Source organism: Diorhabda carinulata, chromosome X (assembly GCF_026250575.1).
Source record: "Diorhabda carinulata isolate Delta chromosome X, icDioCari1.1, whole genome shotgun sequence".
NCBI classification, from domain to species: Eukaryota; Metazoa; Arthropoda; class Insecta; order Coleoptera; family Chrysomelidae; genus Diorhabda; species Diorhabda carinulata.
Window position 1 is genome coordinate 13,146,166 of NC_079472.1, and position 1,052,632 is coordinate 14,198,797.

A 1,052,632-nucleotide genomic window follows, 5' to 3' on the forward strand; every position below is an offset into this window, starting at 1 on the left:
AAACGTGGATCTTTTGGAGGATGCTGAGAATTTCCTCATATCAGTAATGCAAAGAATAGGCACCGACAAGGAACCTATAGAATTAATAAAAACTCAAAAAACCTCGTATCTGGGACATGTAGCTTCCATTCTTTATTGTTCGTTATTTCTTTTAGAATAATGTATAAGCGTTTAATATTCTATCCCACAGATTTTATTGTCTGCCTCTTCGATGACCATCAAGTGTATCCTTTCAGAGTATGGTTTTACAAATTCCCATCGAAATGGAACTGGAAATAGAAACCCGTTTAGAATCTCGACTGACAATGGAATGGAAACATACATCTGAGATCTGGTGGTTTTAATCTCACTGGAAAAACATCTGTCAAAACATTACATAGACAACACTGTACAGACGCATTCTAGTATTGCTCGATTGCAATTGGACAGCGAAAACTCCTCATTTTTCACGAACTTGTTGTTGTTTGATTATTTGGAAGAATATCTTTTGGTTAACATTTTCTTTCGCAAATATTATTATTATGAGTTACGTTATTTTATGAACATACTGTATAAAAATGGTGTAGAAAGTTTGTAGAACATTAGACTGATTGTATCACTATCAAAATAAATGTATTTCAAAAATTTCGAAATATGAGGACTGTCTGAAAATATTTCGACCATACAGAGGACCAAGACATCATTCTTTCATAATTATTTTTATTTTTCAGTCTTCTTTTAAGTCTATAAACTTTTTTCAACGACGCCTCAACTTTTTTAACCTCCTCAATTGACGATAATCTCTCTCCTACAAACACAACTTTATGGTTAAGAAACAGGAGTCTAGATCTGGTAAATACGATGGATGGTCAATCAGGTAGTCACCAAAATGATAACCGATGTATTAAGATGAAGATGCGGTCCCTTGTTATTGTTTTCACTGTCACTTTTCCGGCCAACGAAACTGTCTCTGCCTTTCTCTAAGACGGATCAAGATGTATAGGATTCGGAACAGCCTTAGGAAACTGTTTGAATAAAAATTATGATTAAGAAATGTAAATTTTGTATTTTTGTAACGAGTTTTCGCAGAATCCTAGTAGACGACGTAGATGCTAACCATCCTAAGCACCAGGGACCTCTTAGATCTTTTCTATCTTGGTATTCGTACTCATCGACCGCGAAAACCTCAGAAAAGTTAAATTAAACTCATATCCAGTAATATTTTTCGAGCTCAAATGCAATTTTCATTTCTTGGCAATAATTTTTGTTCACGAAGCTTTCCGGAATCAAAGTTTGTTACTTTTGATCCTTCTTACTGCTTCCTAGGAATTCTTTGGGCTTTGCACCGTGCCAAACATCGTCAGTCGAGCTAATACGGCTACTTCGAATTCATCTGCTCTAAATTTGCGTATGACTGTTACCAAAAACAAATATTTAAAGATAGTTTATTGCTCAGAAAAATTATCAAAGCCCTCGTATTTACGTTTCGAAAAAAGTATTTGTATTATTTCGAATGAGATATATTCATTCCACGAACAACTATAAACTTTTGAAATGCTTTAAAGAAGTAACTGGTCAACAAGAAATAAAGTGGACGTTTCGAAATAAGTTATTAGATGAATTGAAATTAGCTTTAATTTGTTAGCTATTATGAAATAAATCTTTAGAAACTGATTTTAGAATTTATTCCATCAGCATGTTAGATATTTCGCGTTCACCGTATGCTTAGTTTTAACGTACATCTTGATAAATTACGTTATGTAATAATTTTTTTAGAGAGTGAGATTTTATTTTTATAGATTGTTGATGTAATAGATGGTCGTCAAATAGTTTTCCTACCATATAATTGTACCATGTATATAATATACATATATTTGGTTGATTATTATAATTTCCACCGAAAAGTTTATGGTTTTATTATTGCGTTACGTTCCAATGTACGTGTTAATCAAAATTATGTAATAATTATGAAAATATATAAAAAGTAAACAGGTAGTTCGGTTTATTCATTCGCACCTTCTATATTCGATCGTACAACTTCAACATAAGCTTCAAGATATCGAAAAAAACTATGAAGTTTCTGCGCATGTCGGTATATGTCATTTGTCAACTCATTGTGATGATTTTTTCAAGGTTATACTGACTTTTTCCTTACAGATAAGTGTGAGGTGAAAAACATATCCGGCATTGTATGCTTCTTTTGTTTTGTAAACGTTTCGGTCTTTATCAAATAATTTAAATAGGTCGAAATGTCAATGAAACTAATCTAAAATCAAAAATTTATCAAGAAAAACCTCTCCAGAGGAGATCTAATTCAATATTCGTCGAGGCATTAGGCAAAAACGTAGTTGTTTTCTCCATTGGACAACAGCAGACTATATTTTCAAAATAATGTTTGCCTCCTTTGTCACATCAAATCATGTATTTTAGGTTATCTACTTTCGTTAGATCTTATCAAATAACAATCCAGGTAAATTGGCGTCTACTTCTGTCATACATTGTCGATTAACAATCAATTGATGTCAATTGTCACTTAATGTTGATTCATGTCAATTGTCACTTCATGTTGAATGATGTCAATTGTCACTTCATACTGATTGATGTCTATTGACGTCGACTGAGATCGAATCACTTCAATTCATGTATATTCAAGTGAATTGGCGTCTACTTCTGTCAGACATTGTCGATTAACAATCAATTGATATATATATATATATATATATATATATATATATATATATATATATATATATATACATATATATAAAATTTTAAATTCATTACATTCAAAAAAGCAGCCTTTAAAATGACAGTAAAATACAAATATGAAGTTCATTGATTTTGATTGCCATTCATATGCTATTTTTCAAATTGAAATCCATCTAATTCAAAGTTTAGATCGTTATAAAGTTCACTAAAGTTATTCCAATCAGTTTTTTTATTAAAACAGTGATCAATTTGAGCAATATATCTTGTTTCTAGAAATAGAAATATATAAATTTTTTATATAATCCATAGAATTGCCCTCATAGAAAACGTGTTCAGCAATCGAGCATCTATAAGTGTATAGTTTGCTGTCACTTTTGTGAGAGGTTATCCGATTAAATCTCTTAGACCGACCAACGCTATCCAAATATTATGTTGCTTAAAGATACCTGAAAGTTCAGTACTAACTGATTTTATACAGAGTGTATAAATAGGTACGACAGCGCGTTCTGTGTCTAATGTCAAAGTCCATGTGCAGGTTTAACTTCTTCCTCATTGACATGGTCATTATAGTCGAGCTTATTATAGCAACTTAGGGTAAATACAAGGTTAGGTCAATTTTTTTTTGGTACATCAGTCCACTTTTATCGGTGACTTAACCATATTAACTCGTGACTTAGTCAAAGATACAGCAAATCTTGGTTATTATCTTACAGATTTGATTATCTGTTTTATTTTTAATATTATAATTTGTATAATTAAATTCCAATAATTCGTTCTACTCTAATAGAAAAAATTTCGAGCAATTATTCATAAGTTTATTTAGGTGTGTATAGAAAATAAGTTTCCCCATCATGATTCTCAAATTTAATGTACATCCGGCAATAAAATAAGCAGGTGGATGTCAATATCAAAATCGAAGCAGCACGTTAAATTATAGTCTCCAATAACCAGTTTGATATACTCGAAAATCGAAGATAAATTAAGAAAAGAAAGTGATGCGCCTCCTCGAAGTGAAACATCAATATGAATCAAGTGTATTGGAATTTTTTTTCTAAAACTGCGTTCTCATTTCCCTTTCAAACAAGGTCGACAAACTCTTGATATTTTCATATTTTAATCAGATTTATTATGAAATGTTAGGCCTTCTCTTCTAATCTTCTATTTTTGTCATTATTATTTATTGTATTATTTATTTTATTAGTTTAGGTTGTAGATTATCTCGTTTTACCTCGGCCTATAGCTTTTTACACAAAAAATGGTCTGACTAGACCAAGTCAAGGCTATATGGTGGGTCTTCAATATCTGTGAAGCCACATTCGTGTACAGAAAAGAAGCAGTGTGGACTGGAGCATTGCCATGATGTAAGAGCACACCTTGGTTGATTTTGCTTGCCCTTACAATTTTTTGATTCAACGGCCTTAGTAAATCAGAGGAATATCCCGAGTCCAATACCTCGCAGTACCAAAAGATTGTAGCTATCACTTTTTTGGTGCTTCTCGCGACCCTTTCCAATACCATTCCATGGAATATCTTTCCCATGATTTGCTGATAAGACACAGATTTTGCACCTTCTTTTCGCTTTTCTTCCCTATTTTCTATATAAAACGTTCCCAATTGATTCTTATTTTGTGAATCGAAAAAGTATTATCAGGTAATAACCTCCAATTTTCTTTATCTAAAATTTCCGAATTATGTGGTTAATGTAAGATCTATGACCGTTTCGCTTATCCTATTAACGAAGGAGGGTGTATTCTCCCTTTTGCTAATATTAGGGGTAGTCGTATCCTAGCACCAACAGCTTCCTTTGTGACCTGGTCCTTACTCAATCAATTTTTAAAAGCTTTGACTCACTTTTGAGCAAATATTCAAAATACCAAAAAAAGAACTTTTTTATTACCCCATGTATTTTACTAGTAAAAGCAAAATACATTACTTCATGATCACAGTGTATTAATAACAATTTTAATAATATCTATTATTTCACAAATTCTTCTTTTTTATAGCTAACAGTTCATTAAGCAACAAAATGTTTTCAATCGAATCAATCGTCGAAAATTTTCCCAATCGGTTCAATCTTTTATTATAAACTGTTAATTAGAATGCGGTTAGAAGCAGAAATATCGTCATTTGATCCAAAGAAACGTGCAATAGATAAATAAATCTCATTCGAACAAATACTCACTGTTGCAAAGTGATAGTTGTCTCATTACGTGTATATACATAATATATTGTTCAATTACATTTAATAAAAATGTGGGTACCTCTGCAATGAACATAGCAATATTAATTATCTCAATGGGGTCATCTTAATTAGATGTATATAATAATCGATTTCATAATAAGTTTGTCGTAAAAGTACAAAGAAGTTCATGATGCATCGTCTACTAAGTAAACTCTAATCAGAATCAGCGTCATTGACGTTTTCAAAAGTCCTTCTTTTTACATATATACAATTATATACAAAAAGCATTGTATTTATATAATAATGCATTCATTCTTTTATATAAAAATATATGTATAAAGTCAAAGAACATGATAAAGTTAAAAGAAAATGTATAGAAAGAAGAATATCAAAAAAATGAGATATTAGGAAAACGAAGATGAACAAAAATCAATAGAGATGAACGCAGATCATAATAAAAAACTTAGCAATTAGTAGAAATGAACGGAGATGAACATAAATCAATTGAAACGAACGGAGATTAATATAAATGCTCAGCAATCAATAGAACTCAACAAAAACGTACATAAATGAGAAAGCAATCAATAGAACTAAACGGAGATAAACATAAATCACTTAGCAATCAATAGAATTGAACAGAGATGAACATAAATCAATTGAAACGAACGGAGATGAATAAAAATGATCAGCAATCAATAGAACTTAACAAAAACGTACATATATGAGAAAGCAATCAATAGATTTGAAGGGAGATGAACATAAATAATGTAGCTATCAATAGAATGAACGGAGATAAACATAAATCAATTGAAACGAACGAAAATAAATAAAAATGATCAGCAATCAATAGAACTCAACAAAAATGATGCAGTAATCAATAGAACTAAACGGAGATAAACATAAATGACATATAAATCAATATAAATGAACAAATATGAACAGAAATCAATACAAATGAACGGATATGAACGTAAATGACTCTGCAATCAATAGAAATGAACGAAGATAAACAGAAATGAATTGAAACGAATGGAGATTAATATAAATATCCAGTAATCAATAAAACTGAAAGGAGATGATCATAAATGACGCAGCAATCAATAGAACTCAACAAACACGATGCAGCAATCAATAGAACTAAACGGAGATAAACATAAATGACATAGAAATCAATATAAATGAACAAATATGAACAGAAATCAATACAAATGAACGGATATGAACGTAAATGACTCTGCAATCAATAGAAATGAACGAAGATGAACAGAAATGAATTGAAACTAACGGAAATGAATATAAATATCCAGTAATCAATAGAACTAAACGGAGATAAACAAAAATCAAAAGAGATAAACGGAGATGACCATAAATGCTTGTCGTCGTGAAGAATTATTACGAGTACATAGAACTATTGATAACATTGAATATGTCGAATTGACTATATTGTCCCAAACAAATTAAAATTTCTGATAAAATTGTGGAATTAAATCTACAAGAAATATCTTAACGTTCTGATCAGCAAGAACATGGAATATCTTCAGAAATTTATGTTGAAAGTAACTGTTCAAATTCAAAGCAGAATATTATCTCACATATACGTGTGGGTGCATAAATATAATTTCATATTATACAGAGTGGGCCACAAAAATTGTAAAAATGCATCGACAAAGCTCGACGTAATTTCAGTATCGACTTAAAATCTAATAAATACTAAAAATGATTTTGTATTCTATTTAGAACGTTATATTTATAGATACGTTTTTTTTCTTTTATTGATCTTGTATCGGTTTAAACTTAAACATGAATGTTATGTATTTGGAATTGACCCTCAGCTGTGAAGCCTGTTTATACATATTATATAATATTTATGTACATTGATCTGCATTACTAATTGTTATGCTCCAAATACTTATAGAAATCGAGGTGATTCTCGTAGACATTTAATCTCAATAGTTCTTGTTAACTAGAACGCTTCTATTTTATCTTATTTCGGCGTTCATCCATTTTAAATAAGTGTTTGAAATATTCAAGTACCTTGAGATTCAAATCAAAATTGTACCCCGAAATTTTGGGATTCATAAACAAAAACTCAAGTAAAGTAAAGAAAATAATGTAGAAAAAAACCGGAATTAGCAATTATTTTAGAAAATTCATAATCACGCAGTTTATTGACCTGCAGCGCTAAAATTTTCAGACCGTAATGCAGAAAAAACTTAACAAAAGACATAACTAGAAAAAAAATCGCTTGTAGCACCAGAATCATCCTCAACTAATAACTTAGATACCACTTCGACGACCTAGTGGACAAGATGAAGGGAAAGACCCATTGGGATCCTTTCCAAACTACAACTAAAGACCAAATCAAAGAAAATCTTAACACTAGCATACTGTACATGTCTACAGCGTGAGGATACACTTCAATGAGCTTCTACAAGAAACTTCAAGATCCTGCATCGACGATATCGCCTGGAGAAAACTCGAAGAGCTGTGGACTAACCCTAATATTCATATGAGGAAAGTAGAGGAAGATTTTGGAATATCATGTACCGAATCAACGACAGGTATATAATGTGGAAAGTCATCATCATCATAGATAAACCACAAGCAGTATTCGTCAAAAAGAACAAGACATAACTAGAGATAAAAGCGATTGTACCATAAAGGCGAATATCATAGAACCATCCACAACCAATGACTCACTCCATTTCGTGGACAAGACGAAAGGGAAGACTCTACTATACTATCCAAGCTGCAACTGAAGACCTAATCCCTAGCATAGGAACTGTATGCGTGTAAAGCGTGGGGGTAGACTTCAAAGAGCTTCTACAAGAAACTGTACGACCCCGCATGCCTACCGAAAGTTAAACCAGAAGAAGACACAAGAAATCGTCGACGATAACGTCAGAAGATTCGAAAATTTGTGGACTAACCCCTAATATTCAGCTGAGGGAAGCAGAGGATAGATCTAATCAGAGAAAATCTTTTTATATGCGTTTACAGCGGGGGTACACTTCAGAAAGCTTCTACAAGAAAATTCGAGTTAAACCAAATTGATATGCAAGAAATCGTCAAGGTTACCGTCAGGAGAAGATTCGAAGAGCTGTATACTAGCTCAAACATCCAGATGAGGGAGTTGACGTACTACATCAGATAGATATCGGGAGTCAAGTTGAAAAAAAACAACATGCCGTTAGTTTATCCCTCAATACTGATGAAATATCGTGTGCTTTAGAGTTGTTACTCAATTAAATCTTACGTGGATGAGATTTTTAATTCTTCTTCCTGATTATCAATACCCGGCAGTAAATAAATTTATCGCGGGAAGAAGTACGATTAGAAACTATAAAAGAATACAAGAATAATAGACCAACGTTGTGATGTGGCTGCATATAAATAAAGGTAGAGATGAGATATTCTGTTGAAAAAACGTAAAAAGTAACATATATTATAAAATCTTCATCGATTAAAGCGAGTTTGTTTGTTTACTTCATAAAATTCAGCTTTTAACGCTTTTGACAGTCATGTCTTATGACAGTTAAACAACAATTTTTTTTTATAATTTATCTAGGGAGATTTAATTTGAAACGTTGGTAGCCGTGTATATCGGTCTTCTATGTTGTAAGATTTATTTCTGTCGAACCAAGCAATTGTGAAATTTTCTGTTTCAACATTTTAGAAGTAAAAAGTCATATAATTATCATTACTTTCATATTATTTAAAAGAGACATGGCGTTCTAATAATTTTATAATTTCAACTCTTCTTTCCTATTGAGTGAATTAAATATAACCATAATCAATTTAAATCACATCAATAATAGGAAAAAATTCAGAACGTGGCAACGATGTAAAACATCTATCATATGTCTGAAAATATATTGTAAAAGTTTAACGCTTTTGACAGTCATAAAAATGTCTTATGACAGTTATGCAACAAATTGTTTTTATAGTTTATCTAGGGAGATTTAATTTGAAACGTTGGCAGCCGTGTATATCGGTCTTCTATGTTGTAAGATTTATTTTTGTCGAACCAAGTAATTGTGAAATTTTCTGTTTCAACATTTTAGAAGTAAAAAGTCATATAATTATCATTACTTTCATATTATTTAAAAGAGACATGGCGTTCTAATAATTTTATAATTTCAACTCTTCTTTCTTATTAAGTGAATTAAATATAACTATAATCAATTTAAATCATATCAGTAATATGAAAAAATTCAGAACGTGGCAACGATGTAAAACATCTGTCATATTATGTCTGAAGAATGTCGTAAAAGTTGTTTACTTTCGTAGATGTCGTTTTCCATCTTCATTCATTCAACAATACAATTTTTCATTAAGAAATTAGCTACTTTCCAATTGCACAATTTGAGCACTCGATCGAACACATGCGTGCGCAATGCTAAAATGCATGTTCCAAATTGTCATTTTTGAGACCTGCGCGCCAAACACAGTTGCGTGAGCTTCAAAATTGCGCTTTAAACACAAAAAAGTGCCTAATAAGGTTATCTATAGTGAAGAGGATATTTATAAATAAGGGCTTTCATAGTATTCCTATTACTAACAAATAAATAACTCGCCGATGTTTATTCCATTTGATTCTTGTCCGTCAAGCTCATGTGCGTCGAGCCTACGAGTTTCGTGCACAAAAGCGTACTAGATAAATTGGAAAGCGATTATTATTGTAACCGTCCATCTCTACAACTCCGTCCGAAGATGTAAATGGTATAAACTACATAATGTTGCGCTCAGACACTGAAGGCAATAGGTCAGATATTCTTTAAACTTTCATGTCTTTACTTTCACACAGATAATTGCATCGACCGTTAATGTGTTCATAACGCCCATCTTTTTCTTACTTACATTATTCTCAACCAGGAAAGCTTAGTGCCGCATATACTCGTATTTCATTTACTCGGTGATACGCCGACAACATGGATTTTATGAGATAGATTAGGTAACTCCTAACGGTCAGTTGTTAGAAATGTATAATTAAATTATGTTACAACAGAGACTTCATGAATAATTGTAAAAAATAGTCTTAAACTCGTAGTTTTGACAATAATAGTATACTGAATTTTGTAATTCTGTGCTGATTTTAACACTTATAATTATTATAGGCTAGAAATTATGTTTCAAAAAATTTATAACTCAGAAATCAATAATTATCCTTCCTTTAAGTTCTATATCATCGATTCTGCGAGTTTAAAGTATTCAAATCATCAATACAAAATTTTGACGTTCGTAATTTACCGCCATAAATATTGCAACTAGAAACTAAAATATATAAATCATTGATGATACCAACTTAACCGTTTGTGCTCGTTTCGTGTAATTCCGATCAGTTCGGGTCATTTTACTTCTAATATTGTATTGCTATATTAATTTCAATGTATATTACAATTTCTATATTATTTTATACAAAGTAATAAAAGATATTTTTATAAAAATTATACCCAGCTAGAGTCTTTTGTATTAATTCTGTATTTTTTTGGATTGGAACGTCTGAGAGCAGTTGACAGTTAATGTTGGCAGTTGAACGTTTTTGACATATTGCCAAATTAGTGTTTTACATTTCCCAATACAATTTTACTTATTATTGAGGAAATAAAACAGTTTCGGATATTTCAAATAAAACGATTTAATATATTATTAGTCTTTTTCTTTTCTGATAATACTGGTCTTAATTTATGTAACTTAAAATAATGAATCACAATTTATTTCTTACAATGTCTATGGAGAAAGGATTCAAGAATTCAATAGTTTCAAGGAATTGTAGACCTCGATGCTTAAATTTTTGGTGCTAATTACCTGGCTAAATATAATTACTCGTCCCTTTTTATTGATAACATTGGCCTCAATTGAAATATTAATACACCAATATGTTATTTTTGTAAATAGAAAGGTTTAAATAAAAACCACCGAATTATCCAATTATTATATTAAATAGACAATAAAAATAACACAAACCATCTCTACTGACCTCCATAGTTAACGTGATTGTATAAAATAACCTTTTGAGCATTTAACGTTACATAAACAGTAAAAAGAAATCACTTTCGATCATTTATAGGTATTCTAATGAAGCTAATAAATATTGTTAACTTCAATTTCATACTATTAAATATTTATTTTAAGAGTTATTGTTCTAAAACTCATTATAATACTTTGGAATATTCTCATTATATAAAATAACAAAATAATTTTTTCGCATAATTTATCTGTCGTATCTTTGTATTTGTTATATTTTTACGAGAAGATACAAGGGAATTGTAAATTAATTTTGTTTTAATCGAATCGAAATTAACGTTCGACGTGGGCTTAGAGCATCAAATGACGTTACGTGATATAATTTTGACTGGGGCGCCATTTTTAATTAATGCAACGTCAAATATAAGAGTGGTATGATGTAAAAAATATTGATAAACTACTACAAATTATTTACTTTGTAGTTCATTGCACTCTTCAGAAAACTGGTGATTTATGTTAAAGTTTTTTGCTATAATATACGATTTAAAAAGCTTAAAAGTATTTAGTTTCGATGCTGCATCAATTTAAGATGGAACTCTAAATCAGCGTCGAGCGTCAACATGTAATTGCACCTTTAAAAATATATGTGGCGTCACCTATATATGATTTGAGATAAGTTGGCAGCCCTGTTCTTATGTCATATTTATTTTTGAATAAGAAAATTATTATCCGGAATATGTAATCAACAAAAATTTCATACATATACACCAAACCATGTAAACGCACTTCACCATATTGTAGGATTCCAAGGAAAATGAAATTTAATTGAACAGTAGTTTTTAAAGATTTGTAAGCTGACAAACATACACCCGGTACATTACCTAAGAATAACTACAAAAGATAAGCACGTACATCAAAGATTTGTTTATTTTGTAAATTCCAAATATTGAGGGTAAACTGGCCGAAGGGTCAGGTACCTAATTTTGTATTGATTGGGACAGTCTTGAATATACGTTGTTTGGGTGTAGAACTCTGTTTGCTTTATTTCGATTGCTGATAAAAACATTTGAAATGGAGAAAAGTAGAAGGGAAAAATTTTATAGTTTAATATGATTTTATTTGGAACATTATGGAACAGAGAAAATGTTTTCAACAATAATGCCACAAAATACTCCAAAATGAAAAAGTAAAGGTATTTATGCCATTATTTTTAAAAGGTTTTTTTGGCTTTATCAACTGTTTCATAGTATGTACCTATGTAGGAATATTAATATTTGAGGGTTTATGTGACCCCTCCAATTTTTACGTTTTTTTGACAAAATTTACTGCACTTTCACTGCAACGTCAATGGGGGGTTGTAAAAAGTGACTTAAGGCCGATTCATAAACTTGACTTACCGTTTGACATCTATTGACCCTATTCATAAACTTTGTCGTTCTTTTTGACATGTGAAATAATTTTTGTTTTCGAGATTTTGTTTGTAATCCGCTATTTACGGACGATATTATGAAAAATAACAAAGAAAATTTTTATTGGGAGCATTAGGCAGTTTCATAAACTTGACGACTTTCCTTTTGCCGATGCCGTTTGCCGTCCATTCATAAAGTTAACGTTTCTGCCGTATGTTACAAAAGTAGAATATACCAAATATATCAGCTTATGGTGCTTTGAAATAAATATAGTTTAATGAGGACTTTTTATTGAACTTTACATTGATAGATTTTGATTTTTTGATATTTTACTATTTACATCCTTACAGTAGTGGGTTGTTTACAAGAGTTGAGTATGTTAGTCTTCTTCTCCAGCTTTCTTCTGATTTATTTTTGTCCTGCCTTATTTTTCCATTTCTTTCTACTCCAAGTTTCTTCAACTATGATTTTCTTGGCTTTCCTCTGGTTTTTTCTTCTAGATTCTAGCTTCAAATACTCGTTTTGATATTATTTCTTTCATTGTATGTAATCAAACCATCTGACTGGTCTTCTGTTGGAGTTTGTCAATATTTGCATATCTCTTTTACCTCTCCTGGTATTACTTTCTAGATTGCATACTATGAATAGGTAAGAAACTAATTTTGTAGAAGATATCCTTGTAGAGAAAAACACTACAGTTTTTTTTGTTATATTCTCAATTATACTCGAATTACGTGTAGAAAAAACCTTTCATGATGAATCAACATTCTTATTAATGTTTAATTATCCTGAAACTATATGTAAATATATACTAAAGGGAAAGGATCATCAGAAAAAAATTAAAACACGTTTAGTACTGAAAAAATTATTTATTTTTGCAATCAAATTTACAAATTTATTCTTAATCATTATTTTCAAGCTCATATGTAAAATTTCAGATTACTAAAAATTTACTACTCCATAATTTCACGCTCTTTCGAATAATTTTCATATTTGAAATTTACTGTATCTTCGCAAACAATTTCCATATTTTCATGAATAGTATGCCGATGAACGTTTAAATCCTCTTCGGCAGTAAAAGTTTCTTCGCATACCTCGCATTTATAGTTTGCCTCTTGATGTTGTTGAATGTGTAAAGTTAATTTGCAATTTTTTTTACATGTATAAGAACAAATTCCGCATTTGAAAATGTTCCTTCCTAAAATTTCAAATTTATTGATATTAGAAAATGGGGCATTTCATAAAAGTTAGTTAAATCTTTATATTTAGTAATTTAGTAATGTTTTTTATAGGAAAATAATTTAAATAATGCCCTTTTTATGGGAAAAGTTGATACAACACATAGTAGGTCAAATGTCCCATCAGTTACCTATAATATGTCATTATGTATTTCACTGTATCATTTTTTACAGCATAATTATAACAAACTAGATCAAATGTCACTTCAGTCACAATTACTAAAAGGTAGAGAAGAAATAACTAAGGAAATAAACAGTTTTTTATAGTTTTTAAACAGTTCTTAGTTGATTTAGGTATTTCCCTACTTTTCGTTATGTATTTCACTGTATTATTTTTCATCATAGCATAATTATAACAAAGTAGGTCAAATGTCCCATCACTCACAATGAAATGTTTTGGGTCAAATTTGACTTTGAATACAGAAAAATTACAAAAAAGGTATTTATACTGTGTCACACTATTACTGTCACTTTCGTTTAATTAATAGTCATAAAAAACATTTTTTTATAATTTTTAAAAGTGATTTATTGAATTAGGTATTTACCAATATATCATCACGTATTACACTGTTTCCATTATAGCATAATTATAACAAAGTAGTTCAAATGTCCCACTAGTCACAAAGATTTGGGTTTAATATGTCTTTGAGTACAAAAAATAATATGATAAAGTATTTTCACCCTCCCACCCTTTTTTTTCGCCAGAAGAGCTGATGGAGATGTGGGACACCCGTACCCTACCAACTAAACCATCATCTTCTGTCATATCCGCCCAACCAGGAACTATGGTGACATTACTTCTGGTTGAGGTATCTGTCAGTGTATGTCTAGTTGTTTTCAACTTTTAGTTGAGGGATCTGTGCATGAATGTGTGCTTGTTTATTTCACCATTATAGTTTTTATTATAGCATAATTTCAACAAAGTAGTTCAAATGTCCCACTATTTGATACGAGTTCCAAAAGTGAAATATGCTCTCGTATTGAATATATGAATTTTTCTTTTTAATGAGGTTAAAATTAAATGTAAAACTTACCTTCATGCACACTAATATGCCCTTTCAAGGTACTGGATTGCTTAAAGGCTTTATCGCAAATGTGGCATTTGAAAGGTCTGTCATCTGTGTGAATTTTGATGTGTTCTGTTAAGTGACTTTTTTGTATGAAAGTTCTATCACAATATTGGCAAGCATACGGTTTCTCTCCTAAAAAAGTATGACCTTTACATGAAAATAATTTATATTTAAAAAAATATTATTCGACACCGCACTGCATGCCGAAATAGACACTTGGTAGCCTATTTTCAACTTTAAATCAAAAATTATAAATTACAGTAACAAAGTTTTGAGCAGTGGAACTTTTTTAATTAAAATTCCCTCTTATTTAAGATTCTTTTCTTCAAATCCCTAATTTGTTGATATTTTTGGAAATATGGAAATAAAAATGTATCCAGTTTTTGGTGAAGATTTTCGTAACTACCAACAAATTAGAAATTTGAAGCAAAGAATCTTAAAAAAAAGGGAATTTTAATTAAAAAAGTTACACTGCTCAAAACTTTGTTACTGTAATTTATAATTTTTGATTTAAAGTTGAAAATAGGCTACCAAGTGTCTATTTCAGCATGCAGTTTGTATTTTATATATATTTCCTTATACTTCATAGTGGATCAAATGAACCACTGCACATATTTTTATCTCTATGTGAATTGAATAGCTAAAAAGAAGAAAAATTATTTCTAAATGGTACCAGTATGTTTCCTCATATGAGTTCGCAATTCTGATGGTCTACAAAACTTTTTCGGACAAAGATGGCATTGTTCAGTACGACCTGTATGAATTTTCAAATGTGTTGATAAAATACTGCGTTGTATAAATGCCTAAAATAAAATGAAAAACATTAAAACACAAAATAAGTTAAGTAGTGGTAAATATAATAAATTATCATACTTTTCCGCAAAATTTGCATTTGTAGGGTTTTTCACCAGTATGAGTCCTTTCGTGTTCCTGAAGATGTGCTTTGGTTACGGTAGTAACATCGCAATATCTACATTTAAACGGTGTATCTTTGGTGTGTCTTCGTAGATGTATCGTTAAATATGACTGATTTCTAAAAAATATAATTTTCTATGTATATAAATATTTTGATATTAGTCATATGCAAAAAATCATAAAGTTTGGATTTTTTAGAGCACTGGTTCTCGTTAGAATTAAAATAAAACTTTACTTGAACTGTTTCCCGCAATAAGTACAAAGGCCTCTTATGTTATCTTCTCTATTATGTTGGGCTTTTATGTGTTTATCCATGTCATCTACTGTCTCGTTGCAATCAATGCAAAATTTATCGAAATCTGATTTAGTAACTCTAAAAAATTAAATAATCACCAACAAAAATAATTAATTCAATTAAACTTAAATTTAAGGATGTTTTCGTCTTTTTTTTTGGTCTATACTATCACATTATGTAGGAAAAAATTAAATAGCAACGATTTTAATGACAAAATATTATCAATTTGATATTAGAAATGATAACTATTCTCGAAATCAGATCTAAAGCTGTAAATTTTATATTTATATTAAGAAAAGGGGGTATAAATTTATATAAGATTTATTTTTGACATATTACGAAGCTTTTTTACAGGAAAATTTGTCTATCGTTTGGGTTTATCGTCTAAAAACGTCCACTGCAATATTAACTAAATTATTTAAATGCTATACAATTTTTTCAATAGAAATTCGGTGATTACAGGGTGTTTTACCTTTCCTGTTCGTTGTTTCCTTCTCCCCGAAAGCAAACATGTTTATCAAATTTTTCAATATTAAAATTTTCATTGCATATTTTGCATTTCAGTATATTGTGAATTTTATTGTGTGCCAATAAAGACCGCCTGTTTAAAAACGTTTCGGAACATATCTCGCAAACTATTTGATGGATTTTTATGTGGTATTTCAAATGACGGATAGTTGTAAAACATTTCTTGCACGTTTCACATGTGAATTGATGATCAACTGCAAAATAAAACAAAGTCGAGCAGGGGAAATCAATTTAATATAGAGGAGGAGAAGTAGCATAAGAAGATGAAGGAGAAATTTATATTAAAAATGACAAAAAAGCAAAAAATTAAGTTGAATACCTTACCACAATGATGCATCAAATGTTCCACAAAATGGCTCGACATCCTACATTTTTTACCACAAAATGGACATTTTAAATCATCTTTATGAACGGTTTCTACATGTTGGGAAATATTTTCAACTATTTTATTACACTGCCGACACCATTTATCCTTAAAATCACTAAAAATGATTAATGTATACTCGTATATACTTAATAATCTGATATTTAGATGATGATTGTTTATAGATTTAAAATATAAAAAAAATAGAATAAAAAACCTACAAATCATCATAATAGTCTATTTAACTAAAGGTCAATACTAATCAATCAAATAATGATAATATTTAGATATTATAACAAAATATCAATTTTCAATGCTGATTTGATAAGGATTTCTTTTTTCATTGGAAACACTACAGACCTTGTTAATAGCAGAGACCTACAGTTGAGAAGCATGGATCCTGACCCTATTTCGAAGCATAAACTAAGGAATATTCAATGTTTAAACAGATAGATATATAATTAGGTATTATATTATGCGTCCCCTCTATCAAAACTGTTTTCGACATCTACAGCTACCTTTAAATTCCAATATATGTGCTGGCTTCAAGAGCATTATATCTTCACCCAGTTTCTGCATTATTTTACAATTATGAGACATTCTAGGACTGGGTGAATGGAAACATCATTCTCCTTTCCACATAATAACATAATCCACAGTTTCTGCTATAACTAATCTCATCAAGTATTATGTGATGAGATTTAATGCTTATAAGCATCGTCCAAAAGAAGATATCTGCAATGGGTTCAATATGTAAGATCACAAAGATCTATGAGACATCCAAGGCTCAGCTGGAGACAGGATAAATTTTAAAATTGGTTAAAAACCTCCAATTAATAAAAGACCTATGTGACAGCTGGAGAAAGGGCAAATTGTGATATCTGTTGAAAATCTTCAATTAATAAAAGACCTACGAGACATCCAAGGCAGGAGTCAAGATAAATAGTGAGATCTGTTAAAAACCTTCAATTTATAAGAGACTTGGCTGGAAATGAGGCTAATATTAGAATTAGTTGAAAACCTCTAATGAATAAAATACCTATGAGACATTCAAGTTCAAAACTGCTGAGCTAAAGACAGAGCAAATTGTGGACTCCAATCAATAAAAGACCTATGAGATATCCAAAGCTCAACTGAAGACAAGCCAAATTGTGAAGTTGGTTGGTCAATTAATAAAAAATAAATTGTTACCTGTGATTTTTAGTCATATGACGAGACAGTGTCCTATTGTTTATCGCAGTAAAATTACACAATAAGCATTCTTTGGATTCATAAAATTTTAGTTTTGTTTCCTTAATAAGGTTCATTACTTCATTTGGATCATGCTGACTGAGCTTAATTTTTGTTGTATTCCTTCCAATTTTCTTTTTTGGAAAATCTTCATCTTTACTTTCATTATCACTACAGCTATTATTGTTATTCTCATAAAGGACAGAAATTTCTTCCACTGTTTTGATATTTTCCACTTTCAAACTTTCATTTGGTGTGAATTCAGCTATGGAAATATAAGGATCTTTTTGGTTTATAACTATTAGTGGTGTATCTATGTATTGTAAAATTAAATTATTGGATTTTTGGCTCATTTGTTGAAAGTCGAAACATAACTTTAGTTTCTCTTCACAAGTTTTACATAAATAACTTGGAAGACAATCCATAAGATTGATCTAAAATTGACAGATAATTGTTCTTTTAATCAGTGCTATCCAAAATATTTTCAGTATTCATTACATATTATATTTTTAAATTTGGATAATGAAAAATATCAGAATAAAGTGAAAAAGAACGAAAAAAAATAATAAAAAGAAATATGAATGGATTAAACAGATAACAAAAAAAAACGGGAAAATAAAGTGTACCATAAATGAAAACAGAAGAATTAAAAACGAATGTGCCCAAGAGAAATAAAAATTTTCCTTTCCTTCCTAGTAATTAGAAAAATATGATACTTAATCTTATTGGATCAAAGTTATCTTATATATAAAAGATATTTTATACCTCAGAATTAATAATTGAAGATAACATTGAAATTATCTCCGAAATTTCTGTAGAGGAATCAAGCAAATATTTCATATTGTCTACTTTTGATAAGCAGATTCGACACAATTCTCCAAATTCTATATTCATATTGAAATTAAATGGTTTTTAAAATATTAAGATGTAAACAAATAATTGACATCGTAACCTAAAAATTGGTTTATCTAAATCGACTTCTTTTTTCTTGGGCCCGTCTTGAAGCATATTAAAGCAGTTTTTTTTCTATATATATTACTTTATATCGGTAGAATAAGAAAATATTGAAGTTTAACATCCAAATATTCATTCATGTTCAAGAATTCTATATAATTGGTAAAAAAATATAAAAGAATCGTAAATATTCTAAATTGAGTGAAGTTATGAACGAATCATATGACAGATAAAACTTCGTTAGTTGTTTTACACCGTGTTGTACTAGGGACGATAAGATGTGAAAACTAAATTACGTTCTCCAATGCAAAACAAATTCGAAGCTCTATTTGAAGTTTATTGAACTTTTTTTCCATCCCACCTTCAACGACTACTTTAGTAAAAAATTAAACGAGAAATATGGTAGAATTTTTATTAAATTTATCAAAAATTTTCAATTATTAACAAAAACATTAAAATATAATACCAAAAAACTTAATCAAAGAATGTCTTCATAATTCTTCTTTATCTTTAGAAACTACTTGGTCCAAAACGACTCTAACTCCATCTTTGGTCTCCCTAGAATAAATATTTACAGAAATATACAGGGTGTTTTAAAAAAATCCACTGCTTCATCCACAAAACCACACATCTCCTTAGAAAATGGAATAGAATATCATTTCATTAGTTATGTTGATACTGTAGGCACGTCGAGAAGCTCCAAATTTAATCCTAAATGTTACAAAAAAATTATATACTGACCTTTTTAAAGAATTTTCTTTTTCTTCAACAAACAAATCATATATTCCCATTTTGTTTAATAAATTCAAACCATTGCCAGCTGCTATGTTACGGGCACCAGTATCTGAAAAACTTTCTCCAAAACATGTCTACAACAAAAGAACAAGGGGAGTAATCCACCCCAATAAAGGGATTTGTTAGCCAAGATATTGAATGACATAATGATTGATGATAATAATTGGAACTAGATAAAAATAAATATATAAAAATAAATTAAAACTTACGTATTCTGGATTAGTGTATAGAGATAACAATGATACACTTTGGTCTTTTTCTGTAAAGTCAGAAAATGACATTTTTATATTTAGTATTTTACTAAGTTGTAGCAATTCTTCAGTGAAAGATTTCTTATTGTTTCTAGGTATACCACCATCATGTCGATTTGTACTTTTTCCCTTGCTATCAAAATCATCTGCAGCTTTAGTAGACTACAATAAATAAAAATGGTATACAGGGACTGGCTACATTAAGACAGTGACAATATGCAAAAATGTTATCAGACAAAAAAAGATGAACATTTTGAGGAAGTTTTTGGGGCAATTGTTGCAATAAAAACAAGAAAAATCATCAGAAAATGAAACAGTTGCCTCAAAAAAATAGTAACTCAGCAAAACTTAAAGCAATAAACAAATGGATAACCAAAAGGACATGAAACAATAGACTCTAATACAAAAAAACAGAAAATTAAATCAGTAAATCTTCATAAAACAGCAAAAATTATTTTTAAAAATAGAAAACATTGTACTGGAATTTTAACAAGTATTTTTAATTCGTAAATATATTCTAATATACAGGGTGTTTCAATAATAATTGAAAATATATCAAATGAATCTTGAAATCAAAATAATATAAGAGAGCTATGACCAGAAGATTTTCCAAGGGCTAGGAAGAGGGTTGCCAAGGGGGTTTCAAGCGGATTGCCCAGTTAAATATGACTGAAAATGCCTTCCCATTCTTAATAATTAGTAATTTTACTACTGCTAGTGTTTTATTTGAAAAATTAAAAACTATTTGTACCTGTGATATTTTAAAACTAGTTTAGGTACTAAATTATGTCAAATAAACGGGTACAACAAGAGAAAGTTTCAAAATTCTACACAGTTACTGGACATTGTTGTACACTTTTGGTTATAGCTAGTTGAAAATGACAAAGATACTTCGAAACGTTTAAAAGTGCTGGAGACAAATAGTTCAATTTTCAAACTGAGGAACCCTGTAAGATGCTAGGTGCTGTTTAAGTTGAATCTCAATAATTTGTGGATAAGAATCGATAACCAAAATATTTCCAGTTATTATTGAGACACTCTGTAAAATGCTATATATTGTATAAGTTAAATCCCAATAGTTTGAGGTTAAGATTCGATAACTGAAATGTTTCCAATTATTATTGAGACACCTAGTAAAATACTATATGTTGTATAAGTTGAATCCCAATAATTTGAGGCTAAGATTCAACAACTGAAATGTTTCCAATTATTATTTAGACACCCTGTATAATCAAAAGAATTCCAATATTGAATAAAGTGATACACTAAGATAATTATATTGAAATGGTTAAAAAAGTGATTTTAGGAAGATAAAAAAAAGTATTAACAATTAAACAGTTAATAGAAAAAAATGGAATAAGGGCTCAGTGTTCATTGATTTAGAAAAGGCATTGGACCGAAGTTGATCGAAAGATGATCAGAATAAAAGGTGATATGAAATCTGATTAATTTCAAGAGTTAGGGAACAACTGATACGTTATGAAGCTCCAGAGTTAAGAATAGCTCAAAATAGAGAATATAAGATGAGAAACAGGTTCAGAGTAAAGGATAATATGCAGTTTGATATTCCACCTTGACCCTCAATTCCAACATTCCAATAAAACCCAGTAACTAGAACCAAAACCTGCAAACCTGTACCAGTAAGTTATTTCACTTGACTAAAAGAGAAAAGTAATAAAATAATGACAAATTAACATAAATAAAATAGAATAGAGGAGATTTTACAAGTTACCTCATCAGAATCTCCAAATATCGATGTCGCCATTCCTAGTACAGATTTACCAACTTTATCAAGAACCATTTCTATTTCATCAAGTTTAGTTTTGATCAATTTATTCTTTTTATTTTGTTTTTTATTCTTAGTTTTGCCCAACAAATGTTTGGTCTCTGCTTCTATAGATAAAGGTTCCAACTCTGCTATTTTTTCCAACATATTAATTGCTGCAACTTTTTTGGATTCCTTTTTAGACTTGCCTTCACCTGTAGTAACCAATTCACCTAGTCTACATTGTGTAATGAAGGTTCTTTTGTGAGGAGGTCCAGATTCTTTAGTTATTTCAAACTCTACTCCCAATTTTCTTTTTTGAGCTTCCTCGTATACTTTGGATACAGGAGATTTTAAATCATTTTTGTTCTGTTTACATTCAGCTTCTGAACCTACAACCGGGACATCAATTGGAAATGTATTAGTCAAGAAATCAAATTTTACCTTCTTTAAGACATGCGATATCCATATTATCCTTATTTTTCACCAGGTAATCAAGTGCCATTGAAGCCACTTCGTGTCTACCTGATTGTATGGAATGTGATGTAACAAAAAAAGTTTGTTCTCCAAATTTCAATTTTAATCTAAAAGGACCTTTGGTTGCGTCTATATCTTTTTTCATTCGTAAATTTTTATCAGCATAAATAGAGGAGTTCAGTTTCTTCAGGTAATCTTTTGATTTTTCAGTTAGGATTATATTTGAATGAAGAATTTCCTAGGATATCAGAAATGCAATATAATTTTTCACTATAAAGATATTCTACGATTTACTAACCTCTTTATTTTTATCTAAAAGGTAATAAGTAACACTAAAGCAGAGCATACACGGTCAATAAAACTGACAGTAGGTATTGATAAAAGTACTGAAGGTGCCCTTCTTCAGTATTTTCTGTGATTACACGATCATTATTACTGAAAGTATTACTGATGTTCGTTTAATTCACACGGTCATTATTACTGTCAATATTATTCGTCAGTTCCCGCTTTCCATCCTTTAGTAGATAACTTAACATGGATAGAGCCTGTTTGGCAATAGTTATAGCTTCTGCTGTTGTAAAAAAAAGAAAAAAAAGAAGAATATGGGTTAAGGATTGGCTGTTGGAAAGAGACAGGTACACCCATTTAAACCTATTGAATGAAATAGTAGTTAAAAATCCTGCAGATTTCAAAAATTATTTTCGAATGAGTGAAACAACGTTTTTAACTTTATTGGACATGGTTTCACCTCATATTAAAAAGCAAGACACTAATATGAGACAAAGTATCAGTCCAAAAGAGCGACTCGCTGTTACTTTGCGATACCTGGCGACAGGAAGAAATTTTGCTGACCTCAAGTTCTCAGCATTGATTTCCCCAGCAGCAATTAGTTCAATGATAATTGAAACATGTGAAACTCTCATCTATGTGCTTCGAGATTATATCAAGGTAAGTTGAACAAAAAAATTCAATTAGTAAAATATTTTATTAGTATGTATAGGCATTTATACACTTTACAAAATTTTATTTTATTCAGAAAATGTATGATAGTAGTCCTTCAAGTTATTTTTTGATGAAATGCCGTTATCATCGATTGGATCATAATTGTTATTATTGTTTAAAATCATAATTTTTTGGGGGGAAGTGGTGGTGGTAGAAGGGACATGGACTGGACTAGGAAGGGTTCCGTTCAGTATTTGGGAAGGATTTGATGAATGGAGGCAGGAAGATTGCGGCTCGTTGATTTTAACGGAGTTGTGATGCAGATTCCCCATTGTAGCCTCAAATAAAATGTCGTTTATGGCCTTTTCGGCAAGTATTTTTTGGGACGCATCCAAATTTTGCAATTTTGTAGCCCAAACTTTCGCTAAGTTAAGATTGTAATCTCCTTCTTTTTCCTTGGTCAGGTACTCACACGCTAAATTCAGCAAATCTGATTGTTTATTACATTTTTTTTGTTTTTTGGATTTTCTGTTGTAATTTATTGAAGTCGAAGGCTGAGTGATAACATCGTCCTCTGGAATTATGTTTGTAGTTTCTTGAGCCTAAAAAATAAAACAAGAGTTAAAAAATTCCTCGATGTTCATATTTCATGCTTTAAAAATGATTGACATTCTTTGTAACTAATTACAGCAAATTTTTATTACTACTAATAATAACAATCTTATTATTATTTAAAAAATATTTTTTTTTTTACAGCTTCCCTTAACAGAAGAGGAATGGTTATTAACTGCAGCAGAATTCAGCAAGAACTGCCACTTTCCTACTTGTCTCGGAGCTCTTGATGGAAAGCATATCGCCATAAAAAAACCGGCTAATACCTCCTCTCTGTATTATAATTATAAAGGACACTTTAGCATTGTTTTAATGGCATTGGTCAATGCAAATAAGGAATTTATAATGGTGGATGTAGGAGCTAATGGTAGGATCTCCGACGGTGGGGTCCTCTTTTATACAAAATTTTGGGATTTGTTTCTAAAAAAGCAATTGCATATTCCACCTCCCACAAAGTTACCAGGTTCAGAGGATTATTTTCCTTACGTTTTTGTGGCAGATGAGGCCTTTGCTTTGCACTGCAACCTTATGAAACCATACCCTCAAAAAAAATGTACAAAGGAGCAAGATACTTTCAATAAACGACTGTCCACAGCTCGATGTGTAGTCGAAAATGCCTTTGGCATTCTCGCATCAAGATTTGGTGTGTTTCAAAAGCCAATAAATCTTGGTCCTGACAAAGCAACAAAAATTACACTAGCATGCTGCTATCTGCATAATTACTTAAAAAAGGAATCTCTAAACTTTAGTGCACAAAACGAAATTGAAAGCATAGATGTAGGGGCTAGTCTTCGTGAAGAACATAGTAGGAATGCAAGCGACGCAAAATCCACAAGGGATAAATATTGTACATATTTTAATCTTACATAATAATTTGTCATAATACTTTTGCAAATGTTAATTTTTTATTTCAAAAAATTTAATACTGAAATTTATGGTAAAAACCAAACAATCAAAATCATACCTGTTCCTCTTCCTCGTTTTCCACATCAATCGACGAGTGGGTTTCGAATGGCTGCTCGATTTTATCAAGAAATTGAAGAGCATAAAATACCCATGACGACGGAGTGTAAATGTCTTCGGTACCACATCCAGACCTTTAATAACATAATAAATTCATTTCATATTTTCTTTTTTATATAATTATTATAAAAACAACTATACCTAATGCCTAAATAAAATTTTACTAAGAAAATCAAAATGTTGGTATATATTCTCACCTTTTCGAAGATTCAATTTTCTTAAGTTCTTTTCGAAAATTTGATCTTAATGTATTTATTTTTTTCCTGACATCGGAAATTTCCGCGTTAGGTTTTATTTTTTTGTACAAAGGCAATAATTTATTTAAGGCTTCCATCCTTTTATTTTTTTTCATGTAATTTGGATCTGTGGAGCTCCACAATTCGGGCATGGATTCAAAAGTATGAATAAATAATTTAAGATCTTCGTCCATATTATCCTCCATCTGCAAATTATTTAACAAAATGTAAATGAAGTTATGATTAATATTTTCGTTATTAACCCTCCGAGTACCATGGGGTCCTTTTGGGACCCAACACTTTTACGAGAATTTAACTTTCTCTGCTGTATGACCTTTGTAAACTCCGTTTTAAAATATTGTTTCTTCAGAAAATACAAGAAAAAACAAGTTGCACCTTTTATTTATTTTTGGGCATAAGTTAAAAGATGAGTAAACTTGAAGGTAAAATTCATTATTAGCATTCAAAAACATGTGAAAGTACCAAGTTTCAACTTCCTATTCAATAACCCAAGATTTAAAATGGAAAAAAATATTTGGGGTCCAAAAAGGACCCCTGTGGTACTTGACTTTCATGAGGACCGTGGTACCCAGAGGGTTAAATTCACAGTATTTTAAAAATAATCTTGTACTTACTTTGGATGCACGAGTTTTTGCACAATTTAATAACTGAGGAAGATAAATTTATCGTAATTAAACTTAATTTAACTTAATTTAAATAACGTAATTTAACTTAAATTCGTAAGAAAATAAGCAGGCTTCACGTTTTCAGAGAAAATAAACGGCAACTCTACAAAAAGCAAACCAACGTCGAACTCCAAGATTTCATCAATTAGATGGCACGTGTTTTCACAACCTAAACCCGCCTCATTACTGAAGAATGAAGCAAACCCGGCCACACGGTCATTATTACTGTCAGTATCCCCACTACTCGGCGACCAGAACTGAGGAATGAATGGATTGAAGCATCAATCTTCAGTACCCTCTTCAGTACTTCAATACCTCGGATTACACGATCAGTATTACTGACAATATTTTTCGATACTGTCAGTATTATTGACCGTGTATGCTCTGCTTAATACCCAATTTAAATGCGATATTGTTTAATAAAACTGTTGGAGTTAATTCTTCGATATCATCTTTATCTTTAATCGGAGGTGATTCGTACTCAGTTTTTCCAAAAACTTTCATAGCAGCATCTTGTTTGGCCTTCTTATGACTCTTTCCTTGTCCAAAGTAAGTTTCCTTGCCCAAAGTTAGCTTAACAGTGAATAACTTATTATGAGCGGGACCCTAAATTTATAAATAGTATTTCAGACAATTAAATCTGTGTGAACTAAAATTATTCGATTTACCTCTTCACTTTCAAGGTTAAAGTATGAATCAATTTGATTGTAACCTATTAGTTCGTTTAATCTAGATAATACAGACTTTTCAGATGCTTCTGTTTTTCCGAACGTCGTGAGGTTCAAAATACCGTCTACACTTGTGTCTTTTTTGTTCTTGTGATCCGTTAATTTCGAAGTAATTGAATTTATGTTTCCTATAACAAAATTACAACGATTTTATTTTACATATAGAATTTTGAGGTTATAAATCATAATAATCTACATATTATTAATATAAATAATTACCTTCAATACAAAATTCATCATGGAAAATGTTTCTTAATTCTTTAACAGAATAAGCTTCCAAAGGGGTTAGAAAGATTAAGATATTGAAATAAATACTGAAATCAGATAACATTTTCGTCTTTTTGTACATAAAATATTAATATGCCAATTATTAAAAAAATTAAAAGCTAGTAAAAACTGAAAAAAATCGGATTACGTGTTCATTCTACTATTATATATACCGCAAAATTTAGTTATGTACTTTCCTCAAAATTACAAAAACAGTTTGACCAATCGTCCAAAGACAAACGGATTTACAGTAATGTGTAATATATGTTTTTCCAGTTCGCGAATGTTTTTCTTTTAAATATATTTATTTCGACTTATAATTTATCACTTGAAACGGTTGAGAGTTTTTTAATTTCTTTTATAACAGAATCAGAAATCGATACTATAGATGGATATCGAACAGTTTTTGGATTTGTTAGAAACAAAAAAAGAAGAATAAGACGTTTGTCAATTTGTTTTGAATCTGGTTAAGGAAAAGCAATAACAGAAAAATGGGTATAAAACATTTGTGGAGTATTTTAACTCCTTTTTGCGAAAGGAAACATTTGTTTGAACTTCATGGAAAAACTGTTGCCGTAGATTTATCCTGCTGGATATGTGAAGCCCAAAATATTGCAGAATATCAAGTACAACCCAGAATGTATTTAAGGTTGGTAGTTTTAAATTTAATATTTTAAATAAGTTACAATTCGGATTTATGATGTTCAATGTACAAACAATTATTTACTTTCTCGTTAAAGGAGATGATTCTTTTAGAAATTTGTACTTCAGAACTTGCTACCTTCTACTGCTAGATGTAAATCCTGTTTTTATTTTGGAAGGTAAAGCACCAGAATTAAAATATGAAACTATTGTTGCTAGAAATGCCTTACAATTTAAAGGGGCAAAACCTAAAGCAGATGGTATAAAAACCGGCAAAGACAGATCTAAATTTAATTTTATTTTGAAAAGATGCGAAGAAATGCTTCATTTAATGGGACTTTCATGTATAGTAGGAAAGGGAGAAGCTGAAAGTTTATGTGCATATCTTAACGATGAAGGGGTAGTAATTTTATATTCTATAGTTGAAAGATAGGATATATATTAGTAGTTTAATTTGAATTTTAGTTAGTGGATGGTTGTATATCACAAGATTCAGATTGTTTCGCTTATGGTGCTAAAGTAGTTTATAGAAATTTCTCAGTTACTTCTCAAGGGGCTAATAAATCAAGTGGTGGTGCTGTTGATATCTATGATATAGCAAAAGCCAATGAAAGTATGAGTGAGTAATTTTACCTTAAAAACTATTTAATCACTTGATTTATTACAATATTCTCCTGTGGTGGAAACTTCAAATCGTATAGGTTTTGGTAGAAATAAAATCATTGCAATGGCCTTGTTTTGTGGAAGTGATTATGGTGATGGTGTCCATGGAATTGGGAAAGAAACCGTATTGAAATTCTTCGAAGATTTATCAGATGAAGAGACATTAAACAGGATACGTTCTTGGAAACAAACTCCTGAAGTATATGAGGAATATGAGAGGTTGATATCTGATAAAAATGTATGTACATCCTGCGGACATCGTGGGAAGATAACTGCACATAATAAAAGTGGTAATTATAAAAAAAATTTTCACACATTTTGCATTTGACTGTAAATTTGTAACAAAATTAACTTATTCACAGATCTTTCCTTATTTAAATATTTTTATGGTTATTAAGTTAATAGATGGTATCACTACATTTGGTTTGTTATTTTTTCTTGATAATAATGGATTTATTCCTTAAGTGGTATTTTGCTACTTTTAGTACTGATATTTGTGTTGTCAAGTCAAAGTTTGCTATTTCTTGTACAACAAGGATCATTATTCATGAGAACTGGAAGCTTATTCAATGCAATTAAGACACAGTTTCTAGCCAAAAAGAAAATACTAAAACAAATAATAACATTGGCACTAACAAAGAAACAAAAAACATAATGAAAAGTACAGAAATGATATTTCCAAGACAAATAGATAATAATTGAAGGTACAAAAAAATAAGGAATAACATTGGAAGAGAAAATTTCAATTCAAAACAAAATCAAAGAAGGACAATTAAGATGTTTTGGCCATGTTATGATAATGGGAGAAGAATAATTAATACAGAAGATATGTGAAGCACAAACCTATAAAAAAAGGAAAGGAAGACCAAGGAGGACCTGGACAGAAAAAATTAAGATAACGGAAAATCGAGGGATAAAATAGCAGGAAATAGAACAAAAAACAGAGGATAGGAAAGAATGGAAACTGTTGTGGAAAAGGGAACCTACGTAATGACTCAATTCCAGCAAGCTTTACACCTGAAAAAGTAGAAAGGCATCAGGATTAAGTAGATTAATCATAATACTTTCTATTGTACAATCCCATAGTTGGATATTGTAAATCGATAGTGAAATAATCTCCTATTATCCAATAATTTTTTTGAATTTCCCAACTTCTAATTGAAATGGAGTTTCCAGAGCAACTTTGCACCTAAATTATTCAGCTGTAATGATATAAATTACCTGAATATTTAACTGGTACATGTATTTAATTTTGAAATTTAAGGTTGCGGCCCTTGTGGAATGATGAAAGGTTGTTCCGATAAAGAATACAAAATGAAAAGATTGAAGATAAAAAATGAACTGCAATTGAGAAGTAAAGCTTTACTGGATCCCAATTTTCCAAACGAAGATTTAATTAGAGAATTCTTATCGAAAAAAGAGAGAATTTCTAAACTAGATCTTGAATGGAAGAAACCAAATTTAGTGGAATTTGTAGTAAGTATTGAAATATTTAAAGACAAAAAAATTGGTGAAGGAATCGGTTGTTTATAATATTTTTTTTTTTAATCTGAATTGAGTTGTTACAAACACTATTACCTACTTTTGGACACTACTGGAGATGAAAATGTCTTATATCCTCAGGTGTTTCTGATTACATATCCACTTTCGATTCACTTTCATTTTATTGTATTGAACTTGGTTTTATTAATTTTTTTAGCGCTTTACCACGAAATATTTGCAATGGGAAGAAATTTATGGATTTGAAAAGATACTTCCTATTTTAACTCGGTGGCAATGTCTTAATTATGAAAATCTGGATCCAGAGAAGACTAACAGCATTATATATCCAGATTACATAAAAAAAATACGAAATCCGAAAGGTATGTATGTATCTATGATGGGGTGAGACTTCACTGGAACTAAAAGACTGTCTTTGAAGCCAATAGGTCTTTTATTCTTGATTCTTTGATAAATTTTAGGAAGTGCACCAACTTCAGTTTGAGTAAATCTTCTTGCTCCACTCAGTATTCCAAAAATTTATGTCTTGTATTCGATAAATATATAGATGTTTCCTTTCAACCCACAGAATCTGCAGTTTTTTTTCCATCAGTTTGAGTGTTTTGAGGTGTCTATTCAGGTGGAATATCCTGTTAGAAGTCTTAGAGCACATTTTCTTCTGATCTTTTTTCTCAAAACCTTTTCTTCCTGCTAAATCCCAGAGGAAGATAAAATGGGTTATATAATTTACAATAATGCCTTCTCTATACCTTATTCTGTATAAAAATGTGAAATAAATTTCGTTACAATTTTTTTCCAATTTTTCACTTGTACAAAAATCCAGATATTTATTATTAATTATTTGCAGGTGTTCCCAGTTATGAAATAATTTGGTCAGATCCGCAAGGATATTTTACAAATCTCATTCCCAAAGAACAAATCGAAGATTCCAATACGAATGTGGAAAAACTGTGGTCGACGATAGAACGTCAAGACTTAATTAATAAAGCTTATCCAGAATTAGTAGAAACGTTTCAAGAAAGTAGAATTAAACCGAAGAAATCTACTAGAAGAAGAAAAAAAGATGCTACTATAGAAGAGATTGAAGGAATGATGAAAAATACTTCAATTTCAGAGCCTAAAATCAAGAAATCGAGGAAGAAAAAGGAAAACGATGAAAAAATCCAACAACAAATAAAGAAACCTACAGTGTTGGATAATTTTTTAAAAAAAGCGATATTGAAAAATCACAGAGATAAAAATAATTTGAGAAATGAAATTGATTATCATACTTCAACACCATGTAAATCATCAACGAATCTAATGGACATTTCAAGATTCGGTGATGAAGAAGATGATTCTGATCTCTCAGATATAATCGATAATATTATTTCTCGAAAACCAGCTGGTATACAAGAAAATTTAGTAAAACTGAAAGACATTGTCAACTTGGAAAATGAAATAGGTGACAAAAATTCCTCGAGTTTCTTCATTACTGGACCAGTAGAAAATGACTTGTTTGAAAAAACTTTTAATGAAATGTTTCACTGTGATGATGACAGTACTGTGGAATATGAATATGATAAGCTTGAATTTTCAGATAATGACACTGAACCTGACCAAAAGGAAGACAAATCTGAAGAAAATAACGAAATAGTAAACGAAGATATCAAAAGTGATGAAAAAGATGAATACAGTTTTTGTAATAGTTATGTACCGTTAATAGAAAGGATAAAAAAGAAAATGTAACCGTGAAAAACTCTAATTTGTTAATGTACGAGGTGTTTTCAAAGTAATCGACGTCTAATGGATTGAGGAAACTATTAAAAAGAAACAAAGATTAGTACAGAAAAATGATATTTAATGATTTGCATTGAATTATCTTCTTTAACTTCTAACAACTGAAAATGGTAATTTGAAGTGATTGTTTAGATTTTGCAGAAGAAAAAGAGAGATGTCAACGTCATTTTAGAGAAATATAGTGATTGTTGGATAGTTTTGACCAATAATATCAAGAATTTTTCACAAAATGAAACAAAACAGGATGTTAAAGAAAAATAAACAAGAAGTTCTATGAAATACCACAATGTCTTACTTGGTATGTAGTATATAATGGAATAATCATGTACTAAAGCAGAATAAAAGGAACATATTAAGAAAAATTAGAGTGGAGATGCAGTAAAAGACCTAGAATACAAATAGAATTAAAATATACATAAAACGGAAAAGAAATGAATAAATTTCATTTTTCTATATGAACTGTAGTGTATTTGCTCTTAATTATCTTGTATGATTTCTAACGAATGAAAATAAGTGCTAATTTGGATTCTGTAAAGAAAAAGAAAGACATTGAAGTCATTTTAGATAAATATGATGTTTGTTGGATAGTTTTGACCAAAAATTATAAGCTTTTTGAGAAGATACCACAGTTTCTCAATTGATACGTAATGTACAATAGAATAAGCATGTTCTAAAGCAGAATAAAAGGAAAATGGCAAGAAAAATAGAGCAAAACCCTCATAAAAGATGAAGTATACAAGTGAGTTCAGAAATGATATGAAACAGCAAAAGAAACAAATCAGCTAAATACAATTTTCATTTTTCCATATATACTGTACTATATTTGCTTTGAATTTTCTTTTCCGATTTCTAACGAATGAAAATAGGTACCTACTAATTTGGATCTGTAAAGAAAAAGAAAGGCAGCGACATCATATTATAGAAATATGGTGTTTGTGGAACAGTTTTGACCACAAATATCAAGAATTTGTTACAAAAAGCAACAAAGCAGAACATGCAAGAAGAATAACCAAGAATTTGTATGATTTTTGGGGAAATTCCACAGTTTCTTTCTTAGTATGTAGTGTACAGTAACTATCATTTTGTAACCGTGGAAGAAGCATGTATTATAACAGAGTAAACAAAAAAGATCAAGAAACTATAGAGTGAAGCTGCAGTAGAAGATCTAGAAATTAGTCTAAACCTGGAATTAATTAAGAAAGGGAGAAATCAATTATCTATATACAATTTTGTTCTTTTGATTTACACCAGTCATTGTTTAGTTTGTTTAAAACGCTACATTTATCTTAAATTTTGTATTGCAACATTTCATTTTTGATATTTGTACCCCATCACATATTTTTGACGAGAATCACCATATTCTCTCAAAACTTAAATTACCACTTGGAATTACCAGGTTTCAATTCATAGAATTGTTGAAGAGCATTGAAGTCGGTTCCTGAAAATGTGCTTAACTTTATATTTTGGAAAGACATCTTTTAAAGACGATTTAATAAATTTTAATATTTATGATGTTCCATTGATTGATTGATTTATGTCCTTCAAGTTCATTTTCATTTAATACCACAATAAATAAAATATTCAAATCGAATTCCTAACATTTTAGATGCTTCTTGATTCCTCTAAGGAAAGCATTGACATTACGTCTTGTGCTTTCTATAAAATTTGGTAGTTTCACTCGGTAACATAAACAAAAACCATGGGCTTTATTTGTTATTATTTTCCAATTTTTTTCTTCGTTTAATTAATGTTTAACATGCAGATCTTTTCGATGAGGTTTCTCTAACAAATTTAGTTTCTGTAACAAACTAACAACAGCTATTGTACATTAAAACAACTTAAATCATTCAAATATAAGTATAATTAAACTATTCATTAGATAAAAGTATAATTTTTGGCATTATCACATACTATATAAAAACTACTTCCCACAAAATACAACGCTGCCTAGTTTTTTTATACAAATAATAAAGCTAAAAGTTTTCCTATATGGGGTATTTAATTTTTTTTACACTGAAATATACGTCTTAATACTTTTAATAACATAAATAGAATAAAATAATACCATTACGATAAAAATATTAAGGCACATTTCATTTTTTTCTTTTTATATTTACACTGTTGTAACCATTTCGTTTGTATAATGAGGATATTCGCTACTGTTGGTCAAAGATTCCCATTCTTGTTCATTCGAATCAAATTCATACATACTAAGAATATTTTTACGTAGTGTATCCAGCCTCCTTCTTTTCGCCATAAAATATACCTATGAAAACAACTTATTTTATAATACATTTAGTGACATATAATAATAATTTATGGAGAAGCTTTGTGTTGATTGAAGGGTCGCCAAATGTTGTAGCAGGTTCGAGAGCCTCCAATCTGTGGAAATTTTAAATCAATGGTATATCTTCAACTTACACATTTAATAACAATTTACAGTATTCTAATATTGTCAGTACTGACCTCCGACTACATGTCAGTATAATAGTAAATTGATAACGAGTCACTGTTGATGCGTTTCGAGAAGAGAGGACATACTGAAGCATTGCTAGTGATTATTATAATCTTACTGTTTTTTAACGACCTTCTGGTCTATCAACCATCACAGCTTATTGGTGAAGTCAAGTTTTTAATACAAATTTTTCAATAATTTTTGATGGAGTTTCTGTTGTTAAAAAATAGGCACAGGTAACTAACATTGAAACAAAAAAATTCTAATGTTGCAAAATTTGAATACATATACTTCACAAATATATATTTACTTAGATATGTAATACCGAATTACTAATATAGTCTCGTATTTCCAACACTGTGATACCTACCAACGTCCTAATTTTTTTCTACGTGAATTTAACTTCAAAAACACCTCTCTATAATTTCAGCTCAATTCTCCAATTATTTTGGCGTGGGTGAATTTTTAAACATGCCTATGTTTTTCGTTGCTATTAGAACAAGTTTGAACCCTCGTATTTACAATACAGTAAGTCCTAGCAACTTCCTGATTTTTTTCTACACAAATCTAATCTCCTACAACATTTCTCCATAATTTCAGTACAATTCTCCAATTATTTTGGGGTGAGTGAGTTTTTAAACATGCCTATGTTTTTCGTTGATATTTTTATACATTTATACATTAATCTTACTCTCAAAAACACCTCTCCATAGACTGGCAGAAAATATGCCATGAATTTTACGTACTCAATAATTTTATATGTAGTCAAGTGAGCATAAAAAAATATAAAAGATTAACTAATACAAGTAAAAATATAAAATTTGAAAAAAGAATAATGTGGAATACTATTTTGCAGTTTCATTATATTCAAAAATATCTCAATTAATCTCACTTATTACATAAAAAAAAGTACATTTTTTTAATTGATAAGGGATTAATTAGTATCATTCGTATATTCAATTATAAAGACTCTTCAATTGCAATTTCATAAATGATAAAAATAATTTTTCTAAATTCAGATATTTACAATAATTTACAAACAAAAAAATTGTCAATTTCAGTTATTCATAGTTACATTAATATTTATATTTTTTGTTCAAATGCTTAGGGTTTTAAATTCCTCTTCTTTTGTATTTGTTCCTGAAGATTTTTAAATTTATTTTGCTGTTTCATATTTTGACAATGCAATTTTATAATTGAATATGTATTTGTTTTCCAATGATTGCCAATTAAATACTTTAATCCAGATATATTGAATGTAAAACTGATACTAATTTAAACATCAAAGCATTTATATATCGCAAGTGAAGACCAAGAATGTTAAAATTTCATACTAACTACATAATTAACTTGATAAAACACCCAACTTTGTCCATATTTTTTTTTTTTGATCAACAGTTTTAATAATAACCGTTAAAATAACTTGCAAGAATCAATTTCGTGTTATATGTAAACGAATTGTTAAACTTACCAACAATGATAAAATCATTACGAATATTATAACAACTAAAGGTACTATGAGATATTTTGAATCATCTGGAATATCGTCAGGATTTGGTACAGTGGATGGCGATTCTGTTGTAGAATTTTGAAAATGAGACATAATTTATTTTTACCATCATGACTCGTTACATCCGTCGTTAACCCATAGTTATTATTTTTAAATATTTCTAAATTTTTGAGTAACAAAAAATACCAACTTAGAGGTTAAAAAACAAAATCTAATAAACGTTTGACAGCTTTACTTTTTTGCATTCAGAGTAAATAGAGTAGTTCGATATTTACACCGAAACATTCTTTTAATAACCTGTATAGACTGTTTACACCAACACATACTGTCTGACGCGCGTTTCAATAACAAAGTTATCGTCTTCAGAGATTGTAAACAATGTATTCAGTGTGAATATCGCTAACTGTTCTAGAAATTCCAACTTAACTCTTAATAACCTGAGAAAAAGATAGATGATAATTCATTTAATTATCTACAGATATTAAAAAATGTAGTAATAACGCTCATTATATCCCCAATTTTGATTAAAATTATAATTTTATTAATTTTTACCATAAAAGTTGACCTAAATCAACTCTAGTGTAGTACGGAATCTATAACAATGACTTGTTACAAACGTCACTTTTATTATTATGTCAATTACATTTCAATTCATAATATTACTCACCTATAGTATTTTAAAGATTAAATAATTTAATATCAAAATGTCTATTGAAATACTACAGGCTGATTGCAAGAGAGCTGTAGCAAATATATCGTCTTTAAGCAACGATGAACTAGATGCCATTATAAACGATGATGAAAAAATTCAAGAAATTATTACAAACTTAGATCAGGTAAACCAAAAAGGAATGTTCTACTAATAATCATTTTAATTTATTAAAAATTATGTCCAGGCTTTCAAATGTATTGACATGAAAATTTTAATAATAATCAATCAATATGCAACAAATATAAAAGTAAAATACGATTCTTCTTATTACTTCATTTAATTATAATATTGATATTAATTCTTACATTTTTTCTTAAGTTTGTTGTAAAATTATTTAACTCTTATCCAAAATACAATGGTTATATCTTATATTTGTGCTGTAGTCATACTTGAAAGAAATAGAGCAAGAAAAAGAAAATATATTAGCTAGTAATAATTCTATGGCTGAGTTTAATCTATCAAAAGAGCCAGAGTTGGTTGAAGGGAGAGAAAAAATAAAAGAATTATCAGAGTTAGGGGAACAGTTGACAAGAACGATTGAAGAAAAAATGAAGGAATTAAGTAAGTATTGATATTTAAGATAACAATTGAATCCCTCTTTCTTTATCAAACATTTAAAAGTAGAAACAATGTGTGCCTGTTTTATCATTGGATAAACATTCTTGAACTATAGTTTTTAGATAAGATCTAAATTTACAATAATTTGACTATAAAGTTTAATACAAGATTTCAACTATTAAACTTAGTTTTCACAATTGGGAAAATTGAGCAGCACATTTTTTATTTTTTTTTTATTTATTACGATTGATGCAGTGATTGGGGTTTGTAATTGTTAAGGATGAAAGAAGTGAGTGAATAATGCAATCACACAGAGATTTAAATTTGTGAGATTAAATGTGTCATTTACAAAGGTATATAAACATAAAATGACACCCAGTATCTGAAGCTTTAGGTTTTTACAATTTTTCAAAATAAATAGTTGGTTAAAAATTTGAAATGGTTTCTAGGAGACAAGGGAGGTGACATGTCTTTAGAAACCGCTTTGGCATTACTACAAACATCGGCTAGTGAAATGGAAGAAGAATCTGATAAAGTAGCGAAGAGATATTTGGATGGGGAAGGGGAATTGGATGATTTTCTAGATGACTTTTTAGAAAAAAGAAAAATCATGCATTTGCGTTTAGTAAAAGCAGAAAAATTATCCAAAATCCTACAATCGCCATCAATGAATAACGTATCCAATTATATAAACGCACCGCCTGTTAATATCAACTCTAATTTCTTTCCGGGGGTTAGTATACCCGGATCTATGCCACCACCGTATCCCATCGGGCAAATAAATAATTACATGCCCATGCCGCATCCTCTTGGCAATAATTATTTCCAGAATCACTATTAACTTTCAAATACATATATATAAAAAAATGCATTAGATGTTCGAAATTTTAAAATAAAAGTCCTTATTTACTGTGAATACCTATACTATACAGGATGTTCTAAAAAAGTGAGTCATAATTATTATAACACAGATAAATTACCTTGAAGAGATTCATTTATTTGTTTAAAGTAATTTATTAAGAAAGTTAGTTTATACTTATACCTGTTGATACAGGGTGTCCCATAATTTTGAACTAATTAAAAATTTATCATTATTTTGATTATGTTTCTTATTTTCTGTAATTAATCCTTTTGTAAGTTGTTTTTTATATCATTATTTTTTTATTTTCTTATTGTTTCTCATTATTTGGCATGAATAAGTAGTTTCATCGAATATTTCATCCATAGAATGTTTCAGACGAACCCATTCTGCTCCATAATTGAACCCTTTGTAACTATAAAGAAAGTTAATTGTAAATCACACGAAATATTTGAAAATTGAACTTACCAGACTGGTTACACCAGCACGAGTTACTCCCAATACATAAGGAGTCACTTGAAAAAAACTAAACTCAAAAGTGACTGAAGTCACTAACTGATTAGTGATATGTCTCTGCAAACACAGCAGACTCAGTGTTGTGACCTAACCTAACCTAACAACCAAAAATAAGAAAAGTTTATAACAACTTGAGATAAATTGAGTCACAAATATTTGGACAGTGACAGGAACTATTCTACGTCCCCCTTTGAAATTTGACTATAAAAAAATGTAACAATTCAGTCCAAACTTCTTTTGCAAATCTACATCATTAGATTCGAATAATAGGCGATCTAGAGTTTACCAAAAACTTTCAGTTAGAAGCGTAAAAGAAAGTTCGCTAACCTGAATCTATTCTATTGATACTACCACGGCAGATGCTCCTCAACATAATCCCACCTTCACCAGTATCTTCTATACCTACTCGACATTTATCGGGACTCCTTTTTTTGGAGAATTGGCTTAGCTGCTTATACACCTGCATCTCGTCGAAACTTATATAGAGCCGCAACGGTTGTTAAATACAATGTGTGTTAATGACTCGTTGAATTTACTTCTCACGGCGTTAAAAATATTCTTTCAAAATTTAGGTTCGAAGAGCAAGGAAGTAAAATGATTTAAATATTTTAGACAACAGTGGCTCCCCCCGATGGCACCTGGCGGAGTAATAAACATTGACTAGCGACGTTGCTACGTTGTTTATAATATAATACTTCTTATAAAATAAAAATAACATTTGAGACGTAAATAACGGTGTAGTTGGTAAGGTTATCGAAGTGCTTGGTTTCCAACACGGAGATCGGAAGTTTGAATCCTCTGTCGAACGATTTTTTTATTAAACAAGCCACTTGCTCTTAGTCCAAAGGAAAGTTACAAACAAAAAAAAATAAATGACTCAAAAACCTAACTAGAAAACAAAGCAACATAACCAACTTTACTCACACAATCATTCAAAGTGTGTGTAGGTTTTAGGTAGTCAAAAAATCGAATTAATACGTATTATCTTCATATATTTGTAATATTATATATTCTTTAAACTTCATCGTATATTCAGTTTTGTCACTTGGGTGGTTGTTTCGTTGATCACTTCTTTGTTCAAAGTAAACGTAATTTTCGTAAAATACGCTTTACGACAAAGTCTACTATCCGAACAAAAGTGAATAAGAGAAAACTCTTTTTCAACGACCCAGGCGTATCCTACTGACTGCGCCAGTTATAACTTAAAAAAATAAAGATAGGTTTTTAAGAAACATACAAAGTACAATTAATATATTAACAACGAATTCTGAACAAAAGCTAAGACAAGATTGAGTATACACAATGAATTTTGAAAAATATATAAGGTGGCTTCGTAATTAGGTAGTCAGATTTTTACAGATTTTCATATAAAAAATAATTTGTTTTTAAAAGATGTGATTAAAAAAGCGGAAATTTGGTTATTTGAATGTTTCACATAAATTTTGAGGTTATGTGAAAAAAATGTGAATACAAAAGTTGTAGACTTTTTTTATTTCCTACAACTTTTTTCCATACGACTTGTATTTTTAACGAAAATCGAGATAAACCCTTGAAAAATCATCCTCTTCCATTTCCTAACCTCAAATCGCTCGTAAATTATTTTTTTCTCTGTTTTCCCGATAGGTTTCATCCTAATACTACTACTTTTTACCATGTTTAAAGGATTTAACCCTTGTCTGTAATGAATACATTCGAAAATAAATTTTGTTTGGGTTATCAAGAAATTTTACTAGACTTGGCAACGTTTTTAATCCATTTGATGTTGAATCAAATTAGCACATCTCGTTCTCAGATACCCCACACCCCTTTACTTTATATTAAAAATAATCAAAAATTTGTTAAAAGTTTTTTATAATTTTATGTATAGAAAAAGAAATGTTTTTCTTGGCAACGTTGATGAAATTGTATGTGCACAAATTGGAAATAAAAATACTTTTCTTAAATCGTTTAAATTTATTTGAATCAACAAATACACATTCTTGGAATTATACATTCACTAAATTAACTGTAATCAAAGTACCAGTTGTCCCCATAACGGTCTTTAAAGAAATGCGTAATTTTGCGAATGTATTTTATATACAAATATCACTTTTTATCCAATCAAATGTACAAATAATAAAGGCACTAAATAATACAGACCAAATACTTTGATTTGAAACTGTTTAATTGGTACTTTCGTTCTAAAATAAGAAAATGCAAAGTTAAGACATATAACGATACCCCATAGTACTATTTATTCTGAGGTGATAGTTCCATAACGAAGAAGATTAGTGCTTCTCAAAGCTGCACCTAACCCTAACCTCTATTTTTTTTAATGAAAAGATTGGGGTCAATTCACAACTAACTACCACTACTACTTTTTTGCTTTGGCATCAGAACACAAGGATTAAAAGTTGTAACAGCTGAAGAAGACAATGACGTTGAACATACAGACATAAAAGAAAATAATAGCAGCTCCAAAGTTGTAACTGCGGGTTCCGATAAAAATTTAATTATATTTGTTCGGAGTTCAAAGTTGGGCAAAACTCTTGAAGACTTGGGAACTGCTAAAGAGAAGTTTCTGCTTCATTTGTATGGTTTAAAAAAATATTCTGTAACATTGGCAGAGAAAAGTACGATAAAATCAAGATTTGACCTACCACCAACACATAATTAGAGTCTTTTCACAAACTCCCAGCTGTAGAGAGGAGTTGGAAAGTTCAAAACATTCAACACAATGTAAAGAACCCCGAAACAAGTTACAACCATCAAACCATTTGCTCCTAATGAACTGTTGACAATTATCATATAAATTGGCTCTCAATCCACATTATAGTGGATCAAAGTACTAAAAAAAGGAAGATATTGAAAACTCCTTCAAGTTCTTGGTTAGGTCAAAACTTTCCACAACGATTTTTACAAGCCTGAAAGATTTAGTAAAAGATATGAGACTTCCAAAAGCAAAAAAAATTGTTTGTCTCAGAAACTACCTTCTTTTGGTATAAAAATCGTGAATTTGTAAAAAATTTGGCACAAAATGAACCACTTATGTACTACCAAGCAATTGCTGATCTAGTTACACGCCTCTGAACCATATAAAGACGTTTTATATTAATAAATCTGTTAAACGAAATATTTAACAATTTTTACTCTATTTGGGAAACGTGTAAAGTCATTTTAAATCATACCTGGATATAAATTTACTGTAGTAATAAATCTGAATAAAAAATTTTTAAAAATAATACCAATGAATCCTTTCCACTTACTTATTCCTTATTTGTTACAATTTTTTTTATAAAAACCTATAATACTTACATCCGAAGAATCACTGGATAACTTCCCAAACAAAATCTCTAAAAAACGAAATTAAAATGGTCAACAACAATGTTAGTAACTATCGAAACTCATCAAAACCTATTTTGTTCCAGATGAAATAATAATCATACTGTATACATATATAATTTCCTGTAGTGTTATAATTAGATACATGATAAATATCTTACCATTCTGCCTTTCCATATTGGTAGCATCATTTTCAGAATGGATCAGTTCGAACCTAGAAGACACCTGAAATATAATTGAAACTAAAAAAAATTGGGGTGCTTTAAATTATGTTTCCCACTGACCGCATCCAAATCAGCAGCTAACAAAAAATGTAATTCTTTTGATAAAGCTTCAGCTTCGATTGCAACATCCTTATTATATAAAGTTTTCCTAAATCGATTCTTTTTGCAGTTTTTTAAAGGTGGGCAATAACCATGTTGTAAATGACGCGGGTTTGTAGTGTTTTCTTCATATCCACATTCTGCTATATAGCATATATCGGCAGTTTTAAACAACAGACATTTGTTGTTGTTAATGTTGGTTTTGTAAGATTCTATTATAGTGGGCAGTTTTCTTAGAGTACCGAAAAGTTTCATTTTTTTTATATCAACTATTAATTTGAGACTATCTGGATCCAGGGAAATGTTCATTAATTTTTTTATTTTTCTTGGTTTGCTATGTAAGAGTTTTCTAACTTTTTGTGCTTGTTCCTAAAAGGTATTTTTTATTCGACAAAATATTACATGGTTTTACTATCGACCAAACAAAAAAATCTCACTAAACATTAAATATTGACCTAGTGAAAAAATTTTCCAGTGGAATAGCATTGGATGATTAATACTCTGAAGCTTTTCTAAATTTTATTTATATTTCCCATTTTCTTAAAAGGCATTCTAATAGTGAGATATTTATATTTTACATAAACGTCAATAAAAAAAACACTTTTTTACTTCGTGCTTACATACAGTACAAAAAATGTATACATGAGTTGAAGATATGATATTTAGGAAAAAATAGAATAAATCGATTACATAGGTACATAGTTTGCTTACCATTGGAAGCCGAAGAATAAATTGCTCTTCTAAACATATCTTTTCTTCTTGTTCTTCCATTCTTCAAATAAAAACTATGGTCATTAATTATTGTTTCACTTGTTTTATTTGAACATGGAACACTTATTATAGAACATAAAGTTTTACAGGCTGGCCAAACTAGGATTTAGTTCCACTGTACGAATCACTTTTTAAATATGATGTTAAGTATTTTCAAGAATAATGTTACGATTATAATTAAATAAATTTTAAGAATATAAAAATTGATTATTTAATTCATGATGAAACAGTGACTGTATATTCTATAGTACTAGAATTGAATTTATTATAGAAGAAAATGTCGTATGCGGCAAAGCGACATCTGGTTGGGAATAATGGATATTTATTAGTTTTTAAAGGTGTCAAAATTGTTTCGGGGTGGTGTCATTTTTCTCTAAGAATGTGAGTTTTTTTCGTTAATAAATTGCTTTTTTGTTACATTATACATGTGTTGGAGTTTTTACAATATTCTTGGATACCTAAGTACTGTTTGCCCATTGGATTACGCATTTACATATATGAAATTATCATTTTAGTCGGACTACGTTTTATTCGATCTAACTTAAAATATTTATTGTAATTATGTGTTTATTCCAAACGATATCCTACATTTGCAATAATAAGAACTCATTTATTATTAAACACGTAGAAATTACAGTGTTTTTGACCATTTAAAATCGGCATACCAGATCATCTTTTGACATAAATTATCAGTGGCGTTACACAAGGTTGAATGAAGGTTTACGTTTATTCATAAAGTGCTTATACTAATTTACATTTATTTTTCAAATCAATCTTGTATCGAGGTTATATCAAAACTTATTGTGTATATTTAATTGTGGTAACTTCAAAACCCCAAGTAAAACCTGGATCATTAGAAAATAATAGTGTTTATTACTACTTAAAGGAGAAATAAATATCTCATCAAAACTTTTAAAAGGTAATTAAGCTTTTATTAAACAAATATATATCATTTTATTTCAATTGAAATTACAAATTTTCAACATGACTTTGATTAGTTTCACGTTTTTTATTGGAATATTTTATGTCGTTAAATGTACGTAATTTAACAATATTTGCAATTATCGAGGATAAGTGATCAAAACCTGTGACCTAAGGATGTGAAAAATTTCTATATATTTTTGTAATTTAAATCGTGACATTGATAACCATGTGGAACACATATACTATTATCCAAAGTATAAAATCATATATAATGTCCTATTTACTACTTATAATTATATTTTTTAATTATTTCTGTATTATTAAATGAAAAATATGCAATTTTATAAATTAATAGGATGGTTTCAGAGCATATGGACTTTGGCTTTGGGCTTTGTCTTAGCTAGAATTGGAAGAATGTTATATTGACTTGTCTAACCTGTTCAACTTTCAGCTATATAAAGAAATACATTGTTTGTATTCAAGCCTTGTTTCAAGATCATTATTATATCCTCAATTTTAATTAACAATTTAATTGTTAAAAGTGTAGTTTATAAGTACTAAATCTTAGTAGATATATCAATCAAAACTTTTAATATTGATATATCTCGTTTTCAACAATTTATTGACACAAAATTTGAATTTTATTATTTAATAATTACGTTGTTTATTTAATTCTTCGATGTGTTGAAGATTAACTTTATTAGTTTTTATTAGATTTTCAATATCATAATATAGTAATTTTATTCAAAAAACATTTTTCCACTATAAATTTCTTCTCATCCATGCAATAATAAATGGTAATAAAGACAAACTTTATTAAAATACAATGATATTTGCTATTATTAAATACACTCAAGTATGGAAATTAACAGAACTTTTTTAAATAGAATTCAAAGTAAATTTGTCATTACATAACTTACATATTTAGAATGAAAAGGTACATGTGAAATCTGATGTTACTTAACTTCTTTAGCTAACGGTTACAAAAAAAACATCCTGTATCAATTGAGAACTATGGAAATTATGCTATACATGTGTCATAGTGCTTACATAAGTTTTTAATTACATTCCTAACTTCTTGAGGGATAATTTCTATATATGCCCATCAAATTCTTGCACAAAATTCGTTTCTTCTATTTTCTAAACTTTTTATGTGATTAGTTGCCAGAGAAAAAGTAAAAAAATTGATAGATCTGGGTTTTTTATGTAAAAAACAAGCAGCCCATCAAGTAGTTTGTGTGGTGCTTGCTGTATGGAGATATCTGTGGATATTGATTTTGAACTTCTTTATGTTGTACTTCTCTAGGTGGAATTATGTTGGACATCAACCAATGTGGTAGTATTGGTAAAACAGAATCAGATTATAAGTCAAAAGGCTTTCTTCTGTATTGAGTCAAGCATTTTCAGATGGACAAATAGACCTTGTAGAGGACTAGTAGCTTTTGCGGAGTATATAGCTTTTTGGTCTTGAAGAGGGCTCTAAGTTTTTTTGGACCTGCCAATTTGGCCACATACCTATGCCGGAACATATTGCTCCTAACCTCAACACCCAACAAGCGAATTTATGTCCAGACAGGACCAAATCCCGAGCTGCAGTGCCAGCCATCTTTGCTGGATTTAACTCAATTGCTGTCTATGGATTTGGGTGTTGATATGATTTGAACGGCGACATAAAAGCTATAGATTAAGGCTGCAGTTTTAATATACAGGAGATAGAGAGTCTATGAAAAGATTCTTCCCTGAGGAACACCAGTGTTTGCCTCAAACCTTTCCGATGGGTTAATTTAATATTTATTCACCCATTGCCTCACAAATTTATCATAACGAACTCATCTAAGTAGTGTATTTCATTGTTCATTAATAATAATGAATGTCATCCTACCAATTGTTATTTAAAAACTATATAAAGGACCAATAATTTGTTTCTTTAGTTTCTCTGTTGATTTTTGGGGGTACTGGCTTTTACAGCAGGTATTATCTGCTGTACAATAACGTGAGATTCTCATCCATTTGCATTGAACATTGTTTTGTCAGTAAATATAACTTTTTTAAATAAAGTTCTGTTATTTTAATATTACTTTTGAGGTTATAAACAATTTTTGAAATGTTTTGCCTAGTCGCCTCCTCAAAGTGTGTTAAAATATTTCACTTTATAAAAGTTTTTGTAATTTATAGTTTTATCATATTTTTGATCTAATTTAGATGAATTGCCCTGTATATGTTCTACTTAATAAATTAACCGGAAAATTGAATATTATGATTTCAAAAACTGGTTATCAATGTTAGTATTTTCCTTTAATTCGTAAATTAAATAGTTCACTGATTAAAATTTCTTTAGTCCATTATATTAATGATGGAATGTGAGTAGTAATTTGAAATTAAGGTTAGGAGAATGCAGAATAGACCCAGTTATTTTTTTTTAATTGTATAAATTATTGCTGTGTGCATAAATATTCAGTTTTATCGGCATTTTAATTAATTACCATCCCAAACTTAAATAATGTTGACAAACCGTAAATTCGACGTATTATTATCGTCAAGGTCAGTTAACAATAAATTGTTATACATTAGCGTCTCCTACTGGAATAATATTTATATCTTAATATCTAATCTCAAAATAAATAAAATTTTTGTTTTGTTTTAACAATTTCGTAAGCTGCAACAATAAAAAACATTTTCTAGAATTTAAATGAAGTAGAGTCACATTAATAGAAATTTTTTATGGTCTGTTTGTTGATCTGTCGAAATAACTAAAAAAAATTTTGAAAGCTCATTTAATCTGTTTTAAATATTTTTTTCTTTGTTGAACATCTTTAAACAATTAAAAATACCATTGACTTGAATATTATAGCGAATTCTGTAGGAAAATCAAGTGGAAAGTATGGAAAAGTGAAATTGAGAGTGATAGTAGACATGAAGAAAGCATATGGAAGTGTTTACACTATTTCATATGAGCTTTTAAGCACAAAAAAGCTTCTTTCCAAACATAAACGGATTGTTAATTTAGAGCACAGTTTGGAAATAAAAAAAATTATGTTTTGAGTTGATATGTGACTATGGATCAACCTTAGATTCCCTATTACATATGAAGGAACTGGACCGGGTGAAAACTGTTCTTTTTTCCTGAAAATTAAAGAAAAATTGGATACCATTTCCTTTCTTTTGCGGAATCCATATTAGTCCTAGCTGATTACCATCATTAACTAGAAAGTTATGCTATATTCAGCTTCGAATCTTTAATACAATGCTAAGTAGGGAAGAAAAATCTATATCTATATAAGATTGATATAATTTTAACCTTTTGATTACATAATTACTGTTTTTTATTGCATAGCTATGATATAAATTATTTTTTTCATCGAAAAAATATTTTATAGCACGTTTTATTTTTTCTTTGTAAACCAGGACAAACAAAAAGGATTCCAGCTACTAGTTTTCTTACAAGGACATGCATAAAAGTCCAAGGATTCAATAGATTCATTGCTCCTCCGACTGCTAGCAACATCATACGAAGACCTCCCTGAAATCTACCTTAACTTAACACACACATAATATTTTCAAAAAACAAACAACAGCATGCAACCACTACAACCCCTGGCCTGCAGAGGAGCAATTCCTACATCAGGGCCAACTCCAACAGATCTTCCTCTAACAAAAAAACTTTCTTATCCTACCTAAACAATTTTCCAACGAATATCTCTCTATAGGTCCATTTAATAACATTAGAAAAGGCAATGTCAGCATGTTACAACATAAACATTCGAAATTATTTTACATTTAATTATTCGTTTTTTTCCAGATTTTTCTATGTACACTAAGATATTAAGCACTATGGACTGTCTCAGAACTGAGTGAAATATGTGATAATCGATTGAACTGAAACTCTTTCCTAGAATATTTAAAATTGTAGTACAATAAGTTATTTTTTTGTTGAAACCTGGTGCTGTTTAGTAATCTATTAGGAAGAAAAATCAATCCCGTAGATATTAGTGATTCGATCGGCCTTCATACTGGAATTAGACGATTTAAAAAAATTTCCCATACGTATTTTGAAACATGGCACTGCAAGGAAAAAAATTGTCGGCCGACAAATTGTAAAGGGAAGCCGTTGTCAAGTTTGTTATCCGGAACAAATCAAAAACACGGGACAGTCTTGCCCAAAACTCGACACCAGAGGGTAAGTACATGCTAGATGGTATTCAATTAGACTTTTCCTTACCCCTATGAGTGTTACAGCGGTTTATTCAACTTTGATTATCCTTAATTTTAAACAAGGATAAATATAAGAAATTTTCCATTTGGTAACCTGTAGAGGTACAAGTAATTGCATTTTTAATCAAAATTTAATTTGTGACATTTTTTTTTTGTATTCCTATGAATTTGAATCCCAATTTTTATAATAAATTATCTAGAATGTCGAGTTGTTATACTTTTAATTTGTACAAATTTAGCATAGTTGATATTTTCATTCAATATATAATATCCGCTTTCCATTTCTGATATAATTTTGAATTTAAATAATTCGAAAATGTGGTCTTCCATTCCTTAAAAGGAAAAAACAAATACTTTCCGGGCTAATTCCACATCTTCACCGAAGAACGTGATGATCTTTTATTCATAACGACTCACAAATATAATGACATGGAAGTAATCGCTGAATGACATGAAGTGTGGGCTTTTGATGTATACAGTGGGTCCAGAAGCAGTGGGAACAAATTTTGAAACCGCATATGGTATTACAATATTCATTTACTTTCAAACAATTTTTTCACAGATTATAAGAGTGGTGTTCTTTTAAATAATGTAACTAGTTTTTAAGACATCTCTTACCTTCCTCCTCAGATGTGCAAAGGGGTCACTATACTACGCTTTTCAGTAGAAACATTTTTTCTAGATCCTTTCGCGTTGGCTACGATTTGTGTTTTGATATTGTAAATCATCCCCTGTCACAACTTCTCAGAATCATCTCTAAGGCTACCATTATACTAGGATGCTGGCATCTGGGAGGTTAGCGGGACATTAAATCAAAAAGGAAGCGATTAGACTAGGGATGCCAGCATCGGATGCTAAAACAGCCACCCAGATGCTCGATTTTGTGCATCCCTGAATGCACAAAATCGGTTGTGGGGCATTAGTTCAAATGCGGCGCATTATACTAGGCTGCTAGCATCCGAGCAGGCGCTCTATTTGACATATGCGTGCGCGCAGTTTGATCAGGGTTATGACTAGTTTTTCTTCGGGTGAAATTGGTCTGAGGAATCTTGTAACTTGTTTAGAGATGAGATGGGACATTCTAAAGTAATTAAAAAATCTTGTTTCACTATTACACAGTTTATCAAACAAGTAAAATACAGGCTTTTAACTTTAAACTTCCTTTTTGCACGACGCCTTCTTTTCTTAATTAGTAACATCAGCAACATCTCTTCTTTCGTTGGGGCCATATTGACGACTGGCAAAAAATTGAAATAAAATAGCAGTCCGGGATGCTAGCATCCCAACACAAATTCGACTCAAAGTGGGATGCTAATATTCCGGATGCCAGTATCCCGGATGCTAGCATCCTAGTATAATGGTAGCTTAAGGTCTACTTGTTTTAAACCTCTTTTCGTTTCAAAAATTGCGGATAAGTTTCCTTCGACAACTACTTCATTTTCGCGTTTGGAATAAATGTTTTCTACTTTTTGAATAATATTTTCGCTTGTGATCCACAAGAAGAAACTTCAGGTTTCATCCTTGGTCATGGCTATTGATCTGGATTGCCTTCAGACTGAAAATTTGATCCCTACCCTTTTTTGAAACCCCCCTGGTACTTAAAGGGAAAAAACAATTACTTTCCCGGCTAATACCACGACGAGCATTGAATTACATCTTCGCCGAAGAACGTTATGATCTTTTAGTCGATATTTTGCCCACTTGTTCGTCCAAGTATTTGCCTATTTCTAGCTAGGAGTTTGTATACGATAACCAACAAAATTATACTATAATTCAAACAGTGTATCCAGTTTTTTTTTACCCCCTGTTTGGTATCTTACTTCTTTTTCCTTCCCGATAAAAATTTCTATTGTCTTTGTTTACATAATGTCAATTTTTGTCAGCTTGTCCTCTAGATGCTTTCGTTTCCTCTCTGCTCATTTTCTTTGCTTTCTTCCTTTCCTGTGCGTACTCCTTTGAGTCCTCCGATATTCTCAGTCCTGTTTGGTATCTTACTTCTAATGCTTCATTCGCTCCATCTCAATATCCTCCCATGTTTGTTTTTCAGATTTGTGGTTATTGCATTTTCGATTCTTTCCTTTGCACCTTTTTCATTTAATGTATTTACGTCATATTTTACTAGATACTGAAACTTTCCTATGTTTTTCGGTATTTCTTCTTTCAGTTTTTTTCGGTATTTCTTCTTTCAGTTTTCTTTGGTATTTCTTCTTTCAGTTTTCTTTGGTATTTCTTCTTTCAGTTTTCTTTGGTATTTCTTCTTTCAGTTTTCTTTGGTATTTCTTCTTTCAGTTTTCTTTGGTATTTCTTCTTTCAGTTTTCTTTGGTATTTCTTCGTTCAGCTTTCTTCAGTATTTTTTCTTTCAGTTTTCTTTGGTATTTCTTCGTTCAGCTTTCTTCAGTATTTCTTCTTTCAGTTTTCTTTGGTATTTCTTCTTTCAGTTTTTTTTTTGGTATTTCTTCTTTCAGTTTTTTCCGCAGTATTTGGTCCTCGTCCGCTCCTCTGACATCTGTTATCAATTTTGAGTGCTCTCTTTCACATTGTTTTGCAACTAATCGATTTTATTCATCGGTGTAATCTCCTCAAAGAGTAATAAATCATTCCAACGCTTCTCTAATTTCTCGATGCCGTAGTTGTGGAAGTATTTGTCTTTTGATTCAAAATAGGTTTCAGTTTCAGCAATTGCTTCATCATTTGAATTGAATTTCTTACCGGCGAGAATTTTTTTCGAGACCAGTTAATAGCTAGTAGTCATTGGGGGCTAGATCTGGACTATACGGTGTTTGAGGAGCAATTCGTTCAATTTAACCATCGTTGTCATCGACTGTAAAAGTGGTTTTTTCTTCGTCGGTTTTCCTTGATTTTTGCATTCAAACGAACATTTGTCATCCGTCATCAAGTTTCTTATAATTTCTGAGTACGTACTTTTTCGTATCAGGTTGAGTATAGTGAAAATTTGAATGATATGATTTAATATTTGTATGTATGTTCGGAGGCCGGCCTCCAGTTTGACGTAACTTTTTGTGTACCTCTTGCCTACCGATTTTATTACAGATACAATAGTTCTACAATTCCACGCAAGAGTAGTGAAAGTAGTACGACCAGCAAGGGAAGTACCCGTGCCGGCAGTATCCATGCGTGGACCAAATCCTTAACGAGGCATTCGTCGAAATTATCGTCCGGCGGAGGCGGTCATAAGAGAACACCATCGAACGCTTCGTCGACGTCTTGCGAATTGGGGGAGGAGGCTACCCAGGTACTCGTAGGCGCGGGTACCTCCTCCCCTACAGTTACTTGTTCTCAACCAACGCCTATTCCTAAAAAGAATGCTGTAAGTGTTTGTTAAGTTCGCTTGTTGGTGCTTGCGGTGTTAGGAAATGAATTTTAAGCTAACTCTCGAATAGATTCGGCAATAACACGTCAAACTGGCTTGCTAAATATTCGCATCTGTATTTAGATATCACAATGTATTTTGTTATTAAAGCACTCGCTTTGATATTTTCGTTTATACTAAAACAATTTAAACGTCGCATCACGTAACTTCATTTATCAAAAATTTCGTCGACAATAAGTCCGTGAAGGAGATAACTCAAGTTTTTGTACCGCCCCCGTATCTAAAATTGAATCACCCTCATTTTTAGATAATCGCGTAAATGTAATTTGACCAAACCCGGTATTGAACGCTAATTACATTAGTTTACGAAATTGAACTTTTTTTATACCCCAAAATAAAACTATATAAATACAGGGTGTTTCAAAATTCACGCGACAAAGTTTAGGAGGTGATTGCTCATATGAAACTTTTCTATAACAAAATCTCCTCAGTTTACCCCTTTTCGAGATATAACCCTTAAAAAGTGGTGACTAAAATTGTCATTTTTTTTTCTAAAATTTCAGTAATGCTGGAAAATCTGTAATTTTCGTACACTCGCAAAAAAATTTCAAGTTTCTAGTAGCTTTACTAAAATTTTAAAAAAAAATGAAAATTTCAGTCACCACTTTTTAAGAGTGATATCTCGCAAAGGGTTGGGCTGAGGAAATTTTGTTATAGGAAAGTCCGATCTTGAATTCATACCAACAATCACCTGAAATTTGTCACGTGAATATAGAAACACCCTGTATATTAATCCACCTTCCTTAAACCTAAAAGTCACATGTCACAATTTTTTGTTTATTTATTTGTTATGTTTTATTCGCTTCAAACGACAATTACGACAAGTCTGGCTATTAAATAACGGCATTGCGCGCCTAGAGGGCGCCCTAGACGGGGCACGTCGCAAAACACGTTTGTCTCATTATAGTATTCGTGCAGTAGCGGTTTGAAAGGAACTATTCCAAAAACCATGTGTGACGAAAAACAGGATAAAAAACTCCGACTGAGTGTAATCAATTGTTGCAAGAAAAATTTTACACAAAGAATTACACATGACGAAGTTGGTGCCAAAAAATCTGACTCTTGAACAAAAGATCTTGGTCAACGGGTCAGCTCAGATTTCCTTGAAAGGTTAGAAAGGAATTAACAGACTACCTGCACTGTTTGGAACAATGGAAGATTCGCATGGAGAGAGTAGAGCAACAGATTTCACATGAAACTTGGAAAAATTGCAACTGAATATCATTACCAAACAAGTGTTTGGTAATGAATTTTGTTACGTCCACGTGTTTTTAAGATGGCCGATAAGATGTTGAATATGATGTAAAATCTGATTCCTGACCCAAATCTCTTGCATCAACGGATCTGCTTAGATTTCCTTGAATAGTTAGAAAAATAACTGCTTTGAAAGAGACCCGATTTGAGTCGATGGAAGCGCTAAAGTAAAAAACGGCAGAGCTCCTAAAGACCCTCACCAAAAAAGACTTCCAGCACTGCTTCGATCAATGGGAAAAACGTATGGAAAAGGGTGTGGAGAGAAGAGGGGATTATATCGAAGGGGAGCATTCGAATTTTCGATTTCCTGGTGCAAATCAAGATAAAATGTGGACGCTTCATGTGTTTTGCTAAAGCTGGAGAATCCAGTGGAGAAATCGTCGGCCATTTGATTCACTGATGCTATGGATGCAACTCATCCAGTGTGAGCCGGTAATTCGAGTACGAATATACTAGATGACAATGAAAGTGATGTTGAAATTAAATCGATTTCTAGTGATTCTGATCAGTTCTCGCTTCAAGAAAATACTCCACATTGAATTAACCATGCTCAATTGAATGATCTTGTATAATATTTACAATGATCAAGATCTAAAGTAGAACTTCTTGTATCCCGCTTACAACAATGGAACTTATTACTATCAGGTACGTAAGTAAAGTTTACTCCTGAGATTTTTTGAAGCAATGAATCAAAACTATGATTTAAACAGAGTGTAGCGTCCATACTAATAGGACACGTGTTTATAAAAAAATTTTCCAAACATTACAGAGGGAAAACTGAAAGATTCTCACTTTGAAAGCCTTTTATCTATTAATGAAAAATCTGCTTGGAAGTCATTCGAAATTGTTGTGGTAAATGCAGTTTCCTGTTTCCATAGTTTACCGTCGATACCAAAATACTGATAACTTCCATCGAAGGTGCACATTAAAAAGAAATGACCGAAAGTGTTCAAGTCCAACAAGAGCTCAAAGAAACGTTAGAAGTGGATGGAAAAACAGAAGAAACCTAACAACAGCTAATTTGAGCCGAAAAGTCCAGCTACTGCCCCCAAATTACCCCCAGCTCATCGATCATCGAGTAGCCCGTCTAAAAATAAATAATTCAATAACGCTAATACCAACGGCTTTAACTGTTAAAATCAGAAGAAAAAATAGCCACATGTGTTTATAACAATACTTGACAATTAAGTAATGTATACGTTACGAGGGTAGTTCGATAAGTATTCGCCGCCTTATGGCGTCAATATCGATCGGGGAATCTAGTATTGTCTTTGCGACCATCAAAAAATGTCTTTACCTGATTTTCGATGCCCAGTTCTCCAGTAAACGACTACCACGAAGGATAACATAACAAAAATCGACGATCTGGTAGTGGTAGGCCGTCGATTCAAGATGATCAACGAAGCTGAGGCAGTAGAAGATCCAAGAGATTGCGTGGATCATGTCCTGCATCACATTTTCGACATGGATGCTCGCCAATGATAAAAAACGCCACCGTAAGACTGTTTCAGAGCAGATTTAAGCGAAATATGACCAAGAAATAGTCGACTTCATCGTCTTATCGAAGGAAAGGTAATGGCTACCGTTTTCTGGTATTCACTAGGTGTGATCTACCTGAGAAGGATAAAACTACTTCGGATTGAAGAGGAAGTACTCTTCCACCATGATAACACACCAGTTCTAAATTTCCGTATTCGACTTGGCCATATCGGTCGAATTGGCTACTGGTAGTTTTACCCACAATATTTTCCAGATTTCGTTTCGTACGATTTTTTTTTCTTTCTATATTTGTGGAAGTAAAATAGTCTCGGCTCCAAAATTTTCGATTTTTCTTTGGTAAGCGAGTACTTATTGAACCGCCGCCGTATTATTGGTGGTGTTATTGAAAAAACCACATCCTGTTTTGTTAATGTCTTATATTCAATTCAGCTGTGGTTTTCTAGGCGAAGAAATCAATCAAGATATTCAGACCAGTTGTAAAATTTCTTATCGATTTTCGTAAGGCAACAATTTCGAAAATACCACAGGTCCGTAGTTTAAATATTTTCAAAAGTATTGCTAGATATCATGTAATATATGCTATTCGCAATATTAAATTTTCTAAATATGTACAGTCAATTATAAAAATAGAAAATCGTTAAAAGAAATGTGAGAAATTGGGTCGTACGAGGTCTGGCTATTAAATAACGATGTTCCACTTCAATATACTCCCATCCCCCCGCCACACATCTTTCCATACGTTTTTTCTATTGATCCAAGCAGTGCTGGAAGTCTTCTTTGGTTAGGGCCTTTAGGAGCTCTGCCGTTTTTTGCTTTACCGCTTCCATCGATTCAAACCTAACCTTTCAAGGAAATCTGAGCGGACCCTTTGATCAAGAATTAGGTTTTTTGGTACCAACTTCGTCATGTGTAACATTTTTCCTCGGCTTCGTTTCTTTATCGGCTTTTTAAGCCTCTGCAATCATCCGGATGCTCATTCGACGATCTCCACGCACAATTTGGTTGATTTTGGTCACTGTATTCGAAGTTGAAACAGTCACGGGGCGACCTGGGTGCTGGTCATCTTCAATGCTCTCTCGGCCTTCACTAAAGCGCTTACACCACTCAAAAACACGCCCGCGAGATAGAGAATTGTCCCCATAGGCCTCTTGCAACAATTTATTGCACTCAATTTGAGTTTTTTATCCTGTTTTTCGTCACACATGGTTTTCGACACGTTCGTTTCATACCGCTACTGTACGAATACTATAATAGTGAAGGAAACGTGTTTTGGGACGTGTCCGTCTAGACGCCTCCTAGGCGCGTAGTCTCGTTACGTAGGACGTTTTATTCTACGTATATTTAGGACTATGCTAATGGTTTTTTATCCCTCAAGGTCCCAAAAATGGAAAAATCTTAAAAAATATTATACAGACAAAAAAAACTTGTTATCATCATATTTAGATATCAAATTTTATCGAATAGCATTTTCCTTTACTATAATTTCGTTTAAAAATTTATTAAGTGCGAAACCCATGGGCTCGACGCTCATGATCTCCACAAGCTTCAATTGGAACAAACCCGGTGGGTTATGTGTCAAATGTCAAATTCGAAAACATTTTACAAATTATTTGTTTCCGTTTCCTACATACGAGTTACTCGATTAATCGATACGATTGGGTGGTCAAATTACGTGATTAGAAAACAACATAAACAACTGAGAGTTCGTTAACCTCATTTTTTTTTTTTTTCGAAAAACAAAGGACCAAATTTCAACATAGAAAAATAATAGACAATCAGCTAGAGAAATCGTAGAGAGCCTTTGGGAAACGAACAAGTACACACGAACAGATAAAAAAGAAAAAATAAAAAACATATCAAAAAGTATACCGATTTTATAAACATTCAAAAAGCATTTGACAGTGTAAGAAGAAATATAATATGGAAAAGTACGATAAAAAAGTTTAAATTGATGCGTGAAAATCGATCTTATTTAAAACGCCGTTTCCACCTTAATAGTACAGTAAAAACTGTTATTAGTTCGGAATATTTACTATTGACTTTTATCGATTTTCAATTATATAAAGAATTGATAGCCACACAGAAGTGATAGCAGTCAGTACATAACATCTAGGCCTACATACAAAGTTTCTAAATCAATCAATCAGATCAAGTGATGGAAAACGTATCGAGGATTCACAGGCCCAGAGATAGCAGCTCAGATCAGTATTTCTACAGTGAAAAGGAGATTGTGAGAAAGTGGATCTTTTTGGAAGGGTGGCATTGGAAAAAACGAAACTGATGCAGTAAAATATTTATCCAAATCATGGTGCAGAAAACCTACAACAACTGAAGACAAATCTTTAAATGTTTGTGTCATGTAATACAGTAAAAGCCATTACAGCAGATCCTGTTGTCCATTTACTTGAAAACAACAAGTCATGTGATTTTTAAAACTTTGCAATACATTTTGCAACATCCCTGGTTGTTCAATTCTTCTTATCTCTGTGGTAATCCTATCTTGTAATTCCTGAATAATGGCAGGCTTTGTTTTATAAACGATGTTTTTTAAGTGACCCCAAAGGAAATAGTCTAAAGGATTCATGTCGGGTGATCGTGGGGGCCATTCGCTTTTCAATCAATCTTCTGGGAAACACATTATTTAGGTATTACCTCACCACCCTCTGTAAACCAACGACTTTCTCTCGCCTTAATAGTAAAGTCAAAATTGTTTTTTTTTTAATTTTGAAGAATTTGTAGCCATACACGAGTGATAAGAGTTGGTTGAAGTTATGATCATGTCTCGTATTCCATTTTTATATATTGAAATTCAATTCTGATTGTCAAAAGACCAAAAGTTTTGAAAAATCAATAATTTCGGAAATTTTTCAAGAGATCTATTTTTTTTTTATTGAGAAAAGTGGTTTGGGATCAATATCTAGGCCATTTACCAAATTTTTGCTACTAATATTATAACCTCGTTCTTTGTAAAGCATAAATACGAAAAAATCGACTAAGCTAACCAAACAAAAAAAAATATTATTTTGTAGAAAAAAACGTTGTACAATACATATATTTATTACTGGGCTCAAAAATAGCTCTGGAGTAATATCCATTAGACAAAATTAGTTTTGGCAAGTATCTATGTAAATACAATCGTAAGATTCATAGTATTATGTCAACCCTTTCGGTAGTAGGTTTATATTTGGCATACTTCGCTTTAAAACTCTATGGAATATCATTTGAAAATTACGAAGGTTTCTATATTAATGATTAACAGTTGCAGCTTCGATTAATTGCGTAGACGATTGAGTAATAGGCGACAGTTGTCATTTTTAAATAAATTTCATAGTAATTACGTCTCTGCAATAATTTTAAAAGATCGAACATATAAAAAACTCTGGCCAGAAAATTAGAACACGACTTTATTGAATATGAAGCTAACTACAATTTAATACAACACTTTCAAAAGTCCTCATAACGTAAGTCACCTAAGGACAATTTAATAGTTTTTGCTCAGTTCACACTCTCAAACATCCCCATAACGTTTCTAAACCTTTTAAAGTTATCTAACTACAATTTATGAGTTGTTTTTATTCGGTTTACACTTTAAAACATCCCCATAACGTTTCTAAACATTTGTAAGTCACTTAACGACAATTTATGAATTGTTTGTGCTCAGTTTACACATTGAAACATCCCCATAACGTTTCTAAATCTTTGTAAGTCACCTAAGGACAATTTAATAGTTGTTTTTGCTCAGTACACACTCAAACATCCCCATAATGTTTCTAAAACTTTGTAAGTCACCTAACGGCAATTTATGAGTTGTTTTTGCTCAATTAACACTTTCAAACATCCCCACAACGTTCCTAAATCTTTGAAAATTACCTATGGATAATTCAACAGTTGTTTTACTTAATTTACACATTGAAACATCCCAATAACGTTTCTAAATCTTTGTAAGTCACCTAAGGACAATTTAATAGTTGTTTTTGCTCAGTTCACACTCTCAAACATCCCCATAACGTTTCTAAAACTTTGTAAGTCACCTAACGACAATTTATGAGTTGTTTTTGCTCAATTAACACTTTCAAACATCCCCACAACGTTCCTAAATCTTTAAAAATTACCTATGGATAATTCAACAGTTGTTTTACTTAATTTACACATTGAAACATCCCCATAACGTTTCTAAATCTTTGTAAGTCACCTAAGGACAATTTAATAGTTGTTTTTACTCGGTTTACACTTACAAACATCCTCATAACGTTCCTAAATATTTGTAAGTCACGTAACGACAATTTATGAGTTTGTTTTTACTCTGCTTACACATTTATGAGTTGTTTTTATTCGGTTTACAATTTAAAACATCCCCATAACGTTTCTAAACATTTGTGAGTGACTTAACGACAATTTATGAATTGTTTTTGCTCAGCTTACACTTTCAAAGATCCCCATGAAGTTTCTAAACCTTTGTAAATCAATTTTCATACTATATTCACCGCTTACCCACACAAAGCACAGCACATCGACAAAACTACGTTTTTAGTTTGTGAGACACTTTTTTAAACAAATAATAGTTTTTAATCAATTATATATTTTCCATTTCGCTCAATGACCTTTTACCATCTTTCGTTCAGCTTCATGATTCAGCGTTCGTAAAATATCTGGTCCTTATCAGCAAAAAACTGAACCAGGTACGATTGAAGGTCATCGGCATTTGCGTAAGTTTCACCATTCAAAGAAAACTGCAAACTTTGAAATAAATGGTAATCAGATGGTGCCAGATCAGGGCTGTATGGGGGATGTGGCATCATCATAGTTTTCCACGAGTTGCCAAATATGTGTGAGGCCTTGCATTTTCATGGTGGAACACTAAACCTTTCTGATTTGAAATTTTGCTCCTTGGAAGCAGCAACACTTTTCATAAACTGAGAGCATGAGCTTTATTTGTTGTTTTTCAGCTTTCGATGTGGTTTGCACTGGTTCATCGTATTTGCTACATAAACTATGTTACTATACATGATCCATTTTACATCACCAGTAATGATTGTTTTAATTTCTTCCAATTTGTGAGGTACCCAAATATCAATATCAACTACCCCAAGACGTTTTAAGTGTTTTTCAATTGTGTGTGATACATGTAGCCTCTTGGCAGCCCCTCGAACAGTTATAGGACGAACCTCTTCAATTATGACTTTGATTTGGTCATCATCAACGTCAGTAGGTCGACCAGAACGTTGCTCATCTCCAGAATGGAATTTTTTATGCCAATTTTGACACGTGCGTTCTTGTTAAGCCATCCGCACCATAAACTTGACATATTTCTTTGTGAGTCGCAGCTTTATTTCCTTTAATGAAATAAAAAAGTAAAATATGCCGAAAATGTTCGTTTGTGCACTCCATTTAAAATTTACCCTTAAATAAACATTACGCACTACTTCTAAAGTTACGTCAATGTGACCAATAACAGGTGACTAACGGAACTGTAAGAAAAGGAACAAAGACCTATCTCCAAATGATTTTTTCCATAAAATGTTTTATATTTATTAATTCTTTAATATAAATGTGAAAAATGACTTAAATGTATCAAAATAAATAAAATAATTTCAGGATAAGTCAAATCTTCCACCTATCAAAGGCAGCGTCCCGACGCCGGATACACTGTCGTCTGTTATCGATAAAATCGAATTCATAGATCAGGTGACACCTACTGATATAAATAATTTGAATTACAAGGGATATCATACAATCGATACAAATCAAGAAAATAAAACTAAAGAAACGTCACCGGGTGACGATGATGTCTTCAAAACACAGCCCGGCAAGCAACAGAAATCAAAGGTGAGATAAATTTACATATCATTGTGCTATTTTAAACACCCTGTATAACAATCTTCTAATATCAACAATAGACAAAGTGGGGCCCAACGGGGGGCAAAAATCGAGCAATCACCAACCCCAATCAACTTCCCGTTGGGGTGGTAAATACCTCTTGGCCTCCAGATCATAGTAAGCGAGTTTGGTCGAGGTGGATGGTTGTGGGTGGCGAAAACGTGAAAACATATATTTCTGTCCTTTTCTAACGCATTAGTACTTCTGAAAAGATCTCTAAATTTCTAGGATGATCTAGAAACTTCTAAAGAAAGATCTAGAAAGTTCTAAAATTTGTTTACTATTATAATCGATTTAGAAAGTTCCAAAAATTTCTGCAATGATCTGGAAAGTTCTAGTATATATATATATATATATATATATATATATATATATATATATATATATATATATATATATATATATATATACTCGATTTAGAATGTTCAAGAAAGTTCTAGAAGTATCAAGAATGGCCTAGAAAATTCTACAATGAGCGCACTTTATTATGATTGAATGTTCGAGAAAATTCTAGAAATTTCCGGAATTATCTGGAAAGTTCCAAAATGATTGCATTTTATTATGATCGGCTTAGAATGTTCGAGAACGTTCCAGGAAGTTCCTGAATGATCTGGAAAGTTGTAGAATGAGTGAAAACTATTGTAATCGATTTAGAATGTTCGAGAAAGTTCTAGAATGGTCTAGAACATTATAAAATGACCGCAATTTATTATGATTGAGTTAGAATGTTCGAGAACGTTCCAGGAAGTTCCTGAATGATCTGGAAAGTTGTAGAATGAGTGAAAACTATTGTAATCGATTTAGAATGTTCGAGAAAGTTCTAGAATGGTCTAGAACATTCTAAAATGACCGCAATTTATTATGATTAAGTTAGAATGTTCGAGAACGTTCCAGGAAGTTCCTGAATGATCTGGAAAGTTGTAGAATGAGTGAAAACTAATGTAATCGATTTAGAATGTTCGAGAAAGTTCTAGAATGGTCTAGAACATTCTAAAATGACCGCAATTTATTATGATTGAGTTAGAATGTTCGAGAACGTTCCAGGAAGTTCCTGAATGATCTGGGAAGTTGTAGAATGAGTGAAAACTATTGTAATCGATTTAGAATGTTCGAGAAAGTTCTAGAATGGTCTAGAACATTCTAAAATGACCGCAATTTATTATGATTGAGTTAGAATGTTCGAGAAATTTCCGGAAATATCTGAAAAGCTCTAAAATGAGTGCATTTTATTAAGATCGGTTCAGAATGTTCCGAGAACGTTGTAGAAGTTTCTAGAATGATCTAGAAAGAACATTCTAAAATGAGCGCAATTTATTATGATCGATTTAAAGAGTTCTAGAAATTCCCTGAATGATCTGGTAAGTTTCAAAATGAGTGCATTTTATTATGATCGGCTTAGAATGTTCAAGAACGTTTTAAAAATTTCGAAAATGATCTGGAAGGTTCCAAAATGAGTGCAACTTATTTGGATCGATTTAGAAGGTTCTAAAAATTTCCCGTATGATCTGGAAAGCTACCAAAATGAGTGGAATTTTTTTTTGATCGATCTAGAATGTTCGAGAACGTTCTAGATATTTCTAAAATGATCTAGAAAGTTCCAAAATACAAAAGTGGGTAATATTGTGAAAAACAATAAATCCATATCCAATGATAAATATTTGTTTCAATACTTGAGTAGCAACCCTCGTATTTATATTACTTATATTTTTCTCTGTCATAATAATACATTTATTTTTAACACTTTTAGGGTTTATATCTATAATCTAAATATAAAAAAAAATGCAAAGATCGTCTAAAAGTAATAAGTTATTAACTTTTGTCGTAATCATTTTTATTTGTTCACCATTTTTCGAGTCAAGTTCATAACAGTATCGTCTTACGCAATACGTGTCAGCAAATAACAACTTACCTACGTTAATAGTGTTTGAATTGAGATTTCTTACTTTATTTAGCTTATAGACGAAATTCCAGTTTTGATCACCCTGTAATTTCGACTTTGAATCCACTGTCATTTCGTTTTCTTCGTCTGGTATATGGTCATTCGAGAAGACATAGTACCATTATCGTTTTTTTTTTTTTTTATGTATAACACGTGGAAATGTGTGTCGACGTATCTAATGTTTAATTTATTTTAGGTTAAGCCAAAATCAAACGGCAATAAAAAGAAAACCAAGAAAGATAAGGTAAAACCGATCATAAACATGGAACTTTCTTCAGAAACTTCCGATGTTATTGAAGATAAGAAGAAGTGTGATTCTATTGGGAAATCGGGAGGGAAAGAAAAATTACAACAGAAAGAAAATATCACCTCTATACGTACCGTTACAACTGATACCGAAACAACTAAGATTATTACCACTACTACGAGCTTAAATAGGTATATTAAACAAAATTTTTGAATTATATCAGTTGATTTTTGCACTTTTATAATATTCCTATAACTTTATTTCGCAATTATTTTACTGACAACACTGTGATTTTGAGGTATCAGATTCAACTTTTATCTCTGTTAAAACTTGTTCTTTATCGTATACTTATTAACTCAGTTTTCAAAATTTATCAGATTAATTTTTATTGTCTACTATAAATAATTAGACTTGTCTCTGCTTTTACGGTTTTCTTTGGTTTTTCTGTATTTTTGGCTTTATTACTCACTACATCGAGCTTTCCTTTTCCTAGTGTCACCTTCAAGCTTTCTCGTCGTTTATTTTTCACTGAAACAAATTTTCCTCTTCTTAGTGTCAGAGTTTGAGATTTCTCATAGTTGTTTTCTCATTACATCAAACTTTTCCTATCTTAATGTCATCGTTTCAGTTTTCTTATAGCTTATTTCCCACTGTGCCGAGCTTTTCTTCTCTTATTGTCATTATTTGAACTTTTCCTTGGTGACTTTTCACTATATCGAGCTTCTCTTTTCTTAATGTCATTGGTTGATCTTACCTATGGTTTATTTTCCACTGTACCAAGCTTTCCGTTTATTAATGTCATCATTTGAGAATGTTAAGTCCAAGCTTTCCTTTTCTTAACATCATCATTTCAGCTTTCTTGTAACTTATATTTCACTATTTTAAGCTTTTCTTTCCTTAGTGTCTTTATTTGAGCTTTTGTATAATTTATTTTTCACTATATCAAGCTTTCTTTTATTTTCTTAGTGTGATTGTTTGACTTTTCTTTACCTGCACCAAGCTTTCCTTTTCTTATTGTCATTGTTTGAGGTTTGTCATAGTTGTTACATCAAGCTTTTCCTGTCCTTGTCACAGTTTTTTATGGCTTATTTCGCTCTGTGTCAAGCTTTTTCTTATTGTCAATGTTTGAACTTTCTCTTGGTTTACTTTTCACTATATCAAGCTTCTCTTTTCTTAATGTCATTGTTTGACCTTACTTATGCCTTATTCTCCACTTTTCTAAGCTTTTCTGTTTTTTAACATCATCATTTGAGCTTTCTTATGGCTTATGTTTCACTATTTCAAGCTTTTCTTTTCTCGGTACCATTGTTTGAGCTGTTTCTTGGTTTATGTATGTATTCTCAATGTCTTTCTTTGAGCTTTCTTATGATTTCTTGCCAACTGTATCAAACTTTTCTTTACTTAGTGTCATTGTTTGAGTTTTCCTATGGTTTATTTTTTACTATATCAAGCTCTTCTTTTCTCAGTGTCATTATTTGAGCTTCTCTATAGTTAATTTTTCATTGTGTCATATTTTTCTTTTCTCAGTGACTTTATTTGAACATTCTTATAGATTATGTTTCACTATTTAAAGCTTCTTTTTTCCAAGCATTATTTGAGCTTTGTTACAGCTTAGTTTTCATTACGCCAAACTTTCCTTATCATTGTTTTAGCTTTTTTATGTTTTATTTTCACCGCACCATGGTTTCCTTTTTATGGTATCACTGATTGAGCTTCCTTATAATTGTTTACTTATTACATCACGCTTTTTTTTATCTAGTATCATTGTTTGACTTTTCTCGTGATTGATTTTTCACTATATCAAGCTTTTTCTTTGAGTAGTGTTATTGTGTGACCTTTCTTATGGTTTTTGTTCCACTATATCAAGTTTTTCTTTTCTAAGTGCCATTATTTAAGCTTTCTTATAGTTTAGTTTCCACTACACATTTTGTAATTTATTGAACTTTTCACTATTTCAAGCTCTTCTTTTCTCTGCGTTATTGTTTAAGCTTTCACTATATCAACTTTTTTTTCTCATTTACTTTATTGAAGATTTTGTATAAATTGTTTCACTATTTTAGCTCTTTTCTTAGTGTAATTATTTAAGCTTTCTTATATTTTAATTTTTCATTATTTTCATCGAAATTTCCACTATTTCAAGCTTTTCTTTTCTCTGTGTTATTATTTGTGTTTTTTCTTATAGTTTATTTTTCACTATACAAAGGTTTTCTTTTCCTAGTATAATTTCTTGAGCTTTCTTATGATATATTTTTCACTGAACAAAGCTTATCTTTTCTTTATGTCTTTGTTTTCTTTCTTACTGTTTGTTTTTCACTATATCGAGCTTTTCTTTCCTGGTGTCATTGTTTCAACTTTCTTATGGTTTTTTATCACCATATCAAGATTTTCTTTCCTTGCGGTCATTGTTTGACTTTTTTAGGATTTCTGCTCTTAGTGACTTTGTATTAGGTTTCTTATAGGTTATTTTCACTGCACCAAGCTTTTCTTCACTTATTATCACTATTCAAGCATTCTCATAGTTTATTTTCATCCGCAACCATATTCAATCATGCATAATATGAATTGAGTACTTATTGGTTATTATGCTGTGTTGCCACTCGTTTTATTCACTAGTTGATTAAAATTTCACCGCTTCTTGAATCGTCCTCCTCTAGCGCCGACCCTGATCCGATACACATATACAAAACAAAATTAATGAAGTATGAAATTATCACTAGAATGAATCAGTCGACATAAATTTGTGAGTACTTATTTTTATTGAATTACCTAAATTGGTAATAATGCGAATTGTAAGCGGTTGATAAAGCGAGACATCTTATAATTTAATGCAGTACATATTTACATTACTAATGACACTACCACAAACAAATTGTAAGCTCAATAACTATTCCTTAATTATCATCAATATAATTGATAAATTTTTAATTGTGTTCATTGATTTTTTGTTGACCCACGTTTAAATATGTTTCTAATTAGTTCAAATAACTCTACAAATAATTTCAATTGGATATTTTCAACCGTGATACCTTCCTCGACAAAATTGACAAACAACAAAAACATCCGTTCTCATTTTAGATATACTTTTATGAAAATTATGGATGAAGATAAAATCGTGAAAGATGATAAGAAGATACGAACTCACAGTTGCAGTAGCATTCCTTATGATAACATAATAGAAAATTTGGCGCCTTTCAGAAAGAGATTTTGCAATATCCAGTTGTTTAGAGACAAAGAAGACGAAGAAAAGGAAGAAGGTCGACCTGGTAAGGCTTTTTTATCGAGCTTAAACTTCCACCTTATTGTACTCTATTCGTTATTTTTTTTTTCAAAGTTTATAGTATTTTTATGCTTTTCTTTTACACATTTTTCATCAATACTTTCCCTATTAAAACCCTGTCAAATGCTTTTACTAGATCTTTATAGGTTACAGTAAACTCCTCTTCTTTCGGTCACTGAAGATGATAACTCAGTTATTGTTATGCATATTTATGAGTGTTGATGTGGTAATAAACAGTGTTTAGTAATTTGATTATCTTCAATAATTAATTGAAAAAAAAATAACATTTTAATTCTTAAATTCTCTAGTTTTGTTTATTTTAACAGTTGGAATTTTTTTAACCTTCTTCTCTTTCTTCTATTATAAGTCTATCGTCTGTTCCTTCTTTGATATTTTTCTTCATCCTGGCTCTAGGTGTGTGTGTGTGTGTGTTTGTAAAAGAAAATTGCTTGCAAGCAAGTCCATCAGCTACAGAATTTTTTGGCTCCAGGTTGTCACTTCACCTCTTTCATGGTTGACATCTACTTCGTATTTCTGATGTATATTTGAGTTATTTCATCTTTTGTATAGATTAAATTTCACTATTTCAAGCTTTTCTTTTCTTTGTGCCACTTCACTCACAGGTTTTCTTGTCCTAGTATCATTTTTTTATATAAGTTTCAATAAACCAAGCATTTTTGGTTTGGTTGGTGATATGCATATCAAATATGTTGAATTTCATACACCAACTCTCACAATTACACTGTCTGGTCTTTCGAGCCGGATATAAACCAGGTATCAGGCTCGAAGGACTATTAACCGTATATGTCCTAGTATCATTTCTTTGATATATTTTTCACTAAACCAAGCATTTTTGGAACCGTTGGTGCGTTGGTGATATACATATCAAATATGATGTTAAATTTCATACATCAACTCTCACAATTACACTGTCTGGTCTTTTGAGCCGGATATAAACCAGGTATCAAGCTCGAAGGACCATAAACTGTGTATTTACTAATTCTCTGTCTCGAGGATGATTTCATTGAATATTTATTCGGTCAAAGGAAGATTCAGTAGGTGCTGAAACCAAAAACGAAGATGTTGCTAATATTTGTGATAATTTTGGTTTATATTCGGTAGGTATTGTTTTCTATCACTATACTTGCACTTATTTTAATTGTTAAATTTCTGTTTTTCGTTGGAAAATAATATTCTGAACTTTTATTAGGCAGAGAGAAAAATGGAAGTTATTTCATCTTGAATGCGACATACTGTATATGGTATCTTTTTATTTTCCACGAATGTTTTTGTGCGAGTCTCCTGAATTATTTTTGTCCTTGTTTGAAAAATAATATAGGCAGATCCTGAAACCGATACTGATTAATATCGTTATTTAAAAGGAAAGTACCTATAAATAAAAATTATCAACCAATTTTAACATTCGCAAATTGATAAATGATTTTATTACAACGAAATATAATATTTTAATCGTCTAATTCAGATAGACACTCAAAATTGAGGGAATTAATTTAGTTTTGTCTTCGTACTTGTCAAATATGGATGAGAAAAAAATGTTTTTAACGGTAAGTGTGTTTTTCCATTATCAAAATTTAATAAATTTAAATAATGAGGGCAGTAGTTAATAGAACCAAACAAATTTTTAATAAAAATATGTAGGATATCATAATAATTCACAAAAACTTATTTAACGATACAGGGGTTGAACAAAAGTGAGAAAAAATGAGGCACAATGTCTTTGTGAAAACAAAAAACCAACAATTATGAAAAAATTAAAACCCATTGAAATATTGCTACTTCTTTAACAACATTTATAACGTTTTAAAAAGGATAACAAAGATTAAGTACATAGTTTTATAACTGTAGATGACATTCCGGTTTACTAAAATGATCTTGTTATCAATTTTGATGATTCGGAAACAAAATAAAAGGTTAAGAAATGGTACGAACCCTGTACTTTGGTTCTAAAGCGAGTGAGAACGTTTTAAAAAGGATAACAAGGATTTAGTACGCAGTTTTATAACTGTAGATGACATTCCGATCTACTAAAATGATCTTGTTATCAATTTTGATGATTCGGAAACAAAATAAAAGGCTAAGAAATGGTACGAACCCTGTAATTTGATTCTAAAGCGAGTTAGAACGTTTTAAAAGGGATAACAAGGATTTAGTACGTAGTTTTATAACTGTAGATGATATTCCGATCTACTAAAACGATCTTGTTATCAATTTTGATGATCTGGAAACAAAATAAAAGGCTAAAAAGTGGTATGAACCCTGTACTTTGGTTCTAAAGAATATTGGACGGATTGGATGTAGAAATCAGTGAAAAAAATACCAGGTTTATACACGGCACCTTGCCAGTTGCAACTAAACTGAACTGTTGAGATTACACAACTTGGACTATATGGAAAAACCTAAAATCGTAATTTTGTTGGGAATATATTCTTAGAATTAAAATAAAACAAAATTTCAAACCTTTAGTGGCAATAGAAAAAAATATGATACGGCTATGTAATCTGTAATACAGAGGGCTTTTGGCCACTCCAAACCTTTTTCTATTATTCTGTACAGCTTACTTGTATTGACTCAGGTATATTTATGAAAAGTTTTGCAATAGAAATTAGGTTTTAATACTCTCCCATACATAGAAAAGTGACTATACATTCCGAGGTTGGTAGATTGACTATTAATAGAAAAATATGTAAGTGTGACATCAAGGTAAACATCAATTTCATCGACGACATTAAGCTAGACTAGGTAGTAGGGTTTGGTATGTGAGATGGGATGGGAGTGAGGAGTCTAAATATGGAATATACAATTGTCAATGTGATTTTTTGACCATTATAACGTACTCTGGGACTCTTATCAAATCCATAAATACAATAATTTTTTTTAAAGGGTTGTCTAGGGTAGGGGATAATGAACTTTTAATCGTGCTATATCTCCTAGCACATACATAGTCAAATTGATGAAGATGCTTGACATGGCGTATACTAAGGTTCTGGATCCGTATCTAAAAAGACATTTTTTAGGTTAGGTTAGGTTAAATTAAGTGAGGTTAGTTCTAGTTGTCGTTTCAAACTAAAGTTATTTCAAGCAATTTCTCTTCAAATTATATTCCCTTTATGACATTTTCTTGTTAAGATACCTTTTTTTTCCTCATTACAGCTGTAGAATAACTTTTTCATAACCTCCAATCCTACCTATATACCAAACCTCATCCGTCATCTGCCAACGTCTCGATTCGAAAGTCTTATCCTATATCGATTATGTTCTAACTAAGTATCGATTGTAATCGTAAAATCGATTCGTTTCTAAATTTAAATATATATTAATATTTTATTGATAATATCGAAGGCGTTTCCTTTATCCATCAATAAAAAAAAAATAGTAGAATGATTCATTAATTATTATCGATATATAATTGTAAACAAATCACTACCGAGCGCGCTTATCGTTTTATATTATATACTTCGTTTTGTTATCAGTTTATCAATGACCGTATTTCTTATTCGTATTTACTGCGCCTACCGTCTACTTAACGAAATGCCAATTAAAAACAGTTATACTCTGATGGTATTATATTACGAACCCGGCGGCGGGCGGCGGCGGGATCCGATATTTTTTTATCGTATTGTGATGTTGGAAACATTTTTTTTTTTCTAATTCAGTTTATTATTTATTTAAAAAAAGTGAGTATTAATACTGCATATACAAAAACAACAAAAATTTACAACATGAGTTGTGTAATTTACTAAATGACGAATTTACGTACAGGGTGAGTCGACTTGTAAATTAAATATTTTTCCGAAAGAATTTTCATTTTTTTTTCATAACTTTCGGTTATCTGTTGTTTTAGTGGAAATGAGTTAAAAAAATTTTTTTATAATACGAGGTTCGTTCGAAAAGTATCTAGCCTACGTTCATATCTCGGAGTCAGTGAGGCCACACAGAAATGGTCGCCATGCTTAACCAAAACTCGACTGATTTAGCGTAAACGCTTATAAAATCGTAATTTAAATTCTCAAAGACTTTTCTAGTGCTCAATAGTATTTTAAACTAAAAAAAGCTTGGATTTAAACATGGCGGCCACTCTCATGTGGCCACACTGTCTTTTATCAAGCCACTGTGTACGTCAAACCCTCTCAGCGACCTCTGTCGGGTAAGAGCGTCACCAATAAGACTTTAAAAACTCGTCGGCGTATACAGTTATCAACTACATCATCATTGTAAAAACGATTTTTGAAGAAATATTTAGATTATTACTGATTATGGATCTGTTCTGATCCAGAAACAACCGACAGTCTTTATATTTTGAACCGCTTATACCAAAATAAAGTACAAACTGTTTTTTTTTATTGTTATGAATGTGTTGGCACCGAAAGGTCACACGATCGACCACAGCTATGGACAAACTATGATTGGCTACCTTTGATAATTATTATCCAGCGCTTTGTTGAATTTTCTGTAACGATATCTAACAAAATAGTAAGTCGTACAGCGTCGTCAGTTTCCGTAAATACTTGGAAGTAGCTCTCTGCGACTTTTGTCTTTCTCTCAGATAAAATTGCCGTTTTAATCCATCGATATATAAGCACACACCATTATAACTGAAAAGGTTACACTCTTAGGCGAGTTTTCAATATTCTAGGTCAATTTTCAAGGTATATATAACCGGTTCGTGGTGGTCCGGAACCTCATCAGCAATCGTAACCTAACACAGACCAGAAAAACATGTTTTCAATATTCAAGGTCAATTTGCAAGGTAGATATAATCGATTTGAGGCGGTCCGGGCCCACATCAGCAATCGCAACCTAACAGAACAGAAAAACACGTTTTTGTCCAACTTTGATTCTTATCGGGGTAAAAATGGAATTGGTATTCCGTATTTGCGTTTTTTTTTATACAAAAAATATTTTTTTGTCTCTTTTTGTCATTTGTGATTGTCTTTGACAATATTTGCGTTGATTTCTTTATAAATTTTTTGACGGTTATATATTTAAAATGTTTCAAACAATTATTTTTACTCGTTTATTAGGAGAAATATCCATGCTTGAACAAGAGAAAGTAACACGTGTTTCGCGGAAAACAATATTATAACCATAGATTTTTACGCAGACACCATCATAACTGAAAAAAATTACACTCTAAGACCATATAAACGATTTTTCAATATTCAAGGTCAGTTTTCAAGGTAGATATAACCGGTTCGTGGCGGTCCGGAACCTCATCAGCAATTGAACCTAACACAAACATGTTTTTTGTCCAACTTTGATTCTTATCGGTGTAGACATGAAATATGGATTTCCTATTTATATTTTTTCATCAGTTTTATCAGACAAAAAATAAATTTTCGCCTCTTTTTGTTATTTCTAATTGTCTTTGCGTTAATTTCTTTATAAATTCTTCGATGGTTATAGTCCCATTGTTATTTAACTAACGGGTAGGTGGTTAGACATGAAAGTATGTAGGTCATAACAATGGGGTGTTGTCTAGGACAGATTTAATTTTTTTCTTGCATACTTATTCATTGTAATAACACAATATATCTATTAATTTATAAGTCAGATTTATTTGAGAAAAAGTTCCGCCGTATCTTGTATTGTGTTAGTTTGTTTTAATGTCTGTTATCGTTTATTTGTTTTAAAAATGGTGGATAAATATAAACCAGTACTTTGAACAAAACGTAGGTAAAAGTAATCATCACTATTTTTTTTTTAAATTTCCATTCGTGATACGAGCATATAAAAAAATTATTTCTATCAAATAAAATATTGAAAAAGCATCAATCTAATAGTACATGGCAACACTGTTAAAAATATTACTAGTGATTAAAAAATTGTTTAATGTATTGTTTGAGAATTTTGTGCAATGTTTTGAATAAAAAATAAATTCGGGGTTAATAACCACCACATGATGTTGTAATGCAGTTATTTTTAACTTTAACACCCCATAACTCGTCAATGCCTATTTGTAAATTGGCTTTTGCAAAAATTCTCGCCTTGTTTCATTATACAGATTGTATGTTTATATAAATTCCTAACTTTTAAATGTTTAACAATATTGTGAACGTAACTTTAGTTTCTATCCACCTTGTCCTCGCGGCGGTTAAATTTAGTTCATATTGGGTTTTTATTACCTTAGGGGTTGATATTCACTACATAATGTTGTAACGCAGTTTTTTTTAACTTTAACACCCCGCAACTCGTCAATGCGTATGTGTAGATTGGCTTTTGCACATTGTATATAAATTATTGATTAATCGCCAGAAGTGTTATTTAAGTTCATTTGTTTATCATATTCCTTGAAATCCGCTTCTTTAAAGAAAGAACTTCGTCATGGTTCAATGGTAAAGATTAAGTATTTTAAAGCATTAAAATAATATTAAGATACATAGCGATAAAGAAGTTAATATACCAATAATCATCGATTTATACATCATACGACATTGTTATATCCTGAACTAACAGGTGTCTTCAAAAAAAATCTACCGGGGGTATTCGAAATTATAACTTTGATTATAAATCTTGAATGATTTCGAATGTTTTTATTTTGATTATAGAAAACTTGATACCAACCAGATCTGAAATTCAACCGATAGTCGAATCAATTCTCGATAATATCATCGATATGGCCGTCGAAATTATCGATAAGAATCAACTCCATATTGAAAAATTACACGAAGATACTAATCGAGCCATCGAAGTGACTCGCTTAGATCCAGATTACAAATGTCGAATTAGATGCAATACTGCAGATACTATAACTCCATTTTACGTACAGAAAATTATGCATACGTCTCCTAATGATAATTTAATAGATGCCAGAAATTTTGTCGAAGAATACGAAGAGTTCCATGAATCTTGTACTGAGATGCAAGAAACTGAATTGACCATAGGACAGGTAAATAATTAATATTTCGTTATTTTTTCATTTAGTTAGATCTAGGCTATTCTACATATCAATTATTGACCCAATTAAAAAAAAACGCCACCTACCGGATGCAATTGTTAAACCATCCAGATAATTATAATCAATATTTAATTTTTTTTTATTTCTTCAATATTTTATATATGTTTATGTTTCTAAATCGTTTTGATTTCAGGTCTTTTTAGTTATAGAATTATTTTTTTTTATTTATATTTGTTTTCCAAAAATTACAATATTTAATATACATTAAATAAAAAACAATTTCTTTTGGGCATTTTGTCATAATATAATCTTGTCTTTTCTATATTTTCCTCATTTTCAGCTACTAATATTTCTTTTTTCACACTAATTATTGATATAAGTAGAAAATTAATACCTCAAAGTCTCCTTTCCCATAAAATTTTCTATTTTTAGATAATGACCGAGTTAAGTACCACCGTCGATAGAATAATAGCAGAAAAACAAAAAAATAAGAGAAAGAAAGATAAATCTGTGAAACATGGTGGAGTGACCAGTTTGATTTCAATAGAAACCGATTCGAATGCTGAAGATGATTCGGAAATAGTCCAAAACGATAAACGACTGTTAGAAGTAAGTTTGGATACTATATTTTTTTTTGTTTGCGGGCGTGTAATTTTCACCAGAAAATAATCAGATCGATTTGACTCATTATTATTAACTGATAATTATTTATCGAGAAACAATAAATAAATTATTTATCCAGAAAAATAGTAAACAGAACGTTATTTTTAGACATTTATGGTTTTAAAAATTCATTTATCGTGAAAGATATCATACAACAAATTCGAAATTATATTAGAAGAAAAACAGGGTTGCAACTTTGGAAAAAAATTGAGCGATAAGGAATAGAATACTGGTACTATTCGGATGTGACATGGTAATGTAGGCAAAAATAAAAAAACCTGGAGATGTTCAAGAAGGTGCTACAAAAGAGGATAAACAAAGAAAAATGATGATCCTGTTAATAGGAATGAAATAATTGTATACAGTACATACAGTAGAAGAGGAAATGTCTAAATAATGAACTAAATAGAATGTCAGTACTCTTCGGATGTGATTGTGATATGCTGACCGTTGGCAAAAATTGAAGTAAAAACTGGAGATGTTCAAGAAGGTGTTACAAAAGGGGGATAAACAAAGAAAAAATTAATGAAATGTGAATAGAATAAACAGTGTATACAGCCAAAATGGCAAAAAAAGTGGATGAAAACAGTCTTAGCAAGTGCAGAGGGTGGAAAAAGTAGAAGACAGAAATTAGGGATAGCGAATAAGCCAAAAACAACCGTATACAAAATAAATTAGAAAAAAGCAGTGGAAAGACTTCAAGCCATAGGCCTATGAGGCCTGCTGTGCCTACCAATAACTTCAACTATAGTAAATTTACTTCTAAATATTCTTTGAAACAAAAATGTGATTTGAATAAAGAGCGTCTGTTGGTGCATACAGCCAGAATGGTAAAAAAGTGGATGAAAACAATCTTACCAAGTGGAGAGGGTGGAAAAATTAGAAGACAGAAGTAAGGGATAGAGAATGAGCCAAAAACAACCGTGTACAAAATAAATTGGAGAAAAGCAGTGGAGAGATTTCAAGTCATGGACCTATAGGGCCTACGAATAGTCCAAATAGCTTGAACTGTATTAAATTTAATAGAATTAAAATCTTGAAAATTTGAAACTACCCTCAAACTTGTAAACGGACATCTTTCTAAGCTATTGAATAGATTCCGTTAAGAACCTGGAGAATTTTTAAAACTTACGGTTTATTACATTATGGTTTTGTAATGAACTTTCCAATTACTATAACTTTCAATATACCCGGTGTAATAAAATTTATCTGTTATAAAATTATTCCAATATTTGCTACTTAGGTGGGAGCGATGTACAATATTCCGAAGAATCTTTTTCTCAGTACAGAATTAACTGAAATTACGGAACAGACCATCGACTTATTACATAGAAATGACGAGAACGCGGAAAATAATCCAGACATGGTCGAACAGAGCGTGATGGTGGTGAATTTATCAAAAGAAGGAAAAGTCGAAGATGACGACGACGTTTACAGACCGATAGCTGTCAGTCCCGATGGAAGATTCTTCAAATACGAAGAAGAGGTAAAAAAAATATAATTTGTTTGTCGATAGTTCATGTATGTCTTTAATTACAGATCGGAAGAGGATCTTTCAAGACTGTTTACAGAGGTTTGGATACTCAGACTGGTGTTGCGGTTGCTTGGTGCGAATTACAAGAAAAGAAACTGAACAAAACTGAACGACAGAGATTTAGAGAAGAGGCTGAAATGTTGAAGAAACTTCAACATCCGAATATAGTTCGTTTCTATAATTATTGGGAATCCCCCGGTACTAAGAAGAAGAATATTGTTTTGGTTACGGAACTGATGTTAAGTGGAACTTTGAAAGCGTGAGTTCAGTTCGAAATTGAACGATCTATCGAATAAATAATACATTGAATTTTTATTATTTTTCAGTTATTTGCGGAGATTTAAAAAGATCAATCCGAAAGTATTGAAATCTTGGTGTAGACAAATTTTGAAAGGATTAGCTTTCCTCCATTCGAGATCTCCACCGATTATCCACAGAGATTTGAAATGCGATAATATTTTCATAACGGGTGGTACTGGTTCGGTTAAAATTGGCGATTTGGGTTTGGCAACTTTGAAAAATAGAAGTTTCGCCAAATCGGTAAAAACTTTTTACTATATCTATAGGAAAATCTACGATTTATTTTATTGAAATGCTTTTTGCGATATTTTCTTCTATTTTGATACTGATTTCCAAAAAATAGCAAAAACACCCTTAATGTAAGCTTGTTCTTTTCATATATTAATTTTTTTAAGGTAATTGGTACTCCTGAATTTATGGCACCTGAAATGTACGAGGAACACTATGATGAAGGTGTGGACGTTTATGCTTTCGGGATGTGTATGCTGGAAATGGCTACAAGTGAATATCCGTATTCCGAATGTACTGGGCCTGCACAAATCTACAAGAAAGTCATTTCGGTAACAGCAATTCTCTATCCTCACAATATGAGGTTTTTCACTATATTTTTTTTTCAATAATTCCGTCTTGTAAATCATGTTTTCTGGTTGGCTTACTCTTGTAACTTTTTTTTTCTATTTTAAATAACTTCTCAAACAATAATCCAGTAGAGTCGAATTTTGTTAAGTCTACTGATCCTTCATTGTGAAAAAACTACTGCATCTTGGAAAAATAAGCAACAATAAAGGATTTTTCTTCAGCCTGGGAGCTGCTTGTACAATAATGAAACAAAATCAAAATGCCAGCAAACTCTTCAGAAAAGTAGAACCTTTTATTGAGCTGGAACCTTTCTGTTGGGTAGAAAAATGCTCCTATAATATTTTCTGATGAGAAAACGAAATCCTGGGTGTTAATTTCCAGACTGGGCCTCCTTTTGCTACCTCGAAATCCAAAAAGTATTTGGATATCAACGAAAATAGCTTACTGGTTTCCTCATAGGGTATTGTTGTTTCTGGAAACATCAAATGAGATTAGTTCTTGCAGAAACTGATGAATGTAGATCTTGTGATGAGGAATTTTAGTTCTACTAGTCCTAAAATTACTTCTCATTCCAATACAACGCAAAAAATGCTTCAGGAAGGAAAAAGAAAGTTCAGTTGCTTGTGAATAGCTCCGAACAACACCCCATAGGAATCAATTTTGCTAACTATTTCGAAGCCTCAATGTGAAAAAACAACTGCATCTTGAAGAAATAAGCAACAATTAAAGATTTTCTCTAGCACTGGTCTTTGTTGTACCACAATCGTAGTAAATGAAGCTGCCTGTCTGGTTACCGTCTTTCTTATAGGGTATTGTTGCTCCAGGAACGAAATTCTTGATACAAACGTTTTATTTATATTATTATCAACTTTTTCTGTGAGTTTTCCTCAACTTTCCACAATATATCAATTTCATTAAGGTTTTAAAATTGTGCCCACATAAGCATCAGGTTTAGTTTTATTATATGCTACCTTTTCCAACCATGCTCGGTACAAACTTTTAGCACTTTTTCTCAAAAACCAGTTTCCTTCCGATAAATTTAATATATTCTTGACTTTTTACAGGGAATCAAACCTGCAAGTTTTGAAAAAGTTCAAAATCCCGAAATAAAAGATGTAATAGAAAATTGTATAAGACCCAGAAAGGAAGATAGACCGAAAGTGAAAGATTTACTAAACCATGCTTTCTTCGAAGAAGATCTCGGATTAAAAGTGGAAGTTGTTTCTCAAGAAACTAAAAAGATCGTTTTCAGATTGAGGGTAATCGATCCCAAAAAGAGGACTCATAAACATAAAGAAAACGAAGCCATTCAGTTCGAATTCGATATGGAGATGGATAAACACGTTACGATTGCTGAGGAAATGGTAATTATATTTATTTATTGTGCAAAACCACCAATTTTAAGAATAAAGTTGGAGTATAATCGAATTTTTTACTATAACGACATTAATATTATCATTTCTTATTTTTTGCTAACTACTTCTTGTAGTAACCCTGTAAAGCATGCTTCAGTATTTTGACAATTCTTTCATTTTATTTTGACATTTTGGTTATTTTGAAAGATCATAATAAATCATTTTAAATGTTATTCGAAGCTCACATATTACTAGAATTGCTTTGTTGCTTAAATAAACAATTATATTTAGTTTTAACCATATATGTAAGTATTTTTAAGGCTCTTCCTACATATTTTGCTATGTCAATTTTTATTGTTTCCACACCACTCCAAATTATTTATTAATTTCCTAGTTTTTGCTATATTTATTGTAAATTCTCTTGATGTATGTTTAAATTGCTGCTAACACAGATTTAGACTCAGTCAGAATAGAAAATTTTCAAAATAATTTGTAACTACAACAAAAAAAAATTTGCAAACTGCTTCGATAGTATATTGTGTAAATAATTAAAATACTCATTTTGTTTAAAGTGATTAATAGCAAAAAAGTGAGGATTTTTATACAATTTGAATCATATATTGAGTATTATATGATTGATGAAGTAAATTATGCTCAAACATAGTTTAAATTAACGGTTACAACATATTTCTTCAAAAAATTATTATTCATAACGTTTCCCAAAAGAAAATTGCATTTCAAGCACTATATATCATTAATATATTCAATATTTTTCAACAAAAATTATAAACGTTATTTTCTATTTATTTTTTAATATTTTCAGGCAAAGTCAGGAATTATCTTTGAGGATGACGCAAAAACGGTTGCACAACTCTTAAGAACGCAGATAAACCAAATAACAAAAGAAAGAGAAAAGAAATCGAAAGAAGAAGAAGCTTTAGCACAACAATTACAATATCAACAGTACTGCATTCAGCAACAGGTAATTATTATTAAAAAAAAAAACGTTTATTATGTCTTTAATAAACTTCTTTTATTTCGATAGGTTGAACAACAAATGTCTCAACAACAGGCCCAAAGTGCTGTTTCCCAACAAGCACCACAGCCACAACAACAAGCTCAACCACAATCTCAACCTCAGACTATGACTGGTTATCCACAGGCTCAGCAACCTCCCCAGTTTACGCAACAACAGTCTTTCCAACAACAAAGTTATCCACAAAGTCAACCAGTCATTCAGGTACGTAATTTAATAATGATGCCTCGCTTTGTATACTAATCGAGTACTATTGTAGACTACTGAGCAGATTCAATATCAACAACAGCAGGAACAACAGTATCAGCAACAACATTCAGTAGAGCAACAACAACAGGAACAAGTGCAGGTCTTACAGAATCAGTATATCCAGCAACAACAGCAACCACCTCAACAGACACAACAAGGGGATGCAACCGTTATGTATACGCAACAGCATTCTATAATTCAACAAGAACCGCAACAACAAACTTTCCAGCAACAACCAATGGCACAAGAACATTCAAATCAACCCATACAGAGACAAGGATCCGTTGAACCTGTTCAACAACAACCAATTATACATAAGCAACCTGCACCTACGCATTTCGTGCAACAAAACTTTTTAGAGGGACAACCTCAACAAGCTGAGTATCTACAGGTATGATACTAGTTGAATTTAAGTATTGGAAAAAACATTTTGGTAATTTATTAATTTTTCATTTTAGGTTCAAGCTCAACAGCATCAAGAGAGTCAACATAAGATGTCGAGTATATCTCAGCCAGAGTTACTCCATCCCGCTCCTCCACAAAATGAACATAGATTAAGTGTTGATAGTCAAATTGACAAGGTACAACAAGGATTGATACAAGATCAACAACAACAATCCATAACAAATTATCAACAGCATAATTATTCACAACAACCACCGCAACCAACATATGCGCAAGTGGTACAACATCAATCACAGAATTACCCACAGCAACAGGCATATCAACAGCAACCGGCTTCCAATTATGCTCCACAACATAGTTATCAATCCCAAGATAGCCAGAGTTATCCACCGCAAAACTTCCAACAACAACAGAGCTATCAACAAGGACAACAAGATCAGATTTTGCATATCATACCCGGAAATATGCCACAGATAAACCAAGAATTAAATCAACAATTTATACAACAGCAAGTTAATTATCCACAACAGCAAAGTCAACCGCCATCGCAATCCACTTACCAGCAACCTACCCAACCACCAAATTTCGCTCCACAACAGACCACTTTCCAGCAGAATTATCCTCAACAAACAACTACTCTGCAATCTGCTAATTACCCAGCACAACAGCAACAACAACAACCTCAATCAGCTCCTCAAACTGCATATGTTCCTCCACAACTTAACTATCAGCAACCACCTCAACAACCAACTTACCAAGGACAACAATATTCTCAACCAGAACAGCAACAGACGTACCAAGGACAACAGTATCAACAGAGCGACCAACAAACGTACCAAGGACAACAGTATCAACAGAGCGACCAACAAACGTATCCTGGGCAACAATATCAATCACCTGAACAGCAACAGGCTTATCAAAGTCAACAATACCAACAACCGCCCGAACAACAAACTTACCAGGGACAACAGTACCAACAACCGGAACAACAGCAAGTTTACCAACAACAGTTTATTCAGCAAACCGTCGAACCTAATCAACAGTATATTCAACAGAATATCGATCCGAATCAACAGTATATTTCCCAAAGTATTGATCCTACACAAACTCATACCGTCGAACAGACCCAGCAACAGGTATGTACAAATCGCGATATATAATTTTTTTTAAATAAAAATTTCAATTCATCAGGTCCCGCCTCCCCAATATGTCCAGCAACAGGGTACTCAACCACAAATGCTAACCCAGCAAGTCGTACAAGGCGATCCTAATACTAACGTCGCTACTCCGCCTACGAATTTGGTCGAACTCCAACAAAAATTAGCACAGCAACATTTACAACCTGTTAAGCAAGAACACAGAGCTTCCACCGCCTCTTTACCGCCGATGCCTAGTTTCGAGGCTCAGAACGATCATAGACGTCTCTCGACTATGTCGCAACCAGTTTCGGTACAGGATTACGTACAGGCATCTCTACAACAACAAATTAATGATATACATAGTCAGGAATTTGTCCAACAGATTACAAATCAGGTATATTATAGATATGAATCTAAAAAATTATCTCCCTTCATGTAAAGGTGAGGATTCAAAATTTTATGCCAAAAATCAACCCAATTGGCTTTCTAGTTCATTTTTGACCAATAAAACTATGAAATTTATGACTTTTTGAGCTATTGAACAGGGAGTATTACCATCAAGCCTTGTTATACGAATTTCGAATGGTGTTTCACTATTTAACATTGTCGGAGATGGAGAAATGGCTGGATATTGATATTTATTGTCTTCAAAGTTAGGAATGTCACTTTGAGAGACTTATTAGACAGTGTTTTACTATTTAGCATTGTTGGAGATGGAGAAATGACAAGGGTATTGATGATGGCAGTCAGTGTTGCTACTTTAGATCGATAGAAAGATGTTGTGTTTGCTCACAATGTAGCTAAAACCAGAATAGAATAGTCAAATGATGACGACGTGTCTAGGATACTACAGATAGTAGTGACGTTGATTCTGGCCAAGGAGAAAAGACAATGGTTCCATCAATGGTATTAAAGTTCAAGGTTTCAGGGTTCTCAGGAATAGTTTAAGTTTTTTAAGTAGATAGAAGTAAAAAATAAAATAGGAACCGATATAGTTCACTGTAATTGTTAATTTTTTAAGGTACCATTACCGCAGCATCAAGATTCTCAAGCGTTAACAGTCGAAAACGTAAATACTATCCACACATACACCGCCCCTTTGGAAACAATCATTTCGGTGGATTCGTTAACGCCAAAATCATCGTTGGATGTTATAACCCCTAACCAAGAGATCGATCAACCCGAACAACAAGTAAGTCAAATCGTGGAGATCTCCTCCTCGACTTCTTCAGACGAGAAGCCAAGGAGAAAGAGGAGCTCTTTAAAATATCAGCTAATCGTTGATAACGTTCAACCGGACGGGATCGTTGAATGTCAACTACTTTGCAAACAGAAGTCAGTTAGTTTTAAGTTTAACAGATTAGAAACTACCCCTTCCGATATTATCGATAAGATGATAAAGCAAGAGGTATTAGACGAGCCTCACAAGCAATTGAAGGACCATTTGCAGGACGTTATTGATAAATTGAATCTGCAACCTTCTGAAGGCGCCAAAGTTAAACCGTGGACTTATGTGCAAAAGGTAAGTATTCTGTTAAATGTTGTCTTTGATGAGTGCCATAATTGATGTAGGTACATATCTGATATTAAAAGACTCATTGCGTAACAACCGACAACTCACTTTATGACTTTTTAGATTAGAATTAATTTGAACATATCACCATATATAAAAAAAATGAAAATATAGGATCTAGTGCATTTTTTAAAAATATATGCCATATCTGATGAAACCGGATGTTTTACGGGAGTATAAATGTTGATTAAACATGATGGTTTTTCTCATTTTAATCGATCAGGTCTGATCAGTCTTTATTCGTGTCTTCGGGAATATAATACTTGTCTAGTAACCTATGTCACATCATTTACGAACTAAACAGATGACTGAAAAATCAGTTGGAATCTTACTGGATAAATACTCCATTCTTAAGACAATCCGAAAGATTCCAGAAACGAAATTAATTCGATTGTTTGTCTTTTGACAAGTCAAATTCGACACTTTGAGAATGGGCATAGCAGAGGATGTTAACAGCAGATTTTGCGAGAAAGGGCAAATGTCTTGTTCATTTCATCAAAAGGCTTGGGTAAATTGAGGAAAATGCGGGGTCTTCTCAACTTATTCTTCTTATTTTTCCTCCATAGTTTTCAACTGTAGTTGCTGCTGCTGCAGCGGTTAGTTCCAGAAATGTTTTTTCTTTGCCATTCCTATAATTTCCTTCAGTGTATTAGTTTGGTTAGGTTAGGTTAAGTTATTTTTCTCATCGGTTAGGTTTTACTATTTTTTGTATGCTAATATGAGACAGACGAATTGTTTTGTTGTTCTTGTGTATTCATTTATTTCTATTCTCTTCCATTATGTTTATCTGCGTAATCTCTTTCTATCATTTTCAAGAGATAGATATAAGAAGATATCCATTTTATAGTTTTGACCCTATTCAGTCACTTCCTTATCCTTTATCTTATATCAGGTTAACTTATACTTCGTTCTTTACCAATTCTTGTGTTTCAACTTTTTAAAATTTATTTTAATATTAATCATTCAATTCTTCTGATATGTCTTCTTCTTTAGTGTGTTTGTAGTATCACTTATTTTACTTCCTTTCCTCTTTTGCTTCTTAACTTCTTTTTGTTCATCCTATTCTGAATTTTGTTATCATGATTCCTACTTATTTTAAATTTTCTGCTCCTATCTAGTCATTTTTTTTTCTTTTTTCTTTACACCAGGCACTACTTTTGATACCTGTATTTCGATATTTCAACTTTATTTTCATAGTAATCTTTCTATTCTTTTAATATGTCTTCTTGTTTGTAATATAACTTTATCTACTTCCTTTCCTCTTTCGACTCGACTACTTTTTTATCCTATTCCTTCTTCTTTTCCACGTATCCAACCGTTTCATGTTGTTCTAATTGCTCTACATGTCTTATATTCATCTTGATACAGATTTACTTTTTCTTTTGTTATTAGAAACTCACAACATTGAAATTTCTGAGTACTACCACTACATAAAAGTCAAAATTATACCTTCCGTATGTAATTGGTTAATATCCGGCTCGAAGGATCAGGCATTATAATTGTAATTGATGATGTAGTGGTAGTAAACAGGGTGTTTATTTATAAATTCATTATTTCCCGCATATCATCTTTCATTATATGCACATAACATTAATTATTAGAGCTGTTTTGGTACTTGTAATGGTACCAAAATAAAAAAGTACAGTGATTTTTTTAGTAATAATAAAAATTTAATGATTAAAATCTTCCTTTGACATCTTTACACCTCAATAACATTGTGGTAGTGGTTAATAATAAAAATTTGCATCGTCTACATACAGTGATCACCTATAGTATGGAAATATGAAAATATCTTTAATACTTTTTGCATAGCGCCATCATTAATATTTGTTTGTGTTAAAGATATTTTCGAATTTTCTAACACATCCCTACTTAAAAAACTTACATTTTGGTAGCACATTATCAAATTGGCACAATGAAATCATTAAAAAAATTTTTGCACGCTGCAATAAAAAGGTTAGGCATGCTTCACTTACAAGGCACTCCCACAAAAAGACTCATCGAAGACATAGATCGGTAAGTATCGTTTGTGTCGATAGAAAATCCATTTATAAAGACTTATGGTACATTTTAATTACATGCTAACTATGGTTTTCGTTTTAATTGTTTTTTTTTAACCTGATTAATATCCGGATTTCTTTGCCAATGTCTTTTCGTTCTTCGATATTAAAGTACTGGTACTAGTAGCCCTAATATATCTAAAAAATGCCGATATCTGTTTTTATTTATTTTTCCTTTTTATTTTCTTTTATTCTGTTTGCAACGTAGACCATTAATTTCAACTTTAAAAGCATAAATGGTTTCTTATAATTCTTAAATTCATTGATAAATAAAAATCTAAAATTCGATCTTCAAATAGTATTATAAAATAAACCTATAAATTGTAAATTGTAAAAAAAAATCCGGAGGATTAAGATCTGATTATTTAGGAGACCATAATACAGATACATACATTTTGATCTGATTAATAATATTTAAAGATTGAATTCTAGATTTAAACTAATTTATTACTCAAAATATATTTAATATACGGTTGTATTGTATTAATAATGCATTTTTGAATCCAGAGAGATGACTCCAGCGGACAGACATTCGTTAAATCTGTGTACGTGGACCCGACACCCGTTCCAGACGAGTTCCAAAATATAAAAACAACTTTAACGGAAAATCTCTATCAGAATTTGAGGTGTCGTGAAAGTTTAAATTCTAGTGGGACTGTTTCCCGTAAAACTAGCACAGCTTCGGAATATACTCCGGAGCATACTTATATAGTAAATAGACAGCCAGGAAATGTTGATCAAACTAATCTTGGTTACGTATCCGAAAACGTTACTGCTACTTCAGTCGAATTACCTTCGCTTCGCCAGAACACACCGGTAGATTTAGAAAAGAATACTTTAATCGGAAGTCCTCCTAATGCTTCTTCTCAACCTGATTGTACTGATAATACAGATGCATTTAAAGCCGAACTTAATGATAGTTTACTTCACCAAGAATCTGGTAAATTTACACCGGTACCAGGTCAAAAAGTTAATCTCAAAGTATTTGTAATGTCTGTCGATCAAAACGCCGATCAACAGAAAGAAGATTGTACGGAATCTCCAAAGGAAAGAATAATCGAGGTAAAACTTACCGATGAAATTGAAAAGTCGGCCGAAATTGATCCAAAGAATGAAAAAGATTCAGAACACAATTTAAAACTACCACCTCAAAGAAAGATATCTAGATTTTTAGTCAGTCCTGTATTATCTGGACAATTGAATATGCCGAAAGATAAAGATGTAGTTGAAACTCCCATACAACAATCTCAAGTTTCCGAAGTAGTACCATCTGTTGATACTACAATAGAAGTAATACACCAAGGAAATGAAGTTAAAACAATTGTTCCGAACAACGTGATTGCTTCTACTGAACCTTTAAGAAAAACCTCAGCTCCTTTAGAGACAACTAGAAACATGATGGAGTTGGAAAAAGCAGAACCTAAAATGAGTGTTTGTTCTTTAAAAGAAGATGTTATTAGTAAAGATGATCCAATTCCAATTTGTGGACCCGAACACATTAATACTTTAGAACAATTAAAAATTAGTTTAGATAATTTGAAACATAGCAGTCATCCTAAAAAGGATACCGGTGAAACGGAAAGCAAAAAAGTTTCCTCAAGTATAGACGTTAGTACAAAATCATCGACTATCGCATCACAATCTTCTACAGCTCAATTTGCCCCTCAAGCTTCACCCCAACAATCATTGCAAACACAACAAAATTTTTCTATTACCTCACCACAATCCCAACAGTCTCTATCACAATCTCAACAAATGTCGAATTCTCATCAATCCCAACCACAGCAGACACAACCACAACTAGCAACTGGACAACAGGTATCTCAAAACCTTCCGGGAATTCCACAGAATCAATCACAACTTCCTGCTACAATACAATCGAACCAACCACAGCAGCAATTACCACAACCTTTACCCCAACAACAATTACCACCACAACAAACGATAATACAATCGCAACAACCACTCACGTTGCCTCAGCAATCGATGCCTCAACATCATCAAACTATATCTCAACAACAACAAGCTATACCTCAACAACAACAAGCTATGCCTCAACAACAGCAAGTTATGCCTCAACAACAGCAAGTTATACCTCAACAACAGCAAGCTATGCCTCAACAACAGCAAGTTATACCTCAACAACAGCAAGCTATACCACAACTGCAGCAACAGATACCCCAACAGCCTCAACAGCCATCCGTACCGAAACAACAACAATTACCGATACCCCAACAGCAGTCAATGCCTCAACAGCAACCCGTATCCCAACAACAACCATCGATGCCGCAACAACAGCTGCCGATATCTCAACAACAGACAATGTCGCAACAACAGCAACCAATGACGCAACATATACCTCAACAATCTCAGCATATGCCACAGCCACCGCAAACCGCATCTCAACCGCAGTCAATCTCACAACAGACGATGTCTCAGCAACAGCAGCCGGTTCTTCAGCAACAGCAACCTGTTCCTCAGCAACCGCAGCCGATTTCTCATCAACAAACAATTTCTCAGCAACAACAACAACAACAACCGATGCCTCAGCAGCAACCACAGTTGCCTACACAATCACAACCAATGTCACAACAACAGCAACAGTTTGCGCAGCACCCACAATTGTCCCAACAGCAACTTTTGCAGCAACAACAACAGCCGGTACCTTCACAACAATCGCAAATTCAACAACAGCTGTCTCAACAACCGCAAATTGTGCAACAATCGCAGTTGGTGCAACCTCAATTGCAACAGCAGCAGATGCCTCAAATTCCGCAGGCGCAATTAACGCAGCAACTGCCTCCTCAACATCACCCACCGTTTTCTCAACATTTATCTCAAACTCAATTATCTCAAATACCACCATCGAATGCAAATCAGCCTCAACAGGCAGTTGCATCTGTACAGCAGCAAAATTTTGTAACTTCTTCGGTACCACAACAGTACGCAGCGACACACGCAATGAACATACCACATGTTAGTGCTTCCATACCACCGCAACCAACATCGTCTGTGATGACCGGTTCTGCTCCAACTCAACCAATTTCAGTGCCATTGCCTCAGTCTTTATCAAGTAGTGTGCCACATCAACATGATATTCCTACATCCGTAAGTATTTTCATTATTAATTTTTAAATAATCTACTAAAAATGTTGCACGGTTGCTAAACTAAAAAAAATGCTTTGATTGTTGACTAAATAACTCAAGACAAATATTTTATGTGCTTCGTGGTCCTCACTTAAGTTGTTCGCTTCAAAGGTTGTGTAATGTCCAAAATGTTACATTTTATATTTTGGTATTTTACATGAAAAATAATTGTGAAATGTGCCCTGAATTTACCCCAAATAAAAAAGAATATCGTAGCACATTTTTTGTTCTTTTGATAATATACGGAAGGAGCCAAAAGGCTTATTATAAAAATTAATTTAACGTATTCCAACAATTATTTTTTCACCTTTTGGACATTTTTTATATCACATATAATTAACTTGAAACTATCAATCTCTTAATTCCAGATACCTCAACCTCATATGATGCCAAATAATGCAACTAGTACATCTCACGCAATCAGCCAATCGAAAATACACCAACAACCACTATCTCAAAATTACCAACAGTCATCGGTACCTCCCATATCTCAACATCTCCCTACGTCGCAGCCGATGGTATTGAACATGAATCAACCACCCATCGATATGCAAAACGTTTATCAACAACCAGCTTATGTTAGCCACGGACATACCATCTCTAGTTCTGTATCTGTCCAGAATTTTTCATCGTCACCTGGACAACAGTTGGCTGGTTTTCAGCATTCTATGTCTATAGATGATACCTTGCAAAATTATGCAGCTGCTGTTAAAAAAGTTCCAGATAATCTCAACCAATCGTTAGAAAGGTGAATTTTCTAAGCAGATTTATACTGAATTTAAGGGATATAATAAGTAGAAGTAGCTTTTTATTACTTAACCTAAAAATAAAAGAGAGCGAAATTATTTTTTGTTGCAATTTCTGGAACCGATGGTGATTTTTTTTATTAAACACACTGTTTACTAACCAACGATTACTATATCTGGTCCTTCGAGCCTGTCATATGTGTTGCTAATTTGTATCATGCTCGAAAGACCAGACCGAGTAGAAGTAAATAGTGTGTTCAATATTTTATTAATTTACTTTTCAAAAATTAATATGCTCATTATTTTTTAATTAGTTCCGTTAAAACTAGTCAAGCCTCCGCACCTCAAGGTGATGTTAAATATGACGCTCATCTTCAGACTTTGCAACATAAACTGTCCGCCATTCCGTCTTCAAGAAATTCGCAAACAAACACCGTAAGTAATGATGTCAGAATTTTTTTTAAGTCGTTTAAAAATTTATTAGGTACTTGTCAACGTTTATTAACATGTTTTTGTTTTTAACATTGTGTTTTGTTTAAAAAAAAATTAAATATAGTAGTTATCTGTTTACTAATTGTACCAATAAGATAAACTTGGAATTTAAAAATGAGATGCCACATAAATGTTTTTGGAAGGTTTTGAGGTAGTAAATTGGCAATGATAAAATTTTTCTATACCTCATAATCATGATGGAATGAATACTGCAACTGTAACAATTTTTATTTGTTTGAACTGGTTTATTCTTTGATGTGGAAATGAAATAAAGACAATGCTTTACGATACTGTCTTTTACAAAAACGAAGTTTTTGTTTTTCTATAAACCCTATGTGAATGACTTTTTCACAAAAAAAAATGGTATTCACCTTTAAAGACAGTCTATACAATGTCCATATGTCAAAAATCAAGTTACCCCAATGGTTTTCAAAAAAATTATCATGATGTTGATTGGGAAGAAAAAGGGGTTATATAAAACTAGTAGATATTTTTGGAATACATGAATTATAAATAAAAACTGTTTTTTTATTATTCATATGTTTCGCATTCGATTTCATTTAGTAGGTTTCCACTCCGAATACCCTTTTCCTACCTCAAATTTCCTTGTTTTGGAAATTCGTTTCCCCCATCTTGTGTACTAATGCTACTAAACTTTTTAATGAGAATATTGTCTATTTTTGAATTCTGTTAGTGCCAACCCTATAGACCATTATGGGGAAGTGAGGTTAGGTTCGGTGGTCAATTGATATTCGTACTGCAGCAGTCAAAACTCTTGGAAGACACACTTATAAATAAATAACATTTTAATGTTCTACTTTTATTAAATTTCCAAGGTCTAAATACTATATGAGAATTATAATCTTCGTGTCTTTTTTGTTCAGTAACAGTTATTTTGAAATATATTTATGAAAAGCTTTAATATATCAAATTAATATTGAATTTTGCTGATACAGTTCCCAGCAAAATTAACGCATCATTTCCATTTTTTTTATTTAGGAAATATATTAATTTGAGCAAAATTTACTAATTGGAAATGGGATTAAAACTTACCAAACGCAAGATTTGACAAAAAAAGTACACAAATTGAGAAAAACAACGAAAAAGTCTATTTTAATAGAGAGCAATCCCCCCCCCCCTGGTGTCAATTAAATGTTGGAAGCATCTTGGATCATTTTTTAAATTTTTTCTTTATCACAATTCCAATTGCCAATCCAACTGGTTTTTAAATAACTGTAGTCCTGTTCCTTAGTTGTATTGCGCTTAACGGAGGTCATGCTACAATCAGGTCTGTGCCTCAAAGTGTCCTTAACTTATCATTGATCTAATAAACCTTGAAGTCTCAAAAATCGGTCCTGATTTGTGTTACTAACATGCTTATAGCCCTGACTTGGTCTTTTTTGATTTCTCCTTTTATGAATCGATTCTACAACATGGTATCTTCGTACTTACTGAACACAGTGTTTACACCACCACTACACCAACACTCACAAGGAGTTTACCGAAGGTAAACTGTCACCAAATTAACCCTAATGCTCATTAAAATCATTATTTCACCCCAACTGTGTTGGTCGTATAAAGCACAAGTTTAAATGGCAACTAAGTTGAAATTTCTGAAACTGTGATATGCATGAATGCATGTGAACACACTGTTAACACTACCACTACACCAACACTCATAATTACACTGTCTGAAACGCGTTTCGATAACCAAGTTATCGTCTTCAGTGACAGTTTACCTTCAGTGAACTCCTTTATCTTTAATCTCAGTGTTGGTGTAGTTGTAGTGGTAACAGTGTGATCATTATTAATATCACCAACGGTTTCACAAATTCCAACCTGGTTGCCATTGAAATACTTACGGTTGGCGTGAAATAATGATTTTTATTAAAGTTTTTCACGATTTGAAATAAAATATTTTTTTGAATTTCATCAAATTTACATGTTTTTGAGCAGCAATAAAATGTATGTTGATAAGTAGTTATTGAAAAAAAATTTGACAGCAATAAAATTGAGTCATTCGAAGAGACCTTTCGAAAGATTTTAGCAGTTAACAAATTATGCGTTAATTTTTGTTGGGGGTGTGTATATTGCATTTATTTTGAATGTTGCTATGCATGTTTTTTTCAGGCGCCATCTAGCCCCCAGCTGATAATAGCTTCGCCAGAATTCCCACAAGAAAATTTGCCTACTAATGCAAATGTTAATACAAGCAAAGTAACTAACTTTTTTGAGTACAATAATTTTCGTTGTTAAATTATTTTAATTTTTTATTCTATATATTTAGTAACGAAAATGCATTTTTACAATATTTGTTATCGAACAGTGTATTGGCAAATAAATATTTTCTAAAATAATTTTCAAATACATTGAAAATGTTGTTAAAACACTAACATATTCGCTAGATTTTTCTTTTTTGATATAAAATTTATCATATCATTGATATTTGCGGAATAACACAAGATATACAATGTATCCACTCAAGTTAGTAGCACACGGACAATATTTGCACCTAATAGGCAACTACATAGTTCAGTGAAAGGTAAATAACTGTACCATAAGCTAATTAGGCACCTTGACTTGAACCTTTTGACGTCACTGGACAAACTGTAAGGTTTGTTTTATCAGATTTTTTAAAAATATTTTTAATAAAAGAGTTGCCATAACTAAGTGAACTAAGTGTTTTTAATAATAAAATTTTGAAAGATTTAACAAAAAATTTTGGTATATAAATAAACAAAAAAATATAAATTATTCAATAATTATTTATTTCTAAATATACTGTTCGTTTTTAGAATACTAAACTCTTAATCTGGTAATAATTGACTATTTAACAGTTTTAAAAAATTTTTTTTCATATTGATAGTGTTTTTTAGCTTATATCCTGCACAAAGCTTCTCACCTGCCCAATTTCGCAGTACCTGCGCTGCTTAACTTGAATTTTTGATATGCATTGTCACTTAATTTACAACAGAAGAATAATAAGAAGAACCAGTATCAACAGATATTTAAAAGTCATCAATGCTTAGCTTAAGCCGATGATGTGGCTTTGATAGCAAGAAACAGAAGAAAACTTGAAGAAACCATGCCTACACTTCAATAATAACAAAACAAAGTTTATGGAAATGAAGAATGAATGTGGACACAAGACAAAAAACAATTTCAAAGTACATAAACATGATGGGACGTTAATAGAATTCGAGACAGAAGAAAATTTCATGTATTTGGTTGTACTAATTGATAATAAATGCCAAAAAGAAGAAGATGAAATCGAACTAAGAATTGCCTAAAGTAACTGTGAAACTTGGATAATAACGAATAAAACTAAACAGAATTTTGGAAATCTGGGGGAGGAAAATGCTAAGAATTTTTGGAGAAAAGCATACAGAGTTAGGAAGGAAGAGAAGATCAAACGGCCGTTGCTTGGAAGATACCAGAGGGCAAGAGGTTGACCATGACAACGATGGAAGGAAGTAGTGGAAGAAGACCTTAGAGAGAAAAACATCCAGAGCTGGAGACAGTTGACATAAATGCAAAACTACATTTTCATCGAGTAGTGTTTTCAATTTTTTTAATGATAATTAAAACAACTACATTTGTGGCTTTAACTAAATCTTGAACATAATTTTGATTTTTCTTCATTGTTAATATTTTTGTTACTAATACTGATTTTATAATTTTAATAATTAATCCAAAGACATTATATTTTTTTAACAGCATACCACAAGTTTTATACACTTGTTATTTTTTTCATAGGGTACTCAAGTACCACTGTTTATGTACACATTTCCATATAAAACGTAAATGGTGCTTTAAATTATTTAAAAACCGTGCTTTTCAAGTATACTCATGAATTTAGTTTCCGGACTCTAAGAAAGCCACCGTAGGATTTGAAACTTTCACTTTGAGTCATTATACTATCGAAATATGACTCAATTTAACCATAATTTCAACAGATATATTATGTCGTACTTCCTTTCATCTACATTTTCTTTGATTTTATAAATTGGTTTGATAGTATGAACCATTAGACAACCGTAGAATTTATTATTATTATTTATATTTATATTGATTATATATATTATTATTTATTACCACCACTGTGTCCATTTATTTAATTTGATCGAGATACTTCCGTCCAATAATTGTAGTTTAATTAATATATTAATTTGCAGATTTTTTTCTAGCTTCAGCACATTTATCTCATTTCACTTTTTATTGACGTATCAGTATATTTGAAAATATTATTTTTACATTTCACTAGATGTTTTTCCAAAAAAATCTCATTTGTAGCTGCAATAGCTCAGATTATTTGTGAATAAAATGTTGCTGTGATATATTCCTAATGAGATTCTCCGAAGGAAAACATTTCTATTACCTCAGCACACTGATAGTATAGTAGTAGATATAGTAGAAACTCTGTTAAAATTCACATTTGGCAACAATGCTTCCGTAAGGCGAATACCTATAGAGTGCTATAATTTTAAAATGTTTAGAAAGAAAAGTGATTTTTTTCACAAAAAACATGATTTTTTTTACATATATCCAATAAAATTAATTCATGAACAAAAATTGTTCAACTGTAAATCTTGAAAAGATTGTTGATGTGAATTTCTTATAGAAAAAAAATTGTGTGGACATCCTTGCTTAGTCAGTATTTTTTTTATATGAAGAAAAATACTTTGGCACCATCTATTCCATGCAACTACTCGATAAATTTGTATCTAAATTTTGTCTAATGATTTTATCTTTTCGAATCATTATTATTAACAATTGTCCTCAGTTTAAGTAACAAGAAGAAGAACTTCAAGATATATCGGTTGATAAATATCATACGTAAACTATTTTGTCACATTAGTGATCCTCTTTGTGTTAATTTCCCTTCTGTTGTCCACAACTTCCAATCTCTAACAATTTTTGTTCTCCTTTCCACTTCTTCTATCATTCCAACTTTTATATCAGATGATAGCATCAAAATTACAGTAACAAACTTAGTCTAATGTTTAACAATTTTTTTTCTCCTCTTCATTTCTTTTATCCCTTCTACTTACATCTTAGTACTTCCTACAATTGATCTTGATCTTCTTCTGCCAATATAAAGTGAAGAAGAAGTGCGTACAAAATGGAGTCGAATCAAAATGGTGATGTTATTATAAAGATTTTGTAACCTCACTTTTCATTGCCAGATTAAGGGTCTACAATTTATTTTTTGAACGTTAAACTCCATAGCAAACAATATAAACCCTATTGCAGTTACCGATAGAATTGATAAGCGGTCCTAGTAGCGGAACCACGACGTCAGACATCTTATCACCAGTTATAGAACCAGAAATTACATCGTCTAACGCTCCCGCAGAAGATCCGCTTGTAGAACTCAATAACAAGTTGAAACAGATTAACAGTAGATCTGAAGCTGTAGAAAAAAGAGATCATGCTAACGTTATCGAACAGATAGACGATATTAAAATCGAAAATAATATCGGTCCAGATATAACAGGTGCCGCACCGGGGGCTGTCGGTGGAACTAACGTTAATGTGTTTAGTGGTAACCAGGTTAGGGCTTTACTAATTGAATTTATTTAAAAATGTAGATTTAGTAAATGTCTTTTTATTTTTTCTTAACGAGGATCATTAGATTTTGCAACAATATTTTGTTTCCTTAATATTAACCAAGTAAATGACCATGACACAATTCAATATCCTCATATACTAAGAAATAGTTAGTTTTCTTCAAATTGTAACAGGGTGGATAAAAAATCTATCAAAATAATTAATTCAAACAAAAAAAAAATTATATTAAATGACTTAATCTGAATTTATTTTCAGCATATAAGGTGTTACTTTCCACATGTCCTACCAAATTTAGGTCTATTTTGAAAAATTAATAAAAATTTGATTACAAGAACATTTTCTGTATTATTTTCATTAAATTTTTATAGACCGCTTTGTATTTAATATTAAGTTGTAAAATCTAATATCGTCTTTAAGAATCGTGCGCTGTATGTGGTCGTACTATTTGGTTTTTGCTAAAAATACTTAGGGGTAGTTCATTTGTTTTTTGTTCGATGACTATTTTTAAAAATTTTTTTAGGATCCAAATGTGGAACCTGCTTCTTCGCCTGCTTCAAAAGACCGCCGCATATCTAGATTCCAAGTCAGTGTAGTGACTGAACCTGATAAAGCTAACGATTTAGAGGACATAGAGATACAAGATAGAGACGATAGTACGGTTTCCGTAGATTCAGAAACTAGAAGAGAAGCCGATTTCACTACAGTTATTAATACCACTTTTGATTCCTTAAAAACTACTTTAGTTAAAGCCTGGCCTACTGGAGGGGGTGAGTAAATTACAGGAAAACTTTTTCATTAGTTTATTTCAAGTACTATGGGACGTTAAATCAAAAATAAATTCTCAATTGTTTACACTAAAATATTTTTCATATGATTTTCGTTTGAGTAAAACTCAATTTGAAATTATAAAATGTCGTTTTTCAAAATCAGGTTTCAGTCGCCACCATTTGGTAAAATATTACTCAATCAGATTTGATTGATTCCAATTTTATGCTAGGAAGATTGTCCCAGAAGTTTCTTACCAAAAAACACAAAATAATGCTTGTTTTGAGCCTTTTTACCATATTGAAGATTTTTTTTACCTTTGGGAGAGTTCAATTCATTTGGTCGACTATTACAATGCTGGTCTCTGTAGCGTTTAGGACCTGTTACCATTTAGAGGATTTTCTTCACCATTTAGAATACTTGAGTTCATTTGGTTGACCATTAAGATTTTTATCTTGGTAGTACCCCTTCCTTTTGATCACTTTGAAGATTTTCTTTACCATTTAGAAAACTTCAGCTCATTTGCCTGACCATTATAATGCTTGTCTTGGCAGCACTTAAGTCCTGTTATCAATTTGAGGATTTTCTTCACCATTTGGAAGACTTCAGTTCATTTGGTCGACCATTAGGATTTTTATCTTGGTAGTACCTCAATCTTTTGACTACTTTGAAGATTTTCTTTACCATTTGGCAGACTCCAGCTAATTTAGTCGACCAGTAGGATGCTTGTCTTGGTAGCATTTGAGCATTTTTACCAATTTGAAGATTTTCTCTACCATTTGGGAAAGTTTACTTTATTTGGTCTACAGTTACGATGCTTCTTTTTGTAGTATTTGATCCTGTTAACATTCTGGGACTTTTCTTGATCATTTGAAATACTTCAGTTCATTTGGTCTACAATTACGATTTTTCTCTTGGCACCATTTGGATCTGTTACTTCTTTAAGACTGTTTTTCATCATTCGGAAGACATCAGCCAGACAATGCTTGTCTTGGCAGCATTTAGGTCTTATTACCACTATGAGGATTTTTTTCACTATTTGTGACCACTGCCATGGTCGTCTTGGTAACCCTGTTCTGAATCAGAATCGACTTGAGTGGAATTTAACTCACTTTTAAATTGGTAGGGCTGATATCTGTCGATTAAAAGTATCGTATCACATTATGGTAACAAATTTCTTCATTAGTGCAAATTCACTGGTTATCGAACAAATACTAAACAACATGGTGTCTTCAAGTTTAAAACTGGTACTTTCTAATACTGTAATATTCTTGAAAAAACTACCCTTTGGTGAGTCTGGGTACTTATGGGACCACCTAGGTATCAAGAAAATGTAATTTTTGATGTTATATCAAGTTAAGTAAATAACTATTTTTATATTTCAGCTGAAGAAGTAAATTCAGAAGAAGAAGTACAAATTTCGAATATAAAAGTAAGTGCGTAAGTTGCTTATTTCGATTAACTAATAATCTGTGTGACCCTTCTTAATGTTGTTATGATTTTTGTGACTCACATTTTCTATGTCTCGAAGGCTGGCTAGGTTAGAACAGGCTATTTATTTAAAAAAAAATTGTAGGAATGTTTTTCTTTAAAAGAGATGGAGATTTTATTTGTGAACCTATGCAATATTTGAATAATATATCTGAAGGTACTGCCATTTAGATGGAGAAAAAACAGAAAAATATGGAAACGAAAAAGGACCACCGATGAGGATTTGAAAAGAAAATAACAAAATTGGAAAATTAGTAGAAATAAACTTTCCATATATCGAATCAAATAAAAGAAATTTGAAATTTATGGAACCGTTGATGATATTCAAACACCAACATTCACAAGTTCCATTTATCATAACTTATTGGTATATGAACCAACTTACCGTGGAAGGTTGGAAAGACTAATAGTGGAATTATAGTGATAGTATACTACATGTTCAGGAAGAAGAAATAGAACTATACAAAAGGGAAAGAAAATCAAAGTAAAAATGGAAGTTCTAACAATTTAACATATAGAAGATGATTGTACGATTGGAAAACTTGATCGGCTTAAAATACACTCTGTAGATAGTTTCCTGCATTGTAGCGAACAGTTTTTTTATTGGAAATTGATCCTATATTTTAAAAATGGAGTCTTGTAGTTCCCTATCTGAGACACTACACATGTATAGGGTGTACCAAGTTGACATGTATATCGGAATCTATTGGTAACTGAAAATTTGTATATGTCAATTGTCTATAGGCCCAGATTTGTTCTTTAATGGAAAACCCTGTTTTAAATTGTTTTTTTTTTCTAATCTACGATGATTTTCGAAAGAACTTTTTTTCATTTTGACAGATGTAGTATTTTACAAAAAAGTTAATATTTTAGAAAGTTTGAATCAAGTTATCTGAATAACTCCAGAAAATTTCTAAAAAATTACAAAATTTTCAAAAAAGAATTCTATTTATGACATTTTGTTGAAATTTATAACGTAGTTGATGAATTTCATCATATTCCACACTTTATGACAATTATCGACTTCAAGGAAGCATTCGATAGTGTCAAAAAACATTGGTCATTGATTTTTTAAATAACAGTAGATGAAAATTTACGTTCAAAAACCCATTGAAATAAAAATAGGTCTAAGACACACTTGGAAATGGAGATGCAGAGTTGAAATGATTTTCAGTAACTCCCAGCAGGTATCAGTAGGGGCTATTATTGTCTATAAAAATAACATCAAAAGAAAAAAAAGGAGGAAACGAATGTTTTAGTAAAAATGGACATAATATCAGGAAAAAAGGACCGAAAAATTCACTAGAGATCCTGAAAATAAAATGGAAGAAAATTACAATTGAGATGAGGATATATTCCAAAGGAACAACCCACATAGTAGATAGATATAGATAAATACACTACTGCCCAAAAGTAATAAGGTAGAATCAAATCAAGTTCATCTCTAATTGGTTCAAATGATATTCTGCGCTTAAAAAATTTCCCCACCATTTACACTAAGGCCTTGAATCAATATCCTGTGGAAATGTGAGATACTAGGTATAAAAGAATCCTTAAAAATGGTCAAATAACTTTCCTCTGTCTATAACTGTTATATTACCTGCACCAAAGGGTTGTTCAGATGCAGGATTTTACTGTACACCCAGATCAGCTTCTGATTATATACTGATTTTTCCATATCGGTGTCAAAAATCTTTAATTTTTCGGATTTCGATTTCATTTTTGTACAAAAGGCTTTTCTCTTATTTGTTATTCATCATAATGATAAATAATACACTGTGTCTTTTGTGTCCCTTTTTCTTGCTGCAATACTGGGCAAACCAATGTTTACAGCTGATCTGTTAATCCCATTCCTTTTAGAAAGTCCAGAATGTGGGATAGCTGCCAGAGATCCTTCTCCTCACCCTCAGGTGTCTTAGTAACAAAATCTGCACATTATTTGCTAAGTCTAGCATCTTTAGGTGTCCATTGAGGCGACAGTTCCCCAATAGGAATCCTGTTGTTATCCATCTAGGTATTTTATGCTGGTATTTTATTATCCTTAAAATGAGCTTCTTGGTTTGTTTGAATCTGCTTATAACTTTTGGATGATAGTGTATATATTTTAAATAAGAGATGATTTCTAACAAAAAAAATGTATATTATCAAATGGTGCATAGGTTTGAAGCAATTTAATGTATAATTTGATTACCTCACAATTTTTTTTTGGGGAGGGGTCAATAAGAAATGAAAAATTAAATAATTATTGTGAATTACAAATAAATGGTATCTTAAATTAGAAAATTTTGAATATAAAATTTTTAGATACACAATAATATAATATTGATAATACCTTTCAACTTCCATGGTCTTGTATGTATGCTTCATGGGGTGAAGACTGAGATCTCTCCTCCACCTCATTTCCGAGGACTCCCTCTGGAACCAGTAGTGTATAGCGAATCCTTTAATAAATATTAGAAAATTCATTGGTTTTAGTTTTTCTTGGTGGTGCATTAGAAGTGGGTGCAGATTTTTTTGAAAAGTCTCATTCGGGTTTAACTAACTAGGGGTAAAGAGGATTTTTATTTTGTTGGTGGTGCATTGGGGTACATTAAAAGTCAATGTTACCGCCATACCTTTTTGGAAAAATTGCTATTGATGAGGGTTAACTTTACATCCAATAATGTAACCATGAAGAGGGAAAATTTTTGTCGAAAATTGTCTAGGAGTGTAGGAAGTTTCCGCTGGAATTTATTTTATTGGAAAATATAACTTCTGTTCTGTTGGTGGTACAAAAATTTGTATTAATGGATGCAATTATTGTATTTTTTTGAAAAATGTCGCTAAAGGAAAAAGGGAATTGTATTTAACAAAATAATGTTGATCTAACTAGATGGATTTTGATGGATTGAAAATGGATACCACTGACATATTCTTTCGAAAATAGCCTTTAGTTTTGTTAAAAATTATCATTTTGGAGAGTGCCAACTTCACTTTATATAATGAGATGTAACTGACTAGGGAAGACTTTTAATTCCGTTGGTAGTACATATATTTTTTTGTTATATATAAATATTCATTAGAAATGGATGATCATTTTTGAAAATGATCTTTAGGGTATCAACTTTATTAGGGAGAATTTTGTAGATGGTGCATTAAGTTTATCAGAAGAAGATTCTACTCTTGGAGATGATCAATTTGGAGAGGGCCAATTCCCAATTATATATGAAAGTTCAACTAACTAGAGGGAAGAAGACGTTTGGTACTGTTGGGGGTACATAAATGTGAATTAATAATGGGAGGGTTAATTCTACTTCAAATAATGAGGTTAAGCTGACTAGGGGCACGATTTTTTTTGTTGGCCCATTTATTTCGAACATTATCAATGGGGAAGTAAATACTACTTCAAATAATTAGGTTTCAACTGACTAGGGGTATGATTTTTTTGTTTTGGTATTAAGACATAGGATTGCATCCGAAATGGACAATGCAGTCTTGCTTTTTTCGAAAATTATCAATGGGGGAGTGAAATCTACTTCAAATAACGAAGTTAAAACTGACTAAGGGCACGATATTTTTTTTGTTGGCCCATTTATTTCGAACTTTATTAATGGGGAAGTAAATTCTACTTCAAATAATGAGGTTTCAACTGATTAGGCGCATGATTTTTTTGTTTTGGTAGTAAGACATAGGATTGCATCCGAAATGGACGATGCAGTCTTGCTTTTTTCGAAAATCATCCATGAAGGGGTAAATTTTATTTCAAATAATTAGGTTATGCTGACTAGGGGAATGTTTTTATTGTTCTGTAAGTGATACATAGTATTGTATCGGAAATAGATGAAGCTACCTCATTTTTTTAGAAAATTATCAATGGGGAAGTGAATTCTACTTTGAAAAATGAGGTTTCAATTGACTAGAGCCATGATTTTTATTGTTTTGTTGGTACTGCTGTACTTTTTTTCAAAATTTCTTCTGTTGTGGCGGTACTTCTACTTTTAATAATAATGTATAACTAAATAGAAGAAGTTTTGGTTTTTGTTAGCATAGGAACGTGTTGAAAGTGAACATTGCTATTCGCAATGGATGAGGCAACAATTCGTATTCCTTCCAATCCTAATAATTTAGGGAAAGGGTGAAAAGGACTTTTTAATTCAGAATAATGTGACATAACAAGATTTTGAAAGTGTAAAGTTTAATTTTGTTAAGCATTTATCTGTGGGGTGCAAAAAATCAGGGAAATTGAAATGTTTTCTTTTTTACGATACCTATTGGGAAAAAAATCCTCCATCTCTTCCTTGGAATATCGGATTAATTTAGTGGGGTATACTATATGCATTATTCGTTTTTCCTGAGTAGTTTTTTTTCTAGTGTTTTTTTTTATTTTTGTATTTGTAGCAGCATGAAGTTGGTAACAACAACGACATTAAGCACCCCCGTAACATTGGCACCACTCATCACAGTCACCACCTTAATAATAAACTGCATTTGCATAATCTAACACACCCGAAAGATAATTCCATACTGCACGGTGTCGGAAATTTCAAAAGGTCATTATCGTATATCGATCTGAAAAAAGAAATCGAAAATTTAATGCCCATCAAAGAAAAATCCGAACCGGTAGACGTTAATCCGAGAAGGCTCACTACCGGTCGTAAACATTCGAAATCTTTCAGGCATTTCCCAAAAATAATCGTCCATCCAGCCGAGGATACCAATTTAACTAGTAGCCTACCGAATATCCACACAATGGTTACCAATAAAACGACCGGTTTCGTTATTAACAACGTTTTCGATCACAACGCTTCTTGTCCCGATCTAACCGACGAAAGATATTTCAACGAAGAAGACGTTTCCGTTTGCGGCGATAGGGGATTCAGAAATTTCGGCGAATCTCTTCGTAAATACGATAAACAAGCAGTTGTGGAAGCTAGAAATTTCCACGTCAAGCAACCCGATAAACGGAAACGTACGAAGAAAAACGAAACGCCCAGCGATTTACTGAAACGTTCTTGGATCGAAAAACATTCGAATTCGATGCCGAAATTACACCGAAGGACTAATCTGGATACTAATTTGGAAACTTATCACACTTACCACGGCGGTATGGATATCAGTAATAATTTTCCGTCGTTAAAACGGCGAGAAAATACCGATTCTCGTTTTACGCCGATTCGAGATTATTGTACGTGTTTTCATGGTAGTTTGAATAGATTCGACGTCGAATATCGATGTAACGAAAACAGTTTATCGACTAGAAGTATGAATTCTTTACCTAGCGTCGATACTCAACGTTACCCTCAATTATATACCGACGTCGTAACTAAATGTTGTTGCGGTGGTGTAAACTGTAAACAAGTGGTGCCAATATATGAATATTTGGAAACGTATTTGCCTAAAACGGTAAGATATTAAAATGAGGCGGGTCGTAATCATTTTTGTGAAACGTAGTAGTAAAAAAAAAGGTTATCATTCTGTATCGACGTATGTTTTAAGTGATTTTGGTGTAGAGTGAGTTTTGAGTATGGTACGCCTTATACATTCTATTTTACACATTTTTGTTATCATTTAAATCACACCCTATATCTTAATGCAATCATTTAGGGATTGAGCTTTTGCTTATGTAATCGCTGATTACATTTTACTCACCAGATTTACCACCACGTGATTTTTGGTGCCGGAAATAAAAAATGTACTACAAGAGAAACGTTTTGACATTTATAATTTAGAAAAGGTGACAGAATAGCGAATGAAAACCGTTGTAAAAATAATTTTGTCACCTTTTCACATCGTTGTACACTTCTCGAAACGTACAGACAGTACCTGAACAACCCAAAACGCTCGTGACATCTAAATGTTAATTTTTAATTGTCATAGCATATAACTGTTACGATATTGCCCCCTTCGAACTATCGAATTTTGTTTTTTACTCAATAACTCGATAAATATATCAAAAGCGTGCTTGTATTCTTACATATCGTGCGACAGACTCGCCAAAGTGGAACAAAAGAGAAAGAATTTGGAAAAGAAAAAGAAGAAGACACTCCTGGGAAACTATAACCGGATGCTGAACGTATCAATCTAGTCAAGAACAACCTACGAATACTGACAAAGAATCCTGTTGGAGTAATATCGTTTCAATGGATACCTGAAGATGCTAAATTGAGCAGATAATCTCTATCCACATACTCCCGAGGAAGAGAAGAAGACGAATATCTCTGGCAGGTACTAACCATCCCATATTTTGAACTTTCTGAAAGAAGTGGGATTAACAGATCAGCTGTAAACATTGGGTTACCCCGTATCTCAGCAAGAAAATGGGATATAATAGATCTTTTGGATCGCAGTGTATATAACACCCCCAGTATGATGTATAACAAATTAGAAAAAAACTTTTTGTAGAAAAATAAAAAAATAAATGAAATTGAAAACCTCCAGAGCACTACGCCTGGGTGTATATAAATTAGAAGACGAAAATCTCTGGCATCTACAGCCAACCCGCATTTTGAACGTTTTAAGAGGAGTGTAATTCCCCAGTATCGTAGCAAGAAAGGGGGGACACAATAGATTCTTCGGATCGAACTGTACATGACATCTTAATCATATAATACGTGCTGTTGTGCTTATAATATTCTATTCATAATATTATTGTACTTATATTATTATTTTGTCCATAATATTATCATCGTGCTTATTATTATCATTGTATTTATTATTTTACTCATATTTTGATGAAAACCGAAATAGGTCGAAACGTCAATATCTTTGCTTTGTTCCAATCTAATTTTGAACCAGAAGTGACCTAAACTCAAAACAATTTAATAACAAAAAAAATTATAATTTTTGTGCTTAATATGTGAATAATATGATTATTGCAATCATAATATTCTTATTGCGCTTATCATATTATTGTGCTTATCATATTATTTTTGTGCTTATTATATTATTGTGCTTAATTATGGTACTTGTCATGTTATTATTGTACTTATATTATTTTAATCATAATATAATTATTGAGCATATAATTTCATTATTATCGTGCTTATAACAAAATTATTACAGTATAATATTATTTTATTAATAATTTAATTCTTTCACTTATTATTTCACTCTGTACTTATCATATTATTATTGTACTTATCATATTATTATTGTGCTAAACATATTATTTTTGTGCTTATCATATTACTTTTTGCATATAATTTTATTGATTTGGTACTTATAATTTTGTTATTGTTCTCATGATATTAGGATTCGTTTGTTATTATTGTACTTAAAATATTATTTATTGCGCCTACAGTTTTCTTATTTTCGCGCTTATCATTTTATTTTTGTGTTTTGTGCTTATTTCATTATTTTAGTGCTTATAATATTATTTTTGTTGTTTCTATTATATTATTCTGTGTATAATATTATCATTGGAATTGAATTCCGATTGAGCCTGGCGCCAAGTAGTTCTGCCATTGTACCCCGTCCTTATGAAGGACAACACATAGTTGGAGTATGGTAAACCTACTTCGTGTACTGAATGAACACCACGAAGAAGAAAAACAATATGCGGAGTAGAGTTTCCTTCTCATCTTGGCATTTGGATATTGAGCTTCTTGCTTCGTTTGAAGCAAAGCAAAGTGGTATCTCATTCTATGACTCCACTTTCTATCCACATTCCAAGGATACTGTCATGTTCTTCAAATCACTCTCTTAATGATTCCTTAGATCCTGTTCTTTGGTGCCCTATCTGATAAAATAATCCACGTTTCTGATGATTCTCGATTGTTTTTGTGTTCGATATAGAATCGCCAATAGAAATTTTGAACTCGAATTAAACTTTATAAACAAAAATGTGTTGAAATAATGGTTGTTACCGAAATAGCGCGTTCCATATTTACAACTCACTCTGTTTTTTGACAATAGGATACCATCTAATTGTTGGAATGATTTCCTTTATTTAACACGACTGGATGTAATTCCAAAATTTTTTAATCGATAATTATGACGGTAGAACTGAAGAGAATTGTTGAAATTTTAGAAATACATCTTCCGTTATCGAAAATATTTTAGCTATGACTATTAATAAAGGGCTGAAGATCATTAATAGATGTAGAGTAGTTCTAGTGGTAGAATTATTAATAATTAGTTATATTGGACATCGCGAACTAGGACATCAGGCCAATTATATAAAAAAAGATATTCTAAATACATGGTTTCAATAAATTGAATCCTCCTCAACACAATACTCTAAATCCATCTTTTATTTCGTCCACATACCGAATTTTAATTTTCTTAAACTTTCGCTGTTAGCTATTATTTTCCACGGATCTTATCTACAGGGTGTTTAAACATTAAGCTTTTAACTCAATCTCTTGTTGAGTTGCAGCGTGTCATATTTGGGAATTTAAAAAACTATTTGACATACTTGAATGGTTGTGTAGGTCCGTAATTTTTTAAATGGAAAAATTAATATCCGAAAATTTATTTGTGAGCGTATGTCATCATTCAGGTTTATGAAAATATTCACTAGAAGCTAAATCAGGAAAATAGATTGAATGAAGAAGTAATCTACAACCTAATTCGTAGATTTTTGGAACGTAGAGTTTTTTTTTGGCTCTCATCTTCGGTGTGAATTTACCTTAATGTGAATCTTTGTTCATTAGTTTCCGATATATTTAGTTATGAAATAAGTAAGACAACGACAAACACTAGGTAGAGACCATACTGGAGGGTGCACTCGTTGACATAACCTCAAATTGCATCTTGAAGACCTAAGAAGTGTTTTACTGTATATAGCGTTGAGTACCCGGTGTAAAGCTACCCTTAATTCATCAAAAGGGCGTTAGTGGAGTAGTAGAACAGTAAAAAATGAACTGTTGTCAACTTAATTGGCTCTCAATGGCTTTCTTCGGTGTCAATTTACCCCAATGTGAATCTTTGTTCATTAGTTTCCGATGATATTTGGTTATGAAATAAGTAGGACAACGACAAACACTAAGTAGAGACCCCAACTGGAGGGTGCAGTCGTTGACATAACCTCAAATTGCATTTCGAAGACCTAAGAGGTGTTTTACTGTATATAGCGTTGAGTACCAGGTGTAAAGCTACCCTTAATTCATCAAAAGGGGTAGTTTAATAACTTTATTAAAAAATATAAATTCTTATCATCTAAAATCTCTTCTTTTTGTCGATCAAATCTCCGCTAGATATTTTTGGAAATGCAATGCATACAAATGCCTGTAAGCTTGAAATATTATAAACTGCATATAAATGAGTAAGTAGAAGTTATTAAAATATGTTTAATAGTGCCTTTTGTCCAATTTTTAGATGTCTCGATAGTTAGATTTAGCTTATACTAATCTAGTTAGTCTCCTAACAGCTAGACGTTGCTTGGCGTTTGACTTGATAATGTAGTTACTAATATACTTTTTTTCCAAAATATATGATGCACTATTTAAATATTAGAAAAGTAACATATTACTAATTATATAAACATTTTCCTTTTAGATTACGTTATTTATTCTTAAAAATATGTTTCTCATCATATGTATAATGTTAGAAATTTTAATATTTTCATCAACACACTGTATATTTTTAGTTACAAATTACGGATCAACTCTTTTTATTGCTAAAAATTAACAACTACTTCTTCTTTTTTTCTTTTTCATTAACACGTGTAGGACGAGAGTTTCTGTACACTATTTTGTGCCTTTTCTCTTCTCAGTTTATTTTTTTTGCTGCTGTTTAACGAACAACAAAATTTATTCTAAAAAAAAATTGTTTTGTAGTTTCCAAATAACCATCGTGACAATTTTAATGAATAGTGGAAATACTTTCTTCTTAAAATACTTCTTTTTCTTCCCATTTGTCACTAAAGTCTATCTTCAAATCAATCAACTATTTTAATATACATACATACATAATAAACATCTTTTTGATTCTTAGTACCTTAAGGGTTTTTCATTCATCCTTCTTCGAATTCTTCATACAACTAGATATGTTTTTCTACACTTATTTCTGTTTTTTTTTGTTAATCTTTCGGAGTCAAAAGTATTTTTTATCACACCTCGTATATAGCGTTAAAATTTTTCTCGGAGTATTTTCAGTCATCTTTCTTCGAATTCTTCATACAACTAAAAATGTTTTTCTACAATTATATCTGTTCTATTTTATTTTTCTATTAATCTTTTTGTAATTTCTGTAAACCCCAATTTCTTTTGGATTGCCACTCGTATAAAAATCTAAAAGTGTATATAGGTAGAAGATCACATGTTAACAACTAATAAAAATTTAAAATTTTGTTTATAAAGTATCCTAACAAAAAAAATTGTATACATTATTTATTTTAAATATTTCTATTTGCTTAGGAGGAAACATTCGAGGAAATGCTGAATCGACAAAAGGCTGAACTTAATGCTTTAATGGAAGCTCACAGAAAGCAACAGTTAGAATATATGGGTAAATATAAAAGGCAGAAAGACGGAGAAAATAGATGAGTTTTATTTTCTTTTGTTTTTGTTACAGAGTTTCATCGAAATTTAACTGAAGGTACTTATATTTTTTCGTTTTACTTTTTTTATTTATTCGCCTTAGCCAATAATCAGAAAACGAGGTTATGTACATTGTTCGATAGGTTAAGTAATTCTTCATTCATACTTTTTTTTTGTAAATATTAGTTATACAGTTATCGAATATTCTAGAAAATCCTATTGAGCATAAAAACGTCAGAATTGAAGTTAAACATTTTATAAATAAAAAATTTTTTGTCAAATTTTAAGAGAATGTTACAAGGGTTTTACATAAAGTAACGTGTCACTCTGCTTCCAGTAATCACATCATTTTTTTTATATTAAAATTTTATCTCTCAAGTTTTGATGTGCGAAAGTTTTTCTTGGTAAAACCTCTGGAAAGTCTGTCCAGAAACAGTGCATCTAGTTTAAAAATGACCGATATAACGTTCACTATGAAATAAAAGTGTACGACCAACAAATTTGACTATAAAGTTGATAAAAAGATTCGTGAGTCCATTCAAATGAGAAGTTTTCTCTTGTCCTCTTTATAGTCCGGATCTTGCACTCAGTGATTTTTATAATAATAAATATTTGGTTAGCAATACAACGCTTTGACGACGACTAGGAACTGCAGGTTCACATCTATGATAAGTGTTTCAATCTGTACTTCCTTTCCTATTACCTCAACAGCCCTTGAAGAGTTTTTCTTTGATAAAGATCCATGAGGCTTCAATTATAAATATTGACCGTCACTGTCCACATCTATTATAAGTGCTTCAATCTGTACTTCGTTTCTTCCTTTACGAGGGCTGTTGAGAAGCTTCTATGGAAAACTATGAGGCTTCAATTATATATATTGACTATCACTGTCCACATCTATGATAATTGCTTCAGTCTATACTTCTACGAGGGCTGTTGAGAAGCTTCTTTGAAGAACCATGAGGCTTCAATTATAAATATTAACTGTTCAGTTTAAATATCTAATAAATGTAGTAATTGTTTAAATATTTTCTTATTCGGTTATTTTTTTACAGACAGTAAGAACCATTGAAGAGGATCAATTGATTAAAAGTGAGAATGTAAGGCTGTATAATAAATAATTATTATTGTTTATATTGTATTATATTTCAAAAATTAGATATTAATAATTACGATTGATGATAATTTATTTTTAATATCTCCTTTTATTTCTGGTTTCGTTTTATTTATTTTAGAACGTGAAATCAGTAATCTTATGGGAGATGATTAATTTTTTTGTTGATCTTTTTTTTCTATTATTCCTGAGATTATTCCTACATTATATTCATGTATAATTTCGTCTTGGAATCAATATAATATTGTTATCATTTTATTGACGTACTAATTTTATTTCTCTACCTATATTCGCTTCCCGAAAAAAAAAGTAAAATAACTACCTTCCCTCCTTTTGTTATTATATATATATATATATATATATATATATATATATATATATATATATATATATATATATATATATATATATATATATATGTAGGAAGATACAAGAAGGGAAATAAAAACTAGCAGGTAATTAACTTATTTATTATGGACATTGAACTATCAATTAGTTTTATGTTTTTTCCCTTTACTATTAAAATTCTCACCGACCCCATTTTCTAACAAGTTTTCTGAACATTTCCTCTTCTTTTTAGATTTCTTATCAACTACCACTACACTTTCTTGTGTCCTTTCCTCACTACTTTCATCATCGTTATCACCTGTTACCATATTTTCTTCATTAGCCGAGGCAAAATCTAAATTTTTAAAACCTTCCGACAAACTCTCCAACCGTAAAGCTTTAGCATCTTTCTTTAACTTGAGCTTCTCTTTATTCATCTTCTGTTTATTCTTTTTCTTTTCTTTCACATCTTTAGGTTTTTCTTCGACTGATTGTCTAACACTACTGACGGTTGGTTTCATTTTAACTATATTAGAAATTTTTAAACGATCACAAAGTTTATTGAAAGCAGTTTTTGCATCTTTCGCCAAGGAAACTGTGCTCCTGTATTCCCTAATCGTTTCAGCTATTCGCTCCCAATCGATATTCTCGATATTCAATACACAAGTTTTTAAAACTGACAGTAATTTAAACATTGAACAGATAAATTTTTCCGATGGTTTCTTATCACAAAACGATTTAAATAAAGATATAACATTATTTGAAAAAGCAGCATGGCTCTCATTTAAACTTTCTCTAATCGATTCTGTATCAACACTCAAATATCGTTGATTTGTATAGAATAATAGAGCCAATTCAGTTGCTTGAACTTTTTTAAACATCTTAACGTTTTCATCGAATATGTATTTCAATATAAGAGGCATCAAAGTTATATTTCCCGACCAAGATATTTTTACGAGGTTTTTAAAAACCAGATAGGGCGTTATACACTCCCTTTTATTAAAATAAGTATCGAATTCATTACTTATCAATTCATTTATAGAATTCTTCAATCGTTTTCTCACTTTCTTTGGGGTTGATTCACTATTCGCTAACAAATCCGAACATTTTATAACAAATATACAACAATCGGATATTTGTTCTCTCATATCTTGAACGATCCAAGTATTCTTCGTTCCTTTTTCTAATAAACTTTTAAGTAAATCACCCAGTACTGTCTCGTTTACAAGATCAGTATCACTGAATTTCTTCAAACTCGATAATTTTTTTATGGAAGTTTTCAATCTGTTTAATAAAGGACTTTGATGTTCATCTCTAACACAAAACTCTACGGTTTTCAAAAGAGGTAACATAATTTCCAACGATAACATCATAGATGGAGTCGAATCCAAATATTTATCGATTAGATCCAAAACTCTTATTCTAAAATGAGTCAAACTTCGTTGTTCTTCATTTTGTTTATTGCTTTTACCGTGATTAGGTCGGAATTGCTTGAAAGCTCCCGCTAAAGCCTTATCTAATTTTTCTCCTTCAGTTTCACTCATTTCATCAATATCAATACTTTCCTCATCAGATTTATAACCGTTGGAATTTAAAACTTGATGTAGTGCCATTCGTAATTTATCGTGGGTACTCTGGTCTTCAATATCATCCTCAGAATCATCATCATCTTCATCGTCTTCCTTTTCTGATTCTTCATCTGAACTATCAGAATCTTCTTCATCGCTAACAGCGTTCCCTTTGGATAGCGGATTCTCATTTTCTGGGTCCAGAACTGAAACTAACTGTTGAATAGTGGATGGGGTCATGTACTCACATAAATATGGAAATACAAGGTTAATTATATTCCTCAGTAAATGAGAATTTTGCGATAAAAAGTTTAAAAATAAATCGGTTACTACTTCTATCCACATCATTTCTTCGTTATCATCTACTTCAGTCGATTGATCTTCAGACAATACACTATCGTTTCGATTTTTTCTAGTTTTTTCGTAACATACAAACAATTCATTCAAAGCATCCGAAGCTAATTTAGGGTCATTAAAAAGTAGTAGCGCCAAATGAAGGAAGAGGGTTAAAAAAACCGATTTCAATCCTCTCTTTTTCCTCTTTTTTTCAATTTTCTTGATGATGGCTACAGTTTTCTCCCAAATCGCAAATTCTTCTGAGGTAATTGGTGTCCTTAAAATACTCTCCAGATTTTCTGGGGACAATTTGGAATTTAAATGAAGTACGATGTGCGATAAAATGTTATGCAACTCTTCCAATTTGGATAATTTAAGATCTAATGCTCCAAAAAACGCCGCTTTTAACGAAGCTGAAATAAAAAAAATATATTGAAAAACAAAAGATTTTTGTAGGGTTTCTAAGAACATACCTGATAATTCAGTACCGATTTGAATATTGTTTTCTTTCAACAATCCTAATTCCATTATGAATATGAGTTGCTGGATTTTCCATTCATTTTCTTCTTTCATGTTTTTATGATTCAACAATTTAATTAATAAATGGGCAGCATACAATTTATCATTATTTAACCAGTAATCTCCGTGCCCATATTGGCTGTCCACTATTTCACTACCATCTATTACACCTGAGAATTAAATGAGATCACTTGGATTTCTTACAAAACCATTGGAGTACTAGATAGAGTCAAATAATTTATTATATCCACATACAACGATTGGAACAGACACAATTTAAACACGGAGTAGAAGGTCGACCAAGAAGAGGTGGAAATGACAATCTAGAGCCAGGATAAGGAAAGATATCAAAGAAGGAACAAGCGGTAGACCTATTATGGAAAAAAAACCTAGTTTGGTTATAAGAAAATCAAAAAATCAGAAAGACCTAACCAATCAACCTATTAATACAATTTGCCCCAATATATATATATATATATATATATATATATATATATATATATATATATATATATATAGCCTAATCATCCACCATTTTGTTCTGATTTGATCTAATGTACTTATTGAATAGATGATCAAAAGGAAATTAGCTCCAAATGATTTCAAAGCTGGTAGAACTGAATGAGCCATTAAATAGATCAGATTTACTCTCAATTAACTGGTATAAAAGACAGAGTTTAAAAAAAATTACTATGAAGTTGAATTAAAAAAATTCCCTAAGTAAAAGAAAAAAAATTACTTCAGTATTTTCCCTTTTCTTTATCAATAAAAAGAAAACTGTATTTATTCGAACGGAATCAGCCACCAAATAGTCCGGATTCAATAGAACTGAATGAGCCATTAAATAGATCAGATTTACTCTCAATTGACTGGTATAAAAGACTGAGTTTTAAAAAATGAATTCACCAAACTCTTATTCCAAGTAGAAAAAAATGTGTTTGAAAAATAAATCAGATACTGGTATGAAGAAGTTAAACATCAAGCTGAAGAAAAAAAGAAAATGTTGCCCAAAATCATGAGGGTTAATTTGCAGAAAAAAAGATGAAAAAATTCAACAGTAAAAGAGAAAAGGAAAAAAGTGAGGTTAGAAGAAAGAAAATGAAGAATGAAACAGGGGTAAGATAAAAAATAAGAAATCCGAAAATATATTAAAATAGAATAGAAAGCATAATGAAGAGTCTGAGACTTCAGATGAAGAGTGGTAGTAGTTTTAGAATGGGCAGACAAATCTTTGTGTAGGAAATTATATTGTTGCCCAAAATCATGAGGGTTAATTTGCAGAAAAAAAGATGAAAAAATTCAACAGTAAAAGAGAAAAGGAAAAAAGTGAGGTTAGAAGAAAGAAAATGAAGAATGAAACAGGGGTAAGATAAAAAATAAGAAATCCGAAAATATATTAAAATAGAATAGAAAGCATAATGAAGAGTCTGAGACTTCAGATGAAGAGTGGTAGTAGTTTAAGAATGGGCAGACAAATCTTTGTGTAGGAAATTATATTGTTGCATTATTTTTGGAAGACAAAAGAAAATTTTCAAAGAAGTTGAAGTTATGTACATAAAATCAGTTAAAAGCAAAAACATTTTATATTTGTCGAGAAAGATATTTCGTTTATCAATAAAAAATCGATATTGGGAATGTTACCAACCCCTGAAATTCACTGAAAAGGTAAAAATATGAATTTTCTTTACCATTAGACATATTTTAGAACTTTCACATAGCTATTGGCAAAATAGATCAACAAAAATCATTTCGTTTGATTAAATTTTGGTATTTGAATTGAATGTTTTTCATATTTCATGATGTTTAATTTAAATCAATTATTTATTTCAATAAACTGTTAATAATTATTGCTTGTTAGGTAGCTTATCATCCTATATGTATTTTTAATTTGGAAAAAAAAATAATATTTCCATGTATCCGATGTCGATAAATACTTCTCTATAAAAATTTGAAGTTTTTTGTGGTGAAATTGGAATCAAAAAATAATTTAATCGAATTTAATAATTTAATCGAAATAAATGAAAATCATTATGGATAATATATAGTGAAATCAAATAAAATATTTTTTTTAATGTCTATAAAATTATTACTAATTTTTTTATCTAAATGTGTAGATAATTGCTACGAAATAAATTGAAGACAATGTAAGACAAATCTTCACCTATATCAATATTCCAATTTTTCAAATATTGAATAAAGGAGAAAAAAAATGTCTCCAAACAGGAAATGACTCAAATACACAACTAACTGAGAAAAATGATACTAAAGAGAACAATTAAAATTCAGTTTGGTAAAATGATTAAATCCAATATTTAAGCCACACAAAAAAACAAATTATTCCACTCTGTACATTGTTCGGATGTTAAAAAATGTCATTACTTACCTTTATAAACTTCTCCCAGTTTTTTGACTCCCTCTGTATCCAAACTCCAAGTAATACTTTGAATTATTTTAGAATGCGTTATTTTTTCGAAGATAAAAGTTCCTGGAGAGAACAACAACTTTTTTAAGATGACAATTTTAATAGTCGATGTAACTGTTTCCATCTTTATTTTTTCTGACAATGTTCCAAAGAATTTGGTGATTCTACTTTTGAAATCTACATCTTGATCTTTGCCTTTCAAACTTTTAAAATGATTCAACACTTGATGAATGAAATTCTTTGTTAATATAAGTGGAATTAAACAAACGTCTTCAAGTTTTTCCAAAAATATGGTAAACATTTTAACGGCAACCAAGAATTTATTCCTGCTAGGAATCTCTAGGTATCTATCGATTTCTTCTAAATATCTTGGTAGAATATCCGAAGTTACTAATTTCGTACTAATAACATCATAAACTGGATGTTGTAAAGCTGTAAGTTTCTGAATTATCTGTAGAAAGTGTAGATGTTAATTTTATTTATTAATTACTATATACAGACATAAAAACCTAGCTTACCATTAAAATCTTACATAACTTAGGAACATTTTCTTCCGAAAAGAAAGATGGATATTTTATATCAAATTTTAACTTCTTCGGTAGGTTGGGATACTTTGTTTGTATATTGAAAATCAAATACAGTGAATCCAAATTGTGTTCTTCCACTGGCTTGGAAATTTCATCTTTAAGTAATGGACATAGGTGGTAAAATTCTTGTTCATCCACCTATAAATTATATTAATCTAGAGTAAAAGCACCAATGGTAGACACTTTGTATTTAAGTTGACTAAATGCATATGTTGGTTTGGTTGAAAGGTACCTCACTGCAGTATTGGAAAAAAGTAAATATGGTTTTAGTCTTTGCTGTCTTGTTATAAACCCTACTCCAAGCCCAGCGATTTTTAAGCATCCCACCCAATAGTAGACACTATTGGTTACAGGTGTTCTAGCCATAGCAGAATGCAAAAAGGCATCCCGATTAAATTTGAAATTTCTAAACATAGGAAATGTTGGTAAAATGGGCAAAAGAAATGTTTAGATTAGGATTTCCTATACCAAGAATACTGTGAAAAAAATTGTTGAAGATTTGCACCTAGATACACCTTTGAAAGGAGGTAGACCTGGAAAGAAATGGTATCGAACCGCCACAAAATTTGATCAGCTCAAAATCTTTCTCCACTAAACCCCAGTTGTCCTAACTCCAAAAGCAGTAATATACCTGGAGATAAATTCGAAATCACAAAAATGATACCTACAACCTTCTTCTTGGAAATAGTGAGATGGTACTGCTAATGATTCTTTTTAAATATGAAAGAATACTAAAAGGTGTAGTCCCCTGTCAATACCCCCATCAGGCCAGTGAAGGTTTCACAAATATGTAAGCATCATTCAGAAAATGATGGACAAATCTTTGAGATTCTTCCATTGCCAGCAATGATAAGAGCAGGAGACAAATATAAATTTGAAGTAGACAGTTGAATAAAATCAAGTTTACTTAGACCCAAAAACAGTTTTTTTTGTGTAGTAAATAAGAAACAATGATCAAACCCTGACCCTCTTTTATAACCTTCTTAATATTTCATTAGCAAGGAATTTACTCAATCCTCTCCGATATACCCAGTACACGTTTTAGGAAAAACCAACACACTTACATGAGCCTAGCGACTCCTGACCCAGAAATTCCAAGTTACCTTTATTTAACATTTTTAATATCCTAATATGAAGCATATCTATATATCTGATACAAGTTTTAGGAAAAACCAAAACACTTAAATGAACCTAGGAGAGACGTTTTAAATTCAAGATAAGTTCACTCTTTTCTTAGAACAGCACAGTGTACAGATCTCAAACGCCCAGATATCAGTAGATCTATACTGTTCCTAGAAATTCGGCACGGGCGACTTAGTTTAAATTTTCGTTTTATATATAATTTTGTGCATATTGTTTTATATAGTAACTTTAAGTAGTTACTGAACTTTGATTATTTTGCTACCTCTTTGCAATCCTCGACCCTAAAACTATCGCTCATACAGCTAAATATGTGTTATAAGAGTTTTTCAAACTTAATAATACAAATTACTCAGGTTAAAATGCCATAAAAAAGTTTGTTATTAAAAAAAAAACCTTTTTCTTCTAATAGTGTCTAGCATTGGTGCTTTTACAATACCTTTGATTAAAAGTATAACTCAACCTACCTTGTTGAATGCATTTATTAAAAATTCAAATCCTAATAATCCTTGATAATCGCGTTCCTTGCAAGCATTTAAAATACATTTGATAATTCTGATTCTTTCTTTATCGGCTTTAAACCAAAGATTTGATCTGATTATTGCTCCACATGCAAGAATTTGACCGGTTAAAATATCTGCATTTTCCTGTTAAAACATTGATAACAATATTTTGAATAGTTTTAGAAATAAAAGAGCTTACTGATTTTGAATTACTTCCCGACGTGTGGAGATGTTTATGTATTAGTTCAAAAATTTGATCAACTGAAATATTAGGTTTTAAATTTAAAACTGCGACTAAAATAGTGTAAAATCCTGCCCTAGAGTTACTAGAAGAAGAACCCAAGCCTCTTACTATTCTAGATAAGGCATGATTTAATTCACCTTCCTAAAATGAAAACAATTAAGCATGGTCTTAAGTATAATCATAACCTTACCTTTTCTCCAGTATCACTTAAATGTTTTACTATATTGAAACTACCTTTTAAACGAATTTTTTCTTGTGGGCTTGTTATTAATTCGAACTGATCTAATGCGTTTCTTTTTAAATTCTTAACTTTCTCTTCACCATTCATTTTTTCCATTTTTGACCCTTATAGTTAAAAATTGAAAATAAGGAAAAATTGTTATTATCTGTTGGCAAAACTGGCTGTTAAATTTTATTTGTCAATATAACAGTGTGACCAACATATAATAGAGGCTATTTCGATAGTTATGATCTGCACTAAATAATCGAATTTCACTCATTACATGATTGATAACAAAACGTTATCGCTTTTAAAACTTAAATATTTAGTAATATTTTCTGCAGCTAAATTGTTCTACGGATATATATTTATCATAACGTATATTAAGTAATTCAATATTGATAATATAACCGTTCAAACATATGTATTGAAAGTTGTCAAATTTCATAACATTTATTATCATCACATTTTGTTTCCCATTATAGTGGCAATTCTTGATTGACATATTAATTCGTAAAATTATATTACTGCATAAAAAAGTCCATATCATTTATCTTGGCCGATATATTTTCGAAAATTTATAGTGTTTTAAAATGGCATGAATCTGTTGGCTGCCTTTTTGTGTTCAAGTACGCATTGCGCACGTCTAATTAGATGAAACATGGCCGGCCGTAGCGGTTATGACGAAAGGGACAACAGGTAAAAATTAAAATTATCACTAAACTAGTGGACAATTATTATGTGATTAAAAGTGAGGTTGAAGAAAAATATCCACTGATTGCTGAAAGTTTTAAAAAGTGGAAGAATAGTGTTTTTAGTGATTGTTAGTGGGAAGCGGCAATGCTGATCGTGATGCACATGCTAAATTTTTTCTTTACAAAAATAAAAAAAATCATGTTTCAGCAAATATTCTAATGTTTGCCTCTCGTTAGCCATTGCGCTCATATTGTAAAAAATGTATTATTTTTCTAATGTTACTAGTGAACCTCGTTTTTTGTTTACTAGCGACTATCAAACTACTTTGTGTCAAAGAGAATTCAAAGCTGAGGATAATTAAATATTATCATTTTCAGTAATAAATAACATCAACATAATCAAATCACATTACTTTATTTATCGATAAGCTAAATTTTTATGCAATGGAAACTTTTGAATTTAAAATACTGTGTTTGTTTATTATCAACAAATTATGAAAATCATTTACAAATATCCACACCTAAATGCCATGAGGTTGAAATATATTAGAAAATGCATAGGTTAATGAAAACAAATATTTATTTTGAATCATATTATTATTTATCATGATCAATTTAAATATCTATGTTTAGGATAGAAATGAATATCGAAATTTCCCTCTTTGAATTCATGCACTTTATTTCAATTCTGATTATTATATGTTGCATTAGAGAAAGTTAAAACTGAACATCTGAAGAATCAAACTCAATTACTGTGTATACACACAGCAATATTAAATAAAAATCAGTATGTGAAGTGTGAATAAAGATCAATTGTGAAATTATGACGTTGAGATAGCATACATTATCTTATCCATTTTTCCCTATTCGTTCTTGTAATAGATGTAAAACATTTTTATCTTTTAAATAAATTTTTTATAATAAATCGTCTTGATAGAAAATCAGTTATAACAGGTAAAAATTGACATTATTTTAAACTAATTGTGATCTATAATCAAGACGAATCATGAAAAACATATACAAAGGTCTAAGAAATAGGAGTGGACCCAGAGATCTGTGTTTGAGGAGAGGGACAGTTAAGATTCAAAAAAGTCAATTGTTTCATATTTATTAGTTTTTGCAATTGACATCTTATAGTACCTAAGTTATCAAAAAGTTCTAATTCTTCAATTTCTGCAACTTCTCATTTTGAACTTTCTTATTTATGATTCAGTTCAGGATTTCTGTTTTGATAGTAATTTTTCCATTTGCAAGCAAATCTAATCAACTCAATTCGAACTACAATTATATTCAAATACGTGCTTGCCTCTATTAACCCAAATCAGCTTGCACTTGCACATATTTACATCCTGCCCATACAAGCCATAACGGCCGCAAAGGTGTGCTCTAGGCTAGTGCTAGAGTGCAAGTCCTACAAAATCTGGTTAGTGATGGTTGCAAGATTCACTTTGTTTGGGTGTCCGGTCATTCGGGCAACAAACCAATGACGAGGCGGACCCACTTACCAGACTGGGATCGACGAACTCACCAATGGGCCCAGAATCCATCCTTGGTGTAGCTAAAAGTGTTGTTATTGCATCTACTTTTTAATATACTAATATTAGTTTAAACTGAGGTTGTTTCTTCGATTTTTATTTATTTTTTTCGTATTGGGATGATTTAATTGGGGGAGGCGATCACGCCCCATCCCTGGATCCGACCCTGTTAAGAAGTTGAAAGAAATAATTTGTACTCCATAAATGTTACTTCAATCACTTTTGTTCTAGTATAAGGAATTTTTTTTATTCAATTATACATTATTCCAGAGATTTTGGTGGCGGAAGCCGAAGAGGCGGTGGTGGTACTGGAGGTGGTAAAAAGCCTCTTCCCACTGAACCACCATTTACTGCTTACATAGGTAACCTTCCAGCTGGAGTGATCCAAGGCGATATAAATCTTGTTTTTAACAATTTAAATGTCAAGAATGTGAGACTCGTGAAAGATAAAGAAACTGACAGGTTTAAAGGATTCGGTTATGTGGAATTTGAAACTTTGGCAGATTTGGAACAAGCCATTGCAATGAACGGGGCTGTAGAAGTAGACGGCAATCTAGTTAAAATTGATGTTGCTGATGGTATGTGTTTTTACTTGATTGTTTATAATAAATTTCATTCTCTTAAATATAAAATTATTGTATTTCTTATTACTATTGTTAGTCAAGTAGATACTTATTTTGATTATTTAGTTATTAAACAACGGTTCACTGTTAAATATGGTGGATATTTTATAATCTATTCAATTTTAGGTAAAAGAAATGATAGAGGAGGAGGCTTTGATAAAGGTGGTAGAGGAGGTAGAGGAAGAGGCGGAGGAGGAGGATTTAGAGGAGGTGATAGATATGGTAATGACGAATTTGATGGACGGCCTCTTTCTAGAGGAAATTTCAATGATAGAGATAGAGGTGGTCATCGAGGAAATTATGGCAACTTTGCAGGTGAGCAATTTTTAAGATACAATCAGTTTTTTCAAGGAAATAATAATAATTCTTCAATCCAGTGGTTGCTGTAGTATATTTTCTATCATTTTATTTTTATCGTTTTGTTTCCTATCTCATTCATTTGTTGGTTTCTACCTTAGTGTGTGGAAGTGAAATTTGTGAATTGGAAAGCAAGAATGCTTTACTTGGATCTCCGAGTTGGAAGCACTGGCTGAACGAGGGTTGGGAGTCGAGGCAACCTTATAATCTGGGGCCGTTAAGCCCTGAACTATCTCGGCAGTCTTAACTTTCCTTTTTTTTCTCTGCACCACTGGTACTGCGGCGTTTGAGCTGGGTTTTGTCAAAAGCATTGGTCAGAGCTAGGTTCCATGGTCTCTGTTTGCTCAGAGGCCTCAGAGGGAAGAAAAGGATTTGTCATTGTTCACGACGCCTGGTTAAGACTTAAGTACCTTTAATCTTTTGGTTTGATTGCTGCTGCTTTAGATTAAGCTCATGAAAATGAGCCCCTCATCAACGTCAAGGTCCAACGGCTCCTTGAGGAGAGTTATGCAGCCAATCATGTGTAATTTTAATTCCAAAAGCTTGTTAATGTTAATAAAGCAACAGTAACTTCAATATTAGTGAAAGGAAACACAAGACCCATTACACTGTGGTAAAATGAGGAAGAAATTCAGTTAATGAGCTCTACACTAGATTGTTATGGAGTTGATTGATGATTTTCCATTGAAAGTTTTGTAATTTTTTTCCAAATTTGATTTTTCCGTTTAGGTGATGATGGACATAGAGGTGAGTGGTCTTCTCAAAATAGAGGTAGAGGTGGTGGCGGTCCCCCTAGCAGTGGTGGTCCTCCTAGTGGTGGAACGGGTAGTACTGGTGGATTCGGTGGAAATAGGTCGCGACCAGATAGGAAAAGTTTTTCAGAAGAGCTTCCTAATCCTGCCCCAGGTAAGTCAATAAGTTTTCGTTTGTAGTAAACCAAACATTTCTACTAATTATTATTTCAGTACGTTTTAATGGAAAATTTATTTTAGATACATCGGGTAGACAGAGATTAAAATTGCTACCAAGAACAGTAAAAGCACCAATAAATTCAACGGCAGATACGGAACGAAGTGTATCTATATTCGGTGCAGGTAAACCGAGAGAAGAAAAAGTCTCTACGGATAGCAAAGATGATTAATTTTGTGTGTGTCTCTTGTTTTCTTTTTATTAAGTTATTGTGAGAATAATTTTACATTAATGCAGAATGTAATCCTAATAAAAGTATGCGAGGGAATTTTTAAAAAAGAACTTCTGTTCTACCATTATTATTTTTTTTTGTTTCGATTAGGTCTTTAATAAATGCCGATTTATCTGTTTAATATCTTGGAGAGAAAGTTTTAGTTAGCGCTTTTCATGAGAACGTTCTAATAGCTGCATTTTACTGTTTTCTTTTTTTTTTCATAAAGCAGGAGTTCCTTGTATTTAAAAAAAATCTATATATGTTAATATATATTTTTTTCTTCTATAGGCGAGACTCTCCCAAAACATACTAGTTATTAATTAAGAGCGTTATATCGCAATCACTTTAAAATTAAGAACACAAGTGTGATACATCGAATTTTTTTATTTAATTAAATGTTGTTTGTTGAGAAAGTGTTATTCTTTTTGGGGCATTTTATTATTTTAAATATAATTTTTGCTTTTAGTAAAGTTGAAACCTTATTGATTTTTTTGGAAACTATTTCTAGCTTCCCATTTAATCAAATTGTATTATACGAACAAATATGTTTTTTATTAAACACTGTTCTTTGTCAAATTTCTTACCTTCTTATCCCTTAGCTTTTCAAATTTTCTACTGTAGCTCTTATTCTGCTTCGAATTATTTACTTCACTACTACTCCAGGAGTTCCTATATTATCCTGTAAGGGCTTCTTCAATCTTTCAATCGAGAGAGGATCTTCTCCATATTGTTTTTTGGCATATATATTTTCTTGCTTTTTTGGTTTAGTCTATCCTGCAATGGATGATTACTTCCACTTTTTCTATTGTACTCTCTTGAATTGGATCAATTCAAAGGACTATTTTAAGTACTCACCCTTCAAGGGCTGTTCCTTATGACAGCTTTTGTTTTTTCATATTCCATATTGCTCCAGGATTTCCTCTACTGTCCCGTAGGGTGTAGGGGTTTTATTCATAGAGATAAAATCTTCTTCATATCGATTTTATGTTATATTTAGTTTTTATTCTTCTGCGGTTTCTTCTCTCTTGAATTAGTTGATTATTTCTGCCCTTTCTATCGTATTCTCTGGGATTGGTTCAATTAGAACTTCCACTATGATGAAGACTTTTGGAAATTCTCTTTTTATTCTGGCAGCTTTTGTTTTACTCCTCAATAGTTTCTCCTCTTTACCATTGTATTATAACTTCTTTTATAACTAACATATTTCTCCAAGAGTTCCTCTATTGTCCTGTAAGGGTCTTCTTAATCTTTTGCTGAAATATATTTCCTGAATAATTCTTCAAGTTCACGTCTCTTCTTTTGACCATTTATCCAAAATGCAAAGACTTATCCCATATTGTTCTGGAAGATCCGGTATGGGCTTTAACTCTTAGAGAGAGAGAGAGAGAGAGAGAGAGAGAGAGAGAGAGAGAGAGAGAGAGAGAGACTTCTTCTCCTTGTTTCCTTCGTTTCAGTATTTCAAAACCCTTTCTCTTGTCACCTATGGATTACAATAGAAGATTGTATCGTTTCTTTCATAATACCTGATTTAAATCAATTCGGACGACTTGATATAGATTTTACTTGAATATATGGAGCATTTTTTAATTATCTTCAATAAATTAAAGATCGATGAGGATTATTTCGGAATACTTTGTTGTATCTAACTAAATTGACACTATAATCCGCTGTGGATAGAAACCTAGTTATTTCAAAATAATTCCCAATAGCGTAAAAAGTTTCTATCCACATTTTTTTAATATTTCTAATAATAAAGTGTCAGTTTTAATTTTACCATCGTATGGTCACTATTAATAATATTTGCTTCTGGTATGTTTTGGTGAAGCTTCCAGTTAAAAGTTTATTCTAAAAAAATGTGTATTTTGGTTAAAAGATGGCATTGTAAAAAGTCCGGATACAGCTTCTGTATCTTTTTTGTATATTATTAAATTTTTACAATGCTACAGACGTCGTTTACACATATTGTGCGAACTACTGTCATGTATAATATATTTAAAACAAATAAACATTGTCAAGTTCGTGCTTACCTTTTATTTGCATAGACACACAGATGATACCTGTACAAGTAGAAGGAGTCCCCAGAATGCCCAACTTGCAGCAGAGCATGTCTTTTTTGAATGCCTAAAATTTGAGACATACCAACAAGAACTGGTCACCACCCTGGGTGAAGGCATCACATCTGAGACCTTGGGCAATACAATGCTTAGCTCTGAAGACATCTTCCATCACAAAAATTTTCCAGGACCTGCGATGCCAAGAACAAAGTAGGACGTGTCACAACTGACACAGTGCGTGATCCCAGGATATGTAATAGCTCCTTACACCAATTAGAGGAACGTAGAAGTTTGGGTTATGCCTAGTCTCCCTAGAGAGGACCGGATGCGCTCAAATAAGAAGAGAAAGTAATCAAGAGGAAAGAGTGGAGTGGGTTTTCGTGATATACTCACATAGGCACAAAGACACATCCATATACACACTCACTAAGACTAAGACCAAGCATATAGACACGAACCACTCACACAAGCAGATACACCGATGTCACACTCACACCCAGAAAAAACTGTTTTTTAGAAAATTCGAATTATCATCTCTTCCTCCTTGTCGTATGCATGAAAAAAGGTTTTATTTCCATTGATGCAATACAATAATTAAATTTCGAATTATAGACTGAATTTCCACTTATTTTTTGGTTTGAAATCGAAAGGGAGTATAGTTACAAGAAAAGATTTGCAATACCATTTATTAAAATATTTTTCATTGTTCACACAAGTGGGCAATATAATAAAACCAATTTTATTACAATAAAACTATTCTAAATATTTTTTTAGGGCAGTTAATCGCATAAAATAGTTTCAGCTACAATTATCATGGCTAGAAGCACAATTTACAAAAAATAGAAAAAATTATTACAAAACTACTACAAAGTTTATAAAAATCGTAGCTATAAAAAATGATTTCATTTCAAATTGTTCCTAACGACAATTTTTTAGAATACATCGAACTAAGGAATGAATCTTATTGAATTATTTTGTAATTTTTTAATAATTTACTCAGTTTGAATTTTTTTAATACATCGAACACTAAAAATTGAAATGGCAGTGATTTCCGACACTCTATACGTTGCTGAACCTTTTTATGCCAAAAAACCTTTGGTATAATAACAAACATTGAATACGAAACATATAAAATGCTTAAAATATAATATTACAGGGTGCAGACAAAATGTGCAAATTTTTTTTTCGTACTTCGATTATATTACAAACCAGTGAACACAAAAATCAATAGATTGACACTTAAGGCTTGTATTCCGAAATATAGACCAACATTGTAACCAATGGTAGATAATAATGATAAGAATCGACACAGTTGGTAGTATTCATACTAAATTGTGAAATTAGTCTCATCATTATCAGCTTCGTCGATTAGTTAAATTATTTAAAAAAAAATCTAAAAGGTTAATTGTTCTCCCTAACATGGATAGTAGTTCAAATGTACCGCTATTGCATTTATAATAAATGAAGAAGCCAATGAAGTTCATATGTTCTTCTAGATACATTTCAATGTTGAGATACGTTGTTAACAAAAACGAACATTATTTTACATATTGCTCCCATATATACACTGCCCAACATATTCAGTTGATTTACTGATGTAAATCTGGGACTACAAGCAAAATTGTTTGATTCGGATACTTGAAATATTAAAGTCCGCTTACACATAAATTTTAATTATTATGGAACCGTTAACCATCTTCAGGATCTGAAGATAAAATACTGATGTAGTAGAAAAAGTGTTGAAGTAGCAGAGTAAGGAAGTTGATGCACATAGTAAATTTGGAACCATATGTATTAAACAGGAGTAGAATACAACATATTGGGACTCTTTGGAAACTATAATGCTGGATCAGGTAGATCATCAATCAACTAAATGCTGCTACTACTCTCCAAAACGAGATTTTATTATCAGAATGCTGGGCAATTTAAGAACTAAGCTGCTCCTAGATGACCATATATACAGGAATTTCATAAAAAAGACAAAATAAATCAAGGGATTCCTAAGGAGGAGTCTAAATATTTCAAAATATCCGATAAATTTTTGAGTAGGTTCGACAAGCAGCAACATTATCTTAATATCTATATTATTTATTAATATTTCCAAATTTTTAATAAAAATTTGTTTGCGAAAACTACTTCGTTTGTGATGTAAATATTTTTGAGAAGTAGCTAAAAATTTGCAAATTTTTTTTACAATTTATTAAAATATTAACCCTTATTAAGCCGTAATTAACAATTCGTGAGTTTCAAGCTCGAGATTGTTTAAAACAGTCAAGGTCCCTTATATTATAATAGTAAAAGAAAAACAAAAATTAAAATATAATAAAATAATTGATACAAAACAAAAACTAAATATTATATATTATTCTTTCAGTTAAATATGTGAAAACTTTTTTGTTTTACAATATTCTGGAAAACATAAACGTCCAACATTGCGATAGATATAAATATTAAAAACAAAAAGACTTAAGTGAATTCGAAATATATAATTTTAAAAGTAGTTTATTAAAGTTATGAAATAATTATTTGGAGAGGAAAGGAAACCAAAAATAAAACATTTCTTCATCAGCAAGATTTGTACTTCCATATCTACCCTGTTAAGGATCAACACATTCATTTAGCATTTTCGAAGTCTTAAAATCCATTTATTGAGCTCCCAGATTTTACCGATTTCCAGTTCGGCTTTGAAAATTGATTAATTCTCTGGTTAGGTTTGGATTATTTTTAAAATCAGTCTAATTACAATTCTGACCGACATTATCTTTGCTTGGTAGTGTTGTTTTGACCTAATGTACGAAATGGCTGCTGCATAGACCTTCATAGAAATATGTGTTTATACTGGTCGGGTCATGAAATAGAACTTTTCTTTTTCTTGATCCTCTTTACACATATTCCTTCGAACTATAAAATCCATATTCCAACTGTATCAATAGTATTTTGATCTGATACAAAAATTCGTTGTTTTCTTTATTTTAGTTTCCTCCCAAGTTTCATTTGAAAATATTCCGCCGTTTAGCTTTTGAAAAATTATAATTATGGATTAAATTTGATGTAGAAACAATAATAATTAGCTTGATTTCTATTGAAGAAGAATCTTTTTGATTACGTTTCTTTTTCCAATAAAGTCTGTGGTTCAAGAAAGAAGAAGATATTTCTATTATAGACCAGGGTCGATAATTTTTGAAACAGTAGGATAATTGGAAAATGAAAGGAAAAATAATTCGGCGATTTCAGGCCGGTAAGGAAAAGGGGTAAGTTTTTAAGGGTAAAAAACAGTTTATCTCGATTTCCGGTAAAATGACAATTCCTATGGGAAAAAGTCACATAGCATAGTTGTAGATAGTAAGAAGAACTACAAATTTTGTACATATTGCTTTTTCACATAACCTCAAAATTCATGTGAAAAATTAAAAAAAAAAGTTTTTGGTCTTTTATTTATATCCTTCACAAAAAACATTTTTTTTTCATGAAATTCGGTGGAAACTTACCATTTAATGTCCCAAATATACTTTTTGCTTTGAAATATTTATTTTTTAACCTTATTTTGACTTAATATCAAAAATTACCCGAATCTTCAATCAAAAATTGTCCCGTCAAAATATTAGCTTTTCTTAAAAAGTTTTTTGTTCATTTAAATCTCTACTTTTTGATGGTATAAAGAAATATTACCATCACCATGATAAATTTTCTCAGAGTATTATGAAAAACTCAAAAATAGTCTCATCATATCTAATCAATTTTTAATTATTTATTAAAATTTCACTTTCTATACGAAAAACATAAGATTCCATGTTACATTGACAAATATAACTAATTAAGAGTCCAACATGTTAATAAATATCTAACTTTTATGTAATAAAAAAATTTTTTTGCCTTTTCTGAGAAAATTTACTACGATAATAATCATAGTTTTTAATACCATCAGAAAGTAGAGATTTTAACGAACAAAAACTTTAAAAAAAACTGACTTTTTACGGCTTCTACCCTGGTCTATTATTATAGTGTTTATTTTTCTGTTGGTTCCAGTTTTAAGGGAAATAATAGTCACTAGATCAGATTAATAAATGAAAAATGTATAAAAATTGTTAATTTACAATGTGAAAGACTAAAATTGATACGAAGCAATCAAAACTGTAAAGAAATTAGTCTTTTATTCTATATATGTCACACGAATGAATAAGAACAAGCTAATTTTGAAGAATTGTACACTGTGTATAAAACCAACTAGTTTCACCACTGCTTGAAGTTTCTATTTTATGTGGACTTATTAACATCAATCTCTCAAAAAGTTTTATGAAGAATGTCTATATTTATATCATGTGTCTAACTCATTTTATACATCAAGTTATATACTAGAAAAAAAAGTATTTAATAAATTTTTCTATCAATTCATTACAAGGCTTTTATGATGGGAGTGAAAAAATAAAACGTTTTAGAAAAAGGGATCTTTTAGGGGAGTAGAAAAATACATCGATTGTGTAGGTCTATTCCTAAATATTTTTTTCCTACAATTTATGAGTTAAATTTCTTTTAGAGATACAACCTGTTAACAATGATATTCGAAATATGACCTGCATCTTTAGTATAAGTTTAATTGTACCAAAAAAGTTATTACTATTTCTATAATACATTTTAATTAATAATTACTTGGAATTAGAAATACCATAATTGCATTATCGAACTCATGTGTCTATAACCAACTATCAGAGACTGAAAATGAATAGTTTACCCTTGAAGATGTGAGTGTTTGTCTGGAAAAAGATAATAATTCTTTTTGATATTATGTGCAAGAAATATTCAAAGTAATAAAAAAAAATGAAGTTTGGAAGGTTTGAAAAAAAACCACACAAATCACAATATCGACAAAATTGACATTTTGTTGATGAAACTTTTAACAGCAAGAGATTAAAAAATATTCAATCTTCAATAATTCTTTTTTCTGGTGGGATCAAAAAGAATTTGTGCCGAAAACATAATCTTCAATTTCAACTGGACATAATTCTGAAATAGGAGCAATACAAGCTGATGGATCGAAAATAAATAGCGAAAGGGAACAAACCGAAAAACCCAAAATGTGGTTTTTCTTTGTGCAATAAATGAACAAAATTAGTTTCACAACAAAAAAAGCAAAATCTCATCATTATCAGCTTCGTCGATTAGAAAAATTATTCTTAAAAAAAAACTACAAGACTTATTGTTCAAGCTAACATGAATAGTAGTTCAAATGTACCGCTATTGCATTTATAGTAAATGCAGAAGCCAATGAAGTTCATATGTTCCTTTAGATACATTTCAATATTGAGGCACGTTGTTAACAAAAACGAACATTATTTCAAATATTGTGTCCACATATAACGTCAATACACTGGCCAACAAAGAAAAGTAACCATCTTTAAAATATAAGGTAGTAAAAAGAATGTTGGAGTAGACAGACTAAGGAAGTTTATTAAAAAGTTTGTTGTCAAACTTTTTGATTTTGTGTTTTTTTTTGGAAATATTCTTACACATCACATTTTAACCAGTTATAATTTTATTAATTCCAAAATAGTAACAATACGAATGAATGAAAAGAAATGACGGAAGGTTTATGGTGAATTAATATTGAAGAGAACAAACGGAAAAACTTCTTAAACACGGGTTAATGGGTTAGTGATCTTGAAAATGAACGTCACAACCGTAAATCCCAATGTTAGAGGGTAAAACCGAAAAATTCGTTAGATTTTTGATTTTTTTGAAAATGTTCTTGTATAATGCTACTTTAATGGACCATAATTCCTAAATAGGATCAATAAAATTTGGATTTAATTAAAAATAAATGGGGAAAGGTTCATGGTGTATTGATATTAAAGGAAACAAACAGAAAAACTTAAACGTTATTCTTCTCTGTGCAAGAACTGCGTAAAATGAACCTGATAAATTTAAAAAAGTTCTATAAATCATTTAGGTTTTTTGAAAATAGCCTATAAATTCTAAAATAGCAGCAATACAAGCTTATGAAACAAAAAGGTTCATGGTATAATAATATAAAAGATCGTAGATTGTTTCTAAATATCAGTTTTCAATTGTCGAAACATTCCAGAATCAAAAAATGTATAACTTAAAAAAGAAAAGAAGAAAAAGACTATTATCATTTGCTATAGATAAGGGAGAAAAATTAGTTTTCTTTATCATTGGTAACAGGTTATTAAAAATCAACAGTTATATGAACAATATTTTATCGCAGTACCCAATACATTTCTTAATTTTTGTTTATTGATTTCTTGTATTTTATTTGTTTTGCAAATTCAAAATATACTATAATATTATGGAAAATTAAATCCGAAAGGTAATTACTGATTTTTTAATTAGAGTAAGATCACTTAATCATAATTTGTCTATTCCAGTATATTTTATATTTGTCTGAATTGAAAAAAAAAAATAATTAATTTAGTCTAAAACCTGAGACATTACAAATGCAAGAAACTAAATTAACAAAACAAAAAAATTTTATAAAAAAAAAATAAAACATTCCATAGACACATATACCATATTCAGAACACATAAGCTGTAAGCCAAGCCTATAAGAGTTTTGTCAAATTTTATTTTGAAATAGTAAAAGATAAATTTTAATACGTTGACTGCCGTTTAAATTATGATTAATGAGAAATTTATTCGTAATAATGTTGTTTTAATTCATAATTTTAATATCTCGTCAGTAAACGTGTTAAATGATAAATTCTTCCATTATGAAGTGTGAATGTGGTAATAGTGAATATTGATTAAACTTGACTGGAAGATTCTAAAAAAAATTTGACAAATTTGTTTCCAAATTACAATTATTTGACAGCCGTCGGTTTAGGGGTGTACGAAGCGCCAGGAATTTTCGATAGAGTCTTTGAAATATCGACTCCGGTTAAGGCATTAATTGCTGGTGGTATCTGACCAACCAAACGAGTAAGGTCCGCAGTAGTATTATCCGGGCCCCCGATAAGAACGATTTCGTCTGTCTTTGCAAGAGGTGATGCAACTTCGGCAGCGATCTAAGAAAAATATAAATTAAAATATTAAAAATTGTCGATAAGTTGGATAATATTTGATATAAATACCTTAGGTAGTGCTTCGAGTACTAATGACATAATAGCGGCATCTCCATATTGCTTATAAACAGCGGCTTTTTGTCTCATTCTTTCGGCCTCCGCTTTACCCACGCTAGAAATAGCCGAAGCTTCAGCGGTACCAAGCAATTTGATCTTTTCGCTTTCAGCTTGAGCAATCTTGACAGTTTGAGTTCTAAAAATTACCACATTAGATATAAAAATTATAATTTTTTCACTATCATCGATATTTTCAGATCCTTCTTGAAAAATATCAGTTTAATGTTTATTTACCTTCGTCCTTCTGCGAGTATTTCAACTTTGTAGCTTTCAGCTTCGGCTGGTAGACGAACAGTAGCATTCAACTCCCTTTCTTTTCTGAGTACTTCCTGTGCTTCAATTTCGATCTGCTTCTTCCTTTCTACTACTTCTATTTGGATTTCTTCGTTCTTTATTTTTTGTCGGATTTTCGCGGCTTGTAATTCGTAGGCTAACTGAGCTTGTGCTTTCTAAAATAAATAAAAAGAAAAATATTTAAAATCTGTGTAGAAGAACTCCACTACAAACATAATGACAACGATTCGAGCATAATTAAGATGTTGGTGTCAACCCAAACAAAACTAGGAAGAAAAAACTCAATTTCAAGCTCATCAATCTAGATGAGCAAGTCATTCAGTGGGAAACATGGAGGAAATATCTTGAACTCATCCTAGATAGTAAACTCCTCTGGAACAAACACGAAATGGAGATAACCAGTAAAGCCACAATAACCTTGTTGGCGTGCAGAAGTTTCGTAGGGAAGATTTGGGGTTGTAAACCAAATATCCCGCTGTGGAAATAGTGAGATCAATAATCACATATTGGACAGTGGTCTGAGGCAAGAGATTCAAACTCTTGAAGGTACAAAGACAATAGACGCCATGAGAACATGCCCAATGGCTACACTAGAAATGATTCTAAATATTCTGCATCTCGAAATATTGTGTGAAGGATAATACCTCATTCTGAATGTTGAGAGAAGGAGCCACCATATGCATCAGGATGAAATACCGAAAGACTATAGCTTTGACAAAAAGTTTACTTCAAAACTAAACTGTACAAGCAAACGGAATCAAAACAAGATACTAGAAATAAAGATTTGCCATTGAATAGTATACGGATGGTTCCAAAGCAGTAGGCATAACTGGTATAAGAGTGTATGGGCCAAAACCAAACACTCTGGAAGCCTGGGTAACACACCAATTATTTTTTCAAGCAGAAATATACAAAATTGGAAAATATATGCAGTTCAATTTAGACAGGAATTATATCAACCAAGATATTAGAAGACTGAGCTTCAATGTCATAAGATCCAGGCTGGTCTGGGAATTTAAATGAAGTAGATGGTGGGTTGAGACTGGTAAAGATATTCTTGGGAAACTATAACCAAAGAAAATCTATAAATCTTAGTAAGTATGACTACTAATAGGAGTTATGTCGGGAAATTGCCGCCTCAATGTATACCTGATGACACTAGGTTTAGCAAAAACTGCAACATACAGATCATGCCACGAAGAGGACCAAACTTCTATTCAGATTCCTTCCAAAGTGAAGATATTATAGCTCCAGATCATATAAAATAGAAGATTAAGATCTTTAGCAGTTAGAGCTATTCCATATCTTGAACTTTCTGAGAACTGAGCATCCTCAGTGTCGCAGCAAGCATAGTCACCAGTTTATTATAGAAGATTCTAAATAAAAATTATAGAGTAATACATTTGAGAATTAGCTTTAAGCTTTATAGTCCAGTGCACTACAATTTCCTTTTCGAGTTAGTGTTTTTTTGCTATTTGTAGTTAGTGCAGTGTTGCCTATAACTGAATGTGAGTATATTCTTGAATTTTCTTTGTTTTTTTTGTTAAATATGTATTACCAGTGAAAGTTTTGAATAGAAAATCTAATGAGCAAGCAATCAAATTTTGTTAGGTTAGGTTAGCATATACTTTTACTTACAGCTGTGTTGACTTCTTGGTCGAAATTGGCTTTCTGTAATTTAAACATTCTGGAATTGTCTTCGATCTTTGTGTCTGTGGAATATTTGATGTCCATTGCCGATTTTTGGCATTCGGCTTCCTGAAACAAACATTTATTTATTTAAAATGAGGTCAAGATAATAAGGAAATGAATTCTTTTCGAATATTCATATTGAATACTAGATAACAAACAGTTACATATATACGTGATGCGATTTATAAACAAGGTCAAAAAAATTGCAGTGATTTTATATACAATGTGAGTCATTTAGAAACGCATAAATTAGAAAACATATTCACAGGTTTTCGAAATTTAAGTAGTCATAATTTGGATATTTAACATTCTGCAAGACACTCTTCATTACATGATGGCTGCAATTAAACCTTTTCTTTAATGTGTGGTTGCTAATCGTCAACCATTGAAATCAAAGTAAATAAATGCTAGTCAGAAATATCAAGAACAAATTTTAGATTTACCATAGCAAGGAATATCGAAAACTAAGGTTAGATTCACCACAGAGGACTTAAAATTTTAATTGAACATATAATATTAAATCACAAAATAATTTCACAAATCTTTATCAGCTCTTTTAGTTTACTCACCCTGATACCAGCATCTCTATACAATTTTTTAGTTTACTCACCCTGATACCAGCATCTCTATTTGCTTCAGCAACACCCGCATCAGCGTCTCTCTTGACCATGGCGGTTTGTGCTTTACCGAGAGACGTGAGGTATTGCACATCATCATAAACGTCCTTGATGGTAAAAGATAGTATTTCGATACCCATTCGGCCGACATCTGGAGCAGCCACTTCTCGAACCAGGGCAGCAAATTGGTCCCGATCGCGATAGACCTCTTCGACTGTAAGAGTTCCTGGAAACAAAAAATTAAATAGAATGATTTAGGGGTACGTAATAATTCTTTCTTCATGTATGTCTATCGATTTGGAAAAATTTCATCAAGCCTCTATCAACAAATCTTCTATTTATTCCAATATGAGTGATAATTGAAGAACGATTAACTATTTGAAAATCTTCTATACATGCATCTCTCATAAATAATACTTTTTCCAACAAACACTTTCAACTTTCTTCATTTTTTATAGCTTGGGCTATTAAGCCGTCGTAGAAGATAACTATTGCTACTTGACGTTTCGCCAACTCATATGTTTGGCATCTTTAGAAGTTGCCTGTGGCTTCGACTTCAGAAGATCCCACTTTGTAACAAAAGCGTATTGACGCGGTTTAAGCAAAATGAGTCGGATTTTTTAAATCGATTCATAACTGTGTGCTTTTTCATCAGGACAACTCACTTTCTCATATTTCGGATATCGTCACGGCTAAAATTAAGAAATTTCAATTCGAACTGGTTAACCGTCTACCGTATTTACCAGATCTAACAAACTTTTTCCTGTTTCCTTATCTTAAACTTTCAGTTGAAGGAGTGATCATTCTCGGTTTAATGGAGTTTTTCGTGAGAATTTTCATTTCTGTAGTCTCGTTTTTGATGTTTCTGATGTATGAGTCAGTAAAGGTCTGATTTGATTTGTAAATGCGTGTCTTTGTTTCTTGTCTCAGGTGTTTGTTCTGAATTACCTTACCGCACCTAGCCGTCTATCATTATTTTAAATAACAAAAAAAAAAGAAACCTTTTGAAAAATAAGCATGATTATCATGATTTGTTTGTCAAAACATTTTGTTTCATAATCATGCATTTCTCAAAAAACTACGAAAAACTGACAAGAGGTTTTTGCACAAAGTATACATTTTTGAAAAAAAAATCGAAAAAACTTTTAATTTTAATATTGCAGTTGTTTTCTTTTTCCTATATAATCGAAATGTAGTGTTTATGTAATAATTAAATATCTGCTTTTTGATAATTATTCAAAATAGACTAGATACTTAAAGAAATGTTGATAATTGTTGAATTCCACTTAAAAAATGTAATTTTTTTTATCAGTATTTTTATAAAATACATAAATGTGTTTAGATTTAATAAAACGATATAAAACATTTACGTAAATCGTATAGGGACGCACGTGCTTTCTTTATCTTTACAACAATCGACAATTGTCTTATTCCTTTTATGGAAATAAATAAGATAAAATTTTAAAACACGTTTCCAACATTTCTTTTATAATTATTGCCCATAATTCTTCCTCATCTGGTAAGGTACTGTTTATGATTTAGGTAAAGGCACTTATGGGATCTTTTCCTTTTAAACAGTACCCTGAGAACTATTTTTTTTTCGAGATAGTCGACTCCAATTCAACGTCTACTAAAGTTCAATTCCATAACCCAAACCAAATTAATTTCCAATCTGCTTGAAAATATATCTAGGACTAACGACTATGTACCTAAAGTACAACACACTGATGTTGGCTTTTGCGTGAAAGATTATTTACAGAGGACACACCAGAATTGTATTGATCAGTAGAGGTATTCAGATCATCAACAGCGTTTTCATCCACTCATTTACATAAATCAAGTTTTTACATTTAGTATCTGTGCCATACGTGACGATTTAGGTAAATATTTTCTGTTTATGGGCACCAATTTCAGACTACGTTGTTCAAGAAAGTTCCAGGATGTACTAAAAGTAGGATACATCACCAGCCAACTCTTCTGAAGTGAATCTAAATGATCAAAAGCCGATGATTTAGGTATATATTTTCTGTTTATGAGCACCAACTCCCGATTACGTCGTTCAAGAAAAATCCAGGATGTACTAAAAGCAGGATATATCACCAGCCAACTCTTCTGAAGTGAATCTAAATGATCAAAAGCCGATGATTTAGGTATATATTTTCTGTTTATGAGCACCAACTCCCGATTACGTCGTTCAAGAAAAATCCAGGATGTACTAAAAGCAGGATATATCACCAGCCAACTCTTCTGAAGTGAATCTAAATGATCAAAAGCCGATGTCAAGCTAATCAGGAAACTTGTTTTGAATATTGCTGGTTACTCACTAATGATGTGGCCTGAAGATGCTTTCTTATCCATGCACCAGCCCTATTCCAAACCGCTCGTGACGCCTGTAGCATAGAGATGGCGTCGTAGATACCTGTGTCCAGTTAGAAGGCTAGTTATTAGCCGTAAGCACGTTGGTAGAACAAGCTTGTATCATACCAGGTGTTTCCGTAGAGACTGTCTTATGAATAGATTTCTAACAGCTATACCAAGAAGATACTGGAGATTTTGCTGTTACGAAACAATCAAATTTGTTAACGATAGCATGTTTTGCAAGCGTGAAAAAATTGCTTATTTTCGAAGTATCCTCCGCAGAAGCTCGCTCCGGGTAAGCCATTCATCTTGGAACCGTCCGTGTACCAAATTACTCCATTATTTAGTATAGCGGGCTTCGAGTCCTCCTTCCACTTATCTCTATCACGTGTTCATACCAGAGGATATGGGATCCAACGTGACCTAGATACTTCATCAAGAATACAAGAACTATTAGATGAAATTTAACTTTTCTCAATGTTGTTATTTCTGAAAGATTCCATGGAAAAGTATTTTTTTTGGGACTAAAATTAATTACACATTCGCTTTGGTGGAACTATCTTTTTGTTGATGTGGATTTTGTTGTCGACTGTCGATTCACTTTTGGTTCTACTGCATGTCTTGTGAAATTCTCTAGTATTAAAAATTGGATCTGAAATGTCAGATACGCTTGTATTTTTTCAATATTTCCACGTCCAACATTCCCAATCGCATAAAATTGAGGATAAAATTAGGGATTTTGTTGACCCTCTCATAAAGTTCGTTTTTCAAATGTTTACACCTTCCGGAAGGTTTTAGTTGGACCACTTAGTTTTGAGGTTCACAAATGACATTGAAACACGTGAATCCAACATTTACGTGTATCCGTGACCCAACAACGAATTCCAAATGTCTAGGACACTGAATATTTAATCCTAAAATCGATTTCTTGTTACTACACGCAAGTGAATCGATCCATAATTATGCTAAACAATAAAGGGATTTGAATTCTCGTGGCAACTACATATTTATACCTTATCGTTGGTTCTTCTTGGATAACAAAATGTTTTGTTAAAACTATAAAATGGACTATAGAGAGCGGTTCAACGTGAGATTGAACAGTATAAGTTTATGCCGAATTTATTTTGAACGCAAAACCTCTTAAAAATGAAAAGTGATGTTTTCTTATGGTGTTATTATTTCCCAATCAATTACAGATAATTCGCTGACCTCAAAAAAATGCTCGCCGGTAAGAAATTCAATTCAAATGATGAAGCAATTGCTGAAACTGAAGCCTGTTTTGAAGCAAAAGACAAATCAAAGTTAGAGAAGCGTTGGAATCATTGTATTGCTCATGAAGCAGCTGACATTGATGTATAAAATCGATTTTTAGGAAAAATATATGTAAAATTATTTCGGTATTGGAACAACGTTATTCTCGCATCCATTTTGACTTCATTCTTAAGCGATTTTTGGTAATTTTCTGCCGTGGGTTGGTACCCCTAAATAACAGTTTCATTTTGAAAGCTGACTGGACGATGCATAACATTTTTACGAATATTTAACGTTAACTTTAACATGGAATAAGTCTTTCATATTGTTGAGCATTTATAACTTTTACTCTTGGCATCAAAAACACATTTTCTGTGATGATAGAAATTATTTATAACGTTAGAAGCCACATCCCGCAATTCCTGGTGATATAAATTGAAATTCTACACCCGTTTTCTTCTGACATAGGCAGATTATTTTTCCAAAGTCAACTGTCAAACATGAATCAGTGCTACCAACCGACCACCTACTTTACTGCGTAATTTCCCTGATGTATATTTTTTATAAATTGATGTGAACACAAGCCGAAACAGAGGAAATAGTATAAAACACACGCAACAAAGTCCATTCCAGTATTCGGAATTTTTGCTGGAATGAAAAGCCTTCTGTTACTTGTGTTTGAATATACTACTCTGTATCTCATAAATAAATCAAAAGTGACAATATTCTTCGATTATAGGGAATCATTCTAATGAGAAGTTGAATTAATGTCGTTCATTATTTCAATAGATAACTACGATGACCTCTGCATGCCTATCTATTAGAACAAATAATAAACTTAAATATTCAATTACAAAATTATTTAAGAAAAAATCGATACTCATAGAAACACTTTTAATAAGTAATATTTGGTACTAATTATAATATTTTTGTTGCGCAATATCAGATTATATCATCGGTTCGTATTGGAAGTGAGAGATATCGGAAACGTGAGATCATTTATCCGAAAAAAGTGAGTGTAACTAACCTACTTCAGAACCGTGAAAGGGACCTTGTTCTTGACCTGCTATAACAAAATTAACAACGTGAATCATGGAATGGAATCTACTAGATACACAGGAACTTGAGGCAGAAATTTCGAGAAGTAAATAAAGATCGAAATAATATTAGAAGTTGAAATAAGTTTTTAGGTTATGTTACCCTTACCGATTATTTAAATTACATACAATAATCCTCAAGTTGGTGTTTACTGATTAACAATAGTAATAATAACAGGGACATCCTGTATACTTGAATTTTCCAATCTATATAATAAGAACAACGTACTTTTGTACAATATGGATAGAATGAACGATTTTCCAAAGATCGATATAAATGAAAACTGATTTTGAACGTAATCTGAAAATAACTTACAGCCCGCGGAGAGCCTGTCCACCTCGACTGAATAGAAATGAAAACACAGCAATAAATGTAGTTGAAAAAGAATTCTTAGCACAAATTTTGGTTCTAATAACCAGTAGTTTGTGTTCATTGTTATTTTGAAAGGCGATTTTAGCTACTGGACAACAAAAGTCGTTTAAAATAAAGGCCTAGAGAGGGCGCCAAGTCTTACAGCCCACGCAGAGTCAATCTACTTCGACTAATTGGAAATGGACAGAGCAAAGTGCAAGAGCAAAAGCAAAGCGCATTGTTTAACCAAAAAGGAACTAAATTTGTTATTAGAACTAGCACCAAACCGATAAAGTTATTTTTCACACGCTATTTTAAACTGATTTTCATAAAATTCACACCTACAATCGAGACAAATTAATACGAACAGCATATAAAAAGATCTATGAAGTGAAAACGTTAATGAGAACTATGTACAGAAAGTTTTAATATAAATAGTGTATACACTCAAATTTCCTTTTTTGTGTTGATTTGTCTTGATTTTAGAAGTCTTTTTCATGAAAATCAGTTTAAAATAGCATTTAAAAATTTAACGTTTTGACATACTTCGGTCTATATCAATATCAATCACCTACATCATGAATATCAAAATAAAATCAGAATAGAAATCTGTTTAAACGAGGAAAATTGACGTTTCCTCAGTTTTTACATATTAAAAACCTATAGCAGCCATCAATTAAATGATTCTATATTTCAATTAAACTTTTTTTATCACTGATAGCTTTCTCTATGTATGCGAATCATTTCTAAAAATTCTTTCTCGTATATTTGATTCCGTTTCAAGAATTTTTGTTACCTAATCTAGTTCCTTTTATCGTATTGATGACCTCTTAGTCTATTTTCTAAATACTGAGATGTCTGCCCTATGTAGACAGCGTCGCAATCATTATAAGGTACTTGACATATAATATTACTTATTTTATTTTCTATTTCCTTCATCATATTTATTGAAATAATTTCATAGTTGTTGGGAAAGTCCTTTACATATGGTAAGAAAAAATGTTTTTTGTTTTAATGTTTGGTTCCTGTTTTGATTTTTGATTAGTTGAAGTTATTATTTTATCGTATAGCTTTGATAAATTCCTTTTGATTTATGTCTAGCATGTAATTTTGTCCAATTTTTTCATTAATACATCTTTCATCATTTGTATATATGGAAAATACATCTAACGAAATCAATACATAGCTATTAGTCAGGAATTTTTATATTTTTAATTTTTTCTTTGAAATCTCATGTGTTTTTGATATTGTTTATATATATGAATATTTAAAACTATTGGTCGAGGAGGTATATCAAGTTTTGCAGATTTGGGTGTATAGCATTGTGAGTTTTCAATTTTTTTCCACCTGATGGCGAAATCAAAAAGATACAAGCTCTTTGACGGACTTTTCTATCAATTGCAATGAAAATATGTCTCTTTACCTTGACTTTATACTCAAAATCTTGTCGAAGTAATTTACAAAATATATTGAAATATTACCTATATTGTTTATTCCATTATATTGGATATAGACTTGCTCGATGTGGAGCGTCCTTAACGAAGAAGATTATTTTTTCCTTCAACCAGCATTAATTTATATGAAACAGAGTTCTGTCAAAAAAAATTTCACACTACAGATATGTTAGCAAACAATCTTCGTCATATTTTGGAGTGACCAAATTGCAGAAATATATAAAACCGATAGATAATAAAAATTAACTTCAATTAAACCAAACGATTGAACCAGTTCAACAGACTGATAAAAAAAAACAATATTTCATATTTTTAATTTAAAAATCAATTATAAAAATAATTATCTAATCGGTAAACTATAGGTTACTGACTAAGATAAATATTTTAACATTAGAACTAACTACCACTTTTTTGGTATATTGTTTTCGATTCAAAAAAACGTTTAAAATCAAGCAGCGAATTATTGAAACCGTCATTTTCGTTTGTTCCTGTATATCCTCAATTCAAACATTTCGAGGGTAACGACATAAATAGTTATTTTTTCAAAACGTACCTCGACACTACTCCATATGTAGCTCCGATTGTTAGCCCAAGACTTAACATGCTCATCCATAATAATTCCATGTCGTAAACACAATGCACTATTGAATATAATCGCGTTCACAATGTTTAAATAGTTCTCTGAAGTTAAAAGGGTTTCAATATTTTATGTATCTAGTCAAAACGAATCGAGACTACACGATTTTCAAGCCGTCTAATTTATTTAAGCACGTGTGTTTTCCCCGCCAACGAACAAAGCGCAGTGGATTGTTCGCTGTATTTACCAAGTTTGTTTAGAATATTATGAAGAAAAAGGATACAGAACCGGTTTGGGATTTTTTTATAAGAAAATAAACTCAACAACAAAAAAAAACTTTTGGTAATTTTATACTTTCGCGGTCCCCTCGTTTTTTGGCTCTAGGAAATAGAAAAATCATCCAATTTCGATTAACTTTTTTTTAAATCTTCTTTTTTTGCGGCAGATTTATTAAAAAAAATATGGGAAATATCTCACCTGGAAATTTCATATAGTTTTATGACTTTAAATGTGATCTTAAATGCATATAATCGTTCATAATTTTTTCACAAAGCATCAAACGCAGTTTATATATATATTTTTTGTTAATTTACACAAAAAATCGAATATTTTGAAACAAAAATTTTTTAAAATGTTTGTCTATTCATTTTTTAACTCACTTAAAGATTTCATATAGTTTTCTGACTTTAAAAGTTTTCATAAACGCTCTAGAAAATCGAAAAATCATCCGATTTCGATGAATTTTTTTTAAAACCTTCGTTTTTACGGCGAATTTATGTGAAAAAATATAGGAAATATCTCATTTGAAGATTTTATATGGTTTTATGACTTTAAATTCTCTTTTACAGTAAACCTTAGTAACATACCGTTTTTTTAATGGTGAAAATTTTGGATTTTTCAAAATTAACTTATTGTACACTTGTTTACAATAAGTACAATTTTAAGAAAAATTGTTATTATTTATTTTAATTGTAAAAACATGATAAATCAACATTTTTGTATAATTTTTTATTCAATTTATTCGTTTTTTAATGTAGATTATGAAAAAAATATAACAACTTCATTTGATTATTTGGAAAAAAGTTATCAACAATTATACGTGGATAAGTGCATTTTCATAAACATTTAAAGCCCTGAAACCAACATAAGATTTAATTTTTTTTTATTCCCATAATTTTTTTCGTAAATACACCGTAAAAACAAAGATTTAAAAAAAATTCATCGAAATCGGATGATTTTTCAATTTTCTAGAACGAAAAGTATAAAATTAATGGTAAGAATTGGTTAATTTATAAGTTATTTACACAAAATCTGCCAAAAGTGAATTATTTTTATTGATTAGTTACGAAAAATAAGAAATAAAGAAAAAATAATGAACTAAAACATTTGAAAAAACCTTATTCTTCATTTCTATTAAATTGTCTAACAATTTATCTAAATCTAATAGCGGTTATTACTCCCTCTGCTACGGCGAAGGGGTCCAACCCTATCAGACATCGAGGAAATTAAATTCTGGACGTACTCCACCGGCATATCCTCCCATTCCTCTCTAAGATCAATTTGGAGCTGATTCAAGTTACTACGAGGAGGACGACCACGCCTAACACTCCTCTTACAATTATCCTACAAATGCTCTATGGGATTCATATCGGGAGATCGTACAGGCCAGTCCAGAACTGTGATTACCACTTGCTCCAAGTATTCGGTAGCAATTCTAGAGGTATGTGGACGAGTATTATCCTAGAGCAAAGATCACAGTCTCAAGGAGAACTTCCTCGATGTACCTCCGAGCAATCAGAGCCCCATTATTTATGAAAATCAGTTCAGTCCGGACGTGATGATCTCCTTTCAAAAGGCCGTGATTCACGAATGATACATTGGGCAAAAATCGCTGGTTTTGCCACCGGAGTACATCGTGGCAGACTTCGCTACCCCAAGCGGCAATTTACCTAAGCTCCGGACTTCTCTGACCAAGCCATCAGCCCGGGCTAAGTCAACATTTGGAAGAAATATTATTCCGGACCGAAATAAGAAATAAAACATGTCTATTAATTACAGAAAGGGCTTGGTTAATAAATTTAAGATGTTTAAATGTGCGAAAAACTAATAACAATTTGGAATAGTTCCGACAGGAGTTTTATCTAATTGTTTACTAATCCTGAAAGGATTAGTTCAATGGCCTCTACATTCTCTGTAATAACTAGAATATCCAGAAAAACAAACACATTGATGAAAATTGGTTTTTAATACGAAAAATATGAATTGTCCGGTTCTTTACGAGTTTTTGATATGGATTTAATGAAAGGAAATAAATTTAATAACAATACGAATTTAATGACAATATGGAATATCTAGTAATTAAAATTATGAATTAATTTCACTTTAGGAATTGTTAGACTAAAGTTTTAAAAATAAGAGGAAGAAAAAATGTTTATTAATTTGTTAATGTTATATTCCAAAAAAAGTTAATGCTCAAAAAAGGCCAAATTATCTATTAGAATTTATAAAAATGTGTGTAATATTTTGCAGTAAAGGTTAAATATGAAAAATATATCTTCAAGTCGGTTGCTGCATTTGCTTAATGCTAATCAAAGTCTCGTATTATATTCTAGAAAGAAATATACTATCGAAACAATGGACTTCAACTAAGAAGACAATCTTAACTCATCAAATCGCCCCAGTATAGATTCATTTCTTGTTAATATTACAAAATAAGATTTTAATTCTTAAGGAGTCCTAACTCCTATTGTGACGGTTCTTGATTTATATCAAAATTTTCTTTTTGTTTCTTGATATGACGTCAATGTGATGTTTAGGCAAAGGACGAGCCGAGCTTAATTGAAAATTTGGAATCTGCTAGCTCTCTAGTGACCGTTTATTGCACTACTTTTCAGATAGTTTTCGCAAATGTTACCAATACAAACAGATAAATAAGTTTATAATAGGCTAGTGCCTCCCTGGTAATACATAACATCGATTTTGTATTTCTATGGTTTCTTGAATTATTATAACTGACTAGAATCGCTTTTTTTACATTATGTTTGACCGTTATTTTAATAATATACACATACATATACTTTTCATGCTCGGAAATGAGTTTAATGGTTACTGTTTATTACAAAACACTCGCTATTGATTTTAGGCAATATTGTGAAATATTTTAAAGTAATCTTGTTTCGTAAGCTGTTTACACCATCAGTATTGTCAAAAAATTAATATTGACATAATTGATTTGAAATTTATTTATTATAAACCACATAAAGTAATAACAAAAACCGTTACCATATTGATTTACAGTAATGACACTTTCTCGATACTTGTTGGAGTTATTTGGCGTATTCTCGTTTTGCTCAAATGGAATGTTGCAAAACAGCCATGTCAAAGATGGCCCGCGGGCCGTTTCCGGCACCTGGGCCTTATCAATAATGTTCTTTAGAGCCTTTAGACTTCATTCGATTCCTCTACAAAAGTAATTTCAAGGGCAGCACGTGTCTAGACAAACGAATGGGAAAGACAGTATCGCCACCTCTTAGCAGCAAGCAAGTTATAATAATTCAGTTCATTTTTTTTTTAATTTTTAATCTGGCCCACATAGGAATTCAAACTTTAATTTATGGCCCTCTGCAAAATTGAGTTTGACACCTCTGTTCTAAAATATATTAGTCTATTATTGATATTACCTTGAACCTCATTAAATTTAACCTCGTTAAACGCTCAAGGTCGGTCGAAAATGTCTTCGGGTAATTTGCAACAATGTTAGAATGCTTCAAATAGCTTCCGGTATTAGAAAAAATTTAGTCAATTGAAATTAAGAACGTTTTTCATGACCTCTTTTATTTAGAGATGATCATATTTATTGTTAAGCTCGTGTAGTCTAAGTAACTAAATTTAACAATGTAATAGTTGCTCTTAAACGTTTTCAATTCGAACCCTAATGTATTTTTTTTACTAGACAATCGAAGAAGCGATAAAGAAAATCATACTAGGTAAAACCAGTGGAGGTGGCAACATAAAAATGATAAAATATTTACGTAAACGGAACACAAATAAAATATCCAGAGACTGAAAAGAAAATCAATGATACTACTTCACAAGGAGATGATCTAATATGCGAAAACTACAGAGAAATTGCTCATCATTATATATGAGGATTATAGAGGCAAAGAAAAGGAAATTTAGCAGTAGTAAAATGCATATGGAAAAGAATAGCTCAATATAAAGGAAAGTAGACCATGGAGACAATCTACTAAGATTGTCAAATATAGAGGCAAAAAATCTGATTTATTAAGACCAAACACTGCTCTAAATCAACACCACGTTGTTGTTTTGGATCGACTATGAGTAAACGCGGCACCCACTTTGAAAAAAGCTTTCTTCTGTTCAAATGTTCATTCGTAATTGCAAACACTGCCTTCTGATATCTTCAAGGCATCAGCTATCTCACTCAATTTCAATTTACGATTAGAAATAACCAATTTATAGACTTTTTTGATGTTTTCTGGACTACTAGTACAGTTAACACTTTTAGCTTGTACAATATTTTTTTTATCAAGAAGAAATTGTTTTGAAAATAACGAAAATAGTTTCACTTAAATGGCTGTCACTTTTTTCTTACTAATCGAAATGTCACGAAATTTGACACATAGTCTTTTAAAAGTTGGTACTCCATAAACGTCATATGGATTTGACAATTGCAGCGCCATCTGTGTGTCATTGATATGATTTATTGAATGATATTATTTGTTTTCATACAATTCCTGTAGATATTTGTCGCTTTAATAATTATTGGTAGTTTGTTAAAGTTTATAATATAATTAATGAGATTTTCTATTAGACTTTTCGTCAAGAAGAGCGGCAATTGATATTTTGAGAACATCTTTAATGATCTTTATAATTAAATGGACTTTAGTACTACAGTTAAAACGCGTGAACGATTTTTAAGCATTTTGCATAATGTTACGAGAAGAAAAAGCTTATAGACCTTGTTGAACATAAAATATTATTATGGAAAAGTGATAGATCTGAAACTTTTCAAATAACCCTCGTACATCCAATACATTTGGTAAGTGCCGGGTTTAGTGAAATCGCGATTTTTAAAACGCAACACTGTTCTTTGTTTGGCTAAAAATTAAGTTTATTTTTTATTAAACAAATTTATCTGGTGACGTGATATGAGAATAATTTCGAAAACAACGCAATTGACGTTTTATTAGATTAAATTATATAACCATCATTAGTAGAAGTTGTTTTTTAAACTTGTTATAATTGAGAAATGAATCAATTCAAATTATCTCGCGATTTACGAGTACGTTTCACTTTGCTAAGTACGTCACTCGAAAAAAATAAGAAGCATCAGGGTGAAAATATTTATTTTCATTACGAAATTAATAAAAATAAACACTTACACTTATTAAAACAAAAAAAAAAGTCAATTTGTTGTCTAAATATTATTTTAAAAACTTCTACCAATTCCCCGGATGTTCACTTAGCTTTTGCCGAAGATGTGTCGTGCGAGTTAATAGTTAAAAATATAGATTTCAACTAAAAATATCACGATAAGAAAGATCAACAACAATTTCGAATGTCAATCGCAATTGAAGCGTCCTATGGAAGTTGATTTGTTCAGTTCATACCCTAAAACGAAACGCCAGGTCTTTCACGCTACCACCAAATGATGTTTTGTTTGCATTTATTCTGACCTGATTCTTTGGATTCTGTCTCGTTACGTATTCATTTCAGCTCAAAGTTCGAGTCATTGTTAATTTTCACGCCTCCTAGTATTTTCCGGAGCGCTTTTCTCTTCCACACTTAATTTTTCTCAGCTTTCTTCTGGATTACTTACCACCCATTCAATAGTCAAAAGTCGGCCTTATCATCGATTTTTACCATGTTATCTTTGCTGCTTTGGAGATTCTTTTTGCTTCATATTATTGAAGGATCTATTTGCTTCTTTGACCACCGTGATTTGATCCATGAAGAGTTAGTTCCGTCTGGTCAGATCATAAATCAAGTATTCTACCTGTAGGAACTTATAAACCTCGATAAAATATCATTAGAGTGCTTCTAGACATCTCCAACAATTGGGTACAGTATAACGGCAATGTGCAAGTTGAGTATGACGCAGTTTTGAGACACTTTTGTGTAAATCAGACTATTTGGAAACGAAGAGATAAAGCAGTGATGAATATCTGACAATAATTCTTTGGAAGGAACAGTTCTAAATCGATTATGTTTACCATACAGGTTACGATTCGTCGTTGAAGGTCTACCTGCACATGCGTTTCGAAACGTCTGTAGGTTTTTGCTACGCTACAGACATTCAGTTGATCTGCGCAAGAAACATGCACATGTAACCTCTCTTATATACTGTATCGTGTTTGGCTTATATTAGAGTAAACGTACGACGAAAACCATAAACAGTTTTTGTAAATAATCGATTGATTAACATAAAAATAAATGCTGGATGTATTTCCGAACCTAATCAACAAAATTTGTTTGATTCGAATTTTTATTACCGATATAAAATTTTTCTTTATGCCGTGATATACTTGAAAATGAGAACAGTGAATTTTCAGTTCAGTTTCAGAGTTCAAAGATTATGTAATGAATAATTTCAAAGATATTCAACGACATAGTTAGTTAAAAATATTGAGGTCACCTTTATAAAATCCATTTGAACCATTGTTGTCGGTGTTATCATTTTAAAATTTACTGTATAAGTCAACATATTTCATATTATTGAACTGTCCTCTTTATTTGTGTACATTATTTGATAGTTTTTATTTATTCAAATAATTTTTTTTTACCTTTTTGATAAGAAAATAAGTTTACATTTTTTTCTTCTTAACTTTGCTTCGTTGTTTGTTTGTTTGTGAGTGAATCTTCAAATTTTGCCTTCCCGATAATATATTTTGATTAAAACAGCTCTCTTTAACCACAAGAATTAATTTTGTGGCTTTGGAAATGACAAAGCATCCAAAAGGACTAACGTCTTACATGGCTATGTACAATTTTATTTCCCTTGACTTCAAGCTACTTTTACATTTGGCAAGGTTTGTGCCAACAATATGTTCTGATCATATTCCGAACTTGAAATTGATACTGTTAAATTCCAACTTTCATATAGCGCATCTGCTGGAACAAACCTTTTACTGGTGGAACGTACAGTAAAAGAAGTATGTCCTGACAAGGATATGTCTCAAAACTTTTTGGCTTCTCAAGAATGTTCACCAAAACAACTCTCAAAGCTCTCAGATTTGATAACGTTGAATCTGCAAAGTGTACAGCTCTAGCAATGACTCTAGCAAACCAACTGTCACACGAAGAATGAGCAACGAAACGTTCAGCAGATGCCAGTTCAGATTATGAAAGAGTCAGCGCATCCTCAAGTTGATTTTTTGCCAGTGCAAAATGAACTGATTCAAATTTTCATATATTTGTGGTTCATGTCAGAACAGTCCGTGTTAAAATCATCAAAATAATGAAAGAAGAAGAGGAGTAGACGAAGAAAGAGACGTGGAGGACAAGAATATATAAAGGGAGAGCAGGATAAAAATAGAATAAGATTCGGCGTGATTATGGATATTCACCGAAACAACTTTCGAAGCTCTCGGATTTGACAACTTCAAGCGATTGCTTCCGAAGCAAAACGCAAATTTGCCATCTACCGTTGAATCTGCAAAGTATATATACAACTCCAGCAGTGGCTCGCAAACCAACTGTCACTCAGTTGCCACAGAATGAGGAACGAAGCCTGCAGAAGATGCCAGTTCAGATTATGAAAGAGTCAGCGCATCCTCAAGTTGGTTTTTTGCCAGTGCAAAATGAACTGATTCAAATTTTCATATATTTGTGGTTCATGTCAGTACAGTCCGTGTTTAAATCATAAAAATAATGAAAGAAGAAGAGGAGTAGACGAAGAAGGAGACATGGAGGAGAATAAGAAATAAACGGAGAGCAAGATAAAAATAGAATAAGATTCGGCGTGATTGTTGACTAAAATATAAATATAATTTCATTAACAAACTATCTTTCCAAAATCTTTAGCCGAATGTCTCGACTTCTCGAAATATGATAATTTTCTTTTTGGGAGGCTTGAAGCATCTGGAAAAAAGTGATTGTCACAAGTTTAGGATCAATTTTTTAGCTCCACCCTCAAGTTATAATGTTAAGCATTTATCTCTAGGTGAAAAATCCTCTTTGCGACCCCCGACCGTAGCAACGCCATTTAAAATGAGACTTAACGAAAATTCTATATTTACGGAGAAATTAGCGATAAACAAATTGTTGGGGCAAATTTCTGGAGCCTCCATGTCGTGTTTCTCCGAAAAATTATCGGATTGCAAAGTATTAATCAGGATTTATCAATCAAAACTTAAAAAAAAATCATGATCTGCTGGGAGAATGATTTGACCTTCATTTACTGTCATGTAAAAATAATTTTAATTGTTTTCGAAGAATCATAAATCAATGTCCGCTTCTAAGAAAGCGATTCGAAAATATTCAATAACTTCCTGCCATAATTTCAACAGTGTTTAAAGGTTGCGTCTTTTTGAAATTAAACTCGGTACTTAACATCAATTATCCAAACAAATATACTCGGGAAACAGTAATTTACTTAGTACTTACCCAAAATAGCTCTAAGATGACCTTCCAAGGTCTGTAGAATGGTCATCTTTATTTCCCTAACAGATTTTCCTAGAAATTGTTCGGAAGCTGTGTGTAACAATTCATCAGCTTTCATAATTTTGCATTGGGCTACACCGGAAACGGAAAGCGGAACCCCTTGAGACGTTTCGACGCTTTCGCAATGCGGATTGAGCGTCATAACTTCCAAAGAAAGTCGCTGTACGTCTGTAACGAGCCACCACGCCCACGACCATCCTCCGACTGTGGTGACACGTTTTGTTGATCCGCAACATCCACCTGAAATAAAAAACAAAAGATTCTAGAGTATTGTCGCTTGATCGAGGTAAGGACGATCTGTATCGCTGGACTCTCTTTCTTCCCGTTGGGAACTTTGAGGACCAATATACAAATCATTCATTTTTAATATGCGAAGACATTAAACAATGATGGCCGATAAAACAGATCCGCAGGATAAAGAATTTGATTCCGGAAAAAGCGACGTATACGCAATTCTACTAGATCCAGAAGAGCAAGTCTACAAATAACAAAAAGGCTGAGAACAGACGGATAAGGTAGAGAAAGAAGGAAAGAAATTATGGAAACCATACAAAGAAAAATTAAAGACCACTGACAAACAGTTTTGAAGATGGAGATAGGGGAAATAACTTCCCTCGACAGAAAACTAATAGAAAATGAAGATATGAAATCTGAGAGATGTAAAGGAGAGCTGAAGAAGAAAAAAAAGGAAAGGAAGGATGGAGAAAGTAGCACGAAACTTTTGAAAATGATTTAAGAGGAAGCGCTTGACAAAAAGATTCCGTTTTGATATTGGATACAGTAAAACCATCACAGCTGGCTGTCTGGCTGAAAGAAGGTGTGTTAATGATTATTTTTCTTCACTACAGTAAATGTTTTTCGTTTAGATGAACGTAGACGCATCCTTCATGGATTTATGTAAATATTTACGAGTTTATAGAACATTCACCTTCAATCAACAACAGTTTTTAAATATAATTATTCATAGTCCGTTATTGAGCACTTGTTTTCGAAACTATTAAAAAATGAAGCATGAACCTGTTGAAGGTAACGGAATTCCTTCCAGTTGGTCAGTTCATTGAACAAACAATATTTAAAAGTGAATTCAACTTTCTATTTACAATGTCTAACTGCGACGTTTTAACGGTAAAATTATATAGTTTAACATCGCGGCAAATACAGAGTGTCTTAAATAAAAACATTTCCTTTGAAATTTGAGAAGAAAATATTATTTAAAAAATGGATATCGTAGCCGTATGCTGCATTCTAAAGCGGATCTAAAGTCGATATGTCTATGTCATCGAATCCTTTGTAAGGACTGAAACTATTCCCAAATTTTGATACGAATTCAAAGTTAATATGACATAGTTTTAATAACAAAATGGAAGGGTTAAATAGAAAAGGTTTTTAGTTTAGTAGCCATATTTAAACAACGGCTTACAATCAAAATATTGAAATAAAAATTTTGTATTGTAGTTTCTCTTCCACCCTGTATAACTTGGTATACATTTCATTAAGTAAACCGTGAATGGCGCGAGAGTGAATATTTTCTTGGTTGTTTCTTCTTCTAGTGATCGGAGAAGTTTGTCAAGTTCAAGTACAAGAAAACGGGATCATTCATCGTCATTAGAAACTTGGATTTTACATCTTCAATTTCATCTTCAGCGTGTTCAAATTCGTTTGTCTCATCGACTCTTTTATCGTCGGCGGTTTATATGGACTAGATTTATTGCGATGTGTGTCAGTTTAAAGAAATTGAAGTATTATATTATGTTAAAATTATGCGATTTCTTGTAATAGTTGTAGTTGTAAAATTCTAGACAATATTCGAAGGAAGATTTATTATAAAAATTACAGGTGAGTGACGATTTAAGATAGTGCTATAAAAAGAACAGGTATTATAAGGTAATTAAACATTCTAAATAAACGAAAATACATTCTAGAGTTTTGTAAATAGAAAAATATATAAATATAGGGATGATTTTTCACATTCTACTTCAAATTCATGTTTCATGTGATTTTTTTTAGAAAAAGATAATCATTTTCTTTCTAAAGTTATTAATAATTAATATTCAAATCACCGTATAAAAGAAAAATTTATATTTGTGATTATTTCTATTCATGTTGGTTTATCCTCATCAACAATACTCGATAATTTTCGTTTCAATCATGTCCATTTCTTTCTCTTCAGACCTAATGGACGTGTTTTTTTGAGTAGCTTCATCTAGACGTAAATCTCTCACTCCAGACCATAAAAATGATCCTATAGTGGACCCAGATGACATTTTTTTATTACCGTCGCACATAAAGCTCGACCTGATAAAAAAAATGTAAAACCTTGCTTAAAAATGGTAAAAAGATGGAATGGCAACTGATGGTGATGATGAAGGATAAGATCTTTGAAAAAAAAACTGAATGACCATATTACAGACTCACACTCTCACATGTCCTTGAAAATAAAAATGCTTCAGTACCATTTGGATTTTTCCGGTAAATTTGGGTGCTGTGGGTGACGAACAAGGCTAGAGATTCCATCAGGACATTTTCCTAATGGAGAAGCGAAATGGAATCGAGGAATGCTATCAGATTATTGTTGGATACAGATTCTTTCAGAAGCCAAAGGAAATCTGAAATGTTAATTTTCTTTCTTTCATAAATATATCTTATTATTATGCAAAAGACTTTTGCACTACTCAGTTTAGAGCCGGTATTATTACCCTATCCCATAGTATCAAAAGGATTAGGCTCGGTTCACACAATAAACTTGCGCACTGTGTGGTGTATTGATCCTGGATTCTAGCTTTTACTTGCTTGTGGTTCAGTAATTTAGCCTGTTAAAATCCTAGGTATTTGTAGGTTTTTCCGTTTTCCATCGCCTGTACGATATCTCCATTGGAAAATTGTACATTTCCGTTCATGACAATACCTTTCTCGATATGTAGAGTCTTGCATTTAGACAATCCAATCTCCATATGTATATCGGTTGTGAATCGATGTGTTATATCGAGAAATTGATTGATTTGACGCTTATTTACTGCGTATAGCTTGATATCTTCCATGTAAAGAAGATGGGAGATAGTACAGTTGGTGTATGTGTCAGCTTCAATGTTGAATCATTGCTATGCAAAACCACAATGGACTCAAGGAATCGCCCTGATGTATTACCCTACAAATGGGTATTCCGTCAGTACTGAGGGAGTTTATACCAAATTGCAGAAGTAGGTTCGTTCGCCATTCCTTCATCGTTGTTGAAATGAAACTCACCATACTTGGGCAGACTTTATAAATCTGCCACACCTTCACTATTAAACGCTTCTTTGTAATCCACGAAAGCAGTGTGTATATTCCGTTGATCTTTCTGCGCTTTTCGAAGTATCTCAGAGTCCATAATAAGTTGTCATTTCCACCCTTGGTGATCTCTTCTACAAACCTTCTGTTTCTCTGCTAAGATGTTGTCTTCCTCAACGTGTCCATGAATTCTGTTAGTGATACAAGCTGTAAGTATCTTATATAAAGTGGGTAGGCACGTGATAGGTCTGTACTGAGTGGGGTCATACGTCTCGGAGCTCTTTCGAATCAAATGAGTGGAACCCAGTGCTAAAAATGTTGGGATATCTTCTGGGTTCTGTAGGAGGTGAGAAAATTGTTTTGGTAATTCACTGTGTACGCTCGGGTATTTCTTATACCAGAAGTTTTGGATAATTTCAACTCCCGGTGCTTTCCAGTTGTTAGTCCAGACCAGAGGTCCAATACTTTTCCAACGTCTTTTTTAATGGTATAGGTGTATTGGTGTAGCTTCTTCTTGGTGTACTAAATGTATCTTGATAAACGTTTGGATTTCGCTTTCTGCTACTGCTGAAGCAGATCAATAAACTCACGAAAATATTGTTGATGTTCTGGATGCTGTGTGTGGTTTAGAGGGTTTAGAGGGTTGTGCATACTTCTTGTACTCCTAATGGTATCGATGGAACGTTCTAGGCGGCGTTGCCATCAGGGTTTTTTGTTGATGTTATTGGTACGGATATTTATTACGTATATTTATTGATTATGAAGACCGAGTATTGCTTATTATTATTATTATTGACTGGACTATAAATAATAGAAAATGGAGAAGAAAGTTTGATGTATTTGGATCCTAATATTATGAAGTAATACCTTCAAAATAGCGCTACGTGATATGTATTTACGTATTGGGGGATAGATGCCTCTTCACTTATATTATTTATATATTATTCAATCAAAATAGATCGAACTATGGGTGTGTTATTCGGTATCGGTAGGTTGAAAAAAAAGTCAAATTTATGATTATAATTATAAGATTTCGTTGCAGCTATGAGTGCAATTACTGCACCGTTGTACGGATTAGGAGCAGAAGCATTTTCGAGCCTGGCAGTTTTTTTACCGACATTAGTAGCAGCTTTGGCTTATTTCCAATATGAACAATTAGATCCAGAGAGTAGACCTATCGATGTCCCCACCGAAGAATTGCTGGACACCTACGATTTCATTGTCATAGGAGCTGGATCTGCAGGTACATTTTTATAATTATCACAAAGTTTTGATTATTGTATACATTATATAACGCGTGCATAGTCTTACCAATTAATTCTTACATTCTTCTGCCTTTTATGTTGACTTGAGGCGAGAATTGCTTGAAATTATGGTGCCAAATACATTTCTTTATTCAGATAGATTGTTAATCTGCCCGAACCTATCAGTCTGTCCAATATGTTTTCCTATAAGCATTTTATTATATTTTAATTCGAATTTCGTGCTCTAGAAAAGGAATTTTGAGAGGTTAGGCTGGTTACACTGATCGAGACTTGCGTCAGACAGATGTAAACACAATATAAATAAAGATCATTTTGAAAAGTTTTTTTTGAATTTATTCTGGCCATCCAAGAAGGAAGTTTACATTCCAGAATATCTACATAAATACTCCATCCAATTATTCCAGCTTAAACTTTGCAGAGAAACAGAATCCTTCTTCATCGTCGTTACAACCACTTTTAGGCATTGGCCTGTTCAATGTCTTCTTTCTCGAACTACCGTTGACAATTCCTTAAAAGCGTTGATTCCTCTTGACTGTGGTCTGTCTCAAAGTTGGTTTCGGAATAATTCTGAGACGACTCTATCATTATTTATACATACCAAGAATCCGCTACATCTTTGCTATGATATTTGGTTAACCAAAATCACTTCCCAGTTCCAAATTCCTATCCGGCTGTCTAATATGTTTTCCAAAGTATCTACGTAAATACTCCATCCAATTATTCCAACTTAAACCTTGCAGAGAAACAGAATCCTTCTTCGTCGTCGTTACAACCACTTTTAGGCCTGTTCAATGTCTTCTTTCTCGAACTACCGTTGATAATTTCTTACAAGCGTTGATTCCTCTTGACTGTGGTCTGTCTCAAAGTTGGTTTCGGAATAATACTGAGACGACTCTATCATTATTTATACATACCAAGAATCCCCTACATCTTTGCTATGATATTTGGTTAACCAAAATCACTTCCGTTCCAAATTCCTATCCGGCTGTCTAATATGTTTTCCAAAGTATCTACGTAAATACTCCATCCAATTATTCCAACTTAAACCTTGCAGAGAAACAGAATCCTTCTTCGTCGTCGTTACAACCACTTTTAGGCCTGTTCAATGTCTTCTTTCTCGAACTACCGTTGACAATTTCTTACAAGCGTTGATTCCTCTTGACTGTGGTCTGTCTCAAAGTTGGTTTCGGAATAATTCTGAGACGACTCTATCATTATTTATACATACCAAGAATCCCCTACATCTTTGCTATGATATTTGGTTAACCAAAATCACTTCCGTTCCAAATTCCTATCCGGCTGTCTAATATGTTTTCCAAAGTATCTACGTAAATACTCCATCCAATTATTCCAACTTAAACCTTGCAGAGAAACAGAATCCTTCTTCGTCGTCGTTACAACCACTTTTAGGCCTGTTCAATGTCTTCTTTCTCGAACTACCGTTGACAATTTCTTACAAGCGTTGATTCCTCTTGACTGTGGTCTGTCTCAAAGTTGGTTTCGGAATAATACTGAGACGACTCTATCATTATTTATACATACCAAGAATCCCCTACATCTTTGCTATGATATTTGGTTAACCAAAATCACTTCCCAGTTCCAAATTCCTATCCGGCTGTCTAATATGTTTTCCAAAGTATCTACGTAAATACTCCATCCGATTATTCAAACTTAAACCTTGCAGAGAAACAGAATCCTTCTTCGTCGTCGTTACAACATCTTTTAGACATTGGTCTGTTCAATGTCTTCTGTCTAGAACTACCGTTGACAATTCCTTAAAAGTGTTGAATCATCTTGACTTTGGTCAGTCCAAAATTCGTTTCGAAATAATTTTAGGACGACTCAATCAGTACTTATAAGTACCATGAGTCTCCTACATCTTTGCTATGATATTTGGTTAACCAAAATCACTTTCCAGTTCCAAATTCCTACCAGTCTGTCTAATATGTTTTCCAAAGTATCTACGTAAATACTCCATCCGATTATTCCAACTTAAACCTTGCAGAGAAACGGAATTCTTCTTCGTCGTCGTTACAACATCTTTTAGACATTGGTCTGTTCAATGTCTTCTGTCTCGAACTACCGTTGACAATTCCTTAGAAGCGTTGATTCAATTTGACTTGGGTCTGTCTCCAAGTTCGTTTCGAAATAATATTGAGACGACTCAATCATTATTTATAAGTACCAGGAGTCTCCTAAATCTTTGCTATCATATTCTGTCACTTACCAGTTCCAAATTAAATCGATTCTCATCTTCACACTTTGTACCAAGATTTGAAATAAGGAGAAAGTTATTTATAGGAATTGCTCTCGTTTAGATTACCAAGTTATCGTCTTCAGTGAGGTTATTAAATTCTGATCCGATTGTAGTTTGATTTTAATGTTGCAGGTGCTGTAGTAGCAAATAGACTAAGCGAAATAGAAAAATGGAATGTATTATTATTAGAAGCTGGAGGAGATGAAACTGAAATTTCAGATGTGCCTCTAATGGCAGGTTATTTACAATTATCCGCTTTGGACTGGAAATACAAAAGCGAACCACAAGGACAAGCTTGTTTGGGTAAATATAAAAATTCATTATATTCATTGGTTTGATAGTTAATTCAAGTATACCATTCATTTTTATAAATTCTGTCATTGTTACTTGTAAGTCGTGTAAATTGTTGAGTGTCCAGGTAAATAACTGTCGAATACGCTGTCCACTGAATATTTGAAAGAATCATAAGCTTGGTGGTCAGTTGAAAGCAAACAAAATTTATGGTAAATAGACCCAGAGCAAGTAATTTCTAATATAGAACTAAGTTTATATCGTATATGATTCGTAGATGTATTGAATTCGGATTATTTGCAGCTTGTACATTTTTCTATATTTTCAATTGATTTATTTCAGCCATGAATAACGGAAGATGTAATTGGCCGAGAGGAAAAGTGATAGGCGGTTCGTCAGTATTAAATTACATGTTGTATTTACGAGGAAATAAAAGAGATTACGATAATTGGGAATCTTTAGGAAACCCCGGATGGGGATCCAAAGATGTTTTACATTATTTCAAAAAATCCGAAGATAATCAAAATCCGTATTTAGCCAAGACTCCTTATCATTCAACCGGGGGGTTTTTAACCGTTTCCGAACCTCCTTATCAAACTCCTTTAGTTTCCGCTTTCATAGAAGGAGGTAAACAACTCGGGTACAAAAACAGGGACATCAACGGACAGTATCAAACTGGATTTATGATGGCGCAAGGTATATACATCAAGTTTACTAGAATCGCAAGAAATTTTGATAATTTTCATTGTTTACAGGTACAATTAGGAGAGGAGCGAGGTGTTCAACAGGAAAAGCGTTTTTAAGGCCTGTAAGGCTACGTCGAAATTTGAATGTAGCTATGAATTCACATGTCACAAAGGTTCTTATAGATCCCAAATCAAAAATCGCGTACGGTGTTGAATTTTACAGAGATAAAAAAATATACAGGTGGGTAACTCCAGTTTTCCTATTTACCAAATAAAAGGTTAACTTTTTTACGACCAAAAAATGAGGTGAATGAGGTGAATTTCACGAAATATGTTGTGTAGTACCTGAGCCATAGAAAGAAAGATCATAAATTGAAGAAAATTGCTTTTCAATATATTCTTCCTAGATTTCCTCATACTTTACAGAAAGTGTGACTAAAGCTTCTATCTTTAGAGTCAAAAGGTTTGTAAACCGCCTCTTTAATTTCATCGTCGCGAAGAAAGACACCGATCAGATGTAAGCTTGTGGTGGATAACAAAATAATACACCAGGAAATGAAATTTAAATATCTGGGAATCGAAATATCTGGACACGGGGACGTGGAGACGGAAGTAAGAAACCAAGCTACAAGAGCCTCAAGAGCAGCAGCATACCTAAATGACATAATCTGGCGAAATAAATACATTCGAATAAGACGAACATGCGGATAGATAATATCAATGACTGGGTACTGGATAGAAAGATAAAATGGAATGAGCACATTGACCGCATGACGGAAGAACGAATTGTGAAAATATCAAGGGACAAATCACCAGCAGGACAAAGAAGCATTGGAAGACCTAGGAAAAGATGGAGTGACAACCTCCCAGGTGACTGAGCAGAGGCAATGACGTGAAGAAAAACAGGCAATGATGCCTATACACAGCAGTAAGAAGAAGAAGAAGAAGCGAAGAAAATAGTCGGATGGGACCACATCAGCGCTTTATGGTGGGTGTCAAATCTTTTTAAAGCCACATTTGTATTCAGTAGACTTGGAAAGCGAAGCAGTGTGAACTGGAACATTGTCGTGAAACAAGCGCACACCTTGGCTGATTTTGCCGAAACTTTTCCCGATAATTTTTTGACGCAACTGCCTCAGTAAGTTAGAGTAATACGCCGCCTTCACGTTTGCATTTGATTCCTTAGAGTAATCATCAAGACACCTTCGCAGTCGCAAAATATTATGGCCATCACTTTTTTGGTGCTTTTCGATGACCTTTGCTTTTTTTGGCACAGGCTCTCCTTTTGAATGCCACTCCATGGGAACTCTTTTGGAAGTCGGAGCATAATGAAAGACCATAGTTTCATCACATGTTGTAGTTAATTGGATTACCACGTCTTGGTCCTCAGAAGGAGTTTCTAAAAATCGCTTACAACATTATACTCGACGCTTCTTTTGCACTGCGCTTAGAGTTCGAGGCACCCACCTTGCAATAATTTTTGTCTTATTTAAATGCTCATGTAGGATCCTTATAACATTTTACTGTACTGCAATTACTCTCATTTCTAGGCGTCGATCACTTAGAACAATTTCTTCGACTAATATAATGTGTTCTGGAGAAGTGAACACCACAGGACTTCCCGCACTTAGGACATCTTCTAATGGTTCTCGTCCCCGGTGAAACAACTTAGACAAATTTTCAATTCACCTTAAACAGCCTCCATTCTGTTTTTGATTTGTGTTAGTGTTAATCTTTCTTTAGTCAAACATTTTGTAGCAGCGTGAAACTCTCGAGACAAAACAACTTAACAGCTCTGATATAATGAAATAGATCGAGGTAGCAAGTTTAAACTTTGTGCGAAGCTTGTTGAGACCAAGTGCTCATGGACTGCAGTTCGTATCAAAATGTTAAAGATTACTTACAAATGGTATGAAGGTTTTAAAAAAAGAAACGAATCGGTTAAGGTCGAGGGATATCAAGACGTTAATCGACCTCGAAACAGATGAAAGTGAACTGAAAAATGGATAAACTGTTATCTTCTTCATCATGACAACGCGCACGCTTTTGATTGAGGAGATTTTTTGGTTGCTAAAAGTCTTCTTTTCTGTCCTTATACTCATTAGATTCAGCACCATGCGTTATGATACCATTCCTTCCAATTCAACGTTGAGATATGAGCATTGCACTAATTCAAATTTCAAGTTAACTTTTCCCTTTTCGCTTTTGTAATTAGACAGGCAGCAAACTTCCATGGATCCATTTATTTTGTTCAACTCTTTACAACAATGTATAGTTGTTTTAAGACGTTGAATTAAAAAAATCAAGTTGCCTCTACCCCTCTCGTGAATAATCGTATTGTAAGACAGATAGTTTTTTTTTAATTTCAAGGATTCGAGCCAAGAAGGAAGTTATCCTTTCTGCGGGAGCAATAAACTCTCCTCAGTTATTGATGTTGTCTGGCGTTGGTCCAAAAGCGGAACTGAATAAATATAAAATTCCAGTGATACAGGATTTAAAAGTAGGACATAATTTACAAGATCATATCGGACTCGGAGGACTTACATTTCTAGTAAATAAAGAAGTGACTGTTACATTGGATCGAATATACGCAGTTGGTAAGAATTATAAATTCAATGATACACGTTAACTAATCTTATTGATTTTTAAAATAATAGATTCGAAATAAAATGAGAAATCCGTAACTTATGGACCGATTTTGATCTAGTGAGGTCTCATCAGGATATAGCAATACCTTCTCAATACCGAATAATCATATTTCTTAAACATTTTTAGGTCCTCTGATGCAATATGCTGTTTTCGGTGGTGGACCCTTGACAATTATGGGTGGAGTTGAAGGATTAGCTTTTGTTAATACGAAATACGCCAACGCTTCCGACGATTTTCCCGATATAGAATTTCATTTCGTTTCCGCGTCAACTCATTCCGATAAAGGAGCTCAAATTAAAAAAGCGCACGGACTCACAGACTCATTTTATAATAAAGTTTTTAGACCCATACATGATAAAGATGCTTGGAGCGTTATACCAATGCTATTAAGACCACAAAGCAAAGGTAACTTTCACCAAGTTTAACTTTATTATCATTTTATACTAATACTTAATGACACCACATTTTTATAACCTATACTTCATAACCTCCTGGCTTAATACTGTTATATACTCCATAACATACTTTTTTACCCCAAAGTTTATACTTTTATGTCTTATACTATAAATTAATACTTCTATAATTCATACTTTATGACTATAAACTTTTATAATTTAGGCTTAATGACTTAATACTTCATAATTAATACTTTAGGGATCATTACTTCAATAACTTATACTTCATGACTTAATTCTGTTATATATTCCATAACATACTTTTTTTACCCCGAAGTTTATACTTTTATAACTTATACTATGAATTAATGCTTCTATAGTTCATACTTTATGACTACAAACTTTTATAATTTAGGCTTAATGACTTAATACTTCATAATTAATACTTTAGGGTTCATTACTTCAATAACTTATACTTCATGACTTAATTCTGTTATATATTCCATAACATACTTTTTTTACCCCGAAGTTTATACTTTTATAACTTATACTATGAATTAATGCTTCTATAGTTCATACTTTATGACTACAAACTTTTATAATTTAGGCTTAATGACTTAATACTTCATAATTAATACTTTAGGGTTCATTACTTCAATAACTTATACTTCATGACTTAATTCTGTTATATATTCCATAACATACTTTTTTTACCCCGAAGTTTATACTTTTATAACTTATACTATGAATTAATGCTTCTATAGTTCATACTTTATGACTACAAACTTTTATAATTTAGGCTTAATGACTTAATACTTCATAATTAATACTTTAGGGTTCATTACTTCAATAACTTATACTTCATGACTTAATTCTGTTATATATTCCATAACATACTTTTTTTACCCCGAAGTTTATACTTTTATAACTTATACTATGAATTAATGCTTCTATAGTTCATACTTTATGACTACAAACTTTTATAATTTAGGCTTAATGACTTACTACTTCATAATTAATACTTTAGGGTTCATTACTTCAATAACTTATACTTCATGACTCAATACCATTTTAAACATATACTCCAAAACCAATTACTTTTCTTCCGTAAAGTTTATACGTTTGTAACTTACACTATGAGTTAACACTTCTATAACTTTACGACTTTATACTGTTATACTGTTAAAACCTAGACTACATAACCTCATACTTATTTACCTTGTACTTTATACTTTTCTAACGTCTATGTTGACTCCATACTTTTGTAACTTATACTATGATTTAATACTTTTATAACTTAGACTTTATGACTTTATATTGTTAAAACCTATACTTCATAATCTAATACTTATTTACCTTGTACTTCATACCTTTCTAACGTATATTTTGACTCCATACTTTTATAACTTATACTTCATGACATTATAATATTATAACCTTGTCGTTTTTTGAGCTCATACTTATGATTTATACTTTTACTAACTTATACTATGGATTCATACGATTATAAGTTATAAATTTATGACCTCATATTTTATAATTTTTAACTTATGCTTTTCGACTGTTATTTCACATGTTAGGTTACATCAAATTACGTAGCAACAATCCTTTCGATGCTCCATTGATTTATCCCAACTATTTTATGGAAGAACAAGATATGAAAACTTTAATAGAAGGTGTCAAAATAGCAGTTGCTTTAAGTCAAACACCGGCTTTCCAAACTTACGGAAGTAGATTTGTGGAATTTCCTGATTGTGCGCACTTTAAGAAACATTCAGACCAATATTATGAATGTATGATAAGACTGTATTCGGTTACGATTTACCATCCTATAGGTAAGTAGTATTCATCATTTTTTTTTATGTTCATTATTCAGGTATATCATTTTTTTTAGGTACTTGTAAAATGGGTCCCTATTGGGACGAAGATGCTGTAGTAGATCCTCAGCTTCGAGTTTACGGAATCAAGGGTTTGAGGGTGATCGATGCCTCAATTATGCCTAATATGGTGAGCGGTAATACCAACGCTCCTGTTATTATGATCGGCGAAAAGGGATCGGATTTGATTAAATCATTTTGGATGAAGACAATTAACAGTGGAAAAATCTTGTATGGGGCTTGATAACAAAAAAAAAACAGTAGGATTTTGAAGAATAGCAAAAACATGTGATTAATTTGATTTGTAATGTCTTAGAGACGTGTTTGAATGAAAAACTTTGTTTTTGCTTATACGACTATTGTTATGGATTTTATTAAATTAATTATAATTTATAATATATATATAATTAATAATGTTTTTGTAATTAGTTTCTTCCAAAGATATTGTATTTATTTTGATTATAGTTGTAATATAAGGCAATAAATAAATATATATAATAAAAAGAATTTTCATTTTCCTATTATAAAGCCTTAAAAAAGCCGAAATCATCGGCCAAATCGCATTAGAGCATTGGACAATTAATTTACTGGAATTTATAACCTAAAAATGGATTCAAATTAGGTATCTCCAGGCTGATATCGCATATGATCTTCAAATTTATTAATCGCGCACCTGGAGAGTCTACACACCGGATACCTTGCGTAATGGACGTCATCCCCAGAGGATTTCTTGCAAAATTCGCACAAACTGAAACTCTGAGAGAGGTCTTTTAGTAGGCTTTTCTCTATTTTGGTGCCATAACTTGAACACGAGCAATATTAGCAGAAAAAAATCGAATATCTTAGCAAGGAGTTGTGAGGCGGCTTTTTTTTTGCTTTTGAAATCATCAACCACAGAGCAGGTACATGTTGCTACTTAAAATTGTACTAGGGGTGGTTTTCGGGCCACATTTATTGATTCAAGTACTGGTAATCACCTAGTGGGTATCTATTGCATTGAAGCTTGGATGTCTTCTCCAGGAGTTTGCCTACAAAACTCGAGCAAAAGATTCGAAAATCATTTTTACTGCTAATCTTCGCCATTACAGCATCGTCGATCACCCATCGGATACGTGGTGTACTAGAACCTCGATAGCATCTTCTGTAGTATTCCGGCAAAGCTCTCACGAAACGAACTAGGAGGTTTCGCGCAATAGTATGGGGATGGATATCTTTTGACGCTCGTACGTAGTTAGTCTTTATCGAGAATGCGACGTTGATTGCGCACAGGTACCTGAGAGTCGTTCTAGAATACCATGTTGTATCATTCCTGGTTATTCTTGGAGATGACGCAACCTTTATGTATGATAATACACGACACCATACTGCTCGCTATCAAGTATCTTGACGTTGTTCAAATCACGCAATTTGTTTTGCCTGCTCGCCTTCCAGAGTTAGATCCCGTTGAACAAAATTGGGATGAGATTCTAAAGAGCTAGTGCAAGAATGTGATCTAAAATCTGACCCAAAGTATGCCTTTTTTTGTAGTATACGATCAATTCGCTTCGACTTTAGGTGATGAAGCATCATCTCTAGTTACCGTGTTCGTGCATGAAGCACTTTGAAGCAAATGGTCGCTGTTGTCTCGGAATAGCTGCATCAAGAAGTCTTCGAAAAAATTAAAGACACTAATCGTGGAAGATGAATAATTCTTCACCGCGACAATGAAAGCTATCATATATCAGTTCAAACAAAAACGTTTTTGAACAGTCAAAACATTGAATTGATGGTTCATCGGCCATACAGTCTTTGTTTGGCACCCAATGATTTCTTCTTATTATCGTAGATCAAATATAAATTGCGAGGTGAACGTTATACCACCACTGTACATATTTTCGTTTATTTTGTAAAAATTTCTGATTTATCTGTATGCAAAGTCGGCAAATTTGAAAATAAATCATCAAAAATTTTACCAATCATTTCGTGTTTTTGTTATTGAACGTTCAAATCGGTCAGATATAATTTTTAATAATATTAAATTCGTTTTATTTTTAGTTTTAGCTCTAAAATCATTTTCTAATTAATTTCCAAATGGCATCTTTAACTCAACAAATGAATTTATTTTCCATGACCAGGATGGCCCTCACCCTCGGTCCTAGTATAGGTTTTCTGATATATCTCCATTCGAGTATTATAAATTTAAGGCCCGATTTATTGGATAGGGATCACAGAGTTCAAGATGTACCTTTATATCAAATTAGAGACACCTACGATTTCGTTATAGTAGGTGGAGGAAGTGCCGGAACCGTTTTAGCCAACAGGTAAAATCATATATAAATTTCTAATTCTATCTGTAATTATTATCAAATGTTTTAACAGACTAAGTGAAAACTCTGATTGGAAAGTTTTACTTCTCGAAGCAGGACCTGATGAAGTAGTTTTTACTGACTTACCAATAATGTTTCCTGTTTTACAACTAACTCCTTTCGATTGGCAATATCGAACTGAACCCGGTGAAAATTACTGTTTGGGTTTTCACGACAAAAGGTGTAATTGGCCGAGAGGAAGAATCCTTGGAGGCAGCTCTGTACTAAACGCTATGCTTTACGTGCGAGGAAATAAAAAAGATTATGATAGGTGAGATAGAATAACAAACTTAGTAATTATCATTTTTTTCAATGCTATACGCATACCAAAAAACCAGAAAAAGTCGAGTAGAGGTAGCCGAGGATTCTACGTATATCAAAAGCATCATAAATGATGACGAGACGTGGGTTTCTGATTATGACTTCGATATCGACCAAAAATCTACCGAATGACGTTCTCAAACCGCCAAAAATCATCGTTCTCTTCGACTACCGTAGTGTAGTTCATCATGGATTCCTAGGTAAATGGTCAATGAAGAGTACTACTTGGCGCAGTTGCATTCCAGCCTGATTGTGACTGATTTTTCGGCCAAAGTCATCACGCAGCGTATTCGCCAGATTTGGCTCCCTATGACTTTTTCCTTTTGTACGGAACTCAAAAATCCTCTTCAGAGAACGTGTTATGAGTACTTTGAAGCCATAAAAAGTAATTTACTCAAGATTTTGAAGGCAATAATTCCTAGGTTCTTATCTTCAAGTATTTTCTCCTGCCGAATTATCTCGTTTAGCAATTCTGTTAATTGGTTTAGTCTTTTTCTGGTGCCTTTCCTTACTAAAGAATGATATTCTCAATAATTAATGAATATTATTTTTTGTTTTTTTTTAGATATAGAGATTTGGGGAATGTGGGATGGAGCTATGAAGATGTTTTACCATATTTTAAAAAATCAGAAAATATGACGATTCCCGAATTCAGAAATGATAAATACCACGGTAAAAACGGTTATTTGACTATCGAACATTTCAGGTAAAAAAAATTGATACATTGTATAAAATATTCTATGTTTGTCCTTTGCTATTTGGTGATAAAATGATCCCCTTTAAAATGGTTACCTTCGGCACTAATAGCAACAGTTGTAGCAATTCTAGAAGACCTCCGAAAGCACCATCTTCATCGTTGTTTGGGTGTCCTTAATCGATGCAAAATATACGACATATTTGATTTAAAGGAAGAGAAAGTCACTGGGGATAGATCCGGAGAATATTGTGCTTAATCGATGCGAAATATACGACGTATTTGATTTAGAGGAAGAGAAAATCACTTGGGATAGATCCGGATAATATTGTGTTTATTCGATTTAAAATATACGACGTATATGATTAGAGGAAGAGAAAGTCACTGGCGATAGATCCGGAGAATATTATGGTCATGGTAGCACTGGAATTATTCTAGAAGTTGCGTAATACTCGTAGTAGCAGTGTACATTGTCGTTAATTGTTTGCGCACTAAAATTAGTGACCCTTTTTCGAGGTTTATCAAGTGCTCCGTTATAGAATACTTGGTTTCGGGTGGAACAACCCGCAGATGTAGTTTATACATCGATAACTTGCAACCTTAGCTGTCGAACTTTCAAATTTCAGATACTTTTCCAAACTTGTAGACTGGTTCTTAAATGCTGCCCAAGAATTAGGTTACGAAGTGAGAGACATCAACGGGGAACAACAAACTGGTTTCACTTTGGCACATGGTACTTTAAGAGACGGTCTTCGATGTAGTACAGCAAAAGGATTTATACGACCCATTGCTAAAAGAACCAATCTTCATGTTAGTTTACATTCAATGGTGAGTCCAAATGAAATGATTAGCGATATCTGGTAAAACGATATAAATAAAAATCAACTTATAAATATCATCATCATCATCAAGCCTTTCAATTATGAGGATTATGGCGATCGCTTTTGGCGCTTTAAATCCCTTTTTATGAGGTGGATTACTCCTAATTTTCTAATTTTTATTTTCTTTAGTTTGTCGTTTGTTTCGGTTGCTTTTGTTATTATTTTCCATTCTTTTCGGTTCCGTCAATTTGCTCTCTATATTGAATGCTCTTATGTCTTCCTCTATTTTGTTTCTCCAAGTTTTTCTCGGCCTGCCCCTTCTCCTTGGCCATTGCGTTATTCTTTTGATCGTTTCATTTGGTTTGAGCTTTGTATAAATATAATATAACTTATTAAAGCTGTTGCTGGCTATTAAATTAGATTAAATAATTTATAAATGATATATAACGAATAAAAGTTTCTTAGTAAAAGTGAATCATAGTGGTGAATTAAAAACAGAGGGATAGAGCTATCGGATCTTATTCAAGTGAACGCGAGCCGCTGATTCTTATTGGATCGCCATGTCGTAGTTTCCAGTGATACCAACCGACAAAGAAACGGAGCTAACGAAACAAACGAAGTATTACGTCGTTTCTTCTTCTATTTTTGATCGTTTACTGTAAATCATTCATCCATTGTAAACTGTAAGTATGGTTAATAGCTCATATTATCAATGTTTATGTCAAATTTTATCTGACAAGAAAGTTCCTTAAATAAGTGGAATGGAATATGAATTTTATCAAATATTGACAATGTTAACATGAAAAAACAGAGTATGTGGGACAGAGGGAGGGAGAATAATCTGTGTATAAAGTATATCAAGATTTTAATAGTAAGCAAAGCGAGACAGAGAGTGGAAAACCGATTATCTTTCTCTCTTTCTCTTCTAGGACAATTCCACTAATATCTTAATAGTCAGTATTAACTTTATATATCTATTATTTGCCACTGATAAATCGTCGTATAATCAATTTCAAAATCTAAAAGAAGGGCATTCAACCTCACTTAAAGTCCCTGTATTGAATACGAGCGGTCCTTCACGCGATTGGTTGGCCTCGATCTAAGAAATTAACGGCGTTTCCAATAAGAGAAGCGCGCGAAACAGCAATCTGTTCAAATGATTGAACAATGTTACTGTTATATTAGGAAATATTCGAATTATAAAAATTTTATGAAGGAAATAACGTTTATAAATATAAATAGTAATGATAGTACAAAAAGAGACGTGTCAAATGCAAATTTGGTCTGTTTTGTTTACAATCGCGAGACCAAATGACAGGTGAGGCCGAAGTAGCGCGCAAGCGCGGGCGCCATTGATTGCTTGATAGGAGATAATAGGAAAAGACACAGAGTTCTCTCTGTCTTACACTTGGAAGTTATAGCTCGTGGCCTGACTTTCCAATAAAAAATTCACTGCAGGATGGTGCCAGTATCACCGCTGATTCACACTAGAATGAGGAAATCATCCGCGGATGCCTACTGAGGAAACGTTCTCGACGAATTAATTATTATTATCGAAATAAAATATGTTGGATCAAGTGTATCGAAGGAGATTATATTCAAAAATAAATCGTCCTTTATATCGTTTTTCGTAGGCTAAATACTTCTCAGACCACTTTCGTAAATATTGGGAAAAATAACAAGAATTGATAAATGCAACTAATTAAAACAAATGCATTGAGAAACTTAGTTCATTAAGACGTAATATTCGATTTATCTTATCGATGTTTTTTTTTATTTAATATAAAATAAAACACTTATTCACTCAAATAATTGATTATTATATTAATTAAATCAACAGCAAGTTTACATATAAGTAAACATAATAATTATCACTGATTATTGATCAATCCACTAGTTAGGCAATACACAATACTATTGTGTATTTTGTTCGGCCGATACTCGTAGGTGGTATTATCTAGACAAGGTTAGACATGAGATGTTGGCATTTTTTCTCGTCTTGACGAAACGAAATGATTGAACCTTTTACATGAAGATGTTGTTCAATCATCACAAACACATCATCAATTACTAAAGGCTCTTATATGACAAAATGTTGTTGTTGAGGTTATGTTCAATATAAAGTTTATATCGGAAACAGTATTGCCAAAATTAAAAATATAAATATCAGAATCCAAATGACACCATTAAATGCGTGATTTTGTCGGATGTTTTTGATATTAAAATAGTTTCAGAAGCATTTTTACCGAATAGAAAGCTGCACGCTGGCTTCATAATAAACGAAGAGAAAACAAAATGGCGCTTACAAAAAAAATCTGTAAGACTTGTCCGTATCAAATTGGTAATGAACTGCGCAATCTAACGGCAATGCTATTCCGATTATTATTTGGTCCCCTAGACGAAAATTTATGTACACAATTGATATTTTACTTTTTGATTATATGTATAATTGCAGGTAGAAAAAATTCTAATAAACGAAGAAACTAAACAAGCCTACGGTGTTGAATTCAGTAAATTTGGAACCAAACGAACCGTACACGTAGCAAAAGAGGTTATATTGAGCGCGGGAGCTATCGGATCACCGCATCTTCTAATGTTATCGGGTATAGGACCGAAGCAGCACCTCGAAGATATCGGAATAAAGGTTACACATCATTCTCCAGGCGTAGGACAAAATTTACAGGTGAAGTGAAAATCATTTTCAATGATTTTATCTTAACAAAGATATAGATTGAGGTTATAATTTTATCATATGGAAGATAGAAGTCAGATGATATCACGAGGAACATAGAATGTCGAACCATAAGGGTGTGGGGACAAAAAATCCGTAAATTTTTAGATATTTTAGAAAGTTGAGTAAATTATTGCCAAGTTTTATGAACAAAATCAAAATCTTTAGAAGAAAGGAAATAGCCAGACGAACAATTTACGATATCTGTCGGCTTGTTAAGACAAAAATTTCGATTGAAAGAAAGTCAGAAAGCAAAAAAAAATGCCAAAAAAATAATGGGAAAACTTTGGTTGAAGCAGCTCGCGGGAAACTGGGGGCAGAAATATCAAAATCGATAAGCAGCAATCTAAAACAGAAGTTTATGAATTTTCAGTTGATACATTTACATCTTTATTAGCAATTCATTGGAAAATTAGATGGAAATTCAAGGACAGTCCATTTGTAAAGCTTCGTGCGGATCCCTGGGGATACACCTGAACCATTTTAGAAATCACTGGTCTATAAGAACAGATTGTCATTCAAAAATTGTTGTATGGCTGAGGATATCTTCTTGTGGCCGTTCTTCAGCATACATTTATCCTTCTGAACTGCCAAAATATATGAAAAAGAATGTCTTAGATCTAGATTAATGCAGTTCATAAGGGAAAAGCATCCCGAAGGAAATTTTGTGTCTTGGTCACATATGACAACTCCTCATTCTGTAAAGGACGTAACGAGAGCTTCTACTTGAAAATCTCGTCTAATGAGATGTCTAAGAATATTCCTAATGTGCCTCAACTGAGGCCAATTGAACGTTTTTAGCAAAATTTTCAGGCTCATGTTCAAAAATTACTTGATATGATTCTAAAGACATATTTAATATTTTTTCTGATTAATCTATCCCAGTTAATACAATGTACGTGTTTAAAAGTAATCCCATAACCTCAAAATTTATTTAAATTATGTTTTATGATGAAAATCAAGTCATTATAGCTTTAAAACAAGTCTGGAACGACATAAAAACAGAACCTGCTGTTATTTATATTGGGTAGTTGTATATTGCTCAATGCATAAATAAAATCTACAACCTATAGAATAAGAGAACCGCCCTCGAGGTACGCAAGAAATTCGCACCGTAATGTTCATTTAAGACTTATAACTTCATTACACCACAATTAACACAATGTATATGGTTTTGCAATGTTCCAGAACGTTGTAGAACTTTCTGTATCTAGATACAGCTACATACAATAGTTTAACGTAGCCATCCACCATTTTTTCTAGTTTTAACTACATTGAGTGTGTTCAGATGACGTGCGGCTGTGTACCCATCACACTATACTTCCCATTACATTAATATATGGTCGGCGCGTGCGACTGTGTATCCGTCACAATATATTAGTATAGTGATGGATTAAGCTATTTATTGATTGTGATTTAGTGGTGGTAACCAGCCATTGTTAACTTGTTTACTACAAGTTGTTGATCATTAAACTTTTGTACAATTTGTAGGATCACGTATCTATTGGTGGTGTCGCGTACCTTTTTGACAGGCCTGAGGAATTTGGCGACGAACCTCTCAGTTTCAATTTACCGAAAATATTTTCTACAGATACCGTGAATGAATTTGGGCGAGGATACGGTCCAGTTTACTGGTTACCTGTATGCGAGGTACGTAAAATACCTCCCTGTTGACCAATTATCTTTTGTCAGTCAATAAAGGTCACACTCAGTTTAATTCTTTTCGCTACTAAAACGTTTTTGTAGGTTATGGGTTTCGTAAACACCAAATATCAAGATCCCAAAGAAGATTGGCCTGACATACAATATTTTTTTGGTTCTTTCGCTGATAGCTCCGACGGAGGTATGTTTGGTCGAAGGGCAGTTGGAATGACGGATGAATTTTACACAGCCGTTTATGAGGATATCATTTATAGAGAAGCTTTCGGTATCTATATTCTTCTTTTACGACCAAAAAGTCGAGGAATGATTAAATTGAAAGATAAAAATCCTCAGTCGCACGTATTGATTTATCCAAATTACTTCGACCATCCAGATGATTTGAAAGTAATAGTAAGTAAATCTGTACAAAAACATCCGGTTTATTCATAGTCAGAAGTCGTAGGTAGTATTTCAAGATGTCAAAAATAACATATCGGTGATAGCTGCCATTTTCTTTTAATTGTACCAGAAAAGTCGGTTTGTTAGGAAAAAGTCCATAGGTGTTCAATCGGGACTGCGTGGAGGCCAACTTATGTCACCTTTCCTGGAGATTAATCTGTCAGGAAAAATTTCACGAGCACATGGAAGCGTGTGAAGTTGCTCAGTTCTGCTAGAACTAAATTTTTTTGTTATAACCATTAAAGTTTTCCAGTTGAGGCTCGAAGAAGTCATTTAACATCTGCTTGTAACGCTTTGAATAACGTTAACGTTTTAAAGCGCTCAGTCGTGTGATTTCAAACCTCTAACCAGCATACGAGCATCCTGAGGCTTCAAGACACCTACTGAATTTGCAAGGAAGCAGCCTCAAATATTTGTGTAAAATGCAAAATAATAGCTCGTCACGAAACAAACCAAGTATTACTGTCTACGTTTTCGATCATTCTAGATGCCCGGATGCCCGGATTTTGGTTTATCTGGTCTCTAAAAACTTCTCGATCCATTTGCCAATCAGTCGAGCGTCTGGTGTAGTATTCAAGTTACGATCATAGCTACTAAATTCCTAAGAGCCAGATTACCGATTGACAAACCTCCCACGCTTCTCTGAATAGCTGCGTTCAAGCAATAATAATACAAAGGTGAACTTGTTGTGTTTATACTTGGTCTTGATTAGTTCAATATGAACTTGTCATGTCATGAATCTTTGGTGAAAGGTTTTATACAGAAATTTTTGACGACCCTTATATGATATTTAACATTAACTATATATGAATAATAGTTTTCCTATTTATATTTCTCTGCCATATATAAAATCAGATACTCTCAGAATTTTCAACGAAAATCGCCTTGAAATCTAAACTATTTAACGTAAATTCAAAGATTATAACACCTGGCAATCAATTGATTAACAAAGATCATGAAATTGTTTGTTTTCAATAAAAATTATATGGGTAAATCATTATATTTCATAATAGTGACAGTAAATTATACCCTGACAGATATTCCTTTGTTGAACAAGTCTTTTATGCAAAATTCGTCTTTTGAGACCTTCGATGTTTCAATGAGCAATTTTTAGCATTTATTTATGTGTTCATGCAAATTTTAAACTCTACGCGAATTTTACAATCCCAATTCTATACCTACCTGTTATTTTTTAGGTAGAAGGTGCTAAAATTGCTCACAATTTGACAAAAACTAGATTCATGCAACGATTCAATGTAACTTTTAATCCACATCGTATACCAGGTTGTAAGGATTTGGACTTTTTGTCTGACGAATATTGGGCGTGTCAAGCGAAACATTATACATTAACAATATACCATCCAACGGGTACAGCAAAAATGGGCCCGGACAATGATTCTATGGCAGTTTTAGATCCGAGGTTACGTGTACGGGGTAAGCGAGTTTATAATTATTTTTAAAAATTTAATTTAATTTTTTTATATTTTTTTTTAGGAATAGATAATTTGAGAGTTGTAGATTGCTCCATATTTCCGTATATACCTAACGGAAATACCAACGCTCCGGTCATAATGGCAGCCGAAAAGGCGTCCGATATGATTAAGGAAGATTGGGGAGTTATGAATAACGATTCAGATGAAGATGTAATTGAAATCGTTGATATTGATGATGATGGTAAATTATTTATTGAAATATACATTGTGAAAAATGTTTGCCTGTCCTACCCATTAATCGTTGCAACCCCCTTTAGCTTTTATTATTTTGGTACAAAATTCTGTAAATTCGATAAATAATCGTCATCTATTTAGTTTCAGTCGTTTTTCAGGATACTCCAAAGATGTGAAGTGGAAGTAGGACACTGATTTTTGACTTTCCTGTTCAATTTGTACCAAAACAACTCAATTGGGTTGAGGTCGACCAAATAACAACTTTCAGTACATTCTTATTTTCAAATTTATTTAAATACTCTTTGCACAGCTTCGAGAAACGCTTGGGATCGTTGATACGTTGGAAGATAAATTTTTTGCTGATCAGGCGCTGCTACTACATTTTCCTTTAATATTTGTTCATACTCTTCTTTCTTCAAATTCAAAAGGTTTTTATTTTTACCATGTTTCCGAACGTTCTTTCTCTAAACCATCTCCAAATCATCATTCTTTGACACTCTATAAATCTCTCTCCTATTCTTCATAGAAAGTTGTCTTGGTTCAAAAAGTATAAATCACAACACGTTCTTGCGTCTCCTAGGGTTAACGGGGACTAAACTACAATCATAAACATCAGTCGTTCTTTCTCTAAAACAAATCCAAATAATCACCGTGTCGTCGCCGTGTTTTACAGTCCGGATTATACTTGGATATTAACGTCTATTTTTCTTTGACACTCTTTTCTTGGAGTCAAAAATATCAAAGTTTGACTCATAACTCTATAAAGCTCTCTCCTATTCTTCATAGAAAGTTGTCTTGGTTCAAAAAGTATAAATCACAACACGTTCTTGCGTCTCCTAGGGCTAACGGGGACTAAACTACAATCATAAACACCAAAAAAAGAATTCACAGTTAAAGAATAATAAACAAATAAGCCGGTACTTACAATTTTTAACTCTCATTTTAAAACAAAAATTTAGGTAACTATTAAAAGAAATCGCTTACTGAAATTTGTTTTGTAGACATTTTGGGATCGAAAAGTGACCAAGCAAGACCAGTGGTTAAGGCAGTACTTAAGCAAGTCCCAACTAGAGAAGATCCCGATTATTGGTAAATCTTATACCTACTCAATACTATGATAATACTAATTTTAATAAAGAATTTTTGAAACAAATTGTTATTTTTTTTTTATTAATTATTAACCTTCTTAATGTACGCAGTCTTCTCGTAAAGTGCTGGAACCCCATTATTGAGATAGTCTCTAGTTGAACGGTTTATTCACCCTCGGTTAAAATAAAAGTCACAAGACCTCTAGTCAGGAGAATAAAAAGGCATATAGAAGACACATGTTTATTATAAAACGCATTTTTGAGGCAATGTGTATTTGGTCTAACAAGAAATCGAAATCTATTAACATTTTCATCGATTCTCCCAGATGAAGAGTATAAGTAGTACAACTCCAATCGATTTATCACTTTCTGAATCAACTTTCTTGATCAAAACCATCTGCAGTAATTGGAGCTTAGATCTCTAATGGCTCTGACAGCTTAGAAAGAAAATATATGCAAAAGTGTTGAAGGAGCCTTAGGAACCCGCGATGTACCGCGTAACTGACCAGATCACCAACCCTGGTTCACATTAGAAGGAATTTTAATGTTTAGTCATGTAGGCGTTAACTTCATCTAAATCCCTAGGAGAACTATGAGAAGCTCTAACTTTCTAAGTCAAATTATTACATAAAAGATCGGGTTGAGATCAGGAGTTCGCGTTGGCCAATCTAAAGTATGGCTATCTAATTTTGGTACTACGTTCGCTATAAAAAGAACTTATGGTATTACATGAGGCTGCGGTCGACTCAAAGCAGAATTAGGTCCATGTAAGCCTCCAAACTAATTCCATTCGTTATCAAAACAAAGGTGCCACGTTTACTTAATGCTAATCAAAAGTTCGCAAGCATTAAAAATTCAAACGAATATTTGAATGCATTTCAATATGATCCTTTTGATTTGCTCGCTTTTTCGAGGAACGTGCTTCCAAGGAAGCATAAAGATGTATGTAGATAATATAGACAAAAAGAAAACTATAACCAATATTGTGCTTATTAGCTGACAAGTGTTGTTACATTGCGTTACAATTTATTACTTTCTGTTCTAAAATTGAAAAAATACCCTTTCGAGAAGCGAGTTTAGGCGAACGTGCAAGAATTTTCAGTAATTTTGCTTACAACTGAAGTTGTAGACAATTAAATTTGCTACAAATAATTGATTGACACTGTTATGGTGACCTCACAAACTTGAGCTTAAGCTTTTACTAATCTCTACACAACCCTAAATGGACTAGGGTGATTGCAAAGACAAACGCGTATATAATTGAACCTCTAAAATGTTTCCTTCAATATTCATTTACATTACTGCAAAGGGTTGATCTTGAAGCCATGGTCGCCACTATTTTATTGTTCCCAAAACTTTTATTCAAGAATAATTTGACCTGACTGTGAACCGGAAACCTTACTAAAAGTACTTATCTGATGATTATGGAAAAAAATCAAATTATGGATAATACATAATTTTCTCAATATTATTATTTGTTGTTTATCTATACTTTTAAGTGATCCACTGATTTTGAAAATAAAATGTTATAATGCGGACCTGGAAAAGTTGAGTTCGCAGTGGGGCGTCTTTTATTTCTTTATTTAAAGATGATAAACATTATTTGTTTGGAGGTTCTGTAAACTAAACTGTTTCTAAACCGATTATAGAAATTTGTGGTCTTACACTGTTTATTTTTGAATAGTGCGACGCTGTATATAATTCACAACGTAATATAATAATAACTATTATATAAAAAAAATGTAATCCCCGTCTATAATTGTCATAATACTTATAATAATGAAAAATTGAATAAATTTCTTATTCCTTTTCGAATTTATCCAAACAATTTCAAATATTGTAAATGGATCTAGCAAATTTAAACGACACATGTCCGGGAAATCTACAGGGTGTGTCGAGATATTTATTTTTAGCTTTGATTACTAATTTCGTCGATTCTAAATGTAAATTAGGCTCTATCCAACAGTACAATGAAAATTACGCTTCATATTTACAAGACGGGGACGAATTTGATTTTATAGTAATCGGTTCTGGTTCGGGAGGATCTGTGGTAGCTAACAAACTAAGCGAGAACCCAAATTGGAAAATTCTTGTTATAGAAGCCGGAGGATATCCATCTGCTACTAGTGATGTAAGTATTTTGAAAGTTTGAAATAAAAAACAGCAAATACTCTGTCTATCCTATCGTAGATACCTGCCCTTTTGTTCACACTTCAAGGTACTGATGAAGACTGGCAGTATAAAACTGAACCTTCCGAAACTTCTTGTTTCGGTTTTAAAAACGAACAATGTAGATGGCCGAGAGGTAAAGCACTAGGAGGTAGCAGCGTTCTCAATGTCATGTTGTACATAAAAGGAAATAAGAGAGATTACGATCGATGGGAGCAAATGGGTAATGTAGGATGGGGATGGGACATCGTACAACATCATTTCAAACAACTGGAAAATGTACAGCACCCAAATGTTAGCAGCAAATATGGACGGGAGGGATTTATGACATTGACTAAATATAGTATGGGTAAATGATTCTTTCATAATATCAGTTTTAGTCTTTAAGTAACACTCAAACTTACTCGAACCAAATTTGTTGTGCAAATAGTGGTCAAATAATAAAAATTCCCGAAAAGCCGCCAAATATGTGCTACAAAAGTTATTCGGGGTCAAAATTTTTGAATTTTTCTCGAAAACGGTAAGTTTTATAAAAAAAAACCTCAAACAAAAGTTGTAGATCTTAAAATTCTCTACAAAAATGGTCCCTATGATTTTTTTCTTAAGACACACGATTTCGGAGATATCGCGATTCTAAGTGTCATATTATACATGATAAGCCACGGATATAATTAACATACACAGATAGTCAGTCCCTAACTTGTATTGATAAATACCGTTACTTAACTTTTGTAAAAAAATACGCGAAACAACAAATAAGTACAACTATCATGTCTTCTTCCAACATCGGCATCTGCAATTCAGCATTTCTATAAAGTTCATACATGGCTAGGCAATAAACTGAATTCAGAAGACTGAGGTTGAATATTGATAGATAATACTCTGGAATCGATTAAAACTTTGATCCCACTTGCTCCAGAAAAATTCCTCGACACTATTTTTGCAATTACAAAAAAGTTGTAGTGCCAAATGTGGCTGTAAAAAAGTCTGGTTGCTTTGTTCTCCAGCGTGTACCAATTGCTCAAAAGTCCAGTTGAGTACAATAGAAAAAGATTCCTGTGATTTTAATAAAGAGATCAATGACGAAGAGGAAGAAGATGAAATCGAAGAAGACACGACTGTTGAAATAGACTTTTAAGAGTATGAATCTGATTAAAATATCTAAAGAAATCAAAACAATATTAATAATAAGGTGAAATCTAGAATTTGACAGGTTTTGTTACCTTAAATTATTCTAAAATTGTCATTTAGTGGAGTAGGCCTACAGGGGGAGACCATAGTAAAAAAACGCTACCTCACAGGTGGCTTATCAAGTATAATGTGGCTCTTTGAATCGCGGTATCTCAGAAATGGTAACTCTTAGGAAAAAAATCATACAAACTATTTTTATAGAGAATTTTAATATGTACAATTTTGGTATTAGGTTTTTTTTGATAAAACTTACCGTTTTCGAGAAAAATTTCAAAAACCTCAAATTTTGTTCTTTGACCTCGAATGTAGCACAAATAGGATCGATAGGGATTTTTGAAACATTATTTGTAATGATAAACCCCAGCTTTCCACCAATATTTGGTTTTCCGGAAATTTTTATTTCTTTAAAAGTCTATATTGTCTATTGTCGGAGAGAATTTCCGAAAATAGACAAAGTTCTTGAACAATTCGAGATGATAAGAATTATCAGTCAAAGTACACTAAGGAAACTTTTAATACAAACATGTTTTGGCTGAAAATAGCATTCAAAAAGTCTATTTTGATAGACAGGGGCGTAAGGTAAACAGATTAATTGAGGACTTTAAAGGAAATGAGAAAACGAAGAAGAAATATATTTTATTTGGGTGAAATAAATGATGGATCTTCTTTCTCAAAACTGTACAATATTAACAAATAAAGCAAGGTATTACTCAGTGCTGTGAGAAAAGTATTATTTGTATGATATTACAGATAAATGAAGAGGTTTCAAGAGAAAATAATTCGTTTGGAATGAGAAATTTTGAACAGTTGTTTTTAAAGCCTAAACACTAAAAATGCAACACAGCTTAAACATTTTCGAAACGTTTCACTTATACGATCCTCAAACAGAAATTAATCGCCAATGATTGTTGAAACTTTAATAAGAAATATGCGTAAATACTTGTAACGATGAGTAATGACTAACTTATCAGATAACCCTCGTATACTATAATTTGTTGTCGATAAATTGTAATCAATTTATATTTTTTAACGGGTTTGTTCGAACGAAATCATAGTAATAGTTAAATTATATAGTTATAGATAGAAATCATGAATTATTTGAAATTACAACAATCAAAAAAATTACAAATTAGACTTATTGCGTGATAGCTAATCACACTGTATGTTTACAAGACTGTACAATTTATTACGAGTTATTAAGAGTATTATGACAACAATTAATCAGTTTATTAGCAATATTTATCATTTTGGAATGATCCAATAATAACAATTATTGTGTAAAATATTATCGATTGATTTAATTAACATTTCATTAAAAAAATTTCAACGTTAATAGTTATTTATGCAACAAGTGCAAAAAGTAAGTGTTTATTGCACGCGAATTTGTCTAACGAAGCGTTTGATAACACGTCGAGTCAAATAAATACTTTTTGCACGAGTTACATACAATATTTTTTCTAAGTTCGCGAAAAAAAAATTTTTGACTGACATTTCTAAAACTGCATTATCCAAATCATAGTAGTCGTGATCGCGTATGTTTGAGGCAGTTACGTTTTTTTTATAAATTGTAATCATATGGAATTTAAAAAAAAAGCTCCTTCTATGATTGATAATAATTCTTTGAAACGTATTATAATCTCACAGAAAAAGGACTAAATACATTTGAATGTTTATGTTTGTCTTGATCGCAAACCTCTGTAGTAATGACAGATGACAGATATTGCACTAGTGCTATAAAGATCCACTCTTTTCACTAAATATATTTAAAAAAAGTTGTGTTTATAGCATGAACGTGGAAAAACTATATTTGTAGGTCTTCCAGTGATGAATGCTATAAGGGAAACGTTAAAAGAACAAGATTTTCCCATACTACAAGAAGAAAACCCGACAAATCCTCTAGGAACCTTAGAAACGTTCGTTTGTATAAACAACGGTATGAGATACAATACAGGAAAAGCGTTTTTAGGAACGGTTAAAAACAGACCTAATCTTTATACCACCCTACATTCATTGGTAGAAAAAATAATAATCGATCCAGAAACTAAAACAGCAACGGGAGTACAAATTCGTATTGAAGACAAGATATTGACAGTTAAATCGAAAAAAGAAGTTATAGTTTCTGCCGGAACGATAAATTCACCTCAATTATTAATGTTATCTGGGATAGGACCTAGACACGTTTTAGAAAGATTGGATATAGAGGTGATCCAAGATCTTCCCGTTGGAGCTAATCTACAAGATCATTTCCTCAACATGGGTTTCTTTATAACGTTTAATCCCGATGGAGGTATAGCGGAAAACACAATGGATTTACTTTCTCAGTACTTCTTGTATCAACAAGGTACTCTAGCAACTGTCGGTACGACTAATATTTGGGCTTTTATAAACACGAAAAACGATTCTGAATATCCCAACGTACAACATCATTTTATTTTCCATCCTGCCAACGATAAATTTCCTACAAACTCATTGATGAACGCTATGGGTGTTAAAGATGAAATTCTACAGAGTCTGTTGGATGTTTCCAACAATACACCCGGTTTATCCATTTGTGCTACGTTATTGAACCCGAAATCTACGGGGAAGATTCTTTTAAGGAGTAAAAACCCCGAAGATAAACCCATCATCCATTCCGGGTATTTAACTGAAGGGGAAGATTTGGAAGTGATGCTGGAAAGTATAAGGTATTTGAAATCAATATATAGATCGACCCGTGACTAAAGTGGCAAGGTCGCGGTCAAAAGTCTCTAGCAACAAATTTGAAGCTTCTATTATTTTCCTGATTTTAGCATCTCGAAGCTCATTGTTCAGTTTTGAGGTCCGATTTCTAGCCCAAGCTTTTATTTTAAGTTTATCCTTTAAATGCTCGATAGGATTTAGGTACGGTCCCCTAAAATTTCTTCTCTGTATCGGTTAATCCACCACTAGTTTCAATAAAAACCGACTCGGTTTTTACTTCCATTGAAATGCCCGCCCAAACCATCTAGGAACCTCCTCTAAAAGCCTTTTATATAAAAATGCAACAATATTTCTCTAGGTCTTCTGTAGACTCGTCCTCTTCTATCGCTACAATGCTTTCAACTGAGAAAAGAACGGAGCCCCGTTGCTCGTCAGTTCAATTAACGTGTTTTCTGGCAAATAGTGGATGAGCAGCTCGGTGGGCTGAGATTAATTAGAGGACAATAGCTGGCCTTCTTGGCTCAAGGTTAGCTGTCTTAAGTCTTTCTCTGACTGTTCAGCCACTCTTTGAATTTCTCTGAGCTCTTGTTGAGCTTGAACACGCGAAGGCCTTAATAGGCGACGAAAACAAGTAGATTTCTTCGACTGATCGAATTTTCCCATCTATTACCAAACGTGTTAATTTAGTGATTGATACTCATTCTTTTTGGTCTTTATTTTCACGGCAACCTCCGCGTCCACGACCTCTTGTACTTCCTCGGCTACCACCGCGTCCATCACGTGTATCGGTTGGATCTACGTCCACTATTGTTCAGTGCCTTCTTCTTCGACGGCAACTCAAGAAAGAAATAAGGTTCGAACTTCCGAGTTATGGAAATTTATCTTAAAATCTCTTTAAATCGACAGCCACATTGATTTTGTTTGTCATAGAATTATCCACGTAGCCTTCTGCTATCGATGGGCTCTTCCAGCCTCCGTGTCGCTTAAGAGCAGTTATATCTCCACCTGGATAAACCAGCAAGGTTGTAGAAGATCTACAGGAGCTATATCTGGCGTATAGATTTGCATTCGGTATTTGTTTTCCCGAATTTTTTGCATTGTGTGTACTTGCCAACTGTCTATAGTGTACTACAAACATTCTTTTTAATTTTTCATACGATAGAGCTTTTGATTAGCATTAAACTATTGCGACACCAACAACTTCACCAATGTATATTTACACTCTATATAGAAATTTATAAATGTTTTCACAGATTTATGGAGAACGTTCTGGATAGTCCCATACTTCAAAAGTACAATCCTAAGATAGAAAAACTTCATCTTCCCGCTTGCCATCAATACGTATTTAGATCGGACAACTTTTGGAAATGTACTTTGAGATACCTCGGTACGTCTTGCTTCCATCCTGTAGGTACTTGTAAAATGGGTCCGGAAGGCGATCCTACCGCAGTAGTCGATTCAAAACTGAAAGTGCACGGAATACATAGATTGCGAGTGGTAGATGCTAGCATAATGCCGAAGATTGTTAGCGGTAATACGCATGCTCCGACCATGATGATCGGTCACAAAGCTGGTGTAATGATAAGTGATGAATGGTCCAATGAATAATGCGAATTTTAGAAAACACGAAATATAATTTAGTAGTAGATAATATTTTATTTTATTTCACTTTGTTTGCCTTAAATTTTTACTGATATATCGATCAATAGAGAAGAGGTTTGGCTATTAAATAACGAGACTGGTGATATAATATATTTTATTTAGGTATTATTTATATTTATTTATTATTTCCTCCAATATATACTCCTTCTCTACTTCTACATCACTCCATGCTAATAATCCACTGTTCGAAACAGTGCAGGAAGTTTTTTTCTGTCAGTTCCTTCAGGACGCGTCCCGCTTTTAGTTTCACAGCTTCAACAGACTCAATTTTTGTTATTTTCAATGCAGATTTAACCTTAAAACAGAGGTAGGAGTCTCATGGTACGGTACAGAAAGCCTTTTTCTGTCAGTTCCTTCAGGACGCGTGCCGTTTTTACTTTAACAGCTTCAACAGACTCAATTTTTGTTACTTTTAATGCAGATTTAAACTTAAAACAGAGGTAGGAGTCTCATGGTACGGTACAGAAAGCCTTTTTCTGTCAGTTCCTTCAGGACGCGTGCCGTTTTTACTTTAACAGCTTCAACAGACTCAATTTTTGTTACTTTTAATGCAGATTTAAACTTAAAACAGAGGTAGGAGTCTCATGGTACGGTACATAAAGCCTTTTTCTGTCAGTTCCTTAAGGACGCGTGCCGTTTTTACTTTAACAGCTTCAACAGACTCAATTCTTGTTACTTTCAATGCAGATTTAAACTGAAAACAGAGGTAGAGGTCTTATGGTACGGTACAGAAAGCCTTTTTCTGTCAGTTCCTTCAGACGCGTGTCGTTTTACTTTAACAGCTTCAACAGACTCAATTTTTGTTACTTTCAATGCAGATTTAACCTTAAAACAGAGGTAGAAGTCTCATGTTACAGTACAGAAAGCTTTTTTCTGTCAGTTCCTTAAGGACGCGTGCCGTTTTTACTTTAACAGCTTCAACAGACTCAATTCTTGTTACTTTCAATGCAGATTTAAACTGAAAACAGAGGTAGAGGTCTCATGGTACGGTACAGAAAGCCTTTTTCTGTCAGTTCCTTAAAGACGCGTGACATTTTTACTTTAACAGCTTCAACAGACTCAATTCTTGTTACTTTCAATGCAGATTTAAACTGAAAACAGAGGTAGGAGTCTCATGGTACGGTACAGAAAGCCTTTTTCTGTCAGTTCCTTAAGGACGCGTGACATTTTTACTTCAACAGCTTCAACACACTCAATTCTTGTTACTTTCAATGCAGATTTAAACTGAAAACAGAGGTAGGAGTCTCATGGTACGGTACAGAAAGCCTTTTTCTGTCAGTTCCTTAAGGACGCGTGCCGTTTTTACTTTAACAGCTTCAGCAGACTCAATTTTTGTTACTTTCAATGCAGATTTAAACTTAAAACAGAGGTAGGAGTCTCATGGTACGGTACATAAAGCCTTGTTCTGTCAGTTCCTTAAGGACGCGTGCCGTTTTTACTTTAACAGCTTCAACAGACTCAATTTTTGTTACTTTCAATGCAGATTTAACCTTAAAACAGAGGTAGAAGTCTCATGTTACAGTACAGAAAGCCTTTTTCTGTCAGTTCCTTAAAGACGCGTGACATTTTTACTTTAACAGCTTCAACAGACTCAATTCTTGTTACTTTCAATGCAGATTTAAACTGAAAACAGAGGTAGAGGTCTCATGGTACGGTACAGAAAGCCTTTTTCTGTCAGTTCCTTAAAGACGCGTGACATTTTTACTTTAACAGCTTCAACAGACTCAATTTTTGTTACTTTCAACATAGATTTAACCTTAAAAAAGAGGTAGAAGTCCCATGGTACAGTACAGGAAGTCTTTTTACGCCAGTTCCTTCAGGACGCATTTACTTTAACAGCTTCAACACACTCAATTCTTGTTGAATGGACTGCCATTAGATTTTTTTAATATATAAATGATTCTATCATATTTGTGCCGCCCCGTACGTTTAAACTACAGTGTTCTATTCGCGAGTAATGTCTATTACTTGCCGGTGCTGTGCTAGTCCAGTTTAAAATTGAATATTTAATACAAGTTAACATCTGTTTTGGTCTGTAGCTTGAAAAAAATTATGATTTTAATTTTTTCGTAACTATACTGAGAAAATACGAGACAAACCTCAATATTGATGTTGTAAGGTGTCATTGCTATCTCGAAATTCAACATTTTTTATAGGAATCGTATCAAAACCTTTTGACTTGCGAAACTTTCAGCTTTTAATGATAAATCACTGTTCAAGGTCACTGTATATCATCAATACACTAAAATTGAACGTGGTCCTAGTTTATTTAAGGTCCAAATTAGATGAAATTAATTATGTTAACACTTGGGTTATCCGTTACATAATGGTAATACATGATGAAATCAAAACTAGACTTGAGGTTATCATTATCACGTTCATTTTGAACAAAATGCGAATTAAATCATTTTCGACGTCAATAGAATGACTATACTATTTAATAAATCTATGCGAAGTTTACTTCAAAAATAATATATTGAAAATAATAAATTAGAAATTTTTTTACTATGTATGTAAAAATCGTGAGGCTCCCCAAAATACCTACTGTCAAAATCACCTCTTCATTATTGGAAAATCTTTGACCTCCGAACCATCTGTGAACAGAAAATAATCCCAGAGGGCTAAATCTAGCGAATAGGGTGCATGATGTAGCAATTTAAACTTTAATCAATTAATCTTGCCCACTTCAATAACGGATGTGTGATCTGGTATAATGTCTTGATGAAACAACATTTTCTACTTAGCCAAATGCTTGATTTCCTCGGCCAAACATTGCAATATGTTCGCATAAAACTCATCGTTAATATTTTTTCTATTTTCAAGGTAGTCAATGAAAATTATCCCAAGAGCATGTCGAAATATCGACTCCATGGCTTGTCTGCAGATGGAGCGATCTTTGCCTTCTTTGGAACCAGGTCTTTCCTTCTCAGTCTGTTGTTTTGATTATTTTTTTGTTTCGGGTGTAAAGTTATCATCCATTCTAACGAAACGCCGCTTCATTTCTGTTAAACACTCGATGGAAACATCTTACGATGCACAGCTTTCTCATGTCCATCCAAATATAACGGATTAAACAATAATTTTATTATTTCGTTTTAGTTAAAACCAAAAAAATAAAAATTAAATAATTAATAACAATTCTTGTACAACAGTTATTCATTTAAAAAAAAAACGTTACGTTATTTTGAATTAATTATAAATATAAAATTTTTTCGAAAAGAACATGTGAAACTGTTGTGTAACCACGAGAAATAAAGTGTGACACCGTATATAGGATTATAAAAAACATCAAGAACTGTACTAAAATTGTTTTCGTAATAAATTGCTACCCAAGTATAAATATGATAAGGGCAGATTCGAAATTTCAACAAAACATATATAAATGCGTCGATTTTGTATATGATTTCGAATTAATTATGAAAGTCAGTTTCAATTAGGGAAACTACTTTATAAGTAAAGTACTAGTACCAGTGATTTTCGAATAATACAAAATGATGGATGTCGGTGCCTCTATGGTGGACACCTGTCCTGGAAACCTACAAGGTTTAACCAGTTACTTATTTATTACTTTAATAAACAGTTTGTTCGGATCAAAATGTAAACTTGGTGCTAGAGAATTGTACAACGATGATTACGCTCCGAAACTTCGAGATGGCGACGAATTCGATTTCATAGTCATAGGATCAGGATCCGCAGGGTCCGTTGTATCCAATAAATTGAGCGAGAACAAGAATTGGAAAGTCCTGGTTTTGGAAGCTGGAGGATATCCTTCAGCTCTCAGCGATGTAAGTAGAATTATAAAATATTATAGAAATATTTCATTAAACTCAAATTTGAATCGCCAAAAAAGGAGTAATATTCGTTTTTATATAGGACATACATCTCAATACTTATAAAATAGAATAAGAGCTCATCAACACAATAGGAAATAGAATAGAAGTAAATAACTTCATATTGATATTTATGTTATGATTGATCGGCTAATATATATACAATATAATACAGGGCGTCTAGAAAACGAGCCCACACAGAGCAGAGGCGTAACCAAAGCAGGGCCTTAGAATTTTCTTTTGAAAGTGAGTGTCTTGACGTAAAATAAATCCAGTCGCTTGAGGTAATCACATTTTTTGGGAATGGTATGATGGGTTGGAACGAACCTATGAACCTAACCAATGTTCATCGCATCAATCAAGTGACAGATGATTAAATTTCTTGCTTTAAATGTTATATTATCAAAGATAGTTTCTCTCGTTTTTCATAGTGAATATTTAAGTTTTTATTTTGTAAATTTGAAATTTAATTTTAGGATGAAATGACGTTTAAATAATGTATTTGTACAGATTCCAGGTCTGATGTTTTTCCTTCACGGCACTGACGAAGATTGGCAATACAAAACTGAACCTACGACAAAATCTTGTTTGGGTTTCAAAAACGGTCAATGTAGTTGGCCTAGGGGAAAAGTTTTCGGGGGTACTAGCGTATTTAATGCTATGTTATACATAAAAGGATACAAGAAGGATTACGACCAATGGGCGCAGCTTGGAAATACCGGTTGGGACTGGGAAACCGTCAGACATTATTTCAAAAAAATTGAAAATGTACAGGATCCCAACGCCAGCGACCAGTACGGAAGGAATGGTTATATGATGTTATCTAAAATTAGCATAGGTACCGTATCATATAATTTTTTTGTTCAACGACAAAACGGCATTTTTTCGAATAGTTATCTAAATCCTCTTCCTTCAATTTCTGTCAAATGACATCTCAAAGTTCTTAGATTCATATTTAGAAAGATACAGGACTACTAGATGTCCAATATGCGAGGTTTACTTCTTTGACAGTCGCGAAATAATCCAAAAGTTCCTTCCTTTTGAACAGACCACCTAAGTACTTGATAGACTTCGAAAAATGATCAACAAGGTGCAGTCAGATAATGCGAACAATCCAGTGCTGCTGTTTTCAGCTTCCAGAAAGATTCCAGTATTAGCACAGCCACCCTATTCGGCGGATCTATCATCCTACGACTTCTTTTTCTCTCTCAAAATCAAAAACGTCCTAAAAAGGATGTAATAATAACTTTAATCACGTGAATAGGATTTGAAATGATGTAATTAAAGAAAAGCTCAAACAGGAACCAATAGGGAACAAAGAGATGTTTAAACTGGTACAAGCACATAAAGACATGAACACTACAAAGCCTAATAAGAAAAATAACAGAAGCAAGCAGATATAATGAAATAAATAGAGAAGACCGAAGAAAACTGGATACTAGAAAGAAAGAAGACAAAAGAGAATAATACAGTAGATGAATGAGGTAGCAAAGGATTGGTAGGAATGGATAAAAGGAGAATGAGAATTGGAATTTCAATACTCTGATACTCAATAGAGTTCTAGAAAAGAAGAAGAAACTACAACACAGAAAAGAGATAAAAAAACTATCAATCAAGAACGATAAAAACAACCTAATGTGATATATAAAAGTAAAAACCGGACTGGACAAGTGATAGAGTGAGATCTAACACGAATAGATTGATGATGATATAGGATTTGTAGACTAGAAGACGAAATGCTGGATTAGAAAAAGAAATATAACACTATCTCTAACTCAAAATAAGATCTAAAAGTCTTATGATCCCTTTCTATTCATTTTTTTTATAGTTTTTTCTCCCTTGCCATCTTCCTCCAGAGTTTTTTCTCCCTTGCCCTCTTCCCCAGAGTTTTTGCTTCTTTGCCATCTTCCTCCAGAATTTTTTCTCCCCTGCTATCTTCCTCCAGAGTTTTTTCTCCCTTGCCCTCTTCCCCAGAGTTTTTGCTTCTTTGCCATCTTCCTCCAGAGTTTTTTCTCCCCTGCCATCTTCCTCCAGAGTTTTTTCTCCCTTGCCCACTTCCCCAGAGTTTTTGCTTCTTTGTCATCTTCCTCCAGAGTTTTTTCTCCCTTGCCCTCTTCCCCAGAGTTTTTGCTTCTTTGCCATTTTCCTCCAGAGTTTTTTCTCCCCTGCCATCTTCCTCCAGTGTTTTTTCTCCCTTGCCATCTTCCTCAAGGGTTTTTTCTCTTACTGTACCCATCTTCCCAATTTCTTCTATTTTTTCCCTTCCTAATCCTCTTCTTTGTTTTTAATGGTGTTTGCTGCCTTTGTTGCTGTTCTGATTATTACATATTAATTCAGTTGTTTCTTGTTGTGAGGCATTTGGGGAGGCCTTAGAATAACTCAAAATATTGAATTCGTTTATGTTATTGTCGACTAGCTCCATTCAAAATCTATTGTTCCGTAATATCACATTGTTAACATTACTTTTTGAATTTATTTCCTGATCAAAGTTTTATTTTTCACATTTTTATACAGTTTTAGGAGAAATGCTTGTGAAAGCGATGCGAGAAGCTTTCGAAAATATGGGATATTCCAGTTTACAAGAAGAAGAACCAGCTTATCCCATGGGAACGTTAGAAGCATATCAATGTAACAAAGACGGAGTGAGATATAATGCAGCTAAAGCATTTTTGGGAAAAGTTAAAGAACGTCCAAATCTATTCACTTCTCTACATTCTTTCGTTAACAAAATATTAATAGATCCATCCACTAAAACAGCGACCGGCGTCGAGGTTAAAATCGGTGGAAAGATATTGAAATTGAAGGCTAAGAAGGAGGTTATCCTATCCGCTGGTTCCATCAATTCCCCACAAATTCTCATGTTATCAGGTATAGGACCCAAGGAGCATTTGGAAAGTTTAAATATAAAGGTATTAAAAGATGCTCCTGTTGGTTACAATTTAGAAGATCATATGATCAATATAGGAACGTTCGTAACATTCTCTCCAGAATGTTGTAAAGCAGAAACTTTCCAAGATCAACTATATCAATACTTTATGTATCAAAAGGGATTCTTAGCTACGTCTGGTATAATGAACTTCTGGAATTTCTTTAATACGAGAAACGATTCCCATTATCCTAACATTCAGAATCACTATTTCTTCTATCCATTGAACCATCAACACTACCTGGAACAGTTCTTGAAGTCTGCGGGTGTTAAACCGGAAATTGTAGGAGATAGTATGGAGTATATCAAACGTCGTCCGAGTGTAATTGTAGGTAATACGCTTATGAACCCCAAATCTAAGGGAAGATTAACATTGAAGAGCAGCAATCCCGAAGATAAACCCATTATTGAATCGGGATACTTCACCGATGCAGAGGATGATGATCTGCAAGTTCTACTTGAAAGTATCAGGTAAAAAATTTTGTAGTTTCCTAATCGGTTAGTTATTCTTAATAAAAAATACGCGGGTCAGTTTTATTAACCTCCAAAGTGCTATAAACAAAAAACAACATTGAGGTTAAATATTCAAACAAGAGTAGCGTATGAGGGGTTCGGAAATTGAAGGAAAAGTACCCCAACAATGTAAAATATGAAAACAAAAAAGCAGAATTTGTCTATAAATCTCAGGTCCTGTGTGTCATTTCGACAAAAGAGGGATGTACAGACCTCATGAGTGTCGAGTAAGGAGTAAAGCTGTAGATACTGGACAGATTTAACGCCTTTATGACAAATTGGCTACATCAAGATACCGTCAATGAATTTGAATTACGTATACGTTGCTGAAAAAACATGAAATTCGCTGGGTACCACTGTAGGACTGTCGGAGGGTAAGTGCGAAAATGGCGCAGTCGTTTACAGTACATGCTTATTTCCTACTGCTCGCGTAGCGAATATCTAGCAATAGGAGGTTACAAAAACAGTAGATTATGTAAAGAAATGGTTACAATATGGTTCAGGAGGTGAATAATTTGATTCCTTAGTGACTTATGTTTTGGTATTCTTCGGTAGAAGCAGGATGCCAAATCAGCACTGGTGGAAAAGAAGAACGGATGAATCTAGAAAGTACCTACTGGTGGTGGGGGTTTCATTACCCAAACATACAATCTGATGTTATTATCTGTTCGGACTAGAGCTGCCTAATGAGTATTAGAACGGGCTGAAGAGACATGATAGAGAAACCAGTCAGCTTTCTTTTTGCTATTGGAGATATCAACAAAAAGGTCCTCGCAGAAATTTATCTAAGAAGTGATGCGATTCCGTGGTCTTGTTATTTATACTGTTTTTCGTCGATGTTTCAAAACGAAAACTAATTATTTTTCTTTTTTAGATTCGTGGAAAAAATGATGCAGACGCCTCCATTGAACAAATTCGATCCACAAATATTGAGACTGAACCTCCCTGATTGTGATAAATATGAATATCGTTCGGACGATTATTGGAAGTGCTCTTTGAGACATCTCACCACGACTCTCTACCATCCAACAGGAACATGTAAAATGGGACCTGCTGGTGATAAAACTGCTGTGGTAGATCCTAAATTGAAAGTACATGGTATTAAAAATCTGCGAGTAGCCGATGCTAGCATTATGCCGATAATAGTTAGTGCTAATACGCATGCTCCGTCCATGATGATTGGTCATAAAGCCGGTGTGATGATCACAGAGCAATGGTCGAATCAGAAAACAGAATTGTAATTATGAAGAAAAAAAGACTTATAGATCATTAGATTTATAATAAAATTAAGTATAAAAAATTGATTTCGTAGTTATTATATTTGTTAACAAAGTTAAGGTATAACCGCTGACTGGTTTCGTCTTCTTGGATCTCTTCAGCGAGGTCTAATACTCGTTTAGAAGCTCTAGACTATCAGATCATCATCTTGTCTGATATTCAAGTAGCTATTAAAGCTGTAAGCTTCAATATCATAAACTAGTTTGGGAATGCCTTGGCAAAAAAATAAAATAAAAGTTGGATGGGTTTTAAAATTATGATAATAAACATATCATATCACTATATCGGAATAATTTTTTTGTTTATAATATGTGAGTTATATTTTTATAAAACGAATGGACATTGTCTTCGATATCTTGACAAGACATCGTAAGATGGGGAAGACAAAGAAAAAGATACTGGTACGTCCACGTGAGAAGAATGGAAGAGAGTAGACTGCCACGCATCGTACTTGAAGGGAAACCAATAGGGAAAAGAGCCCGGACGACCGCCAAAGAGATGGATGGATAGCTGGCAGCAGTCCACCTCCCAGGAACTGATACAGAGGAACCTCTAAAACTAACAGATCATGAGATCTTAAAAATGAATAAGAAGAATCGAGATTAGAGACAACCAAGTCTTTTTAGAAGCCCTTCGTGAGCATTGTACTAAACTTTAATAGCAAGAAGAGGGATATAAGCCATGACTGTAGTCAGGACTCTTCTGAGCGGTCAAATAATTGAAAATATCATCAGATAGTGTTGCTATATAATACTGAAACACGTACCTCTCTTTTTTCCTCCAGTGCTGATTCTACCAAAGGATTTCAAGACACAGTTTACTAAGAAATCAATTTATTCACCTACTTAAACATAGCTTTCCAAAAAATTGACCATAATCTGCATAAGTCATTCAAAACAGCCGAAAAGAAACGCTGAGTTTTGTACTAATCCATGACGAAGCTTGTCCACATATTTTTGGTGCAACCAAACGGTTCCTCTAACCAATTCAATAAGACATTTACATCTGCCCTTCAGTTGTGACTTGTACCACTTTTCCAAAACTGAAAACGTAGTTACGAAAGCGAAGACAAAGATGTTCGAAACAATGTTCATTTGAATTCATTCGCGTTAATTTTCTGCGAACATCTCTAGTTAGCTGGGTATACACGGAGGGTTTTTTTTTCGAACGATCTGTCTCTCCATCCAGATCTATTAATTCCATCTTACAGATCTGATCTGTCACGGACCAAAACCATCATTACCCAAACATAAACATCTTCAGACTACCAGATCTGATGTTTGGAATGACGAGTCCCTTAGTTGATGGTGAATTCTGTCGGATTTCGAGAAACCTGTTTAATACTGACGGACGGAAGGATAAAACTTAAGATAGATCTTAAATGAATCGAAAGAAACACTGGGTGAAAAAATGGGTGCGAGAAAGAAATCAATATGGACACAAAAGAATTTCGAGAGCTATTTTTTTTTGTTTCTTTCCAAACCATATTTCTTAGATTTTGCAATTTTGCTTTCACTTCCTTTAGAGTCTGATAATTTAAAATAAAATTTTGTCCACTCAATGTCAATTCAACGGATTTGAGGTAAATTAGTTCGTTACTCTTTGAAGTGTGGTATCACTTGTGTAACTTAGATCAATAAAATAAACGAAGCCTGTATAGCCTTAGATGTACCAAAGACAATCGACATCAATGGGCTTCAAACTCCAAAATTTTTTGCCAAAATAATTCACCAATTTTGGAATTTGTGTGTCAGAGTTAAATCAATTTATCTCACAAATATTGGGCTACAAAATGTTTAAACAAATTAAGCAATGATAGAGATAACCCGAAAGTGTTAAACTTCGTATTAAAATCAATAAATTTGAATCAGTACAGAAATTTGTGAAAAAATTTGCCTTGCTCAACATTTTGACCTACAATTTATTTTTCATATCACATCCAAAATGCATCTACAATATAGATCATAAAAATCAAAATGTTATCAATGAACCGATAATCGGAAATATGGAAAATACCAAAACCAGCACGAAACGATCCAAAGAAGGGATACTGATGATTAAGATAATCGTAGAGGTTACAGAATGGGTGTTTAACCATTGAAAGTGATGGCAGAAATTGTTAACAGAGAAGTTAAAACGTTGAGAACAATAAAAGAAGTGAGCCCAGGATATAGAAGGAGAAATTATGAGATATGAGAAGATATAGGTATTCAGGATATGGTGAGATGGGTTGGAACAAAGATAGAGGGAGATCACTAGATAGATCATCAAAATAATTGTATGGGAAATGAAAGTTGGTGTCTCAATAAGAGCTCATCAGGAGTTTGATTAATCGGGAAAAAGAAGAAGGACCATTAATAATAATTGAATCATTCGAAACTATCTTAGAGAGGGTGAAAAAAAAGTGTTCCCGCCTCTAGGATAGATAGAAAACTGAAACATTTACATATTTTTTACGATTTTGCTGCAACTACTGGCAACACTGTATTTAAATTTTATACGAATATGTTTTTGAAGCTGATACATCCAATGAATGTGTTTTTCTGTCTGATTCTCATAGAGGGCGCTAGTTACAAGGTTCGTACCAAATAGTTTTGAACATAAATTTCTCAATATTAGATTTATTAAGCAAAATTTCAATTTTTGAAACTTTGAAAACAAATAATCAAATTTTGAGTACATGAAAGGTCAAAAGTTCGAATGGTAATCAAACTTCAAAAAGGAAATGGAATAAATATATGAAAAGGAAGTTGATCACGATAAGATAATATGCAATTAACGAAAATAACAATATTAGTTATACTAATACGAGGCAAACTATGACTAATATATGAAAAAGAAAATACTCTACAAACGTTTGATAATTGATTGGAAAATAGAGAATAGAATGAAAAGTAAAATAGAGGTAAAGTCGTCTCAATATTGAGTATTTTCCAGTTCCAATTTCAAACTGCAAAAAAATTGGTTTTATGTTTCATACGGCAGTAAATCATCATATTTTCGAACAGTTTTGTTCAAATTAGCATAATAAGTATTTTTTGCAAGTAATCTACCGAAATTGCGTTTCTAGCGTCCAAAAATATGCGTAGGTAGTATACTTAAGGTTACATCTTGAATTTATCCTACATTTTGCTTTTTACTGCACTAATAGACTACTAAGAATATATTTTGAAGTTTGCTTGTGTGCTTGTTAATGTTAATTTTAATATTCTTGGTACAAGATAATTTTTATACAGTTATTTCAGCAGTTTTATTTTCCCTTCAGTGAAAATTACGTATACTCGTAGAGTGTTGGACTCGGAAGTTCATCACTTTCTCTATCAATTAAATCCTCCGTGTCTTCCATCAAAACCCAGCTTGTAACTGTTGGAACACATTTCGTCGGGTTGACTTGCTCCTTCCTTTCCCTCGATGAATCGCTATCAAATCTAGACCACCCTTTTTAGTGCGCAGAACTTCTTAAATGTGTTCAGAAACCAACTATTGTACAATTTCTCTCTATTCGCCGTCCATCGTTCATTCTGCACTCCATTGCAGTATGCGAACCCATCTTGCCCATCATATGCAAGTAGCGCGTCATGTCTGGAAAAAATTGTTGTGATTTAGTACCCAACATCGACATGGTACCTTTCTATCTAGTAAGTATAGTACAACATGATATGAGAGACGGATATCTTCCATTATTTGATGTTCTTGCAGCACTAGATCAATAACATAATATCTGTAGTAGCAGTCGCGGGTGTTTTCCATATTTTAAACTCACGACCACCAATTTTTGATCATATCGTAAGATATCCCTTACATTCCATGTATCTAGCATTTGTTTCTTCCTCATAATTCCTTAATCTTCTCTACGAGAATGATCCCAGAAGTACCTGGCCTGAATTAGAGATGGAGGTAGTTGCTGTATTAGAAAGTACACAATTTATGTTTCAAGTTCGAAGACTCCACGTTGTTTATTATTTGTTTGGCTGCCATCAATAGTGAACGTTTTCAGTGAATTTTTAAACAGGGAAAAGTTGGTCATGGTTATGGGATGCAATAATTCTATTTGAAAAACCTTAGTCCAACTAATGAAAAAGCTGCACTAGATCCTACTATGGGTGAGACTGCTCGTTTGTTATTAAAATGAAAATATTGAGTAGCAGAGTTGAAACGAGACTACACGACCTGCGAAGACCAGCACCGCAGTGGTCGACCAAATGATCCACTGGATGATGATCAAGTGAAAGTGTTAAAGCTAGCAGACATAGGAGACATTTCAAAAAGTACGAAACATCAGAGATCAGAGATATTAACTGAAAATTTTGACAATGGAACAAAACCAGCGTCGTGAAGATGTTTCGAGTGATTGTTTGACAATGTTTTATAGAAATAGAGCCGATTTTTTGTGCTTTTTCATATCTATTGATGAAATGCGAGTCCATCACTTCACATCCAAATCAAAAGAACAATTAAAACAATGGATTGAAAAGGGAGAACCAGCTCCAAAGAAGACAAAGATCGTTCCATCTTCAGGTAAGGTCATGCCGTCGGTTTTATGGAATGCGCGTAGGATAATTTTCATTGAGTACCTTGGAGAAGGAAAAATTACCAACCATCGAGTATTTTGCGAACTTATTGAGTGAAGAAATCAAGCAAAAACGGCTTCATTTGGCTAAGAAAAAAGCGTTGTTTCATCAAGACATTGCACCAACTCACATATCTGATATTGCAATGGTCAAAATTGATGAATTGAATTTTGAATGGCTACCTCATGCACCCTATTCGCCAGATTTAGCCCTCTCGGATTATTTTCTGTTCCCAGACTTGAAAAAATGGTCAAAGATTTTTCAACAATGAAGCGCAGTTAATTGCTATTTTGAGGAGCTTGACGATTCTCATTATAAAATATTATTCACGAACTTTTTTGTCTTTTTTATTGTTAAGTCAGATACTTCTGAAACCATCCTCGTTATTTCATAAAGATCTATTAATGTTTTTTTTTTTCTAAATACATATTTTGACTTATATCTATTTATCCTTTTTAAATTCTTCCGCCCAGTCCTTTATTTTTTATATTTATTCCTAGTTATACATCGCTTTTCTCAAATTTTTTTATCATTTTTTGCTTCTTGTCTTTGCGACATTGCCACGTCTATATTTTTGGAACAATTTTTTATATAAATTTGCAAATAAGTGAAAAATATTTTTTTAAATATTAATATACTGTGCTAAAATAACTAAATGTTAAATTTCTATAATTATCCGTAAGATAAAAAATTCGTATCGATATAAAAATAAAATAATATATCAGGATCAATCATTACGATATCAACAATGGATCTTGGTGGTACGTTGGTGGATACTTGTCCTGGAAACCTTCAGGGGATATCAGGTTACTTGTTTATAAGTTTAATAAACAGTTTGGTACAATCGAAATGTAAGTTAGGATCTAGAGAAGCTTACAATGAAGATTATTCCTCAAAAATTCGCGATGGAGACGAATTTGATTTTATAGTAATAGGTTCAGGATCAGCAGGTTCTGTCGTTGCTAATAAATTAAGTGAAAATGACAAATGGAAAGTTTTGGTCTTGGAAGCTGGAGGATATCCTTCAGCTGTTAGTGATGTGAGTATAATAATTTTTCCACTATACGAGTAAAGCAAATAATTATTATATTTTTCTTTTATTCTAGATACCAGCTCTTCTTTTTTATCTTCAAGGAACCGACGAAGATTGGCAATACAAAACTGAACCTTCTAAAACTTCTTGTTTAGGTTTCAAAAACGAGCAATGCAGTTGGCCGCGAGGAAAAGTTTTTGGGGGTAGCAGCGTATTCAACGCCATGTTGTACATTAAAGGTAATAAAAGAGATTACGACAATTGGGCAGAGCTCGGTAATACCGGTTGGGATTGGGAAAACGTGAGACAACATTTCAAAGAATTGGAAAATATGCAAGAAGAAAATGTTAGCGATCAATATGGAAGAGATGGTTTCATGAAACTGACTAAATATGATCCAGGTAATATTTGTTTCTAATTTTAATAATTACATCATGATGTACGCATAAGAAAATGTATCAATCTTTATATTGTATTGAATAGGGAAATTATGAAATCAACTTCAAGACTTTTCATGTTTTTCCACTCATATTTATTATACACTTCATATTTCATCCGCTAGTTAGATTAGGGCCTTTTTACATCGCGTGTTTTTTGTTTTGGCGTACCAAAACTACTCTGTATATGCAGACAACCAAGAGGGCTCTTAAGGCAGTGATTTGTGTTGATATTGTGCTAGGTTGAAATATCTTGGAACCACTTTTAAGATTTTAAATGATGATATTTTTTTTAAGGGGAACCAATAACAAACTCCATCGAAGAAGCCGTTGCACAACTAGGTTACCAAAATTTAGAAGAAGAAAATCCTACTAATCCTTTGGGAACTTTGAAAGTGTTTGTATGCATTAAAGATGGAATGAGATACAACGCGGCTAAAGCCTTTTTGGGAAATGTTAAAGAACGTCCGAATCTATTCACTTCTCTACATTCTTTCGTTAACAAAATATTAATAGATCCTGCTACTAAAACCGCAATTGGCGTCGAAGTAAAAATCGGTGAAAAGATTTTGAAAGTAAAGGCTAACAAGGAGATTATTTTATCTGCCGGTTCTATAAATTCTCCGCAAATTCTCATGTTATCAGGTATAGGACCCAAGGAGCATTTAGAAAGTTTAAATATAAAGGTATTCAAAGATTTGCCTGTTGGTTATAATTTACAAGATCACATGCTAAATGTAGGGGTGTTAGTAACTTTTGCTCCAGAAGCTTTCAATTTGAAAAATAATCAAGACGAATTATATAAATACTTTATGTATCAAAAAGGATCTCTAGCAACCGTGAGCACGTTGAATTTTTGTAATTTTTTCAATACGAAAAACGATTCGCAATACCCCAATATTCAAAACCATTTGTTCGCTTTCGAGTCAAACGATGAAAAATATTTAGAAGGTGTATTGAATTCTTTTGGAGAAAAGGAGCATATTCTAAATAGTAAACTGCGGGGAGTAAAAGATCGTCCAAGTTTATTAATATGCAATACATTACTAAATCCAAAGTCTAGTGGTAGGATTCTACTGAAAACTATTGATCCAGAAGATAAACCTTTAATTAATTCAGGCTATTTTACCGATGAACATGGCGAGGATTTACAAACATATCTTGAAGCTATAAGGTAAATGTTATATTTTGAACTTTTTTTAATACTTTAGTCTCTTTAGGTGCATTTGATTTTTGTAAATACACTATTAGAAACTATGTTAGAGCTACAGATGTTTTTGACTGATATATTGGTGTAGTTATAAAACTAAGTGTGCCCTTGGTTTGTGCTTAAGTGGAAAGAATCTGCTGGTGAACATTGACTGCGATGATAAAATTGGTCTTTGTAAAATTAGTTTTTTGCTCAAAATTTGACTATTCAATTCTAATTCGCTTTGAAATGTCCATTTTGAATAAAAATTTTCTTTCTTAGGTTAATTTGATCGAAACTAGGCCCCTACAAGTTTAAAAGGTTTGAAAATTCTAAAATTCTAAAATTAACTTTTCCAATTCCTAAAATTTGCTAAAAATATTTAATTGTAATTTAGTCTGAACTGTTTATTATGGATAAAAATCAAATTTCCAAGATTAATTTGAACAGAAATTGGGATTTCTAAGTTTAGCATGGTCATAAATTGACTTTTCAAATTCTAATTTGCTAAAAATATGCCTTTTTCAATTCTAATTTGTTTTCAACTGTTTATTATGCATAAAAATCAAATTTCCAAGATTAATTTGACCAGAAATTGGCATTTCCAAGTTTAACTTGGTCACAAATTGACTTTTTCAATGCTAATTTTCTCAAAATTTGACCCTTTCAATTCTAAAATACTTTGAACTGTTTATTATGGATAAAAAACCACTTTTCAAGATTAATTTTGTCAAAAATTGACATTTCTAGGTTTGACTTGGTTACAAACTATTTTTTTAAATTCTAATTTGCTAAAAATATGACTTTTTCAATTCTAATTAGTTTCGAACTGTTTATTATCGATAACAATCCAATTTCCAAGTTTAATTTGACCAGAAATTGGAATTTTCAAGTTCAACTTGGCCATAAATTGACTTCTTCAATGCTAATTTTCTCAAAATTTGACCCTTTCAATTCTAATTTACTTTGAACTGTTTATTATGGATAAAAAACAACTTTTCAAGATTAATTTTGTCAAAAATTGACATTTCTAGGTTTGACTTGGTTACAAACTATTTTTTTAAATTCTAATTTGCTAAAAATATGACTTTTTCAATTCTAATTAGTTTCGAACTGTTTATTATGGATAACAATCAAATTTCCAAGTTTAATTTGACCAGAAATTGGAATTTTCGAGTTTAACTTGGCCATAAATTGACTTCTTCAATGCTAATTTTCTCAAAATTTGACCCTTTCAATTCTAATTTACTTTGAACTGTTTATTATGGATAAAAAACAACTTTTCAAGATTAATTTTGTCAAAAATTGACATTTCTAGGTTTGACTTGGTTACAAACTATTTTTTTAAATTCTAATTTGCTAAAAATATGACTTTTTCAATTCTAATTAGTTTCGAACTGTTTATTATGGATAACAATCAAATTTCCAAGTTTAATTTGACCAGAAATTGGAATTTTCGAGTTTAACTTGGCCATAAATTGACTTCTTCAATGCTAATTTTCTCAAAATTTGACCCTTTCAATTCTAATTTACTTTGAACTGTTTATTATGGATAAAAAACAACTTTTCAAGATTAATTTTGTCAAAAATTGACATTTCTAGGTTTGACTTGGTTACAAACTATTTTTTTAAATTCTAATTTGCTAAAAATATGACTTTTTCAATTCTAATTAGTTTCGAACTGTTTATTATCGATAACAATCCAATTTCCAAGTTTAATTTGACCAGAAATTGGAATTTTCAAGTTCAACTTGGCCATAAATTGACTTCTTCAATGCTAATTTTCTCAAAATTTGACCCTTTCAATTCTAATTTACTTTGAACTGTTTATTATGGATAAAAAACAACTTTTCAAGATTAATTTTGTCAAAAATTGACATTTCTAGGTTTGACTTGGTTACAAACTATTTTTTTAAATTCTAATTTGCTAAAAATATGACTTTTTCAATTCTAATTAGTTTCGAACTGTTTATTATGGATAACAATCAAATTTCCAAGTTTAATTTGACCAGAAATTGGAATTTTCGAGTTCAACTTGGCCATAAATTGACTTCTTCAATGCTAATTTTCTCAAAATTTGACCCTTTCAATTCTAATTTACTTTGAACTGTTTATTATGGATAAAAAACCACTTTTCAAGATTAATTTTGTGAAAAATTGACATTTCTAAGTTTGACTTGGTTACAAACTAACTTTTCCAATTTTAATTTGCTAAAAATATGCCTTTTTCAATTCTAATTAGCTTCGAACTGTTTATTATGGATAACAATCAAATTTCCAAGTTTAATTTGACCAGAAATTGGAATTTTCGAGTTCAACTTGGCCATAAATTGACTTCTTCAATGCTAATTTTCTCAAAATTTGACCCTTTCAATTCTAATTTACTTTGAACTGTTTATTATGGATAAAAAACCACTTTTCAAGATTAATTTTGTGAAAAATTGACATTTCTAAGTTTGACTTGGTTACAAACTAACTTTTCCAATTTTAATTTGCTAAAAATATGCCTTTTTCAATTCTAATTAGCTTCGAACTGTTTATTATGGATAACAATCAAATTTCCAAGTTTAATTTGACCAGAAATTGGAATTTTCGAGTTTAACTTGGCCATAAATTGACTTTTTCAATTCTAATTAGCTTCGAACTGTTTATTATGGATAACAATCAAATTTCCAAGATTAATTTGACCAGAAATTGGAATTTTCAAGTTCAACTTGGCCATAAATTGACTTTTTCAATGCTAATTTTCTCAAAATTTGTCCCTTTCAATTCTAATTTGCTTTGAACTGTTTATTATGGATAAAAAACAACTTTTCAAGATTAATTTTGTGAAAAATTGACATTTCTAAGTTTGACTTGGTTACAAACTAACTTTTCCTACGCTAATTTGCTCAAAATTGGAGTTTTAAACTTTAGTTTGCTTTTAAATGTTCATTTTGAATGAAACAATAGGCCATTATAAAATTAATTTGATCAAAAATTGACATTTCTAAATTTGACTTGGATACAAACAATCTTTTCCAATTCTATATAAATAAGTACAATTTAATAATAATTTTATCATTTTTAGATATGTGGAGAACCTTTTGGAGATACCCCCAATGAAAAAATTCGATCCACAAATAGTAAAAGTTGATCTTCCCGATTGCGATCAATACGAATACCGTTCAGACGATTATTGGAGATGTTCTTTGAGACATCTAACTGCAACCACTTATCATCCAACAGGAACATGTAAAATGGGACCTGCGAGTGATAAAACTGCTGTGGTAGACCCCGAATTGAGAGTACACGGTATAAAAAATTTACGTGTTGCCGATGCTAGTATAATGCCGAAGATTGTTAGTGCTAATACGCATGCTCCATCCATGATGATTGGTCATAAAGCGGGTGTGATGATTCAGGAACGATGGTTGAATCAAAAAATAGAATTATAAAAAAAAATTGTTTGTATTTGTTATAGTTGTTTATATGTGAATAAAAAAGATCATCAATTATTTTACCAATTCAGTGACCCAACGCCAAAATATTTATTCGGATTCCTTTATAGAAATAAACATCACCTACCCCTGCCAGAGGGGTAAAACATTCACAGAATCTGGTGTTTTACTTGGCAATAACATTCAAAAAACAATTTTTTATATGTTTTATGTTTTATTGACTAAATAACTAACATTTTCTTTGTATATAATAAGAGCAATTGCTTATGCAGACTCCTTGCGAAGATAACGAATTTTTTAAAGCATCTCGACATGTTTTGTTGCTATTTGAAGATGTTGCAATTGCTGATTGGATCACACAGATTGGAAACAGGAAGAATGCCACCGGAAAGTTTATTCTGATTTCCAATGGTGTCCTTGGGACAGTTGAGGACCTCCATCCTCGGTGTCGTTTAATAGTCATCAGATCCGCTTCTGTATTTTTCAAGTAAAGACGCTGACTATCTTTGGAAAGACCAGTAAAGATATGGGATAATTTTGCAATATCGGCCGGCATCTTACAAATGTGTTCATCCCAACTGGTTGGATAGTGCGTTTATTGTTAACTATCTAGTAGCATATATAGATGATAGTTGTTAAACTACAATTTTGCCAACTAAAATAAACCGTGAAGCCAGTTCTGTTTCAATATGTTTCGTTAATGCCCCAACTACTTTTTTATATTTTTTATTTGTGACCTATTTACTTTTTTATGACCGTTTGAAGACCATTTCTAAAAAGACTTTATTGTATTCAGGGAATTCTAGAGATCCCAAGAATCCGAAAGATCTGGAATGTGATTTAAATATATAAAGTAGTCAGTAAATAATTTGATGTCATAGTGGAGATATCAGGACAGTGACCAATGAGATTAAAAGTGTATTTCAATAAATTAGATGTTAAGTGCGTAAATAAATAGTGGTGGATAGTTTTAATTGTGGAAAAGTTCGTATATAAATAATTTCGTAATTGAAAAACACCGTGCTTATAAATTCATCTCATCGTTTTGTGATTGCAAATAATTGTTTACATAAATAAGAAGAACATAAAATATTAATTCCAAATTATCAATAGCAAACAATAGAAAGTGTTTTTATGACAAAAATTTGCATGTAATTAGTTTTAATTGCACATGAAGTGTTTTGATAAAAAACTAGAATTTATGAATATATATTAATACAGATTGAATCATAGATAAGTGTACCGGGTGGGCAACTAAGAACAGCCGTCAAGAATATTACAGGAACGGATTATATTAAGATTAAGGATTAAACAGGATTAAGAAAAATAACGTGGAAATCATTTTTAGATTTTCAAATCCCCACTAGAGTACGTATGTGAAAATGAAAAATTAAAAAAACGAAAGTGACACTACATATATTTTTCATTTCATAAGTTTTAGTCAAACTCTTCAAATAAAAGGTGGGGTATATATAGAAATGTGTTTTTTTTCAATATTTAGCAGATATTTATATAATAAAAGAATAGAAACGAAATCATACCATGAAAACTAATGCATAATAAGTACGATTTGGGGTGTAATAGAGTTAATAGTTAATTTATTTATCGGATGTTATGAATTAATCAAATTTTGCATGCAAATCTTTGAAATTTTTCTCTAACTCCGGTTGATGATTGTATAAAAAACATCTGTCCACGTTTAACTTTCATTAGACTGAATCAATTCATTCATATTTTATCTCAAATGAAGGGGCTTGTTTTACCTAGTTCTCTTAGGCCAAAACGAACAACTTATCTCAATAAAAACTCGAGAGATATGAAAGAAGAAAGATAAAATCATAGGAAATGAACGGGGAAAAAGTCATGATTGATTTTAACACAAGTTGAATGTAAGATGATAAATCTAGGCATAAATAATATGCAGTCAAAAAACAGAAGGAAATCGGCTGGATAGAACATCCAGACGGACTGTCATTAGATTTTTTAGGTATATAAATGAAGAAAGTTTGGATACAATTGGTAACCTAATTTTTTAAAACCTAAAATGATTTACATTATTTTCTATTCTTATCTTTAATACTTTGTAATCTTATTGTAAATATTTTTCCACCCAAGATCAATTTTGACATTGAGGATCTCAGTTCCAGCGTCATGTTTCTATATTAATTAGTATGTTGCTTGACGTAATTATTCTCAAATTTTTCTTCAACTACCACCTGGAATAACTTAATCCCTTCTTCTTTTAACGATTTCTATGTTTTTCTCCTCTTTTCATAAACCAAATTTCGCGTTTTGAATAGTAATATTTCGCAAAGATTGGCCTAGTTTTCTTAATCTATTTACAAATATTTTTACTAGTTTACTTTTATTAACGAAGGTCATATCATTATCAGTTATAGTTTTTACAAATGGTATTATTTTTAACACGCTTGTTAATAACATTCAGTTAACACTTAACCTCTAAAAAAATATAGAACACAACATCTAGATCTGTTAATATCCACTTAAGTTCTTAATTGCTCCGATAAAAGACTGGTCTAGTTCAGAAATACTTTGCCAGATGACCAAAGAATAATTTACTCAACTTCAACTGTTTTCATTGAAATTCTGAATAAAATTGTGGCAATAAAAACCTTTATAAGAAGATATAACAGGTATAATGTTTTAATGCAGCGATGTCTTAATGTCAACCAAATGTGTAGGCTTTATCGATTTAATAAAGCTTTTGATAATGTGAGACACAAACAAAATAACCTTGCCACAAGAGATCTAGAAATAATAACCAAACTGTACATGAATCAAACTGCGTCTACTCTTTTTCAGTCCAACATGACAAATGCGGTGGATATCAAGCCGGGAGTTAGATAGGGGTGTGTTTTTTCTCTACTCCTTATCGTCTACTCAAACGAAATCTTCACCAGTATCTGCAGAATAAGAGTAAATGGTACTCATTAAACAATCTGTGTCATTCAGTACTTCTCACCAAAAACATGTCAGATTTACAAAACACTACATTAAAAAGACCAAATTACTAAAACTGATTGCCCCAACGAACAAGTTACTGTATGTGGACAGACTTGAGGTATGACTGCTCTGTTAAGTAATTCTTTGTAGCCGCGATCAGAGCTTAAAGCTGAGAACTCGGATGCTCAGTTGCTATGTATTCCCAGTCCTCTCGTATGGTACTTAGATACGTTATCCTAGCGTAGGATGCTGACGATATCATAGTCAAATCTTTCAATATCTTAGCCACACCATGAGAGGTCCAAAATATGAGATCCTGCAGTTCCTAATTCAGGAAAACATATCTATTCTGGTGATTCTGTATCTGACATGCTGAATCCGCCAAAAAGTAGCCGTGCTGTCGAATTAAAAATACATCGACGTATCGTGGACTTCCACGTGAATAAATATGCATCAACCAGAAGTTTTGACGATAGAAAACTTTCAGGGCGGTCTGGGAAAACGATTCACGGACCTAGAGATAACAGTTGAAGTCAATTAATCTAGGGATCTGCCTTCTACGATGGAAAAGAAATTGAGAGAAACTGGCCGCTTTGGAAGGAACCTCTTTGAAGACGTCAAAATAAAATTAAGAGGTTGAAGAGTTTGGGTTTGAGAGTATTGGATCTAAGTGTTTTAGCTCGCAGGTCAAAGCAAGAATAGACGTTAGATCCATGTATAATTTCGACTGTAAAACACGGCGGAGGTTCGGTAATGGTTTGGTGATATTTTGGAGATATGGCTACAGGAGACCTGGTTAAAACTAAGGGGATTTTTAAGTAAAAAGGTTATAAAAAATACTAATGGAAAATGTGGTAAGTTCTAACCAGCGACTGAAAGAAAGTAATTATTTGGCCCTTGAAATCACCCGACCCCAACCCGACTGAGGTTTTGTGACACAAATTGGACAAGGGAATTCAGAAATCAATGTCTAGGACACTTCACATCTTTGGAATATCCTGAAAAACAAGTAGAATCAAATGGACGACTGTAGTTCTATAAATATAAAACATAAAGTGTTGTGTATGACGTAAACTTTAGGGTGGGCAAAATTTTTGCTTGGTAGTATACATCTCGAAAGATTGTAGCTTCTACAGTATGAGGATTATAAACTGGATAATAAACGTTATGGAAATGGTCGAGGCATGGGTTTAAAACAGATCTAAGGGTTCAAAATGTTAATAATGGCTGTTGGTATCGAGAAGTGTATTAATATCAAATGTTAACGCATAAAGAGAATATTTAATAGAATATAAACTGTACTATTTTTTTTTCTATCGCCAATTAAATGATAAACACAACTTTTCTTTTTATCTAAATCATATGAAAATATTTAGTATGCTAAATATATAAACACGTACCACAACACTATTTGGTGTGAAAAATGGATATCGGTAGTTCGTTGGTGGATACTTGTCCTGGAAACCTTCAGGGGATATCAGGTTACTTGTTTATAAGTTTAATAAACAGTTTGGTACAATCGAAATGTAAGTTGGGATCTAGAGAAGCTTACAATGAAGATTATTCTTCACAAATTCGCGATGGAGACGAATTTGATTTTATAGTAATAGGTTCAGGATCAGCAGGTTCTGTCGTTGCTAACAAATTAAGTGAAAATGACAAATGGAAAGTATTGGTCTTGGAAGCTGGAGGATATCCTTCAGCTGTCAGTGATGTGAGTCTAATAATTTTTCCACTATACGAGTAAAGCAAATAAATATTATATTTTTCTTTTATTCTAGATACCAGCTCTTCTCTTTTACCTTCAAGGAACCGACGAAGATTGGCAATACAAAACTGAACCTTCGAAAACTTCTTGTTTAGGTTTCAAAAACGAGCAATGCAGTTGGCCGCGGGGAAAAGTTTTTGGAGGTAGCAGCGTCCTCAACGGAATGTTATATATTAAAGGTAATAAAAGAGATTACGACCATTGGGCAGAGCTCGGTAATACCGATTGGGATTGGGAAAATGTGAAGCAGCATTTTAAAAAATTAGAAAATATGCAAGAAGAAAATGTTAGCGATCAATATGGAAGAGAAGGTTTAATGAAACTGTCAAGAGTCCATGCAGGTATTTGTTTTATTAAAATTTTTATCATTATTTTAAATAACTGTGTTTGTTTTACTTTATGCATTATCGTCGAGAAGATTTATCTGATATACACTTGATATATGTTTTAACAACCAAGGTATCGTTAGCAAAAGCCGTGCGCTTCCTAATATTAATACGAGAGTCGATTTTTGCATCTCTACACGTGCAATTGACTGTCGATTGGATAACGATGTGAAGTGATTGATCCGTGTTCTATCCATTGTTAAATATCGACATAAACACTGCTCAGAATCATGAATTTGTTGTTGTTTTGGGTTGATTGTGAGCTGGCGCGGCACCTACTTTGAACAGAGCTTTCGCATATTCATTCTCGATATGTCTATCATCTTGATGGTCACAGCTAACTCAATAATATTCTGTGAGCTTTTTTGATGTTTCCGAAAGTGACAGCCTGTTTGGGGCGTCACTTTGCATATTTCGCTTTGTTTAAAATATTTAAACTACTTTCTAACGGTTGATTCGAAGAATCCGAATAATGTTTATTAACATATCAATAGCTTTTTTATTTTAAAAAAGAATGAGTTATTAAAATACGAAACTCCTTTTATGAGTCAGTCTAAAGACTCTAAGAGAATGTTTGTATCACATAAAAATTAGGAAAATTATTTAGGGCATTGAATTTAGGTTAATAACATAAAAACCGAAAAGTTCGTTTCAGTCTACTAGTTTTAGTATAAGGTAATATAAGAAATGAAATCAGCTCTATTTGCTCTTTGTCTTTATTTATTTAAATGATTTTTAATTACAAATTTCAATTCATTTTTGCACTTACTTAACACACTCGCAAAAGTTCAGATGTAATTAATATATTAGAATAGGACCGACTTCACGGTCTATATCAGTGGAAGAATTCGCAATATATTTACTTAAATCACTTTTTTAATAAGTATTATCGGTAAAACGAGATTTTAGTAGAATGTTTGATCAATTTTTAACCAGATTAACAAAAAAAAAACAAACTTTACACGATTTTTGTCAGATTTGACGTAGTTCCACGGGTTTGATTCATTTTTAAATTGCCAATTGCTAAATTATTGGGCAGTTTCTATGTCATATTGGTAAATTCATGTCTCATCATCAATAATGACGCGTTTGATGAATGTAAGATCCTCAACTTCGATGTTAAGAATCTCTACTCGACATAGTTTGTGCAAAAGGTTCATGTCTTCAGGTATGAGTCAGGGTTGGAGTTTCAAAACATCAGATGAAGAGATTTTGAATATCTACTATCTCTCGGATGTTTTTACAACGTTTTTCGACCACTACTTTTAACTTTTTCGTTATGTTATCGTTATGGATGGATGGATGGAGCATGTTCTCCAGTGAACGTTTTGTGTCATAAATTACTTTTGTAACATCTTCAAAACTTATATAGCTGTAATTTCATTGGAAACACAAAATTACGAGCGAACTCGTTGCTCAACTGTTTTTCATATTCAATATCGTTGAACAAACTTTAGGCGTCATGAAAAACTGTTGACAAACATATACTTATTAAGATAAAGCGCTCAAACTTTTCAAGAATATAAAAAAAATCGTACCAATTTGCTGAGATCATGTATTTCTTTGATTATTTTATTTATTTTTAAATTTTCCAGATGAGCCATTCGTAGAATCCTTACGCGAAGCTTTCACATATTTAGGATATAGAAATCTACAAGAAGAAGATCCTACGAATCCTTTAGGAACATTAGAAGGGTTTCAATGCATCGATGACGGGATAAGATATAATACAGCTAAAGCTTTTTTGGGAAAAGTTAAAGAACGTCCGAATCTATTCACTTCTCTACATTCTTTCGTTAACAAAATATTAATAGATCCTGCTACTAAAACCGCAATTGGCGTCGAAGTAAAAATCGGTGAAAAGATTTTGAAAGTAAAGGCTAACAAGGAGATTATTTTATCTGCCGGTTCTATAAATTCTCCTCAAATTCTCATGTTATCAGGCATAGGACCCAAGGAACATTTAGAAAATTTAAATATAAAGGTATTCAAAGATTTGCCTGTTGGTTATAATTTAGAAGATCACATGTTAAATATAGGAACATTAGTAACATTTGCTCCAGAAGCTTTCAATTTGAAAAATAATCAAGACGAATTATATAAATACTTTATGTATCAAAAAGGAGATTTAGCTTCTGTGGGTATATTGAATTTTTGGAATTTCTTCAATACAAAAAATGATTCGCAATATCCTAACGTCCAAAATCATTTAGTTGCTTTTCCGTTGAACGACGAAAATTTCGTAGAATATGTATTCAGTTCTTTTGGAGAAAAGGAACACATTTTGAAAAGTAGAGTACATGCAGTGAAAGGTCGACCAAGTGTAGTGATTAGCAATACACTTTTGAACCCCAAATCAAAAGGTAGGATTACTTTGAAAAGCAACGATCCTCAAGACAAACCTTTGATAAATTCAGGATATTTCACTGATGAAAATGGTGAAGATTTGCAAACATTTTTGGAAGCTATAAGGTAATTTTTTGTTCAATATTAATAAACGTGGAAAAATTTTTCAAATTACAAACAATTTCGAAAATAAATGGGAAGCTAGACTATTTAAACGACTTTTTTATTTTGATTAAATTTGTGTACTTGCGATTTTTCATATTATTTTATCCAATAATGTTCACGACAGTGTCAGTTTATTAATTATGGAATCCTCCACGTATTAGCTACAGTATTTGATTTCCATTTCCATACTGTTTGATTCTCAACAATTCATAATCAGGAGGATAACTAATAACTATCAAAAATACTGACAACTATTCCAAAAAACTTCGGTAACTATAGAAATTGGACGAATCGAAGAGTTTGCACTTTTATAAATATCAATATATATGCCATCAGGAACAAGTATTATATTTTTCACAAATCTTATATAAAATTCGGTAAGATCCTAAACTCGTAAATTTATAGCTATTTATTGATAGGGCAATGTGCAGGGCCACAATATGACGAGGTCTGGTTATTAAATAAAGAGACGGCGCGCCTAGAGGGCGCTCTAGACGTTTCCGTTACTATCATAGTATTTGTGCAGTAGCCATTTGAAACGAAAACCATTTAAGACGAAAAACAAAAGCAGCATGTCTCAAATTTCTCGTTAAATTGAAAAAAACTACGACTGACTGCTATAAATTGTTGCAAGAGGCCTATGGGGTCAATTCTCTATCTCGTGCGTGTGTTTTTGAGTGGTGTAAGCGCTTTAGTGAGGGCCGAGAGAGCAAATCAAAATCAAAGCAATGTTGATCGTGTTTATCGACATTAACGGTATCGTGATGAGTGAATGGGTTCCAGAGGATCAGACTCTCAACCAGACTTACTATTCGTCAGTTTTGGCAACACTGCGAGAACGAGTTCGTAAAAAACGTACCAATTTTGCACCAGGATAACGCACCTGCCCATAACGCTCTATCTGTGAAGCAGTATTGCTTGAACACCCGCCGTTCTCACCAGATTTGGCACCGTGCGACTTTTTTTGTTTCCGAAGATAAAATCTACTTTAAAAGGGACTCGATTTGAGTCGATGGTAGCGGTAAAGCAAAAAACGGCAGAGCTCCTAAAGGCTCTAACCATAAAAGACTTCCAGCATAACCAGTCTCGTTATTTAATAGCAAGACCTCGTATATTATAATACCGGGCAATCTTTATAATTTGATTTTAATACAGGGTACATTTGATTTGAGTTTGAAATTTTAATATGATGGGACTGTTGAATTTTCATCTTAAATCTGTTAAATGATACGCAATAGATTGATAAATAAAAACATTTATTACATTTTATTTATTACCAGATATTATCTAGTTGAACTTCGCTATCGCTGCTATTTTGCAAATGAATAATAATTTTTTTTTTGACGTTTCAAAACTATTTATATTTGTGTACACACATCTTTATGAATTCTCAATTTTTTTCACGTGTTGAATACAGTTTCTCCAGTTTTCAGCGATTACATTTTTAAATTCTGTCTTTATCAACTACTGTTTAAAGTAATTGTGAATAGGTAAATTAGACTTACTTCGTGACCTGTTCCCTTTGCAATTTTGTCACAAATTTGAAAAATTATAACCTTTTTCTAGCAATTTTTGAACATTACAACTTTCGTGGAAATATATTTAAAGTTCGCACAAAAAGTTAATACAACTATTCGGTGGGACATTCGGCATTAATTTATTTTGAAATCAATCTTGGTTTCTAAAAACAGACTTTCTGGTATCCATCCTTCTTATGACTCCGTATGTAGATCAACTTTCGGACAATATTTTTTCCAACCAGCAACCCATCCTTTACTGGGAGACCTACCAAGTCTCATCGTTGGTTTTACCGATCGATATATGGGTGATTCCGTTCTAACTGTGATTTTTTGTATTCAAAATTTCAAGATTTTAAAATTTAACTTTTCTAACTTTTTTATGCATATTATTCATCTATTTTACTGTAAAAATAAAACTCTAAGAGGAATTTACTACAACTTCAAAGTATCACGAGCAAGACACAAATGTCGGATTTTGAGTTCCACGGTTCTGACTCATTTATCCACGGTACTGACATGGTAACTTAAGATATTAAACAACAAGTGCATCAATTTTCCTCAGTTTGATCATAAACATTAGAATTTATAAGGTAATTAGTTTAAATCATTTGTTACGACAAAAAAAATTAATAATTTATCGGTAAATTCTAGGAATGGACATGACACGGTACTGACATTCAAGTGATGTAGTATAAGTTTTCTTTAAGTGGCAAGTTATATTGTATAAAAATAATGTTTAAATATCTTAAGAATTATTCAATTAACACAAAATTTTTATTAATTGATTATTAATTAATGACTAGTACAAAAAAACAATACAGGACATTGAATATCACAGTTATAATGGAATCACCCATATTCTATTCTCAGTCAATGACTCTATTTTTTGTCTATCACAAAGTTGTAATGGAGCAATTAATCTCACCATCAGTGTTTCCCTGAACAGCCTCCGTGAAAATGACAAAAACATTGGCACTTTTTGGTCTGCATACATCAAGTCTTTTTGATAGAAATCAATGCAATTTGATACACCATTTTCTTTTTTTGTTTTTTATTTTGGAAGTATCGAATTATACACAATTTTTCAAAGTGTACTTGGTAAAGTCTGGCAAAATTTTGGTCAAGTATTCACGTGCCAGACCAATTCTATTTGAAAGAGGAATAAAAGATAAAAATTTTGATGTTCAATTTTTTTTTATACCTTGTATAGAAAATTTGTTGTTGTTATAAGTTTGTTGGGGACTGTATGACACACAGTTTCGTTAAGAACAAGAACGTCAGACTTGAATTTCTGTATTTATCTAGTCAAAACGCCATCGTAAACTGAAAAATTATACTTAAGTTATGTAGATCGATTTTACGAAAAAATAAATTAGAAATTTTATTAAAATAACAAAATTTGGACAAGTCAAAGACCGCCAGACCAATGGTTTATTATTCATCTAATATTCAAAATTTAATAAAATATATTTTAGTACTTATTCTGGTTAACCACCCTTTCACGGCGGTCGCCGCTTGGACTATCTCTTTCAATGAAAGGAATTTTTCATGGTCTCGATCTACTAACTTTTAATTATCATTTTTGCCTCAAAGGGCAAGTAGTTGACATTATAAAAGACACTGACATGTTCTTAAATGATCTGTGTCATATATCTTATCACTTTTTGGTGCCACATTTCTAGAGTGCCCAAAAAAGTACTCTTTCAATATCAAGGAGTACCGCCAGACCAATATTTCCACTGTCCAATATAATTTTTATCAAATGATGTAGAGCAATATTCGTGGATTTTTCGGGTGTACTAGGTATTGGAGTTAGAGCCCTGATCTATGATTTGAAGGTTTCCCTCTGTATCCGAAAGGGATATTGAGCTTTCCTGCCAGTAGATCCTTGCATAGACGCGCCGCCAGGGATACCAGCAGATATATCTACACTTTAAGGAAATGAATAGCAGATTCCATAAAATTAAAAACTTGATATTATTTTCAATATTTTCTTCATGAATCGTTTTGTTACTTAGAAAACATAAAGCTTGCAAAGCTGAATCACTGGTGATTTTTTATAGCGTTCGAAAACCTTAGACAGATGGTGTGTGAACTATTTTTAACGGCAACCTCCCATTTTGTGAAAAAGCTGATTTTTTATTGTTTTCAGATTCGTAGAGAACCTTTTGGAGACACCTCCTATGAAAAAATTCGATCCGCAAATAGTAAAAGTTGATCTTCCCGATTGCGATCAATACGAATACCGTTCAGACGATTATTGGAGATGTTCTTTGAGACATCTTGCCTCTACTACTTACCATCCAACAGGAACATGTAAAATGGGACCTGCGGGTGATAAAACTGCTGTGGTAGACCCCGAATTGAGAGTACACGGTATAAAAAATTTACGTGTTGCCGATGCTAGTATAATGCCGAAGATTGTTAGTGCTAATACGCATGCTCCTGCTATGATGATTGGTCATAAAGCTGGTATAATGATTAAAGAACGATGGTTGAATGAAAAAATAGAATTATAAAGAAAATTGTGATAAATTGTAAGGTGATAATTAAAATAAAATTTAGTACTAGTTTGAAATAAATGACCTACTTATATTAACTTAATTTATATATTAGTTATTCAACAGCTTTTGAACCGTTGACCCGTACTCATAAAATTGAAGGATATCTTTGATAAGACTCCTAAATCCTTCAAGTGAAAGTTGTAGCTTAGTAAACTCCAAGCTCTTTTCGAAGATATATCGCCCCAATCACCAAAAATAGAAGCTAGAAAAAATGCGGCTATTAAGCATGTTACAAGAAAGTACAAGGTGACATTTGATAAAGAACTTGATGCGGAAGGAAATAGACACCTAAATGTGAAGATCGAAAACTGGAAATTAAACAATCCAACTGATGGAATGTGGGAAAAAGTTATTGAAGGCTATGGAATGTGACAATAATCAATTGGAGGAATGACAGAAGCATTGTAAATTGGTATTGAAGATTGAACCATTAAATCACAACCTAGGAGTATTAAGATATCGAATCTCTTTTGACAACAAGAAAAAACACCAACAAAAAGGTACGATCAACCAACTACTGCAGTCATTGTACAAGCATTGAAGCTTGATTTACACCTGGAGCCTTTCTGATACCTAGGGTAACTTAAATAGCGTGAACCATTTCACAGTCCCCCTTTCAAACTCGTATAGTTATTGTTTATCGCGAGCAGATGTTGATAAGCGATGCTTGTAATTCCTAATCTCTTTCAGTTCCATCTACCAGCATGATAACTATCACTTCACGATTGAGTCTGCTATGACCACACACGAAATTATTGAACGATATTCTTAAAGTTAACGTCCCCAAATACTATTTGTGAAGGATATACTCATGAGGTTATACTTGGAATGATATGAACGATTATATTCTGAAAGTATACGCCTAATCATTGATAGTATCTACAAGGACTGCTTTTTTTTCAACCTCCGATGCGCTGTATGCGTCTGCGAAGCTCTCACACTACACACTCCGCTATTGTTGACATTAAGGCGCCAGTCGGCGTTGTGCTACAGGCACTATTGACGATCCCACCAAGTGTGATTCGTTTTCTACAGGCTGAGGGCTATATTTTCATAGAAATCTATCGGAGAATGAGTCGTGTTTTCATGAGTGATGGTTTTGTTAGTGAATGATGTCCATAGGACTCAAATATATCGTTTCAGATGACCTGGTTCAACGAGTTGAGAGAATGGTTAAAGAATTCACCATTACTGCTTTGTCTACAGAATTTCTAGAAGTTCCAAGGTCTCTCTTTCTTTGAAAGAGTGTATTGAAAAGCTTGTTAAGCGTCTATCAGACCAAATTGATTAACAAAAAAATCAAATTATTGCTTAGAACTTATTTATTGATGTATTTACAAGAATATACGACACCGTCTACCGTTAATCTGAATGGTGAGGAAGGTATTCGGATTGATAACCTTTCTGCCATTTTTCTCTCAAAATTTCGCCCATCTTGAAACCGATCATGGCGTCAGAAGAAACGGTATTTCCGATGGGTATATTATTTAGGACACTCGAATCTGCTACTCGTAAACATCTAATAAAATAAAATAGTTTTGATATTGTAATTAGAAGCACTTCTGGAAGTCGGATTGTTGTAATTTTTTTATACAACGTTCTGGTACTAAACAATGTTATAATCAATACTTTTTGCGATTAATCTGGGGCAAAAACGTCAACAGTTAGTATGTGATGGGTCACATTTGAACAAATATCGTTCGCTTCTAGAACCACCACCTTCTGGTGGCGTATTGGTACACTATTTCAATGCAAGACAAGTAAAAGGGTTTCATCGACCCGAAAAGTGATAACGAACGTTTTTTGGATTGTGTCCATCGACTATCTTTATAAAAGGAAAACATTTAAAAACAAAATAAAATGCTTTTACATCTCACTTCTCGGAATTGGTTGACCGCCTATTCACTAGATCTGGTCCCTAGTGACTTTTCTGTTTCCTAATTTCAAAGTTTCACTTTTATGAGACGATGACGTTATCGTATACGTAAAGGCCTATTTTGAGGAAAAAGGCGAAAAATACGACGGTTGCTACTTAAGTTTTTAGATATAGACCAGCATTTGTTTGCCAGAAGTGTTCGAAAAAATCAGGGAAACCTCTCACATATCAGTTCAATCAAAAACGTTTTTGAACAGTCAAAACATCGAATTGATGGATCATCCGCGATACAGTCCATGTTTAGCACCCAGTGATTTCTTCTTTTTCGTGCAGATCAAAAATAAATTGCGAGGTCGACGTTTATCTACACACGAAGAAGCGGTTGATGCGTTCAAATCGCATGTTTTGGAGGTACTTCAATTGGTTCAAGCGCATGTAGAAGTGTATTAAGTAGCATATTAATTGGAAAGGTTATAAAGGTTGGAACATCGCAGGAAAAAGTGTATTCTTTGAAAAATAAAAAGGATTATCGAAAAAAAAATAACGGAAATATGTCATAGAACGCTAATTCCAACTAACCTTATTCCTCTAACTTCTAAATTTTCTTTAACCACCGCGTTCGTATCACAATCTGGTCCCATAAAAACGGTACTCGTAACATCTTCAGGAAAAGCCATATTATGGATATAACATTTAACGTAAGCTGGTGTACAAAATTTGTAATTTCTACAATTCGGTATATCCAAATCCAAAAACTCTGCTTTTACGTCTTTCATGGCATCCGTTAAATTTGTTACGAAATCAAAACCTGATGGAAGTAATTTTTAAAATGTTGCTAAAGCTAAAAACTAATTTTTTTTTTTCTATTTTGCACCTATAACATTGTACGATACGGAAACGGATGTCGTACTGAGTTCCAATACGATACGCAAAAGTTTTAATGTTGGCAATGACGACCAGGTTTTTTTGATGATCTCGTCAACGAACTGGAATAATCACCACACCCATCAAAATTATAATGATTTCGACAGAAACAGGTACCTTGTAGATAGTAGAGGTAGTCGGCAACGAGTCACCGACCAACGAAAGTCTAAAGTTTTGAACATAACCTCAAAATTTCAACTGTAATTTTGTAATTATTGTAAATTTGAAACCAGTATTTTAAATAAATGTTGTTATATCAAACAAAACAGATATAATGGTGTTTTATTTAATGAGTCACTCAACGAAAGCCTAATCTACGTCTAACATATTGTTACGAACTCGTCCACGGCATGGACCGTAAAGCTGGTACTGTTCGGATAGGGAGGAAAAGTCTAAAATTTGTAGAACGTGCTGGAAGCCGTTTGATATTATTTTTCTATATGTTTTTATAAATACGGCGACGATTTAATTTGATTTTAAGTTGACACGAAGTTTTATCCAACGTTTTGGTCACCACTAGCTCCAATTTTCTCAGTTGATGATTTGTTTTTATCATGTAAACATGAAAAAAATTATATTGATGATCTTTTTGATTAAAACTTTGGAGATACTTCCATTTTTTTTCTTGATAGAATTGTCAATGTAGCCCTCCGCAACAGATGAGGATCTCCATTCTCCATGTAATCAAGTCACGGCCTGCTTTTGCCAATTAGACCAGCTTCGTTCTTCATTTTTCAAATAGATAACGTAATGTAGGTGTTAAAATTAAAAATGGCATTCGTACTAGACGTAGTAATCAACGGAGAAACAAATTGCTAGTAATTAATGATTTTAAATAAAAAAAAAACAGAGATTATAAAAAAGTTTCAAAATTCTTTTGAGCACCTCAATAGACAGTAGAAGGATGTAAAACAAACCGCCATACCGATGGAGGTAAGTTAAGTTAGGTTATGTTCATGTCAGAATTAAAATCACGCGCTGCATAATCATCCGTCACGAGTTGTCTAATCTTCAAGACAATCACGATCAGGAGTTGGCACATGTCATCAGATTTTAAAACTTTGAACTAGGTTCATAACCTTGTAGAAACGTTTTCAGGTAAGCGTAAAGTGAACTACAAGGTGGATGATTTTTTAATTTTACTCAGAATTTCGAACTGAGCAAACAAAATATTTTCGGTTATTGTGTGCACATTGTTAGAGTCGCACCATTATCGAAATTGCTGAGTCAATTTCGTAAATGCTGCGCGACTTTTTCGGCAAGCAAATTATTTATGGCGTCTTCTGCCATTTTCGTAATTCCGGAGGTGTGTAATTAAATTCTTCACCTCGTTTTTTACCTTCTTGTACTATTATGCCAATTTTTTCTATTATATTTGTCTAACTTTTTAACTTGAGATACAAAATAGGGGCAAAATAGAAAAAAAATATATTATGCTTGTTTTTTGAGACAATTTAATCCCAATCGTTGCGCTCGTCGTGGTCTAAAAACGTGTGCACAAAATGCGCTCGTCGTGCTCTAAAAACGCGCGCGATAAAATCTGCTCGTCGTGCTCTAAAAACAAGTGCGACAAAATGCGCTCATCGTGTTCTAAGAACACGTGCGATAAAATGCGCTCGTCGTGCTCTAAAAACGCTTGCGACAAAATGCGTTCGTCGTGCTCTAAAAACGCGTGCCACAAAATGCGTTCGTGGTGCTCTAAAAACGTGTGCACAAAATGCGCTCGTCGTGCTCTAAAAACGCGCGCGATAAAATCTGCTCGTCGTGCTCTAAAAACAAGTGCGACAAAATGCGCTCATCGTGTTCTAAGAACACGTGCGATAAAATGAGCTCGTCATGCTCTAAAAACGCGTGCGATAAAATGCGCTCATCGTGTTCTAAGAACACGTGCGATAAAATGCGCTCGTCGTGCTCTAAAAACGCGTGCGATAAAATGCGTTCGTCGTGCAACAAAATAGTGTCTCATAAAACTTGTATAATAAAAGATTATTTTGTGACTACCTGAATATAGTACTTGAAAATCCATATTTTTGATATCCGACATGAATCTTGGTATTATTTTCGGATTACTCAAATAATGGGTGTCGTTTAAAAATACTTCGCCGCGAGATAAAGGGTGTAAAAGTTTAATCAAAAATACCAATATCGATCTCTCTCTATTATACTTGACTAGAGTCTTACTAATTTTCAAATCATATTTCAAACTTTCCGTCCAAGCTTCGAGATTATTATCATCGATTTTAAAATTCTTATGGTGAATTGCCAAATTGGGAAGGCTGCCGCTGGATTTAAACGTAGAAATATACGTCGTTAATTCGTTTACATCCGTGTTAGTAAAATTACCGTTCCTGTTGATAATGTAATTGAAGGTATCAGTGATTAAATCTTTCTCTGTGTAAAATTCTCGGTCACATGCGGTTAGAGGTTCATATGCTACATACAGAGGAACTAACAAATGCATTTGAAGATTTTTTCCAACGCCTGAAAATATACCTTAATTATGTATAAGTTAATACTAAGTCTAGATTTTGCACCGTGCGACTTTTTTTTGTTTCCGAAGATAAAATCTGCTTTAAAAGGGACTCGATTTGAATCAATGGAAGCGCTAAAGTAAAAAACGGCAGAGCTCCTAAAGGCACTCACCTCCAGCACTTCAAAACGTATGGAAAAGTGTGTCGCGAGGGGATGGGGGTATATTGAAGGGGAGCATTCGAATGTAGACCCTTTTTCGTAACCAGTCTCGTTATGTAATAGCCAGACCTCGTTGGCAGAATGAGGATTTTTATGGACTCCTCAAGAACCAGTTTCTTCTTACGGAATGCTCTTGTTTAGCTCTAATTTCTCAAATATATAAAAAACAGGGAAACCACTTTGTTTAACGAGAATAAACAAACTTAAAAGGTAGAAGGGAGTAGCTAGATAAAAAAATATATCGAAAACGAAAAGGAAATACGTCGAGATTAAATATAAAGCATCAACAAAAGAAATGATGGAGAGAATATTTACGAAATAAGACAATTGAACACTAGTAAAAATTGTTAAATTCAAAGAAAACAGGTTGATGATATGGTAATCATAACGAACTGAGTAGCAGGGAAAAAATTTGGGGAGCTACTTAATATAGAAGACGAGAAACAACAAGAAATACAAGGTACTAGAACGATTCAGTATTGTTGACTAGAAATGAATTTATTAACATGAAAGATAGCATTAAAATTAAGGTGCATGAATATCAATTTATAGAAAACAAAAATTGTAATGGAAAAAAAACCAGAAGACCTGAAAATCGATTATAGTTGAAATGCAGTTGGAAAAAGTGAAAAGTTTAGAATATTTAAACTATGACATACAGAGCGTTGGTATTCAAGAAGCAGAGGTGACTGAAATAAGTAGCACGAGAAATAAACGTTAAACAAACATTATCTGGGAAGTAAATAACAAAAGAAGCCAAAACGAACATGTATGAATAAATATTTGAACTAGATCAGTAACGAAATCTGTGTACTTACAAAAACATTCAAAAAAAAAATTTAAGCGACAAACTTAATGTTACGACCCGAAACGATATACTCCATTCGAAAAAGTGTAGAGTAATAGATCAATCCCTGGCTGTCATAGCCGTAATCACATTTAAGAACAATTTATTATTTTATCGGCCAAAACAATTCCTTTGGGGTATTTTAAGAAAGGAATGATGTTGACAGGTACATATTTCACGCCCCTTATAGTATATACTTATACCGACACGTTAATTTGAATACGATTTGTAAAATGTTTTCTTGCAAAAAAGATAATTAGGTACATTTTGCAAGAGGTTAATAAAAGAATAAAATTAAATACTTAAATGGTTATTGACAAGTTTCAGTTTAAGAAAAAGTCCTATAAAAGAAAATTCCCAATACACAACTGCATTTCTAGCGCAGTGTTTACCACAGAAACGTTTACAAAACTTTAGTGAATATTCAGCATGTCGACTTTTGAAAACTATACTCCAATACACAAAGTGAAGACGCTGTTAACGAGAAAGCCATGGCTTTAAATGTATATGGTACATTAAAATCAGTGAGTGTGGATGGTCTAACAAGTATGTGTTCGAAGATGACAAGTCTAGGAAAATCAACGGTGTACAAACTTCTTAAGGAAAGGAAAACAAGTGGATGTTTAAGTGGTCCAAAGTCTCGGTCAGGAAGGCCAAAGGTTTACATCGATGAAGATTACAAATATGCAATCCGCAGGAAAGTCCACTCATTTTACTTTAAAAAGAAAATTCCTACCATTGATAAAATTTTGGCGTCCTTTTTGGAAGACGGATGGCCACCAATCAGCAAAAATAGCCTTTGGCAGGTTCTACATGAAACTTGTGTGTTGGAGAAGGTTTTATTTACGGACGATTAAGAAACTCGGGGAGGAAGGAAAAACTATTTTTTATTTGAACGAAACTTGGGTTAACGAGGGACAAACTGTAGGAAAAATATTGCAAGATAAGACGGTTACAATTTTAGACAAGCTTTCTTGGAAGGACTATTGAGAGCTCCATCAGGAAAAGGCAGACGATTAATAGTAGGGCCTACTGTTATTTGAATAAAAACACCGGTGACTAACACGAGGATATGAATGCAGATGTGTTCGAGGAATACTTTATACAAATGCTAGATCTTATTCCAGCCGGATCTGTAATTGTTCTTAACAACGCCAGTTACCACTCGAGACAAGTTGAAAGTCTACCTACGACGTCATGGAGAAAACAAAGACATTATTAACTGGTTAATACAAAAAAATATTACATTCAACAATGACTTGATGAAAAACGAACTTTTGTCAATTGTCAAGATAAATAAAAATATTGTTGAAGTGGCAAGAAATCGCCAAAACCGGCAAAAATGCATTCAGCATTTAATCAAAGAGGAAGAAAAAATGTGGAAATTAGACAACATTATTGATCAAACTGTAGAACCTCTCATGATTAATTTAAACAATTCATCCGCAATTCATTTTCGGAATAAAATACATATATTGCAAATATGTACCGGGTGTCCCAATAAAAATGTCTCTCGGCCATATCTCGGGAACTGTTTATAGTACAACTTCGGGAAAAAAAAATTTACAACAAAAGTGACCTCGAAAAAAACCTGGAAATTATTCACAGAGTTGTAGGTCCACCACCAAAGGGCGTAATTGAATACCATAAATTATAAAATGAATTATTTACAAATTTTGCTTTATTAAGATGCATTTAAACTATGATTATCGTATTCTTCAAGAAATTCAGCGTATATTTGATTTTACAATTTCAATCTATCTCTTCAAATAAGAGGTGGGGAGAAGCGGGGACTTTTTTATGAAAAAACGCCTGTAAGTCCAGTTCTACTTAACCTATCCATGCAAACTTAGTCCCTTTGAAGAGAGCTTCTTTCTACCAATGTAAAAGTTATAATTTCGAAACAACCTAATTAGTAACGTATTCGCTAGAGGGCGCTATTTATTTATTTTTTTTAATATCGCTATCCTTGAAAAATTTTGAATAGAAACATGCAATTTTAATGAAGGAATATAAAAGTAGACCAAATTAGCAACAGAATAGCGAAAACAGCATGTCGATATCTTTTTCGTATTCTGAGATATCCTTAGAAATGTGTAAATTTTAAGCATTTTCCTTTAAACACAAATTACTCCGGGTTGACTGAAGGGATTTTAACATTTTTTGACTCCTCAAAATTGTCTTTCCTTGTTCTATTGATAATAGTTCCAATTATTATGTCAATTTTACTTATGCTGTCACCGGAAAACTGCGTTATGGAATTTACACATTTCTTAGGATATCTCGTAATACGAAAAAGATATCGACATGCGGTTTTCGCTATTCTGTTGCTAATTTGGTCTACTTTTGTATTCCTTCATTAAAACTGCATGTTTCTATTCAAAAGTTTTCATGGATAGCTAGATTTAAAAAAAAAAAAAATAGCGCCCTCTAGCGTATACGTTACTCATTAGGTTGTTTCAAAATTATAACTCTTACATTGGTAGAAAGGAGATATCTTCAAAAAGACTAAGTTTGCATAGATAGCTTAAGTAGAACTAGACTTACATGCGTTTTTTCATAAAAAAAGTTCCCACTCTCCCCCACGTCTTATTTTAAGAGATGGACTGAAACTTGTAAAATCAATTATACGCTGAATTTCTTGAAGAATCCGATAATCGTAGTTTAAATGCATCTTAATCAGGGAAAATTTGTAAATAATTCATTTTATAATTTTTGGTATTCAATAACGCCCTTTGGGGGTGGACCTACAACTCTGTGAATAATTTCCAGGTTTTTCTTGACGTCACTTTTGTTATAAATTTTTTTCCCAAAGCTGTACTATAAACAGATACGGCCGAGAGTCATTCTTATTGGGACACCCGGTACATACTTTAAATAATTAATTAAATTACAGGAAATATTTGTAGACTATTGTATAAAATATAGTAATGTGTAGTTTAGTATATTTTCTATTTAGTATTTATAAATAAATAAAATAAATTAAAATAACTGTAAATATTAAAAAGCAATAATAATATTTTATTAATTACGAAAAACCCATTGCAACGGCTATGATAGTAAAGGTCTTCTTACTTTTTGGGGAGATTCAGAGGTTGGTGTGAAAGTATTAAAATAGAGAGGGAAATAAAGATATCCTTTAATTTTGGAAAGAAAAGGATGGTCATTCGGATTATCTAGGTAACCGCTTGCATTTTAGTACGGTCAATTATGGTGAAAATATATCTCTGTCCATTTACTTATTTATCATTGGCATATTTATATATTCCAAATTTTGGACGAGAAGTAACGTATTAAAAATTTCAAGGTTTTGCATTTATAATGAGCATTTATTACTCTACGCTCTTTCCAAATAGAGTATTAAAGAGGCAAGTTCGTATAAGCAAGTCGGAAGTCATCGGCTTCTTCAACAGCCGCGCGATGGTCTATAAAGAGTGCGCTCCACCTTGACAGTATTCTATGACGATGCTTCGAGAAATTTTTTTTGTAATAAAATATATTGAAGACTTGGTACAACTTTACTGAAAAAGAGTTCGTGTATTTTAACGCACCAACAGGAATAAACCATAACAGAAATACTTCCTCAAAACGTTTTTCCAACCACGTTTTTAATATGAATGATTTAGCACGACCTTACTAAACATTGCAATTCAACTACATTTTCATAATATTCTACAGCTGCGTAGTCACATAGGCGAACGTTAAATTCAGATGGAAAAGAAGAATAATTTTAACTAACGTTCTTAAATATACGAACCTGGAATATCTACATACGACTGGAGACCTTTCGATTCGATGTAATTTCGCGGACCGATTCCGCTTGCTAATAAAAGCTTGGCATTATTAATTGCACCAGCAGTCAATATAACTTCTTTTCTTGCTTTTATGAATAACGGTACGTCTTGGACTGTTACGTTAACTCCACTTACTCTTCGATCAATTGGTTCTATAATACAAATGTCAACAAAGTAAAGTCGAACATTCTCGTTCATGTCCCAGTTAAACTCTTAATTTTGGGTGATATTGAGATGATCCTAATCTAGTTAAATCTAAATATTTTGCAGATTTATCTAGCTTGGTATCGGTTTGGGGATTAGGGACGTAGTGTGGTCAATGAATTCTCAGCCTAACATAGAAAGAAAGGTCATAAATAAAAAAAAACTCTGCTTGTTTTTCAATATATTCTCTCCGTTTATCTGCACACACTTTTCAGAACGTATGACTGTAGTTCCGTTCTGCTATAAAAATATTATACAAGCTCTTGGCTGATTTTTAGTGAATAAGGTTGTTTTTGATTCGTTAAAGTCAATCCAAAGGATACCATTGCAGTCCCAAAATATTGTAGCTATCATTTTTTTATGCTTTTCGTGAATTTTGCATTTTTTGGACAGGCTCTCCTTTCGAATGCCACTCTATGGGATCTCTTTTGGATGTCAGATCATAGTGAAAGACCATTATCCGTTACAATTGATGGGAAATTCCAAAAATCTCTTACAACGTTCTATTCCACACTGTTTTTGCACTGCACTAAATTTTGTCATATTCAAATACTCATGCATAATCCTTGGAAGACTTGTTTTGGAAATGCCGATCTGTGCTGCAATTTCTTTCGTTTTTAGATACTCTAAACAATTTCTTTCACTAATTCAATGTTTTCTTGAATCATCACCGTCACTGGACCTCCCGCACGTGTGTCATCTTCTAATGGTTCTCGTCCCCAGCGAAACAGCTTAGAGTCCAATTTTAAATTTTTGGGCATAAGTGATTTGTGTTTGTGTTAATTCTTCTTTAGTCACAAATTTCATAACTCAATTTAAGACATGTGTCAAAATCACTTGACTGAGTGGTGTTTCCGGATCTACTATAATAAAATGGATCAAAACGACCAGTTGAAGCTTTGTGTAAAACTTGTTGAGACTTTGTCGACGACGCGTGCATTAAGATTGTGTACGCACTCTGTACCCTAGATCAAGAACTCATGGACCGTACTACGCACTCCCTTGGAAGGTCTCATAAATTCGACGTTTCATTCACGATAAGTTGTGAAGCTACTGGAATTGATAGAGAACAAAATTTTTGGATCAATTGGTGGGTCTCTTTCTTTTTATGCATTGCTAACTTTCTCTAATAATCAAAGATATATTCGAAGTTAACCCCAAAATCTAAATGCAAAAAATAACAACAAACCTGTTAATACAATACCAGTAACTTCTGAATCCGTTGTTAAAAATAGATTTGGACGATCCTTGATCGGAGTTAAGAAATTTTTCGCCATATTAATCCTTTCTCCAAATCTTTGCGTTACCAGATGATCTTCGAAGCCTATGTCTTGTCTATGGGGCTTCGATAATATCCCAACGGATCGGTAAGTTTTTTGTAATAAAGTTTTTGATGAACCGGTGAAATTCTCGTGGTCCAAACGGATCAATCCATTTCGACCGTGTATTACGTTATGAATAATGGGTCCATTATAATTTTCGAGCCTACAGAGAATCGTTTCAAAGTGAAAATTAGCAAGATTTGAAGAAAAAAATCAAAATAGAAGGGAATTATCATTACACACATTTTGTATTTAAATATTGCGTTTGCTGGAGTTTGTTCGAAATTGTCTTTCATAATTCTTCATGTGTAGTTGCTTTCCAACCTTCAGAATATAAGTTTCTTTTCAAATTTCTTCAATTTCTTCAAAAACGTTCAATTGGCTCCAGTTGAGGCACTTTGGTAACGTCTTTCGCATAATAAGCAGTCTATCTAATCTAGATCTATCCAATCTAGATCTAACTCACTATTTTTCATATATTTTGGAGGTTACAGAATTTCCAGAGAGACAAATTTATGCTGAAGAAGAAAGATCACGAGAATATATCGTCAACCATACCAGCACTTTCGATTTCGGGAATGTGTCTTTTGAAATATACTTCTGAATTTACTAAATCGCCTCCGACAATAATAAATTTGGATTTTTTGTTCCATTTGTTGATTTTCAGAACATTTAGGTGCCAATTTTTGTACTACATTTTATTGTTTTAGAATGTTGCCAACAAATTTATTAACGATTTTGAATATTCTGTCCAATGTTCGCAAGCTGAATCCTAAATTTCCGAGAATCGCTTTAACCAAAGATTCCCTCTTCTTTGTTGAATTTTTCTGCTGTCTGGCCTTGCGATTTATTTTTGGTCAACGCAAAGGCCAGACATACCGGAAATTGTAAACGTTTAAAATCGAATTGTAAATCGTTAGAAATCATCGGTATACGCGGGATCAAGACCATTGTATTTTCCTTTTATCACCTTTTTCACAGCCAGTCTTGTTCAATACCACAGTCGAGGTTGATTAATGACAACTGATACTACTTTCAACTGCGAATTGTGAAGTGGTAATCCAGTGAATTTTAAAACAATTTTTTGACAATGAAGCATTTCTCTTTGCCTGTATTCGCACGATTAGTTCTATTTGTGAAGACCACTTCGTCATTTTTTCGTTTTCTCACAATAATACATAGTTTAATCTAAGAGATGTAGCAGGTTTTTTCAAATTTCTCAAGCAAAAACGTTCACAATTAAAAAGAAATCTAAAGGTCTAATTCGAACAAAATCAAATTAAAATGATGATATATACCTATTGTGTATAGCATACGATACATTTGATCCCCACGATTCGAAATCATTGACATCGTAATCGTAAGTAGAAGCCCGAATATAAAGTAAATTATTGATGGTGCTTGTACCACCCAAAACTTTTCCCTTACTCAGAGTACACCGTTCGCCTTCGAAGGATTTACAAGCTTTCTCGTCCTTTTCTAAAACAAATTTCCAATCCTCTTCGCTACCAACTAACAATCTATAAAACGCAGGAACCTGAGAAAATATAGATTCAAATGGAAGTTTACTACATCTGTTGACATACTTCTGAAGTTATCGAGGGATAGTTTCCGGCTTCGATTAGAAGTACCGACCATTTTTCGTCTTCTGTTAATCTGTTAGCTAAGGAGCATCCAGCTGATCCAGCTCCAACTATTATAAAGTCAAAAACATCTTCATATTCCTAGAATCGATCAGATAAGTTGTAAAATATTTTTATTACATTGACTATTTGAGTAGGTTTCCCTGAAATGTCCTGTAATGGTACCGGCTAAAATCTGTAATCGATTCTATCATTAAAAGAAACGTCGATTTTGAACTAATTCAAATTGAATGTAATGGAATTATTTTCAAAGCTAGAGCGATAAATAAAATGAACGTATATCCACTCACTTGCATTAAAAAATCACCGAAATCTTTCGGATAAATATCTGGAACTCCTATTAATTTCACATGGAAAAACAAAGCATTTATAAGGATGATAAAAGCATTCGCTAAAGGACCTCTTAATGTAGTCATGTCGTATTCTACAATACCTCGTATTCCCTCCATCTTTAATCAAACTAATAATTTATTTATCATATAAAAATATACTATTTACAAGAAATTTGATATATCACAAACAGATCAATCAAATTTAGATAGCTTGTCAAATTTGACATATCCATTGAACCAGTGCTGTAGAAAAAAAATTTATGAACATCAAGGGTCAAACTTTGGATTATGGACCGTCGATTTATAGCGAAGGTGAAAGGGTGCAGCGAGGGGTGGTCCTCCTCTGAAGAAAGGTTGCTGAACCCTCCGGTTTTGTTCAATTAGAAGATACAGTTTGAGGTTATGTCGAGTGTAAATCAACACTGACCAATATAAATTGTAAACGGATTAAGAAGTTTTCCGCGCCCCCGGAATGAGCTGCGAGGGGTAACCCTAGCCCCGGAAAAAGCTACGAGATTCCACCCGTAAAGGGAGCCTTTATTTAAATAATTTAAAACTGATGTTATATTGGGGGTTTAAGTTTTAAATGAGATACGAAATAATAATAACCTAGCCTAACCTTGCTTAACCTAACCTAACTTTCTCAACTGTAAGATGAACAATTACTAAAAATGACACGCCATAGTGATGATAACTTGTGTCAAAATTTCAAAGTTGTAAAATAAAAATGAAAATATGAAACTGAATTATGACATCGTAATAATTTCATTATTTAAGACATAATCCGACCTCTGAATGATAAATGGCAACAATGGTCACGCTATGCATGACATAGTACAAAATGGCGTCTTGTATGACATAATAAAAAATGGCGTCTTAACGAATTACGTTTCGTTCCACATGAAGCTGGAAAACACACATTTTCAAAAATTAATTCCTCAACAATTATTTATATTCTCGATTTGATATTTTGTATATAAACTTCTTACTTCATGGACTATTTGGCATAAAAATATGAACATCCAGTTTCATAATCTAAAGTTTAGACATATCAAGATGATCTGAAGTTGAGTTGTTTACAATACAATCAAAAAAGAAAAAAAATGGCTAAATAAAAAAAAGGAAACTTTTGGTTAAAGCGGCTCAAGGAAAACAACTACAACAATATGATCTGTTATACATCAGTTCAAAAAAAAACGGTTTTGAACAGTCGAAATATCGAATTGATCCGCCATACAGTCCTTGTTTGGCCCCCATTGATTTATTCTTCGTCGTCGACGTTTTTTTACACCTGAAGAAGCGGTTGATGCGTTCAAATCACATGTTTTGGAGTTACCTCAATCGGAATGGAAAAAATTAAATCGAAAGCATGCAAAAGTGTATTGTATATATTTTGAAAAATAATAAATATCAAATATCAACAATCGTATATTTTTTTCTGTTGGACAATAGCTTTTTCAAATAACATCAAATTTATAAAAATCGGTGAAGCAAAATCGGATTTACAGGCAAGTAGCAGCCCTCATATCAGTATGACATAATTCCTTTTTAACTACCACCTGCTCAGAAATTATAAGTAGGTTAATTGCATGAAAATATAAGTGTACAAACGCCTAATACTAGATATAGTCCAAGAGCCGCGACCAAAAAAGTATTTTCTGAAAAAAACGTACGGGAACAGGTATGTAAAACCAAGTGGGCGTTATGGGGGGTGGCTTCTTGAAAAACACGTTTTATTAAATATCTGGCATCGTACGACAAAAATTGTGGAGATCATTATTGTAGATAATAATAATATTTAGCAAAAACCATATTGAAAAAAGTTTGGAGCGCTATAATTAAAAACCTATGCGTTATACAAAAAAAAGTTTCGAATAAAAAAGATGGCAAATATTATTATCTATAATAATGATTTTCAAAATTTTTGTCGTACGATGCGCGGTTCGCGAGATATTTAATAAAACGTGTTTTTCAGGATGGCGGTTGAAGTGAAGCCGCCCCCCCCCATGACGCCCACTTGGATTTACATTCAGGGGACACCCCTGAACATATTCAAAAATAATATCTGTTCCTGTATGTTTTTTACAAAAAAAAAAACCGGCTCTTGGCCTAATATTTGAAAATGATGTTATTCGCAATAGTTTGCACATTTATATTTCATGATTTACTGATATTTCGGAGTTGCTTAGCTAAAATCTAGGGAAAATTTAGTTAGTAAGGTTGGTATCATTCGGTTTACAATAAATTATAGACTGTGGTAATTGTACTAAAGGAAAATATTTCAGACACAAAAGTCATTACATTAACTTAATAGTTCAAATTACAATTATCTAATTACGTAATTAAAATATGGACACGTTAATGACACAACATTGGGTAACGTTCGAATGTTTTCTTCGATGAACCTAAAATGTTAATTCTATTTGGAAACTCATAATTATTGTTTAAAAGTAGTACGCGCAATTTTAAATTGTTTATTGATACATCGTTTAACTAATTGATTATAAAACTAAGTTTTCACTTCCAGAATCGTTTTTTCGAAAATCATCAATCATCAATTCATCAGTAGCAGAACTCGAAGACATTTCATATCTACATATACAGGGCGAAAACGATTATGGTGGTATTTACATTGTTGTCAGATATTCTGTTTTCTTAGAAATACTACTTTCACGATGAATACGAGGAAGGTTTGACGTAATAGTGATTACCCGGCGGTTTTACAGGTTTTATGTGATTTATCCGTGACTAACAACTGGAAGTAATACAGCCGGAACTGCACTAATCTAAATTTAGTCACACACGCTGAGCCAAAAACGATCACTAGTACAGTGAACCAAGCAAATCGCCTCGCAAGTTTAAAGACTTTCATGGATTAGTTTGAAATTTTGACAGAAGCTCGAAAATGATGCAAATAACAAACCTGCCAATGTATGCTTCTACCCCAGGGGTGAATACCACACTTACTCGGGGAAGGAAATTTAAATTTCTGAGTTATTCGCGATTGAAAATTTAAAAAAACCCGTTTTTCAATATTTTTTAACAAAAAACCCGAAAATTACGTATTTGCTGGAAAAAATTATTCTTATTAAAATTGAATCATAAAAAAAACAAAGAAATTGGTCAGTTTAAATTAAATTTCTTAAATAATATTTAGCAACTTATGAGTCACTGAAAGCTAATTTTTTTCTATTTCGTAAATTTATGCAGAGGTTTGAGCTCAAATAACGGAAAAACGATCAATTTTGCATAAAATATTGTAATAAACATTTTCAAAGTACTTTTTCAGACCTTTGAAATGAGCTTTTATAAAACCGTCTAGCATGAAAATTAAGCGAGTTATGACGAAAATAAGTTAAGTAACTCGAATTTGAAACAAAAAATGTCGCTAAAATTGATACCATATGCGGCAAAATTAAAATTAATCGTAGTCCATGTAAAATTATCTTTGTTTAAGCTCTAACAACACGTTCCAAAAGTTTGAATGGTTTGGAACACGTATATTTTGAAAAAAAAACGTAATTTTTTCAAAATATCTCAAAAACTATTGTATCAACAAAAGAATTTTTTTGTAACTAAAATTTAGCTTTTATTTTACTGGACATTTTGCTTTTTTAAACTCACATAGCTTGAAAATTAAACGAGATATAATAGTTTAAAGTATTTATTTCAATACCAAGGGAGAGTCTTTTTTACCCTTTAACATCAAAATTCTCTGAAGAAAAGGGCCAAGAAAGGTGGCACCTCTCATGGTTTTGTACGTTATGAAATTCCCTACAAAATGATGTATGGATGAAAGCAAAAAGTTTAAAGGGAAGCTGAGTGATTATTAATAAAAAACCCCATTCCTGGCCTTGCAGAGAAACATATTTCTTATGTCCGGGCCATTTTACAATCAAAATCATATCCCACAAAAAACTCTGAATAGTGATGTTTCAAGTATAGTTGATTCGACAAATAGTTTTGATATGAAAAATATTTTCCTGAATGTGCTCTACACCACGGAATGATTTGTTAGTACAATATTTCACTTAAATAAGTCGATATTTACATTGATGTCATATTCTCAAAAATTATTAAAAACTACTAACTTCAAAATGAATAAAAATATCAAGAAACAAGCTCCAACGAATAGGACATAAGCCTGAGGAAAATTATGGACCCCTATTGGTACATTAGATTTACCAAGCAAGAGAAAATAAGGAAAATTATGGACGAAATCGCTAGAAGATTCAAAAAGTGGAAGAGTCTAGCAACATCCAGATGATGTATTAGACTAGGGAAGACTCAACACGACTAGACAAAACCAAGACAAGATCAAAGAAAAAAGTAGAACCAGAAAGTCTGGCGATTTTTGACAAGATAACTGATCTACTTTTTGGACCAAGATATCTTTGGGTAAAGTTCTAGCAAATTCAAACTAGAAAGTTTTAAAATGGATAAAACCAAGAAACTATCGGTTGAAACTCGTACATTAATAGCAAGTCTTCATAGTCTAAAGTGAAAAAATATGCATCCACCAGGAGATTCGATGATAGAAAACCTTCAGGGCGGTCTAGGAAAACCACAACTATTGGGGAAAACCACAACAGGTTTTATTTTATTGATCAATGAACGTAATTGACGACTCACGGGTCCTGAAATTGCGAAAGGGAGACGATAAGGGAAGACTACACCACGACTAGACAAAACGAAGTGTAGAACAAAGAAAAAAGTAGAACCAGAAAGTCTGATGATCTTTGACAAGATAACTGATCTACTTTTTGGACCAAGATATCTTTGGGTAAAGTTCTAGTAAATTCAAACTAGAAAGTTTTAAAATGGATAAAACTAAGAAACTATCGGTTGAAACTCGTACATTAATAGCAAGTCTTCATAGTCTAAAGTGAAAAAATATGCATCCACCAGGAGATTCGATGATAGAAAACCTTCAGGGCGGTCTAGGAAAACCACAACTATTGGGGAAAACCACAACAGGTTTTATTTTTTGATCAATGAACGTAATTGACGACTCACGGGTCCTGAAATTGCGAAAGGGAGACGATAAGGGAAGACTACACCACGACTAGACAAAACGAAGTGTAGAACAAAGAAAAAAGTAGAACCAGAAAGTCTGATGATCTTTGACAAGATAACTGATCGTAGGATGGAAAATGATCGGCAAAGGACACTGGTAGGAAGTTCTTCCGATATGTATTCTTTCTTATTGGGTGTATTTAGGAAGAGGTTGTTTTCAACTAGCCCTGAGTGTTTTAAAACATTTTAATAACTTCTCGAACTATAATAAATCACATTATTCCATTTATATTTATGATAAGAAAGACATGAAATAAAAGGAGTAAATAATAAAAATGATACATATGAAATTTTTTATTCAGATACCCCCGAAAATTTCCCCGTTCTACTTACAATCCCCTCGCAACACCAACCATATAATAACCAAGTAACTGAACTGCGTTAAGTAATATTCAGTAATAGTGTAGATTCCTAAATGAATGTTCTCGTTTTATTTTGTTCCGTTTTAAGAAAGCACTTTCACTATATCGCTTACTGAATAATACGTAAAAACTATTCAGATCTAAGTGATCAAATTACACTTAATATTGTTGATTTTAATCATAGAAGTGCGAATGTGTTTGGAAAGTGAAAAACGTTTCTGAGGATTTGATATGAGGTAACAAGAATTTGATATTGTAGTATATAGTTGAAGTCATAATGGAACGCATAGTTTATATGTTCGATAATTCTTTTCAAACTTATAATCATTTGAAATGGATATTTTTTTGTTCTTCATATTCCATTTTGATAGAAAAGCTCGTATAATCCGCAATAAACGGTATAATTTCTATTTGAAAACGAGAATTTTTAGCACAAATATATACTTTTGAGGGCTGATATTGATTTGACATTTACTACGGAGGATATTTGAAATGAAACCATCGTATTCTATGAGTTTAACTCAACTTTCAGACAGCTCTTTATAACCATGGTAAAACCTAACGATTTTCGATTTTATTTTAATTTGATTGGTGGTATGTCTAGAAGATGCAATGGAGACCGATAATCGGTTCTAAGCTAGTTTTCTACAGCTTCTTTTGTAACCTCAAGATCCCTCTCACTTGGACTATATTTGAGCGTTGAATCCCCACTATTAAAACAATTAGATCAACTTTTTCTTTTTATTTAATTTCACATATTTGGAAACCAAAAATGATAATGTCCGTTATTTATTCACTATATCCGATCGAATGTTTATATTTCGAGTTAAAACCTGCATGTACCGGCTGATTTGTTCATTATTCCTCAATTGTGAATGATTACTCCGATGTTTGTGATTATAGTTTAGTCCCAGTTAGCTCTGTGAGACTCAAGAACGTACTTTTTGGACCAAGACATTTTTGTGTAAATTCTCGCAAATTCAGACTTGAAAGTTTGAAAATGGATAAAACAGAGAAACTATCGGTTGAAACTCGTGCATTAATAGCAAGTCTTCATAGTCTAGGTAAAAGTAATCGTACCATTACCACCAAATTAAAAATACCTCGACGTATCGTGGACTACCACGTGAACAAATATGCATCCACCAGGAGCTTTGGCGATAGAAAACCTTCAGGGCGGTCTGGCAAAAAAAACCGGAGGGGGAAAACTACAACTGTTGAAGATGATCGTATTTTAATGATCAGTAAACGTGATTGACCCCTCACGGATCCAGAAATCGCGAAAGGGAGACGATGAGGGAAGACTACACCACCACTAGAAAAAACGAAGAGTAGAACAAAGAAAAAAGTAGAACCAGAAAGTCTGATGATCTTTGACAAGATAGCTGATCTACTTTTCGGACCAAGACATCTTTGGGTAAAGTTCTAGCAAATTCAGACTTGAAAGTTTTAAAATGGATAAAACAGAGAAACTATCGGTTAAAACTCGTGCATTAATAGCAAGTCTTCATAGTCTAAAGTGAAAAAATTTGCATCCACTAGGAGCTTCTGCGATAGAAAACCTTCAGGGTGGTCTGGGAAAAGCACAATCGTTGAAGATAAACGTATTTTATTGATCAGTAGACGAGATTGACGACTCACGAGCCCAGAGGTAGCACCTCAGATCAATGAATCTAGAGATCTGCCTTTGAGAATTCTACAGTGAAAGGAATATTAAGAGAAGCTGCCCTTTTTGGGAGGGTGGTAGCGAAGAAGAGGTCAAAATGAAATTAAGAGATTGAATTGAGCTGAAGAGCATACAAATTGGTCGCATGATTAGGGGAGGATTTGAGGTAGTAATTGAAGGGAAGGAAAACTATTTTTTTTTGTGTTTTTTACGAATAACTTTTCTTAAATGGTTTTATTTTGTTAACAAGTCGGATCTAACACTGGGGTGATTAGGGAAAGGTTCAATTTTAATAATTGAATAACTATGAGTTAGTTTATCGTGGCATATTCGTAACCTAGTAAATTTTACTTCAAGTAATCTTTCATTACGACCAGGTTTTCACTTCTGATTTTTTACATCGCGTAGTTTCGATTTTGGATGTTTGCCTCTCATTTTGGTACAGTCAATGCACTTTTGATTTACGAATTCTTCGATGTTAGTATAAATGACATTTCTAACATTATTATATAATAGTTTATCCGTTGTTACGTGATCTCGTATTAAGAAATAGTTTACTCACTAAAATTCTTTCTTAAAAAAACAAGCAAATACAATTATTGGTTTTTACAGATTAAAATTAGGAAAAAATATGAAAACTATGTTAATTTGGCAATATTTAATTGACTAAAGGAAACAAAACAATAGAGAACAATAATTAACCTCAATTCGTTGTCAAAATATATAGGGTTTATAACGATCAGCTACTGATATTGAAAAAAATGGCAGGGGTAGCAATTTAGCATTGAAAAATTTTCACATCAAGTTGCTATAAGGGAACCAAGATTCACGAATTGGCTTCCTCTTTGCCTTTTCTTTCTTTGTTTCTTACTTCAGTTCCCTCTTCGTCTGTTTCCATCAATCAGACTCAAGCTTCACGCTTTTTTTTGCTACCTGCTAAGTGCCATTTGTTTTTGAAATCGCAAAACAGAAAACTTGCAGGAAAAGTTTGGTAGTTTGGAAACATTCTCTAAAAGAGAGACTCCCGTGAAGTTCGGATTCCCCATCGACTTTATGTGGATTGTTAAAACAAAGAAATACCAATTCCGATAAAATTTCTCGGCATGGAAATCGAAAACGTAAACGTTAAATGGTTGGAAAAGCGAAAGATGTTAAAGAAGCTCTTCTCCAGAGGTTTCAAGCTGTAATATTAAAGATATCTACTTATCAATACCAAAAACGAAAAAAATTAAGTATTTCTTGCTTACAACATGACTGGAATCCTGAAAAGTATGATAATGATTATTGGATAAAGGAAGCAGTGCTTCAGAGAAGTAAACAATTTTTTGTAGCATATTTCAACAATGCAGCTGCTCCTCTTAATGAAAATTAAAAACGTGACCGACAAACAGTTGGAAAAGCGAAAGACTAGGGATGATTTCTTAGTACGAATACTCTAAAAAAGTTTAATTCATATTTGAAGGATGTAAATTATTCTGGATATGAAACAAAAGCGAAACTTGATAATGTATATGGAAATCAATGCAAAGATTTACCGATTATACCCGAAAGAATTGTAGAGTTGTGTCTTTTTCATTCAGAAGCACATGATGGAAAATGTTTTTATGTAAAAAGGTTTTTACTAATGTTCATATTTCGAAGTTTTCCCGAGAAATCGGATTTATTGGTTTCAAATAATTGAGATAGAAATTCATTTGAATAAAACTTACGTAAAAATCATAAGAGTGACGTTTCATCATTACCTGAAAAGAAAAGATACCTAATTAAAAAAAAAAAAAATAATAATAAAACTATAAATTTAATTATGGAAACAGTTACCTAACAATTAAGAGGCTTCTTATATAATTTCGTGATAAACACAAAAACCGTGCATACTAATTATTTAAATTCATAGCTAAAGTAAAAGTGTCGAAAAAACCAGATAAAAATAACATTTTTGTTATATTAAGACATAATGTATACAACTAAGTAGCAAATCATGTAGCTGCGTGTTTTTTTCTATATCATTTTGATACCATTAGTTAGATAGTTTCTGAACGCATCTAATGCGTTAATTCAAAAACATCGCAGACTCCAGACCGCCATTTTGTTTATAGCTAACTCCGTGTTAATTTACTAAATTTGTTTTTCTTCACTTATTTGTTATCTGGCCACTATTTCAATCCTTTATTGAAAATAAAACAGGTCAAGTCTTCATTCAATTTTCCTCATAGTTAAGATTTTTGAGGCGATTGTAAAGACACTTTCGTGGTTTCGCTATTTTTAACTATTTCTTGCTAATTCCCTCGATACGATACTTTTTAAAGTATGGTACTCACTCATTTCTCTTTCTGCTCTTTCTTGAGTGGAATTCCTGACTTTTGGGAGGTTCAAACTATTGTAACAGTGAATACACGTTTCCGTTTCTAAAGAATAACTTTTATTATTTAATAGTAAATAAATAAAGGCGTAAAACAGCCCCCAACAAGAAGAAAGGAACGAAATGATGTCAAACAGATGGCTGTAAGTAAAACACCATACAGTGGTGCTACATATATAAATATTTCGTGCTAAAATCACCACAGCCATGGTATTCCTTGTTCACTTTTTGCTATGGCACGGTAATTGCTTCCGCGTGAAATATTTTGATTTTGAAAAATGGGAATTATCAGGCTTAGGGATCTATCAACCAAATTATATTCTATTTTCAGCTTACAACTTAATTTATTCTCAAATTAAATTAAATAAGAATAATAAACGGAAATTATAAGGAAGTAAAGGTATATATAAACAGATTCATGAATATTTTTCGATTGACCAACAAGTAGAAAGTGAACTCTTTCACTTCTTTTTTCTCAAAACGTCAACTCCGTAACAACCTTCAAAATAATCGCCTGCTGTGGTGTCGGAATTCACTTGAGCGAATCTTTATCAAGGTTATTGCTGTTATTGAACGTTGTAGTGGAAAAATTTTTCACGCTCTTAGAGTTCGAAGTAACATTAATGTCATGGGCATCAGAAATTGTACACAAAAATTTTGAAATTGATCAAATCGAATTGAAAAATTCGTCGTACATTGTAAAAGTTGTAACAAGTCATAGAAGAAGATGAATTGACATAACAAAAATAATACCAAGGCTTAGATATGGTATGGAAGTTATGAAATGGACTTGTTCTGACCTGATTTCGAAACACCACGTCCGTACGCCTAAAATAGAGGACAAAATTTGAGTCTGATTAATCAGTTACCAACTTTTAAGTACAAAGAATATCGTCGCCCCAATTACAAAAAATTCGACGTTTTGACTCACAAGTTTTCGAAGCAATATATTTTGTGATGGTTATCATGTCTTGAAAATTTTCTATCCACGAATTTGGATACTAGATAACCATGGGACAATAAGTGAAACAGAAAGAGATTAGGAAACAGGAGCAAAAATTTTTGTACTGAAAAAACGGTAGCCCCGAATAAGTGGTAATTTTAATAAATAAATGTAACCTTAAAAAGGTTATTTTCAATATAAAGAACCGTGCAATTAGCGCCCTCCATAGTTATAACAACAAAATAATCGAATTTATAAGCCTCCCAAACATATTTATATCAAATTTCATCACAACGTTGCCGGCAAAATCGTAAAAAATGTGTATCCTCATCGCTCATTATTTTAAATACGAATGTCGTATCCCCAATGGACAACCATTGAGGTTGCTTCAATAAAAAATTAGTTTTTACTAATCCTAGAGATGTAATCATCTTTTTCGATACACCAAAATTAAATTTGAGTGGTAATACTATTCCCAAAAGCCGCCAAATTAGAAATATCTTAACTACAACGTGAACAAATAAGCAGGGAGAGAAATTCGTTGGAAAATTTTTAGGTAGGATAAGGAAAATTTGCTTATGAAGGTTTGTTGGAGCTGGCCCTGATATAGGAGGGCTTGAATAGGCATCTACCAAGAGCGATAGAATACCTTCAGGGCGGTCTGGAAAAAGCCAACCGTTGAAGATAAACGCGATCGACGACTTACGTGTCCAGATATAGCAGCTTCGTTCAATAAATCTGCCTTTGAGTATTTCTACAGTGAAAAGGATTGAGAAAAGTGATGATTAGGCCGTCATAGTCGCCCGACCTCAACCCAATTGAATTTTTGTGGAAAGGCAGGAAGCAGAGAATTCCCAAATTGCGCAAAAAGGTTTCCAATGGCAAACAATCCGAAATTGTGAGATATGTCCTCGCCCTTATAAGATATTACGATGGGCGCAGTATAGGCCCAGACTTGTATCAAGTTTGTACAACTGTAGTTCTAGCTTGGAAGTAATTATTGGCCCAGACTTGGTGGAACTCTGGGATGATAATTGGAAAGTCCCTCGCTTGGTTTGCAAGCCTAGAAAGGCCTGGTTGCCTGGATAAACCCAGGACTGGTCTGCAGCCCTGGGCCAGGTTGGTTGCTTGTAAAAATAGATTTTTAATATATTGTTAATAAAATTATAGTTTTATGACCAATTTTTATCAATGCACTCTACTAATTAATGTACATAAAAATATCTATTATTGATAAGATATTAGAATAAAACTTTATATAGTTAATCAGAGTTCTGCCAAGCCTGGTTGACTATAGGATGGTCGATGTCGGGTTATCCAGCCTTCAACCAGGCTTGGACCATTATTGGTTTACCAAGGCCGGGTTTCCCAGCGTTGGCACAAGCTAGGCCCCGTCTTTCAAGTCTGGGGGCTATAAGTTTACAAGTTTTTTGTTTCAGGTTATGATTTTATGATAATCCAACGGCAAACACATGTTAAAAAGAATGATGTCGATACGTACGAAAATAAAATTATTAGCAAGTTAATATAAAAACGTTCTGCCATACGATTCTTCACTAGTCAACTATTATTTAGTGCCATCAAAGTTCAATTTGAATTCCAAAGAATATAATATTTAAATCAAGAAGGATTATTATCTACGAGCTTGAAACTTTGTAACTATATAAAATCTACGTCAGTACCATAATCTAAAATGGCTGTAATCGCTTTAAGTACAATCGGAACTGCTATAAAAGCTGGAGTAGCCCTAATAGGAGTTGGAAAGATAGCAGTATTGCCATTTCTCATAGCCGCCGTAACGTATTTTCATTATGACCAATTCGATCCCGAAAACAGAAATGTCGATAGAAAAATTTTAGATGCTTCCTACGATTTTATAATAATTGGTAAGTTATTCGAGTATATCAATATGAATAAAATGATATTTATCTGAAATAGAGGCAATTTCAAGTGAAATATAGAAAATCACAAACACCGATGAAATCTGGGATACCACAAGGCACCATGCTAGGACCTATATGTCAACTATTCTAGCCACGGAAACGCTGTTACCGCCTTCAGACGTCTTCAGTACCATATCAATAAACTCGACCTGGTGCATCAGAGCGAATACTTCCAAATCTATTCCCTTTAAGAGAGAATCTGGTTGTTAAATCTCGGAAAGAGCTTCCATTACCTGTTACCTACTAACATATCCTCTACTATTCTCAAGAAAATTGAATTTTTGGACACAGATGACACAGAAAAGATACCACCTAAGTGGACAATGAAGAAACTTGATACCAACAAGATCTTGCAATGTTTGAAAGAGTCTGAGACAAATGTCTGCATGAACTATGTGTGGTGTAATTACATGCAATTTTTGTGAATCTGGTGATGACATTTAGAGCATAATAATCAACGTTACTCGAAAAGAACTTCCCGTATCTTTAACTAACTAACATTTCCTCCATTATTACCGAAAAATAAATTCTGTGAATGGACAACGAGAAAACTAACTTGATACCAACGAGATCCCGCGTTGTTAGAATGATTCTAATACATGTGTCTGCATGTACTATGTGAAGAGCTACTTTAAAGAGCTTTCCTTCACTCTTCCGGACATATTTCTAGTGAAAATAAAAAAGTTTTTACGTTTAATTGCTTTAGGGGCTGGTTCAGCAGGATCCGTTCTGGCTAATCGTTTGACAGAAATAAGCGGATGGAAGGTTCTGCTTATGGAAGCTGGTGGACAAGAAACCGATATTTCAGACGTACCAATACTCAGTTTATATTTACACAAGAGTAAATTAGATTGGGGATACAAGTAAGTGACGTTTATAAAAATATAGATACTTTATTTATTTAAGGATAAACCGGTACAGAATTAATACAATTTGATATTATGGAGTAGCCACAGACAGCTGTACAATTTATAAACTTTTGAAAATTGGGGCTAACTGTTTATTATATGGTTTTAATACCAGTAGCGGCATCTACGAGGATATATTGAAAAATTCTTAGCCTAGTATAGAACCAAATAAAGTTTCAATGTCAAAATATTTTTATTACTCAACATATTCTCCTCTTAATTGGATACATTCATTTCAGCGAACCTGCAACGTCTCTAGACCTTTCAAAAAAATGTTTCTTCTTGCTCTGCAAACCAGACCTCCACAGCTTTTATTATCTCCTCGTTGGAAGAAAATTTACGACCCTTTAAACTTTTTTTCAGTTGAGGAAAGAGAAGATAGTCGGGCGGAGCCAAATCTGGTGAATAAGAGGGGTGTTCTAGTAATTCAAACCCTAAATCACGAATTTTTTGCACGGCAACATGAGATTTGTTTGCAGGGGCGTTGTCCTGCAAAAACAAAACACCTTTAGATAGCTTTCTACTACTCTAGTTATTGTTATACCCTTATCCAAAAAATCAATAATGATTACTCCATGGTAATCCCATAAAACTGAAGCAAGAGCTTTTCCAGCAGATTTTTGGACACGAAACTTCTTAGGTCTTGGAGAACCAGAGTGTCGCCATTCCATCGATTGTTGCTTTATTTCTGGATCGTAGAAATGTACCCAAGTCTCATCCATAGTAACAATTCGGTTTAAGAAGTCTAAATCGTTTTCAAATCGAGCACAGATCGAACGCGATGCTTCTACCCTTGCACGCTTTTGGTCAACATTCAAATATTTGGGGATCCAGTTTGCAGCAATTTTCCAATTGTCCAAATTGACGTGAACTGAAGCACTGAACGAACGACTTCAGTGTTTCAGATATCCATTTTAGCCCGATATTTTCGGGGACAGACACAGAAACTGGCCGCCTTTCCGATCGGTTATCATCTTAAATGGAAAATTTACCTCTTTTGAAACTTGCAGTTCAATTTTTCATCATTTATTCATATCATTAAATCCTCGTACGTAGTGCTGCTACATTTGATTCCATTAGTTCATTATTATTGATGATAAAGATGATTAGGGATCACATCAAGATAGAAGAAATACTATTGAGTCATTTATAAAAACTATTGACTATTTATTGGTTAAAAGTATGCTGTGATAGGTGCAAATGTGGAAGTTTAACAAAATATTAGTTATTGTTTGATATTTTCAAATTTAGTTACGAAATATGCATTTATTATAAAGGACAGAAGCACAAGATACAGCTTGCCAAGCTATGATCGAAAACAGATGTAGCTGGACACGAGGTAAAGTACTAGGAGGATCAAGTGTTTTAAACACTATGCTCTACGTAAGAGGAAATAGAAGAGATTTCGATAGATGGTCAGCTCACGGTAACTACGGTTGGTCGTACGAGGAAATCTTGCCTTATTTCAAGAAAAGTCAAGATCAAAGGAATCCTTATTTAGCTAGAAACAAAAGACATCATTCAGTGGGTAACGTGTAAAAAATTATCAATTCCTTCTAAATTGTATCTAATTTTCATATTTTATTTTTTAGGAGGTTATTTAACAGTACAAGATAACCCCTACAACACACCATTAGGGGTGGCTTTTCTCGAAGCGGGTCAAGAAATGGGCTACGACATTCGTGATATAAACGGCGACAAACAAACCGGTTTTGCTTTGTACCAATTCACGATGCGACGAGCTTCTCGTTGTAGTACAGCCAAAGCTTTCCTCAGACCGATAAGACTTAGAAGAAACCTGCATATTTCCATGTACAGTCACGTTACTAAAATTTTAATCGACCCCGATACACGACGAGCTTACGGGGTTGAATATATAAAAAACGGACAAAAACAAACCGTATTGGCCAAAAAAGAAGTAATTGTTTCGGGAGGTGCTATTAATTCTCCGCAGTTGTTGATGTTGAGCGGGATCGGTCCTGCAAAACATCTACAGGATAAGGGAATAAGAGTAATACATGATTCACCGGGAGTGGGTGAGTTATTTTTATAATTTTATACATTACAAACTTTAATTATCTTCGTAATATATTCAGGACAAAATCTACAAGATCATATAGCGTCTGTGGTAACATTTTTGATAGACCATCCCATAAGTTTAGTTATAAATAGATTAGTCAATCTAAATACCGCTGCTAGGTATGCTATTAAAGAAGATGGACCCCTCACATCTTCCATAGGTAATATCTTTTTATTATTATTGAATATAGGATATTAATTTATATTTGATGATAGGTTTGGAAACTGTAGGGTTTATTCCAACGAAATATGCTAATAAATCCGACGATTGGCCAGATATGGAATTCATGTTGACTAGCACGACAACCGCTGCAGATGGTGGTACTCAAGTTAAGAAAGCGCATGGATTGACGGATGAATTCTATAAAGCCGTTTATGAGGAAATTAATTATAAAGATACCTTCGGTATTTTCGCTATGATGCTTAGACCGAAAAGTAGGGGTGAGATCAAATTAAGGTGAGATTACTAATAGTTTTGCTCACAATATTTTCGTTTGTGAGAGTGTCTTGAAAGCGAGTCGAAACTTACGAAACAAGAGGAGATTTTTGATCCAAATCTTGCACGAGAGTCTCGAAAAAGTCAATTTTAATTTACTCAAAATGTAGCTGTTCCAATTATAAAAATTGTTTTTTTCTATCTCAGTTTTATCAAATATAGAGCTTTTGGTTTCAGTTTTGACAGCAATTGGTGGTAGTAGTAGTTTTAATATGGTCAAATTTTGACTTTTCCTATTCTAATTTGGTTAATAATTCAACTTATTAAAATCGAATCGGTTTTTTCGATATCAATTTGATCAAAAATTAGTTTTTCTACAACTGCTATGAAAAGTGACGTATTTCTCATAGCTAACTACATATTGCTCACACTGTGAGAAATAATTAACTTTAAATAGTTGACACAACTATGAGATTATATAGGGTCATTCATGGGAACCGGATGTTTTGAATTGAATTGAATATTTACTTTAAAAAAGTCTTATTAGTACAGAAACACTCGTTAAATCATAGCATTTGTTACTTTTTTGTTACGAAAGATTATTTCCGGCGAGTTATGTCCATTTTGGGCAATACATTGTTGTAGTCTTTGGCCTCAATTCTTTGCAGCACACCAGACAGTCACCTTTGGGCTCTCGTGAAGCTGATGTGGGTTTCTTTCTGCCCAATACCGGCAATTTTGTTTGTTGACGAAGCCATTAAGATGAAAATGGGCTTCGTCTCTCATTAACAATATCAAATTTTCATTTTCTTCAAAAATGGTAAGCATTTGTCGACAAATGTTAAATGTCGAAATCTTTAAAGGCGTCTACACTTTGGTCACAATATTCAATGTTGCGAAGTACTACCCATAATAAAAAATAACATTGATATATCCACGTATCAGAAATTACGTTTATTTTTAAATAGATGAAAAGTCCTATAATTACGTCCCCAAAAAATCAAACATATTGACAGCAGTCTAATTGCAGATATTGCAGATACAAGAAATATCTACTAATAAAAGAAAATTTATTTAGAAGGAACTATTTTCAAAATTTTATTTTATTTTTTCGTTGAATTAACATAGATTTTTCTAATTAGTGGGTTTTTCAGTAGATAAAAATAATCAAATAATCATTAAAAATTCATTTGTACTTTTAGCAAATACATTTAAATCAATGGTCAATGGTGCAGTGGAAGATAGTGTGTCCGCTTGGATCTCGGGTGGCAAGAATTTTTTTATAAGATTTTAATATTTAGTTAATTTAGAGGATTTAAATTCAGCTTTACTTGTTAGATAAAACGACAACAAAAAAGTCAAGAACGTTCACTGTAATGGGAGAATTTTATGGAATATATAAAAAATATGCTGCTCTTCGATCGATTGGTTTACCAGAAAAACGTTTCTTTTTAAATTACCAACACGAAAAATGTACTAGTCGGGTTGGGTTGGCATTGACAAATTCGGTACTATAGCTAAGACAATTGCAATTTTTTGAAAATTAGAAAACCCCCTATCTATACAAAGGTCACTGCTTCAGACGTTCTTCGGCAACAATTTTAGTAAATGCAGGAGGGGACATATTAATCTTAAAGCGCCATGTAGGATGGCAATCCAGTACCGAGGCAGAAGGATACATCGAAGATTCTATTAAAAATAAAATTAACGTTGCAAATCATTCAATATTATTTTACTACTACTATTATTATTTATTTTATTAGTTGTAGAAAAAGTATAGTGTACAACATGTGAGAAAAGTACTTTTCCCACTTGTTGCACAATATAATATTTTCTTTTCCATTGTGATGAAAAAATGGTTTTTCTAGCTAAGGAAAACGGCGTTTGATAATATCAAGTGGGGCCTATTGGAAGGCCTATTTACTTAACGGCCCTTGATCGCCCATTATTCTACTACGAACTGATAAATCGGATTATTGGAAGTATGAATCTAGGAATCGATAAGCTTTCAAAACAATTCGGTCAACTTTTTGCTTCACCCTTGCGTTTGGAGGACAATATTGGAAGTTTCAGCAGATTATTCAAATGAAATTTATTAGACGTTTTCACGCTTTAAACATAAAGCTTTCAATAAGCTTATGATCATCATTCAGATGTTCTAATGAATCTATTACTTTCCTTAATGAAATATGTTTAAGCATGCAAGATGTGAAAAATTGTGTTTGGGTAGACAATAGTAAAAAATCCGTTTAAAGGGACTTCTGTATCCTGAAAAGAACAGCTTATATTCTACATTATATTAAACCCAAGGGCGGATCCAGGGACTTGACAAAGAAGGGGGGGAAGTTAATTACGTTTTATTTGACATTCGACATTCGACATTCGACATTCGACATGCGACATTCGACATTCGACATTTGATTCTTTAGACTTAATAAACTCCTAGAGCACTAGACCGAGTCCCGGTTCTTTTTTCGACTAGTTTGATTTGATTATTTATATTTATTAGCTTATGTCAGATTCTTCTACTTCTCAAAATATTTGTTGGTATTGGTTCCCTTAATCCACGGTGTGAAATAATTCGTACTTTTACATATTCCTACTTATGGGGGGGGGGGGGTTATGACCCCATAGCGGAAACCCAATAAAATATGGATTTATCAATTTTCATAACATTGATGATGGATTTAATATTACGTTATACTTTAAGTTTTGAAATTTTAGATCCAAAAATCCTTTGGATTATCCTCTGTTATATCACAATTATCTCACACATCCTCACGATGTTAACGTCTTAAGAGAAGGAACTAAAGCAGCTGTAGCTTTCGGACAAACGGAAGCATTGAAAAGATTTGGATCCAGGTTTTTGACTAATCCACCTCCCAAATGCAAACATTTACCAATATATACTGATGAATATTGGGAGTGCTATATAAGACAATACACATTGTCTATTTATCACTATTCTTGTACGGCGAAAATGGGGCCGCCAAGTGATCCTTACGCTGTTGTGGATCCTGAATTGAAAGTAAGTATCCTTGTTTTATAAGGTCCGTGTTATTTTTTGTCAAATTGCTCTTTAAATCTCTCCAACACGCTTATTATTTGATCAGAAACGGAATGTCATTACTTTAATTTAAGAATTTTGAACTGATTTCAATGTCGATCCTTTCAATTCTGATACTTAATGGCTGTATCGAAGATAGCAAAACTGATGTACCGACAAAAGTAGAGTATTTTACCAGTGAGTAACCCCATAAGAAGACAAAGAACGCGTGCGTTTAGAACAAAAAATTGATTACTTCAATGAAACCGCTCAAATACTTACATTTAATACATTCAAGTTTTACTTCTTAAAAAGCTTTTTTTTTCATACTATCCTTATGCAAATGCCTTCTTATCACCAAAAGTTTGATCATAATGGTGTGATTAGAATGATGTATTCATTGCAGCAACATAATGTTTACATTAGTTTGTTAGAGAAGTTGATAGCCACCACAACAAGACAAATGTTTTACTACATTTAAAGCCCATTTTAGACTCTCTACAAAGCTATAAGAAGGAACTCGAGTGGTTTGTTCGTGTCTCCTCGCCTCGCCTCGTTGCAACTCTACTTCGTATCGAAACTAGTACAAGGTCATAAACTAGGATAGTTAGTCTCGTCTGGGTTCTGCTAGTCATTCATCTATTACCAGTTTTGATTACTAATATTTTCTTGTGGTTTTAGGTGTATGGGGTTTCTGGTTTGAGAGTAATAGACGCTTCCATAATGCCGTTTATCACTAACGGTAACATAAATGCTCCAGTTATAATGATTGGTGAAAAAGGCGCCGATATGATCAAATCCTACTGGTTGCAACCCACTACCAAGAGAAGAAAAAGAGATTTTGATGTTGTTTATAACGCTAAATTGAATTATGTTTACCATAATGATAGTAGTAGTGTCACATGATGTAAATGAATAAAAATGGAAAGTCGGATTGTGTATAAAACTAAATAATTTGTTAATGTTTATTAAATTATACTTATGAATGTACGAGTTTGTATCGTTGTCCTCTGAGCATCCTTAACAATAACAATCTATGAAATAATTGATAAAGAATTAAGATAACAGAATCATACTAATAATAAAATAAATGTTCCGTGAAACAAAAGAGGAAAAACCCTTCTACACCCGAGTAGATCTAGTGGTACCTTCACTGTGTGAAAAATCCGATGGATATTGATCTTGAACTTCTTCATGTTGTAGTGTTTGTGAAAGGCGTGCCTTGGTAGCTGACGAGGTGTTCATTATCCACGTCTGTAGAGTAGATACCAATATAGGTAGGATTATGTTGTACAGCTCGGAAGAGTATCTGCTGTGGTATTATCGGTGAAACAAAATCAGATCGATGCTCTAAGCTGTCCAAGTTACTGGTCAACTCTGAATCCTCTATAAATCGAATTGCTCTCTTCTGTATTGAGTCAAGCATCTTCAAGATATGCTTCGGAGCCGAATTCCAAATGTGCGGGCAATAATCCAAAGATGGACGAATCTGGGCCTTGAGAGGAGCTTCTTGTTGCTTTTTCTTAATGTATCGATTGTTAGGTTAGTTTTTTATTGTTTTCCTTGTAACCTCAATATCCCACGCAGGATCTTTTTCTTCAGGTATACTACAAGGACCCAATAATAACGGAAATACTGAACAGAGCTTTTGTGGTAAACCAGAGTCAGATCGACGATCTTTGTTCTATGCTCTAGTTGTCCAAGTTTCTGGTCAACTTTGAATCCTCTATAAGTCGAATTGCTCTCTTCTGCATTGAGTCGAGCATCTTCGGAGCCGAACCCCAAATGTGCGGGCAATAATCCATGTTGGACGAATCTGGGCCTTGCAGAAGATTATAAGCTGTTGTGGAGCTTCTTGTTTCATTTTTATTAATGTATCGATTGTTAGGTTATTTTTTTATTGTTTTCCTGGTAACCTCAATATCTCACTCAGGATCTTTGAATTCCATGGTTTGATCTTCCTCCCATCCTAACTCTGTCTGCTTTCATCCAAAAATTTCCAATTTTCGTTTAGTTTTATTCATCATTATCCAAGTTTCACAACATTGTCTTATAAATTCGAACTTTCTTGGATTGCGTATCTCTTTTGATGTTAATATTCTACTTTTGGTTATTCTTAGTTCGATTTTTTTGTCTCCTTGGGATTTATTATCTAGTAGTACACCCAAATACATGAAGTTTTCTACTTCTTCGAGTTCTATTAGCTTTCCACTATGTTTATGTACTTTACCAATTTTTTCTCTTACATCCACATTTATTTTCTATTTCCATAAACTGTTTTGTCATTATTGAAGTGTAGGCCAACCTCTTATTAGTTGTATTGTGGTTTCTTCAAGCTTTCTTCTATTTCTTGCTATTAACGCCACACCATCGGCATAAGCTAAGCTCTGGTGACTTCTGTTAAATATCATGCTATTAATCACACTGTATATAATATACAACCAAATGAATTTTTCCATACGATTTCCATACTCTTTTTTAAAATATTTTAAATGGATGATAGTGAATTTTAATAATAGCTTTTACTTCAAGTGGATAGAAATCTTAATGATCTTGACACCCTTTCGATCAAATGATTTTTATGACAAGTTACCGGATTTGATACATTGTTTGCTGAGAGTATCGTTGAATAGCTAACTCATCGGATTTTATCTATAATAATACGAAGAAAATAGTATTATACGGAGGCGGTCATTTACTGTAAAACAAATAATTCAATTAATTAATGTAGTATCTTTCCATCTGAAATTCAGCTCTAAGAAGTTTGATTTTTCTTAGGAAGACGTTCCTCAAAAAAATTGTTTTTTATTTATGGGTATTTTCATCTACAGTGACTAAAAATAATTATCTATGTTACGTCTGAAGTTGTGCAAGCAAATTCATTGTTCTGAAAAATTCCATGGTAAGGAAATCGCAAAAGATGTTCTTTAAATTTTAAGATGGAAGATGTCATTGACACTAACAAAAAATTCAGTCTAGTCAATGATAATTATCCCCAGACTATATTTTACCACAAAGACTACCCCCTGTGCTGGGGCTGCTTCTTTCCTGGTGATTAATGCCTTTCCTTTTCAGGGTGATAAATTTTTCATCGAAAATAAGTGCGGTAAATCGATTAATTCCAAGTAACTTGTGATCTATGAAGTTTTTTCTAGAAATTTGATACTTTTCTGGAGAGGAATTGTCGATTTTCAGGAAAAAAATCACTTTTTTAGACAGTTTCTCGCAAATAACTAAAAAAATATTCATTTAACAGAAAAAACCGAGGAGAGCTAAATTGAAGCTTATGGAAAAACAAAAAAAATTAAAAATCGTCAATTTGTGATACATGTAGACCTAATACAAACGTAATTATTGTTTGCTGAAAGTTAATTGGTATTTTCAAACGCCAGAATGGAAAATTTCTACAAACAATAACCAAAAATCAAAGCATTTTTCGGGAAAGCTTATAACATAACTCAATAAGTTATTCATCAATGTTATCTCCTTCAAGAACAATTCCTTCTTCATTTGAACTGAATTTCTTACCGGCGACTATTTTTTCAAGATCAGCGAATAGCCAGTCGTTACTAGGGGACAGATCTGAACTATACGTTGGATGAGGAAGCAATTCGAAGTTTAATTCTTTCAATTTAACCATCGTTGTCATCCACTTATGAATCGGTGCTTTGTCTTGGTAAAGCAGTGATTTTTCCTTGATTTTTGTATTTATATGATCCAACAAATAACTCTATGTAATATTCGCTATTGATTGTCTCTCCCTTTTGGAGATAGTTGATGAACAATATTCCATGTGCATCCCAAAATACTAAAGCCATAACTTTCCCAGCTGAGCATTGTATCTTTGGACACTTCAGACATGTTTCATCAGCTGCAGTCCACTCAGATGTTGATCGTTTTGATTCCGGGGTGAAGTGATGGATCCATTAGATTTATTAGGTGTAAACACTGCTCCGAATCATCAACACGTTGTTGTTTTGGATCGACTATGAGTAAACGCGACAACCACTTTGATAGAAGCTTTCTCATGGTCAAATGTTTAGGCATAATTGTGAACACACTGCCTTCTGATATCTTGACGGCCTCAGCTATCTCACGCAATTTCATTTTACGATTAGATTTAACCAATTTGTGGACTTTTTTCATGTTCTCTGGAGTAACCACCTCAATCGGACGACCAGAACTTTCACCATCAACGCTGACTGTACGACCACGTTTAATTTCAACCAATCAATAACAAATGGTTCTTTTCGATGGATCAGAGTCCGGATAACACTTTTGAAGCCATTAGCTTATACATATTTTTTTTCATCAATATGCAATGATAAATTAACACAAGAAATTGTTTTGAAAATAACAAAACTAGCTACACTTAAATGGCAGTCACTTTTTACTGACTAATCGAAATGTCACGAAATTTGACACATATTCTTTTGAAAGTTGGTACTTCGTAAACGTCATATAGGATTTGACAATGGCAGCGCCATCTGTGTGTTAGTCACACGATTTATTGAGTGATTTATAAAACCTTTATTTTTATTTTTTATAAAAGTTCCTAGCATCAAAACTAAGCGAGATATCGATTCCTTGTTATTTTTTAATGAAATTAAACTAGTACATAACCTCAAATTCAGTTTTTTTGTTAATTCAAACTGAAAGAGTTTTACGTAAAAGGTATATAAATGGTTGCATAAAGAAGAAAATATTGATTGTGGTAGTGATTAAAATGATAATTTGTTAAAACACTATTTCCGAAGGTTTCTCCACTTATGTGGAGCAATTCATTTCACACATTTCACAATATGTTCTACCTATAACGACACAAAGATATAAGTCAGTGTTGGTTCGGTAATATTAATTAGAAGAAAGTGATTACATAAACAAAACGAATTTGTTTGCCGCCTTAACTCGAAATATTACAATAATTTTTGCACATAGAAAAAAATTAATTCTGTTAGGGATTAGACAACTCGACTTATAAACAGTGGAGGCTATTCAAAAAATTTAATATACTTGTAAAAAATAATCTTCATTTATTTTTTAACCGAGAGATTTTGTGTGGACCAACGATGTAGGGTTTTCAGGAAAAATTATTTGAGACATTTGACAGAGAATATTGGAAAAAGATATTTTTGGAAATGGGAAAAAGACACCATGAAACGAATGGTTTGATAATGAGTACAGAAAAAAGGCTTGAAAAATTTCGTTGTCATGAAACAAGACAGAATGTGATGTAAATTGTGAAATACTAACTATTGAAGAAATAAGACTTTATATAAAAACTTAAAAAATGAAAAGCTACCACCAGACTTAATGAAATAGGGAGGGAAAGACCGCACAAGGATATTTAACGATCCATTGAATACTGTATGGATTCAATAGACAATAAAATGGTGAAAAGTCAACTTTTGCTTGGAACACATATTGAAATAAACTTATGCTAGTCAAAACGAAACAATTCTAAACCGGATTTTAATAGTGCCTAATGAAAATCTGTAGAGATTTGGAGGGAAAAGCTGTATTTAGAGTCGAGTAAGCTTCATAAAAAATAAAACATGATAAAAATAAGAAAAACTAAGGGCGTTCTAGAAAAAAGTAATTGGACAAAGTAGAACTAGAGAAATTTCAAAATTGGAAAGCCTGGAATCAGGCGAAGTTCAGCTGTGTTATTAACGAGGCCAAAGTTCATAGTCGACTTTAGAGCTGAGGAGTTCGATAGAGGATGAAAAATTTAGACGAACGTTCGACTGATCGAGAAAAAAATTTTCCAGGTTTTTAGTTATTTTATGCATGTTCGTTAACAAGTCATTCCACAAAAATGTAAATACTGCTGTCCATGTTCAACGTGCTTTAAGGCAATAATTCCAATTTCGTGATCTTGAACCTTCAGGGGCATACCTAGTGTGACAGCCTAAAAAAAGGCAATTTTGGGAACTAGTGAATCAATCGTTTTGAAATTTTGAAGGTATATTTATACATGTTATGAGAATACACAATAAAATTTTTGAAATAAAATATTAAATATATTTGAAAAGAAGGTCCTCCACTACTGGAGTGATTGCAGCCTTCTCCGTTGATAAAACGTAACAAAAAAAATTCTCGTTAAACTAAAACATATTGTCTGTACGATGACCCTCGGGCGAACAAAAAAATCGAAAATTGACAAAATGGCGGCATATTGAAAAAAAAGTTGAATTTTTCCCAAAATTTTGGTTGTTTTTGGTCGTTTTGGTTCATCGTATGGAGAACTATATAAAGAAGATATAAAAAAAATTTGACAGCGATCGGATCATTTGTCTCCGGGTAATCACTCCAGCAAATTTGAAAAATGCTGTTTCGAGAAAAACGCGTTTAAAGATAAAATTATGGTATGTCTCGTAGCCAATGCAACTATCTAACTGCCGAGCGGCTACTCTTTTAAATGGCTGTAACTCAAAAACTATTCAAGATATCGATTTAAAACTTTAGTATGTTATTTTTAAAGGTATAACCTATCGAAATATGAAAAAATCGATTTTTTTTAAATTTCACACTAGGTGTAAAACGCTATTAACTTTTGGGTGTTAAATTTTGGAAAAACTGCTAATGAAACGAGATGCAAAGAGGTCCACCGAAGACTATTTTCTATCAGATGTATGAGGCTATAACAAGAAATCCACAGAAAATTGAAAATTGGATATAGCTTTGTTGTTTTTCAAAAATATTTAATCAATTTCCATTCTGATTGAACATGTAATTTGAAAGCACCAATCGCTTCTTCAGGTGTAGAAAAACGTTGGCCCCACAATTTATTTTTGATTTGAATAAGATGTAATCATTGGGTGCCAAAAGGCGGTCGATACGGTCCATAATTTATTCAAAGTGATGGTCATACTTAGATCTCACTGTGGGTTCGTTAATATAAAAAATTTCCGTGTTGGAGTGGCAATAACCAACGAAATACTGACTACAAGCTTTTCCATTCCAAAAGGTAACTGCGTGATAAGTAATACTTTTTCAAAATTGGTAACATTAACAATCTAAAAGTGAACAATGTGGTGAATTGTTGGCGTTATTTTGCAGTATCTCTTTTGAAAACGTGAAGGATAAGACGTTAATACAGCAAGATAATGCTGCCAACTATACTGCTGGTACGTTTCTTCGTTGGTCAACTAACTGTTCTCAAGATTTGGTATTATATAAAGATTTTTAAAGAAAGCCCAGCCTAATTTGAGTACGATTTCAAAGGAAAATATTTTCTGTTTTCTTTATGGTTATCCTGGACATTATCATCATTTTCCCAGGTACTTTGTATGGAATGGAATGGTTAGTATAATCTACTAACATCTTAAAATTGTTAATAAACAACAATCTGTTATTGTTTATATAAAAGGACGTGTAAAAAAAGTAATATCTGTAAATATAGTTTTAAAAACGATTCATTTATAATGAATTGCATGCATGAGATTGAATAAATAAAAGCGTAGACAATAATTAACGCTTGTAAGTACCATTCTCCAAGTTAAACTTTCGTTTTTATTCTTATGTCTACAAGACTACCATACACACAGTGAAGTTATCGAGAAACACAACAAACACCTCTCTAAAATTTCTCTCGTGGCATTTTGTACGTCCGACGCGCATCGTCGAACATTTACTTTATTGAAATACGTTCAATCGAATCCAAATTGCGTGTGTTCGTTTTGTGGTGATTGTGACAAATTGAAGATGATGTACATTAAGGATTACATTTTCTGCTTTAGTGTAAGTTTGTTACTTATAAAATTTCTATTTAAATATAAATGAAAAGATTATTTCTATTGAAAACTACACTTTTTCGACAACGGTTTGCCATTATACCGAAAAGTAATGGCATTCAGTTGTACTTACTATATAAAATTGAATTTTTTTATTTTAAAAGTAACAGAAAATTCGTTTATAATTTTCTTTATCAATTGAATTTGTTACGTATGAAACAACGTAATCTGAACTGAACTGCAAATGTATAAAATTAGTTAAAAATTGACCAAACTTCTCAAAAATTGTTCTACTTCTTGATTGGGATCATCCTGAATACGAGAACGGTCCCAGAAGTACCTGGCCTAATAAGGAAAACACAAAAATTTTTGGTAAAAATTTATTTCGACACCCTTTTTATAATAAGAAACTCCACAAAATAGCCATTTACTACCAAAATCACCTCTTCACTTTTAGAAAATCTTAAACCACCGAGTTATTTTTTTAAATCTGGGAACACAAAATAATCCGAGGGGGCTAAATCTTGGGAATAGGATACATGAGGTAGCAATTCAAACTTTATTTCATTAATTTAGGCCATTTCAATAACGGATTTGTTAGCTAGTGAATTTTCTTGATAAAACAACACTTTTTTATTAACCAAATGTGTCCGTTTTTGCTTGATTTCTTCGCTCAAATATTGCAATAAGTTTGCATAATAAACACCGTTGATAGTTTTTCCGACTCTTCCTTTTAAGTTCATTCTTTTGATTTTTTTATGTTTTCGGGTGTGAAGTGCTGGACCGGCGTTTTATCCATGGTTACGAAACGACGCAAAAATTATGTGAAGCATTGTCAAACACTCGATGGAAACATCTGTTGTTGTTCCATTGTGAGTACACGCGGCACACGTCTTGCGCACAGCTTTCTCATGTCCAGATTTACTGTTAATATGCGATGTACGTCCCTTTTTGAAATGCCTACTATGTTTGCTAGCTCGCGCACAGTCCACGATCATCCAGTGGATTTTTTTCAACATTTCTGGAGTCGTCACCTCATTTGTTCTCGTCGAAACTTTGCTACCCAATATTTAACTGTTGATAACGAAGAAGCAGTCTCACCCAGAGTAGAACCTAGTTCTGGGTTGGACTAAGGTCTTCCAAATAAAAATATTGTATCATTTTTTCCGATATTCACAAATTCACGTTTACTATTGATAGCTTCCAAGCAAATACTAAACAACGTGGCGTCTCCAAACTCAAAAAATTCGCTTTCTGTACTTTTTTATTGCAGTGTTAATTTTCAAGCAACTACCGCCATCTCTAGGTCAAGCCAGGTACTTCCGGAGCCTTCCACGTGCTCCTCCTAATTTGCAATTTTTGTCAAATCAAATATTTCTTTTTTAATAATTTTTTATCCATATGCTTATCTCTAATTTCATCTCTTGATACCAGATAATTTTTAGGTTATGTTTATTAAACAATGTTTTTAAGTGACTACAAACGATATGATATATAGAACTCGTGTCAGGAGATCGCGGGAGCTTTTCGATAAATCGACTATTTCAGATATATTTTTCGGGAAAGCTCAGCTTTGAATGCAGATGAATTTCATGAGAGACAACAACAACAACAACAAAATAAATATTTCTATTAGAAAATTGTGAAATACTACGATAAAATCGGTCATATTTTGAAATATTAACAAACCAAAATATATGAAACTCACTTTGTATATAGCGGGAAGGATAATCACCTTATTACATATACATCTGTCGATAATACAATACACAATTCTTGTTACGAAATGAAGAAAGTAGTGAAAGTGTAAACATATTTATAAATTCCTTATTAAATAGGATGTAGAAATAGTAATGAAATCTTGCTGTAATTCAACGAATTTTAATCGTATATTTGTAAGACTTTTCGGCATATTAATTAAGGAAGGACTAATAATATCAATTCTGTTTATTATCAACAAGAATAGTCCTGATGATTTTTTTCGCAACATTAATATTTTTCGCGAAAACGGGGGCTCGAAAATCCCCAATTTTAACAATGTGAAAATATGTCAGTTTCTTCTCGAATTCGAAGTCCAGGAGGATGTTTTTAAGTGTAAAGACCAATTGTAGATGGCGCCACCACGTTTTTCCTATTCGCGAAATTATAACGACCTTCAGCGATGGCCCCAGGAATTCTCGGGGTGCAAATGTGATTATTTCCTTCGGGAATAATCACTTGGGCTATTTTAGTTGGATCACCAAATCCTAATAGTGATAACATGAGAATGGGGCCGGAAAATTGGTCAAAAAAATTGCAAAAATCTGCTTTTTACCAATAACTGCCGAACTATGGCACTTAGGAGGTTCTTTTTGGGCTGAAAATGAAGTTCAGTTCATTGTCTATCAATGAAAAGATCAGAACATGGCCTTTTAGAAAGTAACATTCTTGAACTGACAGAAAGAGGAACTAAAAAGGTTTCCAATGATGTGTATTTGCGGCGATCTGATGATTAATTATTTTTTATTTCCTTAAAGACCCCAGGATTTTTAAAAACTCCAAAAATCCAAAAAAAACGACCTTAAAACATATCTTGTTTGTTAATATACCCGGATGTTATGAAATTAATTTTTCTGAACAACTTTCAAAGCCTCAGAATCCAAAAATATTCAACTGAATAACAATTATTAACGAAAACATGGGTGAATCGGAGAATAGTCGAAAAATATCGAGGAGAGAGAGTTATTGAACAATTTGACCACCTGCTTCTACGAGAACGCATGGAGCGAGTTCTTCTGCATCCCGGCTGCGCTCCAAATGCGGGGTGCGTTTGGGGTTTGTTATCTCGACGAAGTTGTCTCGACAATTTTTGTAGATAATGAATTAATCTTGATTTTAAGCCCAAAAGGAATTCCCTAACTGCCAAATTTCGGTAGTTATTGGCAAAAAGCAGATTTTTGCAATTTTTTTGGTTAGGTCCAATCATCATTGCGTAGGGTACGAACTTGTGTAGAGATCTATTGGACGTGAGTGAAGTTGTTACGTCTTGCTGGAACCATGTTCTTTAGTTATGAATTTTGGAGTTCAGTAGTCTAACATTTGTACATAGCGCTCTGTAACTTTACTGTAACTGTGCGACCTCTTTCATTTTCAAAAAAGTAAGTGCCTATAGTCCCTTTTGCTTGTTATCATGTCCATTAAGATGAGCTTCATCCGAAAACAAGAGTTGGCAAGAGCTCAATCATCTAGTTTACAAATCTATAACTAGCATCCTGAGGCTTCAATTCATCCATCAACTGATTTTTTAAGAATACAAACATAAATCTTTGTGTAAGATGCAAAATAATGGTGATCTATACACGTTTAAAGCAACAACTCGCTTCCGAATAGACAACTCAGGTTCGTGACGAATAGATCAAAGACTGTCTACGTTTTGGACCGTTCTAGAAGACCTTGGACGCCCGGATTTTGGTTTTTCCATTGTTGATCTGGTCTATTCAAACTACTCAACCTGTTTTCCAATTTTCTATGCGCCCTAGCCTCGAATTGCCGTTTATTTGAAACAACGCACGGTTCGCTCCCGAGAAACACTACATGGCGAGTCAATTCCCAAGGGCCAAAGACGAAATAAACATGATCTACGACCAATGTCTAAAGTTTAGGGGTAATGATAATCCAATTAAAAATATTTTTAAAAAATTACTTCACATAAGTTGTTGCATTCATTTGTTGGTAAATAATTTCAATTCATTACTTCACAAAAATTTGATAATACTAATTTTGATTTCGAGATCTTCATTCATTAAACAAATTTGCATTGAGTAATTCACACATAAAGCAATTTTTGGATTTCACAAACGTGTTAATCCACTCACCTTAATAGTCGAGGTCGCAATTAATGATATAGTAGAAAATATGTCGAAATATTTATACATTGAAGATAAAATAATAATAATTTTAACGCATTATACGATGAGTGTTCTAATTAACCTGTACAAAAGACGACTAGAACTTTAACGAACCGAAGGATTCCCCATTCACAAAAACAAACTAAAGAGCTTCCTTTAAGATGTTTTCCCAGTAGATGGAGCCAAATTCTCAAGCTGTTTTCACTTGAACTTAGCCACTACACTTTTTATGATCCCGGAGACATGTAGGCGCTCGATGTCGTGAAAGGAATCACTTTCTTCGTGAGCAGGTTTTACTCCAGATTCCAATCAGTTAACTCAAATAAATGGATTACCCATTTGATATTTGCTGCTTCCTCAGAAAAGCCCGTCGCCCAGTCAGGGCTTCCCACATTTATCAAGCCAGGCAATGATTTTTTCGTAAGCGGGAATCGAATATTGAAAATGGATGGTTGCACCAAGAGAAGCTGCAGCCGAGGAGGTAGCCTGCTAAGTTGATAACCATGCCAAATGCGATCAAAAGAACCCTAATGTCTTCTCACCATTTGCCAGCGTGTCTTGACATCTTAAATGACAATTGAAGCGACAATTATCTATTATTTCAGTTTGAATATCCGTACAAGGGGAAGCAATATCCCAAGAAGTGAACAGCTAACTTAACTATCAATGTAACGAACCACCCTTTGAAATATTAGCTCCCTCTAAACAATGAGTGTAATAAAGCACATAGATAATTGCCGCTTGATTTGCCATTTACGGAAACATCATTGCTGATTTCGGGGCTCGTTGGCATCTGGGGTAAAAAGGCAATTATCTATGTAATTACTCGTTGTAATTCTAGAGGGTGGCTTGATACTAAAGTTAGCGAGCGACCCCATTATTTTTTTAAATAATTAACGGAAATTTCACGGCAAAAAACGGCAGTTTTTGAGCTTGTAAGAATTTATTTTTGGCCTGCTAACTTGACAGACCTGAAGTTATGGCACCACTGTGGTCATCGATAACAAGGGTGTGTTAACCGTTAACCCCATAAGCAATTCACTAGTTTTTCGGAGCTTACTGCGTACTTTACCAGGTGGTCGACATTCCACTTTCTCACTGACCTGTTGGAGATACGATTTTTTGAGTATACGGCAAAAAATATCTACTGGTTTAGCAGCTTGTATCAGCTTTTCGATTACGTTAAACACCAATCGTTGAATTTTGTCACGATGTCTTCACAACCAGGCTGGACATTACATTCGCGTCCCTTGATGCCTCACTCCGTTATCCCAAAATGTCATAATCAAATTTCAACCAGTTTGGTTATTGCAACGTTTCGCACTTTTTCGTGTGAACACCACTGGTGGTAGCACAACTCAGAGTATCTTAAAGAACTTGCTGGTGAGGTAGATAGATGAATATAAAGTTACAATCTATTGTACATTATTTAGAACTCCATTTATTCAAACCTCAAACTTTTTTCCATGATTTATTTCCTTGTAATATACGAGAGCCATCTTTTTTCAACCTCCGATCGCTCCGTGCAGACGCTACGCGGGCAGAAGACAGCGGGCATGCGCTGTAGGCAACTGCGAAGCTCTCGCACTACACACTCAGCCATTGTTGACATTCGGGTGTCAGTCGGCGTTGTGATACAGCCATGTGATTCGTTTTCTAAAGGCTGAAGACCATATTTCTGCAGAAATCCATCGGAGAATGAGTCGTGTACATAGGAAAAATTTTCTTTGAAGAAGGTATCGAAAAGCTTGTCCGCAGATATGACAAATTTCCAATCTCTTCGGTGATTATGTGTACCAATGTTTTGGTAATAAAATTATTGTTTTTCATGAACTTTTCTTTTATTTATAGCCTATCGGAGGTTGAAAAAAAACGGTCCTCGCAATATATTTTTCTATTTTACAGTACTTCTTCATCTTCCTGTAGAAGGCAATGAACACAGCGGGAACAATAACAAAAAAAGTGAAATATCCGAACGCAGATCACAGAATCAAATACAAAACTGACGTTGTAAAACCGAAATTAAGAGAAGTATTCACGCCAATTTACAATACGACACCACATTGTTGTAAACAAAATATTCAATATAAAATACCCGACAGATATAATAAAAAAACTGATACGGAAAAAGATAAAACCGATCAATTGGATTACTTAAAAAACAATTTATGCATCAAATCTTGTATAAACAACAAAGATTTGCCGAGATTTCAAATGAAGAAAGTTAGTATAAGAAATTATACACCGAAAATATTAAATCATGAGATTAATATGGGTATGTGGATGTAATGGAATGCTGAACACAGATATTCAGGAACTAGATTAAGTTTAACGTGCCAAAAATTTGTGATAAACTTGATACAGAAGTAAGTATGAAAATTTTGCAATCAGATTTTGGTGTACTCTAACTGTATGTATAGAAATTGTAATGCTACGCAAAAAATATTTACTTATGAGGTCTAGCTATTAAATAACGAAACTGCGCGTCTAGAGGGCGCCCTAGGCGAGTGGGGTGAAAAACAAGTAGTGCGTTGAGTATTGAAACGAACGTGACGAAAAAAAATTGAAAAAAACTTTAACTGAGTGCTATAAAGAGGCCTATAAGGACAATTCTTTATCTCTTGCGCGTGTTTTTAAGTGATGTAAGCGCTTTAGTGATGGCCGAAAGAGCTCTGAAGATGACCAGCGCCCCAGTCGTCCTGTGACTGTTTCAACTCCGGTAACAGTGACCAAAATCAATAAATCATACATGCAGATCGTCGAATGAGCATCCGGATGATTGGCGAGGCTGTAAATGCCTATAAAGAAACGGTTAGAAAAATTTCTCACATGACAAAAGTCTGTGCGAAGTTGGTGCCAAAAAATCTAACTACTGACCAAAAGCTCTTGCGTCAACGGGTCTGCACAGATCCTTGAAAGGTTACAAGAAGATCTACTTTGAAAGGGACCCGATTTGAGACGATCGAAGCGATAAAACAAAAAATGGCAGAACTCCTAAAGGCACTCACCAAAGAAGACTTCCAGCACTGCTTTGACCAATGGAAAAAATAATTTTTATAATAAAACCCTTATTCGTAACCAGTCTCATTATTTAATAGCCAGACCTCGTACTTATTGATCTGATATATACAAATTATTGTAATTAGTCTTTGAATTATCGAACTTACCTATGAAAGAAAAATTATTTTTAATATATCTTCAATATAAGATAAAAACGAAAATCAGATAGGTCAGTAGTCACTTAAACCCGAAGAAATTTGGCTCTGGAGGTCTGAAGGGCTAAATAACTTGGAAATCACTAGTTCAGGCATACAGGTGCAATAGGTATGCCGTTTGTTCAATTTTTATCATTCAAATGAGCTCTTTTTGCATCAATTTCAACACTACTAATCCGAAATGAAATAATAATTAGAGCAGTTAGTTGTAAGAAAGTAAAACTGTTTAAAAAATAGCAAAGACAAGTTCGCCGAGATAGGAGATTAATGAACTATTTATTTTTTGGTAAATACATCATTTTTCTGATCCATTATCTTTAAAAAAAGTACAGTTTACTTGAGAATAGAAAGATAGAGATTCCAAACAACGAGCATATTTGAAAAAGAAAGAACTTTTCTATAAAAACAACCCGCACGCACTTTAAATTAGTTAACCATGCATAATAGTCTCCATATCTAAACTAAACATAAAACTAAATTTGAAGTTCCTAATTTAATACTTGACTTCTGAAGTCTTTCCATTCGTTTATATTTTCTAGAAGGAATTGAAATGTCGGCTTTAGCAGCTATAGGACAGGTAGCGAATTTTGCAATTGGGATTACCACGAATCCTTTGACGATATTAGGCTTAGTGCCTGTTTTTGCTGCAGGCATAGCATTCATGAGATATTTATCTATGGACCCTGAAGTACATCCAACGAATACTATGCACGTAAGTAATTTTTTTGTTTTTGCGAAGAATGTGTGGAAAAGTCGGATAATTATCAGTTTACTTTCTCTATTTTCTCGGACTAGTTTTTTCGGGTTCAACCTGAAGCCTAATTGCCACTCTTTCATGTGACTGCAGGTCTTGGTATTCTTCTGCTTTTAGTCTTCTGTGGGATCTACTTCACCATTTTTTTTTGGCAATTTTTCCTCCCTCTTCTTCTACACGTACCAGTACCAAATCAACTCCTTTCCCTCATTATGTTCTATAATTGTTTCTTTCAAGTTAATTTGCCATTTTATAGTATCATTTCTGACCCAATCTAAGCTTGACGTTCAATTTGCTTTTCTCTATGAATTGCTGACCTTCGAGCTCTAAATCTTCTTCGTATTTAACTCATATCTGGTTAGGAAGAGAAGGAAAAACCAAAACAAATGGTACGCGGAGGTACAAGGAGTTCAGGACTGGATGGCGAGGTGCTGAGATCGTTAATTTTTTTAAACGATGGCATCCATAGTAGCTACCATCAAGAAAAAGCACTTTTCAAACATATATGAGTTAATATCCTGGTGATACTCACTAGTTTTCGATAAGGAAACATATTTAAGTGTAGTTAAAATTTGAGCTCATTTCAATTACGAAAATGATTTTAATTTGGCGCGAGTATGATCATAGTTTATGAGATCTTGGATCTTGAAATAGTGTGCACTCTTTGAGGTGTGTACTGCTTGAAAGTTTCCATTGGAGCTAATATGTATGAATAGTTGCGAGTATGACTATTGGATGGTGGCCTACCCCATAGTTTCGATCCTCAGGAGTATTGTGTCTCCATATACGTGTATATACAAAGGTCATTAATAGTTGATTATTTTTTTTTATTGAAGATCAGGCCTCAATACGACTTCATAATAATCGGAGGAGGTTCAGCTGGTGCCGTAGTCGCTTCCAGACTATCAGAAATCTCCAACTGGACGGTTTTACTCATCGAAGCAGGTGGTAACGAAAATGAAGTTTCCGATATACCAACTTTAAGTGGATATCTGCAAATGTCGGAAATGGATTGGATGTACCAGACTTCCCCTCCCGTGGATTCACCTTATTGTTTAGCGATGCTAGGGGATCGGTGTAATTGGCCAAGGGGTAAAGTATGTAATTAATTTTCTGTACTTAATGTATCGGAATAATGCTAAATAAGCACTAAAATAAATTCATGGATGTTAGAAATGTAGAAAGATATTAAAAAGCTGCAATTAGATATATCATATCTGTCTTAAAGATGTTCTACGTCAAAGATGTCCAAAAAGTGCATCGATGAAATACTAAAAACCAAGAACTATCTAGACCAATGATCGTGCAAGTTTTATATAATTTCCACATGATGGACAATCTAGTAAATCCATCCAGATCAAGTAGAAATGTTGCTATAGATCCACGACTGCAATGTAATGAAACTATCGATGATAATATTTCCCAAGATCTAAATAATTTGAGACATATTTGTATTTCCGATGAAGCTACATTCTATTTAAATGGTCATGTCAATCGACAAGATATTTGTCTGACGAAAACCCTCGATAGTTATTCAATTTTCAAATAAATTAAATGTTTGGTTAGTGGATCATCCTTTCTTTATCGAGAGAAACCTGTTAACCTGTTAGAGGCAAAAATAATCCAATCAATTCATTGGGGATTTTATTTTTCAGTTGGATAGAGCTTTACCTCAATTTGTTGATAGAGTTCGAATTTTTTTAATTTATTCGTATCCAAGAAGATTCATTGAATGGCTACCAAGGGGTTATTATAATCTATTGGATCAACTTGTGATAAAAGACTTAGTATACACAGGACAAAAATCATCTCACACACAAAAATTAAATATTTTTATCAAAAACTTTTTTTAGACGACGCCATCCGAAAGTTGTTCGTTCTGTATTCATTTACATACCGAAAGTTGCGTTTTGAGTGTTCCATGTAGTGAAGGTGACAGTTCAAAAACACTTCCGGAACGCTCTGGAGTGACTGACTCTAGCCACTTTGTTGACAGTTGACATTTTCACTTCGATGATTTTGCATAACCTTAAATTTTTTATTTTCTGTAATTATTTGTTTTATCCGAAGTTTTGTCTAAATTAATCAATGATGATGAAAAAGAATACATTGCAAATATCATTAAGTACATTATATTGTTCAATAAATACAATGTTTATAATTCTCAATTATTTATTTTCTTTTCTCAGTGTTAAGGCAAAAGTTTTGGATCTTATGCGTCGTCTGTTACTCGCCTCGCTTCGCTCGTCTCGCAATTTTCATACTCGTCCAGCAAAGTCCTTGGCATACAAATAACTATTATTGACAATATTTTTAATTTTTTTCACATTCTAGGTACTTGGAGGTTCAAGTGTCTTGAACGCCATGATTTACATCAGAGGAAATAGTCGCGATTACGATTATTGGGAAGAACAAGGCAATCCTGGATGGTCTTATAAAAAAGTTTTGCCATATTTTTTAAAATCTGAAGACAATAGAAATCCGTATTTGTTAAAAACACCGTATCATAAATCGGGAGGTTACTTGAGTGTACAAGAATCCCCTTGGAGGACGCCCCTATCGATAGCTTTCCTTCAAGCCGGAATGGAATTAGGTTACCAGAACAGAGATTGCAATGGAGAGATTCAAACTGGCTTTATGCTAGCACAAGGTGAGTTAAAGTGATGAAATTATCGGAAACTTTCCGACCAAAGGTTACTAACGACAACTAGAGTTTTGAGGAAGGCAGATAGATCAAGTTTTCAACTACATTAGTGAAGACCCTGATCCTCTAGAAGGCGAGAGGTTAATATAGAATAAAGATCAATAAACAGTTGGGCGACTAGTACAAATCAATAAAGCAGAAGATATCAATTCCATGGATTTCATATTTTATTAGTTGTCCTGATGTTATTATAGACATTATTGTCACTTAATTTCATTTTCAGGTACTATTCGGAGAGGTTCGAGATGCTCGACAGCCAAAGCGTTCCTAAGACCTGTTCGAAACAGATCGAATCTTCACATTGCCATGTTAGCTCAAGTAACAAAAATAAAAATAAATCCGAAAACCAAAGAAGCTTATGCTGTAAAATTGGTAAGGAATAATAGACCACAAACGGTTAGAGCTAGAAGGGAAATTATATTGAGTGCTGGTGCCATTGGAAGTCCTCATATCTTGATGCTGTCTGGTGTAGGTGAGCATTTGATTGATTTCTAAAGAGATACTATTCCTCAAACCAAGTGTTTTCAAAACTTATTTCGAGCCTGGCAATACCGCGAAATTTGAAATTTGACTGATGACTTAACTCAAATGTTATCCTCTGGGTTAGGACGCACTGTATAATCAAAATTGATATAATTATGTATAGGGATCCTCAATACAATCATAGTTTAAAGAATATTAATATTTCAGGACCAAAGGAGCATTTAGAATCCTTCAATATATCCGTATTAAGCGACTTGAAAGTTGGACATAATCTACAAGACCACATCGGGTTAGGTGGTTTAACTTTTATAATTGATGATCCGCTTACTGTTAATAGGAAACGTTATCAAACAATGCAGGTCGCTTTGGAATATATAATCAACGAAAAAGGACCTTTAACGTCAATAGGAGGTGTAGAAGGTAATGCAAGTATAAATTTGATTGGTTTCCCTTTAGCTTCATTTGCTTATTATTCTTCAACTGTGAATGTTTTCGTTTCGTGTTTATGATTATAGTTTAGTCCCAGTTAGCCCTAAGAAACGTGAAGTCGTGCTGTTATTTATACTGTTTAGACCAAGACATCTTTTTGTGAAGTTAGTTCTTGCAAATTCAGACTTTAAGTTTGAATTGGATAACAACAAGCAACTATCGATTGAAACTTTTCCCAAGTCTTCCTAGTTTAAGTAATAGTAATTTATTATAGGCGCCAAATTAAAAATACCTGGACGTACAAAGTGAAAAAATATGCATCAACCAGCAGCTTTGACGACAAAAAACGTTTAGGGTGGCCTCGAAAAACCACAACCGCTGAAGATTAAGGTAAAACACGGCGGAGGCTCAGTGATGGTTGGGGATGTTTTGAAATTGAAGAGATTTTGAAGAAGGAAGGCTATTGAAAATATTGTAGTACTCATTTGATCCGCAAAAAATGCTTATTCTGGCTTAACAACAATCCCAAGCATCCTCGAAGCTGTGCAACTGCCACTGTTTTTATTTGTTTTGTACCACGCAAACTATATGGTGGGCAAAAACTTTTGACCGGTAGTGTATATACTCTGAAGGGCAATAAAACGCAGACGAAATAACTGTATTAATGCAATCAGTTAAATTTGCTACCAAAAATTATAATAGTTTGATAAAAATATTCTGTTTCAGGTTTGGCTTTTGTCAATACGAAATACGCTCCAAAATCCGGTCTATGGCCGGACGTGCAGTTCCATTTCGCTCCTAGCAGTATAAACTCGGACCCGGATCAAATTAGAAAAATCACAGGGCTACGAGATAGCATCTACAATACCGTTTATAAGCCTTTAAAAAATGCGGAAACTTGGACGATATTACCGCTTCTTCTGCGACCGAAAAGTACTGGATGGATTAAATTAAAATCTAAAGATCCCATGGTGTATCCAGATATAAATCCGAATTATTTCACACATAAAGAAGATGTAAACGTATTGATAGAAGGTATAAGGATAGCACTAAACGTCTCTGCCACCAAAGCGTTCCAAAGATTCAATTCCAGACCACATCAAATTCCTTTTCCAGGTACTGGAAAAATCTGATAATTTTTTTTTAAATTTGATATAATATTTGGTATCTGTATGGTTACTCTTTACACCCCAACTACACCAACACTCACAATTACACTGTTTGGCTCGCGTTTCGATAAGTTATCATCTTCAGGGAATGGAGATCTGGATAAGAGCTTAATGAACCCTATGAAATCAACACCATTATTTCAAACCAATGAAAAGTGTACATTTCTTTTTCTGTAGAAGATATGCAATGCTTCTTTTGAAGACGCATTCAGTAGGAATCAAATATGATACGTTATCTATTGTTTTAGCTTGTGGTCAATACGCTTTCGATACTGACGAATATTGGGAATGTGCTTTACGTCATTTCACCTTTACCATATACCATCCGACGTCAACTTGTAAAATGGGACCATCTACGGATCCTGATGCCGTGGTAGATCCACGATTGAAAGTATACGGGATCAAGAAACTGAGAGTTGTTGATGCTTCTATAATGCCGACTATAGTAAGCGGTAATACAAATGCTCCAACAATTATGATTGGAGAAAAAGCTTCTGACATGATCAAGGAAGATTGGGGGATTGAAATTCAGTAGTTATTATGAATTTTGATTTATTTCATTCAATTTTTTGTATAGATATTCATATTTGTTAGATATATTTCTCCATAGTAAATAACTAGTCATATTTTTGTAAATTATTTAAGATCTAATTTATTAATAAATATAAAGATATATGGAAAATATAAATCCAAATAAAGAGCATGTAATGGAATGTCTAGACTCAATTTTTTGACCACTTTGAACGATCAGAATGACATTAGTCAAAAACCATTTACGATAAAATAATTTTATAAATTCGTATAAATATCCTTGCCCGGTTCACCAGGTTAGCACCTAACTAAATCTTTGGACTGGCAACTTTTTTTTATAGCCACCTCGAATGATCACAAAAGTACAAAGTTTTGAACTTCAGTCAAAAACTAATGACGAACAATATTTTAATAAATTAGTATCATTGTCCTTGCCAGGATCAGCAGGATTGTACGTAACTAAATCTTAAGACTCGAGTTTGTTTTTCTGCCAAATTGAATGATCATGAAAGTAGGAAATTTTGTAAATCAGTCAAAAACTAATGAAAATACAATATTTTCATAAATTAGTATCATTGTTCTTGCCAGGATCAGCAGGATTGTACGTAACTAAATCTTAAGACACGAGTTTGTTTTTCTGCCAAATTGAATGATCATGAAAGTAGGAAATTTTGTAAATCAGTCAAAAACTAATGAAAATACAATATTTTCATAAATTAGTATCATTGTTCTTGCCAGGATCAGCAGGATTGTACGTAACTAAATCTTAAGACACGAGTTTGTTTTTCTGCCAAATTGAATGATCAAGAAAGTAGAAAATTTTGTAAATCAGTCAAAAACTAATGAAAATACAATATTTTCATATATTAGTATCATTGTCCTTGCCAGGATCAGCAGGATTGTACGTAACTAAATCTTAAGACACGAGTTTGTTTTTCTGCCAAATTGAATGATCAAGAAAGTAGAAAATTTTGTAAATCAGTCAAAAACTAATGAAAATACAATATTTTCATAAATTAGTATCATTGTTCTTGCCAGGATCAGCAGGATTGTACATAACTAAATCTTAAGACACGAGTTTGTTTTTCTGCCAAATTGAATGATCATGAAAGTAGGAAATTTTGTAAATCAGTCAAAAACTAATGAAAATACAATATTTTCATAAATTAGTATCATTGTTCTTGCCAGGATCAGCAGGATTGTACGTAACTAAATCTTAAGACTCGAGTTTGTTTTTCTGCCAAATTGAATGATCATGAAAGTAGGAAATTTTGTAAATCAGTCAAAAACTAATGAAAATACAATATTTTCATAAATTAGTATCATTGTCCTTGCCAGGATCAGCAGGATTGTACGTAACTAAATCTTAAGACACGAGTTTGTTTTTCTGCCAAATTGAATGATCATGAAAGTAGGAAATTTTGTAAATCAGTCAAAAACTAATGAAAATACAATATTTTCATAAATTAGTATCATTGTTCTTGCCAGGATCAGCAGGATTGTACGTAACTAAATCTTAAGACTCGAGTTTGTTTTTCTGCCAAATTGAATGATCAAGAAAGTAGAAAATTTTGTAAATCAGTCAAAAACTAATGAAAATACAATATTTTCATAAATTAGTATCATTGTCCTTGCCAGGATCAGCAGGATTGTACGTAACTAAATCTTAAGACTCGAGTTTGTTTTTCTGCCAAATTGAATGATCATGAAAGTAGGAAATTTTGTAAATCAGTCAAAAACTAATGAAAATACAATATTTTCATAAATTAGTATCATTGTCCTTGCCAGGATCAGCAGGATTGTACGTAACTAAATCTTAAGACACGAGTTTGTTTTTCTGCCAAATTGAATGATCATGAAAGTAGGAAATTTTGTAAATCAGTCAAAAACTAATGAAAATACAATATTTTCATAAATTAGTATCATTGTCCTTGCCAGGATCAGCAGGATTGTACGTAACTAAATCTTAAGACACGAGTTTGTTTTTCTGCCAAATTGAATGATCATGAAAGTAGGAAATTTTGTAAATCAGTCAAAAACTAATGAAAATACAATATTTTCATAAATTAGTATCATTGTCCTTGCCAGGATCAGCAGGATTGTACGTAACTAAATCTTAAGACACGAGTTTGTTTTTCTGCCAAATTGAATGATCATGAAAGTAGGAAATTTTGTAAATCAGTCAAAAACTAATGAAAATACAATATTTTCATAAATTAGTATCATTGTCCTTGCCAGGATCAGCAGGATTGTACGTAACTAAATCTTAAGACACGAGTTTGTTTTTCTGCCAAATTGAATGATCATGAAAGTAGGAAATTTTGTAAATCAGTCAAAAACTAATGAAAATACAATATTTTCATATATTAGTATCATTGTCCTTGCCAGGATCAGCAGGATTGTACGTAACTAAATCTTAAGACACGAGTTTGTTTTTCTGCCAAATTGAATGATCAAGAAAGTAGAAAATTTTGTAAATCAGTCAAAAACTAATGAAAATACAATATTTTCATAAATTAGTATCATTGTCCTTGCCAGGATCAGCAGGATTGTACGTAACTAAATCTTAAGACTCGAGTTTGTTTTTCTGCCAAATTGAATGATCATGAAAGTAGGAAATTTTGTAAATCAGTCAAAAACTAATGAAAATACAATATTTTCATAAATTAGTATCATTGTCCTTGCCAGGATCAGCAGGATTGTACGTAACTAAATCTTAAGACACGAGTTTGTTTTTCTGCCAAATTGAATGATCATGAAAGTAGGAAATTTTGTAAATCAGTCAAAAACTAATGAAAATACAATATTTTCATAAATTAGTATCATTGTCCTTGCCAGGATCAGCAGGATTGTACGTAACTAAATCTTAAGACACGAGTTTGTTTTTCTGCCAAATTGAATGATCATGAAAGTAGGAAATTTTGTAAATCAGTCAAAAACTAATGAAAATACAATATTTTCATATATTAGTATCATTGTCCTTGCCAGGATCAGCAGGATTGTACGTAACTAAATCTTAAGACACGAGTTTGTTTTTCTGCCAAATTGAATGATCAAGAAAGTAGAAAATTTTGTAAATCAGTCAAAAACTAATGAAAATACAATATTTTCATAAATTAGTATCATTGTCCTTGCCAGGATCAGCAGGATTGTACGTAACTAAATCTTAAGACTCGAGTTTGTTTTTCTGCCAAATTGAATGATCATGAAAGTAGGAAATTTTGTAAATCAGTCAAAAACTAATGAAAATACAATATTTTCATAAATTAGTATCATTGTCCTTGCCAGGATCAGCAGGATTGTACGTAACTAAATCTTAAGACACGAGTTTGTTTTTCTGCCAAATTGAATGATCATGAAAGTAGGAAATTTTGTAAATCAGTCAAAAACTAATGAAAATACAATATTTTCATAAATTAGTATCATTGTCCTTGCCAGGGTCAGCAGGATTGTACGTAACTAAATCTTAAGACACGAGTTTGTTTTTCTGCCAAATTGAATGATCATGAAAGTAGGAAATTTTGTAAATCAGTCAAAAACTAATGAAAATACAATATTTTCATAAATTAGTATCATTGTCCTTGCCAGGATCAGCAGGATTGTACGTAACTAAATCTTAAGACACGAGTTTGTTTTTCTGCCAAATTGAATGATCATGAAAGTAGGAAATTTTGTAAATCAGTCAAAAACTAATGAAAATACAATATTTTCATATATTAGTATCATTGTCCTTGCCAGGATCAGCAGGATTGTACGTAACTAAATCTTAAGACACGAGTTTGTTTTTCTGCCAAATTGAATGATCAAGAAAGTAGAAAATTTTGTAAATCAGTCAAAAACTAATGAAAATACAATATTTTCATAAATTAGTATCATTGTCCTTGCCAGGATCAGCAGGATTGTACGTAACTAAATCTTAAGACTCGAGTTTGTTTTTCTGCCAAATTGAATGATCATGAAAGTAGGAAATTTTGTAAATCAGTCAAAAACTAATGAAAATACAATATTTTCATAAATTAGTATCATTGTCCTTGCCAGGATCAGCAGGATTGTACGTAACTAAATCTTAAGACACGAGTTTGTTTTTCTGCCAAATTGAATGATCATGAAAGTAGGAAATTTTGTAAATCAGTCAAAAACTAATGAAAATACAATATTTTCATAAATTAGTATCATTGTTCTTGCCAGGATCAGCAGGATTGTACGTAACTAAATCTTAAGACACGAGTTTGTTTTTCTGCCAAATTGAATGATCATGAAAGTAGGAAATTTTGTAAATCAGTCAAAAACTAATGAAAATACAATATTTTCATAAATTAGTATCATTGTCCTTGCCAGGATCAGCAGGATTGTACGTAACTAAATCTTAAGACACGAGTTTGTTTTTCTGCCAAATTGAATGATCATGAAAGTAGGAAATTTTGTAAATCAGTCAAAAACTAATGAAAATACAATATTTTCATAAATTAGTATCATTGTCCTTGCCAGGATCAGCAGGATTGTACGTAACTAAATCTTAAGACACGAGTTTGTTTTTCTGCCAAATTGAATGATCATGAAAGTAGGAAATTTTGTAAATCAGTCAAAAACTAATGAAAATACAATATTTTCATAAATTAGTATCATTGTTCTTGCCAGGATCAGCAGGATTGTACGTAACTAAATCTTAAGACACGAGTTTGTTTTTCTGCCAAATTGAATGATCAGAAAAGTGGAAAATTTTGGAAATCAGTCAAAAACTAATGAAAATACAATATTTTCATAAATTAGTATCATTGTCCTTGCCAGGATCAGCAGGATTGTACGTAACTAAATCTTAAGACACGAGTTTGTTTTTCTGCCAAATTGAATGATCAAGAAAGTAGAAAATTTTGTAAATCAGTCAAAAACTAATGAAAATACAATATTTTCATAAATTAGTATCATTGTCCTTGCCAGGATCAGCAGGATTGTACGTAACTAAATCTTAAGACTCGAGTTTGTTTTTCTGCCAAATTGAATGATCATGAAAGTAGAAAATTTTGTAAATCAGTCAAAAACTAATGAAAATACAATATTTTCATAAATTAGTATCATTATTCTTGCCAGGATCAGCAGGATTGTACGTAACTAAATCTTAAGACACGAGTTTGTTTTTCTGCCAAATTGAATGATCAAGAAAGTAGAAAATTTTGTAAATCAGTCAAAAACTAATGAAAATACAATATTTTCATAAATTAGTATCATTGTCCTTGCCAGGATCAGCAGGATTGTACGTAACTAAATCTTAAGACTCGAGTTTGTTTTTCTGCCAAATTGAATGATCATGAAAGTAGAAAATTTTGTAAATCAGTCAAAAACTAATGAAAATACAATATTTTCATAAATTAGTGTCATTATCCTTACCAGAATCAGCAGGATTGTAACTAAATTTTAAGACTCGAATTTGTTTACCAGACATTTTGAATGATCAGAAAAGCAGAAAATTTTGTAAATCAGTCGAAAACTAATAACGATTCAATATTTTGAAAAATTAGTATCATTATCCTTGCCAGACCATCTGGATTGTACGTAAATAAATTTTGAGACTCGAGTTTGTTTTTCAGCCAAATTGAATGATCAGAAAAGTGGAAAATTTTGGAAATCAGTCAAAAACTAATAACGATTCAATATTTTGAAAAATTAGTATCATTATCCTTGCCAGACCATCTGGATTGTACGTAAATAAATTTTGAGACTAGAGTTTGTTTACCAGACATTTTGAATGGTCAGAAAAGTAGAAAATTTTGGAAATCAGTCAAAAACTAATGACGATACAATATTTTAATAAATTAGTATTATTATCCTTGCCAGGATCAGCAGGATTGTACGTAACTAAATCTTAAGACTCGAGTTTGTTTTTCAGCCATATTGACTGATCAGAAAAGTGGAAAATTTGGTAAATCAGTCAAAAATTAATGACGATACGATAATTTCATAAATTAGTATCATTATCCTTGCCAGGATCAGTAGGAGAGTACATAACTAAATTTTATATTCCGAATTTCTTTAGTAAATTCCCTCTTATTTTTTTTTGTAACAATATTATTATATAAGAAATATCTAAACTGATTAAAATGTTATTTTTACTATTTTACTTTCTAAATAAAAGCTTTTATACTTAAACTGTGTTTTATTTTCCTTTGTTATATATACATTTGCTCCGGATAATGTAAAACTAGTTGTAAATAATATAATTCTAATTTATTCACGTTTCGTGATAGTCTAATATAAAATGTTCACTTTCTTTTAGTATTTTCTAATAACTTTTTATCGAGCAGTTTCAAAAATAATGTTTATATTCAGGCTCGTACTGGCCTTGTCCGCACATCCGAGTGCGCGGAGGGCTCTCGAAGGGCCTTTCCTTCAAATTTATTTCTGTTTTCAAAGTAATTTCTTTAATGGTAATTTTGAGAGCAAATCTTGGTTCACACCTAGAAACCTAATAAGTCAATGATCCAAATTTGAAAACTTCTAATCTATCTAAGATTAAAAAAGTTATGTTCAATACTACTTGGTACGAACCGTGTAACTAGCGCCCTCTGTGAGAGTCAGACATAAAAACGAATTCATTGGATGTATCAGCTTCCAAAATATATTCGTATAAAATTTCAATACAGTGTTGCCAGTAGTTGCAGCAAAATCGTAAAAAATGTGTATATCTTGGCGTTACGAAAATTTTTCACTGAGGAATAATATCCGGTGATCTAATTCACGATGACAAAATCACCATTATACCTAGTTTGTTACAGAAGAATTAATAATGAACTTGGAAGAGAAAGTATTAGATAATGCGATTTGCATGTGGTGCATTTCAAGATAAACGAACAAAGTAATTATTAATAGTGATATGAAAGTAGGCTGATTTATTTCATTGTTACATAATGCTCTTTAAATATTTTTCCTTTCGTTTTTGTTGTATGTAAACAAATTGAAATAAATAACGTAGAAAGTGGATTGAAGACAAAAATTTTAGTTTGTCGATGGCGCCTAAATGAACCCATTTCTTAATTTATTATATAAAGTGTGGGCAAAAATTGATGAATATTCATCAGTAGGCTAAAACAAATAGCAACATTTTAAAAAGTATCTTTAATATACCTGGTGGGCAACTAATTACGATCGTCGGCCATATCCCAGGAACGGATTATATTACAGGGAATAAAGTCGCAGTTAGAAACGCGTGGGAATTATTTTCAAAGTTTTTAGTCCACTAAATGACGAATTTGAAAATATAAAATTAAATTCACACTTTTTATACGATGATCGAAATCTTTAGCAAATTTTTTTGGCCACGTGGTTTATTCTTTATTTTCAAATAAAACGTAGAAGAGAATGATGAAGGAATGCGAAATTCGAAAGAGCTATTGTCCATCAAAGGTAAGTTTGGAGATAGACAAATAAAAATCAATATTCATAAGTGTATACGCCTTTATTGCTTTTCAAAATATTTTCCACTTTTGCACGCGTTTGAACCAATTATTGAATGATTTCTTGCATTCCGATTGAGGTATTTCTAAAACATGTGATTCAGGTGTAGAAAAAGTTGACCTCGTAATTTATTTTTGATCTAAGTGAATAAGAAGAAATCATTGAATGTGGAGCTAAAAATTGTACGGCGGATGACCCATCAAATCGATGTTTTGACTGTTCAAAAACGTTTTGGTTTGTGAGACCTCGCGTTGTCTCGTGCCGCGTGTTGCGAAGTGCCTCGTGCGCGCACATATTTTGCCGGATTTGGCTCGTCTCGAAAGACCCAGAAGTCGATTGCATAGACATGCGTAAATCTATGACACTCGTATGACAACACGTTCTAAGTACGTTCACAATTAAAAATGTCAAACTTTATGATGGCAATGTCAAATTTGACATATTCAGAACCTTCGTATTATATCTCAAATGAAAGCGCTTGAATTACTCAGTTTTCTTAGACTAAAACTACGTCTGAGTATGAGATGATAAATCTAGGCATAAATACCGTACAGTCAAAAAAAAAAAATGAACGAGATCGGCCAGATAGAACGGCCGGACGGATTGCCATTAGATTTTTATATATTTTTTAAATATACAGTGTGCTTACTTAAATTGGAAAACTTTTTTATTAATGGTTTTATAATAAAAAGTTCTGCATGGTCCAAAAGTTAAAATGCAATCATCAGATATCAATTTTTGAAAGCAGTATACGAGGTTTATTTGAGTTGTTTACAGATACTTGAAACATTTATCTTCCACTTGCATTTATTCAATATTGTATGAACATTTGGCTGTCAAAAAGATTTGTTCGCGCTGGATACCGCATAATTTGACAATCGCTCAAAAAAGCTCGTGTCGATTGGTGCAAAAAATGCTGTAAAACTTTAATCGCCGTGCTTCAAAAAATGTCTATAAGATCGTAACAGGCGACGAATCATAGATTTATGTATGTCTAAGCAATCGACTAATGGGTCTTATTCGCGCACGAGGCACAAACAAAAACACCAGCTTTTGTTTACCTAAAGTGATGGACAAAAAACAGAGAAACCAATCGCAGAAGACGAATCATCCTCGACAACGAGCTCTCGCAAACAAAAACGTTTTTGAACAGTCAAAACATCGATTTGATGGGTCATCCTTTTTAACTTTTGGACCATGCAGAACTTTTTATCAGGAATAACTTTTTTCTATAAAACCACTAATAAAAAAGTTTTCCGGATTGTTCCAAATTAAGTAGACGTAGTGTATATATTCCAAAAAAAAAATCAATTAGGTATAGTATCTTAATGAATGTATGAACTTATAAAAAAAAATTCAATCACGGATATTATTCACATTCTTCAACCAATTTAATTACAATTCAAGAACATACTTCCTATGTAATAAGTTCACTATGGATTAACGCGTTATGTAATAATGTTTAATTGAAGAGAACCTTATGTGCTTCATGTTGAAAACGCGTGCACTAAACGTGTATTTCCTCTACATCCCTTCTTCATGCATCGCGTTCTTTCTTGCAAAACAAGACCAAGAACAGTGATAAGTTCCCCTATGTACCATCACTCTCACTTTCAGATCCCCAAGAATCGTTAGATAGTGCACGATCTTTAAACAGGTAGTTTAACTATTTAGTTATTGTACTTTGTTTTTATTGTTTGTTTTATTGTTTGAATGAAAAATGGGCTATTTTTAGTTTTTATACCGGAATTGGTGGTGTGAAAAGGTGAAGTGTTTTGAAAAACTTGGTGGATCCTTGGGATTATAATGGTTTTGTGGATGTAGAACAGAAAGACTTTCAAAGTGAGTAATTTATTAAAAAAAAAAATTATTGGACAAATAATGACCAATTAAGTACAAAATAATTATGCTTCTGGGTTTTTTAAGTTTATTTCGAAATTTCTAGCTTAGATTTGAAAAAAAAATTAATTTATTGTTTAGAGAATCGTATTGAAACTTGGGCTATTTTAACTCATATTAGAGGTGAGCTTTTTCATTTAAAATGTCCCTAATTTATTTAATTTTCATCAAAATTTGATGTTTTGTTTGTTTTATACAATTATTAATTACACTGAGCGACAAAAAAATCACTTTTTCCTCGTGGATAAGATTATTCGTAATTTGGATCACATTTTTGTGAGAAATTATTTTGTCTCAAGTACATATGAAACTTCTGTTTTATTATCAGCACTAAAAAACATGTTTTTACATGTCACCTAAATTCGAAGTCTAAAAAAACCAAACATTGCGGGCTTCGATTTTCCTTGGTAGCGCTTTTCAATTGTAACGAAAGCTCGTAACTTAAAGCCCCCATATTTTCCTGAAAAAACTTTAGATGAGAAAGTAAAAAGAGCATTTTTTTACCCCAAAAGTTTTCAGTAACTTTGACAAACCCTCCAAAATTCTCTTTTTTATTAAAGGTAGTAATGAACGCCGGATCTTTAATTAATTTTTTGACGTCGGTTACAACAAATACACCTCCCTTTAATTCAGCGTCACTCAAAGAATTTTTATTTAAATTTGAAACCAGTTCCGTGCTCTTACAAAATTTTTGATTAGCCCTAGTTTTCGGGGTTAACTGAAGGTTCATTTCTTGCACAGGAAACAGTTCATGGCGACCATATTGTTCATTTCTCTTTTGGCTGCTTCACTCGCAGAAAAATTATCTTTTATGACGAGCCAAAACTCGTTTTTCTATGGGAAAGTGTTCTTTATGATTGGAGGAGTGTGCTCCTGGTAGATGTCTAATATGTACATGGGACCATCAACGGAACCCACTACTTCAATCTCTTAAATCAAGCTAAGTTTCAGTATCTAAGCGAGATTTTCCCTTCTGCGAGGTTTTGTTGTTCCACGACAACTACAAAACCCATACCGCAACTGTAACGTAGCAGAAACTGTCCAGTAGATGATACTGGATTAGCAGGATTACCTATAGGTGGTCCCTCTACTTGCTTTGTTCGTCCTCTCCTTTTCTTCACTGCTAATCGAAGCCCAGCTGTAGTCTCCACTAGTAGTAGCCCTTCAGTTTGAAATTGGGGTGGGTTCTCTTCGATTTTAAACTTTTAAGAAATAATTCATTCAACATCTAAGGATATATTAAGTAAGTTCAGTATACCACAATTCCTGTCTTTAATTATATATTTCTTCGTTCAATCTAAACCGCAATTTCAAGGATTCTTCAAGTAGAAGAAATTGAAAACATATAAACATGATATTGTAAAGGTCGTATACAGATAAAACCAAGGAAATCTTCAAAGTCTAGGTAAATGTAACTGTACCATTGACACCGAATTAAAAATAACAGCTGAAGATAAACGGAATGTATTCATCAGTAAACGTGATCGACGAATCACGGGTTCAGAAAAGGCAATTCAGATCAATTAATAAATTGATGAAACTAGAGATCTGCCAATGAGTAATTCTAGGGTGAAAAGGAAATTGAAAGGATCTGGACTCTTTGAAGGGCGGCAGTGAAGAAATCTATTTCAAGAGGTTCCAGTTCTGGTCAACGGCGGACGACAGTGAAGAAACTTAAAATAAAATTAAGAGGTTTCAGAAAGGCAAAGAACAAAAAAATTGGTCTCCAGGAAAAGTGAGAGAAAGTTTCATGGAGTGACGGGTCGAAGTTTGAGGTTTTTGGGTCTAAGAAAAGAGTATTTGTGGGCAAGTCAAAGGAATAACGGATGTTTGATCCATATTTTATCTCTATTGTCAAGCACGTTTCGGTGATGGTTTGGAGATGCTTTGGAGGAAAGCCAACTGGAAACCTGGTAAAAATTGAAGGGATTTTGAAGAGAGAAAGCTATAAGAAATATTCAATGGAAATACAGTACGTTGTGGTCAGCGCCTAATTTGAAAGGCGACAGTGAAGAAATCTGTTTTAAGACCTCATAATAAAATTAAGAGGTTTAGTAGGCCAAAGAACAAAAAAATTGGACTCAGGGAAAGTGGGAGACAGTTTCATGGAGTAATACGTTAAAGTTCGAGGCTTTTGGGTCTAAGAAAAGAGTATTTGTGAGCAGGTCAGAGGAAAACCGGATGTTTGATCCATATGTTATCTCGATTGTCAACCACGGTTCGGTGATGGTTTGGAAATGATTTGGTGAAAGACCAACCGGAGACCTGGTAAAAATTGAGAGGGATTTTGAAGAGATAGAGCTATAAAAATATTAAATGAAAATGTAGTACGTTCTGGTTAGCGTCTAATCGACATACAAATTTATCTTATAGCATTGCTGTGCAAAGAGTATTTCAAAGGATTAGAAGGGAAGAATGTACTTAAAGTAATGATTTGTCACAATCGCCCGACCACCACCTAATTGAGTTGTAGGTCAAATTGAACATGGAAGTCAGAAAGTCTTCACATCTTTGGAATCTCCTGAAAAGCGGAACTAAATAAAAGACAATTATTCGTTGAGAATTTTTGAAGTTTCTAAAGGAATAAATACTGATTTGAAAGATAAACAAAAAATAATAATTTTTAAATTTCAGAATCCAGATTTGTACTCCCCCTTTTAGTTGCATTACCTCATAATATTTTTACATTTTAATTAGTAGACCGTTTCTTGAGTTAACTGTAAACAAAGTAATTTTTTTACAAGTCGTTAACAATAACATCAAAGCAAAGAAAACTGATGAGAATGTTGGAATTGAGATATTAGCGGCATCAAATATTATTCTTTGTTCTTTATTCATTTTATAGAAGCCGATAGACAAACCATTCAACTGAAGTTGTCTTCTACATCTATTTTACTAAATGGTGAAAATGATGCGTTGTTAATTAAAAAAATTTACGGCTGTGAAACAACTGACCATACAAAATGATTGAAAATCAAAAAATTTGCGTCAATTTTCAAAATTAACAACAACTGCGTTCATAAAATTAACAGATCCACTTGTGAATGCGAAGTGAACAATTTTCGTCTGTTGTTTTACTTTTCAAGTTTTTTTGTTTGATTATTAGTTCAATTACTTTTCAAACATGAGCTCTAGTAGTTTGAGCTTGAAAAATAAATGATATTTTGATTAATTTTCATAACTTAGAAGACTTCGTTATTCAAATATTTGTTTTAAAGATAAAATACACGTCAATTTGATTACGTGATAATTATAAACATGTAACCTGATGACACACATTCTTGTTGACCATTTTATCTTATATAATTTCATTTTCACGCCATATGTAGGCTGCACAAAATAATTTCGTTATGTAAGTTCGTTAAAATTTTGTAGATAATTGTGTATTAATGAATATCATGTTTCTGGTTATACCGGGACAAATAAAACTGTTTTAAATAAAATTTCCTCTAAATTTACCATCACCAATCTTTAAACAAAAGAAAAACCGACAATTTTTACCCAAGAAAGAGCAGAAAGCCTGCTATTATTAACAAAAGACAGATCACTTACCTTCGATTATTATTGAACAGTTAACGTTATCGACGAATCAATGGCCAAGAGATGGCAGCTCAGAGCAATGATGAATCTATAGATCTGTCTAACCTAACCAATACCAAACATTAGATAAACCAAGTCTCTTCTAATGTCATATTTTTCCAATAAAACGTTTTCTCGTGATTCAAAACACGACAATTTTTACCCAAGAAAGAGCAGAAACAAAAGACAGACCTTTCACCTTTAATTAATACATGGCAATCACGGTGATTACAATGGATGCATGATTCCATTTTAAAATATTGAAAATTGCCTAACGAATATAGGTACAATATGAAAAACTTTGTATCCACCAGGATCTTCGGCGATAGAAAACTTTCAGAACGGTCTACTACAACCGCTGAAGATAAACGTAATGTTTCATCAGTAAACGTGATCGACGAATCACTGGCCAAGAGATGGCAGCTCAGAGCAATGATGAATTTATAACCAATACCAACCAATAGATAAACCAAGTAACTTCTAATGTTAAATGTATCCAATAAAACGTTTCCTTGCGATTCAAAACACGACAAGACGGTAATTTCTTACAAGCTATTTATGTAACTTTTAAACTTTCTACCGATCGAATTCTTTTCAGTACCATTAGCAACACGCGACCTTAAGTATTTCAAGTTTCGCAGCCTTGCTATTGATCACATCGCATTATTTCGAAAGTGTACGTGCCATAAGGGGTTACTTAATCATTATTTCAATATTTGATTGAATAATATTAATAAATAATGGAATGAAAATAATACCAAGTAATCATAATGATTGAATGATGCTTTCTTTGAGATATCTGAACGTATTTGCTCATATAAAATGAGAATTAGTTCTCAAATAAAAATTTCGGACCAATACGTGGATGTTTCTGCTCAAAAGAAATCTGGAGACGTGTCGCAATACACATTTGAGCAATGTATAAAAAGAAAAACGTTCGAGACAATGATGACATTAACTATTCCATTGTCAAAACTGCGTAATCTAAATTTCAGATCTTCTCCAGGAGTACTGCAAATTCAATGTACGTTTAACCACGATACACACATAACTGAATGCTGAATTGACGGCTCAAATTTGACAAGCCTCGCGCATAACGTCACTTTGGAATCAGAATGTTTTCTTGGTCATTTTGTATGTTATTTTCTATTCGTTGGTGCTTAGCGGCTTAGTCAGTATTCAAGACTATTGTATAGTTGACCTAACTTATTATTTTCTTTAAAAACGTTGTACTTAGTATTATGAGATCAGATTCTAGGGGAAGTTGAATTGTTAATTCATTGATAAGTGTGCTTAGCGACACCAACCAAAATCTTCAACCACTGCTTCTTGAGAATTAGAAAAAACGAATGCACTGACAATAGCCAAATTTGTACTAGATATTCTTTCAATATTATTTTCTTTCTACGCCTAACGTCGAGATTTTTGTTCAGTTTGACAGATACTTTAATTAGGGCTGTTGAAAAGACCAGAAAACATTTTTCTCTTGTGAAAAGTTTAGACATGAAAAAAATCTTCCTTGAAGCGCCTTTAAGGGTTCAGTTCTATGAAGAAAAATTACCGAACACTCCTCTACATATTTTGAGTTTCCATTTGCATATTTCCGATTCCTCAATGATAAGCCTTGTATTGACTAATTTTGGACCACGACATACAAGAAAAACAAACAGAATCAACAAAGACGATGCGGTAATGTAAAAAAATGATAATCCCGACGTTTGGCATACAGGCAGATTATATAAAATCAAAAACTGTCTTAAATCACATACTTCAAAGAGACAAAATCTTACCTAATCGTGAGAGAGTTCAAAAAAAACAAAAATTAATAAAAAAAGTACCCGAGGGGAACATCTTGGGAGCATTATTTTATGTATTATACACGGCAGATCTACAAGTCAAATAATTGAACCATTATGGACACCATCGCCGAAGACACAGTCATATTAGCAAGCAACACATTTAAATGACATCCAATCAAGACCAATATCCTTTTGTGTATAGACTCACATGGAAAGTGAGTATAAAAGTATAACTAATCCTATGTGGATGTATGGTATCGAGCTCTGTGGTTGTGTAAATGAATCAGATATAGCCATCATATATAGAAGCCAGTCGAAAGCCACAAAATGGTGGAAGACTAAAAAAAAATTCGGCCAACAGATCTATAAGACAAGTGAAGATGATATTCTCTGAAACCATCCCAAAATCTTGAAGAACTGTATATGTTTTGATTGATAATAAAGTAAAAACAACATAAATAATTGGAACCAGTTGAATGATGTATTCCTATCTATTTTAACAATGACATTTGGTGTCATTTACAACCATTTAAGTGAAACTACGTTTGTTATTTTCAGAATGGATTTAAAACAATTCCGTATGTTAATTTATCATTGCTTTTTGATGAATAAAAATACTGCACAAGATAAAAGTGTTATCCAGACTCTGCTCCATCGCAAAGAATAATTTGTTATTGGTTGGCTGAATTTAAACGTGGTCGTACAGTCACCGTACAAAAAACATATTTCTAATCGTAAATTGAAATTGCTTAAGATAGCTGAGGCCTCGAAGATATCAGAAGGCAGTGGGTTTGCAATTATGCATGAACGTTTGACCTTGATAGAGGTTTTTTGAAAGTGGGTGCCACGATTACCCTCAGTGGATCAACAACAACAACGTGTTGATGATTCGGAGCACCGTTTCGTCCTAATGAATCAGATTTTTTGTGTCGACATGTGGGAATGGATGGAATATGGATCCATCAGTTCACTCTGGAATCAAAACGATCATTATCTAAGTGGACTGTAGTCGGTAAACCACGTCCGAAGCATCCACACGCACAACATTCAGCTAGGAAGGTTGTGGCTTCACATGTCGATGGTTAGTACACTTCGAATTGCGTCCTCATCCAGCGTATAGTCCAGATCTGGTTCCCAGTGACGACTGGTAAGAAATTCAGCTCAAATGAAGACGCAATTGGGGAAACTGAAGCCTATTTTGATGCAAAAGACAAATTCTTCTACAAGCACGGCATCGAGGAATTAGAGAAGCTTTGGCATGATTTTATTGATCTAGAAGAATGAATAATTCAATTTTTGACAAAAAAATGTGTTAATCTTAGATTATTGTTATGAAAAATATCAAATAAACGATTAAAGTCTTGTTTGAAAAGCGTGTAAAAAATTCTTTTTGTTTCAAATGAATTAGTATTAATTAAAATTGAAAAATGTTAGTGGAAAGTTTCATTAACACTATAACCTAGATTTCATAGTAGGTAGGAAGTAAGATAATGTTACTAAACCGAAGAAAGTATTACGAAAGTAGATTATGATTCAAGATATTATGTAATTGCACATAATCGAAGAATTCTAATTGATAATCATGGTGGACATATGAAAGACTGTTGATAATAGTTATTACTTATTATCATAATAATGATATAACTAACGCGTCTAAGATGAATATCCCTTAGATATAAATATGCACGAGGGTGCAAAACCATTTATTTGAAATCAAAGGGTTCTCATTTGGAAGTCCACCCTATTTTTGGTCATGAAAAATTGATATTTTCAATATTGTGTTTATTTTTTCAGCGCACTAACATTGAAAATCAAACTTTCAACACTTTTTAGGTTAAACCAAATACCAGAAATTCCCCGATTTGTCTCTGAAAATTGTTTTAAAAAAGTTTTGGGTTAGTTTTTCATTTATAACATTGCGTGAGTTTCATAATGATTTAATAAAAACTTTCGTCTTTATCTAAATCGCGCCGGTAAATGATCAAAATGAAAAATAATTTTTCGAATTTTTATGACCAGAAATTAGAGCGGGCACCAAATATTTACCAATCATGTGCATGCTAACCTAACCTAACCTAACATAACCAAACATTTGACAATCAAAGTATAATAAAATTATTAATGTGCATTTTTTTGGCGAAATATAAATAATTTTCTGCATATTTTCGCTATGAAGGTGTATTTTCAGTCAAAAAATCCAGAAATATAATAAAAAAATTTGACATGCTTCTATAAAAAATCATATATTTCCGAGGCCATTTGAGGTACCAATTTATTTTCGACATTAATCAATTGAGAAAACGTTTTTTGAAAAATAATACTTCAAAAATTCACAGCATCTACAGTTGTGGAAATACAACGTTCTAATACAAGAAAATCATAACAAAAAAAGGTTTAAGAAAACTAAAAAACAAGCTTTAAAGCAGATCAAACTAAAAACTAACATAGAAAATCAAATTTTCAACACTTTTTGGGCCAAACCAGAAATTCTTCGATTTTTCTCTAAAAATTGTTTTGAAAAAGTTTCTCAATGATTTAATAAAAAACTTTCGTTTCTATCTAAATCGCGCCGGAAAAATGATCAAAATGAAAAAAAATAATTTTTCGACTTTTTATGACCAAAAATAGAGCTGACATCAAACATTTACCAATCAAAGTACAATAATATTATTAATGTGCATTTTTTTTAGCGAAATACATTATTTTTTTAAATAAGTTAGAGAAATCTAGTACACTTCTAAAAAATATCCCATAGTTTTTTGCATAGTTTCGCTATAAACGTGTATTTTCAGTCAAAAAATTCAGAAATTTAATAAAAAAATTTGTTACGCTTCTATAAAAAATCATATATTTCCGAAGCGATTTGAGGTACCAATTTATTCTTGACATTAATCAATTGAGAAAACGTTTTTTGAAAAATAATAATTCATAGCATCTACAATTGTGGAATGGCAACGTTGTGATGCAAGAAAATCGGAACAGAAAAAATAAAGACTAAGAAAACTAAAAGCATCAAGCTTTCAAAGCAGCTCAAACTGAAAAGTTAAAAAAAATAATTTTTTTTCCAAATAAGACAATAATGAATAAAAAGTACGACAATATTGTGAAAACGCTTTTATTTATTATTGTTTCCAGATTAATTTATTGTCAAAAATATTTTTTTCTAGTCATTAGTATTATAAATCTACAATAGAATATATAAATAATAAATTTAAGGTATTAAATTCTAAAGTAATACTGATACAGATAGTATAGTAAATCTCCAACAGAGGGCAGTAAGTTTCGATGTAGAGAAAAAATTTACAATGATGATTCGTAAAAAAAAATTTGCCGAAATTTTTTTACAACGTAAACGGGATTTGAAACTACGATCGGCGAATCTAGAGGTTGACGCTCATCTAACGAACGCAATTAAAGTGCTGGGATATACTAACAGTAAAAGTTCACAAATAAACAAACCCCCATACAGGTGAAGCTAATATAAACGTGCTAAAAATTTATTTCGTGACCATACAATGCAAGGGGGTCCACAATCTCTCATATTTTGATAAATTCCTGTGCAAAGAGATTTTTTGATACGAGGAGTTCGGAAAAGACATCAGTTCCCGGAAAAAAAATTTTATAGGCGGAAAATTCATGAGAATTGAATTTTGGAAAATGACATGGGGGCTATTTGAAGTCTATAGTTTATAAGGATTGAACCTAATCTCTCTAGAGACTGGAAAAGCCCAAGCTTAAGATATATCCAAATACTACCTGTCGTATCTTAAAAATTATGACATAAACAGAAAATCTTCAAATGACAATTTTTCAAAAAGTCATAAATAAGCTAGAAAATCCGGCGTTCCGTTCATATTCCTCGATATTAATGCATCGAAACTTAAATCTTATTTTTTTTCCAGGCTAATCCAGAGATGACGCTGCATCCATTAAAATAGTCATGCTTCTTTTAAATCTTGGCAACAAGATAAGAAAAGTCCAGATATTTCGTCGTATAATAATGTTCAAAGTCCGACCACCGGACTAACATAAAAAAAAATTAGTAGATACCTAGTTACTAGTCAGACTAAGTAAGTATCAACCCTATACATTACAAAATAACCCCCATAGATTTTTATGGTGTGTAATTGTTCTAAAATTGTTAGTGAGAGAAGAATTGTTCATGCTCTAATTATTGAACATGACTTTTCTAGATAATAATTTTCAAACCACGAAATTAGTCATGAAAATATGCAGAACTTCTTCGAGGAATATTTCTGTTTGATAATGTTGAAGGTTTTTAAATAATTTCATAATTTTTCAGTTACCTGTGATATAATTATGGTATTCGAAACTCTTTTGGTATCGACGGCCGTAAAAACTATAGGAATAGTCGGTTCGACCCTTTGGCTTATTCCTTTAATTTTGGCGGGACTTTCGTACGTTAACTATAACAAATTCGACCCCGAAACGCCTATTATGGAAGCTCAAAGGATTTACAGGGACTACGATTTCATTGTAGTCGGTGGAGGATCAGCAGGAGCAGTTGTGGCTTCCAGGATATCAGAAATATCCAAATGGAGAGTAAGTTTTTTGTTCTAATATGTAAATTTAATCATTAATAGCCCAACTTCACTCAGAAATTAATTTAGAAATTGTACTTTATATTGTAAAGCTCCACCATGTCAGTAGAAGATGTTTCAAATCCAACAGCCTGCAACTAATCATGTTCCAGGTGTGTTCAATTGCAGACGGATCTGGAAGATCCTGGTGGGTCAATAATTGATTTTAATTCTATGATTCTCACCCTCGCCCTTCACCAAAACGTTATTTATTATTGAAAGTATTTAGAACATGGACACTACGAAGATGGAAGAACACCTTCGAGCTGTTTAAGTCGCCAGTAGTGGACGGAATCTCTCCAGCCCTTCTTCAAAGAGGACAGGAAGAAGTCTTGCCACACTGCCTTGGTCGAAGCAGTCGGAGAAGGGCGAAAGTAAATTTCATTCCCCAAGTGGGAAAGGACACCACACATCCCGAAGCCTTCAGACCAATCAGCGAAACATTTTGCGAAATTATTTGTCGACAACCACATTAGAACAGTTATGCTGGAGTGTACACCCCGCCATCTTTGTTAATAACCAGATCATAGGTAGACTGAACTGATACAATTGAAAAACGTAAAGTTTTCTTAGACATAGAAGGCACCTTTGACAATACTCCACATGAGGCTGTCCTAAGAGCATTAGAAGCAAAAGGAGTAAACGGGATAACTTCCAAATAGATGGCTACTATCCACTAGAAAAGTAGAATTGAAAGTAGGTCACTATTTCTATTACTGCAAACAGAGGATGTCCACAAGGGATAAAAAAACTCTCAAACGGACTGATTGATTTCAGCTTATCCCGCGAAAGATATGACGACAACATAGTCATGTACATAAGGGAGAGTTTTGAGAATACTCTAGGAGGTGGTGTCAACAACAAGACTTACCTAATTACCTCCTGTAGGAAGAAAAAACTCCAGTCCATCAAACTTGATGTGAAAGCCATTGAGTGGAGAATAGGGGAGAAATATCTTGGACTCAATAGAGACACGAAAGTCCTGATGTTGTGCAGAAACTTCGCAGGGAACAATTGGAATTGTAACCCAAATATTCTACTGCGGATGTACACGATAATAGTCATGTATAGGGCAATGGTTTGGGGTACTAGAACTAATTTGGATACAACGAGGACCAGTTGCTCGAGGGTGTAAAGAATGACTTGCGTATGTGCATTCGGGTTCATGAAATCATGCTTAACGGATGCACTAGATTCTAAATCTACCACCTCTTTATAGAGCGTGATGTGGCGAGAAAAAATGTAACTCAGAAGGAAGTATCAAAGAAAAATCATCCTCATAAAACGACATAAATTCTGACACTTACTTGAGTAAAATAGAAACTTTTCAACCATATAACTTTTGTCAGTTAGTATATGTAAAATACCGAATCGTCAAATCTTCAATTTCTTGTACTATTTTGTATATTATTACTCGTATCTTCAAACAAACGTTTCAGGTTCTTCTTCTAGAAGCTGGTTTCGATGAGAACGAAGTAAGTGATGTGCCATCCTTAGCTGCGTATTTACAACTATCGAAATTAGATTGGAGTTACAAAACAGAATACACCGGCAGGGCCTGTCTCGGAATGAAGAATGGCCAGTGCAATTGGCCCAGAGGAAAAGTACTCGGTGGATCAAGTGTTCTCAATTACATGTTATACGTCAGAGGCAACCGAAACGACTATGACATGTGGGAAAAATTAGGTAAAGAACTTAACAAAATTACGTATACAATTGGAATTTTTGGGACAAACAGTACACAGATATTGTATTAGCATGATTCAAAATCATTTTAATGTCTGGTATGGATATATTTATTAATTTGGAAAGAGAAATTGAAATATTATCCTTTGATTAAAATTGCAGGATTCAAAAAAATTATTTTTATAAGTTATAAATAGAGTAAACACATGTTTTATTGAATTGGAACTATTCAAAATGGTTTTTATATTAAAAAACGTGTTTGGTATTTGTATATACATCAATTTGGGAAAAAAGATATCAAAGTTAGGACCTTTAAATGGAGTTGCAGGACCAAACAACAATCTTTATATGTTCTAATTGAAGTAAACATGTGTTTTATTGAACTGACAACATTAAAAATGGTTTTTATATTGAAAAACGAGTTTGGTATTTGTATATACATCAATGTGGGAACAAAGATATCAAAGTTAGGACCTTTAAATAAAGTTGAAGGACCAAACAACACTCTTTGTATATTCCAATTGAAGTAAACACGTGTTTTATTGAACTGGTAGCATTCAAAATGTTTTATATTGAAAAACCTGTTTGGTATATGTATATAAATCAATTTTAAAAAAAGGATATCAAAGTTGGGACCTTTAAATAGAGTTGCAGGACTAAACAACACTATTTGTATGTTCTAATTGAAGTAAACACGTGTTTTATTGAACTGAAATTATTCAAAATTGTTTTTATATTGAAAAACCTGTTTGGTATTTGTATATAAATCAATTGGGGAAAAAAGATATCAAAGTTAGGACCTTTAAATAGAATTGCAGGACCAAACAACACTCTTTGTATGTTATAATTGAAGTAAACAGGTGTTTTATTGAACTGACAACATTCAAAATGGTTTTTATATTGAAAAACGTGTTTGGTATTTGTATATACATCAATTTGGGAAAAAGGATATCAGAGTTAGGACTTTTAATGAGAGTTGGAGGACCAAACAAGTCTTTTTGTATGTTCTAATTGAAGTAAACACGTGCTTTATTGAACTGCAACCATTCAAAATGCTTTTATATTGAAAAACGTGTTTGGTATTTATATATACTCAATTGGGGAAAAAAGATATCAAAGTTAGGAGCTTTAAATAGAATTGCAGGACCAAACAACACTCTTTGTATGTTATAATTGAAGTAAACAGGTGTTTTATTGAACTGACAACATTCAAAATGGTTTTTATATTGAAAAACGTGTTTAGTATTTGTATATACATCAATGTGGGAAAAAGGATATCATAGTTAGGACCTTTAATGAGAGTTGGAGGACCAAACAAGTCTTTTTGTATGTTCTAATTGAAGTAAACACGTGTTTTATTGAACTGACAACATTCAAAATGGTTTTTATATTGAAAAACGTGTTTGGTATTTGTATATACATCAATGTGGGAAAAAATATATCAAAGTTATGACCTTCAAATAGAGTGGCAGGACCAAACAAGACTTTTTATTTGTTCTAATTGAAGTAAACACGTGTTTTATTGAACAGTAACCATTCAAAATGCTTTTATATTGAAAAACGTGTTTGGTATTTGTATATACATAGGACTATTATAAAACTGTCGATGATAAGAGGTGTCTTAAAAGAAACTTTTGTATTGCTTTTTGCGTGAATTCAGCTTCTTAGAACGGGCGCGGAAAGTATTTCAATCGAAAGCGGTAATACAAAGTCTTTTAGAACCGTCAAAATATATACGGTGATACTCGGTCTGTTCTCGAGACTTCACTTAGTAAACCAGATGATGGAGCGATTTCCAATAATTTACCAACATCTTTTTTTCGGGCGTACCTCATGGACACGTAAACAAGCAAAATTGCCGCTACTGGAATGCAACTAATCCAACACAAAAACATCAGGAGCTCCCGCAGTTTCATCACTGCTCTTAACGCAGCTCCATTAGTTTATGGTCATATTTATTTAAATAACTGTAATATGGTTAATATTGGATCTTTAATAGATTTTTATTAATTTTTGTAGGTAACACAGGATGGAATTACGAAAATGTTTTAAAATATTTCATAAAATCAGAAGACAATAGAAATCCGTATTTAGCTAAAACTGCTTATCATGGTACAGGAGGACCGTTGACAATTCAAGAGTCTCCTTGGAGAACTCCTTTAGTAGTGGCATTTCTAGAAGCAGGTACCGAAATGGGTTATCCAGTAAGAGATATCAATGGAGCAGATCAAGCTGGATTTATGATAGCACAGGGAACAATAAGACGAGGTATTTATACTACAATATAACCAAGTGTAATATCCCGATTAAATTCGAAAAACCACCATGAAACTCACTAATTTTCTCTATTTTCCAGGTTCTAGATGCTCGACGGCGAAAGCTTTTTTAAGGCCAGTAAAGTTACGCAAAAATATAGACATAGCTTTGAATGCTCATGTCACAAGAGTCCTTATAAATCCTGCAACGATGAGGGCATTTGGTGTTGAATTCGTCAGGAATGGTAAGTAATTGAACAACAGATCTCAATTTATGCGTATTAACCAGATTTTTTTACAGGAAGGAAACAAATAGTCACAGCAAAAAAAGAGGTTATTCTATCTGCAGGAGCTATCAATACACCACAAATTATGTTATTATCTGGATTAGGACCGAAAGCAGAATTAACGAAGCACGGAATACCCGTACTTAGAAATCTGGCTGTAGGAGAAAATTTACAAGACCATGTCGCTATGGGGGGTTTAACGTTTAGAGTAAATAAACCAGTATCTATTGTACAAGATCGATTTCAAGCGATTACCATGACTATGCAGTACGTTCTGCATCAAAAAGGGCCCATGACTACCTTGGGTGGTGTGGAAGGATTAGCATTTGTAAACACTAAATTCGGTAAATAAACTTTTTTTTAATTAATATATTTTGTACGCATACAGAAAACTGTACAAATATTTGCGTTTGGTCATTTCTTGAATATAGATTTGGGGTTTCGAATAAGTATTTAATCACTATGCGTTGCTCTATACGATCTGTTTTGGTACTAAAATGTAACTCTCTCAAATTCGGGCACGCTTCAACAAGTTCAGATTGTTTTGATCCATCAATGGACCTTTATATATTAGGAGTGCTTTTAAAAACTGTTTTTATTCACAAAAAGATAATTCGCTGACTTTTATTTTACGAAACGATTCCTCAATTATGAGCCTTCAAGGACTAAAGATGAAATTACAGTCCCTGAAGACGTTAAGCCCGCATTAGATAGTGTAATTGAAAGTTTGGGTGGAGTAGTTGTATAAACTTTCAACATTTAACATCATCCTATCTATTTTTTGGCCATTGTGAGCTAATTCCAAAAGATTTAGGCCCTGCGAACCTATTAGGTTAGATATTCTCTAGTCACTTTGTTTTCTGTTTATGTTTCGATGGATTTTCTTTGCTCCATAATAAATGAAATACTACAATTAAACTAGTTTGAAGTAGATCTGTTGCCAAAGAAATTCTAGATGTTTCTGACTATATATTTCTAGTTTCAGCTATGTACAGGGTCCTTCACGACGAGCTAAATCGATATCTGCGACTAGTGTTCTGAAAATTTGTTTGCACGGGTTGTTTTCCGAAATGCTCGTTTGAACTAAAATCATTTCGGTTATCTGAAGTTAGCCCAAACTTCGATATTTTAAATGGAATGCTATGGTTTCTATTAATTTTTTGGAATCTACGCAACATTTCGATATAACTTTATATAAGGCATCGTATGCCTAAAGTCCACCATTTTTTAATTATTTCGCATTTTCGAAATTTTTGGACACATGCAACATTCGGTTTTTTCAAGTTTCTACAAAAACCGCTCCATACAACCGACAATTAAAAACCATGAAGATTTCAGTTTCTACAAAAACCGTTAATTTCAGATATATGAATTTACCAACGAAGTCCCCTTAATTTTAAACGTAGAATCCAATGGCGAAGAGAAAAATGGGGGTTGCCATTTGAAAAAATTAAGTTTTCGAAGTTTTTAGAAATTCGGCACCATTTTCTAAACACCCTATATGAATTTTTGTCAAGGTTTTCACAGATTTTGAAAGCTGTAAGTGTTATTTGTCCAAATCCCAAAAATATTAGACCTAACTCACTTAAACTTTTTTTAGTGGTTTGTTAGTTTTTTAGTCCAAAAATTTCAAAAATGTGAAATAATTAAAAAATGCTGGACTTTAGGCATACTATGCCTAAGTTATATTGAAATTTCGCGTAGATTCCAAAAATTTAATAAAACCATAGCATTCCGTTAAAAATAAAGAAGTTTGGGTACATTCTGTACCACAAAGACGAGACTTTCCAAGCCTTTAGTTTCAACTCAATCATAGAATTGTGAATTGAGGACATTTTTAATAAATGTAAGAGAAGCAGTTAACGTCTTTAACTAGTGAACAAACTGTTTCATGATGATCCTGTTTCCTATGTAATGGTGTAAAGATACTTTTACTACGAGCTACTAATGAATTCTAGTCTATACTTTTCTCTCGTTACATATTTTAGTTTTAGCCAACACAAATTACAAAAATTCTTTCTTGTTCCAATTTTCCATAAAAGAAGAGAAATTTTTTGAAATTTGACGTGATTTTCGTTACAAATTTACCTCGCCGGTTCAAATTATGGCTTGGTCGCAATGGACACGTTTGTAGAGCATTCAATTATGAAAAAAACCCATCCATGGTCGAATTTTCTGTGTTTTTTTTAAGAGGAAATCTTTACAAACCTCGGTCGAAGACTTAATATCAATATTAATGGCCCGAAATTTTTTTTGGGGTTTCTGCAATAAAATTCCAGGATTGGACTGAAAAAATCATCCTACAATTTGCGTAATTTTGCAAAAATGTTTGAGATTGAGCAGCTTTTAATGAGCCGTATCCTCTTTATATTAGAATTTAATCCATGATGGGTTCTATGTATTTCGATGAATTTAGATGATTACGTGATTCCCTTCTACTCTTTCCTATTTTTTTACTTTCGTTTTCCACTCCTCAATTCCTCTTTCTCTTAGCTCTTCCTTTTTTTCTCCCTGATCTTTATCCATCATTTCGTTAGTTGCTTTAATATCTGGCATTCTCTGGATGTGACCCTGCCACTCTATTCTTTGTATCTTGGTTCTGCATCTCCAAAATAAATTTCGTATTTCAATATTTGTTGTTTTTATCGCCTAGTATCCTAGTATTTTTCTTTTCTATATATCTTCATCTGTTTTGTTAAGATCTTGGTTTCGCTCACTATTGGTCTTATCATTGTTTTGTATAGATGTAGTTTTGACTTTCTGGAGATTTTTTGGGATCTTATTATAACCTCCAGCACTCCCAACTGTTTATTTCTCCTCGTCATTTCCGCTTCCAGATTTTCTCCCTCGTCACCGTCGTCCTTTGAATATCACACATAATATTTCACTTAAATCTATTTACATAAATATTAGACTAAATTTCTATTTGAATATTCATGATTTTCATTCCAGGAAACCGATCTTGGCCAGACATCCAATTCCATATGGCGCCTGCTAGTATAAACTCAGACGCGGGAGCCAAAGTTCGTAAAGTTCTGGGTATTACGGACGAATTATATAACACGGTTTATAAACCCATAGCGAATAAGGACGTTTATACATTGATGCCGCTTCTTCTACGACCGAAATCCAGAGGATGGGTCCGACTGAGAAATAAAAATCCATTTGCTCCTCCATTGATTAACGCCAATTATTTCGATCATCCTGATGATATTAAAATATTAGTTGAAGGTAATTTATTGAAATTTGAATAATTTGTTTTGTTTATTACCACGAAGAAACGATGGACATGGAAAATACCAGTTTTTCCACTAAAAATTTCGTTACTTCGACATTATTTTATCAGGTTTATCGATACTTTTTGCTTTAGGTTGAATAGAAAAACTTATTGATCACATATTAGTTAACCAAAACCTGACAGAGGAAATACAAATACCAACGGGTAATCAACAGGGAAACTCTTTAAGCCGGCAACTGTTCAACTTGATAATAAACGAAATAATAAATCATGTCAAGAATAAAGCAAAGCTAAAACCTTTAGCATGCAAGTATCCACCGCAAAAACCAAAACTCTTGTCATCTCATGAGGTGCAAACTCGCCCTAGAAAATAAAACCATAGAACAGATAATGTCATTTGACTACCTAGGCACACAAATCAGCGCAGACCAGAATAAAATAAATGAAGTGAAAAGACAAGCAAACAAAGCCAGCTGATTATCAGGTGGACTCCAGGACATTATCTGGAATAATACTAGAATGAAAATACTCTAACAGACAGAAAGACATAAGATACGAATGTAAGGTGGAAAACATAATCAGATGGAGACGTAAATGTAGAGAAGCTTGGAACGAACACGTGGACAGGATGACGGTAAACCAGGGACACGAAGACCTTTAGGAAGACCTCCAAAAAGATAGATGGATTCATGGACACCAAAATCTCAAGGATGACAAGTTGGACACTGCAGGTCTAAGGCCTACAATACATTAAAGAAGAAGAAGGTTTAATGAGAGCGAGGAATCGTCCATTGCAACTCCAACTTTACCAAATGCTAAACTCTACAATATCCTAATCGTTCCAAATGAATTCAGCGATGAAATAAATACACGAGATTTTTTTTTCAGGTGCGAAAATTGCGATGAATATTAGTAGTACGCAGGCGTTCCAAAAATTCGGCAGCTTTTTGCACAGCATCCCCTTTCCTAATTGTAGACAGTTTGAATTTACCAGTGACAAATATTGGGAGTGCCATATACGAACCATTTCGATGACCATTTATCATCCTGTCGGTACTTGTAAAATGGGACCATCTTGGGATCCAGAAGCTGTTGTAGATCCGAGATTGAGGGTTTACGGTGTCTCTGGATTGCGAATTATAGATGCTTCTATTATGCCAACAATACCTAGCGGTAATACGAACGCCCCTACGATAATGATTGGCGAGAAGGGTGCTGATTTGATTAAAGAAGATTGGTTAAATAATAATGTTATTGTTAATTGAATAATAAATTTATTACAATTTGTTTCATTCCTTTATTAACCGAAATATATTGTTATGTCCTAAGTCGATAGACAAGTTGGGATTTTAGCTAATATCCCAGGATAATAGGCGCGCGCCACGCATGCCTATTCTCCCGGAGTATTAGCTAAATGCCGAACAATAGATTATTCGTCGAAAAATGATCCCCAATGACCTGGGACTTTAGCTAAAATTCGGATAACGGACAATTGAATTTACAAAATAAGATTTTGAATAAGATAAAACGAAAATAGGATAAAAGATGTCTTATTTATTTATTTTTTTCATGTCAATCAATCATTTATTGCAGCACGTGGAGGCTTGGTGACGTAAACAAACACAGGTTTGTTCCACATCCTTTACCTAACCTAACTTAACCTAATCTAACCATCTGTTTGTTTTTTTCTTTTTACGATTACGTGATATTCATTTTCGATTTGCAATAGTTCATAGCTTTTTACATAATGATCGTAAGTATTGTAAGCTTTGGGTCCAGCTTCTTTGTCTGGAGGACCAGCGAGTAAAATTTGTTTTATATTGTCTAACTGTTCTTTATCCCATATACTACGTTTACCTTTCTGACTATTAAACAATTCTATCAGCTCCTTTTCAAAATTTTCACGATCAACAATGATCTTCTCCATGCTAAAGAGTTTTTGCAAATGACTTTTCAAGTTCACGTATCGAATAAACTGAATAATAATATACAAAATTGGGCAAGACACTGTACGTTCGACAGAAGCATCAGCTCGACTGATGAATCTGGAGACAACAAGAAAGAGGGAAATACGGAAAGTCAAGAAAGTGTCAGTGTTAACTCAAAAATAAAAACAAACATTGAAATTAACTTCGGTATTGGCCCTTTCGCTAGAAATATAGGACAGCAAATAAACGTTTGGCCTTTTCCAATAGATATTCTATTATCCGAATTTTAGCTAAAGTCCCAGGACAAACGCTAGGTCATTTTTCGACGAATAATCAGCCAACTGCCTATTGTTCTGGGATATTAGCTAAAATCCCAACTTGTCTATTTGACCTGCGATAATTACATATTAAAAAATCTGTCGACATTTGGGATCATGAAATGTGTGATGAAAACAAAAATGTTTTTAAAGAAATTATAGCGTTGAGAAGCAAACTTTTTATCAAAATCAACAATCGTGTTAGTTTAAAATCATTTTTTGATGATTTGAAGACCGATTCGCCATCCATATCGATGTAAATGAAGGAAAGTAGCCACGACTAATACTCACGAGGAAATAAACTATAACATGTCCTGTTTTCATCCAGAAACAAGTCCAGAAACATCTAAAACGAAATAAACCTTGGAGACCATAGAAATGAAAATTCACACGCGGATCTTGGCAAAAACACTTTAGACCGTAAAGAAGCGAAAACAAGCAAAATAACAAAAAAAAGAAAGAAGTGAAGTGACAATCTAGATCCACGATGTGGAAAGACATGGATGAAGGAACAAGAAATTTGAACTGTTTCAATCTGAATGTGTTGAATAACTTCGTGGGTTTGTTAAATAAGACGTCAGGGTGAACATCAGTTCGTTGGACTGTACAATATAGTGACTAATTATGATTATAAATAGTTACCTAGAAACTATTTAGTACAAGTATGTAAAATAATTTCTAGTTCAATTAATTGTTTGCGTAAACTTCTACGAAACTCTGTAGAACCCAACTATAATAATGATTGTTCGTTGTTTATTCACGGTAATATTCCATTAAGATATTTAGATAGATTGTTTTTGAAATAATTATTGAAATCAGCAAGAATTGTCATTTAAAAAAATTCCTTTGAATATAAAACTTGATAGTTTTTAATCGATGGGATGAAAATTTCTTAGGCTATATAGAACGCGCGCTTATGGCTACGTGCAGTTGAAGCCTGTAGTGCGGTAAGGAGCATCAGCGCCTCTATAATCAAAGACATTCCTACTCATATTGATCTTCCAATACATTTATTTTATTTTTATTGATTAAAATGTTTTATATACGATACCGCGTGTAATAACTAAATGAGGGCGTGTTGGCAAAAATGCCAAGACTCGTCTATTTATATAATAGAATAATAAAAAAAATTTACGAAGTGTTTCGTGTGGTAGTAGCCAATACCAACTTTCTTATTTAAAATCCAACTGTACTTTTTTTTCTTATCATGTTCACAGCCCAATATTTTGAAATCAACGCCAATTCTGTAATTCCATTAACGTCAAAATCGAAATAAATCCATATATATATATCAATGGCAATGTGATAGAGCCTTTGGGATCTGTTTTCAGTATAATGATGTAGTACTGATTGGTTGTCTTCAAACGAATGACTTCAAATTAATTGGAGGAGCAAAAAATTTTCAAAGTAATCATAATAGCACCAAACATTAGAGCTAGTGAGACAAGTCAGTGCTGATTTGTTACCAGCAAAATCCAGGTCGAGATATGGAAAAGCGAGATCTCAAAAAATTGTAAGTGATGATATTCTTTCAGTTTATTTCGTCGTAAAAGCCGAGAATATGAAACCTTCTACATTATGGACTCGGTTCTTAATGTTAAACAGTTGTTTAGCTATAACACAAAATATCAAAAAAGTAAAAAACCAGCACACCAGTACCAAATTTTTATTCGAAGCTTCAGATGAATTATATCTACAGACGAAAGTGAATTAAGTGCTTGGGATCTTCGGTGCATGTCGTAGATATGATCTAACACGTTTGAGTTTAGATGATGTAGAAGATAATGTTTTTACGAGATGGCAAAAAATCATATTTCAAGAAGTTTTACCATTACCAACGAGGGATGTACATTGGGCCTATAAATATGAACAGCAGAAGATTATTTGTTGCATACGGAAATCGTATTGGATGCAATAACTGTCACGAAACTTGCTGCAAATACCTGAAACTGAAAAATCTCGAAGAATATGCCGGACAAGGGCTGAGGCGTTCTTCGTAAATTATGTTGGTGGAAAGCGGCGTTGATTGGAGTTCTTTCAACTTAGCTGAAAAATCCGTATAAAGGAAATCGTCTTTGGTTTTTATTGGAAAAAAAAACATTCCAGAAAGTCTAATTCGGTAGAAAGAAACGATAAAGTAGTATGGGGAAGAAATTAATCTCAAATTTCTCGTTAAATTGAAAAAAACTCCTACTGTGTGCTATAAATTGTTGTAAGAGGCAATTTTCTATTTCATGCGCGTGTTTTTGAGTGGCGTAAGCGCTTTAGTGAAGGTCGAGAGAGTACCGAAGATAACCAGCATCCAGGTCGCCTTTTGACTGTTTCAACTACGTAAACAGTGACCAAAATCAACCAAATTTTGCGTGCAGGTCGTCGAATTAGCATCCGGATGATTGTCGAGGCTGTTAACGCCGATAAAGAAACGGTTAGAAAAATTATACAAGACAAAAGTCAGTAGTTCGCAAGAGTATGGTAGAAAGGCCAGAGACGCCAATTCGACATCGGGCACAAGAATTGGACATCTCAACATGTACTTTTCAGCAAATTCTCACTAAAAATTTAAAAATCCAACTGACTAAACAACTGCTGCTAATAGACCATGAACAGAGAAGAGAATTCACTAATTGGATCCTTAAGCAACCTACTGATTTCGCAAACAAAATCATTTTCACTTCGGTGGCTTTGTTAATAAGCATAACTGTCACATTTGGGACTTGCAAATCCACGAATGATTCATTAGAAAGCTATGCATCCACAACGGGTCACAGTATGGAGTACATGATGGTCTGGAGGCATAATTTGACCGTTTTTTATTAAAAACGAAGAAGATAATGCAATAACGGTGGATGATGAACGTTACCGTGTGCCTCATTTGGAAGCTATTGATCTTGATGATATGTGGCTTCAGCAGGACGGTGCCACATGTCAGGAATATATTTGACAGAAAATGTATGAGCTTAATTTTAATAAAATTTGAGTATTTTGGATATTGGATTTAAAAAAATTGAGAGAAATGTATTTTCATTCGGGTATAACAATTTCGAAGATAGTTTTTCGAAATTGTAATAATTAAGAAGGGGGTAAATATTTATTAAAAATTCTTAAAGTCTATGCGAATTTGGTGCCAAAAAATCTGACTCCTGACCAAAATCTTTTGCGTCATCGGGTCTGCTCAGATTTCCTTAAAAGGTTAGAAAAAGATCTGCTTTGAAAAGGACTCGGTTTGAGTCGATGGAAGCGGTAAAGCAAAAAACGGCAGAGCTCCTGAAGGCTCTAACCAAAGAAGACTTCCAGCACTGCTTCGATCAATGGAAAAAAAGTATGGAAAGGTGTGTGGCGAGGGGATGGGAGTATTTTGAAAGGGAGTTTTCTAATGTAGAATAATTTTTATAATGAAACCATTTTTCGTAAAAATATAGATCAATGAGGGACGTATACCAAATAAAATTTGGCAAGATGGGACTGTTACAGTTTTTTATCTCCAAAATTCTCCACTATTAAAACGATTAAACCAACGCTGTTAAGTTCGTTCATAAACTTTGTCGTATCCTCTATTACACTCGAAAATTACCGAGATCATGCAAAGACGGTCACCTTGAAAAAATACCCGTATTAAGATTCATCTCAATTTTTGTCTGAATCAAAAATCGGTTCTGTCTGTACCGGTTAACATTGACGTAAAAATCGATAGGTCATTGTTTCAACATATGTGGTTGTAAAGCAAATATATCAAGACAACGACCTTGAAGGCGCTTTCTAACTACTTATAATTATACTTGTTTCCGAATACATAAACATCTCTCATATTCAAGCGTGAAAAACCGACAAGAATTTGCAACTTAATGCAACCATATCCGAAAAACAGTGTCGGTGAAATAGTCATCGATAAAAGGAGGTCTAGGGAAGTCACACTTGATTCGAAACAACTTCTTTTATTGAATATCTGGAAACTAAGAGTTCCGGGATCACAGAAAAATAATTTCCATCGCTACGGCAATCTGGCAGCACTACATCACACCAAAATTGATCACTCTGCACGTCAATGCTTAAGTCTTCGATCCTCGTCTTTCCCCACGTAAAAAAAGTACTCAAAGCCTCCCATTATACGTCAAATCCTGCCTGGCACACTCTTCAAAACTATTATTTTCGTAATCTCACCATTCCCATTTTAAGGCTTCCAAAATGAGCCCTTATAGAGCAGCATTACTATACTATATATACTATACTATATTTGCAGCTGTCTGTAAAAAAAATGATAGTTACACGAGGGTTGCCTTTTAATTTTGAGTGAAGGCTTATGTTGAACAATTTTTTATTATTTCCATTCAAAACCTTACTCAATAATGCATAGAATCGTTTCGTGCAAGCTTCAGAGAAGCGAAATGTTTGAGCCTATGCAAAAATGTATAGACCTTTACTAATCAGAACTTTTTCGATCTAACTTGTTATTTATATTATCGTCTATGTAATCTTTGGTAAATGATGTTGATTTCTATCCTCCTATCATCGACCATTACACTCTATAGGGGAATAATTCAGCGACCTTGATCCATCAATAGTGAACGTTTCGTAAACATGGTAAAAATTAGTCATCGTTATACTTTTATTTGAAAGGCGTTAGCTCAACTAATATCAAAGCTGAACTAGATTCTTTAGATGAGACTGCTTCTTCATTATCAACAGTTAAATACGGTGTAGGAGAGTTTAAACGAGATCGTACGACCTGCAAGGACCAGCATCACAGTGGTGGACGAAACGAGGTGACGACTCCAGAAATGTTAAAGGAAATCCACTGGATGATCGTCGATTGAAAGTGAGCGAGCTAGCAGACTTAGTAGACATTTCAAAGAGGCGGTATATCGCTTATTAACTGATGTAATTTTGACATGATGGAAGCCGAGTTGTCGTAAAGATGTTTCCATCGAGTATTTGGCAATGTTTTACAGAAATGAAGGCAAACTTGGATAAAACGTGGATCACTTCATACCCAAAACAAAAGAACAATGAATTGAAGAGGGAGAACTAGCTTCAAAGAAGGCAACGACCGTTCCATCTGCAGATAAGGTCGTGGCGTCGGTTTTCCGGGATGCGCGTGGGATAATTTTCATTAACTAACATGAAAAAAGAAAAAGCATTTGGCTAAGAAGACAAGACAATGCACCAGTTCACTCAGCGTTATTGCAATGTCTTGAATTAATGAATTGCTACACCATGCACTCTATTCACCAGATTTAGCCCCCTCGGCTTATTTTCTGTTCCCAGACTTAAAAAAAGGCGCCTCGGTGGTCAAAGATTTTCCAATAATGAAGAGGTGATGTCGGCAGTTAATGACTATTTTGAGGAGCTTGATGATTATTGGGTATCGAACTTTTTGAACAGGGAAAAGTGTATGAAGATAAAAGAAGATTACGCTGAATAATCAATATATTTTTTTTTAAATTTTTGTCTTTTCTTTGTTGGGTTAGGTTCACTCACCCTTGGTTTGCAACAACTTCAACTTCTCATATTAAACGCCTGTAAAGTAGTAGTACCATGATCGAAAATAAAAAGTCTTGTCAAAATTCTTTGGAATGTTGAACGAAATACAAATACTTTATTAAAATATTCAGCAATCTAATCAAAAAAGATGAAAATTACTTTTTTCATTGCCTTGACAACAGGATGTGTATTAACATTTTTTTTTTCATTTTAAAATTAGTATTTATATGAATTCAAATTCTAGAAATAAAATTAGTATAAAGTTTTAGTGGCTAACTGGTCTTGGAAGCTTAAATTTCTTCAATTTCTTATCTTTTAGTCCTTTTGATATTTTTATACATCTAAATGTTCTCGATTTTAGATCTTTTCTGTTTCAAAATTAGTTTCATCTATTGATTAATATAAATATGCAAATTTTCAGTGTCAATATCATATTTTGATAGACTAAAATAAGTCGAAACGTCAAATTTTCATCTGTTTTTAAAAAATTATAAAAGAAACTAATTTTAAATCAGAAAAGACCTACAATGAAGAACATTTAGAAGGATAAAGAAATGTTTGAATTTACTATTCCATTTTATATTAGGAAAATGTAGTTTTTAATTCTTGAACATGATTGCTAAATAATTCTTTGGACCACGCCGCTGATACGTTCTCGTGCTCTAAGGCCGACATGGTATTATCTGGGGCAGACTATTACAAAATAAGAAAATAATTCGTTGCCATTAAGAAGGTGAATAATTTGTTTTCAACATATTCTTATTGGAATATAATAACACTAAATAATTTTTTTATGAGGTTCTCTAAATTTATTATCGTACATCAAAACATTTTCGATTTAATACATTTTTGTTACAGAATTTTTAAATAATTTCGGATAAACTTACAAAAAACGCCAAGAGGAATTGGAAGGTAAAAATGAATGGTCAATCGAATAAGGATTAAAAAAACATACCTGGGATCGTGCGCATTCGCGGACCTAACCTAACCTAACTGAATCGATAGCATTGACTTATTTCCCGATCCCGAAAGAGCATTAAAAACAATAGAAATAAATGAAAAGAAATTTTGTTCCACAAAAAATTTAGTTACTCTTCCATTGGAGCTCGATCATTCTTTCCAGGATACAAAAATTTTATATTGCATCGAATGGATCCACATTTTTTCACCGGACTCGCCGTATCCAGAGAAATTCACAAAGATGCATGTCCAAGTTACTTCTGATTCTCCACCTCTATATTCTTCTTCTCATTTGCCTCCCAAGAGGATTCAATATTTTGGGTGTAGGCCCCTGTTTCAGAGTCAACAAAGTGCTGGTAGCCTTCACTTTCTAGCGCCAAATATCATTTCCAGCAGTCAGTATAAATGATAGTCCCGACTTTGACATGCTTCTTTATCAGCTCCATCAACGTTTCAGCACTTCTAGAGTTATCAGGACATATTTCCAATCGGTAGCCGTCGCCGCCACGCTCGATCATTCCTAATATCCAATGACCTCGACCATGCGCCCTTTATTGTATTTTATTCTTCTATACAACGACCCAACTATCCTCACCAATTTGGCCTTCATCTTTATATGATCGGTCTAAACTGGTCATACAAAGTTTACGGGCATAACTTAAGACGTTGCTCACTGATTCTGACGAAACTATTGTTTCCAAGATTGAAGTCTGTTTTATCGTCTGTTCAAATGAAAATCCTTGTGAAACACAATAGGTGATGATTATTCTTTGACGGACGTTAATATGCAATCGTTCGAACCATGTGAACCATCTGAAGTGGCCAAAAACGGTACCGTCATCATACCAATTAGCAAACTGATTGTGCTTGCTGCATCATCTATTGACTCGCTCAAGATTATTATTAATGGCCCAAATTTTTGCTTGAGCCTCTGTTGGCATAATTGTTGGTATTTTAAAAAGGTTCCATCTTTTTGGGAGGATCTGTGTTTGTTATTTGTGAATAATACGAGATCTTAAAAATAAAAAATTAATCATCAATTGATGAAACATTGGATTATTTAATAACTACTTAAATTTTTGAAAGTATTCCTTTTAATTTTAACTCAAAAAACCAAACCACAAAAAATGTTTTAAAATTGCAATGTTTTATTTACCACTAATTCAATGAACGAGCAAAATGGCGGATATTTCTGCTCCTACTTACCTGCGCACGAAATGACCTTGCGAGGTCGCGGGAATTTCAAAAATTTCGACGTCATCTGTAAAATTTCATTGACGTTTTCCCGAAATTCAGCCCTAATTTCTGATAAAAAACTTATTAAAAATCAAAAATAAACAGAAACCTCAATTTTTTGTTGTCGTAACAGCTTGGATATGAAATAGATTTGGAAAATAGCGTCGTATGGAATTACGACGATTTCGTTGATTGAAAAAGTGATGGGAATGTGCGCATCAAATATTTTCAAAAAGATAAATTCACAGGAAAGTAAAAAAGCATCAAAGTTTTATACAGTAGAGGGAAAATTGCAAAACAACAACAAATCGTATTTGCTCACCCTATAGATTGAGTGATAATTGAATAAAAATTTCCTCTACTCCAACGATTTTTTTTTCTATTGAAAAATTTCCGTGCTCCATAAATGAAAAATTAAACAATATTATTATTTAAAATTTTTTTATAGCCCAATTAACTTTTTATTCTCTATGATTTAAACACCATTCCGGATATAATGAGATAATCTACAGAATTTCAGTAACCGCACGTAGATTGTGAATTAGACAAAGCTGGCAACATTATCTACTCATTTTCGTGAAAAACGACGTGTCGCATTGATAAAGATAATTTTTTTCATCTTTAATTAGTCGAGTCTGCCCGATTGCACATCAAATCACCTTTAATTAACGTTTCATTTCAAAACTTTTCCCAATTGACTTAAGACGGTTGCATAAAAGATGAGATGAAAATCAAGTATCGAATTATCGCCCAATTGCACTCCTTCCCACGTTATTTAACATCATAGAAAGATTGGTCAAAAAAAGTCTTTTATCACTTCTGTTTAAATATAAAATACTTTCTATTCATCAATTTTGGTTTTTAAATAACAAATATACAAATGATGCTATATTCTCCCTCCTAAATAATGTCTACTCTAGCTTAAACAGCCATCAATCCACTGCAACAGGTTTTATGATTTCTCTAAGGCTTTCGATTGTGTATTTTAATTAACAAATTGCAGTACTACGGTTCCAGGGGAACACCTCTCCCATGGTCTAAGTCATGTCTTACCAACAAAAGTCAGCTTTTAAGGTTTGATACAACGATGTCTTCTAACAAGTCATTAGAATGTGGAGTGCCTCAAGGTTCAGTACTAGGCCCTAATTTGTTTCTTCTGTTTATAAACGCCTATCTAGACATCAGTGGTAAAATATGTCTATTTGTAGACTACACTAGTTTCTCTTGGAGCATATCTAGTGACCTAATCACCCTTAAATCATGGGGCGATTCTAATTTTCTCTGTCTCAACGTTTCCAAAACCAAAGTTTTATCATATAAAAATACATTGCAACTACCACTGTTTCTTTCTTTGTTTCTGTTTCTTGTTACAAAAGAAACAAAAAGCAAAATATATAAAACAACAAATAGATCTATAATGACATATATAGCAGAGACAAAACCCGATACAACTAAGACAAAAAGACTACTAGAGACAACGGAAATGAAGGTACTCAGAAAAATTGCAGAAGAAACACTTTTAGACAGAGAAAGAAGTGAAAACATAAGAAATACGTGCAAGGTAGAAAATGTAATTGACTGGGTACTAAAACGAAAACAAGAATGGAATAGTCACATTAGCAGAATGACTAGAGAAAGACTAGTGCGTATTGGTCGACAGAGAAAGAGATGGTGTGACAATCTGGATCCAGGAGGCTGAAACTGAAGAAGAAACAGGTTTTAAACCTACTATCCAAGAAGGAAGAAGAACTGTCACTGACGTCGTTGAATCTGTAAAATTCTTAGGGTTTGTTGTGGACAATTCCTTGAAATGGGAGTTACATATTGCCGTCTTATCTAAAAAATTAAGTGTTTCCTATTTTCCGTTGAGATAAGTTTCCAAGAAACTCAACTTATCCACCTCCTTAACAGTTTATTATGTGGGGTGCGACTCAATTTGATCAAACTACAAAAGAGAGTTGTTAGATATTTACCCGGGACTAAACAGCAGGGCTCACTGCAGGGACTTCTTTAAAAGACTCTTTCTTCCTTATTTCAATCCGTTTGCGTAATTCGTAAACACACTTTTCCAATGTTAGAGCACAACCTTCACCTACCTACTCCACGTTAAGAATTAAGGGCTCAATATTTACAATGCAAAAAAATGCGCAATCACTTGCTAATTGAAATCAAATCTATATAAACTTTTCCCGCATTTCCCAATAATTTGAGGGCATATTCACTGGAAAGTTCCTTCTACTATTTTATTTTATTTTATTGTGGTGCGACTCAATTTGATCAAACTACTAAAGAGAGTTGTTAGATATTTACTCGGGACTAAACAGAGCTCACTGCAGGGACTTCTTTAAAAGACTCTTCCTTCCTAACTACCTACTTCACGTTTAGAATTAGTTAAGGGCTCAATATTTTACAATGCAAAAAAATGAACAATCACTTGCCAATTGAAATCAAATCGATATATTTTATCTTTTCCCGCGTTTCGGTATAATTTGAGGGCATATGTACTGGAAAGTGCCTTCTACTATTTTTCTTTATTTAGTTATTTTTATGTTTGTTTTTTAGTTTTTACAAGCTTTTTTCTACAAATTATAGCAATTTTTTGACAATTAAGCATTTCTCTTTTTTCTCTCTCTATGTATTTAATGGTTTGTTTATGTGACGCGAAATTGATGTTGTTATAATTATCTTTATTAACCTAACGATATATAAAAAAGCCAACTGATTGAATATAAATTGCAGTCAATAAAAATTACTTTTGAATTGAATGAAAACAAAGTTATAGTAGTATTTATACATTAAGAATATTTTATAAGCATCATTGTTAAAGAAATCGATTTTAAAATCATTTTGTCGCAATTAATCCGGATCTTATAAAATTCCATGTTAGTGGGGAAATCTATTGCAACACGTAGCAAACACTCCAAATTTTTGCCTTGAACAACTTTTACTAGTAAATGCTTTCGGTACAATACAACACCCCCGTATATATATATTATTTTGAATATTTATTGGGTTTTATCTCATCCCACGCTCCCAAACGTCTGGATTAAACAATCAAGTCCAGAAATTTAATTATTGAATCTTCAGTTTCATACTATCATAGTCCAATGCTAGTAGTTCCTAAAAAATCGGACTTCAGGCAATTAAATGAAAGAATAATTACAATAAAACTTCTTTTATCCAGAATACATACGATTCTAAACTAGTCAAGTAAATCGAAATGGTTTTCATTTTTAGACCGTTTTCATAAAATTCCGTTAGAGCTATCACCCAAATATTAAGGTACAGAGAAAGGTTATTTTCAATTTCAAAGGTTTAAATGTAAGGCCCCGCTGCTTTTCAAGAATAAAATCAATAGCTTTTTACCCGGAAAAAACATTTCTTTATATGGATGACATAGTTGTTATGGGAAGTATCATCAAAACAATCTCCTTAAAGTCTTCGAAACTAAATTCAAACTAATTTGTTTTTATTTCAGTTTAACATGCCTGGACAGTGTTTGTCATCAACAATCAAAAAATACATAAGCTACATGATAACTGCACGATTTTCTTGATTTCTTTTGGGCAGTTAAGTGACTCCTTGGACAATTTTTAATTTTCTGTATATTTCTAAGAAACGTGCAAGAATTTGTGACTCAATTTGTATCTGAATTTCTTGATTCTTTATAAAATATCCTAACTCGACTAATTATAGTCTAGTTTAAACCATTATCCAGTTCAACTGTGTAGAATTTTCCACATTAGGTATTTCCAACTATTTTCTCAGTAGTTGCGGGGGGAGGGGGTTGATATTTGCAATTTTTTTTCATCATAAATTCATTTCTTCACCACTTCACATCAGTGACCGTTGATCGATCTACGTGAAGTATTTTTGTGTCTATATGTCGGAGTTTGGTTAATTCCTGGATCAAAAGCTCGATTTTAATTTGGTTTTCAACTCATGCCGCCACATATTTCATTTATAGTTTTCATTTCTGCATTCCTGTCGTTTTCTTGCGGTTACTTCATTTTTAAAATTTCATTTGCTATGTTTTTTCATCTACTTTGTTTTTCTTATACATCACTCAATAAGTCATGTGACTAACTATTTTTTTTTGCCAAAAATAAATGTAATATCCTTCAAGAACAATACAATCATTCCAACGCTTCTCTTAACTTCTCGATGCCGTGCTTGTAGAAGAATTTGTCTTTCGCTTCAGTTTCAACAACTGCTTCTTCATTTGAGCTGAGTTTCTTACCGGCTAGCGAATATTCAGTTGCCAAATCTGGACTATACAGTGGATGAGGAAACAATTCGAAATGTAATTCGTTCAATTTAACTATCGTTGTCAATGAATCGGTGCATTGTCTTGGTGAAACAGTGTTTTTTTCTTCGATATATGAGGCCTTGATTTTTGCATTCAATCGATCCAATAACTCTATTTAGTATTCGTTATTGATTGTCCCTCAGTTTTGGAGATAGTCGATGAACAATATTCCATCCGCATCCCAAAATACTGAAGCCATAACATCTCCAGCCGACTGTTGTGCCTTCGGACGTGGTTCACCGGCTGCAGTGCACTCAGATAATGATCGTTTTGATTCTGGAATGAAGTGATGGATCCATGTTTCATCCATTGTCACATATCGACGCAAAAAATCATCAATACACTGTTGTTTTTGATCGATTGTTAGTAAACAGCAGCATCCACTTTCTCATGGACAAATATTCATGCATAATTGTGATTACACTGATATCTCCACGTCTCAGCTATCTCAACTTACGTTTAGATATAACCAATTCGTGGATTTTTTTGATGTTTGTTCACCATCATCGATGACCACGTTTAAATTCAGAAAACCAATAACAAATAGTTCTCTTCGATGGAGCACAGTCCGGTTAACACTTTTAGCTTGTACAGTATTTTTTTTCTCATCAAGAAGCAATAATAAATTAACATACGGAATTGTTTTGAATCCATTTTGAAAATAACTAATGAAGCTTTACTTGAATGGCTGTCATTTTTTTATGACTACTTTAAATGTCATGAAATTTGAGACATAGTCTTTTGAAAGTTGGTACTACGTAAACGTCATATGGATTTGATAATCAGCGCCATCTGAATCACACGACTTATTTATTCAATTTTCATACTTTGTGATTTGTTGAGATCAAATAATTTCTGTATTTGATCAGTAATACATATTGAATTGTATTCTTCTTCGCAAGTTTTTATACGGATAGTATAAGTCTTAGTTTTCTATTTATTATCGGTAATAATCTCTTCATAACTAAGAAAATAATCGCGATTGTTTGACTAGTTCTAACCCAATGCAGAATATTGCAATATAGTGATTGAAGGACGCTTTCGTTTATTGCATATTCTTAACAATAATTTCTGGTACTCGTATATTAATAATAAGAGTGTAATAAATTTAATACATGACAATAAGAAGGTATAAATGCTATTCAAAGTAAAATTTGTGTATTGTAATGTAACCCATACATTTTCATATAACCTTTACACCTATATATTATTTACTAATATTATGTAATTAATTTACGACGTAATGGCTTTATAAATATATGTTTTTATCATATCCTTTATAAATTATGGGATCAAATACCGGGAAAAACCAATAAAAGAATGTTAAACGATTGTCGGTCAACGTTTATCGTCATAAAAACGGATATTCTTTAATTATTGACAAAAAAATAGCTAACGCAATAAATAATTTGAATTTTCTTCGATTTTTATTATTTTTAACACGCTTTTTTATACGTTTATACAATAAACACAACTTAAAATATTACAAGAAAATTTTTTTTTTCTATAATGCCCTATGATTACAATTTATAAACACAAACGTAAATACGCCATCACGACTACTATGATTTGGATAATGCAACTCTGAAGTTCTTGAAATGTCAGTCAAAAATTTGTTTTCCATGAACGTAGGAAAAATATTGTAAGCAACTCGTGCAAAAAGTGTTTATTGCAATCGACGTGTTGTCAAACGTAAACGCCTCAAACACGACTACTATGATTTGGATAATGCAACTCTGCAGTTCTTGAAATGCCAATCAAAAATTTGTTTTCCAAGAACGTCGAAAAACTATTGTATGTAACTCGTGCAAAAAGTGTTTATTGCATTCGACGTGTTGTCACACGTAAACGCCTCAAAAACGACTACTATGATTTGACTCTGCAGTTTTTGAAATGCCAATCAAAAATTTGTTTTCCATGAACGTCGAAAAACTATTGTATGTAACTCGTGCAAAAAGTGTTTATTGCATTCTACGTGTTGTCAAACGTAAACGCCTCAAAAACGACTACTATGATTTGGATAATGCAACTCTGCAGTTCTTGAAATGCCAATCAAAAATTTGTTTTCCAAGAACGTCGAAAAACTATTGTATGTAACTCGTGCAAAAAGTGTTTATTGCATTCGACGTGTTGTCGCACGTAAACGCCTCAAAAACGACTACTATGATTTGGATAATGCAACTCTGCAGTTCTTGAAATGCCAATCAAAAATTTGTTTTCCAAGAACGTCGAAAAACTATTGTATGTAACTCGTGCAAAAAGTGTTTATTGCATTCGACGTGTTGTCACACGTAAACGCCTCAAAAACGACTACTATGATTTGACTCTGCAGTTTTTGAAATGCCAATCAAAAATTTGTTTTCCATGAACGTCGAAAAACTATTGTATGTAACTCGTGCAAAAAGTGTTTATTGCATTCTACGTGTTGTCAAACGTAAACGCCTCAAAAACGACTACTATGATTTGGATAATGCAACTCTGCAGTTCTTGAAATGCCAATCAAAAATTTGTTTTCCAAGAACGTCGAAAAACTATTGTATGTAACTCGTGCAAAAAGTGTTTATTGCATTCGACGTGTTGTCACACGTAAACGCCTCAAAAACGACTACTATGATTTGACTCTGCAGTTTTTGAAATGCCAATCAAAAATTTGTTTTCCATGAACGTCGAAAAACTATTGTATGTAACTCGTGCAAAAAGTGTTTATTGCATTCTACGTGTTGTCAAACGTAAACGCCTCAAAAACGACTACTATGATTTGGATAATGCAACTCTGCAGTTCTTGAAATGCCAATCAAAAATTTGTTTTCCAAGAACGTCGAAAAACTATTGTATGTAACTCGTGCAAAAAGTGTTTATTGCATTCGACGTGTTGTCACACGTAAACGCCTCAAAAACGACTACTATGATTTGGATAATGCAACTCTGCAGTTCTTGAAATGTCAATCAAAAATTTGTTTTTCATGAACGTAGGAAAAATATTGTAAGCCACTCGCGCAAAAAGTGTTTATTGCACTCGACGTGTAGTCAAACTTAACTTAACGGCTTAACGACCTCGTTAGACAAATTCGCGTGTATTAAAAACTTACTTTTTTACTTATTGCATAAATAATTATTACCTGTATGTTTTTACCTGACTTTTTATTCTCGGTTTTAACCACTTGTCAACAACAGACGACAATGCAATTGCAAGAAAGTAAGAAAGATGGTGTTAGTGTATGATATAACCACGCAGTGCCAGACTTACAAAATCGACATGTAACCATCAACGCATCTGTATATATTAGGCGCGGGTTTAAAATAGCAAACTGAATCGAAAAGCAAAAAATAGAAGATTCAACTGGAAAGTGGATAATAATTCTTGGCATAAGAGCAACATTACTAATTATTTAATATCTCTATTATAAAACTAGCTCAGTGTTTTGGACTCAAACTAGTAAAAAATTATAAAAAAGTGACATCGAGTCGAGGTAAATGGGGACGTAGAGAATAAAGGGAAAAGGGAATAAAGAGAAAAGAAAAATTCCCACGAACCGAAATTTGGGATCGAATCCAGATCTATCGGTTAGGCATTAAAATATTTAGCAGCTAACCTACAGAGAGATCAGCATGAGACAGGCAAAAATTTTGCATTAAGAGAAAAAAATTCAGAATCAAAATGACCAGTTATAGTTTAAATTCATTCGGGAACTGTGAGTAATCATTGGGAAGGCCCCACAGGAGAAATCATAGGTCATACCACTGTATGGACCACTCCACGATTCCTCTTCTGCCTATCCATTCTCTAAAAGGAAAATTAAGGTACTAACATGTCAAGCTGTCCGTGAAGAGTTTTAAATTCTTCTTCAATTGCAGTTCGGAGACCGCGAACTGAGCGTAATCATTGGGAAAACCCCAAAGGAAGAAACCATAGTGTGTCAGGTCACAACGAATCCTCGTATGCCTATCTTTTCTCAAAAAGGAACATTAGGCACACACGCATTGTACGGCGAAGCTCTATTTGCATGAAATGATGGATGTTGGCGAGTATTAGACCATTGTCCATTTGTCCACGTAAACCTTGAGCATTTTCATATAACTTAGGCCCGTCGCGTAACTCTCAAAAAAGTTCAGACCCACCAGACCTCCCAAAAACACACCCCAGGTAAATTCTTCTTCAGTGATGACGTGAGGATTCTAGTCGTTCCCGTACACGCAGTTATCCCGAATGACTGTATCGTACCGTTCAGCTTGAAGGTTATTTCATACGACCACAAAATGGATTGCTGGAACTGCATCCGAGATACCACTCGCAACATTCCAATTTGTGATCGAAATCATCCTCGTGAAATGTGTGGAGGAAACGCGGACGAATGAGGCGTTTCATCATTCGTCTTAAAGAACAATCAGATATTTAAAGTTTTCGGGTTCGGCTGAACAATTAATGCGGCGCGTCGGCAACAGATCCCGTTTTTTAAAAGAAATTGTTGTCCTAAATGGGTAAACATAGTTTCGTAATCCGTTGTAGAAAAAACACTGTTTCTTGAAACGTGAACTTGTAATACTCTGTCTGAGGCACGAATATGCTTTGTTTTAATCTTTTTCGACAGCGTTGCCGAACTTATTTTGTTTTATGTTGTTATTCTTTATTTTAGTTTCATTTTTGTGTTTTTTTTTGTTTAATCAATAACTTTATCAAATCTTTATCGCTTATTACTTCATAATTTTCAAACCAAAATAATCCAAAAACGGTACATAAATTCAAAAATCTAGCCTCAAAAAAGGATACAGATAAATGAAATTTAATTACAATGTTACTAGAAGTTATGACTCATTCTTTATTTCGAATACGGAACATTTTTGGCTAAGCAAACCCGTTATTTTCCAGTTCCCTTCCTTATTCATCTTTGAATGCGTTTGCCTAATTTGTAGGCACGCTTCTCCAATTTCAGAAAGATCGTTGCGCGGTTATCCACTTAGAAACGCGAAACACTCCACGTTCAAAATTAGTTAAGGGCTCAATACTTTACAATGCAAAAAAATGTACAATCACTTGCTAATTGAAATCAAATCGATATAATCTTTTCCCGCGTTTCGCAATAATTTGAGGGCATATTTACTGGAAAGTGCCTTCTACTCTGTAAATAACTTTTATTTTATTTGTTTCATATTTTTCAATATTATTTTAATATTAATTGATCATTATATTTTCGCAAATCGGGCGAGTATGGAAAAGATAATTTAAGAGAAAAAAATGACAATTATCATAGAAATTATAGTGGGGAATAATCGTTTTACGTACAAGTATAGAACTACGTATATATAATATAAAATCAAGGCAACCGATGTGAAATCATTTGAAAATCGACGCCGATTGGGCTTAAGAAGTTTAAAACCCGATCGCCCTCGACCGTGTTTGTGTTGTTACAGCTGCAACAAGTACGTGCAGGTGAATTATTTGTGATATTGACAATATAATTATCATAGAAAGGATTTAACTCGAAAGGTAATTACTTAAATTCTTTTTATTTGATTGTTAATCAATTATCAACTATAAATCGAATCGATTATGATTTCTAAAAGTAATTTGTAAATAATTGACATTTTATAACAATGCTATTTGGAATTGTTTCCAGTGTATTATGGTTGAATAAATATTAAATTATGTAAGTGGTCATTTAAAGAAAAATTGAAATAAAATCTTCTAAAATTTTTATTTTACTCAGCTGCAATACGAGGGTTGCTACTCTAGTTTTGACAAATGGAAACAAATATCGTTTTCCAAAATATGCATGCGTTTGAACCATTTTTCCATTCCGATTGAGGCACCTCCAAAACATTTGATTTGAACGCATCAACCGCTTATTCAGGTCTAGAAAAACGATGGTCTCGCAATTCATTTGATCTGCGGGAATAAGAAGAAATCACTGGGTCTCAAACAAGGACTATACGGTGGATGAACCATCAATTCGATGTTTTGACTGTTCAAAAACGTTTTTTTTGTGAGAGCTCGCATTGTCGTTGTTTTAAGACAATGCACCAGCTGATATATCCATTATTGCAATGACCAAAATTTTCTGTTACCTGACTTGGTGGTTCAAAGATTTTCTAATAATGATGAGGTGATGTCTGCAGTTAATTGTTATTATACGATGGAAAAACTGAATGAAGCTAAAAGGAGAAATTTTTGAGTTGTCCTTGTTGGGCCAGATACTTCTAGACCATCTTCGTAAGGTTAATAACTAGTGTATTGGACATCTGAGTATATTTCGATTAATAATTTCTAATTTCAAAGATATCAATGTTTCATAAATCTATTTATTATTGACAGTTTAAATACGACAGTTTTTGGTTTAGACACAATAGTTTATGGCTAACTATAGTTACAATTATTGTTAGATTTAACAAGAAGACATACAACATAAATACGTTTGAATAATTTTTAATTACCAACAGAAAATGAAAGTTGAGTTGAGTAATTTCGGTAAATAGAAAATAGTAAAACCATGAACAACAACCTTAAATTAACCTTAGTACGATGTTTACGTACTAATTTAATTAAATTAAGTACCTTTTTTAAAAAATCAGTCAAGAATATTCGTTCTATTAGTCGAAGACGAAAACATTTATTCTATTAATATCGTCGACAATATCTTCTGTCTGATGACAACAACTGACCTTCAACTAATTAGTCCAATCTTTATTCTGATCAGGTGCACTTGGTCTTGAATAAGAATGTCGGAGCATAATCAAATGCAATCAAACTGGGTAATGAATCACTCAAAACTGTATAAAGTTTAATAAAAACATAGTTTTTTTTTAATCTAGTTATTTAGAAATAAAAATTTTTACTGTATAAGACCAGTGAACGCAACGTTAACCTTTTCAATACTGCAGAGACATATTGTTCCAAAAAATTACTAAAACACCAAGACGAATAGTATTTGCTGACTAGTTAGAATTAACTAGAATATAGACGATTGCAGCAAATTTAGAAATTTAGGATTATAGTGTAATAATCATTTCAAAACTTGTTGCAATCTCCAATATTCTAGTTACGTTATGTCACTGTTTTATCTGTCACCACCAACCCCAATCAACTTCCCCTTGGTCTCCAGGTCATAGTAAGGGAGTTTAGTAGATGTGGGTGGTTGTGGGTGGCGAAAATTTCTAAAAATATATTTCTATTCTTTTCTAACGCAAGAGGAGTTTGAAAATATTACTGGAATGGTCTAGAAAGTACTAAAACTATTATAATCGATTTAGAATGTTCGAGAAATTTCGTACATAAAAAGCGGTAACATTTAGTAAAAGAATTAAATCAAAAAAGGCAACTAAGTTGAATAGTTACATAGCTTAATTTGAATGATTTATTTTTTTAATAGGTCATAAATAGAAAGGGGGAAAGGTAGGTTTACAGCCTTCTCACCTATTATTACTTATAAAATTCTAGATAAAATGCTGACAGTAAGTACGTTTTGCCATTTTACTAATCCATCACAAGCAAAATTTTGGAGAAAATATGTTCACACAAGCTGCACAATATGATTTAATAGATTTGTGACAAAAAATGTATTCTTATCATTCATAGTTTTCAAAAACACGGTTATTGGCCTTTTTTGTCAAAACACGTTTTTGTGGCTAGCCGCTGTCTTTTTCATCGGGGCAGATATTCGTGTACTTGCCTTAGCTGCCTTAGTAAATTAGATTAACATGGGGCATTCACGGTTGTATTGGATTCCTTCAAGTCCGCAGTCCCAAAATATTGTAGTCATCACTTTTTTGGTGCTTTTCGTGACCTTTGTTTTCTTAGCAATTGGAAGTCGAATCACTAACATTTTCAAATACTCATGTAGGAACCTTAAAACCCTTGTTTTGGAAACGTTGCAATTTTCTTGTTATTAGGCAACCACTCTGAACAATTTCTCCCTCTAATTTAATGTTTTCTGGAGTCATAGGGGGTCGTCTTCTAATGATTCTCATCTCCATCTACTTTAAATTGTTGAACATGATTGACACAAGTAACTGTAAACATCCTTTTTTTATTTGTGTTGCTGTTAATCCTTTTTTATTTAAAAATCGTGAAACATCTTATAATTGAAGCAGATGTATTCGATGAGGATGAACATTATGATTTTATCAATATTTTAATGTTGGATAGGTATAAAACAAGAAAACATACATACGCAAATTTGGTGGAACAAAATTTTTTTATTATCAACAAGTATTTTAACCAAAAAAATATACTTTCATGTCTGATATCTGACACGCCCTGGTAAATTCATTACAAATATTAACACTTACTATCTAAAAATATTGACGTAACCTCTCTTTTATGTTTATCATGTAATTATTAATAAGTTATGCGACTTTTATTTGTGTCCTAGAATCTTCTAAATAATTCAAGTTTGAGAAATTAATATTTCACGGTCAGTTATTAAATATTACAAATTGCATTAATGCTTCGAATTATTATTAGTTATGGATTCTTATTATTCATGAAATCGATTGTAATTAGTAAATAAAAACGGTGTTTGTTTATTTTTAATGAAATAAAATAACTTTTATGACTTTAACTCATGATGATACTAATGTTTCTCGTAATTTATGAGTAAAAATATTTTCATCCGTTTCAAATCATCAATTTTCATCAATAGATAAAATTATAATCACTAAGAATATGAAATGTTGGTAATCATTGGAAATCTCTTTGTAATCCCCTTGGAATTAGAAAATTCTTAGGGTTTGGCCTTTTGGAAACAAGAATCTTGCACTAGATAGAATCCTACGAATGTACGAGTATTAATGAGAGCTTGCAATCGCAAAGAATGTTTTGGTGGAAATCCGTGTCATCGTTGAAGCCTTTTCAATCACAATTGCTTGCGTAAACTCTTTAAAATCTTTTTGGTTGCCTTATACCATGAAGACATAGAATTGGAAGCTTACTCGGGTTCAACCCATACCAAAAAAAGAAAACAAGACGGTTCCCAACAACTACCACTGCTTCAGTTCCAACCTTTTCCAAGGTCATGGAAAAAGTCGTATACTCTGAGGATGCTCTACTCAATACAGAAGAGACTAAATACACTACGACTCCGACTACTTTAGTCTCAACCGTTTCCAAGGTCATGGGAAAAGTCGAATTCTCTAAGGATGCTCGACTCAATACAGAAGAGACTAAGTACACTACGACTCCGACTACTTTAGTCTCAACAGTTTCCAAGGTCATGGGAAAAGTCGAATTCTCTAAGGATGCTCGACTCAATACAGAAGAGACTAAGTACACTACGACTCCGACTACTTTAGTCTCAACCGTTTCTAAGGTCATGGGAAAAGTCGAATTCTCTAAGGATGCTCGACTCAATACAGAAGAGACTAAGTACACTACGACTCCGACTACTTTAGTCCCAACCGTTTCCAAGGTCATGGAAAAAGTCGTATACTCTAAGGATGCTCGACTCAATACAGAAGAGACTAAGTACACTACGACTCCGACTGCTTTAGTCTCAACGGTATCCAATATCGGCGATTTTAGTGGAATAACATTTAAGCTGATCTAGGCACGTAGGTGGTAGTTTTCTGTCACGTGACAATTGAACAGTAAGTGATAGTTTTGATTATTAGTGATTGGTGTTGTGATTTAAAATCTCTAAATAAGGACGAAAAACTAACAATGAAAGACGCATATTATGAGAAGAGGGAAAAAGCTATGCGATAAGGAAAGCGCAAGAAAAACGTGAAAAATAAGGACAATTGCTGGCTAGTGGAAAAACGTCGTATGTGACGAGTTTTTTCTTAACTTTGTTAAGTGAAGAAAAATAAACAGAAATGTATGAATATTTTAATTCATTTTTACCTTTATAATTACCTTATAAATTAAGGATTTCCTGTTAAGTTTAAAAAGTAAATATGTATCTACCACGTTACAACGTTTTCCTACAAGATCTTTATGTTTTTGCATAAAAAAAAACTTGATTTCTGAAAAATATGTGATGTCTTTGTTTTAGCAACTCAATCTTATTAAATAATTCACAAACTTATGAGATTATGACTCTAACAAAAAAAAAACGTGTCCTGAAAAAGGTTATTTGCATGTAAAATGAGGAAAATTCAGTAAACAATTTATTTTATTTCGAAATATTTGATTTTTGTAACGAAATTTAACATTTCGCCTCCATTGTTTACAATGTTAAATCTTATAGATAATTATTTGCATTATTATTTGTTTTAGTTTAATTAAATGATGTCAAGGTTCACGTCGATATGGATTTTACTTCTAACTCTATTAGGAGCGACTACGTCTCAATATTTAAATCTACTAGATGGAGTTATTAAACTTCTTATTGACGGAGGAAATCAAGCGCAAACTGAACCGCCGGACATGCCAGAAGATCGGTTACTGAAAGAATATGATTTTATTATTGTTGGCGCAGGAACTGCTGGTTGTGTATTGGCCAACAGATTAAGCGAAAATCCAAATTGGAACGTGCTCTTGATTGAAGCAGGTAAAAATTCAGAACTTGCTATTTAAAATTAATATATTACCCCATGTAGGAGTCCCCAGACTTAAACGATGGAGCTTAGCTTGGGCCAACGCTGGGAAACCCGGCCTTAACAAATCAATAATGGCCCAAGCCTGGTTCAAGTCTGGGTAACTTAGCCCCGGCCATTCTATATATAAAGGAGCCTAGAGTTGCCTCAATCGCTCAATAGATGCATCTTCTTTCATCTAACTGAACAATATTGTCTACCAGAAAATGCCTTAACACCAAGAGATATCCATCTTCTTTTGGGACTTGCTTTTGGATGAGTCTCATCATCAAATCTGCGTTACAAGTTTTCCACCCAGTACAATATTGATTTACCTACGGCCAGGTACATCATTCCGACTGAGGATTCGCAGCGCAAATTCCACGTATCATATTGCCGCCCACATCAGAATTTGGTAACTTCAGATGTTGTGCTAGCAGACTAGATATCTTTCTATTACAATTTGATTTTTTTAGAAAATTTTACTGTAAAAATCTCTTTTCGTTTAAGGTCGACCAGAAAACTTTATGATGGACCTACCCATATTGGCCAATTACCTTCAATTTACAGAAAGTAATTGGAAATATAAAACTGAGCCCAGTAACAGATATTGTCTTGGTTTCGATGACCAAAAATGTAATTGGCCTAGAGGTAAAGTTGTTGGAGGATCTAGCGTCTTAAATTATATGATATACACTAGAGGCAATCGCAGAGATTACGATCGATGGGCAGACATGGGTAATACGGGATGGTGAGTAATTGAAAAAGTCTACAGTTGAATCATACGAAAAAATATGTATAACTATTATCGATATCGATAATTTTTGGTTTACCTAGCAACGAGACTGATTTGATGAACAGACTGGTATCAGCAAAACTACCACTGTTTTATCAATCAACTGCATCGCATAAAAAGGTTTATAATACGACTGGTGACTGGTATTTTTACCAGACCTGTTCATATATGATTTCTTCTTCATGACATGCCATGAAAGTGCAGTTTTGTACACTTGCTAAATAGATGAGCAGGCCTTACAGTTTTCCTAGTGATATTGAAAGTTTCAAACATAGATGCTTAACTAACTTCTTTGGCAGTTTGAAAAGTGACACCATGGGTCTATTAAAAGCACCAAGTGTAACTATGATTTAAGATGAGTCATCTAAAGCAGACACATAGATGAACCTTTTGCGTCGCTGGTGCATGAAGACTTACAGTTTTCCTAGTGACGTTAAAAGTTTCAAACATAGATGCCTAACTGGCTTCTTTGATCGGCCTTTGGTAGTTTGAAAAGTGACACCATGGGTCTATTAAAAGCACCAAGTGCAACTATGATTTATGATGAGTCATCTAAAGCAGACACATAGATGAACCTTTTGCGTCGCTGATGTATGAAGACTTACAGTTTTCCTAGTGACGTTAAAAGTTTCAAACATAGATGCTTAACTGGCTTCTTTGATCGGCCTTTGGTAGTTTGAAAAGTGACACCATGGGTCTATTAAAAGCACCAAGTGCAACTATGATTTATGATGAGTCATCTAAAGCAGACACATAGATGAACCTTTTGCGTCGCTGATGTATGAAGACTTTCAGTTTTCCTAGTGACGTTAAAAGTTTCAAACATAGATGCTTAACTGGCTTCTTTGATCGGCCTTTGGTAGTTTGAAAAGTGACACCATGGGTCTATTAAAAGCACCAACTGCAACTATGATTTATGATGAGTCATCTAAAGCAGACACATAGATGAACCTTTTGCGTCGCTGATGTATGAAGACTTTCAGTTTTCCTAGTGACGTTAAAAGTTTCAAACATAGATGCTTAACTGGCTTCTTTGATCGGCCTTTGGTAGTACATCAAACGGGGCACGTTGGGTCTAAAAGAAATTTATAATTATGAACTATGTCCACAAAATTGATACCAATATTTGGTTTCAGGTCATACGAAGATGTACTACCGTACTTTAAAAAAGTCGAACGTTTTTCAGTAAAAGAACACATGAATCCGATGAACCATCACTACCACGGAACCGATGGTTACTTAACTGTCAGTTATGCTCCTGGTAAAACGAAAATAGCAGATGCCGTTATTAACGCTAGTCAACAATTGGGTCTTCCTACAATAGACTACAATGCGGCAACACAGGTAAAGTTCAAATTCATAAGCAGCTTTTTGTGAAAATATACGATTTTAAATACAAATGTATCAACACTTCATTTACATTGTAGAAAAAAAAATCTGATCTCTGTTTCATTTGTTTCAAGTTTCATCATTTCTTGTTAGTACTGTTTCTATCCTAGTTATATTTTGTAATTTTTCTTAAAATTAATGTTTGGTGAGGAATTAAAACCCAATATTAGCACAGGTAGGAGCGTTCACTTGTATTTTGCTTTGCCTTTATGCTTTGGTAAAATCAGAAATGGAACGATATCAACAATTCAAAATGCGCTCAATGAATAAGGTTAGGAAACAAAATGGAGCGCGAACTCGGTGCGAGTATTAAGCGAGTGTGGGCTTATCACAACAGTAGATTCAGAGTCAAAAGTGTAGCTGACTCATCTCTGAGAAGTCTACTCGGAAGACACCTGGTTGAAGCTGCTTGCCCAACCAATCTACTTCTTCGTTTAAGCAAATGATACGACAATCCAGAATGCTGTTGGTGGAAAGAGATGGAAGAAACTGGAGATACGTCATTGGCAAGCAAGTGTGAGGTCCTAACACAAAAAAAATCCTTAAGGTTTAACCAGTGCGGTTAAAACGTTCGATCCTAAGTGCCTGATTGAATTTTCCAAAGATCTCGGTTTTTAGGAATTTCAAGTGAACCTCGAAGGGACTATTAGAAAGTCGAATTGCTTGTCGACGAATTTTTCAGCACACCTGTTAGATTAATATCTATAAAAACGAATCTCAACTTTACTCAATAGCGGATTTTTTACCTAATTCTTAGAAAGTAATAGTTAATATATGAGTTAAATGGTAGACACAGAGCTTTTAGTCACGAAATAACGCGAGGTCAGACTAAACTTTATTGCTACATCTTATATAGAAGTTTTTAATTAAACGTTTTTAAATGGTTTGAATCCTAATTATCAAGTTCTATATAGTGTTTCATGCGTGTAGCAATGATCTAACTTAATTAATTTGGGTATTAGAAGGGTTTTGGTGCAGCAGCTCCTCCACTTCCTTATAACGATTATCATCGAATAGTATCAGTCTTTAAATATGATTCGTAACATTAATATCAATGTCTTAAGAAATCTGTAAATGTTTCAGGTGGGAGTATCGCGTTTACAAGTTTCAATGAAGGACGGAGTCCGTGATAGTGCCAGTAGAGCGTACCTTCATCCGATATCGCAAAGACCGAATCTTCACGTCATAAAATTCACTATGGTATCTAAAATACTCATAGATCCGAATACCAAAGCAGCGTATGGTGTAGAATACGTAAGAAATAAAAAGAAACAAACTGTATTTGCAACGAAAGAAGTTATCTCGTCGGCAGGTGCGATAAATTCCCCACAACTTCTCATGCTTAGTGGAATAGGACCTAAAAAGCATCTTACATCGTTAGGAATTGAAGTTTTGAAGGATCTCAAAGTAGGTTACAATCTAATGGATCACGTAGCCACGGGTGGTATAACCTACGTTATAGATAAACCTTATTCTATAAGAATAGAAAGACTTATCAATAAAGAAAATTTGGATTTATATTTGAATCACCACCAAGGACCATTATCGATAGCGGGAGGTTGTGAAGTGCTGGTATTTCACGATTTTTCTAATCCTAATGATACCGACGGATATCCGGAAATCGAGTTACTATACGAAGCGGGATCGGTGGTTTCCGACTACACGTTCAGAAGGAGTTTCGGTATAACAGACGAAATATACGATGCTGTTTACACCCCCATACAAGATAAAGATACTTTCATGGTGATGCCGATGTTGATGAGACCGAAAAGTAAAGGTAGAATCATGTTGAAAAATGCGGATTACAAAACGAAACCGCTCATTTATCCGAATTATTTCGCTCATCAAGAAGATATGGATATAATGATTAAAGGGATCCGATTGGCTATGAAGATATCCGAACAACCCGCTCTCAAAGCGATCGGAGCTAAATTGCACGATATCCCGATACCGCAATGCGCGAAATTTAAATTCGCCAGCGACGAATATTTCGATTGCATGACGCGACATTTCAGCTTCACTATTTATCATCAGAGTGGTACTTGCAAGATGGGTCCTGCGAAAGATAAAAGGGCCGTAGTAGATCCGCGTTTGAGAGTTTACGGTATCAAGAATTTGAGGGTGATCGATGCTTCTATAATGCCCGAAGTACCTGTAGCTCACACCAACGCACCTACTTATATGATTGCAGAAAAAGGAGCTGATATGATTAAGGAAGATTGGAATATGAAATTATAAAAATTGTGATAAAAGTAGATTTAGAATTGTAAATACAAAGTAGTTTGTAAGGATTTACGAAGGTTATTTATTAAAAATATATATATAAAAAATTGTTTTTCTTTGACATATGACATACCAAAAAAACCCATTTAAAAAAAAGCGCGAGTCAACCATGATGAAATCTTTTTATTAATCAAAAACCATGTCGTAATATGATACATAAACGACTTTAGCGTTTTTTGTACACCGAGACAATCTCTATATTGATTTTTAAATTATAATCGGATGCAAATTAAAATCGATTCTAATAATTCAAAGGAAAAATTAATACAGATCCTGGACGAATCGCTCGGGCCGGCTTATGGTGATGATGCACCATCCCCTTAGCAAACGAATAATGGCCCAAACCTGGTTGAAGTCTGGATTATTTACCCCCGGCTAAATTCTATGTCTACTTACTTCGGCCATCCCATTTCGCCTAGCTGAACTCTGGGTAACTCGACCTCGGCCATCCTATAGTCAGCCAGGCTTGGTAAAATTCTAAATAACCCGACCTCGGCCATCCCATAGTCGCCCAAGGCGGGCTGAACTCTGAGTAACCCGACCTCGGCCATCCCATAGTCGCCCAAGCCGGGCTGAACTCTGGGTAACCCGACCTCGGCTATCCAATAGTCAGCCAGGCTAGGCAGAATTCTAAATAACCCGACCTCGGCCATCCCATAGTCGCCCAAGCCGGGCTGAACTCTGGGTAACCCGACCTCGGCCATCCTATAGTCACCCAGGCTTGACAAAATTCTAAATAACCCGACCTCGGCCATCCCATAGTCGCTCAAGTCGGGCTGAACTCTGGTTCACCCGACCTCGGCCATCCTATGGTCAGCCAGGCTTCGCTTGATTCGAAACTGAGGGACAATCGCCTGGATCTTCCAAGACGATCTAAATGCAAGAAAAGTTGTTCGCGCGCGAAGCGATTCTAAGCAAATGGTCGCAGTTGTCTCGGAATAATTGACATCGTTCCATTAGACCAACGTAGAACGGTCAATTCTTAATAGTACATCCAGAAATGTTCGAAAAAATAAGTGACACTAGAAGTAGAGGACGAATAATTCTCTATCCACGACAATGCGAGCTCTCACACATCAGTTCAAAAAAAAAAAACGTTTTTGAACAGTCAAAACATCGAACTGATGGGTCATTCCTTCTTATTCTCGTAGGTCGAAAATAAAATGCGAGGTCAACGTTTTTCTACACTTCGTTGCGTTCAAATCAAATGTTTTGGAGGTAACTCAATCGGAAAGGACAATTGGTTTAAACGCGTGAAAAAGTATATTTATTTTAAATAGATTTGATTTAGATGCAAAAAATTGTCGCACTGCATTTTTAACTTTGGATTAAGATTATTCCCTCGCAACAATTTCTTCATAGATCTACTTAAATAATTATCTGACGGCGCAATGTCTGGATTAGATTCTAGATCTGGTCTATTTCTTCGAGTTTTCTTCCGCAGCATTGTTTTCTTCCAAGCGAACCAGATATCAGTTGATTAAACCTCAATATTTCTTCGATAAAACCTCATATATTCAGTATATACTCCGGCATTAAGAGTCCCGCCATCTGGAATGATTAAGAAGCCTCATGATTCCATCAAATACACCTACACGAATCGACCTCTCTTTGCGACGGGTTTTGGTGATTGGCCTTAGTCGTCTAATCACGGATTTTCCATGTTTCGATTGTTAAATTGAATGAATTACTTTGTTTTCTACTGCTTCCTTTATAACCTCAATATTCTATGACCGGAAGATCTTCAAGTGTCAAATTTCGTTCGTTCATTAAATGTATCTTCAATTTTACCTATTTTCCTTGTTACCACGATCGTTTAATTAACATTTCCATTAAAATTTTACCCGCTTAATACAAAAAGATCTTACAAATGCCGGCGATGTTTGATCTAGATTATCCAAGTGACTCGTACGAAATTACAAAGGTAGCTGTTTAGAGCAACGATTCTCCGTATATGGAATTTGGAGACTAACCAGCCACTTTTTTAATTTCCATAATATTCACACCTTTTGCACATGATTTCGATGTAGAATACGCAGTGAATCCACTTCTGAAGAGGTCAACGTCGATGTGATTCAACGACTGATTGTTTCATTGCCTTATGTGGCTTGTTAAATGAAACGAATAATGAGTCAATGATTCCTCGCAGGTGTTTTTGTCATCATCAGGTACTGGTTTAAATTTTGTGCAATACACAGCTGAGGTTTATCATGGAAGAAGGGATCTTCACTGGTTGTGAAGCCACTGGCCTCTATTAGAAATAAGAACTTCAATTTTTCTTTTTGTAGCAATCATATTAGAAATTTAAATTAATGAAAACTTGGAAAGTGATGGCCAATACCAAGTTTTTCATCATTTGTCTAAAAACCACGTTGCCAACTGGATTTAGACCTCATTTGGACTCTTACTTGGATAAGACGGTTCCTATCTGATTATTTGATGAATCAACTTATCAGTTGGCAGATAACTTGGCCGCAACCAAGCTAGAGAATGTTCGAGTGATCTACAAGGGAGAAAGTTATTAGGACCTGGTTCAAACAGGATTCACTCCCCTACCGATAATTTTTGGAAGGTTGGGAACCAGATCAGTGAGGAACCACCAATCATCTTCTAACTTCTACCACAATCAGACCAACTGATTGTGAATGCATCGAAAGACTGCAACTTTGGTGTTGATTCGCGAAACGAATAAATCAATTTCAAAGAACGATCAGTTTCCCCTGAAGGAATATAAGTGGTGTAACATGCTAACTCATGAAGACCACAAATCCGAACGCCTCCCATCTTATTGATGTAGAGCCCACCATTAGTAAAATGTCAAGATCTCTTGGATCAGCTGCAAAACATTTTAAGGCTAGCAAAGCGACCTTGAGCTCAAAATGAGTAAACAACTAAAAGAATGCGACTAGAAGCGACTGTGTTTTATGTTTTTGCTTTGAACTTGGACAAATATTCCAATCACGAATGTACATAATAATTAAAGATCGTTTATGGTTTTAATGTTTAATTGATTGCCACATATTCGCGTACAAATTTCCAATCTATCTATCTATTAAAGCCAAATAAATAATCACTGATAAATTTTAATGTTTATAAAATGTCCTTTATAGTTTTTTGAAATTTTTCGGGTATTATATTTCAATAAAATCATTATTGGATTTTAATGAAAACGCGCAGAGATATGGAAATAGCATTTTTTATGAGGAAATTTTTTTTGATATTAGTTCGACGTGTACAATTAATAAACCAAAAATACTAAATGGAATCAAAAAATGATTATATTATTAAAGTACTACCCTTGGTTGGCTAAATATTTACCTAGACGCTAAAACTATGAGTGGAAGATTTTGGCACGCTTTCATTGATGTGAATTTTGCGTAAAAGAAATATAAAAACTTAAATCCAATCTCTCTCACTCTCCCTCATTGAGTGAAAGATGAACAGTCAAATCCATAGAAAAGAGAATTTTTTTCGTATAATTTTTTGGGTGGAATAAAGACAGAATCTCTCCTCTCTGCTACTAATATTTTTTGCTTTGCTTTTTATTCTAAAGATATGTTAAAATAAATTTAGCAACATTGCGTCTAGCTCTGTCTTTTCTTTATTTGATTATTTATAACAAGTAGACTAAAAAGTTGATAAATTAACTTTTTTTTTGATATTTGATATTATTTTTCAATATAATTGTCTTAGATTCAACGATTTCACTTGTCGACAAAATTTTTTTTGTAGTAACACAAGAATGAATACCTTATTGTGATAAAATATATACAAATACGAAAATATGAAAAAAATAAATGTAACACGTAAGGTTTTTATGTTACATTTATAAAACCATATTCATAGGTAAAATATTTAATATTTATTAAAAAAAAAAATTAAAATTTCACGTTTTTTAAATCGTATATATTGAAAATATTTATAGTTTACATTTAATAAACATGCCTTACATCCATTAAAATCAAAAACTTTAAAAAACAATCACTTTAAATATTGATTAGCTGTACTTTTTCCTTTTATGAGGGGTTGCACTTTCTTTTTTAAAAACCAACTTCACGTAATCACCCATCACGGCCTAATCCCATCGTCCTTGATAACGAATTTACATTGTTCTAATATCTTGGTGGAACCTTCCACCCTTCTAATTACTGACAGCTCCGAAATTTTCGGGAAAAAATATCAAATGGGAATGAAGGAAATGAATTGTCAATGACATTCGAGCACCGAGGGATTTGTAGTCGCCTTGAAGTTTATCAACTAACTGTGGATCAATATTGTTCTCCAGAAATCATCTCACTACACTAACAAATGCCTTCCGTGCGCTAAGTTCTTGTCTGGTGAACTTTTTTGCAAAATTGTCATCGTCCAGCAATTTTCTTATTTGTGGCCCAATAAAAATACTTTCCTTCAACTCAACTGGAGAAAAGCTTCTCTAATGTATTTGAATCCATCATCCTATTTATCCATAGCCTTTTTCATCAATCCAAGGACATTTTTGGGATCTACAAGGAGTATAAACTCAACATTTTGAGATCCCGATTGAAGCTCACTTCTTGCTTGCCAATTTTTTTTACATAGTGTTGATCTATTGCCCGACTGTCCCATAGACAAAGAAAACAACAATGTTTCGTGAAACCTCCCTGAAGTTCCATTAAAATTCTAATCACCTTCAGGTCCCCACATATCTGCCGCTTGTTGTAGTTAATTTTGTCTAAAAGCAAGCGAATTTTCTTTCATCTTCACAGAATGAGCAGCTGGTATAGACGGTTTTAAATTTTGTCGGCCAGTTTTTCGAGACTAACGCCATTTCTAATAAAAAAGCCTCTCGTCATCCCTTAGAAAAGGTCCAAGTACATGTGGGCGATATCCACTCGCTCTCGACGAAAATTTTGAACCACTCAAGTCTTGGGGCGAAATTCCAAAATCCGCGGAGAATCTGTCTATTTGATAGTTACATTCATTCACAATCTCAATATGAACGATACTTTGGACAAAGTACGGAGGCGATTCAGTCTCATCAAACCTACAACCGTCCCATAATCACCTATTGCACCCTCACGCAAAAACTCTTGTATTATATTGTATTGTCAATAAAAATGTTGCTTTATCCCCAATAATACTGTTCACGTCGAATTTGCATGAAACATTAAGTTAATAGATCTGGAAAGATCGCAGCGTTCAAGTTATGACCTTGAAATTTATTTAGTTGCTCGTGAAAAAAAAGGATCTCGGTCACCAGATTCAAATCTCATAGATCATGTATGGGTTTATGATTGGAATGAGACAGTCCAAGCTGCAAGACTTTGGTGTAGTTGAAAGTTGCTTTTGATGAGGTTCCTCGAACACCTGCAGATACCTAGATTAGTAAACGAGATTCTTTAGCTACGAAATCACCAAAACCGAGTATATATTGATGAAATTTATGGGTAATCACCCTATGAAACAGGGAACTATTTCTATTTATCAATCCGAATAATTGTTGTAGTAGAGATAATGAAAGAAATGTTTCAACAATATAATCCTAGCATGATTATTATAAATGATGATAGAAATATTTTAATATATTCCACATAATTATTAATAATAGAATTCGTTCGATAATTACCCAAAATGATGTAGTTCCATAAAACTGTCATTAAAATTCACACAATTTTGTATATAAAAAGGTGAGAAATTAACAGAAAGGCATTATTTCTAGTAAGTCACTAGTAAATATGTTCAGTAAATTCTTTGTCGTTGTTTTGGTTCTTCAAGTGGCCGGTGTCTTGATGGCGCCAGCTGTAGAAGAAATTAGAACCAGCGTTGTAGGTGACAGAAGAGTGCAAGATCTTTTGGATTCGTTTTCTGCTAGCAAATTGGTAAGTAATTGTTTATTTTTTAGTATAAAGTCTCCTTCAATCACTCACTCACTTTCAATTGTTCCATGGAAAGCTTCAGTAACTCCCTTCAAGCTAGTTGATTTTCTGGACAATTCCAAAAGGAAATTGTTGCTAGGAAAATTTCTTTGGCAACTAAATCTATTTAGGTTACTTTACTTCTTAATAAAATCAAATATTATATGTTCTTTGTAATTTGGGACGAAATGACTAGCTCAATACCAGATAAGCATATCTAGTATTGGATGCTTTTTGAGTTCCGCAGCACAGGCGACCAAAATGGAAAGACCAAGAGAAAGCTAACTGATCCATCACATACACAAGGTACTGTTTCAACATCGCCCATTATAGTTGTTATTTGATCATTGGTGGCAAAAAGATTATTGGAAAACCTCAAAAAACGTGACTAGAAGAAGTCGCAATCAATCTTAACAAATTCCAAGAGGGCAGGGAACAACTGGGGAAGTCAATAAAACAATATGTTGACAAAGAGATTGATGATTAATAAGAAATAGATTTAGAAATATCGAATTTAAAAGAAAGAAAAGGAAAGCGTCGACTGGAATGTGGACTCAAGCAAATAGAAATGAAAGATTTTTCATCAAAATTTCATTTCAAACCATGAGCCCTTGATTCTTTATCGTATCCATGGCGGTGTGCAGTGTTTTTTTTATTCTCGTTTTCAGCCACCGATGGAAATATACTAATTTAATAATTTTTTATTTTATACTTTCAGAAGTCGCCTAACAAAGTCGTTGTAACCACCACCACCACAACCACAACTAATAATTATGACAATGATCAGCAACTGCAAAGAATCTTGCGAGATCCCGTCTTGCTGAGACAACTTAAAGAATTTTTATATCACTTCTTGAAACTGTTCAATTCAATAAACAAGGGATCAACAACTCAGGTAAATATATCATTTCAAAAATTAATCAATCATATGATATAGGATCAGAAAATACCGGCAATCATTTTTCACTTATAGCGACAACGCATTCTTTTTTTATTTTCTCTGATATTTGAGATATTCACACCAATGTTGCCATATCTCAAAAGTTGCTTGATTTTTATTGAATTTTCATATTTTCAGGTGGTAACAAGCTCTGAGAACGTGGATGTTGAATCTGTTTTACAAGATAAATCGATCCGCGATATGTTATACAGTTTATTCAATAGGGTTTGTACAATTTAGATATTAGAAAAAATTAACAGCTATGGAATAATTCAGTTTTAATTTTAGAAAGACAGTTCATCCGGATTAGGAGATTTATTAACACAAATTCTCATTGAAGAACAGAACAAATCGACTCCAGTAATCACAGAAGTGTCTAAACCAATCGTAAGTACTGATTTTCTTTTTAGAAATAATTGATATTGATAATGCAAAATTCTGAATTAATGAAGCCGCCTGCAACCATAGCATAAATACCTCATCACATTACAGTTTTTTAAGCAAATGAAAGAGATATTACCAATACCAACGACAATTTTTATATTTGGTGGTTAAATGAAGGAGCCACATTGGTCAGAATTGGAGAAGATTGATTCGCAATACGTGGAGATTGAAGCCCGTTGTGGTGTAGCGACTAGCTTTGCTCGGCATTACCAAAGCAATTAAAATAATTCACAAGAATTTAGGCTATCCTTGGAGTAAAACAACCGACTCTTTATGCTGGTGGGTACTGGGATTAAGCTCAAGAACTTTGGAGGGCCGCGCAGTATATAAATAGTCATTCTACTAATAGGCTGGACTGGGATTTGATTTCTAATTTCCTAAGTCCAATAGTGGTTTGCTGAGCAGATTAGTCCAAGGCACAACTGGTAGTAGGCGACTAAGGCTAAATACTGCAGTTTGAATCTTTCAAATGAATCTGTATGTAAATTGTGTCAAGCTATCTGCTGCTCTAGCCGAGAGTCAATAAAAGCTGTGGTTATCACGTCTGGCGTTGTACAAGACTGAATTGAGCTTGTCGCTGGACATTTTGGTGTCCATTTAAATAAAAGGACAAAGAATTTAACTACCAGTTTTCCCAATTCCCGTACCCTATAGTTTTATCAGAATTCTAAAGAGCTGGAACCAGTTTTCTGAACAGGTAGACGAAGAGAAATTAATCGAAGGGCGATAGATCCGGCGAAAAGAGTGACTGCAGAATATAAAGGATGCATTTGGACCACCAAGTGTCTGTCAAAAAAGCAAACGAGTGTCATTTTCACTTTAGACTTGCTCATGTGAGTTTTTGGTCTGGGCTCCCTCGGTGGTAGCTTTTATTGACTCTGGGGTTAAAAATACTATAATAATAAATATTTTGGTTCGTCTATCAGATTTTTCGGTACCAATTTTGCAGAGTTAATAGTTGTTTGTCCATTTCACGCTGTCCTTAAACATTTTGTGCCGATAAAACATTCGTGCACGGCTCATAGAATCATCACTAAACCCTTTTAATACTTTATTGGAATTTTGTGTTGTATTGTTCATTTTGGCATGATTTATCTCCATTTTTGGATGTTTAAAAGATACAGTTTGAGAGTAAACTGCTGATTACACGTGATTTAACAAACTATTCATGGATAGAGAGAGGTTACTACACCATGCGGTTGAAGTTTCGTTGATATAGTCACCACAAGCACCTCAAATTCTTTATTTAATAGTCAAACCTTATATAGGATGGATCAGCTTGGTTTATGAACATTTTTAGTAATCATACGTTCATTTTTTTTCAAGATAATCAACAGGAACGAAGATGTCAATGTGGAAACAAACTCGAATCTCATAGATGAGTTGAAAGGAGAATTAAGAGGAAGAAGCCCCATTGACAGGAGTTATGGTAAGGTTATGACGATAAAAATATTAAGTAGATTATTTTCTTTATTCATTCTTCTTCTTCCAGTGCCTGCTTCATTCTAATGAAGGTTGGCAATTATCCTCTGGAATTCCTCTCGATCTTCAGTCTTGCGTATTAGATTTACGGCTTCACGTACATGAAACCAAACTCGAAGGTTTTTCAACCATGAAAATCTTTTTCTACCCAGGCAACGCCTGCCTTCTATATTCCCTTCCATGATCAGCTGTAACAAGACATACTGAATATACTGTCTACACCAACACTAACAATTACACTGTTTGACGCCCGTTTCGAAGGTAAATCTTCAGTCTCTGAAGACGATAACTTGGTTATCGAAACGGGCTTCAGACAGTGTAATTGTTAGTGTTGGTGTAGTGGTGGTGTAAACAGTTTGTTCAGTACGATTATCGCCAACGATTCCAGATATTCCAATTTAGTTGTAACAAAGCATATTTTTGATTTCTAAAAATGTTTCCAAAGTAGGAAGCTTTCCTTCTCTTTATGGTTAATAGTTATCGTTCTCTGTTCATTCGTCTTAGCACCTCGTCGTTGGTCACCCGATCTTTCCATGGTATTTTAAGGATCCGTCTAAAGAGCCACACTTCAAAAGTTTCCACCTTACGCATGCTGGAGACCTTTCCAGCTCTCAACACCATAAAGTAGGGTAGTCAAAACATAGCAATGTGTTCTCAGGTTAAGGTTATTGTGAGAAGCGAATTTAATTTAAAAAACGTGTTCCTGGCTATCTCTTTATTTGTTTTTATGTATTCATTAGACAAAAAGATTATTTCTTGAGCCACAATTTACGGAAAACGTGTCTATACTCAAATTAAATGTCTTCTAATTTTAAGAATACAATCATGAAATAAGATGAGGACGAATAACTGGTAAAAAGAATGTTTATGTTGTTTGGATAATACAACAGATATTTTATAGAAGTTCTATGATTTTGAATCTTACATTTTGGACACAATAACACACCAATAATTTTGAGATCGCTGCACACTTTCAATTGATGTTCTTCAAACTCAATTCTTGTCCTTAACATGGACGCTTCTTATTCCCGTTGTGCAATGAAGCAGCCTCACATTTTGTTTTATTACAATTTTGATTCATTGTTTCAAAAATTCTGGAATGTCCTTTCACTATTGAAAAAATCTGTATCTGGACGAGGTAACTTTCTATTTGATAATTTGTCATTCAGCTTGATTATTCAAGAATGATTAGATCTCTTTCATTATCATCTTTCGACATATTTCGATTAGAATTACTAGGAAGATTGGACATGGAAGATCTTTTGTATGTGAAAAGGAAAATATCTAGTACGAAAAATTAACCGAAAAATGTTAAGTTTCAGTAGTAAAACCAACAAAACAAGTGACAGTTATCCCTGCGACAACATGGGAACCTAAAGATCTAACAGCGGAAGAATTACAACAAGCAAGAAATGCCAAATACGAATTCGCCACTCAAATTCAAGACGGTATTGAAGGTAGTTTCCAACAGAGAGTTGAAATTAGAGATAACGGTGTTGTATATGGAAAAACGTCTTACGATGATGGAAACGAATTCAGGACTACGTATTACCAAGCTGATGCTGATGGCTATAAAATTACTGGGTAAATATATCCTTTCTTTTTGTTTTTAGAAACAGAAAAAGTTCATTATTATCAATTCATACATCGTTGAAAAGCTTATACTGTTGTCTATTTTCCCACATGTTCTCAACTTTAAAAACGGTACTGCAGCTTTTGCATTCCTACATCGAAGAAGTCTTCCACTAATCTGTTGAGAAAACGTAAGACTTCTACTCGGTCATCGTCGTCGCTCTTAAAGCGTTTACCACCTTGGTGTTGCTTTAACTTGGAAAATTGTTTGTTAAGAAATGAAGGCTTAATGTGGGATGTATAACAGCTGAAAAATCCTCCCCATTTTCTTTAAAAGCTCCTCTATTTGAGAAGCGTTCGTCTTCTCTAGCAGTTCTGGATTGTTCTCCGGAGTTTCACAATATATGTCAGTGTTTATTGTCGTCCCAGGTTGCAAGAAATCGTTGAGGAGTATCCCAAAATACAGTCTCGATAACCTTTCCTGTCGACTGCGTATTTTGGAATTTCATTGATGGCAGTGAACCGTATTGACGCCACTATTGAAATTTTTGGTTTGTTTCACTCATATGCTAAAACATCTTCTGTAATGATAGAGTCCAACCAACTTCTCCTTCTTGCCTATTCCCTCACATAGTTGAAGAAACTCGAGAGTCGAGGCTGCCTCCAATCACTAACCTAACGACAACCCAACGTTTCTTTAATTCTTCCAATTGTTCCATTCAAAGTGACTCTCTTTAAGCAAGTCGCTGTCTGGACAATCCCTTCAGAAACCGGCGATCTTTCACTCCTTACTTCATAGTGAATTCCGTGCGACTGTCAGCAAAAGCACTGCACAATTTAGGGTCGTGATTTCGATTGTTTTTATCTAACGATAATGTAGATGATTATTATTATTTTTACTTTGTTATACTATAGTAAAGAAATGATAATATTTTTTCAATTATCATCAATTAGCTTCAGTTATCTAAGTAATATGATGTCATTATTATTATTTTTCCAATTTTAGTGAAGAAGTACTACCTTCTAAAGTAAAGAGCCGTACTGGTGAAGCTAATGTACAGACCATCGTTAATGGTAACTTAGTGGATTACCATATTACCGAAAGCGATGTAAGCCATCCACTAAGAAGAGAATGATTATTACAATAATATTTTGAATTGTTTTATTGGCAAGAAATATTTTTTTATGATTATATATGTATAGATTTACATGATTGTTTATTTTATTAGTTTACAATACGTACAGTCAAATGAAAATGTTACGGAGGTCTCCAAAAATTAAAAAACAAAAAATTACATAAGAGATGTGGCTATTGAATAACAAAAATAGCTCTGCTACATAAAAAGTACGCACGCGCCAAAGGTAAACAATTGTTTAGCTTGAAACTTACTCCTTGGAATGCGATGCCTACCGCGTCTATAGACAAACCAGTGTAGCCGTGTAATTTAAGATAAATTTTGAAAAAAAAATGCAACTAAAGCTTTTTATAATAAATAATTTATTGAAACAAGTGTATAGCCAAGTTGATTTACATTCGGGTCACGTCAAAAACAGATGTAAATATCTAACGATCAAGTATTTCATGCGATTGCTGAATCTATAGAAATTGAGAAAGAATGTTTGCGGCAAATTTTATTTGAAAATTTATAAGAAAATGTAATAACGTGTGACGTCTGTTGAAGCTGTAAAAAAAAAGCGCCGCACGATCTGAAGAACCTAACAGAAGAAGATTTCCTGCACTGTTACGAACAGTTCGCTTGCATTCATGTATTGATAAAGGAAGGGTATATATCGAAGGATAATAAATAAATATACATAAAACCAAAATAAAATTTATTATATCCTCAGTCTTGTTACTTAATAGCTACACCTCGTAATTATATATCAGTAATCTAATACTTCGCAGTCGCCTTGTAATACCTTGATAAATAACTTAACAATCGATCAATTGAATAATCTGCCTACCTCCCAATTCACACTGTTGAAGAATTATTATTAGATATTTATCTGGCATACATGAACGTGCTCTGCGCGATCTTCCCATGACCTACGATCATGCGCGTTATAATTCCAGCGGTCTTAAATAATGAAGCGGAGACGTTCGATCTAATCAGTTTAGCTCAACGAGTAATATGGTGGGTAGATGTCTAGACGATTTGAACTGAGAACTATATATGAAGGTTGTACGGAATGTTTTACACTTAACCAGAAACCAGACCTTTTTAACATCAATATTTTTTATTTTTCCACTTCTTTTAAACTTATTCACTTAGTCCAGCTATGGTCTAACCTTTTTTGCAAATGAAACTTTGAGGTTATAAAACAGGGAAACGGGTAGACTAGATTTGATGAATACTGCATGATTGCTTTTTTGGAAGACTTTTGCATCACTTTTTGGGGAATTTTTCATATTAGGAGATTCAAGTTTCATCTATAGTTATGATTTAACGCGAAAAATCAACATATTTTGCTTAAACTGCGTCATTTCAATCAGCTTTTGATCAAAATTGAGCAAATTTGACAACTCGATTCACTATTTTCATTTTCAGAAGAATTTACATACTACAAGAAATTAAAATGACAAGTGTTAACATTTTCAAGTTGAGGTAGGCTTATACGACTAGGTCTTTGGTGACTTCATTTGAAGGACGGCAAAATTTTTGATGTGCCAGAATTTTAAAGACGATAAAAAATACAGACAATCCATTCCAAAAATTTGTTCGGATTTTGTTATGACTCTCATAAAATTAAATCAATAAAAATAAGAGGCGATTAAGAATGAATAGGATATCCTCATAATGGGAATTTTAGTGAAGTGCCTGCTTCTAAATATCCGACATAAGCAAGTTGGAATATTCATACTAAACACACTGTTGACACCAACAACTCACAATTACACTTTCTGACGCGCGTTTCGATAACCAAGTTATCGTCTTCATAGTCTGAAGGTAAACAGTTTACACCAACACTCACAATTACACTATCTAACGCGCGTTTCGATAACCAAGTTATCGTCTTCATAGTCTGAAGGTAAACAGTTTACACCAACACTCACAATTACACTATCTAACGCGCGCTGCGATAACCAAGTTATCGTCTTCATAGTCTGAAGGTAAACAGTTTACACCAACACTCACAATTACACTATCTAACGCGCGCTGCGATAACCAAGTTATCGTCTTCATAGTCTGAAGGTAAACAGTTTACACCAACACTCACAATTACACTATCTAACGCGCGTTTCGATAACCAAGTTATCGTCTTCATAGTCTGAAGGTAAACAGTTTACACCAACACTCACAATTACACTATCTAACGCGCGTTTCGATAACCAAGTTATCGTCTTCATAGTCTGAAGGTAAACAGTTTACACCAACACTCACAATTACACTATCTAACGCGCGCTGCGATAACCAAGTTATCGTCTTCAGAGTCTGAAGGTAAACAGTTTACACCAACACTCACAATTACACTTTCTGACGCGCGCTGCGATAACCAAATATCGTCTTCAGAGTCTAAAAGTAAACAGTTTACACCAACACTCACAATTACACTTTCTGACGCGCGTTTTGATAACCAAGTTATAGTCTTCATAGTCTGAAGGTAAACAGTTTACACCAACACTCACAATTACACTTTCTGACGCGCGTTTCAATAACCAAGTTATCGTCTTCATAGTCTGAAGATAAACAGTTTACACCAACACTCACAATTACACTTTCTGACGCGCGCTGCGATAACCAATTATCGTCTTCAGAGTCTGAAAGTAAACAGTTTACACCAACACTCACAATTACACTTTCTGACGCGCGCTGCGATAACCAATTATCGTCTTCAGAGTCTAAAAGTAAACAGTTTACACCAACACTCACAATTACACTTTCTGACGCGCGTTTCGATAACCAAGTTATCGTCTTCATAGTGTGAAGGTAAACAGTTTACACCAACACTCACAATTACACTATCTGACGCGCGCTGCGATAACCTGTAGTTCCTTAATGTCTCACAATTCGAGAAAAAAAGGAAAACTCATTATCGACGACGATTTAGAAAGATCTCCTTCCTTTTTCAATAGGATCTTCCTGAGAAGCTGAACTCCAGCTCTCGTACCACCTCTTTGGTGGTCTGCCTACAGGTCTGCGTGTGTTCAGTCTCTGAGTTTTAGCTCACTTTGCCCATCTGTCTTCTGGCATTCTTCCTACGTAATCCCTCCAGAATCTTTTTCGTGCCCTGACCCATTTCACCATATCCTGTACGTCCAATTCTTCTCTTATGTCATCACTCCTTATTCGGTCGCTGAGGGTGACTTCCTTCATGATTCGCAGTATTTTCATCTCTGTGACTCTCATTATTCTTTTTGTTGTTGATGTCTCTGCTCTTATTTCTGAGGCATGTGTGGCAATAGGTCACTAGATATATTCACTCCCAGGTAATTGAATCTTGATACCTGCGCTGTATTATTCCGTTATCGACTGCCAATTTGCATCTAATGGGATTTTTGATTACCATTGATTGTGTCTTGTTGACTGAGATGCTCATATTAAATTTTTCGGCAGAAATTTTCATCTTGTATAGTAGACGTTGTAAGTCGTCTTCATTTTCTGCTACGGCAATACCATCGTCTGCATAAAACAATACTTTTGGGAAGCGGTGACCCATTCTGTATCCTGATTCAAAAAGTTGAGGAAGTAAATTCAGAGGTGTAGTCCAAATGACACAAAAGTTCAACTTCAAACACAGCCTATGTTTGCATTTAAGTGTTTCAAGTGCAAATAATTAAATTGAAACAAACAGTTTGAACAATTTTTTAGATTATGTTTCTTATACCGCCCATTCTTTGATTTTGGTAGGATCCTGTACAGTGGAATCTAACCAAAATTTTTATTCTTACCAACAACCGTCTTATCCTGTTAATTAGTTAACACACCCACAAGTTAAATAACTTAATTCGCTAATTTGAAAAAAAAAACTATTCATTAAACAAGAAAATAATTAATTAAACTTGGGTACAATAATCCGACTAGCGTACTCGACGAATGTCAAACTATTAAAAATACCGCATCCATGCACAAGTCGCCTTAAATACTAAATCTTATCGTATACAAAAGCTACAATTAATTATAAAAACAGACCTTTATGGTTGTTTAGGTTCACATTTATATAAAATAAAAGCAAGCAACCTCTAATGTAACTTAAAATGTCCCAAATAAGGGACACTTTGAATCACTTAACTACATGATTAACAAATCCTAATGGTTCCCCTTTGGGAATGTTGAGATGATTTATCACTGTCTGGGCAGAGGTCTGCCCGACATTATGAATGCTACGCATTGATGAAAAACCGTCTACGCGATCTGAAGCGAAAATTATAACATTTAGAAACAGCAATCCCAGTCATAGTTTGGGATGTAATTTTAGATCGTTTCAATGCTGAGTGAGAAGCTTCAAGAATATCAATCTGATTTATCATCCACTGTGCAGTTAAAATTTGCTTGGATTGAGATTCCACGAACAGATACCAACCTAAACGTGTACAGAAGTCTCTTTAGTTACGAAGTGACCTTACACGAGTAAATCTTGATAAAATTTCTGGGTTATTAACCCATAGAACATTACTATCAATGATAATAGCAATATTTCAATATATTCCACATAATTGTTAATAATAGAATTCTTTCGATAATTACCAAAAATGATGTAGTTCTATAAAACTGTCATTAAAATTCACACAATTTTTTATATAAAAAGGAGAGATATTAACAGAAAGACATCATTTCTAGTAAGTGACTAATAAACATGTTCAGTAAATTCTTTGTCGTTGTTTTGGTTCTTCAAGTTGCCGGTGTCTTGATGGCGCCAGCTGTAGAAGAAATTAGAACCAGCATTGTAGGTGACAGAAGAGTGCAAGATCTTTTGGATTCGTTTTCTGCTAGCAAATTGGTAAGCAATTTTTTTTCAGTTTGAAATATATTTTGTGTACTTCGGAGTCGTCCCATAGATATTTCACAGTTATAAAAATTTGGGGTGAAATGGCCAACCAAATATCAGGCTAGCATATCTGGTATCGTACGCTCTTTAAGTTTCGTAACAGATGATTCTTCAAGTTCAGGAACACCAACAGCATTAAATAATGACATGCTGAGGGCGGACGTAGCAGCAAATCCATATGAGACAACCGATGAACTCTGAAGCACCTTCAATCAACTTGACCTACCATCCAAGAATTTGCATCGGATTGGAAAATAAGCAGAGTACCCATTCCATAGGCTTCAAAAAAGGAGTCCCGATGAATTGACGTTCTGGGCTTCTGTAGGCAAACTCGGTGTTGATGAACCACGTCTGCCTGTCGAGTAGGTCTTGTAAATGTTGTACAGATCTGTTATTCAATTACTGGTGGTAAAAAACTTTCTATCTAATCTAATAAACAGAAGAGCTGAACGCAGCTTTCTGAATAGATGCCTGAAATAAGTCTAGAATCTTCCTGGTGGCAAGATGCTGTTGACCTTTTGTCGAAGTATCTCAAGGAATAGATAAGAATTGTTTTAATTCTTGATTTGTTCATGAGAATTTTGAATCACTTGGTCATAACAGCTGTTGACTCTGGCATTGAAAATGTTTTGTTTGTTTCAAACTACTCATCTGCAATCTTTCAAATCGTTAATCGTAGAACTTGACAGATTGAGATGCCTATAAGCTACGCCTTGGTTTGTGTAGACCCATTGTCCATGGTTACTATATAATGAGGTTGAAGTTCCGTTGGTATAGTTTAGTTTATGAAAATTGTTAGTAATCATACGTTCATTGATTGGATCGTATTAATCTTTTTAAGATTAAGAACAGAAACGAGGATGTCCATGTAGAAACAAGCGCAAATATTATTGATGAGTTGAAAGGAAAACTAAACGGGAGAACCTCTATTGATAGGAGTTATGGTAAGAATATAACGATAAAAATTTTTAGTACCATATTTTTCTTATTAGTTTGTTAAAATAAATAACTGGACTGAATCAAAATACCTGGTGACGTTCTCAAAAAAATTTTAAATCTTTCTAAACTGTCAGGGAGAAAATAAAATGTGGATGTAAGAAATAAATCTTCAATATATTCACTACTATCTGTTGGTTTTTTTAGTAACTCAGTCAAAACATCTTCATAATTTTCATATTTTTAAGTTTTCCAATAATTCAACAGCAGCTTCTTTGAATAACTTCTTATTTCTTTGACACTCACTTAGGATATTTACCGATTTATAATTCAGCAGGTTCTTATTCCCGTTATTTAAAGAAATAGCTTCTAGACTGTATTTCGAAGAATCAAAGCCATTTAATTTTATTATAGTTTTGATTTACTTTTTCAAAAACTTCATTTCACTATTGAAAAATTCTGTATCTGGACGAGGTAACTTTCTATTTGGCTTGAACAGAAATGAGATAATTTGTCATTCAGCTTTATTATTCCAGAATGATTAGATCTCTTTAAAGGTATTTTGATTAGAATTACCAGGAAGATTGGACATGGAAGATCTTTTGTATGTGAAAAGGAAAATATCTAGTACGAAAAATTAACCGAAAAATGTTAAGTTTCAGTAGTACAACCAACCAAACAAGTGACAGTTATCCCGACGACAACATGGGAACCTATCCTAGATCTAACAGCGGAAGAATTACAACAAGCAAGAAATGCCAAATACGAATTCGCCATTCAAATTCAAGACGGTATTGAAGGTAGTTTCCAACAGAGAGTTGAAATTAGGGATAACGGTGTTGTATATGGAAAAACGTCTTACGATGATGGAAACGAATTCAGGACTACGTATTACCAAGCTGATGCTGATGGCTATAAAATTACTGGGTAAATATATTCTTTCTTTTTGTTTTTAGTAAAAGAAAACGTTCATTATTATCGATTTATACATGGCCGAAAAGCTTAAACTGTTTTCTATTTTTCCACATAGTCTCAATTTTAAAAACGGTACACTGCAGCTTTTGCATTCCTACGTCGAAGAAGTCTTCCACTAATCTGTTGAGAAAACGTAAGACTTCTACTCGGATATCATCGTCGCTCTTAAAGCGTTTACCACCTTGGTGTTGCTTTAACTTGGAAAATTGTTTGTTAAGAAATGAAGGCTTAATGTGGGATGTATAAGAGTAGAAAAATCCTCCCTATTTTCTTAAAAGCTCCTCTATTCACAATATATGTCAGTGTTTATTGTCGTCCCAGGTTGCAAGAAATCGATGAGGAGTATCCCAAAATACAGTCTCCATAACCTTTCCTGCCGACTGCGTTTTTTGGAATTTCATTGATGGCAGTGAACCGTAGTGACGCCACTAACGATATTTTTGTTTTGTTTCACTAGTATGCTGAAATATTTTCTGTAATGATAGAGTCCAAACAACTTCTTGCTTATTCCCTCACATTGTTGAAGAAACTCGGAAGCACACTCAAAGCCTCCTCCAATCATTCATTTAGCAACAACCCAACGTTTCTTTTATTTCTATCAATTGCTGCATCGAAAGCTTCAGTGATTCTCTTGGAGCAAGTTGATCTTCTGGACAATCCCTTCCGGAACCGGCGATCTTTCACTCCGTACTTCATAGCAAAAACACTGCACAATTTAGAGACGTGCTGAACGGCACTCTTTACAAAAAACCTCAGTTAGTTGACGATAAACCTCCACAGGTGGTAATTTCCTGACGTGGAGAAACCGAATCTCACATTCGCGATTATCTACGACGGATGTCAAGCGAGTGTGCATTTACCTTAGCACCTTCTCTAGAGCCCGTACCTCATTGGTAACTCTACTTTTAGTACACCCTAGAATACTAGATTATATAGTATTTGAAGGTCATTAACAAATTAGGAATGAAATTAATGAGTAAGGATGCAGAAAACAAAACTATCGGAAAGTACGTGGAATAGCAAATCATAGATTAGAAGGAATCGTTTTAAGTATTCTTAATAATTACAACCAATGTTTCAAATTTTATTATAAAGAACTCATATTAGTGGAATGGAATGGAAAATATAACCAACTATTTCTAATATTTACCCATATAAAATTATCCTTTATTGTATCATTTTGGTTGAGCAGGTAAACAGGATTATAGAAATAGTTCCACGTGATGATTTAAAATAAAAACAATCAATCATTGAATTTTGAATCTCAAAAAGGTTGCGTTGTATTTTTAGAAATATTCATTGATAAATTTGAAAAGTTGTGGATTGAATCGTCTGACTTAGATTCTTCTATATTAATTATCACAGTATCCATATCGTTCGTGATCTTTACTACATTTTTATATCATTTTTTTTCTTTTGTACTTTTAATTTTACTTTTAATTCTACAAAACACTAAGAGAAAATGTTCTACGCCAATCGTTAAACCTTGAATTCGATTGTTTTTATCTATCGATATTGTAGATGATTAATTTCATTTTTACTTTGTTATACTATAGTAAAGAAATGATAATATTTTTTCAATTATCATCAATTAGCTTCAGTTATCTAAGTAATATGATGTCATTATTATTATTTTTCCAATTTTAGTGAAGAAGTACTACCTTCCAAAATAAAGAGCCGTACTGGTGAAGCTAATGTACAGACCATCGTTAATGGTAACTTAGTGGATTACCATATTACCGAAAGCGATGTAAACCATCCACTAAGAAGAGAATAATATTCTTTTAATTGTGTACATGACGGCAAATATTTTTTTATGATTATGTATGTATGGATTTGGCACAATTGTTTATAATACTGTACGACAAAACGCAAAAAAACTCCCACAGTATAAAACTTTTTAAAATTTATTTTATTTATGATGTCGTTGATGATGTGATGATACAAGGGCTGCTTCAGAAAAAATACGCATGCGCCAAAGGTTAACGACTGTCAGCTTTGTCTGTAGACAAACCAGTGTAGCCGTTTACTTCGTTTGTATAAGGGCTGATTTCATCGATAGAGTTACGAATTGTTGTAAAATTTCACATGAAACTTGAAGAAATTTCAACTGAAACTTATAATTTATTGGAAAAAGTGTTCACGTGTTTTTGAGTAGTTTAATAGTTTTCAAGATTGCGCAGAAGATGTTGAAGATAATTCACGTTCAGGTCGTCTTTCCATGTCAAAAACATATGAAAATATCGAAAAATCTCGATAGATTTGACAGTCAGCTAAGTATTAGATGCGATTCCTGAAACTATAGGAATTGACAAAGAACATGCATCTTTAAGTGACTCCCGAAGAATAAATTAGTTTAGTGAAAAATTTTTTAACATTATTAAGTTAAGTTAGTGAAAGTGTTGAGTCTGTTCAAGTCGTTCAAGAAATTTTTGTAAATTCAGATATTGAAAATTTCTTTTAAAACAATGAAATTAAAATAGTAAAGTATAATTAAGACCTCGCTGAAGACAAAATCTCAACACGTTTATTTGGAAACATTGCAGAACATTGATTGCCGATAATAAACAATCTGAAACGTCACCTTTAACGTAGAAAAAATATAATAGACTACATGAACTTGATTTAGATATTTTTATAAATGACTTCCGACGTAAAAGACATTCAATCTATTCGCAATGATTTGCAAAAAAAAATTAAGACGGTCAGGGTGATCGGATTGTAATCATAAGGGACAAATTTATCGATTGCCATTTCTTGGAATATACAATAACAAAAGATAAGCACGTTATTACAATGGGGAAATAATTCATTTGGGTGGGTCTCGGAAATATTTGCATGAATGTATAAATTAGATTTTTGCAATGAACCGTAGATTATTTGTTATTGAATGTAAGAAGTAAGAGGCTCGTTGATTATTCAACCAAGTGCTGTTCTCCACTACATATTTACATTAACGGGTGAGTAAAAATAACGTTCTTCATATTATTTAGTTGAATTGGTTGGGTTGTCAATTTGGTTTATTTTTGGTACAGCCCTGATATAAGAAAGCTTCATCTCCACAGGGCTGAGATTGTGGTGCTTTTTGGGGTTTTTATAATCGCGCGTGCGTCTGTCTACCACCCCGTGAGGCATATAAAAAACTGCTAATACTGGATGTGTACAGAGTGTCTCACGTTTTTTGCATCCAGTTTGATTCACTGATTTGATATATTTCATATCGATATTTGTTTTCTGAACAGCTATTTGAAGATCATAATTGATTTCGTTCTTCTTTTTCGCCCATTTATTCATCGTTTTGGTTCTAAGTTGTCACTCCACCCCTTTAGTGGTCGACCTCTACTTGGAGATTCATCCCTCGCTATTTGCTCGATCTAATTTTCCCCCAGATCTGCCTGGGAATTCTGCGGTCTCCAAGAGTTGTTTCTTTTTTGATGTTTCTGATGTATAAGTCTGATGTCGTGGTTTCATGTCTTTCTAAAGACGTCCGGAGATCTTATTTGCTCTAGCTACTTGTTATCTCATAACTGCTCACGTCAAAGCCGAGGTACTTGGATTTCACTCTTTGGTGTATGATTTAGTTCTAATTTGATGTAATGCATAATGTTTTTTCAGTCTAAATAGTCAGTTAAACTGTTTTCCTGTGAGATTGAAGGTATTTAATCATCTTCGAAGATCATCTTCATTTTTTTTCTTGTTATAATTAAGTAAATGTGATTTAATAACATTTTTCAATTCTACATGGACAATTTGGTTAACTTTGATTAAGATTTCATATATTTTTGTGGAAATGAAGAGTTTAAGCCCGCTAAAAACCTTCATTGTAACGAAAATGAACCTCCATACCAGAGTTCTAGCTCAACCCCATGGTTAAAAACTCTAATCTGCGAATTCGATACTAAAGAAACTAGTTCTTTGCGGTCTTGAATTGTTGAGTAGTAAACAGTAAACACGATCCTCTACACGCAAGCCTCTAAAACTGAAGCTTCATTTGGATGTTCTGTAGCGTTCTCACACAAAATCACAATAGATCCTATAAAATCTCCTCTTTCTGTGTTAGCTTTGTTCGCGGGACTGATTCCGAAACAGTTTAGGGACCGATCGCATGCGCACTTTCAAAATTGTCGTTCGAGGGGATGGAGGAGAAATCATCGACTCGCGAAAGACAATCACTTATTCCAACCATTATTTACAAACATCAGCATTTATCGATACATGGTAGCAATCGAAACGAGTAGATTGTAGATTTTCTGGAAGGCTTTTCACAGCGAACTTCTAAATTCTTTTAAAACTTTTCATGATGTGCTTCGACTCAATTCGGGGTATTCCTTACCATGTTGAACCATCACTAGAGCTTTTTCTTCTGTCGGAAATTAGTTTAGAGAGAATAAAACGTGCATTTTCTTTCGAAGTCTTTCTTTTAAATGATTAACTATTCGAAATTTTGCTTTTCCTGAACTTCATCTTTGAAACCCGTCACATTTATCTTCTTTAGTAAGATGATATCGATTTGATATCAATTAGCAAGTGATTGTGCATTTTTTTTTCATTGTAAAGTATTGAGCCTTTAACTAATTCTGAACGTGGAGTGCTCTGCGTTTCTAAGTGGATAACCGTGCAACGATCTTTCTGAAATTGGAGAAGCGTGCTTACGAATTAGGCAAGCGGATTCAATGATGAATAAGAGAGGAAGAGTCAGTCCCTGCAGTTCTCTTTTATAGTTTAAAGATTTGCTTAAATTGAGTCGCACCATACGTACCCCAGAAGGGAGGGGCATATCGGAGATGTAACTCAATAAGGGCATAATAGACCGTTAAGGACGTTGAGAATACACAATTTGAACTTCCTTACTATACGAAAAAACCGAAAATCGTAATTTCGGTGAAAATTTGTGGAAAGAGATTCTTGAAATTAGAATAAAACAAAATTTCTAACGTTTATTATCAAACACAAGTTATAAACCAAACTCTTATAATATATCTACGTAATCTTTAATACACAGGACTTTAAAAAGGTTATAAAAGGCCATAAAAAGGGCGAAAACTTGTATCATATCATTTTTAACAATTTTTCCAAAATTAACCACTTTCTATTCTATAAACAAGTGGTTAAAAGTTTATTAAATACCCTTTATTATATAATACAACTTCACATTCTTGTAACATGATAAAGATAAATATTTGTAGTGAAATTTTGATTTAATTTTTTTTTTAAACAACGAAAACGAGTCGTTCTTATGCAAGTTTCCATACATTATGTAAAAAGTATTGCCTATCTTCACAGTTGATCAAAACTACTGCGTAACATTGAATGGGACGCTGTTGTGAAGGTTTATAATTAATTTTCCATGTAATCACTCTAAAATTATCAGTTAGTATTTGTAATGTAGCTTCTTGCTAACCAATGATGGTTATTCATAATCGTTGTATAAAAATATCAATATACTATTTATTAAATAATAAAATAAATAGTTGAACTTAGTTTTAATAATACTCGAACGAACACCAGAATATTAAGACATCTATGTGTTTACATACCGGTCTTTAATACTAAAAAACCGATACAGAATAAAGTACGTAATTTGATAGTTTAATGGAACTCAAATGTCCAAGGAACAACCGGAATCAATCATCTATGATGTGGGTCCCCATTAAGATCGTCTAACATAAATCTTAATGAATACAATAACATCTACGTAATCTTTAATACACCGGGCTTTTGACCAGTCCAAACCTTTTTATAAAAGGTAATAAAAGGCCAAAAAAGCCCGAAAACTTGTATCAAATAATTTTTAACAATTTTTTCTTGAATTATCCACTTTCTATTACATAAAAAAGTGGTTAAAAGTTTTTAAATACCTTTTATTATATATTACAACTTCACATTCTTGTTACATGATAAATATTTGTAATAAAATTTTAATTTAAAATTTTTTTAATGCAACGAAAACGAGTCGTTCTTATGCAAGTTTCCATACATTATGTAAAAAGTATTGCCTATCTTCACAGTGGATCAAAACTAATGCGTAACATTGAATGGGACACTGTTGTGAAGGTTGATAATTAATTTTTGATGTGATCACTCTAAATTATCATTGTTAGTATATGTAATGTATCTTCTGGTTAACCAATGATGGTTGATCATATTCATTGTATAAAAACATCAATAAACTATTTATTAAATAATAAAATAAGTAGTTAAACGTAGTTTCAATAATACTCGAACGAACGCCATAATATTAAGACATCTAGGTGTTTACAGACCGGTCTTTAATACTAAAAAATCGATATAGAATAAAGTACGTAATTTGATAGTTTAATGGAACTCAAATGTCCAAGGAACAACCGGAATCAATCATCTATGATGTGGGTCCCCATTAAGATCGTGTACCATAAATCTTAATTAATACAATAAACCTTGAATTTGAGTAGCTACATTTATGATTCTTCACAATCACATTAATAAAAGGCAGAAATTTGGTAATCCGAGAGGATACGTTGATGGTGGATAAAAATAAGGAACAGATTTATACAGAAGACTGCATCTCTGTTAGGGTTACATTTGTTCAATGTTTTTCAAATTTAAATAATTTTAAATGGGAAATTATTATGTCAAAAAAGTATTTGAATTCTATGTTGATTGAATTATTAGAAAAGAACGTTTGCCCTTGTATGAAACAATTTTTTATATCATCGTATAAAATCCTTCATTATTTCACTTTCATAAAAGAAAATATCAATCGTACGGGATAAAAAATAAATTCAAAGGACAAGTAAAAGTATGGCACACCCATAAAAGCAAATGAATTAATGTTAAATATTATCTCACAACAAACAATGAGGTTTCATTTATTTCATTTATATTATTTTTGAAAATATGGCGTATTCTGTGTAAACAAATATAATTAATCAGAGCGAAATAACTTCAAATGAAATTAACGTATCTAGTTTAGAAATCTAATTAGTTTGTTTCGATTTCAGATATGGCAATTTTTTCTTGCATTCCGTTTCTCATCGGTTTATCCATATCTATTGCAACATGTTCGTCACCAGAACCAGATCCTAAAAGTACATATTTCGAAAATTTTTCGAAAGGACTTGCCGAAATGGAACGAATCGCGTCTGAATATAAATACAAAGAAAAAAATTTTGAAGATGAAAAACGTAATGTAACAGGTGAACGAAAAGCAAATTAAATGACTTTACTCGATGAACGAGGTTGGTTCCAAAAGTACCTGGCCCAACAAAGAAAAAAATATATCATATTTTTCCTTTTCCTTTTCCTTTTCCTTTTCCTTTTCCTTTTCCTTTTCCTTTTCCTTTTCCTTCTCCTTTTCCTTTTCCTTTTCCTTTTCCTTTTCCTTTTCGTTCCATACACTTTTCACAGCGATTTTCAATAAGTTCTATAATAGCATTTTATAAGGAGAATCATCAAGCTTCTCAAAATAGCAATTAACTGACCACCGAACCATTTTTCCAAATCTGGAAACAGAAAATAATCCGAGGGGGCTAAATCTGGCGAATAGGATGCTGGATGTAGCAATTCAAACTTTAATTCATTAATTTTGACCATTGTAATAACGGATGTGTAAGCTGGTGCATTTTTTTGATGAATCAACACTTTCTTCTTAGCCAAATGCTTGATTTCTTCGACCAAACGATGCAATAAGTTCGCAAAAAACTCGCCGTTGATAGTTTTTCCTATCCTAAAGAACCGACGCCATGACCTTGCCTGCAAATGGAACGGTCTTTGCCTCCTTTGGAGCCGGTTCTTCCTTTTCAGTCTATTATTTTGATTATACTTTTGTTTTGCTTGTGAAGTGATGGACTCTCCACTCCCCGAGAACAAAACATTGCCAAACACTCGATGGGAACATCTCCACGACGATGTTTTTGTTCCATCGTGAGCAAACGCGGCACCCATCTTCTTCATGTCCAGATTTTCAGTTTTCATACGATGTAACGCATTTTTTGAAATGCCTACCATGTCTGTTAGTTTGGCCACTTTTAGTCGACGATAATTCAGTGGATTTTCTTCAACATGGTACCCAAATTCACTGAAAACGTTCACCATTGATGGCTGCCAAACAAATACTAAACAACGTGGTGTCTTCAAACTGTATAGATTATGTACTTCAGGCCAGGTACTTCTGGGACCAAAAAACGGAAATATCTGTTTCCCTTTTGTCGGCCATTTGCATGCAGTGAAAAATACATTTTTTTGATATAGAGATTGATTCCGATAAAGAGCGAAATGAACAACAACGTTTAATAAAAAATTTATTTTACCTTCTAACACATTCTAGTTGCTCTAGTAGGACATTCTGTATATGACATCTATTGTAAACTATTCGAAATCTGAAACTGGTCGCAAGATCATCGATTTTTCAACAACTTTTCACCATTAACAAGTATTTGCATTTAACACATTGTCCAGTCGTTTTACATATATACAGGTTGTTTAAAAAAAGGTTATTTCGTATGAAAATTGAATTACTGAGTTTTCTAGCTATCCCAGAAGCGGGTTGGGGTGTAGGGCTAAATCTCTGCTACACTAAAATCATTTTTTAAGAGATTTCCAAATAAATTGTTATTTATTTTCATAATTGATCGTTAGCAGTATTTTAACTAATTTCGAGTCTAGGCTATAACATATCCGAATCGTTTGTAGCTTCCAAAGAATTCGATTTTATAATTATTGGAGCGGGACCTTCTGGCGCGACTTTGGCAAACAGACTTTCAGAAGTACCAGAATGGAAGGTACTACTTTTAGAAGCGGGTTACGTGGAAACTACAATATCTCAAACGCCTTCAATGTCCAAATATCTACAGACGACGCCTTACGATTGGAGCTATACAACCACGGAACAGAAACATTCGTGTTTAGGTATGACATATTTATACGGGGAGTTTGAAAATTATTTAATTCAGAGTTCATTTTAATCAAATCGTAGGTATGGAAAACAATAAATGTTCTATCAAATATGGAAAAGTCCTTGGCGGTATCACGTCGGTCGATAACATGATTTACACTAGAGGAAATCATAAAGATTACGATAAATGGGCCGATCTCGGATTAAAAAAATGGTGTTGGAATGACGTATTACCTTATTTCAAGAAAATTGAAGATTTCCACGTTCCAGATTTCGACAGAAAACATCACGCTTTAGGTAAAAATGAAAATTTCATGTTTAGTTATTTAGAAAATTGTTTCGAGTTTGAAAATTGCGAGCCGAGCGAAGCGAGGCAAGCAACAGACGAGTCCAACAAAGTAGTATTTGAGCCGCGGCGTACACAACATTTTTTAAACGACGCACAAGAATTTAACAAGAATTCTATTATATTTTCTCTGGTTAAAAATTTTGATTTTTTTGCAGTGTGCCCTTTATTTTATTTCTTCGGGATGAGTTTTGGATATTTGTTGATGTGAACATTTTATTTTATTACGAGAGTACTTTTAATCATCGATAATGTAGACCATAAAGTGGAACTTTTCCAGTTTTTAGATTTTTCTGAAAAATAAGCGAGCGCTGCGTTTTCCGTTGGGTTTTTCGCCTTTTTCTGGTGACGCAACTTCATAAAGAGCTCGTACTGTTTTTCGTATCTTGCACGATATTTATCCGGCAACGAATTAAAAACGGCCGCATTACTTTCTTCGGTGAAGTTTTCTTTTTCATCATCATTCATTGTTATTCATTAATTTAGACAAAACTTCGGATGAAACAAATAATTTCAGGAAATTAAAAATTTAAGGTTATGCAAAATCATCGAAGTGTCAACTGTCAAGTGGCTAGAGTCACTCCAGAACGTCCCGAAAGTGTTTTGCAGTACGGAACTGTAACTTTCACTACATGGAACATTCAAAACGCAACTTTCAGTATGTAAATGAATACAGAACGAGCAACTTTTAGATGGCGTCGTCTAAAAAGAAAATAATTATGTTGAAAAAATTATAAATAACATATTCTAGAAAAAGATAAACAGATCTATAACTAGGTATAATCATTTAAGAAACAAGGACTTTCCCAACAATTATGGAATTATTTTAACAAATATGATATTAGCATAGTCATAAAGGAAATTATATATTATAGAAATACGAGGGTGGTTCAAATATAAATCGAAGTTTTCGAATAAAATTTAGTCTCGTAAAAAAGAAGAATGTACCAATATTTGTTGAGCAACGAATAATTATTCGTTTTTCGATTAAATATGATACAAAATCCGCGCGAAATTTATCTCCAATACTTCAAGTGTATGAATGATGTTCCAGATACCGGAAAGGCCGAGAAAAAGTGGCACATTGAGCATCAGCGTAGTAGCAAATAATTTCATTAACGGCTCGGTTACCAGATGACAAGATGGGTACCAAGACTTCTGAATTTTGAACAAAAATACCCGCGCTGGGAAGTTTGCACGCGTCTCCTGCAACGGTATTAAGAGGAAAAAGAAAATTTCGAGACTTGAGTACTATATTCCGGAGAGTAAACGCCTGTCCATGAAAAGTTACACTTTCAGTGGGGAAAGCGTGATGTACTGTGTTTTAGGACATGATAGGATGATTTTCTCACCGAACAAAGTACTGTGGAGGCTCAGTATTATGATAACCTTCTAAAAAAGTTGGTGAAACCGATCAAAACGACGCGATATTCCAATCCATAGTGCCAAACGTTGCAAGGCAACGCCATATCGTATACAACTCAGTTTACGACAGAAACGTTGAACGAATTGGGTTGAGAAATACCGGAACACCCTTCTCGTAATCACGATTTGTCACCATGCGACTATTATTCATTTAGTATATCCTTCGTGCGCGAATGGTGCGTTACAAGTCGGAAGAGGCATCCGAAAGCTTCCACTTACCACTTGGTGCTCTTAATAGTCTCATACAGTGTACCAAATGTGGTATTTTCAAAATGAAGTAATGAATTTTGAGTCTTACTTTGATGCCCTATAACTCCACATATCTGCAACTTGGTATAAAGGTAAATTGCCTCCAATATTTTGAGCTCCCTCTACATTGTGTCGGTTCTAATGCAAAATATGTAAAACGATTCTGATGCTATTTACATAGGACAGACAACGCAGTATTAAGAAAGATTATTAAAAGATCATCAAACGGGAAAAAAACTCATGAAATATGAAAAATACATTGAATAAAATTTAGAATTTTTAGAAGGTTGCACGTTATCTATTGCTCAATATAATTACGCAGATTGTCAATGTCATAATCTACTTTTTACAGGTGGCCCCGTATATGTGGAACATTTCCATCATTCCAATGGATTAGGGAAACATATTTTGGAGGCAGCTCACGAATTAAACATAAAAACAATCGATTATAATGGTAAAGAACAACTAGGAGTATCTCTACCTCAAGCAACTACACGCGACGGTCATAGAAACAGTGTTGCTCAAACGTATCTAGCTCAAACCGTGACTAGGCCGAACTTAGAGGTACTTCTAGGAGCTCAAGCTCTACAAATATTGATCAGTCCGCATACAAAGGAAGCCTACGGAGTGAAATTTTTACAAGAAGGTCATTTATTGGTAGGCAAAGCTACTAAAGAAATTATTTTGGCAGCTGGATCAGTGAATACACCACAATTACTTTTACTTTCAGGTATTTATTTTTTTTAATATCTTTGTATATATAATCTATATCTATTATATTATTAGGTATTGGACCGAAAGAGCAGCTTGAGGCCTTAAAAATTGAACCAGTAGCCGATTTAAACGTTGGTAGTAGTTTGAAAGATCAAATGAGTTTTATAGGACTCAACTTTCACTATAACGAAAGCTTTAAAATACCTGATAAACATGAAATAGTTGAAGAATTTTTGAAACACGCTAAAGGTCCTTTAACAACACCCGGTATAGAAGCTATAGGGTTCTTAAAAACGGAAGCATCGAAAGAAAGTTTGGATTATCCTGACATACAGTTTCTAGTAACAAAAGACGATCTTGAAAACGGTAAATAAACAACCATCAACATATTTCTTTTGAAATTAATATTTCTCTTATAGGTGAGCAATTCCAACGTGCTAATCGTATCAAAAAAGAAATCCACGACGAAATATATCCCAAATCAAATTTTTTCAACGTGGAAGTAACCCTCCTTCATCCAAAATCGATTGGGGATATAAAACTCCACGATAACGATCCCCTTCACCATCCTCTAATCAACACCAATTCTTTAACCGATTCCGATGATCGAGATATCGATTCTTTGGTTGCGGGAATAAAAAAAGCGATCGAATTAGCGAAAACTGATACTTTACAAAAATTAGACGTTCATATTAGCGATAATCACATACCCGGTTGCGATAAAAACAATCACGATGAATATTGGAAATGCGCTGTAAGACATTTGGCTGTTAATAAAGGACATATCACTGGAACCGCTAAAATGGGTACAGAAGAAGATAAAAATGCCGTAGTAGATGAAAATTTGAAAGTCAGGGGAATACACAAATTGAGAGTAGCTGACGCCAGTGTGATACCTGTAACTATTTCGGGAAATTTGGTTGCCCCATCGATTATGATCGGAGAAAAAGCTGCAGATTTGATAAAGGATGAATGGAAATAGACTACTCGATTATTATTCTCTATTTTGATATACGAAATTAAATATTAAGAAAAAAAAATCGTAGTTTATTATCTCATATTCCCTTTTAGTACAGTGAGTACAGTTCAATTAGAGCCGAAACCCACGAAAATTGATAATGTCGCTGATTTTCTGGATTTAAGTAGTTCTGAGGGATCAAAATTTTGGCCGCTAAGCGATATATTTTTGTTTAAATTTTCAAAATTTCGAATTTTGCAAATAACTCGGAATCTATGCTGAATTTCGAAAAAACTGATGGGCTCAAAATGTAGTTCAAAAAATTTCCTACAAAAAAGGTTCCCTGTGATTTTTTCTTAATCTCAACAATGCATTTTTTGCGGATAACTCAAAAAAGTTGAAATTTCCGAAAAAAAAATGCCGAGTAAGAAATTATCTCCGAAGAAACTCAAATATGATTTTTCGTATGATCAATTTTGTGAAAAAGAGCCTCTACAAACTCAAATCAGCTTTGTTTATTAAGATAATGACTCAACATAGTAGAATTCATCATTCAGAAGCTAAAAAATCCAAAAACACATTAATAAAATTGGGACGATGGAAATATCTGAACCGAACACAAACAAATTCCTATTTGCTGATAAATTTTGTAAAAAAAAAGCTCAACAGAGGCAAATTTATTTGGTTTATCAAGATCACGATTTAACATTGTATAATCCATCATTAAATTATAAATATATACGAGGATGTATTGATATCTAGTTAGCCTAGACCAGTTCCATACATAAACAAAATATTGCGTTACCATAGCAACGAACAATAACTTATTAGAAGTGTAAGTGTAAAGTTTGACGTCAAAAAAGTGGAGCAGAGTTACGCAATAAATTAAAAGAAAAAAAATGTCCACCGAAATTGTTAAAATCGAAAAATTAGAGTATTTAAAAGGATTAAGAGGTAAGCAGATTTACGAGGATATGCTTAATACCCTTGGTGATCAATGTCCTTCGTATGCGACCGTGAAAAATTTGGACTGCAAGCTTCAAAAGAGGTAAATTTTCCATTGAAGATGATGACCGATCGGGAAGGCGCCAGTTTTTGTGTCAGTCCCCGAAAATATTGATGCAGTTCATGACATGATTTTATCAGACCGTCGAATTGGGCTAAAAAGGAATCTGAAGCACTGAATATTTCATAGGAACGCGTTCATCATATAGTTTACGTCAATTTGGACATTGGAGAAAAATTGCTGCAAAATGGATCCTCAAATGTTTGAATGTTGACCAAAAGCGTGCAAGGGTAGAAGCATCGCGTTCGATCCGTGCTCGATTTGAAAACGATGTACACTTCTTAAACCGAATTGTTACTTTGGATGAGACTTGGGTACATTTCTACGATCCAGAAACAAAGCAACAATGGATGAAATGGCGACACTCTGGTTCTTCAAGACCTAAGAAGTTTCGTGCCCAAAAATCTGCTGGAAAAGTTCTTGTTTCAGTTTTTTGGGATTACCATTTAATAATCATGATTGATTTTTTGAATAAGGGTAGAAGAATAACTGGAGATTACTATTCCACATTACTACGGGAAAAAATTAAAGAGAAAAGACGCGGAAAGCTATCCAAAGGTGTTTTATTTTTGCAAGATACTCCCCTGCACACAAATCTCATACAAAAAATTCGTGATTTAGCGTTCGAATTACTAGAACACCCCCATTATTCACCAGATTTGGCTCCGTCCGACTATCATCTCTTTTTGTGAAAGGTCTAGAGACATTGCAGGTTCGCTGTAATAAATGTATCCAATTAAGAGGAGAATATATTGAGTAATAACATATTTTGTTTGGTTCTATAGTAGGCTAAAAATTTTTCAATATATCCTCGTAGCAACTCCTTGTTTTCAAGCATGTCTGTCCACTTAACTAAACTGCTATCCTAGCCACATTTTAAAGTAAAGCCTTATTTCACGACTTGAGATTTTGGGCTACACTTGCTATGAACATTTACATCAGACTCGTCAAGAAAGTCTCCTTTATTCTCATATTTATCGAAGAAGAAAAACAATAAAAACAATTCAACATTTCACTAATCAAAGATTTGATGCTTTACGTACTAAAAAAGAAACACAATTAATTTTTCACTTTGAAGCTTTCCCGTTGGGTTCCTTTTCTGCCATTTTCACTATTTTTTTTTTTCACAATTAACGTGCACTAATAATATGCCTTTTGCTTCTGTCTGTTCGACGGCGTCCTCTACACCCGTAGAATCTTCGGCTGATGTATTAAAGAAACTCTCCCGGTAGAAAGAGGTTTCTTTTTTGTACTACGTAATCTTTCGTTTCCCCCCGTATGATGCGTTAAAATCAAACCCCTGGAAAATCGCAAAAAGTTTTAAGAAAAAAATGTCTTTTTGGAGCTCTTAGAGAATTTTCAAATTTTTGATGGGAAACCGAAGGTTTTACGAACTTATTTGGGGTGGGAATTGAAGCTGGACAACTCAGCTAAAAAAATTATGCTTTAGTTTTCTCATTATTTTGCGAAAATGGCTGGTATTCAACAACCAAACTTGTCCACCATGAAAAAATCTAACATTAGTAAAAGTAGTTTTTTTTCTATCACATAGTGAGTTCAAAGATCTCATTTGAAAGGTAATCGTCTAATTGACGATCTCAAGCAATGGTTCGCTGCTGGGTGTAGCATGTGTTTTAAGGCATTTCTCGAACATCTATTCACAAAACATATTTATATGTTTATATATAGAAATCATCTATAGTGTGTCTAGATAACTGCGTCATCTTCTTCAGAGATTGACACTAAGTCAAAACTGATCCGAATTTTGGTTTACGTAACTGACTGAGTTAATATGGGTTGAAGCTGGAGCAAATTATTTTTTTCCGTTGTTTGACATTTTACTTTGTTAACGAAAACTATGGAAAATCAACTACGACTTTTTCCAGTTCTAATTATTATCCTTTTCTGTTCGTTTCCACGTTTTCTCTGTTTAGTTAAAATTAATTGACTGCGTAGAACATCAGTAGTCAGATTCAAAAAAAGGAAGACAACAAAATTAAAATTTCCATAGAGACAGCAAAATTAGTTTGAATAACATTAGATCTCGTCAAATCTAATAATACGTCTATTCATATGAGTAAATCGTTTGTGTGAAAACGGAAAAATTTGCTTTTGTATATTGTTTAAAAATAAAAGAAATCGACTCTCTATTAATATTTTAATGTTCGTAACGTCTACTCCAACAATCATAATAGATTTTTTTTTAATTCAACAACAACACGTTTTGAAAATTCATTAAAACGAACTATTAAATTCAATGTAGCACCCTAAATTTGAGTTTCCTCTAAGCCTGAACTACGTGCCTTTCGACTAAACTTTCTTCTATAAAAAGTTTTCCCTCTAGGATCAACATCGAAACTTTGATCTCGGACTCTTCAATAAAAAAAAACATTTAGAAAAACAATCCTCAGATTCTATAAACGTATTGTATTATTTATTTTATCTTATAACTATTTTAGTCTACGATCTGTATAAGATAAAAAAAGTTTTTGAACGGTTGGGGCAACCAGCAAAAAAACAATCCCGTCCGTGTTGTTTTCCAAGAAAATTCTACAAGTCAGAATTTTTTGCAGATGCAGTTGAAAAGTAGAGACTCTAACTAGTAAAATTCACTTTCTTTCGTCCCGAATTGTTAAGTTTTCGAGGAGATACAACAGTTTCTTCTTCAGCCGGGGACATAATTTCCCTCAGACTCTACGTGACGCGAAAACTTTTTAGTAAGATGCGACCCCGAAGTTTGAGCGTATTTTACAAAGAAATGACAGCTCTTAGAGATAAATCACAAGGAACCTTTTTTATAGAAAATTTTTTAAAGTATATATTTGATCCCTTCACTTTTTGCGAAATTCGACGTTATTTGCAAAATCGAAATTTTTAAAAATATATCGCTTAGCTTAGCAAAACTTTGATGTTAACTTTCACTGCATCGATAAAACACCTGGAGAACTACCTAAATCCAGAAAATCAGCGACATAACCAATTTTCGTAGGTCAAGAGCTGTGATCACTGTATTATTTTTAAACTGTCTAATATCCAGGGTGAAACAACCATATAGAAATATCTTTTAACGTTGCTCATCATCAATGGTATGACTGATCTCATTGCAAGCTTATACATTTAAGTTGAAGGGTTTAGTTTCCCTACAAGAAGATGTCTAATGGCGTCAGATCAGAAAATCGTGCTGGCCATCTGTATAGATGCGAAATAAAATAGAAGAATCGTCAGTTACTATTATTCAAATCTATGGCGAAATTTTTGCATGGAAAAAAATTAAATCCAAAGGAAAGGTTCTACCAAGGTCTCAAAGAGCTTATTGAACGTTGAGCAAAAACGATGTTGAGGCTTTCTTTTTGTATGATTGCTACGCGCATGAGTGACTTGTGTTTAATGAAAGCTGTAGACGAAAACACTGATGTGGATATGTCAAATCTGACATAAAGTTTGACATTTTTAATGGTGAACGTACTCAGAACGTTTGGTCAAACGAGCGCTTCGACCTTTGGTGATGAAGCACGCGAGCTACCGTATTTCGCTGGTTTTCCAAATTCAATCTTGGTCGCATTTCTCTACAGGATGAATTTCGTGAAGATCGTCCAGACAAGGTCCAAAGAAATGTTGAAAATACTCAATCGCGATGCTTCAAAAGACGTCTATAAGATCTCGACAGGCGATGTATCATGGATCTATGGAAACTAAACAAAAATCAACTGTATGGGTCTGAGCCAAGCACTTCGAAGCAAGTAGTCGGTTTTTTCGGGATTAATGGACTTTAAATCAATTCTGAATAAAACACTAGCATTTTTTTACCGGAAGTGTTCGTTAAAAAATAGAGAAACCAAATGCATAACATTTTATTGATGGCTTATCCGTCGTACAATCCTTGTACAATAGTTGTTTTTATTTGTCTATCTCAAAACTAGCAATCCTCGTAAAGTGTATGAAATAATTCAAGAAAATCATTAAACGAACACATTAACTTTGTTAGTTTTCGAAATTTTTGAATTTAGGTTTGTGCTGACGAAATAAATTATAATCTATCATTGTGCAAAGTAAATAAATTTTTGATTAACCTTGAGAAATTCAAAGGGAAAGACGTTAAATTATCCAAAACATCTAAAAGTAGAAATCATTTTATTTTTGTAGAACTAGTTAGCTCGTTGAATGATTCTGTATCATCCTCTCATTAAGCAGGTTAATTAGAATGTTATACATACATGAAACTGGTTTTCACGTATATTCCTAGATTTGTTTATATAGAGAGCGTTTTTCCTTGAAACAATACAGGGTCAATCATATATAAGCTGCTGATAGGTTTGGAAAGAAGTATTAAATCTTAGGTAGAGCGGAATACTGCAACTTGTACGAAAATAATTCGGTTCAGCTTATTTGATAGATGACTGAAAATTTTGACCCCAAATTTACTCTAATACCTCCACACACGAGCTCAATTCGAATTAAAACAGATCGTTTTCAAAAAAAAAGTTCTGATTAATATAATTTCAAATATTTAGTGACCAAATTTTTTTATTTAAATTATTTTTTCGGGCGATCAAATCGACTTTCATGGGGATATTTCACTTATTATAGTAGTTGGTATCATTATTATAGTTTTTCATAAGTGGCAGCACTCACAGTCGACGTCAGTAGTCAAATTTTGTTTAAGACTACTCAAGAATGGAATCACAACATGTTTATAGAAGAAGTTTCGACTCCTAGAAGCTCTAAAGTCTTGATCCAAACTGTTTTTTGGGAATACATTGATATATTAAACTAGCTAGACAAAAAGGAAAATGGTATTCTTTGATATACTCAAGTGGGTGAGTAAAAACAATCAAAGAAAAATAACAGATATAACCTCTATTCACATTCTAGAGCATCACATCTCGCAGCGTATGGAACACAAAATGAATATTTATTTAGGAACGTATAAAACTCAAATTTCTCGTTTAAGTGAGAAAAAACTCCGACAGTGTGTTATAAATTGTTGCAAAAGGCCTATGGGGACAATTCTCTATCTCGTACGCGTGTTTTTGAGTGGTGTGAGCGCTTTAGTGATGGCACTGATGATCACCATCACCCAGGTGACTGTTTCAACTACGGAAACAGTGACCAAAATCAACCAAATTGTGCGTGCAGATCGTGAATGAGCATCCGGATGATTGCCGAGGCTGTAAACGCCGATAAAGAAACGGTTAGAAAAATTTTACACGAGGAAATATACAAGACAAAAGTTTGTGCGAAGTTGGTGCCAGAAAATCTGACTCCTGACCAAAAGCTCTTGCGTCAACGGGTCTTCTCAGATTTCCATAAAAGGTTAGAAAAATATCTGCTTTGTAAGAAATCCGATTTGAGTCGTTGGAAGCGATAAAGCAAAAAATGACACAGCTTCTAAATGCCTTCACCAAAGAAGACTTCCAGCACTGCTTCCATCAATGGAAAAAACGTATGGAAAGGTGTGTGGTGAGGGGATTGGAGTATATTGAAGGGGAGCATTCGAGTGTAGAATAATCTTTTTCGTAACCATTCTCGTTAATTAATAGCCAGACCTCGTATATCTAATTACTTTACTTCTATCTATATCTATCGATAAAATATTTTGAATAATAATTGAATTCACGCCCCCCACGCATTTTTATTATATGAAATTTGTTTTTTAATTAGTATATATTTTTTAACTTAATATTTTAGTTTAGTGAGATTTATGGGGTTAATCAACTTACATATTTGGCTAAACAGCTTGCTTACCTAAAAAAAAGAAGAAGCAGTACATTAATTTAAAATAATTGGCATCCATTTCGTAAATATCAGTCATTCATATTTTCATATACGTGAATTTAATTAAATTAACGATTATGTTAGGATTGATATGATGTTATGTATGTACTTTACATGGACGGGTCAAAAAGTCTTTGATTAGTATTCTTATTACAGCTTTGTACACATTATTTAACGTTCTTTCAACTTTTTTATAATAATATATATATATATATATAGATAATAAGCAATTTGATGCCTAATTCATTTATTTTTAAAGTGAAAACTACATCGATGCGATATCCTGGCGTGAAGAAACTTAATTTGTGATAAATGTCATTTTAAGTACTGCGATCCATCAGTTGTTAGTCTAACATTAAAAGAAAAGTCATAAATAAAAATTATTTTCCAATATTTTATTTCCACACACTTTTCAGAACGTCTAACTAAAGCTTCTACGACACTATAAAAATATGATGCATGTTTAGAGTCAAAATGTTCACCGTCTGTTTAATTTCATAGTCGCTATTAAATTTTTGACCCCTTAACTCGGCCATCAGCTTTGCGAAAAAAAAATAGTCAGATCAGGGCTATATAGTGGGTGTTTAATCTTTGTGAAGGCTTGGAAAGCAAAGCAGTGTAGACTGGAGCAATTTTTGCCGAAACTACCTAGAATAAAAAGCGTTTGATTGCTGAAAATCAATCGCAATCCGAAAATATTGTAGCCATCACTTTTTTGGTGCTTTTCGTAACCTTTGCTTTTTTTTGTACGAGTTCTCCTTTCCGGTGCCATTCCATAGAATCTCTTTAGGATGTTGAATCATAGTAACATGATTTTATAATTGATCAGAATACACTTTCGTCGGTAAAGTTTTTAAAATCGCTCTCGACATTTTACACAAATTTTTGTCATACTTAAATGCTCATTTAGGATCTTCAGAACACTTGTTTTTGAAATTCCGGTCTGTACTGTAATTTCTTATATTTTAGGCGGTCACAGGACCTCCGGCACCTGGATCATCTTCTAATTATTTTCCTCCCCAGCGAAACAACTGAAACTAATTTTTAATTTTTAAAATAATGACACGAGTCATTATAAACAGCCTCCATTCTATTTTTGATTTGTGTTGGTGTTAATTTTTCTTTAGTTGCAAATTTTATAGCAGCGAGAAACTCAATTTGAGACATTTTTCAATTTGATTGAGTGGTCGTTCGAACTCCACTACAATAAAATGAAAGTTGAGACTTGAGACTTTTGCGAACGCACTTCATTTTCTATATGAAAAACTCCTGGACAGCACTACGTATATTCGTGAAACTCTATACAACTTACTCTGTTAATCGCTTTTGACTTACACAATATCGTTTGAATGAATTACTTTCTATATGAAACAAGTTAATATAGAAGTTCTAAAACAAAATTATGGTGTTTATTTATCAGGAAAATTGCTTGTCAATGTTTGATTCAATTTTCCATACATTTTTTGCAAGCCTCGGTTAAAATAGCTTTTAGTACGTTAAGCAAATTACTTTGTATTGGTAGACAAAACTACGTTAGCCTTTATGCCTTTATTGACGCCGATTTATCCCTAGTAACTTATATTTTTATTGCTATATAATCTCTGGTCTGTTGTCTTAGATCCACGATTACAAAAACAACGGAAAAACTCCTAGAATTTTGCCCCACGATTGCGTTAGTTAAAAAATACACTTAGGATTTTGACAGAGTTTGGCATGTCAGCCTCCTGAACAAATTAAAATACTCCTAACTGATTTCAGAAGGGTTTACGGTCAACTTTAGTGTTATCATCTACCATCTTTCACCTGTACATCAACAATATACTCGATAAAACTGTCAAATCGATGTATATGGTGTTTTATTTCGAACTAGCTGCCCCAATAAACTTGGCTAACATCCAATCTAGTGTCAGTATTGATCTTGGAAACATTCTGTAATGGAGTAGAATGAAATTTAACGCAATAAAGATCCAAGTTGATGTGATTCTGCATTGGTTCTGTCTGGACCAAAATATCAACAACATAGCAAATAAGGTTGTAGAGGGTTGAAGAAGCTAGGCAGCTCAACAAAAACCTGTTAACTCCTCAACAATTTCTAATCTTCCACAAGGCACAGATTCGTTAATCCTTGTAGTGTTTCTCGCCTCGAAGCTCGACTCCCAAGCATACCAAGATAGAAGGTCATAGAATGTCGCTCAATACCACGGCAGATGCTCATCCGAGCTGTCTAACATAATGTCATCTAGAGCAGTACTTGTTAGATCTACCGAACTAGCTCAGAAACCCCAAGTTTGCTTCTTTTGAAGAAATGCAAGCTACCAATGCACATCTGTCTTTTTCGCACACATAAAAAAATCGATCTGTCCTCGTACTAAATACGATATTTTCGATATTTATACATCGATTTAATATGTGTTTGTTAATTTTTTCCAACGAAGCGTAACATTCTCATGCATAATTTTTTTTATAATATACTACATCATTTTTTTAATTATGGTCCTTCCCCAGCGGTTTCTGCAAATAAACCGGTTGGTAATTAACGCATAATACGTTCTGTCCACTAGACTCTAACGTCTACAAAAAGAAAAAGTCACAGGAAAATCCCGACTGACGGAAAAAAAAAGCGCAAGCTGCTTATAAAGCGCTAAAATCAACAAATCAAATCAGTCGTCGAAGAAATAGCAATCCGTGAAGATGATGCTGAGGTCAAGTGTAACTCTTTTAATTTTGGGTATTTGTAAATTCACTGTTAAGGCCGATTTTTCACCTTTCGATATTGTTGACGAATACGTTAAACAATTTAGATCTGGTATCGGTAGTTTGTGTCAATGGTCTGACACTTATAAATACGAACAGAAGAATTATGAAAAGTCGACATTCAATAATACTTTGGCATTGGGAGGTAAGTACTTTTTTTGTATACTTAACTAGCTTTTTGCTGCGTAAATTTGTACTTTCGTTAAAGTCTGTCCAAATTTCATTATTCAGAAATCATCTTCAACTACTCTTGTTTCTGTATCTACTTTTCTATTTTTCTCTTCTCCTTCTATCGCTTTCTGATTTACTAAACTGTAATTTCGTTCTATACGAGGGGGTACTCAAAAGTAGCCGGAATAGCATTGCCATGGGTGGAGCTTTTTTAGTACTGATTTCTGCAGCTAGGGCTTGTATAGCGCAACTCGTCGCCAGATCATTGCCGCGCGTGCCGTTGACCTGCCACGTTCTGTTCGTCACTAGTGACCGTTTTTGCTAGTGCTGTTTCACTGCTGCTTCGTTTTTTTATGATGGCAAGTTTAAGCGAACAACGTTTGTTTCTACTCGGTAAAAACGCTGCTGAAACTGTTTTAATGTTGAAAACTGCTTACAAAGATGATGCTATGGGGAAAACTCAAGTGTATGAGTGGTTTTCTCGATTTAAAAATGGCGACATGTTGATTGATGACAAACCTCGCACTGGACGTCCATCAACTGCCCGAATCGATGAAACTGTTGAAAGAATTCGAGGGCATGTGCGCACAGACCGTCGACAGACAATTCATCAACTGTCTGAAATCAGTGGAATAACTTGGAGCTCGGTACAGCAAACAGATGACTGGTTCTTCCACATGACAACGCACCTGCACACGCAGCCATCACTTTTAGCCAGTTTTTGGTTAAAAATAACATGGTTCCGCTGCCCCACGCACCTTACTCGCCTGACCTGGCTCCGTGCGACTTTTTCTTGTTTCCACGCTTGAAAAGGGACATGAAAGGACGAAGATTTGAAAACATTGAAAACTTCAAGAAAAGAACGAGACAGGAGCTTGCAGCCATCTCTACAGATGAGTTCAAACAATGTTTGTAACAGTGGAAGCACCGCTGGGGGAAATGTATTACTTGTAATGGAGAGTATTTTGAAGGGGAAAAGGTTGTTTTGTAAATATTTGTAAATATATTTAAAAACAAATTCCGGTTATTTTTGAGTTTCAAGCGATCTTATCTGTTACCGAATGTTACTGGTGCTATTAAAATTTTTACATCGACTTCTTTCAATTAATTCACTCCTTTTGAACCTCTCTTTTGCTTTATACCCTAATCTCTTTTGTATTAAGCTTGTTTGTCCAAACTTGGTCATTTGAGCTTTCAAAGTCCAAGTTTCCAACAGTACTGATCACACATAACATCCCATGAATCCTATTCTGAAGTGGAAGTTTAGATTTATGTTTAATAATTGTCAACAGCTTTCGTTTGCGACCAATGCGTCTTAGTAAGTCGTCGTTGGTGATTCTGAAAGTCCAGGATATCTTCAGGATGCGTCTATAGAGCCACATCTCAAATGCCTCAAGTTTTTTGATCATTTGAGCTTTCAAGGTCCAAGTTTCCACTCCGTAATTCAGTACTGATGACACATAACATTCCATGAATCCTATTCTGGAGTATTGTCTCCAATAACCAAAAGAAATTTCTTGGAATTGTGGAATTCTGTTCGAAATTATGAAACCCATTAGATGTTAGATGATTTAATACCCGGTTATTAAGATAAATGATTTTTACAAAATTTACCAAAATGTATCAATTTTATTAAAAATGGGAGTTTGAAGAGCAAGGCTTTGGTAAACCATAAATGCAACAAATTTATACTAGCAAATAACGCGGTGTGCTGTTTATATATATATTTCAATTCGTAAAGGTTAATAACCGATTTATTAGAACTAGATACAAAATTCTCACGTGAAGGTGAGTTCAAATGACAACGAACTTTGATTCAGTTCTTATTTATGAGCATTTTGACTTCACAAATTCAACAATTTTTAACACGTTTACTGTCAACTACGAAATAACTCAAATTTTTTTTTACATAATTAAACTACTACTAGATAACTTTGTATTTGAATTAGTATTTTCAACGATTAAATGAAATTGTAAAAATTGTCTTGGCAGTCGACGTGTTAATTTTAATATTGGTTTTGAATAAATTGCAAAATTCGATTATGTATTTTGACACAATGACAATTTAAGCTGGAGTGCATAAAGTTTTCCTAGAAAATGATTTATATCAGCTATGTTGGAATTTCCAGATCCATTTTCTATTTAATATTCTTTATTCAAAGTTAGCTGAAGTAAACATCACATACGAAGTGAATTTCCACTCAATATTTACAATATAATCAACATTAACGAGAAAAACTGAATGATGTAACATTACAAAACAAACGCCTTTTTGGTTTTATTATTTCGATGCACAATTTTAGGATTCTCTGTAACTTCGAGAAATAGTTGTCGTCTATTTGGATCCCATTCCTTTTTCAGGATATTCCAAAGATGTGAAGTGGAACTAGGACACTGCTTTCTGACTTCCCTTGTCCAAATTGCCCCTCAACTCAGTACATTCTTCCATAAAAACTCTTTGCACAGCTTCGAAGAATGCTTGGGATCGTTTTCATGCTATAAGATAAATTTTCTATTAAGTGCTGGTCAGAATGTACTACATTTTCGTTTTATATTCTTTAATAGCGTTTTTTCTCCACAATCCCTTCAATTTTTACCGGGTCTTCAGTAGCCCTTCCTCTAAAAATCGTCAAGCATCTGCCGAGTTTTACAGCTAGAATTACCCATGAATCTGCTCTTCCTTTGTTCAACGCTCAAGCACTCTTAGACGCAAAAACTTCAAATTTCCACTCATCATTATATAAATTTCTATCCCACTCTTCATGAGTCCAATTTTTGTGTTTTTTAGCCCACTGCAAGTTCTCAATTTTAGTTTAACATTTTAGAAGAGGTTTCTTCACTGGCACATTTCTAAAAATTCCAGCTTCCCACAGCAGTTTATCCACAATAATCTTTTCAGTTTTTACCGGGTCTCCAGTAGCCCTTCCTCCAAAACATCGTCAAGCATCTGCCGTATTTTATAGTTAGAATTACCCATGGATCAGTTTTTCCTTTGATCAACGCTCAAGTAGTCTTAGACGCAAAAACTTCAAATTTTCACTCATCACTCTATAAAATTGTTTCCCACTCTTCATGAGTCCGATTTTTCTGTTTTTTAGTCCACTGCTACCTGTCTACCAAGTTTCTCCACTACCACCCTTCCAAAAAGGCCTTCTTCTCTCAGTTTCCTTTCCATTTTAGAAGGCAGATCCCTAGATTCATTGAATTGATCTGCTATCTCTAGGCACTTAAGTCGTCGATCACGTCTACCAATCAATAAAATACGTTTACCATCAGCAGTTGTAATTTTTCGAGGCAACCCTGAAAGAAATCTATCACCAAAGCTCCAGGTGGATTTTTCCACATTGTAGTCAAAGGTACGTCGAAATATTTTCAATTCAGCGTCAATGGTTTGGTTTGTTTCAACCGATAGTTACTGTTGAAGTGCATTATTTGGAAATTCAATCAATGGATTATAGAATAAGCAAAAACTTTTGATCTGTAATGAATATCTAGATAAAACTACATAATACAGAATGTGTTTTCATATGTGAAAATTCGTACGCCTAAATTTGAACATGGCAAAACTTGTTGAACTCCTCTCTAATTTTCTTAATCATTATCTTAACGTAGTTATTTGAAATTTTTTTTTCTAGATGCCGAAGAATACGACTTCGTGATAGTAGGAGGTGGTACCGCTGGTCTTACACTCGCTCACAGATTGTCAGAAGAACCAAGATGGAAGATATTAGTACTAGAAGCAGGAGGCTTGGAAACGCCAATAACAGAAGTACCGGCTATGCAGCCGCAGCTGCAAACAACCGGATACACTTGGGGATATAAGACATGTGCCCAAAAACACGCCTGTTTAGGTAAGTTTGCATTTAATTAGTTAATTTTATTATGAAATTTATAAAATTATAAACGCAACAATAAACTGTTGAAGTAGGAAAATTATAAACTAGAAATAGACAGCAACAATTACATCGAAAAAATAGAAATAAACAAGAGCATGCAAACATAATAAACCCTACAGCAAAAGACCATCTAGATGGGTAAATACATTTTCCTCGAAAATTCAAGATATATGATGGTGTCAAGCAAGATCGATGGGGTATTCACCAAAAATTCAGGAATTTTTTTATAGAATGTCTTCTTTTTTCTCTCAAACATTTCAATTTATACCCAGAATCGTTTAATTTCAGTTTAGAATGTGTGCAGAGCAGAGTATTTGCAATCAGATCATTTTCACCACCACGTTCTGTTACCCCAACAAAAATTAAAGCTTGTACGGGATGTGTATCGATATCTCACACATTGTTATTGTACGAATACAAGGTTCGTACAAAAATGCAATGTCAACCGTATTTATACAATCATCTTCGTCGAGGTTGCAAGTTTTCAGTGATTTTCCAGTAATTTGGTGACCCGCTCGCCTTCCAAATAGACGACGATAACTACTTATTATAAGAAAAAAATCTATTAAGCTCTAAAAGTAGTTTGGTTCGTATTTTTCTCAATTGCCAAAGCATTAACACAACAAAAAAACAAACTGAAAGTTCGCTCGCAATCACATTGTTTGGTGTGCGTTTCGATAACCAAGTTATCGTCTTCAGAGACTGAAGGTAAATTGTCTCTGAAGACGATAACTTGGTTATCGAAACGCGCGTCAGACAGTGTGATTGTTAATATTGATGTAGTGGTGATGTAAACAGTGTGTTTGTTCACTATGAATATTACCAAAGAAATTCTAAGTAAAGAATTGCATACAATTTATTTTTTTTTCAGGTTCTGTTGATAACAAATGTTTAGTAGTTAAGGGGAAAGCACTAGGAGGAGATACGGCCATAAACGATTTGTTATACACAAGAGGACATCCCAGAGACTACGACATCTGGGCTGATAGCGGAATGAGAGGCTGGTGTTGGGAAAATGTTTTACCATATTTCAGAAAAATTGAAGATGCTTGCGTCGAAGATATGGATAAAAAATTCCGTCATTATGGTAAATAAAAGAAATTCACTTCATCTTCTTCGCTATCAACAATTAGATTTTCACATTTTGGTACATTTAGAATTAATATGATCCTCTGTTAATATACTAGGTATCATTCTATCCCTACATCGCTCCATGCGAATATTTTATTGTCCGAAACAGCGCAGGAAGTCTGTTTCACAGCTTCAACAGACTCAAATCTTTTAATGCAGATTTGATCTTAGGAAAGAAGTAGAAGTCGTCCGATTCAAGATCCGGCGAATATGAATTCTTATATAATCAGCAATAGCGCGACGGTCACTTGAATGACGACCCAAAAGTAAATCATCCTCAACATCTTCTCGGACATCTTGAAAACGCTTAGACGACTCTCAAACCACGAGGACGCGACAAACATTCATTACCATACACTTGTTTCAATAAATTATAAGTTTCAGTTGCAGTTTTACAACAATTCGTTGCTCTATCGATAATTTTTACGGTAAATCATGCAATTATACAAACGAAAGCGACGGCTATACTGGTTTGTCTACAGACGCGGTAGTCACTGCAACCGAAAAAGTAGGTTTTAGGTTAAATATCTAACAGCCGCTAACTTTTCGCGAATGCGTGCTTTTTCTGTAGCAGTGCTAGTCTCGTTACTTTATAGCCACACCTCGTAATAATCAATTTAAACCAAATATTACAATCAAATATATCCAATAAGTTTTAAAATCATACACCCAAATCTTAGAAACATACTTATAACGAGGTTAAGTCATTATTTAGTACTTTTCGTTCTCCTCTGTACTATTTTAAATCAACTAATAGTATAAATAATTACACAGGAAGAAGTGAATATATTTGGTTTGTTGCTTTCAGGTGGCCCAATTCATTTGGAGAATCTGTACCCAAGTGACCCGATTTTAGCCGAACATTTCCTCGAAGCAGGTTTGGAATGCGGTTTGGATCGCATCGACTACAACGGTAGAGATCACATCGGTTTGGGTTTACCGCAAGTTATAACGAAACAAGGAAAACGTCATAGTGTAGCTAAGGCTTACTTAAAACCTATTTTACAAAGAAAAAATTTGGTATTATTACCTAACAGTCAAGTCGTCGAAGTACTCATCAGCGATATTACCAAAGAAGCTAACGGAGTTGCTTATATTCACGATGGAAAAGTCTTCCTAGCAAAAGCTACTAAAGAAGTTATTCTATCAGCCGGTGCTATAAATAGTGCCCAACTTCTGATGTTATCTGGTAAGTAAAAGTTTTCCTGCGTTAAATTCTAATTAAAATACACTTGTGTGCCTTGGTCTAATCAATTTTACGAAGATTCGCGGATTTACTGTAATCTGCTTACTTTTATCACTTCCATTTCTCTTTCTTTACTTCAATTCTATATTCGTCTGCTGATTTCAGTCAGACAAACTTTTCAATCCACCTCGTTTGGTTGGCTGACTCAATATCTTTGCCTCGTTGATTCTCGTATATGATTTTAGATGTATCAATCGATACCCATTTTAATTATGTTCCCACTTTTCCTATTTTCAATTTCCTTCTCGCTTCTTCCACTTCCTCTTCCAAGATTTCCTCTTTTCTCCTTCTATCGTCCTATAATTCCCGTTTATCCTCTAATTCTTAATTTATTGTTTCTGCCTCTGCAGCTAAATTTTTCTTATTCTTTCTTCCTCTAATATGTGTCCGTGTTTCTTTTATCTCTTCTTCTTATTTCCTTTCTTGTTCTTCTGCTCTAATTTTGTTCCAAAAGCTTCTGTTACAGTCTTTATAATTATTTGCTGATTCTTCATCCCTTCTCAATGTTTTCTCTTTTAATTTTTCAATTTCTCTCTTGATTTTTTCTTCACTTATATCATTAATATCATTCTTCCTTGTTGTCTTTTTCTGTTTAACCATTTTCTTTATTTCTTCTGTCTACCATTTGTGGTCTTTACTTTCCATCGTCCTTCTCCTGCTTCTCCATACTATATTTTTTTTAATGCTTCTTCTAAAGTTACCTTTGTTCGAATTCTATCCGTTTCATTTTGTTCTGAACTTATGTATCGAAATTCTCTCATATCCTCTGTTCTTCTTCCTACTTTCTTCTTTCTATATATCCAGTACTTTTTTCAACAGTCTGTAGTTCGTTAGAATTAATGTAATGCGATAAGTTTCCAACTAGTTTTCCACTATAAACAAAATTATAATTTTTTTACAGGTGTCGGTCCAAAAGAAGATCTAAAGCATTTCGAAATCGAGCCCATAGCTGATTTAGCAGTAGGGAAGCAACTCAAAGATCAAGTTTCCTTCGTCGGTCTCAACTTCGTGTACGATCCCTTGCACGTGAAACACGCAATTGAAGATTCCATACAATCCATTCAAACTGTCGAGACATCCGATTCGATAGAAAGACGCAACGAACATGATTCCAAAGATTATACTAAAGAAAATAATTATAACAGTAAAAGTCACCACAATTACCAGAATATTAAGGACGATTACCATCACAAAAAAGATCCTGCTATTGAAATCGCTCACATATCGGAAGGGCGTTTTCATAATAAAAATCATCGATTCATTCCCCAAATAGGAAAAGATTATGAGAGTGAATTTTACCACAAACATGGAGGTATTAAAGACGAAAATAACGAAACGAGTACTGTTTCTAAATTGTTTTGGATTAACGATAGTACCGACGAAGAAATAATTAAATATTTACGTTACGGAAAAGGTTCTTTAAGTACAACAGGGTTGCAATTGGTGGGATATATAAAAACGGAATTTTCAAGGGATAGCACGGCCTATCCCGACGTCCAAATATTAATTAAAAAGACCCATCCCAAAGGAGGTAAGATAATCTCAAAATTGCAGACAATCGCAATAAGAAAAGAACTGTGATTATTTTTCAATATTTTATTTCCATACACTTTTCAAAACGTCTCACTAAAGCCACTATGAAAATACGATGTATCTTTATAGTCAAAATATTCGTACATCCTTATTTGATTTCATCGTAGCTGTTGAATATTTTGCATCCTAAACTCTACCTTCAACTTCGGGAAAAAGAATAGTCAGATCAGGGTTATATGGTGGATAGCTTTCTATATAAAACTTACAATGTGTGTCGGTTAACTTTAGGAGGAAGATTAGATAACTTAGGTAGCTCCAATCCATTGATCCACGTCTTCCAATTCACCTTCCTTCAAACTGGTTATCCACATTAGGTTGGTGGGAGGAGTTTGCCAGAGATTGTGCAGCTCTTTCTATGTTCAGTGACAGTGAAAAAGGAATAATGGTTTTAAATGCCAAAATCTCGCAATAGACATTGAGCCAAGTCAAACCATTTAAGTGTGTGTCACTTGTTGTGTTTTTGAGAACTTTTCGGGTATTTTTCCTGATGATTGACGTACATATACCATACCAAAAGTTCATCTAATGTAGCATCTTCACTGCAATTAACATCTAGCAATTAGCAACAAGTTGTTTCACATCCTTCTCGTCCTCTTCAGATAATGTCAATTTATCTTTTGTTGATAATGGGTATTCAATAGATTTCAAAATACCTGTATGTTCAATAAGCCGGTATTTCAGTTGTTAGATGGTTCGAGTTTCCACATTGCACCTTGATTTTGTGAAGATAGACGTGGAAAAGGCAATTCAATGTCAAGACAATCAGCCTTTAACTGTGTAGTCTGCATCTCATTGCATTTGACAGCCCACTTCCTTTCGTGGGCTATTTATCTGATGAAGGAATTAAAACTAACATCGATACAACTGTATATAGTGTTTCGAATGTTCTGTTTACGTAAAAGTCTATTCAAGATTACCCCCTAGAATTTTATAACGATGCGATAAAATGTTTTAGGTTGCTATCATTTCAAAGGGGCCAATCTACGTAAAGACCTCCACGACATCTTCTGCAAAGCTTATGAAGGTTTTAACGTGGAAATAGTTCTACTGCGTCCCAAGTCTCAAGGTTACTTAAAACTCGACGACGTGGATCCCTATCATCAACCCTACATTAATCCAAATGCTCTAGGCGATGAAGACGAATACGACGTACAAACCTTATTGGCTGGTATAAGAAAAGTAATTAATATGATTAACGGCCCCGCTATGCAGAAGCTTGGAGTTAAATTGGTAAAAGAAAAAATTCCAGAATGCGATCAAGCTATTTTCAACGATGAATATTGGAAATGTGCTATTAAGTAAGTCATACAAATTTCATACAACATAACGTTGGAATTGAAAAGAATTTATTCTTCTCGAAAAGTATTCCATATTCAACATTCAATTGGTTCTTGTTCAAATCAATTTTAAATAAGAATCGACCTTGAAACATCCACCATTCCCATAAAGATCCAACTCTTCTAGTAAGGTCATAGAAACAAAAGGATTTTTTGATGGTTAGAAATGGGAAGTGAAATTTTTCTTGGCAAGAATCTCTTGCTCTTAAAGATCACTTATATCCTGTTCGATTGAATAATTGCTGAGAATATGGTGACATATGAAATTAGGAGTTGAAGAACAAAATTAAAAAGAAATCGATTTTAAATACAATAATTGATATTGGCACAAGCCCCGTCTCATCAAAATCCATCACTTCTAATAAGGTCATAAAGACAAAAGGATTTTTTGATGGTTAGATAGAAATTGAATATGGAATACTTTTTGAGAAAAATCTGTTACATTTAATAAGTATCTAAATATTTCATCATTTACGTTTTTATTTTGTCACCTCCACTCGATTCTATTTTTATTGTCCCTATCGTTTCTTCTACTTCTTTTTCTATCGTCATATAATTTCCCTTCATCCTCCAGATTTTCACCTCTTATGTATCTGAATTTTTATTCAAAAACTTCTTCCGTATCTACTTTTACACTTTTTCTTTTGACTCTTATTCTTCTGAAAGAAATAAGATCATATTGCCGGCCGAGAAGGTCAACCACTAGGAGCTCATACAGTGTTCTCTAGATGCGGATGCTTCAAGGATTATCCTCACAGGTTCAAAAATGAGGATTTCCCGAAGGTACGCAAGCTGCGAAAGACTAAACGACAGTGCCTAGTTGTATTCTTGATATTTTCGGGCTTCGAAATGCTTTTCCGTACCTTAGAAGTCGCTTGGGAATGTAGTGGAAGATTTGGTGTCATCAGAAAACTCTTTGTGACTGAAATACTGAAAAAAATTCGTATGGAAAAAAAGCAAGAAGAAACCCAAACGAGATAAGACGTCTCAACCATCCCGCAATATAATTGCTATCTCATACAGACGTTCTCTAGATGCGGATGCTTCAAGGATTATCCTCACAGGTTCAAAAATGAGGATTTCCCAAAGGTACGCAAGCTGCGAAAGAGTAAACGACGGTGCCTAGTTGTATTCTTGATATGTTCGGGCATCGACATTCTTTTCTGTACCTTAGAAGTCGCTTGGGAATGTAGTGGAAGATGTGGTGTCATCAGAAAACTCTTTGTGACTGAATATTGAAAGAATTTCGTATGGAAAAAAAGCAAGAAGAAACCCAAACGAGATAAGACGTCTCAACCATCCCGCAATATAATTGCTATCTCATACAGACGTTCTCTAGATGCGGATGCTTCAAGGATTATCCTCACAGGTTCAAAAATGAGGATTTCCCAAAGGTACGCAAGCTGCGAAAGAGTAAACGACGGTGCCTAGTTGTATTCTTGATATGTTCGGGCATCGACATTCTTTTCTGTACCTTAGAAGTCGCTTGGGAATGTAGTGGAAGATGTGGTGTCATCAGAAAACTCTTTGTGACTGAATATTGAAAGAATTTCGTATGGAAAAAAAGCAAGAAGAAACCCAAACGAGATAAGACGTCTCAACCATCCCGCAATATAATTGCTATCTCATACAGACGTTCTCTAGATGCGGATGCTTCAAGGATTATCCTCACAGGTTCAAAAATGAGGATTTCCCAAAGGTACGCAAGCTGCGAAAGAGTAAACGACGGTGCCTAGTTGTATTCTTGATATGTTCGGGCATCGACATTCTTTTCTGTACCTTAGAAGTCGCTTGGGAATGTAGTGGAAGATGTGGTGTCATCAGAAAACTCTTTGTGACTGAATATTGAAAGAATTTCGTATGGAAAAAAAGCAAGAAGAAACCCAAACGAGATAAGACGTCTCAACCATCCCGCAATATAATTGCTATCTCATACAGACGTTCTCTAGATGCGGATGCTTCAAGGATTATCCTCACAGGTTCAAAAATGAGGATTTCCCAAAGGTACGCAAGCTGCGAAAGAGTAAACGACGGTGCCTAGTTGTATTCTTGATATGTTCGGGCATCGACATTCTTTTCTGTACCTTAGAAGTCGCTTGGGAATGTAGTGGAAGATGTGGTGTCATCAGAAAACTCTTTGTGACTGAATATTGAAAGAATTTCGTATGGAAAAAAAGCAAGAAGAAACCCAAACGAGATAAGACGTCTCAACCATCCCGCAATATAATTGCTATCTCATACAGACGTTCTCTAGATGCGGATGCTTCAAGGATTATCCTCACAGGTTCAAAAATGAGGATTTCCCAAAGGTACGCAAGCTGCGAAAGAGTAAACGACGGTGCCTAGTTGTATTCTTGATATGTTCGGGCATCGACATTCTTTTCTGTACCTTAGAAGTCGCTTGGGAATGTAGTGGAAGATGTGGTGTCATCAGAAAACTCTTTGTGACTGAATATTGAAAGAATTTCGTATGGAAAAAAAGCAAGAAGAAACCCAAACGAGATAAGACGTCTCAACCATCCCGCAATATAATTGCTATCTCATACAGACGTTCTCTAGATGCGGATGCTTCAAGGATTATCCTCACAGGTTCAAAAATGAGGATTTCCCAAAGGTACGCAAGCTGCGAAAGAGTAAACGACGGTGCCTAGTTGTATTCTTGATATGTTCGGGCATCGACATTCTTTTCTGTACCTTAGAAGTCGCTTGGGAATGTAGTGGAAGATGTGGTGTCATCAGAAAACTCTTTGTGACTGAATATTGAAAGAATTTCGTATGGAAAAAAAGCAAGAAGAAACCCAAACGAGATAAGACGTCTCAACCATCCCGCAATATAATTGCTATCTCATACAGACGTTCTCTAGATGCGGATGCTTCAAGGATTATCCTCACAGGTTCAAAAATGAGGATTTCCCAAAGGTACGCAAGCTGCGAAAGAGTAAACGACGGTGCCTAGTTGTATTCTTGATATGTTCGGGCATCGACATTCTTTTCTGTACCTTAGAAGTCGCTTGGGAATGTAGTGGAAGATGTGGTGTCATCAGAAAACTCTTTGTGACTGAATATTGAAAGAATTTCGTATGGAAAAAAAGCAAGAAGAAACCCAAACGAGATAAGACGTCTCAACCATCCCGCAATATAATTGCTATCTCATACAGACGTTCTCTAGATGCGGATGCTTCAAGGATTATCCTCACAGGTTCAAAAATGAGGATTTCCCAAAGGTACGCAAGCTGCGAAAGAGTAAACGACGGTGCCTAGTTGTATTCTTGATATGTTCGGGCATCGACATTCTTTTCTGTACCTTAGAAGTCGCTTGGGAATGTAGTGGAAGATGTGGTGTCATCAGAAAACTCTTTGTGACTGAATATTGAAAGAATTTCGTATGGAAAAAAAGCAAGAAGAAACCCAAACGAGATAAGACGTCTCAACCATCCCGCAATATAATTGCTATCTCATACAGACGTTCTCTAGATGCGGATGCTTCAAGGATTATCCTCACAGGTTCAAAAATGAGGATTTCCCAAAGGTACGCAAGCTGCGAAAGAGTAAACGACGGTGCCTAGTTGTATTCTTGATATGTTCGGGCATCGACATTCTTTTCTGTACCTTAGAAGTCGCTTGGGAATGTAGTGGAAGATGTGGTGTCATCAGAAAACTCTTTGTGACTGAATATTGAAAGAATTTCGTATGGAAAAAAAGCAAGAAGAAACCCAAACGAGATAAGACGTCTCAACCATCCCGCAATATAATTGCTATCTCATACAGACGTTCTCTAGATGCGGATGCTTCAAGGATTATCCTCACAGGTTCAAAAATGAGGATTTCCCAAAGGTACGCAAGCTGCGAAAGACTAAACGACGGTGCCTAGTTGTATTCTTGATATGTTCGGGCATCGACATTCTTTTCTGTACCTTAGAAGTCGCTTGGGAATGTAGTGGAAGATGTGGTGTCATCAGAAAACTCTTTGTGACTGAATATTGAAAGAATTTCGTATGGAAAAAAAGCAAGAAGGAACGCAAATGAGATAAGACGCCTCAACCATCCCGCAATATAAATACCAACTCATACAGATGTTCTCTAGATGCGGATGATTCAAGGATTATCCAAACAGGTTCAAAAATGAGGATTTCCCAAAGGTACGCAAGCTGCGAAAGAGTAAACGACGGTGCCTAGTTGTATTCTTGATATGTTCGGGCATCGACATTCTTTTCTGTACCTTAGAAGTCGCTTGGGAATGTAGTGGAAGATGTGGTGTCATCAGAAAACTCTTTGTGACTGAATATTGAAAGAATTTCGTATGGAAAAAAAGCAAGAAGAAACCCAAACGAGATAAGACGTCTCAACCATCCCGCAATATAATTGCTATCTCATACAGACGTTCTCTAGATGCGGATGCTTCAAGGATTATCCTCACAGGTTCAAAAATGAGGATTTCCCAAAGGTACGCAAGCTGCGAAAGACTAAACGACGGTGCCTAGTTGTATTCTTGATATGTTCGGGCATCGACATTCTTTTCTGTACCTTAGAAGTCGCTTGGGAATGTAGTGGAAGATGTGGTGACATCAGAAAACTCTTTGTGACTGAATATTGAAAGAATTTCGTATGGAAAAAAAGCAAGAAGGAACGCAAATGAGATAAGACGCCTCAACCATCCCGCAATATAAATACCAACTCATACAGATGTTCTCTAGATGCGGATGATTCAAGGATTATCCAAACAGGTTCAAAAATGAGGATTTCCCAAAGGTACGCAAGCTGCGAAAGAGTAAACGACGGTGCCTAGTTGTATTCTTGATATATTCGGGCTTCGACATGCTTTTCCGTACCTTAGAAGTCACACTAGTGGTGTCATGTTGTCATCAGAAAACGCTTTGTGACTGAAATACTGAAAAAAATTCGTATTGAAAAAAAGCAAAAAGGAAAATAACCAATAGTCAGATAGAAATTGAAGAAAGGATTGTATAGCTAGATCCTCTTCCCGCTAATCATGTTAAAGGGTGGCTCCACAGACGCCAGAGGGAGGGGAAGTTTCAATAGTCAATATTGAAATACGTTCAGAGTCTGATATACTAGACAATATACCTATAGTCCTGATGATAGGTGAAAGTATGTGCTAGACCAAACATACTACTAAAATACACCCATCAAAACATTTTACCATCACTCAGATCTCATCCGATGGGTTCATCAGTCTTCTTTGCTGCTCATTGTTCATCCTAGTTTATTCGTTTTGGTAGAAATAGTAGAAATATCCTTTTTTTAACTCAGGATAGTATCAGGATAATGATTGAGCTGATTCTTGTTATGTTGCTGTTCTTCCGTTTCCTATGGAGTATCCTATAGGTTTCGAAATGCTATTAGGTGAAATTGGTAAAAAATTGGGAACCATCTCAACTTTTATCATCAAATTTTCCTTTCATTGGTCTCAATTTCAATATTCTAGATCTAAATGAAATGTCTAATGTTTTCTTTTAGGTACATGTCAGTAACCAGAGGTCAGATCACCGGCACGGCTAAAATGGGCTTAAAAACCGAAAAAGACGCAGTTGTCGACGAGGAATTGAAAGTATACGGGGTGAATAAATTAAGAGTTGCCGATGCAAGTGTTATTCCGGTCAGTATAAGCGGAAACGTAATGGCTCCTGAAATAATGATTGCAGAAAAGGCTGCGGATATCCTTAAAAAATGTTGGATGGTCTAAACAAAAGTGTCGTAGTTTAATTTTCATAATTTTAAGTTCATACAACAAAAAACTTTATCTTCTCGTTTAATATAAATAAAAAAGTGGTTCTTTATAGAAGTTCACTAGAACATTGCCCTTAGAGTTAGGTTATTGGGAGGTCAGGAATTGTTGAAACTACCAGCCAATGTCCGGTTTCTTTCTTCTCCATACACCAGCAGCAATCCGGATAGTTTTTAATACCCACAGCGTATAGATGGCGCCTTAGATACTCGTGTCCGGTTAAAAGGTCAGTCACCAGTCAAATTTCGCCATTTTCCAAGTGAAGTACTAGATTGCTAAGGCAGACAGAAAATCCAATAATGTGTGTCTCTGCTTTTCAACAATTTAAGCAGAATTTCTTTTGAGAGCAGACTACTTTCCATCCATCTTGGAAGACTATAGCATGTACATCAAGCTAGAAAATTTGCTTACTGTAAGTGGAAGCCTGCTCCGGCCACGCCATTCATCCAAGAGCCGTACATGTACAAGGTAGCTCCATTATTTAGTATCGCCAACTTAAACTACTCCGGCTATTGTTTACTGCAACGAGTGCCTTCAAGCTCTTATTATTAAGAGTAGCCTGTAGTCCATATAAACTGAATGATGTCTTCCAAAAATTGCCTTTTTCCCGGTGTTTTTAAACAAGTTAGGTATTTGCAGGACGTACCGATGATTTTTTATTTATTTTTCAAGATTTCAACATGAGAAAATGATACATTTTCTGCAAATACTTGCTGCCATATTGTAAAAATTGACTGAAATTGTATTTGTAGGTTTTTCTTGAATAAAAAATTCAATTTTTTTTATATATTCATTTATTGACACGTGGGCGTTTGTTCTAGCCTCCGAAATGTGGAAAATAAAAAACAATAAATTTATCACCAAAAATTTAATAGATTTGAGGTTATTTTACAAGTTTTGCAATACCCTTCAGACGTCAATTTAAGGATATTAGTTCTCGATCTCCTAGCCACGTCTTCAATTCTGGAAAAAGTTGAAATTCACTGGTTGTTAAATCGGGTTTGTACGGTGGAAGAAACAAATATAGTAGCCATGTTTGTCGTTGCCAACTTCACCATAAAGTAAAACTGAAAATATGTCAAAAAACGCTGTAAATAACAAAAATTCATATCGGGTTAGCCATTAAGAGTGATGGAAAGCGTTAAAGCGTTTGAAGACGACCTGTCAAAGTACTCAATGAGGAACGCAGTAATTATCATAAGTTTGGGTAAGAAATTTTAATAAAATCCTGACAGAAACAAACGAAACTAAGAAATTATACAGTGGTTTCGATACTGGAGAGGGCATAGTTAATAAAGTCATCGATTTTCTTCACGGCAATGCTCATCCACAAGCAGCTACTTGAATTCTAGATGTGATCTGAGCATTCGGTTATGCGCCCAATGATTAAAACAGATTTTTTCAGCTGAATAAACATTTATACTTTCATTTTTTAATATTAAAAGATGCAAATTGAAAGTTAAGTTATGTGCTTAAAAACTGGTGGTAGTAATCAATAAATTGCAAACTAACCTCAGAAATCGATAGGCGAGTTATTTTGAGTAAAAAACGTTCTGTGCATATTTTTTAGCTATTTACAATTAAACCTTCCAGTTTTCGACCGAAAATGCATGTTTTTCAACATATTTTGAATAACAACTGAAGGACTATGCATTTTATGAGAAAAAAATCATTTAGAACAAAGTTGAAGTATATAAGTTGGGGAAGATTTTTGTATTTTTTTGTTTTTATAGTTGAAATATTTACTAAGTTATCGCTCGTCAAAGAAACTTTTGAATCGTTGGAAATTTGAAACATTTGAAAGATGAATAACAGCCAATTTTTTTAAGAAAACGTACAGAAAGAATCTTCAAAATGAGCTACCTTGAAAGTCTGTTTTTAAAAGATTCGCAAAGTTGTAATGAAAATCGAATGTTGAAAGTCTTCATTATTACAACACTATATTTATCCCAAACGATCGGGGAATATTAACTATGTGGCAGCAGCGCCGTTTCCTAATTAAAAGGAACAGTACCAATATATCAATATCTTAATATTTCTCTAAACGATTATCACAAAAAAAGTATGAACTTCCTGTTTAGTTTACCTTAGTTCATAAGACGTCAGTGAATCAGGATATTACCAATTATCCGTATAATAATTATTTTGTTTATCACCAAGCAAATGTGGCAACGCTGTATTATATAATTGACGGCCACATTACTCGACAAATGAATGTAATGTCATCTCACAATAATTCATAATGTTTCTCAAAACAAATACCACAAAAAATGTGTGAACTGCAAGTTTAGTTTATCTAATAAATAGATTTGAACAAAAATATTTTTTCGTTAATTGATAAATTGATAAAAAAACATTTACAAGGCGTCACGATATGACCAGTTAACTGTATAATAATTATTTTGTTTATCACCAAGCAATAGGAAAATGTAGACGAAGTGGCAACGCTGTTATATAATTGAAAGGTCGCGGCCACATTACTCGACAAATGAATGTAATGTCATCTCACAATAGTCCATAATCTGTGTATAAACAATATTACAAAATATGTATTCACTTACTTTATCAACTAAATAAATATTATATATTTTTACGTAATTAATTTTATTTAAAATAACAATTAAATTTTTATATTTTTCGTCCAAATGAATATTTGACGTATGGTCGAATTAAACAGAGCGCTAATAAATTGTTGATTCCATCAGGTCATAACCTCATTTTCATCGCTGACAAAAATAGAATAATCCAATAAAACTGGGTGTGTAGTCTTTAAACACCGACCTAATTTGTGACTACAGGATGTATATGAAGGAAAATTGGATTTTTTTTTCGAGAGTGTTGCGATTTCAAGCATTTCATTGTAAATTGATATAATAGATAGCGGAATAATTGGAAATAATCAGATGTTATACGGAATGTCAAAATATAACTCTACTATCTACAAAGTGAAAAACCACCTCACTCCATGAGACAATTGACGGATATGTAATACTCCTATATGGACAGTTTCTATAAGTGGAAGGTGTTCCGACTAAGTGAAACAAATAGTGTATCGTTCTCTCTCCCCTTCGGGCGCTTCAGTTAGTTTTGCGCATGTTTGAGAATGCGCAGAACCGAGCTGGAGCCTCGGAGGAGAGAGAAATCGTTGCTATTCTGTCTCCCTTAGTCAGAACAGCTTCCACTTATAGAAACTGCTCATACTGAAGTATTGCATATATGGTTTATGATCATCATGAGCTCATGAAACAAATCTAAACTGGAAAAACAATTCTAATCCTTTTGTCCTTTATTTAGATCTTTCATTGCGTCAAATTAGCCTGTTAGCTCGATATTTATTTCTTATAGGTGTAATAAGCCAGAAACGGACTTGCCTAAACCTATTTCATTGCAGCAAAGTAGTCAATTAACCTAACCTGACTCTTCTACATCCATTATGACCCCATAAACAAAATGTAGACTCAAATCAAGACCCTATTCTCTTATTTTCCTCAATATAATGATTAATTACACCATTCTAGTCTGAGAGTCACAGCTGGTTTACCAAATAGGTCCAGAAATATGGATGCAAGCTCCCAGGGGGGCACAACCAAGAAGAAAAGGAATTAAGAAAATATCTAGTAATAAAAACACGAATTACTGTATGGTGTTCATGTTAGTGGGCATAAAATTTGAAGCCGCTGCAGTAGCAACAATGGCTATGCTTTGTTGCATAAATGTTCTGAGGGTTGGATCATTTTGTTCCACTCCAACGAACGTTAGCTAACTATTTAATACATAAAATTGGTAAAAAAGTTTTAAGATGGCATTTTGTTAAGCCCAGAGCCAAGTAAATTCCTCAAAAAATGATAAAATTGCATCCTGGAATGGTGTTCAAGCAATTAACATATAAGCCTCATATAATTTTTTCATTTAGGTTTTTAGTTAACTAACTATAACTTGACCTAAGGGTGGAAAAAATTATTAGCCTTAATATCTATTCTATTTGTCTTTTCAGTTCGATTCTTCATTGCACCACTCTAAGAAAATGATTGTTATTTCTTATAGGTATCTATAGCTAACCTTAAAAGATAGTGATTTCCAAGAGCTAATAACTTCAACCATTGAAATATTAAGAATTGTAAACTGTACAAGGGGTACCATAACAGCAGCTAGGAAATCTATTTGAAATACTCCTGTTAGAATAATTTTGGAATTCCATTCAACAAAATTGTGGAAGAAAAAGTATATAATCAAAAATTTTATATTTATGTTTATCAAACTTTTGAAGGGTGTTCACTTAGTAAAGTCTGCTTGTAATACACATTGTTGTATTTTGAATCAATAATGTATTATAGACTTTAAGACGCTTCCGTTGTTTGTATATAATAATAACTATATCTACAACTTCAATATTAAAAAAATGCCTTTAATTGCTTTATAATTATTAAAACGTAAATACCAAATTAAATAATAATTTCTAATTTTAAAAAACCCTACTAAACAGTAAAAAGTTGAAAGAAGATATAAATTTATTATAATTGTTATAATTACATTGGCTAATATCGCGAAAATATAGAAGTTACAATAATTATACCTGCCAAAACAAAAACATAACCTCAGTTACTATTTGGGTGTATACAACGCAGAAAGTATTATGTAGATGGTGTTACAAGAAAAATTCGAAATTGTATAATTAAAAATAAGCCTTGGACTTTAGTTGATTATCGAAATAAGAAACAACTAGTAGTAATAAGTGTGTTTGATATCAATGTATTGAATGTTTTTCAAATTAAAACCAACTAACCTGATACTATCAATGCTTCATTAGGTCCAACAGTGTGAATATTACCCATATTCAATTGAAATTTGTCACTAAATTGTTAATAAAAACACAAACAATAATCTAATTGTTAAAATAATACACTACAACAACTTCACGCACTTTAACTAACCGATATTTGCAACACTGCTTTTTCGTAAAGCACAAAAACGACGTCGGGGACCGCCGATTATTGAAATCAAAAATTAAAAGAAGATAACCACATTCCCTATATGAATGCAATATATTACGAGGGCCAATTGATGTGTACTGCGCATATCCTCGATATATTCGGATTAAACTGGTTTTATTTAAAGATTATTCATACAAAAAAAGCATTTAAACAATATTAATTTTTTTCTAGTTAACAAGAATGCATAAAAAATTGTTGATTTATAATCATTACCAGTCTTTTTTATTAGACTTTTTCTAGAAATATAAAAAAGAATGTCATTTAATATTGGCTATAAATTCATGGAAATATATTTCAAAAATTCAGATAATACTAGGTATAAACAATAATTAAACAAGATTTTGATTTTTGATTTCGACTAACGTGGTTTCTAAACGATTTGAACAAATAAAACTAAACTATAATACAGGGCCGTATGTGTGCGGTTATATTATTCATATTATTATTAATTTCGAGATGATAATGAATTTATTTTGAGAATGAAGTTATACCGCCACATTATACTAATGAGAAGTACTTTCTAGGCATAAAGACTAAGAAAATCCAGGAGAAACCAAATTGAAGAAGATACCAGATTTGTAGAAATAGTAGACTGGAAAGCAAAATGCAGAAACAGAAAATAATGGAGAAAGTTGATAAACGAAGCCAGGATCAACAAAAAACTATAATAAAAAGAGCAAGTAATAGAATATAATAATCAAACCCAATAAATGGATTATAGACGTAAAAAACGTCAGCCATAATCCAAAAGATTTAACGTCATAATGGCGATGATGATAATATTTGCTCCAGATTCTGCTAGCAAAGAAGCGGAAGATGTACGAAAACAGTTAAGTGTATATTGCTTTGGTTTCGACAGTTTGAGAAATTCGGCAAGTAGAGGACATTTATTTCTACAAACTATTAAAAGTGATTTCGTTTTGTTCGTGAAATTGTCCAATTCGCTTAACTAATTTCACGAACGGTTTTACTCACAAAATAAAACATCACATTTAACAATCACATCATAAATAACTATGATATTTATTAAAAAAATACGCTAATGCAGTTTGAAAAAAAAATTTCAATATTTTTATCAAGTTGTCGACTTCCCCTGGTATTTCTATTGCGACTGCGCTTTTATTGTTACATTTGATTCCTTCATTTTTCTCTTTTCACAAGTTTTATTTTATATTAAATAGAATGAAGTGCTTTTTGTATTGATTAAAACTTACAAAATATTGTTAATTTCTTATATTTCATTTCAATTTAGTGATACATATTTATTGTTATTTACGACATTACTACTACAACGTACGTTCTCGGCGTCTTGCGTAAGTGAAAAGGAAACTTATTGGATAACGTAGGTGCTTTAACAATCCACATTCATAGAAAAAAGAAGTGTGATTACCCAAACATTACAACAAAATGTGAGATATTTCATTTTTCTTTACTATTTTTTTTAATATCTTGTATTTCATAAAGTGTCAAATATTATGAATTTCCTTTCTGTGTTTTTGTAGCGTAAACAAAATGTCGCTGAAAAATATATGTCAACATAACCTACATTTATTTACTGATTTTTTAATTATTAAATGTTTACATATTTAAATCAAAATTGTGTTTCAGATGGGCGATACTAGTGATTTGGACAGACAAATAGAACAGCTTAAAAGATGTGAAATTATAAAAGAAAGTGAGGTCAAAGCCCTATGTGCTAAAGCAAGGGAAATTTTAGTTGAAGAAAGCAACGTTCAAAGGGTCGATTCTCCAGTTACGGTAAGTTTAATTTTTAAGTATTGTACGTTATTTTTATGTTTGAAGCATGTTGAGAATATATAGTTATTTTAGTATAATCCAGCTCTTGTTCTTTATAATTATTATCTACACCACTTGATTGTTTGATATTTATGATTACTAGCAATTAGTTATGAAATAACTTTCAAATTGTTACATTTTTCTCCTATAATTCTTCATGGTGGTAAAAAAAGATCTTGTTAAACATTGTTACATTATTTTATCAGTGAGGTATAACATCAATAGGATTGAGTTTTTAAAGTTAGTTTCGAATTTTTTTTCCATTGAAGGATTGTCTTGGGAGGATTCAATTGTGAGTAAATATACAAAAATGATTGAAATGGAAAAAAAATAGCATTTTAATTTAGTGAAAAATGAGAAGTAAGAAATTTCATTGCATCTTGGATAAAATAATAAATTATATTTATATTCAAAGTTATTAGGTTTTAAGTGGGAGCAGCTCAAATTGATGATATCTGCAAGGACTAAATCATCCTCATACTAAAATGTTGTAATGTAAATATCACGAAAACTGCATTCATTCTAACTCTCACTTCTAGTGGTATTCTGTACACAATAATTACTCTGCCACAAATTATAAATCAAGATCTTCAATATTTTTTTTGTTTCATAAATAAATTATTTAAAAATGACTTGTTATTTATGGGAGGCGAAAAAATCATATGTACAACAGGGAGTAAAGTGTCTTTTCTTCCCTTAAATTTAAAACTTCATTCTTGGGAGGAGAAGTAGCACTTTCCTCCCCTGTTGTACAAATAGCTATTATTTTTATACTTTTAGGTTTGTGGAGACATACACGGTCAATTTTATGATTTGAAGGAATTGTTTAAAGTAGGTGGTGATGTTCCAGAAACAAATTATTTGTTCATGGGCGATTTTGTAGATAGAGGATTTTTTAGCGTTGAAACATTTTTGTTACTATTAGCTCTTAAGGTACGTTCGATTTTTTATGATATTTTTTAAATTCTCTATCGAGTTATATAATATTTTAATATTGTAATGTTTTTCTTATTTATTTATACTGTTTCTAGCTGTTGGGTGAATTACCACTGTCTTTCACTTATTTAATTTATTTAAACACTTTACACTACACTTAACTAACTTATCACTAATACTTAACTAACCTATTTAAATTATTTGGTTACTTTTCTATTTCTTTTCGCTCACTATGACTATTCATTATAAACTAACTAACTGGGCTCAACCTACTCGTTTATATATTCAAAAAGATCCTTCTCTTTTAAAATATTATAATTTTATAATATTAATTTGGAAGTAAAGTTTTCTATTTTAAAACATCTGTTAAACGCATTTTTAACCTTGTTAAAGAATATTTCATAAAATAAAGAGAAAATGGTTTTCCAGCTAGAGGTCATAAAACCAGGTATATGTTTAAATATAAAAATTAAATATAAAATCGATAATACAAACCTTGGAAACTCTAGTATAAATAAAATAATCTTACAATTGATAACATATTTAGTTTTTTTTCATAAATTTATCAACCTAATCCATAATCCCAACAACTTATATAAAAAACATCAAATTGGCCGCGACTTCATTCAATTTCATCCGGACACGACCGGCTTCATGTCGGTGACAAGTTCGTAACAATATATTGGAAAGCTGGTCGTAATGTGAAGATTTAATTCAAAATTGTAACCATTTAAGTTTAATTCTTCATTATTTATTCTTATCTATATTTGTTCATTATTTTTGTTAGTATAATTACCATGCAGACGTTTAATTTCATTCTTCAACGTTTGTACTTATTTTATTTACTCTAAAAGCTCGTTCCAATTATTTTTAAAAGCTTGGACCGACTCTAAAGAGATGGAGAAGCTAATTTTCTTATCTCTAAATCCAAACTGATGTGTTAAGGGAGGATTATTTTTATCTATGATAAGTTTAGTCTCTTTAGTAATATTTTCTCATCCAATTTAGAGATTATGGAAAAAAGTAAAATGAGATCTTTCGTTGCGGTTTTCCTGGTTTTAAAAATGTCTGATATTAAACATATCTCATTCTAAATGATACATTGAATAGATTTGTGAAAGTTTATCATCATAGTTTTCTTCTGGGATATTTTGGAGTCCTTTAGGTATTGTAAAATGTTCTGGAATTGTTTGGAAGAACTTGCAAGGCTCCAGCAATTGACAGAAGAGAAGGAAAGTTATCAAACACATTATACCACCAATTTTTAATAATAACAAAATAACTTACAAAAATAAATTACAATCTTAGATTTTTTCCTCTAATTATGTATTTTTAGGTTAGATATCCAGATCGTATAACTCTCATTAGGGGTAATCACGAATCACGTCAAATAACACAAGTTTATGGTTTTTATGATGAATGTCTAAGAAAATATGGCTCTATTACAGTTTGGAGATACTGTACAGAAATATTCGATTATCTCTCTCTGTCTGCCATCATCGATGGTAAAATATTTTGTGTCCATGGCGGTCTTTCGCCTTCTATACAGACTTTAGACCAAATTAGAGTAATTGATAGAAAACAAGAAGTACCTCACGACGGGCCTATGTGCGATTTGCTTTGGAGTGATCCCGAAGGTAAATTTTGATTACCTTACACTAAAAAAATGTTCAGTTCAATTATTTTACAGATCTACTACAATTTATCTTGTAATTATTTTAAAAAATGTCTCAAATTCATTTATAATCTTGTTTTTAGACACACAGGGTTGGGGAGTATCACCGAGAGGTGCAGGATATTTGTTCGGATCTGACGTAGTAGCACAATTCAATGCTGCCAATGATATTGACATGATATGTCGTGCCCATCAATTAGTTATGGAAGGATACAAATGGCACTTTAACGAGACTGTATTAACCGTTTGGTCGGCCCCAAATTATTGTTACAGGTTAGATTATTTATAGATTTAATATTTCTTCTTTTAATTGGAAAATATTTTGCAGGTGTGGTAACGTAGCAGCCATTTTAGAACTTAATGAACATTTACAAAGGGATTTCACGATATTCGAAGCAGCACCTCAAGAAACGAGAGGAATACCTTCGAAAAAACCGCAGGCCGACTACTTTCTATAAATAGTACTATTGATAAGACCTATTATTTGTTAATTTTTTTTCCATCCTCCTCTTCGCCACTCTTTATGTTCCCTTTTTTTTTTTTCTTCTTCCAAGTCTCCTTTACGTAATTTAATATTTATGTATTTGATTTTAGGTTTATCGATTATAATAACGAAATTGTAAACCGGCAAGGGTGGTAAAAATATGTGTTGAATTTTTTTTAGATGCCGTAACTTGAATATAACGCTCACCTCAGCAGAAAATATCCTTTTCAATGATTGATGTCATCGTTTCTTCGACGTTCAACTTCACCCCCATATATTATGATGCAATTTCTACGTAAATTATAGTTTTCTATTATTTTTTCACAAATTATTCGAAAAAACTTCCATCAACATAGATCAAACCTCAGATATTGGGATTAATATACCCTCAAGTAATTGAGAGACAAAAATTTTAAACCAGATTTTGAAAATGCTTGTCGTTTACGTCCCCAACGTCACTTTTATCTCAATCAAAGCCATATTATAGAATTTTATTGACTTCTAAAAATTTTCCACCAGATTGGATCATAGTTCAGGTATTGGTATCAGTTCAATTTCAGGTCTTCTATTAAGACTAATTGAGCAGGATGTAAATTAAGATCCTGAAGATGACGGTCCTTCTCTTAGAGGTTTGGTGATCCCTCACTTTGTACAAAAGGATGTTGGGTTGTTGAACTCAGTTTAAACTTCACTTTTATCACAATTAAAGTCAATACATGGTTTTCCTTTAATTTCTCATTGGATTTCTTGAAAAATGTTCACCAGAATGGATGGAGTTTAGATATTGATGTCAGTATACTCTAAACTTTGCTAGGAAGGTGAAGTCAATTGAGCTAAATGACAAATGAAATCTTGAAAATATCGATCTTTTATTTGTGTCTAGGAAAACTCAGTTGCAGCTTCACTTTTATCTCAATCAGGGACAAAAAATGATTTTTCATTACTTTTTCCTTACCTATGGTTGCCAGATCATAAAATAAAAGCAATTGAGTAAAATGCCAATCGTAATCTTGAAAATACTGATCTTTTGCATCAAACAGACTTTTTTATTTGAAAAACTCAATTGGAATTTTACGTTTATGTTAATTAGATTCAAATCGTGGTTTTTTATTAATTTTTCTTGACCCATTGTTAGCATAATACGAAGGAAATTGAGTAAACAACAATTGAGATCCTGAGAATGTCAAGCAAACTTTTATGTCATTAGTAGTCAAACTATGTTTTTCCATTCGTTTTTCTGGCAGATATAAATTCCTAAATATTTAATAATTACCTTTTAAATGTTTCACATTGGTTTCTATCAATCTGGTCCTCGAGTTAGTTCATCTCAGTTCATATTGGTCTTTTTGACCTTCAGGGTTAATAACCACCACAGAGGTGTGCTAAGTATATAAACAGACTTAATACTGAGATTTTTGAAAATATATAGATTCAAATTTGGATAAAAAAACCTTTCGTCATGTCATGAATAAAAATGTAAAAAATATTGAATTAATTAGGGATGCTTCTAGCAAAAATTTCTTTTTGTCAAAATACTTTATCTCTTTTGTATTTTTTTTTGTTTTTGATTGGGATTTTACATTTAAGTTACGGCATCTAGCCGCAAAATAATTCATTACCAAAACCAATTACAACATCAGTTAATAAACAATTAGATCATTTTGTAGATACTGCATTTTATTGTGAACGTTTTTGATATTAGTACTTTTTAAATTTTTAATAAAAATTGTACAACAAATTTTTTTAGTTTTAGATTTTATTATACCAAGTATTCCCACTTTAACCTATTTCAATATATAAAGGAGATTAAATATGGAAAGGAAATTGACTATCAAATCAGTTGTAAGCGGAATTTCTGGAACCGTTGGTGAACAGTCTCTGAAGATGATAACTTGTTTATCGAAACGCAGTATCGGTGAAGTGGTAATGTAAACAGTGTGTTGAGTACAGTGGCAACTATCAGGGTTACCAATTGTCTTAAAACTTGAAAAATTCAGGAGTGATGTATATAGGAAACTACTGGTAATACTTCTCAAACATTTCTACATGGTATCACCCTGTTTTTCATTGCTTTTATCTAAAATAACTTATGATTGAAGTATGTTTCAAGTATACAATCATTTCAATTTTTTTTATAGTTTTGACTGTTGCAGTTTTTCCATCCTCATCATCGTCATATAGCTCCCAGTGGAGGAGAAGGTGTTTCAGTAACTGTGGTAAAACGTCGAGGTCGTTCTGTAGCCTTTTTACTTCTTGTATTTCATTTGTTCACAATCCGGTTCTCTTATGTTGTTTTTCTACTAACAAATTCCTTTTATCTTCTTCTCTTTCTTTCCTTCCGATGCTGTTATGCTATGCCAACATTTTCAGTTGTTATCATATTCTTTGTTCAGTTCTTCTCTGGATTCTTCACGAAATTTCTTTTTAGCTTCTCTTACTTTTTTCTTTACTTACTCACTTTGTTTTATGTACTCTTTTTAGTTATGATCTTTTCTCTTCTTTATTACTTCTTGTATTTCTTTTGTTCACCTGGTCTTCTTATGTTGTTTTCCTACTGTCCTTATGGCGCATATTTTTGTATTTTTGGAATTTGGTATATTAAAATTATTTCTAGTTTATCTTCCCGTGAAAAAACAATAAAGGAGGTCGTTTTCACGTCTACTAATTTTGTCACGAAACAAACGTTTACGATAATTAATAAAAATTGAATTTAATGATATAATTGACTCAGTAATAAACGAAAAATGTCATAATAATTTTTAATTATTATTTTTAATTATTTAAAACATATGTAAAACATATAAAAAAGATTACAAGATAGTTTGGTATAACTAAAAGGTATTAAAGCGTTTTAAATATCGAGGGGACGATGAAGTTATTTTTTTTAATGTCCCTTATCATTTTTTTGGTTCCCAGAAGTAAATCCAATTTGATAGATAACATATGGAGAAGTGTACAAGGTTCTGCTATGATGCATATGTCAAATGTTGCAAATGAGCTGATCAGATTGTACGAAAAATTCATTTTAAAAGTTGATGAAGAAATATGGACGTTAACAGACACACCAGGTATATTCATTTTTTCCTAATTACGTTTAAATTGATACAAAATTTGAATATTCAACTTTTATTCAATATTTCATATTAAGAGACGTGGTTATACAAATTTTTTTATCGAATCTCTGGGAACTGTATCAGGACTCTAGGGTGGGTGGTTAGAGCAAAAAATTTAATATCGGGGAGGTTTTGAGAGACTACATAAAGTATATGATTTACAATTATCAGGAAACGGATATATCATCTAAAAGTATAGTTTAAAACTTGCATATAAACGAAAATTCATTAAAAAAATGAAACAGAATAAGAAATAGTCTTGCCTTGTATCCATACCGTATATATACCGTATATGTAAGATTTAAGTAGACCTAAAACATCTCTTGGAGTATCTAAATATCAGTTTATGTCGTTTCTGAACTTTCTCAGAATTCTTTACTGCTACGGTATGAATATTATACCTGTAGCATTTCTTCATTAATATTTCATCTGATCCTTCAGTTTGTTGTTGATGTGAAATCTCAGAGTCCACAGTGGGACTTTGGTTCAAGATATAAAGTTATTGCTTCCTCATTGCTTGATGGCCTGATTAGGGTTACTTTGTTTCTGTTAGCTGCAGCTTTTAGAGTTTTTTTACACTCCCAGGCTAGTTCGGACGTGTACTTAATGGTGTATCCCAGACCAGAAACACCTCAGTTTGTTTTGAATTATCTATCAAAAGCGAAGTGGATTCTCATAGTTTCTATGCCATTTTAGTACCATGGAATCGACAAAAAGCTGGCACCATCGCTTTATTTTGTGGCTCTCAAACTTTTGGGGCTCAACTGGAGCATAGTTTTCCTATCATATTATACATGATGTCCCAACGAAAAGTGCCCACTTTCAAAAACTCCATTATACCATTGTATGCAAGCCATTTTGAAATAGATATACGATAGTTTGAATAGTTGTGAAAAGGTATCAAAGATCTTTTAAAAGACATACAATTCCCTCTTACCATCTAGATTTTAAATCAAGTTTCAATTTCATTTCCACAACCATCCATACATCTTAGCCCCCATTGAAACTTTCCATTTTCATATACTCACTTGCGCATGCTTGAACTCAGTGGATTTCAACGTTATCTTCTATTCTTGACTATCTAACAGCATCAAAATATAATTTATGTGGTTTAGTGTTAAATATGAACACGAGTTGAACAGTATATTTTTTCTACGACGTTTATAAACCCAGAAGTTCTAATCTTATACTTAAATTTTAGCCGAAGAATACGATTTTATCGTAGTAGGTGGTGGTTCAGCCGGTTCCGTTGTGGCTGCCAGATTATCGGAAATAGCAGATTGGAAGATATGCCTTTTGGAAGCCGGTGTTCCTGAAACCGAATATGTCGACGTTCCTTTACTCGCCGTTACTTTCCAAGGTATTTTCATATCGTATGTATAGTTTAATCATGAATCCTTTCGGAACAATCATAAATCAATCGAATCCTCAAACTTTTAAGAATGAATTCCGATTCAAAAATACCTATCATACCAGTCCGCGTGCACCTCCGCATCATGCACGTGATGTTCGATAGTCTTTGAGTTTTCCTATGGAGTAGAAGAGGATCAAGTGACCTTCAAGATGTACAGATCCTATATCTCTAGATTTTTAAGAATCCAAGGCAAACTAAACCTAACCTAATTGAAGCTAAAGTAAATCTTACCTAATCGAAGCTAAAGTAAACCTAACCTAATTGAAGCTAGAGTCAAATAAACCTAACCTCATTGGAGCTAGAGTAAAATAAACTAAACCTAATTGAAGCTAAAGTAAACCTAACCTAATAGAAGCTAAAGTAAATCTAGCTTGACCAGAAAATGGATCCATTCCTTGGTTGCTTAACAACAACAAGAAACAGTTCCCAATTCGAATGTAAATAAAAGTTCATTTTGAAATAGGTCCCCAAAAATAAAACCCTTTGTTTAATTCATAAATCTAGCTCGAAAAGTCGAACCGGAAGTCAACCAATTGAATTATTAGAAAAAGTGAAAGTACTACGACATCTGGGACCTCGATGAATGGATTCTAAGACCTCGAAAACGCTAAATTACCGTGTTTTGTGATTCTAAATGGAGGAAAGTGTAGTTAAATGTGGATTTTAACTCGGTGATTCCCCCTCAACTTTTTCTTATACTTACTTATAATAATATTGGAAATAATATTGATATAACAATAACTTTTTTTGTTCAGGAAGCATCTACGATTGGTCATATACAATGGAACCTCAGCAAAATGCATTATGGGGTTTGGTTGATGGTAGAATGCCGTGTCCAAGAGGTAAAGCGTTAGGTGGGTCTAGTGTGCTCAATTTTATGGTATATTCTAGAGGCGCTAAGGAAGACTTCGACAAATGGGAAGAATTAGGAAACAAAGGTATTTTTTTTTAAATTAAAAATAAGTATGAAAACCCTCAACGCTAACCTCATATCCAGCATCTATTGATAATAGTACCAGAAACACGAAGATTATCTCCTTAATAACTAAAACCAATATAACAAGAAACTGTCATTGATGTCACTATTGAAAATTATGGCATTCTATTTTTCTCTCTCTCTCTAATTTTGTTGTCTGTTTGCTTTTGTCCGCCTCCCATGTCTTGTCTCTTCCTATTCTATATCTACCTTGACTATATTTTTCCGATTTGTTTACCTAGTCTATGTTCAAACCCTCTGTCTCTAATTTCTATTTGTCTCTCTCTGTTTCTTTCTTGTATCCTCCTCTCTCAGTGTTACTTCTACTCTCTGCCTAGTTCCTGTGTCCTCTTTGTCTGCCTCAATGTAAAGTTTCTGTCTGGCAGTCTATGTTTCTGTGCTCTGTTCTCTCTCTCTCTCTCTCTCTCTCTCTCTCTCTCTCTCTCTCTCTATCTATCTATCTATCTATCTATCTATCTATCTATATATATATATATATATATATATATATATATATATATATATATATATATATATATATATATATATATATATATATATATATATATATATCTATTTCGTATCTATGTCTTGTCACAGCTTCCTTTCTGTCTAGTTTCCGTTTTTTTCTGTGTTGTCTCTGTCTGTTTCTTCTCCATGTCTTGTCTCAGCTTCCTTTCTGTCTAGTTTCCGCTTGATTCTCTGTTGTCTCTCTTTCTCTACCAATGTCCTGTTTGTATTTTTTATCTCTGTTTCGTCTCCATGTCCTCTCACCGTGTCTCTTATGCATCACTGTACAGTTTTTTCCTGTTGCCATCTGCTTTTGTGTTGTCTCTCCCGTTTTCTGTGTCCTCTTCGGTATATTTACTTTGTCTGTTTCCTCTGCGTTGTCTCATTTTCCTTACTGTCTATTTTCTGCTTGTTTTTGTGTTATGTCTGTATTGTCTTTCTTTATCTATATCTCTCTGATTCATCTCCCTTTTATGTGTCCTTTTTGTATCCTCTCAGTGTCCTATCTCTTGTCCAAGTTTACTCTTTGTACCATAAAAACCGACAGTTTCAATTAGAATAAAGAAATAAAAAAAATTTAACGATAGATAAATTTTTTGTACTAATGGAAAGAAAAGATTCTGGTAAAGTTAAACTGGTGAAATTAAAACGAAAATATGTGACTCGACAGTTCAAAAACGGAAAAATAATACCTTATAATATTGTTTTTTTTTTTCAAGGCTGGTCCTACGAGGATGTTTTACCCTATTTTTTGAAATCGGAAGGAGCTCATAACCTAGGAAAAGCGGATATGGATTATCACAACACCACTGGGCCTTTAAGCGTTGAAAACACTTACCGATCGTCTATTGTAGATGCGGCAATAGAAGGTAAAGTCTAGTGGGATACAAATCTTTTAGAAAAATAAACACTTTGACTGTCGACTACAAAATAACTCAAGTTTTGACTTCATAAACATGGTGGAACAGTCACTGTCTTCGTACGTGAACAGCTCCAGTAACTATTGATAATAATGAATAAAAAATGATTACAGGTGGGGCCGAGATAGGTTTGGAATATGTTGATTACAATTCTCCACGTTCCGAAATTGGTGTTTCTCCAAGTCAATCCACAACCCGCAACGGTAGAAGATTCAGTACAGGTAGAGCGTTTCTGGTACCGGCGTCCAGCAGAAGTAATCTAGATGTAGTAATAAAGGCTCTTGTTACGAAAATTATCATCAACGAAGAGACTAAGCAGGCTCAAGGTGTAATATATGAAAAAGATGGTAAAACTTCTGTTGTTTTAGCGAGGAAAGAGGTGATATTATGTGCAGGTAAACTAATATCACCTAATGTTTAATATTATTGGTAATATCGATTACTAGACAATAATTTGTTATAAAAAAAGAACAGCACTGTATTTCTTATATAGATATCGATCGATGATTATAAATAGTACCATAAAATGGGGTGACTTCCCTCATTTTTTATCGTTAAAAACCAACTGAACTAACTTTTAGATTGCATTTTTTAAATAATCAGATTGTCACTATATGCAACCATCAATGTCATTAATTTGTTCATACTTAGGTTATTTTCTGATGAAAATTATGTATTTAGCTAAAGTTACCCTAAAAAAGGGTTAGCTTTTCCCATTTTTCCACTTTGAATATCAACAGCACAATTTTTGAACAACATTTTTCAAATAAATTGATTTTTTCGGTATACAACAATTGGTTTCGGTTACTTTTTCATACTCGGTTATTTTCTCGTGAAAATTTTGTATTTAGCTAAAGTTACCCTAAAAAGGGGTAATTTTTCTCATTTTTCCACTTTGAATATCAATAGCACAATTATTTGACAGTTTTCAAATAAACAGTTTTTTTCTGTATACAACAATTGGTGTCGTTTATTTTTTCATACATGGGTTAGTTTTTCGTGAAAAGTATGTATTAGGTAACTAAAGTTACCCTAAAACATTATAAATTTACTTTTTTAACACCCTAGAGAAGTCTCACTTCTCTAGGGTGTTACAAGATCCATAATAAAGAAAAGAATATGTACACGAGAATATTTTTATTGGGAAAAAGAATTCACTATAATTATTTCAATAAAAAGTTTCTATAAAACGTGATCCTTTCAGTAGGACTTGTTTCCAGAGAAAAACACTTTGTTTTCCTCCAAATGCGGCCGTTTTTTTCTCTCCTTTTACTTTATCGGAAATGATGCATATTACTCTCCTGTTGCCTTTGACCTTTTCTGAGCAGGTTCGACCTTTGTAATCATCTGTATTGAACATTTTTTCGTTCCAGGCATATAGTGATTCATCTACAGTTATGTATCGATTTTTTATTTCAATTCAAAAAATACTCACAACGACTACTATTAAAAACTTGGGGGAAATAATAATAGTTGGTATTTAAGTCTCAGAAGATGAATACATAAGTATTCGAAAGCACGGAAATATATTAGAGTTAGTACACTTTGGTGTTTAATTTTGCCACAATCCCATAACGAAAAAGCTCATAGTCCAGCTGACAAAGACTTCTTTCAAAATTTTTATTCATATACTAAATACTAGTAATATATTTTAGGAGCTATTAATTCGCCCCAACTATTGATGTTATCAGGAATAGGACCGGAACACCATTTACAAAAATTCGGAATACCGGTCATAAAGGATTTGCCCGTTGGACAAGGGATGCTCGATCACGTTTGTTTTTATGGAACTATATTTCCGGTGTATTTTGATTGGGATCAAACTTGGATATCCTACTTAACGAGCCTCCCAAAATTTGTAACGAAAGGGGAAGGACCGTTTGCTACTATGGGAGGAGTGGAAGGACTTGGTTTTATCAGAACGAATGTATCTAGTTATTCCCCAAATTCTCCGGATATAGAATTTTTACTTCTTAGAGGATATCTTGGAACCGACCACGGTACTTTTCTCAGACAAGGTATTTACTAAATTGTATTTAGATAGATTTTTTTGATCAGTAAAAATGAAACTGTCTATTAGTTGATGTTAATAAGGAGGTGCTCAATTTTATTGTTCCATAAAGGATCAAAAAAAACTAAATTTAAGTATATCAGCTGCCGTTTGATGATATTTAGTCTCTTAAGTTTCTTATATTAGACTATATTGCAGGCCTTTAAGTCCCATTATTTATTTTTCTTTCTAATCTGTCTTTAACTGCTTCTACAATTATTTTCCACAAGCTGCAATTCGAGACTTTGCTTCTACTTCTCCAATATTTTCAAACACTGTATCGACTAATTTTTTCTTTATCCTTCTTCTTTTTCTTAAGTGCAAGCAGTACAGTGAACTGGGTGAACTAGTTCTCTTGCACTGCTACTAAGAACAGCGACACTAGCGCTGTTTCTGCTACAAACGCTTTAGTGTACACTTCCCGTACTAGTTCCGCCAGTGCAGCTACCAAGAACAAACACCTATGAACTAACCTGCACTGGTCTAGTTCCAGTGCAACTACCAACCTAACCTCTGGTTTCTGCTCGAATCTCTAAGCAGTATTCGTTTCTATTGACTACACCTAACCTTACCATATACTTTGCTCGCAAAAAATAATACGTTGTATGTTTAGCTTTCAGAATAACGGACGAATTGTACAGTTACACTTACGAACCTTTGGAAAACGAACCAGTTTGGACCATAGCACCAATTTTACTTCACCCAATGTCTGTTGGCGAAGTGCAATTACGATCAGCTGATCCTCATGATAAACCTCTCATTTACGGTAACTACTATTCCGATAAATGTAATAAAGACATCAAAAGAATGATAGAGGCTATAAGATATATAGAGAAGTTTCTAGATACCAAAGCGTTTAGGAGTAATGGTGCTAAATTAAGTCCGTATCCGGTCTATGGTTGCCAGAATATTGAGTTCGACTCTGATGAATATTGGGAGTGTGCATTGAGAACCATTAGTGTTACACTATATCATCCAATGGGAACTTGTAAGATGGGACCTACAATTGACAAAACAGCGGTGGTTGATAATAAACTTAGGGTTCATGGTATTAAAGGATTAAGGGTTGCTGATGTTAGTGTTATTCCTTTTTTAAGCGGTCATACCAATGCTGCTGCTATTATGATAGGCGAAAGGGTTTCAGATTTTATCAAAAAATTTTATAAAAAACTATAATTTATGGATATGTTTTTTATAATTAGTCAACCCCTATTACTTTGTGATGAAAATGTTTATTTTATAACGAATTATGCCTATCGTTTTAAGGTTGTATTTGACCTGCCAGAATACCGACCACCAGTTTACTATCGTTTCTGGTCATCACGAGAAGTTCTTCATGGTTAAGAATCTTTTAGTTCTAGAGTTCAGGTTCAATAGGAATTTTTGTCTAGCATTCTATTTTGTTCGCACTGTATTTGTAATTTTCATCACTTTATGTCTTATTACAACTTGTTACTTCAACATTATTTAGTTTTGTATTGTGTCCGTTACTCTTTGTCATATTTATTTTTTTCTTCTTCATCTGTTATCTGTTGCTTTTGATTCAGGAAATCAAAAAAACAAACACATTAGAAAAAATCTTAGATAGATTTGAAAAAAATGGGGAAAACTATAAAAAACATATTATGAATGGAAATAGAGAAAATAAAATAATCAGAAAAAAAGAGATAGAAGAAAATATTGTAGAAAACAAAATCCTAGAACTAGAAAAAATGGAGATATAAGGAATAGAATTAAAGGGACAATGTAGAGAGGTTATAGAGATGGTTTTGTTGATTAGGTTCTTCTTCTTCTCACTTAACTGTTTCTATAACAATATGCAGCTATAGAATATTTTGGAGGTGTTCTAATTGTAAACAATGATTTCATCATTCACAATTGATTATTATACAATTGTTTTTATTTTGAATAAAAGTTTTTTTGGTAAAATTTGAGGAAAAAATTTGAAGGTAAATTCAAAAACACCCAAATTAAATTTAAAATAAGTTTTATTCACTAAATATCTTCAATATACCTAATGACAAATGTATTAATATTTCAATATACTCTTGGACATTTTAACATCAATTTTGTAGTCTCGAATTGAGAAAAAACACTTGTCAAAGTTCTTTTGTTACAAATCTCTAAAAGTATCCGAATCTTTTGAAAAAATCATTTACGATATCGCGTGAAAGGAATGTTACCTATCGATATTTAGGACGAAAACATTCAACGAGTTTAGACACAACTATTCATGTGTATTTTTCTTAACACGCTTACTGCCATCTATGCGTGAGTTAATATTTAACAACCGCTTTATTATATCTAGCATAGCACGGCAGTCAACGTGTTAAGTTTTTATAACAAAATACATTATCTACCGACGTAAAATATTAATTTCAGTCCTTTTACCCTTTAAATAAGGTACAATTTACATTTTTTTATATTATAAAAATAATAGTCTTTAAAACATTAACAAATTAGCTGGTGGGTTATATTTACAAAAAGTTTTACATACACGATTTATACAAGAAGATCGTGTCTCCAACGAAAAGACTAGAGCTAATTAGACCTCACCAGACCAAACAATTCAATTCTGAAAGAAATTTGATTCTTGGTCTGGTACTTTTCACCAAAAATTGTTGTGCGTATATTACATACACAGTGTCTGATCCTAAAGCCAGATCAAAATGTATCGTAATTTGTATCTAGATTTTTTTTTGAAATTTTTAATGCATCTGAGGAAATGACTTTTTGTATCAAGATACTACAATTGTAACTCAAGTTGTGCTTTTAATTTTCATACTATTTTGTGCTCTCCATAATATAAGTTAAGGGAAAAGCACATTCATATTCTGTACGATAACCAAGTACCCTTGAAGGTTCTGAAAGTTATTGAGTGCACGTCCACATTAGCGTGAGAGCCTACCAGGCGACCAGAGTATACCAGACAATGAGGAACAGGACAACCTTATCAAAAAAGGGACAAGGACTCTATACCTAGAACAAGAGCCCTACTGTGGCCTCACGAGATGCCACATCAACAACGAAATGAAAGGATGAAGAAATACTCCACGTCTAAGACAATCCAAAAGATTCATAACCACTTCAGCTAAAAAATCTGAAGAACTTTTCTAGAAGCGACACTAAACTGGTGGTAGGTGTTCTGACAGACCACTGTCTAGTCAAGTATCACTTTAAAAGAATATCGGATTAGAAATAACAACACAAGTGTGAAAATGGGACAAAGAACAAGAATGGTATGAAGTGACTACATCTGACAACCGATTTCCAATAAAGATCTGAGACAAAGATATTGTATTTCGTTAAAAATGGAGAAGACAGATCACGACGGCCTATCAGGAGCTCTATATGGGCCACGGTTTATGACTGCTTATTGACATTATTATGAACTTGTTACGACCCACTCATCGAGTTCACCACGTATAATCTAATTATGAAGAATTGACCATAGTTACACTATAGTAACGTCCAAATAACGCTGAATAAGTGATGGCGAAAAAAATATTGAAATAAAAACTATTAGGGGAAAAAACCAAAAGGAAGAGCAGTTATAAGAAGGAAAACTGTCATAAGAAAAGAGATGATAGAGTATCAAATAGAAAGTTGTTAGGAAAGAAATAAAGAGAAAGAGCAGTTGAAGTATGGAAAACCGTCAAAAGACGAGCGTAATAGATCAAAATTTGAGACAAAGACATTGGAATTGTATCTGAGACATCATGGAAAACGCAAAAGAATAATCTCAAAGAATACACCGAGAGGAAGTTATTAGGTATGAAACAAACAGGAAGAGCAGTTAAAGAATGGAAAACTGTCGTAAGACAAGAGATGATAGATCAAAATTTGTGACAAAGACATTGGAATTGGATCAGACCCATCATGGGAAAAGCAAAAGAAAACATCGAAAGGAAGTTATTAGGAAAGATACCAAATGGAAAAGCAGTTATAAAATGGAAAACTGTCATAAGACAAGCTATAATAGATTAAAGTTAGAGTTAAAGAGATTGAAATTATGGAAAAAACCTATAAATATTTTCCAGGAATTTATTAATCTCTATCCAAAATAACACTGGGTGCAAAAGTCTTTTGAATAGTTGTTTGAAAATAAAATTTACATATTTACTAATAGAACGTCACAAATTGTTAAAAAGTCTTATAGCTGGGTAGTTTCTCTTTAAATATTTTTCAGCTTGAACACAATAAAAAATAAAATTGAGATTATTTTTTAAGCGCCATACGGATATAAAAATTCGATTATATATGTAGCAAATTTTCGATTTTATAGTATTTAAAGCATCACAAGGGCATTCAAAAAATTCACCTAACCATAAAACTTTTTATACATATCTATATACACTTTAAAACCAAATTAAAAACATTCAATAGCATCCCTTTCACAATATCGCAAATAAACATATTGAAAAAATATTCTTTTTATTAATTACTCGAAGCTGCGATTTGGGTATTTGTGTTTGTTGATTGGGGGTTAGTTTGTTTACATTGATTAGGAATTTGTGTACAGTCCCTTCTTAATTCTTCGAAACATTTTCGGCAAACTCGTACTGGATTATACAGTTGTTCTGATGGTAAGGGGGCGCTGTGTTCGGAACAGTCCGCGCAGAATATCTTCCCGCATTTTCTGCAATCAAAATATCTGAGTTAATCATAAAATCTGCGTCGTGGTTTTGTAAAAATTATTATGATCTACATGAATCAAATCTATATGAACCGAAAGCTAATTTGCTTTGTTTGAATCCAATGGAGTTCAAGTGGAGTTTCTTCCCAGATCGCCAATCAAACCTTTTAGTTGTAAGTGTTGAGAGGATTATAAAACAATGTTGGTCGAAAAACCTGATTTTTGGCATACAGAAAACTAGTTTTTCATCATTTTTCAATAGTTGTTGACAAAAATTAGTTGCTTCTGACACCTTAATCACCTGATCTAGCCACGTGTAATGTTTCTTGATTCTATGTATGAAAGAAATTATATGAGGACATCGATTACACAACATTGGAAAAGAAAAAAAGTTGCCATTTCTACAGATGAGTACAAAAAATATTTGAAACAGTTATAAGCACCGGTGGAACAACTTTTTGTAATATATAGTATTTTCAATGGGATAACTTTGTATTGTGAAAAATTTGGAATTAAATATAGATTTTTTTTAGATAATCTTAGTTATTTTTGTGTCCTCCCTCGTATTTCATTTATATTCATAAATTCACTTTTAAAATATGAGAAAAAACTGGAAGTCTAACGAATAAATTATTGAAGTGACTTCATTTCGTTTGACACCTAGGGCTTAAAAATTATTTTCACCATTCAAGTAGAAACATCAAATTATGTTTGGAGAAAGATGTATTGAAAAAATTCTCATCATTTATCAACGCATACCTGCAGTGATGTTTTCTCCTTCCCATCCAGAATTCTGTATCACATCCTGTACACCTATTAACCGCGTGATCAGGTACCCATAACGTCCGCGGACATTCGATTATGGAACCTTCTTCTATCCAAGAAAAATCAGACTTCAAGGATTCTCCGGTTGCTGAAGCTTGTCCTTCGCTTGTACTACCGACGGATTCAACAACGGAATTCTGGAAACAATCAATTTAACACTGTTGGTGGTTTGACAATCACAATATCAACTCCTAATTGCTATCGTAGAAGGGTTAAGTATCTACCTGTACCTTCCTGGGAGCTGAAGGAGTTCTTGTTAGTCAAGGTGGTGGTATATTTGAGCAGGAATAGTAAAGAATGAAAGTTGTACGCCCAAGAGCCTGCTATAACGTAGCCCTACATTGGTGGTTTTAGAAGAACCGTAAGAAAATTTTAAAGAACCAAAAAATGAAACAGTGTGGATAAGAGGTAACTCGATGGTAACAGCAACACGATACGAGACTACCAGATTCAACACCGGAAAGTGATATAATCTCTTCAGATGAAAAAGGGAATTGAATATAGTACAAGCTAGAAAAAGGGTTGAGGATCGAAATAGATCAAATATGAAGATATTTCCTTCGAATTTATCCTGATAGCAAACACAATTAGGGTGAACCTACATTGAGGAGAATTTAGAATAGAAGAGGCAGTTAAATATCGGTATGTGAAGATGATGCCACCATGGAGAGGTTTGGAGCAAACCGATAACTAACCCAAAACAAATTTAGGATTGTTCCATAGATGTAGGAGGCTACTGATAATGTCTTCATAGATTTTTAGTTCACATAGAAGATAAAAATGAAAAACTATGCGATCAATTTATAGGTTAGATTACATAACAGAAGATATGTGAGGTTAGAATCATTGTCTCATTGAGATAAGTAACACAGAGTATGGTAGAAGTATCTTTCTTCAGCAGCATTAGGAATAGAAACAAATATATTACTAAATGCTGTCCCCATTTTCGCAGTCACTAAATTCACTTTGTGGGATAACACTCAACAGATGAAAAAAACTGCTCCAGAAAAATTATGAGTTATGTGGTCATAAGTATACTTACATTATCGTCTTGTCGATCACAGTCAAGATGGGTACATTTCGCACGAGGTTGCTTGATTAAATTTTTTCTAGCGGCGTACAGATCCTTTTTAAGACTCTCAACTTCTTTCTGCATAAAAATATTTATTAAAAGTCATATCTTTTATCTTAACTATGATTACTAATTACCGAATATTCAAGGGTAATCGAAGAGAGATTAAAAAAAATTGATGGAATATTTAATAATATAAAGTGAATTTAATAAATTCATTTGTATAAAAATCATAATTTTATAGAGCCTTTAACTCAAAATTTACAATTTCACTAATGGATGGCGCTACATTGGAACACAGCCTATTTATAATATTCTAACCAAAAGTTCTCATTTCTAAGTTATATTAATTGAGAAAATAAATTATTAATTAATTGATTATGATGTTATACATGAATTATGTCGCACAACGATTTATTATAAAAATGCTTTGATGGTCGTTAGGTTAGGTAGTCGCTTGCAGTCAAATGGTAGCAGGTTCAAGTCTGACTGGAAAATATGCAATTAAATTGACTTGATTTACAATTTTTTATAAAATAAATCATTTATATAAGTCTTATACCGAATTAGGTATTAAATGTGAAATAGCTTTGATAGCTCAATGGTTCCTGAACGCAGCTTAGAAGCTTATGGTCGATATATGAAATTTCATTAGGGACTTGAAAATAAAAGGGTTTTACTCAATTGCGGATTTTTCTGCTAATTATTAGAAAGTAATAACTATATGATCAATTTTCCTTTATATCTCTGTACCTTTATGTCCACAATATACTTTTTCACATTTATCATTATCAGAATCTTATTTTAATCATTTGTTAAGACCAATTGTATCAAAATTTTATTTCTTGTTCAGTTTAATCATTTGGTTATAATAACGCCAATTTAATTTGAAAATTAGCAATAATAATTAAAATATATCGAATTGGTGTATTATTTTTCAAGAACCCTAACTAAAATATGACCCAATATATTTTTTTGTGTTACAACTAAATATTTTTTTGTTCCCCACCCATTAAATCATATCCAATTTAAAAATTTGCTGTAACAACTTCATAAAATAAATATTTTGTAATTTTATATTTAGTATTATTGTTATTATAAACTTACTTGATTTTCCTCAATGATCTGGTTGAGTCTTTCTTGAACCTCACAACGTAGTATGACTAATCCGTCTTCGCCTAAAGGATTTTGATAGGAAAATATGTTCTTGTGGTGCGCCATAATGTGTAACGAATGATCCCAACCGTTACTATCGGTTGTCATCTGTGAGGAATTTGAATTTTTTGACCTCTCTCTTTTTCGAGGGATGCCATTATGGTTACTACCAATAGTGCCTCTAAAAATATATCTTTTATCGGACACATAGTATATTTAAATCGATCAAGTCCCAATTTATAATTATTTCATTTCATAAATTTGAAATATATTCAGGTAAATAGTTGTAGTAGACAATTCCAAGTATAATTATATATGATTGGTAATATACAATGATAGAGAAATAAATTGAGCAATAGTTGTATTTTTATTTGTTTACAGTACACATCCACTGAAATTTTCCTTGTACGAGGAATAAATGACACTTTTAGTCACATTAGTGAACAAATTAATGTCTTCGGGAAGCAATTTAGGAAAATAGGGGACGTGTGATATGAATTTGAAGCATACTTAGCTAAAAATGTGAATAAAGGTCAAATATTCAAAAAATTTCTTGTTCAAACATTCAAACAATAGACTTACTTGAGTTTTTGAAGGTAATTGATAAACAAAATACGAATGCTGAAACTATTTTTTTATTTAATCGAAACAGTTCAAAATAGTGCTCAGAATGATGAGAAATTTTTATTTTGGTATTTCAAACACTACTTACTACTAAAGAAATGATATTGTAAAATAAATCTGGCATACTAGAGGTAAAAACTTTTTCATTTTATCAAATTCGTTCACAACTGTGATCGGAATGATGAAAAATGTTACATTTTGTGTCCTTTGATATTTCAAAAACTATTTACTGCTAAACAAATGCTCCTGTATAATATAAATCCTGCATATTCTCCTCAAATAATTGAAATTGGTTATTTCCTGCAATTTCATGGTAAGATTTCAAAGAAGTTTTCATTTCTTTCCTTTACAATATCATTATTAAGTATTTTTATAAATAGCAGTGCTCCAAATGTGGAGAAAATTGTACTTTGCTATTTATGAGGCTCTAAGAATTTGGAACTTTCAAATCCAGTCCTTCTGACAACATATATCGTAAATCCAATGAACCTCTCCTATGGCTGAGACAACTACTTCTTATGTCACACCAGGCAGAAGTTTCAGCACAATCTAATAATCCAGTTTATCTTCAGATAAATTGTGATTATGGATCTAACTTTCAATCCAGCAATCCTCTCACCACTCATAACCTATCCGAATCAGTCTCCTTTATTATCAATTCAACTCACTGTAATAAAATTCTGTATAATGATGCATCTTAAACTGAGGTCAGCTTAGGTTGTGCTGTAGCCAATTCACACCAAATAATCAAACTTTCGCTAGCGTCTTCAGAAGAGAATTACATGCAATCATCCAGGCTTTGAAGACGATATTATTCATAATATTCTTGACCCTATTGACCATCTTGCAAGCTTTGGTGTTAGCATTACTTTAATCCGGATACCGTCTCAGAGTGGAATGCATTGAAATGAACTTGCAGATCAAGTTGCAAAAGAAGCTTCGTCGGTTAACCTCCACAGTTAGTCGATACAAATTTAAAATGATTTCATAACTAGCATAAGCGACCGATGGGCAAATTGCAACACCAACCCCCATGAGTCACAGAGACTCAGTTGTTATATGCAGACTATGTATTGGTCGCTTCTGATTTCTGATCCTTCTAAGTATCAGCAATGCAAGACAGTTAAATGCATACTAACAAGTTGGTCACAATACTGTAATAATCGCCGTAACCACCAGCTAGGAATAACGCTTCAAGAAAGTTTAAAGTGTCGTAGTTAAAGTTAATAATTGTATCATAACTGTACCGTGTCTCAATGATCTTAGTTGACGAGACAAACTAAATGTTCCAATCCTACTGTACAAGACACTGTTTTAATTAACAGCGTCGTTCTTCATTAGTGTCCAAGATACAGTAACGACGATCCAAAGAAAAAAATAATAAAACGAGATTAAAAAAAAAGTCCAATACGATCTATACATTTATTAAAGTACAACAAACTTACGGTGTAATGCTGTCATCGTCAACAAGTGTTTCAGTGCTGGTCTCATTCGATCTTTCATTGTCTATATTTCCAATATTGGGATATTTAACACAAACACTTCCATCCAACTTATCGTCTATATTTGTACAAGTCTCGTTTCCCCCCTTATTATTATGATTTAATATATCACCTTTAACGACAGTCTTATCATTTTCTAACGGTGCCCCCCCATTTATGTCTATGCAATTTTCACCAACATCCCCTTCTATAATCACGTGGTTACAATTTTTAGACCCTTCGGGTTGTTCTCGATCTAATTCTACATTTATTAAAGGTTTCCGGTGGAGTTCTGGTACAGGAGGAGGCGGTTCTCCAAAATCTGTTTGGTCTGAAATAAATTAATTAAAAAAAAAATAAACTAGATTACGAAAAAAAAAAAAATAACTACCTGTATCAAATAATTTTTCATCTTCTTGGTCTAATTCTTCAGTAGTTAGTTGGTACTCGGAATTATTTTCATTGTACATGCAATCTTTGTTACAATCGTTTGCGTCGTCGGAACCATTCGTCACCTCCAAGTGTACCGTATCATGTCCGTTCATAGCCGATCCGTTCGACGTTAAAACCTCTAATTTTCTGTAATGGAAATACTTAATATTTGAGAGTGGTACACAATTTTTTTCATTCCAAAATAAATAGTTGAGATATTTATACAAACACGTACAGGGCAGACTAAATATCTAAAAATATACCGGTTATAGCAAGTACCATGGTCAAAATGAATGCAATCACAAAAATGTTCACTTGGAAGAGTGTTTGTAACAGAGACTGTTTAAAAACATTTTATTTTGTCAAATTGAAGGCGATTTGTATATTAAATTTATCCAGAGAATGTTACTAGATGACATTCTATACAAAGTCCTACATTAACACTGCCATGTCAAGGAGACATTCAATTTTGTTGATGTTAAAGGGGCTCAGCGGTCGTCTTCCTTGAGCATACCTATGTGGACATAAGGAGGGAGGCCGGTAATGAAGACGGCTAATTTTGATGGGTTTAATCCGTGATAAAGCCTGGTGAAATTTCAAAATCAGGAACCCTAACAAATCCTCCTCTTTCCATATTACGAAACCCACTACCTCCAAAGCAACTCGGAGGTCCAGGTGAAGCCTGTTAAAGATCCAAAAAGTCCCGTTGAACAACGAGTTGGCTCTAAAAGCAATAAAACTGAATTCGCATTAGGGCCTGGTGAAATCAGATGGACGATCAAATCTGCAGCTAGTCTTGAGTCTAGCGGGACAACCCGATACCGGCTTCACGGAAGAACAGTTGCCGGATTTCATTGACACGGTGATTGGGGTCATCATACGGTATCCAACCGGTAGTAGAACCAAACCACCGCAGTTTCTCCTTCATCGGCTTGTTAGGAATCACGCTAATTTGTCGAAAAGTTCAAGCTAAAGCGTCTGATTAGCTTTTCAAAGAGCATCAGGAGCTTAACGGCTCTACCAGTATACTGTGAATGAACTATGGGCATCAACACTTTGTATAGAGTTCAACTAGTAGGTCACCATAGAGGTTGTTGAAAATTAGAAACATATTTTCACGAATAAGAAGAAGATCAATTCAATTGTGATGCTTATTAGGCTTCAATTATAGAAGAGGTGGTGACTTGCTATAAAAACAGACCTCTCAAGATCTATTGAAAAAATTCAATGAAATGCAAGATTTTTTAGTACAAACTTTGTCAAGAATTATGGAAAATTTTATATACAGTAATTGGTAGTAGAAGGAATAATTTAGCAAAAAACCCACTTCTCTAACCAGAACCCTTAGCGGAATCAGCTCTGATACATTGAAAGAATACATCAACCAAAGAAAATCTGTACTAAGAGTTACAAGAAGTTCTTAGAGGACATTATCATCTGAATGGACACCTCGAGAAACCCAAACTAGTGGAGAAACTGTGATTCTGTGGGTTAGAAATCTAAATACTCGTAGAGCGCAGCACGCTACAATATCTTAGTGTTAAACACCTGAGAGTATTATTGGATAAAATAGTCCATTGAAACTGAGTCAAAAAGGGGACACGATACATAGCAGAAGTGGCTCACATTAATATTTCTCAGGAATTAGATCTCAACTTCCATCTCAAAGTTGATTTTGAGTTCTGTCCTCAATTTGAAATGAAAATTTTCTGTAAGTTGTAATATTTTTACTTACGGATCACATTTGATACTAGGATCGCTAGATCGTCTGTAGTGATATGCAGAATTTTCACCATCGTTAATAAGGTCTCCGTAAGATCTTGTCTTTGTCATATAATTTGGAGAAGATTCATATGATTCAACAGAAAAATTCGAACTCTCCTCTGCATTGCAATTTTCTTCTATAGTTCCTAAATACACTGCTGACCATAAATGTAAATCTCTGACGTTGTACTGAGGCCACAATACCTTAAAAAAAATCAATTTATGACGGTAATTTATGGTATTTAGTCTAGCACTGGAAAAAACAATAAATTGGAGAATTTATGAAGAAAAAATTTAAAAAAGTGATTTTTATAAATTGATGCGCTTAATATCGAAATACTAGTAGAAGTTTGGAGTTAAGAACTGCCAATAGTATTGTCTGTTATTATAAAAAATGAAATAAATTTATTTAGGGCTTTCTATAGTCTGTCCTTTTATCACTGGTAACACAAAATCGAGGAAACGGGCATAAAATAATCATAAACCATAGACTTTATATTTCTCCCATGTGATACGGATACGGATTTTTGTATTATATTACAAATGAAAAGTCATTTACCGAAAAGCACTACAGTATTAAATCTAAATAATACATTTTTCTACTCAAAATTTCAAGTATAACAAAAATTAGTAGGAAGGGCCCATTTTGATTTAGAATGGAAATTTTTTTTATAATTGGGTTTGTTACATTTAGATGATTTGGCATTTCTAGGGAGAAATTGTCGTTATCCTCGACTTGAGCAGTAGTAATCATTATTTTAACGAATTAGTACCAAGTCCCGTTCCTTAAAGCATCCGTAGCTCTTATCCTACAACATTCTTATCCCGGCATGTTTTGAAAGGGATTTTTGTAATATAATACAATGTAAAAGCAATATAGTATTAAATCTAAATAATACATTTTTCTACAAAATTTGAGCAATAAAGTTTTTATTTTTCTGGAAAAATAGTGTCAATTTGGATTAAAACACTTTTCTAACGATAGAAACTACCACAGTTAGACTAATACTGTTTTCAACAGTTAATTTTTTATTTGGAAGAAATCAACTATTAGACCCTTGTGAACTTACTCTTTTATTGTATGTTGTTAATGCCGTTACGGAATATAAGTGATTTCTGAAACAAGGCGAATTCAAAAAATCCCAAACGGAAAAAGTTTTTCCATATACCAATTTCGATCTTTCCCTTTGTGTGTTACATAAGAAAGTACCAAATAAGTTAGAATACACATGGTTCACTAATTTCACCTGAAACAAAAGATACGATTATATGAAAATTGAAAATTAATACGATGTGCAAATAAATATTTTTCACTATAACTCAATAATCGAGCTTACAATTCAGGACATAAATTTTTTCCCGATTGTGGATTTAGATTAAGCCTACTCCGCGTGTCCTTATCCTGCTGCTACAGAATAATACTAAATATTAGGTTAGGTCAGGTTGATGTTGGTTCCGCGCTACAAACTGCCTACACGTGGTTTTTAAATGAATAATAATAAGATAAAAACGTATCTATCCTGCGAAACAACGTACTTACGAGGAATATTTGTGAAAATTCAAATGCGCAAGGAAACTGAATCAGCAATTGATGTACACAATCTAACCATTGTAAAAAAACAGGACATCGTTCGTTTTGATCGTCGCTACCTGAAGAATGGCCACATCTATCTGCGAATTTGTGACCGAACGCCAGCCATTCTCGCTCGACCAAAGTTCGAAAGCCCTGAAAAATAAAAAAATATATATATACATATATAGAATTAAGTAAATAAGAATCATGTAAAAATTGTATCTCTCTGTAAATCCTCTTAACTTCATAATACTGTGATGATAGATTACGGAATATATATCATGAAGAAGAAAGGATTCACCTAAAATCTGGCACTTTTCACAATGTCAACTTGTAGTACAACATCCTGTAGAAAGTGTTAAGACGAATAAAAATTATGAAAAGCGGAAAATATCTTGATGAATATGATGTAAATAAAAATCAAAATATGTCAGGTAAGAAATCCACAAAAAAGAAGCAGAGAACTATTAATAGAATAGTGAAAAAAAAGAAAATACTGAGAAGAACGTGAAAGTGGAAATAAAAATTTAATGAGGAATATAAACAGGAAGAGAAAATAGAAATATATCTGGATGTGAATTGGACATAAATATATCAAGAAAAGCAAGAAAAAATTTATAAACAACATAGTTAAACTGAGGAGGGTAAATAAATTTGATATAAACTTCAATAAACAGGAAGTAAAGAATAGTAGATAAGAAATATGGGAAAGAACAGACAGAGAACTAATAATATGGAATGGCGAAAAATTATTTAATTTGGAAGAGAAACAGGAAGAAGAAAATAAAAATATATCTGGAAATGAAATAAACACAAATTAACGAAAGTATCTATTAAAATATTATTAAAAGGATAACTGAACACAAAAAAGTCAAGAAAATGAGAAGAATAGAAGAAGACGGGTTAATAAATGAGATACAAACTGTATTAAAAAGAATCAAGGTGTGATAGATAGAAAATAAAATAAAAAACAGAAACTACTACTGAAATAATAAAAAGTAGAAGAAAGATGTTGAGAAGAACGTTGAAATGGTAAAAAAATATTTAATGAGGAAGAGAAACAAGAAGGAAATAAAAATATATCTGGAATAATTATGGACACAGATATAACAGGAGGAGCAAGAAGAAATAGAAAAATTTATATAAACAAAAAAAATGATAGTAGCTCAAAAAAAGAAGGAAAAGCATATAAAACTATGGAGATGAAACGAAAGGTGAAATAAATTAATTAACCGAAAAAATTAGTTTGGAAAACGGATACAGGACATATACTAGGATAAAATAAGGCCGGTCCACAAAATAAAAAATAGAAAAGAATATATAAATATTTGCATTGAAAATTGAAATTATACCTGAAAAATGTTATAAAATTTCTGTATCGTAAAAATATTTTCCACTAAAATATTTACCTCAATGGTACGGTAATAAGGATCTAATAAAAGTTCAGCTAATGCCACTATTTGCGGTGTCCTATCCCATCCGTCCGAACAATGTACTAACACAGGTCTGGCGTCCCTTTCTACAGCTGCCACCAGAGTTACTGCTGCTTTCATCAATCCAGACATATTCGATAACCAACGTGTTCCTTCTAATTGACTGTACCAACTGAAAACGACGTTAGCTATCAATATTTTTATCTAAATATGAATTATAGTTAGTTCCTCATAAAATTTACACCGTTACGGTCATAATTTAACTGATTTGGGAATGTCTGGACAACCTGAGTGAGCTGGGCGAGAAGAATAATAATACAGACAGACTTCGTAGAGTAAGTACCATCAGAACCTTTTTGTGGAATCGACAACAAGACAATAAAGAAAACACTAGAAAAAGACAACTTATAGGTGTTGACATAGGTGCAGACACTCTTGGAAGTATATAACGAAAATAATAAACCCTTCAATGGGATTCAGGACACACTGGAGTGAAGGAAAATGAAATAACAGACACATTAAAGTAAAGAGCTGAATCATTTTGTGTAATCGGCTACAGAATAATAGAGAAAGCACTAGAAAAGAAGATAGATAGAGGGAAAATCTTTTACTGGAATAATATCCAGGGGTTGAGACACGCAAAGATACTAACTATAACCAGAGATTTATTGAATGTATGAACCTAGGAAAGAACAATCTACGAAAGTCGAAACTCAGCCCTATCACTAAACACCTGAAAAGGTTTAGCAGAGTGCAGCGTGCAGATTCTGTTAAAAAGAGGACGAAGCTCCTATCTAAATTCTCTCCAAGTGTGAGAGTACTCTAGAGCATTACACCTGGGAAAGTATAAAATAAAAGATGATCTCTGAAATCCATCTTGAACTTTCTAGAAGGAAGAACTGTTAACACGAAAAATAATTTTCACAAAACCAATTGAGTTTCAATTTTTTTTAAATAAGTTGATCAGAGTAGAATGTGATCAAGTGATACAAACTATTACTAAAGTGACCAAAAGAATATCGATTATGAAGTAAGTTATTTTAAACTTAAACTTAAAATTTTTTTTGTGAAATCCACTTCCATTTCATATTGTTAAGGCAAAAAAATTTAATTTCAAGATGATTTTTCTCTACTACCTCAACGTTGTAATTAAAATGTTCAAATTATTGTTGTTTTTATCCTCAGAAATTGCTAAATCTCACAGGAAAACATCAGACCACCTCTATAACTTCTAGACCATCGTTGATAGCTGTAATAACTGATTCTTCTTCAGATAAGTTCCCTAACCTTATATCCAGTATACATAAGTTGGCATTTTTGACAGTTAAAAGATATTTTAATTGATCCTACAGATAAAAGTTAAAATGGATAAGATCTGGCGATTGAAGTGGCCATGGAAATATGTTGTTGTTTGAGTTACTTACTTTGCTTGATCAGCGGAAGTGCAAAGTTGTCTCAAAGCATGGAAACTCTTTCGGATGGAATGTATATTGGCTAAATTCATGAATTGAATTTCGCAGTTTGGATAATACTCTGGGCATTCACAACCGCCACCTCTTGCTCTATTAGCTACTGCTGTTGTATAAGAACGAGCGTCCATGATTAAAACCTGAAAGGGAAATTTTACAACTTTCCGTTTAATAATAAATTGTACTGTGGACATACTTTTTTTTCTGTATTTTCGATACTGTTCGGTATAACGGATTCATCAGAATGTATCGAACCAAGCGAACAGGACAAATTAGATTCTTTCGGTTCGTAATTTTTGAATGGACCATCGAAATTACATGCTTGGGATATCGCCTTGAGTAGAGCTTCGTCTTCGTTAGATCTCCAACCCAACCAACCCACTTCGGGTTGACTTGAACGAACTATCACAGCTCCATTACGAGAATGTCTGAAATACAACGATTCAGAATTAAAATTTGTATTAATTTTATCGCCACCCTATTATTCCAATCTTGAGGAAGAGGTTCGAGAATAGTTTTAGGGAACATGAATCTTTTTAACAATAATGGGATCTGGAACAGGTACAGACACCTTTTTCACAAAGGGTATTGGATGTTTATGGTAAATGTTCACTGAAACTTGAGCTTTCACTTTTACTAGTACTTTCTGCACAACCGGAACATGAACTGGTACATCTACTGGAGCTGAAGAACCTCTACTGGAATTTTTCTCAGCTTGGATCCCTCAAACATGGACACCAACATTGTATATTACATGGAGATGGTTTTGAACTTCTCTTACAGAACAATTAGATGGTGGGTAAGAAGTAATAATTGAGAAAATAAGTTTGATATATTACAATGTTGTGGGATAAATTAAACACCTCGTATTTATAAACGTACTTACCTCCAGACCACCGCCGGAATTCTTCTGGAGCTACGAAACTTTGCAACGCTCTCTAACATGTCATCATCAATACAAGACGGTACAAGAAGATACGGCGGGTAGGTTGGACAAAATTTATATTGTTCATTAACTTTGGATATTCTCCAGGAATGTCCTTGAAATCCAAGACGGCTCATCTGAAAGTAAAAATTAGATCAGACGTTTATGATGAAACAAAAATTGAAAAATTATTATATAACTAAAAATTTCGAGGTAAAAATATTAGGGGATTATTCAATTATGTTCATTTCAGTTCAAAAGTCATTATAATCATAATTAGATTGGTATACTGCCCATTGGGTAATTCGAAAAGGTAAAAACAAGTGAAGAAGGCATCTTATGCAGAATAAAATTTTCTTTCGAAAGATGATGTGGTCAAATTCAACGAATTGAACTTCTGCAACCACAATTTATTCCAGATTTCGCCTTTAGTGATTACTAGCTATTTTTAGATCTAAAAAAATGCTTCGAGGAACAAAATATTGATCAAATGAGAAATCCGAAGCAAAAACGTTTCGTGAAATGGTTTGAAGGAAACTATCGCAATGAATAAAAGTTATTATTCAAATTTGTGGTATCAAAAATACGGTAAATTATGGTATCAAAAACAGAAAAAACAAAATATGATCCAATCTGCTTAAAAGTACTAGTGTCTTCGGCTAGCAACACATTTATCCTGTTATAGGAAGCATTTCTGGAAAACTTTTTTCGAAATGGCTTCCATCTGCTCTGCCCCTAGCCTTCTCATAATTGGAAATTGTGTCTTTTCCATTTTAGTACATTTTTTATTATCAGGATGAGCCAGAAATGGTTAGGTAGATGCCAAGAGAGTAAAATGAAATGAATGTTTGTCTCTATTATCAACTTTTGTGGAAAAAATCTTCACGTTCATCATATAATTTGTGCATCTTTAAATCTAAATTACATTCTTCAGCCTTATTCTTTTTACTCAACTGAATCATTGCCAGTGACTTTTCTAAGCAAAGTAATGAGAGCGGCAAGCTTAATAAACTGTCATTATCGCTTAGATTGTGCTTCTTAGTTTCTTCTTCTGAAGACAGCATCTACAAAAGTAATTCTTGGATATATTTCTTGAATAAATTTGTTTTATTCCTCCTCTTTTATTTCAACAAAAATTAATAATGAAATTTTTATTTTCCCTTCACAAGTTTCATGATTGATTTTGTTTTTCTCCATGGATTCTATTGTTCTAGTTGCTTCTGTATCTCCTATTTTGTTCAATATTCTTATCTACCTACACTCTTCAAGAGGATATTGGGTTTGATTAATTTTTAGTCGATATAAACTAACAAATTTCAAAGATTTCTTCTTTGGAAACAATAATAACAACTTGTTATTGTTTAGAACTTAAGCTCGATATTGATTCCAGAGTTCTAATAGTTCTATTTGGAAGGTTTGAACAACTATGTTCTGTAAGCATTTTCATTTGAAATTTTGAAGAAAGATTGGATCCTTTTTGTCACTTTATAAATAAATTTTCATGAAGATACCACAATCAGATCTTTTTGAAATGTGGTTTAATAGAAACTTATCAGTTTTGTAAATTTTCCAGATCAAATCAATGGAGGAAAATCTAGTTGTAGTTCAATATTCAATGACAATCAGAATGAACTATTTTTCTTAGGACCTTTTGATCTACTAAGTCATCGTTTATTAAAAACCAATTTTCTAATCACATCTAATGAAAGTAATTTTAATCCCTTTCTTTACCTTTCATCCCTTAGGGATTAAATTTGTATTTATTTCTTTAGAGATAAAAATTTTCATTGTTTTTCTTCGGGATTCAATTTTGGTATGGTATCGAAAGGTCCAAAATTTGTTAGAAATACTTGGAAAAACAATTTTTTCTGTTAATTTCATAACTTCATTTTTTTAATTCACATTCCCCTTATAACTGAAGTTTTATCCACAATTATGAGTCACATAAAGTACTACATTATTCCACCGGTGGAAAAAAAGGAAAATATCTTGACTTGTAGTGCCTGTCAAAGTTTTTGAACCATCTCAGGAATCAATGGATGTATACCCTTGTAAGAAACCATCAACACCAAAAGAAACTTTAAAAGTTTCTTTAAGTCACTTTTTACTGTAGCGGAATTTCTTCATCCAGCAAGGAGACAGTGAGCAAAATGTCCACCACTTCTTGAAAATGTCACAGCGCAATTCTTGCTTATTTATTGGATGATGCAAAGAACTAAATTAGGGAGGCAAACGTTTTTTTTTTAACTACCAAATTGGCAGAATCAAGATTTTTGATATTACAATTACAAGTTGGAGAGATTTCCCCATTGTATTAGTACAACAATGATTTTTTAGTTCATTGTGGTGCTTGGTGTTATTTTCTTAACGGTACCTCGTAGTTATTTGACACAAAACTTATTTGCCACGATTCACATTTAAAACATTCATTATTTATTGAAAGTATTGAATTATTATCACTTTATTCACTCATGTATATCTAATAGTTTTCATTTTTTGTAAATTGTCCCATTTTTTTCATTTTCTAACCTCACTTTCTATATCAAATTCAAAATTGTATCTAGGATATTCTTTAGTTATGTTTAACTATATTTTATGGGACAAACAACACGTTTAGAAAATTTATGATGACTCAATTTTATATTAAAAAAATACACTGCTGGTCAAAAGTTTGGAAAAGCCAAGGTAAAACTTAATAAAACAAAACAGTCATAGAAATTTATTAATATCTACATTCTATGGATTAAAAATAATTATTTTCGTCTAACTTGTCGAATAACACAATTTAGATGATTCCACAGGATCAAAATTCCATTAAAAAATGTCCTGAACAAATGATAATCAATCCTATGGGTACGGTGGTACCCTGAAGAAAGTTCAAATAGTCTTCTTCAGTTTTATTGGGTTTCTTACAAGATTTTCATAAGTACTAGTGTCGAATAAACCCTAATTTGATAACAAGCACTAAACAAACGTATACTAATAAACATCTACTGGATGCTTATATTTTGAAGCCCAATTTTTATACAACTTTACACTAGTTTGATGTCCTCTTTGTAAACTCAGTAATTTTGATCTGAAAATCAACTACACACGACTAATTGAAAATAAATAACAATAAAATCTTGATGAAATGGTGGACCAAAGAAGTAATTTTTTTCACAACACGACACTGCACAGCCCAATTGCTTGTTATTGATTCCGAATGGCGAATTTATTTCTGGATTTCAAACCCCAGAAGATAGTACAATTTTTTATAGCAGTTGGTAATATGTTTCTTGTATTTGGAACTCATACATTACATATTTTTTCATTATGCAGAATTGTAGTAGGAAGAGAAGTATTTTAAAGGAATGTGAGGTTTGTTTTCTGGGAATATCATGATATACAGTGGACAGGGGAAGTTTTACTTTTTTTAGAAGCTGATTGTTCCAACACTTCACAACACATAAAAGTTCAATTACTTCTTCAGAAATAGAGTTGTAGTCGAGTTGTACTGCCTCATAAAGCCTTTCCTGGTAGATTATATTCAAGTTCAACCGTAATCAAAAGGATACAGGAAGTACTAGGTTCCGAAGAATCATTTCTTTGTACTAAATTCAGTAAAATAACGTTGATTGTCCTATAACGTTCATTTGTCCTAATACACCTCTATTAAACAAGGTTTAATTAGTTCTTCAGAAATTGAGTTGTAGATACTTCATTTGTCGAACATTATTTAAACTTGGAGAGTTTTTCACAGTTTAATTCAAAAAAAAATCTTGATTGGAACCTTAAGATTTTGGACAATGTTCTTCGAAAAATGAGGAAAGAACCATATATGAGGTACTGCGAGTTGTACTGCATCACAAAACCTTTTTTGGCAAATTATATTCATGTTCAACTGTAATAAAAAGGATTGAAGAAGTATTAGGTTCCAAAGAATCATTTCTATGTACTAAAGTCAGTAAAATGACGTTAATTGAGATGTCAAGTGCAGGAGTAGTTCATTTGTCCTAATACTTTAACACATATACATATTAAATATGGTTTGATGAGTTCTTCATTTTAAGTTTCTAGCTTTTAATGCTTGGAAGGATTTTTATCGTTTAGTTCAAAAAAACATTACCACAAATAAAACATCTACATAATTTACATTCAATTGTGAGGAAACAACAGGAAGTTTGAAGTACTTTGAATTCTATTGCCTCTCAAAGCTTTTTTTACGGATTGTGGTGAAGTGTAAAGTTTTAATTTTGAAAAATCGTTTTTTTGTACAAAATCCCTTTCATTATCTAACCAGTGACGTACTTACATTTATTCCTTTTAATAAATATTTCAAAAGACCTTTGTGGAGAGTGTGTTCAGGTCATTTCATAATTCTAATGGTCTAATGGTTTTTGGTTATATTACAAAATATCTATTTCAATTTTTTTGTTATAATTTATAAAAATACAATGAAAATGGTATTTTTGTTAGATAATATAAACATTCAGCTATCCCATAGACGTTACGTGTAAAAATTTTCAAGGGATATTAAATAGAAGTGATATTTGTTAGAAAACAATAAATGAATAGATCAAAAAGTAATAACTGAAATTTTTTTTAGATTTATTTTTATACGAATAATTCAACTTTATGAAATTTTGAAATAATAAATAAGTAAAAAAGTATTTTGTAAAGATTTTTCGAGTAAAAAAGATGTCCAATAATACAAATATTTGCATATCGTGTGCTGTTAGATACACAGTTTTTATAATTTTCATTATTGGTCATGAAATATTCTGGAAAATCCTAAACTAGTGGTTTTTGGTGGTTATTAGTTTGGATTAAGGACAAATAGATGAATTCTTCGTGGACCATAGAATCTTTATACCAGACCGCTGTTGAAAAACAGTATTTCAAACTAATTCTCAATAAAAAAATGTGATTTGCCAGATAGGAAATAAAAATAACAAGCTTGCCAACATGTAAAAAAGTAAATAATTCAAAAAATAATCATTTTATATATAATTATATTCGGTACATTCAAAAACATAAATTCTAACCTCAATTTTTTCCAGCAATTAATAAACTTGTCAAAAAACTAAAATATATCAACTGCCTTTATTTTGAAATTGAAGCATTATCTGATTAATTTTCAGATTTTTTGTTTGAATTTACCTCGTTCTCAAAAAGCGTTCTGTCAAATGTGTATCGACTTTGATTCAATAACCGAAGATCCACGTCTCCTTTCCCCTCTTCTTTTGACCAGATACAATGATAAAAAGCAAAAAGTTGTTCGACTTGTTTCGGGTATTCCGTAGCTTTGAGTAGATAGTCGCACCATAACTGGCAAGTCTCGTTATTTTCAAAAGTACACCTAACAAAAAATATTTTTTCTACATTATGATTCAAATCACTGAAATTTATAATTAATTTTCTACTGTCACATACTAAGCCGGAACTTCTGAATCTTTGGTGATATTCATACTGAATACACTGTTTACACCACCACTCACAATTACACTGTCTGATGTGCGTTTCAATAACCAAGTTATCATCTTCAGTGTCTGAAGGTAAAGGAGTTTACTGAAGGTAAACTGTCTCTGAAGATGATAACTTGGTTAGTGAAACGCACATCAGACAGTGTAATTGTGAGTATTGGTGTAGTGGTAGTGTAAACAGTGTGTTCAGTAAAAGATTTTCTGAAACTTATAATACATGAAACCAATGTGATAATTAAGTGAATTTGATTAAAAAGAAATATTTTCAAACACCTTGTACATTAAGATCATGAATAATAGGAATTTGAGTGTAATACGAAGAGTGTATCCCCAATTATCTGTATACTCAGATAACTAATTTAGAGCAACAAAAGAAGAAGAAGAAACTATCATCTATATATAAAGGGATTTTCATGCCTGACATTTTCTGATCTTCTGATTGGTAATGAGATGAAGCTACAGGTGAAAAAAAACTGCTGGAATCCAAGAGGAGATCCTTGGTGATCACTAGTGTGGGAGAGCTCCCAGAACAAGATTATGAGTCAGGGATTGGTTAGTCGATGATGTATCAGAAAATGTAACAAATATATCACAATGTTTAATTAAAATGGAAATATATTGAAGGAAATATCTTTTTAAAAGCAAAATGGTATGAAAAGAACAAACTCTTGATATCCAATTTGGTTTGAAATTCGAAATAAACCAAATTTGAAAGTATGACATGCTGAAACAAATGAAAATTGATTCAAAATAAGTAAAAATCCTCACATTCGTGTCCAAAGGTGTCAGATACTTACTTGTACGACCTTGCATCTTTACATCCAATAAATAAAGTTGACATTTCTCTAACCTCGACGTTTTCGACAAGCGATACAGGTATGTGAGAGCCAGGCCTATTTCTCATTTGCAAAAAGAGACGATAATTAGTAATTATAACCAAACCCTCCACTGAATATCCATAATGTTGAACAGTTTCCCCTGAAAGCATCGTGAAGGGTATATCTTTAATGTTGGATGGTAATAGCGGATACATATGTATTGACTGGACGTGACATATTGAATTCGGTTGATCTGTGGAGTCCATACTAAAAAGAAAATAATAAAATACCAATATTTTTAATTAACAGATTCGGTTATTTCGTACTTGTTGACGGAACTTTCGCTTTCTTTGGTAACCTCCTCAGAATTTTCTTCTTTTGAAAATTCTTCTTCTAGTGATTCCTCTTCTGAAGATTCTTCTTCTACAGATTCTTCTTCTGAAGATTCCTCTTCTGAAGATTCTTCTTCCTCGGAAGTTGTGTTAAAACTTGCTTCTGAATTCTCTTCCGAAGTTTCCTCGGGAATCTCCTCGTCGTTTTCCTTGGGAGTTTCCCCGGGATTCTCTTCGGTGTTCTCTGGGAGAGTCCCCGACAAGTAATTGTAGACTCTAAAAAAACAATAAGAATTTAACCTATAATTACTGGAAAATACAAAGGAGATAAAAAAAACAAGTTTATCGACTGGAATATAATTGTAAATAATAATTATGTTAAGTGTAAAAAAAGGAAGTTTATATTTTTTTTACAAAGCAAATGTTAGCAAAAAATATCATATTTCAATTATTTCAAATTTCCTCAAAACGCACTCGATAATTTTTGTGTAGTAAAATTCTTAAATTAAATAGTCCGGAAGCTCGGAGACAATTATTTTTTATGAATAAAACAGTATTATATTTCTTCTATCATAGAAAAAACCACAAAATAAAACAAAAATCCCCCACTGTTGATAAAATTAAAAAACTAAGCGTGTATTTTCTATAAGAATATGCCACGTCAAAAAAATAGTCGGGAAGCTTTGATTAGTATTTGAAACTCATACTAACTTTTCACTTGACATTGTTGTGAATAATCTTCAATCAACTCTAAGCACGTCTTACTCAAACTAAGTGTATTATTCGACTGAGACTTGTAGCTACCCCTAAATGTCCACTGGAAGCTTTGGCGCTGTGAGTAATTACTTTTTCGAAACACTATACTTAGAAAGTTACAGATGTACACTTTCTCTTTCACATTTTTATCTATACGGCTATTTCTTGTACTATACAGGGTGTCCTGCATAAGAATCGATACAAAGCAGAGGCGTATAGGGGATCCCAATATAAGACGATTAAAATATAATAATTTCTTTCCAACCCTTCAACTTATAAATACTAAATTTGGTACAATGTTAGAAATTGTTAATGACATTAAGTAAAAAGGCGATCGAACAATTCGGGGGTGTTAATTAGGGGTGAAAAATAATTTAGTAATATTGTAGAAAGAATATGAACATTTATAATTTGAATAAATTGCTGTAAAAACAGTGGCTCCCAAAAGTTCGAGGTAATTTCTTAAACCTAACCTAATATAAGCTAAAGTAAACCTAACCTAATCGAAGATGAAGTAAATCTGACCTAATCAAAGCTAAAGTAAACAGAAGATGGATCCGTTCCTAGACCTGCATTTAATAAAAACGTGAAATACAATTATTTACCTTTTTTCTTACTGTGGGTTTTCAAAAAAACATATTTCGTTTATTTCATAAATCTAGTTCAAAAAGTCGAACTGGAAATTATTGGTGAAACTGGTAGAACTAATTTCCAATATCAGGAACCTTGATAAACGAATTCTACAAACTCGAAAATGCTAAATTAACGAGCAGATACGGAAGTATAGCCCTAAAATGAATAAATCACCTGATTAAAATCCTGATCCTATCTTTTGTTTCGGGTCCTTCAAGAAATTACAGTTTTCATTCATATTCATAGCAAACGAAATTTTTGATGGTTATTTGTCGTTTTTATGGTGCTTTCAACCTTCGGAAGACTATACATTATTTTGTATTATGTTGCAGGTAAAATGTCCAGTGACCTTTTTTCTTGAATTTAAGAAAGCGATTAATTGTATATGGAGTGGAAAAAGCCACGCTTGCAATGAACTTAGTTTTGAAAGTATACGCGTGACAAACAAGGAGTCATCCTTAATAGCTTGTTCTAATTTACTAATATTACTAAAGTAAAATTTTTTTGTGTCAAAGTGAGGGATGCTAATTCTACCCCCTTCCAATGACAAATTCGCAGTCACGAAAATTAGAAATGTTCAAGTTTTTATTTTTACTATTTGAATTAAAGCTAAATTAAACCTAACCTAATCAAAGATGAAGTAACCTAACTTAATCAAAGCTAAAGTAAACCTAACCTAATAGAAGTTAAAGTAAATCGAACCTAATCGAAGATGAAATAAACCTAACCTAATCGAAGCTAAAGTAAACCTAACTTAATTGAAGCAAGAGTAAACCTAACCTAATTAAAGATGAAGTAAACCTATCTCAATCGAAGCTAAAGTTAACATAGCTTAATCAAAGCTAAAGTAAACTTAAACTAATCGAAGTTAAAGTAAACCTAACCTAATTGAAGCTAGAGTAAACTTAACCTAATTAAAAATGAAGTTCTGGTATATGTGAACGCTTATTTTGAGAAGAAAGACGGCAACTATTAGTTATGAGGGTTACCAGAATTCAGTGGACCAGAAAACCTTCATGGGAAATGTGTAAAATCACATTATTTTATATAAAATTTTTTAAGGAAAATTACGAAGCATGAATAATTACAAATTAATGAAAAATAATTTAAAGCAAGGACGAAATTCAATTCCTGCATCTATTGTAATATTGTAATTTGATATATTTCAGGTATGTCACGGTAAATAAATTCGAATTCATTTATTACAAATATTCTGTGATAAAATGAACCATAAAAATAATTATTTATTACAAAATGTCGAATACCAAACTACTCATACAAATATTACATAGTTAAGTGATATTTAATTGTTTGTTTTACTCGAAATTTAGGTTGGTTTGATTAAAATATTTTTAACTATTATGTCAATGCACATATTTGCCTATTCAATCATATTCCTTTCTAATTAACTTTCTAAAATGATTTCCTAATAACAATAATTGTTTGATATTTAAAAACCAATATTTACATATTATAACAATGAAGTATTTCAAATATGCCTTTTCCAACGATAAATATAAATCAATACTAATATTATAAAGCTGAAGATCTTGTTTGTTTGTTTGTTTGTTTGAACGCGCTCATCTCAAGAACTACTGCATAACATTAGGAAGCATTTGTGAAAAATGCGTGCGTGCTCTGCATAAACGATTCAAATTACCCAAAAAATATGTATGTAAAGAACTAGCTTCGTCAGGAATCGCTGCAACTTTATTAGAAGTTGGACGCGCAGCTCAGTCCACTTTTAAACTGCTTCTAATTTTTTCTTTATAAGATAACGTAAATGACTAATTAGGAAAAGTTTTGCGAGACGTCACTTTAATAATCTGGGACGAATGTACCATGATCCATAGAGCTCAAGTAGAGGCTCTAGATAGGACTTTTAGAGATATTAGAAGCTGTTTGCTGATTTTGGAGGAAGGGCGACTAGAAACCTGGTAGAAACTAAAGGGGTTTTAAAGAAAGAAGGCTATAAATATATTAAACTATCAGCGGTTTGGAGATGTTTTGGATACTCTATGATCATTGTGCAAACTGGTACAGAAGTGCTTCACTCCTTGTCTTTTGATTTCTTCTATACAGCACCAGATACACTGTATATTCTCCTGGAAAATGTGGTACTCTTCAAATACCATATAAGTCATAAATTATTTAGCACTTCAATTATTTGTTGTTTATATTGGTTACTGCGGTTGTGACGTAGAAAGTAAGTAAATAGTGAAAAGTGGTCGCCGCGTGTTGTTGTGAGTGGAGGTAATTGGTTGTTTAGTGAGATTTGTTTTTTGTAAGGGTTTCAAACACTATTCTAATTGAAATGATGGAAATAGGATTTATCGAAGCAAGATCGGACAATCTACCTAAGGGAAATGCATTCATGGTTGCTACGTTCTTCGCTAATAATAAATTATTTACTTTGGCTGAAATACGTGAAGTAGAAGCAGATACTTAAGTACCACTAATCAGACTTTCTTATAGTAACGTCATTAAGTCATTAAGTTTATTAAAATTTAGTTATAAAGATGATGGCTTTGAAGGTTATGTTTTGATTAAAGCTTTCGATGTTAAAACATTTGATTTGGTGTTTTTTTGTATACTAGTGTTTGTACATTCCTGTACAATGCACGAACGGTACGTCATCTCTACAAAATTGAATACTCACAAGTGTGCTAGTGTTTTTTAAAAGAATCCCAACAACTGTATTTACTTCTAACCTCACTTAAGTCTGTTTACTTACTTTCTACGTCACATTCATTTAGGTATTTAAATTTATTTATTTTTTTTTACAAAAAGAGGAAATTTCGATAGACACTAGATACATACATTTGATGTTCTAATTTTTTATATACATACATATATATATATATATATATATATATATATATATATATATATTTAAATTTCATAATAAACATTTGCAGTAATTCGAATGTTAAAAGTAGAGTACCACAACTCTCGAGATAAATAAAAAAAAGCGCTACAGATTAGAAGCTTGAAGACAAGTCACATTTAATATATGTTATTTAATTTGTTCCGTTTTTAAGCTTAATTATTTTTGCATAAAGTTATTTAAATTAAATCGATTTGTGGGGGACTGTTTACAGATTATAAATTCATAATTATAATTTAAAGATAAGTTATTTTTAGAATGAAAACATGTTCATTTACATTCTATATTCAGGTGCATATCATAAATTCCCTGACATATTTCAGTTTATCCAAAGAGTGATTAAGCATAGTAGATTTTTGATAAATATATAAAAAATGTTGATATGAAGGTTACTCACACCAAAATACAGTTTATAACAAAGTGAAACTGAAAATGATGGACTGTTTATGTAAAACAGAAGCAATGATTTCTGGAACATGCTACTGGATGTTGGTATGGAGTTTTTTAAGAAATTTAATGGAGAATATGGTAACATAAAGAAGAGGTATGAACACCTTTAGTAGACAGAAAGATTATTTATCAAATAGTAGATATGAACATGGGATTGAAAAAAGACACTCTGAAAGTTTGTGAAAACCCCAAAACACATTCCAACTAGAAATTTACCCAAACGGCAGTTCAATATCAATAAAAAATATAGAAGAAAAGGAAGTTTTAGGTAGACAGTCATTAAAGCATTAAACTCTTCTGTAATTATTTCCAAAATGGTTTTTGGAATGCTTAGGTATAATTAAACCAGGGCAAACAAACTACTATCAGAAGAGTTAGAAGAATGCATTAGCTTGAGGAAATATGCATTAAGGGTTTTAGCAGAGATTCTGTCATCCTAAAGAAACTCATACTAGTGGAACAAGATAACTGTAACATAACATAGGGGATACACCAGAAAAACTTATTTAAGCTAAAGCCATGGATATTGTGAAAATAATTTGGAAATAAAAGAACTACTAATTTTAGAGTCAGTCCTTGGAAATTGAGTGAAAGAAAGAGTACAATAGATTTTTTCATATATGCCTACAAACTTTATAATTCAACATTCATTCTTTAATAATAATAATAAAAATAAAATAATAATAATAAAAAAATGGTTTTTGTTTATTTTATTTAAAATAACATCAACTTCTTTCAAAGAAAATTTACTTCACATTAGTTCTTAAAAACTTTTTAAAAACATTGGATATAATTTTAATTGAATTTCAAGACTGCAATAGAATTTACTGATAGGCTAAAATACATTTGAGAATTTTTCACAAAAATAAAAAATAAAGATACATACTGACACACTTAGCATCTGGTTTGGAAGCTAATTCATTAACAATCAAGTTATAGTTGTTATATTTTCTATTAGATAATTAAGATAAGAAAAAAAATTCGAATATTGATTTTAGAAATTAAAATCCTGCTATCATACAATATTTGGTTTGTACATGTCTGAATAGATATATCTGTTTTATATGAATAGTAACAAAATTGGTAAACATTTGATATATTTTTCTAATATATTTCAACAGAATACATGTTTAGAAAGCTCGCAGAATTTTTGTAACATATTATTTTTAACTTTACTATTAAACTTTCTCATGTTATGATTGTCATATGATATTGAAAATTAGATTAAAAATGTATCTAGGTAATTGGATAGATTAACTTAAAAATTATATTACCAATATTTTGCCGATGTGATGATTTTAATTATAAGAAATAATAATTCAAATAAAATATTTCAATTATTTGTGCTACAATTTGTTTCTTAGAAAAAAACTTTTAAAAATCGAAGTTAGTTATGAGTTAATACCTTAATACAAGAAATTCACTATAAAAGTGTGTATATATAAGCAATAATTATTTCAAGAAACCGGAAGAATTTTATAAGTTTCACTTTTAATGGTAACCTAATTTCGGTATGGTCTAGACTTGAGAAATTTGGGCGTCTCCAAAATCTGCCCTTGTGACTATTAGCAAAATAATACTTATTTTATCAAGTATGTTACTCAATTTATCAACATGTAATTTTATGAAAATCAATCGAGCTTATATCTTAGAGCGTCTGTGACATTGAAAAGCAATTTACTTTTAAAATGACAAGCTGAACAGAAAAATTTGAGGATGTATGGAATGCAAACGTCCTTAAAAAAAGTGTGTCAAATGCAATCTGTTGCCAGTATTTACCAAGCATGTAGCTACTTACTTTGTTTTCACAATAACGATGTTTAATCACACACTTAAATAAGATAAAAACACCATTTTTATCACAAAAGATAGTAAAAATAATTAATAAACAATCACGTCTCACGTCACTTAGAGAAATGTCAACTACAATTGACATCTGTCAAAATATTCAGGGGTGTCCTTCCGTCCTTCTAAAAAAAAACATACTTAGATATATGTATACCATACGGAACCAACATTCGCAATGTTAAAGTTAAATATAAAAGCCGTAATACTGTAATATGCTAAAAATTCAGTTAAAATTTTTTTTATTGAGACATCACGTGAGATTATTTTTGTTGTCAAAACACAACTGTTCGTTTATGCACGGTTCAAGGTTATTCAAAGTCTAAAGGTTGGTGTAACTCATTATGTTATGCAGGAAATTATGTATATTAAAATATACTCTTCTACTACCCGATAATAGATGTCGGTATAGTCCCCTTAAAACTATTATTTAGTACAATTTACAAACCATTAAATTTTTTTTATTGAATGTACCAGTAAATAATTGAATCAAACAATAGAAATGGGTTTGCCCAATTTTACACATTAGAATAATTTTTAACGAAAATAGATTTTATTGATTCTACTTCCATTTTAACGAAAAGGTAATTAAGTTAGATATATCTATTAGTTTTTTTTTAAATTTTTGTATTAGTTTAGAAGAATGGTAGGTCGTTCAGAGATATTTGAAATACTAAATAACGTTCTAATTAGTTTATTAATAGTTTATATTGAAATTTTATAGTTAAAGAAAACTGAAAAATCACAGTTTGTTAATGATAAGAAGTATATTATTTAATTCATTATAAGTCACAGATCAAAGTGTCTAAATTGTTATTTTGGAACTTGTTGATTGTGTCGTTGATTAAATAAAGACATTTTATTTATCTCTTAATGACTCGGATATAGCTAAAAATGACCATCAGGTTAAAAAAAAAGACATTTTAACCTTGAAGTGTATACTATTCCCACACCGAATATCATAAAGTTCGTTCCAACTATCGAACTCGATAAATAATTTTTTACCAAGTTCGATGGTTCCAACCCATCAAAAACCGTTCTGGTAAAGTGACGATTCTGCGCAATAAAGATTACGTGCTCCAACCAACTTAGGCATCGTTTTTGAACCGTTTCCTTGAATATTAACTTGATAGCAAGTACTATTACTAGAACCGTGCATATCCGGATATTGCTCAGAAAATACGTTCCAAGAACGATCCAGATTGGCAAGTTGGAACAAATAAATAATCGTTGTTGCTAGGGAAAAACCGTTGGTGACTGGACTAGATATCCCATAGCAGTTTTCGTTAAAAAAAGGCATAAACGACGTTCTAACTTCTTAGAATAGTAATCGTTTTTTTCGATATTATATGTTAGTAGGGTTTGTACAGATGATGACTTGGTATAGGTATAAATAGCCCCGCAGACAGACGTATAAATCACATAATATAATTCCAACCACTGCCCCTGTAGATATCAGCTGATCCGCTCGATAACGTCCCCCGGCAATGTTAGAGATGGAAAGTCACATTTCAAACATTGGCGAAGGAGCTAATGCTATTATTTAAATTATTAACATTTTGAATCGAATCAATTTAATGAAATATTTAATAAGAATATAATATTTTATATACGATGATATGAATCAGATGAATAAAGTAGTAAGGGATTGGAAAGATTGGAAAAAAATGGATAAAAAGATAATGAGAACTAAAATTCTAAGACTTTGACGTTTGAAAGGGCATAAAGGATTATAGAGAAGAAGAAAATATACGAGATTTGATCAAAAAATACTTATTTTCGAGTCTATTGAAATGTGATTATAAAAAAACCGAATACGAGAGAGGCAAAAAGTAATATTGTAATTGATTTTGTTGAGCAACGCATGGTGATGAAATACTCTAAAGTGACTTAGGTGGATATTCGGGAGTTCAAATGTAGTACATATGAATATATAGGTTACCCATTGTCTTGTTTATTATTTCGTTTAACGAGTGTAGTGCTGGAACGAGATTTGATCTATAGTTATAAATCGACGCAAACATCCCATTTATTTTGCTTACACTCAATAAGTTATGGAAAATGTTCATTCGAATAAGATTTTGGACACACAACGCATGTTCAATTCTTTAGTCAAACTATTGATAAAGCAGCCACGTTTAAATTTAGCTGTCCAATATACTACGGTCGTAAATGAAAACTCGATATTCAGTTGTTTTCATTTTCAAACAGAAACTATGTGACAACAATGGCCGAGTTTGACGTCCTCAAGATTGTAAATTACCCTTGTATTGGCAAGGTATTGTATAAGAGAACCTCAACCAAGATTAATAGGATTAAGATCGGGATGTTATGGTGGAAATCTCATGTATGAATGCATTATTCTATCCTGCAGAAACTATGACTAACCGTTGCTCTCACGACAACTTTTATTAATGTTATCTGACAAAATTTTTACGTACGTTTCGTCCAAGTACATAATTGGTCGATAATCTTAAAGATTTTGTTTTTATTCTTCGTTAAAACATTCTTCACCCACATATCATTTTTCCAACTACACTTTTACGTATTCCAAGGTCTTATCGTATCTAAATTAAAGTCAATTTCTATTGAAAAGTCGGATAGATGGATAGACAACAAAGATAAATATCCTAAAACGGAGAAGGTACAATGGTTTTCACTAAATCGATACACTCTAATCAGTTGTGTAATGATACCGTTCGAGACTCGTAGTAAAATAAACGGATGGGGTCTTTTCCCATGGTCTATAACATATGAAACGTTCCACAACTTATAAATTGTTTAACAATATCCCAATCTATCCAAACAAAATTTTTGTATTCATATTGTACCTGATTAATTTCTTATTTTGTTTGTTATACTTTATCAAAGTATCTTTGACAGATCTGTCAAGAAAAAAACGTTCGTTATCTGGGCACTGGAAAACGTAAAAATTTGCGATTTGGGCAAAAAAGAGGGGGATTACGGTAGGTTTTATTAGAACCGATAGAGTCCCATCTCTATTTTACCCCAATCGCATGCGAAGGGTAGGTTCGGAGCGACGTGTCAAACTGCGATAGTATACATATAATGTGGCGAACATGCTACAACCGTCCGTGAAGAAAGTGAAACTGAAACGAAAATGAAGTTAACCCCGCGGCGTTTCGATCTATTATAGAAACGAATAAACAATCGGTTACTTATCTCTCTGAAAAACAATAGGACGATAAAGCGTCGCTGAATTTATACACCGTGGCCGCGTACAAATACGCTACGATGATGGTGTGGAGCGAGGTTACTGGGATGGATTAGGACAACGCAAAACACAAAGTAAAAGACTATCAAGAAGAGAGGTTGTGTCTCACTTGTTTTCTCTCCTGTTATGAGCGTGGCGCGCGTGAATTAGATACGAATCTACGTGATAATTTCAATTTCGGCTTTTTTTTTCAAATTTTTTGTGTCTGCAATTTTTTTGTATTGAAAAAATAATAAAAAGTGTTGTAATCAACACGACGAGGGATAATTTTACATTGGTTAGTAGTTTTTTTTCTAATTAATTTTTTTTTATTTGTCGTAGTTTATCTTAAATTATTTGTACGATAATAGTATACAGAGTGGCATCTCAAATGTTGTATTCATTTCAACGTGATTGAAAATGTACATACATTAATTTTCATAATGATTTTTGAACATATTTCTTTTTAAATATATTTTTTTTATTATTTGAATAATAAATAAAAAAAAATGGAGAGAGTACGATTTCCGTGGCGTCGCGATTTAACACGGTTTAATTAGGCCAAAATAAATCAAAAATGAAGAATGAAATTTTTTGATATCTCGTTTAGTTTTCGAGATATCGATACTTAAAGTTATAATCAAAAGTTAGTTCAAAATTCGCTTTATTGAGCAGATGGCGTTAAATACTTCGTTTCAAATGAATATTTCATCACTTCAAATTCATTATGAATCTTGTAATTCAAAAAAAAAATTTTTTTTATTTAATTTTTATATTATTTATTTATAAAATAAAAAAAATATTTAATGATAGTTTGAATATTTATTTAGTACTTTAATGTAAAAATATCCTCTTTCGAGCAAAAAGTACGTTATGATTGCTTCCAAAAGTTATTTATTTTCGTTTGTTTTATAATTGAAGGGGCGAGGGAGCGAAGCCCCCCATAAGAAAAAAAAATAATGAAATGAAACTAAAATAATTCTCACGCGAAGAAAATTTTTTTTAGACAATTTTGGCTGTAAAAAATTCACGATTTTTGAACTTTTCAAACTCAAAGGGCACAACGAGAAAATTGAGTTAGGTTAGATTATGTTAGGTATATAAAAATATTAAATAAAAATAAATTTTTCCAACTTCAAGTATCGATATCTCGAAAACAAAGCGAGATGTCGGAAAATTTTATTCTTCATTTTTGACTTATTTTGGGTTGATTTACAAAATGGAAAAAATTTTCAAATTAATTCGTGTATGATTATAAAACTTTTTCCGAGTAGGATTTCTTGAAAACCAAATTATTTTGGTAAAATTAGTAAATAATAATATGGATTGTATTTTTAAAACATTTTTTTTTCACAAAATATTAGTTAAATGGATTAAATTAATCTCTTATATTGTTATAAAATTAATTTATGATTCTTTTTTATTAAAATTATACAAATTTTCATCAATTTTCGCTAATCTACATTCAGGGCCGTTCCTACCGGTGGGGTGTTACGTTGCCGATTTTATACAAATTTAAATTGAAAAAAAAATAAGTAATTTGAGAATAATACGAAAAATGCAAACTATTAACAAAAAACAAACATCACTTTATTGCTAGACGAAATCCCAATTTTTTTTGTATTTGTGCAATTTTATTTTCTAGGAATATTTCATTTAATTTTTTCTACCTTCGTTATAATATTAAAGTTTTTTTTTTATTGATAGGCATTCATAAAGAATTTAATTTCTGTATAGGTCAAAAAGCGTGAAAAAAGTACCGTTGCGGTTCATTTTTTCACGCTATTGCGTTAAAAAAAGTGTCATTTTTAACCCCATTAGAAAATTGTTTTATGTGAAAGTCTTCAAAACTTTGGTCGATTTATTCCAAACTGGTAGGGACCCTTAAGGTAAATAACGACGTAGACATCAATAAATACTCGAAATTCATTGCATATTTGAAAATTTAAAACATTTGCTCGTGAAGAAATTAATAAGTTTCTGTTGCAATAAGGTGTGACAGCAAAAAAATTTGATGTAAATAATACCGGAAATGTTTTAATTATCCGTATACCCGAATATTCATTCACGATATGTCCAACACGTTCTTTGATATGTTTGAGGTCTCAGCTATCTCAATCAGCTTCACTCTAGGGTTATCCGAAATTATTTTGTGGACTTTTTTGATGTTTTCGTCGGTGACTGCCTTTTTGGAGCGTTGACTGCGTACATAATCTTCAACGGTTGATTTTCTTGGAGCAAACTCCGAATAACCAAAAATATTTATGCCATCAGCTTATCAGCCGATTCTCCGCGCTTTGAGGTTAGATCATCAGGCTTAATCTACTCGGCTGATTGTCGATTGGACTGCTCAGAATAATCAATTCGCTGTTGTTTTTAATCGATATCGAACTCGCACGACAAATACTTTGAACAAAGCTTCCTTATACCCAAATATTCATTCGCGATATGTCCAATGCATTCTTTGATATGTTTGAGGTGTCAGCTATCTCAATTAGCTTCATTTTAGGGTTATCCGAAATTACTTTGTGGACTTTTTTGATGTTTTTGTCGGGGACTGCCTTTTTGGAGCGTTGACTGCGTACATAATCATCGTAGGTCGTTTTTTCTCTTCTAAATTTGTCTTCAACGGTTGATTTTCTTGGAGCAAAGTTCGAACAATGTTTATCAAACGAAGCTTTGGCTTCAATAGTAGTTTTTGCCAAGAAGCAGAGCTATATTAACACTCGAAATACCGTTTTTATAAATTTTTTCAAAATAACAAAAGTTGCTTGACTCAAAATGCCATAATTTACAAACTAATAGTACGACAGCTGTCATATTCATGTCATTTTTAAGGTTAGAGTTTATCACATCGATGCAAAACTAGTAGCGACATCTATATGGCAACAAATTTTTCAGCATTCCTAATACATATTGCGTGATATGATGTATAGTGGGTTGTTATTTTTAAAATTACATTGATTCGACAATATTATATAACAACTTATTCATATAGTTATTGTATTTATTGATGAAATAAAAAAAATATAAACGATAAACAAATGGCACAACCTACACTTATTTATGAATGTTATTTAGATTCTGACGGATTAAACATTTTTATGGTTAAATTATATAAAATATAATTTTGATGAAATTCGAAAGATAGTAAAGAAAATGAAAAGGTTTTGTAATTTCAATTAACTTAATATTCTTATGCAAATTATTTATTATTACGAAGTAGGTGGACTTTAAACAAAAATGGATAAGTGACATTTATTATAAAATTATTGTTATGATAAAAACCTTCTGTTGACGATGCAATTAAATATAAATTTATTTACTAAACAGATGCAAATATTTAAAGGTCACTACCGTAAAATATCAGATCTTTATTGATAAAATTGGGCGTGTTGAGGGTTATGGTAAATGCTTTTATTAACATTAAATTTGACTCGAATGTATTTTGATTCATTTATCTTATAAAATACGAAAATGACGACACATCTTTAGGACAGCTCTAGGAATTGAAGAAAATTCAAATGGTTATAAATATTGATGGAATCCTGAAACCCAAAAACTAATTGACAAAAATGAAAATTAAAAACAAACAAAGAACCAACACCTACAAATAATACCTGCACATGAATGGGATATAGGGATAAAAATTGAAAACGAAAAGATACAAGTGAAAGTTTGCACTAAAAATCGGAAATAAAGAATGACAATCAACAAAGACCTGAGAGCTGCATCTCCCCAACACTTTTTAAAATATTTGTTCAAGAAATTCGAGGAATGGGGATCATAAACGACAATGACACCTGTTTATACAGGGTGTCACACGGCGAGTTAAAACTATCTGTATATGGCAAAATACTTATAGTAAAATTATGAAAATTTCCATGTTTGGGTTTTCGGATACGATATTTTTAACTAAAATATTTTCAAAGATGACTGTTATTTTGTTATTTTAAATGGAATACCCTGTATATTAATACATTTTTGAAATTAACTTAAAATTTAAGTATACTTTTGTCTGAAAACTTTTTTCGAAAAATGCATACTTTTTGAGTTATTAATTTTTTTGTAAAAAATTTGACCGATGCAGACATAAATTATTTTTTTTTTCGATGATACCCTTAAAGATATGAAAATGACTTCTGTTCGGTTGCTTTCAGTAAATTCAAAAGTATTTGAATCTATATTGAACAATGTTTCATTTTATACCGGGAGTGTATAAAAAGTGTTCAAAGTTTAACTTCATAAATATCAAATTTTATAATTTTTTTAAATAGAACCACCTGGTTTTTTCTATTTTAGTGCATTCAGGGGTAAAAAATAAGTCAAATTCATGTATACTTTCTTATTTCTAAACTTTATCGTTATCCTATTACAACTTTTAGTCGTTTCCGAGATATTTGAGGTTTTAAATTAATATTTTTATATTTTTTAACAAGTTTTGATTTTTTATGTATACTTTTAGTAGGCTTTGTAATAAATGACACTTATTTAACTGTAATTAGTCAATTGATACTTTCGAAAATCGTTAATCAATTTAATAATGAATAAATAAAATTTAGACCACACCTGCATCTCTAAAAATTTACAGAAAACGTTTAATATCTGGATAATGGTAAGGTTTCGGTATAGGTATACATGAATTTGCCTCATTTTTTACCCATGAATGCATTAAAATAGAAAAAACTGGGTGGTTCTATTTAAAAAAATAAAGAAATTTCATATTTATGAAGTTAAATTTTGAACACTTTTTATACACATCCTGTATAAAATGAAAAATTTTTCAACATAGATTCGAATACGTCTGACCTTGCTAAAAGCAACGGCACAGAAACGGTTTTCATATCTTTAAGGGTATTCTCGTAAAAAATAATTTATGAGGGTCTGCAACGGTCAACATTTTTACAAAAAATTAATAACTCAAGAAGTATGCATTTTTCGAAAAAAGTATTTAGACAAAAGTATACTAGAATTCAAAAATGTATTAATATATAGAGTGTTCTATTTAAAATAACAAAGTTATAGTCGACTTCCGGTAGAACCGGTAGTCGGCCATCTTTGAAACTATTTTAGTTAAAAAGATCGTATCCGAAAACCCAAACTTAAAAATTTTCATGATTTTACTATAAGTATTTTGCCATAAGTTAGTGTTAACTCGCCGTGGGACACCCCAGTTTGTAATATGTGCAAACTATGGAGATGACTTAAAATACACGAACGGCAAACTAGAGGAAGAATACGGAAAATGTGGACTACAGATAAACGTAGAAAAGACACAGCACTTGTGTAGAGAGAAGAATAGAACGAAAGTATAACTACAAAACAGCGAAATTATAACGAGATGTGATAACTATGAATATCTAGGAGTTATTTCTGACGAAGGAGAAGAAGATGATACAGAATGTAGAATAAACAGAACAAGAACAATAAGTAAATCTATGGAATACTGAAATAGGAAAACAACGAAAACTGAGAATCTACAATGCAATGATTACGTTGATATATGGACCGGAAACATGGAAAATAAAAGAAAAACTGAAGAAAAAAACAAAGAAACAACAGAAATGGACGCCTCAAGAAGAAAAAATAGAACGTCGAGGTTACATCGGGTCAGAAACGATGCAATAAAAGAAACTTATAGAGAAAAAATAATTGATTTGGTACGGGCAAGTGCTGAGGATGGTCCAATAGGTCAAAAACTTCTGAGACAGATAAATATACTTATTTCTTAATCTTCAATTATAATTCTTTTTCTTTTGATCATTTACATTTGAAATATTTTTCATCTCCAACGTGTATACATCAACACGTAAAGCCCAAGAAGTCATCTAAGCTTACGGCCTCTGAATGTGTTAGACAAGTCCATTGAAGCTTTTTGATCTTACAAACCAATTTAGAGCGTATGGTCCTTTGAATTTTTTCCTACCTTCATCAGAATCATGCTTTTGATTGAGAGTCCGAATAGACTTTAATGTTAACTTTTGTAACGATTAAGTACGTCTATAATCACGCTTTATATATTTCGTTATCAACTTAATCCCAGTACATAAAAAAATACTACGTATTGTGTGATAAATCATTGCCAGGATGTTATTCACAATTTTATAATAATTGACGATATAAAAATGAATCTTCAACGTTATATTTACTTATTCTTGAATGTTAGTTTGTTCGAAATTCTCCGAACTTGATTCAAATGGTAATGACATTAAAATTTCGATAGCCGCGGTTTTTAGAAATAGTTATTCTAAATTTTGTTGATTCATATCCACAAATAATAGATTGCAAACACAGATAGTCTATAGTTTGGAATAAATCCAAAGTTTCAAACATAAAGGATGTCTCTTTTTGTTTATGAAATGGCATCCTTTGGTTTTGACTCAAAGTTCAAAGTCATTAAAACCTTAGTAAAACCATTATTTGGGCTTCGGTGTAAAAAAAACTGCATTTTCAACATTTCCTATGGATTAACTTTTTCCTCGTAGGGATTGTGCCATGGATTTCAATAAATATTAATCTTGATGCTAGATGTGTTACCACCAAGCTCTTTGATCTTGGGGGGAGTTCGATAATCGGTTAATGCTGGTACTAAATTTTTTACTGCTTCTCTTGTAGCTTCCATCTCCAGCTAGGTGGATGACCTAAGCGCGCGAACCATCTTCAAGCGTTTCTTTTCCTCATCCCAGGTCTGCTTTAAACTTTTGTTTTCAATAATTTCACAACAATACCCCATAAAAACGTGATGCGAAAAATTATCAAAAGAAAGTAAAGCAATTGTACCCTTCATAAAATTAGAAACTAGTCTTAATAAATTGCGACATGTTTGAATTGAGGCGAAGGAATTTTATAATATAATTACCTATACAGGGTATTCGGAAACTTCTCTGCCAAAAGCAAATAAAAGATATTTATATTTATTGTGTTTTATTTTCTAAAACATCATTGATAGTCTCTCCGTTTTGTATGAAATTTATTTTGTTATATTAAAAGAATTGTTGTGGAATTAAAAAGTACAATGTATCATTGAATCGAATGTGGTATGTATATGTGATAGCGGGTGACGAGTTGAAGGAATTTTTCTAAAAATAGAATATTTCAACTTATTTTTAAATGGTTTAAACCGGCTTTGTTCATTTCCTAATGGAAATTGTGTATTTGGATTTATGAAAAGAGACTGGAAACAGGGTAGAATTTATATTGAGCTGAAGCTAACTTTGAATTTTTATCGATAAAAATATGATAATTTTCTAGATTCATAACATTTTTCTTTGCCAGAATCACTAGGTTAAGATTTTGAACAATAAAAGTAATCCTCTTGTTAACTAACTACACTACGAGTTAAAAGTTTTTGCCCACCCTATAGTTTGTTCCACAACTCAATCGGGTTAAGGTGGGGCGACTGTGACGGGACTTTTAGTAAATTCTTCCTTTCCGATTCTTTGAAATTCTCTTTCTCAACTTTGAGGAATGCTTGAGGATCAGGCGCTGACCAGAACCTACTATATTTTCTTTCAATATATTTTTAAAACTTTCTTTCTTCAAAATCCCTTCAATGATGACCAAGTCTCCAGTCGCCCTTCCTCCAAAAGATCCCCAAACCATCAACGAGTCTTCGCTGTGTTTTACAGTCGATGTTACTTTGACCAAAGCACAAACAGAAACTTCAAACTTTGACTCATAATTTCGTAACTCTCTCCCAATTTTTTTACCCAATGTAACCTCCTAATTTTATTTTAAAGTAATAACAGAGGTTTTTTTAGTGCCATTCTTCCAAAAAAAACCTTCTCTTAATCTCCTTTTCATCGTAAAATTACTGGAAGGCAGATTCCTAGATTCGTTAATCTGAGCTGCTATCTCTGGGTCCTTGAAAGTCTTTTATCGCTAAAGTTCCTGGTAGATGCATATTTTTTCACGTTTTAGTTCACTATTTTGGTTCAGATATTTCTACTCAATAGCCTGTTAGTCCAAATTAATGGACTTGAGATGAGCCTGGTGACTAGATGGGTCTTGTTCGGGTTAACGTTCAGGTTCCACCAACCGACACCATCTTCTTTTATAGTTTAACTTTGTCGAAGGATGTATTCTCAAAGCCTCCCATTGCAAAAATGACTATGTGGTCATGTATCCTCAACTAGCTCAGCTTCCATAAGAATTCATCTACTTCATATGTGGGTATCCTCCATTTAGATTAATAGGAACGGTATCTAGTGGAGATACAACTCTTCCTCAAGGACATCCTCTATTTGGACTGATAGAACTGTTATCTCGTGGATATGACACTTTCCCTTGTAGTGTGTAGTGGCTAGTAGTTGCGATATTCATCTGGAGATTATCTCATTCACTCCTCTAGTATTTAATGCTCTTTAATAGCCTCTTCAAAGGCACCTTCTATATTCAAGAATGCATATCTTCCATTTTATTTGATCGTCGATACATTGTGAATTTCGTTTGTTAATTTGCATCGATGAAATCTCAGTTTGATATGCATTTCAGAAGGATGAAGTGGTTGACACTGTTGTTACCAAAAGCTACTCTAATTATCTTAAGTAAATGTGGGGTTACTTGGTTAGTCAAGCCATATATGATCCAATATTCTCAATCTATTTCCCCAATATTGTTTTATAATTATTCAGTAAGCTGTTTTACTTTTAGTATAATAATTTTTTTTGTCTGCTTGAGTTGATTTTCTTGCTTTTTCGATTTTCCTTTTTTTCTATACATCTTTCTGGTTTCATTGTAATTTTTATTGTTCGATATCAATGCTGGCTCTCGATAAACACACCTCAAAAAGGTTTGAGGTCAATGCTGGTGTTCTATTGGTTTCTAGTTCTATTTTATTCAAAGCCTTCTGCATTCTGATCTCTCTTTCTATCAATACGGCTTCTGTGAACACAGATCTATCGGGGATCTCTGGAAATATTAACTGAAACTATAGAGAATCTAGAGCAATTGGACATATCGAAGGGTTTTGTGAGAATTTGGCATGCCGAGCTGCTAAATAACGACCGATCCATCCAGGTCGTTCATGACGAACACACCTCAAAAAGGTTTGAGGTCAATGCTGGTGTTCTATTGGTTTCTAGCTCTATTTTATTCAAAGCTTTCTGCATTCTGATGTCTTTTTCTATCAATACGGCATCTGTGAACACAGATCAATCGGGGATCTCTGGTAATATGAGCTGAAGATCTATTCGACAAAACTGCAAACCTGATCTACAGCTTATCTATATAGTATCTTCACAAAAATTTTAAGACCAAAGAGCTATTTACTCCTTAACAGCTTCTAGTCCTCTACGAGGTCCAGATTCGTCTAACTTTGGAATATTGCTCCTACATTTGGAGCTAGGTTGCCAAGCATACCCTGAGATTGCTCAACTTGATACAAAACAGAGCAATTTGACTTTTAGGCGATCCGGAGTTGACCTGGACAGTTTAGAACATGGAATAAAGGTCTTTGACTTGATTCTGTATTACCAAATGCTCTTCTGAACTGTACATAATTCCATCTAGAACAAATTACTCGAGCTTTCTCGAACTTGGATGTACTAATTCAAATCATGTATTTTTTAATTTTGTGTTACGTTTTGGTGTCACAAAATATATTTGTAATTTTCTTTCTTCTTGTATGCTCTGTTTGGTTTTTGTCTATTGGGATATTTATTTATTCTTTAAGCAATTTTAAAGCCTAACCTGGTTCTTAGTCAAGACATAATTGTGGCAATCATGACGGGATTATATCAATTCATTTACTCTTTAAATAGACAGCAGCTACTATAAGCAAAAAATAATAATAGGCCAGGTATTTAAACTTTTCCCCTCTGAATTATTTGATGCAACACCGATTTATTTGAAATTTTGACAGATGATAGGTGTGTATCCAAAAAGCGAAATCTACATGGTGTCGAAGTGATTATTTTTCATCCAAAATAATCGAAAGATCAGCAAATTTAAAGTAAACAATAAAGTTTTTTCGCCAGATCAATAGTTTTTAAGTTATTCGCAATTGAAAAGTACGATTTCTCGTCAAAAAACCGCATTTTTCAATAGTTTTTTTCCGTATAACTCTGTAATGATGCATTTTATCGAAAAAAGTGTAATGAACAAAAATGAAGCTTATAAAAAAACAAAGAAACTAAGCTATATTTTAAGATCTTAATGTTCTACCTAAAGCAAGTTATAGATACTTGAATAGCTTTTGTTTTACGGGAAAATGGTACATTTTTCAACAAAAAGTCATCGAATACTTTTTAAAGAACTTAGAAAGACCTTTTAAATGATTATTGATAAAATTCGTTTCGACTGAAATTTCAGTGAGATAGGATGTAAAATAGTTAAAATTAAAAAAAAAGTTGCACTAAAACTGATGACATTCCATTGAAAATCAAAATAAAACTTATTCCTTGTACCAAATACTTTATTTGGATATTATTTACGATATCTGAAAGTTTGGATGATTAGAAATGCATAATTTTGGAAAAAAATGAGCATTAAATAATATTTTTTTTTGAGTTTTCCAAAAATTTTTTTTGTTTAGTTTTTCTCTATAACTATAAGAGAAACAAAAACAAATAAACAATCAAATTAAAGAATTTTTCATGACGATTATTTTGCTTTTTTATTTTTTTTTGTAGCATAAAAATTGACGGAGTTATAACCAAATTAATCTGTCACTATAGTGCTAGGATCGCTTATCCACAGCCCTTTGACCCTTTATTAATAAAATGTGGAGGGTTTCAAGGCCCTTCTAACAAACATAAGCTTGTAGTCCTGAAAATTATCTTTAAAATGGTTTTTTTTAGGATGTGATAGCTTCAAAATTAATATAGTTACATAAAAAATAACAATTTGAAATTTTTGTTGTGAATTATAGGATATGAAAAAGTTTCAAATTTTGGCGCACAGATTTTTTCTGTTGATGTTAAGTTGTCTGTAGGTACATTTGAGAGTACCAAGAGATGATATAGTTACAATCTTAATAAAGGGGTGGTTCTTAAGGGGTGTCAGGGTGTAGAGAATGAAAAATCACTTCGTGTTTGAATACCAAAAGAATTAGGGGTTGACATAGTATAGACAATTAAAAATTACTTCAAGTAGAAACAAGAAACTTTGATACCAAAAAGAATGCATTTTGTTGTGAATTGATACCAAAAAGAATGCAAAATCTAAAAGTCGGCAGTCATTAGATTTATTTTTATTTCATTCTCTGCAAAGGGGCAATTTTTAAGGGTTGAATAATAAGAATTAATAACCAATTAAATTTTATTAAAACGCTATGAATTTTTCACAGTATAAATGAAATTGCAATGTTTCAAATCGTTAAAAGATTTTTTCCTACATTATTTTCATCAGAAGGGTAGTTTTTAAAGATTTTTAAGGGTTGATACTTCATAATACATAAATTTTCTATTATACAATATGTTAAGATATTTATGCTGCATAAACGAAAAACATTTGAATTGAAAAATAGTAGGAAAAACTATAATATTTGTATTCTTCGATAAGGGATGGGTTTCCAACCCTTAAAAACAATTTGCACACCTTGCGACCATGTAGATATGGAGAGTGAGATGAGCTTAATTCTAAATTTTCAGGAAAATCGGAGCTGCATTAAAGAATACGGAGGTTCGACACCATTTTTTTGAGCTTGAATGCCTGCACTAAAAGTAGATAGTAAACATTATAGACTATTAACTTTTATTTGCGAGTGAGTTAAAAAACTAGATATTCAATTTATTTGCGAGATTGAATTATAAAACGGCTTTAACTGTTTACGTAATGATATACTGAACTTTTTATGATCTTTACAAATGAATGTAAGGAATGGGAATCAACTTTTTTATTTTATATTCGCTAGGTATCCTTGTTGAATGTTGATAAGATAACGAACGTGTCTCCGTCAAGCAAATAATGAAACATGTTTATTATTAAAAATTTTCAAGTTTATACGTTGTGGATTATGATTATACCGTAAGGCGGATCTTGATATTTATTTTGACTAATGAATGTTGTCGATTCATCATCATTTTTTTCCGCTATTTTCACTGTTAAGAAAACGAGGTTTTTCCTTAATACTACGTGATGAATATACTATAATCATAAAAGATATCGATTTTACGTCTATATCAATAGATAAAGTATTTTTTTTGTAATTATTATTGACATTTCGACGTAGGTAATTTCGATTTTATCGTTGACATTGACAATAAGTCACCAAAAAATCAGTGATAAGTTTGGCTGGTAGATCTATAGAACTAGCAGATCCTGAATTTAGATACTTAGCTATTCGAAAGCAAAAAATGTTTTATTAAAGAGAAAATAATTATCCTGATCAACAGGTATACGATGTGGAACAACCAAATAGAATAAATTCTTTAATAAATACTAGTTATTTGTATGCCAAGGATTGAAAGTGCTACTTTGCTGGACGAGTTGCGAGCCGAGCGAAGCGAGGCGAGCAACAGACGAGTCCAACAAAATAGTATTTCAGCCGCGGCGTACACAACATTTTTTAGATGACGCATAAGAATGTAACAAGAATTCTATTTTATTTTATCTGGTTAAATTTTTCGATTTTTTTGCAGTGTACCCTTTGTTCTATTTCTTCAGGAAATTGATGAGTTTTGGATATTTGTTGATATGGACATCTTGTTTTATTGCGAGAGACACCACTTCATAAAGAGCTCGTACGGTTTTTCGTACCTTGCACGAGATTTATCCGGTAACGAATTAAGAACGGCCGCATTGCTTTTTTCTTTTTCATCATCATTCATTGTTATTCATTAATATAGACAAAACTTCGGATAAAACAAATAATTTCAGAAAATTAAAAATTTAAGGTTATGCAAAATTATCGAAGTGTCAACTGTCAAGTGGCTAGAGTCACTCCAGAACGTCCCGAAAGTGTTTTGCAGTATGGAACTGTCATTTTCACTACATGGAACACTCAAAACGCAACTTTCAGTATGTAAATGAATACAGAACGAACAACTTTCGAATGGCGTCGTCTAAAAAGAAAATAATTATCCTGAAAAAATTATAAATAGCATATTCGAAAAAAGGATAAATAGATACTAAATTCAATTAAAAAAAACATCAAACCGCATATCGTTATCTTTTTTCTCTATCTTAAGAAATATTTGAACGGCGAAAATTTTTCTTTAACCGTCTTTTAGCCCGATTCATCCAAACTCATTCGCCGTGAGTTTAATTATTGCTTTTTAAATTGTATAATTGCTCACTTTATTTTTTCATTAATGTATTATTTTTTTTGTTCAATCAATCCAATCAACAGTACACTGTCTTGCTCTTGCATTGTGGAATCTCATACAGCGCTCGTTCTCCCTTTTACCTCCCTTTTTGCACTAGCAATAACTGATAGATAACTGAATCCGTAATAAGTGTGCAAACAAGGTGTTTGTAAACTCTTTCAATCATAGAATCTGTTGTCGTGCGTATATTGATGTAAACGAGATTTTTCCTTCGGTTCAACAAATATAAATCTAAGCTAGTTAGGTCAGGAAACTTGGGTGGCCGAATAAATAAACTTCCACGTCCTAATCATTTATTAGGGTATATGGAATAAATAGCCGGGCGACCATTTATGTTGTATGAACATGTTTCGACGAATGGCTGAGGGTATGTCTTTTAAAATAAGTACTAATTCGGTTATAACAATAAAAACTTGATAATGAATACTGTTTATTTCTTAATCATATAAGAAACAACATTAATGTCAATGTCGATGTTCAAAATGCTCGCCATGAATGTCTATACCATCTGATCTAGTGTAGAAATGTCTTCTAACGTTCCTCTACATCTCATGCATCTTTTTAAATCATCTAAATGGATGGGTTTAGTTTTGTATATAATACTCTTGACATATCCTCTCAAACAAAGTCTAATGGCTTTAGATTAGGATTTCGCGCTGGCCATTCTCTAGATCCGCGCCTCACTATTCACCGATTTGGAAAAATTTAGTTCAGGTATTGTCGGACATTAATTTGGGCGATGCTTTATCTTGTTGAAACCATATTATAGTAGCAGGAACTTGTGGGTTTGCTGGATCAAGATATAAGCTAGAACTATTTTATTTTGGAGCAGCTCTAAATCTACGATATGATTTCCAACAATTCCTTTGCAATTTTTTTCATTAGTTACCAAAGTTTTTAAACTTATCTTAAAATTCAACTCATTTCCAGCGATATTTTCAGAGTTATGTTTTTTTATTTTGTAACCATTCGAGATACACTTTTCAAAATTCAAAATTTTCATTTATTATGCATAATTTTTGTTTACAAAGTTTTCCGATGCTCTCCCAAATCTAATGCACTCTCGATACGTTTTACTGCTCAGAAATTTTTCTTAGAAATTTTTATTTCATCGACTTTAAATAAAATTTTCTTTTAATTAGATATATTTCTTAAAAAATAGATTTTTAGGTCAAAATAGAAAACACAATGTTAAAATAATATAATCAAATAATGAAGATTTTTTTATTCCATAGTGAAAAGGTCAAATTGCGATGTTGACACGACTTTTGCATTACATCTATCGATAAATATAATGTATGTACATTTAAACATACACAAAATTGGCAGGTTCAAATTACAGTACAGCTCATTAAACAATCCTGCAAATAATACACCGCATTTCGATTCTTATGTAAAAAATGTAAATATTGCGCATTTGTTATTTACAGCAATATTAACAATAGCAGCGCTTCTTCTTCGCCTTAAAAATGATCTTTAAATCCTCTTTAATTACTTGATACAAAGTAACGCTTTTTAATCTATTCAATACGGCATCCATTTTGACAAATTATCACTGAGTACGGGGTATTTGAGATAAACCTTTGGCTTGATGATTAAAAAAATACCAAGGTTCTATTTCCGATAATTAAGCGGGTGCGTCTTGGCACGCTTTCCGTCAGTGGTTAAGGAATCAGTTTACCTGTGTAGCGGTTAGCCTAACTTCGTGGCTCACCTTTTAACTAATTCGTTGTTGGTTGCAATACCGAGAAATTGAACTAACAATAAAAAAATTACATATTTCACCTTTTTTATTGTAAATTAAATAAAATTGTTGTAGGAAATATAAAAATAAACAACCTTTTACAATTTTTAAAAAAATTACTTATTTACTATAATTAACATTTATATAAATTAAATTAAAATTATATTTACAATTAATAGTAGATTTATTTACTAAAATTAATATAACAAAATTTATATAAATTCAGTTAAAATTATATTTACAAACAATACACTTATGTACGAAAATTACAACTCCATATTTTTATGATAGCTTACGAAAAAGTCAACTAAGCACAAGGGGGCTTTATTTGGACAGGCCGGGTCGGGGTTTTTCTCTAAGGGATGTTCATTATTATATCGTATTCTAACTTAGATTAGAAAAATTGAGAATGGGATAAAGTGAAATCAGAAAAAATAAAAACAAAACCTTTTATGGAGAAATATATCCCAAAACTTGAAAAATAACTAAAAAAAAAACAAAACAAAGAATTTAAAAATGATTATAATTCTAAAAATGGCCTCAAAAATAAATGTTTGGTCCAATTTGCAAGAATCTTTATATACAACTCGCGAATTTATTTATCAAAATAGTTTTATAAAATAGACTGAACGAAATGTTGAAATTAAATATTTTTAATTAGAAAAAAAGTCAATTTAAGTGAACGATTTAGTTATTTAATTGTCATATTTGTTTTTCAACATGATTTTACTTATATACAGGTGGAATGTAAAAATTAATAGCTATAACAAAAGTAAAATCCACGAAAAATATGGTTCACTTACCTGAAATTCAATTTAAAGAAGGCATATTTTTACTTGTCCGATTTTGAAACGGTAGACGGCGTATTATACACTGTTTATTCGAGAATCATGGGTGTACAAAGCTGAATCCTTTGGTTGTAACGGATAGTTTTTTGTCGAGTCGTATAGTGAAGGGACACGTGCGCACCGGCACGCGTACCGTCAGTGGTTAAGGAATCGAGGAGAACGCCGGCAAGCTTTCCGTATTGAATGAGTTAAATAATCGAACTGAAGTGATAACACAAGTTCATCACCTCTGACTAACTTTATAAGTCGTTATCATTGTTAAAATCACTACTGTAAGACCTCTTCAATCGCTTTTGTGTAACCACTTCCATACTCCCTTCTCGCGTCGGTTTTGACCAGTGCTTGATGGGTAGTAAATTTATTTTGCAGCCTAATAACAATCCCAAGCATTCTCTGAAGCTGTGCAAAGAGTATTTGAAAGAATTGGCATGGTGGAATGTATTAATCATTTGTTGTAAGACAAATTGGACAAGGAAGTCGAAAAGCAGTGTCCTACTTTCACTCCACATCTTCGGAATATCCTGAAAAAGAAACAAAAACAAAACAAAATTTTGCAGTAAAAACATCGATAAATAAAAAATTTAAATATGTTACAAAATCCATCGAATTTATGAGCAAAAACTTTTGACCGGCAGTGTAGATGAATGTCGACAGTTCTAAGAAGCGGGTAATTCAAAATTAACTCGTCCTCGTAAACAAGACGCGAATGAAATAACATCAGTTAAGATTATGTCTAGCCACTCTGTAAAATCGTTATCTGAAACTTTATTATTCAATTTAAATATCGTTTAGAATGATTTATTATCAAATAATTGTTTTAGGTTATAGAAAGTAACTAAAAGTCGTAAATAATGTCGAATTGAGCAAGTTTATATCGGTTACGGTTCGAGTTTCTTAATAATACAAAATCGAAATGGCGCTACTCGAAGCAAGGCCTTTTAGACCGTTCAAATCTAGCGAAGAGTATCTCTACGCGATGAAAGAAGATTTGGCAGAATGGTTGCAAACTATGTATCCACATCTGAATATAGCTGTCGATAATTTTATGGAAAAATTGGAGACTGGCGTGGCCTTATGTGAGGTGAGTTATAATTTATAACATAATAGAAAAATTTTGGGCGTATAGACGTTGAAATTTTGGACAAAAAGTTTATATCTCGCTTCACTTGATTGGAATAAACAGAATGATGTGAAAATTATTAAAACTGATATTGAAACTAATAAAGGGCCATTCAAACTATCTTGGAAACGTATTTTATTGTACACTCTGTATATATAATTCAATCAGTTAGTACATTTTCAGTCGGGACGTATCAAATGCTAAAACACCATTCAAAATTTTTTCTGTTTTCTCAAAATGGATGTAAATAGATGGGAGGGAGGTCCAAAAATACTGTGCTGGACGGTTCACACAAATCTTCATAAAAATGCGCAATTTCAATAGGAACCACCTATATAATAAATCAAAATTAATTTTCTGACATATTTATTAATGAAAACTCTTGTTTATAGCTCACATTCTGTTTATATCTTATTTCCGCTGCGATTTATGTCTCTAGATGTTTCTCTTTCTATATTAGTTTCTAATATAGAGGGTGTCTGATAATCCACAAGTGCTGGTACTAGGTAAGTTTTCTACTGCTTCCCTTGTAACCTCAATATTGCTTGACCTGAGCGTAAACGATCTTCAAATCGTCATAGTTAAAGGATTGAACCAACGCTCTGCCTTTGGCATATAAATTTTGTCTCCTTCTTTAATTTCCCATATATTCCCAACTGCTGAAGCTGTTTTCATTTTTCTAATATCTTAGCAATAAACTAATTTCATATTTATCTTATTCCATACTATTTATTATAAAAATGTACGAATTCAACTCATTTTGCTACAAGTCACCAAATATTTTATCTTTTATTAAGACTACAAAGTTTATGACAAGTATTTAGCTTAGATCTGGTTTCTTGTTGGATAATATCATGTGTTATAAACTACCAAAAACCCAAAAAAATGTGCCCATGACCTCATTGGTCAAAAAACCGTTGAAGTTTTGATGAAGTGCATTGTGTACTCAAGTTTCATTTACGATGATGTGAACATATTCATTCGGAATACGTTTGAAGATATGCAAACAATCGTTTGATTTGAGTTTTTTAACCGAGCGAGCTTTTGATCAACATTAAGCAATCGCCTTGCATAAAGCTTTTTAGTATGTAATCTCTTTTCTTTTTTTAAATCTAAAAATAGTTTCATCAATTGTATTTGTTTTTTTTTGTTTGTATCGTTTTTTTTTGTTGTTCCACATAATTTTATTGCTGAGTTTGTCTTTCCAATCCACAGTCTTGACTGTTTATTTCGTTAGATACAAAAATCTGACTTATTTTGTTTAAACCTCATCAAAAGTGTAGTGAAAGCCATTGGGTCATCGACCAAACTGATTATAAACCTAACGATATTCTTTAGAGTGAATTTTCGATCTTTTATCCCTTTTATTTATGTTTCTTTTCTATTTTTTGCTGTGGTTATGATGAAGTGAATTGTGTACTCAAGTTTCATTTACAATGATGTGAACATTCATTCGGAATACGTTTGACGATATCCAAGTTTGAATTGAATTTTTTATCCGAGCGAGCTTTTGATCAACATTAAGCAATCACCGTGCACAAACCTTTTTCATATGTAATCCCCTCTTCTGATTTCTTGGACTCTACTTAGTTTTTTAAATCTAAAAATAGTTTCATCAATTGTATTTGTTTTTTTTTGTTTGTATCGTTTTTTTTTTGTTGTTCCACATAATTTTATTGCTGAGTTTGTCTTTCCAATCCACAGTCTTGACTGTTTATTTCGTTAGATACAAAAATCTGACTTATTTTGTTTAAACCTCATCAAAAGTGTAGTGAAAGCTTATTGGGTCATCGACCAAACTGATCATAAACCCAACGATATTCCCCAGAGCGAATTTTCGAACTTTTATCCCTTTTCTTTATGTTTCTTTTCTATTTTTTGCTGTAGTTATGATGAAGTGATTTGTGTACTCAAGTTTCATTTACAATGATGTGAACATTCATTCGGAATACGTTTGACGATATCCAAGTTTGAATTGAATTTTTTATCCGAGCGAGCTTTTGATCAACATTAAGCAATCACCGTGCACAAACCTTTTTCATATGTAATCCCCTCTTCTGATTTCTTGGACTCTACTTAGTTTTTTAAATCTAAAAATAGTTTCATCAATTGTATTTGTTTTTTTTGTTTGTATCGTTTTTTTTTTGTTGTTCCACATAATTTTATTGCTGAGTTTGTCTTTCCAATCCACAGTCTTGACTGTTTATTTCGTTAGATACAAAAATCTGACTTATTTCGTTTAAATCTTATTAAAAATGTAGTGAAAGCCATTGGGTCATCGACCAAACTGATTATAAACCCAACGATATTCTTTAGAGTGAATTTTCGATCTTTTATCCCTTTTATTTATGTTTCTTTATGATTTATTTGTTAAAAAAATTCCTATTCGATCTAAATTCAAGGTATTTTATATAATATATAAAATCACACCTTCAAAAACATATCCCTAAGAAGAATGTCCTTTGTGATTGTGAAGAGATTGACTTGACCGTGGAGTGCTAACACTTTCACTGATTGGTGATTCCTTATATGGCGGTCTGGATCTTACACATATTCAGCCCACCTTGACATGAGCCGTGTAGCATGCCGATATTAAGTTTACAAATGCTAATGATCGATCATTTAGTACAGTAGAATTATATACACCGTTAGTCGATTTATAATAATTTTTCCACATTATTACTATCTCCATTCCAGTTGAAGCCACACTTTGCTTAATTTAATTTGCTTAATTTAATTTTGTCTTTGAACTATGATAGCGCATTGGTCATGCGTGCCGACAATTGTAGCTGCTACCCATTCATAAACAGAAAACAACGACAAATCTTGGACGTTTAAACCAAAAGGTTGATGAAAGCTAGAGGATCAGCGATAGCAAAGACTTAAGAAGTTACATAAGAGAATTAATGACTAAGTTTTTACGAAGAAGAAAACAATACTGTGAAGTTGTTTTCTCTATGTATTGAAGCCTCCACTTCGCGACGTCTTGAATCTCCCCTTACCTTGTTTTATGTAATTTTTGTCTTTCTTATTGAGTGTTCTGTAGACGCTGTTTCTTTTCCACGTTCTCCTGCTTCTGGCCGCGTTTTACCATAACCTCAACGCATAAGCAATAACTGAAAAAACCGAGAGACAGATGCCTACAGGGCAGTAGCATCACCACTAATATAGTCATTAATAGTCGAAATGCATGATGATGTCTTATGAGATCAAATGCAACCTGTCCTAATGATCTAGTACTTTTAATTAACCCTCAGAATGAACGGGGTTGAACTAGCCCTTAAGTCAGATATGAAATATCTCGGGAATCTCGAATCTAATTGATTTATATAACTGCCGCAGATTGGTCGACCTATCATAGCCTATGCACCTTTCATATAGTGGTTAAGAACAAAAATATATAATTGGGTAATAATCCTAGATGAACTGCAAAGGGCGGTTTGCTTTGCAACAACAGTCATGACACAATTATGTCCCACGGCAGCGCTACTCGTACAAGTCATTTTAGATTGAAGACTTCAATAGAAAGTAAAGCAATAAAGGAATAGAACATGAAGCCCGGAGACCTGACTAGACATCTCAGCATTCTTCAAAATGTAAAATGGACAAGTAGGGCAGTAGAAGAGCAGCCCTTCGAGAACTTCACTGATATAAAGTAGAGTCAAAGCTAATATGGAACTGCACCCAATCGTGGAACTCGTAGGAAAGAAACTATAAAGTTAATTCAAAGCGGGTACCACCACAACCTTTTATTGGTCATAAAAAAGTGACGAAACCAAAATAAAATGGAAACATATCTGAAACAATCGAAGAGATTTCTGTCTTATTCTATCAATTGGTCGGAGAGGACTCTTCCATTGAGTGAAGATGAGGAAACTGACCGGTGAGTCTGAATAACTTCCTGTCAGTTCTTATCGTTTCTGTAAATAAGTAAAGAACACCAACACCTTCCTTTGAGTACTATGCTATCCATAATTAAAGGTTACTTCCAGATAGGTAGCTCAATTTGCAAAATCGTTAAAGGAAAGTGTTATCTTTTTATTCGTCTTTAAAGACAGATTTCGAATGCTTGTAATATTTGGTTCATATCTTTGGTGAAGGTCCAGGACACAACTCAACAGTGATTTTTGATAAAGACATTTATTTTCTTCATTTATTATGTTTGACTGTGACGGAAGATAAAATTCACGAAGGTATCATCTGCATATTTGATGTTGTTGACCCTTTTCTGTCTCCGCTGAATATCCTGAATACAAGCTGAAGATTCTAAGGTTTGTCCAATTATTCCCAGGTGTTAATTCCTGTTTCTTTAAGCATCTTTTTCATATTGAGTGCGCTTATGGAATTGATTGAAATTAACCGAAATATATTGTAATTTCGTAAACGTGTAATTCTTGAGAAGGTGATCTAAAACGTAAAAAAGATAGGATGTGGATTATTTCGACTGTACTATAAAAGTTATTGACGATTAAATTAATTCTATTCGATGCGGTTTGAAATATTGGGAAGAATGATTCACCGGATTCTAGACAAATGTTTTGCCTGAATGAACGTACTTGAGATTTCGTAATAATTATTGTGAATGCCACAGAATGTTTTCGATTTATTCCAATTGTTAATATTTTATAATGTAGTTTTATTATTCTGAATCAATTTTATTTATATTTCATTACGAAATTCAAACAGTAAATTTATCTTTTATCAGATTTTATTAAATTGATATCGATGAACTTTATCTAATGAAATAATTCAAAGTGTATTTTGAAAGTGATTTTACGAACAAATTTATCTACTTTTGAATGAGGAGTCATTCGGATTCGATAGATATGATGGCCGAATTTGTAAACTTTTCTTGTGTAATATTAATGATCAAGTAATTTCTTAATTTATTTTTTAATATCTTTCCGTTCAATTCTGCAGTTGCGATGGGACTCGTACATTAAGCAGAATATTGAGTAGAACTCAGATGATAAAGTAAATCATTTGCCTTTTTTTGTAAGCTTCAAAATGGGTGATTCAGGATCAAAAATCTCTAGGAAGTGTTGTTGCTGATTCTTCAAATATTTTAAAATTATTCTGAGATCTTTGGAATGTTTTCTAAAACTATCTAAGCCTTAAACGAATTCCGTTTTTTTGAATTTAGAATAATTTATAATGATATTTTTTTTTTCGTACCTGATAATACGATTAAAAATGATTTATGTGCTGATTTTCCCTCAGCTTTAACATTTATTCAATTTGTTATTAGGAAACGTGATTTGATAGCAAAATATTGTTTTTTTTTCTCATAATATTGATTAATTGTAAACATTAGACGGACATATCAATCCTAGTACACGAGGTTTTTGTTTAAATAACAACCTAAGTATAAAATAAGACTATTTTGAAAGTTGTTTTAAATCCATCTTTTAGACACACCCCGTATATATTTCGCAATTACGATGAACCTTATTAAGATAACCAACGTGTCTCCATATTAATGATTAATTTAAATTTTAAATATTAAAATGTTTTGTTACTATGACAGTTATGATTGATAATATTGTTTTTATTTTATTTTATTAATTAATTTCAAGTCAATTATTTGTTTTGAATTGTCTTTTTATCGTATCTTTTTGTGATAATCTGAAAAGAATCGACGAATAGAAGCAAAATAAACGAAAATAAAACTTAAACAACCGTTTAATACCTTTACTATCATATTTGGACAGGGCATGGACTTCTATTCGCAGTTTCGTTTGAATTTCGGTAATTCGTTGGACACTAATCGACAATATTCATAGAACTACCTAATGATGACCATTTTGTCCGACCCTGTATATGCTTTAGTATCTTGAAACGTGAATAAGGACGTGTTAATATTAAGTTTTACTTTACAAAAAATGATAACGAAATCTGTTTATTCTCAAATTTGGGGCACTGAAAAGTATCCAAAGCAAAATCATTTAATCCATGGATTAAATGTTGCCGAATTAGCTAAGGAAACTTCACAAAAACTTGGGACCCTCTTAAAAACTAGAAAGTTATACACTCCGCAACAGCTTTTAATCCCAAGGCCCAGATTCGTCCATCTTTGGAGTTGTGCTCGGCTCCCAAGCATATCCTCAGGATGCTCGACTCAAGAGAGTAAATCATTTTATTGGCGATTCAAAGTTGACCAAAAACATGGAAAATTTAGAGTATAGAAGAAATTTCGCTGACCCGACTGTGTTTTACCGATACCACCAAAGAAGATGCTCTTCGGAGTTGTCCAACTTAATCTCACCTAGAGCAGTTTTGGAAAACCTACTCGACACCGAGTTCGCCTGAAGACACCTGTGGAATTAGCTGTGAAGGCACGTCTTTCCAGGACACTACAACCTATAGAAGTTCTAGATCAATGTCCACTCGAACTAGTTGTTGGGTGTGTGTGTAATAGGGTTTGCCCCCTTGTGCTCGCTTTGTATATAAAAGAAAATCATTCAAGGATGCTTTGCTCAACATCTAAAGCAAAATCCTTTTATTCACGGATTCAACGTTGGGATAAATACAATGTTAGTCAAGGAAATTAATTCCTAATCGTATCATCGTTCAAATCTGCCGCCCAATCAACTCGACTAACATCGTAGACTGCAAGAGATCACCGCCATTAATACCGATCTTGAAAACATTCTGGAGTAGGGTGGAAGCTATAGGATTGGATTAAATGCAAGAAATATCCAGTCTGCTGTTTTTACAAAGAAGACTGACACTTCAGCTCAGGATTTGGTCCTGTTTGGACATAAAATATCACCATCACTGCAAATTCGCTTGTTGGGCATTAAGGTTGGGAGCTATATGTCTTAGCATAGTCACGTTGCCGAATTAGCTAAGGAAACTCAACATAAACTTGGAGTCTTCTCAAAAACCAAAAAGTTATATACCCCGCAACAGCTTCTAATCCCAAGGCCCAGATTTGGAACACGGCTCTTAAGCGTATCCTCAGGATATAGAAGAGAGTTCATCAATTTAACGGCGATCCAGAGTTGATAAGAAACATGGATAGCTTAGAACATAGAAGAAAGGTCACTGACCTGACCGTGTTTTACCGATACCACCAAAGAAGATGCAAAGAGTTCGCCTGAAGACACCTAAGGAATCAGCTATGAAGGCACGTCTTTCCCTACAACATATAGAAGTTCTAGATTAATGTCCATAGGAATCTCCACACGGTTGGCACAACTCAAACTAGTTGTTGTGTGTGTGTAATAAGGTTTGCCTCCTTGTGCTTGCTCCGTATATAAAAGAAAAGCATTCAATTATGCTTTGCTCAACATCCAAAGCAAAATCCTTTTATTCATTGATTCAACGTTGGGATAAGTGCAATGCTAACCAAGGTCATCAATTCCCAATCATTTAATTATGCCTGACAGAAGTCTATTTGAAATTCTAATACATAACCTATAATTATCATGAATAATTCATATTAGATACACAATCTTGTAATTTGATACCCACGTATATGTTTTATTAAAAAAAAAATGATAAATTCTTAGACTAATTCACTTTTTTCTCGCCATCTAGAACGATCTTACTGTATAGTCATTTTAATATTTCGTTTTTGATTTATTTTAAAGTGTAGGCAAGCAAATACCGGGACCTTATTATTGATCAATTTGCAGTCACGACAAAAACCCAATGAGAAATGTGTGTAGCAGCCAAATCGATATTAGACAAGTGAGGAGTTTTCTTATTCAATTTTGGACAATATCGAAACGTTTTTCCTTGAATTTTATTTTCTCAAACAAACCTTTTAAATCTCCTAATCTGATTCAAAGCCAATTTCACCTAAGTGAATTAAATGTGTCATATATCCGATGAATTTAACAAAAATTATTATTTTTATTATAGACTTTCCAGTTCCACGTATGTTTTATAATGTTTTTTAAAATATAAGTAAAAACGGGTGCACTAAAACTATCGAAAATTTTGAATCCGTTGAGATACGCCAACTCGAAACGGGGATATTTAAGGTAAACGAAAAGGTAGTTTGAGTATATAATACAATTCGTGACGAATTCGTTAAGAGTATTACTTGAAATTCAGTATCTAAACCACTTTGTGAAATTGGAAAATCCACAAATTAGTACATAGAATTTAATCTGCCGAAGTGAGTCCTAGAGACGGGCAAACATACGAACTTTTGATTAATTATTATCATTAAGACAAAACGAAAAACCATCAGCAACATCTAAGATTTTCCAAAATGAGCAAATGTTTAATATTATATAAAATATTGAACAAAAATTTATAGAAAAATTATTTTTTTCCAAAAATGAGTGCATTTTTGGTATTACCTTCAAAATAATTGAAAAATTGCGCAAAAAAGCCTTTTAATTTAAAAATGGTTAGGTTAGGTTAGATTAGATTTGGTTAGGTTAGGTTAGGTTAGGTTAGGCTAAGTTAGATTAGGTTAGGCTAAGTTATGTTAGGTTAGGTTAGGAGACTATTACTATAATCGCATTATTCGATCGATGAGAAAGTATCAACTATTTGTTACTCTGTTGTTAAATTTGTCTTTATACCTGCGCTCGATGCACTTTCCTATATATAATCTGTGCGTTCAATGGACGTATTCTTTAACATTAGGTTGGTACTGGATAATTAACAATAGGCAAATGAAGTTTTGAAATTTTCGAAAGCCGTAATTTGTAAAATTCCATATAACAAAATAATGAACACTTGCAATTGTTATTGCCGTTTAATTTAAGAACGTTTAGGTTAGGTTATGTTAGGTTGAGTTAGGTTAGTCAAATAAAATAACAGAATATGAATTTGAGAAACAGGTATCTAATATATACAAAATATATTATTTCTTTATTGCTTTTTTGAGTTTTATTAAGTTTTTAGAATGTCCCGCGTTGCGTAATCTTCCCTCACGAGTTGTCTAATCTTCATAACAACCACGATCACGAGTTAACACATTCACGAAATCACGAGATGGCGCACGGCCGTAAAAACTCATTAAACATTGATTCATTTATAAATAAGCTAAAGCTGAGTAAAGTCTAATTTTCTATATTTGAGATCTAGTTCATTCTTTTTCTTTTTAATAAGTTTTCTATCGTAGTTTATAACTAACGTATTCTATATAATGTAGCTTTTACAGTTTTCAGATATTATTTATGGGACATTCTTTATATTCCACTTCAACATAGTCCATACCATAGTACATTTAGAAACAATATATTTACTCCAAAATAATAAAAAATACAGGGCGATGCAGTTAAAATATTAACCGATGAAGTCGTATCTGAAATACCATTACTTAGTATGTTAAAAAATAAATTTAAAACCAGCTTTTTTTCATATTTTTAGTTGTTTCTTAATCAGTATTGCTTCCATATGATTGTAAAATATAGTCGCTTGCAATTGACAGTTTTCCGGATGCTCACGAACTGCACGTTTTCAATGTAAATTAACCGAATGAATGACTTCCGATTCATTTCTATTTTACCAAACATTCGTGGTACTCCAAACACATTGAAATTAGCTGCTACGTAAATTTTAATATCGACAATAAACGTTTCATTTATAAAATGATGATAATGTTCTTAAGTTTTCACGAGAGGAATGACTAATTGTTTCAAATTATGCAATTTAATGTGAATATGTACATACATGCACGGCAGCAACGGATTGAAAGGATGTACAGAACCGAACTTAATATTTTATCTATTACGACAGTTTTCAAATTCGCGTTTAACAAATTTTAAGTATCCTAAAATCGAAATCAAAATTATACGTCAAGATCGCGGAGACAACAGCAACATCAAATTTGAGATAAAGAAAATGCACTTTGCGCAACCGAAGGTCGTAGAAAGTGTTTGGGAAATATCGGAGAAAAACATCGAAAAGTCAAAGAAGGAATCAACCAAAACTGAAGAAAATCACTGTCTAAAATGCTGTGGACCTTTCATTGAAAGTATACTTTAAACTACATACACATGAGCTTCATGAACAAACTTTTTCATCAGGTAGTCTGAGTTAAAACCAAGGAGTTGTTTGGTTCCATAGGTTAAGTCAATAACAGTTAATTAATTAAGTGAAATTCAGTGAAAAATTTAGGGGAAAGGAAAAGTATCTAAGTGAAATCGATCGATATACAAAGTAATGCGGAAAATTCCTGAAACATAATTCATATTAGATAGACTGTAATTTGATTCCCACTTGAATGTTTTGCTTTAATTATTGGTAAATATCAACTAATATGTTTTATAAAAAAACGACAACTGCCTTATACGTATTGCGATCTATGAGTTCTTAGTCTAACATAGAAAAAAAGGTCTTAGATTAGATAAGATTAGATGAGCTAGCTAACTCATTAACACTTTGACCTCTAAACGGTCTGTTTAATTTCATCCTTGGTATGAAATATTTCACCTCTTAACTCGGCCTTCAGCTTTGTGAACAAAAATAGTCGGATGTGGCTAGATCAGGGCTATATGGTGGGTGTTCAATCTTATTGAAACCACATCCTTGTGTAGTAGTCTTGGGAAACAAAGCATTGTGGACTGGAGCATTATAATGAATCAAACGCGCTTTTTTATGATAATTTTTTTACCCAACTACGTTATTAACTCATTCAATACGGCAGTCATTTGTAAGGAATCGAAGAGCGCGCCGGCACGCTCTTCCGTATTGAATGGTCAGGGTAATATGCCGCGTTCATGGTTGTACCAGTCCTAAAATATTGTAGCTATCACTTTTTTGGTCCTTTCTGTGAACTTTGCTTTTTTTGGTAATGACTCTCCTTTCCCATACGATTCCATGGATTCTCTTTTGGGTATCATAGTAAAACATAACATGCGAGAGGCCTCTTTAGACCGTAATCCACTAATTTAATATTATTCTATAGTAGATAGTCACCAGGACTTAGACAACTTAAATCAATTTTTAATTGCTTAAAATGGATACAAGTCATTATAAACACATTCTACTCTTCTTTTGATTTGTGTTGGTGGCCACCTAGATCACCTAATCTTACTCATCTTGTTTTTTTATCATAACCTCATATTGTGAACAGAAATATATGAATTCCTAGTGAGTGTTTTAAATTCGGAAGGTGTTGAAGTATTTTAAAATGTGTCGCATGATTTTGGATTCACTCACAAACATACTAGAGTGAGAGCCAGTGCCTGCCAGACATACGTTAAAGTATAAAAGCTGAAAATTTTTCTGCGTGTTCTCACTGGTGTAGGGAACAATGTTTGGGGGTTACAAACCTTGAGTAACGGTGCCTTCGGTAGGTATCAGGTAATCAAGGTGCGCAGTACCTGAGCTCTCTCACGTTAAATTATAAAAGCTGAAATTTACACAGAGTGTTCAAATGACCATTCTAAGTAATTATTCAAAAGGCCAGACCTATCCGAAGGGTCTAACACTCCGCCAGACGCGGTAGAAGGTCAAATGCACTGAGAGAGCATTGCTCAGGTACATGAATGCATTTAAGAGAGTATTCCTGCAGTTTAAATTTTATAATTAATAAAAAATTTATGTGAATATTACTGAAAAATTGTCATACAATAATTTTTAAATAACCAGACATATTCAAAGGGTTAAACACCCCCTTAGACTGGATAAAGCCCAGCTAGAACTATACATGAGAGAGCATCAGAAAACTGTTAAGTAAAGTGAATTTAATACGAAAAAAATTATTTATTCTGTACATATAAATTAAATTAAATTAAATTTAGATTTTTTATTTATTAATATAAGTAAATAAATTAGATTTAGCTCAATATTAATTAGTAAATACATATATATATATACATTATTCATGCTTAATATTATAATATATTTAATCATCTTTATTTTCATCGTTGTCATCGTCATCTTCATAATTTCCATAATCCTCATCATTTTCCCAGTCATGTAATTGATTGCTTTCATTGGTTTCAATACTGTCTCCTTCTGATATTTCTGTAAAAAAGAAACACATTTATTTGATCCATAGCTGCTATTGAATTAAAATTAACTTTTGATTAAAAAAGTACCTGATGGAGTTTTAAGTGCATCACTGACGAAGTTCGGTAATTGATCGCCTTCGAACCATTTAAAGACATATTGGTTGTCATCATTGATTATCCATCCATAATCTTCTGGGTTGTAAATATGAGGGTTCTTTAAGTGAGCATTGGTCCAAATGCTTGCAATATATTTTGTTCTTAAAACGTGCTGAATGAGCTCACTCTTACAAGGTGGTAGATTACTCGCGTCGAAATTTCTTAATTTTATTTGAAATGATTCATTTACATCTGCAGCTGTGTAGGTATCAATAAACAATTGGAGTCGCGCTGCATCTACATCATTTATGCCTGCTACATTATATAAATCACAGATGAACTGCTGGACCGTGTTGAAAGCGATAGTTTTCTCCTCTTCATTATAGAAATCAACATTGGCAAAATTAGCAAAGAGTTGTTGATATTCTTCTTTTTTCTTCAACAATTTAAAAGGCTTGATTTTGCCTTTTTTGAAAAAAGCAGGATTATAATCACATCCTGTCATAGCGTGAAGTGCAGGCAAACTTTTGCATATTACATTTCCTTGATTTTTATGAATTGTTGTGAGATCTATGTATCTCATTTTATTTCCAGTTCCTGAAAGCATCCATACCTGTGATTTTTCATTTTTGATATGATCCATATGACCAAGTATTATAGCAGCAATGTCAGTATCGCTAGCTCTAATAACGATATTCGCCTCATACTCGATGTTGCACAGATGATATACAATTTTTGTGTCTGCTTCTTCATGATCTTGACATGTAAGATCTTCAAGTATGTTGCATATCACTTTATCATCATTATTGGTAACGAACGAATGACACTGTTTGAAATTAACATTAACTACTTTATTGCCAATTAATGGAGCAACTTCATCACTTGCCCAATGTGATATGAAGAAATCAATAAGAGCTTCCTTAAATTTCGAGTTTTTCAATTCTTTTGTGAAATCAGAGGGTCGAACTTGATCAGGTCCACTAATGGTAAAATCCAGTTTTGAAAATTCTTGACGGAGACTTCTTTCGTAGTCTTTAATTGATGGCGTGAAATATTGATCGAATATTATATCAATTCGCGATGCATTAAAATTACAAAACTTTTGTAACATTTTTTTGGAGATATTCCCGAACGTCTTTGGAACTTCTGTCATAGTATGCAATAAGAAGAAACCATCAATTATCACTACATCTATGTGAGGAGGTGGTTGGTGTTCAATTCCTTTTTCCAAATGTTTCATTAATGCAGATTTTTCAGTTTTACAAATAGTACCATCTAGATGACACATCGACATAGGCACTGGTGTTATTGGATATGAGAGAATTTTAGATATATCGATATTAAAATCTATTGATAATCCAAGCATACGTCCAAATAAATCTCGCTGGATCTTTATTTCTTGTATTTTACCTCCTATTTGAACTTTCTTATTCTTCTCATAATCACAACTAAAATTGTTGAATGGAATTTTTTTAATACTCTTCTCAAATCTACTAATATTTGTTTGACATTCAGTTATAAAAGTATGTCTTCCTTGATCGCCTATCTTCTCTAAATTCAAAAGAAAATTTTCTACTTCATTAGACGCTGCTTTACCAGATGAAATGTTGATTAATTGATCTGTAGGTATTGTTTGGCTGAAAGGATTGATGAATTTATCAAAAGTGGTAATAAACGTTTGCAATTGTGTAATACTATTTTTAATATTGTTATTATCTAAATCTGCTGAAACATCCTGTTGTTTTTGTAAACCTAAATGTTCGTAAACATGACTTATTATTGTTGCTCTCACATCATGACTTCGAGCCCATCGTTGACGAGCAGAGATCGAATTTGTAAAATGTATAACTCCTGTAAGCCTTCTAGCAGCATCTGCATTGATTGTTTGCTCCAAAACTAAATCAATGGGTTGTTGTGAAAATGTTTTGTCGGTTCTCTTGATTCCAAAGAATCCTTTTCTAAATTCATCAGATAAGCCAGGATGAGTTTCGTTGACTTTCAATAGATTATCCAAGTATTTGACAGTCCACCGAGCATAATTTGGCTGATTACATGTGAAAAATAAATTTGTGATTTTTGGTAGAACATATTTGAACAGCTCAAAATCTCCAATGCGGATGCTTCTTGACAATGTTAAATAATAATTTACTAAATTGATATAGATTAAATAAAATTGAGAAGTTTTTCCATGTTCTCCATTGAGTGTTTGTTCCTTGAATCGTGAATAGTCTTCATATATTGTTTTAATTTTATCATTTTCGATTCTAAATGCTGACTTTTTACAACTTTGTAATCTTTTTATTTCATCTATCATCTCATCAGTAAATTTTATATTTTGCATTTGCAAAAACGATTGAAAGTGCAGTACCTCCAACCCCAGTGCCATAAGAGGATGCAATCTTTTGCATCTGTTAAAATGTTTTCCTTCCAGAAATCCTTTCAAAGATCCATTTGCTATCAAGTTACTTTCAACCATAACATTAGTTAGTCCACAATCAGTTATTACTTTTCCAACAGCTTTAAAATATGCCATCATAATATGGAAAGGTCCTAAATGTATGAATAGTTTATCAAACATAGGTTTTTCTGTTGATTGAATTTGCAAAGCAACTTTTGCAATTGCGAGATCGTATGTCACTTGGATATAAGATTGTTTTAATTCTTCTGCAATTTCCAAACTTTTTTTCATTGTCTCTAAAACGACTGATGTATTTGTTGGTGATGAATTAATTGGAGTTAAATAAGAGATTATTTGTTTTGGACTATTATTGTCATCAATCCGACTATTAAATCCAACCCACATAGGCACATCAGGTATTTGTAAAGCATGACTTATCATCCAAGTCATATCTATGTTTGTATATAATTTAAGATTTCTGGGTGAAGAATTTTGTGTGTTATTACCAGTTGACTCTAAAGTATCTGTCATTTTCGGTTTCTTAGGATAAGAAACAATTTCTGATGTTATCGCTTCAAAAGTTCTTCTTTTCCTACGTTTTTGTAAGGGATCATCGTTTACACATGGAGAATCCGAAGATTCGACAATATCAGAAGTAATGTTTTGGTAAATGATTCCTACCGTGTCGTGAAGTGTATCCTTGCCACCTCTGGTTTCGACAAACCGATCAAAATTATCATAAGCTACTCCAGTACATAGCTCTGAAGATTTTTTAATAGTTTCTGGTAAGAGAGTCGACTTTTCTACTGAAGTATATGTCACCTCTGTTTCCAATTCTTCAACTCCTTGATAACTAATACAATGTCCATATCGATTGACAATGTCAATTATTTTCCTGCTGCTTGTCAAACTTTTTAAAGTTAAACCTAAAAGAATATGCTTCGAAGTTTTAATTTTACCATTATAAATTCCATAAACAACATCTTCGCTGAATGACTTAGCAATACGCAAACGTTTTGTACTATTTTTTCGACTACTGCAACCGTTAAGCAAGACACGATAAAAGTCTAACAATGTTTCTGGTAATGTGATTTCTCCGTTTATAAGATCCTGAGTTGAAATTTTTGCTGGTAATTTTTGAGGTTTAGTAGCTAATATTTTTTTCCTTAGAAGCAACGCAGCTCTCTGTAAAATATCTTCATCTTGCAAATGTTCGTATGATTTATCATCGATCACTGAAAGATACTTTGGGGCTATTAATTTTTTATTGTGTGTGGTTATAAATTTAATATTATTACGAAAATGTTGAATTATTTTATCTTGAAGATGCTGAGGTGTAAATGTAGAATCTATTTTTTCTGAATTTTCGTTTGGATCAGTTTCTAACAACTCAATGTAATGTCTATGTAAGGAAGTTAAAAAGAAACATCGACCTTTATCAATAACATTTTCTTGTATGTATTGACGGATTTCTTCAAATGCTCTTTGATGACAATTTCGACGCTCATGCCAAATAGTTTCGACTGTTTCTTTCGTTGATAATTTAATTTTATTGTTGAAATCGACTCTACATACAGTGTGATAGTATATTTTTGGAGCAAAATAACTTATTAATCTCTTGTATAAATCTTTGTGTTCCTCTCGTTCTTTAACGAAATCTATTATTGAGGATTTCAATGATTCTGTTTCAGATTCATGAAGGGGTTGGACTTTAGATCGATGTTTTTTTCTTTTAAGGTTGCAAAACACGCAAATTTTACAACTAATTTCAATACTTGCATCACTTTCGGTAGGAATCTCTTCTAAGGTTGAACCAAGATCACTTACATTCTCAAAAACCTCGTGGGTCATTGAAGTTGATGCCTCTTGTTCTACAGATTGTAAAGTTTTTTCTGATGATCTTGGTGTAGTAGAGCTGGTAGATTCATCCGTCGATGTTGATGGTGTTGGATTCACGTCTGGATCTTCATAATATTTTTTCATCAGTGCTGTAAATGTCTTGTAGCACTCTCTATGGTAACCACCTTCCATCTCTCCACTTGGTAAAACCACATCTTTATATTTAAGTTTATATTTTTGTCGTGATTTTAATATACTTTTACACTTTTTCAATGTTTGTTCAAGAAATAAAATCACATTTCCACTACTCTCATGACAAAATACACAATCTACATTTTCTTCCATGATTATAAACTTATTTCACTGCAATTTTGCTCCTAAAATTTTCTTTCGAAACACTACCTTCAACTTTCGGAGTCAAAAGTATACTGGCATCTGTTGAACCTAGTGCCCCAAAAAGACATTTAGAATTTTGACCTTGTACTACGTTTGGAGGGATTTTAGACCCTCGAAATTGTCCAGCTGTTCAGAGTGTACTGTGAAATAGGCATTTACTCCATACCTGTATATTTCGTCATCTCTAAAACCCACTAATACTATTTTATACGCATTCACGTACACGAAGACATTCTTTCGCTTGTACTCCACCTTTTACAGTGTCAAGGAATATATGAGACCCTTCAAATAGACCTAAGTTTTTGAATATTCTTACAAAATAATTCTCAAGAAAAATATATAAAATAATATGTAAAATATTATAGTCAAATTTCGTTCAATACTATTAAATTATTATGAATTTTTAAGTTATGTCATGATTATTAAATAAAACATATCTATTTATGTATATTTTATGTTATTTTAAAACTACTGAAAAATTCAAAAATACTAATAAATATTTTTTTTCCATTAAGTCATATACATAAGTAACATATCTATCGATATGATCTATCGATGCATTCGACTTTATACTACTAATTAATATTGAGCTAAATCTAATTTATTTACTTATATTAATAAATAAAAAATCTAAATTTAATTTAATTTAATTTATATGTACAGAATAAATAATTTTTTTCGTATTAAATTCACTTTACTTAACAGTTTTCTGATGCTCTCTCATGTATAGTTCTAGCTGGGCTTTATCCAGTCTAAGGGGGTGTTTAACCCTTTGAATATGTCTGGTTATTTAAAAATTATTGTATGACAATTTTTCAGTAATATTCACATAAATTTTTTATTAATTATAAAATTTAAACTGCAGGAATACTCTCTTAAATGCATTCATGTACCTGAGCAATGCTCTCTCAGTGCATTTGACCTTCTACCGCGTCTGGCGGAGTGTTAGACCCTTCGGATAGGTCTGGCCTTTTGAATAATTACTTAGAATGGTCATTTGAACACTCTGTGTAAATTTCAGCTTTTATAATTTAACGTGAGAGAGCTCAGGTACTGCGCACCTTGATTACCTGATACCTACCGAAGGCACCGTTACTCAAGGTTTGTAACCCCCAAACATTGTTCCCTACACCAGTGAGAACACGCAGAAAAATTTTCAGCTTTTATACTTTAACGTATGTCTGGCAGGCACTGGCTCTTAGTCTATACAAACAATGAAGCAAAGTTAATAGATAAGAAAAAAGTAGTTCTACAAACATTGGAAGATTGCGATGCGAAAGAGCTTAACAAACAAACTGCCGGTAAATATAAGAAACAAGTTTTTAAACTGTAACTGTAGATTCACTAGATTCACATCAGATAAAACGTAGATTTAACAACAGAGGTTAAAACATTCTTACAGAATGAAAAGCACGTATCTCGTAAATATTCTAGTAAAAATATTTTTTTTTTCAATCTTTCCTTCAACAACTTTTTTTAGGTTTTTATATGAAGTATGTTATTGTATTTTTTTTGTGAGAACTGAATACATTTCTCAAGACCTCGTTGTGTAAAAACAATAAACAAATATATCTACAAAACGTAAAATTAAACTCAGTCGCGCGTGCTTAATCTCTAGGAGTAGCGTAGCTCTGTTAGAGTTGACTAAGTTTCGATATATACTGTTACAAGACAGTGTGTCCTTAATCAATGTCTCGTGTAAGTAAGAAATAGGATGGGTGCCATGGAAGGTAGAGGGATGTAGGTATGTTGGTTTTTCCTGACACGTATCGGAAAGAAAGTTAATTACATGCTGTTAGGATATTAAGAAAGTTATAAGAGAAAGCTTATTATACCAAAAAAAAAAATATATCAACTTGGAATAACCTGGGTCAGGAATTGGTCAGTTTGAGGTCGAAAGATTATTGTTTTATATATTACTTATTTACTAATCCGCAACCTCTTGAATCATAGTCCTAAATGTGATATTTCTCCTCCATTCAACTTTATCTTTAGCTTCCTGTTTAGCCTGTCTCCAGTTCAGTCTTTTGTTTTTCATATGTTTTTGATATTTCTTCTGGATCTGCCTCTTCTTGTCTTCCTGTTTGACCAAACCATCTCAACTGTTGTTTAATTTTTGGCACTACGCTGAACGAATGAATGGGGATAACTACTCAGGAGCACTATGATGATAAAACGCCTCAAGACAAATAACGTTCATTGTAGACTCACTAAGATACGTAAATATTTTGAATACATTTGAAAGATTAGGATTTCACATTAGAGGGTGAACTTTATTGAGATAAGACATACTTTATGAGTATATCGATGCTTCCAGATCCCGTTACATAAGTGGAACGGAAGAACCTTATTTCTCCTCAGGAAGTTCCCCTGATACATGATGTTATGGAAAATTTTAATGGAAGCTGGATGGACAAGAAGGAGGTATCGTTTAAACAGTATTAAATATTCAAGAAGTACTTCAATTTGACAATACTGGAAAATTTGTTTTTATTTTTATTTATAATTACCTAGAGTCGTACTTCACCAAGTTTTTTGTGGTTGCTTCAGATTTTTTAGTCGTAGCAGAGATATTATATACTATATAAAATATTTACAACATCTGAAGTATATTACTGCTTTTTTTTGTATTATTCAACTTAGTATAATTCCCAGACTGGATCATTCCAAAACAACACTGACATCTTCTTCGCATTCTTCGGATCTTTGACACCCATATTTCTGCCCAGTTCTTACTTTACAGTTTATAATCTTATCGACCCCAACTTATCTCTAAAATACGGCGATAAACGCATATCTCAAACGCTTCAAAAGGTTTGGGCATGAATCTGAAGGTAAGACCATAGCTGTGAACGATTTTTCTAGTTTTATGAAACTTGCTCTCGCTTCGGATATTCTTGGTCGTACCTCCAGACTACGATCTCGTCTATTTCAGTTACCAGGTACTCAATTTTTTCTACTTGATCTATTCATTTATTATTTACCCTAATTTTTTCTTCTGGTGCGCTTTATTCATTAGTTATGACTATATATTCAGTTTTCTTTGTATTAAGCTTTAGTTTGTAATTCTGGCAGACTATAACAAGTCCTGTCAAAGTATTATCAATGTATTGTTGACGAGTTTTCCAAAAATACCTTTTTACAGCTTGAACATTTCTCCAGAGTACAAATTAAAGACCAATGGAGATAGAATGAACCTTTCCCTTAGTCCTTTCGACCTTAGGGGAACTTTGGGGGAAACCTAACTACGTCTTATGAACCACTTAATGATGTTTTGCCTTTGAAAACAAAAAATACTTTGGACAAGAAACATTGCAATCAATAAAGATAATGAGGTTCCTTAAAACTAATATTCATTTATATATTCTGTTTATTTAACGATAAGAAAATTTATTTAACGAGTTAACAACAACTTTTCTCGATTAAGAATATGCAGGCACTATATGTATGCATATCATCTCTATTTATCTATAAAAATAGACGAGGAAGTGAGAGCAGTCGGATACAATGTAATCTCGCATCCGGTAGATTTTGTATCAACACAAATGAGCTTCAACGTTTCAGAAACAAACAATAAGGGCATTAATATTTCTCGGCAGTCAAATGCATCCATAAATAGACACCCCCAGCCTCAATGAGACATTTTAATGACTGACATCTGTGTTTCTAACAATAAGGGACGGACTTAAAAAATTGTCGCATGCATAACTGATTATATAGATGACCATAAACTGTACGGTACAATAGAAAAAGGTTTGGAGTGGTTAAAAGCCGTGAGTATTAAAACCGTATCATAAGATGTACAAGGGAACGTCCATAAACCACGTTGCTCGACCAAGAGCAGGGGAAATACTATACTGAGCCACGTGACGAGGGAGGGAGGAGGTGAGAGCAAAACTACGTAGTTTTCTTCAGAGGAAATCTTGTTAAAGAAAATGATTTTACGAGAAGAATCAAGAGTATATTGCTTGAAAAATAATGACATTGGTTAGATCTCCTCCATATCATTGCGAACTAAACCTGATTGATCTGGTATGAGCATAGATAAATGGAGAAGTTTCAAAAAGAAATAATAAGACAGTTGAAATGATCCAGACACTCATTGTGAATATTCGTTGCAATAGTTCATTAAAATTATTCTTTATGAACGTAAAGTTGTTTAAAAATAAAAATTTAAACCTTTATCTGTATATAACCTTGTGGAAAAATGAAACAGCTTCGAAAAAATTTCAAAGAAAACTGAGCAGATCTGTTGACGCAAGAGCTTTTGGTCAGGAATTAGATTTTTTGGCACTAACTTCGCATAGACTTTCGTCATGTGTAATTCCTCGTGTAAAATTTTTCTAACCGTTTCTTTGTCGGCGTTTACATCCTCGGCTATCATCCGGATGCTCATTCGACGATATGCACGCACAATTTGGTTGATTTAGGGCGCTGGTCATCTTCAGTGCTCTCTTGGCCTTCACTAAAGCGCTTACACCACTCAAAAACACGCGCACGAGATAAAGAAATGTCCTCAAAGGCCTCTTGCAACGATTTATAGCACTCAGTCGGAGAATTTTTCAATTTAACAAGAAATTTGTGATTGATACGTTGCTCCTATTTTTATAATAGTGACGGAAACGTGTTTTGGGGCGTGCATAGACAAGATATCTAGATACCCAATACACCACTAGTTTTTTACCTCACTCGTCTAGGACGTCCTCTAGGTGCGCAATCTCGTTATGTAATAACCAGACCTCGTATATTCTAAAACTCGTAATATATATTAAAACATTTTAGTGTTTGATTGCCACGGTCTCGCAACAATTACGTTTATAATTTCATTTTGAGTAGAAATTAATTTGAATTAAAAAGAATATTGAAAAACTTATATTTCTAAAACAATTTTTTCCTAGAAAGAAGGAATTTATTTCAATACATGGATTTAAAAATTCTAAATAGGATAGAATGATTTGTTGACGATTCAAAATTCTTGATTATTATAATGAGACACTATTAAAAAAATTATGATAACACAATTTTTTATCTAGACACCCAACGCACAACTAGTTTTTTACCCCACTCGTCTAGGGCCCCCTCTAGGCGCGCAATCTCGTTATTTAATAACCAGACCTCGTAAATTCTAAAACTCGTAAAATATATTTAAACAATTTTGGTGTTTGATTGCCACAGTCTCGCAACAATTACGTTTATAATTTCATTTTGAGTAGAAATTAATTTGAATTAAAAAGAATATTGAAAAACTTATATTTCTAAAACAATTTTTTCCTAGAAAGAAGGGATTTATTTCAATAAATAAATTTGTTGACGATTCAAAATTCTTGATTATTATAATGAGACACTATTAAAAAAATAATGATAACATAATTTTTTATCTAGACACCCAACGCACAACTAGTTTTGTACCCCACTCGTGTAGGGCCCCCTCTAGGCGCGCAATCTCGTTATTTAATAACCAGACCTCGTATATTCTAAAACTCGTAATAAATATTAAAACATTTTAGTGTTTGATTGCCACGGTCTCGCAACAGTTACGTTTATAATTTCATTTTGAGTAGAAATTAATTTGAATTAAAAAGAATATTGAAAAACTTATATTTCTAAAACAATTTTTTCCTAGAAAGAAGGGATTTATTTCAATAAATAAATTTGTTGACCATTCAAAATTCTTAATTATTATAATGAGACACTATTAAAAAAATAATGATAACACAATTTTTTATCTAGACACCCAACGCACAACTAGTTTTGTACCCCACTCGTGTAGAGCCCCCTCTAGGCGCGCAATCTCGTTATTTAATAACCAGACCTCGTAAATTCTAAAACTCGTAAAATATATTAAAACATTTTGGTGTTTGATTGCCACAGTCTCGCAACAATTACGTTTATAATTTCATTTTGAGTCGAAATTAATTTGAATTAAAAAGAATATTGAAAAACTTATATTTCTAAAACAATTTTTTCCTAGAAAGAAGGGATTTATTTCAATAAATAAATTTGTTGACGATTCAAAATTCTTGATTATTATAATGAGACACTATTAAAAAAATAATGATAACATAATTTTTTATCTAGACACCCAACGCACAACTAGTTTTGTACCCCACTCGTGTAGGGCCCCCTCTAGGCGCGCAGTCTCGTTATTTAATAACCAGACCTCGTATATTCTAAAACTCGTAATAAATATTAAAACATTTTAGTGTTTGATTGCCACGGTCTCGCAACAGTTACGTTTATAATTTCATTTTGAGTAGAAATTAATTTGAATTAAAAAGAATATTGAAAAACTTATATTTCTAAAACAATTTTTTCCTAGAAAGAAGGGATTTATTTCAATAAATAAATTTGTTGACCATTCAAAATTCTTGATTATTATAATGAGACACTATTAAAAAAATAATGATAACACAATTTTTTATCTAGACACCCAACGCACAACTAGTTTTGTACCCCACTCGTGTAGAGCCCCCTCTAGGCGCGCAATCTCGTTATTTAATAACCAGACCTCGTAAATTCTAAAACTCGTAAAATATATTAAAACATTTTGGTGTTTGATTGCCACAGTCTCGCAACAATTACCTTTATAATTTCATTTTGAATTTTATTTAATTTGAATTAAAAAGAATATTCGAAAATTTATATTTGTGTGGGGTCAGAAATAATTTTTTCTTAGAAAGAAGTGATTTACTTCAATAAAAGGATATAAAAGTTCTAGATAGGATAAAACGACTTGTTGACGATACAAAATTCTTGATTATTATAATGAGACACTATTAAAAAAATAATGATAACATAATTTTTTATCTAGACACCCAACGCACAACTAGTTTTGTACCCCACTCGTCTAGGGCCCCCTCTAGTCGCGCAATCTCGTTATTTAATAACCAGACCTCGTAAATTCTAAAACTAGTAAAATATATTAAAACATTTTGGTGTTTGATTGCCACAGTCTCGCAACAATTACCTTTATAATTTCATTTTGAATTTTATTTAATTTGAATTAAAAAGAATATTCGAAAATTTATATTTGTGTGAGGTCAGAAATAATTTTTTCTTAGAAAGAAGTGATTTACTTCAATAAAAGGATATAAAAGTTCTAGATAGGATAAAACGACTTGTTGACGATACAAAATTCTTGATTATTATAATGAGAGACTATAAAAAAATAATTTTTTATTCGAAAGTATTTTGTAGAATATAAATTCATTTATCTGAAGAATTTAAACAAACATTCATATATTTTCTAATGAAATTAATTTCACTTGTCATAATATATATGAACATTCGGTACTTTTGACATAATTAGGTAAAAGATCATTCGAGGTCAGATATTTCAGAAGTTTTCAAGAAGCAAAAAAAACCCGCTATGGTATAATTAAGTAGATTAGTTTTTATGAGAAGATCATTAGATTTATTTTTTTTTTGTAAAGTAGGAGTATTATAGCTACGTTGCTTTATAAGGAAAACAATAATAAGTAGGGACGTACGTTTTTGATCAACAGTGGGTATTAGAATTAATAAAACCGGCACCGCAAACATTTAATAATCCTTATATAATATTAAACTCTACATCAAAATTATTGACGTTTTGGATATTTATTTAGAGATTTATTGTACGTAAATCCTTCATTTTGATACGAAATTTCACAAAAAACGGGCTCCTAATCCAATAAGAGTTTTTTTCTTTAACTTGTGCTGTTATATTTAAATTTAATCGTATCCAAATCTACAGTTATAGGTTATAAAACTTTTTTATACACAAATGTTGTCTACAACCAGCATTAATGTTCACCAAATGCAACAAAGACCTAAACTACTGTTTTTATAAAGAAGGCTGACACTACAGCTCAGGATTTGATCTTATCTAAACATCAAATATCACCATCACCGCAAATCCACTTGATGGACACTCAAGTTAGGAGTAATATGCCGTAATTAACGAAGACAGCTTTACAAAAACTTGGATCCCTCTTTAATATCAAAAACTTGTATGTTCCGCAACAGATATAACCCTCTACAAAGCCCAGATTCGTTAATTTTCGCAGTAGTGATCGCAAATTTGGAGCTCGGCTTCCAAGCATACCCAGAGGTTACTCGACTCCATACAGAGTACAATTCGACTTATAGACGATCCAGAGTTGACCAGAAGCTTAGAGCATAGAAGAAAGGTCGCTGACCTGACTCCGCTTTACCGATACCACCACGGCAGATGCTCTTCCGAGCTGTCCAAGCCCACCTACCTTTGCAAGAACTACTGGACAAGCAACACACACCCTTTATATCCACAGGCATCTTCATACGGTAGGCACCACTCGAATTATTCCACCACCTTTCTTAGACGTCAATAGGGTTGAATTTTTTTATTATTATTTATTCTTAACAAACAATTTTCTACGGTGAAATTTCAACGAACTGATTACATAAATAAATTAGAAACAAATTCTTATTTTTATTTACAAAACGATCAAGGATTTCTGAAATAAATTATAGGTTTAATAATTATTAAAATAAATATGGGTTTCGAAATATTTTCAAATGATTCAATTTTTGATGTATCTTTAATGCAAATTTTAAACCTCGCATCATCTTCGATGACATCATTAAACAAACATCCTTTGTGTGTAATTGATCAAATTGATTTAACAATTTTGTTTGTTGATAACAAAAAATTGATTTAAAAATGGCGGCGTTGTTAAATTTTTGAGTCACTCTATACTATCTTGGTTTTCGGTTCTTGGAAATCGAAACATCCATATTTTTGAGCGTTACTTATACTCATGTTAACGTATTCGTTCAAGTAGCGACTTTTTCTTGTGGTGATCGTACTATAAAAACGGTATCGGTAAGTGTTAGATGTCACCCACTCGATCGAGGTACCTCTGTATCGAATCTAGACGATTTGAAACTTTAGTCTTCAGAATTCGACTCAAATATCAAAAAAATTCCCTTCCTACACAGACCACCTAGCGGTGGCAGTTATTCCCAAACCATGCCGATCAATTACCTTCATCAGACAGAACTGACTATGAGGGACCCAAAGCTGATGTCAAAATTCACGGGATGACCCATTTTCTTGATCGAGATGGTAACTTTGCTAGCCTCTTAGACTTATTTCTAACAACCTACACCAGGTGTGAACAAGAAATCCAAACAAATGGAAGTATATAACCGGTTTACTTTCTATATTCCCTTGGAATTATGCTTGCTTCATTTCCAATGACCCATCAGGGTGTAATCTTGGAAGGTATGGAAGGGCTTTGCAGTCAACAATCCATGATTTGATGAAAATGAAAAAAACAACAAAAATGCTCCAATCCCAGTACCGAAATTAGAATAAGTTAGTTTCTTGCAAGGAACGATATAATGGAAGAGACAGTGGAAAACAAAAGATGGGTCAATGGCAGTAACCGCGAAATAAAATACTAGCCTACGGGCTTTCAATACTACTTGTTATTTATCACAATAATTTCGAGTATCGATAAATATTTATTCGATTCATTCATCCAAATATATTTTGGTATTTTATTGCCATAATCCCACAATAATTCGAATCGTATACAACTTTTTTATGATTCCTGTTAATGTCACATTAAGAAAATTAACTAAAATGACTTATGTTTAATTTAAAACCACAGGAAACGATTTTCTACATTTCATTTTATAGTTTTCCGCGATTTTACAATCAAAACGGTCGATTATAAAAGAGGAAAAGATATTAAAAAACCAGTTCTGGTTTACCCTGTAAACAATATATCGTAGCTATAACGTGAACCCACAGAATTGTTGAAAATGGAATGGCAAGTTCTTTATAAGGCTACTAAATCGTGAGTCATACGGCGATTATTTTTAAATCATAATTATGTTGTTTCTTTAGTGTTTTTGACATTATCGCTTTTCAGTGTTGCCAACTTTAAACAGTTTTTAATTATTTTAGTACAAAATCTATATAAAACTTATCAAAATCCATAGATAAATTTCATTCAAATAACTGAATTAAACAAATAAATATATAGTAGAAATTTTAGTTTGTTTATCAAATGTTAACATAAATGGTCAAATAAATGAAAAGCATTTTAATTAGAAGATCTCAAAACGATGAAAAAATCAACATATAGCCACCACATATTACAGACCTATTAGCATTCTCGAACGCCGAGTTCTCAGAGGAGCTACGCTGTTTCCAGAGACATACCTCGCGCGACGTAGTAGAATGGCAAGTGGGCCCTTCCCATGGGCCGGAAGCGGCCCGCGGGCCGTATCTCTGGTATGACTGGTATATAGTATAGTTCACTGTATCTATCTAAGTCTAAAATAAATTTCTTATACGATATTAACATGAACGGTCAAATGGATGAAAGTAAGTTTAATCAGACGAAATTATTATGCAAAAAATAGCTTAACTGGCAACTACGCTACGTTTGCAGTTAGTTGCGAAAGTGTTAAAATCCTTTCTGTTTCTATTAATGAAGATTACCATTTAATCGGAATGTACGAGTCCTCATTTTGTATTGCATAAAATTTACGAATCTGATTTATTGTTTTGGTAAATGAGTTTCAAACTTAATATGTACAAAGCAACTTTTAATTTCTAATAGAGTCAAGATTGACACTATTAACATGTTTTTACCACTCTTTATTTAACTTATCTGTTTGTTTGTGTGTTTAGATGAAATTTTCTAATCAAATTTTCTTTAGTATTCAATCAACTTTATGTTTCGCCTACTTTCTCGCTCTTAATGACAATATTTTTTAGTTTTTATTAACATCGCATGAATTAATCAGTCTCTATATAGTCATTCAGTTCATAGTATTTCATTTTACACCATTTTCTTAACGAACTTTTTTAAGATAAATTATATATAAAAGCCTATTGCCAAAAGAGGCTTCAAAAATAAAATATTCGTGATATGAATTGTTCGTTGGTAGTTTTCAGACCCGAAGATAATCATAAACAATCTGTAATGCGACAGGAAAAAGTCACTGGAAGCGAGATCTGGAATATATGGTGGGTGCGGAAGCAATTCCAAGCCAAATTCTTGCAAATTTTGCCATGATTTTCACTATTTTGTGACACGGTGCATTGTTTTAATGAAATAGCCCTTCATCGTTTTTCAAATGGGCCCGTGTTTTGGCGATTTCGTCTTTAAAACGCTATGTAATAGTCGCTGTTTATGGTTTATCCGATACTTCAGAATCATCATTTCTTTGTTGTTTTTGATCGAATGTGAGGACGCGCAGCACTCACTTTGAACAGAGCTTTCGCATACTCAAATATTTTTTCGCGATATGTCCCAACACGTTCATTCGATGTCTTTGTGGTCTCAGGTTTCTCAATCAGCTCTATTTTTCGATTATCTTAAATTACTTTGTGAACCTTTTTAATGTTTTCGTCGGTGACAGCCCCTTTGGGGCGTCCATCGCTTGTATCATCTCCAGTGCTCATTTCGATTCAGTTAATCCGGACAAACTCGGCAAAAAACAAAAGCATGTAACTTACAATTTGGCGAAGTCTCAGTTAAAAGAAGTCAAATTAACGTCTATGGAATAGAGAGATACTTTATCCCAAAAACTTATCCAAAGCAAGAAAAATCATGTATAAACTTTAACAAGAACCCATGGTGGTAACATAAGTGTGTGTGTGTGCAAAATAATTCATGGGCAATTTTGATTCAATTCTTAAGAAAAAACATGATGTAAGTTACTTTAGTATTTATTTACGCGTCTTGTCCAAACAATAGGGTTCCCAATGAATTTTCACAATGAAAAACATATTTATTAGCATTGAATATTACATGTTTTGAAACTATAGACTTTTCTAGACGTAATCGCTGTTTAGATCAACGAATTTTTGCATCCCCAGTGACATCAGTGCCTAAAAATTCCTCCCAGTGGTTTCGTAGACATGAAGAAATTCGTTGGCCGTTTGCACACGTTGCCGTTTGTTGTCATCCATCAACATTTTCGGGACCCACTTCGCACAAACCTTTCCATATCCTAAGCGGTTTCACAAAATGTTCTGAATGCAGGATTTGTTGAAATCAGGGACATCTAGCGGACTCCGAACCGTCACCCTTCAATCTTACTATATTACATATAAAAACTTTCACATGTACATTTTGAAAGGTAATTTCGTTATTAATTATAGTTTTCTTGTCTATACTTCATTTTTTTTAAATTTTATTTATGTCTTCATTTATATGTATGTTTACAAGGTTTTTTCTACAAATTGTAAGATATTTTTTCACAATAAAGCATTTCTCTCTTTTGTTATGGACGTCTCTATGTGTCTCTTTGAATTCTCTAAACAATTTGGGCACTCATACACTTCCCCACACTCCTTACACAGTTGGGAATGAATATCCACCAGAGGAACGTTTTTTATACACAGTAGCTAGCGTGGAGCTGGAACTCCGTCTTTCACGGCTACCAAAACAAGAATGAACGTTTTAGACCGCTCGCAGATGCGGGAACTGGTAGAAAGTGAGCAAAGCTACACAACAGTCTCGCCCAATCCCGCTTAAGAGCGTTCCTAGCGTCAGCAGCTTCTTGGAAACCTTATTTTATGGACAACCCTCTATACTATAATATAGTATATAAGTTAAGCTAGAAAATGCAGAATAGGCGATTTTGGTAAACATCTTTGGAATCCGAACAGACACTCAATTCCCAAGCACCCCACCTTATCTTCTTTGCGTTTTCTACTTTGCCACAGTTTCTAGATGTTGAAGAATGCACCACGTCTTTTAGATTCTATATTTTTTTTCTCCAGTCATCTGGTAATAATGCGATCAAACCGGAAGTTTAGGGTGCTAAGAATCGGGGTCAATGTCATTCGTTACAATCCGTTTTTTCTCATTCCTGAATCGAATCCAAGCAGACCTTCAATACCCAAGCAGTTCATCCTCACTTCAAAAACAAAATCGTCACATTCACACAGCCGGGATAAATCTCATCTCGACCCAAGGGAAATGCTTTTTTTTTGAAGTTTCCAGATATAAAAGACGTCTTTTGAATTCTATGCTAGATTTTACTTTTTCTATAGCCTTCTGGTAATGGTACGCCCAAAGCAAAATTTGAAACCTTCTCGGATTCGTAATTAATGTTTTTCTCATTTCTGGAGATCAAGATTCGCAAATCCTCAATAGTAAGCTTGTGATTTTTGTTTGGGAACTCCGTTATCGTAATTTGCTTACTCACAACGAACTACCAGTTAAGGTCCTTCTCAAGACTTCAAAGTGCTTCTCTCAGTCCTCGGATACTTGGAACCCGTTCACTGTCTTCTTCCTCTATCGGAAAGTGAATTTCCATCTTCTTCATGCCTAAGTTGTAGATGTCTGGTGCCGCGTCAAGAAGATAACTAAAAACTTCTTCTTTCAGCTTTTCGTCGGTTGTGAAATGCGTTCCTCCCAAGGGGTTTTTAATTCATGAAAGAGTTGGACCAAATCAGTATTCCATTAAGAAGCACTTCATTTGTGAGCATGTCTCGTCTCGCCATTTCTTTTCCGGTAGACAGAATTTGCTTAAACTTCTTCGGCTTCGGCGAGCTTGAATGTTCCTACTGATTGAATAGTTCTTTTGTTTCCAGTGTCAGATAGTGGATCCAGGTCTCATCCACAGACAACATAGTCCTAGATTTCCTCGCCAACGGTTTCATACACATGAAGAAATTCGCAGATCGCTTTCACACTTTGCCGTCAGTAATTTCGGTACCCATTTTACACATACCTTGGCATATCCTAAGCACATTCATATCATTTTCCCTATACACCTCAAACAGAGCGTAATTCGCACCTGGCATGAAAATCAAATGGAATCTCCGTTTCCTATGGAATCTCCGTTTCCTACGGCTACCAAGACAAGATTGAACGTTGTAGTTAGATCGTCGAGGCGGAAACTATAAGAAAGAGAGCCAAGCTCCAATGTTATTAGCGTTCGCAACCCCTTGGGAATCTCATTGGAGTATCTTCCAATGAGATGAGCTGGTTGGATTCCATTATGATTCTAGAAAAGTGGTTAGGCTTAATTCCTACTTTAACTGCTTTTTGTTCACTCATAGTTGTTCGGTAGTAAATTTCTAGTTTATTTTATGATCGAATATTCTTCTTATAGAGTGAAACACCACCAGTAATCACCCATCATAGTTGAATTCCATGACTCTTGGTACTGAATTTCCATTGTTCAGATATCTTAGTGAAATCTTCCACACTGCTCATCCCTTACAGCCTCTATTGGTATTGGCATTATAAAAATAATCGTTTAAAGACCAAATGAGTCGATGGATGTTTCTATAAAAACTATCGCATCTAACATTTAAGTAATTAATAAAAATATTGTGATATTTCCGGTATACGCATTCGTTCAATAAAATCCGTTCCTGTAAACCTGCCGACCGTTTAAAGGCAACAAACAAAATGTAATAAATATCTCGAAGGAAGGATATTATTCCATTTAAGTCATTGTTATTGAAAACTGGACGATATTGTAAGAACTGAGACGGTGACTGTACGATTGTTTTTTCTCTCGTTTGGGTTAGGTATGATGAATACGCAATTCTCTGATTTCTGTGAATGTTACTGCTTTAAATGGATATATCAAGGATTGTTGATTGTTTCGAGCATCATCTGTTCATCTATTAATAACCCCAATTCGATTTACAGGACTGAGAGCTCTTGAAATATATCTATAATAAGTTATTGTAAAGTTTCAATATTAATCTATGTAACCTTCCATCCCTGCAATAACAACTTTTTCCACACACCGAAGTTTATTCAAGTCTCAGTTTCTTCGCGAAATTAGAAAAATTATATTTTAACCCTTCAGACAATGATTTTAACAAAAAATTATGACCCACATGAAAGTTTATGACTTCTTTTTTGTTTGTTCCATTTGATGATGTTCTAATTGATTCATAAGCATCCACCACCAGATAAATACACGGTTGGATGCGGAGAAGGACATTCAACAATCTACTGTCATTTTGACAGGTCTTCATCCTCGTTCAAGTCGCATTTTCGCTTGTAGATTCCTTCCTTTTCCTTGAGTTCTATTAGAGATTTTGGAGGTCTTATATTTTTATTAAGAGTTAGCTTGATGGCTATGCACTCTTGTTTTTTTGGTTGTCTGGAGGTCTTAATGTGTGTGGGTGTTTTCGCTACCTACAGTTAACCATTTTTTCGGCAAGATCTAATCCGAGAGGTCTTCCAGATTCTTTACATCTGTCCTCTTACTCTGCACTTGCTTATGAAGTGCGGAGTTACTGTTTGTGTTGCCAGGTCTTCGAGTAGCTTTTGATGATGTCCAATACTTTTGCCGTGCCGTTTCTACTTATAGTTCCAGTGGACATTCAATGCTTGTTTTAGCGTTATGTTTTGATGGTAGTTTTTTCTGACTTTTCTTTCCCTCTTCAGCTTGCTTTTTCTACCGATTCTTCATCATAGTTTTGCTCTCGCTGGTCTCGCTTTGTCGATAGTGTACGTGTTAGTTGAAAGTGAGAACTTGATCCAACGTTGCATTTAGATATCGGGCCCTTGTCCACTGTATTCCTTAGTCGTTGATTTTCATGTTCTTTTCTTGTAGAAAACTTGGGTTTTTCTCGCAGTTTACCTGTTTTACACCATCGTTTATCTAGTCAGCAACGTTTCAGAGTTTTGCTATACAACATCAGTGATATTACCGGTCCTTGCCTGCTGCTCACCGACTTCCCATTCTCGTTTGTAACTTTAACCTGGAACTTCCTGGTGCTGTGGTTTCAGAATCCTCATACGCTCTCTCTGCGATTTTACTCATGGCAGTAAGCGAACTTATCGGTCAGGAAACTGGGATCTTTTCCGGATTTTCTCAGCATGATGATATCTGTTCGTTTCTATCTCGATGGGAAGTGTTTTGTTGGTGTCTTTCATTAAGAATTTAATGATAAAAATATTCACGTAAAATTATATATACTGAGTATTGAAGTTTCTATATCACCTATAGCTTGAACGGATCATAAGCACAACTTATCTAAAATTATTGAGTTATAATATGATTTCAAGATTAATCATCTACGTCTAATGCAATTTTTTTTTTCATCCAATTTATTGTCTACAAGATAATAATACCTCGCCAAGTTTTTTAAAAGTAATTTATTCTCTTTTCTCGGATATTTAATCAGATAATTTACTTAGTTACGTCGTTTTGAATAAATCGGAAATTTATCGATGGTATCTGGAGGTAATATTTATATTAATATTTCTATTGAATATCGGCCAACCTTTTTTATCGATTTATATTGATCAATAAATACAATACGACCCTGCCATTAAACTACTTAAGACTAAGAATAGCATAGTTAACATTTTTTAAGATGATTGATAATAATTATTATTGTAATTACAAGATGGTTATGGTAGTATTTAGATGTTTACCTTGATTCAATTATCCATGTCAAAATCATTGTTTAAAACGGTCCGAGAAAATGTTTATACAATCATCATGTTTCGTATTTTCATCAAAAACTATCAACATTCTATATTAATATCGTTCGCAAGTCATATAGTTGTTATTTTTATTATATCATATATAATTTCAATTTCCAATGTTCATTTTGTTCATTAAATTATCATACAAATAGAAAACTTTAATACTCAACGTTCAAAAAGCTCTTAAAAACCATTTTTTGACGAGATCTCTTTTGGATTCAGACTTTTACATCAATTTCTTCGATCTTATTCCATGGAACTTTCAAATACAAGGTCTGGCTATTGAATAACGAAACTGGTTACGAAAAAGGATTTATTATAAAAATTATTCTACATTAGAAAACTCCCCTCCAATATACGCCCCTTCCGTTGCGACACAACTTTCCATAGGCTTTTTCTATTGATCGAAGCAGTGCTGGAAATCTTCTTTGGTTAGCGCCTTTAGGAGATCTGCCTCCTCTCTCCATTGCCTCAAATCGAGTCCCTTTCAAAGATCTAACTTCTCAAGGAAATCTGAGCAGACCCGTTGACGCAAGTGCTTTTGGTCAGGAGTCAGATTTTTTGGCACCAACTTTGCATAGACTTTTGTCATGTGTAATTTCTCGTGTAAAATTTTTCTTGCTGTTTCTTTTTCGGTGTTTACAGCCTCGGCACGGCCTCGGTAATCATCCGGAGGCTCATTCGACGATCTGCACGCACAATTTCCGTAGTTGAAACAGTCACAGGGCGACCTGGGAACTGGTCATCTTCAATGCTCTCTCGGCCTTCACTAAATCGCTTACACCACTCAAAAACACGCGCATGAGATAAAGAAATGTCCCCATAGGCCTTTTGCAACAATGTTTTGTACCCCACCCGTCTTGGGCGCCCTCTAGGCGCGCAGTCTCGTCATTTAATAGCCAGACCTCGTACATTCGTATCAGTTATCAGCTCGATCATTTGGAACGATTTCGAATCACACTAATAGTTTATAATTCCCCCAGAATCACAAAAAACCTTCCGCTTGAATCGACTTCTTTTTGCAAGGGTTTCTGGTAATTGTTCTTTGCCTAGTAACCGATTTTGCAAGTTCGGAATTGCTTAGGTAAATCTATTTTTCATAAGTAACGATGCGGCTCATACATCAATCAACTTTTTACAAGACAAGGAGTTATTTATATTCTTCTACTCAAACAACGTTTCGCTTGGATCTTGGTTGATTCGTGTGGCACTATTTGACAACTTTCATAGATCTTACCGTTAATTTTATTATCGGTGCCTTCCTCTCCAATTTTACATATTCTCCTTGCTCGCACTCTATTCTATTTATATATGCATCGTTATTAGATTAAATAATTGATAGAGTTTTGTCTGTAGTTGGTCACAAATACAGGAACTTCACTAGTTTGACGAACGTGAAATAATCCTGAGTTTGATCTGATTATCTTATTGTCACATTTTCTTTCGTATTCAGTCAATTTGAACAAGCCATTGAGTTGAAAACAGAAGAGAAATATCTGGGACTAACCCCTGGAACAGATATGAAAAGTAAATAACCGGTAAAACCACGAAAGACCTCATCGTGTGTAGAAGCTTTGCATGTAAGAATTCATATTATTGATTGATATTAAAACTGAACACTCCGAGCAATAATATATCGAAGTTGGAAAGCTTGGTCTGTAAATCGACATACGAGACCAAAGAAACATGCCCAAGGGCTGAACTAGAATCTCACTATGTTTACCATGGATTTTCTTCAATATTTCTGGAGTCGTTACCTAATTTGGTCGACCACTGCGATGCAGGTCTTCAAGTCTGCTACACCATATTTAACTCATCCAGAGTAGAATCTAGTCCAGATTTTATATTGGTTGTGCTAACGCCTTTCAAATAACTTGAAACATACGCTGTATAGTTGCTTTCTTATTGCAGTGGTATTTTTCAAGCAACTACTGCCATCTCTAGGTCAAGCTAGGTACTTCTAGTACCATATATATATAATTCTATAATGTTAAAAAATATAATATTCAAAGTGTTCTTTGTTAATTTTTTTAAGTGAGGCCGTTAAGTTGTTAAAAACTCGATAATAAATATAATGAAGAATTCATACAAATACAATGAATCTCTGTATATATTTAATAGTGTTTATTTCTTATAAACTGCCCACCCACATAGCTAAATCTCTGCTATTCATATAAACTTGTCGAAGCAAATACAAGGGAAGTTTTAAAATTAGATCTTAATGTAAATTATGTAATCATTACCTGCATAATAATATAAACAATAAAATTCATTCCAACTCTGTCTGTTCAATTTCCGCATATTTTGGAGTCGACTTGTAACATTTTAACAGTCGTCGAGAAAATGGAAATATAAAAAATATGTATCTCTTTATTTAAATAAGATTTGATACATCTTATAGATATTATTACTAATTTCTAGAATCGCGAAATATAATTAAATCCAAAGAATTAATTAAACCAAACAAACTTTTTGAAAGTTTGGAAGCAGATGAAATTCAATCATTTTCTACAGATAATACTGAGTTTTGACAATTTACTATCAATTTTTATCGGTTTTTAAAATTTTTTCTTGGGTTTATCTGATTTTTATCATTTTCCATAAATTTTTCTTATTTTTCATATTTTCTATTTTTTTTATTTCTAACTGTATAAGCATGTACCATTATTTGAGGTTTTACATCGATTTTTGTGTTTTTTGTTATTTTTGGTTTTGCTTTTCCTTTCAATTTTACTTATTCTGTAAGTAGTTCTAACGGTTTTATATCATTTTCTATAGGTTTCACTGATTTTTTTCCGTTTTTTGTAGTTTTCTGATATTTTTTTAAAGAGGGGCAGGATTTTTGACAGTTTACGAATTTTTCTGCGAATTTGTGCTGTTTTTCGACATTTTTTTTTTGTTTTATCTTATTTTTATCATTTTCCGTTAATTTTTTCTTATTTTACATACTTTTTATTTTTTTTATTTCTAACTATAAGCATGTACCATTATTTGAGGTCTTACATCGATTTTTGTGTTTTTTGTTATTTTTGTTTTTGCTATTCCTTTCAATTTTACTTATTATGTAAGTAGTTCTAACGGTTTTATATCATTTTCTATAGGTTTCACTGATTTTTTTCCGTTTTTTGTAGTTTTCTGATATTTTTTCAAAGAGGGGCAGGATTTTTGACAGTTTACGAATTTTTCTGCGAATTTGTGCTGTTTTTCGACATTTTTTTTTTGTTTTATCTTATTTTTATCATTTTCCGTTAATTTTTTCTTATTTTACATACTTTTTATTTTTTTTATTTCTAACTATAAGCATGTACCATTATTTGAGGTCTTACATCGATTTTTGTGTTTTTTGTTATTTTTGTTTTTGCTATTCCTTTCAATTTTACTTATTATGTAAGTAGTTCTAACGGTTTTATATCATTTTCTATAGGTTTAACTGGGTTTTTTCCGTTTTTTGTAGAAAGGATTTTTGACAGTTTACGAATTTTTCTGTCAATTTGTGCTATTTTTTGACATTTTTTCTTGGTTTTATCTTTCAATCACTTTTTTTATTTATAAGCATTTACCTTTATTTGAGGTTTTACATAGATTTTTCTATATTTTTTGATATTTTACTTTTTCTTTCAATTTTGACTCATTCTATGAGTTGGTCTGTCAGTTTTTCACCATTTTTTATAAGTTTTCCTAATTTTTGACATTTTTTGCGATTATTCTTTGTTTTTCTACAGTTTCCTGACTTCTTTCCTCGGTTTCAACTGATTTTTTTGAGAGGGGATTCGAATTTTTGACATATTTTTAAAACAAGTTGTGATAACTATTGACATTTTTTATAAATTTTCTTGTTTTTTATAATCCCACTTTCTCGTAGCTTGATCGATTTTTATCATTTTCTCCCAGAGCTTTTCTTATTCTGAAATATGTTTTTTATCTGTTTTTTTAATTCTCCGACATTTTCTGTCAGTTGTGTCAGATTTTTATTTTTTTTCTGATTTATTTCATGTTTTTCACGATTTTTATTTTTTTATGATTTTATGACAATTTTTACATGTTTTAGACATTTTCTGTTAATTCTATCTAATGTTAATAATTTTCTGGCAGTTTTTTCTTCCTACTGATATTTTCTAATAATGTCATACTTTTCTTGTTCTTTTTTCAGATATTTTATATTTTGCAGGAAATTTTCATTTTTTACCCTTTTCCTCGCAATTTTTGCCGTTATTTAAATATGTTTGCAGTTCTTAATACATTTACAACATTTTCTGTAAGTTTTTTCTTATTTATTACGTATTCTATGTTTTTTCTGTTTCTTTTTATTTTTTTTTTCTGAATTTTTGGACGTTTTAAGACATTTTTTGTTAGTTTTATCTGTGAGTTTTCTCTGTTTTTTATAATTTTCTGCCATTCTCTATTAATTCTATTCGTTCCTATATTTTTCTTGTTTCTCCTCAGTTTCTTTTTATTTTCCTTAATTGTTTGCTGTTTCATCATTTTTTCTCAATATTTGCCATTATTTGCACGTTTTTCTATAGGTTTTTCCTATTCTTCATAGGTTTTCTGTATGTATCTACTGATTTTCATCGTTTTATGGTTTTTTTTTCTGATTTTTGACATTTTCTATCAATTTGAACCTTTATGTTAGATATTGTTCGATATTATAGTTATTTTCATCTGATTTCATTATCCTTTTTTCTGGTTTATAATATTTTTTTGTAACTTTCTTCTTACTTATGACTTTTTTTTTGTTTTTTTATAGTTTTCATACATTTTAGGTTAATTGCATCGTTAAGGATTGTTCGATTATTGACATTTTATATAAACTCTTTCTGTTTTTTCACATTTTTTGTCAATTCTGTTTGCCGTTTTTTCTAATATTTGACATTTTTGTTTCACTTGTTTTTAATAATTTATTTCGTTTTTCCATAGATAGATAGATCACTCGTAAATAATTCAATAATTAAACAATATCTGAACGTATGTTCTGATCACTTTAATTTGACAAAAAACAACCTGTAATCGATGCCCTTCTGATCTTCGAGACTTTTTTTTATATTAATTTAGACACGTTCAAAAAATATAGACTCCAGCATATATTCAAATTAGTTCCCACTACTGATATTGGTCGATTTTTACATAACCACCTCTCTAATCGTTGTCACTTATTTTCCTTATTTTTTATTGTCGCCAAACTACGATTTTTTAGCTAAAAATCACAATCTGAATAGACGTCCCTTAGACTTTTAATTCCACGAGAATTAAAATTCCATGTACGTGCTTCGAAAGTCATAGTTCGTCGGTAAATGTTACTTAAGGCCAATGTGCTTTACTTCATTTCAATTTGTTATTTCTGTCTCTATAGAGCTGTTGTTCGCTAGAGAAGAATTTATTCTTATACGTGGTGAAACAAATCAAGCCCCCGTTTCAAAATACATTAGAAAATTTCGTTTCAAAATAATCCAAATTAATAATACACAATGGATTAAAAAGTTTTGGTGAAGTTGTGGACAAATCGTCAATACCTCTTAGAGAAATAAATTAGAAAATTGTCGTTCAATCTGCCACAATTGGGACATTTTGAACGAGATTTTAGAGCTGAATTTTTCATTGTCTTCTGTCTTCTGCTTTTTCCCGTGTGGAAATTCTCGGATAGCGCTCAGTACCGAAGTCGATAAACTTTCAAAACCTGGTAATTAAGAATAGTAAAGCAAGCAGCTCTGGTAAACTGAAACTACTGATTTCATACAAAAAAGGTTACCACATTAATTGTAGAAAATTATCTTTAAATTTATTCATTTAATTCGATCATTAATTTCTAAAACTTCAGGAAAACTTTCTTACTAGACTATAAACAAAAATATGTCAGTGCCCTGTAACAACAAAATTCGCAAATTCCTGGTAAACTAATTAACAAAATTTTTTAATTTGTAAGCTGATTACGTATGATTAAGAAACATGTATCAACTCAAATTAAGGCTTGGTCTCAAAAATTTGTTCATTTAACAAAACTAACGGTACTTTTCATGCTCCTTTTACTGAATATTTTATGAGGTTTCACCTTTAGAATCGCGCACATTGTATAGTATTGTCAACAAAATTCGGTCAAGACTAGTTTTGTAATCGGAAAAAGAAGATTCTGCCCACCCAACTTAAGGGTATTTTTAAAAAAAATTTAGAATGTAGAAAATAGATCGATACGCAACGAAGGAATCCAGGGAAACGAATGAATTTTGTCTTTAGTGCATACCTTCCCACTAAGAACATTTATCACAAATTGGAAGTGGTTATCTCTTCACTATTTTTCTCTAAGGCCACGGTACTGAATGAGCTTCATCACGTGACCATGCATGCTCATATGATGTTTCTGATAAACTCTATGTTTTTGATTGGACCCTCCTGAATCTCCAGATGTAAGAGCTTGAATTCTAACTTATCTTTCAGCGTTAAAAGGGCTCCTAGAATGAACGCACAAACTCAAGAATTTATTGAAACGAATTTTGGGGAGCTTATCTTCAAATTAATTTCAGTTAAACACTTTCCGCTGGCTGTGGTTTCTCCTAGATAATCAAAAGAGCTTAAATTTGTTAATCTAATTTGTAATGTAATGTACGTAACATGCCCAATCGGTAAGTGTGCACTTACTGGTTATGCCCATGGTCGCTAGGAAGTTTTAAAGCGAATGTAGGTAAGATCATTTTAAGGTGAACCTCGTAAACTATTTATATATGTATTTATTATTTTTTTTAACTTCTAAATAGAGAAAATCGACTGACCGCAATTATTTATTCCAATTTATAAAAGTATACTTGACGTCAATCAACGTCAGCTGTTTAATTCGGACTTGTCGACTCAAAAGGAAGGAAACTTTATTCGAGTGGCATCCGTTTGTGAAATTTATTTCACTTGCTTGTGAGCAGTCATACATAAGAGTTTATTGTAAGCATTGTTATGCATAATAGTGAATTCGATTCGATGAATGGCTTTTGAGGACGTTGCACATGACATAATAGTTTCTTTTACCAAATCCTTTCGGAGTCATTACTTCGTGAAAAAAGAAATAAAGAAATTCGACTTGTTTTTTAATGTTAACATTATCAATTTCTTATAAAATTCTTTACGTTAAATTTATAATCCATTTCGTTCAATTGTGGGATTTGCTTTTCAGATAAAATTTGACATCAACATTGATAGTATGAGCTAATACCACATTTACAGTTTATAATAGATGAATTCTTCAAAGCAAAAGTCCAGAAAAAGAAGAAGAAACGACGTAATACTTTGTTTGTTTCGGTAACTCCGTTTGTTTCGACAACTCCGTTTTAGTAACGTTTTTCGATCATAGAGGGTTTTGGAAGTAATTCATTGATAATTAAGAATAAAATTAACCCAAATACGTATTCAAAATAAGATTTTCATGCAATAGAAGACAAGAATTAATAAGGGTGAAGAAAAGGAGGAGTATTTCTTATGGGCAAAAATTGAAAAAGTTTCCAGCTTTATACGATAAATGACAATTCAAAAACCTTCCAAAATGGCGATGATGTAGTCGAAGGGATATAAATATAGTTTTTTGTTTATAAATTGAAGAATGTCGAGTTAAAAATTCAATATTATAGTTCAGTATTAAACATTTTGATAACTTGCGTTATACAGGAGTGTGAGAAGTTGTTCAAAACGTGAAACAATATTAGGCGTTTCCTTCAAAATTTTCCCTGATACTAATGTGGCGCCACCCTTATTCAACACATTTGGACAGATAATTTATACACAGATTATTAACGCTCTCTCTACCCTACATACTCTATTTTAACAAGGTTTTTTTATGTTTCATTTTTTATGTTAATTATGGAATTTTCTTGTCAGATTAAATTTGGTATCAACATTGTTAGTATGAGCTACTTACCACACTTACAGTTTATAATGGATGAATGCTTCACAGTAAAAGACCAAAAATAGGAGAAGAAACAACCTAATACTTTGTTTGTTTCGTTAACTCCGTTTAACAAACTTTTTTTTTTCAAATTAATATCATAGAGGAAATTAAGTACCTTGGAATATTATACTTTTTTATTATCATATTTTTACGCATCAAAATAATTATATCACTGAACATTTGAAGTAGCTCTTAGAGAGTTTTTTTAAAGCCATAAACATTGTTAATACGATTAACTATGAATTGAAAGGAGATTTGTTTTATGGAACACAATAATTGATGAATGACGAATTTCACTGATATGTGCAAACAACTTTGACCCAGTTACATGTACTTTGAAGATTACTTAATGCAATCATGAGTTCAAGTACAATGTTTTAAACATTACAAGACATAAGATACAAGTACATATCTTGTAAGGCGCCTATACATAACCTTGTTTTTATTGCTAAGTTACTTTTCCGCATTATGCATTATTTAAGTATACATAAATTATTTATTGCGAATTTACCTCCTAGAAATAATTTTTTATATAATGTGGATGAGTATGGAATTATTTTTGATACCGTATATTCTATAAAAAAAATCTCGAAAGATGCAATTGGCAAGGATTGAAGCGATAGTACGACTAAACGGTCTTATTTCCCAATAATTCGTTTTATGTAGATAGAGTAAAGTAAAGACTGTTTCAAATAATGTCAAAAATTTTAATTTTTTCTTAAAAACCATCAAATTAGTCATCTTACCCAATGTGCGGCTAAGATGACTTTCTGTCTGCGGGTAAAATGACGATTATTGAAAGTTTAAGTACGAGGGCCTTTGTTTTAACCCCCGATCGCTTTGTACAGACGCTACGCGGGCAGAAAAAAGTGCGCATGCGACTGCAAAACTTTCACACTACACATTCCACCATTTTTGACATTCAGGCGTCAGTCGGCGTTGTGCTACAACCACATAAACAAGTCCGCTATTATTGATACTCCCGCAAAGTGTAAATTGCGAAGTGTGATTCGATTTCTACAGACTGAAGGTCATATTTCTGCAGAAAGCCATCGGAGAATTAGTCGTGCGTATGAGGAAAACTTAATGAGTGATGGTGTTGTGCGTGAATGGTGTCGAAATTTTAAAGATGTGTGTGGTGAAGGGGGCCAAGGACGCGAATCTGTCGTTTCAGATGAGCTGGTTCAACGAGTTGACAGAATGGTTAAAGAAAACCGCAGATTTACCATTACAGCTTTGTCCACAGAATTTCCAGAAGTTTCAAGGTCTGTTTTGATTCTACTTAGCTTCTGCTTCTTTCAAGTCTAGTCCAGTGCATGCAGCACGAGTCCATTCTTCACATTTGGCACACATATACCAAAGTTCATTATTTTTTCCTGCGTAGTCTGATGTAAGCTGATTATATCCAGTTCATCTGAACCCCAAAAGATTATTCTGAAGATGAGCTGAACACTTTTCGTTTAAAGGTTTTTTCCACTTTTCGACGACTTATTTCCTTTATTTAAGACTTTTGGCTTTGTTCTCTTTTGCTAATTGTCTTGATTTCTTTTATGGTTCTTTTCCCATTTCCCTTTTTGTATGACTTCCAAAGCTGTTTTAACTGGTGTGTTGGAAATTACTAAAGAAAGAAGTTTTTTTCTTTAACAATTATTTTGAACTTCAGCTACAGGTAATAGAGGAAGTCCAGTCCAGCTAGAGGGAGGTCTTAATGGGTGTTTTTCGTTAGATTTTGGTTTTGCTTTAGAGGTAGATGGCTGAGCGTTATTTAGATTCGCACTTTAACATAAAATATTTTCAACAACTTGTACAACTGTAGTAGGATTAGGATTTTCTTGCGCTTTAAGAGGCTTGTCTGTAGTTTTGGCTGCCATAAAATCTAGGTCAGAAAAGATATCGGAATAAAAAGTTCTGTTCCACAAGTCTTATCCTCAATTGAGAACTTAGCCTAAGTAACAAAATAAAAATGATTTAGAGTGTTAAAAAAATAGTATAAGAAACATTTAATATGCTAGGAGGCAAGGAAATGTTTTAGATTTTCACCAAATTCAATAAGAAAGCAATAAATACCTAACCTAACTACTAAAATTGCAATACCACTGGCCCTCTTCATTTGATGACTGATATCGCACTAAATGTGATTTCTATTGAGTCTACGAAGTTAATCAACAATGGTTTACCGAAAAACTAATGACCTCATAGCTCCATCTTGTTTTGGGTAGCTTAAACTCACTATTCGTCATATTAGAGACTTACTCTATATCATTTCTTTTCTCTATATTTTCCATTATACTTATCTTTGGGTCTTTTTTCGTTAATAGATAAATTTTTTGTATCACATTGTATGTTTGTTACAGCACGCGAATGCGGTAAAAGCTCAAGCTCAAGAATATGCGGAGAGGAAACAAGCAAAGAAAATTATGACGAGATCTGTGACCGGTTCTCTCGCAGTTGCCCAAGCACTCATACAAATAGTAGACGTCAAATATTTCAACACGGCCAAACCAGGCACGTTTTTCTCAAGGTAAGTTTCCGAGGAAATCAATAAAATACCTTCATATTAAAATTGGAACTCGAGTTTTATTAGACGTAGCATCCGATTTCCCGTTTCAACCTTAGATATAGATTGACAGTGAAAGGGTAATTTCTAGTGAAAAACTACAGTCATTTCAAACATTATTATCGATTAATTTGAATGAAAAAATATTAATTTTTAATTGTTTTAAATCAGATAAACATTAATGTAGAAATGTTGATGACAAAGTGAAGTGAGTAGTTATTAAAGAAGAGAAATATGGTTTCAAACAGCACGTAAAGCTCCAAGTAAACCAAAATTTCAAATAGAAAGACTGCGAAGGAATGTAGATGCGTTCATCTTCAGAAATGAATTTCCGACAATAGACAAAGTTCTTGCAACGGTTGGAGGTGATAATTATTACCCTGAAATAAGTCGAATCCCACTTTTCGCTAGAAAAAGTATTCCAGAAACTGGAAAAAGATGTTACAAGTCGAAGACCTTCAATTTATGTACTAGTTTAAATCCATCAACAGGAAAAGGGCGCAGACTGATTTTATTACACATAGGCACGGTTTTGAACATGAATGTTGATGTTTTTAAAGGATTATTGGAATGGATCTTATTCTTTTGAACGGTATAATATAGTAATGGATATTGCAAGGAAACACTTTTAGTAAAACTGCCCAAAACTAAGTGGAGTTCTGTGAGGAAAGAACTGATCTTTATGTTTCCTTCATAGAGATAAATCAAAAAATTAAATTGATGAAATAATATTGGTTTTGGGTATGATATCCCATTATATGATAATATTGTGTATCTATAGAAGACACTATCTTGATTATACATCATTCAAATAAATAGTTAATGAGGTAACGATGTAATCTTGACAGAATTACCTCATTTTGATATTTAAACATAAATTCTAGAGAAAGTAAAAGTATAAAATTTTACTAGTACTGAAGTATTTTAGTTTCCACAACATGAAGGCCTTTCCAAAATTACGGATAAATAAGAAAAATCAATGAAAAAACCGTGTACGTATGCGTTAATTAATATTTGATTACTAGTAAATTTTTAATTGAAGAAAGATCCACGGGATGTATTATAACCGCTGAACAGTAGCTCAGAGATCTTAGTACACCATGAGCGGAATTTCGATTGCCTAATTGAATCTTCTAAAAGGTCAGAAATTGATCATAAAAGGTCAGTTAATCTTATGGTCAGCGCTAGAAATGTTTTTTTATAATGGGTTGTTATTTTTCAAGGTCATTGAGAAATTTTAGCACCTCATTCGCGAAAAAAAAACTGAAAATTGCGCGATCGAGAAATATTGGCTGATAATTGGTTAGCTTATATAAATATTTGGTCAATTTGATATTGAAAAAAAATTAAATGAGGTGTCATTGTGGTCACGGTTAATTGTATCAGGGAAGTATAAATATAAAGTCGAAAAAGTTTTTTTATAATAAATATATTTTAGAAATTAATTTTCATGCTTATTTTTTATGTAAATAGTATATTTCTTATTTAAAAAATTTATGTTTATATTTTCTAACCAACTCATTCACTAAAATAACATTTTAAAAAAATTATTTTCGTTCGAATGAAACCCGAAAAGACGGAAAGTAACTGTGTGAAGTCTTTTTTTTTTTTGGAAAAGTTATTTTTCTACTACATCTTTTTTACGACGCCATCTCCCTACAGAGGTTGGCGAACCAAATGGCTATTGTCGCACGAGAAATCGCAGCTCTGGAAATTTCTGTAGACGTCTGTCCGTCTTTCAGCAATGAATTTTGTCTAAGGCCGATCGATGTTCCTATCTCTCCTTAATTGTCGTAAGAAGTTACCCATTTGCTGTAGGACTTCTATGTTTGTCTAAGATATCCGCAGCATGCGCCTGTAGGTACATTTTGAACGCATCAGTTTTCTTCACTGTGGCCGCATCCGTGGTCCAACTTTCGTTTCCATTTAAAAGAACAGGAAAGATGTACAGCGAAGCATTCTGGTCCGGAGTTTCAGGCTGAGGTTGCGGTTTACCAGAAGTGTCCTGATGTTGTTCAGAGTTTTCCGCGCTTGCTCAATTCTTGATCTGATTTCGAGTGTTGGGTCGCAGTGTTGGTTGACGAGCGTGCCGTGGTATCTTAGAGATGGCACTTAGGTAGCTTTTCTTTGTATTTTTGAGAATACCAATAGTTTGATTTTGGACGTATTCATATAAAGGCCGAATTGCTTTACAATAATGTCCATAAGAGATTGAAGTTGTTGTAGGTTACTGACCATTACCATTGGTATCATCTGCGTAACGAAGATTGTTTATAATGTTTCCATTGATTTTTATGCCTGCAGTTGTATTCTCGAGGGTTTCGATGAATACTTCCTCAGAGTAAAGGTTAAACTGTAGGGGGACAATACACATCCTTGTGGCACGCCTCTTCTTGTTGCTAGCTCTGATCTGGACTCTTCCATTTAGACTGTTGCTGTTTGGTTCCGGTGTTACTACTAATGTTTTGAATAAAAATATCCTTTTTTGAAAGTCATACCACGATAACCCTTTTTTAGTTTTTGAGTAGTTTTTTTTTTCATATTGAATTTGAAAAAGTCATTTTTGGAGGTAAGTTACGCACGAAACGTGTTTTTTGATAAAATTAAACTATTTTATGTACGTATTATCAATTTGAAAGTCAATTTTCAGTAAAATTAAACTTGAAAAAGTCATTTTCATCATACAAAGTAAAGCTACGAGACCTCTTTTTCTGAAAAGCTACTCTTGGGTCCTATTACAGCAAATAGAGTATTTTCCACGAAACTTAACTGGAAATGTCATTTTTTTTGTAAAATTGAAATAGAGAAAACTATGTCTTTGTCACATTGGACTTGGAAAAGCCTTTTATGGAACTATTAAAAAAAATTAGTAATTTTCAGATCAAATTACCACTCTAACTCTCATTTTCTAAAAAGGTAAATCGAGAACATAAAGTGAAACTTCAAGAACTCTTTTCCCAAAAATATTTAGTCATTTTCCGTTTATTTTTAATTTAGAGAAGACACTTTTGACAAAAATAAATCAAAAAATGTCATGTTTTTCCTTTAAATTGAATTTGAAAAACCCATTATTTTTTCTAATTAAAACAAAAATAGTATTTTCCTCGAAACTTAACTGGAAAATACATATTTGCCACCATCTTATAATAAGAAAACTCATTTTTTAAGAAAACCAAACTACGGAAACTATTTTTCCAAATAGGAAGTCATTTGCAGTCCATATAGAATTTGAAAAAATCATTTTATGACAAAAATAAACCGAGAAATGTCATTTTTTTGTAAAATTGAAATAGAAAAAACTATGTCTGTGTCACATTGGACTTGGAAAAGCCTTTTATAGAACTATTAAAAAAATAAGTAATTTTCTGATCAAATTAACACTCTAACTCTCATTTTCTAAAAAGGTTAATCGAGTAAAACTTCGAGAACTCTTTTCATATGTCATATTTTTCCTTTAAATTGATTTTGAAAAAACCATTATTTGGTCTAATTACAGCAAAAAGTGTATTTTCCACAAAACTCAACTCGGAAGTCCATGCTTACCATTTTACAACACGAAAACAAATTTTTTTAAAAAGTCATATTACGAAAACCTTTTTTTGAAACGTCATTTTCTGTCCATATTGAATTCGAATAATTGTTTCCTAACAAAAATAAACCAAACCAATACAAGTCATTTTTTGAGAAAATTGAGCTAGAAGAAACTATTTCTTGTTTACATTGGATTTTTTGATAAATTTAATTTTCTATTTTCCAAATTATGAAAAACACATAAGCAAAAAACAATTAAAAAAACCTTATTTCTGTAAACCTAAACTTAATCTCGTAATAATGAATATTGAAACTCAATTTGCACTGTATTCTTTCAAAATATGATCTGGATTTTATAGAAAAAAACTACAATTTTTTAGTTGTTAATACTTCAATTAAAAAGCCAATTAATGTATACATTACATGTCTGCTGAATGCGAGTACATCTTTAAAAGATTTACGAGATCTATAAATCTTCTATTATATAAAATTTGAAATCGTTACTCATTGTCAGTGACACATTGTAATTAAACCTCGGTTTTTAATTACAATTTTTTTTTGTTACAGAGACAACGTCAGCAACTTTATCAATTGGTGTCGTAATTCCTTGAAAATAATTGAATGCCTGTTATTCGAAACAGACGATTTGATAATGCGAAAAAATGAAAAACATGTAATTCTATGTTTATTGGAAGTTGCCAGGAGAGGTGCCAAGTAAGTAAATACAAAAATATTTCGATGTTTTCTCCGATTTATCGTACAAAATTATAGTGGAAGCAAGAATATAAACCAAGCTTTTAAAACCCGGCACACACGGTACGGTATACCCATCAGGTACACCTAGAATTCACACACGTGGTGGTAAACCGAAAGATTTTAGCTTAATCGAGCAAATAAAATGCCGAAACTGCGGATTCTCTTTATTCACGTTATTAATATCATTCATTTTTTCGACAACTGCTACTCTCGTACACTTTTTTCACTTCATGCATCCATGATAATCCCGGTCGTACATAATTGTTGCTTTCAGTCCCATTTGCTCCTTTATTGTGTCGTTATTGACCTTACATAACGTCGACGTTCTATTGTTTGTCTGCGTCAATTTCTGCCCTCTACCTGCGAAGAGGTCCTACCGAATTAACCCAAGCAGACCTCATGAATAAAGAAAGGAAAAACAGCTTACAACGATAGCACAAACAGTGAATTTCATAGTAAAATGGCCGATGGACTTACCGTCTTTTTTCACAGATAGACACCTGGCTGAACCGTCAGCATGAAGAAGTCAATTATTACTTGAAGTATGGATGTTTCCGGGAATACCAGTATCGTCCTGAGCCGCTGTAAACGAAGATCATCCTGCAGTTTCATCAGGAGACCTTGGAGAGCACCACGCACTCAAAGGAGACAGCTTGGAAAAAGACAAACTTTTTCGCGACTGAGGTCCTTAAAAAATTCAGCTGTTTAAAGATCGATCGGGTAGCTAGTGAAGCAGGCAGTTGAAGAAACTGCAAAGTTATCAGATGGTTGAACTCGTAGTGGACTCCAAGTATCTTTAGATAGATTGTTGCACTGCAGTGTCTGAAGGCATTACATCAAGACGATCGAAATCATAAAACGTGAAGGAACTCCAAAGCTACTCCATTTAGTCAATTGATGTAGTATTGGAGCTGGTGGTCTCTTTCGAGAGGCGAGGAATAATTTAAGAGGAGCGTGCGTTTTCCATAGAAGCCTATGTTTCGAGCAAATATTTTGTAATTGCAAATTGCTTCAATTTACCACCGGCGGTTCCAGTTCCAGATCGGAAACCAGATGTTATGTGGATCATTACGTTGGAACAAAGTAAGAACTAGAATTCTTTATCACATTAAATCACCTGAAAACAATGAGGCGGTGGGAGCTTCACCACAGCGTATTGCGCCTCTGTCCTTGGAATATTCTAACTTCTGTGATATCACTCGGAAGCAATTATTAGTCTTTGATTCTTTGAGGAAAATGACGTAATTATAGTTGGTATTACAGTCTATATGAATTAGACCTAGGGGAAATTTGGTTCCAACTGGGCGGTGAGACGGTACACATCGCAAAAGCATCGATTGTTTTATGGGAACACTGCCCTAAAGGCCTTATCTCAATCATAGGAGTGGCCGATCCAATCTTCCGATTTATCCCCTTGATGTTTTTTGAAATCTCGTGTTCATTTGAACCTTCAAAGGACTTACAAAGATTTAAATAACAATATCCAGGTGTGTATTACCACCAAAACACCTGCTAGACATTAGTATGCTAAATGTATTGAGAATGGTGGTGTTTCGTACATTATTTGTTCTTAATTACTATATTTAACACTTCTGGTGTTCGTGTAAAGGATAATGATATGAATTTATGAAATTATTGTTAAAAAACATTAAAATGTGATTTCTATTCGACAAATTGTCGAATAGTTGTTGAAAGTTTTCACCTACTGGGAACTGAATAATCAACTCATTCACTTATTTTCACATACACATAAGATGTTTATCTATTAATTGTACGGGATTCTCACTTATTAATTCTATAACTGATTTGGACATAATAGAAAGCTAATAATGTATAATTCTCTATACAAATAAACAAAAAAAATTATCTACCTTCTTCCAATTCACACAATCAATATGGAAATCCACATAATTGTGTATTTTCTAATTGGTTATACGTAAAACGAAGTTTCTCATTTTTTAGAAAAAGAGGTTATGTCTCAGATTTATAACACAATAGATAATTGTTAGTTGATTTAATTATATTAATACATACTTCTATATGGACAGTTTCTATAAGTGGAATCTGTTCCGATTAAGGAAGACAGAATTACAACGATTTCTCTATCTTCCGAGTGTCCAAGTCGGTTCTGCGCATTCTCAAGCATGCCCAGTATAGATAAAATGTCTCGATATATACAGGGTGTTCCCAAATTCATGCGATAACTTTCAGGAGGTAATTTCTCGTGTGAAATTCGGATGGGTCTTTTCTATAACAAAATTTCGTTAGCCCACCCTTTTCCGAGATAATAACTTTAAAAGAATGTGACTAAAATTATTTTCTTAATTTTCCTTTAGAATTTTTTTCACGTGAAAACGTATATTTCTTATACAATTATATACTTTTGAGACTTGATATTGAGCATTTCACATTTAATACATTTAATAACATTCAGGAGGTAATTTCTCGAATGAAATTGAGTTGGGTCTTTTCTATAACAAAATTTTAATTATACCTATAAAAGGAGGTAACTTAAATTGAGTTTAAAAGTTAATCGACTCCAAATTAAGTACAAATCCAATTAATTCTTGGTCTTAATCTTGTGGAGTTTGTTATTTTCGTTAGAAATAACAAATAGTTCAATATTTTTTATAGTCATTCTTACAGTTTATTTCTTATACAAATTTTCATTAAAACCAACTATGAACTATTAAATTTCAATGCACAAATCAAACACTGTATAACCGAGGAAGTGGTATTTCGGTTTGTTTGAGGTAGGTACCCGTATTTGTTTTCTTAAGATCACAGCTGCTAACCGTTATTTGTAGTAAGCAAACTGCGAATTATTTCATTTACATTACCTAATTGAATTTGTTCTGCTGATACTGTAATAGAGAAATATCACAATACACCATGTGATGTGTGAATATTTACCAGGGCTTCTGAGAACGTCTAGAAGGAATTAAACCAGATGGTGCATGTCACTGGGATTTTATTTCACCACTAATTATCATTTACAGATATTCCTGACCCAACAAAAAACTTTTATTTTCAAATATTTATTAAGTTTCAAAGAATTTTCATTAATTAATAATTAATAACTAATTAATAATCGAAGTATAGCCCATCGTATTCTATGGTTTCAAAGCAATGTTCAACAAGCTCTTTGGAACCATTATTTAGGCTTCGATGCAATAAATTTTCACGCTGCGTTTCTCTACTTTGGATTCAAATTTTTCCCACGCAAGAATTTCTCCATGGATTTGAATACATAGTAATCTGATGGTGTAAAATCAGAACTAAACACTGTACGTAGTAGGAGTTCAATGCTCAATGCTTTCGGTTAACTAAATTTGGATATTTTTCCGATCAAACCTCATACATTTGATAGCTTGAGAATCTGAAATATACTGAAGTTTAATCATTTCACCAGATATACAAGAATTTTCGCTCAAATCGACCTCTTGGGTTCTGGTACTTGTATCCCGCTCCTCACCAGTTGAAGCAGGGGTTCTTGGTTAGAATTGTCACTTTTTATGAGTCAAAAAAAGGAAGTCCACAACTTCCTCCAAGACTTTCTTGTAGCTTTATAAGTGATTCTATTCCATGCCTCAGATCACCAGTAAGTTACAAATGTCAAATTCTTGATTTGTTCAATTAAATATAGTGTAAAATCTGACCTTTTGTCAATTTTATCTTCCCTGCATGTTTTCGGAATGCAACGAGTTATTTTTTTCATTCATCATTTGAATGATATTATTTCAAGATAAGGAAATATTTTATTACTCATAAAAAACTCAAAAACATTAGGTGGGATCATCAATCAATGGTAGACCAGTTCAATAGACGGTTATCGTTCTACAAGAAGATTGGGGTAATTTTTGTTAATAGACTTGAGAGAAAAAAATACATGGAAAGTATTATGCAATATTTTGGCGAAAACATCAGGTACAAAAACTGCATTTTGTTAAGTTGAACATATTGTTTTCAGTCTACAATGAATGCCTATTTCGAAGAGAACGGCACTTGAAAGCTGGAGAGCCATGCGTGGTCTAACTAATTTCATTTTGAAACAAGCATCAACGATTTTATTGAAACTTTGAAACACTTCAACGTATCTCAAACAATTAAATGAGTTTCTTCTCAAAATTTCTATTTTATTAAGCAACATTTTGAATGAATTTCATTTGAAAACTGTAGAGCCATGCGTGATCTCACTAATTGAGGAAAATTTTTTTCGACTACTTCCGACAACAATCTTTCTAACTCTGTGAAATAAAAATATTTTCCACTACATTTGATTCATTGTGTCTAACGTATATTTCTGAATTAATGTGAACAGTGTCTCACAATCTATCCCGAAATATTTCTACCGAAGCAATAGTCCAAATTGTCGAGGCAATTCCTTTGGATTCCTCTGGATCGATCTACATCGTTTTCGTATTTATTTAAGAATCTTCTAATTATTAAGTTGTTTGTTTCAGATTTGGTATGTTGGCACCAATAATAGTCCAAATGGAACGACAAATCGATAGAGAAATAGCAGCCGATCAAAGGAAATCAGGTGTAAATTTCAACGAAGGATTAGACAACCATAATGGTATTGACGACGATAGCGATAGCGATATAGAAGACGAAGAAACCGTTCTTATGTACGGACCTATGCCACAAATCATTACCAACGACCTCAAAAGCTTGGATGAGATGGTAAGTTGATTTGTACATCAGTAAACGTTTACAAATTAGAAAAAGTTAAAGGAACTGTTTATAAACTATGAATTAGAAGAAGAATAAGCATCATTCACACAAACGAAAGAAAACGAGAACAAGAAGACTTTTATTGATCTAAGAGCAGCAGTGGACGTTGTAGATATAACAGAAGATGCTCGGTGGAGATGGAACCATCAGAAGTACGAAAAATAGGAATGAAATCTAATGAAGAGATAAGATAACTAAATAAATTAAAGACAAAACCAAAATAGAAATAAAATAAACTGTAAAGACAAGAAGCGAAATATATATGGGAGTTATAACAGAAATAATTATAAGGAAGAATAAATAACGAGATTTTTCTATACATAGACAAGGCCACACATGTGGAAATGGAATTGGAAATGAATATAATAACGAAACCAGCATATACAATCGAAAATTAAGCTTTAAAAGAGAAAGATGAAGACAACAAGAAGAATAACAATAGAAACAAAGTGAAACAAATGAAGAAATAAGGCGGAACCATGAGAAAAATAAAGAGAAAATGTAAAAAAATAGTAGAAAGGAGATAGACATACATTAAAGCGGATGTAACAAATAAGGGAGATATGAGAAAGGAAAAACGCTTAAAGAAAACTAAAGGAGACGAAAATGGATGGATGAATGGGTATTTATCACTTGTTATACGAGGTATGGCTATTAGTAACGAGACTATAGGAAATGCATTCGGTATCGGAAAAGTATAAGGTTTTCTTTTCAAAAAATTTCATTCTAAACTGTACAAAGTTACATTCAGATGATATCAGATCAGAGTATCAATATTCACTTTTGTTCGTATAATTTTTTATATAAATCTTTGTCATAAAAACTGTGTTTCTTAAACTTTGGGCCTCTTCCAACCAGATACACTTTCTCAGCTCAATCTAAACCGTTCACACCACAAATTCCTCGGCAATCAACACATACAAGATAACAACAAGAATGGTACATCAACATTTTTTTGCCAGAAGTCTTCTTCTTCCTCTGTATCAGATCCTGGGAGGTGGACTGCCAGCTGTCCATCCATCTCTTAGGTGGTTCTCTTTTCCCTATTGGTTTCCCTTCAAGTACTATGCTCTTTACCAGTATCTTTTTCTTTGTCTCCCCCATCTTACAATGTCTTGTCAGAAGTGTTCGAAAAAATCAGGGAAACCAAACGCAGAAGACGAATCATTCATCTTGAATCAAAAGTCAAATCTTTGAATTGACGGTTCATCCGCCGTTTGACACCTAGTGATTTCCGAAGATCAAAAATAAATTGCGAGGTGTTTTTCTACACCTGAAGAAGCGGTTCATGCGTTCAAATCACATGTTATGGAGGTATAGATCATAATGGAGACTATTTTGAAAAACAATCGAGTCGTATCCAATTATAAATATTTGTTTTTTTTTGTCTATCTTAAAACTTAATTAGCAACACTCGTTTCTGTAAATAAAATACCAAAATTTGAACTATCTACGTTAATCACCAGTATATCGATGATGAGAATTTTGTAATAATAAAAAATTTAACGTTAACAAAGTTTTCTAAAACTGCAGTATTATTTTCAGAATACATATTGTGTCTTAAACTATTGACTAATGTCTTTAACCAGTTTCTTTTTTGTGGTTATTTTTTTTTAAATACATTAACAGACTCTCGCATTAATTTTTTCCTTAATGTGTTAGCGAGCTGAAAGTACCTATGAACATATGCAAATCAAGCAATTATGGAACAACTAATTAATTCAATAGTCTAAAGAAACACCTGTTCTCTAAAAACTGGAGAAAAATATTAATGAAGAGAAGAGAAGTTTTTAAAATAAACAAATGTAGTGGGATTGTAGAAATTTCAAAAAAAAACAATTGTTAATATCAATTAATCTCGTTAATATATTCCGAGTTTTTTTTTATTAGTTAATAAGATTAATAGACATACAAAACATTGTTGCAAACTGCGTGAGAAATTCTTAATAATCGTATCGTTAATTTTATAGCATCTTCAGAAAAAATACTTATCCTTAAAATGCAAATTTACTTGAATTCCCTCGTAGCTAGGCGATCTAAATATCTGCATGAAATTAGTAATTAAAGAAATAACTACCATAAGATCTATTACTTAGACAAAAACTAGATTAATATTTCATAAAGTATAGGCAAAAAACAATATCACACTTCCCATAATAGAAAAACTTTCCACTAGAGTAAAACATCATTCGAGTAAAAGAAAGAAGAATCGACGCGTACTAACTATTGAATTCTATTACCAAATGGCACTAATGATCAATCAAAAATTCTGCATTTTTTTTCTGTCAAACATTGCCAATAGAAACATCTTTACGACGCTGTTTTTGTTCCATTGTGAGCAAACGCGGCACCAATCTTAAAATGCCTACCATGTCTTCTAGCTGGAGCAGTTTCAATCGACAATCATCCAGTACCGCATGGTGGATTTTCTCCAACATTTCTGTAGCCGTTACCTCATTTGGTCAACTGCTGGTTTTCGCAGATCGTACGGCTTCGTTTTAACTCAGCTAGTGTTGATAACGAAGAAGCAGTCTCACCCAGAGTAGAACCTAGCTCCGGATTGGACACTAACGCCTTTCAAATAACTTGAAACATACGCTGTATAGATTGTGTACTTTATTATTGCAGTGGTATTTTTCAAGCAACTACCGCCATCTCTTGGTTGTAATAGAATGAATACGAAATGGGATTTAGAGTGGAAATTGATACTACTGTCCAATTTGCTCTTCGAAAAGTAAACGCTTGTGTCGAAAAGGTAGAGCGACGTACTTTTTGAGTTTTTTTTGCGTCCATAGTCTTCTCTCTTGCTATATGACAGTTCTTATTGGGATACCCGGTAAAATTTAGAGGGAAAATTGCTGATCACAACGTTTTCTGTTTCGTCATCCACAATAACTGTATTGTAATTCTTATTTACGGGCGAATAAACGTTACGACAAATAAATATAAACAATAGTGTTTAAAAAATAGCGAGGTTGAAATTATTTGAAACATTTAATTAATTAAGAAATCATTTTTTTTAGTTTTCCGCTTGTGTAGTTTCACTCGTGTACATTTTTACAAAACTTTTTTCAACAAAATCCTTTGAATTATGTAAAGAAACTACTTGACCTGTTTTATTACATACTAACTAAAAATATACGATGAAAATTAAAAAGTACGTTAAGCTACGTCACACTATTTTCGAGAATAGTTTATTGGTATGGACTTAATTGAGGGTACAAAGAAAAATTCACAAATTATGCATTTATTAATTATACTATCAGCGAATATATAATCGCAGGTCAATAAAACAGCATATTTCTATGGTGGGAAAGTTGAAAACGCTATTGAAAAGGCACAAAATATTGTTACAAAAGCTTAATCGATAAATCAACTAGCTTTTAACAAAACGCATCACAGATTTGTAATAAAAATTCAAAAAACAATTTAGAATAACAAAAAATGCTCAATAGAATCGGTTGAAATTGATAAACAATTCAAAAAAATATTTCCAAGGTTTGAGGTAAACTTTTTAATTCAGTAGATGAAAAACTATTTTAGAAAAAAGCATAAGCTTCAAAACCCTCGAAAAATTTACGATATTCTGAAAGGAAACTTCGAAATTGATGTAGGCATATAATTTTCCGGTTAGATAGTTTTAAATAAGAAAAATACAAAATGCGCATTTTTTTATTTTTGTGATTTAAGCTTATTTCGATCGTGTAGCCACTGCAAATTCTTCATCAACACCTCCTATGAAAATAACTAACTGGGTTGTGTTATATAAATCTCTATTATGATTCAAAGTGATTGAAAACGCTTCAGAACCAATCAATTTTTCGGTATCTGGAGCCTTGAAATAAGACAAAAATGCTAAGCTTCGGTAATCTCGAGAACGATCCGGAAGAAATCGAAAAGATTCTATAAATTATCGGAGAATTTGCAAAAACAACAACGAGAATTCTGGAAAACTCGGAAAAGAAACCTTGAAAAGCGAGAAAATGCCGATCAATTTTCGGAAGATATGGAAAACGCGAGATATCTCTATCAGTTGAGAATTTAATGTGTCAATAATCCTATTAAATATTCCGACAGTAATTTCATTTTGAATACGGTTTAACACTTTTTTTAACTGTACCTACAATGATGGTTTTTTTTGTACGTTCGTTTCGAAAATGTATTAATTTCATTACGGGACAAAAAAGCTACCGTTATCTTTTATTTCCGTACTTGTTACATTGTTTGCGTTGCAAGATTGGGCGTTTTAGTGAGTCAGAAAAATTAACCTCCATTAAAACTATTGAATAGAATGAAATGAATACAAATCGGTTCTTGAATGTCTAATTAATTATGTGCACTTAGTACTTACGTTAAATTTTTGAATAATTAGGAATGGAATGCTTTTGAATAATGCACTGTTAACAAACAATTATTACTATAACATACAGAGTGCAACAAGACAATGAGAACAAAAATATTCGCTTTTAGTAGCCTACAACGATAAAATGTTAACGTAGTACCCTACAGTATTGAAATAGTAGCCTAAAACGCTATTAGTTGCCTAAATGGTAGCCTACAATACTACAGTAAGGCACTATTGTTGCCTAAATAGTAGCCCATTGTATCAAAATAGTAGACGAGGACACTTATTTGGCTAAATACTAGACTACAGTAGCAAAATTGTTGCTTAAGACACTATTAGTAGCCTAAGTACTAGCGTACAGTATAAAAATAGTAGCCTAAGACACTTATTTGCCTAAATAGTATAGTACAGTATTAAAAGTGTTAGTATTACTTGCTTGAATAGTAGCCTACATTATTAAAAAAGGTACCCAAAGACACTATTTGCTCAAATAATAGCTTAAGATAGTATTAGTTCCCCAAACAGTGGCCTACAGTATCAAATAATAGCCTAAGATAATATAAGTTCCGCAAATAGTAGCCTACAGTATCAAATAATAGACTAAGATAGTATTAGCTCCGCCAAATAGTAGCCTACAGCATCAAATAATAGCCTAAGATAGTATTAGTTCCGCGAATAGTGGCCTACAGTATCAAATAATAGCCTAAGATAGTATTAGTTCCGCGAATAGTGGCCTACAGTATCAAATAATAGCCTAAGATAGTATTAGTTCCGCGAATAGTAGCCTACAGTATCAATAATAGCCTAAGGTAGTATTATTTCCCCAAACAGTAGCTTACAATATCAAATAATAGCCTAAGATAGTATTAGTTCCCCAAACAGTAGCCTACAGTATCAAATAATAGACTAAGATAGTATTAGCTCCGCCAAATGGTAGCCTACAGCATCAAATAATAGCCTAAGATAGTATTAGTTCCGCGAATAGTGGCCTACAATATCAAATAATAGCCTAAGATAGTATTAGTTCCGCGAATAGTAGCCTACAGTATCAATAATAATAGCCTAAGGTAGTATTATTTCCCCAAACAGTAGCTTACAATATCAAATAATAGCCTAAGATAGTATTAGTTCCCCAAACAGTAGCCTACAGTATCAAATAATAGACTAAGATAGTATTAGCTCCGCCAAATGGTAGCCTACAGCATCAAATAATAGCCTAAGATAGTATTAGTTCCGCGAATAGTGGCCTACAGTATCAAATAATAGCCTAAGATAGTATTAGTTCCCCAAGCAGTAGCCTACAGTATCAAATAATAGACTAAGATAGTATTAGTTTCGCAAATAGTAGCCCACAGTATTAAAAAAGTAGCCTGACAGTATTAGTTGCTTAAATAATAACTTACAGTATTAAAATAATAGCCTAAGATACTTATTTGCCGAAATCACAATATACAGTATTGAAATAATAGCCTACGATACTATTAGTTATCTAGATAGTAACCTATAGTATTAACATAGTAGACCAGGTCACTTATTTATCTAAATAGTAGCCTACAGTATCAAATAATAGCCTAAGATAGTATTAGTTCCCCAAACAGTAGCTTACAGTATCAAATAAATTCCCCTAGATAGTATTAGTTCCGCGAATAGTAGCCTACAGTATCAGATAATAGCCTAAGATAGTATATAAGATATATAGAAGACACTATAAATTGTTTAAATTGAAGCCTAAGTCACTTAATTGCCTAAACAGTAACCCACAGTAATAAAGTTGTAGCCTAATACACTATTGGTTTTATAAATTGTAGTCTACTCTATCAAAATATTAACCTTTTCTTTATTATTATCTCACTTTTTACTCATTAGTTTTATCTTCTTTTTCCTTTGATTGTTAGGTGACTTCTATAATTTCTTGAGCAAATCTCATGGCCTCCCCCCTGCCTTGACGTTCGTAGCAGCATGGCATGTATGTTTGGTGTTGCTAATTGAAAGTCTTCTTTTTAACATAGAATCTCTTCTATGAAAAAAGTTCAAGAAAATGTGAGAAATGGATAGATAGGTGTTGTGAGTTGCTGTCATACTGCTGAGTTTAACCTCAAAGTCTTCAGCTTAAGAATCTTCCTCAGGAAGAGGTATAAGGACTCATTTGAAGGTACTAGTTGATATTACATTGGACGCCACAGTTTTGTAAGTTCGGAACCAAAAGTAATCAGAGGGAGCCAGATCAAGTGAATATGACGGATGAAACAATAAATATTAATGCTATCAGATTAATTATTGATCCAACTGGAAGTATTAACTTTCATGGAAGCACGGATGATATCCGAAGTTTCGGCCATTTTTTGACCTTCTTCATACATCCACAACAATAAATAGAATTTATTGTTTTAAATAGAATCGAAAAATAATTTTTTGTAGACGTTGCTAATGAATATTACATCACAATTAACGGAATAAGTTTAATCAAAATCGTAACAGGCCGATTGGCACGTTACATTTGGTATTATTTCTTTCTTCATTTTTATTAACTTTGTTATTTATTTCGTCAGCACTAGCTGCTCCTAGAAATTAACCTTATCTCCAATCTCAAGCAGTATATTGAATATAATCATTCTGATAAGTGATCGATACCAGGTATCTGATTTCGGTAGTTAACAGTACAAATTTCATCTAAGACAATCGTTTTCTATTTGTAAGAATTCAATTAGAATAAATTAATGCCACTGTCATTTATGAATCGGTAGATTGATTAGAGATATTGATATTTAAATTCCACTCTCAACGAACGGAAATCCTTTTAAATAATTAAAGGTCCTTATTAGTCATTTGAATGATGTTAATATCAATTTTAAACCGGTATCTAATGTTACTTTATATAGCAAGGACTTCATCTGATAATGTAATATCCACCTGGGACGAAGATTTGAGCTTTCGATGGTTAATGAAACTTATTTCTTTGATCAAATCGTCGATGGTAACGGCAGTTTTGCAAAAATTTTTCTTAAAACGAAAGGTATAACCTCTAATTCCTGACCAGAATTTTTTGTGTGGACCTGATAAGGATCTTATCAGGTTATTCCGCAACCTGGATAACCTGACAAGGACTGATAAGGATGTAACGCAGATCAGTTATGAGGTCCTGATCAGGATTACCTTATATGATTCTAATCAGAATTAGCTCATAAGATCCTTATCAGGATTACTTTACATTACTTGGACTTGGACAATTAACTGACATATTCCTGATTAGATTTTCCTTCTCATTTGTATTGAAGTGAGAAGTTCACACAAGCAAGAAAGCCTGAAAAAAAATCAATTTATTTTCAAACGGGTCAACCTAATGTGATCCTAGTGTGGACCTCGTCAGGATAAGATAATAAGTAATATTTTGCTTTCCAATAAGTTGATCCTGGGAGGTTTTTTATATAGATTTGATCAGAAAAACCTGATGGAAAATTAATTTATTTTAAATGGGATTATCCTAATGCGTTCCTTTCCGTTTAACCTGATAAGGTCATTATGAAAAATTCTAGTAGGGTTATTGAAGGACGTCTAAATAAAGGGATCCATTTAAATTTCGTTTAAATTAGGTCCTTGAGAACCAGAACCAGAACAATTGAGACACGTCAATTTGTAATTTTAAATGAGCATTTTTTATAAATTGTAAAGGGTTGTTGTTAAACTCAGAATAAATGCTTTGGTGGTATTTCTTTTAACGTTAAATGGTGATGGCCTCTTTTATAATGGCAACATACGAGGTCTGGCTATTAAATAACGATGCTCCCCTTCAATATACTCCCCTACCCTCGCCACACAGCTTTCCATACGTTTTTCCCATCGATCGAAGCAGTGCTGGAAGCCTTCTTTAATGAGGAGCTCTGTCGTTTTTTGCTTTACCGCTCCCATCGATTAAAATCTGGTCCCTTTCAAAGCAGATCTTTTTCTAACCTTTCTAACCTTTCGAGGAAATCTGATCAGACCCGTTGACGCAAGAGGTTTTGGTAAAGTCAGATTTTTTGGCACCAACTACGCACAGACTTTTGTCATGTATAATTCCTCGTGTAAAAGTTTTCAAACCGTTTTATTATCGCCGTTTACAGCCTCGGCTATCATCCGGATGCTCAGTCGACAATCTGCATGCACAATTTGGTTGATTTTGGTCACTGTTTCCATAGTTGAAACAGTCACAGAGCGACCTGGGCGCTGGTCATCTTCAGTGCCATCACTAAAGCGCTTACACCACTCAAAAACACGCGCACGAGATAGAGAATTGTCCCCATAGGTCTTTTGCAACAATTTATAACACACAGTCGGAATTTTTTTCAATTTAATGAGAAATTTGATATTGATACGTTACTCCTGTTTTTCACATGTTTTTATTTAATAACCAGACCTCGTGTGCTTTCGAATACTTGATGGAATCTTCTTTATTTGTTTGCGTATCTCAAACTGAAAGCGAAATTAGAGAAAATGTACCGCAATAGTGGAAGAATGGGGCACTGTTTACTAAAACTTCTTTCTCAATGAATCACTTCACGACAATTACAAACTTCTATAAACAGTAGGTATTAGTCAATTAAAAATAAACCAACAACAATAAATCCTTTAAACAAACAAGACGTATCCATTTCAAAGCCTACTGTAATAATAATTCGAACTAATGTTATAAGAAACAGCTATTGTTTGAAGACAATTGAATGTTGTAGTAAAATAATCTACGACTTTCTATCGACAATTTTAACTGCAACTTCGTGCTCGAATCTTTAGAAAAATCGAAAAATATATAAACAAAATACGTGGGAAATTTTATTATTGATGACCTGCGGGTGTTCCGTCTCAAAAATAGCTTTATTTGGACGTAGAAAACACGTACAGAGTGAACAGAAATGAAAATTTTAAATTGGTCTTACCTGAAAAGGAACGCAACGAGCTTAAGAATGAAAGTAAAAGGTCTATTCAAAAGTGAATAGAATCGTTGACATCTGGTTTATAACACGAGCTATAAAATACGATGTGTAGTTATTAATATAAGAAACTACAAGCAACCCTAAACTTTATTATCAACTAGCTGAGCAGACTTCTTAGTGCCTCGATCGATACACTTTTATTTTAAAAGAATACTGAGTTTTCCTGAAATACTATTTATAAGGTTTCAATTTGATATTGATGGACACACATAGTTATGATACAGTCTGTTGATCAATTTGAAGCTTTCTGGTAAACTATGTTTTGTTTTGTGGTACGTAAATAAACAAAGATGTTGGTTTTCCGTTGCGCAAACACATTGTCCATGTGCGAAGCTTCTAACTACTGGCCATACGATTTATTTATGGTCATCGCAAAGTCCAGACGTACTGGAAATTGAAAAGACACCCTCTCCATTAAATTTTTCCTTTATTACGTTATTCATCACCTTTCTATCATCCTTGTTCCATTGCACAGTTGAAGTTTGAAGATAACCAACTGACCCGGAAGAAAATTTGATTGATATCCTCGACATCTGTATTTTTCGCCGCCAAAATAGTTATTTAAATGTTGCACTAGATCTGAGTAAACGCGCTGAATAAGCTTCTCTTTTGAGTCTGTAATGTGCCAGAAATCTGTGGGTAATTTGATGAATCCGGTCGAGGTGTACACTGGAACTTGATTATTTCCAATGTCTAACAACTACTTCGCAAATATAAAATATTTTACTGCTTCAGTACCGTTTTAACAAGTAAAAATTGATGTTCAAACCTTTTTCAGTCTTAAACAAAATATATTGATAAAGACGGTCGATTTTTACCTGCTTATTGAAACTAATTTTTCATCAAATGTGACCAAAAATCAAAAATATATCTGTCTAAGAATAAATCTAACATAAAAGAAAAAATTGTAAAATTTAAAAAACACAGCATTACATCACCTTTTTTATTAATAATATTGAATTGAAAATTCTGTTTCAGGTTAGGGATTTAGTTGAAAAATGTACCTGCCCCACCCAGTTTCCCATGATAAGGGTATCTGAAGGAAAATATAGGATTGGAGATACCAAAGTACTTATTTTTGTTAGGGTGAGTGTATATATATATTTATTTTAATTAATATGTCAACAAACATTTAAAAAAAAACATTGACTCACCTACTAAAATCTTAAACTTAACTCCTGATTGATTAGAAAATAAAAAAATGGTACTCTTAATTTTTGGAAATGATAAAAAACGTGTGAAATTTTAAGGTTAGGTCATCCCTAATTAACTTTTTAAGTTAAAGGGCTGTGAAGAAATTAATTTTTTACAAAATTTTTGGCTCAACTTTGAAGCTCTATAACTCGTTAAAGATGCAATTTGGTATAGAGGTAAACGACTCCCAATGTGTCCTCGAATAGTTTGACACCGCAAAGCCTTAAAAGAAAAATGGCAGAACCAAACAGACCTAAGAAAAAAGAAGAAGAATGATTTAGAACTATCGATAATATTTTCTAACAATGTAAAAAGCGAAAATTGTATTTAACTAACTTATTGAAAGAAAAGAATGTTTAATTAATTTATTTTTTTAGTTTTTAATAGTAAAATTATGATTTTCAGTGTATATATAAATGATTATTTCGTAAAAATCCATTGAGTAGGTTACACGCTCTATACAAAGATGGTGAGCTCACACACATATCGTTTTGTAATTTTCAAGGATTACTTGTTTTTTTTTTCATTATCCTTAATGCAGGTGTGCTATATCATAAATAATTAGGCATCTATTTTTATTATTAAACTTTGTGACACAACAGACTAGAATGAATTCAGTTTACACATATCCAAATAACCAAAATTGGTATTCAATTACTTGTAATATCATTTGAAATGAATCATAATGAATTCTAAATAAAGTAAATAGATTACTCGTCGCATGTATTCATTCCAACCATAACTAGAATACTCCAACAGTCCAAAGAAAAGATAAGAATTCGTAAACTAGGATTCCGGATTATATAAATCACCTATCAGTTGATTGTGGATCCTAATCATGGAAATAGAAAAGATTCTTTCAGACCTTATCACAAAATGAAATTTTTGTCGCGTTCGATTATCATTTACCGGAAAAAAATTTAGTTTCGTGTAATTTATAGCTTTATAGACCTTAATTCGGCTATACAGGGTGTCCCGCATAAGAACCAACACAACAAAATGACAAAAAAAATTTCTTTGTAACGCAAGCTACAAATATCAAGTTTTGTACACTGTTAGAGGTATTAAACGCCTAGAAGACGATCGAAGTATTCTGGAGGGTTAATTAGGAGTGACGTGATATTTGGATGTAGTACCACCGTTTCCTTACTACACTTAATGTACGGCACAGGCTGAACTGACTCTAGACAAGCAGCACAGTTAACTGGGTGAACTAGTTCTCTTGCACTGCTACTAAGAACAGTGACTCTGGCGCTGGTTCTGCTACAAAGAACGCTTTAGTGTACACTTCCTGAACTAGTTCTGACAGTGAAGCTACCAAGAACAAACCTAATAAAAAATAAGAAGTCAAACTTAATTATTTAACCACAATTTGTCTTTTTCTTTCCACTACAAGAAATAAGTGTGAAGATATTATTTTTTCACAAAATAAACTAAACTTTTGGAAAAAATGTTAATAAAGATATGATTCTGAACCGAAGATCCAAAAAATAAAAAGAAATTATCAAATTATTACAGAGTTCACCTAATTAGTAAATAATTGGCTAAAAATTGTGGTTCAACTATTTTTTATAGTCTCAAAATTATAGTTTTCTCTATCACTTCTCCAATACATGTACAGGGTGTCCTGAATAAGAACCAACACAACAAAATGTAAAAAAAAATATCAAGTTTTGTACACTGTTAGAGGTATTAAATGCCTAGAAGGCGATAGAATCATTCTAGAGGGTTAATAAGGAGTGACGTAACTTAAAAATTTCACAAAAGTTTTCTTTCTATCAGTCACGGAATCCAAGTAACGGACCGGGAGCGTTGATTATGTGAGATTCCCGCAGCCAACCCACTAAACCGGAAACTTTCTCAAAATGAATTTTGTTTTTGTTACCATTTTCAGATTCTCCGTAATCACGTGATGGTTAGAGTCGGAGGGGGATGGGATACACTGTCTCATTATTTGGATAAACACGATCCGTGTAGATGTAGAACGCAACATAGAACTACCCAAGGAGCGAAATTGGTAAATAAACCAGGAGCAATAGATTTACATGGATCCCATGTTTACTATGAAAGGTAAATATAAAGACTATCATGCGGGTCGTCGCTTATTTATCGTCGGAAACTTTCCCTTTATTTTTCTCAATTTCAGATCACAAGCAACAAATAACGACTCATTCAATGTATGCAACGGTTCCAGTGGTCCTCATTCTTTAGGTCCCCCGATGAATTCTATAAATCGATCTCGATCTCGTTCACCTAAGAGATCACTCAGTCCGAATCTTTCTACGAGAAGATCCCTGGCGCCGCCTTTAAACAGGTCTAGAAGTCCTACACCGAATTACACGTCAAATTTTAATACGAAACTTTCATCGAATAGAAGTCCACAACATAAAAATAATTATGGTCCACAATCTTTGCCAATATCACTCAATAGCTATCGGCCTAAAAATATTGTCAGTAGTATGCAAATTCCAGTAGATTCCAAGGTAAGTATATCGTTTTAGTTATTGTGTCAAATATAATAATAAGTTTTCGCCGAAGAAACTGGTCTAAAGAAAGACAGGATCTCTTAAAATTTCTATATATAAAAACCAACTCGGTTACTGCTTCTATTGAAATGCCTGCCCAAACTATTAAGGAAACTTCTCCAAAAGCCACGTCTTTTTCTTCAACATTGACAAACACCGCCGAAGTTTTAGAACACAAACAAAAACAATTCAATAATACAACGAAAAAGAAGTTTTTTACATTCATTATTTGAAGAGCCTATCAAACCACTATCAAAATGACACGTTAAAAACAAAATTGGATAGATCGCGTTTACTTATGTTATGGGTTACTTCTTGATTAGGAGATTTGCTTATCAATTTTAGGTTCTAAAATCAGAAGTTAGTTTACACGTAAATGATACAGATCATAGCGACACTACTTCAGAAATGTCCGATGAAGGTTACAGAAGCTTAGGTCTTATACACGATAGAACCAAACAAAGATCATCTCTTTATAGTCAAAATTCCACAGAAGATGCTGAAGAAACTGGTAAGTTATTGTTAAAATTCGACAATGAAAACTTAGATATTATTATTTAGAATCTTAATGGAAAATTTCACTTTTTCAGAGCATCAAGTTTATACAGACGACGATCTTAACGAATTTGGTCTTAGAAGAACCCACTTTTCGCAAAGAATTTATGGGAATGATATGAAAACTACATTAGAAAAGAATCTCCAATCGATGGAAAAACTTTCGGAATCTTCAAGTACCTCTCCCGAAACGACAACTCACGAAACGTTAATTAAAAAGAAAGAAAAATCATTTTCCTTGACCAAGGACGACGCACAAATTAAGAAGAAATCTTTTAGTAGAACCAACAGTGCAGAAGTTAAAGGAGACATTCAAATTCAGAAAAGTCCAAAGAAAACACCGTCCCAAGTCAGAAAGGGTGATTCTAGGATTAACACATGGAGTGGAAGACCTCGACAATCCAGACCGAGCATTGGACAAGATACTTTCGTCCAACCGTTTGCTAGAAACTCACCAGGTAAGATTTTATACAAAAATCCCTAATCGCTCTGTATAATTTTATACTTATTTTCGTTTAGTGCGAAGAAGCGTCTCGGGTCTAACAGAACGAAGATCTTCATCTACAAATACATCCCCTACAAAAACTAAATTAAAACAGGAACTTCTACAAGTCGTATCCCAAGCAAGTTCAGATGAAGATGCAGCATTGCAAGTCCAAATATTGCTCAAGAAATTCGGCAGTTTAAACACTCTAAACGACGAGGACAAATATACATCATTGGGTCCGATAAGAAATTCGCCGGAAAGAATGTCAATTAGAAGCCCCAGAAAGGATTCTCGACCTGAAAATCATATTTCGAGAATACCGGCTCCGAAAGCTACAAAATTATAAATTTAAACACAGAATCAATAGAAAATATCAATTTGAATAATTGTTTATGAAATATTTATGTTGATATTTTGATGTGAAAATGAATAATCTAATCTAATCTAACCAGTCCAAACCAAACCAAACTTATATCTCCCTGTACAGGCTGGATGTGGTTCAAGACCGTAATTCTAAACAAATTCCCTCTGGAATTTCCTATGCAATAACTATCATTTGATCATAAAAGCATTTATGGTCCAGGAAAAAATAGGGCCACCACTTTTTTGGACTTTATTCCATTCGTATATGTGGGTATAAATTGGTCAAATCGTTTCATCGGATATGAACTAAAATTGTTTAAATCGAGATTCTTTTTGAAATACCAATTCGCGAATTTTGGGGCCTTAGAACACATTAAAACTGTATTATTGTCATTTAATTAGACCACAATTCTCAAGAAAATGAATGTTTATAATCTATAGAGGTGGTTTTTTTTATAATTTACTTTATTCCCTCAATATATCAAAAAATATAATTTTTTTTCACATATTGTTGATCATAATTCAATTTTTTTACCCTAATTGAACGAAGGATTCATGACTATGCAAAAAATAGCTCTGTTTGAAAAAACTAACTTTTCTTTTTCTATAAAGAAATTCACCATGAGTCTCATGATATTGTCAACCAAACCGCATGTTAATTTTTTTACCTTCACGCCCTTTTAACCTTGAAAGTTTCTCTTAAAACGTGGTGTCTCTACTCCTACAGGACTTTTTGTTAATTTTATTCAAGTTATGTTCTCAATATATCAAAAAATATAATTTTTTTTCACATATTGTTGATACCAATTCAATTTTTTTATCCTAATAGAACGGAGGATTCATGACTATGCAAAAAATAGTTCTGTTTGAAAAAACTAACTTTTCTTTTTCTATAAAGAAATTCACCATGAGTCTCATGATATTGTCAACCAAACCGCATGTTAATTTTTTTACCTTCACGCCCTTTTAACCTTGAAAGTTTCTCTTAAAACGTGGTGTCCCTACTCCTAAAGGACTTTTTGTTAATTTTATTCAAGTTATGTTCTCAATATATCAAAAAATATAATTTTTTTTTCACATATTGTTGATCCCAATTCAATTTTTTTATCCTAATAGAACGGAGGATTCATGACTATGCAAAAAATAGCTCTGTTTGAAAAAACTAACTTCATTTTTTCCCTTCACGCCCTTTTAACCTTGAAAGTTTCTCTAAAAACTGAAAATGTTTCAACTTTAGTTGCAGTTGGGTTAAATCAAGATTATATACTGAAATTACTTCAATTAACATGTAACAAGTTTAATATTTTTTTTTATTTTCCATATATAGAATCATAATAATAATAATAATCCAACTATTTCTTGGAATATCAAAGAAATAATATGCCCTTCACTATAAATATCAACATATTTATTTTATTTAGTACTCGTTTGCATTAAATGCATTTAATATTAGCGTAATATACTTTTTTGAATTAAATTTTATGCAAATACACCCATTAATGTATACCACATTTTGCTCTAACGAGTTATGTTACATAAGTTTTTGTTATTTTGTTTAGATATTTAGAAAGAAAAAACAAAGTTTCGCTTTATTTAAGTTGCCTATATGTACCTCTATCAAGAGGCTTTAATTTTTATATAAATACCTACCCCTACTTGTTTAAAAATTCCTATGGTGCTATTTTTTTTCATTAGGTAGGTAGATAAGTTAGATCTAGATTTTTTTATATAGAAACGATACTGACATTAATAAAATATACATAGTGTGAACAAAAATGGCTTATTACTTGACAATAAACTAAAAAGCTTTTTATTCTAGAAAGCTTTTAATTGCTAAAGCTTAAAACTTCACTTCTACTAGTTATTAGTTTAATTAATATCAAAATTTCTTTATTATCCATTTAAATATATTCTTCATTAGTGATCTGTTTCATATCAGTTTAAAATTTGCAATTTTATTCAATATTTTCATTTATATTAAGGAAAGTTTTCAATCATCAAAACTAATAGTTTTTCAAAATAGAAATTTCAAGAGATGATCAGTTTTGAAGTAGCTTGGACCCTTTCTGATAAAATGACTTCAAAATATGTTCTTGGTAGCTGCACTGGAACTGTACTGAACTGAACCAGTGCAGGCCAATTCATGAGTTCATGAGAATTAGTTCGATGAGATACAAAGAACAATATAGTTTGTAGTATTTACAATAATGGAAAACGATTGAATACTTTTTGATGTATTACCACCGTTTCCAGATTACACTTATTGCACTGCACTGGCTGAACTGACTCTAGACCCAGTGCAAGCAGTACAGTTAACTGGGTGAACTAGTTCTCTTGCACTGCTAAGAAGAACAGTGACGCTGGCGCTGGTTCTGGTACAAAGAAGGCTTTAGTGTGCACATCCTGAACTAGTTCTGTCAGTGCAGCTACCAAGAACAAACCTAATAAAAAATAAGAAGACATACGTAATTATTTAACCACAATGTTTATCTTTTCCTTCCACTACAAGAAACCCATGTGAAGATATTCACGGATTTCTATTACGAATATTTTTTCACAAAATAAACTACATTTTTAAAAAAAATGTTAATGGAGATAAGATTCTGAACAGAAGGTCCAAAAAATAAAAAGAAATTATTAAATTATTACAGAGTTCACTTAATTAGTAAACAATTGGCTAAAAATTGTGGTTCAACTATTTTTTATAGCCTCAAAATTATAGTTTTCTCTATCACTTCTCCAATACTTGTTTATTCTGAAGGAATTTTATTTGGTTTATGATTAAATTTTCTCAAAGCAAATGCAAATAATCAAAACAATTAGCCTTAAAAAACCATTTTTGTTACTTCTATTTTTATACAACATAAATACTAACCAGGAATTTTTAACAAATAAAAAATACATGAATATATGATAAAGTATTAAAATCAGTATAGTTTCAAATTTTTTATTTTAGAAAAATTTGGACTAGTGATACTAAAAATTAGCTGGACAATTTTGTAACCCTATTGATTTTTAACCCTAGATATTTATATACAAATTATTTAGCAATACATTTTTAATAAATTTCAAAGTTGGTTTTTTTTTCGTTTGATTCTATTTTCATTAAAACTCAATCTTTCATGTCCTAAATCGTTTCATGGAGTAACAGCTCTAAGACAAAGAAGATTCATAGTTTTAACTCAATCCAGTATATTTTTAATAGTTGAAAAAGAACTTATTCAACTGTATGTAGTAGAAATTATTTTTCTCGTAAGCATTGGAAAGAACTCATATATGATGAAGATATAACCAATGCTGTAGCCATATTAAAGACAGTAACATGAAGTAACGGCAAATTTTAACCTTGCTTTAAAAAAAAGGTAAAAGAAACAAAAAATTAAAGAAATCTATTTATACATCTACAAATATAAGGTAACGTTACGCATTTTTTGTTTTAGTTCGCTAGAATCTGATTAAATAAACGACATTTATTTATTTTAAATCTATTAGTTTTTGTTATACAAATTATGACAGTAGAAACTTCTTAATTACTTCCAATGGCCTCCATGTGAGTGCATCTGCCAGCACTATAAAATACAAACTAACAGTATATTATCGAGTATATAATCTTTGCAAACTAACCTACCTGAATGTGTCAATCTAATCCTTGAATATGACAGTTGACGTGACATTAATTGAGGCTCGTTCAGACAATGACATTTTAAGTCATAGCACCTAATGCCGTGACGTAATGCCGCAACAATGCATTGTCTGAACAATGAATTTCGAAAGGTTAAAAAATCAGTGACAACTGGTTCTGAGGCCTATTCCACAATGATACTTGCAACTTTGCATTTATCACTTTTCAATTTGCATTTGCTGCAAAGTGAAAAGTCTTTGTGTTCCACAATTAACTTACATAAATTTTGCACTTGTCACTTTTTTGTAAAGACTTTGGAAATAAGGACTTACGTCAATTTGACATTAGATTAAATTTTGTTAGTTCCTGTCTGAATTTTGTCAATGCTATTGTACTAAATATGTTCCCAACATTGCGGGGTTTTCTTGTGTATGTGGGTGTGTTGATGGTACTTTAGTAAATATCGATGCCCCCAGTGAAAATGAAGCAGCTTACGTAGACAGACACGGTAACCATTCTCTTAACTGCATGATGGTTTGCGGCCCTAATTTTCAGTTTTACGTTGTTAATGCTAATTGGCCTGGCAGTGTCCACGATGCAAGAGTACTACGTAATTCTGCAATTGCGCGGGATTTTGGTCAATGATTCCGACCTTTTCCTAACGCAGTGATCTTGGGAGACAGCGCATATGGACTGAAAGAGTGGCTTATGGTTCCCCTGAGAAGAAATCCAAATGAACATAATTATAATAGGAGGCATAAAAGCACATGGCGAGTTATTGAGAATACTTACGGCATTTTGAAGGAGAGATTCCCATATCTTAACCATCTCAGAGTTTCACCACGAAGAGCGAGGAAGATTGTACTAGCCTGTGCCACGGTACACAACATTTGCTGCCAGAATGAAGGTGTATTTTATGAACTTGACGACGAATGTTTCAATAACCTCGGTGCTGGTGACAACGAAGTCTTATTCGAACCGGAAGTAGTTCCCGAAGGTGCCATTAACAGACAAAATCGCCTTTTGCAATTATTTAATGTATAAACTAAAAATTTTTCGGTAGATACTTTTCATTGATGTTTGTAGTTTCTTATAATTGTTGAGATGTGGCAGCATGCACATGATTGATTAAATGTTAATTCATTGGTTATTTTTTTAATTTACATATCACTGTGACTATTAAGTATTAGCCACTGGTTTTATAATACTTTGTAAGCTAATAAGCTGATTAATAAACTGATTATGCAAGAGTTTAAAGGTCCATTTTGTATTGCTGTTTTCCAAGGAGGTTTCTTTCGCGGATATAATTCGGAATCGGATAATATTTGATGGCGTGATGCCGCAGAAAAAAAACACCTATCATAGAAGCTTTCAGAATAGGTTCCGAAATAAACTTGCTTTGCGACGATTTTAGATGCCTCCTTAAGAAATAAACATGAAACAGTAACAAAATTCTTTTGTAAATATACTTGGTTGTAAACCTAAGTCTTTGTCTAGTTTCAATACATCCAGTTTTTTTTATATATCTCAATCTCTAATGGAGACTCTTTTAGTTTGACTCTCCTATCTTCATTGTGGTTGTACTTCTTTTGCACACAATTTTCTGCTGTCTTCCTTCTTTTCCTCTTGTGGTAGTCAATTTCAGCTTTCAAAATTTCAGTTCCAGTTTCGTCAGAAACTGTGTTGCAAGAAGTACTCGCACTTGGTATTGGTTGAGTTTCTGGAAAATTTATTCCATCCACTACCGCATTATCTTCATTGAAAATATCCAGTATTGCCAAGTCTAATTTTTAGTCTTTCCCCCCGATGTTCCTGTCCGACGTGCATTATCTCGTTTATTCTACGAAACACAAACAACTCAAATGTACTGAACATTTTGAATTATTTATTACGTGAACTTACCAAAGTGCGGCTTTTCCATAAGCCGAACAAATTGTCTCTTACATGGGTCCACTTTTTTTCTGGAGACGCCAATTCTAAAGACTTTTCAATAATCAAACCTTTTTTTCCCATATTTAAACGAATAAACTATTTTTGCAAACCACTCAAACACTTAGCAGAATAATTTGACAAGTGTCAAGATGACAATTGGTATTTTGCGAAGAGATATATATTGTGGAACAAAAATCGGAAAAACTATAGCTTATCGATGTATTCTTTGCACTTGGCACTTTTCACTTTGCAACTTCTTGTTGCTATGGAACAGGAATTTGAAAATAAATTGCAAACTGCAAAGTGAGAAGTGCAAAGTATTATTGTGGAATAGGCCCTTGGTGTTAATGAAATTTATAAGCCCAAGATCCACTGGTATGATTTTGCTCACGCCTTCCTTTCCAAAAACGAAGAATTAGAACCTGAGTCTGAGACAAATTTGGTAAAAAAATCATTAGTTTAGAGTAATTTAAATTTATTCATTTACTTTGTGTTATAGTAAAGTTAAAGGAGTTATGATAAAGAAAAATGAAAATGCAAATTTTTCTCGAATTTCATCAGTTATCGCCTACACCCCCGGTGACTTGTAGATTCACCATACTGTATTGCCATTATACTTCGCCTTCTCCCATAAAGTAATCGGTTAGCTGTGCACGCTTTTGATACGCTGCATTATTGAAATTTCTAGTATTTGTTGGAGCCATACTTATCAGTGCTTGAGAATGAAGTTGTGGTCTCCATGTTCCTAAAACAATTTTAGCGTTCTCTGTATCTTCAAAACCAGGTGTTAATCCATAATTTGACTTAGCTGTTTTCCAAATCTAATTATGTGAAGCACAGCACGATTTTAACAACTTTTTCTGGTTCAAGATCTATTGCCCTTAAAAATATCCAGAAACGATTTGTTAAAATTCCGAATCCATTCTCGCTTATTCTTCTTGCTCGACACGATCTAGAGTCAAAAACACGTTCCGTAATACTATGGTTGGGCCGCCTAGGATAAGTTTTCATCAGATACTCTTTTAAAGGAAAGGATTTTTCTCCTATTATTTCCAATTCCCTCAGCAGTGTTCCTGACGCACCTAATGTGTTCCTACGTCTAATCCACTTTCTTACCCACACTCGCCTTATTAATTTTTGCCTCAACTTCAAATTAATTAGTTCCTCTAATACATCCACTACTGCAGTTAAGAGTTCCGCCATTTCTGATAATAGTATGTCGCAACACAAGTGTTGGTACGTGTGAACACCTAGTGTCATAACGCCGAATGTCAAACGCTGTCACAGTATTTGATGCCACGACATGAATGTCACCGTCCTAACGAGCCTTTACTAATAAATACACTTAGTGTACTTAATCTAAAATTATTTGTTATCTATTATTCTGTGGTTATTAGGAATTACAAAAATAGGTTATAAATTAGTTTATAACAATTATTTGAAAAAGTAATTTTTGTTGTCTTATCTTTTTGATAAATTCATAAGAATGCTCATTTGTTGACTATTTTATAAGTAAATTTGTGGATAACTTTAACGATAAGCGCAAACTTAGTATTATAAAAGTATAAAACAATGGGAGAAAATATAGAGTTTCCCTTAAAACCCAAGGAATATTACAAATCAATTTTCAACAAGGTAAAGTTGTTTCAAAATTGTAATAGAGATTCTATTAATATATTTTTTGTAGTATGATAGAGACAGGGATGGTTTAATCGGTGTAAGGGAGTTAACTGATCTCATAGAAAGTAGGGAATATGAAGAAGACATTCCTAAACATTGTGTTAAAAAAATTTTAACTATGCATGATCGCAATGATGATAGAAAATTGGATTTCGAAGAATTCTATGAAATGATTCATAATCCTAATCTAAGTTACATATTTGGACACTATGTACAAAGGTTTTCACATTTTTTTATTCTGAGTAATTTCACATGTAGTAATCTATTCAAAATAATGATTTTTGCTGGTTTTGAAGTCTCTAGTATTGTATAATCAATGAAAGTGTAAACCATTAACATCATTCCACAAACTTGAACATCGTTGATATTCTTGTCTTCATTCATTCAAATATGTTTAACTGTTCCCATATATATAAAATTTTATTCACATTAATTTCATTTTTACAAAATATTCAAATTTCCTATCATTTTAATTATTATTTAATTTAAATGTGATTATGGGTTAGTAGAGTTATAGATATTTAATGTGTTGCTTGAAATATTCGAAATATGGAATATTTCATTAGTTTTTTTTAGCAAATTTCTGTCAAATCAATGAAAATATTTAGTGAATTATATAGGTGTATGCTCAGAGTCGGTTCTAGTGGGGAACTAGCAGATAGGGGCCTTGCAAAATTACTAATTTGATCATTTATTTTAAATGCAATTTTGGATCCATAGGAATTAATCCATTTATTTAGCTACCTTTGTATTTAATTCTGGCACATTGTCTTTGGTAGCTTTCCATTGATATTTGTTTTGCCTCTGCTTTGGTTAAATTGTCTTTACCATAAGTCAAGCTTCTTTCCCTTATCAGTAAGTCTATAGGTATCAAGTCTGTTAGTAGTACTACTACTTCTGTTGAATTATACTGGTTGAAACATGCTGCAGATTCTAATGACTAGTTTTCTTTAAATTTTCTGAAGGATGTTGTATTTTGGAATCTGAGTGCAAGAGACTAACAAGGAGCTACATTTGATTGAGTTACTGTACTTTTTTGCTTTACAGAAGTAGAACCAATTAGATATTGCACTAAGGATCATCTCATTTTTTTTGCATGTCCTCAAAATTCTTGAATATATGTATATATTTTTCAACTTTGTATAAAAAGAAATGAAGAATTTCTTACATACCAAAAAATATATTGAAATCCTAGATACATTAATTGGGTAGTTCCCAAAAGACATTACACCAGACCTGATGCCACCGATGGTATTTATGAAGAAGAATATTCCTGTTATCCTCCAGCTGTTGGAATGATCATATTATCCTTAATAGAAATAATATTTTTTTGTGTTGATGAAGCTACTGAATATGATTCTACAAAATATGCGACTGGTCCGTGTGCAACGATATTTATTTACGAACCATCTAGGAGAAGAGAAGTTTGGAGATACATAACTTATATGTTTGTTCATGTAGGGTGAGTATTATTATTGATTCACTTTTATTAATTTCCACATTAAAATGGATTTTGTGATTATTGTTGCATAATACGGTAAATGAAAGGAAAGAAATAATAGTGACTAAAAATTGAATAAATAAAAAAACTCAGGTGTTTGATTTTCAGAAAAATTTTCAATTCATTCTATATAAAAATATATAAAATTTTAATATATGTATTCAAAAGTGTGAAGATTTAGTTTAAAATATTAAATGACATTAAATAAGTTTCAAGGAAGGTGAAATTGATCAAAGCTCGAATTCTACAAAGCATTAGCTCACTTATAATATACTTTTTTCATCAGAAATTTTTCTAAGCATATTTACACAAAGAAAACCTTTTAGTTTGTTATGAAATTATCAGGGAAAATGGAAAAAGTAAACATAGAGCCATATAATACAATATATATAATGTTATACAATATATAACTTACGGTATATAATACAGAATTGTTCAAGTCAGAAAAAGCACAATAGATAAATAAAAATGTAATGGGAAAGGACTCCAAATACATAAGGGAAGGGACGAGTCAAATACCTTTAATTAATAAAAAAATAAGAGGATGATTTTCGGAAATAAAAAATTTTGAGATGTAAATCAAAATTGTTGTCCTAATTACTATTAGTTTTAAATAACGGGAAACATAAATATGGGAAAATTGCTGCTAACATCAAGTTTAACAATTTTGTAGCAAGAAAATTGAGGAAATTTGTCAAAACAAAAAGAACATTCTGGGAAATGTATTAGAAACAGAAATGGATGAAAGAGGACAAATATTTCCTCGGTGAAGCCAAAAAGAAAATTAATTTGGTTAAAAGTTTTTTTTTCATTTTTAAATTGAACTTTATATTAAAAACGAATTTTCAATCTTAGTTTGATTTCGTTCCTTTTTCCTTTTGAACCATGTTTTGTTTTCAGTGTGTTTCATTTGGTAATAAATCTCTTTGTACAAATACTTCTTGGAATACCTTTAGAAATGGTGCACAAATGGTGGAGGGTGCTCATTGTTTACCTAGCAGGAGTTGTAGCGGGTTCATTGGGCACTTCTATAATGGATCCTACAGTTAAATTAGCTGGTGCCAGTGGAGGAGTATATTCACTTGTTACAGCTCATATCGCTTCTATTATTATGGTAAATAATCATTTATATTACAATCTATTATTTTTTGAAAAATATACTTTTTTTTCTTACATAAAATTGATGTTAGAGGTATCTATATGGATTTTTCAGGGTTATGGTTAAGAATACAAATTACTATCAAACACTTCTTTAAAAACGTAAGTGCACAATAGACGTTTTTAACCGTTAAATTTATTTTTTGCATGCAACTAGTGGTCAAAATAAAACGAAAAACATTAATAGAAAGGTGTTTAGAATATTAACAAGGTATTGAGGTAAAAAAATGGTCGTTGTCACCTAATCAGTAGTCAACAGTGAAGTTCAAATGGAAAGAGCATTAGAGCAAGTTTCGCATGGTACTCCTGTATCTACAGCTATTAAGCAAAACAGGGTTCCCAGGATCAGTCCAAAATAAGAAAAGAAAAGGAGTTGAGGTGCAAAAATGCTTTTGAGGATAGACATGGTTGTCTTCAAAAATTTAAAAACCGCCATCATGAACTTTTCAAGATTTAAAAACTACCCTAGCATCAGTGTTAAAAGAAAGTTTCATGGTTTCATGAAAATAAAAATTTTTTGGCCATCTATGGCAATGAAGAAATACTACTTGAATTTACCAGTGTGTTTAATAGGGATGAGACAGATTTCATCCCCAAAGGAAGTAAAGTGTCGGCATAAAAAGGTCAAAAGGGTATAAATCAGAAAATCAATACTGATGGAAAAGTTCTAATAACTGTAAACATAGATGGAAAGTTGGTACCACCAATGGTGGCTTCCAAGTACTATTGTCTTCCGCGAGATGAGACTGGGACTTATCTATAGAAATCCGGGATGGTTGCAGCCCTCAACTGGATTCCTAATTATTATAATAAGTTGAATTTGTAATCGGGTGGTTAAATCCTGGTTGAAACTCCCAATCTGGCAGCTGTAGAACTGCGGGAAAAATTAAACAAGGAAGGAATGGGAACACAGATGAAAATCACTGCAAAAAGAACGAATAGGTAGAACAGATTTGAAAAAAAGGAGCCAAAAAAAATAAATTTATATTTTTTAATAATATAAACAAACTGGAATGTATTCTATTTGTTCTGTTCTCCAAATAAATAGAAAATACGAATTTATATGAAAACTATCATACAAAATTTGTTTAAAACAAAAGGAAATCCATGAAGATAACCGCCTCCAAACTGTTCTGTTCCCACCCTTTCATATTCATTGTTTGTAAGTCTTCGTGCACTTGATCTGATACGGGGTGTGCCTCTTTTTCTGCTGCATATATTTTGACTCTGTTAGAGATCTTCCATTTTACATCGTCATTGTCTAATATTTCATCAATTTCTTTATTATTTCGGATTTTCCATTCTATTTTAAATATCTTTCTTTGAATTTTTGTGTCATCATCTAACATTCACTGCCATAAGTTACGATTGGTCTTATTAAAGTCCTGTAGATTTTTAACTTCGTTATTCTTGTTATTAATTTGTTTTTCAGTAGTTTCAGGTTCGCGAAATCTACAATCTACAATCTTTTGATACCGACATATTCATTGATACACTTTTAGATGTATTAATATATAGGGCGAGCTTTTTACATTTTCTTATGATAGATATGATAGTATTCAAATATTTTTTTTTTTTTAGAATTGGAAAGAAATGTCGTTCCCCATCGCCCAGTTTCTCATTTTCGTTTTATTAGCCGCATCAGATATAGGTACATCGATATATAATCGATACGTATTAGATATCAACGAACATATCGGATACGCCGCTCATTTTGCCGGAGCCCTAGCGGGATTATTAGTGGGAATCAACGTTTTGAGGAACCTTAAAGTAACTAGAACTGAAAGGATCATATGGTGGATTTCTATACTGACATATGGTGTTCTAATGGGAACTTGTATCATTTGGAATTTGGCGTGGAAGAGTTATTTTCCAAAGGAAAAGTATTAATATGAGTAAAGCACATTATCCACTCATGTTTAACTGCTAAATTATTTGGTGCACTTCCATTTCAGTTCTTTATATCTTTGTACCATTTGATGGTATTTATAGTATTCGGATCCCATTAACTTTTGAGTTAGAGCTAAAATTTTCATCCAGAGACGTGTCTAAATATTCAGTTTAAGGTTTTCTCTTTGTTCTTATGACTCTGGTTGTACATATGTTGATCAATCTTTGCGTTTTCAAGATATTGATTCTTTTCTTCTCTCCAGTCACGAACCCAGGAAAGTGCCACGCAACATTTCATTACCACTTTCTTTTTGATACTATTATTTTCAATTTGATTTTTCGGTAGTTTTCTTACTATATACACATAGTAAAACGCTTTTTGAAGATCTATGGATACTATTTCTCCTTTTTTTATATTCTTGAGTCTTTTGGTAGTTTCCATACATATGGACCAAATAAAATGCTTTTTCAAGGTCTATGGATACTATTTCTCCTTTATTTTTTATATTGGTAGTAAAGTAAGTAAGGGACCAAGTAAAACGCCTTTTCGAGATCTGTGGATACTGTTTTTACTTTTTTCCAATATTCTTTAGTGTTTTGACAGGTCTATACTTTATGGACCCATTAAAATGCCTTTTCAAGATCTATAGATATTGTTTCTCATTTTTTTGTATATTCTTCGATCTTTCGGCAGTTTCCATATTACATGGACCTAGTAAAACACTTTTTCAAGATCTGTAAATATTATTTCTCATTTTTTTATGCATTCTGCGATCTTTCGGGTTTTGATAACAAAGTTATCGTCTTCAAAGACTGAAAGTGTTCGGTATGAATTCCAGTTTTCTTAATTGTTGGACACATCAGTGGATAATGTTTTTTAGTATTTGATTTCATTGAATATCATCGAGATTATTTACACTTGTTTTTATTGACACCTTATATATTTTATTATTCAGTATTTGTTTATTATTTTGGTTGAAAAATCGTATTATTTATAGTTTAATTTAAGTTGTTAACGTCAATCGAGATTTTTTAGAACTTTTTTTTAAATTCTATAACAAATAATACCTAGGTAAGGTATAGGCAGCTAGTTACATTTATTAGACAAAATTAAAACTAAAGTTGCAGATTTTTTTTCAAATTTCGTTCGTTCGATGAGCTGTATTGTTACTAATTCGTCCACGACACAGACCGTGAAGTCGGTCCTGTTCGATTATGTTAATATAATCGCACTGGGTACAAATTTCCAAGAACGGTTATGAAGCAGCAAACTTTTGAATTGTTTTTATACATATATACACCATGTTACGACCGTTTTAATAGAATTAATTTTTAGGAAAACTCATTAACTCGAATATGTTTTTACCTCAAATTTGTTTGTGAAATTGAATTTTATTTTTATTTCCACGTCTTGACTCGACTATAAAAAATCTCGAATAACAGTATTTTAGTTATAACTATTTTTATTATATTTTTTTAAATATTTATTACCGAAACTGTATCAAAATTGTTGTGAATTTATAATTTGAGTCTTGAGTTGATACTCATCAAAAACAAATCAGTGAAAATCAAAATTTCAATCGATTTATCAAATTGGTACTTTATTGTTATTTTTAAGTAAATTAGGTATACCACAAGTTTTTGGTTATCGTTTATCGGTGTCTGAAGATGATAATTTGAGTATAGAAACGCTCGATAGTACATCACAGCTTAATCGTGTTAATTATTAAAATTATTTTGACATTTGAAATTAAGTTTTTGAATTTTCAGTTTAAAATTTGTGCTAAAACACGTATTGCCAATATGGCGGTGCTCTGACGTCAATACATAGTAAACAAGTAAACAGTTAATGGCATTCTTTAGTGTTTGTTTTTTTTTATTATATAATGTCTTTTAAAAGTTATATTTAGTTTATACTACCTTGATAATACCTGAAAAATTATAGAAGTGATGAATTTGAGATTTACAACAACGGAAATATAAAATTTTTATTTTTGTAAATTCCTATATACATTATTTGTACTTAAATATTATAAATAAATTATACAAATTTCATATTCAGAAGGCTAATTTGTGTTACCATAGATTATCTAATACCAGTTGATTCCATCTATCTCCACGGATCCTGTTTTTTGACTACACCAATGAACGAATCAGCCTCTTTGTTGTCATGAATAAAGTGACATTTGACATACGAATAAAAATTATAAATAAAACAAACTGAATAAAAAAAGTAATTTACTTATACTATAATTGCAAATAAATATTAATTTAATATCACAGTTCAATTGAAAATGTCTTATTACTACTCCCTGACTACGTATACAGAGTTATTTGCGAATTATGATCGGTGATATCGAAATCAATTATACTCTGGCTCGATTAATGTACGATTAAAAACTTGTTGCGATGATATCGTCGAATTAAAATTGAAACAATCAATTTCAATAGGAAGTTTAAAATCTAGAATGATAAAAATCATCGCGAGAACTATTTGTATTAACAAACAAATATACCAAATGATATTTTCTTTTTCTGTAATTTGGAGATTCCTGAGAATGTTTACTCCTAGTAATAATCCCACTATTGCTCCTCCCGCATGACACACATGACTTGTCGAATCAGTTGGATTTGTAATTACGTTAATTACAACTTCTACAACCACAACGATGCCAAAAAGTAACAATCTAACTGAGGGATGGCTCATTTCTCTCCAGTTCTGAAAATTAAAGAATATATGGTACATGATAAGATATAACTTTGTTTCATAGAAAAATCATTCCACGTGTTTTCATCGTAGTAAATAGCACTCTGCCTTTTAGTGATGATTTATAACCTTTTCTAGAGAAAAAAAGCTTCTTTCTTCAAACATTTTGAAACTTATAACTTTTAATATAATTTCTGATCAATAAAACTGATTTTAAAAAGTTGTAACCTCAAATTCGTACATCGAATTGGCTAAATCGGCTCAACAGCCTTCGCGCAAGGCGTGCTCGGCAGAGATAGATGAAGAAGACTGATAGATCTCTCTCTCACCAAACAACTGCTCCAGGTAAATAGATAAATATGCGCGAAATTAGACTAGTGACCGGAATTCTAACCGGACATTGCCATTTAAGACGTCACCATCACACCATGGGCATAACGGATGATCCAGAGTACCGAGGAAGACGAAACTGTAGACCACGTAATCTGTGAGTGCCCTGCACTCACCTGGGCACATCCCACAACCTGCCAGACCACATCAAAGGGTTCAAGTCGGCTTCTCAAAGGACATTGAACTTTGGTAACGTCAAGTGGGGTACGACGGGCCTATCTGAAGGCATATGAACTATGAAACTTTTTTTTTCTAATAGTCATATAATCAAATATGAATTTACCATTATAACTTCAGCAATGTGGGCACTAAAAAAAGAAAAAACGCCTCCACTTCCACCAACAAGGAGTGCTTTCCTATCCAATACTGAATGGGTCATAGATCCTCCAATAGCTCCGGCTATATATATTACGGCGACTCTCCAGCTGTGCATCATCTCCAAAACTATTCCAACGGAAATTTGAATTATAACGTTGCCGAGCAGATGTGTGAGACTGAAAATAATACAAATATTTAACATTGAAGTCAAGCTTGATATTATTATTAACTACAACAGAAAGTTTCTGCAGGGGGCGTTTGCAGCTAAATGAGTCTAGTTTATCATAACTTATGTTTTTTTTAGTGTACTTTGATCTCTATTTTGGACTAAAGTCTTTTCTACATAGAAAAATAGATTTATAAGTCTAATTTGATCAGAATTTGGTTATTCTTGGTCTAATTTGGCCAAATTTGGTACAAACAGTTTATGTGAGTTCAATTTATGAAATTTATTTTTATCAAAATTTTCCTAGTATAACTTTACTTCGGCGTAGAGGTAGCTTTTCTATGTGTAGTTTGAACAAATATATTTAATTTGACTTTTCTTGGAATAATTTAATAAAAATTTGCTTTTCCTTAGTCTATTTGAGCTTTTTTCTGTTAAATTAGTTTGAAAAATTGAAAAATTTTGATCCAAAATAGCAAGTTTTATGAACATAATTTGATAAAAATTTGCTTTTGATAACTTACTATGTATAGTTTCAACAACAAAATGGCTATTAGTCGTTTAATTTTTAGTCTAGTTTATTCAAAATTCAGTTACTCTTGGTATAGTTTGGCCACAAATGGCTTTTCTGGCTCCACAAGTCTAATTTGATTAAAATTGAGCTTTACTTCATCTAAGAAGTAGTATAATTTGGCTTTTCTTGACCCACATTAATCTAAAAGGGCTTCTTTTAGGCTAGCTTATTCAAAAAAAAATTTTTTTTCACTTCATATTGATAGAAAAACGACTTTTCACGTTTATTTTGATTGAAAATGGGCTTTACTAACGATTATTAGATGAAAATGTGACTTTTCTCTCTCTAATTTATTCAAAATTTGGGTTCTGAAATATAGTTTTATCCAAATTTAGTTTTTCTTGGTCTAATTTGGCCAGAAATGGCTTTTCTTAATTAAATTTGGCAGAAAAGCGTATCCACTTGTCTAATTTGATGGAAATGGGGCGTTCCTTTAGTTTATTTCATCTAAGAGGTAGTTAAATTTGGCTTTTCTTGGCCTAATTCGATCTAAAAATAGCTTTTCTGAGTCTAATTTATTTTATTTATACAAAAATAGTTTTTTTCTGTAGAAAACCGGGTTTTCAAGTCTTGTTTGATTCAAATTTGACTTTTATAAGGCTTATTAAGTCAAAAGTAACTTTTCTATGTCTAATTTGTTCAAAATTTGGCTTCTCAAATATAGTGTTGGCATTTTTAAAGTTTAATTTGGCAGAAAAAAAATTTTTCAAAAACTAATTTTCAAAAATTTGACTTTTTGAGTTCATTTTGGCAGTTTTTCTATATCTAGCTAGACTTTTTTAGCCTTATTTGAATCTTCAGAGCTTAATTTTATAAAAATTTGGCTATTTTCAGTCTACTTTACCCAAAAATGGCTAGTTCGGTTTCATTTCTTGAAAAAAAAATTTTTTAAGTTTAATTTGATAGATATTTAGGGTTTTTTGTACTAATTTCATAAAAAATTTACAAAAACTGCTCTCAGTTCGATTTAATAGACAAACGACTTTTTTAACGTTTAATTTTAACTCTAATTCTCAGTTTAATTTGGATGTAAAACGGCTTCTCAAATATAATTTGTTTAAATTTCGCTTTCTTATAATGTAATCTGGCCAAAATGATTTTTACTTGAGTTTACTTTAGCCAAAAGGCTGCTTTTCTACGTCCAATTTACCTTTTTTAGCCTGATTTTAATCAAAAGTTGGTTTTTTTAGTCTAATAGCTCTCATTTTAATTTCATAGACAAACGGTTCTTCTTCTTTAAAAATAAAATGAATTCGTACGTCGAAATTGAAAAAATAGTTGAATATACTTACTCAGCATGTAGCAGAGCATAAGTAAAATATCTATAGACTTCTCTTTTTTTACATGGATCGAAACATAAGGCCTCCGCCACAGGACCCCAATCTTTTGGCGTTTTTTTATAAGCTGCGTTCGCGTAAAAGAAAATTAACTGTAGCAATGAAATAATAGCCATCCCCATTAAGTTTGTACCAAATTTAAGATTATTTTCGTACTCCCCCGTCATTGTAATAGTCCTTTGAATTCGCATACGATTTCTACATCCTTTTGGAACCACCACGAACTTAAAAAATCTGAAAAAAACAACACTAGGTTATGAAAATTATTTTTTCTAATTACGAATGTACGTCCAGGTAATTTTTTGTACGTAGATACTACACTATCTCCCCTAAATGTAAATACCACTCCAATAAAGAAAAACATAAGTAAAGGTGTTAGTTGTTGATTAAATATTAACCAAATTACCAAGATAACATGAAGAATTTTTAAACTTGATTCTTAAGCATTTCAAAACCTCAAATTCATGAGATTTATTATGTTCGTATATCAATAGATACTTTCTAAATCTCAATAAAAATGTAGATAGGTTTGTACCAAATATCCCGAATCAATTCTAGCACTCTCCAAGCGTAAGTTAATTATTTAAACGTGTGCACAATTAAATTTGCTCAGGTACTAGATACGATAAAAAAAAGTTTGAAGATGAAGAACTGGAAACATTATTCGATGAAGATTGTTGCAAAACACAAGAAGAGCTCGCAGAATCTTTGGGCGTCATTCAAGCAGCCATTTCAAAACGTTCAAAAGCGGCTGGATATATTCAAAAGCAAGGAAATTGGGTTCCACATGAATTCAAGCCGAGAAACGTCGAAAGGCGGTTTTGCATGTCCGAAATGCTGCTGGAACGTCATTTTTGCATCGGATTGTTACTGGTGATAAAAAATGGGTCCATTACGACAACCCCAAACGCAAAAAATCATATGTGAAATCCGGCCAAGCAGCCAATTCAACGGCAAAGCCAAATATCCATCGCGCGAAGGTAATGCTCTCTATTTGGTGGGATCAGAAGGGTGTGCTGTATTATGAGCTGCTAAATCCGGGTGAAACCATCAATGGAGAACGCTACCGAACACAATTAATCCGTTTGAAAAGAGTACTAACCGAAAAACGCCCGGAATATGCAACCAGACACGAGGCAATAAATTTCCATCATAACAACGCTCGGTTCCACGTTACTATTCCGGTTAAGAACTATTTGGAAAACAGTATAATATTTCTCAATGCTGTGGAGCTGTAAGGAGATCTGTGACTTAACTATTCATTCCAGCTCTAGCAAATGGGAGACAGAATAGATGTTTCAGTTTGCAGTGCTTATATAATGTCCTTATTTCAGTCTAAGTAAGTTTGAGGATCGATGACGATACAATATATATGTAATATGTGTGATTTACCTATTAGCTACTGAGTAAAAAGTTTCTTTGAACGTGTTGTTGTTGATCATATCGAGAAATTCTTCGAAATCCAATTGCCTATCTTTGTTTCTATCGAATTTTTCATAAAGTATGTCTAGAACGTCTTCAGAAATGACCACTTCTTCTTGAGTTTCAAGGAATTTTTTTAATTCGCTTACACTCACGTAACCATCTTTATCCGTATCGCACTGAAACAAAGAAATTGATTAGTTTGCAGGGATATGTGACAAATATAATGTTTATTTCTTAATCCTTCGTCTACTAGGATCATTTGAAAAATTAATTATTGCAAAATTCAAAAATTGTCTCTTATAAAAGTATACCGAAACAGCGCAAGACTTTGTACACGACTATGACTATTTATACTGCAAGACTTCAAATGAAAAATAGCAAAAATTTGATCTGGTACCTTAAAATTCAGTTTATATCAATGGATTGGAAGAAAGTAGTTATAATATTGGTTTATGAATTCAGTAATAGAATAAAACAATTGGTAATCCTGAAGATAAAATACCAGATTTGGAAATAAACTTGGTAATTATGAAATTAGCTGGATTGATTGTGACAGGAAGTAAGTTGGGCAAACTAAGAGGTCCGTTAATGTACGATCTAAAGAGCACGTAGCTCATTAAAAATATAATATTATTAATCCTTATCTTATCCTTTGAAAACTTGTTTTAGAAATACCGGCCCGTGCTGCAATTTCTCTTGATTTTAGGCGCTGGTCACTTAAAACAATTTCTTCTACTAATTTAAAGTTTTCTGAAGTAGTCACCCGCACGCGGTTCATCTTCTCCCCGGCGAAACAACTCAAACCAAAGTTTAATTATTTAAAATCATGGACACAACTCACTGTAAATAGTCTTTATTCTGTTTTTGATGTGTTGGAAATAATCCAAACTCAATTTTTTAAAAGCGAGAGGTTGTTCTAGCTCTATTATGATAAAATGGCAAGTTCAAACTTCGTGTAAAGCTTGTTGAAACTTGTTATTGGCGCGTGCATGACGATTTTTGCGAACGCACTTTATTTACTATATAAAACAAAGAACTGATGGTTCAAACTAAGTGTATAAAAGACACATTGATTGGTATATAACTCTGCGACGACCAAGGACTCTTCCTTAAGTTAGAGCATTAAATAGAAAAATTTTCAAATCCGAAATAAATGTAGCATAAACATGACATTTTCTAGAGAAAAGCTTTCCAGAGTTGGAGTAGAATTAAAATAAGCCACCAAAGTTCTTTTATATTCAGACGATCGATTTGTTATAAACCAGAAAATTCATTAATCATAGTTCATTACCCTTCCATCAGTAATAAAGAAAATAAAAGTATTGTGTGTAACCAAATTTTAATGATGAATTCTTGGTAGTAAGTGAATAATCAAGGTCCATTTAAAACAATTGATATAATTGATGACAACCTCGTAAGGAGAATCGAATATATTATTGACTGTATTATTTAAATAGTCAATTATTTCAAAGAAATCGATTAATTTGAAGCCATTCGTTTGAATTATACTGAAAACAGATCCCGTGGACTGTTTTCACTACACCACTCAACTTTTCTAATTGTTTTTTGTTAATTGCACCAATAAATTGTTTTGCTCTATATTTTTTCTATTTCCAAGCTTTCGAAATCTTATTTTTTCGATCAATTATAAATGTCCTTGGGTTATTACTACTGAAAACTATGAGATCGATTTTAAAGTACTTGACTGTACTTGTGAATATGTTTTTGTCAGGTTCACATTTCACTTTACGTAATTATTCCATTTCTAAAATAAAAAATTATCAATGGCGAGTATTATGCGAACTTATGGCAACGTTTGAGCGAAGAAATCAAGGAAAACGGACACAAGAAAGTTTTATTTCATCAAGACAATGCACCAGCTCACATATCCGTTATTGCAATTGTCAAAATTAATGAATTAACGTTTGATTTGCTACCCCATCCAACATATTCGCCAGATTTATCCCCTCGGATTATTTTCTGTTCCCAAACTTGAAAAAATGGCTTGATGATCGAAGATTTTTTAACAATGAAGGGGTAATGTCGACAGTTAATGGTTTTTCTGTGTTTTCTGAGTTGGATCAGGTACTTCTGGGACGTACAAGTATTGAAAGTATTTTCACTACCATGCATGGTCGATAAATTGAGTTATCAACAATAATTTTGTTGCCTTTTCTTCTAAGAAAATTTCTATGTAATACATAATTTAATTTTTGAATTTCATTGCTTTATATTAATAAATATTTAAAACTGTTCACCATTTCCAACTATGTTTCGTTTAATTCTTATTTCATCACAATTATTTATGTCTTCTTTTTCTGTTATATCTTTAATTATATTCGTATTTTTTAGTTTAATTGCCGGCTTTCTTATTAATACATTATAAATCAACTCGTTTTTAGTTAAAATATTAAATAAAGACATCCAGACATTCCAAAGGCCATCATATTTTTTTTAACTAGTACAGGACTCGGTACTCTTCTATGTTTTAATCCTTTTTGGTAATCTTTGTTTTCTTACAAAGTTCTTGAATGTTTGTTAGGTGCTATTATTAACTAAAACCTTCTTTGTTGTAAAATTTTTTCATTTCTTCTAACTGGCATCAAAAAGTAGCAAATTCTACTTATTTCCGGATCTTCCGGAATTTTGTTTTTGCTCCATATTCTTTGTTAACAGTTGATTCAGCCCTCTTTTTCCAAATTTTGTAGCATTTATGAACTAATACTACGAAAACGCCATTTATCTTGAATTCTGCTGATTTTTTTTCTTCCAGTATTATTGACACTTATTATTTTCCACCAATCGTTGAAAAACTGGTATGTTTTATTTAAAAAAAATATTCTAAACGTCGTCGTTTAGAAGTTATTCAATCTGTATCTTTTAAAAATGATGAAATCTCGTTAGATTTGGAATTTAACTTTATGCGCTATTTTATACACGCACTGTATATATTTTTATTATAAATAATACTTACACGCGTGAATATACTTTTAAAATATTCGCAAACTTCGCTATTATTCAAAATAGGGTTTCTCAGTTGAATATTTTCATCTTCGTTACCTTTTGGTACTTCCATAGTTTTTACTGTAACCACGACGGGATTTTTACATAACATTAAACACACGTTCAACACTCAACGGAGATCCTCTACCATACTCGATTTATTTTGTTTTGGAGACTCAACACAAAACCAGTTTTATAAATATACTATCTATTGAACTCGCTGTTGCCAATTTATCATCGAAAATATATGCGGAAACGCGGGAAATACTCATATCAATCGGGATTTTCCAACATTTGAGCGTGGGACCTTATTGTCGTGATGGGATTTTCGCTTTAATATTAAAATAGATGAATTTGATATAAAAATATTTGTTGTTGTTGTATTTTCAACATCTCTTTCGGATTTCTCACGCTGGTGGACGACCCGAGTACGAACGATCTTCAAGCGTCAAATATCTATTATTAAAGCAACACTGTATCATCTGCTTATTAACTGTGTCTTCCTCTTCGATTTCACATATTTTCCTTTTGAGTTAAATTTTTTATCAAAGTGGTAATTGATCCCAGCAAATAAATATGACATAATGAAAAATTAACCATTTGTTGTTGTAGTAAATTTGTTAATGGGATCTTGTAGGAATTTGGCGTCTTCAAACATGAAACATATACTGTATGTTGTGTACTTTCTGATACAGTGGTATTTTTCAAGCAACTACCGCTATTTCTAGGTCAGGCCAGGTACTTCTGGGATCATCCTCACTAGTTTTCAAAGTTTAGCAAGACTTCAGAGAAACGCGAAAAGTGCCCGCCGAGCAGCCTGTGTATTGAGGCTCCGTTCTCTTTTCAGACGAAAGCAGAGTGTGCGAGTGTGTCTGTATAGTAGCGATAGAAGAGGATGAGTCTGAAGAAGACCTGGAGAAAAATTGGCGTAGTGGTGCATAAAAGAAAACGTGACTTTTGGAGAAGGTTCCTGAATGGTTTGGGTTAGCATTTCAATGGAAGGAAAAATCGAGTTGGTTTTAATTGAAACTGTCGGAGGAGTTGGAGGACTAACTGATACATAAGGAAGATTAATGTCCGTCCATATACTGCAGGTTCCTTACAGCTGTATTTACAGGATGTCGAAATTACGATTGGCCAGTGCGTAGCTCGGACTTCCTATCGAGCTTTTTTGAGATGAACTTAAGAAAAAAGTCCCAATACAAGCTACAAAATGGCACTCACTGAAGAATGAGTTAGCATTCAAGAAGATCGAGCGATTTGAAGCTGTTCTTCCAGCCAGGGGATGGAACACTTAATATTATTAAGTTAATTTCAAATAAAGTATGATTTTCATTAAAATTTAAGCTTCAATCAAGCGATAACAATATGGAACACTCATTATAAATCTAAAACGGTTGAAATTAGAAGATGCTAAAATTAGAAGAAGCATTGAAGCTACAAATTTTTTGCTAGAAACTTTTGACCTGCGAGTGTGCGACTTGAATCGACTATTGTTTCAATCCTTTTTCTAAAAGGATTTAAAAGTAGTCACCCCATCGAAATATGCAAATAATTACATTATATCCAATAAAACTAATGTTGATATAATTTTGAATTCGTATTGTACAGAAAAAGAAATAAAAAAGATGTAACATACACCTCTATACATCTGGACCCTTCTTAGGGCAAAATATTTGAAAATATTGATTTAATAGTTATTTATGCAACAAGTAAGTAAAGTAATATTTTTTTTCAAGAGTAGGCAATTTCCACGAGTGAAAATATAGTTACTTTACTCACGAGTTTCATTCAAAATTTTCTCTACATCTACAGACTTAAAGAAATTCGGCAAGACTTTTATTAATTTTAAGTAAAAAAGTTAAATTACTGTTGGTGCTTGAATTGGCAACATTTAACATCGTCAATAGTTGTATTAGTATTTATTGTTTCTTTAGTTGAATTATATAACCACCGAAATCCACTAATAGAGTTGTCGAAGAACCTCGAAATGTATGCCTAGTGTAGTTTTTTTAATTTGGATTAGGTAAATTCAAATATGTTGCGATAAACGAGGGAATTTTTGAAAATTTATTGATACCTACAACTTGGGTTTTGCATTTTCCATTTTTATATTGCAAAAAGGATTTTACTGCAAAAAGAAATGATCTGTTTTGACATTTGTGGGTCGTTGATTTTTATATTTTTTATATTTACCAAGTTTAATCTATAATAATAGTAAATCGACATTGAACGTGAGTTTTTTTATCAGGTACTGCGATAATTAAAACATTTCCGGTATTATTTACATTAAAATTTTTTGTGTCATACCTTATGCATGAGATAAAGATCAACAGAAACTTATTAATTTCTTCACGAGCCAATGTTTCGAGCCAACTGATTTATTTTTCAAATATGCAATTAGTTTCGAGTATTTACTGATATCTACGTCGTTATTTACCATTAGGGTGCCTCTCAGTTTTGAATAAATCGACTAAAGTGTTGAAGACTTCCAAATTTTGGATTTAGTTCCAAAATAAGCTATTAACACTCTTTCTGTGAAGCTGTTTATGCCTTTTTGTAATTATTTAGAATTACTCCAGGCAAAAATCGTTCCAAAAAATTTTTCACGCATTTGGGGCTGTTTCTGAGGGTACAAATAGTAAATTTAAGGCGGGGGAGACATATTATTTACATTATTTTAGGCAATACATGGTACAAATTACATATGATAAATCAATGAAACGTAACCTAACCTAACCTAACCAATTCTTAATATTTAGTTAGGTTAGGTTAGGATTTTCGGAACGAATATCAAGAAATTCATCGGAGAAACAAATTGATATGAGAAAAAAACTTTTGATAAAACAATTTTTTCACTTGCGTTAAAAAATGACACGTTAGTTACATAAGGAAACATCTAGATTAGTATTAAAATTAAGACGTAAAAAGATCATATTTCGTAAATATATATCAGCATTTAAGTATTTTAATATAAAATAGGATTTCTGTAAACACTTTTCAATGAATTATAGTTAATTCCGTTCATTCAACTTTATAAAATTATTATAATTTTGTGTTCAATAAATTTTTAAAAACATATTTTCGGACATCGAAAATATAACTTATAACAGTACTTTTTTTTCACGGTTTTTAATCGATTCAAAAATTACATTCTTGCTAACGAATGAAAAGAAACGTGAATATTATAACGGACGTAGAAAAAAATATTTTTAAATCTTGTTTACATAATGTAATAATAAAATAACATCATTATTTCACAACAAACACTTTTATGCGATCATAATAATTAAAATAATTATAATTAATCAATTTTTTCTCACTTACACAATTGAAGAAACTTAGACAATAATTCTTGAAATCTTCATCACTTAATATACTCAAAGGAATAAATATTTCAGTAGATTCTTCCGGTATTTCGATATTATATGTACTCTTAGCCATTATACCTTGCGAATTACACAATTTGTTGTTTACTAAACGCTAAATAAAACTGGAATGGATTATACACTAAGTCTTAAAATAGCTATTCATGTTTTGAACGTTAAGTTTCTGTTAACGTGCTCAGCCGTGAAAGTAACTTTGATGGGGTATTCCCAATTGTGAATGTAGCCGAACATTTTTGTTAAGTCACGCACCAATTACTTATAGGAAGAGATATTTTTACATATGATTATAATAATACGAGGATATATTGAAAAATTCTTAGCCTACTATAGAACCAAATAAAATTGTCAAGATATTTTTATTACTCAACATATTCTCTTTTTAATTGGATACATTTATTACTGCAAACCAGACCTCCACAGCTTTTATTACCTCCTCTTTGGAAGAAAATTTATGACCTTTAAAACTTTTTTTCAGTTGAGGAAAGAGATGATAGTCGGACGGAGCCAAATCTGGTGAATATAAGGGGGGTGTTCTAGTAATAAAGGCAACATGAGATTTGTGTACAGGGGCGTTGTCCTGCAAAAATAAAACACCTTTGGATAGCTTTCCTCGTCTTTTCTCTTTAATTTTTTCCCGTAGTAATTTGGAATAGTAATCTCCAGTTATTGTTCTATCCTTATCCAAAAAATCAATAATGATAACTCCATGGCAATTCCAAAAAACTGAAGCAACAACTTTTCCAGCAGATTTTTGGACACGAAACTTCTTAGGTCTTGGAGAACCAGCCATTCCATCGATTGTTTCTTTGTTTCTGGATCGTAGAAATGTACCCAAGTCTCATCCATAGTAACAAATCGGTTTAAGTAGTCTATATCGTTTCCAAATCGAGCACAGATCAAACGCAATGCTTCTACCCTTGCACGCTTTTGGTCAACATTCAAATATTTAGGGATCCATTTTGCAGCAATTTTCCTCATGTCCAAATTGACGAACTTTATGATGAACGCGTTCATATGAAATATTCAGTGCTTCAGATTCCGTTTTAGCCCAAATCGACGGTCTGATAAAATCATGTCATGAACTGCATCGATATTTTCGGGAACTGACACAGAAACTGGCCTTCCCGATTGGTCATCATCTTCAATGGAAAATTCACTTCTTTTGAAGCTTGCAGTCCAATTTTTCACAGTCGCATACGAAGGACATTGATCACCAAGGGTATTAAGCATATCGTAAATCTTAAACCTTTTAAATACAGGTACTTGATGATGGTTTTCTAGATATCAATACACCCTCGTAGTAGTACTGCATTATTTGATTCTTGTATTATAAAAGAGAACTAAAGAAATGTTTTTATATTGAATTGTCTCGCGCTGCTATCGGAGAACAATCAAAAAATCATGTTTGATGTTCGCGCTCAACTCAATCAATTCACACAACGGTAAAAGAGACTTATTCTAGTATGACTTGAGGAGGGTATGAGTTGAGTGACTTTGAATCCTTAATGACAAACTTATTTATCAATTGCGTGCAGTTGATCGAGTATTCAGAATGCTGTAAGGGTTTTTATTTGTATTAGGGGAAGTTTTTTTATATATTAAGTATATTCAAAGGCGTCGTCAGCTTAAAAGGGGCGCAATGGGGTTAAGTATGAACTTTGTAAGTCTTTGCCTCGATGACGATTGTAATAAGAACGGTTCTAATATCAATGTATAAAACTTCACAAGCCCTCGACAGCAAAATAACCAAATCAAACTTTTAAACACAGTAATAATTATTTATTTTTCGCAAAACTTTGAACCACAACCACATCATTAATATTATTTAGGTTTTTATGTATTTTAGATGTACCCCCATCATGGTCAGACCATTAAGGTGATCTTCCATGGTGCTTTTTAGCCATGTTTTTAGTCTTCTGAAGGATCGCTCTACTGTACAGGACGTGTATGGTAAAGCGATCAATATTTTGAATGCTTTTTCCGTTTCGGGAAAGAAGGAATTTGTTTCTTTTAAGACATCAACAACTGTTGGATTTGTTAGATTAAACCTATTGTGTCCAAATTGCTACCAAAAGTCAATTTCATTCTTTATGTTAGGTAAATCATAAAACTGGGCAATAGATTCACTAGTTTGCTTCATATTTTTAATTGTCATCTTTTGCATCTGCACTAACTTAAATAATGCAAATTGATGGCGTGTTTTCTTCAGCAAAACGTACTTCAAGGGAGGTGATAATTGAATCCAAGTATGGTATTACCAAATACCTCTTCCAGTATTTTGAAGGGCTTTCTGCTGGATTATTGCTTCTATTGTTTCTCCGTATACATTGATTTAATGTCCTTCTCCGATCCGACTTTCTCTGCAACAACATCAGCTTCCTCTAGAATTTCGTCTGTCACTATTACCGGATTTTCACGGTGGTTTTTAATTAAAAGTAAAATCCTTTTAACGTGTTCCAACGCTTTGACCACGTCCAAAGCTACAGATTGGAGTACGTTGACAACGGGTTCCATCAAAGCCGAGTATTTGACTACCAACAAAATCCCAAACATATTTTTACACTGTTTAATGGCCTTTCTTTTTTACAAATCGGATTTAGTCGTAATGAAAATTACGGCGATTTTACAAACGGATGTCATTCTGAATATTTTAATAGGTAAGGAAGTCAATTGCTCGCACGGCCTTAGGACTTTGTTCGCTTTGCGGCTAGTTACATTTGATCTCCCCCATTGCGACGACCTTGAGTATATCTGAGTATATGTTTCGATTCTTATTTTTTCAGTGTAACAATCAAATTTTGACTTATGATTCGTATCATATTGTCTCTTCAATTTAAACTCCTTACAAACAGTAACTGTTCGATTACAAATCAAACACAGTGGTTTACCTTTCCATTCTATGAAAAAATATGCAATTTCCCATTTAGATTAAAAAAATTCCCATTTAGATTGAATAATTCTGCACTTACTATCAACTTTAGATTTTTGTGACATTATGCCAAAATCGTAACAATTATGGAAGTCGACAATACTTCGCAGTACAATTAAAATCCTTCTCCAACCGTATCGCTTCGATTACTCGACTCAACTGACTCACGTCGCGTCGCCGCACTCGTTTTATATGGTTAAAGAAGGTTCTAGTCTAGATTCGAAGCGTGTGGAAGATTATATCGTTGCTGCTAAGAGATGGCGATACTGTATTTCTCTCTCGTTTGTTTAGGTACGCGTTGCCCTTGAAATTACTTATAAACATCCGTAGAGGAATCGAATCGAAATCTAAAAGCTCTAAAAAACATGATTCTTCTTTCTGTGACACTTTGCGATCGAGGGCCTTGACATGACTGATTTAGGAGTTATAAAAGTTAGGTGGGAAGTACGACATGTTTAAGGGAATTTCTCATATTGACACATCGGTTTTCTAGCGTAATCGGTGACGCAAAAAAGTAGGAATTTTCAATTAGAAATGTAGTAGGGAAAAGACACGAGAGAAAATTAAATAATTTAACCGCTTTTTGTCGCGAATGGTGTTAAGCACTATCCACAACAATAACTTAATTGGCGGGTACATTAATATCCCATACGGCACCGTTAAATTTATAAAAGCATCCTTTTTGAATAATTTTCAAAGTCGGAATAATTAAATATCAACGAAAAATACAAGGTCAGACTTGAAACATTTAACTGGATCACAAAATGGAATCAAATCGCTAACATTTTCTTAGGATAATTTTTTATAACTTTCGAACCAACGAGTTTTGCTGGTTTTCGGAATTCAATCGTAGTCGCACTTTCGCTACAGAGTGAATTTATAAATATTTGTTTTTATTTGTCTATCTTAAAACTTAATTAGCAACCTTCGTATTGTATATATATATATATATATATATATATATATATATATATATATATATATATATATATATATATATATATTAGATGGAAACACTAAAAATAAAGGTTTTCTTCAAATAATACGAAGTTTAATAACAAATCAAATTCAAACTTACAGCCTACGTACTATGTAATACGTAATTTTCCACATAAGGAGACATTTGCCATTATGACTTCATTTGAAAAAAAAAATAAACATTGAACGTTTATTGAATTTCGGGAATTTAAAAATAATATTTACGGGTTGTAATAAACTGAACATATTTACTATCTTTACAACAACATTCAAATCTAATGTCTGACGCGTTCCGATAAACAAATTGAAGATATAAAATTTGCAATAAAACATTTAATTAAGTCGTTTGATTGAGCATATATTTTAAAAAGAATTTTTTATTGAAGTGATAATAAAAAATTGAAATATCTAGTAATGCCACACGTTTTACAACGTTCTATAAATTATATTATAATAATAATTAATTATACCAACCAAGTTATAGAGCTTTGAATTTGGGCTATTGCAGCGGAATTCGACATTTCAAAGGGTACCCCTGTGGAATAAAAATGGAGAAAAATCTTTTGACTCCGATTTCAACCAAATTCCGTACATGGGGGTTGAATTATATGGGGATTCGATTAAAATTGTCAGTTTTCCGGAAAAAAAATTTTGACAAGGGGAAAATCCGTGAAAATCCATGAAAATTGAATTTCCGTAGAAACGTTATTTCCAATCTAAAAAATAATACTTTTTCTGAAATCTCCGGCGACGAATATATGATATTAGATCTTTTCCCCCATACTTTTAGACGATCCCATATTTTCAAAAATTTAGCCACAAAACTGAGAAATTTCCGGAATTTTGTTGTCATCCCTGAGTATAAAATTGAATAAATTCGAAACTTTGAGAGTTATCATGTTATTTGTGGCATCAATCGATTAAGAAAATCTTCATTTCACTTATTGGTCTCATTGCAATTCTTCATTCCCATACATACGCGTATTATACAGGGTGAAAGTCGAGACAAGTTTTTTCTCAAAAAAATCCACATAAAAATTCATATTGTCTACACATTAGCAGCTGAAACGTGGTAATAAGGAAAAATCGGAAGAAAAACATAGGTACTATCATAGAAAAAATATAATTCTACTCTCTTGATTATACAAGGCGAGTTATAGAGCTTTGAATTTGAGCTATTGCAACGGAATGAAAATGGAGAAAAAATCGTTTGGCCCCGATTTCAACCAAATTTTGTACATGGGGGTTAAATGATATGGGGATTCGACAAGAGATGTCAGTTTTCGAAAAAAAAATTATAACAAGGGGAAAATCCGTGAAAATCCATGAAAATTGAATTTTCGTTAGAACGATATTCCCAATCTAAAAAATAATACTTTTTGTGAAATCTCCGGCGACAAATACATGATATTTGATCATTTTTCCCATACTTTTAGACAAACCCATATTTTCAAGATTTTGGCACAAAACCGAGAAATTTTCGGAATATTGTTATCATCCCTGAGTATAAAATTGAATAAATTCGAAACTATGGGTGTTATCGTGGTATTTATGGCATCAATCGATTAAGAAAATCTTCATTTCACTTTATTAAATCCATGAAAGCAATAAAGAGATAAGTAAAAATATCCAGATATTCCACAAAATCGGGGAATAAACTTCACGGGTTTAAAAAAGGAATTCAGACAAAAATATAGGTCACGGTTAACCAAACTATTGAGTAGAAGCCTTAATACTGTTAACCCCGCGAAAGCAATCGACACAGCCATCCTAATCTACGCTTTCACGCTCAGAATGCACCATACTAGGTAAGCGATGGATAGTCAGACGTCACAAGTCGAATTTCCTCAAATAATTGAACACCAGACGATGGTTAAACACCTTTAAATTTCACCAACCGAGAAAGAGAATAATATATACTGATATTTAGAATCTAAAGTCCAGCATGGTAAATATCTCGCAGACGTTGAGACCTTAATAATTACTTTTTGAATGTAATAAAAAATTCTTTAACTTTTTATCAGGATCCGCTTTCATATCTTCCCGATGCTAATGTAAACGTACACAGTTTCTTCTTTATGCCCGTAGTTTTATCAAAGTTTCGCTTACATTAAATATGTTTGCCGAAATGCACATCGAATCACCTTAACACTTTGACAAACAAGGAGAAGATGGGTAGAAAAAACTACCCATCAATTTGGGTTTTTAAGTAACAAATACACAAATTGTGTTCTCCATCCTGAATTATATTTACTCCAATCCCTCCATTGCAACAGCTTTCAGTAATTTTTCTAGCAAATTGCAGTACTAAGGTTTCAGGGGAATACCCCTCGCAAGGTTTAAGTCACACCTTCCAATAGAAGTCAGCTTGTAAAGGTTTATACAACGATGTCTTCTTGCCAAAATACGGAGTGTCTCGAGGTTCAGTACTAGGCCCTATTTTGTTTCTTCTGCTTATTAACTACATCTATCCAGCGACCTAATTACACTTAAATCATGGTGCGATTTTTATCTTCAATTTAGGCCAATCTTCAAACTACAAAAGAGACTTATCACGTTCAGAAGTAAAGGCTCAATACTGTACAATGCGAAAAAAATGCACAATCATTTACCAATCGATATATTTTTCGGCATTTCTCAAGAATTTGAAGGCATAGTTACTGGAAAGTACCTTTTTACGCTCTATTATAATACTAATATTTAATTCTGCATTAGTTTTAATCAATTAATATTGATTTTTAATACAAGTTTTTCCATATATATGTGTATATTTTATATATAGATTTTATTTTATTTGCGTGTTTGTTTTATAGTTTTATACAAGCTCTTCTTCTTCACTTTCTAAGCACATATCTATGATTTCAAGATTGACCTAATTTTGGTAATTATGCAGTTTAACCCCCTCGCCTCCGATCACCATGAAATTTTAATATGTTGTACAGTTTTTCATACTTGATCTATATAATATATATTTTGGTCGCGGAATCATCATCTTCACATAGTTATTTAGGGTTGAAAAATATAAAAATTGAATAGTGTGTTATTTGTACTTTATGAATGTGTGACGCAAAAGGAAGTTCTAAGCTGGGACGTGGAGGAGGGTGTTCAAAAGTTGTCTGGAAAATGATTTAGGTTAGGTTAGGTTAGGATATGATATTTTGTGCAAATTCTTCGAACGATGTTGTCATTTCATTGAAATTACAAGGTCGTCGGAGATGAGGGGGTTAAACTGCATAATTTTCTATTTAGAATACAAAAATGTCATCAGTATTATGTTTTATTTGTTCAACTAATTTCCGGACGTCCTGTATGATCGGGGATAATATCAAATAGTAGCTGTAATTGATGTTTTTATGTTTATAAAAATTTCTAAACATGTCACCTCGCAATCAGCATTCCTGGAATAATCTGTAGCCTTAAATTTTGTTTTAAGTGGACATCGAGATGAAAACTTCTTAAGAACGTATCAATGCTTTATTTATTATATTTTAATTCATTTGCTTATTTAATGGTTGGAAATATCAGAAGTTACATTACACATTAAATAAGTTGTATTCCCGAAATCCGAACAATTATAAGATTCAAGAGTACAGTCTAATATTATGAGAGTAAAAAAAAACAAACACAATGTTACGCAAGATATGTACCACATTATGTTTTCTTTTTTTGTAAGATTAATATTTCGTATTATGTCGATTCCAAGTAGTAAACCGACGACGGCGCCACCTACGTGACACAAGTAGCACACGTTTCGAATCATTTTGACGTATACATTGATAATATCCATAATTACTAAGATAGCAAATATCATAAGATGAACTGCAGGATGACTCATTTCTCGCCAATTCTGAAATAAAACGTACGTTAAAAACACCCTTGTATTAAAAAATGTTGTAATCGCATTATATAATAAACAAGAAGTTCATAATTAATACATTTTTTTTTACAGAAGGACATAGAAAGTAGGAACCAACTAAGACAAACGCGTCATTCTCAACAAAACGCAGTATATCGAACGTTCTGTCAAAGGAGTGTTTCGTTATTTTATTATGAGGAATGTTTTGGAATTAAGTACCGTTTTAGGGTAAAAAAAATAAGTGAATATTTTCCAAAAACAATGTATTTACTTCAAAAACCATACTACTACCTTCCTATAGTCTAATTTCAAATACAAAACTTAATACGGTCATTTTAAATACTATTACATTGCCATTTATTTCTCCTATACACTGCGACTCTAATCATCTATTGTGTCCAGTTTTTTAGCTGCGATACTGAAGAGCCCAGTATTTAAATCTGATCCATCGATATCACTCCTTTTAAAAAGCTTGGTGCGTTGCCTAGGCTTTCAGAGTGTTTGGTTCTGGGCACTCCTATCCAAGCTTTGTCTGCTGTTTTTCATCCACCCGTATACAATTCTGTTAATTTCTTGTTTGGTGTTTTGATCCTGTTTGCTTTTACAGTTCATTATCAAGGTAAATTTTTTTTCAAAGATAAACTTTTTCAAAGCATGTCCCAGTGTTGGTCATTATTTAGGAACGGGTTTTTTTGATGATTCGATCTCTAAACATTCTAAATGATGTTTTCTTTGCCTCGCTTTCCAGTACTATGTTGAGATATGAGAGATTTAGAATCACAGCCCCACAGATTGTTCCTCGTCGTATTTAAACTAGTTCTAGTACCCCAAACCAGAATCACTTCTAGTGCAGTTGTTGAGCAAGATTTCATGGCCTCAGAGATTGTTCCTCGTGATATTTAAAGAAGTTCTAGCACCTCAAGCTAGAATCACTTCTAGTGCAGTTGTTGGGCAAGATTTCATGGCCACAGGGATTGCTCCTCGTGGTATTTAAAGTAGTTCTTGCACCCCAAACTAGAATCACTTCTAGTGCAGTTGTTTAGCAAGATTTCATGGCCCCAGAGATTGTTCCTCGTGATATTTAAAGTAGTTCTAGCACCTCAAGCTAGAATCACTTCTAGTGCAGTTGTTGGGCAAGATTTCATGGCCACAGGGATTGCTCCTCGTGGTATTTAAACTAGTTCTAGTACCCCAAACCAGAATCACTTCTAGTGCAGTTGTTGAGCAAGATTTCATGGCCCCAGAGATTGTTCCTCGTGGTATTTAAAGTAGTTCTAGCACCCCAAACTATAATCACTTCTAGTGCAGTTGTTGGGCAAGATTTCATGGCCACAAGGATTGCTCCTCGTGGTATTTAAACTAGTTCTAGTACCCCAAACCAGAATCACTTCTAGTGCAGTTGTTGAGCAAGATTTCATGGCCCCAGAGATTGTTCCTCGTGGTATTTAAAGTAGTTCTAGCACCCCAAACTATAATCACTTCTAGTGCAGTTGTTGGGCAAGATTTCATGGCCACAGGGATTGCTCCTCGTGGTATTTAAACTAGTTCTAGTACCCCAAACCAGAATCACTTCTAGTGCAGTTGTTGAGCAAGATTTCATGGCCCCAGAGATTGTTACTCGTGGTATTTAAAGTAGTTCTTGTACCCCAAACCAGAATCACTTCTAGTGCAGTTGTTGGGCAAGATTTCATGGCCCCAGAGATTGTTCCTCGTGGTATTTAAAGTAGTTCTAGCACCCCAAACTATAATCACTTCTAGTGCAGTTGTTGGGCAAGATTTCATGGCCACAGGGATTGCTCCTCGTGGTATTTAAACTAGTTCTAGTACCCCAAACCAGAATCACTTCTAGTGCAGTTGTTGAGCAAGATTTCATGGCCCCAGAGATTGTTCCTCGTGGTATTTAAAGTAGTTCTAGCACCCCAAACTATAATCACTTCTAGTGCAGTTGTTGGGCAAGATATCATGGCCACAGGGATTGATCCTCGTCGTCGTATTCAGACGCAAAGTTTCTGCACACCATCAAGGCTTATGTGGCTTTGGTGATTATCTCTTTTTCATGTTCGTTTGTTTCAGGAGAAGTTTACTATCTAGTGTGAGTTCCAGATATTCTTCCACTCGATTGCTTGCCCGTCTAGCTTGATGGGCTTGAGGTTGAGTTTTATCTTTCTAGTGAAAAAAATTAGGTAGATCTTTTTGAGTCCCCTTTGAACTATATCAAATAGTGTTTTCTCAAAGCAACTTTCTGCGTAGATGACTATGTCGTCTGCATACCCTTCAATACCTATTTGCGAATAAGGTTGTCACTACAAAAGAAGAAACTGTTGCAAGTCGAAGACATGCTTTTTTAAATGATTCTTCTACTGATTCACTGACTAACGCTGACTGTTAAAATACACATCGGCAGTTCAAACAGTTTTGGTAAAGTGATTTATCGACTTCCGATTCTTTCTTGAACACATGGTATAATATAATGTATAAATGAAAGTTAACAGTGGAGACAACAAAGTGATTAAAAAAAAAGGTTCACGGAATTCATAGCGAAAGTAATTTATTATCTTGTACTACTTTCTTGTAGACGACTTTTGCTGGAAATTCAACCTGGTGCGACTAGTAGTTTATATATGACAGCCGATATTAGAAAATTTTGAAACAGCAGTTGCAAAACTGCAATTTTAAAAGTCGCAAACTCCATTTCTGCGTTTGGAAAGGAAATCTAGGAGCGCAATCATGACAGAACGTTTGGGTTCCAACTGCCGATTGAAGCTGCGGGTTACAGTTTCCATTTCATAGTGTTCCATGTGTCAATGTGAAACTTACCATAAGGACAACGGATATATGCGCTGTATATAGAGCGAAATCACCTCCACTGCCTCCTAGAAAAATAGAAGATCTTTCGAATACGGAGCTAAGCAATGCACCCCCAACCGCTCCTGCTAGATATATCACAATAACTCTCCAGCTGTGAACCATTTCCAAAGGAATACCGATAATAATTTGTAATATAACATTTGCCCATAGGTGTGTTTGGCTGAAATAAGTAAAGACTAATTTATTAAATGAAAATAAAATGGTACAAACAAGGTCGATCTTAATAGGTGCACTAGCATCTAAAACAATGGGCAGCTAATTTTATCACTCAAGCAAAATTTATCATGAAATATTGACATGAGTAATTGTCGTATTTATAAAGTCCGAAAAATACTCCCTAAGTTATTTAATTACAAATATCACACTAAGTTCAATGAAATGTGTCAATACTTACTTCAAATGTACCAACAAATAAGACAAATATCTATAAAGGGTGGACCTATTGCACGGTAAGAAATATAAAGCTCTCCTAATCGACCCTGGTTCATCACACTTCGAATCGGAATAGAATAATATAACCTGCAATATCGATATAAACAGAATACCAGTGGTGTTGAAACCAAATTTAAATTGTTTCTCGTATGATCCTGTTCTTGTCACTGTTTTCCTCAAAACAGGATGTGCACTTTCCTTTTGCGGAAGTAGTATAAACCTCAAGATTCTGAAACAAAATGGACACGAACTTTCATAGGTTATGCATATAAATTAATATGTGATAAGTTCCTTTTATTGTTTACACAAGGTGTGAAAAATTAATGAGATAATTGCCTATTTTTTCTTTCAACCTCCGATAGTCTATAAATAAAAATACAAGTTTATATAAAACAATAATTTTATTACCAAAAAATTGGTACACTTAGGGTTACTTTTCGACATAATCACCGAAGAGATTGAGACATTTGTCATATCTCTCGACAAGGTTTTCAATAACCTCGTCAAAGAAACAAAACAGAACTTGAATCTGCTGGAAATTCCGTAGAAATGGTGAATCTGCGGTTTTCTTTAATTATTCTGTCAACTCGTTCAACCAGATCATCTGAAGCGAGAGAATTGCGTCTTTGGCCCCCTTCACCATGCACATCTTTAAACTTTCGACACCATTTACGCACAAAACCATCACAGTTTTCCTCATACACACGACTCTTTTTCCAATGGTCTTCTGCGTAAATATATCAGCCTGTAGAAAACGAATCACACTTGTCGGGAGCATCAATAATGGCGGACATGTTTACGTGGCTGTAGCACAACGCCGACTGACGCCTGAATATCAAAGATGGCGGAGTGTGTAGTGCTAGAGCTTCGCAGTCGCCTATAGCACATGCCTGCTTTTTCCTGTGCACATAGCGTCTGCACGGGGCGATTGGAGGTTAAAAAAAAAAAATATATCTCTATAAGGTACCTTTATAGAATGTATTCCCAAATTTCGTAAATGTCTGCCCTAAACAGAGGAGAAGACACATAAGATAAAATTAGGGGAATCAAAAATAGACCATATCAAAAGCTTCAAATACCTTGGTACGACTCTAACACAACATGGAAGAGTGGAAGAAGAAATAAGCGCGAGAGCTGGAGCAGTAGGCAGATTATTCAATGCAATAAAGGCACAGTTTCTAGCCAAAAAAGAAATCCAAAAACAAATAAAAACAAAAATATATAAAAAAAGTAGCCGCACCCATGTTAACATTTGGATCTGAGACATGGATACTAACATAGAAACAAAAAAGTAAAATACAAAGTACAAAAATGAGATTTCTGAGGAAAATAGATAATAAATCAAAATACGACAAAATAAGGAACAATACTGTAAGAGAAAATTTGATTTTAGAACCAATTCAAAGCAAAAGAAGGATAATTAAAATGGTTTGGCCATGTTGTGAGAATGGAAGAAGAACGATTAATAAGGAAGATATATGAAGCATGAACTTCATATATCCAGGAGGAACTGGACCGATGAAATTAAGACAGCACGGGAAAATCTAGGGATAAGATGGTAGGAAATTGAAGAATAAGGCATAGGATAGGAGAGAATGGAAACTGCCGTGGAAAAAGGACTCGTAATGACTCAACTCTATAGAGAATATTCAAAAAACTGATTACATCTATTTCGTTAACATCGTTAAAAAATAAAAACTTCCGGAATAAAATGAACCTCATCACTCGTTCTATGAATATTTGTAGTTTGATGCAGGTACTCTATACATACCTGTTGGTCGCGTTCTGAAACGTTTCAATGAACGTAATGTTATTCACCATTTCCAAAAATTCCTCAAAATCCAGTTGCATATCACAATTCCTATCGAATTTCTTTATAATGCATTCGAGTACGTTATCTGGAATAGTCGATCGTTCTTGTGCTTCCAAAAATTCTTTCAATTCCAAAATGCTAACAAATCCGTCGTCATTCTTATCACACTAAAATAATACGTAGAAAAAAAGAACTTCGCTTCAAAGTGTATCATTTACAAGAATAAAAAGCATCGGCAATTGTTACAAACCCCAAGAAATGTCGTACTGAATACTTCTGTATTGCATTCAGAGTCAGGAAAAGTCTTGTATATTGTAGACGGTTCTAAATTTAGATTTCAAAAAATATGAGTGATCAGATGCTGCAAACGATGGAGAGGTAAAGCTTATATTGAACTACAAAAAAATAGTTGTGGACGCCAGTTTAGAACACAATCCTAACCTAACATAACCTAATCAACCCGGACGCAACTAGTATAGACCTTTACAGGTTCGGTTGACCGCGGTACGCGTGCTGAACACTCGCCTCGACATTGGCCAAAACGCCATTCACCTGCGTTAGATCTTAGTGATTTGAAGTAGCAAATATTTTAATCAAATAAAAAAAGTTACAGAGAGGTTTGATGGAAATCCATCTACATCTATTAAAGAATAAAATCAATTGTTTTCTAATCCAAAATTAGGTCAAACTTTTATTCACGATAATTACAGAATAATCATAAGAATTATTTCCAAACAAGTGAAAAGTTGAGTAACGTTATTCAATTCAAAACAACTCGTAGTTTACTCAGCCCAAATAGCTACTGCCCGATAAATAAAGTGCTAACTAAAAACGAAAGCTTCATAATTTTCAACAGAAATGATTATTGAACCTTATAATGTCTAAAATAAATAATAAATAAATGAAAAACAAACAAAAATATGTATAAAAACAGCAGTTCATTTGATTACATTACAGATCTAATCTTCTGTTTTTTTAATATAAGCAGTTCAAAGCGGATTTTGGAATAGGGGAGATGATAGTCATATCTTTAAGTTCTGCTCTAACGATAGATTTTGCAAGGCTGATTTAAATATTTTCAAAGTTGTATAAGCTGGTACGGACACTTAAAGAAAGGAACACCGCATGTCCTAATAAGAAAAAGTGACAGAAACGAAAAGATATGAGAAAAGACGGAAAGGAAGACCCGGGGAAACTTGGTTCCAACAAGTAGCACAGGAAAGGATAAGGAAAACCCGACAGCAGATGAATGAAGCAGTGGGGGTTCAGAAAGAGTGAAAATAATAGATAAAAGGAGAATCAAAACTAAAATCCCAATGATCTGACGCTTAGAAAAGCTTCTTATGAAGAATAGAAGAAAAAGCTGGAGTCAGTAAATACAAGAAAAAGAAAATGGAATTATGCATAGTCGTGCAAGCTCGTTTTAAAGTTAGTTACTTTTTGTCAAAAGTCTATATAACAGTATGGTCTACGATGAAAACCACCCCTATTCCTTAATGAAATTATCCTCCAATAAGTGGAGTATTAGGTTCAAAAATTGTATTAAAAAAATACTCACAGATTTGAAAATACTCTTATAATAATTCGTCAATTCTCTATTAACCAAAATTTTCGATTTTCTTAAAGGTTTAAATCTTCCTTCCATTGTGTGTTAAAATATTATTACCATCGAACGTTTGAACTCTATTTCTGATTATACTTGACTAAAATACTGTGGCTGGGTTTAGTCAATTTTCCCAAATAAAAGATATTGAGTTTTTTTTGTATATTACTAACATTTGTGGTCACCAATGCGGTTTTATTGAATAATATTTACATAAAATGGTAAAAGAATAAAGGAAGCTGTATTTAATATGATGATTTAATAAAGATAACATATGATAAATTGAATATATAATATTATTTGTAAAAATTTAAGAAAATGATGAAATTACGCAAAAAAATATGAAAAATAATCGATGGGATGGAAAAAAAAACTTATTTCGTTTCATGCCGAGTTTAGAATCTTTCTAATTGTCAAAATATTGAAAATTTAGTTCTTGGTGATATTTATTATTCTTTTTTTATTTCACTTTATATAAAAAACAATATATAACAAATTTTTATTTTTTTCCATTCCGTGTTTAGTGAATTTTTATTATTCATTTTTGCTATAATAGTTATTTTTTAAGCATTTCTAAGTAAATATATCAACCAGAATACTTTTTGTTCATTACAACCCACAATTCCTAAGTTAAAACAAATATTTCCTATTTTCCATCCCAAAAAAAAATATTCAGTGTGGTCTTTGGTACCCAGTCCGGCACTGCTATATTCCATAGTATTGAATACAAAAAAACAACTATGGTACACCTGTTTAGTCTATTGAGAATGAGAAATCCGTTATGAATGCTTAATAATTGTATACATAGTAATGATTCCATTAATTTTAAAACGAAATTTACAGAAGTATCCTATGTACATTAAAAATGCATATCTCTACTGACTCGGAAAACATTTTAATCAACCACGAAAATTTTATAAATTATACATTTAGTTCATAGACAAAGTAATACTAGACTGCGCTCTCAATAAAATTTATGTTGTAATATTAGAATGAGATACAAAGAAAGTTATAGAGCTATGTTTGTCAAGTGTTCCTTTTAATTTCTTGTATCCTACTCCTTCCACCGTTACCATTTAGTTCTATGATTACGAGGTATCGAATTCAATCAACTACAATAATCGGGTAGATAATACATTTAGTTCTATGGTTACGCTATCATTACGAAATCATTAGAGTGTTGATTTCTGATTAGTTTAGAATTGTCGATGACTTCACCCCTGCGCATGCAATTGGTGCCTAAACTGATTCGGAATATGTCCCGTAACAAAAACTATTGGTTTATTTATGATCACACTATAAATCAGGATGCGTGTAATATTAGAAAGTTTCCCCACTAGTGCTCACTCATATTTTCCTATTCTTCTACTTCATCTACCTATAACATATTTATAGCTTTAAAACATTTCTTTCGTTTATATTATTCTCAAATAATGACAAATATTTTTTGAAGAATTATAACCGAGAAATTGGGAATCTGTCGTATCAATCTACTGGATATAGGCAACCAACATTATTTATTTTAGCCAGAGTATAAGGAGTGAAGATTGATCTTTGGCTGGCATTTGCTTTTGTTAATTAATTTTGAAGTTAAAACTCGATCAGTTGAAATATTGTAGCTTTAAAGCTACACTAAATAGTTACCTTAGCTTTAAAATACAAACAACCCAGTAACAAAGAAAATATGAGGCAAAAGGATTTTTTTTGTTTTTTTTTGTATGAATAAAATTATTTAAAGATTTATCATAAATAAAAAATAATTAGTTGTATCGTGCTCTAACGATCCACTAAATGTAGGCAATACGCATTACAAGTAATACATAAGGGTTTCGGTATGATGAACAGTTACTCGATGATCCATTCCAAACTAGTTTGTTCTAAGTGTTTGCTCGTAGCAAATTTTTAACATTTTTTATTCTTGTTTAATAGAATATGCCAATATATCTATTTTTTTCTATGTTATTCGAGTGCTACGATCTGATTGAATAATCGATTCATTACTTCGTTTGAAATCGAAGCTTTAAGTTTGTATATTATATCGAAGGTATACGATGAAGTCGGTCGATAAGTGACGTGATTGTGATTTCCTCAAAAACAAGGGGATTACCCCAATTGAATTTTTCTTGTAAAAACTAGAGAATGTCTTATATTGTTGAATTGAATTTTGAAGATAATATACTGAATTGAACGTACAACTAACCATTTATCGTCGAGCATTATTTTATTGATGCTACGCCATAGAAGTAACCTAATTTTAGGTATTGAGTAAGGCGATGGAAATTGTTAAACGCGTAATAAAATCTAACCATTATTCCGAAACAATTTATTGTTACAAAACAGAAGTAGTGAGTGAAAATAGTAGTCTTCTCGGCTTCAAGGATTCTTTACCAGTTTTAAGCAAACCTATATATAATAATATTAATATGGCATCTGCACCTGGCAAACGAACTGTTAGAGTTGAAACCAATAGTAATACTGGCGAGAAGTTTATAATGCTTAATGGTAAGAAAATCAAGATATTAGCGGAATCTGAAATACCCAAAAACAGTCAAATAACAAAACTAGCTTCACTTCAAAATCTAAACAATTCCAATTGTCCTGTGAAGATAAAAATATTAAAAGGGATCTCAAAGAAGAATGAGGAATATCAAAATTCGTTAACTAATCATACTAATATCTATCCCATAAATATTGATAAGAAAGTTACATCACAGATAACTGGAAAAATACCATTAAATGAAAACAAGTTTAAAATAATACCAATCAGTAGTGTGGAGAACATCGTAGCAAACACAACTGATAAGACTACTGTAGATAGCCTCAGAATGTTAAAAAATGATAATGTTACTAACAAACCCATCATTGTCAATACAACTTTATTGAACAATCTTATTAATAGTACAAGTAATATTCAAAGTGCAGCTCTAGATCTAACCAAAAATTGTGATATGCAGGAAACTACCAGGACAGGTTAGTAAATTGTATCTACTATATTTATGCTTAGAATTTATTATTTATAATTTCTTAAAAAGTTATATAGATCACTATTTAGCTTCCTATTTACATAAGTTTAGTTATAATTTGATAGATGCTTGCTACATATTTTTCAGGTGTAAAAACTAAGAAAAAACTAATTTTTCTTGTTAAAACATATTTTTATTTTGATATTCATAATGTAGGTGATCTATTGATTAATATAAATAAGCAAATCGTCAGTGTCAATAACGTAAAAATTTTACCTATATAAGAATATTGAATATAATGTGAATATAATTCACATTGTGCGACTAAGTGGCTTCACAGAATTCCTTTCAAATGAATTTTCTCTTTGTGACTCCAATGAAGGAAAAAATAATCGATAGATTATTTGGAGAATCGTTTTTGGCTTTACATTCACTATGCATCTCATTGATCTGCTTCTAAAATCCATAAACTCTTCCTAAAGGAGGCTATTTTTATGGGGTTTTTATTTTCCATCTCAAAAACTACTCCTTTGAGGTATTTGAGCCTATTGAGGAAATATGCCTATCACTGTATTTGAGGGGTGGTGGCCTATCAGAAGAGTAACCATCAGATGAATTTAGCCTTTACAAATCTTCAGAAGCTCAGGTCTCAAGTGTTTCTCCAGTTCTTTAGCCATCCATTCAGTTCTTTGTAGATGTTACGTCTCATGAGGTTCTCATCTAAAATATGGAATTGTTGTCTCTTTTTTTGACACAGCTGTTTGCTTTCAACCTTAATGTCCTGGTAACCATAAAAGTAATCGTTGGTGCTAGATTTACAGCTGGTGAACCGAGAGATGTGAAATTATGCTTTTTAAAAGTTTTAGATATTGTTTAATTGAAAGAAATACATTATTTGAGCTCTTATTAACAATAAGTTTTCAAGTCATTATGTTTTGGTACTGGGAATTCTATTCTAATAATTCATGTGAATACTTAATACTGTATCTCAACTTTTTGTTGACAATCTTGCTGAAATATTTTTTTCAAATTATAGCTGTAGTGAGCAAAGACAAATGTTTACAAGCAGACATTAAACCCATTATGGTTACTAAGGAGGTGCAAACCGATGATGATCTTGAACTTGATTTGGATTATTTATTAAGAATGGATATATTTGATTTACCCAGTATAATTAACGACATAGAAACGCAAAGTCCAATATCTGCTGGCAAAATGATAAATAGCAATATTGTTGATGATGGTACTACTAAAAAATATACTACATTGAATAATGTGGTTTCTAAAAAAAATAATGAAAATTCTTTTCTACCTAGTAGTAAATCATCAAAAAACTGTGCAGAGAATTTTTTCAAGGAATTGCGAAATGCCCTTATTTTTGATGAACAAGGGAATTTGTAAGTACACTAATTTCTCATTAAAATAATTATTTAGTTTTCTTTTTATTTTTAATTTCCGTATGTTTTGAATTCTATTTTAAACAAATTTTTGAAGCGCTTCCCCCCCCCCCCCCTATTAATAAAATATGCTTTTCGAACACAAAAATAGCTTCTGGTTTTAAAAATTGTTGATCGGGCATTTTTCACGAACAAAAAAATTACTTAGTGGTAAATCTGGGATGTATGCTGGATGGACAATGAACTTGGCCTTCTAGTTGTTTATTTAAAATTTATTATTTAAAATTAGTTTCTTTTATCATTTTAAATCAGAAGAGAGCTAAAATCCAGAACAATTAGAAGCATAATCATATCGAAAGGTCTAAGAAATAAGAGATTGTTTGAGAAGTAATGTCAAGATGAGTGTGGTTTACAAAATTCATATTTTCTCAAAATTTCCCCTACATCCTTGCAAGTTTTCTGAATTTACCATCAATATCCACATCCTTTATGCTAATACAATCGTATATTTTCAATATAAAAAATTTCAGGTGATTAACCATTTCATTCAAAATAATTCTTATCAACAGGATAAAGATAAAGTAAAACTATATTGGGTTTTCTGTAACAGATTTTATTTTTGTGGGTTACATAGAGATAACAAATTAGGGTAGGTCAACTTTTAAATTGTATTTTCCACAATTCAAACATAAATTTTACTATACAGGATGATTCACGCAACTCTTTATTTTGAATGACTAACCTAACCTAAATATCATATATATTTTCTGAATAATTTATGATACTGAAACGTTACCTCATCATCAAATCCATTTGTTTGAGAATATTATTTACCATTCAAGTAGAATGACATATTTCCTAATCCTTCTGTCACTAGATAGTTTCATTTTAGAGGCTCAGATTTGTAGTTTAGCAAACTTAGTCTCTAATAATGCTTTAATATTTTTCAACTGTAATTTCCTTCTGTAAATATGAGATAACATGTTCAACTATTAAGAACGTTTCTCAAATAGTGGATAGGATACTCAGCTGACCAATTTCTCCAATTTTGGTCGGTTGAAGAGATCTTCTGGTCATAAACTAGCGAAGATCATGATCAGTGGGATGAGATTATCACGTACTTGGTGTTTAAAGGCAATCTAGTTGAAGAGGTCTTCGTGTCATTACAGAGGTCCTGGTAGTGATATGGGAATACTGTGTGATTTTGTTTTCATTTTAATGTCAAAGTTAAGTTATTTGTAGTAAAAATTTCATTATAAATGATTGGGAATTGAATAAACAATGTAGAATTTGTTTTTCACTTCAATTTTGTCGAAATAAAACTTCTAACTTCAAATTTATTGTCTTTGGCTCCACTGTTAATATACTTTTCAGACCAATTCATGTAGCAGTTCTGACGAATGACATCAAGTTTGTTAAACGTAGTATATTTATCCTGAAACTTTTGAAACAATCAATGGATATACCGAATAATAAAGATTATGTAAGTACTTATTTATGTATAATGATATTTATAAAGATTTTGTCTCCAACATTTACTTTACATTTAGCTTTAGCTATGGAAGACGAGGATGTATCATAGAACCAATAAAATATCCGTATACTGAAGATTTTAGTGCTATTATCAGATTGAGTCCAGTGTTGAAACGTTGAATGAGTCTTGTGTGAATGATAGTTTTCATAAGTAAAATTAGAAGAATTATGATCTAAAACAAACTATTTACAATTAGCAAATTTTTAAGACAGTAGCAGTTTGACGAACCCAGCCCTTATATCTGGAAATTCTTTCTCAACCATATTTCCCAAAATCATTAATTAATCGTAAATCAACTCTCAAAGGGTCAAAATTACCTAGTGAGGGAGGTCTAGTGTTTTTTACAAGCTCAGAAGGAATTTCTTTATATATTTTTCTTGAAAATGTGAAAATGTATTGAATTTTATTTAATGTAGATAGTATTGCTGAATATTGTGGTACATATGTCGTCTAGCATCAACATACGTTATGTACCATACTGTAATTGATGGGGGATATGGAAATTATGAGTAAAGGTGATCAGATATAGTGGTTGATTGCATTATACAACACATTATAGTTGAATTGGTTTAAATGGGAACCATTGGGAAAGAGATTTTGGATGAGCTGTGGCAGATTTGATTGAAGAAAAATGCAAACTAAGAGATTTGGGGAGGAAAACAAACTGCGAATGTGGAAAATGTTCATTTATCAACATCCGTTTTTATTTTATTGTAATTTTTGTTATAACCTTTTCTTTTAACCTATATTTCAATTATATTTTATTGTAAAATAACTTTCCCTCTCAACCTATATTCAAATTTTAGCCTTTTTATTAACAAAATAATCTTCCCTTTTATCTTATATTTTAATTCTAGACATTTTATTGTCAAAATAACCTGCCCTCTCAACCTATATTTCAGTTAAAGCCATTTTATTGTCAAAATAACCTGCCCTTTTAACCTATATCTCAATTATAGCCATTTTATTGTCAAAATATCGTGCGTTCTTATCCTATATTTAAATTGTAGCCATTTTATTATCAAAATAACCTACTATTTCCTACCATATCTCAATTATAGTCATTTTATTGTCAAAATAACCTGTCCTTTTAACCTATATCTCAATTATAGTCAAAATAACCTGCCCTTTTAATCTATATCTCAATTATAGTCATTTTATTGTCAAAATAACCTGCCCTTTTAACCTTTATCTCAATATAATCATTTATTTGTCATCCATGATTCAAGCATGAATAATTTTAATGACACTAAATCTCATATTTTGTTGAACATTGTAAATTTTTCGATTTATTTATGTTGTATCGTTATGGTTATATGGTTTGTTTATTTTGATCACGTGTATACTTATATTTTACTCATTTTTAATTTGGATTTGATACACTAACAATCTATGAGTAAATTCTCTGTGAAGAACAAGTTTTTTATCAAAATTTCCTTTATACAAGTCTTTAACTTTATAACTTTTTTATACCATTTGTATAGAAATATTTTCATTTAGCTGTTGTCTTATAGCCATGCTTTGGTCCAAATAACTTGATCTTTCAACCTTTATCTCAATATAGCCATTTTATCTTTAATATAGCTATTTTATGCTCCGAATAAGTTGCCCTTTAAACCTATATTCCAATTATAGCTATTTTATGGTCCAAATAACCCGCCCTTTTAACCTATAGCTTAATTATAGCCTCTTATGATCCAAATAACGTGCCCTTTTAAAAGCTGCAGAAGAAGTAGACAAAAATAATGATAAAACAAATAAAATGACTTGTAGATGGTAGATGTCAATAAAAATAAATTATAGAGTATTTACGAGGTGTGCTAAAGAAATCGTTAGAGTAAAAAGGGCTGTCGTAACGTAATTCAAGTGGCTACTGTTACTTTGTCGTGTACATAAATATTTTCACTATTTGTATATATTTTGTTGTAGCAAATTTTCTGCTTATTCATATTTTCGAATGATTTTTTGTTGTTGACGTTATCACTAAATAATAAATATCACATATGATGATACTTATCTCTATTTTGAGATTAATTTTAATAAAAAAGAAATTAAACAAACAAATAATGGTTTGAAACAAGTTGATACCATTAACTGTATTTGATTATGAAGACAGTTGTTTATAGTGTTGCCTCTCGTGTCCTTGATTTATGTTCCATTACACAATTAGTTATCGTTTTGTAAAAAAAGGGGGAATCACTTTTAAATGTATACATTTCTGATAAAAACATTCGAGTTAAATTATCGGTTATCAGTCTAGAATGATGGATTAAATTTAATCGACTGATTTCGCGTAATTTTGATCCTATGATGTATCACCAACATCGAGGTCAACCGAGGCTGCTCCAAAATATACTTCAGCAGTCAAAACAATGGTTTTTGGGGGGGGGGGATGTATCGGCGCTAAACAAAGTCAAGAGGTCTTTAGGTCCAAGGTTTAAGTCGCTCTATGCTTTCCTCCATCAATTTTTGTTCATGGTTGTGCACGTTGCAGTTCTCTATGCTTCTATCCAGACGCCCTCGCTTCATCTCCTCTTTTCACCTAACTGTCTTCGTCCTTTCTGGGTATACGTCCCATTCAACGGAGACTTTTTGTTTTGACTACATATCCCATCTCAGCTTAACCATACAGTATTGATCTCTGCGTTCGTTCTTCTTCTCGTACTCCTCCGAACATTCTCCTTAGTACCTTTCTCTCCCATACGTTTATTTTGTTTTCTTCTTTTTGTTCATGATCCATACATCACCGTTGGTTGTATGACTGCCTTGTAAATGCGTCTCTCGAAATATCTTTTGATCTTGATAGTCCTCTTAGGGCTTCAAACATTTCGTTTCCTCTCGCTAGTCTTTTGTCGATTTCCCTGGTTTCACCCCTTCGTTTGTTACTGTCACTCACAGGTATTCGAACTCCTGGACTTTATCAAATTTATAATCCTTGTTTTGTTCTGTAGTCATTTTTTGCAGCTATTCAGATCCCTTCTCGTCTCCATATATTTGGTATTTTGTTCATTTATGCGCAGTCCATATTACTTTGCTTTCTTTTCTAGTTCTTTTTCTGGAGCCACTCGTTCGACATCCAACCCCTATAATTCACTCAGTCAGTCACATCCGCCTTCTTATGTACTGGATAAATAATTGGTGTGACATCTGCTCTTCCTACCATATTTTTTTAATCAAATTATATCGCTCCCTTAAGGATTCACCATCAGACTTTATAACTTTTATTGGAATCCCATTCCTATCGGCACTTTTGCTTTAATTGAAATTCCTTTTAAAGGACACATAAAATCTTGAGATATTGTGATAGAGATCGAAATAGGTCGAAACGTCAAGATTTTATCTGTTTCATCCCCCCAAAAAATATGAAAAGGTTTTAGAAGGGAATAGTTAAAGACAATTCGATTATCTAACGTTTATCCGTGGTTACCCTCAATAAAAACTCATCCCGATAGTCACGATGCTTCTATTTTAGAGTCCGCTTCAACTAGCAATTATTAATGACTCACCAGTGAATATTATCGGCGCTCTATTAACTAACGGCGCTAGCGTTCATCTCACGGATTCGGAAGGAAATAATGTTATCCATTACGCAGTTGAATTCGAAAGAGCCGAAGCCTTGAAATGGTTATTGAGCTACATTGGACCGGAGACAAACTGTATAGACGAATATAATCACGAAGGTGAGTTTAGATGTTGATTAATCACTAATTAATTTCGTTTCAAGCACTTTAACAAACTAATATTTCACTTTCAGTAGCGTCATTAATTTTTATAAAGCAAACAGATTATTTTCTAAGATCATAAAGTAAATCTGGACCCCTTGATAAAATCTCTTGTTCCTAAAACTACATCGTCGTAATGACTCTGTATATTCCCAAACTACCAGAAACCTCAGAAGATTTTGACGAAGACTGAGACACTACTAGAGACTCATCTTAACAATAATCTGGATTGTTTGCTCTTCGTTTACAAGGATGGCATTTGTTGGCTTTAGATACTTATATTTTGATGTTTTGAAACAACTAAATCATTGAGTTCCTGTTGGGATATTGATGCAACTTGTTTACATGAATCGGAAGAGTGGAGAAACTTTGTTGATGTATCAATCTTAAGTTTGGAGACAGTAATACTAAACCTTTTCTATATATTCCCATCAAAGTCTTTTTGAAGTTACTACTGATGATACCTCTTCGATTTTTCGTCTCCTTTTCTTTTTATTGGGTCAAATAATATGATTTGCAGATGATGTGCTTTGTAGTTTCCTTCTCTATTCCACGGAACCGGAAGTCGGGATCCATTTTTTATTTGTGGTAATCGTGACCAGTGATTAGTTTAAAGTTTGAAGATATATATAATCCATCTATTCCCATGAAAGTCTTATGAAAGCATGGATTTTACCATCACTAACTAAGAATGAGGATGCCTGCTTTTCGGAACTGGAAAATTCTCTTCTATTAGGTCAAATAACATGATATACCTCCTTGTATAAGACCTTGACCTTTGCAGATGATCTGCTTTTTAGTTTCCTTTTCTATTGTACAAAATCGGAAGTCAGGATCTATTTTTTATTTGTGATAACCCTTACCCTGTCTGCAGCAACGCCTCTTTGTTTTTCCCCTTTTTCACAGTTTAAGCAATTCCTTAAACTGTGAATAAGGAATTTAACTGAAGATTTGGGTCCTATGTCCAAGGATCCAGTTCCACCAGCTAATGTGAATTTTCTTTGGGATAAAACTCAATACAAGTAGAAAATTTTCTTCTATAGCTGAAGATATCCCTGATGGACATGATAAGGACAATAGCACTAAATTATTAAATTAGTGTTCTGTTATCGATTCTAGATAAGTGTGGAAAATTTTGAATTTACTTGAAATAGATATAAAACTTATTATAGACCCACCTAAATTTTATTATGATAACAAATATTTCCAAAAATTTCAAATATATCGATTCATCAATATTCTTGGTTTATATGACTATAAAAATATTTTCAGAAATAATTTTCTTGACATGTAGGTAAATAAAAATAATTTGTTATCTATAGTGCGTATTAAAAAATATATTTCTGATTAATATTTCCAAGATTTTAAATATATTTTAGGTGTTTAATCACCAATAAAAAAAATATCATCATATTTGTCGTTAATGAATACAAGGTCATGATAAGGTAATGAAAGAGTTATATTTCCAAATGTAACCGCCTTTTGGCTACTACCGAAGATTTACTAAAAACTACTTTGTCTTCTTTGACGATTCTACGAACGTTATAACGTGAAATTCACATAGTTTGTCCCATCCAGTCACTTTAACGTTAAAACACTATACATAACGTACCCCCGCGCTAAACAACCCTATTAAAACATTCCAACCCTAGTTATGCAAAAGAAAAGACTTCAAATAACCTTGCAGAGGAAAATAATCCTATATCAGAGCCATAACTAAATCCTTCCGAGAGTGATTTTCACTTAAAAATGTTGAAAAATTTTTATTACAGGATTAACGTCCTCATAGTTTGTTCCATCAAGTCACTTTCACGTTAAGACACTATACATAACGTTCCCCCGCGCTAAACAACCCTATTAAAATATCCCAAGCCAAGTTATGAAAAAGAAAAGACTTCAAATAACCTTGCAGAGGAAAAAAATCCTATATCAGGGCAATAACTAAATCCTCCAACGAGTGATTTTAATTTGAAAATGTTAAAAAAAGTTTTATTACAGGGTTAACGCCGTTGATGATATGCTGTTTAAATGGTTATCACGATTGTGCAGAAATTTTGTTGGAATCTGAGGCTAACCCAAATGTCAAAGATCAAATTTCTGGTAGGACGGCCCTGTTTCATGCCTCCGAAAGGCAAGATGGTATGTACCTTTTTGGGAATCTTAATGTACCAAAATGAATTTGATTTTTCAGAAGTTTTCAATGTAAAGGAAAATTTATTATCCATCATAATGGAAAAATATTTATGTTTTCTTAGCTCTTGTCATTTATATATTCTAATATTTATATATATATATATATATATATACACGGTGACCCAACGAAAACTACTCACTTTAAAGTTGTAAAAGGGGAACTTAATAGCACAAAAAAATAATTATTATATGTACTTGGAACCAGATTTGAGTTCGTATCCTTCCAATTTTGAATAATATTCATCCATTTTGATCATCGGTATGCTTTGAACTTGAAGATTAAACTGATGGAAATGGATTTAGTGAAAACAGTTTCAGATCACTTATAGATGAATGGTACCCAGTCCATAAGGAAACTATTTCTGGTGTACAGTAAAATAATAAAATTTCAAATTTCAAAATTGTACTGTTTACTTAAACAAAACTTTTTTTGGTTAGGAAGAAGACAACAATATTATTGATCAGGAATTGTTTTTTTTTGTCAATAAGATGGTACATCATCATATCTTATTGTACCGGTTGATAAATTTCTCAATAATCACTTTCCTGGTATATAGGTTGGATGAAGAAGACTTGTGGAGAAGTCACCAGAATCGATCCATTTAGATTTATTTCTTTGGGGTCGATGGTATTTGAAACAATTCATTAATTGACTCCAAATGTGCTAAGATCACGTTGAAGGACACATTTGATAATGAAAATTTCATCATTCTTCTTATTTATAGTTTTTAAATCGAAAATTAGGGATTGATGATCAAATAGTTGAAATTTTCATATAATTTTCACCAACCAAAGAAAGACTTTTAGGCTGATCACTGAAGAAATGTAGAAGATCCAAGGAATGAGATTTTAGTTCCAAAATAGGACCAAAAAACGAAAAAGAAATCCAAAATTAACAATTATTCTTACAAATCCATTGAAGAATTTTACAAAAAAAATATAGTCGATTTTAAAGAGAATTCATAGTTTTTTAGAGCACTGGCACCAATCACCAATGTTTTTGAAGTTTCTCAATGGGGTGGTATCTTTATAAAAATTTGATGAAATCCATAGACTTTCATTTCAAAGGTAAATGTGTTACCTTTGTCTATGGATTTCATCAATTTTTTATAAATCAGCAGTTATTTAGAATAGTTTTTGTTGGGACACACAGTGTATAAATAAAATGGTTTTGGAGATTTTTTTTATTAATTACATATTGTGAATGAAATATCAAATGTGCCTATTATTTAATGTTACTTCATAAAAATTGATAACACCTGGAAATGGTTTATTTTTATTTGCTTTAGTATTTTCTACATTGTTAACAACTTCTACAGCAGCATTTGCAATATTTTGATAAATTTCTAAATAGAAGTATGAGCTTCAGTTATTGCTGGGTTGCAAACCTTCGTAGAGCACTTGAACTAACCGAATTTCTTCTAAAGCATTTGTGCTATTATTAATTATTTGACTTGTAACTTCTTCGTCGTTTTCTACATTGTTAACAACTTCTAAGGCAGTGTTTGCAATATTTAGTTCTTAATTGATTAAATTCTTAATGCAAGTATATTCTTTAGTGACATTGCTGGATTGCAAAACTTCAAAGAGCACTTGAACAAACCAAAAATGTTTCCGAAGTTCTTTTAAAGCATGATTATGCATTTGTGCTATTATTAAACATTTGACTTTTAACTTCTTCGTCATCTGCTTCATTGTTAACAGCTTCTATAGCAGAGTTTGCAATCTTTTGTTTTGAATCGATTAAATTCTTAATTCAAGTATAACCTTTGGTGACATTGCTGGATTGTAAACCTTCGTAGAGCACTTGAACCAACTAACAATGTTTCTAAAGTTCTTCTAAAGCATTTGTGCTATTATTAAACATTTGACTTGAAACTTATTCGTCATTTGCTTCATTGTTGACAACTTCTACAGCAGTCTTTGCAATCTTTTGTTTTGAATGGATTAAATTCTTAATTCTAGTATAACCTTTAGTGACATTGCTGTATTGCTATCTGCTAGTTGTAAAAAAATAGCAACTTCCTAGGTACTTTGTTTATTTTGTGGGGATTAGCACATTTACATATTTTAAAAATGATAAATTTTTATAAAAATCTTTTTTGTTTTTACATTGTATTTAAAATAAATTTGTTGAAAAATAAGGATATACCTAAACTATTTTAGATATTCAATTAATCGAATAATGTTTTATAGTATATTTTCCTTGAATTTTGAGGTAATTTCTTGGTAACATATACATAGATAAGCTTATCTATACTTATGTATTTAAGATAAGTTTTTAAGTTTCTGATAACGCAACACGAGTATTTAAAAACCATATTTTATTTATAACATTCAAATTTGAGACGTATTTTTATATTTCGATTATCATTCTGTAATTTACAGATTATTTTTTGTTTTGTGTCTGCAATGTAATAATCTTATTATACATTTTGGTATTAAATTTTTTTTACAAATTCGTGTCGCTCCTTTTACTCTATTAATTTATTTTCTGTTATTTCTCAAAGTTTTTCTCAATTCTCTTCATTTTATGTCATAATCAATTAACTATCGATTTTTCAATACTAGCTTTTAATACTAAGTTTTTAAGAATTTATATAACGAAATTCAATATAAAATCATTTTTGTATTATAGTCTATTCGTTTTGAGTATGAAGCAAATTAAATATAGTGAAAGGAAATAAAAAAATAAATAAAATCGAAAATAATTAGAATTTTTTTCATAATCTCAAATCTTCGTTTTTTCAAATTATTTTCAGGAGTTTAAATGTTTATGTAAACTCACTTGTTATCAATTATTGATGTAAACTTTTATTACAAGTAATATACTGAAATATTTTTTTTTCTTGGTGTATAAAAAAAAACGAAAAAAATGAAATAAATTATGCAAAAATGTCAATTTTTCATGATTTTACAGGTTCATATTATCAAAATTGACTTTATCTTACATATTATCGTTTCTATTTTCTTTTCAAGTAACCATTAAAGTAATATAAACAAAAAATTACCTATGAATGAAGGTTATTTACGATTATTCAACCTTTTCACTGCGGGGCCCCCCTAGAACCGATTCTAAACGAATTGGAAACCCTGTATACCACTTGTAAAGTTGGAAAAAATATCGATAATCGTTGAGGAGAGTTTGTAAAAAAATGATTTTTTATCAAAAAATGTTTCTAATTTATTCTAAATTAATTGGATACCTTGTATATTAGTTGTGAAGGTGGTAAAAAATCGAGGTCTGGAATAATGTTCTGTGATGCGGACCCTTAAAGTCCGGTGTAATATTTTCAACATTTAACTGTTGCAATCGACTTGAATAGGTCAATAAACGCATTCTAATAGATTTCTTTAACAACTTATCCTCTATTCCATATTCTTCATCACGCAGTCTTCTTATTTCTTCTTCTACCTCAGTGTTCATTGAGTATTTTACTTTTTCCTCTTCTTTTGTCATTTCTGAAATTTTCCTGTTATGTTTTTACCATCTTCGTATAGGGGTCATTTTGTATTCCACCATTATTAAGTTTGAGAAATGTTCTGATTGATAAGGTTAAGTTAATAAATATGAACATGACAGTTATTCATCTATTCACCCAATTTGTAATCGTTTGATTAATTAACGAATTATTATTTTCAGTTGACATGGTTGAGATGTTGTTGCAATTCAATGCTTGCACCAAAACGAAAAATTTTTTCGGAACCAGCCCGCACGACGCCATGTACGAGATCGAAGATATGCCGGAACAAATAAAATTCATGATTTTAGGAAAAAATAAACGGAAAACCGTCGACGATCCGAGACCTTCAAAATATAAAAAGACTGAATTGAATAAAGCCGGTTTGAAAACTTATGCCAGATTGGAAAAAATCCAATTCAAACCTAACGTAAAAACGTTTTCAGTTGTTAAATAATAACAACTTTTAATTAGGTTAGTTGAAATAATTTGTCATAGAAATTAAGATTGCTACAAAAATTAATTTCAAATTTCCAAATATCAAACATACTCCAGTCCAACATTCTAATACCACCTATTTTTAATGTATAGAGTATATTCAGGTGATTATTTGGTTGAGGCATTAAATCATTCACAATTGGATGCTTTTTATTGAATTGCATTTATTTCCTGTTGTTGTCACATGATTATAGTTAGTTGCTACATGAGTAATCCACCAGAAACTATTTAGGTGAACTAGGAAGTTCCAATAAACCGAAAATATTCCAAAAATCTCGTTATCTTGCTTCAAAACTACTAAATCCAATTCATGAAATCGAATTTTTATTAATATAGGAAGAAATTATATTGAATTGTAACAATCTCATCTTCATTGTACTGGGTATAGATTACTCATCCTTTATGATCGTAGCAATGTCATTTTTTTTTAAATTCAACCATAATTCCATTTATTCTCACTCCATAAGATCTGCTTTTGTCGAATACCATTTACAGTTCCAAATTTCTTATTAATTTTCCTTTCTTCTTTGTTTTCTACGAATTTTCTATTTTCTGTATCGAAAATTCTGTAATTTCTTCTTTTTCTGCTACACTCAGTTCAACAGGTGCTTCTTGAGGAAGTAACGTCCTATAAGGAATAAAGCTAAGATCCAGATCTCCGAGCAAAAGGAACCTTTTTATAAATGGTCCAGCCCTAAAAGTATCCTAGCGAGTAATTCTCTTTAAGATTGTCCTTTCTCCTGAAATTATTTCTTGTATGTGCGTTTTCTTGTACCGCAGAAAGACTCCGGTCCAATGAAAGGTGTTTTCGATTTTTTCTTTGCATGTATATCGGCTCCTCCCCAAACCAAAATGACAATATTGTTATTGAGTTTCCAGTGGCACTTCCATATCAACTTTAAATATGTGAAAATTTTGGACTTTGAGTTGTATTTAAGTACTTTTAGAATAATTTCTGTAGTATTTAAATACTTTTTGAATTATTTCTATAGTATTTAAGTTCTTTTAGAGTATTTTGTACAATATTTGTGTACTTTTGAAGTACATTCTACAGTATTTGAGTACTTTTAGAGTAATTTCTATTGTATTTAAATACTTTTAGAATTATTTCTATAGTATTTAAGTTCTTTTAGAGTACTTTCTACAATATTTGAGTACTTTTGAAGTACAATATACAGTATTTGAGTACTTTTCTTATAATAATTATCCAATTTTTAGCTGCGCATATTATGATCGGTAGATGTAGATTGTTGTACTACAACTTTAAAGTTTCAACATCTGCAGCTATCACCAATCGTGCAGCTACTATAAAGACATAATATCTCAAAATGGAATCGCCTTTATTGAAGCATGCGACAGCGGAGGATAAGTTTTTAGTGACAAATTCTTAGTGACGTAGAAAAATGACAACACTAGATGATATATATATATATATATATGTTGTCTAATGTTGCCTTATGATATTTACTTCGGAATTTAGTATCTATAATGTTTGTGTTCACTTTAATTTTATGCAGTTGTTAATAATTTTATTGTCTAGTATAGATAGTGCCAGATGGGTGTACTTCACGATATGAATTGAATTGTAGAATGTAATTATCTATAGTTTTAAGTTAGATTTAAGTTTAATAAGTAAATATTTATTAGGTAGTTATCTGAAATTTTAAATGCGTATAAACAAGTTAACCATTTCACTTAATGCCTACTACAGTGAATTATTCCATTAGAAGATTACTTGACTGGAAGGCTTATTTTGTAATGGTTTTCATCCCTATTCTGTTGTTACTTTTGTATTATCAGGAATGTTGTTGAAACGTTTTTTTTTCTTGGAGAGTGGGGAGAGCCAGAAGTCGTATAATACTGGATATACGAGGAGAAACAGAAAAAGTTTTGCCAAAAACTCCCCAATCAAAAGATTTGGGGTACTCTGTTTTATTGAAAATGTTTTTGTACGTTTTTCTTTGTTTTCAATGTCTATGCATGAATCGAACGTTCTTCGTCCTGAACCACTTTTAAAACAGTCTTCACAGTACCTAGCTCAATACCGTAGACTAATTTTGATGTGACTGTCTTTGGTACTTTTTTAAAATTCAATTGTCATTTTAGTAGCACCTCGAATACAAAGCGCTCATGCGTTTTGATACCTGAAATAATGAAAATTCTATTGTAGCAAATATATATCGGTACCATACAGAACATTTAGGTACTTTGTATAGTATTTAAGTACTCTTTGAGTACTTTCTACAATATTTAAGTATTTTCCGAACAATTTCTATAGTATTTAAGTACTTTTAAAGTGCTTTTTGTAGTATTCAAGTACTTTTCGAATATTTTCTACAATATTTGAGTACTCTTCAAATAATTTCCATAGTATTTAACTACTTTTAGAGTACTTTCTACAGTATTTGAATACTTTTTGAGCATCTTCTGTAGTATTTAAGTAGTTTCTGAATACTTTTCGAGTACTTTCAAGTAGTAATTGCTGTAATACTTGATACTTTTTTGATTATTGGAGAATTCAAATTAGTGAAGGCTGTTTTTTAGATTTTTTTATTGAACAATTTTATACTTATAATTCCATAAAGGAAAGTCAATTATGACTGTTACTATTCTCCTTTTAACAATTCCAGTAACTACCTATTTATAGCCGGAAATAATCAGTATTAGAAAACTTAGTTTCTTGATAGTCGTTAGAAATTTCTTCTAATTATTTTCATTAAGTTTCGTTTAGGTTATCATCAAGTTCAATAGTGGAAACAAAATTTTTATTATTGAACCAGATCCTTAGAAAATTGTAAAAAGTAAAAGTAGTAGGATGAAACCTATTAAAAAAGCAATAGAATATAAGAAAAATCAAAGAAAAAATAAATTACGGTTGATTTTAGGTTAGGAAAAGGAAGGGGGGGAGTGATTTTCTATAGGTTAAAAACTTCATCTGGCTTTGTGGTAAAATTATGAGTCTTATGGAAAAAGTTAGATACTAAAGTTATAGGTAATAAAAAAATCTACAATTTTTGTATCCACACTTTTTTCACATAACCTCAAAATTTATGTGAAAAATTTAAATAACTAAGTTTTTGGTATTTTTTGTACGAAATTCTGTGCAAAAACCGTTTTATGACTAAAATAAACTACAATTTTTTTTATTTTGACTTACTATCGAAAATCGTAACGTCAAAATATCTCCTTTTTTCAGGTCTGATAAAAAGTCAAAATAAGATGAAAAATATTTTAAATCAAAAATATTAAAGTGTGTAATGTAAATGTTCACCGAATTTTTCACAAAAAATTATTTGTTTTCAAAAGTTGGAAATATAAAACCTAAATATGGTTGCTTGAAGCTTTCACATGAATTTAGAGGTTATGTGAAAAAATGTAAATACAAAAGTTGTGGATCTCTTTATTTCCTACAGCTTTTCTCCCTAAGACTTTACCGCAAATCTTGATAAACCCTCCCTTTTCCAGTTCCCGACCTCAAATCTTCCGTAAATTATTTTTTCCTTCCATTTTTATTATGTTACACGAAGTTGAAAGGAAACGAATTTATTTGGAAACCACAATTTTATTGCCACAGAATTCAACTATTTAACATCCGCGCCATCCGCTTGCTGAGAACATAATAATAATGACGGAAAACTAAAATCATACATCGTTTCCTCGTTTACAAATTCGTCAGTGATAAACTAGTCAGGTTCTTGAAAAAACACAAATACATCGATTACTCATTTTCGTAATACTCCTTAGAAAAATACGAATTCTTTATGATGACAAATCGAAATAAAATTATACAGGTTGTAACAAAATATGAATCTAATAAGAACACGATTCTACCCTACATTATAATACGTGTAAACTAATAACAAACAAGTTTCTAATCATAATACATAATATTCTAATAATACATAATATTCTAATCATAATACATAATATCTTCCTTTTTCAATAAGTTTCATCTTACCACTATTAAAAATTATTGACTGGCCTATAGGAAGCATACCGTAAATTATTTACCTTTTTGTTCATTTGTAAATATATTGATGTATTAAATTCTTAAACTTCTTTTGAGGGTCATATATATATATATATATATATATATATATATATATATATATATATACAAATATATATATATATATATATACAAATATATATATATATATATATATATATATATATATATATTTTGATTGTTGTTTAAATCAATCTAACTTACTTACTTTAATGTTTTTATTAAATAAATTTAATTTTTAAATGTGTAATTATTATTTTTGTCCCCGTTTCCTACTTCCCCGGTATATTACGACGTATTGGAAGAGAAACTCTCAAAATTTCTAAGAAAAAGCAATAAACAAAAAAAGATAAACAACGTTGTGGAAGAACTGAATTTTTATTTTATTATATTATAATGTAGCAATTTCCACTGTTAATAGAACCCTTTATTAATAAATTTAATTAAAAACTGAAATTAGCTTTTACTAATCTGTAAAAATTTGTAGCTCCACTGATCTTTCGAAATAATTAGTAAAATAACGTTTCATGTATGGAAAAAATGTCCTCAAAGTTATATAAATTGTAAAAACCTCAATAATTTTCTGGAACCAGTATAATCTGAAATAAAACATGAAGTTTTAACTTGTTGTATCTCGATTGTGAAAAGGCGTATTGTAACACGTGGACTGAAAAGTTTACTGTTGACAATTTCTTTGATAATCTTATTAAGAATGTGTAGGAAATGTTAACAGGAAAGAATTTATTAAATTTACTGTGTACTGTATAATGCCGGTCATCAAATAGCAAAATCTTATTTCTACCAAAAGAGATAACAATAACCTAACCAAAAGATATGAGTCGTTCCACTGCTAACTGAATATTAAGCAAATTAATCATTTGAAAGTATAGATAAACAACAAAATTACACAAAAAATAATCCTTTGTAAGTTTAGATTATTCTTAAATAAAAGTTTTGTGACCGTGGCTTCAAGATCAACCATATACAAGTCGATTTGCAGATTCTGTTAACGTTCTGCTAGAGCATAGTACAGAGAGAGGCCAAACAGTTGAAAAGAGACGGCAAGATCTACCAAAAGATGCTCAAAAAGTGATTTTAATTATTTTTAACCGACTTTGTAGTCGATGAATGTCTAAAAGAGATGCTACCCAAGAAATAATGTTTTTGACAAATACTTCTCATACTACGTCCACAAAAGGTGTCACAATGAGATGAAAAAGAAATGTATCAGAGAAATTTTTGAAAAATCAAACCTGATAGGTTAATTCCAATATGCGGAACAATTTACAGTATGTTCGCATCAAACATGATGCCAAATCTTCAAGGTATTCTTGCAGAACTGAAAAGGAGACATACCCTTGAAGTATGTTCGGTTAGAACACTCGCTTAAACTTTTCAACGGTCAATTTTTCTGGAGTGAAGTCAGAATAATGTTTATTAAGCCAAGCCTTGGCGTGAATAAAAAACAAAATTTATTAACACTAGAAATTCTTATTCATTTTTTGAAATTAACAAAAATTGCTTCAATCAAAATACAATACGACAGCTGTTAAATTTATACACGTGTCTATTGAAAGTTAGAGTAGCTGAAAATAATTTTAATTTAATACTATGAGCGCCCTCAAATTTTCAGCCCATTCATTACATGGCCTCAACTGAAAAAGTATGTGGAAATAATATTTTCTAGGTACAAACCTTCGTAATTTTTTTCTAGCTTCTACCATACTTTTCATGTCATCTTTCAAAATGTATTTCCTTACTCCTAAATTAAAAGTCTCAACATATTTTGCCCATTGAAAACCGTTATCGGTAGTTATATCAATTTCAAATTTGTGTCCATCCGGTGCGTTTTGTACTGCCTTTGTCAAACTTTTCATTGTACAAACTTGGAAGTTCCATTCTCTAGTAGATGAAAAACTTCCTGCTAAAAGAGCGTCGTAGAATTTTTTGCTTATTCTTAACATTCTGAAAAAAAATTATTTATATACTTAATAAATTATAACATTTCGAATCTAGCACTTACATCGGTTTTTTACCTACGGCATACAGGTAAATATCTAATAAAGCTGAAGGTAAAATTTGATAAAAAATCGCTAAAATCATATGTATTATTTTACTCGTTCTATAGGTAAATGATGGATACCATGTTACGTATTTACTTGGAAATGCTCTTGTATACTTTAAAGTTAACTCTTTAAATCTGCACCATGTAATTGGATTTATTTGACCACTTGTACAATTGTAAACTCTCAGAGAATTTGATCTGAAATCAAAAAATCAAAATTTGTTCATTCTGTACACATATTACCAACTGGAACCAACAACTAAATAAGATAACCTAGTAGTCAACTGTCAAATGGCAAATCAAAACATAAGCAACACCGTTCATGTCAATATAGATATAACCTCAATCTAAAGTCGTCTAAATAATCTATAACCCCTTTACGTGATTAACATCATCAAAACAAGCAACGTCCTTGCAAAAAACGTCCTTTTTATCTCGAGGACTACTACTAGACGTCCTCTAATAACCAGAGTCGCTACTCGTCGGTATTACAGATTTTCTGTGATTTCCCTGTACCCTGTTGACATGGAATAATACCCCCGTATCTGTACCATTATACACACCCATCTTCTCAATACAATCTTTGTTTCGATCATTTATTTTTTAACCATTTGTTTATTTTTTTTTTTCATTTTTCTAGTCCCAAACCCAAATTTAACACACACTATTCTCCAAAGTTTGTACTGAGCTGCTGATGAAGCGATCGCATCCTAGTAAGGTTAGGATCGATTATGAACCTGTTTCTAAAAGATAAAATATTCGACGCTTACTGATATAACGTCCTAGCCAAATCCTTGAAGGAGTTTACAGTCTGTAAGCTACTGAACCTATATTTTCACCGAAGAATCATTGAAGTACTCATCACTGTTTTTACTTACTCGTATTTGTCTATGAATTTCAATTAGTTCGACGTTCCTGGCGAAAAAATAATCAAAAATCGAATAGAACGAGATTTCTAGTTAGTTTAATAATATCAGCAAATGAATCGATGCACATTTGGAGTGTGGAGGTAAGGATAACTTTTTCTTATGGAGTTTTCATCATAAATGTGTCCGCCAGAAAACGACGAATAGTAGTTCAATAATTCTCCACAAAAACGCTTGTAAGCAATTCGAAAATGAACGAGTATTTACACCAAAAAAGCATTTGATACATTAGCGCTATATTTAAGTTTCGCAATAGTACAGACCAAATTTTAACACACAGAGAGAGCTCTCCTCACCTCTACCCTCTACGCTCAATCAGCATTGAGCTCATGTTATGTCATAATGTACAACACTGAGTGGAGAATAATGCAAACGCCAATTGCTTTACGATTATACCTCTAATTCTATTGAGAACAGAGTAATAATCTCGCGAACTATCCTTGATGATGAAACTAATGAAATTTTCCGTGTACATAACCTCAAAATTAATTGGAAAGATATGAGTAACTCCGACCCATGATATATTGAAATTATTAGTTTTTCAATAAACACCACCAAGTTTACTTATATGAAATTGAATTAAAACAAAAGTTTTACCTGTGTTTCACTGTATGCCAAGCAGAGGTGATCAAGGTGCTTACAACAATATCCACTGGTATAATATCCATTCTATATTTTTCGTTACATAAAATAGATTTGATTGTTCCTCTTCCGCATTCCATGAATATTCCCGTGATTCCACTAATGCTGTCCACCCAACCAGGAAACGGCTCTTTCCAAGCTGCCGTGACTAACGAGAATTAAACGATGAATTAGTAACTCAAAATTATTAGAAAAATTTCAAATTTGCTCCTTAGTAATAATTTTTAACCTTAATACAGAATTTGAAGCTTTAAATAATAGTTATTTGTGTCCAAGGAATAAAAGTACTACTTTGTTGGACCAGTCTGAAAATTGCGAGACGAGCGAATCGATGCGAGCAACAGACGAGTGCAACAAAGTAGTATTTCAGCCGCGGCGTACACAACATTTTTTAGACGACGCATAAGATCCAAAACTTTGTCAATTACACTGAGAAAAGAAAATAAATAATTGAGAATTATAAATATTTTATTTATTGAACAATATAATGTACTTAATGATATATGCAATGTCAATATTTATTTATTAATTATTTGCAAAAAGTAATTTTGATTGTATCTCCAGGACAATTATTATTTATTGGATTGGATGCAGATGAAATATGTATATCTCTACTAGATGTTGATGGGATCTCTGTAGATGTGTTTGTGAATTCGATACAATTTGTAGATGTGTTTGTGTCTTCGATAGAATTTGTTGATTGATTTGATGTATTTTCAATTTTGTTTGTCATCTGAGTCATCTATAAAAGCTTTAAGGTTATGCAAAATCATCGAAGTGAAACTGTCAACATTGAAGTTAGAGTCACTCCAGAGCGCCCCAAAGTGTTTTGCAGTACGGAACTGTCACTTTCACTACATAGAACACTAAAAACGCAACTTTCGGTATGTAAATGAATACAGAACGAACAACTTTCAGATGGCGTCGCCTAAATTAGTTATTTATGGTACAAGTGAGTAAAGTAATACTTTTATTCACGATTAGTACGGTTTAACCGCACGAGCCTACGAGTGAAAAAAATTACTTTACTCACGAGTTTCATACGTCCGTAGACTTATCGGAGAAACGAATCGGCATGAGAAATAAAACGTTTACACTACACTATTTCGGTTGAATTAATTTTATAATTGCGTTAAAAGATGACACGTTAAGTCACTTTTTATAACGCAAAAAATTTTCTTCACGTTTTTTGACCGATTCATAAATTTCATTTTTTATAAATGCAAATAAATGAAAAAAAAAACGTCAATATTATAACTGACGTAGAAAAAAATTATTAATGTATCAAAACGTATTTTTTTGCGAGGATATTTTCCTCCAGTTGTTTCACTGTTTGCTTGAAAGGAACCATTGTTTTGTAAGTATATTATATCGCTCTGGAATTCAGACAGACACACAATAATCCATATGGATGTAGAAAAGCCAAAAACTTTATAGGTGGGACAAATCCCATAGCTTGGGGGCGAAAATACTGTAACTAAATAGATGGAAGGCTGAGACTTTGGTAGGCCTAATCACAGAGCACGAGGAAGTTGGTTATCATAGATACAACACAGGGTCGCCGATTTCGACTGTCGATTCTGTAGGATACAGGGGGATACATAAAACTGTCATGATTCAAACCTCGAGGATTTTCTAATTTTGGAGAGTTTAATTAGAACAGAGCAAGGGCTATTATTACAATATTAATAATTAAGCAAATCTAATTTGAAAGGGAATTATAATAATTATCTTTCATTGTTCTATTTACACTTACATATATATACTAATGGCAACTTACTAATTGATGGTCTGACAATAGCACAAGGTAATGTCCTGGAGTATTTTAAAACCTCAAATTCCGCTATCGATTTCGTGAGAATATACGTATTAGGATGATTTTTCTACAATAAAAAAATTAGTAAAATATCAAAAATTTTTGTTACAAATTAACTGAAATAAATTAGAGAGTAAAAAGCAAAAAAAAACTAAAATAATACGGCTATGAAAGGAAGGATGTATTTGTTCTAAATTAACAGGAAATCAGTAATCACAAGATCTTGTAATTGCAGTGGGCTACTTAATTTTTGAAAATGGAAAATCCTTAAATTTCTAAATACAAAACAAATGTTTAACGGTGAATAGAGCCACAACAAAACAACTATTAGCAATCCATATTTGGTTATCTTGTAGGCGATCATACCAGATGAGAAAAAAACCACCAAAGGCGGCCCATGCGAGCTACATCTTAAATTTTTATGCCCAGCTTCATTTGACATTTTGATACTAATGCAGAACATTGTTACACCCTTTTATGCAAATGAGCCTTCGAATCAAAATGCATTTCGAGCATTATTTAACACGTTGATTGCCACGACAAGGTTCAGAATTCCGTTTAAAATGACAATTTGATTTAATTATATTATATACAGACCACAAAAATTATCACTGTTATTTTAGGGTACTTTAAATACTTAATATGTATCAACTTGATAGATATTTCTGGTTTCTTATCATGGGCAAAATAATATCACAATTTCTTACAAATTTTTTGGAAGCAAAAATGCTCGAGTAAATCATTTCTGTCTTGGAGAATGCATTGAGATCGAGAACTTTCTAAGCAAATTGTGTTATTGTATGGTGAAAATTTAAATTTATTTTGTTAATAATGGATGCACCCCAACGTTTAACAAGACATGTGATGAATGATGAAGCCGCTAGAATCATCGCGCTCATACAAGATGGCCGCAGTCAAAGATACGTCGCCGGGGTTATTGGAGTTCAAAAAAGCACCATATCCAGAGTTGTTATTCGCTACCAAGAAACAGGGCAGCTAACCAGAAGACCCGGACAAGGTCGCGGAAGGCTAACTTCGGTATTAGATGATCGCTATTTGAGGTTAACAGCATACCACCGCTCGAAGGCTGCAAACAGTTCGAAATAGGCTGAGAGAGTGTCAGCTAGAGGTTCACGTTTTACCAGAGAACATCGAGTAGCAAGATTGGAATTTGCTCGAGAACACGCAAATTGGAATATTCAAGATTGGTCCAATATTTTATTCACGGATGAATCAAGATTTTTTCTGTACTCATCAGACAGGCGTGTACCAGTATATAAGCGACTTGGTAAACGGCACGATCAGGTTCATTTTTATCAAACTGAAAGCTTTGGTGATGTCTCTATCATGGTTTGGGGAGGAATTTCTTTCGAGGGTCGCAGGGAGTTAGTACCAGTGAATGATGGAAGACTAAATGCTGACAGGTACATAACCAATATCCTAGAACCCCATGAAGTGCTCTATATGCCTCATATCGGTGACAACTCTGTGCAAATGCACGTAATGCTCGTCCACATGCTGCTAGAGTGGTTCGGCAGTACTTAGAAGAGGTCGAGATACCCACCCTGAATTGGCCTGCATGTAGTCCGGACCTTAACCTAAGAGAGCATGTCTGGGACCATCTAGGATGGCAAATTCAGCAACATCCGGCACCAATAAGAATACTAGATGATTTTCAAAATGTTTGTTTTCAACTTCTGGGAAAACATGCCGCAAGGATACGTCCAGAATCTGTTTAGAAGCCTTCCAAGACGAATGGAACTTTTTGTCCTCTGTAGATAAAACTGATATAAAATAAATGTTGCAAAAGGCGTATCTATTGGTGTTTTAATTCGTAATAATAATAAAATTTGAAAAACAGGCAACACATTTAAAATTTTTGTGGGGTGTTTATTATTAAAAACTCAAATTCTACTGCATAATTATCATGAAACGCATAAAAAATGTGTTTTTTTTTTAAAAGTGTTACGAATTATCTCTTAGTTGGCTATAACATAAATCTCTTCGTACGCAGACACTCACAGACACGATTCGACCTGTCGAATTAAAAAAAAACTAGTGAATCAATCGTTTTAAAATTTTGAAGGTATATTTATACATGTTTTGAGAATAAATAGTAAAATTTTTGAAATGAAATATTAAATATTTTTGAAATGACACGCGATCTCCAGCGGCGCCGAAAAAAGGTCCTCCACTGTTGGAGTGATTGCAGCCTTCTCCGTTGATAAAACGTAACAAAAAAAAATTCTCGTTAAACTAAAACATATTATCTGTACGATGACCCTCGGGCGAACAAAAAAATCAAAAATTGACAAAATGGCAGCATGTTGAAAAAAAAGTTAAATTTTACCCAAAATTTTAGTCGTTTTTGTCCTGTTAAAATTCGATTTTTGATCAGATTAAAAAAATGGAGGGTCATCGTATGGAGGTCTATATAAAGAAGATGTAAAAAAAATTTGACAGCGATCGGATGATTTGTCTCCGAGTAATCACTCCAGCAAATAAAACGATGGTATGTCCCGTAGCCAATGCAACTATCTAACTGCCGAGCGGCTACTTTTTTAAATGGCTGTAACTCAAAAACTATTTAAGATATCGATTTAAAATTTTAGTATGTTATTTTTAAAGGTATATAAAAAATCGATTTTTTGAGAATTTCACACTTGGTGTGCCCCTTAAAATAAAACTGATAAAGTTCAGAGAAGAATTCGTCGGCGCGTTGATTGGAGAAGAGATTCAACCAGTTTCGAAAAAAAATGAAATTGCAAGAGTCTCATTATTTAGAGAGTCTGTTCCACAAACAATAAAATATTATTTTATTTAGTGAATTTCGACTAATTTTTATAATTAAATATTTTGTTCGTTTTTTAATAAATTTTCTGTTCATGCAAGCCAACATTGTTTTTTTTGTTCTTTTCCCAGATGACATCTATCTATATTAGCACTTATATGTTCCGAATTTAATCGTAGCTGCACAAAAATGGCAAGTATGAGTTATCCGTAGTTGGCAGTCAACGTGTCAATTACAAGACTCGTTAATTTGGATGTAGAAGATCTAAAAACACCTTTTCGTATTCCACCAGTTCGCTCTGAGGAAAATATTTCACCAACGACTCTTTGGTGAGGCTTATAAATTGGCGGGGCATCATCAGACCATACGAGATCAGCCCAACAATTACCGTATCAGACATATGTGGCCAGCAAACGACGACATGTACCATATGTACGGAGCCATTTACCACTGCCAATGTAATAATGGTTGAATTTCAAAGTCAAAAACAAAAATTGAATGACAAGATAGCTTTTGAAACATTAGGATTATTACTCAATAGTCAGATCTCGTTGTATTTAGGGAATAATTGCATGAAGTGAAACAAATATGGTATTGGTCAGCTGCATTATAAAATGTTTAGGACAAATATTTTTCAATAATTATTTCTAAATACATAGCCAATTATCATTTAATAAAATACGTTTACATTACCAATAATCTTTTTGTGTATACTTGTAAATCATAATCGGAGAGGTTATCAATTATATTGAAAATTTCTTCTGGATCGTAGGGGGTTTCGTAGACAGTTTCCTTGATATTTTCCTTATCCGAGTTACTGAAAGCGGTCGATACGTAAACAAAACTCTGGAATCAAAATTATTTCAAAATACATCAGAAATGCGATAACTTATATCTCAAAATTGAAGCATTATTTGAACTCATTAACAAAATAATATTTCTAAATTAACCAACACAGAATTTAAATCAACGTACCTTCAATCGTTTCAGATTACAACAAAAGTCCAGAACTTTTTTAGTTCCTAATGTATTGTAATTTAAGGCAGTTTTTAGATCCTCATTGAATCTATAAAATATTTTATTATTAGAAAGTTATAAATAAAGGTAACGTTTAACACAATTATCTATTCAATACAATTATGTACCGTAGTAATACAACGTCTAGGAAGCCATCCTCAAATTGAATTCATTCAAAGATTTTTCAAATTCATTTTAGATTTCATATGGTTTTTCTTTTTCTAGTTTATTAAAAAGTTCTCTATTCTAAATTTGCCCCAATCCCCAATATTCTAGCTCTAGTTCTTGTTATAAATAAATTGGAACGAAGTCTTTGCCAACTAGTTTATGAACGTTTTAGTTGTGACAAATCAAACACAAAAGTGTACTCTTTTAGAATAATAAACAAAATCCAAGACACTACAATCATCAATCAATTTATTCCCCGATGATGAGTACATAAGTATTTGAAAGCCGGAATATATATTAAAAAGAATACACTTTGGTGTTTGATTGCCACAGTCCCACAACAATAATGTTCATCAGCTAGTTAGCAAATAATCTACCATCTTCATCTGTTTCTTTCCTCTGTTCTTTCTTTCTATTCAGTTTTATTCCCACTTTTCTCAAATCTGTCGCAACCTCTCTTATCCATTTCTTTTTCAGCCTATCTTTTTTTCTTCTGATTTTCTCTTCCTCTATTTGTGCTCTAGTGTCTTCTGGACTTTGAGAAAGGATCATTTCTAAGGAGTTTATTTAGACGATAACAATTCTTTTTAATCTAGAAAAGTTTGTTTCTCCCAAAAAGTCCTAACCAATTATTTTGATTAATTCAGCTCATGTTGGATAAGAAGTTTCTTTTGAATTGTGAAGAAGGTAAGTACTATTTTGTTACATAACGATTCTATTGGAATTATGATAATTGATAAATTAGCATTTCAAGTTGAACGGAAATAATATTTTGTATGCTACTTACTTTACAGTCGCAGCTGAATGAAATACAATATTTAGATTTTCGATAGCAACATTTAAATCTTCGTTATTCATCCCTAAGTTCGGTAACGAAACATCTCCCAAAATTGGTTTTATTTTTTTAAATATTTCCCCATCAAACTCCCGTATACGATCAAATACCTATCAACAAAATTTTTCATTGATAATTGTCTGTTCAATCAAATATTTTATTGTGCTGCTGTCTACATAGGGCAGACATCTCAGCATTTACGAAATAGATTAAAAGGTCATAAATACGATAAAGAAAATCTTTTTTCAATTCTTAATACTCTTTATTTATTCATTTAACGTGTGGCCTCTGCCCCTTCAGCTTCAATCATGTTTTTTTGCCTACACCTCTAGCGAGAATTGAATACAGATTTTCTTATGCTCAAGATAACTACTTTGAAAATTATGTGTGTCTATTAGACAAATGATTGTATGTACTTACCGGATTCTGAAGCAATTCATCCAATCTCTCAATTTCATTTTTTCCTTTTTTATGTCGCAATAGCAGATAAATGCATTTAATATCCGGACAAGATCTAAGAAGTTTTTCTATAAGGGCTTTTCCTAAAAAACCTGTACCGCCGGTGATTAAAATATGGGTATTTTTGTAAAAATCAAAAATACTATTCCTGCCATCGTAGATATGAGTCCATGTGTTTGATTGTATTTCGTTAAACACGTTGGGCATATTTCTAAAAAAAAAGAACAAATACGATTATCATATGATGATAAAAATATCTGAAATTTATAGTTGATAAGCTTTTATTGACTCATAAAATTAGTTTTATATTTATATATTATTATAATAGGGTAGGTGATAAATTTATTAACGGAATTATTGATAGGATTAAAAATTTGGGAGCCACAACAATAAAACCGCTTCGTGATTTCTGTTAAAGTCTATTTACTTTCAAGGCAGTCACGGGAATGCATATGAAAAATTATTATCACAAATATATGATGAAGAAATGTCAATTATAGTTCATCATAAATAGTTCTAATTTCCATTTCAATTTTTGTTTCTGAACGTATTATTTAAAGTACGTTTCTTAAAGTTAAGACTTATCGCCATGAGATTATATTTGAAGAAAGAAAATGTCCTTTAAGTATGATTTAAAGATACCGGTGTGGTACTAATTTCTTCAGTTAACATTACAGGCCTTTTTGCAACACCTTATCGAAGTCTTGACTGTCTGAAAATACAGTCGAAAAATATCTTTTGTTTTCGAGATAATCCTTGAAAGCTTGTTCGGTAGTTATCTGTCGTGGACACGAGGAAAGAACTGAAAAGTTATAATACCGCTGGGAAACATTTTGGAATGTATAAGAATGTAGGAAAACACATCGTGGAAATGTGGCAGATTCTTGTAAAATATGGAAGTTGTTTTTTGTTTCAAAACATACTGAGATATTCTAAAAATATTTTCGAATAATTAATTTTTTTTTTTAAAAATTGAACTCACCCAATTTGTTTTAACAAAATATATGATTAATCGAATTTTCTTCACACATAGAACGCAACTAGAGTGTATTTTCACTTGCAATTGCAATTATGCAGTTCATAAGATCTTAATGGGATAGTTGTTAGTATACGGAGAAAAGAGAAAGCAGGAAGACCATATCGTAATAGATTTATTTTTTTTCTGTAGAGGATATAAATATATATACAATGTGTCGTCTACTTGAGTTCTTTTTTATCTTGAACTTCAACTTTTCTATTATTTATTTCACAAAAAAAATTTTTACGATATCAAAAATTACTTGCTGAGATAATTCAGTCAAAATTTCAAACTATCGAAAATGAAATTGTTCACAAACTCAAATTAACCTAGTGGAAATATAAACAAAAGGCTGCAATAAAAAAGTTATAGCAGAAGACTTTTGCAAGATTAAAAAGATACGAAGTTTAAGGACGCTACGTTGTTTAGTATTTGTTTGGCAACCAGCAATAATGAACATTTCCAGGGAATTTGTGAACAAAGAATTTCTTGGATTATGGCTAACGTTTGGGACGCTTACATATCCCTTTATTGGGGTGAATTACCCCCCTTGTTCTTTTGTTATTGTTTTTTGTTGATCCCAGCTTCGTTTGTCAGCTTTCACCATTCTTTTTTTGTTGATAAATTCGTTTTTTCTTTAGTTCTTTTCCGTATTTGAACAGCTCAGCTTCTATTTTCTTTTCTCCGGGAGCTGTACTATTACGTAGTCTTCTTATTTCCTCTTCTACTTCATTTTTAGTAGGGCATTTTCTTCTTCCTCTTCTGTTTTCGATGATAAATTTGTTTTTTCTATTGTTCTTTTCCGTATTTGAACAGCTCAGCTTCTATATTTTTTTCTCCGGGGGCTGTACTATTACGTAGTCTTTTTATTTCTTCTTATACTTCATTTTTAGTTGGCATTTTCTTCTTTCTCTTCTTTTTTCGTTAATATATTTGTTTTTTCTTTTGTTCTTTTCCATATTTGAACAGCTCAGCATCTATTTTCTTTTCTCCAGGGGCTGTTCTATTACATAGTCTTTTTATTTCCTCTTCTACTTCATTTTTAGTTGGCATTTTCTTCTTTCTCTTCTTTTTTGTTAATATATTTGTTTTTTCTTTTGTTCTTTTCCATATTTGAACAGCTCAGCATCTATTTTCTTTTCTCCAGGGGCTGTTCTATTACGTATTCTTCTTATTTCCTCTTCTACTCCATTTTTAGTAGGGCATTTTCTTCTTCCTCTTCTTTTTTCGTTAATAAATTTGTTTTTTCTATTGTTCTTTTCCATATTTGAACAGCTCAGCTTCAATTTTCTTTTCTCCGGGGGCTGTTCTATTACGTAGTCTTTTTATTTCTTCTTATACTTCATTTTTAGTTGGCATTTTCTTCTTTCTCTTCTTTTTTCGTTAATATATTTTTTTTTCTTTTGTTCTTTTCCATATTTGAACAGCTCAGCTTCAATTTTCTTTTCTCCAGGGGCTGTTCTATTACGTAGTCTTTTTATTTCTTCTTCTACTTCATTTTTAGTAGGGCATTTTCTTCTTCCTCTTCTTTTTTCGTTAATAAATTTGTTTTTTCTTTTGTTCTTTTCCATATTTGAACAGCTCAGCTTCAATTTTCTTTTCTCCAGGGGCTGTTCTATTACGTATTCTTCTTATTTCCTCTTCTACTTCATTTTTAGTTGGCATTTTCTTCTTCCTCTTCTTTTTTCGTCAATAAATTTGTTTTTTCTTTTGTTCTTTTCCATATTTGAACAGCTCAGCTTCAATTTTCTTTTCTCCGGGGGCTGTTCTATTACGTAGTCTTTTTATTTCTTCTTCTACTTTATTTTTAGTTGGCATTTTCTTCTCCCTCTTCTTTTTTCGTAAATAAATTCGTTTTTTCTTTTGTTCTTTTCCGAATTTGAACAGCTCAGCTTCTATTTTCTTTTCTCCAGGGGCTGTTCTATTACGTAGTCTTCTTATTTTCTCTTCTACTTCATTTTTAGTAGGGCATTTTCTTCTTCCTCTTCTTTTTTCGTTAATAAATTTGTTTTTTCTATTGTTCTTTTCCATATTTGAACAGCTCAGCTTCAATTTTCTTTTCTCCGGGGGCTGTTCTATTACGTAGTCTTTTTATTTTCTCTTCTACTTCATTTTTAGTAGGGCATTTTCTTCTTCCTCTTCTTTTTTCGTTAATAAATTTGTTTTTTCTATTGTTCTTTTCCATATTTGAATAGCTCAGCTTCAATTTTCTTTTCTCCGGGGGCTGTTCTATTACGTAGTCTTTTTATTTCTTCTTATACTTCATTTTTAGTTGGCATTTTATTCTTTCTCTTCTTTTTTCGTTAATATATATGTTTTTTCTTTTGTTCTTTTCCATATTTGAACAGCTCAGCTTCAATTTTCTTTTCTCCGCGGGCTGTTCTATTACGTAGTCTTTTTATTTCTTCTTCTACTTTATTTTTAGTTGGCATTTTCTTCTCCCTCTTCTTTTTTCGTAAATAAATTCGTTTTTTCTTTTGTTCTTTTGCGAATTTGAAAAGCTCAGCTTCTATTTTCTTTTCTCCCGGGGCTGTTCTATTACGTAGTCTTTTTATTTCTTCTTCTACTTCATTTTTAGTAGGGCATTTTCTTCTTCCTCTTTTTTTTTCCTTAATAAATTTGTTTTTTCTTTTGTTCTTTTCCATATTTGAACAGCTCAGCTTCAATTTTCTTTTCCCCAGGGGCTGTTCTATTACGTAGTCTTCTTATTTCCTCTTCTACTTCATTTTTAGTTGGCATTTTCTTCTTCCTCTTCTTTTTTCGTCAATAAATTTGTTTTTTCTTTTGTTCTTTTCCGAATTTGAACAGCTCAGCTTCTATTTTCTTTTCTACAGGTGCTGTCCTATTAAGTAATCTTTTTATTTCTTCTTCTACTTCATTTTTAGTTGGCATTTTCTTCTTCCTCTTCTTTTTTGTTATTTATGAATTTCTCTGTGTTATATTTTTTTTCATCATCGTTTAATTTATTTTCATAGTACTGTTTCCAATTATTTTAGGATAATTCTGTATTTATAGCATTCTTATCTTTTATTCCTTTTGGTTTGAGGTAGAAGTTTGATGTGTTATCTCCCTATAAAATTGTCTACGTTGACAAATAAATATATTTTTTGTTAAAAATTTTTGTGTTTCCATTGTTGGGCCAAGAACTTTTGGTACCATCCTCGCAGTTTTGAAGTTTTCCATACGCCACGAACTTTAGTAAACACTCTGTAAAATCGAGTAAGAACTCCAATACGTTTATTGTTATGTCACATTTACAAGTTTTATTTTTCACATTCTAACTTATTATGCAATGAGTATTAATGTACATGAGATACAGGTACGCATTTCAAAAAACTTTTAATGTCACGAAAACCGAGAATCAGTTTGATTACTTTTTTTTCATCAATACGACAGAGTAATAAAAATTCATGACAATAGCAAAATTAAAACAGGATAGACCTTAGCAGTAATATCAAAATTATCCTGAACATTACTTTTTTTTCAATTACGGTAGTACTATTAAAAATAGGTGCTTTGTTTACATATCTGTTTATCTGTTGCTCAATATTTATATAATTTTTTATATTCAATGCTAAAATAAAAACTCGATATATTATTTTAATATTGAATATAAAAAATTATACTTATATTGAGCGACAGGTAAACAGATTTGTGAACAGATCACGTAGTTTTAAGTAGTATTGAAAATGAGTATTAGATCATTTGTCAAACTTTTTGATTTAGCCTCTTCCGGATTGCCAAATAATATTTGAAATATTTTACTGGAAAATCACTTTCTAGAAAATAAAATCCAAACTAATTTATTGATAAATTTATTAGGTACAAATATACAAATGGATACAGTGATAAAATATACAAAACTTCATAGAAGATAATAAGTAAAGGCATTAGATTTAATTCTAAACTCAATACTTTTCTCGGAATCACTAAATTTGCAAAACTATCACGAAATTCACTTTCTAAAATAGATATAATGAAATATCTACAGAAAAGAAAGCTACATTTTCAAGAGACATCACTACTTCATACCACAATATACTCAGCTGATATTTTTGGAAATAAATTCATAAAATTGGTTTCCATATCGATCTAAGACTATATAGATGATCCAGAATTGAATCTGATCTTTGTGTGGATAGTTTCGAAAGGGTTCAGTAGAGGAAGACGTATTAACGGTTGCCTAACCAATAAATTCGTTTTTTCATGTATACTCAAAGTTTGAAAGACTCTGAAGACTCAGAGTGGTCAAGCTAAAATATGAGGGACAATTTCTTTTTTTCAACACTTTTTCAACACAAATTAATTTTCAAGTTTTTGGTTTCGATATGTCAAATGTTTATCATTTACCTATAATAGATTTTTCACGCCTTATTTGTATTGAGACTACTGTTATACAGCTAACGATTTTCATGGGTTTCTTTGAAAAAATTTGATTGTGGTAAGAAGGGAAAATTATACAAGATTCAGTTTTAAATATTTTCACTTGCTTGAAATATTGTAAAACAATCTTGTACATTGGCCACTGTTAGTAAGTAAGCAAATGTTTATGTTAGTGAGTTAGATAAATAATTAGATCACAAAATGAATGAGATTGTTTTTTTAATACCTCGTACTACTAGAAAGTACATAACTAAACGCTGTAGTGGGTTGGTGCCCCTGAATAACAGTTACATTTTGACATTCTGTCAGTTGTCACATTTGTTCATCATCATCGTCGAGCTCATCAAATATAAAGTGCAAATCTTCATTTCACCAAATCTCCTAATAATATTGTAAAAATGGAAACAATATGAAAAAAATACATTGGGATCCCCCGTTTCATGTTAAAATGAAGTTTAAACTACCTCCAGAACCCAAGTTTGTCAGTAAACGTCATCTATAAAACTTGAAAAAAACTATGTGTAGTTTAATCCGACGTTTGTGGTTCAAACTTCACTTGTAAAATTAGGTCTCAAGTAACTTTTAAATCAAATGATTTAAATCCCAAAGTCAAATGTCAAACATGAATCAATGCTACCAATCGACCACCTACGTTACGATGTAACTTCCCTAATGTATATTTTTAATAATTTTTCTATAAATATATAATGTGAATACCAGCCGAAACAGAGAAAGCCATTCCAATTGGAGCTCTTGCTGGAATGAAAAGTCTTCTGTCATTTATATTTTCATATACTTTTCCAGCTATAAATGATTTTCTTTATTAGCTGTTCCATGTTCATTACAGAAACATTTAACTGGGTGTATGTGACAACTGTCAAAATGGAAGGTTAGTTTTTGATATTCGTCAAATCTTATATCAAATAAAAGCACTTAAACAGCATGGATGTTAGTTTTATTACATAAAAAATACGAAGAGTATTGACCTCCAAAGGCTTTGGAAAATATACTTATTATTCTTTTTCATCAATAAACTATATTATGATTCAGCAACTAATAGTGTGTTAATTTAGTAATTCCATTGATATATTAGAAAATTAGAGTTAAAGAGAATGAAATTACAAATTATAATATAAAATATGGGATATTATTGAGGTTATTTGGGGAAAATGTGGATTAATATCAATCAAATATTCTTATTATTGCTAACTGTTAATATTTCGGTTATAGGATTAGTTTTTATCTAACGTTGAAGTTAAGAGCCATCTAATTTCACAATAACGTCATTTCAAATACTATTTTCGGATCTTAAGACCTTTAAATATGATAAATTTAAAAAAGTTAAGTGGACAAAAAAGAAGAGTAGTGTTAGAAACTGTGTGAGAGTGTTCGGAACTCTACAAGTGCGCCGCCACTGTGAACCAACACAATTAAAAAGAAAAAAGAAGAAAGAACTCACCAAATGATGATAAAGAGAAAATAATTATGAAATAGTTTATGAAGAAGTCTAGTTAATAAGTTTAGAATTACAAAAAGTTACAAAGATACTTCTGAAGAGTTGCAAGTTGTAGTAGATTTAATAAGACATGTGAATGAATGAGTGGTTCCAGTAAATGAAATAATATTTACACGTGTTGAAATCATCAGGTTTTTGTGTCCTAAGCACGCTGATTACAAAAGGTAATCTAGGTGTTGAGGTCAACGAAATGGCCAAATAAACTGCGTCAATGCCATTCGTTGGACCTAAACGACAGCCGGGAAAACAGTCTAAAATGTTTGAAATGTATATAAAAATCAACACATATTGAAAAATGTAGGCTTGTCTTTTGGATACCAATTTGAATCTTCATTTTATTATATACGATATGAATTATCAATGAAAATAGCAAAACTTTATCAGCTTTTTACTTGTTATAATATTAATAAAGCTGGTTTAAATCACTTCTTCGAAAAAATGACAACTAACATTAGTCAGATAAAACATGCTTGTTATAAGTATTATAAATAAAAATATGGCGTAAACAGTGGCCTCATGTCACTGAAAACGCAATAAAACGAATAAACTTTACTCCATAGCTTTTGTTTTTCACTTTAACTATAGTCAAAAAGTAAATATTTCGTCAAACATTTCGGTAAATCAAAATCTGATACAATAGTCAACAGTTTAGGTCCCAAGAGTTTCCTCAAGTACAGCCTAACCTGTCTTTTCAAACTCAACGGACACGTGGATAATTTCAAAAGCGCCGCCTTTTGTTCCGGAGATAAAACATTGTTTCTTCTTATCATACAAGGATCGAAAGATTCACTGGATTCTAACAGAAGAAAGAAGATTGAAAGGCAATCGTCGGAGATGACATTTTGGAGACAATTCAGCATTCCGTCTGGATCTCTAAATTGAGTTTTCATCACAACCTGAAACATAAAGTATAGATATTATAATGAGTTGATCAATAAATCAAAAAAATAAACTATCGAGTAATAAGCGTTTGAAATTAATTTCAATAATTTCGTTTTTCCCGATGACAACTCAAATACTGCCAGAGTTACTCTGATAGTAACTATTTGCATGACATTATTTGAGATCAAATTGTACAATAGAAGAGATTTTCCAATTTTTTCACTTATGACACTATTTTGCAAGATTTCAAATCATTGTGGAACATTGCAGTTCATTGTGGAAACTTCAGTATCATTTTTGGAAGATTCCAGGTCATTGTGACACTTTAAAAATCGTTGTGGACGATTCCAGATAATTTTTTATCATAACTGATCAGTGTGGAATATTCAATATCATTTTGAACGATTACAGTTCGATGTGAAAGACTCCAGATCGATGTGGAACATTGCAGTTCATTTTGGAAGATTTCAGATCATTATGGAAGATTTCAGATTATTGAGAAACTTTGTAGTTAATTTTTAAACATTCCAAATCCTTGTGTAACATTGCAGTTCATTTAAGCATTCCAAATCATTATGGAAGATTCTAGATCATTGTGAAACATTGCATTTCGTTGTGGAACCTTCAGTATCATTTTTGGAAGATTCCAGGTCATTGTGACACTTTACAAATCGTTGTGGACGATTCCAGATAATTTTTTATCATAACTGATCAGTGTGGAATATTCAATATCATTTTGAATGATTACAGTTCTATGTGAAAGACTCCAGATCGTTGTGGAACATTGCAGTTCATTTTGGAAGATTCCAGATCATTGTGGCACTTTACAGATCATTGTGGGAGATTTCAGATTATTGAGAAACTTTGTAGTTAATTTTTAATCATTCCAAATCCTTGTGTAACATTGCAGTTCATTTTTAAGCATTCCAAATCATTATGGAAGATTCCAGATCATTGTGAAACATTGCATTGTATTGTGGAACCTTCAGTATCATTTTTGAAAGATTCCAGGTCATTGTGACACTTTACAAATCGTTGTGGACGATTCCAGATAATTTTTTATCATAACTGATCGGTGTGAAATATTCAATACAATTTTGAACGATTACAGTTCAATGTGAAAGACTCCAGATCGTTGTGGAACATTGCAGTTCATTTTGGAAGATTCCAGATCATTGTGGCACTTTACAGATCATTGTGGAAGATTTCAGATTATTGAGAAACTTTGTAGCTAATTTTTATGTATTCTACATCATTGTGGAAGATTCCAGATCATCGTGGAATATTACAGATCATTTTATTATTAATTAGAATTATTAATTCTTCTTTTTTTGTTTTCACCTTTCACTATGTTTCTTCTATATTTTTCCTTCTATTATCCGTCGTTGCTACTTCTTTCCTGCACCTTTCTCACCTTCGATTATATGGGTAGAATGAATAAATGTTTAGTACTGGTGTTTAATAGACGACATCAATCAAAATAGTTTGATAATGATGATGGTCAAGAAGTTGACAAAACGTTTAGGAAGATAAAACAATCGTTTAGTATTTGTTAGTTCTAATATTATCAATCAGAATATTTATGAGATACCTCTTAATACATCATGTGCTGAAAAGTCGAATGACAATATTTGGATCAGATAATTTTAATACTGCTGGTATTTGATAGCTCAAATTATTATCACATACCCTAGCGCCGTACTGAAGTAATAGATGTACTACATCCAAGCTGGGGTGTTCGTTGCTAGCTAAATACTCCACTAATACAGGTCTTAGTTGAGAATTTCTGTCGAATTCGTCGTTGTAAACTTTTAGATTTGGATCTGCTCCTGATTGAAGTAACATCTGTAAATAATAAAATTTAAGTTATAATAATTGTGGACTTAGATAAGAAGTTATTTATTTTTACTCACAGTCATAATTTCGTATCTATTTGGAATATTATCGGCACAAGCGACATGTAGTGGTGAACCAATTATTGGTGAGCTGCAATTAACATCAGCGCCTGAAAATTATGATAAATTGATACTGATTACCAGATAAACTATAGTAATAAAAGAAAAAAAAGCAAATGATGAAAAGTTAGAGCAGAAAAGAATAATAGCAATTATGAACCAATAAGATGTTTAAGTAATAAGTTAATAGAAAATAAACTGTAAGCACAAAGAGTACTACAAAGGGCAAGACCATACATAGTAAGTTTTTAGTGTTCTCTTTAGGAGGTATAATGTTTTCTACAGCTTCTCCAGTATCCCACGCAGATGGACAACAATCTTCAAGTTTATCGGTAAACGATATCTATAAAACGTGAAAAAGTCGATATCTGTAAAACTGCACATAAAAGGATCAAATCAACGCTGTGTCCTTAGCTCATTAGCTGTGTCTTCCTCTCCTATTTCACCTATTTTTTTTACTTAGAACTTTTCACATATTTTGACGATTGTTCAACCAGATGGTCGTTAAGAATTAGTAAGGTAAGTCACGATGAATCAAAAACGTGTAATTCAAGTCGATTAATAAACGAGTAAAGTTAGAAATAATGTAACAAAACTTTGTATCTATAACATTCATTTTGTAAATCACAACATAATATTTTGTAATAATATAAGATTATGCATAATACATGTGGATAGACATATTGATATTTCTCACATACCGACGTTTTGACGTTTTGTTAACTGAAAAATATACCAGTGATTTGAAGATATGGTTTTATTAGTTTCCACTAATTGGAGGCCCCTCCCTTTTAATCGACACAGTATGAAAGCCGAAATTACTTATGAGATACCCTTTGTATAACTTTATAATTGCTTGTATTAGTTGTGCTTTCTTGAATATGTAGTAAATGGAATGGTATTCACTACCTGGTAATCAATTTTAAGCCGATAATCACCAATAATTCCATGGAACAGGGTCCTTATAAAATAATACTAAGTAACTTTTCCTCGATTTTAAATTGTTTTTCCGGATGAAAATAATGTTCAATTTTGAATACTATTATAAATTTTTCATTCACTCACCTGATTGGATAAGAAGTTCAATAATCTGTAGATCGCCTTTCAAAATTGCCAGATCTAAAGGGCTAGGTTTTCCGAGTTCATATTCTTCGTCGTAGTTTAACTTAGCCCCTTGTTTTATCATCAAATTCACAATTTCGTAGTTTCCCGATAAAACCGCATAGTGTAATACCTAATGAAAATATTCAGTTATTTAATGTATCGAAATAAAGAAGTTTAATGCTCAGAACTCTTTTGATGTTGACTATTTCTTAGCTTAAATATAGAGCTACATAGATTTCAGAATCCTACTGTGAAAAATTAAGTTGGAAGTGAATTTAAAATAGAGTGATTTTCCTCAGGTATCTTAATACGGGTTTACAGCCACAATTTCGATATATAGGAGGCACAATTGAGCTCTCGGATACCTATGAATATTTAAGAACCATCTTCACATTTAATGAAACATTTTTGAATAATCTAAGACAGCGAAAACAAAAAGCGAGACTGTATAACATCGTCATAACTCCCCACCTTCATATATGTAAAAGCTTTTTGGAAAAACCTATTACTTCAAACGCAAACGCTTATATCATTAGAAGCCAAATTGGTCTCTGTAGAATAAGCTACTTTGTAATAAAGCAGACCTAGTGCTCGAGCTAAGAATAAAAGATCAAAACTCCAAAACGTACCCTCATAGAGCACTTAAGTCTCTGAAGACGATAACTTGGTTATCGAAACGCACTTCAGACAGTTTAATTGTGAGTGTTGGTGTAAAAACTGTTTACCTTCAGTCTCTGAAGACGATAACTTGCTTATTGAAACGCACTTCAGACAGTGTAATTGTGAGTGTTGGTGTAAAAACTGTTTACCTTCAGTCTCTGAAGACGATAACTTGGTTATCGAAACGCACTTCAGACAGTGTAATTGTGAGTGTTGGTGTAAAAACTGTTTACCTTCAGTCTCTGAAGACGATAACTTGCTTATCGAAACGCGCTTCAGACAGTGTAATTGTGAATATTGGTGTCGTGGTGTTGTAAACAGTATTCAGTAAATCCATCATCTCCCAAATTTATTTTAACCGAGTATAGTGCTCCGAAATCAATTGATTTCTGGTCAATTTGGGCAAATTTTGTCAATTTTTTTTTATTACCGTTTTACTCATTTTTACTCACCGTTCTGTAGTCATGTCTTTCATCTGCCATTGCATTGACATCCGCTCCATATTTTATCAATAATAAAACGGCTTCCATTCCCTAAAAACAAATTTTTACATTTTTTATTTTGATGCTGGGCAGGGTGGTCTCAACCAAACAGTGAGCATAAGACGACAAAAACTAAGGAGGACAAGAAGATGAGAAAAAACTAGGAGAAGCTCGGTGAGCAGAATGGATGGTGAAATGGATGAAGAGTTGGTGATAAGACGTAAAGCTTTATAAGAACTATTTACTCAATAGTTTCTCAAATCTTACTTGGGGTTGTCTGACAGCTTTCATTAAAGGAGTGAGTCCGGATCTATCTCTACTATCCGGGTTCGCTCCAAAAGTTAATAATAGCTCCAAGAATTCTAAATCATTAACTAAATTAATTTCGGAACCGAAGAAATATCTTTTGTTAGGATCGGCACCGTGTTCAAGTAACATCTTAGCTATATCCATATGTTTATTCCTAATTGCAAGTCTCAAAGGTTCGTCGCATTTAGTTGTTCTCGGAAATTCTTCATCGGTATCTTCTCTATAATTGACTTTTGCACCGGATGCGAGAAGCAGACGAACCACTTCCGTGTAACTGAAACAACCGGTAGCTGTGATTATGAAACTAAATTATGGTAAATCCAAAGTTTTAACTTACCCATGTTCGGCTGATAGATGCAGAGGACTATAACCACATTCATCTGTAGCATTTACGTCTCCTCCTCGGGTCACTAATAATTGAGTAGCTTCGTAGTATCTCTGCCAAACAGCATAATGTAATGGCATCAGCCCCTGAGTAACTGGTTCATTAACCTAATAATAATAATTTATATTTTCACTCAATGTCTGTGGTAGTACTTTCATTTTAATATCACCTTTGCTCCACATGCCAATAAAATTCTTATTTCATCCAAAGGTACCATACGAATTATAGAATCTGCCAATTCCCTCTGAAGAGGGTTGGTAATACATTCAGTCGGCATCTGAAAATCACAAAATAATATATTTAGCTAATCCGTTATCTTTTTTGTTATAGTTATAGATATTTTAGACAGGATTTGTCCAAATAACAAAGGAAAATTTTGCAGTGTTCAACTATAGTCCATTCTTGTAGCATTTGAAAGTATTCACATTAATGAAAGTAATAAGAATAAGGTCATAGTGTTAATGTGTAATGTACCAAAATTATTAGGAATTTATTATTGTTTCTGTATTATTATTAGATTAATTCTGATCATAGTATAATCAATCAATGTTTAAGGAGTTACTATCGAATAAAAACTAAAATATCAGTATACAATTAGATACAATTTAATTGTAAAAATTATCAGTTTGCTTTGTTATTTTCGCCTGATGTAGCGTCTAGCCAAAGTACTTCGAACAGATCGAATCAATACCTTGCACAAGCACTTCGCTCAATATTATAAAATTGTTTTGGTAATTATTTAGTTTAGGTTGCATACGCTCGATTTCCTTGAAATTTTTGTATATTGTGGAGAAAATTATGCTGATTAATTAAATATATGTATATATAAATATAGGGCGCGGAAATTATTCCTTCACATACTTTTTCGAGGTTGAAAATTTAGATACGTTAGGTTAGGTTAGGTTAGGTTTTGTTAAATTATATTAGGCTCATACTCAAAATATTGAGCGACTTTGGCGACATATTCGTGATAACATACCTCGTTATGGAAGAACTAGAACTCATTATCGTCAGTATTTTGGGAATTTCTATTTGAAAGAAATTATTCATATTCAAATAGAATTGAAGCATTTATTGAAGAAATGTCACGAATATTTCCAATCGAAATTGATGATTATTTGTACGTGTAAATAAATGATTATTGTTAAAAATTGATTTGTGTCACTACATTAGTCGTAATTTATTATGATTAAGGTTGGAGAGGATTGGAAGCGGGGGCGGTATGTTAAAAGATAGTCTAAATGTTCAACAAACCGCCCCCGCGCCCCTAATCCTCTCCAATATCAAGTATTTTCAAAATATCAACTATTTAAGATAATGTACATTTTCCAATGTTCAAACCTATTCAAAAATATTCTTTTTCAGCATAAAAAACTGCATAACAAACTAAAATTTCAAGAAAATCGGGCATGTGCAGCCTAAAGTAGATAATTGCCACTATTTTAATTGTTTTTTACTACAAACTATATTTAAAATTAATTATCGTACATACATCGAAGCAAATTGAAATTTTGTAACTACGTAAAATTTATTAACGACGCGTTAATTTTGATCTGATCTGTGTTAAACCCGGTCCTGGTTCTTATATTTATCGCAGCTCGTATCACAATTTAATACTTACATAAGTTTTTGTTAGAAAGTAGTTACTGTTATGTGAAACTATATTGAACAACATTCTACGGTTTCTCGGCATTTTTTTTTTTTGAAGAAATTTTTTAGTACACTTATTGCTGGTTTCTAAGCTAAAACAAAAGCATTGGGATCTAAACTAATTCACGAAACACGCCCCAGTGAACGTTACGTTTTTCTATTTATAAAATCATTGTGACGTTCAACATGCCAACAGTATTAAAAAGTTTATCGTTTGCTCTCACAACTTAGAAAAATATTATTTGTCAAGCAAAACATGAAGCTAATGGTTAGCTCAAGACTCGCAGTGATAGAATTACTGTACATGATGCTCTTGATGCTTTCCATTTCTTTGGTGAAATTCCAAGGAGTAAGCATTAGAATCAACCAAAAAAGGTATGGAGTAGGCAGATTGAGACCACGGAATCGTCTCTCTCTTTATAACAGCTTTAAAGTGGGAGCCTAAACGGTTAGAATTTGGAGAATTCCAACGCGGGTCAACCCGCGAACCGAGTTTGAACATTGAAGTGGCTAGAGTCACTCCAGTGTCACTCCAGAGCGTCCCGAAAGTGTTTGGTAGTACGGAACTGTCACTTTCACAACATGGAACACTAAAAACGCAACTTTCGGTATGTAAATAAATAGAGAACGAACAACTTCCAGATGGCGTCGTCTAAAAACGTAATTTGTTATTTACAAATTATAGTTTTATGTTTTGACTGCATTTATCTTATCAGTTTTTTTTTGAAACCACACCTTTACCCTTAATTATCCTATATATTGTTCGTATTAGTACTGGATATCAATACAGTAAACGATTTAAATATCCTCACTACTTATACAAGAGATCTATTTTTAAAATGTTAGCATAATGTTTGTATATATAAATATATCCTGATTCCAGTTAACCTTATAAATAGTTTGTTTTGTACATGTATTTATAAAATATTTGCGTCTCTCGACATCGTATATTCGTAATCTACAACATTCGAAAACAAAAGCCTTTGTTGTGATTCCACGAAGGAATTTAACTATGCTTTGTTTTCTAATATTTACACCATATTTAAAATAAGATCATAAAAATGAAAATTAAAACGTATTTTGAAAATTGGATGTGCAAGAACAGCAGCGAACTCATTTAATCATGAAGAAAATCAACTTCATCACTCATATGTATTGGTGATCAAACGAAATCAGTAGATAATGATTTTTTCTAACAAGATGATGCACCACGACTTTACTGTAGAACTGTATATCTTCGTAAGCACGATTCTCCAAAATCTTTAATTACCTACTCCACCTTCAGAATTAAAGGCTCAATATTTTACAATGCAAAAAAATGCACAATCACTTGCTAATTGAAATCAAATCGATATAATCTTTTCCCCCATTCCTCAATAATTTGAGGGCGTATTTACTGTAAAGTGTCTTCTACTAAGTAAACGATTTCTATTTTAATAATAATATTTAATTCCGTTCATGCTGCATACTATGGATTTATATTACTATTACCTATAATTTTGTCACAAATTGTGGTCTTTATAAAAATATTATTTGACATTGACAAAATTATATTGATTAATAGATCATCTACAACATGAATAACAAAATAGAAATCTGATGTAAAGACAAAAATTTTTTTTCTTATTTTTTCAGTTGTTATTAAACTTAAATTCTTCAGATCTTGTTTATCATTGTCAATTTTCTCGTTCCAATGTATGTTAATCAGTTATAAAAATTCTCTTTTTCTTTGAATCCGTCTCAAGAATTAATGAATTTTCGTGATTGAAGCTCATTGTTTGTTTATGCTTCTAATCTATTTTCTAACTACTAAGATGTCTGTCCTATGTATAAAGTTTGTGAGTCTAATAGGAAACAGTAATTTAAGATTCTCTTTTTCTTTGAATCCGTCTCAAGAGTTAATGAATTTTCGTGATTGAAGTTCATTGTTTGTTTATGCTTCTAATCTATTTTCTTAATACTAAGATGTCTGTCCTATGTATAAAGTTTGTAAGTCTAAAAGAAAACAGTAATTTAAGATTCTCTTTTTCTTTGAATCCGTCTCAAGAATTATTGAATTTTCGTGATTGAATCTCATTGTTTGTTAATACTTCTAATCTATTTTCTTAATACTAAGATGTCTGTCCTATGTATAAAGTTTGTAAGTCTAATAGGAAACAGTAATTTAAGATTCTCTTTTTCTTTGAATCCGTCTCAAGAGTTAATGAATTTTCGTGAGTGAAGTTCATTGTTTGTTTATGCTTCTAATCTATTTTCTAAATATTAAGATGTCTGCCCTATGTATAAAGTTTGTGAGTCTAAAAGAAAACGGTAATTTAGGATTCTTTGAATCCGTCACAAGAATTAATGAATTTTAGTGATTGAATCTCATTGTTTGTTAATGCTTCAAATCTATTTTCTAACTACTAAGATGTCTGCCCTATGTATAAAGTTTGTGAGTCTAAAAGAAAACGGTAATTTAGGATTCTTTGAATCCGTCACAAGAATTAATGAATTTTAGTGATTGAATCTCATTGTTTGTTAATGCTTCAAATCTATTTTCTAACTACTAAGATGTCTGTCCTATGTATAAAGTTTGTGAGTCTAAATGAAAACAGTAATTTAGGATTCTCTTTTACTTTGAATCCTTTGACTTGTAATGCTGTTGTAAACATGATCGTGACGTGCGTGTTGTCCTATACAACTTATATAGGGTGGTTTCTCAATTTTGGTTTTTGTGTTCCCACCATGTTCATGATTGGTGGCACCATGGATTTTGGACCTTAGACCTCCCACCATTGTACAGCAGTTATATAAAGCGTTTCGTGCTTTATGATTTACAGCTTGCATGTTAGCCTCTGGTCGAAGGTCACCTCGAAATTTCAATATCTGACTACTTCTGGCTAGTTAAACTTCGTTTATTCTAAGAGTCTTTAAGAGATTTATGCTTAGATCTTAATACATTAGCTCTGGACGATTGTTAAGACAGATTGCATTTGATTATTCTGATGTTTACTCTGCACTGTAATCGTTAGGTAATCAGCCTATCCGCAGACTTCATATCTTGTCTTGGTTAGCTCTGTAAGCAGTTGATCGATCACTATCGATAAGTATTCGTCTCCCAGTTGTGTAGTTGTTGTTGATAACGCGACTAACCATGGTTAAAGCTATCTTAATCGGTTCCACTGCTTGTTTTGCCAATTTCTGATGGATAGAGTGCCTTAACGTGATAAGAAAAGCATATAATGCTTCTATTCATACCTTATATCTTTCCTGTTAGATTATGGATAGCATACAGAAGGAACTTAGTAAGCAGCTCCGTTTTGATGTAAGAATCAATATTTGTTTTCATAATGAAGGATGGGTGACTGATGGGATTTAACTTCTAAGCTGGGTCTTCTCAACAATGAAGCTAACTCTAACGTCTCTCCAAGAATGTAACCACACATAAAGCAAGCATGAAAAACCGTCTCCTCAGTATTGATAGCCCCTATTAGAGTAGGACTAGGTAAATTCAGTTTTTTCGTGGAGGATTTGAAAATATATTTGATTCTTCGCGGAGGATTTGGAAAGATATTTGATTTTTTCTAAAGTTTTGAAGAGTATCCCTCTGGCAAGATATATATCTTTGTATTATGGTGAAATATGAAAAATGAGTATCTAAGGGAAACATCTCATAGTTTGCTCAAAATATAATAAATGAACTATGGCTCAATCTTTGTTGTGAATGGAACAATATGAATAAACAGACTCAATACTTCAAAATCCTTGTCCTCAAGATTTCCATGAAATCTTGAAGGTTATAGATACTTTTATATGTTTGTATAAGACTTTTCTAACAATAGAACCAGATTCAGCAACATTATTTGATTATTTGTAAAGGTGTCAATTGATACAGTTAAATATTTAAGGACAGGAAGCTATTCAAGAGAGATATTCGATTACATCATTCTTTCACATTTAAATAAGAATGAAATCTTCTTACGGTATTTCCAGTATCAATAATAAATATACGAACATTCTTCACATAATAAATTATTGAAGGTATAAATAGACAGTTGTTTATCACCTCAAGGAAACAAAAAACACTCGTGTTTGTTGTCCTATTTTTTAAATATTCGCGGCTCAGTCAAAACAATAAATTCACAGTTGTGTTTTTATTTTGATTTATTTTTAGATATGTAGTAGATTGTATTGATACGTATTAAAATCGGAAATCTTTCATTCTACTTCTGAAAACATAATATGAACAATTTCCTTTTTTTTTTAAACTTCGTTATTGTAAAAAAAATTATTCGAATACTAAATTTACTATTGGGAAAATGAACAATATACTTGGATCTATACTTTATAAACAATTGTTTTTAAACCCAAATTTAATATATTCATATACGGGGTGTTAAAGAAATAATATATAAATCCGTTATTTAACTAGATAAATAAAAATATCAGCTGAAGCAGGTCGAGTTTAAATCTATAACACTATGCTTCAAGTTAGTAAAGAGTGGGCATAAATTTTGGCAGAAAATAAAAAAACTTTGAACTCAAACTTTAAAATATACAATGACAATCTATAAATAATGAAAATATATAAACGAATACATAAATAAGACGATGATAATAAGTCGAAAACAGAAGATATATAAGATAAAACTAGAAAAATCCAGCAGGTTAAAAGTATTGAATATCTTGGAATGACTTAACACAAGATTGGAATAAGAAATATACGAGAGGATTAGAGATTATTCAACGATATTAAGACATAGTTTCTATCCAAAAAAATAGATTAAAAAAAGAAAAGTACAAAGTACTGAAATAATGTATCTTAAGAAAAATATATAATGAAACGAGATATGTCAAAATAAGGAATCACAATGGAAGATAAAACAAAATTGAAGAGAGATATATGAAGCATAAACTCACAAAAACAAGACAGGAAGATCGAGGAGGAGTTAGACAAAATAAATAAAGATACCAAGGGGAAAACAAGGATTAAGATGATATTAAAGAATAATTAATAATGGATAATGAATTGTGAATCCATTTTATATAAATTATTGAGTCAATGTTGTTTTTTGTAACAAAATATATTATTCGAAATTTTAGAAAATACAAAAATATTTTATATCAAATTTTCGTCTTTAGTCTCCAAATTGATGTTGGTATCAAATATTCTGTATTATCAGACCAAATGCATTCCCCTCCCTGCTAATATACAGAAAATACTGCAGATCTACTACAAGGAAAAATTTTTTACTTTCATCCAATACTACATACTATTCCATTCAGTTTTTATAGCAAACAAAGTTTCCAATTCACCTTACACGAAATGTCGTCGATTATACACACATAGAAAATATCCTTTTATTCATAATTGAGGAACTTGAAGGCGCTACGAAGCTTCTGAGCAAGAAGAAGGCTTCGAGACCGGATGGCGTACCGAACGAGATACTGGAAGTGGTTGTTGGATGTATACAAATCTTGCATGCTAAAAGATGTCTTCTATTCACAGCCCCTTGTGCTCAACAGCACATCGACCATCATGTATGAAGTATAAAACTGGAAAATTGTTGGAGAAGCTCATAAGATAGAGAGTTTGGTTTGAAGAAAATATGGATTCAATTAGCTTGGACGTTAAGAACGCGTTCAATTCGGCAATATGTTGTGGAATACTCAATTCCTAAGCGCCCAGGTATCTTCTGATGAGTTTGAAATTTTGGACAGCTACTTAAGAAGCCGAAACCTGGTGTATGATATCACAGATATAGCACAGAATTGAATTGATAGCAGGAGGTGCGAGTAAGAAGCCGTTGCTGATGAGCAAAGTACTTTTTTGTAGTGCAGAGAGTGGGAAAATGCGGAAGTACCAAAAGAGCGACATTGAGAGTTGTTTCAGTTTTTAGGACGGACTTGTAACCAACCGTGATGGTGATTGCAAGAGTTCTTTCAGTAAAACAACTTGTTTTTGAAAAGAAAAACAATATACGTGAGGAGAGCAGAGATATTTGGAGTGTGAATGGCACAAGAAGATAGAACTCGATAGAGGAATGGCAATTTTTGGGAACAATATCGAAGAGGAAGGTCGACGAAACGATTAAAACCAAGCAAGCAACCTTGGATAGAAAGTTGGATATTACTTCACACTATTTCTATATGGACATGGGTATTTTGAGCGCTACTTGCAAAGGGTGGGCAAGAAGAATTTGTTCCAATACCCCTACTGCGATGGAGTGCAGGATAATGCTCTGGAATTGGAAGGAATTGGAGTCGTATATCGATTCATATTTGTAAAAATTGTTCTTATCACAAATAGATTTCTCTTTTTTTATATTTAACAATAAGAATTTCCGAATCATTATCCTATTACAAGGTTCCTTTCATACAATTTTATTTTATATAGTAGCACTTATGACTTCACAATCTATTTTTTTATTATTGCGCTGCCTGTCCTCTGTAAACAGTATCACAATTACAAGAATAAATATAAGTTGTTAATTTTAAAACGCACCACCTTGTATATTTCGATTTTTTTAAGAGGGGGGGCTGTGTAAATAGTATATCAGACGCATCCCCTGAAATCTCAAATGGTTAAGGGGTTAATACCCTCGATTCTATTAAAATATTTTAATATCTATTGGGAAGAAAAAAATAGTACATAAGGTGTTTTATATTATGATGTTTGCACTCTGTTTTGATTGTTAATATTATTATTTATACTAAAAAAAGATAAAAATTATTTGTATTAAGAACAACAATCAAAATTTATTATCAAATCTTTTAACTTGGGTTGTGGAAATTTTAAGCAAAAAAATATTACCACTCGCAAGCATAATTATTCAAAATTGCGTTTTAAATTAATCATTTTAATAAATGTAATTAAGCTTGATTAAGAATATTTTGAAATTTGCGTGTATTTGGAACGAAGAACAGTTTGAACTTACCTCTTATACTTCTGAAAGCGATAAAGAAGCACTTGAGACACTTTTGAAAAATGAAAACTTTTTTTCGTACCCCTAGTACGTGATTGAAAAATTAGCAATTGCACCACAAAATATTTACGTCAAACTGCGTGGTCTATTTACAAATCATCTATTTATACCACGAATTTGAAAATCATGCGCCGAATCTCGCGCTAATACGTCCAAATGTCAAGTCGCACTTCCCGAAAATCTTCAGCTCAATGTGTCCATAAACTTTGTTAAACATTTTTTTTTATTCTCTCGACGACGAAGGGTATTGATAGCTATATTTAGATTGTTTGGTGTGTTTTATGGAAACACTCGAGCTTATTTTCGAAGTCCTTGAGCACAATTGTCTGAACAGCATCCAAATTGGCAGTTGTCCAATTGCAAAGTTTTTTCTTTTTATGGTTCAAGAGCTTCTGTTGCTGGTAATATCCTTGGTTCGTTCATAATTTAATTAATATCAAATTCAATTTGAAAAATGCATAGTTAATATCACGTAATGACATTTGAACTTCATTAGAGACGAATAGAGGGTATATCATGTGCCAGTGGTAATACCAACTTTCTTATTTTGAATGCCTGAACACCTGTATATTATTTTTTTTTCTGGATTCTGCAAAACATTCAAGAACAAGTCTTTTTGGAAAATGATCAATAGTATTTTTGCATATTAACATTGAAAAGTACATTTAAAAAAAACAATAAATATTTTTTGCTTATCAAGAATTAAAAATTATTGATAGTAATTCAAATTTGAAATTGAAAGTTTTTTTACAGATTTCTTATGAAAAATGATGAATTTATCAATGAATTTCGTTACAATTTGTTGATAAATAGAAATAAAACAATCAATAAGTTAGTTTTTGTGAGCTACCTGCAAATTTTGAGGTTATACAAATGCTCTTTACAATTGAGAGATTTTTGGACAATTTGAAAATTTTTCGAAAATTTTTTGAATATAAAAGGAAAATTTCATGTTTTTTCCGTGGAAATTTGGCGATTTTCTGGATATTATCGGAAATTTTGATCATTATTTTTTAAAATTTGGAGACTGTATGGATTAGGGGAAATTTATTGTTTTGTTTTTCGAAACTATAATTTTATGGGATATTCTTGAAAGTTTCAGCTTTTTTCCGAATTTTCAAGATAATTGTTGGAATTTTTATGGATTTACTCGAAAAATTGAAATATTTTTTGAGAAATTTGATAATTTTTAGGGGTTTTTTGGAACTTGGTTCATTGCCATGGCAATTTTTGGAATATTTTAGGGTTTTCTTGAAAATTTGATGATATTCTGAACAATCTCCGAATATAGGCGATTTCTAGGACAATTTTTAAAAAACTTTGTACTTATTCCAGAAACTGTTTGTGAGTTTTTGGAGAATTTTATGTCTTTTCGAGAATATGCTGTCTTTTTGGACCTTTCTCGGATTTTGAGTATTTTTTTCAAACTTTTGGAAGTTTTACTATTATTGTATGATTTTTGGAAAATTTCATGTTTTTTCTTTGAAAATATGGCGATATGCTGGATATTTTCAGAAATTTTGATGATTTTGTTTTTAATTTTGGAGACTGTATGGATTTGGGAAAATATATTGTTTTATTTTTCGAAAGTATAATTTTATGGGATTTTCTTGAAATTTTTAACTTTTTTTTAGAACTTGAGCTATTTTAAGGATAGATGTTGGAATTTTTATGGATTTTTCCGAAAAATTGAAATATTTTCTCAAGAACTTTGTGAGTTCTTAGAAAATTTAATTTTATGTTTTTTCTCTGAAAATTTATTGACTTTCTGGATGGTTTGAAAATATATTAGCGGGTTTGGAAATTTAGAGACTTTTTTTCAGAAATTTGATAATTTTATAGGAGTTTTTTAGAACTTAGGTCATTGCCATGACAATTTTTGGAATAGTTTGAGTTTTCTTGAAAATTTGATGGTATTCTGAACAATCTCAGGCGATTTCTAGGAAAATGTTTCAAACAATTTGTAGTTTTTCTAGAACATTTTTGTGAGTTTTTGGAAAATTTCATCTTTGTTCTAGAATTTGGGGACTTATTGAACCTTTCTTGAATTTTGAGCATATTTTTGAAACTTCTGGAAGTTTTACGATTTTTGTATGATTTTTCCTAAAATTTGGTGGAACTTTATCATGTTTTTCTGATAATTTGGTATTTTACTGAATATTGTTTCTATTTTTGAACATTTTTTTACGAATTTGGAGACTTTTTGTATCTGTGGTTTATGGAAAATTCCAAATTTTTTCCAAGAATTTGTGGGTGGGATAATTTTCATTGACTATGAAAAAGGAAAAACTATCAAAAACGCGTATTATATGAACTTATTACATGTAGTGTGTACTTGAAAGTAAATTATTTATTCGACGCTACTTATATTCGTGTCAGTTCAGCTTTCGTTGTTTTGAGACAACGGAAACATAAATAGACATGAGATTCTTTTAAAACATGTTGCTTTCTCAATATTTTGCTGCTATGCAGAAAATTGTTAAAGCGAGTTGGAAATTAATTATTGCTACCGACTGATTTCAATTTTTTTATGAACAGATGTACGCTCGTCTTGAATTTATTGGCAAGCGAATGAATGGGGAGATTTTTGTTATCATTTCTTATTTAAAATTGGTTGATTTACGTAGGTATCAAACTGTGCGATGATTATATCTACGCCCCCGAAATATATGTTGATAGCCAACAAAAATACTTAAGTTTGAAATTGGTACTCAAAATTTTATATTTCGATTATTGAAAATTAGATATCGGACAACGAAAACATATAATGATCATACTTCAGTTCTAGAGAAATGCAAATATAAATATATGCAAATCATTTTGTCAAAATAAGCACTAAGATATTGAGAAAAAAATCTCATATATTAATTAATTCATTTACTTTCAAATAAACAGAAATTTTAAGGACCAAATTAAAACTTAATACGAAGATTGTCCCATAAGTAACAGTCTAAAAAGGAAAATATTAAAAAAAATATTTATTTTCAAACGTAATCTCTATCAGCTCCATACAATTTATTCCAGCGATGTTCATATAAGATTTTATAATAAAAGTCGTCAAACTTCTCAAAATAGCCATTAATTGCGGACATCACCTCTTATTGTTGAAAAATCTTTGCCAACCGAGCTGTTTTTTCAAGTCTGGGAACAGAAAATAATCCAAGGTGGCTAAATCTGGTGAATAGGATGCAAATTTGGCCATTGCAATAACTCATGTGTGAACTAGTGCATTTCTGTGAAAGATTTCCCCAAAAAATATTTTTTTTCAGGCTATGGGTGTAAACTACAAACCACTGATGAAATTTTTGTTGCAAAGCAATTTCTGTTGTAGTGGGGGTTGTCTCCGAGTGACAGCAAAATTTCTGGTCTTTCAGATTTCGAAGCATCCCTCGTTTCATTAAATTTCCTAATAATTCTGATTAATCTGCTTAAAGCAGCTGGAGGTCTTTCAAAATAAATGTTTCTTCATGACTTTGAAGCCTATGGCTATAATCTACCATTATTAAAATTTCCATCCCTTCTCTTTCAATTGAGTTTTTGCAATCGAACGATAGGTTAATAAGTTATGGCATCACTGTATTTCGGAACATTGATGTTCCTTATTGCGAAGCCAGTGGCAATTTAAAAATTGATTGAGTGAGTTATTGAACAGTGAACATTTAAATGCAAGTTTATTCTAAAATGGAAATCAACCGTGAAGGCTCACGTTGGTTTTTTTTATTATTTTAAAAAAGTCTTACTCAGCAACAATTAATAGAATCGTTTCGTGCAGCATGAAACACCAACAGAGAAGACTGTTGAATCTCGAGAAGGTCGGCCAAAATCGATTGTCATTCCGGAAAAAATCGATGCCTTGCGTAACATGATCAGCTTGTGATTTACAGTCTGATAATAGTCTCTTAGAATAAAACAATTGATTTTGCATGTACATTTAGGTGTGGAAAAAATAAATTCCGCATATCAGCTTCCATAAAGCAGAAAAAAATGAATATTTGAAAGAGAAAAACATCGAATTAATGTCCGTTTCCACCCGATTTATCGTCTAATGACTTTTTTTGTTTTTGTTTCTATGATATCAGCTAAGAGTGCGAAAGTTATTTCCAAAATTGAAGAACATTACTAAAAGCAACAAAATACTTTGTTTAGAACTGTAGGATAGGTATTTCGATAATTGATATGACACTGAGATAAATTGTTTTGAAATAATTGAAAAAATTGATAAAACAGATTTTCTTATTAGGTAACTACTAGGTAGTTTTAACACTTATAATTATAAAGTTTTTTTTCTTAAATTGTAAAGCAAGTTTATTTTGGATTCATTAATTCTCCTAGTTTTTTTCAAATTTTTTCAAAAATGAATGTTGCACGTTGTATTACTTTATCATGACTATGTATAATTAATGGTAATATATTTATGATTGAAGAAGCTTTTTGTTTTTTACAAAGATATGTCATTAATCATGAAAACTTTGCGCCTTAAATATTAACAATCCCTTATACATAGCAATGTAAAACTGGTTATCTGCTTGAAATATATAAACACTTAAAATTTAATGTACATATACTTAGTATCCAGTATAGGACTATAATTTTCCAGTAGCAGGATTTCAGTGTTTAAATTTTGTATGAATAAGCTCAACTCGAATCCTTACAGCTTAGAGAATACGAGGGGAAAGCTATATATTTTGAGATACGAGAAAACCGAAATTCTTGTTAAGAAAATGATTTTATTTATGTTGTGAACTTCCAAAATTTAGAAACTTGAAACTAGTTATATTTTGAAATTAATTCACCACGCAAATGACTCTTTGGGTTAAAAAATAACAAGAAATCACACTTAACCTAATCATGTGAATAGGGTGGTGGTTACTATTTTACAAAGATACTTCTTGGAATTCGTTTAACGTATGTGGTAATAATTGTTTCACATGAAGAAGAAATTTAAATTCATTATTGCGTTTCCGAAACCTCAATCGCTTGATAATGGATCATACGTCTCATTTATATAACTGTAACTGAAAAATAGGGCCTAATAGTAATTAAAAATGCAGTATTGCCAGATCTAACTCCTGTAGTGTCGTGGCATACCAAAATATACCATCGTAAAAATGTTTATTTTCTTATTTTAGTAATTTATAAAAAATAATGTGACAGGTCAAGTTTTAATGTTGAAATATAAATTGTACAAAAACAAAATAGGTAATATTATATATCGAATATCTTTTAATTATCGAGACGGATAGGACAGACTTCTCAGTATTTACGAAATAGATTAAAAGGTCATCAATTCGATAAAAAACAACTTTAACAAATTGACTAAAACAAACAAAATTTTAGTAATTCTAATACAATTAGGAATAATTTAATTGATTGCTACTACATATTTTTGGAATATAATAACTAAAAAAAAATATTTTTTATGGTTAAAATAGGTTTTTATCTCGATATTCATATTGTAGGTGGTCTATTGATTAATAAAATTATATCGATGTCAAGTCAAGTACTAGGACGGTTCAAATATGATCGAGACCCTCTAGAACATTTATTTATAATATTTACAAAAATTTACAGGTTTTCTAGGTACTAGTTACACATTTTTGTCACGTCTCCCGAAGCTTTTTGATGCTTGGGCAGCTCGGACAGTCACGTGTGCACAAACTTCTCTTCCTCGTCGTCAGTGTGGATTTTTTCACCTCCAAGGGCTTTTTTTTAATCGCACTTAGCGCTGTAATGCTCATCGAGCGATAAGTGGTTTTCACGTGTTTTTTTTTTAGAGTAGATAGAGTAGTATTTATGGACGTTGTGTGCAAAGGAAGTCAACGTACAGCATTCGTCGTCGGTCGTTGTTTTCTCTTCTCATAAAATCTTATAGCCCGCATTTCTCAAAAAACTTGTGAGGCGAGTAATCATTCAACGTTTCATCTATAAAAAAGTAGTTATCCGGAAAATATGGTCCTGCTCTTAAATGAGGGAGCCAAACGCTCATATAAACCTTTAACTGCAACTGAATACTTGGTAGAGATTCGCGAAATGTGTACCGCCCATCGTCATAGAAAATATACAGTACATAGCGCACCCAGGATTTCCCAATATAACCCAGAGAACACTCCGTAACAGCTGATCCGCCGGATGCCCGGCGACCGACGCCGTCAGTATCGCCGTCGTGACGACACGGGATACAACACAGTCTCTTATCTACATTTCACTCCCTCTATCACGAAACACGTGGATATTCGGAGATAAGAAAAACAAAATCATTTGTTAAACGCGTTTATCTTTTTACTCTACGGCCGTTTTTTGTGTTTGTAGAAGATGATTTTGTAATAGTTGTGATTTTACCAAGAAAAATCGACTACAGTTTTTTATGAGTGAGTATTTAATGTATTTTACAATTTTATCTCGTAAAACTGATATAGTTTGAAATCGAAATCAGAATTAATACTAAACTAATAACTGTTTAAACAGTGACCAATCAACTAGAAAGTCTACAAAATATAGTGAAGGAAAACTGAAGATTTATTCCATATAGGATGTCTCAGAAATTTCTAATATTCACTATGTATTCTTAACACTCCTTTAGATTTTTCCCCAAACAAGAATGTCGCCGTGGATCTGAGTAAATAGTAATCTGATAGTACTAGGTCCTGACTAAATTCTGGATGTGGTAGGAGTTCAATGTTATTCGATTCACGCTACTTTCACATTATGTGGTTTAGCATCGTCTTCTTGAAAGACAATCTGCTTTCGTTCATCTAAACCTGAATATTTCTATGATAAAATCTCATAAATTCACATCAGATGACCCTGATATACCTTGGCATTGATATATCGACCTTCTAGAACGTCGAAGTACACTAAATCTTCATAATTCCACACAAGACTTTCTGCTCGAATAGATTCTCCTTGCAACGGATTCTGGTAATTATCCTTTGACCATTGATGTTTCATGTTCGAGTTGTTGATCAATTTTCCATCGCAGGAGTCAATGCGTCTAATTAAATGATAAATCAACTTTCACTTGATTCTTGGTTAATGATGGAGATGAAATGGCCATTTTTGATATTTTTAGAAGGTTCCAATGAGTCTGATAATCGCGAGTACTGGTACTAAGTCGATTTTCTACTACTTCCTACTGTAATTCAATCCACCGAGCTATTTTTTCAAGTGTTGGAACGGAAAATACTCCGAGGGGGCTAAATCTGGAGAATAGGGTGCGTGAGGTAGCAATTCAAACTTTGATTCATTAATTTTGGCCGTTGCAATAACGGACGTTTGAGCTGGTGCAATGTCTTGATGAAACAACGAATTCTTCTTAGTCTAATACGGCCGTTTTTGCTTGATTTTATTGACATAATTCTCGCTGTTGATAGTTTTTCCTTTTTCAAGACAGTCAATAAAGATCTATTTGAAAAAACCGCCGGCATGACCGACAACCCCTGAAGATAAATGTATTTTATTGATCAGTAAACGTGATCGATAGCACAGATCAATGAATTTAGAGATATGCCTTTAAGTACTTCTACAGTGAACAGGGGATTGATTAAACCTGGCCTTTTTGGAAGGGTGGCAGTTCTAATACGTCCAAAAAAATTACTTGCATTCTCACAAGTAGCAAAGATCTAACTTCTGAGAACTGAGATCAGTAAATGTAGGAAACACCTCTGATATAGATGCACAATAAGGTTGCAGCGAAAGTTGTATTGAAGATCATATTTTGAGGAACATAATTTATATATACCGACCCTTACAATAACACACGTTTATCGTCTTCAGAGACCGAAGATGAACTGTTGAAACATTGAAACAGTAGAGAGTATTGATACTGTTGAAGTAGAAAATAGTTTAAAACAATTAAGCAACAAATAAATATAAACAATCTCACTGCAGTACGATAATACGATGCCGTTTCTGTACTACACCTAATCTAACGGCTTTTTCAACGATGCACGTGGATTTTTATTTGTGGTGTGCCACTGATTATGACCAATAACGATGCTGCGCCGCGTTTCGCCCTGGACGTTCACGTACTGATCAAGAACTGATCATTGTTTTGGTTGACTATTTTTCTTCGATAAATAAACTTTAGTTGCATTTTGTTTATTTGTTCGGAAAAGTAAACACAGAAATACATGATGATATTAACAATTTAGAAAGCATTGAAGTGAATAATAAATAAAACATTTACAAATCTGTTTGTATTATATTTAAAAAAAAATCATTCTAAGACATTCTAGTAAAAAACAGTTTAAATCACAGTTAATTGAAGTTTTCATTTCAATTTTCGCCACTAAATTCTCGTCAAATGAATTTATAACCATTTGCGGAGCTTCATAATTTCTGATTTTGGATCCATAACGGCAGTTGCTTGAAAAGAAAAATAAAATAAGTAGAAATGATATAAAATGTGAAAAGAATGGTTTTAAAGAAATAAATAACATAATTTAACACATAAGCTCCATTTAATCGAGGTATAAAGCTTCCTGCATGCGAATGTATATTGTTGGTATCTATCTACAAAAAAAAAATTCACAATCCCTAAAACACCATTAGACTAAACTCTTATTTTATTTTTATTCTCGAGCTTTGTCTGTCGTGAAAGATAATTTTTTATGAATATTAAAAGAAATATGACCTTTACCTTTACAGTAACGTGTGATAAGTTCGGGCTAAGAACAAGTTAAAAATTGGACTACGTTGACGAGAGAGAAAATTTAAAAGCAAGGATTACGAAGGGAAGTAAACAATCGGAATACGTTAAGTTTAAAAAGAATTTGGTAAAGAGGCGAAGCTACATCTGTAAAAAACAATAATAAGAACAGTGTGCTACGGAGGAAAAACGTGGATTTTTAACAAGGCAGAGGAAGAGATAAATGAGAAAGGAAAATATTCATTAGCATACCAGGGAAAGCGAATTAATATCGAGAGAAACAAATAACAATACGGAATTTATTTGGAGAAGCAGAACTAAACAAAAAAATAAGATCCAAAAGTTTAAGTGGTCACATATAGAGAATGCCAAATTTTAGAGCAGCAAAAAAAATATTAACTTAGAACAAGGAGAAACAAGAAAAAAGGAAGTCTAAGGAAAACATGGGAGGAAAAGGTGATGGAAGATCTAAGAAAGAGAGACATTTAGAACTGGAAAATGAAAACAAAAAAAGGAAAGATCAGTTCCAAGCTATGAAATCTTGAAAAATCATGTTTGGTTTGAGTAATAATAAAAAACGGACCAGCTGAGGAATTTGAAATAAATGCTGGGGTGACGGACTCTCGGCAGTTGAAGGCATAACAAGAGAATGTAATATCGATGGAAGTATCATTAATAAATCAATACAAGTAATAGGATAAGCTGATGATTTAACTCTAATAGCCAGAGACCGAAAGAATCTAGAGAAAATTGTAGGCAGGAGAAAGAGGATTGAAAATAAATCAGAAAAATTGGAAGGAAGAAGGAATTTCGCAAATAAGAGATGGTGAACATAATGACCTCATCATCGAAGTCTTCTTAAATACTTGAGAACAATGATAAGCATCAAAAATGACACAGAAAACGAGACAAAACAAAGAATTGAAGCGGGATATAGGGTATGTAATAAGTACAAAACTGTAATGCGGGGCAAAAGAATTAGCAGAGCAACCAAATTGAGAGTCTACAAGATTGCGATTAGACCAGTAGTTAGATACATACGCAGCTGAAACAATGAGACTAACAAATATAGACAAAGAAGGATATATCAAAGGAGAATAATTAGGAAAATTCATGGACCAGTAAAAGTTGGAAATAATGAGTATAGAGGACTTATGAACTATGAAATTAAGAATATATTAGAAAATGAGGACATAGTGTATACAATTGAAGCAAAAAGAATACAATGGAAGAATCGAAAAACGACAGGATACAAAGAAAATTATAGAATTGAGACCGAGCAAGAAATGATTGCCTGGTAGACCAGATTGTGCATGATATGGAAAATCTGGGAGTACGTGACTGGAACAAACAGATGCAGGGCAGAGAAAAATTGAGAACTATAGTCGAAGCTGCAAAAATATGCGATAAAAACTGTAATTGAGTAGGATAAAATACAGGGTCAAAAGAGCTCAATGTTGAGCGGCTACAATTCTCAATAGAATGTATAGCTTTGTATATATATAATTAGAGAATTTGAGAATATAGACCTTAAAAGCATTTTTTTTAATAATATTTTTGATATCGTTTAAAACTGAATTTTACTGTAAGTTATATACACCCAGTAATAAATTTATACATAAGTTGTAAATTTTTTTCAGTTTGTTTAGTTTTCTTGTAAAGGGTGGATTTATAATTTTCATTGTTATAATACCAAAAATGTTGTATTGAATTTTCTTAATTGAATATAGTTATTTTACCTAATTGAAAGTTTTGAATGCAGTTTTTTTATCGTATCGATGAGTTCTTAAACTAAAAAAATTTCTCCCCATAGTCTTTGTTGTACGATTATAAATTATATAAAAGAGGAATTTAATTTTGTCCCCAAACTTCATTTTTCACGCCAAAAAACTTTCTAAACTCATTTTTATTTTCTAAGTATTCAAGCTGTTCGTTGAATATTTGAGAGAGATTTTTGTGGCTATAACAACAGAGAAAGGTTTCCGGAGATTAGATTTTCTCATTGTTGAAGGGTGGAAACTTTACTGGAGTAGAGAAAATTGCGAAATGGAAGGCTAGTAAAAGGTTTATTTATTTTAATAATGTTATTTTTACTTTTAAACTAATATTTTGATATTATCACATAGACGATCAATTTCTTTGCAAAAAGATATGTCCAAAAAGGTTTTACTTTGAATATTAAAAATTAGATGAAGACAAGATGAATACAAATCAAATGAAACACATAATAATTGTGGGACAAATGTAGAAATAAAAAGTTTAAACTAATAACAAAGCAAAAAATAATAATGAGTAAAATAAAATGTTTACGATGAAAATAAACTGATTAGTACTATCTCGAAAAAAAAGGTAGACCGAGGAAAAAATGATTAGACTAAATAAAGGATAAAGAAGTTCTAGACTAGACCACTGCCTGTTCATTACAAGAAAGTCTTTGCAGGGAGACGAGCCCCAGCATTCTCTCTATCGTGGTCTACTCTGTGGCCTTCTTCCTTCTGAATTATCTAGTGTCTTACATTCCTTTCATATGTTTGTTACACGATTTTCATCTCTATCTCCTCTACCTTCCTATGTTCTGTATTCTACTTTGCTACTAATATCATCATTCCGTATTCTGTCGTGTAGAATTTACCCTTGTATTTTCATTTCGTCTGTAGTATCCTAATCGTATATTTTTGTATTTAGATATTTATTTTTCCAAACTATATCTTTCAAGCATCCCGAAATTCGAGACGCTTTCGTTGTTTAATCTTTTATTTCGTTAAAAAGCTTACCATGAATCGTTATTTCTATCGATCATATTTGAATCGATTTTCAACTTAATCATATCGATTCTTTGGAAGTTACTAGTCATTTATTCTTCTCGATTAATTGACTAATGGACCTGTTCATTCGGGAATCTGGTTATTCTTTTCGTATACTTATGGTTTGGTTGATTTCTTCCAGAAAACATTTTGTAATGAACCTTTTTTTAAGTGGGTTCTCTACCAAATTACTAAAAGCCGATGCTTTTCGAAAAACTGATAAACTACGACTTGAATTGTCGTTGATACTTGAAAATTTGTTTTTATTTCTGATAAAATTATTTATTGTGGAGACTACCCACAAAATTTGTTGTGCTAACTTAGGTGCATCAGGATAACCTCTTTATCGATTTTTTCTTCGGTACAAAATAATTCATATTTTTTTTCAATTAATCACTTGTATATGTAATTATTTAAATCTCGAGGCTCCTTTATATGATTGACGAATTAATTTATAATTTATATTAAATTTATTTCAACGTGCAAATCGGTGTAATTGCTAATATCAAAAAGATAACAAATTTTTTGTCTTTTGGCATCAATCGCCATTTAAAATATGTTTAATTATAGACTGTTCTATTCCAAGGTTCAGAGTATATGTGTTTGTTTTATAACAACACTAAACTTACGGCTAGAAATATTTTATATTTCTTAACGGGAGGCATTGAAAATATCTTCATAATAATAATGATCGGATAATTAGTCTCATGGAATGTTTTATTTATTTACGTTACAAGTTTGTTTATATCTATTTTTTATTACGTTAACAAGTGTTAAAATAGACGCGATCAGTCATAAAACTTTCTGCTAATAACTATTCTATACGAGGATTGTTACTTAAGTTTCGAGATATGGCAACACTGACGTGAATATGTCAAATTTGACATTGTCATCACAAAGTTTGACATTTTTAATGTCAAACATATTGTCATATGAGTGCTGTTTTAATTGTTTACAAATATTTAAAAGAAAACATCGAACTGATTAGTCATTCGCCGTATAGTCCTTGTTTAAGACCTAATGATCTCTGTAGATCAAAAATAAAATGCGAGGTCAACACCTGAAGAAGCAATTGGTTCAAACTCATGCAAAAGTGTATTGATATTAATGGAGAATATTTTGAAAAACAATCAAGCCTATTCATTTATAAATATTTGTTTTTATATCTATATATGAAAACTTGAATAGCAACAAATACCAATAGAATTTCTAAACCAAATATCTAGAGGAACATGAGTACAAATTTTGTCAAATGATTTTCATTCATTTTCACAAATTATAAGAGAAATCCTTTTATCGTGTAATTCCATTTATTACCAAACCTGACAAACTTACAAATCTTCTACCTACGAGGGATCTGGACTTTAAACTACACCAACCACGACGAACCTAATAATAAAACGTGGTGCATACAATGGGACGAGGTGACTGCAAAAAAAGATGTAATAAAAAAATAAAAGTATAAATCACAGCACGTTCTCACTGGGCTAACTGGGATTGAACTATAATCATAAACACCGAAGATATGAAGTTGAAGAGTAATAAAGAAATCAGCCGGCTACTTGCAAGTTTTTTTAACTTGGTCACTTCGTTGATACAAACCTGGACATGAGACCGCATTTTTCCACCTGGTAATGCTTAGTTCTATCTATAGAATGAACTAGAAACTATTATTGTAGCAAAAAAATTACATTTTGTAGAAGAAGAGAAAAATACAAGATGTTATAAATAATATGACTACTCCATTAGAAAAGATTTAAAAATAAAGAAATATGAATATTGAAGAAAACAGGCGATTGTCGTGATTCTTAAAAAATAATTTTTAAAAAAAAATCTTTAAACAATAATTCATAAAACATATTTCTATTAATGTGACAAAAGTTTGATGTGCTTTAGAAGCGTGTTTTCAAGTTTTATTTTAACAATATTCATTATATTTCAGTTTTTAGTTTCATATGCTATGGAAGCGTTTTTTTTTTATTTTTTTATTTTTCACTTTTCAATTCGATTTAAAGTCAAAAATACAATTTTTCTACAAGTTCCAGTCACAAAGTCATAGGGCGTACAATTGTAAAATTTGATTCGATGTAAAGAAAAAATTTGCAATGATAATTTCAAAAAGAAATTTGCCGAAAAAACAAATGTTTTCACAGGATTTGAACGACTGACGAATCCGTAGGCTAACGCCTTAGCTCGCTGGTGGGATATACTAACAGTAATAAGCCACAAAGGAAAGTTACAAATAACATGTGGGTTTGCCAATTTCAAGCAGTTCGAAGTTATGTTTTTTGTTCCATCCATTGGGTACTTGGTTATTAATAATCTAGAATTGATCAATTCCTCATTAGTAGACATTAAATCCTATCAAATAGGGAGAAACTAATAATAGTATAAATAAAAAAGAAACAGTTGAACTACTACTACTACATAATAATAAGAATAGATAGGATAACGAGAACAGTGAAAGGAATCAAAAAAGAAACAGCTAGAAAAAGACCAAAGACGCCAAACCTTTCGTGTTCATGGGAGTAAAGGGCATGTTGAAGACCTTGGTTGGTTCCAGATTAGTAATTTAAGTTGCTGATTGATCCTAAGATCAAATTGTGATGTTAGCACAATGCCTCGCAAAGGTAATTGACAATGACAATGAAGATTCCATATATAGAAATCTTGTAGTTAATTCGACAACCTTTCAACAAGCTTATGGCGTTTTCTTCCAGATTGGTTAGTACTCATGTTTTCAAATCTTCTTCTTCTTATTCATTTTTAAGATCTCACGATCTATTAGTTTTGCAGGTTCCTCTGTATCAGTTCCTGGGAGATGGACTACCAGTTGTCCATCCATCTCTTTGGTGGTCGTCCGGGTTCTCTTTTCCCTATTGGTTTCCCTTCAAGTCTACTCTATTGCTTTCTTCTCACGTGGGCGTACCAGGCTTACAAATGAACAATTAAAATCCAAAAGTCAAGATTCTAAGTTAGTCGATTATTATCCTTAAAATTATTTTTAGAAAATTTTGAAAAATAGGACATTTCCCTGCACTTGACCTAACCGTTAAACACAAATAATTCGACCTGAATTTTTTCAAAGAATTTGGTTTAAATATAAACTTTATTGCTAAAGTATTTTAAGTAATTACGGGTTATGGTTGAGTAAGTTTTAGGTGTGATAAATTTACTTTTATTACTTTAGCCACGCGCTTCGTGTAAATCATAATATTTTTTAATGTGATTTAGTTCATTTACATGTTTTTTTTTCTATTTATATGTCGATCTTCACTCGGTGTATGAACGTGGTTAGTAACTTTTGTATTCTAAAGAAATGAAAACAATGTTAAACAGTGCGTACACAAGTAAATAAACGTTTATATAAACAAATAGCGAACATCTTATCTTTACAGAGATAACAGACGACCCACTGTGAACTGAATAGTAAACTTGTCCAAGTCAGCATTACAATATTTAATTTTCAGAATCAGTGAATCATTTGAAAGTATAGATAAACAACAACATTAAACAATAAGTAAATCACTTTGAATTCCTATATAAAACCATGTACTAAATCGAAGATTACTGAGAAAATAATCAATGTAAATAGGTATTATAAGTAATTACAAATCAGGTAGGTACTTTCAAGTAGGGTTTCCGGTTCACAGTCAGTAGTTAATTGTGAGCTGTGCAAGTGTTTATTGAATTAAATGTCAAATTATTCTCAAATGAAGTGTGTGGCTTCAAGATTAACCATCATGTCGATTTGCAGATTTGGTAAACGTCCTACTAGAGCCTAACACAGAGAAAGGTCAAACAGTTGAAAAAAAAAAGACAACATTTATCAGCGGATGTTCAAAAACTGATATTAACATCAAATATAATGCCAATTGTTCAAGATATTCTGAAATCCTGGAAAGAGACATATTTTTGAGGTATGTTCGGTACGAAAAAGAAATATGGCTTCAGTTGTTGAGGGCACCAGGATATCGGAGGGACCCTTTTCGAGTCTTGGTTAAAAGAAAAACTGATTGCATTAGATAACGCTTTCGAAAGTACTTCGGCGTATCTATGGCCTAACTCAAGACCAAGGAAAATGGCGCAACCATACTAATGCTGATACTGGAGAGGTTAGCCTCAAGAGCGGATGCTGGAGGATCGAGGAATCAAACTTGCATACCTGCAAAAGCCGTAAGACCGCAGACTACCACGTATAATGGCAGAACGATGTAGAACAGGACCTAAAAGAGCTTAGCGTTCGAAACTGGCGGAGAAAACTACAGCATGGGGGAGAATGGAGGACAATCCGGAAGGCCAAGGTTCTTTAAGGACCGTATTGTTCAAGAAAAATTCGTAAAATTCTAACTAAATATTCTTCCTAAGCAGACAAACATGAGTTTCTACTTGTACAAGATTAATATTTCGGAGAGAATTATAAAAAAAGTAACTTATATAGGTTTCAGAAAGAGAAATAATTGCCAAAGAATATGCAGTAGACAAAATGGTCAAAAAAAATGATCACATTGCTTTAAGAATACCTCCGTACTATTGTGTTTTGAATCCAGTAGATCCCAACTAAGAAGTCACAATTACAGTCTTAAGAACTTGTTCAGTCACATATATTTTAGCTCTATGAGTAACTTTTATCAAAAAGTACTTTGTAACTTTCATTTAAGTTTTTAAGTTACAAATAAAACTTTGAAGCAACAAATTCATCTTCGTATTTAATTTTACTGAAATTATATTCGCTTGTTATATTAACTACAACTCTAAATGATGGATTCTTTATCTTCCTGAATTTGTATTTCCAATTTGATTGAGCCACAGATGAAGTACAAAATAAAAATGCACGGATTTTTGAATGACAATTACATTTAAAAATAAACAATATTTTTATCCATTTAAATTATGATCCAGTTAAAAATTATTTTATTGAAAGCTAGTATTGATAATAAATGCTTTGTTAATATCACTTTAATATTTTGATGGAAATATTAGTAGGCATGAAACTCACAAATATAATGTCAGTTTTCAAAATTAACCTTGTTTATTGAATAATCAAACAAAAAAAGCCTTGAAATTTGATTCACCGTACTCTATTTTAAACCAATGTTAAGAAAGCTCTTTGAGACCTTGATAAAACTAATGTTGAGGCTAAAGTGCGAAAAATTGTCCCACTGCATTTTAGCGAAACTGATTTTTATTAACTAAACCTGGTTATTTCTCTGATAGAACCTCATTCATTCGTATCAATTGTCCCAGTATATACAGTCGAACTCCGATAATTCGAACACCGATAATTCGAATTCCTCGTTAATTCGAACTTTTGCGTCGGTCCCTTGACATTCCTATTACTAACACATGTAAAAAAACCTCGATAATTCGAACTTTTGAAGTTCGAATTATCAAAAAATTCGTATTTTCTGTGTTAATTACCGAAAAATTCGAATTTTTGGCGTTTAAATAATTGAAAAGTTCGAATTTTTGATGTTCGAATAATTGAAAAATTCGAATTTTTCTTGTATAAATTATGTATGTACAAAGGTATTAAAAAATTCGAACTGTTAGTGTTGAAAAAAATTGAAAAATTCGAATCTTCAGATTCTAGGTAAGACGACGATATTTTGTCGAATCACTCGATTTGCTTCAAAGGAAAAAATCGTCAGCATGAAGCAATCTAGCATAGCTGATTTCTTTACAAAAAAATAAATATATGTATTTTTTTTTATTTTAAGATAAATACATAATCGGTCCTTTTTAGGACCAAAAATTCTTCAAACGTATACAAATTATTATTTTAAATAAATAAATAAATAAATAAACATGTTATATACCCATAACATATTTATTTATTTATAAAATGGAAAGATGCATCGAAATGCATACATATATGTATGTAAATGTGCACAACTCTGATAATTCGAACACCTCGATAATTCGAACTTTTGCTATGGTCCCTTGCAGTTCGAATTATTGGAGTTCGACTGTACTAGTACCATGGCATTGACAGCGCAACCATCTGGAATGATTTCTTAGTACACTAAACCTTCATAGTTCCAACAGACATACAACACGAGGGGTTCTGAATTTTGTCCTCTGTCTAACCACTAATTTTCCATGTTAATAAATTAATTTTTATTAGATATTAGACTTCTAGGAAAAACACCTTTAAATAAATGAATTTGTATCGTGTATTTTGGGGCAAGCAAATATTTTCATAAGCTTCTTTCATTTTCACAGAATGGGCAAATAGACGATTTTAAATTTCCATTGTGTAATAGCACTGCTTTTAAACTGTATTTCGACGAGTCAATAAATAGGCGCCACTTATTGGGATTATACTCAATATCAAGTTCCTTCATTAGACCATCAATATCCGTACATGCACACAACGAATTTTCCATACTGTAGAATGCAGAAAATGCAGCTTTTCTTTTTCTAAAGGCCGTAATTTTTGTCTCTTTGGCTAACAAGTTCCATTTTTTAAGACGGGAAGCAAGAAGTTCAGTCGCTTTGATAACCCCAACTCATTTCGAACAATCAAATGTGGATCGCCGGAACTGTTACTTGGGTTCGTCGGAGCTTCCTGATGATACGTTGTGTTTCCAGTATCTTTTTAAACAATATTTTGCGAATCTAAAGGCGCATTAGGTACTGGTAAATCTTCGTTATGGGGAACAGGTCGTATAACAGACGGCAAATTTGGATATTCGATCTTGTACTTTCCTTTATGAGAATAACCTTGTTAGACAAAAATAGCAGTTATCGAAATGGTTGCCATACCATTGGAATTGCAATTAAAGTACCAAAATATTTGAAATAGGCTTATTTCACATTTTCGGAAAATGCCTTGACTTGCGATTTCACCATAAATTCTCCACAAATTAGCAAAATTTGTCAGGAGTAGTTTTTCAACTGCGGCGTATTTGACTCGACATTTTCGACTTTTTTGTATATGAACAGAAAACAGAAAACTCAACAAAATACTAATTTTTAATGTAATTTTTATGAATAATACGGTTCAGCTATTTTTTCGGCCATAAAATTTACCCATATTAACCGCTCCTTTATAAAATTACTTACCTGCTAATGTAAACAGGTATAATTATGCAATTGAAAAGTGACCCTGTTAGGGCTCGCCTGTGTTACATAAATCTTGTCGGCCAGTGTTATTAATCGACGCCATAAGAGTGCAAAAAAAGTACTACATTAACTTGTGAGCGGTGGCTGCATCGGAAAATCGTAAACAGAACTCTTGTAGTTTGCTCACTAACAATACGTACAACGTATCTGACTAATTTTATTTTCAATTTGGAAACTAAACAATAATATCGAAATTTTTTAACGAATTTATTTGTAGTAGTTCTGCTGAAACACGCATTCTACAAGAACATAAATTACGCATTAATGATGCGTGTGGGTTCAAAAACGCGGTCAGTATTCCAAATACCTAAGCAATGTTAAAAATCTTGTATTTTAAGATAGAACATTTCACTTGATTTTCTCACGTTGAAAGCGTGTTAATTGCATTTGAAAATTTGTAATCATTATTGCACAAACAAGATACCCGCCTAGTTTTACTAGCTATTTCCAAATTTATATTTATATCTAAGATTAAAACCACAGACGATTAACCGAATAAAAAATTTTATTATCTTGGACGCTTTTTTTTATAGTCAGAAGATCATAATAATCTGGAAATAAGACTGAATAACGTTAACTTTAAGAGTATAAGGTCACGAGATGTTAGGGAACTTGTTTTATGGACGATCATGCAATTTAATAAAATTAAAATAATTATAGATCAGAGAAAATATTTTCAAAGGCACAAGCTTAACGTTTCAGTTACTTCTAAAAGATATGCATAAATTACAATAAAGTTATTTAAATCAGTTTTGTTTCTAGCAATAGACGTTTTTTGTAGATTCTTTTAGTTGTTAAAACTTTTGCAGATTCATAATTCATCTTGTGTCCATTTTCCAAATTTTTAGACACTAAAAAAAATATATTTCTAAGTTTAAGTGAGTTAGGTCTAATATTTTGGGGATTTGGACAAATAACACTTCTCTATCTTCGACAACTTTTTTGGTCGCTTCAGAACAACCGACAATTAAAAACAATTATCCACAAAAACCGTTAATTGGAGATATATAAATTTGATCTCATGTAAATAAACACGTGTTGTAAGTTCCTGCATCCATCCGTCGAAGCTTTCCCTAAACAACTGTTAGATATTGGCGAGGGGAAAGTTGCTGTACATGAAAATACGAAATGTATAAAATTACAGACGGACTTTAGCACAATCATCGACTCTCATCGATAACATAATTCCCGATGTACACACACAATATGAAAAGCGTAATAGTCCAGTCAAATAAGACTTTGAAGGTTACAAAAATTCCCAAAGAGCTAATAATTGGTATGAATGTTTAGAATACTATTATAAATGAATTGTGAAAAGTCCCCATCAATCCCCCTTGTCCAAAAAATTTGATTGGTGGTGAAAATTTGGAAAAATAGGTTTTTCGCGTTTTTTAGCTAAATTGTGAGTTGTACAGCGAAAATAGTTCAAGCAAAAATTGTAGATCATCCGATTCTCTACAAAATATGTATCTTACACTTTTTTTCATAAGTATTGCCATTTCCGTGATATAGCGGTTGAGAGAATTGAAAAAAATATTTCGTTTGTTTTTTTGTAACCTTACTTCTATTTTAAGGACTAATTTGACTGTACTATAAATGGCAGAAACAGCGATTTTGGCAGCACGAAATGGATTAAATTTAAAGATACAAGAGTTGTTGCCTGGGGACTTGATGTCATCCAAATCTACCGATGCAGTTTGCGATACCAACGAATTATCCAATTGAGTTTTTAAATTAATTGGATTTGCCAGGTATGAGGCATGCTACTATACCATTTACAATTGAAGATTGGATCTCCGATTATTCTGCTTCGTAACTTGTTCCTACCACGGCTGTGTAATGGCACGCGATTAGTAATTAATGAATTAATGAAAAACGATATTGAATCCATTCCTACAGATGTGCCAATTGAATTCAAACGCACTCAATTTCCAATTAAATTGGCATTCGCTACGATCAATAAGGCACAAGGCAAGACATTGTCTGTATGTGGCTAAGATTTGGAAACACCATGTTTTTCCCACGGAAGACCATCCAGTTTGTGTTGGCTAAAGACGGACTAACCAAAAATATTGTACATTCTATTGCACTGAGAGATTAATCTTTATTTTTTTCAACTCTCATAATTAATATTAAAAATATAAGCATAATTTTTTTATCTAAAACGAAATGCTAAGGTTTTTATTAAATTTTTGAAATCTATGCAAAATTTCAATACAACTTTATATAAGGCATGGTATGCCTAAAGTCCACCATTTTTTAATTATTTCACATTTTCTAAATTTTTAGACACTAAAAAAAATATTTCAAAGTTTAAGTGAGAGGTCTAATATTTTGAGGATTAGGACAAATAACACTTCGCTATCTTCGACAACTTTTTTGGTCGCTCCAGAACAACCGACAATTAAAAACCATGGAAATTTCAGTTTTTTCAAGTATCTACAAAAATCGTTAATTTGAGATATATGAATTTCCCAATAAAGTCTCCTTAATTTGAAGCGTACCATTGGTAAAGAAAAACATAGTTGCGATTTGAAATAATTAAGTTTTTAGATAGTGAAATTCGACACCATTATTTGAACACCCTATATAAATGTTTGTCAATGTTTCTACAGATTTTGAAAGCTGTAAGTGTTATTTGTCTAAATCCCAAAAATATTAGACATGGATCACTTAAATTTAGAAATATAATTTTTTTAGTGGAAGGCTACATTTGTCCAAAAATTTCGAAAATGTGAAATAATTAAAAATTGGTGGACTTTAGGCATACTATGCCTTATATAAAGTTATATTAAAATTTTACGTAGATTTCAAAAATTTGATAAAAACAAAAGCATTCCGTTTAAAATAACGAAGTTTGTGTCCACTTCCGGTATAACCGGAAGTTTCAGAAAACTGAAATTATTTTAACTAAAACGAGCATTTTGGAAAACTCATGCAAGCAAATTTTCAGAACACTAGTCCCAGTACTTTTCCATATACATATCGATTTAGTTCGTCGTATATCCCCACACATTTATAGTCTAAACCGATCGAATCCATTAAATAAGTATCAGAAATCAGTAAAATAGAAATATATCAATCTATTTCTTCAATAAACTGACAACGACGGTTTACTTCATTTTGTTCGTCACCCATAAAATAAACCTGTAAAAATTTATGCTGTTCATTATCACCTGGAAAAATTGATCCAATTTGATGATATATTTGTCCTTGAACTGTAAAAGCTGGTGAAAACCCGGGCATTCTTATAACTTTATCCACTCCAAAGGATATCATTTGAAAGCAAGAGTTGTATCTTCTGATTTTACTCAAAAATCGCTTTGACTCATCGGTAGCATTCAACAACAAAGTTTTCAACGGTTCTTCTGTTTCACCAAGCAATGGAAGTGAAACTTTACCTCTGGAACAGTACATTCCAGGAGTTTCATCTTTCCATTTGAGTGCGTTGCAATATTGACATTTATTACTCATTTAGCCAATAACAATTAAAGAACGATTGTGAAATCCAGTTTCATTAAAAACGGACCATTCCTTACACATGAAATTTCGACGGCGCGTGGCATCTATTTCTGCTCGAACAATTTTTCTAGCCTGTGATTGTTTTGGCGTTTCTATAGCTCTTCTAGCTACCAGCTGCTGAGCATATCTTTCTAAACGACGTTGGGTCTGAAGAGGTGTTCCAGCAGCTCTTAAATCATTTTGTCGCTTTGCTTACTGTTGTCTTCTCAGCTCTGCATGAACCGAATATTTCGTGCAACTTTTGCTGCACTGGCCCGTGACGAAATACGTTTTCAGTTACAGTTGAAAATAACAATGGTACCTAACCTCAAAAATTCCAAACAGCTGAATAGATATTGACTTGACCGTCGGTAATATAGTACGTCGATAATATAGTATACTGTATATTAGATGGCGATGAAGTTGCAAAATGTTGTTATTTGTTGTTGTTACTTCTAGTACCTCGCAGAATATGTGTACAAAGTTTCATGATGATTCGTCAAGTAGTTTTTGCGTGAAAGCGTAACAAACATCCACGTTTCCACATTTATAATATTAGTAAGGATTTATAGCATTTAATTTCTATTAAGCCGAGACAGAAATCATAGTACATTTTCTAATAAAAACCGAACATTCTTTATCGTTTTTTCTTATTTCTTTTTCAGTTGTAATACGAATGATCGTGAAGGAAATACCGTGAGGTCGTGAGCTCGTAACGAAATGTCTAGTGAACAAGAGACTAACAAACATCGTAGTGGTCATTCTTCAGGAGGAACAATAAAAAAGTCCAAACACAGGTCGAGATCTACTCCCCGACACAACGATGTGGAAAAGCCAAGAAAAAAAAGGAATAATAGTGCCGCTACGTCGTTCGCTTCCATTCCAAACGCGATTAAACTGTCGATGCTCAATAGTGGTTTACTGCCTACTAGTCGGTTCAACAGTGGTAAGTTATTCGATTTATTTATTTGATAAAAACTGAAAGTAGTCGAAGCCTCAATATTATATGCTTCCAAACGAAAATTTAATTGATACAGACCTGAAATCAAGATAATTTATCAACAAAACCATATAAAAGAGATCTGAAAAATAAGAAATTTATTTATTACTTTAATTGATACCGTATACAACAGATGTAGTATTGAATAACGAAATTTGCGTTGTTAAATGTTTTGAATTATAACATTTTTATTAATAATAACTTTTAACATGTACCCCGTACTTCAATTTATTTAAAATAGTACTAGACGTCAGTTGCTTCAAGATTTTTCAATCTTTCTATCTCGAAGCTAATACGTTAAACTAAACTGTACAAATAATTTCTTACGAATTAGGTTTTGTCCGAACAATTTGTTCTTCATTTTTGGCTTGCCACGCTCCGTAATACACTTTTCTGGTTAAAAGTTTACGTACAAAATCAACTAATTTAGTGAGGCAGTTTCAAAATTTACAACTTCTCCCTTATTCGACCTATATAAGATCTGAAAATCGCACATCCGGCTAGAACTTTATCAGAGAATTTTCTTTTTCCTTCATGTTTTACATTTTTAGGCAATTCTTCTATATTGTATAGGGTGTTTCATTTTTAATGGTAAAAAATAAAATATAAAATTCTTGCCGACTTTGCTTTTGCCCTGAGTCTAGGTGATGTATAAGTTATCTGTGTGAAATTTGGAGATGATTGGATAATACATTACAAAATACAAATTTTCAACTTAAATTGATTTTATTGCTGAAATTATAAATCACAAGCTTAAGATAATGATTGATATAAACAATAAGATAGTCCTTTAGTAAAAAAATCACATATTGTATCAATTATTCAACTATGTACGATGCAATAGCCTTTTTAGTTCTTTTAGTGACGGCTTTTCTGTGATGTTCGACGATCCTCAATAAGAATTGTTTTTGTTGTTCGTCTCTTGCTGATTCATTGAACTGTTTTATTAATGCAATTCCATACTGGATTCTGTCATATCGGTATTTCCAAACATTTCAAAGAGAAGTGTTGTTTTTTTAGTAACAAAGTCACTGATGTCCTTCCCTTCAAAATCAAAGGTTTTGCTTTCTAATCTTTGTTTCTTTTTTCTTTGTAGGTTTTTGGTCTAAATTCAAGAACATTTTTTCCTTTACAGTCTTTAATTTAGGAATCGCTCGTTGTTTTTTTGTTACTGGAGCCAAAAACTCACTGTCCTTTCTCATCTTCGGATGATGACGCAGATGAGAATTCAACTGCTGCTGTCATATTAATCTCAGCTATAGATTGGAAGTGTTTGCTTTTGTATAACTCTTGTTTTTCTTTTTTTAAAGTTTTCGTTTTAGCTTTAGCGGCAAAAACCTTATCAACACCACTCATTGATGAACTCATACGATCTTCTCTTTGAGACATGGGAAAGTTTTTATCTTCTTGTGATACTTCAGTCATATCCATTACATTTTGGCGGGAAATGTCAAATAATTCGACCAGATCACCTTTCCACATAACAATGTTTTTCTCAATCGCAAAATTTACTGGTTTACACTTCTCCAAAGAAAGGAGCTCAGAACTCGCAAACTCGGTCCTCAGGAGCCACATCTGTTTGTCAAATAGGTTTTGCAATAACTGTTCAACAGAGTCCGGTCGACGTATTTTCTTCTATACTCTAAGCATTTCAAGTTTCCGGTCAATTCTGCATCGCTTTTTAGATTTATTAACGTTCTGGACATCTTCTAGCGAACTTGGTGCTCATGAGTCACATCTGTTTGTCAAATAGGTTTTGCAAAAACTGCTCAACAGGTCAGTGACCTTTTTTCTATGCCCTAAGTTGTCCTGGTATTAAGTCGAGCATCCTCAGGGTATATTTAGGAGCCAAGCAATATTTTAAAGATGGGGGAATTATAGAGCTGCTTAGACTAAGTCGATTACGTAACTATGCCAGGACATATTGCTATCAACCTCAACACCAAACAAGTGAATTTGCAGTGTTGGATGGTGATGTTTTATGTCCAGACAGGGCCAACTCCTGAGACGCAGTACCAGCCCTCTTTCTAAAAACAGCAGCCTGGTTCTTCGCTACATTAAACTTAATCAGATCGCTTCTACCCAATTCCAGAATGCTTTCAAGATCGATAATGATTGTTGCTGTCTACGGATTTTAGTATTACCAAAGTTCATTGGGGCAGTTGATTTGATCGAAGACACCAGTATGTTAATGCCGGCAAAGCTATAGATCGGGTTTGACCAGAAGTCTATCTCATTATTCAAACGTTGAAAGATTGGTTCTTAGATGTCTTTAGTCGGGATATTACTTCATGGAGTGTTTTTTTGTCTTGTTTTTCTCATACCATTTTAATATTTTCCTTTGTATAATTGAAATTTTTTGAAATTATGTTTGTTATTTCATAGACAACTTAAGATTTTAACTGAGAGTAAGTAAGATTTCCAATCGCATCCACTTGATCCTATTCAGAAAATAATTAAATCCTCAAAAATACTAGAAATGATAATTTATCCACAGGTAACAAGAAATGGCGTGTAATTTCTTGAGAAATTACATAGTACCCTCCATTAAAATTAGATTATAGATTATGAAATTAAAATTTTGATAAGATTATACCGTCTATCCAGAATAAACATTAATTTGAAATTTCTCCTTCGCCAAGATCAAGTTCAAGTTTCTCATTTCGGCACGTTTCCTTCTGACTCGTCCCTACAAAATTGAATGGCATAAATCGAATATCGACCAAGTTTAATTCAGTATTCATGACATAAAACTGCTTACTGAATGAGAAGACACTTTCTACGGATACTGTGGAAAATTCTGAGGATATTTAAACGGCAATTATATAATGATAAATAGGGTTACAATAAAGAGAGCCAGACTTATTCGAAAAATAATTATTGTATATTGTATATTTTTGAACTCGGTTCAAAAAAAAGAAAGAAATTGTTCTTTTCTAATAATCTAGGAATTTTAAATGAAACTAAATATCTATCTAATTATTATATAAGCGTTATCGTAGTGGGATTATGGCAAGTTAAACACCAAAATGCACTAATTCTAATATATTTCCAAGCTTTCGGATAACTATGTATTTATCATTAAAACTTAATTCGTGCAGTGTGGAACCTGCTTTGGAAAGCTAATGTTATTGTACGTCTTTTCAGTATATGTCATTCATTTGAAGCATTAACAACAATTTTTTTTCACTCAAATATGTCGAACTTTGTTCCTGAAAAAGTATTTATGCGGGGAGTTCTTCTTTATTACTTTAATATGAAGAAAAATGCTGCCGAAAGTCATCGTATTGTTGTGGAAGTTTATGGTGAATATGCTCTAGCTGAGAGAACGTGCCAAATGTGGTTAGGTTAGGTATTGCACGATTTACAAGTGGTGATTTTGGCTTGGAAGACGATAAACGTCCTAGGTAGCCTAAAAAGTTTGAAGATGAGGAACTGGAAGTATTACTCGATGAAGATTATTGCCAAACACAAGAAGAGCTTGCAGAATCTTTTGGTGTCACTCAAGCAGTTATTTCAAAGCAGCTGGCTGTATTCAAAAGCAAGGAAATTGGGTCCCACATCAACTCAAGCCGAGATACGTCGAAAGGCGGTTTTGCATGTCCAAAATACTGCTAGAAAACCAAAAAAGGAAGTCATTTTTAGATCGGATTGTTACTGGTGATGAGAAATGAATCCATTACAACAACTCCAAGCGCAAAAAATCATATGTGAAAACCGGCCAAATGAACGGCAAAGCCGAATACCCATAACGCAAAGGTATCTCTATTTGGTGGGATCAGAAGGGTGTGCTGTATTATGAGCTGCTAAATCCGGGTGAAACCATCAATGGAGAACACAATTAATCCGTTTGAAGAGAGCAGTAGCCGAAAAACGCCCAGAATATGCGACCAGACACGAGGCAATAAATTTCCATCATAACAACGCTCGGTCCCACGTTGCTATTCCGGTTAAGAACTATTTGGAAAACAGTAGATAGGAAGTTTTACCTCACCTACTTTATACCTCAGACCTTGCCCCTTCTGACTACTATTTGTTCCGGTCGATGCAGAACGCCTTTACTGGAATACGGTTCACATCAGAGCAAGATATCAAAAATTGGATTGATTCATTCTTGGCTGCCAAGCCGGCGCAGTTCTTTTGGGATGAGATTCACAAATTGCCAAAAAGATGGGAAAAGGTCATAGCTTCAGATGGGCAATACTATTGTACATGTTTTTCTTAAATAAACGTACAAATTTCAAAAAAAATGTTAGTGTAAATCATACGCTCAAGTTACATACCATATATTTTTAAAAATGATGTATCTATGTTATTATTTTATTAATGTTTTCTCTGATTAAAATATCGAGTCCACCAAAGCGTGGTTTTTGCTGTAGAATTTGAACCAGATCCAAACCATGATAAACTAATGTCTAATTCTCTTATCCAATATAACCAATTTCAAAAAGACAAATTCGGACATTATTTCTATGTGAGAATTGCTTAATATTTATTTGTTTCAGAAGATAATGGTGGTGGAGTAGTTGCTACAGTAACAGATAGTCCAATAGACTTGAAGAATTTTATGAAAATCTGCGACCAGAGACGAAAATTTCCCGTGTTGTATAAATTAGAATTTGAGGTTAGTAAAATTTGTAGCTTCTTATAAATTTATTAGCTATTTATATAAAATATATCTGTTAAAAGTTGAACTCACAATGGTATTCCAGATTTTAAATCTAACGGCATTATTGAGGCACGTTACGCCACGCCACACCACTCTGTACCACGTGTCGAATATGTGTGCATATGTATCTCCGTTTAATTCAAACTCAGACCACACTACGCCACGCCATCCCCCGTGGGACGAATCAAAATTCTCAGATATAACAGACTCGTGTTAAAACGTTTGAATGCCCCCGTCTTGCCTTTGTTTGTGAGTCTATGGAAAAGTTTTATCGCAATCTCTAGGTAACTAGAGCTACTAGAGTTAATTTATCCAAAACAATCCTTTTCACAGCGGCGCATCATCATCAATTACTTATTTATTATTATGAACTCTAACCTCATTAAGTTATAGTTGTTATAAATTGTCTGTATTTAGTATTTCTGTCAGTTTTATAGATTCCAATTCGACCCCATTAACGTATCGTCTTCAATTATTTATTATTTAATCATCATTTATCAATCATAAATATATTTATCTAATTTTATAATTATTATTGTATAAGATAAGAACTAATATATAAAGAAGTTGGGTTCATTCAATTTGAAATTCGTCTAGTACGCCCGGTCATATCAGTGTAACCACTTGTAACTTTAAATTATTAAATCCTCAGTTTGCTAAATAATTGTTTTTAAAAAGCAAGTTGGTGAATCAAGTTATTTAATTCTAGTGCACCACGTGAACCGAATTCGTATAGCGTGGCGTGGCGTGTTGCTAGTGGGTTCCGACTTTAACTCGAACTGATCAAAAAAGTTTAATAAAAACATGCGCAACACATACGTTAACATGAAGGGCTTGTTGGGACGAATAAAGTAAAAAAACAGTGAATTATTTTTGTTTTATATCAGTTACAAATGCCAAAATATGTTGATTTAAGTTTTATTTTCGCTAAAATCGTTTATTTACGAATAATTACAGGTGAACATTGCTCACACGCATCGTTAATTTATTTTAAACGTATTTTCTGGGTCAAAACATCCAGAATTCTTAATCATTGTCTGCGGATCTAAGATAAATACCGTGAAGGGTTTCTGAGAAGGGTTTCAAAGGAAATGGATTATAAATTTATTTCGTTGAGTTGTTTTCAAAGCAAATAAGTATTTCGTGGCTTTGGAGGATATGGAATTTGATCATGAAGTAACATAATAAGAGCTCGCCAAAATACATTAGAATATTATTAAGTCACAAAGAAAAATGACACTTTTTATAAAGAGACTGTTTAATCTTTGACTCTAAACGAAACATCTTAATTTCCTCTAATTTCATAGCAACGTGAATGCTTTTATTGATTATTTGTAAGCAAAGCAGAGAAAAAGGAGACAATCACCAATCGTCAGGCTCAAGAGGATCCCCAGCCTAAATAAGTCAGTCTCTACGAAGATGGATTCAAACACCTGGCACGAAACAAGCTAACTCAGTCTTCCCAATCAACTTTTCTGATTAAATAGGCACGAAATTCAACTGGTGACTAATCTAATCAACCCAACATAGTCACAGGCATTACGAACAGTCTAAAATACACCTGGTGTGTGGAGGAGGGTACGACGAATGTATTAGGAGGCCTATGTGCGCAAAGGTGCAACGCTTCATCACTGCTCGTTCTCACCAGGCACCAGGGTTATTCTAGACTGTTCGTGATGCCTCCAGCATGAAGATGACTAACGTCAAATCTCAGACAGTCCTCAGAAATAAAGCCAGAGTCTCTCTGGACTCAATTCTAAATAGTAATAGCAGTACCTAGCTTTTTCGTTTTGTTTTAATAATGTTCTGATTAATTTCTTATTTTATTTATTATATATGACATTAAGATGAAGTCTTATAGCTTAATATAAATGGATATTGACTATTTCATATGGGGGCAATACACAAATTCGTCATATTTTCAAATTTACTGAATATTTATACGAAAAACAAATTTTTAAATACTATCTACTAGTAATCAAGCTTATACAGTTGGCAAATATGTTTTTTTTTTAATTTTGTAATGACTCCAAAAATAAGCGCAAACCACGTCAAAATAACGTATGTATAAAGAAAACACCTTATATTTTGAAAATGTTTAGATGATCTAAGATTCAAAACAAGTTCCATACAATCATCGTATTGTATAATTTTTCTTAATTAAAATCCGTAAATAAGTGATACTAAATGAAGAAAAAACGTTAAATGGAATGACATAATTAACAAATTAAACATAACAAAACAGGAGTGTCAAACGAAGTAATAAATGAAGGGGTAAAATACAGGGGAGATAAAATAAGATATAGAGTATCAAAAATCATAGAATTAGAAAAAATTGTGAATTGACTTGATTTATATAGTTATAGTATCAAAAAACTTGGCATATATTATTGATTTGGAATGGAAATTCTCTTCATGGACGTCAAATAAGCATTCGGCAGCCTTAAAAGGAGGATAAGGGATATACAATAACCAAAAGTACCCCAAAAAATGAATAGGATTAGTGGAAATAATTAATAAAATTGTTTGGGACGAGTATTGACAAAATAAAGAGGAATTCGAATGTAATATCGATAGAAATATCAATAAATCAAGTCTTGAAGACACATTAGAAAAAATTGTTAGAGTGACAGGGAAAAGAAGATTCAAAATTAATCAGAAGAATAACAAATACAGGGTGTTCCGGGTTTTGATGCAAAAAATTCGAGAGTGGAAATTTTCTCATACATCTCCTCGTTTCTTAGTTATAGGCATTTAAAGTTACGAAATCAAAATTTATATTTACTACACTACCATCTGAAGGTCAGGGACCCAATGGTTAACAATCCGTAACTTGAACTTGTACAAGAACAACCTGTGCAATCTAAATATAGCAATTTATTAACCAAAAGACACTCTTTGTTTTAACTCGATAAAATCAATGGTTTACGAGATATTTAGATTTTTAGATCGATGTTAATGCCAAGAAATCCGTTTGCCATAAAGAGACATTCTGAAAAAAATTATTAAAACACATTCAAACATGTCTGTATAATGTCGAACATCGTGGAAAAATTGAAATGTATCAACATTTAGTTGGTTAGGCTACAAATATCAAATAAAAACAAAAAAAAACTATAATATACATACTTCAGGAGTCTACGTAGGATATTTCTTTAAAGGAATCTTGGAAGAGCATTCCAAGATTCTACCTTATAGCGTCACAATTTATTTACCGGTGCTGCTCATACCAAGCTTTTAAGAAGCTATTCATTAATATTTTTAGAGGATTGCAAAATATGACTTCAACCTTTTAAATTCCGAAGATTCAGTTACAAGAATGCGTTATTTTGAAAATATATAAAGTTAGTCTCTTAAAAAAATTTGTAGTTTTGGTATATCTCAAAGTATATAGCATCACTAGGTCATCACTGTTGGACTAATGAAGACATACGATTTATCTGCATAACGAACATCCAAGCTGGCTGACAATATTTGTTTGGTGTGAATTCTGTGATGGTTAGTAGATTTATCAAAGTTTTTTCAGCTGATACGACAAAAATAATGTCCGCTTTTCCAATTTTCACAGTTTTTCGGCCTCTATATTGACAGAAATTCAACAGAATCTGGATTTAGTTACGCATTTGCCATTGAAAAGCTTCATTATTCCAAAATACATATCTATTATTGCCTTGATTTGTTTGCGTATCGATTTCGCTAAGCGAAACATGATTATACAACAAAACAACGAATGTTAAATAACTTTTCGGCCAGAGGCAACGGCCAAACGTTACCTCTCGATACGAATGACACCCAATTAGAATAAACAAGGCTAGTTTTCCCTGTTAATTTCGATCAAACTTCATACAATGTAAAGGGTAATGATATAAATGTTTAATATAAATTAAACTCAAGTAATAATTACAGAGACATCATGTTGTTAAGCACCTATAAAGCTCTACCCCCTATACACCCGAAAAATAATTAAAAACAAGCTTTTAATATTTATTAATAAAATGAACTAACAAGCTAAAAAACTTTTTAGTATTTTTAATTCGAGATTCATTATTTTCTCTAATCGTTACCCCTTGTTGACAGCTTTAATTAGCAATTTATCCCTGTCGTTTCGTCTTCTGTAAACGTTATTTACTTTGTTTCCCCGCGGTCCATCCCCCAAAGGTACATTGTAGACGGATAAGGGCTTCAGTACAACAGGGTTCGTTCTGGTATTCTGAGGCCGTCAGCGATATGAAATTTTCATACACCCTCATACCATTAACCCCTCGGCACGTGCTCACCTTGGTATTGGGTCATCTATCTAATCAATCAGACATAATCCACATTCATAACAAACGTTGCATATTCACACCGTCAAGACGAATCAAATGAGTCTAAACTCGATGGGGTTGCGTCGTTTATTTGAGTACGGAATCCTATGGCGATCTTTTCCATTATAAAACTTGGAGACCGGGAAGTGGATCAAATTTAACGCGGAAGATTTGATTACACAAATGAAGTAATTGGTAGTAATTAGATCTCGATTCACGGTTCAAAGATATCTGGGTTCGTAGCCTCATGGAAATCTTCATTTTCCTAAATACACAGTTCTTTCCATCAGTGTCAATTCTTATATGAGTTAGGTAAGGGTTTTATTGACCCATAATGCTTGAGCGTTTGCTCCATCTATCACATCTTTACCAATAATTCCATTGGGTATTTTTACCTTCAAGGAAAGGATAGTTCAAACGTTTTAGAGAGTTGTATCTTAGTGAGTATTGGAGTAATAGAGTAGATTCTATCATGAAATTGTAATAATTTCAATCTAGTTTAACAACATATTGAAGTAATTTCACACATGCAGTTTAAAACTATTAAATTAGACAAACAACGTTAGTAGAATCATAATTAACCTATACGAATTTCTTTTATAAAAAATTTCATTCTAATACTGTTTGCATTACTAATTGAACATGAAATATTTGTTCACTTCATTTATTTATAACCATAAAGCACCATATTTATTATGGTAATCAATCTTAATAACGCCTATTGGAAAATTTTCGTCGTGATATGTAAAGCTATAAAAATCTCATTCACCCTAGTTTTACGGCATTTTTTCTATATTGAAAGAATTCAATTAAGGCGAAGTATCATTTTGTTTTTCATAAACGCTATTAATTTTGATTTAATCCTATAAAAGGGTTTCGAAAATCAAAATCTGACTAGCGAATAGAGATCTACAATGGATCAATAGGTCAAAGTATAAGCGAAATCGATTCATGTCGTTTACGCATTTGCTCAACTAAACCTGTATCTAAAAAATTTAAACTGAAAGAAAAATGTTTGGTATGAACGTTAATGTCTGCTTTAATAACCAATCTGAGGTACTATAATATACTTTTAAGCCAGAAGTTACACGTGACAATAAATTGTTAGAAAGGTTATCACGCAAGAAAAATATGGATCTCCACGTATATTTTTACCGAGGTTTTTACTATACAGTAATACCTCGACTTACGCGAATTCGGAGATACGCGGTTTTTCATTTTGATTACCGCGCGCTTCGGCTCTATCGCTACGTCCTCTTAGTGTTCAGTTTGTGACAGGTTTGAACGTGTTCCGCGTGGAATTGTTTGACGTGCGCAGTGCGTTTTACTTATAACCTCTAATTATGTCATCTAAAAGAATGAAAAATGCATTTCAGCCTAACAAGAAAAGAAAAACGCTGTCATAGGAGTATAAACTGTGAAGAAAAAATTAAAATTTGTGAAATTGGCAAATAAATTTGACCTACCGGAATCAATACTCCGAACAGTTATAGAAGGTAAAGAAAAAATTATGAACCCTGTGAAAGAATCTCAATCTTTGAATTCAAGTATCATGAACTAAGAGTGAAAAAATTGTCCTGTTGATCAAAGTGTGCTTTCAAGCAAAGCTGATTTTTGAAAAACTAAAAACGTCGTTGTAATCGGTATAACATCGAAGAGAGTGGAGAAGCGGAAAGCGCGGATAAAGAAGCTGTATCCAGGAAAACTCAAGACAATGATAGATGAAGGTGGCTACACTAACCAAACCATTTTCAATGTAAATGAAACTGGCCTTTTTGGAAGAAAATGTCTAAAAGAACTTTTATGAAGAAAAAACTTTGCCAGGTTTTAAAGCCAGATCCGATTGATAGTAATGGTTGGTACAAATGCAGCTAGAGATTGTAAATTGAAACCTCTTTTAGTTTATCGCTCAGAAAATCCAAGAGGCTTAAAAAATAAATCCAAAGCTGATTTGCCTGTCTTTGGAAGTCTAATGCGAAAGCTTGTGTGACAGCTTTTCTTTTTAAAGACTGGTTTGGTCATCATTTTATTCCTGAAGTCGAACGTTACTGCAAATTAAAATAAATCCCATTTAATGAACCAGGTCATCCTCCCGCAACTCTAATTAATTTCGATCCACGTGTGGAAGTTATATTTTTGCCAGCAAATACTACCAGCTTGCTTCAACCAATAGACCAGGGAGGCATTAAAACATTCAAAGCTTACTACACAAGACGGTCATTTGCACTATGAGACAAAACAATGAGCTTTCTGTTAAAGACTTTTGGAAGCAATTCAATGTTTTAGATGCTGTAAGAATTATTGGACAATCTTGGAATGAGGTTTCACTCTCCATGGTGTCTGGAAAAAACTGTGTCCATTTTTTTCCACCACTAAAATCCAAGGAGAATCAGTTTCAGTTCCTGAACAAATCGATAGCATAATAAAGAAGTGGTCGATATCGGCAAACAATTAAATTTAGAGGTCGATAATGATGACGTTTAAGAGTTGCTAGATTGACACAATGAAGAGCTAACTAATGACGAGGTTATAGAAGTGCGTAATTATGACGAAGACATTGAACAAACTGATTCGCTAGAACCAGTTGTATCGGTAAATCAAATGACAATTGCAAACTTAACAAAAAGTCTCAATTACAGGGGTTACAAATTTTAGAAAAAATAGATTCTTATGAAGAACGCGTTTCTATTACAAAACGGGAAATAAAAAAATTACTGGTATGCTACGAGTAAATTTTGCGTGAGAAGAAGAAAAACTTAACTCGTCAGGCAACAACAAAATAACTTCGGTTTAGGTTACTTTATTCATAACAATGTAAATTGTTTTTTGTCTTTCACTTCATTAAACATTTTCCTTCTAAATGATTGTTTTCTTCAAACTCCGGTCCCGATTAAGCATACTTTATATGTATTTATATGCAAAGTTGAACCCCGACTTACGCAAATTCGACTTACACCGCCGTAAGTCCAACAAATTAAATTAATTAATTCATCAACTTCACTATGCTAAAGTATGCTTTGGGACATACATGGAGTTGCATCTTCTAAATTATCCTGTTACTATGTCCATTGTTACGGTTGGTCTAGTGGGTACAATCTTACCTAACCTTATTAACATCAAGGTCATAGGAGAGTTGTACCGTAAAAGAAAAAATTTCCAAATTTTAGGTTAGGTTCGTTTTGTACCCACTGGACCGATGGGTACAATGAACTCAAGATAAAAAAGCATAGAATCATACAAAATGAAAAAATGTACCTACGAAGTTTTGAACCGAAAAATTTATATGACTAAAATATGTAACGATTATCACTCAAATGCCCCAAAAGATGAAATAAAATCAATAATTTATTGACATTATTCTTTGAAATATTTTCATTATATTGCATGCAACCAATACGTAGAATATAATTGAGCATGCAAGTATAAAGATGTCTATTGGAGTTTAATGTATTCATTCATATATCATCAAACTCAAGTGTCTAAAAACACTGACCCCTATTGACATCCAAGCTTACTAGCACCAAAAAACAATATAATGCATGTTTTAGTTCTTGATTTTTAAAAGAAGAGGTTTGCAGCACTGTCGAGCTCATACACTTGCCAACAAAGCTGCAAAGTTGTAAAAGATTAATCCATCTAGTATCCGACCCCATGAAGTTTTCACCTAATTTATACAGCACTTATTTCCTAATTTCACTTAACATATTAGAAGGTGAAAACTTGAGAGATCATTGAATTCAACGTAGACGTGGATTAAACGTCGTAGATCAAGTCGATGGTTTTTTTTCATAATAGTGAATGAACAAATAGATTTATTAGTGTACTGAGCTACAAAAATGTCTACATCCAATAAATTCTTCATAAACAGTGAAGCCGATCGATTATCAAACACCTACAGTAAAAAAATACGGAAACGAGTTTCAACAAATCCCGTACGAGAGAAACAATTCCAGTAAACTTATAATTTCGAACTTCTCTTCGAAGTTTTTCGACCGTAATCACAAGATATATATCTAAAGTTTATCTCTGTCTTTCTAAACTTGTTTATATGCTACTCTATAAGCCAAACATCAATTGTTTTTTGTTTGCGTTCGTTCTAGATGTAACTTCTCCAACTTACCGGAAAATATATGTGAAAGCACCGTTTTCCGTTGTTAACCGAACTTGATGGATTTATATCCCATAAAAAAACTTCTTGAGAAATGTTCTACGGCCGATGTTTTATGCATAATATCGAACCCGTATGATTCGTAGTCTCGAACCATAGATGGCAGAGTTGAATAGCAACAGTCAATTACAAACAGCCAACTTCTAACGCGAAAAGTTACTCGTGTGAAAACGGCCTTATTATCGATTGTTTTTAAAAAGCTTCAACGTCTATCTGCGTCGAAAAAATAAACAAATAATAATCTGAGCAGGTTATTCAATAAACATACCGATAAAAATAATATTTCGGGATAACATATATTATTAGTATCTCGATTAAATGTAGTTTGATTGATTTGTACAAATATAAACACGTATTCGTGACAATTAATGATTAGGTATTCCATATTTATTTGGATTATCGATATCTGCATAAATCCGACATTGCATAAATATTTATTCTATACGTCAACCACTAATGGATTTTGAGCGGTATCAGTTTTTAAAAAGTGCATTTAAAAATGATTTTTTTTAACCCTATACGAAGGGGATAGAGGGTTCGAGAGGTCAAAACTTGATTCAGACTTGGCTCAATGTTTTAGAAGACTAGGTTTGTAAACTAGCTTTGATTCAGTCTTATCTATTTACGTTACACAAATTATAGTTATTTGAAATCATCAGAATGCTTCACTTGGTTCCTTAAGCTATTCTTGTCTTAATATTTCCAATAAACGTATCACCATTATCAATTTTAACAAATTAAGGTTATAAAGAAGCTTGTTATACAAAGTTGTTGTGTCCAAAGACATGTAAGTACAGTCTTGATCAAAGCTGAACTACCCAGTCATGAGACCTAGCTAGCAGGTATGGCCAAAGCTAGTTTACCAATTTTTGGACCAATTCAAATTGAACAGTCACTTGCCAAAGCTGATTTTTCTAGTTTTGGAGCATTCCTGGTGTATCAATTATTAGAGAAAGATAGCTTTTTCAAACTTGACCAGAAAATATGTAAACACATTCATTACCAAAGCCTAACTGCCCAGTCATAAGCTAATGCTGGCAAAAATGATCTATTCTACACCAAGAAGTCTTAGACTAGATCATTAATTAGCTAAAATGGGTCCATCAGCTTTAGCTCAAGCTTGAGTGACCATATGGATGGCTTAAACAAAGCTACCAATTTTTGGACCAATTCAGCTTGATCAGTCACTTGTCAAAGCTGATTTTCCTAGTTTTGGAGCATTCCTGGTTTCTCAATTATTAGAGAAAGATAGCTATTTCAAACTTGACCAGAAAATATGTAAACACATTCATTACCAAAGCCTAACAGTCCCGAGTGTGCCCAGTTATAAACTAATGCTGGCAAAAAAAAATGATCGGTTCTATACCAAGCAGTCTTAGACTAGATCATTAATTGGCTAAAATGGGTCCAACAGTTTTAGCTCAAGCTTTAGTAACTATACGTATGGCTAAAACAAAGCTACCAATTTTTTGACCAATTCAAGTTGATCTGTCATTTGCCAAAGCTAATTTTCCCAGTTTTGGACCATTCCTGGTTCGTCAAGTTAACAAGAAGTTAACTCCTCCCATATTGGCTTAAGCAACTTCCCAGTCGTACGTCAGGTCTGGAGAGGAATAGAATGAGTCAATTTTAAATAAAGCAATCGGGAACTGTTGATTTGTTAACCATAGGATTGCCACAGGATATTGAAGTTACAAGGGAAGCAGTATAAAAGAAACCAAATACCAGCATTGGACGTCGAGTAGAGGTGTTTAAGCTTCTTGTCCTGTTACGATTGAAAATGAATTTATCCAAACAATCCGAGCAAGGAAAATCAGTGGATAGACAAATGACAATTACCAGAGCGTGTCGCAAAGAGAGGTTAATCCGAGCAGAAAGTCTTGTTGTATGTCTGCTGGAATAAAGAAGATTTAGTGTTTAGTCAATTCCGAGGTATATAATGGACATCTGATACCAATATATGAAGTTTTATTGGAAAAATATTCTTCATTTTGTACGATCATTTAATAAACAAAGTGAACATTGAAAAGCAACATTATTTATAGGATATCTTTACAAGTATTTTGTATGTGGCCTTTATTACATTCTTTTTTTACTTTTGTCGTTGCTTGTTTGTGAGTGAAGCCGCAATCTCGCGAGCTTTGATTACAAATTTTGGATCATGAAACTACCCATCAATGATATTTGTTACTAGATTGTATCAATAGAAAAAATATTTACACCCTGCGGGTAGTTAATAACAATTAAATCGTTCAGGACAATTTATTATCCTGATAAATGATCCTTTATCTGATTGTAGTGTCGAGAAAAATGAGAAAATCAAATGTAGGTAATAAAATCCACGGTACGTCAACAGTTTACGAAGATGAATTGTCGAATGAAATTCACTCGTGTTTTCAATTGGAAAGCGAAAAATACAATTAAATTATAGATTTTTTATAATTATAGAAAGAATAATTGAAAAATAAAAGCAAAAAACAAAATTGGGATTGAATTGATGATTACGAATTACCCAACTTAGTAAAAGAATTGCGGTTTAAAGGAAAGTTCTTCTATAGTTTTCATTTTCTTATCATCCATATTTTTGGGTCAATAACTATGAATTTAAGGTTTGCAAGCAAAAATATGGCTGGGAGCTTTGTTTTGGAGACATTTTTTTGGTCAAATTTCGACGCTTAGTAGTATCTCAGTAGGGAAGCGTTTCCACGACAAGCCAATTCTATATAAAGTTGAAGTAGATAAAATTTCTCACATCTCTTTCATAAATCGTTGTTTCGACAAACGAACTACCACGAGAGGGCTCCGAAGCTATATTTCAGGACTCAGTATACTTTACATGAACTGCCTCATCCTCTTCAGTTAGTTCAATCTACGTTTTTCGAGTTGGTACAGGTTCTGTAATTGATAAAAGATATGGGTCAGATATTTATGCATGAAGTGTTTGAGTTTCATCTTTGTACACACATTCTCCGACGGTCTGAACAACCGGCGAAGAGGTGAACCCCAGTCTGCGACTGCGACGTCGAATAATCCTTCCTCAGTAGTATTTGTGAGATCTGTCTCAATTCTAACTGCACGACCCCTCACAGGTGCTGCTTTTTTGCAGCTACATACTTTTGCGCAGGTCTTAAAGCATCTGCATTGTACGAGATGCAGCAATTCGGGAAGAGCAGAGGCTTGAAGAGAGGTGATTAGCTTAAGGTATTTTTCTCAACCCCCAACCATTGCTGCACCTGGTGATACATCCTAAAACTACGTTGTGCAGCTGGTGGGGGTAGTGCAGCTGTTTTTATTGAGGTCTTGAAAGCTGCCTTCTCAAAATTAATGTATCTGTATGCTGTAAGGTTTATTGATGGTTTACTCCTTCATGTGTGCCCATAAACGTTGACCAGGAATCTTCTCACTACTGCTGTAATGCTTTTTGGAGTTGTCTCAGGGTTTTTGAAAACATATACGTTTTCCAGAGTGTGGATAGGAGCGTAGGTGATAAGAGGAACGTAGCTCAGTTCTGGTTTCAGGAAAATAGATGAGGATAACCAACAGGTCGATGTCCTCTCTAGCAATCGCTACAGTATATTTGTATGATACCAAATCTTTGGTTGGAATTACTTATTTATTTCGGAACGGGTAAGCAACTTAACTAAACCTCTCTGCTATTAATACAGTTCAAATAATCACAAGAAAAACTATTTTTTCCACAATGAGAAACATTATCATCATCATTTTATCCTTTTATCTTTACGTAGTTTAGTTATTAATATTGAATAAAGATTATTTGTGATCCTCTCTTATATATTTTCAGTTTTATATAAATATTCACCTCAGAATCGTGAAAATCGAATAAAAGAAAGCTCTTTCTCCTTGAAAGTCCCGAAGTCGTAAATTCCCTAAGGGTTTTCGTGATATAACTAGACATAAATTCCCATGTGCGTGTTCTGGATTTCTTTCTATTTTACTTTCTACTTACTTTTTTCATAAAATATTCTCGATCTAGATAATCTTTTATTTCAAGTGTTGTTGTTTCAACAAGCTTCCTTATATTGTTCGGAAGAGAAAAATAAGAGAGAGGAGGAGAATCAAAGACGTAATTGCATTTCATATACTTGTTTTGAATCAAGTATATGGTTATAATATGTTGAATACGAAATTTATACAGTCCGTAAAATTATTTCAGTAATATAAATTGACATTCTCGACTTGAACATGCGATCCTACTGTGAATATAGAATAGAATTAAATCATATGAGTACAGAAATTCGTTATAATGCAATCAGTATTCTAATACAGAGCTATAGAATTAATTAAATCACATTCTAAAGGGTCAAAATATAGTTTTCCTTATTTGTATTAAAGAAGTTGTAGATATGAAAAAAATTTACAAAGCTACAGTCCATTTTTTGTCAAAGTTTCACGTCGTAAATTGAAAACAAACGGCTAAATTAAACTGTTTTCGCAATAAAAAATTGTTCCATATAGTTGATAATTAAAACTGCAGTTTCTGATAGATCTTTTCACGATAAATAAAATCCTTTCCACAACTAAAAACACTTTTTCTTTAAAATTATTTATCGATTAAGATAAGATGGTAACTTCTAATCTAATCATTTGGTTTTTTTACATATTGTATACAAAACTTAATGTAATAATTGAAACCCGTCCATATTTGTTTGCTTTGATCAATCAACTGAACAAATATCAAGTAAACATCGATTTCAAATTCGCAATTCACAATGCGGTAAAACTGACAGTTTTAATTGACTTAACAGATGCGACATATGCAAGGTCGGTTAAAATGTGGATGCATTTAGATAAACCACAAAATATCCAAACAACTATATGATATTCCAAACCGAATAGAGAGTTGAAATACTACGAGAGGTAAAAACATAAACTAGAACCACCATCTATTGACGAAATGTGGTTCTATTATTTTTGAGGTTAGAAGTTTTCCACGACATAGAGGCAGTCAGTCAAGTAGTCTTGAATTGACAGCGATATAAATGAAGAAGTAATTTGGACTTGCAAATGGTATAAAATTCAATTAATTGAAATAATTGTAAATATTAGTGTGTATATATATATATATATATATATATATATATATATATATATATATATATATATATATATATATATATATATATAGGGATGAATAAAATAGTAACCCAGAAGTTTTTTAATACTATCTGTTATTTTCCATTCCTTGTCACCAAATTTCTTGTGAATAAAGTTCTATGATATGGTATTCACACTTCAACATAGAACTGAAATTATTCCAACTTATGCGGAATGAAGAATATAAAAGAAAGATTTTAGATTTAGTTCAGTGGAACCGACTTCTTTGCTAAATAAAAAAATGCTGTGCACTATAAATATATAGAGTTTTCAGATAAGTTTTTGGGTCTATAGACTTGGAAATATTTCGAAATTTATCAATATATATTGCTATAAATCTTCAATTCGTTATTTCTCTTTGAACAACATTTACCAACACAGCTTCTTTTCATTTATTCCTTGGCTTTTCTGTCTTCTTCTTCACATATTGAATTGTCCGAGTTATATTTTCAGGAACTCTGTAGTATAAATGCATAAAGACTTTATCAAATTATTCAGTGAGAAGTATAAAGTACAAAAAGTAGTAAGAAAAAATGACGTGTGCAGGAATCTTTTGAAATCTCTAGAATGAGTTACATTCAGATTATTATATACCATTAACTGTAAAGTATCATGAAACTAAAAAATTTCTGTTGTTGCAGATTGCCATCAAGGTGGAAACTCATTCTTGTAGGCATGGAACTAAAAAGAGTAATTTAGAAAAGAATCAAAACCAAAGATGCATTCCTTGTAAGTATAAATAATCATCGTCCATGTTGTTTATCGACCCCTGATATGTGAAATTACCTTTCCAGATCGTGGCTTTTTACTTTAGGCTTATCCACTGTCATTATTTTTGTTTTGGTTATTGTTAGAACAAAACTTCCATTCTCCTCGTATATTCTGTTTAGAACAACCACCATTTCTTTTTCAGTTGCTGCAAACATAGAGAGTTTCTCATTGTCACAGATGTTAAACAGTATAATTGATAAAACACATCTTCTTCTTTGTAGGTAGGTTCTATTTTGACAAACGTGGTACTTTCCTAGTAAAAATTTTTGATTAAGTAAGTGATCTAGAACGCCCAGTTGGTGGAATACCTCCCATAATCTATTCTAACAAAGTCGAAAGTCTTGTTGTACTCTATAAAGCATATTTTTTTATCATTTGTCTATGGTTGACATTTTCGTTTCGAGTGCCTCTACCCTTCAAAAAACCTGCCTGTTCTTTTGCGTTGTCCACGTAGTATCTAAATCGATTATTAATAATAAATGTGTAATGGAATCATAAACGATGTTGTCCAATCTTTGCTCTTCAGAATATTCTCTCTATTTTTCTGTTATTTGTTAGTTAGCAGCATTGCATGATTACGAAATAGCAAATCTATAGATATAAGATAATTACTGAGTGTTTAGAAAATGCAATTTATATTTTTTATATACTGAGAATGCTGCTAAATAATTTTTTGACTGTATTTGTATTAAACCAAATCAACTCTCGGTTATATTACTTAAGACACGTTCTCACGAATCGATTTTAGTTATTGACAAGCATATTTTCATTCGATTTTGTTTGATCAATAAAAAAATCGTTCAACTAAAATCGATTCGTGAGAACGCGTCTTATCGAAAGTGGATTTACTTCACAATTCTCGCTCTCAAACGAAGAAAATGGTTACGTTGAATCTCATTGTAACTATGGCAACTATAGTGAGGAAGGTAGATCGAATTTTCTGCACATATATACATAATCCTAATTCCATTTCAACGTAATAAATATTGGAACGTGTCAGAATTAATTGAACATTCAGATAAAAGTTATTTTATACAAAAATCGATAGACTAATAAACAAATATCTAGTTTATTATTTCAATATTATGAATACCTCATTATTCTTGGTACGGATCAAATCAAACAGAAGGTGAACTCATCAAAACTTCGTAATTGATTGAATAATCAAATTAGTTATTTATCAAATAAAATTACTTTGAAGTTTCAAAATATTGCAGTTTCAATAAATATGAATAATATGCATTGATTTGGTTTTATATTTGATTGCTCGCAAATAGTGTGCCTGGTGTATCATAGACGTACGAGGATTATCTAAAAAATTTCCAGCCTAACAAATAAACAATATATTTATTGTCAATAATTATTTTTTTTATTCGACATAGTCCCTTTTAAGTCTATACCCTTAGTTCACCTTTTTTCAAGTGAAACTTTAATGTCGAGAAATAGTTAAAAGTCACTGAAAACCAGATCTAGTAAATACGGTTGATGGTAAACCAATCCGAAGTACAATTAGTGTCATGGCGATCTCCGAACTGTGAGAAGGTGCTTCGTACTGCTGGAGCAAAAATTCCATTCCTTATTTGAAATTTCTTTTTTTTTTATCAAGTCTTTATCAAGGAAACCGTCTTTAAACTTTTACAGATTCTCTCTTTGTAATCCACTGTCTTCACTGTTAGTAAACTTAGTTGAGGATCAAGTCTTCATCTACAGATATCGATTGATGCGAAAAGTCCAACTTATTTTGTTTAATCTGCATGAATAAGACCCGGGAAATGATCATTCAAATGGGGTTTTAGTCCAAGATAAGCAAATTCGGCACCCAACGCACGGTTCTTCAAAAGCTCATGTATTTGGTCAAGTGTTCATTATACTACAGTTGTACCAAAAGTACAAGAATTTCCAATTTTTTTAACACATTTTTCAAGACGTTGCTGCAACTTTTCTATTTCAACGTCGAAGAAATCTCCTTGAGGAAACGTTCGATCTAATTTCAGACTTCATCGTCGCTCTTGAAGCGTTTGCCTCCCTCCTATTAGTTTGGTTGATAGATGTTATAACTAAATCCTGGCTGAACGAGGGGTGGTGCTAGTTTTTTCAAAAGCTCTTGTGTTTGACAAGCGTATGGTCAAGCATCGTCTTCTCCGGAAATTCTGTAATACTTGCCAGAGTTTGATCAATGTTACACAACATCTGTCTGAGTTTATTGTCGTTCTAGGTTGCATGAAATCGATAGGGCGTATCTCGGTGCGACTGCGTTTATTTGAATTTCTTTAGTGGCGCCACTGTCGATTTTGTTTTTTTTTTCGGGAATCTAATGCCTATGCTTCATCTCAGGCCAAGGTGAAACTTTGAAACTTTCAGTAGCTCTTCTTGTTTCTTCTTCTTATTACATCCTGATGCAATAGCTACTCTACCATCTTCCTTCTTCTTCTTTTCAGTTCTGCCAGAACTCTTAACTACATTAACTTCTCTATTATTACAATCTTGAGACATATTAACGTTACCACACGTCCATTGCTTCCAAGGTTGAACGCTGGTATGATTACATGTTTCGTGTGGTCGTTCCAGTCGTTGTCATTGGAACGTTGGCCATGAAAGTCGGTTCAAAGGAGTACCCAGCATTGCCACGTTTTCTTTAGGTAAATTTAGGAGAGGTTCCAGCCTTGGTCCAAAGTTGAAAGGTGAATGTTGTGTAGGCAGTAGTGTATTCAATCACATTTTCATTACATACCTGTATATTGTGACAATAATTAGAACGAACTGTTTGAAAATAAAATAGGGGAGATAAAAAAGACGAAAATTCAAATTTCTCCACTCACTTTTTCGATCAATACCTCTCTTGTTTGCATTCACTCTCTACAACTCTTAAGTGTTTATTGATTCGTCAATCCACGAACTATTTTTTTATTGCGAAAATCCCAAATCAAGTCTTTAATATCAAGGTCAGAAACTCCATTTATAATCCGGTCAATTTAGATATTCGAAATTACATAAATTCCTATCAAGATGAAAATCAGTAAAATTGTTGAAAATACAATTGAACATAGAATTTGAATGTTTCCCAGCATTCCCGTGCATGGAAAAAATTTTATTCAAGGTCAAAGGTCGAAAAAATGAGTTTTTCGCAATTTTCAGCGAAGCAGTGAGTTTTATCATAAAAACACCTTAGACAAAAATTGTAGATAATAATATTATCTACAAAAAACGTATCAATACTTTTTTCCTACAAGACACTGTTTCTGAGATATAATGATTCAAAAAGTTGATGGTTTCACCAATATATTTTCAGCAGTAAACTTTTCTTACAACATTGAATTGAATCGAGACTTGTTGTGAGTATTTATAAGAAATTTCTGTCGACTGCTGGGAACTGTCATAAGTTCATCAAATAAATTATCAATTAACGAAGATGTTGCTAAAGTTCGACTATGTTGGTATGCAGCTTTTACAACTTTTTGAATCGTTATATCTCAGAAACGGTGGCTCGTAGGAAAAAAGTATCCATACGTTTTTTGTAGATAATTTTACAATCTACAATTTTTGTTGAAGATATTTTCATGATAAATCTTACCGTTTCGCTGATAATTGCGAAAAACTCATTTTTTTGACCTTAAAAATTTTTCCATACACGAAAATTAAATAATTGTAATGATTTTCAGCTTGATGGGAATTTATGTAGGTTCACTCTTATTTTTTGGTCTAATTTGACCGGACTATTATACGATTATCATATAAATTTGTTTCATTCAATATGAGAATTCTTTTAGATTACCAAATTACATATCGTAATATATTTAAATAGATTCATTGGAAATATGAGAAAATAGATGTTATTGAAAATTGACTGCATTCTCATTAGGAATCTATTAGAAAGTTTACGTTTCTTTTCTGGTTTTCGTTCTTCTCTGACAACGAATTTGAATTCCTCGTAAGACGTTTTTACCAATTAAAATATGATTTCTTCTTCAAATTATTCTAGTTCATTGTTTTGACTGCTTTTCGTCTTTTTATATATCCGCGCCCGCCTTATATTGTTACCACACTACTTAAAAGTAGAAATATAGGAAAGAAATGTCGAAAAATAAAAAGAAAAGTTCTAAAAGGTAACGTTTTAAGACACGACAGAGTAGATAAAAGCTTTCCAAGATGTTTCCTCGATGTTTTCACTCATAAAACATTGTATAGATTAAAATATTACATTCCATTTGTAACCAAAGAACGATATCATAGATGGCACTGTACTAGTAATGATTTGCTTATTTAACACCCCGCGAAATACAAATACGAATGCTATTTCGGTTATTATTAGGTCCTCGTAATATGATTTACTTTGTCAGCGAAAGCACAAACTCAAATAGACATAGATTCAAGAAAATTTATCTGAATTGATCTGTTTTTAGAAAATTACGTACATAACTATTTATTGGAAGAGAATATTCTTCAATCCATGCTCAATATTCGTACTAACTTATGAGGCAAGATGTAGAAATCGATATTGAGTTGAATAATATCAAATAAAAAATTATCCCAAATAATTATAAGTATGTAATTTTTTTTTCAGATGATTATAATAGAGTAGTATTAGATACTATAGAAGGGGAACACGATACAGATTATATTAATGCTTCTTATGTAGATGTAAGTATTTTTTTCCATAATATATCTTATCCTTAACACATTTTTTATATTAAACCAACATAAAATCTCTTCATAAATTGAATCTCGATTAACTCAACTCATAACTTCAACTTTTTGAAATATTAACGGAAAGTTTGTAATTCTCTGAACTAAGTTTGTTTGGTTTAAAAAAAAAATCAATAAGCACTGTTAAAAACGTCGTCTATATTCTCTTTTGGTTGATGGAGACAGCGCACATCCAGGTAAACTCCGAGAAGTTGCTGGCGGCCATTCCTTTCATCGTTCATGTGTGGTAAATTTGCACCAATATCTACAGATTCTGGTGCAATTGATCCTCGAAGTTGTATCTTCTTTGAACGAGCTGCTACAAGCAGAAATCGGTTATAACTCTTTGCGTTCTGGAGAAACTATATCAAAATAAGAAAACTTCTATCGTACGTCCCATGAAACATACCAAAGTGAGACTTGTGCTTTGTAGTTTCTTCCTTTCTTCATGTTCTTAATTTGAGTTTATTAAATTGAAATCGAGATGTGCATTTTTTTGGAATATCTTATTTTATTTTCCAGAGTTTATTGAAACCTAACGCGTATATAGTAACACAGGGTCCAACCGAGGAAACAGTGACAGATTTTTGGCGAATGGTATGGCAGGAGAAAGCTAGTTGCATAGTCATGTTAACAAAAACTTTCGATTTCATTCGGGTATGTTAACTTTCACAATAATATAATAAAAATGTTATTTCTAATAATTTTTTTCAGGTTATGTGTGTTCAGTATTGGCCGGCATCTAAAGATATAGTCGAAGCTTATGGAAGAATCAATATAGAAATACTTGAAGAAGAGGAATTGGCCAATTTCCATATAAGAACGTTTAGATTGTTCAAAAAAGAAGATAATGTAAGTTTCTTTCAAATATTACCTCGATATGTACGTTTTAGTGGTATTTGACAGCAAAACATATTTGAATTCTGATTCAAAACATCCATCCTTGGTCCAATCACATGTACACTGAAACCAAATTAATGTATTCGCAATATGCCATGTATTTAATTTTTGATTGAGTTTTGATAATTTATTTGGACATCTTTTAATCCAAGCTTAACAGTGTTAAAAATTTTCTAGTGACCATATTCTTGACTAAAATCAATCGATATCTAATTTTCACCTTGAATCAACTCTATTATATCCACCAAAAATAATACATTATACAGAAGCTTAACTTGATTCCCAGATGAAGATAGCGTTGATGATCTGGTATTTTCTGCGATAAATTCAATAACAGGCCAACCTTTCAACCCAAAAAAAAACTTTGTCAATAGTTTCATTGTGTAAAATCGAGTTTTGGGGTTTTCTACCCTTGTACTATTATCCCATGATCGCTAAAAACAAAGATGCGGATTTTATTATCAACTTTTCGAGTGGATTTATTTTATTATTACATTTTAATGACTTCCAAGTATTTCAATAACGTATGGATCAATTCAATTTATAGATTCAAATGAGATTACTCGGATAAATAGCTCGCCATCTTTCATTTAGATTGGAATTTCTACTTGATGAATTATTTTCCTTTTTTCCCTGAATCGTGGAACATTGAAAGGGAGTCGACGGTAGCAATCAGGGAATGTTGAAAGCTCAATGCATAGCCAATGAAAAGGGATTTGACAAGAATCATTCACGCTCGTGTGCGTTGAATAAAAAAGTTTGCCCTAAGTTAATATTTAAATACACTTCTATATGATCTGCTGCAGATCACTCACATTTTCATTGGCGTACTTGCCTTCTTGCCAAGGGATAAATGTTCATTTTAATCATCGAATTTTCATTTCAAAAAGAAGCGAACACATATAGAGTTGTCTCGAAAACGATCATGTTCATAGAACATATAAAGAACTGAAAAATAATTGGGGTTTGTTCAATGAAAAAATTCACTGAATATTCATTATCTTCATTTTTATCTCTTAGAATTTCTCCCACATAAAAATCTTTTGCTTTTTTGTAGAAAACTGTTATATTCTTCTATTCACCTTTCTAGTTTACTTTCCTCAGTAATTACTTCATCAGATTCTGCTTCCCAATCAGTATCATCTTCTGAGATGTCGCACAGACCAATGTCCTAGCTATATATAATTACTTTTCTTGGCAGTTTTTCTCAATTAATTTTCCTTAATTCCCGCTTTTTTTAACAGCAGTTTTTTTCATTTCAACTTCTTATTTTTCCGATGTGGTTTTGGCAATGTTACTTCGAGCAAAATTCTTAGGTTTTCTTCCATTTTTTCGCAGTCCAACCGAGATTTCCCCAAGGCCAACGAAATCATTTTTTTCTGGATTCTGCAAGTTATGGTTAGTATCAATTCAGGTGTTTGTTCACGTGATGATCCAGGTAGTATTTAAATATGATATTTCGGATATTTTCCCACATGATAACCCAGGTTGTGGATCAATAATCTGGATGCAATCTATTGTAGCCTGCTCTGCATTTAAAGATTTCTTCTAATACTCCATATCTGTCTGTACAATCATTACATGGTCTATCTGCGAAAGTCGGCTACAGGGAAAATGCTTCTGGTAAAGATCCCTATTTTCTTAATAATATTTCTGATTCCATGGATCTATGACCCCAACTTTAGAAGACCCCTAAAACTCCTGTATCCAATCGTTGTTAATTAGATGTATGTGGATGTCAAGTTAAACTGAGAACTCCTGGAGTTTCCGCCAAGTCTAGTGTTTCATAACTTCTGGGAATAATTCGTAATTCCTCCAAACTATAAAAGTTACAAAACTAAGTGTTCCTGTGGGTGCCCTTCTAATAATATGATGTTTAAAGGTTTTACGTGGAAAAAAAACTTTAGTAACCTTTTGGCGTAATCCCAATCTGTGGAGTTAAAAATTCTCGTGCTATTTTTGATAAAAGCAATGGCTCTAATTAAACTACATGGCTCTGGTGTACTAAGACATAGCTGTGAATTTTTATCTGATTAACGGTTGCCATTTCGTATGCAAAAACATCACTAGGTTCAGTAGTCCTTGCCATACGTCTCAATGGAATTCTGTAATATTCGTTAAGGCTCATAAATTCTGTAATCATATTAATTTCTATACGATTCTTGTTAACACTGGTCGCTTTTCGAATAAATATTCATACAATTATTTGATTCTGGAACTATATTATTGTTATGGTATCATGGAAATTATCACAAAGAGTTGATATAAATTAAAACAACTTCCCAACTTAACCTCAAAATATATGTTTTGATTATATTTATAGAGTATCACGGAAGAGCGAACTATACTTCAATTTCACTATACCCAATGGCATAGTCATTCTTGTCCGTTTACGAACGCTCTATTAGAATTTAGAAGACGAGTCAGGGCAGTAGTAGGACATGTGATAAAATCCAATGAAGCCGGTCCTATGGTGGTGCACTGCAAGTAAGTAAATTGTTGATCTAATATTCTAGTTTTAGTATGAGTTGATTGGTGCTTCGAAATTGTATCTTATCTAGAAAAAAGAAGAAAACCAAAATGACTGTGTATGAGACCTAGTGAGCTGGGTACTAACGAACAGAACAAAAAGCAGAATACAAGCAAAGGAGATGAAGGTGTTAAAAAGTGAATACTGTATTAGAAACCGAGATAGTTTGGACTAGAATGACGAATAGTTCTATTTAGGAAACAGGATCAATGTAAAGAGGTAGACCGAGGAAAATCTAAAAATAAATGATATAAATATTGGAAAAAAGATGGAAAACATCGCACCAAGCAATAGCTGTGGTAAAACATAAGAAAGAAAGGAAATTTTTATCCATTTGAAGAAACAATTGACGAAACTGAGGCCTTTATATACCTTTGGGAGGACGTTGATGATGAAGCTCATGATTCTGAAAAAGAATAATGTACATCAATAACATATATGCAACAAACAAAAGAAAAAAACGATAAACTTTCATAATTCAGTACCTCATATTCAGTTAATTTAATAAACAACTATGAAACAACCATGAAAACAATGAAAATAATGTTTAGTATGAAACTTACGGTAATGGTTATAACTCACTTGATGAATTACAGCATTGTACAATGCTCCAAACTTTATCTGCGTGAGTTATATCCTACATTATCATCCCTAAATAATATATTAACATTTCATTTTAGTGACGGAGGTGGTAGATCTGGTGTGTATTTATCGGTAGATGCTAATATGGAACTGGCCGAAGAGGAAGACAAGTTTGACGTATTCGGATATCTAAAAAAGCTTAGACAATCACGGAAAGGACTGGTCGATAATGTGGTAAGTCCACTTTAATGTATCTACTAGAAGATCCCTCGTAGTTCTACCTTAAGCTCATCACGTCTAGTAGTTGCTCAATACTCCGGAAAATGTTTTGGAATATCGGTACTTTGATTTTTCTGATGAAGAAATTTATGATGTCAAATGTAGAATTTTACATCAAACTCGCAAATGAAGCACAGCATTTATTTAAGAGAAGTGTTTTGTTGCACTACGACTATGCTTTCATTGGATATATTGTAGAAAAAATTTACCGATCTGCATTACTATCTATCCGTCATATTCACCTGATCTGAAACCCTCTGATTACTTTCTGTTCCAAATTATAAGAAAATGGCTTGGTGGTAAGTGATTTAAAACAAATGGGAAGGTGATAATAGAAAAAAAAATTGATTATGTGTTAAGACTTCAAAAGAGATTGATATAATAATAAGATATAATTTTTTTATTTAATATCAAACCAGATTACGATGTATGTTTATTTGATTGATGATTCTGATATATACTTTTTTCTCCATGGCTTCTTTTTCTTTTTTATCCATGTTTTTTTGGTTTACTTCTATAATTATCATCTACTATTCTCCAACGTTTTTATTTCATTGTTTCATCTTTATTTAATACCTAACTTCTTCGTTTTTTGCTTGTACCATATTTTTTTACATCGTTTTTATCATTTTTATCGTCTTCTGGTTTATATTATGGTTAAGTATTTTAAATATAAATATTTTCTCTTTACTTAATCAAAGGCTGTATCCAAATCTATAAAACATAAATAAATTTCCTTATTTTTAGTTTTAGTTCTCACTACAATTGTAAATATCAAGTCGTTGGCGCTTCTTCAACTTCTAAAGGCACTAAAGTGTTTTTCACCTCATTTCTTAGCTTTTTCTATATTAATCTAGTCATTATTTTTGCTAATTATTTCACGGTAGTTTTTACAATTTCTTTTGTTGCGACGTTGCCACTTTTATATGTAGACAGTATAATGTTAGGTTCCAAACTTCACGTTTATTAATTCTTTTATTTCATATATACAGGGTGGTATTAGAATTTTTTTAAGTCACAGCATTATTTCCACGTCATCTACTGAATACACACCGAACTTTTTGCATAAAATACCAGTATATTTCATCATTTCATCATCAGTATTTATATATTTATATTGTTCATTATAAATAATTTTCTGTTTTTGCAGGATCAATATAAATTTATATACGACACTCTTGAAGAGCACGTGACTTGTGGTAATTCTTGGTTTCCTGTAAGCGAATTATCTCCTCGACTAAAACAAAAATCTCAGAAAAACCCTTTGACGAAGCTCAACGAATATCAAAGAGAATACATGCTAATTTGCAAACAGACGCCGAGATTTACGATAGGGGATTGCGCTGGGGGACATAGGGGAGACAACAGAAAGAAAAATAGAGATGTTTTGATTGTTCCTCGTAAGTAAACATCTTATATGATTGATAAAGTGAAAAATTACAAACCAATTTATTTCATTCGAAGTATACACAGTGAGACTTGTAAAACTTTACATACTCCTACCATATTTCCATATTTAGAGGCCCTCAGGACATAAACGTTTTTCCATTGGCTATTCCACCCCCTTTTCTTCTTGATTCTAATACTTACAGGGCTCCAGGTGCTTCAGACAGAGAGTGGCGCCGATAACTGATAGTGCTGGCAAAGAAAGTAAAGTATGAAGTGTAGTTGCCACAGACACCGATTTCCTCTTTTTTCTCGTTGCTCTCTGTCAGGGAAAGGACTGTCAGTATGATTATTTCCACCGTAGCCAGCAGCGCTGAGGCAGAGTACACTGCAAAAAGGAATTAAGTATACAAAAGACAGTGCACTGCCCTAATTCTGACGCTCAACAACCCTCAAAAGGGAAGCGAAAGGAAATTGCCAAATTCCTGTACCATCGGTGGACCCAACTGCGCCACAGTGCCTCCTAAAGATGGGTCGCTGGAGATGCACCAAGGTCTATGGTTACTGCACCGAAATCAATTGCTTCTACGTAAAAAAAGAGAACTAAGACGAAAATCCTGATCATCCACCTTCTCTTTTATTGATTTATTGGTATGCGTCAAGGATTATCGTATGTGAAAACAGTACCAATGAATAGATTTATCGAAAGAAAAGTCGGAAGGGACTACTTGTTTTTTAACTTTCAGAATGATTAAGTTTGTGCCTAAAAACATTTTAGAATTTTCGCAGTTATATGCGATGAAGCATTTTAATTTCGTTATATTTCGATATTAATATTTTGTACGTTGCGACATGCCAATATTCTGTGCTTTTCATGAAATAAATACCCATGCGACGTTGCATACAACTCCAGCTTCAGAAGACTAGATAGAAAAATCAGTCAATTTGGCCAGCGAACTCAAAATAACACAATTTTAACAATTTTGACGGCGCTATAAAATTTTCGCTTTCCAAGTCGAGAAAGTCCCCGCAGTCGTCCATCTTGACTTTGTAATGCCAACTACCTGATCTAAAGACACCCATAATCGATCAAAAGTAATTGTCAATGGAAATTCTCTGAGAATTAAGCTCTAGAAAAAAATACTGTCGTGTGATTTTTCTAATTTTTTGATTTTCTGAAAGAGCATGGAATTCTGAACAAATACTGTAATTTTCACGACTACACATTTTTTTTCATGTTATATTCTACAATTCTTGTTCTAATTAGTTAAGCTGGTGATCTTGGCGACCAGTTTACCAACGGCGACTCTCTGACGCTCGTATCTACTACTCTCATGAGAAAGCCGAGAGATGAGATTAGAATTAATTACACAACTCTAAATCCATTTCCTTCTGTAACTATCGTTCATATTATGGAACGTTAAGTTATTAGGGAGAATTTAATTATTCATAAAACCGAATAAAAGAAAAATGAGAAAAATAATGATCTTTAGTAGGTTTAATACGATTACGTCATTTTATGTTTGAACAAGAATGAATTTTTTGTTCTACTAGTTTTGTTTTTATTTTCAAATAATCTCCAATGGTACAGATAGTGTCCACTAATTATTATGGAGAGGAAGCAAAAATATTTGATTTAATGTGACATATAACCGTTCCACTTTACATTTGACAAAATTTGGTTTTCTCAATTTTCAGCTGACAACTTTCGACCGTACCTGACATCATTCCAAGGAAACAGTTACACAGACTACATCAATGCAGTATTTGTAGATGTGAGTAACTCTTAAACATATAAAATAAACTTAAAAGTAAATTTGCTTCGATAAGAAACAATGAATTTCTTCTACTTGGATTATTCGTTATTCAAAATAAACGAGTCATAGTTATAGAAAGGAAAATCGTGGTAATTTCACAATAATACAAAGGTTGCTACTCAATTTTAGAGATATGGCAACATTGACGTGAATATGTCAAATCTGACATTGACATTTGACATTTTTAATGGTGAACGTACTCAGAACGTTTTGTTATACGAGTGCTATTTGAGTTGTTTACACATACTTGAAACATTGATCTTGTAAGTTTCTTGCGATGATTTTCGACGCGATTAAACACTTTTCTCTCATAGAACGATGAAATTTACTACGTGAGCTCGCGGCATATAGAAAACTTATCTATTATAAATACTACGAATAAATTTATTCTTTATAAAAAACACTGCATGGTCTTAAACCAAAGACGCAGTCATCAGATATCAAGTTTAGCAGTCGTATACGTGGTTTGTCAAAAAATGTAATATTTTTTTAAGAGTAAAATAAAGGAAAGTCAGCAAATATGGAAAAAGTGGCAAAATATGAAACAAGACCCCATATATGATCAAAAGTAATCATATTAATAACAACAATATAGATCAAGTAAACTCAATTTACAAATGTAGTTAATGAAAGCTCACAAAATTCGCAGATTCAAGTATTAAACTCTGCTCCAGGACAGTCATAATGAGCCTAGATACTGCATATTATGTAATTTATCTAGTCTTCCATTATTATCGGTGGGAAAGTATTTTGAATAAAACATTTGATGGGAATGGTTTTCACTAAAATTTCGGCCATTTTGATGGTTTAGTTTGATCGAATCGAATCGAAATGTCATTAAATATTTGTTTTTGAAAGGCAATCGTTGACTAATCTAAAAATAGTTTGGGTAACTAAATTCAAACATGTCCGTATGAGCTAGATTGACGCCGAGCGTTCGGGGGGACAAAAACTGCTATAACTATCGAGGAAATTCATCAAATAATACTGGTTGGCCGTTGGAAAGGACATAAGTATATCAAAATAACGCATTTGCCATTATATTGACTGAATTACGCATGCGTTAGATATCAGCGCATTGGGTGCCGCGTTGAACCAAAAGCACATCCGATGAACCTTTCCTAGGGTTTATTGAGGCGGTTTGAGCAAAATGAATCGATTTATAACTGTATACAAAACCTGGTTCCACTACATCACTCATGAATTGAAAAAAACAGTCAATACAGTGGATTACAAAATGCGAACCTGGTGAAATTGCAAAAAAAGCGATCCCAGCGACTTCTTCCTGTTTCCTAACCTCAAATTTTCTTTTGTAAAAGTAAGATTTTCTTCTGACGAAGTATTAGAAAGATTAAAGCATCGCTGAACTAAGTGTCTACACTTAAAAGGAGAATATGTTGACGATTAAAAATTATTCTTGCTCTCTTATTGGACTCGTACATCTTATATATTGAATCCATTCCCATTTCAGGGTTATACCAAACCGAAGGAGTATATAGTAACCGAATGGCCGATTAAATCAACGTGTGGAGAATTCTGGTCGTTGGTATATGATTATGATTGTTCAGCTGTGGTTATATTGTGTGTACCTCCTCAACACTCTGTAAGTATATATTTTGGAACACTTATCAACTTTACACAACCATCCATGTATCGATCCTATCCTTCATATCTATGTTAACATAGATACAATCATTTTATTGATCTCATGATCATTAAAATGGAGTCTGTAGTCAATAAAACAAAATGTGGATTTGGTGCAAAATCAGCAACGTTAATTATTTTTTACTTTATTCATCGACTGAAGTTATCTCCTACATGTATTGTCTTTAATTTTAACTATTTTATATAGAAAATAGAGACCAACCTCAAAATAATTTAGTTCACATCGAATGTTACACGTTCTCAGGTCTTTCGTTTTTTGTATGAAGGTTATAAGAAAGTCGAATGAATAAATGAGTAACCCATAGTGGTGGGATAACGAAATAGAAGAGGAAATCATAGAAAAACAACATAGATAAAATAGTGCGTTAAAAGAAAGTACGAAGAAGCAATAGTAAAAAAAATAACCCAGAAGAAAAATCAGCTGTGGGAGAGAACTCTCAGAAACTAAATATCTACTTGGGAAGGGAAAAAAGCTCAGAAAGCTAGAAAATTTTGATATGAATGACTTATATAGGAAGACAAAAGTGGGAAAAAAACTTTATGAGTATATTAATTAAAAACAGAGCAGAAATCAACATAGAGAAAAGATATAGTTTCGTCTGCACTAAGGGTTAATCAAAAAGAAATCGAGGAAGTATTTAGGTCCCTGAAAAACGGAAAATTTCCCGAACCAGGCGATTATCCTGGCGAATTAATTGAAACAGAGACACTATACGAACATTTCTATGATGTTGATAATCCACAAGAAAGGGAAAAGACACCAATGCAAGAAGAAGAGGTAGACCACGAAGAAGCTGGAAAGAGGACGTGGATAAGTAAATGTAAAAAAGAAAACTAACAGACGGAATAGAGACAGATAGCGATTAGAGATAGGAAGACTTCGGACTCATCTTTATTTGTATTTGAATAGTTGTGGGTTAATATTTAAACGCAAATAACACTTTTTTTTATTTTTAGCAACAGTTTCCAACGTTTTGGCCAGAATATAAAACATCAAAGAAATATGGTCCGGTATTCACCATAGATTATGTATCACACAATCATTATCCAAACATTAGAACTTTTGTTTTCCAAATTAATAAAAAAGTGAGTTTAGTTATGAGGTTATAATAAAATCAGAATAAGTACGAACTCCATCTTTTTCTACATAATCATCATCATTTTTATTTTTTTATTTTTAGATAGTTTCCTTGACAGAATTAATGGCAGGTGTTAAAGCTCCTCCAAAGAAAATTCAACTATTCCAGTTGACTTGTTGGCCTATGGGTCATAAAGTGCCTACTTCGACGAATTCCCTCGTAGAACTTATGAATATTGTTGAAAAATGGAGGCAAAGATCGGACTATGGACCTGTATGTGTAGTTTCACCGTACGTAATTTTTTTTAATAACGTTTCAATGTTTCTAAAAATCGAATTTCTAGGTTATGTGCGCGACGCTACTAGCCATTCTAATTTTTAAATTTTGTCTTTTTATTACAAAAATATGGAAAAAAGGTTTCCATAAATTTAACAAAAATATACTAAAGATGTATATAAAAAATAAAAACAAACAAATTAGTTATTTATTTTATTTTATTTTTCGTGTTTTACTAATATATATCCTAATAAAAATCACTTCATTGTTGAGTTATGTTTAAGGGATGGCAGAGGCAGATGTGGCATATATTGTGCAGCAAACGCTTGTATAGAACAAGTCATACAACATGGTGAAGTAGATGTATTTCAAGCAGTTAGGACCGTCCGAAGACACCGACCTCAATTGATTGAGAATATTGTAAGTATAAGAAACAAGCTTGAGTACAAAGAACTGAATCGATCGATATGTTCCACGCACTTTTGAGAACGTCTGACTAAAGCTTCTATGCAACAATTTAAATACGATGTATCTTTAGTGTCAAAATACTCGTAAGTCGCCTGTTAAATTTCATTGTTGCTGTTAAATATACACCTCAGCTGAAGGTCACGATAAAGTACACTCGTTAACAAAAAAAAACTGGGACACGAATTTGTATTTTTTTAATGGCCAATCCGCTGAACATGAATCAGTCTACTTTTTCCAAAATTTACCGTCGTTACCAAGAGTCTGGTAACTTTCATCGAAGACGCGGTTCCCAAAGAAGCGAGATCGAGCCCTCATTGGTATTCAAGTCCAACAAGAGATCAGAGAAACGCGAGGAGTGTCTATGAGTGCCTGGATAATCAGCAGAAGACTTAAGGCAGCTAACTTTAAGCCAAAAAGGTCTACTGACACCAAATTAACCCCAGCCCACCGAGCAACTCGTCTACGATTTGTACAACACGTTAATTGGATTGACAAACGCTAGGGCTCCGTTCTCTCCTCATCCAAAAGTAGATGGTGCCTGTATGGTAGCGATAGATGAGGTTGAGTCGACAAAAAACCTAGAGAAAGATTGACGCATTTTTGCATAAGAAAAACGTGGCTTTTAGAGAAGGTTCCTGAATGGTTTGTGGGTCTTTTCAATGGAAGTAAAAACAGAGTTTGTTTTTATTGAAAGTGGTGGTAGATATATAATTGATATATAGAAGATATTTGCAGGATAATGCCCGTCCGCATACTGCACGTTGCTCAAGGCAGAAGTTACAGGATGTTAAAATTGCCAGCACGTAGCCCTTAACTTGATTCATATCGAGCATTAATTAACTTAAGAGGAAAGTTCAGGCTAGAAACCCTGCACCAGTCACGAAATCAGACCTCAAAAAGGCGCTCATTGAAGAATAGAAAAGCCTCCAACATAATTAATTAAATAAACTTATTTGATCCATGAAAAAGCAATTGGAAGCTGTTATTAGGGGAGGTAGCACTAAATACCCAAAGGAATATTTTGAACAAGATTAATTCAAATCTTCTAGTGCCTTAGTACTTTAGAAGCCAAGGCTACAATGTAACTTTAACCTTTGTATAATCTGACTTTATATCTATGTTTTTAATGAGATAATTCACCATATATTTCGATCACACCTCGTATCTTCATTCTAATCAAACTTGATTGATGACTATCCATAGTTTTTGTTACTCTTTATACCTATAGAAATACGTAACATTCAAATGAAGTGCCTCTCCTGTACCTTTTTTTGTTTTTATTTCTGCTTACTTAATTTGTTCTTCTTCTTGTTTTAGACTGAGTATAAATACTGTTATGATGTCGTCCTCCATTACGTCCTACACTACTTGCAAAAGGATCTTGAAGAAATGGGCTCGAAGCAGAAATAATTGGATTCTTACAGTCGAATAGAACCGCGGATTTCTCATGAAAACAAACTAAGAAGAAGGAAAGGAAAAGATAAAGTATCGAATATAAATGAAATATTGTGTCCAAAAGAGGTCCAGCTTTATATATGCATTTGTACTTTATAAATATATATGGCACAAACTGAGGTTTTAAATTTGCCTTATTTCTGTTAAACCAAATTAAGCACTAAATGTTTATATTTATTATGATTAAAATATTTGAATTGAATTTTTATTTATCTTCCCTACATACTTGGAACCAATGAAACTAAAACTTATTATAAGGAAAAAACTTCAAGTCTTGTAGTTGCTACATTTATATTGAAATATGTATAAGGATAAAGACTGTAGCTTGTACAAAGAATTACACTGTGTTAACCCAGGAGCAGTCGCTACGCCAACTTTCACACTATTGGTCTTGGTCGCACGTGAGAGGTTCTCCTCACAGCTCCTTTTTAAAAATTTATTACACTTTTCTTTACCCTTAAATTTTACATAACCATGAATTTATTAAACACCTGGTATCAAGCTTTATTTTAGATGTTTGGATGGTATGGTATAATAAAAAATAATATCTTTAAAGGAAAAAAGTTCGTACATTATATTACAAAGTGAATTTTTTTTTAATTGAACAAGTATCATTAATTTGTAATCATACATTTTTAATTAATGAAATTATTTTTAATAAAAATTGTTTTTAAATTGCGGTAAAAAATTCAATCAGAGGATAATTGTTGATTAAGGCATGTTTCACAAGTAAACACCATGTGTTTTCGGCAAATTGGTTCGCCACATTGATTGTAACTTTTTTTTTACTTTTTTATTGGACAGAATGCGCAGAACCCTTCCAACTTTTTCCCACGTGATAGAAACATTATGGTATGAAAATAATTTGTAATACGTAAAATTACCAAAAATTAGGAATAACACTTAAAAAAAAAATAAAACTATTACAGAGTGGTCGCGCGATGAGAGAATCTCTCACAGAAACGGGATAATGTTGTTTACAACGAAGTTGAACAGGAACTGAAAGGAAACGGTAAACTTACCTACCCCTATTAGTCAGAAGGGGTTCTAAAAATAAACTAGAGTCTCAGTTACAGAGTCCTCATGATATCAGTAGCTTAGCTTGAAATTCTTACATCATAACTACTACAATTTTGTGCGTTTGCTAAAACTCTTCCTTCTATAGTCTCAAAATTTCACTTACTCCTTACCATCAATTAAAACTGTAAGTTTTCAAGTTCTCTCGAAGATAAAACTGTTTCTAAAAGTTGAGTTTTAAAGTAATAGAAATGAAAAAAATGTATTTCTATGTAGAATAAGGTATTACTCTGGTGCCCTGCAAATTTGAGGTGTTTCTTGGAATAACAGTTTATTTCTAATACTTTATTTACTTTTTATTATATATATATATATATATATATATATATATATATATATATATATATATATATATATATATATATATATATATATATATATATATATATATGTATAGGGTTATATTGACAAGATAGGTGTGTTCCATTGTATAATTTGTTTCTAAGCTACGTTCTAAATTTTAACATATTTACCACAGAAATAGAATATTTGGTTGTAGAGAAAATAAAACTATATTACAACACAACAGCGAAAAATTCACCTAGAACAAATACGGTGTATATATAAGTATGTTAAGTGCGATTCTTCATAGACTAGAACAATCTTATCTTTGAAAAATGGTAATTCCTTTTACCGTTATGTCAATAATCATGTGAAACCACAGAAACTGCACTTATTTACGTGTGAAGCCACAGAAATTGCACTTATTTACGTGTGGAAATTTGATCCCATTACCTCCGAATTATGCACTATAAAACGCTTAGACCGAGTAAATTAAAAAATAAGTCCACAAATAGCAATAAAGAAGAAGAATGATCACGTAATATTAACATAACCTTAACATTAACATATAAAATCAGACGAATAAAAACAAAAGGAAATATTTGAAATCTAATGTTTAGAATAAGAAAACCTAGATATCTAACAGGGGCTCAAATATTTGTTGCGTCTGCGTTAGGTATTTTCTCCGGCTTCTACATTTGGAAACCTGTTTTCACTTCCGAAAGGTACGATAGGTTAACTGCAACTAAACTACAAAAACCATCTGAAGAAACTACTAAAGACATAAGTAATTAAAGAGTACATCAGCAAATATGTCATGGCATAAATCATTTGCAGCTAAACAGCGGGGAAAACCTATTTGGTTAGGTATTGCTACTATTGGATTTACTCTTAGTTTTATTGGTTTTTATAAATACGGTTATCAGCCTTGGGCTAGAAGAAGGCAACATGCTGAAGCAGAACGGTATGCAGATTATATTTATAAAAGAGAGAAAGAAAATAAGAATCAAGAAGTTTTTTAGTTTATTTGTATGAAGAAGTAGGTATCTAACTGTTCAATAGAATGATTTGTCTATTCAAAATTGCAATTATGTTTACTGAGATGAAAATACGTTACTTGTAAATGGAAAAGTATATAGGTACTTACACTGAAGTAATTTTTTGAATCATTGGACAAAACAAATTGATGACTCTTTGTAACTATGTGAATTTGTTATTTCTAGTTTGTAAATAATTTCATTATTTCCAAATATATATTCATAAATAGCTGTGTATTTTTATTTATTATTATTATAATGAGTACTGCTCATTTAATAATGATCTCATTTTTATTACTATATATGTACCTAAATAGGTAAATATCAAATCATTAAAACCTCTTGAAATAGAGCGAAGAATGAATGCAAAACAGAAGATGAAGTGGTTAGTTTCAAAAACTAAACAGCCTTTTCAATTTAACGTGGAAAGTAGTTTCTAAAAAATAATAAAGAAAAAAATTGACAGCAAGAATTTGAAAGAAAAAAAAGAGAATAAAGATGAAAAAAATGTCTTTAAGCTAAACGATATCCAAATTTATTCTATAGGATCACTCTCATATCTCTCAGCTGAAGTTCTATCCCAAAGTTGGATTATTATTTTCCTCAATTTTATAATATTTATAACTTTTCTAAAGTCATGTAAATAAATATTTTATTTCGAATGAACTGATACAAAAAATCGTTTGGAGGGCACTTAAACTCATCATGTAAAAAATAATTATTAAAACTATTTCCAAATCATTTTGAATTTCACATTTTGGAACCAAAACTAATAGATAATGAATAGGAATAATCCAGAAGGAGCCAATGAAGGATATTTTTTTTATGTAAAAACCAATCAAAAGAGTCACCCTCTTTTGCTTGCCCCTTTTACACTCGACTAGTTCGAGTGGTATCTGCCATGTGGAGATGCCTATGGATGTTTATCTTGATCTTCTGTAGGTTATAGTGTTCGAGAAAGACGTTCCTTGATAACTGATTCCACAAACTTGCACTTCTCCAAAGAAAAGAGCCTCGATAAATTCATCTTTTGGGCGAACTCGATGATGACGAGCCACGTCTATCTGTTGTAGGTCTTGTGAATAGTGCTCTATGTGGGATTATGCTCGGAAAGGCATCTGCCGTGGTAGTATCGGTAAAACAGCGACCTCTCTTCTATGTCCAAGTCTCTAGTTAGCGACCATTGTTCTATGCCCTAAGCTGTCCAAATTTCTGGTCAACTCTGGAAAGCTAATAAATCGAATTGCTCTTTTCTGTTTTGAGACGAGCATCTGAAGGGTATGCTTGGGAACCGAGCTCCAAATGAGCGAGCAATATTCCAAAGATGTACGAATCTGGGCCTTGTAGTGAATTAGAAACTGTTGCTGGGTGTATAACTTTTAGGTCTTAAACAGTTTTTCTGAAGCTACCTTAGCTAATTCGACTACATGACTATACAAGGACATAGGTTGATCGATTGAAAGAGGTAATTGGCGGACTGCGATTCGAAAGCAATGATGAGGTAGAATCCTTCGTGGGTGAATGGTTATGTAACAAGCCGAGAGAATTTTACGAAAAAGTTAACCGAAAACTTCCTGAGAGATGGCAAGAGTGTGACGAAGACTATTTAGAAAAATTGTGTAAAATTTCAGTTTAATAATAAAATTTTTTATAGCAAAATTCTGGTTTACATTTGAACTACCCTCGTACATATTGATAGAAACAATAAATAAAAAACTCGTGAGACTTTGTTCCCACAGATCCAAACATTAGTTCAAACAAATTTAGTGGTGAACTGTTATCAATATGTAGCTTGGGAATATTTTCTATAGGATCAGTACAATTTTTTAGTTCTGTAACTTTAAAAACTGCGGATGGTCGATTCTTCTGTGATGGGAGAGTTGTTCAAAGGAGAAGGCATATTATTTACCATATGAAACGCAGACTTAATAAGCATAAAAATACTTGATCGACTGCTGCGTTTCTTTAAAACATAACATTTATATATATGTTAATTCTTTTTGATCGGATCTACACGAAACTTTCTCTGGTTTCCAACATTTATTATTTGTGCATCGTACGTAAATTAATTTGTAAAGAGATGCGGGAAACTTAATAATACCAAGATTTATTCAAACGACTAATCTCTTCGTAGGAAATATACCTCCCGTTAACCAAACGTGATTAAATCCATTGTTCCCATCACGTTTAGTTCATTTTAATGAATAGTTAACTCATTTATTCATCAGACTTGAACCACGATTAATCCTCAACACAAAAAAATAACGAATTCACGAAAAATTCTCTCTGGCTTCATTATGTTTTAATTTAGATCCATAGTCGTTGCAGGCGACTAGAATAGAACGAAGTAGTTTAAGTTTAGAGTACGGAGGACCATTCGTCAAACTCGGATGTCCGCCAGTCTGAAAGCCAGCGAGGAAAACAGTGCACAATTTCTCAATATCTCAATTTCACTCGCTCAAACCACCGTTTGAGAAAATAGTCCATACACATGAAGATTGATTACATAAAAAGAACAAAACCAAATAGACGAAGGAGTGAAAGCAGAGACGGTGCAAACCTTCACATTACACAGGATTTTACTTTTATAAATTAATCTATTACTTTGGAACATAGCTCGAAAATGTATTAATTATTATGAAAAATCAAAACCACGGATGATATGGAGTTATAAAAATGTTTATAATATTTTGATAAGTTAGAAAATCGTACTTTCGACCATATTCTAATTCGGAAAGTAATATTTCAAAAAATCGTGGCGCCAGTTATCATATCTTATCATTAAAGAATTCACCCTTTAAACCAGAGACAGTTTATTTATATTTATCATCATTTTTTAATTGCTTTCCACCAATATTTTTTTGGAAAATGGATGAATGTCTGATGGTACCAAGTCCGGCCGTTTTGTTTTATTTTCTTGTATCAACAATTTCTGAAAATATCTCGTCGAAAATAGTTTTATTGAATTTTTGGTTAAGTTTCCATTAATAATAATAGAACGTGTCAAGATCATTGCTTATCATGAAAATTTGTATTTTATTCGATTTCTACCTTCTACTCTTTGTTCCTTTTTTTAATCATGAATCTCAAGTGCAGATATTTATAGAAATCATAAAAAATATTATGGTCGTCGTTATGAATTTTGTAATTAAATTTACTCGATTTCAGAAATTTTATAACAACTTTTATGTCGAATAAATTATTTATATGCTTAATAAGGTATCGATAAAAAATAGCTTCGACATCTCAATGGTACCTGAAAGCGGTTCCAATGGTTGGTAGATCGAATTTCATTAGAGACGTGAATAATAAAAGTCAAATTGAGAAATTTTGTTCTTCAAAAGAAAACAATGAAAAAATCTAAAGAAAAAATGGCCATAACAGAACTATTATTTTTTAATTAGTTGAAAATTCCTGCAATAAATTTAAGAAGTACTCATTTTCGATGTCTCATAGACTTCCCTTGGAGTTTTACCAAACACATATTGTATAATCCAAAAATAATGATTTCCAAACAATTTCCAATTTTTAATATCAATCACGATATATTCGGAAAACGAATAATGAAGAATGCATCTACTGCAGAAAACATACAATATACTGTCCAATCTGGAAAAAAGAGATAGAGATAGGGAACGGCTGTCGAAGTGTCAATGTCAACTGTCAACGTCAGACCTAGGGAGGATAATCATAATACTGATAATAGGAGATTCAAAAAAATGGGAAGCAATAGGAAAATATAATGGAACAGTAAAGTAAAGAAGATACTGGAAATCAATATCAATAGACGAAAAACATTAAATATCCTTCACCTGAAATAATATGAAAGCTGTTTCAGGTGGAATACCCAACACATCCCCTGCTTCTACAATATCCTGTGAGAAAATCTGGTAGCAAATTCCTCATTAAAAAAATAGTTTATATAGGTTAGGTACTGCTATACGGAGTGAAAACTTGCACCTTGAAAGTTCAAATGATCAAAAAACTTGAGGTATTTGAGATGTGGCTCTATGGACGCATCCTGAAGATGCCATGGACTGACAGAATCACCAACGGTGACTTACTAAGATGAATTGGTCGCAAAAGAAAGCTATTGACAATTATTAAAAAGAAATCTAAACCTCAACGTGAGAATAGGATTTATGGAATGTTATGTGTGGTCAGTACTGATTGAAACTTGGACCTCGAAAGTTTAAATGATAAAAAAACTTGAGGTATTTGAGATGTGGCTCTATAGACGGATCCTGAAGATATCCTGGACTGACAGAATCACCAACGACAAAGTACTAAGACGCATTGGTCGCACAATAAAGCTGTTGACAATTATTAAGATAAGAAAATCATCTTACATAGGACACATCTTACCCCAACTACAAATACTTACTTCTACAGAAAGACTGTTCCATGTTGCGAGACAGAGACGCATTGAGAAGAAGAAGGTTAGGATACTATTTCTACATGCTTTCTTTGTAACTTTGCGGGAATTCAACAATGATTCAATTAGTGTATTAAAATTTATTTCTTGTTAATAAAAGTAATAATGCGATTAATAATATGATTTTTATTAGTTTTTCAATCAAAAAAGTGATGAGATTTGAGTTTTTAGACCAAGATTCCATTGCTGTCTTAAGCTTGTCTACAAAATTAACAGAATATGAAAAATTATTTTAAAATGTACGTTTTTACATATATGATATTATTGGAAAAAAATTTGGGCACAGCAAATCGGAAAATTTATAGTTTTTAGACTTTTTATTGAACAAAAAAGTGTTGCAATTTTGATTTCCAAACTTAAATCACATTTTTATCTTAAATGCGCTAAAAAAATAAAGAAAATGAATAGAAATATATCGAAAATATATGACCAAAAATAGGGTTGACCATAACCTAACCAAACATTTGTTATTTAGAGTTGATTAGAAACTGATGACTAATTTAGTTGCGAACTAAATAATTATTTTCCATCTACAAATAGAGGTTTCTTTATGAATAAAGTATCTAATATGATAATCTCGTATAAAAAAATTCTTAGTCTCAAAATTTATTCCAAAAATGAATTCAGCCCTTGAGTATTATTATTAATCTTCAGTGAAACCCGGGGTAGATTGTATATTTAATTGGATTTCTTACGTCGGGCAACTTAAAGTGTTTGGAATGAATAACCTTTAGCAATTATTTGATCCTGTCGGCCCGCCTAAAGTTGAACCCTTGAATAGGTTATATATACACTGTTATGGTGCATTCATTGTTGATGATAGCCGTCTGGCTTTTGCCTAGTTAATAAACTTCAACTACTAGACTTCATACATCAAGGCGTCACTATTGTATACCCTCTGAAAGTATATTGGTGTCGTTATACACTTATAAAAGGTGCATTATATTCTACCAATACCGATATATAAACTCTTTTCTTTGCGATAAATTTGCGGGCTGCGATCGCATGGAAAAACTTTTTATTCCACAACCGGTGAATTAGCTTCGTTCGCTCTTCTCGACAATGAACTCAGATTTCCGCCGGATATACAGGTCGTTTTTAGAACGCGCCTCTTCTATTCCATCGGTGTTTCGCAATCATACATTATACCTATAAGAGAGAGAAACTACCTTTTCTAAAAGCTAGAGAAATCCGTAATTATTAGTAGCGTTAACAATGTATATAATAAATAATTCTTTGGAATCGCCTAAAGTATCTAAACGCCTAAAACAATTTATTATACGAATTAAAATTACATTTTTTAGTTTTTGCATGAAATATACGCGGAGAAAATAAGAAACTAAGTTTCTTTAAAACTCAATCAAATTTAATTAATTTATCAAAATATCTTGGCAGTTATGTCTGCGAGGGAATCATATTGTTTTCGAATCGCAGTCTGCCAAGTACCTCTTTCAATATACCAAATAATTACTAGTCGCGTGATGACAAATCGGGACTATAAGGAGGGTGTTCTAATGTTTCCATTTTGATCACAGTTTCCATAGTATGCGGCTTGCAGCAATATCTCACTACGGATTGAAAAATCGCGTCGTTTTGATTTATAGACAGGCTTCACCACGTTTCTTAGAAGGTTATTACAATTCTGCGCCTTCGCATTCGTTGTACAGTGATCCAAGCAGAGTTTAAACGTAAAAGTTGTTTACACGAGGTCATTCATTCACGAATTTCTTTTTTTTTGTGCGTGTACACGTTTGAAATTAAAAAATAATGAATTCACTCAGTCCTTCTATATTAATTCCTATACGAAGTTGTTCTGTTGCATTTCTTTATTTTTTTTATGCATGACAACGTTTATCCCACAAGCTTTATGCTCTCTATAAAGTTATACGAATTTTGACGTATCCTCTTCATTGAATTTTCACTACATTTTGTGGCAGAAATTCCCAACAAAAACTGGTATTCGTTAGTGACTTGCTAGCGTTGGCAGCCAGCGCTATCTATTTACATAAGGCAAATACCAATCCATCGGTGGCTGCTAATCTCAAAGCAGTTCCATTTTTCGACCAAGATTGATGGTCTGAGTACGTTCACCATTAGAAACGTCAAACTTGATTATGACAATGACATATTTGACATATTCCTATCAGTGTTGCCATATCTCGAAACTTAAGTAGCAACCATCGTACTTAATCAGTTGTCGAACAGATATTCCATGTTGTTTTAAAACAAAACTAAACTTTTCGTTGCTAACGTACTAGAATTGGATTGTTGAATATTTAACTTAAATTTTTTATGATTAAATTGTGTAAATAACAAGTAAAACTCTGCCCAACTCTAGAATACGTCAGGAAATGCACCGAACCGCAAATAGATAATACACTTCTTGCAGTTTTTGATCTGCTACTATTCAACAGGTAGATGCATAGCCATCGCTTCGATATCTTCGTCCCAGACTATCCGGTGATGACTTAGCACAACATCATTATTTTTTTTTACTTCCTTTTCTTGTACATTGTTTATAATACAAACTGTAATGTAGAAAATGGTAGTCACGATTGTACGTTTGAATAGAGTTGAAATTGACTAATAAAACAAGTACGTGTTGAAAATGAGATGCGGCGATAACTCGTGAACATTCAACCATTTTTAGAAATTATTCTTGATATATGTAGTTATACGTATTAAACCCTCATTTTTCTAATTTTTTTACAGCTTTAAAGATATTAAATATATTTGATGCATTCGAATTTAACAGTTTTATAGCCTCTTATAACTAATGAAATGATAATGTGACAAACACGGCTGATGGCATCTTTCTGACAATCGTTTACAAACTACAAAATCATTATTATAAACGTCATTGCTATTAACTAACAAAATTTCAAAAGAATTTATAAAATTGTTTATTTATCTACTACTAATTATTTTTTTGTTTCTAAGTGTTCTTAATGTTAGGTCTCTTCTGTAATAAAATTAGTTTTTTTTTCAATAACTTTTAAAAGATAGATAAAAATTGACGTTTTTTATCATTTATAGCGTTTTCGTTCTTATGAATGTGAACCATTTCTAACAATTCTCTTTATCGTGTATTAGATTCCGTTCAGTTTAATTTTTTTATCGTATTGATGACCTTTTAGTCTATTTTCTAAATGTTGAATGTCTGCCCTATGTAGACAGCGTCACAAGGCACTTGATATATAATATTTCTTCTTTTGTTTTAGATTTTAATTTAGTAAAATATTTGGATAATTGTTGAGGAAGTCTTTGTACATATGGTAAGGAAAAATGTTTTATGTTTTGATGTTTCGTTTCTGTTTTGTTTTTCAATTGATTGTAGTATCCTTTTCTTGAATATGTTTTCTGGAAAATTATTTTCTTTTAATGCAGTTTTTGCTTTTTGAATAGATAAGCATCTAAATTCAGGATCTGATAGTTGGATGGATCTATCAGCCAAACTTATTATCACTGATCTTTTTTGTGACATAGGAAGACCCGAATTGAAGTTTAAATATCTTAAGGACCAAGTTCTTATGTTATTGTTAATTTTATATAATGTGACATCAAGAAGTTTGCTTCTTGGACAGATCTTCCATTACTAATTGTGCTATAACACTTGAAATGGAAGCTCCCATAACACAACCATCAATTTGTTTGTATATTTCATTTCCATATTTGAAATATATTGTTGTAAGTGAGAGTTGTATAGCTTTTATAAATTCATTTTGAGGTATTTCTGTATATTCTTTAATTTTGTCCCATTTGTTTAATTTTTTTGTTTCGTTTTTTGTTTTTCTAGTTATTTATAGTCAAAAGATATTCTTGAAGTTAATGGTCACAATTTATACAACTATCACTGATGTTGAGGGGTTTGCTTCCATATTTTTCAAATATGTATTATCATTTCACACTGAAAACATCGGAAATCATTGAATAAAACGATGGATATGTTTATAATGCCAATTTTGTATCGAAAAATTAGGAAACGTCGAAGTAAATTGAAAATAACCGTAAACTCCCATCATGTGACAATCTATGATTATTTTTTTATCAGTATTAAGTTCTGGTGGAAGGACTTCCCTTCTTTCTCACTATAAAATCTCAAATTATTTGGAAATCCATCTCCAAATTATCCGGATATGCATATTTGCTCTTAGAATCTGAATGTTTGTGGTTATCTAGATAATTTTTGACTTCAAATAAAACTCTTTCCAATCTTCATTTTGCTTCAATTGCTCAATTATCAAATATTCAACTTTTAAGCATTTCCACAGCGATTCTATCTCGCTCACCAATTGCTAAAGAATTTTTTACAAGTCAAATATCTCTTTCCCAATTAAGTTGCTTTGCTTTACAAATTTTTCATTTTTGCTCCAATTAATGAATTTTTCTCATATTCTTCTTTAATTTTGAACTATTTCAAAGCTATCATCGAAAAGGCGCCACCATTGAATCATTAAATTTATTTTGAGACACATTCTCAACGTGTCTCACAAAATATGATGTACTTTGTATAACAAAAATTTTTTTTCATCGCCAAGACACACAGAACAAGCTTGGTTTCCCATCTCTTCAAATTTTAATATAGAATTGTTTTTATTGACGTCCCAGTGTATCACAATGTTTGTATACAAACTAAATAATGTTATATAAGGCAGACATCTCAGTATTTAGAAAATAGACTAAAAGATCATCGATACGATAAAAAAATAAATAGAACTGCATTAACGAACCATGAAATATCAAAAAAACATTAATTCAATTATAAAGATTAAAAAAGTTTTCAAACGCAATCTAATACACGAAAAAGAGAATTTTTTTTTAATAAAACAAAGTTCTAGTTTTATTTTATTCTTATTTTTATATAATACGCAAATTATCAGTGTCATTATCATATTTTGCTAAAGACTTAAGGAAAAATCGAAACTTCAATTTTATCTATCTTTCAAAAGTATTTAAAAAAAACTAATGCTGAAATTGGAGAAACCTAAAATCAAGAAGATTTAGGAACATATTTAAAGGTCTAAGAAATAACAAATTAAATACTTTTTGCGGGCACATTTAGATACACTTTTCTGAAGCTTTTTCGCGTATTCTTGATTTCTTCTTTGACATAAGATAGATCTGCATTCTGGTGAATGGTTTTATTGGTTATAAACCCTGGAAATTTCTGTGAATTTTCAGCATTGATCTAGACGATAGGTTCAAACTGGTTTTAAGATGGTTTTGCGAATGAATGTTTTATCATCAATTGAAAATTCTGATTTTGGGAGAAAAGAATTTCAGATTCGTATTTTAATTAGTTTAATTTATCAACAACATGGGGGTGTATTCAAAAGAGCAAGAAAAAAAAATGAAATTACTTCTAACACACTATTATTAGATATTAAACCGAGAAATGCATTTTAATATTTAAATAATCACAAGGTTTTGGTTAAGGGCAAACTTTCTATTTCTATTTCTACATTAAGTTGTCCAATTTTTGTTTTCGAAACATTATAAGACTTTAAATTAACAGATGATTTGTGGATTCTAAAATTTTCGACTACACCGTATATAAAACAATGTTTTACAAAATCCTGGTATTAAATCATCTCGCGTGCTGTTTTTTATACAAATTGACATGCAATATGATTAAAAAAAATTCCAATGTGTAAGTAGTACACTGAACCGGAAAATATAAATTCCACAAATGATAGATACCGAAAAAATAATAATTACGAACGTTTCAATATAATATTTAACTATGAGTTAGATCTGGTATTTGATAAAGTTAAATATTTTGGCAATGTGATGAAAGACATTACTAAAATAATGTATTCGCTGATGATACGTCAGAACATTGAACCGAATTAGACTGAAATAAATAAAATATTGGAACTTGTTAATGTCTATTTCAAAAAATTTGTTCTTACATGAAAATTTTTAATAAAATTAGACTTTCTACGGAAAGCAACAATTTGTAGACAAAAGCTTGTAAAAACTAAAAAACAAACATAAAAATAACTAAATAAATATACAAATAAAATAAAATTTTAATATACAGAAGAAAACCACAATGAGTAACAAAATTATAGGTAATAGTAATAGGTAATGATTGAACTGAACATTTTTATATATCAATTGCTCTATTAAGATAAGGGAATATCGATACTTTAGAGTAGAAATGAGCTGTGTTGGTTTTTAGACCACTTTTGGATAACTAAAGTTTTGATAACTGTACAAAAATTGCTTACAGATGTTTAATAATATTTTCTCTGTTGAAATGACGACAACCAAAACATCCTATTGTTCAGAATACGATTTAACCTCTTAATTTTTGATAAAATTAACTACATCGATGTTAATTTTACAGCTGTTACGAATAGTTATACAGAATCACCTCATTAGTAATTTTATGATCTGCAGCTTGTGCAAGAATATTTCCAAAAAACTTTTCTCACCCTGGAACCTGGTTTCGATTTATTTATTAACTGAATATAGCACATTTGAGCTCGTAGATATTATATTGATATCATGAGGCTCTATATCCTTCATATAGAAAGTAATAGTGAAATTAAAGAACAATTGAGCTGGTTACAAACTCTCAATTTGAGTAGGTTATACTTTAAGTTATACGTTTGAAGGTGATGGATTTTTGGCGACCATTTCTCCAAAACCATTCATCCTAGAATGTTAAATAAAATTCCCAATACCTGAGACATTAGAATTTCTGGAAAAATTTGGCGATTTCAGTTCCGAAGAGTGTTTTACTTGTATGTTTTTACACTGGTAACTTGGCGAAGACTGGCGAAAATGCAATAATTCGATTCAAATATTTGATTATCCTGATTAGAGTCGCCACGATTCATAAATTACTTTCTGTATCCTTTACATGAGAGTAAGAAAGATGGTACTTGAGAGCTAACTACGTAAGCCCGCAGTCTCAAATTTGCTAAATCGAAATACCACCATCAACCTATGAATTACATACAATCATAATGATCTTGGTTTTCTGTTTATGTTCTTCAGTGGGATCCACTACATATTTTTTTTGGCAATATATCCTTCCCGATCCTCTGTACGTGCCCAATAACATACTTTTCCTTAATAAGTTTTATAATTGTTTCTTTCACGTTCATGCTCTTTTATTATGTTCATTTCAGTGGTTTCTATTTTTTTCTTTAGTTGTACCACCACGTAGTCCTAGTCATTGCATTGTAGATTCTGCACTCTGTACTCAACTTCTTTGAGACGTCATTTGCTTCAAAATCCTGCACGGGACATGACCTATTCAAATTTGGAAACAAGAAGAAGCTGATTTTTGGAGAATACAGTGAAATGAGCAGCAGTTGGATCAATTTGGCCCAATAATTCGGTAAAGTCCAGCCCTATGATCGTTTCGTCTTTTCCGGCTATTGAATCGAAATCAAACCTAGTGACTATCACTTTTTCGGCCGATGGAAAAGTCTACGTCTTCCTCGTAGTACGTTTACCAGACGATGACCACTTTTTCGACTATTCCTTGGTCTCTGGTGCGTATCAATATGCAGAAACCATCCGAGTTGCGCTTAAACAGCGTTAGATACTACTCTGTAGTGGTTTCACAGAGAAACAGCTTCATCGCGTTCAAAATTTCAAGTAGAATATCACCCAAGTGATATTTTGGAATGCCTACAGTATCAGTTAACTGGCACACGTTTAATCGGTGTTCTGATGCTAGGAAATCGTTGACTTTTATCCTGTTTTCAGGACACCTGACCGTGACTGTGAACTATCAATTTTTGACTAGAAAGGGAAAAGTCACCATACACTGTATCCAAAGTATTTGGAAAAATATTGAAAAATGTCTCAAATTCAGTTTCGCGTTGTTCACAAATCAAAAATAGAATGGAGGCCAAAAAAGATTCCATGTAGTGGCATTGTGAAAGATCCCGTGCCAAAAAAGCATAGGTTACGAAAAAAAATCAAAAAAACAACATTTTGGGACTGCAAGGGTCACTTTTTGATTGATTTTAAGAAATATTGAGGTAGTTTCGTCAAAAAATTATGGAATAAATCGTGGCAAATTGAATACCAACCGTATAATTCTGATCTGGTCCGATCCGACTATTTTTTATTTGCACAGCTGAAGATTGAGTTAAGTTAACATCAACGATGAAATTAGACAGACAGTGTACGAACTTTTTGACTCCAAATATCATATTTGTGGCATAGAAGCTTTAGTCAGAAGTTCTGGAAAGTTTGCGGAAGAAAGGGAGAATATATTGAAAAATAGGGGCACCTACTTTTAATCGAATCACGCAGATAGTCAAAATTATTGTTAAAAACTTTTTGTTGAGATAAAAATAAAAATATCACGCACTGTATTTCACAACCAATTTAAATGATCATCAATATTCAAAAGCACTTACGCACATCCTCTAAAGTTTATCAATTTCTTGGTAGAAAATATAAACAACATACCTTTAACATGCGGGCAGAGATTCTTCCAAGCATAGCGCTACTAAATTTAGAAGTCACTTCATAATCAATATATTTTTTACACTGATAGTTCAGGAGCAATATGTAGATAGTTGTTCTTACTATTTATTCAGATCGTTAACACGTTGAGCCCCAACCAAAATGGATGAAATTTCCCCCTGGCCCAATAATTTTTTTGCCCTATTTTAGTCTCCATATCCTAATTTCAAAGAAAACAAATGAAAATATTTATTTCAATTGAAAAGTGCAAACAAATTCATTATGGACCTTGGGGAAAGTTGTACCGATAAACTTTCCCTCGGACCCAGAGCGGGCCTATGGACCGCACAAAAAAAAATTGAATTTGTTTGCACTTTTCATTCGAAACAAATCTTTTCATTTGTTTTCTTTGAAATTACACCCTACTTGCAAATGTATGAAACTTTTTTTCTCGCTTTTTTATCTTTTGAACCTATGCTTTTATATAAAACCATAAATAAAAGTATACGATGAGTAAAATGAAAAATTATATTTCATATGAAAAATTACAAAAATAATGCGTTTGGGCATGCTCAAATGCTAGATTTGGCTCTGGAGAATTGAAATTTCACTATTCCAAAAATATATTTATTTTCAATGTCTTTGTATTTTTGGTCAAAACATTTTGAAATGTACGTATTAGTGGTTATTTTTATACCTGCCCAAGCATCCCTTAATTGGTGATTTACAACTTGACCATACTTAATGTTATAATCCAAGTTTATTTGAATAAAGTCGAAAAAACCTAACCAAAATATGAGAATAAACTTTTTAGGTTTACGATGGAGTAGAAAACCAGGAAAAAAATCGGACGGCCCAAGTGTAAGGTAATGTTTCAAGGACCCAGGGCAGTCCAACCCAACTGTAAAACCCAAGAAAATGCGGCTCCTTAGGCTTTGGAGAAGGTTTAAAATAAATTACATCGTGCGGTCCATAGGCCCGCTCTGAGTTGTGAGGAAAGTTACGGGCCTATGGACCGCGCCGGGGATCAACGTGTTAAAATATACCAGTTATAAATTCTTTTTTTGTATTAGATAATGAATGTAATAGACACGGAGTTTTAGTCTAGACGTTTATTTAAATAAACTTCAATTAATCCGAATTATAATGATCATTTATTTACCATTGTACGTTATAGTTGAAAAATGCGCGTAAAAAAAGTTTCAACGCACTCATAATATCATTAAAATTAATATAACGATAATCGATATTAATTATGAAGTAAAATATTTTCAGGAAAACGTATCTGAGTCTCAATTCATTTATTGATACCGTAAATAAAAATGTTTCCACGTTCCAAAATAACAGTCTCCCCGAATCTCTACTTTTTTTGAATATCGCTGGCAAAACTAAAAGCACAGCGGACGCACTATCAGTCGCATGGTGGCCGGTGTCGAAGTGTTCCTGACTCCTGGGTCTCGCAGGTGTTGTTGTACCTAACTCGTGCTCTTCTTAGACGACTACGACGTGCCGTCCGTTATTACTTTTTTTTACGATCGTTCTTCGCGCTGCATCCTAGACTCAATTCGAATCTTTCGTTAGAAGATGTTCGGTGAGTTTTTTTACATATTTATCTAACTATTACATATGAATAGAATAAAAATTCGCTGATGTGAATCAAGGAAGAAGATTGTGTTTATATACACATTGAATGTAAACTTTTACCGTTTAATATACATTCGTTTATTAGAATTCTAAACATAATTTGAGAAAGTGTTAATTTGTTATGTAACTATTACGAATTTCGGCGCCTTAGATGCTATTTTTTTTATTGAATTTATTTGTTTATGTTTACTAAACTATCTGAATAATTAAATTTTAAAACGGTGTAGGTACAATAATAAATAATTGTTGGGAAAAACGCTTCGATACGTCGATTTATATTTTTATAAAACAATAGTACAGAGCATTCAACACTTTGTATATTATTTATTCTTTAGATCGACAAAATTTTTCAGCCTTATCGTTTTTAGAGACTCAAGAGGTAAACGGTCTCTGAAGACGATAACTTGGTTGTCGAAACGCGCGTCAAGCAGTGCAATTTGTGAGTGTTGGTGTAGTGGTAGTATTTTCAATATGAATGTAAATAATAGTTCAACTTACTGCAGCCTTATATCTCACAAATTAAATGAAACAAGAATATGAGTGTATGCAAATCTATTATTTTTTTTGTTCATCAAACTATTGATTGATTTCATTACTATCAAAATGATTTTTATCGCTTGTGGCTACTCAAGTACTGTGGAGTACTGCTTTGAATGCAACGTCAATATTATTCAATTGACAAAACTAAAAACTGTCATCATATTCTCGTAATAATATATGGATTATGTGATTGTAGAAAAAACGTTGTATATACTACGAATAAAAATTGACGTTATAACTTTCGTGCACAAGGAATTAATGAAACAGATATATATATATATAGTAAACTTAAATTGCTCAAGTTTTTTGTTACACTAAAAACCTATAATAAAACGGTTTATTTCTTAATAATTTAAAAAAATTCTCTCCACTGACTTCTTAGCAACAGAAACGTCTTCTAACGTTTGGAATATTCCCACAAAAAGAAGTCTAATGGCATCAGATCAGGAGAACGTGATGACCAGTCTATTTATCCACGCCTTCCTATACATCGATTTGGAAAAATTTGGTTCAGGTACTGTCAAAAATTGATTTGATAATAAGGTGTTTCATCTTGTTTCCATATTATATTCCCAGGAACTTGTAGTTTTGCTAGATCAGGCTATAAGTTTGTCGAAATTTGCACAACATTATTTTGGAGCAGGTCCAAATATTTATTTCCATTTCCATCAATAAAAGAGGGATCTTAGATATGATTCCTGTCCAAATAACCTCATGCCCATAATGGGTCCGATGGTATCAATACGTAGACAAAAGTACCTTATCAGGTGGTGCCAAAAGCTGTAGATTTTCCGTTGATAAGTCCGGTACTACCATCGTATCCCCATTCAGGATTTAATATGAAATCGGAAGACAAATCAAGGTAAGTAACGTCGAAAACTTCCATAATTTTTTTAGCAGTTTGGTCGAGAAGGGATTGCGATTTAACTCCTGTCATATTTTCAGAACCAATTAAGTTTCCATTCGAATATCATCTTTTGCCACACGAATATTGTTATAACTTTTACATCAACTAAAAGCGCTTTATTTATTTATTTTTCGACAGTTTCGACGTCTCCAATTTCCCTTCTCTTCTTAAACCCATTTTCTTCTTTTATTTCCTTAGCTACTGAATTCAAAATTTAGTTCTGGTCGTCCCATGCGAAGAGTTCTTAGTGTCTCTTCAAGTAATTAGGCAAATAGGCATTGTTTCCATTGTGAAACACAGCAAATATATGTTATTAAATGATTGCGGACAACATTCTGAACATGACAAAATTTTTACGCATCGGTTGTGGCTGAATAGTGAACAGATTATTACGTTTCAAAGGAAAAATTGTAAAATGGAATGACCGCATATAAATATCCGTTACATAGAGATTAGTATATTTTCAAAAGGAGCTAAAGTGGACAGCTAATTTTCTTTTAGCAGAGTCTATATGCTATGTTCTTTTATTTAAGGAAAAACTTGAAACGTGACTAATTTGAATTCTCTACAAAATGTTCACTATTTATTGTTTTTTCTTTGACTTCATGTTCAAAATTTTCGGTAATTATCTAGATTAGATCTAGAAATCACCCCTTCATATACTTGCGTTCAAAGAATCAAATAATTGTAATGATTTTTCAGTGATTGTAATATTTAAATTAATCGTTGAAACCTAACCTAACCTAACCTAACCGTGTGGTGTAATTGGACAATAAGTGCATTAAATGGCCCTTTTTTAATCAAATTCGAATAGATATACAAACTGTATGTAGAATCATCGCTTATTTTATTTTTTGTCGACCACCTCATGAAGAAAATATCATGGAAGAGTTTTCGATAATAGCAATCCCTGCTTGTGATCGGATCTAATTTTGTAGAGAAATATGTAGGTTAGGTTAGGTTTCAACGATTAATTTAAATATTACAATCACTGAAAAATCATTACAATTATTTGATTATTTAAACCCAAAAAAGTACCTGAAGGAATTCTTGTTCAGTGTAATTTTCTTTATAACATATTGAAATTTTAACGAAATCGGTGGGGTGTAACCTAATCTAGATAATTACCAAATTTTTAGATCTGCACAATATATCTTTTGCATAACCAGCAACTTTTGTAACATTCATCAACGTTTGAGAATTTGGATTGTTGGCCAGGTTTTCAGTGCATCGGATTCACTGTGATCAGATATGCCGTGGGAATTCTCATAAAAATTGTCCTCCATGAGCTCCTGAGTCTCCTTAAATGTTCGACATGTTGCTGTATCACTAACTTTGACCAGTGGAGCTGGGCTTTTCGACCAGAATTATGCGGTTTTTCTTGAAAATCAAGCATAAATCTAACGCCGTATCATCACTTAATTGGCAGCTACTTTTTTTATTTGTTGTACATACTCGCGAAATTGCTGAAATAAACCAGCAAACTCCATTTGTGTCCGTATGTTATCTTCCAGGAGGGCGAAGAAACATCGATGTATCAACCGAAGAATAGAAGAAGACGAGGAAGACTCTTGACGACCTGGAAGAAAGGAATTGAACAGAACATGAAAGACAGCACTAACTAGGAAAATGAGTGGATAGATGTGGGATGCTGCAAAAGAAACTATAGGATTCTCGTGGTTAATTTGTGCTTATCTGTTCTTCTTTTTCTTTGTGGTGAAGTGCTGAATCCTTAGATTATCCACCCAGGCTAAGTGTATATATGTTAAATGAACCATTTCTGTGATATCTTTACTGAAAGAAATTCAAACGACAATTGGACTGACACTGTCATGTTGGCAAACAACAAGTTGCTAAACGAAAATAAACAGACTTTTTTAGTATTTTTTTTATCAACAGTTTCTACAACAAAACATATAATTTCTTAGTAATTGGACGTTAAACATAAGTTAATATTGTTATGTGGAAAATTATATTTTAACCTTAAAATTGCAATTTAATTCCGTTGACTAACTACAATCATCATTTTTGTAGTCTAAACAATCGGTTATCAAAACAAATTCATCATTTTCTGATTGACTTGAAACGAATCAGATAACGAGGTGTTTGTCTGAAATGCTACTACTGGAATGTGATTTGAATGCATCTTCTTTTTAATCTGTAATTATTGTGTTAGGATTCAATTTGTCTACTTGACAAGCATAATTCGGAAATATTTCATGAAATGAACGATGCAACTTTCGTTTTATTATATTTTTAATTCATAAATGTAATGGTATCAATCATCCAGTAACATGTAATCCATTATTCTCAGGACATTGATGGGATAATTCAGTTTTCATATAAAGATAATGTACTTTGTATGAACGTTATATTACTATGTTATAATGGAATACATTGATTTTATACTTCACGTAGGATGAACAAAAAACTAATTCATTATGCTTCATTTAATTTTATTTAAAAATATATTGGGAAACTAATTTAGTGAGTCAGAATGATATAGCACATGCTAATTCGTCCCAGAATCCAAGAGGTATGTCTAAACTTCTAAGTATGCATGTTGAAGCGTGTACACAAAATCTCTTAAAGGTTAGATCACCCCTAATTAACCCCTAGAATGACTCGATCACCTTCAATTTAAAATTACTTAAAGCCCTTATCAGTCTCATATACTGTACAAAATTTGGTATTTTTGAGTTAAAGGGTTGCAATGAGATTAATTTTTATCGGAACTTTCGTCTCAACTTTGAGGACTTATACTTCGTCAGGGATGCAGCTAGGCATAGAGGTAAATTGCTTCCAATTTTGGGCCCATACACCTCTACTTTACGTCACCCTGTATATTAATCTTTCCAGTATAACCCTAACACAGCAAATACCTCAGTCTATCTATTTAATTTTTGAAAACAACAAAAACATTACAATTTGAAACGAAATTACGCAATTTAACTTGAATATAGTAAGAATTAATTAAATTATTAACCGATTCACCACATCATGTAATCTTTCATACATATTCACGTATTTCCGATAAAACATTTGAATTCTAAAAAACAATTTGCGGTGATTGAAAACAATTAAACATCATCACGATTCAAATTTATTACAAAAAATGTAAAACTTATCAAAAATAAAATGTAAACAAAACAATTAAAACACCAAGAGACATCGCGAACATAAACTATTTTTTCACATTGATTGAACACTCCTTTTTAGATGTATCTCTCATTGTGGGTACCCCGAGGCGTAACTTACTTGTTGCAAAATAAATTGAAACCACATACTGAGTGGCTATTCGAGAAATAAAATAAATTCAAACTTCAATACATTTTCTAATGAATTGTACAGAGTTCAGGAGACAATCTGTATAAAGAACAGGTGAAACGTGTATGTTTTTTGTCCAGACTAAACACTCCGGTATATATAATGTAATCTGGTAATGAGTCTAGTGGTCGCTGGGCATGGTTAATGGGTATGGTTGGGTCTGCGTCTCTCTGTTGACTGGTGAGATTACCCATCCATAGTCGGACTCTGACTCACTAAACGGCCTTGGAGAACAGCATTTGTCTCGGCAATATATAGGTCATGTTGAGTGAAATATTCAAATAATCGTTTGAAAACCTTCACAAGGACATGCAGAGGCGGCTCTTCTTCGACCATATTACCAACAATGTGATAGAGTTTGAGCCAATAAACATTCTCTTACATTATCTTGGCGACAAATATTGAACTTCTCACATCACCAATTGTGTTTGTACAAAAAATGCTTGTTGCGAAAAAATATCTCCTATTTTCGTAAATTTTTCCAATCTTGTTTTGATACTGTTCAATTTCGCTCCTAATAAGTCGAGTACTTAATATATAAAATGGAAATTGAATTGAACTTATTACAATTTATTGCTAGTTTTTTTAATAAACACTGAAAATTAGTTAATCCAACTGTCCAGTATTTCCTATTTTTAATCGTTATTTTTACATCTAATCTATAGGGTAAAAAAATATATTCAGTTCATGAGATTCACCATGGGTAATGTCCCTTGATAGGTTTCTATCTTTACCAGCTTCACTTAATACTCGGTTTAAATCCTGTTAAGACGTTTGTTATCATTGGAAATGTTTTGAACTGAAGAAAACTCTTTCTGTAGCTCCTGACCATGATTTTTTTTCAATAAAAGAGTTTCTAACAGCAATTTCTACAAACAAATGAGTCTCTAAAGACTCTAAAGTCTCTAAAGTGATGGTTTATTTTCGTAAAAGACAGTTTCTTAAGACAAATAAAGGTTTGTTTTTGTAAAGTACAATATCTAAAGGCTAATAAGGGTTTGCTTTTGATAATTCATTTCTACGGAAAAATTATAGTGTGTTTTTCGAAAAAATAATCTCTAAATATGAATGAAGGTTTGTTTTCGTCAAAGACAGACTCTTAAAACAAATAAGGGTTTGTTTTTGAAAAATACAATATCTAAAGACTAATAAGGGTTTATTTTTGAAAAATTCATTTCTACGGACAAATTATAGTGTGTTTTTCGAAAAAATAATCTCTTAAGATGAATGAAGGTTTGTTTTCGTGAAAGACAGACTCTAAAAAGAAATAATGGTTTGCTTTGTAAAATACAATATCTAAAGACTAATAAGGGTTTGCTTTTAAAAATTTCTACGGACAAATTATAGTGTGTTTTTCGAAAAAATAATCTCTAAATATGAATGAAGGTTTGTTTTCGTGAAAGAGAGACTCTTAATATAAATAAGGGTTTGCTTTGTAAAATACAATATCTAAAGACTAATAAGGGTTTGCTTTTAAAAATTTCTACGGACAAATTATAGTGTGTTTTTCGAAAAAATAATCTCTAAATATGAATGAAGGTTTGTTTTCGTGAAAGAGAGACTCTTAATATAAATAAGGGTTTGCTTTGTAAAATACAATATCTAAAGACTAATAAGGGTTTGCTTTTAAAAATTTCTAGGGACAAATTATAGTGTGTTTTTCGAAAAAATAATCTCTAAATATGAATGAAGGTTTGTTTTCGTGAAAGATAGACTCTTAAAAGAAATAATGGTTTGCTTTGTAAAATACAATATCTAAAGACTAATAAGGGTTTGCTTTTAAAAATTTCTACGGACAAATTATAGTGTGTTTTTCGAAAAAATAATCTCTAAATATGAATGAAGGTTTGTTTTCGTGAAAGACAGACTCTTAATATAAATAAGGGTTTGCTTTGTAAAATACAATATCTAAAGACTAATAAGGGTTTGCTTTTAAAAATGTCTACGGACAAATTATAGTGTGATTTTCGAAAAAATAATCTCTAAATATGAAATATGAATGAATATGAATGAATTATCGTGAATGACCGACTCTTAAGACAAGGGTTTATTTTTGTACAATGCAGTCTCATATATACTAATATGTAAACTCTTCTCAAAGTAATACTGAAGTTCTTCATGAAAATAGGATGTTAGAAATTGAAAAACCTTCTAAAAATGAAACTTTATGGATATATAAGTTAAAACATATGTTGGCATTTTAAGACAGGTGTTTCGATCGAAAAAGAATCAGGATCATGTAGAAAAGCAAAAAAATGCCAAAGAATAAGAGCGAGCTTTGATTTGAACGGCTCTCGGAAAAATGGGAATCAGTTTGTGAAAATTGGGCAGAAATTTGTGAGCAAAATTCTGAAGGAACATTATGTAGTTGAAAAATCAAGAAAATCGACATTTAAATATTCTGAGATACAACAAAAATCAAAACTTAGATGTCTCAATGACAACGAGCTTTCGCTTTCCTAGATTAATAATTTAATAATAAGAAAAAGCTTCCTGATAAAATTTTGTATTTTGGTCAGATATGGCAATTGCTCATTATGCAAAAGACGTTGTAGGATCTTTTGCAGACTTGAATATTCCGTCTAGGAGTGTTCCTAAGTCAACTTAAGCGTTTTTGGCGAAATTTGAAACGAAACTATTTTCCGAGCAAATTCCGGCAAATGCCAGATTCACTAACAAATATTAATAACAAATATTACACTTCCTTCATCTCTTAACCGACCTTCCAACTAAATACATCTACTCAATGATCTCTTCGTATCTTCATTCGCCTGCTTTATCCTTAATGGTGATGAATCTGTTCAAATCTCAATATTCTTATCCAATATCATACACTAAGTGTCAAAAGTTTTTGCCCACCTCATAATCCATCCACTGTCAAAGGAAGGACGTTTGCTACATCCATGTATAATCATGTTTGTAAATACAGTGGATGCTCGGTGATGGCTTGGGAATGTTTTGGAGGAAGGGCGACCGGAGATCTGATGAAAATTGAATGAAAGCTATAAAGATATTAATGCAAAATACAGTACGTTCTGGCGAGCACCTAATCAGCAAAAATGTATTATGACAACGATCCCAAGCATTCCTAGAGGCTGTGCAAATAATTAATGTCCTACAAAACACACCTTTTGTTTGTTTGTTTGATAATTCCAGTCGAAAAAGCCTGAAGAAGTTCTTAATGAAGTTCAGATCCATTAATATTGAAAGAAAAGCATCACAGGGATATCTTAGATAACTTTTTGGTCAGTGCTGATCCCAAAATTTCAAAGCTTAGTTCAAATTACCAAGAAACTATTGCCTAACTAATTAGACGATCATAATTTTTTGATATGGCACAAATTATTGGAAAAATGCTATAGAGTGTAACTGAAGGTGGATTGTTCAACTGATTGTAATCAAAGTGATCTCTTGATTCAAGTTAACACAAAAATTTATAAAGAATATGATCTACAAGTAAGGAAACTTTATTATAAAGTAATAACCACTGCACGGCAGTTAAATATCAATATAATTTCTTATTTTTCACTTTAATACATTCTTGTTTTTTACGCCTATTTCCTTCTTCTATTAGTTATCCAACTTAACGATGCGACGTAAACCAAAACGGAAAATTGTAATTGTATATTTTATAGCGAAGAATATATCTCGATAAAACATTTTTATTGTCTCATTATAATATGATACAAATGGAAATAACGCAACCACATTGTTTTTCTGTATCTATCCATCATTTAAATTAATCACTGATCCTTTTTAACTGAATTCCTTTTACTACTAAATTTTATATTAACTTTTTGAAAAATGGTTGTTCAATAACTTGAGTGATTCGATTAGAAAAATACGATTTAAAAGAGTTTTTACTATTTGATATACTTTAAAAAGCATTTGTTTGAGTGTATGGATTTCCATCTCTGAAGATAGAAGCTAGAATACTGTCCGAAATCAAACAGATTTTAGACTGGCGCAAAACTCGTTGCTATCAGAGAAACTGAAGCGAAGTACCGACTTCGACCCACTTTAATTGCGTACCAAAGTCATACAGTTAAAAAACAACGCGCAACTTTTTTTTTCCTTTCTAAAAGTCTTCTCAGTATACCTAATGAAATATCAAGTGCTTTCAATAAATCTCCCTCGTTAAATCAACGATCTTGCATACTAATATCCTGTAATTTTTGCTCAATTTTCTGGAGTTTTTTTTTCAAACATTCAAACAATTTGAATCGTCTTCAAGACACCTCTTTTAAATGCAGCAGAGTCCGTCTTTCTGGAGACCGAATTATATGTAAAGAGTCCTGACGCACTTTCAACAATCAATTTGGTACTTCACCTTCCAAAACTAACTATTACTGTACTTCTTGCAGCTTGGAATATACAAAAGTCTTAACTGATGCACATAAAAATATTGTATTGTAATAGCTCTAAGGAAAAAACAACATATCTTATAATTTATTCGAAAAATTGAAAAAAAGGGCAGCTCTGAGATCCCTTCAAACTACCTAAGATGCATATCTATCTTTTGATATTTTTTAAAAAATATATGAGATATGAAACCTGTAGAACTTTACTTATAAAGTACCAAAAATAATTGTCAATTAAAGACGATTTCAAATATATAGTATATAATCGGGTAATTTAAACAATGCTTCAAAATGAACAAAAAGAAGTGAAATGATTTAAACACTTCCACATGGTATTTTATTGACTTTTTTATCACAATTTTCAGGATTTCTTTAATGTTTTCTGATGAAAACATCTTTTTTAATTGTCCTGAACATCATCTGTACTGCTACAATCAATTTTAAACTCCGCATACAAATCACTAATAATCGATTTACTCAGAGAAGACTCGCGATTCTGCCCCTAATTTCTATAAATTATGTACTTCCAGTCATTTTTTACGTAGATGCCCTTTTCTTCTTTTTGCACCTTCTTCACTTATTAAGGCTCTTCGCACCCACCTATTTTCTTTAATTCTGACTATACTTCCCAAGAACCAGTCCCTATAAAGCGATATCTACCTTACTATACAACTCATCCATGCATTTAATCTCCTTTCCTCTTTCCTCTACATAACTCGGCATTCTCTTCCATGAGTTCATAGCTTCGCTACCTTTGAGATTTCTACAGATCTTGATCTAGAGCTCCAATTGTTTCATTGCCTCTTCGTCACTTGTTAATGCTATTCCAAAGGTTTTTTACTTTATCGAACTGGAACTCTTTGTTTTGCTCTGTTGTGATTTTCATTTTTTCAAACACTGAAAACATCTTTTGTAGCTGCTGTTTTGTTTTGGTTGTGAGCACTACGTCATCTGCATACACCATAAATGATTCCTTGGAATCGTAAAACACTACTCCCAAGAATTACTAGTAAAAAATCGAACACTGTTGACAAAGGGTCACCCTTTTTAACCCTTTTCTGTTTTGAATTTTTCGGATAAGTTTCCTTCTATGAACACTCTGTTTTAATTGTATTAATTTCTTCGGTATTATATTATGATCTTGATAGAACTTGGTGTAGCTGTTTCGAGTCGTATGCATGGTTAGTCCAGAAACCAGAAATAATAGCTTCAAATTCAGTCCTTATTCATCTCAAGATTTGTTAAAATTTTTCTTATCTTATCCCTACTCTCTCCCGTGCATTTAATCTCCTTTCCTCTTTCTTCTACATGACTCAGCATTCTCTTCCCTGAGTCCTATAAGTTCTTAGCTTCGCTACCTTTGAGATTTCTTCAGATCTTGATAGGTTTTCTAGAGCTCCAATTGTTTCATTGCCTATTGCTAATTTATGTCGAATTTTCTTGTTTAACCTGTTTCGTATGATTCTAGCTGGTACTTCATACAATATCAGAAGGTAAAAGCAGTTAGCCTTATCTCTCTTCTTACATATGGAGCAAACAATTGCTATGCATCTCGTCTAGATCCCAGATTTTTTTAAATGTTTAACATTCAGTACTACAGAACGTCTCCCACTCACTTTATCATTCCCATTGGGGCATCCACGTCCGGCATTTTGATTGTAGATCTTTGCTTATTGCCCCCATTATCTCAGTTTCAGTTGGTGCTTCTACCAAGGGCATTTGGTAGCTCTCTTCTTGTCTCCGTATTAGACATCCGTTTCTTACTTGTGCATTTTTTTGCGTTTTTGCTTATTTTTTGTTCTCTATCTTTAGCTGTTGTTTAGTCACTTTTTTTTATTGCGTCTTCTATTTCTTCCTATTCCATTTCGATCTTTTATTTGCTTATTCTTTTAATTTGTGGTCATGGTATTTTGAAATTTTTCACATACAAGTTCATTCTCATCTAAATATTGATAGTGCGTAATAATTTGGAAATGAATAATAATCAATTAACGATAATCCTGAAGAAGGATGCGCCTCTGGTTGACCAGGTGGGCCAGACCGACTGTGGAATTATGAAAAAATAAAAAAAAAGTCTACTGCAGCTACCGCAAGCAATGAAATGCATCGCAACTCGCAACATCAGCGTCTTCGTTTCTCAAGTGGTGTCTGGCGAAGATAAGCCCAAAATTCGAAGAAATGCACCTCTTGCCATTTTTGTTTGTCAAAAAAGAAGAGGCAAGGTCATTATTGAATGAACAAACAAGAACATTAGACAGTGAATTTAACAGATAATGAATTAGGTAATTTATCTGAATTAAAAAAAAATTGACTTGAATACAGGTTCGGTATAACGATTATTATATTTACATAATTTACCGGGTGAGTAAATATGGTAAAAACATATTCGATTCAGTTGCAGTACCTCATCTAATTTTTCCAATTTCTTCCGGTTTCTATTCATACATATCTTTGATGGCATTTCTGATATATTTCTTGCCATTTTCACTTTTCCACTAAGGCACCACAATTCCAGCATTTCTTTGGAAAACTTCAATTCGCAAACAACGTCAATTGGCTCAATACGAATGCAGTACTCAGTTCCGCAATCGTATCGAGACGCTGCAGGATTCAAATCAGTACTTCATATAAATCTCTTTCTTCAAAAATTATAGTTAACATTACGGTTATCAGTTGCGTTTTATGTATCACGTAAGCAAAATAAGAATATTATGTCCTTCTCCTGGTTCTAAGCTACCTACCCACCAATTTACAGCCAAATCAGTTTAGCCGTTCTGCAGTTATGAATAGTGTTACTAACACGACTTTTTTATACATATATGTGCCACGTAAACGGGATAAAAAGTATCCTGAGTGCTTCTACTAGTTCTAAGCCAGCTCCCCACCAATTTTCAGCCAATTTGGTTTGGCCACTTATAAGTTATAGTGTAATAAACACGAATTTCTTTCATGTATACAGATTGCGACTTACGACTTACGAATAGGAAGTACGAAAATGAATGATAATGATCAAAATATTCTTGGGTCCTTCTAATTTCTAAACAGTTTGGGGTTAACGTCGTAAAAGATGAATTTAATTCATTCTACTGATTTATTGGAGGAAGAGAATTTGTATTTTCAAAATTATATTCAAGAACATCATAATAACCGAAATATACTATGCATTAATATCGTTATTTTTTCCATGGATTAAATTAAATCACCGTTTGTTTTGTAATTTCATGTCTGTCTGGATCGTCTAGTTTACAAAATTCAATTATTCAAATAGTTTCATTAAATTCAATTAGAGATCAGTAAATGCATATAAACAATACGAAACTAAATCCAATTACACGAAATATACATACCTGATTAATATTTAGTTAGAATCTCGTCTCTATAAATAGTTTGTCATATTTTGTTCTAAACATTATGATCCTACGAGGATTGACTTTTAAGTTTTTACGAAAAGTGAAATAGAAATAAATTCGAAACAGAATGTTTTATTGCGTTCCAAAATATTAACTACGTACGCTCAAACCAATTCTGGAAACATTTTTCCACTCTGAAGCTGATATAGTACAATCAGCTTCTTGACGTGATGAAAATCGAGTGTCTGCGCAGCTATTCTTTGTCAATGGGGAAAAAAAGTCGTTAGGCAATAAATCAGTTGAATACACACATCAATTCCATGTTTTTCTCAGTTGTTTATCGTGGTTTATACATAATACATATCAAACTTAAAACATATGTGCATACATGTCACAGCCAGTGCCCTAAATATCCTTTTTTGCACCCTGTGCGAGCTTCTACAACTGCGCCCAGGGTGATAAAATAAAATTTAATATTTTGGAAGAAAAATCAATTTTTTTAAGAACTAGAATTAAGCAAACAAGCAGACGAGCAGACGAATGTCTCATTTACTAAAACTCGAACGCATGTTGGCTAGTGCTACTCGTTTTTGATGATGATTCTATCATGTAAGTATGTGTTGAATCGAGTACTAGGGGCGCAGCGCGAAGTTATCAGGAGCAAACCGAAACAATAATAGTCCTGATAGTCTGGCCATTCTTTTCCTACTTAAAAAAAATTAGGGACAGATAAGGAGTAGCTGGATGGATGTTGTTTAGAGCTCCATACATCGCGCCAAGATTCTTGGATAAGATCTAGGATTTCCGAAGGGTTGTTGGAAGTTTTCTTCGAGCAGTTCAAGTGGATCCTCCCCCTCTTATACCATCCACTGTGTCTCATTTACTAAAACTCGAAACGCAAGTTCAACTAATACTGTCAGGTAAGTATGTGTTGAATCGAGTACTAGGGGCGCAGCGGGAAGTTATCAGGAGCAAACCAAAGCAATAATAGTCCTGATAGTCTGGCCATTCTTTTCCTACTTAAAAAAAATTAGGGACAGATAAGGAGTAGCTGGATGGATGTTGTTTAGAGCTCCATACGTCGCGCCAAGATTCTTGGATGAGATCTAGGATTTCCGAAGGGTTGTTGGAAGTTTTCTTCGAGCTGTTCAAGTGGATCCTTCCCCTCTTATACCATCCACTGTGTCTCATTTACTAAAACTCGAAACGCAAGTTCACTAGTTCAACTAATACTGTCAGGTAAGTATGTGTTGAATCGAGTACTAGGGGCGCAACGGGAAGTTATCAGGATCAAACTGAAACAATAATAGTCCTGATAGTCTGGCCATTCTTCTCTTACTTAAAAAAAATTAGGGACAGATGAGGAGTAACTGGATGGATGTTGTTTAGAGCTCCATACATCGCGCCAAGATTCTTGGATGAGATCTAGGATTTCCGAAGGGTTGTTGGAAGTTTTTTTCGAGCTGTTCAAGTGAACCCTTCTCCTCTTATACCATCCACTATGTCATTTACTAAAACTCGAAACGCAAGTTCACTAGTTCAACTAGTACTGTTAGGTAAGTATTTGTTGAATCGATTACTAGGGGCGTAGCGCGAAGTTATCAGGAGCAAACCGAAACAATAATAGTCCTGATAGTCTGGCCATTCTTCTCCTACTTAAAAAAAATTAGGGACAGATGAGGAGTAGCTGGATGGATGTTGTTTAGAGCTTCATACATCGCGCCAAGATTCTTGGATGAGATTTAGGATTTCCGAAGGGTTGTTGGAAGTTTTCTTTGAGCTGTTCAAGTGGATCCTCCCCCTCTTATACCATCCACTGTGTCTCATTTACTAAAACTCGAAACGCAAGTTCACTAGTTCAACTAATAGTGTCAGGTAAGTATGTGTTGAATCGAGTACTAGGGGCGCAACGGGCAGTTATCAGGATCAAACTGAAACAATAATAGTCCTGATAGTCTGGCCATTCTTCTCTTACTTAAAAAAAATTAGGGACAGATGAGGAGTAGCTGGATGGATGTTGTTTAGAGCTCCATACATCGCGCCAAGATTCTTGGATGAGATTTAGGATTTCCGAAGGGTTGTTGGAAGTTTTCTTTGAGCTGTTCAAGTGGATCCTCCCCCTCTTATACCATCCACTGTGTCTCATTTACTAAAACTCGAAACGCAAGTTCACTAGTTCAACTAATACTGTCAGGTAAGTATGTGTTGAATCGAGTACTAGGGGCGCAGCGCGAAGTTATCAGGAGCAAGCCGAAACAATAATAGTCCTAATAGTCTGGCCATTCTTTTCCTACTTAAAAAAAATTAGGGACAGATGAGGAGTAGCTGGATGGATGTTGTTTAGAGCTCCATACATCGCTCCAAGATTCTTGGATGAGATCTAGGATTTCCGAAGGGTTGTTGGAAGTTTTTTTCGAGCTGTTCAAGTGGATCCTCCCCCTCTTATACCATCCACTGTGTCTCATTTACTAAAACTCGAAACGCAAGTTCACTAGTTCAACTAATACTGTCAGGTAAGTATGTGTTGAATCGAGTACTAGGGGCGCAGCGCGAAGTTATCAGGAGCAAGCCGAAACAATAATAGTCCTAATAGTCTGGCCATTCTTTTCCTACTTAAAAAAAATTAGGGACAGATGAGGAGTAGCTGGATGGATGTTGTTTAGAGCTCCATACGTCGCACCAAGATTCTTGGATGTGGTTCGTTTTGAGATTTAGGACTTCCGAAGGGTTGTTGGAAGTTTTCTTGGTGTGGTGATCTGTAGATTCGTTTCAAGTGACTACAGGGTACAATAGAAGCCAGATGAAAGAGACTATATTGAGCAATGACAGTTTGGTAGATGTCATGGACGTTATGGACTATTGTAAAAGTTTGTTTATTGCTTGCTATTCATTTTTTAATTTCAATAATATTTAATCTTAGTTTCCTTTTGAAACAAAGAGATTAATAATAAATGATATTAGAAGACCAGCGCTAATGAAGTTGATTAAGTTCAGATCGACTTTATCATCATCTGTTGGTAATAACTACCATAATTAGATTTTCTTTTGCGAAGATATTTTGACAAGGAAAATCATTAATTGTTAGAACCTTGGGGCATTTTCATAGTGATATTCTTCTTTCTTATACATTTAATAGTGTACTGGTTTAAATACTTTGAAGTGAAGCTTGTTTTTAATTTGATAAATTGTCTTTGAAGTCTGGAATAGGTATAGGTAAATTACACACTTTATTCAAGGAGAGTAATTATTTTCTTGTAATGAGGCGGTTAAATTAGGTTAATACTTCGTCTAGCCTCTAGATGTAAACGATAAATTGAATTCATTAATTACCATGGCCAAGTTGTCAACTAAAATATACGTCTGATATTTGTAAGTATAATTTATTTATATTAATACTTTATCCTGTTTGTTATCTAACTTTTCATAACCTCAAAAATTCAAATGAATTCAGTTTGATTACATTCTCTCAATATCGTCCAACCATCTCGTTGGTGGACAGCCCCCTTACTACATTATGTGTCTTGACGAAGTCCTCACTCCAAAATATTTATTACTCAGCGTTCATCTGTAAAAAAGTCGTAATCTGATGATGACAGATCCGGACTAAATGTTGGATTTGGTAGGATTAACTACCTAGCACCGAGTTCTTCGACATTTCGCAGTATGTCTATTTTTATGTGTGAGAGAGTAATAAAATGATGAAGCATTCGTAATCCATAGACGTATCACTTCTTTTAGTAGAAAGTTAAAATATTTTTCCACCTAATTAACCTGCTTATAACTTCTAAACAGCTGAAGGTGAAAAAGTTCAATTTCATTTAAAATGTTTCGTTTTTCCACAAGGTATGAAAATTATTGAGTCATACTGTTTATATAAGTATAACCTTACGTTCACAAATCCAAATTAGAAGATTTTTCATATTTTATTTCCTCATATTAAAATCACTTACTATTCATTAATAAAATCGTTTGGTTATTGCTGTGGAATTCACTGGTATTCTATTAATAAAAATTCTCATATTGCACTAATAGTCCGGACAATTTAGATATTCGAAGTTACATAAATTCCCACCAAACTGAAAATCATCCATTTCCCATAAAACCTTAGTGCATCAGGTTTTTTGAGGAAAGACACCGTTTCAATTCCATAAACAAAATATTTAATTTACTGTAATCTTCTAACCGTCATTTTGATAGATCTGTACTTGAGCTTTTGCCTTGAAATTTTTTGCTTAAAGAGCTTTTTTAGGGCATAGGCTCTTCTAGTAAAACCGATTTTTTTGTTGTAACAATTTTCAGTGTTGTCTGCAACGTATTGAACGAAAAATTGAAAAACTTCTGCTGCCAGGTACACATAAACGCTTCGATGAAAAAAAACTGCGAGACCCAATTATAATCTAGACTTAAAAGAACTCGTTGGAACGACAATCATATCATGATACTATGGAAAATATTTGTGCATATTAATTTTTAATGATCTAAATTTGATGGTGTATTCTTTAAAATCACTCGTTCAACGATTCTGGTATTTTATTACTTTAATCTGCGACCTGGTGCAGGGTAGTTTGAATATCTTCACAAATGATATCTGCAGCTAGGTCTAGAACTCTGAATCATTCTTTTTTATTCATTTTTTTTCGTAACCGAGATTGATTCAAAATATCATGATATGAATGTTGATTCTCCCGATTTCTGATAATAATTTTATTAACATACTCCAGTTTAGTCGTAGCTTTATCTCTATTATCCAAAGTCGTACTTTTGCATTATGTAATTCGTTTGAAGTGAACTGACAGTCATCGCTAGTTTCGATTCGTAGCTTCGTCCTTAAGCCGACCTTTTAGCTCTAGTGGAAGGTTTCAAGGAAGAAGAATAGCAATTATGATGATATTTAGCTTCAGCAGCAACTAAATCATATTGAAATTCGAATGGAGCAAGAACAGCTTTTGCTAAAGCATCGTCAGAGTCCGAGCTACTTCCAGCATTGAATCACTGAATAGAAGCGTACTTACTTGACTAATTCCACGACCAAAATCCGAGTATTTTCTTTTCTCATACTGTTCATTCAATTCCTGGCAACAAAAGAAGCATAGTTTTCCAAAACAAAAATCTGATTCTCTGGAACGTAGTCTAGTACTTACGAGTAGGACTTATTGTGGATCTACTGGCTCCTTGTTATTCACGTTGTCTTTTATTAGCTGCAACAATAGAAGACTTTCGAGTTTTTACGACATGTAGTTTCCAATTTTGGAGATAATCAGAAAATTTAGAGATACTTGCATGAATTAATGTCTTCATACAACGTTCAATAGTAACAACTTCCCTTTTAGTTGAAAGGTTAGCACTAATAAAACAATATTCTGTCATTTTTGTAATAAAACTCGAAACATAAGGATATAGGTTAGGATTAAGACGTGTTTTCACTACCAATTGACGCTCAAGACTAACGGTATTTTATTTATTCCAGCAGGTATACAACCCTAGCTACGCACACAATTGAACAGGAGATAGATATTGTCTCAAGATTATATTGACGTATAAATTAAGAAACTTACTTTATATTTTGAGTTATAATGATCGATAGAAAAATATTTTTACATAAGTATATTACAATTATAGAGATGTATACTCATGAATATTATGACGATTACAACTTTTCGAATCGTTATATCTCAGAAACGGCGCCTCGTAGAAAAAAAAGTATTAATACGTTTTTTGTAGATAATTTTATGCTCTACAATTTTTGTCTGAAGTAAATTTATGATATAAGTCACCGTTTTGTTGAAAATCTCGAAAAACCCACCTTTGAATCAAATTTTATTTTTAATCATATCTTACTGATTTTCAGCTTAGTGGGAGAAGTTTATGTAGTTTCACACTTATTTTTAGGTCTAATTTGACCGGGCTATTATTCTTTTATCCGCCTACTTCATACCACGCGAACAAATTTGTTTAGTAGGCTAGGTTAGTTATGGTTAGTATATATATATATATATATATATATATATATATATATATATATATATATATATTTCGATGAAGTAGATATTCATCGTTCTAAATATTTTCGATAGCTATTAATAGGATGATCTGTTTCTGACTTATTACTATGTTTACATCATGATGTTCTGTTTTTGATATTCCACAAATCGAAGATTTGCGGAAACTACAGATAAATAGTTCAGGATTCGAATTTATTTTTTTAACGCTTCTTTGTGTTCTGTCCCCTAAATTGATGTGGTATTTGCACTGCCGTTCTTGTTGTTTAATTTTGTTCTAATTTCATTTTGGTTTATGAAAAAAACTAATTCTCTTCTCTAGGATACGATGTGTTAAAACATTAATTCCGTTGAAAAGGGTTATTGGTATTAGCTAGGGCACAGTAAAAACTAACCAAATGATAGAAGTATATTGATTGAATCCTATTTTAGAAACTGGAACAAACAAAAAATTTCATTGTATTCCTTCACAGTTTTATCTACCCTATTAACACAAACGACTTTTTTTTAATCAAAATCAAAAAGGTGTTAACTGGTCCAGAGGAACTAATATTCAATGAATTAACTGAAATTTCAAGTATAATGTGCAAATTTTTGGTACAAACCTGATATATATTCAAATATCTTTCTAATAATTATCATTAATGGAACTTGCTCGTGCTCGTTGATCATTTTTGCTCGCCACCCACCTTTCTAAGGTTCTTGTACAAAAAGTATCTTATTTTGATGTAGTGTACTCACTCAGCTTGCAAGTACACCCTGAGGATGTTCGACCCAATACAGGAGAGAGCATTTCCATTTATAGACGTTTCAGAGTTGACCAGTAATTAGTAGAAGAAAGGTTTCTAATCTGTATTCTACTGATCTTCTCTGAAATAATTTCGAAATTCAATATTTCGAAAATGAATTTTGTCGTTCTTCAAAGGAGAAAACAACTACTTTCCTGGCTAATACCTCGACGAATCTTGTATTACAAGTCTTCTAAAGAGCGTGATGTCAACCGACCTTTTTGTTGTTGTAACTACTGACTAGTTTCGACGTTATTACGTCTCATCAAAGCGGTTTAGCAACCCTCGTTAGGGTTTGAGACCCGAATTGAAGACAACGTCAAAGACCTTGAAGTGAGTTAACAGGTTTACACTCTAGGGTGATGAAAATCTTCTTATTTCCAACTTATGAGATATTTTAATGCGACTGTGTTATTAAAACCTATTTTTGAACTCGTATATTTTGTGCCAAAACTATTAGGACATACGTTATATATTATAAAACAATTTGATTCGCAAAACGAATGAGACGAACCGAAACTCGTGAGAGTTATTGCATGTAACCACAGTGTCGGTCAAGAATGATATACTTAAATGCTATGTAAATTTGTATCCTCAGGCGGAATATCGTTACATTGTAACTTGTAAATTATACTAGGTGGAAAATTGAAATAAGACGGTTATGTCTTACTGCCGTATAATCACTAATTAACGGACAACATCCTTTCACCCATTTATGTAAAAATCCAATTCTTAGTCATTTTTATATAACTGTAATTTGGAATGAATTCGATTATTTAATTAGTAATTTTCATTGGAACCCGTCAATTAATATTTTCAATTTATACATACAATAATAATGTATACAGTATGTCCTAATTCAAACATATGATGTAATTGTTGTTTAATTGTTTTCTTACTTGAAAAAAAAATCAGTGAAAGAATAATAATGTATACAGTATGTCCTAATTCAAACATATGATGTAATTGTTGTTTAATTGTTTTCTTACTTGAAAAAAAAATCAGTGAAAGAATAATAATGTATACAGTATGTCCTAATTCAAACATATGATGTAATTGTTGTTTAATTGTTTTCTTACTTGAAAAAAAAATCAGTGAAAGAAAAAATAACAACGTCTTCAGCAGAGTTTTCGGTGTCGGAGGTTTCTAATTTCCTCTTCCACCCTCTTTTCGGGGTAATACTGTTCTAATTGTGGTTGACTTAGTGATGGTTGTTGTTATTCCTCGTCATCATTGGTATTTCGTCACTACTGATTAAGTTTAGACCGATTGCCAGACGTAGATTTGTGCATCTTTATGGAAAGGAAGCTGGGGAAGTTTTCGTAAATTTGCAAGACCCCCATAAACCAAAAATAACGTATATTAACGATTCCACAATTCTTTACACCCTTGGTGAGTGGATAGGCTCGTGATAGACCTGTACTGGGAGAGGTCATTTGTTTGGGAGCATCTGGGTGGGATTCAGAGTTAAAAACGTTGGGATGTGTCCTTAGCTATGTGAGAAGACTTCTTCTTATATCAGAAGATTGTCCAAACTGATTGACAAGGTCAATTAATCCTCTTCCACACTCTTTACGTGGTAATACTGTTCTTATTGTGGATAACTTAGGGTGGTTGTTGTTATTCCTCGTCATCATTGGTATTTCGTCACTACTGATTAAGTTTAGACCGATTGCCAGACGTAGATTTGTGCATCTTTATGGAAAGGAAGCTGGGAAAGTTTTCGTAAATCTGCAAGACCCCCACAAACCAAAAATAACGTATATTAACGATTCCACAATTCTTTACACCCTTGGTGAGTGGAGAGACACGTGATAGACATGTACTGGGAGAGGTCATTTGTTTGGAATATCTTTGGGAGCATCTGGGTGGGATTCAGACTTAAAAACTTTGGGATGAGTTATGTGAGAAGACTTCTTCTTATACTAAAAGCTTTTTCATTGCGACCTAAAGGATCTATAGTGTCCCCCTTTCTAGCTGCGATACTGGGGGACCCAGTGTTTACAGCTGATCTGTAAGTAGTCCCAATAATTGGTTTGGCTTCTATCTACCTTCTTTTCTAGTGCTTTTTCCATTGTTATGTAGCTAATACCACAAAAGGGTTCAGGTTCCATGAAGGACTTGTCTGCCCCCGCGGGCTTATTTTTCATTTCGTTTCCCATCACTCCAGGGTGTCTCGGAATCCATAATAACTTTATTTTCTTTTCGGGGTAATTTTGATCTAATAGTGAGTTTATGAAGGCTAATGAAATACTTTTTGTTATTGTTGTTGGAAAAATCTTTGGTGAGACAATATTTTACAATAACAATAACAAATCAGAAACAATTTAAAAAAACATATATTTACATATTATAATCGCACATATAATGGTGAATTTTCATATTTGTTTCTTTAATTAATCTTCCTAGTATTACCTGGAGGACGCCTATGAAAGTTGTTGTTGTTGTTGGCTGGCGAACTTAAGAAAACGAAAAAAAAAAAATTAAAACGTGACACAGTTGAGTTATGAACCAGAAACTTATGGATAAGGTAACAGATAATTTTATCATTTTATTGGTAGTTTCGCATTCCACATTGGCACAATTCTCGCACATGGCACTCATGGAGCCCAATTTATTATAAGTAGTATATTTCGAAAGTTACCTATACCAAATGACTGAACAAATGGACAATACGGTTCATTATTCACGGAGTTGGGTACCATTATCTTTGCTCAACCAATAAAACGTGAATTTATTTTATGCTGGATGTATTTGTTGTTAATAAAATAACACCATTTTCTTCAAACCCTCAGAAGCAAATTCCTCAAACATATGTTTCGATGCCCTTTTTAGGTTCATCATCAAATAATACTTTTAAAAGAAAATAGTTACAAACACCCTTTTAGTGATGTGGTACCTTGCCATTATGATATCTATATGAAAAGTAATCTTTTGAATCTGGGAATTATGGTGGCCATTCAATATGACAGTTACAACAAGTACTAATTCGAATATTCAAAGTCTATGTTGTACATTTTTAAAATTTTGCTGAATTCGGTGGACCTCCCTGCAGCTACCGATTTCCAAATCTCTTAAAAAAGTGAAGATTAGATGTATCTATAGAAATTTACGTTGTGGCTAAGTTTCAACGACGAATTAACAGTTTTCGAAAAAAAAAAGCTTGATAGAGTTAATTATTTTGTGTTGAAGGTATTCGCTTCCTAAAATATAATCCGCGTTTATTGATAGAAGTCAAGACAACATTTTAGCTTTTTACTATCGAAACCTAATAAATTTTCATGAACTCCTGGTGGTTCACCTGGACTACTTTGACCTTGGCGACAGGCTGCAAGTCAATTTCAATTTCAAGTAGAGGGTTAATTTTATTAACTATAAATATATATATTTCAAATGATATAAATCAAAAACAAACGGTTCGATGTAATCAAAATGATTTGAGGTTAGATTTGAAGTCGACAGATAAAAATTCTTGAAAATATTTTTGAATATAAGTGAAATCTATTAACTATTTCCATTGTTTCAGGTTGAATGGTTGAAAATCGAGGAGCATGTGAATTCTTAGGGGCTTAAGGGCCCCCGGGCCCGTGACTAGATCGTCATTAGACTGTCTTAATCGAAATGAATGCTGCACTTGCCGTTAGACTTCGATTGCTGTTCATTGCCCATTTCATTTATTTGTTTCATTTTTGTTTAGGTGAGTATTCATACTCGGTGAACAATTAATATAGTAGTAATGGTAGAGGTCTTCTTCACAAGACCAACTACAAGACATACATAATAGTTTATTTAAATTGACAGTAGTTATGATGAAAAGAAACGACGATATAATTGACGTAACATGTATATCTGACCGAAGTAAAAGTTGAATTTGATATGGGCTTTGTTTACTGTGTTATTTTTAGCGAGTTTTTGGAGTAAACTTGTATTTAGTACTTTTAAGAACTAATTTTACATCAGTAAGTACAAATAAGTTTCAGATTACAAAAAATTCTATATATTTTCGAGTGATATTGTGATAAATTATACGGTTAACTACGTATTTTCAAAAATTTCACAAAAATTATATAGAAAGTTTTTTAAAAAGCGTGATGAACAGGAAAATTCAATGTAAAGTACTACTTAGATATAAAGCGCTTTATTAAGGATATTTTCATTTCTGTATTACCCTGATAATGGTAATATATTTGCCGAAACGTCGATTTTCAATTTGTTTAAGAACTTTAGACCGCCCCCCCCCCAAAAAATGTTCTAATATAAATCGGATTGTTCAGTATTGTTTCAAAAACATTGTTGACTGTACTATTTGTCCCTGATAAAAAGTCAAGTCCATTCCGATTCAGATTTATCTAACAGTTTAAGATCTGAAACAAAGATCTCGAATACTAAGAGACTGTTAAGTACTTACATATAAGTAGATATAAATCTGCATTGGGTACAGTTATTTCGTATCGCGATTACATAATTTGTAATTAGAAAATGTAAATTGATGCACGTAGTATTTCTTTTGGAACCTGCACTCTCGACTGCTATAGAAATAGTTTCCCACATTCACCCATTAATAATAATTATTCCTTCTAAAGATAATACTGTAATTAACTTATTTTTGAGAAAAAATAAACACGGCAACTTCTTCATAGTTAACCTCCATTTTGTCTCGAAGTAGTGGTGCAGTTATCACACAGGAAACACTTCCTTATACCGGATATTCACATTGGAAACGTGTGCTGTCATCAACATTCCCCGAAGACCAGGAAGAAAAATGTTTGGCCAGCAAACTCAAAAAAATTTTGAAAATTTTGACAGTACTAAATACATAACTGTTGCTTTGCGGGTATGGAATACCATTGCAGACGTCCATCTTGGTTTTGTAATGCCAACTACCTGATCTGAAAAGTCCCATTTATCATAACAAGTCAAATTTAACGGAAAATTGTTTTGACGGCTCTAGAAATAAAATTTATCGTGCGATGTTACTAATTTTATGATTTTCTGAAAAAGCATAAAATTCTGAACAAACCCTGTAATTTTTGCGACTGCACGATTTTTTTTCCACCTTGCCGCAATGGATTTATAACTAAAATTTCTGATCTATGAGGTTAACAACTCAAAAATATCATTCTGATCCTTCAGATAGTCGTTAACAATTTCTATCAATATCTGATGAATACCTTGGTGAAATCGCTGTCATAAAGATAAGTATAATTAAAAATCGTATAAATTTGAGTAATTGTTCACATTCTTGAAATAAAAGTTGAGAAAAGTACATCTAATAAACGAACCAAATATATCAGATGATGAATGTTGATCAATGAAAACAGCATTTCGAAAATTTTTTTTCGGAATCTCGACGCCACATTATTTTTTATTGTTTTTGGCGTCATTCCCAGTATAAATCGTGTTGTGTACGTACAAAGTATGTTTGTTAGGACCTACCTTATTTTAAAAACAAACACTTATTTCGGGTGACATAAATTTTAAAATAAGTTTAAAAAACAATTCATAATCCCTTCAAGTTGAATACACTCTTATTTATTTGGATTATGTATTTATTTTATTTTAATAATACACAAAACGATCGCGACAATATTTAAAATAAAAATTGTTGTTAAAGTGACATGAAGACACATACTACAACTTCGTTTGGAGGACTCCACGGGGCATATCAAATGAGGGTTGAAAAATAATTTTAACTATTCATTGCCATTGAAAATTCTGAGTCAGATTTGTTTAATTATAATTATTTAATATAAATTTGAGTTCGTGGAACTATTACTGTTTACTTCTTGTTTAAAAGACACTCGATTGTTAATTGTAAAGTCATTAAAAATATTTCTTTGGAGAGGTTTGTCATTGAATGTGCAATGAAAAAGTTTATAGTGCGGTCAAATTAGACCAAAAAATAAGAGTGAAGCTACATAAACTTTCATCAAACTGAATATCAGTAGAATTGTTTAAAATGCAATTGAAAATAAAATTTGAATGTTCCTCATCATTTCCGTTTATGGAAAAAATTTTATTCAAGGTTAAAGGTCAAAAAAATGAGTTTCGATTATCAGCAAAACAGTGAGTTTTATGATAAAAATACTTTGAAAAAAATTTTAGATCATAAAATTATCTACAAATAACGTATCAATACTTTTTTACTACGAGCTACCGTTTCTGAGATATAAGATGTAAAAGTTATAATGTTTCAGATTTACTATCGTATTTGATGGCTATTATCAAGAGAAATTGATTGATAATTTATTTAATGAACTTATGACAGTTCTCACCAGTTTACTGCTGAAACCATTAAAAACTTTTTGAATCATTATATCTCAGAAACGGTGACTCGTAGGAAAAAAGTATTAATACGTTTTCTGTAGATAATTTTATGATCTACAATTTTTGTCAAGGATATTTTTATGATAAAACTCACCGTTTCGCTGAAAATTGCGAAACACTCATTTTTTTCACCTTTGATCTTGAATAAATTTTTTTTGATTCTAAATTGACCGGATTATTAGACCTACATTTCACCTTTTACCTACCTTATGTTACTGTCTTTATCAGTGATAAATAATTCAATAATTGATTTGAGTTTAGTTACCTTTTTTCTTCTTCTTCTTCTTCTTCTTACGTTAGGACTAGGTCCTGTATTTTCATCAAGGGTTTGCCAGGAGTAGTTGGGATGCTGAGGACCAGCTTTCATACCACCTTATAGGTGGTCGTCCAGGAGGTCGAGTTGTGTCTGGTTTCTTTTCCTTTGCAATTTTTGCTAACCGTTCATTTGGCATTCTGTCAACATGGTCTCTCCATTCTCTTCTGCGGCTACTTGCCCATCTTACTACATCCTGAATATCGCACATGTCCCTTATTTCTTCATTTTTCTTCCGATAGAGTAACGTATGTTCTGTTATTGATCTCAGAGTCCGCATTTCTGTTGTTCTTAGGAGCCGTTTAGTGGTTGTGTTCTCCGCTCTAGTTTCTATTGCATATGTCATGACCGGCCTTACGCAAGTTTTATATATTCTAATTTTACATTTTGTGCTCATGTATTTATTTCGCCAAATTAAATCTCTAAGGTATCCTGATATTAATGCTGCCTTCGTTGTTTGTGCTTTTACTTCTTTCTTTTGTTTTCTATCGCTTGTTATGTTTGTCCCTAGATCTTTGAAGGACATCACTTGTTCTACACTCTGATCGTAGATCGCTAGTTTACATCTTCTCGGTTCTTTAGATATTGTCGGAGATTTTGTTTTCTTTGTGGATATTTGCATGTTGTACGTGTTCGCTATTTGTTTGAATTTATATAGGAGCTTCTGTAGGTTATCTTCGTCTTCCGAGATGATTACTGCGTCATCAGCATAGCATATTATTTTTATCTCTTTGTCTTCCATTCGGTATCCTCTCCCGGCTTGCTTTACTTCGTTGATGATTTCGTCCATTATAATATTGAACAGGATTGGGCTTAGGCTATCCCCTTGTCTGATACCAGTTGCCACAGGTATTTTATTACCTAATTTGTTTGCCATTCTCACAAAGGTATAATTATCGGTGTTAAGTTTTTCGATAACTCTTATTATATTGGGGTGAACGTTCCTTTTTTTTTTTTTTAGTAGAGTTATAACATCAGTTAAGCGTATCCTATCAAACGCTTGGGTGAGATCAATGAAGCACATAAAGGCTGCCTTATTAAACTCTATAGCTTTTTCAGTTATTTGGCGCATTATAAATATAGCATCTATAGCAGGATCTGTTGTTTCTGAAACCTTGTGGTTCTTCACATATCCCGGTAAACATTACTTCTTCTGCTAAGATTTTAGTTGGGGATCGGTTTTTTCTCCCTTTTTGAAGGTGTATCAGAATACTTTCCGTTCAGATGGTACATTTTTGACCTCTAGTGTTTTATTGAAGAGGGATTGTAGTTCATCATACAGTTTGTCGCCTCCATATTTGATCATTTCGTTTGTTATTTCGTCGATGCCTGGGGCTTTTCTGTTCTTTATCTTGGCTATCATTTGTTGTATTTTATGCACGGAGAAAATCCTATTTTGTATTCCATTGATGTTTTCATCTTCGTAGGGTAATTCCTGTGCTGATACGTTAGCTTGTGTTGAACTATAAAGTTTTTCAAAATGTCTTTCCCATTCGTCTGCCGTGATTTTTGTATTTTGTATGTATTCGTTTATTGGTTTTCTCCTATCCCTCAGAAGATTCCACATTTTTTTCTGTCCCCCATATAAGTCATGTTCCATATCATTCGAAAACTTCTCCCAGTGATCTCTTTTAATTTTTCGAATATTTTCGTTGACTCTATTTCTTACAGCTTTATAGTCATTATAGGTTGTTGCATTAGATCTGTATTGCAGGTAAGATTTTCTTTTCTCTTCGGCTAGGATCTTGTCTAAACCACGGTTTTGTATTTGTTCTTTCCCCTTTTTTTATAGTCCTTCTTCCGCAGGCTTCTTCTGCTGCTTGTAGTATATTAGTTCTTAGTTTTATCCATGCTGTTTCGATGTCATCATTGGATATTATTAGCAGCAATTTTCTCTCTAGCCTTTGTTGATAAAGGTATTTTGTCGACTAGTCTGATAGGGATTCTATATTCAATTTGCTTACTTCTTCGATAGGTTTGTTGCAAGAACGTTAAATGGTTGTTCGCATTTTTGCCATTACAAGCTGGTGGTTTGTTCCTGCATTTGCAGAAGTTAGAGATCTAGTGTCCTGTATTCTTGTCGGATGGATATTTTTATTTGTAATTACGTTATCTATAGTTATCTTTTTTAATACATTAAAATATAGATAAACACCAAAACCTCACTGGATGGAAATGCTTCTACGAAAATTCCAAAAAAAACTAATAGACAATGTTGAGAGCCAACTCTTACTAACCTCATTCTTCTTCTATCACTCTACTTACTTCACGAATAGAGATACTACAAAGTCTATTAGTTCAAAAGATTCTTATGTTCCTAGTGTACAAGGGGTATCTGAAAAGTTTCTGACCTAATAAAGGAAAGGAAAGAAAAGACATCTTTTATCTATAATCATAATGATTTTTATTGGCAGTTGGATACTTAATTCTTTCAATTTTAAGAAAAATCTTACTTAAACGATTGTCAAACGGAAATCAAGCGTCAAAAATAGCTTAAATGTTAGCAAGAATCTAAAAAATATATGTGAAAATGACTGTTTAATCTACCAGATAAACATTTTAAACACGTACCAATCGAGGATGCAACTGTTGGCAACTGTGTATAATAAATCTGTAGTTTTTATTGAAATATACGGAAATATTAATTAATATGGAGCCAGAAATAATACGAGCCGTCTATTTTAGAAATATATTTACGTAATTATTAGTAGGAAATATATAAATAAATAGATGTCATATGGAAAAAAAATTTATGAGTAATTTGTCATGCCCAACGAAAATATTTGGCAAAGAAGCGTACGTCAACAGGTAATACGTTTTATTTCTGGAACTAATAATTTTTTACGATTCTTTTAATTTAAAAAGTACCAATATTAGTTGAAGCTATAAATATTTTGGAAACCGGATTCATTTCACAATAATATTTCACATAGGATGTAAACAGATTAAAGAGATTTGGAATTCTCAACAATTTTCAATACATCAACGGCGAATATTGATATCAGAATCTTTAACATATTTTAGACGTTACTCTCCTTTCCTGAAGACTGGTTTATCGCTATCCCTAGAAAACTAGATGCGAACCACTGTGAACAATAATAAAATAACGAAAGTTTTAACGAAAATGATACAAAATCGAATATTCAGGTTCTCATCCAGAGATTCAGAGATATGAACAAAGACGTACACCTGTACTTTATCGATTTGTCCAAGGCTTTAGATAACGTCAAACACGAAAAACTTATCGCACTGGCATCGACGGGAAAGATATCCGTAGAATGTCATCTGTCAAAAAATATGCAGGTATACGACAAATACGTACTCCGTACTTTCATTGCTTCCTGCATGGGTTAGACACTCCGGATGATCTTCATTTTTGAAATTGTGAAGGTATTCTCTGAAGCATCCGTGTCCAAAAAGCATCTGGTTTGCTAACCCAACTGTCCACCAGCGGAATAAGTCAGTGGGTCCATCATCCCTTAGTCGTGGCATCTCACAACATTTGTCAACGCCCAATGCTTTAATCCGCAACTCCGGAATCTTCTTTTTTCTTCTTCACTGTTGTCTACTTCTATATAGCTCCAAGAGTTTTTAATAGCTACCGACTGGAGATATTACGAAATTTTTTTGTGATAAAAGGATGTGATTGTTATTTTCATTCGATTTTCGGGTATAATTTCAATTGATTTTCTTCAATTTTTTAAGTAGGATTATTCCTTCTCGTTCAATTTTCTCAATCAAATCACTCAATGTCGTACCTTGGGGTATTTTATAACACTTCCAGCTCTTCTTTTCTCGTGTTAGACGAGGTAAAAATCTTATGTAATATATACCAATATCTTTCAAATAATTTGTGTCTTCTACAGCTCATTTGCCGTCTGTTTCGTTTCCTGTATTTTTTTTATCGATTTATAGCAAATGTATTGCAAGTTTTAAATTCAAATTAAAAATACAAACATCCTCATTGATTGATATGAAGATGAAACCCGCTGATAAACTAATAAACTTGATTGAGAGATCTATCTTGACCTAAATCAAACCCTGTATGAAGTATCGCCCATTCTTCTGTTACACAAAGAATTTCATCTTCATTCAAACGTGTCTACAATAGCAGGTTTTGTAACCGCTTTACTATTTTTTCATTTTTTGAATTCGATATTTCTTTCATTCATTCTTAAGATTATTATCGTTATATTATCTTCTTGTTTACTTCTAAATCGCAGCGTTATTTTGTCCTATGAATATATATTTTATTTATATTAAATTATATAAGTTTTTTTATATACGAGTGTTATAAGGAAAGTTCCCGATTTGATAGATGAACAAGCCTTATATAGTCTTATTTAAATATTTACACGTTTTCTAATGGAGCTCTAGCCAATTGCTGTCTTTCTCTTCAAAAAAAGGCAGCAAATAAAACTTTGCGTCCAAAATAGCTCAAATATTAATGATAATAACCTAACAACACATGCACTTATATCGATGAGTCTTCAGGTTGAGGTTCGATTTTAATATCCCTCATTTAATGTGTACTCAAAGGAGTTCTATTCAGTTGTATTATTACTCTAATTAAATACAATTATTCCATCTTAGTAATTGTCAATTCGCTATAATTTTAACTCTGACTTTCTTTCCATTTCCATTCCAAGTTTCTGCTCCTTTATATACGCTCTAATCTCCTTGTAAACTCTTTCAATTTTTATTGGTTTTATGTTATATTTTCAATTAACGTATTCTTTGTTAACATTGGTTTTATCTACACAGAATTAGTCCTGCTACATTTCCTGCAGCATTTCTGTTAGGAAACGCAGGATCCAGATTATACACCTGCCAATATTTTTAAAAAATAACCAGTTGGGTTGTTCAAAACCAGATATTTTGCAATAATACAAAGAATTATCCTAAATGTATTCTTTCCAATATGTTAAGCTACCAGACGACCTTGACTATAGGTTAAAAATAGCCTTTTTTCCTGGCGGCTACGAAGCTGCAACGACGACTGTAAAAAATAATAAGTTTCAGCTTAATAGCAAGTCGATTTTTGATGAACCACATCCAGGTGCTTCGAAAACGGTTACCACGAAGGATTTTGTACCTAAAATCCACAATCTCGTATTGATTTACCACCGATTGAAGATTTGTAAGATAGCTGAGACAGTAAAAATTCTCTATAGATCGTCAGGGTTACATCCTGTATGCAATTTTTGACAATAATAAGCTTCAGCAGACTAATTTAGAGTAGTGCTTAACGCTCCGAATGAGTTCCTCCAGTTGTTGAAGGAATGGGAGCTTTGTCCACCCTTCCATGATTCCATCTTTCTTTATCGAACTGTTACTCTTTATGTCAAATTTTTTAATAAGAAAAGTAGACAAAGGTTATAAAAACTTTGATGCATTCTCGCATATTTTTTTTTTCTATTTTTATTATAATTTCAATATTTAATCCTCATTCTCCAAGAATATTCGCTAAGTTTCGTTGATTACTATTTCCTCCAAATTATATTCAACGTTTTTGTTTGTTTGTTTGTTTTTTCGTTCCATCTATCCACACCTTTCTTAGATTTCTATATGTTTGCAACTTTTTTTCCTATTTTTATAATAATATCAATCTTTAATCCTCATTCTCCAAGAATATTCGCTAGGTTTCGTTGATTACTATTTCCTCCAAATTATATTCAACGTTTTTGTTTGTTTGTTTGTTTTTTCGTTCCATCTATCCACACCTTTCTTAGATTTCTATATGTTTTCAACTTTTTTTTCTATTTTTATAATAATTTTAATCTTTAATCCTCATTCTCCAAGAATATTCGCTAGGTTTCGTTGAATGCTATTTCCTCCAAATTATATTCAACGTTTTTGTTTGTTTGTTCGTTTTTTCGTTCCATCTATCCACACCTTTCTTAGATTTCTATATGTTTGCAACTTTTTTTTCTATTTTTATAATAATTTCAATCTTTAATCCTCATTCTCCAAGAATATTCGCTAGGTTTCGTTGATTACTATTTCCTCCAAATTATATTCAACGTTTTTGTTTGTTTGTTTGTTTTTTCGTTCCATCTATCCACACCTTTCTTAGATTTCTATATGTTTGCAACTTTTTTTTCTATTTTTATAATAATTTCAATCTTTAATCCTCATTCTCCAAGAATATTCGCTAGGTTTCGTTGATTACTATTTCCTCCAAATTATATTCAACGTTTTTGTTTGTTTGTTTGTTTTTTCGTTCCATCTATCCACACCTTTCTTAGATTTCTATATGTTTGCAACTTTTTTTCCTATTTTTATAATAATTTCAATATTTAATCCTCATTCTCCAAGAATATTCGCTAAGTTTCGTTGATTACTATTTCCTCCAAATTATATTCAACGTTTTTGTTTGTTTGTTTGTTTTTTCGTTCCATCTATCCACACCTTTCTTAGATTTCTATATGTTTGCAACTTTTTTTTCTATTTTTATAATAATTTCAATCTTTAATCCTCATTCTCCAAGAATATTCGCTAGGTTTCGTTGATTACTATTTCCTCCAAATTATATTCAACGTTTTTGTTTGTTTGTTTGTTTTTTCGTTCCATCTATCCACACCTTTCTTAGATTTCTATATGTTTGCAACTTTTTTTCCTATTTTTATAATAATTTCAATCTTTAATCCTCATTCTCCAAGAATATTCGCTAGGTTTCGTTGATTACTATTTCCTCCAAATTATATTCAACGTTTTTGTTTGTTTGTTTGTTTTTTCGTTCCATCTATCCACACCTTTCTTAGATTTCTATATGTTTGCAACTTTTTTTCTATTTTTATAATAATATCAATCTTTAATCCTCATTCTCCAAGAATATTCGCTAGGTTTCGTTGATTACTATTTCCTCCAAATTATATTCAACGTTTTTGTTTGTTTGTTTGTTTTTTCGTTTCATCTATCTACACCTTTCTTAGATTTCTATATGTTTTCAACTTTTTTTTCTATTTTTATAATAATTTTAATCTTTAATCCTCATTCTCCAAGAATATTCGCTAGGTTTCGTTGATTACTATTTCCTCCAAATTATATTCAACGTTTTTGTTTGTTTGTTTGTTTTTTCGTTCCATCTATCCACACCTTTCTTAGATTTCTATATGTTTGCAACTTTTTTTCCTATTTTTATAATAATATCAATCTTTAATCCTCATTCTCCAAGAATATTCGCTAGGTTTCGTTGATTACTATTTCCTCCAAATTATATTCAACGTTTTTGTTTGTTTGTTTGTTTTTTCGTTCCATCTATCCACACCTTTCTTAGATTTCTATATGTTCATTTCTTGGAAACTATTCTTTTCAATTTCAAATATTTTTCGTATTTTCTTAAGCAACATGATTTTTTTGTTGCTGTCCCAGATGAAACACGTACTGTATATAATTGTTTATTCAGTTCATAAATGGAAACCTCTTTTACCTGCTTATAAGGAAAGTTCGTTCAATAAAGTGTTACCTGTTGTTTGTATTATTATTATGTACATAAATTACTTATACAGAATTAAAAAAAAAACATTGCCAAAAATATTTTCTCCAAAAATATCCTTGAGACACTCTTAACACACCCACAATTCTCTATTTGTGTGATATATATTGTAAAGGTCTGCTAAGAAACTCCAAAAACATGACAAACAATAAATTAAAGGTGATTCATAAGTGAATATTTCCATATGGGGTCTGTGGTATTTATTCAATTTACGTCGATGGTAATTTAGACCAGTCAATACATAATCAAAAAATAATCCTATCACTACCTTTTATGAATCCACTATTTATAGAATTTTAATAATAAAAAGAATTTTTTGTTGAGGTTCAGATACTACGAACTATTATGAAAAATCTACTCAAACAGACAACAACCAACAGCTCTAAGTCTTTATAGAAGTTTGGCAGTTCACTATTCATAGTTTTTGATGAGATAAATAAAAACTCTACAAGAAGAAATATTATATTCAACTATTATTGTGATTATTTCAGAAAAAAACAAATCAGAATAGAAATTCTTCTAAATCAAGAATTGAAATATGAGTTACGTTGTTTTAGAAACACACTGTATATAAAATGATACTTCCTGAATAAAATTATTTACCTACAGTCACTACAGAAATTTCAGAAAACGGGCAGAGCTTTCGAAACGGATTTATATATAAAATTTTTGCATTTACATTTAAATATCTCTGTTTGAATGTATGTGTGTATTATGAAATATGTTCGTTACTAATATTTAATTGCCGTATTGCCTAGTCTAAGAGACAGACTGGTGGCAACACTGATTCTTACATAATCAGTGTTGAGGCGTCTGACGTCGTCAGTTGACCGGCGATCGGCCTTTAAAGGTTATTACCTCTGCCAAGAAGAAGAAAAGAAGAAGTCGCATGGTTGCATGTCTCTGGGCCAGTCTGCACCCACCTGCTCTTGCTCGTGCTCTCCGAACTCCGTTGCCATCCGTATACTGTCTGTGTCTGCGCTTAACGTATTAGCAATTGCTCGCGACAGAAATTTTAACAAAAAAAAATTATTTCGTTTTTCCTTTTTAAATTATTATGAAGCTGTTGTTTTCTCATAACATTCCAATATTGGTTTTATACGATGATTTAGTAGTTTTCGTAATTCAATCATTTCATATTTCAAATCAAAAATTACTTTTATGATGAATTCAAAATTGATTATTCAATTGAATTTGATTCCTCACTTAATTTGATATTAATCCATAGTATAATGCACAAATTGCATTGATAGTGATATTAATTGTTTCATCAATAATTTTGGACGACGAAATTTATCCTTTGTGGTATCAATGACTTATTCACAGTTTCCAAGGAGTCCAAAAAACCTTTGATACATATAAGATCCAAAACTTTGTCAATTACACTGAGGAAAAAACTAAATAATAGAGAATTATAAACATCTTATTTATTGAACAATACAATGTATTTAATGATATTTGCAATGTCAATATTAATTTATTAATTATTTGCAAAATGTAATGTTGATTGTATCAGGACAATTATTAATATTTATTGTATTGGATGCAGATGGAATATATCTACTAGATGTTGATGGAATCTCTGTAGATGTGTTTGTGCTTTCGATAGAATTTGTTGATTGATTCGTATTTGTGGTGGAAGAAAGTATTCTGTTAGCAATTTCAATTATTTTTGATATTAAATCATCTATATAAACTTTAAGGTTAAGCAAAATCATCGAAATGAAACTGTCAGCTGTCACATTTAAGGAAGTTAAAGTTGTCTACTCCAGAGCGTCCCGAAAGTGTTTTACAGTACGGAACTGTCACTTTCACTACATAGAACACTAAAAACGCAACTTTCGGTATGAATACAAAACGAACAACTTTCATATGGCGTCGTCTAAATAAAATTGATGTATCCTAAATATTCAATGAAAAAAGATTTGATACCAACTTACGTTAAGTACGGTTCTGTAACAGATTTGAGAGTAAAGAAACGATTTAAACTAATAGAACAGTTCATATTCTTAAGAAGTAATTATAAACACAGGTGCATTAATTGGAAAAAAAGTCGAGAAATGCAATAAATTGTAGGTAATTTGAACACACTGAAACACCAACGTCTATTCTTGAGAGTTTTCTATGTGGTTATGTGGAAATACTCGAGAGCTCTGACGTTTATTATAACGCAATTACTGTTTCTTGATATTCTAAAATGAAACTATTAAAATACACACTATCACAATTAATAATAAAAAAAAAATATTAATACTGGTGTATACTTAAAGAATAAATATTTACAAACACCTACTTGAGGTTAAGTATAAAAGTCCTAGACATTTTTACATGTTTTGTTGTCCTCAGTTGTGTGTATTACATTTTATATTGTAACTAAGAGATGTAAAGGAAGAGGAAGCTTTATTTATCATTTCATTATTACCAAAACACACCAAACCTGAACACTGAACCATTTTTAAATTAGAAATGTCTTTTTATAAAAATTGATCTGTACGAACACTTCATCAAGACTAATACGCTGTGTTATATGAAGTCTGGCTATTAAATAACGAGACTGGTTACGAAAAAGGGTTTTTTTATAAAAATTATTCGAATGCTCCACTTCAATATACTTCCCTCTCCTCGCCACACTCCTTTCCAGTGCTGGAAGTCTTCTTTGGCGAGGGCCTTTAGGAGTTCTGCCGTTTTTTGCTTTACCGCTTCCATCGACTCAAATCGGGTCCAGTTCAAAGCAGATCTTTTTCTAACCTTTCAAGGAAGTCTGAGCAAACCAGTTGACGCGAAACCTTTTGATCAGGAGTCAGATTTTTTGGCACCAACTTCGTCATGTGTAATTCCTTTTGTAAAATTTTTCTAACCGTTTCTTTATCGGCGTTTACAGCCAGATGCTCATTCGACGATATGCACGCATAATTTGGTTCATTTTGGTCACTGTTTCCGGAGCTGAAACACCACTCAAAACCACGCGCACGAGATAGAGAATTGTCCCCATAGGCCTCTTCCAACAATGTATAACACACATCTAGAGCATCCTCTAGGCGCGCAGTCTCGTTATGTACTAGCCAGACCTCGTATCTTACTTTAAGTTAACCATACATCAGGCTTCTCTCTATGGTTCAATCTTACTTCCATGATTGATGACCATAACAAACACAGCTTACAATCCTATGATTGGTAGATCGAATCTCATCAGGGATGTCTCAAAAAACCAAATTTTCTACTATGATTCTAATTTTAGTCTTAAGATTAAATTTCTGGATCGAATTTTGATATAACTATTACTACTACTGTGACCACTCAAATCCATGTTGATTTTTGTCTCGGTAACAAGTGGCCTCCATAATTTTCTATCCTCAACCATGTCTATTTCTCCACCAAGTCTCCTTATATCTTCACCCAGTTGGTCATTCCATCTTTCCCTTGGTCTTCCCAGTGGACACCTCTCTTTTGGTTGACATCTCCACATTCTTCTTATTGTTGTCTTTTCATCCTTTTTTCTTACATGACCCAGCCACCTAATTCTTCAACTTCTTATCACAACCACAATATCTGGTCGTCTATACCAGTCCCTGAGTTTTGATACAAGAGGTGTTTAAAAATGATTTAAGTTATAGACGCTAATAATAATAAAGTTGATAAAAACAGTCATTCCTACATTTTTGAAATAGGTTTCAGTTACCATGGAACTGTGGTCAAAACAACACCGAGTGTTTACTGTGGAAGCGGTTTACCAAACCGCAGCTTACCATCGTTTTTATAATCAAGCGCTTAATGTAAATTCAATGAAGTTGAGGGTGACGAATTTTGGAAATATCTGTGAAACAACGAGCGAAATATGTGGCACTACAAAATCCGTTGAACTCCTGATAATATTGAGACTGCTGTAGGAAGAAACCCATAAAGGACATTACCACTCTTGGAATTTTCGGAAGGATCTTGAAGTGAGATTTGCACTATCACCCTTAGAAGATTCAAGTGGTTCAAGCATTGAACGAAAACGATGGAAATTCTACGAAACGTTTGTGGACATGATTAAAGAAAATAAAGAGCTTGCTCACAACCTTTGGCTGAATCACGAAGTATATTTTCATCTCTCGAAACTTCAGGTACTGGAATGATCCCAAGCCTCATCAAATTCATCAACAAACTCTCCACTTAGCCAAGGTAATAGATTGGTGTGCCTCATCGGGAATCATAGCCCCATTTTACCGTGAACACAGAGCAGTATTCGGAATTGTATTAATGTACAATGTGATGAAGTTAAAATAGTTGTACTGTGTGAGAAAATTGACATATTAATATATATCAAATATTAAATTTGTTCAATTAAAATCACTCGGTATAAAAAAATGATTAAATGGAAAACTATCCAGACAGAGTCTTGTTGTTAATATTGTGACCGACCGAGAAGAAAGGCCATTGAACGCCAATATGATTTTTTATACGTAGGTATCTTATACATGTGAAAATGTACGTACAGGTATGTCTACAGTACGTCCCAATTTTTTTGGAATATTTTCTTGATATTAAGAAGCATCAATAGACAGTAATTAATATGTGATATCACACTGTAAAATATAAATTTTTTTCTATCCAATCTATCTAATCATTTAAATCAAATGATTGAATTTTTCATTACTGTCAGTGAAAGTTTTTTTTATTAACTTTCCAGTGTATTATACTCTATATATACAACTAAATAATGTCGATAATTATTACGCAATTAGGAAATGTAAGAAAAAAGCTGATCTACGTCAAAATGACGGCCGTGGGGTAAACAATCGACCTGCTGGTATTTACCCATGTTAGCTTTTCTTGATTTGTTCTGGTTGTTCTGTATTAACTTTTTGAACTTATTTAAGAGAAATTAATACAGCAGAAACTGAGTATTTCGGCAGATTTTTTTGGTCGGTCTGCAAATAAAGTTTCCATTATTACGTTCAAGTTCAAGTCATGAGTGAGGTTGCAAAGTGATAACCCAGTGGCAGATGAAAGGTACAAGGACAAACTTGAAGCTACAGGAGGAGTTAATACTTTTTCATTAGATGAAAAGAGCTTTTGTCGGAATCGTTGCTCAGTTTCAAACGGTTCAGATTATATTTACCGGTTGCCTAAACTAAGCACAACGCTGCATATTCGACGAAGAAAATTTTTCAATAGTTTGCAATAAATAAATGTAATAGTAAAATGTAAAAATTCAGTCACATAGAAACTTACCGCAAAGGTATTAGTTTTCCCCGCGGCGGCCATTTTTAAATAATCAGCTGATTTTGACGTTAGATTGCTACATAGGTATGACAAATCAAAAGACAAGAGTAAAGTAGAATAAACATCTGCGTCAGGAATTGAAAACCTCATCAGAAAAGATTTCTCCTGCAATTTGGATCAATATTGAGTTTCTTGCAAATCCTTGTCCTGGCAATTCCAGCTGATAAAGCTGAAAAAATACAACTTCTTCTTTATCTTGATGTAGATATTTCTCATTATTTTTCAACTATGTTATTTAAGATCATTGGAAGATTGGTCAAGAAAATACTTTTCTGTTTAAACATAAAATACTTATTACTCATCAATTTGAATTTTTAAGTCAAAAATGCATAAATGATGCTATATTCAATAACATGTTTCAAAAAATCAACAAAACGCAAACCGAGAAGATCCGTTTTAACTTGCAAGCTCTTCTTTTCTTCCTCCAGAAAAGTTAGTTAACACAACCTCTCGCAACCACTACAACCCCGGCCGTGCAGAGGAGCAATACCTATATCAGAGCCAAATCGAACAAACCCTCTACATTGCAACAACTTTCTAGGATTCTTCTAAGGCTTTCGATTGTGTAAATTCAAAATCTCTCGCATGGTTTAAGTAAAACCTCACCAGCAGAAGTCAGCTTGTAAGATTTGGTATAACGATGTCTTCTTGGAAGCGAATAGAATGTGGGGAGTGCATCTAGGCTCAGTACTAGATACACTCAGTTTATCAAAGAAATTTCCTATGTAGACATCAGCGGTAAAATATTTACATTATTACATATTAGCAACCTAATCACCTTCAAATCATGGTGCAATTCTAATATTCTGTCTCAACGTTTCTAAAACTGAAGTTTTTTCATATAAAAGTACTATAATGTATCTTCGGGCTAGCCAATGATGGTTTACCATATTCGTTGTACCAAAACTTCGAAACTACAGAAATAAACTATTTATTAAATAATGAAATAAGTATTTAAACCACTTGAACGAATCTAATTGTATAAAATTATCTATAAGTCTGGTCGTTAGAGTCATAAAATACGTAATTTGATACTTTAATGGATCTCAAGGGTCCAAGGAACACTCGGATTCAATCATATATGATGTGGGTCCCCATTAAGATCGTGTACCATAAAATCTTAATGAAAACAATAAACTTTGAATTTGAGTAGGTAAATTTATGATTCTTTACAGTCACAATAACAAAAGGCAGAAATTTGGTAATCCCAGAGGATACTTCGTCTTGATTACATTTGTGCAATGTTTTTAAATTCAAATAAATTTAAATGGGAAATTATTATGTCAAAATAAGAACGTTGCAGCCTTTTGTAGTAAATAATACCATCATTGATTTCGTTGAATCTGTAAAATTCTTAGGCCACAGTGCTTTCAGGATTTGAAGCTCCCGGACTATTAATAGGACGATCAAAATACTTTATTTAACTAAAAACTATAACTAGTTATGATCGGCTCTTACACATCGGAAATTCTAGTCTATTTAATTGTCAGTTACTTCATGTTTTATAATGATTTACAGTTTTAATTTGTCGTTGGAGGAATTTCCAAATTTTTTTTGATACGTGCAGTATGTCAAGAAAAAAAAAAGTAATACCATAAATTATTGTTACGACGACAAAATACCGGTTGAGATTTTGTTGCAAGGCAGCATGCCAGATGACGGTTTATTTTGTATTTTGACTTTTTATTAATTCGATATAGCGGCGCCTACTTAAAATAAAAATTATTATAATTATGTATATTGATCAGTTGTAAATTTTTCGTCGCATTTTTATGTAGCAACAATAAAATTTTGGAGAATATAGTTAATTCAACAAGAAGATTTTTAAATACCAGAAAATAGATTCGCACTTTTTTTATAAAAGAAAAAAGAATGTACTGTCATCAATCCAACACCAACAGTTGTATCAATCATTTGAAAGATACATCTTGAAATATTTCTAAATGGTTCCAACTGTAACTGAAGAGATATATCCGTCTTATTGACGTGGCACGAAGGACTTTCTTCGCCAAATGCGTATTGCAACCATTCAAGACTTGGTTGTATATCTAAATCTACCTTAGAATCATAGTAAACTCCATCGAAAAATTCATATTTCGAATGTCTTCTTTTCTAGTTTCTTGACATCCCAACAAAGTCGTCTTCGTTTAAACGAGTGTCATCAAAGACAGATAATGATATTTCTAAAGCTGAAAAAATCACTTTTCTCCTTTTTTTGTAAATAACTGATATAATTGTGGTATTCACAAAACCTCAAAGGTAACCTTTGACTTCGAAGTTCGTCTCTCAATGGAAATATCATAGTGTAAATCTGGGATCAAACATTTAGGAATAGCCACCGACAAGTGAAGTTTCTTTGGAATTTGATTGAAATTGTTGCTAGTGAAGTTATAAAGACTTACTATCTCTGGTTGGTAGAAATTATTTAAAATGTAATAAAAAACGAAGGGTTTAACGTAAATTTTGGACAACTAATATTTAGGAATAATTAAAATAATAGATGTTGATGATGACAAAGATGAAAAATTATATTGTACTGTGACCGTTATCAATCGTTGGCTTCAATTTTGTTCAACATTTTGACGATCATTGCTTCATTTACTGCTGTGTGGGATTTCCTGAATCATTATTGAACATTTTTTAACCACGATGTTGTGCACCCATTATTTTCCCTTGAATTACCAAGTGAACACTTTATTTTACTTTCTACATAGATCTTCTATTAATTCTCTATCCTGTATTTCTTTATCCATGCTCTCTCGCCAGCTGTTTTGTGGTTTTCTCCTTTTCCCTCGTGGTGCCCACTTCAGAACCCAAAACCCATACCAGATTAGTTACTTAGTAGTTATTTCATCGTTTAATGTGTGTATGTGTGATTCCCATTATCTTCCTTATTCTGTCATTTCTTATCCTGTACCTCCAGGATTTGCTCACTGTTCTCCGCCAGCTTTTTCGTAGTTTTCTCCTTTTCCCTCGTAGTGTCTACTTCAGAACCTGTTTAGGTATTCCGTTTTCTGACATTCTTTGTACATAAACATACCAGATTAGTTACTTAGTAGTTATTTCATCGTTTAATGTGTGTGTGATTCCCATTATCTTCCTTATTCTGTCATTTCTTATCCCGTATCTCCAGGATTTGCCCGCTGTTCTCCTGCCTGCTCCAAATAGATCTCAAATAGCGTTGGCAACACCCTCGCTTCAGACTTTCCATGGCAGTAAACCCATTCGATAAATTCCAGTTTGATTCAATTTTTGTTATATTATTGTCTTCATTATCCTATTTGGGATCTTTGCATATTTGGTCAAAAATATGCTTCTCTTAGTTTAATTTCGTCAAAAATTTCCTTTTTAATTAAATTTGTAAAAAATTGGCATTTTTTGAGATTAGTTCTGTTCCAAATATTATTTTCCTAATTCAATTTGGTGGAAAAGTAAATAACTGGAATTTTTTGTTTACTTAGGCTTTTCAGTTCAAGTTCAAGTTCAATTGGATCGAAAATTAGCTATTTTGACTTCAATTTAGTCAAAATCTTGGTCGAAAATTGGATTTTTCAGTTTGATCAGACCTTTTTTTAGTCACAAAATGGCTATTGTGAGCTCAATTTTTTTCAAAAATTGGCTGTTTTGAGTTACTTTAGTCAATAATACGCATTTCTTAGTTGCAATTGAATTTTTCAATTTCATCAAGCTTTTTTCGGTGAAATTTGGGTACAAATTAGCTATTTTGCGTTTCAATTGATCAAAAATAGAGGTTTTGAATTAAGTTTGGTCAGAAATATGCTTTTCTAAGTGAAATTTAATCACATAAGGATTTTTTCAGTTTCATCAAGCTTCTCTTGGTTAAATTTGGTCATAAGTTGGCTTCTTTTAAGTTAAATTTGGTCGAAAATTGGGTATCCCAAGCTTAATTTTGTTAATAATAGGCTTTTCTTAGTTGAACTTGGTTTCCACAGACTTTTATTGGTGAAATTTGGTTACAAATTGGCTAATTTGAGTTTAATTTGGTCAAAAAGAGAGGTTTTGAATTTAGTTTAGTCAGAAATATGCTTTTCTAAGTGAAATTTAATCACATAAGGATTTTTTCAGTTTCATCAAGCTTCTCTTGGTTAAATTTGGTCATAAGTTGGCTTCTTTTAAGTTAAATTTGGTCGAAAATTGGGTATCCCAAGCTTAATTTTGTTAATAATAGGCTTTTCTTAGTTGAACTTGGTTTCCACAGACTTTTATTGGTGAAATTTGGTTACAAATTGGCTAATTTGAGTTTAATTTGGTCAAAAAGAGAGGTTTTGAATTTAGTTTAGTCAGAAATATGCTTTTCTAAGTGAAATTTAATCACATAAGGATTTTTTCAGTTTCATCAAGCTTCTCTTGGTTAAATTTGGTCATAAGTTGGCTTCTTTTAAGTTAAATTTGGTCGAAAATTGGGTATCCCAAGCTTAATTTTGTTAATAATAGGCTTTTCTTAGTTGAACTTGGTTTCCACAGACTTTTATTGGTGAAATTTGGTTACAAATTGGCTAATTTGAGTTTAATTTGGTCAAAAAGAGAGGTTTTGAATTTAGTTTAGTTAGAAATATGCTTTTCTAAGTGAAATTTAATCACAAGGATTTTTTCAGTTTCATCAAGCTTTTCTTGGTTAAATTTGGTCATAAGTTAGCTTCTTTTAAGTTAAATTTGATCGAAAATTGGGTATCCCAAGCTTAATTTTGTTAATAATAGGCTTTTCTTAGTTGAACTTGGTTTCCACAGACTTTTATTGGTGAAATTTGGTTACAAATTGGCTAATTTGAGTTTAATTTGGTCAAAAAGAGAGGTTTTGAATTTAGTTTAGTCAGAAATATGCTTTTCTAAGTGAAATTTAATCACAAGGATTTTTTCAGTTTCATCAAGCTTTTCTTGGTTAAATTTGGTCATAAGTTAGCTTCTTATGAGTTAAATTTGGTCGAAAATTGGTTATCCCAAGTTTAATTTTATTAACAATAGGCTTTTCTTAGTTGAATCTGGTCTCCACAGACTTTTCTTGGTGAAATGATGTTAAGTTCACTTGAGATTTTCCTTAATAATTTAATATTGAAAAAATTATGTTCCATACTAGTTGGTACGAACCGTGTAACTAGCGCCATCTATAAGAATCAGACTGAAAAACAAATTCGTTAGATGTATCAGCTTCCAAAACATATTCATATAAAATTTCAATACAATGTTGCCAGTAGTTACGACGTAAAAAATTTTTTTAAACACCTTGTTTATATAAATATGTGCAGTGGTATGAATAGATTCACCTTAAAAATGTTTTTATGTCTTCTCAGCAAGCGTTATGGCAAAACAAATAAAATAATAAACTGTATCACATATTAACAAAGTACATTTGAAGTTCAATTGATTAATCGTAGAAATGATTGTGGCAATTATTAAATTATCATTAACGAATTATTTTCTTGATGGCAATCGCTATAGAAATAATTTGCTAATTAAACTTATATCTCAGAAATAGCAGGGCGTCTGTTTCATAGCATTACGTTAATCGAAATTGACATCCACGAGACACTCATAAACTATTTAATTGTATACAAACTACAATTAGAGACAAATTAATTATTATAAAAGATACAATCAGATATTTTCTAGAAATAAAAAATCAAAAGTGAGACTTCTAAACCTCCTCTTCATTCATATCATATTTGCTTTTGTGTTTTAAATACTATGGGGGGTAGATAGAAGATGGAGTACCTCTAATGGGAGAAAAGTTGAAGTGTCCAAATAACTAAGAGAAAAACAAACTTCAAGAGCAATACAATCATTCCAACGCTTCTCTAACTTCTCGAAGTAGGCTTCAGTTTCAGCAACTGCTTCTTCATCCGTATAACGAATTCTCATTGACAGATTTTTGGTGAATTTGAGAAATATTTGGTGAAAGGGCAATGGCGCCTACGCCAAAACACATTATACATCATTATTTTGACACTTTTCTGCGTCTTCTTTCATAGATTTCTTCTTCTTTAATATTAGCAAAATGCTTGATTTTCCTCGTATCCTCTGCCGTTTAATTATTAGAGAAGTTGCGGGGTCTTCGGCGCCCTAAGGGTGACTTGTCTCTAGCTATAATGTCCTCGCTTCTCTCCCTGTCAAAAAGCGTTTTTCCAGCGACCCTGCGCCCTATTTTCATTTCGGTGGTTTCTCATATTCTCTTTGTATTCGATGTATCAGGTCTGGTTTCCGCTGTGTATGTTAATACAGTCCGGATGACGGCCTTGTAGATTCAGAATTTGGTCTCGGTTCAGCTAAGCTGAGGTTTGTGCTGCTTTCGCCGCTTAGTGGATATTTCTATGCCTAGACATTTAAATTCCATCTCTTCCATCGAATGTCATCATCTAGAACCAGGGGTTTTTGAGGTCATGCATCTCGTTTTTGCTGGAGATATCTTCATTTTTAAACTTGTTGTGTTCAATTTGAATAGTAATCTCTGTAGGTCATCTTCATTTTCTGCAATCAGAACAGCATCATCGGCTTAGTATAGGATCTTGACGTCTTTGCTCCCCAATTTATACCCTTCCAGGTCACGAGTGCTTTTTATTACTTAATCCATAACGATTTTGAACAATACGTGGTTAAGAGAATCTCCTTGTCGAATACCATTGTCTACAGGAATTCCTTCAATAGTTATACCATTGATTTCGGCCTGTATTTTGTTTCTTAGGTAAACGTTTTCGATAGTTTTTATGTTGTTATATGATCTTGTCTAAAAGGTGTACCATTTCCTCCAGTTGTATTCGGTCAAACGCCTTTTCCAGGTCTATAAAACACATGAACGCCGGTTTGTTATACTTGATGGGTTTTTCAGTTATTTGTCGCAGGACAAATATCGCATTTATACAAGATCTTCCTGATCTGAATCCTTGCTATACATCGCTCAATGTTTTGAGTTCATTTATTTTGTTTGTCATGGTTTTTGTTACTAGCTTCAAGGTTGTATGTAGAAGGTTTATGCCTCGGTAGTTTGCGGGTATGTTTTTGTCTCCTTTATCTATCTTCTCTTCTTGTTTATTTCCTTTTCTATCCTCAACTTTTCTATTACCCCTTCAATACATTTCAAATTTATGAAAACATTAAAACACTCGTTTTGCGTCAGTTAAAAGAAGGTAGATAATAGCATTAATGTGATGACTTATTAATTATAGTTCCTTTCATAAAGGAAGTTTTGACATATGGCAACACTGATGTGAATATGTCAAATCTGACATTACCGTCATAAAGTATGACACACGTACTCAAAATCTGTTTGATTCTATCGCATACAAAAGTTTAATGATCTTAATTATGAATATTTCGAAAAACAATAAATTTATATCCAATTATAAATATTTGTTTTTATTTGTCTTTCTCATAACTTTAAATATATATTTCACGTTTTTTATTTTTTTATTTGAGGCATTATAAAAAAGTTACTAATATCTCGAGTTAGTACAACATTTCAAATTTTTGAAAAGGTTAAAACACTCGTTTTACGTCACTCAAAAGTAGGTAGATTATAGCATTAATGTGAAGACTTATTAAAAATAGTTCCTTTCATAGAGGAAGTTTCAACATATGGCAACACTGATGTGAATATGTCAAATCTGACATTGCTGTCATAAAGTTTGACAAACGTACTCAAAATCTGTTTGATTCTATCGCATACAAAAGTTTATTGACTTTATTGATGAATATTTCGAAAAACAATAAAGTTATATCCAATTATAAATATTTGTGTTGGCTTTCTCATAACTTAAGTAGCGATCCTCGTATAACTGCCGCAATACAATTAACGTAGATATTAAAATAAATAATAGTATGACCTTGTATGCGTTGTTTCCTTATAGACACAACATTTTCTACAATTCAGTAGTTACACCCATTTTTCTGGGTCAACAGAATGAGTGAATGGTTACCTATTGTTTATTATAGTAATTTATAATCAGGAAAACAGAGAAGTTAGCAGCACCCGAATGGAAAAAATTATAGTACGGAAATGTTTTAGATGCAAGCATTAGCGTCTCATACCGCTTATTTCTTTTAACCTTGAATGTATTATATAAGTTTTACAACAATTTTCCAATGAACAAATCTTTAAAATGCAACTATCAAAATGTTATTATTCATTTATTATATAATGGAAAATAAAATTTTGATGATAGCTATAGATGGAAAATCAAGTGACTATAAGTCATCTCCGCAACCATTCATACATCTACGCCTCATTTAAACTTTCTTATTTCGTTATCTGAGCATTTTCAACCCTCTGTCACCACCCCAACATCTTCTTTCAACGCACGTGATATTTTGAATAATATTTTACAAGTTTACAATCATAGGGTAATTTTGAGGTTGAATAATTATTAATTTAATTACCAAAAATAAAAACGTGATGAATAATATGAACAGACTGAAAAGTGAATAAATAGGAAGAGATATAAAAGACGTTACTAATGATAGAAACCTTGCAAGAGTGTCTGGGACAGACGAAAAGAAGCTTAAAAATCGATTAGTTTGACGAACAATGTAGATTGATGCTAAAGAAGATAAACCAGGTCAGACCTATATTAATGAACCAAAATACAAATAACAACAAAAGAAGATGTGATGAAGGAAAAAAATAGGCAACAGAAAATGTCGAAAAAACACACGAAGGAACAAGTGGAAATAACAGAAGGAAAGTATTTGAGTAAAATAATAAAAAATCTTTACAAGATGGTGAAACAAGCATAAGGTAAAAACCAAAGAACAGTAGAGATAAAGAGGGAGCAATAATAGAAAACTTATAATTGAGATTAAAAATGTGGGGCCGATATTTTGATAATCTACTGAATGACATTATAAAGAAACTGGTACAATAAGTAGATCAAGTTGATATACCGTTAGATTACAATATATATATACGTGGTGAAATTCTAGTGTGGAAAAAATTTTAATCCAAAGGAAATGTTGAAAATGCAGTGCGACAAATAAGAAGGGTTTTTACTAAGGTCTCAAAGAGTTTTCTGATCGTTAGATTGAAACCATTGAAACTATGAGCTATTCTTTACAAGCCGACATCCTCTACAGATTGGAGACAAATAGAAGCTCAAATTCTCGTATAAATTGATTTAAAATGATCATGTTTAATGTGTATTCATGTCATTTAGATTAACAGTAAAATGAAAGTACGAAACTATAGTTATATTACATTAGTACATTAGAAACAACATGAAGATTTAATGATCGTTGCGTAACTGTAAGCCCTTATTAACCGACAATTAATTTACATTTATTACTAATAATATTTAATTCGAATTTTATGGAGCAATGTAAACGGAATGGACGAATTAATAAAATTAATGCAGACGATGTTCCGTAACCTGATACAGTGTCAAGGTTATACAGGGAAATACAGGGTTATTCATCTTATATACATGGTGACCCCGGATAAGTGGGAAAGTGAAAATACTCAGCTACCCGTATTCAAGATGTTGTTACACATTTCTCATGATTTTTTCAAAACTAATGACAACATTGTAATTAATTTTAATGTTTGGGGAGCTGATACCATTCCATGAATTTGTACTTATATCTAAACTTCATTCAATTTCATACCAAAAAAGTAAAATTCGATCTTGTGTACGGTTTTCGAAATATTGAATCAAACCTGCCTAGTGTGTGTGTGTCTGTGTAGTCAAGTATTCATGCGAGAGGTCTCGTAGATCCGTACTTCTTTAAGGGTCACGTGACGGGCAAAAATTTTTGTTGGAATGGACAACGTCGCACTACTGGTTATGTGTGCGGGAGTACCTTAATGTTTATGGAGAAGACAAAAGAGGATTCGTTGAGGTTATGTCACCTGATACCCCATGATTTCTTGTTGTGGAGCCTTCTTAATGACCGCGTTTTTGCAAGAGGACGACGCTTCCTCCCGACCTCCGAATTGCAATTGAAGCAGAATTTGTAACTCCTCGCGGACAGCTTGACGTGCTTCATCAGACCTGTCCTTTAGTTAAGAAACGTTGCCATGAATGCATTGATCAAGATAGGTATCGGAGACTCCTTAATAAATTTATTTTGATGATGTGCGGGGGTACTTTAATGTTAATGGAGAATGGATAAGCAAAAGAGGAGTCGTTGAAGTTATGTCACCTGATACCCTATGATTTCTTGTTGTGGAGCCTTCTTAATGACCGCGTTTTTGCAAGAGGACGACGCTTCCTCCCGACCTCCGAACTGCAATTGAAGCAGAATTTGAAACTCCTCGCGGACAGCTTGACGTGCTTCATCAGACCTGTCCTTTAGTTAAGAAACGTTGCCATGAATGCATTGATCAAGATAGGTATCGGAGACTCCTTAATAAATTTATTTTGATGATGTGCGGGGGTACTTTAATGTTAATGGAAAATGGATAGGCAAAAGAGGAGTCGTTGAAGTTATGTCACCTGATACCCTATGATTTCTTGTTGTGGAGCCTTCTCAATGACCGCGTGTTTGCAAGAGGACCACGCTTCCTCCCGACCTCCGAACTGCAATTGAAGCAGAATTTGAAACTCCTCACGGACAGCTTGACGTGCTTCATCAGTCCTGTCCTTTAGTTAAGAAACGTTGCCATGAATGCATTGATCAAGATAGGTATCGGAGACTCCTTAATAAATTGATTTTGATGATGTGCGGGGGTACTTTAATGTTAATGGAAAATGGATAGGCAATAGAGGAGTCGTTGAGGTTATGTCACCTGATACCCTACGATTTCTTACTGTGGAGCTTTCTCAATGACTACGTTTTTGCAAGAGGACGTCGCTTCTTCCCGACCTCCGAATTGCAATTGAAGCAGAATTTGTAACTCCTCGCGGACAGCTTGACGTGCTTCATCAGATCTGTCCTTTAGTTAAGAAACGTTGCCATGAATGCATTGATCAAGATAGGTATCGAAGACTTCTTAATAAATTGATTTTGATGATGTGCGGGAGTACTTTAATGTTCATGGAGAATGGATAAGCAAAAGAGGAGTCGTTGAAGTTATGTCACCTGATACCCTATGATTTCTTGTTGTGGAGCCTTCTTAATGACCGCGTTTTTGCAAGAGGACGACGCTTCCTCCCGACCTCCGAACTGCAATTGAAGCAGAATTTGTAACTCCTCGCGGACAGCTTGACGTGCTTCATCAGATCTGTCCTTTAGTTAAGAAACGTTGCCATGAATGCATTGATCAAGATAGGTATCGAAGACTTCTTAATAAATTGATTTTGATGACGTGCGGGAGTACCTTAATGTTCATGGAAAAGACAAAAGAGGAGTTATTGAGGTTATGTCACCTGATACCCTATGATTTCTTGTTGTGGAGCCTTCTCAATGACCGCGTGTTTGCAAGAGGACCACGCTTCCTCCCGACCTCCGAACTGCAATTGAAGCAGAATTTGAAACTCCTCACGGACAGCTTGACGTGCTTCATCAGTCCTGTCCTTTAGTTAAGAAACGTTGCCATGAATGCATTGATCAAGATAGGTATCTGAGACTCCTTAATAAATTGATTTTGATGATGTGCGGGGGTACTTTAATGTTAATGGAAAATGGATAGGCAATAGAGGAGTCGTTGAGGTTATGTCACCTGATACCCTACGATTTCTTACTGTGGGGCATTCTCAATGACCGCGTTTTTGCAAGAGGACGACGTTTCCTCTCGACCTGCGAACTGCAATTGAAGCAGAATTTGAAACTCTTCGCGGACAGCGTTATTTGAAAAACGTTGCCGTTAAAGCATTAATCAAGATGGGTATTGAAGACTTGTTAATAAATTCATTTAGACAATACATTTTTTTATTTTACTACAAATTAAATATGAATATTATCAACGATTCTTGAAACTTCAACTTAGCTCAAATAGCAACTACTAAAATCTTTGAGTTTTATCATTTGGATCTTTCTATACTAAAAAAACATCATGACTAATATCATTCATCATCATTTATTAAATAAAAATGTTTTTTAACTTTTTCGGTAAAAAAACAATCCGTATCCATAAAATAAAAAAATGTATATCAACCATAAATCTGAATTGTAGAAAACAGGGGGTCATCGTTTCACCCTTAAACGTAATAAAATCATTCGAAGGCAATTAACACGCTTGTTATTGTCTAAATTGGTGAATTTTTTTCGAGAAAATACATCAAAGGTACATAAAAAACGTTTAGATGGTAACGATGGATGGTTACAGGTCGGTTGTCGCGCCGCCGTGCTAAAATTTTATTAACATGTTTTTTATTTGATCATCAAATTCCATATCTCTTGTTTATTATCATTTACTTAAAGTTGTTTTTATTTGTTTGTTGTATTAGCGTCTGCAGACTCTTCAAAGTGTCTTTATGAACAAGTAAATATTAACAAATTACTATTAATAAAATATTTGTATATTGTCACGAAACGGAGTCGATGGTCCGCTTAAAGTAAATAATATTTGGTCATATGCACACAGAAAAGTTTCGCCCCTTGGAAAGTACAAAATGAAAATCGACCCATTAGCCAGTACTTTTTCTTGTAAATCATACCAAGCTGTAATCTCTTTCGCTACATCTTTATATAGGTAAATGCTTAAAATTAGGTGCCTGTCTAGATAGACAACAAGGTATTTCACATCTTCTTGGGGTAATGGACAATCAATGAATATCACATCAACAGATTCAGAGGTAATCGCTCTGATGCATCAAGTCTTCATAAATTTTTTGTTAAGATGGTACAGCAATATCTTACTTTCGTTATTAGTCAAATACCTTCTGTTGGGAGTTCCTTCAGGAGGATATCTGTAATTAGATCATACTAAGTGCTTTTCTAGGGTTGAAATAGGGTTTAAAAAAATCTTTTGTTTGGGTTTGTAACATAGTTATTCCTCACTCTGTCTTATTCAAGATAATTTCAAAATATAGACTTCAAAGATATCTATTATTTTTCCCCATAACATTTTTTATATATCCTAACCTATATAATGAAGTTTCTCGTTCACCATATTCACTACCGGTCAAAAGATTTTGTCCATTCTAAAGTTTTCATGATACTACAAGTTAAATTGGCATTATCTGTAACAATTTTGACTTCCTTGTCTAATTTGTCTCACAACAAATCAATCGGGATTAAATCAGGCGACTGTAACTGCCAAATCATCAATTCCAGTACATTCTTCCCTTTCGAATTCATTATATAGCTCGAGGAATGTTTGGAATCGTTGCCGTGCTAGAAGATAAATGTACTGCTGTTCGAGGACTGACCAAAACGTACTACTACTGCGAACCATCACCGTGTTTTACTTCAAACTTTGACTCATAATTCCATAAAACTCTCTCCCAATCTTCATGAGTCCAATTTTTATGTTGTTTAGCTCACTGCAACTTCTTAATTTAATTTTGACTCCTTAAAAGAGGTTTTTTTCTGTCATCTTTCCAAAAAAGCCAGCTTCTCTCAATGTTGTTTTCACTGTAGAAGTACTCAAAGGCAGATCCTTAGATTCATTGATATGAGCTGCTTGTGAGACGTTTTAGAGGCCGCTCTAAAGTTTTCTATCACCAAAGCTCCTGGTGGATGCGTATTTGTTAACGTTGTAGTCCACGGTACGGCGAGGCATTTTTAATCTGGCGGCAATGATACAGTTACTTTTGTCTAAGCTTTGAATACTTGCGATTATTGTACGAGATCCTACTAATAGTTTTTTGGTTTTACCAATTTTAAAACTAACAAGTCTGAATTTGCGAAAACTAAAACATTTCGTATCCGAACTTCATAAAAGATGTCTTGGTACAAAAAGTATGAATCACAGCACGTTTTTACGTTTCACAGGGCTAACTAGGACTAAACTACAATCATAAACATTAAAGAAATAATTCACAGTTAAAGAATAAGAAGCAAATCAGCAAGTTTTAACTTGCATAAACATGCGCTCGTATAAACTCAACAAATAATTTGTTTGGAGTGTATTATTCTAGAATTTAATGAATGGATTATGGGATAGGCAAAAACTTTTGTCTTGTTATGTATTTATAACTTTGGTATTCATGAAATTGACATTTACATTGACAAACCTAGGTAATTTTAGACTTTCGCGGTCCCCTTGTTTTTTGGCTCTAGAAAATCGAAGGATGATTCGATTTCGATAAATTTGTTTTTAAAATTTTCGTTTTTACGGCGGATTTACGAAAAAAATTTGGGAATAAAAAAATAGAAACTTATATTGGTTTCTGGGTTTTGAATGTTCATGAAAATTCACTCATTCACGTATAATTGTTGATAACCAAATAATCAAATGAAGTTTTTATATATTTCTTTTCCATAATCTATACAAAAAACGAACAAATTTGAAAAAAATTATACAAAAATGTTGATTTATCATGTTTTTACAATTAAAAATATTAAATATTAAGTAATCATTAAAACATTCTCAAAATCACTTATTGTAATCAACTGTACAATATTGAAACTTCGAAAAATCGAAAATTTTCACCATTAAAACAATGTTATGTTACTAAAGTTAACTGTTAAAGTGAATTGAAAGTCATAAAAACATATAAAGTGAGATATTTCGTATATTTTTTCACATAACGAAGATTTTTAAAAATAATTCATCGAATTCCGATGATTTTTATTTTTTCTAGAGAGTTTATAATAACATTTTAATTCAGAAAATCATATGAAATTTTTAAATGAGATAAAAAATGAATAAACAAACATTTTTCAATTTTTTTTTCCCAAAATGTTCGTTTTTTTGTGTAGATTAAAAAAAATATAAGAACTGCGTTTGATGCTTTGTAAAAAAGTTATTTCCCATATTTTTTTCATAAATCCGCCGTAAAAACGAAAATTTAAAAAAAAAATTCATCCAAATCGAATTTTCTAGAGCCAAAAAACGAGGGGACCGCGAAAGTATAAAATTACTTAAACCTGGTATATCTCTTTCACACAAATATTTTTTTCTTTCTTAATTGTCGATATTTATATTATTTTCTCCAATTTTCTACTTCTTAGGCCTTTTTATATGTTTCTCGTAATCATTTATCTTGATTTCAAGTGAAAAAAAAATATTTCAAACTACATCAAGATAATATATGAAACATTTAATTACCCAATTCATAATCTCGATTACTATCAATTAACAACCTTTTGAATGAAAAAATAAAGAAACATATTCTCATAGTTTAATTCTATTTAAATCGATTTGGGTTACATGGAATGCAAAGCATGCAATTATCCGCGTAAAGGTTATAAATAAAGGTGTGTTGTTTAATCTCTGGTTACGGAAGAATTAGAAACCTCTGTAATCAAAAAATTATTCAACACACCTGTCTTGTATAAATATTATGTTGATGATTGCATGCTTTGCATTCCACGCTGTCTACGCAGATTAACTCGACTAAATTTATAATCTTCGTATTATTATAATAATATCAAATTCAAAACTTTGAAAACATTCATTCTAACTCAATAAAATAAAAACCTTCTTATTGACGACAATTTTATAAAGTTGGTTTTCTTGCTTACGTTGTTTATTATATGTGATTTTTGTTGTTTCTACTACTCTATTTTTACTTAAAAAAGTGCCTTCTACACAAAATAATAGGTAATTTTGTTATATTTCTAACGATTCACACTTTTCCAATAAATTTCCTCTATTCGACCTGGATCGAACCAACGGCAGAATGTCGATCAACTCGCTTCGACTTTTGGTGATGAAACACCATCTCTAACCACCCATTTTCGTCCAAAATCAGCTGTTGAGCCAAAAAACATCGTAGCAACTCTCGTATTAACAGTCTCAAGATCATAAATAACGACATCCATTATTTCTTCTTCTGGTAACGTTCCTACTGTGGATACTTCTTCGACGGATGGGAGGAATTCTTTGAAAGTAGTGGAAACTAGGTTGGATTTGCCCAAATATACTCGGAAACTCTAAACGATTCACGTGCAACATTTTGAAAATGAGTACTTTCAAGTTAAGAATAATCAGCCTTGAACAGATTGCGAACTAATCGTTTTTTGTGATAGAATGAAAAATGTATCAAGTCTCCTATATTTAAGGTGGGACGTCATGTTATAAGTGTTATTTGTCACGTTTCATAAAGCTGTGTCTGAGGATATTATTGCTTAGAGCACCACCAAGTGCTCTACAATTATCAATGATAAGATGTCACTTAGTTGTTGTTTAACAAGTTCTGAGCCTTCCAAGCTTTTTAATTTTTCATGATTAAGAGGCAGTAATCTGCAACTCATGAATAGCTTCAGCAAAGCAGAATCTTTGGTGGTGTTTTCGTGTGCTTTACTCCCTGATATTGAGTATTTTCAAATGTTGATGTTTTGAAAGTAACACTTTTGGAAAAGGTTGGCTTTTCCACTTTTTAAAAACTTCTCTGCTTAAGATCAGACTTTCAATTGAAAAACTAAATGCATAAACAAAATATTGCGGTACCATAGCAACGAACAATAACTTATTAGAAGTGTAAGTGTAAAGTTTGACGTCAAAAAAGTAAACCAGAGTCACGCAATAAATTAAAAGAAAAAAGATGTCCACCGAAATTGTGAAAATCGAAAAATTGGAGTATCGAGCCATCATCAAGTAATCTGTATTTAAAAGGGTTAAGAGGTAAACAGATTTACGAAGATATGCTTAATATCCTTGGTGATAAATGTCCTTCGTATGCGACCGTGAAAAATTGGACTGCAAGCTTCAAAAGAGTTAAATTTTCCATTGAAGATGTTGACCGATCGGGAACGCCAGTTTCTGTGTAAGTCCCCGAAAATATCGATGCAGTTCATGACATGATTTTATCAGACCGTCGAATTGGGCTAAAACGCATATCTGAGGCACTAAATATTTCATACGAACGCGTTTATCATATAGTTCACGTCAATTTTGACATGAGAAAAATTGCTGCAAAATGGATCCCCAAATTTTTGAATGTTAACCATAAGCGTGCACGGGTAGAATCATTGTGTTCGATATGTGCTCGATTTGAAAACGATTTAGACTTCTTAAACCGAATTGTGACTATGTATGAGACTTGGGCACATTTCTGCGATCCAGAAACAAAGCAACAATCGATGGAATGGCGACACTCTGGTTCTGCAGGACCTAAGAAATTTCTTGTCCAAAAATCTGATGGAAAAGTTCTTGCTTCAGTTTTTTGGGATTGCCATGGGGTAATCATGATTGATTTTTTGGATAAGGGTAGAACAATAACTGGAAATTACTATTCGACATTACTGATCACTCTACGAGACAAAATTAAAAGGAAAAGACGCGGAAAGCTACCCAAAGATGTTTTGTTTTTGCAGGACAACACCCCTGCACAAAAATCTCATGTTGCCATGCAAAAAATTCGTGATTTAGGGTTTGAATTACTAGAACACCCCCCTTATTCACCAGATTTGGTTCCGTCCGACTGCCATCTCTTTCCTGGACTAAAAAAAAGTTTAAAAGGTCGTAAAACTTCTTCCAACGAGGAGGTAATAAAAGCTGTGGAGGTTTGGTTTGCAGAGCAAGAAGAAACATTTTTTTTTGAAAGGTCTAGAGACGTTGCAGGTTCGCTGTAATAAATGTATGTTTTGAAATTTTCCAGCTAGCTCTTCTCAGATCAAAAATTACGAATTTGTGCTGTTCTCTTCAATATAATTTTTACTTCTTAGCTATTCAAACCATTTAAATACACTAGAAACACTTCTCTCTTTTGCAGTTTGTCCTTCGTTTCTTCTTCTTATTCAAAAATTCAGCTATTTTTTCTCAAATTTTGTTAAATTAGATACTTACCTTCCTTCTTAGTGTATTTTGTACGTTTAAAGCCCATTAAGCCAGATAATTTGAGAAAAATATCTGCCCAACAAGATTTTCGGAAACGTTTGAGGTTTTTTTGGCGGGAAAAAGGATTGGGCTGGACATGATAGCGAGGATGCAGAGTTTATGTTCAAAATTTTCACTTTTTATCTTTCTTTTTATTGTCTTCACCTTGACATTACTATATGTTGTATCACTTTTTAGCATTTACGCTTTAACCGACATCGACTTTCTCTTTAATTAGATTCAACTATATTTTCAAAGTATAATGCACAATATCTTAGGAATTCATTAATAACTTATGACAAATCGCAAAACTGGATAATGTTATTATGAATTTAAATTTATTCAAAATTTGATTAGAAAATATAAAATAGATAACGGCAACATTAAATCGCTTCATAGTTTGTGGGAAATTTTAGTGTTAAATATTTAAGAGTTGAGAAAAACTGAATAAATACCACAGACGTAGTCGTAGTAACGATCAAAACTTCTTAAGAGGATTAAGAAAGCTCAAAACCTTTGGTCTTATTCCCACGTAAACTAAAATTATTCACATAAATAAGAATAAAAGTTTATCCAATTTTCCAAATATTTGAAGAAGAGACACTCATTATAATCAGTAAAATTTGACGATAAAATTAAAATAATTTTAACACTATTTAGTAAAAATAACTGTTCTGAGAGATCTGAGAGGTTGCTTATTTAAATAAATTATAATGTATAAACTATTACATCAGATCGGGAATTTAATAACTGTCGTTTAAAGTTGATATTTCTTAGACCCTTTTATACGTTTTTGTTGTTAAATTATCTAGAATCTCTTCTGATTGAAAATATAATACAATATTCACGTCATTATATATCCTCGCTGGATAAAAAATATGTTTGCATTTTTGATCTTCAGAAGGCATTGCCTTTCAGACATTTCACAACTTCAATAGTTTACTAAAATAGAAATATTTATGTCTACAGCTTTTATATTCATTGTTTTCATAACAGTACTGCTGATACTGGTGGAAGGGGCTCTGAAGATCTAGTTTTATGCCTCAGGAAACATTTGTAACCACATACCAGGACATTCAAACTTGCTCAAGATCGCAAGGAAGAAACTTATCAAGTTTTATATCATTGAAACAGCAAAAGTGAAAAAAACTCACGTTAAAATTGTGATAATACAACTAGAAGTGTTTTTGAACAAAAAACATTCCGAAGAGAAGAGGAGAAACAAGAAAAAAGACACTGAAAATAGAAAATTGTTTTCATAACAGTACTGCTGATACTGGTGGAAGGGGCTCTGAAGATCTAGTTTTATGCCTCAGGAAACATTTGTAACAACATACCAGGACATTCAAACTTGCTCAAGATCGCAAGGAAGAAACTTATCAAGTTTAATATCATTGAAACAGCAAAAGTGAAAAAAACTCATGTTAAAGTTGTGATAATACAACTAGAAGTGTTTTTGAACAAAAAACATTTCGAGGAGAAGAGGATAACAGGAAAAAGATACTTAAAATAGAAAAATCAATTGGCTTAAGACATGGTGGTTGAACTTTGATAAATGATATTAAAGGATAAATGCATCTTCTAGTGAAATTTCGGAACCTTCAATATCTCGAAAAAGATCAGTCCCTACTCCCTTTTAAACCTCAATTTATCATAGATACTCCAGAAACTTTCCGGGGAATCACACAAATCGTCAAACCCAGGACAACGAGCAACTGAAAAAGATGATGAGTTTTTTATGTCAATAAACTTTTCCTTTCAACTAAACAATGATTCTCTAATATTTTTAATTTGATCTCTAAGTAGTGTATTAACAACACTTGGAGTTAGTTCATTATCTTCTTAAAATAATTTAGTCAATAAAACATTAAATGTCTTTAAACTTTTTTGATTAAATATATACTTTTAATAACATCGTCCTGTAATTTTGTTGTGAAGCTTCTGTAACTCAATAATAGCTAAAGAGAATTTGGTTTACTTGTTTCTGAATCTATGAAATCTTCATTAAATTTATTTTAAATTGTTTCAGGTGGTACTTGTTGGTCAGCTATGGTACGTAACGGAAACGGGCGCTGTACAGAACTGCTTCACGAGAAAATTTCTAAAGAAGACTGTTGTTCTGGTCGCTCAGTGACGACTTCCTGGTCTTCCGAGGAATTAGACTCTGGAACGTTATTTTTTTGGAGAATACTCGGCGGTGGAGTACGATGCTCTTCGTGTCGAGGTGAACATATAAAAATTTAGTATCTTAAATCGTTATTAATTATTTGGAAATAATACTACTTACGAATTTTGTTCCAGATTCTTGTAAAGAAGTCGTATGTGATGTAGATAAGACTTGCGTTTTGAGGAAAGGTACTCCAAAATGCGTATGTGCTTCTAAATGCAAAGAAGGTAAATTGCGTTCGCTTAAAGGACCTGTTTGCGGTACAGATGGTCGAAGTTATCGTAACGTTTGTAGATTAAGAAAACAATCTTGTCGTCGTAGATCAAACTCCCTGACTATCGCTTACAAGGGCATATGCCAAAGTAAGTATTCAAAAATTCAGGATAAAGTGTAATTGAATAAAAAACTGAACTGAAGCTTCTTAACGAAAATGATTAAGAAGAAATCTTCTCAAAATGAGATTATGAAAGAATTTTGGATGAATGTCATACCCAGAAGGAATAGTTTGATTTGGTGGTAGCTTGTCAATACCATCATTCCAAAAGTAAAACGTTTATTTATTTAATAATACACTTTTCACCTTAAATATCATTAGGTAGCTTTCATATTAATAATTTCAAAGAGTCCTTCTACCTATAAAGACATATGTACACTACTCCAAGGTGTGTAAAAAGTATTTGAAATATATGACCCTCACAATCAGCCGATCTCAACCCGATTGAGTTGTTGGGGCAAAGAAGACAGAAAGCAGTGTCATACGTCCACTTTAAAATGTACCATTTTGTACTATTTTCTGACCTTTGACCCCTCATATCTCGAGAACCCCTGAAGATATAAAAAAAATGGCTTCTGGCCACCCTTGAGACTTAACCCTTTCCAACGATACCCCACTTGACTTTCTAACGTCAATAGTCTAGGAGGAGTTAGCGGGGACAAAAAAACCTTAATGTATTGAATATAAAGATATACGTCCTTCAAAATATAAATATCGATTGTATTGTTTTTATATCTAGTCATTCACTCAAACGATAGGGGTGGAAATTTTTGACTGATAGTGTATATACTACATATGATGTATCTATGAATGTGTTAGTAATAAGACTTGACACATACTTTTTTTATGCAAGTTGAAAATTTCCAATTTTAATTTTGCTTAAAGACGCTTGACGTGCATGCAATTTCTTGCGAGGTCAAAATATTGCATAGATGAATATTGCACGTCGTGTGTCACTTTGTGACCAGTTTAACAATGATGATAACAAAACTAAGTAAGTAAGTAACGAAGTGAAAAAGTGGTCAGTGGATCACCTCGGTTTTGGAGTCTGATGCTAAGCAAAAACTAACTAGATTTCTTCCTAGAATTGCAGCTGGCACGCAATAAAAACGGCACCGAACGAATGATGTTGCAAGTGCGGGATCTTGCATGAAACAAACAGCTGATCTTCAGATGCGCAAGTTTTTGATCAAGAAATATTGCATCTTGCATTGCATTGCATCATGTCGCAAGTGCAAGGTCTTGCATGAAACAATCAGCTGAACTTCATTTGCGCTAGCTTTTGATCAAGAAATATTGCATCTTGCATTGCATTGCATCATGTCAAGCGGGATTAATGTCGCAAGTGCAGGATCTTGCATGAAGAAATCAGCTGAACTTCATTTAGGCAAGTTTTTGATCAAGAAGTATTGCGTCTTGCATTGCATTGCATCATGTCGAGATCTTGCACGAAACAAACAGCTGAACTTTATTTTTGCATGCATGCAAGAAATATTGCGTCTTGCATTGCATTGCAAGTTGTATTGCATAATGTCAAGCAGCCTTATTAAAAAATTATCCATGAATTATTGCTCACTAACGCCAAAATTCTTAACCTAAAAAGTGGCTTCCAGCGTCCACTCATTTTTCAGAGTACTGAAAAAGAAAAAAATGAGACATCCACATATTGATTTTCTTTTGAATAATAAGTCTTTACCCGGAAATGAATATTGTTATTAGAGTAGAAGTCGTTTACAGAGTATAAGGTACTTTCCAGTAAATTTGTCCCAAAATTATTTCGAAATGCGGGATTGTCAATTTCTAATAAATGCATCATCTACAAAGTCTTCTCTAATTTTTATTCACTCGCTTTCAGGTTCCTGTGATAAAATTGTGTGTCCATCGAATAAGCACTGCTTACTGGATCAAAATTTAACCCCGCATTGCGTTAATTGCACGAAAAAATGTCCTAATGCTCCGAAACGTCGACAAGTGTGCGGATCGGACGGATTGACATACACCAGCGCTTGTCATTTGAGAGAAAAAGCTTGCAGAAGAGGGAAAGCTATCCCTATAGCATATAAAGGAACTTGTCGAGGTAACTAACTTTCCTTTGTTTATTTACTCAACTATAATAATAAATACTTTTATTTGGGCTCTACATTTTGCAAAGATAAGTTGAAATCAACATGTGGTAGATGTCACCCACTGGCATCGAAAGATATCGAATCTAGGCGTCTTGAATTGGACCTAAGGGCTTCGTCGCTATGCTAATGCGTCCAGTTTCTAGGGTGGATGGTAACAAAAATAGCCTCCAGTTCTTATTTTTGGGTGGAAACCAGTCTAGAGGATCTATTAAGCAAAAATATCTTCAAAGTAGGCTTCTGCAATATAAGAGGTCTCAATACCAACATCTGCAGTCAAGGAAACCTCATACTCTAGTTAGCAAAGGTGAACTTAACAACATCCAAGTATATCCTGGATACGACTTAGACATCCGATTCTGATATATCTTTGAAGTCGTTTTCTTAGTTAGGGACGACATATCTTACCAGCCGGAAAAGAATCTTGATCCTTCAGAACTTGAAGTGATATAGTTTAAGACGACGACTCAAAAAACAACAAAGTTATTTGTCTTTCTATACAGACAACTCTACTAGCAATGCCAGTTAAAGGCAGCCGTACAAATGCAGTTACAACTCTTCAATGATATCAATTGTTCTAGTTGTACGAGTAATATTAATGTTCAAAAGTAATAATTGATGATTATGAAACGCTCTCTTCATAGTATCTGTTTGTTTTCCAACTTTTTTCATAACATCTTCACGTTTGAGAAATAATTTAACCAAATATTTTCTCGTGTTTCAGCAAATGCTACTTGCAAGAAAGTAAAATGTCGAGATGGTCAATCGTGTCTAAAAGATCTTAATTCGGGTATGCCGAGATGTGTTAGCTGTACGACTAGCTGTAAACCTCGACATGTTATGAGGGGTCCAATATGCGGTACTAATAACAGTACCTATCATACTTGGTGCCACATGATGCAAGACGCTTGTTTCAAAGGATACTTCATCGATACGATGTATCATGGAAGGTGCAAGGTGAAAACATCACAATTTAATTATTATTTAAAAGTATATGCACGATACGGTTTAGATATGGAGATAAATCTGTTCTTTCCCTCTTATATAACATCCATCCGTTCCATACACAAAATACGAGGGTGATCGGGAAAGTTTATATATCTCTCTCATATACGATAATAAAAAATAGCTGAAATTTTAGAGATAATCTTTTCAGATAACCCTTGTGATTTATCCCCTATTGAACAAAGCAAAAAAACACAATTCGCACATTTCTGTACCTCATATACTGTACTTTTATCATTGTACTGTGTTTATAGATTTCACAAACGATGCGGCAATAATGTAGATAAATTAGTCTTACTTCTTTCCTTGCAAAACTCATACTAATGACCTTGTAGTTATTTTTTCACTAACTTGAATTTCTTTTTCTGCTGTCGAACTTTTTGTATCGTTCTAAAATATCACTAAGTTCATTCTCCTATTTTAATCGTATTTTCTCCTCTCTACTTAACACGTTTTATATGATGAAAATTTTTATCATGCTTAAAGCAACGTTGCCGTTGGTATTTAGTCTAACGTATGAAAATTTATGACTCAAGATGTTCTTAAAATCAATTCGATTTGTTACCTATCGCGTTTCCTGATTGAATATCTTTCGATATCATAAAACGAAGTGAAATGATGATGTAAGAAGGAAGGGATGCCATAATATACTTTCTAAATACTAAAAGTCATTTATCTCGTGAAATAATAATAAACTTGGCAGTTTAGAAATACATACAACACCCACTTGTCGTAATATAATGAATAATACAATATGGACGTGTGCCAGTAAAATGTAATTGGTCATTAAAATTATTGCACACACTGTTTCATGTAAAATGTATCAAAACATATCCACAAATTGACAATATTTACAGAAAATATTATTAATACACACAAAAAAGTTGAATTAGTTAATTAATGATAAAGTTAAATTTAGATTAATGTTTTTAAAAGTACTACATACATTTATTTACTTATAGTCGTTTTTTTTTCATCCTCCGATCGCTCCGTGCAGACGCTTCGCGAGCAGAAGAAAACGAACATGCGCTGTAGGTGACTGCGAAGCTCTCATACTACACATTCCGTCATTGTTGATATTCAGGCGTCAGTCGGCGTTGTGTTACAGCCACGTAGTTTTTCTTTCTAATTGATTTTGGTTAAAAACTTATAATAAGATGCGTAGGAGAAACATCAAAACATACACAAAATAGTTCTAAAGTTCATGAATATGATAAAAGTTAAAAAAAACTTTATCTTGACAAATATATGAAAAAATTTTGTTTCGGCTCTCCCACACGTGTCCCAATATGTAACTTTTTGAATGAAGCTGTTATAATTTCTTCCATGATAATACACCTGCACAAAGCCATCATTCTAACGCACCTGACTTAGTCCCGTGATATTTTTTTTATTCCCACTATCAAAATAATGAAAGATGGTATATTAGTACAAAAAATGTTTATAACAATGATAGTACTGGTAGGATTACTTGTAATAGAGTGTATTTTGAAGAGGATGACTTTTTCTTTAAATAATTTCTGGTTCTTTCTCGTATTATTATCTATTAACTATTTTTTTTTTTTGTTTCAGCACAAACTAACGACGATATGATCATCATATTGTGATTAGTATTAAAATAACCAAGCCAAAGAATTACAACGATCTGGATATATATTGTTGAAATAAATTTGTAGTAGTAAAATTAAACGTACATTTGTAGCTAATATAATTGATAACATAATTCCGATATAGAAACATTGAGTATATAAAATGGTTGTTATAGTTAGTAAGGTTAACTAGGTATTAGCATTGTAAAGAGTTTTTTTTAAGAATTAAATTGCGATTAGAGAAATAACATTTTGATCTTTTATTTAACCCCACAATGATTTTTCAGAAAGAGAAAGGACGTTTCGAACTTGAGGAATACTAAATGAAAAACTTATTTGGTACTAACTGACCCTCTACGTATGTTTACTGTGAATCTACGCGTTCTAATTGTCTCTGTTGATATAGTTCATCGATTTGCAAAAAATGTTAAGTACAATATGTACAGGTACGATCATGGCCTTTTTTAGCGGGAACTCACAACACGTGTTTATTTACATGAGAGTAAAAACTGTCTTTTTCAGTTATTTATAAATAATTATTGCACTTGACTTAATGATAAATTGACGATGAGAATAAAATTAATATGAGAGCATAGAAAAATCAAAATGATACGTATAAGAGTCACTGCTACGATCGATACAAAAAAGAAATCGTAGAGGGTTGAGAATTTAGGGTTTTATGTATTTAATACTCTCTCAATCGCACTCTTGGTCAAGACTATTATTCGTTCAACTTCGTCTAAGCATCCATCCATGTTGATTATTATTTATCCCAGATATATAAAGCTGTTTACCCTTTCGAGATCGTCAAGCGAATAGACTTATACACTATCATTAGTTTTTTTAGCCTCTGTTGTGAGACGAAACTTTCCACTATCCCGCTTTTGTTTAGGAAAAACGCCATTTTCTTCTCTGTTGCAGCAAATATGATGGTGTTATCAGCAAAGACTAAATGTACACTAGTAGAAAGAAAGTCCCAACACAACCCATTGATCCCATGTGTTATTCAAGGTAAAAGTCAAAATTTAAAATTTTCTCGAAAACATAGCTTTGACTAAAATTGTAGTTGATGATCTATCACAAAGATATTGCAATTCTAAAAGTTTTTTTTTAAAAATACATGAAAAAAGAAGCAAGTATCTGGACTAGACAATCAACTAATTCCCAAAAATTGGGATTCGAAATTGACTGCAATTTTTGCAATTGCAAATCGATGAAAATATAGTAGATTCATCATCGGTTGCATAATTGATAGATTTCCATCCACACGAAGAGGAAGAAGACATATGTATATGTATTAGAGCTATAAGTTATAATAAGCAGTTAAAACCTCAAAATAAATCCCTTTAATTCCTTATTTCTTAGACCTTTTGACATGTTCATGCTTCTAAATTGTTTGATTTTGGATCTCTTCTGATTTAAAATTAGTTTTTTTTTATAATTTTATTAAGACATAAAAACTGCCGCTGCTAAACAAGCTCGAATATATATCAAAAATTTTCAAAATTTCAAATCGAGGACGAGTTCTTAACATAATTTTTATCAATGTAACATGGAATCTCACGTTTTTCATGTATTTAGAGTGTAAAATTTTAATAAATTGCTAAATATTGTACAAAAAAAATTCCGGCTGCGACCTGTTTTTGAAAAAATTTACCATAGCGATGATATTTCCATGAAAAAAAAATGTTTATTTGTAAAAGATAAAAACCAAAAACTTAGTTATTTCAATTTTTCACAATAATTTTGAGGTTAAGTGAAACAATTGAGGGACAGTAAATTCTTTCTCCTTCCATTTTTATTACACTCTCCTTCTTCTCCAATGGGTTTCATCCTACTGTTATTTTTTTAACACTCATTTTGGGAAAAAAGATTGCGCTTGATTTACATATACAAAAAGTCGTCTCAGTATCTGGCTACTTATGCAGCTTAAACGTTAAATTTTTGTAATTCTAAATGAAATAACTGTGCGAAACGTAGAAAACTCTGCATTTTAGTTTAGTAGTACATGGGTGGTAAATTGGCGGGCGACCAAAGATTACATTTACTTAATTTTTCATTCATCAAAAGCGGGTACTCTTGGCTGACAGGTTACATTCTAATTATAATATATTTTTATTTGGATCGACCAACCATATGCTTGAACAACATTGTTGCATTTTGATATGACGACAAATACAGTTGTTGAAAGAATATCACCACCAGGTGCAGGCCCGTATTAAGATTTATAAGACCCGGGGTTAAAATAATGACGGGGCCCCTTTAAGAAATTCGGAAACTCGGAAAAATTAAAAAAATATTATCAATACGTTAGATTTGTAGTATCAACACATCCAAAAATACAGAATGTTTTCCAAATGACGAACCTAGGGCCCGGGGTTATAACCCCCTAAGCCCCCAGCTTAATCCGGCTCTGAGCAGGTGTGTTTCAAAAACAGATAACCCTGTTTTGGATATGTAGAACACTGAACAATAATTTATGAAAAAATATCGTAACTTCATTCATATTTTAAATAAAGGGCGCCGAAAAGAAAAATCTATTCGATTTATTCGATTTTGTAATGGGATTTTATAACAATATATTTTGGAAGCTGATATATCGCATGAATTGGTTTTTATATCTGATTCTCATCATTTTTTAAGGTTAGATTTCTTTATCAACATTTTGAATGAATTAAAACATCATTCAAATTTACAAGAACAAATTTCAAGAAGGGTTTAAAACGCCAAAGCCGAGTATGGGACAGGATCGTAATCCGCACTTATGGTTTCATACAGCAGATTAATAATATAAATTACAAATAATTATTAATACAAAAATATATAATGTACAAAGCTAGAAATAGATATCAAGTGATTGGCCAAAATATGAAACAATCTCATTTACAAATGATTTTGTATAGCATCTTATTGCTAACACCGAGTATGCTTACTTTAAGGATTGTATGGAAGACTCCACCCAAAACTTATCCCCTGTATACCAGCGTTTACCCATGTTTCATCCTGGTAGTAAATTTTTCTATTTTCTCCATGAAATTTCTCAATTTTTCCAAGGTTTTCTCAGTTTCACACAATTATTTCTTCTTTTTCTAATAATAAAATGATCCTTCCTCGTTTTTTTTTATTGAAATCCCATTTCCTTTAATCTTTGATCTTTTAAATCCGGTAGATCCTTATCTTCGTTAACTACTCTCAGAACTTCATTCACTGTAGGTACCTCATTTTAAAAGATAAAATTGTACACAAATCTTCCCATTCCCATCGAAATTATCAATTGATTTGGTAATTTTTTTTCTGATGGATACTTTTTGACTCAATCGCTGAATGGAAATAACGTCATCAACAGTCTTCATTTTTAAAAATATTCACAACGATTTGTTTTTCGTTAGAATTAAGCTTATTAGCTCTCTCTCTTTCTCACTCTCTCTCTCTCTCTCTCTCTCTCTCTCTCTCTCTCTCTCTCTCTCTCTCTCTCTCTCTCTCTCTCTCTCTCTCTCTCTCTCTCTCTCTCTCTCTCCGTGTCAGACATGTCAGACAAAATTACGCAACAGCCAAATATAAACGGCTTTTTATTTGTGATATATTATTGTGCCACTTATTTCGACCAATAACGATTCCTCGACGCGTTTCGCTTGGCGTTCACGTGCTGATCACGCACTGATCATTTTACTTTGAAAAATCGACTTTAGTTGCTTTTCGATTACACATTTTCAGCAACCAATCGAGCAAAACTTTAAACGCACGTTCTAAACTCCCGTTTTTATAATTTATGCTACAAACACAATCGCATTTCTCCCTTGCCTTTCAAGCACCAGATAAATGATTGAACTTCATATGCTTCAAATTGCGTTACAAACACAAACTGTCGATAGTTATGAGGTTATGTGGGCATTTATTTAGATTTATATTTGTTTTTTTCAAATCACAACCGGGCCTTTCAAAATAAATATGTTTTTTATCGTGAATTCAGGAAACTGCAGAATCAGAACTTGGTGGAAAGTTGTGAATTTAAATGATTAGTTCTGCCACGTACCATTGAGGGCACTGGTATCGAAAATCCTCCATGTTGTTTCCACTGAATAACACCTAGTTTTGTTTTTCTTCTTAAGGTTTGTTCTGTGGTTTTAGATAAAAATATAATCCAGCAGCATGACTGATTGACTTTTTCTCGATTGTTTTCCGAATACATGGTTTATCGATGGACTGTAACCTCGTAATTAGTCAAAAAATAACTAATAACTTATTATAATGTCTACCAGATACTATATCTGATATTAATTAGATTTCTTCGCTTAAAAATATCCCGACTAGTATGTTAAATCATTCCGGTTGCATTTGAACTATTTTTAAACATCCTCTGAATTATTAAATGCGTTGCTCGTTCTATCTCTCTCGATGGATCTTTCATACACCCATTACTATTCAATATACGTCGTAATTGACAAAAACGACTTATTCATGTTCTCAAAAGTTCGTTGCCATTAAGAAAGTACCTTACTTATTTCTGTCGGTATAAAATTATGCGAAATATTGTCCCTGATTCCTAAAATTGATAAAATTATAGCGACGGTAAGTTATAAGAAAATTACGTATATACAGCATCGAATTGGCCAAGTTATCACAATAATACTGCAAAATTGAAAGTTATGTCTCTCTAAATGTCTTGTCCTCTTCTCTCATAGGTGTTGCTTCCTGTTTATCCCGTCTCCAGTTCAATCTTCTCTTTTCCAAGTTGTTTGCTATTTCTGTTTTCCATTTCCCCCTGCCTCTGCTGCTCTTCGTTTAATTAGCGTCTAATTGCGTCATTCCTTATTTTATCTTATCCTGATATCTCTTTTCTGTTGAAAACTTGAAACTATTCACGCCACTAGGCAAAATATAAGGCTTGTACGTTCATTTGAACCTCATACGTGTCAGTATTGGGTACACCAAGAATAGGTTCTTAGCCCATTGGAGGATTTGTTGAACCCAGTCTAGCGAGCAAATTAGCCTAGTCGTTGTCTATGTTACCTGAGTGACGGGGCACTTAAACTATCCACCCTATTCGACGGATTTATGGCCATAAGACTTTTTTTTCTCCTCAAAATCATAAACATCTTAAAATGAAGACATTATGAATTGATTGGGGTCATTCAAATACAGTTTCATATGTTATGGCAGCTACGACTTCTGAGATATATGATTGGATACACCAAGAATCAGTTCTGGACCCATTAGTGGATTTGCTGATCCCAGTGTGATGAACTAATTATCCTAATCGTTGTTCATGTTACCTGAGTGACTGGGAACTCAAATTATTCACCCCATTCGACGGATCTATCTCCATAGCACATTTTCTAAATCGACATTCAAATACAGTTTCAGATGTTAAGGCAGCTGTGACTTCTGAAATATGTGACTGGATACACCAAGAATCAGATCTGGATGTATTCACACCAATAGTAACCTGATCCAAATCCCCGGTCTTGTTGCCTGATTTACTCAATGGGTTGTTGTGAATTCAAATTTACTTTTCAATATTCATATTCATATTCAATATTCATCACATAATAAAAAATGAAGTGACTGAAGACGAAATAGCCTTAAGGAATTAAGTTACAGTTCAAAAAAACGCTAGAGTTTGCCAAATGGCTAGAAAAATGAACCACAAAGTTTTTATCAGACCTCGTATATATGGTGCTGTGAAAATTGATTTTTTTGAATGCACCTCGTATTTCGCCTATTAAGTTTTTTTGTTGTGACTAATGTAAATGTAAATTTCATTTAAAAACAATCAATTAAATGATCATAAATTAAACAAAGCGTTAATTTTTTACATAATTTCGAATATAAAAAGGAAAATTCTACTGCAAAATTTATCTCATAGATATGAGTTGTGTTGTAAAATTTGATCCAACGTAAATCTAACAATGGTAAATTGAAAAAAATGTGTTTTTCGTGTATTATTTTCTGAAAAGAAATGAAAAAAATTTGGATTTACTCACAACACGTATAAATAAAAAACTCCGGTCCGGACCTGCGTGGGTCAAAAATCACGTTTTACATTCCAGTGCACCCATATGCAACTTATGATAATGTGTTTCACAATCTGACAAAAGTTGGCCAATTTACTTAATTTTTCGTTTTGGTCAGCTGAACACGTACAATTTTCAGTTTATCCGTCTGACTAAGAAGAATTTTAAATTGGCAATAAATAAACATTTGTTTACATTTCGTGGTTTTTATTTTCCTTACCTTAAAGTTATCTAAACAGCCGTTTTTATATTCTCGTAACTACTTAGTCGTGAATTTAAAGTAATACCGAAGGTGTATAATGAGGACGAAACACAAAATCTCGCTTATTTTTTTGCAACTTATCGTCTTTCCCATACAGTATTTTCCACTTTAACAAACAACATTCCATTATACCACAAATATGAATTAAGAAAATTTTCGAAAACTATTCCATGATTAAATCTAAATTTTATATTAATTCAGAAATGCTACGAGGATAGAAATAAACGGAATCCAAACTACTTTGATTATTTAAATATATAATCAGTAAAAAAATTCTCTCACAAATTTGTACGAGGTGTGATTAAAAGTAAAATCAAAACGTAAATAAATTTGAAATAATATGTTTGTTTTTAACACGTTTTTATTTCTAACTTGTATATATGTAATTAACAATAAATAATCTCATAAATTCCTACATTTATCGTTGTCAGACGTCAGATGAACCACTTTACATGATCAGATGAATTAAAAAGTTTTTACACTTATCAGAAACTGAGGAAAATACATCCATTTCATAAATTCGTACTAGTATCCTTTTCAGGTATCTTTGGAGTAGATTTTTTGCCACTTTAAACGATCTTAAGTATTCAACATTTTGTGACAATACAATAATTTCATAAATTTTTACCATTATCCTTACTAGGAGCACCAGGAACTATATAATGATATCTTTAAACTCGACTTATTAATAAGAAAATAATTTCATAAATACACAACACTATCCATGCTAGGTATCCAGATGTCTCTTGAATCGATTTACACTCACTTTAAACTACCACAATAATTCAAAATGTCATAAATTTGTCGAGAACTGATGATGATACATTAATTTCAAAAATATCTACCATTATCCTTACTAGGAGCACCAGGAAGTTTATAATGGTCTCTTTAAACTCGATTTACAAGCACTTCAAAAGGTCGGAATCATTTGAAAGTTATTACACTTATTAATAAAAAAATAATTTCATAAATACTCAACACTATCCATGTCAGGTCTCCAGATATCTCTTGAATCGATTTACACTCACTTTAAACTATCACAATAAATCAAAATATCATAAACTTATCAAGAATTGATGATGATACACTAATTTCATTAATTTTTACCATTATCCTAACTAGGAGCACCAAGAAGTATATAATGGTATCTTTAAACTCGATTTATGAATATTTTAGAAGGTCGGAATCATTTGAAATTTACTAACACATATTAATAATAAAATAATTTCATAAATACGTAACAATATTCTGATCAGGTTTCCAGGAATCTTTGGAATAAAATTTAACCACATTAAACGATCAGAATAATTTAAAAATTTTTTACATTTGCACAGATTAATTCGACAGTGACCGTTTATAATAGATGATTACAGAAATTTCTATCATTATCCTTGCAAGATTCACTAAGAATGCTTGGATTCAATTTTTACCTTCTTTAATGATTATTTTTTCAGTTTAATTTAATTTTTTTCTCATTCAAATCGATATATCGTTCAATTAGATCGTAGAAATCGATATTATGAAGTGATGTGTAGATATGAGAAGACTCGAATCCAGTACTACAGTATATGGAAAGGTAATTTCGGTCTAGAAGGTCGCTGTGATTTAATACAATGGCTACAAATTATTTCCTGAACTAATTGATGTGTTTTTGTTAATGATAACTAGAATTTAGTGAGCGATGACTATCGAATAACAATTTTAAGATAACTGAGGCATAGAATATGCTAATAAAGTCGCGTTTCCAGGATTAATCAAGAATTTTCTTGTCAGTATTATCTCCAAATTTTAATAAATGTTATAGTTTCTTGTATTAAATTGATCTTGAATCAAGTGACTAACTTACAGAGGAACATACCTACAAATTAAAAGCATTTTAGTAATTGAAGAAAGGCATTATATCGACATAATAAATAGTTTATTTACATATATAAAATCACAAAAAAATAAATAAAATAGTATACGTTATAATTGATGAGGTTTATTTTATTTTTTTTTTTTTTTATTATTGAGCTTCTTTTGTTAGTCTTTTGAGATTCAGTTCGGCGGACTTTAGATTAGGATCAATTTGAAGTGCTTTCGTATACATTTGACGAGCTTTGTCCTTTTTACCCCATCTGTGATAAAGAACACCTGAAAATAATCATTTCCATTAATAAATATATATTAATTAATTAATTAATAAAAAGGATAAAAAACGGATAATTAACAATAACATTTGATTTGTAACATAAAATTTTTCCTACTACCATTCATGAGGAATAATTTAATTAATAATTATTATTAATTATAAACAAAACCAAGGATAATGAAGGGGACTTCAATAAATTAGTTTATAACATACTAATAAGTATAAATTATTTATTGTAAAATTTATTTTGGAGGGCTGATTCTGTTCGAATGTTTAATTTTAAATTAATAAAGGATTGTATGAAATTAAAAGAAAATAAAGAGAAAAAAGAGATATCAAGAATAAAGTGCAAAATGATATTGGAAATTGTTCGAAACTTGTACATTTGAAAAAATTATATTTATTGTGATAATAAAAAAATCTTTAAAAAAATAAGGAAGAAAGAAGAATGAAAACTATCGAAGAAAAGGAAACGATCAATATAAAAGAAAAAAGAAAAAACTTAAAATAGAGGGTTGAGTCTAACTTAAAATTTATTTTCATTTTAAAATTATTGCATTTCAAAAAACTGGGAAACTTTTGAAACATTTTTATAGAAAAAAGAGATAAAATAATAAAATTGAAATAAACAAAAGGAAGAAACGCGTCTTGTGATCTTATATAAGAAGGAGAAGTAAAAAGAAGTGTCTGACTGGCTAGATTAATTAAAGAGTGGAATAATTCGAATAAAAATTTTTATTTCAAATTCATTTATGTGAAACCAAAAATCTTTTTCTCATATTTTTCCTCCAATTTTTCATCATGTTTAATAATATGCTGTTTCATGATTTCCAATTTAGTTTATCCTCTCTTCGACTTTGAATTTTCCTTAGACTCGTATCTATTTTCATCCATACACATATTTTTTGTTAGTTCACATTTTATTTCTGTTTATCTATATTCAAACTTAATCCTGCACTGCTATCATTTCCATACTTCAATCTTCCTGTTTTTTCATCATTTTCATCATGACTTCTTCCTTATAAGACAGTTTATTTACATTCAAACTTTCTCCTGCACCTTTATGATCTTCCATACTTCAATCTTTCTGTTTTTTCATCTTTTTCTTCATGACTTCTTCCTTATAAGACAGTTTATTTACATTCAAATTTTCTCCTGCACTTCTATGATCTTCCATACTTCAATCTTTCTGTTTTTTCATCTTTTTCTTCATGACATCTTCCTTATAAGACCAGTTTGTTTACATTTAAACTTTCTCCTGTACCTCTATGATCTTCCATACCTCAATCTTCCTGTTTTTTCATCATGACTTCTTCCTTATAAGACAGTTTATTTACATTCAAACTTTCTCCTGCACCTCTATGATCTTCCATACTTCAATCTTTCTGTTTTTTCATCTTTTTTGTCATGACTTCTTCCTTATACGATAATTTATTTACATTTAAACTTTCTCCTGTACCTCTATGATCTTCCATCCCCTCCTATCTTCTTCTTTTACACCATTTTCATCATGACTTCTCCCTTGTAAGATAATTCTTCGCCTGCTTATCATTTTTAACATTCCAAACTTAACCCAATAGTGGAATTTATAAATTGGATCGAAAATATAAAAATTATTCTCTTTTTTTTTAAAATACCTAATTAAAAAAGAATTATGTCAAAATTTTCGTGGAATTTATGGAAAAACGTGTCTAAACAAGTACCTAAGTTAGAGTAATACAATCCGTTTGTTGGATTCAAGTTGATGGCTTCCAAAAAATGTCCCTCGGCTTTTTCGAATTGCTGTAATTTACCAAGAGTGTTTGCATAACTGAAATGTAACGCCGGAGCTTTCGGATTGTGTATAAGAGCCGTTCGGCCCAATTCTATTACTTCATCGTATTTTTTCATACTGTCCAATAATACTAAAGTATTACTCCAAGCTGCCACGTGATTCGGTTTATACAAAACCGCCATTTCCCAAGCTTTTAAAGCATTCTCGTTTCGTTTCAAATCCAAATACTGAAAATGTTTCATAAAATTTCACATAATTCACTATAAATTAGATCTCACCAAATTTCCAAGGTTGTAATAACAATCCGGATATTTGTTTCTATATTTTATCGCCATTTTGTAACAATGTTCTGATTCATCTGATCGATTTAGGTTTGTCAAAACTATCCCTAAATTCATCCAGGCTGCTGCGAAATTCGGTCTAAAAAAATATTTTTTTCCAATATTCCAATAACATAATTTATTGTAACAATTCCAAGATAAATAATAACACTAACAAAATAATCGTTAACAGTGTAAATCATATAGATGAAGCCTAAATCACAAATCAAGAAACATAACCTCCAATAGAACCCCAACCATTTGTTGAATTCATTCATCCAGAAAGAAACTATCATAATAAGTCACATTTAGAGCAACAAAGATTTGACTGTCAAAGAAAAGTCCTCCTAGAACTTTTATAGCTATTGTTATTCACCCAACCGTCATCTTGATAGCTAATCTTCTGGAAACTACAGTCAGTTTCTTCTTCCTAGAAACGTCATCGACAATTGCCCAATTCATACTTTTTTGAAACCGTCTTCAGTGTCTTTGTCCTGTGTAATAAATATGTGTAGTTCCAGCTTATTTCTGAGTCTCACCACCAACAATTAACACACTAACTGCACTTGAAGTAATTCTAAATATCTATAGATTATAGGAAAAAATTTACCTAAAAAATAAGCAACCTCTTAGGAGAAATGGTATGAGGATGGCTATAAAACAGCAGACAGAGCTGAAGTATATGGATCCAGAACCAAGGCAACAACACACCAAGCATTGTTCAAGTAGAAATATATGCCATTGAAAAATGTGTCCAGTTCAATTTAGAAAGAAGAAAGAACAAACAGAAGATTATCATTTTATCCGATAACAGAACAGTCATTAGAGCTCTAAGCTCCAATATCATAATGAGTTTGGGAAAAATGAAGAAGAAGAATAAAGTTACCCTTCAATAGAATACATTGAAGTGGAGGTAAACGCTTACAGTTGCGGATAAACCCTTTAGAGGATCTCAGTCCTTTTATAATTACAACTACAGAATAATAAAAAAAAAAATAATGAAGAACGTGGGTAGGGGTAAAACCAGTTACTGGAGAAAACTACAGGTGTTCAGACAGGTAAAGATACTCCTGGGAATCACATACAAATTTCAAAATTCATAAAGCTCCATAAAATAACAATTTGGGCTCTTATTATAATGGTTGTAATAAAAATTTTGGAGTTTTTAAATGATATTTTGAATAAGAAAGTATACAATTGTGATATTAACAAACTGTTCCAATTACCTGGGTAGAAGAATGATTAATATAGTGTGACTCATTTAGATTGGATACATACTTATAAAATCTCAAGTTATTTAACGATTTACAAGTGAAATAACATTGGAATAATATTTATTACAACGCCTACCGATTCAAAATCTTTCCACCATAATTTTACAGAACAGAAAATTTATAATGATAAATTTATGACACCTTAAAGTTCGAAAACTTGCATTTACAAAAGAAACAGTTACAAAAGAACACCCTGTATCAATAGATAACCAATATTTTTTTTTAATAATCCTTCGAATAAATTACCATTAGGGGGATCAAAACACTTTCTGTAAATTAAAGAAGAAATAGAAATGAACATCTTATTTCAACTGAACACACTATTTACACCACCACTACACCAACACTTATAAATACACTGTCAGTAGCGCGTTTCGAAAACGCAACGTAACGTTAACTATTATCCTTCAGTCTCTCTTTTCAAAACGCGCTTCAGACAGTGTATTTATGTGTTGGTATAGTGCTGGTAAGTGGTGATGTAAGCAGTGTGAATATCACCAACGGTTCCAGAAATTCTAACCTAACTTATTTCAAAATATTTTAGAAACAATACATACAAAATTAAATTTTTGTAACCGAAATTGTTACAAATATAAGAAAAAGGATAAACGTAACGTATAGCCCTAAAAATTAGGGACACAATTTTGTTTTTTAACATTTAAATTGATGAATAACCTCAGATTTTCCATATCTTTTTTCCAATACAAATGAATCACACTGTATAATTCCGAATAATTTAAAGAAAAAACTACATGGTTACCTTACGTCAACAGCTTTTCTGAGCAATACTTCAGCTTCCTCGAATTTTTTATCTTCCCTTAGTAAATTTGCCAAATTATTCATCGCTTGTTCATATTTTGGATTTAACTGAATAGCTTTTCGATATTCTTCCAAAGCAACGGCTTTATTATTATTGTCTGCGGCAATTTTTGCTATATTATAATGTACTTTGGCATTTAATGGGCAAACATCTAATGCGGAAGAAAATAGTTTTTCTTCCGTTAGCCAATTCATGTTTCTTAATATCGTTCTCAGCACAAAAATTATTAACAAACCATAAAAAAAACAAGAGCAAATCTAAAATTGCAAATATATCGATTTATCAATAAAGTTACACAGTTTCTTCTGGAATAAAAGAAAATTTATAGATTCCAATAGAAAAATCATCCAAATTGGCGCAATTTTTGTTATATGGGGGGTGTTACACGGCACATACTGTATATTTGGTCTAACCGTTTGAAGGGATACTCGGGGCATACTGTATATTCGGTGAAATCGTTTACATGGATCCCTCGATTTGCCACAAAGTTCGTAGAAATTGACAAATACAAGGGATGTACTAATTTTTTCTTTTTATCAATTGCGTTTATTTCGGGACACACTGTATATTTGGTCTGATCATTTGATTGTATACTCAATCTCCAGTTATGAAAAAAATCATCCAAATTGGCACGTTCTTGTTATATGGGGGGTGTAACAATTTTTGATTTGTCATATTTTTATTGATTCCATTTATTTGGCACATACTGTATATTTGATCTAATCGTTTGAAGGGATACTCGAGACGTACTGTATATTTGATTAATCGTTTATATGATTACTCTAATATGCAAAAAAGTTCAAAGAAATTCACAAATGCTCTTTATACCAGGGATTACTAATTTTTTCTTCTTATCAATTGCATTTATTTTGAAACACACTGATTCTGATTCTTTTGACTATACAGTCAATTTCGATTGATGAAAAAATCATCAAAATTGGCACGTCCTTGTTCTACGGGGGGTGTTACAATTTTTTATTTGACATTATTTTTCTCGATTCCATTTATTTGGCACATACTGTATATTTAGTCTAGTTAATTGAAAGGATATTTGGAACATTCTGTATAATTGAAGTTTACATCAACATTCAAAAAAGGTCCTAAAAATTGACTAATGCAACTTATACAAAGGATTTACTACTACTCACTTTATTATTTTGAGTTTTTCTGAAAAGTTTTTTATATCCGATAACGACCAAAAGACAAAATCCCGCACTCGGTAGCAATAAAGTTCGTTCAGCTATTACAAAACCAACGGTAAAAAAAATATTCGAAGCTGGAAAGAAAGGTAATACTATAATACACACTGCCATTATTCGAGCATCTCTAAAAATGAAACAAAAATTTTGGGTTAATAAAATCATTTGATTTGAAAAGCGAAAGAATAATTTAATAAGTAGAAAGCCTGAAAATAATTAACTGGGTTATGTTTACATAAAATATAGACATTTTTTTTAATGAGAAACATTTTCCGGCTTCCTGACCACCCTATATATTAAAAAAATCGATACTCACAAAATTTCATTCTCATAATTTTGCTTCAACAAAGAAAACATTCCAAATATTAGGATCATCCAAAATAGTACAACAAATATAACACGAATATCACAAATATTTTCTATTAGTGGAATGCATCCCATTGACCAATCAAAGCATAACCATTGAGGCCACAGCATTAATAAAAAATTTAACAAATAAATATAGTTGTACGTAAAAACCTTGAGAAAAAATGACAAATTATTAAATCTGGAGATAAATTTCAGTTGTACAAATATTATTTGATAAATAAATTGATACATCACCCTAGTAAAAACATTTTGAGCATAAGCCGCTGGATTATCCATGTCAGTAAAAAGAGGCCCTTCAAAATTCATGACTTCTAAACGATAATACATTATACACAATCCTGCAATAAGAACTAATGAGCATCTCACAATTAACCAAAATTTGAGCATTTCCATCCAGGATATTGACTTTCGTTTCACTCTATAGATATCATATACTATTAGTACACCCTAAAAACATTAAATAAGTTACAACCAACAATCACAATTATTTTGTTCGGTCCTTAAATCCATCTCGAAGGACCAAACAGTGTAATAGTGAACATTTTGGAGGCGGTAAGTTCCAGAAATTATAACTTAAAAACATAAAATAAATATTTCATTTCGGGGCAAAGTGAATACCAACTCAAAAATCCGTAGAAGAAAATTATGATTAGAGAAAAATTAGTATAATTGAAATTAAACCTTAAGAAGAATAGTAAGAAATACTAAGTGAGACAAGATAAAGAACAAGGACAAAAGGAATATAACAAGAATTAATAATAGAAAAGAGAAAAAACTTCTGAATTGATATGGGCAGATAGATTATCAAGAAATATGATGGGAGCTTGAAACAATATTAAAAACAATAAAATAAGGTATTTAAGGTGCGCCAAACGAAGAGGAAACGTTATAAAAATTGAGGATTGCAGAAGGCAGTAAAAGATTAAAAATTTGTTAACAGTAATTATTGTGTTTTTTGATTACTTTTATTCTGTATTCTTCAAGTTATTTTATCAACAAGTTAATTTTCAAATCTCTAACATATTTTACTATAAACATTCATTCATTTCCAGTTTCTTATATTTGACAAATTTTGTTGTATTTCCAATCATCTCATAAATCTTCTGAATGTATGGTTTTCCTGATCACTTATTATCAATATTTGAATCAAAATAAAAACGTATATTCGGCATTTCAATGATAACTGAACCTTTTATAATAATTTGTCATATTTGTGTGTAACTTTTAGTGAAATCTCTAAAAAATACTTACAACTACAGTTATTGAAGTTTCTTTACAAAGTACAGCACAACCAGTCAAGACGACAACAACAGTAAACCAAAACACTGTACATTCTCCAGTACTGTTTCTAACTTTTTGATACAGTAAAATTATCACAAAAAATAAGACTGAGCTTAGTATATCTGCTCTACCTACTAATCCGGCAACAGCCTCAGTATGTACAGGATGTACTGTAAAAAGTAGACCAGACAAAAAAGCGATATCATGGACATTTGTAGCATATTTGGATTTTTTCAAAAATAATTCAAAAACGGGTACAGATAGCAAACAAAGAAGTCCATAGAGTATTATATTTGTAGCGTGGAACTGAAATGCGTCTAGTTTATCTTTTGAATAAAGTACATTCAATCTAAAAACAATAAATATATTCAAAACTGTTTATGGAAGATTTATTTATAAAGTTAGTATTTATTAGGATTCACTAGATAAGTATACCTATAAGATAAAATTGTGAGAGGCCTGTATGATTTATGACTACTATTCAAAGTAATGTCTGTTCCCCAAAAATCATTTTTGAAAATGTTCCAAATATTCGTGTAAGGCATTACATCTTTATTTTTAACAATAGCTTCATTATCATCGAAAACAAACGTTCCACCCAAAGTATTGCAGTAACAAATAAATGCTGCTACCGATATTGTAATGTACTTCTGTGAATTGTCCTAAAAATATATTTTACACTATTATAAAAAGAAAATATTTCTATTAAATCACTCGCCATTCTTAGCACAATTCAATGATCCTATATTAAGATATAAGTATAAATAATCCACACTTTTTGTTGCTTCTTAAGTAATGCATAATGATTTTATAAAAAGAGATTTATTTTTAAACTTAAATTTACTTTCACTTAATAATTATTAACGTTCAAAAAATATGAACGATTTAAATTTTAAAAATATTGTTTATTGATTTTTAAATATTAAAGTCACCTGTCAATAGTGTCATCTCAGTATCTTAAAAAATATACGTCAGAAATAGGTTATTGTTAACCCATCGAACTCGATAAATAAATTTATTTATTAATCGAATTCGAAATGTTAACCAGTGTTGTTTTATCAATGGTTTTCTATAGATTTGCATATTCATCCATAGAACAGAAACCTACTGCAAAGGATGTGTTATAGTAATACAATATATAGTGAAAATATTGAGTTTCAGAAATATTAAAATTAAGTCAGTAGATTATTCTATTTTTTCTTAAATAATAAAAGGAGTATGCGGTTATATGTATCAGTCTGTTTGAAGTGAACGACCGAGACTATAGAAACGAACGCAATTCTTTGAAAGACCAATTACACGTCAACACGTCAAATTTTGAGAAGTAAATCAAATTGGTGATGTGTTCAGGTCTAAGTTGTACGAATTTCATTTAATATAATGATCAAGTTATTATGTTTATTGACTGTATTAGTGTATGTAGATACTGCAGAACAAATTAACAACAATTTAATATACAAAAATGTGGATAGAACCGTTTACTTAACCTCACAACTTGTTAAAATTACTAGCATCATAACCCTTGAAAATACCGGCAAAGAACCTGTTCAGAACATTCTTCTAGTGGAAGATCCAGATTTAGTTGGAAAAATAGCATATAATGGAGCAAAAGATGCTACCAGTCATGATTTAAATATTCTATCAGCTGAAATAAATAACCAAGGTGACAAAAGATTTCATAAAGTAATATTAAGACAAAACCTCGAGCCAGGCAGGACTACAACAGTTACGGTAGAAGAAATACTCGTTAAAAGTTTAATACCATATCCAAGCAGCATTACGCAAAAGGAGAAGCAGTTAGTGAGGTACTTTGGTAATCATTATTTGTACACACCTTATACAGTAGCTAAACAAAAAACCGAGGTTATACTGAGTTCTAAAAGTATTGAAAGTTATACTAAACTAAAACCTGTAACACAATCTGATAGTACAATAAGTTATGGACCATTCACTGATATACTACCATTCACTAAAAATGAAATGATTATTCATTACGAAAACAACGCCCCTTTCCTAACTGTTACTCATTTAGAGAGAACCATTGAAATCTCTCATTGGGGTAATATTGCTGTTGAAGAGCAAATTGAAATAAAACACACCGGAGCCAAGCTGAAGGGTTCCTTCTCAAGATATGATTACCAACGAGATAGTAGCAGTTCACATCACAGTATAAAGTCCTATACCACAGTTCTACCGGCTACAGCACATAGTATTTATTATAGAGATAGTAATGGTAATATTTCAACATCTACAGTTAAACATCGTAAAGATTGGATTGAACTTGAATTGAGACCACGATTCCCGCTTTTTGGAGGATGGCAGAGCTCATACACACTTGGATACAGTGTTCCCAGTTATCAATACCTATTCAAAAATGAAAATGGAGATAATGTGCTTAATATGAGACTCATTGATCATGTTTTTGATGATATGTATGTTGAAGAAGTCGTCACATCTATTGTACTTCCTGCTGGAGTAGTTGACTTTAAATTGAAAACTCCTTATGATGTTGAGAAGTTGCCTGAAGGTATTACACACAAATATTTAGATAATGTGGGACGTACCGTTCTAAGACTGAAAAAAAGGGATCTAGTGGAACAACATATTCAAGATTTTGAAATAATTTACAAGTGGTCTCCATATTATTTGATACATGAACCTTTATTATTAACTGCGGCCATTTTTATATTATTTTTGGCTGTAATTGTATGGGTGAGATTAGATTTTTCACTTGGAGTTCCAGATCACAGTAAAAGAGAGTAATTCATACAAGGTGTATCTGTTGAAATAAAAATATTAAGTAACTTATTTCTGTTTTTTTTTTTGGTTGATAAGCAAATATTTGATAAATTATGTTATAGTAAAGATTTTGAAAAATTACAAATCTCCCTATTATATGAGAGCTACCATATTTGAATTTATTTCCAACTTAGCGCTACTGCTACCTATCGGTAACGATCGGGAATATGTTGAACGTCCTCAGACACGCCATTTTTGATTTATGTAAATTGTTAGTTTTTGACAGGTGTATTCAAACGAAATATTTGTATTCTACTACCGTTCGTAAATAAATATATTTCAAGCAGTGGTGCGTAAAAAAATTATTATTAATGTCTCCGTAGTGTATTGGCAAGAATACGAGACTATAATGCGGGAGGTCCCAGGTTCAAGTCACGCTCAATCAATTTTTCTACCCATGTAGTAATAATCATTTTAGTTTATGCATGCCGGAGAGAAGAGTTAATAATTGAATTCGTCTGTTGTTTTATTAATTTGTTCCAGTCTTGATTAAAATGTCAAAAATATTAATAAATACATAATATATTTTATAAGGAATCAACTAAAGCGTTATAATTTAGTACATAAAGAAAACATCTGTATTTTGATGAAATTTTCGCTAGTAGAAAAAATATTGTTAGTAATTCGTCCGTAAAGTTCTTTTTTTGACTCATGTGATTGTCGAATATTCACATTTGTCAAAAAAAGGCTACTTTACACACTTGTACGTAAATAACATTAAACTTGACGAGTGTTCATTATGTAATGTCCATTTGTTTTTCAATCATTCACTCGCTTTTATATGTATATAAACAAGAACATAATTCAAAACTAAATTCTGCAAGTACACCATGTTCAAGCCGCCCTATCTTATTTTCATACACTTGCAAGCTTCGGCTGGGATGATTTTCAACATTACTTTTTATTACCTCAATGACGCGTTTCTCGAAGCGTATTTTTGAGTTTCGAAAAGGTAGCAAAATCTGGCGGATACGATGGCCAAGCAATGACTTTCGTTCCATGTTTGATTAAAAAAAAATCAGTCACAATCACACCAGGGAATAATGCGGATAAACTTAATTTTCCACCGACTTTCACGTGGTTTTTTTGGTATTAAACACGCTGTTTACGCTACGACTACCCAATTACACTATCTGACGCGAGTTTCGATAACTTCAGAGACTGACTTTACCTTCGTTATTAATAAACAAACACTAACTGAGAGTCAAACTTTTGAAAAATATCAATGCGTCTTGGTTTCGCCATTACATTTAAAGTCTAAATTCATTTACTTAAGACCCTCTTTTATTTTAAAATGTTATGTTACGCCAATGGAATTGTAAGTCGAAACAAATTTGAGTGTAGTTTTAAATAGGTGCTGTAATTAGAAGATTCGTTTTCATTTTTATTTGGTTAGTACTTGAGACTATAAATTGATGAATTTTTAACATTTGAAAGAAATGATAACAATGGAATTTGTTTTCAAGGTGAGTTTTTTTTAATAAAAAAGTAATTGAAACTAAAAAATTAGTATTTATGTATAACAGGGTTAGGTTAGGTTATTAATCACGAGTGTTAGTTGTTCTTTTTATGTTACATTGTTTTTGTATTCTTTCTCAATTAAAATAGGAGCCCTACGTTAGTACTGGTTTCATAGGCTATTATTTAAATCTCATATAAACTTTTTTTGGTGAAATAACGTGTCAATATCACGTGGAAAAATAGTTTTTACGTTTTATTATCTCATCAAAAACACTAAAAACTTTCGTCAAAAATACTGTCATCCTCAGGAATCATTACCTGCTCAAAAATATGATTTTGTGACTATTTTGAGAAAAAAATGGTAAATATGTAATCAAAGTAAAAAAATCAACTTTAACACCTTGTATATTATTCCAATTAAGAAAAAGTCTGTATTTAATTTTTCTAATATTTTGATCTGTACATAAATTTAAAATTTTTATTTTGATATGTAGTGTAGCTTTAGATGTAATATTTTGATACTTTTTTATACTTTTTAAAATGAAACTCTTACTATTAAATTCCATGTTCAACTTCATCAAATACTTTCAAATATAAGTGAAACGTGTTCCGACTAAGTGAAACAAATAGTCTCTCATTCTCTCTCCTTCGAGCGTTTCAGTTAGTTCTGCGCGTATTAAGGATGCGCAGTATAGATAAAGTGTCTCGAGAGAAAATTAATGTTGTCGGCACTGTAGCGTAGGGAAGTTTTTCCCCATACCAACTGTCATTACATATATGGGCGGTACAGATATTTCGATCTTCACAAGATTAAAGCTTGTGAAACTTTCTTGGTGTTAACCAATAGAAAATCCTTCTATGGGTACTTATAGTCATACAACTGTGGAAAGCTTCTAACAGTGTTCCATAGTCTAAAAGACGTTACTGACTTTCAGATATTACTTTTTTCTATTTTTTTTTCCATATTAGTTTTAAAATTAAAACATTATTAATATTTCTATAACCAAAGAACAAGGATGTTGTAAACAAAACAATACCACAAATACAGACTCACCTGAAGTATTCTGTGGTCATAACCTCAAAAAATTAAAGAGTTAAATTAAGAAGTTGAAAGTTAATTTCAATTTACTGTTAATTATCTGCATGGATTGCAAGTACCATTTCAGTGTCTTCCAACTAGTTATATTGTTTCTTGGTATGAAAACATCAATGTCACCAAGTATATCGATGAGTTTGAATCCTTCTTAAAATAGTGAAGTATAAAAAATATTTTCAGGATGAAAATGACGTTACCAATAATATCCAAATATATTCTTCGAGAGTATCTACACCATTACCAAAACAAAGAAGTTTTCTTAAACATGACGACACTCAATATGAAAAATTTTGTGACTACCTGAATAAACCACAAGCCAAATTAAAAATATTATTACCTCATAAGTATGGATCTAGAATAGGGTTCAGAAAATTCGATTTTCAAAAAATTGATGAAGTCTCAAGAAAAAATGCATATAAATGCGTATATTCAGAAAGATCTACCAAAATTTTGGGACATACCGAAATATTTCCTAAAAGGCGTTTGTATACCAAAGATATTCCAGGGGTAGATGAAAATACACAAGAGGGTGATAGAAAAACCAAATACAAGCGAAAGTGGAAAGGTGCTGTAGAAAAAAGCAGGAAACAATTATTACAAATTGTGAATATATTTGACAGGAAATCAAAAACAAAATTAAAACCGGAGAATATGGAAAAATATGTTAAACTTTTTGATATAAAAATTCATGAATAAGTACATATTTATTTTGAATGTGATTTGATGCTTCGTAATATCGAAGATATAATTTTGTATATTATTTTTATGTTTTCTGTTATTTTTAGTGATATGGGTTGAAAATTTTTTATATAATGCAAGTTTAGTTGCATTTACAAAATCTAAACAATTTTGAGTCGTTGGAATCAGTTTACTACGACTTTACAAACATTACACTCTCTGGTCCTTCGAGTCAGGTTCGTATCCGGTTCGAAGGACCAGTACAATAGTGAAGTTTTATACTTCCACTGTTGACTAAGATTATAGAAACACTATATTAAAGCCTGGTTCATTTCCGGCTCGAAATACCAGTATAATAATGTTTCTATTTTCATTGTTTACTACGACTTTACAAATACTATACAGTCTGGTTATTCGAGCCTGGTTCATACCCGGCTCGAAGGACCAGTACAAAGTGAATGTTTATGTACTAGTGTAAATATTAAAATTTATATAGATGCATTTTGGACAAATGAAATTTAATCATGATAATGAAATGACAAATAGTATACTCAAGTTGTCAATGCTAATTATTGTGCTGGACGCAATATATAAGTACATTAAAAAAATTGTTATTAGAAAAACATAATTTATACAAGATATTATTGCTTATCATTTATTTATTTATTAGGTTGACTATATATATCATTGTTATATTTTAAAATAAATATTTATAAATATATCACCATTTATTTTTTTTTCTAAATTTTGAAATACAACCGAACAAAAATTGAATATTGAATTGACTTATTCCCAATCCACTAGTTTTATAATAAATTTAATTGTTCTAAATTACCATTTCTATGATATTATTAGCAACGAAATCAATCAATATCAAAACAAGTCCGAGAACATAGAAAAATATAATAATTTACTTATAGAATGAAGAAAATTTTTGTAACAAAAAAATTAATTACAATCTCAAAACTGACAAAATTTTTAATAATTGTATAGGTTAGAAATAGAATGAGTCATATTTTAGCATTTTTAAGCTCTTGCAAGAAATGTGTAATTAGAAAGTGAATTCATGTATTCATACAGGAATTGCTCTTAATTTACAAAAATTTCTTTGTTAAATTTACCAAATATGTAGCAAAAATTATTGGGTAGTAATTTAGTAAAAATTTATTTCTCGTTAAACTTCATTAATCCAGAATGTATCCTCTAACCAACTTTTGTACCCAGGTCCCATGAAAAGTGTTCTCTGGAGAAGAACGCAGTTCAACAGTACTTGGAGAGGAGTTTCCTTTTTACATTTGCATTTTGGATATTGAGCTAAACAAAAGTTGATTCTTTAGGGGGTATTAAGACCCATGAAGTCGGGGGTACAATTTAGCCTTTGTGCCCAGGTCCCATGAAAAATATTTCCCGGAGACGAACACAGTTGCAATATGGTTGGAGTGGAACTGGAAATAGAAGATGAAGATCTTTGGCAGCTCACATTCTGAACTTTCTAAGAGAAGTGGGATTAATAGTTCAGCTGTAAAAAAAGGGGTACCCTAAAATCCATATATACATACATGGTTGGAGTTGATTTTCTTTTTTACATTTGTCGTTTAGACATTGAACAAATTGTCCAATGTCCAATCATCTCGACATTAGACTTCTGATTAAATCATTGGATATTTGTATTTATTTTCTTTACCTGTCATGTAATTAGGAGACAGTTTAGTGTATCGGCTCAAATATCTTTAACTGGTATTGATAAATTATTTCTATTAATCTAAAGGTCCTGAGAAAATTATATAACAAGGTAAAAAATTTATTCACAGTCTATAGTACTACTACTTATGTATTTCAAGAACTTGTCATTTTTAGTAAAATCTTCGTTGTGTTTTAATGCTTGAAGACACCTTCCAAAAAGGTTACGATAATCTTTAGATATGGTTTCTTCTGCATTCATGTGAAAAAGCCATTCCAAAACCTAATAACATAAAAAATTTATATAAAAAATTAAATAATACAAGGAAAAATTCGACATTAGAGATTCATATGAAAAAAATACAAATTTTCTTGTAAATAAAAGTTTGCAAAAACAAAATCAACTTAGTTTTCTATCAAATAAATGATTTTTTTTGTTAGCCAACCCATAATTTATCATCTTTAGACTATTTTTTTTTTCGGAAATACATACAAAAAAATTGTGTAAAATATTTGTTAATTGTTTTCAATAAATGTAGAATATAGTTGGAGTTTTGTGGTTTTGACAGCTGTATTTTTTGTACTTTAATAAATCATAAAAATAAGGAAAACATATATATAGGGTGCGCTATTCATCAAATTATATTAATATATTATTTCAGAATATTTCAACACCATGTATACTTCTAATCGATTTATTATGTTTCGATATATATATATATATATATATATATATATATATATATATATATATATATATATATATATATATATATATATATATTTATATATATATAAATCTAGAGAATTCTCTTGAGATAGGTATAAAGTACATAATATAGCGCAGTTGGTTTAGTTTTAAATAAATAATCGTAATAAACATACCGAAATAGAAAGTAATCGAATAATTTGAATAAATTGTTTTGTGATAGTGATAAGTGAATTTATTATAAGTTAGTTAAGTGTAGTGAAAAGTATTTAAATAAATTAGTATTTATTTTAATTAACCCCACGAATACAAATATTGTAAATGAATACGAAAAACGTTAGAATATATTTATTTTTATCACCTACTTGAGCTGAACAAGCCTCCCACGTAACTCGATCTAAAAGGGCAGCAAGAGAAGCTGGAAACAGTTCCTTAATTTGTTTGTACTCGTTTCGGTTTTTATTAATGAATGTGTAGAAACCGGAGAAGTGTACAACAACGTATATTAAAACGTCAAATAGACAGCTGATAACTAAAACTTCAGATCTATCGGCAACTTTCGCTTGAATTCGACCGATTAAATCAAGACACCAAGGTACGGATTCTTCGGTGTTTTTAATGTGCGTTTTTAGAACTTCTACCAAATCCGGCCAAATAGACGTATCTCTGAAATATTGAAACACTTTCTATACAGGGTGGTCAAATAATCGAAGTAAGTAGCTATATTTGTTGTTATAAATGTGATCAACAGAAATTCCTGGAAATTAAGTTGGAAAATTGTCCGCTAGGGGGAGTAACAATGATTCAAATTACAATAATTCAATTTTTTTTTCAATTCGATTAATTAACGTACGAATTTCAGGATTTATTGAACGGTATGCAAATTCTTGATTATTCAAAGTTTCTCTAATTTTTTTATTCCTTTGTTTGTAAGGTGGTACCATCGTTGAAGTCAAATCCTTCACAGTCAAACTAGTAACAAGAAATAGTCACTCGCGTTTAAATATCTTGAATTTATGGAACATTACCATGGAAACTGCGCCTTTGCATTGTTCTGGTGAAGAAGAACTTGTTTATTGCCAAAAATGATCAACAAATAGTCACTCGAGGCTTAATACGTAGAATAAGGTGGGTTAGTCAGCAACTCATAGCCTAATTTATAGACTTTTGTTATGGAAACTGCACAGTTGCGTTGTTCTGATGAAAAAAAAAATGTTTCTTGATCAAAAATAGTCAATCGGGACTAAATAGGGAGAATAAAGCGGAAGAATTTGCACTTCGTACCCTAATTCAAGTATTTTGACCATGAAAATTGCTCTCTTGCATTGTTTTGACGAAAAAAACTTGTTTCGTGGTAAAAATATAGTCACTCGGTGCTAAATACGGAAAATAAGGTGGGTGAGTCAGCAATTCGTGGTTTAATTCATAGATTTTTGTTATGGAAACTGCACTTTTGCATTTTTATGGTGAAAAAAGATGTTTCTTGGCTAAAAATAGTCAATCGGGACTAAATAGGGAGAATAAAGCGAATAAGTTTGCACTTCATACCCTAATTTAAGGATTTTGACCATGAAAACTGCTTCCTTGCATTGTTTTGGTGAAAAATACGAAAAATAAGGTGGGTGAATCAGCAATTCGTAGTCTAACTCGTAGACTTTTGTTATGGAAACTGCACTCTTGCGTTGTGTTGGTGAAAAAAAACTTGTTTCTTCGCCAAAAATAGCGACTCGGAGTTAAATACGGCGAACAAGACGGATAAATAATGGAAACTGCACATGTTTGTACTTTTTTTCTGTTTGTTTTTACTACTGTCTGGTCTCTGGTGTTTTTTAAGTAAATATACGGTTACCAAACTGTGCAAAAATTAATTAAACAGTTGTACGAAGTCAAAAGCGATACCCATGTTTCAATAATATTTATTATACTAAAATGAGAACCAAATTAGATGCTTATAGCTTGATAAATTTCTCACTTTCAATTTCCCATCGTCCACCATCATATCATGACTTTTTTTTCAAAAGTTTCGGGTATAGTTACACTAACTGGACTACCAGAACGTTCGGCATCACAACAAACCACTTTTTTACCATCGAACTTGATAGTAATCTAATGAAGGAAGTAATCTGCTGTCAACCACAAAATAAATGTCCCAGCTGATTCAAATTCAAACATAAAGTCACTGAATCATTGACCGGTCTTCGTTTTATTAACATATATATGTAATTACTTATTCAAAGCAACTCACAACAGTAAAATTGTTAGTAATTAGTGTTGAATTTTCAGTTTTTCACTCTAAAAATAAGAAACGAACCAAAAGTCAAAGTTAACTTAATATTTTGGATGAAAGTTGAAGTGTAGTGGTAGGATATTTTGTAAAAAAAGAATATCAACCTGTAATTCATACTCCAAACGTCAATTAAATCATTTATCCAATCGAGTGGTGTCATTTTGGCATTTTTAGCTAGGGCACATCTCATTTCAACACTTTTTGGAAAATCCTCTGCATTATCGGTTATTTTAACACAGGTGGCTTCCTTTAAACACTTTGTAGGGGCAACAGCCATAACTTCGCACAGTTTCTTGAATAACTAAAATTCAAAAATCGAGAATACAGATAAGTCACATCAAGTAAAACTTCAAATCCATATTAATAATGTCCTAATAAAAAAAGTAGAAACGAAATATGGACGAACTACATGACCCATAAATTGCTTAATAGAAAGAAATTCCATGAAAAAAAAAAACAAAATACTGAGCAAATCTAACTAAAAGGTGCAAATGTTATAAAACAATAATAGATGCTCCAGGATTTAAATTTGGTAAAACAATCCATAAAGGAATCAAAATAAAATTGGTTAAACACCTCATCCGACAAAGACCACGGAAATTCAGCCCTAAAACCCTTATGGTCAAAAGAATTTTGCCAATAGACCTTATGTGAAGTATAAAAACGTGGTAAGCATCTAGGTAGAAAAGGAAAATGCCCCCAAAAGTTTTCAGATCGAAACCACTGATAAACTCAAAGTGACCAATGACCGTTAAGCACATAGGCCTTCTGATATTCCCGGCGAGCCCCACTAAAAATCGATGTCTTTTGAAAAAACCAATCATGCGGTTTTATGGCATTGATTAAGCGCACACGTGAGTGCTGGGACGTGATTGCAACACTTTTAGATACACCAATAATGAGTTCTAGGTCCATTAGTGGATTTTTCTATCAAAGTAGGACGAGAAAAGTTGCTCCATTATTGCCCGGGCACCTAAACGAACTAGATCTTGCAACCATCACTCACCACTTCTTGTAGGACTTTATTCTACTCCAGAACAGGCTACAGCGCAGATTTAAGTCGTTATGGTTTGTAGATTGTAGAAGAATTTTTTTTTTAAATAATATCAGTGATAAGGGATGAGGAATTTGTAAAAAAAACATTTTTTTGAGGTAGGTGCTTGTCCTGGAAAATTAAAACTGTACTCACTTTTGAATTCACATCCGTTGTAAAAATTATACCATCCAAAACTTGAACTATGGTAATTTTATTAGTTTCTTGTACGTTTTCTTCGCGAAGAACGATCTTCAGTTGATCAAACATACCATCTATCAAATTATATTCATCCGTATCTTGTTTCAACACATGCCAAATTGATATTTCAAAAAATGGTCTCAAAATCATGGGTTGTATACTTCGAACCAAATATTTTAAATTTTTGAAAATTAATAAAATATCCTCTTCCTGCAACGATAACAATTTATCTTATCAATAAACAAGATGTGATCAAATAAGACGTTCGAAGAAGAAAATTTCATGTATTTGGTGAAAGAAGAAAAAGAAGAAGAAATCGTTGTAAGAATTAGCAACAGTAACAGCTGTGCAAACAGCCTTAGAAGAATATTAACATTCGAAAGAGATATCCAAATCTACAAAAGATAGTTTTTAGTAAGAAGAATTTTTGGAGGTAAACAGACAGACTTAGGATGGGAGACAAAATCAAACCATGAAATTTACACACTTTTCAATCAGTCACCAATCAGCGAGTTTATAAAGACAAGAAGGTCACTTAGAACGTATGCACGAAGATAAGATTCTTGAAACGAATTGCATGGAAGATACCAGATGGAAAGAGTTAAAGAATAAGACCAAGAAAACAGTGGAGTGAAAAATCAATGGACCGAAAGAAGTGGAGAGAAATTACAAGGCTATGGATCTAAATGGTTTAACTCTTTATATACACCTTCTTCATCCACTTCACTCCAATACCACTCCGGCATCCCGCGAAGTCCTAAAACCCCCAAACCCGCCAAAAGTTCCCGTTTAATTACAAGGTCCAGGCGACTAGCTCCCCAGTTAGCTTAAGACGAACAGTGAGTGTGTTAGTATCAACAGTGTTCTTGATAGTTAGCTTTTCATTTCCTCGGTGAAATTCCAAGGAGTAGGCAGATTAAGACCACGGAATCGGATTTCTTCTTGACAATAAAGGAATAACCACCCTATCTCCACCCTTCTCAAGGTAACATTAGAAGCTATGCTAAAACTCGATTCCAAATGGAGCTTGTGTAAATGGATACTTCTGGGTATCAAACACATCAACTGATTCTGATATGGTGGCATAATTGGTTGAAGTTGATGAATGAATGATTGTAGAAAGAAGAGTTTGATAGTGATAAAGGTATTAAGATCTGTAGAGAAGAAGGTATAGTCCTCACAAAACTAGTAGAAGCTGAGCTGACCTTTGGGACATGAAGGTTTTAAAGGGAATGAAATTCCAAAGGGACCGCTTTGGAAATGACCCTTTCCAAAAACATCTTACCTTTGGATTTTCTGTAACAGTTATTAAATAATTGTCGATTAGTCTTCTTGCAGTACCGGACATCACTACCTGATGTGAAGCGATATCTACAGCATATTCTTTAGTTTTCGGATCATGAATCAATTCTTGTAGGAAACACCAATCTAATGGGGGTAACGGTTTGCTATATACTTCACTGAATATTTTTAGACATTCAATGTAGAGTTTATTGTGGATACTACCCCTCCATTTGTTTACCTATAAAATTTCATGATAAATTAAAGCATAATTTGAGCAAAAAATATTATAGGAAGGTTGAATTAAAACTCTGTAAATATAAAATTAAAGTATTTTAATTTCAACCACTATTGAAGAAATTATAGCATCTGATTTCATTTAATCGAGACAATTCTGGGGTAGATTTACTAAAAGTCGCAAGGTACTATCAATTACACCCCAAAAAAAGTCTAGGAGATGAAGGTTAGTGCTTTTAGTCGGCCATAGGATTACTGGGAAGTTCGGTAATATGTCATCAAGAATTGCCATGCAAGAAAAAAAATTTACTCCCATAAAAAAACGATTTTTGATGCAAATATTGTAAGAATAAACCTATTTCAATGATTTCGGATGGCTCTCCATGTATATGCTACTCCATCCTATGACTGATCCACCACCACCACCACATAACCTATAAGGGATGACGATACACTGAAACTTAAAAGATCTATTGTCCTTTCTCCTATTCAGTTTCCGAAGACTCTCTTGGTTATTTCTTTTATTCCTAACCTTTAAATAAATTCTAGGAGATCCGATATCTTCAGTTTCTTCTTCTTAACCAATAAAATGTGCTGTCTTATATTTGCACCAGATTCCAGTCCACCCTTTAGAACTTTCTGGTTAATGCATTTTTTAGATTTTAGATTCAAAGTCGCATTTTTGCCGTGTTTTAGCCTTGTCCCAATATACCATTTTTTATTTATTTTGGGGCTCTTTCTTTACTATAATTTATCATCCATCTCTTCATATGGTTATATACACATCTTTACACAAATATTTTGTTTGCTATTCTGCACTCATCGAAAAACACTTTTGTGGTTTTTGGTAGTGTTTCCAGTCCGAATGATCTCTAGTTGACTGAAGTCATATTCTAAGATGTGATGAGGTCAATGGAGATCCAATTTGGGGTATTATGAGCTTTAAACTCAACTATTTGCATCACCTGGTGTTCTTTGAAGACTTCCTGTCACTTGGAACATTTTAACGGTTGTGATATACCGAAGTTTTGTACTGTTCTCCAATCAATCCAATGAATGAATAGCTGCAGCACACTATTTAGGGTGAGATTATAGTTGAGTTTAGTTCATTTATATACACAAACATTTTTTTAAAATAAATATTATCAAGAAAAATTTCTGTCATATTCAGAGTAACGTTTCTTAAAATTATCTTACCCATGCTTTAATAAATACTCCTATTTCTTTAACTATACTATGAGTAGGTAAATAGTTATAGTTAATTGGTTCTTTAGGTCCTTTCTGTTGATAAACATACTTTAAATATCCATCTATTTCAATGGACATCATGTTTTTTATAAATTGTACAGATGCATCTGACGCCCTATTTTCGATTAAAAAATATATCCATGTCTTACCTAAAAAAATATTTACATGGGGACCGAAATAATCAAAAAAATCCAATTCGAAAAGTATTTTTGGGTAGGTTTATTGGAGTTGGCCCTGATATAGGAATTGATCCTCTGCAGGAAGGAAAATCGGACGACTAGTGACCAGAAGACAATGAAAAAAAAGCTCTAGTCAAAGTAAAAACAGATCATACCTATTTGGGGTTTATTTTGTAAGTTTTTTTTGTTTTTGGCTGGTGAATCGTTTCGAAACGATTTTTTTATTCAATCCCATAGCTCAATACATGAGGTCGTTTGTTTTAGGGTGGTTTTGTGCACTTTGTATAACAAAAGTTTGTCTTCTAATCTCAATTTGAATTATTTGTAGAGTACACTTTTGGAAATTAAATGGAAATAAAAATTTTTTTCTAAATATATGATGTTCCCATACTAGTCTTTTTTTCAATTCCCAGATTTCCTATATTTAGGGAATGTGGTATTTGTACGTGATTTAGAAAAACTAGTAACTAGTTGTACTCTATTAACCTGTAGGTATAAAAACAGTTTCACAGGAATTCATTTTGTAAAGAAAACCTTTATAACCTTGGTTTGTACCAGCTATAGGGTTGGAAATTGATCTCAAAGGGGTATAAATCGATAAAAAAACAATTGACTAAAGTGGAAATATATGTTAGGTTGTTATTTGGAAGAAGACGGAAAGTTGATAGGTTATACCTAAGACCGACTGCGCAGTGGAAACACTTTCGGGCTCGAGATACTTCTCGGGTAAAGTTTTACTAATGTGTTCAATCCCAAATGATACCAGACTCGAAAGAGCAGCTTCGCTTATTTGGGTATCTCCGTATTCTACGTATTCCCATAATTTTTTTGTCACTGCTTCAAATAAATCTTTATATGAATCCGAATCCAGCAACTGAGGAACTTCTTTAATTAACGAACATAAACTGAAATATAAGGTTTTTGTAAACTACACATAATCATGAAATATCTGTATAAAATGCAGTAGAAGTTTATTTAAAAAAAAAACATGATAAATGAATTATATAAATACAAAATGATTTGGATTTATTGAGGTATCAAATAATTCCCACAAGAAGAAACTCAATTGGTAAGAATTTCAGTGCCATTTCACCACAATCTGATCTGAAATTTCCATATATACAAGAAAAAATCCCACATCAAAGTATAAAATACCACAAAATACAAAAAGGAAAGGAAATGCCCAGCTAACCTAAGAATTGTTTAGAAGGGCTTTTCGTCAAAGTCAAATAATTCCTTCGATAAGAAATGCAGTTCCATATATACAAGAAGAAATCTTACAAAACATCACGATAGACCTGAAAACAAAGACAATCATCTAGAACCCCAAAACACATAAAGACTGGAAAGGAATTGGCCAAGTGACGTAAGAATTGGTTAAAAGAACTTTTACTGCAATAGGACAGACAGTTGGTAACAATTTTAGTTCCATTTCATCAGGATGGTGCTTCACTACACTTTAATGTTGCCGATGAATGAAATTTTCCGAAAAATATTGATTGGAAGGAAAAGTACAATAGAATAACAAGCTAGGTCACTTGATTTCGACAAGTTTTTCTAATGATAACTGAAAAATATTTCACGGAAAACAAATCCTAATAATTTGAATGAACTGCAAAATGGATATTGGTAACACTCCCATCAATACCATCCATACCAGCTTGAAGACCTGTTATCACACTTAAATGAAGCAGCGTCGTGGGTAACTCCTCGATAAAAGCAATCAAAGATCTGCCAGCCACAGTTCGAAAAACAATCTTTGAAAAGATGAAATGTAGATGACGTTGGCAAAGTACCAAATCACCTGAGGACAAACGAAAGCTTTCAAAATTGCTGGAGCTTATAAAGAAACCAAACAGAAAAAAAATCCTCAAACTTTATCCCTACAGTGTAAAAGAAGAATTTGATGGCTTTGGTGACAGGTGCATTGCATACTTTGGAAATTTTGAACAGTTTTCGTGAGTCAATCTGACGAGAACAGATGCTGTTGATTGAGAAAAAACCGAAACTTTTGTTGAAATAATCGATAGCAGTCTTCTTGATGAAAATATGACAACAAACAATGATCAGCTGTTTGACAAAATTGTGTCAAATGCAGTGAAATGGGAAGCAGTGGAAGACTACCAGAGATGTAATTCCAATCACATTATGATTCTTTGTTTTTGTATTAGTACCATGGCTTCGACTCATTCGGCTCGTTAAATGAAGACAGATAACCCCCGTTTTGAAGAGTGCGCTTATATCTTAAGTGAAGATATAAATTCGGAATTTCAGAAATATAAAGAGAGATTGAATCGAAATGAAATAAATGAGAAGTTTTTGTAGAGAGTTTCTCAAAAAGTTGACCAATCCATGGATTCATGAAATCAGATCCGGTTATTCGAGACTCCAGTGGAGATCAGGCACAATCAAATTCTTAGAGTCACCCTTGCAAATGAGAATTTTTAAGGAAGACAAATCAGTTGATTACTGATCTTCATTTTGTATTCCAATCACAAGTTTTTGCTTGATTTTAATTGGCCAAACAGCTTGTCAGACGAAAATTTTATTAAAACGGTGGAGTCTTGAGAAATATCAAAAAAAACAAAAAATATCGAACGCGTTTTCAATCTAACACCAGTTATTACCTTTTGACAACTGGAAGTCGTCTATCATTCGTAAATTTAGGTGCTAATGTACTCCAAGTAGTTTGTATATCGATAATTCCATTTCTGCATAAGATTGTTATGGCTTCTATAGCTAAAGAACAAGGCAGAGCACCATTTTCATTATCGCAGTCATTCAAGATTTTTGATAAATGAGCTACAGCATCTTTTCCATATAGTTCAGGCCTGAAAATATCATTTTTATAAACATTTGAATGAGATATAAAACCAAGTTAAAAATTAAAACTTCTATTCAAAAATCATTCTTAAAACAATATCTTGGTAGTTACAAGAGCTTGCTAATTAATAGAGGTCGATTTTTTTCTACTTTTTGATAAATTTTCTTTTATATCAACCACTGGGAAAAGAATTTCGAGCGTAAGAAGACGGTATTGATCACTTTATGAATTGCTGTGCTAAAAAAATTTGCTTCAAGTTACATAATAACTACTTGCTAACTAAGGGTGAAAAAAGTATGAAATTTACTTGGATCCTTTTTATACCCAATAAATATGAATTTTATTATTTATTTGACCTCTTTGGAATTGATACACACAATGGACGTTTGTATTTTGCTAAACAAAAACAATATTTCCAAAAAGTTGCAACAATAACCTCAATATATGTGCTCAAAATGTGCTGTAACTATTAAAATATCCATCCCGAAGAAGTATTTTTCCTCATAAAGGTCCTTTTCGACTACCTACGTTACTTTGCTTTATATAAAAAAATGATTATCCTGTGATATCCCTACACAATCCTTTTATATGCAGAAATCGATATCCTAGTTAGTTGTACCCAGAAATTCAGGAAAAACAATTTAAGGGTAGGTTTTTTTTTTGAAAATCAATACATTGGATTTTCTTTTTTTTTTGTTGACACATTTTGATTAGCTTTTTCTTCCACAATGACAGGAGTTATTTTTCGGATAAAAATTTTTGCTCTAAGTTGCCCACTTGCCAATTAACAGTGCAAATAGTATGTAATTTACTTGGATTCTTTTTATACCCAATAAATATGAATTTTTTATTTATTTGACCTCTTTGGAGTTGATACAAACATTGGTTATTTGTATTTTGCTAAACAAAAACAATATTTCCAAGAAGTTGCAACAATAACCTCAATATATGTGCTCAAAATGTGCTGTAAATATTAAAATATCTATCCCAAAGAAGTATTTTTCCTCATAAGGGTCCTTTTCGACTTCCTAAGTTACTTTGCATTATATAAAAAAAGAATTATCCTGTAATATCCCCACAAAATCCTTTTATTTGCAGGAATCGAGATTCAAGAAAACATTTGTTTGTACTATTTGGAAAATCTTTTCTTTTCAACAGATAAAGTTGATTTTTTTTAGTCGACTCGATATTTTTTGTTTCGTAATTTCAGATGCAATTTTTTGGATAAAATTAATTTTTGAAGGTAAATATACAAAGTGTTTACATAAAAAAATAATTATTCTTACTTTCTGTCACAGAGTTCTTTTAAAACATAAGCTTTTGTTACATATCGTTCCCACTTTTTCTCAACAGGTGTATCATGTACCAGGAGATCTTCTAAATATATGTAACACTTGTTATTAATTTTCCATGCATCGAAAGCCAAAGAAATTCCAACATTAAAAAGATTTTCCGATCTTTTACTAACTGTTCGTATTAACGCCATAACTTTCGGAATGTTATCTTGAAAAATTACTAGTTTTGGTAAGGATTTCAAAAGAGCGAAATGGTAGTTTGGATGTAGATTGTTCGATAACTTGTATAAAATTAATGTTAATAATTTGGAAGAGAAAATTATTTCTTTTTCCGCGCATTTAAGTAGAAGCTCTAAAATTATTAGAGATATTTCTGGATCTTGGTATTCGATCATCATAAAACCGCAAAGGAAATTAAAAATATCCACAGTATATTCATCGGGAATTTGTTTAATTTCTTCCAACCATTCCTTGAGGTCCTGTTCCTCGGAAAATCTTTCTAAATTTAATGTTAAATTAACGGTAATGAATATCATTTTATTGGTGCAAATTAGATTTTTATATCTGAAAGAAAAATCTTTTATTTTTTCATTCACATTCAATTTATAGTTTGCGTTATTCGTTTTGTTCACTGATGTAATTATTTCTTTTGCCAATTGATGAGCTTCATTAAGAAATGTACAAGGAGAAGTTAACCACGGTAACAAAGAAGCTTTGAGAGTTTCTAATGCGAATAAAGAAGCGTATTCTTGATCTAGCATCGGTTTACCTTAAATAAAAATATATCATCAATTTCCACTATAAAGATTAAAAAATATAGATTAGAGCGAAATCTTTGGAAACCTGGCAAATTGTACTTTAATATATTTTACAAGCTTTCGAATAATTTCAGTCCTTCATGATGTATAGTTATTCGAAAGCTTGGAAAATATAATAAAAAGAGTACAATTTGGTTTTTGATTTGCCACAGTCCCACAACAATTAGTTTATTAAAAATTATATATATATATATATATATATATATATATATATATATATATATATATATATAAAATATATATAAGATATATATATATATATATATATATATATATATATATATATATATATATATATATATATAAGATATATATATATATATACACTCATAAAAATGAATACTTACATGTTAAAAGTATATTTTTCAAATGTATGGGTGAACATACATCAATTATTTGAGAAAATATCAGAAGTATACTATCGACCATAACCAATTTTCTGTTTTCGAATATTTGTCGTAAACAGCATAGAGCTGGTTGCATGTCAAATTTATACAGTGCCATATTATAAAGAAGACTCGCGTGCCATAATATTACTACTTCTATATTTAAAATTGTCTCAATGTTTGGATTTCTTAACGCCTCTATGAAGTGATTATTTATTATTTGAATTTCTTCTTTTTTTTCTACCTAAAACAGCAACGATTTATTGATATCACAAAGTTTAGACATCAAGAAAACCAATGCCACATCCATGCTAAATGAAGATGTAAAGAAGATACATACAAGAAAAAATAGAAAGAGACTATAAGGAACTTGGAACATAAAATATCTTATAGGAAAAAAATTGATAAGGAATATAATTTGAAGATATATAGTGATATAAGGACCTAATGTGGATGATGCAGAAGATAATGAAAATAAGTTTTGGGAAGAAATGAAAATAATAATGGAAGAAGCAAAAGGAATGATAATAATAATAAAACACTTCAACTGTATCTGTACTTAGAGAAATATTAGTTAACATTGATATCCATAGATAAGCCAGTGGAAAGAAGAATCCATAGTAGATAACATATAAAAGATGAAAAAGAAAATTAATTATAGTGTGTACATAACCAAATACCAAATACTGAGAGAAATTATATTATTTATGAAAGCAACTCAGCTGAAATGTGCTCAGATTATACTTTAAATATTAAAAAATGTATTTTCCCAGAAGGTCCTTTTTGTAAAGCAAAGTTAAGAAGCTCTTTCTCAATGACGATTAATTAATATGACAAAGTTTGGTATCTAAAACAGCAACAACAAGACCAAAGCAGCATCCGGGCAAACTAATCAAGAAGCAAAATGAAGATGTAAAGAAGATATAAACATTATTTTTTTACCAGAAGGTACTTTTTTCATACCAAAGGGGAAGAACCCTACTCAACCGATTAAGACAGAAGGTGGCCTGCGCAGACGATGTAGACCTGCTAAGCAGTATTAAATAGAGCTTTGAGAGGACTTCCAGACATTCAATTAAAAATCCAATCGAGCAGGACTCAGTGTGCACGAAGCTAAAATGCTCATACTTAAAAACAACGAGACTGCACTGGAGATATGGGAGAGTGCTCAGAAGATGATGGAATTCCGCCTAATTAACAGGCGCACAAAAGAGAGATCTACTAAAGCCAGTTGTCATGTATGCTTCTGAAACCTGGGTAATGATTGCTGAAGACAAACTGAGACTCCATTCGTGGGAGAGGAAAGTACTTCGGCGCATCTATGGCCCAATCCAAGACCAAGGAGAATGGAGCATCTGTATGGAGTCAAACTTATTATTTTGCGGATTAAGAAAAATGTACAAAAAAAATAAATATAGAACCCTTTGTACATGCTATGTCTTCAATTATTTTTAAAAATTCATTCGTTTGTAATAAATGTTTTAAAACATTATTATAATTAAAATAAAACTGTTTAAGATATATTGTTAATTACTCACTTGTAACCAAGAAATTATTTTACCAAACAAACGTGTACCAGCATCTTTAGAATTTAATAATAATGCCCATAATCTGCATCTCAACAATTCTATATTATTTCTCGATGGACAACACAAGCAGTACAAATAGAATGGTTCAAATACTTTGTTAATCATAGACCTAAAATATGGAAAATCATAATTGAATTTTCAACTATGTAAATGCCTCAAACAACCAAAAGTAGCCGACATTACAGCAGTGCCCAGAGTAAAAACCCAAATAATGTTAACACACAGACCCATTACTATTTTTTAAATTATATTTAAACTCCTAATATACAGAAGAGTGTCCTATTCTAACTGAAATTCTGCATTAGCAATTTGACTTCCCCCATTTACACTCTAGCATTTAACAAAAAACATATATTGCCCATCAGTATTCCTTGACATGAATCAAGCTTTTGATAAGGTGTGGTACAAAAACATTTTTTTCAAAATAAAACATTACCTTTCATCTTACTTCAAATAAATACTTAATAAGCAGAATTAGAATTAGAATCAATGAGAAGTCTAAGATACATTCCTGATCAAATCTGAGGTACCACAGGGCAGCATTCTGGGGCCATGATTTTATTTACTATATACATCAGATCTCTCTACAGAAAATACTGAAACATGAAGGATTTTACAGTCACCTCTGACAGTTTAGAAGATGGGACAAGAAAGTGGTAAATGGAAATAACATTCAGTTAAAGAAAGAAAAAATATATAGCCCATCAGTATTCCTTGGCATGCTGTACATGAAAAATCTAAATCTTAACACCTTGCAAAATCATTGGGTTCAAGTTATTTCGACACTAAGTGACATTTAACCAACAGGTTTTGCAAATTACGTATTAGCCACACTCGACTCACAAATGGTTATCTAATGTCAGCATTTCCTCTACCAACATTGTCATATGAAACTGACAGTAAAATATATTCTATCTGAGTATCCCAACTACAACTAAAGACTTCATTTGCTTAGTATAAAATCAAACAGCTTCCAAAATATACTATATAGCCATTACACTTAAATTGATTGTATTTAATCTCATGAATTCCTTAACTTCTAATATCTTTGTATAACAATTATATTATGTATTGTTACTTAATTGTTTACAAAAATAATAAACCACACCTTGGCCAATTTTACGTTTAATTTGAAGATTCTTGTTTTCAAAATGTTGAATTTCTAATTTACTAGTCATTTTTTTGAATGCAATAGAATATGTTTAACTTGAAATATATTTCAAAAAATGTGAGAAAGCAAAATCCAAAATTCTATTTCTAGGGGCAATGCATAAATGTTAAGTTTTATAGAAAACCATACCCATCAAAATCTTCCAGTAAATTTTGTATCTTGACAAAAATATGATAAGCTGCATCTGGTTTTTCCATAATTAATGTTATAAAGGGATGTTGAGGAGAATACAACTTGAATACATAGTTTTTATCATTTGGTAATAAGCACAATAAATCTCCTAATATATTGGTTAAAGTAGAAAGACACCTAAAATATAATATCCTATTATTAAAATAAGAATCTATAACTTATCATTTTATAAAGTATCTTGATATTAAACTGGTATTTAATAATAAAAAATTTTATCAGCCTTGGATAAAAGATAACCTGGCCAGTATGTAGAATACACATTATTCAAAAAGATTCTCAAATTTACAAATTCAAATGTTATAATTCCGAGTTTCAATACACACTTAAATTTACTATTGGGCCGTTTTTTATTGTTTCTTCTAAAATGTATCTTATATCTTACTTTATTGAATTCATGCTACTAATAAAATCTGTGTGAATTACATCAGCAGATAATATTCGATCACTAATAAGCATCATGATAGCTTTTCCCGACACTTCACTAATTAAAGGATCAGCGTTCATCATCTTTTCTTTTAAAAACTTAACTTCGGGAAAATCTCTAAGACCTTCGGCATGTTTTCTTTTCACGTTATTAATTATTTTTGATATTAAATTAGATATATTAATTGGATTATTTGAATACAATTTATTTTCTATTATATCCATATTTAAGGATTAATTACTAAAATGTGTTAATATAAATTTAATATTTTTAAGACACAATATAAAAAACAAAATAGGTTATGTGTATCACTATCTTTGTGTATCATCTTGGAGGTGGGAAATTGTAAATAAAAGTATAAAGCCTGTTTCATACGTATGCGGTTTTGAATGAAACCTTGTCACACATACACGATTTTCGCAAGGTTTAAAATACGTTCCGTTTTTTTCGAAGACAAAATTTTCAAATACTTTGGAATGTCAACTAAATCATTTGATGAAGGACCGTCAGCAACGCTAAAATACATTTTTGAGGGAATGTATTCAACCGATTCAGAACCTGTTCGTGTCGAGTGAGTATTCGGTGTTTTACTGTAAGAGCCGATATTGAACCGAGCCGAATGAAACAGCATACGTATGAAACAGGCCTAAGAGTGTTTAGGACTATTACCACTATATATAATTGTATATGTATTTAAAAAAAGTCTCCAAATTGCATTTTTATATTCATTCGTTAATAATATATTTATATATATTTTCTCGTATAGCAAAATCCAAGAATACAAAAACGTAGGTTTTGTTACCTACTTTTATTAGAATATTTTCACAAAGGACATAAAGTCGTAAAATCAAGATCATATATTTTAAAAAATATATCTAAAAAGTTACTTATTCAATTTTTTTACTAATTTGTCCCTTACATACATAAAATGTTCTTGATTTTTGGTCTTAATAAATATTTTTTTTTACTTTTTGGTCAAAGGTCAAAATACGTTCCAATAATAAATTATACACTTACCATTAGAGGTGGAGACTTCTAGTATTAGTTACTGTTACTTTAAAATATTAGTTTTGATTTTTTGAGAGGCTTTATATGATTAAATACGTATATTTTCTAGTATTTTTTTCCAAAATATGGAGAAGCTTGCGACTTGACATTATTATGCAAAGTTGGAATACAATATACATTATCTCACTTTCATATTTTAATTTGTATTTGTTTTAATAATGTAAATATAATAGGAGTATGTATTTTATGTATAGGTCATTTTGGGATGACGTCACAATCTGCCGCCATATTGTCTTTGGGGATAAATACTGCTTTATTAACATTAAAATTATAGTTACATTGGTGTTTTATTTCCAATTCCAATTTATTAAAATGATAAAAAAATAAATACTATAGTGAAATATACATATATACATTTTATAACGTACTCGCTATCAAGGTATTACCTTTAAGTATATCTAACGCTATGTAGCGTTGTATATAAATAAGGGTTATAGATCATTTCGAGTAACGTGACTTGAAACGTCGGCCATATTGTCGTGTGGACAAACAAAGATTCATCATTCATTTATGTATAGAGAATTGACTGCTTCAAATACTTTTTGTTATATGAATGTCTTGGATAAAAAAATAAAAATAAAACACAACTATTAATGATAATTTTAATGTAAAGAAGACAATGTTTGTCCCCCAAGTCAATATGGCGGCTGATTCTGACGTCTTGAAATAATACATATTTTGAACAAGGTAATAAGTAACGACTACTGGATAACTACTTTTCCACATCTCTATTAGTTATAATGGGAAGCTGTTAATTAACCTATACGAATACAACACATCTAGTTTTTATAAGTGCATATGGAGACGTACAGATAAGTGGTGGTTTAAAGAAAATAACAATCAATTAAAAAAATTGTGTTGTAGTTGTCTGAATTTTTTGTTAGATCTTCATTAGATATGGGATTATCTAGACAAGAAGTGAACTTAAGGAGGTTATTAGCAAAATGTGAATTAATGTGTAAAACGAAAAAGGAAGTTGATAGAATTGAAAAATATGTAGAAACGTTAGAAGATATGTTACAAGAATTAAAAAAAATAACTGAGTAAGTTGTGGGGTAATTTATAATAACAAATTTGAATTTATTAATTTAAGATCTAGCGAAAGTATACAAGCTTACAATAGAAGAATTAATTATATCAAAACAGCCTTAGGGATAACTAAAAATAAATATGAGGATGAAAACGATCCAGAAAGTATGAGAAAAGACTTATTAGGTGAAACATAAATGTATTTTAAATATTCAGAATTTTGATAGTATTAAGTATTGTAGGTTTAAGACAACGTATAGTTGATAAGCCAGAAATTAGTAATTCTGGGGACTTTGATAAGGTAATAGAGCACAATGAGAACATACAAACAAAGATAACGGAAGATATGCTGCATTTAACCATGACCTTAAAAGAACAATCGGAAATTGCTAACAGGATTATTAAAAAAGATACTGAGGTAATAAATAATTGAAAATATGATAAGTTATAATGAAAATTCAATAGTTTTGTACTGATATATCCAAAATTAGAGCTGTAAGGACTTTAAGTTTTTAAAGTTTTATTCAGATTTTTCATCAACTCTCTAATAATTTATGTAAAACTATGTTTTACTGGCAATGTCCAATGTATAGGAATGAGGTGTTGTTAGATTCAGCTTAATGAAACAAGTTAAATTAACACCAAAACTTCCAGCCGGAAGCAACCTGTTAAAAACTTTTGAATTTTTGATCTAAAGTCTGTTACTATTACTAGTGTTTTGTCTGTCTGTTTGTAGCAGAGATATCTCCTCACCGGAAGCATGTAGTGAGCTCGAATTTTTTGCATTTAATTCTTATGTGTCAAAATGAAAAAAGTTATGGGCATTATTAGGAAAAAATTAATTTAATCAACCAAAATGTGATTTTCCCCATACAAAATTTTTTCTCTTATACAAATTTTAAACTCTATCATGATTTAATAAATGTTTGTGTTGATCTATAGCAAGTTTGAATTGAAATTTTTGAGACCTTAATGGTGTCAAATATTAAAACTAGTTATATGACTAGTAGAGCTGCCTCTAGCTATAGTTGAGTGGTGTTTGTGCAAATACTAGTCTGCTACTTTAGCTTCTAGCTTCAGTATTAATGGTCAGTGGCCTTTAAGTTTTCATATTGTTCATCACATTATATTATTAGTATCATAATTATGATGATTTTCAACTGGTCATCTTTTTTATCCCAATTTTCCATATTTCTCCAGTTAATTTGTAAGTTCTGGAGCCAATGGTGATATTCATATTGAATATTTACTGTTGCGGAAGAAAGATAAAAAAATTTTTACTATGATGCAGTATATAAACTTATAATTTGCAGGTGGTGTCAAAATCAACAGAAATAACAGAAAACAATTTCGGTAAACTTTCTGTTGAATCTTCCAAATTAGCTGAACATTCCAAAAGAGCCTGGAAATGTTGGATGTGGATTATGTTGGCTGCGGTTGTTATAGTATTCATAAGTAAGTTTCTTTTTATTTAACAAGCAATACAAGACTCATTTTTTAATTCAATAATATTGGTCAAATTGGACATACAAACAAAATTAAAACATCTCCTATCTGGGTTGTATCAAAATTCCTTTAATTGTGGCCCAGCAATTTTTTTCAATTTAGTATCTAATAAAAGTGAGGTTTGAATGTTGGATGTTAGTTTATTTGATTAGATCATTAAAATTTTCTTAAAATCTATAAACTGGGTTATAGGAAGAAAAAAACATTAAAGGATTCATAGTGGAATTGCTTAGAATTCCATTTACATATACCAATAGGTGAAGTCAATGAAAAAACACTGAAATTATTAAACCAAGATGAAAAACTATTTACTTTTTGTCATCATTGGTTGGAAAAATTGTGGAGTCTGTTTTTTGATTACACATCAACACGAAAAACTTTTATAAAAGATACAGATATATTTGAAATTGTTAACATCCTACTTAAGGCGATAAAGAATTTAGAATAAGATTCAATGAAAGCATTTCCAACATCTTCCCAATAAAATCATGTGTTCTTCAAGGAAGTGTTCTTCTAAATAAGTGGAAAATCGAAAACTGTCCAAGTGCCATTTACATTGAAAAGAGAGTAGAGAAATATTTAGGAATGCATCAAGACTCACGTGGAATGTATATATCCTTAAGAAGTGAAAACAAATTGTTTTAAGAACAAAAGACTTGTACTGATTACTGAGAACAAAATCAAAACTGGCACTGGAAAATAAACTCCTTGTTTATAGAACCAGTTTAGGTGTATGGTATCCGCCTATGGGAATGTGCCAGTAAAACAAATACAAGTTTTATACAAAAAAACAAACCAAAATTCTACGTATTATATTGATATGTTTTAAACCAGACAAACACTGCAACAGTCTAGAACTGCAACACAATCCACTATTAGAATCCCAACCAGATAGAATACTCAAAAGAAACTGGTCCGCTGACCTGAAAAATGGTTGAAGAGTTCCTATAACTTCAAAAGGAGCTTAACAGCTCACAAGTCAACCAATTAGCTAATTATAAAGTTTTGACTGCTTATAAAACAAAATTAATAATAAAAGTCCTTTTCAAGAAATTGGAAATTATAAGTTGACTCACATTTTAAACTAAAAAAACCCGGTATGTCGAAAAAATTGAGAGTTTCTTATTTTTTCAGATATGGTTCTGTTTATGAAGTTAATGAAGAAAAGATACTAATCGGTGAATGTAGTTATTGGTTATTATTTATAAAATATATTTAAAAAATTATACAATTTTTAGGTTAAAAATTTTATTACATCCTGTATACAATCATTTAAAACCCAATGATTAGATATTCCTATAAAGTGTCATTTTAATAAGGTTATGCCAAATCCATCACCAATACCAGGAAGTTGTTGAGAGTTTATTCTGCAGAGGGTTCCAGTGTAGTTAAATTCGAATCTAGGATCAAACTTTTAAAAAAGTTGTTTTTAGTTTAACCGGAGCCAATTAAACTAGTTCCTCAGTCAAAAGAGTGAATCGAAGTATCTAAACTATAGTAGGATCAGTATCTTTGTGTAGTATAATATATGAGACAATAACTCTGATTCTTTCGTACTTTGCAACTTAAAGTTTGGTTGGAAAACTTTTTTGGTGAGCACATAAACCCGGTAGACTGTAATAATAGTAATCGATTAGTGGCTACAATAATATTTAGAAAAAAAAAGTGTGGCGGTGAAAACAGATGTAAAGGTCTATTAAGAAATCCTATCAAATAAACATTTTGGGAATACTGATTATATTGAAGTAATTAGTTATATAAAGGAAATTGCTTTTTAATTGGTCTTACCTTTACCTGATTTCCTCAAGATTAATAACATTAACAAAACCACCTCTGTAAGCCAATGGGGGAGTCAAGTAGCTCCATTTACAGCTACATTGTGTAGTAAAAACCGATGGGGGTTGTTCAAGATTATTTACAATATTTTTTTTTTAAAGATTTTTATATCATTTCTGGTTCTGCTGGGTTTAGGTTTAAAACACTTCACTGAGGTACAATTACAGAGATGGTATAATATTTGAAATTGAAAATATTCAAAATAAACTAACAAATTTCGAAAAACGACATTTCATTTTTCTAAAAATTTTTTTGGGGCATATGGTAAGAATTTAGTTCTGTTTTGGGTCAATTCGACTTCCTTCGATTTGGACGAATTTTGGTCAAAAGTTTTATTATAAAATAGAGATTTGTCAAAACAAAAAAAGTTATACAAAATTTGTAAATAAAATACGGTTAAAGGGGTTTTTTTATTCAAAATTATGAATTTTGACAAAAAAGTTTGTTTTTCACCTCTGAGTCCAGTATAGTTAAAAAAACATTTGTCAAATTGAATAATAATTTTTTTCCTTTGGTAGATTTTTGTTTAAAGATAAATTTTTTCCAAATTGATATACGAAAATGGTTCAAAATTCATTTATTTATCAACTTAACATTTTTATAAACTATTTAAATAACACTCGAATTAGTATCCGTTTTATGTTTGCTAAAATATCTGTTAAAATCTAATTGTGACAATAATTGTAATAAATGTTCACCGCTGGCTTTTTCACGTAGCCTATGTAGTATAAACAACATTGATTCTACGACGACATCGCTTTGACCTTGGAAAATTTCTAATTCCTCCAATTCTATATCGGATAATTCCGAATCCCAAATACTGGCGACCAAACAAAAACGATCGCACAATTCTAATAATTTTATGATAATGCTGTATACCTGTAAACAATAATATTATTAAAATCATTTCTAAATTCTCAATGATTAATAACAATTAAAATAAGAAAATCTTAGTGAAGACTGGCCAAAAAAGATATTTACTTGAATAAATCATTTTAGATTTATTTCAATGAATACTGTATGTAGAAAATATTTTTGAAGTTTCGAACTAAATTTGGTCTTTATAATGGTACAATCTGGCATAAGTACCAAAATAAAATCAATTTTCATTATCGTCATATAGCTCCCAGTGGATTGGATCGAAGATAAGAAACAAACAAGCCAATCCGGTCCTGCTGTTACCATAGTGTAACAGGTATGCAGTTGCACGCCATCTAATAGTGTAAAAACCAGAACTGCTCCTTGATTTGAATCTAGACGTTAAGAACGTAATCTTGATCTATTTCTAAACATGATTTAGACTTCGAACCTGATTTTGATACCATTTTTAGACCCAGAATTTGGTCTAATTTCTGATTGAAGATGAGAAATTCCAAGCCAGTCCGATCCTGCCGTTTGTTTATTATTTTTATAAAGTTTCCCATAAACTTCTAGAGAATTTACTGTTCGACTTGGAGCAATGGAAATCATAGTGTTACAGGTAACAGTTGCACAGTAAAACAGTTTTGGTAGTTCTTCTATTACAAAATTAGTACCAATAAAACAGCGGCCCACGAAAATAATTACTCACCTTACTAGGAACTTCACATTGGATTGCAGGCACTTGATAAAGACTACGTTTGTTTTTACATGTGTGTTCCTGAAAATGTAATTAGTGATTTTTATTAAAATAATCGTGAACAGCAGAAAATTCAAACTTAAAACTATATACAGACAAAAACAAACCTGTTCTATTACATTAACAGAATTTAAAATTTGGCGGGTGCGACGGGTATAATCCCCATTATATTTTTTATATACTGTAACAATTTATTCAAATTGTTTTTATAACTTATTTACAATATGTTGTGGTGTTCTAGCAGATTTAATTTCTTTTTGTTCACGACAAAATATAGATTTCGAACATTCTACATATGATTAAAATGTATATAAACGAGTCTCTAGTGGCCTTAGTAGTCAGTAAATAATCTGACATCATCCCTAACACATTGGGATAAACAAGTAAAAGGTGTGTTTAAATAAATTATCATAATAAGTGTAATAATAAATTGGTGAATAGTTTGGTGTAAAAATAAAGTAAGTAGAAGTCGAATTTTATGTACTAACCTCATCAGGAGTTGAAACAAAAGTTTTAGCTAATAAATTAGAAATGAATTCGTGGTGTACTTTGATTATATCTTCGAAACCATTAGCATTTTCTACGGCTTTCAGTAAAAACGAGAACTGTGCTTCTATAACGTCTACTTGGAGATAATACTGGAGATTATTTACCAAAAACATTAAATTTTGCCTCAAGGTCCAAACTCTTCTGTCACTAAAAAAAAGTGGAATTGAAAAATTGTCGATGGATAACTATGTCAAGCTCGTGGACACTTTGGTGTTGTTACTAGTACACTACTTGTCTCCTCAATTCTCTCACCCAATGGGTTCATAAGTTGTAAAGAAGAGATGACTGAAAACCATAACATACGACACACCAAAACCATCTTCAGAGGGTTATCCAAGGTACTAGGAGACATTCTGATCCAACTCATCTGATTTAAGGCAAAGCACCTCAAAACGATTAAAATCATGCAAAAGGTATCAATATATATTATGCGAAAGAAAAGGAAACTCCAATCCACGTATACTTCAACTACGTTCCTCTTCAGGGTGTTCTAGAGGATATTATAGAAAGGATTTAGGGAGTACAAATCATGGAGTCAGATATATAGAAAGAAGTATAGGAAAAAATCAGTTATGTGAGGACTATAACATTCGACTCACCGAAACCGTCTTCAGAAGGTTTTCCAAGGTACTAAGAGACTAAGACCTAACCTAACCAACTCTTCTAAGAATAATCATTGGGTGTTCTAGAAGAGATTATTGAAAGGATTTTAGGAGAACAAATCGAAGAGTCAGATATCTGTTTTGCTTTTTCGCTTCCCACATGAAGTAGGTGACCATAATATGTACTCAAACCCATGAATTGTTCTTCATAGGGCACAACAGCTGATCCAATTTCATTTTTTTTTAATTTCAACATGTAGAAGTCACATTTGGGTTCTTTTAAAAAAGACAAAAAGAAAATATAATAGTTGAAATAAAGTATCGGTTGGGGGAAAGAAGGGACAAAAATACAAATTGTATAAACTACTAGAAAAACATTTGGAAGGTTACCAAAGGGTAGATCAGGGAAAACCTGGAATGATGTAGTAATCCTTCAAAAACTTGGATTAAATTCACAGTAGATGGAATTAAATACTGAAAACAAATAGCCATAATAAACTTTTGATTATATCATAAATTAGTTATTGTAATAAAAAAAATAATTTGAACAAACTATAACAATAGCTAATTTCGTGGAGAAGTGCTTTAGCTATTTACTTACATCCTTTTTTTCCTGGAAACTTGTTCGGCCCATAATTTGTGTAAATCGATTTGAGTCTTACGCAATCTCAATAAAAAACAAAATAACTTGTTATATAATTCCATAACTTTGGGGTGAAATACGATATGAAGGGGCCAATCAATTTCGAAATTCATTTGTAATCTAGACCATGGATTTGTACCTGAAGAAACATTAATCGTTATGACTTTTATTCGGTGAGACTGATTCCATATATACTGCTAGCTACTGATATACTCACGAGTAATATCTGAATTAGATGTTAATTCAAATTTGAGGTATGTCTTATCGTTATCCCCATAAATTTTTCGAGCGGTTTCTAGAAATATGAAATTCAGATTTTGTACCACCAAATCTGATGTAGTATCTTTTAGATGATCTTCTGCAACCCTTATAAATTGTTGAAACAATTCTCCTCTTCCTAAGGCGTAGTAATCTCTTATTAAATGTAAATGTTCCACCAAATTTCCCTCGTCTAACATTATAGACCAGAGGTACTAAAAAATTAATATCTTGAGTAGTTTCATTCAAATTGAGATCTATTGAGATTAAATATTTTAATTTTAGGTATTTACATAGGACAAACATCTCAATATTTAAAGTACAGATCAAAAAGTCATCAATACAAGAAAAAGTAAAACATTAACAAATAATGGAATAGCAAAAAACATTCAATCAGAAAATTCAAGAATTTTTGGAACAGGTTACGTAAAAGAACAAAAAAGAATTTTTATAATTTTTGAAATATATAAAAAAATTTTATATATTTTCTAAATTGGAATTTTGAAACAATTATCAAAATACTCTGTAGTCTGGAATCTAAAACAAAATCAAAGAATCAATATTATGTATCGTGATACTGTTAACATAGGACAAATATTTCAATATTTAGATAACAGATCAAAAAGTCATCGATACAATAAAAAATTAAATTACATTTACAAATCATAAAATAGCAAAAAACACTTTAAAATTCAAGAATTTTTAGAAATTTACAAGACGGTGATAAAACTAACGGTGCTGTATGGTGGTGCCTGTTGGATTACGAATAAAAAGGAGTGAAACAAAATATATGGGAGAAAAAGGTACCAAGGATTTTCAGAGAGGTATGGAAAAAAGGGCGAATAATTTGAACAATTCCATAATAAAAAATAATTATTCCATTCACTTATAAATATCAAATTTAAATATTCACCTTAGTTAATTTCACTCTACATTCTTCCATAGTTTTTTGAAATTCGGTATTATTAAATAATTGATTTTCCAACATCTGCACTTTATTATAATATTCAATATCTTGACCTCCCCATATATTTTTTATTTGATAATTTTCGTCTCCACTCTTTCTCGGATCGTTTCTAATTATCCACACTATGCGCCCCATAAATAAGATACTTTCAGCCATATCTTCGCTTATAAATATAGGAACCATATCCCAATTTATAAAGAATTTTCTTACTACAGGTGGTCTCCGAATTCTTCGTTTCTAAACAGAACAAATTTTTAAAATTATAATCCTATTGATAAATCCTGGATGAATTGGAATGGATGAATTGGAATGAGAAGTAGTACTGTAGCGGAGAGACTTTTGCTACGTTCAATACTTCCACTAGAATGTGTGTATCCTTATGGATATTTTAGTTTAACAGGCTTAAAGTGAAAAATAAACAATGGAGAGCTTCTGTTTCCTTAATATTCTTTGTATCAATGAAATATGATAATATAATTATCCTTAAAACTTGAAACTTATGAGTCAGTTAAATATTTTTTTCAAAAAACTTGAAGAGCCATGTCCTCATGGCACATATCTTGCTGTAAAGTACTATAATGTTAAAACATCTAAAAATGTACTCAAAATTATTATTTTGATTACATAGGTTTGCAATCTTTTATAATATAAGTTGTACAAAAAAAGTATTTTCCTTTTTATTTGATATCTGTAACCCTTTTATTAATTATAATCTTGTTGGAGCTGTGTTCCACTTTCTATCCATCATAAAAAATGGATTAATGAGGAAAAAAACATTTTAATGACTTTAACAAGATGAAAATAAAAATATGCCACCAAAAAATTCCTTGTCATGAAATTTTAGTGCTTCATAATTTTTGATTGGTATTTATGACAAATACTATAGAAGCATGGATAATTTTGAAATGAATTTTAAAAATATTGCTTTTTTGGATGTTTCGGTTCCGATTTCAGAAGCTCAGAAATTCCATTTCACTAGACCATCAAAGATATTGTTGTTGGAGATCATCCAATTCATATACAAAAAACAACTAATTCTCATTTACTCAACTTAGAATATACCAAAAAATTGATTTTGAAGTTTCCACTCAGAATAATGCTATCGATAAATTTATAAAGGATACCATTGATTTAATTGTATCCCATATTGAGATATATTTGTCTCCCAGCGAACCAGTTAAAAAGAAAAAGCAATTGGGAAAGAAGTCTTAACAAAATAATTTGGGAAAAAGTATTTCTTGCCTGTATATTAAGACTAGCAGAACTTTCTAACGACAATTCTACCATTTGTTCCGGGTATAAAAAATTTTCATCTGGACTTTTACCATCCCTTATAAAAAATTCTTCAAATGTATCCACCAAATCACCATATATGATCCAATTACATAAATGTCTATAGAAAACTGAGTTCATTGATTTGATAATTCTGAAAATAATCGAAATAATTATAAATTAGTGTTACAATTTATATTTAGACACAAATCCAAAATAGTAATAGAAAAATAAAAAAGCAAGCTGCTTGGAGCTACTGAGTTTTTACTTTTGTCCAATACTGTGTCCATAATTAAAGTGGTGTTAGAAATTTAATGTGGCCTATAACGGCCAATAAAATTTAAATCATTTTTGAACTATGTAGTTACCCAACATAGGTTCCTATAAGATGTTGATGCCACATATCCCACAGTTGATTTCCTAGAATCAGCATTTCTAGAAATTTAGCAGATGTTCCAAAGGGAAGCCACATAAAATTCAGTTTTAATCTCACATTTGTACTAACAACACATCTTTTATTTTGATTATTAACTGCCAACTACAAAATAACTCATATTTCACACTCCCTGACAAGATTTTTTTGTATAATTCAACTAAGAAATAATACATTTTTTAAAAGACCTTCATTTTCTATACTTTCCAGTGATTTCGTATTTTAATGATTCTCAACACAATTAAATAAAATTGTGAAAATTTCCTTGGCAGTCAATATGTTAATAAACATCTCTAACTCATTAGGCACAACTGTGGTGTTTAACCAAACACGAATTTCGTTCTAATGTTAACAAAAATATTGTGCAAAGGGGATTGTGTTGAAGCCTACCAACATTAAGGCCTAGCAGCTCCTGTAGGGGGTTCCTTTCCTTTTTTCACATTTATATTACATACTCTATTTTTAATATTATTTTATTCTTCAGCTAAATAAGAACTTACTCGTCAGCAGCTGCAGCAACTTGATCGACACCACAACTGACATATTTATGTAGTCTTCCTATCAACAAACAACCATGTACATTATCATTTTGTATAATGTGGATCATCGACATTAATGCTTGGAATAAAGTTCTGTATTTCTCAACATTGCTAAGAATAAATGTCAAAGAAAGCTGAGGGTTATCCAAAAACATCTGTTCTAATGCAACGATATTTTTTCTATAACCATCGAGAGTTTTATGAACTCCAGCACAAAAAGCAGTTAGATAAAAACCGCATTGAGTTGATTTCTCATTCAACTGTGCAGAATTTGCTAAAATAAAATTGTATATTACATAAAATCGAGAATATCAAGTTATTTACCTTCAAAATTAGCAGTTTGGTTTAATTTTCTTTTAATAAAATTATTTATTTTATGATAATCTGTAGCGATTTCAACAATCGTTTGTAAGAGTTTTTGTTCTCCTGGGTGTAAGAAATCTTGCAATTCAAACAGATGCGTCCACTAAAAAGCATAAATGTAATTCATGGTAATTAACGATTAAACTATTACATTATATGTTTCAGACACATTTTCACCATCTGCATTATTCCATAAATTGAAAAGACATTCATGTATCATATTTTCAAGTTACGAAAATCATCCAAAGCAATGTAACATATGAATATATATTTTACTTTCAAAATTTTTCAATTCAAATTTAAGTTATTTGGTTATATGTTATGTCAAATTTAGAAACTCTGTTTAGAATCTACACCGGTGTCATTTGTCAAACCCCTAAGGAGCGTTAAATCATTGAACTAATTCAATGCATTGAAATAAATTTACAGGTATGTTACATTAAAACAAAAAATTGGATTTTGTAACTTAGTCATTGAGTTAATATTAAAGGTACACACCCTCTTTCATTCTTCAATTTATTCTAATTAGATCTTCAAAATGAGCTCTATGCATAAAACATTAATAAAAAGCGAGTTAATTTCAATTCCACTTACATGTTGCACTTAATATGAACTCTAACTCTATGAAATTAGCTCGCGCTCAATTTATTTTCCTATATATATATATATATATATATATATATATATATATATATATATATATATATATATATATATTTCTTCACATCAAAAAATATAAACGCATTGAATGGTATATAAGGCAAATTATATTATGAAATAATAATCGGGCTCTATATTCTAGTAGCTAACGGTATCAAAAAGTTTTAAACCTCAAATTTATAAGAATTTATTTAACATATTTTTGGTCTTGTTTATATATACATAATATAATACGATCCAAGAATAATAAAAAAAACGTTAAGATCGTCCAAAGTCCAAAGTTACAAATATTTGGACAGATTTGAACCGTTCTTGGTTCAGAAAAGTTTGTAGACTTTTGTGGAATTAGGTGCACACTTTCGCTTATAACGAATTGTTATTTGAGTTTCATTTTAAATTTAAGCGATTTCGTTTAGGCTCCTTATTTCATAGCGACTTTGAGATTTTTAACATTAATTATTATTAATCTGAGTTGTATCTATGATTTGATTTGTGCGCTTTATAATAGACAAATAATAGGTTTGTTTCTCCAGTATGCTCTGATCATATTTCGAACTTTGGTGCACTACGCATGACTATAATCTATTGTGAGCACATACCCAACAATTGCTGACGGAACACCAACTTTAACACCGCTAGGAAAAAAAATCATCTCTCTTGTTTTCAAATAAATTCACTGAACCATTCATTTTTATCTCCACTATCGACGATAAAGCTCGTATCGAAACAAATTCAATTTGTTGCTGGAACGTAAAACTTTTTGTTCAATAACTATATATATATTTATAAGTATATATGTACATAGAACTATAAACCAAAACAAACCATAAAGTTATGTGACCTTCAGTTGTGTTAAGTAGGAACTGCAGAAATAAACGCAAAACAAAAATGCTTTTATGATTGGTTGGTACTTCGTTTCAATTGGTGTATTTCTTCAGCGACAACTGAGTTTATGAATTGTAATAATGGCTTAAGGTACAGTGTGTACGTATGTTAATCTGTCTGTGTGTCTGTACATCTTTTCAGTAAGTGTATTGTGATAACCGCGTATGTTATAAATTTAGAAAAAACTATATTTTTGAATAAATTTGTAACATCCTTATGTGATTTAATAGACAATGTTTGAACATTGCAATTACATACTTGTTTAAGTTGTGTCTTGTAGTTATCAAAGTTGAAATAAGTATTGGTTTATCCCGACAGTGGTAGTACTTTCTGTTTTAAATGGTGGCATTTGTAATTTATTGGGCGGTGAGTTCGAAAATTCTTCCTCAAGGAAATGTCCGACAACACTGATGAATTACGGGTAAGTAAAATTTAATAACTTTCTCTCACATTAGGAATGAAAATTTTTTATCACATCAGGACAAAAATGAACAATAGATTGCTAGATTTCTGATATTATATACCCCTAATAAGTCTCTGAGTGTAAATAATCATTAGCTTTAATTGAAATTGTTTATACTTGCTGAGGTAATCATGGATTGTAAATGTATACTGTCGCCTAATTTGCTGAGTGAATAATTTATAACAAGAATATTACAATTGATGTGAATGAAATTACAAATTTTGAAATGTAACTTGTTTGTATATCCATATAAATGACCATTTATCTAATTTTTATTTGATTAAAATCATAATGAACCTAAAGAATACTAAAGTACAAATTTCAGTTTAGATATAACTTATTAAGTATATTTTAAAAAAAGTTTATTCTGTTTGAAGGTATTGTATAAATTATTTAAAAAGTGTGAAATATTGATGTATAAACAAAATACCAAAGCAATGAGCACAAAAAACAAATTTTAAAAATTGCATAATAAAGTGAACCAGCAGGTTTATATTATTCTATCTAAACAAAAAGTATTTAGGTGTAATACACAAGCATTTTAAATAGAATTTATGTACTAACAACCTACAAATAAACTTTATATCATATAAATTTAAAAATCTAATAATCTTGCTTATTTTTACCTTGAAATGGGTCTTAAATGGAAAGTTTCCTAAGCTATACTATTTTTATATAAGAAAAAACCTTAAAAGCCATCTACATTCTTTAGAAGTCTGTATTAAAGTTGTAAAGATACTGCCACTGAAATAGAGTAGAAATGCAGTGAGACTCTATTTATACCAGATAAATTGAACATTAAGATGTAATAGTTTGGCCTCACCTTAAACCCTTGGATTCTTTTTTTGATTTACTATAATGATTGTGTGATTTCAGAGCTTGGTTTCCAAATTTCACTAATTTATAATTTTTACAGAGGCGGTTTAACTGATTGAAATCTTGGCAGACATTTTACCTTTATATTTATCATGTGATAAGTTCCAATACATAAATTTCCAAAAAATCGTTTGTTTTCCTTTGACAATAAATAAAAAAATATAAATGTTTTTATTTACTGAATAAATGTAATGGAATATATTTTTTAATTTATTGTTCTCTCAGATTGAGTATTCCTCTTAGTCATATCTTTTCAATTATTTTCTGCAGTAAATTATTATTTATAATAAATAATAATAGCAAGTTTTTATATTTTCGAGCTTTTTTGATTATGTGAATTTTTTTATAAAATCTTATCAACTAATTAGTGTTCAACATAAATACTTGCAGTTGTTTCAAATGATTGTTTATGATAGATTACTGTTGGGTTTGTTGAGTGAATTTTTAATTTTCAAGTACAGGTAATTAAGTTTGTTATTGTGGAAAACTATTCGTTTTTCTGTAAATAATTGTTACACTTTTGCTTTGAATGATTTGTCTATCCAGCTTAATGTATTATAAATATATATATATATATATATATATATATATATATATATATATATATATATATATATACATATATACAAAATAAAGGTTAGTGTCGGATTCGAATCTAATTGACTTTTCCTCACAGCCCAGAGTGGACATTAGAAGTTTTTTTTAAATTTCGTCCACAACTAGAAGGATGATATTTAAATCTTGATTCCAAAATTTTTGAAACAATATCTTTCATATTCTATAGTTTAAACATCAATTTTAACATGAAACAGAGGATCCAACAAAAGCTTTTTCATGTTATTTACATTTTTTAAATATTATAAAGGCTTTTGGTAGAATGATTGAAGATTTACACTGTATATTTGTTGAACTTGATGGTGATGTTGATGAAGAAACAATAAGTTATTTCTAGAGAGAATCTTTAAATTGTCCCACATTTTTTAAATTTTTTGTGGCTCTATCGAAAAACTGATTGTTTTTATTATTTTCACCATTAAATTCCCTTGTCAACAGCTAGTAATTTTTTTCTTTCCCTTCCAAGTTACCTTAACGAGGATACCCAAAAGCACTAACTACTTGAGTGACTTATAAAATAGAGAAATCTTGTTTATTCTTGGTTTAAATTAGAGTTAAAACTTTAGTTTAATCTCCAGTTATAAGTTGCCAAATGACGAAATCGTTTTGTCGTTTTTTGGATTCTTTTTCTCATAATGGTTTTGTCAAACTGATTCAAGATTTAGTAATTTTAATTATCTTAATTGTTATTTCTTTGTAAGATATGATCACTTTTGTCTTATATTACATCACCAATAAGTATTGTAACTTGTCATTCAAAATATTGATTAAAAAATTATAAAACTAAACAGCTAGTTGATCCTAAGAAGGAAAGGGGCCAAAGGTCAGGTGAATAAAATATGCTACACCATATTTAACTGTTGATAACGAAGAAGCAGTCTCATGCAGAGTAAAATCTAGTTCAGTTGTTATATTGGTTGAGATTAGGCCTTTCAAATAAAAGTTTTGTATCACATAACCATGACCAATTTTTTCACAAATTCACTGAAAACGTTCACTCTTGATGGCTACCAAACAAATACTAAACCACGTGGCGTCTTCAAAGTTGAAACATATGCTGTGTAGATTGCATACTTTCTAATATATAGTGGAAACTCGATTAACCGGACTAATTGTTGTCGTTAGGGATACGGATAATCGATTGGATTCGGATAATTTCTTGTTTTTTATACTGGAGCCTAATTCTCTCGCCTAGAAACTAAATGATCTCCAGTTTAATCCGATTTCATCTGCATTATAAACAAAATCCAAGTCATAGTTATTTTCATCCAATTTCTTCTTAAAATCATCTTTAAAAGAGTTTGCTGCGTCTACATTAGCTGACATTTTCAACTCACGAATTCCAAAACGAGATTTAAATCTGTATAACCATCCGTTACTTGCAACAAACGATTATTCACCACCTAATTTTTCGTTTAACAATAATGCTTTTTCGCAGAGTAAAAGGTTGCCCAGTTGATCGTTTTTGAAAAAAATCAACAATACAAAGCGTCTTCTAAAAGTTCGTTTTTCGGTTTCCTCATCATTTTCCGATTCCCGTCTAACTAACTAAAACAATAACGAAACGCGTGGGGCAGCGATCCCGTGGGGCGCGGGCTGGGTAATGCCAGTTCCGACTCGTTCGTGCTTGCATAAAATCGACTTTTAGTACATACGAGGTCTAGCTATTAAATAACGAGACTGGGTACGAAAAAGGAAGCAGTTTTGGAAGTCTTCTTTGGTTAATACTTTATCGAAAAATTTAATAAAAAAATTATCAAGTCAACAACAATTATTTCAGACAGATAATCATTCTCAAAGATGCGCTACGAAAGCCAGTTATGTGTTGGCTTATAATATTGCTAAATCTAATAAAGCATTTTCAGATGGTGAATTTATAAAGCAGTGCATGATAGATGTGTGCGATATTATGTGCCCTGAAAAGAAAAATGATTTTCATTCACTGTTTCTCTCAAGAAGAACAATCACCGAGAGAACTGAAAATAATGATAAAAATCTAATTTCACAACTGACTGCACAAACTCAAAAATTTATTTTTTATTCAATTACCATGGATGAAAGTACATATATCAGTGATACTGCACAGTTACTCATATTTGTAAGAGGAATCAACTCCCAGTTTGAAATTACATAAGAACTTGCAGGGCTGCAGTCAATGAAGGGAACATCGACTGGTGCCTATATATTTTGTGAATTTGAAAATTGCATCGATAAACTTTCTTTTACCTATTGATAAGTTATGTAATATAACTACAACCTAATATGGTTGGAATCAATCAAGGATTTGTTGGGAAATTTAATTCTAAGTATACGGAAAATGATGTTGTTTTTTTGCATTGCCTTATACATCAGAATGTTCTCTGTAAATCGGCTTTAGATATTGACTATATACTTAATATTGTTGTAAAACTAGTAAATATGATTCGTTCCAGAGGATTATTACATCGCCAGTTTCAACAGTTTTTGGAGTCCGTATATGCTGAGCATTCCGATATCCTGTATTACTCAAAAGTTCGTTGGTTAAGTGGTGGAAAAGTATTTCAAAGAATTTGGGATTTAAGAGACGATATTGTGAATTTTCTTCTTGATAAAGACATTTATAATCAATTTGACGTCTTAGAAAACGAAACGTAGCTTTCTGATTTCGCTTTTTTCACAGACTTCCTCGTACAAATGAATAAACTTAATCTCAAATTGCAAGAGAAAAATCAGTTTCTTCACGATATTTGGCAATACCTGAAAAGTTTCGAATTACAGTTATTATTATTTGCTAATCAGGTCTCTAAATCTTATTTTTCTCATTTTCCAAGAATACGATCTTTAAAATTCACTATATCAAACAATAAGATTAAAAAATACGAAATCAATTTAAGAAAACTATCTTCAGAATTTGAAAGGAGATTTCAGGACTTTAGAAAAATGGAACCAGAGTTTAGTATTTTTGCGACCCCATTCAACGTTAATTATGAAGAAGTTGATGCAAAATTTCAACTTGAGTTAATAGAACTGAACTGTAATATTCTCCTGAAACAAACTTTTCATACAGTACCATTACTAGAATTTTATAAAAATTTAAGTCCAGATAATTTCCCAAATCTAATTCCTCATGCAATGAAGATAATGACAATGTTCGGTTCATCTTATATATGCAAACAAATCTTTTCAACAATGAAGCTTCTTTAAGAAACAGAATTACAGATGAGCACCTTTCATCAGTTTCAGTTTTAAGAATTTCTGCTTCGCAATTGGAACCGGACTATGATGAAATTTTGAAAAAACAGTCTCAATTTCATTTTTCTCATGCACCATCAACCTGACACCAGAAAATAAAGGGATAATACCTCACATCAAGAACTACACTAAATTCCTTTTATATTTTGTGCTTATTTTCTTACCTTTTGCTTTTTTTACTATTAAAATAATAAGTGTATGTAATAATATATGTATATGTTTATAGAACACTTAAATTTTTTAACGATTAAACATTATTCTTTGGCCCGCTACGATTGTCTAGTTATTACAAATGGCCCGTCTTAAAAAAAGTTTCCCCACCACTGATCTGCACGCACAATTTGGTTGATTTTGGTCACTGTTTTTCCGGAGTTGAAACAGTCACAGGGCGATCCGGGCGCTGGTCGTCTTCAGTGCTCTCTCTGCTCGCAATAAAGCCTTGCACCTCTCAAAAACTAGCCCACGAGATAGAAAATTCTCCTCGTAGGCCTCTTGCAACAATTTATAGCACTCAGTCGGAGTTTTTTTTCAATTTAACGAGAAATTTGAGATTGATACGTTTATGGGTGATTCCGTTCTAACTGTGATATTCAATGTCCTGTATTGTTTTTTTGTACTAGTCATTAATTAATAATCAATTAATAAAAATTTTGTGTTAATTGAATAATTCTTAAGATATTTAAACATTATTTTTATACAATATAACTTGCCACTTAAAGAAAACTTATACTACATCACTTGAATGTCAGTACCGTGTCATGTCCATTCCTAGAATTTACCGATAAATTATTAATTTTTTTTGTCGTAACAAATGATTTAAACTAATTACCTTATAAATTCTAATGTTTATGATCAAACTGAGGAAAATTGATGCACTTGTTGTTTAATATCTTAAGTTACCATGTCAGTACCGTGTCATGTCCATTCCTAGAATTGACCGATAAATTATTAATTTTTTTTGTCGTAACAAATGATTTAAACTAATTACCTTATAAATTCTAATGTTTATGATCAAACTGAGGAAAATTGATGCACTTGTTGTTTAATATCTTAAGTTACCATGTCAGTACCGTGGATAAATGAGTCAGTACCGTGGAACTCAAAATCCGACATTTGTGTCTTGCTCGTGATACTTTGAAGTTGTAGTAAATTCCTCTTAGATTTTTATTTTTACAGTAAAATAGATGAATAATATGCATAAAAAAGTTAGAAAAGTTAAATTTTAAAATCTTGAAATTTTGAATACAAAAAATCACAGTTAGAACGGAATCACCCTTATATTATTTAATTATTGAGCCGAGTTGAGGGCCGGATAATCGAGTTTCTACTTTAATGGTATTTTTCAAGCAACTACCGCCATCTGTAGGTCTCTGCCAAGTATTTCTAGGATCATCCTCGTAAATGGTATCTCGAAAGGGTTTGGTGGTAGTAATTCTACAAACTCGCCGTTCATTCCAAAACATTTTTTTCGTTGGAACGCTTCGATTATTAATTTATTTATTTATTTTTTCCAGAATATGGTAGTTACTTTCCGTGTATCGGAATTACAGATGTTATTAGGTTTTGCTGGCAGAAACAAATCCGGAAGAAAAACTGAATTGCAACAAAGAGCACTCGAACTCGTTAGAGTTAGATCTCATCCGATTCAGCAAAAAATTAGAGACTTATATAAAACAATTCAGTAAGTAGAATCTATTATATTCCGTTAATAGACTTATAAGGTGATTCTTCAAAAAACCTGATGACATCGTACCGGCTTCTTACCAAGTGATTACTGAATTGAAACATTTGTAAAAAAAATCGAGATTTTACCGGGAGTGATCTACGATTGTATATTTTGTTATATCGTAGACTTCGTGTTCTAATAGTTTTTACTTTTGATTACTCAATTTATTTCTAAAACATTTTATTGGCGTGCCTTGTTGTAAGATGGTTAGGCAACCTACACAAAACGTAAGATCGAAACGTGTTCGCTCGTTACGAAGGTAAGTTTTCAACAAAGTATATACTAAAAACATAAAATATCGTTAAATTAGTAGTTAGTATATTTTTCTTTTAGTTTCGTTGATAAATTATCTTGATTTTAGGTCTCCTATAATCGAAACTTCGTTTAAAAACAGATAAAGTTTTATCTGCTATAGGAGACCTAAAATTGAGTTAATTCATCAACAAAACTTTGTAAAAAAAACGTTTAAGAAGTGAGAAATTGGAAAAATTTGTTATTTTGATAATTATTTGGATGTACAGTAAGAACTCGCTTAACGCGTTCCATCAGAGTAGAGCTTAATGCGAAACATCGTATTAAAAATAAAACCGAAAACGAATAAACTTCAATCAAGTCAATCAGATCATTCAGTCTATTCTGTGTTTCCAATTTTTTGCCTTTTTTTCGAGAAGGCATCTCATGCATTTTGCCTTATGTTAGAAGTTATTGATCACAATTTTTTTATATAAAAACCAGGCACAAGAGAGTAAAGCCTAAAGAGTAGTTCGACTGGTGCTTAAGAAGTGGATATTGATCTTGAATTTGAAACTGTAGAGTTTGCACTTCATCAAAGAAAAGACTTTCTGGGCATCTGCAAGTGAACTCGGTGTTCATGAGTCATGTCTTCTTATCGAGTAGATCTTTGAGATAATGCTCTAAGTCGGATTATGTTGTACAGCTCGGAATTGCATCTGCTCTAGTAAAAATACTCAGATCGGCGATCTTTCTTCTATGTTCTCTGGATCGCATATAAGTCGATTCTCTGTTGAATCAAGCATTGGGACCTAAACCCTTCTGTGGTATCAGCTACAGAACAATAGAAGCATTGGTAAAGCTGGTAGATAGAAGTAAAACCAAATATTGGGGTAATCTACAAGGGCTGAGACAGACAAAAATTTTCCTGGGAAACAATAAGCAGAGAAGATCTGTTGAATGTATCAATCTAAGTTAGAACAATCTACGAATGCTAACAGGAGTTCTATCGGGGAATTGTCGCCTCGATAGACCCCTAAAGATACTAGACTTAGCAATTGTTGCACAGAGGACATAATCTAACACTACGAAACTCCAGAGCACTACATCTAAGAGCGTATGAAATGGAAGAAGAATATCTTTGACAGCTACAACCATTCCACATTCTCGACTTTCTAAAGAGAGTGGGATTAACAAATCAGCTGTAAGTACAAGATTCCCTGGTATCGCAGCAAGAAAGGGGGAACAATAGATCCTTTGGGTATGCATGGGATCCGAGCTTCAACTGTTGAACCAATACTCCGAAGATGGATGAATCTGGGTCCTGTATAGGATTATAAACTGTTGTGCTGAGTATAAGACTTTTTGGTCTTTAAGAGAGCTTCAAATCTTTGTGAAGTTGCCTTGTCTAAATCGGTCACGTGGCTATGCCAGAACATATTGCTTCCAACCTCAATTTACAGTGATAAATGGTGATATTTTATGTCCAGACAGGACTACATCCTGAACCGCCGTACCAGCCTTCTTTGTTAAAAAAAGCAGCCTGGTCTTTGCGTCTACCCCACATTGATGGTGGGGATCTGTGCATTCCTGACCTTAAGTTGTATCCATGGATAGCGAAATAATTACAGTTATACTAGTCAAATTTCTTTTGTACAAATGCCAAATCGTTTTGATCTTTTTCGAAATTACCACTATCAATATTTTTGATTTCTCCTTGCTCAGTAAATTCCTCGAGCTCATCCCTAGAATAACTGGCTGCAGTTTCTTGAACTATTTCTTCGACGTCTTCCACATTTACCTTATCTAAAACGGTTGTTTATCAAATTCCATTCTTTAATTCATTGTGACACAATGTCCAATATCTTCGCTTTTACTTATGGTCAAACGTTCTTCCTTAATCCTTTCAAAGATTTTTCTGTTATCTCGTTCCAAGAAAAGTTTATGTTCTCTACAGCATTCATGATATTGTAGTTTTTCCAAAATTATCTCGTTTATTTCATCTCTTCTCCGTCTGTTTTTTCCATCATCTTCAATATAACGCCTTGGTCTATTGGTTGGATGAAGGCAGTTGGGTTAGGCGGCAGGAAAATCGATGATAAATTGGTTGGGTTAGCGTTCAACAGATAGGCAGAAATGTTCAGTGAACCATTCCTAGAAAATTTCTATAGTAATCCAGGATTTTTTAATAAACTTCTGGTTGATTTAGATATACCTTTATCGATGTTGGGTTTTTGGATTGGTAAACTAGTAGTGGTTTTCATTTGAAATATCCGCTTGCATTACTACCAAGTAAAAGTTATGAGCAATCTTTTGCAGCTTTAAAACCTGGTGCTTCACGAGATAGAAATATTCGTTTTGGAATTCTTTTCGAAAACAAAACTGAAAACCAATTCTGGAGGATAGTTTCCTTGTTCAATTATTGTTTTAAATATCAGCCGCTGCTTCTTCTGTAATCTTCATGTTGTGAAGATTTTTTCGATGTATTATTAAACTATTAAACCGTCCTCGACTAACAACGAAAGTTTCATTTATGTCACTTGCCTCAGCCTGAATGGAATTGAAACTTAATCGAATTGTAATTTGTGTTGAAGTTGCCAAATTGGATGCAGCACCAATTTGAGATTGACGTTCACCAGGAATCTAATCTTCTAATCACTTGCATTCTAGTTTCCAGTGGAATGCTTTTTCTGGTTGCTTCTTTTCTTGTTTTCCATCACCGACCATGATAAAAACTGAATATTATAATATTTGTATCTGTTCTTAATCGTTATTTTATTGATGAATTTAAACTTACAATAATTTCGGTTGAAATAAACCGAAACAGGGTTAAGCGGGGTCTTACTGTACTAGTATTCATTGACTTAACATAATGAATATATAAAATACAACTAGGTTAGGTACTTTTTATATAAAATGGCTGACATCTAGCTGGAATTACTAAGAATCGATTAACCCCGGAGATTTCGATATATAAGAAAATGTTTCGCTTTTCGAGGTTATGTATTCTACGTCATTGCGTGTCCTAATTATTTTGTTTACTTCACTGTTTCAGTTCGCTTGTTTTTATTTCGATAGTTTGTCATTTGTTTCTTGCTTTGTTTTTTTTTTAAATTGTATTTACAGAATCTTTTTAGCTTTTTTTTTAAATATTTAAATATGTTTGTCTCTTATAAATCATTTGCTGGGACTATAGATGCAATTGGGTCTAGAACAACAAAAATTATCAATGAGAAGTTGAAAATATATTTTTTTCAATGGATTTTTGTATATAGACTAAAAATAGTGAAAATTTACAAGTTGCAAAGGGTTAAAAACCGCGTTCACGAACCATTGAACTATTGAAGCTTTTTTACATTTGAAACCCCATTTGGCGAAAAGCTTTTATGATGAAATTTGTGATTTTCTTGAAAATACTATTTGAGAATGACAAAAATGCAAAATAGCACACTTCTCAGTGAGGTTCCAATCCGCGACCATTTGACTTTAAGGTGATGACCTAACCTCGCGACCATCAACCCATTGTTGTCTCATCTGTAATCAATGATAATTTCAAAACTATGATTTTTTCAGTTAATTTCTGTATATACGCTAAAAATAATGGAAATTTACAAGTTTTTTTCAAAAAAAATTGACTTTCATTCACGTTCCAAATGAAATTCGATCTACTAACCATAGGATTAAAAGCGGCGTTCACGAACCATTGAACTATCGAAGCTATTTTACATTTGAAACCTCATTTGGCAAAAGGCTTTTATAACTTATTTATTTTACAAAAAATCGTTATGAAATTTGTGATTTTATTGAAAATACTATTTGAGAATGACAAAAATGCAAAATAGCACATTAGGAAATACAGTGACGCCACGAACATAACCTAAAAATGTAGTACGCGTTGCGTTGTACTGATTGTAACCGACTTCTCCAGTTACGTAGATAATAGAAAGATCGCACAGAGCCAGTCAGTGTACCCCAGTTAAATGAACTTCAACAGCGTGAATCCGAAAATAGATAGATTATTCAGTTGGTAGACTTTACCGAGTTGTTTCTAAAACTTAGTTTAAAACATTTTCTTTTGGCTACTTAATAGAAAATTTTACGTTCGTGTAATAATATTATAATAAAGATCTGTGTAGAAGTTATGCACTAGCCGCCTTTTACCAAGTCTTGGATTCTAATCAAACTCCTACGTTTGTGCGGTCATTTCGAAAATTTTGACAATTAGCCCCCAAATTATCGGAGAGTAGTTTCGGAATACGCCTAGTACTTTTGAATGTAAACTATTGTTTTACGTCATATTATTTTTACTGATATGTTTAGACAAAGCGGAGCGCTCAACGTTCAACCAGCTAGTAACTCACCTCCCACTTCTGAGGTACCCCCAGGAGCAACAGTGAATAATATGTCCCAAACACAAGGCAGTATGCCAAGGATAGCAGCCAATGTGCATCCATTCAGCAACGATGGAAGGCAAATGGCCGTGAGTTTTTTTATAATCTTATAGTTGTTTTTTTTTCGTTCATAGTATCAATGAGGTAAATTTATTATTTTTTTATTACAAAACGTTGACCTCCCAATTTATTTTTGATCTGCGGGAATAAGAAGAAATCATCTACTACCAAATAAGGATTATACGGGGGATGATCCATCAATTCGATGTTGTGAATGTTCAAAATCAGTTTTGTTTGAACCCATGTGTCGTGGTTGATAATGATTCGTCTTCTGCGATTGGTTTCCACGATGTTTTCTGGCAAACAAATACTGGTGTGCCATTCAGAATTGATCGTTCATGGAACATGTTCAACTTTTGTTGATTTTGGTTTAGTTTCGGGTTCATATGCTTTGATCCATGATTCGTCGTCTGTCATCATGTTTTGAATTTTTTCAACACTTCTTTGCACCAATCGACACGACCTTTGGTGAAGAGACCACGGATCTTATTACGGAAAATAAAAAAAGGGATAAGTAGTTAATGGAATTCTATAGATTACAGAGATAGATGAACTAAAGATCATGATCAAAAGCACGTTAATAAGTATATGTATGGCGATTAAAAGGAGAAATTAAAAAGAAAATAGAAGCTACAAAAATGGACGCAATAAAACGGTATCTATGACATGAAGATTGGAAACGGCGAGTAAGGACTATTAAAGAATAGTTGGGTGTAGAAGGGACAGTTATAACATATGGGTGATTCCATTATAACTGTGATATTCAATGTCCTGTATTGTTTTTTTGTACTAGTCATTAATTAATAATCAATTAACACAAAAATTTTGTGTTAATTGAATAATTCTTAAGATATTTAAACATTATTTTTATACAATATAACTTGCCACTTAAAGAAAACTTATACTACATCACTTGAATGTCAGTACCGTGTCATGTCCATTCCTAGAATTTACCGATAAATTATTAATTTTTTTTGTCGTAACAAATGATTTAAACTAATTACCTTATAAATTCTAATGTTTATGATCAAACTGAGGAAAATTGATGCACTTGTTGTTTAATATCTTAAGTTACCATTGAATTTCGGTTTAATAACTTTTGTCTTTAAATTTTAACGAATTTTTGAATTTGAGTTTGTGTGGCTCGCGCGCCATCTATCTCAAGATTTATGAAACATCTAGTCAGCCATCTTGAAAGTACGTCATCTGAGTAATATTTACAAACATTGAGTTAGTGAAATATCGCAAGGAGTTTGTGTCATGTTAGAAATCAATTTTAAAAAAGGTATGTCATAAATTGTCTTGTCAATACCGTGGTATTGATAAACGTCATTAATTATTAATTTTTTCTGAATAAAATATTAAATTCTTGTACTAAATACCAGTCTAAATTTTACATTAAATGGATATTATCAAATACATAACCAAATAATTACAGTCGTTATTTACAATGAAAATGTCAGTACCATGTCTGTCAGTACCATGTGAAAGAATAACAAAAATAGTATATAGTTATACTAATTAGTTGTAAAATTATTTTTATCATTAATTATGATTTTTTTTTAATATAGATGGCACCAATACTTCGTACTAGAAAGCTAACTGATATCAGTGACTCTAAAAGTGGAAAAATTCAACAACTGCCATCAAGAACCAAAGTCAAACGTAAAAATAAAGTTAGCGTCGAAGTAAAACAACATCGTTTGGAACAAAAACGTGCTGCTGAAAAATTAAGGAGAGAAAAAATACGGAACGATCCAGAAACTTATAAAAATTACTGTCAGAGGGAAAGAGCAAGAAATGAAAAAAGAAAAAAAGAAGGAAAGCTCAAGTCAATTGATCAATTATCAGAACGAGAAAAGCGAGCTCGTCGCAAACAACAAAATTTATGGAAAAAAAACTCACGGGTACGTCAAAAAGAAAGTATTGAGTTGACAGCGGAATATAGTGATAAAAATAATAACGTTGAATCTAAGCAAGCCAAGGTTGGAAGAAAGCGAATACAAAAAAATTTACGTAGATGTTTCAGAGATAATAAGAAGTTATTAAACGATAATAAAAATCTGCGAACGAAAGTTAGTAGCTTATATAAAAAATTACAACGTTTGAAGATCAAAAAATCAGACTCGAAATCGTCTGAATGTAAAGTTAAATTTTAAAATCTTGAAATTTTGAATACAAAAAATCACAGTTAGAACGGAATCACCCATATATAGAAAGGAAACGACTGGTGCGGTATGAGCATGTTAGCATCAGAAACAAAATTACCAAAAATGAGATGGATACCACCAGAATATATATCTTAAAACTGGCTTCAAGATGACCAAGAAGAATCTCTCAAACCATGCGACCTAATTTGATAAATTCTGTCACCTACAGATCGATTTCGGAAACTTATATAAATTTTTTATGAATATTTTTTTATTTTCAAATCTAAACAATATATAAAAATTAATATTTTATAATTTTTTTTCTGTTGTAGGCCCGTCAGACGCCAATGTATCAACAAAGTATGTATTCTCCTTATCCCCAGTATTCAACGGCGAAACAACAGCAGAATGTACTTGCCGGAAATTATCCCATTTATCCAGATGTTAAATTTAGACGATTACCATTTTATGATGTACTAGCAGATTTATTGAAACCCTCCTCATTAGTTCCTCAGAGCAATCAAAGGTTAGAAGGATATATCTACTTTGAAAATAATAAAACGGTTTAATTAAATGGTTTTTCGATTACTTTACAACCATATACAAAACAATAATTAACCATCCAACGATAACTTTTTATAGAAACCATTACTTATGCTATATCATCTCATATGTGGCTACTTTGGACCACAAATGTGAATTTTGAACAACAAATTTCCTTCCAAGTTGAAAAAATAGTACCAAAGATGCTTACGAAAGCTAAAGTCTCTCCATGGTTGTAAGTCAGTAACTTTGAAGATTTTTTACCAGTACTAAGAGAGATTTAAAAGTGTAAATGAGTCGGTTGAAGCTTAAGAACGAAAACTGTGGAAAAATTAGACAAAACCTTTGGTTTAAACAACCGATTAAGGTACTGGACTGATGTGTGATGAACATGACTTGAGAAGATTTTTTTTTTACTTAATAATGTGTCTTACAACAAATTACTTGTGATTCACGAGTTTTTAATGTATCCGCAACCGCCTTACTCACCAGATTTAATACCATGCGACTGGTTATTACTGAAAATAAAAAAAAGCAAACGGAAAACGTTTTGATACTATTTGTTACATTGAGGAATCACGACAGCGAAAAAAAAAAACCTATTCATATATTCAATAATGGAATAAGTATATTGATAGCCAAGGAAGAATTTGAAGGAGATTAATAAAATTTTATGTTGTGTAAGTTGAAAAATAGTACCAAAGATGCTTACGAAGGTTAAATTATCTATATGGTGATGATTTAGTCACATCTTACAAGTGCTAGAAGCGATTGAAAGGTGTAAATGAGTCAGTGGAGACTAAAGAGGAAAAAATGAGCAAAAATTAGACAAAAATTGTCGTTTAAATAAGCAATCAGTTTATTGCAACTAACGCTGTTCTTGTCTACCTATATCAGAATTACTACTATGAGAGTGGTTATTCTTCCCGGAAATTAAAAAATATGCATAAGGGAAACGTTTTGACACCATTTGTGACATTGAGAAACCACGTCAGCACTTTAAAAACCTCCAACTCATAAATCCAACCATGGAATAAGTGTATTGATAGCCAAGGAAGAATTTGAAGGAAATTAATACAAATTTTATGCTTTCATTTTTATTGTACTTTCGACAAAATTATTCCTAGTATTTTTTAAGTCCGCCTCGTATATTATGTATTATAAAACAACCGAAAGCTCTCAGAGAAAATAAGTTTTTTTTCTTTAATAAAATAAATTTTTTGATTTTAGGTTTCCTTTGATTGAATGTTTATTTAAAAACAGATAAAATCTTGAGGGTCTTGAGGGATATTTTGATAAAGACCGAAGTAGATCCAAACGTCAACATTTTATTCGTTTTTAAACGAAAATTCAATTAAAAAAGACCTAAAAGCAACACAAATCATCACAAAAAATATATAAATAGGTTCAAAAAACGAAAAGTTCAAGAAAGTAATTTTTTATGACACCTCGTATGTTTCTTCTTCATTATTTTCTTATTTAAATAATTTCTAATTTCATTAATTTTTAGTAATCCCTAAAAATAATTTTTCTAATTATTTTCGAATATGGATTTATCAAATATACTTTTTTAGGTTGTTACCAAATTTTGAGAAACGAAGTAATCAGATGTTTATTTTTTTTATATTCAGTCTTCAGTTATCCAAAATAACCAATTTAAAGCTACAAACGCTTGTATTTTAATCAAATAACCAAATCATTTGTTAGATCAATATCAACATATTTATAGAGTTATTGTAGGTATAGATTTAGTGATTGTGATTTCAGGATGCAAGAAGGCACTTTCTATTTCCATTTAACGCCACAACAAGCTACAGATATAGCCAGTAGTCGAGATATCAGACCTGGGGTGAAATGTGATTACGTGAAACAAGTACAAATGCGTTTTTGCCTTTTGGAAACCAGTTGTGAACAAGACGATTATTTTCCACCGAATGTTATAGTCAAAGTTAATAATAAACTGTGTCCATTACCAGTGAGTATATAATACAACGAAACCCTATAAAGCTCTCATAAAAATATTAACAATGTAAAGTAAAATCATATCTGGAATTCCAACCTATTGGATAGGCAACCTTTCGTACTTCATCAGCAATCAATGACGTTTTCGCCTCCCCATAACTTTCCATATATATATTCATCATTTGCTTGTGTAATCTTTATGAATTAACTATTTAGTCACCGTTATTTCCAATTACATATGACCATCATTGTGGGTTTAATACCTTCTCGAGTTACAAAGTGACATCTTCCGCCAGAAATTCCGATTTTTCTATTTGAACCCAACCTATTGAATAGGCAACTTTTAGTACTTCATCAGCAATTAATGACGTTTTCGTCCCCTCATAACTTTCCATATATAATGAGTTTAACTTTTTTTTCGAATTCGAATCAAATCCCAGCCAACAAACTAGTATTAAACTCATTTTATATTGTTTCGAAATTTATAATTTTATTTCTGTACCGTGTTCCCAAACTTTATAACAATGAATTTAAACTTTGAAATATCAATTTTCGTGATGTATTTTTTTTTTTCAGAATCCTATTCCAACTAATAAACCCGGCGTCGAACCGAAACGGCCGCCTCGTCCAGTTAATATAACCCAAATGGTAAAATTGAGCCCAACTGTTGCAAATACAATAACAGTATCATGGGCGGCTGATTATGGACGTGGTTATGCCATCAGCGTATCATTGGTACATAAATTGAGTTCGATGGATTTATTACAAAGACTGAAATTGAAGGGAGTCAAAAATGCTGATCATACCAGAGCGATAAGTAAGTTGTTTAAATTTGATTCAAAAGAATATGTAAATATGCAAAAATTTCGATTTTCAGTCAAAGAAAAACTTAATGATGATGGAGACGAAATAGCTACGACTTCTTTGAGGGTATCGTTAATGTGTCCCTTGGGTAAAATGAGAATGACGACACCGTGTCGTCCGCTGACCTGCGGTCATTTGCAATGTTTCGACGCTTCCCTATTTTTGCAAATGAATGAAAGGAAACCGACGTGGAGTTGTCCAGTTTGTGATAAACCCGCCCTTTATGACAATTTAGTTATCGACGGGTATGTAGTAATTAACATTTCAAAAACCAAATTACAGTATATTTAAATTTCTTGTGTATTTATTTTCAAATTTAAAGGGTTGTAGGCTCTCATGGGGATCGTAGTGCAAGTATGTGGTTTGAAAAATCACCAGTACCACCATGCTACATCTCTTTATGGCCTTTTTTAAAAAGGTTGGCTTACAAACCTCTTCTTGTCCATAAGGAAGATCATAATGATACAATTTGAGATGTAGAAAAATATGTATTCGAGTGTTATACAGCTCAAATGTGTTTAGAAATAATAATAATTTAGAGATAATCATTCTGACCGACAGCCGAGCAGTTAATAGAGCTCTAAGCTCAAATATCATCAAATCCAAACTGGTTTTGAGAATGTTTGACCAAGCTAAACGAGCCAGACATGAAAAATAAGATTACCCTGCAATAGATTCCAAAACACTCTGGAGTAGAGGGAAACGAAATAACTACGCTAAAGTAGGGTCAGATAAACCCTTCATAGGACCTGAACCTTTTTTGTGGTAACAGCCAACAAATAATGGAACAAGCATAGATAGAAGGTAGATGGGGGCAATCCTCAGGGGTTGAGCAGGCAAAGACAGTCTTAGGAAACTATATCCAGAAAAAATCTGCTGAAAGTATCAGCATGACTAAAAGCAACCTACAAATAATCTTGGCAGAGAATGCATTCTCTACTCAAAGTCTGAGGCACTCCATATGATTACACCTGGGAGTGTACAGAATAGAAGATAAAGATCTCTGGTGGCTAGAGCTATCCCACATTCTGAACTTTCTTCTGCGAGGCTAGTACCAAAGGGAACGTCCTTTGAAAAGATAATCAAGCACCTTGGCTTGAACCTTTTAACGTCACTAAGTTTGCCCGAGTTTTTGAACCTTGTACAGTTTGGGATCTCCATGATGGTATGGAGATGACGTATTGAATGTCCCTGTTCAGTTAGATGCCATATGAACAGTCTAATTTGACGCCTGTTTAAGTAATGAAGTTGATTAGTAAGATTTGTAGTACTCCCATCCATGTTTGCATTAGCTTGTCTCATATTTCCATCAATCTCCACAGAGTTTGTCTTATAAGCAAATTGAGTAGTAGCTACACTTTTGGTTACACCAAGAATGATGATTTTGCTAATTCCAGTCTAAAAAGCAAATCTGCTTCGGCGTTGTCCTTGTCAATAGATGCCCAAACGAGCTGGTCATCACTTACCAGTTCTTGTAGAAATTTTTGGAACTCTGGTACCCTCTTCAGTGGGTATTTCATTATTATTTCTAATTTTGTCATTCGTTGCAATAAAAATGACTAGGAGTCCAAAACTTGAGCATATATCCGTGATGTTTAGTGATCTAAGTAAAATGGTTCAACCAACAGAAGAAACAATCACAAATAGATTTTAATTATTGTTTGATAAAAGACAATTTCGCAAAAATTGCATCAACTTTTTTTTTTAGATACTTTACGGAAGTGTTGAGTTCGACGCTTCTTTCTTCAGAATGTAATGAAATTCAATTGAACAAAGACGGCACTTGGTGTGTACAAACTCCAGAAAAGAAATGTACAAAAATAGAAAAACCCACAGTTATTGGTATTGATGATTCAATAGAAATAATAGGAGATGACATTGGTAAGTAAAATAAAAAGATTGGAGATTTAATTTTGTGAAACAACTTCATTTACCAGCTTTTTATCTATTCCAATTAAATATAAAAGAAGTTTTGAAAAAAATCAGAGGCAATTGCAACCTGAATTACCAGTGTATTTTTAAACTTTTATCTATGCTAATTTGATCCTTTTTTAATAAAACAAGAGGGTTGAAAAAAATCAGTGGTTAGACTTTTACTAGTTTGTGGAAATTACAAAATTACATATTTCCACCTTTTCTCAATTTTAAGAAAAGAAACTGAAAATTGTAATCACCATCTTCTAAGGATATATCTCAGATAAAAATTTTTTTTTGCTTTTTAGTGAATATAATTATTTAGTATCAAGAAACAATGTCCTAATTTCCAAGTGTTTATCATATTTGTGTTCATTTTTTTTTTTTTTTAGAAATAGTTAGTTCAAATATAGCAGCGACTTCTTCGACGGATAAGCCAGCCGAAGTTCCAAAACTTGAGGAATCCCGCAAAAAAGACATTGTCGATTTAACTATATCGGATTCGGAAGATGAAGAACCGGCTGCTAAAGTTAGAGCTATTGCCCCCAAACCAGGTACGTCCATACACATACCGCCTAGAGCACTTAGAACTAGACAAAAAGTGTGTTATACTGAAAAGGATAATTGATTATTGTAAAATATAATTTGGGTATGGTAAGACATCACAAAAGGAAACATAATTTACTAAAACTTGGAAAAGACATTTTTATTATTTAAAAATAGGTCATAATGCAATATGTCCAGACATTTTTTGGATTGATCTTATTTGGGAAAGTTTGTTTTTCAAACAAATTTCTGAAGAGTCATTAAAGTGATGTTTCTTCACATATTTTATTCATTTTCCAACTCTAACAGTGCTACAATCAATATTTTCTTTACATTTAAACTGTTTATAGTATATTTTGTGACTAACGTGGACTGTGGATGTCAATTTTACCATGGTCTGAAATCTGCTAGTATTAACAATTAAACCAGAACCAATCAATTTTTAAGTAGTCGCAGAAAAAGTTAAACAATATTGATAAACAAAAGTTGAGGATATTGATTAAATTCGATTTAAAAATTCAAAGTATTACTAAGAAGAGTATTTTTTTGTGAAACGTCTCAGGTAATGATCATCAATAGGACTTTTCGGAAACTATGATCGGATTGATCCAATCATAATCTGAATGTTTTAACCGCTGTTAACATAATGATAAATCACTTAATTTGGGGTTGAATAGTTCAATAATGCCGATTAATGACATGATTGAAGAAAACTTCGAACGAAACTGGACTTTTGATTAGTTTTATGACTAAAACTTACTTTAAACTGCACGAGAATTATTTTTTAATTTTGTTGCAATCCTAACATAGCGCAACACTGACTTTGATCTTGGATGAAAGCTGCCATCTGTTTATTAATCTAAATACTAAAGTAAATCTTCTTAATAACAGTTAATAAACATCTAGAATCTAATCTGGTACAATTAGATACATATTGGGGGAGAGTTAACCCACAAAAAAGTGATAAAAATCAAAAGTTCTTGCAGATCATGTTCTAAATTTAACATTTCCACGCGAGGTTCGGAAACTGATCAAAATCTTGTTTTTGGTTAGGATCCGTAATTAACTGATAGGTGATCTACCTTAACCCTAGTTGTAGTTTCCTAAAATGACACCTGTTACTCTTGGTATTCCAGTTATTCATCTTTTTGTAACAGTTCTAGTTTCCTGGGACGATTGAGCATCTTAGAAATCGCACTTTTTCAAAAAATGTTTCTTGTCCGATTTTGTTCCTTTACTAAATCTTACAGTGCAACAAAATTTTATTTACTAATAAACTGTTTATAATTTATGATTAAAGAATGAGCATCCTCGAAAACACACTTTGGGACGCATTTAGTCGATTTGTGATCCAATTACCCCAGAAGCTTCTTCATTAACTAATTTTTTTGTTACTTTATTATAATACAGATTAAAACAGATTCAAAAACTTCCCAAATAGCTACACTGTAGAAACCAACCTTTAAGTAAGACAGGTCCTATGAGGAGAGTCAAGCTTTTTGGACTACTATTTACTCCCAAAATATGCTTGAAATTGAGTTTCAATTTGAAAAAAAGTTGCCAAACTCCTTCAATAGGGAAATGACTGTCATGTTGTCTCCAATTCATGCCAACTTCTTGTTTCGAAATTCAATTTTTCAACAGAGATCTCAATCCAATGTTCTGTTTTACATTTTTTTAAGATACTAGATTAGAGAATCCCCTTGATTGGATATAAAAATATTTCCAATTTAACTTATAGTTATTTAAAATTTTGTGATGTTTCGCCATACATCAAGTTAAGCATAAAGTACACTGAAATATTTTAACACAATCATTTTGTTCAAATAAATATTTTTTTATAATTAGTAGTGAAACTAATGACTATACTGACAGATACTTTTTGAAACTGCTACTATGTTTGTAAAAATTAGGGTAACATATACACTGCGATCCAAAGGATATATTGTGTCCCCTTTTCCTGCAGCAATACTACTATTTACAGCTCAACTATTAATCCCACTCTTCTTAGAAAGTTTAGAACATGGGCTGCCAAAGATCTTCGTCTTCTATTTCATACTGTCCCAGATGTAGTGCTCTGGAGTTCCTTAGTGTCTCACAGTTCGTGAAAATGTGGATCTGCATCATCTGCTAAATCTAGCATCTTCAGATGTACATTGAGACATCAGTGTCCCGTTACTATTCGTAGGTGGCACTACACAAAGATTTTTAAGAGGTGTGATTACTAACCACTATTTTAAGATAATAACCTCTCTCACCAATGCCAAATGGTCAATATAAGTAGTCGTCATTGATATTTACATGTGGTAAATTACAAAAGACCTAATGTTGAGGGTGACAGGAATCTCTAATGATATTTCGAAGAGGTCTTGCAAACTTGGTGGCTTTTCGGTATCGCTGGCTTTACAGTAAAGACTTTGTTGTGTATTCTTATAAAAAAACTAGAGACCCAATCTATTTTCACCAATATAACAAAACATAATATTCCAGTGTACGAATAATTGTTTTATTGTATAAACGGCCTTATGAGGCTGGCACCCCTTGGTGTCTTCTATAATTTACAAAAATATTCTAAACACAAAAAAATTGTGTATAATGATGTAAGTTCGAAATACTGAGTTTACATGTATTTTTTTGACATTTTAAAATCAAATTGTGTGTTACACTAGTAAACGTTTTTATAAATCTTAATGCTTTTCATTCCGCATCTCATATAATTGCGAAAACTATCAACTTACAAATTTTCTTTTCTATTCGGGCTGTATCCTGAAGTATAAGTGACTTTGTGGAAGTACAAGAAATAATTCTACACAAATGGAGATTATTGATTACTATGATATTATTTATCCTATGAAAATGATGATGATACTCACAAGTTCATAATCTGGCCACAAAAATATCCATCTTTGATTAATTTTCTTGGAAATACGTTTTGAAGATCCCTTTGGTTCAAGTATTATGACACAGTAATTAATTTGTTATCTACCTCCCACTCTATTCGAAGAAAAAAAAACATCAAGGAATCACTTGATTTTTTTTATTCGAATGTAGTGGGAAATGGAAATTACTAAAGAAGGAACGATTAGGTAGGACAGATTTGAATAAAAAGAAGCTTATATTCTAACGTATGAAAAAATTATTCTGTTCTGTTTCTCAAATAATTAGAAAATACGAACTTAAATAGAATATATTATACAAAATTTGCTTCAAACAAAAGGAAATTAATAAAGATAACTTACCAGCGAATATAAAGAAGAATATCACCACAAATTTCACTAAATTTACTTTAGTTTAAACACTTTTGAGTGTAGTTACATAGAGGACGATTTAGCAACGAAACTGGAGTTTTAAAAAATTATTCGAATGGAGTCAAACTTTAAGTATCTGCCTCTTTTTTCACTATAAGGGGAAGGGGGCAGTTTTAGTAATGTTGATATTATACACGAATGTTTCAAAATTAACTTAAATTGAAAAGGAAAGTGTTTTTGCATTATTTTTAATTAAGGTCATAGTTATTGCCATTATGTATTATATAGCTCAAATTAAACTTTGAAACATTTTAAATTGTACAAAGTACACCAGGATGAGCTGCTTCAACATCTATATAAGAAACTAACGATGATATTCTCCTGAAAATTGTTTGAGAGGGTTTTCCAAAGTGTTCAATTTAGTTAAATTATTTTTAGTTTCCTTGAGAGTTTTGGTAATACTTTAGGGAGATTCCTAGTCTTTTTTATTGGATTATCTTATTTTTTTTTTAAATCTGTGATGAATTTATATATGTCTAAAAGGTTACGGATTTTTGAAAACTTTTACTCATGCAGCCTTTCACAAAAAATGATTTTTTTGGAATTCTGAATCTCTGACAATTGCATATAGTTGCGGAATGTCTATTAGAAATAGGTAGACACGGTTTGAGTAGAGGGGAAGTTCTGAAAAAAAAAGACTTTTCCCTCACTAGCCAGAAAACAATAATCTCGGAATATGTCACTGGATGGAATGAGGTAAAGCATAGTTTTTTGATTCAATTTAATACAGGAACAAAAAAGGGAGAACATAGTTGGGGTAAGACATGAGAAGATACTACTAAGAATCTATGACTAGAGTAGATTGGAGAAAATTAGTGGCCAGAGAGTGCTAAGAAAACTCAAACTAATGGATAGTGACCAGGAGCTGTATACACTACAGAATTTAATTTAATTGTTTGACATTTGGAAAATTTACCCAAACTGAAACCAGTGAATGTCCTAAAATTTATTGAAGGTTAAGAAATAAAACTACTAGTTTACAAAACAGTTATCGGAAACTGAATTTGGAAGGGGATACAAAAAATTTTTCAAGTCTCAGTTAATCATCACCCCTTTAAGCATGTACATACATGATATTTTGAATAAAGTTATAACGAAATTTATTTTTAATATCAAAAATACAAAACTGGCATCTACTTCCGGTGTATATCGGAATTAATTGTTCTATAATCATACTCAACACACACAACTTCAATTTTATTGCTAATTTCAAATTGAATAATAAATTTGAAAAATTGATTTCGTTTCGCATCACCTTCAAGTGAAAACCATTTCTAATAAGATCTTTGTATGGCATAGAACTTCCCTTATTGTTTTTTCGATACCATTTTTTTTTTTCGATTATTATTTTTGATTGTTTAGGTTTATCTTATCTTTTAACCCCCCAATCTTCATATAAAATTTCCAATTTTTAAACTTCTGTTTCTTGGGTAACTTACCTATTTACCCTTTAATGTTACTTACGTCTATTTTTTGTTTTAGATTCTACTAGCATCTCGTCAAGTAGTAACCAATCTAGGGTTACAACTACTCCGGGTCCGTCTTCAGTATCCAGTTCAGGCTACCCGGCAAGTCCTTCAGTTATCAATCTTGATAGTCCTTCTCCACCTCATTCGCCACAACAAACACCCCAACCAGCACCTCAGCAGCAAACCCCTTCGTCATGTATGATGACAGGACAGACCAATGGGAATTCCAATCAGACAAATCCTCCTTTTATGAGCCCAAATTCTATGCCGTACTTAGATCTGGAAAGTGAGGCTGCCGTTGGATCTATTACAAACATAACTTACCCCACAAGTTACTAGATAATAAAGTGTGAAGTTGGGAAGGGTAAATTGAACAATCAATTCATATGGATGTTTCAAGGTTGTTTTGTATCAGTTTATTTTATATTTACAAATAAAAATAATTTTTTCACAAAAATAAAATTTTCAAGCGAAAGTCGATTTTAGTTCTAGTCGAAATTGAATCCTGCCAGTTGGATATTTAGTTTTATTAGGATCATGTGAAAAATCACGTTTTCTAATCGAATTTAAATATAATTTGACAAAATAATTTTTGTCTAATCGGTTTTGAAAATTTGTTTTTTATGATCTAGAAAAAATTGTGATTTTCTACTATGAACCTAATTTAGATCCGGCTTTAATTGGTTTATTATTGCACTTTTTTATACCTCTGTCCCATTGATTTTATATACGGATGAACTTTGTGACTAATGGGACAACCCGAACCAATTTTGAATTATTTATATACTTTCATAAAAGCTTCTATTAGGAGTTTGGTTTCAAAAAAATAATTTTTGTATATACTTAAATGACTTGTAGAAGCATAGTAATATAACTTTTTTTGTCTAACCGAATGTTTAATTTGTGAAAAAAGATCCTGAAAAACTGACTTATGAATAATAATGTCTTTATTGGAAAACAATTGTTCCAAAATGTATATATATATATATATATATATATATATATATTTTAAAAAAATCATCCTAACTATTTATTTTTTCTTATAAGATTCTTTTTAGCCATTTAGGTTAGCTCTGAATCAAAGAAGAAGATGGAAGTAGGACTTGATACATTTGGGTATATAACGAAGAAAAATTAAAAAAAAATAATGACGAAATCGATGAAGTAGATAAGAGCATAATAGTAGAAGTTGCCAGTGATTTACTGAAATTTACTTTCGAAACAAGGAAAGGTAGTTTCGAATCCTGTGTACCCACAAAAAAGACCGAGAACAAAACTTCCAAGTCCAAAAACTAGAAAATGGTTCTTGGAGAGAATAAAAAAAACTTTTGGAGATCCTGAAGCGAACTCATCTTTTGAGGACAAAATATTTTGAGGCTAGAATCCTGCACACTACCAAAAAATACTAAGAACAAAAATTGGTAATCCACAAACTAAAAAATGGTTCTTTGAGATAATAAGGAAGAAGATTGTGGCATGTAAGCAGAATGGTACTTGGGAGATTTGATAGTAGAGTTCACTTCTAATGGCAGACCGATAAAAAATGGCAGTTGCCAATCCTAGATAATAGAATAAAAAGTTAAAAAAACTGGAAGATGGCTCTTGGAGAAGACTAATTAAGAAAAAAGCTTTTGGAGCTCCGGACCGAACTCTTCTCTTAAGAGCGGACCGAACAAAAAGAGGCTAGAGAATCGAAGGAAGAAACAAAAAATAAGATGATAGAGGCCAAACTTATATTGAGATGCAGAAATGAGAACGGAACACGAATTATCCAATTTTATTACAAAAAACTGATAACGAGCAGCGAAATCGGTTGATTTATTAATCCGACGGATTTATAGAAAAACAAAAGCACGGTTTTCCTAACAAGATTAGCGATTCGATACGTTTTGAATTATACGTTATTGGCGAAGGGATTTAGCACGCATTCCAAGCGAATGTTTGGTATTTAGCTCGTTTTTATGTCAACTACCTATCTCATTGGTAATTGGTATTCTCTGAAGGTAAATGGGGTACCAATGTAGATAATAGAGTGTAACCAATTTAATTTTATACTGTATTGTTTCCATAGAGTTAATATCGAAGATAGAGTGGAATTATACTATTAGAAAAGAAGAGCATCGATCACTCTTCATCTCGCTCCAATCACTATTAAAATCAAAACTTGTTATTCCCCGTTTTTGTCGTTGTTACTTCGACGTTTTGGCGATCAAATCAGAACAAAGTAGAGAAAGATAGAGTGTGGTATTCCGATTTTTTTGTCTTTCTCATCAATAGTTCGGGTCTATTTAAACAAGCTCCCCTACCTCGCTCTATCTTTACTATTAACTCTATCATTGTTTTTATTTCAAATGTGAATAAAACTTTATATAATGTTTGTGTTTTATTAAATGGATGAAAACAAAATGTTCTGACTGTTCCTAGTCCTTTGCTAACGTTTTTTTACTTCTAAAATTGTTAAAGCTTCTTATTTCTATTAATAGTAATATCAGAAATTACATAAGAGCATAAAAGTTCAGTCCAGTCGCGATTTTTTCAAAATATCTCCAAACCATCAAAAATCTCAAACTTTGATTCATTACTCCATTAAAACGATCTCCAACTCTTCACACGTCCAATTCTTATGTTATTTAGCCCACTCCAATCTATTTTGACCTCTTAGAAGAGGTTTCTTTGCTGCCACCCTTCCAAAAAGACCAGCTTATTTAATCTCAATTTCATCCTAAAAGTACTCGAAAGCAGTTCTTCATTGATCTGAGTTACTTGTCTGGCCCCGTGAGTCTTCTATCACGTTTACTGATCAATACAAGATGTTTATCTTCAGTTGTTGTATCACCAAAGCTCCTGGTGGATGCATATTTTTCATGTTGTAGCCCACGAAAATAATTTTAATTCAAAGGCAATGGTACAGTTACTTTTATCTAGAGTATTATACTGAAATGTAACGAGTGGATTATGGAGTGGGCAAAAACTTTTGGCCGGTAGTGTAGTAATGCAGATCAAATTCACTGATCGAAGTAATCGGGTCCTAACCACATATTAGGATCCTTCCTGCCCTAGTATAAGGATGCGATCGTTTTTTTTTAATGTTTCAACTTCAATATTCCCCTTATGCGGTTTACTATGATTCCTATCCGTCAGACGTTCCATTTTCCCTGCGGTAACAAAACTAGAATTCAAAACAATTAATTCGTTAAAAGGAAACTTATATTCACAACAAAATAATTCTCCAAGAAGTAAAACCTCTGGTTAGATTATATAATGTAAATCATCATCATCTCAAGAATTCGTTTCAACCACTGTACTACACTGGCTTTCTTACATAAAATTAACAAAATATCTTCGGATTTATGACCCTATGACACCTATCATACATTTTGTGTAACTATTTCTCTAATAGCTCGAATATTTACTTTCTCCATGGTTTTCTCATGAATTAAATGTCCAAGCAGTGAAAACATCAAACTTATTTCTAAATTTTGAGGCCTCTGATCTCTTTGACTACGCAATTCAATTTTAGTGGTTTTGAATAAAAGACTAAGTCGAGGATTCTAACTGATTTATTCGACGTTTAGAGTAGAAATGAATCACAAAGTGGTTCAACGCTACCATGTTCCGGAAGTAGTAATAAACTAAATAAATAATACATATTAATATTCAAACTAAGGCGGGATATTTGAATACCATTATTTCTATACAATACTACAAGGTTCTTTAAACATTAAAAGAGGATCTAGAAAGTTGGTCAGTACTAGTATATCTAAAGTGTAAATAAAAAGACCTTATGAATCATAAGTAGATTAAAAACCTGAAAAAATCACTACAAACAAGCCGAATAGCCTTGGCAACTGAGGCCTTTCTAACCTTAACAAGAAGAAAATGAGCAACGTAATTCATAGGTTGCTAAGAACAGGTTGATCAATAGACAACCTAAGTCTTGATGGCACAGAGACGCGCGAAGCTTATACCGACCCCAAACAATTTCGTTGATAATGGTAAATGCCCATAAGCAATTTATCAGTGGAATAAATTTTAATTGTCAGTTATTATTGAAAACTTGGGTTTATCAAAAACAGGATAACTTCTCACTGTTGGTTAAATTGTGAGATAGTTATCTCCCACTTTCAACTGTCAGATAAGATAGACCATAGAACAGCAACTTGAGGATTGGCACCTGAATCTAAATATTGTTTTGTGAAATATATTCGTTTCCGGTCTGTGTGAGCTTTGACAATTTTTACCGGTTCGTTGTGAACGTAATTTATTTTAAAGAAATGCAAAATACTAACACTAACAAGCGAGGCAGCAATTTCACATTCGGAGATAGAAATTTACTCGTAAGACTTGATAACAGACCATAATAGAAAATAAAAGAATTGATCGAATCTAGTATGAAAATAATGCTGATCCTATTACTCAAAATTATCCAATTTTTTTGCTTACTACATAAGGACTTCTTTCTTCAAAGAAATTCCACAATATCACTGTCCAATAAGTAATCGAAAAAATTCATCATATCAAAATAATAATCCAATAATTATATCACTTATTGATTAATGACAAGAGTTCAAATGAAATTTCATAGCGTATAATATTTTTATTTGTCTATGGAAAAAATATACTGCTAATCAAGTCTATTATATTTATTAATTTTAATAAAATTCGTCTCTTGAACTTCATAATACATTCCATGCATTTAACATAGTATTTTTTATAGCTGGCAGCCATCTATTGATAAACAGTTTAAGTCCTTACGAGGATTTGGGAACAAACATATCACTTTAACAGATTCTCAATGTTATACACAACGTTTATTGAAAGTTATTTTGAAAAATTAACCACAGCTAACACTATACATAATCAAAAGTGTACAAAAACACGAGCACAACATAACAATAATGAGTCAGATAATCTGCACAATGTCTACCAACATTAAATTATCCAATTCGCCAACTTGATACATAGTTATGCTCGCAGATCCATCTAGGGTTCTGAATTTGAATTACAAAAATGATTCATTGGGCCATCTTGTGAAACATATATGAAATAGGTGGTTTGTGATCAACTCCCATTAAGATACAATTAAACAAATATTATTGATTAGAACGAATTGTTTTAAGAAAAATTGATGTGGTTTCAAAATAAAAAATAAAGAAATTATTATATTATTTGTTTTTATTTCACACTTTATTTAATATCTTAATCGCTTGAAATATCATACAGGACGTCTGTCGGGCTCGATAATTTCACTATAAGTGGTGCGTTCTACAAAGCGTTCTCGGCGCCTGAATTACCATGACCATCGTTGTGATTGAGGCGGAACGTCACTCATGACACCATGACTAACGTTTACGACACTTGTCAAGGATTGCAAACATGAGAAAATATATGGTGACATAAATCACCTGTCAAACGCAATTATACGAATATTTTTATGACGAATGTCATTAAACTTAATTTTTTTATAGAAAAATTAAAAGTATACCGAAATGTTTGCCTCAACGAGTAATGCTCTAAAACTACACGCAATTTCAGATCAATACCTAGAACCAGTATGTACGTATAAACCTAAAAAAGCAGTAAATACAACTATAACCAACCTAACCTGGTGTCACGATAATTCGTATATCTGCATCCTACAGGAAGATTCGTTCCCTCAAATCGTTTCTTCTAAAGATAGAACTAACATCGAATTAATCCACACCGTACAAGCTCTAAAGAAAGTGACTGCCATTAAATTCAAACAACATACTAAACGAACTATGGCGCTCGGAAATTACGAAGGAGAAGCCGTTTTATACGACACGAAAAACAGAAATATTTTAAAGAAAGTATGTCAACTCAACTCCCCGGTTAGATTTATAGATTTTAATTGTAACGATGAAAATCTAGCGATATGTACTGAAGAATTAGTAGCACTGTTTAGTGACAACGAAGCTAGTAATAATTTCGTGAAAACAGCTTGTTTTTTAGAAAACGCTTCGTTTATAAAATACCATCCGACAATTTCCAACATTATAAGTATCGCTAATAATAACGGTTGTTTAACTTTAAAAGACATCGACCACGAAAAAGATTTATTCAAATATAAGAACCATAATGGCGTCATTACCGGAATCAATTTCACTTGCAACCAAAAAGTAATTCTAACAACAGGTTTAGATAAAAAGATATGCATCTACGATTACGATAATGGAGAATGCGTATTTCGTATTAATATTAATCAAGCAATTACTTCGAGCGATATTAGTATAGATGACGTATGCGTTGCGGTAGGATTAGAAGATGGCAGCATATCCCTTTACGATATTAGAGACCCGTTAAAGCCTTTAATGTGTAGTAGCGCGCATAGCGGTCCGGTTACGAGGATAGCTTTCGAGAAAGCGCCTTTATTTCTTGAAGCCGCGCCACCGGAAATGTCTGTAACTAATCTAAGTACCAGCGACGTCGATGAACAATCTGATTTAGTTAAGGTACTTTACGAAGTTGAATCTGATCCGAATGAAAAATTTATGCAAGGGATTATGAGAATAATTAAGAGCAATACGGATTATTTGGAAGCTCAATTAAACGATCACTGTAGTAAATATCAGAATTTTGTAATGAACGAATTCGAATCGATACAAAACGCGATGAACCGATGGGACGTTTTCAACGTCGGGGATCCTACGGATTTCGGAAAAACGTTGAATCTTTCCGATAATAAAAGTGTTAAGAACGCTTTCGCTAAATATTTTTCTGCTAAATAAAAAATGGTTTATTTAATTACAAGTTTGCTTTCGAAAAAATGTTAATTTATAATTTCGTATATTGTTATTACGAAGCCCCCACTTCTCCAACGTAACATATGAAATTCTGGTTTCTGTTTTAATTTTATCTTTCGTATTTTTTTTTTCACATTACGAAATGAGCGGTATCTGTTGATTTTCTTTCAAACTTCAATAGAGGTGAACAATAAAGCCAGAATACGAACTAATTTTGTTGTTTTAGAAACAATAGAAAGTGTTATTTTAAATTTTTAGTCTAAATAGTAAAATATTATACCTGTTTAAAATGCTTTTTTCTACGACCAAGTCTGTAAACGTCAACGCGCCGTCAACATTCCTTGTAAATGACATTTAATAATGACACGTGCGTTTTGAGAAGAAAACTTAAACTTCATGGTTTGATTAAATTACAATCAAATTTTTATTTGGTCTATTTACACAAATTCAGTCAATTAGAAAACATAAAAACTTTTAGCATTAGCGAGATATATTTAGGATTGAAAAAGTGATGCCTCTAAATGTAGGCAGCACATTATACAATTCATTATAATAAAGTGTAAATAATTGCGATGTTTTTTATTTAATGGAAAAAAATGAATGGGCGTAGAAAAAGTATAGTACGTTACACGAGTTGTAAGCCCATTACGCACTTATGAAAATTATGCACTCGCATCCTTACAGATTGTATTGTTGAATACTGCTATAGAAGCCTAATTCAGCGCCATCTAGTGACAATTGGTTTGCACCAATTGTGCGTCCATATATTATGGAAGTTCCATGTGTCACTTTCAATATTATCGCCATTTTCTTTCGTCAGAATACTAATTTCAGCTCGTTTCAATGTGTGTGTCCTAAACGACTGCTTTGTTTTAAAACGTTCTAAAAATTGTGATGTTATGAATATACTACTTGTTAAAATCCCATTCTAGTGCACCTTTTTGGTAGTTTCGTGTAGATAATCAAAAGTCTCTTCCTTCCGTACTTAAGCGAACAAGTGCAAACACGTTTAAGAAATAATGAAAATAACAAAAATAGAGAAAACCTTACTAAAATCACTGAAAATACATAAAAAAACTAAGCACTCTTACAGATTGTATTGTTGAACACCGCTTTAGAAGCTAAGTTCAGCGCCATCTAGTGACAATTGGCTTGCACCAATTGTACGTCAATATATTATGACAGTTCCACGTGTTACTTTCATTATTACCGCCATTTTCTTTTGTCAGAATACTCATTTGAGCTCGTTTCAATAAATGCGTCCTAAGCAACAGTTCAGGCCTCGAAAGCTACAGTTTTTTATCTGCTTTAAAGATGGCGTTAAACTTAAGTGTAATGCAATTATAAACCGAATATTACTATTTAAAACAGGGATATACAAAAATATATTATGTATATGTATTTAAATGTACCTAAATTAAAACTATAAACGTATTTTATAAATTTCGTAATGTGAACTATTTTTATAAACTATAAAGTAGAAATAACTGATATAAAATTTGGTTTGTTCCTCAAACTATAATTATTATTGTCGCACGCCTATGATCCTCCGATTTCCTTTTCCCTTGTACCCGCAAAGGTCAACGTTGAAAATATGAGCCACTCTATACGTTTGTGGCATCCTACTGTAAATCTTGTGAATAATTTCACAACATAGCAACAATGTCATTCTAAAAACAACGAAAATCGGGGAAGAAGAGAGAAATTAAACGCGATCCGGCAACTACGCAAACTATAAAAAGCGTCCGCGTCTGAAAATTCCGTTGGAACAAGAGCCGACGAGGTTGTTGTTCCAACGGAAAAGCTTTCATTCGAGTGAGAGAGTAGACTGACTTCAAAAAAGTCTTTTCATCTCCTTAGAGCTGTATCCTCGTTGTAATACAACATATCTGTTATTTGCCGGTTTCTTTTGAATAAAATACGAGTTTGGCGTGTAAACTGAGTTTTCGTATGGTGGCGAAATACACACGTTTATACAAAAATTTTTTAAGTATAAACAATCAAACCGGTACAACTTTGTTTTTTTACTATTTAAATACCTTGTGCAATTAGGTATCTAAAGAACTGAATAGTCGTTTTGATTACATTCATAAATTGATAAATTCCAGAGAGTACAATTGAAAAAAAATTGTAATGAAAATTAGAATCATTATTTACAAAAAAAAAACATAAATAGTATCACATTATTTACATATTTACTGTGTTACTAAACATAAAAGGGTTGTAGACATTTTTTTATCCGATTCTAATGGCTTCAGAAAAATGAAACAACATTAAGAAAAAATTTTACACATAAACGGATTTTAAGTATTGTTTTTATACCATGATAACAAATTTGGAAAAAAAAATGAAATATCAACATTTTTATTCGTATCAGTTATTTTATTGAAAATCACCCGATTTTTGGACAAAGCTTCTTAATTCGAGAAGATTATATCTAAAAGGATTCTAACTGACAAAACTGTCCTCAAAGTTTACTGATTATCTCCAAAAATATTGATTTTAAAGAAAAAAGTTTCAAACAAAAAATGAAGCTCATAAAAATCTATACGAAAAAGTTATATATAATTTTTAGGTTAACTGTTTCTGTGTTATGAGTAAAAATGTCTTCCCAGGAGTTGAATTGACTACCCTAATCTAATTTCCTCCAATTATGTAAGCGAACGGTAGCGATCATTAGGAAACCCCCTTCCATGAAAAAATGGTCAATTTGATTCCTGCCGAATTTTTTTTTTAATATTATAACCCAAAATATCTACATAAAAAATATATCTAGCCTGTATTCGAAACGCCCATTTTATAATACTGTTTATATAATTGGGTATATTGATTTCAAATTGTATAATTGCATTAAAGACCTCAATATACATCTGTTGATTAAATCACTGTTGAAACTACCTGAAATTTGATTCATGAAACCGAAAACAAATTGGCTAGAAAATTTATTGTTTTTTGTTCAATAATTTCAGGGTGAATTCAACTTTATATTGTCACACATTAGGGATATCATTAGAATAGACGTTGTTTCATTACTTTAACCTTCCTTCCTACTTCAAATTGGAATATTAACTTCTAAGAAGTCGATTTTTCTTAGTTACCCATGGGCTCAACGTAACAAAACTACCTGTCTGTTATTTCTCATTGAAATACCGTTTATTTCTAAGAATATAATAATTTTACTTTTTTATTTATTAAAAATATATCTGTAAGCCATAAAATTGTTGAAAGTAATTAAAGACACACTACCACACAGGCTGATGAATAGTTCTAGCGTAAATTTTAAATTTGTACAAGATGTTCTATTATGACGTGTGATATAGTATTTAACCGTAGAGGTACACAGTGTTGACATACTTGTTGAAAATTTTTCTTACGTAAACGTTTTATTTAATTAAACATGAAGATATACATATTTAAATTTGATATACAGAAATTTGTGCAATAAAAAATTGTATATCATTTAGATTAATGCCCATACACATCCACTTGATAGACTTTTACATATACAAATATAAATATTACAATGTAAATTTCCATATTACTAGTTACTTTACTTAAATATATATTTTCTCAAACCAAGAAATAATCATATTATTATTCATATACCTTGATATTTGGTATTAAAAATATAATTAAATAATGAGATATCCAATTTTTTCGGAAATACAGATAATTTGGCAACATTAAGCTTGGTTATCCTAAGGTTGTTTGTACTTCGTTGATGTTCGGATATGTTCGTTTCAAAACTAAATCGTTCCCACAGTCGTTGTGCCTTGTGCCTGCCGCCTGCCGTTGACTTTGTGAACGGTATGCGTGAGGAATGATTTTTGTGCCAATAATATTATTCTATATAACCGATTTATGTGTTACGGTGTGCCGAAAAAGATTATTTCGTATTCGTATGAAGTGTTTTGTGCATCAGTGATCAAGTGGTTTGTGTTTTAGTGTGATTACCCATTACAAAAAGAGGATTACTTTTATACAATTTAGTTGGATATACTCGCATTTCGAGCTCCTAAAGCTGGTAAGTACTGTGTACAAGTAAAACGGTAGATTTAGCTTTTACATTGAACGTTATATCTTTGTTCTTTATGGGAAAAATAACCAATTTATATCTCTTTTTATTGTTTTTCTCACTCTGTTGATGACGCTGTCGTATTCACTCCATAACCTGGAAACTTTTCTTTCTGTCACGTTTTGATAGCACGGTGGGCATATAAGTCTATCTCATTTTAATGGTGGAACTCGTTTCGTCTCCGCTGTCGGACACCCGAAGCCATTTTGTAATTGTTTATTTTTATTTATCACATTGATAACTTCGTCACATTAAGAATTTATCGACTTTTATGATTGCTACGATACTTAAAATAAGTCTATAATCAACATTCAACGACTTTATAAATGTTACCTACAATAAATTTCAAATTGCGATTTTATAGTTATGTTTTTGTACATATAATATAAATGATTTGTCTATTGACTTTGGTTCGCTATTGAAACTTACTTTTTTAATACTATATTTTGATATACAATAATAATGACAAAATATTTTAATTATTTCTATTCACAAAGAATTTGTAAGACGTCCTTATATAGTTATTTGTAATTCTAGCCACGATTAGTGCTTCAAGAGTGTTCCATTAAGTTCTATTTAAAAATTACTTATTAATAATATATTTTATATTGGTTATAATTGTTAATAAACTTGGAAATACAAGATACTTAATTTCATTGCAAAAAATCATGTATTTCAACATTAATAACGAGAACGTTGTACTATGTAAATATAGATCTATTTCCTGAAATAAGTGGGCGACTATGAGTATCAATCATCTTACTTGACAGTTTTACTTTTCCGAGCTTTTCAGAAGTTATAGATTAAGCTCCTTCTACAAGTACCTACTATGCATAGGTGGCACAGTAATTTGCAATCATTATTATTAATATTAAACTTATAGGTATTTATCACAAATCCAGTTTTGAAACGATGAAAATATCGAGGTGTTACAGTTGTTAGGCAGTAGAATCAAATATAAGTTGATTGATTAGTAGGTAGATAAAGTTCAGTATATTTTATGTCCTTTGAAGTATCAAAATAAACTTGGGAGAGATAAATTGTAGCTATCAGTTTTAATCTTACAGACTTATATTTATAAACTTGATTATAGGATTTATTCAACAGAATATGCGTTTTTTCACAAAAATACTAATCCCAATTCAGTCTATTTAATTTGGAGTTAGTATTATATTAAAGGTACTTAAATAACGTTGCGCCATATAACAATTATTTTCAATTGAATTTCTAAGAATTATAGAAAAAATAAAAGGCTTCCAAACTTTATAAAGAAGATTTACAATTGAACAAAATAATATTCCTGTATCAATTGGTATATCCTTGAGCGAATAAGTTTCGTCTGGTTGATTGAGGAATATTTTCCATTCCAAAAGAAGAGCATTCTGTAACTCTTGCAGGTTCATTGGGGCAAGAACCCTCTAATGTAGCTCTATTTGATTTATTAGGAATACATGGTGGCCACTAGTTATCCAATCCTTGCAATGTAAAGCATTTAATCCTTCTATCAAAGGCGTGTGATCTTGAATAATGTCTTCCATTCATAGATCGACTCTCTGTGTACCTCAAACAATTTTCCCTCAATATTTTCGACCATCAAATGATTTAATTGGAGAGATAATCAGAAACTCATTTCTGTACCGTACCACGGTCATCTGATACTATTTAATCTGGTTTCTCTTAGTCTTCTGTTAACATTTAAGTTAGGAATCTTGACATTTCTAACAGTTGATCATTCAGTAATGATTCTTAATACGTTTTGTCTAAGAAATTGATCAATTTGACACGTAGCCACATATGTTCGATGAAAATAAGTTAGAAAATATAAGTGGTATTTAATTGTAAGTTCATGTTGACTTTTTGGAATAATTCACATTCAAATGTTATGGGGTCAGATCAGTGTCAAAAATGATTAGATTACCAATTTTGATAATGAAATCTGAGAGTTTGCTTTGACATGTTTTTTTTAAACTGATATTGTTAGATCTTCCAGTTTTCTGTATGGATCTTGTTGAGCATATGGCTTAAACACAGAGATAGATAGAAGTGAATTCGATTATCTAACAGCTTATATTTATTATTTCTTCTTTTCCTCCTGGTCTTATACTTTCTCACATTTCAGATGATGGTTCTTTTATACCAATTTCTTCCACTGTTTTCCTTCTTTTGCCATCTTCTTTAATCTAAGTTACCTGGTATACGTACAGTTCAAAGATATCTGAGGGCTTAGAACATTAGTTCCAAAACTTTTATTTTCATAGATCACTTCTAAAATGTTTCTGGATCCGGTGGAGCTTCAGTAATGAATTAGCGGTTTTAGAAAGAAAATATCAGAATTGATATATGATTATAGGGTTATTTAGTTGATAATAAATCGACTAAACAAATTTTTTGGGTATTTCTACTTGCGTTTCATCAAATGGTTTCATGGTGGTATTTCCATCGACAGAAACTGATTTTAAAATCATCATGCAGGGCATTAAAATATTGAACGTATGTCTGAATATCTTCATCAAGGCATTCCAACTGCGACAAGTTTGAAAACTGTTAAAAAAGCTGGAATTTCTCGTTTGTTTCTAATAAATTGAGGTTGTTTCCTTGTAATTGTTAAATTGCTGAGCTCCTTGAAATATCTGTTTATATTGATAAGAAGTGTCAACCCAACATTTTACTTCTTTCTTTTCTATCGAAAAGAAACTAATTTTCATGGAACCCCATGGACGTCACGCCCAACGTTGATCCCCGTCGAGTCTCCCGTGGACCTCTAGTGATTCACATGGACCACTTTGGGAATCGAGGGCTTAGGAGCAGTACTGAAGGGCACTAAAACAAGAGATAGTTTTCCTACTAAGACTAATTAAAATTAAGACTGCCATAATTTTCCAGGTCAAAATGTTTATTTCACAAAATCTTCTGGTATTTATCTTCTCGGATAGATTTTCCTATTTTGATGTTTTTTTTTTGGTTCTTTGCGTTGTTTTGCAATTAAAAATATCATTTTCCTTCTTTACATATATTTAGATATTTCCTAATCATTAATAAATTCGATCGTTTTTTTTACTTTGTAGTCATTTTAATTAGGAAAACATCTAGGTTTTGGGTTAAACATTGGGATTTTCAGATTCTTGAAACATTTTAAGCGAAAACCCAGTTTATTTTGTCAATCCAACCCTTTAGTTAATTTCCAATATCTGCTCCCAGTTTAGTGAAAATAAGTTTCTTCTATACAAAGCAATTGAATTTAATTAGTTTGAAGCTTAACACGAAATGTATAATCAGACTATATAGAGGGACAGGTGCAGTAAGTTTTATGTATATCGTAATAAGTGTCATTAAAACTCACCTTGAATATATCATTTAAATTCATAAACGAGTCGGTTGAAAACTATTCAATTTTTTTTTGTTTTGAGTATTTTATCAGCTTCGTATTTTCCTATAATTAAGATAATAATTAGTTTTAACGAAATTGTGCTTCACTTATTTACTAATTTTTACGCTTAAAATCAACTTTTACTTAATTATATTTTATCTTGATTAAGTAACGTGTGATAGAAAAAGAAATCCTTTCACCAATTTTCAAGTTTCTTTCTTCGTACACAATTATGAAAAAAATGTTTCCCAATTTTTGCGTATTTGTGTTTGGGATCGAGGTCAACAATTTGCAAAGTTACCACATTATCTTCATGAGCTGTAGTAGAAGATTTATAAGCCATGATGGGTTTACATGGTCACTGCTTGGCTCAATGTACAATTTCAAAAATTCTAAGGAAACTATCATTGACTCTATCTATCCCTTCATGTATTTGTCGTGTTAAACAACTGACTTTGTGCCATTTATTGGTGTGAACACGTCAATTAATTGTCAGATATAATCTAAAACATGTTATTTGAACGAAATCATTGGGTGCCAAACAAGGACCCATAAATTCGATGTTTTGACTATTCAAAAACTTTTAGGTTTGAACTGATATCGCAAGAAGTTGGCACCGCACTTTCAAAAATATTTTGACAGCTCTTCTGGATTGTACTAGGTTTGTTCTAAGTACTTCCATAATATGAAGTTTTGAAAATAAAATATTTCTCACGAATTCAATATGATTCGTCGCCTGTTACGATATTATAGACGTCTTCTAGAGCACCTCGATTGATTTTTTCAGAATTTCTTTGCACCAATCGACATGATCTTTTCTTTTGATCGATTCTCAAACTATACGGTATCTAACGCGAACAAATATTTCTGATAGAACGCCCCAATTTCACGGTATGTCACATGACGTCTTGCAATATCATTTTACGCACAGCATCGATGTTTTCTGCAGATTTTGGATGACCTTCACGAAAATCATTTTTGTAATTATTGAGTTTGGAAAGCCAGTGAAACACTGTGGCTCGAGATGGTGCTCCATCACCAAAAGTCGAAGTGAGCTATTCAGCGCACTGCTTTTTGGCTTAATTCACGTCGAGAGTCATAGAAAAGTCATATTTGAAATATTGAATTGTCGTATCTCAGAACTTATCTAGTAGCGTTTGTATTCGATGATTTTGCATGGTTCAATTATTATAAACGCAACTATTTATTGACTGGGCACTGCTCCAGATGTTCCATTTTGTAATCGTCTGGTATATTTTGCAATAAACATTTAATGATGGCTATTAATTAATTACCTAATTATCATTAAAGTGAGACATATTTAAAAAGTATAAAAGTAGAAAAAAATGTTTGATTTATGAATGGGTTAAGGACGAAGCAAAGGTATCCGCCCTTGTATAATAAGGTATAGAAATTTTACGAGATAACTTAATCAAATTGAAGACAAGGAAAAAACAAATAAATATATTTTTAATTAAAATTCCGGTATTTTTAGTCTTAATTTTTTTGTTTCTCTTTTATGGTTTGAAGGACATAATGGTATAATCGTTGGTTCGAGTTCGCGTTGGCAAGTCGCGAGGAAATACTACTTGTCCTGAAAACGTTCTTCGCTTTTATATTCCTCGCCTATAGCTCCGAGTGTCGCCGTCTTTCCCCTTTTGTGAGAAGCGAATCTATGAAAAATCGATTTGTCAAGGAATCAGTTGTCAGCGATAAGACGCTCAGGATTCTTTAAACGCTTAAAGACAAAAGAATTCCTATAATAAGCGAAAGTCGTCGAAAATAATAAAGTTGTTTCGAATTTTTTTCAATGGGAATAATTGAATGAATGAAAAATACATATTGCAGCCCTTTTATTTAATTTCCCATTGTGGTTAAGTTAAACCTCAAATAGACGTGTTATAGAAGCTTAAGAAAATTATTAATTTATGAATACTTACGAATTTAATCGGGATAATCAGATATCAGTGAAAGAAAAAATAAAAGTGAAAGAAAGACGTGGAAATTATTTTCAGAATTTTAGGTTCATCTGGAAAATCAAAAAGCAAAATTTTTTAAAATTCGCCCAATTGAGTGATAATCAAAATCTTCAACAAATTCTTTGGGGGAAAGTGCGAAACTTGTTATGATTCTGTACAACCGATTTCTATAAACTTGATGTTATTTGAAATAAATTTTATCAAGCAATACAAAATATCTATATCTTTATGGAGAATTAAAAAAAATAATTTACAAGGCATTGTATTTGAAATAAGAAAGTTGATATCGGCCACTATAACATGACTCACCCTATATAATTAATTTTATTTCCACTCCGTATATATTTGGTACCTTAACGATTTGTAACTAAAATTCGTTTACGGTCTCGTGGTTAGGTTGTAGTCTTGCAGTCAAATGGTCGTGGGTTCAAGTCTAAATGTAAAAAGTACAATTTTACATATTTTTTATTTTATTAATTAGATTCAACAAATTTTATAACGATTTTTCGTAAAATAATTTATTAGTATGACACTTTAATTGTAAAATAGTCTTTTTTCAACACGTCCTCATTTATTTATTGACGAATTTGTTTCATTTCGATGTTCCACTCTGTATATATTTGGTAGCTTAACGATTTGTAACTAAAATTCGTTTACGGTCTCGTGGTTAGGTTGTAGTCTTGCAGTCAAATGGTCGTGGGTTCAAGTCTAAATGTAAAAAGTACAATTTTACATATTTTTTATTTTATTAATTAGATTCAACAAATTTTATAACGATTTTTCGTAAAGTAATCTATTTGTATGACACTTTAATTGTAAAATAGTCTTTTTTCAACACGTCCTCATTTATTTATTGACGAATTTGTTTCATTTCGATGTTCCACTCTGTATATATTTGGTAGCTTAACGATTTGTAACTAAAATTCGTTTACGGTCTCGTGGTTAGGTTGTAGTCTTGCAGTCAAATGGTCGTGGGTTCAAGTCTAAATGTAAAAAGTACAATTTTACATATTTTTTATTTTATTAATTAGATTCAACAAATTTTATAACGATTTTTCGTAAAATAATTTATTAGTATGACACTTTAATTGTAAAATAGTCTTTTTTCAACACGTCCTCATTTATTTATTGACGAATTTGTTTCATTTCGATGTTCCACTCTGTATATATTTGGTAGCTTAACGATTTGTAACTAAAATTCGTTTACGGTCTCGTGGTTAGGTTGTAGTCTTGCAGTCAAATGGTCGTGGGTTCAAGTCTAAATGTAAAAAGTACAATTTTGCATATTTTTTATTTTATTAATTAGATGCAACAAATTTTATAACGATTTTTCGTAAAGTAATCTATTTGTATGACACTTTAATTGTAAAATAGTCTTTTTTCAACACGTCCTCATTTATTTATTGACGAATTTGTTCCATTTCGATGTTCCACTCCGTATATATTTGGTAGCTTAACGATTTGTAACTAAAATTCGTTTACGGTCTCGTGGTTAGGTTGTAGTCTTGCAGTCAAATGGTCGTGGGTTCAAGTCTAAATGTAAAAAGTACAATTTTACATATTTTTTATTTTATTAATTAGATTCAACAAATTTTATAACGATTTTTCGTAAAATAATTTATTAGTATGACACTTTAATTGTAAAATAGTCTTTTTTCAACACGTCCTCATTTATTTATTGACGAATTTGTTCCATTTCGATGTTCCACTCCGTATATATTTGGTACCTTAACGATTTGTAACTAAAATTCGTTTACGGTCTCGTGGTTAGGTTGTAGACTTGCAGTCAAATGGTCGTGGGCTCAAGGCTAATTGTAAAAAGTACAATTTTGAATATTTTTTTATTTTATTAATTAGATTCAACAAATTTTATAACGATTTTTCGTAAAGTAATCTATTTGTATGACACTTTAATTGTAAAATAGTCTTTTTTCAACACGTCCTCATTTATTTATTGACGAATTTGTTCCATTTCGATGTTCCACTCCGTATATATTTGGTACCTTAACGATTTGTAACTAAAATTCGTTTACGGTCTCGTGGTTAGGCTGTAGTCTTGCGGTCAAATGGTCGTGAGTTCAAGTCTAATTGTGAAAAGTGTAATTTTGCATATTTTTCATTTTATAATAATTTTATTAATTGAAATAGCCTTTTTTTTCAACACATCATCATTTATTTATTAACAAATTTATTCTATTTGGATGTTCCACGTCATATAGATAAAAAATATCGTGTCAGACGTGCTATTAAAGATATCAGTGTGTGTGTGAGAGTGTAGATTTGTTGAAACCTTTTGTCCCTTTCATCCTGTCTGTTTCTGTCCGATTCATTCCTTTCTATCACTTGATTTGCACAAAGAAGCGTTATTTAACTTGGTAGTTTTGTATTGTATGTGATTCGATTGTATGTTCGTGACAATGTTCCTCATGGGTTACGGTCTTCGCGTAATTGATCTGCCAGTGACAATATGGTTGCTTCCGAACATGTCCGGACCGACAGAACGCAACAGCGCGACACTTTATTATCTTAAAATGCGCGACGTATCGTGTATTTCGAATACGGATATTACTCGCATCCCTTTTTAGTAGGTACATAATCCACAATTAAATAGAATCTCAATTTATCGCGTGGAACGTTATTATGGAATTTATCCATTGCTCAACAGTGTCGAATTGAAAGAATAAATTCGTTTATACATTTATTTATTGAAATTGGAATGTCATACAAATATATTATGATTATAAAATGAAAAATATGTAAAATTGCACGTTCCACAATCAGACTTGAACCCACGACCGTTTGACTGCAAGATAACAACCTAACCACGAGACCGTCAACGCATTTTAGTTACAAATCGTTAAGCTACCAAATATATACGGAGTGGAACATCGAAATGTAACAAATTCGCCAATAAATAAATGAGGACGTGTTGAAAAAAGACTATTTTACAATTAAAGTGTCATACAAATAAATTATTTTACAAAAAATCGTTATAAAATTTGTTGAATCTAATAAATAAAATGAAAAATGTGCAAAATCGCACGTTCCACAATCATACTTGAACCCACGACCATTTGACTGCAAGATAACAACCTAACCACGAGACCCTCAACGCAGTTTAGTTACAAATCGTTAAGCTACCAAATATATACGGAGTGGAACATCGAAATGGAATAAATTCGTTAATACTTAAATGAGGGCGTGTTGAAAAAAAGCCTGTGACAGGTCGATTTGTATTTTTAAACGCGTAAGAAAATATCGATGTCAATGTAAGAATTGTCCAAAACACGCTAATCAGGTATAGAAATGTCTTCTAACGTTACTCAACGTCTGAGGCAACATTATAACCGTCTTTGCACAAAAATAAATCTAATGCGTCAGATCAGGAGATCGTGCCGGCCATTCTATCGATCCGCGCCTTCTTATACACTCATTTTAAACAATTTGATTCAGGTTTTACCGGAATTTGATTTGGTAATGGGACGGTGCTTCATCTTCCATCATTATTTTTAAAAATAATTAACGGCAAATCCTGGGAATTTCACGGTAAAATCGGCAGTTTCGAGCTTGTCAGAATTTGACAAGACCTCTTCAATACACCGGGCTTTTGAGCAGTCCAAACCTTTTTCCATTGTTCTGTACAGCTTATTTGTTTTAGTTCAGTTTGAAAGTAAAAAAAATACCTGTACGAGTACCTGATAATTGAATAATAAACTTCATAATAGTAGCATTCATCGAGACATTAAATTGTTTTAATATTAATAATTTAAAACATTCTTTAACTTGCGAAGTAAATTAAATAATAATTATTTGACTTCTACTTTTTTTCTAATAGCCCACTTAACATAAATTATGGGAGACGTAATAATTGTGGGTTTTTTGCAAAATCGTGATCGGTAACTAGAAATTATCAGGGAGGAAGATCATTAACCGTTTTTTAAAGTTAATGTTTTTAGAAAATTAGTCCTTGTACGATCTAGTCTGTTCTCAAGTATTGAAATACATTTTTCTACCTGCTACTTAGAAAAAAAAAAAGATTTTAGATATACCTAATAATGGGTTTAGTAAGATAAACATGTGAAGATTAGATGATGTCATTGTTATAATTACTTTTGGTCTTTTCTCAGAGGCGTTTGTCTTATAATACGAGGTCTATCCGTAAACTAAATTCCGTTTGATTATAGAAAAAAAACTTCTCTTAGCCAGCTTGAACCCTTAAACGGCTTGAGCAACAAAATCGCGGTTTCAGCAACCAAAAAGCTACAAATTTTGCATACTTTTTAACGATTTTTGCTAATTTGAGACTGCTTCCTTGATAGAACTTTATTAAAACTAACTTGTATCTCACCTATAACTTTTTTGAAGTTAAAAGCAGTTTACTTAGGTGACGAATGCTTTGTTAATTTAATACTCTTTCATAAATAAAAATAGACTATAGTTCGGAGCAATGGTAAAAATTTAATGTACAAAAAGGGAGCATATATAAATATTTCGTTTATCAATTTTCGAGGGGGGTTAAAGACATCAACAGCATTCATTATTTCAACAGTTCTTAAATACTAATTGTACCATTTTATATTTTAGTGCATTCTAAAGAAAGAGGTGGTTAGGTTAGGTGTAACTTCCCTCATTTTCTATAATACATTTCTACTAATATTGGTGTTTGTTTCAGAAAGAATTCGGCCGACTTAGTGTGAGTATATGATTCTATAGTAAAATAATTTTCATTCATTTGTTGTTTATTCGTGCAGTATGTGCCCCTCAATCGTTCGTGGGGAACTGTACGCAGGGTTTTATCGATAATATTTTCAAATTTGTATTGGAATAGAAAAAAAAACATCCAGAATTTATTGAATTAAATATTATATTCACGAAAATGATTTTTTCTATACAACTATCATTTAATTAAGCTTTATCAAGGTAGCAGTGTCAAATTAGCAAAAATCAATAAAAAATATGTAAAATTTGTTACTATTTAGTTGCTGAAACCGCGATTTTGCCGTTGGCAAAAAATCGCAATTCATTTAAAGCCAGCATAAAATTTCGATAAATCAATAAATATCGAGTCAACTAGTGAACCAAAATTTGTTGCTGCAAGTAAGTACTACCTAAAATTAGAAAAAAAAAAGACTGGACGGATTTTTTCTACTAGCTTGAACTCGACTTGCTACACGGAAAATGGAGAGAAGATTTAGTTGCTACATTGAACAATGTCTAAATGAGCCTAAATAATAAGCAACAAAATGGGAACTAAAAATCGGCCGATCCTTTCGGTCAGCAAAACACGTTTTTCGGTTTTCTTTCGACAACAATAACTCACGAACGAATCAACCGATTTTGACCTGCTTGGCGGCAATCGATGTGGTTTTTTGTTGTTAAGAGCTGATTCGTTTTTGGAATCGATCGATGAAGCCGTTTAAAAGTTATTTCAAAAAAAAACAAATTCGGAAAAAAAAATTCCGTAGTTTTTTTGAGATTTCTTCAAATCTACTGGTCCGAATCGGTTCAAATATAAGTTTGGTCAAGCCGTTTCGAATGGCTCTTACCGCGGTGGAATCGGTCGAGCCATTCAAAAGTTATAAGAGGGTCACATACATACATACGGACATCATCGCGGAAATATTGGCGGCGATCGACGTAGTTCTTTGAGGTTAAGAGCTGATAAGTTTTTGGAATCGATCAGTAGAGCCGTTTACAAATTATTTCAAAACAAATTAAAAAGTCGATTTTGTTGCTTATTATTTAGACTCATTTGAACGTTGTTCAATGTAGCAAATAAATTTCTTTAGTATTTGTTGCTCAATAAGTCAAATTCAAGATAGCATGTACTAGAAAAATTGTTGCTGATCGAAAGTATCAGCCGATTTTCAGTTTCCATTTTGATGCTTATTATTTAGGTTCGTTTGAACATTGTTCAATGTAGCAACTAAATCTTCACTCCATTTTCCGTGTAACAAGTCGAGTTGAAGCTAGTATGTGTCAAGAAAATTACTGCTAGTATAAAAAAATCGTCCGGTTTTTGTTTAATTTTTGGTAGTACTTACTTGCAGCAACAAATTTTGGTTCACTAGTTGACTCGATATTTATTGATTTATCGAAATTTTATGCTGGCTTTAAATGAATTTAACATTAATTGCGATTTTGCCAACGACTTAAGCATTAAAATCGCGGTTTCAGCAACAAAAAAGCTACAAATTTTGAATATTTTTTCATTGATTTCTGCTAATTTGACGCTGATACGCATCACCTAATTAATTTAAACTTTATATACGATAACGAATTCCTCAACAAATTCGGCGCATTTTTCATCTCACAAGTTTTAGTCTATGTCTTCAAATTAGAGTTGGGGGAGAGTGGGAACTTTCTTATAAAAAAATGCGGTTCTGCTTAACCGATTTTTATAAACTTGATATTGTTTCTTTGAGAAACTTTTGTCCAGCAATACAAAATAGTTAAATCAAATTAGTATTGTTAGATTGTATGAGCAATAATATTTTGATCAATGATGACAAATTTTTTGACTGTATCCCGATACTTTTTCTATTCCTTTGACGACATAAGTATTGATTCAATTATTCTCTGATGTTAATCTTGATATTATTGTCCTTCATCCTCCTTCTTCTCAAAATAAAACTGTCCAAGGACTTCGTCAAAATGAAACGTTTCGATCTTTTATTTGATCTTTATCAAGCCTCTGTGTAGATCCAGGGTTTTTCGAATGTTGAAGCCTTGTTAAAGATCAAATAAAAGACCGAAACGTTGTCATTTTGTCACAGCTCTTGGACAGTTTTATTTGAGTCGTCAACCCATTAACACCATTCGAATTTATTCTTTTATAATATTCAAAATAACGGTACCATGTTTTGCATTAGAACTTTGGGTTTATTAATATCTCGTATATATAATATAAAAATAGACTCTAGATTTGATTAATTTACTCGACTCGAACAAACCAATAAAGTATATAACTTATTAACTAACGCATAAATAAATTTATTGGAAAGAAACATGTTTATATTACTGATAACGATCTATCGTGAACCAGGGCAAATGCCAATTAATCATTTACTTTGTATACATTTGCTGAAACACGTATACGAATTAAACTAATTATTCACAATTACGATCGTAACTTTTCTTAACGATTTGAATCGATTGAAATGATTAACGTCTCTTTAAATCAACTTTAACATTATATCAATTTATTTTTTTTATACGAAGACTATACCTGGCCTGACCTAGAGATGGCGGTAGTTGCTTGAAAAATATCACTGTATTAGAAAGTACACAATCTATACAGTTTGAAGAAATACGCCACATTGTTTAGTATTTGTTTGGCAGCCATTGATAGTGAACGTCTTCAGTTATGTGATGTTTTTATTTAAAATATAGAAGCTAAACTAGATTCTAATCTGGGTGATCCAGCATCCCTATGGTCGACCAAATGAAGTGAAGACTTCAGAAATGTTGAGAAAATCCACAAAGCAGTTCTGGATGATCGTCGACCGAAAGTGCGCAAGCTAACAGATATAGTAGGCATTTCAAAAAGTGCAGTACATCGCAAATTAACTGAAAATTTGGACATGAGAAAGCTGTGCGCAAGATGGGTGCCTCGTTTTTGCTCGCAATGGAACAAAAACAAAAGAACAATCAAAACAGTGGACTGAAAGCATGCTCAAAAGAAGGCAAAGACCGTTCCATCTGAAAGCAAGGTCATGGCGTCGGTTTTTTGGGATAATTTTTGACATTGGGTATCTTGAAAATACAAAAACTATCAACGAACTTATAATTACACTGGTTACATTATAATTTGCTTTCCTTATACAATGTGTCACAAAAATTGGTATATAAATGCATTATGTTCATTTGTATAAGATTGAATTTGTTTTTTCAGTCATTTTCCTCAAAAAGTTGAATAAAATGACACTATATTGGTAGACTATTAATTTGCATTACTTATATAGTGTGTCCCCAGATCACTGTTAAGCCTGAAACTGACTATGTAATAATTAAATATTAAAAAAAAAATTATAAATTTCTTTAATTTCTTATTTCTTAGACCTTTTGATATATCAATGCATCTAAATGTTCTTGATTTTAGGTCTCTTCTGTTTTAAAATGAGTTTTTTTTTAATTTTTAAAAGAAAGATAAATTTTGACGTTTCGACTTTTCTTTAAATCTTTATAAAAATATGAAAATGATACTGACAATTTGCTTATTTATATTGATTTATAGATCACCTTCATCATGAATATCAAAATAACAATAAAATATTTTTTTTAACCAGAAAGATTGATTTTTTCTTAGTTTTTACGTAGCAGTCATCAATTAAATTATTTGTAGTTTTATTAGAATTTACAAAATAGAACTAAAAATTGTACTTTTTTATCATTTATAGCTTTTTCGTTCTTATGAATGTGAACCATTTCTAAAAATTCCATTTCTCTTGTATTAAATTCCGTTTCAAGAATTTTTGAATCTTTATAATTGAATTTAAGTTTTTTTGATATTTCATGGTTCGTTAATGCAGTTCTATTTATTTTTTTTATTGTAATTATGCTTTTTTACTCTATTTTCTAAATATTGAGATGTCTGCCCTATGTACACAGCGTCACAACTAGAACAAGGCACTTGATGCATTACTACTTCTATTGTTTTTTTGTGTCGAAAAGTCGAAACGTCAAAATTTATCTTGTAAAAATTATAAAAAAAAAAATAATTTTAAGACAGAAGAGACCTAAAATCAAGAACATTAAGATACTTTGAGTAGGAATAAAAAAAAATATCCAATATTTATTTTGTGAGTTTTATGACATACAGAGATTTTTATGATAAATTGTTTTGTCCAATAATCCACATATTTTTGGGACATACTATATTATAAAGATGCAAATTTTTGAAATTGAATAAACGAGGGTTAACTCCAAATTTTCAAATTTTTACAATTGGAGGATACTAGTTATATTATTAATTTGCGTCCCATATATAGTGTGCCCGAAAAAATTGTATATAGATGCACAGCATTGTTGTAATCGATTTGAGAAAAAAGTTTATATTTCTTAAAAATGTCTCCAAGACCTAAAACCGATGATGAAATGATTATATATTATTTTTTTTACACTCATATACAAGATTTTTCAAAAAATATAAATTTTGCTTAAGATCAAGCTTAATATCAATACTGAGTCAATTATTTTAACTTAATTTTATAATTTTTTAACACAATAACAAGAGTATCACCGTGGGTTTTATATATAATTTTTTCCTTAAAATTGATAATAAAAATATTTATATATAAATTTTTTGGACACACTATATAAAGGATAAAAATTAATAGTATGACCAGTAGTGATTTTATTGTATTAAAAAGTATTGTTTCATCAGGATAAAGCACCAGTTCACACATCCGTTATTGCAATAGCCAAAATTAATAAATTGCTATCTCATGCACCCTATTCAACAGATTTAGCCTCCTCGGATTATTTTATTTTCTCAGACTTGAAGAAATGACTCGTTGGTCAGAGATTTTCCAACAATGACGAGTTGATGTCGGCAGTTAATAGTTATTTTGAGAAACTTAACGATTTTTATTATAAAAAGAGTATCGAACTTATTGAACATCGCAATTTTGGCTTATTTATACGCGCCATCTCCCTATTAAATCTCATAATCGTTTCCGGATACAGAAGTATACATCTTATGTACAAACACATAAAGATGATTTGTATGCAAGGGGTTATAGTGAATGCGTTGGAGTTTGATGTTTGAGTTGTAAATTTAAAATAACTTTAGTTTTTCTTTTGTTCTCTGGTTTAATAGCAGAATGAAATGTGCTCGATATATGTTTATTATTGAATTTGGCGTAATTACAATGAAATTTTATTACTTCAACGCTGTAACAAGTCAATAAAGTAGGAAAATGGAACATCATCATAAAATCGACAATTCATTGTTAACCCTGTACATATCCATCGATTTTTGCTTCCATACAAGCTTTTTCTACTAAACCGTTTATTCATCTTAGTTTTTCCTGCATCTACATTATTATATGTCTTTAGAGACTGTCTTTCTCAATGACAAATCGTTAGTTGTCTTTAAATATTGTCTTTGTTAAAAACAAACTGTCATTTGTCTTTAGAAACTATCTTTTATAAAAACAAACCCTCATTTGTCTTTAGAGACTTTAGAAAATCGTAATCTGTACGTAGGGACTGTCTTATTTGAAAACAAACTTTTATTTGTCTTTAGAGACTCTTTTTTTTCAAAAATAAACCGTATGTTGTTTTTAGAGACTATCTTTCTCAATGAAAAATCGTTAGTTGTCTTTAGATATTGTCTTTGTTAAAAAACAAACTGTCATTTGCCTTTAAAAACATTAGAGAATCGCCATTTGTACGTAGGGACTGTCTTTTTTGAAAACAAACTTTTATTTGTCTTTAGAGACTTTAGAGAATCGTCATCAGTACGTAGGAACTGTCTTTTTTGAAAACAAACTTTTATTTGTCTTTTAGAGACTATTTTTGCCAAAAATAAACCGTATGTTGTCTTTAGAGACTGTCTTTGTTAAAAACAAACTGTCATTTGTCTTTAGAAACTATCTTTTATAAAAACAAACCCTCATTTGTCTTTAGAGACTTTAGAAAATCGTAGTAGGGACTGTCTTATTTGAAAACAAACTTTTATTTGTCTTTAGAGACTCTTTTTTTTCAAAAATAAACCGTATGTTGTTTTTAGCGACTATCTTTCTCAATGAAAAATCGTTAGTTGTCTTTAGAGACTATCTTTCTCAATGAAAAATCGTTAGTTGTCTTTAGATATTGTCTTTGTTAAAAAACAAACTGCCATTTGCCTTTAAAAACATTAGAGATTCGCAATTTGTACGTAGGGACTGTCTTTTTTTAAAACAAACTTTTATTTGTCTTTAGAGACTTTAGAGAACCGTCATCTGTACGTAGGAACTGTCTTTTTTGAAAACAAACTTTTATTTGTCTATTTTGACTATTTTTTTCAAAAATAAACTGTATGTTGTCTTTAGAGACTGTCTTTGTTAAAAACAAACTGTCATTTGTCTTTAGAAACTATCTTTTATAAAAACAAACCCTCATTTGTCTTTAGAGACTTTAGAAAATCGTAATCTGTACGTAGGGACTGTCTTATTTGAAAACAAACTTTTATTTGTCTTTAGAGACTCTTTTTTTTCAAAAATAAACCGTATGTTGTTTTTAGAGACTATCTTTCTCAATGAAAAATCGTTAGTTGTCTTTAGAGACTATCTTTCTTAATGAAAAATCGTTAGTTGTCTTTAGATATTGTCTTTGTTAAAAAACAAACTGTCATTTGCCTTTAAAAACATTAGAGATTCGCAATTTGTACGTAGGGACTGTCTTTTTTTAAAACAAACTTTTATTTGTCTTTAGAGACTTTAGAGAACCGTCATCTGTACGTAGGAACTGTCTTTTTTGAAAACAAACTTTTATTTGTCTATTTTGACTATTTTTTTCAAAAATAAACTGTATGTTGTCTTTAGAGACTGTCTTTGTTAAAAACAAACTGTCATTTGTCTTTAGAAACTATCTTTTATAAAAACAAACCCTCATTTGTCTTTAGAGACTTTAGAAAATCGTAATCTGTACGTAGGGACTGTCTTATTTGAAAACAAACTTTTATTTGTCTTTAGAGACTCTTTTTTTTCAAAAATAAACCGTATGTTGTTTTTAGAGACTATCTTTCTCAATGAAAAATCGTTAGTTGTCTTTAGATATTGTCTTTGTTAAAAAACAAACTGTCATTTGTCTTTAGAGACTTTTTTTTTCAAAAATGAACTGTTAAATTAACGACTTAGTCAATGAAGGGGTGATCATCATATCGGGAGACTTCACATAATGTGGATTTATGCTTATAGGATTTTAAATTATTACCCCAAAAGCGACGACATTTCAGTAAATGTCTGCGCATTTCTCTTTTATCATAAACTTTCACGTTACGATCGTGACCCTCATGAATCGCAAGTCCATACGAGATCAATTTTCTAAACATTTTGACGCGACTAACAAATTTGTCCACATATTTAAATGTTCCGATTCGTAACCTTGTTTTCTGGTAAGTTTTTATTCAAATCGTCCATGTCTAAAATTTGTCTATGAATAATTTAAACCACTTAAGTAAGTTGTCTCATAAATATATCTTCATCCACGTTCATATGAATGTTTCTCAAGAGATCAACCAATTAAATTCTATTCTAAGAGATGTTTTTAAGACCATATTGTATTTAAATTGTTTGCCAAACGATGCGGTAGGTACGCTAACCGGAAGTGGTTTATGTAGTACTAAAAGGTTGTTAGTCTTTAGAGCGTCGACATACGAATGCGTTGGCAACGTCGATTTGGATAAATAGAAATACCGGTCGACGTATACAATTGTATTATACGTATCATAAACATCATAAAAACATTAAAACTCGAAACACAGTCAAGCGTATCAGCTTAAAACTGAATATTGAATGCATTGCACAGAAGCAGTCTTGCGTGGTAAAACTACGTATCGAGTAACGTCACATTTATGTCATTCATAGTTGAAAATTATAATAATATATAATTGGATAGCCAGTAAGCCAGTTATGAATGAAAACATAAATGAATTTCTATTGGCCGAAGCTATTGGAAAGCGAATGTACATGATTTCTTTGAAATATTCCTGCTAGACAGTTCGCGATAAGCAGTGGCGTGGCTTGGTGAGATTTATTTTTTACCCTCTATTTCAGAAACGATTCACCGTATGAAAAAAATTTTGAAACAAAAATTGTTGATAAGAAATATAAATAGCGTAAAACCCATAGGAAACGAGTTATTTGCAAAAAATGATTTTAATAGTTTTAACCCCCGATTTTTAAAGTTGCTCACATCGAATTATACGTGAGTTTTGAGAAGATATGTTTTTTCTTTAAAATTAAATCATATGTTGTCTTTAGAGACTGTCTTTCTCAAGGAGAAATCGTTAGTTGTCTTTAGGTATTGTCTTAGTTGAAAAACAAACGTTCGTTTGTCTTTAGAAACTATCTTTTATAGAATCAAACCGTCATTTGTCTTTAGAGACTTTAGAGAATCGTCATCAGTACGTAGGGACTGTCTTTTTTGAAAATAAACTTTTATTTGTCTATAAAGACCCTTTTTTTCAAAAATAAACCGTATGTTGTCTTTAGCCAGTAAGCTAGTTATGAATGAAAACTTTAAAATGGTTTAACATTTGTTATACGGAGAGGAAAAATAAATATTGATATTGTGGAATTAATCATACCAAATTAAGAAATGAAAAATAATGTTCACTCCCCGTATAAAATTCGGTAAACATCTAACAAGACCATGTCAGTCCACGTGGACTTATCATCTCCTCTGTTTACCAATAAAAACATCGAATCGTCAACATAAATGCATTTCTATTGGCCGAAGCTGTCAGAAAGCGTATTTACACGATTTCTTCGAAATATTCCTGCTAGACAGTTCGTTCACGATAAGCAGTGGCGTGGCTCGGTGAGATTTATTTAATTTTTAAATTTCTTTAAATATGAGCGCGTACTCTGCATTCTATTTCAGAAACGATTCATCGTATGAAAAAATTTTTTAAACAAAAGTTGTAGAGAATTTAATGCTCTACAATATTGATAATACAAATAGCGTAAAACCCGTAGGAAACGAGTTATTTGCGAAAAATTTGCAAAAACTCGTTTTTTATGAGCTTTAACCCCCGATTTTTAAAGTTGCTCCCATCGAATTATACGTGAGTTTTGAGAGGAGTTTTAGGATGTCAAATGAACAAGTTTTAACGACTTCATAGCTGGGAATCTAGATTTTCTGAAATTCTTGCCTAAATCTACTTAAAATTACTGGACAATTACGTCAGATAAAAGACAAAAAAAGTTCCAATAGACGAATGGGGTACAAAAAGGTATCAGTTCACGTCTGGTACCCTGTTTAAACCAAACGCCCTTACAGGCAGGTATATTTTACTCGTCTATTTACGTTTTATAATTCAATATTCAATTGTAGCCAGTTAACGAGGTTTAATAATGATTTTTTTCTAAGTTCCAAGTTGGTAGATCAAACAAAATTGTCGGCAAGGGTTTTTATAATCTGCAATTGATATTTAAAAACTCATGGACAGCACTACGTATTTGGTTGGGTGGGAGTGTTGATATCACAGCTCTGTAAAAACTAGGAGGATGATAATAAACCGAAGTTACCGAAGGTTACATCAACGACAATATAAATAAGTTGAAAATTGTGTTATTAACAAGAAGAAAGTATTGATATTTTTTTTATAGTCCTAGATACTAGATATAATATACTTCTTCGAAGTAAAGCAATTTTTATACTAAAAAAACAATCTCCTTTCAAACCGCTCTCGTTTGTACAAACAAATAGTTGGTAAATGAATCGTTGAATTTTAAGACATCTCGATTTGAAATAAATATTAATATTTATTCTGGTTTTCGAGGAAATGATGAATTTGCAAAATATTAAACAAAGAAAAAGTATTCCGGGAACGTTGACTTGTATTATATATACACATATAACGTAATACAACAAATTACCGATTAAGAACGTAGAAAATAATGAAAAAAAAAACGTGAAGGTGATTAAGTTTTAAGACAGTGATTGATATTGCAATTTATGTTATTTCTGAAGTTTATTTATTACGAATGTAAACTAGAATGTTTATTATTGAAAGAAGAGTGTCATGGTAAATTTCATAATAAAAAATAACCGAATCGATAATAGAATTATCGATATTTGGAATTTGTATTTTGGTAATATTCAATTTTGGTTCATTTTTTTTTTCATCATTAATCTCAAGACCTCGACAATGTCGTGCATTTTTATAATTATTAGTAACCATTTAATTAGGGCCTATGTGCCCGACAAAGTCCATGTGGCACTAAATCATAAAATAACAATTTTTTTACTTTAATAGATAGTTATAACTCCTCTATCGATATATTTTGATTTCTTTTACATTTTCACCCAAAATATTAATGCACTGTTGGAAAAAATGTATAAACCCATTCAAGATTAGTCCTTTTTCCATAAAATGAATATAAGAAAAATAAACAGTACCTAGATGTAGCAAAAAAACAATAATTGCTTGTAAATAACTACAAAACAAAATTGGCAAATGATTGTGCATTTTTTTCGTATCATACAGTATTGAGCCGTTAACTAACTCTGAACGTGGAGTGGATAGCTGTGAAATGACCTCTCTAAAATAGAAAAAGCGTGTTTACGGATCAGGCAAATGGATTCGAATATAAATAAGGAAAAAATAGTCAATATTTTGAATATTACAAGTATTGGCAGTGAGTCCTACTGTTTAGTATGGGTAAATATCTCAAATTGATTCACACAGCACATACCCTAGATGGGATATGAAAAGAAAACTTCAATTTCAAAGAAGTGTCTACAACAAACCTCATGAATTTTACAGCTTCAACTACGTACATATAGAGTAATTAGGCCATTAGATATAAAATACCATGATATCAGGGTTGGTCAAGATGACAGCTTTGAATTTCACAAGCCAGATCGCCAACTAGTCAGAACTAAAAAACGCAATTTCAGCAGAAAACCGCTAGAAAAAAACAGGATTCTTCAACAATTTATCCTTGATTTTAAGGTACGTCCACACTCGAGCAACATGTGGCAACTTGTAGCAATTTTATGTTGCATACTGTAGTTATGTGACATGATGGAGGAAGACTTAATAACTGCTTCCGCTTGCTTTCTAATTTTGTGTGGCGATTCACGATAACGGAAGTGTAAATGTTGGGTCTGTCCAAGTTTGAAGAAAAAGGACAGGAATTATTATTGGATTGAAAGAAAGATGACGTTTTATTAGAACTTCGAACCGATGGGTGTTTCTAAAATTTTTTGAGCATGAGTAGTTCAGATATGGAATTTTTGCTGCAAAAAATTGCACCAGTGATTAGAAAACCAGATATAAACTGGAGAAAGGCTATACTTCCACAAGAACGATGCGCTTTCTGGCAACTGGAGATTCCTACGGCAGCTTGATGTATTTATTTAAGATTTCGAAACAAGCTATCGCAAAAATAGTACCAGAAGTATTATTTTTCTAACATAGTGATATTTAACATTTTTAGGATTCCAAATACGTGGATGTTGTCTATAATTGTCAATTAAATTTAAACAATTCTCCGAAGTTCACTTAAACGCCATCACGCGGCAGTCTGTCTAGTCACTCAATTTGCAACAGGTCTCAAATGGCAACAATCCGTGCACATCGAAGCAATGTTGACAAATGTTTCACTTTGTTTCATATTATCCTTTGATCTTTACCGCTAGAAACGGATTTCTGCAATATAATACAAGTTATGTTGAATCGCAACACCAACTTTATGCAACGCAACATATTCCAACAAATATAAACATTTTATGTTGTATTATATTGGAAAATATTGCTCCAGCGTGGACGCGCCTTTAGAGACGCCAAGTCACAGCTATTTTTTTCGGTAAAATTCCAAGAAGTAAATAGATTGATTACTTATTCAGACCTTGCAAAATTAAACGTTGGCATGTCATTTTTTGCCTCTAATAGTTTTAAACTACATTTTTTTTATCAATCGGTGTTGATATGCATCGAAAGTTTCCAGTGCTGTGGATGGTGTAAAAGAAGAAATATCAAAAAAAAATACCTGTATAAAAAGGATACCTTAAAAAAGATAACTATCTTGTTTTATGTTCGAGGTAAACATTAAAAACCCATTTGAAAGTTCATGGTTTTGTTGGGTGGAATTGTGGTATGTAAATGGACGTGTCTCGCTTGGCTATCGGTTTTTCTTTTATACTTTCCTGCATTCTTTCACAACGCTTTTATCCCGATCTCTTTAGATATTAAGGAATATCATTATTTTTATTTTTTAACGCAACTCTAATTTAACTGAATCACTAGTTGGATTGCGTGCACTAATATTAAAATCTGTAGTTATGAAAACAATCTGATAATCAAACTAAGTAAGTAACTTGGCATAAGAGTAAAATTACTAATGAGAAAATTGATGTCACTGTTATAATAAGCATCCTGGACACAGTGAAAAGGATCCAGTACTCAACTCATGCCCATCCTCCATTTTCTCTAGGCTACCGGGATGAAGAATCTATCACAACTCATAGGTGTGGATCCTGGCGGATCTTTTGAGTTAGTTTTTGACAAGTGCACGGAATTTAAATCAAATCTGATCTCACAAAGATGGGCGATCATAAAACCAGTTTCAAACATACAGGTTGTCATGACTGTCGTGTATACGATCATTACGACGATTTTCGAGCGCCATTTTCTCAACTTTTTTGATGTTTTCGATTACTTCAGAATCTTCACTGATTTGTGCTACTTAAATATTTGCGCTCGTTATATTTGACATTTCCATAACCATAACTCCATTGGAAATGTTAAATTTCGAGCAAACTCCTCCATTTTTTTTCTTCAGCTCGACAAACTTTTCCCATAAAATTTAGAAATATTACTGCTTCCAATAACAATAATGGAACGTTTTCTTTTTTAATTAATGAGTTTCAATAATTATTAGAGCTCATGCTGTTTGTTTCTGGATATCCTTGATTGATTTTTAAACATTGAAAGTCGTGTTGCCACATTCTGCTGAAATATTTATAAACGAGATTTGACTGAAGGTTGACAACATTTTGACTACTCCATAATTCGGACGTCATCTGTCAAAATTCAACATAAATCTAGCAATCTAGTTTTTAAACTTATACAGGGTGTCCCAGAAATTGCACCCCAGGCTGACACGGGAGGTAGATCAGCTTTAGATCTATCAAATAAAAGCAACATGACCTCAGTAAAAGTTTTTTAGTTTTCGAGATATTAACACTTTTAGGTTTTTTCAGAAAATCTCTACTTTTTGCCCTATTTTTGTCTGTTATGGGCATAAAAAACCTCTAATTTATAATTCTTTTTTTTCTGGGCTACCACTAATAGTTGGTTGAGACAACCCAGTATTCATTTTAATAAAAAGTAGCACGACATTAACAAAAAAAAACAACTCAATCTGACCTTTTGTTTCAAAGCGAAAACTTAACTAAAGTTTGGTTAGCGACTGTGGAAAAAAAATGTACCAGACTGAGTCAGAAAATGTTCTTAAAAACTAGCCTACTTAGTGCTCTTTAAAAAATGGTATAATATTCATAGCTTTTTTTTACTAAAAATTGAATAATACCACGTTTTGTCATTGAAGTTGTACTACTTTCGCAATACTTCAAATAAAAAACGTAAATACGTAACACAAAGTTAAGCCGACTTTTGTCTTCAACTTACAACTTTTTAGTTACTGTAATCGCTTTTTAGTTTAGCAATGTCTAATAGAGTTATCCATTATCCTTTTATAATTGTTGTTGTAGGCTGGCATCAAAATAATTTGGGTACAGATCATAGGGTTGTATTTTTTTTATTTTCATTAGATTTTACAATTACAAACTCAAATAAATATTTACCATTCAGAATTTACATTGAATAAACTATTATAGCACATTTTCAAAATTTCTGCCACCTGCTCTTATGCATAACCTGCATCTTCTTAAAAACTGTGTCTTTAAACGTCCTAAATTTAAATTAGTAATATCGCGAGCTGCTTCATTGATTCGTTGCCGCAATTCATCGACCGATCGAATTGGTTTACTGTACACTTTATCTTTTAAACATCCCCAGTAGAAAAAGTCCAGTGGGTTTAGGTCTGGGGAGCGTGGGGGCCACAAAATTGGTCCTAGCCGGCCAATCCATCTTCTTGGGTATGTGTCATCTAGATAAGCTTATAAAAGGATTATGGATAACTCTATTAGACATTGCTAAACTAAAAAGCGATTACAGTAACTAAAAAGTTGTAAGTTGAAGACAAAAGTCGGCTTAACTTTGTATTACGTATTATTTTTTATTTGAAGTATTGCGAAAGTAGTACAACTTCAATGACTATACTTGATATTATTTAATTTTTAGTAAAAAAAAAGCTATGAATATTATACCATTTTTTAAAGAGCACTAAGTAGGCTAGTTTTTAAGAACATTTTCTGACTCAGTCTGGTACATTTTTTTTCACAGTCGCTAACCAAACTTTAGTTAAGTTTTCGCTTTGAAACAAAAGGTCAGATTGAGTTGTTTTTTTTTGTTAATGTCGTGCTACTTTTTATTAAAATGAATACTGGGTTGTCTCAACCAACTATTAGTGGTAGGCCAGAAAAAAAAGAATTATAAATTAGAGGTTTTTTATGCCCATAACAGACAAAAATAGGGCAAAAAGTAGAGATTTTCTGAAAAAACCTAAAAGTGTTAATATCTCGAAAACTAAAAAACTTTTACTGAGGTCATGTTGCTTTTATTTGATAGATCTAAAGCTGATCTACCTCCCGTGTCAGCCTGGCGTGCAATTTTTGGGACACCTTGTATAACTGTATAACCTGTATACTGTTAATTAAAAATTACTTTTTACGTTTTAAAACAATTGAAGAAACCGAAGAAAAGTTTAGTGAATATTATTTTATGGATAATTTGAATAAATGGGAAACTGGGTGAACTGAATTACCTTTTATATATGACTTTTTTATAGACAAGTTCTAAAAAGGTTTTTTTAATTTCAAGAATTCGAAGGTTCCAGAAGGTGGTTTTAATATATAAAGCGAGAGTCCAGCTGCTATAATTCGTTCAACAATTGTCATAGTGAATACATTGGGACAGTGGCCAGTACGCTAAACGGTGTATTTGAATAAATATTTGTGAATATTAGAAAAACGCACGAAATCTTCTTAGTACATTCAATTACATTTGGTAATTTATTGTTACGAAATCGCCAACTGATATAGACCGTGAAGCAGGTCCTGTTCTAATATGTGAATCGAAGCTAAAGAATGCACGGAACATTTCCATTTCCAAAGGTTTGTTTGCCGTTTATTTTATAAAACAACTTCTAATAAGGCCTTTTTGATTGTTTATGGCAATTTAGAGATTTCCAAGAAAAAAAGATTCTAGAATATGATTATAGGGACTATGAAGCGATTCTCTAACAGCCAAAAGGATTCAGTAAACTATGTAGTGTCATAGTGAATAAATTGGGATAGTGAAAAGTTAATTAGAAGGTGTATTTGAAAAACTTCGATAAGTGTTAAGTAATAAGTGTTAGTGAATAGTGGATACCTCACTCTATTTAGTATTATTGTATAAATAAAAGGAGTATTTGAATAAATTAGATAAGTGTTTAGTAATAAGTGTTAGTGAATAGTTCAGTCTATTTGGTATTATTGTATAAATAGATTACGTAAGTAAGGTACACCGTTCATATAAATTTAATCCACTGACTATAAAACGATTCTCTACCAGCCAAATGGATTCAGTAAATTATTTAGTGTCATAGTGAACAAATCGGGATAGTGAAAAGTGAATTAAAAAGATGTATTTGAATAAATTAGATAAGTGTTTTGTGCTAAGTGTTAGTGGATAGATAGAAAAGTGTTCGATATGAATGAAAGATTACCTCGTTTTTGCTCAATTTGTTCACAATTTTTTCACAAAAAGCTACAATATAAAAGGTTTTCTTGAGCTGCAAAATGTTTTTTTTTAATGAATGAATGATTATCTCAATTCTGCTTAATTTATTCGTGATTCTTTCGAATGTTAACACGTTTCTTTGTCCTGTAAACTGATTTTTTGCTTAGAAAAGTTATATATATATATATATATATATATATATATATATATATATATATACGTAATTTTACATTCTCATATAAAACTAACCCTTCGACAAACAATAAATATATCACCCTTATGCATAGAGATTATCATTGTCATAAAAACATGTCTCGAATAGGCATTAACCGATTCGTCCTGCCTCTACACATATACGTACATACAGTTGATTGCTCACCCTAATATATAAAATCCTCGACAACCGGTTTTGTACAAACAAGCTCGACACGACACGGTTGAAATTAGTACTTATCGACTTTTTTTTCTACCGAAGGAAATTACACACCACTTGATTATCAAAACTGCCTGTAACAACATTTGTGGCATCGAATGATAATGAATGTTGAGTTATGTTAACGTTTTGATGTGTTTTTATTAGATAAAAAGTTGAACATCGAAACAACGATAATATCAACACACATATTCTCACTACACCGTGCAATTTCATTGTCTTCATTCGTCTATGGTCTAAAGAACGCCCTATTTAAAGAAATTTAAGAATTAAATAAATCTCACCAAGCCACGCCACTGTTTATCGCTGCCTGTCTAGCAGGAATATTTCGAAGAAATCGTGTACATATGCCTTCCGACAGCTTCGGCCAATAGAAATGCATTTATGTTTACGATTCGATGTTTTCATTGGTAAACAGTGAAGATGATTGAGTCCAAGTGGACTGACGGTTTGTTAGAAGTTTATCGAATTTTATATACATTCTCATTTCTTGACTCACTTTTTTTTAATTTCATTTCCACTCACTTTTTAAAACTTCTGACTAAAGCTAGTGGGTGTTCAATCTCTATGAAATCCCATTTTTTTTCTTAACTTATTATTAGTAAGTCAGAATATGCCAAAAGGATAATCTAGCAGTACCAAAATATTGTAGCCATTCGTTTTCAAAATGATACACTTTAACTAATTTCTGTTTTATATTGTCGCTAGTCGCTAGTATTGAAGTTAAAACTTGCAAGTACCGGCCGATTTGTTTGTTATTCTCTATAATTATTCATAGTATTAAAAGCCTTCAAAGTCCTTGATTTATTTTTCTTTTCTCATCGGTCTTCAACTGATTTTACATGGCATGTACAACGATCGAAAAATCGTAAATTTTGTCGAGTTAAACAAGGAGTTTTGTTAAAAAATCGATTGAAAAATTTATTTTTGATATCTTTAGATTGTACAGTTGTCCCTGTAAAAGTTACGGATTGTTAGCCATTGGGCTTGAGCCCCCCTGGCCTTGTTCTAATAATTTAGTAAAGAGATATTCATATACTCATTCCTGAATTTTTTGCGTAACACTCTGTATAAAACCACTACTAAATTATGACAAATCGAATTGGTGATGAGTCAAATCAGTTCACCTGTTGTTATGTCAATATCAAAGGTGAATTCGTATTTTTTTTTTCAATAAAGGTGTGGACGAATTGCACTAATCAACTGTGTTAGCTTAAGGCTTTTTTTAAAGCTCGTTCATTTTTTGGAGAGTGAGTAAAAGAAAACAGTTTTTGTGAATTTGTAAACAACTAAACGGTTTTTCGTAGAACACAGTTAGTTTTTCATGAACATCTAATTTGATTGGCTTAACAAATCGCTTTTCATTAACTAAATATAAATATTAGCTTTTGATAAATCGTTTTATCAATAACTAGAGTCAAGTTTTTACATTCTTATTGATCTAAGTCAAATGATTATATCGTCATTTACATTCGATCATTTAATCACAACCATTTCAATTTATCAAATTCCTTTTTGTGTTGACTATTAATTTTATTAAATTCTTCTTCCACTATCCAAGAACCGGATACGAATACTGTTTAATGTAATTGCTGTTAACGCTATAAAAGAAAAAAAAACAAGAATGTTGAGGCGTTTACTATCGAAACCTATATAAAATTCGATAAGATCCAAAAGTTGCAAATTTATGGCTATTTATCATAGTGATCCAGAGATTTGCTCAAATTCCATAGCATCAGCACTAATTGTAAACTTGCAGTTTTGATTAAGCGTTTCTTCAAACGCGAACAAGTTTTAAAGTTAACCAAAGACGGACATCCACATCTTTCTTCATCGAGCACTTGATCACGTCAATTTCTTTTGCTCGAGTCCGAGGAGGTTAACATCGAAGGAACATTAATCAACAACTCAAGATTAAGATAGCGAAGAAGATCTTCAAACGCTCAAATGGTTCCAGACGAAGAAATCAATATCAGAATTGAAATGGCTTGAAAAGTACTCCTCAATATTTGCAAACAGATATCTAAGTCTCCACGTCAGAGCAGGATTCGTGGAATGTTAAGTGTGGTCAGTATTGTTGGAAACTTGGACCTCGAAAGCTCAAATGATAAAAAAACTTGAGGTATTTGAGATGTGGCTCTATAGACACATCCTGAAGATACCCTGAACTGACAGAATCATAAACGACGAAGTACTCAGACGGATTGGTCTCAAAAGAAAGCTGTTGACAATCATTAAACAGAAATCTAAACCTCCACGTCAGAATAGGATTCATGGAATGTTATGCGTGGTCAGTGCTGCTGCACGAAGTGGAAACTTGGACCTCGAAAGCTCAAATGATAAAAAAACTTGACGCATTTGAGATGTGGTTGTATAGACGCATCCTGAAGATACCCTGAACAGATAGAATTACCAACGACGAAGTACTAAGCGTATTGGTTGCAAAAGAAAGCTGTTGACAATTATTAAGATAATAAAAACATCTTACAGCAACACAAAATAATGCAGTACAGAGATTGGACAGATCTCAGCGTCGGAAAACTGTTTTATGCTGCGAGGGACAGAGACGCATTTAAAAACGTGATTGCCAACCTTCGATGAGAAGTCGGTACGAGAAGAATAAGGAGAGTCTGAGGAATTGCTCGCAACTGTCATTACAGCGCTGCTGCTGATAGAAATATACCCGTTTACGATTTTACGATGGGCCCAGTATAGGCCCAGACTTGGACTCTGGCCCTAGCTTGGAAGCCATTATTGGCCTAGACTTGGTGGAACTCTGGGATGTCCCTCGCTTGGTTTGCAAGCCTGGACTAGGCCTGGTTGCCTAGATAAACCCAAGGCTGGTCTGCAACCGTAGGCCAGGCTGGTTGCTTACATAGACTTCAACCAGACTTGACTGACTTATAGAATGGCCGGGGCTAAGTTACCCAGACTTCATTATTGGTTTGCCAAGGCCGGGTTTACTAGCGTCAGCGCAAGCTAAGCCCCGTCGTTTAAGTCTGGGTATTTGAGAATTATATTATTTCGTATATTTTTCGATGAGAGTATTAGGTTTTGATGTTCTGATTTGTTTCAGCAGGGATAAAATGCAGTGTGTGGTGTTTAGGGGCGCCGCGGGGCAGGGACTCGGCGGGCTGGCCCGCCGACAAAGCGGATGGCGACCCCAATGAGATCCAGTTCGCAAGAAGCGCCGGGCCACCGAGCGAGGGTGGCGGACTCGTCAAGGAGCGGGAACGCCACGGCGAAGTCATCAGATCAGAGTATTACCACCTCTGCCACTGCGACTGTTGCTGTTACTGTACCAGCTGCACCAGCTGCAGCTTCTTCGATTACCAACGCCAATTCGTCAGTTGTTAGCGGTAGTACCGCCGTTACAACAACCCACCAACCGACTAGTAATTCTAATTTCGAATACGATGACAACGAGTGGGATATAGGTAAAAATTTTGTTTATTTCATATCTTTACTACAATATTTGGCTACAATATAGCGTCGATTGACATAGTATGGACTTGAGAATATTCTTATTTATCCCTCTCTCATCTTTAATTAGATAGATTGCGCCATCTAGATGTTTACAGGTATCGGCGATTTGATTATCGATTTGGATGCGGATATAGAAAAGACAAACGATCAGTCGGGGGGTATGGCGGCCAACGCCGGCTCCGGGGGACCACAAGCCTCCAAAACACAAGCTACGGCTAAAATGCACATCGAACATTCGGCTACTGCTGATAAAGGTCTAAAAATGAAAATAAAGCGCACAAAACCCGGTACTAAAACTTCCGAAGCTAAACACGAGATCGTCAAATCCAACGAGCAAAACGGTAAAGTAATTTTTTTTTTGGCATTTTCTAAAAAAATATTTTTTCGTTAATTTGTGTTGTTTTCTCTGTTGAATGAATTTACGAATTTGGTTTTGAATTTACTACCGTTGTTGTGAGCAATTACGCAGTTTCTTTGATACGATGAAGGTTTTTTTAAGCGACCGAATGTGTCGCAAATGCAAAGTAGCAGAAACTATTAGAATTTTTCAAAATAGCACCCTTCTGCATTTATACATTGCTGCCAATAGATTTTTCAGTTTTCTTATGCCTCCAGGAATGCCTGGATCGTCGATTCCATTCTCTGGAATCGCGTTCCGCTTGTTGTTTTGCTTTCTTGACACTTAATTTGAGGAATGCTCAACTTATCAGTAATTATTTTGATACCACGAGAAATTTGCGTTGGTCTTGCTGGTCGAAGGGTGTCCAGAATGGTCGTCGTCTTCCACACTTCCCCTACCTTGCTTGCGCCTCATAAAAACACCCTATCCATCGCTGTCGTGAGCCTTTCTACTCATTTTACCAAGCTTTACGCAAAATTTTAGTAAAAGCTCCATGTACTTCGTACTCTGGCTCTCGTCCACACGTTCTCTCAGGACAAAATCAATCTTACACTTTCAGAACAGACCCTGTATAGACACGGAATCTGCAGCGTACAAATACGCTGGATGACGAGAAATAGCGACAACTCTTGCTCAAGATCATTTAAAAGCTCGAAATGTTTCGAAAATATATTCTGCTGTTCTTTAAAGGAGAAAACAACTACTTTCCTGGCTAATACCTCGGCGCTTATTGAATTACGTCCCATCTGAAGAGCGTGATGTTCCTCGAACTTTTTGTCGGTTTCAACATCTCTAATGACTCGCAGTTGCATAGAGGGGGTTGTAACTAGGTTCGACGTTCTAGCGTCTCCTCAGAGCGGTATAACAACCTCTCGTTCGGAGGAACTAATCGTAACTGGAGACATCACCAGCCAGTTTTACTATTTGGTTTCTGTAGTTAAATATCCCCTTACTTCCATTTGCGAACCACTGTTTAGATAAAAATCATCGTAGTTGCCTCTACTATTTACCTCTTAAAATTGTTTCGAAATTAATTATTTCGAGAATTCAGTCTACTGGGGAATGTTCAACTACACGAATCAAATAGCAGCGCAAGCTCAGTTCGGATGAGATATTACGAACAATAGGTTGTTACGCCGTTCTGATGAGATGCAAGAACGTCGAATCTAGTCAGCGGTTCCAACCTCTCCTTCCATTTGTGAGGTAGATGAACATCACGCTATTTGGAGGAGATGTAATTCAATATCGGTCGAGGTATTAGCTAGGAAAGTAGTTGTTTTCAGTTTAAAAAGAGTACAGACTATATTTTCGAAATAATATTCATAGTAGAAATCTGAAAGATAATTTTTATTAGGTATAGTGGACCAGTCAGATATGAAAGGAGTTCCTAAACACGGCGGTCCACCAACAGGTGCCGGTAATTCGAACGTACTTAGTCCAGCAGCGGCGGCGGCTGCTGCTGCGGCGGCTAATACCAAACGTGGTTCTAGCGGTCATCGTCGTGATAAAATAAGGGACAAACACAGTTCTTCTTCGTCAAATTCTTCGAATTCGTCACAATCTTCGTCGTCGTCATCGTCGTCGTCTTCTACGTCAAGCGATAAATCTACTACGAAAGCGGTACCCAGTGGACAATCGGGATCCGCTCAAAGTGCTGTGAATGTGACCGTATCCGAAATGAACGGCTTAATGCGTGTTAGTGCGCCACAAACCGGTCCACCGCGTTCGGTATTTCCGGCTAGTACAGGACCAGGACCACCACAAGGTTCGTCAGTAACAGGCGGTCCCTCGCCCGCGGGTCCTCCGCCTAGTCCTGCAGCCGCTACCGCTCCCGGTTCCGCGTCGAAACCGGAACAAGCTAAAGTGTTATCGTCGACGAACTCCGCTACTGGTGCTAGTGTAAGTGGTGCCGGTGCTGTTGGCGTTCAGGTGCAATCTTCGAATCCCGCCAATACAGACGACAGAAGTACATCGCCGCCTCCACCTAAAAAGGTCAAAAACGAATCTAGGGTGAGTGAAATTTTTTTTAAATGAATTATGTTAAAATATTTTAAATTTGAGGCATTGTTTATTCTTTAATATTTCAATGTTGTTCTTGTTTATATAAAAAAAATTCGATCACAAAACGGGTGGGACAAATTTATATACTATTTACTAGCACTTACTCGTTTAATTATTCACTAGCACTAGAACGATCAACTATTCACTAGCACTTGCATTTACACGTTTAACTATTAACTAGCACTTCAACGTTCAACTATTTATTAGCACTTAAATATTCAACTATTCATTAACACTTAAACATTCAAATATACACTAGCACTTGCACTCACACGTTTAACTATTAACTAGCACACACACGTTTAACTTCTACTAGCACTTGAACGATCAACTATTCACTAGTACTTAAACGTTTAACTATTCACTAGCACTTGTACTGACCCACATTTAACTATTCACTTGCACTCACACGTTAACTATATACTAGCACTTGAAACGATCAATTATTTACTAGCACTTGAACGATTAACTATTTACTAGCACTTGAACGATTAACTATTTACTAGCACTTGAACGATTAACTATTTACTAGCACTTGAACGATTAACTATTTACTAGCACTTGAACGATTAACTATTTACTAGCACTTGTACTCACACATTTAACTATTCACTTGCACTTACACGTTTAATTATTTACTAGTACTTGACGATCAATTATTTACTAGCACTTAAATATTCAACTATTCACTAGCACTTGATTTTACATGTTTAACTATTAACTAGCACTTTAACGTTCAACTATTCACTAGCACTGGTATTTACACGTTTAACTATTAACTAGCACTTCAACGTTCAACTATTTACTAGCACTTAAATATTCAACTATTCACTACCACTTGAACGTTCAATTATTTATTAGCAATTGCACTTACACTTGTAACTATTCACTTGCACACACACTTGTAACTATTCACTAGCACTCACACGTTTAAATATATACTAGCACTCGAATCATCAATTATTTACTAGCACATCTACGTTCAACTATTCACTAGCACTTGAACGTTCAACTATTCATAAGCAATTGCACTCACACTTGTAACTATTCACTTGCACCCACACGTTTAACTATATACTAGCACTTGAACCATCAATTATTTACTAGCACTTACCGTCATATGTTTAACTATTCACTAACACTTAATATCTAATTTATTGAAATGGACAGGTACTTCCGGGAGTATCCTCGTGCATAAAATACTAATGTTATGTTGACGCAATAATTTATGAAACAAGTTGACATATATCCGTTTAAACAATTAATAATTAACTACTTATTATTATATCACAATAAAATTATAATGTCAATTGAACGAGAATGAAATTACGTTCAAGGAAACGAATTCATAACATTAACGTAATTACTTAATTAAGATAAAACGAGCATGTAAATGAATCGAAATCAATGAACTTTGCGAATGTCAATTAACAAACCATAAAAAATTCAGTTATGTAAAATATACAATCTACGTGTTATCTATAAATGTTTGTTTTATTTATGTAAAGTCTATAATTTATTTATTTGTACGATCGACAACATTTATTAATCGGTTAACCGAATTTATTTACGTTACACGCACTTATTTATATATTTATACGATGCAATTATTTACATAACTATTTATATTTACTAAATAGTCGATGTTAATAAACCTAAAATCCTAGTGAATGGAATTTATTTAGAAACGACGATGATATAAGCGATTAAAACCAACCGTTAAATTCATCCACTTCTCTTTACAATTCTCATTGGAGGTATTTGAGACGTGGCTCTACCGAAGAATTTTGAGAGCTCCGCAGACAGCAAGAAAAACTAACGAAGGAATTCTGTGGAGAACGTGAATTGCTGGACACGATAAAACGTAGACAAACACCGTACCTGGGACATGTGATATGAAGCTTCAATTAATAAAAGGAAAGAAGGAGATTGAACAGAAAGAGGACATCCACAACATCAAAAATTGGACAGGGATATAAGAGAATTAATTTATACCACCAGAGACAGATAAAATGGTCAAAAGAGATCGCAAACATCCATGGATACCAGAAAGAAGAAGAAGAAACATATTTCGACATGGATATTCGCAACCAGGTTGAATATTGGTGGGAATCTATTAATCCAATAAACGAACATTATTTTTCCTTGGCCAATATCAAAGGCTTTTCGAGGAAATCGAATCATACACTAAAATACGCGGAGGTGTCTTCTGTAATCAAAATAATCCCTCAATCGGAAGAAGTTCCTGCGTCTTCATCTAGTTGTTGGAAAAAGTTCAAGTAGTTCTGAAAACGAAGCAATTGAAACAGAACTTACAGCTTCTGTCAGTCCTCAAGCACCGTATTTAATTGATTAATTGGAACTTGATGATTTGGATTCGACCAAAAAAAAAGTTGAGACTGAAACATTGGAATCTGCTTAAGACAGGAGACCACAAAAGTTCTGTAATGACATTGACTAATTATTTATTTAAATTCTTTGATTACTTTCTATTTCGGTCTGTTCACTACGATTATTTAATATAAACCTAAACTGCCCTACGCAAACTCCTTGTATATATATATCTCAAAAGATTCTCAAAAGTTCTAGAAAATAAATAAATAGATCTTCCTATTAATTATTCAAAAGAAACAATGTGAATAAACCGCCTGCTATACTAAACACTTATATAAAACAAACATCAAACGGATTCTGGGTATTTTCAACGTACATCAAAGGCGCCGCACTTCCGCCGAATTTTCGATTTCCAATACATCTAGACAGGACCGGCTCAACAATACGATTTAATATACCTAAACAAGCAAAAACATGGTTTTAAATAAACTTCCACTATAAAGTTAATACGTTTTCTAGTAGGACAACAATGACATATTTTTCTCATATACATATAGGGTGTGTGGAAAATATATTTGAATCTCATAGAGGGCACTAGTTACTCGGTTCGTACAAGTAATATTGAACACAACTTTTTCATGAATAAAAAATTTAAGTTAACTTGAACATCATTAAATTCTACACACATAAAAAGGTACCTTTGAAAATGAGTGACGAATACCAATTAAAATTATTTCTTGACATACAGGATGTCCCAAAAGTGGTTTAACTAATAAAACGTACGATTTTTTGAATGATAATAGACCGTGAACCACGTGAAAGGTCTAAGAAAATATGTTTTATTAGTGCTGGTCGTTGAACACGAATATCACGATAGAAAATGTCTACGAGGTACCTGGTGCCCAGAGTGGCCGACATCTACGTCGTCTACGGAGTCCCGCGGAAATCCGTTATGAAAAAAAAAGTTTACATAAATTATGTAAATGATTGAAAATGATGAAATAACGAGGAGGGTTAAATTATATTCCAGTGGGTCGATACGTATCATTAGAAGTCGTTTCTTTTTTTTGTTTCTAAAATTCCACTTCCTAATAGCGAGAAGCTAATTGCTTGTAACATACAATCTCGACATTAGTCGGAAAACTTACCATTTTTTAATCCAATAGATACACACAAAGTCTATTAGTGAACACGGCTTCTGTATTAGAGAATAATAATCCGGTTGTTCCGTTATATTTATAGCATAACCGTACACCTAAAATCTGTAACGGAAATAAAAGTAGTACAGTATATTTTCCCTTAAAAACATAAAATTCGACCGCTTCCACACCTAAAACAAAGACTGTACGACGGATGATCCATCGAATCGATGCTTCAACTGTTCAAAAATATTTTTTTTACAACTCGCATTGTGGTGGTTTCCTTGATTTTTCCAAAAATTCTGACGAACAAATGTTGGTGCACCCGTTCAGAATTGAACGTTCTACGTTGCTCTAATCGATATTTTCGTAAATTGGATTTATTCACACACACTGTCTTTAACACTCTTACTCACTTAACTTGCAATAATTTACTTATAACTATCACTTGCATAATTTTTACAAATACTTTCACTGATTCGTTCTTTTCACTACGAATATTAATTAAAACTAACTAACTGCGTTTACATAAATCATTTATATACCAAAATAAAATCCTCCAAAGTTCTAGAACAAATAAATAGACTCTCCTAGAACTTATTTGAAAGAAATACTGTAAATAAACCGCCTTCTATAATAAAAAGTTCTAAAAGGAAACATCAAAGGCGCGTACGACATTTATAAAAAAAACGGATGAAAGGCGCCGCGTGAATTCGCCGAATTCTAATATTACTATGTAGCTGGGACTAAGGACCCGCGAGCTTGTTCGTAGCAGTAAAATATTTTCCTAGATTTTAGAAATTCTGTTGGAATCTTTGTTATTATTCTTCGCTTTTTTAAGTATTCGGTTATATCTTCTTTTTTCGAAACTATTGGAACTAGATCTTTATCTTCATTAACTTCTTTCTCCGATTCATTTTCGTTTAGTTTTCCCTCACTATCGTTCAGGAAAAAATCACCCAAAAATTAATAACCTTAAATTTAACGCCTTCAAACGCTTGAGAAATACAATCTTTTCAACAGCCAAATGTTCATGAAATATTAAATGTATGCTAGTGAAACTAATGCCTCAATTTCAAGGTATGTCATGAAGATCTGGCACAACAGTAGATTTTGGACGAAATTCATCCTGTATCGAAGTGCGACCACGATTTGATTTGAAAAACAAACTCTGGATGGTGCTTCGTCACCAAAAGCGAGTTGATCTGTACACTGTTTTTGGTTTAATGTGGTGTTTAATCCAAGTCGAATAAAATGTCAAATTTGACATATTCAAATCAGTGATGCCATACCTCGGGCATTAAAGTCGTTATTCTTTTCTAAGTGATGATTTTTTTCGAAATTATTTTCTCAACCTTGAAACCTTATAACTCCTCAGATATTTAACTTGGTATAAAAGTAAATATGACCCAATCGTCATATTTTCGATCTCTGCTCTGTATCTGTTGTTATGCGGATCACTCTGTATAAGATATTCGCAGTATGTGATATGATACATTCGACAAAAATTTTCATTATTAAACACATTCCTTTTCATATTACGTGACTAATTTATCATATTGTTGATAAATAGTAATACGATCATTTAATGAACAGTATCTCGAAAAATTTGTTGCATATACAAATATTAATATATATGACTTAGAAACCATAAATAAATATCAATTATTTATATATTTGCTTACGTTGCGATTTTCCTGGGATTTCGTATTGATTTAATCAAGTTTTTGTGTTTGTCTGGTTGAATATGTTATTTAAACAAAAAAGAAAATGATATATTTGAATACTATACACTTTACACTTCACTAACTTATAATTCACTTATCACTTAACTTGTTATTTATTTAAATTCTTCGATTACTTTCTATTTCGGTCTGTTCACTACGATTAATATTATAAACTAAACTCCTTGTATTTATATCCTAAAAGAATTGTCAAAAGTTCTAGAAAATAAATAGATCTTACTAGTAATTATACAAAAGAGGCACCGCGCTTCCGCCGAATTTTCGAATTTCAACACATCTAGAGAGGACCGGCTCAACAAAACGATTTAATGTAACTAAATAATCAAAAACATGGTTTTAAATAAACTTCCACTATAAAAAAAAAACGGTTTTTAGAGGGACAACGATGACATATTTTTCCCATAGATATACAGGGTGTGAATAAAAAATATATTTGAATCCCATAGAAGGCGATAGTTACTCGGTTCGTACAAGTAGTATTGAACACAACTTTTTCATGAATCAAAAATCTAAGTTAACCTAAACATCATTAAATTCTACTGAGTAACGGCTTTACCATTTTTGAAATACCAATAAAATTATTTCTTGACATACAGGATGTCACAAAAGTAGTTTAACAGATAAAACGTACGATATTTTGAACCAGAACCAGAACGAACCAGAAATCTCTTATATCTTTTTCAATTTCTGCGTTTCAAAACTTCGAAAGACTTCATTTTTTTCAACGCTCAATAATGCAGGAATACATAATAGAGTTATACATTCCCCCGAACAATTTTCTCAAGAAAACAATAATCTTTCGACCCCGGGTTTCTTGTATAAACTCTTTAATGTCCTAATAGCATGCAATTACTTAATCTTCTCCGATATAACTGGTACACGTATTAGGAAAAACCAACATTCTCACTTGAAACATGGATGGATCTGTGAAAAATTCACTTTTTCTCGGGACAGCAAACGAACAGATCTCGAACGCCAGGTCTCAGCGGAGCTACGCTGCTCCTAGAGATTCGATACGGGTAACTTAGGTTACGTTTATTGATGGCAGAAAAAAAGACGAAAGGAAAATTATTTTTTGAATGTTTTGAAAAACAAACTAATTAACTTTTACATTGAAAAGTAACTCCTCTATCAAATAACCCTCCGTGTCGAGAATTATGGATCATCGGTACATGAATTTCGATTCCCTCGTCATAATATAAACTTATTGAACAAGTATTACAAGGGTTCGTGTAAACAAGATCCTTGGGGAGGTGAACACCATCCCTTCATATTATATACAAAATACTCCCTTTCGTAAAGTAATCAACAAAGAGATAAAGCGACGGTGGAAAGCTACAGAAAATTTTGAAGTGCGTCTGAATTTGAGGGGTTTCACGAGTCTCCCGATCAGTGTTGTCAGATGTCAAGAAAAATCAAATAATTTTTGACATTAATTGACCAAGATTGCTCTGAATTATTCTGTAATTATCTAGATTACGTACGAGTTTCAAATTTCAATTTAAAACGAGTCTGAAGTAATTTTAATCGATGTGTATTAATTATATCGATTTAAAATAGTTAAGAATTATATTGAAACTCAGTTTAAAGTGATTCCAATTGTTCTAGATCAAAGATCGATAATCTATGACTCTTTTTTTTTGTAAAGTGATAATCAAAAGCCATATAAATAAAATTATTGCTTCATTCTTAAAACTGGGACTTTTTAATTTATAAATGAGACAGGGGCTAAACAAATCAGTCATCCCTCGTAGGTTTCTATGATTTGGACGATGTAATTGAAATTAGGACAGATACACGTTCGATTATTTTATTTCGGGAGTTCCTGCTGCCTAGAATCGATTTCGTTTTATCTGGAACTCGATGAAAATTTCATTCAGTAGCTAATTTCATCTATAGCGTGATTGGTTTTTAGAAGTTAATTTTCGTTCCGTGCAAGATTGATTTACATTCTTTCTAGCTCGTTTGAGATATTCTGTCTCGGTGCGGCGTCGAACGTATTTTTAATATCAAAAGTAACTAAAGCACCCCGCTAAATAACGTCTCAATATGACAATTTCAGCAATTGCCCAATCGAATACATAACTCTGTATTAGTTGATTTTTTTTTGTTTTTATACCATCCACAAACTTTTTTTCATAACATACATCCCAGTTTTTCGTTACATTCTGCCGTAATTTTTTCTTCATTCTAAAATGAATGATTTCAATACTTGATATTATTGATATTTCATTATATTTGGCAACCTTGTAGCGATATCTCCCAGATAGAAACGGAGCTTCGTAATGACCGAGATAACGAAGAGGAGCAGGTGCAGGTTTACGCACTTAATCGCGTTTTAACAGCCATGTGGGGGACGAGAAGACGCCCTCGACGACGCGCTACCACAGTCATTTCCCATTGATTCTTTACCCTACTCGAATTAATTGAATATTGCATATGTTTGACGCGTGCGGTTATTAACGCCTTATCATCAAATTGCCGGGGTATATTTTGATCACATGCTGTGTTTTAGTTCGTGGAGGGGGTGTTATTTATATATTATCCGCGCGGTGTAGTCGACTTCTAATAATAACCCTTCGTTGGTCACTTCCATTAGTAATAATTCGATTTCTATTTTGTTTTGTATGTTATTATTAAATAAAAAATGCTAATAAAAAGCCGAAGCAATTTTACCAGAATGAAAGTAATAAAACAAGTTCAATTTGAGAATTTTCCGATTTTTGTGTTTTAATAATAATATGGAATTGAGGTATCATCCATTATACATATAAAATATCATGTATATTATTAAATTAACGATTATTCCGGCCTTGGATATACACCACCGATCAAAAGTGTTTGCTTATAGTTTGTACACAACAAATAAAAACAATATGATCGACAAATAATCGTCGTCTATTTGGTTCCAATCGTTTTCCAAACATGTGAAATGGAAATTTTCTCACTTCCCTGTCCAATTTTTCCCACAACAACTCAATCGGGTTGGGTTCAGGCGTTTACGACACCCAAATAATTAGTTTCAGTACATTTTTCCTTTCCAGTTCTTTCAAATAATTTCGACAGCTTCGAGGAATGCTTAGGATCGTTGATACGCTGGAAGATTAATTTTCTGCTGATCAAGTTCTGTCCAAAACTTATTTTATAGCATTATTTCTTCAAAATCCCTTCAATTTTTACCATATCTCCAATCGCCCTTCCTCCACATCCTCCCCAAACCATCACCGAGCCGTGTTTTACAGTCGAGATGACAAAGGGATCCAAAATCCGTTCATTTTTTTGACGTTTCCAGCTCCAGATCGCTGTAAAAACACTCATTTTGGAGACCGACTCAGAACTGTACGCGATGTGGCTGAAGAATTAGTCATCGGCGTTGGTAGTATTGCCAAAATTTCTGAATTTTGAGCAGAAATTCACGGGAAGTTCGCACGCGTCTACTGCAGCGGTGTGATTGCACCGATTATTCACCACAGATGAGAGATTATGGAGCGCGTCTATGGAGTGGAGAAAGGCGCGCCAGTTGAAGCGAAGGTTAGGAGGAGGAAGGTGGTTCGGGAGTAATTACATTTGATTTGCCCACTGAACAACGAAATTTGAACGCGCAGTATTATAGTAACCTCTGAAACACGTCGAAACCTATTTGCAGATGAAAACGATGGAATCGATGATGAAATTGGGTTGGGAATCACTTAACACCCTTTCTTATAGTTCCGATTCATCTTCATGAGACTTGGTCCATTGAAAGAGGCATTTTGGGGAGAAATTTTTACGTAAAATGCATCCGGAGAGGTGGCGAAAGCAAAATTTTTTGTAGTAAAATTCCGTTTTATACTATAACCACCTTCGTATTTAAAATTAATATCCCGTCCTTTATGAATGGTTCAAAGATAGAGAAAAGGGATCAGATTTTGTGTATCATTCACCATACGTTTATCGTACCGTTTTGATGAATGGAAACTGACTGCGAAATTCATAGGGCCCCGTCTGACGGTTCACGAGTAATGGAATGTTGATAATTTCCATATCCAATCATCAATAAATTACTGACGACAAAAATATTGTATCACTGATGTGATTTTGGGTGTAACGATACTGGAAATGAAGCGTCGATTGTCGATATGGAAATTAATATCGAACTTAAATCGATTTTCGTTGTACTTTTGACAACGGCTACATATACCACAAAAAGCAACGAAACGTAAAATGGAATTAACCGCATTTAATTGAAAAATTATGTAACTTTGTGATACGCTTTAACGAACAATCTGGGTATATAGGAATAAAATTAAATCGATTGGAAAATCTACCGTGATTCGAACGAAGGGAATTATGGGTAATTTTATGAGCTGTAACTGGTTATGGGGAATTTTGAACGAGTTAAATCTCGTATATTATAAAGATCATTTCGCAATACGCAAAATAGTAAATATTCAACCGGATGTTTAGTATAATCAGTTATAATTAAATATAAAACAACAACTAATGAATTGACTAACATAGTTTATGGAATTCCTTGTTTAAATTAGGATTAAAAATACATTGGACGCTCACCAATCGGATTACCTCTCAATAAAGTGATTGCAAATTATACCCTCACAGATGATCGCTTGCTTAACACGTTTTCTATGAAGGTCATTCTATGGATTATGAATCTGCCAAAATTTTGACAACTGAAAACAACTAGAAGAAACGCCTATTTTATATTGCTCAAAATGATCAGTATACTCATAATCTTTTGATTTAAAAAAAAATTATAGAAACTTTCAATTGGACTAATTTCAATATCAAAAGAAAAATAATTAAATAGCAACCAAAATCAATAAACTTCATATTTGTGTCTGATTGTCATTTTGAAGCATTTTTATGAACCAAATGAATTTAAAATTTTACAAAAAATGTTTGATACCGCAATTCTCGTTTAATTAATGTAATTTTTAATACCTTCATAAATATTTACAATGTTAATATATTTTTATATTACATTTCGACCATAATAAGAGTATTCTTTGGTGTTTTATTGCCACATTCTCACAACAACAACGTTTTTATATCGTATTTGAAGATAAAGAAAGAGTTTCATCAAACATCAAACAAGTAGAAGCTTATTTTGAGGAGAAAAACATTGACTATTATTTTGAAGGGTTAAAAAGGGTAGATTATCGCTGGAAACTACGTTAACTCTGAAACTTTCTATATAATTTCCAGAATTTTGGTTAGTTTACTATTAGAATCCATCCCGTTGAGCGTAAACCACCCTGTACAGTTTTAATCGCTTATAACAGATTTTCGAAGTCTAGTTTAATAGAAGTTATTTGATTTTCAATAGCTTAATGTTGCTAAATCTATTAAATTCAAACCATCAAACGCACTTTGAAGACACCCTCGTCTATTGTGTATCACTCAAAAAAAAAGAACTATAACAACCCTTATAAAACGATAACTTAACGCTCATTTAACCTTTCCCTTTTATCGAATATCTAAAGGACGATTATCTAATAGTCAACATGACAAGCACGTTCGTGTTTTATAATTTTTTCGTCGATTCCCTTTCCCGAACAATATCATTACGCAAAGGGTCGTTACCTCCCACTTGGTTCACGAAGTGGACTAGGGCTATCATACAATTATACAGAGTAGGGCAAGATTGAAGAAATTGTGGCTTTATTATAACTTTTATGAAAAATATTGAGTTGTAAGATTCCTAATGAGGAAAAGTTCTAGGCTAGACTAAATCTGCCAACAGCATGCCGGGCACAGTAACTCTCTCTCACTCTCGAGCCCTCCTGTCCGCTTTTCTCCACATCGCTCAGTGTTCGCTTGACAGCTGTCAAAGGTGAAAGTGTTGACGCGAGTCATTGAGGTTTATGGTAAAATTGCATGTCCATTTAACACTTCCGCAAAGGCTTTTTCTGAGGGTTGCACGAAAGTTCACGAAGAAGAACCTAGTGGATGACAACCGGCTTCGGATTCGATCTTCTAGAAGATCAACAATGAGTTCTCAAAGATCGTAGGGTCACTGGGAAGTTCACAAAGAAGAACCTAGTGGATGACAACCGACCTCGGATGCAAATTAGAAACACGTTAAATAGTAATTTACGACTTTTACGAGATGAAATAATACCAAAATTCTTTTGCTCACCAATCCAATACATGTTTCACCTCTTTATGCGGCTTAGGGTTACGCCTTACCCTGACACTACAACAAAGATCTTATGCCCTTATGCAAATATTCTCAACAAAAAATTAGAGCGATACGAGGTCCGCCTCGGCTCCTTCTTGCTCGATCATCAGGCGTATCTTGTTAGTCTTTGAATTCAACATTGAAGACAATTCGGTGATCCACTCTTTCTTGGTACCACTAAAGTCAATTTCTTTGTTGTTTCTAAGTTAAATATAACACAAACTGTATGCGAAAAGTTCAAAAATAATTACAACATTATAAGCATTCCAAAAACCCTTTCATGCCTAAATTACGATTGTCCTTATGATAAGAAACGATCTCTACGAGAAACGAGTTCCAACAGAAATTACATCAAGGATTGTTGTTATCAGATTTGGAAATATTTTTCTCCTTCAGACTCTTCATATTTAAAAAACTTCTTTGTCATTACCTTCAGGCTTTTACTTGCAAAAAAGCGTTGTTATTGGTGATGAAACTGACGAAAACTAAGAAAAAATTTAACATGAGTAACTTGGTTTGCTGGTTGTTTGTATTGACAATAAAGTAAGCTTCTGAAGAGTACCAGGACAGTGAAAATAAACTCTAAAGGAGATAGGATTGTTGAAAGGTGTACATTGACATCAGGATATATGGTCAAACAGAAGTTATTGTACAATATCTAGAGCGATTTGGTCAAGAATCAATGAAGAGAAAACACATTCACGAAACATTGAATCCAGAAAAACATTCATTAGAACCTTCATTATCGGCAAAAGTCTCCAAAAATTGGTAACAGCAGACAACTATGTTAAAAGTGTAATTAAGGAGAGAATATCCATCATGGGGTAAATACGTACAAAAGATTGATTTGAAGAAATAGAATTAGAACCCGATTTTCTAAGAGTTTGTTTGTAATGATTCCATAACATAACTAGAAATCTATTGATTATCACTTGATATTAAATCGGAAAATCTGTTCCTGAATCGCTCTATTAAATTACCTTCAATTTATAAGCGTTTTATCATCAACCCTCATAATTATCAGACTTGAAGTGAAAGAATAAAAAAGGTAAATCGAGTTTTATTTTTTAATAAGAGCAGCTTTGAACTATTCATCATTGGGTATACTCTCTCTCATTGCAGCGTCTGCTTTAATTAACATTTAGTAATTAGTAGAGCTGAAGCACATCATTTGGCAACGTATTCAACTGGTTCACTAGACAATTAGCGGTTTATAAGGTCTTTGAACACTGAAAAGATAGGGGCGAATTAGTTGTGAGGTACAGCAGGGGTGTATTCATTCGATTTTGTAACTAGACTAAATCTAATGACATATTTTAAATCTGGTGCAGACCGGATACGTATGCGTGACTACAACGTAATCACGGGCGTAAGTCTGACGAAAAGTGTTGTCAGAGTAGCAAAACGCCAATCGGAAAGCGATCTGTTAAATCTTATTTATTATGTGACTAACCCCAACTTTTTGGTCAATATGGTGAAGGGTGGTGAGACGTGGGTGGTTGAAAACGACACTGAGAGCACAGGCACACAGTTACTACCGTTTTTTGCATGGAAATCTCTCATGAATACCATGATACCATTGCCACACAGCATTCCGTACAGTTAGGTTAGGTTAGGTTAGGTTAACAGGGTAATCTCCACTTTTCAGCCGAGATCCACTCGGAGGCCTTAGGCCCATTGTGATGCTCTTGCTGACTTTTCAGTCAGCACCATTTCCAGGTCCTTGTCCTCTTCTTTTCCAGTTTGCAATGAAGTGATTCAGGTCCTTAACACTCAGCTCCGTTGCTTCTTCCGGACATTCTAATGTTTCACTCCCCATGCATTGTAGTCGTTTCGACGCCAATGCTGTGCAGGTGTTCTATTGTCTCTTCTTCTTCACTGCATTCTGCACAGAGATCGTCGGTTCTGATACCCATTTTCCTGAGTCTAGAGCCTACTGTGCAGTGACCGGTAATCACTGCTACAATCCTTCGGATCGAGGCTTTCCCATAGTCTAGCAGTTCTAGTGACTTCCTCTTCTGTAGGAGCGTGAGATGACACAGTCATCTTTATTACTCCGTCTCTTGCCGTGCTCTCCCTCTAATATTCTATCTATCGTGTCTCTCAGCAATTTGATCGGTGGTAGTGGCAAGCCCACCGCTTCGTCCCCGCTCCTGGTCGTCCCCAATTTGGCTAGTTTGTCTGCCATTTGATTCCCTTCTACATTGCTATGACCAGGTATCCAGCAGAGTCTAACCTATCGGTCAGGAATCCATGACAGGGCTTCGCGACACCTCATCATTGACCTAGACCTCACTGCCGTAGACTATAGTGATCTCAGAGTAGCTTGGCTATCTGTGTAGATTGTGATGTCACGCACCGTTTCATCTCTGCATCGGATTAGTTCCGTGGCTTTCCGTACATTTATTTCCGTGAATAAAATCGACGCTAATCGGTTTTACTATTTTCTTATTTGTTTAAACAGTATTTAAACGATGAGATGAATTCATACATACGGTGTATCTTACTTACTGAATTTCTTAATACACTAACACTAAGTAACACTAAACTAAGCACTAAAACTTATCACGAAACACTTATCTAATTATTAACACATTAATTTATTTGAATACACTGGTGACGTTCACTATCTGGATGTGTTCACTATGACATCAAATCTTTCATTGACTTTGTCTGCTAAACTATCGGTTATTTATATCAAACGTGTCTACAATGTCGTAAACGAACAAAAACGCTTTCTAAGAAATTATTTCTATAAAAACATGATGTGAATAATTCACGAAAACTATACTAAGGAATGCATTCATCAAACTTTAGTATAGTTTAACATAATCGAATAGGACCGGTTTCGTGGTCTATGTAAGGGGAAGAGTAAATAATACGTAATTTAATTATGATGGTAAAAATATTCCAATGCCCGAGGAAGATATACACAAAGAAGGACTTTTTGAGCAGATTGAGACTCGTTCTTTCGTTTGTATCTTCAGGTATACCGATATGTATCTAGAGTTTGTAATCTTCTCAAAGAACCTTCGTATATCATGATGGCTGTTATTAAAGAACTAAAGAAGTGGTTAATCTCTGAGGTGTTGAACCGGATCGTCCATTTATCGTGGTATAATGAAGATTGTTGACTTTTATTTTTTCACTTTACTCAATCCTGAAGCTTTCCTACCATTTCATGTATAAGACATGCTCGAGTTGAGTCATTATTTGGACTCTCTCTTTCACACCAGCTTCCATTCTTTCACATTCTTTTGTTTTATCTCCTGTCGTGTTAATTTCTTCTGTTAGCTCTTCTTTTTTCTGTATGTTCGTGCTTCATAACATGACCGAACCACTTAAATTGTCCTTATTCGATTATGTTTTTGACTTAAATTTACATTCTGTTTTATTGTTTTTATCATCTTCTGTCATTTTTACCATGTCATCTGCTAGTATATAGACCAGGGAGATTTACAGATCAAACAAGGGTCGACATCTGGTCAATATAATCATATTTTGCGGTGACGGTGAAGGGTACTTTCACCCTTATTATTCTATAGGTATTTCTACATGTAGTAACTTTTATGACTTATAACTTGAGGGTTTGTTGAGACCTTTGTAAGTAACTGCTTCAACTGTAATATTATTTATTTGATTTTTTTTGTCTGAGCACTTCTAAATCCACTCCTGGGTAATCAACGTTCTCCTTATTAATGGAATTTTAGTTCCCGTCTGCGCCGCCTTTGTAAACAGCCGGAACTTCGTAACGTTACAAACCGCAGTATTGATTTCGTCCACGTGATACTCACCCCTCGCGAACTCCCCTACGTGACTACCGACGATAAGAAAATCGTCCGATATTTCGCGCTTCATCTCGTTCAACTGACAACGGTTTGTTTAAAGGTTGGTTTTTAATTGGATTTTTTTCTTAAATCCAATCATTTGCTTGTCAAATAATGGGGTTTATTTTTAGGAATATACCTCGTAACGAAACTGAATACACAAAAAAACATAAACTAGTTGATGATAAGGGAATACCGACACTGTTTCATTCTTATTGTTAAGTCTTCTCATCAGATCCTCCCCAAAGATCTGCGTATCCACGTCCTTGAGTTCTTGGTTTAACATAACTCGACGTTTCATTTTTCAGGATATTCTTGGAAGTTTTCTGACTTCCCTGTCCAATTTTTCCCACAACAACTCAATCTGTTGAGGTCTGGCGACTGTGATGGCCAACTCATTTTTTAAAAGCCTTCTTTTTTCAAAATCCTTCTAATTTTTACCAGTACCCTTCCTCCAAAACATCTAAAAATCATCACCGAGCCTCCGCCGTGTTTCACATGATTCTAATATTCGTTATTCCTTCGACCTCTTCTGTTGGATCCAAAAATTTCAAACTCTACATGCGTCCAATCAGCTTCCCTCAATCTCCTCTTTACTGTAGAAATACTCAAAGGCAGTTCCACGTTCATTCATCGTTTATCTTCAGTTGTTGTAGTTTTTCGAGGCCGGTCTAACCGTTTTCTATCGCTAAATCTCCGCGTGAATGCATATTTTTCCCGTTGTATTCTATGGAACGCCGAGGTATTTTTGATTCGTTGGGAATGGTACGGTTACTTTGACCTAGATACTAATGCACAAGTTTCAATCGATACTTCTTTGGATTTTTATACGAACTTCTTAAAAAGATGTCTTGGTCCGAAAAGTATAAATCACAAGACGCCCTTGCGCCTCACAGGACTAAACTACAATCATAAACATTCAAGAAGTCATTCAAAGTTGAAAAATAATCAACAAATCATCTGGTACTTGCAAGTTTCAACTTGTCGTATTCGTCGAAAATATTTTTGCTTGACAATATGAATTACGTACCGGACAAAAACATTTGACTAGTAGTATATGTTAAAACGAAAAGCAAAAACGGTTCTTCGCGAATTGGGATTTTATTTTGATTTTTGAAAAAACTTCTTTTTATGTTTATTTTCAAATAAAATGAGGGTGGGCGGGTACAGCTGCGTTATTCCCTATACGTAAGGGAAGATAATGAAATACATGACTCAAACAGCAATTGGGAAAACGTTAAAAGAACGACAACGGAAAAGGTAAAAGAAAAATATAAAAATAATTGAAATGTTTTTTTCTATGATCAAAAGATTTATTTGCTTGGAAATTTATTGATAATATGAAAAAAATGTCCCAGCTGATTAGTTAAAAATTGAAATTGAAAGGTACCAAATGCTTCTCGTAAACGAACAGTTAATTAACCGAGATTTGAAAAGAGGCTCTGATATAACTCACGATTTCTCGTTTGGTCTTTTCTACTACTCCCTAAGGACTCATTTTGGATAAGCTTTCGGAAATACGGCAACTTTCCAATTAGGTATTACGTTACAGGAATAAAATATCAGTTCGTTTCCAGGAATTTAGTATCCCATAACGTGGGGAACAAGAGAAGTGATTTAGGTCATTCAGATTGGTAACCCAAGATTTTATATTTTCGGATAAAATCTATTTACTCGTAAAACTGTTTATAAACGCTACTAGAAGAAACTTAGTTTACTGAAATAAAGAAAAATTAAGTTGCGTGAATTATTGTAATTATTATGGGAATTGATGCAAAAAGATCGGGAGTAGATGTCGTGGAAATAATGCTGTGACATAAAAATTTTCTCATACGATCTCTAGTGTTTGGATTATAAGATGTAAGTTGCAAAATCAGAACTGATTGCCTCCCCTTTTTAGGGGCTATAGATGGAGCCAAAGTCAGAGCACGTTTTAAAAACAAAAAAATATCCATAATACCATGGACGGAATTTGGGGGAGTGATGGGGGAAAATTGATGAGAAAAAATTGGAGATTTGGAGTCCGTTTTACCGGAATTTTGAAGCGAAACGTCTTGACATATCCCAATCATATGGGAGGTGTCCAGGAATCGCTAAATAATCTGGAACAATACAATAATTTTCGAAAGCTCTTTTGGATTTTGAGTGCCTATAATCGAAATAGGACTCCCCAAAATTCTCCTTTTCTACCCCTCCCCCCCAACAGAGGCTCCGAACTGCACCGGGGGGCTCGTAATGGTGTTGTTAGGTATATGGACATCGTGTATTTTGTAAATTCTAACCTAACACGTGACGCCATATTTTGTCCCTGATTGTGGAATCGATAAAGGAGAAAGATTTAATAATTTTTCTAATTCAAATTCTCGAAATTTCGAGGATATTCATGTGGAATGAGGACAATATCTTTAAGCCTATGTACGCGATTCAATGTTTCCCACATTTTTGGTATATTTTCTGTATCTCACATATTAAGAAAGTTGTTTTCTTGATATAGCCGGGGAGGGGGGCAAGCTTAGCGTGGGGGAAAATGACTTTTTTGTCCATATAATTCATACCGTCTATCAAAAAATATCACCATGTAAACTTTTTAAAGGGGGAACCGCCTCTCACTCACAAGATTTGTTTGTGAGGGGTCAGAAGTTATCTGAATATCTAAAGATAGTAAAAATTAATTTTTAACAAAAAATATACACTTCCTTTAACTTGATAAACTACATGGTTTAGGAGATTTGTAGATTTTTAGATCGTTGTACATGCCAAGAAAATCGTTCGCCATAACGAGACATTCTGAAAAAAATTATCATAAATTGTAATTATTTATTGAAAAGAACACTCTGTATAATATAATAATAGTTCCAACTTTATCTATTCTAGTCTCGTCGTATACAAAATGGCTCTCATACGTTGTTTTAAATTGAGAATAGAACGAATTTTCTTAAGTCATATAAATATCGAAATTTAACTTGATAATGACCGTTTTTATCTGGCAACATCGCATTTGTTATTTTTCGGTTTAATGGTTATAATAAAAATTTATGACTAAAATTCAAGAAACCCCTACAACTTATCCACTTTACGATCATTCCAAACAACAAACAATATTAGGAAATTATTAAAAACCGATTTAAATTTTTGACATTTATTTATTAGAAGTTCTTCTGTCCATAATTGTTTGGCAAATAAATAATTGGAATTTTAATCACATTTTTATTACCTCTTTTTGTATCCAGTTCGAATGGTTAAAGTATTTTGAAACTTTCAGTAATCATTAGTAGGTAAAAGAGGAAAAGGTTACCTGACCTAATATATAAAAATATTTTGCAAATTAAGAGTCAGTATTGAATTTGAATTATCGTGTAAGACATGTCAAATAAACGGAGAGTGTTTTCGGTCAAAGAAAAAGTAGAAATTTTAAAAGAAATCGACAAAGGATGTAAACAGTACGAAGTAGCTCAAAAATTCAAAATCGCGGCTAGTACTTTGTCGACTATTAAAAAAAATAGGGAACGCGTTATGTCGGCGTTCGACCACGAAAACGCCGGTTCGAAAAAACGGATAAAACCATGTACATTCAAAGAAGTTGATAAGGAAGTTTTAAAATGGATATTAAATACTAGCAACAACGTGAAAATCACTGGAACTGCGATAAGGAAAAGGGCCTTAACGTTCGCCAGAGCTCATGGTCACAATAATTTCAATGCCAGTTTCGGCTGGTTGGAAAAATTCAAAATCAGACACGGCATCCATGATAAAATAATAAAACCGAAAAATTTTAATAGGAGAAAAATTGTAAGTTTCGATAGTATTTTCAAATATCTAATAGTAAAAATTTATATATGAAAAAATTACGTCGCAATACAAATTCAAATTACATGATTTTTTATAATTTAGATAGAGAAAATTCTTTGTTAAGTCAGCTGTAAAGTTGAGACTATTTATTCACAACAAATACAAAAAAAAAAATGAAAAAATTAATAAATTTATGAAACATTCTATACAAATTAACGATATTGACGATGATGTTTCAAAATATTTTGATTGACTTAAAGAAAAGTCGAAATGTCTATCGATCTCTCAAAAATTATTAAAAAAACCAATTCCTTAACCTAAAATCAAGAAGATTTAGAAACATAAACATATCAAAAGGTTTAAGAAATAAGAAATTCATTTGGAACAAACAATTGATACGTTTTCTATAACTATTTTTCGTTTTGTTGCTTGATTTGCGCGTATAATTTCTTTTGAAATATTATTCTCTGGTTCCATCAGATTACAAACACCGAATTAATGGGTCTTTCTCTATAAACTCGTACAAGTCCCATACAAATGCTGTTTTGGAAATTATTTATAGCATTTACGATAAAACCATGTTCTATTTCGAAGAAAAGTTTTTGCTCTAGTAGAAATCCAAATGAAATCAATTAATTTGAAGTCACCTGATTAATGACAACCAATCAGTACATTATACTGAATACAGATTTTATCACGTTGCCATGGAACACATATTGATTCATTTCGATTTTCACGTTTGAAATAATCAATATTTCAAAATGTCATGAAAATGTCTATGGAAAATATTAATGAACTTTTCGAGTGATACAATGTGGACGTCGGAATGATTGGCATTGATTTTAAAGGATTGAGCCGTGAACATGTGAAGAAGACATGGTACATAGTTTGAAAAAACTACGTTGAAAACCACGTGGAACCTAAAAAGTGAGCTGTTATAAGAAAAATCTAAAGAAATGCAGTTTTGTATTTAAACTACAAAATTGTAATCAGATCCATGTGGAAGGAAACAAAGTTCGACAGCATTAAGTTTCATAGATATATAGAAAATGTTAAATTTATGGGATGAAAATATCCCTGAAGTGCTGCGAAAGTATCAACAAGTCGATTTGCACTTTCGGTAAACGTTCTACTAGAGCCTAGCACATAGAGAAGCCAAACAGTTGAAAAGAAACGGTGACTTCTATCAACAAATGCTCAAAAAGTAATCTTAACTGTTTTTAATCGACTTTGTAGACAAGAAATGTTATTGGATAAATACTTCTCAGATCACACTCTACAAAATTGAATGAAATTTTAAATCAAACCTGATAGGTTAACTCCAATATGCGAAATTATCTACATTATATGCCTATCGAACATGTTGCCAAAACTTCATGGTATTCTTGCAGAATTGAAAAGGAAACTTGTTCAAATATTAGCACCGAGAATTGGAGAAATTCCATAAATCACGCGATAAGAGTTGAAAACCAATATTTGCAATATGTACCAGTTTTAAATAGACTTGTAATTGATTTAAACGACAGTGACAATTGTATTGTAAATGAAAATTAAAAACTTATTAACTCACAATTTTAGAATTTTCCAGGGAAATGTAATAGTTTTGAGGTTTAAAAGTTATTCCCCAGTATGATTTTACTGTTATAAAATATTCACAAAGAAAAAACAAAAATTGGTTTCAACAACTTTTTCTACCAAATTTTTTTTAGCTCTATGAGTAAATTCTCATCAAAAAGTACCTTATAACTTTTACTCTTGTTGAGATACAAATAAAACTTTGAAGCCAAAAATTCATCTTCATATATATTTAATTTTACTAAAATTCTCTTCGCTTGTGTACAACTCTGTACAATTCTTAATGATGGGTCCTTATCTACGTTTGTAAGCTGATTATGATTGTGACAACATCTTCGATAAAATTAACTGTCAAACGTTTGTAGTTTCAATAACTTCTTCGTAAATTTCATTTATAGATGTAAATGCAGTGATGGGAACTTTATTTTTAGATCTTCTATCGCGTCTAGAAAAACACTTGAAAGGGCTCTAAAAACAATGAGCTCGTAAAGTTTCGGGGTTAAGATTTCATTTATAGTGATTTTTTTTTTAAAGAGAATCGCTCTTATATATCTTGATGTAATACTTAAATATGTGAATTTTACAATTAAGGTTTTTTTTATTCGATATTTTTATTGCAGGAAGTCGCTGACGTGTGTGTAGGTACCAGCGTTGGTACAATAACAGAACCAGATTGTCTTGGTCCTTGCGAACCCGGTACCAGTGTTACTCTAGAAGGAATAGTTTGGCATGAAACGGAAGGCGGTAAGTCAATACTTACAAAACTCTTGGCATCTCAAAATATAAGCAGCGATGGCGATAAATTTGAAAGAACCAGTTTTGGGTGACATTGAAAGATCTACAACTTTAAGTTGAAATTTTAATAACTTTTCTCCGATCCGCCATCAGAATAATGATGAAAAATGATGCCTTAGATCATATTACGCATTTAGATGTTTGCAAATTATATTTTTCAGGTGTGCTTGTAGTTAATGTGACCTGGAGGGGGAAAACGTACGTCGGAACATTACTAGATTGTACGAGACACGATTGGGCACCACCCCGGTAAGTATATTAATCTTAAATAACGATGTTGATTATATTTTTATCCCTCCATTATATGAAACACCGCCGGAAATCTTCTTCTATGAGTTTTTTCAGGACGCGTATCATTTTCACAGCTTCAACGGACTCGAATCGTGTCCCTTGTCGCACCAAACCCCATTAATGCTTATTTTTTCTTCTACAAATATTCTTCAATGGTCTATTAATGTTGATTAAGGGTGTTTGAGAATTTCCGGATTATCTGACACGGATTTGCTTCCAGTTCTTCCCTTAGGAATAGCAACAATCGAATGTTGTTGCTATTCGTGGACGATAAGAGTCAAAATCTGAACCAACAGAATCATATTTGGCATTTATGAATGCCCAATGTTAATACCCCTGCCAAACCCAAACAGAAGTTACTATAACGTCAAAATGTCGACGACGACACGACATAAACAATATCCTGACAAATGATAGTTAAATATCGACATGCACAGAAACGATATTTTTCCTATTATATTCAAGAAATAAAAAATTTTTTCCAGTAATACTGTATCATATCAAAAATACTTTTTTCCTTTCAGTTTTTGTGATTCCCCTACAAGTGATTTGGATAATAGGACGCCAAAAGGAAGAGGTGAGTTTAAAAAAATTTTTGGTTTGTTTAATTTTCAAATTTCATTATTTTTGACATGTTATCGATATCATTTAATATTTAGTATAAATTCTCGAAATACCAAAGTGATTTGTAGTCGCTTTAGTTGAATAGGGACAAAGTAATAAAAATATTTCTAATTTATTGATTGATGTTTCTGAAAAAATTTTTGTTCAACATTTTTTTAAAAATATCTGTGTGAAACAACTTGTATATTCTACGATTTCGTCGAAAAAACGTTAATTCCCTGTCGCAGCAATAAGCGAGTTTTTCATCGGTGTAGAAAACGTGTAAAATTTTTTTTTCGCTCTACAAATTCGATTTATTCAATATAATTAGGTATAAAAGATATATGTGCATGAAATCCAAAAAAAAAAACTAAGATATTGTGATGTTTTTCTTATTTTCGTTCCGTTCACTACGACTTTCAATTATAAACTAACTCTAGCTGCTAAACAAACTCGTTTATATACCCAAAACGATTTTCTCACAAATTCTAGAACATTAACAAACAAATAAATAAAAAGATCTTTCTAGAAAAAGACCGGCTACATCGTGGACGATTTGTAACAGTATTTACGTCGATAATGATTTAAATAGTTGATAGTGACCCTTTTTCTAAAGAAGATATAATCTATAACTTTCACACTTTCAACAGTTTTCGACATATTTCAAACAATTTACTCAAAAACTTAATAAATCATAGATCGAAATCTTCGTTTTGGATTTATCTATTGGTAAAAAACATTCATTCGAATTTTCGATTGTAAATGAGCTTTTGAAAAACATTAACCAAACGCGAAACCTACCTTGCAAGTTGAGCATATCTGCAGTAATTGGTCATGGTAGTTCAGCATAATCTGTGATTATGAAGACAATTACCAACTAATTACCAAGCAATCAATGGGATACAACACTTTGACGATAATGTTTGCGTAACTTTTCCTTGGTTTTCCAATCATTTATAGTGTTAACAGTTGTCTCTATATTGAGTGAATCCAAAAAATCGGCTCAAGTCGCACACTGTATAAAAAAATTTGTAGCTTCCGTTAGTTTTAGCTTGTAGTTGTCTATATTGTTATTTCGTTATTTTTTTGATAAAAAAACTCTCCACTGGACCTCATGATGATAGTTTTTCCATAGATTGAATAAGCGCCATTTTGTGATCCGCTTCCGTGGCCTGTGCAGAATTTTTAGCCAAACTTTTCTCTCAAGTTCATCCCATAAATGTTCGATATGATTTAAGTTCAGACTACGCGCTGGCCAATCCATAGCGGCAATATCTTGTAAATACTGCCGCACGGAACCTACAGCATATAGACGGGCATTGTCCTGCATTAGCATGAAATTTTCATAGATAACGCCGTGATCCCCTAAAATGTCTTCTATGTATCAGTTCGCCAACATTTTTAATTTTTAATTCTATTGAAATGTCCGCTCAAACCACCCAGGAACCTCCTCCAGAGACCAAGTTTGCGTAAATGTTTGTCCAGGTCTTCTGTAGACTCGTCCTCTTCTATCGTTACCATGTAAACACACTCTTCTTGCATCTGAGAAGAGAACGAAACTCCATTATTCGTCAGTTCAATTAATGTGTTTTGGGGTTAATTTGGAGCCAGTAGCTGGCGTTTTTGGTTCAAGGTTAGCTGTCTTAAATTTTCTTCTGACCGTTCAGCCACTCCTCTCGTTTCTCTGAGCTCTTGAACACCGATTTCTAAGCACCTTTTTCTTCCTGAACTGCGTCTGAATAAAGTTACCCGTCTCTTGGTAACGGCGGTAAACTCCGGAAACAACAGACTGATCCATCGTCACCGCATAGATCACTTCTCGCTGGATTTGACCTTGTCGCAATAGGGTGACCTCTTTAGCAACTTTATCACTTGTTGTGACCATTTTCAGGTAGAATTCTTGTTTGTTGTTAACTGAGATGTGTATCGGTTGACGGTTGGTAGTGATGGATCAGGTAAATAACCTTTTATAAGGGTCAGTTATCCGCTAATCAGCATATAAAAAGTGTTTACCGATCATGATATATTGTAGGACTGTGAGAACAAGAAAAATTACAATATTTTATTAGCAATTAGCTTCAAGATTTTACTGAGAAAAATTCATCCGAGCCGATTTTTTGATGGAAGAAATTAACAATATAATCATCGTAGTAAACGTTTCCTGGACTCAAACAGACGAATGATGAAATTATCTTATTTTATTCGTAGAAACACGTTCATCGGTTCATAGTAAACTTCGAAATGGAGGCGGTATTGGCAGCAATTCGGGCGGTAAAGGCCGTCGCGGAGGAGCCGCTAACGGTTCCGGTCCATCTACAGCCCCGTCTTCACCCACACCGTTCGTTCCGCCACGACCAGACGCAGCGAACAAACGAAAAAGCCGAGCAGGAGAAGAAGAAAGTACTCCTCAACCTGGAGGAGCTGTAAAAAAACCCAAAGCATCATCTGCATCCGCTTCCGTAGCATCTTGTACAAGTCCACCTTCGTCACCTATATTACTCGAATGTCCTGAAGCGAATTGTTCCAAAAAATACAAGCATATCAATGGCTTGAAATACCATCAATCCCATGCTCACGGACATGGTTCTGTCGACGACGAAGATGCTAAAGATGTTACTTCGATGTCTGAAAACGACGAATCGAATATAGAAGCCCCTAGTCCTAGTATGGTGGCGGTAAAATCACCAGAAAAGGTACCGGAAAGCCCATTGACGCCACCACAACAACAGAAAAAAGAAGAACTTCCATTACTTCTTAGAGGTTTGTATATTGTTAATTAAATTTTTTGAAGTACTGTAATGTTTTTACACTCTTTTCTATTCGTGAGGTGAATTAATAACCGCTAATTTATTTAAATACTCTAGACTACACTTAACTAACTTTAAATAATTCACTTACCACTATCACTTAAATAATTTATTTGCATTCTTCGATTATTTTGTTAATTCGTTCTGTTCACTACGACTAATTTATTTTAAATTAACCAAAATTCGCTACACAACCTCCTTATATATCCCAAAAAAATTCGCTAGATCTAGAAAAATAAAGAAACAATGTAAATAAACCGTCTGCTGTGATAAAAACTTCAAAGACTAAATGTAGAATTCCAAGTATTTGAATCGCCGAATTTTAGAATTCCAATATAGCTGGACGGGACCGGGCTTAGAGACCGATTTAGCGAAATTGTTCGTAACAGTACTTGAAATTTTATAGGTTCCAATTTATTAGAAGTATCCAGTCAACCTGCCACACCTCGTAGTACTCCACCTTCACCGGCAACTCCTCAGAGCATACAAGAATTGCCACCTGTAGTCAGTTCACCCACCGTGCCTATAGTAGAGCCTTCGAAAAGTGTTGTCAAACCGGGTGTTTTACGGTATTCTTCTACTGAAGAATATCCAGTAGCTGTTGGATTATTCTCAGGAAGTAAACCTCAAGTACCAGGTATGAATTTTTCAATCAAAGTGTATGTTTACCGATAAACCCAAATATCCATCATCCGAAAACAATCTAATTAAGTAAAAATGTGGATACCGGAAGAAGCCCTTCGATGTTAACAAAATCAGTTAGATTGTGAATTAATATTATAGAGCCAGTAAAATATTATGGAAGTTTGAAATACCATTATACGATTAGCACAAACTTAATAAGAAAAAAATGTATTTGATTAAATAAGAAAAATAATATTTGTTATTAAAAAAATCAAGCTTTTAATGATTTAATTTCTGTTTTATTACTGGATATAAGGTAATGTTTATACATATTGTCCTTTGTTTTCTCAGATTAGAGGCACTCTATTATTCCAAAAATATTCTCCAGATATTCACACCGATAGGTCCAAAGAGTATTTGGATTTCCAATACTTCCTCATTAGCTTTTTAATAAGATACTGTCGCTTCCAGGAGCATTGGAAGAGGTTAAATTTAGCAATAACCTAATGAGGAAGAAGCAAATCCAGTTTACACACTTCTAGAATTACGTAAAACATTCTTATGTGCTGTTTCTTAAAACCTAACATTTTTTTTTCAATGGTACACACATTTTTTAACATTTCGTAGACTTAGGTTAAGTTACATGGTACATTTTTCAATTTCATTCCTCGAATTTTGTCAACACTCTTTTTTTTCCAATGAGACACACTGTATATTTCGTATAGTTTGTTCGTATAAGTAAATTTCCAACGATTTCTATGGATATAGGAACATTTCTGAATATTTAGCAGACTCAGTTTCAATAAAATTCCTCAAATTTGGTCAACCCTCCTTTTTTAATTAGACACACTGTATATTTCTCATGGTTTGAAGGTATAAGTAAATTTTCAACGATTTCCATGAATAAAGCAACATTTCTGAACATTTAACACACTCAGGTTAAGTTACAGGGTACATTTTTCAATAACATTCTTTAAATTCAGTCAATCTCATTTTTTCAATGAGACACACTGTATATTTCGCATAGTTTATTCGTATAAGCAATTTACCTAAATTTGGTTATTCAAAAACAGCGTAAATTTTTTATTTTTCAATATCCAAAATATAAATAAAGGATCTTTTGGGGGTAGATAAAACACTAGCACTTTTAATATTTCAGAAAGCAAGTTGGTTTTGTATACCTAGATTATTGACAAAATATATTTGATAAACCATAATAATCGTTTAATAATTGATATTTCACGAGTACTTTTTACATTTTCAGGATCATCGATATCAAATACGGGTTCATTGTCAACGGCACGTTCAACTACAGTGCCTTTAGATCAACCAGTCAATCAACCGGAATCTACTCCTCAACCTTCATCTTTTGCTAATCAACTGCAATCCCAGTCACAGTTCACACAACCCCCATCGATAATAATCCCATCTCAAAATACTGTTACTGCATCAGTACAACCGATGTCTCCCCATATGCCACAAAGTCCCAAAATCGCCCAGTTCAAGGTATATTAAGAAATTATATAAATATTTTAAATTTATTTACAATTTATACATAAATGTAATAATTTTTTGTAATTTATAAAATTTTTTACTCCTTTTCAAAATTAGTTTATTAGTGCCTACAGATGGTCAAATAATTAAGGTAACCAGTTGTATCTCAGAAACTTTTGAACTTACAAAATTTCAGTAAAATTATTGTTATAAAAGTGCCCAAAAAAATTTTTTATAAAATCTTTTTATGGAATTTTAATTATTGTTATAACCCTTAAAGAGCATTTATTAAATTAACAATAATTTTTCTTGGCAACTTTTCTAACAATAATTTGTACCGAAAAATATCTGGTTACCAAATTACAGTAAATAATCTTGTTTAGTTAGAATTCTGGTCTGAACTAAATAAATCGATAAATTCTCCAAAATAAATCCAAAATATTATTTATAATTATTAAGAATTAAAAATTATAATTTAATTTTTATCGTGTTACAATCATTTTTATATGAATTATTACATTAATTTTTGGAAATAATATTATTAAAAATAATTAACAGGTTAAACCGACATCAGCTCTAATGCCCGAAGAAAAGAAACAACATAATATGTCACAAAGTTGTAACAAAACTCCAACTATTACGAAAAAGAAGAATAGAAAATCTCCAGCAGGTAGTCCTCATCCTCCGCAATCCGAACAACCTGTTTTTAATACAGAACAATCAGGAAGAGACGAAGTTAGTACTACATTTATTATTACTATGGTAACAGATGAGAAAATTATAATCTCTACAAATATTGAAGTCAGAACTAAATTTAAATCCAAATTAATATTAATTATGTCGATCAATGTAGTTGGAATTGCGGAGAATTGATTAAAACAAAATATTTCTTAGTTTTTTATTTTTGACATTATTTTGTTATATTTGCAAATTTTAAAAAAATTCTCCACCATTACTTTTATTTTTTTTAACATCCAAATGTTATTGTTGATATTAGTATCCTTCCTAATATGTAATTTCGAATGGTGTTGTGGATTTAAAATATAACAGTTTCTTTATCAAGACTTCAACATTTACCTCTGTGCTATATAGTGTCTGATTTTGAGAGGGTCTAAGAGGGACTGAAGCCCCGAGCAAGGGAGGGGGCGTCGCAAAATAACTAATTTGATCATTTATTTTAAAAAAAATATTGAATTTGAAGCAAAATTTGTATTTTCTTTAAAAATTGTTCGGAAATATTATGTTTAAAAACTTTCGAATTAATTTTCGTTACTTAAATGGGCCCCACTACTTCTTAATCCGACGCTAGTGCGATATAGTTTTGAATAACCTTGGTGAAGATGTCATCCATTCCATCAACAATACCATGGGTTTTTCAAAACCATTGGTAACATATATGGCACTCGAATGTTGAAGCCTTGATGAAGATTGACTAAAATCAACTCTTAGACAGTTTTATTTTGAGTCCTAAATCCGCAACACCATTCGAAATTAATGAAAATGCAAAATTCCTTATTTCTTATTCTATTTTATTTTTTTTTTTAATAATCAGAATTTACAATTCTATATGTTACAACAAAAAAACCTATCATATGTACTGATGAGACTTCTCCAATGAGATTTCCTACATACCCAAGTTTAGGTCTGTAGTATAAACCGTTTTTTACCATTAAAAACTCACCCCCTTGCATTTCCCGTTAATTAGTTTTCCTTCAATTTGGTTATATTCTATTCATTTACAATGAGTTTTCACCTTTCACCATTACCTGGTCTATTTACCCAAAACAAGTTTTTTTCTTATATATAAAGGTAAAATTATTTTTTAAAGAAAAAATTAGTCACGGGACGATTAGGAAGAATCGATTTGTATGAAGTACAATTTATTTTTTGAATGAAATAAGCAGCATAATATTTTGGATTATCCAATTTTCCAAAATGTTATTTCGAAAAATTCTATAATCAAGTCATGTATTATCAGAAAATATGGAATCTGACTGTTACTTGTTGCCTCTCTCACACATTGAACACTGTAGATTTATACAAAGTACCAAATTAGAGGATTTTAGTTACTGTGTTTTATTTGAAATATGATTTAAAAACTATCATCCTTTATTTTGGATAAACATGATGGCAGGACACTTTGTATAATAACCTAACATCTCCTTCAACCCCTGAACAAAATAAATAGTTATTTGGTACCAAATCTGGACTGTATTGTGGATGATTCCAGATTTCTCTATTGAACTGTCTTAAAAATTCTTAATTATTTACTGGGTGCTATATAAGGTGTCACAATTCACTAAAATACCTATAAACCCAGTATTTGATTCATAATATCATTGTATGATCTATTCGATAATATTTGTAATTTTTTTTCCTAATTATGTAGATGAAAGTTTTATTTTAACATTCATTAAATCTGTTGTAACAAATAATTATTTTTCTTTTTTCTTTATAGGTGCAGAGTCCAGCATATTCGGATATCTCAGATGACGGAGCCCCCGTTATAGAAACAGACATGTCAGATAAAAATAAGAGTCAAGATAAAAAGACAGAACCTTGTCAACCTTTACCTCATATGACACAATACGGTATGTACCATCCGTTCTACGGTCAACACCATCAATATTTAGTACCCTCTGCAACGCAAGAGAATAAACCTAAAGAACAGGAAAAACAACCAGAAAAAGTTGTCGAAAAGGAATGTAAAAAGGATTCGAACGAATATCCTCCTAAAGTGCTTCAACAACACTATTATCCTTATGGATACGTACCCGGTTATGCTTATAACATGGAAGCTAATTATGGAGGTAAATAAATTGAAACACATTTTTCAAATTATCATTATAATTATTTATTTTTGTTTAGGTGTCCAGATGGTGCAAGATGACAAAATGAAGGAAGAACGGCGTAAAGAAAGTCCAAGTCCCATCGAGCAAAATGTTAAACAACCGACTCCTATCCCTAATCCGATACAAGTACCTAATCCAGGCAAAGTTAAAGATCCAAATCTTAAAGATAAACATCCTAACGAAAATCATCAAATTTTAAAAGAGAGTATAGAAATCAAAAATCAGATGAATCCGTATTTGTACTCCAGACAGTCGCAACAACAACAACAACAAATATCTCAACAACAACAGCAGCAGCAGCAACAGCAGGCGCAACAACAGGCGCAACAAGCTCAACAGCAGGCCCAACAACAGGCGCATCAACAGAACCAGCAACAACAACAAGCTCATCATAATCAAAGGGAGGACGATGTCAGGAGGTTTTATGTCTATTCAGAACAAAGGCGAAAGGAATCTCAACCAATGTCCGATCATAAATCAAGTTCAACGGCTAATAAAGTAAATATTTTTTAGTAGTACTAAGTATATTTACATATTTCGTCGTTTGTGGGGTCGCATCAGCATGATGTAACTTAGTATTATAACGCGTTCTAGCGCGGGAATTTGTCTATAGCCGCGTAATTTTCGTCGTTTTGCATCTTATTGCTGATCGATGGCTTCTCGTGGCAATGGGGTGAATTACTAATACTTGTGAGACCTGTGTATTGTATTGTAAGATTATCATCGTGCGAACCTCGCATTTTGTATAAGAATTCGAATTTATTTTTGCGCGCAGTAATTTGCGCTAAACTCGTCAAGATATCAAATTAAACGATTTAAAAGATTATAATGTTTTGTACATGGTGTCCCATTAAAATAATTGAAACAATTAATCGTACAACTTGAAGAAAAATATTTCTCTAACAAAGTCACATTCAAGAATCTACTGCCCTCTAGGGAGCGTTGTTCTTAGTAATAATATAATATCAATAATAGATGCATATGATAATAAATTCATGATCATTTTTCTAAAATTTCTCCTCTATTATGTAAAATAACTGGTAGGGGGTGAATGGGAAAGTTGACTTAACCCTTAACATCTATCTGTCAAACGGATATAGTTTACAGATTTGGTACTAGGGAACTAGTAATAGTAATTTTTTTAATTTGATCTCATAAATAAAGATTCATGATTAGTTTCCTCAGATTTTGTAAATCTGCAGCAATGTATTTTATAATATTCATCTCCTCTATTTTTGTTTTGTTTCTTTTTCTTATTCTTCTACGGTCCTTTAAAAACCAGGATCTTCTCAACAATCGATTGCCAATTTTTTTGTCCTGATCATGGTGCTTCTCACGTCGAACTCATAGTTGGATCAGGTCCTTTTCAAATTCCTCCAACCAGCAAAGGCGCGGTTTTCTTCTCAGTCGCCGTCCTCCAGGAACTCTTTTGTTTCTTTTCCATAGAGTAAAATTTTGAGCAGAATCGGTTCATTTTAAACATTTTTAAATGTTCTGTAGCAAAAATCACTTTTAACTTTGAGTCATATACGAGGTGTGATAAAAAAATCTTCAAATGTCATTATTTACATGGACAGTACTTTTCGGTGTCTGCTATTATAGCCCCTTTAGGGAAACCGTATTTGCAATACTTGTAGTGAAATATGAATATTAAGTTTTGCTTTAAGCTGAAAAAAGAAGCTGAAAAAATATTAAAATCGGTCTATAGTGACAATATGATTACTTTGTAGATTTTACAAGTGATATGAAGGGATTTATTAATGGAAATAAGCCATTTGAGAAGAAAAAGAAGTTAATAATTAGCCAACTACTTGTTTCTTTATATCATCTTAGTAGATTTAGTACATTTTGATACCATTCGTGACAGGGAGAGATAATGATTAACCATTTTGGAAAAAAATTTCTTATAATGGATAAGTGTATCATGAAATACAATTTTGTTTGTATATTAGATTATATTTTCATAATATTTACTAATTTTATTTTATCACAGGTTCAAATGTCTCCGGGTCCGAATATAAAACCAAAGGATATAAAAATGGAGGAGAAAAAGGAGAAGGAAATTAAACAAGAGGGAGTGAAACCTACAATGGAAACTCAAGGTCCACCACCTCCACCTACGTCCCAATATGCCTATATACATCCAAGTTATATGCAACAGGCGCATTACGGAGCATTACCTTTCGATCCAAGTCATCCCATGTACAGAGGAATAATGGTCCCTGGACCGTATAGTGGTAGTCCCTATCTTCACCCGCCCATACAAAGGTAAGGTTTAGTAAGGGGACACTGCAAGGTCATAAGTTTTATACGTGATGAGTTCAAATCACCAGGTTTCCTTTTTTCACAATTTTCCAGCTACCAAAACTTTAATTTAAAAAAAAATTAGACTTCCGTTCACTTATCTAGATACAATTATTTATGAAGTATATAAAATGTTAATTTTTTTGCAGGTATCACGCCCCCGAAGACTTGTCTCGAGCACCGCCTCCAACCAAAACTCTCGATATGCTACAACATCACGCACAATATTATTCGTCTCACAAAATTCACGAATTACAAGAACGCGCCATCAAATCGCCCACTCCTAAAACGTCTATGGCTAGTTCGAGTCCATCGACAAACAATACCGGCGGCGGAGCACCAGGAGGAGGCGGAGGAGGAGGTAGCGGACCGCAACCTCAAGGTCCTCCGTCGGGTCAAGTGCAGATGAACGCACCGCCAACGTCTCAATCTGGAGGTGTAACACCGTCAAGTGGTAAACAGACTCCAGGCGAAGGGAAGGAGCCTAGGTCTCCGCCTCCGCAGAGACATGTACATACGCACCATCATACTCACGTTGGTCTTGGTTATCCAATGTATCCCGCACCATATGGAGGTATATAATATTTTAAGATTTCTATAAATGGTCACGTAATGATTCGTATACTGATGGGAATACCAAGACTTTTGACTATCTGTTGCCAAATGTAAATTAGGATTGATCATTGATCTGCGACGGTTAAAATTTTCATTTTATTAATGTAAAAAAAGACAGTGAACATTGTAGCCAAAATTTATAAATTTTGGATTCCCTCGAACTTTTGGTTGTGTTTTGTATCTTCTACTACAATGTGAATTTCGAAATTTAAAATAATGATTTGTTTTGTTGTCATAGTTAAATTCCTTCCACGTTTTGACTCAGTAGTAGTTATATTAAACAATTCATACAATCTTTGATCCAAATTTTAAGAAAAAGGGATAATTAAGGATCTAAAATAAAAAAAGGGGCTTTTGGGGACCTCACTAAAAGCGCTGCTGATTATTTATAATCAGATACTTCATATTAAGACGGTGTTAATTATGATTTTATTAATTTTTGTTTTCTTTTTTAGCTGCAGTGTTAGCCAGTCAACAAGCGGCGGCAGTAACGGTGATTAACCCCTATCCGACAAAATGAGTACTCGCGTTTCCCCCCAAATATCAGACTGATAAATAGGAAGCAGTGCTGTAGGACTTATGCATTCCATAATTTTCGTCTTTTTATTGAATAATGTGTACGGCCGTTCTTATTTGATACCAATTCACCTTTATATAAATTTGGGAAAGTATTCCTAACGAAATAAAAGTATTTTTTATATTTCGTGATAAGGGTATAGAGAAAAACGTTTGTTTATATATAAATTGTGACATCTATTCGATGTAAGTAAGCTCTCTAGGATATCCAATTTTTTTTTATCGATCCCTTTGTATAATATACTAAAATTATTGTTTAAATGTTTTGCGGCTGCTTGCTAAATATAAATGTTATTTGATGTCCAGTATCTAAACCGCGCCCCCGTACGTTATATAAATAGATATTTTAAGTCTTGTAGATATATTGTAATGTTTTTATTTTTTTTTTAGAACTATTTTCTATTAGAGGGTTTTATACGACAACAACTTTTATTTTGTTTTTACAAAATATAAAGTACATTTTGTAAATTTTTTCAAATGTTCAAAGTTACAGTGTATCCAATTAATTTAAATATCGCTTGAAAAAATATTTTAAGTTCGTTAGATTAACTTTTCCATTAATTCGAAGAAATAACTGCTGCATTGCTAAGACGCATGCGGACTAGTTGTAAATTATTATTAATTATTAATGAGTGTATATAGTGTAAAGGCATACGTCTTTGGAAAAGTCATGTTTAGATGAAGTACTTGTAGTAGACTGATATATGATACTTGACCTATTTTAAAATGATAATTGGCAGTAAAATATATTAGATGATTTTATTGAAGTGTTTCTTTTATTTTTCATCCCCTACCTCAATACCTTTTCCATTCATCCTCACCAAAACTGTTTCTTTCATCGACACAAAAGCTTTTAGTTCATTAACATAAAACCTTTTTTGTTCATTGATGAAAGCTTCTTCATTCATTGATACAAAAACTTTTTATCAATTATTAACATGCAAGCTTTTTCCTTCATCCACACAAAACCTTTTCCATTCATCGACACAAAAGCTTCTTCATTCATTGACACAAAAGCTTTTTCGTTTATCCACAAACCTCTTTTGTTCATAGACAAAAACTTCATCAATATAAAACCTTTTTCATTCATTGAAACAAAAGGTTCTTCATTCGTTGACACAAAAGCTTTTTCTTTTATCAACATGAACCCTTTTTCATTTATTTACAAAAGCTTCTTCATTCATTGATACAAAAGCTTTTTCTTTCATCAACATAACACCTTTTCTGTTGATTGACAGAAGCTTTTTAGCTCATTTACACAAAATCTTTATCTTCCTTCTTATATTACAAATAATTTCAATTTGATTTTTTTGTTTTGGTTCCAGCCATCTTTTTAATATAACAAAAAGGTAATAATAAAATCAATACCCGAGAGTTAGAGGTATGTAAGTTAACAATAACTAACTTTACAGTAAACTCCAAAATCCTTAAAACTCACTTTCTTCTCGTAAACCACAGCCCTGCAGAGGAGCACATCCTATATCAGGAACAACTCTAACAAACCTTCCTCTTATAAAAGATTTTTTCTCTCTCTGACAGGCACCATAGTTCATAATAGCATTGTAGGTGAACAAGGGCTGATAAGAACATAAACCAAGTTGACGTGGTCTGCAATTTAATTCTCCTCCATGCACCAGCGACACTTTGGATCATCTCTGATGTCCATGGTATGGAGAAGACGCCTTAGATGATCACTACATTGCAACCTTTCTGAAGTCTTAACACAAACAAAAGTTTGGACAGTGGTTTATTAGTAGTTTCGTTTACATTGTACAATGATAAAAAATATGGCTTATTTTAAAAATTGGGATTTATTAAAATTATGTTATTTGGACTATAATGATTTATTTTACATACTACAAAATTATTAACTTAATTAATTAATTAATTATTAATTATTAAATTAAATTAATTATTATTCAGGTGTCCATCGAGACGACACTTCTCAACAAGACTCCTATTGGTATTTATAGGTTGCAGATTTTTTGGCTATAGCCTCCCAAGAGTTCTTTGCTTATCTCAATCCCTGTAGGTTGCCCCCATGTACCTCCTATTCCAGAGCTTATTCCATTATTTTGTGGCTGATACCACAAAAAGGTTCAGGTCCTATGAAGGGTTTGTCTGCCACTAAAGAGCAACTTTATTTTATGCCTATCTTGTTCAGGATTCCAATTGAATGTTATTACATTGAAGCTTAGAGATCTAATGGCTATTCAATAATTCCTTCCTAGATGGAACTGGACACATTTTTCAATTGCATGTATTTCTGCTTGAAAAATGATTCATGTGCTGCTCTGAATATCAGAGTGTTTGGTTCTAGATCTGTACACTCCTCCATCCTTATACCAAGATGTTCAAACTAGTTGTAGTACTACAAATCACTGTTCTATACGTGATGATTGCTATGTACATCCACTGCAGAATCTTAGGGTTAACTGCAATTTCTCCTTGTGGAATTTCTGCATCCTATCAGGGCTTCAGCATTTGTTCCAGAGGATTTCACTATTCAGTGTAAGTCTTAGATACAAAAGACCTGTTACATTGTTCTTTGGTAGTCGTTATCCCCAAATTAGATGTACTAGTGGATGCAATAGGATTACTGATACGAATTTGAGCAATTTTTTTGGCAGCCATTCCAATTCTTTTAGTATATTCTCATTTAATACTGGACTTAATCTCGCATAAGAGCTGTATAAAAGTTGTCTGCAACAGAGAAATCAGTTACCAGACTTTAATTTACTCCACAATGGCAAAACAAACATAACCAAATATGAGGTTTCGGTGCTCAATATCTATAGAAAAACATGCTCATCTACTGCGGGGTATTAATAATATAAAATTAACATCAATTTTTTATCGGGCGACTCTAGCTTTTCCAAGTTTTGATTTGTTAAAAAATTGTTGATGCTCAAATTAATATCAATGATTCAGTTGCATATTAGATTCAATTATCACAATATTTGGAAAATAAATTAATAAGCCCTACAATAAAAAAATGAAACAGTATTAACTAATTATGAAATAACAACAAACATTAATTAATACAAACCAAAATGCAGGAAATATTTTCAAATACATAAAAGAAAATTTTTATTATGTTCTGTAATATACCAAAAAAGTGGGGAAGCTATTCATGTTGAAAAATATCAAATAAAGTGTATCAGTGAATGTAATTTGTATAAATATTCATATCCAAAAAAATCGTCAATTTTTCTCACAAAATCATTTTATTTAAATTTCACACATGGTACAAACTTAACCTAACTTATTCTAAATAAAAATGTACTTATTCGTTTTATCAATATACCGGACTAGGTTTTTGTGTCATTAACAACGAATATCGACTTTTCATTATTATTCTTTCTTTAGAATATCGGTCTTCAGGTGAAAATCTTGCTGGATGAGCAGACATCGTGGGTTTGCCACTTGGATCGAGTTTCTTTAGAGTGTAGACACGATTACCAGATTCGTCTAAATAGTACATCAAATACATTTTGACACGATAAAATTTGATTTTTTACGTGTTTATAAACAATTCCTAGTTAAAAAAAAATTCAACAAGATTTCAAACAATGCTGAACGACACTGTTTACCGTGACAAATGACGTGAAAGGCGGAAAGTAATCCGGATCACGTTCGGTGTAGTTTACAAACTGTTATATCTTCCTACTCCAGTGTATCGAGAGTAGATGCAATCAACTAGAGGCTTGTTTCGTTTCTGTTTTTTTTTTAGTTGAAAACAAGTTTAATTAATTATGCCCTATATAAAATTATCTATTATTAATTATTATGAGCAGAGTAATTTACAGATTGGTAAATCGCTAATAATTGCTCAATAATAAGATTTAACCACCTGAAATTTATTATACAATAGATTAAAGGTCTATAAACACGAAATATCATAAAAAATCAATACACGAAATTAAAGTAATGGAAATAAAAAAGTTTTGAATTTTAAATTTGAAATTTCTATCGAAAATTGAATGTGACATTCGGAAACTGTGATAAGATTTCGTTCTGAGTAATGATCTGCCATCATCTGATGGGTGATTTATCTGATTTATCAGCATAGTTTCCTTTTTTATTTACCAGTGATTTTCATGGATTTCATCCCATTTTAACTTTTTTGATGTTATATAGAATTAATTCATTCATAATACTTATGAATTCTTTAGTCGTTTAAATAATAATTATAAATTTTCCAAATTCATTTGCTATAAGACCGAGGTTTTGTTTTGAGGATTTCACAATACGAGGAGTGTCAAAAAAATAGGCTTGATATTAAATTTGAATTCACTTTTTTTAAGTAGTTTCCCACTTAATCCAACATTGAATCAATGACTGGAAGCATTCTGGAACGCTGTTTTCATGATCACTTTATTTGCGCTGTCTTGATCTTACAGTGTCAAAAACGTTTTTCTTTTAGTACTTTTTGTTGAGGGAGAACCAGAAGTCTCGTGGTACTAAATCTGTCGAGTAAAAAGGTTGTGGATAGACAAGAAAACTTTAACCGACAAAAACTTACGAATCTAAAACGAACTGTTGCAGGATGGATATGAACGTAGAAATTCTTCGACTTATTGAAGAGAGGCTGAAGATCATTCAATCACTTCTCTTTCTTTTACTTTTTGATCACATCTTGTATAATACCACATAATAATACATACAGGTGTTATAGTATGTTGGGAACATATCCATATTTCAATTTTCGACTTTTTGAGTTGCCTATTGAGACAAGTGAGGCAAAGACTTTCAATTTTATAATTATGTTGAATCATTTACATAATTTCAACTGATGATTAAGTAAAAGACAGCGGTTAGAGTAATGCTTATACACATATGATTTGAATGAAGATTACTCAGTTGTTTAGTGAACGTGACAATTTTATGGAAATATCATTTTCCCTTTGGCAATAATGGCACTTTCTAAGCCGTCGTTCAGTGTCGCTATCTGAAGACCTGTTTGCTTCTTCGTTTACACTTTTAACTCACAAACTCCACTTATATATATATATCTAAAGATAAGTTTTCCAAGACGCGTAGTGATTTATTTGGAAAGATAGGGAGCTTTCTGTCGCCGACAAACTTGCTGTTACATATGCTACAAGTTGATAAATGCACGGGAAAAAGGATATCATTTAGAAAAGAAATGCCGTACAGGATGTTCTTAAATTTACACACTAGAGAATACATTTATTATTTTATTCTTCGGTTAAATTATTACGTATATCATTTTCTTACAAATTTCCATAATTCTATTTTTGTGAACAGCATCAAACTTAACTGCTAGCAATAAACTTTCTGATAGAAAATAGAACCAAAACGATAGATTTCAGTATATCTTTTATTTATAAGTGATTGTGGGATTTGATCAAATCCCGTAAGTACGGGATTTGATCAAATTTGTAAAGTAAATGGAATGCCATAAGCGAGTACAGACGACACTACAGTTGATAGCAGATCCCCCTTTCTCTGCTTTCGACCTCTGTTGGGTATTAGCCGTGCTAAAACTGCTCAATTGCTATACCCGCTCTTTGCAAATAAGCTGAAGGTCAAAGTGAAGAAATGCTTGAAATTTGGTGTTTTAAATGTAATTGCGGCTATGGAATAATTAAAAATGTTATACAAGGGTTTTGGGCAGTCTACCCCATCATAGACACAAGTATTCGAGTGACACAAAACATTCACTGGAGGTCGTAAAATCGTCGAAAACTTACCCCGACTTACCGTCGCTTTTTTACCTCTATTAACAACGATGAAATACTGTTGGTATTCGAGATATAGCGACATCTCTATGGATCGATTCAATATATTGTTACGAACTCGTCCACGACATGGACCGTGGAGCCGGTAGCATCGTTAGTTAGTCTCAAACAATTAATAAGGGATAGGTCGATGCGTTGTCAAGATATAATGTCTTGGCGAGTTCTACTCATTTCTACCCACTGTTGATTTCGTTTACGGGTTTTTCGGGGACCCATCTAACTTATACCGTTGCTCTAAATACGACACAACAAATCCTTGTAGATCTCTTCTTGTAGTTGTTTTCGTTCATGGGTGAGAACTTTTGATACAATTTGTCGCATATTTCGCGTCGGTACGAGTTGCTTTCTTCAGATTTAAGTACAATACAAACTGAAAGAAAGAGCTTAGATGTTAGACGAGGAAAAAGTGACGCGAGTCGTTAGTTCCCGAATTATGACTTAATTGCCTCTCCTCGTATATAACGGAAGTACCTATTAAGCTGAAGGCGAAAAATTATATCTTGATTGAAATAATACGTATTTTAATTGCTTTTTCTGCACCTGATTTGGTTATATGACGATTTATGAGCGATACTGAGACTCGTATTCCGCGTTCCAATCATTTATTATTCAACATCGATCGGTTGTCGCTTTTAATAATATTCGTTGCAAAAATAGTTGCTCGCAAACATAATTGATTTCAACAATTTTCAATGCATGCGTGATTTATCGGGATTTTTTTTTTTCGATTACTATGTAATTTTAATAAAACTTTAAATGTCCACAAACCGAAATTTATATTTCGAATTAGTCCTGTTTTGTAAACCTATAAATTCTATTTATAACTCATTCGGAGCTTTGGATTTATTTACACGAATCTATATCAATACAAGCATATGCGCAAGCGCAATAGTGTTTATAGATAAAAGCCTGAGCTGTTATAATAACTATTTTTATAACTTTTCTGTCTCGTTAACCAACAATCGACAATGAAAAATTTGAGTGTCTTTCAAAAAATCAATATTCGGCAATCGTTAATCGAAAATAGACAATCAAAAGTAGACAATCAAGAATAGAGAATCGATAATAGACAATCGAGAATAAACAATCAAGAATAGACAAACGATAATAGACAATCGAGTATAGATAATCCAGCATAGACAATCTAAAATAGACAATCGAGAATAAACAATCGATAATAGACAATCGATAATTGACAATTCAGAATAGATAATCGAAAATAGACAATCGAAAGTAGGCAATCAAGAATAGACAATCGATAATAGACAATCGAGAATAGACAATCGATAATAGACAATCGATAACTGTCAATCGAGAATAGAGCATGCAGAATAGACAATTGATAATAGACAATCGATAATTGACAATCCAGATTAGATAATCGAGAATAGACAATCGATAATTGACAATCCAGAATAGATCATCGAGAATAGACAATCGAAAGTAGATAATCCTTAATAGACAATCGAGAATAGACAATCAAGAATAGACAATCAATAATAGACAATCGAGTATAGATAATCCAGCATAGACAATCTAAAATAGACAATCGAGAATAAACAATCGATAATAGACAATCGATAATTGACAATTCAGAATAGATAATCGAAAATAGACAATCGAAAGTAGGCAATCAAGAATAGACAATCGATAATAGACAATCGAGAATAGACAATCGAGAATAGACAATCGATAATAGACAATCGATAACTGTCAATCGAGAATAGAGCATGCAGAATAGACAATTGATAATAGACAATCGATAATTGACAATCCAGATTAGACAATCGAGAATAGACAATCGATAATTGACAATCCAGAATAGATCATCGAGAATAGACAATCGAAAGTAGATAATCCTTAATAGACAATCGAGAATAGACAATCAAGAATAGACAATCGATAATAGACAATCGAGTATAGATAATCCAGCATAGACAATTTAGAATAGACAATCGATAATTGACAATCCAGAATAGATAATCGAGAATAGACAATCGAAAGTAGATAATCCAGAATAGATAATCGAGAATAGACAATCGATAATTGACAATCGATAATTGACAATTGAGAATAGACAATCGAGAATTTTTACTTTTGAAAACCGATATTAGTTGTAAGACACCCTCTTTACTGATAAATAAAGTATATTTATTTCTTAAATATTGAAGGAAACATAAAATATCCGCAGTTGTGAGAAAATTCTCCAGTTTGGGTCTATTTGTTGATTTTAATATTCACCAAAGATCACGAACATTTCTAATCGCTACCATCATTCACTCGGTCGTCTTGATTACTGCACCTGAAAGCCTCATCTACTCTAGACGGCAATAAGTCATGAGCTACGGTCCCCTTATTGGTCCTCATAGATCTTCATTTTACGAGACGTTAAAGCAACTTTTTCACTTGCCACTCGATCGATATTTCCTACACGGCATTCGAAAAGTAGAAAGTTTTGAACCGATACAAGGGCGATACAATTTATGTTGAAAATTTTTTTCATAAAATTTGTTCATTTGATATCGAATTTGGTTATTTTGTAAAAATATAATCGAAGAATCAAAAGCATTATAGTGAGATCTATTACCCCTGTCGCCAGATATTTCTCATTAGGAGCTTCGTTGATGAAATTATAAAGTTATTCTGCATTAAAAGTTTTTTGATTTTGTAGCTTCGTGTTTCTCTAATTAACGTTCAAAAAATCTACGTAATTTTATTAATTATGTATATTAAATCTAAGATTTTGATGTTGAGTGTGCTTATTAGCATGGAAATGAAAATTCATAGAGCTATACTTATATTACACTGCCTAACGCGCTTTTCGATAACCAAGTTATCATCTTCTATTAAGTAAACTGTTTACAATTCCAATTTTCCTATGTTCACCCAATTTTACATAGAATGATGTGAGTTAAAGAAGACACGGATATTTCTAGATCTCTCTGTACAACTGTTACCAATACCCAAGAGAAACTCAAATAATAGTGGCCAATGGGTATCAATCATGCGGATGTCGCAGAAGAATCAGTATGAAAACATGGCAATTATTGATTTTTGTTTGTCACACAAAAGCTAATTGCGTGAAGCTATTCGGAGCAGAGCGGGCGGTATGTCAACCGGAATCCTGGCTCTAGGGAATTCTGAATATTCGCGAAGTTTGTTACTTCGATGATACGCCAGGCGCTCGATTGATTGAGTCCAATAGGTTGAGGATGAACCAAAATTCAGTCGTCCAAGGTCTTCTAGAACAATCGAAAACGTAAACAGTAATACTCGGTCTGTTCGTGACGAGCCTGCATGCATTGATCATCATTATTTTGCATTTTACAGAAATACTAGAGGCTGCACCCTTGCAAAATTCAGTTGGTGCAAGAATTGAAGCTTCAGAATACTTGTCAGAGGCTTGACTTCGCGAGCCAGATGTTTGAGCGCTTGATAACATCTAGTTTTTGGATTAAGCTCATTTTCATCTTAATGGAACGCCAATAAGCACAATTTCGGCTACTGGAGTGAAATCAATTTAAACTATTCGTCTAAACTGACTGTATGGGTTAACTATAGCTAACTTTAATGGTTGTAAGCAAAGAGCATGGTTGTAGTAGGACGGAGTACCTTTATACACGTCCAATAGATCTCTTCACCACGAGTTGGTGAAATTCCTACTGGCAAATTGATCTCCAGAAGAGGTGACATAAGTTGTTGGCCTCCATCAACACCTATGGACTTTTTACTGTGAGGTTTTGTTAAATCTAAAGTTTACGCTAATAAACCGACTTGCCTGGTACAATTAAAAGAAAATATTCGTTACAAAATGACAGTCATTTTTGAGAATACCTGCAGAGTCGTCATATAGGCAAATTTAGTGCTTGATTGAATGAATTGCGTGAGCGTGTTTACATTTGCTTTAATAAACTTTTTTTAAAATTGTTTTTTCAAATTTGAACTATCTTTTCAGACACTTTGTAGAATAATGCGCGAAATTCACCCTTACGTATCCATTTCAATCTGAATTTGACGAAATTGTTTACTTTGGAATGTAAAGACAGCTACTTTGAGTGCAATTCCTTAGTCTTCGTTGAATAAATCACGTACATAATTCAGTAATTTTTTCAGTTTCACTAGACCATTACGTTGCGTGCCGATTTTGCCTTAGAATTTGTTAATAATCCAATTTTGACTTTGGTAATATTTGTTTTAGACTACTCTATATATTTTTTCGAATCAGACCCGACGAATCTCAACTTTAAACCACTTTCCATTTTAGTTTATCTTTTTGCATTAATTCTACAATACGCGACCCCGATATTTTCATATAATCCATAGGTATTCGTTTTTCAATTTCAATCACGTACATACAATAGATCCGCTGAAAAATCTTTCTGAGCATATACAGAAACTCATGAAATGTTTTGCCGGTGTAAGTTGAGTTGAATAGAATTGTTAATTTTGTAAATATTAATCAAATTTTCTATTTACACAAAAGTTAATCAACGAGAAAGCAGAATCAGTTTGAAATAACATGTAAAAATTGACGTTTCGACCTACTTTAATGGCGTTAATTTTTACATGTTATTTCAACCTGATTTTCATACAAAGAACACCTAAAATCTAAATAAATTAGCACGTTAAACAAATAAAAAAGTCGAAGAAGTACAAAGTTAATTTTAACCTTTATTAAAATGTATGTTTGGGTTGTTCTGGTTTAAAAAAATCGCTTTTCACAAATAGCCCACGAATGTCTTAATGTCAATAATATGACATGAAAGTTATTTTATTAACATTATAAAGTGAGGAAAACTTGATCAAAAATCAAACATTTTATTTATTTTCTTCAAAGTAGTTCCCCTCTAGTCTTTGATTAAAACCTTCGTCAGCAGCCTCGTCACATTGATTCAAAACGCTATCCTTCTACTGTGTTACACTCAACGTGAAGCATTTTCATTGTTCGCGATGTTTAGACGCATCCTTTTTCGAAATCTATAATGTATTTCGCTATAGAATAGATTGAGCGAACTCAAGAAGGTCCACACTTTCCTCATCTGCTGTGTTATCTGTGCCGTTTCTGTCATATGTTCTGTGATGTCTATGTCTGCTGTCTATCGTGTGTGATGTCTATGATCCATCTGTCGTTTTCGTCATCTGTCGCGTGTTCCATGTCTCCTGTCGATTCCGTGATATTTATGTCATGTTTTTTCCCGCCATTTGTTGTGTGTTTTGTGTTATCCGTCGTTTCTGTCATCTGTTTTGTGATATCTATGTCCGTCATCTGTCGTGTTATCTATGATTTCGTGTTGTCTCCACCTCCATCCATTTTGTGTGGTTTTCGCTACGGGGAATTTGGTAAAAAAAACGTGAATCGTGATATTAATGTTGTTGTATTTAATCTTCTTGAGTTAAAATCTGTTTATCAGTTTCTCAGTTGATATTTAGTTCATTTGCTATCATTTGAACTATTTACTGATCAAAATTTAATTCGAAATTCAATATATCTAATGAAATTAATGATTTCTTAATCATTAACACCAATATTGGATAAATCTAATGACGAAATTGTAGTTGGCACATTATTGACAAAATCTCACCTCGAAAGGATTCGACATAGATTAAATGGAAATTGAAACTGAAATAAATGTATATAACACATTTTATGATTATTATTTGAGCTTTATATCCAGAAAACGTATAGATTATTGCCAACAAAAACAATAGACCATTATTATACTTTGTGCTTTAGAAAATGAAAATGAAAATGAAGGGGAAGAGCCGTTACCGCAAAATTAATCAAAATACATAACAAAGCAGGCAGGCTACAAGATGGTTTCATAAATTGAATTCGACTGAAAAATGAAACTATGAAACACTAAAGGTATAAAGGACTTATATTTGACATGTTCATAACGGTACTACCGGTACAAAAAAAAAACAAAATGACAAATTATAAACATGTGTATATTTATAATAATCCGGTCAATTTAGACATACGAAGCTATTCCCATCAAGATGGAAATTAATAAAATTGTTTAAAATACAATTGAACATTGAATTTGAATGTTCCCCATAATTTCCGTTTATGGATTTAAGGTCAAAGGACGAAAAAATGAGTTTTTCGCAATTTCCAGCAAAACGGTGAGTTTTATCATAAAAATATCTTAGACAATAATTGTAGATCATAAAGTTATATACAAAAAACGTACTGATACTTTTTTTCCTACGATCCACCGTATCTGAGATATAATGATTCAAAAAGTTGTCTTATTTAATGGTTTCACCAAGACTTGTAAGTATTTGTGAGAAATTTTTGTTGAATGTTTGTAACTGTCATCAAAGTTCATTAAATCAATTGACGAAGATGTTGCTAAAGTTCGACGATGTTGTTCTGCAGGTTTGGTATTTCTTGTAGCTTTCGTGCAATCATTATAGTCATTAAATACGACAGTAAATCTGAAACAACTTTTTGAATCGTTATATATCGGAAACGCTGGCTCCTAGGAAAAAAAGTATTAATAGATTTTTTGTAAATAATTTTATGATCTACAATTTTTGTTTATCTATTTTCATGATAAAACTTACCGTTTTGTTGATAATCGTGAAAAACTCATTTTTTTGACCTTTGATCTTGAATAAAATTTTTTTCATACACGGAAATGATGGGGAACATTCAAATTTCATTTACAATTGTATTTTAAAGAATTTTACTGATTTTCAGCTTAATGGGAATTTATGTAGCTTCACTCTTATTTTTTGGTCTAATTTGACCGGACTATAATGTGTAGATGAGTAACGTAATAAGTAGATCATTTAATTTCAAGTTAAATATGTTTTATAGTCTGTTTTTATGGATGAGAGAACATTGAAATGGTTGAATAAGAGTTGAATTTGGACCAATTTCTTACCTGGAGCTCACGTAAAATACACATTACCAACTTATTAATCATAACATTATCGGAACCGCTTCTGTTGTTTTGAATATGTATAATTAAACAAAAATAAAATTATTTTCTTACACGTTCTAATAGTAGATTTAAACAAGTAGATAAATTATTTGAAAAAGTTCTGGATATGTTATACATCCTTGTCGCCATTTTCCCATTTCTCTTCGTCAAAAACATATTTTTCAATTAGTTAACAAATACAATCATTCCACGATCTCTGTGGTCTTTAATTTTTTTGTATTCTTTCTATTATTTTCTTTAGTAATTTGTTTTTATTAATTTTCTTAAGATGTCCCAACCGTTGAAGTGATTTTCTTTCAATCCTATCTTCTACAATATCATCTGTTTCCATTTGGGCTCCAATATCTTCATGTTCTTGATTATATAGGCCATTTCATTTAATATCTACATTTAAGGTACATATATAGTACTGCTTCTTGTACTGATTTTCCTATTCTATCTGACGTTCTTTAATGGAATTGAAACATTGAATTGATCTCTTCGTACTTCTTGTTTGCTCAAACCATTTTCATTTATTCTTGTTTCTAGGTATTTAAAGCTTTCATCTCGTTTTAAGTTTACATTATCTTTCAAATTTCTATCAGCGGCAGTTCTGTTGTAGCAGTTCCGAGCATGGGGTTCGCATCTTTTACTATTATATCGCACTGGGAACGTGACAACAAAATCCCCACAAGAATTTGGCTGAGAGATGTTTGATCATCCTCCGTACATTCCGGAACTCGCTCCTAGCGAATTTCACCTCTTCTTACATCTCAAATATTTCCATAGTGGTCAATACGATGATGGAATATATGTTACCATATGATCGAAAACAGGTTTATGGTTTTCCCTTATTCTTTGGAAGCTGTGTTATCATATTAAATAATTATCAATGTGTTGATATTAACAGATATTATTGTTTAGAAAGTGACTAAGCGGATGGTTGCATCTAGTCTCATCTTCCAATTATTAAACTTGTATGGGAGAATAATATTCTAATGAGATATCAAATTCGTATACTAACTTAAATCAATCCCGTATCTACAGTTATTAATCTCAGGTTCGTCACCGGAAACACGAATTTGATAGAAGATGAAACTGAAACTAAAAGGGGAGATTAAATTGTACGCAAGGACTGATTTGGAAATATCGAATATGCTTTAATGGATTAAACGTATCAATTAGTACGTCGCAACTATGGGAATTTAATATTATGTAGCTTCCTTATATCCATCTCTGTACTAAAATGGGGGTAATACAAATAAATAAAAATAAGAGAAGAATTAGAGCCAGAAGGAATGTAATAAAGAAATAGTAGATTACGTCTCGTTACTAGTAAAATAATTAATAAGTTCTAAATAGTTCAAACATAATGATGTTATGCACCCCATTTTCAATCTCGACCCTATCTTCTATTTTATTCGACTGAGTTTATTAATAATGCATGAAACCCTTTTCTGTGAAGTGTAAGCAAAACATAAATTGCTACTAAGTATGTCTACAAATCTTGTAGAGAAATGAAATGAGTATAGATATAGTTTTTCGATATTTCCCATTGGTGGAAATCGAATGGAGAGTCGTGTCGAATTTTGATACATACCAGTCGAGATTGCAATAGAAAATTACGCGACAAAAATTATTGGATACTACAATTTTCGATGTTTCATTCTATTACTCTTTAAATATTTCGAATAAATATCAAAATCAATTGTAGAATTCAATTATAACTATATTATATTTAATAAAGCTCATAAGTTATCCTTTAGTTATTTATTAAAAAAATGATGACGTGGTGTATAATTTCAAATGCAGAATTCAAGTTTCTTCACAAAATCCTCCCAATACGTGAACTAATACTTCTGCAAATAATTTCTTCAAGTACCTTCTTTAAATCACCCAGATTTCGTGGTTTGTCGTTACATATACAACACTTGACATTCCTGCACGGAAAAAAGTCACATATCGATAAGTCGGGATACTTGGGAGGGTAAGAAACATTTCCACAATTAGAGATTATCTGTTCAGAGTCTGAGAACTGTCATTGAAATGTTTTGAGGAGATTCGTCGTCTTTTTCCTTCTGGTTTTGAGCATAAGAGTTTATCGATATCAAATTAATAGTATTAATAGTATTTGTGGCCTTATTTTATTTAGAAACATAAGTTTCAATAATGCCAACACAGCCAAAAGAAAACTAGAATGATACTTATTTTAGCTCTTGAGATGCCTACACAGAAAAAAATCACATATCTATAAGTCTGGATACTTGGAAGGCCAAGGAACATTTCCATAATTTGACATAATCTGTACAGAGTATGAAAACTGTCATTGAAATGTTGAAGATAAAGTTGGTGGATGAGACATGGAAGTTCTTAAGTCCAATTACGTATTTACGATCTCGTTTAAATGAAATTATCATTGAATTTTTATTCGATTCCAAAATCGTACAGCAAAATCATTTATTTTAAGTTGTTGGTCAATGAGCATTTTGTAGGGATGGAATTTTAATTTTTTATGTAGAAATTCGTCTAAGCCATGAAATCAATCTTCTGACTACCGCTCGATCTGAAGTTCTTCATTCATGTGAGGGTTGTTTTATGACTAGGACCAGCTCCATTAAACAATGATTGCGTTGCTAATGGACTCATCGACCAACACTCGTCGTTGCAAGCCCCACTACGGTGTTATTTTTTGAATTACTTCGTTTTAGAAATTATAAATCATCTGATACCTAAAAAAAATGGATATGAATGAAATCAGATATAATAATGGGAGTTTGTCATTGGTATTTCAGCTACATCAAACATATAGCTGCGAATACCTCTTTTTCTAGTCTGGTCTTTCCATTTCCTTCTCGTTCAACTTCTTCTTCTCTTGATATTAACTCCCGCTTCCATCACTCTTGTAAATCTGTCTGTTTTCATTCTGAAAATATGTCCATACCAACAATTTTCATTTGCTAATGTTATTGGTACCATTTTTTTGTGAATCTTCATTTTCTGTTCTGTTTTTTCTATCTTTATTCTTCTTTATTATGTAGTATAATGTCGTATTTATTTGTTGTTCCTGCATTATCTATCAGTATAGCTCCTAGATTTTCACGTTTAGTTGTTGTTCTTCTAGATGTTATTGACATGAAAGATTAAAAACCATTTAACGACACAAACGAGTTTGTGGCTCAATATCGAGCGATTTGACCCAATTTCGACGAAAAACATTGATACTAATGGTCAACAATGTCTCTGCACTGAGCTTGAATCGCCAATTTACTTTTTTCCTGTTTAGAAACAGTTAAGTTTTTCAATTATTGTTATTTGCACATTAAATATTCGATTCTATAACTATTCTCAGCCTACTATAGAACCAAACAAAATTTCAATGTCAAAATATTTCATTACTCAACATATTCTCCTCTTAATTGGATACATTTATTACAGCGAACCTGCAACGTCTCTAGACCTTTCAAAAAATTTTTCTTCTTGCTCTGCAAACCAGACCTCCACAGCTTGTACTACCTCCTCGTTGGAAGAAAATTTACGACCTTTTAAACTTTTTTTCAGTTGAGGAAAGAGATGATAGTCGGGCGGAGCCAAATCTGGTTAATAAGGGGGGTGTTCTAGTAATTCAAACCCTATATCACGAATTTTTCGCATGGCGACATGAAATTTGTGTGCCGGGGAGTTATGCACATTTGGGTAGCTTTCTACGTCTTTTCCCTTTAATTTTTTCCCGTAGTAATGTCTAATAGTAATCTCCAGTTATTGTTCTACACTTATCCAAAATATCAATCATGAATACTCTATGGCAATCCCAAAAAACTGCAGTAAGAACTTTTCCGGCAGATTTTTGGACACGAAACTTCTTATGTCTTGGAGAACCAGAGTGTCGCCATTCCATCGATTGTTGCTTTGTTTTTGAATTGTAGAAATCTACCCAAGTCTCATCCATAGTAACAATTCGGCTTAAGAAGTCTCTAGATCGTTTTCAAATCGAGCACAGATCGAACGCGATGCTTCTACCCTCGCACGCTTTTAGTCAACATTCAAACATTTGGGGATCCATTTTGCAGCAGTTCTTCTCATGTCCAAATTGACGTGAACTATATGATGAACACGTTCGTATGAAATATTCAATGCTTCAGATATCCGTTTTAACCCAATTCGACGGTCTGATAAAATCATGTCATGAACTGCATCGATATTTTCGGGGACTGACACAAAAACTGGCCTCTCGATCGGTCATCATCTTCAATGGAAAATTGACCTCTTTTGAAGCTTGTAGTCCAATTTTTCACGGTCGCATACGAAGGACATTGATCACCAAGGGTACTAAGCATATCTTCGTAAATCTGTTTACCTCTTAACCCTTTTAAATACAGGTGGTATACATTTTTTTTCTTCTAATTTATTGCGTAACTCTGGTTTACTTTTTTGACGTCAAACTTTACACTTAACACTTCTAATAAGTTATTGTTCGTTGCTATGGTAACGCAATATCTTATTTATGCATGGAACTGGTCTAATCTAACAAGATATCAATACATCCTCGTAATTGTGGGTTACTTACTTAATTACTTTTTGTATTTTCCCATGATTTAATCATAACTTTCTCTTAATTAATTTCATCTCTAAAAAATTTATTATATTCTAAAAATTCACCAATATTTTTGCTAAGGAATCGAATAATCTCTGGATGTCTTATTCTAGATTGTTGTGTATTTTTTATAACATATAATGGAGGATGGAGTGAATGAAAACGAGCTTAAAAGCAACTTCTAAGTGGTTCAATGAAGGTAGCAGGTGTAGTTAGTGGTGTCATATTGTTTGCAAATGGACCTTTACTAATTGATCATCATCCGTATTTCAATGGAAATTAGTCCTTATTGTATTTAACCTATATACATCTATTTCCAATAAAGCCAAATCAAACAAACATGTTAAATTAATAGAATTTAACTGAAATTTATAGTTGTATATATACAGAAGATGTAAAATTATAATATTACTATGAGTATTTTACCAAATACAGATAGTTTTAACTCGTCTTGGGACACCCTGTATATTTCCACGAAAGTTAATAAGCAAATTCTTGGTATTATAATATAATAGTCCGACCTTGTACAATATTTTCTCAATATTTACAACTTTTGGGTCTTATTGATATTTATATTGATTTCGTTAGTGAAGGCACTTTCTTAGATTGTGAAAAAATACTATAACGTGACACCCTTTTTGTGGATTCTCAACACACCGGTGAATAATGGAAGTCCGTAAAAAAATACACGTGAAACAATTTGGATTGAGGGCTGTTCTTTCTTGTATTATTTGACACTATAAATGGAAGCTCTGAATTTTCACTAATTGTGACTGAATTTTTTTATGCACTTTGTGTTAACATTTTTCCGAATAATTCCTGTTCTGGAAATATTTTTATAATATTTACTCTCTTTTGAAAACACTCTCTTCACTTTTTTTCCTTTCATACTTGTTCGAATTTAATAACGAGGGAATGTACACTCCAACGTTATGATTTTCGTTTCGAATATCGCATTCTTTTATGTGAGAACTGCATTTCATTGTACATATTTATTCTCAAGTGAATACCACCATCCTCTTAAAGAAGAAACTGTTTGCGTAGTCGCTCCATTTGTATAATTCCATTTTATAGTTGAAATGAGAAGCGGAATGAACATCAAAATAGCAATTCTTATTTTACAACTGCTTTATTCGATAAAATTCGAAAGTATTTGGCTGGCAACGTTTTTCATGTTTAGATTTTACTTTGATCTTTATCAGAAAATTATTTGACATTTAATTTACTATCATATGAAAATCAAACAAGTTTTTTTCATATTTGTAATACTCCTATTCGGAGAGTTTCTATAACTGGAAGATGTTCTCTCTCTTCTGAGCGCTTCAGTTAGTTCTGCGCATCTTTTGCGCGCATGAAACATGCGCAGTGTAAATAAAGTGTCTCGAACGAGAGAGTTTTTTCTCTATTTTGCAACTATAACATATTCAGTACGATTCTCAAATGGATCAAGTTTGAAGATCTGTCACTGTCGTGGTAAAAAAATATATCTTTCTACGCCCATGTCTGTAAACGTCAAAAATCGCACTGTCAACATTCCTTGTATATGACATTCAATAATGACACGTGCGTTTTGAGAAGAAAACTTAAACTTCTTGGTTTAATTAAATTACAATCAAATTTTTTACGTAAGACTTTATTTGATCTATTTACACAAATTTAGTCATTAAAAAAATTAAAAAACATTAGCGAGATATATTCAGGATTGAAAGAGTGATGCCCCTAAATGTGGGCAGCACATTATGCAATTTCTTTAAAAATAGGACACGTTTTCTTAAGTTACATGCATGTCAGCGATCAACGGAAGTCGAAAACTTTGAACATAACCTCAAAATGTCAACCACCTCTTCTCTTTTCTACAGAAACTCGAACCGTCCTCGTGGACTTCTCCCTCTGATGCTGTCAGTTTTCTTTTCGTTTCCTAGTTGATTTGGTGTCGAGTTTTTTTTAAACTAGATTTATTTTTTTGGTAATTTTTTGTGTATTAAACAGAAACTGATATAATTTGATTTGAGAAAGAGAATAGTGAGTTGTAGATCGAAGTAAATTATTATGAATAAAATAACAAAATTGTTCGAAATCGATACTTAATTTGAAATATCTTTTACTTCTTAATGTTAGTTTAAAAAGAATTCCACTTTGTTATTTTACAAAAGTAAGTGGAACATAAACGATTCGATAGTCGATTATCAAGAGTAATGTTAGGGAAAGTTTCAGTAGATGAGAGTAAAATAAATATTTGACAAAAATGTTGAGTTGTTTCTTCGCTGAATAAACTTTTCAGTTGATTTGTTGAAATACTAGGCGAATCTGAAAGCGTTGTTAAGAACCTCTTTATTCGTTTGCGAACATAAAACTTTGTTCTGGAAGTAAACAAACTATAAATTGTGTTAGTATTGTTTCATGATCCGGCAAAAATTTGAATAGTTTAGAAAGTTTATTCTCTACGACCGACGCCTACATTAAAAGAGAAGCTGAATATCTGTTTGACATAAAAAATCGGTTTTAAACATGATCTAATCTAAAACCGAAGATAACAGAAATTATACAGTATCAAGAAGACAACACAACAATGTAAGAAATAGAAAAATGGATTAATTTTGAACAATATAAATAGAAACAAGACAAGTTATAATAAAAGACGATACGAATACAGAAAAACCCAACCAGCATCTCATATCTATAGAATTATTCTTCTTCATTGAAACATGTGACATTTGCTGCTACTGATAATGCTTTCTTGTAAGAGAATAACTACGAAGAATGTATTTGTTCGCTTAAATTAAATCTTCATCATCATCTAGCAATGTTAACAAAGTTTGAACGTAAAGCATAATCTGTAAGTTTTGAAGTAACCACAGATTCCGTTTGGAAAACACAAGATTTCTCTTCTCTAGTCATCACAGGGTGTATTGTCAAAAAAATCACCCATTGTATTATTAAAATAGTTTAAACGATGAAATGCGTGGTACGAAAACTGTCTATTCTCTTCATAAGGCAGCATAAAGATAAAAGTAGAGAGAATGGATGGAGGGTAGATATAATTGAGGCAGCTTATGACTTATTCTACTTCGATTTTTTCAGATGAAATCTTAGTCTCAGTTATTCTTTCCATAAAACTGAAGCTTCATTCTTCATGTAGTTCTTTATCAGATTTCTCAAACTTAATGCCGTGAACCACATGGTTGTTATGCAGTGTCATAGTATGTACAGTTTCCTTTAATGACCGACAGAGTTTACTCGAGGATGCTTCTCTTAACCACATCAATTTTTGATGCGCATTGAGTTTTCAATATCTTATAAAAAGATGAACGAAGGTTTTTGGATGTTTGATTGTCTTTATTTACCATTTTTATAATATGAACTGTATCGAAGACCGCTTCAATTGTTGTTTATACCTTGTTTGATTACGATCGTTCAATATATAGCAATCGCATAGTCCCAAACTAACCTCTACAGAATCAAGTGCCTTCAACGATGCCTGGGTTTAATTAATATAACAATTTCAATTTTTTTTTAGACGACGCCATCTGAAAGTTGTTCGTTCTGTATTCATTTACATACCGAAAGTTGCGTTTTGAGTGTTCCATGTAGTGAAAGTGACAGTTCCCTACTGCAAAACACTTTCGGGTTGCTCTGGAGTGATTCTGGAGTGACTCTAGTCACAATTTTCCGAAATTCTTTGTTTTATCCGAAGTTTTGTCTAAATTAATGAATAACAATGAATGGTAATGAACAGAAAACATTGCAAATATCATTAATTTATCATTATATTGTTCAATAAATAAAATGTCTATAATTCTCTGTTTATTTTCTTTTCTCAGTGGAATTGAAAAAGTGACGTTTTAAGTGTTCCATATAGTGAAAGTGACAGTTCCGTACTGCAAAACACTTTCGGGCTGCTCTGGAGTGATTCTGGAGTAACTCTAGCCACTTCCATGTTGACAGTTTCACTTCGATGATTTTCCATAACCCTATATTTTCAATTTTCCGAAATTCTTTGTTTTATCCGAAGTTTTGTCTAAATTAATGAATGGTAATGAAAAAGAAAACATTGCAAATATCATTATATTGTTCAATAAATAAAATGTTTATAATTATCTATTTATTTTCTTTTCTAAGTGGAATTGAAAAAGTTTTGGATCTTATGCGTCGTCTAAAAAATGTTGTGTATTAAGTCCTTGGGATACAAATAACTTTTTACAATTATATCATCAAAAAATCAACGACGGTTAATATATGTTATATAAATAAAGTTATAGAAGGAAATGATTAATTTAATCTATTCATTCTTGGAGAATATGGTTTTTGTATGTCTACTTCATTTTCATACAACTTGTCAATTCTGTTTTTCGATATTAAAGACATCAATCAAGCGTTTATTATTTGCAAAATAAACTCAAGAGATACGTTGCGGTTTTCCTTCTCTTACTTTTTTTTTATTTTTTAGATCGTTCAGCACAATTTGAATCCCACCCTTTAAAATTAAATATTGGATATCTAGACGGTGCACGGATGGTAATATTGAAGAATTTGTGTGAACTGAAACGCTGATCTTTCAAATATTCCAGAAGCATTTATTTATAGAAAATGATCTTTGTTAGAAACTCGGAGATTACGAAAAGAAAAATTAAAATGTGAAAAACTCTTATTAAAGTGGAAATAAATAAAAGAGAACTTTGAACTTTGTATCCAAAGCAACTTCTTATAGTCTCTTCTTCTTTTCTCTTTTGTACTACTAAAGATAATTCAATAGAATTTTTTTTTGGATTCATTAAAAATACATGATACGAGGGTGATTTGATAGAAAAGTATTGCTTCAGAGGATATCAAAATTTCACTAAATATGACATTGGTTTCAATATAGTACAAAGAAAACTGTTTTGGTTGTTGAGTAAATTTGAAAAAGTACTAAGTGAATATTATTTTTTTTATTAATAGTTTTGTAATATTTCTTTTTGTACCTAAAAAGACACCTCTAAACGTTATTTTGAAAATTGAATTTTGAAACCCACGAATCTTAATTAATTATTTACCAGGTGATGAACACATAAGTATTTAGAAGCTCGGAAATATATTAGAGTTAGTACACATTAGTATTCAATTTTGCCACAATCCCACTACGAAAACGCTCATAATCTAGATAGAAAAGATAAAATATTCAATGAGCATCATGAAGTGTATGAAATTCCCTGCTCTGGTTGCCCACGTTTGTATATTGGCCAGACAAATCGATGTATTTCCGCCAGGACAAAGAAACATTTGTTGATTAATTCAAAATACATGATACGAGGGTGATTTGATAGGAAAGTGTTGTTTCAGAGGATAATAATGTTATAATATCAAAATTTAACATTAATCTGACATTGGTTTTATTGTAATATAAAGAAAACTGTTTTGATTTTTAATTTGATGTTATTACGAGAACCACCTCAAATCTTAATTAATTATTTCCCAGACGATGAATACATAAGTATTTAGAAGCTCGGAAATATATTAGAGTTAGTACACAGTAGTATTCAATTTTGCCACATCCCTCTACGAAAACGCTCGTAATCTAGATGGAAAAGATAAAATATTCAATGAGCATCATGAAGTATATGAAATTTCCTGCTCAGGTTGCCCACGTTTGTATATTGGCCAGACAAATCACTAATTATTTTATTCAGTACTTTCTTCCTATTCAATACACGGCTTTGAGGAATATTTGGGGAGGTTGTCATGCTGGAGAATAAATTTTCTGTTTATCAAGTGCTAGCGAGAATGTACTACATTTTTCTTTAATATTTTTCTATAACTTTCTGTCATGTATTTGATATAATTAACCAATTTTTTGGAATTACTGTTGTATCCTGTATATGTACTAGCAAACTGAGTTTATAGAATTGTAGGTGCATTTCTAGAAGGTATTCAGATAAGTGATATAATATTAGCTTCGTTTATTTGGTACGGCACAATAAATTTACCGCGTAGACTTTCAGAGCACACATTCAAAATGGATGAAAAGTGCAATTTTCGCGCGTACTTCTGGAAATGTCGTTGACAACTAGACATTTTTCATAACTTTGATTTTGTTCTTTTTTCGGTGGTGATTAAAACTGTTTATTTAATTCGAGAAATTCTATTTATGGAAGCGTCAAGCTCGTTAATTAAAAAGTTTACGTAATTCATAAGCCGTTTATTATAAAAAAGTTATTTCGTATTTCAGTTACATTTCAAGTCGCTTCACTGGTTTAATTTAGTTTAACGTGTTCTGTACAAAAAAAAAACGTAACGAAATTGAAAAGTTATATGCCATTGACACAAAAAATTATTTTAAATTTTCGTGTGAAAACAGTGGCATTTTTGACAAGCTTCGTTTCGGTTTTCCAGCATTTCAAAATGTCGGATTAAGAGCTGATGACAATATAAAAATTCCATAAATGTCTATCAGTATATTCTATAAATTAAAATCTTATTTTATAAACTATATAAAGTTCTTATTTAAAAAACTTCCTCCTCGATTTAGTTGTGGCAAAATTTTCAATTATCTCATCGATCATGTCTGATTCAACGATTCAATTTAGCATTTTTAATTATCTTAATGAATTATTTGTATTATTAATCAATTCAGGTTGAATTTCAATAAGAGAAATGACTCGCTATAATTTACAGTTGTAGATCATTTGAATATATTTCTACTAGAGAGTGGAGCAAATAATTTGACAATTGGACAAAACGCGTGTTAGAAGTTCAAGAATATTCGAATGGCCAATTGTCATGTGTCATACATCATGTTTTCTGTGAGGTCTGATACGTATTCTGTGTTATCTGTCACGTGTTCTGTGCCTTAACCGCTTTCATTGGCTTTCAAAACATCTGTTTCCTATTTGCAGAAATGGAACAAATACAATGGAACAATTGAATAGAACGCTTCCGCGTATAGTGCTAGAAGTTCGAGAATATTTAAATGGCCAATTGTCATGTGTCATACATCATGCATTCTGTGTCGTTTGTCACGTATTCTATGTTGTCTGTCAAGTGTTCTGCGCCATTATTGCTTTTATCGACTAATAAAACAACTGTTTCATAAAAAAAACAGGAGAAAATAATTGGAAAATTGATCAGAACGCTTCGGCGTATAGTGCTAGAAGATTTGATAGCATTTAAATGGTCAATTAACGTACATCCTACAATCTATGTCGTCTGTTACGTATTCTGTGTTATCTGTCACGAGTTCTGCGCAATAATTACTTTTATTGGTTTTCGAAACAACAGTTTTTTATTGAAGAAGTTGAGCTAATAATTTGAACGCTTCGTGTATAGTGTTGGAAGTTTGAGCATATTTAGTTGGCCAATGTGTCATACATTATACATTCTGTGTCGTATGTCACGAATTCTGTGTTATCTATCATGTGTTCGACGTCATAACCGCTCCCCCTTGAATAAGTAAAAACATGGATACTCCCAATCCATCATTTTCTATATCAATGAATTTGCATAGAAATCTAATCAGTTTAGCAGTGTAGTCATGTAATGTTGGCCTCATTCCGTTTCTTCAGCTCTATTCCGAGCTTATCATCTAAAACAAAAAATCTTTCTACTCTAAATTTATCAAAACCAAATGAATCGCTTCTTCTGTATTCCTGACAGACTTAGGTTCTTAGCTTTATTTTCAAATCGTGAGAATTCATTGAGCAAACTCAGAACAAATAAAATGTCATTTGCAGCTGTTGAATCAACGTGACGTAAAGAAATTTTCAAGTTCAAAAGTTGATTGCTTAAGCCCCGATTCATTCATCTATGCTTCAAACATTCGCCTTGACACTATTGAAATTTCTTTATATAGATGCACTTTTAAGGTTATGTTCGACATGTTCGCGTACATTCTGTGCGCAGCTTAAGATTTGCACAGCTTCATTCATCACTGAGTCAAATTCTTGCTCAGCTGCCTTACGTTTGGTGCTAGTTGTCTTTATCTTGCAAGTATTTGGAGTAGAAAATGAAATCTGCTGATGTGTGGTCGAACATGAAGTAGCTGTTGCAAATGCAGTAGCTGTAGTTGCAGGTACATTATCTGCAGGGACGTCCGTAGGCGAAGTTGGAGTTCTGGTTCAAAGGTGACAATTAGGAAGTTTTAAAGTTCTGTAGTCATCCAAGCGATAAGCAGAAGAAATCGATTTCATTCCTTTAAAACATTGGAGTTTCTACGGTTTTCCGTCAACTAATGGTTTTAAGTTATCTGATGATATTTGATGCAAATAGATATGTTAATACCAAAGTATTCGATTCGCTGTGTCAATCAGAGCAAACTGCATTATTAACACTTTTTCCACAAACTTTTTCTAACGCAATTCCTTTTTTTAAGCTATCCCTCACTTGCTAAAAAGTTTTTGATACTTAGAGAACTCTTTTGATTTTTCTTTTAACAAGTTTCCGCTAATATTTCTTATTTTCTACATGATTATTCTTTCATAAGCAAAGCATCAAATCAAATTATCAACTACTGGGAGTATTTTCGAAAGATCCTCATCTACAAAAATGTTTAGGACTGCATTATTGACTTCCATTGGAGCCCTTGACTTCGGTTTCAGTTTTCTATGTTCTTCAGTGTCTTGAAGTTCGTGCAGCTTTGTTTTGGACAACTTTCATATTTAATAAAGTGCTTCCGAACAATAAATCTGTTGAATGGTATTCACTTGGAAGTTTATGTTTGTTATTCTGAGATTTTTCAATTGAATGTCTTAAGATTTTGATGATTACTATTTCATTATTTAAATATTGAAAGAATGTAATTATGACTTCGGAGAAAATTCTCAGAAAATTGCATGCACATTAAATTTAACGGAATATGGCATTGGCGGAAGGTAAACAAAACTGATGCTTAGAAAAACTGCTTTGTTAATTAAAACAAGCAACTCACTTATAAAAGAAGAGGGCTCTGATGGATAAGATGAGAGGTAATCAATTGAGGATCTCTCTTGAGAATTTGATGAGGGTAAAAAGCGTCATAAAAACGTACGAACAAAAATTAATGACCAATCTAAAAACCTTTCGTAATTCAAAGTTCTTAAATATGAAGTTGAAGTAGTATAAAATGTAATTATCTTTGATGAGTAGCACTTACAGGATAGCAAACAGAATTATTAGAAACTATTCTTTAATTATATCCACGAGGATTGAAAGATTCGTAGGCTGACACATAGATGGCGCTGCGACGTTTGTGAATTATAGTATTTGCACCAGGATAATAAATCGTTGAGAAGTTTGATCAGCATCAAGATCGATGCTGGTACTAGTCTTTCCAAGGAGACTGTCGTCAATAAAAACAGTAAGGAATTGATGATTCTGAGCAATATTTGGGACCGTTCAATGAAAATAATCCTAAATTTTTGCGTTAATATGTGATAATGGATGAATATGACTCTAGCATATCTAATCGACAGTCAGCTAAGTGGACTGAATCGATTTCAAAGCGTGAAAAGAGGTAAAGTCGGTTAACAAGGTTATAACATCAGTATTTTGGGATGCACATGGTATAATATTCATCGACTAAATAAAAAAGTGAAAAATCATAAACGGTGACTATTACGTATCGTAATTGGAGCGTTTGGATGACGTAATCGCAAAAATCAACGTAGAAGAAAATGTTGTTTCATCAAGACATCATCATCAATGAAAACGGTTTCTAATCGCTTCAGTATCCATCGTATTTTTCAAATCTGACACGCTGTGAGTTTCTCCTTTCCTCAGATCTCAAGTGGATTATCTCTAGGCATAAATGTTTCGCCTATGAAGAGGTTTCTGCCGAATCAGAAACCCTTTTGAGGCTAAGCACAGTAATATGAATATGGTATCGAAAAACTGGAGAGTTCATTTTCTCTAGACAATAAGATGTATTGTTTTGGTTGGTACACTTTGAGTAGATACTCATATAATTAGTTAAAATTGCAAATACCATGATTCTTATTTACTATTGAAGTCTTATTTATCATCCGAAATAGTATTTTTTCCATTTAACGGTACTAAACTCAACAAAATAGTTATAATTTAACTTTTGAACACATTGTAAGATAAATTTGTTTGTTCAACAGATTTTTCAACTGTTATAAATTGATCTCGGTTGTTTTCAAACGTTTAAAAATATCAAATAAATTCGAATTTAGTATCTTATGGCTCAAATGAATATTTTTAGACCCCAAACTCTGATATGAAGAATTAAATAAACAAAATAGACCCTTTTGGGTTACTAAGCTGATGTTCTATTAATAAAACATGATATTTCCTATCCAATACACTATTTTTGACAAGATCTACACTGACATTTTTTTATTTTCTTCTTAATTCGAATTTTATATTTTCATGTTTATCTCATTTATTAAAATCAATTCTTCTATTCGTTTTTATTTATAAGTAAAAGAATTGAAGAAGTTTGATTATTTTGTGCTAACTCTGTGTCGTTTATTATAAACAAAATTATCAGCATAAGATTTTTTTATAAATTTTTTGGGCGAGCTGTCTTGACTGAAGAAATTCCATTTATTTTTTTCGCAAAACTTGATAGCTTCCTCTTTTGTTGAAAATTTTAATACTACGTTTGAAATGGGATCTCCCGATGAACAATATCCTATACAAGGGTTTTCCCATCTTTCTTTTGTATCGAAACGAAGTTGCCAAACGTGCGTATTATTTGTACCACTCTGCATGCAATTCTTTGCTGGTTTAGATATTCTGGCCACTCGGTGTCGAAGTTGATCGAACTCTGTCCTCAACAATTCTATAGAAATGGTTTCTGGTACTGAAATAAAATATTTTATCTATCTGTATAATGTTTAGGCTCAATAGAATACCAAAATTGTGTATACAAAATTGTTACAACGGAAAAAAGAACTTTTTTTCTAGTTTTACAGGCTCTAATGATCCTTAGATGTTTATTTAGCAAATTGAAACGTGAAGTTTTTGTTACAAAATCGGAAAAACAATCATTCAATAAGCACGAATCAACATCATCATGAGTAAGTAGTTGGTGTAGGCAGTTCTTCATGAATACCACAAATCAATAATGATTTTGACAGAGCTGAGCAGACATCTTCTTCAGATATCACGATCCTTGTTTCCTAAGATGATCACTAATCACTTGCTATTCCTGTGCCAGATGGATGCCGAAAAACCTGATATCAACGTGCAAGGATATCAGGATGATAGCGACGAGATCCTTAACGGAATCGTCAAGGGAAATGGGATTTTACTTTTGCACTTTCCCCCAGTAAACTAAGCAGGAAGAAGTTCAAACAGACGCTGTCCATGTGGAAAATTATGGGCACGGTATTCTGGGACAGAACGGCGTTCTGCGTTCGGCGTTCTACCTTCCTCGTAGTGGTATGTAGATAGTAGTGATCTATTCATCTATTTCATACGTTTCCAGATGTAGTGCTCTGGAGTTTCGTAGTGTTTCAAATTTCGAAAGAATGTGTATAGATATTTCGTCCTCTGTACAACAAAATCTGCTTGCCGCATCATCTGCTAGCGTCTTTAAGTATCTATGGAAGGTCCATTGCCCCAAAAGGACTATTGTTAGTATTCGTAGATTGTTATTACTTAGGTTGATGTAGTCAGCAAATCTTTTTTAGTTATAGTTCCAAAACTTGTTTGGAGGAACTTGAAATGCTTACTGCAGGTGTTGTGCTCTTTCATGGTAATTCCAGTCTACATGAGCAGATTTTTTGACGTTTTCTTGAATCTCAAAACGTTTTTCATAAGCTGATTCTATTCACAGTTCTATGATAGAGGGATGCCAAAGTTTCTGCCGTTGTTGCAGTTGTAGGAGAAGGTAGATCGTTCAAAGGCACTGCTAGGAGATTTATGACTATTGGAAATGGAGGAAAAATATTATTTGGGAACAAAAAAGTATAGATCTTCACTGCTGAAGAAGAAAACCTGCCGGTTTGACTATTTTCTCGATGCATGTCGAAAGAATTATAGTTTATCATCACAGATTGTAATTGCAAACAAGAATAGAGGAAAACAGAGTGGAAGGTCGTGGAAGGATCAGAAGTTTTATGCATAAAAAGGAAAAATCAACAAAAAAGTGCTTAAGAATCTACTAAGTGATAGTTAAGAAAATTACGATGCTTGGAAAGAAAGTAGAGACGGTTTAGATGATGTCGGAGCTTTTGGAAATACTGATGATTTAGAAATAGAGAAAGATGGATTTTTAAAATTTGCAGACCAAAAATTAGGGACTCAGTACTGATTGAATTTAGCGCAAAAAGAGAAAATATATATTTTGATGAGACAAAGCTATTGATCAATTTATTAAAGAATGAGAATAAGCAATTTCTTTCTAGCTATTGAAGATTTGCAGTAGTCTTATTAGACATGGGGACAGTTTATATGGTGTCGAAGCTTTTGCAAATATTGATGGAATTCATAAATCAAAAATTAAGGACTTGGAATAAACTTTAATAAATATTGTGTTTTTATCTATAGGTATTAAAGAAAACACGAAAATATTGTGAACAGAAGTAACGGGGTAGCATCATCAAGCAATATAATGTCTTTTTGAAGGGTGTATACTTAATATCCTGTGTTGAATGAAATTTGAAACTCAATTAAAAAGGGAAATGATTAAAATTCATGTCAGTGTTTACTACAAAACGTAGAAGTTCAAAATATTCCCCTTTCTGTTTAAACTAAATTATAAAAACTGCAAGAGGGTTAGTATCACAAATCTACCCTATCTATTATGAAATCTCCTATATGACTAAAGTTTTAGTTTACTTTTTATATGGTAGAAGAAAAAAAATTAGTGAATCAGTCAAAATTAACTGGAATTGGTATCAGGATATGGATTGCAATATTGTGTACAATTTATTTATAAAAAATTATTTGTTGTTGTTACGAATATCAGAAAATTACCTGAAATTTTAACGTTAGAATCAATTACGCCTTCGTCGTCCTCCAAGTTTTTTGGAACAAGATCTTCGTTAAAATTTTTTGATTTTGAATCTTGTTTCAACGTATTGCACATTACAATCGATGGTTTGTTGTAATAATAGTTTAAGTAAGGCTTAAAAATAACATCGGATAATTTGCTGACCACTAGGGACATAGTATCAAAGACTTATGTGAAGTAGAGCGTCGCTTTTTATTCAAGTATACTGACAATTTGAAAATGATACTACTAAAACGTCATGTTGACTTTAGAAAAGTCTAACCGATGATATTATTAGGATTTCTAAAAAAACTGATGATCTACGTCAAAATGACGGCCGTGGGGAAAACAATCGACTTTCTCGTATATACCCGTGTTACCTTTTATTGGTTTATATTTGTCAAGATGTATCAATATACGCTAGTTGTCAAATGTCAAATATTATGATTGCGTTCAGAAATTAAATTTGCGACAAAACTCAAGATGAATCAATTTACGTATAGTTGGTTGTCAAATGTCAAATATTATGATTGCGTTCAGAAATTTACCTGTTATCATTTATTGGTTTATATTGATAATATTTCATCATATTCAAATGTTTTATTATAATTTCAAAAAGAAATTTATAGCCGATTGAATAAAGAATCCAATGAAAACATTGATGAAATATTATGATATTCAGCAACCTTATTTGAAGTTTTTTGAGCTTACTTCCTCGGAAATTAAACAACTTTGTTTGTTGCTTAACGCCCGACGAAGTCTTATTTGTCTCGCGATTTGACGTAATGAAGTCTGAAGGAACGGTGATGGAACTGCAATAAACGAAGTGGAAAATGTTTGATAACGAGATTTCGACAAGGTCGACGTTCCTTTACGAGCTTTAGATCAAATAATCTTTTATTTTATACATGCATATATATATATATATATATATATATATATATATATATATATATATATATATATATTATATAAAATAAAATCACGAAAAACAATTTTCTGTTATACAAAAAACAATTTTTCATTTATTATGCTATACCAAGCTAATAAACCGAAGAATATAGAATATAGAAGATAGAATATAGAATATAGAAGAATAATAAATATACCGAAGAAACTTGTTCATAAAATAATAATTTTCTAAATTATTGATAATTTAAGAATATAAGATGAAACTAATATTCCGAAATTTCACAGAAAAAACATAATTTCAATGTGAGCTACATTATTTTTATAAAAAACCTGAATTTTGGTCTTAGAATGAATTTTTTTCCTTATTGAGGAATTTTATCAAAAATTTATCTCACTTGTTTCTATCGATTTGTTAACAACTTATTTCGGGTTGATTTTTAAACTCGTATACGAGGGGTATACAGAATATAGCACAAAGGAGTGGAAGTTTGATGAAAAACTGTTTTTTCCTTCTTTTTTAAATTAATCAACATTTGAATTGTCTATTAAACCCAAACAAGAAGCTCAAAAAATTACTATAGTGATGTTCATATTTCATTATCGCAAGCCGTCACTTGTCACTTTTGAAAAAAATTGAAAAGGGAGATAACGAAATGAGTCAAAAGTCCGCGAAATTCGAAATCTCTGACGTTTTGGTTTCTATTGTGAGTATATGATCGAAAAACAAAAAATTTGAACCAATTTTTCTGTAACCTCAAATGACATAGTTACAAGAGAAAATCTTTAAAAAATAATGAAACTGAAAAAGCTCACGAAAATGACATACCAAAACACTCGAACAAAAATACAAAGTTTTCATAGAAATTGCATAGGGAACCTAAGGGTAAACGAGGAGAAATCTATGTCCCAAAACACATGAAAAGAGACATTTTAGAGTAGAATTACAATGACGATGAAGAAGAAAAGATATAAGCAATAGAAACAATGAACTTATCTCCAAGAACAAATTCTAAATAATTATTTATATCAGACCGTCAGTACTTTATGTCAGCGAAACGTGGATACTAAATAAAATGGATTGAAGCAAATCGGATATATGGGAGAGAAAATTACTTAGAAGGATATTAGGAGGGGGAAAAAGAGAAAGACGTAGGGAGTATAAAGATGAATTAGGAAATAAAGAACAAGAAATTAATAGAATTTGAAGATCCAGAAGAGTAGTATAGCTGGGACACTTGGAAAGAAAGCTGGAAACAAAAACGGCAAAAATTGACATAAATCTGACAGGAACACAAAAAAAGAGGAAGACCTAAGAGATGTAACGCGGAGCCACAATGAGATCTAATGTAGAAAGGAGTTGGGGATTGTAAGGTGAAGACAAGAGAAAAATGAAACTTGAGTATTACCATGTTATGGACTTAGATGGCCTGTATGTAATACGATATATATATGTCTTATCGTCGAAAAAAATTCAATTTTCAAAAATGATTTGATCAAGTTGAACATATTTGACACTTCTAGTAACTTAACCGTGCTGAGAGATTGTTCACTAAGCTAAGAACTCACTTAGAGTTGCATCTAATTCAGTCAAGTCAAATGCCAAATTTAATACAATTAATAATAATACATATATACCTTTTTTTGACATTATGCGTTTGTATTTTTAACCAATAAGCAACATTGTCCATATAATTTGCGTATAATTGTCCATGCGCGAAACAAGGAAATTTCAAGTTGATTCCACAAACTTCCAACGACTGGCCATGCGATTTATTTATGGTCATCGCAAAGGCCAGACGTACCGGAAATTGTAAACGCTCAAAATCGAATGGTGAATCCGTTGAAATCATCCGTATACATCTTTTCTTTTGTATTTTCCCTTTACAAATGAAGTTATTCATCACCTTTTTCGCAGTCTTGTTCTATTGCACAGTCGAGGTTGATGATGACAACTGATCCTACTCTTAACTGCAATTTGTGAGTTGGTAATCCAGGCAATTCCAGTGAATTTAAAAACTCCGTGGGATAATTGACTAAGCCATAATGGTATCGACTGATTTGTTGGAAACCAACTGTCCCAGAAGAAAATTCTGTATTATCGCATTGAGATCTTCGACATATTTATTTTTCGCCGCCAATATTGCTTATTCATCCAGTCAATTATGGTTATTTAAACGTTGCGCTATATCTGAGAAAACGCGCTGAATAAGCTCCTCTTTTGAGTGTGTGATGTGACTGAAACTTGTGGGTAATATGATGAATCCGGTCGAGGTGTCCACTGCGACTTTATTATTTCCAATATCTAACAATTGCTGAGCAAACACATTTGCAGTTTCATCTTGTTGCAAAAATACTTGTATGCTAGCAGTTAAGTATCACAATCCCAAAAGATCAACAAAAAAAGCTCATAACTTGAAATGTTATGCGAAATGAAATTTGCGACAAAACTCAAGATGAATCAATCTACGTATAGTTGGTTGTCAAATGTCAAATATTATGATTGCGTTCATAAATTTAATTTCTCACAAAACTAAAGATGAATCAATCTACGTATAGTTGGTTGTCAAATGTCAAATATTATGGTTGCGTTCAGAAATTAAATTTGCGACAAAACTCAAGATGAATCAATCTACGTATAGTTGGTTGTCAAATGTCAGATATTATGGTTGCATTCAGAAATTAAATTTGCGACAAACCTCAAGATGAATCAATCTACGTATAGTTGGTTGTCAAATGTCAAATATTATGGTTGCGTTCAGAAATTAAATTTGGGACAAAACTCAAGATGAATCAATCTATGTGTAGTTGTTTGTTAAACGTCAAATATTATGATTGCGTTCATAAATTTAATTTCTTACAAAACTAAAGATGTATCATTCTACGTATAGATGGTTGTCAAATGTCAAATATTATGGTAGCGGTCAGAAATTAAATTTGCGACAAAACATCAAGAAAAAAAAAAAAGATTGTTGTTTTTATTTAATTCGGAGCATTCTCGTATTATTCACCTTTTAAACTTTCTCCGAACTTCCACAAATAATTCAAGACCAAAATTAGCCAAATCGGTTTAGCCGTAGTCGAATTTTAGCGAGACTAACGAACAGCAATTCATTTATATAAATAGATAGATAGATCTGCACTACTTATGTACTAGAAGCCCGTGATATTTTAAAATAAATTATAGGTTATATCGAGCTTTATGCCACTTATGTCATTGAATTAAATTTTATCAAAGAACATGATGATAATAATCACAAATATCAATCCTTTGTAATTAAATTTATATTGAATTGATGATGTTAAAAGTTTTGAAAAACTCAAATCTTTTTAGGGCATATTCTAATTTTATATTCAATTTCGAATAACCAATTAAAACAACAAAATTTGTGACCGAAATAAGACCCTAGTATTTCAATGAAACGACGTTTTATTCTTTAAAAGGAGTTGGTACATCAGACTTCCTTTGTAACACATCAGTGTACCATAATTAAGATTTTTCTCTCTTCGCTTAGTATTACATCCATAATTTTTCCGAGCTTTTGTCTTGGTATTTATGCGAGGATTTATGCATGCACAACAATGGCTTTCTTTCATTGCTTCCAGTATTTTTGCGTAGCGGTAGAGGACATTTATTAAATGTTGGGCGATTTATAGTCTTGTTGCCTAGCTATCTCGTCTCCGAATCGAAATGTACGATAAATATTTAAGCTTTAGATGTTATTTGAGATAGTAAAATTTTATTTTGAGGCAGATTCTCCTTTATAGAGGATGTCAGGTGGCTACTAAAAAGTGTAAATTCCTCTCGTATTGATAAATGTTTTATAAATTGCCGTTTTGAATTACGGATACTCTGGGGATTGTTTCTAAAAGTACACTACTTAAGCTTTAAAATATGGCAACATTGAAGTGAATATATCAAATTTGACATTGCTATAATGAAGTTTGACATTTTGACAACTCGTTTCGACTTTTGGTGATGAATCACTATTTTGAGCTACCGCGTTTTGCTAGTTTTCTAAATTCAGTCGTGGTCACACTTCGTCACAGGATGAATTTTGTGAATGTCGTCCAAAATAGGCTGTTGTGCGAGAAAAAACATCGATGTTATTCGTAAACTGATATAGTAAGATCGTCATGTCATATATAAACGTTTGGATGTCAAAAAAATTTGTTCAGTGCAGTGATTCAAAAGACGTCAACAATCGACTGTATGGGTCTTTCAAACGAAATGCAACAAAAGATGTTCACGCTCAAATAACTGTACATGTCGCAACAGTTTCATTAGAGCAACGTAAAACGGTCAATTTTGAACGGTATACCAGTATTTGTTTGCTAGAAGTATTGAAGGAAGTCAATCGCAGAAAACGACAATGCGAGGTCTCACGCAGTTCAAACGAAAACGTTGTTTTTGAACATCGAATTGATGGATCATCCGCCGTATAATCCTTGTTTGGCACCCCATGATTTCTTATTATTTCCGCAGATCAAAAATAAATTGCGAGATTAACGTTTTTCTAGATCTGAATATATCCAATTATAAATATTTGTCTTAAAACTTAAGTAGCAACCCTATTATAAGTCTGTTAATCAACAAGATTGAAATCAGGGCATATGGAAGGACATTAAATATATCACTCGGATAACAAGGTTCGTGTTGGCAAGCAAATTCGGTAAAATATTTTGTACCAGTCCTGTTAAGGAATCATCAAAAAAGCGAAGACCTACAAATGCATCATTTGTGACATCAATTCAATCTTATGTGGTAACGACATTTTCGAATAACATCTTCTATCCACAGATGTGAATTAAGGGAATTATTTATTTCGTCTCTTGTAAATGATACTAATCCCTCTACAAAACTTCAACCATTGGTTTCCATCTCCAGGGGGATTTAGTAGCTGAATCATTTGAATCTAAAATAGGTACAGATGATCTTTTTTAAAGACTCTACTTAGTTTTGACTGAGTAACGTTAAGTTTTCGATAATTTCGAAGTTTGATATAGGGACCTGATTATTGATTCTATACAACTTATTTCAATATCTCTTTGTTGTATTTTCAAGATAAAAGGCACTTTACTCAAGACAAAAACAGGTTTTTCGATCTTTTCTATAAAACTAAATATGACCAGTTTCTAATTAACAGGGCTGGAATCTAAAAAATGAAAATTTGAATGGAGAATGTTTTACCTTTCACAAGAATAGTTTTACGTATTCGAAGACTCAGTATACATCAATAAATTAGTTATACGCGTAAATTTTGTTCTCGTAACGAGCTAAAAGTCATGCGACAGGCCTAAAGTCCTTTCAATTACCCTAGTTCTATATATACTATATGTTATTTGTGTTGTTGAAGCTGATCCCTACTGCTCTACCAATCCAGGATAACTGTTCTGACAGAAATAGATAGGATATAGGGATGAAGCTACATACGATTCATTTAGTTAGTTACGTAGGATTCTGCTGTACGTGTGTGTGTGTGTGTGTATTCAATGTGGTAGGCGTAAGGATTGATTTATAATTTGGTCTCTCTCGGTTCTATGCAATTTTATGAAAATAGGTCTCCGTACACGGAGGGAATAATTTAGTTTCATTCTATGCTTTCCATTTTATTCCAATAAAAAAAAAGTGAAATATATCTGTGATTCATCGGAAGTATCGGAAGAGGATTTTTTCAAATCAATACACTGCCTTTGTTTGCTGCTTTGTCTGCGGATTTTTTATTACGAAACGTCTACTTATATAGTTTATTTTTATACGAGAGTGATAAAAAAACTTATTAATGCAAAACTTTTAAATATTATTACAGAATAATCTAAATATTTCCTAAAATTCAGATCTCACTTAAAGCAGTACCTGCAAGACCTATTTGACGGGCAGACGAAGCTCATGATTACCGAGCTCAGCTGCAAACGTCCAGAATGTCGATTCATCTTTCTTTGGAGAAGTGCTAGCTTCTGATTCCAAGGCATGTTTTTTGTTGTTTTCCACAACTAGTTTCCTTCCAATTGAATCTTTGACTATGACCATTTAAAGTCTTCATAGTAATTAATCTACCATTGCTTTTATCTTATAAAGTAGACGCTGCAGGTGTCTTCATATTCTGTAACCACTCTGCTTTGATCTTGTTGACGCTTTTTTATTTATGAGAGTAATAACTTATTAATGCAAAACTGCACGATCGTTTTAAATATCATTACAGAATAATCTGAATATTTCCTAAAATTCAGATAGATTTTCAGCATAATCTCTCTTAGAGCAGTACCTGCAAGACTTACTCGACAGGCAGACGAAACTCATGAATACAGAGTTTAGCTGCAGACGTCCAGAATGTCGATTCATCTTTCTTTGGAGAAGCGCAAGCCTGTGATTCCAAGGCATGTTTTTTGTTGTTTTCCACAACAAGTTTCCTTCCAATTGAATCTTTGACTATGACCATTGATAGTCTTCTTAGTAATTAATCTATCGTTGCTTTTATTTTATAAATGATTACCGAGTTTAGCTGCAGACGTTCAGAATGTCGATTCATCCTTCTTTGGAGAAGTGCTAGCCTGTGATTGCAAGGCGGCATGTTTTTTGTTGTTTTCCACAATTAGTTTCCTTCCAATTAAATTTTTGACTATGACCATCGATAGTCTTTTATTGGTTTTTATGAGCTGTACAAAACAATACAGAAAGGTTTGCCTTGATCAAAAGCCCTATGTATGATCATGATCCTATTTTTTCAATAAAAAGCTAGACATTTTGTTTCAATTCAATTCCAAGAATCGCTTTTATGACGGCTCGAGATGATGAGAATTACCTTCAACTGAAGAGAAGCATTCCAGGAAGTCTATTTTAATAGAAATCAACGGACTATAATTTATCTACTGATTTTAATCCAGGAAAGAGATGTTAAAGGTTTATTGACTTTTAAATCCACTGGAAATAAAAGTTCTAAAAATATGAGTCGGTTCGAGCTCCGTAGAAAAAAAATTTGGTAAAAGCCTCCCCACGAAGATCATGATGAAACTTCCGGAGATACAGGAAGTGACCATTATCTCAGGAAGGCTAACAGATATCTAACCATGGATACCTTTGTTCGATAGATCTCATCAAGATCTATCTGTGATTGACGCATGCGTAGAAGAGTTCAAGCATTTTTTATTCCAAATTTCCTCCTCTTTATTATTAATATTTTTCGAATTATTAACGAAAAACTAAATACTAATTCTTCAAGAGAATTTTTCTAGATCTTGTAAGTTCAATTAATCCATCTCGAATTTCTCATTTTCTCTTTCGCTCTTCGTTAGTCTGATGGCTGGTAACTCAATACCAATTACGAGCAAGTGAACCGCATGATTTTTATGATCGTAGAGAATTAAATAGTTGCGTTAGCCGATATTTTTCGTATATATATATACCACGGTGAAAAGAATCAATCAATTTTCGAGTGAGGACGTGACAGCTCAGAATGGGTGAGACGTATAAAATTGCTCGAGGATCAATATAACGTTTAATTGATTGCGGTGTAATTGAATTTCAGGAATGTAGTATTATGAAAATATGATGGACTCCCTGGATATAATGAAAGCGTCATTTATTGGATGTATGTATAGCAGCAGGTGTTTATTTATAACATAAATAGGATGTTGAAAATTCATCGTTACATCAAGATTTTAATGATTCGAATCGGAAGATTTCGAAAATAATACTCTGATTGATATCAAACGACTTCTCGTTTCTGAGTTATAGGCGTTTAAAGCTGCGAAATAAGAACTTAAATTTAGATTTTTCTAAATTATATAGGCAAGGAGTGCTTTAACAATTTATAATTTATACAGGGACAACTTGTACAATCTACAAGATATCAAAAATTAATATTTAACAAAAAATGTACATTTTGTTTAACTCGATAAAATTTATAGTATAGGAGTTATGGAGATTTTTAGATTATAGTATATTTCAAAGAAATCGTTCGCCACAAAGAGACATTCTGAAAAAAATTATCATAAATTGTAATTATTTATTGAAAATATTTACGAATCTACGGAATTGATGTATAATAATCTGTTGTACATAAAGGATAAAACGATATCTCAATCAACTATTAGGCTCTATATCAATATGTCAATGTTAAAATTAATTCACGGATCAGTTGGTAGTTTTCTTTGTCAGCTCAATGTAGGTATTTACCATAATTATTAGAAATATCGATTCCATCAATTTCATTGTGAATGCAACATATTCGCGCACCCTACATCTAAAGTTAACACATTCCATTAAGGAATTAGCATATTACCAAATCTTCATAAAATAGTAATAGTGCTTGACGGGGGTAGTGAGAGAATTTCTATCTAATTTAACAACAAAAAATGTTTTTTTTTCTTTGGGTTAACTGAAAGTTTGTCTTTTTTGTAGTTTAATTCCTGTTTAAAATGATACTGAGGCGGTTTTAGCTTGTTTTATAATCTAGCATCTAGTGCTTGGTTAGGGTGAGAGTTGCTGTGAGTTATCCTACCCTTAAGGTCAAAGTTCTGTGCAATACTTGTACATAGTATACGTGGGTACAACCTCACCAGCTACATTTCGAATCGCCACTAGGAAAATACTAGTTTTGGAAGTTTTGGAGCCTGGATTATTGGTTTGGTTTCTTTCATCCTAATTCCATATTCTTTATAGCAGAAGTTCAGTTGAAGGTTTCTTAAGATTACCTCAAGTACCTTGCGGTTTTATCTGAAAAAATACATGCATGAATATAAATGTATGTATAAATTTTATGGTAATCCTTGTTCTTGAAAGACTGGGGTATCAGAAATGAGTTCTAATCGATTTGAATACCCTATGACTTAAAATATTCAACCTACGACGGATCCATTATACTTTTGAGTATCTCAAATTGTTGCAACTAGTCAAATTAGTTGTTAATATGATTAAATATAGAGCAATATGTATTTAACTCCCTGTATAACAAATATATTGATAAATCAACTTAGAGTGTGTGGTGTTGTTAGCAAACCTTGCACTTACACGCTCTTAAGACATTTTGTGGTATCCCGCGAAAGAAAATCTTGCTAGATTTCATCTCCAGATCGTGATCGTAGTGGGAGTGGCGTCGAAAATAGCGAATGTCGGTGAAAAGCGACCAGAAGCGAGCGTCAGGAGTAGCATTTAGTAACAGGAGGAGAACAAGTTGCACTCCCTCTCAGTTTCGCGCGGTTGGTATCAAAAACAACAGACGTATTTACCCTATTTCTATGAAGACAAGTGGTCGGAATTGAAAATTTGACAGTAATTTTTCGTATAATTGTGGATACATCGTTTTTAATTTTGGTTGTACGTATTTTATGAAGTGTGTTTTATCTGTGTTTTTTTTGTGAACTGGGAAATCCGACAAAATGAAAAAGTGGAGATTGTTTTCAACGCATTCGGCTAAAAAGCTTCTGGTTATTGTTCTGCTTTTTGTAGTTTCTGGTAAGTGCTTTTCTAAATATAATAAATCATAGAGATAATTGATTTTTATGTACCCGAATCATTACAAATGCTTTGAAAGTTTGTTATATTGTGAGTTCTATCATCAATCAAATCAAATAATGGAACAGTGATTGTCTCTTAAATTACTCGTGCAAAAATTACTTACAAAAACTCTTCGAACGCAAAACATATAAAAATTATTATTTTAACTTATTATTAGAAGAAAAATAACAATTCAACACGATTAACAACAAAGTTAAGGATGTTATTTCATTTTTCATTTCATTTCAACTTTCATTTTGAATAACAAAATGCAAAACTCATCACATAACAAAAAAATGAGAGATTAATAAAAATCAAAATAAGCATTATTTTGAATTTATAAAAAATACTACATAATTAAAAGAAGTTACCAAGTAAAAACATCGGTTCTAATCAGTTTTTTTGATTATTTCAATATATAATTTCAAATTTCAAATACAACTAGTGTATTCTTTTAATAAATTGAAACATTTCTTTTGTATTTCATAATTTGTTTCAACGCATACATATTATTATCTTACTTTTTTGATCGTAAATAAGAGCTTACTAGGTTTCTCAAAATTTCCTTTTTTTAATAATCAAATCTAATCTAATGAAATCAAAATAATAATGATTGTTAATTTTCAAATCATTATGCTTTGTCTTAACGATTAGTTTTATTCTTAAAGATATCTCTTATTTCTTTACCTTTCTCCGCTTAGGTTAATAAATTGAGTGGCGCCCCATTTGGGAATTTGAAAACATATTAACACTACAAAATCTTCCGACGAACCCTGACAACACACATTCGCATGATGAGCTTAGCCGGAGCCCAAAATGTGACCTTTTAGGTTAAAATCTGTTCGTCGGTGTTATTTTATTATTATTGCTAGTTCCTTCAACCGAAAAAAAAAGATAGAAATTATATTGATGTTAGGTTACGGCTGAATACACTGTTTATACCAACAACTACACCAACACCCACAATTACACTGTTTGAAGCGCGTCTCGATAACCAAGTTATCATCTTCAGCGACTGGACGTTGAAAGTTTACCTTCAGTCTCTGAAGAAGATAATTTGGTAATCGAAACGCGCCTCAGATAGTGTAATTGTGGGTGTTGGTGTAATGGTAATAGTGTGTTCAGCATGAATATCAACGGTTCCAGGAATTCTAACTTAGTGGTGGGTTACGACGATAGACTTGGAAGTCATGAAGACGGATGTTCTTTATTTAACGAAACACATTTTGAAAGACCTCGACTGATACAGTAAGCAGAACTTGAAGGGAAGCGTGGAGGATGCTCCAAGAAGCAAGAATAATCGACCATGTAAAGTTAAATCATTCGATGTAATTAGAAGACAATCCCTTAAAGTACTACAACAGAAATTATCTTACAACAAAATGATAGCCAGTCTTTTGTAGTAAATTTTTCAAAGAAAAATAAAAACTGACGTTTGGAATTTTGTAAAACCTTCATGAGGCATTGTGATCAAAATTCAAATGTTCTTCAATGTGTGGAATTTTTAGAATGGTAGTAAAAAGACATAATTGTAGATAAAAAATCAGGGGAAGATTTGGATCATCCTCCCATGGTCGTGCCTCCGGATTTAATTGCGGAATTTCGGGTCCTAAATAATATCAAAAACTTGGTATCTTGTTTCAACAAGATGATGCACCACCAATTTATGCTTTCAAATTCGAAAGTTTCTGGATACAAAGTTGAATGAAGGTGAAATGAAATACGTGGATCAATACTAGATCAGATGATCTTACCCCCTTTGATTTTTTATGGGTAATTGAAAAATTCGAGTCTGCGATAACTTACCATACAGTTTAGAAGACTTAATAGAACAAATTGGACTTAAAGCGAGTCGTATAGATCTGTAAATCCTCTTCACCTACATCAGAACGGATTACCGCTTGAACAATTACGTTGAATCAAAAGTTATTACTAAAATTAAGTTTATTTTCATTTTTAGGTCAAGCAAGGTACTTCTGGAACCAACCTCGTACTTGGGCTCTTTTTCTACAAAATCCTTCTTGAATTCCAAATATTTCCGAGCATTTATTGGTGTGTGCTGTTCGTGATAGATCATTCCTGCCTTTTGCTTTGCTTTTTTCTATTTTTCTTTCTTTGTCTTCTTTATTTGTGATTTTATAGTGATACGGTTTTCTATTGTCTTTCATTACTATGTATTTTTTTTGTCGTTCATCACTAGTCCGTATTATTATTACATGTTAGCCTCGTATTGTAGCCACTACACTACAGAGACCTTAATAATACGTCTGCCATACGCTCTAATGCGTAAAATACAGTTTTACGGACTCGAAAGTGTGCCCAAAGTACATACTTTACGCACGGTAATAGAAAAAATATTGTATTTTGGTTTTTCATTCCTTTTAATACAAATTGAGAATCGAGAGTGATGTTAAAACTTTCAGATTTTCTTGCTGAGCCCGGTAAATGCATTCACAGATCTATAAATGAGGACTAGATTAGTTTAAATGTTTAACTGAACTCCATCACATCTAGTTTACTGTCCGATATGACAATAACTACGAAGTTTTACTCATATCATTGTTATATAATATTCTAATAAACGTATATACTCCATTTTGAATGGAATTTGTATGGAAATGTACGAAATCCAATTTATAATACGTAATCTGATAATAGAACATATTTCGCTGCATGTTGCATCATGATTTTGCGTAACAAATCAAGTTATTGTCCAATTCTCATTTTATAAGGTGTCGTTATACGATTAAAAATTAGTAATAGCCTCCAAATTATTGATTTAAAAATTATTAGTGTAATATATAAGTTATTAATCATTAGATCTAATTTTATATAGCTGCAAATCATAGAAATGCAATTTAAATACATTATAAATATAATAATATGAAATCAATTTCTTTAATTCCTTATTTCTTCGACCTTTTGATATATTAATGCATCTAAATGTTCTTAATTTTAGGTCTCTTCTTTTTTAAAATTAGTTTTTTTAATAAGAGACCTAAAATTAAGAATATTTAGATGCATTAATATGAAATCATATACGAGGAAGTACCCAAAATAACCGGAATTTGTTTTTAAATGCTATATATTTACAAATATTTACAAAACAACCTTTTCCCCTTCAAAATACTCTCCATTACAAGTAATACATTTGTCCCAGCGGTAATGCCACTGTTCGAAACATTGTTTGAACTCATCTTTAGAGATGGCTGCAAGCTCCTGTCTCGTTCTTTTCTTGATGTCTTCAATGTTTTCAAATTGTCGTCCTTTCATGCCCCTTTTCATGCGTGGAAACAAGAAAAAGTCGCACGGAGCCAGGTCAGGCGAGTAAGGTGCGTGGGCCAGCGGAACCATGTTATTTTTAACCAAAATTTGGCTAACAGTAATGGCTAAGTTCAGGTGCGTTGTCATCGTGGAAGAACCAGTCACCTGTTTGCTGAACCGAGCTCCAAGATATTCCACTGATTTCAGACAGTTGATGAATTGTCTGTCGACGGTCTGTGCGCACAAGCCCTCGAATTTTTTCAAAATTTTCATCGGTTCGGGCAGTTGATGGACGTCCAGAGCGACGTTTGTCATCAATCGACATGTCGCCATTTTTAAATCGAGAAAACCACTCGTACACTTGAGTTTTCTTCATAGCATCATCTTTGTAAGCAGTTTTCAACATTAAAACAGTTTCAGCAGCGTTTTTACCGAGTAGAAACAAACGTTGTTTACTTAAATTTGCCATCACAGAAAAATGAAATAGCAGTGAAACAGCACTAGCAAAAATGGTCACTAGTGAAGAACAGAACGTGGTAGGTCAACGGCCCGCGCGGCACTGAACTGGCGACGACTTGCGCTAGGCAGGCCCTAGCGGCAGAAATCAGTACCACCCATGGCAATGCTATTCTGGTTATTTTTGGGTACCCCCTCGTTTTATAACCCAACGTTTAGCAAGCTATTTGAGATCTTGGTAAAATATTTCTTTGGGCTTAGATTAAATAAATTGTCGCGTTGTATTTTCAACAGCTTCTTTGGATTCAAATTTTTTGCCATGCAAAAATTTCCCCACGGATCTGAATAAATAATAATTCAAATCTAAATGCTGGATAGGAGTTATTTGGATGAATATTTATAGTTATATTTTTTCTAACCACTGATTTTCCATGTTCGGATTGTTTAGATAAATCAATTTTTCATCGTAAGTCACAAAACGATAATTTTTCGGTAGGACAAGGAACTGTGTACACAACTCTACTCAAGTATTTCTTTAAAACTCGGATAATTCGTGTTTAGATCCAAAAAAGTCTGATAATAGGCAAGTGCTGGTACTAGGATTGTTTTCTAATATTTCCTTTGTAACCGAAATATCGGAGGTTGACGATCTGAACGATCTTCAAGCCTCAATACTCAACAATTAACAAATCACTCAACAAGCCGTGTTACTAACTTAGTAAAACACATTTTTCTAACAAAAATTGATTTTATTCATCCTTCAAGATCAATAAAATCATGCCAAAGCTTCTCTAACTTCTCGATACCGTGCTTGTAGAAGGATTTGTCTTTAGCTTCAAAATAGGCTTCAGTTTCAGCAATTTCTTCTTCCAACAAAGTCAAGGTCACGAAATTGTCAAAGTACCATTGTTTTACTGAATGTCAGAATGAACTGGAACAAGTTTGTGTGTCGAAGATATAGGATGCTAGAAATTCTACATAAAAGTTAGATAATAAAAATTTCGCTAGCTTTTTCGTAGCTTACCAAAGTTCCCCCGAGACTGAAATAAGATAAGGGTGCATTCAATCCCCATTGCTGTTTAATTGGTACCCTGAAATATTCAATGAAGTTTTAGAGAATGTCGATTAAGGTATTTGATGATACTTCTCTATCAGTCTGCTAGAATTACGAACTGATTAATACAATCGAAATCGTATATATAGTAAAACTAAGCAAGATTTTTCAAAAATCATGATTCAAAAGCAGATGTATAAGGCTGGTAGTTTTTGAATTTCCTTCTCTTTATTATAAGGACAACACTGTTCCTAACGACAGGTATTTGTTATTAGATTCCTGCCAAGAATCAGATTCCCAAAATTGTTTTTACGTATTTTAACACAAATATTTATCATCACTTGCAAAATTGAGACAATAGAAGCATCCCAATACTTCATTAAAATTCCCAAATATTCGTTGTAAGCTTCAATTGATATGATCTTCAGTACCCTAAGAGAATTATGGCGCGTTCCAGAAACGGAAAAAGTTAAACGGAGCCAAAACCTTAGATAACTCTCGTTTTGTGGTTGAGTAAATCTTTCCTCAACTTTTCCAATGTTATCGTGATAGAGGTGAAAAAGCAAGAAGCAAGTTTTTGACGACTTTTTGACATTCATTGTATGCTTTATGCCATTGAAATTGATGCGCTGGCGATAAAGTAGGTTTCTTAAAGCATTTATGCAGCATTTATTAGCCGCGATTCAATTAGAAACACAAAATTACAAACAAACTTGTTACTCAACTTTTTCTTCCATGGAAATCATCACAATACAAATTTTCTCTAACAAACACCACGCTGATTAAACCTTATCTGTCGCTATTTACATTCACAATAATTAAAAATTTCTTTCAAAATGTTGTCGGCGATTTTTTTCATTTATACCATAAAGAAAATCCCATGATATTTTATGTAAATTATAACGTTAGATAGTTGTATTTGAGGTAGCAAGCACGTCCATAAGTTCCACAAAAATCCGTTCAGGAGACTCGTGTTTCTTATGGCACTCCACTAAAAATCGATGAAGAGGACATAAGAATTCGTTACGTTGTCTATTTGAATTGATGTTTCGTTCTGTACCAGTCACCGATATAGTTCGTGTCGTGCTCTAAGAGATAACTGATTTAATATTTATCAGCACGTAATACAAACGTACTGAATTATCAACATTACAGATCAAGACATTAAAATTATTTTATTGAAATGATTTCCTCAACGTCTACTACCATGAACACATTCTAGTATCAAAACGGATCGTATCGAGCAACGCAAGTTGATTGAATACTTGGTTGATACTAATAAGGGGAATTTTTAATCGTTAATAATGTATAGAAAAGACAATAAAATTTAGAAGTTGGATGAACCACCACCAATGCTAACTGTATTTTGGGATGCGAGTTTTTTGTGGATTATCTGCAAAAGAAAACAAAAACTACCGATGTATATTATGTCTATTCAATTCAAAAATTAAATGAGGCGATAAAAAAAGGCTTTTGGTAATGCAAAAATCATTCCTTAATATTGGAAAACAAAGCCGCAGTGAATTTAAAAAAAAATTCTAACTTGGCCCCGAATTAAACTGCCAGCTTTTCGAATATGACATTAGTATTACGATATTTTTATAAGATGTTTGTAAAATGTATAAATTTTTTTTACTCCTTTTTGAACACTTTTTTGATTCAAATTCAAAAAACTGAGATGAGGGACTTTTAGTTTAAATCTTCTTCTTTCTAACGCGACTTTCCAAATGATGATTGGACCATCCGGTGACCAAGAATGGCCCTTTGAAAAAAAGGGCCTCCTATGGTTTAATTGCCATTTTGCAAAAACTATTGGGGCCACAGGGCCCATCTTTAGAGCATTGATTAAGTACATCGAGATCTCGGTTTTCTGTGAATAAGAAACCTTTATATTTAAAATTAAACAAATTATAAACAATTTGAAAAATTAAAAATTTTCTCTTTTCGGTTAAATTATATGAGCAACAAATTATCGAAATTTGATTTATAAAAGCTTATTTTGAAGATTTATCAATTCTCTACAATATTGCCCATAATTACAAAAACGAGTTTTGCATAGGTTCAGCGCAAATCGCAAAAAACAAAATTTGTACCGATTTTTTGGTGTTTTTATTATTTAAAAAAATAACGCGTAGAAAAAAAATGTTAAATTTTATCCACATAATTTTTATTTAACCCCTAGAACACGATGACATTGTTTTTTTCTACTATTAATTTCACTACACGTAATCTAGAATGTGTATCTATGAGAAGTTTTTATTAAAATAGTTTGAATAAAAAAATGATTATTTTATTGTTTTTATTAAACTTGATTATTTATTTGAACTAATAATTCATTAAACTACATGAGACACCTGTATAGATATTATCGGATGATCTTTACATAGGGCACAACTTGAGATTTCCTTGAATTTAAAGAGAAAATTATGTACTTTTACGAAAGTAGGTGATGTTTTTTCCCCTGAGATATTTCAGTTTTTAGAGGGATTATTCTATTAACCAAGGTAGTTGTTTCATCATCTTTTCTCATCAAAATATATGGTAGACATTTATTTCCCAGAGCCTAACCTCCGATTTTGTGAGTGACAATCTATACTTATAGTCCGGTCAATTTAGACGAAGTTACTTAAATTTCCATCAAGCTGAAAATTGTTTAAAATACAATTAAACATAGAATTTGAATGTTTCTGTCAAAAAAATGAGTTTTTTGTAATTTTCAGTACAACGGTAAATTTTATCATAAAAATACTTTAGACAAAAATTGTAGATTATAAAATTATCTACAAAAAACGTATCAATACTTTTTTTCCTACAAGTCACTGTTTCTGAGATATAATGATTCAAAGTATTGTAAAAGTTGTCGTATTTAATGGTTTCACCAAGACTTGTTGCAGGTATTTGTAAGAAATTTCTGTTGACTGGCTAGAACTGTCATAAGTTCATCAAATAAATTATCAATTGACGAAGATGTTGCTAAAGTTGTAGCTATTAAATACGACAGTAAATCTGAAACATTATAAATTTACAACTTTTTTTTTAATCGTTATATCTCAATAACGGTGGGTTGTAGAAAAAAAGTATTAATACGTTTTTTGTAAATAATTTTATGATCTACAATTTTTGTTTGTTTATTTCCATGATAAAACTTACCGTTTTGTTGATAATCGTGAAAAACTCTTCTATGTTCAATTGTATTTTAAACAATTTTACTGATTTTTAGCTTGATGATTCTGATTCTACTGAATAACGAGATTTTAATAGAAATTATTCTTCACATATCAACTCTCAATATTATTGTGAGAATAAAGGTCTTGTTTCTTTGTAACAATATGTTCAAACGACCTGAATAAATTTTAAAACAAGGCAAATATCAATTTCAACTATTTATTCCCCTAAAGATAATATTGACGCTCAAATAGCATTTTATCTTTACGAAACATTTCCAAAAGTATTTTTTTACAACTTTTCTGTTTTTCGAATTCCTATAATTTGATGTACGTGTTTTTTTTGGTAATTGAAAGTTTCCTCCTACAGTTTTGAAGTATATGGTCCAAATTTAATCAATTATCATATTTATATCATTCCCAAGTAAGTGTGAACAACTCCGTGTAATTCTCATGTTTTTTAGTGCTCAAAAATCTACTTGAAAATTTTTTTTCGCGAATAAAAGCGAAACAAATAAAGTATTTACCACTAAATTTCTCATAACGACTATGAAAACAAATGAGATGGCAATTTCCATGCAGAGAAGTTGCGTTACTTCCTATTTTCCACCTTAGGGAAAATACAAATTGCCAAAGCGTCAAAGTTATTTATAATGGCGCAAGTCCGGGCGGACAACATAACATGCCCTAGGGTCATCATTCTCCTCCCATAGTGTTTATAGTCCACTGACCAATCTGTTTAATAACTTATTATTGAAATATATCCAAGTTCAAGATAGCAAGTTAACTAACATTAATTAACTCAGCTAGCGTGCTCGAGAATATCACAACATTATACTGAAATTACTATCAACAGAACAAGCATGCAATTACGTGGGATACACACGTATTCTCTAATCAAAGTTATGAAAATTTTATGAAAATATGAGATTTGTAACTTTTTTTCCTTATATTACTAAAATCCTTTGAGTCTCCAGTCCCCTCATATGTATCAGGTTCACATTTGGTTCGTTCGCTTGTTCCAAAATGTAAAAACCGAGCCGAAAATTATGAAACTAACAAATATGGACGAAGCACATATAAGGTTATATGACACAATCGAATCAAAAATGTTTTTTTGACGACGCCATCTGAAAGTTTTTCGTTCTGTATTCATTTATATACCGAAAGCTGCGTTTTGAGTGTTTCATGTAATGAAAATGACAGTTCAGTACTGCAAAACACTTTCAGATCTGGAGTACACAACTTTAACTTCCTTAATGTGACCTATCCACTTCAATGTTGACAGTTGACAGTTTCAGTTCGATAATTTTGCATAACTTTAAATTTTTAATTTTCTGACATTATTTGTCTAAATTAATGAATAACAATGAATGATAATGAAAAAAAACATTGCAAATATCATTAAGTACATTATATTGTTCAATAAATCAATTGTTTATAATTCTCTGTTATTTATTTTCTTTCCTCAGTGTAATTGAAAAAGTTTTGGATCTTATGCGTCGTCTAAAAAATGTTGTTGGACTCGTCCAACAAAGTAGAACTATTGATGGTGAGATGAGGAAAGTATATGGGAAGATCGGATTGTACAGGATAAGCAAAGTATTGGAGTGTGTGACTAGAACTGAGAGATGCAGGGCAAAAATGAATTGAGGACAATAACCGACGCTATAAAAACTGTAGGTTGACCTCCCATAAAATATAGGGTCGAAATAGTTCAACTTGAACAGTTACATTTCTCTACTCAGCTTCACCGAGTCTCCAGTCGCCTCTTATGTACAAGCATTGATTTCAAGCCTGACTTGGGCGTTTAGACGGTTCCATTGAACAAACTATGTCTTAGGTATCGATATTATCTAGGTCTTCGGTAGTCAAAGGTTGGAGGTAATTTAGAGTGGTTTACCAAAGAGTTCTCATCGGTTTTTTTGATATCGCGTAAGGTGAAGCTGGTTGTTGGGTGTTTTATCGGATCTAGGAGTGATGTGTTGACCAGTACCAGATTATATGGTCGATGTGGAAGAGCCCACGTAACTGGTTGCTGGATTTACCGAATTTAATTACCCATGATAAAGGCTCTAGGAAGATTAGATGCGTATTAGAGAAGATCGATTGAATGTGTTTGCAATGGGAGAAGATGCTGGTGGTCGCGTTATACAACAAGATATCGATGGCTATGAAATCCAGATACTGTTGAGATGACGAGGGGAGTCCGTTTCCAGACCAGAAGTCCGTTACTAGTAGAAGTTGTATAGCCAGTAAAACGTTGATGGAGTTTGGTGCAGATGCCAGTGATAGATGTGACGCTTCATGGTCAAACTTTGGCAATTACCTCCGTGGAGATCAAGATTTCATCCATCCATTAAAATTATTGCCAGGCTTTTGATAAAGATTTTGAAGATCATCTATCTTCTTGGCAGATTCGCTTAGATCTATAGGAGTCTGCGTGTCACCTGGTGAACGCACATCGGCTGCAGTAGTGCGGAAGCCTGTGGAAGTGGATGTCAAAAGTGAAGGCGTGGTGGTTAGCTAATCCGAGACATCGTGGTGAGGCAGTTTGAGGACCTTGCTATAATCCAGTACGATTTAATAACTTGGAAGTCAAGGGATTATCTCTAATGCTACTAGTAGTTTCGGAAACATTGTAAAAAAATGTATACACATTTCTTTTCAACGCCTTTTATCTTGACTTCGAACAGTAACCGATATTCAACAATTTGATACAGTCAGGTTGCTAATTGGAATATATTATTGTCTATATTACAATCCAGAAAAGAATTTTTCTATCCTTTGAATCGAAAACGAAATATACAAGAAACTAAAGATGAAATAATAAGACATATACGACATGTATTGAACGAAATATAGACAGTTTGTTGAGCTGTCCGGTCAAGTGGAAAAATTGCTGAATGGATACTCTAACTCTATAGACGTCAAAGGAATTACTAACTCAAATATGATTGAAACGATTTTGTGTGAAAAGGGAAGAAGGAATTTTATGTTTTAGTCTCATATGAACAATCTTAAAATATAAACATTTTGTTTATATCATTAATTGCGTGTACATTATCAAACATTTTCAACAACATTCCTAACAGTACTGAAATGTAGTATATAACGTACAAAACAGACTAGAAATTTAATTTGCTTGTTGTTATAACATGGAATGCATTTAACTTTGGTCAAAGGTGTTTGATGTCGGAGAAACATTGTTTGATGAGTATTTCATTTCTCATTGACCAAGAATTTCACTTTGGGCTACTGTTTCATAATTTTTAACACATAGTTTGACGAGATTCGGAACTTTAGAAGATTTTTTTGTGAGTTCCAAATAGTCTAACAAACAAAAAATGAAATTAGTCAACTATAACTTTCAGAAAACCATTCGAATTCTCGTTGTAGTACAAGTTTGAAGTTTGAACCATGTATTCGTATTTTCATGTCTTCATCTTGGCATAATAGTAAGTGATGGTCATCTCTTTCGTTTATTTCTTCAAAATCATATGATCCAACTAACTCTTCAAATTTATCATTTCTTATTTATGGTTCAAACTAATATAAAAAGCGAAAATTGACGCTAGATACACAATATTAACATCTTGGTACAACGGTGGTATGGTAAAAAAAAATGTAAACTTATGAAATAATTCTTTGTTTTCTTAAATCAATATTTGATATTTAATGAAGTAACTTCATCTATTGCAGTACCTAGCAAACTTTTCACGTCTGTAATTTTGAAGCTTCCACGTAAATTTTCGAATAATTTCGCAATAATACGCTAGCAGTCACAAAATTGTAATATCGCGTCTACGAGCCATTTCATCTACAACTTATTTAATGTAATTGGTTCGATAGAGTTTAATAGTTGCCATTAAATCTGTTTGAATTGCAGTCTTATCATATCCAATTCTCTTTTCACGTTTTAGTTTTATTTAAAAAATGAAGTGACGCTAAAACCATAATAAAATTCTAATATATACTGTTGGAGAAATAATAAACCTTTTTGATAGCTATCCAGATCTATTCGGAGCAGTATTAGACCTTAATTGAACTTATTGAAGTTCCAGGTGTGAGTTTTATATTTTATGTTTATTTTATGTACCCGAGAGTGAGAAAAACTACTCCAAAACTTAGTTGTACAATAATTTTGAATATTATTACAGAATAAACTAAATATTTCCTAAAATTCAGATAGATTTTCAGCATAATCTCACTTGGAGCAGTACCTGCAAGACCTATTCGACAGGCAGACGAAGCTCATGATTACCGAGCTCAGCTGCAGACGTCCAGAATGTCGATTCATCTTTCTTTGGAGAAGCGCAAGCCTGTGATTCCAAGGCATGTTTTTTGTTGTTTTCCACAACTAGTTTCCTTCCAATTGAATCTTCGACTATAACCATTGATAATCTTATTAGTAATTGATCTACCGTTGCTTTTATCTTATAAATTAGGTACTGCAGGTGTTTTTCATACTCTGTAACCACTCTGCTTTGATCTTGTTGACGCTTTTTTATGTACGAGAGTAATAACTTATTACGCTCTCTCTATGATTCCGTCCATGATTATATTGAATAGTGTCTGTCTTCCTATTTTATCTTTATCGTAATTTTCTGTGGACAATCCCGTTCTGGAATTGATTCTTTTCAGTTCTAATAAGATTTTTCTATTTACTTGGTAGTCTTCTTTCAATTCTGTTATCTCTTCTTCAAATTTTCTTTCTTTTTTATTTTTATCTTTACATCGTTTCTCATTCTTATGGGGTATTCTTCAACTTTTATTGTCTTTGTACATATGTGGTTTTTCACAAATCTTGTCTAAAGTCACTGCTTCAGATAAGGAAAAAGATGACAATCACTCGGTGCTAGGTCGGGACTGTATAGTGGATATCTCATTGAAATTACTGAAGGAATCGTTGGGTGTCACGAACGCTGTGTGGACGAGCATTGTCATGGATCAAAACAATTCCATAAGCCTTTTCGTTTGTCTTTGTCTGCTGTGGAAGATTCGTTTTAGCTTTGTGGATGGAGAATTTGGGTGCATCCATAGTGATTGTCGTTTTGTTTTTTGTGTTTATGTCTCATCACCTGTCACAATGGACTCTGCATCAGTATTGTAACGTCCATGAAACTCCAAAAATGAATTTCCGCTGCAATTAACGGTTGATAGGAGAATCAATAGCGTTACAACTCAACGGGAATTGACCTGTACGATCGGTGGTTGAAATAAAAAGCCACCCTCGTCGAATAGTAAACTAAATTTCTCTTTATTCTTTTCAGTAATGTTTGTGATCCATTATTTCACTGCTTGTTATCTTCTGTAGCTATGACTGTCCATGGATAGTAAATATATCACATATACACATTAAGCTCTTCATGATAATTGCTGACACTTAAATGAATGTTAAGGGAGAGACGGGCTGCGAGGGAATAGACAAATAAAGGACTAATAAAGAGGGAGCGAGCTAGTTACGATGTTATCGGTGGTTTATGGCAAAGATAAATCCCAACTGTTGGTTCACAGAATTAATGGATTTTTTACGATATGATACATTTTCAGGATACATTTCAAATATAAGCGAATGACATAATCGTCTTTCTATAACTTTGAGAATGAAAGAGATAAACAAGAATCAATGCTCCAATGATCGATTCGAAATAGATTATTAGTTATTTTATAGCTTACTTCCAATTATGTTACTCGATTTTAGGGCAATACCTTTTGTTAAAGGTCTTTTTTTATGTAAAAAGCTAGCACAAGAGGGTGAAACCTAGTTTGAGTGGTGTCTGTCGTATGGAGATGCCTGTAGATATTGATTTTGAGCTTCTGTAGGTTGTAATAGAAAGGAGTCTCGATAAATTGACGTTCTGGGCATTTGAAGGCGAATTCGGTGTTCAAGAGCCACGTCTGCCTGTCGAGTAGGTCTTGCAGAAACTGCTCTAGGTGGTATTGTTGGATAGCTCGGATGACGGTTCTTTTATGATCTAAAGTGTCCAAGTCAATTCTGGATAGCCTATAAGTCGAATTGCTTTTTTCTGTATTGAGTGCAAGAAATGCTTCGGAGCCTAATTCCAAATGTGTGCTTAATACTCAAAAGATGTACGAATCTGGGCCTTGTAGAGGTGAGAATAGGGCTCCAAGTTTTTGTGAAGCTGCCTTAACTAATTCGAACACGTGACTATGCATTGACCAACCTCAACATCCAAAGAAGAGAATTTGCGGTGATGGATGGTGATGTTTTATGTCTAGAATGGACTAAATCCTGAACTGCAGTTCCAGCTTCTGTGTAAAAACAACAGCCTTGGTTTCTGCTGCATTAAACTCAATGTTTTATATTATAATAATTATTATAAAACTCTTGGATATTGGACCCTGCTACATTTACTAGATATGTTACATAGGTCAAACTTCACAATTATCGAAAAATGGGATCACCTAGCTTAAAAGTGATTATCTTGATTCATAATTTGTTGAACAAAGTATTTTCTTACGGTAAACTTAATTTCAAATATCAGTTTTAACCGTTGTTTATCTAATAAAACTCATTCTAATTACGCGGTTCTGACAAATTCTCTTTAATTCAATCTTTGTTTAATGTTTCCAGCACGCAAAATGTGCTGTAGTTCGCGGTCGGGATGGAACAAGTGGTTAACCATATATTATAATACAAGCCCTCAATAACACCGGAATGGAGTAGAAATTAATTGTTTTAATTAGTTATTCCTTGGAGAATCATCACTTAGTTGAAGCTACACGTTAATGAAGAAAGTTCAAATTACAATCTGAATGAAATAATATGAGTCAGTCGTCACTATCCAAGCGTAGAAAATATGTCAATACGATTACGAAATTATATATATATAATTTTAAAAAAAGCGAAAAGAAAATGGATTTAAACCAAAAGAAGAATATTCAGAAAGAAAAACTTTATCACAAAAACACATTTTATACGAAACTAAGTGAAAGAAATTAGACATAAAAGTAAATTGAGAGGAATTAGAAGAAGAAAATGCAGAGAATTGTTACAATAAACAAAAAATGTCAACTATAAATTGCAAAAACTTGCGTGTAAAGCATAACATCCAATTAAACAGATTCAAGATGATACTATGAAACACCAAGGGATAGGAACGAAATTAAGACTTTCCGCGATAACTTTGGAGGAATTAAAAAGCAAGTGTACTGACCAGCAGAAGATAACCTTAAGAATCCTAATTGATAAAAGAGAAAGACAAAATACTATGTGCTAAACTAATCAATCTATCCTTAGAGCTTGTACTAAGAAATATGATAAATGAAACTAAGTAAACAGCAGGTTTATTATGAAAAAATAATACTCCAATTCTTTCTAATATGATATCATTCACAATACCTTTCAATGGAATCAAACTGAGATTGGGAATAAAGAATTTATTAAAATCGATGTGTTAACCACTTGTTGCTATGTCATTTCCTTGATGTATATGATGTTTCCTTAATCTCTTTTCGATGCTTTACCATTCACAACGTCCAAAAATTATTTATTTATTCTTATCTATACTATTTAAATATTCATTACGATTCCTGTTTTGAATAATCACATTTCCAAAACATCTTGAAAATTGACAAGATGTTCATTCGTTCAGTACAATTGAAGGCAATTAGGAATATATATTATGAAGATGAATCAATGTGGGGTATTTCTTTTCAGTTCTCATTGATTTGGTTCATTTGGTTTATATTTTTGAGAAACAGAACGTCTGGAATCAGTCTATGCAAGGTAGCGATTCTAATGTTGAAAGCAAAAAAACAATGGATTAGAAAACTACAAATTTGATACTTTTGAAATATAATCAACAAGCTGCAAAGAGTGAAACTCAAATTGGACATTTTATGTTCCAATCGAAGGGAAAAAGTTGATCTAGATTCTTAAGCCGTTTTAGTTTGATACAAAGTTTTCCCATGTCTTTATACTGCCATTTATCTTCTGTTAATTCTCTGCGTTTCCTTATCTATATCTCTTCAGATTTTTCGTGGTATTTCTCCCTTTTCTTCGTGGTGTCCTCTTTAGACATTCTTCGTATATGACCATACCAGATTAATTCGATTAATGTGTGTCTGACTCTATTATCTCCCTTATTCTGTAATTTCTTATCTTGTCCGTTTTGGATTTGCTTGCTGGTATTCTCCAGAAGTCCATTTCGGTCGACACGCAGGATCGTGTTAAAATTCGTTGTTTGTTGGCTTTTTATATTGTTTGGTTCTATAAATCAGTTGGAATTTCTGGAACCGTTGGCGATATTCATACTGAATAAACTGTTTAAACCACCACTACACCAACACTAACAATTACACTGTCCGACGCGCGTTCCGATAACCAAGTTGTCGTCTTCAGAGACTGAAGGTAAACTGTTTATCTTCAGTCTCTGAAGACGATAACTTGGTTATCGAAACGAGCGTCGAACAGTGTAATTGTTATTGTTGGTGTAGTGAAGGTGTAAACAGTATATTCAGTATGGTTCTATATGTCCTGTATATTTATCTCTTTGCTTGCTGTATCGAGTGTTTCGTTTTTTATTTTGTTCATTCCTAAGTATTTATATTTCTTACAGTCTTCGAGACCCTATTTCCTGTACTCTTCTATGAGTTTTTGAGTCACGTAGTGTTCGAAGGAACAACTGTTCGAACTAGTATGTAATTTGCATTAAAGACAAAATATATGATTAGATTTTTTGATCGGTCTAAATATTCTTATTGGATATTCAAGAAAACTTCACCTGAACATTGAAAAACTATGTAAAAAGTAGCAAACTCATTCTTCTTTATAATTTTTTGTAATGAGATTCAAATATATGGTGTTTTTGATATAATGACCCATATATTTTTGTAAGTAGTGCACAATTTCCATTTTTCATAAAGTGGTTCCATATTTTACTCTCAAGATCAACGCCAAGAAGACGGACAACAGCATAGGATGAGGAAAACCAGCTCAATACTCTTTCCATGAGAACTTTAAGTAACGAGACTCACGACAGATAAAAAAAAACAGAAAGAGGGATAGAGACAGTATTGGATAACAGATTGGGAACCCTTAACTTTATAAAAGTTGATAAAATCCAAAAGTAAATTTATGATCATTTCATTGGAGGGCCGCATTATTATATCAAAATATCTGGCATTTTCTTCATAGTTTAAAGAGAAATTTGAAATGAACTAACACAGACAATTGCATTGTATGTACAGGATCTTTCACGACGAGCTGAATCAATATGTATATGGAAAATTAGAGGGACTAGTGCTTTGAAAATTTGCTTGCATGGGTTTTCAGAGATGCTCGATTCAACTAAAATAATTCCAGTTTTTTGGAACTTCCGGTTATACCAAACTTCGTTATTTTAAACGGAATGCTATGGTTTTTATTAAATTTTTGGAATCTACGCGAAATTTCAATATAACTTTATATAAGGCATCGTATGCCCAAAGTCCACCATTTTTTAATTATTTCTCATTTTCGAAATTTTTAGATACATACAGTAATCAACTAAAAAATATATATATCTAAGTTTAAGTGAGCCAGGTCAAATATTTTTGGGATTTGGATAAATAACACAATAACAAAGCTTTCAAAATATGTGAAAACCTTGACGAAAATTTATATGGGGTGTTCAGGAAATGGTGCCGAATTTCGCTATCTAAAAACTTTGAAAACTAAGCCGCACTATTATATTATAATATCTGGCATTTTCCTCATACTTTTTAACTATTTCTCATTTTCGAAATTTTTAGATACATGCAGCTCTCCACTAAAAAAATTATATTTCTGAGTTTAAGTGAGAATTTTCTCTTTACCATTGAATTCTACGCTTCAAATTGAGGGGACGTCGTTTTTGAGATACTTTGAGATATTTCAAATTATTGATCATAACATTGGATAAAATACATTTTCGAGTATTTTTTTTGTAATATGTAATAGGTATCGTAGAAATATATGAAATTGGTTGAAAATTTTCACAGAAAATGGAAAAACTATTTGGCGTCGATTTGATTGTTCATGTTTGTCATGATTACGAAACGCTATATTAGAATCACAGATGAGCACAATTGAAATTTTTTGCACTAGAATAATAAAGAGCTCATTGGAATTAAATGGAGTTTTGTTTTATTCATGAACGCAAAAATAATTCTGCGAACAAAACAAAAACATTATTTAATTTCTTTCAAATAGAAAGAATGATCGAAATTTCTTATATTTTCGAATATAACTGAGATATAGTGGGAGGATCTTACAGTTAAAATATTTAACGACAAATGGACTGCCGAATTTCGTTCCTTTTCACAACTTTAATAATGTGGAGGATGAACTCATTTAGTCCAATTATCTTTTTATGGTATTTTTCATTGCCTCTGTGGAATTATTAAGTAAATGATATTAATTTCACTATTTATTAAGTCGGCATTTTGAACGAGCCTCCTCTACAGATTACAGTTCATTAGAATTTAGAACGTCTCTTCTAAAAATACTTTTCAACGAGTTTAAACTTAACATTCAATTGGGTAATTGTTTTATTCACTTAAAACTCATTAAATAACAATTTACTAAATTATAATAAAGTGTTAACGTGGCGCTAAATCAGCTGAATCTCACCTCTTAGAGCTAGTAACCTTAAATGACGATCTGGTTTGGTTACTCATTCGTTTTGTGTTTCTGGTTCTTGATGATCGACCTTCTTGAGTTCATCCATATATATATGCACATATTTCAAATAATTTCATTGCATATAAATACTAATCTTAATTATAACTTTCTAATCAAAACTGGAAATGGAAACTATCAACATTCTAGGGTTGCCAGGTTGCCAAGCCTAATAGTTGGATAGACCAACCGATAGAAGACTTGACACCCTAAATTATTGAGGATTTTGTCTCCATATTAATAGAACAAAAAATTGTATGTAAAATCTTGTTAACAGTCAAAATTGAATTCTAGATACTGAAATATTCATCAACATGTTTAAATTCTTCTTAATTACTAATGAAAGGCACTTTAACTGAAAAAAAAATAAGTGACGCAATAAAAATAATTATTAATATTTCTGGTTTGCCTTAACCTGCTTCAAGAGCTCGATTTCTTTAAAAATGTATTTGTGAAAATCCTTTCATATGAAAATGTTTTGAATTAAATTCTACAACCAACATTTTGACAACAGTTTCAATATGTAAATCTGTTGCATTCTTTCATCTATTGCTGACCTGTCAAGGAACAAGTTCTTTCAACGTTTGCGTTATGTACTGGAATAGCAAAGTGATATTGACATGTAGTTTCTAACAATTCTGGAAAGGAATCTTGACTTATTATCGATTCAAAATATACTAGCCATTTCTTTTCTGTTAATATCTTCTTTAAATCCACGTTTTCTTTGCTAGTGTTCGAAAAAAGATTTTGCAGCCAGTCAAAACATTACTTCTAGTATTGTAAACTTAATTCCATTCAGGAATATCATGTGAAATGTTTTTTATCTTCGTATAAGTTTTCAGTCCAAGATCGTAAATATTGTACTGCAATAATATACATGTTTTTTATATCAGAATTTCCATTGTTCTCTTTGAATTTATGGAATGGAAGTCACTTTCAGACAAAAGTCTTGTTCAATTCTTGCATTTATGCTATTCATTATCTTAGAATAGTTTTCCAAAACTTAATCTGCAGAAACATCAGCCTTCTCAGTATCATTGATGTAGTTTCGATAAATGACCATAAAATAATAAACAGCTCACAAATATCCTTCATTAAGGCCATTTTCAATAAAATTTCTCAAAGTTCTGGATGTATTATTCTTTTCCTTTTATTGGAAATACGCCTAAAGATGTTCAGACTTTTGTAAAATCCTTTCTATCGCTGGAAATAGACTCAGCCAGGTCTTCAAATGATAAAGTATTTCTTTAAAATGAATATCTAGCTCTGAGCTAATACCACTCAGCCAGCGCGTATTTAAATGATAAAGTATTTGTTTAAAATGAATGTCTAATTCTGAGCTAATACCACTCAGCCAGCGCGTATTTAAATGATAAAGTATTTGTTTAAAATGAATATCTAATTCTGAGCTAATACCACTCAGCCAGCGCGTATTTATATGATAAAGTATTTCTTTAAAATGAATATCTAGCTCTGAGCTAATACCACTCAGCCAGCGCGTATTTAAATGATAAAGTATTTGTTTAAAATGAATATCTAATTCTGAGCTAATACCACTCAGCCAGCGCGTATTTAAATGATAAAGTATTTGTTTAAAATGAATATCTAATTCTGAGCTAATACCACTCAGCCAGCGCGTATTTAAATGATAAAGTATTTGTTTAAAATGAATATCTAATTCTGAGCTAATACCACTCAGCCAGCGCGTATTTAAATGATAAAGTATTTGTTTAAAATGAATATCTAATTCTGAGCTAATACCACTCAGCCAGCGCGTATTTAAATGATAAAGTATTTGTTTAAAATGAATATCTAATTCTGAGCTAATACCACTCAGCCAGCGCGTATTTAAATGATAAAGTATTTGTTTAAAATGAATATCTAATTCTGAGCTAATACCACTCAGCCAGCGCGTATTTAAATGATAAAGTATTTGTTTAAAATGAATATCTAATTCTGAGCTAATACCACTCAGCCAGCGCGTATTTAAATGATAAAGTATTTGTTTAAAATGAATATCTAATTCTGAGCTAATACCACTCAGCCAGCGCGTATTTAAATGATAAAGTATTTGTTTAAAATGAATGTCTAATTCTGAGCTAATACCACTCAGCCAGCGCGTATTTAAATGATAAAGTATTTGTTTAAAATGAATGTCTAATTCTGAGCTAATACCACTCAGCCAGCGCGTATTTAAATGATAAAGTATTTGTTTAAAATGAATATCTAATTCTGAGCTAATACCACTCAGCCAGCGCGTCTTTAAATGATACAGTATTTGTTTAAATAAATGCCTAATTCTGAGCTAATACCACTCAGCCAGCGCGTATTTAAATGATACTGTATTTGTTTAAATAAATGCCTAGTTCTGAGCTAATACCACTCAGCCAGCGCGTATTTAAATGATAAAGTATTTGTTTAAAATGAATGTCTAATTCTGAGCTAATACCACTCAGCCAGCGCGTATTTAAATGATAAAGTATTTGTTTAAAATGAATGTCTAATTCTGAGCTAATACCACTCAGCCAGCGCGTCTTTAAATGATAAAGTATTTGTTTAAAATGAATATCTAATTCTGAGCTAATACCACTCAGCCAGCGCGTATTTAAATGATAAAGTATTTGTTTAAAATGAATGTCTAATTGAGCTAATACCACTCAGCCAGCGTGTTTTTAAATGATGAAATATTTGCTTAAAACGAGTGTCTAGTTTTGAGCTTATACTACTCAGCCAGTCGTGTTTAAATAATAAAGTATTTGCTAAAAATGAATGTCTGGTTCTGAGCTAATACTTTGAGTTCTTCTGTACTTACGGTAAAAGTAGTAAAATGACTGCGGCCTGCGTGAGGGACGAAATGTGAAAAGCCGGCCAACTGGACACCGTTTATTCTGGCCTGACACGCAACCAAAAAGCCCACTCATGTCCGACTTTATCCGGACGCTTGGCAACGCTCAACATTCTAGTTGTTGTAAGTATCGTTTGAAGTCGAGTATTGATAACTATCTGTACAATGTATGCCTACTCGAACCGTATAGAATTCTAGTAAGAGTGATTTAAACAATAAAATAAATGTGGTTTCAACAACAATGATACTCTAATCAGTTTATCAAATTCTAAAACGACTAGATCCACCGCTCTGTTTCGAAATTATATTTCCAACATGTTTTGTCGTCCACCAAAATATTTCGTTAATTATAATATTCTCACTTGACCGTAGAGTATGAATGAACATAGAGCATTATTACGATTTCCGTTAATTAAATGCATTCATCGAGTTACACAGAATTATTCGCGTCAATCATGATAAACTTCATCCAATCGAATGTGCCTTTATTTACATGATTCGAATTGCAATTACTCCAGGCGCTTAACCGTTATCGTACAATAATTTTCTATTATTATAATACCCTGCACTTTACTCCATTTTCATTTTTAGGAAAAATGTTCAAAAACAAGTTTAATTTGAATAAAAATGCTACAACTAGTCTAGTCGAGATTTTGAGTTTTCTGCTAAAAATAGTTACGAGTCTCTTAAAAATATGGTGATTAGTGCATTGGATTCAGAATTTGATTCTGAGAATGGGAAATTTTTGAATTTATCCGCCATTAAAAATTTCATTTGTTATAGACAAAAAGAAAAATGAATAGGAAGAAAAACGAAGAGAAAAAAGGGAGTCTTCTGTTTTTTAGCTATATTTTAAAAAAATTGAAATTTGAAAAACGATCCTAAAAGAGGAGGAAATTTAAGCAGAAAAAGTCCGACTCCCGGAATTGTAACTCCATTATTTATAATTTTAATTTAACCTTAAAAATTGTGCTTCGTTACTCAATGCAATATATTAATATAAAAACAGCCAAAACTAAAAAAAAAATTTCTATTAAATTTGGCGGATTTTTCCATTTTTGATAAATTTAAAAAATCATTATAAACAAAAGAAAAAACTTTTATAAACTTTTGCAACGAAGTCTTGTTCATTATTTATATAAGAAGAGATTAGGTACAATAGAAAAAAAATTTATAAAACCATTTTTTAAATGTTTATAAGAGATTATATGAAAACTCAAGTCTTCGAAAAATTAGTTAATTAACAATTATATAACTTCAACAAAAATCGATTCAAAATTTTTTTTTGCAGGACTAGATTCCTTTAAGTGTCTAGATGACACTACAATTTATTCAAATTTTTAAATTAATATTGAATGTTATAAAAAAATTGTTTTGTAATACATGCTTTGCCTGACGGCGGCGCCTAGGCACCGAAACAGCCGCGCGGAGCACAATTTTCAACGTTAAATTAAAATTATAAATAATGGAGTTACAACTCCGGGAGTCGGGACTTCTTTTACTAAAATTTTCTCCTCTTTTAGGATCTTTTTTCAAATTTCATTTATCTTTTATATTTTTGAAAATATAGCTAAAAAACGGAGACACCCTTTTTGTCTCTTCATTTTTTGTTTATAACAAATGAAATTTTTAATGGCGGATAAATTCAAAAATTCCCCATTCTCAGAATTAAATTCTGAATCCAATGCACTAATCACCATATTTTTAAGAGACTCGTAACTATTTTTGGCAGAAAACTCACTTCTCGACTAGACTAAACATAATAGTGATAGTGTCAAGTAGACATTCGAAAATCAAATTTTTCGAAATATCTGAATACGCCCTCAATGTTCAGTTTCTCTGTGCAGACAAACCTGTGTTCTGGCTCCACTCATTTATGAGTTATAAGCCTTTAAAATTGCAAAATTATAACTTATATTTAAGTATATTTTCTAAATTAAACATTTAAATATAATGATTTTTAATAAATGATTACGTATGTTCATGTAGTGTATTTGAGGGATTAAATAAATCTACACAACTATCTGAAGGCCAGGGGCGGCTCAAGCCTAATGGTTAACAATCTACAACTCTTACAGGGACATCCTGTACAATTTAAAGCAATCAAAAATTGATTTTTTGATCGATTTTTTAACATAATGGTTTATTTGTTTAGATATATAGATTTTTAGATTGTTGTACATGTAGAAGGAAACCGTTCGCCATAAAGAAACATTCTGAAGAAAATTATCATAAATTGTAATTATTTATTGAAAATACTTACAGGGGGTGTTAAATCAAACATTTCTGATTAAACTGCATATTGTGGAACATACTAATTTTTTTGTTAACATAAGTCTATGAAGGTTATCTTTTGGTGTCATCCAGAAAGGCAAGAAATTCATTTAATTTGATAAAAAGTTCGTATAACGAAGACCGACATGATTTTCTAACTAACGTCGAGACGCATGAAGCGTAACTGTCAATATACGTTTAATTACACAAACTTTCACACTCCGTCGGTCCTCAACAGTTTTAATTAATTTTATTTAGGAATTACATTCCACATGGTGTTGAAATTCTTTGCCTGGTGCGCTGGGGGATAATTAACGAATGAGACTTCTCTTTCTCTTCTTATCTGCCCCGTTTTTATTAGTTAATTTTGCAAGCAAGTTAGCAACTTTAAATATCTGGAAACAATCATGAAGGAAGAAAGGAAAGAAAATATGTACAGTGTGTAGCACTCAAAAGAAAGCATCCTTTCTTGTAGCTAATTCAATATACAATCTACAGAGATAAATTTTGTTAGCGGTGTCACGAAGTTTCCGATTCCTCGTTACTTCTGATGTTATTCACATAATCGTTACTTTTTTCTTGTACTTCTCCCTAATGGTCATATTTTAGGCTCCCCTAGATGCCTCTGCTCTATGTTAGCTCTTCTCTCTTCATAAAATAAGAAATAATAAACTTTTAGCAACAGCAAGCGCAAAGAACGATATGGTAAGTACGCTGGAAAACTTTAATATACAAAAATTAACGCACCATGTTACATTCACTTGGATGTTGCAGCATGAGTTTACATAATTACTGATCTTTCACAGAAAGTTTAGATGAAATTCAAGGTGTTCTTACAAAGTACGACAAGTTTCAACTCGATCTTCTTTCTGATTGTTAGTCAGAATCCGAAGAGGAATCTTTTCACTCTATAATTTCCCATAAAAATTCTTTAAAAACTCATTAACATTCGATAAATTGCCACTGGCCTTCGTTTCAATTTCACTGGCCAAATTCAGTCGGAAAGTCTCACAGGTGTCATGCTGTGTAAATAATTTGATATGTATTTTAAAATGTTAAGTTTTCAATTGAAATTTTTTAGATTATTATTGAACTTTGCAAGTTTTGTTGTATTTGTACGAAATTTTATATTTTTGAAAATATAACATTCAATAAATTGCCACTGGCCAGAACAAGTTTCAAATTCACTGACCAAATTCAGTCAAAAAGTCTCACAGGTGTCATGTTGTGTAAATAATTTGTTATTTATTTTAAAATGTTTAGTTTTCAGTTGAAATTTCTTAGATTATTATTGAACTTTGTAAGTTTTGTTGTATTTGTACGAAATTTTACATTTTTGAAAATATAACATTCAATAAATTGCCACTGGCCAGAACAAGTTTCAAATTCACTGACCAAATTCAGTCAAAAAATCTCACAGGTGTCATGTTGTGTAAATAATTTGTTATGTATTTTAAAATGTTTAGTTTTCAGTTGAAATTTCTTAGATTATTATTGAACTTTGCAAGTTTTGTTGTATTTGTACGAAATTTTATATTTTTGAAAATATAACATTCAATAAATTGCCACTGGCCAGAACAAGTTTCAAATTCACTGACCAAATTCAGTCAAAAAGTCTCACAGGTGTCATGTTGTGTAAATAATTTGTTATGTATTTTAAAATGTTTAGTTTTCAGTTGAAATTTCTTAGATTATTATTGAACTTTGCAAGTTTTGTTGTATTTGTACGAAATTTTATATTTTTGAAAATATAACATTCAATAAATTGCCACTGGCCAGAACAAGTTTCAAATTCACTGACCAAATTCAGTCAAAAAGTCTCACAGGTGTCATGTTGTGTAAATAATTTGTTATTTATTTTAAAATGTTTAGTTTTCAGTTGAAATTTCTTAGATTATTATTGAACTTTGTAAGTTTTGTTGTATTTGTACGAAATTTTACATTTTTGAAAATATAACATTCAATAAATTGCCACTGGCCAGAACAAGTTTCAAATTCACTGACCAAATTCAGTCAAAAAGTCTCACAGGTGTCATGTTGTGTAAATAATTTGTTATTTATTTTAAAATGTTTAGTTTTCAATTCAGATTTCTTAGATTATTATTCAAATTTGGTTGTACTTGTATGAAATTTTACATTTCTGAAAATATAACTTTACATATTCCTATCTGTCAGTTGTACGAGTACAAATATTACATCCCAAATTTTAATGGGATTCGTGCAAAATTTGACTGTTAATATTAAAGCACACATATATTTTTTAATTGATAATATTTCATCAAACACACTGTCAAAGGTATTATGGTGAAAATCGGTGGTAAAAAATTACGTACCAAGTGAAAAAAAAGCTTTGCGAAACTCTAAAGTTTTTCTGATATTCGTATTGACTACATAAAGTTGCGAGTTTGAGATAGAATTAATAAGTTTATTCGTTTTATAATTATGTCCGAAACCTATTTAATTTCAATGATCTGAATTACTAAGTGTATCGACTATTCCGAATCCGAACAAGAAAGTATTTACAATCCGCATTGAGCTGTCAAGTCGTGACAGGAAAATTGTGTGTACCAAAATGGATTTATATTCCGTCTAAGTGATTAATTGTCGTGAAAATTCAGTTGAATTATTCAATATAGCTCTAAGACGTTCCATTAACAATGTAAGTTCCAGGTTTCTTGAAAATTACACGATCTTAAGAGTCGAAGTGATTAATGAAGGAAGCGCGCCCCCGATAATGAAATACCGCTGATTATAAAAAGGTGGAAAACTTTCTAGAATCAACTTTAAATAAAGGGATACGAATAATGGATTAAGTTTACTAATGTGGTTATTGCCATGTTAAAATAGATGTTTCCCCGTAAATTTCATTAAACTTTATGTTGAACTACTAGACTTTATATAGTACCAAAAAATTGTGCACTTTATCATTAAAAAATTAGGAGAAAATAATAGATTCCGACGATGACAAAAGTGTAAAAGTACATTGTGACATTATAGATATATAAATGTAAGGGAAAGTTGATCGTTCAGGAGCTACTACTCTATAATAATGAGCTGGAAATTTGTTATTGAGTAAAGCTAGAATTTCTACTTATGGCAACCAATGTACAAGTTGAAATTATTGAAAAAATGTATGAGAAAATAGTTAAAAAATAAATAATCCCTGGTTTTACAAAGGAATTGTCCTTAAAGTGTAATATATGTGGTTGATTCACTATGTCTTCAACTGACAGCTGTGTATTAACAAAGTTTCGAGCTATAATTGTTCATCATCACTGCCTCAACTGTCGTTTCTATCATTTATTCCTTCTGCCAGTCGAATAACTTGTCGCATCCTCACAGATTTGATGTACTGGGGTTATCTTTTCATTCAATTTCTATAATTGAATTTTCTGTGGTTATTAATCCTCTGGCCATGCATCTTACTCTAGTTTTCATTATTAATATCGCCTCGTCTTCTTCTCCTGTTGATGTTAGTTGTAATCAATCTAGCGCGTTCAGATTTTATTGTAACTTTACCATTGAATTCAGTGGGTAATAGCTTATGAAAAATTCTCAAATGCATTTTCACTAACTAATTTTTTCAAAATACTTCCCACTATTTGGTTGTACTATAACTAAATTATTCTGATTTTTTACTAACTAATTATATAAAATATGTATGTATATGTCTGTTTCATTGATTTCCAGAAGGCCTTTAATAATGTCGAGCACGATAAACTTATAGAGAATTTAACAACTATTAACTGCGTGTTGAGAACATGGAGACAGACGAAATCGAAATTCAAAAGGGAGTTCGCCAAGGCTGCGTTCTTTCTCCACAACTCTTTAATCTATATTTTCAGTTTGTATTTCAGAAAGTGCTGGAGGAGAGACTTGAGGGAGTAATCATCGGAGAAGCATTAATCAACCAAAATATTAATATTAACCCTATTCTCACATTGAATGAAAAAGAAATAGAGTGGGTGTAAAAATACAAATATCTTGGTTCAGTCATAAACGCTTAAATGGATCGGAACGAAAAAATCAAGATCAGAATTGAAATGGTTCGAAAGGAATTTGTGAAGTACTCCTCAATGTTTACAAACAGAAACCTCCACGTCAGAATAGGATTCATGGAATGTTATCTGTGGTCAGTACTGCTGGAAACTTTGAACATGAAGGCTCAAATGATTAAAAAACTTGAGATGTAACTCTATAGACGCATCCTGGAGATACCCTGGACTGACAGAATCACCAACGACGAAGTACTAAGACGCATTGGTCGCAAAAGAAGCTGTTGAGAATCATTAAACAGAAATCTAAACTTTCCCGTCAGAATACGATTCATGAAATGTTATGTGCGGTCAGTACTGCTGGAAATTTTGACCTTGTAGGCTCAAATGATCAAAAAACTTGAGATGTAACTCTATAGACGCATCCTAGAGATACCCTGGACTGACAGAATCACCAACGACGAAGTACTAAGACGCATTGGTAGCAAAAGAAGCTGTCGAGAATCATTCAACAGAAATCTAAACCTCCGCGTCAGAATACGATTCATGGGATGTTATGTGCGGTCAGTACTGCTGGAAATTTTGACCTTGTAGGCTCAAATGATCAAAAAACTTGAGATGTAACTCTATAGACGCATCCTAGAGATACCCTGGACTGACAGAATCACCAACGACGAAGTACTAAGACGCATTGGTAGCAAAAGAAGCTGTCGAGAATCATTCAACAGAAATCTAAACCTCCGCGTCAGAATACGATTCATGGGATGTTATGTGCGGTCAGTACTGCTGGAAATTTTGACCTTGTAGGCTCAAATGATCAAAAAACTTGAGATGTAACTCTATAGACGCATCCTAGAGATACCCTGGACTGACAGAATCACCAACGACGAAGTACTAAGACGCATTGGTAGCAAAAGAAGCTGTCGAGAATCATTCAACAGAAATCTAAACCTCCGCGTCAGAATACGATTCATGGGATGTTATGTGCGGTCAGTACTGCTGGAAATTTTGACCTTGTAGGCTCAAATGATCAAAAAACTTGAGATGTAACTCTATAGACGCATCCTGAAGATACCCTGGACTGACAGAATCATCAACGAAGTTCTAAGACGCTTTGTTCGCAAAAGAAAGCTGTTGACAATCATTAAGAATAATTATATAAAATTATTATAATGAATGATCAAATAATCGATTATTTCACTATGTATATTGGAATTTTTTTCTTTAAAATCCTTTTTTTTGCTTGTTAATATCCTTAACAAATAATTTAAATTAATATCCATATTGTTCTAATGTAATTGACAGTTGAAAATATTGAGCCTACTCCATTAAACAGATTTGTGTAAGAAATTCCCAAATCTTTTTTCACATAAATCCAGAATCACCAAACTTTTCTATGCTTGATCGAGATCCTATCTAAGCGAATTAAATTTTTTCCTTCCTGAATATTCTCAGATATCACCAAGGACGATAAAAAGCTTCAAATTCATCACCCAGCTTTCGAAGAGGCAGGCCTGGTTGCTGAGGAATCTGTAAATAGTGATAGTGCGGAGTGCGTGAACTTTCTAGCTAGTGCCGATATCAAATCAACCCTAAAACAAAGTCCACATACAAGCTTCGTGAAATGAAAGTGAAACTATGGTCAGTCCTATGGAGAAATCATAGAGATGAAGATCTTTTATCGTGTCTCCGTCTAGGCCTTTCACCAATGATCTAAAATGTAGCGACTGCAATTGCAAATGTGTCCAGACAAATCATCATCAAATCAAATAACAAAATAATCGTTTTACGACATTCTATGATTACTGAACACACTGTTAAACAGTTTACCTTCAGTCTCTGAAGACGATAACTTGGTTAACGAAACGCGCGTCAGACAGTGTAATTGTGAGTGTTGGTGTAGTGGTGGTGTAAACAGTATATTCAGTATGAATATCGCCAACGGTTCCAGAAATTCCAACTTAATTCTATGATTGTTTTTATATCGATTTCATAATATAGAATCCTTAAAACGAAAAAATTCTATATTCATAGAATATATTAGGAAATTTATAATCAAAAGCTCAAGGAAACGGAACGAATCTCGTCCATTTCCAACATTTCGAAAACAAATTAGACTCCCCACGTAAACACAGTACGACTATATGCCAATTTTCGCATCTCACGGAGACGCTAAATCAATTCTTCACCTGTTCTATGGAAATTGATGTTCTCCAATGTGACGCTTGCTCCCGACGCCAACGAGACCTTTCACGGTTTATTTATGCACAGACAGTCCCAAGCGTCACCTTTTACGCGCCTCTACTTCGTCATCCCGAATAGCGGCAAATATACTTTTTCATCTCTTCTTTACTTCAGTTATGCAAAAGCCGCTTTTAGTCACTGGTATTCCTGCGTCTTTTTATCAACACTTCCACCGCCAAGTTTACCAAAAATTGAAAAATATATCGTATTAAATTGAAATGCAACTAGTGTTGTTACTATACGTTCAAGTTCAAGTAATTTAAATTACATGCGAGAGGAAATCAGTGAGCTGGATACTGCTCGAAATAGTTTGCAGGAATTGGTGTCTGATAAACAACGGATTTGAGAACTACTAATGACTTTAGGTTGTAATTCATCCATTCCAATGTCATATCCATGATTGCAAGCATTCAGTAACGAAACTAGCGCTGCTACATAAAAAGTACGCACGCGCCGAAGGTTACCGATTTAGTATGAAACCTCCTCTTCCGAATGCGACCTCTACCGGGTCTGTAGACAAACCAGTGTAGCCGTAGCCTTCGTTTGTATATGATCGACGTAAAAATATTTTTGCCGCGTCCACCTTGATTTGAGCGACAAGTATGCGGCAAATTTGACTTCAAAATTTCAACCAACCCACCTCATGCAGCGGATCTTGACCCGTGCGACTTCTACATCTTTCCTGAGGTCAAATTTGCATTGAAAGTAACAAGATTTGAATCTGTCGAAGCCGTGAAAGAGAAAGCGGCGTACTTCCTGAAAGAACTGACAAAAAAGACTTCCTGCACTGTTTCTAATAATGGAATATTCGTATGGAGCGACGCACCTCTTCTTGCAAACACCAGCTTAGGACTAAAGCATTCAGGTTGATCTTCCTTCGGGGGCGCTTCTTCTTTTCTCTTGCTCAACGTTCTGTCCGGGTTAAGTCAACCTTTTTAGTGCACAGAACTCCTTGAATACATTGAGAAACCAGATTGCAGTTGTTTTCTCTTCTTAATATCTTCACCATAATAATGTCTGCTGACAGTTCACCGATGTACGACACCAATTTCTCTCTATTCATCGTTCTGCGCTCAAATTTATACAGAGCATCATCATGCACTATATCGAGACATCCAGTAACGCGCAAAATAGTCATTTATGGACATAAATTGTGTGAGATACTACCCAACTTTTCTACGGTGTCTTTTTATCTAAAATTACACACGTAGTGACAATCACTTCGTCTTTCTCTTAGATAATTTGAATGGAATTTTTTCATTATTTTCCAAGCCGTTCCTTCCTATACTTTTCTCATACAAGAAGAGATTGTTCGATAAGCTATAGCTGGCTACCGTTCGACCTGGAAAGGGTCATAGTCATAGCTTTTCACCATAGTCTGGTTCAAAAATGCTATGATCAAAGAAAAGATGTCTTCGTTTGCTTTATAGACTACCAAAAAGCGTTTGACTACATTCGGCATGACATCCTAAAGGATGTTGATATTGATAGTAAAGACATCAGGATCATACAAAAGCTGTGTGCAGATCAAACAGTGGAGCCGCGAACTAGTTACGGAACACCTTCAGATACTTTGGGATTGCGACTAGGAAGTTCAAACTGGGATAGCAATTGCAAAAAGAGCTTTTACAAATTTTAATAAGCTCCCAATCCGCCGAGATTAGATTGAGGGTGATAAAATGTTATATTCGGCCAATCCTTTTGTATGGTGTGGAGACGTGGTCCCTGAAAGTGAGATTCTCAAACAGAATAGAAGCAATGGGAATGTGGTTGTTGCCCAGACTTCTGCGGATTCCATTCATTATAGGTCTAACGCCTGTTCCTTCTTCGATATCTTTCTCTATCCTGGCTCTATATTGTCCCTCCATTTTTGTGGTCGATCTCTACTCACTGTAATATCAAATCATCAATATTATCAATGTTACATAATCGTCTGATGTTTTTTCTTGCCTCTCAGTTTAGTAACGTTTTTCCCGGGATACGCCTGATCTTGTTTCTTGTCTTAGATGTTTGTTTCGCCTTACTACATTCTGAAGACATCCGGCGACCTCATTTGCTGTAGCTACTTGTCCTTTAACCTTGTCTTCTACGTCTCCAAACTAGTTGTGTCAATTACAAGGTTGTATATTATTCTCTGTTATATAATTTGACGTTCTAGCTCTAATTTTAATATAATGGGCTCCTTGGAGGTTTATAAGTCGAGATAGGCATATTATACTGCTGCTTGCAGTGGTTTTGGGTGTACTCGGTAACCTAGTGATCGATCCCAAGCCTGGAGAAAAGAGGAGGTCTTTCCGGTCCTTGACATTGCTAATACATACTTCCAAAACCTCTATTTTAAATAAAAAAAAACTCAAATAGTTAAATTCTTTATATATCCAAAACACTGTTATCTAATTCCAGCATATGACTATTTAGCCCCAACAAAATGAAAATAATTCAACGTTCAGGAATTTTTTGAGTATTTGCAAGTTTTCGAGATACCCAAATACATAAAAATCAGGTAAAAACATATGGACACTATTTTTGATGCAGATATGTGTGATTTTAGGATGAAATATGTCTTTTTATAATTGCTAGACTTTTCATATTTTCACGAAAAAGCTTCTGTCCGCAGGAGGAGCGAAAATATGGAAATAAATGACCGCAATTTGTAAAAAAAGGATGTTGAATAAAAAATTATGTGGTTACTTTGATGCATGAATGTAACTTATTTGAATATTTCCTGAATTAATTGTGAACTGGAATCAAGAAAATTTAAATATTTTAATAAACAGAAAAGACTAACAGTATGAAATTAAAATGATCGAAAACTACAATTAAAAATGTGATTATTGTAATTAACAAAATCACGCTTTGAATTGGTAGACGTTACCAACGATCTAAGGCTTATTTTCGGTTTCTTGAACTTAAAATTATTACTACTTCGTTTTCGTTTTTTCGTTTCTTCTTTTCTCAATTTTTCCCAGATATACTTCTAGATAAACACATTGCTTCAGGTCTGATCGGGATGCAACAAAGTGCATTCTATACAGGAGAGCCTCAGAAAATTTTGTGAACAAATATTGCATTGCATTTAATTCAAAAAATATTGAGTTAAATTTTACTAATCGGGTTTTCCAGGTCCTTAGTGCCCAGGATAGCCGACATCTACGTCCTTTACTGTATTCCCGTGGGAATTTCGTTATAAAACTAGCCACATTTTGGGGGTTTTTGAGATCACTGAATACAAATCACAATCGCGATGACCTTCAAGATACCTGGTGCCCGGGGTATTTGGTTTATACGTTACGTCTCCAGAAGAAACGTGGAAATTTGTCATGTAATTCACCAAGTTTTTATATTTTGGGAGCTTTCGAGATTTCTGAATACGAATATCACAACAACGAGAACCTCCAAAGTGACTGGTGTCGTGGGTGAGTGGTTTAAGTATCGTCACCTAGAGCCCCATGGAAATTCGTTGTGAAATTGCTTAAGTAAATACATCCTATGGGTTTTCGAGATCACTGAATACAAATACCAAACTCGCGATGACCTGCGAGGTACCTGGCGTCTTGGGTGACTGGTTTAAGTATCGTTTCCTGGATCCCCGTGCAAATTTGTCATGAAATTCACCAAGTTTCCATATCTTGAGAGCTTTCGTATATCACAACAACGAGAACCTCCAAAGTACCTGGTGTCGTGGGTGACTGGTTAATGCATCCTGGGGTTTTTCGAGATCAGTGAATACAAATATCATAATCGAGATGACCTGCGAGGTACCTGGTGAGCGGAGTAGCTGCTTTATACGTCGTCTCCTGGAGACCCGTGGAAATTCGTTATGAAATTGACTAAGTATATACTTTCTGGTGATTTTTGATATCGTTGAACACTACAGCTACAACCTGCAAGGTACAATATCGTTTCAATAAGTTTGAAAATAGTTTAATCACAAGTGCAATGGGGATCAATACGGTATGAATCTCACTGATTAATGATGGGAGCTTAAAGAACAGCATTTAGTCCCTATTTAAACGATACCATTATCTGGCCCTCCGAGTATCATGAATATGATATTTCGCGTATACGAAACAAATTATCGCAATGTATGTCGATGTAGAAAGCTTGGTTTACACTGCGTGCAGAAATTGTGCATCCATTAATTATACAAATATTGACACTTATTATATTGATAAGAAACAGAATTATAATACATAAATTCTTGAAAATTACCAGGATGTATATATTTGGTTAATTCCATAACAAACATTCACAGAACTCCAGTAAACGACGTAGATGTCGACCACCCTGGGCACCAGGTACATCGCAGACGTTTTCTGTAACGATATGCTTTCAGAATATTCCAAAAATGTGATGTGGACAGTGCTTTTTGACTTCCCTGTCCAAATTGTACCATAAAAAATCAATCGGGTTGTGGCTTTCCTCAAATATATAATTAATTTTATATCAAATCTTACAAATCGTAATAGTTCTATATAAATAATTTAAGTAAAATTTATAGCTCCATTTAATTGATTACTGATATAAATTTGAGATGTAAGGACTAGGGAAAAATAAATTTTTTTCATTAGAACAAATTTCAATTTTGATTTTATTCTTATTTTGATATTTATGGTGAAGGTGATGAATTTAAACGAGTAGATTGAGTTCTATTGAATTTCAGTGTATGTAAATATCTCTTGCAAAAGATGGAATGGTTTCAATTTGACGCTTGGTAGTAGTGTTTTAATTTTTTCCTTTCATTTATAACAACTTTTTGACATTATAATCTCGATGCTTAGAATAACTCCCCCATTTTCTTTTATATATCTTTCTGCTTACACACAATCATATATTTAGTGTGAATATTTTTCATTAGTCTGCAAAAACGTTCTCGATTCAAACGAATATTATGAATGAACGTGATTATCAGACGAAGTATTGCACGTTATTCACTGATTTAGAATAAAAAAAAATTGTTAAGCTCCAAGTAACCAGTAATGATTAATGACTTTGAGTTAATGGATTGCTATTTTTGCCTTTCAGAGTTTTTCTTTCTTCAGAACAAACTTTTTAACAGAATTAGAATGCAAAATCACCACGTTATTCATTATAATCGTAGGCACGTTTCAAGCGATGTGAAGAAGCTAAAATAAAAGTCTCATCAGAGATACGACTGACTTGGTGATTAACACTTTCTGAAAAAGATTTGTGAAAAGATTGAAAACATTGGAAGATATTTGTCACTGTCACTATTATATCTCGTAACATCTTCAAAGAAAACTATTAAAATCACAGATTTTTGAAAGAAAATATCGCATTAATAATTATTCTGAGTTTGCAAATATCATCGTGAATGGTTGTACGAGGGTTTCCTAAAAATTTTTCCAAGAAAACACATATTAGTAAGTTGTTAAGTGCCTCTGATTCGTTGAGGTGGACCAGTTTCCTCACAGAGTAGGTTGATGAAAATAATTGTTTTTTATTGGGTTGGAAACTCTTCAGAACAATACATATGTACCACTGGTGTACTACTGGTGGTTGCAGTGCTCAAAAAATGTTCTCTACTCATCTTCAGAAATGGCTGACAGCTATTTCTTCGTTTTTTTCATGACCCTTCCAATGTTCGGTGTCTTTTCATTATTCGTAAACGGGATCCAGTCAGGTGTCATTATTAGACATTTGCAGTGAGCAAATTATGCATCAATTACGTCCTTGGCATCGAAAAACTGATTTAATATTTGATTTAACATAACCAATAAATCATGACTCATGATCATCAGTAGTAATGACTTTTGACAGCAAATCTGAACCAATTCCAAGCAATTTTGTCAAAGCAGACATGTTTAAACTCTATTTCCTCTATTATTGTCAGTCAGAGTCCGAGTAACAAGCTTCGAAGCAAACTCATGATGTACAAGAAAATTTTTTGAGAATTTGATATGGAATTGGCTAGTTAATAGGCGTTCACAACGAGGTTTGATATTATTCGACATTCGCCTTTTTAAAACCATGCAAACCACTCCTACACTTGAGTTTATCCAATGATGTGATCTTCGTAAGCTGTTTCCAACATTAAAACAGTTTTGGCATAATTTTTTGTACTCATAAAATGTCTGACAGCTTCTTCTTCGATTTTTTCTTGACCTTTTCAATGCTCGGAGTCTTTCCATGAGTTGTGACAAGTAACAACATTCTTAGCATCAAAAAACTGATAAATGTTTGATTTAACATAACCATAATGACATGAATCATAATCATCAGCATTAATGACTTTTGACAGCAAATCTAAAACAATTCCAAGCAGTTTTTTCAAAGCACGACATGTTTAAACTCTATCTTCTCTATTATTGTCAGTCAGAGTCCGAGGAACAAGCTTTGGAGGAACCCTTTTTGGTCCTGTTGAAAGTTGGTTTAATAAGATCCCTTTTGTCAATTTTAGAAAACTAAAATTTCATATATCTCGAGATAGAAAATTTGAATTAATTTTTTCATGGCATGTTATCGAATTTTATCAAAGAAACCGCATTATTTTAACCACGAAGCGCTGAAAAGCTAATAACTCGTCGTCGCTTTCGATCTGAACTCATAATTGTTTTTTCAATTAATTATTCTTGTCCCTATTCTTTTCCATCCGTTCTTCGATACGAAATTTTCCACGTTAATTACAATCCGATGTTGATAGAAAAGTATAATTGAAATTTTGCTTTTAGAATAAATGCATTATAAGTTCTGTTTTCGGATAGACACTTTCAATTTTCTTTTTATATTCATCTTCAGTTTTAGCTTCACAAATATCTTTAATGCGGCAATTATTAAAACTAGGTATCAAAAATTAACGAAAAATATCTTTATTTAAGGCGAACTTTTTATAAATTGCAAACTCTCGTGAAACTAAGTCAAATGAGAATTTTTAGAAATGGTTCATACATCTACAGATAAAAGAAAAAATTATCAATGATTTACTAACTTAATTTACGTATCCTTCTGAGGTATGAGAATAGAAAAATCTGGTGGTTAAATTTGGAGTTGGTCGATTTTGAATTCCTGCGAATTCCTTCCGAATATTCATTCACAATAAACGATTATCCAAAATGATTCTATTGATTTTTTGATGTTTTCATGACAACCTCTTTTCCTGGGTCAAAGTCCGAATAATGTTTATTGAATCAAGTCTCTGCCTCGATAGCATTTTTACCAAAAATCAATGCTTTATCAACACATGAAATTCCTTGTTATCCATGTTTACAAACCAACGAAGCATGCTTCACTCAAAATTCTATAATGCACTAACTAATAGTATGACAATTGTCAAATTACAAGTGTCTTTTGAAGGTTAGGTCTAACTATAATATAGATTGAATACTAGTAGCGCCATCTATTTCTCATCATACGAACTTCTCAGAGCACCTAATGGAGCTATACAATTTTTAAATCAATTTTACGAATTTCAATTCTAATATAATTAATTTTAGTCGATAATTTAAACCAAAATAATTTATTGATGATATAATATACAATAATAAACGGATTATTTTCTCGAAATCCCGAATCAAAGATTAATATTTCACACTGTCCTGGTAATAAATGAAATGAAATCCGGCTCGAAGGACCAATGTTCAGCATGATCTTTCTCCTGTTGAATAAACGTGTCTCGTTTTCTGCTGAATCGAAGTCCAAAAAATAATTACTGAACTATAATAGTGACGAATTTGTTTTCAGGGACTGAAAAAAGCTGTACGGAGTCTCCACATTATACATGTTTGGGCTTCTCCTTCTCCTATTACATTATCTTCTGCATTCCCTTCATTTCCTGGAGGACAATAATTACTATGGTCGACAGGGTTAAATTATTAGCCACCCTGTAGCCTAGACTTAAATTTATTAGAGCATGTTTTTAAAAATTATTTCGGCATCTTGTACCTGCAATGCAATGCAAGATGTTATAACGGTTAAATGAGGTGCTACAACAATCTGTAGTTGGTTTAGTTTTGTAATATGAATGTTTAAATGAGTAATGTCTTGTTTGATAGATTTTGCGTAATCATTTTTTTATCTAGATTTTCAGGGTATGTTGTTACGTCCTAAGTTAACAAACTATCTGGCTTTGATTCAAGTCTGTTTACCGACTATACATCAAAACCGAAAGCATTTTAGAAATTTGAATATATATTTAACTATCTATCGTACCCAGCTATTTGATAGGGACCGGATTGAAAGCTGCACACATATTATGTTCGATTGTTTGATGGGAAGTTGCGAGACTGATGTTTGAATAGTGCCGAATATATTGAGAAATTTAGAACGAAACTGGATCCCAAAAGAGTCTTTTTTCTGCAGATTCTATGTTTTCATTTAATAATTGCAATTTGGTTGAGTATATGCTTAGAAAAAATGAAAAATGTGTTAGTTCAATAAGGAAAAAAATTGGTGAAGAAACATTTCTTAAAACACAATTAAAAAAACGAGTTTTGAAGCTGTAAAAGCAAGTAGATGCCTCAGATTCATATCATTTGGTAACCGTTCGAAAAGTAGCTATTTTTCGGACGCTTTTTCTTTGGTATAACTTCTTCGGCCTAGTCCGATTGAGTTTTTTCTTTTTAAAAGCAAGGTTGAAAATGTGCCTGACGAAATTACTAACGCAGTAGCTGCTGCTACAACACAAGATGTCCTTTGAAATCCTCTGGAGAAAACGCGGTTGTACAATACGAATTTGAGTTTCTCACTAATAGTTTTTTGAAAAACGTGACACAAGCATTATTATTTGGGTGATCACAAACAAAACTTCATTATCAAAGAGATGAAACTCATGGTTTTAAGTGAAAATTAAATTACAGAAAGCCACCTCCGTATGGATCAAGTTCCAATCCAAAGTGTCAAACAACCAGGGAATAGGGACACGCATCTAAAAGGCAAGACCCATTTATTTAGTCCCAGTAACAAATGAAGAAGTCCCTGTTAAGTTATTTGATGTTTTCTGGAGTAACCACCTAAAGTAGACGGTCAGAACGTTGGTGTCTGTACGACCACGTTTAAATTTAGCAAACCAATAACAAATGTTCCGTTTCTCTGGAACAGAGTCCGGATAACACTTTCGAAGCCATTGCTAAGCGTATATAGTATTTTTTTTTTCATCCAGAAGAAGATAAATTAACACACAAATCCATCGTTTTGAAAATAACAATAGTGCCTTCACTTAAATTGTTGTCACTTTTTTCTGACTAATCTAAATGTCATGAAATTTGGAATATAGTTTGAAAGTTGGTACATCATAAACGTCATGTGTATTTGACAATTGCAGCGCCATCTTTGTGTGAGTCACACGACTTATCAAGTGATGGTATAAGCATTGCTACAATCCATCCTACAAGGTCAAATATTTGTGAAAAGAGATCCAGGAAGAAGACGAATGTACTGATTTAAGAACATTAGAAATGGGTTCAATAAAACCTCCTCCAACGCTTTTGTATTGCTGCTAAAAAAATAAACATTTTTCGGGTTGCCAATCACGTTTTAAGAACTTATTTCAAAGCCATTCAAAATTAAACGTGTTTATGAATATTATAAAGAGGATTACACAATAAAGTTGTAAAATTGGTGGTATTGGGAAAGGTATTGGAACATATAAAATGTGTTTTCCAATATTTTTTTCAACAGCTACAACATATTGTAACGGATTTGTGACTTTTTCATCATAAAAGCATCTTTATGTACAACCCTTAAAAATATTTGCGTGGTTCTAAATCAATATAATCCCCTGAACTTTTCCATAAGTTAATTAAACATTCCAGTTTCCAGTATGTTTATACGGGAGCCCTTAATATTTGCAGTACCATGTAAATTCCTCCAACAAATCACGTGTTTTGTTTCCGTTTTTAATGAGTTTGATAAAACCAAATTTCATTATTCATAATTCAATTTAATCTGGAATCGGATTCTCACTAGATAGTGTACACAAACACAGAGACATTTCCAAGCAGACAGACGTCTGTGGCATAGTATAACGCAAGGACGACGATATTTAACTTGTGTTCCGAATTGCGATAAGAGGGTGTAGCCGGTGAATCCCACGACGAATCTAACCCGCAATCAGAGTGTTATCTTAACGAGCGACCCATCTGGTTGTCTTTGCTCGTTGGTTGACCATTGTTCAACACTTCGACAAGCTAACGAGCTCGGACTTACCGCATAAGGTCCGAACTCAAATCATTCCACAATTTATTATTTGAAGTTAAAATGTAGGTTTCGAAAATTACAAAACATATTTTCTGTAGAAACTAGTATAATAATATATGAGGAAGAAAGAGGAGCGAAAAGATATCTCAGATTTATCTTATTTGCAATATAGATAATTTTGCATCGTTAATATAAAGTTTCAATCTTAAAAAAAAATTAGCAGTACAATTTTTTTTTAAACCACTACAGAAATATTAAATTATCTTTATTTCTTATATATTCACGATCCTTCAGATACTTCTGAATCTTCATAAATTTCTATTTGCTCACCTTCCTTTTTATTTTGACTTTGGCTTCCCTTTCCTGTTCGTTTTTTCAATTATTTCTATATCTTCCAATTCAGTTTTTTGCAGCTGTACCTGTATGCACGAGGATATATTAAACAATTCTTAGCCTACTATAGAACCAAACAAAATTTCAATGTCAAAATATTTTATTACTGAACATATTTTCCTCTTGATTGGATACATTTTTTACAGCGAACGTGCAAGGTCTCTAGATCTTTCAAAAAAAATGTTTCTTCTTGTTTTGCAAACCAGACCTCCACAGCTTGTATTACCTCCTCGTTGGAAGTAAATTTACGACCTTTTAAACTTTTTTTCAGTTGAGGAAAGAGATGATAGTCGGGCGGAGCCAAATCTGGTTAATAAGGGGGGTGTTCTAGTAATTCAAACCCCAAATCATTAATTTTTTGCATGGCAACATGAGATTTGTGTGCAGGGGCGTTGTCCTGCAAAAACAAAACATCTTTGGATAGCTTTCCGCGTCTTTTCTCTTTAATTTTTTTCCCGTAGCGTGGCCAGGAATGTCGAATAATAATCTCCAGTTATTGTTATACTCCATGGCAATCCCAAAAAACTGAAGCAAGAACTTTTCCAGCAGATTTTTGGACACGAAACTTTTTAGGTTTCGAGTAACCAGAGTGCCGCCATTCCATCGATTATTGCTTTGTTTCTGGATCGTAGAAATGTACCCAAGTCTCATCCAAAGTAACAATTCGGTTTAAGAAGTCTACATCGTTTTCAAATCGAGCACAGATCGAACGCGATGCTTCTACCTTTGCACGCTTTTGGTCAACATTCAAACATTTGTGGATCCATTTTGCAGCAATTTTTATCATATCCAAATTGACGTGAACTATATGATGAACGCGTTCGTATGAAATATTAAGTGCTTCAGATATCCGTTTTAGCCCAATTCAACGGTCTGATAAAATCATGGCATGAACTATATCGATATTTTCGGGAACTGACACAGAAACTGGCCGCCTTTCCGATCAGTCATCATCTTCAATGGAAAATTTACCTCTTTTGTAGTTTGCAGTCCAATTTTTCACGGTCGCATACGAAGGACATTGATCACCAAGGGTATTAAGCATATCTTCGTAAATCTGCTAACTTCTTAACCCCTTTAAATACAGGTACTTTATGATGGTTCGATACTCCAATTTTTCAATTTCCACAATTTCGATGGACATCTTTTTTCTTTTAATTTTTTGCGTTTCTCTGGTTCACTTTTTTGACGTCAAATTTTGCACTGACACTTCTAATAAGTTATTTTTCGTTGCTATGGTAACGCAATATCTTATTTATGTATGGAACTGGTCTAAACTAACTAGATATCAATACATCCTCGTATACAAGATCTACTCGGTGTTCTTTCTTTACTGGTTTTTCTTATTCTAACCGCTTCACATTATAAGTCAGTTGTAGAAGCTGAAGATTTGCCAGTTCCAGGCTTCTTGATGTCCAGGTTTTTAATAAAGTCTAAAGTGGAGCTCTGGCTCTCATACCATCTTTTTGTGGTCTCCAAGTGGTTGGATTTTGGTTTTTTGTCCATTCTGCTCAACTGTTTTCTAACATTCTTTTAACATGATCTATCTATAACCTCATTTATTTTCTAAGCATCGTTGTGTCGTGAAATATATTTCTAGAAGCCTGGTTTTCAATTCTTCAACTGGAGATCGCTTTGGGATGCTTGAGACCCATTCAAACAACAGATTATCCTTTTTTTCTCTTCTGAAAGTATTCTTTCTTGTTTGATCTCAATATTTTCTTCTGAACTCTTCTCGAGACTTTGAGCTTCAGCTCTTATACTTGGGTTGTTTGTCCAGTGGTATCCATGTGATGTCCATAACCTCGTTTACATTCTGAACATTCTGGTGCCTTGAATTTATACCATATTTCTGAAAAAGTTTTTTATCCTGCATTTTCTCATACCTCGATTTGTCGCTTCAATTTTTTATTGAGAGTACCACTTCTTGTGATGTGATGTGATTTTTAAGGGAAGTCTATCAATTTTAAAGTTGTAGTATAAAATTACAGCGTTTTTATGACAAGATTAGATTGTTTTTTAGGACGAGACTAAGGTATTTATATCCAACTATTTACTACGAACTGGCACACTTTGATTTCTAGATTGAAGTAATTCGATTAGTCACACAGCTTTTCCATTTGAAAAATCTTGTGATTAATACAATTTGTAATTGACTTTGCCAATTTTTAAGTGTTTTTTATTGGTTTCTGTTAACTGTTTCCATATGTTCCATTATAAGAATATTTTGGCGCTCGACCTAATCTAATTTCCTGAATCGTTAAGACCTGAACTCTATTATGATTCAGCTGGGTTGAGAATATTCGATAACTGTGTGATAGTATAGGTAAAGGCCAAGCTAAGGGAGAAAGGAGAATAACCTCGTTACAATATATCACAAATTAATAAATTGCTAGAAACATCTGTGCCACAACTGACACAATGCGAAATTTGGAAACATAGTTTAGAGAGTATCTTTTCCGTTATGCGGTTTCGTTAGTACATATATAGAGTCTGACAGGGGAAACAAATTCCCTAAAATATATGATTCATCGGAACATTCCAGTCCGAATTCTCATTCTCGGGTAATTTCTCCAGAGATTACCGTTTTTTATTCGTCTCTTTGTGTAGGGGTTCAAATTTATTCTTGAGTATTTAAATAGGACGGAGTCAATGTTTATATCAACTTGGTTATCATACTTTTCATTGTTAACGTTATCTATCTATTTTGTAACGGGTTCTTTGGACACGATTTACAACCGCTTAAATATTTTAAAAACTTGAAATCTTCACAAATTTATCCAAATATCCTTACCAGGTTCTTGAGAAGAATTACAGACGAAGAAGGCACGCTAATTTATCACTCTTGAAGTAAAAGAACTATTGAATTATTAATTATTCTTAGGTATGTCCTTTTTCAAAACTTCTTTGGTACATTGATAGGTAGGTATATCTCTAAAGAAAAATTTCCTCATAAAATAAGGTCTTACATGCCACTAGATTATTAATGTTCCTGTTGTTTGTTGGTTATTGCTACTGCTATGATTTGAATGAATTTTTTGTCCTCACACCTTTAATAAAATAACGAACATTTTTCACCTCAAAAACAACTTTATAAAATAAAAGTCTATAAACAGAAATAAACTATGGACAATCATCACACGAAATTTCAGTTAAAAATCAAATTTTATTGTAGGTTCCGTTTTAAATTTGAAATTTCCACTGAAAATTGAACGCGACGTTTGAAAACTGTGAAAAATCTTGTGTTGGACTAGCATCCGTAATCAGCAGATTTATCCAATTCAGGATCAAAGTTTCCTAAAGCCCCTTTCAACAAGAGACTTTAGAGTCAATGAACAGAAAATATTAGAGAATATTTTTTTATAAAAATTGTTGTTTTAGTTCTCATTATATCATTTTCTTTGTTGTTTGTTGTGATATAAATAAATCCGTGAACTATCGATACATTTTGAGGTACTCAAATGTCTAGAATCCTTTTCAAACTCAAATTACTCAATTTTTTTTCATTTCATACTGAAACTAGTTAATATGAATCTCAATAATTAAATTTCCGAATGAGTTTTTTAATTTTGAATCGACATTAATCACTTTTTTAGCGTGATTTGTTGTTTTAGTTCTCATTATATCAATTTCTTCAGTTTTCTTCGTTGTTTGTTCTGATATACATAAATCCGGAAGCTATCGATACATTTTGAGGTACTCAAATGTCTAAAATGCTTTTCAAACTCAATTTACTCAATTTTTTTCATTTCATACCAAAACTAGTTAATATGAATCTCGATACTAAAATTTCCGAATGAGTTTTCTAATTTTGAATCGACACTAATCACTTTTTTAGCGTGATTTGTTGTTTTAGTTCTCATTATATCATTTTCTTCAGTTTTCTTCGTTGTTTGTTCTGATATACATAAATCCGGAAGCTATCGATACATTTTGAGGTACTCAAATGTCTAAAATGCTTTTCAAACTCAATTTACTCAATTTTTTTCATTTCATACCAAAACTAGTTAATATGAATCTCGATACTAAAATTTCCGAATGAGTTTTCTAATTTTGAATCGACATTAATCACTTTTTTAGCGTGATTTGTTGTTTTAGTTCTCATTATATCATTTTCTTCAGTTTTCTTCGTTGTTTGTTCTGATATACATAAATCCGGAAGCTATCGATACATTTTGAGGTACTCAAATGTCTAAAATGCTTTTCAAACTCAATTTACTCAATTTTTTTCATTTCATACCAAAACTAGTTAATATGAATCTCGATACTAAAATTTCCGAATGAGTTTTTTAATTTTGAATCGACATTAATCACTTTTTTAGCGTGATTTGTTGTTTTAGTTCTCATTATATCATTTTCTTCAGTTTTCTTCGTTGTTTGTTCTGATATACATAAATCCGGAAGCTATCGATACATTTTGAGGTACTCAAATGTCTAAAATGCTTTTCAAACTCAATTTACTCAATTTTTTTCATTTCATACCAAAACTAGTTAATATGAATCTCGATACTAAAATTTCCGAATGAGTTTTCTAATTTTGAATCGACATTAATCACTTTTTTAGCGTGATTTGTTGTTTTAGTTCTCATTATATCATTTTCTTCAGTTTTCTTCGTTGTTTGTTCTGATATACATAAATCCGGAAGCTATCGATACATTTTGAGGTACTCAAATGTCTAAAATGCTTTTCAAACTCAATTTACTCAATTTTTTTCATTTCATACCAAAACTAGTTAATATGAATCTCGATACTAAAATTTCCGAATGAGTTTTTTAATTTTGAATCGACATTAATCACTTTTTTAGCGTGATTTGTTGTTTTAGTTCTCATTATATCATTTTCTTCAGTTTTCTTCATTGTTTGTTCTGATATAAATAAATCCGTGAACTATCGATACATTTCGAGGTACTCAAATGTCTAGAAAACTAGTTAATATGATTGTCAATTTCCCAATGAGTTTTCTAATTTTAAATCGACACTAATCACATTTTTAGCGCGATACTTTTGTTACAATTAAAATTGAAATTAAATGTATATTTAAATTCTCAAAAAATCTGAAGTCCAAAAATATCAATTTTCTTCTTCTTCTTCATCATCATCTCCTGGGAAATTGAAAATTTCAATTTCATCTTCGTTTACCTGCATGATTGTCTCCAAACGTTCTAAAATTTCTGGATCAAAGTTTCTTCTCCGGGATCGTCTTGCAATACAACAGCATTGAGACAAACTTTCCCATTGCATTGTCCAAAAGCTAAAGTGCGTTGCAAGCCCGATTCTCTGAATCCGCAGCGTAAGCATTACATTTTTACAATTACAAAATATTGTACTGAGTAATTCATCTGGAGCTGGTGGTAATAGTGTAGTTATTGGCTGCAGAAACTTATTTTGGAGTACCCAGCCCCATTCTTGAGGTTCTAAATCATGTCCTAACCATTTTAGAATTTGGTAATTAACACGATTTATATGTTGATGAGCTGCTGCACTTGTTGGTGGAAGATTAGATAGCTGGACTTGCTGGATAGTTTTACGAAGTTTAATAGATTTAATGAATTGAATGTATCTGTGATTTAGTAACTATGTACAAGGTATTATTCACCGAGATTCACGGTTGACCTTGTATTACAGTATATCTCGAAAAGGCTTGAGCGTACAGAAAAAAAGTTGAGACAAAAGTTGTGGCAACTTATTATTTTCATTATAGGTGTTGAAGTGATTGGAACCATAGAAACGGAGATAATTGCAGAAAAACGATTTTCGTGACCTTTGACCTCGAATAACTTACGACGCAGATACGAGATAATATGAGACTTTTGAGATACTTTTTGGAACGTCAAAATGAAGCTGTATACGAGTTTCTAAAATTTCGGGGTGAAGCCCTAGAGACTGGACTATGAATATTTGTATAATAGTATAATTTATTGTGTGTAGATAATTTTAATTGAAAGGAATGCGAATGAAAAAGTAGTTGAAAATATATGACACATCAATAGGTTAATGTCGATTTGATTAGAAGGGAATGTCGGTAGTCGAGCAGATACAACAGAACGCACGAGAATTCGGAATCCAGAATCCGCTGGGAATGATAATTTTGCTTTGTATTGACAACACATAGAATAAATTTACCTGCGCAATTTCATAAATTACGTTCTCGCGTCATGATTTCATCAATTCGTTCATTAAATATAAATGAAGTTGGTGTATAATATTAAATCACAATCGAACTTTAACTACTAACAGTTTATTTACCTGATATAGCATAAGGCATATCTAATACAAAATTAACGGATTCGGAGATTTTTCGAAATAACTAGTCAATAATAGATGATAATGATCTAGTGTATGACTTTCTGGTAAAAGATTTTCGACGTCTCCAAACTTTCTGTAGCTATTCAAAAAGAAGAAATGCAGATAGAGCGACATCAGGGTTGTAATTAGGATGTGTCAGGTTCTTCAATAACAATTTTTTGATTGTTTCAATAGTGTGATACGTTGTATGTTACCGGTCAATAATAAAATGATTGTTGATTTCTTCCGACCCCTCGACACCCTTCGATCCTGCTGGATGTTTATGCGTCAACATAAATCGAAATATAATGTTAATGAACATGTTTATCCTCAACTACAGTATGTTTGTTAGTGTTAAAAACAATTGATGCCTCAGAAAGTCAACAAATCAGCAACTTCTGCAGTTACTACTGTATATTATGAAAGTTGTGTGACGAAGTTAGCCGCAAATAGAAAACGCTAGACTACACAAAACTTCAGGACCTTCTAACTCGAATCAAGATTTAACACTCACAAAGTACATTATCCAGATGTCCTTTATTACATGAGTAGAATTGTACTCGACTAGAAGTTGTCAAAATTACGTGAGTTTGCAACAATAAATCTAAAGGATCCAACAGTAAACTCCTAGGAACTTTCTCCCCTTTCCGTTAGTTGTATCGCAATAGTTTTGAAGGATCTCGGTTAGAAAGATGGATAGTATAGCCACAATACTAATATCTTCTCTTATTGTCGTTTAAATTGTTTATAACAAATAGAAAATGTTTCTAAAGAATTGAAATTACAAATTTTAAATGATATGTTTTGTTATTACAATGTTCTTTAGTATGTTTTTTTCGAATTAACTGGACGAGGCCAAAAGACTTGCCTGGTTTCCCTCTACATACGATTCTTATAGTGCAAGCTTCGTTTTTCTTGTAGCCCACAGCAACATAATGAACGCGTTCTAGCATAAGTTTTACTGAAGTTGACGAAAAAGTAATTTATTTTATGAGATAAATTGATTTCGTTCTACGGTAACTTCGGAACTTATTATTAAAAATGCTTCTGATCCATATCTGATAGTAACCGTTTTTAACGATGAAACTTTTCAAATTGAATCACTTGTTTTTGTTCGGTAATCAATCTTTCCTAAGCCAACGGTAATTGAAGGGAGTATTAGATTCTATTCGCGCCGATCACGTAAGCATTAATCTTTTCAAAGATGATTGACGTATACTAAAATATATGACAATGATATAAATCGATGACAAAAGTTGTTTTCTGTTTACTTCTTAACCTTAACAGAAAAATGCACTTTTGTGTATAAATCGATACAGTAATATATAGTTTTCACTTTGTATATCAACCTTTTAAATTAGTAGCAATGATTTATGTAAAAGGACTGTAAGATATCGGTCGTAGGAAAAAATTTCTAGTCTTTTTAGCAAAAGCTATACCAGCGAAATACAGAACTTTTATCAACAAGTGAGCTTTGAAAATTTCAAAATATAAACCCGACATTTCCGGATAGATAACTTGCTACAACACCTTATCATGAATTCTAAAAAAAGATTTTTTTCAGTTGTGTTAAAAACTTATATACAGCCTTGTAAAGAAATGAATTGTATTTTTTCAAATAAAAAACAACAAAAGTACTTGAATTCTTGGTGAATGGTGGTTTTGGGCATATTTCAACAAGATTTCTTCTTGTGGAAAATTTGGAAGGACCTCATGAACGCCGAAAGATCGATGAATCAACATTCAATGAAAAAAAATCGATATTTAATTATTCAAAATCGTTTACAAACATTTATGTAAAAGTGCTGATGACATTTTCAACAATAACTCTGTAAATTATCAGCAATGACTTATGTAAAACAATTTCAAGATACTCTTTGTAGGAAATTCTTTCTGAGAAAATTGTAAATGGAACAAAAATATCTTCACGATATTGTTTTTGTTTCATTGCGAATAAACGTGGCGCACAGCTCTCTCATGTCTAAATTATGTCTGCTAGTTCACGCACTTTCAGTCTACAATTATCCAGCGACGTTTTGTGGATTTTCTTTAACATCTCTGGAGTTATCACCTCATTTAGTCGACCATTGCACTTCTGGTCTTCGCAGGTCGTACTGTCTCGTTTAAACTAGGAACTAGCGCCATCTCTAGGTCAGGACAGGTACTTCTAGGACCATTCGTAGTAGTCACTCTGTTGTAGCAAGAGTCAGATCTCAATTATTGTGGATGGTAATTAAAAATGCAGCTCTAACTACTCTATATATACTTTAACTAATTAATAATGTAAAATTATACTACTATACCTAATTATTATTATCAGAAACTTTCATTAACAGTTTTATTTTATTTATACGAATCTTATACACTATGGACAAAAATAAATTTCGTGTCTTACGACAAACTATTTTTGACACTTCTGGAAAATTACCAACTATTTTCATTAGGTGCACCGAATTCATTCATGCGGCTTTATATTTATTAATATGCTGGCAAACATCTGGCGGTTACAAGTCATTCATAAGGATTACGGAATTTGGAAAGTGTTTATTTTTTTTTCTACAAGAAGTTCATTGCTTCTGTACATTTTATTACACGATAAGACTATTGCATATGATATTAACATAGAATTATTTCTGTAAACCTCTAGTGTCTATAATTTTTGAAATAAAAAAAAGTTTTTTCTATTTTTATCTTCTAAATTGTGAACATTTAAAATATTCATTTTGTTACCTTATTTTGACTTTGTATCGAAAAAGCACCCCAATTTTCAATCGAAATTTCTCACGTCATTATATCGATTTTTTAAAAAACTTTGTGGACTTTTTGTTCGTTGAAATTCTGATTGTGTGAAAAATTATGCATGCTCCGAAATCTGGAAGATCACGATTAAGCGACGATACAAAATTAGATATTTTGGTGTAATTAGAAGTCAACCCTCGCCCAATTACAACAAGAATTGCCTCGCAACAAAATACGTCGGTAGTGGGCTGGGAAAAATTCTACAAAACACATTCAGTGCCGAAAAAAAATGATTGTTTAGGTGGAAATCATCAGGGAAATATTTATTTATACGTAGCTATTGGAAATATGTAAAATTTAATAACAGCACAACTATTATGAATCATTTTCTATTCGATTACCACTTTCTATATTAAGAGCATGATTTGACGATAATTTGACCACATCGAGCGCTGTGATTGATTCAGTTTTTCCCACTATATATTCCCTACCAGTGGCTTGTCATTGGTTCTATGGATTTGAAGATAAGAGGAGAACATAACATACCAAAACTGCTATAAACATCATGAATATTAATTTTGAATACATTTAAAAAGAGCTGATGTTTCATATAGGGTTCAAATCGATGTCATCTATTATTAGATATTAGTAGTGAACTTATAAACACTTATAATTCATTTTCCAAATTCCACTAATTTATTCAATGGCATTGTATATTAGTTAAGTGAAACTTGATTTACGTTTAGGAACTTTTTTTTGCATTAAATTACATACCACTTAACTTCATATAAATAATTTTGAATAGAATCCCTTTTGTCGTAAAAGCAAGAGTAACGAAAGTCAATTAATAATTTTTCATTGTGCAACATGAAGTTTTCTCAACATTAAAGCTACTTATAATTCATTAATATTAATTTGTAGGAAGTTTACTTTGAAATATGAATCCCAAACTTCATTATAATTTGTAATTGATGATTTTTATTCGGATGAAAAGTAGCTATTATAAGTATAATGGAATTTCTCGTGGACCTAATTTCTGTCCTAATAATTTATTATTCTCGCGAGAGAACGTACAATGTCAAATATCATAAGCCTTGAAAGATTCCCCACAGGGTTCATCGGAATATCCGAAACGGAACGAAAGTTTAAATGAAAAATTAAATAGATTGTGAGTGAAGATATAGTTCCCAGTCTGACGGTTATATGTCATCATAAATCAAATTTTTATATTGTACTATCTTCCTAACGACGGCAACCAAATTTTAAGCTCATTCCCTCCAATAGTTTGTTTATTAAAATTTATTAAAGCAAACATATGAGTTCTTTAAACAAAAAAATTATTATGATAAAAAAAAAATCATCAAAAATTAAACCAACATTAGATGGACCTCCATTGCATCCATACATGAGTGTGGGGACAAAAAATTCATACAAACTATTTGTTTTAATTTATTTATTTGCAATTTACTCATTGAAACAATGGTACTTACACTATAATGACAATAATCTTATATAACTGAATCAGTACCCAGTCGGATCTCTTTCCAGTTTCGGCATAATTTTTTGTACTCATAAAATGGCTGACAGCTTCTTCTTCGATTTTTTCTTGACCTTTTCAATGCTCGGAGTCTTTCCATGAGTTGTGTAAAGTAACAACATTCTTGGTATCAAAAAACTGATTTAATGTTTGATTTAACATAACCATTATATCGTGACTCGTGATCATCAGTAGTTATGACTTTTGACAGCAAATCTGAAACAATTCCAAGCAGTTTTGTCAAAGCACGACATGTTTAAACTCTATCTTCTCTATTATTGTCAGTCAGAGTCCGAGTAACAAGCTTCGAAGCAAACTTTTTGGTCCTAAATCTTCTGTTGAAACTCTCTAAAAAGAGTTCATGATGTACAAGCAGAATTTTTGGGGAATTTGATATGGAATTGGATAGTTGATGGGCGTTCAGAACGAGGTTTGATATTATTCGACATGTCGCCTTTTTAAAACCATGCAAACCACTCCTACACTTGAGTTTATCCAATGATGTGATCTTCGTAAGCTGTTTACAAGATTGAAACAGCTTCGGCATAATTTTTTGTACTCATAAAATGGCTGACAGCTTCTTCTTCGATTTTTTCTTGACCTTTTCAATGCTCGGAGTCTTTCCATGAGTTGTGTAAAGTAACAACATTCTTGGTATCAAAAAACTGATTTAATGTTTGATTTAACATAACCATTATATCGTGACTCGTGATCATCAGTAGTTATGACTTTTGACAGCAAATCTGAAACAATTCCAAGCAGTTTTGTCAAAGCACGACATGTTTAAACTCTATCTTCTCTATTATTGTCAGTCAGAGTCCGAGTAACAAGCTTCGAAGCAAACTTTTTGGTCCTAAATCTTCTGTTGAAACTCTCTAAAAAGAGTTCATGATGTACAAGCAGAATTTTTGGGGAATTTGATATGGAATTGGATAGTTGATGGGCGTTCAGAACGAGGTTTGATATTATTCGACATGTCGCCTTTTTAAAACCATGCAAACCACTCCTACACTTGAGTTTATCCAATGATGTGATCTTCGTAAGCTGTTTACAAGATTGAAACAGCTTCGGCATAATTTTTTGTACTCATAAAATGGCTGACAGCTTCTTCTTCGATTTTTTCTTGACCTTTTCAATGTTCGGAGTCTTTCCATGAGTTGTGACAAGTAACAACATTCTTGGTATCAAAAAACTGATTTAATGTTTGATTTAACATAACCATTATATCGTGACTCGTGATCATCAGTAGTTATGACTTTTGACAGCAAATCTGAAACAATTCCAAGCAGTTTTTTCAAAGCACGACATGTTTAAACTCTATCTTCTCTATTATTGTCAGTCAGAGTCCGAGTAACAAGCTTCGAAGCAAACTTTTTGGTCCTAAATCTTCTGTTGAAACTCTCTAAAAAGAGTTCATGATGTACAAGCAGAATTTTTGGGGAATTTGATATGGAATTGGATAGTTGATGGGCGTTCAGAACGAGGTTTGATATTATTCGACATGTCGCCTTTTTAAAACCATGCAAACCACTCCTACACTTGAGTTTATCCAATGATGTGATCTTCGTAAGCTGTTTCCAAGATTGAAACAGCTTCGGCATAATTTTTTGTACTCATAAAATGGCTGACAGCTTCTTCTTCGATTTTTTCTTGACCTTTTCAATGCTCGGAGTCTTTCCATGAGTTGTGACAAGTAACAACATTCTTGGTATCAAAAAACTGATTTAATATTTGATTTAACATAACCATTATATCATAACTCGTGATCATCAGTAGTAATGACTTTTGACAGCAAATCTGAAACAATTCCAAGCAGTTTTTTCAAAGCACGACATGTTTAAACTCTATCTTCTCTATTATTGTCAGTCAGAGTCCAAGTAACAAGCTTCGAAGCAAACTCATGATGTACAAGAAAATTTTTATGAGAATTTGATATGGAATTGGATAGTTGATGGGCGTTCACAACGAGGTGTGATATTATTCGACAAGTCGCCTTTTTAAAAACATGCAAACCACTCCTACACTTGAGTTTATCCAATGATGTGATCTTCGTAAGCTGTTTCCAACATTGGAACAGCTTCGGCATAATTTTTTGTACTCATAAAATGGCTGACAGCTTCTTCTTCGATTTTTTCTTGACCTTTTCAATGCTTGGAGTCTTTCCATGAGTTGTGACAAGTAACAACATTCTTGGTATCAAAAAACTGATTTAATATTTGATTTAACATAACCATTATATCATGACTCGTGATGATCAGTAGTAATGACTTTTGACAGCAAATCTGAAACAATTCCAAGCAGTTTTTTCAAAGCACGACATGTTTAAACTCTATCTTCTCTATTATTGTCAGTCAGAGTCCGAGTAACAAGCTTCGAAGCAAACTCATGATGTACAAGAAAATTTTTTGAGAATTTGATATGGAATTGGCTAGTTAATAGGCGTTCACAACGAGGTGTGATATTATTCGACAAGTCGCCTTTTTAAAAACATGCAAACCACTCCTACACTTGAGTTTATCCAATGATGTGATCTTCGTAAGCTGTTTCCAACATTGGAACAGCTTCGGCATAATTTTTTGTAATCAATTGCAAAAATATCTGAAAGCTCCTGTCATGATGAAAAAATAGGGCCTTATGACCTGAGTGAGCAAACTATGCACGAATTACATCCTTGGCATCAAAAAACTAACAATGATTTAATGTTTGATTTGACATAACCATAAAACCATGACTCGTGATCATCAGCAGTAATGACTTTTCTGTTAGTAGTGTCATTCAATAAAATAATAAACATAGAATAGAAATCTATTGATTTTCAATTAATCATATAGAAATTTCACTGTAGGACTACATCTAAATTCTCATCCAGAAATCAGGAAACATGTTTCCATTATGTCAAAATTGAAGTAGCATTATAACAAGCTTGTCGTTTTTTACTGTCCTAGTGCGCGTATAATCTTATTCAAAGAAGTGTATTCATGACATGTTAGAAAAGTTTTCAAGTGAATTATTGAAGTGGATCCCAACTTCCCATGATAAAAGGTTTATTGAATATTCCACAATATGGTGTCGTTAACACATTTTTCTTTTCAACTAGAGATTGATACTCTGGAAAACATTATTGATTGACTATTATCGTCCATAATTTCCACGAAATATGGAAATATTGATTGCTTATCGAGTTTTTTTCACTTCACTTGTGTCTCAAATTATTAGGGGATGAATAGGAATGGCTTTTTACGAGGGTTGTCTGGGGTTTAAACATTCACTATCACCAAATTACTCAATCAATTTCTAAATTGCCATTGTATTCGTAATGACAAACATTAATGTTTTGATTCGTGTCCTGGTATATTCACTTAGCAAATTTTAGCATTCAGCTGGTCCAATTTTTTTCTGACAGGTTTTAATATATATTTTTTGTAATTTTGAGAATTTTCCGCCTTTAATAAGAAAATCTCGGTCTATTTTCTTTTTTCATCGTTTGCCACAAAGTTTCGGCATTAATTCGCTCAAGAAAAATTAGATCAAATTAAGTAGATTGATAATGAAAATTCTCTGCCGGAATGGAGAGTTTGAAAAATGGTTCCTGGTAGCTTTGAGAATACATTTGGTCTACTATTATTCATTTTGTAAGAAAGAAAGTCAATGGCCTAATTGTTTATAGTCCTTTTCGTCTTTTTAATTAGATTTAACTCAATTTAATAATACTTTTATTTAAATTCAAAATCATATCGTAATTTTCTTTAGAAGTTTATTGTGAGCTTATTCAACGCAAGCTTGTAAGAAAATTTAGAGTTTTTTTTCTACCCATTATAAAATTCGAAATTTGATTTATAACGAAATGAAATAATGAATCTTAATTCACTGCCTGCATGAACAATAACTATACGAGTGCCTTTTGTGATGAGTTTATAAGATTGCCAACATTTCTGGAAAGAAAATATTTCCAAAAATACTAATAAAAATATTCGAAAAAAGTATTATATGTATTTATTCACTTACTTAATTCATTTATACACTAAGCTAGTCACTATTCACTATACAATGCCCTAAAGCTTATTACTAATAATTTATCTCGTTCTTAACTTACTAATTTATTTGAACACGCCTGTTTATTTTTCGCTATTTCGATGTCTTCACTATGACATGGTATTATTCACTAACTTCTATGGGTGTTAGAGTACATTATAAACATATAGAGAGTGATCAAAAACTCCGTAAACAAATAAAAATAAAAAGGCCTTCTTTGACTTTATATTAACGGTCACAACATGACGTAAATAACCTTTAAAAACTAGAAATATCACTTTATAACTGGCGCATTCATATTATTAACATCCGAACAGGACAGGCTTCGCGGTTTAGGTGAGTGATCGAGTATCATTACTAAGAAAACTCAAATATAGACAACCCAAAATATGTGCATAAATATCCAAATTATCAAGTCAAAATATGTACAAAAATATGCAAAAAAATTATGGAGGATCCAAATCAATGGATTTAATAGATTCTCCCTCGAAAGAATTAGCTACTTGGCTAAGAAATTGAAATCCAAATTTTCTCGAATCACATTTTTGGATTTTTAAAAAATGTTTTCCGTTTTGCCTGTGATATTTTGAAAAGCTTTCTAAGATTTTTGTAATAAGGCATTAGGGAGATTCTTCAGACAATTATGAAATCAAATCAACTATCAACAAAAAGGCTTCCAACCAAGTGCCTCATCTTGTAAAAATAAGTTGGGGTGGAAGAGGAATAGGCGCTTCAAGGAGATTTTTTTCAAGCCTGAAATTGAATTATTTAAAAGAAAAATATGTTTACAATGTTTATTCCAAATTTTAGCTTCAATTACCTCCGATTATAAGGAACTAACGTCGTTTCTTCGTAGCGTTGTTTCACCTGGTACATTTCTTGAGCATTTATCCTTACTGCTTTTATCCATTTATCCATTTATTTTTTCTTTTCTATCTGTATTTTGCAGTCAACAATTTTTACGTGTTTATAGGTATTAAGAACATGATTTGACATCATCAAGCGCTGGGATCGATTCAGTGGTTCCACGATATAATTCGTTCACTGCCAATAGGCATATCGAAAGAACGCATTGTCTGGTCTGAAACTGCTTAGACATTCTGTTGAAGATTCATCACAATTTTAGCAAAATCATCTTTGAGTTTTTTGTGCTTCCACCATTTTGTTCCATCTGCAAAGAGGACAACAGAGAGATCTTTCATGATTATTAAATATTTTATTAATGTTTGTTCCATATTTTGAATTCATGATTCAATTATAATTTGCTTTTATCTGTCAGTAAGTCAGTGTATATTTTTTCTCCTTTATTAAAATTTAAACTGCAATTACGAGTCTATTATATCCTTTTCTTTTTGATCTCATTATAGAGGAAGCAGCATTCTAATTACCAGCTAACGGGAATAGTTTTAATAAGTTGAAAAGCAGGTTAATTCAACCTTAGTTCATTAAGTCCTTTTTAATCCCAAGACCCCTGGGTGTAAACAAAAGCAAGATTCGATAATTTACTTTGAACGTAACTTAAAAGTTAGGCTTGTTTTAGTTACCAGAACAAAGATAATAGAAAGAGGAATGAATTGTTTTACAGAATATATACAGACTGAGCTACGCTGTCAATCTGTTGAAGATAATATCGGCATAGAATATTGACACCAGGTATCCAGACTTGAGGAATATTTTGTACACAAGGTTAATCAAAATTGATCAGCTGATATAATAGATCATCATTATCATCATCACCATTCAGCCTTATCTCGTCCACTGCTGGACATACGCCTCCTCCAAATGCTTCCAGTTTTCTCCGCTCTCAGCGGTTGCTACTCAATTTATCCATATTCTTTTAATATCACCAATCCATCTCGTAGGGAGTCTTCCTGGATTTCGTCTGTCTGTCGGTCTCCAATCTAGAATTCTTTCTCTCAATCGGTTATCTTGTATCCTTGCAACATGTCCTGTCCACCGCGATTTTTGTCTCAGTATTTGATCTATGATATCTTTAAATCCAGATCGACTGCGCAATTCGTCATTCCTTATTCCATCCCTGATAATGATGCCGAGCATAGACCTTTCCATTTAACGCTGTGTAATTTGCATAAGTCAGGACTGGGAGGACGCATTGGTTAAAGGCTTTTCTCTTAAGGCGCATCTCCTTTGAACACATCTCGCAATTTACCAAACGAAGCCCATCCTAGTGTCGTTCTTCGAGACAGTTCTGTTGTTTGGTTGTCAGACAACAACAGATATGATAGATACAAGGAATAAAATCAGAGTAGAATTAAATCACATTCAAGTTGGGGCTAATTGAAATTTCACAGGTCTTACCATCTTACCTAAAAACCTCCCAGCTAGGGCATACATATTTAATTCAGTATAGGTTAATCAGTTGAAGATTGTAAGAATATATCGAAGAAATATTTGTAGGAGACTGCAATTGGACAAAGTGATACAGTACAATGGTCATCAAGATCAGCGAATTTTTCGAAATACACAAGATTTATTAAAATAAGTCATAGAACATTTTCAAATGCACAAGGTTTTCGGAATTTTCCATAAAATTTTTTGTGTTTATCTAATAGTCACATATTTTGAAAAATATACGGGGTGTATCTAAATTCCTGCGACAAAACGCAGGAGGTGATTCCTCGCGTTTCGATAAGCAACTTATCGTCTTCAGAGACAGGAGGTAAACTGAAATCTAATGTTTTATACTAAATTTACCCATCTATAAAATTTTTAAGAAATATATCCAATAATAAATTGTTGGATGCATTTGAAAGCATTGAAATTGCTAGAAGTAAGATTAGCTTAAATAGGGAGAAATGGCCAATTCCTTACAGCCACTCTTTACTTTAGTAGTCAAGGAATGAATGTGAAGATTTCCTCCAAGGAGTTTTCTCCCATTGGAATTAATTTTCGCGGATTTATTGGTGAGAAAATTTAATATAAAACAGGTAAGTCAAGATATCAGTTTACTTTCAGTCTCCGAAGAGGGTAACTTGGTTATCGAAATACGCGTCAGACAGTGTAATCGTGTGTGTTGGTGTAGGGATGGTTTTCGAGATATCCCCTTTAAAAGGTGGTAACTAGAATTCAATTTTTGCTAGCCAGCTATTTTGGCTGGTTATTTCAAGCTTTTATTATGAAAATTATAAATTACGGTGTTTATTTTTTCCTTTCCAGCTATTGATTTTGAGAAAATATATGACATTGAAAGACATTTTTAAATAAACAAGGATTTGAAATAATTTTATTCCATAAATCTTCATCTTGATATGAAGTTTTAATATGAAATAAAGTGAGGGGTGCTAATTTAACCCCCTTATAATTTAACAGGACTATTAAATAAATATTTGTAGTTAGTTCTTCACGAGTGCAAGAAAATTACGGAATTTTAAGCTTATAGGATTACTGAGAGCTTAGAAAAAGAAGTTCATCTCAATTTCGTGAATTTTCTCCTTTGAATTTAGAAATACCCTGTATATATGGTGAGATCAGTAGTAATAAAACCTTACATAGGAATGGGGAAATCCTATGTCTTAGATAGAGTCTAGGTGTTGGAAATTATCTCAATTTCTTATAGGGAAATATATGTATGGATGAAATCGATAAAAATAAATTTTTTCTTTCACTTTTCATATATTTAGCTGAGATTATAAAATAGATTCTTCAATATTTCTAACCACTAAGTTTATACTGGTTTTAAAGATAGTTCGTATCTTTTAGAGAATTAAGAGAATGAAATTTTTGAATTTGAATGACTATTTAATGCTTATCACGGTGTTTGAAGATCCTCATCCATCTATCATAACATAATTTCGTTGGTGTATTGTAATAAATTTCTAGGTAATTATTTAAAGAGGCATTATTCTCCATGACTTTTTATATCCCTTAAATTCCGGTCATAACCAATTCTTCCAGGAATGTACAAAAGGGTTTTTCACCAAAATAATTTATCATCTGTCAAGAATTGTGGGAAAGATGTTTTTCATATAAAAAAGGATTCTATACTTGATTAGGGTATATATTTTTTTTATTTTTGTTCAGAATAATTATGGTATGAGAAAAACCAACAATTTTACAAAGGTTTTAACATTGTTTGTTGTATACTCAGCCAATAAAAAAATAGAAAGTTATTGCTTGGAAAATTTTTATACTTTATAGCGATTTCTTTTTTCCATATTGTGATCAATAACTACATTTTAACACTGTTTTCAATGACGTAATTAACAATTACCAAAACGGTATTGATTGTTATTGACGACGGGTTGTTAGTCAACTTAGTCAAATACCGTTTATTCATTAAATTTGCCCTATAAACATAGGAAATACCAACACTTTTTCTTTATAAATAACTATAGTCTATTTTCCTATCAAAAACAAAACTTGCGATTCAACTTTTCTTTCGTAAAAAGTTACTTAAAGGACTTACTTACGAAATTGACTAATCTAACAACATCTTATAGTGACCACATCAATATTGAAAATCTTTTATGTTTAAATAGTTTAGATTGACTTGACCATCACATGAAAACATTATTTAACTCAGAAGGAATATATATAATACTAGAGGCAAATTAGGCGATTTTGAGCTAAAACCTCAAATTAAATTGGGCGGTTTGTTTTTATTAAATTCTAGGTTTGGGGTACTGAATTAGTTTATCAACTCTGAACAAAATTGCCGGCAAAAATATGTGGAGCACAAACTTCTCTACAAAAAAGTATCCCAGGTTCCTAACCTCAAAATTTTCACCTTAAAATGGTCTGTAAGCTGTAAAATGGGTACATGTTCTCAAAAACATTTTGAATTGCTTATAACTCGAAAATTAAGAGGATTTCGATACAAACTGCCGGGATAAAAAATGTGGAGCACAAAATTCTATAAGAAAAAGGTTTAAATTTTTCCCTAACCTCAAAATGTCCATTATAAAATGAGTTTGAACGCTCAAAAATAACTCTAAAACTATGAGGAATTCGAAAAAAAGGGCTGGAACAAAAAATGTGCAGTTCAAAATTCTCTACAAATTGCTCGGTGAGCTGTTTGTGTTACTTAAAAATTTTCACTGTAAAATAGGTTCATGTCCTCAAAAACATTTTGAATTGCGGATATTTCGAAAATCAAGAGGATTTATATACAAAATGCCGGGATAAAAAATGTGGAACACAAAAGTGGACAAAGGTCTAAATTTTTTCCTAACCTCAAAATGTCCATTATAAAATGGATTTAAACGCTCAAAATAACTCAAAAACTATGAGGAATTCGAAAAAAAGTGCTAGAACAAAAAATGTGCAGTACAAATTGCTCGGTGAGCTTTTTTGTTACTTCAAAATTTTCACTGTAAAATGGGTTTCAAAAAATGTGCTGGAACATAAAATGTACATCTCAAAATTCTCTACAGATTGGTCTGTAAGCTGTAAAATGGATTTATGTCCTTAAAAACATTTTGAATTACAAAATGTCCATTATAAAATGAGTTTGAATGCTTAAAAATAACTCTAAAACTACGAGGAATTCGAAAAAAAGTGCTGGAACAAAAAATGTACAGTTCAAAATTCTCTACAAATTGCTCGGTGAGCTGTTTGTGTTACTTAAAAATTTTCACTGTAAAATAGGTTCATGTCCTCAAAAACATTTTGAATTGCGGATATTTCGAAAATCAAGAGGATTTATATACAAAATGCCGGGATAAAAAATGTGGAACACAAAAGTGGACAAAGGTTTAAATTTTTTCCTAACCTCAAAATGTCCATTATAAAATGGGTTTGAACGCTCCAAAATAACTCGAACATCACATGTTTTTCAAAAGTTGGTTCATTTGAAACCAGGATGTAGTTCATGTGTGTTGTGATAATAACAGGAACGACAAATCTTCTGTTGGATTTGCTTGTTTACATGGCGAGTGATCTAATATATTCATTGAAACTACAAGTGCTCATGTGGACAACATACATCTTTATCTCGCAAGATGTTCGAAAATTTTCCAAGTCGAACAATATGCTAGCTTACCCCAGTAGAAAATAGAGATCTTAACCATAATTCCAAGCAGTTTCTATGAGCACCTGGAACGTAAATTGGTTTGAATTCGCTCTAATGGGAATTCGTGATGCTCCGGCTTTCGGCGTTGAGGGATATTTTCTCAGAAATAGTAGCTCCAACGAAAAAATGACTGCAGTCCTTTTTTGTAGAAAATTTTGTGTTCTACATTTTTTATTTGAGTAGTTTTTTCGTATTCCTCTTAGTTTTCAAGTTATATGCGTTTCAAAATTGTTTTGAGTTACAAGTTCCAAAATTTCTAAAACCAGTGCCCGTAATTTTATTGCTAGGCTTATTCAATAACCGAAAATCTCTGAGAATCTAGTCTAACTTGTTGAGTAACTTTAAAATAGCTTATCTATACACCGCGTTGTAAATATGATAAATTCATAATCTTTTTTGTCTAATTTTATGTTAAATTAAATAATTTTTTTTATTAATGACATGATTAATTTTGTTTTTTAATTACAAACATCAATGAATGACGTTTTCACAGATTCACGCGATAATCATTGTGTTGTTTACTCGATTTAGTAACCGCTTCGTTATAGCGTGGAAAGTCCACGGTGGCTAATTATTCTTGGTTAACTGAACACTTAATCCCACAAACCATTCCGCATACACTAAACTCCTAATTTGTGCGTGTTTTTGTCTGAAATCAAAGCTTAAATTTAATCTTGGTCGTTACTGCTAATTTTTCTATCCATCCTTACTGTCATTGTAAAATAATTACCGATAACCTTTGAATAGATTTTCTAGCTGCAATGCAATCCAAGACGCGATATTTCTTGATCAAAAGCATGTGCAGATGAAGTTCATTTGATTGTTCCATGCAAGATCTTGACATTATCGATTTTGTGCCGTTTTTATAGCATGCAAGTTGCAATCCACTAACTTTTGACTTTTGACAGATCAGCTTCGTTATTTTCATTGTTAAACTAGGTGCAAAATATTAAATAAAATTTGAGGTTAGGAATTTGTTTACTTTTACTGTTTACAGAAACTTGCATGCAATTCCTTGCACGTTGTATTGCATTATGTCAAGCGGTGTTTATAATACAGCTTATCTGTTACCCACTTATGATTTTTCTTACTGTAGTGGAAGTCGTGTGGATGCAGAACAATTTATATAAGTCATATATAATCACGATCTTGTGTTAATAATTTTTGTTTGTTGTTTTATCGTACTAAAGTAGTTGAAGCTTTGATATAGATTGAAGCATCCGTTTTTTATTTTTCTAATTTCATCCCCAATATTCAAGGTAAATACTTTTTATACAGCTCATTTGATTTTCAACGATTTTCATGATACAGCGTCAATAATCTTCCTGCGATCCATCTACATGTTGTTATGTTCTTTCACTAGGAAATGCGTCTTGTTTGTCCTAAATAATTAAAAACTGATCCAAATGCTGGATGACTGGGAGTTTGACATCGTGAAAAAATTCATTATCAAATGAGCTATAGCTAATTGTAGTTTACGGTCAATTGTACAAATCTGTAAATTAATAGAGAAGAGTTGACACTTTTTAGAAGCCACATGGTATACCTTAGAGGATCTTCGTATCGTAAAATTTATTTTTTTTCCATAAAAAAACTTCACCATAAGTTCTTACATGATTATTAAAGTACTAAATTTTAATTAATCCAATGCTGCCATATTTACACTTATTGCTGTGTCATCAAACGTTTGGGTTTTCCTATGCGATCTTTTCAACTAAAATATTTTCAAAGATGACTGCAACTTTGTTATTTTAAATAGAACACAGTGTATTTCAATACATTTTGAAATCTACGTGAAATTTATTATATTTTTGTCTAAAAACTTTTTTTGAAAAATCTTCGTTATTAAATTGAGAACGAGGCATTTTAACGATTTTCAAAATTATCAACAATTGACTAATGACAGTTAAATAAATGTCATTTATTACAGAGCCTACTAAAAGTGTACAAAAAATATTAAAACTTGTTGAAAAATATAATAATAATAATTTAAAACCTCAATAATCTCGGAAACGACTAAAAGTTGGAATGGATTAGTAAGTACAATTTGATTTGATTTTTTTACAGGCCTTGACAAGATAAAGAAAAATATTTTTTATTTATTAGTGCTTGTTTCAACGGGTCAAAATAAAATATAGACCACACATGCATCTCTAAAAATTTACAGAAAACATTTAATATCTGGATAACGGTAAAGTTTAGGTATAGGAAAATAAACATGAATTTGCCTTATTTTCCACCCCTAAATGCATTTAAATAGAAAAAACCGAGTGGTCCTATTTAAAAGAAATAAAGAAATTTGATATTTATGAAGCTAAATTTTGATTACTTTTTTTACACAACCTGTATAAAATAAAAAATTTTTCAGCATAGATTCAGATACATGTGATCTTGCTGAAAGTAACCTAATAGAAACCATTTTCATATCTTTAAGGGTATCCTCGTAAGAAAATAATTTATATGGGTCTGCAACTGTCAAATTTTTTACAAAAGAATTAATAACACAAAAACTATGCATTTTTCCAAAAAAGTTTTTAGACAAAAGTATACTCAAATTTTACGTTAATTTCAAAAATGTATTAATATACAGGGTGTTTTATATAAAATAACAAAGTTTAAGTCGACTTCCGGTAGAATCGGAAGTCCACCGTCTTTGAAGATATTTTAGTTAAAAAGAACGTATCCGAAAACCCAAACGTAGAAATTTTTATGAGTCTACTCTAAGTATTTTGCCCATAAACAGATAGTTTTAACTCGTCGTCGTGGGACACTCTGTATACAAGGTAAGTATCCCTCCACATACTGTAGTAAAAGGAAACGAAGAGGCAGAACTAGTCGCTAAACAGTGATAGTACGGAGTTGGTCTAATTTCTAACTAGTACCGATATCAAATTTCATGAAGTGAAACCATGGTTAGTGCTACCAAAAAATAACCAATTTTGTAATGAAATTCGTGAAATTCCTGGAAATAGTGCTGGGTTTCATTCAATTGTATCCATAACACGCCTACAAATACCCGGAATCGACTCCCTAGTTATTAAGGAAGCAATCCCAGTACCAATCGAATATTTTTTGTTGACAGAACGTGAATTAATATCTTTCTATACAGTTAGTATTTCGAATGGAACAGATGTTGGCTGCTGATTCGCATCGCCAACCTATTTAGCCGTCGTCGCGTTACTTCAAGCTTGGCACGTCTCGAGACCGGATGTTTCATGTCCGTTTCTGACTGACCAAATAAAATAGTTTAGTATTTTAATAAAGATGGTACGAGACAACTGTTTATTAGATTATTTCATTCCGTAAATATCCTGGTGGGGAATTGTAGTTTCACATATTATGCCAGGACCGGATTTAACAATTATTTCTCTTATACGAGGGTAGACGGCATTGTATTCATTTCACATTTTTCTAACGATATTGATTACTCAGCCTTAACTTTAAGCAGTTGAAGAATCACCAATCATTTGACTAAATTCTTGTAAGTTAGGTTCAGATTTTGTCAAATTGCTTACAGTGAAGAAACCACTCCTCCTGTCTCCTTCCAACCCTATTTTGGTATTAAAAAAAACTATTCGGTGGTCTCTTTCATAAAATCTTTTGTAATGGATATACTGGACACTTCTTTGTTCGATGTTAACCATTCAAATGCAGCGGCCATATTTTTTTTTAAATTCTCGACGTTTCGACTTAAACTTTGAAGCCAATATCGAAAGAAGGGCGGGGATAGAGTGGTTATTTGTTTATTGGTAGGAAATAATCCGATTCCGTGGTCTCAATATGTCTACTCCACGCATGGAATCACCTCTTTGCACAGCTAGAATATGAGAATTTTCGTATTGGGAACGTGACCAAATTAAACACCAAAGTGTACTAACTCGTCTGGGAAAAACATTTGATTGAATTTTGTCGATGAATCTAATGTTTTCTAGAAAATTTATTACACCGCAATTCCTAACTAATTGATTCGAAAGCTGGTAGTATATTAGAGTTAGTACACTTTGATATTTCATTTTACCACATTACCACTACGAAAATGCTAAATTCTGGATACAGTCTGCAACAGAATACCCCTTGTACAGGCGATGAAGATTTCATTTTCTTTTAAAACGAAACAGAAATCGTCTTGAATCTGCATCTGTGTGGTACTCCTACATTTTCTGTTTGTCTGAACGACAAAATGGCGTCTATTAAGTTGTTAATTCTTGATTATTTGATATTTGATAAATTACAATAATATACTATTTGTTTATCGTTTATTTTATTTCTTTATTATTGCATTCTTTTATTTATTTCATCTAGAAACTCTCCTCAACTTTCTTTTTGTCTTTTCTTTTGTGTAATTTCTTTCCCTAATTTATTTTTGCTTAGTTAATTCTCGTTCTTCATTGCTTTTGCATCTCTTTTTTGATTTGCTTATTACATATACATATTTTTGGAAATAAGTGCACCTGAACTCAAGTTAAAATTTATGGTACATTAATGTTGAAAGGAAAATAGAATTCGACTTGAGAGATACACCTGAGTAACTATATCTAGGGCGGATCCACTTGAGTGCCTCCTAATTTCTGAATACTTCCTCAACAATCCTCCGGTTGGAATATTATGCCGGAAAGACCGTAGCTGAATGTACGATAACTTAAAGCTAGAAAGGACTCATGGGGATGTACGAAAGCGTGTACCATTAAACTCTTCCGTCCACATAATAAATAACACTATGTTATATTAAATATAATAAATTATGTGTTGACATTAAGATGTTTGTGGACGTTATAATTATAGTGTTTTTTTTTGTAAATCCACGCCTCGGCTACCGATTTATTATATAAATACTGAAGAAATATGAAACGGGTTTACAAAGAGAAATGTCATTTTGAACAGCGTTGTCAACGATTGCAATTTATAACAAGATATACTTTATTTTATATATCCTTCAAAGTTTGTTATAATGTAATGTTATTTTCATTCGTTCAAACATATTTCAATTACAAAACAATGGGGTGAATTTACATTCAAATATCTTATTTATACCTCATTTTCTAGAACCTTCTATTTCATGGAAATCTCTAATTTTCTGTAAGCAAATAAAAATGTCTTTTATAAAAACAGGCACAGAAATATTCTAAATAGTCCGAAATCAAATAAACAGATTTCACAGAAATATAAAAAGTACCAGAAACATCAATTGACATAGAATAGAGCCGAGTTACTTAGAAAGAAATTGCTCCTCGAACTTTTGTAAAGCCGGGACTGTGTGATTAAACTAATTGGATCAGTTTTTGGACTTTACCGTATTATATAAATAACAGGGCTTCATCTTCATGGGGTATAGCTACAAATTAATCTGTAAATACTAGTATCCTGGAAGATCACCTATATTTGCAAATCCAACTGGTTAGTCGCTGTCTCATTCGTAGGTAGTTTCCTCATGTTGTATTTGAACACAATTTCTCGAATAAACGGCTTTTCTCACACTCATTACGATATGTGGATCGATTTTGAAATTCGTTTTTGCTTACCAGGTAAACTATCCTAAATTGTGTTTGAGTCTCAGTGACTTATCGGGGGCGGGAATGTGATCTTGAAGTTTCCCTAATTGCTCAAACTTCCAGGCACCTCCATACGCATACATAAATTATTTGAAAACTCCTCTTGAATAGCCTCTTTGGAATATCTTTTATATCTTCTTTCTCTTTTATATCCTTTTTTTCTTTATAACCAGTTAAAGTTTGTTCTTCAGCAACATTCTTTTCTCCAGTGATTATTTCAATTTTATGGACCTGTTCAGGTTTCTCTTCCAACAACTTTTTCCCCATAGATTTTATTCCCCTATCTTCAAGTACTGTTTTCTTCATTGCCTCTTTGTTTGTATCATTGGTTTTGAATTCGTCATCCAAACGCTTCTCTTTTTCTTGAAGAGGTCTTTTATCTACAATCATTTTCAAGTCCTCTTTGTCTCTTTGATCTTTATTCACTCCTTTATCAATTAAATGTTTGTCTCTTTGAAGTTGTTCGGCTTTAAATTTTTCCTTTGGAGGCTTCTCTGCTTTCTCTTCTTGTCGAGGAATTCTTTGGTTCCCAAACATTTCCATTTTTGATTCAACTTCGTCCCTTTGATCTACAGCAACATCTCTGTCTGCTTGAACTTGTTCTGTTTTACGTTTTTTCCCTAGTATATTCTTTTCCACAGAAGTTATTCTTTGATTTTCTAATATTTTCCTTCTTTCTGCTGTTTAGTTTTTTTCTGTAGTTTCTTCACGTTGTATTTCAACACAATTTCTCGAATAAACGGCTTTCCTCACACTCATTACGATATATGGATCGATTTTGAAATTCGTTTTTGCTTACCAGGTAGACGATCGTGAATTGTGTTTGAGTCTCAGTGACTTACCGGGGGCGGGAATGTGATCTTGAAGTTTCCCTAATTGCTCAAACTTCCAGGCACCTCCATACGCATACATAAATTATTTAAAAACTCCTCTTGAATGTGGTTGACTACAGCTCAAATCTCCTTCGATTTTGGTGGACTACTTTCGGTTTTTCATTGGGGTTCTTGCTTGAACGGTAGATAACATCATTGATACTTTTCTTGATTAAGCTTGAAGATTTGATCGAACCAATTCGTGTACATCGACCTTCGATCTTCTCAATGGGATCAGATAATATTGTCCAAACAAAATGTTCGCAGGCATTTTACCATAGCAGATCGATAAGCCATTACAAATAGGGATAGAAACTAATCCTGTTCATTCTTTGTTTATTGTGGATATGATGCGGTTATCTTCTTCATTCCCAGCTTGTCACAGATTTCCTGGAACTTATGGCGCTCGAAATTTCTTCCTTGATCGTTGTGGATTTCCAAGGATACACCATATCAGCTGATGTTTTCGTTTACGAAGAGTTAACTATTCTCTTTCTGGAACCAGTCCTCGTTGACTATTTCAGTTCTTGAACATCTTACACAGATTAATAATTAATTAATAGTATCAGTAAAAACAGTATATATATAAATGTTATAAGCATCACTATCAAACTAATTTTATATCTGATTATAAAAATTATGAACATCACGAAAATGAAAGTTGAAAAGGGATTAACAAATAAAGAGAAACAAATTTACACTTGTTGGATATTATACGTATAAAGAGCAGAAAGCTATTTTCTCTTTTGTCTACCTCAGCCGACAAGGACCTCTCCGGAAACTATTCAAATTTTCTAATGAGATTCTGAAGCCCTTGGATAATATAATTCTGGCAAACACAGATGTTGTTAGGTCATGCTCCAAACATTTTCTGGTGCGGTGAATAAAATATCTTCTAGTTATAACGAAATTAAAATTTGTAATCAACCAACTTTCGAAAAGTTCTTATTATCGCTAGATGGATTTGTTGATTTAATTAGACCGCAATTTAGTTAATTAGTACCAACGTACGTTATGAAGAGTCGACGAAAGGAACTTCGAAGTGTGACTATTTAGTAACGAAACTGTAAAATATTTTAGCTTCAATATATACATAATTACAGGAGTTGCTACCTAAATGGAGGACCAAATCAATAAATGTAATACGGAAATACCACAAGCAGATAGTGCCAAATACTTAGGAATCCACCTAGATAAAAAACTACGTTGGTTGATAGGAAGAAAATCCAAAGTTTCATTTGAAAACAAAGTCCTTATCTATAAATCTGCCATCAAGCCTATAAGGACATATGGAATAGAGCTGTGGGGCTGCGCTTCCAAATCTAATTCAAATATAATTCAGAGATCCCAGTAGATGCTTCATGGTATATAACAAATCACAACATTCACGTGGACCTGTTCAAGAAGTTATCCAAAAAAGTATCATCAAATACCACAAAACTATAGAAACCCACTACTAGAGGAGTTGTTAACGCCACGAAACGCGAAAAGACTGAAAAAAAGTTGGCCAATAGACCTAATATGAGATATAAGAGGCTGCATCACTGAATGTAAGCCTTACCAAGACATCATAGATGTTTGATTATCTAGCACTCGGTTGCAAATAAACCCATAGAATGTAAAAAATATTCTGATTGTTAATTGTCATTTCTCTTTCATAATTTCAACGAAATTTTATTTCATATAATGATTTTTTGATCAGTTTAGTTTAGTTCAAATCAGTTTTATCCGTAGAAACATTTTTGCAAACTTCGTGATGTTGAAACGTGGTAAATTTAGGCGTTTCCGCCAATAGATTTATTAGGCTGTCGGCATTGGGCAATGGGGAACTTATTTATTCACAGATGAGTCTCGATTTAGTCTATACTACTCAGATGATCAATACAGAATATGGAAACGATCTTGGAAGCGATTTAACCAGTGTACACTTCGAGAATCGCGAAATTTCGAAAGTAAGTCAGTTATGATTTGGAGTGGAATTAATTTCCACGCCAGCACTGAACTAATTTCCCTTGATAATGGGGCTCCAACTGCTCGGAAGTACCCTTAGAGGCTGTGATTCTATTTGTTCCATTTTTTGGTGACCAATTCATTTTGATACTGTTACCAAATACTTGGGAATCACAGTTTTGAATTGGGAGTTGTTATACATCGTTATACTCCTCATAGTCACTTGAATTCATCTCCAAATTGCTCTTCGTAGAAAATGGAATGACTTCGAATATGATTGGGGTCAATCTATGTCAATATAATTCAGCTACGAAGCAAATCTTCTAGTGTATTATAACCAAAGAAATTCTATACATAGCTTGAAATAATGTGATGAAAAGATAATAAAAAACTTCATTAATAAACTAAATCGATACCCTTTATTTTCCTTCAAACAAAGTGATTAATGATCATGATTCCCTTCAGTTAAACTAAATGAGGATTCTAAGGATATTGAAGTGATATATTCGACTATGGGGTAAACGCAAACGCAATATTTATTCAACAAGACTATGGCCCTTATACAAAGGTGATGGTGTAATAATATACTTATCTCGAAGCGGTGGCGGTTGAACAAAGGAAAAAGAGGTTGAAATCCAGGTTATTTATTTTAGGGTGAATTTTCAGGAAATTTACTTTTTAATAAAACGCGAAGAAGGATAATTGAGAAGTTTGTTATATCACGAAGTCAAAATATAAAATTGACCTGAATCAATATACCTTATATATCGAAAATGATGCACGAGAACTCTATTTGGTGCTAATAATTGTTTAGCACCCTTCAGTTTCGTTATCCTGGTTTAGACAGGATGGGTCGCCTGTTTGCAATCCTAACTGTAAATCGAACCTACTGCTACCTATCTACACGAATTTTCAAAAGTAACATTTTTACTTTGAGTGTCCATCATCAACCAATTACTATTTTCAGATAAACAGTCATTGAACATTGCTGGATTTGACCTGGTGCTATTTCTTCTTTATATTTAAAATCTCATTTTCGAATTGACAATCTGTATAATACTGATATGGTCAAGGATAGTGGAGAGATAGCATAATAAACAAAGTACAAAATAACTTTAATTTACTATCTCCAGAGATCTCAAATTTCGAAATCTGATCGCTTTGTGGACTCCCAACAGAATGAATTTCTCCATGATTCTAAACCCCTCACCTGGGTTCGTTCAAAAATGAAATAAAGATCAGGTAGAAGGTTTTTGGTTTCACCAAAATCAGGTATATTGGATAGAATTAATTTAATTGTATGCTATTTTGACATTAAGAAGGTTACTTGGAATTTCCTGGGTCGTTTTATTGAGAGGATTTGAGAAATGTTTACCTATATCTTTCTCTTTTTTCTGGTATGGTCTCTAGATGAGATTATTTTCCTCTGTGTTCCCCACCGCCGAAAGTCTTTGTTTTTTCTATAATTTGAATACAAAATTTGCAGTTAAAGTTTTCGCCGACCCTATAGTTTTGCAAGAAATAAATACGATCGATTTTGATATTCATATATTGAAGGACATATATAGATAAGAAAATGACGAATAATAGTAGTTTCTTCATTTCTAATCGTTTTTTTAGGAGATTTCAAAGATATGACGTCGACGTAGGACACTGCTTTTTGACTTGCTTAATTCGTTTTACAACAACTCAATCGGATAGAGATCGGGCGACTGTGATGGCCACATAATAACTTTCAATACGTTTTTCCTTTCCACACTACTTTTTTCTTTTGGTTACTACACTATTTCATTCCATTAATTGTGAATTGATTGTTTTTTCTTAATTCGTTTTGAAAGCTAATTGGTTTTTCTCTAATGAAATTTTCATTTGTGTAAAAACCTATTGTCGTTAATGTAGAAGAAATATTTCAAAAGAAAACAGTTTGTCGCTGTGAACAGGATTGACTTTGAATCGAAACACGCTCAAGAAAAATTGAAAATCAAGAAATTAAAAGAAGTAAATAATGACGAACTAGTTAATACAAGAAAAAAGTTGCAATAAAGAAACTGTGCAAGAAATTATGATGCTGCAAGAATAAATCTTTCTAGAGAAACTACAAATTTAAGAGAGCTATGACCGCAAGCTATAATTCAGATACTTCAAGATTTGATCTCACAGATCTCGAGGATAAAGTCTACATTGAAAGAAATGTGGCACCATCAAAATTTCTATATAAATATCTCATAAACTTACGATGCTATTTTTTTTCAGTAACATTTTTTGTTTCAGATGTAATAGCTGTCAGACAAGTTTCAGTCAGAATCCCTACTGCGGTGAAACGTTTCGATACAGTCACGCTCCAATGTAAATACGACCTGGAAAATGAACCTTTGTACACGTTGAAGTGGTATAAAGGTTCTAAGGAATTCTACAGATACATCCCGAAAGAACTTCCCAGTACTCAAGTGTTTCCCCTACCAGGAGTAACTGTTGATGTAAGTTAAACATATATTTAAATTAGTGATACGTGTATATCAATATTTATCATTACTATTGGATTGGAATCAGTTTTCAGTACTGAATTGGGGGAAATTATCGTCACCACGACAATCCGTTACCGAATTTTGACCATCACTAATAACGACTTCCAGTGGTTCATCTTAGACAGCTGCTCATACATTTTTAATATTTTTTAAACAAACCTGGCCTCTACACTATCATTTTTATTACTGCCTTCTTGTTCCGGCCGATTCGGCATTGAATATCTCTTTCGGAATTGCTGCTTCGACTGGATTTCTACTATTCCAAAGAGATCTAAGTACTGAGCAGCTCTCGAGTTACTTTTTGGTAAATATTTCTATACCCATTTAACAAAAATATTTAAAACTATTAACGTTGACGAACTCATAGTTTTCCACTTGGTTCAGCAGACCTCAAGCTCCAATTTGTATGCTGCCAATTCCAAAGAAACGAAAGCGTCTTTAATGACGTTGAAGATTTGCCATCCGCATCTGAAGAATTTAGACCTATCGATTACTATATCCTAACGCATCACGCAAGTTTATATCGTTGATTGCTCTGTTAAGAGTTTGTAGTAAACGAGTGACCTGATGGATTAAGAAGTTGAGTCTCCGTAGAACGAAGTTACATAAGTGACTCAATCAAGTGTCAAGATTGAAGGTGCCGACGGGGCCTTCTATAGAGAGGTTTCTGCAACTACCTGGAGGACCTATCAGCTAACCTGACAGGAAAATAGATAAAGTCTCATGAACAAATGAGATTCATCTTTTGAAAGTACGTTAACCACGCTTGGTTATCTTGAGCATTGGAAAAGAGCGATAAGGAAAGAAAATTTATCAAAATCTAACAAATTTTTATCAGGATATGATATTTTCAAATTCCATTCATTGTATGAAAAATACGTCGATCTCAATTTCAAGGGGCGATTTTGCATATTTTCTATAGGGTGTATTTCACCACTTTATACCACCAATTACACATATTCTTTATTTTTAGGTACAAAAAAGTACTCCCAATAACTTGGTTCTGAAAAATGTACAGTTGGAAGTAACGGGTCGTTATAAATGTGAAGTGTCTTCAGACGCTCCTAATTTTTACACATTAATGCAGTCGGGTTACCTGTACGTTGTGGGTAAGTTTTTTCATCTCATCCTATTCATATATTAATTATGAAGAACAATCGAAAATTGTTTTTTGTCTATTATATATTAATCGCGCGTGCCGAATCTCCAAAAACAGCGGTCCCGAAAAAGAGAGAACTTCTCTCCTAATCAAAACGTATTTTGGTTTTTCCTAAAACGTGTACTGAGTATATCGGAGAGGATTAAATAATAAAAGAAAGTTGATTTGAAATTCCCTGGGTCTGGTATCGATCAGTCAGGGGTCGAAGTATTATTGTTTTATTGAAAAAGTTGTATTATGTATTTCTAAATGATAGGGCACATGGCCACATATCTAAGGTATAGAGTCACAATAATTTAATGATATGATATAAAAATTTCCAATTTCTTCAGGTATTTTCCCTCTAGACTTCTCTCAATAAAAATCAGAAAGGTTTGTAAATCGTTCTCGTTCAGGGTTCAGGGAAGCAGTCGAAAACCGCCCCATAACTATTTATTCAGATCCATTATAATCCAATTGGAAATATTGAAAATGCAATGAGACAATGAAAAACGTTGGGCTAAAACCATGAAATTCTTCAGATATTGAGTCTTTGTTGTATGATTGATGATCTCTAAAATGAATTCTACATTAAATTAGTCTTATTTGATGGAAATTTGACTTGGAAAGTGAAATAGACAATATCAATGCTAGATTTGATGTATAATGTGATGAAAATAATAATTTCTTGTTGTTGTAGAGTTTTTTCACGTTTGGCGACGCGAATATTTTCCCTTTTTGAACTGTCGAAATACTGATACACAATATTTAGTTCTTAGTCAGCGTTCATCTTGAAGCAAAACCTTAAAAAGTGGAAATAATAATCTTCCCTCTGGGAAACTGCAATATTTTTTTTTTATATTTGTATCAAGTTTTATCATATCTCCAGAGACAACGTAGATTTTTCTTTAGCGGATCTTTATTGGATAAAACACCGTAGGGTATCTAGCCACCGAATAACAGCGAAATCGCATCTAATGAGGAGAAACGTGATTTTGTCGGAATTCCTTCGGAATTACCTCTGTTGAATGTGAAAAATGCGTTGGAAAAATGAGGCAAAGACAGGTAAGCTCGATAATGTCGGGTCGATGCATCAGTTCACTTGATTAATCTTCGTGGTTGGAAAGGAAAGACCCTACAAAAAGAGATTTCATAAAGGTGCTTAACTTAAAACAGTTATAACTGGAACATTGATTTTTGATGTTAATACTGCTGTTTTGTCTAGCTACCAGTTTTCTCTAAACGAGAGGTTTTTATCAGAAAATGTAAGTTCAATTGTTATATTGAGATTATACATTAGTTTGAGACATATAATTCGTTCAACGTTGTTTTAGAACTAAATTAAGTACAAGTAAAAAATATATCGACTATTTTTGATATAAATGCCATTAAAAAGTATATAAATCACTTGTTAAAATTGATTATTTTATCCATCTTATCTTATATAATGAAAAAATTGATGATTTCCATTCCGAGTCCGTTCAGGCGTTCTACCCAACCGATTTGCTTAATTTTTTTTTGAAATGAAAGGTATTGATGCACAAATCAGGCATCAACCATCGAATTTCATCTAATTTTCACCATTCTCAAGTTATACTCAAATGCGATTTCCCCCTGTACATTACTTATGGGAGTTTTTCACATACACACGTTCTATCCTCAATATCTCAGGTTCTATTCAAGATAGAGACTTCGTTTAGGTTTAAGAACACTCGCTGAAACACCTTCTTTCTTTTGAGTTTTTGAACACTTGAATCGGTTGAGTTGGAGAGGAGCTAGGCGTGGTCATTCAATGTGGAGTTATGGAATTTTATAGGTTTTTGGCAATTTTTCTATATTCAAAGATCTATATCTCAGGTTATTATATAGCTACAGTGTTCGTTTTGGTTTAAGAACACTCGCTGAAACACCTTCTTTCTTTTGAGTTTTTGAACACTTAAATCGGTTGAGTTGGAGAGGAGCTAGGCGTGGTCATTCAATGTGGAGTTATGGAATTTTATAGGTTTTTGGCAATTTTTTTATATTCAAAGATCTATATCTCAGGTTATTATATAGCTACAGTGTTCGTTTTGATTTAAGAACACTCGCTGAAACACCTTCTTTCTTTTGAGTTTTTGAACACTTAAATCGGTTGAGTTGGAGAGGAGCTAGGCGTGGTCATTCAATGTGGAGTTATGGAATTTTATAGGTTTTTGGCAATTTTTTTATATTCAAAGATCTATATCTCAGGTTATTATATAGCTACAGTGTTCGTTTTGATTTAAGAACACTCGCTGAAACACCTTCTTTCTTTTGAGTTTTTGAACACTTAAATCGGTTGAGTTGGAGAGGAGCTAGGCGTGGTCATTCAATGTGGAGTTATGGAATTTTATAGGTTTTTGGCAATTTTTTTATATTCAAAGATCTATATCTCAGGTTATTATATAGCTACAGTGTTCGTTTTGATTTAAAAACACTCGCTGAAACACCTTCTTTCTTTTGAGTTTTTGAACACTTAAATCGGTTGAGTTGGAGAGGAGCTAGGCGTGGTCATTCAATGTGGAGTTATGGAATTTTATAGGTTTTTGGCAATTTTTTTATATTCAAAGATCTATATCTCAGGTTATTATATAGCTACAGTGTTCGTTTTGATTTAAGAACACTCGCTGAAACACCTTCTTTCTTTTGAGTTTTTGAACACTTAAATCGGTTGAGTTGGAGAGGAGCTAGGCGTGGTCATTCAATGTGGAGTTATGGAATTTTATAGGTTTTTGGCAATTTTTCTACATTCAAAGATCTATATCTCAGGTTCCAATATAGCTACAGAGTTCGTTCTTTTCTATTATAATGATTTCTGATACTTATTTAATGGATTCGATGCGAGCGAAGCCGCGGGTAAAAGCTAGTATAAACTGAGTTTGTACATGCTCAAAAAATTCCACTGACCAATTATTTGATTGATTTGTGGTGTACGATTAATTCAGAACCAATTGGCGTGTATATTTTTCTATCAATATATTGTCGAATTAAGGGCGAGGCATCTTAGAAAAAAAACTAACAGTAAAATTACGATGTCCATGATCTCATTCCATTTCTGTAACAAATTTCGACAAATAGTCATCGCCTATTTAGTTCCAATCGTTTCTCAGGATATTCCTAAGATTTGAAAACAATTCTTTCTGCCTTTCCTGTCCTATTTGTCTCATAATAACCCAATCAAGTTGAAGTCGGTCGACTGTGTTAATCAAATAATTGCGTTCAGTATATTCTTCCTTTCCAAGACTTAAGACTGAAGACTGAAGACTGATGACCGAAGACTGAAGACTGAAGACTGAAGACTGAAGACTGAAGACTGAAGACTGAAGACTGAAGACTGAAGACTGAAGACTGAAGACTGAAGACTGAAGACTGAAGACTGAAGACTGAAGACTGAAGACTGAAGACTGAAGACTGAAGAATGAAGACTGAAGACTGAAGACTGAAGACTGAAGACTGAAGACTGAAGACTGAAGACTGAAGACTGAAGAATGAAGACTGAAGACTGAAGATGAATCGAAATTAGCTGGATTTGAAAATTCCGATTTTCTACTTGTAGCATTTTTAGGGAAAAAACAATACAAGCATTTTGGTGCACTAGTTATTGACAAAGTAAAAAGACTGTTGTAATGTTTTTAAGGCTAAAATCACAAAAAAAATTTGTTTTCCTTATATAGTTCACACAAAAAGTAGTAAACTTATTTCAATATCTTTCTTTTATCATATTCCTTCAATTTTAATCAGATGTCGAATTTTTCTTTATCCAAAAACATCCCCAAACCATCACCGATCCTCCACCGTGCTTTGCAATCATTTATCCTGATTTTTCGCTCTGATTTTTGTGCCAAAAGTATCTTTTAGCAATTTTATCGGTAGTAACTGTTTTTTGGCATTTTCTTTACGAGGTGGTGGCAGTAGTTTCCTTCAATGTTACGAATTCAGGGAAAGGCATTGATTAATATTTCTGATTTCGTTGCTGGGAATCCTACCCGGTTCGTTCACTTTTCAGTTCTGGAAGCTCAGTTTCTTCGAATAAGAATGAAGATTGAGATTTCGTACCATTTCATGATAGATTTTCATTTTATTCTTCTTTTGTATTATTTTTATTTTTTCTTTGAGATCCGTTTTTGTGATCTAGTAGATATCTTTTGTTCTTATTCATTCTAGTTCAACCACTTCCTACAAAATTTTCTGTAATTTTTTTTCCTTTACCAGAAAGCTCTTTTTGAGGTCACATCTACATATCCATAAAATCAAAGCAAAGAGATTATAGATGTGTAAAAATTTGGAGAAGGAGGGAAAAAAGAAAAGGAAGAACAAGGAAGAAATGATGGGAGGAAGCTAGAAATGGAAATAAAGTGTGAATAATCTTAAATCTGTACTGTAGGCTTAAGATTGTGTCTAGTGCCGCTTCTGTAGTGAAAAATATTTTAAAATTTTTCTTTTTTTTAATTGTTTTTTCTAGTGAAATAATTGCAGGAGATATAAATTGGAATGTACCTACAGCTACTCCCAATCTGTTTCCTCATCGAAAAATTTACAAAAGAGTTTTTGAGTTCAAAAGAATCAAGAATATTTCGTTTTTGATAATTGTCATTTCCTCTATTTTCAGATGTGCCAGTTGACGATCCGATACTTCGAATAGATAAAGAGATTCTGGATACAGGTTTACGGCTGAAAGGAAATTGCTCTTCTCCTCCTTCTTATCCATCCGCTAATATTACATGGCTGCTAAATGGAGTAATTGTAAGTAACTACTTATTTTTTATTGAATATCACGTGAAAACGATTCTCATTTCGTGTTATTTTTTCGTGTTTATGGAAGAAAACAATAATTTGGAAATAACAAATTTATTTTAGTAATTTTTAAATATAATTTCTTTTTCCTCTTGTCGGGATGGAAAGTTCACTATCACTAGAATCGTCTTAATCCATTCAACAACAATTTGAAAGCAAAGTAAAATTTTTTCGAAAACATTTTTTGCTTATAATATAACATCGGTTTTGGTTAAAGGAATAATAATAAACGCAGTCAGCTTCAAATTGAGAAAAGGATTCATGTCCCGAAAATAAAAGCATTTTTCTCAAAGATCTCGACTTTAATTTAAGGTTCCTTAAGCTCAGTCAGCTTCAAATTGAGAAAAGGATTCATGTCCCGAAAAGAAAAGCATTTTTCTCAAAGATCTCGACTTTAATTTAAGGTTCCTTAAGCTCAGTCAGCTTCAAATTGAGAAAAGGATTCATGTCCCGAAAAGAAAAGCATTTTTTCGAAAATCTGGAATGTAGTTTGAGGTTCCTCAATCTTAGTCAGCTTTAAATTGAGGAAAGGATTCATGTCTGAAAGGAAAATCATTTTTTTCGGAGATCTGGAATGTAATTTAAGGTTCCTTAAGCTCAGTCAGCTTCAAATTGAGAAAAGGATTCATGTCCCGAAAGTAAAAAACATTTTTTTCGAAAATCTTGACTGTAGTTTGAGGTTCCTCAATCTTAGTCAGCTTTAAATTGAGGAAAGGATTCATGTCTGAAAGGAAAAGCAGTTTTTTCGAAGATCTGGAATGTAATTTAAGGTTCCTCAAACGCAGTCAGCTTCAAATTGAGTAAAGGATTCATGTCCTGAAAGAAAAAGCATTTTTTTCGAAGATCTTGACTGTAGTTCAAGGTTCCCCAAAAAACCACCTTCAAAACAATAATATATACAACAATTTTTCATTGAATAACGAGTTTTATTGATTTATTTCTTCCATTCAAGAAATTGAAATGGTATTTTCAAGAGCATAGCACATATCTTGATATCTTTGGTGAAAGGAGGACCGTGACCAAATTGGAAAATTATGGAGAGGAGTCGCAAGCAACTTTTCAAAATATGTTCAATCTTTGTATATCAAATTTCCCACATTTAGAAGAATCACAGTGGAGAGGAGTGGAGAGACAATAAAAGTTAAAGGCGTAGAAAACTTTAATATTGATGATGGATAGTCAAAATCAATTTTTAAACGTGGTGAACAAGACGTTGGAAAGTTGCAAACATCTTATTTTCGAAAAAAATGAGGTAGACGCAGAAGGAAGATTCAAATTTTTTTTCTGGAAAAGCAGAATGTCATTGAAAAATTATAAAATGAAGATGTTGAAGGTTATAAATTTTGTGACGGAAGCGTCGAAAACAGTTCACCAAAAATTAAAAATGGTTTTGAAATTAGAGATTATATTTTAATTTTAACATATTTTTTAATAAAAAATATTTATATGGTGGTGCGTTTTATTGTTCCATAATTTGTTATATCCAAGTAACTATGTCAAAACTCGTCTTATCGGTTTAATTTTTTCTAAATACGATTTAAATCCGTGCAGCACAAATCCCAATGTGATACTACCTTAAATTGCCTTATTTTCGGTATCTAATATTTTTCGACTCCCAGTAAAATGTTTTTTTTGCGATTTGTAAAAAATTATATCATGCCTCCTCATCCCGTTATATATACAATACAAATTTTTACAACATAAACTAGAGCTCGACATTTTTTTGTCATAAAATGAATCTTTAGAGTATTTTGAACTGTATGTATAATAATGATTATGTTTATGTAGTGAATAATATATTTATCTATCAGTTATTTACAATTTCTCAAACATAATAATATTCTAGTTAATAATTCGGTCCAAACAATTCGAGGAAAAACTGACAAATAGCGTGACTATCATTATTACACCCATTATTAAGATCATTAAGATGATTTAGATTTACTAAGAGCAGTTATATTAGTAGTTCGGGCCTCGGAGACCTAAAACTTTAACCATAAATATCTTGTCGAGGGCGTTAGACGTAATAAATGACTTCTCAGAGATCCATAATACCAAGAGGTCAGTTTAGAATAGATTGTAACTCTAAGCCAGGTGTTGTTGAGATATAACTTATTCGCAGCTTAATTAATATTGAAATTAGTTCATTTGGGGTGATATTTTATGACGAGGAAATTATTTATTATAAAATTATTCGATATTCCTTCCAAATTGTTTGTTTTAATTTAATTATTAGCACTTGAAACAATCAGCACCCACTCGTCCGCTTTCCTAATTTTTGTTCTCAAATGTTGCATTGAATTGTGAACCTTCAGAATATACTTTTCAAATTTAGCCTAAAACGTTCGATTAGCCGCAGTTGAGGCACAAATAAACATTTTAAAACTTTGTAGAAGCTCCCACAACGTCCTCTGCATAATGAGCAATTGTCATATATGGTCAAAAGACAAAATTTTCTTCAGGATGCTTTTTCTTTAAGAACTGCATTAACCTAGATCTAACACACTCTTTTTTATATATTTTGGTGGCCTAGTAGGATAAACGTATGCTAAATAATGACCAGAAAAAGATATCTCCAACCATATCAAAACTTTTGAGTTGAACTTCATCCCTTTTCTGACTAATAATCTTAGTATTGGCAGTTTCACTTCTGTCAAGAATAAAATAATGATTCGATAATGATTTCCAAACTTTTAGCGAGAGAAAACTCATTGTAAATGACTAAATTTTGATTTTTGTAAAATTTGTTGCTTTTCAGTATAATTGGGTGTAGTTTTCTTTTATTTTTGAACTGAATCTTGTTTCTCTAGAATGTTATTACATATTTTTTATCGATTTTGAATTTCTGCTCAATTTTCGCAAATGACTCCCGCTTCAAAGAAAGTTCCTCTCTTCATTTTTTGCCATTTTTTGCTTTCTGTTTGAAAATGTACGGATTTTTCGTTTTATTTGTGTTCTTATTATAATTTTTTGATTTTTGGGAAGAGAAAGAAGTCACAAAGCAATTTATCCGGTGAATTGGGTGGCTGTGGTAATACAGAGAACCAAAAACTGCATCGCAATCAACGCGCAGATTCAAAGTGCATTGCAATTAGACCAAAGAAAAAAAAGATCTTGAAATTTGAAAGTGATTTCGCCCCGGTAACTGTACGGGAAATATATGTTTTCAAAACCTAGTTTCATTTAAATAACTCCTCCTTAACTTCTTTATTTTTTTAAATATGTGTAAATAATATTGGAAATGGAAAGATGTTGAGGAATTTAATTGGCACAAAAAATCGATATTAAATAGTTAATTTATATGTTTAGGTGGAAAAATTTTGCATTGTTTTGAGTTTTTGGTTCTCATTCACCAGTAAGTTCGAATTTCAAGCAATTAAAACCTGATTCCACTCCAACTATTGCAGTTAGTTTCATCACCCGTCTTGTATAATGGACACAACACGCCAGAGGCTCAGTTGACTGGAATTTCCGCAGTTTTCCAAATTGTTTATATCATGTTTTCCACGGCGTTTTAACCGCTCACCTGTCCTCCCCAGGTGCTCTGTTGTTTTTCATTTTACTAATGCATCTCACTTGTATATCGCATGTGTAGTTATGTCCTCGGTATCATCTGCGAGAATTTATTTGTCATCTCCGACCATGGGTTCGCTGCCTTCTCCATTAAGTAGCTGTTTGAAATAGAACGGACTAACCATCAACGCGAAATCCAAAATAATAAGATTTGAACGTTCGCAAAATGTCGTTTGACAATAAAAAAACGTGGAAAAAAAATTTTGTTCACGAATTTATAAAATGCTATAACGTAAAGTTAAGATTTGGACAGTTTCTTTGAAAAATATTGAGTTTTACTGTATATCGTCCAGATGTTTTGTGTTTTGGGATTTCATCACCCATCACCCATTACCCTCAAATTGGTGGATGGTGTTGGAGATGATAAAAATACCTCTGGGGCTTTTCTACGTTATTTCAAGAGAAAACTGTTTACTTTTGGATGCGTAACACGCAAATTCTGCATTTATTTTCGCGCGATAAAGTATCACTTGTTTGTTTCACTGAAGAAGTAGGAAAATTTGTCACGGACTATTAACCTTTAATTGAATTTAAGAGAAGCGAACTGACGAGGCAGAGTTTCGAAGTGAGTGATTTATGGAAATAAATAAACATGTTTTACGTATACATTAATTCTAACAACATAATTAAATTAAAAGTATTGTCGTTAACACAAAATGTCTGTCACTAATTGTAGGTTATGCAATTATACTAAGCAACGTAAACATTATTAATTTTTTCCCCGTGGATAAGATAATGTGATTCGTTATTATTATAGAAAAAATAAATAATGAAGTTGAAAAAAAATTCACGTCACCTTTTTGTAATAAATAAATTTATTGTTTCGAAAAATCTTAAGCATTTATGATACCCAATAGCAACCAGAATCAATGTTGATGAATATTTATTACACCGCGTTTCTTAACTAATTGATTCCCAGGCGATGATTACATAAGTATTCGAAGGCTGGGAATATATTAGAGTTAGTACAGTTTGGTGTTTAATTTTGCTACATTCCCATATAAATTCCAAAAGTTACAAACGATATTATACGGTTATCAATTCAAATCATTAATTAATCACACTCCACTTCAATTCAGCAACGCTAGCAAGTATGTAACAATTCGAATGACAAATGCAATTACGAGCATAAATCAAAATTTAATAATGCTGTAATAAACATTTAATGATATAGCGTAGAGGCTCGGTGAGAATTGTATGTATAATTGAATTATAGATGATTAGTTAATTGGTATGAAAATTTGTAACTCGTCCGATACGTTCTGTATTGACGATTTCAAAGTTTATCACCCATTTAAAATGGAGACTACAATAACTGAGAGTTGTTGCAGTTGTTCGAAAATTAACTGGTCAAGTACTGAATATTTTAATGATGAAAAAGTCATTTCTTAATAAGAAAAAGTTGGTAATTATGCAGTTTAACCCCCTTACAAATGTCTGATGCAAAAGGAGATGATAAGTAGGGGGGGGGGGTATGTTCCTAACCTAACCTAACCTAACTCAGAAACAGAGAAAGCAGAAGTTTCTCGTAACGTAAGGTTATGTTAGGCTAGGTTAGGTTAGGTTAGGTTAGGTTAGGTTACGTTGGGTTGGGTTGGGTTGGGTTGGGTTGGGTTAGGTTAGATTAGGTTAGGTTAGGTTAGGTTAGATAAGGTTAGGTTAGGAACCCTCCCTCGGACCCTACTTACAACTTCCTTTTGCATCAGACATTCGTAAAGTATAATCATACTACTTTTCATATTTTTCAACCCTAAAAACTATGTAAAAATGATGTTTCCAGGCCCAACATTTATATATTCTTGTTCAGCGTGAAAAACTGTACAACATATTAAAATTTCAAGGTAATAATAATTACCAAAAAGTTACCTTACTATAAATGCTCAGGAAGTTTAAAAAAAAGAAAATTAGTAAATTTGTTTGGAAGATCTTTTTGATATTGCACATACGATATCTGTTCCAGTCATAAGAACAGATTAAAAAAATTATAAGTAGTGGGGAAATATAAAAAAAAAAATTTAAAAATTCCTTCAGAGAAATTTGAAAATTAATCAAAATGAAACTCTTGCTGTAATCAAGAAGAAACAGTTTCGTGTTAATTCTACATACACAAATAACTCTTTCAATAAACTTTTATCTGAAAAGTGATTTTTGAAGCAGTAACCCTTGTTTGTCTTGGTTGATTACACATTTTTTCTACTTCTTTCAAATTAAAACTATTTGCTTTGCGGTCCAAAATTTTCTAACGCTCCCTGTATACGAGATCGATAATAATGTTTTATCAAATTTTAATCAATATAATGAAAGTTTCTATTGTTAATGAAATTGAACAAGGGAACATTTTTCATTAAGCGACATGTGAAAAATAAACAAAAGAGGCATATTTACATGAAAAAATGTAAACAAAACCAAGGGATTCTATAATAAAAAGGTTCATTTCAAAAAAAAAGCACAACCACTGAAAACAATCAATATAAAATCAAATTAAAGTTGTATTTAAATTTATGAAAAAAAAACTTCTCACTAGCATCTATCTCTATCCTACCATAGGTCTTATCTATACCTTCTCTTCAGCTTCTTTATGGTCTTCCTCTTCTTCTTCTTTTTGGGGTATCCACTTTAGAGCTTGAATGACATTTTTTGAACATGACCATACCAGATTATTTGTTTGGTTTTAATGTCATCGATTAATATGTGTCTTACTGTTGTTTAGAACTTTTGGTTGTAGAGAAATCTGGGTGTGATTTAAAAAACTACATAATTAAAAACCTTAAAATTTTATTCTACTTCAATCAACAACAATATATATCAATTGACGTCGATATACGTCAAGGTATCAATCAACATCGATTGACAATCGTCTACAATTAACTTCAATGTACGTCAATCGCGAGATTAATCAACATCAATTGACAATAGGCGTCAATCGAATTCACTGGACATCAGTTGACATCAATCGATGCCATTGTTAATCAATATTAATCGACTTCAATGTACGTCGATCGAGATCAATGAAATTCAATGGTAATAAATCGATATCAATCAACATCAATTCAATCGAATCCAATCTACATTGATCGAAATAAATCGGCAACAATGGAAATCGATTTCATCAATATACATTGAAAGACATCAATCATTATCACTTGACAATAGACATCATTCGAAGTCAATGGATATCAGTCGATATCAATCAACATCAATTGACAATAGACATCAATCGAATTCACTGGACATCAGTTGACATCAATCGATGCCATTGTTAATCAATATTAATCGACTTCAATGTACGTCGATCGAGATCAATGAAATTCAATGGTAATAAATCGATATCAATATCAATTCAATCGATTCCAATCGACATAAATCGGCAACAATAGACATCGATTTCGTCAATATACATTAAAAGACATCAATCATTATCACTTAACAATAGAGATCATTCGAATTCAGTTAATATCAATCGACATCAATCGAAATCAATGGACATCAATTGACATCAAAAGACGTCAATCGACAATAGGCTTTGACCGAATTCAATGGACATCAATCAAAATCAATTGGCAATCTAGTTCAATCGAATTCACTGGACATCAGTTGACATCAATCGATGCCAATAGACATGAAGACATCAATGAATATCGATTGACAATCGACTTTAATGTACGTCAATCGATATAAATACAACAAAATTAGAAGATTGAAAAGAAAAAAAAAGCTGTAAAAACAACTTCCATATTACGCAAAATTACACACTCAACTTATATATTATTGAATTCAAATCATCCTCAAAGACTAGATAGTTCGGAAAGTCACTGAAAAAGTTGTTTTCTCTTGATAATTATTATTTAGTTTTGGACAATCTCACCCCGTGGATCCATGTCGTATTTCTCTGGTTTTCAATACCCCCTCTGATTTAGTAGGAGATGCGCTTAGGTCCTTTTTCAATTTATTCAGTATAGGCTTGATATAAAATAATATACTTGCTCTTAAACATTTTAGTTTTTAGTTTTATAAACTCTACTTCTAAAAATTTGCATCAAAGAAAATATCAATGAACAAAATTACGTTAAACTCTAGGCAACATTAGGGGTACTAATTAGAGCTGGCCAAATATGAATAACTACCTGAAAATCGATAAATTATCGTAGTAAGCGAAAATTTAAATTAGTTACTTTTCATATAAAACGGAGGTTTTAACCCTCAATGTTTTATTTGAAATCCAGCGGAATATTATGTCAATGATTAATTCCTTTTTAATGTTAACGGTTATGAATGTCTGCGTGAATAATTTAATGTCCTCCATTTTCAAATGACGTACCAATATTTCGAGTGAACTTGATGCAATATTGAATTAACCCTCATCTGATCATTCTTACCAATTTTTTCTATGGCGTCACGTTTCTTGGTGCATTTGAGTTCAATTTGTTAAATGTATTCTTCGTAATTTAAAGTTATAGGTATGCGTATTTTCTACAGGTTAATAGTAGCTATCAACAACGCGTTCAGCCCCACGATTATAATATGAAGGTTACTAGTACATATCAGAGTAGAAGAGTTCCATTGGTGACGATTTCCGGTATAGATCTAGGGATCGACGAGAACAATTTTTATGGTGGAAAAGCCCAACTTTCTTGCATCGCAAATGTATTTCATTTATACAGAAAAGAAAAGAGTTTGATATTCGATGAAGATCGACCTCGACCCAGACCTTCCTCAGTTCTAGGAACAAGGGATGAAAGTTCAGGTATTTTTAAATTATCCTCTAGCATGTTCATTATTGATAGTTCCTCCCTTATTTGATAAACAAACAGTCCACTACTTTGATACGTTTGATATAGAGCTAGATAAAAAATCCAAGAAAGATGAAAAGTTTTCTGACATGTATCCAATCCCATGAGTCGATGTGAAGATTTTTCTGAAAATGGAATGGAGTTAAACACTGTGTACGGATGCTCTGCACCATTATTTGCGACCAGCGGTAATCACAAGATCACCAAATGGTAATGGATTACCGTTAGGTGAAGGTTAGAAAGATGGTAGAGGCTATTTGAACACATCAATTTGAAAACTTAATAGTATCCCCGCATTGGTGCCACGTTCGCTCACTCTGGATCAAAAACCCATTTGAATGAACATTTTCCAGGACTTATTGACGCAGTTTAAGCGAATCTGCTGCGAAAAATCAAAAGACGGTTTTATGGGAAAAGTGGTCAACTATCTTTTGAAAAGGTAAAAAAAGAAGAGGATAATATTACGTGTCTGCTTGATAAGGTGAAGATATTTTATACAGCGACGACATTTGAAGAAAAAAAAATACTTTTCCATCAAGACATTTATCTTCGTAGTTTTAAATTTACATTGTCAGGAAAGAGATTTTCATCAGGACATAAAAGACTTTGATGAAAAGAAAAAAATGAAAATTTTTCTTGTTTCGTTGCTAGATTTTGGACACTTCCCACATCTCGTTCCAAAGTAGATTATCTGCGTCAAAATTTGTAGAAAACGGTTAATCTGCAGCCGAATTTCAAATCTCTAAATATGTATTCTTTGGTTCTATTTACGTTAATAACTTTTATTGTTTCAGAAGCAGTACCCGCCAGAGGTCGATTCATTCTTTTGGCAATTTCGATGAAATTGATATCAGTGATTCGGTAATAGATTAACTGTGATTTATGGAAATACGGTGCAACTGAACAGTGTTTTATAATAAATTAAAAGTGTGTATTTCCAGTGGAAAACGATGTGATATAGACCAAAATGTATATATTATTATAAATGTTAAACAGTTAAGTGAAGACTTATTCCGTTCTATAAATATGTCAAAATGTGAAAACAGTTTCTGTTAGAATATTCTAAATAATTTTCAATATTATATAATACAATCTTTTTGGACAATCAAATTTCAGCTTTATTATTATAATAAATAATCTATCGATGAAGATATTGGAAACTCGTTACATATATATTTTGGAACGCAATTCACGATCAAAAATTTCATTTTTTTATTATTAAAAAATCCCAAATATGCAAAGCGCATATTTGAAAGATAGCATATTGTGCAAACAATTCATAAAAAATGTATTCCCAGTTTGAAATTCGAAATAAGTCGTTTTAAACCACCCTTATGCGGGTTGTTGATCAAGAGCTAAACTAAGTTAGTTAAAAATTTCATGGACCCAACAATAACAAACATTAAGTTCATTTTATATTTATTAAAATATTAAATAAACCTTATTAAAATATAAAATTAATTATTAAAATTATCAATACTCGCAAGGCTATTAGTCCAAATCATCTTCCCTTTCAGGAAGTTTATTTATTGAATTCTTGTGATTTAAATAATGTAATTATATTACAAAATAGCTATAATAAATAAATAAACTGATAATAACGATTTTTTTATCCATTACCTCTAACAAATTGTCAACTGGAGTTATAACTTAGTGTCTTGTTTAATAATATTCGAACCGGTAATTTACAGCAGCTGATTTCCAAAATAATGTAACAAATTTTCTCACTTTCTGGTCTACGTTGAATTTATTTGCTTAGCTTAAATCTTGGATTTCGCCTTTTTTTTTACTGATTATAATAGTTTTAGGTGGATACCCAACTTATTTCTAGCTTCCTTCTCGTTGGTTCATCTCGCTTCGATTAATTGGGAAATAGCTTAGCTCTTGGTCGACAACCAGCATCAACCCTGAGTTCTGTTGAGCAATCAGCATACGGTATAGATCAATTTGTGTCAGCTTTTATTTATTTTGTGCTTTCGAAGAGATAACATTAATTTTTGATTTTTTGTGTATTGTTTTATTATTTTTTATTGATATAATGCCCAAAATCAGTTCTGCTTCAGTATGGGTCAAGCCATACATGATGATGGAAAAAGTGCACTACTCTACGTGCAATGAAATAGTAAGTATAATTTATAAATCTGTCGATATGTTCTATTTTTTTGAAAATTACAAAAGTTCGTTTTAGCACCATTAAAAATACAGAGAAATACACATGGTGTTTCAGCTTTGATTTGTTTTTATTACTACATTTTTTTCAATCTCAAAAAATAACATGACTACAAATCATTTGATATCTATTGATGGCTTTGTTTAATAAAAACATATTTATACTCAGTTTATGTAAAAAAAATTGTCTGTTTTACTTTAAAGTGATGTATGAAATGTTTTATTACATATTTTCAACGTTTCGACTAAATAATTTGTATATTTTAATTTTTTTATTTTCTTATTTAAGAAATCGCCCCTGCTTGAAAGATGCAGACGCGTTTTCAAGATGTATTTCAACTTGAAATCAATACGTGCGTTCACTCAACTTGAACGACAATATTAATGGATTAAACTTTACTTGTTCAATCTAAAAATTGTTCATTTATTTGAAACAAAAGTTTTCAGGACGATTTTCATTCAGTTTTTGCAAACCATCGAAACTTGAAACATGGAAAAGCGTTTTAATCATGACAAATTAACTAATGACTATAAAAGTTCGGTAAAACGTAAAATCTTGGAAATATTAGATCTGAACTACAAGGAATGGAGAGAGCAATTCTCTTCCTGATGCTCTACAATATCTCCAAGACATTACGGTTCTCCATACGGATAAAACTGAAAAAATCAACAGAAAAAACCATGGATAATATCGACACAATTTGTTGTATACCCAAGCAGTGTTATTTAAGTATATTTTGGTTTTATTTTTTCAAAACAAAATTCTTTTCTTCAACAAATGTGGCACTCATTTCCTCGGCAGCAAGATAATATTGACCAGTTCTCTTTTCTGAATAATCATTAAAATTATACAAAATATTGTATTGTTTTGTTAATTAAGTTAGGCATATCGATCGAAAATATGTAAATAATCGTTTCGATTTCAATTTCGGGCGAACTTTGGATCAGAATTAAGCAATCGTGGCACCTACCTTGCACATAACTATTCGATGATAAGGCACAGATTCTATTAAATAATGATGGTATAAATTCTTATTTTATGATTATTAGGCTTATGTTTGTACCAAAAAGTTTTATTGTCTCTGTAGGATTGAAAAATGTCAACGTCAATATTATGCTGGATAACGGCAATATTAATATTGAGTTTTGAGTCACAAATAATGTATGTAGCATCACCAGATAGATTGTTCTGTATCTATCTAATGTTTATCTTATTCCGAATCTCTTTATTCCTTTTCTAAACACTATTTTCCAAGTTTTAGAATGAAATCTAATGAAAACGATTCACTACACAAAACAAAACTCGCTACTTTAGAAAAGTTTACTAGCGCCATTAGATTTTTCCCAATAATTCTACTACTTTGTAATCTAAACAACCCAAAAATGTATGTACTTTGTGGGTGAATGTATAGCTGATTATGTTATTTTTATTGCGACCTAGAAGATCTATATCTGTATCTCTACGTAGCACAATCTGCACATTGCATCATCTGCTAAGTCTAGCGAAGTCTTGAGTTGACGATATCCTAACAAGATTCTTTTTAATATTCGTGAAATATTTTCAATTAGGTTGGTACATTCAATCTTTATTGTTTATAGTATCTTCACTTATTTCATTTCTAGTATTTTCTCTAGTATCCAATAAAGCATTCCACATAAAGTTTTAAGTCTCACAAAATGTTTATAAACCTTTTTTTTAAGTCTTTATTTTCCTTTATTTACTATTTCTTCTTACTTAGCTTATTCAACAACCAAACTAGCTTGTAGTAAATTGAGAAAAAACTACGACACATTCACAAAAAAGTTGTATTGCTAGGAAGTTTTGTATTATTTTGAAATTTCCGTAGAACTTATCGTGTCATCAGTTAAGTATGTATTTCCGCTATCAATAGAACTAGATAGAATGTATTTCGATTGTGTTTAATGGCGTCAATGTGAAGGATAATTTCATAGGTTGTAGGTTTAAAGATTCGTCGAAATATTTATTGAAAAAAAACACGAAATATATCTTTTATTTAACAGATTACAATTAGAATTTTCTACTTTCTAATATCTATTGCGCAAGTAGTATTTTTACTAATTATATATTCTCATCTTCTCTGTTTATTATTTCGTCTTAGTTCAATACTCATCAATTTTTTCGAAATGCAACGCTATACATTTGACTATTTGTGAAGCGTTAGTTTCGTTAAGTTCATCACTGGTTAAACATGTATTTATTATATCTTCGACTTCATCGTCAGAGAAAAATAATCCAAAGAATGGTTTAGCATAATTTCTACCGCTAAATTTTTTGTCTTCACCAAATAATCCTGTTTTTTTCAACATACATACCGAATGAACTTTTATTGGTTGTTCGGTAGATCCCGCATACAAATCTTCTAAATATTTCCTTTGTGTTAAGCCGGATTCTTTGCCACAATCCGCGTGCGATTTGTGTACTTGTTCTAAATTTTCCGTCATATCTGGAGATGGCTGAAATCAACATATTATTAGGTGACCTTAACAGTTCGTAAACTGACTCATAGATGGTGCTACATCAGTTTGTGACTGCAATTTGAGTAAAGCGACTTTTGTTAGTTTGAAAAAATATAAAGGGATTTCGTATGTAAATTGAACATTGGTTTTTGGAAAAAATAAAACCATTGAAGCCAAAGCTCGACTTAACAAAGCTGAGATCCTAAAGATATCAAAGAAACGTGTGTGTGAATGAATATTTGGGCTTGCGAAAGCTCTATTCCAAGTGAGTGCCATGCGGGCTCAGAATAGATCAAAAACAACAAAGAATTTATGTTTTTTGATATCAATTGGCGTTGTTCAATGGTAATAAATCCGAATTTTCTAGTCGATATGTGAAAATGGACTAAATTCGGCTCTATCCTTTCACACCAGAGTCCAATCGAGCGGACTATTCGTGATGAAACGACTCCAAAGCGTGGAAAGATGCAAAAAATGACTGGAAAGGCTATGCCATCAGTATTTTGGTATGTTCCTGATATGATCAATCAACTAACTATCTTAGAAAGGAAGAAATCGCAGAGCAACGGACCCATTTAAATAAGAAGAAAAAACTATTTCAAGACCTTGTTAGAAACCAATGCTTCGAATGGCTTCGAATTGCTTCAACATCCACCGTATTCTATAGATCTGTCACCTAGTAACTTTTTCCTGCTCTCAAACCTCGAATATAATCAAATTTTATAAAAAAAATATTTATTTATGCTAGCCTATGAAATTATTATGAATTTTTTATGATAAAATTAAAGGAAAATACTTAGCCGAATTGTACTACATCAAATCTATACAAAAATTTTACTGAATCTTTTTTATACAAATTCACGATTAATGTCGATTGATTTTGATTGATTTTTTCGAATCTACAGGTGTTAACGCTTCTCGGTCTTAATTGTCCCAAGCTATGGCATTTTTCACCTAAAGTGGGGTGGGTATAATATTAATGAATTGAATCACGTTATGAGTCGCAGGATTTGCCGCCCCCGAAACGTGCCACCTGTGTTTATAGTGAACGCGTCATCGGTTTAGGATATATCAAGTTTAAACACGCATGTATAGAACGACCCCCGTATTCAGCGGACTTAAAGACGTGTGATTTCTTCTTTTTGAAAGATAACTACAATTGAACAAATTTTTGATAGAGCAAGTTCAGATGGGGATAACTTCGTTCAATTAAATTGAAACCTATTTCAAAAAAAAATTACTACTTCAGTGACTCGATGTACGTTTTTTTTATTATTTTCCCTGCAACTAATCTCAAAATTGTAAGTGATCGCAGGAACGTATTCAAATAATACCGATGAAAAAGAAATACAAACCTTCGAAGATACGTTGGAATTTACCGCATCAGCTTTTTACTTCGAGAATTTCCTTGCAAGAATAAGGTTATTATTATAAATACACAATAAATGTTTGTACTGTTATCGTTTTCTTTAACTCGAAACCTTATACTTGCAAAGATATGCTTCTGGTTAAACTTTGATTTAGAAATGTCATCAAGACAAAGAGATTTTGTTAATTCAAGTATATTTAGACTAAGCGTTTTAAACTGCTCTAAAAATATATAAATCATTTTTTAAAACCATTGATATATCTAAAAAAGTCTTAATTATATATAGAAATACTTACCAAAGCATTGCAAAATGTCCACAATACACAAAATAATGTAAAACGCATCTTGATAATAATGGATCTTCACGAAAAATCGTCGAATTATGTTTATAACATTTTCTTAATTTATTTTATACTTATATTGTTTAACCACAAATTTTAATTTAATTTAATTTTAATTATTGTTATTAAATGTACAGTGATTATGATAATTATTTACTTTCTTTAATTTCTGTTTCCGTTTTCAGAGTCGACTTCAGCTCAACTGACGTTTCCTTTTTATATGAACTGACCAATTATCAGATAATGCTTTTCGATCGCGTATAGATGAATTTTTTCACCGAATGGGGTGCTAATTTGTAAATTATTTTAGGCGACATCATCAGGGAAAGTTACGTATCAACCGTCCTCAAGATGTAATATTGTACGGTTGATCATGATGTGGTTTATCTAGATTTTCGACTGGTTGCTGTTGATGAAGCTTATGTTATAGCACTTAGATGTATACGGTTCTCAGACGTTATATAAATAAGAACGAATTTATAGCTTAATATCAACTCCCAGACAACCGTATAACGATAAAGCATTGGTGTTACTAAAAATTCGGTATACAAATATTACTAAACTGAATAATTTTATAATAATATTTAATTCATCGCTTTGACCTATTCGATCCCACTAATTTAGTATTTTTTGACTAATTTCACAAAAATTTTCACGCGATTTAAGATTTCAAATGTCTGGTTTCGACAGAAATATTCAAAAACGATTCTGAGTATTAAATTAAAGTTGTAATAAAATAACTATCATTTCAATCGAATGCTTGAATGATTTACTGTAAACATATTAAATGATTTACTAAATTGTCATCAATTTTCCAATAAACTATTAAAAATCGTAGAACAAAAAGTTGTTTAATAATTATACGAGGGTGGTTCAAATATAAAATAAACGCGCGAAAAATTTATTGGCGAGTGACTGTACTGGATGTAAAATTGGTTTTTAGTGTACTAATAGCCATAAGAGAGAAAGATGTACCAGTGTTTAGGGCAAACCTGCCACATGGGGAGCGTTTTAGAACAAGAGTTACCGATGAGAAGGTCAGTGCAGTAAAAATAGTATATTACACTATAAGGGATGAAAATTGAATTTTCCTTCGATTTCCGAGTCGAAGCCGATATTTTAACTTTCAACCCGTGCAGTGTATAAGATTTTTCTTCATACCTCGGTCGAAGGTACGTACTTTTTTTGCAGGGACGGCATCATGAGGCGCAGGGCCAAATATTCCACTTTTTTCCCTTGTAGTGTAATTCGTCCCTACAATTTTCGACCGAGGTATGAAGAAAACTTATTTTGGGAGACTGGCGGACTACTGTACACCATGTGCCTGATGAATTGAGTATTATTTGAGGGGTCCAAAGCTGTAGTGAACCATGCCAATGAAATGTGATTTTGAGAAAACAGCAGTTGAAGTTTTTTGTAAATGATGTATACGAAGTTTTATATAATTTTTCATACTACATTAGAAATTCATTTCCAAACTTTAACTTGAACATCAATACTAGTTCTTAACTGATAAAAATATTTTTCACACCTAATCGATATAATTGTTTATCATTCTACTGAACTTGGTTCACTTTTCCAGTGGACATTTTGTAAAACGTACAAATTAATAGACAATATGTTTAATTTGCATAATTAAGGTTATATACAACGTGGAAAAGTAAACTTGAGGTAAGTTTTTGAAATAACTGTGGTGTACAGGTGGAATATAAGATCAATCATATCTGCCTTTTTGGCAGTAGTTACAGGTCGCCGTGTAACGTATAGACAGTTGTGGTTGACGAGATTCGAAGATGTAATTTTTTTTTCTTCCGGCACCACTAGTTTTTTCAACGTCTTTTTGAAAGCGAAGCAAACGAATCTTTGGTTATCTGTGTCCTATTTTCTATTTGTAATGCCGATGTACTCAAAAATTCATTCCGTTGTATATGAATCGTGTTGAAACGAGGCTCCTTTCTTTTTGCATTTTTTATAACGTCAAACCAATCTTCTGAAAGTGTTTTGACGTTTTTCACTTGATGATTCTATAATGCCAAAATCGTTGGGAAGAAACGAATGCCCAAAAACTAAAAATTTCAGGTCAATCGTCTTCGCAGCCATTGAAGGATCCTGGACAAGTTTAAGGAGCATAAGAGACAATTTAATGTTGCGATTCTGAACAGTGCAAGAATCTGAGAACGGAATTATCTTCCTATGGTTATCTTTAAGATGCTTGCAGATACCATGACGATCATTTTCACCCGCTGTGTCGTTTTGATTCAAATTTATGTCAACCAGAAATCTGCGATATGCTTTTCTTCGATTGACAACTGAAAGGTCCAGGTTGAGGTGTGGTCTCCCTTCCAAACTCTGCGTTTTCTTCTACTCTGTTATTTTTTTCGTTATCTTCGAAATTTCTTTCTGTAACAATTAAGCGCAAATGATACTTTTGCAGTAGCATTCTCGCCAATATGAGAACAAAATTATATTCTTATGGTTAGAGGCGTTTTCTTTAAGATGCTTGCAGATATACGAAACTACATATTAAGAACCTCTACCATCCTCGATTTCGTCCCAAACATACATAAATTCCTTTTATAGTAGGCAAGAGATGTCGAAAGTTTGGGAAACGGAAGCGCTTTTTGGATGTCAAATGTGCAGGCGTAAAAATCGTCAGAAGTCTTCTGTTGATCGGTCTTAAGAGCACTCCTTGCTTGCTCAGCACGAGCTAAATGAATTTTTTTTGCAACTCAAGTTCTTTTTTCTTTTCATCTTGCATTTCAGCACGCATCTTAAGGGATAACTCATCGCATTGGCGACAAGTATTTTTTCTGGGAACTTTAAAGTGAAAATTGAATTTTGTTGAGAAAACTTTGTAATAATATTTTTCTTTTACTGACTGTTTATTTTTTTGAGAACATTTTTTAACATAAAGATCGTACAGACTCTGATAAGATGGAAGTCTATGACTTCTTCAATCAAACAACGATACAGCCGTCCCCAACTAATTTGTAGTGAATTGAGGAAAAACTTTTTGCATACAGTTTTATCGTTTACTTTGATACGTATCGAGTAAACAAAAGTAGAATTCTTTTCACGCCCTGAACCATCCCTAGATCGCTTTCTCAATATTTTGACGTAGAAATATATTCTGCTAACTAAAATCAGCTAAACTCCAAAACGATTCGAAAAACTTGGATAAATCTTCCGGGTTGAAGCTGCTAGCACATTTTCTTTCACATTTGAGAATTTGAATCAAATATTTTAGCAGCAAACATTTCCCTTTCTCTGTTTTGAAGATTTTTGCACTATTTCTCGAGAACTTTCGTTTGTGTTTTGCCCAGCTGGCTCCGTTTCTAGATCTTTTTCTACCTGGTTTGTCATTTTCAGGACTTTCTGAAGCAATTAAAAAAGAATTTTATAAGAATTTATGTTGAATGACATCTCACTACATCGTTAGAACGCACTAACTGAGTTAATGGTAGTTAGTCTACAGATTCCCAATCTGAAAATAGATAATATTAATTGTTTAATTAAGTAAATGATTCTAAACATGCTTATTTTAGAAGTCGGTAATTATAACCTTAAAATATTTCATTTTTCGACAATCTTCAATACTATTGTTGAACATAATATCTCAATATCATTGTTATTATCCTAACTTACCGTCAGAATTCATATCAACACTCAAAAATCATTCAAAAGTAAGCAATAAAAAGTCAAAACAATTAAAATCCTGGCGATAAGGCATGCGGGAATATTGTCAAAATAGAACTAATGAACTTAGTTTACTACGGCACTGAACACTTTTAATAAATTGTCACTGCAGGAGTGGTTTAATCGCCATCTATCGGTAAAGTGGTGATACTGGTTTTATAAGATGAAAAAATCCAATTTATGGACTTGGTCCACTTCATCTTTGAGCCCCTCAAGATATGTCGTGTCAAAAAAGTTAGTTCAACAAAATTGGCCAATCTTATATGCTTACAAACACCGTTTCGAAAACGAGAAAGTATTCTGATTAAAAAAAAAAGATTTAAAACCGTTTATTTATTATCCAGCAGAAATAAGATTGTTCGGCTGTTAAAACTCTTGAAGAAAATTTTTACTTTCTGGTAGGTCCTTTTCTAATCCATAACAACGGTTTTTTTAGTAGAATTTTCCACTATAACTACATTCCCTAACGATATAGAAACACGAAAATATATATATAATTATCTCTAGTCTAATCCCTTTGAAAGGATGGTTTAAACACTCCTTCGACCAACAGTTCATAGGTTCTTCTTCGACGATTTAGATAGAGAAGAAGGAGCATTTTATTACCTCTTACAAGCTTTTACCATGTAGAACTGGCAACTTAAGACCACTACCAAAAATCAATTTGTTTAACTCATGACCTCACTCGTATACAAGGTTTTCAGTAGGTTGTAACGTGGTTAGCGAAACGAGCGTCACTCAATATAATATTGGTGTGTTGGTGTAGTTGTAGTGTTTGTAGTGTAGGTGTAAAAATAACAAATTTCTTTATTTTACAGTAATATTAACCTCTTTTGAAATACTCTCTTCAAATATTAAATTATCCATTTTATTTCAAACGACAACAAAAAATACTATATGAAATTTCTTAAATTTTTATTATATTATGAAGAATGATAAAAAAGTTAGACTTCCTCTTCTTTATCCCCGTTCAAATCTAAAAATTCGTAAATTGCAGTACGCAATTTCGTATTACTTATTACATTTGAATTAACGAGTTTTTCATTTGTCATCGGACTCGTATATTTTCCGGACATAAACCATTCGCTGATTGCGTTTTTCTCGTACGTATAACCATCGCTACAAATAACTGGATCGTTCATTATTTCGCGAGTAATTGGACATAGGAATTCATCGGGAACGTCTAACCAAGTAGCAGCATCCATTTTAATTTCTTTGTTTTTTAACCATCGAATTTCTTTAACGAATTTTTCTTTTACTTCTTCGTCTAAAAAGTTAAAAAAAATCCAAATCAGAAAATGAATTGCGATCAATATTCACAATTGGTGGATCGATCATTTCAAAATTATTTTTTTTTAAAACTTCTCTCTTTATCTGTGCCTGTACCAGTTCAATGGGGTTCAGTTCGCAATGGTGGTGATTCAATCACCGTGGTTTCAAGTTTTCTGTAATTTCATCAATATCATATTCAGTAGAGAATAGATTCAAAAGTCCAAGGCAGTTCAAAAATCGTTTGATGCATCAGTCAGCGCCTCTTTCCTGTTGGTGGATTTATACCAGTTGATGAATTATTTTAAAAAAACCTGTCTTCGTCTCATAACAGTTTTGTGTAAATCCCTCTTTGATCCATGTTTCTTTTAAATAAAATATTTGTCTTCTTTAGTTTCTTATTTCTTTCCCTTGTTAGTTTTAGTACAATATAATTTCTTTTTATTAATATAGAATTACTGGAATGCTTTTCCCATCAATAGCTCATTTCTTTTTAAAGTTTCCAATTCGACACAGTTCATGGTAATCCTCATCATTTCGAACCGTGACTGGTGTCGAAACTTTTGAAGTTTTGGGTTAGTAAGTAGGTTTTATCAGTCACGTGGTTAATTTGATCTTGATGATGCATATATAGATAATTACTAACAATCAGGTTATTATATTTAATAATAAAATTACCTAAATCCAATTCTGTACAAATTTGTTCTTCAGATAAAGTGATAATTTTCTTTCCGTCCAATGAATTCGACTTCACTTTTGATATTAATTCAAGCAAACCGATATTTTTCAACCAATTTATAATATCCAAAGTTGTCCAATTTATTATTGGTTTCGATTTCAATTTCATTTTATCTGTTACTGTAGATTGAAACATCTGAAATAAAAATTTTGGTCATTTTAAATCATTTTCGACATAATCAACGAAGATATTGAGACACTTGTCATATCTGTGGACAAGCTTTTCAATACCCTCTTCAGAGAAAGTTGCCACCAATGTAACCTAACCGTTCAGTAACAAAACAGACCTTGAAACTTCTGGAAATTCCGTAGAAAAACCCGTAATGGTGAATCTGCGGTTTTCTTTAATTCTCCGATGTATTTCTACAGAAATATAACCATCAGCCTGCAGAAAACGATTCGTAATTCACACTTGGCGGGAGTATCAATAATGGCGGACATGTTTACGTGGCTGCAGCACAACGCCGACTGACGCCTGAATGTCAACAATGACGGAATGTGTAGTGTGAGAGCTTCGCAGTCGCCTACAGCGCATGCCCGCGTAGCTTCTACGTGGAGCGATTAAGGTTTGAAAAAAACGGCCCTCGTATGATAAAAACAATAAAAAAGAAGAACTAGGGGTTACGAATTGTCTACAGAAACTTAGAACTGGTAAAAATAGACGGTTTAGTTTATGGACGATGTAGATAAGACCTGAAAATGGAATTTGACATCAAGAAATGTAAAAGAATGTAGTAAATGAAGAAAGATCATGAGGGAGATTTAGTGACCGCATTTGTCTACCTGGTGTCAATATTGTTGAGTTTATAAAAAATTATAACTTACCAAGTGTTGTGGTAATTTCCATAACCACAACGTTCGATCTAAACAACCAGTTGTAAGTAAAGAACAGTCGATGTTAAAAGAGCAAGATGTTATTATTGAATCGTGATCCAGGACATAAAGGCAGTAAGCGCTATGGACAGACCATATTCTCGCTTGACGGTCTGTAGCTACAGAACAAAGAAATTCGCCCAATACTTGAGAATATCGGACACATATTACATTTCCTCCGTGTCCTCGTAGAGATTTCCATACTTTTATGTTCAGTAAATCGATTGATGGGTTACCGTTTTCCTGAAGTATCATAAATTAATACAGGATCTATAGAAATACTACCAATAAACAAAAATTACAGAATGGCTAATTTTAATTTTGGATTTTGTAACTTATTCACCCAGTATATCGACATTTTTATCAAAAGAGATATGCAAAATATGTTGATGTTAATCATATAAATAAAATACAAACAAATCAAAAGTCGAATTTGTTTTTTAATCACCAATTCATAAAAAGTTGATTTGATTCATATGAATATTATTCCTGACGTATTAGTCACTTGATGAAAAACATTATTTCTATTTTAGCATTCTATTTGCAAGGTTACAGGATGTTCGTTAAAAGAATTTCTTTTCTGCGAGTTAGACAACCTAAGCAACAAGCTTTTGTAATCGTGGTTGCCTAAATATTCGCTTTTATTCGAACTTCGAACGAGTACCAGTAATTTTGAAACGAGATTCAACTGGTAGAACTCTGGTGTAAAATTTTAAAATACTTATATGTGCAAGTATAAAATTCTCTTTTCTAGTGTTTCCTAGTTTCTTTAGTGATAAAAAAGAATACTAATCATGTATGTATGTATGGATTTGGGGTTTTGTGTACACTGCCACCCAAAAGATATCTTGTGTCCCCCTTTCTTGCTGCGATACTGGAGAATGCAGTTTTACAGCTGATCCATCAATTCTATTCCTTTTAAAAAGTCTTCGATAGAATGTGGATTGAGCTTTCGTTCCTCTGCAGCAATATCTAGCATGTCCTTTTAATATTCGTAGATTGTTCTCACTTAGCTTGATACATTCAGTAGATCTACTCTGGTTAAGGTTTTCCAAAAGAGTTTTTGCCTATCTCAGCCTTTTTCGGTTGTCCCAATAATTGTTTTTGCCTCTATCTACCTTCTTTTCCATTGCTTTTTCCATTGTTCTGTAGCTGATACCACAGTAGGGTTCGTGTCCCATGAAGGGCTTGTCTGTAATTTTATTCTTCTTGCCTAGCTCGTTTAATTTTTCTAGGCAATCCTAAACGTATTTGGACCTTATAATATTGGAGCTTAGAACTAGAATGGTTGCTTAACTATCGAACAAGATGATGATCTCCAATTCTTTCTGGATTTAACCGAACACATCTTTCAATTGCATGAATTTCTGCTTGAAAATTGCTTGGTGCACTGCCCTAGGCTTTCAGAATGTTTGGTTCTGGTATATTCCTATTCCAGTTCCGTTTGCTGTTTTTGATCAATTCGTATACTAACCATGGTAAACCACGAAGTTTTATTAACTCTCTGAAAGCATTTTTGTTAAAGGTATAAAATATCAAGTGAGTGAATCTTTATTGGTTACCGATTATTTTGTATTCTGCCAAATTTGCCATCTTATTAATAAAACACGATTATTTTGGTGTAAATTCTAGAATTTACTAAAATTAGAATGAACTGAACCGCGAACGTACCTCATGACTAATACTCTTTGAATGATATACTGTTTCAAAAAAATAAATAAAGATAAAATCACATCTAATATTTGTTGGGGGAGAGTATGATTTCCGTGGCTTACTTAGGTCAAAATAAATCGAAAATGAAGAATGAAATTTTTTGATATCTCGCTTCGTTTTCGAGATATCGATACATAAAGTTATAATCAAACGTTAACTCAAAATTCGCTTTATTGAACAGATGGCGTTAAATATTTCGTTTGAAATGAATATTTTATCACTTCAAATTCAATATGAAAGTTGTAATTCAATAGAAAAAGATTTTTTATTTAATTTTTATATTATTCACCCTGATACTCCAAAAATTATATTGAAAAAAACAGAAACAAAATTAGCCATTTTTGATAATTTTCATAACTCTGTGATCATTTTATGTTTTTCATAAAGAATTGTCGGTTGTTTTTCATTATGTACCGAAGCCCCCCATAAGAAAAAAAATAATAATAAAAGAAAACCAAAATAATCCTCACGCGAAAAATATATTTTTTTAGATAATTTTTGCTGTAAAAAATTCATGATTTTTGAACTTTTTACACTCAAAGTGCACCACAAGAAGATTAGATTAGGTTAGGTTAGGTTAAATTAGGTTAGGTTAGGTTAGGTTAGGTTGATATATGTAAATATTAAATAAAAATAAATTTCTCCAGCTTCAAGTATCGATATCTCGAAAACGAAGCGAGATATCGAAAAATTTTATTCCTCATTTTCAACTTACTTTGGGTCAATTTACAAAATGACATATTCAAATCCAGGCGCCACGGAAGTCGGACTTGTACCATTTGTTTTTTACGTTTGTCAGGAAAATTTCAGTACAATAATAATTCGGTGATAGAACTCACATTCGGTACTAATATTCTCCACAATTTGACGAAACTGTCGTTTCCGCAAGTTGCTAGTAAATAAGATTGAACGTCATCCGTTGAATTTGGTAAGGGTTCCATATTCGGTGACATATCACAATTCTGAATCCCATGTTCGTGAGCGTCTTTTTTCGTATATAAACATATATAATTTTCCAAAGACCAAATTCTAAAATTAGCGTCGAGTGAAACTGTAATCGCAATTCTTCCATCAGGAGAAATACATGTACCAGAAATAGTATCAGAGTGTCCTTCAAAAGTACTGAAAAGTAAATTTGATCAATAGCACAATAAAATCATATCATATATCGACTGTGTCCAAACGCTAAATAAGTACTGAAATAACTTGTTCATAAAACTGTTTATTCGAAATTATTTTCAATTTTTTATTAGCTAGATTCGTAGTTCAGACCACCGAGGGTAGTTTTCAGTGAATATCGAAGTTGCAGCCCGCATTTGATGATGAAGGTAGGTGGTGTTCAAAATAGGAATTATCAAAAACTATTTATAAAACAGTACGTACGTTATTTTTTCCATTGTTTCAATATTCCACAATACGGCTTTTTCATCATCCCCTGCGGTTATCAGAAAAGTATTATCGGGACAAAATCGACAAACCTTAATAGACAAAACGTTCTTTGGTATCGATTTAAGCTTCTCGCCCGACTGAAATTAAAAACATTCCATTAATAATATTCATTTTGATATATAACTTTTCAAGTGAAATAAATTTTATTCATAATTAATTTCTTTCCAAAATTTTCCAAGTAAGATGTAATTTGTTTTCTAAAATCATCGCAAGATGAATGAATGGTTTGGAAAGTTTACTAAAGATCGTATAAACATCCATGACGATGACGATGACGACTACATCCTACATCCTCCGTCTACCGAGTTAACCAAATGATCAGTGAGATACGAAGACTTATGCTAAGAGAAAAACTCACCAAGAGCCAATAGCATAATCCATTACGTTCCTAAAACTCTATAACAATGAGGAGATCCAGAGACTGAAGAATGGATACACAAACACACTTCTAACAAACCAAAAAAAAATCCAAACAAAGTTTGCCAAAAAAGTGTGTTTATAGTTGATTTCATGGTATATGGGATCACCACAACTTATACATGGCTTCTAGGGAGCGGTTTAAGACTTAGTACCAATGTAACAAATGTTTCAAGTGAAAAGTATGGATCTAGAGCCTAGTGACTATCGCCTAATTCGAAAAATGAGTGGTTAAATGGACAACGATTCGCTTCAAGACACTGTATCAAACTTCCTGAACTCAATTAGGTAGATTTCTTTACAGAGGTTATAGTAAAGATGTTGTGACGAAATTAATTTGACTTCCGTACAAATATATTAATAATAAAATCATTTTTTTCTTAATACGTCTCTTATTTATGATAATAATTTGTTGTATCTACTATATTTACATCTGATAAGTTCTTTTTACATACATTAGTATCCCAAATCACGGTACCACCATCTTGTGAACATGAAACTAAAGTTTGACCATTTTTGGAAAATTCTAGATGATTTACGGCATACGTGTGTCCTTCAAAAGGAGAAAAGCAATGTTCTTCCACATTATTTTCTAGCGAGATTTTAAAAATCCTTATAAGTTTGTCACTAAAAAGAAACATGGATCTTAAATATCTAATCTAATAAATAGAAATCAAAATTGTTCACCTAGATCCTATTGCCAATAATCGTTTACCATGAAAACAACAACTATTAATCGATCCATCGACTAAATCGTCAATTTTTTCAATAAGTGTTACTTTATTATTATCATTGTTATCATCCTGGAACAAATCGTTTTCTGATATACGATCGAAATGATTATTAGGTTGATTCAAATCAGATTCTAAAGTTAAATTGTCGGTTGTATCCCAAATAATTATACTTTTGTCATTTGAACCTAAAATTTCATAAAAATATATGAATAAACCAATAGATAAAATGATTTAGGAGAAATGTTTAGTGATTTTTTCGATATCACTACTTTGGTATTATTTCGAACTTCTTCTGTCCTACCTCAGGACCACTTCGTTCAGTCTGACCTCTTCTCTTCTCATCTTCTCGTCCTGTTCGATCTTCTTCTCGTCTGATGAACTCACGTACCTCGTCGCTTATGTTGGGGAACCAATTGTACCTGTCGACTCTACTTATAGTAGTGCAGTCTTTAATTATTTGGCTGATGGCTTCTTCCGGGTGTATTAGAAATTTTCCAGTTCCGCTGCATGGTTCCTGATCTTCTTTAGCTCTTTTTCCATTATTCTTTCGCCCTTATCCAACGCAATTTATTCCTTGACCTAATGTGAAGGCTTATATACTAGTAAAAAAGCACACATCTCCTTTAAGAGCATTGGGTTCCAATTAGAATGAGCTCGAATAGCTGCTGAAGAGAGTATTTAGAGTGGGAGCAAATTATATTTTTTTTTGTACATGATAATAAACTTTAAATAAGTCTAAAGCTTCATTGTTTGTTATTTCATCGCTACGTGAACTATTTTAATACTCACCAGATACTATAATTGATAAATCCTTGGAAACGGCCGCACAGTTTACATATCTAGTGTGACCATCAAGCGAAGCAACGCAATTACCTTCATTATCCCAAACTTTCACCAACTTATCCATACTAGACGATACTAAATACTCCCCATTTGAACTGTACTTTACACATGTGACTGTTGAAGTGTGACCATCATAGATATCGAATAATTCAAAAGAAATATCATTTGTTGTAGAAGTTTTTTCCTTTATTATGAAATTCGCAAGAATTGTCCATATTTTGATTTCGTTACTATTACCACTAGAAGCCAATTTATACTGTCGAGATAGTGTGTTGTTTTCTATTGAATTAAAAAGAAAAATTGATAGACAGTACACTAAAAATGAAGTAAGTCTGAAGGAAATTTAATTTACATCACCCGATACACAACAATAAGAAGCTGTTTGTTATAGATTTTAAGGAACGTGATGCTTTGATACGTTACGGGCATACGGACCTGAAAAAAGAGAAATTGGGGTAGAAATATTCATTACTTAAGGATCTCTCTCTCTGTCCTTGGTTTCGGATCTTTACAGATAAGTATCAGTTCCCTTCAGGTAGTGACACGATTGGGGCAAAAAAGATGATCTGGCTCAAACAGAGTTTGTCCACTGAATCGAAGCTGATCCTGGAATGCTACAAGGCACTCAATGAGCTGGCTAGCGAAAGAACGGTGAAGCTGAATGTCTGGATGTATGGAACTTAGAGGGAACAATCGTGTACTGGTGCAAAGAGGATGAAGGACACATTTTTACTTCAAAAATGTACGCAGTCCAAACTGTGCACATCACCACGTACTAATATGAACCGCTGAATCGAAGCTGATCCTGGAATGGCACTCAATGAGCTGGCTAACGACGGTGAAATTGTTTACGTGGATATGTGGGAATGAAATTGCTGATGCGATCTGACTAAGCCTGGAGCCACTCAATTGTTGACCGTGCAAAATATTAATCACCGTCGCAATTATGATTACAAGTTTTATAAAATATTTCAACTCAAACGTAAGACGTTCGTAAGTTATAATTTTTGGTTTTTTGTTGTTAATAAATGAAATCCTTACTAATAAATGTTATACGTTTGTTAATGTCCATTGAAAGTACACCCATGTCTTGAGCACTATCTACTTTCGCCACGGGAACACATGGTGTCTCTTTGGTAGTATCAAGTAAGTCCTCAGTGTTCCAAATCATTATATTTTCTAAAGAACATGCAGTAACCAAATAATAGGAATCGGGTGTGAATGTTAACGCTTGGGTAGTTCCTTGATGATTAAATATTGTCCTAAAACACATAATTGACAATCCTCTATGAAAATATTGAGTTAAATTTTGACAAAATCTTGTACCGTCTAATTAGACAACATTGTTTGAAGCGATCTTGTTAAATACTTGAAATTGCTTCCAAATTATTTAGTAATACATTGTAAATAATCATTTTCATTGGAACAAGGATAAAATGGTTTTCAAAATCACTTACTTAATCAGACTTCTATGTACCAGATCCCATATACATACAGCTCCATTATCTCCAGCTGTTATTAATAATGTACTGTTTGGAGAAAACCTGGAAGGAGAATCATACCATAAAAACTTAGGAATATTGATATAGTATAAAACCGAACTCGGATCCATAAACATCACGTACATTATTCTATTGACTAGAGACTCTTCACCTTAGAGAAGCAGCGGGTATGAGTACGAACTTGTGGCCCTCGTCAAGGTCCCAAGGGAAGATCCAGACACTGCTGCAACTGCGGTGCTTTTTGTGCTAGAGGATTCCATGGAACTCCAACCGAAACAACTTGTCATTTGTCTTTTTCAGAAACCAACCATTGTTATTTGCCTTTTATTAAAGTAATCCATGTTTTCAGAAACTGTATTTTTTAAGAAAGTTATTTGTCTTTAGACAAACAAAAACAAACTAACATTTGTCTATACAGATGGTCTTTTACGAAATTAAACCATCGTTTGTTGTCAAAGAGTGGATTCTAGTACAACAAACCGTCTTCTGCGTCTTTTGTCTGTAAAAAGCGTCTTTTACGATTAAAAACTGTCGTTTTTTTTAAGAAAATTTATTGCATGGGCTGTTTTCACTTCATCACTATATCATTTCAAATATGTTACGATTTGGTTGTAATATCGACGAGAATATTAATGAATCAAACATATAAAAAAATAGCATTTACGGTGGAAAATTTCCATGGAATTTTGGAAAGATAGAAAGTATCAATTAGATAGAAATCGGACAGCGTAATAATTGGCGTTGATTTTAAAACATTGAGCTGTGAATATTTGAAGAAAAGATGGTATAAAGTTGAAATGAGCTGCTCGCAATTCTCTACGACGAAAATTGCAATCAGATCCCTGTAAAAAGAAACAAAGTTCGACAGTATCAAGTTCCGTAGAAATAACGAAAATAACGAAATTTATAGAAAGAAAATACCCCTGAAGGGCTGCAACGGAAATTGTATCACATAGGCGGGGTAAATTGTACTTGGCGAGAAGGGGAAGCTTCTGATTGCTTGACTTTGACTTTTTTTATAGATTCCAACAACGATGTTTTCTAATTGTTCTTTTGTTATTTGAACCTTTAAATAAATTGTTTTTGCTCTGTATTTTTTCTATAATTAGCAAAAATAATCTATCCGAATAACCCTCAACATTAATACACAGACTTCCGCCTACGACAGGGTATCATTGCTGATAATTTTCTTATTTTTTAGAATGTTAATGATTCCCATAGATTGCGGTAGTTACACTGTTTGCAATAATGCTTAAAGCTTGAGTACTTATCCCATTGTTCATCTTCAGGTTTACAGATATTGCATCATTTAACTTCTTTAATCTATCTTTCTTTTATTTCGGAATTGATCTTACGTGCCATATCTTTTTGTCTCAATTATTGTTTTCCTGGAATCGGTACGGATTCTATTTTCAATTCTTTTCTAGCTACTTCGTTTCTAATTCTTAGTATCTTTATATCCCGAGTTCGTATTTTATTTTTGATTACTTCGTGAGTGTCCAGTTTTCACATCTATATATTGGGCCCAACTGTTAATTTATAGACTGTTAATTGTGTTTTCTGTGACATTTATTTTTCCCATATCTTTTGCTTTATGATGAAGATGTTATCAGGAGCTTCTAGTCCAGTGCTAAAACCACTTCGTAGCTTATTTAATTCTTTTTATGTTAATTTTTCTTTCTATTATCCAGTAATCTTTCATATTTAGAAAATATCTTTGATAAGGTTATTAATCAATAATTTTGGTAGTCGTAACATTTCCTTTTTTTGTTTTTGCACCATGCCTAATACTTTATCGTAATTTATTTCGTTTCTATTAGTCATTTTTCCTCTATTGTTGTTTCCATGTCGGTTTTTATCTCAAACTTCTCCCATATCTTTTGTTTTACATTATTGATAACTTCTTTATCTTTTAGTCATTCAATTTTATATTTTTATGTCTGGGTAAAAAGTTTTCGTACTGTCTACAAGAACATCTTGCGCACGTTCAAATGCTCGACTAACATCTTTAAAACGGTTTCTTTTTTGATATTCGGTACACACGAATATGTGCTAGTATAAAATTTTTAGAAAAAACTGAAAGAGAAAGCTCCTTAATCATGATCAAATTCCAATTTGTACACATTATTTATAAACAATACAAAATAAGATTATAAGGGGAAAGTTCCTTTTAACAAATAAGATAAATTATAATGATTTCTTATTTAAAATACGTAGTATATAATAATAGTAGTTCTTACCTACAAATTCTAATAGCATCTCCATTTATTTGGGTAAATGCATACAGTTTAATGCAGCTATGTACATTCCATATAACTGCACTTCCATCTACAGACGCGCTAGCCAATAATGAACCTTGCGGCGAGATTTTTACGCAAGTAACTTGATATTTATGAGCTCGTAATGGAGAAACAGATCTTTCTATATACCCCAATCCAACTTTCCAATCCCATATCCTTACAGTTTTATCACTGAACAATAAAAGTGAAAATCATTTTTTACAAAGCATTTCATCGGAAAGATTGATTAAATAATACAATATGAAATATTGTAGAGTGGTAGAGCTGCGCTGGTTATTACCTCTAATCCTCTAATTTGGTTTTTTTAACCCTGCAGTAGTCGCACCTTATTTTTTGTCAAGTACGATCGCGCTGGGTCGCATATTTATAATATAAAATTCATACAAAAGAAAAAAATACAACAAAATACATTTAACACAAACTACTCGACTACTCCAGGGTTAATAGTTCCGATTCTTCTAGAGAGCGATGTGTACTGTTTATAGGCTAAAAGTATAGAGAAAGATAAAGATAGGAATCTGCGTATTGTGAATAGTTTTAAGGGGGTGACTCATAGGAGAAATGACGTATAGATGGTCATCTATCCAATAGGTATGGCGTTCCATTTTAGTCTCTACAACATCATTAATCGTATTCAATCAAAAACATCGAAACCCATGCTAGTAGGTTTGTTATATTCGATTCTGCTGTATGAATATTGCTTCAATTATGGTTCTATTCTATTTTTTTCGCTCCAACATCAGTTTCGGAACAATACTTAGTAGTAAAATGGTAGGTTTTTTTGGGAATAGGATATTTATCTATTAATTCGAATAAATTTCTTACTGCTTAGACATCTTTTATGTGGTCTTATTGTTAAAATATCTTGATTTTAGGTCTCTATCAATCAAAATTTCGTTTAAAAGCGTATAATTTTGATAGTCTTCTCAAAATATGATTTTATTTAAATATATAGAGTACTTATGTCAAATATATATTTTATTAATTTTTTGAAAAAATACTATTAGAACAATTGGTTTTCTGGTTTTTAAATCTTCGTGAATTTATTTTCAAACAAGTTACGATCTTCATCATCATCATCATCATTATCTTGCTTAGGTCGATATCACTGAAGACTTCATAAAAATGACTAAAATGCTTATCATTGTGCAGTGTATAGGTGCGTCCCCATTGAACAAACAATGGGGAAACAAGTTTGTCAAACACGTTGAGTGCAGTTTTAACAAACATTTCTGATTTCAACAAACAATTGTTTGACAAACATTTTCACCAAACAATTGCGATTCGACATGAAACATTAGTAAGTGAGGTTTTGTTGAAGAATGGGTGATTTGAACCGCCGCCATCGTTTGGCTTGCATTGCAGCAGCTTATATTTTAATGGAAGAACCTCGTTCTCGTCGATGGTGACAGAGACAATTGTTTTTACGGCGTTATGAATATAGTGGTGATGATTTCCGAAATGATTTGACAGCCGGGTGTTTGTTTACACATTTTACGAGAATGACAAATGGGGATTTTGAATTGTTAATATCGATTATTGGACCAGTGATAAGTAAACAAAATACCAATTTTCGCCAAGCAATCAGCGTTCAAGATTGTCTGGCTATAACACTTGGCTTCTGGTGATTCCTATCATTCGTTGATGTATTTATTTAAGGTATCCAAACAAAGCATTTCAAAAATTGTTCCGGAGGTTTGCACCGCAATTGTAAACGGTTTTAAAGAGTACGTAAAGACATCCTTCTTTTAATCTCGGCGACATTATTTACACCTAAATCATCATCTAATGCATCTCTTCTTTTGATTTTGGTTTTATAATCATCATTATTAGGGTCCCACAATAAAGGTTTACCTTCGTAAACATTAATTAACCTTATTAACTTCTCCTGGCTCCAAAACTCTTAACTCATTTTGCCACACATACACACACATACACACTTTTCCACTGAATATCCAAAAATTAAGCCGGAAAACCACTTCAAAATACACTAAAACAAGCCAAACAGGTGGTAGGGAAAGTCACTGACAAAAATTGTTCGATCTAGGACGGGAACATTCTAGACAAAAAAAAATGGCGGGTCTCTTTGCCTCCCATACATGAAATGTTTGTTGGGATACGTCCACACGAAAAACACCGGCGAACATTGTTTGTCAAACAAAAAAGTTTGTCGAAATTTTCGACAAATGTTTGGCAAACAATGTTTGTCTAGTGGGGACGCGGTTTATATAGAATTCGATAATTGTTTGTACTGATATCGTAGCTGACTCATTCAATAATAATATATTAGATAATTTTATGTATACTTTGCATTTATGATCTTTTACCTTGACCCTGTAACTATTGTAGATGTTGTGACGAGATCACAACACGTTACGTCACTAGTGTGCCCTTGCAGTATTTGTAAAACTTTGAAATTGTTACCAATAAATGTCTTTGCCATATTCTGAAACAAACAAGTTGGGAATTTCATTACGTGAAGTTATTTTTGTAATGTCAAGATTAAAGAAGCAATTTCTAAATTTAAATCAAGTTCAAAACGGGCGGATGACAAGTCTACAACTCTACACCCAACTAGCAAGGTAGTTTTATCTTAGGTACCCAGCGAAAAGGTTGTTTTTTATGGATGCTTAAGAAGAGTAATTCGCTGTGTAATCATCTCGGGTATTTCAATTTCTTTGTTTGCTACTAATTTATTGTATAATATATGTTGTTTTTCTGATAGATTGGCTTAAAATGTTTTCAATAGAGTGTTAATTTGTATTCAGTTTCATACTAAACATATTTAATGTCAAATATGATATATGGGTGATTCCGTTCTAACTGTGATATTCAATGTCCTGTATTGTTTTTTTGTACTAGTCATTAATTAATAATCAATTAATAAAAATTTTGTGTTAATTGAATAATTCTTAAGATATTTAAACATTATTTTTATACAATATAACTTGCCACTTAAAGAAAACTTATACTACATCACTTGAATGTCAGTACCGTGTCATGTCCATTCCTAGAATTTACCGATAAATTATTAATTTTTTTTGTCGTAACAAATGATTTAAACTAATTACCTTATAAATTCTAATGTTTATGATCAAACTGAGGAAAATTGATGCACTTGTTGTTTAATATCTTAAGTTACCATGTCAGTACCGTGGATAAATGAGTCAGTACCGTGGAACTCAAAATCCGACATTTGTGTCTTGCTCGTGATACTTTGAAGTTGTAGTAAATTCCTCTTAGAGTTTTATTTTTACAGTAAAATAGATGAATAATATGCATAAAAAAGTTAGAAAAGTTAAATTTTAAAATCTTGAAATTTTGAATACAAAAAATCACAGTTAGAACGGAATCACCCATATAATTCATCTCCAAATTAGTAGAATCTTATAATTAATTTAAAAAAAACCAAATAGGCCATTTAATACATTGTATAACCTCCTCCGAAGACTGTTAATGAGTTCCTGCTACTTATTTTGTGGTTAATTGTTAGGTTAAGTTGTTTGTAGACGTCCCAGATGTCTTTATACTATTAAATAATGAACTTTGATGAACAATATTTTTGGCCATGAATCTTTATTCCAGTTTTCGTACTCTCGCGCTCAATCTAAGCTTACTGTTGGTAAGTTAAGTTGGTACTTCTGGAACCGTTGATTTTATTCATACTGAACACGCTATTTACACTACCACTACACCAGCTCTCAATTAGTATAATTGTTAGTGTTGGTATAGTGGTAATGTAAGCAGTGTGTTCTAACGTTATTTTACAATTTGGGAAAATGTTATGAACACCCTGAGGATAAGAAACTTAGTCAGGATTGATACAGTTACATCTTTTTCGCTTCATATTTAGGGTTGTTAATCGTTGTGGGCCCAAATATCCTGAGCCTACACCACCTGTGCGCTTTATCCCCCCATAGTTGACTAATGAGGCTTAGTTTCTGGTTTTCTAATCAAAATAAAATAACAGTTTTAAGGTTGAAAAGGATTTGAAGTACAAAACATCGTTTAATCAGTCCATATCCAAGGCTTTCTCTCTGTACTTTGTGCTAGTTATCTGTTTTCTGAGCAATTTGCTAGCATGGCCACCCAACCTTCATGTTTTTTCAAGGCTTTGGACCGGCAACAGTGCCTCATGAGGTTATTCAATCCATCTAGAAGCGCTGCAGGCATCATACAAAAGATAATAAAATTCATGTAGGTACCTTGGAATTGACATAACCAGATGGGCAGACGTAGATGACTAGGTAAGAGAGCCAGAGCAAATAAAGTCGCAGGATACCTTCAAAACGTAGTATGGAGAAACAAAATAAACAATCAGATCTATAATTACCAATACATCAGAAGCAACTCCTGTAACATCAAAAATGAAACAACTTTTGGAAACCACAAAAACAAAATTGTATCGCTAGATTTCGGATTCATTGACAAAAAAAAACAACGAAGCAATCTGAAGAAGATTATGTAAAATTGATATTAGCTATTGCAACAATAAGTAGGTTCACGTCGAATTATATGTTGCTTGTTATATCGGAATATAACATCCAGCTGATGGATTACAACACCCGGAAAGCCTCCACCAGATATCCAAAGACAGCAACACAGCTTAACTACCACCAATAGTGAAGACTCAAAAAATAACAAGCAGAAAGATCATTTATTAGCAATAGAGGACCTGCTAATCTAGCAATAACTCGGAGAAAGACAACTTTAACAAGAAGATCCAATCTTTGAGGTCCTCATGATAAATCGACGAAGAAAATAACAATTTTAGAGGCTGGACACATCCATCGATAACGGATATTTTCTTTAAACCCATTGAAGTAGAAAGAAGAGTGAATAAAAAAGATTAATGACTCTAAACGACGAGTTTGAGGGGTTAGTAGAAAGTTTTTGTCGGAATCCTTTGTCCTTTGGGTTTGTTGTGCGTTCTAGGATTGACATCTAGGATCCAGTTGTGATGTTAAAGGATTTGAACTGATTTCGGATTGTTCTTAAATCATCAGTTGAGATTATGCTTTTTTCTTGAACTAAAATAGATTGTTCTAGATAATAAACCTCAACTTTGCTTATGTTCAATTTGAATAGAAAGTCCTAGAGGCGTATTTGAAAGATATCTAGTAGGATAGAGCCAAAAAATTGTATCCTCTGATTAAACTTTCGAATCGGTTTGTGATGACAGATTGAGGTTAGATTGGTTCAAGTTAAGTTACGTTTTTTTTGTTGCTTTAAATAGGTAACAAATTGAAATTATTTTGAGTAGACGCAAATTTTACAAAAATGTTTGACTAACATAGTAAAAATTTCAATCTACGTCGCTGACTTATCCATGGGAGTTATTCGGAAACGGCGACGAAAATTATAATTTAAACACGTGACATACAGCACGTAATAATAAAAAACGAATGTGAAATAAAACAAAACATAACTTCAATGTTAATACTCACAATACGGTAAAAAATAAACCACAAATTGATAATATATGTAACAGATTTTGTTTCTAAGTATACGTACAACGATACTGTCAATAAAGGAGTAAATTAATTTACCACCAAGTATTGTTTGACTTCATATTGATTTTCTCCTTTATATTGATCATTCAATAATACATGACGTGGATATTAAATTATAGAGTTATAGAAATAGGTTATGCCTCTACTGTTATTAGCAAGTCGATTTTTCAATTATTAAAATTTACATTACAAAAAAAGGCAACAAACGTTATAATACATTTATCGTTAGTTACTGAATACAGTCTCTTGCCTTTATAACACCATCAGCACTTCAAAATTCCGAAAAATTACGATAAACCAAATAGTTTATTCAATTCCCAATCCTTGTCATATAATACACCTCAGAAATACCACACAGAAGTGACAACTTGCTCTAAGTAGAATTGAACGCATAAATGTCACTATGTCACTTGATGTGAAGTATACGAGGTGTGGCTATTAAATAACGAGGGCCTAGAGGGCGCTCTACATGGGTGGGGTAAAAAACGAGTAGTGCGTTAGTTAGTGCGCAAGATATTTTGTTTAAGCACGTTCCAAAACACGTTTCCGTCACTATTATAGTATTCGTGCAGTAGCGGCTTGAAACGAACGTGATTTTTTCTCGTGCCGAAAAACAACGTATCAATCTCAAATTTCTCGTTAAATTGAAAAAAAAACTCCGACTGAGTGCTACAAATGATTGCAAGAGGCCCATGGGGACAATTCTCTATCTCGTGCGCGTGTTTTTGAGTGGTTCGAGAGATCAAATCAAAATTCAAAGCAATGTTGATCGTTTTTTTTTTTCGACATTAACGGTATAGTGATGACTGAATGGGTTCTAGAGGATCAGACTGTCAACCAGACTTACTATTTGTCTGTTTTGACAAACGAGAATGAGTTCGTAAAAATCGACCCGATTTTGAACCAGGGCAAGCAGTATTTGGCAGAAACGCACTCCAGTATTCGTACTCACCAGATTTGGCACCGTGCGACTTTTTTTCCGAACATAAAATCTGCTTTGAAAGGGACCCGATTGGAGTCGATGGAAGCGGCAAAGCAAAAAACGACAAAGTTCCTAAAGGCACTCACTAAAGAAGACTTCCAGCACTGCTTCGATCAATGGAAATGTGTTTGGCGAGGAGAGGGGAATGTATTAAAGGAGAGCATTTGAATGTACAATAATTTTTATAATAAAACCCTGTTTCTTAACCATCTCGTTATTTAATAGCCAGACCTCGTACACTAACAAAATGAGCTTAAATTAAGAGAAAATGAGAAAAATAAATATTAAGCCACATCTAATGCTTGAATCTCTAGAGGGAGGTTATTATGTTGTACACTTGAATAATGATAAAAATAATACTTAATAATGAATTTATTACTAATACAAGTACATCATGTGCTACCCACGTAAATCGGATAGGAAGTGTCGCCAATTTCATCACCCTGACAAGTGACATATTGTTGTGTCTAAAACACCCAACTCCGTGTCTACAAGACACCATAGAGGTTATCCTGAAATGAAGAACATATTCTGTTTTCAATAAATACAGAGTGGGCAAGAAAAAACCTTATATACGAGTATTTGCCACTTTTAATTCTGAAGGTAGCTGATTGAATAATTTTTTGGCATTGAAGGTGATGGATTTTTCCACCAGATCAAAGGTGGGTATTATTAAGGTAAATGTCGAAATATTTTCTTCTAGTAGAGTAACTATCTCTCAGCTGAATTGTGAAAGGAATCACTTAAGTATATGAATACCAGATCCTGATGGTTCCCATCAGAAGTGGTGAGATGTTTCACTGTCATTATGTCACAATATAGTGTATTTCGAAATCATTTCAGATGGTCGAGCTGTCAATGATGAGGTATGTAATAGACAGCTGATCCGAATCTATAAGGTTCAATTCACCTCAAGTAAACTTCCAAC

The 1,052,632-nt window shown here is 32.3% G+C and overlaps 50 protein-coding genes across 76 annotated transcripts; 30 read left to right on the forward strand and 20 right to left on the reverse strand.

Annotated features, from left to right (window-relative positions):
* Positions 1–13,095: 13,095 nt before the first annotated feature.
* On the reverse strand, positions 13,096–19,043 carry LOC130900980 (zinc finger protein 26-like). The gene is made up of 9 exons (XM_057812012.1): positions 18,652–19,043; positions 17,848–18,320; positions 16,617–16,774; positions 16,237–16,486; positions 15,705–15,842; positions 15,428–15,587; positions 15,228–15,357; positions 14,519–14,686; positions 13,096–13,444 (listed from the first exon to the last, which is right to left on the reverse strand). Exons 1-9 carry the CDS (start codon positions 18,778–18,780, stop codon positions 13,200–13,202), a joined length of 1,851 nt encoding a protein of 616 aa, XP_057667995.1. The 5' UTR covers positions 18,781–19,043; the 3' UTR covers positions 13,096–13,199.
* A 195-nt stretch (positions 19,044–19,238) lies between these two features.
* Positions 19,239–26,859, reverse strand: LOC130901589 (double-stranded RNA-binding protein Staufen homolog). Its single transcript, XM_057813069.1, has 9 exons — positions 26,575–26,859; positions 26,296–26,483; positions 26,016–26,233; positions 22,427–22,460; positions 22,096–22,366; positions 21,619–22,043; positions 19,845–20,048; positions 19,582–19,709; positions 19,239–19,398 (listed from the first exon to the last, which is right to left on the reverse strand). Exons 1-9 carry the CDS (start codon positions 26,702–26,704, stop codon positions 19,332–19,334), a joined length of 1,665 nt encoding a protein of 554 aa, XP_057669052.1. The 5' UTR covers positions 26,705–26,859; the 3' UTR covers positions 19,239–19,331.
* On the forward strand, positions 20,398–32,723 carry LOC130901588 (flap endonuclease GEN). The gene is made up of 8 exons (XM_057813068.1): positions 20,398–21,526; positions 26,990–27,271; positions 27,379–27,664; positions 27,730–27,883; positions 27,966–28,217; positions 29,192–29,403; positions 29,627–29,789; positions 30,275–32,723. The coding sequence occupies exons 2-8, from the start codon at positions 27,114–27,116 to the stop codon at positions 31,153–31,155; spliced, it is 2,106 nt and encodes a 701-aa protein (XP_057669051.1). The 5' UTR covers positions 20,398–21,526; positions 26,990–27,113; the 3' UTR covers positions 31,156–32,723.
* On the forward strand, positions 22,463–24,883 carry LOC130901590 (putative nuclease HARBI1). The gene is made up of 2 exons (XM_057813070.1): positions 22,463–23,076; positions 23,827–24,883. Exons 1-2 carry the CDS (start codon positions 22,663–22,665, stop codon positions 24,550–24,552), a joined length of 1,140 nt encoding a protein of 379 aa, XP_057669053.1. The 5' UTR covers positions 22,463–22,662; the 3' UTR covers positions 24,553–24,883.
* Positions 23,100–26,025, reverse strand: LOC130901591 (uncharacterized). The gene is made up of 4 exons (XM_057813071.1): positions 25,577–26,025; positions 24,903–25,147; positions 24,647–24,779; positions 23,100–23,672 (listed from the first exon to the last, which is right to left on the reverse strand). Exons 2-4 carry the CDS (start codon positions 25,145–25,147, stop codon positions 23,157–23,159), a joined length of 894 nt encoding a protein of 297 aa, XP_057669054.1. The 5' UTR covers positions 25,577–26,025; the 3' UTR covers positions 23,100–23,156.
* Positions 32,724–33,049: 326 nt separating the features above from the next.
* On the reverse strand, positions 33,050–35,386 carry LOC130901592 (uncharacterized). The gene is made up of 2 exons (XM_057813072.1): positions 35,133–35,386; positions 33,050–33,472 (listed from the first exon to the last, which is right to left on the reverse strand). Exons 1-2 carry the CDS (start codon positions 35,262–35,264, stop codon positions 33,320–33,322), a joined length of 285 nt encoding a protein of 94 aa, XP_057669055.1. The 5' UTR covers positions 35,265–35,386; the 3' UTR covers positions 33,050–33,319.
* A 368-nt stretch (positions 35,387–35,754) lies between these two features.
* LOC130901593 (vacuolar protein sorting-associated protein 37B) lies at positions 35,755–39,759 on the forward strand. The gene is made up of 3 exons (XM_057813073.1): positions 35,755–36,007; positions 36,267–36,444; positions 36,891–39,759. Exons 1-3 carry the CDS (start codon positions 35,876–35,878, stop codon positions 37,280–37,282), a joined length of 702 nt encoding a protein of 233 aa, XP_057669056.1. The 5' UTR covers positions 35,755–35,875; the 3' UTR covers positions 37,283–39,759.
* LOC130901594 (transcription initiation factor TFIID subunit 7-like) lies at positions 39,750–42,330 on the reverse strand. 2 transcript variants are annotated; one of them, XM_057813075.1, is made up of 5 exons: positions 42,172–42,258; positions 41,422–41,829; positions 41,299–41,362; positions 41,111–41,148; positions 39,750–39,996 (listed from the first exon to the last, which is right to left on the reverse strand). In XM_057813075.1, the coding sequence occupies exons 1-5, from the start codon at positions 42,229–42,231 to the stop codon at positions 39,979–39,981; spliced, it is 588 nt and encodes a 195-aa protein (XP_057669058.1). In that variant the 5' UTR covers positions 42,232–42,258; the 3' UTR covers positions 39,750–39,978. The 2 variants fall into 2 exon arrangements, with proteins under 2 accessions (XP_057669058.1, XP_057669057.1); XM_057813074.1 differs by having other exon boundaries at positions 39,750–41,148; positions 42,172–42,330.
* Positions 42,331–46,240: 3,910 nt separating this feature from the next.
* LOC130902209 (uncharacterized) lies at positions 46,241–106,706 on the forward strand. Its single transcript, XM_057814145.1, has 30 exons — positions 46,241–46,258; positions 47,139–47,332; positions 50,420–50,696; positions 59,109–59,339; positions 61,526–61,767; positions 64,652–64,839; positions 71,420–71,760; positions 72,202–72,378; positions 73,676–73,918; positions 73,972–74,225; positions 74,293–74,506; positions 74,662–74,826; positions 75,910–76,209; positions 77,024–77,182; positions 77,246–77,440; positions 77,496–77,876; positions 77,944–79,026; positions 79,082–79,423; positions 80,051–80,551; positions 83,170–85,770; positions 86,178–86,557; positions 86,870–86,990; positions 89,178–89,264; positions 92,301–92,600; positions 93,139–93,385; positions 94,769–94,815; positions 99,252–100,256; positions 105,212–105,302; positions 105,369–105,392; positions 106,390–106,706. Exons 1-30 carry the CDS (start codon positions 46,241–46,243, stop codon positions 106,404–106,406), a joined length of 10,425 nt encoding a protein of 3,474 aa, XP_057670128.1. The 3' UTR covers positions 106,407–106,706.
* A 196-nt stretch (positions 106,707–106,902) lies between these two features.
* LOC130901595 (myb-binding protein 1A-like protein) lies at positions 106,903–114,750 on the reverse strand. Its single transcript, XM_057813076.1, has 7 exons — positions 114,285–114,750; positions 114,050–114,235; positions 113,815–113,994; positions 112,139–112,345; positions 111,582–112,071; positions 109,153–109,368; positions 106,903–109,092 (listed from the first exon to the last, which is right to left on the reverse strand). The coding sequence occupies exons 1-7, from the start codon at positions 114,429–114,431 to the stop codon at positions 106,937–106,939; spliced, it is 3,582 nt and encodes a 1,193-aa protein (XP_057669059.1). The 5' UTR covers positions 114,432–114,750; the 3' UTR covers positions 106,903–106,936.
* Positions 114,524–120,727, forward strand: LOC130901608 (eukaryotic translation initiation factor 4H-like). The gene is made up of 5 exons (XM_057813093.1): positions 114,524–115,013; positions 116,815–117,122; positions 117,294–117,482; positions 118,254–118,430; positions 118,517–120,727. The coding sequence occupies exons 1-5, from the start codon at positions 114,976–114,978 to the stop codon at positions 118,663–118,665; spliced, it is 861 nt and encodes a 286-aa protein (XP_057669076.1). The 5' UTR covers positions 114,524–114,975; the 3' UTR covers positions 118,666–120,727.
* A 3,141-nt stretch (positions 120,728–123,868) lies between these two features.
* Positions 123,869–379,265, reverse strand: LOC130901607 (flotillin-2). Of its 3 annotated transcripts, XM_057813090.1 has the most exons (7): positions 379,007–379,265; positions 146,215–146,511; positions 130,491–130,723; positions 129,827–129,946; positions 128,129–128,343; positions 127,847–128,030; positions 123,869–127,780 (listed from the first exon to the last, which is right to left on the reverse strand). In XM_057813090.1, exons 1-7 carry the CDS (start codon positions 379,053–379,055, stop codon positions 127,577–127,579), a joined length of 1,302 nt encoding a protein of 433 aa, XP_057669073.1. In that variant the 5' UTR covers positions 379,056–379,265; the 3' UTR covers positions 123,869–127,576. The 3 variants fall into 3 exon arrangements, with proteins under 3 accessions (XP_057669073.1, XP_057669074.1, XP_057669075.1); XM_057813091.1 differs by lacking the exons at positions 146,215–146,511; positions 379,007–379,265 and adding an exon at positions 137,563–137,826; XM_057813092.1 differs by lacking the exons at positions 146,215–146,511; positions 379,007–379,265 and adding an exon at positions 137,037–137,057.
* Positions 147,911–159,210, forward strand: LOC130901609 (glucose dehydrogenase [FAD, quinone]). Its single transcript, XM_057813094.1, has 9 exons — positions 147,911–148,107; positions 150,581–150,781; positions 153,193–153,363; positions 153,694–154,047; positions 154,107–154,278; positions 156,408–156,634; positions 156,813–157,091; positions 158,662–158,916; positions 158,976–159,210. The coding sequence occupies exons 2-9, from the start codon at positions 150,583–150,585 to the stop codon at positions 159,200–159,202; spliced, it is 1,884 nt and encodes a 627-aa protein (XP_057669077.1). The 5' UTR covers positions 147,911–148,107; positions 150,581–150,582; the 3' UTR covers positions 159,203–159,210.
* Positions 160,800–170,790, forward strand: LOC130901597 (glucose dehydrogenase [FAD, quinone]-like). Of its 2 annotated transcripts, XM_057813079.1 has the most exons (10): positions 160,800–161,258; positions 161,317–161,574; positions 162,190–162,330; positions 162,945–163,146; positions 165,595–165,822; positions 167,362–167,520; positions 167,617–167,922; positions 169,167–169,404; positions 169,465–169,644; positions 170,639–170,790. In XM_057813079.1, the coding sequence occupies exons 1-10, from the start codon at positions 161,029–161,031 to the stop codon at positions 170,728–170,730; spliced, it is 2,034 nt and encodes a 677-aa protein (XP_057669062.1). In that variant the 5' UTR covers positions 160,800–161,028; the 3' UTR covers positions 170,731–170,790. The 2 variants fall into 2 exon arrangements, with proteins under 2 accessions (XP_057669062.1, XP_057669061.1); XM_057813078.1 differs by having other exon boundaries at positions 160,911–161,258; positions 169,465–170,790.
* LOC130901606 (glucose dehydrogenase [FAD, quinone]-like) lies at positions 172,450–178,415 on the forward strand. The gene is made up of 4 exons (XM_057813089.1): positions 172,450–172,856; positions 172,916–173,243; positions 175,899–176,769; positions 178,018–178,415. Exons 1-4 carry the CDS (start codon positions 172,569–172,571, stop codon positions 178,370–178,372), a joined length of 1,842 nt encoding a protein of 613 aa, XP_057669072.1. The 5' UTR covers positions 172,450–172,568; the 3' UTR covers positions 178,373–178,415.
* LOC130901601 (glucose dehydrogenase [FAD, quinone]-like) lies at positions 181,773–186,999 on the forward strand. The gene is made up of 4 exons (XM_057813083.1): positions 181,773–182,211; positions 182,767–183,094; positions 184,771–185,653; positions 186,570–186,999. Exons 1-4 carry the CDS (start codon positions 181,918–181,920, stop codon positions 186,934–186,936), a joined length of 1,872 nt encoding a protein of 623 aa, XP_057669066.1. The 5' UTR covers positions 181,773–181,917; the 3' UTR covers positions 186,937–186,999.
* Positions 192,276–197,700, forward strand: LOC130901603 (glucose dehydrogenase [FAD, quinone]-like). The gene is made up of 4 exons (XM_057813085.1): positions 192,276–192,583; positions 192,651–192,978; positions 193,312–194,188; positions 197,274–197,700. The coding sequence occupies exons 1-4, from the start codon at positions 192,293–192,295 to the stop codon at positions 197,638–197,640; spliced, it is 1,863 nt and encodes a 620-aa protein (XP_057669068.1). The 5' UTR covers positions 192,276–192,292; the 3' UTR covers positions 197,641–197,700.
* Positions 201,964–209,374, forward strand: LOC130901602 (glucose dehydrogenase [FAD, quinone]-like). Its single transcript, XM_057813084.1, has 4 exons — positions 201,964–202,321; positions 202,389–202,716; positions 204,357–205,233; positions 208,945–209,374. Exons 1-4 carry the CDS (start codon positions 202,031–202,033, stop codon positions 209,309–209,311), a joined length of 1,863 nt encoding a protein of 620 aa, XP_057669067.1. The 5' UTR covers positions 201,964–202,030; the 3' UTR covers positions 209,312–209,374.
* LOC130901599 (glucose dehydrogenase [FAD, quinone]-like) lies at positions 210,661–223,267 on the reverse strand. Its single transcript, XM_057813081.1, has 8 exons — positions 222,948–223,267; positions 222,601–222,738; positions 222,313–222,551; positions 220,882–221,177; positions 219,452–219,640; positions 214,158–214,637; positions 211,812–212,040; positions 210,661–210,875 (listed from the first exon to the last, which is right to left on the reverse strand). Exons 1-8 carry the CDS (start codon positions 223,104–223,106, stop codon positions 210,719–210,721), a joined length of 1,887 nt encoding a protein of 628 aa, XP_057669064.1. The 5' UTR covers positions 223,107–223,267; the 3' UTR covers positions 210,661–210,718.
* LOC130901598 (glucose dehydrogenase [FAD, quinone]-like) lies at positions 228,460–242,793 on the forward strand. The gene is made up of 9 exons (XM_057813080.1): positions 228,460–228,663; positions 234,835–235,281; positions 236,045–236,201; positions 237,524–237,774; positions 237,839–238,282; positions 238,343–238,486; positions 238,542–238,782; positions 241,486–241,789; positions 242,489–242,793. The coding sequence occupies exons 2-9, from the start codon at positions 235,089–235,091 to the stop codon at positions 242,711–242,713; spliced, it is 1,959 nt and encodes a 652-aa protein (XP_057669063.1). The 5' UTR covers positions 228,460–228,663; positions 234,835–235,088; the 3' UTR covers positions 242,714–242,793.
* LOC130901600 (glucose dehydrogenase [FAD, quinone]) lies at positions 249,380–262,897 on the forward strand. Its single transcript, XM_057813082.1, has 9 exons — positions 249,380–249,550; positions 255,336–255,796; positions 257,185–257,357; positions 258,236–258,496; positions 259,734–260,049; positions 260,327–260,575; positions 260,794–261,006; positions 261,742–262,131; positions 262,433–262,897. The coding sequence occupies exons 3-9, from the start codon at positions 257,196–257,198 to the stop codon at positions 262,717–262,719; spliced, it is 1,878 nt and encodes a 625-aa protein (XP_057669065.1). The 5' UTR covers positions 249,380–249,550; positions 255,336–255,796; positions 257,185–257,195; the 3' UTR covers positions 262,720–262,897.
* LOC130901605 (uncharacterized) lies at positions 281,432–318,671 on the forward strand. Its single transcript, XM_057813088.1, has 13 exons — positions 281,432–281,511; positions 281,745–282,004; positions 283,482–283,728; positions 285,748–285,996; positions 286,085–286,228; positions 286,285–286,614; positions 289,223–289,501; positions 290,397–290,758; positions 298,667–298,682; positions 314,008–314,220; positions 314,756–314,996; positions 316,178–316,385; positions 317,514–318,671. The coding sequence occupies exons 2-13, from the start codon at positions 281,762–281,764 to the stop codon at positions 318,666–318,668; spliced, it is 3,687 nt and encodes a 1,228-aa protein (XP_057669071.1). The 5' UTR covers positions 281,432–281,511; positions 281,745–281,761; the 3' UTR covers positions 318,669–318,671.
* On the forward strand, positions 339,816–349,590 carry LOC130901604 (glucose dehydrogenase [FAD, quinone]-like). Of its 2 annotated transcripts, none has more exons than XM_057813086.1 (7): positions 339,816–339,904; positions 343,925–344,119; positions 345,615–345,830; positions 345,898–346,113; positions 348,189–348,566; positions 348,623–348,916; positions 348,970–349,590. In XM_057813086.1, exons 2-7 carry the CDS (start codon positions 343,927–343,929, stop codon positions 349,530–349,532), a joined length of 1,860 nt encoding a protein of 619 aa, XP_057669069.1. In that variant the 5' UTR covers positions 339,816–339,904; positions 343,925–343,926; the 3' UTR covers positions 349,533–349,590. The 2 variants fall into 2 exon arrangements, with proteins under 2 accessions (XP_057669069.1, XP_057669070.1); XM_057813087.1 differs by having other exon boundaries at positions 339,818–339,904; positions 343,925–344,107.
* On the forward strand, positions 359,010–375,003 carry LOC130901596 (glucose dehydrogenase [FAD, quinone]-like). Its single transcript, XM_057813077.1, has 7 exons — positions 359,010–359,248; positions 362,910–363,125; positions 364,042–364,257; positions 365,110–365,490; positions 366,449–367,078; positions 368,096–368,438; positions 373,956–375,003. The coding sequence occupies exons 1-7, from the start codon at positions 359,041–359,043 to the stop codon at positions 374,179–374,181; spliced, it is 2,220 nt and encodes a 739-aa protein (XP_057669060.1). The 5' UTR covers positions 359,010–359,040; the 3' UTR covers positions 374,182–375,003.
* A 563-nt stretch (positions 379,266–379,828) lies between the features above and the next one.
* LOC130901612 (serine/threonine-protein phosphatase 4 catalytic subunit) lies at positions 379,829–385,844 on the forward strand. Its single transcript, XM_057813098.1, has 6 exons — positions 379,829–380,623; positions 380,823–380,972; positions 381,792–381,944; positions 383,284–383,584; positions 383,706–383,895; positions 383,951–385,844. The coding sequence occupies exons 2-6, from the start codon at positions 380,823–380,825 to the stop codon at positions 384,078–384,080; spliced, it is 924 nt and encodes a 307-aa protein (XP_057669081.1). The 5' UTR covers positions 379,829–380,623; the 3' UTR covers positions 384,081–385,844.
* Positions 385,845–386,024: 180 nt separating this feature from the next.
* Positions 386,025–394,273, forward strand: LOC130901611 (glucose dehydrogenase [FAD, quinone]-like). The gene is made up of 7 exons (XM_057813097.1): positions 386,025–387,174; positions 388,421–388,579; positions 389,389–389,571; positions 390,839–390,988; positions 391,153–391,434; positions 392,695–393,057; positions 393,703–394,273. Exons 1-7 carry the CDS (start codon positions 386,976–386,978, stop codon positions 394,263–394,265), a joined length of 1,899 nt encoding a protein of 632 aa, XP_057669080.1. The 5' UTR covers positions 386,025–386,975; the 3' UTR covers positions 394,266–394,273.
* A 1,521-nt stretch (positions 394,274–395,794) lies between these two features.
* On the reverse strand, positions 395,795–423,977 carry LOC130901610 (myotubularin-related protein 3). 2 transcript variants are annotated; one of them, XM_057813096.1, is made up of 17 exons: positions 423,618–423,977; positions 417,088–417,369; positions 416,741–417,028; positions 415,621–415,819; positions 410,440–410,615; positions 409,750–409,981; positions 409,509–409,693; positions 408,061–408,256; positions 406,619–406,804; positions 406,149–406,325; positions 405,050–405,282; positions 403,274–403,461; positions 402,847–403,213; positions 400,730–400,958; positions 399,593–399,700; positions 398,485–398,687; positions 395,795–397,728 (listed from the first exon to the last, which is right to left on the reverse strand). In XM_057813096.1, exons 3-17 carry the CDS (start codon positions 417,025–417,027, stop codon positions 397,527–397,529), a joined length of 3,168 nt encoding a protein of 1,055 aa, XP_057669079.1. In that variant the 5' UTR covers position 417,028; positions 417,088–417,369; positions 423,618–423,977; the 3' UTR covers positions 395,795–397,526. The 2 variants fall into 2 exon arrangements, with proteins under 2 accessions (XP_057669079.1, XP_057669078.1); XM_057813095.1 differs by having other exon boundaries at positions 395,795–397,743.
* Positions 423,978–426,703: 2,726 nt separating this feature from the next.
* Positions 426,704–513,985, forward strand: LOC130901613 (GAS2-like protein pickled eggs). The gene is made up of 11 exons (XM_057813099.1): positions 426,704–427,176; positions 443,560–443,819; positions 487,250–487,416; positions 491,551–491,697; positions 496,203–496,425; positions 506,767–506,874; positions 508,877–509,052; positions 509,129–509,465; positions 509,853–510,018; positions 510,098–510,520; positions 510,582–513,985. Exons 2-11 carry the CDS (start codon positions 443,652–443,654, stop codon positions 510,893–510,895), a joined length of 2,229 nt encoding a protein of 742 aa, XP_057669082.1. The 5' UTR covers positions 426,704–427,176; positions 443,560–443,651; the 3' UTR covers positions 510,896–513,985.
* A 3,761-nt stretch (positions 513,986–517,746) lies between these two features.
* LOC130901616 (rhomboid-related protein 2) lies at positions 517,747–524,756 on the forward strand. Its single transcript, XM_057813102.1, has 5 exons — positions 517,747–518,101; positions 518,154–518,365; positions 519,342–519,608; positions 520,548–520,761; positions 522,387–524,756. Exons 1-5 carry the CDS (start codon positions 518,039–518,041, stop codon positions 522,693–522,695), a joined length of 1,065 nt encoding a protein of 354 aa, XP_057669085.1. The 5' UTR covers positions 517,747–518,038; the 3' UTR covers positions 522,696–524,756.
* LOC130901614 (rhomboid-related protein 3-like) lies at positions 524,670–536,191 on the reverse strand. 2 transcript variants are annotated; one of them, XM_057813100.1, is made up of 5 exons: positions 535,943–536,191; positions 529,580–529,788; positions 528,143–528,421; positions 526,076–526,286; positions 524,670–525,414 (listed from the first exon to the last, which is right to left on the reverse strand). In XM_057813100.1, the coding sequence occupies exons 1-5, from the start codon at positions 536,057–536,059 to the stop codon at positions 525,058–525,060; spliced, it is 1,173 nt and encodes a 390-aa protein (XP_057669083.1). In that variant the 5' UTR covers positions 536,060–536,191; the 3' UTR covers positions 524,670–525,057. The 2 variants fall into 2 exon arrangements, with proteins under 2 accessions (XP_057669083.1, XP_057669084.1); XM_057813101.1 differs by lacking the exon at positions 535,943–536,191 and adding an exon at positions 532,587–532,789 and having other exon boundaries at positions 524,825–525,414.
* A 7,180-nt stretch (positions 536,192–543,371) lies between these two features.
* Positions 543,372–550,612, reverse strand: LOC130901617 (rhomboid-related protein 3-like). 2 transcript variants are annotated; one of them, XM_057813103.1, is made up of 5 exons: positions 550,439–550,612; positions 548,839–549,047; positions 547,030–547,296; positions 546,585–546,795; positions 543,372–543,758 (listed from the first exon to the last, which is right to left on the reverse strand). In XM_057813103.1, the coding sequence occupies exons 1-5, from the start codon at positions 550,523–550,525 to the stop codon at positions 543,417–543,419; spliced, it is 1,116 nt and encodes a 371-aa protein (XP_057669086.1). In that variant the 5' UTR covers positions 550,526–550,612; the 3' UTR covers positions 543,372–543,416. The 2 variants fall into 2 exon arrangements, with proteins under 2 accessions (XP_057669086.1, XP_057669088.1); XM_057813105.1 differs by lacking the exon at positions 550,439–550,612 and adding an exon at positions 549,099–549,186 and having other exon boundaries at positions 543,378–543,758.
* A 1,872-nt stretch (positions 550,613–552,484) lies between these two features.
* Positions 552,485–569,466, forward strand: LOC130901618 (uncharacterized). Its single transcript, XM_057813106.1, has 7 exons — positions 552,485–553,453; positions 554,483–554,843; positions 556,218–556,326; positions 559,850–560,057; positions 562,098–562,238; positions 565,936–566,227; positions 567,470–569,466. Exons 1-6 carry the CDS (start codon positions 552,757–552,759, stop codon positions 566,208–566,210), a joined length of 1,791 nt encoding a protein of 596 aa, XP_057669089.1. The 5' UTR covers positions 552,485–552,756; the 3' UTR covers positions 566,211–566,227; positions 567,470–569,466.
* A 1,229-nt stretch (positions 569,467–570,695) lies between these two features.
* On the reverse strand, positions 570,696–582,604 carry LOC130902214 (putative fatty acyl-CoA reductase CG5065). Its single transcript, XM_057814152.1, has 10 exons — positions 582,543–582,604; positions 580,941–581,190; positions 580,473–580,630; positions 579,476–579,566; positions 579,194–579,346; positions 575,674–575,776; positions 573,849–574,041; positions 572,284–572,523; positions 571,956–572,225; positions 570,696–570,859 (listed from the first exon to the last, which is right to left on the reverse strand). The coding sequence occupies exons 1-10, from the start codon at positions 582,602–582,604 to the stop codon at positions 570,727–570,729; spliced, it is 1,653 nt and encodes a 550-aa protein (XP_057670135.1). The 3' UTR covers positions 570,696–570,726.
* A 3,192-nt stretch (positions 582,605–585,796) lies between these two features.
* LOC130901619 (ankyrin-3-like) lies at positions 585,797–602,558 on the reverse strand. Of its 2 annotated transcripts, none has more exons than XM_057813108.1 (9): positions 602,244–602,558; positions 593,843–593,950; positions 593,626–593,780; positions 593,247–593,562; positions 592,950–593,030; positions 591,799–591,967; positions 590,692–590,783; positions 590,468–590,623; positions 585,797–588,792 (listed from the first exon to the last, which is right to left on the reverse strand). In XM_057813108.1, exons 2-9 carry the CDS (start codon positions 593,948–593,950, stop codon positions 588,472–588,474), a joined length of 1,398 nt encoding a protein of 465 aa, XP_057669091.1. In that variant the 5' UTR covers positions 602,244–602,558; the 3' UTR covers positions 585,797–588,471. The 2 variants fall into 2 exon arrangements, with proteins under 2 accessions (XP_057669091.1, XP_057669090.1); XM_057813107.1 differs by lacking the exon at positions 602,244–602,558 and adding an exon at positions 595,295–596,147.
* Positions 602,559–608,369: 5,811 nt separating this feature from the next.
* Positions 608,370–661,723, forward strand: LOC130901620 (receptor-type tyrosine-protein phosphatase T). 3 transcript variants are annotated; one of them, XM_057813109.1, is made up of 16 exons: positions 608,370–608,659; positions 625,037–625,317; positions 629,877–629,995; positions 644,272–644,359; positions 648,963–649,039; positions 649,607–649,741; positions 649,799–649,936; positions 652,308–652,471; positions 653,195–653,330; positions 654,526–654,775; positions 656,460–656,536; positions 658,050–658,181; positions 659,201–659,329; positions 659,425–659,612; positions 659,883–660,018; positions 661,384–661,723. In XM_057813109.1, the coding sequence occupies exons 2-16, from the start codon at positions 625,092–625,094 to the stop codon at positions 661,474–661,476; spliced, it is 2,088 nt and encodes a 695-aa protein (XP_057669092.1). In that variant the 5' UTR covers positions 608,370–608,659; positions 625,037–625,091; the 3' UTR covers positions 661,477–661,723. The 3 variants fall into 3 exon arrangements, with proteins under 3 accessions (XP_057669092.1, XP_057669093.1, XP_057669094.1); XM_057813110.1 differs by having other exon boundaries at positions 629,880–629,995; XM_057813111.1 differs by lacking the exons at positions 659,883–660,018; positions 661,384–661,723 and having other exon boundaries at positions 608,394–608,659; positions 659,201–659,367.
* Positions 661,724–678,196: 16,473 nt separating this feature from the next.
* Positions 678,197–742,331, forward strand: LOC130901621 (follistatin). Of its 2 annotated transcripts, XM_057813114.1 has the most exons (7): positions 678,197–678,382; positions 701,234–701,404; positions 736,955–737,149; positions 737,227–737,454; positions 739,222–739,443; positions 740,214–740,446; positions 742,067–742,331. In XM_057813114.1, exons 2-7 carry the CDS (start codon positions 701,329–701,331, stop codon positions 742,085–742,087), a joined length of 975 nt encoding a protein of 324 aa, XP_057669097.1. In that variant the 5' UTR covers positions 678,197–678,382; positions 701,234–701,328; the 3' UTR covers positions 742,088–742,331. The 2 variants fall into 2 exon arrangements, with proteins under 2 accessions (XP_057669097.1, XP_057669095.1); XM_057813112.1 differs by having other exon boundaries at positions 740,214–742,331.
* A 7,924-nt stretch (positions 742,332–750,255) lies between these two features.
* LOC130901622 (protein O-mannosyl-transferase TMTC4-like) lies at positions 750,256–758,500 on the reverse strand. Of its 2 annotated transcripts, XM_057813116.1 has the most exons (10): positions 758,246–758,500; positions 757,963–758,189; positions 757,498–757,876; positions 756,481–756,693; positions 756,194–756,396; positions 755,827–756,004; positions 754,619–754,935; positions 752,543–752,684; positions 752,194–752,491; positions 750,256–750,492 (listed from the first exon to the last, which is right to left on the reverse strand). In XM_057813116.1, the coding sequence occupies exons 1-10, from the start codon at positions 758,246–758,248 to the stop codon at positions 750,365–750,367; spliced, it is 2,088 nt and encodes a 695-aa protein (XP_057669099.1). In that variant the 5' UTR covers positions 758,249–758,500; the 3' UTR covers positions 750,256–750,364. The 2 variants fall into 2 exon arrangements, with proteins under 2 accessions (XP_057669099.1, XP_057669098.1); XM_057813115.1 differs by having other exon boundaries at positions 756,194–756,693; positions 758,246–758,481.
* A 312-nt stretch (positions 758,501–758,812) lies between these two features.
* On the forward strand, positions 758,813–760,335 carry LOC130901624 (dolichyl-diphosphooligosaccharide--protein glycosyltransferase subunit 1). The gene has a single exon (XM_057813121.1). The coding sequence runs from the start codon at positions 758,908–758,910 to the stop codon at positions 760,288–760,290; it is 1,383 nt and encodes a 460-aa protein (XP_057669104.1). The 5' UTR covers positions 758,813–758,907; the 3' UTR covers positions 760,291–760,335.
* Positions 760,336–761,635: 1,300 nt separating this feature from the next.
* On the forward strand, positions 761,636–764,278 carry LOC130901626 (uncharacterized). Its single transcript, XM_057813122.1, has 2 exons — positions 761,636–761,792; positions 763,064–764,278. The coding sequence occupies exons 1-2, from the start codon at positions 761,766–761,768 to the stop codon at positions 763,577–763,579; spliced, it is 543 nt and encodes a 180-aa protein (XP_057669105.1). The 5' UTR covers positions 761,636–761,765; the 3' UTR covers positions 763,580–764,278.
* A 1,063-nt stretch (positions 764,279–765,341) lies between these two features.
* On the reverse strand, positions 765,342–781,688 carry LOC130901623 (focadhesin). 5 transcript variants are annotated; one of them, XM_057813120.1, is made up of 13 exons: positions 781,526–781,688; positions 780,629–780,808; positions 779,278–779,437; positions 777,701–777,983; positions 776,527–777,304; positions 775,044–775,247; positions 773,092–773,321; positions 772,187–772,386; positions 770,757–770,993; positions 769,427–769,681; positions 768,342–768,538; positions 766,316–766,616; positions 765,342–765,524 (listed from the first exon to the last, which is right to left on the reverse strand). In XM_057813120.1, the coding sequence occupies exons 1-13, from the start codon at positions 781,639–781,641 to the stop codon at positions 765,363–765,365; spliced, it is 3,303 nt and encodes a 1,100-aa protein (XP_057669103.1). In that variant the 5' UTR covers positions 781,642–781,688; the 3' UTR covers positions 765,342–765,362. The 5 variants fall into 5 exon arrangements, 4 of the variants coding, with proteins under 4 accessions (XP_057669103.1, XP_057669102.1, XP_057669100.1 ...); XM_057813119.1 differs by having other exon boundaries at positions 777,701–777,979; positions 779,274–779,437; XM_057813117.1 differs by lacking the exon at positions 781,526–781,688 and adding an exon at positions 781,074–781,477.
* Positions 781,689–782,953: 1,265 nt separating this feature from the next.
* On the forward strand, positions 782,954–786,485 carry LOC130901627 (vesicle transport protein USE1). The gene is made up of 6 exons (XM_057813123.1): positions 782,954–782,989; positions 783,048–783,226; positions 783,277–783,398; positions 783,455–783,630; positions 784,526–784,667; positions 785,853–786,485. The coding sequence occupies exons 2-6, from the start codon at positions 783,081–783,083 to the stop codon at positions 785,891–785,893; spliced, it is 627 nt and encodes a 208-aa protein (XP_057669106.1). The 5' UTR covers positions 782,954–782,989; positions 783,048–783,080; the 3' UTR covers positions 785,894–786,485.
* A 630-nt stretch (positions 786,486–787,115) lies between these two features.
* LOC130901628 (gamma-tubulin complex component 4) lies at positions 787,116–794,165 on the reverse strand. The gene is made up of 10 exons (XM_057813124.1): positions 793,950–794,165; positions 793,760–793,901; positions 793,397–793,709; positions 792,434–792,617; positions 791,138–791,428; positions 790,184–790,439; positions 789,925–790,105; positions 788,661–788,868; positions 788,125–788,193; positions 787,116–787,433 (listed from the first exon to the last, which is right to left on the reverse strand). Exons 1-10 carry the CDS (start codon positions 794,016–794,018, stop codon positions 787,164–787,166), a joined length of 1,983 nt encoding a protein of 660 aa, XP_057669107.1. The 5' UTR covers positions 794,019–794,165; the 3' UTR covers positions 787,116–787,163.
* A 1,230-nt stretch (positions 794,166–795,395) lies between these two features.
* LOC130901629 (E3 SUMO-protein ligase PIAS4) lies at positions 795,396–820,595 on the forward strand. Of its 3 annotated transcripts, none has more exons than XM_057813125.1 (11): positions 795,441–795,764; positions 802,043–802,209; positions 806,806–806,965; positions 808,508–808,843; positions 809,419–809,612; positions 811,397–811,604; positions 812,168–812,408; positions 812,469–812,700; positions 814,164–814,336; positions 814,762–814,923; positions 819,706–820,595. In XM_057813125.1, the coding sequence occupies exons 1-11, from the start codon at positions 795,738–795,740 to the stop codon at positions 820,029–820,031; spliced, it is 2,226 nt and encodes a 741-aa protein (XP_057669108.1). In that variant the 5' UTR covers positions 795,441–795,737; the 3' UTR covers positions 820,032–820,595. The 3 variants fall into 3 exon arrangements, with proteins under 3 accessions (XP_057669110.1, XP_057669108.1, XP_057669109.1); XM_057813126.1 differs by having other exon boundaries at positions 795,660–795,764; positions 802,043–802,513; XM_057813127.1 differs by lacking the exon at positions 808,508–808,843 and having other exon boundaries at positions 795,396–795,764.
* A 4,586-nt stretch (positions 820,596–825,181) lies between these two features.
* On the forward strand, positions 825,182–826,441 carry LOC130902215 (protein NEDD1-like). The gene has a single exon (XM_057814153.1). The coding sequence runs from the start codon at positions 825,182–825,184 to the stop codon at positions 826,439–826,441; it is 1,260 nt and encodes a 419-aa protein (XP_057670136.1).
* Positions 826,442–830,166: 3,725 nt separating this feature from the next.
* LOC130901630 (zinc finger protein 609-like) lies at positions 830,167–897,138 on the forward strand. Of its 6 annotated transcripts, none has more exons than XM_057813129.1 (17): positions 830,177–830,480; positions 840,550–840,570; positions 859,953–860,310; positions 860,455–860,700; positions 862,114–862,769; positions 884,031–884,154; positions 884,367–884,454; positions 885,021–885,073; positions 887,308–887,859; positions 888,313–888,543; positions 889,795–890,036; positions 890,583–890,759; positions 892,483–892,834; positions 892,893–893,374; positions 894,870–895,144; positions 895,330–895,754; positions 896,251–897,138. In XM_057813129.1, exons 3-17 carry the CDS (start codon positions 860,028–860,030, stop codon positions 896,313–896,315), a joined length of 4,251 nt encoding a protein of 1,416 aa, XP_057669112.1. In that variant the 5' UTR covers positions 830,177–830,480; positions 840,550–840,570; positions 859,953–860,027; the 3' UTR covers positions 896,316–897,138. The 6 variants fall into 6 exon arrangements, with proteins under 6 accessions (XP_057669114.1, XP_057669113.1, XP_057669112.1 ...); XM_057813128.1 differs by having other exon boundaries at positions 830,215–830,480; positions 859,950–860,310; XM_057813132.1 differs by having other exon boundaries at positions 830,225–830,480; positions 840,554–840,570.
* A 2,441-nt stretch (positions 897,139–899,579) lies between these two features.
* On the reverse strand, positions 899,580–899,993 carry LOC130901632 (H/ACA ribonucleoprotein complex subunit 3). Its single transcript, XM_057813135.1, has one exon. The coding sequence runs from the start codon at positions 899,862–899,864 to the stop codon at positions 899,670–899,672; it is 195 nt and encodes a 64-aa protein (XP_057669118.1). The 5' UTR covers positions 899,865–899,993; the 3' UTR covers positions 899,580–899,669.
* Positions 899,994–924,066: 24,073 nt separating this feature from the next.
* On the reverse strand, positions 924,067–926,829 carry LOC130901633 (NADH dehydrogenase [ubiquinone] iron-sulfur protein 4, mitochondrial-like). Its single transcript, XM_057813136.1, has 2 exons — positions 926,554–926,829; positions 924,067–924,433 (listed from the first exon to the last, which is right to left on the reverse strand). The coding sequence occupies exons 1-2, from the start codon at positions 926,744–926,746 to the stop codon at positions 924,072–924,074; spliced, it is 555 nt and encodes a 184-aa protein (XP_057669119.1). The 5' UTR covers positions 926,747–926,829; the 3' UTR covers positions 924,067–924,071.
* Positions 926,830–936,618: 9,789 nt separating this feature from the next.
* Positions 936,619–1,024,775, forward strand: LOC130901634 (uncharacterized). Of its 2 annotated transcripts, none has more exons than XM_057813137.1 (6): positions 936,619–936,932; positions 1,008,752–1,008,957; positions 1,009,979–1,010,114; positions 1,014,771–1,014,904; positions 1,023,005–1,023,272; positions 1,024,113–1,024,775. In XM_057813137.1, exons 1-6 carry the CDS (start codon positions 936,857–936,859, stop codon positions 1,024,181–1,024,183), a joined length of 891 nt encoding a protein of 296 aa, XP_057669120.1. In that variant the 5' UTR covers positions 936,619–936,856; the 3' UTR covers positions 1,024,184–1,024,775. The 2 variants fall into 2 exon arrangements, with proteins under 2 accessions (XP_057669120.1, XP_057669121.1); XM_057813138.1 differs by having other exon boundaries at positions 1,024,116–1,024,775.
* A 2,691-nt stretch (positions 1,024,776–1,027,466) lies between these two features.
* LOC130901635 (uncharacterized) lies at positions 1,027,467–1,029,718 on the reverse strand. The gene is made up of 2 exons (XM_057813139.1): positions 1,029,631–1,029,718; positions 1,027,467–1,027,962 (listed from the first exon to the last, which is right to left on the reverse strand). Exons 1-2 carry the CDS (start codon positions 1,029,676–1,029,678, stop codon positions 1,027,609–1,027,611), a joined length of 402 nt encoding a protein of 133 aa, XP_057669122.1. The 5' UTR covers positions 1,029,679–1,029,718; the 3' UTR covers positions 1,027,467–1,027,608.
* A 4,499-nt stretch (positions 1,029,719–1,034,217) lies between these two features.
* LOC130901636 (WD repeat, SAM and U-box domain-containing protein 1-like) lies at positions 1,034,218–1,051,134 on the reverse strand. Of its 2 annotated transcripts, none has more exons than XM_057813140.1 (13): positions 1,050,973–1,051,134; positions 1,047,537–1,047,655; positions 1,045,150–1,045,380; positions 1,042,865–1,042,951; positions 1,042,449–1,042,669; positions 1,041,354–1,041,686; positions 1,040,518–1,040,749; positions 1,040,286–1,040,457; positions 1,039,348–1,039,490; positions 1,038,804–1,039,086; positions 1,036,204–1,036,494; positions 1,035,319–1,035,514; positions 1,034,218–1,034,638 (listed from the first exon to the last, which is right to left on the reverse strand). In XM_057813140.1, exons 2-13 carry the CDS (start codon positions 1,047,650–1,047,652, stop codon positions 1,034,316–1,034,318), a joined length of 2,628 nt encoding a protein of 875 aa, XP_057669123.1. In that variant the 5' UTR covers positions 1,047,653–1,047,655; positions 1,050,973–1,051,134; the 3' UTR covers positions 1,034,218–1,034,315. The 2 variants fall into 2 exon arrangements, with proteins under 2 accessions (XP_057669123.1, XP_057669124.1); XM_057813141.1 differs by lacking the exon at positions 1,050,973–1,051,134 and adding an exon at positions 1,050,657–1,050,759.
* Between the last annotated feature and the right edge of the window lie 1,498 nt (positions 1,051,135–1,052,632).

Coding starts and splice junctions, on each gene's coding strand:
- LOC130900980 (XM_057812012.1), bottom strand. CDS start 18,780: ATGAATATAGAATTTGGAGAATTGTGTCGAATCTGCTTATCAAAAGTA. Junction 14,687..15,227: donor TCATATGAGGAAACATACTG/GTACCATTTAGA, acceptor ATACTTTTTTAG/GAGAGAAACCGTATGCTTGC. Junction 13,445..14,518: donor GCATATTAGTGTGCATGAAG/GTAAGTTTTACA, acceptor TTGAAATTTTAG/GAAGGAACATTTTCAAATGC.
- LOC130901590 (XM_057813070.1), top strand. CDS start 22,663: ATGGATAGAGCCTGTTTGGCAATAGTTATAGCTTCTGCTGTTGTAAAA. Junction 23,077..23,826: donor TGCTTCGAGATTATATCAAG/GTAAGTTGAACA, acceptor TTTTTTTTACAG/CTTCCCTTAACAGAAGAGGA.
- LOC130901591 (XM_057813071.1), bottom strand. CDS start 25,147: ATGGAGGATAATATGGACGAAGATCTTAAATTATTTATTCATACTTTT. Junction 24,780..24,902: donor AAAATTGAATCTTCGAAAAG/GTGAGAATATAT, acceptor ATGTTATTAAAG/GTCTGGATGTGGTACCGAAG. Junction 23,673..24,646: donor AAAACGAGGAAGAGGAACAG/GTATGATTTTGA, acceptor TTTATTTTTTAG/GCTCAAGAAACTACAAACAT.
- LOC130901589 (XM_057813069.1), bottom strand. CDS start 26,704: ATGTACAAAAAGACGAAAATGTTATCTGATTTCAGTATTTATTTCAAT. Junction 26,484..26,574: donor TGATGAATTTTGTATTGAAG/GTAATTATTTAT, acceptor ATTTTGTTATAG/GAAACATAAATTCAATTACT. Junction 22,044..22,095: donor TATCGCATGTCTTAAAGAAG/GTAAAATTTGAT, acceptor TCCCGGTTGTAG/GTTCAGAAGCTGAATGTAAA.
- LOC130901588 (XM_057813068.1), top strand. CDS start 27,114: ATGGGTATAAAACATTTGTGGAGTATTTTAACTCCTTTTTGCGAAAGG. Junction 27,272..27,378: donor CAACCCAGAATGTATTTAAG/GTTGGTAGTTTT, acceptor TGATTCTTTTAG/AAATTTGTACTTCAGAACTT. Junction 29,404..29,626: donor CAAATTTAGTGGAATTTGTA/GTAAGTATTGAA, acceptor TAATTTTTTTAG/CGCTTTACCACGAAATATTT.
- LOC130901592 (XM_057813072.1), bottom strand. CDS start 35,264: ATGTCTCATTTTCAAAATTCTACAACAGAATCGCCATCCACTGTACCA. Junction 33,473..35,132: donor TAATGATTTTATCATTGTTG/GTAAGTTTAACA, acceptor TTGTTTTCATAG/GTATATTTTATGGCGAAAAG.
- LOC130901593 (XM_057813073.1), top strand. CDS start 35,876: ATGTCTATTGAAATACTACAGGCTGATTGCAAGAGAGCTGTAGCAAAT. Junction 36,008..36,266: donor TTATTACAAACTTAGATCAG/GTAAACCAAAAA, acceptor TTTGTGCTGTAG/TCATACTTGAAAGAAATAGA. Junction 36,445..36,890: donor AGAAAAAATGAAGGAATTAA/GTAAGTATTGAT, acceptor AATGGTTTCTAG/GAGACAAGGGAGGTGACATG.
- LOC130901594 (XM_057813074.1), bottom strand. CDS start 42,231: ATGGAAGAACAAGAAGAAAAGATATGTTTAGAAGAGCAATTTATTCTT. Junction 41,830..42,171: donor TTATTCTTCGGCTTCCAATG/GTAAGCAAACTA, acceptor AATACCTTTTAG/GAACAAGCACAAAAAGTTAG. Junction 41,149..41,298: donor CAATATGGAAAGGCAGAATG/GTAAGATATTTA, acceptor TTCGTTTTTTAG/AGATTTTGTTTGGGAAGTTA.
- LOC130902209 (XM_057814145.1), top strand. Junction 72,379..73,675: donor ACGATAAACGACTGTTAGAA/GTAAGTTTGGAT, acceptor TTTGCTACTTAG/GTGGGAGCGATGTACAATAT. Junction 80,552..83,169: donor CGTGGACTTATGTGCAAAAG/GTAAGTATTCTG, acceptor TTTTGAATCCAG/AGAGATGACTCCAGCGGACA.
- LOC130901595 (XM_057813076.1), bottom strand. CDS start 114,431: ATGGAAAAAATGAATGGTGAAGAGAAAGTTAAGAATTTAAAAAGAAAC. Junction 113,995..114,049: donor CGGGAAGTAATTCAAAATCA/GTAAGCTCTTTT, acceptor ATGTTTTAACAG/GAAAATGCAGATATTTTAAC. Junction 109,093..109,152: donor AATCGGTACTGAATTATCAG/GTATGTTCTTAG, acceptor TTTTTATTTCAG/CTTCGTTAAAAGCGGCGTTT.
- LOC130901608 (XM_057813093.1), top strand. CDS start 114,976: ATGGCCGGCCGTAGCGGTTATGACGAAAGGGACAACAG. Junction 115,014..116,814: donor TATGACGAAAGGGACAACAG/GTAAAAATTAAA, acceptor ACATTATTCCAG/AGATTTTGGTGGCGGAAGCC. Junction 118,431..118,516: donor GCTTCCTAATCCTGCCCCAG/GTAAGTCAATAA, acceptor AATTTATTTTAG/ATACATCGGGTAGACAGAGA.
- LOC130901609 (XM_057813094.1), top strand. CDS start 150,583: ATGAGTGCAATTACTGCACCGTTGTACGGATTAGGAGCAGAAGCATTT. Junction 150,782..153,192: donor CATAGGAGCTGGATCTGCAG/GTACATTTTTAT, acceptor TTAATGTTGCAG/GTGCTGTAGTAGCAAATAGA. Junction 153,364..153,693: donor ACAAGGACAAGCTTGTTTGG/GTAAATATAAAA, acceptor GATTTATTTCAG/CCATGAATAACGGAAGATGT.
- LOC130901597 (XM_057813078.1), top strand. CDS start 161,029: ATGGCATCTTTAACTCAACAAATGAATTTATTTTCCATGACCAGGATG. Junction 161,575..162,189: donor AATAAAAAAGATTATGATAG/GTGAGATAGAAT, acceptor GTTTTTTTTTAG/ATATAGAGATTTGGGGAATG. Junction 167,923..169,166: donor CAGATGATTTGAAAGTAATA/GTAAGTAAATCT, acceptor GTTATTTTTTAG/GTAGAAGGTGCTAAAATTGC.
- LOC130901606 (XM_057813089.1), top strand. CDS start 172,569: ATGGATCTAGCAAATTTAAACGACACATGTCCGGGAAATCTACAGGGT. Junction 172,857..172,915: donor ATCCATCTGCTACTAGTGAT/GTAAGTATTTTG, acceptor ATCCTATCGTAG/ATACCTGCCCTTTTGTTCAC. Junction 176,770..178,017: donor GTGATGCTGGAAAGTATAAG/GTATTTGAAATC, acceptor ATGTTTTCACAG/ATTTATGGAGAACGTTCTGG.
- LOC130901601 (XM_057813083.1), top strand. CDS start 181,918: ATGATGGATGTCGGTGCCTCTATGGTGGACACCTGTCCTGGAAACCTA. Junction 182,212..182,766: donor ATCCTTCAGCTCTCAGCGAT/GTAAGTAGAATT, acceptor GTATTTGTACAG/ATTCCAGGTCTGATGTTTTT. Junction 185,654..186,569: donor GTTCTACTTGAAAGTATCAG/GTAAAAAATTTT, acceptor TTTCTTTTTTAG/ATTCGTGGAAAAAATGATGC.
- LOC130901603 (XM_057813085.1), top strand. CDS start 192,293: ATGGATCTTGGTGGTACGTTGGTGGATACTTGTCCTGGAAACCTTCAG. Junction 192,584..192,650: donor ATCCTTCAGCTGTTAGTGAT/GTGAGTATAATA, acceptor CTTTTATTCTAG/ATACCAGCTCTTCTTTTTTA. Junction 194,189..197,273: donor ACATATCTTGAAGCTATAAG/GTAAATGTTATA, acceptor TATCATTTTTAG/ATATGTGGAGAACCTTTTGG.
- LOC130901602 (XM_057813084.1), top strand. CDS start 202,031: ATGGATATCGGTAGTTCGTTGGTGGATACTTGTCCTGGAAACCTTCAG. Junction 202,322..202,388: donor ATCCTTCAGCTGTCAGTGAT/GTGAGTCTAATA, acceptor CTTTTATTCTAG/ATACCAGCTCTTCTCTTTTA. Junction 205,234..208,944: donor ACATTTTTGGAAGCTATAAG/GTAATTTTTTGT, acceptor TATTGTTTTCAG/ATTCGTAGAGAACCTTTTGG.
- LOC130901599 (XM_057813081.1), bottom strand. CDS start 223,106: ATGGAGGGAATACGAGGTATTGTAGAATACGACATGACTACATTAAGA. Junction 222,552..222,600: donor ATCCCTCGATAACTTCAGAA/GTATGTCAACAG, acceptor ATATTTTCTCAG/GTTCCTGCGTTTTATAGATT. Junction 219,641..220,881: donor TACTGGTATTGTATTAACAG/GTTTGTTGTTAT, acceptor TTTGTATTATAG/AACCAATTGATCGAAGAGTA.
- LOC130901598 (XM_057813080.1), top strand. CDS start 235,089: ATGGCTGTAATCGCTTTAAGTACAATCGGAACTGCTATAAAAGCTGGA. Junction 235,282..236,044: donor CTACGATTTTATAATAATTG/GTAAGTTATTCG, acceptor TAATTGCTTTAG/GGGCTGGTTCAGCAGGATCC. Junction 238,783..241,485: donor AGGGGTGAGATCAAATTAAG/GTGAGATTACTA, acceptor TTGAAATTTTAG/ATCCAAAAATCCTTTGGATT.
- LOC130901600 (XM_057813082.1), top strand. CDS start 257,196: ATGTCGGCTTTAGCAGCTATAGGACAGGTAGCGAATTTTGCAATTGGG. Junction 260,050..260,326: donor TGGCTTTATGCTAGCACAAG/GTGAGTTAAAGT, acceptor TTTCATTTTCAG/GTACTATTCGGAGAGGTTCG. Junction 262,132..262,432: donor ACATCAAATTCCTTTTCCAG/GTACTGGAAAAA, acceptor CTATTGTTTTAG/CTTGTGGTCAATACGCTTTC.
- LOC130901605 (XM_057813088.1), top strand. CDS start 281,762: ATGGTATTCGAAACTCTTTTGGTATCGACGGCCGTAAAAACTATAGGA. Junction 283,729..285,747: donor TGACATGTGGGAAAAATTAG/GTAAAGAACTTA, acceptor TAATTTTTGTAG/GTAACACAGGATGGAATTAC. Junction 286,229..286,284: donor TGTTGAATTCGTCAGGAATG/GTAAGTAATTGA, acceptor ATTTTTTTACAG/GAAGGAAACAAATAGTCACA.
- LOC130901604 (XM_057813086.1), top strand. CDS start 343,927: ATGGCAATTTTTTCTTGCATTCCGTTTCTCATCGGTTTATCCATATCT. Junction 344,120..345,614: donor TGAAAAACGTAATGTAACAG/GTGAACGAAAAG, acceptor AATCGTTTGTAG/CTTCCAAAGAATTCGATTTT. Junction 348,917..348,969: donor AAAAGACGATCTTGAAAACG/GTAAATAAACAA, acceptor TTTCTCTTATAG/GTGAGCAATTCCAACGTGCT.
- LOC130901596 (XM_057813077.1), top strand. CDS start 359,041: ATGATGCTGAGGTCAAGTGTAACTCTTTTAATTTTGGGTATTTGTAAA. Junction 364,258..365,109: donor TAAAAAATTCCGTCATTATG/GTAAATAAAAGA, acceptor TGTTGCTTTCAG/GTGGCCCAATTCATTTGGAG. Junction 365,491..366,448: donor CCAACTTCTGATGTTATCTG/GTAAGTAAAAGT, acceptor ATTTTTTTACAG/GTGTCGGTCCAAAAGAAGAT.
- LOC130901607 (XM_057813090.1), bottom strand. CDS start 379,055: ATGGGTAATATTCACACTGTTGGACCTAATGAAGCATTGATAGTATCA. Junction 129,947..130,490: donor ATAGAGATGCTGGTATCAGG/GTGAGTAAACTA, acceptor TGTTTGTTTCAG/GAAGCCGAATGCCAAAAATC. Junction 127,781..127,846: donor TACTCGAAGCACTACCTAAG/GTATTTATATCA, acceptor TATTTTTCTTAG/ATCGCTGCCGAAGTTGCATC.
- LOC130901612 (XM_057813098.1), top strand. CDS start 380,823: ATGGGCGATACTAGTGATTTGGACAGACAAATAGAACAGCTTAAAAGA. Junction 381,945..383,283: donor TGTTACTATTAGCTCTTAAG/GTACGTTCGATT, acceptor ATGTATTTTTAG/GTTAGATATCCAGATCGTAT. Junction 383,896..383,950: donor GCCCCAAATTATTGTTACAG/GTTAGATTATTT, acceptor AATATTTTGCAG/GTGTGGTAACGTAGCAGCCA.
- LOC130901611 (XM_057813097.1), top strand. CDS start 386,976: ATGAAGTTATTTTTTTTAATGTCCCTTATCATTTTTTTGGTTCCCAGA. Junction 388,580..389,388: donor ACTCGCCGTTACTTTCCAAG/GTATTTTCATAT, acceptor TTTTTTGTTCAG/GAAGCATCTACGATTGGTCA. Junction 391,435..392,694: donor AGAGGTGATATTATGTGCAG/GTAAACTAATAT, acceptor AATATATTTTAG/GAGCTATTAATTCGCCCCAA.
- LOC130901610 (XM_057813095.1), bottom strand. CDS start 417,027: ATGGACTCCACAGATCAACCGAATTCAATATGTCACGTCCAGTCAATA. Junction 415,820..416,740: donor AAAGATGCAAGGTCGTACAA/GTAAGTATCTGA, acceptor ATTTTTTGTTAG/GTGTACTTTTGAAAATAACG. Junction 406,326..406,618: donor AATTTTCACAAATATTCCTC/GTAAGTACGTTG, acceptor CTTTTGTTTCAG/GTGAAATTAGTGAACCATGT.
- LOC130901613 (XM_057813099.1), top strand. CDS start 443,652: ATGGCGCTACTCGAAGCAAGGCCTTTTAGACCGTTCAAATCTAGCGAA. Junction 443,820..487,249: donor CTGGCGTGGCCTTATGTGAG/GTGAGTTATAAT, acceptor TGTTTGTTACAG/CACGCGAATGCGGTAAAAGC. Junction 487,417..491,550: donor CCAGGCACGTTTTTCTCAAG/GTAAGTTTCCGA, acceptor TTTTTGTTACAG/AGACAACGTCAGCAACTTTA.
- LOC130901616 (XM_057813102.1), top strand. CDS start 518,039: ATGGGAGAAAATATAGAGTTTCCCTTAAAACCCAAGGAATATTACAAA. Junction 518,102..518,153: donor ACAAATCAATTTTCAACAAG/GTAAAGTTGTTT, acceptor TATTTTTTGTAG/TATGATAGAGACAGGGATGG. Junction 519,609..520,547: donor TATATGTTTGTTCATGTAGG/GTGAGTATTATT, acceptor TTTTGTTTTCAG/TGTGTTTCATTTGGTAATAA.
- LOC130901614 (XM_057813101.1), bottom strand. CDS start 532,727: ATGTTATGTAAAAATCCCGTCGTGGTTACAGTAAAAACTATGGAAGTA. Junction 529,789..532,586: donor TTAAAAGTATATTCACGCGT/GTAAGTATTATT, acceptor TCTTTGTTTCAG/TGCGATACGGATAAAGATGG. Junction 526,287..528,142: donor TATGCTCTGCTACATGCTGA/GTAAGTATATTC, acceptor TATTATTTTCAG/TCTCACACATCTGCTCGGCA.
- LOC130901617 (XM_057813103.1), bottom strand. CDS start 550,525: ATGGAAGGAAGATTTAAACCTTTAAGAAAATCGAAAATTTTGGTTAAT. Junction 546,796..547,029: donor TATTTGTTGGTACATTTGAA/GTAAGTATTGAC, acceptor TACTTATTTCAG/CCAAACACACCTATGGGCAA. Junction 543,759..546,584: donor ATATATCCGTTGTCCTTATG/GTAAGTTTCACA, acceptor GTTTTATTTCAG/AATTGGCGAGAAATGAGTCA.
- LOC130901618 (XM_057813106.1), top strand. CDS start 552,757: ATGGAAATTGTTAAACGCGTAATAAAATCTAACCATTATTCCGAAACA. Junction 556,327..559,849: donor TACCGAATAATAAAGATTAT/GTAAGTACTTAT, acceptor CTTCTATTTTAG/AGTCCGCTTCAACTAGCAAT. Junction 562,239..565,935: donor TGCCTCCGAAAGGCAAGATG/GTATGTACCTTT, acceptor TATTATTTTCAG/TTGACATGGTTGAGATGTTG.
- LOC130902214 (XM_057814152.1), bottom strand. CDS start 582,604: ATGGTGAAAGCTGACAAACGAAGCTGGGATCAACAAAAAACAATAACA. Junction 574,042..575,673: donor TATTGTCAGACCATCAATTA/GTAAGTTGCCAT, acceptor AATTCTCGTTAG/TCACGGCAGCTTGGAAAGAG. Junction 572,524..573,848: donor TGGCATACAGTGAAACACAG/GTAAAACTTTTG, acceptor TTTTGATTTCAG/ATCAAATTCTCTGAGAGTTT.
- LOC130901619 (XM_057813107.1), bottom strand. CDS start 595,366: ATGCCGAGAAACCGTAGAATGTTGTTCAATATAGTTTCACATAACAGT. Junction 590,784..591,798: donor TGAACTTCTTATCCAATCAG/GTGAGTGAATGA, acceptor CATAATTTTCAG/GCGCTGATGTTAATTGCAGC. Junction 590,624..590,691: donor ATAGATACGAAATTATGACT/GTGAGTAAAAAT, acceptor TATTATTTACAG/ATGTTACTTCAATCAGGAGC.
- LOC130901620 (XM_057813109.1), top strand. CDS start 625,092: ATGTCTAGTGAACAAGAGACTAACAAACATCGTAGTGGTCATTCTTCA. Junction 656,537..658,049: donor TCAATGCAGTATTTGTAGAT/GTGAGTAACTCT, acceptor TTCCCATTTCAG/GGTTATACCAAACCGAAGGA. Junction 658,182..659,200: donor GTGTACCTCCTCAACACTCT/GTAAGTATATAT, acceptor TTTTATTTTTAG/CAACAGTTTCCAACGTTTTG.
- LOC130901621 (XM_057813112.1), top strand. CDS start 701,329: ATGAATGCTGCACTTGCCGTTAGACTTCGATTGCTGTTCATTGCCCAT. Junction 737,455..739,221: donor TTACAAGGGCATATGCCAAA/GTAAGTATTCAA, acceptor ACTCGCTTTCAG/GTTCCTGTGATAAAATTGTG. Junction 739,444..740,213: donor ATATAAAGGAACTTGTCGAG/GTAACTAACTTT, acceptor CTCGTGTTTCAG/CAAATGCTACTTGCAAGAAA.
- LOC130901622 (XM_057813115.1), bottom strand. Junction 757,877..757,962: donor CTCACAATTTTATCTTATAG/GTATACTTATCT, acceptor TATTGTTTTTAG/ATTGAATGTACTTTATTCAA. Junction 752,685..754,618: donor AGAAAAGCTGTTGACGTAAG/GTAACCATGTAG, acceptor ATATTTTTTTAG/ACCGAATTTCGCAGCAGCCT.
- LOC130901624 (XM_057813121.1), top strand. CDS start 758,908: ATGATCAAGTTATTATGTTTATTGACTGTATTAGTGTATGTAGATACT.
- LOC130901626 (XM_057813122.1), top strand. CDS start 761,766: ATGATAACAATGGAATTTGTTTTCAAG. Junction 761,793..763,063: donor CAATGGAATTTGTTTTCAAG/GTGAGTTTTTTT, acceptor AAATATTTTCAG/GATGAAAATGACGTTACCAA.
- LOC130901623 (XM_057813117.1), bottom strand. CDS start 781,339: ATGGATATAATAGAAAATAAATTGTATTCAAATAATCCAATTAATATA. Junction 772,387..773,091: donor CACTGCGCAGTCGGTCTTAG/GTATAACCTATC, acceptor ATATTTTTTTAG/GTAAGACATGGATATATTTT. Junction 768,539..769,426: donor CAACGGATGTGAATTCAAAA/GTGAGTACAGTT, acceptor TTTGAATTTTAG/TTATTCAAGAAACTGTGCGA.
- LOC130901627 (XM_057813123.1), top strand. CDS start 783,081: ATGGGATTATCTAGACAAGAAGTGAACTTAAGGAGGTTATTAGCAAAA. Junction 783,399..783,454: donor TATGAGAAAAGACTTATTAG/GTGAAACATAAA, acceptor TAAGTATTGTAG/GTTTAAGACAACGTATAGTT. Junction 784,668..785,852: donor GGTTGTTATAGTATTCATAA/GTAAGTTTCTTT, acceptor TTATTTTTTCAG/ATATGGTTCTGTTTATGAAG.
- LOC130901628 (XM_057813124.1), bottom strand. CDS start 794,018: ATGATACATGAATGTCTTTTCAATTTATGGAATAATGCAGATGGTGAA. Junction 792,618..793,396: donor GTTGCTGCAGCTGCTGACGA/GTAAGTTCTTAT, acceptor GATTATTTTCAG/AATTATCAAATCAATGAACT. Junction 787,434..788,124: donor AATGTGAAGTTCCTAGTAAG/GTGAGTAATTAT, acceptor TATTGTTTACAG/GTATACAGCATTATCATAAA.
- LOC130901629 (XM_057813125.1), top strand. CDS start 795,738: ATGTCCGACAACACTGATGAATTACGG. Junction 808,844..809,418: donor TATGGAAAAAAAACTCACGG/GTACGTCAAAAA, acceptor TTTCTGTTGTAG/GCCCGTCAGACGCCAATGTA. Junction 812,701..814,163: donor GACAATTTAGTTATCGACGG/GTATGTAGTAAT, acceptor TTTTTTTTTTAG/ATACTTTACGGAAGTGTTGA.
- LOC130902215 (XM_057814153.1), top strand. CDS start 825,182: ATGTTTGCCTCAACGAGTAATGCTCTAAAACTACACGCAATTTCAGAT.
- LOC130901630 (XM_057813131.1), top strand. CDS start 860,028: ATGGCGACCCCAATGAGATCCAGTTCGCAAGAAGCGCCGGGCCACCGA. Junction 860,701..862,113: donor CAAATCCAACGAGCAAAACG/GTAAAGTAATTT, acceptor AATTTTTATTAG/GTATAGTGGACCAGTCAGAT. Junction 884,155..884,366: donor TTGGCATGAAACGGAAGGCG/GTAAGTCAATAC, acceptor TATATTTTTCAG/GTGTGCTTGTAGTTAATGTG.
- LOC130901632 (XM_057813135.1), bottom strand. CDS start 899,864: ATGTATTTGATGTACTATTTAGACGAATCTGGTAATCGTGTCTACACT.
- LOC130901633 (XM_057813136.1), bottom strand. CDS start 926,746: ATGTCCCTAGTGGTCAGCAAATTATCCGATGTTATTTTTAAGCCTTAC. Junction 924,434..926,553: donor TTCTAACGTTAAAATTTCAG/GTAATTTTCTGA, acceptor ATTTTATTTCAG/TACCAGAAACCATTTCTATA.
- LOC130901634 (XM_057813137.1), top strand. CDS start 936,857: ATGAAAAAGTGGAGATTGTTTTCAACGCATTCGGCTAAAAAGCTTCTG. Junction 1,010,115..1,014,770: donor GGGTTACCTGTACGTTGTGG/GTAAGTTTTTTC, acceptor CTCTATTTTCAG/ATGTGCCAGTTGACGATCCG. Junction 1,014,905..1,023,004: donor GGCTGCTAAATGGAGTAATT/GTAAGTAACTAC, acceptor TATTTTCTACAG/GTTAATAGTAGCTATCAACA.
- LOC130901635 (XM_057813139.1), bottom strand. CDS start 1,029,678: ATGCGTTTTACATTATTTTGTGTATTGTGGACATTTTGCAATGCTTTG. Junction 1,027,963..1,029,630: donor GGACATTTTGCAATGCTTTG/GTAAGTATTTCT, acceptor TGTTGATTTCAG/CCATCTCCAGATATGACGGA.
- LOC130901636 (XM_057813140.1), bottom strand. CDS start 1,047,652: ATGGCAAAGACATTTATTGGTAACAATTTCAAAGTTTTACAAATACTG. Junction 1,042,670..1,042,864: donor GTACATAGAAGTCTGATTAA/GTAAGTGATTTT, acceptor TATGTGTTTTAG/GACAATATTTAATCATCAAG. Junction 1,039,087..1,039,347: donor GAAACAATGGAAAAAATAAC/GTACGTACTGTT, acceptor TTTACTTTTCAG/TACTTTTGAAGGACACTCTG.